General features: G+C 39.1%; 5 protein-coding genes, 1 long non-coding RNA gene, 2 other non-coding genes and 2 pseudogenes across 15 annotated transcripts; 4 read left to right on the top strand and 6 right to left on the bottom strand.

Annotated features, from left to right (window-relative positions):
• Positions 1-1088: 1088 nt before the first annotated feature.
• On the bottom strand, positions 1089-49068 carry DZIP1 (DAZ interacting zinc finger protein 1). Of its 7 annotated transcripts, none has more exons than XM_064493019.1 (24): positions 48790-49068; positions 48004-48101; positions 47443-47656; positions 46469-46711; positions 45813-46370; positions 40998-41082; positions 38095-38222; positions 35680-35841; positions 32430-32567; positions 30665-30727; positions 24341-24481; positions 23841-23889; positions 22272-22328; positions 20147-20203; positions 15001-15060; positions 10868-11004; positions 9484-9646; positions 9057-9186; positions 8456-8509; positions 8245-8292; positions 6802-6995; positions 5491-5621; positions 3722-3896; positions 1089-2169 (listed from the first exon to the last, which is right to left on the bottom strand). In XM_064493019.1, exons 4-24 carry the CDS (start codon positions 46502-46504, stop codon positions 2093-2095), a joined length of 2643 nt encoding a protein of 880 aa, XP_064349089.1. In that variant the 5' UTR covers positions 46505-46711; positions 47443-47656; positions 48004-48101; positions 48790-49068; the 3' UTR covers positions 1089-2092. The 7 variants fall into 7 exon arrangements, with proteins under 7 accessions (XP_064349089.1, XP_064349095.1, XP_064349090.1 ...); XM_064493025.1 differs by having other exon boundaries at positions 45813-46232; XM_064493020.1 differs by lacking the exon at positions 8245-8292.
• On the top strand, positions 6989-30102 carry LOC135322763 (uncharacterized). The gene is made up of 2 exons (XR_010383584.1): positions 6989-8008; positions 29903-30102. It is a non-coding gene; the product is annotated as an uncharacterized LOC135322763 (long non-coding RNA).
• A 17326-nt stretch (positions 49069-66394) lies between the features above and the next one.
• Positions 66395-122481, top strand: DNAJC3 (DnaJ heat shock protein family (Hsp40) member C3). Its single transcript, XM_031466221.2, has 12 exons — positions 66395-66597; positions 85407-85517; positions 91703-91827; positions 93719-93793; positions 99041-99193; positions 100711-100892; positions 101351-101470; positions 104125-104230; positions 104315-104435; positions 115814-115946; positions 116816-116964; positions 118675-122481. The coding sequence occupies exons 1-12, from the start codon at positions 66516-66518 to the stop codon at positions 118830-118832; spliced, it is 1515 nt and encodes a 504-aa protein (XP_031322081.1). The 5' UTR covers positions 66395-66515; the 3' UTR covers positions 118833-122481.
• Positions 74601-75279, bottom strand: LOC105089232 (ferritin heavy chain-like; annotated as a pseudogene).
• A 2521-nt stretch (positions 122482-125002) lies between the features above and the next one.
• Positions 125003-262776, bottom strand: UGGT2 (UDP-glucose glycoprotein glucosyltransferase 2). Its single transcript, XM_031466220.2, has 39 exons — positions 262480-262776; positions 251923-252005; positions 249584-249714; positions 248990-249102; positions 243708-243882; positions 238500-238596; positions 235823-235895; positions 233795-233895; positions 228597-228696; positions 226096-226156; positions 214634-214725; positions 208518-208668; positions 203058-203177; positions 201872-201957; positions 201184-201319; positions 196814-196945; positions 190238-190396; positions 189765-189888; positions 189570-189668; positions 188194-188285; positions 178334-178540; positions 175129-175260; positions 170556-170683; positions 168639-168734; positions 165702-165804; positions 162796-162875; positions 159022-159205; positions 156414-156572; positions 155977-156062; positions 148471-148555; positions 143112-143200; positions 140580-140678; positions 139468-139552; positions 136154-136336; positions 133814-133974; positions 133098-133212; positions 130671-130787; positions 127512-127638; positions 125003-125156 (listed from the first exon to the last, which is right to left on the bottom strand). The coding sequence occupies exons 1-39, from the start codon at positions 262629-262631 to the stop codon at positions 125134-125136; spliced, it is 4536 nt and encodes a 1511-aa protein (XP_031322080.2). The 5' UTR covers positions 262632-262776; the 3' UTR covers positions 125003-125133.
• LOC116157325 (small Cajal body-specific RNA 21) lies at positions 202645-202785 on the top strand. Its single transcript, XR_004141353.1, has one exon. It is a non-coding gene; the product is annotated as a small Cajal body-specific RNA 21 (non-coding RNA).
• Positions 220648-221178, bottom strand: LOC105089218 (small ribosomal subunit protein uS15-like; annotated as a pseudogene).
• Positions 262777-301095: 38319 nt separating the features above from the next.
• HS6ST3 (heparan sulfate 6-O-sulfotransferase 3) lies at positions 301096-889428 on the top strand. The gene is made up of 2 exons (XM_031466223.2): positions 301096-301950; positions 882271-889428. The coding sequence occupies exons 1-2, from the start codon at positions 301220-301222 to the stop codon at positions 882977-882979; spliced, it is 1440 nt and encodes a 479-aa protein (XP_031322083.2). The 5' UTR covers positions 301096-301219; the 3' UTR covers positions 882980-889428.
• Positions 581008-581080, bottom strand: TRNAG-ACC (transfer RNA glycine (anticodon ACC)). The gene has a single exon. It is a non-coding gene; the product is annotated as a tRNA-Gly (tRNA).
• Positions 889429-978410: 88982 nt separating the features above from the next.
• On the bottom strand, positions 978411-984759 carry OXGR1 (oxoglutarate receptor 1). 2 transcript variants are annotated; one of them, XM_010980255.3, is made up of 2 exons: positions 984713-984759; positions 978411-980509 (listed from the first exon to the last, which is right to left on the bottom strand). In XM_010980255.3, the coding sequence occupies exon 2, from the start codon at positions 980491-980493 to the stop codon at positions 979480-979482; it is 1014 nt and encodes a 337-aa protein (XP_010978557.1). In that variant the 5' UTR covers positions 980494-980509; positions 984713-984759; the 3' UTR covers positions 978411-979479. The 2 variants fall into 2 exon arrangements, with proteins under 2 accessions (XP_010978557.1, XP_064348962.1); XM_064492892.1 differs by lacking the exon at positions 984713-984759 and adding an exon at positions 981490-981576.
• Between the last annotated feature and the right edge of the window lie 87655 nt (positions 984760-1072414).

Raw genomic sequence — 1072414 nt, 5'->3', positions numbered from 1 at the left:
GAGGAAAATCACATTGTTTAGAGGTGCTCAATGGAAAGAAAAGGAAACGAACAGGTTTGTTACATATGTATATGTATTTTATATATATATACACTAGACTATAATACTTGAATACCGTTCCCAGGGATACAAATGAATTGGAAGCCATGGAGGGAGGTTAGGTGTTACAGGCCAGTGTAGGGGCAGGCCTTTGTGAGTGTGTGTTTAAGACCATTTTTTATACTTCAGAGCTGTACTGGTGAAGGTGATGTTTCGACTGTACTGAACTATTCCAGGTCCTGCAGAATTTAGGGAGAGGAAGGGTGAAAGCACAGAAAAGCTCTTTCAGGAGCCAGAAACACATTAGCTATGCATCAGTAACAGGGAGTTGAAGGTGATGGCCCAGAGGAAAATGGACAAACGAATTCTGGTCCAATCTAAAAATGGACTAGACGTGGCCTTTATGACACAGATGCGCTGACTTCATTTAAATGCTGGATTTACTTAGCGGAAGTTCATCACTTTTTCCCAACCCTTTCTGTTCAGGAATGAAGACGTGGCAGACCCAGAACTTGGATCTGAGACCCAGTTTAAAGCCTGCTCATGCTACTTTCTAGTTGTATGGCCTTTGGCAAGTTATTGTGTAACCCTCAGTTTATCACATCTTTAAGATGAAGATTATAATTACTACACTTCAAATTTGTTCTAATTAAATGAACTAATAATGCATGTTAAAAAAATAAGCTCAGGAAACTCAGCAGATCTCTTTGGAATAAGTGACGGAGTGAACACAGGCGCCTATGTGCCCTCTTAGGTGTTTTGTAGGTTGCTTATCTCTGTCCTACTACAGTGAAAATTTGATTCAGCACATTTGTTAGAGCTTTTAGAAACTTATACAGAAAGCGAGCACATTTACATAAGCTGGTCTTTGTTGGAAGTTTTTAAAAGAGTGACAGTGGCCCACAAGTGAAAAGCTGGGGCAGAAACATAAAAAATTGTTCTAACTTTAAGTCAGCAAACATGGCATAGCTACCGAGACAAGCTACAAGCCCCTAATGAGATAAGTCTAACTCAGAAATCAGCTCGAATAACTCAGCCACAGTCACAAGGATGTAATGGAGGGCTTTACTTGAAAGGTTGACAAAATGAAGAGAGATCCAAAACCCAACAAACCATTTAGTTAAAATGTTACTTTTTTTGGAAACAGAGTACACATAGTACCACAAAGTATAAAAAATGCAAAAAACAGTTTATATGAACTTTCTGACTGTTGAAAATGTCACTGTTAAGAATAGAACTAAATTAGTTTTGAGGTATTTTATAATATGGTTGGGCATTTTAAAAAAAGTGAAAAAAACTACAGACACATACAAATTTAGTATTGACTTGATCTGTTCTACTCAAATTCCAATAAATTAATTGACATTTAAAATTGCTACATTTTATTCATAAAATATCCAAGGTCAAGGTTATGCTGCAGAAATAGTACAGATCTGAAGTAATTGTTTAATAGTAACAAACAACATGCTTGCAATGGCTCAAAGTGGCACAGGGTAAAGGTGCTTCTGGAAAGTGTAGTTAACATGGGCCTAGCTACATTTTTGTAACTCTAAACTTACTTCTATGTGAACAATAAGCAGTCTACACTTGGAATTTCACTGATTCTACTAATTCAATTCTACGGATACTAACAGAATTTTATAATAAAACACTTCCAATGTGATAATGTACATGGGAAAGATATTTTAAAAAGTTTTAATTCAAACCAAAACCTGCTGTAAGTTTTTTTTTTTTAAATTCACTTAAATATTAGTTGAAAAAAATACACTTAAATACTAGAGTACCGTTCTAAAGAAAAAACTTTTATGACTTCAATGACACGTCATTTTTAAAAGCAGCAGCAGTCTTAAACACCTTTATATGCTTCAAAATACTGTTGACAGTTTGTTTTTCAATACTGCATTAGGTGCCATTAAAGAGACTCTTGTTCCTTCAGAACCAGCTTCCTTGTTATTGTGGGAAATACTGTCAGGCAGGAGCATTGGAGTCCTGTAGGCTGAGGACTGAAATACTGCTGGCGTCTGCTAGGACCTCCTGACGTGTGGGATGACAGTTACACGTCTGAAGAGTCACTCCAATCAGTCACGGTGACTAAGCTGCTTTTCAGTGTGCTTGATTCATCCTGAAGTCCTGTGGAGAAAGAGAGGAGGGAGGGAGGGGAGGCCCCAGTGATTAAACAAGCACCTTGTCCAGCCCATAAAAATCCATAACTTCACACTGCAATTTGTCACTGAGTGTCTGAGTCTGCTCGCCACCCCACCTCCAGCTCCCACAGGAGACAGTGCCGGAGGCAGGAAACAACCTGGCCACAGGATGGCCACGTCTCTAGGGCAGCCTCGCAGGGCCCTTGTAAGGAAGCTTCTTCCCGGCCTCTCTTTCCCGGCATTCAGTACAGGGCCTGGAGGCTGACAGCGGTAAAGGGAGGAGGATGAAATTAACAATCCAAGGAGGGACTAGGTGGTAAAGACAGATTTTCTAGGATAGATGAGGTTAAATATGAAGTTAGTTCAAAAGTGCCTTGAGCCACCACTGAAATAGTACAGTGCAGAGAATTCCACTTGAGTGTGTCTCTAGAAGTACTTCCTTTGAGGGGCCTGGGGTCACGGAATTGCAGGAGGAAGGAAATGTACTCAAGGTGTCCTCTTGGTCCTGTGCCCTTACAGAGTCGCTGTAACATAAAAATGTCTTTTGGTTTTTCAACGATTAGGATTGATCTTCAGACGCTGCACAGAAAACTTACAATGGTGACAGAAGGTCAGTGTTATGAATGACATGTTGGTGGAGAGAAGAGGCCAAGTAAAGGGTAGAGGCAGCAACGGCTTATCTTACAAAGGGGGGAGTGCAGCAGGAGATCCTGCTGCAAACCAAAAGAGCAAATGTAGAGATGTGCATGCATTCATTTAAAATTACAGAAAGGGGAACAAAAGTACTGAAGAAGGGGCATGAGTGGTGCAGGGAATGGGGAAAAGAGCCAAATCCTCATCTGTCTTAGCAGGACATTGACAGGTCACGTCTAAAGCTGATGAGTCTAGAAATAGGGGTCTGAGCCCAGTTACTCAGAGGCACGGCTCATGAGATGCACTGATGCAGAACTGCTGAGAGGAGGCACTGCGGGGGTTGGGCGTGGCATGGAGAAGAGTCACTTTGAGTAAAAGAACACAAATGACATTTCCTGGTTTTTAAAATTAAATGGATTGAGAGTTACTGGACTTATTATCCAGACTCTAGACTGCGTGGATAGGTACAAATGCAGTGAATGGTTTCATGTCATTTATCCCACTGGCTCCAATGCTAAAAACGAAACGAAACCTTCCTTAGAAGAAAATCAAGAAAAAATTTACTATGTAAACAGATGAATACAGGAAGTTGGTCAGGGAAAATGGCCTCATTTAGGTATAGATCAGAAATTTAAATTTCTATGAGGCATCTGTATAAAGTGAGTATTTGTATGGGCATTTTCAAAAAATGTATTTTAAAAATTTAAAAACTAAAAATTAGACCTAAAGTTAAATTTTTTTAATTAGTAAATATATAGAAAGAAGTAAATTGCTTGCATTCAGTCCATATTAGAATAATATAACATTCTTTGTTATGCCCACAGAGTGTTTTTTGTCTGATGATATGTTAGCATAGTTTAATTAGATACTTAAAAAGGCTTCTACTAGACACCAAAGGAGCGAACCTTCTCCCTTTGGCCCTTTCAGGTTAGTTGCACCCCAGGCACTTGGCACTTGAATAGAATTTGATTCCTTCTTCACAGGTGGGGGTTCCCTCTGTTCTCTCTCGATTCTTCTCCCCAAAGATTTTTCTTCCTCTAAGGATGATATGTCCCAGTCGTCGTCATCCACATCTGCACACTGAAAAAAAAAAAAAACACGTGGAGGATAATGAATGTTTCTTAAAGAAACTGCATGTTCGAGCCCCTCAATCACTTTGTTGGCCAGACTGAGCCACCGACACACATGATAAGAAGTCGGGAGCCTCAGAAGATCCCCTATCTGGTCATCTCTGGAGGGCAGTGACATGGAAATCTGTGCTGTGAAAGTGGAGAGAACCATGTTTATTGTCTGTTTCATTGCATGGAAATGTTACGTTTCCTACTCATCAATCACGAATTTAGAACATTCTGTAAACACTACGCTGCAGAACTCAAGTCAGGGTGCCCCCCAAGGAGGAGCTAGGCCGGCTCTGGGGCTCCTACCTTTGTGATAACAGGACATTTAACTGCAGGACACATCACATAGGCCCTGCAGAACCGGCCCCGGACCAAAGGCACGCTTGTTTCTCCGGCGCCCTTTCTGAGTAGGACGCGTCGGCGCGCTCTCCATGACGTCACTTCCTCTCATTTCTAGGTTGTGTAACACAGGTGGTGCTAACTTACAAAAGTAATGTGAGGAAAGCTCTGGATTCCTTAGGTGAACAGGGGAAGAATTACGTCTGCTCTAAGTGAAAAAGAGCAACTACACTGGAAGACCCGGTAAACACAGACGAGCCGCGCGGGGACTGAACCCACGGAAACCCTTCCGGCGTCCAGGTGCCGGAGCCGCCGGAATGTGCGGCCTCGCCTCCATCAGGCTCAGAGGAGCGCGGCCCTGCCCTCCGCTCGCTCAGTCTCCCTGAAGCATTTCTCCTGTGACTCTGGCTCCCAAAGTGGGGGTAAACCCCGGAAAGCCCCTACTTCCAGGTCACCTACAGTAGCAGAAAGGTCCCCGGACTCAGACCCGAAGGCCCCAGGTTCTGGTCAGCCACAAGTGACCGTGAATAAACTACCTAATGTCTGCAAAAGTCAAATGATGCATGGGACAGGATTCTGAAAACCTGTAAAACTTGGTAAGTGTATGATGTGTTATTACCAGTTATCCTTCCAATACCTCTGATTCTCTGTGGAATGGGAAGAAACAATACTGAAAACAAGGTAAAAATCCCAACGTCTACTATTCTAAAATAATTATGAGAAGGAAAAGACAGGCTGGACTAACAAACTAACTCGTAAATTAAATGTAGTAAGTGTCGGTTTACTGATCTAAGTGTTGCTGGGCTAACTCGTAAATCTGAAGTTTAGTCAGATAACAAGCTAACTCTTAAATCCAAGCTCAACAAGTGTCAGTAACATGATCTGTTCCTACTAGATAAGTTCCAGTGTACTGATTCCTTGCTTTTGCTGTTCGTGCCTTATTGGCTAATAACCCCAAGCTTGTAATTAGCTCTATAAAACCTCATACACACGTCTTGGAGGTGCTCAGGGATTTGGAGCAGAAGCCCCTCTGAGCCTGCCGGTGTAATACATCTGAGTACTCCAACCCTCCGAGTGGTGCTTGTTTCTTGGCTAGCCTGTCGTTTCTGTAACAATTATACTTGTTTTACATTTCACTATAAAAAATACAACTATTAAAGTGTATTCATTAAAAGATGATTTGTCTGTGTATGTTTAGCAAGTAAAAGTGATTTCACCTTTAGATCTTCTTTTAGTTCTTTTTTGAGGAATGCCTCAGCAACATTAATCCCACCAACTGGCTTATTCACATTTTTGTGATTTGAAACCGTCTTTTCAACTTTTCCAGTTAATGTTTTAATGGAGGTTCCTGTAGGACCAATAGAAAATAGGTGAAGTTAAAAAAATTAATATCTATCTTCAGTTCCAAAATAACCTTACAAACAATTTGAGAGTCTAGGCTTTGCAAGTAATTATACGTTGTTAAATTTAAGTCAACTGATGTATTTTGGGGATTAAAAAGGTTACATTAAACACTTAGAATCCCTTTTAAAAAAATCATAGTCCGCTAGACTAGAAGAATACAATTTTTATTTTAAATCAAGGAAGGATGGTCTCATTCAGGTACATGGTCAGAAACTTTATAATTCTAGTGAAGGAGCCTACAGAATAGTATATTCATACAGTATTTAAAAATCAATTATTTTTAAATGAGTAGTTATATTTTACATAATTATATAAATACATGGTATATACAAATTATACACAGTAAATTACATCTGATATGCTTAAATATATAATTTTTAAACTGCATTAAACAGAATTTCTTTTTTTTTTTTTAATGACCCTTTAGCTTCAGTTCTCTTCAGCAAATTATCAGCAGTTATAAACTTGGACCTTTTGTTTCTTTAGGATTGCCCCATCTCCAAAATGCAGCACTGTGTAGTAGAACAGCTGTTCTCACAGTGACCCAGTGTTAGGGGTTGAATTGTGTCCCAAATGCCTATGTTTAAGTCCTTCCCCAAGTACTTCAGAATGTGACCTGATTTGGAGAAAGGACCTTTAAAGAGGTAATCAAGTTACGATGAGGTCACCAGGTCCTTACAAACACGGGAAATTTGGACACAGATGCACACACAGAGGGAAGTTGATGTGATGAGGTGGAGGGAGAAGACAGCCATCTACAAGCCAAGGACAGAAGCACAGAGCAGACCCTTTCCTCACAGCCCTCAAAGGAACCAACCTTGCCACCTTGATTTTGGCCTTCCAGCTCCTGTGAGACAAGCCACTCAGTGCGTGGTTCTCTGTTATAGCAGCCCTTGTATTTGTTACTAATACATCCAGGCCTCCCCAACTCCTTCCTCTCCTCCCACCTGAACATCAATGACTTGCCAAGTCCTGTCTGTTTTCCTCAGGCAGCAGGAGCTTTTTGGATTAACCTCCTCCTTTCCTGAGCACTTTCTCAGCTCCCAGTCCCAGTGCTTGGTGTCCCCAGTTGAGAATCACTGTTCTAAACAAAATTTGAGAGATTTTCAATGATAAAAGCTTACCTGTGGGCTTGGGAGAAATGTCAGAGTCCTCTATTTCACTTCCCTCGGTCCAGTCAGTGTCACTTTTGGTGGTGCTCTTTCCCAGGCTACTCTTGTTGCTTTTAGACGACTGCACAGGAAGTAAGTCCGGGGACGCATATGCCCGGATGAGGTCGTCATCATCCAGCTCTTCCTCTGAACTAAAGGGAGGGGTCCTACACAAATCAAAACCGAAACAAGGGGCACTGTTTCCATGTTTCAGGAGTCACAGACAATATGCCCCTTAAAGTGGTGGGAACTTTCTCAGGGAGCATCACAAACGACTGTGTGGCCATGGAACAAGACAGCGGCCAGGTCCAGGACTTAGGCAAAAGGCTAAAAAGTCACTTCAAATCCAGACCTGCCAATCACGTGGTGTATTTACCAAAATGGACTGAAGTGATGACATTACTCCTCTAAACCCAAATTTGTATATTCTTTAAAAAAATTTTTATTTACTTATTTATTTGTTTATTTATTTTGAAGTACAGTCAGTTACAATGTGTCAATTTCTGGTGTACAGCACAGTGTCCCAGTCATGCATATCAAATTTGTACATTCTTAATATTGGTTTTCACACACTTAAGAAAAACATTTTGCAGGGGAAGAAAAATTTCTGCAATAAAATACACCGTCTTTTAAAATAGTGTCATTACTTACAGCTTACCTTTACACTGCACCCTACCAAGTACTTTTACATAAGTACACAATCTCATTTGTACTATCACATGAATTATCACCCTATTTTAAAGTGAAACAAATTCAGATTTGTATTCATTCATTTAAAAAATATTCATTGAGCACCTAAATTCCAGACAGTGTTCAGTTACACTACATCCCGTGAAATAGGCTCTTCCTATGAGATTATGTACATGAAAAGTGGTTTTGAAGGGTGAATTATTATTTATAGTCTCTACTATATTATATACTGCCTTTACTACATATACATAATGCCTTAATGAAGATATAAAGCATCATTTCCAGAATAAGCCAATGATGAAATTCAATTATTATAAAATTAGTTTTACTCATAACAACAGTAATATACCTACAGTTTATTGAGTAGCCACAAGTGCCAAGCACTGAGGCCAAGCCCTTTTCATATGTTCTCATTTCATCTATAGAATTATCCTGTGAAAAAGGCAGCAGCATCCTGTATTGCAGATAAGAAAACTGAGGCTTAAAACAGGTAAGCAACTGAACTGGTGGCATAGTTAACAAATGATTGAGCTGGGAATCTTAGTATCCTTAGAGAGCCTAAGAGAGTAAAGTCTGGGGCCATTATCAACTTCCACACTAAAATAGCATCTGACTGCACTATCATGGGTCCAGCAACATCATGCATTTAATTTATCATGCTTATTGAAAATTATTGGACATGGGGACAGGGAGGGGGGTGGGTAACAGAAATGACTCAGGCCTTACTTGTTTATGGAGGCCACATGGGATAAATGCTGTTGACTTAGGTAATATCTGATAAAGAAACAAAGATGTCACACAGGAATCACAAATTAAATATTACGTGTAGTAACTATGGATCCAGTGAACCACAGTGAGCATACTCATTTAGAATGAAAGGAATGTTCAATGAAAAGAATTTTTTAAAATCACCACCAGCTGCTCTCTCAGTACTCACGCAATGGTTGAGGACTTTCTGGGAAAATGATCTTCCATGATATTTTTCTTAACTCTAAAAACAATAGAAAAATATTTCCAGCATGAGTAAATAACAGAATTTAAAATAAATATCTATGAATTTGCTTTATTAGAGAGTGAGCAGCAGCTAATGGAGACAGGGAGGCATTCCAAGTGTGATTCTCTGTTGGATCAAACATTGCTGTGGGCTGAATGCTTGTCCCCCTAAAATTCGTATGTTGAAGCCCTAATCCCTAGTGTAATGGTATCTGGAGATGGGGTGATTAGGTTTAGATGAGGTCATGGGGGTGAGGCCCACATGAAGGAATTAGGGTCCTAGTAGGAAGAGGAAGAGAGACCAAGGCGTGCGCTGTCTCTGCATTGTGAGGGCACAGCAGGAAGGGGGTTTGTCTGCCCCAAAAGAGAAGTTTCACCAGAACCTGACTGTGCTGGCACCCTGACCTTGGACTTCCAGCCTCCAGAGGTGTTAGAAAACAAATTTCTATTGTTAAAGCCACCCAGTCTATGGTATTTTGTTACGGAAGCCCAAGCTGACTGAGACAAACTTCAATAAAAAAAGATTCAAGGTTGAAAATACTCACTTTGGAACAGATGTCTTATCAGTAAAAACAGGTCTTTGTCTAATCAACTGTCTGCTTTTGGGAGGAAGGTGTACTGCTTTGGGTATTTCTCCAGTTGAAAGGGTATCCACTTGAGAAGCATTGTACCTATCTGGAATAGCAGTGTCACTCATGAGTCTCCAGGGCATGAAAAGCAAAAGAAAACACTACAACACTGTCTACAGTGGCACTGAAATGAACAAGCCCAGCCAATCTCTGGGGACTAGAGTCCTCACTACAGGAGCTTTTTAATGTAAAAACAAAATTTGAGACCCAGCATTTAATTGTTCAAATAGTAATAGAGTTGATAATTAAGTGTCGAAGTTTGTGAACCATTTAAAATTATGAAACAGTTGTTCTGTTTCACTCCCGTCTGCAGAAATGACATGGCAGTTGGTAACAGACTTACCTGCAGTTAGTAGTGTTCTTTCCTCAATTTTACAGCTGACCTGATGTTCAAGGAATTTGCGAATCTGCTGAATGTTGGGTATTTGTTTTTCTCGCTCATGTCTTGCTGATTCCACGGTTCTTAGCACTCTATTCAAGCGATCACTTGGAATACCGCGTATATCCTAAAGGAATAAAATGTTGAGTTAATCAGTGATTCTGGGTTGTTTTTCATTTCATGGATGTTTGTCAGCATTAACTGTGCCAATAGAATATGATACCACAAACTATTGCTAAAGAAACAATAAGTATCAGTCTTACAGACAAAATCACAAAGAGAAGTGACACAAAATACTACATAGTGTATGATTCCACTCAAATGAGGTTCAAGAACAAACGAAACTAAGTCAAAATATCCATTAGCTCTGGTTGGGGAGTAATAGGTGATACTAACTAAGGAAAGCAAAAGAGAGTCTTCTAGGGTATTGGAAATGATGGGTCTCTTAATCTGGGTGGTGGTTACAGATCATACACACACACAAATATCTATCTATACACATATGTATACACACATACAAACAGATACACACAAATGCAGGTACACATGTATATACATGTATACACATGTATACACGCAGATCAGTGTATATACACACACCTGAATACACAGATCCACACACACGCATATACACACAGACCGGCATACACAAACATGCTATACACATGCACACACACAAACACACATGCATTGCATTACATAATGCACACATGCATATGTGTATACCATGCATGCACATGTGTCCATACTTTTGCAAACACAGACACATGCACATGTGATATGCGTACACATAAACACACATATAAGTATATAAATTCAGGCTGTCCAATTAAGTTTGTGTATTTTATGTGTGCAATGAAAACTAAAAAGCAGAGAGTATATGTAACATGATCATGATGGACTGGAACTACTAAATCTGGCAGCAGGATGAAATACAGTTCATTCACCCATTCATCTAATCAGTGTTGCTTAAGTGCTGATTTTGTAATAGGCAATAATGTGGAGTTAACATCAAGATGTAAGCAACCCTGCAACTACCTAGATGCAAACCCTGGCTCCTTCATCACTAATGTGTGACTTAAAGCAAATTACTTCACCTTGCTGTAAAATGCAGATAATGCTGTCACTTACCTCAGAGACTGGTTTTTATGTTTGAATAATATTTGGAAAGCTTTCTGAAAGGTGTAAGGCACATGTGAATTCCAGCTAAGTGTTTAATGAATCAAATCACCTTAGCCTCTGGTCTCCAAATGTGACAGAACTGACATGCCTTCTTCTCTTCTCTGATCCTTTCTTATTTAGAAAACAAGACAAAACCGGCAAATGTTCCCAAAGTGAGTGAACTTACTGCATTAATCCCCAGCGTTTCCAGTTTCTCCACCAAACTCTGCTCCAAGACTGTTCTTACTTCCTTGGTGAGGGAGGGATTATTTCTCAAAGCTTTCCTTAAATGTGTGTTGTTTAATTTTTGTTCATTGTCCCTTCCTGAAATAAGGTTTAAGAAATGTGTTAAAAAGGAATTATACAAATGCATTAAACCTCTAAGCAGAAAATGGCAAAAAACAACTTCTAAACAGCAAGCAGGCATTTATAGTGTTTTAAAGTTTTTGGATATTTTAGTCATTCAATGCAATACAGGATCTTAAGTATTGTAATTTTTAAAACTATCTTAAATCTGCTTCAAAACTTCAGTATCCTTAAAGACTTCTTTTTTTGATAACTTAACCAAATTATAACTAGATAAATAATGTACAAAATATGCCTCTAGAAAGCAAAATGGAAAAAAACTTATTTAAAAGCTTGTTTTGTCCTAAAATTATTTTGCTACTTCCTGAAAGATTCATCTCTCCTAAATTCAGTTAGAATTTAGGTATCATTTAATGAAGAAAAAGACCTATTAATTTAAATAACTAAGTTTTCATATAATAAATTTAGTGGAGGTTAAGTTCACATAAAATTTCAAAAGGTGAAAATTATCATCCTCAAAATATTTACCAAAATGAAAAAGAAATTAACAAAGGTCTTAGGAAAAGTATCTTTTATTTAAAACAACCTATAATTAAAAATAAAGAAAAAATAACAGGCCAGATTCACTTAACTTGTCCTTCCTTGTTCCTGTTATTCCTCACCAAAAAATGTCTAGTTCAAGAGGGTTTGGAGAAAGGGGCATGATCACATGACCTTGAAGAACTGAGTCCTTATGTCAAAGGAAACCGAAGGCTCAAGGAAAGAGACCCTGTGCTGGGCAGTTCAGATCCTCTGTGAAGATGTTTTCTAAACACTGGTTCCAGTCCAGTAGTGAAGAGTATTTCTGTTCATTAATTAAGAGTTTTGTTGAAAGCAAAATCAGTCAAATTACTATTTGTGCATTAAATAGGAGGGAAAATTCTACATGATGATGCTTTTCTATACTTTGGTACTGTGGCTTGCTAAATTGAAATTATAAAATTTTATATGATTCTACACGAACAAAAACTTTATATTCTTAAACTTTATATTCGCAGCATTCGGGTTGCCATTTTCCCAATATTCTGAAACCATCAAAAAAAAAAAAAAAAAAAAAAAAGCACTTCTGACCCAGGAACTGAATCCATCAGTATCTAGAGGGCCTAGCTGCATCCATGACTGTGTTGCTGGCTTTGACTGCTAGTTGGCCATCAACTCTGCAACTCTAAGGCTAAAGGTAAAAAGAAATACCAAGAGAGCCTGGAAGTCATCGAGCTACCATTGAAATACATGCACCTCTCGCCCCAATTATGCTAAGATAATTCTTTGGCCAGCAACTCAGATATAAAAGGAACAACACAGAAGCAAAGCCTGAAGAGGGGCTGCATATCCTGTCTGCTCCAGGACATGGGGCCACATGCAGTGGTCAGGTGATGCTCGGAATGGCTTGGCCATGGTTTAGAAGAGTTGTAAGGCCTTTGACAGCAGTAACTGAATTCATTTGCTGATTGGTCCAGGTTCACCCTCAACTCTGATGACAGGTTCATTTTGATGTCCGAGTTCCTCCAAATGACTGCAGATTAAACATTTGTCTCAGTCTTCAAATTCACTTTATACATTGATGCTTGCTTTGGAAAGCCATTTGTGAATAATTAGAAAACCCCTGACAGGAAGGACTCTTACAAGGCTGAGGCTGGCCGGCGGAACTGAGAAAAAGAAGATAGAGTGGATAGGAAAAAACATAAAGTTTTTATGTAAAGGTGAAATCAACCACTTGAAAGCTAATCAGAGCTGAAGAATTTAGTTAAAGCATGTACTGCTCACCAAGATCAACAAGAAAAAATATTCTTGAGATCAGCATTTCCTCTAATTAAAAATTTTAAAGCATGCCCAAGCCGACAGCCAGGCTAACACACAATAGCCCACACGTGTGATCAGTTATATCAGACTTACAACACACCATTTATGGTAAGCAAATAATCGCAGTGGAAAGCAAGTAGTTAAAAAAAAACCCACACAAACAAAACACAACAGAATTTCTAAGTTGGAAGGAACTTGTTCATCTAGTAATCAATCTCTTCATCTTTCAAATGAGGATTCTAAAATGAGAGAGGTAAAGAGACTTCCCCCAAAACCACCCATATAGTCCTGCAGAGGCGGGACCAGCTTGACTTTCTCCCCCATTTTGTTCTTTGCATTAAACTACGGAAGGCACAAGACCTGGACTTCAGTTCAGCACTGGCTCTAATTAAACTCAGTGACCTAAAGCAAGCTCCTAATCCCCCCGTGTTTCAAGTTTCTGAAAATAAAATAGTCCCTAGGATTCCTCCTGGCCCTCACATTCTAACATCCTATAGAACAACAAGATCAAGTCTGCCTTACTTTACTGTCAAAAAGTAAGGATGCAGAAATAGTCACGTATGAGTTACTTCTTGGTAAAAGCTGTAGTGTTTTTGCAAACTATTGTCAAAATTTAGCTGCGCAGGCATTTTGTCTGCAAAATGTTAGCATGAGCTGAGGAATTTATTGACAGCAATTAACCTGTTGCCAGCATGCTGGCTCCATGGAGGCACCAGAAGAATGTGGTGACTGGTTTTGGTAACAGTGTGCTGGGACCTGGGTGTTCTCAGCCGTCCTCAGTGCTCTCCCATCTTCCACCAGAGCTGTGTCTGAACACGAGGAGGGTGATGAAGACTATTTTCTTTCCCAGCCCAGCCCCCCAAATGTAGCAACAACCAACAATGGTGTTTGCTGTCAATGTCCAATGTCAATGTCCCTAACATGCCTTATAACGTCTTGGTAGAAGAATCCTAAAAGAAGAACAGGCAGAATATGCAGTGGCTGGAACCTGGAACCAAAGTGGTGATGATGGACAAATCAGGATTCCTCTTGGAACCTGGCTGGCTCATTTTTTAAATGAGTGTGAACTCTATGACCTAAGATTCCAGTTTCAGGATTTTGGACCCTATCTATGACCCTCCTGACACATTTCATAGATTCTTCCAAGAATAAGGGATTTTGTGTTCCAGACGTTGATAAATGATACTTATGTAGGAGAGAGAAAGCATGTTACATGCAAGTAAAATGAAAATACACATCACGTAGATATTATAGATATGCCTGATTTAGTCTCTTCTCAATTTTTAGCCTTGTGAAAACAAACAAAAAAATTTTTTGAAACAAGTCTACAGAATACAGAAGTTATAACAAATATTAAGAATTTATTTATTAGAATATATTTTTTTACCTCTCTTCCTAACAAAAATGACAAAACCAGAGCCCACATAAACATTTTGGTTTTTCCTAAAGAAGTGACATATGGTAAAGCATTATTATTACCAAGGAGAAAATTATGATAAACTGATTTGAATATAATTGTTTTAGGGTAAGTACAGCATTAGAAATTGCTCTTAATAATGTAAATAAATATTCACAAACTTCAAAAAATTAGTTGATAGAGAATAATTTTTAGAACTGCCAGATAAAATGAGGAGGAGTAATAATTTTATTTATCTCCCCAAACCTGTAACAGCTCCCAAATTCTGCCATAAAGATACTCTGGACATAAATACTACACACTCAGAGCTTAGACATTAGGTCTCCCTTGCTATTAAAAACAACTTTTGAAACGGGCTCTTCACCTATTCACTTCATAGATTCAGGGTATGAGAAACAACTACTGTGATAGGAATATTTTTGTGTCATTTGGCACATGGCACGTGTGTGTCGACTTGTTATCTGATCAGAAAATCTCTGTGTTGGCTTTAAGGCTTAAATTTTTTTTTCAAGTTCCTTGACACAGGAAGTTTCTTATTCATATGCTAAGAATACAGTAAAACGGGAAAATATAACAGCATATTAGGGGCGTAAGATGACAGAATACTACATATAGATTGAAAATGTAATCCAAACCTAAACATCTTCCCTAATTTCGATACACTACAGTAAAAACCACTGGATCATACTTCCAAGGCTTGGGTTTAGCATCTAAATGTAATCGATGCAGATATAAACCCTGATCAAGCTTTTTGTTACCTTTTTCTTCCTCTGAAACTTCTTCTATTGGTTCCAGTATGTGCGATGAGAATGCCTGTTCTATTAATGAGGAAAAATAAGAACAGTACAAACAGGACAACAGCAGAGTAAAGTCAGTTTCTTTCAAACACTTTTGAAAGATATAGTTCCATAGTATTTTAATTATGCCTAAAATAGCAAGAATTTACTGGGGAAAATACATTAAGGCAGTCAGTTAAAGCTGGTCGCTTTTCCAAAGTATCTTCCCTTTCTATGTATTTTCTGTTAACTCCACTCTGCGGAGATTGTATTTTTAAATAATTAAGTTAAACTTTCTCACTTATCAACTTAGCGCCTGATATGATTCTTTTTTCTTTTAATGTACAAGGACGTGACTGCAGAATATCTTCTTCACTTATCCCTAAAAATATTTTCCTTGTAAAATATCTTGATCAGGTGGCTAAATAGAAAATTACTGAAAATATTCCAATCTGCAAAGATAAAAGCATTAAAAAAAATCACACGGCCATGGGATTCCCACTTCTTGCTAGCCCCAGGGTCTTCAACTGGTAGGACCAGAATGGTAAAAGGGCAGGGACAGGTATCCTGGGCTCAGCAGGAGGACTAAGACCCATTATTATACACCTCCGTGACCCAAAGCCACGTTTTAAGACCTCGTTCTGCTCCCAGAAAGCCACCAGCACGAAGCTGCGGACAAATAACAGATGAAGATGGGCTTTTCCCAATCCCACCCCGATCACTGGCCGAGGGAGATGAGGCCTCTGCGTGACTTCCCAGGGACATGTCACTGTGCACACACAAGGAAAACTGCGGGCAGCACGGATAAAGCCAAACCCCATCCTATCAACAGAGGGAAAGTTCCTTCATGTGGGAGGTCAGGTTTTGGCTACAGGTCCAACCACAGCAGTCAGGCATTAGACACGGAATGAAAGGCAACCAGAAGTCTGGTTCAGGAGGCACCTGGTTCATTCATCTTCAACTTGGAGCCTGACGCGGGGCACCTCCCCAGAGAGCCCTCCACACGCACCTACAGAATGGAGGTCATCTCATCCTGCCACCAGACCCCAGGGCGGATGACTGGGGAGGGAAATAATGGCCAACAATTACTGAGTGTCCACCGGGCTGCCGGGCACAGATCCAAGTGCTTTGCACCTATTATCTTGAATTTAATACCCCTACTTTAACAGTCTGGTTCTTAATATATTAAAGGGTATTTCTGGTACTCTATTTTAGGCATATACAAATACACACACACACACACACACACACAGAGAGAGAAAGGTGTATATGAATAAATATATATATACTATATTTAGGTATAAATAAATAGGCTCTTATAGACTGTTCAGCAACCTAGTCCATATCTAACATTGTATGGGAGAAATGCATTTTACTCTCAAATGAAATTTCAGAACACAGCTGACTTGTAAATAGGAGTCCACTTTAATTTTGAAACATAAACATGGCCCTGCAAAGGAGTATTTTATTCCATCCATATGACGCAACTGCTGAATGCGAAAAATGTGCTTTCAAACTTGTTATTCAGCATCAAGATTTTTAAATTATTCAAATAAAGAAAAAAATGTGTAACCATGTGTGGCGATGGATGTTAACTAGACTTACTGCAGTCATCATTCTGCAATATATATCAAATCAAATACAAATACCGAATCATTACATTGTATACCTGAAACTAATATAATGTTATGTCAATTATACCTTAATAAAATTTTTAAAAATTAAAAAAATAAAGTTATACAAAGTAGACTATTCTACTAGTTTGAACTGCTGAAAATAGAGATTTTAGGAGGACAGCTAATTTCATTTTTTAAATCACGTGGTTTATATTTTATTGTACTTTATGAACATGACAAGAATAAGGAGGAAAAGTTCTGTAAAATCTTACAAAATCATCATTTGTATACTTATTATCATTATATTACAGGGATAATTCTATGACTGATTCTCTTGAGTCAGGATTAATTGCTGAAATTCTGACATTTCCTGCAGTGGTGCAGAGAGGGTGAGGGGCAGATTCCTGAACCCGGGCTCCTACAATAATAAAGGCTGAGGAGGTGAGGCTGACCAGATCCCAGCTCCCAAAATAAGCAGGCTGATATCCCAAGTGGGGAGGGAAGACCCACCATTCTTATGGCTCTATAAGCCACAGGTCCAGCCTCCAACATCCCAGTTCCTGTCCAGAGCTGAGATCTCTAGGACGAGAACTGAAACTGTCAGAGGCTTGAATCTCCCCTCTGAACTGGTCCAGGGCTTCCAGAAAAATCCTAAATGTCAGTCTCCCACCATTACCTCCAGGAGAAAAACTTCCAGATCTCCACTCAGCCCCTTGTCCACTGGCTGACTTTGTTGGACTTCATCACTCTGACCCTGGGAACTAACGTTTAGCTAGTGCGTGCTCAGTGGCTTCTGCTCCAAAGAACCTGCTTCACTTGGTCCTTACCACAGCCCACCGTAGCAGCCACACTCTGTTCCCCATTCGGCAGGCAAGGGAACCTAAGCCTATGATTTCACGAGTCAACCGTGAATCCAGACTGCTTCTAAAGCCCAGGCTCTTGGCCACAGAGCCCCAGTGCCTCCCTACTGGCACTCACTGGGTTTGTCTTCCAGAATTCTCTGAATGGCACTGCCATCGACTTAGTACCTGAGCTCATGGTCTGACCCTTCCCTCACTTTTGCCCCTCAATCACTAGCATAGCCCTTTCACCAATCCCACTGAACAGCTGTTATGTCTACTCCCTCTTGTTTCATTACCACAACCCTGATTCCTAGGTAAGGAATCACATAGGATAACATCGTCAACCATCTCCCAGCTCTGATTCTTTGAACACACTGGTCAGACTAAGTTTCCCACAGCCCGCCTCTCCAATCCTGCCACGCCCACCTCAGTACATTCAGCAGCTACAAGAATGACCCAAACAGCTTCAGTCTGGCACTCAGTGGTTCCCATGAAAAACCTCAACCAGCCTTACATCCTTCAGATCTCTTCTGCATACTCAATGCTCAGCCAAATAATTCGTCTGTACCAATAATTCACCTGGTGTTTTCCTGCTACCTTTTGCTCCTACTTTTTGCTTTGTTTCAGCTGAAGGGAATAGCCTGCACCCCTCCCTGGCACAACCCATATCTGGTAATTGATAACCTCAATCCAGGAAAATTCCAAAGTGCCCATTCCAGCTCTGAGGCTCCCAGAACAGTCTGCTGAGGCCTCCACTGCCGCTGCATCTGAGTTCAGCATCCCCCAATGCCCAGCTCTACTTCTTTTACAGGAGGATTGCCTAAAGGGCGCTGCCTAAACCTCACCTGCAAACCTCCACCCCAGAGACTGCTTCCCAGGGAACCCAACCTCAGAAGTGAGTAATTAAGAGATTTTTTGTGGTAAAGAATCTCATCAAGGTTCTTTGAGAGAACAAAATAAAAGACAGAGAGGTAGTTGGGCTAATTAACATTACACAATATGTGACTAACCTTCCCTGTGCACCCCCCGCCCCATGACCTGGGGAAGCTGCCATGGCTGGGGGTAGGGGGCAGGGCAGTGGGCCCCAGCCATGCATCCTCCTTGCTCCTGCCCATTGAGATGCTCACAAATCAGCTTTGATCCCAATCCAAGGGCTGCAGGCCCTGTGCCAGGTCTGGTTGGCATTTAAATCCCAGCAGATACCAGCAAGGAGGCATGGCTGATTCATGCAGCCCTGGCCCAGTCAGGGCAGGGTCCACAGGGAAGACGGTGCTCCGGAACTGACAGATTTGTCAGGACACTTGAATTAGCTCTAGAGCATAACATGCCTGCTGTTTGTGTCCTTAATTGGGCACCAAAAACATAAAGCCAAAAAAAAGCAGACTTTGTATAATATCAGACAGAATGTTAACAAAAAAAGAAAAAAAAAAAAAGAAAGAAAAAAAAAAGAAAAACACATTTTGAGCTACAAAAGAGAAGTGGCCATCAACACGTTATAAAATCAACCCTAAAAAAGGAGGCGAGAGAGATTTTAGACGTGACATAAATAATACGAATAGAGAGTAACTGCCAGAGATAATTTCCTCATATTCAATATTAAAGTAAGTTTATATAGGTCCAAGAAACACATTATCTCTGTTCCTGGTCCAAAGGAAAAAAACCTGCATGTTCTAAACATCTGTAAATAATGACATCCAATATGTGGAGAATTTATGCATTACATGTTGTGAACACATGCCCAGGAGAACCAATCCAACTAAAATGATCTTAGGAAAAAAATAAAAGGCAATAAACATTTCATGAGTCAGTGAGTAAAAAGGATAAGTACAAAAGGCCATTGTATATGGACCATAATATTTATGAAGACAAAAATTCCAACTCGACTGACCATGACTTTAAGTCCTAACTAAAAGGCTACGAAGGAAAAGTGGAATGAAGTAATCATTAGATTCCAGAAGTATTTATAGCTAAATAAGATAGTCCCCTTATTTGATGGTCCCCTTCACATCTTAATTCATTTAATATACAGCAGACCATAGGAAAGCAACATATTAAAACACAAAACAAAAGCTGTTAGTACTTTAATTGTATAAAAATAAAATATGGCTACAAATATTCGCCCTATCGACCAGATCATATTAACAACTATCACCCTGTGGCCTGGTCTAAGAACTGGATCTCAGCAGCAATTTCGTCCATTGGTTTCTATTTTTTCCTTTCGTTTCCATCACATGAGTTCTAGATTTTCCCAACCAATCGCTGAAACTGTTTGTTTAAAAAAGGTGACTTGCTGCCACATTCAAAGTTATAAAAACAGTCACATATGCCCTGTGGCATGTGCTGGTTGGCTGGTCTAGTAGAAAGTCACCCTCTCACCCAGTACCTACTACTTTTTACCAAAAAAAATTACAAAGGATCAAAGTACTACTTAGAGTTAAAACCTCTACTTGTGAGCCCAGCAGTAGATACATTTTATACTTTATGACTTCGGTAGGTATGTTCAGTTTACAGTAACGTTACATCCAAAGACTGCAGTTTTATTAACTGTTTCGCATTCACTAAAATGTTTTATTTTGCATAATCACCCCCACAGAAGCACTTTCAGTTAATAAGTTATCTAACTCAGGGCAGAAACTGTACATAAAAGGCTGAGACTTTGCTGAAACTTACCATGTGCCACTGTTAGACTTGACTTAGCATCCAGAGTCTGTGGGGCTGGGGCACTCACTGAAACAGCATAAAAAGAAAGAGCTCACAGGTTCTGTAATTAAAGTGCAAGCATCTGAACATGGTGATAACTAAATATTCACTAAATTAGTCAAGATCTGTACAGACTGTAAGGGGCAGATGTTTCAAATGACGAAGATATTACCAACGAACCTAAACCACTTTTTTTTAACAGCTTTATTAAAATGTAATTCATTCTTTTAAAATATACAATTCAGTGATTTGAGTATAGTCACAGAGTTGTGCAGCCATAACCACTACCTAATTTTTGAACATTTTCATCACATTGGAGAACTCTCAAAACAGCTGTACCCATTAGCCCTATTCCTTCTTCCTCCCAGCCTCTGGCAGCCACTGATCTACTGTCTGTCTCTATGGATCTGCCTATTCTGGACCTTTCATGTAAATAGAATCATGCAGTTAAATATGTGGTCCTCTGTAATTGGCTTCTTTCACTCAGCATCATGTTATCAAGGCTCATCCATGGGGTAGCATGCTTCAGCATCAGCTGATGGACATTCGGGTTGTTTCCACTTTTTGTCTACTGTGAATAGTGGTACTATGAATATTCATTTATAATAAGCCAGTTAAAAAAACTACCCCAGTCACTGGGCCGGAGGACACTGTGAGAAGGTATGAATTCAGCCACAGCCTTTAGAGAGGAGTGTATCCAATTCATGTAAGACTAACACTCTACTTCAAAGTACCTCGGAAAATTATATTCCACAGCCTCTCTCCCAATGTTTGACAATTCCTGTCTGAGGTTCTTCTCTCAGCTATTTGTCTGCCTATTTACTAACTCTTCCCCTAGTTTATTAGGATAGAGCTTCAATTCTAATCCTACTCTAAAACACCATGGCTACAAACCTCAGCTACTTTCAGAGTCATAAAATTTTGCCTCTACAATGCCTGGTGGTCAAAGTGTTCAACTCCTATCTATGGGTAAATTGCTAACAGTTCTGGAAATATGACCTTTAAACCCATTTGCAACTTGCTAATCTAGATCAAGGTTTGGCAAACTACAGTCTGTGGGACATACTAGCCCTCATCTGTTTTTGTAAATAAAGTTTTATTGGAACACATTATTGTTCCAATATTGTGCCAAATATAGTTAAAATATAAACGATAAAAATTGAGTGTCTTTTCATTTTTCCATCCTTCTCTGAAATGCATTTTTTAGAAATTTCATAAAAGTTCAGGCTTCTATTCTCCCCTCAACCCTACTCCTGACACTCAAACTACCCTCTCCTCCTCAGCACCTCTCAATCTTGTCAGCTTCCAGAAACAACATCAAGAGGCCTCAAGAAGCAGTTGAACAGTTAAAACCATTAGCATTTTCCAGTCAATTGTGCCAAATTCCCAAACATGCTCATCAAAGTCCTTTCATCACCACACAGTCCCGGGCCCATATGAATCGTCGCTCAGGGCCCAGCCTCAGTGCATGAGTATTCAGACCCTGTTCACACCTCTGTCTTCTCTGGCCCACCATCACTTGTTCCCTTACTTCCTCGCCCTTACATTTTCTTGACTAGAAAAAAGTTTTTCAACCATTAATTATTAAGAAAACAATCTGTCCGTTTCTAAACTGTACAGATTATGTCTTTTTGGACTCTAGCCAAATCCTGACAGCTCCGGGAGACAGCTGTGCTGAGCTGACCTCAACTGAGTGACTATGGGGGCATCAGGTCAAAACAAACCCTGCAATGCTGTGTCTCAGTGATGCCAAATGTGGCGGCCACCACACCCTGTCACATTGCCACAGTGTGTTACCATGGGAAACCCAAGAGTACAAACTGGAGCGATTCCAGAGACTTTAGTCATCCCTTTATAAGGCAAACTGTAAGATAACAGGTATGGCTAACCAAAACCACCCCCAAAATCGCATGGATATTTACAATGTGGGTTTTTAGATGTAGGTCAAAGCCAGGAATCAAAATAGGTCATTATATAAGCTCCAAACACACTGGTGTTCAAAAAGTCTCTAAAAATAAGAAGTAGAAGTTATGTATGGCTTTATGTAGCACTTTAAAAATATCTTTAGAACCCTGAGCCTATTATAGAAACTTACTAGGCACAGCTGGGGCAGTTGGCTTAGACTCAAAAGTTTGCCAGGTTAAAGGACTGCCTGAAATAACAAAAAAACTAATTAATAACAAAAATCACAAGCTATGGGTTATATTTTGCCAGCACGTATCCTAATATTTTCCCGTAGAAAACAATAAATGAAATTTACCAACATACACCAACTCACCCAAAAAAGATGTTTAACAAAAATCCCTTTAAAGCTAACTTTTTCTTAAAATTATTTTTCAGTCAAATATTTATGCCGCGTAAGTAATTGTACAGGTATTCCTCTCTACCTGGACTCTCACTATTCCAAGAGGAGTTACAGGGAAGCACCACCCCTCCCAGACCTTTATCTCAGACGGAGAGGGAAACAAGTGTGCAGGTCATTGTGGAGGCAGACCTCACTTATTGTGGTTCCCTTTTATTGCACTTTGCAGCTACTGCATTTTTTACAAATTGAAGGTTTGTGGCAACTCTGTATTATCAGGTGATGGTTAGCACTTTTTAGCAATAAAGTATTTTTTAATTAAAGTATGTGCATTTTTTTGGACATAATGCTACTGCACACTTAATAGACTACAGTATAATGTGAACGTAACTTTTATTTGCACTGGGAAACCAAAAAAATTCATATGACTTGCTTTATTGTAATTACTGGCTTTCTTGCAATAGTCTGGAACTGAACCCAGCCTATGTCTGAGATATGACCTTATCTCCTGTGACCCCCAGAAACAGGGAGGAAACCTAGCTCACACACCCATTACCAATCCCCAGTTGGCAGCCATCAAGCAGACAGAGATTCTTTAATAACCTGAGACTTGCAGGAATCAAGACTGGGATTTACTCAGAAGGAGACCATGCAGAAGGCAAGCTTTCTGGTGTACTGGGAGACCCTGCACTTCTGCCTCCCAGTCTCCCTTCTAGACTAGCTCTTGAATGGTATGGAGATGGGTGGCTGTCATTGCTACAGTCAGTAGGCTGGATATCCCCCCACTGTGCTTAGAACAAACCCTTAACACAGGACTCCCACAATGGAGACGCATGCAGCAAGACTCTACGGCACTTTAGGACAACTAGGAGTTAATGCCAGTAACGACGGCTAACACTAACAAGTGTTTAACAGGTGCTCTTTGTACATGTTCTCCCATTTAATTGTCTAAACAGCCTGAGATGCAATTACTATTAATCTTCAAAATTTAGAGCTAAAGAAACGGGGGCAGAGACTCAGCTACAAAGTGCTGAAGATGAGATTCGAACCCAGTCTGCCTCGACCCTGTACTTTAAATCATAATTCGCCTCACTGCACATCCATCCAGAGGTATGGTGACCGAGCATGTATTATTTGCATAACAATATTCTAATCAAAATGTTAGGAGACCATTCAGTTACAGTTTCAGTATTTAAAATTCTTCAACTCTCTGGGTTGTGGTAACAGATCTCCCAAATTAAAATAACCAGAGGAATGCCACCTTAGCACAGTGGACCAACAGGGCCCCACATTCTTCTGTTGTCCAACGCACAGTTAGGGAGGCCTGCCGTGCCTCCAGCACTGGGATCCTGGTACACTTACCTTTGGGTTCACTGACACTGTTTAATGGTTTACTGGTAAACTCTTTAATCTGCAAAGAAACACAGTCATTCAGCGATATGCATTTGAAACTAGACAGGGACATACTGGAAAATGGACAGAGACTGTACTCAGTAAACGAACCTTTTCACTAAACCCCCCAAAGACACAGGACATGCGGGCTTTAAAGACATGGAGGCAAATACTTTATAAAAGCGCATTCAGACTGAGCTGCTTCTCAAAGTAATTACCAAAAGAAATTCTTATCAACCTTCAAATTTATTCTGAATTCTAAATGAATAAATCTGCTCACTCTACAATATTTTAAAATACCTTTAAAAAATTATTTTATTGGATTTACTTTTACAAACAACCACAGGGGGAAAATTGTTCCATTTTCTTTACCTTATCCAAATTAACAAATACTCTAAAATGAAAACACATGTTCTTAGATAAATTGCACCACTTAAAGAAAAATGGTGCCAATATATACCCCCAAATACCTGTTGTCTCTGAGTGATGATCAGCTCATTCTGCTCCTGGAGTCTCTGCCCTAGCTCCTCTATCCTTTTCTTATAGAAGACATTACTTGCATTTAGATCATCTATCATTGAGGTTCGAAGTTTCTCTATATGTGACAGGAGCTGGGAAAAAACAATAAAGGCATCCATCTGCAAACTGCAGGTAAATGTCTACCTTTCGTATGTACACGCCCAGCCTTCTTTGCCGGCCTGTGTTATCTGCACATTGAATACATCTCTGATCGCTGTGTACCAAGGCCCTGGCTGTACGAGGGGCTTCATCTCTGTTCCCAGGGAGCTCGTGGCCCAAGACTGACAACACTGATAATGTGAACAGCTAAGGGGACATGATCCATGACGTGAAATCATACAGGGAGAAGCAAGGATAAAGGATCAAGGCTTCTCCTACGGAGCAGTTCCGACCCCAGGCGGTCTGGTCCTCACACGACCATATGCACCATCCAGTTGGAATGTGCGCGCCCCAGGCCACCTTAATTATTTTACACACCCAGCAGCTAGCACAGTCTTTGGCCCTTAGCAGGTTCTCAAATATTTATTGATATTTATTGAGAAATGGGAGGTAGAGGGGTTGGGAGTAGAGAAAAAGAAGAAGGGAGGAGGAAAGAAGGAAGCAATAGATGTAGGGAAAGAGGGAGAAACACAGAAGACAGACAGATCCAGAGATTCAGACATTCATCTTTAGAGACAGGGAAGATCATAGAGTAGATAAGAATTCAAGAATTTGTTTTCAATTAGTTATGGAAAGATTCTTAAAGCGATTTCTGAAGTTGCTTAAATAGAGGAGGGAAAAAAAACCCTTGGTAATTAACACTAAGGACATTCCAAGCCTACGGCCTGGAAGTGCAGACAGGGATGTGCAGATCAAATAAAAGGGAGGAGGGAATGTGTGAGAGGACCACAAAGAAAGCCTGGAGCAGCATTTCCGCACTGGCTAGTTGTTTTTAAAAACACTCAACACATGCTAGAGGCTGTGTTAAGCACTTCATCTTGTTGAATCCACACCACGACCTCACAGATACATGTTTCCACCCTGTTGTTCAGATGGGGAAACTCAGGTCTAGAGAATGAGTAGCTGACTCAAATGCAGACAGCTGGAGGGGGAAGAGCACAGACTGAACTTTCTTGTCTTCAAAGTCAATGCTCTCAAACTTATGTCATGAAATGCATTATTAATAAATAGACTTGCAAATAATCAAGCAGCGTCAGGGCTTTAAGAAATAAATCAGCAAATCAAAAAGTAACAGCAGTGCACCTATCAGAGTGGCCAAAATCCAGGACATGACAACCCCAAATGCTGGCAAGGATATGAAGCAGCAGAAACTCTCATCCGTTGCTGGTGGAAATGCAAAGTGGCACAGCCACTTTGGAAGACAGTCTGGAGGTTTCTTACAAAACTAAACATACTGTTACCAAACAGTCCAGCAACTGCATTCCTTGGCATTTACCCAAAGGAGCTGAAAGCTTCTGTCTACACAAAACTGCACACAGATGTTCATAGCAGCTTTATTCATAACTGCCAAAGCTTGGAAGTAACCAAATTGCCCTCCAGCAGGTGAAGGGATAAATAAACTGTGGTCCATCCAGACAATGGAATATTATTCAACACGGAAAAGAAATGAGGTATCAAACCATGAAAAGACACGGAGGAACCTTAAATGCATATTTCTGAATGATAGATGCCACTCTGGAAAGGCTATAAACCTATACGGTTCCAATTATATAACATTCTGGAAAAGGCAATGGAGATATTGAAAAAAAAATTAGGGGTTGTAGGGAGGGATGGAAGGATGAATAGGCAGAGCACTGAGGATTTTTACAGCAGTGAAACTATTCGGTATGACACCATAAGGATGGTCACATTTCGTTACACCTTTGTCAAAACCCATAGAATGCACAACACCAAGAGTGAAGCATAATGTAAACTGGGGGCTTCGGGTGATGAGGGCATGTCAGTGTAGGTTCCGTAACTGAAACAGATGCACGGCTGTGGTGCAGGATGTTAATAATGAGAGAAGCTAAGTACACGGGGGGTGGGCAGGGGGTATCTGGGAACTCTCTGTACTTTCTGCTCAATGTTGCTGTGAACTTAAAACTACTCTAAAAATAATCTATTTACATTTAACAGACAAATAAACAATAAAAACAAGTTAATGCTCTTAATCACTACATTGCAAAGTCTTCCCTCTGAAATGTTCTGTGCTCATATGAGGCTGGACAAACACTAGGTTGAACCAAGCTAAAAGTTTAAAAAGACTAAAAAGAACCTTTCATATCCTAGTGGATGCTAAGAATCTCTCCCCAGGAGAACACTGTCAAGAAACTTCCTCACATTTTTACAGACCACTGGGAGAATACTCCTCAAAAGCAGTTTGGGAAACGCTGAGCTGGAAAATACAAGGAAAAGCCAGTAAAAATGTCCAGGGGTCTGGGTGGAGATTTAGGGTCGATAATATGGGGGCTCATTCCAGGACCCAAGTGAAAGGGGACATAAGAAAAACTAAGGGAGAGCATCATTTTGATACCGGAATTGAGGACTGACCAGAAAGGTACAGAAAAGAGTTTGCTGAGCGAGGAATGAGAGTCTAAGCAAGGCATCACCAGAAATTATTTCAAAAAGCTTGTGGCCCTTGAGCTCATTTCTTGTGACTTTCTACCATTTCAAGTGTTATGGTTTTTTTCTCTATCAGTCCATATTACCCCATCCTCCTTTCATTACGTGACCATTCTACAATGTCCTGAGCTTAAAGAGCCTTCTGTTGGGTCAAAAAGGGCATGCCACCATTTATTTGTGGTTCCCTTTGAACTCCTACCAATGTTATTTAAAAACAAAACCAAAAAAAGACTGCCAAGAATCTAGGTAAAGCAATAAAAAGTTGGCAAACACAACTTCCCTTAAACAGAGAAATACAATATGCGCATTGTAGGAACAGTAGGCACCAATCATGTGGAATAATTAATAGGTCTCGGGCACAGATTACTCAACCTGACTGAATTTGCCCCTCTGTTAGGGTTTAAGAGAAATGGAGGAAGAAGTAAGCAGCTCCTGAACAAGCAAAACCAACAGGCAAGGGAGCAGCGTAGCCTGGCGGCTGCACAGACACTCCACACACGAGCACATGGGGTGAGGTGCCTCCCTCAGCACCAGGTGAGACCCCTCCTCCTTCCTCCGAACCACCAGCAGCCAGTCTTCCTCTCTATCACCACCTGCAGTGGCCAAGTAAACGCCTACGCCTTACATTGTATTCCAGCCAGAAGGCCACTGAAACTCCCACAGCTGCCTGGAACACAGGAGGCTTAAAGGAGCAAGGACGAAGAATCACCCCCTATTAATAAGGGAGCCTGAATCCTGTCCCTAAATACCAATGTTCTAAAGATGCCCTGAAGAATAAGAGTAAAACTTCGAGTTGTAAGAGCAGTGTTTCAAAGCATGTATCCAAAACACAGTTTTCTGGGGTCTGGGGGCATTAATTCCAAACTACGCATGTCCCAGACCTACCTACTGAACCAACGCTCAGTGGGTGGAGTCCAGCATGAGCATTTTAGAAAAGAGCCTCGGGTCATTCCGAAGGGCGCCTCTGGTTAGGAACTACTACCTTAGAGCATCTCAGAGGAAAGATTCAACGTTCCTACAAAAAGCAACCACTCTGAGTTGTCACTGACTGTTCCCCTCCCCTGCTGCTAAGCGCCCAAAGCATGACAGGTGAGCAAGGCGGCGAGGCAGGCAAGCAGGACCCTGAGGTTAAGAAGGCCTGGGTTCAAATATTGTGTTCATACCAACAGACGGCTCCTTCCACCCTGCTCTTCTGAACCCTACAATCAACGTTCTCCCCATCCACAAAAAAAGGAAAATAAAAGTCTGAGTGATCCCTTTGTTGACTATCTATTGACCTCCTACATTTATCCCACAAATATTTAATGAGCGCAAACCACACTTGAGGCACATTACTGGATGCAAAAAAAAAAAAAAAAAAACGAGGAGTAAATAGACAAAGCCTTTCCCTCACAGGGCTCATGATCTGGTTGGAAAGATAGACAATAAATAAGTAAACAAATCAACTATTTAAAATAGTGATCAGAGCTACACTTGTGATGAGAATAATAAAGGGAGGGGACCACCTACTTGGATGTTCTCTGGTGACTTCAAGTCTCTTAAAGGAGGAAAATGAAAGCAGGAGAGATGCTCTCCTACTGGCCTTAAAGAAGTCACAGCCTGGGTGTGAACTGCAGACCTGAGGGTCTCACTTCCACCGTTAACCATAGGGAACTGCACATCATGATCATCTAAACAGGCTTGGGAGAGGATCCGCCGGAGCGCCAGGTGAGAACACAGCTTGGCTAACACCTTGAACGCAGCTCATGAGACCCTACCTAGACTGCTATCCCTTGGAAACTGTGAGATAATACATTCGTGGCAATTTGCTACACAGCAGAGAAAGTTAAATCAGAGGTGAAGGAGCCAGCCAGGTAAAGGGCAAGCGGAAGGACTCCCTAGCAGTGAAAACCACATGTAAAAAGAGAAAAAGGCTGCATGTTCTATAAATTACCAGAAGGCCATCGAAGCTAGAAAGAGTTAGGTTCAGAGAGAGGATGAGGATGAGGCTACAGTGGTGGCCAGTGGCCAGACCATTCCATCTGTTCTACAGAGAGCAGATTACGAAAGGGGAAGGTTGGAATTGGGAGACCAGTTGTAGGGCTAGAAATGGTGGGAGCTCAGTGGAGGTAGAAGCGAGAGAAATGTCCAGAAGGACATGGATATGAGATATGCAGCACGACCTGCTGATAGCCTGGAACTGGGGATTGAGGGAGAGACAGGAATCGAGGCGTGCATCTGAGTGGACCAGGATGCCGCCAACCAAAAGGAAATCACCTCTGGGAACAAACCATTTTAGAGGTGCTATATTTAAGAACCGTGGAGATGTCAAGTATAAAGCTGGCTATCTTATCTGGAGCTCAGATGGGTAGCTTAGGCTGAAGAAATAAACATCAGGGTTATTTCCACCCAGAGCCACTATTCCACTTTAACAAACCCTTTCAGTTCAGTCCCTGGAGCACCAGAACTACGAGAAATAAATTTCTGTTTATAAGCCACCTAGTCTATGTTGTTTTGCTACAGCAGCCTGAAAGGGGATACAAAGGGCTATAAAACCCATACACAGGGGGAAAAGGGAGTGGGAAGGGATAAACTGGGAGCTCGAGATTCGCAGATACTAACTACTTATATATAAAATAAACAACAAGTTTCTTCTGTATAGCACAGGGAACTATATTCAGTATCTTGTAGTAACTTATGGTTAAAAGAATATGAAAGCAAAAAAAAAACCCATACAATTTAAATTTAAAAAATAAACAGAAGTTTTCCTATCTTAAAACCTCAAATAAACCTACTTTAGATTTTCTGCACTATTGTAAGAGGCATTCTGACACCTGAATTTCTGATGTACTCAGATGAAGGAGAATCAGTGTTATAATTAATTTTTGTTTCCATTAAAATGACTTTAATGTGAACAATCCTTGTTTTTACAGGCATACCTCGGAGATATTGTGGGTTCGGTTCCAGACCATGGCAGTGAAGCCTATATCACAATAAAGTGAGTTACATGAATTTTTTGGTTTCCCAGTGCATATTAAAGTTATATTTACACTATCCTGTGGTCTATTAAGTGTGCAGTAGCACTGTCTTAAAAAAGTATATTATGAATAAAAAATACTTTATTGCTAAAAAATGCATCATCATCTGACAACGTAGGATTGCCACAAACCTTCGATTTGTAAACAGTGCAGTTATCTGCAAAGTGCAGTAAAACGAGGTATGCCTGTATTTAAAACTTTAGATTGCCACTCCGTGATGCGAAAAAAATTAGAAATGTATTCAACAAGGAAGAAATGATTAAATAACCGCCGATACATCCAGATCATCATGTAGCCACTAAAAAATCATGATTTTGAAGACTTTTAAAACATAGGAAATGATTATGCTTTATTAAATTAAAAAATGTGTAAAGTTATAGGCATAAAGCATCATTCAACATTTGTGGGACTATATGCTTGGGTTTCTGTTCTTACAGAAACACAAAATTTACAGCATAGAAAAAAGACTAAGAAATTATAACAAAGTAGTGACACTGGTTATCTTTGGTATTGGAATTATAAGTAATTTTAATTTTTGTTACATATTTCTCCACAATTTTTTTAAAGTGGACAAATAATACCTTTATTATAAAGAATTAGGAAATACTCTTTTCAGAAACACCCACTTTTTACAGGCCATTGGCTTCTTAATCTTACCCGGCTCTTCTCTTTTTTGTGTTCCTGATGTAGAGCCTGCACTCGGGCTGTCCACTTGCTTTCCTAGGAAACAGGAAAACAAGAGAAATTTACGTGCAACTGTAACAATGATATCTACTCAAAATGAAAGCTTCCTTTTTAGTGAGCACCTATGAAACCCAACTATTTATTGGGTAAAATTTTAGCAGGCATTTTAAAAAAATATAAATACAGTCAGAAATGTTTAAACACATTTGCACTTGGTTTTAATCTTATACTCTGAGGCAGCAGTCAGCAAACATTTTCAGAAATGTTAAGGGACCAACAGTAAACCCATTAGGCCCTGGGGTGAGATGATTCAGCCACTCCTACTAGCAGGAGAACAGCCATAGACAATACATTCTAGTGTGGCTGTGCTCCAGTAAAACCTAAATTAAACAAAATGAGTGTTGGCTTGCCAACCTAAGAAGCTAGAAGGTTTCTGAGCCCATGGGGTCTGAAACTCACAGAGCTCATAGCACAGAGACAGAAGAAATTTAGGTGAGATCTGAAGATTTTATAATTGAGTCCTTCACCTCGCGAGAGAGCAGCCTTCTGGGAGCAACTGCCAACAGCTCAGCTCAGGACACAGTTCCTGGTCCCCTCCTGAGTACCAGGCTCCTCGCTGGGCAGCCCCTGGCAGGCTGGGAGAGAACTCAGACGGGCCTTGCCCTGTCCAGGAGGAAAGTTGGCACAACAATGGGGGGTTCCCACATGATGTGTAAGTGGCCAGGTCCTGCTTGGAGGACTACAGTAATGCAGTAACCCAGAGGTCCAGGAGAACCCTCTAGAAGAGGTGCCGTCCCAGCTGAATGAGCAAGTGACAGGTCCTGAAAACTGGGAGGTGGTGACAAAGATGGCCACATCCCAGGAACCGTGACTGGTTTGGTGCTGCCAGAGTGTCGCAGTAAAGCCAAGGATGGTGGAGGGGGTGGGGGGGTGGGGTGGCAGGGCCTGGATCCTCAGGGACTCTGAATGCTGGTTAAGGGTTCAAGACTTTGTTCTGTGAAAAAGAGGGAGCCGTTGAAGGATATTAGACAGAACGGTGATGTGGGCAGCCTGGCTGCAACACGAAAGGTAGAAGTGGAGGAGAGAGGCAAGACCAGAAGCAATGGGAGTAGTCCGTATGCAAAAACACTTACTTTTAAAAATAATGTAATATTGCTTTTTAAAAAAAGTCCTGAATTCATAAGCTTATGAAACTCTATTTGGTTCCTGGCTTTAAAAAAAAATCCCCTAAAACAGTGTGACTAAAATAGCCAGGATGAAGGCTGTACTGTTTACTGAGGTTCGCTTCCAGATAATTGCAATTACATTTGACAAATGTAAAAGATCATCAGTTCACCAATGCAGCTGTATATTTAAGCTCTCAAAAAAGGTCAGTGCTTCAGTGTGCCTTTCTATGCCTTTTGAAAGTGAGCAACATCTGAAATATGAAAAATAAATACTAAGGTAATGGGAACCAATTCGAATAGATATTTAAGGCAAAATTAAACAACTTTGCCAAACTGTTCTGTATCCACATCAGTCAGCAACTATCTAATGAACACCTATTATGAATTACACACTGGAAACTAATACAACGTTATAAATCAACTAGACTTCAATTTAAGGAGACAAGGAAAAAAAAGAGTTAGTTACCTACGCCGTCACTGAAAGAGACACTTTTCCCATAGATGATGCTTCCTGTAGATTTTCACTAAGAGAGATTAGGCCTCTACTGCAGTGATCACGCACTTTTACCTACCTGACTGTCAAGAAGTTGCATCACATTTTGGAAATCCTGGGGACACTGAGGACGTTCTTCTTTAAACTCATGTGCATCTTTTAATGTGCCTATGTTAGACTTAATCTGCATATTGGACTTCTGGATTTCTGACAATTGCTGTAAAATAAAATTCAAAATCACTGGCATGAGTGTTCATAGTTTCATAAAACTGAAAAAGAACACAAAATTGGAGCACATCTGACTTTCCTCCCAGACTGTCATCCTGTTACTCCTTCCCAGCTGTTTCCCTGTTTCGTTTCTTCCAACAGAAGAATGCACACAGGGTGAAAAAGGGAAAGGAAAACCCAACTTTCTAATCTTGGACAATGGGGCTTTACAAATGTGGTGGGGATGTCCCGGTCACCAGAAACAGAGGAACTGGGTATAGCTCATTCTCAAGATAATTTAGTGACAAGGTCAGCATCATCCAGAGACCACTAGGGACAAAACATTTTAACTTTCTTTGCTTGTATGTTATTCCCAAAGACACAGTCAGTAAATACCCTCAGAAAAGCACAGAAGGTAATTTGTTAACTTCAAAAACAAAAGGATGAGGGAGCACAGTAAGTCTCCACCACTTAAGTCCAGGCTGCACATGGAGACTTCCTTTCAAAGAGCACAGTATGGAAAGGGGCGGGGAGGATGGGGGAGTAGCGTAGTAGTTTTTTCAGTGGAGAAAACTGACAACCGCCACCTCAGCCAGGTGGTCAAGGGCAACGTCAGCAGTCATACATCACATACATGGTGTGTGCCCTTGACACGATGTGAGGAAAACTATTTTAACTCTGAGGACATCTTCCCCCAAACTCATAAACCCAGCCTAACCAGAAGAATATCAGATAAATTCCAATAGAGGGGCATCCTACAATACACCTGACAGGTCCACCTGGAAATTGTCAAGGTCATCAGAAACAAGTCTGAGAAACCATTCCAGACAAGACGAGCCTAAGGAGACACGGCAGCTAAATGTACTTGGGTATCCTGGATAGAATCATGGAGCAGAAAAAAAAAGCTATATAAAAGCTAAAGAAATCGGAATGAAGCATGGACTTAGTTAATACCACTGTGTCAGCCTTGATTCATTAGTTGTAACAAGTGTACCATACTTACTTAAGACATCGGTCATATGGAAAACTGTGCACAAGGTAGAAGAGGGGGATTTACATGAAACTTTCTGTACTGTTGGCTCAATTTTTCTGTAAACCTGATACTATTCTAAAAAATAAAGTCTATCATTAATAACAATTTTTAAAACCGTCTTTGCTGAAAAGAGGAAACAGCCCATATGTTCATCAACTGATGAATGGATAAATAAAATATGGTATAACCATACAATGGAAAATCATTCCGCAATTTAAAAAAATGAAATACTGATACATACTACAATGTAGATTAATCCTGAAAACATTATGATAAGTGAAAGAAGCCATCCATAAAAGGTCACATATTGTATGGTTCAATTTATATGAGATGTCCAGAACAGGCAGACCCGTAGAGCCAGAAGGCAGAGCTGTGGTTGCCAGGGTTGGGGAGACAGTGCCAATGCGTACAAGGTACCTTCTTTGGGTGATGAAATGTCCTAAAATGACTGATGATGGCTGCATAACTCTGTGAATGTAGTAAAAAAAAAAACCCCACTGAATTGTACACTTTAAGTGGGTGAATTGTATGGAATGTAAACTATATCACAATAAAGCTGTTTTTTTTTTTCTTTAAAGATACAGAGAGTGAAAAAAAGTCCTATGTGGGGAAAAGTCCAATTCCACAATGATTCTGAGGGCAGGGATAACCATGGAGGGAATCTCAGGCAAAAGAACCGTAATTGGCAGTTTTATCACAAGGGAAAAAAATGATTGTGGGCTGGATGGAAAAGACATAAGCCAGCCTTAAATTGGTTAGTATCAAAATCCATTACTGTGGGTAATGTGACATCCCACTTTGAGAAGGGGCCACAGGTGTGAGTTCAGGAGAAGCCCCTGGAACAGGGGTGGTGAAATAACTACTGCCTAAGGGTTCTGATGCTTAGAACCAAGAGAAGTGATATGGGGATAATGGAACCAACAAGGAGTTGCCTGAAGGACGCCCTACAGAAAAGACACAATGAGCCATCTCAAGTTAACTTCCCCTCAACTTTTTATTTGCAAATTATAATTTATGGAAAAGTTGAAAGACTATTACACCCATTTCACCTTCATCAATTGTTAATCTTGTAACATATTTGCTTTATAAAGATACGACAGGGGATAGCAACTTTTTCTGTAAAGATCCAGACAGTATTTTGACTTTGGGAGACACATAAGGTCTTGGTCACAATCACTCAACTCTACGGCTCCAGCAAAAAGTTCCGTATAAAGATAAAGCGTAGAGAAAAGAGCGTGGTTGTGTTCCAAGAAAACTTCACTTGTGGACACTGAAAGGTGAACTTCAGACAATTTTCATGTGTCGTGAAATATTTTTTCTCTTGACTTTTTTCAACCACTTAAAAGTATAAAAACCTTTCATAGCTCGAGTACCATACAAAAGCAGGTGGTTTGCCAGATTTGGGTCACAGGTCATACTTTGCGGATCCCTGTGAGAGAGTTCAGGACGTTTTAGAGAAGGATCTTTGCAATATTCCAAAACCATCCCTCTATCTTACTTTGTGAAACATGTTGGCCCCTAGAGGGAGCTCAAGGATCTTCTCTCACCTCCCTTGCTTCTCTGTGTGACCCAGGATGCTCCCACAGGAAAGGGATCACATTTAGCCACATCCAGCTCACTCAAACCCCCTTCCTCCTCACCAGCCAGGCCTGGGGGGAGGAAGGGGCCTGGCAAAGGTTCTCTGTCCTTCTGAGTTGGCTTCCTTCTCCTTCAACATTGGTGATTTATGTCAGCCTTTCTGGAAAGTTCCTTTGGAACTTTGAAATGTTCTAACACAAGGGGAGGTTTATGGTTTTGGTCTGTCTAAACCTAACCAGCTAAGAAAGAGGGACCATCCTCTCTGATCCAACCAAATGTACCAAGTGTTCAGCACTGGGTTTGGGGCCAAAGCTCCCGCTCTCCAGGGAACGACTTTCTGACTTACTGTTTTCCGTATGCCTCAAGCTCCCAAGACTCTCAAGGAGGAGGGGTATCTGGGCCAAGGCACAAAAGGAACTTCTGGATTCACAGTCCACACTGCGATTCTAACGCCGCCTCCCAAGGCCACAACTCTATCAAAGCTCTGAGGACTCCTAGGTTGGATACTTACATATTCCAATGCTGAATTCTTGGAAGTCAGTTCTTTAAACTCCTTCATAAACATTTCCTTGACTTTTTCCATTTCATCAACTAGTTTCTCCTTTTCTTCTTCTTTCCATCTATCGAATAACTTCAGAAATTCTTCCTCTTTTGTTTTCTGCATTTCATACTCCTGAAATTGATTTTAATACATGACTTTAAAAGCTCTGATAGGAATCAAGTGTGCAGAAGTTTAAATAAATGGACATAGCTTCACTTCAAATGAGTCAGCTAGTCTTGCATATTTCAATTAGGCTTTTTGTTTGTTTGTTTTTTTGCAAAACACTTCATATAATGGCAAGTCTGTGCACAATAATTTTTCCAAACCAAAGGCAGCACACAACATCCTTTTGTCCTTACATCCCTTAAAATACAAAGAGGCCCAAAGTCTCAAAAAGTTCTATAATCTGTGAACTTGTAGAGTAGACATACAATCATATGTAAAATGTAAACATACTTTAAAAATCTATTGAGAAGAACCTTCCTTGATACCATACCAATTTGGGTGGAGTAGCCCTACCTCAGCCCCATTAAACACAAATGCATTTTATATAAGCTAAATTCAAGGTCTAGTCAATCAGCCTTTGATTTCTTCACAACCTTCAGTGTTTGTTTGTTTTTTAACCTAACTGGAGACCTCAACAAACTCCATCTAATAAACACACAGAACACTGCACCCAGCAACAGCAAAATATATATTCTTGTTAAATGTACATGGAAGGTTCACCAAGACAGACTATATGTTAGGCCATAAAATGATTCTCACTAAATTTTAAAAGATTGAAATCATGCAAAGTATCTTCTCCAACAACAGAATAAGGCCAGAAATCATTAACACAAAGAAAACTGGAAAATTCACAAATACATGAAAATTAAACAATATACTCTTAAACAACCAATGGGTCAAAGAAAAACTCACTAGGGAAATACAGAAATATTTTGGGATGAATAAAAATTAAAACAAACATACCAAAAAAGGGAAGCAGACAAATCAGTGCTAAAAGGGAAATTTATAACTGTAAGAGCCTACATTAAAAAAGAAAGTTCTCAGGGGTGGGTATAGCTCAGTAGTAGAGCGCATGCTTAGCATGCAGAAGGTCCTGAGTTCAATCCCCAATTTTTAAAAATCCTCTAATTTTTTAAAAAAAGTAACCAAAAACATTTTAAAAAAGAAAGTTCTCAAGAGACAAAAAGGTCATTATATAATGACAAAGGGGTCAACTCATCAAGAAGTTCTAACAATTGTAAATATATATGCATCAAATATTGGAGAAACTAAATATATAGGAGAAATAAACAGCAATACAATAATAGCAGGGGATTTTAACACCTTACTCTCAACAATGGATCATCCAGACAAAAAATCAATAAGGAAACACAGGACACTTGAACAACATTATAGACCAAATGGACTTAACAGGCATACACAGAACATCCTATCCAGTAACGGCAGATTACAAATCCTTCTAAAGCATGTACAGAACATTCTTTAGGAGAGATCATATGTCAGGTCATAAAACAAGTCTCAACAAATTCAAGAAGGCTGAAATTATATCAAGTATCTTTTCTGATCACAATGTTACGAAACTAGAAATCAGAAACAGAAGGAAAAATTTGAAAATTCACAAATATATGCAGATTAAACAACACACTCCTGAACAACCAATGGATCAAAGAAAAAAATCAAAAGGGGAACCAAAAATATCTTGAGACAAATGAAAATGGAAACACAACATGCCAAAACTTATGGGATGCAGCAAAAGCAGTTCTAAGAGGAAAGTTTACAGCTATAAATGCCTAAATTAAGAAAAAAGAAAGATCTCAAATAAGCAATGTAATATTATACCTCAGTGAGCTACAAAGAAAAGGAGAATAAACTAAGCACTAAGTTAGCAGAAGGAAGGAAATAATAAAGATTAGAGCCAAAATAAATGAACTACAGGACAAGAAAACAATAGAAAAGATAAAAAATAACTAAGAGTTGGTTTTTTGAAAAGATAAAATTGACAAACCTTTAGCTAGACTAACCAAGAAAAGAAAGAGGACTCAAAGTTACAAATGAAAGAGGGGACATTACAACTGATACCACAGAATTCCAAAGGATCATGATAGCCTACTATGATCAATTACATGCCAACAAACTGGACAATCTAGAAGAAATGGATAAATTCCTAGAGACATACAACCTACCAAGACTGAATCATGAAGAAAAAGAAAATCTGAACAGACCAAGAATGAGTAAGGGGGTTGAATCAGTAATCAAAAAACTCCCAACAAAGAAAAGCTCAAGATTGCATGGCTTTGCTGGTGAGTTCTACCGAACATTTAAAAGGAATGAAAGCCAATCCTTCCCAACAGACCATCGGTTCGGAATTTGGTACCGTACCTTAGAGAACCGGACTGCATGGGCGTGCTGCGCAGCCTCCAGCTGAGACTTGGTGAGCTGCAGCTGCTCCTTCAACATGTCGATCTCATTCTGGAGCTTATCAGTCTGCGCCCTTTTCTTATACTCCGCTGCAACAGAAATATCTCGTTAACATACCATCTCTTAGGAAACCTATCTGAAAACTTAAGGGGTGCAGTTCTATTGATCAGACAAAGACAAAGGAAACTGCTCTAACTTGGGATATTATTGCTTTTTTTCATGCCCTATGAGTCAACTTTTACTCTTTACTGTTTACTTTCAGCCCGTCATATTATTGGGTGCTGAATTATTTTTAGCAGATTTTTTCAGCCACTGTGCTGAGACTGGATTCTCCTACAGAGACAAGGTGAGAGCCCATTCACAGAGCAAAATGGTGACGAGAATCATCCTAGGCTCTTCTTTGAGATGCCTGTCTCAATCAGAGAAGGGAGGCAACAGCTTCCACTGCAGGTACCACGATATTGAAATCTCTATGGTCATTATCCTTCTGGCTCCCACTGAACTCTCCTGAGAACCCCATCAGTGCTAAGACAAGCAGAGGCTAGAATTCAAAATACAAACTTGGGCCATAACCTGTCCCTGGGGCAAAAACGAGCTACTGAAAAGTTGTAAAAGGAAGCAACAAGTGAAGGGAAGAATACTTATGTACATGTACTTACATGCAGATGTACACATGACTGAATGGATATACATGTGTCTGTGAGTGTAGACATGAAAGGTATGGAAACCAAAGTAGAAAGTCAGAACCTCAAAGATGACCTGAAGAAATAATACTCATTTCAGAGTCTGAAATACTCTCTGAAACGAGTATGAGATAGAATAAGATACTGAAACAAAAGAGAAAGAAGGTCAGTTTCACACTGAAGAATGATAGATTAATTAAAATATTTAATCTTCCCAATTTCTCCAATATACTACTAAACCAGAGGTCCATGGTTTATAAATGGAATTTTATGCTGTTCATACTGTTTATACAAAGCATAGCTGTTTCCTAAATAAATCTATTTATCTGAATAGGAAGGAATGGAAACAGACTGGTCCAAAAGGGAGAGGAAAGCAGGTACTGAGTAACAGGCTAGAAATACACACACGTAGATACTGAAAATATTTAAAATCATGATGAGAATTTCTGTGGATCACTGTGGCAATCTGCAGAATGCTTTGATCTGCTCATGGAGAAACAGATCGTTGCTTTTTGAAAACATTTAAGTAGTAGGAAACCTGGTTCCTTGGTAAGCCATAGAGCCCCTCCCCTCTCCTGCTTCTTAAGTTCTCTCCTCTATACACTGGTTAATTCACATCCGTACCCAAGCTCATCTTAGTATCTGCCACATCAAATGAGACAAAAGTTTTCCCTTGGTCCCACATTTCCCTCCAGGTAATGCCCCCTATCTCTGCTTTCCCTCCCAGCAAACGTTACTGAAATAAATGTCTGTAATCACATGACCACTTCCTCACCCGATTCTCAGCTCAGGTCACTCCAGTCTAGCTTTCGTCCCCACCAATCTCCTGAAGCTGCTGTGTCAAGGTCACCAACAGCCATCATGACAACAATGGTCAATTCTAGGTCTTCATCTTACTCTGTGCCTCAAGATCATTTGATATAACTGACCACTGCCTTCTTCCTGAAACACATGCCCTTTGGTTTCCATGACAACACACTTGCCAGCTTCCCTCCTACCTCCCATCACTGCGATTTCTCCCTCTCCTTAGCTGCTCCTCCTGAGCTCCTAGTGTGGGGCTGGCCCTGAGCCACCCTCCCTTCCCTTTGCAGGTGATCTCATCCGGCCTAGCTCTGCCAATCACTCCCAGCTTTTACTTCCAGACCTCCAGCATCTCTACCTCCATAGCGACTCTATGTGTGGCTTCAGTGCACCCACAGCCAACACAAACTCTTCAATCTCCCTCCTCCCTCAGTCTTCTCCCCTTCTGCTCCCCATCTCAGTAAACACCACCATCATTCACCCAACTCTACAGGACAAAAGCCCAGGATCGTCTTTGCTTCATCTCTTGCTCTCATGTTGAGTCACATCTCTGTGGGCTCTGTGTCCAGAATAAATCCTCTCCATCTCTACTTCTCCCACCTCCCCGGCTACCACCCTGGTCAAGCTGCCACCTGCTCTCACCTGGGCTACTCATGCAGCCTCCTCACTCCCCCACCTGCTTCCACCACTGCTCCTACAGTCTGTTCTCTGCCCGCAGCTGGAGGGGTCATTTTGGGTACAAATTAGCTCATGCCCTCCCTCCTTAAAATCCTCCAGTGGCTTCCCATTATGCTTATAAAAAAACCCCCACATTTCTACCCAGGTCATTTAAGGCCCCACATGACCATGCCTTTCCTAACCCACCACTGCCTTGCTCTCTCTGCTCTGCAGCATCCTGTCTGTTCTCCCTCCTCCTCACACCCCCCACAGTGCGAGCTCCCCTTGCCTGGGATATTCATTTCCCAGATTTTCCCCAGGCTGGGACCTCCTCATCATTCTGGTCTGTGATCAAACATCTCCTTAACGAGTTCTTGGCTGACCACCAGGATTCACTCTCCATCCCCTTCTACTGCTTTATTTTCTTCACTGCATCTGCTACCATTTGAAAAGAATCATTCATTCATTTGTGTCAATGTGAATCCTTCACCCTTCCCACTAGTATATAAGAGAGCTGGACATGGTCTGTTTTGTTCCCAGCTCTCTCCCCAACCCCTGATGCAGTGCATGGCACATAGTAGGGGCTCAATATTTACTTAGTGAATGAACAAAGACTAGGATGCTTTCTTTTAAAAGGATTGAGAGAGGCACTGGACCATGTCTCACTGAAAAAAAAAGATACCAGACAGTAAATAGCTCTTGGAAGTGGAGCTCAAGACTTACCAAGGTGAGACTCCTCAGGGTGGCGGCGCTGAATATGACTTTGTAGAAAAGCTTGATTCGTAAAGGCCTTGTCACATAAATGGCACTGAAAGGGAGAGAGCAACACATCCAAGTGTCTGTAACAAGTGCCCTTCCACCTAATTTGAATTAAAATTTGGGTACCTGAAGCACTACCCTCTTGGGAAATTTCCCCCCAGAGATACCATTCCAGCAAGTACTACTGAAAGCATGACTAAAAAGACATATAAAGCCAGGGTGTTCTTCCCAAACTGAACACAGGGCAGTGAAAACCACCTCTTGATGGATCAAGTAGCCCATCATGGTGGTTTCGGGAACCCCTGATTGCTGCCCCCCTAGACTGCTGGTTCCCTGCCTGTCACCACCAACTTGCTCATGACACTCCAGCCATGCTGGCTTTCTTCCTGTGCCTCAAGCAGGCCAGCTTTAGACTCTTTACATTAGCTGGTCCCCTGCCCGAATCCTCCCCAGACCCTCGCATGACTGGCTCCTTCCTGATGTTCAAGACGTCATTTATGGAGCATCTTCTACGCTGGGGCGGAGCAGCACGTCCTCAACAAATCTTCCTAGATGATCCTCCCACCAGTCACTGTCCCATCACACTGTCTCATTTTCATCATTGTACATCTCATCAGTTAATATTTTCAGGCTTATTTACTCTACTTGCTTCTTGTCTCCTGCCCAATCCCTCTAGGTTCGAAAATGTCAGCTTCCTGAGAGCACAGACTTGTCTCTCTTATTCATAGCTTTATCCCCACAGCCCAGCATTAATAAATCACTGAGCACATGCTTAGAAATAGTTGGCCTCCTAAAATGAATTTACTGAAAGAAAGAAAAATCAGTCCTATCAACATCTCTATTCTCCACTTTAACACATTCAGCTTTTAAGCAAAGAATTCAACTTGTTTCATCTATATCCTCCCCTCTGGATTACTCTGAAGTATATCTTGGATATTATATATTTCATTTGTCAATATTTCAGAACCTAGCTCCAAAGGGACTTTCTTTTAATATAATCATAGTATTATTATTCCACCTTTTAAAATGAGGAAATTCCTTAATTATCAACAAATATACAACCATTTACTTTTTTCTAATACTCCATACATTGTCTTAGAAAACATTTTTTTGCAGTTTGTTTTGAATCAGAATCCAAATAAGGTCATTGTTGTGTCTCTTAACTCTCTTTAGTCTACAGCTGCCCCTCCAGCCCTCTTTTCTTTATAATTCTTTTGCTGAAAAACTGAACATTTGTCCTGCAGAGTTTCTCTCAGACTGGATTTTGCCGTTTCATCTGTATTTACATGTTCTTCTTTTCATGGTTTGCCTTACTCTTAATCAGTATAATTGCATCAAAACTTCAGGTTCTAGTTTCCCAGAAAACTAACATTATGGCATATTTCTCAGCATTACATTTCAGAGGATCTTTAAAGCATCTTTTATACCTTCTCTGCCCATGATGACTGCTTTGGTTTCCTCTCAACACTTCAGGGGCTGCCCACACTGACTCAGGTGTGAGTATGGCTCAAGAGCCATGCACAGCACTGGAGAAAGGAAAGGATGAGGAAACCCAGAAAGTGTAACTTTTTATCTCTTAAAATAGAAAACATGTATTTTTAACTACTGGAATAATACAGAAGAGCCATGAGCTCAAAGTAAGAAGGTGTTCCTACTCCAAAAAGAAAAGACCGACATTTTGACTACATCGAAATAAAAAACTTCCATGACAAAAAATACCAAAACAAAGCTGAGAGACTTCTGGGTTCTGGATCTACACATAAGGAGCTTGAAAATCACCACTCCATCCTAACAATAAGTAAAAAGCTGAAAAGACTGAAATCAACAACCCTCCTTGGATCTGTAAGAGAGGGGAGGACACAGGGTAAACCAGTGGCCACAAGCCTGGACAGAGTACAGGGAGTCATATCTTAATGAGAGCAGAGACTCACCAGCAAAAACCCCTGTAGGAACCAGTGCAGGGTAAGACCTGAACTGTAATTGACAAATTCTGGAGGCTCAAAGTGGATAAGTCTGAGAGTTAAAGACACCAGTGGAGTGAGGAATTTTCTCAACTTGGTAAAGAGGATCTGCAAAAAACTACAGCTAACATCACACTTAATGGTGAGAAACTCAGTTTCCCCACTAAGATCAGGTACAAGGCAAGGATGTCCCCTCTCACCATTGCTTTTCAACATTGTGCTGGAAGTCCTTGCTAATGCAATAAGGATAGAAAAAAAATTAAAAGATATACAGACTGGGAAAGTAGACACAGAATTGCCTTTATTTGCAAATGACATGATAGTCTATGTAAAAATTCCAAAAGAATTGACAAAAAAATTTCTGGAACTAATAACCAGGTATAGCAATGGGATTTCAAAATCTGTCTGTGTTGCTGGAGTATAGAGAAGAATCTGAGACTTCCAGCCATGAAGACAAAAGACCTTCTTAGAAAGAGTCAAAGTCCTGTTACAATACACTGACATTTTTAAATTTTTTAATTTTTAAAAATAATTTGATAGCCAGATCATTGGTACACACTGGCCTTTACACATGGCCATGAGACTTCCCCAGCTTTGGAGGTCTCTATTTAAATAACAATTCATGACTGCAGGCTAAAGTCAAATAACTTTTTAAAATCAATTGACTTCCCATAAATTTTATTATAGGCCAAATACTCCTAGCTTATGAACCTGGAAGTACAAAGATTATGACATTGTGGAGCCTCAGCTAGCTTACATGCCAGCTATGCTTAGCAGCTATCTTTGATTTCCCCTCCCTGAAACACTGATTCTTACAGCATCAGCACTGTGACCTCTGGCCTTTTCTATACCTCTACTATTCAGTGAGTTCCTAGAAAAGGTCTGAGGATGCAGAGAGATCACAGGTAGCCACAGATCACTACGCGGAAGTCACTGCAGAAATCAATATCCACGTGTCTGAAGCTGTTTACTGAGCCTTCCCCATGCTACACACGCATTAACTCACAGGATTCTCAGAGCAACCCTCAAAGGAAGCTACTACTAACATTCTCATTTTCCAGAGGAGGAAACCGAGGTTTAGAAGTTAAATGACTTGTACAACGGAATAGCTGGGATTCAAACCCAGGTAATCTAACTCTGGAGTTGTCACCCTAAAGGATTCACATTGTTGAAGAACTCTATAAAGAGACAATGGCAAGCCCCTTAATAAAAGGCAAAGTATACCTGTACTACACTAAGTAGGAAAAGGTGGTCTGATCATTCCTACCTCTTCTCCGTCACATCTGGCCACATCATACAGCAATCACTGTCATTCACATTCAGAGTCTGCTGAGTGGCCAGGAGTTGGCAGGTGTCACTAATTTAATAAAAGTGAGCCATCACCTTTTTATTCTTATATATCATTCACACTTGAAAATCTTTATTAACTAACAGCTATTTCTATGATAACCAAAAGAATGAAAAAAAGTTTATAAACATAAAATTTTTATGTTACAGGTTTTAACATTTCACTAATTAATACCAAAGCCAGATAAACTTTTTTTAATGTATAAACAGAACCCATTCTATCCATTTTACAATGAATACATTTATAAAGAGCCATCTCAGTACTATTTATATTTAGTTTTTAAATAGCATTTATGAAACAAATAGGCACTTATCGACATAAAGTATCATTTGATGATCACCCGCAAAGGTTGTCTACCCAAGGTGAAACTTTAAGACTTTCTAGCTGTTCACGTCTTTTAAGTACACTTGTCTCAAAGCTCCTGCTGGGTCAGTCCTAAGCACTATTAACCCCACTGTTTTCTGCACCCTGTAACTCACTTCACATTCACTCCCACTTTGGCTCCACTATTGCCTAAGTCCACTGAGGCCTTTTAAGCCATGTTTAGCCAAAACGACTGGAGGGTAAGGGCATGAAATCAATCTTGTTAGTCTATTGTTTACTTCAATATCTTTATCAAACTTTCTGTGCTACCTTCACCTCATTGATAAAGATATATATGCTGATTTCTGTTACACTAAAAAATTATAATATTTATCTTAGGTTCAATGTCTACCACATAATAGTTGGAGATTAAGAACAAAAAGGCAAAACTTTTTATTTTAAAATACCATTGTTTTTGACATAACGTAAAATGACTATAACTCAATAAAAAAAAGTTTAAAAAAATCTAAAATAAATCAATAAAATACCATTGTTATATTAGCAAGTACTCTTGTTCTTAGGAAGTATACACATTGAAATATTTAGGAGTCTCCTACTCTGTCAAATGGTTCAAAAATAATAGTTATGTATATAAAGACAGAGGAAATAAAGCAAAAGTGGCAAATGTTAATAACCGGTGAGTCTGGTTGAGGGTACATATATGGTCTCTGTACTCCTACAATTTTTCTGTAAATCTGAAAATATTTTGAAATTTAAAAATGAGGAAAAAAATCACAAATTTAAGCATTCCAGACCATTTGGGGGCCGACCCCAGCAGCAAATTTTACCTGATTTATTTTTCATTACATTGATTAGAAGGAAACAGCTTTTAAACAACCAGCATTTAGACGACTTCAGTAAAGCACTGCGGACAGTGTTACTGTTTAATTATTAATCCTATGGTAGTCTACAGAAGGTAATGAACCGTGTCACCTGTTGGTTAAAATTACTGTTTTGCTTAAATACGCTGTTTTTTCTGATTTACAGTACAAATCTTAAACAGAAACAAAAACAAAAAACAAAACCGTGATATAGGGAAAGAACTCTCAATATCCCAGACAGTAGGAACTGAGGATTTTATTGGATAATCACAAGGCAGTTTCCCACCTGGTAATAGCTGGCTTTGGCCTCCATCATCAGCTGCTGGGTCGAGATCATCTTTTTCCTGCGTTTACACTCTTCCTTGAGTAACTTGATCTGTCCCGCCTGCTTGGAGAGGAGCTGCTTACTCTGCTCGCAGTCGGCCAGGCTCAGGAGCAGCCGCTCCTCCAGATTGTGCAGCTGCGAGGTGAGGAACTCCTGCGAATGCAGCAGGTACTCGATGGTGAGCTGCGCCAGGCGGATGAGCTTCAGCAGCACCGGGTCCACCCCCGACTGGCAGTGCGGGCACTTCTCGTCCTCCAGCTTGCAGAAGGTGATGTTCACGATGTTCTCCTGCAGCGTGAGCACGTCCACGGCGCCCGCCACCTTATCCACGTCGATGGCGCTCAGCCGCCGCCAGTCCACGCTCTCCAGACGCGGTCGGAACTGGAAGAAAGGCAGGGGGCCCGAAGCCGCGCTGGGCGGGGCACAGGCCATGGCGGCCCCGCCTGCGGGGGCGGCTGCAGAGGCATAGGGACCCTCCAGGCCGCTGGCGAGCGGGTAGTACACGTGCTTCTGAAAGGGCTGTTGGATGGAGACCAACCAGAGTGAAAGGGGGAGCTAAGAATCCCGTGGAGCCCCTGCCACTCCCAGCCCAGAATCCCCGGCCTCCGGCCTCTTACCATGCTTGGAAGCAAATCCGCCGCCTCTGCTGGCATCGGAGGAGGGGACGGTCCCGTCTACCCGGCCCGGGCCGCCTCCCGGGCCGCCGCCGCCCCACTCCTCTGGAAGCGGGAGAAGACCGGGTCCCGGGAGGCGGCGGCCTAAAGTCTGGGCGTCCAGGCCGTTGCTATGGCAGCGCCCGGGGCAGGAACCCGGAGCAAAGGGCGCGCCCGCCAGCGCCCAGTCAGCGTGCGCCCAGGGCCCTGCGGGACCAGAAAAGACCTCGTGGGAGAGCCCGAGTGGACACACCGTCCACCTGTCCTGAGAGCCGGCTTCCCGGGGCACCACCAGCACCCCCACCCCGGCCTTTGGGCCGGATACTCCATGTCCCTAAGGCGTGGGGAGCCACATCCTAGCTGCTCACCTCTGATCCTCGCCTTAGGTTTTGAGATTAGAAATATCTATTCTTTCTCATCTTTCACACACAACTCAGAATACGTTAAGCAACAAATCTATGCAAAATTAAATGGGATGAAGGGGGAACTGGCTGCAAAAGGGCAGGAAGACACTTCCGGGGTATAATTTTAAAAAAATGTTCTCCATTTTGATTGTGCTGTTGATTCCCCGGGCATATACATTTGTGAAAATTCACTGAATGGTACACTGAAAATTAACGGTCATGTTGTATATTATACCTCAATATATTAAGTTGTTTTAAAAATTAAATTTATAGTGTAGTTAATTGTATTTGATGGCAGGTTTCCTAAATTTCTTACATCCAAGATACTTTTTTAAATGGAGTCTTTTGTTTTCTATGGGTTGGCCGCCTAAATATAATATTCTGATAGAAGTACAAACCAAAGAACTTCCCCAAATATAAAAAAACTTTACGTGTCTTTCCAAAAGGATACATTCTCAAAATGAGAAGATAAAAACAATCAAGTTCCCCCTACATCAGCTTTACCATCAGGTTTTACAGTGGCCCCGTATTTACCTTATAAACTTGTGTGGCAGCTGCATTCTGTTTTCTGGAGAGGCTAAAATATTTCTAGCAGCAACTTGTAGACCTCAGGCCTCTCATTCTTGAGGTCTTCTGGGGGCTGCTTGTAGCTACCACAGAGATGGATGAACAGAGGAAAAGCCAGACATTCCTCAGTCCACCGGGGAGTCCTTGCTTGGACCAATCATCAGGAAAAATTTTGTCTTTCCTAACAGCCAAAGATCAGAAGAAAGGAAAATACAATTCAGAGTAACTGGAAGCAAAGTTGTAATATCAATTATTTCTAGCCTTTAGAGAACTAGAAATAAGCCTATATGAAAGCATCCGAAAATTAAACATATGCTTCGTAAGACTTCACGAAACCACACATACAAATAATTTGGAATGGGATTTTGGAAAAGAGCTATTACAATTCACTGAAGCCGGCATGAAAGACTTACAGCTTCTAGATTCAAAGTCTGATTCGTCCATTTACTTTTTGCCTGACCTAGAACAACTCACGTCAGCTTTAGGCCTCAGTTTCCCTGTTTGTTTAAAGGGCATCAGGATACCGACCTGGCAGGTCTATGTACTGTGGACTCCATCCACTGGGCTGCAGGATCAGCGGGAACAAGAGCCGTGGTTTCTCTTGCTCACGGTTATATCCCCGGCATCTAGCATGGGTCAGGCAGAGAGAGGCGTTAGGAATTAATCTGAAGAACACGTGGATAAAGAATCATCGAATGAATTAGGCGCTTAGTTAAGTAAATGTCGGCTCCCAGCCCTTGTTCCTTATATTTTCTGTGCCTCTGGCCTGTTAGCGGAGTTCACCCAGGCTATGGGTCCAATCCTTTGGACCTGAAGCGGGGCGGCTATCCGCGCGCCCCCACTGCATTCGGGGGAGGAGGCGTGCGGGGCCCAGGACGCCCATCTCCTTTCGCCGCCACCACTCCGGTCGCCAGCGCTGCGCTGCTGGCCACCCTAGCCCGTCGGCTGACTCTCAGTCGCAAGATGGCCGGAACAGGAAAGAAGGGGTCACACTTCCCCGTTCTCTCCACACACCCCTACCCCCCGCCATCCCCCCGAAGTGCAGCCAGCCCGGCGCAGCGCCTCCGGCCCCGAGCGCACAGCAGGGCCAACCCGCCAAACCGCAAAGACAAAGGCCGGGAAACGCGGGCTCCAGTAGGGCCTCTGCGCCGCCCCTTAGAAGGCAAGGCTCCATTGGGGGCTGCGGCAACCAAGCCAGCGGGGTCTGCAGCGCCACGGCTCGCAGCGAGGGAAGAAGAAAGAGCTCGGCTTCGGGGGAACCGAGATGCCTCGCGCTCCCCCGGGGCGCCTGGCGCATCCCAGGCCTCGTCTCACCCCAGCTGCGCGCTCCTGGGCGGGCGCCGGGCGCTGCAGGCGGACGGGGGCGAGGCTGGGGACGCAGATCCCAGGGGCGCTGCTGGCGCAGGAGGGCCCGTGGAGGCCGAGGAACAGTCGAGCGGGAAGCGGCGGGCCAGCTCCTTCTTCCAGGGCACAGGATGAGGCCTGTCCGTTTTGGGCAAGTTGTGACGAGGAGAGCCGCCTGGCGCCGCTCCGGGCGGTCCCAGATTCCAGGCCGCGGGCGCCTCGGGATTCCCCCACCCCCCTCCCGCCCCCCTCCCCTCCGCGATCCGCCTCCTGCCTCTTCTCTCGGCGTCCCAGCTCCTCTGGCAGCTGGGCGGGACCGTACGCGTCTAGACTGCAGCGCTAAAACGCATTCAGCCAATCCCGCTGTTGGTGCAGACACGTGGTGCCGGGGCGCGCTTTGTTGCTGGCGTGGGATGCTCGCCCCTGGAAGGCTTTTCAATGGGAAGACAGATTCTCTCCAACCCTACGATTGGCCTAACCCTCAGCTAGCTGCCCCATAAGGGCAGGGACTTTATGTGAATCCTAAGAAGAGATGCGTTTTAATTGCAGAAGTCTACAGATGCAAGAGACCTTGAAGAGGCTATCTAATGTAGCCCTGCACTTGAGTGACATGGAAAGCAGAATTAAAGATGATGTGTTGAAGCACACAAAGATATAAACACACCTAGGTTTCCTGTGTCTTTTGGTTACGCCCATTTTAGGACGAAAGGCACGAATCTCTGATGGTAAAATGTTTGGTGGTGAGGGAGAGGAGTCTGGGTCAGGAGTAAGGTGAATATTTTTTAACCTAGAATTGGAACACGTGGTCTAACAATGGGGCAAAATTCCATATTTTTAAATGAGTAATCCAGGAAGTATGCACATGCCATTTCTACAACCATGAGGTTGACCCAGATTGAGGAATTTAAGTGCATCGTTTGCAAAATCTTGGTGTCTACTGTAGCAAAATTGTTCTTCAATTACAAAGGAATAACTACAGAATTTTTGTTGGATGATAATATGTTACTGTAAAACGCCTTTCCTTGTATTTCTCCTTAACTGAGTTAACTTTATTTAGCACAAGTCTTCAAATGTAGTAATAGCTCATTAAGTCTTTATCTTGAATTCCTTGCTTTTGGTGGGGTTTTAAAAATTTATCTAATTCTAATTTAATGCTTAAATTTGAAAAAGAATCTAAGGTCCCATAAAAATCCTCTGAAGTTACATAGTAACAATTTCTAGGTAGAAATTTGAGGCAATGTAAGGTAGGTAAGTCCATTGCTTTGCAAGATCTATACTCTATAGACCTCTATGGGGTGTGTGTGTGTGTGTGTGTGTGTGTGCGCGCGCGCAGGATGATTGCTTAATTAACATTACTTTTTTTACATTTTTTATTGAGTTACAGTCATTTTACAATGTTGTGTCAATTTCCAGTGTAGAGCACTATTTTTCAGTTATATATGAACATACGTATATTCATTGTCGCTTTGTTTTTTGCTGTGAGCTACCACAAGATCTTATATATATTTCCCTGTGCTATACAGTGTAATCTTGTTTATGTATTCTACGTACGCCTGTCAGTATCTACAAATTTCGAACTCCCAGTCTGTCCCTTCCCACCCCTCTCCCCCTTGGCAGCCACAAGTTTGTATTCTATGTCTATGAGTCTGTTTCTGTTTTGTATTTCTGTTCTTTTTTTTTTTTTTTTAAATTAACATTGCTTGATAATACACCATTTAAGTTATGGTAGTCCCCATCCTCCACTGTCAGTGTACTACTCCACATATGCAGAATTGGAAGAAATAAGATGAACCCGTTGACTTTGGCACGGCATAGCAGCAATTACACATTTTTGATCCTTTCAAACCTCATACCAGTTTTCACAGCTGAGTGGGGGACAGGGTGTGATAATTAAATGATTAAAATTTAAAAATGATTTAGGTATCTCTCTCCTCCATCAGGCTATGAGAACCTCATGTGTTCTAGTACATTGAGCACATAGTAAATGCTCAAATAAATATGTGTTTTTGCAAGACAGAAATGATCCTAAAAAAGAAAAATAGAAATATTGGTGAATATTGAACATTTTGTATAGTTAGTAAATAAAAATGTAGTTGAATTTATTTCAACTTTTTGTTTAGTTTCTCCTGTTCAAAAACACCAAGTGTGAGAAAGTGAAAATTACATTAAGGCAAGTAGTTAGAGGTGGTGGTTAGCATGGTGTATGTGTTTATTATTAACTATTACCAGGCCTTATAGGAATCAACAAAGATTAGATCTCCTGAGTGGGACTTTGAAGCAAAATAATTAAAAGGTACTGAATCAGACAATACATGTCATTTCTACCCTTCGTTCTTGATCACCTGGCTAATATCTTAATTATAATTATAATATCATATGTAGTATGTAGAAGAGGGTGCAAAATATATACATATACAATTTAAAGAATAATAGAATGAACACTTGTATACTCACCACCCAAGTTAAGAAATAAAACATTTCTAGCATTTTGGAAACTCCTCTCTGTGCACCTCTCTAATCACATCCCTCTCCATCCTCCTATTTAAGAGTTGTCCTAAATTTTGGATTAAATCATTCCTTTTTCCTTATAGTTTATACATTATATTATTTACATATTATATATATTATATAGGCATTTTATTATTTACTTCTGAAAAATTGAGTAGCAAACAAAGATTGTGTAAAGATGAGTCAGATAAGTATTTGGCTCCATACCTCCTTTTAAGTCAAGAGGGCTTCCACCCTGGCCTGACCCTTTAGAAAAATCCAAGACACAAATGAACCAGGTCCTCCCATAGCCTGTGCTCTCCTGTTCTAGACCATACTAAATAGAATCCAGAACTCCCTGCACATACAGTCCATGCCAACTTCCAGAGCCTGGATGGGCTACTTCCCTTAGTCTGTCTTCTCAAAGATGGACTGTATTGCTTATGGCTAGGCACACGGGGTGGCCACAGGCAGCAGGCTATACAGAAGTGCTAAATAGTGCAGATATATGGGTTGGGAGCCCACAGACACACAAGGCCTCTATCTAATCAGGATGATGCCAGGGTAGGAGAAGAGTCGCTGCCTGGGAGCTTGGCAGAGTCCAAGGATTCTAAATTCAAACCTGACTTTGCAGCCTCAGCTGCCTTTGAGTGACTTAAAATGTGATGCTGCTGGCAGGCTGTTGTGAATGTGTATTGCAGCTCTAGGGAAACCATTAAACAATGTTAAAAGACTATCATTAATATGCTAAGAGAAGAAATAAATGGACTGGCATAAACGGCTGAATTAAAATCAGAAAAGGCAGGAAAATGGGGGGAAAAGAAAGAAAGAACAAGTGCAATGAGTTGAAAACAGTTACAAACATGGAAGATATTAACCCAATTAAATCAACAATTATTTTAAATGTGAATGATCTAAATAAACCAATTAGAAGACAGAGACTGTCAGAGTGGATTTTAAAAAACAAGACCCAACAATGTGTTATCTATAAGAAACACACTTCAAATACAGAGACTTAGTTTAAAAGTAAAGGGATGAGAAAAGATATATCATGCTAACACCAATCAAAAGAAATCTGGAGTGGCTATGTTAATTGCAGACAAAGTGGACTTCAGAATAAGGAAAATGATCAGGGATTAAGAGGAATACTGTATAATGATGAAGGGGTTAACATTCCCAGAAGACATAATCCTTAATATGTTTGTATGAACCTAAGAACAGTGTATGAAAATACACGAGGCAAAACAGATAGAACTGCAAAGAGAAATAGACAAACCCACAATTATACTTTGAGACGTCAACATCCCTATTTTAATAGTAGACTAGTAACACAGATTTGACCTGAATAACACTATCAATCAATCTGATCTAATTGGCATTTATAGAATACTCTATCCAACAACAGGTAAGTATACATTCTTCTCAAACTTGCATGGAACGTTCAGGAAGATAGACCCCATTCTGGGCCATCAAACACACCTTAACAAATGTAAAATAATAGAAATCATACAAAAATATGTTCTCAGACCACAACAGAATTAGACTAGAAATCAGTAGCAGAAAGATAGCTGGAAAATCCCCCAATATTTGGATATTAAACAACACCTTTCTACATAATACATAAGTCAGATAAGAAATCTCAAGAGAAATTTTAAAATATTTGGAACTAAAACACAACTTATTAACATTAAGACCTGCTGAAAGTAGGTCTTAGAAATTTGCTTATTAGAAGTGAGTCTCTTAAGTTTGACCCACATCCAAAAGGAGGGAAATTAGATTTGTCTTTTGAGGCAAGGAAGCATCAAAGATTTTGAGGGCATATTTTGCAACCACCACAGCAACCAGGACCATAACCTCCCTTCCTTTGATTGTTCCATGGTGGCTTAAGCGGGGAAAATGGCTTGGTGGCAGTCTCAACCTACAATTCAATTGAGCCATTTATGTATTGCCTTGAACTGACTAGGGTCTGGAAGATTAAAAAACAAAAACAAAACCCCAAACCTATCACTCATGGAAGGTGGCTCAGTCCTGGCATTTGTGGTGGGATGGGAGGGGTTCTGCATATCAGAAAAGAACTTGTGGTTTTATGAAATGCCACAATTTGGAGCCCCTGATTAATTTATCTCAACCAGATATTCATGAGGGAGAGACAGACTATTTTTATCAGAATTTGATTGCCATGACCACGGTAGGACTATGCTGGATTTACTACTGGTGGTTAAGAGCGTCTACAAGGGCACAGGCGTCCTGGGCTCCTCCCATCCCTGTGAGATCTGGGAGTCCATTTCAACGGCAGCTCTTGCACCTAGAATTCCAGGTCTAGAGAGGCTTTTTCCCTCCCCTCCCCTCCCCTCCCCTTCCCTCCCCTTCCCTTCTCCCTTCCCTTCCCTTCCCTTCCCTTCCCTTCCCTTCCCTTCCCTTCCTTCTCTCTTTCCTTCTTTCTTTCTTCATTTCTTCCTTCCTTCCTTTCTTGAAGTATAGTCAGTTTACAATATTGTGTCGATTTCTGGTGTAGAGCATGTTTCAGTCATACATACACACACATATATTCCCTTTCATATTCTTTTTCATTACAGGTTACTACAAGATATTGAATATAGTTCCCTGTGCTATACAGTGGAAATGTGTTGTTTATTTTATATATAGTAGTTTGTAGCTGCAAATTAGAGAGGCTTTTTGTAAATAAAGAGCAGTCACTTCCCTTAGGAGATAGATACAGAATTAGTTCACTATACTTTCAGGTCCCCTTCCTTTAACATGTCTTCCTGCTAGAAAGCTAGAAAACATTCTTTCCAGACTCCTTTCCAGCTCATATTCTGGAAACAAATTGGTTTCTGCCCATTGGACACATTCTTGAACTATTTGAAAGACAAAAGGGAGACAGAAGTGATTTTCCTATTGTAATTTTTATTGACAGACAAGGTCACACGGATCAGAATGTCAGCGGGCAGAATGGGGGTGTCTAGTCCCAACTTTCACCACGTCAGTGGCTACTGAGTCAGCAGGGACTGCAGTGGCTCTTTTAGCAGAAGATCAAGCTCCTGAACTTAACAGTTCCAGAGCTGCCGCTCCCCGCCCGACACTGCTCTAGCTCTTTCAGCGATTTTGTAAATATCTAATTGGGTGCAGTTACCTTGCTGCTTTAACTACCTGGAGTGGCTTTGACTTCCTGCACTAAAGTCATACCAGTACGTCTTACCAATCTGTATTTTTTATTACTAAAATGAAAGTATATCAAAGATGTGGTGAGGAGGTGCCTGGAATAGATAAGTATAAACGATCTAATCCTTTATTCCCTTTTTTTAAAAAGTCTTTGAATTCCTTTCTTGTTTGTGATTTCTTACTTTGAGGATGTAATTGATTGTGGGACAAAGTTCAGCGCACATTTACATTGAAGTCTTTCCCCCCAGCTTGTCACATGCTGAATATACAATCTCTGGGAAGAGCCAGTATCTATCTATACTTTCGGCCTGATCCAAAATAGGGACCATGCTCCTGTATCTAGCAACCTTAAAATCTGTTCCTACAAACATTCTCCCAATTTGGGGTAGATGTAAATTAGCAAATTCCTACAACATCTAGATTTCTAACTCTTCCATACCAATGTTTGGGATTGTCTCACTTGTCCTCCCCACCCCCCACCCCCAGGACATGCTAAATTTGTATTCTGGTTACCATAGCAGCAGTGCTTGGCTCAGATTTGGCTCCTGAGAGGGAAATTACTAGTTCTCACTTGCAAAGGTGGCACAGCTTCCTCAGCCGAAGAAAGCAGAGTGAGGAGTTATTTCAGGATGGTGTGGGGACTTCAGATCCTCTGTCTCAGTTGCTCTCATTCTCCTGGAAGGCTTGTTAGAACACAGACAGCTGTGCCCACCCCTAGCGTTTCTGATTCAGTAGGTCTGGGCTGGAGCTGGAAATTTTGCACTTCTAACAAGTTCCCAGTTGATGCCACTGGTCTGGGGACCCCACTTTGAGAACCACTGCTTCAGTCTTACAAATCTTCTTAAATGTTGCCCTTTCCGCTTGTCAGGAGCCACTGTTTCCTGATCGGTCCTCCAACTTCATATGAAAAGACTTAAAACGACTGTGAACCCAACTCACAAAATCAGTTTCTGGGTTTGGTTTTGTATGTCCTGTCTTAAAGCTTTAGATAAAAATTGATTTTTTTTCATCAAAATCACAGAAAGAACTGGAATATTGACAAAGTGAGATTTTGAGATTTGATCTTGTTCTCTTATTTTAAGTTATACACAAGGTAAAAAAAAAAAAAAAAAAAAAAGATCATTATGCCTAGTTGTCCAGCATTCTTCATCCCTCCAAATTGGTCAGTGGCAAAAACTACTTAGCCCCAAGCTTAGTGAACAAATTGTTCCAATGAATCTTAATGGGAGTCTCAGATTCTTTTGCCTCATATTAGCCAAATAAGTAATGATCTGGCCTTTGAGAAAGGTATCCTGATACTTTCTTCAAAATGTTCTCTCTCCTTAAAGATTCAAGGTATGAAGATGCGTACAAGGCAGAACAAAAGATAGCACCTTTATATCCCTTTGAATAATCTGGATTTCCCTCTCTCGGGGAGGTAATTTCCTCCTCAACCTATAAGGTCTCTTTAACTGGATTCTGAGATTTAACTTCCTTCATTCAGCTTCTAGGATTCTAACCAGTTCTATCAGACAGAACAGTCATTGCTGCTTAGAAATGGATAGAAAACCAAACACTTTCATAGGAATTGCCCCACCCTTAAAGAGATACATGCCATTGCTCAGTTCTTCCTTTTTTTTTTCTCCTGCCTTCCAGTTTTATCTTCACTTGGAACAGTAAGGGGAGGATTCAAGAACTGGTTCTGATCCTTGGCTCTGATCCCTTTAAAAGACTCTCTCTTTCTTAAGCAAACACATCAAGTCCAAATGGGCAAGATGGGTCTCAGTCTAGTAATGCCAGAGTGGTTGGCAAGCAGAAACGTCATCGTTGCCTTTCACCAGATTCCACTGAAGTAAGAAATAATCCCCAAATATCATATTTATGATAGAAAGCTATATTGTTTATGTTTTATATGAGCTGTATGTTTGCTGTGGCTTTGCTCCATGGGGTCTCCTTACGAGACCCAGCGCACTGTCTGGGACATGCTTTTCTTTTGGCAGAATAGCTGAGCCATACGTTGGCTCTTGAAATCTCTGCTGAGAAGTATATCACTTCTACTTACGTTCAAGTAGCCAAAGCAAATCATGTTATAAAACCCAGTGTGAATAGGTCAGGGAGGTATACTTTTCTCAAAGAAAGTCACTGAAAATCACAGGGCTGCAGACAGGAATGTAAATCCTTTTACAGGGGGGCAAATAACGGGAACAATAATCCAATTTACTGTAGAACTATAAGGTTAATCAGGGGTAGGAAGAACTACTCGGGATCTACAAAGAAGAAGAAAATTTTAAATTTTTCATAGCGCCAACCTGAAACTACATCAGGCAAAAAAATTCAGCCGCTTGATAGGCAACTCACCCATTATAGCACTAAGGCAGAGAGAAAGGACTACAGTTGTTTGATGGATAACTTCTATCATCCAGACCACTATGGCTAGACTGATTATGCAAGAATAAGGAGATTGCTCAAAATATTTCAGCATGTCTAGGTTGATGTATTTTCAGTCTTTGGTGGGGAAGTGTTTGCTTTTCTTCCTAGCTTTCCAGGAGAGAGACTTTAAAACAAATTCAGTATTTCTTTAGCTGAACTAATTGGATGAAAATTTTGTCCACACATGAGCCAAGGTGTATAGTCACATCAGGCTCCCCTTTGAGCTCAATTATTGAGATGACAATAATAGATCTAATAAAGCATCAAGGGAGGAGCTGATAAAAACAAAACGAAACACCCTGAAGAATGGCATGGATAACTTGGGGTGAGATAAAATCATCAGAATTGCTGGTAGGACACGAAACAACCAGTCCCCTGAAAGAAGGCATTCAGTGTTGTTGAATTGAAAGGATCTAGTAGTTAAATGTATCCTGATGCGTTAAAATATCCTTTTAAGTTCATTAAGAAAATGAAAATGTTCCTCTTTTATGGAAAATCAAGTACAAAATAATTGCGGTAAGTAATTTGCAAACCCAAATTGAGGGGCATTCTGCAAAATAACTGGCCTGTATGCATCAAAAGTGTCAAGGTCCAAAAAGACCAAGACAGACTGACGTATTGTTCCAAATTAAGGGAACTTAAGAGATATAATAACTGAATACAATTTATGATCTAGGATTTTCCTTTTCTATTTAGGACATTACTAGGGCAAATGACAAAATTTTAGTAAAATCTGATATCAAAAGTACTGAGTATTGTTATCAATATTATTTTCCCAGTTTCGATAGCTGTATTGTGTTCTATAAGAGAATATTTTTAGGAAATACACACTGAAGCTTTTAGGAATATAGGGCGTAATGCCTGAAACTTCCAAAGAGATCAGAAGAGAGAGAGACAGATAGAGACACACAGACAGAAATGGGAGAAGGATGAAGCAAGTTATAGCAAATTGGGAAGTCTGGATGAAGCATCTATGAGGATATTTTGTGCTAGCTTTGTAACTTAAAAAAAATAGGGTATAAATTTGTATCATTTAAAGAAAATCCAGAAAGAGGCAGTGTGGGTCTGTGTAGTGGCTCCACAAAGTTACCAGTCACCCAAGCTTCTTCCAGCTCAACCCTGGATGTGTCCTACCTCCTTGTGGTGGAAGATGGGTGCTGCAGTTCCCACAATCACAACTCATTAAATGAACTTAAAATAATTCTAGAAGCTGTGGAGGAGGAGGGGAATAGCCTTATAACATTTACGTCTAAAATTATGTTAAAATAAAACCTTAGAAAAACCAATTACGTGTAAAAACATTTCTTTTTAAATGAAATCGATCTATGTATCAGCTAGCTATCATAACTGGGGCCTTGACAGTGGTGAATCCACCCAGATCTGGCGGAGGACTAGAAATTAAGGATTGTGACAAAAGAGGGTGGGAAAGATCTGATCATAAGTGTAGCCCTCATGAGACTATTTTTTCTTGGAGGCAAATATAATGATAGCTGAATCTAGAAAAAGCTTCTTTAAGAATGACTCATAGGAATGATTTTTCTAGTGTTCTTGCATATCCAAAACTGCTGATCTCTGGCCTTTATTCTTAAATAAGTTTTGCACAATTGTCTTATGGCATTGAATATTTAGAAATGACTGATCTATTCTAAGTGTTTATTAAAATAAGGATTGGCAGAAAAAGAATTGATGTGAAAGACAGACAAACAATATGAGTTTGAGAATTCCCGAGGGAGAAAATGGAAATAAGGGAAAAGAACAAATGTATCAACATACAGGAAGAATTCCCAAGAATAAAGGAGGACCTGAATCTGTACATTAAAAGAATAGTCTTTGTACCAGGAAAATCACACATAGTGTACAATGTGTTTGCATTTTTAAAATCATTATATTAATGAATTTATCAGTTTTTTAAAAATTCATTTTTCTGTTGATGGAGAAGGAAGTATTTTCAATTTGTGGCTATTATACAGCTGCTGTGAACATTATACAAGGTTTTTGTGGACACTTATTTTTGTTTCTCTAAGATCAACACCTAGGAGTAGAGGTGCTAGGTCATCAAGTAGATATAGGTTTTTCCAAAGTGGTTGCATCATTTCATACTCCCACCAGCAAACCATGAGCATTCCAAATGCTTTACAACACTTGGTACTGTGAATTGCTTTTCATTGTTAAGCCCTCTGGTGGGTATGTAATGGAATCTCATTATGGTTATAATTTGCATTTCTCTGATGACAAATGATGTTGAGCACCTTTTCATGTGAACACAGGCTATTCCATTCTGTCCTTTTTTTTTAATTATAATTGGCTTTTGGACAATGTGGGGAGTTAATCTGAGTACAATTTACAGTTGGCCTTCCATGTATGAGGCTCCTCCGCTTCCATAGATTCAACCAACCACAGGTAGCACTGTATTTATTACTGAAAAAATCCACGTATAAAAGGACCAAGGCAGTTCAGACTTGAGTTGTTCAAGGGTTAATTGTACTTACTTTTGATAAAGATGATTTTTTCCCTAAAACTGCTCTTGTAGGAAGTTTGTACAGAGGAAGAGATTGGAATGTGTGCCACACTAGCCATAATTTTTCTAATGATCCAAGTTTTTGCATGAATTAATCTAGCTATTGTTTCTCCTCTGCAAAGGGAGACAAATACTGCCATAAACCTGTTCATCATGTCAAGTTTTTCTTCTGCCACGGGGATAAATTGCTTCCTGGAGATAAATACTTAATACATAAATAAATCATCTTTCAGGCCTATACCTTTTGCTACATGGAACCAAATGGTGTCCTAAGTAGATTCTGTCCCCAACCAGTGCATCTCATTCTTCTTGTTGCAAACAAGATCTTTGGAGTTTTCACTACAGGATATGACTCTAACCTGCTGAGACAGGCCAGGCCCTGGGACCTGGACTTTTTCCTGGAGTGCTTGCACCTGGGAAAACATCTCCTCAAGCAACACAATACAAAGAAGCTCTAAGGGACTGAAAATGACCATATGCATGAGCAGTTGGGCAAAGTATGAACAATAAAATATAAAAAGGCCACAAGCCAACTGCCGTTTCAGAGGTGCTGGGAGCAAAAACAGGGTACCGCTCATGATCCCTGCACACAGCACCACCAAGGGGGTGGGCCGACCACATTAGCCCAACCCACCCATCTAACCTCACATTCAACCCATTAAAGGAACGAGCCTGCCACCCCTCAGGGTGTGAGAAGTGAACCTATTACTTGTTTTTGATCCCTCATGCTGCAAAGCCTTGCCTGAATCTCTCAGTCTGGCCTCTTATCAATTTCTATTGATTAAGGAATCCAAGAACCCAGGTGGGTGACACTTGAAAAAGTATCTTGCTGTCTTTTTCTGAGATGAGCATTAGCAGGCATTCTCTTTCTGATTTCTCTCCTGTTTTGCATCCCTCCTGCTTGCTTTGGGAATTGGAATTTCAGCAGTCTCCTACATTTTGTTGAGATTGTGATTTGCTTTTCTTTTTCTTATTTGCTGTTGTGGCTTTGGGTGATTTCCTAGATGGAAAGAAGGAGGTACTGATTTGACACTACTGTCCTAAAATAGAAGTTTTGATAAATACCAATTACCAAGTTAAAGCAGTTTGCTTCCCCCCTTCCTTTTTTTTTTTTTTTTGCTGAATTTTTTTTTCTTTTAAACATGAATGAATGCTGTATTTTATCTAAGGATTGACTCTGTTAAAGTGATTTTTATCTACCTGTTAATTTAATGTATTTCATTAAAAGATGTTTAGAAGTTGATTTGTCCTTGTATCTCTGGATAATTTCTTCTTGATTTTATATATATATATATTGGTTTTATATATATATATATATTAACTGCTGAATTGGATTTGGAAATATTCCATTTAAGATTGCTTTATCTATCCTCAAAATTCACTTCATGGTTTTCTTTTCTTTCCAGTTTTAGCATCGAGTCTTTTAAATTGAGTTGGAGAGATTTTTCCCTTTTTAAAAATACTCTGAAATTTCTTCACCATTCCCAACACAGTAATTTCTGCTCATTTTTTCATTCATTCTTTCTGTTTCTTTATTTTTGTTCTGTGGTGTTTCTCGCATCCAGAGATGAGTGTACCATTCATTTTCCTCTTTTTTCTTTTTTTTTGGTTTTTAACTGAAAGCATTTAAGGTTCTGAATTTCTCTCCAAATACTTGCTTTAGCAGCATTTCACAAATTGGGATAATGTAGCATTTTCATTATAATCTAGTTTTTCCTAATTTGAAATTTTTGTGATGACTTTTTTTTTGCCATGGCTAACTTAAAGATACATTTTTTGTTTCTAGGACTTGGTAAAAAATCTGTTTATTGTTGACTTTCAATTTAATTGCATTATGGTCAGAGGAGATAAAATCTATGATAATAATTCTTAGGAATGTATAAAACTTCCTCTGTGAACATGTATTTGGTAGGTTTTTAAAAATTTTTCATGAGTCCTTGAAAAAAATTCTTTTTTACTAGGCAGGTCATCATCTTTCTACATATAGAACTGTTAGGTACAGAGTAGGATAAAGCTTGTTAAGTTTGTGCTCAAATTTTCTAATATTTTCTAAGGGTTTCCAATTCTTACTAAAATTTGTGTGTATGCTTGGTCTTAAGAGTTTCTGATAGTGATATCTTTTTAAATGTCTTCTAATATTCTCTTACTTTGTGTTCTAGAGCCTATTCCATCAATTAGGTTCCGTGTGTGTATTATGTTCTTCTTCTTTTTTTTTAATTTCAGGGACTACTTTTAATTTCAAAGATTATCAGTTATCATGGTGGGTTAAATAATGCTCCTTACTCCAAAATTCATTTCCACGTGAGTCTCCGAATGTGACCTTATCTGGAAAGAGGGTCTTTGCAGATGTAATTAGTCAAGAAGAAAAGGAGAGGAATATACAGAACATCATGCAAAAATGGAGGCAGACTAGAATGATGCAGCCACAAGCTGAGGAATGCCAGGGATTGCTGGGAGCCACCAGAAATGAGGAAAAAGCAAAGAAGGAGTCTTTTCTAGAGCCGTTGGAGAGAGTGTGGCCCTGTCAACATCTTGATTTTGGACTTCTAGTTTCCAGAACCATGAGAGAATAAATTTCTGTTCTTTTAAACTGAAACCACAGGCTAAATCCATTACACCTGTAACCTGCCTTCCCTGATCAAGGTCATTTTAATTGTTGCATGTCCTCCAAGGGACACGTAGTCTAAACAAGGTGTTTGCCCAAGTTGTTTTCCAGGAACTTGGAGTCAGTTGTGTCTAGTTTGAGCTTGAGCTGGTTAAGATTGGTGAGGACCACCAGCCCTCCACCTGGGCATGCGCAACTGTCTTGCTCTCTGACCTTCTGGCATCAGTGGGCCCAAAACTCCACCCTCAGAACATTCCAGCGCCAAGACCATTTCTGAACATGCCTCGGGCAAAGAACCTGTAGCTTAGTTACACCTGCGGGAAACGGTGATTACCTCACCTTTTTCTTTTATTTCCAATCACCTTTCCCCACGCTCCCCATGCCTCGGACCACTCTGCTGCTTTACCTCGTAGATACCCCAGCCCCTTGCCTTTCGGGAAGTAGGTGAGAGACTTGTTTTCTTCTCGGTTGGCTGCCTTGCTAATAAACTCTCCACTGCAGATTTCATCTTGGCGTTTCAGCTTGTGCGAGTGGGCAAACCAACCTGGTTTGGTAGCAAAACCACCTAGTTTGTGATAATTTACTACGGCAGCCCTGGGCAACTAATACAGTTGTTTATTACATCCACCTGTCTTTGTTTCACTTAGGCCTGCTTTGTTTCATTCTTTCTTGTAATTATGGATGTGATTTCTTTATGTCTGTAAGCACCTTTAGTCTCTATCATTAATTTCCTCTTAAGTGAGTTCAGGTTCAGTTGCTGATTTGTTGCCTGTCCTGAGCAGTAGAGTTCTTGCATTTGGAAATATTATTTTGCAGTTCCATGAGTGGGAAGGTCATTTTTTATTGCTTCTTTGTGTTTCCACTTTTCTTTCTGTGCTTACTCTCTCCTGTCCTGTAGTGGCAGTTCCAAGCTGATGCTGCAGAGCCAGCCGGGAGAAGCTTGATTCCCCATTCCTAGGTTTCTACAATTCCATGTAAACAAGAAGCCATAACAGAGACCCTGCTGATGGTGCCAAGCACCCAGGAGAACAAGGAGACTGTCTCTGGATTACCTTTGGTCCCTAAAACAGAGGCTAGCATTCCCCTGGTTTCTGCTTGCATATAATTTTGTGGGTTTTTCCCCCCGTTTCTAGTCCACGGAAATACTTATCTTGGCTTAGACTCCAGCACGGTCCCTTTGTTTGTTTGTTTTCTCATTTTAGTTTCTGTATCATTGTTATGAATTCATAATAATGGTTCAGCAAGGAAACCTTTGTGTCCATGTGCCAGGTGGTCTCTTCAGAGCCTACATAGCTATCAGAAATATTTTGGCTCTACTTTGGTATTGCAATTAAGTAGTAATTTCTGGATCTGGTTTAAGACAGCACATTTCAGTCATCATGTCTCTTTAGTTTCCTCTGGTCTGTTAATAGTTTCTTAGCCTTTCCTTGTTTTTCATGATCTTGACAGTTTTGAGGAGTATTCATCAGGTATTTGAGAAAATGGTCCTCAGTTTTGGTTTATGTGAATTTTTTCATATTTACACTGGGTTATAGAATGGAAAGAATATCACAGAGGTTAAGTGCCCTTCTCATGACATCAAATCAGGGATACATGGGGTCAATATAACAGCATTGGCAATGTTAACTTTTGTTCATAATATTCTAACTGGTGAACTTGTTACACTTTTGCTCACTGTAACAGATATATTAGGGCTCATTAATTATCTGGGTGTCCCAACAAACTTCCCCATTCCTTTGAAGTTATGGGAAGTTATGTCACTAGCTATAGCTAATGGAAATGTAAATGTCACTTCTGGATTCAAGCTCTATTTTTATTTCCATTCCTGGGCAACCACAAGACTTGCTATGTTATAGCAGAGCGACAACAGCTTGGAGACTTTATTCCCTACTTGTTGGAAGCTGTATAGGGGCTGCATTGGACTTTGTGTGAAAGCACAAATTCATAAAGATAAATGCAGAAGGACGTACACTGCAGCATTCATTATGTGAATTATAATGCTGCCTATTTTGTTTTTGATTTGGTGCAGAAAGATGTTATATCATGCTTGCTTTTGAATATTAATTTCTCCCCATAGCTAATCCATCACCAAATTTTGTCTCCTTTGCCTCCAAAATGTGTTCTAGATGTGTCCACTACTCTCTACCAACATTATTTTTCCTGGTCAATAAACATAGATCAATATACTTATATAAAGTAGAAATTATATTTCTAGTTTTGGATATACCACCATTTAAACATCCTACCATTATTTTAAGTCTTTTACTATTATAATGAATAAGTGCTATCGATTATAGTGGTGTTTATGCTTACGTTTAAAAAAGGACTGCATAAATAAATGCTGATAAGCACAAACAATATTTATAACTTTCCCGACTATCACTGAATTACTTTGGTTTTATTGGCAGAAGAGCTCAGGTGACAACTATGCTGAGATGAACACTGGAGAAAACATCCTAAGCGTTTTTATACATATAAAGATAATTTTAGCACTATACATTTACTGTCTAAAATAATGTTTCCTTCTTTGTTGGAAAATTACCTCTTTCAAGGGATACTTTGTAAATCTTCGTTTTAAGACTTCAGGATTCATGGTTATACAATTTGATCAATGAGTTTCTAAAATCACTTCAACATTGAAGACCCGTGTTTATTTTTATTATAGCACAAGGTCTATCACCTCATTAATAATTTTTAATTTCCATTCATAACTTCTTTAGCACTGCTTCTTCCTTAAGACTAGAATCACAAGCAGCATTCTAGTGATAGTTCATCATTTAGCATTATTTGTTTACAAAAATCTTTCCCCATTATCTTCAGCATTTTGTTGGCTGCCTTGGCCATGGTATCTTATCTGGGTAATGTCTTCACTAACTACTTGTGGACACTGAAATCATCTGCTATTTTTTCACTAACACCACCTTGTGATGGTCAAAAAGGAAAATGATAAACCAAAAAAAAAAAAAAAATCCTAAAGAAATCCCAAAGAGGAGTCTCATGATTCTACTCTTGTTAGAAGGATGAGTAATATTTGTATAACACTATAATTTACAAGAATTTTTACCCACTTTATGAAACCTCAAAACAAACTTTGACTAGTATCATACCCACTTTACAGATAAAGGTAAGTTACATAATAGCCATGGTGTGGAATTAACATTTCTTGGATGTGCGTCCTCCGCTATTCACATACAGTACTGCTTTTCACCACAACTACGAAGGGACTGACGTTTTTTTTCCCTTTCTCCAAACCATTTTCTTTACATTAGTTCCCTTTGGGGTAGAAGCTTAGAAAGCTTTCTACCATCCTTAGTGCATGTTAGGGTAGTGAATTCGTGATTTCCTATTTATCATTCATGAGTTCTAAAGTGTGCAGTAGCACCAAGGTAACAAATGCATGTTCACTGGTAATGTCTGCACTTGACAATGCTTCACACAAAGGCATTACTGTTTTATCCCATGTAAAACATCACTGGTGTATAGTGTGCCAAACTTAGTAATGTGAACTTTATCTTGTTCAAGTTCATATCTCTCTTGAATTTCCTCTGGGCGCAAGATACAAGATCCGTCCTAACAGGTCTTTTTTCCATTATCGTTGATGTTGGCTGCACACTCTAGAGCCCTTTGCTCTCTTAGCTGCTGTGCTTCTTTGGTTTCTTCTGCATAGAATCTTCCAGAATTGCTCTTTTCTGGACACGCTGGTCCACTGGGCAGTTGGGGGATGGGTCCCAAGCTTCCGTGCCATTCTCACTTACCTGCCTTAGGTCCCTAATGTACCTGACTGTCCCTGAAATGCTCTCGCCTCCATCAGCTCACCCCACTTTACTGAGCCCCAGCTTCTCCTGCCCGTTTCTCGAGCACTCTTCAGTTCGGTCTGTACTGGTCCCCGAGACGCTCCAGCGGGAGGCAGCAGGCTCTGGGACTCATCATGTTCCCCAGTCCATCCCCTCGGATTCCCAGGATCAAGTTGGGCTTCTCATTCTGGACGTGGCGACTTCATCTTCCTCCCCAAACAGCACACCAGAAAACCTCGAATTGCTGACATCCTTCTCCTCACTAATCTAGCGCGAGGGGACCGACCCAAAAAGGCTTCTGCGGCCTGCGCATGCGGACTCGGGGCTGCCACACAGCCTCCCCGGCTGCCTCCCTCCGGCCGGCCGCGGCGGTTTGGAGCTCCTGACAGCTCCACCATCGGCGGACGCAGCCTCGTCTCGTGCTTCCACGTTATCCTATCAGAGACGGGGCGGGGCGGCGCCCTCCGTAGCCTATCAGCGCCAACCACGACCCCGGCGCGCCCAGTAGGAGAGCGTCCAGGAAGAAGGCGATTGGGCAGCAGCGTCTCTCGGGGCGTAGCGTCGCCTGGGTCCCGCCCACCGCTGCCTTCCTCCGCTGGGCGCCAGCCGCCTTGGGCCTGAGCGAGAGCCGACGGCGGGCGGGCGCAGCTGCAGCCTAGACGCCGGCGGGGGCTGCTGGGCCCCGCACCTTTGCTCCTCCTCACCGCCCGCACCCTCGGACATGGTGGCCCCCGGCTCTGTGACCAGCCGGCTGGGCTCGGTGTTCCCCTTCCTGCTGGTCCTGGTGGACCTGCAGTACGAAGGTGAGTCGTGTCCTGCCCTGGCGGGAGGAGCGGGCTTCCCGGCCAGGCCTCCCGGCGCTCCCCAGTCTGCGTCTGGGCGAGTCTCGGGGCGGCCCGGGCGCTGGGGCGCGAGCCCGGGACTGGGCGGCCCGGCCTGGGCCTGAGCTCGCTCCTGGGAGGGGTCCGGCGCCCGGTTCCGGGTTTGTCTGGGGAAGAGGAGCGGGGAGCGGCGGGCCGCGGGGCCGGGACGGCGTGTTTGGAGTGACGAGCGGAGCCGAAGAGCTGGGGCGAAGCGGGGCACCGGGCAGCGACTTCTGGAGCGTCCTGGGACGCGTCCTGCGCAGCTGTCGGGTTCCGGCCTCGCTCGGGACCCTCGCTTGGCGCCTGGGGACTCTGTCGGTCAGCGGTGCTGGGAGGAGGCGGTAAAGGTGGCCAGAGGGGAGGCTTCCTTCACTTTCGCGTTCCGGAGGGTGAAGGGGAGAGTGTCCGGCTGAGTGAAGTTAGAGGGGCAGTGTTGACTGTTAAGTGAGTAACTATCACACCACCATACTCTGCGCTGTGTGAGGAAGTTGTTAGGTCGGTGCGTTAAGGAGCGGGTGCCGGAATTCAAGCTCCCGGCGGGCAAGGCATTAAGTTTGTGGTTTTACAATAACCAGCCTGGTATCATTCAACCTTCCTTTTCCGAGTTCTCTGAAAAAAGTTCCCCTTAAAAAGATACCAACGCTTAAGTTTCACGTCAGTCCTACAGTTTGGAATGTTGGCTCCTCTACAGCAAGAATAGAGGGCTGTCCCGTCTTAGTTGTCAGCGGGAGGAGTAAGAATTAAAGGTGCGAGTGCACGTTGAACTGATGCTCCTAGCTTGGTTACCGTGCGAAATAATTCGAGTTTAATGACATATCACCTGCACTGATCTATTTTCATCCCGCCGAACAGAGCTATTAGTCAGGCGGGTTAAATTAAACTTTTTAATACTGGACCTACTATTAGAGGGAGTGAGGGGCTGAAGTCAGGAATTTTTTTCTGATAAAATACCCTCAAAATTATCAACTTAGGAAAAAGTAATACTCTCCAGTTTTTAGGTCTCATTCATGGCAGTTTTTTTGGATGGGGACCATATATATTTTTTGAACCAAAAATCAGAATATGTAGCATGACAACATCGGGACGAAGAATTTGCGGCTGCCCCAGAAAATCTTTGGAATTGGAATTTGAATGCCTGGACCACTGTAATATGGGTCATGTATACCAGTTCTCCTGCATTTTCCAGTGTTAAGACTTCCTACTCCGTGAAGTGTAGCATTAATATCTAGGTACCTTAAATTTGGCCACTTAAGAGAAAGTTGCCTATATTGTGTTTAACGTCAATTATTTTTTAAGTTACAAAAGTACACACTTTTGTATGATTTGTTTGTGGACTGCCTTTCTAGAATTGCTGTTCTGTGTATGATTCTGTAGGACTCTCACACTTAGTTTCTCTCCCTGTGGTATTTTCCAAAAACTACCCAGCTTCCCAGAGAGCTTTTCTGTATAGGAGGCATTGGTGACACTTCTCAGAGGAGTACCAGAGAGCTGTCTTCTTTAGGGTGTTGTCTGTGTAAAGTAGCAGGGACTTGGATACAGGGGGTAGGGAAGAAAAGAAAAAGATCTTAAATTTATTGAAGGTCTGCTGTGTACTGGGTGCTCTGTTAGGGGCCTGTTTGTAGGCTGTCTCTTATTCATGGAGGTATGTGCTGTTATTTCTACTTTATAGACGAAGGAACTAAGGCTCCAAGAGTTTCATTAACTTGGATAAGGTCATAGCTGTTGACTTTCAGAGCCATAAGTTATTTGACTCTAAAGTTCATCTTGTGTGCAGGCTGGAGACAGAAGTTAAGTAGTTGACAGCATCAGGTGGGCCCAAACATTTGTAAGTGGTGGCAGCTGAGAAAAATCAGCATATTTTGTTTGTCACTAGCAGTAATGAATAGGAAGGTAATTTCCTGACGTGTTTAATACAGTGGTTCTCAAGCTTGAGTGTGCGTCAGAACCTCACGTGGAGGGCTTTTTAAACAGCGTGCTGTGCCTCACTCCCAAACTTTTTGTTTCAGTAGGTCTAGGTGGGACTTGAAATTTTGCATTTCTAAAAAAAATCACTGGTGAGAATCACTGGTGTAATAAATCGTACAGAGGAGTTAAATTAGGTATCTGTTAATGTACTCCACTGTGTTTGGTGATAGGGATATAAAGGTGAGGCAGAACCTCTGACTTTCCTTAGCATCAGCTACTGTTTTCCCAAATAAATTCTGTGTCTGGGTTCTCTAACCTCAGAGTCCTCTGGGAGGCATTCAGGACTGCACTACTAGGCCTGAGGCTTGGAGAGAGAAGAAATAAAGGAGAATGGGTGTGAGAAGAGTGGATGTGAAGCAAAGAGCTGCATACAAAGGAGAGAGTCACCAATAATTAGCTTAGCTGGCCTAGTTTTTTCTGATTTAAAAATATTCATCTTTTTTTTTTTTTTCCTCTAGGCTTTTCTATTAATTGTAATTCAGGGAAGGAAACTATGTAATAGGTTCATGAATTGAAAGGTTAAATCTTATAGCCTTCCTTTTCAAAAAGGCCTTTGAAAGAGGGAAGTCCAAAGCACTGCTTTAGGAATAGAAGTTTTGGAGCAGAAAGAAAACTTTAGTAGTGTCTACTTTAGTATTCTCATGTTACAGATAAGGAAGCTATTTTAATTCTCTGCTAATGGTTTGTTCTATTTGGTGACTTAAGTAGGAACACAACCTGGGAACCAAACCTTTTATCTCTTTTTTTCCTTTAACATTCTTTCTGGACCCAATTTTTCTTTATTTCACTGAACTGATCTGATTAAACCATATATTTTGGACATTGGGAAAAGAATAGTTGGAAATCTCCCGAGTGCAAAAGATGGTGATACTTTTTATGTGAACCTAACTTACTAAAAATATGTTTCGTGTTCTGTATGACTTTCTTGATGTTATTTAAATATGGAAAGAGTAAATAAAGTCGTGAAAACAAATGACTAATTTATGTAGAGTAGTTCCCCCCTTATCTGTGGTTTCACTTTTCTCGACTTCAGTTACCTGTGATCAACCGTGGTCCAAAAATATTAAGTAGGAAATTCCAGAAATAAACAATTTATAAGTTTCAAATTGCGAACCTTTCTGCATAGCATGATAAAGTCTTGCGCTGTCTCACTCTGGTCATGAATCATCCTTTTGTCCCATGTATCCCGCCCATTTAGTCACTTAGTAGCCATCTGGATTATCAGCGGTATCGCAGGGCTTGTGTTCAAGTAATCCTTATTTTACTTAATAACGGCCCCAAAGTGCAAGCCTAGTGATGCTGACAATTTGGAAATTTGGATATACCAAAGAGAAGCCATAAAGTGCTTCTTTTAAGTGAAAAAGTGAGTTGTTGACTTAATAAGGAGAGAAAAAAATTGTATGTTGTGGTTGCTAAGACCTATGATAAGAATGAATCTTCAATCTGTGAAATTGTGAAAAAGGAAAAAGAAATTTGTGCTGGTTTGTCTGTCACACCCCAGACTGCAAAAGTTGTGGCCACAGTGTGTGAAAAGTGCTTAGGTTAAGATGGAAAAAGCATCACATTTGTACAGTAAGATATTTTGAGAAGAGAGACTACGTTGACATCTTTTATTACAGTACCTTGTTGTAATTGTTCTATTTTATTATTGTTGTTGTCAGTCTCTCACTCTGTCTAATTTATAAATCAAACTTTACCGTAGATGTGTATGTATAGGAAAAAACAGTGTATATAAGGGTTCAGAACTATCCATAGTTTAGGTATCCACCTGGGACCTTGGAATGTGTTCCTGGAGGATAAGGGGGACTCTTGTAAACTAAGTATTCTAGTGGATGGTCAGATAGCTTCTAGAATTATTTTAAATTCATTTAATGATATAGGCTATAGTTAGCAGTAGTGTCCAAGTCTCAGTTCCTTGACTAGTTAGCTGAGTGAGTGCCCGGAAATGCAGTAGTTTTGATTCTGTGGGACAGGGGGAGTTGTTCTGAGATGGGATGCCCTGTAGTAATTAGGCTTTACTTTCCCATCTGAAGCTAATTTAATTGTGGTTAAGCTTAATTTCTATTGCCATAGTGTTTCTTTGATTATTGTCCAGCTATTAATCTTTGTTTATCTGGAAATATCATGGGAACCCAATCACCTGCTCTTAAGAACAAAAATATCATTTAAACCATAAGTTGATTTTTCTTTCAAGATCTTTAGAACACTGCTTAAAAAAAAAATAAATGTGAAAAATCTGATGAGTTTGTGCTATTTGGAGTTCCAGAATGTGTAGAAGACTCATGTAATTGGTCAGTAGAGGCTTCACTGTACTGCTCTTTGGTAAGGGTATGTAGTGTGGGACTCATGGTTTTTTGTCTTTGAGTTTATAGACCACGTGGGGATAGAAAACATGCTTTGTGATGTATACATGTCCTCTTTCCTCCTTTCTCAGATTTAGTGATCCGTCTTGTAGTCACTTCACTGAAAACACCCTTTAATTTTCTCACCCCTGTATTCTTTTGTTATACTTAGCAAAATTTGAACTGATTAAAGCCAACTTGTTTGTCCAACCTCAGAGCTGAATATGGAGAAGAGTGAAAATAACCTTGCTGACTGGTCTCATTTTAAGCATATAATCTCGATTTCAAATGCACATGCGATACATTCTTACATTCTTACAATTTCCTGGTATGTCTATTCTTGAATCAGTATCTCAAACCTTTTCCTCTTTCCTTAACTCTCCAGTTTAAAACCTCCTTTCCTCTATTCCTTTGCCTCATTGTTTTTGACCTTGTCATTTTTGAGAAAATGAAAGCCATCACAGGGAAGTTTCCTCTTCTTTCTACCACTAAATTTACTGGCCTGCCTGCATCTGTACCTTCTCTGCTACTTTTCTTATGTTAATGGATAAAGCATCTCTATTCCTGGCAAAATCCAATTCCTGTATTTACGCCCTGGATTCTATTTCCTCGCACCTGAAAATACTGCTTTTACATTTATGTTTTCTCCCGCGTCTTCACTTGCTCCTCTGCTGGGTCATTGACATCAGGACTCTAACATGCTGTGGTGTTTCCATCTTAAACTGTTCTTTGATGTTATGTGTCCCTTCAGCTACTGAACAGTATCATTGTTTCTCTTGACAGCAGAACTTTAAAGAGTTGTTGGTAGTCTGTATATCCTCATCTTCTGTTCTCTTTTCAACACAGTCCTCCGCTAATACTGCAAAGCCTTACTTATTTGACTCCTATTTACTTTCATCTCTTTTCATCTTTATCTTCTCCTCCATCACTAGGTTCTTACCGCTTTACTTCCAAGTGCTAAACTCATTTCTGACTAAGCGTCTTTATTCTTGTTGTTCCTACACTCTGGAAAGCTATTCTCTGTGATCTTCAAATGTGCAGTCATATTGCAGCCATGACACACTATGTAAAAAAGCACTCTCTAGATCAGTTAATACTCTCCTTTTACTTTTTTGTATTTTCTTCATAAAACGTAACACTGTCTTGAATTACCTCCTTTGTATTTCTTGTCTGTCTGTTCCTCTAGAATATAAACTTTATGGAAAGAGCTCTTGTCTCTGTACCTGAAACATGTTGACATGAAGTAGGTGTGCAATAAATATTTTCAAAATGGATGAGTGAGGTTGGCTGTTTTAACTGGTGGATTTGTTTGTTTGTTTGCTTTTGTCTGGTATGGACCCTTCTAAACTTATTTTCCAAGTTGAAATTCCTTGAGCAAGGACTCTTATCACAACATTTATACCTTTATAGTTAATTGAAGCAAAGACTAATGTCCATTCAAATTGAGCAAACCTGGTTACAGTAGATTTTATTTTCCTGTTTTACCCAGGAAGATTTTGGAGCAGTCACTGTTCACATGTACTTGCTACATAACTACTCAGCCTTTTTTTCCTTTCAGTTTGGCTGTATATAGTAAAAAACACTTTTTAGGTTAGGGTGATTGGAAAGAGATGCTTATAATGTCTAGGGTTTCCTGTTGAGGGTATTTTTATTTAAACTGTTCTGTCATTGGTCCTCACTTGACTGTGGAATTGCTGAGATAATGAACTTCTTGCTCTGTCTTTCTGTGGCTAGATTCTGCTGTTTTCTGTGTTTTTGCCGTGAGACTTCTTTCAGACTCTGCCCCATCTTGCTTTGATCTTGGATTTAAGTAGGACCTTTTACAGACAGTACTTTTTTATTTTTCGGCCTTGTGTTCCTTTTTGGAATGACCTTAACGTTTTCCTCCTCCCTCATATTCCAAGTGTTGCAGCCTGAACAGCCACCCCCGGGCTTGCTTCTGCTCTGCCACTGGCCTTAGCATCTCTGACCACCAAGTCTTGCCTTTTTCAGTCTGGTTCTTTCCCTCTTGATTGTGACTCTCAGCACATCGTATTTCTAACCCCTCAACTTCATGTTTCTTAAAATTGTTTATTTTTTTCTCTCTAGAATATTGACAGATTCTAATAGTACTTCAGTGAAAGACTTAGCTATTCCACTTTTTCTCCGGCCCTTCCTGTATATTTTGCTAACCTTTGGCTGATACTTATCTATGGAGAAAGAAATCTGTTGTTTAACTTTGCTCAGGAGATGGCATGATGTTTGGTTGCCTGATCTCTCAGAAAATAGGAGGAAGCTCTCCTTGTCACTGTCTCCCAGGATGTGGCAAAGGAAAAAATTATCCATGGCTCTAAGTACACAATTGAGATACTGCAAAAACAGCCATATTTATAATTTTTTAAAAAAATTAGTGTCTTTATGAGTCTTTGGTAGTATCAATTTGATTTTATAATTGTTATTACATATCTTGGATTCTGTTATTCTGATGAATTATAATACATTTAAGAAGGAATTTGGTTATATTCCTTCAGTAAATATCGAGTGCCCACTTCGTGCCTGTTACTGAACTAGGTGACATAAAGAAGAAAAGACGGTTCATTCTCTCAAACTTGCTTTTAATCAGGTTTGGGACTTTGGGGGTTGTGAGAGGCAGGCAAATAGTGAAGGTCAACTTACTGAGACTGTGGTATAGTTAAGTGAGGTCATGTACTTGTGAGTCAGGGGATGCTCAGTGTAGGAGGAGCAGAGAAGGAGCGTTGTCTACTTTCTCACTGAAGCAGTTAGGGAGGATTTCACAAAGGAACCAGCATTTGAGGGCAGAATCCTGATGAAGGAGTAGAAGTGTTCCAGGTGGGCAAGTGGGGAAGGCCTTTTCATGGAATAGCAAGTCCCCAGGGATGCCGCGTGAGAACTAGTGTGTTTAAGGAAGTACAACCAGCTCGTTGTGTTACAGGAGTGTACAGTAAGGGGGAGGAGTGAGGGTGATGAGGCTGGACCACTTCAAGGGACCTGGTCATGAACGGTCTTATTTCCCTTTAGATCTGAAAGAACTTGATTGAATCTAGCCAGCGATGTGAAAATACTGCAGAATTTTTATTAGGAGTGCATTTTGGAAGGGTTGCTCTGGCAGCAACGTTGGGGCTAGATTTGGAGGAAGGTGAGAGAAGATCCCAGTTAGGAGACACACCACTGTTATGAGGAGAAAGGGACCTATACAACCATCACTTATACTGTGGCAAGTTCTCTTATGGAGAAGTCACCGAGGTGCACTGGAGGAATATTAATGAATTCTCCCCGGATTATTTGGGTGTGCCACAGAAATTTTTGTCGAGGAAGTGGTATTTACTTATTAAATGGAAATTCTGTTGGATAAAATTGTAACATAATAAAGATCTGAATTTTATTTAAAAGGGACATAGAAATGCTGGATGCCTCTTTTAATCCTAGAAGGCAAGAGAAACATAGTTTGAAATGGAATTCAACCTTTGGAGTGACAGTATACATAACTTTTTGGAGGGATGCCAAAATTTTAGTTTAAGGAATATACAAATGAAAGAATGTAGGTGGATGTTTTGGTACAGCTTATAGAAAAGGTGAAGGTAACTCCAACATGCATGCACTGCCTTGGTGACAGGAAAGTGACCCTGTGGCTGTCACTTAGCTCTCATTGTCACTGTCTCCCAGGGTGTGCTTGTAAAAGACATACTCTGCCATGCCGGATTTGTGGGCCCCCGTCTTGTGCAAGTTGGTGTTGTGGTCACCCAATTCTTTGATGGATTTTATCTGCTCATTCAGGTAATGTCTCTGTGAAGTCACACAAGCAGGTATCATTTTTGTCAGTGGCCAGTTTGTGCAGTTCCAGTAGGGACTGATTCATTCTTTTCTTCCAAGTGTAATGCATATTCTGTTGCATTCAGTCGGCTTGCTGTCTGGGTTGTCATGGTTTAGTTTCTTGATATCCTGAAGAATTTGGGATTCAGCCACCTTGTTGGTTCTGTAGCTTCACCAGTTTCTCATCATATTCCCTCTCCTCATGAGACTGCTGAAGGAAATATTTGACGATGTTCTTCAAAGCCACACCATCAGAGTCAAAGCAGGAAGACGTGGGCAGGGAGATGTAGGTGGTGTAGAGCTCCAGGTGGATCTGGCAGTTGATGGTGGCCTCTGAGTCCTGGTGGTTGTTCTGGCACACCTGCAAGGGGGACCCGATCATCGTGGCAGGCGGCTGAGGAGGGGCCATCCAGGGTGCTGTGAGCACGTGTTGGAGTGCTGGTTCGCCACTGTCCAAGCAGGAAACTGCCATGACTTTGGGTGAAGAATGTCTGGCCTGAGGCATCTGGACAAACCGTTCAAAGAATTTTGCAAATGCATTTTTGGCTTCCACTAGAGTCAGGTTCAGCCTGTGAGGTGGGAAGTGATTGGGGCTAAAATGTTACATTAAATGATGGGTTGGGTGAGTGAAGTGTGCAAGGCTTGGGGACTGTGGAAAGCTTAGCCTGTTTTATATGGGGAAAAGGTTCATGAGCTGTGCTGCAAAGAAAGATGGGCTTTAGAATTGGGTCTCATTCTGACAGTTACTGTGAGTCTTTAGGCAGATTGGGTAACTTCTTTGAGCCTCAGTTTCCTCAGTTATAAAAGTATAAAAGATGTTAACTTTCTAGGTTTGTTTCATGAAAATTAAGTGAAACAAATATACTAAAAGTATCTGGCATATTGTAGGTTCTTAATTGTCTTCTGTTACAACTGTCCTGTTAAACATTTTTATGACTGGATAAGGGAAGTACGGTGACTTATGGTTTATCTCATACCCAAATTTCTTACCTCCTCAAGCAGTCTGGAATCCTTAATTCAGTACATTGATCTGATCTTCCCTTTGAGAAAAAAAAAAGGGAGATGTCTGAAATCTTCATGTTGTTTTAAAGACTACCTCTCTGCCCCCGATCCCTCATATGTTGAGAATAGGAAACACATAGATACCCATTGACTTGCCTTGTGATTCACTGTACCAGCTGTAGAGGCTGATGGTTCAACAGCCAGCACACAGCATTTTCACCATTCTTATTTGATCCCTAGTTTATTCTCTAGCATCATTTTAACGTGGTTTCTGTACCTGCTTCTGCATGAGTGATGCAGTCTTTTATATTTTACACTAAGAACTGTAAATGTTTATGGGGGTAGAGTTTATATTAGAACTTATCTCTAATAAAATCAAAATGAATTATCGTTGTTTTAATTTCCTCACCCCTGTCCCTTAAAGATTTAAAATAAAACCTCATCATATTCGTTTTCATATTCTTTTTCATTATAGGTTACCGTAAGATACTGAACATAGTTCCCCGGGCTATATAGTATAAACTTGTTTATCAGTTTTATAGATAGTAGTTGGTATTTGCAAATCTTGAGCTCCCAATTTATCCCTTCCCACCCCCTCTACCCCTGGTAACCATACGTTTGTTCTCTATGTCTGTGAGTCTGTTTCTGTTTGTAAATAAGTTCATTTGTGTCTTTTTTTCAGATTCCATGTATAAGTGACATATGAAAGTGAATATATGTATATATATGTATATGTATGACTGAAACATGCTGTACACCACAAACTGACACAACATTGTAAACTGACTATACTTCAATAAAAAAGATGCAAATAAAAATAAAGAAAAAAATCTTACAGAAAATTTCACACATTTACAAAGGCGAGGACTGGTGTAATGAACCCCCCACGTACCCATCTCCCATCTTTAACAGTTGCCAACCCATGAGCAATCTTATTTCATCTATACCTGTGGATTATTTTGAAACACTTTACATGCCATCATTTCATTCATAAATATTTTAGTGTTTATAAAAGATAAGGACTGTTTTAAATTTTAGAGTCTATATCATGTATACTTCCTGTTGTATCTGATTATATTGATATAGCTTTGAACTATAGTTTAACAAAAATATTAGAGACAGGGTTATTTTGCTTTTCTTTCCTCACTTAACTGGCTGCTGAATTATAAAATATGATGTGTCTGTAGTGTTTACAAATATTCTTGAAGAGTTTTCAGCTGCAAGTGATTACTCAGTAACATCTTTAACAAAACACATTCCTCAGTTTACTTTTAAGTTTTTATTGTATTAGCACATGAATTCGTCCTTACTAGAAAAAACTAAACAATACAGAAATACATACTATGTCTTCTTTTTGAAGCATAAATGAAACCTGAATATATTTACTGTAATGTGCCTTGCTGTCCTTGGTTCACACCACCACGGTTCTTTCACTTTTTTTTTTTTTTTTGCAAAATATGTTTTTTAAAATTCCATATGGCTGTGAGATACAGTTCTTTCCCTTCTTGCCTGCCTCTAATCTGTTTTCCAAACCACAGCCAAAGTGATCTTTTTGAAATGTAAATCAGATAGTTCCTTTCTAAAAAGCTATCTAATGATTTCACTTTGCTTTTAAAATGAAACCTAAACTTCTTACCATAGCCTGCAAGGCCCACTGTGATGTATCTTGTCTGCATCCTCTATCATTCCTAACATGCTGGGAGCCTCCTTTTGATCCCTTGAAGTTGAAGTCCTGTCCAAGTCCTTTGCACTTGTTTTGGTCTCTTTGCCTGGTCATATTTGGCATGCTGGAGGCTTCTTGTCATTCAGTACTGCTCCCTGCCACCCCCTCCCATTCATATTTTAACTCAAACAGTATCTCCGCAGGGAGGGCTGATTTGACTGTATTTAGTGCTATACGAGGTGTGTTCTTCCTGTCCTCTGGCAGTTTACCCTGGCATTCAGAAGTGGTTTTGTCCTTTTCTCCACTGCATCCCCACTGCTGAGCAGTCAGTGCATAGACGCTTGGTCTGCTTTTTAGTGTAAGTTGCATCCTTGTGGATCTGTGAGAGTGCCAATTATATTCATTTTTAGAATTTTAAAAAATTGGCTCCATTAATTTTGTTTCCTTAATTCTTCTGTATGGTATTACTTTCTTATAAATTGATTTTATGATCATCTTTGTTTTTCAAAATTGCTCATTGCCAGTCTTTGAATTCTGATTGTGGGAAAAGGCTGATGGCCTGGCCTGTCTGAAGGCTGGGAAATCTCCAGGGCCCCTTCCTTTCCCTTGTGTCAGAGTTTGGATCACTCAGAGAACTGCAGTCACCTCCATGGCACACTTCCCCTGGGGGAGTGCTTGGATGTGATTTTGCCCACCCATCAAATCCTGTCCTTTTTAAGTTTTGAGAATTTTTCTAAAATTTCTATTTTTCAGATAGTCCTCTTTAAAAATTTTGTTTCCAGCAAGGTTATGCATTTATCTCTTTAAATAAATTCTGTCATTTCTAGAATTTGAGCATGTTGGGAGATAGGCTCATGTGCTTAGCTGACTGTCTTACTCTTGTCCCCATGGACTACTTTCTTCAAAACTTTTTTTTTTAATGTAAGAGGTAATTTTTATCAGTCAGTTTTCTCTTCATTGAGAGGATTTAAGTTAAACAAATTTTGTTTTTGGAAAATCTTAAAAATATACCAAAGTAGAATAGTATCATGTACCACTGTTACTGTCACCCACCTTCAAAAATTACCAACACCTGTTCGATCTTACTTATCTGTACTTTCACCCTCCCCTCCAAGATTATTTTGAAGTCAGTCCCATTCTTCAGATTATATATTCTGTGAATACTTCAGTATGTGACAGAGACTCCAACCTAACGCTGGAAAATAGCCCCTCTCTCTCCAGAGTCGATGATTGCCCTGCAGGTGAGGGAGTTCTCGTAAGGCTAAAGCCTGTAGGTTTCTCCTCCTTGCCTCTTTGGGAGAGATGACCTTATTCCTGTTTCTGTTATGGCCAGTTTTTTACATAGTATATATTCAGTAACATTTCTTAAATGAAATACATTAATTCCATAATCTTCATTGTGAAAAGCAGGTTATATTTTTGGATATTGTGTAGCATTAGGTGGAACCACAGGTGAGCCTCACATTCTGAATATAATCAGTTTCTAACTCTATATTGCATAGTGAATTTTCACTGAGCAGGAGCCTGTAATTTCCTTTTAAATGGGAAAAGTAATAGTGCTTTCCCAGCCCATTAACACCCCCCCCCCCCCAGCTAATTCCTCCAAATGTTACCCACACACTCTTAGATACTTCAGACATCTTCACGTTGTTGTCCAAAACAAATAGGGCTCTGCAGGACCCTGAGGTTCTGAGACCACCACGTTAAAGTTTCCTCCTTCCCTGTGCCCCTTTTCCCTTCCTTCCTTGTACAGAGGGCTCCAGCAGGCAGCCATGGCAATGAAACACTGCACAGAAACTGCGGAACAGGGATATGAAAAGCTAAAGAAGCTGCTTTGTTTAGTAGGGCAAATAGTGAGGTAAAGTGAATCTCATTTGGCTTTTTGCTCTGTTAGATGGAATTGGGAATTCACTTGCTTTTGATGACCAAAGTGGCTGGAAGTTGCTCAGACAGTTGCCCTGGGTATCTTCCTGAGCTTCTGCTTGTTCTTCACTTGACCTCCACGTCCAGTCAGTGTGTAAATCACATGTAGGCTTCTTTCTCTCTTATTTTCTGAACGGTCTATTTTTCTGTATTTCCACTGCTGCTACTCCATGTCAAGTCACCATCATGTCACCGGGATTGTTGTAACAGATACTTTATTGGTTTCCCTCTTCCCTTCTGGCTGTTTACTAGAATCATCTGTCAGTGAAAGTGACCCCTTCCAGAGCAATGAAATGATGATGAGAGGAGAGCAGCTGAAACACTGGAATTGGATTTCTCTGAAAGCCTCATTAGTCTTGAGTTCTGGGCATTTAAATATGCTGGTCTTTGTGTTTGGAATGTTTGTTTCCCTCTTCAGCCTTTTCACACCGGTCTGTTTTTCCTTCAGGTTTCAGGTGAGACCCCAGGGAACACCGCACTCCGCTGCCCCTACCCCCGTCCCAGTGCAGTCCAATAGAACTTTCTGTGATGATGCTATCCAGCATTTATGCTGTAACTACTAAGACTGAGAAATTGAATTTTAGATTTTATTCAATTTTAACTATAGTTGTGAGGTGTCTTGTGTCCTCCCAGCACCGTGTGTGTAGTCCTCCATCCTAATGTTTACTGAATTGTATATTTCCCCAACATTTTATTATTAAACATTTTGTGAAGTTGAAACAATTTTGTAGTGTATAATCCAACATGCATCACCTAAATTCTGTCATTAATGAAGTACTATACTTGTTTTTAACAATATTCAACTGGGCATTTTTTTACCCATTCTTTTTAAAAAATGTATTCCAAAGTAACATCACTACACATGTCTCTAAATACTTCAACATGCGTATCATCAACAGTTTTTTTGGGTTTAAAATTTATACCATAAAATGTTTATTTTAAAGTATGTATTTGCTGAGTTTCGATAACTGCATATACCTGTGTAACCCACGCTCCTGTCAGGATTAGAACACTGTCGGCACCCCAGAAAGTTACCTCCTGTTCCTTCCCAGTCTTTCTCCGACTCTCTCAAGTGATAACTGCTCTAATTTTTTTTCCTGCAGTGTCCCTTTAGCACACCGAAAAGCTGAATGTCATGTTCACTGTAACATGTTTCCATATGCACCTTCTATACACATTTGAACTTCAGAACAACAAAATGACTCTATTTTCTACCTAACAAGTTACAACTATTCTTCATCTAAGCGGAGAAATTCTCACCGGTACCCCAATTAAGAAGACACAGTTCTAACAGTTACTTTGTCCATTACTGGCTGTATTAGTTACTGCTCTTATTCCATCACTGTCCCACTCAGTATTCAGTTGTATGAAAACTAAGTTGTAAAGTTAATTCCAACAGCTTGTATATAAAATGAAAACTGGAAATTAGGCAAAGTACAGTTGATTCTCCTTATTCATGGTAGAGATATTCCATATGTCATTATGAATATTGAATTAGCAAATACTGAATCATTGTACCTAAGGAGGAAATACAGGGTTAGAATCCTGCAAGGCCTCAGGTCACTATGTTTTTGTCAACAGGTCAGAACAACTTTGTGTATGTTTGTGTTTAAAGTAATCTGATTTATATTACTGATTAATTAACTTTGAACTACTCATGGCCAAAAGCATTATCATTCATACCTGAATAAAGCTTATCTAACAAATATTTTCTTTGAAAGGCACATTACATTGTTTTGTGCTTAGAAACACGAGATAGCACTATGTTTGGGGGCCATTGTGAACAGTGAAATCACCAAAAAAAATAAATATGACACTAAATACACTGTAGAAAGGACACTTGTTTATAATGAGGGCTGATGCAAGAAGGAAGAGGATCATCTTGTTTGACTTCAACTGGGAACGTGCACTTCGAGTGACTCTGAAGTGTGTCACTGTTCTGCACGTACACATATCCTCAAATGACTGCCAAGGCGCCTGAGTATTGATTGGGGGATCACAAATGAATTCTAGTGAGTGGGCAAATTCTCAGATGCAGAATCTGTGAGTTGTGAGAATTGACTGTATACAAATAAACACATGTATAAATGAGCAAAGAGAAAATGTGTAAAACCACTGCAGTCCTGTGTCTAATTGGTCACGAAGTCACAGCTGATCTGTATGGCTCCCTTCTTCACCTTCCTATTCCACGCTTCTCCTGCCCTCAGCTAGAACCTAAGCTCCTCTGGCTTCTTTACCTGATGGTGTAACCCAGACCTTCATTTCTGAAGGGTCTGAGTGCTTAACTGTTCTGTTTTTTGGTTGCTGTATTTTTTTTTTTCTTTAAACATTCTAAGTTTAAAGTTTTTACTTTTATTTTTTCATATGTATTTTTTTTTATTGAAGTATAGTCAGTTTACAATGTGTCAGTTTCTGGTGTGTAGCATGATGTTCAGTCATACATAAACATACATATATTCGTTTTCATATTCTTTTTCACCATAAATTACTGCAAGATATTGAATATAATTCCTGTGTTATACAGTATAAACTTGTTTATTTATTTACATAGTAGTTAGTACCTGCAAATCTCGAACTTCCAATTTATACCTTCCTACCCCCTTCCCCCTGTTAACCATAAGTTTGTTTTCTAGGTCTGTGAGTCTGTTTCTGTTTTGTAAATAAGTTCATTTGTCTTTTTTTTTTTTTAGATTCCACATATGAGATATCATATGGTATTTTTCTTTCTCTTTCTGGCTGCTGTAGTTTTTAATTAATGTTTAGAATCAGGCATGGAAGTACTAAGCCCCTAGGAGACTCCTTGGGGTTCCAGATGTAGCCTTCTTTGCCATCATTGTATAGCAGCAAACCACATTTCCCCTTGGTAGGAAACTCCTTGCGGCTGGCCAGCTAGCTGATGCTTTCATGTGCAGTATGTTTGTATCTTGGAACCAAAACACTCAGTGGCTATCATAGTGGATTCTAATTCATATCCCTTTTTTGGGACAATAAAACAAATATTATTTACTGTTTAAATATTTAACAATATTTAGAGGACTCCAGGTGAAAAAGAGTAATAAAATAAATGCATAACATTTGAATGCATATAACTTTGTTTTTATTTATTTATGTTTTGGGGGGAGGTAATTAGGCTTATTTATTTTAATTTACTTTTGAACACAGGTACTGGGGATTGAACCCAGGACCTCATGCATGCTAGGCATGTGCTCTACCACTGAGCTCTACCCTACCCATTGAATGCATATATGTATATATACTGTAAGAGAGTTTTCCATATAACTGAGACTTAAAACTATAAGTACCAAGAATAATTCAAGATAATTTTGACAGAAAGCTTTTCTCAATATACTACAGTTGTCTCTGGGTTTGATGAGCCATATGGTTTTTGTTGAAACTACTCAACTTTTCCGTTGTAGCATGAAAGCAGCCTTGGGCAATGTGTAATGAAGGGACATGGCTGTGTTTCAGTAAAATTTTATTTACAAAAACAGTTTGCTGACCTCTGCTCCAGTCAGTGGGCACATATCAATTAATGAGATCAGCTCTCTTGTTATATTCCACTCTCCTTGATCTAAGACCTTTAGAATCCACTTGCACGTGTGCCTGTGGGTTTCTGCTAGTTTATCAGTAAAGTCTTAACAATTCTTTTGGTGTGTAAACTATTTTCTTTAGGTCAGTATATACTTGCCTAGTGACATCTAGAATGTTTAGGTTGGGTCTCAGTGAGCATTTCCTTTCATAGCATCTGCCCTAGGTAAGGTTATCTTAGGAATTTCAAGCAGTGGAAAGTGAGGTTCCACTGATAGTGGAAGGCAGGCTACTCCTATAGGTAAGGGAGGCTCAGAAGGACTTGGAGGTTTGAGTTGGTCAGTTTTATCTAGGTACAACCAGATGTCTCCATTCTAAGTTTGAGGATCCTATTCTTTACTAACGCAGGTCCTAAGTTTCATAGGAGAAGCTTGCAGGGGAGACTGAATTCAACTATTGTTTTAATTCAGCAGCCCTCAGAATTAAATTTTGTGTTTGATTTTCAGCTAAATTGGCTCTGTGGCTATAAAAGGTAAGAGATTGTTTTAGGGCTGCCTTGGAATTTCTCAGACTGACTTGAGCTGGGAGTTTGACCTGAGCTTGTTATTTCCTCCAAGTGCTCTAGTGCACTCAGAGGATCCACCCCACGTCACAGTTCTTATTTCCATCATTACGACCATCGCAGTCAAGTGCAGCAGCCACTTGGGCTTCCAAGGCATGTGCCTTAGTTAGCACTTCATTACTGTCAATCACAAATATCATGATTAACTGTGATTCTGATACCTGCTGTGGATTACTAACATCTTATTTCTCATTGACAAGGAAATCAGCACTGCACTCCAGCTCAAGGGCATGACCAAACTAATCCTTAAATCCCGTTTTTGTGGTTCTGTCTCTATCAGTTGTGTATGAGTCTGGGTCTATTTAGGAGACAGAAACCACAGGGTAATTTTAAAAGGGAAAGTTCAATATAAAGAATTGTTACAATAGGAGGGTGAACTTAATGATGTAAAGAGAACTACAGGATGGTCTGGGGCTGACAGACGGTCCCCAAGGAAGGGCCAGTTTGGAAGGGGATTCCCTCCTCAAGGTTGGGGTTCAGACTTCATTGGAGACAGTTTAGTTGAAGCCTAAGTTTGTTGTTAGGAAAATTTGCTGAGTTGCCAGGTCTAGAGCTGGCCTACAGTAGCTGGGGAAGCAAGAATCAACCTCAGGGGTAGGTGAGACCCAGCTGGTCGGCCTGTGTGTGTGGAGAGTTGGGGTGCTGCTGTAGGTATGAAGCCTGGAATGTGAGGTGTCCTCCTTGGGAGGTGGTGTGTGACCAAGGCTGCCAGGTGGCTGAGGGACTGGACCCCTGGGCATATGGCTAGGGCAGGGCACCACTGGATGTGCTGCCCCTGAACACCAGGTAGCAGGGGCCAGAAAGAAGTAATGGTGTCAACAGGAACCAGGAGGTGTCCTTCCTGCAGTGCCCTTTCAGTGCCCTTTACTGACAAAGCATAACATTGTGCTCAGTGTACAGAAGAATGCTTAAACACTCCAGTCTCTTAATAGAGTCCAGTACTGAAGGATGAATTCAGAGCTGAGACGCAGCACGTTGATAATTGGCCCAGACAATCAGATCATGTTATTCTATGCACAATTCCTCGCTAGCTCCCTATTTTGCCAAGAGTGAAACCAAAGCTGTACATAGTCGGGCCTTCTACTCCTCTGATCTCATCTTGTTCTGTTGTCTCCCTTGTTGGCTGTGTGGTAGCCATGCTGGCCTCCCTGCTGTTTCTGGAACATACCTGGCATCCTCCTGACTTAGGGCCCTCACACTTGTTGGTCCTTCTTGGCAAGCTCTTTTCTTAGCTAGATACCTACCTGGTGAGTCCTTACTTTCTTCAAGTTAAGTCTTTGCTCAAATGCCAGCTTCCCAGTGAGGCCTGTCCTTGACCATCTTATGTAATACTGAAAGTCCCACCGCTCCCGCCCTGCCTCACACAGCTCCACTGTTCACTGACTGTACTCTGTAAGTTACTTATTTCTTATGTCTGTCTCCTGCTGCTGTAATGTCAGGTGCCACGAGGGGCCGAGGTTTTTGTTTGTTTTGTTCACTTGTCCTAAATGTCCTGAAAAGTGCCTGGTGTACTATAGATGCTCAATAAGTTTTTGAATATTATAGTGGACTCTAATATCCATTAAAGTGAGACTCTAGTTTAACAAAGCTATTCTAATGTTGAACAATAAATTATAACTGATTTTACTAGTTACTGTGTTTAGTTCTTGTATTTTGTAGACTGGGTACATTCTTCTGACTAGGTTGATGGGGGTATATTTTGGGGTGGCTTATACTCTAAAATGAAGCAGTGTTTGTACTTCATGGTTACTTTGCTTAGGTCACTTTTCAGCTTCTGTGACTTTTCATCTGAATAGGTGGCTGAAGCAGATAACTATATTTTTAACATTTTGTTCTTTGGAATTAAATCTTGGTTCGTGGAAAGTTGATTTATTATTTTTTAATTTGTTTTTAGGTGCTGAATGTGGAGTAAATGCAGATGTTGAAAAACATCTTGAATTGGGCAAGAAACTCCTTGCAGCTGGACAGCTGGCTGATGCTTTATCTCAGTTTCATGCTGCAGTAGGTTTGTATCTTGGAACCAAAACACTCAATGGCTATCTTAGTGAATTCTAATTTATATCCCTTTTATGGGATAATATTTAAAATAAATGTTATTTACTGTTTAAGTAAAATATTTAAGAATATTTACAGGATTCTGGGTGAAGTAGAGCAGTAAAATAAATGCATAACATTTGAATGCATATGTATCTAACATATAATTTTCCATGTAACTGAGACTTAAAAATGTAAGTACCAAGAATAATTCAGGATAATTTTGACAGAAGGCTTTTCTGAATGTATTATGGTTGTCCCCAGGTATCCACAGGGGATTGGTTCTAGGACACCCCCCCCCCATTGGTTGCCAAAATCCACAGATACCCAAGTCCCTTATATAAAATGGTGTAGTAATTGCATTTAATCTATGCACTCCTTCCATGTACTTTAAATCATCTCTAGATCACTTATCATACATAACACAGGGCAAAGACCATGTAAATAGTTGTAAGTATCATGCAAATACTATGTAAGCAGTTGTGCAGCAGATTTCTCCCCAAATACTCTCTATCCATGGTTTCGGGACCTGCAGATACGGAGAGCCTATGGTGTATATTTTTCTGCCTTAAACATTTCTCTGAATACTGCTGAGTTTCTTGATGATTTGAGATCATCAGTGTAACAGCAGCTTTGAGGCCCTGGGGGATCCTGCAGTTCATTGCCTCTTCATTGTTGGTCAGACTCCCTCTGCCCCTTAAACTCTTGCTTTTTATTGCTCACTTATATCTTTCTGTAGCATAAACTGTCTTTGCAGCATTTAATCTACTGGGATTGAAAAACAAGATGACCAGAGTAAATAGGTTGTAAGTGAGGATTTTCTTATGAGTCAGTACATAAACTTCCGTGTGAAAACTTTTTGACACTGACATTCCTGACTTCTTTTTTATTTACTTATATATTCTCACCTTTATTTGAGATAGTTAAGAGTGACAAGTCAACCTGCAGGGTAATGAAGTGGTATATTTTTAATAAGATAACCGTTCCGCTCACCAGAAGAATTGTCCTATTGTAATTTATTGTACAAACAAAAAATAGGTTTTGGCTCAGTGATATTTTCCCTTGTGCTTTTTCTTAAGCTCGGATTTTTATTACTGATGTTATTAGCTCTCTGGAATAGTAAGAAACCTAGATTTTAATCTTGGCTTTACCACTTGATAATCCTGTGGCATTGAGCCAGTTATGTAAGAAAATGTAGGCTTAAAGAAGTGAGCTGCGTATTCCAAGCAGTTTTCACTGTGCCGCCTGAAAAAGGACTGTTGATGAAAATTAAGTGAGAAAGGGATAATCATACATATAAAGCATATAAAAATATTGTGTCTTTGAAAATTAAGATTTTTCTAAAAACATATTTAATATGTTAATAGGGTTTTCTGAACTATGTGGAGTTTCTAAGAGAAAGGTTTCTTCATTTCAGTGATTATCTCACCTTGGAAAGTCGTTAATTGGCATGACAATTTGCACTAGTTCCTTTTCACTAGAGACCATGTGCTGTGTGACCATGTCATTCCTATCATGTCATTCCTGAGTCCACACTTTCTCTGGTGATTTGCATTGTCTTCAGTGCTGCAGCATGGTAAATGAACATTTTTAAAGTTACTGTCTTAGATAAAGCATGTCTTTAAAAAATATTGATTGTTCCTTGCTACCACAAGAATATTTGCAGGAACATAACCTTCTACTTATTTTACATTATTTGCTTTCTTTAATCTCACAAATCATTAGGAACATTAAGGGCTATGGCATATTGTTAAACATAGTTTAAAATGACTGCCTGTTTTTCTTTAGCTTCATTGCCATACAAGAATTTTAGAGATGGCTCTTCCCCAAAGTACCCAATAAAATATTATTGTCTATACTGAAAAGACATATTTTAGTAAAGCTAAAATGTGATGATTTATTTGTGAAACTCAGTAAAGGGAGAGAGTAGAACACTGCTAGTGTATTCAGATTTGAATAGCAATATCATTTTGTTCATTGTATTTTGGCAATTAGCAGTTATCCTGGTAATAATTTGAGGAAGACCTGTGTAGTTTGAGACATTCATCATTTTAGTTTACGTAAAACACTGCTTGTTCATAACTAACTATAGAAAATAGAGTTTAAGTTGTAGTTGACGGAAATATATAGTAGATAGTGATGGGGTGATGTGGTATCATGGCCTGTTGAATCTTTTATGAGATGTGTGTCTACTAGAAAAGACCTGTATATCCTCTGTCTCAGTCGTCTGATTTACCAGACCTCATGTTGAGTATGGCCAGGTTTACTGCTTCAGGTAACCCAGTGAGTTAGTGCAGGTGTCCTGGCTTCTAGACGAACAAGTTACGCAGTTGTTGTAGTTACAGCTGTAGACGGAAGAGCTGTGCTGCTGTGAAATGTACGGTGATCTTTTGTGGTAAAATACCACCCATATTTTAGTACATTGCTTTAAACTTACTGTATAAAAAATTCATTAAATGTTTATACTTCCCAACTTATGAATTTTATGATGTACTTTATTTCTTCAACTTTTCCTGTGATTAGAAATTGATGTTAGAGTTTGTAATAAAATTTGGTGAGTGGCAGTAGGACTGTCAATGGATCATTTATTATTATAATGTTCCTGCAGCTGACCTTATTTATGATTGTGACACCCTTTTTCCATTTTCATTTTTGGAAACTTACTTGGTTATGTTTTGAAAATTACTTAGGCATGGTATGTTTTATGGTTACATTTTTACACAGTAAAGAGTTTATTAAAACTCAATAGCAACACAAATGTTTCTACTATGTGGTACAGATCTATTGGTGTTTTGGTTTGCAATTTTTTTGAATCTGGCATTTTTGGTAGGAGTTTTAAGATTTGCAACAGTTAGGGAAATATTCTTGATCTGTTAGAAACTGATTTAAGGAAGAGTGTTGGTATCACTTTCCAAATAGTCTTCTGAGGCAGTTGCATCTATTTCACTACTATGAAGTAGTCAGACACAAGCTTTGTTTAGAGATTTATCATTAGAGAAAACCACAGTGTGGGTGTGAGGATGCCCTGCCTCTTTCCTGCAGCATGGTCTTATGGGGACAGTGAATTGGAGGGTCTGAAAACATTTCTTTGGTAGCCCTTACAGAATGTCTTAGGTATATCTGGCGTGAATGAATGTCTAAAGTGGTGGATTAGATGGTGGGCAGGAATGAAATAATAGGTTTCTCCAATTGCTTGTTAAGAAAACCAGTTTCACACTTACATAATTTTGCTAAATCAAAAAACAAAATCCATGGCTACGTTCATTTGATACTTAAACATATTGTGGTGCTTTCTCATTGCGTTTGAACCTCACTTGTGAAATGGGGATGGCTATTACTATTCACGTTTACACAAAAGGAAACAAAGAGTGGTCTAGTGACTTTCCAAAGGTCACATTCTAGTTCAGAAGATTGTGAACTTCTTAAGGATAGGTACTATCATATTATTTTTATTACTATTATTATTTTATTCTCTGGTGGTGCTCAGTTAAAGTTTGAATGAATGAAGGGGTAGAGTTAGGTTAGCTGGGGGCAAGAATGGAAAGTTTTCTGTACCTCAGTGAGGGTGGTGTTCTGTCTGCCTCCCGCTGCTGCCATTTACAGCATTGTTTGTAATTTTTGGCTTTTTTTGGTGTTTTTCTCCAGATGGTAGTTGTATTTTTTTAGGGCTAATTTCCTCATATTTGAATTGTTTGATAGTTTTAGGATTAGACCTTAAATCTCTCTCTCATGTTAAGATTTTGAATAAACTGGTGTAACAGTTTGAATGACATGTTTTCAAATGAAGTCTAGTATTTCCAGATGTAGGCTTGCATGTAATTTAAATAGTGAACTATATTGTATTCCAATGGATAATACAAAAAGTGATTACTTTCAAGGTTATTAAATCTTGTGAGAAACTAAGTATGAGTGTCTTAAACCAATTCTTGTTCAGTTGCTACTTCATGCATAATGATATAGGAATGGATACTAGTTCTAGGAACTGATGGCATTTTAAGATGAAGAGCTAGGGAAGGTTATTTTTAAAAAATCTTTAATTTTTTTTAGAATTGAAGCATAGTCAGTTTACAATGTTGTGTCAATTTCTGGTGTACAGCACAATGCTTCAGTTATACAGGAATATACGTATATTCATTTTCATATTCTTTTTCACCATAAGCTACTACAAGATATTGAGTATAGTTCCCTGTGCTATACAGTATAAACTTGTTTATCTATTTTATATATACCAGTCAGTATCTGCAAATCTCGAACTCCCAATTTATTCCTTCCCGTCCCCTTCCCCCTGGTAACCATAAGTTTGTATTCTATGTCTGTGAGTCTGTTTCTGTTTTATATATAAGTTCATTTGTCTTTTTTTTTTTTTTTTTTTTTTTAGATTCCACATATAAGTGATATCATATGGTATTTTTCTTTCTCCTTCTGGCTCGGTTCACTTTGAATGACATTCTCCAGGGCCATCCATGTTGCTGCAAATGGCATTATTTTATTATTTTTATGGCTGAGTAGTATTCCATTGTATAAATATACCACAACTTCTTTATCCAGTCATCTGTCGATGGACATTTAGGTTGCTTCCATGTCTTGGCTATTGTAAATAGTGCTGCTATGAACATTGGGGTGCAGGTGTCTTTTTGAATTAAGGTTCATGGAAGGTTTTTGATTTGCCATTCAAGTGACTGTACCACTAAGCACATTGATTCTTGATTCATATGTTGAACCATTGACATATGATTCCTTATTTTTATAGGTTCAGTGTTATAAATTGGGGTTCCAATCCCATTTCATATCTCAAAAATACCTAAAAGCTGAATAGTAAGATCAGTGAAAGTGAATGCCCCAGAAGTATTTTACATAGACATTTTTATATGTATATAATCAAATACTTAATAAAAAGCATTGTCATACACCATACTCGTTGGAGGGTTTTTGGAGTGGATGGAAATGGTCAGGTTTTTTCCAAATAGAAGTCCATTGCAATTTTTGCTGAAGATGCCTTCTTGATAAAATTCCCAGAGTTAGTAATAAGCATTTTTCATTTCTTGACAGAGTTTCATACTGAATTCAAAATAAGCAACATCTATTTTTTTTTAAATCTCATTGTTAATTTCATGTGGGAGAATGGAATGATCTGAGTGTCTTGGGGCAGTATGTTTCTTTGAGAGCCATGTCTGTGCTCACTTCTTTGGGTCCCTGGCTTGTCCCATGCAGGTCTCAGTATTGTGGGGACGTGGGAGTGTCCCTTGTTGCAGTTATCAGGAATTGGTTTCCATTTCCTTTTATCTGATTACCAGGTGCTTTAGACACACAAAAACGAATTCACTCAAGGAATTTATTTTTTTATAGAGTGAGGTAAGTATACAAATAATTAACATCAGGAGGTACTGATAGATGCTGTAAGAGATATATATTATAGAGTGTTATGTAAATTGAAGGAATGAAAGGTTTATTTTCATGTATGTAACCTAGTAAGTCATTTGAGCTGTGCCTCAGATTGAGTAGGATTTGGACATATGAAGATGATGGTGTGTGGTGTAAACTCTAGGTCTTAAATTCTGTTATTTCTAATAATTCTTTGCTTAGTGTAAGTAAGTCATGGAGAACTTAAATTTAAAAAGAAATTAATGAATATAAAGGTAATCCATGTTCATTGTGAAACATTTTGAAACAGTTTGTTATGTATATGAAAAATATAAAAAGAAAATCCAGTCTATCTGCCCCGATAACTACTGTTGACGTGAAGTGAATTTCCTTCTGTTTTCAGAGGCAGTCACTTTTTTTAAAGTTAAGAGTTGAATACAGTTAATATTCTAGACCAGAGGTCGGCAAACTTTTTCCGTAAATGGCCAGATAATAAATATTTTTGGCTTTGAAGCTGCATAGTCTCTGCTGCATATTTTTCTAATTCTTAACTCTTTAAAAATGTAAAAAATATTCTTAACTTGAAGTCTGTGGATTGTTTTTGGCTCAGAGTCTACAGTTTGCTGAACCCCTGCTTTGGATTTATTTGCAGTGATCTTGCTAAGCAAAATGACCCAGTATTGATGGAGAAATTCTTTTCTTAATAGAATTGCAAAACTCTTAATACTGTCCATGTGTTTTTGTTTTTTTTTGAATAACATACTGAGTGTTAATATGTATTATTTTCATTTTCAGATGGTGACCCTGATAACTACATTGCTTACTATCGGAGAGCTACTGTCTTTTTAGCTATGGGCAAATCAAAAGCAGCACTTCCTGATTTGACTAAAGTGATTGAATTGAAGATGGACTTCACGGCAGTAAGTGCATCTCAACTTTCTTTAAAGGAGAATTTTAAGGGAACTTGGAAGAGGTAACTTGTTTGCTTAGGTGAGGACTGGTGTGCTAGGCACAGCTGGAGGATGTAGTAAGCTGCTGTGGGGTGGTGGACTGTGCAACCAGAGAAATTCAGTCCCTGGAATCACAGGTGGTCTGTGTGAAGAAGGAACAGTGGAGTGGGTCCATCGGGTGATTTTTAGAAACTGGGCAGTGATGTTAGCTTCGTGGTTGGGAAAGATACCTGTGTGGAGGATGGAGTGTAGAGCAAAGACATGAGGCTGAGAAATAAGCTGATGAAGAGGCTGTTGAATTAGAGGCTGTCAGGTGACTGATGATAGTTGCAGTTAAGGCTGTAGTGGGAAGAATAAAGAAGAGGGATAGCTCAGTGAAGCAGTGGTTTGTGATGGGGATACAGTGCTGAATTAGACAGAGTCCTCCCCTGAACGAACACTCAAGCTTCAGAAGTGGAGGAATTTACAGTCTAATGGGATATCCTGACAATTGACAGCTTCACTGTAATGGCTTAAAATAATAGAACCAACTATACTGTTTCAAAATTAATTTGGTAATTCATTTATTGTTTATGTCCTGCCATAATCCAGAAAGGCTATGAGATGACTGATTAGATATGGATAAATATTTGGCTTGAAATATTACTATTTTAAGGTGGAATTCACAAGTGTCAAATTTTTCTTTAATCTGTTATTTTACCTAGCTAACCATAACCTTCCACAAAGGTTAAGTAGCTCATTTTCCTAGTATTAAAGTAGCTCTCAGATAGTTAAAGTGGCTTTAATCTTGTTTTTTATTTGTGTTTATGCATTTAACAGGATTAGGGAAATTTTTATGTACTTTAAAGGTAATGTAGAAGTTTTCGTAGAATATTGATGTGATTTTGGTAGACATTGATCATCAGAGAGTTGGAATTCTTAGAAGAGATGATGGGATTATGCACATTAGAAAGGGAATATCAGAGATGAAGGGGGAGGAATTGATGCATGTTAAAAGGAAGAGGCATTTTTATTCTTGGAGTAAATATGCACATTAAGAGTTAATAAGAAACCAAAACTATTTCCAGAGCTTTGATTGGTAAAGCCCCAGATTACACAACTCTTATTATAGTGGCAAAAATTTATTATGATGGCGTAAGTTAACATTTTAAGTGAGATACAATCCACATATCATCAAATTCACTTTTTAAAAGTATATTTACAAAGTTCTGCAAGCATCACCATTATCTGGTTCCAGAACCCCCGCAAAAAACTCTGTATCAATTAGTAATCACTTCCCATTTCTGTCCTAGCCCCTGGCAACCACTTATGTTTCTGTCTATGGATTTGTCTGTTTTGGATATTTCATATTAAATATGTGTCTTTTGTGTCTGACTTCTTTCACTTAGCATAATGTTTTCAAGGTTCATCCGTATTGTAGCATGTGTCAGTATTTCACATTCCTTTTTACGGCTGAAAATTATTCCATTATATGGATGCATCACATTTGCTTATTGATTTATTGATGGGAATTTGGGTTGTTTCTGCTTTTTGGCTATTGCTATGAACATTCATGTACAAGATTTTGTAAGAACACATGTTTTTATTTTTATCTTTTGGATATAGTAAAAAGTATGCTATGAACATTCATGTACAAGATTTTGTAAGAACACATGTTTTTATTTTTATCTTTTGGATATAGTAAAAAGCATATTTTAACAAAATTTATGCACATTCATTGGTTCTATGAATTATTCTCAGAGTGCCAAGTCAAATAGGCATAGGAAAAATGAATATTTCATTAGCTTATTTACTTTTATTCTTTGTATTTAAAGAAAATTTAGGAATTCGTAGTACTCAGGACACCCTTTTTTTTTTCTAGGCAAGATTACAGAGAGGTCACTTATTACTCAAACAAGGAAAACTTGATGAAGCAGAAGATGATTTTAAAAAAGTGGTAAGTTCAGTTTGTATGTGGCTCTGTGAATGTTATTTTGAGTGAACATATTGGACTTTTTTTATATTAAGACATTTAATAATAATTTCATACCTGAAAGGGAAAATCGTTTAATTTGTGTATGTAAGAATCATAGTTCCTGAATTAACATTTAGTGGCAGACATCAAAGCATCACTTTAACAGATAGAAGGGGAAGTGTTTGGAATAGATAGTAATCCCGACTCAGTTCATATAGCTCACGTTCTCCATGAGAATCTAGAGATGTCAGCTGAGCTATTCTAAAAGTTGTGTGAGTGACTTGGGAAACCCTTTATCTGATTTGAAAGGAATAATGAAACAGATTCTTAAAAGGGAATTTTGCAATCCACCCACATGGCTACTTTACACAGTATAAAGGTTTTGGATTTGTTCAGGAGGATGTTACAGATTACATGTAGCTGAAGAAATTTTATCCTGAAAAATGATTTGAGGGAAGCAACTTGCTGATGTCTTTATCCCCTCATTGGGTTTGTTTTAAGACCTGCTTTTTTGTTCCACATGAATTTGATTCTGGAGTGGTCTAGGAAGGGTAGTTATGTGTGTGTATGTATGTGTGTGTGTGTACATACATATATATATATATATATATATATATATATATATCTCCCTTTGTTCATTATTTGCATTTCTGTAGTTTATCAAAATGCTTAGTTACTATGACAATAACCACGATGAAAATAAAACTAAACTTTCTAATGTTTCATAACCTTTGTCATAATACTCAGTCATATGCAGACAAATCCAAAACACATTAGATGTTAATTGTATTGAATCAAAGCTATCTCATGGTCTTAATAAAATTCAGTGTCATTTTATGTTTATCTGATCTTCTCTGCTACCTGGGAACCTGCTTGAGAGCAGGCTGACGGACGGGAGATGGGGAGGCAATGGTGCTGGAGTAACCTTTCCCTAGGCCAGTCCTGTGTACATAGCAAGTGCTGTGTAAAAATTCATTGAATGGATGAATGATAAAACGTAATAATGTGTTTCCTTATTTTTAACAATGCTTTACATTTGTTACTTGGAAATTTTTTTTCCAGTTACAACATTAGAGTAGAAATAGCACATTTTAGAATAAAGCTTTAGCACAAATTAATTCTTATGGAACATTGGCTGTATCCTTTTGGAAAAGTGTGACTATTTCTGGAGTTGTCATTTCTGTCATCAGTATTAAAACCTCTTAGAAAATAGAAGGGAACTTTCATGAGACTTTACACTTTTAGATTGTTCTCTGACCGTCATGCTTCTGATAGTGTGTTCTTCAAATTGCCTTTGCTCTTATTGTCATAGGATTCTTCCATGACTATGTGCATCTGTATTGAGTGATATTTTCTTTTAAATTGAAGTCTTTAAGATAATTGTAGATTCCCATGCAGTTGTAATTAATAATACAGAGAGATCCTGTGTGCCCTTTACCTGATACCCAGTTTCTCCCAATGATATCATCTTGTAAAATTGTAGTATGCTATTACAGTCAGGATATTGATGTTGAATATAATCGACCAGTCTATTCATATTCCTCAGTTTTATTAGTATTCATTTCTTTCCGTGTCTTAAATTCTGTACACTTTTTCCTGTGTCCATCCCCAGTCAAGATACTGAACAAGATACTGAACAGTCCACAGGGATCCCTTCTGTTGCCTGTTTATAACCACATCACCTCCCTGCCATCCTGCTCCAGCCCCTCATTCATATCTCCTGACAAGCACTAATTTGTTAGTCATTTCTTAAATTTTGACATTTCAAAAATGTTGCAAACATGATATCAAGAGTTATGTAACCTTTTGGAATTGACTTTTTTACTCAGCATAATTCCCTGGAGATTCATCCAGGTTGTTGCATGTATCACTTAGCTGTTCCTTTTAATTGCTGAGTGTTGCATGGTATGTATATGATGCATTTTATTCATCTGTTCCTCAGTTGATGGACATTTTGGGTGGTTTCTACTTTTTTGCTATTATGAATAAACTGCTGTGAACACTCTTGTACAGGCTTTAGTGTGAATGTAAGTTTTCATTTGCCTGGAATAAATGCCCAGGAGTGTAATTCTAGGTTCTATGGTAATTGTTTAGTTTTATAAGAAACTGTCCAGTTGCTTTCCAGAGTAACTGTGCCATTTTACATTCCTCTGCCTCCTTGTCAGCATTTGGAATTGTCACTATTTCTTATTTTAACCATTGTGATAGGTGTGTAGCAATAACTCATTGTTATTTTAATTTACATTTCCCTAATGGCTAATGATCTTTTCATGTGCTTATTTATCATGTACGTGATTGTAAATATTTTCTCTAAGTCTGTAGCTGGTCTTTTCATCCTCTTCACAGGGTCTTTCACAGAGCAGAAGTTTTAAATTTTGATGAAGTCTAATTTATCAATTTTCTTTTGTATCTTCTATGGATCATACTTTAGATGTCATCTCTAAGAACTAATCACCAACTAAAGAATTCTTATATTTTAATTTTTGTGATTTGTGAATACACATGATATCTGTTTTTTCTGTATATGCCCTTAAATAAGCTTTTTATAGCTTTTAAGAGCATTTTCCTGTAATTTACCTATAAATTATACCAAAGATTTTCGTCTTACTGATAAAAGTCCTGTAAACAGCGAGGTAGATACATTCACTTACAAATTTTACACACTGAAACAGAGGTTTGAATATGCTTAATCCCTTCCTGGCCTACATGAGGGTCTCGTACTTTAAGTATACAGGTTACTCTGCTTCCAGTAGGTCTCCTGTAAACAAGTGTCACCCCAGGTCCATGCTGGTTGGCCTAGTCCTACACAGGATCTAGTGGTTTAGTTTGTCTTCAAGCTATCAATGACTCCTGCTGTAACCAGTGCCTACGGTCATTTGTCAGTTTAGCGAGCATTTCAGTGCATATTATTTGCGAGGCAGAGTGGTGGGTGTTAGAGGATTGCTGACAAAGAAAACTAGGCTCTGCCTTTGGACTGATTATACCAGGGACAGAACTAATCAGGCAAGTATGATGCCATATGATCAGTGCTATGATTGAGCCCTGTGGGAACATACAGAAGGGTCACCTGACTTAGGTGGGATTTGGGGATCTGGAGTCAAGAAGGGCTTTCCTAAAGGAGGGAAAGTGCTTGAGTTCTGAATATTGAAAGAATGAATCTGTGTTAGCAAGGTAAGTGGGAGGACCATCCAGGTAGAAGGTGAACAGCCTGTGCAAAAGCGGGAGGAAGGAAAGAGCCTCTCATTTAGGAAGATGATGTCTCCGGTAAAATTGAGCAGGGGTATGAGAATGTTGGACAGGGAAGTGGGGTCTCTTTGCAGGGAGGACGCATGTGGTGCCAGGGGCTGGTTCTTCATAGCCGTGGGAGGTTTATATTGAGTGTCATGACCAGGTTTTCACTTCAGTAAAATCCAGGCTGCTCTGGAGAATGGGCTGGAGGAAGACAAGGGTGGAAGCAGTGGTCTGGTAATAGAGCTGTTGCAGTAAGTAATCTAAGAGTGACCTTATGGAGGCCAAAGATGAGGCTAGAGTAGGTAGGGATTAAGAGAAATAGGTGGACATTTAGGAGGTTAAAGAAAGATGCAGTGATTGTGGTAAGGGAGGAGGAAGAATTAAGTATGATGCCCAGGTTTCTGGATTGTTCAAATTGATCATCTCCATTCTATTCCCTGAGAAGGAGCCAGAGAGAAATTATTTAGGGGAGAAGGAAGGGTAGAGAAAAATATGGCTCTCCTATACTTATAAAAACTCACTGATTCTTAGCAACTCATTTAATAATTTGTAATCTTTGAGTTCTTCCTTTTTAATTCCAAAATCCAACATACAGTAAATATACAGTTTAAACTTATCTTTTGTTGATATTCAGCATTTTATTTGTCTTTGTTTATCTTTATTTTATTTTTGCTATCCATGCTTTGGGTTTAAGTGAAAAAATATTTAGACTTAGGCAGTGTTCCATAAAATCCAAATATAATGAAGGTAATGATCAATTTAAATGTTTATATTTCTATGTGTTTTATTTTGACAGAGCTAGCAATGTGTGTTTTGATTGTGGTGAGGAACCATATATTAGGTAAATATCAGTGCCAGTTGCAATTGGATTTTTAAATCAAAGGTACAAACCTTTGGTAAGATTTAATAAATAAACTCTCCATTGGTAGCTTGTAGACTGTGTTAATTAAAAACAAATCAAACTAACATAAATCCACTCACTATACATCGACCTAACTTTAGGCATTATTTTTTTTCTAACTTTAATTGTATAATGCAGAAAGGATGATTATATTGCCTCAAGATAATTGAATCAGAAATTATGAAAATTAAAAAAAATTTTGGTTATAATTTAATGTGCTATGCCTCAGTAATTGTTCTGGTTTTCTTTGAATCAGGTATAATACTGGATCATATACCATAATTCACAAAATATAAGGAGCCATCGATTGTAAGAAACATCGATGTGCTCTTAAAAGAAATAATGCTGCCAATTAAATAATGCCTTCCTATAACTTAATATTCTTACGTTATAGAATGAGCTACTTGAGACTTAGACGTATATTTTTGTTATATCGCATTGCTTCTCCTCTAGAGTGTGGAATGGAGCTGGTAACTCCTTGTTGAAAAAAGAGACAATATATAAACCTCCTAAAACCACCACATAAGCCTGTTAATAAGCTGTTATTCTCTTACTTTTCCCTTTAAGGTCTTCCTTTCTTATTAGACCTTAACCTCTCTGGTATCAAATCTTTTTTTATTCAGATTCCTTACACTTTTCATTATTTTGGTAAAATTATTTTATACTTAAAAATACTTAAGAAATAATAACTAGAAAGCAAAACACAGAAAACTCAAGCTGTTCTGCAGAGATATATGTGAGGAAGGTGCTTTCCTTACTTAATTCTTCTCTACCTTTTTATATTCCTGAATATATTTGCTTCCTGGAAAGTTTTGGCAACCCAGGTCTTTTGACTCTAGCTCAATTGCTCGTTCTTGTGGACCATGCCGGTGGGAATAAAGACTGTCCTTCAAAAGAAAAAAAAAGATGCCTCTGCTGCTGCTTCCCCTGGTGATCAGAACCAGGGGGCAAGTCATTGGAGAAGCCAGTTGTGCAGTGTCTCTCTGCCCTTTTCCCCCAATGAACGAAAGTACTTGCAAGGGTCAGATCGTTGGATATATTATGGTTGTTAGACTCAAGAGATGAAAAACCTTGTGTAATTTCTTTTATTGTTACAGCTCAAATCAAATCCAAGTGAAAATGAAGAAAAGGAAGCCCAGTCCCAGCTTCTGAAATCGGATGAGATGCAGCGTTTGCGTTCACAAGCACTGGATGCTTTTGCAAGCTCAGATTATCCTGCTGCTATAATCTTCCTTGATAAGATTTTAGAGGTAAGTGTCTTAGATACTGCAGCTGACAAGCCTAAGCTTAACTGCTTTTTACTGTAAGGCAGGTTCATACTCTTTGACATGTTACATACCACAAAAAACCTAGATGGCATGAAATCAGACTGACCCTTGGGCTTTCCGCTCTTAACTGAAAGGTGGTGTTTATATGGAACAAAATTTGGGACCGAAAATTTCAGTAAATGTACTGAAGGTGCTGTCGAGTAGTAGTTATGTATTTTTATACATTGCCTACTTTGCTGTTTGTTTGATTTTTGCATCTTTCGAGGGGAAGAAAACTCTAGAAGTTAGATAATGGGGTAAAAGATGAAAAAGTTCATTGAAGAAACAATAATGTTTGGGAGGAAAGAGGAATACTTACAGTGAGAAGTTTCTAGGGAAGAAGGCAGATGAAGAGTTGATAGGACCCAGAGGGTTCTAGAGAGGGAAATCTAAGTCTGCCTCTGCAAGGACTTAATGACAAAGGTCATAATGGTTTCAGAAGGAAGTCTAATAAAGTATTCAAGTGAGGGCAGTCATAATTCATATTTATCATTTTTCACAGCGCTTTTGTAGTTTCATTTAATGCTGGCAATAAACTTGTGATGTATGTAGAATGGCCACTTTTTGATAGTTTTATAGAAGAAATTGAGTGATTTGGTCGAGGAATTCATGGTTCAATTATTTCATTAATGCTTTATTAAGGAAATATAAAGTTATGATTTTTACCTTCCAATAGACTGTCCATCTTGACCTAGCTTGTTGTCCATGGTATTTAATTTATGTACAGTGTTGATTTTGATTTCTTACTGTATGTGAAAAGTTCACATGACTTTAGAACAGCTCTAAGAAATATGTAAAGATAATTATACAGGTCTTGTTAGTGAGCTTTTGGGTTTATATTTTGAAGAATACTAGTCGTTTACTAAACGTTGTCAACTTTTTGATAAAATACAAACGGCGAAGCCTCAGCCTTCTCACGTTGTTTTTCTCTTTATCTCTGTGATATAAAGATTTAAATTCAAGGAGGTGACATTTTACAAAAGCATTTCATTCAGTTATTAGTAGAATAAAAATATTTTGTGAATTTAGAGCCTGGATTTTATTTTTTGAAACTAGAAATTGGAATTGTTGATTAAATACAAAAATCTGGTTAGAGAATATTCTCTTCAAAATCAAATATGCTTCACTGGGAAACACCTTCTGATAGTAAATGCCATGTTTTCTTATTTTCAAAGTTTTAGAATTACATAATTGAAGAGGATAGGAAAAGGGCCTTGTTAGTATATTCATCCCTTACCCCATGGGAAATTGTTTCAGATTTCCTTGGAGAAATTATTTTGTCACATCTAAATTGTATTAGATTTTTTTTTGTATCAGACTTTAAAAAATGAATTACAGTGTAGAATTCATATATTAACTGAGGATGTTTTATGTTGATACATATGTAGATAAAATGTGGGATGATGTACAAATGTGCATAATTTACTATTTCTTTAAGTCTAGTTCTTTTGTTTCTCAAGGTTTGTGTTTGGGATGCAGAACTACGGGAACTTCGAGCTGAATGTTTTATTAAAGAAGGGGAACCTAGGAAAGCAATAAGTGACTTAAAGGCTGCATCGAAATTGAAGAATGATAATACTGAGGCATTTTATAAAATCAGCACACTGTATTATCAACTAGGAGACCATGAACTGTCCCTCAGGTCAGTTCTGGTGACATGCACATGTCATCATGTTTTTATTGTTGGCAGTAGAATACTACTTCCATTTTCTTTTTAATTTTAATTTTAAATTAATAAAATTATGGTTAAGGCTTCTTTTATATATCTATAATTTTGTGTTACCTCTAAGTTATTCTGCTTCCACATAGTTTATTTTCGTGAAGTATGCTTATTAAAATAAGTAACAGGGCTATTATAGTTGCAGAAGTAAAATACAGTGTTTAATATATATCTATACTTAAGTCATTTGAATTTGAATTAATAAATGTGTGTGTATAATACAATGCCATATATTAAAGTATATGGTAAATTATTAAGTCAGTATGTGTTGTGTAATTATTACAGGCAAAATACCTTTAGTTGTGATTTCTGTATTTAGTATGAATAACTACTTATTATTTTGACTTGGAGTATTTTCCTTTTTTTAAATATGTGAACAGTGAAGTTCGTGAATGTCTTAAACTTGACCAGGATCATAAAAGATGTTTTGCACACTATAAACAAGTAAAGAAACTCAATAAGCTGATTGAGTCAGCTGAAGAGCTCATCAGAGATGGCAGGTAAGAACATGCTTGTCCAGACGACCTCACCTTCCCTTATGTGTCTGCTTGTGGGCACGACAGCACAACTGAGCTGCTTGCTCTTTTGCTCCTCGCCATCGAGGGTGGAGGACCTTAGAGGGCACTGGGCCTCAGCAAAACTGCCACAATTGTACACTTACTGAATAAGGCGGAATATAAATACTGATAACTGCATAGTATTCTTACCAACAGATTTATTTATATTTCACCAAATACTCATTGAATTTCTCCTGTATCAGGCACTGACTGTGTACTGGGGGTGCAGAAATGAGTATGACTGTAGTTTTTAGACTTAAGAAGCTTATAGTTTAGTGTGGGAGACAGGCGTATAGATTGATTATTGAAAGGTAATGTGATGTCTAGAGTAATAGCGATAAATACAGCGAATGCAGAAGTTTTCTCTTGGTATGGGATTCTGGGTTAAGAGTTTTTTTGTTACAGCACCTGAAAAATATTGTGCCACCTCTCTCTGGCTTCCATGGTTCCTGATGACAAATCTGTTTTCATTCTAATTGTTTTTGCCCTCAAGATAAGGTGTCATTTTCCTCTGCTTCTAAGATTGCTACTTTGCCCTTTGTTTTCAGAAGTTTAATTATATCTCAGCATGGATTTCTTTGTGTTACCCTATTTGGAGTATTCTTAGCTTCTAGAATATGTACATTTATGTCTCTTGTCAAATTTGGGAAGTTTCCAGCCACTATTTCTTGGAGTACTTTTTTAGCCCTGCCCTCTCGCTATTTTCCTCTTTAGACCCTGATTAACATAAATACTAGATTTTTTGTTATAGCCCCACAGTCCCTGAGGTTCAGGGTCCCCCCCACCCCCCAATTTGTTCTCTCTCTGTTGTTTGGGCTTGATAATTTCTATTGTTCCAATTCACTGACTGTTTTCTCTGTCCCCTACAGTCTGCTGTTGAACACATTCAGTGAGCTATTTATTTCAGTTTTTATATTTTTCAGTTTTTATATTTTTCAGTTCTGAAAATTTTATTTGGAATTTTTAAATCTTCTATTTGTTTGCTGAGACTTTCCATTTCTTTGCTGAGGCATTCTGTTCTTTCATTTGCTTTAAGCATGTTTGTTATTGCTGGTTTTTTCATGGCTGCTTTAAAATCTTTGTCAGATAATTCTACCATCTCTGTCCTCTTGCTGTTGGTTTGAGATCTTCCTGTTTCTTCTTGTGATGAGTGTTTCCTCCCTGCCCCTCCCCGCCATGAGTGGTTTTTAATTGAAACCTAGACATTTTCATTTTATCAGATTCTGCTTTTGTTTAAATCTTCTGTTTTGAGTGGCTTTTTCTGACATTGTTTCAGCAAAATGAGGGAGAGGGGCTGGAGAGTGGGCACCGCTGTGTTACTGGTAGATGGAGGTAGAAGTTTCCCTCTTGGTCTCCATTGCTGCTCAAAGTGTGTGGGATTCTCGCTACTGCTTGGTGTAGGTGAGAGTTTTGGGGACTTAATTCTGGCCATGGATGAAAGTTTTGGCTCCCAACTTAGCCTTCTCGGACACCACTTCGGTAGGGGTATGAACACACCTCATTACAGGCTCCCCAGGGAAGAAATCTAGGCTTTCCATTTGACCTGCTGATATGATGTTGGTGGGGATGGGACCATAATTTTCTTATCTCCACCTTTCTGAGTTTTTTCATATTAAAAAATTACATATAATGTCTAGGGTATTTACACAATTGTCTAGCTAGAGGAATTGGGGAAAGTACATTTATCCTACCTTCCCAGAAGCTAACTTTTTTTTTTTAAAGTGAAGCACAGTATTTTCTAATTGAACTTTTAATTTCTAACTAATTGTAGTTTCACATGTAGTTTTAAGAAATAAAGCGTGGTCTCACATACTCTGCAGTTTCTTACAATTTTATCATCTTGGAAAACTACAGAGCAATATCCCAGCTAGGAGTTTGACATTGATGGCTAGCTTTTGTTTTAAGTGTTGTATTTAAATCTGTATTTTAATACATCAGCATTTAAACGTGAAGATTACAGCACTTTGGGACTAATATGCTACAAGGGCATGTAAATATGTCTTTTAGTTTGCTGTTACTGAAATGGCAGCGACAGTGCAAAACACGACTAGTACTTTTCACCAGTTTACAAAAATGCTGAAGTAGTTTTGTTATTCTTAGAAAGCTGATAAAGTTGGGAATTTAAGCAGGTTTCTTCTGCAAGGAATTCCATTGTACTTAGTTGTGAATATTGATTATTTGTCATATAAAATATCAATTAGTGGACTGTTACTTTATGAAGGTGTGGAGTAAATGAAGCCTGCTCTGTTTTGCTGAAAGTGCTTTGTGTAGTCAGACTTTAACAAGGTGTTTTCCTCAGTTTCAAAATCATGCGCATTTTTCTGTAAAGAAATTCATCATTTGATTTGATTGTACTCACAGATATGTTTTGATTTATCTGTATGCATTTTCTGTGGTCATGTATTGTATCTCCTAACTCTTAAGTGCAGAGAGAACCTTTCTTGCTACTCTAGGTTAAAAAGGTAGAAGCAGTCTTTGAAGGCATGTGCTCATTCAGGTCAATTGATTAAGCAACATATAGTGAAGAGTAGAGGGCCCTTTCTCTCGCTCTGGAAATAGAATTTCATTTTACTCATCATGATTTGCTCATTTCACAGGTATACAGATGCGACCAGCAAATATGAATCTGTCATGAATATGGAGCCAAGTGTTTCTGAATATACAGTTCGTTCAAAAGAAAGGATTTGCCACTGCTTTTCTAAGGTAACAGTTGGCTCATTCCCAGAACTGTAAGAACTTGACTTACGGAATAACAACCATAAATCCTTTTCTCACATTTACTTTTAGGACGAGAAGCCTGTTGAAGCCATTCGAGTGTGTTCGGAAGTTTTACAGATGGAGCCTGACAATGTGAATGCTCTGAAAGATCGAGCAGAGGCCTATTTAATAGAAGAAATGTATGATGAAGGTAAATCTTTATGGAATTTGATTTATGATGTCTAAAAGTTATGTGTGCAGTTAGCATATGTTTAACATCCTTTTGTTTAGAACAAGTTTACCAGAATATCTGGAAATGTTGGCAATTTTAGGAAAATGGCAGAGAACCTGAAACTCATTCTTTGTTAGTGAAACATGAAAAGTATACCATATGAGGACAGAGTTCTGCTGTTGAAGCCAGTACAGTGGAATATAAAAAATAAAAGTTTTAGCTTCCTTTGTAGACAAGTTAGAGAAGATGAGTAACAAAACAGAAGACTTACTGTAGATCTCATATCATCCAGGGGTAATCACTGCTCATTTTGGATTTTTATCTTTCAGACTTTTACCCATGCGTATGTATATATGACTGTGTATTTTAGACACACACACATATATATACATATTCTATCCATGTAGCAGTGTACATATTATATATACGGCAGATAAATACATGACATATATGTCTAAATATAAAATGAGCCTCTGTGACGCCTAAGCGGCTTAGTAAATGTTAGGATGGCTGCTTTATCCTACTTGGTTCAAGTTGAGGTAGCAGAGTTTCCTGCTAGATGTTGTAAGGACCTTGGGTAAAGGCAGTGCCTTATATTTGAAAGGTAACTAATGCAAATACAGTGATTGTATAGAATCATTACATATATATTGTTTTGTGGCTTTTTTCATGTGAGAATATGCTGTGAATATTTAAATGAGAGCCTTATGGCCCTTATTGAAAAGCTTTTGTTTCAAATCAGGTGAAGCATTTTAAACTGAAAACAATGATTTTTTTTTTTTTTTGGTGAAACTTGGTTTGTGGTACTGTTTTTTTCCCCTAATCAATTGCCGCATATTTATTTAATGAAGGGTGCAGCTGTTATTTTAAACGTAGTAAGAATGCATCACAGCAATGATACAACCTATACTAAGAGATAACTACACTTACAAATAAAAAAAGGTTTATAGTACTCATTTTCAAGGCAAACTGATCGTTTACTTTTTTCCTGCTTTCTTCAATTTGAGAAGAACCTTGCTTCTAAGTAGTTTCCTGGGAGTGATGACTTTAGTTACACTATTTGTGGGACATTTTTATAGTATAGTCTTTGAAATCTGGTTGAGGCTTGAAATGTATGTGATCAAAATGATAAGTTTTAAGATTCATAAGAATGTGTCAACAAGGCAGGTGGTCTACACAGAAGATCCCTTTAGCACACGTGTTCCTTCATTTTTGAGCTACCATGTGGCTATACTCTAGGATTTTGTGTTCCAGTTCGTTATTGGAACACTTCACATACTTTTTTCATCTGTACGAAAACCCTCAGCTCTAACTGAAATTAGCGATGCTGCAGAAGAAAATAAAAAGCTTAGCTGTTTAAAAAAAAAGATTAAATCTTGTGGGCTGCTAAATATATGAAGGCTTTCTATATTCTGTTTGCTGATTTTTACCTTTTTTTCAATCAGCGATTTAAAATGATGGTAGATATGTAATGAATAAAGAGAAATAGGTTTAGGTTAGTGAATAGAGGAACATGGAGATTTATTAATTTTGGGCTTATGATAGGATTAGCAGAAAGATATTAGGGGATTCCACTCACTAGAACCTGACTGTACAAGTGCCTCTTCAAACCCCCCCTTCCAATTCTTCTAGATGTATACCCAGAAGTGAATTGCTGGATCATAAAATAATTCTATTTTTAATCTTTTGAGGAACTACCATATTGCTTTCCATAGTGGTTGCACTGTTTCACACTCCCACCAGCAGTGTTGTAAGGGTTCCAATTCCTCCATGTCATCAGCGCTTATTATTTTCCATTTTTTTTTGATAATACGCATCCTAATGGATGTGAAGTGATATCTAGTGGTTCTGGTTTGCATTTTTCTAATGATTAGCGATGAGCATCTTTCCATGTGCTTGTTGGCCATTTCTATACCTTTGAAGTTTGCTGTTTATCTTTGCTGTGTGGTTTCAGTCAAGTAGCTTGGCCTGTTATGTTTTACTTTTCTTACCTGTAAGACAGGAATGGGAATAGTGTGTATCTCATGGAATTGTGTGACAGTTAAGGAAGGTGATGCTCAGTACAGTGCTCCTAGTAAATGGTTTCCATTATATTCATTTTCAGGATAGTTGTTTGGAACTAGCATTGACTTTTCTGTATGAACAATACTTAATGCGATAGCTGGCTTCTAGGTCTGACCTGTGGCTGCTGTATTAACTCCGTTTGATGCAGCTATTATTTTAGTACTGCTAATAGTATCCAGAATTCTGAAAACAGGAGACACCAGAGCTCTTATTGGATGAAGGGCCAGCCTGGGCAAAATTTTGAAATTGGTGTATTTTGTCTTTGATATCCCATGAAGTCCAGAGTCTTGTGCCTTTTTGCTTATCCTAGGACTCTACCAGTGACACTAAGTCTGCCCTCTCCCACAAAATTGTTCTGTGCGCAAAGTTCATACCACCTCCTTGTTTCAGCACTCTTATGCTCCCCCAAACAGCTGTATTTTAGGAAAAATGGCCAAAATTAAGATATTTGTATAAAACACTGGTAGATTTCTATTTCTTTTTTTTTTTAACTTTTTTTTATTGAGTTATGGTCATTTTACCATGTTGTGTCAAATCTATTCCTTTTTTAAAAGAATATTTTTATTGAAGTATAGTGAGTTTACAATCTGTCAGTTTCTGGTGTGCAGCATAATACTTCAGTCATACAGGAACATACATGTATTCGTTTTCATACTCTCTTTCACCATAAGTTACTACAAGATACTGAATATAGTTCCTTGTGCTATACAGTGTAAATTTGTTGTTTATCTATTTTATGTATATTAGTTAGTATCTGCAAATCAAGAACTCCCAATTCTATTCCTTTTGATAAAAGCATTTTTAACCTCAAAGAATATCAGATTAACGGAATTTCAGGCAAGTGCCTATGACACCACACACACTGGGCAGCATTAGCAGGGCAGGTTTGGGGCTACAGGGCTCATCCCTAGGCAGGAAGGAGGTCGTTCTTTCTGAGTGAGTTAGATTTCTCATGTCTGCTGCTTTTTCAAGTTTGTGGCTAGGGGTCCTTGGCTCCTAATATAGGGAGGAGAAGGGGAAAAGGTTGGTCTTTATTGGAAAATGCTGGCTCTAGTTAGGATTATACCTAAAGTTAGTTTCCTCATCATTTGCTGAGATGGATGAGTTGTTAAGAACTTTAATTACTTGTTGTGGAAATTGCAGACTTTCCTACCTTTCCCTTTAATACTGCCCATTTTTTTTCCTGTGTACATTCTGAAGCTCTGCTTTTAGCAGCCTACACATTTATGACAGTAAATTCTCCTGATGACTTCCTCTCCCCGTCTTTCCCTCAGTTCCAGAAGGGAGCATTGAAATATTCTCAAAAAATTATGAGGAAAAATGATTTTTAACCCGAACTTTTATTTATAACAAACTGTTAGGGTTGTTTTTTGCTTGGAGGTTTTCCTTTTTTAGTGTTATAGAGTCTCCATGGAAAGTGTGCTGCTTTTTATTGGGATGTGGATTTTTGACAACTTTCTGAAAATTGTTCTGCTTGGATTTTCTGTCTCTTTTGGACTTGGTTTGAGTTACTCTCTTGAGTCGTCAAATTTATTTGTACAGAATTTAGCAAAGTGGTCTTGTTATTTTAATTTCTTCTGTCTTTATGATTTTTCTCACTTATTTCTTATTTTTTTGTATTTGAGCTAGCTTCCTTTTCTTGACTAGGTTAGAGATGTGTATTGATTTTTGTCAAGAGATAAGCTTGACTTAACAAGTTCTGCTCTTTTTCGGTTTCGTTAGTTTCTGTTTTTGTCCTACAATTCACCTTCAGTTTTTTCCCTAGCTTTGAATCTCATGATTAGTTTATTTTCTTCTTTAACTTTTATTGAACCACTAAAGCTATGAATTGCCCTCTTAGCACCACTTGAGCTAAGGTCCGTAGATTCTGAAAGGTAGTGTTTTTATTAGCAATTTTGGTTTTCATATTCTTTATCTTAAGAGTTGTTGGAGAGTTTAAAAATGATGCACAGAGTGTAGGTGGGAAAATCCTTTTATTTTCTGATTCATTATTAATTTCTAGTGTTAAAACATTTGTGATCAAAGTATGTTTTTACTAATTCCATTTTTTGAAATTTATTACTGTTTTCTTTTTGACCTCAAATGGCTGACTTTTCTTGAGTCACAGGAACTTGAAAGAGGATGTACTCTCGTTTCTGGAATAGAGTTCGGCATATCAGTCAGATCAACCTTACTGTGGTCTCCTTTTCTTCCTTTGTTTTGGGTCCACGTGATCTGATGTGAACAGAGAGGTGAAAGTCTTCTTCCTTCACCAGCACCTTTACGTCTCTCCTCGTATCTCTTTTAATTTCTCTTTGTAAATGGTGCTGTTGTTTCATTTAATGCACAGATATTCATTATGTGTCTTCATTATGATTTCTACCTTTTTTTTTTTTTGCTCTGTTTAATGTTTTAAGCCTAAATTCTCATTATCTGATGTTAAGATAATGAACCAAGAACCTTTATTTACACTTGCTGGGCGAATCTTTGACCATACTTTTAGTTTAAACATTTTGGAATCATCTTGTTTTAGGTGTGTCTGTTGCACAGAGTTGCATTTTGCTTTATGATCTAGTGTGAAGTTCTTTTAAGTAGGTGAGTTAAAGCACATTCATCTTTGTTGAGATGACAAATATATTTGGTCTGAGTACTGTCATTCTATTTTGCCAAAAATCTTTGTTATTTAGCCTTTATTATTTTGTGTACTATTTTGAGATTTAGGAAGGTTTGTATTTTTCTTCTTGGTTGTTTTATAGATTTATTAACTTAGCCCTCTCTCTTTGGGCAATATCTCTGAGTTTCCTACAGCGAGGAACAGTAGTTGCGTGTTTCCTCCTCCTCTTCCACATTCCCCTTCCATTTAATATTTGTCAGCGAAGTTCTCTCTAATGTTTGCCTGTGACGCATCAGTGGGTGATGTTTTCTGATTGCTTCAGTTGTAATTGGTGGGAATTAATGAACTTACTTTCTCATCTTTTCTCTGCTTTCTTCCATTTTTTGTGAGCTCTATCCCTTCTGCATTGCCAGGGCATACACTCTACTCTGTCACTGTAATTCCCCTGATTTGTTTTAGTCTCAGTTCTACATTAAAATATTCAATGTATACCATCCCTTCTTTGACCGTGGTTTCTCTAGCCTTCTCTTGGTGAATTCATCCTACAGCAGTTTCCTTGAGGAACTCCTGGGAAAATTATTTTCTGGCTTCTTCTGTTTTCAAAGCTGTTTGTACCTTTCATACTTGAAAGATGGCTTGCTTATGAAAAAGTCCTTTGTTCATACTTTTTCTGAATACCTTGTAGTTATTTTCCCATTCTCTTCTGCACTGAATATTGCTATAGGGAATCTGGTGCTGTGTGTTTTGTTTTTGGTCTGGCCATCCAAGGAGCCCTTGTCTGTCAGGGGTGTTAATTACACTGGGATGTGTCTGAGTGTTGGCCATTCTCAGCTGTTTTGCCCTGGCCTATTTTCAATACATGGATTCACCTTTCATTTTAGGAAAGTTTTCTCAAATTTGATCTGAATTGTTCTGTTCTGTGGGTTTGGTTTTCTGCTCCAAAGGTTCAGTGATGTATTAGTTGTATTCTCTTTGCTCATCATCTATAGCTGTAATTTTTTTTCCTCTAGTTTTTTAAACTCTATTTTCATTTCATTTTGTTAAGTCCTTATTTTTTCTCTATATGCTTCTTCTCCCTTCTGCTCCTTCTCATTTCATCTTCACTTCCATGGTAGTTTTAATTTGTTCTTATGAGTAGTCAGAACTCAAGAAAAATATTTTTATCTCCTCCTTGTCTCATTATCTCTTTGCTGAGTTCTTACTCTGCTTTGTGATTACCTTTAATAGAGGTGATTGGATTAGGTTTTAAAAGTTTATGCCATAATGTTTGCTCATAATTTTCATATATTCTTTGACTATGTTGTTTTGATGCATGTTCCTCAGGTAAGTTTTGGTGTTTTTTTCCTGTTTTTAATTTAAAATTTAAATATCTTTGAACTGAGGCTATGTCATAAAAAGAGCTATTGCTCATCCTAAAATGACTTGAATTACCTTACCCTGGCTATATGTGTGACACTCCTTTGGGGCATGTGTGTGTAAAGCGGGGCCAGGGACAGGCAGTTTCTGTGCTTAGCAGTTGCAATACTATCTGCTTCACTGTTTCCACAGACATTCTGCTTCCTGCTAAAATGGCCTTTCTGTATAGCCCTGCCCTCTCTGCTTCTCTGAACCAAACCGTGTCCAGGAGGCCTTCTGCTGCCACCCCTGCTGCCCCTCTGCCCGCTTCCATTGCTACACCAAAGGGGTGTATCTTTTGCACTTTGGGGTGAGCCCGTCACCTGCAGAGAGCACACAGTCACTGCTCCCAGGCTCTTTGCTCTTCTCGCGCTTGTGTTTTCCTTGTCTCCTTCCCAGCAGGGCCTCTGCGTTATCTCCACTGTGTCTGCTCCAGATTTCATGCTGCTTGTACTAGGTAAAGGATGCAGGCTGTCCCTCGCTGCAGGGTGAGCCCATACTCAGAGAAAGTATATTTTGCTGGCATTTTCTGTGATCTTTCCCCTTTGAGCTTTCTCAGTATTTGCTTCCTCCTCTCATCTTGGATTCATGGCTGATACTCGCTAATTTTAGCAGTCCTTGTACAATTTCCTTGAATTGTTGTGCTGGAAAGGAAGTGTGCCCCCCACCCGCCGCCATTTACCTTGTTTGTATGATATCCAGGGGGAGACAGTTGGTGCTCCATGGGGCATATTATACTGGTGATCTGATGAACTCTTAAAAAAAGAGCCTCTAAGGTCCTTGTTTTGAGAATAGACTTTTAGGGAAATATGGTGGAAGCTGGGATCATCTGTTATGAAGCTGTTATAGCTATTCAGGTGTACTCAAGATGGCCTGCATCACGGTGTGAGTGTGGAAATGATGAGGAGTGGTTAAATTCTGGATATATTTTGAAGGGAAGCTGACTGGGGGTTTGCTAATGGATTGGTGGGGTGGGAGGGAAAGGGGAGCCATTTGCAGCAAGTGCCTATCTGTCTTTCAGGTATTTTCCTGCGTTGGGGAGCTCATGCTGGCTTTCAGAGGGTAGGGCCTGCTCACAGGGAGACTTTCCTTATGGTGCTTGTCCAGTTGCCAGAATGAGCAGGAGTTTACACATAAGTTACATATTAACTTTTCAGGTGGAGTCCTTTGGTATATTTAAATTCTGGGTGGAACTGCCTTTCCTGTGTCTGTTTCAGGTCTGTTGTAGAGGTTTTGAGTATCCATGGATTTGGTTCTACTTCTCTTCATGGTCCCAGCAACACATCAGGGCCTTCCACAGGCACATCTTCTGTTCTGCTTAGAGACTGGTTCTTGGGCGCTGCTTGGGGTTAGTGCTGCAGCCATCTGCTCCACGTGGCAGGGGGGAGTCTGCCCAGCTATTCCTTGGTCACCTCAGGAAGTAACCTGATGTTTGCCTTAAAGCTCCTCCTGCTTGCTAAACTAAGAATCCGTGGCCAAAAAGAACAGCTTCCAAATCTGCTAGGGCCTCTTTCAGTGTGTATTTGGATTGTGGTTCTCTCTACTTAGGTTTATTCATTATTAGTATGAGCTCATTTGCCTTTTCTCTTCCAGAAATTTTCAGGGTAGTTTTCAGGGCTGCCATGGTTATGTCATTTTTTTTATTTTTGTCACTTTAGTCGGATGGAGGGCAAGCACAGTCCTGTGCTGTCTGCCATCTTGATCTGGTTGTGTGTATTGCTCCTTAAGACCTGGGTGAGGGGAATATGAAAGAATAATAATTTGGGCAAGGTGAAATGTTTTTAGGTTCAGAGGTTAGAAAATGAATTGGCTAGTATGTTATATACTATATATTCAGGGCCTTAATATTTCTGGCTTATATGTTTACAGCTGCTCAGTTATATGGGATAAACATAATTGAATGTCATCTACTTTTTTTGAAGATTTCCCCCTTAGAAAGTGGAATCTGAGAAAACATCATTAAAAATGAACTATCTAATTTATGTCAGTGAGAAATCTTACGTCATCCACATTGAATTCCTAATTAGTTACCTATCCGTAATCATGTGAATTTTCAAAGTCAGTAATTTTATATTTTTCCTATAATGTGAAAAATTTCTTTCTTAAGCTTTTTAAAATATATTTTTATTGAAGTATAGTTTACAATGTTGTGTCAATTTCTGATGTACAGCATAATGCTTCAGTTATACATGAATATACGTTTTCATATTCATATATATTCGTTTTCATATTCTTTTTCACCATAAGTTACTGCAAGATATTGAATATAGTTCCCTGTGTGATACAGTATGAACTTGTTGTTTAACTATTTTATATATGTAAGTTAGATACTGCAAATCTCGAACTCCCAATTTATTCCTTCCCACCCTCTCCCCCACTAGTAACCATAAATTTGTTCTCTAGGTCTGTGAGTCTGTTTCTGTTTTGTAAATAAGTTCGTTTGTCTTTTTTTTTTTTTTAAGATTCCACATAAAAGTGATATCATATGGTATTTTTCTTTCTCTTTCTGGCTTATTTCACTTAGAATGACATTTTCCAGGTCCATCCATGTTACTGTGAATGGCATTATTTTTTTTATGGCTGAGTAGTACTCCATTGTATAAATAAACTACAGCTTCTTTATCCAGTTACCTGTTGATGGACATTTAATCCTCCTCCTGGGCATATATCCAGAGAGAATCTTAATTCAGAAAGACGCCTGCACCCGTGTTCAAAGAGCACTATTTACAATAGCCAAGACATGGAAACAACCTAAATGTCCATTAACAGGTGACTGGATAAAGAAGCTGTGGTATATTTATACAATGGAATACTACTCAGCCACAAAAATGATAAAATAATGCCATTTGCAGCAACATGGATGGCCCTGGAGAATGTCATTCTAAGTGAAGTAAGCCAGAAAGAGAAAGACAAGTATCACTTATATGTGGAATCTTAAAAAAAAAAAAAAAGACAAATGAACATATTTACAAACCAGAAACAGACTCACAGACATAGAAAACAAACTTATGGTTACCAGAGGGGAAGTGGGTGAGAAGGGATAAATTAGGAGTTTGAGACTTGTAGATACTAATATATATAAAATAGAGAAACAGGTTTATACTGTATAGCACAGGGAACTATATTCAATATCTTGTAGTAGCTTATGGTGAAAAGAATATGAAAATATGTATATTCATGTATGACCAAAGCATTGTGCTGTACACCAGAAATTGGCACATTGTAAATTGACTGTACCTCAATTAAAAATTTTTAATTTTAAATTTTTATTTAATTTTTTGGTGGAGGGAGGTAATCTGGTTTATTTAATTGATTAAAAAAATTTTTTGGGGGGGCAGAGGTAGTTAAGTTTACTGACTTATTTTTGCAGGAGGTACTGCAGATGAATCCAGGACCTTGTGTATGCTAAGCATGTGCCCTACTGCTTGAACTATACCCTCCCCCTGATTGATTTTTTAATGGCAATACTGGGGATTGAACCCTGGACCTCGTGCATCCTAGGCGCGCACTCCACCACCGAGCTATACCCTCCATTCTTAAGTGTTAAAAGATAAGAGACGGAAGACTACTTTGGGGGAGATATTCTGAACAATTAAGACTGAAAACATATTTTAAATGTAGAGTTTGCATAAGTAGTAAAATTGAGTATATTGAAGCATTTTCCCCTTGTATTAAACTCCTTCAAAGTACATTGCCTTACTAGGTTGTGATATCAAGTGCTATGAGTATTGCAAGTCAAACCTCACTACTATTTATAATGGCTTTGTGTTTGTGTACTAAATTGGAAAGGTATTTTATGTCACTTGGGTGACAGTAATTTTTAATGTTTCATATTAATATTTAATATTAATGCATTGAGGCAGAAATTGGGATAAAAGCTTGAAGTGCCCCCCCCTTTCCCTCATGAACCAAGGGTAGTGTTGGTTCATTTTTCTAGGCAGTGCAGGATAACTAAATTTGTCCATCTTATTCTAGTATTTCTCATTTTAATCTGCCCAAGGTGCCTTCCTAAACCCCTTCCAGGATTAGCTGTTGCCAAGGCAAATGCTTAGACATTATCCAGAGAGATGTCTTTTCCATAGTGAAATCCATTTCCATAAAAAACTAGAATTTGAAGCCAACAATTCATTATTTGAGTCATCTGTCCAGGGAGAACATTGAGAAAAATTTGTGTTGGTGCTTCCCAAACCCGCCCCAAGATTTGGTGATTTGAAGGGAGGACACATTGGCCTCAGCATGTAGTTGTACTTAGGGCTCAGTTTGTTCTCGTGAAAGGATACAAAACAAGATGAGCAAAGGGGGAAGGTGCCTGGGGTGAAATTCAGAGGAAACCGGGTGCAAGGCTCCAGGTGTCTCTGTGAAATCATGCAGGACCAGCGTAATTCCTCAGCACGGGTGAAGTGTTATCTGCCAGGGAAGTCGGCAGAGACCCGGTACCAGGGCTTTTAGTAGGGCTGGCCGGATAGACACCTTCTGCCTAGCCCATGCGAAAATTCCAGGTTCCCAGGAGGCGAGATGTGTGGCAGAGACCACGTTGTTTGTACAAATGGTTTATGTACAGCGAGCCATTCTTATCAGGGGATGGTGAGAATGCTGCTGAAATCCAACTTCCCAGTCATCGGGCAAGGGCCGGCCTTGCCAGCAGCCCCTCCGCAGGGTAAGTCTCAGGCCTGCTGTGTAGACTTCCTGCTGACATTAGATATCCAGATGCCTTCTATTTTGTAAATGTTTAATCTGAAATAAAAGGTGTGGATTGTCATCAGACTTCCCATACCAGGACTTCTGTGGTTTTCTGTTTTGATTGACACTTTAAAAAAAAAATGAGGTTTGTGCTAGTTTGTGTTGACACTGGTGGGTGAAGAGTCATTTGGATTGCCGACGGTTCCTCCTGCTCCCTTCCTAAGCCTCTGGTTCTTCTGGCCTGTGGCCCCAGAGCTAACTGCGATTTTCTTTGCTGTCTTATTTTCCTGTGTAACAGTCACCTCAGTCTTAGTGATATGGTAAGATGCTTTGTGTATAGGGCTGATATTAAAACACCTCCTGGTTGAGGGGAGATCATGTTGGGAGGGTGGCAAGGAAGCAGGCAGCAGTGGGTTTTACTGAGTGGGAGCAATATGCTACCTAACCTCAGCCTTAATTATGCCTTTTGTAGTTTTGAACAAAATTAAGGTGGTATCACTTCTTAGGCTCATAGTAAAGGCCAAAGAAGGTGCTGGGGATGGTGACTTTATGGTATTTGCAGGGTACGTAAAGGTCACAAATTGTACTTCCTCTTAACAGCATTATCTTAAATATATTTTGACAGCTATTCAGGATTATGAAACTGCTCAGGAACACAATGAGAATGATCAGCAGATTCGAGAAGGTCTAGAGAAAGCACAGAGGCTATTGAAACAGTCGCAGAAACGAGATTATTATAAAATCTTGGGAGTAAAAAGGTGAATTATTAATATAAAATTTGCATTGGTACTTTTAACTAAACTAATTGTTGCTTTTTTCCCCTCTCTGATTCATTTCCTTATGTGATTTCCATCATAGATTAAACCCTAACAATCTGTAACATCATAAAGCTATTTTGACTATATCACAGATATGTTTCTTTGATAGAGACTAGTCATGCAATGATGGAGAATTAGTAGTTGGTAACAAAGACAGGACACTGTAGCATGAATAGGTCCTAGGCCTAGATTTTTTTAAGAAGGTAGGAGTGAACTTTCTTTTGGTGGGGACAGGAGGGAGAGAGCGTTTGGGGAAAAGAAAACTTCTCTAGGCCTAAAAATAACGTGGCACTTTTAGAATGAACTTGCAGGCACAGGGAAAAGGTAACTTACTCAAAATGTGATTTTATATGACCCATCTTCCCTGAAGAAGGGAAGCATCAGTCTTTCAGTCAGAAGTCTGAAACTTTATTCTTTCTAATTAAGCTAATCTGGAAGCAAAATGGAAACTAGGCTTCAAAGAGTCAGGTGTCTTTTAATGTCAAGAACTGAATCATGCTAGTTTGGAAATTTGTAAAGTTTAAAAATGCATCAATGCAATTTTTTATAGGAACATTATAAAGAGCAGGAGTACTTTAATTTATTCCCGGTGAAATTCTAATGTGAGCCAGTATTCCAGGAAGCCCAGCCAGTTTAACGATCGTCCAGAGCTCTCTGTGTCCGACGTTCAGCCTGATACTGCTGGCTCCGTTCAGAAAACCAGGTTGCTCGTTTGCCAGTGGGATCTTATCTGTCTCTTTTAGCTTTCTGTGGTAGCGTGTTGGACATTTCTTAACTACTGATCGTTAATTAATTTTACCTCCCTTCAGAAATGCCAAAAAGCAAGAAATCATTAAAGCATACAGAAAATTAGCACTGCAGTGGCACCCGGATAACTTTCAGAATGAAGAAGAAAAGAAAAAAGCTGAGAAAAAGTTCATTGACATAGCAGCTGCTAAAGAAGTCCTTTCTGATCCAGGTACTGTCTACCTTTAATGTTTCTGTTCTCTTGAAATGGCTGAATCGGAGACTGGTGCCTTCACCCGTCTTAGAGGCCGTGTTGGAAGTGGATGGTGGAGAGCGTGGTCAGTGGGCCTGGGGGGCTGACCCCCGGAGACGGTGACTGTCCCCGGCCTTGCATTTTCATAAGTCCGTCCTTGTGGCTGTCCCCGTCCGACTCTGGGGCCCCTCCCATGCTCGGTGCAGGGGAAAGACCGCCAGGTGTGGACTCAGAAGACCTAAGGGCGACTCTTACCTCTTCTTGAACAAATTCCTAGGACTTCTTTGGGCCTCAGTGGTTTTCACCTGTGGTGTGAAAGTGCAAGAATCAGAGGGCTCCTCTTGGGTTCCTTCCAGCTTTGCAGCGTGAATCCTCATACCAGCTTACAGGTTAGGAAGCTGGCCGCTGCTGCCCAGCCGGGGCGCACCGTGGTGGGCGAGGGGCTGCCCCGCCTTCTGAGAGTGGCTCCCGGGAATCTTGCCTGAAATCAAGCCATCATTAGATTTACTGGTTGCTATAAATGTTATTTCATCATAAGCTAAAATGACCTGGCAAATAAGAGGGAGACAGCTAAGAATTTAGGTACTGTTGAACAATGCTTTGACATTTCCAGAAGGAACTTCATGGTAAGCTAGTATCTCCTGCTTTTCTGTGGCTGTCCATGTCAGTAGGACAAACTATGACTTGAGCTAGACAAGTTCAACAAAATAGAAGGAAATTAAATTTTATGCCCATTTGACAACTTTTTGAACAACGTATCACTTATGCTATGAAACTAATTAAATGATGTTTGTTCTCAAGTACTTTATAATCCAGGGAGGGAGGCTGGGATTACTGAAGCACAGGAGGGTGCATGCTGGTGGTTCCTTCAGTCAGCAGCGCCTCTGATGGGCTCTGTCCTCTCAGCTTGTGTGGCACGGGGGCGGCTGCATCGGACAGGAGGGGGCTCTGGAGCTGAGCTGCGGCGAGCAGGGCTGAGGAGCAGGGCAGCACGCATCGAGAAAAGAGCCACACTCTTAACTCCTAAGGGTTCTTTTCTGTGCTCCGTTCCTTTTTATTGGCCCCTGTCCTTGTTTTAAAGATGAAATAGCTTTTTCTAATCTCTGACGATATGAGCTTGCTCATCTGATGCCTCTCCCCGACTTGCCTGCATTGGCCTGTCTCATCAGGGACTTACCTTGGGACTGACAGGCACAGGAGTGGCCTCTTGGTTCGTACAATAGGGAACCTTCATCCTCTTCAGACTTGATGGTGAGGCACCAGGAAGCTGATCAGACACCTCACAGGTCGATGAGGTTGCGCCTGGCCGCCTTCAACGTCTGGGGTTAGGATGGTGTCGTGGCTGTTGGCTCAGAAGCGCCCGTGTAACTTTGGCAGGTCTTTCTCTGCGGTTACTCATGTTTCTCAGATAAGAGTTTCCTTGGGTAGCTTCTTGTGAGGGGAGATTTAGGGGGTCAGAATTTTAATCAGTGCCCATTTTCAACCCTGATCCTCACCCCCTTCTCTGTGGCTGGTTTCTCTAGTCTGTTTCTCCTGAGACGAAACCTCTGAGCTGGGTGGGGCAGGGAGAGCCAGGATCTGAGCATGAGGCACCAACTGTTCTGACAACTGGGAGGTGTAGTCCCCAGAACCCGCCCTTTCCTGACCTCAGTCAGCGCCTGGGTCTGAATGTGCTGGTCTCTGTTGTAGAAATGAGGAAGAAGTTTGACGACGGAGAAGACCCCCTGGATGCAGAGAGCCAACAAGGAGGTGGCGGCAGCCCCTTCCACAGAAGCTGGAACTCATGGCAAGGGTTCAATCCCTTCAGCTCAGGCGGACCTTTTAGATTTAAATTCCACTTCAATTAAAGCCGCTGTTTTTCTGCTCTTCCTCCTTAATTTTTTTAAAGATTAAAAACAAAAAAGCCTTGTTCGGGATCCTAATGAAAAAAAATCTTCCAACCTTTCAGTCTGTCCATGACCAAAGAATTGTTTTAACAGGAAATAGCCGTTCTTACCCATTTTAGACTTGATGGGTTTGTGAGGCAGGGAGGCGGGACTGGTTCTGGTTCTGGCAGAGCAGCCTGACCCTGTGGTGAATGTCTGGAAGAAACGGTCTGAGGCAGGCTCGCAGATTTTGTTATTTTTCTACACTGGAGCGCGTGGAAATTCTTCTCTCCATATCCTTGTGTAGTGTGTCAGTGCCTGCGTGTGTAAGGAGGATTCTCAGAATATGAAATTCTGAGCTGTATGTTCTTAGGGACAACTTTGCTTAGATTTTGGTCAGTCCAGTCACTTGTAAATATGTTAAATTACAGGGCCTCCTTAATCCGTGTGTGTTTCCATCTCTACGAGCATGAGTGTGGCTGTCACTGAAGGTAGGCTGAGCCCTCTCTTAGAAAACCTCCTACCGAATGATAGTCACTGGAGCCAGGGTTAGAGCTGGGCTGATGTTAAGCATGTATTTTTGTTGTTTCAGTACTTGCAGAATACTGAAAACCACTGAAACAGAATTAATTGTAAAAACCTACAGGCCCTTTTGTTTAATATGAAACACAACAAACTAAAAGGTAATATGCAAAATAGGTTCAGATAATAAAACAGTGGTATTTAAAATAATATTGCTAAAGTGTAGAATGAAATACTTTAACAACTGAAGTTGTGAGTTAAACAGCATTTCCTGTAACAGGATTGACTTAGAAACGTAAAGTTGCTCGCTCAACATAAACAAAAAGAACGCCCTTTCCCACTTTAAAAAACTCAGCCGGCAGCTTCTCTCACGTCCTGGCCCCCGGCCGACCAACCGTGGACTGTGTGTGGGGAGCCACACGGGACTGTCTGAGGTGGGCGTCAGCTGGCAGGCCGCCCCCTGCCAGACGTTGATGCCTCTCGGTGTCCTCCTGCCTAGAAGAACCCACAGGTGTGCAGATCTCATCAGCTCTGGCGGGTTCCCACCATCAAGATGGCATCTCTTCTTGGGATGCCTCCTTCTTACCTTTTAAGAAATGAATTATTCAGTCTTTATATATTGGGTAATTTTTTCCCTAAAAAATGAGTTATTTTAATGAAGAGCATTAAATATTTATGGAACTATTGATGCTGCATTTAAAATTTAAGAGTTACTTTAGATAAGAATTATTACCTTTATTCTGGAAAGGTTTTTGTTTTTGCCTCAGAGCATTTTGAAGCATTTTAAGCACTATGAGCCTAATATATTGTTTGTAGGAAATCAAGCATTTTCTTTGAGTTGTAGGGGCCATCCTGACCGCTGATAGCCACAACAGCCAGCCAAGCACAAATCGTTTTCTTCTGCAGTCATCCTGAAACATATGTGGCAAAAAATTTTTTAAAAACTGAGACAAAATCACATAGTTGAGCAAAATACGTAAGTGCTTTTCGCATCTATTTAGTTTCTTTCTTACCAATAAACAACGTTGCATTTTGAAAAGTAGTGAACAGCTTTGCAGCTTTCATTTTGTTTTATTGTCTTAAAATTCAAACCCGTGTGAAAATAATTTCTAAGGGAAATTCACATTTGCTTATTCTTCAATCTGGTTACTTCATTGGTTATTATCGGCAATGTTTTTTTCAATCTGGTTCTTTTGTATACGATGTCACTGTGACCTCTTTGAAATTGAGCGATGGCTTCTTCCTACTTTTGACAAGTAAGAATTTTCACACAGAATCAGAACAAAGGAAGTATCAAATCATGTGCCTCTCCATTGGGAGGAGAGGGTGAAAAGTTGCCAACGAGGAGCTAGAGGGAGCCGAGATGGTTGGGGGCTGGGCCACGTGGGCCGTGTGTCCCCAGCACCTGTCATCTTGCTGACTGCCACCCCCTGCTGCCTAGAGGGTTGCTGGCTTCATTTCTCTCTCCACCTGTAATAACTGTAAGTCCCGTTCCTAAAGTCTCACCATGGATTTATTTTGGTCACCGTAACAAACGTGCAGGGTTACTTTTCATGATGAGAGAGAAGCAGCTATGGTGCCAAGTGCCAACGCCACTGAGAAACTCTCTGGACTCTGGTTTTGCTGATTGATGAAGTAAATAAGGACCTTTAAGTTCCAGCCTGGAGGGTCACCAGCAGTCTTCCGGTGTCTGCCTGCGTGGGAAGATGGCCACCCCATGGTCCCCCTCACAGTGACAGAAGTGCTGGGAGTGTGGAGGCACGAGCATTGGTCCGGGCAGCCTGGTGGAGGAAAACGTTACCAGAGGAGCAGGAAGAGCCCCTGACCTGATCTACTCCCAGGACCGCTCCCTAGACTGCAGGTGCCTGGTAACCTGGCTCTTTCTGGAAGAGGAGAATGAGGCAGCTAGCCTTGGTTGTATGGCGTTCCTGTCTCAAACTCTTCCCTCCCTCCTCGGTGAGCTCCAGGAGTGGTTCGTACACTGTGCGTATTTTCCACAGCAGCAAGTATTAAACATATCAGCCTCTAAACAAGAAAAGTTCTAAAAGAGAGCATAAGTTAATTTAATGCCCCCTTCTGAAAGTTTGTGCTTTCTCATCATGGATAAATGAAAATTGGAAAACGACTTCAATAGTTTACGAATGTGAATTGGATGTACTAATTTTAAAACTTCTTTCTCTTTAGCCAGTATTAAAAGTTCATTTTAAATATCAGTATAAAAAAAGAACTTCTGGGACTCTGATAATGGAATGTAAAAACTACCCCCAGTTTTTTTAAGAGAAAAATACTACTGATAACCAAGTAGGGGAAAAAAAAGCAACTAGAATCACACTTTGAAATTGGCATGATTTGCTATGCATGGTGGAGTATGAATGAGTTCACCTTTAAAGCATGAAATTGGTCAGAAGTTGTGTGTGACGTTTACCATGAAAAGAGGGCACAAGATGCCTAAGTTAAAGGTGGCTCCTCAGCCAGGGTTGTGCCTCCTTCAAGGGATGGGGCACTGGTGACAGGCCTTGTGCTGAGTCTTCACTGACTGCATATCAGTGGGTAACCTAGAGAAAGTCATGCACCTTTGCTGAATGTAGTTGACTTTCCCACATTTATTAAGGAAGGAGGAAGCCAAGTGCTGATTTGTCAACAACAGCCTTACTCTAAATCAGATCATTCCTTTTTTGTTTGTTAGTAGCAGAGTTTATTCTGTAATTGCACATACTGTTAATAGGTGGAGATAATTTGTTGTGTTTAATGGATGATCTCATTTGCTGAATGATTTAAGAGTAAAATTAGCCACTGCGTGGCTCTGTGTATAGTAAACAGGTTTTGTTTCCCTCCTCTGTGGTTGAACCTCTTACCTGTAGTGGAGAGCAGAGCGAAGAGCAGGTAAAAATTGGAGATGTTCGGTAAGTTAAAATCCTCCTCCTACTGCAAGGCTGTAGTTGGTTTGAATGAACAAGACTAAGTAACTTACTCCATCTCAACTTAGTGTTTTAATAAAAAAGACACTGAAAATTAATTGAAGTGGGTTTCAGACATGTCTACCAAATATGGGTACTATTTTTATGCCCGTGTATTTTCACATTTAATAAAAATATTTATGGTCAAATCAGTACTTTCTTGCTTTCAACTCCTTTTTAGTCTTTTGGAGTCTATGTTCCACCTCTGCTTTATGTGTGATCTGCGACTGAGATGCCAAGGGCTCTCCCTGATCCCAAGAGCTCTTAACTCCTGTAGTCCAGGACAGTGTGGCCTTAATGAGAGGCCAGCGCTTCACTCTCAGTACTATTGAAATCTAATACTTAATTTGGTTTTGAGGACGTTCTCTTTTATACCATAACATGCACATTTTTGTGAAAGTTCTGACAGTTCAGCATCTCAGGCACTGGAGTTGGGACCTGGCACGCAGGAACACCCATTTCTCTGGGCAGGTTCCCACTCGTGGCGAACTGCACTTTTAATATTAAGGAAAAGCCTGATTTTACCTGTAACTGCAGGCTGACAGCCTGTGCTTCCTGGAAGTCCTCTCTCCCTCTGGGGGGAGGTCCTAGGCTCTGAACTTGAGGACCACTGGAGTCTGACCTCCTGTACTGGAGCATCTGAGAGGCGTGAAGACTTTGGATTGTCTTTAGTCTCAGATTCTGGGTTTACTTTATACCTAAAACTTACTACTAAAACTTAAATGTCTTTACCCGGTTAAAGCTCCGAATCTAACTCTCAGATGAACTCTGTTCCGACTTTCCTCTGAGGAGGAGGAGGGCGTGGACTGTAACTTCTCACAGATAGAAAATAACCAATTTTCCTCTCTCCCAGGATTTGATTTTTGTTAAAATTTGATACAAGGTCTGAAAACCAGAATCCAGGAGGGGGAACATCTGTTGGCGCCCTCGGGCTCCTGCCACATGCTCGCCACAGGCCTGCGGTTCAGCTCCCTGAAGTGTCCCCGAGGACGGGAGATTCCCATGTGTCACAGCAGGTATATGCACTTGACACAAAACTGTTAAAGTGAGCCACCTTAAAGGAGAGCCGCCTGTAAAGACATTTATAAAGCTGGATTTTCAGATACAAGGTATCATTCATCTGGAAGTAAGACATGTAAAGTTAACCATTCAAATGACAAGATACAAACTGGGAGGAGAGCCATTGAGGCTGTTTACATTATTCTGCAGTTTGAGCTCACAGTCTGTGAAACAGGCTCATGCACAGTGGAGGTGGAAGTCAGGAGTGACTGTGGCAATCAGGTGCCATTGCCCAGCGCGTGCCCTCTAACCGTCGGCTGGGCTGCCCAGAACGTCACAGGAGAGCTCAGTTAGCCGGGTTGGTGCATTTGGCCTCAGCGAGAAGCGTACTTACAGAGTCTCTTACCTCTCACCAAGCCTGACGTTACACCGACTCTGAAGAGGAATGAGCCAGAGACCCCATGGAACTGGCTGCCCAGGGCAGGTTACCACTCCAGCCCTTGGGACCCTGGAAAGCCACAGGAATAGTCGCGTTCCATCAGGCAGGCCACACCCAGAGCACTCCGTGCCATGACAGACAGACACTAACAAGTTACAGAGGGAGGGTTCCTGAGACGGCGCGAGTGGCCTTGTGATCTCTTATTAGGAATGAATGATGCTGCTGGGAGCAGAGTAGTTATTCTCAAATACGCTAAGGAGCTGTGCCGTCAAATAGAAGAAGAGCTCGAAGGAGCAAGAGTAGAGGCTGCCAGTAGACAACGTCTGGCTCACTGGGAGCTTGGTGTGGAGCTGTCCAGAGATGGACTCGCCAGTCTCTAGGGGCAGACAGTTCCATATGAGTCTGGAGTTTCCAAGATGGCCTGAGGCTTTACCCGGCAGGGCCGTGTAAGGGGGGCTGACACACAGGCTAAAGTCTGTTAGATGTTCCTCAAGCCTCACTTATTAACAGTCATCTGGAGAGCTGCTTAAACAAGTTATGATTCCCACGCTCACCTCAGCTCTACCGAGTCAGCTTCTTCAGGGGACGGGGTCCAAATGACATTGAGGTCTCCTCCGGTCCCAAGAGCCCATGATTCTAGAATAGTTGGATAGTTTTACTCTTCCTACTCATCTAATATACAGCAGGAAAAAGAAACTATTTACATTCTTAACTTAGTTTCTATAAAGCTAGCCGTTCACCTCATAAGCCTGGAAACATCATTTTATGAAATAAAAATTAGAAACATTAAAAAATATAAATGTAGCATAGGGTTAAAACATCATATAGCTTAAGATAAGTAAGTGATTACAGTGCGACACTACTTCATTTAAAAATAATAGTTAGGATATAAATGAGCTTAAATTTTTTAGATTGATATTCAGAGATAACCATGAGTTCTTTTATTTTCTCAGAAGAAGAAAACACAAAATAGGTTTCTCTAATTTTAAATGCATCTTGTGAATAAAGAAATACAGATGCACTTAGGGCTGGAATATCCAAAGACGTAGATGGTGTGATGAATCCCCATGAGGACCAGCTAGTCAGATATGTTCTTCTACTTGGTTATCTGGCAAAATAGCACTAACTGGTGAAAACCCAGTGTCTTAAGCAATCAGGAAAGAGGAACAATCTAGTTTTAGGTACTCAATGGTTATTGCTTATATAACTTAAACTCAGTCAAGACATTAAATACATGTATTTTAAATAATTAATATATTTTAAATTGAAGAATATTCCTTAATGAAACTTCCAGAAGTCTTAGCAGTAGTTCCACACTTCCCCAGCAGGTGGCAGATTTCTTGTCATCTTCTTACAGAAGCCAGTGCTAGAGTTCATCATGTGTCAAAACTGTAGGGGAGGAAACTTTACTTAGCTCTTGAAATATTAAATATCAAATTAGTTTAAATCTCACTGATTTATGAAATAATATAAAAATCACAGGTGCTGGCTGAGGATCCTCTTGCTTGTTAGTTAATACCTACTTGCTTCATTACGTGACATGAGAACAGCTCTTTGTACATTACAGCATCTGTTATATGGAGGCCTTGAAAAATACTAATAGATTACTCACCATGTGCCAAACATCCTGTCATTAATGTAATGTATGGTCCTCATCTAAGATGGGAGGACAGAGCATTCAAACACAGACGTAACTGCTACACAAATGTGAGAATCTTAGAGATCAAAACAGTTTCTTATCCTGCATCACTGAGCTGTCACATACTAGCTGATTTAAGAATACCGAGAATTTAAGATGATATTTTCAGGCAGAAATTAATTAAAATACAACTTAAATAGATCCTGTTCCACAATTCAAGATGGCAGACTATGTTTCTGTCTTCACTAAATTCCACTGGAAAGATAAGAAACAGAAAAGGGAGAGCCATAATGACAGTGGAGGAAGTGGTTATGACACAACACTGGAGGAAAGGCATTAATACATTTCTGAAAGTAGAAAACAGAACACACAGCGGAGATGATGAGTCGACTTACTTGACAGAGAAAAGCTGCCTCTTTGGATTTAAGTAAAAGAGGACTTCCAATTTCACTCTATATAATTCCACATTGTTTTAATGTTTATCGTGAACATGTCTTAAATTTGTTATTAAAAATTAAAAAACCCCAAAATCTCTTTTGTAAAACTCATTTATACACATAACCATACACAAACACATACACACAGATACGCATTTTTCTTTAAGATGTGGGTCAATCATAAATATTCTGTAACCTATTTTTTAACTTAAAAATGCGCTGTCTGCACAGACCTATCTTAATTCTCTTGAGAGGCTATGCTGTATTTCATTGTATGTATCAATGTTTATTCAATCAATCCTGTATTGATGGATAGACTCTATTCATTATTAAAAACAATGCTGTAACAAACAGTGTGTACATATGTCATTTTATTGTTTAAATATAAATTTCTTATGAATTGCTGGGCCAAAGGGCATATGTATTTTAACTTTTTATGCATATTACAAAATTTCCCTAATTGCTACTGTATGTCTGTGCATGGGACAGCGCTTACTGGTCAACATCCTTGCTAATGCTGCGTATTGTTAATCCTTTAACTCTCCAATTTGATGAGAAACGTTTCATCTCAATGTTTTATGCATTTAAAATTTTTTCTGAGGTAATTATCTGAATTTTCTTTTTGCTTTCTTTCCTTCTCTCCCTCTTCCCTCTGTCTGATCTTTCTCTCCCTTTGAAAACAGTTATACCACTTACAGAATAATCCTTCTGAATTGAAATGGTATCTTTATACTAGATTATTAAAAATACATGGGTGTATTTTAAATATTGAAATTCTCTGACAACACCCATTGGTTTTGTAACAGAGTCAAGATGAAACACAATTTCATGCTTATATGGGAAAGTTTTAATATATAATCATTTCAGCCTCCCTAAAAAATAAGACTGAGGAAAATAAGAATTATATTCTGAACTGGAAAAAAGTACTGTGAGGATTAACTAATATAACCTGTGAAAGTCTCTAACATGCAGACTGGAACACAAAAAAGCTTAGTACTATTTTTAAGAAAGAGCAAAGGACAATAGAAGGACATGCACTGACCAGGAAAAGGAATTATGAGGGAATCAGGAAGTTATACCAGCTTTAAAAGAATATCCAACACATAATACTTATTGGTGTTGAAGGTTCATGTAGGGTGATGAAATGCTAAGGTCACCACGGTTTTTTAAATCTAGGAAATGGAAACAAATTAACCCAAATCACCCTCCAGTCTATGACTAAGGCTTTAGAAGCAGGAACCAGCTTTCCATGGGGAAACCTACATCATGTACGAGATTAATTGAGGAAACAGAAGGTAATACTTGGTTAGCTATGTAAGGCTTTTATTAAACTTTAGGGCTTGGATTTTCACATTTAGGAAATTCAGTGTGTCTCAAAGATAAGTTTTCCTTTTTTTTTTTTTTTTTAACCTCTAAAGACAGTGCTATTACCACCCTTCTACGTGGTGATAGGACTTGAAGCTATATCCATGGGGGAACAGAGTCTCTATCCATGTTTTAAGTTTGTGAGCTTAGTCCACAAAAAAATGAAATCTGTAGTCATGTCACAAACTTTCGTAAAGAAATTCTGACTTAATCATTTGATCACTAAGAAGTGAGTTTGTAATTTATTCTAATTTCACTTAATGCAACACATGGTTCACACACCACTGCAGAGTGATAACTTACTCGCAGTTGTCTTCTTGTTGTCAAGGTGATCTAGCAGTTGCCGTATCTCAGCATCATACTCCACCCATTCTGGGACAATCCTGGCAGCAGCTTTTAGTTTAGGTTCTTTCGTTTTGGGGTTATTGCACTGAAAGTTTAAGTAAAGCTCTGTTAATGAAAAACCACATTCCAGGAAACATAAAGGAAACACTTGCGGACACTTCTACGTCACTAGAGCAAACAAAATTTTATAAAAAGCAGAGCCCTAAGTGCTAAATACTTGAAATGTTAAAATTAGTTTAACAGAGAAAGGGTGAAATGAAATGGCAAATCACAGTTTATGTAAGCAGTAGGTGTTTAATGCAAACAACCTCAATCAGAAATTTAAACAAAAATCATTTAAAGACATTCTGATGGTTCATAAGAAGTTTGTCAAACAATTCTGTAAAATGTTTTCACGGAAGATTACTGACCATCCTGTAAAAGAACACATAATGAATTATTTTCTTGCCTTTTCTCTGGGCTAAAACCTCGTTTACATACTTTATATTTTCCATAGACAAAAACTATTTGTTATCCTTTAGAAATGTCTTGAGTTTCTTTGGCAGAAATACTCATCCTCCTTCATATGCCTCTGTTCTAACTAGCAGCTATGATATTAAAAATCAGTTAATTGGAGCTTATTTGTCAAAATACTGATAGTTGTCAAATTCAGAGTAGTCCATAAATCTCCACACCTTAAACATACTCAGTCTGTTTTACAGGCACAGTGGAAAAACTCAGTCTTCATGGTTCCAAGTCTTAGTAAGACTCAGACAGTCCACACTTACTAGTAGTAAGACCTATAAACGCCACAACTTTGTGTGAGTGTATGTGTGCATGCCCACACGCAGAATCTTAGTTTCTTATATGCAAAAGAGGAAATTAAAACAAGATCATCTGCAAGGTTTCTCTAATATTTGATTCAACTGTTTAATTAGCAATTGGTCCTACTATAGTGTTTCTTGGGAAATTAAAGGTTAAAAGGCAAAAAGTATAGGAGGAGTTTAAGAAGGATCTGACTTTGGATGTATTTAAAGGTACAGCAGACAAGACCTGCTAATGGGTTGGATGTGAACTGTGAGAAAAGAGAGGCATCAAAATGACCCTGATGTCTTTGGCTTGAGCAATGTAACGAATGGAGATGCCCCTGAGACAGGAAAGACTGTGGGGGGAGCAGCTACTTCACAAAGTTACCCAGGCATCCCACCTGCCCTCTGCGAGGCGTTAACAGAGAGCGTGTCTTGAAGCCACTTCTACGTGCTGTTTTCTAATGGTTGCCCCAACTTCCCTTCCCCTTCATCCCTCAGTTACGAGCCCTGAGGCTGCTGCCTTAATCCCTTCCTCATCCTCATTAAGTATTTTCAGTTCCTTCCACTGTGGATTTTTTCTCCAGTGATGCATCTCTGGAGGAAGTGGGAAACAGGATCTTCTTTGTAGAAATGAACTTCACAGGTAATGTGCTCTATAAAGTAAAGATAATGGAACTACTTTCTAGTTGTCTCAGAGACGATTAAAACAAAAATACTATGTTTTCCTTAGTTTACGCTAGTTTCCTCCCCTGCAGTCTCTGTCAGTGGTGCTGAAACGAGGTGACCATGCCCCCCAGGGGGTCTTCAGCAAAGTCTGAGGCATTCTGATAGTCCCGACGAGGGGTGGGGGGCGCTGCTGCCATCTACAGGGGAGCCGCGCACCAGCAGGACCCTCGCTTAGGTCCGTGCCTGGGTGTGTGTGAGCCCACTGAGATTTGGGCACTTGTTAGGGTAGCTCATGTTAACCTCAGCACTAAAGACCCCAAGGGGAACTCATGTCGCTAATGTATGAGTCACAACCCTATGAGTTGTGCTCAGTAATGCTCTTGACCTCTCTATAGAGATTTCCCTTGCTTTTTCCTTACGAATGCCATCTCGTCTCTGCTGAATTCTGTCACCCATGACTGCACCCTACCATTCTGGCATGCTCCTTTTTCCCTGTACCTTTCTACACGTATCTGGAAAAAGGTCTCTATATTTTATTGTCCTGCTTATTTTGTTCAAAACCATGAGTTCTAATATTTTGACAATTTGTTCTTCAGTGATGATCTTGTAAACAATTACACTTAAATTTGCACATAAAAACAACATGGTCAGAAAAAGAATGACAATACCTTGTAGCTATTAAAAATAATACATAGTATGGGAATGTAGCTTCTAGACAGTTGGACAATAAATTAGTTTGAAATATTTCATGTCTAGGAGATTTAAACTGTAGCATATGCTGCTTAAAATGAAAAACTAAAGAAAAAATTTCTCAAAAATAATGAAGAAACAGAGACATGTATAGGATAATTTAAGTAGACAGAATTATTTTGGTTGTCTTTATGTGAGAAAATTATTGGCAGGAGAACAAAACTGATGATATGTTAAGATGAGAGCTAATCCATAAACGTTTCAGCCAGCTCATGGCCTTTCTTTCAAAAGGCCCTGTGCCCAAAAGAATGAACACAGCTGGCCTGAGACTGCTATTCTTAGAAAGGTCTGCTGGCAAGGCTGGCCCTTGGCTGGCATCTGGGAACCTGGGTGTCAGGAGTGTTCCCACCATTCCCTGACAAGAATGGCTCACTTTCCCTAAATAGCACAAATAATGGTTCATGCCGAGTGCTGGCTTTCCTGCTGGGTGCTGGGAATTTTGGTGCGTGCCAGGTAGAGGGGTGCTTACACAACCAGCCCCCAGTAAGGCTCCTGGGCACTGGGTCTCTGGTCAGTGTCCCTGACGGACCACAGTCCACACGTGCTGCTGTACTTCTCGCAGCCGAAGAAGGTAAGCTCACAGGGAGAGGGCTTTTGGAAGCTTGAACATCGTTTTCTCTGAACTTGACTCCAAGTGCCTTTCTCCTTTGCTGATTCTGCTTTGCATTTTCTTGCTGTGATAAATCACAGCCATGACTCTGAGTCCTGAGTCCTCTTAGTGAGTCATCAAACCTGGGGGTGGCCTGGGGGCCCCTGACACAGCCCTATACTTGTCAACCTATGTGAATATGGCAGCAAATAACACGCTGGGTGGCAGGGTGCCCTGCGTGTGCCACCCCATCTGTAAGGCAGAAAAGATTTCTGTTGGAACATTTTCATGTCTGCTTATACCAGTGAAAATGCAAACACTCACCAGATCGATCGTTTTGGCTCTCTGTTTGGATTCATCGTCACACCAGGTTTCACACCACAGCCAGTCTTGAGGAAGAGACTTTATGGCAACTTGGTAAATCATGTAATTGGGAAGATCCTACAGAAAAAAAAAGTGATTTAAACATAGAGGTGCCGAAATTACAGTCAGAGTGAAAGGCGGTGATGGTGTCATTTAGATTATAAACAGACCCTTAAAAAATATTCAAATCTGAGATACGCCTATATTTTTAAGCTTTAAATCATTATTTTGACCCAATCACTCTGTGTCATGAATGAACCTGTGCACTGAAACTAAGCCCACACCTGCCCGGGACCTCCCCTCCCACCCCTCCGCATCCCCTCTCTGTCTGCCTCGAAACACCAGGACTAGGCACTCCCATCACGCCTCCGGTTACTGTTCATGCGGTCACCACCACACTCCCCAGATTCTGAGGTGACTTTTCACTTCCCCATTGGGGAACTATGTTCACTGAATACTTCCTTATTTCTGCATACTCAGGGCTTGCTTTCTTTTTTGGGGGGAGGGGTAATTAGGCTTATTTATCTATTTATTTATAATGGAGGTACTGGCATTGAGAGGAGAAAGAGCCAGAGATAAAGATTTGGGAATTACTGGCAGACAGCTGGAAATTAAAACCCTGAATGTAAGTAAGAATGACAATAGAGTGGGTACAGAATGGGAAGGGGGCCACGGGCAGAAACAGAGGATAGCAAGGTTTAAATGAGAGACAGAAAAGGAGCAGTTCTCAAATTACTGTGGGAAAGTCGCGGACATCAGCGAGGGACCAGGAAGAACTGGTGTTATCAAAGCCAAGGGAGTTTCAAGAAAGGAGAGGACAAAACCACTCCTGTTGAAAAAACGCAAATGAAAAGCAGTGGGACGCGTTCACTGGGTAAGACGCCGCCACGCTGACGGCGGTGGGAAGTGTTCAGTGGACTGGCGGGTACGGGCGCTGCAGAAGGACCCCCCCCCCCCACAAGCGCGGCGACGCAGATCCGGGGCGGGGGGGGTGGGCCCGCGGACGGCGCTGGTCTGCTTGACACGCGAGTCCTTCCCCTGGTCACCCGCGGGCAGCCCGGCGCCTCACAGGCTTCACTTGTGTGTGAGACTGAGGGCTCCTTAAGAAGAACCCACCGGGAGCTGCACTAAGAATGACAGAAACGCAGCATTCACAGTCTACGTCTGGAAGGCTACTGGGGCTTACTGAGGACTCTAAGTCTGTTTTCCACTAACTGGCAATCCTGAAAGGACGCTGCGTGCGCGCACACGCATACTTGGAGTTCTCCCAATTTTCAAGAATGACTTCTAAAATAAATCAGCCCTTCACCAGTGTGGACTTGAATCAATCATTAGTATCTTGACCTATGATTTTCCATTTGCTTGATTTTCAAAGGGCCTCAACTACATTGTCTAGACCCTCTGTGACCTCTCTTCCCTCCTTCCCCCTCATGCTGTTCGCGCCCCCTCTTCCATTCCTCAGACGGACAGCCGCCTCCCCCCATCCCCGAGCGGGGACTGCTGCGGCGGGTCTTCTGTCTGCGTGAGGTTCCCACAAATACCTGCGTGGTCGGCTCCTGAGCCTCCGTCTGAACGTCGCCTTCACAGGGACAGACGGCCACTCCAATTTGTAGCAGCAAACCCTAGCCCCTCTTCCCCATTCTGAATTCTGTCATGTTTTCCTGTTTTATTTTTTCTCCAATGCACTCATTACCTTTAAATATTGTTCACTTATTTATTTAGTTATTTTCCGACTAGAATGAAAGCACCATGCACTAAGGGTCTCGGTTGTGTTTTCTGATGGCCCAGGGTTTGGGAGAACATCCTGACACACAGCAAGTAATTCAGCGGACGCCTGCTGAGTGAGTGGACAAGCAAGCATGGTTCTAGTAAGAACCTACATTCTTTATTCCTGGAAAGAGGGAACAGTGAGAATTGGGGGCTGCAGGTCTTCTGCATCTGCTTAAACTGTGAAAATGAGGACATTAGTGGGATATAATAATGAGGAAATTAGGGGGAAATGAGAAATAAAGTATCTGTGAGTAAAAACAAGATGTAAGGCCGTAGCCAGGTAGGGCACAGAATGGAGGGAGTTTGTTTTGAAGATCAGAGAGAAAGAGGAAGAAAGAGGAAGAGGGAGGGAGGGAGACACGTTAAATGACCGTGGAAAGTGAGACAGGGTGTACGGCGGAAAGAAGAGATTTAAGGATGGAAAAGTGAAGGTCAAACACAATTGGTTCTGAGAATGTTGGGCTTGAAGTGAAAAAGCATGTAAGTTAAAATATCCACTATGAAATTGTATGAAGGGAAGGAAGAAGCTGAAAATGTAAGATTTCAAAGTTTATAAGCAGGCAGTTGGAGCAGTCTATGTCTATGTACTAAAAATTATTCTATGAATGTTTTACTTACCTGATCGAGGTTTGAAAGACTATGTGGATCTTTACTGAGAGTTTGGTACTGGCCCCGGAGTCTGTCACCTGCTGCAATTCTCCTGAATTTCTTGAGATCTACTACGTATAAGGCACTGCAAAAAAAAGGAACACTCCTTGACAGCCTATGCTGTTTGTGTTTCTACTTTCCTCCAGTTACTGCCTACAGCCACAGTATTAACTTTAGATCACTTTAGATAAGTCTAATCATAATGAATCCTTTCATAACCTCCTCCCAGTGTCTAATACTGTTTCCAGGGTGTCACCTCAAGTTCTTCTAAGATCTCCTGAAACTCACGGCACTGCAAAACAGTAACAGCTGTAAAGACAGTATCTTCATCTTGCTCTGCGACAAACCAAGTTTAAATCTTCTTTAGTACTTAGGAACATAGAGTCGAGCCATATTACTTATGTTTAACTTCTAGCTCAGCTGTGTACTAACAGCAGAAGCCTGGGCCAGGTACATAAATGCTGTGTGCCTTGGTTTCCACATCTGTAAGATAGTGATGGTAATGATCTCAAAAGGTTGTCACAGAGATTTTATGAGTTAATGTATGTAAAGTCTTATAAGAGTGACTGGCATGCAATAAGCACTATATAATTGGTTGCCACTATGGTATAATTTCCAAGAAAACTGAATATTGTGATTCAGTAAGTTATTTATTTACTAAAAGGTAAGAATATGAATTTTCTTACCTGATATGGTATTTCCTTCTTAAAAGATGTGATGCCCAGTATCCTCTTTTCCAGAAACGATACCCATCCATTTCCTTGCGGCTGTCACAGAAGGGCGTGTACCCATAAGGAGCTCCACCCAGATCAAAGTCTCGAAGTTCTCTTAGGTCATGTCTCACAATCTGAATAATCAGAATAGTTTCTTTGATGAAGATCATAAATATGAGCCCTTTTTAAGTGACTCTCAAGTAATCATTACCTTGTTGTAGAAAGACAGAGAACTGAGTTTCCCCACAGTTCTTTCATGTTGCACAAGTTTACCAAGTTTCTAGTTTTTTCCTCTTGTCCTTACAGATTAAAAGAAACCTGTAATTTACATACCTAGTCTGTATGACAGTGGACTTACTCACTAATAAGAACAGCTTGTTGTATCATTTTTAATCAAGGTTTTTAAATATTGTTTTCAAAATGGAAGTAGAGTTGATGTACAGTATTATGTAAGTACAATATAGTGACTCAATTTTAAAGGTCATACTCCATTTATAGTTATTATAAAACATTGACTATATTCCTCATATTGTACAATATATTCCTGTAGCTTAGCTTATACCTAATAGTTTGTACAGCTTACGCCTCTCCCTTGTAACACCCCTCCCCCCTCCTCTTCCCCACTGCTAACCCTGAGCTTGTTCTCTATGTCTGTGAGCCTGCTTTTTTGTTATATTCACTAGTTTGTTGTATTTTTTAGTTTCCACATATAAGTGATACTATACAGTATTCGCTTTTCTCTGACTTATTTCACTTAGCATGATGCCTTCCAAGTCCATCTATGTTACTACAGATGGCAAAATTTTGTTCTTTTTTATGACTGAGTAGCATTCCATTGTATGTATATATATACTACCACATCTTCCCTATTCATTCATCTGTTGATGGACACTTCGGTTGCTTCCATATCTTGGCAACTGTAAATAATGCTGCTATGAATATTGGGGTGCATGTATTTTTGAATTAGTTTTTTTTTTCCCCAGATACATACCAGGAGGGAATTGCTGGGTCATATGGTAGTTCTATTTTTAGTTTTTTGAGAAACCTTTATACTATTTTCCACAGTGGCTGCATCAACTTACATTCCCACCAAGAGAATAGGAAGGTTCCCTTTTATCCACATCCTCACCAACATGTTATTTGTATTCTTTTTGACGATAGCCATTCTGACAGGTATGAGGTGATATCTCACTGTGGTTTTGATTTGTAATCAAGGTATTATAACAAAATATATTTTGGGAAGGAATTAAATATATAAGTACGTAGCTCTTAACTTCTGAAGGTATAGATTAATAATTTAAAATCTTCTTTATGATATAGCTCCATTATTGTGTATTGGCAAATATTAGTTTGAATCATAAAGAAAAATCTCCTGATTATTCTCCATGGCTTCAATGAAGTAACATTAGTATGCTTCATTGCTTAATAGACTCTAGCCTGCTGCAAAATATTACTATGTATATTGAGAGAAATAAGTTTTATGTTAGATGGTATGTTTGGCAATATTTACTTCATTACACATAGGTCTACAACCTTAGTTTTTAATTATAATGATTCATATGTATCAATTTGGAAAATACACAATTTAAAATACAAATTATAAAATAGGATTTGAAAATATATTTTTGGTCCTAAATATAAACACTAACTTGTACATTTAATTTATATGACATTTATATTCACATATTACTATTCTTAGAAATTCTGTATATTAAAATTTTTTTTTTTTTACCATTAATGATTACAAAGGCATGCAAGGAGGGAAGGGGAGAGTCATAAACATTTTTGGATATATAAATTTTAACTATAAATTTTTTGGCCAAATTTAGGGCTTTTTCTTTAGGTGGCAGAATGATGGCTAAGTGCCAGAGACCCAGAGCAGCTGAAGGCGGAGGAAAGAGAGGATGTGTGTGATTACTAACTTTCCAGCAAGAAGAAACAGTTCATTTTAAACAAGTTTCAGCTCATTCAAATCATATAACTCTTTTTATTATGACTAACACAAGTATTTGTTTAATTACCAAAATACAAAAAAAAAAAAAAAAAGAAAAAAACCCCACCACCCTACTACTTCAGAGGAAAAACTGCCGTGTCCTAAGGAATAAATGGCACTTCTGGCAACACCTTTGATTTTTCCCTGGAACGCTGATGCTTTTCTTTTAAAAGACACTTTGCTTATATGTCACAATCATGTCATGCTTACGTAGCATGGCAGCAAAGACAGTAATAAACAGCAGCAATATAAACTGAGTCCCTCTACTCAGAAATGTACACAAGTTCACGCATTCCTGAAAACAACCGTTATCTCATTACCTGGTCAGCATCAACAAAAATGATTTTGTCCACTGCAAGAGGGAAGAGGACGTCAAGGAAGAGAATCTTATAACCCCAGATAATCCTCTGCTTTTCTGTCTGCTGATGAAGCCATCGGGGCCACCTGTACTGGACTAGTTCATACTGGAATCCATACTCCTTGGCCATGTGAGGGATCACCTCCTAAAATGCACACAGAAATCAAAGAACACGTTCACGGAACAGAGAGTAGTTTTTGTTTTAGAGAAAAAAATTAACATTTCAAAAGTTAGAGTTTACTATAAATTGTTACAAATGAACTGGTAAAATGTCTAAGTAGTACTTCTACAACTTACACCTCTTAATCAGAAATAGGAAAACGCTGACAAATATAAAAACACAACTGCACGTAAAACTATATAAAGACATCAAAAACAGGTACAGTATGTTAATTAGCAAACTATTAACCAAGATAATTGTTCCCCTACTTTTACTACTAGTGTTTGACCTGAGAAAACTTGATGATAGAAAGAAAAGCCTCTGCATCTGGATCATCTGTGTATCAGACACTGTGACCATGGCAACATGTCATTTGGTCAGAGATACGAAGATGAAAAGGGTGTACAGAGAACACAAAATGAGTTGTAAACTGATAAATCAGATTCTCTGTATCAGTTCCATGTTTGAGATTTATGACTACTTAATTCAAGGATTAAAAATGCAAAGTAGTTACAGTAGTATGAATATTTGACATTTGATTCAGTGTCTTACAGGCTTAGAGTATCTTACTCTGTTTAAACCAGAGCAGTTGGTTCAAGAGCCCAACGACTGAGAGGGATGATGGAAAAGGAGGGGTAAAGACAGCACCTGCACTTGTCTCCTCAGTTCTCACCTGCAGCTAGGTGCTGGTTTTATGTCTCCCTGCTTTTGTAAGAACAGTGTAGATTTAAATTATGTTCCTTACTGTAAGCACCGGTTTTATCTGTGAGTTGCAAAATGGTGAAATTATGGCTAGGACAGTTGCTGAGAATCATTGCTTCTGTTTCAAATTTTTTTAAAAAAAATTAGGAGAAATGAGAAAAACCTTCTTATTCAACAAATATGTATTAAAAAATATTCGCTGAGCAAGCACTTTGTGCCGGGCACTATTCTGAGCTCTAAAGATAAAGCAGTGAAACAAAACATAAAATCATGGCCCTCATGAGGCTTACATTTTAGAGAAAATAAACAAAATTAGTTATCTATAGAAGATGGTGCTATGGAGAAAAATAAAAATGGGAGGGAAACAGAGTGAAAGATCAGAAGGGACTGTCAGTTCATACAGAGCAGCAGGAAAGGATTGTTCCCAGAGCAGGTAATGCTCAGCGACGATCTGACGGGAGACAGGAGGTATGCTTTTTTTTAAAACTGAAGGGAAAGGATCTAGGGTGCTAGTAATTTCTGTTTCTATAACTGGCTGCTGGTTATAAGGTGTTTTAAGTTTGTAAAAATTCAAAGTTGCACATTTACAATTTGTGTACACTGTATTTCACTGAAAAAATTTTTTAAAGATAAAAATTTTGAGGGAGAAGAACCAATTACAAAAAGGGAAATATTATTTCAGACATAGTGTTACTTTTGGCCACGTAGTAGAACCAGACTTCCATCCACACATAGCACTATGTTTCTAGCGAATGATGTAATTTCCTGTTAAGAGAACCTTCAGACTGTGTCACCTCAATTTACGCAGAGTAAAATCCCTCTATGCAGTGTTGGATAACATGTTAGAATTTTAGTAACAAACTAGTAAGACTCCTTGTCTGTATCTGTGGTTTCTTTTTTCAGTTTTCAAATGCGTACAGGAGGCAGCGCTCTTGGTGGTGGTGGGGGCAGAGGGGCTGCTACTTAAGGGTTAAGCACCCGGGCTTTGAGGTCAGGATGCTTGGGTTCATATCTCAGCTACTGATTAGCTGTTTGATCCAGGCCTGTCCCATAAGGGACAAATCTTACTCAAAGAATGGTTGTGCCCTTTGCCCGTGGCTCCTGGGAAGTAACTGCTACCCCCGGAATGTCCTGCTTGATAAGAACGTCTTTATTTACTGGGGGACCTAGGCCACACCAGATAATCTGTGCAAACAATGGGATTTATGATGGAGACCTTGGGCCACAAGACACCAGCTCCAGCTCTGAAGGGGCTAGTGGCTAAGGGCAGCCACGGCGGCCGTCAGGTGGGTCTCTGTGGCCAGCCTCCAAAACAAACTCTGGACACCAAAGTTTGAGTGAGCTCCCTCACTGGCAACACGCCACGTGTACTGTCACAGTCTTGCTGGGAGAGCTCAGCTCTGGCCACACGGCTCCACTGGGAGAGGACAACTGGAAGCCCCGGGTCTGGTCACTCCGGGACCCTGCCCTATGAGTCTCTTTGCTGATTTTAACCTGCATCCTTTTGCTGTCATAAACTATAACTGTGAGTACAACTGCTTTTCTGAGTTCTGTGAGCTCTTCTGGTGAGTTACTGAGCTTCAGGGTGGTCTTGGATACCTCCCAACTGTGCAGGCCAGTTACGTAACTTCTGAGTCTTGGTTTTCTGGGAACAGGACTTTATGAAGAGCAACTGAGTAACGTAGGTAAAGTACTTAGCACGCTGCCTGGCAATACTAGGGAACAGAGCATGGCTGGCTGTTTTTATTTCTGCCTTCACCACTGGTTTTGGTCTAGAGAGAGAACACCTTTGAACTGCTGTTGAGTGAGACCCTAACTTGCCTGGAATTTGATTAATAGGAAGAAACAGGGCACATTCTGTGGCAGGAGTAAAGGGTAACAGATGTTGGCCATTGGAAAACTTCTAAATATAAAATGCCGCAGACACTTACCGTACTGCCCACATTACCACAGCAACTGAGGAGCTGCACGTGACACAAGAACCTCACTCTTCTGGGTACTATCCACTGATTTTCTATGGTGCAGTTTTCGTATTTTTAGAGACTACTGTTCCTTTCTTTGTAAAAATGTGACAGAATCTAATTCTTTTAATTGACAATCTGCACATATTTTTCATTGCCAAATTTTATTTAATTATTCATTATCATGAAAACCTACTGAGTTTACTTCAAAACAAAGCATCTCCTACTGTCCTTTTAATTACCTCTTTAAATAGAAGTTGCACAGAATTTTTCTTAAGCTAGATAAAAAAATAACGAATACCAAAGTTTTAAATTGATTAAATACAGTACTTTGAGTAAATATACATTTCAAAAGACTCACTCTCAAAAGAGAAATGTTACATAAACTTACAATTATATAAAGAATTTACTATTCAAATATTAGCCACTCTATAAAAAAATTAATGTACTTACTTTAAACGTCGGTGAGAGATAATTTTTAAGAAACCAGAACTTCACTGGTGTTTTGGTGTTACGTAAAACAGAAAGCATCATAATTCTGGATAAGAGAACAATAAATTCAATAAATTAACATTAATAGGAGTTCATCCTACTTCTCTTAAGGCTTTTAAATGTTTAAAGATATTAATTAGGAGTTTCTCACTATGAATTATGGAGAAACAGAGTGAAGTATCTTCAGATATCATGGCTGCACATCAGTTATGTGATGCGTAAGAATAATGTGTATATATGTATACCTGATACATATTAACTGATTGCTTTTTGTTTGTTCCACCTAACAAGAGAAGGAAGGTAGTCTGAAACAGTCTTGTTTAACTAAACTAGAATCTAATTTTGGTTCTATTACTGTGTCATTAATAGCAGGTGTGTGCACTTCGAAGGGCTGAGCAACTGTCTATATTGATACATTCGCTGGGCAGGTCACTTGTTTTGCTATCCCGCATCCCTGAATCAGAGAAGACAGGGATATATCTAAAGTACCATTTTAAAATGTCAACACATTTAAAATTCAAACATTTTTGAGGCATTTTCTGTAATCCTTCTATATAAACAGTTAAAGAAAATAGCCCTTTGTGTTTGTTAATACTGCCTTCCTCCTCTCAGCCCTCTCCTTTTTACAGAACAAAGGAGGATTTCTTCACTAGAAAAGGAAAATTTACTATATAATTTTTTCTCACTTATCATCCTACTACAAAATTTGTCCATTTTCTAACCTTAAAGGACACCAACATTTCAAATCAAACTCATGAAATTTTATTGTATTTAGAAAATATACTTCCCTCATAATTTTAGGTAAAAAAAAAAGCAAGTGCAAAGCAGTATGTACTTTGTTACTATTTAGGTAAAAGGGAGTTAAAAATATATATCTGCTTGTCTATACATATCTTTGGCAGGATATGAAAATAATAAAATTGGTTTCTTGTGGGGAAGTAACTGGGTATCAAGGAAACAGGTGGGAGATTTTTTTCCACTGTAATTTCTTTTATTCTTTTGAACTTTAAAAATTTCTTTGGGCTACATAAATGTGTTACTTTTCAAACCATTAGATTAAAAAATATACCTACCTTAAAAAGCGTTCATATAAATGGCCAGAAGCAACTGAAAAGATGTTTAGAACGTCTGTTTCTTGAGTGTCTCTTTTTGTATGCAACCTCCTTGTGAAACTTGGAATAAAAAAGAATGATCAACAGTTTAATATACATCTGCAGACTTTACATACCTACATAAAATAAATTTGATAAGAAATAAAAATAGGGATGCTTTTCATAATGAATTACATTGTAAACAAATACTTATCCTAAAAATTATAAATTTTTTATATTTAAACACGTGACAATTTGAAGTTTTATGATTTTTAAAAATGTACAGCACAGAATGCAATTATATTAATTACATTGTTTCTAGGTTAGTGAGGCAGTATCTCTGAATCTCTGTGAATTACAAGAGTTGCTTTAAGAACACAGAATGAGTGGTAACACACCATGGCTATGTCTCATGTAAATAGGCCAACAGTGAGGGAAGAAACAGAACATGAAGTATTAACTGTGGCGATTTCTCATATGTGGTGACAGCGTAGATCCTTGAGTGCTGTGACATGGAGTCCCCAGGATAAAATGTTATAAAAGGCACCAGCAGTTTAGAGCTCCTCTGGTGAGGAAGTCTCCATTCCACGCAGGCTACAGAGATTTCTGTACCGTGGGTGCCCCTCCACGAGGAATAAGACAACACCAGGGAGCCATGTCCGCACATTGGTTTCTATCACAAAAGCTTCATCTGGGCCCAGCTGTCACTGTCACCAATTTCTGGACCCAGACCAGACTTTGATATGCCCCATCTCATACACAAAAGTGACTGAATCTTTTATCTGGGATATTTATAATGTATCATTTCTTCTTTTTCCTATTTAAAATTTTTATTTAAATAAAAATCTCATTTTTATATACACAGATATTTAGAATGACTAAAATTTGGAAAGCTAAATAATTCACAATCAACATGGAATATATTCTGCCAAATAGGAATTGTTATACAGAGATATTTTTCACAACTATTTTCACTGTAATCCCCTAAATAAGAAAAATACACAGTCGACTCAGGGAGGAAAAGAATCACTCTAAGTTAGGATTAAAAACAAGACAAAAGAAGTGAGAACACTGTAATGTACAAAATATTCATGTATCTGGAGGAGCTACCATTCCCTAAACTTACCTGCTCTCTCTTCCTAATGAAGCATTATTTGGTTTTGGTTTCTCATCTGTAGAGTAAGTGGCAATGCCGTAGTTTAACAGTTACCTTTATTCCTTTCAGTCTGTACCGTCTGGTTCTGATGGAAGGTCATGGGCAGACAGACACTCTTTAACATGCCCAGGCTCTGTTTCATCATCCCCTGTCAAACATACCTACTCTCCAAATCATCTCAAAGTGAGTGAATCTGAGCCTTTCTCAGTCAGTAACCAGTTCAACCCTGGCACATCTTGGAACAGTAACATGATTCTCACTAAGTAAGGGGTCAGCTATAGAGAGAGACCTAAACTGGGCAAAATCCAAAATGATGAGAATCCAGAGTGTGGTTGGCGTAACAAAATCTGCCTAAAGTTTCTATTTCTTATCCTTGATAAAAATGATCAATAGTTCTCCATCATAGTTCAAATTAACTTCAGATCTCTAAAATGGACTTTCAGAGCCTCTATAATCCAGATCTACAGCAGACCTTTTTTTATTTTGCCCACTTAACACCCTTTACACTTCTAGTCACAATAACCTGGTACTGTGGGCGAGTGGGCGGATAACCATCCCTCCTCTAATTTCATTCTCCAAAGTTCCGGTGGGGCGGGCCTTCTCCCTAGCGCCAGAGGCAGGCACGTGACCCAAGCTTAGGCGATTAGAGTCACAGGGGTCAGTCCAGTCTGGCATATGGGGCTATAGCTGGACCAACGAGTCAGCCTTGGAACTTGGCTGGTACTATTTGGAAAGAGGCAATTTCCTCCCACTGGAGATGGCAAGTTTTTTCCTTGTAAAAGTTTGTCTGAAAATGAAGGAGGCAGAAATAATAGAACTAGGAGGTGGAGAAAGAATTTCTGGACCACATCACCGGAATGCCCAAAGTCAGCTCTACCCTGGACTCTTTAGGTATGTGAGCCAATATACGCACGTGCGTGCGTGCGTGCATGTACTCCTTCTAAATTGAATATAGGTCCCAGTCTAACTTAGAGATTCCCCATTATAGTCAATATCCCAGCCAACCTGGGCTGCTTCCTGCTCCTTGAGGAATATACCCAATCTTTCTGACTTCACATAACCTGGTACGCTCATTCTGTTTCCTGTCCACCCTTTAGAACACGCTTCTCCAAAGAGTCTTTTCTGAGGTTCCCCCTAACTGGATATAGCCTTTCTCTCCTTTGGTTTGAACAGCACTTTATGTTCAGCTGTCTTACAGCTCCAGTTTGCTATCTTGTATTATGAACGTTTATGTATTTGCGTTATCCCTTCTAGAGAAGATCTGTGCTTGGCTTCAAAGTTTACCATCTGCAGGGCATCCATGTACCAGACTCCTGGTGAATTTATAGTTACATGTTCAAATATTCATTAGTAATTACCTTTTAATGGAATCCCACATTCCTTTTTTTTTTTCTTCATTTTTACTGGAAAGGATATCTTCCTTAATTTTGTCTGGCTTTTTTTGCACCTAGATAGCATGGTTAAAGAAAAACTTTAGAATTTTGTAGCTTTAAATATTATGCTGCGTAGTTAGAAATATATTAGGTAAGGTTATGGTCACAAATCTAAGATAGTTATAGTAAATAAAGCCAAGAAAGATCTTAGTATATTATAGACACAATCTAGTTTCAACTATCAGTTCAACCTCTTGTTTTTAGTTCTTCTGGTGGTTACCTCCATACTCCTGAATAATGTTCTTAAACTTGTAATTGCTAAATTTTCAGCTTGGAATGTTACTGACTATTTATCTGGACATTATTCATTCGTGGTAATGAAAGGCGAGTAGCTTATTTATGCCATCCCTCCCACCCCCTTTGTCAGGGAAGGTTTCAGTAATACTATTTTTATCATTAGTTCTCCTGAGTATTTTCGTAACTTGAAATAATATTTAAATCTATTTTTTTATTCCAACAAATTCAACAGTTTCTCTTGCATACCCGATTACAAAGATACTAACATCTACCTTCTCCCTCTGCCTCCCAGCTTGTTAGCTAAACCTTTACTGTAGCATTGTAAATGTAGGCCATATTTAGTTTGGTAAACATAATTACACCTTTGCACTGTGCTATTTTTATTCTGCAACTTGAAAATCAGCAAAAAGTGCTCATTGTGACAACGTAAACACCACTCCCTGAAGAGTCTGAAAGGCTACCACCGCTGCCTTCCCCCCGCAGGTTACGACGACGTGCCCACCGTGCTGCTCCTGGGAGGCTCTCCCCGTTACACACGCATTCTGCTTTCTCACATTTCACCAAGAGAGAAGTATTTTTTTTCTTGGAATTTTACTGATTTTTTTCTTGTGGTGAGATATGTTTCTTCTTTGCCACGTACCTAATATTTTCCAGCTTATTATTCAAGTTACTTAGCTGTCTGGAACTCTTGTCTTCTTGAAGGCATTCTTCTTGGAGCTTAGCAATTCACTGCCTGTCCCTCTCAAGCTTTCTTCGTATTAGAGTTCTGATTAATTTCACCACTTCCTGCAATACCTGTTTTCCTCTCTCCTGCTATTCATCTTCATTGTGCTGACAAACACCTTCAAGAAGGGGTATGAAAAATAATTTTTCTAATTTGCACGCTTCAGAGAATAACTTCATTTTGCCTTCATATTTGATTAAGAATTTGCCTAAAGAATCCTAGGTTCAAAATAATCTTCTTCAAAACATTAAAATCTTTGTTTTGCTGTCTTGAAAATAAAGTGTCTGATGCTAGTGTTAGTGTCATTCTATTGCAGTGACCTGCCTTTTCTCCCTGATTTTTTTTTTGACAGGTTGAGGACCCCTTTAATTCCAAAAATTCATTCACCTAAGAAAGTACATCAGAAAATCTCTGCAAAAAGTTTTCTCCCTGGATCTTATGGGCCATTTTTATTAGATTGATTCTAATTTGTGGACCCTCTGACGTAAACGTTTTTATCCTTATTTGTGGGAAACTTTCCTTCCTCTATTTTCTGTTTTTCCTTTCTGGAATTCCTAATCGTGGGCCACTGGGGTTCATGGGCTGATCTTTTAGGTTGTCTATCTCTTCTCCTTTTTCCCTGTCCTTTGGCGTAATTCTGAGAGGAGGATGGTGAGGAGATAAAACTGTGTCATTAGAAGACAACTGAAGGACCCAGGTATGATTAGGCTGTAGAATGTTTGCTTCAGGTAGGGCGTGACTGTTACCCTCAAAGACTTGATGGCTTTGGTGAAAGAGTTAGATGTGCTCTATACCAGGGATGAACAGGTCAAATTAGAGCCAATACAGAGAGTGAAAAAATTCAGTTCAAGAAAAAGAAACAATTTTTCAGTGGTCAAAATTCCTCAAGTATAAAATACCCCATTCTCCCAGTGGAAACAGTACTTTTCTGTCCTGTTTGCAGGGCTGGGATAAAGCTAGCTGGAATGCTGGTCTTAAAGGGCTTGAGTCTACTTAGTAACTTAAGTGGCTGGTCTGGGTTTGTGGGGTTTTTCATCTGGAATGGCCAGAAGCAAAAGCGCCAAGGACAGAGTATAAGTTATTACTGAGAAAGGAAGCCAAGGTCAAACAGGAAAAAGTATCAAAGATGAGTGTGAGCGACACGTATAACTGATCACAGGATAAACAGCAGGGCTGACAAGGAACAGCTTATGATGTGGGATGCAGGGTAGAATTTGATGACTTGGTCATTCAGGGTCTCTGCAGTACATAACGAGAGGGCTTTGACAGCCTGCTGGTACTAGACCACAGAGATTCTGACTTACATGGGTGTTTCCTAGTTATCTTTGGATACTGGTTTCTCCTTTCCTGCACTGCAGACAGAGACATACTCTATATGATTTCCTTTTTCTGAAATCTGTTGAAACTTTCAATTAAATGTAGACTAATTTTTATTAATGTTTTCTGTGTGTTTGAAAGACTGTTCACTGTGTTACTGGGTATTGTGTTCTACATACATCCATTAGGTCAAGATTTATAACCACACTGCTCAAATCCTTATTGAGCTTTTGGTCTGCTTGCTGTATCAAGTACTGAGGGACGAATGTTAAAAATATCCTGGAATATTAGAGAATTGTCAGTTTCTCTTGGTAATTCTATTTCTATTATACATATAAAGCAACCTTCTTTATCTTTAGTAACGCTGTCTTGACGTCTGATCTCTCTGATGTCAGCACAGACACCCAGGCTTCCGTTAGGTCAGTATCAGCCTTGTATACTTCTGCCTCACTTGTATTTTATTTTCATCCTCATCCTGAAGCAGTTTTCTTACGTATTAGTGTCCTTTCTTGCAAGCACACAGTTGTAATTTTTAAAAAATCCAGTCTGATAATCTTTTGTCTTTGAATTGGAACATGTATTTTACGTTTAATATAATTGGATTAAATTCTAGCCTACGATTTTGCACTTCCTCTATGGCCCATATGTTCTGCTTTCTTTCTTTCTTAGTCCATTTATATTAATTTGTTTCACTCCATTTTCCTCTTTACTAATTATGACATTATGCCTTGTTTTATTGTTTTAGTGGTCATCTCAGAAATTTAAAACATTCAGATTTGCCCTAAAGTCTAAAAGTAGCCATAATTCTTGCCCTGGTCAATATAAGAACTTTCTGTGTTATTGCCAACACCCCTATTTATCTTATGGTTTAAATGCTACTGTCGTTTTTAAATTCTACATATTTTAAAAATCCTTGTAAGACAGTATTACTATTGTTTCACCTATTCACTGTTCATAGATTTGTCCACGTAGTTGCAGTTTTCTTTTCTCTTCATTCTTTTTTTTAAACTCAGATCTTCCATTTGAGATGTTTTTTCTGCCTAAAATACATCTTTTAGAATTTCCTACAGCGTGAGTGTGCTAGTGGCAAATTCAGTTTTTTGATTTGTCTGAAAATACTTTGTTTTATGTTTCTTCTTGAAAGATACCTTCCAGGGTAAATTATTTGAGGTTGACATTCCTTTTTTCTTTCAGAGCTTTTAAATATCATTCTAGTATCTTATGGCTTTCCATACTGCTGAGAAATCCATTGTTCAGGCTAACTGTAGCTCTTTGAAGGTCATTTTTCTTTTTTCCTCTGGTTACTTTCAAGATTTCTCTTTGTCTTTTGCTTTCTGCAGTTTTATTAACAAGAACCTAGGTGTGAATTTCCTCTTAATTATCTTGCTTAGGAATCACTGGACTTCCTGAATATGCAAATTGGTACCTTTCATCAACCATGAGAATTCTCAGCCATTACTGCCTCAAATATTACCTGTACCTCATTCTGTCTTTCATCGCCTTCTGGAACTCTATTTAAAACAATTTTATTTACTAAATACTCATAAAGTACTTTATACAGCTAAATTATCCTTATAGCAGACACTTAAGGAGGGTTCCATTATTAACTCAATTTTACAGACGAGGAAAATGAGGTGGAAGGAGGTTACGCAATCTGCTCAAGGGCACACAGCTAGTGAACGGCAGAGCCAGGTTTAAATGCAATCCTGGTATCTTAGATTTCTCACTGTGCTCTCTATGCCTTTCATACTTCTCTACTGTCCTTTCTTCTTTATTAATGTCCCTGTTGCATTCGGGATACTCCTGTTCTATCTTCCAAGTCACTAACACTCTCTTCAGGCCTGTTAAAGTCATCCACTGAATTCTTCGGTCATTGTATTGCTCAGTTTTAGAAGCTGTACTTAAAATAAAAAAATCAGATATGCACTTTTTATAGTTCTTTATAACCTGCAATTGTTTTCAAGTTTATCTTTTATTTCTTTAAACAATGCAAGTAGTTAATAAGTCTGTGTTAGTAATTCTAACATATGGAGTGTTTGCGTGTCTGCTTTCTGTTATTTACTATTTCTGCTGGTTTTCTTTGCATATAGTAATACAAAGTATTTGGATATAGTAATCTTATTCCATAGATATATGGATGTTTCCGCCAGAGGCCTGTACAATCTTATCAATCTGGGACTATTTTAGTGCAAAATTCAGGGTTCCCTCGATTACTGAGGTGAGACAAATTTGGGCTAATGACCGTGTGGTACATACACTTTGCTATGGTTCATCCTTACCCTGAAGCTATGGCCAGAAAGGGTCTTCTACTGGATTACCTATTTTATGTGGGTCCAGGGTTTTAGTATCTGTCCCCAGCACCCTGCAAATTAAATAAAAATGATAGTTCAAGTGTACCAGGATGGACAGATGTTCTCAGGAAAACAGCAGCTTTCTTGGGACAAGAGAAGCTTCTGTGCTTGCTTCTTCACTAGGCTCTCATTTTCCTTTTAATTTTGTTCTTGTGTTTCCTTACTATCATTATTGTTAGCTCATTTTTGCTTTTAAGATTTTTTAAAAAACATTTAACCCAATATTTTTGATTGATTTTAAGTATGTGGGTTGGTTCAAAAGAACTAAACTTTCCATCTTAAATGCTCCTTTTCTGTTTTTTTTGCTTTTGTTTTTGTAAAGGAAAGAAACATCACTTTTTTTCCTTTTGAAAGGGCTAATTTTCACCCATGTTCCTGATCTCATCTCTAAAGCCTAATTTAGAACATTATTTGGCTACAAATACAGTAGATACATCATAACTTAAACAAATCATTTCTATTCTTCTATCTTCAGGCTCTCTGCTTTCCCTTTATGAACTTAATCCTTCTCTTCCTTTCACTACCCGAGTTCCAATACGACATTGTAGGTAGACTTGTGAAGTTAGTTGTAAAATAAAAATTAATTAATTAGGGGTAAAAAAGATAATTCTTAATATTAAGAACAAAGCCTATAAAGAGCTTTGGCCTCACACACTTGTACATCCAGTATTTTGCTTTTAAAGCTGTTTAACACAACAATGACATCTCCTAGGTCTGGTTCAGAGTCAGTTCCTTTGTGCCTAAAAACAGAAAAACATGCAAATGTCTATAATAAATACAAGAATAGACATACAATTATGATAGTATAAATACCTAAATAAATTCATTCTGCAGTAAACGTAAGTATAACAACACTCACGTATATGTTGTATTTGCTGTTTCTATAGTCAATTAAGGTATGTTGCAATACACTGTTTTTGAAATTATCCAATTTTAACTTAATACAAATTATGACTACAAAAGGAACTCACTATATTTGATATCACTTAGTCATTCAGAACGTTCAGATTATTGCTTATCTTTGTTGTTGTATACTAAGATTATCACAAGTCAAATCTTATCTGTTTTATATTGTAGTAATTAAAATATGAAAAATTTTCTAGACTTTAAAACAAGTTGTTCACATAGCACAATCAAAAGAATTCTACACCATACAACTACTTTTCAACATCCATCGGCCATTTTCAGATACCAAAATTTGAAGTGTATTGTTAAACTTGTAAGACTGAAAATGTGTCTGTGATGTCCATCTGCATTACTTGGATCTATTTTATATTACACAGTATGTATTTCATTGTCTAATTTTCAAAACTGCATAAATAAATAAAAATGTTTTGATACTATTTTCGCTATGAACTGAAAAATGCCACTGTAAAAAATATTTACCATAAAACTGTATTTTGTCAAAAAGGGAAAGCAATCATATGTCACATTAGTAGATACTTTGCATTCAGTCAGATTTCCAACATACACTTGAACCTTTTTCTAAAATGAAAATCCGGGGATTCTAGGACCATGTTAACACACGCCTTTGACTCCCACTCTCAGTTCCCTAGATGAGGTGGCTAAGCCACAGGAGGAGGCACAGCCTTGCCCAACATTTACCACTAGAAAATAGAAAGTGTTCCCACTTTCACAGTATGAATGTCGAGTTTCTTAAAAATTTTCAAGAACCTCCGGTCCCAAATACTGCTCAAGGGCATCGCAACCGTAGCCATCGGAACCACTGTCCACTGAGACCAGGATGGAGCCAGCACAACACCGCAGCTCGACCCACACAAGATCTAAAGCAGCGTTCCTGCATCCCAGGCCATGGAGGCAGCAGTGATGAAGACTCTGTCTGTTTCAGGCACTATTTTAAGCACTTTTAGATATTATTTATATCTCATTTCAGCCAAACTATCCTTTGAAGAAGGTACAGTAATAACCCTAGATCCAAACTAAGCCCAGGTAGTCTGCCTCTTCACAGCTACACTGCTAGACCATTGAAAGTAACGCTAAGCCACTAACAGTAACTGGATACATGAGGACAGTCAGCAGCTGAAATGAAAGGAACAAGCCAAGAAGTGAGAGGACATGGACTTCACTATGGTAAGAAATTAATACAGGAAAAAGGGGAGCATTCAAATAATTTATATTCCCAATGATATCTGAGAGAGTATTTCTCAGGAAAAGTCATTCACTTCAAAATGAAAGGATTCATTGCATGTCAGGAAGCATTACTTTAAAATAAAAAAGGACATACATATGTTTTATAGAATTCTAAATATAAATATTATTTGATTTTTTGTAGAGGAAGAAAAAAAATCACTGCCTCTCCTTTTGAAATCCAAAACATTGGATGGTAGGAGATGATGATGAAGTCTTGCTTCAAGTATTTTCTGAGGCAAATTATAATGCTATTATCAATATTGATGAAAAGCAAGCAAAAGAAAGGCTAAAAAATTTTCAGGTCTTTAAAATCAAGAATAAACCACTAAGGTTTCTACAAAGAATATTTGTAGAAATGTGGTACATATTATGATATGGCAGGCAACATCTATTCTACCTTTTACTGTATCTGCAGAAGTCAGAAAGTTAAAAGCTCTTTTTTGTCTGTTTTTATTCCTAGGTGCTTTTACAGCTAAGGTTCTGGTTAATAATTAGATTCTGCTAAACAGATACATTTGCATGTGCTCTGGAATTTACAAGTGAGGGAGGGTCAGTGTAGTGATGTCTGCTGAGTTTCTTTGTGCAGGGAAAGTCATGGAGACATAGAGGTTGTCTACACCAGGGTTCCAGTGTATAAACTCAGCTTTCTGGGGACAGAGAGTGAGGTGACGTATCGGTAGGAGCAGCTCCACGCTTTCTCACTCCCCTGTTCCCGGAGGAGGCAGCAGCTCCCTCTGGCTGGTCAGTTCCTTGGCTGGTCCTGGGAGCAGCCCTCCCGGGGCGCTTGCTCCTCTGACCCTTCCTAGTGTGGTCCAAAATCCATTTCCCTGTGTTAACTCCTTCTCTGATACCAGAGTCAGCCACCCAAACAAAAAACGAATGTGAAAGACAAAAGACATAACAAAAACTATGATCAATAGTGTATTCGGTCAGACTTATATTTAACTAATGGTGGTGCGATGGTAAAGAACTAAAGGTTTGGGGAGGGAGACTAAACAGATGGTAAATGGTTCAACGGAGGCACCAGTAAGACAGCTTTCAGGGAAAGGACCACGTGAGACAAAGGCTGAACAGTGTCTTTGGAGAAAGCTGTTGCCAGGCCTTGAGTCTGCACCGCTACACACCCCTGGGCAAGCGTGGGTAACATTACCTTTTAATACTAAACTCAGTAAAGTAGATGCTTTGAAGGGGAAAGCACTTTGCAATACATTTTTTTTCTGAAATTGGGAGACGTAGAGAACTGCATTTAGCTTGTGTCTGGGGAAGTTAAAGTGGACTGTGGACCGATACTTGAGGACTGACCTACTGTCACTTTAATCCAAGACTGAGTGCTCCTTACTGCCTTGGAGACTGGCTTGAATTCCTAGAGTATGTTGGCCAAGTGATGTGTCAGTATTTCTCATGGATCATACGTAGCCAAGCAGGAGAGATCTAGTTTTGTTGTTACGGAGTGGTCATGCATCCTGCCAATATAGCAATAGGGAGATACGAGGAGACCTCAGCAAAAATAGGACGTGGGTATCATAACACAGGATGCCCAGAGAACGAGGAAGATGTTAGAGAAGCCAACCGGGACAGAGATGCACCAAATGGGACCAGGGAATCAGGAGAGTGAGCTGCAGCACAGAGACCCCCCAAGAGTGCAGAGAAGGGCCCCCAAGAGAGTGAGTGATACTCACTGCCAGGGCCAGAGCGCATAACTTTGGCTCCTATATAAAGCACAGGAGAAGCAGACCAGTCTCAGAGGTACCAAACTAAAATTATGTACAACTACTAATTAGGTAACCTGTTTTTCTGAGGATTTCAAGTGAAAAGATGAACAAAATAATTTAGCATATTGAAGGCATATATAAAAATATATATGTGTATGTACAGCATTTGAAAGCCTCTGCAATTTAATTAGGAAAATCTGAAAAGCATTTTCTAATTTTGGTAGAACTACAAAAACTTTCTAGAAGAGAATAACTTTATTGAGTTTTTTTTGAATTCAAGGTAAATAGCAGTCAACACCAAATATGGATGTATGACTGCAGCTAAAGATTACATAAAGATGGACAGATCCAAACAGTACACAAGTGAGGACCATGCCTAACAAGACGGCAAATTTAAAAATACCAAATTATTCAGTCATGGTTTTAAAACTGGACTTAGAAGCTCATGTCAGTATCATGTTAGCTTAGCTTTTCAGCATATTTCAAGAATACTTTCCCTAAATATAAATATAATAACAATTAGAACTAAATCAAAAATTGGGATAAACAGAATTTCCATTTTTGTCATATTTCATATTAACATGTTTTTCATTACTGATACTTTAATTTCAAAAAAATCAAAGAGTAGCATCATTTATGCTTTTTCTAATCTGGCTATCTAGTGGCATATTAATCACATTTGGAGTTAAGTAAATTATGACTGAAAGAAATTTATGATTATATTGTTAATAAGAAATACAAACAATTTTGAAATTACTTCTATCACCAAGAATTATCTTACTGTGAATGAGAAAAATTAGTTTTGTACTAAAATGTTAGTGGTACTTAAATACAACATCGAGGGCTATTTTTCCCTAAACCATCCATTTATAGACTGTATATGATAACAAACAATGATAAAGAAGATAAAACAGAACATCACATAGTGTATTGTTTTGCATGTGACATATATTATACATATATTACACAATATACATATATAATATCTCAATATATATAACTGTAACTTGTAAAGGAGGAAGAAATAAGTGGGGAGGAAATGGACATTTACTTAAGACCTGAGACACCGCGTTTTATGAGGATTATCTCATGTAATCCTTACAAAGAATCCACAAGGCAGGTAGGATTATCCCCTCTTGTTATGAGGAAATAAAGACTCCAAGTGGTAAAGAAACTTACGCAAAGTCATACAGACAGCTGGGGGCAGAGAAGAAATTTGAATCACAGTTTACCTAATCTCAAAGGTGAAAAACAACAGTGAATCAATGGTGGCAGATTTAGAAACACTACGCTCCTGGCAGTATAGTTTGCAAAGACCAGAGAAGATGAAGCAACATTATACCTTGAAACCATGATTTTTATAAGAGTCAATACAAATGTCACAGTGTATTATTTTGCTTATCTTCTGTACCACATGTTAGATGTGCTAATAGGTGTGTGACAGTATCTCACTGTGGTTTTAAATCACTGTGGTTTTGATGTGCATTCTCCTAATAACTAACGATGTTGAGCATCTTTTTATTTGCTTATTTGATATCCATGTATCTTCTTTGGTGATGTGTCTGTTCAAGACTTGCATACTTTCTATCAAGTTGTTTTACTGTTGAGTTTTGATAGTTCTTTGTATATTTTAGATATAAATTCTTTGTTGAATATATGCTTTGCAAAGATTGTTTCTCAGTCTGTGCCTTGTCTTTTTGTTTTCTTTTATAATCATTAAATATTCCTGTAGTCTGAATCTCACATATTTTGCAACAGAAATGATATTTAATAAAGTGCTTTCTTAGATCCTGCTTAATACATCATAATATATGATATGTGAACTATATTAACTTTCTAAAATTTGAAAAATTCTATATTCTAAAACACATATAGCCCTAAGAGCTTTAGATGAGAGATTTGTACCTCAGCCCTCTACCTGGAATGTTTTGCCTGTGATATAATTAGTAGTAAGTTCCTATATTTCTTCAAAACTCTCTCTCGAGGTACTATCTCATTTCTAATGTCAATACTGCCTTACCCCTCTCTATCACAGAATTAATTATTCCCCACACTCCCTGGCTTCAGACTATATCACAAAGCTATGGTAATAAAAACAATATGGTACTAGCACAGAAACAGACACAAGGTCAATGGAACAAAAGATTCCAGAAATAAACTCACACACTTATGGTCAATTAATTTATGACAAAGGAGGTAAGAATACACAGTGGAGAGAAGATAGTCTCTTCAAAAAGTGGTGCTGGGAAAACCTGACAGCTACTTGTAAAAGAATGAAATTAGAACATTCTCTAATACCACGTACAAAAACAAACTCAGAATGGATTATAAAGATCTAAATGTAAGACCAGATACTATAAAACACCCAGAGGACAACACAGGCAGGACACTCTTTGACATAAACTGCAGCAGTACTTTTTTGGCTCCACCTCCTACAGCAAAGGGAACAAATGCAAAAATAAACAAATGAGATCTAATTAAACTTAAAAGCTTTTGCACAGAAAAGGAAACCACTGCAAAATGAAAAGAGAACCTACTGAATGGGACAAGATATTTGTAAGTGGCATGACCAATAAGGGGTTAATGTCCAACATATATAAACCAGCTCATACAACCAACATCAGAAAGCAAACAACCAGATTAAAAAATGGGCAGAAGAACTGAACAGTTTTCCAAAGAGGAAATGCTGACGGCCAACAGGCACATGACAAGATGCTCAACATCACTAATCATCAGGGAAATGCAAATCAAAATCACAAGGAAACATCACCTCATTTCTGTTAGAATGGCTATTATCAAAAAGAACACAGATGTGGAGAAAAGGGACTCCACCTACACTACTGGTAGAAATGTAAATGAGTGCAGCCATTGTGGAAATCTGCATGGAGGTTTCTTAAAAAAACTAAAAATAGAACTACCATATAACCCAGCAATTCCACTCCTGGGTATATATCTGAAAGAAACAAAAACACTAATTCAAAAAGATACGTGCACCCCAGTGTTCACAGCAGCATTATTTACAATTGCCAAAGTATGGAAACAATCTAAGTGTCCATCAACAGAAAAATGGATAAAGAAGACGTGGTATATACACACAACGGAACACTACTCAGCCATAAAAAAGAATGAAAATTTTGCCATTTCCAGCAACATGGATGGACTTGGAGGGCATTATGCTAAGTGAAATAAGTCAGACAGCGAAAGACAAGTACTGTATGATATCACTTACATGTGGAATCTAAAAACTAAAACTAGTGAATAAAGCAAAAAAGAAGCAGACTCACAGATCTACAGAACAAACTGGGGGTTACCAGCGGGGAGAGGGAAGAGGGGAGAGCAGCACAGGGTAAGGTGGGGAAAGGGTTATTACGGGATTATATGAAATCATGTATGTAAAACTTTTGAAAATTGTAAGGTACTACAGAATTTAAAAAATCTTTCATTCAATAAAGAAAAAAAAGATAAAAAAAGAATCATTCCCAACTTTGTGCACATAAATTATTAAGCATATTTGTTGAGTGACACTATGTTCTAGGCACTATAAGGAAAAAGAGAAAAAGCATTGAAAAAAAGGCACAAAAACTCCTACCCCTATATTATCTTTGTAGAGCACACTGCCTGTTATAGTAATAGGTGCTTAGTAAGTATTTATTGAAATAAATGGAAACTAGAGATATATTCAGGGGTATAAAAAAGAGTTTATTAGGTATTGGCAAACTATGGTTGGTGAGTAAAGTCAAGCTGGTGGGCTATTTTTGTATGGCCCCTGTGCTAAAAATGATTTTTTTATTAAAAAAATGGTTGTTGAAATAATAATATTAACAAAAATCGTATGTGCCCTCAAACATTAAATATTTACTATGGCTCCTTATAGAAAGAGTTTTATGATCCCTGCTTTATGCTAGGCTCATTGATGGGTAGGAAAATTACTCTGAAAGTAACTAACTCTTATTTATAAAAATAAAAAACTGAACATAACTCACAGATAATGGCATTGCTATATAAGATACAATACATACTACACAGTCATTAAATGATAAATATGTTCATTATGCTAACACGTGGAAGTCTATAGAAAATATCAAGTAAAGGAGATGGAGCAAAGAACAAGATATGTACTTTGGGCATAACATACTTTTGAAATAAAACAGGATAGGAACAAATGTCACAGTTTTATAAGTAGATTTATTTTACAGTAATGGTATTTGTGAATATTTTAGTTGTTTTGATGGTCTTGGTTATATCACACTGAAAACTTACTTACATGTAAAAATTTTTAAATGGTTTATGTAACTCACCCAATTATTTGATAAATATCTTCAGATTTCCCTTGGCGTAATTTCAGTATCCAAGCACCTGGGTTTGCTTTTAACTGAAAATATCCCTTTTAAGATGAGAAAAACATGACCACAGTTATATTACTGAAAATGATATCCAATTGTTCAAGAAAGATTATTCATGAATATTAAAAGGAAGTGTTAACTAACTGTGGAATGAATAATTTCTATAAATGAATTCCAAGGAAGACGATTTTGCAATAACTTGTAAAAACAGATTCTGAAAGCATGACTCCCTTCATTTTTGTTTTTTTAATTACCTTATTCAACGATTTTTTTTTTCTGGCAGCTGTTCAGCAACAGTAGGATAAAAATAATTTCATCTTATTGTTAGGAAAACTTAGATGATTTCACCAAAACATTTAATTAAATATCCACTGAGTATGTATAATACTTACAAGGTTGGCCATCACGATGGTGTCAACCATAACAGGCCTATTCTTTGTGCCCAGTGTGAACTGCAGACCCCGAGGAGCTTGTTCTGTAGTTACGTCGAAGCAGTGTCCTTCGAGTAGCAGATATTCTAGTTCATATTCTGCTGTGACAGCTCCCTCAACCTATGGAGGAAATGTGTCATTGTTTTTGGTGTTAGTAATTCTCATAATGTAAATTTTATAATAAATATATGTGATTATTTTAACATTAGCCAATATATTTGACGGGGGAACATCAAGTCTTTCTTTTAGACGAGTGAACTTAACAGTTGAATCAACTTCTGAACACTAAAGCCCATGATGAATTTTTTTCCTTTCCCGTGACATCCTCTCTACTCCAACCTCGTGATATAAGCACCAACACCACAAGGAGGAGAGGTGAGCATGGCGGGGGTTGGGGGGTGGCCTGGGAAGCTGTAGCACGCAGAGATCTCTGCAAGACAGACTGAGACAGGAAACTCCTCAAAGAATCCGCATCGTGTGCTGTGCCCTAGAGCTCAGCTCCCACTTCAGACCTAGCAAGAAAGCCAATTTATCATCATCACCTTTCTTGCAGTTAAAAAAATTCATGGTTAATTGCTTTGCACTCAAAATTAAATATAACTGTAATTAAATGTAACTGGAGAGCCTTTGATGTGGGTCTAGTAACAAGCTCTGAGAAGCACATCTGAACTCCAGGTAAAAGTCACTGTCTCACTTTAAGCTTTCGTGGAACCACTTCTGTCACCTTCAGTAACGGCATTAATGCTGGTTGTGCAATAAGCCATTTGAACGAAGTCCTGGTAAGGAAGAATCTTTCTAAATCGAGCTTTCATCAGGTGTTTGTATAATGTCCGGGAATTAGATGTAGCAAGGAGAGCTCGCACAAGCTAGCGTGTAGTGACATCTCTCATTATTAGTTTTAGTTCTTCCCTTTCCCTACAACTCCTTCTTTGTGCTCTAGCAAACGTATTTATTTGTTATTTCATATTCTTCTAGGATATTTTCAGGTAATATTCTAAGTACGCATGTAGAGCACACAAAGGGAGAGAAGACCTTAGCAGCAGGTGGCCTCACTGTTAGAGCTGCTAGAATTTATAGTTTCCTTCTGTTTATTCATATCATCTATGAAGACAGAAGAAATTATTTCTGTTTATTTCAGCCTTCTAAAATACTGTTCATTTAAATAGCTTCTAAAAAGACATTGCTGTATTTGTTACTCACAACGTTTAGTCTCAATTAACTGTTTAATAATAGTGGCTGAACTTTTTTTTACCAGCAGACTCAATTTAAAATCTTCTCCATGGTGCATTAATTCTTCCACCACAACTTTTTACCCCCTTTTTTTTTTAGAACCTTTAAAGTTATTTTATTGATATATATTGTTGGACTCTCTTAATGAAGAGTCCAAGAGACTCCTTTTCAGAGATCCAACTAATCATGGAGGAAACAGGATTTTTTTTTTTATTCATGCCAAATTCACTTCTGAATTTTCCCTCATAGATTTAACTATTTTTCTGTCTTCCTATTTTTCCCGTAGACTGACTTGAGATGATTGCTGTGACTAAGTTTTAGGTTCTTCTCTGGGTAGGTGAAGCTGGGGGTACGGGTGAGTATGTTCCAGGGAGGTGACGTAGGATCCCACAGAATCTACACGAGTGAGTCAGAAGAAACCTGCCTAGAAGGAAAATCTTTAGACAAAAAGTAACACATGAAAAGCGTGAGAAACAAATGATGAACAACCTTAACCAAACTATGAGAAGTAAAATGTGTATCCCCAGGTCAGGGTAATGGCTGCATTCTGAAGGAGCTATCAAACGCAGAGCGGGAAATAGGTCAGAGGTCATGCAGAGCCAGGCAAAGGGGAGGGCAACGAGAAGGAAGTATTTTCCCTCCGGGTTCTGGATACTTGTTCTCCAGGTAAACTCTCCTAAAATACTTCTGCTTTTTGCGGTTTCTGAATCCCTTTCCCATTTTGAATAGAATGTTCAGAAAGACTCCATGTATTATAAAAGTTTCCTCCCGTATCTTTTGTGCTATGGGTTGGACGACAACAGATGGGCAAGAGAAGTCTGGTCATTTACTGGACAAGGGTCAGGCTGGAGGTGGCGGGAAGCAGTGTGCTAGCCTGCAGTATACGTGCAAACTCTTTCCTGCTGTCTACCCTAATCTCATTAGGACTGTTTTCTCTGGCTGTGAGCTATGGGGCAAAAAAGTTTCAGGTGAACCGTTCCTTTCTGAGTTAAAAAAAAAAAAGAGAGACCTGAAGGGCAAAGGTACTTAATGGCTTTGTTCTAAGTTGCCACTCATCCATCTCTCTGGTTTCTACATTGTTCATCTTAGGGCAGCATTTGTGAACCAGGAGTCTGGGAAGCAATAAAAAAGGTGAGGGCATCTAAGAACCCAGAGAACTAGAGATGCTGCATTTGGAAGTCAGGGAAACTCAAAAGTCGAAGGAGAGACTGGGTTTGGAACTAGAATCTTAAAGGAGAAAATTCTGGTGAGCCGTGGCTATGGCCACTTGGTATGATTATAGTCGCCCATGAGAATTGATCCTATTCCTCTTTCTTTATATAACTTTATGATAACTTACATCCTTTAAATGAATATTATCAAGGTCACAGTTGCTGCGTACTATTTCAACCAACCAGCCTTCAGGAGTAATCATGTTGAGGGTTAGAAGGGGTGCCTCAGGGATACCCAAGAATTTTGCTGCTGGTCCAACAATGCCATTAGCCGTTAACATCAGTTCCGGTTCCAGAACAAAACGGTAAAAGCTGTTGACAGAACAGAAATAAAATACACACTGTGACCAAAATTGAGATTTCTCCTGTCTAAAATATTTTAAAACTGAAAAAGTTTTAAAAACATGACCACAAAGTCTAAATTAAAAAGAATAAAAACACTATACTAAAGTTAATGCTTACGTAAATGGTAGACAATCATTATTTTGTTTATACTATTATCTATTGTAAGACTGTGTGTATTATACACCCTTGTTAATTATTTCTCAATGAACCTGATTAGAATCTCTTTAACATATACTGATTTATGCAGGTTCCAGGAGTTTACAATCTGTATTAACTCACTGATCCTTCTTCAAATTTGACCATGGTCTATTTTTAGCCATTTCATTAGCTCTCAGCACCTCTAATAACATGAAGAAAAATGATAATCAGGAAGCAAGTAAACTTTAAGCTAAAATTCTGATACCAATTTAAAAAGTACAATGAAAAACAAATAGGACTGGTTGAGGCAGCTGCTTGTTCACAGAGCTTTTAGAAGTACTTGCAATTTTAATGTATCTTAGCCTTATCCCCCAATATCTTATGCAATAAGAAATAGTTGTAATATTAAGAATGGTGACTCTCACTATTTTGAAACTACAGTCAAGGTGTCAGCGGTGTTGTGGTTGTCTCAAGGCTTGAGGGGGAAGGATCCACCCCTCCGTTCCTCAAGGGCCGCTGGAGTGAGAGCGGGAGCCCCTCACTAGTGGTTGGCCGGAGACCGCCCCAAGTCCTCGCCACAGGGCACCTCCAGCAAGCTGAGAGAGGCGCACGAGGGCAGGAGAGAGAGAATGCCGGCAATACAAGAGTAACGGTCTCTCACAGCCTGATCGCAGAAGAGACACTGCATCGCTTTCGCCACATTCCCTTCATGAGAAGCAAATCACTAGGCGCAGCCCGTGCCCGGGGATGGTCTAGAGTGTGAATCCCGGGGGCGGTGATCACTGGCAGCCGCGTCTGACGTGCCCACGTCAAGTAGGCAGGCAGGCAGGCCCAGTCAAAGAAGAGGAGTGAGAGGAAAACCGGGAGAGCACAGTCCAAACCAGGCCCCTGGTCCTTTCAAATGCAGCAGAAACACCGTCCAGGAGAATCCCATGGACGTGGCCAAGAGCAATTTCTTTGTGATTCAGTACAAACAATTCAGTGGCAAAGAGAAAGTTAAAGCCCTACTTCCCTGGGAGGCACAGGGAGTGAGAGCTGAAGAGGGGCGACCACACTTCTGAGAAGCTGAGATGACAGAGTGGAGACGAGGAGAAAAGACAGGGTTCCAGAGGAGAGGAAGTGACAGGAGCAGTTTACTTCTTTTTCAAAATTGAACAGTAACTCTTAGGATGGAAAGAAAAGGACTAGTAGAGAGGCGACATATGGAACAAAGGGACAATGTGATACAGCAAGGATCCACAACAAATGGGAAAGTGCGGGATCCCCTCAACCAAGAGGAAAGAAGGACGGCAATTCTTCCCCCACCACTCGGGACGGCTGGAGAGGTACAGGAGACAGGCGTGAACTGGGGGAATTCCTGCCCAGAACCTCTGTCATCTCTGAGAAGAATGAGACAGTATTGTAAAAGTTAAGGGCTGTGAATTGTAAAAAAAAAAAAAAACAACAAAAAACCAATAAACAGAAACCTCAGTTAAGTAGTGTCAGGAGACCAGACTGGGGAGCACTCACACCTTGTGATGGGTACAGAGCCCAAAAGAAAGAGGACGCCTCTTCCTCCCTGGCAAGGACTCAGCCGTGAGAAGCCACGGGCTCTCTACTTACTACAGCCCTCCCAGCTTCCTTTCCCCTCTGGAAAATAGCTCTCTTTCCTTTGCCTCACGGGGACTTCTATATGGTTCATCTTGGTTGCCGACCCTGAACTGCAATTCTCTGCTGATACTAAATAATCCACCTTAGCTGGAGAAATATCTAGCAGTCTATTTGTCTCAGGTCAACAGAATTAATATGTCAACTAGTTTGCTTGATATATGCTACTGAGTAAGATTCTGTTGAACTCATGGTTTAAAACTAGCTTGTTAGTTTTTGTCCTGTGCACCATTATTAACCCCTCAAAGCATCTCTGGTACATTAGCTGTTATTTCACCTTAGAGAAGTCAAGTTCCTTTCTTCTTAACAGACTGTGCTGGCTTATGTTCAACATTCTTATTCTTTATCATGTACCCCAAAGCTCTATCGAGATACTGTGGAGAGGGTTCCTACTTGTATGAGTAAAAATTCTGTACTCAAGGAGCTAACAGAACTCTCAGTTAGTAGCTAACATAAGATGAACTGTTCAGAGTTAGCAACATATGTGATAAAATTTGAAATACAAAAGGTAAATAAGAAGTATGAAAAATGAAATATGAGGATGAACATCTCAGTAGGGAATGAATGTACCCTAAACCTTCATTTAAAATTTCCTCATCTCCTACTGTATTGCTTTCCAAATATTAAAAATACCATATTTAAAATATCTCCTCAAGGCATTAATCTACAGTATGTTTATCAATTATAACAAGTACAATTCAATAAGTAAACAAGGAATTACAGAGGAGGGGGAAGGGTACAGCTCAAGTGGTAGAGCACATGCTAGTACCACTCCCCAGTACCTCCTCCAAGAAATTAATAAGTAAACCTAATCACCCCCCAAAATAAATAACAAATAAAAATTAAAAAATAAATAAATTAAAAATAAAGAATTACATAGAGGAAAGCACCTTAACAAGCCTTTCTGCCCTGTTACACCTGAGGGATAGTATATATTACAACTAGTAAGAATGGCTCAAAATGATAGCAGATCTGATCCACAAAGAACAGGCAGGGTTTGTTTTGTACTTACTTGAGATATAGTTATTCCAACAGATCAGTATTAATGAGGCATTTTCACATATAACTAAAAATCTTCTATATCATTGAAGGATTAGTCTAAACTAATTACATCTCAATACTCCCAAATAATAAATATGATGGCATAATAAAGGTCATTTTAATAATTCAGCTCTGAATTACTGAAAGTATAGCTAAATCAAAAATGGTTTCATTCAACCTTATTTCCCATTTGTATATATATATATATTTTTTTAAATTTTTTTTATTGAGTTAGAGTCATTTTACAATGTTGTGTCAAATTCCAGTGTAGAGCACAATTTTTCAGTTATACATGAACATACATATATTCATTGTCACATTTTTTTTTGCTGTGAGCTGCCACAAGATCTTGTATATATTTCCCTGTGCTATACAGTATTACCTTGTTTATCTATTCTGCATATGCCTGTCAGTATCTACAAATTTTAAACTCCCAGTCTATCCCTTCCCACCCCCTTGTATATTTTTAAATAGGTATTCTTAGATCACATTTTCAAAAATACCCACAGATGAACATAAATCCGTATAAATTTTGCAATTAGACTGGGTCAATTTTACTGATTAGGTTACTTTAATTTTATATCATAAGGTTAATAAACAATCTCTGATCTTCTGATCTACTCAGTTAAGCATTCTGTGAAGGAAAAAAATGGGTGCAGTAATTATGTTCCTTTTTTTCCTCTTAGCACTTGCAAGTTTTTCAAAATGAAATTATGTTCACGTAGACCCACCTCTTTAAAGGGGCTTCTGAAAGCTTACCCCTACAGTTCATGAACAACTTTATCTTCATGTTGATAATCTTGCCAAGTACCTATTAGAAAAAAATTCCCACATTTGACATTAATATTGGTAGCTGACATTTACTGAGCATATACAGTGTACCAGGCACTACATTTCCACCTGATATTTGTTATCTTATCTGGTCCTCCCAACATCCTTCTGAGGCACCTACTTTTACAGGCGAGGCACAGAGAGATGCAGTGATTTGCCCAAGTCATGGCAGAGGTTAAGACTTCAACCCAGCTGATTTCACTGCCCAAGTGCTATGCTGCCTACATTTGCTTAAAGTGACTTTCTTTCATGGTATCTGAATTTACTTACTATTGCAGAACAAGAATAATTACTATAATCTTGACTTGCAAATATAAAGTGGTCACCTCACAACAATAGTGTCAAGGGCGCCCTGATCCTTTTGGAATTTCACCTGCACTGTGAGAGATGTAGGAAGTTCTCGGCTACATACAGATAAAATACTCTCTTTTCTTTTTATTTCCCTAGAGCACTGAAGTAGAATTATTAATTCAGTTAGTTCCCACCTCTGTACAGGCAACAAGTCAGTGAAGATCTGAAAGATATTAAGACAAGAAATGACACAGGTAAGAGGAGAAGAAGAAAACAGATACATGGAATGGAAAGGATACAGGTTTGAAGAGAAATTAGAATATACAGACGAAGGGTTTAAGAGCTTTGAGTTTTAATTCTCATTCTGTCACTCCTCACATTAGCTACAGTGGAGGTTGCTGAGCTATTGTTTCTCCCAAGTGTTAAATGAGACACTATCCCTCTCTTCCAGTAAGTTAATTTATGCCTTTAGCATAAATTTCTAGCATACGTTTTCTCTATAGGAAGAAATAGTAAGTTATGTGAAGTTCTGGTTGCTCAGAAATAAAGTATGCTCTTATTACTAATGATGTAAACTGGAATGCAATATAATATTATATATTTCTGTATAATCCATATTTCAAATTCCTAAATTCTATGTTTACATAATAACTGCAGAGGTAAGCAATGTTTTTTTTTCTGAATAATGAATCTCCATAGGCACATGGAATCTGTACACTAAAAAGCATCATACTACTTCCATTCCTTACGGGTATGATTACTGATTTCTGTTTTCTAAATAATATGAATACTGTGTCTGAAGAAGTTAAGATTTGCAGATATACAAATGCTGAAACATAGAATGAGGCAAGTAAGTCAACTATGGAATTAAGTTTTCCCCAGTCATACACTGAACAGGTGGAATGCGCAAGGGGTTTCTGAAATTACTTGTGCACATTAATAAATACATTTATAACATACCTATAAATCCATTTTTCCAATACGATTTGGCAGGGCAAAGTAATTTCTGAGCGAAACTGCACTTGACATTCTGACAGAAGATACACATTTGTGCCCCAGTTTGACCCTTTACAGCTTCACTGTACTTAGTATCTAATTATGTTTGCCTGTTTCCAAAAGTAAACTGTCAAAGGACAAATTGTTTCCACTTCTGAGAATATTTTCTGATGTGTCTTTACAAAGAAAAAGGCATTGAGTAACTTCAAACAGGATTACCCCCAGATTTTGAACATCGCTAGAAAAAAATACTGCCTTCAGATATGACTAGCTTATTCAAATTGAACTACTGAAAGCTGCACCACAGTGTGAAGCTTTAATATTTTCAGCACCATGATAAACCACATAATGCTCGTTCAGAGTCCACTGTCTTCTAATATTCACTCTCCTCTATTTTCTTAGTGAAGGATCTTCAGGTTTATGCATAGTGTCCACCCTCCCTTGTGACTAGGTGCAGCCAGCTGGCTGGCGACATTCTGGTCATGGAATGTGACTGGATGGAACATGTCCAGGGCTGTGCCCCTGTCTCCCCCCTTCCTGCTGCAAAAACACAGAGAGGATGTGAGGAGCTTCATCTTAGACCACCAGAAAAAAGCTGCTTCGTAAGGATGCTGAACGACACAAGGTGCCTGAGCCCCTCACACTGCGGAGCTGCCTTAGCAACCCCAGGCGGCTCACACATGGATGGTGAGAGGACAGAGAGAAACTGCAGACTTGAAGGTGCTGCTACTTTGGCTTTGTTACTGTGGCCAAACCTACTGAATACAACCTTCACGTTCCTTCTACCAGCTTCACCTGTTTGGCTAACACTACTTATTGGACTCTGAGCTGTTTCTACTAGTTAAGCTTAGACATCAGCATCTCCAGAAGCCATCCTCCACAGCTGGGGAAAGAAAGATGAAGACGGGAAGACACTTGAATTAGTCAGCTCAGGCAGCCATAACAAAACACCGCAGACCAAGGGTCCTGAACAACAGAAGTGTATTCATTTCAGGTCAAGGTGCTGGCAGAGTCAGTTTCTGGAGAGGGCCCTCTTCCTGGCTTGCAGGTGGCTGCCACACTGCAGTGTCCTCACATGACCTCTTCTTCGCATGTGGAGAGGAAAAAGATCTCTCTCCTCCTCCTCTTCTTCTAAGGCTTTTGATCCTACTGGATTACAGCCCCACTCATCAGACTTCATTTAACCTTAATTTAACCTCAGGGCCCTACTTCCAGTTCCAGACACTGGGGGTTAGGGCTTGAACATATGAATTTTGGGGTGACTAGGACAATGACTATATCCATGTTAGCACCTAACCCTGGCACTGCCACAATACCTCAGGCACAGCTCTATACTTCACTTTCTACAATGAAATATCACATTCTATTTAAAATATTCTAAGAAATAAAGAACCAAGGGCAAACATTTGATGATACTTCAAAACAGACCTGAAAAGATTAATTATAAATTTCATAATGAAAGTAGTAATCATCTAATAAATATGTGTATAATATTTAGTAAGACGTAGTCTTGTCTTACGATTAGTAACTGTGCCATCTTCTGTGCTTCTCTTGTCAACGGATCAACAATAGCAATGACATCAAAGACCATATCATCCTCCAGAGAATTTATCTTTATAACGCTAGAAAAATAAAAAATAAGATGAAAGATGATCAGTTAAGTTTATTCAATTACTTAATTAATCTTAATCTTAGCAATGTGTATTCTTATAAACTGCTTTCTCACTCTCTCTCATTAAAAAATCATGATTATTTCACAAAGAAAACACAAATTTAAAAGTTTAATGTTTGTGTTCAACAAATTAGAAAACTGAAAAGAGAAAATAAAAGTGAGATTTATGAATGAGAGATTTTAAAAAGTCTCTTCAAAGAACAATGCTATTATAGTGAAAAAAGCTCCGATAAAAGCCTCCTAAATTATAATGGACCACACAATATAAAAAATAAAACAAAGATGCTTTTGTGTTAGTTGAATATATTTTCTCAGATTTGAGAATGATAAAATTATTCAGTTCTTTTATTAAATTTAGTATTATAAAAACCCATTATAACAGGAAAATTAGGGGAAAAACACCCCAAATTATCATATTATTTTGGCCCTAGTCATCCTCTCCATTTTGTCTTTCACTGATCTAAGTTCTAAGCTGGAAGATGGACTAATCTTTAAAGGAAAATGTTGGGAAAATCATTAAAAGCACATAGAAGGCCAGTAGGAGATAACCAATTCTATATTTAACACAATGAAAAGTTTAAAGCATGTATTTAATTAAAAGTACAGAAGAGTCCAACTGAATTACTGTTTTTAACACTGTAATAACATAAGTCAGTTTTTTTGAGATGTATGAATTAAATATTTTACATATTACAAAGGGAAAAGATTATCAAATCAAAATGTACCCCTGTAGAATCACAGGGGTACTAGTCTTCTTTGGGACGGAAAGACTACAAATACCTGGACTTCATGCCGTTGAAAGGATTAATTTCTCAAAAATCACATAAAAGCTAATGTAAAATTCACTTCAAATATGGGTCTTCTGACACTGAGAGATTAAAGACATTTTATATTCTATGTAGTTGATATGATTTAATTACGTTAAAATAGGAGTGGTGGGATCAGACAGCAGATCCTGGTGGGTAATTCCTAGCTAAAAATAAGAGCTACAAATCAGATGTTTTAAATTGAAGAGACTATCTACAGTGGTTAATTCCTTTAGTTATTTTGGTAAAAATTTTACAAATTACTGTCATAGCACTAGTCGGAACTGCTTTATGAGACATTACTATGGCTAAAAGAGGGAAATGTTTACTGTTACTTTAGGTTTTTTACCCCAACTATTGCCAATTTTGTGAGGTTCTATGAATCAGAATTCCGTAGTTCCCAACATCTACTCAGTATGCGTTCTGGCTAGGCTGAATGGCATTTTCCAGAATTTCTGTTCCTTCACATTTCTGGTGGGTGGGCCGCGAGAGAGACGCTCAGGATACCTGGAGGGCAGGAGGGCTAGCAGCCTCTCTGGAGCTCCCACACTGTCACTGATCTGCTTACTCTTGTCGTTGGCATGAGGTCCCCACTGGCTCTACCTTCCCCAAGATCCTCCCTCTGCTCTCTGACTCCCAGGTCATGTGTGTGTTTAGCTTCGTGACAGAGGGCTCCCGTCCTCTGCAGGACACCCGCTATGTCCTAAGGCCAGGAGCAACAAGGACCGACACAGGATTCAGTCCATGCTTGTGGGGCTCCAGCTTGCTCCCGATCTCCTCTCTCTATAGCTACCACTCTCCCTTACTGCCTGCCCTGTGAACTTCAAGCTCCAGTATCAGAAGTCAGCAGCCTTACAGGGACTGCTTAACCAGCTCCCACAACCGTGTAAGGTCGAATCCTGTGAGAATTCATTCATTCATACATGCTCAGATATAAACCTAAATTCTTATCTATACATTCCCACACGTAAACACATAGATGCACACACACATAACAGCGATCTACTGCTCTGACTGACCCTGCTGTACAGCCCAGCATGGCTAATGTGCTCTTCTCTACTTTTCTTAGGCTTCCAACACACACAAACGCCAACAAAGTCATTGTTCTTTCAATAAATTAAGGCCTTCAATCAGATTATCGTTAAGTCTTGCTGACCTGGATCCTACATTTAAGGTAGATATTCACATTTCTCCCATGATTAATGTGAGTTGGTTTTATGGTTTCAAGTTCGATCTCTCATTTCCAAGTTGTGAGAAACCCCTCATCATTCGTGTAACTACAATATGTTAAATACCTACTGTGCTCGAGACGTTAGGCCTGAATCTCATAAATCCCCTGAAGGGTAGGGATCATCATCTATATTTTACAGACTAAGATATTATTAAAGTGAACTTTTATTTTAACTACGCCACATCTTATAATTGTCAATATGTTGATGCACATTGAAAATCTCACTCCTCTACCCCAAAGGATGCAGTATTCTCTGAACTTACTTGACTAGAGAACAGTTTCTTTCCCAGAATATCTGTCACCATCTCAGAGTAATGTTCCATAGAACACATTTTGGGACATGCTGTTGTACATGCCTACACTTTATTCATCAGAATTCTTCAGCAACTGAGTCTTTTACACATTGAGAATGTAAAGATATCATTATTTATAATGATTATAGTATAAAAATTCCAAATGATCTTGAGCGTGAAAAAAAGATGAGAATAAGACAACTCATACTCAGTCTGACTTACTTGGAACTTCATATCTAAGTTCATATCACACACACACACACACACACACATATAGTCTTTTATTTACATGAATATAATTAACTAAAATTTCTTTTCCTAATCTTGTCAAATACATTTATTCTCTGACAACTTTTAATCCTACTTTAACTTCTACTCTATTATGAATATAAATGGTAACCATAATTGCGTGTAGAGTGCAGTGACAAAACACACAGCATTAATACATTTTTACCTGTGATTCTCTTTAAGAAATGTGATATCATACCGAGAGGCAGATTGAGGCAAAGAGGAAACGAGGGCATCGAATTTCATAACAAAGTCACTCATGCTGGAGAAACAAAATAAACATCGCATGGGTTTTTGGGGAAAAGAAAGGTCCGTATTTCATGTCACAATTAACGCCTCAAGAAAAGGAAATTCAATTTAAAATGTCTCCAATAGACAAATTGTATATAAGTGACCTTTCTCCCAAACTTGTAGAATTTGTCAAAGTAAGATTACTGCTGCTTTTAAGGTCATCCTATTTTTTTCTTATCATTGATAAGATATTTAAACACATAAATAGTGTTCTTAATAGTGTCTACAAAAATATGGAGAATTAGTCAATTCAAGTCAATATCTGCTTTGTGCTGGTTATGTGTCCAAGAGTGGGGACCCATGGAGGAAGGAAAGAAGAGCAGGAAGAACAAAGTAAATGATAAAATATCAACTTTCAAAGATTTTTAAAATAGTTAAGAAGCTCATATTTCTGTGGTTTCAAATTAGTTTGAAAACTAATTAAGATCACATGAAATAAATACCTAGATTAATATAACCAAATTAAAAAATCCATGACAGAGAACATGTATATGTTCAATGATATGTTGGGACAGAAAATGCTGGTTGAACTTTAAGGAATGTTTCCTTGAAAAAAAAAACTGTAAAACTTTAAAAAGAAAATAAAGTAGAAAATCTTTATGCACTCAGATCAAGGAAAATTCTTATACATCCTAAACACACACACACACACACACACTCTCTCACTTACACACACAGATCACAAACTATGAAGGAAAACCCCTGATAATATTTGGATACTAAAATAAAAAACTTCTATGTATGTGGTAAAAGTTACAATTAAAAAGTAAGCAGCCAAGCCACTAGTTGGAATATTATATTTTAGCATATATAACTGATAAAGTAAACAGAATCATAGAGAGTATGTTTACAAATCACTAAAAGAAAACCCAAACAAAAAGTATGAACAGATTATTTTACAGAAGAACAAACATGAATGAAAACAATCATATGAGAAGATACTCAACTTTCCCTGAAGTCAAGGAAGTGCAATTTAAAACAAGATGTAATTCCACATCCATCAGACAGGAAAAATTAACAGGTTGGGTAACACCAAGAACTGGTGAAGACTCGGGGAAACAAGAACTCTTACACAATTCTGGTGGGAGTGCTAATTGTTGCAACTCCTTTGAAGGACAGAATTTATCAATCTCTGGTAAAGCTGAAGGAATGCCTACCCTACAACCCAGTAACAACACTCCTCTGTGCACACACTGCACAAGGAGCCACATACGCCAGGCCCACTATAGCATTTATGTAACAGTAAAAAAAACTAAAGCCAAGTTAACTGCACTTCAGTCATGGAGTATACAAGTGAACTGCAGTATATTCATAAAATGAAATACTAAAAAGAAATTGAAATGAATAAGCTCACTCTATATACATGAACATGGATAAAGCTCCTATGGAGGTAGACTGCAAAAGGAGCCTATGTGTAATAGCATCTCTCTAAAAAAGTCAAGGCTTTAACACAACAAACACTAATAATGGACACTTACACGTGATAAAAGTATAAACACAAATATGGGAATTATGCACACAACATTTGGGAAAATGATTACCTCCTGGGGAGGGAGGAGAACAGGACTGGTGGGTAAGAAACAGTCATATCCAAGGCAAATAAAACAAAACGTTAACATCAACAGTTTGATGGTGGTGAGCAAATGGATATCTTTTATTATTATTTTTGTACATTCTGTACATGTCTTTCATTATAGCTTGTGTATGTATTTAAAACACCTTCTAAACTTAAAAAGACAAAAATCAGATGCAAAATACCAAACTCCGAAATGAATTGCTCTTACATACTTACACCTTTAAGTCGATAGTTTTTGTACTTTGAGCAAAGTCTTCAATTTCCTCTCCTAAACTAGTGAGTGTTATCTTTTCCAACAAGTAAAAATCTTCTGCATAGAAATTTTCATCTAAAGGTCCTAAGAACTTAAGATAAAAGCAGTTATATTATTTTATATCTTCTATAAAATACCAATTTGGGATAAATATTTTTTATCATATAGATATTTCTTTAAGTAAAACAGATAGTGGCTATTAATCCCACCATTTACTAAATCCACTGGGGGAAAAAAAGGGAAAAGTATTTCCTCACTTTGATATTACAAACAACATTTGCATTAACACCAAAATCAGAGTGGCAAAATTAAAAAGCAGCAAGTTATTTTCATTTGAAAGTTTTACTTTGAAACACAATGTTTCCAAAAACCTAAGGCTTTTCATTCTAAAGTAAATTATGAAATCAGCTGTCTATATTTCACAAATCTTTTCGATTTTTTCCTATTCATCTGTAAAGTGTAGTCTACAGTATATAGATATGAATTAATACATAAATAAGGCATAAAAGAGCAAAAAAACCCAAGAGACAAATCCCATAATTACTTAATAATACCAACCAACCTTCATCTAACTGATGCTGACTGAACTGGAGCACAGCAAGATCGTGTAGGTTAGCTTTAAACCAGTAACTACAGAGGGGGACTTTGTAAAATTGCCATATGCCTAATTTCTCAGAATAGCTATCCCATCACAACCATCGCCAACTCTACTACCATTATCATCTTCCAAGGAAGCTAATACATGCATCATCATAGTACTACGAACATAAGCTCTGATGTAGAAGGTGAGCCTGACAGAGTCTTACGCACCAACAATTATACTTAATAAAAAACAATTAGAAAACATGTCAACCAGAATACTTTTTTCCTTGAAAAAAGACCAGAATGAAATAGCTGCAGTGGATTCTTTTACTTCCCCTTCATATGCTTCTGCAGTTAATATTTTCTAAAAATTAATGAAGTGTAGTTCTTTTCTCATTTGTTCATATCAAAGGCGCTATTAGCTGGGATACTGGCATCCACCTAAACAAATATCATGTTCACTTTAAACATAAAACCTGGGTTCCTAAAAGTACAAAAAAAGGGCACTATAAAACTGTAAGTACACATATAAGCGTTTCATTTCCTTAAGGCTTGCTATCACTTTTACAGTAACTTTTAAAGCACTGTCAATGTTATATTTTTTAAGACTATGAATAGGAGAGGCCTGGAAAATAGCTGAATTTTATCTACACCACTTCTAGTGACTCAAGCAGTTTTGTTAATAACTCAGAATAAGGAAATGAAATCTCAAATTATCTTTCTAAAGGATTAACAAGATTGGGTATATTTACTGATTAAATTCACTAGAGAACCTATGTAAGTTCAGTGTCAAACAGCTAGGAGAAACTTGGTTCTTGTGTCTTAGTTCTACTTATATTTGAATACAATGTTTGTGGAATAAAGTAACTTCAAATAGTATAAAATCATATAATGGCCAAGTTGGGAAATGGAACGTTAAATCTGAAAATCATGTAATTACAATAAAACCCATTTGGAGCTTAAATCTTTACAACATTTTGGAAATGTGATTTTTCAGTTACACAGAATAACAGAAATGTACTACCTCCTCTGACAGATCATTAAAATTTTAGAAAACTCTGTTAGAGTGCTCATCCATATACTGAGATAAAAATTTCTCTCTACTCATGGAAGTTTGATCAGTTGGCCTTTATACTGAATCTATACTGACTCTCAGTGAATGTAACACAAATGAAGTCTAGAAATGTACCCAATATCCCCCAAGATAGCCTTCTAATATTTAAAGAGAAAACAGAAGGTAATGTTTACTGAAAATTTACTCTGGGCTGTTTCGTGTGTTTTATATGTAAAAGTAAATTTAACTGACAACTTTGTAAAACAGACCTTTTCCATTGTCCAAATGAAGAAGTCTCACAAAGGTCATATAATTAATGGTGCAACTAGAATTCGAATCCAGATCTATCTGGCTAAAAAGAAAAGTCCTTGCCTGTTTTTTACTCTCTGCTATACCATGTCTTTCAGCAATTTGTAAATATGTAGTATAATAAAAATAAATATAATTATAGCAATAGCATTATTTAGGGTTTTGTTTGATATTAAAAATACAGATTTTTAATCTTTTGGTATGTCAGTAACAAAGTATGAGATCATCATTGCACCTCAGTTTTGATCATTTTTAAACAATTTTAGCTTTGAATACATCTCAATTCTAACAAACATTTGGACAGGTTCAGAATGGAGCCTGAGTCTAAAATGTCAGGATTATTTCAGGCGTTAAACTATCTGGCTCAGAATTACAACGATCTGCTACAGCTTCTCTGTCTTCCCCTTTCCAGCCCTCCTGAACAACCCCACCCCGCCACAGTCTTCCTTTCTTTAAAGCAATGGCAACTCCATTCTGCCAGTTACGTAGCTCTCTCACACCCCACAGCAAGTGGGCCGGCGATTCCTGTTTACCCTTCCTCCAAAATATATCCCACCACTACTTCTCCTTCCTCCCACTAGAGCCATCCTGGTCCAAGCCACCATCACCTTGCACTTGGACTGTTACCCCCTCTCCTAACTGGTGTCCTGACCCCTACAGTCTGTTCTCAATGTAACAGCCACTAATGAGCCAAATAAAACACAAGCCAGATCATGTCAGTCCCCTGCCCAGAACAATGAGCTTTGCAACTCATTCAGAGGAACCCCCTGCACGACCTGCCCCGAGCTACTTCTCTCCTGGCTGTTCTCTTCAGACCCACTGTGTCTAGAGCACTCAGCTGTGGTCTCATCTCCGGTGTTGTACTCACTGCTCACTCTACCTGGAATGTGCCTCTTCTAGATATTCAACAGGGTTTGCTCTCTCACCTCTTTTTGTTCTCTGTCCAAGTAACACCTGATCAGTAAGGCCGTTATCTGCTTTGAGCCTCTGCCCACCAAAATGTAAACTCAATGAAAACATGATTGTTCACTACTCTACTCTGAAAATCTAGAAGAATGTTTGGTTCATGGCAGATGCAAAATTATATCAAAATGTTTTGTTAATTTCAAAGAAAATAAGAAGAAAATGTAGCTCTAAGAGAAATAAGTTGAACATAACTATAATATTTCTTATTGCTAATATTGATAATAATATCTGAATTATATTAAACAACGACAAAGAAAACATAAAGTCGCTTTTCCCTAATGTATAACACCAAAGGGCAAGTACTAGCCTGACAGAGGCAAAGTAGTCATGTACTTTAAACCTGTTTTAGAAAGCCATAATTCTTCACAACTGTTATAGAGAAAAAGCAATGGCATTTTGGGGCTTTCGCATAGCTCACTATCAAAATTCAGTGGTACTTTATGTTATTGTAATAATACATGGTAACTCTTCTCATCGATTTTAAAATAGCACTGTACACCGAGGAACCTTAGTTTACCTACGGTTAGGAGCTAACACAATTAGCTCAAGAACTGTTATACTGAAGCAGAAATATTTGATTTATGGATGCTTGGGGATGTAAATCTCTCACTATTCCCCAATTCCTTTTATTTATGCATTCAGGCAAGAAATAAATAGGCATAATTTTAAGGGAATGATGATATGGGAATGAAAGATGCAGGTGAACAGAACTCATAAAAATGTAGAAGACAAAGACAATATTAGAGCTTTGAAGATTATTTAGGGATATATAATTTGATGGTTCAAGCAGAGATATGTCATACACACTGCATTAGTTGATTTCTTGATATACCTAAGCACCAGATTCAATTTTTGAAAACTTAAATCATTCCTGAAAAAGAAAACCAGACTATCATACTAAAAATATTGGTAAGTAGCTATCATCTATTAATTTTGTATGTATCTATTAAACCCCTCAATTAATTAGAAAAATGTTTGTAATATATTAAGAAAAAAGTGACATAAAATTATACATATATAAAAGAGCATTATAATTACATATTTTAAAAAAAGAAATGGTTATGTAAGGTAGAAAAGAGAGTTAGAAGGTAAAACAATAAACTATTAATAAATTTTATTAGGATGGTGGGAGTAAGAGTAATTTTTCCTGTAGATTTAAAAAGATTGTATTAATAAATACTACTTTATACTTCAAAACTTACAAAAGTATTGTTAGTGAACATAATCAATAGCAATCGCAGAAAAAAGTTACAAGAAGAAAAAGATACCAAAATGTACTTTCTACACCTACTACAACAGTGGTTCTCAATTACAATGTTGTAGTGCGTATGGAAGTCTTTATTCTAATACTTGTAGTAAGACAAAATAAAAGCCATCCCCATAGGAACATCCTTGGCCGCACTCGATGCTATCGTCAATTGGGGAAGGGGTAAAGAGACAGGCCATGCGCCACGAGCTGGACATCTCAGGGGCCTTCTTACTTACGCCGAGACCTGTCTGGTGTGTCTAGCGTATAAGCATGTCCTTTGTGTGTGTTTCATCAGCTGTCTTGTGACAGAAAAATATTCGAGACCCCTGTACCACAGTGTCACTGAGAAGAGTGAGTAATTGCTTTTTCTACTTACTCTCCCATTGTTGACAACACCTATTTCTCCAGGAAGCAATTTAAGTACATCTTGACAGAACAACTGGTGAGTTTGAAAAATATTCAGTCCAATGGTATTATATTTTTTCTCAAAAGCATTCTTATCCATCCCCTAAAGCATAAGTTAAGAATGAGAAAATGAATAAGAGAATAGTAAATACATTAAATATTTTCTGAACATAGCCTACTTTAATATATTACAATAAAATTTAAAATTATATTAACTTATGATGTTAAAAAGTACCTTTTTTTTCCTGAAACTACATTTAAAAAAAGAATCTTTCTTTGCCAAGGCAATTACAATATTTGTAAACCTTGCTATAAGTAGATTTTTTTTTTCCTATCCATTCATTTTAAGAACTTTGCTATCCATTCTTTGAGAAGTTTAGGTGCATTACTGATGACTAAAACACTAGGGAATAATAATTCAAATAAAGTTTAACATTAAAGAAATGAAATATGTTTATTAAATTATGAACTCAGTACCTCTATTTTGGTGTGTTCAATTAAAAAAATAGTGTTTAAAATAGAAATACCCTGTCTCATTCCATTACACCGATCCCACAAAGCCAATTTAGTAACAGTGCATTCAAATTCTGAAATACAAAGTAATCTTTGGTCAGAGTGAAACAGTATGGATATTCACAGAAAATAAATCATGAATATGTTCTTAATTCCTTCATATTAAAACTATCTCCATCTCAGTATGTATCAAGTTTCAAATATGCATTCAAATCACCTGGGTGCCTTCTTAAAATACAGATTCCACTTCAGTAGATCCAGGGTGGGCCTTAAATCCTGAATTTCTAAGAAGTTCCTGGGTACTCCTACAATGTCAGAAATGTTCCCCTGCACTGTCCAATACTGTGGCCACAGCCACAGATAAGTACTGAGCACTTGAAATGTGGCTAGTATGACTGAGAAACTGAATTTAAAATTTAATTAAATTTTACCTTAAGTTTAAAATAGCCACATGAAGACAGTGGCTACAGCATCAGACAGCACAGCCCTAGATCTTTCTTTCCAAAAATCTCAGTCAACCCCTCTCTGACCACAAGCTGCTGACCTTCCAGCTCATTCATTCCAGTGTTACCAGGCCAACCATTACTCAACCCTTCAGTCCACTGATCCTACCACTTATTTATTGTCCATCATACTTTCCATATCATCACTTTCCTCCTAGCCATGTTATTCTCCAGAGCCCTTTACTGTAACAAAAACATTCCATGTTCAGTTCCCTTGAACACTTCCCTTCAGTCACATTCACCCGGCAAAACCTCAATTCTGGTTAAACACAACTCTGTTTACTCTGCAAACGGATCCAAACAGTGTTAAGACAGTTGGAGAAAAACGTGCAGCCAATGCTGATCTCAATGTTTTTAAGTAAAATAAATGTATTGTACAAAGAAGTTAATGGCTACCGCCAAGGAAATCTCAAAGCCAATAAGAACTTGCAGCTGCTTTATCATTCTAACATGTCCCCTGTCAGAATTAAGTCTTCATTTCTCAGCTCTAGTTTACATTATTCCATGCTGATCTTTCTAACAGCGAGGAGAGTAGAGTCAGATATTTACTGCGATGCCCACTGCACAGATGAGGATTCTGAGATACAGGTAATAGTTCCCATCTTCTCACTGAATAGATATGGGACTCTAGCCCAGAGAGAGGGTAAGTTTGCCTTGGTCACATAGCAGGTTAGGAGTCACTGCAGGACTAGAACTTCTGTCTTCCCATTCTTAAAACTGTCTTGGCTGCTGTTTAGGGCAGCTGTAGGCAAACCTTAAATTTGGTCAATTTGGGAAAGCAAAGGAGAATAATTCTCTTCTTGCCCCCAATCCCTTTCTCGCCTTTGAGTTAAGCAATAAAGCTGAAAAGATCTTTCAACAAACGAATCCCTCCTCATTATAGAATCCACAGGCACACCAGCTCTTAGGGAACCTCGAAGACAAGCTCCTTAGGAGGAAGGGCCGTTCAAACATGCCTGTCCTGATCACCTACGTGTCCAAATCTTCTCTTCATTTAGACTTCCCCACCTCAAGAAAAGACACTAGAGTTCTAGCTGTTCAAGCCAAAATCCTACAGTATTACTTCCACAGGTCATGTACAATTGATCAGCTAATCCTGTTGACCACAGTTGTAACAAATACCATGTATCAATCATCTCACCATGTCTATCACTACTACCTAGTCCAAGACACCATTATTTCTTGCCGAGATCGTTGCAATAGCACTGTAATTGTTCATCCTATTTCCACTCTTGTCTACCTACCATCAAAGCTTCGCACAGCATCCAGAGTCATCTTTTTAAGGATTATTTACCTCCCAAGATTCCTCCATGGCTTTCCATTATACTCAGAAAAATTTAAATTCCTTACCATGGCCTATAAGTGCTGGAAGTATCCGGGGCTGTGTTTCTGACCTCACTTCCTACCACTCTCCACATCACTCTGTTTTGGTCATAAGGACCTTCTGCCTGTACCTCCAACCGGGCAAGACTGTCTCCACATCAGGCCTTTAGACCTGCTGTGCTCCTGAGCCTGGCACAGTCTTCTCAGAGACTTTCCACAACTTGATTTCTCATTTCATTCAGAGCTCTGTGCAAGCATCAGCTCTTTAGAGATGCCTTCCCTTGACCACTCCACATCCCTCAAACTGTATATACCTTCTTACATTTCTTTGTATTTTTCCAGTATCACTTTGTGTTTCCCATTACAATGTAAGTGCCAAAAGAACAGGGACTCTATCCGCCTTGTCCATAAGTATTATCTCCACTGGCTGGCAGACAATCAATAAATATTTTTTGAATGGATTAATGAATCTTTCTTCCAGAGGATCAGCTTCTATCTTTAGAATTTCCCCTGCACTGGACCCCTTCAGTGAATTTCCTGAGGATTATTTACATAATCCTTTAGCTCCAATTCCTTACTTAAGTACATAGCCTAACTAGAATGCCATCAACTTGAAGGACCATAAAAAGTAAACATACGAAATTTCACTTGTTAAATGCATCTAAGCAAAGTCATATCATTTAGCATTTATCTTTTCCCACTGTAAAGGAAAGTTCATTATCCCCATTTGATTATATGTATTAATTGTTTTTTTTTTTTGTAACATGGTATCTCCAAGCACACTGATTTCTGAAATATGTAACAGATACTTAGTATTTCAAATAAATAGCTACTTACCTCAGCAAGGAATGTTTTAATTTTAACTCCAGAGTAAATAGCTGTAGCAGTTTCTTCCTTTGTCAGTTTCCTGAGAAATTTTCTCAAAAAGCGCTTTTCCTGCGTAAGAAAAGCTGCAAGAATTCCTCTAGAAATAGCTGTGTTCTCTTCATCTATTTTTGATGTAGGATTATAAATAACTCCCAACCGACTATGAACACTTGTTTTCTGCAAAATACATTTATAGGTGAAAAAGATCAGTATATTACATGACCTTTTACAACTGCATTTTCTTCTTTCCAATTAAGTTTGGTCACTTTACCATACAGCATCTTTCACTGTCAAAATCTTTCTGTTGACCGTACTAAATGGGGTATACTACGCAAAAAGCTTAAAAACAATCATTTTAGTAACTCTTAATTCTTCCCCTCTTTGCATAATAATGATTTTAAGCCTCTTTGTGTGTATGTGAAATAACACACACAAAACATGTACAAAATAAAAATGTAGGGCTCAGCTAATTAATCCATGAAACTATCACCCATGTCAAGAAATAGAGCACTGCGAGCAACTCAGACATCTTTCATACCCCTTCCCATTTACTACGTCTTCCCACTTTGCTAAAGACAACCACTATCCTATTCTGTATAGTACTAACATTCTTGCTTTTCTTTATAGTTTATCACCTATGCTTGATATTGCTAAACATTTAATCTATTTTGAACTTCATATAAATGTAATCGTATAGCGTATACTTTTGTGCTCTTCTTCCATTAGACATAATGATTGTTAAGACTCATTAACACTGTTTCGAGTAGCTATAGTTACTTTTTTTGTTGCTGTATAATATGAATATCATATAATATGAATATACTATTTTATAAATTCTGCTGATGCTGGACATCTGCATTTTTTTAGTTTGGTGCACTACAAACAGAATATACGTATTTTTAACTTTAGAAGATGCTAAAGAGCTTTTCAAAATAGTTGGACTAATTTTCACTCCCACTAGCAACATATGAAAGTTCCATTACCCCATAGCCTCATAACCATTTTATATTGTCAGATTTTTTAATTTAAATCATTCTGGTGAATAAGTAAAGCTATCTCATCAGGTCTAATTTGCTTTTTCTCATCACTAATGATAATAAACATCCTTTAACATGTTCATTGGCCTCTCTTCCGATTTGCTTGTTCAATTTTTTCTACTATTTCACTGGAGATTATTACCTTTTACTTACTGACTTATAAGGGTTTGATTTCTAAGACTTGAGTGCTTTTTGGGTTATATGTATGCAGATAACTTCTGCTGTTCTGTGGCTTACCCTTTTATTCTCTTGATGCTGTGTTCTGACAAAAAAAATTGTCCTTAATTTCAATGTAGCTAAATTTACTAGTGTTTTTCTTCATGGCTACTGAGTTTTGTCTTAGAAATCTTCCCCTTCTTCGAAGTCATAAAGATAACCCTTGTTATCTTAGAGAAGCTTTATTATTTTACTTTTTATGTTTAGATACATATTCATCTGGAACTGATTTCTGAGTATGATGTGAAAAGGAGAAAGTTTAAAAGATGACCCTTTTGCCCTTTAAGGCCAACTCTATTATAAATCACGTGTAGTGTATGCATGGGTCTGCTTCCGGATTCCCTATTCTTTTCCCATTGCTCTACTTTTCTATCCTTGTGCTAATACTAAGTTGCTTTCTTTTTTTTTTTTTTTAACATTATTTTTAACATTTTTTTATTGATTTATAATCATTTTACAATGTGTCAAATTCCAGTGTTCAGCACAATTTTTCAGTCATTCATGGACATATACACACTCATTGTCATTTTTCTCTGTGAGTTATCATAACATTTTGTGTATATTTCCCTGTGCTATACAGTGTAATCTTGTTTATCTATTCTACAATTTTGAAATCCCAGTCTATCCCTTCCCACCCTCCACCCCCCTGGTAACCACAAGTCTGTATTCTCTGTCTATGAGTCTATTTCTGTCCTGTATTTACGCTTTGTTTTTGTTTGTTTGTTTGTTTTTGTTTTTGTTTTTTAGATTCCACATATCATATGGTATTTTTCTTTCTCTTTCTGGCTTACTTCACTTAGAATGACATTCTCCAAGAGCATCCGTGTTGCTGCAAACGGCATTATGTTGTTGGCTTTTATGGCTGAGTAGTATTCCATTGTATAAATATACCACTTCTTCTTTATCCAGTCACCTGTTGATGGACATTTAGGCTCTTTCCATGTTTTGGCTATTGTAAATAGTGCTGCTATGAACATTGGGGTGCAGGTGTCATCCTGAAGTAGGGTTCCTTCTGGATACAAGCCCAGGAGTGGGATTCCTGGGTCATATGGTAAGTCTATTCCTAGTCTTTTGAGGAATCTCCACACTGTTTTCCATAGTGGCTGCACCAAACTGCATTCCCACCAGCAGTGTAGGAGGGTTCCCCTTTCTCCACAGCCTCTCCAGCATTTGTCATTTGTGGATTTTTGAATGACGGCCATTCTCACTGGTGTGAGGTGATACCTCATTGTAGTTTTGATTTGCATTTCTCTGATAATTAGTGATATTGAGCATTTTTTCATGTGCCTTTTGATCATTTGTATGTCTTCCTTGGAGAATTGCTTGTTTAGGTCTTCTGCCCATTTTTGGATTGGGTTGTTTATTTTTTTCTTATTGAGTCGTATAAGCTGCTTATATATTCTGGAGATCAAGCCTTTGTCGGTTTCATTTGCAAAAATTTTCTCCCATTCCGTAGGTTTTCTTCTTGTTTTACTTCTGGTTTCCTTTGCTGTGCAGAAGCTTGTAAGTTTCATCAGGTCCCATTTGTTTATTCTTGCTTTTATTTCTTCTAGGAGAAAATTTTTGAAATGTATGTCAGATAATGTTTTGCCTATGTTTTCCTCTAGGAGGTTTATTGTATCTTGTCTTACGTTTAAGTCTTTGATCCATTTTGAGTTGATTTTTGTATATGGTGTAAGGGAGTGTTCTAGCTTCATTGTTTTACATGCTGCTGTCCAGTTTTCCCAACACCATTTGCTGAAGAGACTGTCTTTATTCCATTGTATATGCTTGCCTCCTTTGTCAAAGATGAGTTGACCAAAAGTTTGTGGGTTCATTTCTGGGCTCTCTATTCTGTTCCATTGGTCTATATGCCTGTTTTGGTACCAATACTAAGTTGCTTTCTGTTACGTAGCTTCATGAAAGATCTTGATATTCAGCAGAGCAATTACCCTACCCTCCTCTTCTTTACGAGTAATTCAGTTATTCTTGGTCCTTTGAATCTCTATATAAACTGGAGAAATCAGCTCAACAATTTCCAAAAAAAATGCTCAGATTCATATTGGAATTGCACTGAAGATTTACATCAATTTGGGGAGAACTTTATAATACTGAGTCTTTCAATTCAAGATTACGGTCTATCTCTCTATTCATATAGGACTTCTGAATTTTCTCTCAATATTTTATTGTATAAAAGTCTTAAACATATTAAGTTACATTTTTTCCTAGTAGTTGATATTTTTGATACTGTAAATGATATTTTTATTTAAAATGCATTTTTTGTTTGTTGCAATTCTTAGAATTAATTCTGGTATATTTACCTGTTATTCAGCAACCTGGTTAAACTAAAAAACTAATTCAAATAATTTTTATGTGGACTTACATGTATTTTTCTGTATAAAAATTTTGGAAAAATGACAATTTAAAATTTCTCCTTTTCGATTTTTATGTTGTTTATTCCTTTATTCACTTGTTTGGGATTTTTGCATCTGTTTGTGAGTAAGATTGACCTAGAGTTTTCAATTCTTACATAACACTGTTTTAGGCATTTGGTTCTGAAGTAATGCTGATCCTGTAAAATGAGTTAGGCTGTACTGCTTATTTTTCTAGTCTCCAGAAAAAAATTTGTGTTAGATTGATGTTTGGTACAATTTACTTGTATATCATATGGGTCTGGAGTTTTCTCTTTTGAATGTTTTAAATTTAAATTTAAATTCCTTTAAAAAAATATATATATATTATTGAAGTATATAGTCAGTTTACAATGTATCAATTTCTGGTGTAGATTTAATTCCTTTAATAACTAAAAACATCTTCTTTCTACCTCTTTCATGGCCACAGGATCTTGAGTAACACCCCCCCTTTCCATCAGAGCCGTGATTGGGTCTCCTTCTCCATTTTTCTTGACCAGTTTTACCAGGTGTTTTACCAATTCTATTAGCCTTTTCAAAGAGCCAACTTTTGGCTTTGTGGACCTTAACAACTGTATGCTTGTCTTCTACTTCATTACTTTTTGTTCTAATCTTTATCTTTTCCTTTACTTTCTTTGATAGAAGTTGATATTGTTTTTAAATTTTGACTTGTGCTTGGATGATTGATTTTTCAGCCCCCTTTTCAGATTATATATGTAACACACATTTTAGTTGTATCTGTCAAGTTTTAATGCCATTCAAATTTTCATTTCAAAAATATTTTCAAATGTGCATTTTTGTACCAACAGGTTACACAGAAACATTTCTTAATTTCCAAATATACAGAGATGTTCTAGTTTTCTTTTGTTCACTGATCTCTAACTTAATTATACTGTGGTCAGAGAATATACAGTTGACCTTCCAGGTTCGGACAGCATGGGTCCACTTACACACAATTTTTTTCAATAGTAGATATTACAGTATTAGACAATCCGTGGTTGGTTGAATCTGCATGCAGAACCTTGAATATGGAAGAATAGTGTATACAGAGGGCCAACTTTAAGTTATATATGGATTTTTGACTGCTTGGAGGGTGGCCCTAACCTCTGCATTGTTCAAGGGTCCACTGTACATCGTATGATTCCAATCCTTGAAAATTTTACAAAATTTGCTTTATAGCCCAGCATCTATAAATGTTTTTTAAATATGTTGTTTGCAAGAACATACACTATGCAATGTGTACTTTTCTATCAATATCCACATGTTAAGTTTCACAATTTTATTATTCCAATTTCTATACATCTTCTGTGTACTTGCTTTTCTGGTTACTGAGATAGGAATGTTAAAATTTTATATTATGATTCATGGTTTTGTTTGTTTCTCATTGAAGTTTTGTCAAGTTCTGTTTCATATACTTTCAAGCCTATCCTCCAAGGTGAATTACACTGAAATGCTCTTCTACAAGAAAAAAAATTGTACAAAACACAGATTACTCTGCGGCTACTAAAATGGCCTGGAAGCAATGATACCCTTATAATGATGAACACTCTTAGTACCCAGATCTGGCTTTTCAAGTACCACTTTCCACTAAAAGAAGTTAGAACTCTTTAGACAAATGGAAGAGTACAGATCTAGACAAGGAGAATATAAGGTGAGACAAGGGCATCTTGTCTGTCAGAAATCAAGAAAGTGCTCAGAGAAGGGGCACAGGAGTCAGTCTGAAGGTGTTCACTAGCCAAAGTGGGACAATGCAAATAAGCATCTGGAAGAATAGCATATGTAAATGACAGAAGACACTGAAAAAAATCCACGAGCCAAATGATATTTGAAAATAAATTTTAAAAAAGTATAGTGTGCCATCAACAGAGATGACTACAACACCATCTTCTTTCTCTGAAAATTATTAACTAAATGTAAAGAACAAAGAATTTCCTCTGGATTTTTAGCAAGAATTTTATTTCATGTCATCCTAAGTTGATAAGGGGAAAAGAATCTCTTATTTCATAAGAATGCCAGCTAATTAATGAAGAATAATCTCTCTTTTGCAACTGAAAATAAAATAACTGATTCAGGCAAGCATCAACAATAGATCCTAGGTAAGCACTAGGTAAAAGGTTGTGGGTGACAGGATATTCACACAGCATCAAAATATTCCTTGGCAGATTAAATTTTAATTAATAATTAGATTAAATTTTAATTTAAAAATTAGATTAAATAGTTCCTATTTGAAAAAGGAACAAACACATTTACAAAGTAGAGATTTGGCTATCACCACATTATTCTTTAAATGTATAGTGAGACAACCTGACAGTTATGTGCTTCAACAACAAGGTCACAAGAAGAGGCTCAATACATGCATATGAATACAGCATCACCCATGAAACCTTCTTGCCAGAACATATGCAAGTTGAAACGAATTAAGTTATAGATGTAACTTCTAGTATAGAGGATATATAAGGGCCAGAAGAACAAGTTAAAAGGAAATAATCAGTGAAATTCAGAATGTGGGATTTTTCTACAAATTTAGTAGCTTTTATCTTTTTAAAAAGTCAATGAAAAAAATGTGGATGGGACTATTCTACCACAAAAACAGCTACTGAAATGTAAAATAAAATGCACTGTGGGAAACTTGTTTGGTCCTTGGTCTGAAAAAAGAAAAGATATCCTTGTGGGAACAACTGCGAAAAATTTATTACAACTTAGTACTAACAATGTGATAATGGTATTAAAGTTGTGCAGAAGGATATCTTTACCTTGGGAAACGTAAGCTGAAGTATTAAGGGAGGATATATGTTGATTTCTACAAGTTACTTTTAAATAATATAAACCATTCCTGCCTCTACCCTCTAATAGATAATTATATAAAACAAATATGGCAAGATGCGAACAATTATGGAGTCTAGGTATTAGGTATGTAAGTACTCTTTATATTAGTCTTTTGAATTTTGTGTAGCAATGAATAGTAAACATGGCCTCCAAAAAACAGACCCAGGGAGCCACAGGGGGAGGCTCAAGTAAGACACAGGCAGAAATTAAAAACAAGCTGGCTAAAATGAAATAAAAATCACAGAGATTCAAAATATGATAATGGAAAGAATAAAAACAAGAACTGATGTAACAGAAATTTCAATTAATGAACTGGATCAGGAGTCAGCAAGTTCACAGACTGGGGGTGCAATCCCACCTGGGGCCTGTTTCCACACAGTCCTCCAGGGAGCAAATGTTACATAAAATGGCAGAGAAGCCAGAAGTTTAACAGAGAGAATTAGAGAAAGAGACAAGAAGAGCTGTTCTGGGATCACACGTATCCCTGAGTGCGACTGCAATATGCTACACTGGCCCCACGCAGGACAATCAGAATGAGGCATGGGGCAGACTTGAAAGCATTCCCTGAATAAACTCTGCTGAATAAAAAGCTACTGTGACACAGAGGTGACTCCTGGGAAGTCAGGCTTAAAAAAAAAAATTAAACTCAACCCAGGCAGTGTGGAAGACTGTGCACATACCAAAGGTTGAACCTCCTCAGGAGAAATTAAAAAGAGAAATCCCAAGATACTATTCCATGGGTGAATGTGGGGAAAATCAGAAAACCACTGAACTATGACAGTCATCTCTGAGTCAAATGCACCTGCAACATTGAAGGGTGGAAATCTGTCTAATGGACTTAAGCACAACCTTTGACCAATGAGTGGCTTTTGCTGACCCAGAGGCAGTTCCTAGGAAACCAAGATAAAAAATAAAAACAGGGGGAAGAATCTGAGCAGGAACATCAGAGATATACAATGAGAGGGAAACAGACTTTATAGAATTAGTCACATCACTAAACAAATAAATGATCAAACAAACAACAAGAAGTAGCCCTGGGGGTTAGGGGAGGGGAGTTGTCAGTATCCAAATGTGCTACAGTGTATTATCTAGAATGCTTGGTTTTCAATAAAAAAGAATTATGAGACATGAAACAGAGCAGGAGAGTGTGATTCATACAAGGGGAAAAAAGGGAGGGATTAGAAACTGTCTTTGAAGGGCCTTAGATGCTGGACTTAATACATATAAAGATGTTCAAAGAACTAAAGGAAACTGTGCCTAAAGGAAGGCATGATAATAATATTATATATGCAATAGTAACAGAAATAGAAATTATAAAAAAAGAACCAAATGGAAATTCTGGAGTTGAAAAGTATAACACCTGAAACGAAAAATTCACCAGAAGGGTTCAACAGATTTGAGTTGGCAGAAAAAGAATCAGCAAATTTAAAGATAAATAGAGAGGTTATACAATCTGAAAAACAGAATGTAAAAAGAATGAACAAAAATGAACAGGTGCTCAGAGAAGTGTGGGACACCATTAAACATACCAACATATGCATAAAAGGAGAGCCAATAAACATTGTAACTACTGGGGAAATGCAGCTTGTGAGCCTCTCAAAGAACATGCTCCCAGAAAGTCTTGAGAAGAAAGAGAAGGCAGAAGTGACTGCGGCTCCATGGATCCCAAATACCCTTTTTGAAATGAGTTGGTCTGCAGAGCACTGAGAAAAGCGAGAATATGTTCTGAGATTGTCTAATATATATGAAAATTTTCCTGGAAGACGTTATCATGTTTCATTTAAAATGTATTATTTTTAATGTGGTAGTGAGCCCTCAAGATAGCCCCCAGTGATTCCCACTGCTTGGTACTCAAGCCTTTTTGTATAGTTCCTCTTCATACTGAATAGAAGTCATCTGTGGACAACAGAATATTGTAAAAGTAGTGTGTGACTTCTGAGGCTAGACCATAAAAGACATTGTGGCTTCTGTCTCTATCTCTTTATCACTCATTCTGGGGAAAGCCAGATGCATGCTGTGAGGACACTTCAGCAACATTAGAGAGAGGTCTATGTGGCAATGGAATGAAGCATTCTGTTAACGTTCAGGGAAAAACTGAGGCCTCCTGCCAACAGCTATGCAAGTGAGCCCTCCTGGAAGCTGATCCTCCAGCTCCAGTCAAGCCTCCAGATGACTGCAGCCAAAGTCCTGACTGCATCCTCGTGAGACATTCCAAGCCACAACCACTCAGCAAAGTCACTGCTGAATCCTAAAATCCCAGAAACTGTGAGAAAATAAAGGTTCACTGTTTTAAGTCACTACATTAGGGAGTAATTTGTTCTTTAGCAATAAATTTACACTTTACATTTTGTAAGAAATTCTTGTCTATGTTTCTTAGGTGTTTTTATCTAGGTAGACTTATATGTTCCCTTAGAAATATTACAAGGTTATAAAAGAGTACTTTTAAATAAATATATAAAAGTATCCAACTAAAGTATATTTGTAATTATCTAATAACAAGAAAATCAAAGTTGATTTAAGGCTTAAAATACTCTTCAGTAAGAAATAATTATTTAATTTTTCTTAAATGATCAGAGAAAGTGCTGCCTAATGTGATGAAAAATTGCTAGTACGAACTGTTGTTAGCAAAAAGTAGATTTGGGGTCATTGAGATTAGTGGTAGGATTCAGAACAATTCTCTTTGTTTTAATGGCCTGTTTATAACCACTAATCTTAGTCAGTTCAGGCTGTCATTACAAAATACCATAGACTGAGTAGCTCATAAACAACAGAAACTTATTTCTCCCAGGTCTGGGGGCTGGTAGTCCAAGGTCAGGGTGCCTGCATGGTCAGGGTCTGGTGAGGACCCTCTTCTGGGCTGCAGACTTGATTTCTCCTTGTACCCTCATCCGACAGAAAGAGAGTGGCTCTCTGATCTCTTCTTGTAAGAGCACTAGTCCCATTTAGGAGGACTCTACCCTTATATCTAATTACCTCCTAACAGCCTCACCTCCAAATACCCCACATTGAGGATTAGATTTGAACATATAATGTTTTTGGAGGGGGGGACACAAGCATTCAGCACACACACACTTTTAGACAGGTATGTGTGTGTCCAGCAGCAAGGGCTAGCGGACCACATGCAGGCCACGAGTCACAGAGGACGCGTAGGTCTTTCTTTTCCTGGGCAAAGCTACCTGTTTTACCTGGAGAATGAATCTGAATTCCTGTTTTAGTCTCCTTAGTACCATGTTCTAACCAAGTTAAGGTGCTTAAAATGTTAACATGGAGGGAAATTAAAATTTACTGCATGTTCTTCATATTCCTTTTTCAAAATTACAACAAATTAAAATTTTTGTAGTAAGAATATTGAAATACTCACCATGTGCTTTAATGCCTTAAAAAGGAGTTTTCTACCAGATGGTTTGTCAAAATCAGCAATAATCCAGAAAGTAACCGGAGAAAGTCTATCATCTGAAAGTTTCAAATAGTTTAGTCAAACAAATTCTTTTTAACATCAAACTAAAGGCAAGGATATTTCCAGTTAACATGATACATAAAAATAATTATAATTGTTAAAATTAATCTTTCTGAAAATAAGCAAATATTGGTAAAAATCACACACACACATTTTATACATATAAAGATGTTAGACAGGTAATTCATTATAAAAGCCTTACATAAACTCAGATACCAAAGAGAGAGAACAGTCCCCGAGGAACACATCCGTGGGGTATGTCAGCCAGTACAGAAGACTGTATTATGCTTACCAAGGTTCCAGTGTTGGCAAGCAAAACTGCCTTCCAGTTACATTTGTAAAGAAAAAAGATATTTATACCTTACATACATGTAAAATTAGACATAATAAATTAGTAGATATTGAAAACAATATTTCATTAGCTTACAATTCATTTACTTCAAAAATTCTATTATTAACTTGCTCTAGTTCACATCATCTTGTGCCATCAGCGTCAATGTAATCCTTTTTTCAGAAACATCTGACTATTTGGAAGCCACAATTTTAAAGAAGAAACAATTTTAAATTCTGAAGTCACAGTTGAATGGGTTTACTTTCATCCAGCCTCAGCATACAACACCTAAAATAATACTTGTCTGGCCATCATTATAACCTATAGAAGAATTAGTCCTTTAGATCACATGACCTACTTAAAACAATTGTAAAAATTTGCTATACCAAAGACTTACACTTGAATAGATGTGAAGTTATAGTACCATATCCAATAATATCTAACTATGCAAAAACTGGCTTTGGTTAATGTAAAAAATTGTAAGAAGGATAACGTTGATTCTACTTGCAAACCTTCATAAGCTATTTAAGAGTAAGGCAGTGGCACATTCTTTTCAAAGAAAAGGTAAAAAATTCTGATGCCTTCTTACTATCAGCACTTTTACCATTACAATTAGTAAATTGAGAAGTATTTCAAAAGTGTTAGGTAAATTTCTCACAACTCTATTATTTCTTTACACATTTACATAAATCCAAATAAAGAAATTAGGTGTTTCTCAGTTAACAAAGTATCCTTTTAAACTGCAAGTGATTTAACCAAAGGGCATTAATTAGGAGGCATCATTTTCTAAGCACAATAGTTATATCCTGACAATGTACAAACCCTTAAATCGAAAACCAGGTCTCTAGTCAAATATCAACATTTACAAATGTGTTATGCAAGCATTTAATAAAATTACGAGTTTTTGCTACTTTAGGATAAATTCAGGAAAATAAAATATGCCTATTACCTTCTGGGGTTAAATAATGCATGTTCTCAGCAATTACAGCACTCTTATCTTGTGAATCCAAGAAGAAGAAAGTAGAAAAATCTTCAATGTCAGCAGTTACTGAAAATTTTAATATTAAATGTTAAATAATGAATTAATGAAACATTCACAATTCAGTAGTCATTTGTAGAAAAGTATATGGAAGGATTATTTTACCTGATGTAGATATTAAATTAAGGTACTGCCATTCAGTGTGCAAAATCAAAGGATTTATGCGGGGTACAGCATTATTCATAACCATAAGGAAGTCAACTGTATCTGTTTGATCATTTAATATGCCCTACAATAACAAATATTATTTAGGTAATACAGACAATTTATATGCATATGTTTTAAAATGATGCAGAGAATACATTTAAAGACTATTTAATCTACCGTAAGTCAATAAATAATATGCTATTAGAATTCTTATAATAAACTTTCCTATAAAACTGAATTTTCTTTCCTATTAGGCAATTTTAGATGTAATTATACACAGATAAAATTAACTATTACTCTAAAAGTCACTATTAAATTATCAGAATGGAAATTTTTACACAACTAACTTTTGCTATTAAAAGATATTTTTAACATAAACATCATTTATAAGGCATTATTCATCATGTATTTTCTCATACATGCTTACCTACCGTAAGAACGTACTTCTGTAACTCTACAGTTGTATCCACCATTCTTTGAAGAATAGCCACTTCTAGTTTCACAAAATCTTCATCTTGCAAGGGTTCACCATTGTAAAGAGATTGAGGCAAAGGACCCAGGCCCGTCATCTTATAAAAGTTTGCTCCTGCCTATTCAATTAAAAAATAATTTTAAAATACCAGAGTGTTAGACAGAATATGCCTATCTGAAAAAGAAATACACAAAAAAGGGACACTGCCACATTTGTGTATGCCACAGAAAAAATGTTAATTTTGCTAAGTTTATCTGTCCTTTCCAAACATTATTTAAAGGAAAATAATTTACCTACATAGAACAAGTCAGGAAACTTTTTCTGTAAAGGGGCAGACCCATAGTTTAGGCTTTGTGAGCCATCTGGTCTCTTACACAACTACTCAATCACGAAGACACACAACACATGAACAAATGAATGTGGCTATGCCTCCAAAAACCTGTATTGATAAAAATAGGCAGTGGAAGGGCTGGATTTGGCTCGTGGGCTGTAGCTTGCTTGCTCGCTCATGATAGAGAGTATGACATTACTTAAAAAAATGCATTTACCTGCATAAGAGATTCATTTATCCCCTGTATTCATTTTTTAGTAAACATTTATTGAATTCATGCATTTGGCTAGACCCTGTGAACACAGAGCTGAAAAATCTGCCCTCAAGGGTCTCACATACTTACAAGCAAAACAGAGGCATATACCAGGTTTTATGGGAGTCCAGAAAAGAAGTGACTAAGCTTGAGTGTGGAGAGGAGGGGATCACAGAAGGCCTCTGTTAGGGAGAGGCACTCAAAGTCTTAAAGGGTGAGCAAAAATTTGCTAGGGAGATAAAAGCACAGAAAGAAACCCTAAGTGCAAAGAGAGCACTGAGAAGAATAGAGGGGAAGAGAGAACATGGTATCTTTAGGTGCTGGCAAGTAGTTTTCTGGGTTCACAGTGGGGAGGGGATATGGGGTCAGAGGGGTGAGTAGACAGCTCAAAGCATGAGGGTCCTCAACAACTGGATTCTATCTTGTGAGAGATAAAACATCACTAAACAATTCATCCAGTAGTCAACACTACATATTATTAGAACCATTATTACAGCCAGTATATTCACAATAACCCTGTGAAGCTAAGTACTACTTTACAGATGACGAAACATACAGAGATGAAGTCACTTCCAATGCCACGTAACTACTGTATTTCGGAAACAGAATTTATACTTATATTTGTCTGGCCAAGAGTCTTAACCACTGGACTATATTATCTCTGCACTTACTGGGCACTGTGTACTAGGCTTATGAATGCATATGAATGATATGCAAACACTGTCCTAAGGAAACTTACAGTTTAATAGGGGGAAAGATGGATACATTAAAAATAAGTGTGAATAGATATCCAGGAATATCATGGAGGGCGTGGTCAACTCTATCTAGGAAGAGGGTTCATGACAAATAATACGATCCAATTTGCTTTCTAAAAAAAAAGAACACAGTGGCAACAACGAGAAGGAAGAGGGTAGAAGAGTGTGTACTGGGACAGTGGGTCAGGGGCTAATGCAAAAGCGCAGGAAAGAAAAAACAGGAGCCAAACAAAAATCAGTCATAATAAGCAAGAAGAGAATGGGGCAGTTTCTGAAACACTTAGCTGGCTGAACTGGCAGCGCTCGATGGTCTATTATCTGGAAGTGTATGAGGGGAAAGAAGTCATAGCCAGAGTGCCCTGGGAGAATGATGGTGCCACCCTCTAGGATAGGGCATAAAGAAGAAAAAAGGTTTGGGGTAAAAGGGAAGATGACAGGCATGCTTTTAAATTCATTTTAAGATGCTTATGGGCCACCCACCAAGCATCTGAATACACAGATTTGGACCTCAGGGTTAGGGTTAGAAGGATAGAGCTGCTATAAATACCAGCTATCTTCTGATTTATCTTGTCATTTCTCAATCAGGCAACCTTTCGATTACCACAAATAAGCCAATAACACTGAATTTTATACTTTCAGCCCACACCTCTCTTCTGAGCTATGGACACACATATCCAATCACTTATTTCACATCTCTTCTGGAAATCTTACAGGCACCTCAAATTCAGTATGTGAAAACTGAACTTCTGATCTTATTTCCCACCCGGTTTCTCTTCTACTCCTTTCTGTCCTGGCGATGGCATCACAACTTTCTCAGTTAGTCGGCTGAACCTGGGGAGCCATCCTCGACAAGCTCCCTCCTCCCCTCTCCCCTCTCCAATCCGGCAGCAGGTCCTAGATCGTACCTTCCAAATAGCACGACTGTGTCCATTCTTCTCTGCCTCTACTTCTTCCAAAAGCCTACTAGCCCATCTCTCACCTACACGCTTCCTGTCCATCTCGCCACATACACTTTACTCTACGACAATCTAGTCTCAACAATGGAGAACACTCTTTGAAAAAAAATGCATGTCACTGTCACTTCACTGCTTAATATCTTTTCAGGTTTTTCACTGTTGCCAAGGTCTTCTACTGTTCTGAGTTCAAATTAAACATTGTTAACAAGATCCTATGTAATCAGGCCCCGTGCATACACCTCCAGCCTCATCTTATGAACTTTCTTCTACAACACAAACCCAACACATATTTGCTATATCTAATCAGCAGCAACACCAATTCTCTTGGTTCCTTCACAATTCAGGATCTCCTAACATCTCTCTGGAAGGTTGATCTCCCACTGTCCCACAGCTTTGTTTTCTTTCATCCGATTCTTCCTTCTATTTCTGGACTCAGCTTTCATGTCACTGCTTCAGGACGTATTCCTTATTCCCCATCCTCCAACCCCCAAGAAAGCTCTTCTTTCATTCTATGTGTTGTGTATTTGGTGAGTCCCTTTCAATAAATACTCATGTCCATCAATTTGGGGAATTTCTTTTATTATTTCTCTAATGCTTTTCTTTTCTTTGTTTTATGTTTTATATGAATCTTCTGGATTGAATCTCCAATTGTTTGACTTTTACCCTTATTTTTCATGTCTTTTTTGTTTGTTCTATTAGATTTTTATTTTATTTCTAATTTTCAAAAGATCTTTGTACTCTATTCTTTTATCTCTTATCTCTAGAACATTGTAAGTACTCTAAATATTTGTTGAAAGTACAAGCAAACTTTGGATGACTTTCAGGAATATAAGTTTAGGGAATAAAGGCCTAAACATTTTATTTTCTTTGTGACGTAGGAGTCAGAACGATTTTCAAGGAGTGAAAAGGAAGATGGAAAGGAGGCTCATAGGACTGATGAATGTTTAGAATAACTTTTGGGAGGAACAGGGAAGGAAGAAAATCAAGCTCAATTAAAACACAGAGCCCGGTTTAAACTGGAGATTAAGCAGACTTGGGAAAAATGGAGAAGTTAAGTAACTGAAGACATCATAATTACAAGACAGTCTTAGGGGGAGAGAGGAGTGAAAAAGGAGCAAACAGAAGACTGCATTGACACACTAAAAAAAATGGAATTTAATATTTCTGAGGAGTGCATCAAATTCTTAATCTTCACAAAAATTCTTAATGTTCTCCATGATTTCAGGAGAAAATGACTGAAGTTATCTTAAAATGGTAACACCTTAGAATTTATTTTGCAGCTTAACTTGACAGAGAGTAAAGGTGGATTTCTGATTAAACATGGTAGACTTAACACACATGCTCATCACTTCCCCACAAATTTCACCAAAATGAGAGTATAATAGTAAAAGTCATGACAACAGTGATGATGATAACAATAATAAGATACGAGCCCACAAAGAAAAATGGGAGAAAAAGATAAAGAGCAAATGACCGAAGTAGAAACGGACATCACTGTCGAGAAGACAGAAAGGAAGGACTTCAGAATTCCTGAGGGATGCCCTGAGAGCATCTCAGAAGGAGAGGATAAGGAGTAGAGTAGAAAACGTGGAAACTTGTTGAAAGTCTGTATACAGAGCAGGTGCGTATCAAGGCCCCTCTCTCAACCCTGAAAAGCCAACTATTCTGCTTTCTTTTACTCTCTGTTGAGACTGAATCACACAGGCTCTAGATTTGGGGATTCCTGGTATAGTGGAAAACTGAAAAAGAGGATGAAAACCAGACAGGAGATTGGAGGTAAGTCCACATTCTTTCAGCTCAGTCTGTTACCATGTCCTATCTCTAGACATATCCTGTCCCCTCACTTCCCACATCTATACCCTTCCGTATGCCACGTATGTTCCCTCTAAGAGGAAAACGAAGCATTCCCATTTGAAGAATGAGAAGGGTGGCCATAGAACGGCATTCTTGGGGTTGTGTCTGCGTGGGGGAAAAGTGCTGGCTTATTAATGGCTATCTTTCTTTGTGTAAGGAAAATTCTAGGTAGGTAATATGACCAATCTCCTGCCTGTCTAGATATATTTGCAATAGGTGGAAAACAATGTGAATAAGTAAAAAAATGGAGTAACCCTTAAAGCTAAAAAATAAGTTCTTAAAAACAGAATCATAGTACTTGACTTACTAACAAAAAACACTTAGAAAGTCACACACTCACTCACTATTCATTTAACCACAATGTATTAAATACAGACCTGACAATCAGCTGGTCTGCAATCGTACAGGCCTTACCAATTCTTAACGTATTGAAATACTTTTGCACCAGTTGGTAAATAACTGCTGTCTTGGGATGGCGATTTCCCACATGAGAACCACCCTGACCTCTTTCCCAGACATTACGTCAACGTGATTCAGCTATAAGGGGGTTAATATCTGCCTCAGCATGAGGGCTTCCAAGACTCTACTTCAGTTTGAGAATCTGCTCTGATTGATTCCTTCTGATTGTTTGCTCTTGAAGCCACAACAGTTTTAAAATATTTTGAGTAATATCATTAAGTAATACTACTGGGACTGGAGGAAACCAAGTGAAGCTCAGGTGGTGGAAGAGACCTGAATCCTCAATTAGTACAACAGAATCTAAACAAATAACAAACACCTAAAAGTTAAGACATGTGCAAAGTCGAGGTATACAAAAGAATAAGTAGTCAAGATTCCTTTCCTCGAAGTACTTACAGTCCAGTTACAAGTGACATTTACATCTAAATATAGTATGTATAAATAAGGCAGTTAATAGGAAACGGTAATACTGGGTTGTGAATACCAGTACTTGAGGATAACATAGTGTTATTCAGAAGGTATTTTTATGGCAACTGATAGTAAGTAGTACATTCTGGTTATGTAAAACTTTCTCAACTTAAATTCATTTGTATCATCATATGTTGCTGCTGCATTTACCTAGAATAGATACGAATAAATGAATCCATTTATTTCCACATACAAGTTAGATTATGAACAATATTTTAAATTTTAAATAAATATATTAAAGTTAAATTCTTTGAAAAATTCCTATCCAACTGTTCTTAGGAATGTACTTTATGTTTATTTACTTGTTAATTTATTTTGCCAGCTTCACTGAGATACAACTGACACAAAGCACTGTGTAAGTTTAAGGTGTTCAGCATCAGGATTTGACTGACATACATCATGAAATGATTATCACAATAAGTTAATATCATCCTCTCATACAGATATAAAATTAAAGAAATAGAAAAAAGTATTCCTTGTGATGGGAACTCTTAGAATTTACCCTCTTAACAACTTTCATATATAACATACAGCAGTGTTAATTATATTTATCATGTTGTACGTTACACTCTAGTACTTATTTTTCTTTCAACTGGAAGTCTGTGCCTTTTGACTGCCTTCACACAACTATCCCTACCCCCAACCTCCACCTCTGGTATCCATAAATCTGATCTCTTTTTCTATGAGTTTGTTTCTTTCTTTTTGAAGTATAATTTACCCATGTAAGTTTCTGTTTCACAACATAGTGTCCTGATAGTTCTATACATTTCAAAATGATCACCACGATAAGTCTTGTTACAATCTGTCATCATACTAAGATATTATCTCCCACATATCCTGGCTTTCTTTTCATTTCCGTTTGCATGGAATATCTATTTCATTCCCTCACTTTCATTTTGCATGTGTCTTTAGATCTGAAGTCTCTTGTGGGCAGCATATATGTGGGTCATTTAGCCACTTTATGTCTTTTGATTGGAGCATTTAGTTTTGTTTTTAATTGAGGTATACTCAGTTTACAATGTTGTGTCAATTTCTGGTGTACAGCACAATGCTTCAGTCATACATGAATATACGTATATTCATTTTCATATTCTTTTTCACCATAAGCTACTACAACATATTGAATACATTTCCCTGTGCAGTCCATTTATAGTTAAAGGAATTACTCATAGGTATGTACTTTTTGCCACTTTGTTAATTGTTTTAAGATTGTTCTTGTAGTTTTCTATCCTGTACATCCTGAGAAGTATCTTTTTTTGTACTTTCGAAGTCAATAATGGCAACTTAAATTCTGCATACAATTTGCGTTATTCAAAGGTATAGATTTCTGAGAGTCTAAGGGCTTTTTTCTGAGGGTCTAAAAGCTAAATCATGAGTTAATTATATTGAGATCATTTATTCATATTATTATAATAAAAGTTTCTTGATCACATTTTTAAACATTTTCATTCCTACTTACCTCTCTTTTACCATCATATTTAGAATAAGTTCCCAAAATATCCCAAATATTAGCATGAGGAAATGTACTTTGGAGAACACTCTTCACATTGTCCACAGTGAGTATATTTCGATTCTCTACTTTTTTGTACATCTGAGGAGATAAAGATACTATAATTAATTTTCATCTCATAGCAATTAGTTTTACTTCTCTTCCTTAGCATGCATATTTATAAAATAAAGAACATATTTTATACTTTGTAAATCTAATAAGCACATGAACACATACATATATGCAATTCCCCACAATATACAGATAAACCATTTTTACAATAGAATCTATTATCTTCTGTTAAAAATGGTTTTGTGAATATTCTACAGCTTTCGAAATAATGTAACAAATTTGTATGTTATATTCTAATTTGATCAAACAGGACACTATGATTCTTAATAAAATAATGGTTACCTTTAAAAAGGTATTTGTATAAAATATTTAAATGACTTAATTCTGAAATGCTTTATTTTCATTTCTGATTGCTCTTCAGTAAATAGCTAGATTACTTCTGTACCTCCATTCTTTCCCCAATCTCAAACGTTCGAAACATGCTTGTAATGTAAGCTGTTACTCTTGTACTGTTTATTCTTGTTTCTCCTTCACTACAAATCCTCTACTATGACCTAGGCACTGTTTCAAATGGCGAAAACAGACTGCTCTGCCTCAAGAGAGAAGGCATCTCTGAGCAGATGACTTACCAAAACAGAAATAAGAATTCAGAGCTAACATAAAGACATTCTGGGGGAAGAACATACCAAACAGAGGGAACAACTAGTGAGTACAAACACCACTAGGCAGCATTTTGATATATCAATTAAGAATGTTACTTTTAGTCCCAATTCACTATATTATTATTGCCAGAGACAATCCTCATATTATTCTTCACAATAAGGAATCAGCACTCTTCTTTGATTTCCTTCTATCACTATAAACTTTGTAACCTATTCCATTAAAAGGTGCACAGTAATTCACTGTACGCGTAACTCGGAGTTTACATATATATGTAGTTTCCAGTTTGTTCCTATTGTGGATGATTCCACTATTAACAGTCTCCTACAGCAAAGGTTTCTCTCAAAGTGTTGTCTGTATGTGTGTGTATAGGACATATGCAAATTTAACTCTAAATTTTGAATTACTACAATTGTTTTGCAAAGTGGTTGTGCCAATTCATATTCTTACAGGCAGTGTAACAGCATAAATGAGTTCACATTGTTCTCCATCCTGTTGATGTTGCCAGTTTTCTTAATTACTGCCAAATTGTAGGGTATAAGATCTAGCCCAGAGTAAGCTTTATTTGCATTTTTCTACTTTCTAAGAAAATTATCTTGTTTACCATTAATTGTAATAAATATTTATCTACTTCAATACTTTCAATAAATTTAAATTTACCAGTAATGTATCCTCTTGTGTTTTAAAAATCTCTTATGTATTTCTTCTACTGTGTTGTTTGCATTTTTCTTTTTGATTTGTAGGAAATCTTTATATCATGGAATATATATACTACTGATATTATACAGTACTTATCTTTCTCTGATATATTTCATTCAGCATAATGCACCCCAGGTTCATCTATGGTGTAGCAAATAGCAGTATTTCCTTCTTTTATAAGGCTGAGTAATACTCACTGCATTTCCTTTATCCATTCATTCTTAGGTCGTTTGAAAACCCTGGGCATTGGGAATAATGCTACAATGTATGTGTACAGGTTATCTCTTTGAGATATTGATTTTGTTTCTTTTGGATATACTCCCAGGAGTGGGATTGCTGGTTCATATTTCTAATTTCTTGAGGAACCTCTCACCTGTCTTCCATGGTGGCTATATCAGTTTACATTCCCACCAACAGGGTACAGAGTTCCTGTTTCTCCACATTCTTGCCAGCATTTGCTATCTCTTGTCTTTTTGATAACAGCACCACTCACTGTGGTTGATTTGCATTTCCCTGATGATTAAATACACTGAGCAATTAACTGCATACCTGTTGGACATATGTATATCTTCTTCAGAAAAATGTCTATTCAGGTCCTTTGCTCATTTTTAAATTGGGTTATTTGTTGTTTTTTTTTTTCCTACCAATGAATTACTTTTTTTAAATTGAAGTACAGTTGATTTACAATGTTGTGTTAGTTTCTTGTGTACAGCACACTGATTCTGTTGTACATATGTATTTTTTTCATATTCTTTTTCACTATAGGTTATCACAAGATATTGAATGTATTTTCCTGTGCTATATAGTAGGACATTGTTGCTTATCTATTTAATTAATTAATTATCTATTTTATATACAGCAGTTTGTATCTACTAATCTCAAATTCTTAATTTATCCCTCCCCTACCTTTCCTCTTTGGTAACCATAAATTTATTTTTTTATGTCTGTGAGTCTGTTTCTGTTTTGTAAAAGTTCATTTGTATCTTTTTTTAGATTCTACAAATAAGTGATAGCATATGATATTTCATTATTTTTTATGGCATAATATTATTTCATTTTGTGTGTGTGTGTGTGTGTATGCCACATCTTGATTCAATCACCTGTTGATGGACATTTAGATTGCTTTCATTCTTAGCTATTGTAAATAGTGCTGCTATGAATATTGGAGTGCATGTATATTTTCAAATTAGATTTTCCTATGGATATATGTCCAGGACTCAGACTGCTGGATTATACGGCAACTCCATTTTCAGTTTTTTAAGGAATCTTCATACTGTTTTCCATACTGGCTGCATTAAATTATATTTCCATCAACAGTGTAGGAAGTTTCCCTTTTTTCCACAGACTCTCCAGCATTTATTGTTTGTGGACTTTTAATGATGGTCATTATGACTGATATGAGGTGATGCCTCATTGTAGTTTTGATTTGCATTTCTCTGATAATTAGTGATATTGAATATCTTTTCATGTGCCTATCAGCCACCTGTAAGTTCTCTTTGGAAAAATGTCTATTTAGGTCTTCCGCCCATTTTTTGATTGGGCTTTTTTTGTTGTTGTAATTATTGTGTTGTATGACCTGTTTGTATATTTTAAAAATTAAGCCCTTGTTAGTTGCATCATTTGCAAGTGTTTCTCCCACTTCATAGGTTGTCTTTTCGTTTTGTTTATGGTTTCCTTTGCTTTGCAAATGCTGAGAAATTTAATTGATTAGGTCCCATTTGTTTATTTTTGCTTTTATTTCTATTGCCTTGGGAGAATGACCAAGGAATACACTGTTAACGATTTATGTCACATGTTTTGCTTATGTTCTTTTCTAGGAGGTTTATGGCGTCATGTCTAAAGTCTTTAAGCCATTTTGACTTTGTTTCTGCATATAGTGTAGGGGAGTGTTCTAACTTCATTGATGTATATGTGGCTGTCCAGCTTTCCCAACATCACTTGCTGAGGAGACTGTCTTTTCTCCATTGTATGTTCTCGCCTCTTTTGCTGAAGATTAATTGACTGCAGGTGTGTGGGTTTATTTCTGAACTCTGTTTCCATTGATCCATACATCTATTTTTGTGCCAATATCACACTGTTTTAATTACTGTAGCTTTATAGTATTGTCTGAAGTCTGGGAGGGTTATGCCCTTAGCTTCATTCTTTTTCCTCAGTATTGCTGTGGCAATACTGTAATTCCATGTAAATTTTATGACTATCTGCTTGAAGAAGAACCATTCTCTGTTATAATAATAGTTGACAAGCCAAAGAACAATAAATATAAAAATGAATAGAAGTTTTTTTAAGCTATAACCTGACTTTCTTAATAACAACAATATAGTTCTTTAATACATATACATTTCCATCATAGGCCATAAATAGTTTCAAAACCTCAATTATGAAATAATCATCCTACCTCTTGTTCTTACTTAATTAGATTACTAATTTCTGACATTTCTTATAGTCTCTTTTTCAGACTCAGTATCAATCTTAACATTTCAATACCAATTTGCTGTCATGAAGTTTTCCTCCTCCTCTGAAATTCTCTAGGAAGTCTTGATATACCCTGTTATTTAGAATATTTAAATTTGAAATAATCTTTTCTATTTATGACCCAGTTCAAGAATTCTTCCCTAATTATTTTCTATTAATATGTTTCCTCTAAACTTATATAAACAATTTAAGTTTCTTTATTGGCTGGGTTAACCTAAATAAATTCATTTATTTTGGCAGACCCTCGGTTGCCTTACTTATAAAATGTGGATAATATTATGTACTTCAGTTGGGAGTTGCAAGAATCAAATTCATCATGTGTACTAATCCCCATGATAGTTTTTATAAACTTTGAAATGTTAAAATAACAAATAATAGTAAGTACTGCAAAAACCACTATACACTCTAAAGAAATTATACATAGTGCATCAACTCACGTTTACTATGGAAATAAATGCTTGTGTTGTATCATACTCTTCTGCAATATACTGGAAAGCTCGCCAAAGAGCAACTCCAGCATCAGCTGTTCCATCAACTTCATCATCTATATTAACAATGAACACAAAACCAATTCTGGGAAAGAAGATGAGTAAGAAATGTTACAACTAACTCTTGAACCATAATAAACTACGATTTTTAAACATTAAGCTAGAACATCCAGATGAAGGGAATATGTTAGTAGATGGGGGGAAGGGGAGTATCATTATTTGAAAGGGTTTGATTTGTAGTGCCTGTTCACCAAAATCCTTATTTCTGTTGGATTCCTTGAAAATGTAAAACTTTCTCTGGTGGTGACATTATCAAATGACTTTTCTTCCCCCAGAAAATAAGTAGAGCGAAGTGTACTCTCAACTCAACCATGGGGAATGAAATGGATCCATCTTTAAGTACCCAAAGTGATACGATCATTCTCTCAGGAAGGTAACAGGGTAAACAAAATTATCAAGCAGCTCTGATAAACAGAATCTATCATAAGGGTGTAGGATACTTCACAACACACAGGTATGTTGCATCAAGCACTAGAGATAACCATTGCTCTGAATTCCACATTAACACTCTGTGTAACACAACCTGAACATCATTAGATTTCCTTAAGCTGACAATTTGTTATAAACTGACAATTACCTAAGAGGGACTTTATAAAAATAGAAATGTTCAGCAAGTTTTATAAACTCCAAGGTATATTCTTGAGCAGGATCAATAAACAGAACCTGAAAGAAAGTAGACAGTCTATAATCACTACTTTGTTTTAATGCTTAAGAATTTTCATGAAATTGAAATTTAATTTCTGTAGCTAATAGTATGAAATTCAAGGGACAATTATTTTCTAAAGAACATTCTAGCAATTCTAAAGAATTCTGAGGAATGTATATAAGAAAGAATTTCACAGTTTCAGAAGAGTTTCTAAAAGCTACACATCCAAATATAATAATAAATGAAATTTACTCAGATTACTCATCCTCTTTTTGAAGCATAGCACAAAGTAAATAATTTTTTACAAGAAATGAAATACATTATTCTAAATGTTCATAGATTTTTCTGTCATAAATTTTTTTTAATAGGAAACAGAAATTGAATTTTGACAAAAAAACCCAACATTAACATCTGCTCATTCTAGGTTGCTGTAGGAAATAAGATACTTACTTCCTGTGTGAAAAATATATAAAGCCCTAGGTGTTTTCTCCATATTTCAAAGTTCTATAATGTTATTTAACATTGTAATAACGAACATTTCTATGCATAAATGATAAAATTTACTTACATATTTATTTAGGTTTTTCCCCTGAAATATACTGATCTTTATTAGCCCTTTATAATATGGAAGGAAGAAAAGTTTGATCATACATTCCTTTTAACCCTTCAACTTAATATTGATATTAAAAAAAGCACGCGAGGGCTGGCTCAGTTTCCTGGTGGGGTGGGCTCAGCCTGCCTCACCTCCCTTCACAGGAGCCTAGAGCAGAGAGGCTGGGAGCCCTCCCGCACAGGGGAGGCGATTAAGACAGAAGCCTCGCCTGCATTGTCCTTGCCTCACATTTGGCCACAGTAACCTGGCAGGGGAGCTGATGGAAAGAAAAAAAAAACAAAAAACAAACAAAAAAACACATGAGGGTTAAATAATAAGAGGAAGGTTCCATGACACTGCTAGCTTCTGATACCTAGTCAGCCATGTCACTGCAAGCTTGTTGCATCAGGCAAGTATTTCCTTCCTTATTCCTCAGATGCCTATTTACCGAGAGCAGAGTAGTACAAAAGGAATGCTGATATCTTTATAAAAGATGTATGCAAAATGTCAAAACATAAAACTCACCAAATTATGAAAATTACGCCTTATGGAAGGTATACTTCCAGGGAATACCGGCTTCAAAACTTCCCGGCAATTTGCAGGCCACGAAACGTACAAATCATCACTTTCTAAGTCATTAATCCACTACAAAAGAATCCAGAAATCTGTGAAAGCTATATTAAAATAATATTTGAATCATTTTCAAAGCCAGATTTTACTCTATCAAATGGCAAGTGAGATATACACAGGATTTTCTATATTTCTGATTAAGCACAAAAAGCTTGTTGAATATTCTTTAAGGACCACATCATGTGCAACAATTTTATTTTCCCACAGCCTTTTACATTAAGCCTTCCCTCCAAAACAATTGACTTCGCTTACTCACATGTTTGTTCCTCATATTAAAAAATAAAAATGTACTAAAAGTACTCTCGATAGACCATTTAAGAGAGAGAAGCAATTATCATAATTATCAGCAGTACAGGAAGCAATGAGGTCATCCACGTTCCCTCTAAAATTTAAAGACTTGGACAAAAGGAACATAAAACGACTTATGAAAGTTAAATTATAAAACCTACACTTTGGACATCCAGTTCTAATCAAGATGTAATAGCTTATATAAGACTAACCCTCCCTCTTGAAACAATGATAAAAGGTAGAGAAAACATATAAACCATTGTTTAGAGGCATGGAGTTAGGGTCAATCAACAATTGAGAATTGAGAAGTTACAATCCTTGAAAGCAGGAGGCATAAGAGGCAAGCTCCACATTCACAACTTTGTCCCTGTGGGCATTTTCCAAATTGCAGCCTGGAGGGACAGAATTCAAACAAGAGGGTGATGTCATACTGGGCTGTCCCATTATGGGAAAGACATATATATTGGGAAAGACAGAAGTCAGTTAAGGCTACCAAACTGGTGGGATTTGAGGTGGGCGGAAATTCAGAAAAGAGGTAACTGCAGAGAAGAAACCAAAAAATCTCCACAGAAATTCCTCTCATTTGCTGACTACTAATCTGCAATACTCCCCCTGACTCAAAAAAAAAAAAAAGCCAGGAAAAACAGAAGCTGGGAGGGTGAAGCTGCAGACTAACGTGGTACTGATGAGACAGAGGCTGGAGTTCAAGGTGGAGGCACTTTGCTAACCACTGCACTTTCATTTGAGACCCAGTAGGGCCAGACCCTAGGAGTAAGACACAAAATAGAAGAGCTCCCACGAAGCCTAAAATCAAGCCTCACCAGAATCAAGTAGGCATCTGGTATCTGGACTGCCAGAACAGACCTTACAACTCTTTGTTTCTATAACTTTTCATCAGTAATTTCTGGCTTTTACCAAAAACTGTCCTTTAAAAAAAAAAAAAAGGACCAAATATCAAAATGCAGTAGAAAAAAAACCAGACAACAGAAAGGGACTTAGGCAAGGACTTTAAAATAACTACTATCAATATATTTTTTAAAAAGAACAAAAATAGATGGAAAGATGGAAAATTTTAAGAGAACTAAAACCTATTTAAAAAAAGAGTTAAAGAGATATTCTAGAATTCTAAAAGCGTGTCTGTAATTAAGAAGTGGAAGAACTTATCAGGTGGATTTAATTGCAGACTGGACACAAAAGAAGAGACAGGGATTGGGAAACTGTATGACAGATCAACAGAACATATATTAACTAAAGCAGAGAAAAAATAATGCAAAATCAAAACAATGTGTAAGAGGGAAAAGCGGCAAAGGCAAAAGGTCCCACATACACGCAGCTGAAAGTCGGAGAGGAGAGGAGAGGATGAATAGGACGGTGCAGCACCTGAGGAAATGAGGATTTCGCAGTAATCTAGATGAGAAGCTTTACAGGCTTAACTAAGCCAGAGCCAGGGGTTTTAGAGAGAAGACAGAACTGAGAGACACACAAAGAGGGATGAGTAGGAAGGAGAAATCCAGGGTAATTCATGGCTTTCAGAGAGGGACACTGTATGAGCACAGAGACAGCAGGCTCTAAGAAGGAGGCTTTCCCAGGGGAGAGGCCAGGAAAGCCGAGAGGAGGTAACTCAGTTTCAGACATACTCATGTGTAAGACACCTGAGGAGGGATAACAGTTGCAACCATGTCTCTTTTCATGGTTAACTCGCATGATGGGGTCTAGAACTAGCTTTGTCCCGGTATCACTGAGAAAGCGGAGAACTTTAGGCTCCCTGCAAAAATCAGTAGTACCGCTTCTTGCTTACATTTCTGAGCTAACTTTTGCCAATGTGTGACGGTCACGGGAACTGTTCTAAAGATCCTCACAACAGGCCAGGAGTCCCTGTGAGCTGGACATCTCTATAGACCAAGTTGGCAGTGTCTATATTAGTTAACTCTTTTTCTATGGGGATCCTAGGTCAGGGAAGAAGGCGCCGCAGAAAGGATATGAGTATCTGATCTCCCTGGTGGTTAGTTACGCTTCTCATTTCAAGTGGGAAACTGGCGTTATGCTTTATGTATTAGTCCCACTGAACTTGAATTAATGACTGAAAGTAGAGTCAATTTTAATGTGGATCAAAAAAGCTGATGAAGCTGTTTATTTAAAATGCAGATTCTTTGGCACCATCTACTAAATCGGAACCTCAAAACAGGCCCTGGCAATCCTCATTTAAAACAATTGCCCTAATTTCCTAAACCCAGACACCCAGGGGTGTTTGTGGTTGCAAAGTAGACAAGTTGTCCATGAGTAAAGATGATGTTCCTGACCTTCACTTGCTGGTCATGGCCCCAGATGTCTTCCCAAGGGGGAACATTAACACTGTAACAATAAGTACTACTACACAGTCCTTCACTGAGAAAAGAAAAGAATCACAAATACTAAAGTTAGAAAGCTCGAGAAATGGCCTAAGTTACAGCATGGGTGCTGGGGGAGGGAACTGCGGTGATACCCTGATTCATTTTGGAGAACTCCTGAGACAACACTGGTAATCACCCAGGCCAGGCCCAGAAACACTCAACAGCCCTTTCTTCAATCTTAGGTGAATACCCAGAAGCAGAAGTGGCACCGACATTCCAGTGACCCACCTCCGTCAGTTCTGCTGGTCATAACTTGGGCCTTTCTATCTACTGGGGCACCAAGATACTGAAAAAAATCACTGCCAGTTATAGATTAGGACCTGTAAGACAATCTCCTCAATGTCCAAGGAGCTATATGGGTCAACAAATAATTAGAAGATGGGTCACACTGTTAGAGACTCAATCTCTTTATAAGAGAAGCAAAGAACTTAAAAGACTTAGAGTTCACATCTTTTGGGTTCTTTTTAGGGAATGAAATCAGCTAAAACAGTTGAGTAAGGAATTCCTAAACTATGTCCTTACGTAAAAACAAAACAAGAAACTCTTTGGGAATCAACATTCTAAGAACCATGAAAACTAACCAAAAGTTGTAACAATCCTGAGCATTTATTCAAGAAAAATGGCTGAACCTCAGTAAGAACAGTGAGACCTATGGTGTTGTAACTTACCCTAGTCCCATCTCCTGTTCCCAAGCTTATCCATAACCTTGAAAATAACAGCTCACATTCCAGTACCAATACTGAAGGGAGCAGAAGAGACCTTATTCTGAAGGAATTGAAATTTTTTGTTTGAACTGTCTGCTGATTCCCTAGAAAATCCACTGAAAAGGCTTGTGTTTATCCTTCCTAACTTATAACTTGCCTAGTTAAAGCTGCTACCCTAATTTGTGGAAAACATTTACAGGCAAATGTTTTTTAGTCGCTCCTGCCGGAGACAACAGAAAACAGTTGGGGCAAACAATAGAGTAACCATAGACCTAGTGAGGAAAGGCTGGGGGATGAGCTGTTTTAGGAAACAGGGCTTTGGGAAGTTCTGACATACTTCTAGGATCTAAAAGGCCACGCGCATGCCCAGAAACATGCACATGCTCAGCAAAGACCTGAGAAGGCCCGGCATTCGCACCTCAGGTCAACTTCGAAGCTCTATTTAAGCAAGAACTGAAGGCCAAGGCAGCGATGCAGACTACCTGGCTGAGTGTTTAGCGCGTGCTGCTCCCCCTCTCCATGTGCCACACACACACACAGAGCCCCTCTGCAAAGACTGGGAGATTTTTTTGGTTCGAAGCATTTAAGAAAATCTCTGTCCAAAATTTAGCAGGTGATTGGATAACATAACAGAGACTTCTGTCGCCATATAGTAAAAATAAAGGAGAGAGGGAGACAGCGGGAGAGAGGGGGTGAGGGGGAGAGGGTTAACTTAGCAAGCCTGGGTTGTCCACCCCTTGCACATTCCCAAGAAAGGCCTGTTCTCCTGATAAAGTTTCTCTAGGTTGGCTCCTGGGAATTGAATTCTTGGAATGTTCTGACTGATAAGAGTGTTTTGCATGCTAAGGGCCTTGCTGTATGCTCCAGCAGTCTGTATACAGAGTTTATACAAACAACATGATTTATGATGAACACCTGATTTTCCTCTCAGGGTCTGGAGCTTCTGTGACTGAGATCAGTCACGCGGCCGTTACATGCTTAAATGCTAAACCCCTTTAAAAAATCCTGAACTCCCAGGCTCAAGCCAGCTTCCCTAATAGGTAGCACTTTGGACAGATTGTCACACATCAAATTAAGCATGTCCTGTGTGGCTCCACTTGGAGTGGACTCTTAGAAGCTTGTACGTGGTTTCCTCTGGACTTTACCCCATGCCCTTTCCACTTCTGGTATTGCTTGGTATTCGTCTGCTCTAACAAATTGTAACCTTAAGTGTAACAACTTCTATGCCTTGTCAGTCCTTTTAGCGAACCCCTCAACCTGAGGGTGATCTTGGGGATTCCTTGACACAATGGGTACATAAAATAATTATCCAATCTGGATGGTTAAGGAAAGCTTCTCTCAGGAAGTACTGTGTGGAGCTGAAGCCTGAAAAAGGAGTAGGCATTAACTGGAAAGAGAGAGGAAGAATTGCTTTCTGAGCATGGGATAAAGGACAGTGGTAAAAAGAGTATGCCATAGTTTGAGAAACGAAAGGGAAGGGCAGGCCGTTTACACCTCATAGGCCACACTATGGACTCTTTGGGCTTTAAGCAAGGAAAAGTGACATAATTAGATTTAAAAAAAATTCACTCAGGCTGTAAAACCTGGACCAGAATGTTAGGAGGCCACTGCAAATTGTTAGGCAACATTTTCACTACATTAAGGTGATATTCTTACTTTCCTCAGATTTTAACCATTTGGTGTTGCTGCTGTTTGGTTATTCTGCTGTTCTTGTTTTGTTTTCTTCTTTAAAGGTAGAAAGGATACTGAATGAGATTCAGAACGTACTCTTGTGAGGAAGCAGAGAATATGAGGAAGGGGGAAGAAGATATAAGCGTGAGAGGGGGTGAATCTACTTTTACTTTTTCTTCTGAGTTCTCCTACAAACTCTTTCAAAACGCTTAAATTTATTCTAAAGCCTGCCAACATTTGGTTTTATGGTAAGTCTTAAGTCTACTAAAGGTTTTAAAAAGGTGAATTTCATGGGCACTTACCATTATTGAAGAATGCCTAATATCTAATGCATAGATATCGTCCCAATTATGTGAGCTTAATTTTAAAAGTTCACTCACATCTTCTTTGTCAACCCCGAGATTGTGAAGGCCATGCATCAGTTTTCCTTCCAGTCTCAGCATATCTAAAAGACTTTATGTTTAAAGAAAAGAAATAAGTTTTATTTTGATTTCCCAAAAGCTTTTATTAAATCCTTTAAAGTTTATAGATTTCTCAAAGCATTAGAAACAAGTTTCACTGGTATTTTTATTAATAGCACAAAATATGACATAAATACATAAAATTTTAATGCAGAGGAAATCCTATTAAAGCATGAAAGTTCACATCTGTTTAGAATACATATTAAAATTTCTAATTATATATATAATAATTTGATAGCTCTTAAACATGACAGAAGTATTACTGCTAAAAATAACAACAACATCAATAAATAACTCTACCGACAAAAAGTTGGGGCAGTTTTATTCCTTAAACTACTGTTTATGAAGTTCACTCTGGGTCCAGATAACTGCCAAGTACTTTTCAAACAGAGCTCCTCCAGGGGCATGATCAGCCCACCTGCCTCGCCCGAGCACAGCATATGATTGCGGCATTGGGAGGGGAGTGACTCGCCCGCCCACCGGGTAAGAGCTCAGCACCTGACCCAGTGTTGGGAGAAGGCGCGATCTGCTAGCCGACAGCCACTGGCAGCAGTACAGACGAGGGCACCAGCAGAGGGCCTCTGGAAACAGCAAGCTGAGTTCGCAAAACAGGGCAAAGATACAAAGACCTCTCAATAAAATCATTAAGAGCACACAGTCTCCAGGAGAACTAGATAACTGATACTCCTTAAGCCACAGTGCCAGAGAGATATGAGCAATATGAAGAAGCAGAGGAACCACTCCCAATTAAAAGATCAAGAGAAATTCCCTGAAAGCACGATCAAGGAAATACACATTGATGGCCTACTAGATCAAGATTTCAAAAAAGGAGTGATCAAAGTACTGAAGGAACTAAAAGAAATAGTGTTTAGAGATATCAAGTATGTCAAAAATGAAATAGAAGCTATAAAGAAGAACCAAGTAGAATTAGTAAACTCATTTGCTGAGATGAGAGCTGACCTAAAGGCTGTACAAAGCAGGCTAGATAATGCAGAGGAACGAATAAGTGACCTAGAAGACAGGACAACAGAAAGCACCCAATCAGAACAGCTGAGAGAAAAACAAATAAAAAACAATGAAAACAATATAAGGGACCTATGGGATAATATAAAGCATGCCAATCTACACATAATAAGGGTTCCAGAAGGGGAAGAATGAACAAAGGGGATTGAAAAGGTCTTTGAAGAAATCATGACTGAAAACTTCCCAAACCTAAAGGAATCAGATATCCAAGTACAGGAGGCTCAGATGTTCCCAAACAGAAAGAACCCAAACAGACCCACACCAAGACATATCATAATCAAGATGGCCAGAGTCAAGGATAAGAAATGATCCTAAAGGCAGCAAGAGAAAAACAAAGAGTGAGTTACAAGGGAACCCCCATAAGGCTCTCAGCTGATTTCTCTACACAAACACTACAGGCCAGAAGGGAGTGGCAAGATATATTCAAAGTCCTGAATGAAAAAAAGATGCAGCCTAGGATACTCTACCCAGCAAGGCTATCCTTTAGAATAGAAGGAGAGATAAAGAACTTCACAGATAAGCAAAAACTAAAAGAGTTTAGCAACACTAAACCCATGCTAAAAGAAATATTGACAGGTCTACTCTAAATAGAAAAGAAGCAGGACACTACAGAAATGAGAAACTCATAACTGGAAAGGAGATAACTGCCATGAATTACAAAAAGAATAAACACAAAATTGTAAAAGAAGACTTCTAAATCATTGAGAGTGGGAGAGGGAAGTAAGGAAAGCCACTGTGAAAAACAGTATGGAGATTCCTCAAAAGACTAGGAATAGACTTACCATAGGAGAATGTCATTCTAAGTGAAGTAAGCCAGAAAGAGAAAGAAAAATACCATATGAGATCGCTCATATGAGGAATCTAAAAAAAATCAAAACAAAACAGAAATACAAAACAGAAACAGACTCATAGACATAGAATACAAACTTGTGGTTGCCAAGGGGGTGGGGGGTGGGAAGGGACAGACTGGGATTTTAAAATGTAGAATAGATAAACAAGATTATACTGTACAGCACAGGGAAAATATACAAGATCTTGTGGTAGCTCATAGCGAAAAAAAATGTGACAATGAATATATACATGTTCATGTGTAACTGAAAAATTGTGCTCTACACTAGAATTTGACACAACATTGTAAAATGACTATTACTCAATAAAAAATGTAAAATGAAAAAAACAAAACAAAACAAAAACAGAGCTCCTCCAAGTCCCATAACCACCTCAGGATGTCTCAAGCCACGCAGCTGAGGCTCGGAAAGGTGAAGCCCCGTCCAGCCACCCAGCCAGTGGCGTGGTGGAGATGGGACACGAAGGCTACAGGAATGAACTGCTTCCCTAAATCCATAAAGAGAACGCTTTACAGACCATGGTAAAGTGTGTTCGTGTTTGAGAAGGTAAAAATCTACCAGGCAAGGAGGAATTTTGACTATTACTTTTTAAAACCAAGTGTTAAAATTCATATTTATTATACTTAACTGAGCTTCATTCAAAAATCCATTCATGAAAATCATTTTGCCTTTCAGAAATAAGCAGAATCAGAATAAAGCAATATATGGGTTTTAAAATACAGTTCTCACGGAGGACTGTAGAGATCCACGTTTAAAAAGTAGAGATTTAATACCTAAACTCTGAAGAAGGCTGTTTTAGAAGTGTTTCAAGCTGGCCTGTATTACATCAGCTCAGGACGTCTGAATCCTAGACAGTTCTGATCACCGCTTTAAAGTAGACTTTTTACACCCTGCCCCAACCTATTAGAAGATAACTGGGATAAATCATAAATCACCAACCTAATAATAAGATTCAGCTGGGGTTCTGACACTACTTCATGTGTGGGTTCTTCAAGTTCTTAATCCCTTTAGTCTAAATTTTCTCATTTGTAAAATAAGAATGTTGGATGGCATTGCAAATGTTCTTTCCATTTAAAAAATTTTATGATGCTTATAGATCAGATACTTTTTTGTGTGACAGAATTGTAATATTCCTCATAGCTTTTAAACTATCATCTTTGTTATCTCGACCTGCTTTCCAAAGAAAACCACCAATAGAAAAACTAGAGTTACATGGTGTGGTACATTGAAAGGGCATGAGATTTCAAATCCTGCTACTAGCTGCATCCCATCTTTATGTGAAATCTGAGTCTTTATTTCCTCATATATAAAAAGAGAATATTAATAATAACTTTATAGGGTATTACGATGAAGTAAATTTACTACTGAGCACACAGTTGTCCTCAACAAGCACTAGTTTCTTCCTTGCTCTTTCCAAATCTTGAATTTTGATTGGAAAAAAACCTGGTTCTTGAAATATGCTAGGTTTATTCATCAGGAAAAACTCCTTATATCTCTGGATTGTTAAATAATTAATTTCTCATGCCTCTCCTCTAAATAGTTACTACCTTTAAATTTGCTTAGATCCCTTCACTGGCTTCTCCTGTCCTTGAGGCCAAAATCTGAAACATGGTTCCACAATCTGATCTTTGCCTACCTGCGCAACCTGAGCTTCTTCCAGCTCCTCCCCACTGCACAGTCTGGCCACACTAGGCCATTCATTTTCTCAAATATGTCACGCTTGCAGAACCTCAACTCTTCACTTCCCCTGATTCATCCTTAAGTATCACTTCCTTGAAGAAATGTGATATCCATTGTCCCCCCTGTTCTACAAGTTTAAATCTCTGGGAATTAAAAATTCCCATTTACCTTTTATAAACCTTATCACAATACAATTATTTAATATTAGCTATCCTACTAGACTGTACATCTTACTTAAGCAAGGCATTTCTGTCTTGTTCATCACTATGCTCCCAATATCTAGCAGTCTACAGTGTAGTAAGCATTCAGATATTTATCAAATCAAATTTTAATATTGATTTTATAACACTGAATTTTAATGTTGCTTGCATTACAAATACGTATTTATCAAGAGCTCAAAAGAACTGAATCAACTTCATTAAAATACAGAAAAACTACACAAGTGGGATATCAAGACATCTCTGTTACCTCTTTCCGGTAGTTATATTGCAGTTACACTACTCAAGCAGGAAATGACTGGCCATCAAAGTGCATAACATCCACTTTGTACCTGAGTCATTTCTTGAGCAGCTGTACTTGACCAGAGTCTGGTCCATTCTATGGCTGAGGTGACTATTAAGTAGTTCTAAGCTAGATGTATCTAAGGTAGATATGTAAGACACATTTACGGAACTCCCTAAATTTACTTGGTCCTACCTGCCTTTTCCCCTGGTCACTGCCACTGCCTCCTACCATCCTAGTCTCCTTGGGGATGAGAGCTAGGTTTGGGCACAGCCTGGACTGAACGAATGCTGACCTGATCCTGAGGCATGGAGGCTTTGGATCCTCTGGGATCAGAGGAAGAAAGGTTAGGCCGTAGGCAGAGCATCAGTTCTCCACAACCCAAAAATGCAGCAAGGGACAGGATAGGAAGGAAGAGAAAAACAGTTCTTCTTTCGTGTTCTTTCCCTAAATGGACAATTCTAAAGAACTAGTTGCATAGGACCTCTCTCTAGATCCAAGATATAATTTCAGTAATATGACATTTTCCTTCCTCTCCTCTTTCCTGAATCATATTTTTCATTCATCAGTCTCTTCACACTGCGTTTATTCTACATGTTCAGATCTCTCCTGAGAAACTTTCTTTGTTTATTTTGTGCTAAAAATGTCAGAAGATATAAATATCCTCACATATTTTCTTTTTTCTCCTTTAAGGGAATTAATAGCAGCTACAACTAGTGATCCCACTAATGAGGAACAAAAATGTATCATGCATCCTGCAAACACTAAGTACTAGGTGGAAGAGTCAAGGTGGTTCTATTTCATGAATAACCTACAACCTTTCTAAATTACACTAAATCAGACTGTTCTTGCTATGGAAATTTCCCCATACAATGCCACAGAAAACTTTTCAAAATCTACCTACCATTTCTGCCCTCTTTTAAGCCTATTATCACTGCTTCTGAGCACAGATGCAATTTTTGTCCTCTGAATTTTACAGCCAGGAGCTAACAACCGCTCTTCTCTATGTGTAGTACTTATCCTCTATATCTTAGATGAACATTTTCCCAACATTAGGTCCAAAGATTCAACTAAAGAAAGAAAAAAGCCCCAACTGAACTACTCAATACTTCTCAATCTTTCCTGTGTTTTCCTATATATTTCCAAACTACTAAGAAAATGAAACAAATAAAGTTAATTTAAGTTCAATAAAGGCAAATTCAATTCAACTAAAACTGAATATTTGAACTAAAGTATTGTGTTTATTACTAAATTCATCTTATAGTCTAAATATGAATTTTTAAAGTAGTTTTATGATTCTCTTTAAAAATAAAATAAATTTAGTTTGATTTCTCTTCTGTTTGGCTCATGACTTAAATTTACAGGTCAATGACCACAATGAATACAAGACTTTCTAATTCTGCACTAGAGCATTTTTGAGGAACGTTTTTGACCTTAGGAGATAGTATCCAGCAATCTATAATTTCAAATTTCCTGTCTGACAGATACAAGCACTTTAACTTCTTCCTGTTAGTTTCTTTCTTCTGGGAAAACATCTCATATTCGTTTCAGTTCTTTTCTGGAGGGTACAGCTTCCTGGCTACTGAGTCTCATCCTAAGAAATATTACAGCAAAATGATGTGTCAATTAAAGACAGTTTCAAATAATAGGGGAAGAATAGGTCTAGGATTCAGAAACTTCAATTTTCTCATCTGAACAAACATCTCCAAGGTCTCTTCCAGTTCTGATGTTCAGAAACACTTACGAGAATATTCTACCAAAATAATAGAGCTGTTCTGCACAATCAAAAAGGTGTATTTGCTTTATGTTTAAAGTGATTATTTGCATTTTGATGAATACCAAATTCAGGACAATGTTTACCTTCATATGTAAAACCATAGTTTATATAAATAATTCAATACTTGCCTAAAAGGATCATAAGCATTGATATCAATATGAAGCCCATTTATATACAGAGAAGCATCGCCTGGCCGAATTTCATATCTATCTCGAAGATGCTGGAAACAGAAAAGAATAATAGTTCACCAACCGATACAACAACAGTGGATCTACGTCAGGAGTCGGCAGACTATTTCTACTAAGTCAGAAAGTAAATATTTTAGGCTTTGCCAGCCATATCATCTCTGCTGAACCACTCAACCCTGCCCTGGCAGCACAAAAGCAGCCACAGCAGCAAGCAAATGCGCATGACTATGTTCCAATAAAACTTTTGTTTATAAAGGCAGGAGGGAGGCCAGATTCGGCCTGTATGTGGGTAGTACTGCCCATTTAATCTAAGTGATGGGGATCTAATGATTAGGTTAGAGACATAATACCTGAGTATTCTGATTTTGCATTATGTGATAATAAGTTTTTAATGCTATGACAATTACTTACCTATTACATTTTGTACTGTGCGTATGTGTACACACACACTTAGAATTTGATAGCTGGCACACTCCTATTCTTTGATATCCCAGAATTCAAAACTTTGGCGTATGTGTAAATATTTGGCAATCACTCTAAATTCATAAAAGTTTCCATTAAATCAGTGTTTCAATGTTCACTAACTTTTCATTAAGTAAGTATCTCCCGAGTGCCTACTCGGTGCTAGAAAGGAGTCCAAGCACTAGAAAAAAAGGCAGTGTTCTAGCCACACAGAATAGTCAGTAAGACCATGGTAAGGGAGTCAGATTTGGTTTAAATCCTAGTCTTGCTACTTACTAGTGGTGAGATTTAGGCAAATTTACTTATTAGCTTCCATAAGTCTGTTTCCTCAAATGTAAAACGAAATACTCACAAGTTTGTTATAAAGTTTAAATGTAATGTATATCTGTATCTAGTCACATATAAAGCACTCACAAATGAAGCTTTTATTATGTCTAGTACCAGAGTAGGCAAATCGGTTTAGCAGGAAAAACAATTTCAAAACAGTGCATTTCAGTGACGTCACACAATAAGTGACCTAAAAAAGATTTGCAGAAATTATTCTGGAAAGGCAGATGAAGTAACTAACTTAAAGAGTTTCAGAGGAGGCTTTACAGTGGTGAATTTTTCTGTATCACTCACCATGACAGATGAGCTACATACAGAGAGGGGAGAGGAGGAACTAAATTTGTAACAGGAAAGAAAATATTTCCATTTGCTTTATGCAGAATACCGGCAAGGGATTAAACTCTAATATGAGAGGTTCAAAGGTAAAGTTTTGATTTGTCTTTAGCTAATGCTGTACTTTTCTATCAAATAGGTACTTTTTCTAAGAAACTTGCATTCCAACCTCAAAATCTAGATGCCTAGTGAATTCACTACCTGTTTTCATGTGCATTATCTTAAACTCTCTCCAGCACCTCCTTCATTTTAGACATCTCGACTATAAGTAGAAAGCATAACAAACACAGATCTATACTAAACTGCTAATTCCCACAGACTATTTATGCCAAGCACAGTGTCTTGAACAAACACGATGCTCAAAATAAGGGTAATAAATTGAACTCAGTGAACCTGACGCTGAAACACTGTTGGAGATCGGTGCTGACAAATTCTTTCTCTTTCCCCCTCAAAGACGGTAGCCTTAAATCCTGGAAAATTACCCCAAATGTATGATTTAAGGCAGCCTTTCTCAAATCAAGGGGTAAGAATTTGGTTTCTAGCAATATAATGAACCAGAGATCCTGAAATTTTTCTACTAAGAAAAATATCAAATATGTTAGATTAAAAATATTACTATTGCTCTCTAAAGGAATAGTTCAGCCTTTTAAAGATTTCATCTAAAAGCAGAGAAGAAGCGGGAACGTGAGTCCAAGGATGTAATAAACGCTGAAAGCTCTGCCCCAAGGAAATCGCGAGCGTCCCAGGTGGCCTAAAGCTTGGGTTTTAAAGGCCGTCTCAGAAGGACGGGAGGCAGAGCCGTGGGCCCACCGAGGGCAGGCAGCAGGCTCAGAGATACCCTGGTGCACATAGAGAAGTGCTACATTCACAATGAAGTGAAAAGATGATCCAGAAAACAAAATGCCCTGCAGAAACCGCAAGAATCTTGTTGAATTCACCGCGGTTCTTGATGGAGGAAGAACAAGTCTTCCCTAAGATCTCATGGCCTCTGGCCTATCTTCATGTAAGATTGAGGCCCAATTTCACACTATTTTGAAGGTCCAAAAATATAAAAAGATTTTAATTTAAAGTGGAATTTAGCTGGGAGTGCACATAGGCTTTGAGCAGAAACAAAGATAAATCCCCACGGAGAAATATGACCTCATTCAAAAAAGAGGGAACAATTTATTGAAATGTACCCCTTTAACAACCAATGGAGCAGGGCCATTAGCTGAAGATGAAAAAATTCCAGCTGACTGGATTTTAGAAGACCGGTTAAGCACTACAGAAGCAAGCTGGTTTATAAGCTTATCTGGAGGCCCCCATGCTGGAACTACATGCATCTTGAACTTAAAATTTGAAGTCCAACCAGATGTAAACCTTAATACAGGAAGGGTTTTACTTTTTTCAGTATGAGTGATGAGAGAAAATCAGATTCCAAAAAATATTTTACAGAGGAACTTTTGGAGAGGATATTCTAATCTAAGAATTTTCTCTAGAACTCGGTAAAATTTTCATACATTCTAAGTAATTAGAAAAGTGAAAGCTTTTATTGGAATTAGGTGTAATCTTTTATTTGGATTTTGTATTTAAATACCTGCATTTGGTTTATCATGTAATTACATAATTGAAACAATCTGTTTCACACTACTGAAGCAAAAAGAAAGTTACCTGACCCTCCCATCCCTATTCCCCACAACCAAAACAAAAAGTGTCTTGAAATAGAATTTAACAGGTCTTATGGTAAGCAATAAGAAACACATATTAGATTGACACTGAATTTTAAATCATGTGGTAGTGGGCAACGTGAACTACTAGTCCAAACACATTTGCCTGTGATTAATGACATGAAAGCCATTATTTTCTTGTCTTTCTCTCAGTGTGCTCTGAAGGAGGCAGTAAACAAGACAACCACAATAATGTCATGATTGGTTTACTGATTAAATTCAAGATTTCTCGTTCAGAAATCAAGGCTTCTTTCAAAACTGTTTCACTGCTAATTCTGAGTAGATGAGAAGTGGAAAAGGTGGTAGCAGTCGGTGGCGTCAGCATCCCTGAACAGCCTGGAGCAGCGGGCGGCCAGCAGACACAGTCTGTGCTGGTGTCCACACGGGGCCAAGGTCACTATCGCTTTTTAAATTTTTTCAGAGTAATGCTGGCTATTATTCCTTGCCCACTTTTTCCACATGAAATTTTTTGACTCATCCTGTCAAGTTTCAGGGGGAAAAAAAAACACTCTATGTTCTGATTATATTTACAAATTAACTTAGAATTGACTTCATTCTAATATAACCTTCCAATACAAGATATTTATGCCTTTCAACATGCTCTTAAGTAGAGTGTTGAATTTTTCTTTATATAGGCTTTACGTACTTGTTAAGTTTATTCCTAGATACTTTTTGTGTTGCTTAATTGGAGTCTTCCCTTACATTTTAATTTTTAACTAGTTGTTTGCAATATATGGAGCCTACTGCATGACATATTTTAATTGTGCATTCCATTATCCTTTGCTATGGACTGAACTGCGTCCTCTCATCCCAAATCTGTATGTTGAAGCCCTAAACCACCCCCCGCCCTAACACACTGTCTTTGGAGATGGTAATTACCACTGAGAAGGTAATTTAGGTCATAAGGCTGGCACACTGTGTGCACACTGAGGAAAGGCTGTGTGAAGACACAGCAAGAGGCAGGAAGAGTCCTCACCGGCTACAGAATGTGCTGAACCCTTGACATGGGACTTCCAGCCTCCAGAACTGTGAGAAAATACATGTTTGTGGAGTAATCTACTCAGTCTGTGGTACCGTGTTATGGCGGCCCTAGCAAACTAATACACTTTTCCACCTCTAATTATTTATTTATTATTTTTTTTTTATTGAGTTATATTCAGTTTCCACCTCTAATTTTTGTTTTTAGTTGAGTCTCATATATTGCTCACTTTTCCCCCATTTTTATAGTTCCAATATATTTCTCTTGACTAATGATGTTGGCTAATAACTAATGCAGTAATAATAATCACAGTGATGATAATGAGTTTCACTGTCCTGTTCCTGATTTTAGTAAATATGCCTCTAGTAATTTTCTATTAGTAAGATGCTAATGCTTCAGAGCAGACACAAAGCTGAGATAAACACAAATACATGTGCACATGCCCACTTTTAATCATGTTAAGGAAGTATAATCAATTTCCTTATAGTGTTTTGGTTTTTTTTGCAATCAGGAATAGATCTTGAATTTTATAAAATGCTTTTTCAGCATCTATAATCATACAATTTTACCACTTAGATGTAATGATACTATATGAATAGATTTCCTAATCTATGTACCATCCTTACATCTCTCAAATAAATTCCATTTAATTATGATATATTATCATTTTATTAGTTTTACTATTTTTAACTTTCAATTTTTACCTGTATTAATTTTTCCTGCTTTGTTTTGGTTTTCTTTGTTCTTAATTTTTTCAGTTTGTTTCATGAATGTTGCTGCAGTGTTTTGATGTAAAGATATTGAAGACGGCTATCTTTTCATTGTGAATTACAGCCTTTGGTATTATAAAGGGATATTTTTAGCTCACTAATGTTTTTAGGCCTGAATTTGGCTTTATGGTATTTTAAGATCACTACTCTTAAAACATAGTGTTTGGTTGTATACCTTCGCACATCCTTTAATTTTTGACATTTCTGAATTTACTTAAAGAGTTTTTACTTCATATACACTGGATATGCCTAATGATCCAAACTGAAACTTTTTGCTAATGTTAGTTAAGCTTATTTACATTTACTGGTATCACAGACATGGTTAACCTCAACTGTCATTCTTTCCTGCTGTATTTACTTTTCCTAGATTTTTTTTAAATGTCTGTTTCTTTCTTTTCTTGTGCATTCAGTTCTTTGCATACTTCATTAGATTTGGACTTTTGTTCCACTAGTCACTATTAAGCATGTATGTTCATGTAATGACCCTCAGTCATCTCTTTCTTTAATCAATAGTTAATGATTTTCTGTTACAAAAAATAATAAGATTAACTTTTAACTCCTTTCTGCTGCCTCTCCTCTTGCACAGCTCAATTTTATTCAACAGTTTTATATTCATTAGTGGTAAACTATGGACTTATTTAATAAGTTTAGGCTTCCACTGCTTGATTTTTTAGCTTTAATCACCTCCTTGACTCCCGAGTACTACAGGTAAGGCAATCAGAAGGTTTACTCTATTTTCTACCTCCCCTCCTATATTTATTAGTTGCAGTATTTTATCTTTGTTAGAGTAAGTACTGTTTACACACCACACTATCACCCTGCCCCTCGCTTTTCAGTTTCAGTTTGACACATATTCAATGCCCAACAGGCAGCTGTTCTGCCCAAGAATCTTCAATCAGTTATTGGTCAGAAGAAATTCCTCAGAAAGTGCTCTTGGGAGCAGTATTACCTGAGTCCTTGAATGTTCAGCACTTCTGTAGCCTGTATATACGTATCTACCTGAAGGACAGCTCTTCTTTCCTTGAGTATCTTGTAGGTGGAGCTTGTTTCCTGGTGTTGAATTTGTTCTTGAAAAGTCTGCCAGTCTAATTTTCTTTCCTTATGATCTTTTTCACTAAATACATAAATAATTCCCTTTGTTTTCTATAAAGTTCAACAGCCAATGTCTTCATTTTGCCCGTTTTTGGTTACTTTTAATTTGCGGATCTGGACCGTTTATTTCAGAAAGTTTCCTAATTATAGATTTAAACATTTGTTCTATTTGTTTGACTTTTCTATTTCAGGGACTCTAGTCCAGGTATATTAGATTTCCTTTACTTGCCTTTACTTTATCATCTTCCCTTGAATCCTCTCTATTGCTTTTTTACTTTTTGCATTTATTGTTTCTATCCTCTGTCTTCTACTGTGGTTTTCTTTTTTTCTAGTTAAACAATGATTTTATTGCTTGAGTACACACAAATTTATGCCACCAGGGCAGAAGCTGTGGATGAGCCATATTTCCAACTGGGGGGGAGGACTCGTTTGGTCTCATAATAGCGAGCCAACCGATGATATAGCTCTCAATCAGAATCAGATGGAATTTAGCATCTTTAACCTTCCTGTTCCTCTTAAGATGCTTCGAACAGCAACAGCCTTCTTAATTAAATGATGAAGATCCTCAGGAAGATCAGAAGCAAGTTCCCTGGACTTAAGAATCCTCAAGATTTTATTGCCTGTCACAAAACATACTTGTGCAACACCATGTGAATCTCTCAGGCTTACACTGATGTGTGAAGGAGTCAGGCCTTTCTTGGCCAGTTTGTAGATCTGCTCCTTCACGTCATTAGACGTCAGCTTCAGCCAGGTCGGGACACTGCGGCAGTAGGGCAGAGCCAACTGGGACAGGCCCTTCCCGGGAGCGTGCATGTGATTCACGGTGGCGGCGGTCCAGCAGCGAAAAGGAGAACTTCTACTGTGTTTTCTATAAGGTCAGTTCCCCTCTGTGCCACTTGTAATTTCAGTATTTATTTCAGAAATGGTTTTACCTTTACTTTCTACACCTTTGCAAAGTCCTTCCAGTTTTGGTTTCACATTCTCTGGTTGTCTAGGCATTACCTCCTATTCTCTGTCCATCTTCACTCTGAGTTACTCTATTTCTGCATGTGTGCTGCCTTCTCAGCTTCACCAACTTTTTAAGCACATGTCCAAATGTTATACTTCAGTTTTCTTCTGCTTAGTAAGGTTTCTTCATCTACAGTGTAGTTTCACTGCTTTTCCCCCTCATACAGTGAGATCTTTACCAGATGCAGCAATTTTGCCTTTTCGATTATTTATATTTGAATCAGATTTTCTTAGACCAGATATTGTTTGGGGGTACAAGGGGCAAAATCAGCTTTCCAGGTTTCTTGGCTCTAAGTTTCCTTACAGAGATGAACAGTTTAAGATGGGTCACCTAATGCAGTCAGTCTTCCTCAGACTCTCAAACATTACCCTTGTTTAGAGGCTGATCATCAGTCACTTTTTCTCTTGCCATCAAGGGATATTGCCCTGTCTTCTGGGTGAGCTGTTGTCCCCTCTTTTACTAGTCAGGTTTTCTTAAATGTGTCACTTTCATGCACATAGTATGATTCCTCTTCTCAATCCCCCCCAGAGCATGTGCTGCCCTGGTGTCAGTACTGCCCGCCGTGCTCCCACCTGGAGTGGAGCCCTCTCCTTTGAGGATGAGCCTCTGCTGATGATTCCTGGGGCTCTCAACACCAGGATCCCTGCAACTCATTCTTCCCTTCAGCACAACTGTAGCTTTAACACTTCAGTTCTACTGGTTTTGAGCATGTTTCACCATGCCATAAAATTTAAGAGCGTGTGGGGTTTTGCTTTCCGCTAATTTTGCTGAAAAGGTTGTTTCATTCTTCTAGCTATGTGGGAATTTTACTCACTCTCTTTGCTGCTGTTTCTGACTTTTAGGAGAATGAACAGGACCACTTTGAACTGGACTACACTCATACTCCTATTAGGATCAATCGTATTCCTAACTGAATAATAAAGCATCAGTTTGCTTAGGCCAGCTTTGATTAAAATTATGATATGGCTAAATAAAATTAACTATAACTAGCCTCCCCTAGCCAAGTTGAGATTAAAATGCTAAACTATACAAATAATAAAGATACTAAAATTTACAAGATTCAAATAATTCCTGAAAAAATGAGGGACTAGAGCAAATACCAGGATTGAGAGAATTCTGAATAATGTAACTGAAAAAAAATTTTTAAATGTAATATTAGAATAATCTTTTTTGTAATAACTTCAATCTAAACTTGTCATTTTGACTATGTTTCCACTATTTCTGCCATCTTACACTTGTGTATATTTACAAAGTAAGTCCAAAGATTATTCTAAGTTAAACTATATAATTAGTTACATTTTACAGGAGACATTTGTAGAAGGTAACTTTCTCAAAGTTAGTAAATGTACCAGAAATACTGAACCAAGAACTTCTGCCTGTCATTTCTTCTATAGCTATTTTATTCTTCTGGTTCTTCTAATATTCCTAAAATCACTGTTTACTTTCAATTTGTTTCCAAGGAATTTCAAAATGGTTACATAGAGCAACAGAAATTATTATGAATTTCTTTCAATCATAAAAGCATGTTTATAGTTCAAGAGCCTAAGATAAAATTTTAATAAATGAAAAAGTAACATATAAAATTTGACATATCTGATGATTATTACTGTAATCAAGTTCCTACTATAAAGAATCTGAAAATCTTATGTGGCCAAATCTCAGTGGCTTGCTACAGGAAACATTTATTTCTTGCTCGTATCACATATTCCCATGATCAGGTCATCTTTGGCTCTTTTTCATTTCAGGAGAGCAGAGACATGCCTCTGTGATAGAGGGCAGAAACAAGACTGCAACCAAACCATTCAGCTGCACTCAAAGCTTCTGCATGGATATGACATTACTTGCTCATTTTATATGAGCTAAAGCAAGTCACATGGCATCAACCAACACCCCAGGGGCAGAAAAGTGAACTCCTCTGACACAGGGAAGAGAGTGGTTATTTCTGAACAATAGCATAATCCATCTCAGAAATTCATGTCTTCCATCTGCAAACGTATGAACCGAGGAACTTAAATTTTTAAAATAATCCTTCCCTATGACTTGTTACCACCTACTAATAACATCACACCTTGGTCATGAAGCACTATAGGGAAAGGAACACTGCTTCTCCCTGCTTTCTACCCAGCTACTGTCCACTTCTTTAATCATCTCCTACCTTCCCCGTGAGAAATGAGACCACCTCTGTCAACATACTCAACTACTAGGGCTGAGAACTGAGATCACCTGGGCCAACATGACTTAAGTATTACGGGGAATTCTTGTCCAGGACGATAAAAATGTAACTGAATACATAAACATTTGCTTCAAAAAATTCTTGGAAACCATTTTTTTCCCAGGTAAATCTGGAACAGTCTGGTTTGCAAATGTAGAGAGTTATCTCACTTTGGCAAAGAGCTTGCTTATTGGACAACAGTTTGCTCACCAAACCTATCACATTTATGATCACCCGCCCTAAACTACTGTGTTACAAACTCTACCCAATCCCAAACCATTCCCCACCTCAAAAGACCAATTTAAACCACATGAACAGAGATCCCATGAACCCTGTAAATACTCTATCCCAATGTCCTCCTTTGGAGACACTAACGAGAGTCTACCAAGGTCTTGTTCTCCCTCACTGCAGCTAGTTTACTAATTCAGGTTTGCATGATCAACAGGTTTCTGTGGTGGGTTTCTGTTGGGGAATGGATAGTCTGCACCAGACTTCCCCTACCCAACTATTTTATTTAAATACATCTCTCTAGCACTTCGTATGTTGTTCTTCTGGAAATAGGAGTCATTGAAGAATTTTTAAGAAGAAGATGACTACATCAGATTTCTTAATTTCCTCAGATATCTTTCCAATCACCTGGTGAAGTGATTGGCAATTGAAGAATTCAAAATTCTTATTAAATTGTTCAGAAATGAGCTGTAAACCAGTGCACATATTCTGGTTCTGTCTTGAACCAATTCTGTGACTCAGAAGAAATCACTGGATCTCAGTTTATACATTGGGATATTAATAACTGCTACAACATATAAAACATCTTACAAACTATACATTGCTAAATATAGAGTGTTTTTACAGGTAGCATTTAAACATTCAGAAGTTTTCCCTTCAACAAATATTTCTGACAGGAAGCTCTGTGCCAGGTACTGTGATTATTCAAGCCCCTAGGTTCGGAGTTTCCCAATTTACTCATTTCCACTAACTTTCATTTCTACTCTCCTTCAGCAGCTAGCTTTGACTGTGATTCCATGGTTATGTCATCACAGTGGTCTACCTTTGGAATTATCCCATTTGGTCTCCCCAATTATCTCTTTTATTCCCACAATATCTCCTCTTTAACTTCATGAAATTCTTCAGCCTCTGGAACCAACATCACCACACAGAGCAAAGCTTTGATGACCAGGAACATGCACTTTGGATTGTTAACTGAGCAAAAAATAAACCGGATTATGTGAAGCCAACAATACTCAGGCTTTCTTTTCTTTCCCTCCTTTTTCTTTCCCAAACTCTCTTCTTTTTTTTTTATTGCAAGTGGCATTATTCAAACAAACAAATATAAAAACTCTTTTACAAAAAAAAATCCATTCTGATTGAAGAATGGTAAGAGCAATTAAGAGAATTACAGAAAGGAGTAATACCACAACTCAGTTTTGAAGGATAAGCAAGAATTTGTTAGGTGGTCATTGCGGCAAAGACCATCCCAAGGAGGGATGCTCTGTTGTGGTTTCTATCACTCAGGCTCCAATGAACTGTGCATCTACGTCATTGTCATCATTGTAGTTGTCTGTCATCATCAAAACAGCTGACGTTTACTGAGAGCTTACTGTGTCTCAGTATGACAGGTGCTGTTGACTGGCTAACCCTGCACTGTCCCTAAGCCATTTCTCCTCTGCTTGCCTCAATTACTAGAATAGTAAACACTAACTTTTCTAGTCTCCCTTGTAGCTAGGAATAAAAATTTTGGCTAATGAGATGGAAGTGGAAATCAGTTAAAGTGTTCCAGAAAAGCTTTAGCCCGGAGGGATGTGATTGATACCATTTTCCTACCTCTTTCTGCCTTGAATACAGATAAGAGGTCTGGAGCCGTGGCAGCCATTTTGCAACCATAAAAGAAAAAACCATGTTTGTGGCAATCTACTCTGAGACTTCTTTTTATGTGAGAAAAATGAACTCCTACTGTTTAGGGCCCTGTGTGTCTGATATTATATTACTTAAAGCCAAACCAGTCGCATATAATAAACCCAGGCAGTGTTCTCAAGCACTTCCTAAGTATTAACACAATTAAGATCATTTGGGGTCTTAAGGTAATTTAAGAGAACATTTAACAGAATCTTACCAAACTAGTGATAGTGTACTACATGCTATAGGAGTCTAATAATGTTTCAGTGGTGTAAACTTGACTCAGTCTTCACAAACTTTTAAGCAAAACTAATAATAAGAAACTGAAGAATTATCTCATAGCCTTTATTCTATCTTGTGAAGAAAACCATACAAAGTGGGCAGAAAATTTGGAGTATACAGGGTTAATGAGTACGATCCATATCAGGGAAGATTGACTAAAATCACAAACTGTATACTATATAAAGTAGACAATATAAAAAAGGAAAAACCTGAACTGTTTTAGCAATCAAAAAGTGCAAGTTAACATTTTCTTTTTGTAGGAAAATTGAAGATCCAAAGTCTAATATTGTTTTATCAGTATAGTAATTTTTTTAAAAAAGGAATTCAAACAAACCTTTTGATTTTCCTCTATTTCCTCCCTCATGCGTTCATTTACAGCAATTCTGGTCAGAGATCTGGGAAAATTAAACAGATATAATTCATTCTTCCTTAAATGTTTAGGACTGATCTATAATTGAACATAACGTAATACTTTGTATGAGAAATTAAAAACTCTAAAGGCTTCACAACTGAGAAGTGTACATTTCCACTAGCCTATCTGACAGGTAACACTACGGTTTTCACTTGACAAGGGTATTTGATTCAGGTGGAACAGAGACTGTCAGAAGTTCATGCGCACTAACTGTATACTCTAAGTATTGTCAAAGCTCCTTTACTGCTAGATGTTTATTTTTCAAGAATACTTGATTGAAAATGCTATTTTGTGTTGTTTTGCCCACAGGGAGAAATTCTGTATGAAATCATCAAGGTCATCATATGTGTGGCAGCAAATAGGCAATTTTTGAAATATTTGTACATAAAGAATTCTGATTAACTTGGGATCTTTACCAGAGTATGTAAGCTCTAAAATACTGGTAATAGTGACTTCACATATTCATTCTTGAAGAACTTATAATTCCCTTATAATTTAAAAACAGAGCACAAGTGTTACTTAAATAAGTCTATTAACTATATTTATTTGACCTTATAACTACTAAGAATGTTTATTTATCTGTCAGTTTTATGTACAGAAGAAAATGATCTAAAAAACTAAAGCTTGATAATGGGAAGTTTGGCTTTAAGTAAAACTCAAGCAGAAAGGGGTACCTTAAAATAATCCACAATAAGTGTGTATTATCTCCTAAAATTTGGCAGAATTTGAGAGAAATTACAACTGAAAATTTGATAATGCAAATTTTTCATTCATCAAATATTTAATTTCAATGAACATTTACTGGTTGTCTACAGAGTGACTTATTTATTTAATAAAAATTAAAACCAAACACCGTTTATTAAGTCTGAACATCTTATGGAAGCAAAACTTTTAGGCATGGGCATTAATTATGGTTGCATCACTGATGGGGCTAGAGGAAAGCAGTATGCTCAAGCCTACCATTTAGCCCTTAAGCAGTGTTACATAGCTGGTAAATTTCTTTTTAATGACCAACCACAAATTAAGGGCAGAGCTTAGTAACAAAACCCTTGAACAGTTATAATGACTTACTGTCAGAAGAGCTAATCAATTGTCTTCTGAAAACTAAAATAATTTTGCTTTATTGGTATTTGATCTAGTAATTTCAAAAGCTACTGATAATTAACAGCAGTGTGGCTAAACATATATATTTATACACACATGTATTTCATGTTTTAATATATAAACACTGACTTATCAAATTCTTGACTGTTTAAACTAAAATTGACTGAAAGTCGTATCAATATATTAATTCTTAATCTGTAAATAAGGTGACAAACCTCTCTATTTTCAGGGTTTTGTGAAAAGGTTCCTGTTATCTTGTGGCCAACCATACACTATTTATTTATCTTACAAAGGCAAAGACTGTCTAGGATTAAGATTCAGTAATTTGTTCTGTGGATAAATGTACCAAAGTATCTGAGACAGAGGCCTAATGATCATCCACCGCTTAAGAAGGGATGCTGAGAGCACAAGGATGCTCCCCGACTCCTCTCAGTAAAACACTATTGCTGCACTAGTCCCATGTTGTGTATCTTCAATATAAGCTAATTTAGTTTATATTTCATTCGTTGCTTATAATTTTTTATTGTGATTCCTGACCAGAATACAAATGCACTGAATTCTTGTTGTTTTGAAAATCCTTATAATATATGATAACCTCAGTTGTATCTATTAGTTACTTTTGGATATGCAAATATATTATCTATTGAACTGGAAGATGTGTTTAATGTAACATTAATATTTCTGAAAGCAATTCAATTAGATTTCTTATTGGCAAAAAAGTATTCCACAAAATATTCCATACAATTAACACATTACTAATTGTTTGGAATATGAAAGGGCAAGAACATGATTTGGCCACACTTTGGGCATAGATCTACTTAGTTTTGGGGTTTTTTTTTTGTTTTTTTTTTAAGTGTAGTCAATTATAATGTGTCAATTGCTGGTATACAGTACAATGCCCAGTCATGCATACATATACAGATATTTGTTTTATTTAGATTAATACTTTTCATCATCCTCTCTAGGAGAAAGAGAAAAATATCTCCTTATATATTAAGTTACTGAAACCAGTTTTTTCTTGGATTACCATGTCTATTGTTTAAACAATTTTTAAAATAAATTATTTTCCCCTTTCCATTTGCCTCTAACTCAAGAGCTCTATTTCACAGCATGTACACATGCATGCATAAACCAATATTCTGCTCTAGTAAAAAAATAAACCAACATATATAATGAAGTGAGATCCTGATTTCATAAACTCCATATATACTAGAATTAATTGACATCATTATATTAAATGAAATCAGCCTTTTTCATAAAATTTATTTAATGGAAAGAATTCTGGCTATATATAATTAAACCAATAAACTTTAATATACCTGGCTTTTATGGGGAAGTTCTGTGAAATGTCTTTCATTAGTTTCAGGGCATCATAAACTGGAGTGGACATTATTTGAGAAGCTGCTTGAAAACTAAGATCTGGAAGGAAACAAGTATCATTAAGGAATTTAGCATAATGTTAGACCTCAACAGACATTTCCACATAATTTAAATAACACTTCTTACCATCTATTCACATAGAGACACATTAACAAACACTCATATTTAGCATTATTCAGAAGTATCACTTACATCCAGTTAAGGTAAGCCTTACATTTTTATGAATGAGAACTTACCATTTAATACCTATTATTTGTTTTCCACAAATTACATATAACTTCAAAAAGAGATACGAAAAGAAATGCTGACACAAAGCTATCTTTTCTATACTGAGGTTAAATGAAACAGACAACAAAAAGTTCTGATAAAAAGAAACAATAGGAAGGAAAAAAGAGCTTTGAAAAGCCAATTCTGGAAAGAACTTTAGACCCACTGTGTTTAACTCAGTAATATAAACATTCACTTTCTTTTCCAACATTGTTCTACCTTTATACAATAATAAAATGTTCTACATTTATACAACAGTAAAAATAAAATCCTAAACTTAGCATGACTTCCCTGAAATGGCAATTCTATGAAAAGAAAAATGGGTGTGGTTTACTGGAGTCAGTCTCAAGGATGCTAGAAGCAACAATTTTTGTCTCATTACTTTGTCAAGGGTCAGAAAAGACTTTAAAATTGAATTCTTTCATTACTTAATAGGGAAGCATTTTGTTTCTCTTTAACATCTCACCACAAGTGGAATCCTACCTTGTCAAATACGAGTAAAAGGACCAGTTTATCATAGTGAGACTAGTTTTGTTTCTACCTTTCAGTGTGAAGGGGCGAATCGGGCTGGAATCAAAGCCTAGAAAAGATGTTCCCAGGGCAGCCTCTTATGGGCCGGTAAAGTCTAACAGATCAAGGTTCAAACTCCAGCTCTAAATCACTTTCTAGCTGAATAACTCTAAGTAACTTCCTCAACCTACCTTAGCATGTTTCCAATCCCAGCACTAGTGGAGCTAACAGTGTTCCCTAGTATCTCCTAACTGCAAACACAACGGATGCTCATCAGTCCTCACCCTACTAGGATCCTTTTGCCATAGGATCACCTCATGCAAAGAAAAAGTATGACTTTCTATTCAATAAATGGTGCAGGGAAAACTAGATATCCACATGCAAAAGAATAAAATGGACCCTTACCTTACACTATACATAAAAATCAACTCAAAATTAATTAAAGACTTGAACTTGTGACCTGAAATCACAAAACTGCTAGAAGAAAACACAGGGGTAAGTTCCCTGACATTGGTCTTGGCCATGATTTTTTGGATTTGACACCAAAACCTAAGGCAACAAAAGGAAAAATAAACAAGTAGGACTATCACACTAAAAAATTTCTGCACAGCAAGGAAGTCATCAGCAAAATGAAAAAGCAGCTTATGGAATGGGAGAAAATATTAGTAAACCATTATATCTGATAAGGGGTTAACATCCAAAATATACAAGAAACTCACAAACTGGCACAGCCACTGCTGAAAACATGGAGATTCCTCAAGAAGTTAAAAATAGAACCATCATATGATCCAGCAATCCCATTTCTGAGTGTATGTCCAAAGGAAATGAAATCCATAGCTTGAAGAGAAATCTACAAACTATGAAAATCTACAAACTAGAAAACTATGGTGTATAAAAACACAATGGAATACTATTCAGCCTTAAAAAAGGAGATCCTGCCATTTGCAACAACATGGATGGACCTAGAGGGTATTATGCTAAGTGAAATAAGCCAGAGGAAAAAAAAAATCACACTGTATAATAACACTTACATGCGGAATCTGAAAAAAAAAAATGGTCAAACTCATAGAAACAGAAAGCAGAAAAGTGATTGCCAGGGGCTGCAGGAGGGAGAGACAAGGAGAGGTTGGTAAAAGGGTACAAACTTTTAGCTATGAAGCTAATCAAGTCTGAGGATTTAATGTATAACATGGTGACTACAGTTGATAACACTGTACTGCATAATTGAAATTTGCTAAGAGGGCAGAATTTAAATGTTCTAACCCCCTCAAAGTACTTGATACATAAGTAGGTGCTCAATATCAATGAATGAATGAGTGAATGAACAGCAAAATTACAAATAAGATCCTTTATGTTTTTTATTGTACTATTGCTATTAAAGGCAATTATAAGCAACATGATTTTTAACTGGTGTGTATATATTTAGGAATATATGCTTTTTTTAGGTGAGAAAACTTAAAGTCATTACTTATATGATTGATATGGTATAACAAGTTATAAACAAGTATTTCTTTTGAGGAAATTATATGATGACTAAGACCTTGACTGAGAGTATTTGGGTACATAAAGTTATACTTAAAAACAGTACAACATAGAGGAAAAGAGAGGATTTAGGTTCTAAAATGAGAGAGACCTGCTCATTTTAGGTATCCTTGATTTGTGCTTTATGAGATTTGTGACCTCAGACTAATTATTTTATGTGTGTGTTCCTCAGTTTCCTCAACTGGAAAAGTAGGATATCTACCTTGTGAGTTTTTAACACTTAATTAGGATGATACAGATAAAGAGTCTAATACTATGCCAGACAAACAGTATTGGTTAATGTTTCTATCATCACCAATCACCATCATGATCATGGACTACTATCTTTTACTCAGGTTTGTAACACAACTAGCCTTTTAAATTTTTTGGTAACATGAAAGTAATTCTCCTTCACATAAGTTGTTTGAACTCCCCTGAAAATTAGCTGATGAAATCAGAGAGTGTAAATAACAAGTAAATGAATATAGTATTATCAGATTCTATTAACTTTTTTTCACTTTTTTCTAAACTGTTTCATACCTAGATGACTCATAAGTTGTTATTTAAGTCCTTCACTTTGCCTTTGATATCCAGATCCCCATATTTGTCTTCTTGGTTTTACCACTTGGATACTTCAAAAGCAGCATGTCCAATAACAAATCTATAATATTCCTGCCCATCTTTGCCCAAATCTGGTCCTCTCTAGTCTTCTTTTTTCACCACTGTCCATTCAGATGGGTAAACCATGAATCTAGCAGTTGTTCCTGCTATCTCCTCTCCCTCACACGCCACATCCAACCCCTCACAAAGATCTTTAACAGTCTCTCTAAATAACCCTTCCTCAAATCTCAATTCAAGCACCACTTCTTGAGGAAGGCTCCCCTTTCTGTTACCCCTTCCCTGCCCCCATCCCACCAGTCAGATCTTTCTGGCATATATACTTTTCTTAATCTTATGTCTCCTTCCATTGCAGTAATTACAATGGTAATTTTTACACTGGTTTTTAGATTACTTATATTTTTCTAAGACCCTTTGAAGAAACATGGTGTCTATTTTAGCTCTTCATTTTATCTTCAGAATATAGTGTTTTTAAACATGTCAGTTGTAACTCATTAGTTAGCAGTGAAATCAGATTAATGGGTAATGTGAAGTTTTCTCGAATGAAGTAGGGCAGAATAAAAGAAAGTTTTATCAGAATGTATAAAATGTAGTAAACATACATATCTATGCTGAAGCTTTTTTTAGTTTTCAGCATATCTATGTACTCATACACCTGCTTACGGGTCTTGATGTAAAATATATATCCTACCATAAGTTTCAGCCCAAAATTTAAAACCATAGTTGTAGGGACATGACTGACACCAAGTAGATTTTCAATAAATACTTGTTAAATCAATCAAAAAAGAAAAAGAAAAAGTACTGATCACGTCCTCTTTCCTGAATCTATTTCCTTTGGCTTCTGTACGGTGCTCCTCCATTTCCCGTCATTCCACCACGTCTACTCTCCATGAGCGCATGAGCACCACAGCACCCTCCCTTGTGCACTGATTTGGTCACTAATGTTTCAGCTTCTCCATTTTAAAACCTTTATGCTAAGATTTTCAACATTTAAATGCTCTCCTTTTAATCATTATACATCCATCTTTTTAAGGCCAGTCTCTTTATTTCTGGGCCTCATATTCAACCCCCAAACTTACTTGCATATTTTATATTCTAACTCAAGTTCAAAGCTGCAAATTTTGAAGTCATCTTTGATTCTGTATTGTCTAAATATTCGCTAAATTCAGCCTTCCTTTCTATGCCTTCTACCACAGACATAGTTCAATCTTACATTATACTAATTCAATGATGTCTTAATTAGATTTCCTGTTTCTAATCCATTCAAATATATCTTATATAGACATTAGGGAGATTAATTCAAACTAAGCTAACTATGCATGTTCTGTTTACAAGCCATCCAAAATACCCTTCCACGTAAAATTTTCTAAATTATGGGTCCCTTAGAGAATATTTTGAAGAAGAAAGTAGACTGTTGCTTGTCTACAGCTGGAGAAGTTGGGGAGTACCTGTCTTTGGGTATGTTAATTTCTTTTTGGGGTGATGAAAATACTCTAAAACTGACTGATGACAGTTAAAGAGCTCTAAAAAATATACTAAAACCCACTGAATGGTACACTTTGAATGGGTGAATTTTATAGTATGTCAAGTAAATTTCAATGTGCTGTTATATTAAAAAAAAGTTGATGAGAGATGTGATAAAAGTTATAGATTCCACAGAATAATGACATATTTCCATGACTTACTAAAATTTTTAAAAATAATAAAAAAGAAAATTACAAGCGGAAAAGGAATTATAGTTCAAACTAAATTTTGGTCTCAAAGTATCTGCTTATAGGATGTCAGTACAGAAGCTATTTTAAGCTCACAGTGAAACAGGCAATGGTCTGTTAAGATCAAAATTTTAAAGGGAAAAAAATTAAGACTTTGTTCAAATTTCTCCTGATTAGGATTTTTAACCAGAGTTACAGATTCTCTGAAATGTGATTTAATACTTGAGCTAAACCTGTAACTCATGTACGCTTTAAACACACATGAGTTATCAGTTAAGCGCACTTGATATAATGTTAAATTTTACAAACATAAAAATATGATTTGTTTGAGTAACCTTTTAATTAAATTTGTATTTCTACAAAAAGTAATGGAATAATTTACATTAGTCACATCATTAGTAATTATTATTATCTATGAAATAATTAATATCACATTATTTAAAAGCCTATTTAACAAAACAGAGCTCAGTTACCAATATGCCATGTTAAAGTAGACCAAAATACTGTACCTTGCAGTTCCCAGACTTTCAAAGGCATCATTTCTTTATTACTCTCAATCAGGTATTTTTGGAATGTTGTCAGATTATCTCTAAGATCTGAATATCTTTCTCTGTATTAGAATATTAAGTAATGTTAATTATCATCACCTGCTACAAATTACTACAATACAAGCAGTATATTTTTGTAATTAACTCCTCCAAATACTTAGACACAAACTAATTGTTTATCAAGTTAATAATAAAGAGTGATGCAGTTATATCCACAGAACCTGAAGATAATGAGGGAGATATGCATGTCTACCTTTTTCAATGTATAAAACAAAACCAAACCTGGGGGGATGTGCTTTCATTTGTTAACATTACCTATAAGGGACCCAAGGGTGAGGGCAGAATTATTAGTTTTTACGTTATATACTTTTTATTTTAACACTTTATAAATTACAAGTATTGCATTTGTAGTTAAAAACAAAAACTATTTTATAAGGAAAGACACCAACGCTTTCTATACAATTTTAGAGTTCACTCTATTTCTTTGAAACTTATAAAAAGCTTAAGATAATTTTGCCTAATTAAACATATCTAGGTATTTTTCAGAGAGTGCTAAATAACAATATAGTAGATGACATTTACTATACTTACAACAAAAACTATAATCTTCTTTCTTCCCTTATGAAATCAAGACATAGTGCCATTTAATATTATTAGACAGAATCCTTTTTCGAAAAACTTTATCTAGCTATCAGCACACTTTCTAAGTAAAAGTTTCAACAGTAAAGAGAAATGAATATTTTAAAAAGTGAAATGAAAAATATACAGAACATATACACAGAAATAGGTTAATTTTATAGTTAAAATAAATAAATGTACTACAGTTTCAATATTTTGCAATTTTATTACAATGTGGGACATTTTGAAAATGAATCAAGACTGCTTTTATAGTGAAAAAGCAACAGAACTTATTTGAAAATAAGTTCACTATGAATTAGATTAACCCTTCCTTTCTCAGTATTTTAAGTTACAGAGTAATATTAAGTTTATAAGAGCTGTTACATTGTTCTTTATAAGCTTAATGATAGTCTTCACTGCTAAAATTATTTATGTAATTCAGGCAAAAATACATTATCACACAATATCTCAAAGCGAAAGGTTTCTGCCTAAGTCAATTAATTGTGTAAATAACTAACTTTGAGTATTTCCTCTTTAAAAAAACTAATATTCCAGGGTTCCAACAGCTTTTTGGAGGACATGCAATTCATTTTCCTAAATAGTCAGTTATGTTTAAAAAAAGAATAGAATTATAGACTCCAAGATATGATCTACTCCCAGAGAAGTGACCTCAGTGTCCTGTATAGGTACTGCTAGTACTAAATAAGAGCCAAAGATATTAACAGAAACAGTTCTTTATTTTCAATTAATTTAACCTTTACAAGGGAATCATAAACTTTCCCTTCTTGTAACCAAGAGAAACTACACACAAAACTGCGACAGTCCCCAACCATCAACATTCAGAGAGCACTCACCATCCCATTCCTTGTCTTCAGTCAGTGATGCGGGAAAGAAAAGGGGCAGAACTTTAATTTTTGAAGTTACTTGTACATGTATGTGAAATTAAGACCAGATGTTAAAAGATTTTTAACGTGGCACTCAGCGGCACTGAAATTTAGGAAACTAAGTATTTTCTCTTCTTTTAAGGCATTAAATTTTTTTATTTTTTCATGCTAAAAAATCTAATATTAACCATGATCTTTGTAACCCATGAGGATCTGTAAAAGATTCTACGAAATTCTGTTTCAGTTTTTAGCAGAGACAACTTTGATCATTTTCAATTCCCATTTCTCTAATCATACTCATTATCCTGTCGAAATAGTGATTATTTTTCAATTTTCTGCTTTTTTTTTGCATTAACCATGTGTTAGTTTTGTAACAATATGTCTATTTTCAAAATGTGGAACACAGACCAACACAGCATACTGAATCAATTCCTTTAAAAACAAAATTAAGAGTGTAGTAATACAACATCATTGTGATTCAACTTACTTTAGTTTCCCAAAGAGAAATCCTTGGACTTCATTTGTTTCAGTCTTATCTTCTACAACAGCATTAGTCACAGCTACATTTTGGAAACAAAAACAAAATAAAACAAAAACATTTCAGATTGGAAAAGGAATATGTAATTATAAATTAGAAGAACTCAAAATCAAATTCCATTTGTTTTACCTTGTTTTTCTTTCATGGATCCGGGTAATGATACATCAGTGTGCTCTCTCTTTTTAAACAAGATTATTAAATACTTAACAACCATAATAAATGCTCTGTAGATAATCTCATAGTCAAGTTCTGTTTTATAACCAGAATGATAAACAAAAGGACCTGCAACAAACCCTGGGCTTAGCTCTTAAGTCAGAAAGAGATCTAAATCCTAACAGATACAGGAGTTCTTGCATGTTTCTGACACCTTTAGACATAATGAAGAAATCTTTAGATAGACAGCAAAACTCATGGCCTCAAAGGATAAAGGTATATTTTATGTTCCTTTCCCTTCCCCTTCCCCTCTCCTTTAGTTACCAAATAATTACAGTATATAGTGTGGTAAGTGGTATGTGTGAGGGTACGTTGGGATTCTGAGAATCTGTGACCTCTTACAGCACGGGGCTGTGCTCAATCAGTATGGACTACAGCTCATCAAATATACTTCTCTCCTCCACTCATCTGAGGATCTGGACCGCTAGGACCACAACTAAAAACCCTGAGTGCTCTGATCCAGTCTTCCTACTCCTCCATTTCATTCATTCATCGGGCAAACATTTACTGACTCTCTTTATGATGCCTACTGGATAGACACCTGGAAGTGAGATGCAAAAGATACTTCACTTGGTGGAAAAGCAGACAGACAATTTTCACAGACTGTTTAAAACTTTTCTGAAAGAAAGCACAGAATATGTGGAATACAGAAAAGGGAAAACCCTCCTCTGACAGAGCAGGAAGACAGGGAGCCATCTCAGAGGTACTGACTGATACATGAGTCTTACCAGATGAGTTGGCTTTAGATGAATAAAAGAGGTGGGAGAAAGGAGGAAGGGTTCAGGCAGAAGGAACAGCGTATGCTAAGGAATGAAAGTATTCTATAGAGGTCATAAAGGCTAGGCATGGAGCCAAACAAGGAGGCATCCAGGGAACAGAAAATTATTCTGTACAGTAGTTTAGTGTTACAGGAGCACAGGGCACAAATGAGAGGGCTGAGGGACAGTGATGAGGCAGAAAGAGGCCAGAGGGTGAAAAGCTTTCTCTGCTCTGCTAAGTGCTTGAATTTAGGAGGGAAGCTGCAGGGAATCAGTACAGGATTTTCATCAGTGGAGTCACAATGTCAGATTTTCATCATAAGAGGTTCAATCAGACAGCACTGTGGACAACAAATTGATCGTTCTATTTTGGGGACGAGGGGACTAGGGGCACTGAAGACCAAAGATCAGAGGGAAGGTCAGTTAGAAGCCTGATACACACATACGGAGGGGAAAAAAAAGAACTGAACTAAAGGAGTGGCAACCAGAATGGAGAGAAGATATATTCCAAATGTAAGACAAAATTTAGTGTGCAATTTGTAACATAGGTAACACATATGATCACGTGACTTTTAAAGAAAATTCTACAAGCCCAAGGATAGCTAGAAAATGCCTTAAGTTACTACCATGACTATTAAATGAAAGACTAAATTATAAATCACGTAGAGCTATATACAAGCTATGTGGAAATATTTAAATCTGGACATTATTATTTGTGCTGTACTTTTTCAGTAACTCTTTAACCAGCAGGATTTAAATCACAATAATACAGATGTTTATTTGTAGCACATTCTGTAGGAGTGAGGAGTGGCTAGAGCTAGGTCATAATCAGGGCAGGGCCTCCAGCACTAGATCCTGGATATAAAAACAAAGTTGAAGTAGAGCCACATCCAAGAGCGTATAAAAGAATGAAAAAGAAACTCTTTACCCAGAATCAGGTTAGATAAATCTCCAATGAGCCAAGTAATAAAAGATTTCCATAAGAATCTGAAAAGTCCTTGATGTTTTTAGGTCTTCAGCAGTCCTTCATCTAGAGCATGCATTTAGTACACAGAACACAGACAGGTGTTGATTTCTAGATCACAAATCTAATCATGTACTTCATTCTAACAATCCACTGTCCTCTCCCATTCCACTTCAAAAGGAAACAAAAACACAACACCATCATTCTAACTTCACTGTAAATAAATACTTCAGACTAAGCGTTGTAAGGCAGTGTTACCAACAGGTTTTAGGTTTACTGAGACACTGGTCCCCTTAGCCTTCCTGCCCTTGCCTCCAGGGGGTGACTGGGCACATCACCGGCCCTTCTGAGCTCCTGGGTCAGTCACTTCTAGCCATAAGCAGCCTCACACCTATTGCCTCCGTGTAACCTACACATATCAATTTTTATATGTTGCAAAAAGTGTTTGGGAAGCCATTTGGGTATAAGCAAAATAATATGTTACTTTCAATTTTTGAAGACATTTTTGAAAGGGCAATAATATTAAATATATTTATTTTTACTTAAAATTAAATTCCAACTAGGGAGGAACATGTCTAATTCCATCTCCAGCCTTGAATTAAGGCATATAGGATTACAGTCATTGTTTTTTTACATGAAGTATGTAAGCCTCCAAATTTTTATTCTACTCAAATACAGAGAATAAACTTACTTTTGACTTGGGTATCATCCAACGCTTTGTATTCTGTACTCTTAATTGCTAGCTCCACACCATAGCCAGATAAGTACATTTTCTGTGAGGATGGTTTCTGTTCAAACACAGTATTAAAAAAAAAAAGAAAATATTTAGTCAAACATCTGCTTTTGAATTCAGTGTCACATGTATAAGGACATTAGGGTAAATTACTAATGCTGAAGTTCCATAATCACTGTGAAATATAATTATTTGGGGGATATTTATACTCTCTCTAGACAGTCAAGGAGCTAGAATTTGGTTGATGACCACTTCTTTACTTTCTAAACACTCTGTCATGACTCTACTGTTTTAATTACTCTTTTACAATGAAAAAAAATCTGATCTTTTTCTGTTATACCATGGCAACTTTCCCATACTTCCCATGAGTTAATAGAGAAGCCAATGCAATCAAGTTTCAGCAAAACTGTACTCTTTCTGGGGAACTACACAAGATTTGGTAAACCAGTAAATGCTATTCATTTCCTAGCTGTCTGGCTGTAGGACAACTAGAATGTTGTCAATTACTGGAAAATAGAGGTAAAGGAGACAAAAAGAAAAAAACAAAACTCAGTGCCTTAAAGAACCTCATTAATTCTTTCTTTGTGTTTCTCAATGATTAAACTATACCAAAGGCCACAAATTAATACCCATTCTTGCAATGAGAGGTAACAATTTGCCTTGTCTGAAGTATGTGTGATCAGAATTTGGTACCTTATCTTCCCTTTTCTATAAAGGACAAATACAGTATGTACGTCTAGAGTTATCCTGTCAAGGAAGAGAAGTCACATTTTTTCAAAAAGTAAACAACATGGATGAGTATATGTAATGTTTCAGAAGATGTCTAAGGTTACTTCTAGCTTCTAAACTGAAATTCTTATGAGTTGTGCTACAATCATTATCATTTGGCATATTCTTTCACGGGTCAGGAAACCAGTTTTACTAGTACTCAGCAAACACCTGTGACGATGCTATGTATCTTTGCTTAAAGAAGGTTTACATGAGAGCAGCTTTGCAATCCTGAACAAGAGAGAGGAAGAGGCAGAGATCAAACGCAAGGAGAACCCTAATAGTGTATTACCTTTTATTCTCTCCTTCCCTCCCTCAACTTCTCCCTCAGCCTTAAAAATAAGTATACAACCAGAGTGACTATTCCTGGATGGTTCTATTTCCAAGGAAGATGATGTAAGAATTAGTTTCAGACATGCAGACAAGTGTTTAACGTTGCTGCCTACGCTAAAATTTAATTTGCTAATTTCCCAGGCACATGCTATAATGAAAGATAGCATGAGGAAATTGGGTTGTTTATAATTTTAGTAACCTGACAAAGTTGAAAATCTTTTAAAGAGTTTTCAATTTCATACAGCTCAATTTAAAAATACATTTTTAACTCTACACTGAAAAGACAATCAGTTGGTGGTGAAGCAAATCAAAGCTCTAAGCCCACATATTTTGTTACAGTTCATAAAAGAAATGCAATTTCACATAACCAATTTCCATTATCAGTTCCGGAATGTTATTAGCTCCTCAGTAATAAAGATATGTTTATTAAATTCATATTTACTTTCTCCATTTGAAAATGTATTAATATAAAATTTGAATTGTAGTTTAATAGCTTTGGATTTGTAAACCAAAAATGCTCATAGGCTAAATCAACTGGTGAAAAGAATCTTTCTTCATTATCCTATTTCTTCTTTCCACCCAAAAAGTCATCTGTTCAAAAGGTAGCACAAATAAGTCTATTTTTTACTGGAATTACATGTTGACTAGATTACAGTGTAACTATTTTGAATGTACAACATGTCATTAATTAAACAGAAGGCTATAATTTGATGCTACAGAGTACCCAGATAGTTGGTGAGTATGCTTTCACAGAAGTATATTTAATGGTCACATTCTCCAAAGAATAGCTTGGGACACTGATTCTCAGTAGATGAGCATACCATACTGGGGGGTGGGGGCATGTTAAAATCACCTGGGAATATTTTTTAAAATGATATATACTTTGATCTCCCATTCCTTTTCTGATATAATTGATACATAACACTGTATTAGTTTGAGGTGTACAACATAACGATTAGATATATGTATACAGAGTTGACCCTTGAACAACACAGGTTTTTGAACTGTGTAAACTGTGATGGTCCACTTACACATGGATTTTTTTCACTAGTAAACACTACACTATTACACAATCTGTGGTTGGCTGAATCTGCAGATGCAGAACCACAGATATGGAAGAAGCTTGTATATATGCAGGACCAACTATAAACTAAAGGAGGATTTACAAAGCGTGGAGTGTTGGTGCTCCAACTTCCAAGTTTTTCAAGGGTCAACTATATTATGAAATGATTACCACAGTAAATTTAGTTAACATCCATACCTCGCATAGCTATGGGTCTTTTTCCCCTTGTAATGACAACTTTAAGATCTACTCTCTTAGCAACTTCCAAATATACACTATTGTTAACTATAGTTGTCATGATGTACATTTCATCCCCAGAACTTGTTTATATCTGGAAGCTTGTACCTTTTGAGCACCTTCACCCATTAACCTCCCCGCAATCCCAACTTCGGCAGCCACCAATCACTTCCTTGTTTCTATGGGTTTGGCTTTTTGTTTTGTTTTTTTTACATTCCATATATAACTGAGAAATACGGTATTTGTCTTTTTCTGTCTGACTCATATCACTTAGTGTAATTCCCTCAGAGTCCATCCATGTTGTCACAAATGGTAGGACTTCCTTTTTAAAGGTTGAATAATATATACATATATATACACACACACACACATACACACACACACACGTATACATCACATTTCTTTATCTAGTCTTCCATGGACGGACACTTAGGTTGCCCCTATATAAGAAATGCTGTAATGAACATGGGGGTGCAGATACCTTTTTGTTATTCCATTTCCTTGAGCTATCTGCCCAGAAGTGGACTGCTGGATCATATGGTAATTCTATTTTCAACTTTCCACGGAACCTCCATACTATTTTCCGTAGTGGATGTAGGTTGTACCATTTTACGTTCCCACCAACGGTGCACAAGGATTCCTTTTTCTTCACATCCAGGCCAACACTTGTTATCTCTTGTCTTTCTGATATATAGCTATTCTGACAGGTAAGAGGTGATATCTCACTGTGGTTTTGACTTGAATTTCCCTGATGATTAGTGAGGATGGGCACCTTTTCATGTACCTGTTTGCAATTTGTATGTTTCCTCTGGGAAAATGTCAATTCAGCTTCTTTGCCCATTTTTTAATCAAATTGCTTTTTTTCTGCTATTGAGTTGTATGAGTTCCTTATATATTTTGGATATTAACCCTTTATCAGATAATGATTCGCAAATATTTTCTCCTACTCAGTAGATTGCCTTTGTTGATGGTTTCGCTTGCTGTGTAGAGGCTTTTTAGTTTGATGGAGACCCAGTGGTTTATTTTTGCTTCTATTACCTTTGCTTTTGGTGTTGAATCCAAAAAATCATCACCAAGACCAATGTCAAGGAGTATTTCCTTTATGTTTTCTTCTAGGAGTTCTATGCTTTTAGATTTTATGTTTAAGTCTTAATCCATTTTGAGTTAATTTTTGTGAGTGATATAAAATAGGGGTCCAGTTTTATTCCTTTCCAGTGGCTGTCAGTTTTCCTAGCACCATTTAGTGAAGACACTATTCTACACCAAGTATTCTTGGTAGCTTTGTTAAATATTAGTTGACCATATATGCGTCGGTTTGTTTCTTGGCTCTCTATTCTGTTCCACTGCTCTTTGTATCTGTTTTTACGTCAATACCATACCGTCTTAATCACTACAGCTCTGTAATATATTTTGAAATCAGGAAGTGTGATGCCTTCAGCTTTGTTCCTCTTTTTCAAGATTGCTTTAGATTTAAAGGCTACTGCAATTAAAATATTATATTTGTGTAGAATAGATATATTATTGGAACAGAATGGAGTCTAAAAACATAACTTGGTATATGATGGCTTAAAATAGTTAACTGTCTAATAAATTATGTGGAGACCAATAGCTTTCCATATGGAATTAGAATTATATCTCTACCTCACAGCATATTCAAATACATTCCAGATGGAGTAAAGACCAAAACACAAAAAACAGCATTTTAATTCTCACAAGAAAATATAAGAAAATGTTTTGATGGCATTGTGAAGGAGATCATTAAGAAAAAGTTGGACAAATTTGACTACATTGCAATTAATACTTGCACTAAAATGAAATGTGAGATAATTTGTTTTTATTATCAGGAGATCATAAATACACAAGAAGATGTTTGCAGAGTACGGACGAAAAGATTAGTATTCAGAATATGTTTTTAAAAATATGTAAATGGGGGGGGGAAATCCCAAAGAATCCAATATAAAAACAAGCAAAGGATATAGATAGGCAATCAAGTATATTTCTAATGCTTTTACTACTTTAAACTTTAATATGTATCATTAATATTTTGGAAAATGCAAATTAAAACATTCTTTCCATGTTGGGAATGTAACAGTAAAGAAGCAAGGCCCTTCCTCTAATGGCCATTACATTCTAGTGTGTGCATGTGAGAGTTTGGTTGTGTCTGTGTCTATGTGTGTGCTGGTGGCAGAGTGGAGGTATTAAAGAAATAAAATTTGAGATAGTACTGTAATAAGTGCTATGAAGTCATTAAAACAGAACAGTGTGGTAACAATGAGAGCTTGGGAGAATGAGAGATAACACAACACATCTGATCTGAAACTTGAATAAGAAAGTAGTCAGCTGTTCACACAAATAGGCTTAAGAGCATTCCTATACCATGCTTAGCACTTTGAACTAATATATACATACTATCAACATACCAAGTAAATTAGATTTCCTCACTGTAATCCATTTTCATTAAAAATAACTCTATTTATGAGTCCTAGCAAAATATTATGCATGCTATTGCAGTATGCTTTTGTTTTTTTTATCCAAATTTTTAATCTGTTTCAGAGAAATAAGGAAAAAAAATATAAACATGATACTCCCAGAAAAGACATAGGATCACAATACATTTTTCCACATAAAACTCACATTTGACAGTTGTTAATTTTAAAATATCTTTAACTATTCTAGTGGAAATTATTATGTAAAATTTAGAAGGAAAATTTTCATAAAATGTATTTTTAATAGCCAAAATAATCTTCGATAAAACAAACATGTACCTGAATATAATGCCGGAGAACATAAAGAATTTCCCCATTTTGCGCTTTTTCCAACAATACTGTGTGAAATTTACGAAATGCTCTGGTACCCATTTCTGCATACAGGATAATCACTGGTAAGTTCTCTTTGTTTGTAGGAAATGTATGATCTCCTTTAAACAGGTAAGGTCTGGGCCTAAAATGAAAACAAAACACAAGCAAGCACTGAAAGTAAAGGCTGTATGAAAAATATATCATAACTGTTTATAGTTTCTGCTTATCAAACTTATAGGAATGTGTATATATATTTATGCATATATATATATATACACAAACACACACATAGAAAAATCACAGAAAAGACTAAAGTTCCTGTAGTGACTCTGTGCACTTAACTTCTAAATGACAGAAATGAAAAAAGTAAATGTGGTTAACCCAAAATTGAGTGTTAAAAGTATTTTATCTTCCTTCAGTATTCACTATCTTCAAAATAACATAAATGGCAACATATTTTTCAATGAAATAAAATTTATATTTTAAAGTGCTGTAGAGGGAAGGAAAGATACACTACGCCCAGCAACAATCACGATGGAATCCTGAACAGACCTATACAACCTCCTACCCCTTCCATCCTAATCATTTCACAGGAGGTGGATGAGGGACAGAACCTTTCTGAGGATGGTCACTCTGAGAGGTCAAACCACCTTACTAAAGTCTATGGGTCAGAGGGTGAGGGAGGTTGAATTTATTTTTGAGGAGACCATTCCAGTGTGCTCAGAACCCAGATGCCTGTGGATGGCAGACAATGTGGAATGTTCAGTGAATACTTTGACTACTGAACTAGGGTTGGTGGCCTCTGTGAAATAAGGTGCAGAATTATCAGACTACAGATGATCTGCAAAGCCAGAAAAATAACAGTTTAGTTCCAAGGGCTACAGTGGGGTGTGGCCAGAGTTAGCCAATTGGACTTAAATAGCAGAACCATGACGTGAAGAAGTATCAACAGGGATGAGGCACCAGTGGTAGCACAGAGAGCAAGGTCAAAGGTCTGACACAGACAGTTTGCCAGGAGCAGGTGAGGGCCCTGTGCAATGTGGCCTCCTTTACCACAAGACAAATAAACCACGTCTGGGCAGAAGTCACAAGTCAGGTATGCTGTGATAGATTTTACATCAGAAGAATGTGGTCCTTTACTGTGCTCCCTGTCTGCAATGGCACACTTCCTATGCAGTGGTGGATCGGGGAAGCAACGGTAGCAATCCGGATACTGCGGTATGGATATGCAGCTCGGCTCCACTTGGACTCATTAGACACTGTGGACTGTGTGCATCTCCACAAACAACCCAGACTGTCAGATGGGCAGGTGCAGCTATTCTCACAGCGTACAGCCCCAAGGAGTGGTGCCTCTGATCTGCCAGGTGCTGTCTCCCAAGTGGCAGACCAGCCAGGCAGGCCCCTGGCAACAGCCCCAGGGTCAGTATAAATGTAGCAAGTGTCATTAAGCGGTCAGGGATTCATCAGAGGTATGAGGACTGCCTTGCATTCTGCCCGTGAATGGAGTGACCACATGTGCTTTTGGGTTTATGCAGCTGCAGCCTGGATGAACAGCAACAGCAGCCCCAGGACACCACCAGCTTTTAACTCAGCCCAATGTATAACCTGACCCAGGCACCAAGGGAAACAACTGTGAAATGGGGGCCCCACTGAGCCAGAAGTTCTACTTCAGGTAGTGGAATGAGGCATCTGGTTTCTCCCAAAAGGGGACTGCTGCCACTTGAACATGTCTCCCCAAGATCACGCGAGGTCGAAGTAACTGCTCTTGAATATAGCATTTCCACTTGACCAGAGAGACGAGCTGGGTCCCTTCCACCGTGCTAGTGCTCACGTCCCAGCTGACCTATGCCAAAATGTAAACACCAGACATTAGAGTCACAAGGCTTCCTGAGTCAGGTGTTCAGTTAAAATTAAGCTTGGTAGCAATTTAACTTTCTTTTTAAAAAGGGGTGTACTTGACAGCTGAGTCAGGCAGGTGGCGCTGTTGAACCTGGAAACTGCCTCTCTGGGTATTCAAGCAGCCATTCAGTCTGTAACTAAAGCTGTGATTTTTCCCTTTTCCTCCCATTCTATGTTGTTTCTACTAGACCACCTGGGAGTAGACAGTTCGTGTGGTGGTCTCCCAAATGAGAGTATCTCCTTTCAGATTTCATGAGCATTCAAAGTACATACACGAACAGTATCAATGCCAGTTATACATACAGATGTGGGAGTCAAAACAATGAAAGTACACTGAATTGATCTGGAGATCATTTAAATTCCCTTCTCCATTATGAGTGCCTTCCAAACCCCATCTTGAGTTTGGGTGCCTTTTCCTGTAAGAATAAAGATCAAAAATTGTGTGTGGAGACTGTTATCACCCAGCCAGGAGCACAGCAGAGTGGCAGGGGATAGAGAGGGGGGCAGTCGGAGAGAAATTCAAGCGCTGAGCCTTTGTCTCCCCAACCCAGGGGGACCCTGTCCTTCCTCTTCCAGAAAGTCATGTGTCTGTCAACACCCCACTCTTGTTTCTAAAACTGTCAAGAACTGTAAAAAGCCTAAGGCTTGGTTTTAGCCTACTTACAAAATAATTAATTCAGCTTTTATCATTTCATGGATTCTGGCAGAAGACATGAGACTCTGGGGTCAACGACAAAGGACTTCACTGCTCATGGCATAGCAAGTAGTGTAAGCATTATACTTGTCCCCCAAGTTCCACAAAGCATGGTGCGACAAAATATGGACGTAAATGGATACTACGCAAACAGTGGGTATACGCTGAAGCTGAGGAACACTGTACTTGGGGAACCACCACTTTATAACAAGTAGAAAACAAGCCCACTCTTCTTTCCAAAAGGAAACATGATCACTGTGAATACAACCCTGAAAAATGGTTCAGGTAAAGAGTGGTACAGGTCTCGCATTTTTTACTGGTGAGACCAAGAAAGAACATGCAAGGACTCAGAGGGTTTATGGTAGGTTGCTTCTCTCAGCAACGTGATGCTAATATTTTTATAATCTTAATTTAATTTTAGATTTAATTTTTGAATATTTAATTTCAATTTAATATTAGTTTCTATGAGAAATTATAAAGTCAGACATCAGAAGTCAGAAATCAGTAATAATAATAAATTTTAAAAGTTACCAGAATTGCCTTTAAAATTTTCTTTTCTAGGAAAAGAAAAAAACACACTAGGGCTGACAATTTCACAGTCTATTAATGCTTTAAAGGAACAGGTAATTCCTATGCTATATTAACTCTTACAGAATAACACAGTTGCCTAATTCACTATATGAAGGTAGAATGACATTAAAAATGGCATAAATAGTTTAAATAAAGGCTAGTCTCATTAAAATAGAAACATGAGTCTTAATAAAAACATAAGAAATCTAATTCAAAAAATTAAGATAATCCTAAACCATTAACAGTTTTCTCTAGAAATGCAAATAAGGTATAATAGTTTAAAATATATTACCATAATATACAGTATGTTCAAAGACAAAAACTTTGAATTCACCTCAATAAATGAAAAACAATTGATAAAATGAAACAATTATTTCCTATTTTAAAAACACAGAAAATTATAAAACTTTAAATTTTTAAAAGGAATGAAAGACATACTATGAAATGCATTGAGAGAGGCAATATAATAAATATTTAACTTCTTTTAAAATTAACTAGTAAGTTTAACACAATTCTAATTAAAACCCTACCAAGGCTTTTTAGGGAGGCAATCTGGCAGGAGAAAAAGGACTCTACTGTTAGTTTGAAAGCATCAACAAGAGCAAAGAGCTAAGATATTCTGGAGGAAAAAAAGCAGCAATGAAGAGGAAACTGTCCTGTGAGACACTGGAATAAATTATAAAGTAATAAATACTAACAGCATGATACTGCTACAAAAAACGTAACAGTATACAACAAATCATTATGAAAAGGACCATAATATAAATATAATGAATATGATAATTGACTAGCCACCTGAGGGGAAAAGATCTGGTTGAATTCTTGCCTTCTGATGAAAATTCATAAATAGATCAAAAGGTTAAGGTAAAATAAAAAATTTAAGAAAGCTACTGGAAAACATTAGTAAAATCTCTCACTCTGGTTAGGGAAAAACTGTGTCAGTATAAAAACACACACATGTCAAGGAAAAATTTGGCTACATAAAAATAAAAGCCTTATGTATATTAAAATATGAAATATAAGAAGATATTAGAAAAGGTTTCCAACAAATAAGAGAAGTACTAACATAAAATTACTCAATATATATTACTGTTTAAGATATAAAGGAAAACTTAAACACTTTTTAAAGTATAAACAATCAGGCAGTAAAGCATACACTGGTAGGTGTCACTCTGTAAAAACCACTACTGCATTTTCTTGCTACTTCTCATACTCATTTATATTAAATACTTGGAAGAAGGAAAAAGTTTTGAACAATGCATTATAAAAAAGCAACTCTATATTACTTTTATTATTAATTTTTTATTCCCAAGGTACACATTCAGTTTATAAAGAGATATAGTTCAGATAAATCTAGTTTTGTGTGCTTATAGGCAAACCTCATTCTATTGTGTTTTGCTTTATTGCACTTTGTAGAGATTACGTTCTTAACAAATTGAAGGTTTCTGGCAAGCCTGTGTTGAGCAGGTCTATTGGCACCATTTTTCCAACAGCATTTGCTTACTCCCTGTTTCTGTGTCATATTTTTGAAATTCTCTCAATAGTTCAACCCTCCACCAGCAAAAAGATTAAGACTTGATGAAGGCTCAGAGGATAGTTAGCACTTTATAGCAAAAAAGTATTTTTTAATTAATGTATGTACTTTTTAAAAGATATAATGCTACTGCATACTCAACAGACTACAGTATAGTGTAGACATAACTTTTAGATGCATTAGAAAACCAAAAACTTCATGTGACTAGCTTTATTTTAGTATTCATATTATTGCAGTGGTCTGGAACTGAACCCACAATATCTTTGAGGAATGCCTGTATTTGAAAAAACAATTTATGTTTACATAAAATATACATCTCATATTTTATGGTATTTTGGGATTCTAAGATCAAAAGCTTATTGAGGCAAAAATATTGAAAGTACTTAATATATTTTAGAAAAGGACTTAAGACTCATATTCAGAGCACATTCTTTAATATACAATGTCTTCAAGCATTAAAATGTTTTATTGTAAGAAATTTCTATTTCAACTCTCATCTCTTTATAAACCACTTCTTTAGTGAAAGTGTAGTGTAGGCTATCATTAATTTACCTTGAAGTTGCCTTCTTCAGCAGCTTTTTAATGTTACTAACTTTACAGGTGCGTTTCTTATGGATAACCACAAATGCATCACAACCATCTGGTGGGGGCTCATCAGCTGCAATCTAAGATTTCAAAGACTGTATTTAGCTACAGTAGTTGATAATTACAATATCATTTAAAAAACTCACACATTATTTTGATTAAAACAACTTAGCAACTATTAAATTATTGCTCTAATTAAAGTAAAAGTATCTATATGCAGGCAGAATCAAACATTTTAACAAAATCCTTTACAGTAGAAAATACATGCTTTGAACTTGTTTTTAAAGTTCCATTTAAATTAAAATGTTCGTTATAGTTCATTTCCATTTCCATGGTGATTTGTCCTCATAATTTCCTTATCCCTAATATCTATAAAATTACATAACATTCAGTTTTATTATAATCAATGGTAACAATGAAAACATAATCAATGATAGGCTATGGAACCAGGTATTACAAGTTTATAGATCGTTTTGAACTAAGGGTATTCACATTTAGACAGATTTATGTACACAGCTAGCATGCTTCTTTGTTAAATACTGTTTTGGCATTTTTACATACCTGTTGAAACATCTGAATAGTTGGAGAGTATGCCCTTATAGAGAAAGCAAACTTTAAGAGATTTATATGTAAATTGTCTAAAAATTGTCCAGCTTTCTTCAGGATTAAGTTGTAGTAAGAATAGTCTGACTCTATAAAAATAAATCAAAAGAAAAGGATGTTAGTATTTCATATTCAATACATTGGCACATCTCTCACTGTATAGCTAACTTAGTTAATGTCATATAATCATATTTCAAGTTTGGTTATGGAGAGTGTTGGAGCAAAAGTGAAAATTAAGATCTCTGTTTTATTATTTACTTCATTTGGATCTTCCAGTAAAGTCCAAACAACCATTACAAGTCTATATGAAAATAATCTCCTTAAAATCTATTCGAAAGACTCCACCGTATCAGACCAATTCACTCTAAGGTTGTGAAATTATAATACCTGGATAAGATACAGCCCCTACTTACAATTAAAGAGGAGACTAAGAATAGCACAGCACTCTATACTATCTCCAGATCAATTCTCAAAACTGTTAATAAAAATTATTTGTCTAATTATTTGCTTAATGCTGCCCTTCCCATTAGGCTTTAAATTGTGAAGGCAGGAATCTTTTCTTGCCTTTCAATTGTAACTTTCTACTCTTGGCACACAAAATAGGTATTTTAACATATTTCTGGAATTAACATCTAAGAAGTGAGTAGATCTCTTTACTCTGGGCAATAATACTTTCCTAATCCAGTAATTTTAAATAGTCATCATATGTGAGTAGGTCTGCTCATTCACTTCTACTTCTTTAACCAACTATAGGTGATTTCTCAGGAAGTTATGGTGAGGTTCCCCGCAAGAATCAAAAAAAAAAAATGCAAGACACAGCTTCAATAGCAAAAGTAACACAAAAGAGATAAAAGATACAATAGTTATTGGGCCAACAAGAATATAGCTGAAATTAATGTAGTAACATGTCAAAAATAAGACTACGTCAGTCAAAATGGGATTTGGTCATCAATGAAAACAGAGAAGGGAGTCAACAGAAACAAATGTGAGTGGTGCCTGACCAAAGACATCAAACTCCGTAAGGTTGTCTCTAATATAGTAAAGGATGTAGGATTCAGGGGTTTACAGAAAGTAAACATATGTCTTAGGCTTAACCTGCAAGATAATTAATCATGGATGTGCTGGACTATTTTAGCTAACGTTTAAAAATAACTAAATCCATGCTCACCAACTAACCTGTTGATAATTATTTTGCCCTTTCAACATCTTTCATCTTCAGCTTCACCTTTCACTCAATTTTTGCCTGTTGACATTTAATATACACGAATCACTTTCATCTTTAAAAAAAAAAAGCGGCAGCAGTCTCCACAGATACTGACTGATTCATCTTATTCGCTTCATAGTTAGTCTTGAAAGACTTATTAATTCTCTCTACTTCCTCAACCTGCTGTACTTTTTATTACTATACCTGTGAAATTGCTCTTAAAGTCACCACTAATTTTTCTGTTGTTAAAAACTTAGTATTTATATTACTTGATCTGTCTTTAGTATTTGATAACATCTATCACTTACTACTTACACTTCCCCTGGCTTTCGAGACATCACACTTTCTAGGTTTTCTACCTCTACTGATACTCCTTAGTCTCCGTCACATGCTCTTCTCTGGTAATCTCTTAAACACTGGTGTTTTTTAGGATTCTACGTTTGGGACCGTATTTCTACTCATTCTGTATCTTCTCCCTATAACTTCAACTACCTCCTTGATGTTGATAACTCCCAAATCCTACCCTAGGGTTATCTTCAAGCAATTATCTTCCTACTCTAGACCCAGTTCTCAGTGATAAGTAACTGTGTTAGAATACGTATATATATATAGATAGATACTCTCATACATATTAACAAAGTAAGAATAACTAACCCCATTTTCTAAATGGTGAAATGAAAGTACACAGGTTACCCGGCTTGTTAAGGGTAAGTATTAAAAATCTCTTTTAAAAGTTCAGGAGTAAAAATATTCTGGCAAAAAATTTCAATATTACTACATGTAAGATGAATACTAATTCAAAGAAATTTAGGTAAAAAAAACCTCATTATTCCATAATTTCTATTTCTTCTTGACTATAATGGAATATGCAAACACTGCTAATTACATATTTTCTTACAATGAAAGTATTAAAGCCTTATTTTTTGAAAATGGATGCTTGGAATAGTTTCCATTAAAACATCTTCTCAAATTTAATATTCAGATTTACTAACCCAATTAAGCATTTACACTTAAACTTTACCATTAAAAAATAAACATCTAATATAGGCATATGAACACAGACCTTAAAAGTTGAAATATGCACATCACCTACCTGTTTGCTTATAAACTGCTAATTCTTGTACAGTTTCCAAAAACTGCCAAAATTTTTCATTACTTTCTTCTGCCATAAATTCACTGTTAAAAAAAAATAAAAGTAATCAGTTGACAGATGGAAATGAAAAATGGCTTGATACTATAAACTATATTTTAGAACCAAATTACAACTTAGGGTAAAAATACAAAGTCAAAGTTAGCGATTTCCATTTACTGTAATACGAAAAGAGAACAAATCGATGATTCTTACCTGAAGTATCATTCTTAACTACAATCGTATAATCATGACTGGAAAAGACTGCATGGGAAATTACTTTTGGCCTTTCCTCTTTATTAGTTACCACTGAAAAAATGGATAATTTATTTTTTTCCACGTGAAATACCACTGAGAAGTGTAACTTAATGGCAATAAGAGTGTTATATAAAGGTAAAACCTTTAGAAAAGTAGAGAGCAACACATCAGCTAACTGACTTGACCACACAACTACTGACATGTCCATACATTGCACAACCATACGTAAGACTTCTTCCATATGCCAGAATTTATGCATCCAAGTATGATCCTTCAAAGTGATCACCTTAAGAAAGTATCCACTTAACACTTATTCTCTCAATACAGTACTGCTCTAAATACTTTTGGAACTCTTTTTGAATTACTTTCAGGGGCAATTTGCCAGTAACTCATCATTACTCTTAGAGAAGACAGTACCTCTGAGAGACCATCTAAATCAGAATCTCACCTTCCAAAAGATATTACTCTGGTCAAAGTTTAAAAAAGGAAAAAAACCCTAAATTCTGGCATTTCCAATTTGTTCATTTGTCTTATACAAGATTGAGCTCCAAATAACGTTTTCCCCCTGAAATCCTAAAACAGAGGAAAAAATTATTTCTATAGAGGATGTTTTTACATATACTAAAGAACATGACAGCAATTTTAAGTGTTATTCCAAAAAATATTTTCAGCAAGAATACCACCAGTGGAATAAATACAGTTTAGATATGTAAGTTACATTATATGTGTTGCAAAAATTTAGCCTCATCAGCCTATAATCATCCCTAGCAAACAGTACTAAATTATAAATGTTTTTATGTAGGGGACATAACTTACTCATCTTTGTTCCCCATATAGTGCCCATCGTAGGGCCATGCCCAAAACAGGCACTCAAATTTTTAGGCTGACTATAAGATATACTTTTAAAATATACTCATACATAGATTGATAGGGACAGTAAGAGAAATTCCCAAGAATAATGCTTTAAATTAAAAATAAATTGAGCCTAGCCTCCCAAAAAGAAAGCTCTTATTTAATTTTCTATCTCCCAAGCTCCTTTCTATCTACTTAATGCTCTTCAATTCTTCCTCTTCCAGTTACTCCCCTCAACCTCTTTGATTTTCTAAAACTCTGATTTAAGAAAAACATTAAAAACCTGAAGATGAGCAGAATAATGAAGTCTAGAAAACCAAATAAAGAAACTACAGATTTATAGTCTGCTACACTGTCACAAAGAAAGAGATTTGGTTCAGAAGGATAAATCAGGACCAGTAGATAAAAGATTTTAGTTTATATAATAAAGGACCTACTAACAATTTATATTTATTCACAATAGGACAAGCAGGTGCATGAGAGAACACTGAGCATCCTATCTGGATTAACCAAGCAAAGACCAGTTTTCACAGGTCAGTTATATTGTACACGTAACTCTGATGGTGCTTTGAAGTATACACTACTTTATATCAGGTTGCTACCATCAAATCAGCATTACTGAGTACTTACTTCTGTGCACTGTCCCTTGGCAAAATAAATATGAATAAGAAATACTCTGGTCTCCTGAACATCATATTTAAGCAACAGAGATTAGCATACATAATAACATGAAGTAAGAATTATTAGGGAAGAACTGACCAACTGGTGTGAGAACATAATAGAAAAACATTAGTTTTATCAGAGGAAATGATCGGGCAAAGAGAGTAATATGGTATGTCCACAAATAAGGTATCAATGAGGAAAGAATTCTAGTAGAGTGACATATTACTTTCCAAGGGCTATCATAATAAATTACCACAAACTTAGTGGCTTATAACAAGAGAAATTTATTCTCTCACAGTTCTAGAGTTCAAAAGTCTGGATTCCAGGTGTTGTCAGGGTTAACACAACAGGATCCAGAGGTTAGGACATGGATTTATCTTTTGGGATGAGCACCATTTAAGCCACTACAGTCCACCTTCTGGTTCCCCCAAATCCACATTTGTACCACATACATTCACCCTATCACAGCATCCTCCAATGTAATCTCAACCCAATTTAACATCAACTCTTAAGTCCAAAAGCTCATGTAAATATCATCAGAAGTCTCAAATCGCATCATGTGAATCATCTAAACCAGGTATGAGTGAGGCCCTATATGATCCATACAGAGGCAAAATTCTTCTCCATACGTGGACCTGTAAAACTAAAAAACAAATTATATGCTTCCAAAATGCAGTGGTGAGATAGGTATTCCAAATTCCAAATACAGTCTTACATTACAATTCCAAAAGGGAGGAAGTAGAATGAAAACGAGCCATCAGTCCCCCTCAAGCTCAAACTTCAGCAGAAGATTCTATCAGTTTTCAAGCTCTGGGCATAACTCCGTGTCTTACTGCTCCATCCTCTGTGCTGGCCGCCATGGCTTTGTCCTTAGTGTCATTCTTCCTTTTTCTTGAAGAGTAGCACATTTGCAGGCAAGTAGTTCTATCAGCCAACTTCCTGCCTATAGAATTTTGGAAGGCTTCCCTCATTTTATTGTGTCTCTATCCCTTTTGAACCAAATTGGCAGTATTTCTATTGGTGCAACAATCAAAATCCTTGTGGTTCTCCTGTGTATCTCACCAGGGTCATGCCATTACACAAGGATCCTCCACAGATCCTTCTCCTGAATAAGCCCCTCTTTACTCCTGGCTTCTGCTGAGATAACTGAATGGATCCACGAGTAATACACCTTACCTATACAACAAAAGGTATCCAGCCACACACTTGGCCTGCTTTACAGAGCATGCATTCTCAACACTGAGTTTCCCAATTTTAGCACCCTTTGCAATCTGGATAGGCTGAGACTCTCCCAAATTACCAAAGACTGCTTCCTTTTTCCTTACCAGTTTCTTCTTCAATTTCTGTTTCCTCTTGCATTTTACTACAAGCAACAAGGAGACAACAGGTGATTTACTGCTAATGCTTTGCTTGGAAATCCTCTTAACTAACCAGGTACATTACTTACATGTTGTTTTTCACACAATTATAGAATTCAATTCAGCCAGCTTCCTGCCACTATATAACAAGGGTCATCTCCATTTCCAATAACATGTCCCTCATTTCCTTCTAAGCCCTTGCCAGAAGTGCCTTTAATGTTCATATTTCTACTAACATTTCACTCATGATAATATAAGTATTCTCCAAGCTGATAGAAGCTTTTCCTATCATGATCCTCGCTTTCTTCTAAGTCCTCACAAGAATCATCTTCAATGTCCATGTTTCTGCCAACAGTCTCCTCAAGGTAATCTAGGCATTTTCTACCGTATTTCTCAAAACTCTTCCAGCTTCTACTAGATTCAATAGGTATTTCTACGTCTTTAGGTATTTGTTACAGCAGCATCCAACTTGAATGTACAAAATCAAATTAGTTTCCCATGACTACTATAATAAATTACCCAAAATTTGGTGACTTAAAACAACAGAAACTTATTTTTTGTTGTTTCACAGTTCTGGAGAAGTCCAAAATCAAGACATTGGTAGGACTATACTCCCTCCAAAAGCTGCAGAAGAGAAAATTTCCTTGCCTCTTCCAGCTTCTGGAGGCTTCAGGTGTTCCTTGGCTTGTGACTACATCAATCCAATCTCTGTCTCTATTCATGTCCTTCTCCTTGTTTGTGTCATCTCATCTTCTGTACCTTATAAGGATAGTGACTTTAGCACCTATCCAGATCTATAATAATCTTGTCTCAAAACTCTTAACTACATTGGCAAAGATTTTTTTTTCCAAATAAGGTAACATTCACAGGTTCCATGGGTTAGGATGTGGACATATCTTCATGGGAGCTGCCATTCAACCCACTGCAAGTGATGCAACTGGTACAACAGAGTGGGTCTAGATTGTGAAGCACCTTAAGGAGCATCCCACAGGAGTTCCAGCTCTAAGACTGTTGAGGTAAGTAGAAACTACCAGTCCAAGACTGGAAGAAATTAGACAAATTTGGAACTTAGTATGGGATAAGATCCATGCAAGCTCTGGGAGAAACTGGAGAAAAGATAAGAGGAAGGGGGCATATTTTAAACTACAATACTTTATTCAATGAAAATCTGATACCACACAAATATAAGGCATCATACAAGACTACTATGAACAATGATATAGCAACAAGTTGGACAACCCAGAAGAAATGGATAAACTCCTAAAAACATACAACCTATCAAGATTGACCTATGAAATGGAAAAATCCAAACAGACTGATTACTAGTAAGGATATTGAATCAGTAATCAAAAGCTTCCCAACTAACAAAAGTCCAGGACCAGACAGCTTCATTGGTGAATTCTACCAAGCATTTAAAGAAGAATTAACACCAATCCCCAAACTCTTTCCAAAAAAAAAAAAAAAAAGGAAGGGATGCTCCCAAACTCATTTTCAAGGCCAGCATTATACTGATAACAAAACCAGAAAAGAACAAGAAAAGGAAATACAGGTCAATATTTCTGATGAACATTATTGCAGAAATCTTCAATAAAATATTAGCAAACTTAATACAACAATACATTAAAAGGATCATATACCATAATCAGTTTATTCCATGGATACAAGGATGGTTCAATATTCACAAATCACTAAATGTTAAACACTGCATTAACAACTAAAGGATTAAAAATCTTATGATCGTATCAATAGATGCAAAAAAAAAAGCATCTGAAAAATTCAACATACATTAAGATTCAAAACTCAACAGAGTATAGAGGGACTGTAACTCTACATAATAAATCCCATATACAACAAGCTCACAGCTAAAATGATACCCAATGGAGAAAAGCTAAAAAGCTTTTCAGGAACAAGATCAGGAACAAAGATGTCCACTCTCCACTTTTATTGAACATAGTACTTGAAGTCCCAGCCAAAGCAATTAGGCAAGAAAAAGAAATAAAAGGCATCCAAATCAGAAAGAAAGAAATTAAACTGTCACAATTTGCAGATAACATGACATTATATATAGAAAATCCTAAAGACTCCACTAAAAGACTGTTAGAACTAGTACATGAATTCAGTAAAGATGCAGGATATAAAATCAATACACAAAAACCTGCTGGTTTTCTATACACTAATAAGTTATCAGAAAGAGAAATTTAAAAAACAATTCTCCTTACAACTGCTTCAAAACAAAAACAAAAACAAAAACAAAAACAAAAACAACAACAACCTAGGAATACATTTAACCAAGGCAGTGAATGACCTATATCCTGAAAACTGCAGGACACTCGTCAAAGAAATTGAAGATGACACAAATAAATGGAAAGATGTTCTGTGTTCATGGACTGGAAGAATATTGTTAAAATGTCCGCACAATGTAAAGCAATCTACAGATTCAACACAATCCCTATTAAAACTTCAATGTCATTTTTCACAGATATAGAACAAACAATCCTGAAATTTGTATGGAACCACAAAAGACTCCCAAAATTCAAAGAAATCTTTAGAAAGAATAAAGCTAGAAGCATCATGTGCCTCAATTTCAAACCATATTAGAAAGCTATATAATGAAAACAGTATGTATTGGCACACATAAATCAATAAGAAAGAATAGAGAGCCCACAATCTAATCCACCTATATATGGTCAGGTAATTTATGACAAAGGAGCCAAGAATATACAACAGGGAAAGGATAGTCTCTTCAATAAATGGTGTTGGGAAAACCAGATGATCACATGCCAGAGAATCAAACTGGACCACTATCTTACATGACACACAAAAACTGTCTCAAATTAGATTAAACACTTGAACATAAGATCTGAAACCATAAAACCTCTAGAAGAAAACATAGGCAGTATGTTCCCTGAAATTGGTCTTGGTGATTATTTTTTTGTGTTTGACACAAAAACAAAGGCAACAGATGCAAAAATAAACAACTACAGAATAGGAGAAAATATATGTAAATCATCTATCTGATAAGGGGTTAATACCCAAAATATATAAAGAACTCAACAGCAAAAAATCCCAAACAATCCGATTAAAAACTGGATAGAGAATCTGAACAGATATTTTTCTAAAGACGACATACAAGTGGCCAATAGGTACATGAAAAGGTGCTCAACATCACTAATCACTAGGAAAATGCCAATCAAAACTACAGTGAGATACCACTTCACACCTGTTACAACAGCTACCATCAAAGACAAGTGGTAACAAGTGCTGGCCTGGATGTGAAAAAAAAGGGACCCTTGTAAACTGTTGGTGGGAATGTAAACTGGTGCAGCCACTGTGGAAAACAGTATGGAGGTTCCTCAAAAATGTTTAAAAAGAACTACCATATGATCCAGTAATTCCACTTCTGGGTACTTATCCGAAAGAAATAAAACCACTATAACTGGAAAAAATGTATGCACCCCTATGTTCAGTGCAGCATTATTTACAATGGACAAGGTACAGAAATGACCTCAGTATCCACTGAATGATGAATGGATAAAGCCACCATCACCCTGATACCAAAACCAGGCAAAGACACTACAAAAAAAGAGAATTATAGGCCAATATCACTGATGAACATAGACGCCAAAATCCTCACCAAAATTTTAGCAAATAGAATCCAACAACACATAAAAAAGATATACATCATGACCAAGTGGGGTTCATCCCAGGGACACAAGGCTGGTTCAACATACGCAAATCAATCAGTGTAATAAATCACATCAACAAGAGAAAGGACAAAAACCACATGATCATCTCAATCGATGCAGAAAAAGCATTTGATAAAATTCAACACCCATTTATGATAAAAATTCTCGCCAAAGTGGGTATAGAGGGAACATATCTCAACATAATAAAAGCTATATATGACAAACCTACAGCCAGCATAGTACTCAATGGTGAAAAACTCAAACGCTTCCCACTAAAATCTGGGACAAGACAAGGATGCCCACTATCACCACTCCTATTCAACATAGTCCTGGAAGTCCTAGCCACAGCAGTCAGGCAAGAGAAAGAAATATAAGGGATCCAAATTGGAGAAGAGGTAAAAGTGTCATTATATGCTGATGACATGTTACTATATATAGAAAACCCTAAAAGGTCCACACAAAAGCTACTAGAGCTGATTGAAGAATTCAGCAAGGTAGCAGGTTACAAAATTAACCTTCAAAAATCAGTTGCATTTCTTTACACTAACGATAAATCAACAGAAAAAGAAAGTAAAGAAACAATCCCCTTTAAAATAGCACCCAAAGTAATAAAATATCTGGGAATAAATCTAACCAAGGAGGTGAAAGAATTATACACAGAAAACTATAAACCATTGATGAAGGAAATTAAAGAAGACTTTAAAAAATGGAAAGATATTCCATGCTCTTGGATTGGAAGAATCAATATTGTTAAAATGGTCACACTGCCCAAGGCAATCTACAGATTTAATGCAATCCCTATCCAATTACCCAGGACATATTTCACAGAACTAGAACAAATCATAATAAAATTTATATGGAACCATCAAAGACCTAGAATTGCCAAAGCATTACTGAAGAGAAAGAAAGAGGCTGGAGGAATAACTCTCCCAGACTTCAGACAATACTATAGAGCGACAGTCATCAAGACAGCATGGTATTGGTACCAAAACAGACATATAGACCAATGGAACAGAATAGAGAGCCCAGAAATGAACCCACAAACTTTTGGTCAACTCATCTTCGACAAAGGAGGCAAGCATATACAATGGAATAAAGACAGTCTCTTCAGCAAATGGTGTTGGGAAAACTGGACAGCAGCATGTAAAACAATGAAGCTAGAACACTCCCTTACACCATATACAAAAATCAACTCAAAATGGATCAAAGACTTAAACGTAAGACAAGATACAATAAACCTCCTAGAGGAAAACATAGGCAAAACATTATCTGACATACATTTCAAAAATTTTCTCCTAGAAGAAATAAAAGCAAGAATAAACAAATGGGACCTGATGAAACTTACAAGCTTCTGCACAGCAAAGGAAACCAGAAGTAAAACAAGAAGAAAACCTACGGAATGGGAGAAAATTTTTGCAAATGAAACCGACAAAGGCTTGATCTCCAGAATATATAAGCAGCTCATACGACTCAATAAGAAAAAAATAAACAACCCAATCCAAAAATGGGCAGAAGACCTAAACAAGCAATTCTCCAAGGAAGACATACAAATGATCAAAAAGTACATGAAAAAATGCTCAATATCACTAATTATCAGAGAAATGCAAATCAAAACTACAATGAGGTATCACCTCACACCAGTGAGAATGGCCGTCATTCAAAAATCCACAAATGACAAATGCTGGAGAGGCTGTGGAGAAAGGGGAACCCTCCTACACTGCTGGTGGGAATGCAGTTTGGTGCAGCCACTATGGAAAACAGTGTGGAGATTCCTCAAAAGACTAGGAATAGACTTACCATATGACCCAGGAATCCCACTCCTGGGCTTGTATCCAGAAGGAACCCTACTTCAGGATGACACCTGCACCCCAATGTTCATAGGAGCACTATTTACAATAGCCAAAACATGGAAACAGCCTAAATGTCCATCAACAGGTGACTGGATAAAGAAGAAGTGGTATATTTATACAATGGAATACTACTCAGCCATAAAAACCAACAACATAATGCCATTTGCAGCAACATGGATGCTCCTGGAGAATGTCATTCTAAGTGAAGTAAGCCAGAAAGAGAAAGAAAAATACCATATGAGATCGCTCATATGTGGAATCTAAAAAACAAAAACAAAAACAAAAACAAACAAACAAACAAAAACAAAGTGTAAATACAGGACAGAAATAGACTCACAGACAGAGAATACAGACTTGTGGTTGCCAGGGGGGTGGAGGGTGGGAAGGGATAGACTGGGATTTCAAAATTGTAGAATAGATAAACAAGATTACACTGTATAGCACAGGGAAATATACACAAAATGTTATGATAACTCAGAGAGAAAAAAATGTGACAATGAGTGTGTATATGTCCATGAATGACTGAAAAATTGTGCTGAACACTGGAATTTGACACATTGTAAAATGATTATAAATCAATAAAAAATGTTAAAAAAAAGAGTAAATGAGAAACCTGGCATACAGTATGTACTCACTAAATTGTAAAAAAAAAAAAAGAAAAGAAAATGTGGTCTGCATGCATGCACACACACAGATGCATAGACACACAGGAATACTATTTAGCCATGAAAAGGAAATGCTATTTGTAACAATATTGATGGACCTTGAGAGCATTATGCTCAGTGAAATAAGCCACAGAGAGAGACAAGTACCTTAAGAAATCTTAAACACAACAATAAAGAAATGAGCTCATATACAGAGAACAGACTGGGTGCCAGAGGCAAAAGGCAGGTCAAAAGGTACAAACATCTTGCTACAAAACAGGTAAGTCATGGGGATGTAATGTACAGCATGGCCCATAGTTAATACTGTATTACATATTGGAAAGCTGTTAAGAGAGCAGATCTTAAAAGTTCTCATCACAAGAAACAACACTTGTGTAAGTATGTACGGTGACAGATGTTAACTAGACTTATTGTGTGATAATTTCACAACATATAAATATATTAAATTGTACACCTGAAACTGTTACATCAATTCTATCTCAGTTAAAAAATAAATCTGTCTTAGTATCTAATATCTGCAATGGCATTTGGGTAACAAAGTCTCTTTCCGGAACCATAGCAGTTGCTTTGGTGAACTACAAAAGCAAATGGCATTAAATTTACAAGCTAGCTAAAGGAAAGAACTTTCAAATATTGTTTAACTATTGGAATACTAAGAGCAAAATTCAATACCTCCAAGTTCTGTTTCTTCTCAGTAGAAGATACCTTATGCACTCACTCCAGAGGAGGATATTCAGAAAGAAGTAGTAACTTTTTGTAAGCTGTCTTCTCCAGAGAAGCCCAGGAGCTGACCGAATAATGTTATCACTAAGAAAGTAGGTGCTTCAAGTACCGGTTTCTAAGAAGACCTGCCTACATCAACTGAAACGCTTGCGTTAAACCCCACAGTCTACCTCCCATTCTTTTTCTCTTCCGCAAATGCTGATAAAATCCAAACGAATTAAAGTTTTAAAAACTATGGGTGAGGCAAAGTACGAACGGCGAGGCAAGGAGTTGCAAGTGAGGCGCACCCGGGAGCAAGGGAGGAGGTGATGCTCTGAGGACCAACCAAGCACGACGGATGCAAGGAACGGCCGGCCGGGTCGGCTAGGCGGCGGCGTCCGAGGAGCGGCGGGGGTCCCAGGGCGACCAAAACCACGCCGGACCCTCCCTCCCCGCGGGCTCGGCAGAGGGTCCGGCCCGCACCCACCTGGCCTCCAGCAGCAGCGGCGTGTCGGGCCACTTCGCGGCCAAGTGGGCCGTCACCGCCTTGGACGCGGAGGTCGTTCGGGCGCCGAGGAGCGAGAGCCACAGCGCGGTGGAGCCCAGGAGCAGCCGCACCACGTCGGCGGCCTTTGCCATGGCGCGGAGAGAGCAGTCCGAGCCGCTCGGACCCCGCGCCCGCAGCCCGCAGCCCGCAGCCGCTACGCTACCACCGACTCCTCCCGCCGCGTGGCCGCCCACTTCCGGTGGGGGGAGCTCGAGTCCGTTACTCCGGCCGGGGCCTGGCTTGCGCCGGGCGCATGCGCGTCGCGCTCTCCCGGGAGCCCCCGCTGGCGGACCTCCGAGCCACGTAGGTGCGGGCGGCGCCCGGGTGCGGAGTTTCACTGATGCTCCGGTGGCTCCGTAGCGGCTCACGCAGAGGATGTGGGGAACGCTACTGAACTGGGATTTTGGCCGAATAGACTGGCTGGAGATGGCAAAATCTGAAAGCGAAGGCAGGAACCAGCGTGGATATTATCCACATTTACACACGCGGAAAATAAGTCCTATCAATGTACTTATCTTGTGGGATTCTCAAGTTTTATTGCATATTTGAGTCACCTGGTAAAGCTTTTCGACAGCCCGTAGCCCAAACCACAGCACGCAACAATTAAAAGGAAATTTCTCGGGGTGAGATTCGGGCATGGAAAGTATTTAACCCAACTTTGCCCCCAGGTGTTTCGAGCGTTTAACCATGTTCAGAAACCAGTGACATCACCTGGAGGGCTTGTTAAACCACACAAGATGCCGGGCCTCATCCTAGTTTTCCTGACTCAGTAGATCTGACGTCCGAAAATTTGCATTTCACAGCCATCAAGTTCCCAGGTGATGCTGATACTGCTGGCTGGTATACATGCTTTTAGCCGTTGTCCTCAAACGTGGTCCACGGACTAGAAGCGTCAGAATCACATGTAATAAGCTCATTAGAAATGCACAACCTCAGGCCCTACCCCAGCCCTGTTGAATCCAAACCCCCAGTGTAACAGGGACCCCAGGTGATAATCTGTGCTCTTTAAGTTTTAAGAAGAGCTGTTTTAGAAGATTACAGGTGAAAATGCATAGAAAAGTGATAGTTGCTTTTTGTCATTATCAGCCAAGATTACACAGCTATAATTGAGTCTTGATTTTAGCCAAGGACTGACCTCAAAGCTCATGCATTAACATCAGGCTGAAAGACAAAACCTTGGAACAGAGTTGACTGCTTTTCCAGTAACAATGATTCATCAATCAAAATAATCAATTTTATTTAACTGGGCAGAGGAGGAGCTTCAGGATTCTGGCTCCTAGTCAGGGATGATTCTTTTTCTATTCAGAAGAGAGTAGATTAATTATAAGAATTAAAATATATGATAAAGAGAAGCAGTAACTGGGAAAACTAGTTTAGGGGATGCCCTGATCTATTTCTTTTTTCCTGTTACTCCTTCTCCCGATAGGGAACCTGGGTCTCTCCAAGTTTCAGAAACGTAATCGCTCCACTTTTCCATTTCCCCTCATTTCCTTAGTATTATCTTTCCTTAGAAGATCTTGGTCTGGAAATTCTACACAGGTCTCACTTCCTAAGTTTAGCCTTCATTTCCTGATTTCTCCCACTTGGTATGATCTATCCCTCCTTTAAATCCCCATAAGCTGTTTATTTTAACTGTCATATCCCCTTTATAATTCTCACTTTAGAATTTGAATACAGTGCTTATCTATTTCTCCTACTGGAGATGATATTTTCCCTGAGGGCTCATGCTTTATTCATTTTTAGCATCCCTTGCAGTACCTAGCACAGTACATGTTATTGGGACACAATAAATATTGAATAGTCCTTCTTTTATCGGTTGGTAGGCAGAAATCTCAGGCAGACGAGTAAGGAGCTTCATTTCTATCCATAGAACATATGAAAAAATACATTATGAATCTTTCACAGGTATTTGCTTTAATTAACTCCTCATTTCCACTTATTTTTAGACTGAATTTTTGACTTAGATTGTGCATAAAAGGAAATAAACAATCAGCAGTGAATGTCATAATATCAGCAGCATATCTGATGTGTTGAAAATCTTTAAGAAATGATTTTCCGTATAAAAAATCACATGAAATACACTATTAAAGAATACTGCTGAAACGTATACATTCCAGTACATTTGAATTCAGAATAGTAAGAAATACTACATTCCTTTTTTAAAGAGATTGAAATGAATCTAATGCAGGGCTATTTATTTACATAATTATTATACATTCTAGTTTATATAGTATTTTCCTAGAAATTGAAATGAGTTTGAAATATTCCTCAGACTGGTCATCGATATCGAGAGGACATGACCACCAGCTGACCGTCGAGTGGGACCTGGGGAATCCTTACCCCCTCCTCTGTCCTTGAAATGTACATTTCACCCACTGCTCCCGCATCATAAGCGACTTCAAAGAAGCAGCCTTGAGAAAATAATGTTATTAAGACCATCTGGACTGTATATATGCCTGAACCCTATTAAGGCCTCTTTACAAACGTTTAAGAGTCTTGCTGGTGGGTGCAGAGATCTACTCCTCTTGCGGGCACCCAAAATAAGCCTCATGTGTAAGTTCCTTTGCTTTTTAAAACTGTCCACCTACCAATTTGGAGTGGTTTTCCTGATTCTTCGGTCTCTCCTTGTTCTTTGGGTATGGAGGCCATGTTCTAATTTCACCTGGGGAACTCCTGAGGCTGTGAACCAACATTAAGGTCTCTTCCATAGGTCATTTCTATGGACAGATGGAAAAACTAAAATGCAAAAATTAAGTAACTCAGCAAAAGTCACTCAAGTTAGTGGAGCAGCAAAGCATTCTAACATCCATTATAAATAACCCTTTAGCACAGATTGGCTGTGAACTGAATATAGTTCAGGGACACGATTATACTTTGATATTTCTTAGCAAAATGTTATTCAAAGTTATTCACATCAGGGTAATATGAATGAAAACTGATGATAGCAGTTTTCACTGTATGCAGAAGAAGTGATTAATGAGTGCTTTATAGTAAGAATATTGTGTTTAATAGAATAAATCATCTTGAATTTTTTTTAGGTACAGCATTGACTATATTTATTTAATGAAAATAGTGGTGCTATGTAAGGATAAAGTTACTGCCAAATTATCATGTAATAGAATAAAACTTTAATTTTCTCCACCTGTATCATGTCTCACAGATGAAATGGCTTTTTAAAAATATCACCTGGTAGGTCTTCCAGATTTCCCTTATTAAGAAAGGCTTTATTCTCATCTTTAAATTTGAATATATTTAATACAATGGTCTCCCCTTATCCTGAGGGGATATGGTCCAAGACCTCCAGTGAATCCCTAAAACCATGGATAGTACTCTGTAATACTATGTTTTCTTCCTATACATACATACAATAAATTAGACTCAGAGATTGACAACAACAATAAAAATAAAATAGAGCAATAATAACAACATATTGTAATAAAAGTAATGTGAATACGGTCTCTCTCTCCTTTTCAAAATATCTTACTGTGTAAATTTAATGCCTTTTCCTTCTTAACTAAGTACTTATTAAGCACTATGGCCATAACTGTTGCTGTTCAAGGTGCGACAGTAAAACTAGCATAAATTTCTTTTCCTTCTTCACAATTTCACGGAGAGAAGATTCCTTCTTACTGTAGATCTTAGCAACATCAGCACGTGAATTTTTTTATTTCATTAAGTCAAGAACGTTCACCTTTGCACTTAAAGGAAGCACTCTCTGGCTTCTCTTTGGCATACACAAATTGCCAGCATCACTACTCTCGTGCTTTGGGGCCATTAGTAAGTGAAGTAAGGATTACTTGAACACAGAACACTAAGATACCCTAGAGTTTGATCTGATAACCCACATAGTTACTAAGTGACTAACAGGCTGACTGAACTGGACAAAGGGATGATTCACCTCCTGGGCGGGGTGGCTCAAGATTTCATCCCTCTGTTGGGAGTGAAGCACAATTTAAAACTTATTAATTGCTTATTTCTTGAATTATCCATTTAACATTTTGGACCACAGTTGAGCAAGGGTAACTGAAACCTCAAAGTGAAACTGCAGACAAGAGGGGGTTACTGTACATGAAAATCTTGCTCTTTGTTGCGATAGAAGACTTTGACTTATTTGTTATACTTTCCTCCCTAGGCAAATAAACCAAAATCATAATTAAATGAGTAATGGTTTAGTTTCCTTCAGTTAATAAAATGTCCTTTAATTGACAAAATTACAATTTAATCAGTAAGTTTGATTTTTATAGGTTTGCATATTTTCCTTAAAATAGATTTCGAACACCTCATTAATGTCTGACTCCATGTATGTTTGATGAAATTTTCAAATAGCCAAGTAATTATGTGAAATATGTTATTTTTAAATCAGTCCTTTGGGATGATATTAGAACTTGAAATCTGCTACTTAACAACTTCCTATACTTATATACATGGTCAGTATTTTATAATTATACATTCAAAATTTGCTAAGTCACTATCTGTTGCTTAAATTATTTATTTTATTTCTTCAATGAAACACATGGGAGTGAATTGTGTTGGTGGAAGACAAAGAGACATATATTCTGCTTTTACATCTCCTAGTAGAAGTTTGTATAGTTAAGTGCACAAACTCATTATTTTCTTAAAATATGTTGTATATCATCGTGGGAAGGTGACTGTATCAAAATTGGGAAAAATATTGAGATAAACAAAATGCTCAATATCTTCAGAGGGTTTACAGTGTAGTAAGAATATATGTCAATTAATTATTATAGAGAAAAGTTACTAAAATTCTATGAAAGTTCAGAAGAAGACACATTTTTAAGACATCTTGTTGAACCAATAAACAAATGAACTAACAGTTTTAGCAAATTTTCTCACTATTCCCTGAATTGAAATATAGCACTTCGAGAAACTGCACAAATTCTTTCAATCCCTGGGGAAGCATCTAAAAAATACTGTCATGATTATCAAGGACACAAATAAGCATTGTAGAATAGCCTTACATTTATGTCATGAAACATGGTCTCAAACCCTCAGTGACACTGTCATTTGGTTGGGAAGGTAGTACAGTACATAAAAAATAAAAGTAATAAGTTTTATGTGACAAGGTCTGAAGGTTTGGCACATTACAATAACTGTGGCAGAAATGAAAGAAGGAGGCTGGCTCAGGAAAAGCCTCACGGAATAGGTGGTGTGACTACACTTTGAGGAGGGCATAGATGACTCAGAGGTCAGCTCTGCCATTGTAGCCTGAATGCAGCCATAGACAATATGTAAACAAATGGATGTGGATATGCTCCCAAGAACTTTACTTACGAACACCAGATTTCCTATTTTCACATATCATGAAATACTCTTCTTTTGCCTTTTTTAAAGTTAAAAAATGTAAAAATCATTCCTAACTCACAGGCCATATATATTTGGCCCATGGGCCATAGTATGCCAGCCTTTGCTTTAAAGAAAACATTTCAGAAAACCTGTGCAAGAAAGCTCATAGAATTGTTGTTTGTAACAACAACAAAAAACTGGACACAGCTCAAAAGCCCATTGAAGTAGACTGACAAAATAAACTGTGGTTTATTCATTCAATGGAATACTAACAGCAGTGACAAGAAAGAGTCACAGCTATATAGATAAACAAAATCTCAAAAACAGGTCAGTGAAAAAGCAAGTCGTGAAAAAATACATATACCAAGAATCTATTACACAGGGTTCAAAAAGAGACAGTACCAAACAATATAAACTTAAGAGATACATGCATTCTGTAATGAAAGTAAGTGAATAATTAACACAAAACTCAGTATATTTATGATCTCTGGGTGAGAAAAAAAAAAGGTGATCAAAGATGGACCCACAGAAAGCTCTAAAGATATTGGGGGAAAAAACATACTGGTAATAGTCTAAGTCTTAAGAAAAGTGGTAGGTACATGGATTTGCTCATTGGTGATATGGTTCATAATTTTTACAAAGAGAAATAAAAGTCACAAAACCAATTATGTCAACAACTTGCATAAAAACCCCTGACACTCCTCCATCGCCTACAGGATTAAGGTGAAATTCCTTATATATATATATACTGCTTGAAACATTTTAGATTTTAAATGTTTCATTGAATACTGGTTATGGTTCCTTAATTTCCTGGAAGACCCTCTGCTGGTGTTCTAAATTCTGCAATGCAGTTTACAAATCCCCTCTCCTGGAGTGCTTACCATGCAAGAGGTCCTGGGTTCAATCCCCAGTACCCCTGTTTAAATAAATAAATAAATAAATAAATAAATAAATAAATAAATAAACCTAATTATCTCCCCCACAAAAAATAAAAAATAAAATAAAATTTAAAAGTGAAATAAAATAAAGAAATCCCCCCTCCTGGAATATCTAAAATTTTAGCGAATCTTTCCATAGATACATTATTTTCCTTGTGTTTAAAAAAGACAAACATTAAAAAAAATTTGGTACTCTGAACCCATCATACCCATACATCTTTGTCCTCAATCTCATGACCATGTTACTTATTCTTAAAATTAGTTCCCCTTTCCTTAACTTACCAGGCCCTTTTGTGTATGCCGTGGATGTGGGTGTTATGTCTTTTAGCTAGAATTCACTTTCATTCTTTTCCATCTGGTCTGGCAGCAAGGCCCTTACCTTTTCTATTATACCAAGATATAGAGATAATGTTTTAGCCACCACCTATCTTCAGTTCCTGGCATGGGGTTTAGCTCATAGTAAGTGCTCAACTAACATATCCTGAATATTAGGTGAGGGATGGAATAGAATGGTAACTTCTCTAGAATATTTCAGTTTTCTTTTTGTCAATTATTTTTCAGTGCTTTCAATGAAATGAACATACAAAATAACTCTAAACAATGAAGTTAATTTTTTAAACACACATTCTAGAGTTTACCTATTGAAACAAATATCCTAGAAAGTCCCACTCCAGTGGTTATGTACTTTATCAAATGCTACAGCTGGTAAGAGTACTTTTTAAATTGTGGTAAAATACACATACATACAATTTAGCACCTCAACCATTTTTAAGTGTACAGTTCAGTAGTAAGACTATTCATTCACATTGTTGGGCAGCCCATCTCCAGAACTTTTTCATCGTGCAGAACTGAAGCTCTGTACCTATTAAACCACAGTTCATCATTTCTCCCCCATCCCAGGCCCTGGCAAGTACCATTCTACTTTCTGTCTGTATGAATTTGGCTACTCTAGACACCACACATAAGAATCGTGCATAATTGTCTTTTTATGGCTGGCTTACTTCATTTAGCATAATGTTCTCAAGATTCATCCATGTTGTAGTATGTGTCAAAGTTTCCTACCTTTTTAAGGCTGAATAATATGACATTGGATTTATATACATTTGTTTATCCTTTCATCTGTTGAATGCTTGAGTGGCTTTCCTCTTCTGGCTATTGTGACTAGTGCTGCTATGAATATGAATGTCTATTGGACACTCTGCTTTCAATATTGTATGTATATATATATGTGTGTATATATATCCAGAAGTGGAATTATTGGATCATACGGACATTCTATTTAAAATTTTTTTAGGAACTGACATAGTGTTTTCCATAGTGGCTGCACCATTTTACATTCCCACCAACAGTGCGTAGGGTTTCTGGTTTTTCTGTTTGTTTGTTTGTTTGTTTAATATATATGGTGGGCATCCTAATGGGGATGAGGTGATATCTCATTGAGGTTTGGACTGGCATTTCATAAATTGGTCAAAATATTTTTGAAACAAGTTTTGATGTTAACTTTAGAGCTACTCAAGTAAGTAAATTCCATAATTGTGTGTGCACAAAACGCTCTCCTTTGTTTTTGTCCCTTTGTCAATGCTCTACTCAGATTATCTCTCAGTGTATCACCTAAGAGATTGAATTAGGCTGACAGTTATCAACACCCCCAAAAGAGTAGCTTGAGCTAGTAAGAGGTAGTATTTTTTTTTCTCATGAAACTGGAAATATGCAATCTGGAGCTATCTGACAATTCAAAAGTGCCCAATCTTTTGTGACTTTTTGTTCTGCCCTCTTTATTTGTGTGGATTTTAACCTCATCATCGATGACTCCTATGCTCCTGGCATCATTTATATTTTCTTGGCAGGAGGAAGAGGAAAGAGAAAGGACAAAAGGCAAAATCTGGATGCCAACTGAACTGGCTAAATTTAATAAACTTTTGCAGAAGGCCTAGCAAATGACTTCCTCTGACCTCTCATTAATTAGTTCTCTGCCACCTGGCTGCCCCTTGGTCTGGGAATGCTCGGCACATTTTCCCTATTTCATCCAACAAAATTGGGATTCTGTTACTAAAAATCAGAAAGTCATGTGTATTGTGTAGACAACTGGCTCTGTTTGCTGTATCATGTATCCCTTCTATTTTCAGTGTTTCATTCTGAGGAACGGAATTAGCCTGGAAAACAGGGAGAGTTAGATTCTAGAAGCCAAAGGACAGCTTGTAAGGCAGCAGTAGGAAAAGGACCAATGCACTGTCTACCATAAGTAAATATCTTCCAGCCTAACGTAACTACCGTAATGTGGGTTTAATTGGTTGCAGAATCACTCGAAAGTCAAATGGCAGTAAGTCAGGATACGCCTTTATTTTAAAAATACCATAATTCAAAAGTAACAAAAATATCAAAATTTAGTGTTGATTATTATCTTGAATCTGTTATATTTGCAGCTGCAAGTGCTAAAAAGTCACTTTGTCTAAAATTAGTTCTATCAAGCATCATGAGCCAAGAAAACTTACGTCATTTGTGTTATTTTGGCTTAAAAAACCTCCTGACCCAGCAACTGATCTTAATATAATCAAACAACAATTTGTTTCATTTCAAAAGCCAAAATTTGATTATTCTTGCCCAGCTAATGGAAGATCAGAGACATTCACTCTCCCCATCTGATCTGAATGCATAATTCAGCTCTAGAATTAGAAAGGAGGATTCTGGAATATAAAGAAACATAGAGGCATTTCAAGTAGCACATCAAATAGAGAATTTATTTTTTGTGTATATTGTGTCAGATGGAGATACTGAGAGGGCAGAGAGACGGAGAGAAAGTGAGAGGAGGTTTTACAATGTAAAACCTGATAAACCTTTTTATTTTTTTCATTTTGCCTCCATTCTACTTTGGGTTCCAGTGCCTTTTTTTCCTATCTCTTCTTTTCATTTTCCTTCCACTGTTAATCTGATATCATTCATTTTTAATTTAGTGTGAATGCATTTCCAAACGTAAGCTAGAGTTGCCAGAGTGCTATCTGGGAAAGCTGTCTGGTCTGTTCAAAGGTCATTCACTGCTCCTACTGACAGCTACACTGGAAGAAAAGGGACCTGGACATGACCTGAGAGGATACAGGTTACTCTGCTTTACAAGGTCCCTGCTTTAGCCATCCTTGGCTTCTACACTCTTTCGCCTGTAGTCCAGGGATGATGTGAGAGCGTCACATCAACACCTTCAGCTCAGCATCCTGCTTTCTCTTCCCCGACTGTGTGAGCTCTCAGTAGAATAGCACTTTGGTCTTTTGCCCCAGAGTTTTTTGTTTGTTTGTTTGTTTGTTTGTTTTTGAATAATTTGACATCCAGAATACATGGGGCTGGAACTTCTAAAGATAGGTGGAATGCATACGAATGTAATTCTCAGAAATAGCTCAGAGGGGACTAGACAATAGGTAAATATGGATCAGAGGGTACATCATGACTGGGTGGGGAGAAGCAGGCAAAACTTCTTGACAGTTGCCTACTAGGGGGCTGGATTCAAGACTTAGGTATTTTAGTGCATTCTGTTAATATATTAACATATGTGACTATATGTTATATATATATTTAGATATATATATATATATAATGACTGCCACTATGAGCACTTTATGGATACTCAAAAAAACAACAAAGAGAGGATAAAAACTCAAGAGCAATGGCACTGATTTAGGAGAACTCACTGTTTTTTACTTCCTTGGAATGCATCACAAGAAGTAGGTATAAAAGTATGTTAAATAAAATAATACCTATAAAATGTCTCATGCATGCCTAGTACATGGAAGGCACTAAAAATGCAAATGTATAATTATATTAGCCTTTTATACATTTATTGTGTCATAATTACACCATATTATAATGCGTTATATCACTTTATCATTAACAGGTGCTTTATGAGATTATCTTTAAGTTTCTTATTGTTATGACTTGTGTTCCTCTAGAACAGTTTTCTATTCATACATTTCCCTAACCGGTGGGTACATTAGTGTGGATTTTTATTAAATCCTGCTGAGAATAATAAGTCATATCTATACCTAAAATTAATGTTCCAAGTTCCTATAATTCAAAATGTCAGAATAATTTCTGTCATTGAGTCAGGGGGTGTCTCTTGGCCTCCCAGTTTCTCTGCTATTTTGTCTGGATTTATATTTAAGCATTTGGCTTTCATTTTTATCTCAAGTTCAGCCAGGCTGGAAGAGTAGAATAGTAATACCAGCTGGCATAGAGCTGAGCCTGTATCAGCATATCGATGTTCCTGCGTCAGCATATTGATGCTAGCGACACCAAAATGTCTCTCTGTCTCACAAAAACTGCCGCACATTGGCATTAAACAGCATGGGGACACAAGGGAGCGGGTAGAAATTACCGCGTAGAGTGGATGCACGGCTGCCCATTCGAAGAGAGGATGTTTCACAGCGAGGTGGTGCGTTATCACAAGGACGTGAAACAAATCAACGGATCCCAGCCGTTTGTAATAAATGAGTATGTGACTGGTCATTGATGCTAAACTATTGAGAGCAGAACACTTTTGATTTTGAGTGTGATTAAAACCAAAACTCACTGTGATGAAGGTGTTTATGAAAAAAATCCTGAAACTATTGCTCAATCCTAATAGGAAGGTAACTAGCTAATTCATTACTTTTTGTACTTAGTTGACTTTTTAAAATTAACTTTTTAATTGAAGGAAAACATATACAGAAAGGTGCTCCATCATACCCATCCAGCTCAATGAATTTTCATACATCTATCTCACTCCTGTAACTTCCACCAGGATCAAAATATAGTACATACTGGCAGTATTCCTCCTGCCTCCTGACAGTCGTTACCCATAGTTTTCTCTCCAAAGATAATCACTAACCTGAATTCTTACACAGTACGTTAGTTGTATTTGGGGTTTTTTTTTTTTTTTACATTTTTTTATTGAGTTATAGTCATTTTACAATGTTGTGTCAAATTCCAGTGTAGAGCACAATTTTTCACTTATACCTGAACGTACATATATTCATTGTCACATTTTTTTTCACTGTGAGCTACCACAAGATCTTGTATATGTTTCCCTGTGCTGTACAGTATAATCTTGTTTATCTATTCTACATTTTGAAATCCCAGTCTGTCCCTTCCCACCTCCCACCCCCTTGGCAACCACAAGTTTGTGTTCTATGTCTATGAGTCTGTTTCTGTTTTATATATAAGTTCATTTGTCTTTTTTTTTTTTAAGTTTCTGCCTATGAGTGATCTCATATGGTATTTTTCTTTCTCTTTCTGGCTTATTTCACTTAAAATGACATTCTCCAGGAACATCCATGTTGCTGCAAATGGCGTTATGTTGTCAGTTTTTATGACTGAATGGTATTCCATTGTATAAATATACCATGACTTCTTCATCCAGTCATCTGTTGATGGACATTTAGGTTGTTTCCATGCCTTGGCTATTGTAAATAGTGCTGCTATGAACATTGGGGTGCAGGTGTCATCCTGAAGTAGGGTTCCTTCTGGATATATGCCCAGGAGCGGGATTCCTGGGTCATATGGTAAGTCTATTCCTAGTCTTTTGAGGAATCTTCATACTGTTTTCCATAGTGGCTGCACCAAACTGCATTCCCACCAGCAGTGTAGGAGGGTTCCCTTTTCTCCACAGCCTCTCCAGCATTTGTCATTTGTGGAAGTTGTATTTGTGTTTGAACATAATTTTAGGCCAGTTTTGAGAGTGGGTTATCAAATGTATGTTTTAGAAAGGTTATCCTGCAGCAGCAGGAAGAACAACTTGAGCCCCAAAGACCGGGAGAAAGATGATTGAAATAGTTCAGGCAGAGCAGGATAAAGAGTTAACAGGCAGCAGAGTAGACCTGGAAAAGAAGAAGCACAAGTGTGTCTGGTTTGTATGGAGTAGGAAGGGTCCAGACTGACAAACAGTTTTCTAGCTTTGATAACTGGGGATGGAGGTGGTTCCATTCACCAAGAAGACGGAGCCTGTTTTAGGGGGAAAATAAATGAGTTCGCTACTGGACAAACTGAGAATATGGAGATACTGACATACTGTGAGATGCAATGTGGCGAGGAGATAGGTAGTATTCAAGATATTAGGAAGTTAGAATGCAATGTCTTTATTGATTCCATGTGTGGGGGAAGGACACATTAAAGAAATAACCAGGTGAGTGATGATCCTCAGGACTCTGGCTTGGGCAAGTTGACAATCACTGAGCCAGGAGAGCTCATGAGTTTTGGACACATTGAGCCTGAGGAACTTGTGAGGAATCTGAACAGAGATAGGCTATGAGTAATTGGATATATGATGGGTCTGGGCTCAAAATATGGATATTTTGAAGAAGAAGAAGACTAAAATAAGATATTTTAGACCACCCTGGAAAGTATAGAGTGTTCCACAGACTGCTATTAGCTATTATTTTTTGTTGACTCAGTTTGAAAAGCCCTGATAGTGATAGCCAACTAGCCCATGATTAATTGCTGGAAGAGAAACATCATTTGTGGTTTTGTGGAGGTAAAAGAAGAGACCAGCATTGTGTCACTGATAACAACGTCATCGTGCCAGTCTTAGAAGCCATTTCAGCTGGTGTTCATCAGAAATTATGCACCTAAATTGTAACTGTGAGGCAATTCAATTCTGTAAGAAAGGGATGTTAATTTATTCTTTAAAACTGGTTACTATCAATTGTTGCACAAAAAAAATTGCCTTTAGTTGGGTCAGTAATTGGTTGGAACTGAGGATTCTTCTATACTCCAGAGTGAAAAGCCCTGTTATCAGGATTTTTTTTTTTTTTTTGCTATGTCACTGAAAACTAGGAAGAGGACATTGACATCACCTTCATTTTCTGATCCTGGTGATTCACCTGGGAACCAGGGAGGCATTAATAAGAAAGTAGTGTAGTGCTTGAGTTTGAAGTGCTTGGACTAAGTAGAAAAATCTGAAAAAGCTCTGTAAGAACATCACTGGATGTTTTAGACAAGTCCCATATGTATATGTAAGGTTTTATATATATATAAATAAATAAAACTCAGTCATGAGAAAGAAGGAAATCCTGCCATTTGTAACAACATAGAAACATGGGTGGACCTTGAGAGCATTAGGCTAAGTGAAATAAGCCAGAGAGAGAAAAACAAATACTGCATAGCATCACTTATATGTGGATTCTTAAGAAATAAAAGAAAAAAGAAAAAGAAAGTCAAACTCATAGAAACAGAGAGTAGAAAAGTAGTTGCCAGGGGATATGGGGGTGGGGAAAACAGGGAGAAGTTGGTAAAAAGGTACCAACTTTCAGCTATAAGATGAATAAGGTCTGAGGATCTACTGTATGACATGATGACTATAGCTTAACACTGTACTGTATAATTGCAATTTGCTAAGAGAGTAGAGCTTAAATGTTCTCACCAAAAAATAAAAACAAAAGAGAGATAAATAACGTGCGGTGATCAATGTGTTAATTAAGCAGATGGGAGGAATTCCTTGACAATGTGTACGTATAACAATCATAATGTACAGTTAAATACCTTATAGTTTTATATGCCAATTATACCTCAGTAAAACTGAAGTAAAGAAAATGAAAAGGAAAGAAAAGAAAAAAAAAGAACAAACTTGAAGAGGAATAATAAACTGGACAAGAGAAACCACTGATTCATTCCACCAGTCAGAATACATACTCACCAAGACTATGCCGAGTACTGGGGTCACCAAGTATAAATATGCCTCTTCTCTCAGGGTCTTTATACATTAGTGGAGAGAAAAACCTGTAAATAATTATCATGAAAAATATTAATTACGATAAAGGAGATATAAGCAACACACAATAAGAGAATAGAGGAAGAAGGCACTTAATATTCCCAGTAGAGAATCTGTCACAGATAAAATAGTATGAAATTAGAGTACAGGGTGAGTTGGATTTCAAACAGGCAAGAAAGCTTGGAGAGGCTCCCATTAGCCAAATTTATGATAATCTGAGATAAAAGATGACAGTAATTAATTATAGTAGATAGAGTGAAAAACATCCTCAGATCCATAGTGATACCCGAGAAAGAGAGAGGGAGAGAAGAAATAGGAGTGGAGGTGGTTGGGAGAAGGAAAGCTATTTCATGTAGAGGGAATGATAACATCAAAAAAAAAAATTACCTCCAATAATCCTTGATTCAGACACGACTCATGAACAGAAGCTAAAACCATTGGGTCAAATGATTCTGGAGAATGTGATATTTGAACAGTGCCAAAGTACCACCCCGGAGTTTACTTACTAGTTACAAAGGGAAAAGTGTGTCTTTACAACGGACTGGTCTGGGGACACAGCCTGAACCGAGCAATCAAGTTTAGCATCTCCTAGAGTGAGTCATGCCTTCTGAGGAGGTGCAATCGGATGTATACACCATCACTCTGGAGGTGTTTTTGGCCAAAACATTAAACCTGAATCTATTTAAATTTCCAAACCCAATTTCCACTTTACAGGAACTACGGGGAAGAGAGGAACAAGTTAAACAACATTATAAGAAACAATCAAGTTCAGGATGCAGGGCATTCTGCAATAAAACTGGCCTGGACTTTTGAAGGTTAATAGTGCTTTATGGGAAAAAAATGGTGGGGCTGTCCTACATTAAAAGAGTCAAGAGAGGTAAGGACAAAACACAATGTGTGAGCCTTGACTGAGCCCCTGTTAAAAAACCAGATCGTTATTAAGGATGTTTTGGGGGAAAACTGGGAGGAAATTTGAATATAAACTGGATATTTAGTTATATTGTACAATTGTTAATCTTCTTAGCTGTGACAAGGAAACTGTGGGTATTTAGGAGAATAGATGTATTCTTTGGGGGTACTTGAAGTTTAAAATGTCAGTGGCACATTTTCAAATGATTCAACAAAAAGGTGTATATATTTGGCAAAATTGTTGAAACTAAATTGAGGGTTTATAGGCGTTCCATGCACTATTCTTTCAAGTTTTTTGTGTGATTGAAAATTTTCAAAATAAAGATGTAAAAATATTATAAGCTAGGAGAGAGCTTAAAATGATATTTGAGCCTAACAAATCATCTTGTGCCATTTTTGTCTCATAATATTTATAAATGAACCATAATCTCTATCCATTTCAGTTATTTCTTGAATTCTATTTGCATAATTTAATTTTCCAGCACAGGCATACTTAATTTTTCTTATATGGTATTATGAGTACACCATAGCTTAATGACGACGTATACGGGCTCTGGAGTAAGTACTCTGTTTCTGTTTCTAAATTCCATGAACAAGGACTTTGTTCTTTTCACTACTGTGTCTTCAGGGTTTAGACACCTGGACAACAGAGAGTGCTCAAATAATACTTTAAAAAAAAACTTCTAATTTTGGAAAAATTTCAGACTTACAAAAAAGTTGCAAAGATAATAGAGTTCTATTTACCCTTCACCCAGCATCCTGAAATATTAACCTCTTATATAACCATAACACGAGGATCAAAACCAGGTGAATAATGTTGAAAAATGCATAATCTACACCAAATAATACTTTTCAAATGAATGAGTCTGTAGAATAGGCAAAATAACATTGCTGCCTCAAGAACATAACCCTCAGCAAGTGTCCATGCTCATTTATAATAAAGGGCATCATTTTGATGATTTCTGCCCCTCTGGAGTTTCTACATAGAAAGGGCAGAGGCAGAAATTGACACATTGCAACTGATGGTGCTTCAGTAAAAAAAAAAAAAGAAGGGGGAGAGGGACAGGAATCTGGTTGGAAGCAGAACTAGGGGACTTGAAGATGTATTTGCATCCCAAGCATTGTTTGTGTTTGGCTTTTAGTTTATCTGGCACTGCTGTCTTCCTGCCGTCAGTCAAGTCTAGGTCCTGGATCACTCTGGATTTAGGCATGATACAGGGCCATCTCCATACCCGTGCTGCAAGGATTCATTCATTCAACACTTACTGAACCCTGACTATAAGCCCTGAGCAAACCCATGGGGATTCAATGACCAACCAACCAACCAAGCAAATATATAAACAAACAAGCTAACAACCAAACCAAACAAAAAACAAACACAAACCCCTTCCCTTCAAGGAATTCAGTCTAGTTGGGGTAAAAGATTAACAGCCAATGATAAAAATAACTGATGAAGTAAATGTAGTCACAGAGCCACTTCTCCAAGACTCCACTGAAAGCACCAGGGAACCAGGAGAGAGCTGCTGACCCCAGGCAACAGAAGAGAGACACTACCAGAATTCTGAGAAAGTTGTACTCACATTTCCACCCAAAGTGGCACTACCACAGAATGTTAGGCTTTCCTATCTTGGGAGGGAGACTGCCTCAAAGATAAGCTGGAGTCTTAAACAATCCTTTTCATGCAACCTCAGGGCTTCCTGTGTCAAATCTCTGATTTGCTCCCTGAGTTTACGCCCCTCCACACCCCGACTCTTGGTGCCTGCCTGCTCCCTCTGGCCTGACATCAGATATTTCTGGATTTAGACGAGTAAGAATGTTGGCCTGTATTACTATGGTGGTTTTAAGTCCCTCCAAAAGTCACCTAATATCATCTGAGCCTCTTTCAGGCTCTAATTCTGTGTCCACTGTGTGACAGCAGGATGTTTAACATGTCACCACAAAGTAATGTCTCTTAACAGACATCCTCAGCCTTTCTGGTCTTATTGTAGGAGACAGTTCTTTTCTTAACTTTCTGTAGATGGCTCTCTCATGCCATGTATAAATGCAGACTACACCAGACTCAAGCAAAAACAAGCAATAACATTTTTATCCATTTGCTGCTATTCAATGCAACACTGCAATTTCTGGGTGCTGAATTTCCAGTGAGTACAGAAAAGATGTATTGCCCAAGTTCTAGTATTATATTCGGCTTTAACCAAATGAGGATTGAAACTCATACCCCTATTAAAATCAAATCCTCATATATTTCAAATGCAGTAAAACAAAACCAAAAAACATACTGATAACTAAGACCAAAACATTATCAGGCAATCAGGATATTTGATTCATGCTTTGAGAAACACAGTAAGTCACACTCTGATTACAGCATTTCAAATTGGTAGACTAAAGAGTCCCTTATGAATTAAATACTTTCATCTCAAAAACATTGAGTCTATATAAAAACTTATCATTTTCACGATTTTAAACATAGCATTTAAGTTACAGCCATTTAATCATTGAGTCCATGCAATTGCTTATACTGAGCATAACTATGGTGAACATGTAAAAATTACTTCTCAATAATGCAGATGAACATCTTATATCTTTTCCCATTAATGTGAATATGGAAAATGAACATCTTATATCTTTCTCCATTAATGTGAATATGTAAAATTTTCAACTGAGTTGATTTACATGGGGTCATAATTATAAAACATCCAAGAAACAACTTTAAAATCAATGCCAAATATAAAAGGTACACATGAATGAGTAAGTATAAAAAAACTGCAGCCACAAGCTATTAAACATGTAATTAAAATGGATTTATTGCTTTTGGCTTTGATTTTTTTTCCTCTCTGTTACTGAATCATTATGGGGATCCCTTGAGTTCAATTGTAATTATACACATACACATTATAATGTTTCACCTATACATATAATGCATATATAGTCTTTAAAGCTGAAATAATATAACAATATATATGCAAATTTAAATGTGTAAAATTCAGGTAATTAAAAATTATGATTCCCTAGGCAGCATTAACATACAGATAGTTATGAATCACTGCATTGTATGTTAAATTTATATCACAATCCATCTCTATGGCAAGGTGGATTTATGGTATATGTGGTGAATTCTTTAAATTTCATAACTTACATTCTTTAAGTATTAGGCATAGATTTCTATGTTTAATAATTCTATTCTATATTTAAAGGCTTTCTTTCTGTCCTAGACAGGCAATCATCCCCTGCACAGGGTTCCCTGCCAAGCAAAGTAGCCCAAGATGATTGCAGAAGTGTAAGTGGCTATGATGACATCTCACGATCCTGTTCCTTCAAGCACAGCTGAGGTAAAGGGTAGGTAGACACCCTACCCAGCTTTCCGCAACAGATGGACTTGTCAAGGGCCTGAAAGGTGATCAGAATTGAGGGTTTTGCACAAGAGAGAGCAGGTAAATCATAGAATAATCATATTCTCTCATTGATTTGGAATGTGAGATTCAGAGAGAGCTGAGCAGTTGGTAGATAGGATAAAATAATTAAAAAGATGAGGAGAAAGAAGCTGAAACATGTCAATAGGGGACTATGTAACAAGGATTCATAAAGCCTTGTTCCCTGAGGTGGCAGTGAGGTAAGCCAGTTGCTAGAGCTGGTCCTATGCAACCTTCTAGGTCAGACTCTGTTACAGGTTGAATCGTGTCCCCCTCAAAACAAATGTTGAAGTCCTAACACCTGGTACCTCTGATTGTGACCTTATTTGGAAAAAAGGTCTTTGCAGATGTAATCAAGTTAAGATGGGATGGTTAGAGCGGGCCCTAAGCTAATATGACCAGTGTCCTCTTAGGAAGGGAAGAACGGCCTGTGATGATGGAGGCAGAGCTCAAAGTGCTGCAGCTGTAAGCCAGCGGACGCCAGGAATGGCCAGCGAACGGCCGGGAGCTGGGAAGAGGCAGGGAAGGATTCTCCCTTGCAGGTTTCAGACACCTTGATTTCTGACTTCCAGCCTCCAGAACCAGGAGATGATACATTTCCGTTGCTTTAAACCACTCACTTTGTGGTACTTTGTTCTGGAAGCCCTTGGTCACTGATCTGTCTCTGAGTCACCTCGACCACGTGTCCGTCCTATCCTCTCATGAAGACTGGTTGTCTGGCTTCTGGATTCCATCAAATATAAAGTGAATGGACTCTGTGTTCCTTGCAACCAAAATATGAGTATCAGTTGGAACCAGGAGCAGGGAGTACACAACAGAGGACACGTGGAATTGATTGTGGTGATGGGGCAGGGGAATGGGCAGCGAGAATTCCCTCTGTACCATGGGTGAAGTGATGCTGGCCTGTGCTTTGTAATGATGGAAGAATAATTAAGCCATAACCTGTTGTCTCCAGATACTTAGATAAAATCTCCACCAAAGGCAAGTCTTTGAGGGCTTTTGTAACTTACAGACTAGGTCCATAAGGCCTGCAAGGTCAGCTGAATTCCTGCTTAGCCCATCTCTCCATGTAATAATTGAGGGCATAAGTGGCCGAGTTTGGAATCCAAATGAGAAAATCTGAGAAATGGGAGAGGTTAAGTGACTCGCTCAAGGTCACATCAATTTTATGTTATGTGCATTTTACTGCAATATAAAAAAAGTAAATAAAAGCACTTAGGTTATTGTGAGTAAGGCAACAAAAAAATAAAGAAAAATTAATTATTTGAAATGCAAAAGGGTGTACTGAGGATTTGATGTGTGAACATTTTAAGGCTGAAGTTGGAACAAGATCTATGTCAACGGCCTCGTACCCTCCACTGAATGTGATCTGTTGGACCAATGAAACCAGTGAAGGACTTGTCCCTAGAGAGGTTTTATTAATTTAGCATGAATGTTTTGCTGAAATGTCCTACTAGGGAACGGGACAAAAATTTAGGATAATCTAATTTTTATGATATTTACAGAATGGCTCAAAAAATGGAGAGGGTCTTACTGCATTTAATACTTTGGAAATATTGGGGGAAATTAAATTATAAAAGACATAAGGAGATAGTGATCAAGTACTTACTTTTTAATACTTTGCCTGAAAGAACTCACAGAATTCAGTTCCATAATGTTTACCTGAAATATGCAGTCAGTTTACCTGAAATGTGAAAGGAGAATTTAACTTTTCTAGCCGATACGTATTTCTTATATATCCCTGGTGCCAGTCCGCTCCTTAAATAGAGGGTTCAAAACAAAGGTGGAAACCCTCTGTGTTGTCCCCCACTGTCTTTGTCCTATTCTCTGGGTGATTAAATATAATTGAATATTAGACCTAAGATTGATTCCTGATGAGGAGAAGGGAAGATAAAGTATCTTCTGGTTTTCTTTTGGCAGAATAAAAACCACACCAACCTGTAACCTCTCTCCTTTGCCCCCATAATCAAACAAACCAACAAACAAGCTGGAAAATACATTCTTGCACTAACAGCTCCTGTGTTTCTCTGAGCATCTTCTAACGACACAGAGATTACTCCCACTCTGGAGACAAGTTTTCCGCTCTTCACCAAGAAAATGCACATGTTTGGAACATGGTAACCGGTCAAGGATAGGCAAGAGAGGGAAAGAGGGGAACAGACACTATTCAAAGGTCGACTCTTCTAATCCTTCCAATCCTGCTGTGGTGCAGGGAGAGCTATCTCCATGTTTCAGGAAGCAAAAGTGTTTATTCACTCAGTCAAGATCACTTAGTCAGTGATAGAGCTTGGTTCTGTCTGACTCCAAGCCAGGTGCTTTTTCTAGTACCTCACAGAGCGTCTCATATTAAGAGAATATTTATTCAGGGATAAAGTGATTTTTGTTTAACAATTTCCATAAATATTGTTTCCTTCAGATCCTGCAACAGCTAAGACTCCTTTTCTTAGGATAGTACAGGGATACGTGTGTGTACAAACACCACCCTCCAAGTCATAAAAGTGATAACAATCTGCTAATTGGTGTTTCCCAGGTTTCCTAGGTGTCTTTGATATTCTTAAATAAGTCAACTTACGCCAGTGAATGCCTTTTTCAGCACAGCAGCTGGATAATACGTATTTTGAAACGATGATAACCAATAATGATCAGGCTCCCGTTGAAGCTGTCAAAAATTTGGTATTACATAAAGCACTCTCTGAATTTGGAAAATCTCTAGTAAGCTGATCTTAGAAAAAGGAACAGACCATGATCTACGTAATTTAATCCACAAATACAACGTAAACTTTGCTATTTTAACTTCACTGTGTCTGCTTTCTCTTTTGCTCATTAATCAAAACTATTCTGTTTCTTGGCTTGGAGGAGATGATGCTAACAAAATATACTGTAATTGTTTAGAAGTGATTTTCTCCAGAGATCCAGGAAGCTTAAGTAGTTGAGTTTCCTATTACTTTCTGCCCCCCTGGGTTTTACATTAGTTCTGCAACTGACTTTCTTGTCTGGTGTATTTGTAAGAGTAAACGATTAGGTAGGAGAGGCTCCAGGGGACTGTTCTTGGCAGTAGCAGGTTGTGCTTAACTACTTTCGACTTGCGTGCACCTGATGCTGTCGGTTATTAACAGAGTTTGTAGGAATCAATGAGCACAATATCTCTTTGCTTAATAGGTGTACGCAACGGAAAAAAAGATGTAATAACATTTATCTGCAGGTGCATACTATGGTCTTAATCCAAGAAACAGAATTTTGTGGAGTTCTTGACAGCTGTTTTACTTGCTCTATGTTTTCATTGCACAGGTTGAGCCATGAATATTCAAAACATGGTCTGCCTGACTACACCACCCATGGGAAAAATCAACAAGAAGCAATGTATGTGATAGAAAGTCATGGGCAGCAAAGCCTGCTGCAAATGCAGTGGTAGGAATAAAGGATAAACAAACCAGAATGATGGCAGAGAGAATTAGCGGAGGATTTTACAAAATGAAAACTTGATACCAGTGCCGAAGTTATAATATCAGTGAATGCCCTTGGATACCTGGAGGACCCTGATGACCTATGATTCATCTAAATTGTCTCAGTGCTGGAAATTAAACCAAGCTTTGTGACTGTTCAGAGAAAATTCAAAGTGTTAAAGTTTTCATATCCTTGCTCAACCATCTTTCTAGGGAAGAAATTACTTACCTTTCTTTCCTCTCTTTCCTTCCTTCCTTTTCTTTTCCTTCTCCACCTCCACCTACTTTTTCTCTCCTTACATCCCTCCTCTTCTTTTTTTCTGAAGCTACTAGGCCTTCTTTGCTGCTGGATGGGAAGAAAAGCTGGAAAAATGAAAGCCAGATGACTGTTCATGACGAACAGGGAAGGAGCCCTTCAGAGGGAAAAATCTTCCACTCCTAGCTAAGTGGTTGAAGACTGCAGTTGTGACGGCCAGCAGGAGGGAGGGAGAGGACAGAGAAAGGTAGGTTCAGGTGGAGAGGTCTATAGAAGTGTGGAGCTTAATGGCAGATGGGACTTCTAGGGGAAAGGAAACGTATCATAAATATTTATTGCTATGGGTGCATGATGTAATCTCTGTGTCTACATTTCCAGCCAAACTAATGAATTTTGCCTCTCTCTCTCTCTCTCTCTCTCTGTGTTTGTAGATCTCTTATGTCTGGGTGTTAGGTAAAAGCAGAGCCGACCCGCTATGGCCCATGGAAGAAATAGTACGGAAAAATTATTTAAAACCAAGAATCCCTTCCTTTACTGTCCTCTAAATTATCTACTAGAGTCAAATGAGACTACTCAGTGCTTCCTGAATGTTGTGCCCCTTCTTAACCTCTGCACTTTTGTGCCTGGCCTCTCAGCCTTAAGAGCCTCCGTCACTTCCGTTCCACTCGGCCGTCAAAATCCTACTAAACTTACAAAGTTTAAATACCATCTTTCCCTTGAAGCTTTCTCTGACTCCCTGGCTGGAAATTATCTTTACTTCTTATTCTTTGTCTGCAGCTCTTTCAAGCCCCTCATCACCCACCGCCTCGTATTACGGCCACATGGGTGTGTCTGTCTACTGAGCATGTGAGTTGCTCCTATGAAGGAATTCTGTTCTGTGCGTCCCTGTGTCCCACCTAAATCCTGGATCAGTGTCCTTAATAGGTGCTTGGTAAACATCGATGGAACAATACTGCGCTTGGTTCACCAACTATAGTTTTTTGCCTGCATCTTCTTTTGTCATTTATGGGTTATTATTTCTTTTTAAAAGCTTTTTTGTGGATAAAATTTCCTTCCCATGGTACAACATTGAAAGGTAGCATTGACAATAACAAATTGCAACAGTCAATATAGCTCTAAAACAGACAAGATGAAAAGACAATCAAGAAATCCTGTAGAGGGTACTATTTGTATTCCAATAACTGAGTTATGATAGGTGCTCATCCATTTGGGAAATGTATTTACAAACTAAAATTGTGTGGAAGTGAAAGACAGCAAAACTGTCATTCTGAAGATTTTTTTTTATGAGAATGGAAGGGGGTGCATGCTGTTATCTATCTTTGTCTTAAATTAAAAGAAGAATTGCAAAATGCAGACCATTCCAGAGTCAGAAAACGTAAGTAACTCGAGGTGATAATTAGAGGTGGTTTTCATATTTCCCTCGTGGAAAGAATGGAAACGTATGGCTGTGCCCATTTCTCAGTTTTATATTGTCCCTGTGCCCTCTGGCAAGTAAGAAGAGGAGTTCTGACTTGAGACACTGCTTGGAAGAAATAATGAGATCCCACAGAAAATGAAAGCACACAGCTATATATATCAACACAGATGAGTTTCAAAAACACATTGATTAGTGGAAAAGCAAATCAGAGAAGAAAATGGGCAGGGTGAGCCCCCTTCCATAAAGATAAAAAGCAGAGAAAACAAAACAATATGTTGTGGAGAGATACGTGTATAGTGTTAAAACATAAGGAAAATAGGGAATGTTAATGCAAAGTTGAAGAACTGATCTTTATACTTTGAAGAGGCAGAAGGGAAGGTAAATTTAGGAGGGAATAAAAGGAGTCTTCAAAGATACAAATGATGTTTTATTTCTTAAGTTGGGGAGTGGATTTTTTAAATTGTACCTGTCTGTTATATACACTTCTGTGTATAGGATAGAATTAATGTTTAAAAGTAAATATATACTGTGACTTCACAGCCCTGTTGCAAAACTGGTGTGTATATAACAGCTTGTGTCAAAGGTTATACAAGACTACAAGATAGACATAGCATTTTTAGTCAAAGTGCTATGGGCAAAACATTTGAAAATGAAAGCATACTGGATTATTTTATGGAATAAAACAAAGCATTTGGATGAGGTTTCTAAGATAAAATACAAATCTTGCCAAGAAAGTTATTGTTTGCAGGAGCCTTTTAAACTTGACCCCACACCACACGAGATGCTCATTCATTGTCCTCTGCAGCAATGGATGGCGCAGAGAAAGAATCTGGCAAGTCCCAAGGAGGCAGAGAGGTGTGTAGCCTGAACCAACAGGGAGAGTAGACTCACGCCTTATCTCCAAACACAGCAAAGGGGTATTTATAATATAACCTGTAGCGTATGGTACTATATAAGCGTGCTTCCTTTTTGCTATTTTAGAGAACACTGAGCAAACTCCTAGAGGGCTATGCTGAAATAGCTATTATTTTTGGTGCCCCCTAGAGGTTCTTGGGGACACAGTAATAAATTAGTCTGATTCTCAAGTGACATTTGTACCACAGAAGACATAGAAGAAGGCGTGAGGAATTCTGGGGAGTTTACAGGGCAGGTAACACACCTACAACACAAGAGCTATCAACAAAGACTAGGAGACTTTAGAGCACAACAAACAGGCATCCTTAATGCAGAGACTTTCTTAATGTCCTTCATCCAAAAATGAATTGAGCAGTCTCTTGTCAAAAAAGGAATGTCAGCCTTCCTACTATGTATACATCAAGACAGGAAAAGCTGTCTCTCTAGACGAGCAGGGTAAGGATATTCAGAAAGTCTAGATTCATTTATTCTGCAAATATTTATTCAGTATCCACTCTGTGCCAGGCACTGTGCTGGCCAACAGAGTAACGATGATGAGTAAAAGCATCACCACTGCTCTTTGGGACATATGTCTAGTAAAAAAGAGGGAAATTAATCAAGTGACACAGAAATAAATGTACAATTAAAAACAACTAAAATGCTATGGAATGAAGGTACACAGTGCAAGAAGAGGAGGTGCTACATAAAAGAAGGATTAGATACGGTGGTGGAATGGATCAAGAACTTCTCTGAAGAATTGACATTTGAACTGAGATCTGAAGGATAATAGAAATTAACTTACTGAATTGTGGGGGGTGGGTGTTGTGGTTGAGGAGAGAAATAGTATATGCAAAGGTCCTGAGGCAAGATGCAATATCCATTTTCTACATTCTAGAAAATAAAAAAAGACTGGCGTGACTATAGTGGAGAGAATGAGGGGGTGAGATGGGCATGAGATGGGCCTTGAGAGCCATGTTAAGGATTTAGGCTCTTATCTTAAAAGCAGTGAGAAGCCATTGAAGCATTGTACACAGGGGAATGATACAGTCAGATATATGAAGAGAATATTATGATTTCAGGGTGAAGAATAGATTGAAAGATGCAGAAACAGAGCAGTTAGGATAAATTGTGGGCCAAAGAAAGCAGTGAATAACTATGCCTTAGCTTATTATGCTAATGGAAAGAAAAATGTTCTGAGAAGTATTTAGAAGGTAAAATCTATAGGACTTGATAATGGATCAAATATGAAGGGTGAGGAAGAAGAATTGGCAGAGATGACTCGCAGGTTTCTGGCTTAAGATGGTTATGCCACTGACTTAGGGCATATATAAGGGAAAGATCATGAATTTGTTTATAGACATTTGAGTTGGAGAGATTAGTAAAACAACCAAATAGAAATGTTGAGAAAAAATTCTGATGCCCAGATCCTGACTTAGTTGGTCCAGATGCAGCCTGAATATTAAGATTTTTTTTAAGAACTCCCAGTATGATTCTATACTGTTCCTCCAAGGTTGAGAAACTCTGGTTTAGAGCAATCAAAACTCAAAATTTACTATCCCCCATCCCTACCAGCTTTTTCCTTACATGCTTACTTGGAACAGAGCTTTAATTGTCCATCAGATCTGAGTAGGTAGTAGGTCACCTAGCTACTGTTCTGCTCATCACATTATTGTCTATTTGACTCTGTCAGAAGTCTTCCTTCTTAGCAAAGCCCATAGTTACAATCTAAGCTTCTCCTTAACTAAAAATAACAGCAGCTGCATTTCTGTCCTTTACGTACTCTGAAGTTTACTCAGGGAATTCCTGCCACTCTTAGCATCTGGGAATGGGTATCAAAGCAGAGTCAAGGATGATTGTGTTCTGGAGCTTTAGTGGGTAGAGAGTTTTGGGGGCTCAGGAATGCAGAAGGCTCAGAATTTGGGCAGATTACCTGCAATTCTAATTTGATGTTGAGGCACCATTATGATATTCATCTCCTGCCACTGGTTACTGTCAAACAGGGGAAACGAAACCCCTGACAGCTTGTATCTACAGATAAGTCTCAATTGCCCTCAGCTTTAGTGATGGGGATTCTTGACTATTTGATGCAAACTTTTTGGTTCGGCTGTTCTGGCTTTGACATGCCCCAACAAGAAATCATTAAATGTTCATTGACTTGCACCTAAGAAGTTCTAACAGAGATATCCTCATCTCTACGGAGGCCCGCCAGCTAGAGACCGCCAGGAACACCCCTGGAATAAAACAGAGATAAGTTTATTGCTTGGGGTAGCTAAGGAGACCGCACATCATGGGGAAGTTGGAATTATCCTGAGAAGGGGGAGTCAGGAGGAGTTTATTATGAGACTTGGGCATGTGTTAAGTGATTTGGGGGAGACTTCAAAAAAGCAGAGGTCTGGGTTGGAGTATTTCAGAAAGCAGAACGATTAGGTGAATGAATAACTCAATAGTTGTTACTCAGAGGGCAGGAGGACTGGGGCAGAGAAAGCACTGTCATTGGAAAAGACACTGTTATTCATATCTTCTGGGAGAAGGAGAGGTTTGATCATGTTGTGGTTGCATGGTGTCTTTGTTTTGATCTCTGTTCAGGCTTGTTTACAGAGTGTTCTCGTTTTTGTTTTGTTCATAATCATGGAGTCCTCACCTGATGCTGATATTACGGAAAGCTGTTTATATAAAACAGGTAAACACTGTGGCCTGGCTGGTAGCAACAAAGCCAGCTACTAGCGGACAGTTGTCAGGGCTGTGTTTTCCTTTCTCACCAGACAAGTTGTGGTCAGGTCAGGGGAGGGATGACAAAATGGTCAGGGATAGATTAGGGATGAGGAATGGGATGGAACTCAGGAAACATGTGTAGAAAAAAAAACTAACCTAAACAGACATAATATGTCTGCCACACTTGTTCAGCTCAGAAAGGCCCATCAATCACTGTAACAAATTCTTTATTCATTCTCTGAAAATTCATTTGTCCTTGAATGGACCACAATACAAACCCTTTTTCTAATTAGTATATTTCTTTATCCCTCCTACCTTCCTTTTTTCCTTCTTTTCCTTCCTTCCTTCCTTCCTTCCTTCCTTCCTTCCTTCCTTCCTTCCTTCCTTCCTTCCTTCCTTCCTTCTTTCCTTCCTTCCTTCCTTCCTTCCTTCCTTCCTTCCATAACCTCATTCATTAATTCAAACCATCCACTCAATAACTAACCAGCCAATATTTCATTATGAACCAGGCACTGGGCAAGTGTATAATTTCTCTATTGCAATGTGACAAATCATCACAAACATAGTGGCCTAAAACAAGACAGTTTGTAGGTCATAGCTCTGTAAATAATAAGTCCAGGCTGGGCTCCCCACTTGGAGTCTCACCATGCTAAAGTCAAGGTGTCCGCTGGGCTGACTTCCTGCCTGGGGTTGTCGAGGAAGAACCTGCTTTCTAGCTCATTCAGGTTTTGACAGAATTCAGGTTCTGGAGGCTGTGTGATTGAGGTCCCTGTTTTCTTGCTGGCTATTGGTCAGGGATTGCTCTCAGCTCCTAGAGGCTGCCTGCAACTCCTTGCCATGCGGTCCCTCCTGACCTGTTCACAACATGATTACTGCTGCTTCTTCCAGGTCAGTGGGAATGAATCTCTCAGACTTCTTCCCCTGCAACTGGCTAGAGAAAACCTTCTGCTTTTAAAGGCCTGAGATCTAACCCGCATTATCTCCCTTTGCCATATAACATAACAGAATCACAGCTTCTGCCCACACACAACAGGATGGATGGGACAATACAAGGGCAAGGGTCACTGGGAGTCACGTTGGAATTCTGCCTACCTCAGCTAGATGGATGGAGAAATCAGTAATCAATAGTGCCTGCCTACAAGGAGTTCACCGTCTCACTTTAAGAATCAGTCATGTAAACATCATTTAAGCACAGAATGGTAATAGAGCTACATAATTGTAGTGAGGTGGAACAGAGGAAGGAGTAACAACTTCACCTGCATCAGAAGGGCTTACGGAGTATCCCAATCGCTTTACAGAAGAGATGTCTCAGCTGAGTGGATCACGAGGTCATGAGTGACAAGACGGATCATGAGGTGGAAGAGTATTCCTGATCGACGGTTGCCGAGGATTGTGTGTGTGCGTGCGTGCGTGCGTGCGTGTGTGTAGGTAGGTGGTGGGAGATACGGGTCTTTGCCACTGGAGTGTGGTGGAGTGAGACGAGGGAGCTGATAGAGTCTAGACAGACTCAACTCTACAGGTAAGTGATGGAACAGAAGCTGATAAAGGAGACTCAGGGAAGAGCAGTAGTCAAGGTCTAGTGTTTGTTTTAATTCTCCACAAGCAAACAAACCTCTCCAACCCACTCCTCCCCAAGCATGGGTGACGCACTTGGTTAAGATAAGTAGTCATCATGTGAAGCACATGATCATTTTATCTTGCTCTGTCAATTTGTGCTTTTAGCAAAGAGTTTTTATAACAAAAGCCCAGAAAGACAGATGTTTCAATTTTTTTTTTTCAGGGGGATGGGATGTTTCTGCATTTGCTACATTAGGACACAGGACAGCATGTTAGCGTTAGTCACTTAAATGATGTCTCATTGCCTTATAAAATCACAAGGACAACATTTCAATAACAATAGTTGGGAAGAATAGAGCAATTCACTGGGAAGAATCATCAGTAGACAGCTACACTCCATGGAAAGAGGAAAATGAAAGAGCATCTGTTTAAAAAAATTTTTTTTTAATTGAAGTAGAGTCAGTTCACAATGTTGTGTCAATTTCTGGTGTACAGCACAGTGCTTCAGTCATACGTGAGAATACATATATTCATTTTCATATTCTTTTTCACTGTAAGTTACTATAAGATATAGAATATAGTTCCCTGTGCTATACAGTATAAGCTTGTTTATCTATTTTATATATACTGTATATACCTGCACTGTATATACTGTATATATCAGTCTGAATCTGCAAATCTCGAACTCCCAATTTATCCCTTCCCCCTTGGTAACCATAAGCTGTTTTCTACGTCTATGAGCCTGTTTCTGTTTTGTAAATAAGTTCATTTGCCTTTTTTTTTTTAGATTCCATATATGAGTGATATCATATGGTATTTTTCTTTCTCTTTCTGGCTTACTTCATTTAGAATGATGTTCTCCAGGGCCATCCATGTTGCTGCAAATGGCATTATTTTATTCTTTTTTATGGCTGAGTGGTATTCCACTGTATAAATACACCACAACTTCTTTATCCAACCATCTGTCAATGGACATTTAGGTTGTTTCCATGTCTTGGCTATTGTAAATAGTGCTGCTATGAACACTGAGGTGCAGGTATCTTTTTGGATTAAGGTTCCCTCTGGATATATGCCCAGGAATGGGATTGCTGGATCATATGCTAAGTCTATTTTTAATCTTTTGAGGAATAAAGAACAACTGTTTTGAAATGACTTTCGCTGCAAAATAAAGTATAATGAATTTGGGTGTCTGGAGCACAATTAAGAATTAATTGGATAAAACCCCATGCATTTCAAAGCATGATTTTTAAAACAAATACTTATCTTTTTAATTGAATAAAAATAGATATGCACTTCTGAGGTTGTGTGTAGGACCGTGGCTAGGGTTTGGGTAGGCAGGTTTATAGCTATTTTAAACTGGGTTTTTTCTTTTCTTTTTTACAGTTAGAATATGCTTTCTTGACAAAATAGAAAACTAGAACAATAATGAGCGGAACTGAAAGATTTAAGAAAATCCTCTGAGGACAGTAAGTGTTTACTAACTGCTCAGGGGAAAAAAGGAGATAATTACTAAAGTTCTGTAGATAATAAGATTCTATATAACAACTATCAGAAGGTGGTAAAAATAATTTTGCCCAATAACTAATATGCTGTGTGGTTAAGGTGACCAGTCTTTGATAAATGAATACATACATATATATGTATGTATATATACATATGTAATAGAACTTGGCTCTTGTATGGTAAAATTCATCAGACCATCAATCAAAATGGTGGCAAAAGGTCATACTAAAAAGACTGTTATCAGTACATTTGGCCCTCCGTATCTGTGGTTTCACATTTGGGGATTCAACCAACTGAAATTTTGTTCAGTCCTGGATAGGAAACCTGCAGACACCAAGGGCCAACCGTAGAAGGAACAAAGGTGAATGATTTGTCAAAAGGATAGATGCTTATTTCACCCCACCTAAGACTTGAACAAGACCTGTCAGGGACTTGAGCCTAGGCACATGTTAGCAAACCGGTTTGTGGAAACTCATCTGGCAATTTAAAAGGGGAGCATATTTATTTTGTAACTTATTTAAAGAAGATTTAAGTATAAATTGTGAGTGTGTTAATTGTAAAATATTCAGTGTATTATTACTTATTAAGTGTAAAATACTGTGCAATGTGCTTTAAAAAGAGTGTTACTTAAAGTCTGCGCTCAGGGGGATTTCCGGTCATCCACCTTTCTGTGTTGTTGGAAAAATGCCATCCTAACAGAGCAAAGAACAACTACCTACAGTATCTTTTAGAGCTGCTTCAGATATTTGATTTCTTATGAGAGAGGTGCTTTTAAGATCTCTTAGAGAGAGAGAGAGAGAAAGAGAGAGAGAGAAAGCCAGAGAGAGAAGATAAAATTCATTGCCAATGTGGAAAAAAGGAGCATTGCATTCTGATGTATCATATGAAATATTAGGAAAGAGGAAACAGTCTTTACAAAATATACTTCTACCTAGACTTTTCTTTCCAAAGCTAATAATTAAACTAAGTTTCTCTGTCTCACTGCTGAAAAATGAAAGTATATTTTCAAAGCTTTCGTCCTTAAAATGAAATGGAAATATTTTGAAGCTTAAACCTTTTTGAAAAATGCAAACATTTCAATTTGCTGAATGAATGATTATACTGATTTCACTCCCAACCTTATTCTGTTTCTCCTCCCATATTCATGGTATTACCATGTAACTTTCAATCTGGGACACCTTGAGTCATCCTCAATTTCCCCTTCTCTCACACCTTCATGCTTAGTCACTAGGTCCTGTTGGTTCTACCTGTGGAATATTTCTCAAATTTCTGCTCTTTAGTTCCCCTGCCATTCCTTTTGTTTGTGTCTCATTTCTCTCTTGGATTATAGTAACTGCTTACTGAGTCTTTCACTGACTCCTTTAACAAATATTTATAGAGCACTCATTGCTATATGCTACCTATGTTATTAAAACCACCACAGTTTTATTTCCTCTCCAGTCATAGCTAAGCTCAAAATTCTAGATACAACCATATATTTAATATCTCCATTTCACAGTCTCATTGGTATTTTACACTTAACTTATCCAAAGCTGAACTCAGAATTCACCCTTCCTGAATCCTCAGCCTCCCAGCTGGTTTCTCCTTCACGTCCCCCTTGTCAGTAATTAGAACTGTCAGCCTTCCAGCAGCTCCAATGACAAACCTCAGAATTATCCCTGATTCATCTCTTGTCCACTCCCCCTCATCCAATCTTTCAGCAAGTCCTGTTGATTTAGCTTCCAACATCTGTCTGGAATCCAGTCACTTTCTCCATCTGTGAAAGCTAACCACCTGGTTTAAATCCAAGTAGCATTACTTACTAACTATGTGACCTTTGGTGATTAGTATCTGCAAGTTTTGGTTTCAAATGCAAAACCAGACTTTTTGAAGAAAAAATAGGTATCATGTAAAAAAAAATTCTAGAAGTGTGTCTTTACCCATTAAGAATCAAAGTCTGACTGAATGAGGAAAAAAATGTGTGCTGTTTCAGTCTCTTTATCTCCTCATACTGACTTACATTGACAAGGGAAAGACAGGGGAGTGGGAGTGGTATCAATGCCTAGGGGGGTGTTTGGGCTTCTCAGAATGATGGGGAGACCCTACTGTGTTTATTTGGTGGTTGCAATGATAGAATTGTCTGGCTCCATGTGACTTTCAAATATTCCACTACTTTCAGAAATCAGATTGGCTTGATGTGTAGTAGTATTTCAAGACAGAAAGTCTGTTATCTTGAGATATTTTATATTACAGAGAAGCATTTTGACCCAACATTTAAAAAGAAAACCTAGCTTATTTATGAGAATCATATTTTCCTGTTTTCTTCACTCTAAAAATCTAGTTTATCTTGGTGCATGATCTTTGCTTCTTTTTCTTATCATATGTTTATTTGTAAGTCAAGACTGTTCTTACTTATCCTAACATTATTTTTAATTCTAGTATCCACTAACACCTCTGCTCTTTCAAGTTTGAAAGGGATGGCTTCTGATCTTAATTCTCTTATATCCACACAAGCTATTTAAGAGACACAGGCATCTGATTACATTTTTATGTTGTCTACTGTAGTCAGGTCTGAGCATTTACATGTTGAAATATATAGTGCTCCAATATTAATAACTTTCTTTTTGTATTTCCTTAAGATTACAATTAAAACATTTTTTGTTAGTCTGGCAAATTATGTGGGTATGTAGAGTCATATTATTTATGATATTTAAGTTGGGATTATTTAAAAATATTTGTTCAACAAAAATGAGTGCTGGGTCTGTTGACGGTTGAAAAACCACTGACTTAGATGCAAAGATGCCCCTGAGAGAAGGTCGTAGAAGAACCAAAGGGGCTGGCAGACAGAAAGGGCCTCAGTTCAGCTGATGGGAGCTCCGTCCTTCCAATTACAAGGGCCCCAAACCTTGGCTTCATCCTTGGCTCCCTCTTCCTCTTATACTTCGCATTCAACCTACCAACACTGACAGCTCTGTCTTGAAAACGCAGGCAATCTGACCACTTCCCTCCACCCCCTCTGCTACCACCATGTCTTGGGCTGAGCCCTGTCACCTCTCTCGGTTGCCGAATACCACTTACCTGCTTTTCCTGCTTCTACGCTGGCCCTCCTACAGTCTCTTCTCAACAAAACTGTCCTTTAAAAACTGTTTAAATCCTCCAGTGGCTCCCCATTTCTTTCAGGGTAAATGTCTTACAGTGGCCAGCAAGGCCCAACTATTTTACCCTGCTTGCATTTAAACCTTTGAGGGCAAAAATTATTTCTTTAAATATCCCAAGTACCTCAAAGTACCTGGTAACATAGCAGGGTCCTAATAAATATCTTTGGATTAAATGAATGAATTTTGTTTACTTATTCATCATTCGTTTTTCCATGGTTAGAACATAAGCTACAAGAAGGCAGGGTCCCTATTGGTCTTGTTGGTTTAATGCAGTATCCAAAGCACTCAGAAGGGCACCTGGTGCATAGCAAGAGCTTAACAAATTCTTGTTAAAGAAATAAATGAACATCTCCTCTGAAAAGACTATTGCATCTGCTTACACAATACGAAGTTAATGAATACATTGTGCATACAGGTAGCGTAGTTCCATTCATCACTCGCTGGCAGCTGGCAACGGTGGATGAAGAGTATTACACAATAAAGCGAAGAATGAACTGTTCACACAAATAGAACTTTATGGGAAGCAGTATAGAGGGTTATAGTTGCCCCAAAGTTACAATCATGTAGTGAACTGGAATACATTCAGTATACATCACTATTCTTTCTGCAGTTTGCCCTGTCTGTTCAATGTCTATTCAAACTCTTCTGCTTAACTTCCTCCGGAAAAATAAAGCTACTGCTTTGCGGCTTATTTGCAAAACTGCTCACCCTGGGGGGCTTTTTTTTTTGGTTTGTTTACAAAAGTGAAAAAAAAAAGAAGACATTTCAGTGTATATGAGCACTTTGAATTCTTGAAGGAGAGATTTACGCTGTCAATGACTTACACAGTCTAGTTTGTTTTTCATCTGTATTGAAGGGCATTCATATCCATATACTCCTGTGTGCAAATGTAGGGGATCTGAAAGTATTCTCTGTGATTGTTTGGACTGTTAATCTCTCCAGGGTTTCCTCAACAATCTCAAAGGCAGTTTCTGGCACCAAAGGGAAAATGGAGAAGTTGAGATGCAATTTTATCTCCCAATTGAACTTGATTAAATGGGGACTGTTCTAATCAAAAGTTTAAATCCTAGGGGAGTGCAATGTTGTTCACGGGTAGGGGAATATTTGAGAAGAACAGGGAGGAAGTGTACTAAAGTTAGGGCAGAGAAGGAATCAGGCAAGAAAATAATTGTAGTAAAGCTTATTAAGGCATAAAATTAGGTGAACAAATTGCTTCACAGATAGTGTCAAGCTCATTGCTAGACTGGCAAAGGAAGTGGAAGAAAGCTCTTTGAAAACATTATTTTTATTATTTTAATAATTTGTGTAGGAATCATAGTAGCTGCAATCTGTTAGCCAGAAACAATTGCCAGCTGGTGTCATGGTGGAGTAACTATAGTAGGCTGAATGCAAACATGTTTTTCCTTTTTACCTGGAGAGCATTCAATTTTAGAAATTTTCTATTCATTTTCGCCTGAATGTGAAGTCTGCCCTTGTAGATAAGGAAGCCTGTTTATTGCATGTTATTTAAGAGCTTTGATTAGTTCACACCAAGTTCCACAACTAGAATAGGAAGACCACACCTGAGACAGACTGTTTACACAGCCAAAGTTACCTATCATCGAAAATGAACACTTGGGTCTACGTCTGGATTATCTATGTAATTGCTTGATTCTATGAATTGCTTTCCTTGTGTTTACCTCAAGAAAATGATGGCACTCCATGAGTTGTGATTTTACTGAAAGCAAAAAACAGATCTTCTGGGATAATATTCTTTGAAAAAGGTGAAAGGTGCACTTATTTATGGAAACATACATTTTGTTAGCAACAGAAGCTGTTACATTTGTTTGCTATAACATCTTCTTCTGAAATTCCCCTAAATAATTTAACAATGATACAATCATGGGAAGATTGTCTTGTCTTTCCCTTGTTTGTCTGGAAAGTAACAGGCTAGGCTCCAAAATAACACAGGGTGTAGAGATCGCTCAGCTTTGCCTGTAAAGCTGGAGGGACAGGAAAAATGATTTAATTGTTCTGTTGCGATTCTTTCCGCCTCAGCTCCAAGGACCTCAAGAGAGGAGAGAGGAAACTATGGGCTCTGTTGTTGATGTTCATGGGATTTTTTCAATGGCGATTTGAATACATTCAGTGGTGTAAGTGGTTTCTAATCCTGCCTCTGCTTTCATCTAGTTTTCCTTGGTTAAGTTTCCTCATCTCTCAAATGGGATATTATACATTTGGCTCTCTATATTGCAGTTTTGCATTCTCAGATTCCACCAACAGAGGATTGAAAATATTTTTTAAAAAATTCCAGAAAGTTCCAAAAAGCAAAACTTGAATTTTTTGTGTGCCGGCAGCTATTACATAGTATTTACATTATACGAGGTACTATAAGTAATTTAGAGTGATTTAAAGTATATGGGACTACTCAGCCATAAAAAAGAATGAAATAGTGCCATTTGCAGCAACATGGATGGACCTGGAGATGATCATACTAAGTGAAGTTAAGTCAGATAGAGAAAGACAACTGTATCACATGATATCACTTACATGTGGAATCTAAAAAAATGAGACAAATGAACTTATTTACAAAAGAGAAACAGACTTACAGACATAGAAAACAAACTTATTGTTACCAAAGGGAGAAGGGAGAGAGGGATAAATTAGGAATTTGGGATTAGCAGATACAAACTATCATATATATAATAGACACACAACAAGGGTCTCTGGTATAGCACAGGGAACTATATTCAACACCTTATAATAATCTATAATAGAAAAGAATATGTATATATATGTATGACTGAATCACTGTTGTACAGCAGACACTAACACAACATTATAAATCAACTATACTTCAGTTAAAAAAACCCAAAATATATGGGAAGACGTGCATAGGTTAAATGCAACTACTACACCATTTTAAATAAGGGACTTGAGTAACCCAGGATTTTGGAGAGGGGTCTTAAAACCAATCCCCTCCCCCCAATCATAGAGTGAGAGGACTGTAATTCTCTCATCTCCTTAGAGTGTTGTTCTGAGAAGCAAATGAGATAATGGCTAGGAAAGTGCTTTCCAATATACGAATTGCCACCAGCACTCAGGTTATACATTTGGGTAGCTAATGAGGTTATATTTATCTATGTGATATCAAGTGATTTTATAGAAAATGACAAACTTCTCAAGTAAAGTAATATGAAAAGGTACAATAGATTTTAACTTTGCTAAAGCAAAAGCATATTTAAAAAAATAAATAACACCATTAACTAGATGAACTCAGGAAATAATCGTTGGGTTTTACTGGGTTTTTGTTCTATCACAATTTCTTGCTTTGGAGAGTAGTGTGATGCCACTAATAGGATTTTAAACTTTCAGTGAGAGAAAAAGAAATAGAATCAAGTCAGCTTTAAAGAAACTGAATCATCTCACCTTCCTTACTAACATAGTCTCATACAGTACCAGGAAGGACACTGTGGTTGTTTATAGAGTTGAAAAGAGGAAAGGAAGCAGGGGAGGGAAGTTTTGTTGAGAAGAATCCAATCTGCCTAGAACAATAAAAATAATTTCTTACGAGCCAGCGTTAGCATCCTGAAAGAAATCTGGATCTTAACTGATGGCTGTGAAGGGGACAGTCTGACAAATGAAAGAAATCAGCACAGTATCTCAGGAAGAGACAATTACCTCATAGATCCATAAACAGGTCAAGAAGGAAGCCTGGATGTTATGAAGGTATGGATGTCAGGTGTAGGAGACCAGGACTGGCAGAGCAGCCAGGAGGGAATCAAACTGCATGGTGTCTGCCTTCAGTACACTGCCACTCTCCGTTTGAGTCAAGCAAGTCCAGGGATTGTAGAGGGGCAGTTACTCCAATTTGATGATTTCATTACCTGAAAAACAGAAACTGTTATTAAACAAAGATTTGGTTCTCAGATAAATGCAAAATTCAGATGTTTGGAAAATAAAGTTAAAAAGATCCACACCAAAACAACAGTTTTCTAGCTTGTGAAATACAGCTCAGTGTACGTCTTATCCTCCACACTGGGGGGAAGGGGTGAATCTTGCACATCTAGGGGCTCACTGTGTATTAGTAGGATGAATTTTAGGAGGTGACCTCTAAACTCCTCTTATGTTCTAAGTGCTGCATGGTTGTGGGCTGAACTGTCTGGTGCTGGAAGAAATGAAGTGTGCGTTGAACACAGTGCCTCATACACTGTAGGCGCCTAATGGGTAATTGATGAATGGAGCTGGTTGAATGAAGTCGAAGAGTTGAACACCCCAAGTTTGTAGTTAAGGAAGGACCAAAAAACTTAAGCGCCAGTCAGAATGTCTTGGGTAGAAATTAAAAGCAGTCTAGAGCCAATTACCCGCTGCCACCAAGAGGCTAGCCAACTCCTGTAAAGTCCAGTCTAGGTGAGGTGTTAGTCCAGCGATAGGCAGGTGTTATCCCTGCGAATAGACTGGCCAGATTTCTGTCCGCTCTCAGATTGAGAAAGCTGCCGATTTGGAGGTCTCGGGCCAGCGCCAGCGAAGATCTCCTGGCGTCCTCTCCTCGCTCCGCCTTTGCCTTTTCCCCAAATCTCTCCTGGCTCTAGGCTGAAGGGATTCTCACCCCCGGCTGCCTCCTCCGAGCCCCGCGGAGCAGCGGACTCCTCCCCTGGAAACTCCTCCGGGGCTGTGGAAAGCTTTGGCGCATGCTCCGTACCTAGGGCAGGTTTCTGCTGCGGGTAGCAGGGCTCCTGTCACACCGGCTGGCGGGTTGTGGCGGTGCCAGCCAGTGTGTGCTAGTGTGTCTGCGTGCTCGCGCCTGGGCGGACCGACCCGGAGCAGCAGTGCGCCTCGCCCGGGGAGGCGGCTCCGCACCGGCGCCTCGCCCGCAGCCGCTGCGGGGGCTCCTCTGCAAACTTGCGGCGAGCGCCGTCCGCCCTCGCGGCTCCCGCGCCTCGTGACCTGAGGGCAAAGGCACGGGGCGCGCGTGCGGGGCGTGGGGCCCGCGTGCAGCCCGGGCGGCGGGGCCGGGCCGCGCCTTCGCCCTTGGCCGGCGTCCTGTAGAGCCTCATGCAGCCCCCTCGCTCGCGGCCGCAGCTGCCCGGCTGCCCGGCTGCCCGAGGCAGGTCCAGGACCCGAGTCGCGCTCCCCAGCGCCTGAGCGCCGGCGGCGGGATGCCCCGCGCCGCCTGAGGGCCTGGCCGCGCCGGGGCCGGAGCAGGGAGCCGGCCGAGCCGGGCGCCCCCGGGAGCGCAGGGCGCCCCACGCCGCAGCCGCCGCCGCCGCTCGCGCCGGCGCCTGCCTCCCCTCTCGATTCGCAGGCCCGGCTCTGCCAGCCCCGGAGCGCCGGAGTGCCGCGGGGCCACCAGCCAGCCGCACGCCTCGGCGTCAGGGGCATGGAGGAGCGGCGGGCTCGGAGCCGCGCCCCGGAGTCCGCGAAACTTCCGAGCGGGCGCCAGTCCGCGTCGCTGCCGCCGCCGCTTTGCCTGCCGGCCTGAGAGCGGGACCATGGATGAAAGGTTCAACAGGTGGCTGCTGACGCCGGTGCTCACTCTCCTCTTCGTGGTCATCATGTATCAGTACGTGTCCCCCTCCTGCACCAGCTCCTGCGCCAACTTCGGGGAGCAGCCCCGCGCCGGGGAGGCCGGCCAGCCTGCCGCCCCGAGTCCCGCCCGCCGGGCACAGGCGCCGCTCGAGGAGTGGGAGCGACGGCCCCAGCTGCCCCCGCCACCTCGGGGGCCGCCCGAGGGGTCTCGGGGGGCCGCGGCGCCGGAGGACGAGGACGAGGAGCCGGGGGACCCTGAGGAGGAGGAGGAGGAGGAGGAGGAGGAGGAGGAGGCTGAGGAGGAGGAAGAGGAGCCGGACCCGGAGGCCCCCGAGAACGGTTCCCTGCCCCGGTTCGTGCCGCGCTTTAACTTCACCCTGAAGGACCTGACCCGCTTCGTGGATTTCAACATCAAAGGGCGCGACGTGATCGTGTTCCTGCACATCCAGAAGACCGGGGGCACCACGTTCGGTCGGCACCTGGTGAAGAACATCCGGCTGGAGCAGCCGTGTAGCTGCAAAGCCGGCCAGAAGAAGTGCACCTGCCACCGGCCGGGCAAGAAGGAGACGTGGCTTTTCTCTCGCTTCTCCACCGGCTGGAGCTGCGGACTGCATGCCGACTGGACGGAGCTCACCAACTGCGTGCCGGCCATTATGGAGAAGAAAGACTGTCCCCGCAACCACAGCCACACCAGGTACTGTCCCTTGCCCCGTCTCGCTTCTTGCCACCTCCCCGCCCTCTCCCCCTAGTCCCGATCCCGCTCTCCCTCGGCGTGCAGGTGGCTCCCCAGCATCTTCCAGCGGTTTGGGCCGAGGCTTTGGGAGAGAGACAGGAAACCTTTGGATAGTGCCCCGGTCTTGAACTCGCTCCTCCCCTCGCCCCCATCGCTTCCCGCGCCGTCCCCCCGCCCGCAAAGGTTTCGGGAGCAGTCGTCCTGTGTGTGTCCTTCCATGTGCCTAGCACGGTGTGGCCTCCCTCTTAGCAGACGCGCGGAACACCGTGGAACGGCGAGGCTTGGGTTAGATCAGAGAGGTCGAATCCTGTACCTAAGTTCTGTGAGGGGAAACTCAAACCAGGTAAAAGGCAGGGGGAGCTGCACGGAGGCAGGGCAGGAGTTTTCCGGTCATGGAGAAGCCAGAGATGAGTCTACTCCGTCTTTAAGTGGCTCTAGTAGGGTGGCTGCTCTCCTGCTCAGGAAGCACTTTTCTTGATGCCGCTTTGAAGATACACGTTCAAATTCCTGCTCACCTCGATAACCCTAATTCTGCAAGTGGGCTTTGTTGCTGAGCAATGCCAGGATTTGGACTCATGCTGTTCTCAGCAAGATTTCCACCCCCCTCCCCAGCCCAATCCATCATCTCATTCTGAAAGTATTTGTTAAATGCCTACTGTGTGCCTGTCAGTGTGCTAAATGCTAAGTGAATACGAAGATAATAAGTGAAACTTCTTTCAGGACAGAATGGCTTCCTTTCCCACCCCACCCCCACTTTTAAATAGTAATGTTGCTGAGAATCAGGAAAAGTTTGAAATTTTAATAGCCAGTGAAACTGCTTACCTTATTAACATCCTTCGAGAGAGGCATAGGCTTAAGAATTTGGTTGAATGTTCTTTCTGACCATTGTAATTTGAAGATTAATCTGACATGCTTGCTCAAGGGACTAAAATATTAAAAGCTTGGAACAGTAGTTTATTGAGGTTTTTATCTCAAAGGTTTCAAACAATTTGGTGTAAGGAAATAGGAATTTAAAAACTCAAGCTCAATATGTTGATATCAGATAGCTTTTGCATTTGACATTATGGAAAAGCTTCATTTACTGGAAGCTGCCCAGATTCTGGAATTCACCACCACTGAAGCATCTAATTCTACCTCATTTCTTCAAGAATGAGCAAAATTTCATTATGGGATTTTTTACTCTGGCAGTTTTTCGAATACTTTCTCTCCTCCCTGCTCCTTTCCCTGTTTAATGGAAATTAGTTAGAATAAGAAACTGGTTGGACTTGGATTGAAAGCAGTAAGCTCCTTAGTATATTTTAAGGACATTTTACTTTTAAAGATTTCTAATTGTGTAGTATTTTAGATCCTGCCCCTCTATTTTTGTTTAAAGCAGTTTTTCAATGAATAATTAACTCTCAAGCTTCCTACCAAACAAGACTATTATTTCAATGAGAGACAGTCTCTGTTATATTTCACTCCAAATGGTACTTTTTGCATTTACACCTTTATGTATTAATTCCTGAATGACCCCAGAGAGTTTGCTAATCTGGTTCCCAGCTTCTATCTCACTAAAAGTAAAGACTAATTATTACGTAGAAATATCTAGTGATTCTTCAGTAGGGATTGGCATTATTTTCTGCCAATGTATATGAAAGTCTTCTGGAGTAGATGAAGATTTTGGAGGAATTAGAGATTATGGAATCGAAAACTGGATTTTAGCTTAGTGATGAAATGCTGTTGCTACAACAGACCCTGCATAGATTACAGCAGTGAGGTCTTCCTTCTATAGGAAATACTCAGCATCTCTCTACTCTCTGATTTAGGATAATGCCACCTCTTGGCTATCTGAACATACGGTTTCTGTTGCACAGTCAAATGCCTTTCTTTGTTTGGTGATGGACCATGAACATTCATTTCTCTCAGAATTGCAAGTTGTCAGATAATAACCTGCACTGGTTTCCCTTTTTTAAACATTGTTTTAAACTTTTTGTCATTTTTTTTTTTGGGGTACCATTTTTGGTAATCCTTCTTCCTCTTCATCCTCACCTTCTCTTCTTTTCCTGGTATTCTCAATTACTTTTCTCCTCTAAACGCCTTAGGAAGAAATAGTTGTGGCTTATGTGAAGTGCCCTGCATCAAAAGCAATAGGGAAAAAGTTGAAGAGATGTTCAGTAGCATCTTCCCTGCAGAGAAGATTGAATTAGTTGTCTGTCTTTAGAATGTCTGTGTACAGCATTCTACAGTCAACTAGATTAGCCTGGATAATAGAGGGTACATTTCCACAATGCAAAATGGCAGGTAATCTATGGCTACATAATGGAAACAAGGTTCTACTTCAAATAGGGCTGACTCTGAGCCAAACCGAGAAGTAGATCATGTTGATTTTGGTTCCCTAGTCTCTTTGCTTTTGGTTCTCCCAAGGTCCCCCCTCCCCATTTATCACAGGGATCAGTGTCCTTGTTGGCCATGCAAGGCGTAAGAGTGAGGATTCTGGAGTCAGATGGATATGTCTCTTGTGCTTATTAGCTGTGTAAGTTAGTAAGTGACTCTTTCTGAACCTCAGAGTCTCCATCTTTAAATGTGGATAATAATTGGTATTTCCCTCTTAGGGGTGTTTTGAGAACGAAATGAGCAAATGCATGCGAACTGCTTGGCATAGTGTCTGTGCATAGCGTAGTATGCTGGTACATAGTGCTCAATACTTGATATGCAGGTGTGTAGTAATACTAAATATTAGTTGTCAATTGCAATAACAATGTTTTCCCTAATTGACGCCTTCTTTCACAAAAGGAATGTGGTCAGTTCCTTAGAGCAGCTCAGTATAAATGGGTCACCTTAATTAATACAGATGCCATTTTATGATTGTTTGTATGGAGACAGAATCCTAAGTTCCAAACTTTTGGCAATAAATTGAAAGCTGTGGACATTTGGGCTTCAGTCATTGCAGGGGACAGGATGAGAAACAGGGATGGGAGGCACACAGTATAATGGAGTGTACATTCTGTTGGTGACAAGAGAAACAGTCTGGACTGGTGACAGAGGAGTTTGGAACCCCTAACATCACAGGCAGAAGCAGGGAGCTGGCTCTCAAAAGGAGACTGGTGGAGTGGAAGGAGCCATCCTTTGGGTTATCCAGGCCCAGGGAAGGGCAAGGCTCTGGGCTGGCAGTTTGGATCCAGTGCAGAGGGCATTTCTGACCACAGAATTTGGTTAGAATGAGACAGGAAGCTAACAGGAAGATGGTTTATCTGCATGACATATTTATCATATTAGTAATGACTTCTTCCCATTCTTTTTCTTTTCCTGTCTTTTCTCTATTATTTCTTTGGTAGGTTATTCTTTCTCATTGTCTTTATGCTTCCTTCATTGTTACAGTGTGTTTCCCCTTTTTGATCTGTATGCCCAGGTCTTTAGAAGACTCTTCTTTACCATAATTGAGTATGGATAGCATTTTATGGGTAAAAAAGACTGAAGAGATAATCTAGTCCCAAAATTTACATGGCAAGTGGGTAATGTAATACTAAGGAGGTGCAATGATATGTCTAAGTTTTCCCCAGGGAACTCATGTCATCGTTTTGGTGGTTTATCGTTGATGTTTTGCCTTTTGTGTCTTCTGTTTTACTATGACAGGTATAATGGAGTGTGTCTTAAGCACCTACCATGGGCCAGGCACTGTGACAGTTCTAGAAATACAGTTTTAAATAAATAAACAAAGAGCTTAGGCTATTAGGGAAGATAGACCTTGATCTTCTCCAGCAAGTATCGTTCTCGTTCTTAAATCGTGATGGAAAGAGATTCCAGCCATACCTCTTGCAGAGTGGGATGGCAATTATTTTCTTTTATGACCCCCATTCTGTTGATCCTGTTAAAGTGTTTGGAGCCTTATGAATGTTGTATTAGTTAGGACCCTCTGTGTTGCAGATGATACAAACCTGACTCAAACTCAATTCAGGCAGAGGGGAATAACTGGCTTAATAGCCAGACCACAGGAAAGACGGGGGTTGAGTTGGTTTCAAGAATGGTTGGAACTGGAGATTTGGGAACTTTTCTCCCCATGCCCCTTTGCGTATTGAACTGATTATATCAAATTGGTTTATTCCATAAAATGAGTAAATGGCTGTCAGATCTAATAGCTCTACAAGCTGAGAGGGAAAGCAAGACTTCTCTGAGTTTGTTTAAAACCTTGGGGGGATGCCTGATTTGTCAGGCTTGAAATCTGGGACCATCCTTTCTGCCAATCAGTGTGGCCAGGGAAATGAGGTTCTCTGACCCACTCTGTATCACAGACCCATCCCATGCGTGGTGTGTGTGTGTGTGTGTGTGTGTGTGTGTGTTATCACATGAAGGGGAGCTAGCACTGATACAGCTCCTGGGAGGACTACTGGGATCTGGACAGTCCTTCTACTTACGTCAATTACAGTTGTAAATAAATGAGAAATAAGCCTTCAGATCTTTTTTTTTTTTTTTAATTTTGGGAAAAATTTTGTGTCAGGCTACGACTCCCATTTACTCACAACATCTGGAAATCATGTCACATGACGAATAATTGAAGGAACTGGTAGTATTTAATACGGAGATAGAAAATACAGGAAATACATACAAATTGCCCTCAAATATTCAAGGCAGGGAGATTGGGAAGGTGCAGGAGACTTGTTCTGTATTTCTCCTAAGGATAGAACTAGGATAAGTAGGATAGAAGTGATGGGATAAGGATTTCAGCTCAAAATAAGAAAGAACTTCATACAATTTATCACTGCCTACCATGAGAATGAACCCTTGTGAAGTGGCGCTCCCCCCCCAACCCCCGCAATGAACATTTTAGACGTAGCTAATTAATCACTGATTCTGTGAAAGGAATTTCTTCCTGAGGAAGGGCTTAGGCTGGACAGCCTTTCATTTTAAGGTTCTGTGTCCTAGTCTAAGCTGAGCTCAGAGTATCTTTCTTCTGCGCTTTCTTGCCCCATACAGAGAAAACAAAACAACCTCCACCGCACACACACACACACACACACACACACACACACACACACACTCACACACACACACACTCACACACACACACACACAAGGATTATAAGTGAACTAGTCAATTCTCAAAGATTTGCAAACATTTCTACCAAGGAAACTTTTGGTAAAGCATTTTACACATCGGAGTCCAAAGCAATAAACAGTTCCTGTATATTAGAATGCCTGGTTCTTAATAATAAGTATAGAAAGGTAAGATGAGAAAATATAACACAACTTGCCACAAAAAGCCATAACCACTTTGAAACATCATCTGACTATTGCTCTTCCTTTAGACAGCAGGCTACAATGTATAAGGAGGCAGCAGAGCTCTGTTTCGAAGGCCGGAATATTATGGCCCTACTGCTTTCTGAGGGATAATCTTTTTGATGTCTCTTCTAATTAGAAATGTTGAACCACACAGAAGGTTAATTTTCACCACCAGGTTTGTGCTCAGTATAAAACCAAGAAGATCAGAGATTGTTCTGTCTGTATGCCATATCCACTTGTATGTTCATTACAGGGCCTCTTAAAGTATTGCTTCTGGTTCAAACCACCAGTATTTGTTATAAATCAGAGAGAGATTGAATTAAACCCATTCGGGTTTTTTTTTTTTTTTATTTTTCTTTTTGAGTTGTGAAGATAAAACTGGAAGTGGTAAATGATACGAGATGATTTATTTTTCTACCTTTTTTCTTGCTGGCTACCTTGGGATTTTTGAAAGAGCTGGTTTCAGAGAAATATACATGTTCATGGAAAATGGTAAATTTAGGCAGTAGCAGTGTGGATTTGCTTAATCTTAGACTTTTATATTATTATTCCCCAAAGCTAATTATTATCATCTCGTCTTGACTAAGGACAATCAGAAGCGTATGCCATTTGAAAGTTATTTATGCTTGATAATGAATTAAACAGGTTTAATTGAGACTGGCAAATCCTAATGTGATTTTAAGAGTCATGAAATAAATTATTGGGCCAAGAAATAGGTTTAGTATGAAAACAAGTAAAGGGGGAGCCCAAATTAATATTTTGCAGTAATTAATTATCTTATTTTTGAGTTTGTTAAATTACGGATATCATGTATAAATTCTCTGTTGATTTTAACTGGCTAATATAACTTTGTTTTAATTATAGCTAAGTATTTAACTATGTTTTGGGAAGTATCCTAAACGCTTGTTAACCTCGACGGCGTTACTTGTTATATCTTCCTCTCTCAGATACAGTTGCTCAGCAAAACATATGTAAAGTTCCCAGCACAGAGACTGACCTATAGAAGATGTTCAATCAATGTCAGCTGAAAGTAATACTCTATGCTCTAGATTACCTTGTAAAAATATCCGTATAACTTGACAAGCCTTTGGTTCTTTAAAAGATGGAATTATCAAACATTTTGTGTCCTCCCTCTCTTATTTTGTGTCATGTACATTCTAATTGTTAGTAGTTGCCTTCCATAATTAGCAATATGTCAATTCCCCTTATTCTCTGGAAGAGGAGTAAACATAAATGTAGAGTCAAGGGCTTATTGGAACATTCTAGAAGTTTTCTCCTATTAGAGTATGCCACATATCAGAAATTTATCTGGGTGCAAACAGATGTTCTTGCCTCTTGGAAAGGTTAATCTCATTGTTCATTCTCACTTATGGAAAAAATACCAGCCTACATGGAGAGCACTGGAACTCTGATGTAGGATGGGAGGATGAGCAAAGGAAACATAATGTAGATTCTGGATTACTGCTGGTTAAAGCCAGATGGTTAAGGTGATTCTGGTTAGAGGTTGTGATGTTGCAGAGCAGTGGGAGGAGACCCTGAGTCAGGAAAAAAGTGCTCAAGAGAAGTGGAAGGAAGTCAATGACAAATGTATTAGCCACTGAAAATTGTACTGATGCCAACGTGTGGATGTAATTAGGGTGGTGTTTAGAGCATGGGCTGCAAAGCCAAACCAGCTGGATTTTAATCTGGCTCAGCCACTTGCTGTCACTTAACCCTGACTAAGTCAGTTACTGCTCTGTGCTTCAATTTCCTTGTCTGGAAAATGGGAGGAATAATAGTGCTATCTCATGATGAGTGCTAACAATGCATGTGGCATTCTTTGAACAGAGCCTGACACAGAAAAAGTCACCATTTTTATTTTCTCATGGGACTCATCTCATACATCTGTGCTGTTTTGTGTGAAAAAATAAAATGATACTTAAACCTGTACTACCCCTTTTGAATCTGGAACTTTTCATCGTTCATGATGCAAAAATGAACTTGCAAGCTGTGGTGCAGAAGAAAAGCCATGAATGATAAAAGTAAATGTTAATTCTTAGGATACCATGGACACTCAGTGGGCATTTAATGAATGCTGTTGAATGGAAACTCACTTTCTTTCTTTTCTTCAGCGTATCATTTTATTTTTTTATGGGATATTAATGAAACAGCAACAAAAAATGTTTAAACACATACAATTAAATTCATAAATGAAGGAATCCTGCAGTGAAATTGAATTAGTTGCCTGTGGGCACATAAATATTTGTAGTTCATTGCTATTATGAATAGTGTACCATGCTTTTATTGGTAAGTACTGGGTCATTTATTGTCAGAACCTTGCATTTAACACCATATGTTCACAGTTGCCCCTGAATTCTAGTTTCTTTATAAACATAAGAGGGTAGGAAAGCTAGCCATGTTGCTGTGCACCATGTTTATTTATTAGATTTTACAGAATATTTCTTCCAAAGAACTCAGGGTTATGGATATATGACTGTCAACCTGGATGATGGCTTCTAGATTCTATGGGCTCTAATTAGAAACTTGTAGAATTTTATAGATTTAGTTCAAAGATGAAAACATAGACCCAGAAGGAAGAGTAAAAGTGACTTTCCTTTAACCATAGGTGTAGGGTAACAGCCTGTGTATGGAAATCTGCAGGTGGGACCCGTGTAACACGGTAAAGAACCAGGTGGCATGTAAAGAAGGGAGAACAGACAGTGATGGCGTGGAGTGTGAATTAGAAGGATGCTACAGAGGAGGAGAGAAGGAGAGGAAAAGTCGTCAAAGTGAGGAATGAAGCCCTTAAAGAACTGAATCAGGAAGAAGGTGATAGTGAGCATGGAGGTCAGAAATGCGCCTCGTATGCCGTGGTTTGTCTCACTGGTGCGTTTATGGGACATAATCCTCTGTCTAGGAGGCGATCCGACTCGCAGTGCTGGTGTAGTCGAATGCTGCTGGTGTTCTTTTATTCACTTGTGCATTCTTTTTCTGTATCCAGTTGCTGCTTTAAAACGCTGGTAGCTGTATTGTAGGTCCTGGCAGCAAACAGGGGCACCCTCTGGGATTGCCATGGGGCTAGTTACAGAGGGATGGACTGGGTCAGGGCACCCACATTGGACGTGAGGTTCTTTGCAACTGGTAACAAGGGGAAACAGTTAACCACCCCGGGCTGAAGGGGCAGAGGCAGGCAGGCAGCATCAGCATCCATTGTCTGCAGGAGCCTGACAGGAGCTACGGTCTCAGTGGTAGGAAGGGCTCCCCCGTCCCTGGAGCTGTTCCTAGAAAGCAGCCTGGCTGGAATTTTGGAGCTGAGACCAAGAGGAGGGGTGGGGAAGAAACAGCTTGACTCCTTTCTCCTCCCAATTGTTTGCCTCCTTCCATTGTCTTCCTGTGGCTGAATTTACCTGAAGCTACTCATTCCCTGTACTTCACCAAGGCAGAGAGAGGTGGAGAATGGATATGGGGTGGGGGTGGGGGGCAGAGTGGATGAAAATGGAGAATAACTTGCACAGGGACTTAAAACAGTTTGGAATTTCTTCTAATTCATTTTATGAATCCTGCATTCAGTTCTACAAATGAGATTGAGAACAAATCCCCTCCTCCTTTTCAAACATTTTAGTACCTGTACATATATTTTCTGTATGGAATTACTGTTTTCTGTATGGAATCAGTCTCCACCCAAAGAATGGTGGATGCAATAAAGGACCCTCAGCAATGGAACCATGACCGTAAACAAGTGACTTTTCACTGAGTAATAAAAATGATCCTAAATTCAGGTGTTTGGTCACCCTAGTGCCCCAGGGTCTGTTGGTGATTGTGACATATTGGGAGTTAGATCTGTATTATGATGCGGAGTGGACAATACATTTTATATTTTATCTGTGTGGTATTTCGTTGATTTGAAGTTACGTAACAGTATTAGTTAAGACATGACAAAATAGTTTGCAAAACTGGCTATAGTTTGCAAAAGCACATATATGAGATGAGATATTTTCTGTTGCTTAGATGTACTTTCCAGAACATTAAGAATAATATTAATGTGGCTCTAAGTCTCTGAATGTAACAGGTGAGGGAAGAAAAATATTTATATCACACTTGAAACTATTCAAATGTTTTTAGTTTTAATTTTATAGGACTTTTGAAACCCTACTTCCATATTTATTTGTTGGGGGAAGATAGGATGTGCCTGAAAGTATACATTCGTGCAACTCTGTATGATACATTAGGAACCTGGAGCCCAGTATTAGATGCTGAAAAATTGTTAAATGAAGTTGGTATCTGAGAAAACTCAGAGAAGATTAAAAAAAGAACCATTAATTCGCCTCTTTAACTTCCAGAGTCAAAATGCCATGAGCAGAATGCTCTTCAACGTATGTATTTGTAGATGACAAAGCCATTTTCAGTGCAGTGTCTGTACCTAGCACATCGATTGGGACTGATGCGCGTGTGTCATTTCTCCCATCTGTGTGAGGGGATCTGGAGCTGCTGGGAGCACCACCATCCACGAAGAACACGTCTACCTCCACCCTCTTTTCACAGCCCCCTTTATGCACAACACTTTTTTACTGTTCTCTGGGACACCGTTTTGCGATGTGGCTGGAGTCAGCAATGGTCTGTAACCACGAGGATCATCTTCAGGCCCTTCCATCTGTAGGAAAGCTACTTGCCGTGATAAAATGGCCTTAGGGGATTGTTTTCTACCAGCCATGCAAGTTATTAGCAATAAGGAACCTCTACTCTGTTCTACTGGATTTAAGTCCAGTTAACTGAAAGACTCTGGGAGAGGTTTCAGAGAATGTGATGTTTCCCACATAGCTTCATCGAGTTTGTCATTGTGCCTTCCCCATAAGTGATGGAGGGGGTGGATTAATGGATCGTTCTATTTATAAACATTTCTATCAGTACTTCTCTTGATAAATAAATAACAAAAGTATTATGTATTAAAAATGTCGGGCAACATGAAGGAACTTAGCTACACTGGAAGTGTCAAATTTATTACCTGATGCATTTTTAATCTTAAAAATATTCGTCAACGATCACGGTCCATTCTTTGTCTTTTAAGTTCAGCCCTAAGCCTACAGTACCACCACAGATAAATTTCTTTGCTTTGAAAGTTTTATTCTCCAAGTTCCTTATGTGTGCTATAAAGAAATAATTAATGTAATGAAAAAATCAATGTTGTGTATAAATTATTTAAGCTTTACTATCGTTGTAATTTTCTCTTCAACACCTATTGATCGGCAGCAATTCATTTGTTAATTTCTTCCTAATAAGATATTCATTGTGTTAGGTCTGTAGTAGTGCTGTCCCTGCACTTTCACAAATAAGTCATGGATTACTAATGACGCATGGAACAAGTTAAACAGCTAGTGAGCGCTGTGAGACGGAAAACAGGAGAGGGCAGTCATTTGAGATGCTGTCCTATAGAAACCCTGTGTAGCCAGACAACTGCTGGTAACTAAATGGGTAGACTCTTGCAGGATATTAATTTGTACTTCAAAATTTAATGTGAAATGTATTTTTCCAGGTTAAAAGAAAAAAAGGTCTTAGCATTGGCTGATTCTGTCTCAACAGCGTTTTCTGGATCCAGTAGAGCAAAGAGGCAAAGAACAGAAGTTCTGAAGCCCAGCTGTGGGTTGAAGTCCTGACTCTACCACTGATTACTATGTGACCATGCGCAGATTGCACAAATTCTCCAGACCTCAGTTTCTCCATCTGTCAAACAGTGATGAGAACATTCCTGCCTGGTGTTAGTGTGGGTTCACAACCTAGGGGACTTCTCGGGTGAAATCTGAAGCTGGTGCTATGCACAGAGGGCAGGGAAAGCCTGAAGAAAGAGGCAGATCACTCTGGATGGGTAGGTGGCCGGTGTAATAAGCAAGGCAACTTACATAAGAGGTTTGTCTTCGGTGGCCACAAGATAAGTAGATCTCTGCACCCACCTGCCAGAATCTTAAGAATTTATGCAGAGACCTTAGTGGGGTTCAGGCATGTAGGCCGTCCAGATGGTCCCAACAATACCTGCTCTCTCAAGGCTACATCCTTGAAATAGCTTCTAGGGAATGGTGGGAGTGGTGGATGGAACATCGTTTCCAAGGACGGGGGAGTCAGGGAGGGGCCTCCGATTGCCTGGGTCCAGCTTTTGTGTCAGTTAGTGATGAAGATCATATAAGTTAATGCACATAAACCCTTACCTGTGCATATGTGTCTTCCTTAAGTCAATATTTAAGTCCACAGTTCTCTTGTTTTGGGGGAATGTAATAGTGCTCTGAATGTGCTGGTTATTAAATATCGTTTTGACGGTTGTCCATTGGATTACTTCAGGGAAATGAAAAAATAGGAGACTTTGTGGAAACCCAAAAGAGATTCGAGTCCAAGAAATCAAACTGCCAAAATTTGTGGTAAAGAAAACGTTTGCATTAGCGAATTTGGACCAGATGGTTGGCGCGGTGTCCTGAAAAAGCTCTAAAGTTGAATCTAGGCTTCCTCATTGATTTGTGTACTTATTTACTGTGTGGTCTTCCTGCCAAAATTTAAGTTTCCTGAAGATGGTCACTTATTCCCTTGTGCATCCTCAGTGCCTAAAACAGTGCCTGGTACATAATGGCTATCAAATAAATAATGACTGAATAAATGAAAAAATGAAAGAAAACAAGCATAAATAAATTTACAAATTTATTGGACAATCTGGATAAGAATATATGTCCTATCTCCTTTTTTAGAATGGTTGTGGATTAAGGAAATGACTAGGAATGCACTTTGTAAAGTATAAAGTACTATAGACATTTAAATTTACACTGACAGTAAGAAGCCTTTTGATATAGAATGGAAAGCAAGGAAAGTTGGATTTTGGAAGTGCAATGCATATATCATTTAGCTTTTATAGAGAGCTTTAAAAATCAGAAATGACAAAGATGCGGTTGAAAAATATGCAAAATACACATTCAGCTCAACAACTTGTTAAAGTAATGAGCACTTTCTTTTAAAACAGGATGTAATATATCTTAAAAGTCTTGTCAGAAAGGCATTAGTCTTTTCCTTAGACCATCAAGAAACCTTCTCTTCCAGGGATTTGGCACAGATCAAGGTACAAAATTTTTTTTCTTTCCCATTGTTTTACCCTTTTGAGGAAGTTAGCCTAAAGTTGATATTTTAAATTTTGTATTCATAACTTTTCCATTATTTTCACATGACAGCTATAAATTAGAGCTGTCGGTTAATATGTCCTGAAAGTGAGCTGAGAATGTAACTGTCCTTCATTTGAGCTGATTTAGGATGTGAGAATCCACTGAGCTCTTCACTGCACAACTGGGTTTTGCAGCTAATTACGAAGAAAGCAAGAATAGAAAATAAAATCTTCCAGAGTCAAGTTTGCATTATAATAAGTATCTATTAGAAGAATAATTTTGCTTAGTAATGAGTTGGTTTTTATACATGAGGCAATGCCTGGTCGCTCCCAGGAGGTTATACACATTTGCATGGGCAGAGACTGGAGGCACACATCACTCCTGGGCTGGGTGGAGTCTTAGAAGAAGTTCAGGAAGCTGATGGAAAACCCTGAGAGGTGTGATGACTGACAGTAGGAGGTGATCCAGAAGAACTGGGGGGAGCATTATCATTAATTGAACTTTTAATCTCAGCAGTAACCCCAGGAGGCATGGAGAATTATCCGTGTTTTAAAGATGAAGAATCCGAGTATATGTATTAGGGTGCCATCAGCTGCATTTAGCGAAAACGCTAGTTCATGTTGGCTTAGTAAGACATTTTAAATCTCATCACAAGCCCAGAGGGAATTGGTTGATTCTGTCTCAATAGTGTTTTCCAGATCCAGTAAAGCAAGGAGGCAAAGAATGTAAGTTCTGAAACCCAACTGTAGGTTAAAATCCTGAGTCTACCTCGTGTTACTCTGAGACTTTGCACAAATTGCATAAATTCTTCAGGCTTTAGTTTCCCAACCTGTAAAACAGTGATAAAAACATCACCACCAGGTATTAGTGATGAGGATCGTATGAGTTAACGCGCACAAACATTTAGAAGAATACCTAAAGCAGAGTAAGCGCCTATTAAATGTTAGCTATTGTTATTGTGCAGAGGACCCAGGTGCTTTTCCACGTGTTTACTCTGCTGCCTGAGCTTGCTAACTTGGGCCATAGGCTGCCTCCCTCATGGTTGCAAGAAGGCTGCAGCTGTACAGGGAGACTTTCCCGGCCAAATGAACAATGACTAGAGCAGAAGGGGTCATGTTCCCATTTGTAAGCCAGTCGCTGGCAATGGTAATGGGCCCTCCAGGATTTGTCCCTGAAGATAGAGGTAGGGTTGCCCTCCCCTGAGTCACATTTGGACAGCAGAACAAAATGGGGGCTCGCCCAGCAAGGGGAAGGAGGGATGGACGTGGAGAGGGTACCAATAACATCTCCGTCCTGTTTTAGAGAGTGACGTGGGGTTAAATTGTAAAGCTAGGCTTCAAACCCAGGCCTCACTTCCAAGGTCCAGCCTGTCAGATATTCTCACCTATGTCTGAAAATTGTTGCATTTCTATGATTAGTCAAAGAACTGGAACTATTCACTGACTTTTTTTTTTATTCTCTCTTTTGTTGGTTCAGTCATTTTCAACATATATTTATTAATGTCTGCTGTGTATCAATCACATACAGCACAGTTTCAGGGAAATGAGCAGGAGAAGGAATAGTAATTATGGCTGACACATTTTGACTGCTTACTCTGCCCTAGGCAGAGAGCTTTACGGATGTTAGTACCTGCAGTAAGTAGGCACGGTTATCATCTCCATTGTACAGATGAGAAAATGACGTTCGGGGATATTAAGGTTCTTGTCCATGGTTGCAGAAGGAGTCATTGGTGGAGCAGTTAGGTATTTTAACCCAGGTGTATGTGGTTTCAGAACCAGCTCTCTCCTCCCTAGGTTGTGCTGATGTTGTGTAAATTTGACAGCTATCTGAGTAAGTCGAACCAGCAGGGGGAAAGCAGGACCAAGGCAGACTGACGTGGGTTACTGTAATAGTCCTGTTTTCTAGTTTTTATATTTCATGCTTTGACATCTGGGGCCGTGCTGACCCTGGAGGGCTCGCTTCTCCCAGGGTTAGCTAGTTTTTTGAGGTAGTAAATGAGCATGGCTGTGAGCGTGTCTTCACACGCAAACCAACCAATCCAGAGCCCTGATCCCCCCACTACTTACTTTTTCAAGCTCGTCTACTCCAGGTCACTACCTCCCCTGCCCTAAATCACCCCAGGGCCGGTACCGGACAACCTGGGACAGACCTTATTCCCCAAAGCCCACTGGAATTACTCACACTAGCCAGTCCTGAACCCACTTACCCTGCCTCACTTGTTCTTTCCTTTGGAAACCTCTTACCCATGATTCCCCATTGCTTCCTCTGGCTCCTGGAGGACCCTGGTGCTTCCGTGTATGGCCCTTTGTGGCTTGCTCTTTTTCCTATTTCTAGGTATCTGTGAATATATAAAACTCCTTCCTTCATGGCTGTCATTTCTGTGTCTACTTGTCTTACCGTACTTGATTAAAACAAATCCCACGTATCCTTAAAGTGGTCACCAAGTATGGAACGCAAACGTAGGACAAAGAATCTAGTTAATCAGAAGCACGAAGGTGATAAAAAGTGGATGCTAAAATAGTGTAGAAGCCAACTGTCAGAGTACAGGTGCAAGGTCAGATTGAGTCTGAGTCCAGGATTAGACTAATCAGTGCCCTCACATCCAAGGTCAGGATTGTGGATTGGTTCCAGACATGAGAGTGGGACCAAGTCTTCATGCCAGTTGCTTCTAAGCTGTAGGAGGACATGGATGTAGTGGAGGCAGAGAGAAAAGGCAGGGCTGAGCTGCAACACCAAGCGAAACCTGAGACAGCCAATTCCTTATAATGTAAACAATCTTGTAAAAACATTGATTAACGAGAGAGATATAAAATACCCAGTTTTATTTTGAGGTCCCTTTCTTTCTATAGCTAGCTAGCTAGATGGATTGAGTCATTCGTGATTGTACGTCGCCCAATACCAGGCACTGTGGAAGACACAGATTGAGAAGACATGGTCCTGACTCTCAAGGAATAAAATCACAGTATGTAAGTCATAGACAAAATGAATCAGACGTATTTACATCACAGCATTTAAGTCAATTCATAGTATTGTAATCAGAACTAGATATAAAAGTTCTGAAGAAGGTGTGCTAAAAGAAAGAAGGAGTGTGAATGTTTGCAGGAGTGAAGAAAGCATGTGATAAAGGGTTTGAACTGGCTGAAGAGATTGAGTGATACTGGGGTGGGTGCTGGGATGGATGTTTAGAGAGAGCCCTGAGTGCATGCTGGACTGAGGAGATGACTTTGATTCAGTATCAAATTTAGAATAACTTAGAATAACTTTAAATTCTTACACAGTGTGGTTTTACAAATATGTCCATAAATTCTCTGATACTCTTCTCAAGAGGTGAAGCTTAATTCCTCTCTCCACCGTCAGTATTGACTTCAGGAACTTGACTCTAATGAATCAGATACAATCAAAGGGATGAGGTGAGATTATAGAAGGACTGTGGCTTCTGGTGGGTGTTTCTCTCTCTCTCTTTCGGATCCCTTGTCCTGGGTGAAGCTGTGTTCTCAGCAGCCTTATGGAGAGGCCCACGTGGGAAGGAACTGAAGCCTCCTGTGAGTGAGCTTGGCAGCTGTCCTTCCGCCCTGTCTAGTCTTCAGAGACTGCAGCCTTGGGGGAGACCCTGAGCCAGGTTTGATGTTCACAGGAATGATAAAGCAAAGAGGGGTGATGGTAGGAGAGATGTTTTTAAGAAGATGAGAGATGATCTGATCCCGGAACGCAGGATCTCATCTGTCTTCTTCCCTTTTTAACGGGAGGAAAGGGAGAGCATTTGAGTACAGATACGGGAAGGTTGCTGAATTGACAGTTGAAGGATGTGGTGGTTCTAGTGTGATTGAATCTTTTAACTATGAAGCATGAAGCAGGGTCCTTAGCTGAGAGCGGGGAGGAGAGGAAGGAATGTTGGAAATTTGAGGAGAGCAGAGAAGGTGTGAATAATTATCTCAGAAGCTGGAAAAACAAATTTCCTAGGGAATTAAGCTGTGTGGCAGTATTGAATTCTGTTTTGAGACCTGTGATTATAAATTTGAAACCAGTCCATTTGGCATGATTCTGTGGTTTTCTTCAGCAACATTAAGCTGCTCTGGTGGAGGCTTGGAGTTAATACACAGCTGAGTTTAACCAGGGCTGGGGTTTACAAGGGAGGAGCAGGAGAGTTATGGCTGTTTGCCTAGAAGCATTTATAGCAACAGATCATGTAATGTAGGTTGGTCAGCAGAGAAGTGAGGATACAAGGGTTGGTGATGGATGAGAGGAAAGTGGTAGGGCCAGTAGTGTGTGTCAGGGTTGCTGGTCAAGGTCTATGTGGGGAGTTGGGTAGGAGAACTACAGTGCTGGTGTAAGTGTGCTGGACAGATGGCAGATGGTGGGCAGAGAACAGGGTGTTTGAAGTTGAGATGCTGGAGTGAGGGCTGTAACTTGTGTGATCCACATGAGTGGGAGCCTGAAGTAGGGCAGGAAGTGGTCTTTGGAGCTAAGAAGTTCAAAGAATGGTGGAGACAAGACATTGGATGGATTATTCATGTGAATGTTGAAATCAAGAATGGTGATAAAAACCAAGTTGAAGAGGAAAGTAGGGAGCTTGGCAGGGAGGTCTAGAGGTTCACGGTGACAGCATTGTGGGAAAAGGTGACAAAGAATGACATGTGGGTATGTAATCCTCAAGTCAGACTTCTAAGTTGTTGAGTTTCTCAGGACTGTGATGAACCAAGAAGGAAAGGGACAAAGAGGAGAGAAGGGAGCAGAAAATAGAAAGAAGAGAGATAAGAAGTAGCAATAACAGATGATTAGATAAAGAAGTTGTGATATATTTATACAATGGAATACTACTCAACCATAAAAAAGAATAAAATAATGCCATTTGCAGCAACATGGATGGACCTTTAGATTGTTATTCTAAGTGAAATAAGAGATAGAAAAATACCCTATGATCTCACTTATATATGCAATCTAAAAAATAACACAAGTGAACTTATTTATAAAATAGAAATAGCCTCACAGACATAGAAAACAAACTTATGGTTACTGAAGGGAAAGGAGGTGGGAAGGGCTAAATTAGGAGTGCGAGATGTGCAGATACTAACTGCTATATGTAAAATAGATAAACATCAAGTTTCTGCTGTATATCCCAGGGAACTATATTCAATATCTTGTAGTAACTTATAATGAAAAAGAATACAAAAAGGAGTCTATGTACATATATGTATGACTGAAACATGATGCTGTACACCAGAAATTGACACAACATTGTAAACTGACTATACTTAAGTGCAGAAAAAAGAGAGAAAAGTAGTGATAACAAATTAAATAAGAAGTAGAAGAACCCGAATATTACTCTGCAGAGAAGGGTAGAAGCTCCTCCTCCTTCCATGTCCATTAGGGACTAAGAAACTCCAGGATAGTAAGATCAGAGAGCAGCATTTCATGAGAGGTGAAGTCTTATAATTTCCACTACCTTTATAAATATCACTTAATCACAGTTATCAAAAAACAGTTACGTTTTGTTTGGCATTCTCTCTTTATGAGCAGAAATGTGAATAATACCTGTGAAGTTTTCTATCTCAAAGCAGTTTTTATTTTTAGCCTCGGTGCCAAAGGGACTGAGATTCTGTTATGTGAAAGCTTCCCTTGTGAAGGACAGTTCTGTCCCTGTATTGCTGGATGCGTGAGATTTTCCAGTGGACAGATGACCTCGCAGGAAATAAAATCTGACCATGGATGTGAGCTGGACCCTAGAATCCGGAAAGAAACTATGACTCAGCAGATCATATGTCAGTAACTGAGTAGTAGATAGGTTTTCTGAGAAATAAAGGTGTCTCGAGGAGACAACTCACATTCATAAAGGAGGGTTAGACTATTTCAAACCACTTGTGGTTTTGATAGAGGCACCGGGAGAAGGATGCATTAGGGGATAATTACTTGGGTTTCCAAAAGGTTATGCACTGCTTCTGTGTGGAAGGGGCTTCGTCCGTAGATGGATTGGGCTGTGTTTTATCTAAAGCTCAATTCTTTCCACATTTGGAGAGCTTACTTACATTTATTCAGAACCTGATATCCCCTTGTTCTGCAGAAGGGATGGAGGCAGTGCAATAAGTTACACTGGTGTTAGTGACTTTGAGGTATTGGAAATGTTGAGAGGGACCAGGGAGGGGCCTAGGAATAAGATCCAAAAATGGCCCAAGCAAGCTGGAATAGGAAGGTACAGAAGGCGGAGGTGCACAACAGTCAGTTAATCGCTGAGCCCTTACCCTTGATGTTTGGGCGTGCAGAGGTGGCTGAGGCCCTGTTGGTTAGAAAAGCTCTTTTTCTTGATGGGGTGATGGGGGAGGGGGTAACAATATGAGCTGGGATACAGCGCAAGGATGTTCCAAGTGCTAGGTACTGTGCTGGGCACTGCAGAGAAAAGGTGACTGAGACATTGTCCCTGTTCTCAAGGACCTTACAGTGGACAGACTAAAAAGGGGATAGCTGTCACGTAGCAAGTGACGTGCTGCAACATAGGTTCAGTGCAAGCACAGAAGAGGGATAAGGCAGAGCCTGCAGTGGCAGGAAAGGCTTCCCTGGAGGGAATGGAGTAATTATAAAGAGTCGTCAGAACTTAGAATACAGCGTGAGTGATTCTGCCTGAAGGGTGTGGTGAGGACTCACAGCCGCGCGTGACTGACTTAACCTCATCAAGGAGCTTCTCCAAAATCATTTTCTCACCATTCCTCACCCATTTATGTCTGGATGACATGCTGCTTGCTGCACTTTGACCAATTACTAAGTTGTACCGTAAGTGATTTATTACCAAAAATAATTGGAAGTGCATGAATCTTTTAGGTTCATGTTTATGAAAAATGATTGTATTTTTCTTTTAAGTTAAAGAGGACCCAGGGTGACTCGAGGGATTAACTCTTATGTTCTGTAATACTTTCTTGAGTGGGATATAAAGGGGTAGATTTATAATGTGTCCTGAAAGGAAAAGGTTGATTACTCCGTTTTTAGCATATATAATTAGGAACAGATGAACAATACTATTCAATTATCATATAGCTTAATTACTTGTGAATGTGCATATTCAGGTACATAACCTTCCTAGGCTAACTGCCTCTCTCCAAAGACAATTTAAGGTGGATTACAGAATTAAAATAGGACAATTAAAAGTATGAGTAAAACCGAAACCATTTAAAAGGAACAGAAAAATGTGTGTGCCAGACATGTAAGTTTAGTTTACTTGTGCAGTTAAATGTGAACTTAAGCTTTTAATATCTTGGCTGCTAAGATAAAAAACAAAGCACTTAAAGAGCTCTTGTCATTGGGTTAAGTTTGTCTCAGAGGAAAAATACCTTTCTGACCTCCGGAAGGAATTTATTGCTTAAAGGAGGGCTTGGGATGACATCAAGAAGAATGTTTTCACAGTAGTTTTGCGAGCGATACAGAACGTTCTTCAAAAGGCTGTTACTTACATCAACTCTGTAGAAACAAAGATTTTGGTATATCAGCAATAAATGACTGAAGACTATAATGAAAAAATCTCATTTGCCTGAGTAACAGAGATATAAAATACTTAGAATTAGATTTATTAGAGATCACTGTGAACTATGTAAAAAAAAAAACTATGGCACTTCATTGTAAATATACTTGAAGCATGAATGAATAGAGAAATGTTTCCTGAATGGAAGAACGAATATTATAAAGATTGTAAATTTTTATCAGGTTAATTTATAAATTTAAGAATAAAAAAACCTACTAGGGCTTTTCTTGATAAAAGCATTCTAAAACATTTTGGCAAAAAAAAAAAAATCACAGGATAACAGAAATATTATAAAAGAAGAAGAGTGATGAGGTGGAGTTAGTCCCAGATATAAATCATGTTAGGAACAGTAATTAAAACTGCCTCTCCTGATGCATAGCTAGAAATATACATAAATAGGATGGAAAGCCCCAGAAATTGATATGATTATATTTATGAATTTAGTGTGTAATGTAGTAGTTATCACAGAACCATAGGGAAAGGAATACTCATTTGATAACCAGCTTCCTGGCAACATTTAGAAACACAGCAAGCTCTATTAGATTCATGTTACGTATTACATAACATGTTTTCCAGGTGAACGCAATAGTTAAACGTAAGAAAGTAATATATTATAAGCTTTGGGATAATATGAAATTGAACATGTTTGAGTGCCTTGGAAAGAGTGATCCCTCCCAAAAGATGAAGGGAGGAAGGAAAGCACCAAAAGAAAGTCTGAAAGATTTATCTATATTAAAAATGTGAAATGTGTATAGTGAAAACAACAGAATTGAAATAAAATGGAAAAGAAAGCTGGGTTTCCTGAGGAAATACCAGATGGGGTTGGTAGAAATACCACAGATACACATACGCACTGGAAGATTAGATTTTTATTTAGCCAAGGATACAGGGTATTTTTTTGGGATGAGGAGGGCACACAGAGCAGGGGCAGGTGCAGTAGATTCCAACAGCTCTCCTCTGTCTTCAGAGCTTCTGGAGAGGTCCAGGTGTTGGGCTGTTGCTGGTGGCGCTGATGGCCCCATGGGGTCTCCCCAGATCTGAGAAGCTCCAGTCCTGCTTCCCCTCAGTTCTTTTAAAATCGGGGATTAAATCTCCATCCAGGGATAAATTGCACTAAAATTGATTCTCTAAAATTTAAGGAGGGATTTCTACATATCAATCCTTCCTGGTTCTTGAGCCAAACTCAACCTCCTCAACATCATAGCCTTGTCTGTGAGGAAAAAGCCAACTTAGAGCCCCGTGGTCAGCAGTGTCTTAGTGCCTGGCTTTCCAGGACCTTAGAAAACTCACTCTTCATAAACAGACCGAGGAAAAACATCTAAAGTATGACAGGAAAGGATTAATGACTTTCTTAAAGACATTCAAATGGTTAGAAAAACTACTATATTCTCAATAGATAATTGGGTAAAACTTATGTACAATTTTCTCATTAAGAGCCTGTTAGTAAGTAAACAACTAGGAAAATACTAGCCTCATTAGTAAGCAATGCAACTAAAAAATAAATTAAAAAAATAACACACCTTACACCCACATTATGGGTTCATTTGCAAGTTTGCAACCTTCCATTGCTGATTTTTAGAAAGTAGTCTGTTTATCAGGAATCAAAAAACTGCCCGTGGATATTTATACCAGGGATATCACGTCTGGGAATTTATCCTAAGACTATAATTTAAGAGAAGAAAAAACATATGTGCATTAAGATATTCATGCCACCATTATTTATAGTGGCAGAGAAATGGAAAACCAGGGAGCACCTAGGACTTTGGATGGTATGGGGATGGTTAAACTATGGACAACCAGCTGATGGACTGTGATGCCCATTAAAACGATAATTATGAAGATCGGCATATTAGGAAAATTTGAGGCATTGTTAGATTAAGGAGAACACAAAATAGTTATCTATTCAGTGATCAGCTTTGTAGCTCTATTGTCAAGTTCTATAAGGGAACATTATAAAATAAAAATAATGTTTAAGGGCAGGGAATTTTAATTTCATTTCTTTTTTTCTTTATTATTATTAAACACAGTGTAGAATGTTGGTTTAAAATGTGCATTCTCTGATTTCTATGTACATAACTCTGTTCTACTCACTTTGCATTAGTTGGAGCTTACCTACTTCCAAGTGACAGAAATCAGTCAAACTAGCTCATATGAAAAGCAGTGTCTAAGATGCTGGCAGACCACAGCAACATCTCTGGAAAGTGGTCAGTAAAACAACAGGTGTCAGGAAGAGTCTTAAGAGTGTGGTCAAGTTCAGGAACTGGGCAGCAGGAATGCATGAACCCTAGTTCTCCTTCACTGATGTGACTACATTTTCTCTTCATTTGTTGGCTTCTTTTATATTGCTGCTACCTGACTTGCTTGTCATAGGCCTAATTATAAATTTGCAGCTGAGAAAGCTGGCCCACTTCACCTGACCCAGCTGGGGTGTGAGAGTGGTGAGAAGGAGTATGGTGGTGCACATGGCTGTTTCCTAATCAGCAGAGAAGTAGCTGGGGCAGGTTCTTTGAGAAGGGAACAATAGCACGACAAACTTCTCCAAACATGTTTAATGGATAGCAGTCTCCTCTTCCCACTCAGTTCCCAAGCCACAAGTTTTTCAATGGCAAATGGGTGTCTCATCCATCCACATATTCTAAGCTACAGGTGTGGCATCTGGCTGGCAGAAAGTGTTCAGTGTATATTTATTGAACTGAACTTTCAAATATCTCCTAGTTCATTCATCATAGCAAGTGCTAAATTGCACTAAATTTTCCAATGAACACCTGCACACCACTATTTTAAACTGTTGATTAAAGGGGAAGGCTAGAGAGGTGCAGGTGGCAGAATCACTGTCCTGTTGTGATTTTGGCACAACTGACTTGTGTTCTGATCATCCTACTTATGCAGACAGGCTTAGGAGAACTGGAAGGTAGGTAAAAATGTACTTAGGGATCAAAGGGAGTTTATATGAAGTTATGGGAAAAGCATGGGTTTTGGAGCACACAAGTTAATTTTGCCCCTGAGCTTTATCATTTATACATATGTGAGCTTGAGAGAGTCCCTAAGTTCTCTGAGCCTCAATTTACTCATCTGCAAAATGAGACAGATAATTTAATCCTATTTTTAGGATTGAGTATTACATGAGATTGTTAAATGAGTTTTCTAGGATGTACTAGGTATTAGTAATCTAATTGCCTTCCCTTTCTCTTTCCTTGCTTCTTACCTCCTTAAGTGCTTTGAGAGTTCTTCTGAGTGGAGTCCTAAGAGTCTTGATTTCTGTAGCATGAAAGAGACTGTTTTGGCCTGAATATTTCATAAGACAAGGAATTCCAGGAAAATGCGTAAAGGATTAACACGGCAAGATGCCTCCTGTGGTGTAAACATATCAAAATAATAGCAAAAGAATTACAAAAATCATAATAAGTACCAAAAGGGGAAAATAACCTTTGAAAACAATAAATGAAAATTTAAAATAAAATAAAAAAACCAGATCTCACTGCGAAAGTAGTGTAACACCAAAGAAAAACGCATTTGCAGGACCAGGTATTTGCCCTGGTAAGGGGGAAAAGAAATACTAAGAATCACAAAGAGGTGAGATTGAATGATGATATTCAATTGAGAAGACAGGGAAAAAAAGGCATAATATCTATAAAAACATGCAGTGATGGTGAATGACTGTAGCACATGGAAATGCTGCAGAAATACCAAAAAGCAAGACAGGAAGCAAAGGATAGGCTTAGAGCACTGGGTTGAAGATTACATAAATTCTAAACTGTAACACTAAATGATTAGATTAAAATATATAATAGACTGCATGCATCTAGAAAATAGATTGAGATAAATCTGTAACGAGTAGGGACATTGATATGCGCTGCATTGTGTCACCCCAAAATTCATATGTTGAAGTCCAAATCCTGGTAACCTCAAAATGTGATTGTATTTGGAGATAGGGCCTTTAAAGATGTGGTTAATGTTAAATGAGGTCTCTAGGGGGACCCTAACTCAGTATGACTGGTGTCCTTGTGGTTAGAACATAGATACATGCAGAGGGAAGACCATGTAAAAATAAAAGGAGAAGACAGCCATCTACAAGCTAAAGAGAAAGGCTTTAGAATGAAATCAACCTTGCCAACACCTTGATCTTGGACTTCTAGCCTCCGAGTCTGCAAAGAAATAAATTTCTGTTATTTAGTTCAGAGTCTGTGGTACTTTGTTATGGCAGCCGTGGCAAACCAATCCAGACACCAAAAGAAAAAGTGATGATGAAAACCATAGGGAGGAAGTAGAAACTTCCTCTAGCCTGGAAAAGGAGAAATTATGAAAGGAGAACTAGGAAAAATGTTAAAATGCCTTCTACCAATACTCTTTATTAACAGTATTAGAAATGCTTGCCACAGGACTATGAGTGGAAAAAAATATGAAGGACCTGATGAATAACGTATGTTACTAAATACAGACATCATAAAAATCAACTGAAAAATCAACTAAAAACGATTATAGTAATAAGAATTCAGCACAATTATAATATAAAATAAATCCGTAGTCTCTAGTGCTTCATACACCTATGAAATGTGGTAAGAATCAGCTTCTTTATAAATAGAAAAATTGTATGAAATAACTGTCAGTTTAATGCAGGATATGAAAACTAAGGAAATTTAAAATAATGGGAAACATTAAAAACACTGGGAAAAGAGAGTAATATTTTATTCCAGAATGATCTTACTAAATATGCTAATGATTACAGTGTCTCTTTATTAAATAGAATTAAATATAATAGTAGATATTGATGTACTTTATAACTTACAAACAATTTAGATGCTAGATATTCTCTTATCATTAGAGTTTAGGATAGCAAAGTTAGAGACTTAAGATAACTTTTAGGGGAAAGTAGATTTTAAGATAGTCTAAAATACTCACTTAAGGATTGAGATCAACAAAGAATGCCTGTTTGCTCAGTGATCAATTATTTTGACTCCTCAATTAAATGAAATTTGCATTGGATCTGTGTTCCATTCCCTATTGTATAGTATGGTTAATCTCGAAGTCTGTGGAAACAGAGGGCCTGGCAGCTCTTTCATGTATTATCTGAATGCCCTTGGGCAGTTATTTAATATTTCTGTTCCGTTTCACTCTATGAAATGGGGATGAGGTTGTTGCGAGGCCTGAAGAGTCTTGAAATATTATATCATGATTAAAATTACTTTCACAGACTATTTGCTGCATTAAATATAATAGCCAAAAAAAAAAAAAAAAAAGGAAAGTATGCTTTACCAAAGGGGACTTTAAAAATAAAAGTTTGAATTGTGTCCTCTCTCATGGAACATGTATTGAAGTACTAACCCCTAGTGCCTCAAAATGTGACCTTATTTGGAAATATGGTGGTTGCAGATGCAATTAGTTAAGATGAGGTTGTGCTGGAGCGGGGTGGGACCCTAATCCAATGTAACTGATGTCCCTATGAGAGGGTGGCTGTGTGAAGACAGAGAGACACACATGTCACAGCAAAGGGAAAGACGAGTTATGCTGCTACAGGCCAAGGGATGGTGAAGATTTCCAGCAACACCAGAAGCTAGGAATAGCGTGAGGAAGGGTTCCGCTGCAGATATCAGAGAGAACCTGGCCTTGCTGACACCTTGATTTCAGATTTCCAGTGTCCAGAACTGAGAGAAGACATTATTGTTGTTTTAAGCCACCTTGGTTTGTGATACTTTGTTCCAGCAGCCCTGGGAAACTAATTCAAGGACTATGCAGTTTTTGACGTCATTTAAAGCATATTCTTGAATATCTTAAGGATATGGAAAAATGCAACATATTAATCACTGAAAAGGCAATTTATAAACTATTCTGTATGCTCTGACTCCTATTATCTAAAAAATACATAAATGGACCTATGTAGATTCCTCCAATTTATCTTCCCTACACCATATTGTTAAAACTTGTCTTCTCTGATAAGGGGCATTTTGGACAATTTATATTTTTTTCATTATATTTTTCTGAATTTTTCAAATTTTATAAGGAGATAAAAATTGATACACATGAATTCTTTGAAGAAAAATATACTATACTTGGCATTATCTTCCTGTGACTTAGGCAATTATGCTCTCTTATGAAAAATACATAATTATAAGCAGTTTTTAAAATTTAAATTTCTGTGCATGGAGCTTGGCAGAACCATTACCAGCTCTGGCATGCAAAAGGCCTAACACTAACAAATCATTTAGAATGTATAAAGTATCTGAAGGACATGTACTACAAAAAAAAGTTGGAAAGTTGTATGTTAAAACATAGCAGGTCAGTCTCATCTGGAAGCTGGATAAGCTTTGGGATGAATGTGGGGGTTTCTGAAACTAATGGAGATTCATTGGCCTATAATGAAATGACCTGGCCTGGGTTGGATAGGAAAAGCGCCTAATAAAACTTGGGCACCAAGAATTTCATTTTCCAAATCCCAGACCCTCTAAAATAGATACTGTTAAAATTGGTCACAGGGGATTTAAATTCGTTTGCACACCTATCTTGAAGAATGTTTTTGGTTATTTGTAAGTGTGTTCCCGACCACCCTAAGGTTTTAAAAATGCCTTCATTTCCCTTTGGGGTTTTAACAGTATGCCATTTCAGTGTTACTGATTTACTAATATTTTGAATTTGGACCAATTTAATTTAGCTGAATTGAGATATATCCAAGTGAGTGGTTTTATGGGCTTCTTGGCACAGTTTATAAGAGGTTTATTAAGGAGTCAAGCAAATGCACAGTGAGGCTAGGATATTTGAGGTGAGTGTCAGCCTGAGAGGTGCAGAATGGAGCTGTCTGTAGAAAAGGTACACTCTTATTGCTATTATTCAGTTACAATATATATAGACATCTGTGGCCATTCTCCTTCCCTCTGGGTAGCTAAAGCCTCTCTGATGCCACCAAGGAGTGAAGAAAGCAAATGAGGCAGCAGGTGGCCACAATTGCTAATGGCCCAGGCCTGTTCATAACAGCCACCTAAAGAGTGAGCTCAGTTCTCCTCCAGTTCATTAAAATTACTTCCCAAATTTTCTAGATGCTGGACTCCCTGAATCACCTTTCATTTACCAACCAAGCTCTTCCCCAAATGTGCTTACTCTTTGTCTAGTACTCAAACTTTCTCCAAATTCATCCCAACCCTGAAGAGAAACTCTCAAAAGACTACATAATACTGTATATTGATGACTTACTATTTCTTTATATGCTGTGATTTGTACTCATTAATGATGGCATTAGCATGAGAAGAGAGTCTTGTCAATGAGAAGTAATGTGTGTGGAACCCATTTTCACCCAAGATTTTGTTCCTTTCGGTCATGCTGTTTCACCCTTTCATTTTCAATAGCTAAAGAATGTAAAGCATTTCCTCCGATCTGGCCATTGTAAGAGAGTTACATGCTATTAATTCCTTTAATCATCAAAATAACCCTTTCAGGTAGCGTTACTGTTATTTATTTTATTACTATTATTATCCCATTTTGCAGATGAGGAAATTGAGGCACAGAGAGGAAATTTTCCTAAAGTCACAAAGATAGGAAGTGGTGAAGCCAGGATTTGATCTCAGGAGCCTATGCATTTGCCCACATGTATTTTCACTTGATCTTAATAGCCCAGAAACTTAGCTATATGCATTTGTTTCTTTCCAGTTATGTCTTTGACCATCATCTTCAGGTGTTACAAGATACAAAGACATGTTCTTCTAAATCTGTTATTATAGTATATTATATTTCTAATAACATGATCTCATGATTATACTTTTACAAACCCTGTAACCAAATATATGTATTTTCTGCTTAACCTAATATAATTCCATACTCACATTGTTGTATGGGAAATTACACCGATGCAATGGTAGCCTCCCAATACACTACCAGAGACCACTGAACAGAAAGGCTTATGGGTAGAATTAAGATGATGCAATCACGTGGTTTATTAAATCAATTTAAAACATGTAGTAAGAATCAAGAGGGAAAAGATGGGGTGAGTTAATGCACTTAGGATCGTATTCAATTGGGGTGAGAGGAAACCCACAACCTGAATTCTGGGTTATATAATGTTCATGTATCTTGTCTCTTTCTTTGCTGAGTCAGTCTCCAGACTGGTGGTGGTGTTATAAGGCTCAGAGTGTGCTTTGAGGAAGGGGCCCCAATAGACAGATGGGAGGAAGGTGTCTTGGGGCACACACTTGCTCTATCAAAGAGACGCAAGGGCAAATGTACCTGCCAATAGCTTTCGCTTGCCAGTTAGCCTGCTGAACAGCTCTGGGTTTTTTCTGTGTTCTTCTGGAGAGAACACTTGTGGGGCCAGAAATGAACGAATTATTGACGGCTGATTTAAGGATAGTGTCGTTGTCAGCCCAGAATGGTGTGATTTTACCTTAAGACTTAGTTTTTCTGAATCTTCCAATCCAAAAGTAACACTCTTACTTTTTCCATCACCCATTCCACTTATTCTGTCTTGAACGCATCTTACAGGTTATTAACTTACTGTTGAAATCATCATATGCCTATGTCTTACAAGCTACTCATTATCTGTATTTAATGCATCTTCTGAATTTTGCCTCTTCACTTAATGCTATTAGCTTACTTAATTTCTACGCATAACATTTTTGAGTTCCATATATTCTGTTTGTTTTGCCTGTATTTTTTTTAGAAGAATTGAGTAGTATTAACTAATAGGGGACATACATATTATTCAAGAGCAGTAGATTTTCTCGCCTATCATCAGCTGGTGAGCAAAAAGTATTTAGATTGAACAGAGTGAGCATTAGACAAACGGTCTTGTGAATGAATGACATTTTTTGGTGAAAGTTTTGGAAAAGGAGAATTGAACCAATGCTCGGGCTCTCCATGCTGTTAGTTTGTTTTGAACCGCTTCATGTCAACTCGGGAAGACCTGTCCTCCTTATCAAAAGCTGTACAACTGGTAAAGAAATTTCTCAACTGCTTTTATTTCAACTTTTATTTTTGATTGAACTGTAGTTGATTTACGATGTTGTGTTAGTTTCTGGTGTACAGCATAGTGATTGAGATATATATATATATACACACACACACATATACATATACGTAGTTCCCTGTGCTATACAGTAGGACCTTGTTGTTAATCTATTTTATTCAACTAGTTTTTTTTTGTTTTTTTTTTTTTTTTTGCGGAGGAAAAACATTCCTGGAAAGCTGGCATTAAATATAACTAGAGTACATAGAAATTCTCTTCCCTTGAAGGGGTCTGGAATTATCCACTAATGTTTATGACCAAAGGAATTTTGGCATGATAGCTTTTGTGAAAAGGGCAAAGCCAAGGCTTTGATTGCCTTTATACACAGCTATCTCTTAATTTTCATGAATGAAGAATGCAGATAAAAGATTTATATGATGGAAAGTCCTTTTGAAGCTTATTCGGGAAAAGCTGGTTTGCTGAGAATTCAAAATTGTGTGGATAAGGATCCTTTATTGTGCTTCCCTCTTGGAAACATTATAGAAAAGGACTGCCTGGTTGTTTTAGAAAATTAAAAATGCAGAGCTTATCAAAATGTTAGTTGTTGCGTGCCTGGGATAACTAGGAGGTTTGGCCAAAAGCGTTAAGGTTAAGCTTGTTGAAGATCCTGGATTTAAGCTCTCATATTTGTCACAGAGGGACTGAATCATACCAGATATTAAAACGAAAAGAAAGTAAAACGTCCAGGAGCTTTCCTTAATAGTTTTTAGAAGTGGAGCTTATTGCTCTCTTGATGGCAATTTCTAGCCCGTTGTTCCACTGAATTGCCAGGAACAGCGATTTTAGTTGTGAAGTTATTAACCATCTCAAGAGGGCTATCCTTTAGGACGAGGAGACCGCTAGGGACTTGAATTGGAGAGCTGATTCCAGGCATTAAGGGTCCCAGTGGACAATATCATTTAGCCAAGCTTCTTTTGGCAGACGGGTCCCACCAGTCAGCTTCCTAACTTTGGCATTTCCCATTTCTTGTTTAATTGAATATATGTGAAACCCATCTAGATCCTCCATAGTATAAAGGTGCAGTGTAAACAAAATGAAGATAAGCCACATGATGGTAGGCTTTTTGCTTGCAGTTTTTGTAACAAATGCAGGATCACTTAGTGGGGTCATTTGTTATGGACTTATTAAAATTACTAAAATAAAATAAATAAGTAAAATTAGACAGAGAAGAAAAGTAGATATTGTTTTATTCCCTTTCAATAATGGAATGTGTAAGCAACCTTGACCTAAAAGTCCGATAAGCATCTAATGGCAGTGGCGATGGATAATCCTTTGGTATGGTATTTGGGGTTACTTTGAATTTCTACTCTTGAGCCAGAGGCCCATGGATTGCATGCCGGAGGCATCACCAGGAAAAGATGTATTTTGCTGATCTAATGAATCATCCATATTAAGAGATGGCATAAATAAGCAGTTTCCTTTCCTAACCACACCTGTCTTACTACCAGCTATTACAGATTCTTGCTTTTGATGACAGGATACAGATAAATAGTGGCAGGTAGTCTAGAGTGCTGGTAAGCAAGTACAACTTACGGTAGGTCTAAGTACAGTGTGTTATCAATGGTCCCCCACTTCTGAAAATAAACTGATAAATGTAGTGATATGCCAGACTCATGGAGGATGTTTCACCGTGTCACATTCTGCCACTATGTAGAAAAGTAAGAAAATAGATTTTATGATGGGAGATGTTGAGAGATGTTTTTTAGGGTTTGAGGTTAATTATGGAGCTGGCAGTTTTAAATAACGGTCCAGTGGCTAGACAAAGGTGAGGATCACAATTAGCAAAGAGATTTCTGAATATATACTTTTAATTATGTTGCACATACGCCAGTGGTGTTTGAGGTAGCATGCAATTAAAAATTCCACAAAAATCTATTAAATCAAAGATAAACAAAGATATAAATAATGAAGGAAGGTACTGGTCCAAATAGAAAGATCTGGATTAAGGATAGTTACTACAATTGGAAAAAGGATTTACTTCAAAGTTTCCTAGTATCAAGATCTAAAAGGAAATGTAATGAATTAATAGTTCTTGTTTAAAAGTAGGAAATATACAGTGTGTTAGGAGAAAACTTTCATCTGGCACCAAATTCTAAGAAGAGTTTATTGCATTGATCTTAAAGAGCATTAAGCTTCATAAACCAATCTCAATTCCAGTTCCATCTTGCTTGCTTAGCTTTATTAACCCATTGCTCCACCTCTGTTGCCTACTTTAAATATATCCTATTATGCCATTTTTTTATAACTTTGTAAGCCATCCAAAGGCACCAGAGTCCCCACTTCCGTTTGTTAGTTTCCTGGCAATTTGGACATTCACGTGGGAATTCCATCTTGCGCCCTGCAGCGTCTCTGTGTCTCCAGATTCTCCCCTTTCCTTGCTTCTCTCCTTTCTCTGTCTTCCCCTCATTCTTATCTCCTCTGTCTGCTAAGAGCTACACACATTCCCCTCCTCGTTTGATGCAGAGAGCTTAATTATGGTGAGTTTAAAATCTGAGTGTGCTTGAGACTTTCCCTTCATCCTAAAAGATTTTTCAAAGGTTTTTTTTTTTTTTTTTTTTTTTTTTACTGTCGTCTTCCTAAGAGCAATTTGGGAAATACCATTTTCTCTGTTTCACTTTCTAAGATGTCTCCTTCAAAGCTGTTTCTTAAACATGACAACTTTGGTGGTGGTACAGCCAAGACTGTGAGTGGTTTCTTCTGGCCATGATTGTTCCATTTCTGCTAGAAGTTCATTTCTTACTTCTCAGGGAGTATGCTATGGCAGGCAAGCCTGCATACAGATAATCTAATGACTAAATTACAGAGGGTGGAAGCTGCAGCTTAAAGTTTTTCTTTACATAATTTGGAGTTTGATTTGTTGACATACAGTGTATTCTGATTCTTGTGGTTATATTACAATGAAGTCATTTAAAGTCCCTGAGATTTGTATCTGTGTTAGTTTGTATGAAGCCAAAAATGACTGGGAACCAAGCGTCAGAGTTAATTTGGAGCATTTATTTCTATCTTTAAAAATGTATCTGAATTAATATCTTAACTAGTAGTAGTAGTTACATGTACAGTAATATGTGTTGAGTTGTGTCTCCCCAAAATTCAGATATTGCAATTCTAACCCCCAGTTAGGACTCAGAAAGTGACCTTATTTGGAGATAGCATCTTTTCCAAATTAAAGTGAGGTTATTTTATGGTGTGCCTTAATCCAGTAAGATTGGTGTCCTTAAAACTAGGGGAAATTTGGAGATAGACGTGGATACAGGAAGAACACCATGTGAACATGAAGACAGCCATGTACAAGCCAAACCTGAACAGATCCTTCCCTCGCAGTCCTCAGAAGGAACCACCTCTGTCAATACCCTGATCTCAGACTTGGAGCCTCTGGAGCTGCGAGACAATAGATTTCTGTTGTTTAAGCCACCTGGTTTGTGGTACCTTGTTATGAAAGCCCTACCAAACTAACGCAGTACGTCTTAAATTACAGTTCCTTACGCAGAATGTTACACTGCCTAATCTAGCTCTGTAGTTTGAGAGGGAAAATAAAAACAAAGAGTTTTAAAGCTATTTCCACCAAAAATGAAGGGTATGTAATTTGTGGGAGAAGGATGGAAAACTTGATAAATTCAGTAACTTATCCTAGGATTTTCTAAAGTTTATTTGGCAGGGAATTTTTTTTAAGAGTTTGAAAGGAGATAATAGCAGAAATGTTTTTCTTTGGTTGAAAGGGCATGTGTGATATGAGGAGGGGACTGGTTGGTTGTGGTCCCTCCTTGGAGTCCTCTGTTCCCTTTAGGTGGCCTGGAACTCTGGGCGTTTGGGATAAACTGGGAGTTCGTGATTTGCAGATACTAACTAATACACACACACACACACACACACACACACACACACACACACACACATAAAATAGATAAACAACAAGTTTATACTGTATAGCACAGGGAACTATCTTCAATATCTTATAGTAACTTCTGGTGAAAAATAATATGAAAATGAACATACGTATGTTCATGTATGACTGAAGCATTGTGCTGTACACCAGAAATTGACACAGCATTATAAACTGACTACTTTAATTAAAAAATATACATACAAAAAAAAAAAAAAACAAACAGAGACAATGGGCTACTACTATGAATTGACCCAGAAAGAACCATGCCTGGTGCGTTAATTAGATTCTGCATGAGTTAGGAGTTGCTACCCTTGTAATAAGTTACGTGGTCCTATAGGCAAAAAACTACTTGTAGGAAAGTGATTAATTCTATATGCTATAATGGGGGAGGGGTTATCAGGTCCTAGTTGGGGAAGGTTTTAGGGTCCATGAAACATGGGGTGAATATCTTGGGGAGAGATAACTAACCAATTATTGTGTCATTCCCTGATTCCTTTTTCTTGAAGTCATGCCAGGAGCAACTCTGTCCCCAAATTTGCATTCATCATTGGCCCTGCTGGTTAAGCCTTGGGCTTTTCAGTGAGCTCTGTAGTATTGCATTAAAAACTGCTTATAAAAGGATTTACATTTAATGAATTTCTCTGCAGCTTTCTCTGAGCTCTTTATCCTATCCTATCTAGTCTGGAACTTCCTTCAATTATCACTGCTCTCAGATTTGCAACCTTCTCCTCTCTGGTGCCTTATTCCCTATAGTTACTCGAAATGTTCTGGCTTTACCCAGTTTACCAAACCCCAGCACACCTTCTAATGGCCCTGCAGTCCATCTCAGTTTCCTGAATTTTTAAAGTCATTCCCTCATTTCCCTCTTCTTACCCCCAAGCTGGGTATTTGAGGGACAGTTGATATCAGGGTTGGATGAGCATCTGCTCTGAGAAGTGTCCTGATTCTGGTCTTTCTAGGCAGCTCACTGCCTGCATTTCCATTAAAACCATCTTGAAATCCTTTGCCAGGGACTATAAGTCTTGGAAGGTTAAATCTGTAGGCAATCTACTGCCTTTGCATTGAACTCAAAACAAGTTCTTAACTGCACTGAAGAGAAGTATGAATCTTAGGGGGAGGGTATAGGTCAGTGGTAGAGCACATGCTTAGCATGCATGAGGTCCTGGGTTCAAGCCCCAGTACCTCCATTAAAAAAAAATTAAAAGAAGCATGTATCTTACTTTACTGATTAAAGAATCTCTTCTATTCATTTAAACTATTTCCATTTATTCTCCTTAGGGTTGTTTGTTTTTGTTTATTAATCCACTTAATGCTTAGGATATTTTCTCTTTAAAAATAAAAAAAAAAGCTTTCTAGTTTAAGTTAAAAAAAACTTTCCATTTATTTTTGTTATTCTTTTATTTCTTTATTATATTAATTTTTTGTTATTTTATTTTGTTATGGAAAGAACACTTATGGGATACACCCTCTTAACAGATTTTATGTATACAATATATTATTGTTGACTTACAGGTACAGTGTTGTACAGCAGATCTCTGGAGCTTATTCATCTTGTTTGACTGAAACTATGCCTGTTGATTAGTAACTCCCTGTTTTCCCTCGATTCTATAAATTTGACTATTTTGGATACTTCATGTAAGTGGATCATGCAGTATTTGTCTTTCTGTGATAGGTTTATTTTCACTTAGCATGCTGTCCTCAAGGTTCATCCATATCCTCACATACAGCAGACTTTCCTCCTTTTTAAAGGCTGAATAGTATTCCATTACATGTATTATATATGTACATCATATCATATTTTTTATATATATATAAACTTTTTACAATTTTACTTCTTTTTCAATTTAAATGCCTCTTATTGTTTTTTTTTTTCTTGCCTAATAGCTCTGGCAAGGACTTCCAGTACTATGTTGAATAGACATAGTGAGAGTGAGCATCCTTGCCTTAATCCTGATAAGAGGAAAACTTTCCTATGTTTTACCATTGAGTATAATGTTAGCTGTGGGCTGTCACCTATGGCCTTTATTATGCTGAGGTGCATTCTTTCTATACTTAGTTTTTTGAGAGTTTTATTATATTAATTTTTAAAAGTCAAATTCTTAATAAACATATCTCTTATACAGAAGTATCTTACTACATTTACACTCAAATGTCTCAGCTTATGGTTTTATGTATTTTTAATACATAATTTTGTATTCTTTTAATACCCCTCTTTTTTTTTTTTTGATGCTCTGGCTTTTCCTTCATTTATCTTCCTTTAATTTTGTATCTTTGCTATTTTTCTTTTTCTTTTTCTTTTTTTCCTGATTATTAATTTACCCATTCATATTTTTATCAGTGTAGTATTTTTTCTCTTTTTGTTTTGAAGTTTTTTTTTGAACAAAAGCTATACAATTCTTTATAATTTTTTTGTAATTTTTAAACATTTTTTTATTGAGTTATAGTCATTTTACAGTGTTGTGTCAAATTCCAGTGTAGAGCACAATTTTTCAGTTATATATGAACATACATACATTCATTGTCACATTCTCTTTCGCTGTGAGCCACCACAAGATCCTGTATATATTTCCCTGTGCTACACAGTACAATCTTGTTTATCTATTCTACATTTTGAGATCCCAGTCTGTCCCTTCCCACGCCCCATCCCCCTGGCAACCACAAGTTTGTATTCTATGTCTATGAGTCTATTTCTGTTTTGTGTTTATTTATTTTAGATTCTGCATATGAGCAATCTCATATGGTATTTTTCTTTTTCTGGCTTACTTCACTCAGAATGACATTCTCCAGGAGCATCCGTGTTGCTGCAAATGGTGTTATGTTGTTGGTTTTTATGGCTGAATAGTATTCCATTGTATAAATATACCACCTCTTGTTTGTCCAATCATCTGTTGATGGACATTTAGGCTGTTTCCATGTCTTGGCTATTGTAAATAGTGCTGCTATGAACATTGGGGTGCAGGTGTCATCCTGAAGTAGGGTTCCTTCTGGATATATGCCCAGGAGAGGGATTCCTGGGTCATATGGTAAGTCTATTCCTAGTCTTTTGAGGAATCTCCATACTGTTTTCCACAGTGGCTGCACCAAACTGCATTCCCACCAGCAGTGTAGGAGGGTTCCCTTTTCTCCACAGCCTCTCCAGCATTTGTCATTTGTGAACTTCTGAATGATGGCCATTCTGACTGGTGTGAGGTGTACCTCATAGTAGTTTTGATTTGCATTTCTCTGACAATTAGTGGTATTGAGCATTTTTTCATGTGCCTATTGATCATTTGTATGTCTTCCTTGGAGAATTGCTTGTTTAGGTCTTCTGCCCATTTTTGGATTGGGTTGTTTGTTTTTTTCTTATTAAGTCGTGTGAGCTGCTTATATATTCTGGAGATCAAGCCTTTGTTGGTCTTGTTTGCAAAAATTTTCTCCCATTCCATAGGTTGTCATTTTGTTTTACTTATGATTTCCTTTGCTGTGCAGAAGCTTCTAAGTTTAATTAGGTCCCATTTGTTTATTCTTGCTTTTATTTCAATTGCTTGGGTAGACTGCCCTAGGAGAGCAGTTTTGAGATGTATGTCAGATAATGTTTTGCCTATACTTTCTTCTAGGAAGTTTGTTGTATCTTGTCTTATGTTTAAGTCTTTGGTCCATTTTGAGTTTATTTTTGTGTATGATGTAAGGGAGTGTTCTCGCTGCATTGATTTACATGCTGCTGTCCCCAAGGCAATCTACAGATTTAATGCAATCCCTATCACATTACCCTGGACATATTTCACAGAACTAGAACAAATCATAATAAAATTTATATGGAACCACAAAAGACCTAGAATTGCCAAAGCATTACTGAAGAGAAAGAAAGAGGCTGGAGGAATAACTCTCCCAGACTTCAGACAATACTATAGAGCTACAGTCATCAAGACAGCATGGTATTGGTACCAAAACAGACATATGGACCAATGGAACAGAATAGAGAGCCCAGAAATGAACCCACAAACTTTTGGTCAACTAATCTTTGACAAAGGAGGCAGGAATATACAATGGAATAAAGACAGTCTCTTCAGCAAGTGGTGCTGGGAAAACTGGACAGCAGCATGTTTTGAGGTTTTGATTTTACCTATTTTACAGGTTTTAATTTTACTAATTCTTTGCATTATAATCTTTCAAATCTTTTCATCTTGTCTATTTCTTATTTTCTGTTATAGTCCTTTAATTCATTATTATTATTTAAAAAAATTACAGACAGATAAGCATTTTGTTAGGGATGAGGACTCTAATAAGAAATTCTTCTCAGTAATCTGAGCTTGGATGTTTTTCTCTTGACTGTCTCTGGCAGTTGCTCCTCTGGGCTTGTAGGATATCTCTCTATTTCCCTTCAGGGTTGATTTTCCAGGAAAGATAGTATCATCATTGATACCTGCAGAGTTACATGTGTTAAATTTATCATCCAATGGTACTAATGATCCTCTTCATGGAAGGGGCACATTTTACATTAAAATTAGTAAGTTTTTCTTTCCTTGAATCTCACATTGGCCAGTGTTCTACTAAGGACCTGGATATTCTCACAACCATTCTCTCTGACACAAGCATTCAGACTGGCAGTTGCTAAACTGTGTGCTCATTACTCAAAACAGAAGACAGCGGGGCAAGGGCACCTCTGAGGCCTGGCTTAGCTGCGAAACCTTTCAAAAGACCACTCTGGAAGGAGGCTTTATAGTGAGACCACTGTCGCGCTCCTGGAATCTGGTCTACCTCAGTCTGCTTTGTTTGTTGAGTTTGACCGACCACCCCTCTTGAGAGCAGGTTTGTGGGAGACTCCTGGGTGTGTCTGTTTCCTCCGTTTTCACATTTTGAGGAACACATGGGCTGTGATTCTCACTAAGAGGTTTCTTTTTCTTTTCCTTTTTAAAAACATCGAATAGAAGTATGGGTGAATAAAAGCAGAATTCAGCTGCTCATTGTTCTGATTAGACCACATAGGGAATCATGAGCCTGGTCTAGAACATATATTTTAAAAATAGAGTGGTGAGGTGGCTTAAAAATCATTCTACGTGAGGAACATTTGAGGGAATTGTTTTGTTTAATTGTAACAGGAACTTAAAGGAAATTTGCTTGCTATTGGCAGATATCCCTCGGGCTGCCATGGAAGAGGGGGTTGCTAACTAGGGCAGAACTAGACGCGGTGGGTGACATTTACAGGGAGCCAGCTTTGGCTGTGTTTGTGGAAGAAAAACAATTCAAATATGAAGACTGTTCAACCACATACCATACTGCTTCAGAATGGACCACGGCGGGCTAATGTGAGAGGGGAGTTAGAAGCTTCTGTGGCTCTTTAACCTGATGTTCCTTTTTACCTCTGGCCTTAAATCAGACTTTAAATGCCCTGATTAGCTTATTTCAAAGAGGGCACCTGAGTTTGAAATAGGCTTTCTCATCTAATTTTGATGATTTTGTTAGTGAGAAGGAAATCCTTTCTCCTAGCATCATCAGTGGTTACGTGTCCTCCATGTGGTGGCCATTGTCCTGGTATCCAGTAGGATCCACTGAATGTAAGTTTGGGCCATGCTAGACAAAAGATACGAGTGCTGGATTGGAATCATTTTAGAGCTAATCCCTAGCTATCTGGAGATTGGTTTTACCTCAGTTTTCTTTTAGAAGGGTAAATCATGGATAATAAAATGCACAATGTTATACGTTTAGTGGGATGAGTTTTGACAGTTTTGTATGCCTGTGTAGTCACTTCCTGGTGGTTCCTCACGCCCCTTTTAAAGTGATTTCTTCCACATCCTCACCCCCATAGATCAACCACTGTCTGATTTTAGTGGCTATGGTTTTGCCTCTTCTAGGGCTTCGTGTAAGTGAAATCATGCACCCTTCACCCATTTGAGTCTGGCTTTCTTCACTCACTGTAATGTTCTGTGGGTTCATCACTTGTGTCATTGCAGAATCAGTAATTGGTTCCTTTTTATTGTGCTTCATTGTCCATTCAGCCCTCTGGAGATTTTGTTTTTTGAAACCTAGGGGAATAATGTTGAGCATTTCCGAAGAGCTTTGTGCTCTGTAGGTAAGCTTTCTCCTGACCTTATTACTTAGTAGTTATGTTTTCACTCCATTTTCCCTATTTTTATTGAAAGAAAGAAGTAAGAAGATAATTGTTGTACAATATAAAATGCAAATACAGTGTCTAGTTCATGGAAGGTCTTCAAAGAACATGAGCTCTAGTGACAGCAATCAGCAGTTTACCTAATTTTGCCCCAAATACTTTTTAGTTCTAAACTTATTGGTATAGTAAATATGTTAGTAAAATGAGTTTCAGAAAAACCTGTTGCGAGTTGCACAGTACATTGAAATCTCTTTATCAAATCTATGAAAAATATTTAAATGTACAAAGTTATATTCTCTTTGAAATAAAGTGGTGAATTATATTTGTTGCTACTTTATAGTCACTAAACATTGGAACCAACCTACTGTGTGATAAGAAAATTTTTAAAAATTATTTTTATTGGCTTTACTGAAGCATGGTTAACATACAATAACTGTGAATATTTAGTTTATAAAATGTGATACATTTCGACATATGTTTGCACCATGAAGCCATCACCGCAACAAAAATAATGAGCATATCCGTAATCTCCATAAGTTTCTTTGTGCCCCTTTAAAATTTTTCTCTTCTGCCCTTTCTCCTACCCTCAGTAACCACTGGTTAGCTTTGTCACTAAGTACTAATTTGCCTTTGATAGAGTTTTAGTAAGAGGTTGTTAAAATAAATTATGGTACATTTATATTCTGTCAAAATAATGCTTTTGAAGAATATTTAATTACAGGGGAAATAGTCATAAGCTAGGTAGAAAATGATACAAAATTATAAATGCAGAATAATCTTAAATTTACACATGCAAAATACCTTTAACATGACTAGAAAAAAGATGAAAGAAACATTAAAATGATACGGTTATTTCTGGGTAAGTGGGATTACAGGTGATTTTATTTAATCGTTACTGTTTTCTACTTTCTAAATTTAGTATAATCGGAATACATTATTTTACAATGAGAAAAAAATCAAAATAAGGAAATCTGTGAACTAGGGGATCTGTGTCTACAATGAACTCTTTATAATGCATTTCTGCTCGGCTAAGGAAGCTATCACTTGGGGATTTTAATGGTAAACAGTTAAGTATGTGTGCTCTGTGCTAAAGGAAAAATTCTGATAAAGAGCATTTTCCTTTTCCTGGAAGTATGGAGTGTCTTGCATATTAATATAATTTCTCCGAGTAATCACGTTAATAACTATGGTATGTAGAATAATTCCTACAGTATCTAACTGCTTATCCTCCTGGAACTGAACTGAAAGCATTAAGTGAGCTCTCCTGGGTAATGAAGGTCACAAATCAAAAGAAAGAATATATGAAAAAGGATTAGAACAAAAAGAGCTAAAGCCATAACTCTACATCCCTGTTATAATGAATCCTATAATTTGACAAATGTAAGTGCGTAAAAAATGGCACTTAATGAATTAAGGATGAGCTGCTGTTTCCTATTGTCGGTTGAGAATAAAAACTTTTTTTTCCTGAAATCCTTCAAGATTCAGCAAAAATCACATATAAATTAAGTTGTTAGACCTAAGCAAATTATCATTTTCTTATAAATAATATTCATAGTAAAGAGTAATTTTTCTCCTTGAGTTTTGCATGGGACTTACAGCATGTGTAACATAAAGGAGAATTATAAAGTTTATATATTTATTTTTACTTCTTTACTTAACAAAATAGTAATCACCTATCATGTGTCCGTAGGCTTCTGCTCAGTGCTATAAAAATGACAAAAATGAACAACTGGTATCTCTGGTCACAAGGCACATAAAAGTTTAGTGCATTCTTTTGGTGGTACTTAGACTTTAAACCAAGTATCAGGCTTAACTATTTAAGCCTGAAGAAATGAGTATTTGCAAGTCTTATTTGCATCCATTAGTATACCAGAAGGAAATGAAAGTGACAGCATAGATCAATATAGTTGTCAATTTCCATTAAAATTTAGTGTTTAGGTCATTTTAAAAAAGATTGTATTCTATAAAAAAAAACATGAAAATCACAAAAAACTTTTTCTCTCACTTATTTTTAGTACTGTTGTTATTTCCTACTTTTGGTTAAGCCATTCTCCACAAAATATTTTTTTTCCAAAGAAGTAATGATTTATTGTTTTGCGTCCAAATTCCAGATTAGTGTAGGTAAAATGAGACTGACTCTGGGATCAGGTCAACAACTCCTAAGGCAGTTATTTCAGTCCTCAACCAAAGTGTAAACCAGTATTGCATACAATATAATATGCACAAGGAAATGACTGACAGTTTGCACAGTTGGAAGGGTATATATTGTACTTCCCCTTACCTGTGGCAAAAAGGTGTATGAATCGTGACCACGGGCATTTCTGATGCACATGACCACGTCTTACCATAGTCCTGTTCTGGAAGGTTATTAATGTGGTAAATATATATGTCAGAAACAGACGCAGGTCACGAAAATACAGCTAATGCAATTAAACATTTATCCTCCCTTTGTGCCTCTAGTCCGGTTTTCTTCACTAATCCTCCCACTGACTAAAGCGAACTCATTTTCAGGGATGCATTAGCAGATCAAGAAACAGTAATACGATATTTCAGTAATGTCTTTAAAAAAAGGTATTTCAAAGTTAAAGTGCTGATGCTCTCTGAGAGCTTAATTGTATTTAAAAATAAATGAAAGTCTGATGACTTACATCTTTCACCTCCCCTCAAACCTTTCTCTAATGTAAATGCTATTTCATATAAAACTCCTTAAGCAGAACTTGACATCTTTTAAAATCATTCACTATCATAACATAATGTGGCCTGCAAGTGTTTTTCACTTCATTTGGAATGTCTGTGTGGTTGAACACAGATGCTATTGATAGCAGTGATTGAATGCCTCATTCTCATTGCATAAGGGAGCTAATCTCACCATGAAATAAGATAATGAGCTCTCAAAATGCACAGAGCTCCCCCAAACTTTTCACAGGTCAAAACAAAAACTTGGAGTAAAAACAGTGATACATAAATGAATTCCTTAACCGCTTTATCTTTAAGCAAATAATTCTTTATGTATATATTAACAGGGTAGTTTCAAGAATAACCTTTAATACTGGGACGTGGTTTATGGCAAGTGACTAGAACTGATTCCCTAAATTATATAAGTTGAAGAGATATGTTAAAAAAAGTAGGATTTAAGAACTTGAGATCATTTTTCACTTTTTATAATGAATACACTTTACTGAAAAAATAATGAAGACTGCTTTGTAACTGAAATGGATTGCTCTCCCTTTCTAGACACACTCTAAACAAACCATTTAATGCAGTTTACTCCTGATTGCTTGTGAGTTGCCTGCCCCGTTTGTAGATTATTCAGACCCTCTATTTCTCGTCGTCTTCTAGCTGCTGTCTTCCTTCTGTTCGTATTACTGCTTACACCACCCGAACGGGGTTGGGTGATAGAGGCGAAAGGCATAAAGAAACAGAAGTTAGATGAGTCAGTGTTTTTCTTATTAACGTTAGCAAAACGTTTTGCCCAAAAGCTGTTAGTTAAAATCAGGTTTTCAATGTACTGTTGACTTTAGTTTATGGTGTGTGTGTCTTGCAGTAACTTAGGGAATCCTAAACTTAATTGAAAAATAACGGCAGCATGATTTAGTGAAAAGCTTTAGAATCAGACACAGTGGGGTTCAAATCCCAGCTCTGCCATTACTAACCATATGACTTTGGCAAAATAGTTTAATTTATTAGCCTTTATTTCTTCATCAGTTCATGGAGAATATCAGTTATACAGAGTTATTTTGATAATTAAAATAATGTGTGCTAAAACTTGGTATAGGGCATAGTCACAATTTTTACCTGATTTGTTTCTCAGTTTATTAGAACATATTCAATACCAGAGACCCATTACTTGGTTGTATTAAAGCTGTTAAGTATGTTGTGAAAAGCAGTTATCAGAAATATCAGTGGCCAAAGTTTTAATGTTTTAATACATAAATGTAATGAACCATTATTCAGATAATCCTATGAAGATGGCAATTCTCAATCACAGAAAAGCACGCATCAGTTGTATTTAATGTATAGCAGATTTCCACGAATTAGGGGACAAACACAGAAGAGAAAGCTCAAAGGGAGAACTCTGGAGACCTCAGGTTTCCTTCAGGGTGTGTTCACTGTCAAGTAGTTATGTAGAAAAAGATCTCAATTTATGTTCCTTATGGACTAGATGTGATCCTGGAACTGGTTATATATAAAATTCTTTTTAAAAAGTAGAAATATAAATATATTAGAAAACCTTGATGTTCAAAGAAATCAGACAGACCCTTCTGATAGATGTATCCTAGTATATTTTTGGATTTCTTCAAGATACAGTTATAAATCATGTCACAGAGAGTATGTCTCATTCTTCTTATTCCTGCCTGGCTCTGCTTCCCAGGGCTCTCATGCTAGCCTGGGATGGAAGCAATTTCATAAACTAATTTATATCCAGGTATAGACACTTCCTTGAAAAAATTGTTTTTCAAATATATTATAGTTTATTGAAAGTTATTTTAAAAAATTCAAAGAACACAAGGCTTAGTTCCTTTAATAGGAGACAATTGCATTCGCTTGTGTTGAATTGTTAAATGGAGTTGAGCCATGAATCAGGCAGGAGGTGGTGTTGACTGGGAGAATCGTGCTGCAGAAGAGGGTTGCTGTACCATCGATCATCAACAGTACAAGGAAAGGTCCTTGTATTTTCCAGATAAGGAATTGAGATGCCGAGAGACACAGAAAAGCCCACGGAGTGATTCAGTGTGGTTGAGGGACCTTTTAAAAGTCCAACTTTTGTTTTCCCAAATTTCTGTACATGCATCCCTTTTTGTAATTGAAAAAAGGGCACAACAGTGTATTGTCATTCTTGGTAGTGATCGATGGAGCATGTAATGAAGGATTAGCTAAATTATTAATCACTGTAGGGAGTGTCACTCATAAAAAAATCCACTTTCACTAATTGATGAAAGCTATGTGTTTTTCCCATTTTACTCTGTCAGCTTATTAAAAAAAATTCCCTTGTTGATCCATTGGCTAGTTTATTAACTATCTTTTACAAATGTGGCCAAGTTTCAGCTGCATGGATAAGTCATAATGAGACTGAAGGCTCACTAACCATCATCCTGAGTGCTTATTGGACATAACTATTTATTTAACAAGAGAGTTATAGCATGGTTAATGGGTTAATGATGGAAGGGTATGTCTGGAACATGGTCGGGTAGAAACACTGCTGGGAAGGCTCTGGGGAGTGAGAAGAGAAAGAAAGTTGAGATAGTGCTGTATTTGGCTTCTCTTGACTTTTGCCCTGCATACTAAAGCTATTTCTTTAATGAACATCTCAGTTAATTAAGAAACTCAATTTAAAGGTTGGTTTTAGTCTTTGTGTAAACTTCAAAGAAGTGAAAACAGCAATGTAAAGAAAATGAATTTCAGGAAAGTCAACTTCAGTAAGCCTAAATAAATTACGAGAAAAGGAACTGTAAGTGAAAGAATCCAGGCAAACTAGGTTGTTTCTTAAAGCAACACGGGTCAGGGTAGCAAGGGAACGATAGAAAAGGATGAAACCGGGTAGCTATGCAGAGCTGTAGATTTAAAAGGCCTCAAAGAGTAAGGATTAGAAAGGACTATTAGACCAGAAAGAACACATATGAGTGATGGCACGTAAGAATAAAACCAGGAAACGTATGGTGAATAGAATGTGAAATGCACCCAAAATGACCAAAAAAAAAAAAAAAAAATCATTAAGTACGTATGAGATGCAAGGAAAGCTGACAAAACATCTCCTCTATTAGAGGCAAAGAAAAAGAGATTTGGTGCCAAAACAGAAAGCAGAAGTCAGTTGTTCTTTAAGAAAATTTAGCCTTTGTGATAAAACATAGTGTGTAATTTGGAAAATGGAACAGGAAATAATGTGGTTGAAGGGCAGGGAAACAAACTAGACTTGGCAGGGAATTGATCAAAGATCATTTAAACAAACAGATCCTGATGACATTCAAATTAGAATGCCAATTATTGATGACTCTGGCTCAGAGGTGCTAAAAATAACACCTTTTTGCTACAGTAGAAAACTGTTCTTAGTGATTTTTAGATCACTGTGAACTGTTAGTGCCTGCCTCATTATGCTTTATGTCAAAGGACATAAAATGAAGTTTTTTTTATTTTTTATTATGAAAGTAGCTCATGATCTTTTCTTTTTTTTAAGTGTCTTCATTTTTATAGCTTTTTTCTTTGTAACCTAGTGTGACTCCCCATTTTCCTGTATCAGGATACTATGGGAAAAATCTCATCTCATTTTAAAGTGATTTGCATTCACAATAAGAATTATAGAGCTGTCTCAAGTGAGAAAAGCCAATCTGTGTCCCAAAGCTGCCAGGGCATCAGGGAACAGTGAAACAAAAGATAAACTCATGATAGCACCCCAGTCTTTAAAAATATTTTTATTTAAGTATAATTGATTTATAATATTATATTAGTTTCTGATGGATAGCATAGTAATTCAGTATTTTTGCTTATTATACTCTGTTATAAATTATTACAAGATAATGGCTTGCACTCCCATCTTATTTTTAAAAAGCCAACATCTTATTTGGATTGATTAAAGAAAATATATAATGTATGCTATTTTAAAAATTATATAATCCTCCCCTGTAAAGACAGCTTTTTATTATGCCCATGACAAAATACAATGTACAACTTTATATTTTACAGTTACAGGGATTTGAAGAACCTGGCAAACTTCCATGAAGAGCTGCAAAGATTACTCATCAGTAATACACATAATTTAATATGCATTTTCTCTTAAAATGTCTGAGCATGAATCAATCCCATGGAGGCTAAGACATGCTATCTGAAGGCAACTAGTTGTCTAAAGGCAACTAGTTATCTGAAGGCAGCTATTTTCATTGGCAGTTTGATTGCATATGTTCAGTTTTTTTTAAATTAGTAAAACAGAAATAAATTTCTGGTAAAGTTCTACACTTCATCTGGAAGCTCTAGAGAGAGCTCCACACGGTTTTTGAAAGTAGCTCCTGTGCTGTGAAGTCTGCACAATGAGTAGTAACCGCACTGGACCCGAGCTTGCGTTCCCGTCCGGGTGGTTCTCCCTGTGACTTTGCGCAGGACACTCCCATTTTCTGTCTTTGGGTTGCCCTAGACTAGGTGCCCATGAGGGACCCTCTCAGACACTCTGATTCTTTTTTGAATTCTCTTTTTGAAAGTTTGTGATAAAAAATCTACATAAAAGATCTGAATGTACCAAACCTTGTGTGTGTGTGTGTGTGTGTGTGTGTGTGTGTGTGTCTGTGTCTGTGTCTGTATGTATATATATCTCTCTCCATCTTTTTAAGGGGAAATGGAATGAGGAAATGTGGAAAACAACTCTATTACCATTTCTTTTTGGCATGTAGGTTAATGGCTTGAACATATTTCTAAGTAGATGCCTCATAGATACTAAAGATGTCCATCTATAGGAAATTGATTAAGTTATAGGACATCCGTGTGATAGCCAGTCTGCTAAATAAGAATAGCTGGATATAAAATAATATGAGCAACGTACTTGCCACTTTTAAAATCACACACACATGGTCTGGATAGATTTACACACATGGTCTGGATAGGTTTACACCCAGTGTCAATAGTGGCTATCCTTTGATGGAGGGATTACAAGTGACTATTTTGCACTTAGGAAAAAAAACCCCAGTAAATATTAAAAAAAAAATTCCCCTATTAGTTTCTTAGGCTACTATAACAAAGAACTACAAAGTGGGTGGTTTAAAACACCAGAACTGTATTATCTCACAGTTCTTGAGGTCAAAAGTCTGAAATCAGAGTGTCCAAGTGCTGTGCTCTTCTCTGGAACCTGTACTGGAGAACCCTGCTTTGCTGTTTCTGGCTTCCGGGGTTGGCCAGCTATCCTGGGGGACCCTTGGTTTACAGCTGCATCTCTCCAGTCTCTGCTGTGCACGGCCCTCTTCCTCTGTGGGTCTCTGTCTCCACATGGCTTTCCCTTCCCAGAGCGTTTCTCTTCTCGACTTACAAGGACAGCAGTCATACTGGATTAAGGGTTCATCCTACTCCAGTGTGGCCTCATCTTAACTAATTGCATCTGCGATGACCTTATTTCCAAATAAAGTCACAATCTGAGGAAGTGGGGGTTCTGACTTCAACATATCTTTTTTTTTGGTAGGGGAGGCACAGTTCAACCCATAGCAATCACCATATTCACATTTTATCTAGCCATCTGTTTATCTCTAAAACAATCTACTCTTTTTTAAATTGAAGTATAGTCAGATAACAATGTGTCAATTCTGGTGTAGAGCATACTGTTTCAGTCATATGTATACATACATATATTCCTTTCCTATTCTTTTTCATTCTAGGTTACTATAAGATATTGAATATAGTTCCCTTGCTGTACAGTAGAAACTTGTTGTTTACCTATTTTATATGCAGTAGTTAATATTTGCAAATCTCGAACTCCCAATTTATCCCTTCCCATCCCCTTTCTGCCGGGTAACTGTAAGTTTGTTTACCGTGTCTGTGAGTCTGTTTTTTGTTTTGTAGATAAGTTCATCACTGTCTTCTTTTTTCTTTTTGTTTTAGATTCCACATATGAGTGATATAGAAGTTTTCTTTCTCTTTCTGGCTTACTTCACTTAGAATGACAATCTCCAGGTCCATCCATATTGCTGCAAATGGCATTATTTAATTCTCGTTTGTGGCTGAGTAGTATTCCATTGTATAAATATACCACAACTTCTTTATCTAGTCATCTGTCGATGGACATTGATGTTGTTTCCATGTCTTGGCTATTGTATATAGTGCTGCTGTAAACATTGGGGTGCAGGTGTCTTTTCGAATTAGAGTACCCTCTGAATATATGCCCAGGAGAGGGATTTCTGGATCGTAGGGTAAGTCTATTTTTAGTTTTTTGAGGAATCTCCATACTGTTTTCTATAATAGCTGCATGAAACTGCATTCCCACCAACAGTCTAGGTAGGTTCCCTCTTCTCCACACCCTCTCCAGCAATTATCACAAAACAATCTGCTCTTGAATACTCTCTTTCCATCTCTCGATCATCATCAGGTTTCTTTGACTCTTCCTTTTCCCCTTATATCCAGGTAGCCTCACATCACCAAGACTTGATGGGATAAAATGTTTCTTAAATCTCCTTTTTGTTATTACTGCCCCGTTCAGTTCAGACTCTTGCTCTTCCTAGCTGAGATATTACAGTACATTTCTAATTGGACCTTCCCTCTTTTTCTACATTCCCTAGCTCTAGCCTATTCGATGTGATTCCCAGGGTGATCTATTCCATTTCTAAGGTGCATCTCTGTCCTTAACGCTCCCTTGTTGAAACACCTCTAGTGGCTTCTCCAATGGCTCCTCTCAGTTGACTCTCCAGAGCTCGCCTCTGCAGTCAAGATTATGCATGACCTGTCTCTTCCCTCCCTTTCCAGCCTCGGCCTCTCACAATTCTCACATATATATGCTGTGCTCTAGCATGGCACGACTGCTTACAATTCTTAAAGCACACTCTGCACTTTTCTGCATCCTCAGTTTAAATCGTACTGGCTGCTTTCATTGAAATGGCCTCCCTCTCTCTCTTCGCTGCCCGTTACACTATCGACCACTCTTCCCTGGTACGTGAACTACCGTCACCTCTCGAAGCTTCTCCCACTTCCACCAGTTATGCTCTCCCACCTTCATCTGAGAGCGCAGGTGCACTGGGGTACTTGACGTGAGACATTTATCTTGTGACAAGTCTCACTCTGTTCACATCCCTGCCCAAGGTGAGCTCGTGGACACACATGGTCCCACCAATCCCTAAATTGCAAAGCCCTTGAAGGCAGGACGTCCCGGCTGTCTTCCGCAGTGGCTGGGGATGCTGTCTTGGTCCTGTTAGCCTTCATCACAGGTGTTGAGTTGTTACTGATGAGAGCACACAGGAGGATAAGGTAGAGTTCAGAAGTACTAGTTCAATCACAGAAATCGAAGTGTAAATTACCAAACGTGGTGAATAACCTGTTAAATCCATTGGCTGCCAGGGTTATTCTGCTGAGGAGGCCTTGAGAACCCCTGCAGGGGACTGCACCTTGGTTTTCATTTGGGACATCTCCCCACCAGCTGGGCAGGGCTTCTTGTGCCCGTCCTTTCCCCCTACTGTGTGGGGGGTGGGTTGTGCTTCCTCTAAAAATGGTTAGAAGATGTGGCATTTGGGTCAATTTCCAGGACATATCGTTTACCTGCATCAACCTAATGTGCTGTATGCAAAATATGTCAAAAGCAAGCAAAGTATTTAATTTGAGAATTTTATAATATTTACATAAGTGCTATATTCTGCTATTAAAACCACCAGTATTAAAAAATTCTGTTTTAAATTTTAGTAAGTTACACGGACTAAACTTCACAAATGTAATCAGTGGTGCTGACTCTTATTAATGGAGTATCATTTGAGGAATTTCCAAGTAGAATATATATATCTATACTAAATGCACTTGATAAAATATCTGTTTTCTAAGTTTCTTTCCGTTTGTATTAGGGAGTGCAGAATACTGCCACGGCAAGGGCTTTATGAATATAAGGCCAGATGCCTAGTGGTGAGGGGCACATTCCCGGGGTTGCATTCCACTCCAGTGGACCTGCTTGGCCAGGTGGTTAGCCATTCTGAACCTACGTTTCTCAGTTGTAAAGTGGAGCGGCTAATACCCACCTCAAAAGTTTGTTGTAAGGATAAAATGAGACAATTTATCTAAAACATTTTGTGTACTATCTGGTGCTTAGTAATTTTTCAGTGAATGGAGGTGATTAATAATAATGCTAGTATTAAATAATGTCAGGTAATTTGAGATTTAGTGTAAGCATCAGTTTTGCAGTGGCATAATCATCCATTTTATTTGCATTCATTGAATTGTTTCAACAATGCATTAAAAGGTCAGGGGAAAGATAGAGAATAAGAAAATTTATCTTTAATTGGCTGGTATGCCATGTTTGGGAACAAACCCTTTATTTTAATTTCAAAACATAAGTGTAATTATAACAGGTGAGTGTCAGTGAAAGTGAAGACTTTTAAAACCTCCAAATTGTCCCTCAAATAATATTGGAACTTGATGGCAAATGGCGCCTAAAATACTTCCATTCTCATAGATTAGTGACTGTGATTTCACTATTCAGCTTAGTGTAACATCAGCAAAATGTCAAGGCTCCTTCTGGTATTCTTACTTTCAGTATTAAATAATTTTATGAGTAAAGGAGATAGCCTCACACAAATCAATGAAAAAAATGAAGGTGCTAATAGATGAACAAACAGATAAAGATAACGAATAAATGGCTCACAAAGGAAAAGCAAAACTGCAAAATAACCACGAGAAGAAAAATGTTCTCTAATGAGGGAAGTAGAAATGAATACAGCAAAGTGACTATTTTATTTCTCATCTGTTGTGATAGGAAAAGTTTTTGCTACAGAGAATTGGGGTCTAGTGACACTGATTACTCACCTAGACTTTGGTTGGCAGTAAAATTCGTGCAGCCGTTTCCTCCCTTATCAAGAGCCTTATACATATTTAAACTTGTAGACCCTAGTTTTACCTTTGGAAATTAAACCTAGAAAACAACAGAAGGATAGAAAAAAGTATATGCAGGAAATATTCATCCTCATGTTATTTAAAATTATGAAGACTAGAGCAATGGGAGTGGCTGCTACCACGGAAATGGTTAAGTTAATTTTTCAGTTGTATACTGTGTAGTCAACCCATGTGTCACTTACATACGTATATCTATATATTCCAGTAGTAGCGTTAATTGAGAAAAACAGAATATATTATTCTGAAAAGTTATAAGTACACCATAGTTAAAGTTTTATAAAAATATGCATGGAAAAAAAACAACTTGAAGGGAAAGCCCAAATAATGGTTGTGATGACCTAGTGGTTGTGGTGTCATGAATTTTTCCCCTTTGTACATTCCCCAAAATTTCATCGCTGTACTACTTACATTTTATACAAAATGTTTTATGAAATAAAAAAAAAGATTCTCTTCTTGTTGAGATTGACTTGACCAAATATATTCTTGCCCTTGTGGACAGGTTTATCTTGACCTCCAGGGCAAAAGTCAAATGCTTAAATAGGTATTAATTAGCCCTAGATTCAGCACTAGGGGAGGATGATGTCAGAGGTTAATACAGATTTTGATTAGGGTGATTTATACAATGAAAATTCATGTCCATGCTATTCTGGCAGCTTTTCCTCTAAAAAAGTTTGAGGGTTTTTTTTTTTTTTAAAGCTAAGAATGTCAGTAATTTTTAATAATAAATAACTGACAGCAGAAAAAAGGTTTCTGCGTATGCCAAGTGCTTCTGTCTTCCATAGCCAACAGCAAAGTGAAGTTAGTTTATCTTGGTCTGCAATTTAATACTACTTTTCTGTCAAAACATAGGAGATTTAGGATTGTGTTTAATCTTCCAAAAATGTTTCCCTGAAGAAGAAGAATTAGAAGAAAGAAGAATTGTAAACATGCTACATTGTTGGGTGGATAAGTCACAGAGTCATGAAAACTTGTATTTTTTTTTTAAACTCACCAAAAACCTCCTCTATGCCAAATCCAAAGGTCACTTTTTCAGTTACTGTTATGCACTGAATGTTTGTGTTCTCCCAAAATTCATAAATTGAAGCTCTAATTCTTGGTGTGACTGTATTGGGAGATGGAGGTGCTGAGGAAGTACTTAAGGGTAGGGCCCTGATCTGATAGGACTAGTGGTATAAGGGGAGAGTTGGAACTGTCTCTCCCTGCACTCACGCGCCCAGGAAAGGCCATGGGAGCACTTAGAGAAGGTGGCCATCTTCATGCCAAGGGGGGTGCTCTCACCAGACACCAACTCTGCTGGCACCTTGATCTTGGACTTTCCAGCCTCCAGAACTTTGAGAAAATAAACTTCTGTTATCTAAGCCACCTAGTCTGGGGTGTTTTGTTATGGCAGCCCAAGCAGACCTTTGAAAGGAACAGGCACATAATTTCTCTCTCTTTTAGAGATGCCATCCCTTCAGCTTCCATGAAGCTACATTCTCATGATTTTCCTTCTGTTTCTCTCTTCTCACAATATTTGGAGTCATCTAACAATCTGTAAAATATCCAGTGGACATTTAATGAACTTTACGATGTAGAAGGCATTATTGTAAGCACTCAGTAGGTATTAACTCGCTAATTAATCACAGAAGCCCTTTGAGGTATGTAGGGTCATTGTCCCCATTTTACAGATGAGTACATTGAGACACAGAGAGGCTAAGTGACTCACCCAAAGTCACACAGTAAATGGGAGATCTGGAATGGGAACCTGGCAGCCTGGTTTCAGAGGCTGGTGCTTTACCATTGCACCCTCCTGTTTCTTACAGTGCCCCTCAGTGCAAACAGTGGCTGAAAACTCGGAGGTGGCTCAGCGAGGGCAGGCGTTGCTATGAGAAGCCCAGAGAGCTCTCTGAGTAGGGGGCGTGATAAGCGGATATGTTTTAGAACACCCGGAAGACCAATAAGATCAAGTATGACTTGTTACAGCAAGATTTCAGAGTTTAGCTCTGAATTCCAGGTGAAATTCTCAAGCGGGGTCCTGCTGATTTAGGGCAGCACTGGCCATATTGACGGTCAACGGAGGCAGGAAAGTTGGTTTTGAGAACACAGTTAGGCAGCCTCACTAACTGGGAGATGCTGGGTTTTTTTCTGAACTTCAGGTCCTGAGCCTCTTGCTTCTCTGTAAGGTGATACATCACACTGCCCCATTCATAATTCATTCAGTACTTAAGTGAGAAAGCTTGTGAAGGCTCTTAGCACAGTGTACGGTGTAAATGCAGGCCAAGTATAGGATTGATGTTCTCTTAAGGGAATAATGGTGACTGACCAGGAACTGCATATCGGTGAGCAGAGTCAGTGACCTTCAGGCAGGTCAGTTTTTCCCAAGAAAATTCCCGCAGGTCACTCTGACATATGGCAAAAGACTACCCTTTATTCTGGGTAACCTTGGACAATTATTGAACCCCTCTGAACCTCAGTGTATTGATCTGTTAAACAAGGATAATGACATTTACTTTGAGGAAGATTAAAGCCAGATAATAATGTCTTTAATTGCTAACTTACTTTCTTTTTTCTTTAGTACTTGACGCCATTTAGTAAAGGTTACCAATGGAAAATTCTTTGGCTAGGATTTTCCCAGTTTTCATTGTATGGCTTACCTGGAACTCGGTTTCTTTTTTCTCCCGTTCAGTGGGATTATGAAATTATAGAGTTTTTAATTTCCCAAAGTTTAGAAATTAGGGGAAGTTTATCAAAGAAATTATATATCTGTATGTTCATGTATGACTGAAGCATTATGCTGTACACCAGAAACTGACACAACATTGTAAACTGACTATACTTCAATAAAAAATATATATACAAAAAATAAACATAAAAAAGAAATGATATCCTGAAAAATAAGAGAGGAGAAAAAAGGATTATAAAACAAAATGTAAGCTGGCAGGAAGAAATATTTTTATTGGTTTAAAATGAGGCAAAACTGAGTAGGAATAGGAATCAGCACTGACATTTCAGAAAAAGCAATGAAGTATTTGCCCAGGGACCTGTGAGATAGTTTGTCATTTTGGACTTTTAAAGTGGGAGTTAAGAAAGCACAAGTGAGCAGTTGGCTGACATGGAAAACTGATTGGTGCTGTCAAGAGAATCTGTTTGCCTTGTTCAGTGCAGGTAACCTTCTCTGAACAAGAACCTTAAAGGATCATGTTTTGTGACAACGTATTTATTTCAGGAGGAAAAAAAACGTTCATTACATCTTGAATTTTCTTTTGGTGTCTTACATAATGAATTATTAGCATTCAGAGGGACTCAAAAAAAAAATCACTTAATAAAAGCCCTTACCTCTGAACAGGATTATAGATGAACCTGACCAGAGGGATGGATCAATCAAATTAAGGAAACAGACATCTTTGAAGACCTACTAGGAGCCAGGCATTTAATCAGCATATTACATGAGGTACGGAGGGGAAAACAACACAGAATTTTCCTTCAAGGAACAGTGAAGACAGAAACAAGAGTGAAGGGGGCAGGACTATACAAAATTACCGTGATACCAGAGTGGTAAATGCTATAAATTACTGGTGTATACAAAGTGCTTTGGCATCACTGAGGAGGAACTGAATATTCTTAGGAAAGTTAGAGAAAGTTTCCCAAAGTATGTGACATTTGAGCAGAAGTCTGAAGGTTAAGGGCTTTGTCAAGTGAAGGAAACAATATGTATGAGGGTATAAAACTATCAGAGAATAAAAAACTGAGACTCACATAGCAAGAGTAGCAAAAATTTGGTGCATCTTTTTTTTTTTTTTTCCTCAGGCAGGTGATGATATCAAAAGACCAGAACAATGTCTGCTCTATTTACTGTCCTCTTTGTAAAGAAGTCCAGAACCAATCTTTTAGTTCCCCCAACTGTCACTGCCCTAATCGTCAACGAGTGGAAAGTGAAGAGTTGGCTAAAGCTTGAATTCATTTTCTTTACATTGGTTCTTGACAAGTGTGGGCGCTGTTTTTCTTACAAACCTTTATAAAGAATCATCATGTAACTCTTAGTTCTTTCTCCATCTTCTCTGTGTTTAATCAAGTCTGGATGTTCCTGGAGCTGTAGGAGATTGTACAAGGGCTTTGGCCGTCTTCTCTGAATTCTCTTTAATTTCCCTGATTTTGTAGAATATTGCAGTCTATGAAAATAATAATAATTTCCTTTAAAAAAAAAAAGCTATTGGCCATCCAGCATGAGGACTAGGACTCTGGTGCCCCTCCATGATTGCTGCAGAAGAAGGCTGGGAAAGGATTTCGCAATGACTGGGTGCTTTCTGCCTGGGAAATGGAATGGATCTAGGGTGGGGTCAAGGAAGAAGGAGTGGGTTTGAGGAGAGAAAAGCTAACATAGCTTTGAGTAGTTTGAAGCGTATATTGGAGAGACTAGAACAAGAAGACAAATTCTTGGAAAGAAAGGCTAAGGAAGAAACAAAGGAATAAGACCGAGAAAGTAGGAAGGGCTGGAGAGGAACAGTCATAGAGGTAGGAAGAAAACCAGGAAAGTTTATCATTAATGAATCCCAGAGACAGCGTTTGAGGAGGGAGGGGACAGCATTAACACAAACTAGGGAGAGGTCAAGTGGAATGAGAACTGAGAGTCCAGTAGGTAGGGCGTCACTGGTGACATTGTTGAAATGATTTCAGAGAAGTGAGAGCAAAACCCAAGCTACTTTGGAATGATGAGTGGGTGGGAGGTGAGGGAGTGTAGGTGGAACACATCACTTCCTTAATCCTTGGCAGGGAGGAGGAGAGAAAGAAGGGGAAGGGTGTTCTGAGGGACGGTGTTGAGTGTATGTAGATATAGAAGACTTGAGCACGTTTGTATTTGTTCTGAGAGCTGCAGCCAGGAGGGAGGGAGCAATTGAGGATACAGAGAGGGGAAGATCTACAGAGGAAATTTCCAGAGGAAGTCGCAGAGGTTGGGATAAAGAGCATGGATGGGAGGACTAGTTCTTGAAGAAGCAGGACACTTTTTTCTCTAAGACCAGAAGGAAAGACACAGAGATGGATGGAGGTGAAAAAGAGGAGAGTTGATTGTGCAAATGTCCTAGTTTCTAAACTCTCTTACCAAAGGGAGCATTTACTCCCAAATGCTAGCATTTATTTTATTTTATTCTCTCTTCTTGGAATTGTTAATTAAAAAAATTTACATTTTAAAGGAAATAGAGATCTCATACTAGTAAGTCATTGCGGGTTTGCAGAAACCAGTCATTGTCCATAGCTCTAGAATGTGCTGATCTGGAAATGGTTTTCTTAGGGGGAGAATTCCTGGCTTCTTCTTTCCAGTGTGTTTCTCATATAATCAACCTGTGATCAGAATTGGGGAAGTACTTAAGGGACTGACTGGTGTTTATATCTTATTGGCTATACTGTAATTTGTAATAATAATAATTGTTGGAGTTGTGAAATATATGTACTATACAAAATAAAAAGAAAACAATACATTTTCAAGAAAGCAAAAGCTACAGATACTAATATTAGAATAGAATATTAACATTCTATTAGGTTGAACCTACAAATATACCAATTTCGTGCAATTCAGTGTGATGATAATGTCAAACTTATGAGAATATCTGACCAAACACATCCTTCCAGTGGACACTAATGTGGGTCAGTGTCTGTCATGGGAGGAGCCAGGACTGTGGCACCAGAAAGGACTAGGAACTATTCCCCTCTCCACCCCTTACTAGCTGCATGACCTGGGGTGCATTGCTTCCTATCTTTGAGCCCTTGTTCTCATTTTAAAAATCTGGTAATGATACTACTTAATTTGTAATATTTTTATGAGGAGTAAATGAGATCATTTATGTAGCTCTTAGCAACATGCCTGGCATGTAGTAACCACTCAATAAATAGCTAATAAAATGAATAGTAAGAGCAATAATAACTTAAAATCTCTGTAGTTCTATGAGGTTTTAGTGGAAGCATCTTGTTTGTAGTAGAGGGGGTTGTGTGTAATGAAAATGCTGTATTGGTAGAAATTAACATATGCTCAATCTGGCGATGTTCATGGCTGTTTAAAGTCCTTCTGAACAGGATAAATTAATACGGTCACCCTGGGCATGTAGAAATGGTGATGCTGGGCTGATCAGTGTGTGGATGATGATTTTGTTTGTAATATTAATTATGTGCTAGAAGCTCTTAGAACAGAGCTCTGCTTTTTTTTTTTTAAAGGTTGGTTTTGTCCACTATGTTATTGTAAGGACTATTTCCTTTATTTGAAGAGCTCCAAATTGTCCCATTCTTGTATTCCTGACCATGGATGCTTCCTGGTATGTAGGAGTATTTAGAAATGCGGTGATGAATTTCAAGAAGACCTAAATTCTACTACCAGGTTCCTTTCCCCGTGACCATTTAACATTTATTTATTCTAGTTAGTTGTTGGAAAATGAGAATAACAGCTTTCCTTATTGCTTGAGACTATTCTGTGGACAAATAAGGGAAAGTGTGATATTTAAACATTTACTTAGTCAACACCTTTTTTATTTATTCTGATAAACACTGTATCTGGTTTCTGCTCTCAGCAGGAATAATCTAGTAGGGTAGATGGAGACATGGACAGTTGCATTTCGGGTGGTTAATGCAATCAAAGAGGCAGGCAGGCAGTAGAACCCAGAGGACTGGGCTATCACTGGGGGCTTTTTAGAAAGGAAAAATGGTACTTGAGACTGGTGTAGGTTCGGAGTTTCAGGAAGCCGAAGTTTCTTTTTCCTACCATCTAAAGCTATGATACTGAATCCTGCTTTGAATGACTTCACTTCCTTTAATTCCTTAATTCCTTGAACTTAATTTTATGAATATATATTTGCCAAATAGCACAGCTAGTCACTGGAACAGGGGTCATGTCATCTTTCATTTCCAAAATGTTGTTGAGAATATCCTAGTATAGGCTGAACATTATGCTAGGTGCTGCCTGAAGTATGAAAAGAAATAATAAATAACCTTTGTCCTCAGGAATTTATGACCTAGTTAGGGATTCTAACACATTAGGGCAGAATGATCTAGTACACCAACAGGGATATGGGTAATATCTATATGAGGCCCAGATAGTGAAATGTCCATAGCGTAGGCGAGGGTTCCTAGACCAGAGAGTAGAATTTTATCTGGATGTTTGTGAGTGGAAGGGACATGGAAGTGAAGTGAGCTTCAGCACAGGCAGGGGAGCATGAAATTGCATAGATTCTCTGAGTGGTTGGAATGGCTAGAGGGTAGTGATTTTTAAAAGATGAAGTGGGGAATTAGATTGGAATAGGGGATGGAACTCAAAATTAGGGGTTTTTCCCTTTGTAATCTCTGCTAAGATCTCTACTATAGAGTTCTTTTTCCTCTTGAGAGTGAAGGATCTAAAAAATGTGTTTTACCACACTTTAGAGAAAAGAATAACACCAAACTCAACGATCAGGTCTTCTGAGGATGGTACTGGTTGCAGTGTGATGTAAGAGGCTAGGGAGGAGAGATGAGTTAGGAGGCTGGTGCCCAAATCCCCTGGACTGGTGATCAGAGACCTTGAGTTCAAAAGTGATGAAGAAAGCATATATGAAAATCTTCCCTTCCCACAGAAAACTCAGAGAAATACATAAAAGATAAGGTGATTAAAAAACCAATGATTACATATCTTCTAAAAAAAATTAAAGTAGATGAGGTTAAGCAAAAGAACACAAGGGAAAATTATCTCACATAAAAGAGAAAGTCAGTAGGGAATTACGGAGACCTGAGAAAGGATGCCATCCTGAAAGAGGTCACAATTCCTTAACACACACAAGGATTCGCTCCCAAGGAAATAGAGGTAATCAAGTAGTCTGAAAAAGACTGTAAAATGAAAATATTTAATATCTTCAGGGTGATAAATGTCTTGACATTAATAAAACCAAAACAAGGGTTTGCAGAATAAGGATAGACATTTAGAGGCCTTGGAAATAGACAATAAATTATTAAAATAAAAACATAACTGATAGAGTACACAGTAGCCTGGAAACAGCTTAGTAGTGAGCCAGTGATTTAGAAGATCAGCCTAAGCAAGTTTCCCAGCATGTGCAGGGACAAAGATATGGGAAAAGTGATGGAAAATTTACAATTTAAGAGATGTGGAAGATGGATTCATAAATTCCAACATCCGTCTAATGATATGAAAGTACAGAAGGTAAAAATGACAAGAAGGGAGGAAAAGTGGAGTAATGGGAATACAAAAGAATGAACTGAATTGTAGCATTTAGTGGTTGAACATATGAGAAACTTGGAGCACCCGTCAAGTGTTTGGATACAGAGTGTGAAGATGGAAGATTGGAAGAGGATCCTAAGGGAGTAAATAGGTGATGATGCTACTGGATTTAGGAAGAAAAAGAAAGTTGTGGGCAAAGCGTTTCAATTTGGTTTTGGATTTTTTTTTTTGGGAGGGGTTTGACAATGCAGGAGAAATAACCATGTGGACATTCTTATCCAGTACTAGACACTGATTCTGGAAGCTCGGAGGAGAGGTAGGGAAGAGATCACAGAGGCAGTACTTGAAGGAATTCAAGTGCATAATATGATGGAAAATGCGATAAAATGTGGTGTGAAGAATTCTATTTGATATACAATTGTTATATTGTGTGGTTTAACTTTATTAAATCAAAGTTGATTGTGATACAGAGAGGTCTGCTTCTAAAAATGTGTCACAGTGAAGATGAAAGGCAATGTATTTTGTTATCTGGCGGTTCTTTTTCATGTTTTGTGTTTGGATTATGTTGTTTAGTTTATGCTTGATATGTTAATTAACCATTATGTTAGATTATTTTTAATGTTTTTCCATATACACCGTAATACGGATTTATTTTTTGTCTCCCCACTGCCTTCCAAAAAGAAATATGTTAAAATGATCATGGCTACTACATTGCTCAAATAAGAGTTCCCTGCCAAAGTCTGATGTTAACATATATACAACCTTATTGTAGGATCCAAACCCACACTTCTAACAAGGCTAGAGTCATCATAGTCATCAATTTTTAAGAGAGGAGGAAAGAGATTGATTTTATAAAATTGCTATTTTGTGTTTGGAGTAACATGCTGCTTTCATGGGACAGTGGGTGTAAAAGTGTAATATTTTGTTCTGTGCCACTTCAATGCATTTGGTGTGTAAGTCTTTCTGAGACAGTTTTTTTTTTAATAAGACCAGCACACAGTATTTTTTTTTTTTTTGGTGCCTGCCCAGGTGGCTTGTTGAACTATAATGCTGTGTTCAGAAAATGCCATTGAAATAATAGTAGAGGATTACTTTATAATGATATTTAATGTATCCATAGCTTAATAAAAACCCTCCCTTCCCCCAGCCTGGGAATATATCGTTATGAAACCACCACTGCATGGCATGATGTACTTAGATTGCTCTGCTGTGGTAAATTCTTCTCAGCAGAAGTTCTGAATCTGCCAGTGTTGACAGTTCTTTATTCAAAAGTGTTGTTGCTAGCAGGGGTCTTTTTAGAAGAAGAGTTTAGATATATTACCCACGAGTTCTTAAATATGTATAAAACTGGAAAACATTTTATGGTCTTGTTGGCATTCTAAGATACACGATTTGAGTGCTGGGAACACAATTCTCGGTCTTCAGTGGGGCCCCAGGAGCGATTCCCGGTGCTTTACTGGAGCTGCTGCCGGTGCCATCACAGTGAGGCCTTGTCCCCTGGTCTTGGGGGGCGAGTAACTGCAACTGAGTTTAGGCTTTCTGCTCAGACTTGTTTTTTGAATCCAGAAAGCACCCAGGAGGTTAGCCTGCTCCTTGGCTTCTTCATCACATACACACCAACCGTGTTTTATATGTGTGTAAAACATATTCTTGCAATAGAGGTGTGCACCCTTTCCAGGGGTATGAATGCACAGATAGTTTTAAGGGCTTACAATAACATGCTGCTTTCAAGATTCTCAACTTCCATACTTACTCTTTTCTAAAACTGCCCGAGAAAAAGTGTCTGCTTTGCACACTTCTTCCCTCAGTGAAGGCCTTTCTTCACCCATCTGATGTGTTAGCACATTTGCTCCGGAGTTAGAAATCTCCTATGCATCAAAAAAAAAGAAAGGATGATTAGAAATACTTGTTTTGGAGGAGGGCTCCTTTAATGATTCATCAAAGAAATTTAAACCTGATGGTTTCTTGCCTTTCTGCATCTTAAGTATAATTCTGATAAGGATAAACTGGGCATTGCAATGTGGGTTAGCGGGGCTGGTTCTGTTAAAATTAGCAATGTTTTCCAGGACTACCAAAGTTTTAGAGATATATTGGATAAAACCACAAATACATATTTCATGTGTTTCCTTTTGGATTCAGGGCAGTTTTCAATATGATAGTTAAAACCTATTTTATCAAAGCATGTCATGAAATACTGATTTCAAAGTCAATCCTCATCTTATTTTGTCTTATAAAATATTTAATATTTCATATCTCCTACTAACAAAAAATAACTTTAAAACTTATGATGAAAATTTCAGGGTGGCAACTTAAATATATGTAAAGGGGCTGCGTTTTTTTCAGAATTTGTGTTGGGGAAGGTGAGTAGAGTATTTTGAATAACACTGAGAAAAGGCCTCCTTGAATATTACCAGGAATTGTCCAGAGGCCTTGGTTGGCCCCTTATTCATACAGATTTACCTCTTTGGTGGAGTGTACTTGCTGCTTTTAAAGCCCGACTGTTTACCCTGTGTTTCCTCTGGGGTAGCTCATCCAGAGGGACTTCTGAAGCTCACTGCTAGCTGATGAAAGGCAATGTCAGAGGGCAGGCTTCTTGGAGACAGTTGGTTCATTCCAGGTGAATGTCAGAAAGGAGCTGTGACTAGTCGAGACTGCTGGTTGTGCTGTGGTAATAAATGATACCCTCTTAGCGGCTTATACAACGGCCAAGATGCATTTCTTGCTCATTCTGCATGTGCACATATGGGTCAGCACCGATTGTGTTCCTGTTGTCTTCATTCGAATTCAAGTGGACGGATCAGCCTCTGTCTGGGAAAGAGGAGATGGGGCCAACTACAGGTTAGGTCCCAGAGCTTTTGCCTGGGGTGGCACATCCCTTCAGCTCTTCATTGATCAGACCAAGTTCATGGGCCAAACCTAGTGTCAAGGGAAGTGAATGGTCAAGTGAGGCTCTCAAAACCTCTCGTATCTATAACTAGGGATATAAAAATCTCTCTTAAGAGTACAGATTTGCTAACAGTTCTTTTACAGGAGAGGTCTTTGAAGTTGTGAAAACTAGGGCTCAGGTCCCTGCCCCTTGTCTACCTGAGCTCCAGGTTCCCATCAGATAAATGGAGTTTCCATACATACTTTGCAGAGAGTTTTGGAGACTGTGTCAGATAATGTCTGTTGTAGGGACGAGTAAATGGGAACAATTCTTCGGAAAGGAACATCTTTTACTCCTTGTCTTTCCCCTCTGCCAGAGTGATTTCTCCACGGCAATCACATTTCCAATATTTGTTTAGGAGGAAGGACACTGGTCTATTTTTAAATTGGCTTCTGGGGGCTGCAGAGGGCCACATGCTCTTGCTCTGTCTTTCCTCATAGCCCGAGGGTCTTCCATGCCACTCGCCTGGCCTGAATCACACAGGGCCAGAAGAGGTCGGATCTTGGGCAGAACAGCTTGGAGCATTTCCGCCAGGCCACTGTGTCATTTACTGAACTGCAGTGCTTTGCACGTATGAAGCATCTTGAGGAAGAGTTTATTAGACAATCTTTACTGCGTCCTCACACTCCTGCTCATTAATCATCTGAACTGTGCAAATACCCAAGTGTTTCATGAATAGGGAATTAATTAAAACGTTATATGCAAGTGTCATGCAGTATGTGAAGATTTTCTGGAAATTATGAACATTTCAATGAAAATTTCTCTTTGGGCCTATTTATAAATGTATACTTAAAGATACGGTATCTCCGATAGATAAATATACTGGGTGTGGGGGTGTGTGTGTGTGTGTGTGTGTGAAGTGCTTGATGATGATTAAGATTTTATTGGTGTAGGCTTAGTTAGATTATAAAGCTGGAAGTTAATACGGAAAATTTTTCCAAGTGTCATTAAAACTTAACACCATTTTTTTGTTGTTGTTTTAAAGAATAACTGTCTTACAAAATCGAATGCATTGGAAAGTTTTATTGGCAGTAATATTCTGTTTCTTAAACTTTGGTTGCCGTGGTTACTCTGGGAATATTAAAATAATCTGGGCGTTTAGACAGTGAGGACTAGTCTCCTACTTATTTTGGGCCCATGATGGTACTAATTAGCTACTCTCCAGGGCATGGGAGGAGGAAATGTACGTGCTGTCTGGAAGAAAGGATGGCTATGCCAGCCAGCAGTGTGGTTAATTTCCGAGGCCAAAAGCCAATACCATCACTGATAAGGAGGATCATTATCTTTAAGTCATACCCAAGTCCTTTTCTGAACGTTTCTGGCGCACAAAGGCACATCTTTGACCAGTTATTTGAAGTTACTGTTTTAGAATAGGGAGCACCTAATCATCCTCACCCATGTCTGTTAATATTTTTCTTTCATTTTATTCTCCACCCTCACCCCTTTCTCAGAGGTAACCGGTGCTGAAAGTGGTAGTGGTCCCAGATCACTTCCGAAAAGGGAGCAGTTCGCACGTGTTTATTCACGGCCTGCCGCTGTACCTACCGCCACCATGGGCCGCAGCCTTATCCCAGAATCATAATTTCAAAGCTGAAATGAAACATAAGAGTGTGCTGAGCTCAGCCCACATTTTTCAGATCAGGTGACCGATGATCAGAGAAGGGAGGTTTCAATTCTGAGATTCTGATTTCCAACTGTAGTGTTTTTCTCATCATTCTGGTTTGGACTGGAGACAATCCTGCCTCTTCCATGTAAATCAAAGTCCCTTATTTAAATAACACCCCTGTAGGAAAATTGTTTGGTAGTGTTGGAATTTTAAAAGTTGTCTTGTTAGAGTTATGGAATCACAGAGTGGAAAGGAACCTTGAGCAAGTATGTAATCCATCATGCTGGCCCCAGGCTCCAGCAGGAGTGCTTTTAATAACACACATGCTCTCTGCTATCTCCTGCCGACAATGAGCTCTTACAGTGTGCGAGGAGAGCAGAGCTCGGAAGCAAAGGTATCTGTGTAAAGAAGCCCCTTTTGCTTACTTATCCTATTTTTGTTAACCTGCCTACTTAGAATGATTGCCTACAGTATTGTTGAAGGAGGAAGAATTAGAACTTGCTTATGATAAAAAATAAAACGACCTGATTTGTCTTAGTCGTTCCACTTTCATTGTTTCACATAATCCATCACAAAATCCATATCCTGATAACTTAAGTGTTGAATTGATGAGCAGTTCGTTAACAATAGTAACGGTAAACAACCTAAGAAGGAAAAAGGGGAAAATGCTACTGTGTCCTGTGTTTAACCTGTCGGTCATTTATATTCAGTCTTTACCATCAGGGGAAAAGGTTATTATTGTCACCATCTTACAGATGAGGACACAGGGAATCAAGAAGTTTCGTGTCCTTCTTAAGGTGACAGGGTTAATAAATGGTGATGGCCGGATTTCAGCCTGGCCTGCTGCCTCCAAGGGAAGAGAAGACATCAAACGTGAAACAGAGAAGAGCAACTGGGTACCAGGGCAGTTCAGCCTACTTAAATTTTCTTCCTCTTGCCTAAAGGTAAGTCACTTCATGTGAGCCCGTTAGTGAGCTATTCCTGCCCGAGCAAAGAAGCAGCCCAGGAATTTTCTTAAAGTTTCGGATCTCTTACAGTTTAAAAATGGTGGGAGAATGGCTTTTATAAAAAAGCTAACAGCTGGAGAAAAGCCGATGAGTAAGGAGAAACTGAAGGCACAGACTGATAAAGGCCTCACTGGCACTGTCCCGGGGAACGCAATGCTCTGGAGGAAAAGGGGCAGGAGAATCCAGTGAACCCACTGAACTGCGTGTCTGATAAGTTTGGGAAGTGGCAAGAAGGGTTCTGTATTCTGGAAGCTTAAAAAACCCAAAACGACTTGTCCGGCAATTGTCAGAAAGTAAGGCCTTGGTGTAGCACAGAAACTAGGTGAGGGAACTCTGTTGAATGTCTGAAAATAGGAATGATGGAAAAGTTTGTATTATTTAAAAGTCACGTGTGTGCACACGTACACATACCACACAGAGGCAATGAGATTGTACTGAAATTATTAAAAAACAGATGGTGAGAGATTTAATCTGAGGCCAGGCTGTAATAAGAGGGACTTAAGTATAGATTAGATGAATACTTTTTAATGAAGAAATGTAGAACTTCGATTTTTTGGTTAAGACCACTAAATCACATTGTTCTAGGATCGAAAATGACAGGAAATGCCCAGATGTCAAATTGAAGGCCCAATATTATTTCATTCATGTGAAACCTTACTGAAGGTGGCAGAGGGCAAAGTAGCAATGAATAGGAAATCCTGAATTTCCACAAATTTATTGCCAGCCTCCTCCATCCCTTTACCTCGTCTTGTCTCTCACCTCCTGCGTCTGTCCTGCATGGGTGGTTTCACCGTTCAGAGCTGGCATTTGTGTTCAGATGTTTTTCCTTTCTTTCTGTGGTCACAGGGAGGCCAGATCCGAGCTGCATGGGCTGTTCTTATGGAACCTGATACTCTCATTTGCACACCCTTTGATTCAGCATCCAGGACGCTTACTCAGGCTCTCTGGTTGCTTGAATGTCTTTTCTTTGACAGCTTTCTTCTCTCAGTGGGTTTCTAGCCAACCTCACAACGTATCAGAACTTCGTGGCATATTACATGTTTTGCTTTCTATGTGCCATAATGTGGTTTGCTCATTAACTCATATAGCCAAGGTTCCCAAAGTTCACTGGTTCCTGGAGCCCTTAGGCAAACACCAACCCAACCAACACACACGCACACACACTTTAATGGTTCTGCTTATTAAATAGTTAGGTTCTGACAGTTTAATGAGTATTTATGTTCTGTCAAGTGTGGTTGTTTATAAGGTGAATATTACCTTTCCTGAGGTGCTTACTTTTTGCCAAGGCACCAACCATACATCTCTCATATGTTATTTCAGTTGAATCACTCAGCAATACACTTCATTCAAGAACATTTATTGAGCAGCTGCCATGCGCTAAGCGTTGTTTTAAGGACTGTGGATATTAATAGAAGCAGGTGGAGCCCTGGCCTCAAGAAACATACTCTTGTGTGGCAGACAGGTATGAACAAAGGAAAGAACAGAGTATAGAGTAATAGCAAATGGAGAGAAGGGCAATGATTAAGAAAAATAAATCAGATAAAGGGGAAAGAGCATGATGGAGATGCTATTTTAGGCAGGGTGCTCAGGGATGTAACTGTGAAATAGGTGGTGGTATCCTCATTTTACGGAGAAAGTGGCTGACTCGCACAGAGGTTAAGGGTCTTGACTATGGTAGCACAGTTATAAAGACTTCAGCTGAGAGTCAGGTAACTCTAATCAAGGAATTGAAGCAATGCAACGAAGAGTCTTGGCTGAATTCAAAGATAAAATTATTAACATGCTTGTGGAGATGTATGCATTGATATATCATTGCGAGTACCTGAGACTTTCTGACATTAACTCACATCTATAAAGAATTGAGAACTGCAGAAAGATCAGTCTCATTTACATACTTATTAAGGAGGGACAACCTATTATCATGAGGGTGGGATCACTGAATACATAAGCAAACGTTATCTGGTGGGGTAGTTGCATGATGATTTCTCTGAGGACAAACAAGACCTGGCTTCTTTGAAGAGGCAAACTCTCAGGTTGGGAAAAAAATGGGATCTGGAGGAAAATGATATTTATTTAATTCAAGAAAGAGAGAGTGTTTTCATTCACATTAATACGAATCGTTAATTGGGAATTACATTCCAAATTAAACAACTTAATTTCACTTTCTGTGGAAGAAAAGTAGAATATTCCATTCACCTGAATTTTTAAGCACAGAAAAAGGGTCATATATGAAAGCCAACAGATAGATAGTTATAGACTTTATTTATCATTATTAGGACCAGTAAAATGGAAAAGAGAGCAAGAGAGTGATGGATAGGAGGAGTCTGAAGAAGCTCCACGGGAAAATGTGTTAGCTATAAGTAAATCACACTTGTCACACTGTGTTTTGGGCATCAGAGTAAATTATCACCTATTAATAGTACTCTTGGAAGATTTTCAGCAGATAAGAATAGTCTCAGTTCCTCAGTGCTCCAGGAAACATGTTGCAAATGAAAGCATATAAATGTCAGTTCACATTTATTTATTCATTCTTGTATTTTATGTTTAATTAAAATGTTATTATGAAAAAATTCTAAGCACACAGAGTGGTATTAAACAAAATGTACACAGTGATTCCTAATTCCAGTACCATTCCCCAGAGGCAATGCCTTCCAGATCTTTCTGTTTATACGTTAATATTGTATGTATATTATGGGTTACATGTTTCTCCCCTTATTTATCAACTTGAGACAGTGTCTGTTGAATCCCGATCATGAAAGAGGAATTGATCTTACAGATCTTTCAGGTAGTATTTTACTCTTTTCTCTCATTCTCACATTTTTGAAGCGGTTTATTCTTTTCTGACTGCAATATCCACTTGATTTTCTCTGAGGATATTAATTAATTTAAATTATTTTCACTTCGTCTGGAGCCAGTTTTTCTCCCTGTCTCTCAGTCTTCTTGTGTTTTGCTTTTTATTTTCAATTTTTTGATGACATTTATTTCTCTGTTTACCTTTTAAAGCAGAGGGCTACCCACTTGTCGGAAATGACAGAAGTATGGAAATATATACTATCAAGGCTGTCATTCACAGTACTTTTTGTAGTAGGAAAACATTGGAAATAATCCAAATGTCTTTCTATAAATAGGGGACTGGTTGAATAAGCTATGAAACATCTTCAGAATGGATACTATCTGATACCAAAAAAAAAGATATTAGAAAGATCTATATATATTTATGGAGTGAGCTTTAGGATACACTGTTATGTTAAAAAAAAAAAGGCACAGTGAAGAAAAATATGTATAGCCTGATACTATTTACTGTGAAAGAGGTGATGTAAATATAAATGTACACACATGCTTATATTTTAAGAAATGGAAGGATAAACTGTGAAATATATTAAAAAACTTAGCTTTTGGGCAGAGAGGGAATAAGGTTATGCTATTTTGTAAATTTGACTTTGGAACCATGTATGTGTTTTGCATGATTATATAATTAAAAATTAAATGTTACAAGGTAATCCCCCCGAATCAGTAATAAAACGAGATAAGCGAATCTGATTGTGTTTTCAGTTGGCAATATAATCACATGAGGACAAACTGTCCCAAATCACCCATGAGCCTTATCAGCCAATAGGAAAGAAATCAAGAGACTTATCACCAGTCACGTTTACTCTGTGTTTTGGTACTGATTCAAATAAACAGATTGCATTTTTAAAAAGATCATTTATAGAAAAATCAAGTATTTGAACACTGAATGATGACATCAAGGAATTGTTTTTTGGAGGTTGTAATTTAGATATTATGGTTATGATTTGAAAGGGGAATCTTTGTCTTTTAGAGATACATACCTAAACATTCAATGATGGAGTAGCATAATGTCTGGGAATTTCTAAACAATTGTGTGGACTGGGGAAATAGGTTGGGGTATACAGAGAACAAGATTGTTCTTGAATTCATGAATTAATACTTTTGATGCTGGGTGTTGGGTACATGGGGGTGTATTATACTATACTTTTGTATGTTTGGAAATTTTTGTAATTACAAGTATAAAGGAATAAAGAATGAAAAACCTGTTTTGGTTAAAAATAAGTAACCAGCATGGATTTCTTTGGTGATTCAGTGGGACTTTTTCACCATCAGACCTCTTCTCTGTGAAGCTTTGAGCTCCATATAGGTAGATAGGAGTTTTAACTGGCAGACTTTACTCGAGGGTGTTTAGCATGTGCAAAGGCCAAAAGAAGAAGGGCTTTGCTTTGGGTGCCCCCATTCCAGCCCTGGAATTATAATCCCCCTTGCTAAATTTTTTGCAGCAAGGATCTTAGATTTCATTTTGGGGCAAATGTCTTGGCTATAGGTCTCTGTATGAGGGTGAGAGTGTTCTGAAAGTAAGTCATCTTAAGTTAGCCTGATTACCATTAGTTAGCCCACTGGGGATGCATTCTACTTGAGATCTGTTAGTTTGGAATAAATCTTTCTGTTTCCAAGCATCATTTCCGTCAGACACACAGGAAATGGCTTTGCCATTGCCCTTCTGCAGACCAGGAATTCTTCTCTACAGGCGGGAATAGAGAACAGGGAAGGTTAGAATTCTCCTCTGGGAAAAGACACTATTGCCTCATGAAGTCCATGTCTGATGAATTTAAAACTAAAGCAGGATCTTTTATTTATATTTCTAGGAGTTATTGACTAGGTTTTATATAGAGGAATATTTTAAAAGTTGAATTATATTGGCTTTGGGCCAAATACTAAGAAATGGTGATATTGGGTAACACTAAGGTGATAAATGAGTCTTTCCATGGATGAAGTCAGCAGATTAATAAAATATGAGTGCAGAGATTCTCAGGTTTTCGCAAAGGTAATCAAGAAACAGGTTTGAACAGTGAAATTTTCAGACTGGGAAATGACAGACTCCACTAAGTAGTAAAAAGATAAGATGGTCAGGCTAAATGGAGAAAGTCTTTATGAGAGTGAATAGAAAAGTACGAGTTGAGGGTGACTGTGCCCTAGGAAAAGTATCCTTAAAAAGATAAATCTAGATTATATTTTTAATTGTCTGAATCCCATTTACCTTGGATTTTGTCACCACACTAATGATACGGTATTGTTAAAGATCCCATTAACTCTGCATTCTGCAAAAACATCAGCAAATTTACTGCATCAAGAACTAAACTCTGTCCTTTCCATTCTCCCTGCTGCAAACTAGTATCATGTTTGTGTTTTTCCACTGACGTTCCTGTTAATGCTGTCTTTTCACTTCTTGGGCTCATAATCTTAAAATAATTTATATATCCAGTCATTTGTTCAACACATTTATCACTGTCTACATCTACCAGGCTCTATGCTAGGTGCTGGGACACTGTGATAAATGAGATAAACCAGGTGTCTGCACCCATGGAGTCTTGCAGAGATCACCCATGGCCTTTTCTCTCTTGAGCCAATATGCAGGGGACTCTCACTAAGTCATTCTCTCCCCATGTTATCACCTTTTACCTGGCATCTCTAAAATAGTCCTTACCAAAGTCTGTCTTAGATTATAGTTAGGTGTCTATCTCTTCCTTTAGGTTAGGAACAGAATTCATTTATTATGCACTCTTTGTCACCTTCCAAACCCTTATTTATATGTTTTATGTGTCCTGGTTTTAGGATGCAATTGTAAGACTTAACTACACACTCACCCACACATAACCCAAGCCAGCCAACCAACAGAGCCCCCTTCATGTGCAGTAGTGAGGGGCTCCAAAGCTGGTGACCAGGTGCCTTATGCTACTTTGTGGGTCTCTCAGCCGGCGACTCGATGCCTTCCTCCATATTTGTCAGCTTCCTGCCAGAGGAGAGTGAAAATTATGTCTGCTTCCCTGTCCCTTCTCTGATATTGAATGTTATTGTTAGAACACTCCCACCTCAAATACAGTGATTAATTTTTTTCTTTTGCTTTTGAATGCTTCTATTCATAAAACGTTAGGGGTTCCTTCTGGAAAGACAGAAACAAGAAAGGGTTAATAAATATTTATTTAAAAAACCTTTTTAACTGTTCTAAATGATATCAGTAGAATCTTGAAAGCCGTGAGATTAATTGCTTTGTAGCAAGCATTTGACATATGAACAGTAAGAGTGATTGAATATGTGTATGTACCTGGCCCTGAGCCAAGGCTTTTATAAGGAGTACCTTACTTAGTCCTCACAGCAATTCTGTGAGGCAGGTACCTTTCTTACCTCTATTTTACTGCAGATTAAGACTCTGCGGCTTAAAGACATTAAGTAATACGGTCATAGCGATTAAGTGGTAGTCCAACGTTTAAACTAACCGTAACGGTTGTATCAAAGTGTCACATATAATCCTTCCTCCCTCTCTCCCTTCCTTCCTTCGTTCCTTCCTTCCTTCGTTCCTTCCTTCCTTCCTTCCTTCCTTCTTTCCTCCCTCCTCCCTTCCTTCCTTCTGGTGCTGTGAAGAGAGTATATTTACCATGATACACTTAATTTAAAAAAATTCAGCTTAAGGTAATAATATTAATGTCCTGTTATCACGTGCATTTATTATTCAGTGAACAGTAGTGGCTGACTGGATATCAGTTGCTAAATTTTATTCTGCATGTAGTAGAGAAATATGTCATTATCCTATTACATAAGTTACTCGAATGTAGAGATTTTATTTTCTATAATATTTTTTATAAAATTCAAAAAAATTCCTACTCAAAATTCATGATGTATTATAGAACTTTTTTTTTTTTAGAAACTTGCAACTGTGAGAAACTTTGGAGGCACATTTCCTCAGAGGAGGAGCAGTTCGTCTTTGAATATATGCCCATTTATATTTCTCACTGCAAGTCATTTGCATTTCCATGTTTTAGCTATTGAGTCGTGCTCCTAAAATGTCAAGTGCAATTATCATAGTTAGCAGTGACTGGAAAAACTTCCCTCCAAATATTTTCCTCACGAAAGAAGAGACTTTTTTTCTGCCTTATTTGAGCTCAGGAGTCAGAAGCTTCCAGGTTATCCAGCTGTCCTCCAGACTCCTCACAGACCTTCCCTTGCAGACAGTCTGCTTTTCAGAACCTCTTGCTGGCCATCCCTGCCCCAGGAGGTGTGGTGTATCCTGGAAGGCTGATCCTAGAGGGAGATGTTCACTTCCATTTCAGAGCTCCTGTGCCCACCCGACACTCTCCTGGAACAGAATCCATGCCTCTAAGCTGACCTTGGGTTCCTTCAGACAGAATGGCTGGGGGTTGGTTAGAACTCACTCCTTGAAAGCTGTTTCTCTAGACTAAAAACAACCTCTGGATTTATACCCACACCTCTGTCCTGGTTTGTTTCAGTTTATCTATTTATTCTTACTGCAGGCTAGCATATGGTTTTTACTTGATGATTTTTACCAAGTGGTTATTTTTAACTTAATAATACCTTGTAGGTTTAGTAATTTCTGGTTTTAAAAGCACTTCCGCCTACCCTCTTTTGTTTTTTCTGCTCCATGAGCCTGTGAATTAGGAGAAGAAACTCTATTAGACCAGAAACTAACCCGGAAGAAGTTTGGGGACTCATGTAACGACACAGCCGGTTGGCAAAGGAATTAGGACATCAGACTTAGAATTGTAACCATTGGTCTTGAGACTAGCCCATGCTGTGGATATAAACCATTTTCAAAATAACAACTTTTTGTGAATTGATGCCTTCAATTAATTTGAGTTTCTGAGGCTTTGGTGTATTGTCAGCCCCTTGACTTTTGCTAAAATGATGTCGAACCCTGCAATTCATTATGACTTCCAGGGCACAGTGATTCCAGCAGTTTCTAAAAGTATGCTTGGCCATAAAGACAATGTCTTAATGACTTAAGACAAGAATCCTTTATTCCTAAAATAATTCTGCTCACTAATGTGATCAGGGAGCTCAATTTCAGTTTGACAGAGGTTTCAAAATAGAACTTCGTGAGGGAAAACTGCAATTAGATATTCATGGGTAATATTCTAAAGTTTGTGAAGTAGAATGTTAATGAGGAGGAGTATTGATTTTATTTTACTTTAATTTTACTACGCTTGCTGTTATATCTGCTTCAGGTTGCAAAGCACTTGATATTTTGCTTTGCCTTTTCCTCTTGTTCAGTAGCTGTTGTGAATAAAGGCATAGAATTCTTTGCACTATGCAGCAGACGTAACATCAAATACCTGTTGTGCGTATGCAAAATAAAGTCCTTAACAAAATTCCTCGTACCAGTACTTAGTTGCAAAATAATGTCGTAGTCTTCCCTTCTTTATCTCTGAAGGCTCTCGTCAGAACCACAGACCTCTGCAAGATTAGAAATCAAATAAAATAGAATAGCAGAAAAATAGCCAGCCCAGTCATTCAAACCTAAATTATTAGCTTTCTCTCAAAGTATTTTGCAATTTCTTTCTTTATCCAGTATTTGGAGATTAAGGATTTCCATTTTGTTGCAGGAGAGCTGTTGTCAGGAGGCTCCTCCTGGGTGAGTTAAAGAAGTGATAGAAATTGCCTGAGCGCTGATTCTAGATGGCAACCGAGACCGATATGGGACATGGCCCTGTTATGGAATGTTGTGGATAATAACGATCATTTTGATAACCTCCACTTTCTTGGAAAATGATAGAATTGGAAATATAAGCTTGGAAATTACAGAGTGCTATGTTAAAGCCTTTGGGGGCGGGGGGAGAAAAACTTGCTGAGAGGTTGATTTCTCTTCACTTTTGGTACTGTCTGGGTCCAGCTTCTTGTTTGGTGGGAGAGACTTCAGGTGAAGCATGTTGATTTCCACAGGGTCCCACCCCAGTGCCGGTGACCTAGAGAGACTTAGGTGCTTCAGGTGGGAAAAATCTTTGCATGATCTTCACCTGACTTAGTGTGTCTTAGAAGCAATCACTGTGGATACCTGGAGATGTTTTTCACTTCTTCTCCCCTGTCCTAAGGGTTATGTGTTAGCCCCTGTCCTCCTTCCATTAAATTCCCAGTTTGAGGCCCTGATAGACTGCGATTCAGGCTCCATTACTTTTTCCATGGCCATGTTGTAAAAATCTCTTCTAAAGGAGATTCTGACATACACTATCACATGGATGAACCTTGAGGACATTATTCTCAGTGAAATAAGCCCATCACACAAGGACAAATACTGTATGACTCCACTTACATGAGGTCCTAGAGTAGTCAAATGGGTAGAGACAGAAGGTAAAATGGTGGTTCAGGGGCTGCGGAAGGGAGATGGGAAGTTACTGTTTAATGGATAGAGTTCATTTTTTGCAAGATGAGAAGAGTTTTGGAGATGGAGGGTGGTGATGGTTGCACAACAGTGTGAATGTACTTAATGCCATTGACCCGTACACTTAAAAATGGTTAAGATGTAAATTTTATGTTATGTGTATTTTGCCACAGTTAAAAATAATTTAAAAAAATTCTTCTATTATGCCATCTATTGTATCTAGAATTTCCCCACTCAGCTAGATAAACTCACCTTGTCTAATTGTTACCTACAAAACATTCCCCCAGGTACTCAAATGCAGAGTTTGTACCCTCCCTTTCTCTCCTGCCACGCACCCAGTTTATCCCCAAGTCCAGGTGATTTTACTCCTGAAATATATCTAGCTCTGTTCCGTCAACTGCTGTGCCATAAGGGTCCTGTACTAGGTGGCCATCCTCTCTCCCCTGGGCTCCAGCAACAACTTCCTGGCTGGTCTCCAACTAAGTCTTTCCAACCTTTTTGTGGGAGCTCCTCTTGCATGAAACGTTCTTTCTCCATTACTTCACTAGGCTGGCCTTTCAGGTCTCCCTGCAAAGGTCACATCTCCCAGATGTTCTATCTCACATCTCCCAGGTGGCCTCTCCGTTCTAATACGTCTTCCTCCCTGCCCTGCTACCCTAGCTTCAGGTGCGTTGTTCTCTCAACCCCTATGTGTTTTCTTCTGCACACTTATCACGTGATGTCCTTTTCTTGTTTGTTTGGTTGATTATTGACTATCTTTTCCAGGAGAGTACAAGCTCCACGAGGGCAGGGATCTCATCTTCTCTGCTAAACCCCCAGAGCCCCAGGATGGGGTACAGAACAGGGTAGATATTCAGTGAATTTACTGAATGAGGGAACAAAAAAAATACATTTGTACAGCTTTTCTCACCTTCACAGTTTAAAAATAATTTCCTTAAATGTTTGAGATATATAGTTCCTCATGAATTATAAAAACATAGATTTGAAGAAATCATGTGTTTGTAGTTTGCTTCAAAGGTATTTTAAAACATATGCTCTTAATAGCTAATAATCAAAATGAAGCCTTATGCTTTCAGAGAAGCAATTTGGATGTTGCAGAGCATTGAGTTTGTCACCTGACCGACCAGACTGAGTTTCTTCACTGTGAAATTTGGCTGATGGCACCTGTCCCCTCCACTTAGGGTAGTTATAAAGATTATGTTTTTCTGTTTATTTGTAGAGTTTTAACATTTACAAAGTGTTATCTTATTTATGCCTCATAGCAGCCTGGTGAGGTGGGTATGATTATGTCTTTTACAGAAGAGGAACTTCATTTCTGAAATTCCAGAGCTAGAGAGGGGCAAGGGTGGACTAAAACCAAGGCTCCTTGGCTGCGTGTCTGTTATTCTGTCTTTGGCTTGACAGCTACTTACTTCCTGTACCCCAGCTGAGGGACAGAGGCCATTCGAAAGGGCTATAAAAACACATATTTGTATCATTAGGATTCTAATTGTGGTAAGTTTTACCTGTATACATTTGCTGCAATTATGAGGAAAATGACTAAAAAAAAAATTAAGAACATTGACTAAAGTTTTACTTAATTTTCTAGAAATTTTACTTTGATTTTGAAGTAAAAACGTTATGTATAAATTATTATGAAGACTGATTAAGCACCTGTGAAATACTCAAAACACACACATATATGCTCCACCTCATTTTTTTTTTAACAGCAGTTATTCAACTGCAAAAGTGTATATTGGGCTTGAATTTAGAGATGGAGAAAATACAGACATTTGAAGTCATTTAACTTCCTGCATTTGACTCTGTGCCTCTTTCTGTTTGTTTTTGCTGAACATGCTTTTGGCCGTATGAGGGTATTTACCAAGTGATGTTTGCGATTGGAAACATCTATTCACACATATGGAGTCCATCTGCTCTTCCCCAAATGGGCAGAGATGCTAAAAAAGAGTGGAGTAGGTCTAAATGAAGTCATATCCTGGATGTGTATGTGGGTGTATATGTATGTATATGTGTGTCTATGTGTATGAGTGGGTGTATATGCATGTATGTATGTAATTATGTGCATATATTGTATAAATGTTTATAATGTGTATACAGAAATACATATTTGCATATGTGTGCATATATGTTTGTGTGTATATATGTATATCATGTCTGTATGTATATACACAGAGCATACAGGTGCGTATATGTATGTGTGTACACACATGCACATATATATGTGCATATATAATTTTTTTCTTCCTGACACTGAACAAAGTAGTCTTGCTATTTTTCTTGAGGCATCACCTTTCATATGTGCAGTGAAAACAGACAAGGTCATCCAAAGTGTGTTCCTTTTGTGAGAAAAGAAAGAAAAGTAATATGGCTTAGAGCACAAAGCATCCAAGCTCCATCATCGCAGGTGCACGGTCTGAGAAGGGTGGAGCTCTGGGGATTTCATCAGAACCTGCCCTCCCACGTCTCCCAGATCAGCAGGAAGCCTGAGAGAGAAGGCCCATGGGACTGTAGACGATGACTGAATGTTTCTCTGACTCGTCCCTAGTGACCTTCCTCCTGGGGAGCCTCGTGGCCCACGTCCGCAAGTTTAAAGTTTGACTTTACATTATCACGCACCTGGTGGTTCTTATGTGGGTGGGTCTTGAAAGTTTGATGTAATTCAAGATAATGCCTGGATGCCTCTCACTCCAGAGGCCTTTGTGTATGGGTATAAAATGCCCTAGGACTTAAAGCTTATCTAAAGATATTGGAAAAATCCAAGTAAATTGTGCACATTACAGTCACTATTTTCTATTATTTTTGACTCTGTAGGCCAATGTGTAAAACACTTTTCTGAGAAAAGCTACATTCCCCCCCTTGAGTGTTCCTTCAAATATCTGTTTCTAATCAGCCTGTCTGATAGATAAGTCCCTTTTCCTGTTTTGTAGGTCTGAGGGTGAATACTCATATCGCTCTGCGTGTGTTCTTCACCTTTACTCACAATGGACCGATGGAACATTTTTTACTTCATTGTCCTTCAGGTTCAAAGATGCTGCTGTCGGTGATGATGCTTGCAGTGTGCATGGATGTGATTGAAGAGGCCACTGTGATTAACAGTTTCTGCGATGTAATTTGCTATGAAAACTGTTTCTCAGTTTGTGGCACAGGACTCTCTGGGCTATGATCAGATCTGACGTACTGGGAGCCCTGCTTTCATTCTCACCGTCTACCCAGCACCCCTGCTACGAGGGAGGCATCCTAACATGCTCTCTGGCTTGGTGGCAGCGGCTGTAGCTGCTTATCAGCAGTTTGCAGGGAAAAGCATACTCTTTGAGGTTGTGCTTCAGCGTGCTTTTAAAACACTTTTCTGCTGTCTTTGTATGTGCCTGAATTCTGTTCACCCTGCAGCAACTTTTGTCATACCACATTTCTAGCCCATATCTGGTTAAGAGGAAGGATACTGCTGAGAACACCACTTTCCAGCTGATCAAATGATTAATGACATGAGTAACTGTCATCCACTGAGTACCTTCTAAAAGCCAGGCCTCTTACCTATGCTGTCTCAGTTATTTTTTGCCAAAAAGGCAAGGCATTGTCCCCATTTTATAGATGAGGAAACTGAGGCTCAGAATGTCAGCTTGCTCGATATTTTCCAGTTAGTACATTTGCACCTACAGAGCCAGTTCAGGACCCAGGCCTATCAGACTCCAAGGCCTATCAGACTCCATGATGCGACGGCAGAGCCCCATGGCTCATGGGTTACGCGATAGGTTCTGGCACTTGGTTGTTGGCGATAGGACTCTCTGTAGTTGAGCATGACTCAGTCATCCCTACGAGCAGTCTGCAAGGCTCTAAGTGTGTTATTTATGGAGGATCTCCACCACCTTGACACACTGTGGATTTGACACCAGGAAGTGCCCTTTGATTGGTAGATCAATGGCATGTTGGTGTCCTGTTCTGTCTACCAGGCTGCTGAAGGACATGTTGACTTTTCTGATTTGGCTGGCGACTTCTTTATCTGTCAAGCTGCTGTCAAAGTGCTTGTTCCCCAGGTAGCAGAATTCAGGGACGATGTCTTTCTTTCCGTTGATAATGAGCACCTGTAAATGAGTTTACATTCTTCTAAGCAGAGGTTGGTGTCTGTGTTGATTCTCCTCTGGCAACTGCCGGCTTTCAGCAATTCAAGTTCTAATCATTTCATTTGTAGAGTGCTGCTGGTTAGACAGTGAATTACTTACCGTATATATGGTAGAAAATAAGCATATGCCTGTTTTCTGGTGTGCCCCCTTTCCCTCTGCAGCACTGGGTCATGGGAGTTGCATCTGGCCCACATCCCTGGGATGATCCTCTGTCACAAGTGTTGCTCACCACAGATTCTGTTTCACTGAACAAACTTCAGAGAACATCACCTGGTATGTTATATAGGGCTATAGTCTAGTAAGTACAATGTTCATAGTAGTTTTCAGATAAAAGTGAGTATCAGTCTTCATTATAATTTATATATAATGTTTTTGTTTCAAAATCAAAAGAAAATTTCTGGAAAATTAAGTAAAACTTTAGTCAAATTTCTTCATCTTGTTTTGAGTCATTTTCCCGATAATTGAAACAGAAATAACATACATGATTCTTATTTAGATGTAGTTAATGAAAGGGAATATGTATGCATCTGAGAAAGCGAAGAAGTATGGACCTCAAAGACAAGGACTTCCTAGACAAATTTTGTATCAAACAGCTCTTGAGAGCTCGCCCTCCATCCTCCCTCACTGCCAGAGTTGTCTTTCTAAAACAGAACTTTGATCAAGTCAATCCCAGCACAAAGGCCTCTGGTGCTTCCACTTGTCTTACGTTCCACCCCCACCTCGCACAGACGCACAGGAGCTGTATCTTCCAGCCCTACTGGGTTACCTACTCCTTCTCTAAAGGTATCACTGCCTCTCCTACCTCCACGATTAGGTAGGGGTAGTCCCTGTGTGTTCCGTTCCCTCTGTTTTCCCACACCTGAGTGACTTCGATTCACCCTCCAACTCCTAGTATGTTTCCCTGACAACTTAATCTGGGTTTATTATCTCTTGTATACGTCCTTATTGCCTTTTGTATTGTTCCTTTCCATTTTAGCATCGTTCACATTTTTATTTATTTATTTATTTTGTTGGAAACATTTAAGTTCCACCCTCTTAGCGAATTTGAGCTCCACAGTATAGTGCTCTCAACGACGGTCACCATGGTCACATGAGATCCTCAGACCTTGTTAATCTTATAGCTGAAACTTTGAACCCTTTACCATCTTCCCAATTTCCCCACCCTAGCCCCTGGCAACCACTTTTCTACTCTCTGTTTCTATGAATTTGACTTTTTTTTCTTTTTTTTAGATTTTACATATAAATGATGCCATGTAGTGTTTGCCTTTCTCTGTCTGGCTTATTTCACCTAGCATTGCTGTGAGGAGTAAATGAAGTAATGAAAGTACTTAGAGAAGTGTCTGACCAATATTATTGCCATTATCATTAGTGAAAATATAGATTTGAATATCTTCATCAAGGGTTAAAATGTCGACCAAATATAATGATTTTTAAAAGGCAATATTGATAGTAAGTTAGTGTAGAAATATTCAATTAGAATGAGTATAAGGTTTGGGAGAAGTGAAAAATGGGACATGGGACAACATGTGGCAAGGCTGAAGGAAAGTTTTTCTCAGCTCTGCCAGAAGTAGTATGGCCCTCACGAGTCTGCTGAGAGGTCTGGGAGCATCCTTCTGCCTTCTTCATTGCTGCTTCTCTCTCCAGCAGATTGCAGAAATGCCAAGTCCATTACTTCCTCCACTCCAGCCCTGTGTCTAGTACTTCCCCTGGTTCTTCTGATGCCTTTGGCTCCAGGTTTCTGTTTTGAGCCAAATAAGAGCAATCAAGGTTGTTATGGCCCAGGTTTTAGGTGAACCCCATGGATTTTCCAACCTCTATCTGTCCCTAACCAAGCTGCTCATATTTTTATTGCTGGAGTAGAAATCTGCTCAAAGCTTAAAGAAATCAGAAGGAACATTGCTTGACAGTTCAATTCCATTCCAGCATTTTCAAGTTCCCATTGGGTACTCGATTCTGTATGTCTTGAGGATATCAATGAAGTAGTGTAAATAACTAAAGCACTGGAGGGAATACATGGTTGTGTAGAAGCAGAGGATATAGAGAGTGAAGAGAGCTTTGGTGTAAGTTTTCTAAGAGAGCCATGAAACAGGTGATGGGGAAACCAAGGATAAACAAAGTGCTCAACTCTCCGAATGGCAATCGATTTAAAGAGGCCAGAGACTGTGTTGCAGATGTGTCCTGAATGTATGTAGGCTGGTATGATTATGGGCATACTCTGAAATTGGAGAAGATGTTATGACTTTAAAAAGAGGAGGGGAGAGGAGAGAAGAGAGGAAAGCTGAAAACAGTAATGCAGTAATGACCAACCCCATGTCTTCAAGTTGGCGGTTGCCTTGGTACTACCTGGGCATGCATTGTGTTGAGTGCACAGGGCATTTAGAAAGAGGAGTAGTGGAATTTCTTATGGGATTTCAACAAGCCCCTTCCTAGCCATCTTATTATTTTGGAAATTGAATAAACTCTTTCAGGACACTGGAGCTAATTAATACACTTGGTAATCTGCTACTTCATTAAGTGGAAATCCTTGAGGAGCCCCTGAAGCTTCAAAATGTGTATTCCAGGAATAATTTCATTGCTTTTCAGTAATAATAACAATAGACATGAGCTATGGACGTTTACAATGTGCTAGGCACTGTGCTCAGAGCTCCATACAATTCCTCATTAATCCGCACGACAATCCTATTTGGAGGATTTTCCCCAGCCCGTTGCCAAAGTCTGGTTCCCCTTATTTGCTGCCATTTTGCTGCAAACATATTGAAACGGTTTCCCTGGCGTCCTCATCTCATTATGTATATGAAATTGTAAAACGAAGAGGACCCAGAAATCTGCTCGCAGGAAATATATTGTGTCTGCCTAAACCTGATGGCCATGAAACCAAACCAAAAAATGAGACGTAAAAAAGACAGAATACATTTGAAGATATTTAGTCCTGTTCTCTAAATTTTTTCATATAATCCCTCTGATGTATTTTGTCAATTATAAACCCAGGGAAGCATGGAGATCTTTATTTTCTATACTTACCTTTTTGCCCAGAAAGTTAATCTTATTATGTTCCTCTTATTTCTTTTAATTCCCCTTAGCCTTTCTTATAACAGTTATCTGTCATTCCCATTAGGTAAATTGATCCCATTTCCAAACTTTAATTAACATTTTGTTATTGATTAAACTTAGAGGTCATGTGCTACTCGTGGAATTAATGTGAATATTATGTGTAATGGTTCTTTTAAAATGCAATTTTATTGATTTCAGATATAAAAGCATTACTTCGTTCAAGAGAGCAGTAGCTGGGTGAAAAATGATGCCTTCACTGTTACTAGTTCAAGATTTGTCTGCTGGTTTCAAGGATTTTCTTTTTGAAATGTCAAAACTAAAAAGGGAAACAAAAACAACATTAACAGACCCACGTAGGAAATTATATTATTTGAGGATGTCAAATTGGAAGATGGAACATGTTTTTTTGCAGACATCCCTGCTTCCTGAAAATAGCAATGAATAACAGAGAAAATCTTTAATGCCATCTTTGAGCTTTCGCTTGATAAAAAGAACTACTCTATAGCTTCGAATGTTTAAAAAAAACCACTCTTTGCAGAAATAGTTTATCCTTTCCAGAGCATCTTCTCGTCTCTGTGCATAAGTGCACTCCCAGTGGCATGCTTAATCCATCTTCACAGCCCTACATTTCTTCAAGTGTGTGCATAAATTCTGTCGGGAAAGGACTTCGACCTCGTTGTGAATAACTGCAGGCAGCGCTGTGTGGGGGGCTCTGACTGCTTAATGTAAAACCTGGCCCCGGACAATCACTTTGCACTTAGTTTTTTAGGGTTATAAGGTTGGATGTGAACTCCTCGCCACGCTGGTCAACATCACCGAACATTTGCTGTAGAGCTGGTGCCTGCAAAGCATCGCTTGGTCCATTTCCATAAATTCTCATCCACCCCACAATGACTCCAAGTGTGCATAGATGACTTAAAATAATTTAACCTCTCTGGGTCTCGTTTCCTCATTTGCCAAACAAGGATATTATTGTATCTCTCACATAAAGTTATTATGAGATTAAATGAAGTAAAGCACCCAGAACGTCTTGAGCATGAGACATAATAAAATATGCTCTCAAATGTTGGTTGAAAGCATTTTTTTTTTTTTTTTGCTCTGAAGAATGGGTTTGAGTTCATCAATCTCAGAAACCAAATGATTTCTTTCTATTTTAGATCTGCTTTTACTTGGATGCTTTTTCCTGAAGAACAAGGCGTAATTTAGGAGACTTCCCGTACATTTCCGAGAGCATAGATGTGAGTGAAAGTGAAGAGCCATTTAGTATGAATGTCACGCTGGGTCAGCCCATTAACTGCTTCCTCTCTGCAGCCCCTGTAAAAGGCTGTGAAAGCCACTACTAGCGGCCCACAGAATTGCCAGGGCCACCTCTCACCCTTCTGCTCAAGTCTGCTCTCTTTTCTGCTCTCTGCTGTCCTCGTGGCTCTGGTTTCTTAGCTGCTCTGTCCCTCTTTGCCTCACCTGTTTGGATTATGACCCACGTACACATGTACTGTCTGTTGGGTTTTTGGTTGGCCTCTCCCTAAATGCCTCCTCTTAGAACGTCCCCTTGACTGTCTCCTGTCTGGAAGGTAAATCAGACAGGAAGGGGAAAGGTATTGCCTTGACAGAATTGATTATCCTCTTGTGCAGCTGGTGGTAAATGGCACAGAGAGGATAAATACCTTCCCGGGGGGCCGTAGGGCCGATGAATGACACGTGCTGGGTCTTGAGAATGGTGCTGACGGTGGTTGGTGAGTCAGAGCAGGGCCTTAGGAGGACAGTGGTGTGAATGCTCCTTCCCAGACATGGTGGTGCCGCCTGCAGGAGAGCTGTCCTAGGCGGACACCAGAGATCTTGCAGGACCCTGTCTCAAGAGGATCACAAGTGAAGCAGAGCTCCACAGATGCGCCAGACACAGCTGCTTTCTACCCAGTGGTCATTTCCCCTTCTTTCTCTGTTACAGGCAGGACCCCAGCTGTCAGCACCCCACACTGCCAGCTGAGATGGATGGCTTTTCTCAGCCTCCCTTGCAGCTGGACGTGGCCATGTCATGATTCTGGTTGGCCAGTTGTGAGTGAAGTGCTGTGTGAGGCTCTTGGGAACGTTGCCTAAAGGGACCTGACTCAGTAGGATGCCCTTCTCCATCCTGACTTCCCTCCTCCTGACCTGCAACTCAGACATGATGATCTTGCCACGCACTGGGAAATGGGACCCCAGGGACAGCAAAGCTGTCATACCCCTGGACTACTTTTATGTCTTAGGAAGCTTCTGTCTTTCTTGTCACTAAATACACATAACGAAGCATGGTTAAGTCTACATTAAGTCTACAGTTACTCAAAATGACAAATAGACAAAAACTATAAAAATGTAAGATAGGAGAGAAAAGGCACAAGGGACAGTGCCAACAGCAGAAAGCCCCCTCCCCCCCCAAAAAAAACCCACCAGAAAATCTGCCCAAGGACCACAGGTCCTGAGGAAAGGACAGAGGAACTGTGGGCACTCGGGAATTCAAGATAGAAAGGGGAATAGGCGTGACTTCTGGTACCGGCCACCGCTGGGTTCACGATGTAGGAATCAGCGCTAGGCTAGCGGAGGCTGAGCCAATCGCTGTCTCACCCCTGAGGCCGCTGAGAGTGACAGCAGTGGGCCCAGCTTTGGGCTGTGCCCGCCGGATTTGCCAACAACCTGCCATATGGGTGAAGGCCCACGTGGCCTGTATTTGTTCACTGCTGCCAGCCACCACTGCTGCGGTGGGTACTGCGGACGCCAAAGCCTGGCCTTGTGCTGCAGCCGCTGGCTAGGACCCAGCGGGCCCGTGGTGTGGCCCCCTCAAGCTTGATTGTTCAGCACTCCGGGGTACCACGGGGCTAAGCTTACACATGCTCCACAGTCCTGTTTTCCTTTGATCAGTGGTACAAGCACTAGGCCTTCTGGTCACTCACCACGACCAGGCTATTGTCTTCATGAACCAACCCTCTGCTCTTCTTTCTCCTTATTCCTTTTCCTTCTCCAGATAGTTTCCTCATCTCCTTGACTTGAACTGAAGCCTGGCTGGGCCCCAACGATGTGGCTTCTCTGCAGCCCTCTTAATGGGCAGCTGCCAATCACCTCACCGCCTTTATTTCTGAGGGTAGGAAGTGCCTTCCTTGTTCCGAAATGCAACTTTCTGACCAGCGATTGTGCACCATCCTAAGGCTCATGTCACTGGCTCTGTTACTGTTTCTCTAGGTGACCTCCAAATGGATCTATATGATTCACGCAGGACTGATTCGTTGACAACACTATGACAGGTGATTTACATATATTTGATAAGAAGATGATAGAAATTGTCTTTGGCTTCTAGGGCTAAAGTATATCTAAGCATGAACAATATATAAATTAATTTGCTTCACTGAGTTAAAATAGAGCTTTGGCAACACAAAAATGTATTCATGTATATTGCTGAACAATTACAGTGAAGGTGAGATTTTTGTATATAGGGTAGAGATTGCTTTAGTTAAAAAAGGAACAGCCACAAAGGATCTCTTGAGAGTTACATATTTTCCCTGGGATCTCAATTATATAATTTTAAAAATTAATTGTAAGCTCACTGGATGGGAATTAGTATGCTATTATGTAGCCAAGTGCCTAGTCAGCATTAATTCATTTTAATAACTGAATATTAGCTATAAAGAAATGAGAATCATTAAACATCTATTGATTTTTTTTTTCAGTTCTGATTTCTGCATTGCTTCTGTGTATATCACTTTATGTTTAATTTTAAAAGCTGGACTTGTTCTAAGACAAGGCTGAAGCTCTTGCAAGCTATAAAATACATTCTTTTAAAGTTAGCCCTGAAATGGAGAAGCTAGGCCTACCAGGAGACAACCCATTGACAACCGTATTCATTTTTGGTAGGGAAAGCGTATGGGTCTCCGTTAGTCTGTGTTGGAATCAAAGGACATGCAGATTCTGGTTTCATGTGATTATTGGAATAGCTTGCTAGCAGGTCAAATGAGAATAGGATTACAGTTAAACTTCCTCAGAGTAGCAGACGTCTATGTCACACCTAGGACAAACATACGCAAACACATTTCTGACACTGATAATGACTTACATCCATGTGTTTCAAGTCTCCAAATAAAACATCTTCAAGAACTGCAGACCATGCTTAGTTCCATAACCTCACTTAAAAATCACTTCCCTTAAGATAAAGGATGAGACCAGAAATTTGCAAAGATGTTTCATCTCTGTGCCCCAGTGTCCCCAAAATGTCTCCCATATTGAGGGTGGAGCCAACAAGTGAACTTAACTATTGAAACATGGTATAGAGTCAACTTGTAAAGGCTGCCCATTGCCCTCCCAGTAAAATCCAACACCCCTCCAATGGTTCTGAAGGCCCACATGATCTGACTCCTGTTTGCTTGGGCCCTCATCTTCTACCTCTCTCCCCAACTACTGTCTAGACTACACCACCCAGGCCTCCTTGTTTCTTTCAACAGGCCTGCCATGCTCCTGTCTTAGGACTTTGCACCAGTAGCTCCCTCCACCTGGAAAGCTTTCCCCCTTGATAGTCACAAGGCTAATTCCCCTAAGTCCTCCTTAAGTCTGTGCTCAGATATCACATTCTCACAGTAAGGTCTGTCCTGCCCTTGACTCTCCTACTTCAAGTTACAGCTTTCCGTCTTCCTCTCCACCCCAGCCTACCACACCCAAATCTCATTCTGCTTTATTACTTCATTTTGCCGTACTACTTACCATGTTATAAGTAGATTGTTTTCCTGTTTATCGTATCTTCTTTTGTATGTCTTCTCCAAGCTCCGTGAGGGCACAGTTCTTTGTTTTGCTCCCTAATGTATCTCAGGTACCCAGAATGGCGCCTGGTTGTACTTATCGAGTGGGTGACTGCAGAGCGTTCTTTACGTGCCATCCGGGATGCCTCTCATTTTGAATTCCTCACAAGTTACCTTTTCTTCGCTATGTGATCTGACTTTGCCTTGGGCTGTGACTTTCATTCGTTCCTAGCTTGATCCCATGATCCCCTTTTTGTGTGTTTTCAGAGGCTACCTGTGAGTCTGCAAGGACACAGCTCAGGCCAGGAAACTTAAGGCTGTGAGTTCATGGCAGGTGGCCATGGTATTCTGCCTGGTTGTCTCTGAGATGAGAGACACAGTTGATGAATGACAGCCTGCCAAGCATCTATTACCACATCCCGGCTGTGCATGGGACTGGGTGTGCATCCTCAGACAGCTCTGTGCAGATGCACCTGTTTCACTCCGAGCTCTGGCGTGTCTCAGAATTTCTGATGATGGCGGCTAAATAGATGGAGCGATGTGGGACCTGATGGAAAGGGCAGAATTCCTTGTCTAAAAGGAAGCTTGGCCTGTAAAATGGCATCATCAGAATTTCAGATGAGAGCTGATCTGCTTTCCAATTAGTTTCCATTTCAAATTTCTAAATCCCTCGCATGGAGGAAGCCACCCCAGATTAGGCTGGGAATAATGATATCTCCCACCCCAGGTTTCTGTGACTAATATTGGTCTTTACTTGTGAAATCCACAAGAAATTTAACAAAATAGAAAAATTTAGAAGTTGATAGAGAAAGTGACCATCCTTCATTTTTATGGAGATATTTTGGTGCCATTGCATGAATAATGCTATGTTAACTTTTGATCCCTGTCCCACAGGATCCCTCCCTCCAGTGCTCAGGGTTCATGGCTCTGTGAACCATATGTAGGTGTTCGCCCTCTTCTTAGGGTGTAAGCTTCATATATCAATGGAAAGATACTGAATAATGAGCTGAGGACTCTCTGTATCACTTGCTTTTATAGCACTTGGCAAGCATCATGTGGAAACTATATGAATGCTTTTTCATGAAATTGATGAGGGTGGGTATTTAATATTTATTTGGGAATAAGAGTGGCACAGTTTCATCTCAGGTTTCAATGCAGAATAGATTTCCATCTATAAATTCATTGAACTGTAAGTGCACAAAAATACTTGTTTGTATAAATATGTATGTATACATATTCCATATCTATCTATCCATCCATCCATCCATCTATCTGTCAACTATCTATCTATAAAATAGATTATTTTTGCTAAATACTGGATGCTTGTGTCTGGATGCTTGTGACACTGGATGTGTCAAAAGAATTGTGACCTTCAAATCGAAGAATTTGTATATCGTGAAATAAAGTGAAGCATTTAGTTAAAATTAAAATTGCGATGAGTTTAAACATCCAAACCATCTCAATAAAGATCTGTTTTGAGGAACACCTGCATATTGCTGAGTACCATGACACATTGCAGGGGCTATAAAAGATTATTTCATCCCTAAATCCTCTTTTTAATGTCTTTTTAAATATGAATTGATCTGACACTAATGAAACTTGTTACAATGAATCACACCAGAGAACAGCATTTTAATGCCTTGATGCCCCATGAAACTATTAGAGGGGGTGAAGGGGAAGTGTATATTCCTTATTAAAGTAGTTCTTAAGTCCATTTGAAGTTTTTAATCAAAATTCTTTTTTTGTTTATCAAATTAATTTTTTATTATGGATATTGTTATAGCAGAATATAAAAACTAAATGATAAAATTTTCTTCTAAGGGTACAATTTAACTTCATCTTAAAAAAGTTCATCTATTTTTTTTTAAACTATACATATTCAGGTAAAAAAAGACTGACTTAAACTTATGACTTCAGAATTAAACTCTAGAAATAAATGCTATGGCCATCTAAACGTTTATACTGACAAATTGCAAACATTTTAAATTATAATGCAATATTTGTACACAGAATAACTATATATGCACTTCATTCACATTGCTGATATATAATAGTTACCCGAACTGTCTTGAGAAATGAGGCTTAATATGGATTCAAACTAAGTAGAAGTTCAGTCTCAATTACAACATTTCTTTCACAACTAATAAGAGATAATCCAAACATTTGCTGAATATAGAAAAAGTCCCATGCTTCATGGTGTGTTCTGGGAATCCCAGTATATTTTCGATGAGAGATGTTGACCACGAAGGAGTTCACTGCTGCGCTCAACTGGTCAAGTCGGAGGAACTCTGGTCCAGAGGAGGGGACTGCCCTCCATGCACTGGCCTCAGTGCAGCTCAGGCGGAGATCTGACTCAGTGAGTGAATGCAGCCTGGCAGTTTGGGAGACCTGAGTGGAGGGGAGGGAACAGCACAATTTTAATACGAGGGCCCACTCCTGGGAAAGGGACCATTAGGACTTGGTGCATGGTCCCCTGGCTGGTTTGTAAAAGCCCCTTGTTACGTGCTCATTCTCGTGACCTCCTCCAGGAACTTGAGCACTGTTAGCCTCTCTCCCATCTCTTCTCGTATAGACTGCAGGGATCTCTCTCTCTTCAGTTCTCGGACAAGAAAATCGAATTCCTTCCTCGAGCTCAGGTTGACCGTCATCAACTCCCTGTAAGTGTCAGCAAGGCTGGGTGCACTTACTGGCTCCTTCTCTAGCCTGGCGTTCTTTAGAGTTGTCTCCATCCTGGCACACTCCTGTTTAGCCACATAAAGCTTGTCGATGAGGTGGCACTTCTGTTCGATCTGTGCAGCCAGTATTTTTGCCAGTTGCTTTTCATGTCTTCTATTAAGTTGACTTCTAACAGACTGAGTAAGTCTGAAAGTAAATAACACAGCCACGAATAAGGTGAGGACAGGCAGACTCAACGCTGTCTCCCAGTGGAGGCTCTGGAACATGAACTGAGAACACAGGCCATTGGGCAGCAGAGAAACCAGGACTGCACTCAGCTTCCTCAGGATCAGCCCAAAGCCAAGTGCCACAGAAGACAGCAGCCCCTCCATGGCACTGATCCACTGCAGGGCTCTGCCCAGTTACCGTGGATCCAGCAGCCACAACAAACCCCAGGGAACACCCCAACATTCCACCTGGAACCCAACCAGCAACTGACATCCTGGATTGGTCAGTTATCCAGTCAGTGTCGGTGGGGGAGGGAGGGTTGTCAGAGGGGAGGGTTGTAACTAAAATGTCATTTTCTCCATTCTTGTCTAATGGTAATTTTTTTTGCCTTTTTCTTTTTGTGTTTATATCTGTATACAATAAAAATGTAGTGAAAGGTGTCAATGTAAAGTTTATGATTTCACAAATCTGAAATTTTTGATCAAAGTTTTTAATGCTTTCTACCTGCTATCACCTCTGTAATTCACTGCATGAATTTCCTCAAATGCTTCACTCCTTTTTCCCTACCCTAATCACCTACAACCGTCAACACCGGTGTCCCATCTCTAAATGACATTGCATGTCATCCTTTCCATCCCGTGGTGCTGTGGCGCCTTGCTCACTGCCTTATCATTTGTACTTCAGCATCCCTGATACAACCCTGTGTACTGAGTTGGAACAGCCAGTCTCACCACCTACAGCTGCTCCTTCCAGGATTCCTCTAAGAGGCAGACAACTCTGATCTGTGTTACTTTCTTTTCATCATCTTTACCATTCCCAAGATCTCTCAAGAAATCTTCACCTTTCACAACTTTAGGAACCAACCTCAAAGGTTAGATAGTCCAATCCTGCTTGAATTGCTGGGATTTAGAACCGACTTGCTTGTTGTGGGGATTACACAGTTCACTGGAACAGAAAGCCTGGAACAGTTTCTGGAAAATTCTTAGTTCTGTTCTTTATTGTTGTGCCTCTGACTTTTCTGAGATCTTTTTTGGTGTGTGATAAGCTCCAAGATGAATTTGGAGGCAAATTCATTGTAGGTTATGGAGAAAATTCAAGAGACTGATCAGTGATAAAGGTCTCCTCCCATTCATCCGATTCATTCATCCAATTCATTCAATTCTTCTATCCAATTCATTCATCTCATTCATTCATTCATTTATTTATTCATTCATTTTACTGTCTCTTACTTTATGGTGCCAGCCACATTTCTCCTGATCCAGGATTTTGGGTTTGATCCTTTCTTTTAATGTAAACTCCAATCCTATTGAACGATCTTAGAGTAGATTTAGTCTGTTTTAAAATTAATTTATTTCTACCATCTGCTTTCTGTATTTCCAAATTAGAGCCTCATCCCACCTTCTTACTGGGACTCCTTTCTTGAGAGAGAACTTACTGATCTGAGAAGGGCTTCTAGTAAGAAGCCATATACTGTACATCAAATACCTCGGATGAAGCTTAGAGGAACACAGGGGCAGTGGGTTTACTTTTGTATACCTTCCTAGTGACAATGAGTTCAAAGTAGGGTTCAAATTTAAAGTACCTGAAAAATACATAAAAGTAGGAAATACTACTCAGAATTCCACTTCTTTTTTGGTATTATATAAAGAAATGAAATAAGCCAGAGTCTCTATACATCCCTCTAATCTCACATCTCAGAGATTACTGTCTGTATAATATTTATATTCATACCCATATCTTAAAAGAATACATATGCTTGTAAGGTATAAAAAAGGAAGCAAGCTAGATATTCATATCTATCAAAAGGAGACCAGTTGAGCAAGTTTGAGAACATTCATACTATAAACTGTTACGTGACTATGGAGAGGGTGGTATTCGACAAACTACTATACATTAATAAATAAGGGACATAATTTCTATACATAAATAGATAAGCAATAAGGATTTACTGTATAATGCAGGGAATAATATTCAATATAGTAATAACCTATATTGGAAAGTAATCTGAAAAAAAATAACTGAATCACTTTGCTGTACACCTGAACTAACACAATATTGTAAATCAATTATACTTCAATAAAAATGGCAAAAAAGAGGGTGGTATTGAGGCTTAAAAGCAAGTTTCAGATTAGTATGACTCATAAGGTTTAATTTTGGTTAAAATGTATATGTAATGGAAAATCATTTAAAAACGAAAAAGAATAGATGATACATACCAAACCACTGCTATAGTTTTATCTGTTGCTTTATTTTTTGAATATTTCAAAAGCATGCATTAATTTTATAATTCTAAAATAATAACATATTGAAGCACCATCTTTTACATATTCTTCATTTCCCTCCAACATTCAGTCATGCTAGATATACTGGTCTTCAAGTTGCATTTTTCATTTAATATATCATAGACATTTTCATGTAAAAAAACATTCTTTTCATGGCTATGAAGAAGCCATTATATGTATATGCCACACCTTACTGAATCATTTTACTGTTGGTGGACTTTCAGGCTGTATTTAGATTTTTGCTGTCACTTTCAATGCTGCACTGTGCATCACTGTAGCTATGTACATATCTAAACAACTGTTTCTGTGAGATGAATGATCAGAAATGAGCTTGCTATAGACGTACATTTAACTTTTTAATATCCCGCCTAATTTTCTAAGGTTCAGCTGACTCTTTAGGGACTAAATAGTGTCAAGTATTTTAGGAAATGTTTTCTTTCCTTTTGATGATTAGGTTGATTATTGTTGAGGCCTAAGAATTAGTAATGAACGTTTTAAAATTTAATGTGGTTGCGTTTGGGAGGAACCACCTTATAAGGATAGTATGCAATTTTCATTGAATATTTTACTCGAAACACACTAGCCAGTGTTGAATGGTCTTAATGGAATGCTGCTTTGGTTGGGGTAGCTCTCTTCTTCCACGTGTACTGTTTCGCTACGCAGGTCACACATGACCTGCCCAAATGCTTGCTAATACTCACGACGAGTTTTCAGAGAAAGGCAGAAAGTCATTTATATTAAGAATTAAGGAAATGACAAATGTAAGCCGGACTGTTTCTATTATGAAGTATTTTCATGTTGATAAAATTTCGGAAGTTGACTGTCCTTCACCCAGCTTGTGGTCACCAGGGAGAGAAGGAATTTTTTCCTTAGAGCTTTCCCAGGGAGGGCACCTCCCTGCTAGCCACTGTGGAGTCACAGTCAACTTTGCCATCTTTGGCATGTCCTGAAGGGTGCTCTTGGGTCTCTGGACTGTTCACCAATCCCCTTGCTCACATATCCATAGCCTTAGTAGAAGTCAGAGTAAACAAATACTGTCTTCTACTATGACACCAACTTAATTGTCTGTCTATATCATCATTATCATTATTGTTGTTATTATGTCTACTTTTATTATTATGGTTATTATCTGGTTGGTGAGATAACCTTCTGGTCCTTAGGCTTCTGGAAACCTTCCCACTCTTAATCCTCAGCCAGTCCTGTCTTCCCTGCTTACCCCGCGTCAAACATGATCTGTGGTACATCTGAAGTGGGTCACCAGTGTCCACTCCTAGTGATTATACCATGGCTACAATTCTCAGTTTGTTTTTTTATGTTTACATAAATAGATACCCAACAGGCTTGTTGAATCCCAGTTCCATACTTTGCAGGACTGAATTAGCTACTCCAGTTTCCAGAGACGAGAGTTATGCATGGTCTAAATGTCTATTATATTGTGAGAATGTTGATACCCTTTAAATATATTGTTTTCTGTTATTTTATTAGATACTTTCTTACTCCAAAAATCTTTATTTTCTTCTCCTGTAGGAGAAAAAAAAAGATAATGTAAAGAATGCTGTTTACTTGTGGAAGTATGGCATTGCGGGTGACAGTCTTTATATTATGTTTCTGGGAAACAAAATCTTACATCCACGTTGCATGGAACTCACCTAAATGTTTACACATTGCAGCGATACACTGCTGTTTTTCTTTCACTTACCCTTTTTTGGTCAAGGAAACACAAAACCTTTCTTAGATATTAATTCTCAACAACCCCAGAGGATGGGATAAATGGTAACTGGGCAGAAAGTTACAAACAGATAGACAATGCTCTTGACAGCAGAGTACATCAGAAGCAAGCGAGTTCTGTTAATTTCACCATTTCTCAAAACAGAGCATTTCCTGATGAGTATTTCTACCAATCGGGAGATGTCCTACTAACTTAAAAACCCACATCAAAAGGAGCTTTTATCTGACTGGTCAGTTGCTGCCAGGCACATTAATAGGAAAATATCTCCAGGGTGCAAATTAAAAGAAAGCTTTTTGCAGAATTTTTGAACTATTATGAAAGAGGAATTGAATGCGTCAGTTTTGATGCCTGGGTATCGTAGCAGTATATGCAAAAAAACCCAGGAAGTCATTGTATCTCCTAGGCATGTAGTAGGTACTCAGTTTGTGTTCCATTGTTTTGAAAATCCCTTTGAAAGTCTACTTCCATTGTGCAGTATCTGCCTCTCATTTAAAAGTTAAAGTCATATTTAGCTTCTTTCCTTCAAAAGGTATCTACTACTAGGGTCTGATGAATCTCAGTGTGTGTGTGTCTCTTTCGATAACAATGTCTCCTACAAAATTTGAGAACCTTAGAAAAATTCTCTGAATCTGTTTGCAGATCTAGTCCATGTGCGTTCAAGTTACATAAATGTAGCCAATTTTACATTTTCAGAGAAAACCTGAAATATATTCAGGTTTGAAAATGGGTCCCAAATGCGAAGTTACTTTCTAGAGTTTGGATTATTTTATTCTCTTGATTGGTTGAGACGCATTGTGAGGGCAAGGAAGTCAAGAAGCTGGGAGGCAGGAGGACCCAGGTGGAGTTCACTGCATTGTAGCTGTAACACAGGTGAAGAATTTCAGTGGCGAAGAATTCTATTACTAAACATGGCAAACTCACATGTTCGAATAATAGTATTTCATTTTTCATTGCTCTATATAGTAAGTGACTAGATTAACTATTGAAAATATATTTTCTCTCTCCAGAATCCAAAGAGAGAAGAAAATTTCACCAGCTAAATTTATTAACTTGTACCGCTAAAGCAGATGGTATGATAGGAAAATATTGATTTTTCTATACTGACAGAGCAGCTGATAACTTATTTTCAGTTTGACTTACTGTATAAACTGTGAGTTAGGTCAAGGGATTTTTATGCTATTTTGCCCTGGCTTATCTTGGACTTTACAAGTCCAAGTACTGACGTTTCAAAGGTAAAAAAAAATCTAATTTAATGCATTGGGGTTTTCACAACACAGCCACACTTTCCTTAAAATTTTGGCCACCTTGTATACATGTACTTGTCATTTATTTCCCATCATGTAGCCGTAAGAGGGGGACAGTTCAGTGTTGGAATCCACCACCACCTTGTATACATGTACTTGTCATTTATTTCCCATCATGTAGCCGTAAGAGGGGGACAGTTCAGTGTTGGAATCCACCACCACCTTGTATACATGTACTTGTCATTTATTTCCCATCATGTAGCCGTAAGAGGGGGACAGTTCAGTATGGGAATCCACCACTGCTCTGTCCCCCTACATTACTCTTTCTGTGGTCCTTGTATTCCTTTGCTCTTTTCTGAGTTTGCTGGGGATGAATTCTTATCCATTTTTTTCTGTCCAGACCTAAAGATTTTGTGCATTGTGCCTCTGTGGGGTCTCCTTTTTCCTACTTGAGACAGTTGAAGTGGAGACCATGGTAAGTGAATGAGTGTCCCCTGCTCTGTGGTCTGTAACTGACTTCTGGCTAAGTGCAGGACATCTTGATGCAAGTGAATAGTGAATCTCAGCGTATGTCTGTCTCGCTCCAAAACATTGCTGTTCTAAAAAAGAAGAGAAACTTGAGAAAATTCCTGGAATAGCTTTTGTATGGGGATCTAGTGCGTATGTGTTCAAGTGACGTACATTTAGTTATTTTCCTAAATAAGCAAAATGTACTCACTTTTGCAAATGGGTCTCAAAAACTAAGTTTGGATATTTTGACACTGAAATATGATTACAGGGTTTGTGTGTCATAGACTTCTGTGTCCTTGTTTCACCCATTATACCTACCCTGATTGGTGGGGCTCTTTTGCTCTCTGATTTTTGTTGTGAAATATTTTATACTTATAAAAAAGTAAAGAGGGTAATATAACATTCTTAAATCCTCAGTTTAAGAAATTAAACCTCACAACTACAGTTGTAGATCCCATTTGGGTCCTCCCAGTTCTCATGATCTTTTCCCCCAGATGCAGTCGCTAACTTCAGTGTGGTGTGATCATTTTCTGCATTTTAAAATATTTTTACTGTGTAAGTGTGCACATCTAAACAAAAATGATAACGATTGTTTTACATATTTTAAAAACTTTATAGAAAAGGTGTTATGATGCCTGTTATACTTTCACAATCTGCCTTCTAGCTTAACATTGTGTTTTAGAGATCGATCACATTACTACGTATAGGTATAGTTTATTTGTGTTTATTACACCGTACACTTGCATCGTGCGAATTTACCAGATTTTATTTATCCTTTCTCTTGTTGATGAGCATTTAGATTTTCCCAGTACAGGCAGTTGGTGTACATTTCCACGTGCACGAGTCTGAGATTTTCTCTAGGGCATCCATCTAGGAGTGGAATTGTCACGTCGTAGGGCATACACATCTCTGACTTTACTAGATATTCCTCTCCCATTTACGCTTGCGTCAGCAGTGTGTCAGAATTCAGTCACCCCATATCCTCACCAGCAATGGTATTGTTAGACTTCTAAATTTTAATTTCAATTGTCAGTTTGGTGCACATAAAATAGTATTTCATTTTATTTTTTTATTCGCTCTTCCCTAGTAATTAATAAGACCATGCATGTTTCCATGTGATTATTGGCCATTTAAAGTCTTTTCTTCAATGAGTTTTTTTTAAAATAGCCTTTGCCTTTTTTGGTGACTGTCTTGGTTCAGCTTTCTGTGACAAATATACCGTAGTCTCGGTGGCTTAGAAACAATGGCAATTTATTTCTCACAGTTCTGGAGGCTGGATGTCTTGAGGTCAGGGTGCCAGCATGGTGAGGTTCTGGTAAGGACCCTCTTCTGGGTTGCAGACTGGTGGTTTCTCATTTCATCCTCACATGATGGTGAGAGAGCTAGGGAACCTTATAAAGGACCCTAATCCCATTCAGGAAGCCTCCACCTTCTTAACCAAATTACCTCCTAAAGTCTCCACCGCCCACCACTATCACTTTGGGGGTTAGGATTTCAACATACGAAATTTTTTTTGGGGGGGTGTACACATATTCAGTCCAGTCAGGTGATTTTTCTCTTACCAGTTGGTAAGAATTCTTTGTACATTTTGGTTTCTAATCCTTGGTTACATGTATGGCAAAGATCTTGTGCCTAATCTGTAGCTTCTTTCTTCACTTTAAAAAAATGAAGTGTGTTAAAAAAAAAAAAAAAAAAGAACTATGTTAGAGGTCTTGCGGCCAAAACGATCTCAACGTGTTCCCAAACTTTGGATGGATGAGAAGCTTGGCTCGCTAGCGTGGAGTCAGGCCATTGCAATTTTATCCAGTCAAGCGAATAAATTAGAAAAAAGGAACTGAAATTTTTACATTTTGTTAATCTATTTCATCAGTCTTTTTAGTTCCTTGTTTAAGATATCATTCCCTAATTCAAAGTCATTAAGGAAATTTCCTAGACATTTACTCTCCGCTCTTTCATTTCCTTACTTCATATTTTTGTGATGGTGTTCCACTTCTATAATCTTGTAAACTGTGTCATAAGTGTGTAAGTCTGTACCAGTCAGGTCGGGCTCCAGAATTCTAACTGTTGGACTTTTCTGCAGGAAATCTACTCATAGTCAGTGTGTTTGTGAGTAATAACTTTTGCGAGATTTCATTTTGGAGATGGAGTGGGTGGGGGCTCTGGTAGGGAGGAATTACATGGAGGTATAGCTGCTCACGGACCCCACTAAGGCCCCAGGAAGTATAAGCTCACCTCATCTCTGACTATGTCTCTCTTGAGAAGTAGCCCCGCCACAGTGGTCTGTTTCCTCCCATCCCCTGAAGTTCTGGTAAATAAAATTGACCGTATTATTACAATTTAAAAAAAGCTTTATTGCTTATGGAGTCTATGTTAACTGGATTGCCTCTAAGGATGGACTACCTAGCCCCCAAAAGCATCACTTTAAAGGAGTTTATTAAATACTGCGGATGTACATTACTGAGGGCACGGAACTGGTCTAACTCTGACTAGAGCCTGGAGCTGTGAGTGGATAACCTTGTTGTGACCTGAATCTCTCTCCAGCTAGCATTGTTAGGAGACCTACACATAGCAGCAGTATCCATCTCTAAAATCTTAAACAGGAAATCAGGCAAAGAGGTTTATTATATGAGAGTAATGAAGAAGAGCATTACAACTTTAGGGATAAAGTTAAGGATCTGAGGTTTAGACTATTGAAATACAACTGAATTCTGAGAAAGAAAGACATGCTGCTTAGAATATGAGCAGGACAGAGGCAGCCGTCTGGTGCCAGACAGGATGTAGTTTGTTGGACAAATTATATCTAATCGCCATCTCTTCGCTTCCCTCCACTCCACCTCAAGGCTCATTTTACTGACGTGGGAGGGAGGGGGTGTTCAGAGGTGGAGCAAGGTTTCAGGATGGGGTGAGGATGGTGGGGATGGCAGTTTCCCTTTCAGACCCTGCATTACTTTCTGATTGCATCACAACAGCAGCTTCTAAATAGCCGGGACCTGTTTCATCCAGTTTGTGATGCTGCATAAAAGCAGTGTTCTCCAAAGACGCAGGGCTCTGTTTTGTGATGTGTCCTGTGCCTACATTTGGCTTTCCACTCACCCCGTAATTAACAACCAAGTAATTCTTGGTTGTTAGTGGGTAATGAGACACAACTTGGATAGCTTGGAGAGAAAATCATCGGTCATTCCATTAAATTGAATTCTAGATGTGAACTGACGATGGCAGTGCCTTTAGCCAACCGATCATATAAAGAAATGTTGCCTTTCCCAAGTGTTACCAGTCAAAATGATGTCTTGGTGATATAAAATTGTATGTACTCTTTGAGAGTAATGTGAGAAATGAATATTAAAAAGACTTAAAGGGGAGCTATAAAATAGGCATTTAAATTTCATTTTTTATCTAAAATGTTTTATTACTTTGTAGTTTAAATTGTTTTTGTTGTTAAAATTAGCTTTTCTCTTGGACTTCATTTGCTCTTTTTTCTTCCTTTATCTTTTTTTCTTATCAAAGTAAGCTATACTTATAGAAGATTTAGCAAATAGTGCTAAGAAGAATGAACATATAGTGTCACCATTAGGATGTGAGCTATGGAGAGAAATTTGATTTCTTAGTTCTAGCTTTGTGTTTTGGGTAAAGTCCTCTCTAATGCTGAATTCTCCATTTTTTTAATGAGTTTAATAATGTCTACACACAGGATTGTTGTGAGGATTAGCTGAGATGATTGCTGCCTTTAATAATTGGAAGCCATTTTTATTATCAGTCTATTTCTGGGAGGTGGTATATGCAGTGTAGCAGTTAAGAGCATGTTTCCAGAGCTAGCTGCCTGGGCTCAACTCCCATTTCTGCCGCTTGCTACCTGTATAACCTTTGTCAGGTTCTTTAACTTTGCAATTTCCTCACTCGTAAAATGGAGATAATAGTAGTATTTAATCATAAAGTTGTTCTGAGAATTATATAAGTTAAACATACGTAAACAAAGTGAAATAAAATCTACTATATATGTACTAAGTAAATGTTAGCTATTATCATTATTGTGCAATTTCTGGGCAATCAGTGCTGACATTTAACACATTTTATCTGTTTGTATTGCATATAAATTTTCTTGCTCTGCTTTTCCACATAATCCACACTGTAAGCTTAATCCTTTCAATGACTGCATAATATTCCACCAAATGGGCACACCTGGATTCACTAAGACTCAGTGTTGATCCCTAAAGATTTCTTTCCTTTCCTTTTTCCTTACTGACAAGTAATAGAGACATATTATTATGCTTACCCTTTGTTGACAATTCTGATTCTTTTCCTACGGTACATTTCATCTTAATTTTTACAGTATTTCGTATATACAAATGAGTATAGAAAATAATATTAGACACTCATGACTCAGCAAGCATGAGTGCAAGTTAATGTGTTACCATCTTTACTGTAGATTTTTCCTTTGCTTGGGAGGGATGTGTCATTATGGCGTGGAGAGGGAGATGGGAGTGGGGGAGGGACACAATCTGGCAACAGCTTATCTTAGAAGGAGTTGAAGGCTGCCTCCATCCCAGCCTCCTCCCGCCTCCCTCTCTCACTGTTTGTTATCCTGGTCTGGGCATGGATGGTCTGCCATTTCCTGTTTTTTCTCAGCACACTAAAACAGCTTATCATTTTCAAAGGGAATTTTCTAAAATTAAAGGGAAAACAAAACGGGAAGGAAAAGAAAACACAAGAAGCATAAACATCCTAATTTTCTGTCAATGCTTGCCTTGTGTTTCCTGACCTCCAGGCTCCTGCCCCTGGGCCCTGACTCCCCTGGGTCCTTCTGCCTACAGAGTCACTTGTGTCTCTGCTCTGTCTTCTCTCTAATTCTGGGCTCCCCTGCAACTCCAGGATGTTTCTGGAGCCCTACTCCTCTGGTGCAGTTGTGAGATGTCAGGGAACGAGACTGCAGGCAGCAATTTTCAGGGGTCAGTTTTGGAGAAGCTGGTTTTGAACATCATATCCAGTCTAAGATGCAAGACATCTGATTAAGAAGTAAGGACATAGAAGAGCATTTATTGAGTGATGTATTGTTTACTAGGTGGTTTATTTATATAGTTTAATTGAATTTGTACCCAAACTGCAAGATGGGGTTTATTTTCCTCACTAGATGGATGAGAAAACTGAATCTTGGAGAATTAGAGCACTGAGTTCATGGTCACCATTACCCGTTTATAGCATAGCCAAGACTACTTCTACTCATTTACCCTTCTCCGTCAGAATGGAAGCTCCAGGAGACAATAAAAATGTTGGCTTTCATCCCCGGCTTATTGAATGCTTATCACTAAGGACTTGTGTTATCTTACTCAATCTTCTCAGCAGTCTAAGGAGATAGGTCCTATTATCTATCTGTCTGTCTGTCCACCCATCCATCTATCTATCTTTTATTTTACACACGAATAAACTGAGGCACAGAGAGGTTAAGCAGATTCTCACAGACTCTTACAGTTAGTCAAGACTAGGGCAGAGGTGTGAAACCAGGTAATTTAACTTTAGGGTCTGTACTGCTAATAGCAGTGTTATATTGTGGTGAAGCAGTGTCTACGCACGCCTGTGTGTGACTGTGTATGTGTGTAACTATGTTTGTGTATGTGTGTGTATATGAATATGTATATACATGTCTATGTATATAAATATCTTTGTCCATCTAATTTACTGCTGAATTTCCAACACATACAATAATGCCTGCCACACAGTAGGCATTTAGTAAGTACTTACTGAATGAATACATGTATATAAGTCAGAGTCCCAGTAGGAAGGCTATGAAGGGGATGGTGCTCTCAAATTAAAATAACTCAAGGTGAATTCATTTGTGAAATGACTCACTATAAAGATGCAGGAGGGAAGATCCACAGATGACTTGGAGGTTCAGGACTGGCAGCAGCCGTCCTCTTCACCATCTCTGTGTCTGCAGAGCTAAGAGGCCAGGATGGGACGGTGAGGGGTGGGAGGAAAGGGTTTACTGAAACCGGAGGAGAGGGAGCTGCACAGGGCAGGCCAGCTTGAGAGGACCAGGACTGTCCAGTGAGGGACCCCCAGCTAGAGGGGACCCCGCAGGGAAGGAGTCAGGAGAACACACCCCCGGGCCTGCTCTTCTCCCTTTCTCTAGTGTCCCGCCAGGGCTCCCCATCCTCAAAACCCAAGTGGAAGCTGAGGAGAGGGGGCCCCTTGCTGTAGTCCACACAGGTGAGCCTCCGGGACAGACAGCAGTGCAGAGAGCTGGGGAAAGAGCTGGACGGGCCCAGGGATCGGATCTGGCAGAGAGTGACTGTGGACCGTGTCCTTCTCCCGCTACTAATCTGGCTGTTTCTACGACCTCGTGTTTCCTCCGGGAACAGGCCCATTACCGAATGTCAGCTGCTCAAGTCTCTTGCTGCCCTTTGGGGAGAAGACAAGCATTAGGGGGATGTTTAAAAGCCTAAGTCAGGAACTGGCCAGAGATGGAGACTGCGAGGAAGAAATGCCGCATGGTCTCTCCAAATTAGGAAGCCATCTGTTCGAGAAAGGGCTGTGGCTTAAGGAGCTTCTGAGTGTTTTTGTCTTGTGTTCTCTGATGTTATTTGCTGCTGTCCGTCACTTGACAGATGGGCTTTCCTGGTGCTGAATCAAGTCTGAATATGCACCATTCCTCCTCCATCACGGCTCCGGCTGCTCTTGGCAGGGACGGTCTTCATCATCAATTTTGTTTTTCCCTCTGGTCCCCGGCTCACACTACTTCTCAGGGGACATTTTTAGACAAGAGCCCAGAGTTCCTGCTCATGGTTGAGTCTGGTCTGCCATTTTCTTGTTCCCACAGAGACACCAATGACTCCCCAAACCTTCCCCTTACAGGGCTGCATTTTTTCCATGAAGATGCCCTGGGGACCAGCTCTGACCTGTGGAAGCTTCCTGTACATCCTCCTCCTGAATAGTCTGCCCAAATTAAGACCCTTACATACAAGTATATGTTTTCAGATCTCAGATGGGTTACTCTCTTTCACCTCTGCTTAAAGGTCCTACCTTAGATAATGGCTCTGTCAGATTCTTGGCATTTTTATTTCCTTCTCTCTCATCCGTTTTAACTGCCAGTATAGTCTTACCATCCTTGTGAACATATTTTAAAAGAACATCATCTAAATAACATGAACGACTTGCTCTGTATGATAGAGGTTCCTGAGAACACTATTTTGTGGTGATTATTTGGGTCTGTGACTGTATCTTGAACCTGATTCTTTCAACATGGCATGTGGATAAAAGCATGGACAGTGAAGGTAGATAGACCTGAGCTCACATTAGTATAGATAGGATTCTTAAGCTCCGGTAGCATCATTCATTCATTCCAAGGACATTTACTGAATGCCTCTTAAGTGCCATGCACTTTTTTAGGCTCTGGCAAATTGGCGATGCACAAAGCAGACTGCAGATACCTTTATGAGATCATGAAAATAATGTCTGTCTTGGAGGGTGATTTTTAGGATGAGATGAGATGATATATGTGAAGCAAATAACAGAATTTGGCACATAGTAGTTGCTTAATAAATCTTGTCATCCTTTCCCTTGCAGATAGTAAACATAGTATTAGATACATTTATAAGATTCTTGCAAAACATCATCTGGATGGAAAATATTTTTGAAACACCTTTGTAAATTGACAGTTTTAAAGCGTCTTCTAAAGCTTTAAATTTTCTGATTTGTTTTCTTGGCTTGTAAGTTACAAAGCCAGGCACATTTTTAAGAGTGTAAAATAGAGGAGTTATCTCACAGACATCTAAAGTCATCTCTTTTTCCTCCCTGTTATTTAAAGAGCTTTAATTAGAAATGGTGGTGACTTTTTTTTTCTTCTTAACTATCAGTTTATCCAAGCTAGCTAGTTTGTTTGTGATGATCTGCTCCATACAGAGACTTTATCTTAAAAAGAAAAACTTTAATGAAACTTTAACTTCTTTCCCTTCTCATAATTTTATACCCCTAATAAATCTGTGACATTTTATCTGGCCCAGGGATTCTATAAATTCACGGATTAGATAACTAAGCCATATGATGTAAAAATTTAAGGCTGTTCCATGGGCTTTGTGAATTTCATTCTGTAGTTGTTGATTAATGTGGTCTGACAATGTCATAATTTTCCTATTTTTTATGCCTCAGGGTTGAAGCCGTCTGTTCAGGATAAATGCATGGTGACTGGAACCCTGACGATCTACTATAAAACAATAATCTCATTAAGAAATTAAATATGAAAAAGTATTCTTAAAACTCTAATAATACTAGAGCACAAATGAACATTTGTTTTTCCAACTTCTTTAAAAAATTTTTCTTGACTATTAGTGATATTTGCAATCTGGCAAAAAAAAATTTTTTTTGAGGAGGTCCTCTATCCTTAGGTGGCTGAAAGAAACTCAGTCCATAACATATTAGCAATAACATGTTATCTGACTGGGTTAATAGTCTAGTCCACCAGCCCATTCTTTGAACAATACTATTGATAACTTTTAATTTAGAAAACCCATCTGAGCATGCTGAGTATTGTCTGCTTGCCTCTCGAGGTCCACTTTCTGCCCTTCTCCACCTGCTTTGTCTCCTGGTGTATTAGTCATCTGGGGCTACATAACAAAATAACATAGACTGGATGGTGCAAACAGTGGAGATTTATTTTCTCACAGTTCTGGAGTCTGGAAAGTCCCAGATCAGGGTCCACCAGGGTTTGGCATCTGGTAAGGGCTCTGTTCTTAGCTTGCAGACGGCAGCCTTCTTGACACCAACATTTAGTCCATAACACTTGGGCAGCTGACCTGTAGAGATCATACGGAGGCATTCTTTGCCTCTGGCTTACTGTTGAGTTTGGCCAATGGGGAGCATTAGTAGAAGATGGAGAGAAGGAGACAAATGAAGTCAAGCGTTGGTTGTCACGGGCTGGCTATGCCCCTTGACCCAAAGTCACGTGGCCTGTCAGTCAGCCCTCTCCCCAGATCCTTTCACCCCAGGTTCCCATAACCACTGCATCTCTTTCCCTTCAGGCCTAGGGGTGGGGACAGCCCTGTTGTTGCTGGTCTCAGGTACTGCAATCCCTGTGCCTTCTCTGTTTGCCCTGCACCCCAACTCGTCTTTGGAAGAGACCCCTTTCCCCAGCTTCCCTCGCATCACTTGCCCTGAGTGTTTCTTTGATTCCCTGCTACAATTCTGACTGATACACTTAATTTAAAATATGTTAATATTTGAACATCCTAAATATTAGTGTACATTAGGTTGAAATGAACAGACAGAAATAGCTAGTAAAGAAGAAAATCTACCTTCTCTGTGTCTCAGATAATTCTCCTGCCTTCCCTTCACCATAAAACCAAACCAAGCCAAAACTATTTTTTTTTTTAATGGGGGAGTATAGGTGCCACTTTGTTGATGAGAAACCAGTTTGTGACACCCTTCCCTTATGATTGATTGGAAAGCAGTTAGGGTCAGGGAACGTCTTCTGGGGAAATAATACTCAAATTACTATCTCTCTGTGTGGGGCATGTATGACTATTACTCAAATCACTGGTGAGGGAAAAGCAGTATCAATCCTGGAACATTGCTAGGTGATCACGACTCCCTGAAATTGTCACTTATTTATTAATTTCACTGCTTAACTTATTCCCATCTGGAGAGTTCAAGCTAGGGATTGTGATTGTCTTAAACAGTGTAGTGTTCCAGGCCCAGAGAGCAGTGCTCATGATAGCTTCTAATAAGTATTTATCAAGTGAACTTGTTATCCAGGTTCTTCTGAACTTCAGGATTATGAGGGGAGGTGGGATTAAGGGGAACAGACTCAGGTGAATGCCCTAAATCAAGTTCATTCAGCAGGCAGCAAACAGAAGAGGAGAGAGATGGTGCAGGCAGCAAGGTGTGGCATGGGCAAACTGTGGCCTCCAGAGCCTAGCAAGGTAAGAGGTGGTTCCCAAAATCTCATGGGTCAGAGAGAAAGAGGTCATAGACACTTGGTCCCCTGGAACTCTAGGCAGTTGGAATGTCTATCAACAGGTTGTAGGATGTAAGCAACCTGGGAGATTACATGTCCTGGGGCGACGGGATTCATCGGTGATAAGACATAGCCCCTTACATTCAGTTATTTGTCTCTTGAGCATAAATGACTGAAAAAAATGGTTAAAGTTGACCCTTGACCAATGAGGGGTTAGGGATGCTGACTCTCCAGGCAGTCAGAAATCTAAGTGTAACGTATATTTGGGTTTCCGTAACTGCGGTTCCTCCATATCTGTAGTTCCTCATCCACAGATTCAAGCAACCATGGGACTGTGCAGTATTGAAAAACCATGGTATTGAAAAAAATCCATGTCTCTCTGTACCCACGCAGTTCAACCCTGTTTCTCTCCCTCCAAATGGGGGAAAAAAAAATCGACTTTAGTTATAATATTAAATTCCTTTTAGGAGAGTGAATTTTTATTTTTAATTTTATAATTGATTCTGGATGGTTGCATGATAAACTGTAGCATGTTGACTTTAAAATTGCTCAAACTCTAAAATACAGATGGTGAAATTGACAGTATGATGGGATAAAATCAAGGTTACTTTTCCGTGGGCAACCATAAAACACCACTCTCAGTTCCTTATTTAAAACTTTCTAAGACAATCTAGAGATGCTGAAATAAATATGAGTTTCCTCTTAGCCACTTTATGACATAACAGGGAATAAATTGATTTCCTTTCTAATAAGGCACGAATCACCTAAGACAAAGGAATAACGGCCTTAAAAATGGATTTTAATAATTTCCAAGCCTTAGAAGGTGCTGCAGATGTCTGCGTGGAAAGGTGATGAGCAACATTTCTTAGGGTACCTCAGCTTCGTTTTCCCTGGGCTGAAGATTAATCACACAGGAAATCAAAGAATGTAGTAAAGCTCAGAGAAAACCAAAGGCAAAATAGCTGGAGTGAGGTCAATATCTAAGCTAGGAGTTAACAAGATCAGTGAGAGCTAACACCAGCGCCCAAGTTTTGTTCTTTTTTTTAGTGAAGGTTGCCCACCGAACTACCAGGCAAATGGGCTTACTCATTTTACCCCATTCCCGGAGGATTTCCCTCTTGGAGCATATATATACTCCTATTTCTCCCTTCTCTTTCCACCCCTGAGTTAGACACAAATGAAAGCATAACCTAAAGAATAGGAGTATATATATTATTCAGACTTACCAATTCGTAATTGCTCCCATAGCAGAACCAGTAATAGAAAAATCAAAATCAGTGTATTCATAGAGAATTATTGTGTTTGTTACTGAATTTTATGTGAATAATTAGGCAGCTTAAAACTTGGGACCTCAATGCCATTAATTTCTTGGATTTCCCTCCCTTCCTTTCAGAAATTTCTTTTTTACCCAAAAGCATGTTTTCGCTCATACAATTTAATGTTAGGACTCTTTTTTTTTTTTTTTTGGTGGAGGGACAACTCTTGCTGTAGTTCTTCCTGTATATCTACTTCACGGGGTTTATGGATACAAACTTGGTGAAAGGTGTCAAACCCGGAGCTTCTGTGGCACTGTTACATCTTGAAACGGCAAAACTGAAGGTGTGATGTGGTTTTGTTTAGAAATGGAGTGTAACCATGTAACATGCCCTAGTGCTTGTTTATGATGTGTAGGATGCTTTTGTGTGTTAAGTATACCCCTTATTGTTGTAAACCATGCTTGTTTTGAAATATTTAATTTCAGCAAAGAAAAAAATTTTTTTTTTCCTGCTTCAATGTTTAGTGTTAGTATGTTACTTGTGAAATCCAATCAGGACATGAATGGGATTAAATCATGAGTGAAGTTGGAGGAAGGAAGTAGAAATGGAGAGGAGTCACCCGTCTTTTGCCATCAGAAATGTGACAGTGGCTGTTTAGCCAATGCCTGTTGCCCAGGTGACGACATGCAGGCATTCTTGTGGCACTGGGCAGCGCAGCCCCCAGCTTGAGAACAAAACAACCTGCTCCAGTGCCCTTCCCAATATGGCTGCCCCACAGTGACTCCAACCTGCCACTGACACCATTCAGCCAATTCCACCGTGGTGTGGACAGGGTTGAGGTACACAGAACCCCAGTTCGGCCTGAACCCAAGAACTGTCTCTAGAATTGACATTCACGAATGGGACCAGATCAATTGCTTTCAAAACAAAACACCTATACTTTGCGGTGACACAAAATAACCCCTTGAATGTTCTTTCTGGAATGAATTCAGGGGAAACAAAACCTTTCTGTTTTTCGTTTCTTTAGGTTATTCTTTCATTTGTGTCTAACTCGGGGGTGGAAAGAGAAGGGAGAAGATGGCTCACGTTGCAATAACATATACACTACAATTTTTGATAATAGCTATGTAACAGACCCTAATAGTCGCTACCATAGAAGGTAAAAAATGTTATCCTTGGATATCTGGTCCAGAGACTCCACTCTCTCTTTCTAAGCCATGGCAGCTTCTTTCTGATGAAACTAGTTCTCCATATAATGTCAGGCAGAATCTTCCAGTCACTTTCATTCTTTCTTCTCCCCTCTCCTCACCTCTCTTCCCCTTTCTTCTTCTCCTTTTGTGCAGAATATAAATTAACTGAGTATGTAAGAGCATGACTCGGCCCAGGAGCAGCAAGCTGCTCATCTTAGTAACATACATAACTCTTCTTACATGTTACCGGTGGGCTTTCAAGATGTTCTGATTTCTATGTCAGGTTATTAGCTTCTCTGGTGCTTTCAGTTATCCTCTGGTTCATAAGGCTAATGATTGCAAATGAGACTCCAGGGCCCCATCGCTGTGAGCACTGCTGGTTTGGACAAGGAAGAGTAAAACCTTGAAGCTTGTACCAAATTCTAACATGAGAAATTTGAGATTAGCTGTTTGGCATCTATTAGAAATTAACAAAACAATCTTGTGTTTTTGTATATGTTCACAGTCTCATGTTCTAGGCAGAATATAAATTATCTTTGTTTTAGGATGAAAGAACACATACACACTACTATATATAAAATAGATAAAACAACAAGGACCTACTGTATAGCATCGAACTATATTCGATATCTTGCAGTTACCGATAATAGAAAAGAATCTGAAAGAGAATATACATGTATATATGTGTACAACCAAATCACTTTGCTGTACACCTGAAACTAACACAACATTGTAAATCAACTATACTTTGATTAAAAAAAGAATAGAGGGTTAGAGATAGCCAGGATAGGGCTAGCTTGGCTCAAGGTTATAGGGCCAGCTAATGATTTCCTGATTCCCTAGTGATCCTTCTACAGGGTTCTTCTGGTAAGAATCTTACACACTCTAAAAATAAACATCTTCTCCATCAGCCATTACTTAGATTTCCTTTAGGCCATTCTTAAATAATTTGGGCAGATTTTTATGTTTGTTTAAATAGAGCATGTTTGCATTATTACTGGGAGTGCATTTAATTTTTCCAAAGGGTAATTGAATTATTCTGAAGTTGAATGCATAGTTTATATACAGCAATATATTAGCTTGTAAGTTGGCAGTAGAGGGAGTCACTAAGAATAAAACATTTCCACCAAGCATCGTAAGTGTTTTGGGAGTTTAAATGTGAATTTTGATCACAAACATCCTATGTAGATAGGAGATTTAATTGCTCGTACCTGACAGGTACACCCATATGCAAGGCCATTTAACAAGTAAATGTGTATAAAATCGAGTTTGGCCTAGTTAAATTATCCGGGGGACGTGTGGAGATGCTGATGCTGTTATTACAAATTATCTCTGCTAGGAGGTGCAAACATGAGTTATTCCGGGACTAGTCCTCTTGGAAACCTCTTCATGAATTATCAGATAATTTCCCAAATCCACAAATTAAGAAACAGCCGACTTCAATATTCTAAAAGTTATGTTTCTTCCAAAAGTGGAACATAATTTAACTGGAAATGAAGATCAACACTTTTTAATATCTTTCCTCATTGCATAGATAGGATTATTTTAGGTAATTATGGTGGATGTGTTCCTTTTTCCCATTTTTTAACGGAAGAGGCAATACTGGAACAGATAAAGCAGTGCATCTTAAAGTTCTTATTAATAATATCAGGATATCACTGATACAGCGTTTCATTTAAATAACTCTTATTTTAATAAGTGATCAGTTTACAAATTGATTAGTACTTTTCTTTCATGTTAGCTCTTTTTACCCAGATTTTTTGGTTTTCATATCTATATTTTGTCTTGGTGAACAACCAAAATTATTAAGTGTCTTTTTTACTTACATATTATTTTTACTTATATAGTTACGTTTTTATTATTCTACTTAATTATTTATGTATATTTCACTTACATATGATCATGCTAATACTACTATTGAATATTAAATGAGTATTAACTCTCTTAGGATTTGAGAAAGAAGAGAAAATGTACTTGAGCTGGGGGGAGAATGAAAAGAGCAAAGAGACTTTGTAGAAAAGTACCTTATAAGCATGTAATCATTAATTGTGGCGAATCCTGGGATAACATGTTAGACAGTTTGGTTTGTTGTCTTGTCACTACCTGACTGATCTTGGTAAGTGCTTTTTGTTGAGTCTCTGAACTTCTGTTGTCCCCTCACTGGTCATGGAAATAATGTTTAAGTGAAGACGCAACCAGAAGTATCACGTTGGCATAGGAGGACCAGTTTTGGAGAGGGAATGGCACTCTTAAGGATGGATTTGTGGACTAACTTAAAGAATTTAGAGCCTTTAAAAACAACGCACAGCTGGATTTGTATCTATTTCAAATCAGAAGTACCTTGAACAACTTCAGGAATTACATGAAGAAATTAAGCCATTACGTTATCTTTTATTTTGTTGCTATTTATATTTTTGTCAAAAAACGTGAACTCTCTTCTAAACACATACCGTTTAAATGGAACAACACATTCTACAGTTTCAATATCTGCCATACATAGTACAGTGTTTTTCTCTTTAAAGAAATATAACGGCACAATTATATCCTTGGAGGCCTTAACCTATGTTAGACACCTTGGCGTGAATGCACATTTGTGGCACATACGTAGAGTAAAATGAAACATTAAACCAAGATCTGAAAGGATATTTTTGCCAAGTACATCACAGGCAAAGCGATTTAACAATGGATGTTATTGGTAGGAGCCAACTCATCTTGACGTCATTTGTATTAATTGACTAACCTTTAGGCAGTCAGTAACTTCTCTGTGCTCCATGGTGACTTCATCTGGCTAGTGTTCTGCATAAATATTTTTATTGTATTTAAAGCTGTATCTAGTTAAGTCCCTAGCTGTTGAGATCAGTCCCTTTACCTTGATACAAGCCAGCAATGTTTTTAGCCAATCTCTTTGAAAGAAAAGCCCGAAAACATTGATTTTGCAGAATCTCATATTTTGCAGGTTCCCTGCAAAAGTGAAAATAGGATTTTTACTTTTTAAGTGTGAATGTTCTTCACGTATCAGATATATTTCTTCTTGTCAACATACTGTATTTATTGCTGTCTTTGGGATGAATATTTGCCCACCCTCTGCTCTGAAAATAGGTACTTAACAGCATTTGTGGAGATCCAGCAGAACAGCGGTAATCAATTTGATCTGGCCTCTAAAGCAGGTGTCATTTTGATAAATGGTCCTAATTAAGCTGAGACTTCAGGTAGGAAGCCGATTGAGTTAATGCATTGGCACCTATCTGGCCATGGCCGGACGAGTACAGATGTTACAACGGGGTAAAGGCAGCACTTTATTAACTTAGTCAGGTCTCCAAGTTTTGCATTTCCCATCGTTTGATCAAAGTATCTCTGTGCTGCGACACCGCTGGCTTTAACTTTCATTTGTTCCTGGTGTCTCAGGAGGCAAAGGCAGCTATGGAAGTTTCAGCTCTTTCGGGTCATTTTTTTCCCCACTGATCCCTATCCTGCCGTGAGAGACCAGTGCATAAAAATGATTAATTAGACAAGAAACCTCATTGTTTCCAATCCATGATTCATATTCCTTCTGCACAACATGGGTTTAAACAGCTGGAAACAAAGCTCTTTTATGTCCTCTTACGTGAATTTCAGTATAGACAGTCTAGGTAACGAACATGCAGGATGCCCTCACTGCTCACTGCTTCCCATTTAGAAGGACTTTTGGTGCAAAATGATACAGGGACATGACCTTCTCCCCTGAAGTCATGTTGCTTTGTGATCTCACGGTATCAGATTATGCTGTGGACAGTTTTGCAACTGGGGACTCCAAGAGGAGACTTGTGATTCTTTTTTCCCCTTTACTTACTCATTTTTTGAAGGTTTTTTTGGAGGGGGAGGTGTTTTGGGGGAATATTTCAATAATCCAGTGAACTTCATTCAGTTGCTTCAACTTTCTAATGCAGAGATCAGCAAACCTTTTCTGTACAGGATCAAATAGTAAATATTTCAGGATCTGTGGGCCATATGGTCCTTGTCTCAACTACATACTTACTGCTGTTGTGATGTGAAAGCAATCACAGATAGTATGTACATGAATAAGCATGGCTGGGTTCCAATATGATTTTATTTATGGATATTGAAGTTTGAATTTCATATAATTTCCATAAGCCATGAATATTCTACTCCTCCTCCTCCTCCTCCTCCTTTTTCTTCTACCAGTTAGAAATGTAAAAAATATTCTCAGCTTGGGGTCCTACAAAAACAAGCAGTGGGCCAGTTTTGGCCTGTGAGTCCCATATTGTCCACCCAGTTCTAATGCATTTCATGAAACTCTGTGCTATGTCATTAGTACTGGAGTGGACACAGAAAATATTCAGTGTTGTCCTTGCCTTCAAGGAACTTCTCATTCAGATGGAGGAAAAGTCAACTGCTCAAATCCATATCAATATTATAAAACAGAATTTAATTAAAAACTAAACCCCAAACCACATTAGTTCTCTAGCCAGCCCAGGAAGGAGGAGGAGGAACCAGGGAAGAGGATTAGGATTTTGAAAGATCTTTCCTGTCATATTTAGGAGTTTGAACTTAATCCTGTAGGTAAGGGAAACAAGTTAAAGAATCCATTGTTTAAATCCATGTGAAAAGTGATGTGAAGTGAAATAGGCAGTGAGAATAGGAATGATGCTGTAATGAACATCCATAGGCATAAATCTTTGAAGACATCTCATTCCCATTATTTATAGTGTCCCCCAAACCTGGAAGCAACCTAGACAGACAACAACAGCATGTTACTTTAAGTCTCTGCTGATTTATCCAATGTAATACAATGCATTTATTAATATTATGTTGTAGAAGAATATTTGATGTTGTTGGAAAATCTTTATGATACATTGTTAAGTGGAAAAAGTAGTTTCTCAAACCATTTGTACAATATGGCAAAAAATATACATCTGAATGTATGGATAGACACTGAGTATTTTGTCATTATGGTTACCAATAGAAAAAGGTATATTAGAGGACTCTCTGGAAATCTGACTTTTCAGAAGTCCTGTGGTTGAGCTACAAGATAACAAGGATTAGTACTATGTAGGATAGACAGTCAAATTCACTTTGGAAGGTGGACTTCTCCATAGCAGAAACTGAGAAGGTGCTTTTTCACTCATAACCCAAGTACCTCAAAGGCAGGACAGGCTGCTTTGGGACCAAACACAGAATCAGGAAAGAGGAAACCATGTGCTGGTTCCAGCAGGGCGATGGTGAGATCACCCTTTGTGGCAAACAAATTCCTGTATCTATGCAAAGGCCCCCAGATTTTTTTCAATAATATGTGAAAAAACAAAAAAGAGTATGAGGAGGCATGGGTTATGTTTTCCCCTGTTCTTTCATCAGGTCTTTTTTTGGGGTGGTAATTAGGTTTTGTATTTATTTATTAGTGGAGGTAGTGGGGATTGAACCCAGGACCTCGTATATGCTAAGCACGCACTCTACCACTGAGCTGTATTCCCTGCTCCCATCCCATTCTCTCCAACTGTTTTTAGATGGATCTTTTCCTTTCCATGCATTGGAACTGCTCTTGTCAAGGTCATGGATGACCTTTACCTGGCCTAATTCAGTGGCCACATCTTTGCTCTTCTTATTAGACTTCACTCAGCACTAGATTCCATTGACCACTTCCTTCTTGAAATACTATCTCCTGCTGGTTTCTTTAACCTCAGGGTTTTTTTTTGTTTGTTTGTTTTTTGTTTTTTCTGGTTTACTCTTATCTCACTTGATGATTTTTCACTCTTCCACCTCAAAGTTTTGGTGTTTCTGTAGCTAAATCTGGGCCTCTACCCTCTCCTTTCTCTCTCTACTTTCCCCTTTGCAGGTCTCACTCTCTGCCCATGAATTTAATATTGTCTCCAACTGCCACCTTGAAGTCTCCAGTTGATTGTCTTACAGTCTTGGCAAGCTTATCATGTCTGAAATGGAATCCTGGATTCCATCCTCCTCCAAATCTGTCCCTCTTGTGTCTTTCTTACCTCCATAAAGACTACCAGCATCTACCCAGCTGTTTGAGAAAAGCACTAGGAGTCAGCCTTAATTTGTCCCTTTTACCTTTCACATCCAATTTATCACCAAAATCTATAGCTTTCTCCTTCTATATATCTCAAAACCTTCTACCGCTGTCCATTTCTATCATCAGCTTCTTAAGCCACATTACATAGTCCCTTACTTGGATCACCACCGGTCTCCTCTCTGCCTGTTCCCAGCTTTGCCACCTTTCACCCGTTCTTCAGCCAAAATGCTTTCTTTTTTTAAGTTAAATCTGACTTTGCTTCTTAGATAAACTATGGGTTTCTTACCATGTGCTACAAGGCTCTTTGGTCTGTCATTCCCGCCTCATTTTGCACCTCTGTGATATCTCTTTGCTACTGAGTCCTTATTTTTTACGTCTCAGATTAAATGTAATTAATTCCCAGAGGCTTTCTTCAACTTCCTGGTAAAAGTAGATCTTCTTGCCATGATTATTCTCTAGCACAGAGCTATTTTAGTTTTCTTAATAACACTGATGATCTCCAACTATATACATATATATATATATATATTTACATGTTTGTTGTGTGTCTCCTCTGCTAGGCTGGAAAACCCCCTGAGGTCCAAGCTGAAGTCTCCTCTGGTCCCTGTTTTACCCCACTACCTAGCGCAGTGCTTGTGCATGGTAGATAGTATGCTTTCAATAGGTATTTGTGAACTGAATGAATAGATGAATGTTTGCCAAGCGTTGATTCTATCTGGTGCTGATGCGAAGAGAAAGGATAAAAGTGATCCAGATTGTAAGATGATTACCATGGTGCCTGAGTGACACAGGATAAGTGGTAAGGATTGGCGGCACCATATGGGGAAATGAAAAACACAACAGCAAGGTTTAAAACTTGAAAAATGACAAGATGATTATATCTTTGCGGGGATGAGGAAATAGGGCAGTGGAAAGGTCTGAGGAAAAAAATGCTGGGAGCTCAGTATTCTCTACCTTTTGTGGGAGACCTTATACTTAAAGAAATCTCTCCTGGCAACCTGACTCAAAAGTAGAATTCATAAAACCACTCAGGATAGGATACAGAACAGAAATCACGAAGACATTAAAGTTGAGAAAGGTTGTGCAGGTATTAGGTCCTCAGTATCTACGTGTGTGCCAGTCAGTACATGAACGCATATGAAGGAAATGGTTAAGAGGAAGGTTATTTTCATGACTGATGCTTATTGATTATCAGAGAATTCCCTTGGTGATTGTCTTATGCCTTAGAGTGTTGGTATGAAAGACATACCCTTCATCTGGCTACATAAATGAAATCAATCATTCAGTGGCTGTTGGCTTATCATATTGCACTACTCTATATGAAAGATGCTATCCATAAAGGCACTTGTAATGAGTGGTTTAATAAGGCAAACACTATTAAAAGAATACAATTTAACTGTGTTCTTAGCAAATACAATACTTTTTGCCATGCACTCATTTATTTTATTAAAGCCAATTATACATTTATTTTTGCTAATTTTTATTGTACGAAAGGAACTTGAAATGCTTAATAGTCAATTAACTGTGAGCATGCAGATAAAAATAATGAATGTTATCACACAAAGAGTTTATATATAAGAGACAAGGCGGACATGAATATAGCATATGGAAATTTGTCAGAAATTAATAACTTCTATTTTAAGTCTCCTCAGAGTTTCAGGAAAGGAAAACCTTTAAATCATGGAATTCCTACCTGCGTCCTTGCAGATGGCTGATGTGATTCTATCTAAATGGAATAGTGGTGAAAGTTACAATCAGTGTCCTCTCAAGAGAACTGGCTTTTTTCTTAACAGCATCTTTAACACAATAGACAAGCAAACTCTTGGTGCTTAGAGCTCTATATTTAGCCACTTGGGAATATTTGGTGCTTTCACGAGTCATCAGAAAGGAACTCTGAACTTGCCCTCAAGTGATAATTGAGAATGACATATTTCAAACAAATTTTGGGTCAGGGAATGATGACTATACCTAGAATAAAATTATAGTATGAATTAATAAGAAGATGTTTTTTATTTACTAACCATTTATGGAGCGGTTACAATATTTCAGTTTCAGTACTAGGTGTTTAAGATAGATATGGTCCTTGCAGTATAAAGTTAATACTCTCAAGGTGAAACAAATCATTAGACAGGTTGCTCCAGCGACATGTAATATATGCTGTGATAGAGGAATTAAGAAGACCACAGGAGCATTCATCTGTGAAGTTGTAACCTCACAGTGATCAGGGAAGGCTTCTTGGAGGAAGTAACAGTTAAACTAAGCCCTTCATTTAAGTAGAAGTTAGGCAGAGAGGTCAGAGGGAAGGTCACGTATGTACGTTTAGGTCTGGGAGCCTTTGAAATATGGAAAGAAGTCTAGGCTGGCTGGAGTGTTAGAGTGTTAAGAAAAGTGGCAGAGATACACCCAGGAGATGGATTGAGAACAGATTTGGACTGCCTTGTGAGTCATAATGAAGGAGTTTTTACCTTAACCTAAATTTTGAGGTGCCAGTAAAGATTTTAAGGAGAGTCAGAATGTGGTCCAATTTTATTTTATCCTTTTAACCATTCTAGCTATAGTGTGGAGAATGGTCCGGAAGGAAATAAGACTGGATGCAGGGAGATGAGTGAGGGAGGATGTTAATATGACATTCCAGACAAGAAAGCCTGGAGACTTTCTTGGACAAGGGTGGGAGGTGGTAAGAGACAAGTGGATCAATTCAGGAAATGTTGATGAATTAGAATGGTCAGTAGCTTGTTAGATAGGTGGTTCTAAATCTCAGGAGAGTGGACTGACTTGTATGTTTGAGTTTTCAGCATTTAGACATATTCTAATGGGAGTCATGGGAATCAATGAAAGTCCTACATCCGTGGTCTGCAAACTGAGGTCCATGCACTTGTGAGGGTTCACAAAGACTCCAAGGTTTATGTGGGCACGGAAATAATATAATTTTAAGGGACTCCCCTTGCTAGGTCCGCAAGTTCCACATGTTGTCTTCCTAAGATCGACTTCCTGAGAATCCTTCTGTGGTCACGTAGGTTATTCTTCCTTCCACAGAGTTCTTTTCCTAAAGGGTAGACTTGAATTTTATTCTTACTTGCTATGATACCTCCCTGGACCCCACACAAAAGCAATAGCATTTATATGGAGACAGTGAATGACCCAAATGAGTAATAAAGGTTATAAATCCTTTTGCAACTCAGGTACTTTTTTTTTTTTATGAAATGAAAGGAATGCCTAATAGAACTGTCAGCTGATAGATCATTAAAAATAATTTTGCATGCTAGATAACTATTGGATTTTTGTCATGTAACTCAGGAGTTTAAGGAATTGAATGACATTGCGATAATAAAACTTGTTTTCTGTCTACCTATTTATGTAAAAAATGTTCTAGGCACTTACATAAAAAGTGAAAAACAGAAATAAACGTGATGCAGAATCTTGCCTCATTCTGGAAATAATTTGTATTATCCATGGACCCATAATTGAGAAAAAATAAAAAATGATTTTAATTAATTAATAGTTCCATTTAAACTGTTTGATATAATGAATAAATATCTGTCAAAATGTAAAGTATGTTACATTATGTTTATCAATTGTATATAATGGTAATTTAATGAGAACTCTATCTGGAAGGAAAATGTTATCACTTAGAAGCTTATGGTCACAGGAGATTAAAAAAATTAAATTTCTCAATGTATTTTTTTTGCCAAGATGCATGATAAGGTGATCAATAAAAGACTTTCAAGCATACAATATATCACATTAGGTTGAAATTTTGTTGGAGTAATAGAACAGAATAATGAGTTTCAAGAGTAAAAGGAATGATCTAACATTTTTCTAACATTAAAGAAAAGCTTATTCATGCAATTTTTAACTGGAGGAAGGTGGGAATAAAATCACTGTAGTGATTTCACACGTTGTAAACATTGGACTTGTTTAAAAGAATGAAGTAACAGTTATTTTTTAAAAAATCATTACAAAATTTACAAATGGAGGCAAGCAGATCCTTTGCCAGTAATATCCTATACCGAATTAGATGGTAATTTTTGGATGTCAACTTAAAAATAAGATAGAGTTTTTTCAGAATCATTTTAGTGGGTATATGAGAATAAAAGTTTGAGGATCACAGATCTAGGAAGGGTGTAGGGTGAAAAAGGGAAAAGAGGTTAAGTCTCCAGAAGCATCATTATTCAAAGATCCTTCTACCTTCACCAATGTAACAAGGAAAGGAAGCAAGAAAAGGCTTGCTGGATGTCTGTTTGTAGGTTGACTCTATAGGACTGGAGATTAAACCTTCTATGAGAGTGCAGCAGGGTGGGGAAATTTGTCCCACTAACAGGAAGGAAACTAATCCAAAGAGTTGAATGTTTGAACTCGCTGTTGTGGAGAATGGGAGCTTCCACTGATGGCTGAGAACCTAGTCTCGAGTTTGGCTGACCATGATCCTCGAGTAATATCAATCTCTTTGGTATGTGATGTTCTTTATGTGCTTATTGGCAGGAATTCTTAAAGTCAATAGATAACATAGACACTAAAAAATACTAGAAATTACATTATATTAAAGGACCATAAGGATTACCTTTGGGAATGGCAAATAGAATCTCAGCTTCTTGCTTTCCCACTGAAGATTTTATAAACTTAACTTTGTATTTCCTTTTGGTATCTCTTACACTGAGATTGCTTATAAAGCACACCAGACGTGAGATGAGAGGTTAGGAAAAATGTGTGTGTGTGTGCCCCTCTGCCTGACCTCAGAACTTGATCTCAATCCAAGTGTCCAAATCCCCCCAACCCTGTATGCACTTCCAGGCAAATCTCTCCTCTGCCCCTAGAATTTAATATTCCAGCTTCTGCCTGGCACATGCCTCCCTCCTGACTCCACCTATCAAAGTCCTCTGCATCCTTTAAAGACCAGTCCCTCTGTTAATTTTTTTTTTTGAATTTTATTTTTTTTAACATTTTTTATTGATTTATAATCATTTTACAATGTTGTGTCAAATTCCAGTGTTCAGCACAATTTTTCAGTCATTAATCGACATATACACACTCATTGTCACATTTTTTTCTCTGTGAGTTATCATAACATTTTGTGTATATTTCCCTGTGCTATACAGTGTAGTCTATTCTACAATTTTGAAATCCCAGTCTATCCCTTCCCACCCTCCACCCCCCTGGTAACCACAAGTCTGTATTCTCTGTCTGTGAGTCTATTTCTGTCCTGTATTTACGCTTTGTTTTTTGTTTGTTTGTTTTTGTTTTTGTTTTTGTTTTTTAGATTCCACATATAAGCAATCTCATATGGTATTTTTCTTTCTCTTTCTGGCTTACTTCACTTAGAATGACATTCTCCAGGAGCATCCATGTTGCTGCAAATGGCATTATGTTGTCGGTTTTTATGGCTGAGTAGTATTCCATTGTATAAATATACCACATCTTCTTTATCCAGTCACCTGTTGATGGACATTTAGGCTGTTTCCATGTTTTGGCTATTGTAAATAGTGCTCCTATGAACATTGGGGTGCAGGTGTCATCCTGAAGTAGATTTCCTTCTGGATACAAGCCCAGGAGTGGGATTCCTGGGTCATATGGTAAGTCTATTCCTAGTCTTTTGAGGAATCTTCATACTGTTTTCCATAGTGGCTGCACCAAACTGCATTCCCACCAGCAGTATAGGAGGGTTCCCCTTTCTCCACAGCCTCTCCAGCATTTGTCATTTGTAGATTTTTGAATGATAGCCATTCTGACTGGTGTGAGGTGATACCTCATTGTAGTTTTGATTTGCATTTCTCTGATAATTAGTGATATTGAGCATTTTTTCATGTGCTTTTTGATCATTTGTATGTCTTCCTTGGAGAATTGCTTGTTGAAAAATGTATAAAATTTTTCTATACCAGCACTGTCTAGGAGAAAGAGAATACAAATGACAAATGACAAATGCAAGTCGCAAGTGCAATTTTCATTTTTTTAGTAGCTGTGTTTACAAAAGTAAAAATAAACAGTTGGAATTAATTTTAATATGCTTTATTTAACCCAATATATCTGAAGTATTGTCGCTTTAATATGTGGTCAGTACAAAAATTACTAATGAGGTCTTTTATAATCTTTTTTTTTTTTTTTTTTGGTACTGTCTTGAAAACCCAGCGTGTGTTTTACATTTATAGCACATCTCACTTTGAACCAGGCACATTTCAAGTGCTAAGCTAGTGGCTTCTGTATTGGACAGTGAAAGTCTATATGATAAATGTTAGTGCTAAAAATTTCATGTTTATTTGCTGATTGTTTCTTGAGTGTTCTTGGTTTCCTTAGCAGGACTGTAAGATGCTTAAGGGCAGGGATCCTATTTTAAATTTCTTGGATATTCTTAAGGTGCTCAGCTGTTAATGCTCAGCCATGGTAAGCTATCTCTGTGCACTACATTTGTTGAATTATTTTGACTAATGAAACTTTTTGTTAAACCACTTTGACGATAGCAGTCTGTTGACTGGCCTTTTGGGAATAGGATAGCTCTTTTTGGAACAACAAAGCTGTCAGTTTTAAATAATTGACAAGGCTGCTAATAGCTGTTGCTTGTGTAATTAGACAATCATTTAATTTTGTGAGCATCCTGGGGGCGGGACTGTGGTGTCTTTTCAGCTACATCCAGTCATAACAGCTTTTATTTTAAGTATGAACATCTTCACATACAAATTGATAGTTCTTTGGAAGTTACTAGATGCGCTTTAAAAAAATCATGGGTGTAAATTTTCCCTGGGGTACTTGTCAAGTTGGTTAGTATTATCATGCTTACATTTGACTAATCTGAGAACCTAGGTTAAAAATAAATTGGTTTAGCTGTACCAACTAGTCCCTTAGAAAGTTTTCTTTCTTTTTTTTAGGGGAGGTGGAGGGGAAGGGTTCACCTAGATTCTGGAAATGTAACATTATCTCCTTTCGATAAGTCTTTATATTGAGAGCTATGGCCTTCAGGATAAACAAACTGAAAAGGGACCCCTTGAGAATCTTAATTTGTTCAAACTGAAATGAATGTAGGAGGATAATAAAGCTGTTTTAAAAAGCTGGTCTGAATGTTCGCACAGTATTTTAACCAATCCTTTGGGGAAATTACATCACCCTTACATGCAAGGTCAGTTAAAAAAACAGTAATTATTCCAAGTGGTAGGACTTTTTTTTTTTTTAGCCTCCACCATTGTGATTGCAGTGATATGGATTCAATTATGTAAATTCTTGAATTGCAGCTCTATGACATTAGAAAACCTTTGAGGCATATTGAGTAGAAAGGAGGGTTGATAAAGTGATCACTTTGTCCTAATAACTTTATGCCAAAATAAACTTATGATATCCAAATCAGTTTTGTAATAGAAATCCTCGTAGTAACTGCAGAGTGAACATCTTCTTCGTGAAAGGGAAATTTCTTTTTTTTTTGTGATGATGACCACGATGTTAAAGCAATCAAGAAGATGTGCTAATTTGCTCCTAACTGATGCAGTTGATTTCCTAAAAGGTTTACAGGGGAATAGGAGATGTCATTGTGATGAATCAGAAATGTTTAACCCTATCACAATACAAAGCAAATAGAGTAGTTATGCATTCTATCTATTTTGATATTAATCAAACGGGAAAAAACCAACTGTGTTCTTCATCTAGTTCTAGGTAATTCACAGATGGGAAGAGAATTATGCAAGCTAGTTTTAAACTTTTACCAGAAGAAACAGAATTGAAATTTGGAGCCTCTGGTGCTAATTATTGAGGTGCATTCTGCTAGGGGTTGAAGTCTATGGGTGGCCTGTAACAGAAGTCTGAAAATATGATATATTCCATACATAGATAATGAACTGTTGTCAGTTTCCCTCAAGGGAAATCTGGATATAGTGCATTTTCTCTCTAAGGTAGGTATAACTGTTTGAAAATAAAATTGTTGTTGCTGCTAATACCTATTAACTTTAAATGTTATTCACTTGTCTATGCTAGGAAGTCACAGCATGTACTGAACATTAATTTTAATCTCTTCCAGAAGCAGTAAAATTTTACTCCGTAAGCCACTTAGATGAATGAGATTGGCTACTGTGGCGCTAATTCTGTGTGCTATTGCTAAATTATCTCAGATGATTGAAATCAGGCTTTCAGTGCTGATTTGGAATCAACACATGACATTGCAAACAATGAAGCGATTCTTGGACTTGACTTAGAGCCGGCCCCTTGGTCATCGTGTCTAGTTTGGAGCTTCCTGCCTGTACAAGATTCAGATAATTGAATCAATCAGAGAAAAGTGCAGGAGGTATGGATGGCATTAAGACCACAACCTTAGGGTCTCTTAATTTTTTTTTCCGTTTGAAGTCTTTTGACAATTCAAGGTAATAGCTGTCAATTCGAAGTTTCCTAAGTCAGTCTGTGGCTTCCATTTTCTCATATGTTCCAGATAATTTCTAGGAGCCTTGAAGGTGCCAAGGCATAAGGACCCATTCTGATCTTCCCTGTGGACCCTGTGTGTTTGTACAGTTGGCTGCAAGCCTTCTTTGTTCTGATTATAAGGTCTGCAGGGTCTAGTTCTCCCACTTCGCACCCATCCGGTACTCCTTGAGCGTATCGAGGGATCCCAGACGCCCCATGCAGGCTGCGATAGTAAGTCTCTAGTCCGCGCTAGTTCCTTGGCTTTTCAGATGCAAAAGTTGAGAATTTGCTTCTTTGATTCTTCTCTGAAATAGAAACTCCCAAATGCCTAGCTGTCTCCTAGACTGCAGTAACGTGGGAGGTGGGGAGTGTCCTGGGCTAGTAGGAAATACCGTTAAACCTTGAAGATGAAGGAGGGGTATTTAGAGGTGCTGACCCTCCACCCAGTCGAAAACCCACATATAACTTACCGTCGGTCTCCTTATCCATGGTTCCTGTGTATCTACATCCTTGATTCCCAACCAGTGGGGGACTGTGTAGTGCTGTAGTATTTACTCTTGAAAGAAATCCGCCTGTAGGTGGTCCCATGCAGTTCAAACCCACGTGGTTGAATAGAGGGAAGAACTGCATCGTTGATATGTCAAAACTATGTTTTCTGCAAGAACAAACAAACTGAATAGTTTTGGAAACGTTAAAGAAGATGAAGGTTGGTCAGTCTGAGTAGAAGAAAGCTATCTAAAATACCAATTGTATCTGTCATAATACATATATGAATGACTGTTGTTGGACTTGTGCTAAGCAGTTAGTTGCTCTCTCTTAGAGCAGAACCATACCTATAAATACCGCCTAGTCCAGTAATTTCTTTTCACAGTTAGGAAACAGAGACCCATACAAGTGTGAAGCCACACGGCATATACAGGATGTGAAGCCAGGTTCTCTGACTCAAAATCTTTGCTCATTTCTTTCCCTCTTGCTTGAGAATATTATTTTGCAATTGAAGGAAATTGGGTTAGCTATCAGGATGAACTTTTTGATATTAATATGCTGAAACAGTGAAGTTTATTATCAAGGACATTTGCAGTGGTGATTTAAAACAAAATGGTTAGGCAGCTACCTTTTTTGCTCTGGCCTGGGGGCAGTACTCTGGGATCAGGGATGCTATGGTTTACTGATGTCAGTTTCTTTACCCTGGTTTTTAGATTACATGATTTTAAGGCAGATGCTTCAGAAAAAGGTTTACAAATATAGACTTGATTGAAATATTTACAGAAGCTTCCCCTGTAGCTTCTCTAAACTCAACTGTTTATTTCCTCGGTGTGTGTGTGTGTGTGTGTGTGTGTGTGTTTAGGGAACATCAATCTGCCCTTTGAAGCAAGAGTAAGGATTTTTCAAGATGTTTAAAAACAGGCGAGTGAGATTGTCTTCGGATCCCTGGAGAAGATTGGGGTGTATAGAACTTTAGCTCCTTTTTCCTGATGGGGTAGATTTCTATTGGGAGAGGATTTATAACTTCATGGGCCAGATAGTGTGAAAGATGTGACAGGCTTCAGGAATAATTTTTCAGTGGGACTATTTCTTGGCAATGGTCATTGATTTCGCTTAGTGTCTGCTAAAAACAAACCTGGAGGACCGTGTTGTATAAAAGAGTAAAGTATTCATGTTTTTGTGAGGATCTCTACACATTTTAGACAGATTTTGGAGAGATTATTTTGTCTTTCATTACTCCCGGGCGGTGAGAGCTACATTTTGGAAAGCCTAGCAGGCATTTCCTTTTCCTATGGTAATATGTAAAATCTTAGCTTTCAGGTAAAATTGTCCAGAAGGACTTATCCTTCCCGTACTGCACACCAGGGACACCTCCTCATCCTTGGGTCCTTTCTTTTTGGGGGCACTGTGTCTTTAACAGGATATTTTGGGGGTTGGGGGAAACACCTGCTTGAATGAGTCCCTCCCTCCCTCTCTCTTTCCCTCACTCCTTCCCCTCCTATTTTGAAGTGAATGACTTTGAACTGCCAACATCAAATAACAAGATAACATAACGCAGCCTATTCCCCTCCCCAGCTTTATCGAGATATAAATGACACGTAACATTGTGTAAGTTTAAGGCGTACACTGTGATGATTCGATGCCCATATTTACTGCAAAATAAGGTGACTTAACCCATACATCACACATCAACTCACATCATTACCGTTTTTCATGGTGAGAACATTTAAGGTCTGCTCTCTTAGCAGCTTTCAAGTATACAATAGAGTATTGTTAACTACAATTACCAGGTTGTGTATCACATCCCAGAACTTACTCATCTCATAACTGGAAGCTGCTACCCATTGACCAACATCACCTCCATTTCCCCCACCCTCCTAGCCCATGGCAACCCCCATTCTACTCTCTATTTCTATGAGTTTGCCTTTTTTTAGATCCTGCATATAAGTGATGAGATCATACAGTATTTGACTCTCTCTGTCTGACTTATTTCACTTAGCGTAATGCCCTCAAGGTCCTTCCATGGTTATTCCAAATGCCAAGATTTCCTTCTTTTTTATGGTTGAATAACACTCCAGTTTCTCTCTGTGTGTATCACATTTTCTTTATTCATCTGTAATAGACTATTTTTAATATGGTTGAATCTGGGAATCTAAAGTACATAGTTTTATTGAATTTGGGAATCGAAAATATATACTACAGCTTCATATTTCAGTATATTCAACTAATTTGAGGGAACTTGTTAATTTTATGTGATCTCTTAAGGTTATAATAATGTTAATTGTGTTTCCAATATACATTCCAGCTATGTTCTCACTCTATATCAACTCCATAATACTAATCTCTTAGAGACAGAACCTCAAATTGGGATTTAATCCAGAATAGATATAATGTGAGAATAGTTAAGATTAGCCCCCTAATTCCCTAGAGGTTTGTTTCCCCTTTAAGGTATACACGTGTATGTAAACTCTCATTATTCAAATATTTGTCATAAGGATTTGTAGACATTTTTACCCTAAACTCACTGTCAGAATCAACATCTCACCATAATCGATATGCACGTGTGTACAACAAAAACCATTTGTTGCTGAGATCAGGCAAGAGGATGTCGAATGAGTGGGCTGCAGTCTTAAGTCCTTTGCTCAGGAGGTTTCAAAGTGTTTGCCTTGTCTCTAATGATCGTCCTCATTTTTTCCCCCTGAGTATTGGCTCCTTCCTGACTCTTAGTTCCTTTCTGCAAGGATCTAGAAGCAACTTCCAACCAAGGTCTAATTTAGACAGGATCTTTAGTACCTAACATGCTACGTCAGTATTTACTGAAGCTATGATATATATTCTTTGCACTTGTAAAAGGAAAATATAATTCATATTGGGTACTGTATACAAACATACCCTCCAAACGCTTCATTATGTGTTAAAGAATTGGGTAATTGGTGTTTCAAATGATTTAATTTATATCATTCAGGATATAAATTATCTGGATCTGGATCGCTAGATAGATGCTTGCAACCATTTTATTGATATTTGGGGAAACCGGATGAGTGTTTGGATGGGTTGGGAATGTATTAACTTTCCCCATTAAAATAATAGGGTGGTAGGCTCACACCCTTCTGAAAACTGCTCTGTAACGTATTTTCAGAAAAGAACTGAATTCAGATGAGGGATGCCTATGTTTCTGTTCTGAACACACACACATTTCTTTAGGTGCTTATTGCAGTCATCTTGAAACTGCGTGACTAACCCTCGCTTTTGTCATCTCGTGTAACTGATGCGGCAACTGATTCTATCAAACTGTACATTTATAACCTTTTGCGGACTTCCTGAAAATTTTCTTGATTTCTGGCTGCATTCCCTTCACCTGTCTTCCCCAGGGTCAGTGCCCTGAGGTTTTCTCTTTCCTCTCTGCCCTGAAGTCAACTTTTGATCTCATTCCTCTGATGAAATCTTCATCTTGAACCCTGTTCTCTTTCTTATCCTCCTGTCTCCCATTTTCATCTAACGGCTTTTCTACATTTGTGCCCCAGTGCCATTTCAAATATAACATAGCAGGGAGGAAATATATGATCTTAACAGTGGGCCCCAGAAATCCCATTTGGGAGGCAGTGGACTTTGTCTAGAAAAATGCCCTGGAAGCCAATTGATGCTGCAAATTGAGACCCTGAAAGAAAAGGTTGACTGATGACAAGGTGAGAAAAGGTAACTGAATCACCCTGAATACATAGTAAATGGGGATTTGAAGTTAGACACGAAGGAGAGAAAAGGAGTAGAAAGAGAGAGGAAAGAGAGGGAAGGAAGAAAGTGGCTGGAAAAGTTACAGAGAAGTAGAAAAAACTTTGCAAGGACAGGTTAGTTCAATAGACAAATTTAGTTTATTTATATTCTTTGTGGTATAAATGTCTTCCTCTCTTCCACACAATCTGCTGCATACACAATGGCCTTCTATGCGTGAATTTTTCCACGTCAAAATCTAGAGATAATTAGATTAGAGCAGCATTATTCACAGTAGCCAAAAGGTGGAAACAACCCAGATTGTCCATCAGCAGATGAATGAATAAACAAAATGTGCTATAGTCGTACAGTGGAACATTTCTCAGCTTGTAAAGGAATGAAATTCTTGTACATGTTACAGCATGGTGGATCTTGAAGACATTATACTAAGAAAGGAGCCAGACACAAAAGGACAAATATTGTATGATTCTACTTATATGAAATACCTAAAGTAGTCAGATTCATAGAGACAGAAAATAGATTATAGGTTACCAGGAGGTGAAAGGAGGGTGAAATGGGGAGTTATTGTTTCAGAGGTATGGATATTTAAAGAGTTCAGTTTGGGAGGATGGAAACATTCTGGAGATGGATGGTGGTGATGGTTGCAGACCAATGTGTGTACTTAATGCCACTGAACTGTAACTTGAAAATGGTTAAAGTGGTAAATTTTATGCTATGAATATTTTACCACAGTAAGAACATTTTAAAATGTGGAGATAAGGGCTGTATGCTATGCCTTGGGCTCTAGATGAAAGATGATCTAGAAACGGAATTACTTCAGCAGAGGTTGAGTTGTAGAACCCCTGGAGTGGGTTGAATGGTACCCCCTGAAAGATAGGTACCTCCATGTCCTAATCTCTGGAGCCTGCAGATGTGACCTTATTTGGAAAAAGGGTCTTTGCAGATGTAATTCAGGATCTCGAGATGAGATCACAGGATTACCTGAGTGGGCCCTAAATCCAACGACAAGTGTCCTTTTAAGACACAGAAGAGAAGATTGGGAGGAGAAGGCCATGTAAAGACGTAGGCTGACACTGGAGTGATGCCAAGCAGTGCCTGGAGCCACCGGAACCTGGAAGAGGCAGGAGTTCTCTAGAGCCTTCAGAGGAATGTGGCCCCGCCAACACCTTGATTTTGAACTTCCAGCCTCCAGAACTGTAAGGGAATAAATTTCTGTTGTTTTAAGCCACCAAGTGTATAGCACTTTGTTACAGCAGCTCCAGGAAACTGGTACAACCTCCAACCCCTCCGTGCTCGGGAAGGTCTGAGCAGTCATCAGGCAGTTGCAAGAGCTCCCATGGCAGAGAGGACTGGCTTTCAGCTGAATCCATCAGCATCTGGGAGGCATCTCCACTGACTTCTGGGTTAATAAAAAAAAAAAAAACCACATTTATTAGTCCTGATTCACGTGTCACAGAAACCCAGAGATGGTAGGCATCAACATATGTGGTTTCAGACGGGGAAACTGAGGCTCCCTGTCAGTGTCTTATCGGAGTGTGATCCGGGGACCATCTGTACCAGAAGTTTGTTGAAATGCAGTCTCCTGGGTCCTGTCCAAGACCTAATGAATCAGAAACTTTAGGGATATTTTCCAGGAATCTGCATTTTTTATAATCATTTTCCTGTAATACTCATACATATTAGATTTCCGGAATGACTGCTCTAAGAGAGTTAGGTGATCAGGGTGATGTCTAATGGTGGGTGAAACATGCAGCGAGGATTTGAAAGCTTGTCTATAAAGCATGTATTCTTTCTACCAAAACCCAGCTGACTTTGTTTTCACTCTAAATTGTTTTATAGGATTCAGTGACATCAGTGAACAAATTATTTCCTTTCTAGGTATTAAATAGCTAATATTTATTTGCTTTTTTGGTTCCAGAGCAAAATGATGATTGTGTTGCTAACTGTGTGTGTGTCCATTTCTCTGAGATCATGAACTCCCCCCAGGGGGCTCACATTTAATTTATCCCTCTATCTCTGGTCTCTAGGGCAGGACCTTCATAAGGAAGACATCGCATGCTGAAAAAGCCTAACCATTCTTTTTTATTGTTTTAATTACAAAAGAGGTATGTGTTGATTATTAAAATTTCAAACATTGCATAAGTATAGAAAGTGAAAAGGACAAGTGTTGACCTTAATTCCAATGTTTGGAATGTATACTTGCATTTTTCTGGATGTGTGTAGATTATTATAAATAGATTTTTTCCACAAAAATGCATATTGCTCTGCAGTGTACTTTTTCCTTTCAAATACATCATGGATAGCCCTCCTGATTAGTCCTAGCGATCAGCCTTACGATTTCCAAAAAGCCTGGCGCTTTACAAAGACAATTTGTAGTTAATCTTCACAGTGTCTACCGGAAAAAGCTCAGTTGGAATCTGCCTAAGAAAGTGATGTCATTTTCGGCCTCTAAGGTATAAAGATGTGGATAAGCTCAAAGGGATGGACAGACTCCAGAGAGAAGCTCAGAAACTGTCTAGCTCAGAGGAACCAAAGAAAGGAGAATTTTTTGCCTCAAAGGAAAAGAAAATTTGCCTTAGAAGAAGGGACTTCAAGTTGTTCTAGAAAAGCAAAGGCTGCATGTTCTGAAGACCTAAAGAAAAAAGCTGACTAGGTTGATTCCTGACCTGGTAGCTTTCTCCACACAGTGAATAGAAAGCCAACTTTCAGCCAGAATTATAGGTGGATTTCAGCTGTTTAAAAACCCAGTTGCAAAAGGAGTGAGTTAAAGTAAGTGGTGAAAGTTAGGTTGGAAAAGACATTCTATTTTTCTTACTTTTGTAAAGATTCTTAACTTTCCCGACTCTCTTAAAAATTCATTCAACAAGCAATTAATACCTGCCACCGAGCTGGTACAAGACGAGGCACTGCAGACCGAGAGATAAAAGAATCTTCCCCCACAGGGGGTTATGGTCCATATGAGGGCAATGGGACCTCCTCTACCGCAGGATTACTGTGAAAGCAAGTCATTTTCATTTTATCCTAGTTTATTGCAGAATATCTTCCTGAAAACAAGGATGGAAATCACGTGGAAAAGCTCAGTGACACAGACTGGCGGTTACAAGTAAGCAGATGTGGAGAACAATCCCATGGAAGCGAAAATGCTATAAAATCCCTAATCATGCCTCAAGTGTGGAATATGGGCCCTAGGTTTTTCTTTTTAAATTTTACAATGTATATGTGTTTATCTAGTACCCTAAAAATTGTATTCATATTGAATACATGTAATGTGAACTTATTTAAAAAATAATTTCCCATCTAAGGTTTTGGGTCTCTCAACTTACTTGGCATGATTTTTAGAAGATTGAAGAAATGTGTTTTAACAGTGGGGCGGGCTTTTGGGTTATATTTTGTTAGGGGATTCAGCAGGTAATTATGATGCTGCCTTTACTGGGGACTTACCGACTTTCAGACAAAATTTGCTCAGAGAAAGTTGAAACCAGCCTTTGTCTTCTCTTGGTAAGGAATCTCTAGAAAATTTTATCCACACCACCAGCTCTAGTGATTTCTGCACTTCTCTTTGCGTCTGAATCACTTAAATGCTTTTCTAATATCGATTCTTAATCCACAAATTTACATATCTCTCCATTTTCTCTACCCCCGTACCTCAAATTGTAGACACAGTGTTTGACCTGACTTCCATCATTTCATGTATGTCATTGAGTAATTGCTATTTCCTTCATAAATAAACTCATAATTGACCAGCTCATGTCCCTTGAGCTTCTGATGTCTTGCTTCTGGCTTGCTTAATGATAACACGCATTTCCTAAATTGTATTAGTGCCAGGATCAGCATTGTCATTTTTCTGCCTTCTACTCTGCTGGATAAAAACAGAAAAGAATAAAGCGACTAAATATTCAAGTACACGAATGCTGCTGGACAGACAGTGGTGGTGCCGTCAGGCCATACCTTAGCCTGGTGTTTTATCAGGTGATCTATGTCCATGGAGTTGGTACTAGAGAGGGATGGAGTTTCACTGTATAATAGATGAATGTAAAGATGAACGTTGTATGAATCTTAAAGACTCTCGTCATCTGTATATTAAAACATTCTATCATGTCAAAAGTCGGTAGGGATGGGAGCTAAAAATTCCATATTATTTCGGCTGTGTCTGAATTATTAATTTACCTTATCAGTTCCACAGTGACCTCTGAGCCTCAGTTTTTCTTTTTTTTCTACAAAGAGAGCACTGATTCCTGTCTCACAGGATTGCTGTGAGGATTAAGCTCTATGCTTACAGGGTTTAGCACAGTGCTGGCTACATGGGGGGAACCAGTAGTGGGACTTCAGGGTCTTCTCAACCAGTGGGTGGTGCATACCTGGTGAGCAGGTACCATGTGTATCATTCCTCTGTGGGGTTTTGTACACGTGTTACATAGTTAAGAAGTATTTTTAATGATTATTTTCCCTGGTCAGGATGTTTAAGATGATTTAGCAATTGAATTGGATTTTAGATAAAGAGTTGTGGAAAAGTTATGGTAATTTTAGAGATTTTTAGGTAAGTTGTGCTTACCTGCAGACATAATGCTTGCCTGATGTATTGAATTACATCCAACCCTTGGTTATCCTTGGTGAGGGTTGCAACACAATTTGTCACCCGAACTAGCGTGCTTTGGAAAGTGGAGGAGTGTTCTCTGGAAGTTTCTTCCTGGAACACAGTTGAAATCTGGAATTGTCCCAGGCCAACAGAGCTGGATGGTCATCCTGTTTGTGGCTGATGCTCTTCCTTTGGGATCTGGTTTAATTTAAGGTGGAGGAGTTCTCAAAAGGGCTTCCTGTTTCTGTTGGATTCTAAGTATGAATGGACTCCTTCCTGAGGACAGGATCCTTCTGGAGGCAGGTGTTCAGCACTGCCTGCCTGTCCTTCATTGAGCAATGGTACCAGGACCTTGAGATTAATGGGTTTATCAGGAGATCAGAAGATTCCTCTCTCCTAATCCTATTACCTCTGCCCCGAGAAGCGCCTTCTCCATCTACTGACTGTGTATCCACGGAAGGTGATTAATCCCTCTTACAGTAGCACCTGGAATATAAGACTCTGATTCAAAGCCAAAGATTTTTCAAATATTATTTAGAGTTTTCCAATTATCCCCATTAGTATACCTTTCCAGGATTACTAGATGGATAATCATATTTCTCTGAGAGACAGCCTAGTCTGTTGGTTAGAGCCAAGACTAGCTGCCAGATGGCCTGGGTTTGAACCCTTGCTCTGCCCACATCAATTTTCTGACTCTTGGCAAGTTACTTACTTTCTTCCCCTTCAGTTTCCTCATTATTAATACGGGGATAATAATAGTACCTACTTCATAGCAATGTTGTAAGGATTACACAAATACTTGTAAAATGCTTATAACAATGTGTGATCCTTAGCAAGAACTATGTAAGTGTTTGTAAGCAAAAATGTAAGTAAAGCTTCTACATATAATCTGGTGCTGGTGATATTAAGCCTGAAATGCTCACAGGCATAAATGTAACGGTAAAAGAAAGAACAAAAGAAAAGTGAGGGCCTTAGACAGCACTGGGGCAATCAAGAGAAGGAAGAAATACATTCCTCAGAAGATTTAAGCATGGAAATCTCTCTCCTGGAAGATCCAGTATTTTATCGGGTCTGATGAACCCAAGAGACAAATGGAATTTTTCCTTTGCTTTATGCTTTGAGTGTCATTGAGTTTTGCAAGGATGTCGCTGTGATCTTTTTTGTTATTGTTAGTATTATCATCTCTATCATCAATACTTTAATCATTATTGTAAAATATTAAACTTTATTTGATTTTGGCAACTCATTATATCATTTAAATACAGTGGTCCAGCCTTAGGACTTAGAGGTGTTGAAAGGATAGTTGTTTATTGAAATCTGGGATGAGTCCATAGTGAATTTAGTATGTCTCTTGTTGAGTTCTCTGAATGAAACAGGAAAGTAGAAACATTCATAGAATTTTTTAAGTTAATTTTTTAAAATTTAAGTACAGTCAGTTAATGGGTCAATTTCTAGTGTACAGCACAATGTCCCAGTCATACATATATATACATATATTTGCTTTCATATTCTTTTTCATTAAAGGTTATTAGAAGATATTGAATATAGTTCCCCGTATACAGAAGAAACTTTTTAAAAATATATTTTTATATATAGTGGCTAACATTTGCAAATCTCAAACTCCCAAATTTATCCCTTCACACCACCTTTACCCAGTAACCATAAGGTTGTTTACTATGTCTGTGGGTCTGTTTCTATTTCGTAGATGAGTTCATAGTATCCTTTCTTTCTTTCTTTTTTTTTTAGGTTCCACATGTGAGTGATATCATATGATATATTTCTTTCTCTTTCTGGTTTACTTCATTTAGAATGATGATCTCCAGGCCCATCCATGTTGCTGCAAATGGCATTATTTTATTCTTTTTTATGGCAGAGTAGTACTCCATTATATAAATATACCACAGCTTCTTTATCCAGTCATCTGTCGATGGACATTTAGGTTGCTTCCATACCTTGGCTATTGTAAATAGTGCTGCTATGAACATTGGGGTGCATGTATCTTTTTGAATTAGAGTTCTCTCTGGATATATACCCAGAAGTGGGATTGCTGGATCATAGTGTAAGTCTGTTTTTAGTTTTTTGAACATTCATAGAATTGACAGCACAGCACAGAATCTGGCAGCTGACTGCTTCTAAATCCTGGATAGAGTGGTATGAGAATTATTGCTTCACAGTGGTCTGAACAAGGTCATCTTGTTGTCAAATTCCCTTATGTTTTGAAGATTGTTTTCTTGAACAAATCTATCACTATCAAAATGTCTTTTGAGTTGTATCCTAAAAGTTTTATATTTAGTTTCTTTCACAGAAATTCATTAGTAAATACCAATGAGTTTTAATAAAATGTAACAGGAATTGATTTCTTGTTTAGTAGTTTGGAAAGCTAGTAGATACACTTTAAAATAGTACATTTTTAATGTATATATTTATAAATAATGGTAGGCTTCAAACTAATGGGCTAAAATAAGATATAGGAACATACTAGTTGAAAAAGGGGGCTAGGACCTGTGAGTGAAGAGGGAAAATTGGTTATACACTGCTGTTTTAAAATGTTAGTAAATATCCTTGATGATAGTGTTTTTCTGTGTTAAACATGCATGTGTACAAGACAATACAGCAGCTCCAAGTTGAGGGCGAGGAGATGGCATGCTGACGTCGGAAAAGCACAGAAACGTGTTTTCTTCAGCTCTGGCAGCTGAGTGGTTTTGCATGAGTCACCCAAGCTGTCCAGGGCTACCTTTCTTGTTTCTGAAGTCAGGAGAATGAAACTGTTGAATTTTAGGGTCCTTCAGAATGTTATTCTTCAAAGCTTGATAACATAGAAATACATAGAGGCTGTGGACCTGTAGGGAAAATGGTTCCTGGTTTTTTTTTTTCTTTGACATTGAAATATGAAAAAAAGATATCTTATGGTACTACACTAATCCCCTTCAGCTAGGTCTGGTGAATGTGTTAGGATTTTACAGCAAGTACATGGGTCACCTGAACCACGTTTCTTGTAGAAACTGAGAGAAAGATCAACAGCACTTTCAAAAGCTTTATTGAACTTCCTAGAATCATCTTAGAAAGTAAGTGTACATTACCATGGCAGGGAAAGATTTATTATCCCTTGTGGTGTATGTTTGGGGTGAGTGGAGGTCATCAGAATGATGAAACACAGCTGTCATTCAAGCAAGTTTCAGAAGTAAGATGTCAACAACATCACAACTAGGTACCTTTATTCCCAGGATATTAAGGGCCATTTAAAATATTTGGCTCTACTGAAATGAAGGTGGGGAAAAAAGGATAGTTATTAGCAGATGAAAAATATAAAGAAAAATAGGATAAATAGAAGGCAAATGTTTTCTGTTTCTTTTTTTTTTTTTAAAAAAAAACTGTTAGGGCAGAGGGACTTTTTGTTCTAGTCTGGACTTTTGGCTGGACAGTCACAGAGGCTTTTAAGTGTCTGAGTAAATCTGAAACCCACGAGGAGCCTAGGTGCATATTTCTGCCCTTTGTGACTAATATGTCTGAGGATAGCAGGTGCTTTCTTGGGGAAGAAATCAAGGAAATTATGACCAAACCTTGATTCCAATTGTTCCTTTACACAATAAATGATTTGGTTCTTAACCAGCTTTAATGAAATGAAAAATCAGGCAGCAGAAAATACAAGAGGAAGATCCTCTGCAAAGTCTTTATGAACAAGATGGTCAGTTACGTATTCATTCACCCATTTTGGGTTTATCACAGGATAAATTAAGAAGTTTATCCTTATCCAGTCCACCTAACTATTGTACCATGTATCTACCAGAGAGCAGGGAGGGTCCCTTTCTCTTCAACTTTCAACAGAGGATAGCTCTTAAAAGAACGAGAAATAATGAGACTTGCAACTTGTAGTTAACTCAGAATAGGTCCCATGATATCAAATATTGTTTATTTAAGCATTTGAACATACAGAAACTTCTTTGTGTGTGATCTCCCTGCATTTATTTATATTAATATAGTATAATATTATTTATATTTTTAAATATGAGTACTAAACAGTGATTCTTAACTTCTTCTGTCCCTTGGGCCTCTGTGTTGGTCTGCAGAAGCCTATGGTGACTTCTCAGAATAATGTTTTCAGTGCATAAAATAAAATACACAGACTAACAAAAGAAATCACTTACATTAAAATACTGTTTTCAAAGTTATACAAAATAGGCAACTATAGTTAATAAATATTATAGTGCATATTTGAAAGTTACTAAGAGAGTAGGTCTCAAAAGTTCTCATCCCAAGAAGAAAAGTTTATAACTAGGTGTGGTGATGGAGGTTAACTAGACTTGCTGTGGTGAGCATTTCACAATATAAACAACTATGAAATCATTATATACCTGAAACTAATGCAATGTTATATGACAATTATACCTTAATAAAAATACAGATTTCAAAAATTATTTTTATACATTAATGAAAAATTATAAACTAAAAAATTATTGTACATTACAAATACATTGTACAAAATAAAAATGTGATGGGGGTAGATCTCTTTTAGGTACCATGGTTTTGAAGTACTGATGAATATAATTGGTATAGTGAGACAGCTGTGGCAACTGAACATGTTATGAAAATATATGTAAATTCTGTTGGTGACACAATCACAGGAATGACTAATACTGTGATGGTGTGTTGCCTACATTCATAACTGAAGGAAATGTTAAATTTCTACCTGAGGTAGAGAAAATAAAGATACACTTTTTTTTCTTACCCAAATCAGTGGACTTCCTGGTTTAAATAGCGGGACCCCTTGATTGTTCAAGGACCTCAAATTAAGAACTATTCACCTGGAATTTTTCCTGATCTGTACTCTACAGCTGGCTTAACTTTCACAGAGGAAGGGAAAATGGAAATAAATGCCCTCATTAATGCAATACATGGAAAATAAATCAATCCTGTAATAGTTACTATAATCAGAACACTAGATCATGATAGAAAATGTTGGTGTGTATACCTCTCTAGCCCTAGCTTTCTCCTTAAGCTATAAGACCATTAATATAGCGTGGGTTATTAAAAAACTGTGAACAAACTTTCAGAAAATTAGAATTTTTCATCCACTTGATGGATAGTTCTTAAGTATTTAATGACTCACAAAAGATTTGGTATAGATTATGGATGGCAGGAGCCAAGATTCAGACGTTTATTACATGAGTAGACTATTGGCTTACAAACAACAGATCTGGACAAGAATAGAGCAGCCACTGACCCAGGTCCAGGTCTGGATATTTCATGCTGATTTACAACCTTGCTTGATTCCCAAGGGGAAAAACAGCTTCTTTGACAAAGAGCTCCTAGTCGGTAGGGGGTTCAAGGAATTCCCTGGGGTGACAGCCCCATGTCTGGTCTCAAGATAAAGCCCGGTCTCTTGAGGAGTGAGAGCCACTTTGTGGTCCCCCTCAAGGTTCTGGGAGCTGGCCAGAGAGGAAGATGCACCTTCATTCTCCCTACTTCTAGCTGTATGAGAATGTTAGGGAGTTAGTGGCTACATCTAGGTGTTCAGATGGGGTGCAGTTGGGTAGACATCATACCTGGAACACAAACCTATGCCTGTGATATTTTTTTAAATGTCAAATAATGCAGTTTCTTGCAGTAAAGAATGTTAAGAATTCATCTTCCACATCCATACATATATCACTATGGCTTCTTGAACTGACTGTGGAAATACTGGAAGAGGTATGGAGGTGAGGAGATGGGTGAGATCTCCAGAACAAAGATCACGGGAAGGAAATATGCCTTTTGTTCCTGCACAGCCATTTTTTTTAAGTCTCTTGCACTGAAAGGCGCTCCACTGTATATTAAAGTGCCAACTTCTCCCTTACTACAGAAAACCCTCGGATTTCTAGGGAAGTGTTTTGATTGGTCCTGGTGTGTCCACACCTGAAGGGCAATTCACACAGCACATGGAGCATAGCCAATTAGATTACTTCTGTTTCTGGTCCCCCCAAATAATGAACAACCCAGTCTCTCTTTAAAGATGCCCTGACCGTGAAGTGGAGCTTGACCCTCACGGATGGCTGAAAACAGAAAGTAAACTGATTGACTCTGAGCTCAAACCTATGGAACTCCAGTTCAAGCCCTTTTTCTCAGCTTTATTTTACAGTACAGGGAAGTGAGCTCAGGGGAGATGAGAGGCTTTCCAGTTCTCCAAAGCCACCCAGTGTCACAGCGGGTTATTTCTAAAAGGCGAAGGTGTAAGGCTTTGTTTGCACAGCTTCAAAAAAATTATTTGCAAGTGTTACAGGCTGACATTTCGAAATGCTGAAATTTGAAAATAACTTTTAAAAAGTTCTAATTAAGCAATAATAAGTGGGAATTGACATTTTCTACCATTCACTGAGAAGTTACCCAGCTGATAACCCCCTCTTTTCAAATTCCCAACCCAAAGCCACTATATAACTATAGAATGACATTGTGGTGCTATGTAGGAAACTGGGGTCTGAGCATCCAACTCTTCCCACCCCTCTCTCAGTCTGCCCGCTAAGCACTATTGATATCACCCAAAATAGAAGAAGGATTTGCTGTTCCTTGGAAATTTTGAATAGAATTCGACTTTTAGCGATTCTAGTTTAATTACTACACCACAACACTATTGACTCTAATTCACTTAGAGTCCATTGACACACTCTAGCTACTTTTATGGTACACAATATGAAAATTTCTACTTGGGAATCTTAAGAACCACAGACATGTGGGCTGATCCAGAAGCAGTAAAGCGATGGAGCAATGTGGGATTACGGTGAACTTGCTGACATGCTCTGTGGGAGGGAGGGATCCAGGGATAGGACCAGGTGCATCTCCCTCCAGTTTTGCCCAGTACAGAGCCAGCTTATGCTTACTGTCATAGCTCTTTCAAAAACTGTCCTCATGTGGGTGATGAAATAGATGGTCAGCCCATTTAATTGTGCAGTGAATTCCATGGCTTCTCAAGATGCAGTAGAAGGGCAGGTGAAGTGGAATCAAACCATTTGACATCCTATCTCTGCTAGCTGAGGAACATGAAGCCATTTGCTTCTCTGTGGCTTTTTCTTTATCTCTAAAATGGAGATAACAATCCCTACCTCACAGAATAGTCCAGATATTTGCACCACAAGCAGGTATGCAGGAGCACCACAGTGATGCTTGGCTAGTGCTGGACCCAAAGTGTTCTCATTTGGTTGGTCAGAATCTACTGCCAATTATTGGGACTCAGGGCACTCATGTGTTGATTCATCTGATGTTCTAGGAAAAATGTAAGTTCTTAATTCTTCTTTGGACAGAGTTCCGTGGTTGTTTAATTGACAGAACTTAGGAGATCCAAGTTTCATTCTGCCTCTATTTCCCTGTTTGACTGTGGGCATTTCACTTGGGATTTCTAAGAGCTCTCTTACTTTGAATAGTCACAAGGACTGGCTGAAATGGATACAGTCTAACTAACATATTTGACTTCAGATTTTTGATGATGTCTTTATTCATTCAACAAATATTTATTGTATCTCTGTTCGATCAATGTCCGTCTGCCACATACATTCCAGTTATTGATGAATCAAAAGTGAACACAATAAATATGGAGCCTGCCTCAATGGAATTGTCAATCTGGCTGTCCTGAGTTATATTTACTAAGCATTCCTGATAGACGAGCATCTCTCTTCTTATCCATCAACAAGATATTTTAGATTTGTTCACCTAATCCTATACAACAATTTATAAATCTTTAAATCTAACTCAACCTCCTCTGGTTTCCACTTAAGCATTTTCCCTTCTGCTTTTTTTCTCAGTGGGGAAGGAGAAAATCTGCCCTTCTGACTACATGAATATCTTTTATGTTAGTAAAAAATCTGTCAGGCTTTGTGAAGACACTGCAAAGTGTAATACCGTGTGATTACCTTAAGTACCATTATGAACTCAACTGTTAGGTTACATCTTTTAATTTTCTTCACGCTAATATAAACTGTTCTGTAAAATTTAGAGTATGAGATTGATTTTCTGAGTGCTATATTGTAACATTTGCAAGATGGTTCCACTTAGGGTGAGAAATTGTGTAGGCGGAAACATCAGAAATTGTGTGTGTGTGTGTCAGGGTGGGGATGGGAGGGAGGCACATTATCCCTGCTGGGGGATTGGTTACTTTTACAGTGATCATGTGAGGACCTTACTGATAGGAAGGAATTGATATGAAGTAGATTCTGGGCATTTTAGGTCATGAAAGAGCCCAAGGGAATGGGCTTATCAAAGGACAAGTTGGGAGCAGAGAAGAATGAGGCTCTAAGACAGATAATCAGATATAGCTGGGCTCCCACCCCTGACCCAGGAACAGAGTCTGGTTGCCCTTGGCTGCATTTTCATAAATCTTGCTGGGAGGAAGGGATTGTGTGCAGGGAGCCAGAGACCAACAAGGCTTATCAAATGATTCTCTGAGTGGCTGAGGTAGTTGATTAGAGCAGAGGAGGCTGTCTCAACAGAAGATAAAATCTAACAGCTAGGTTTTGAACTGCCAAGAATTACCTACGTTTATCAGGCTGCAAAGGACATCAGATCATCTTGCTTATCCTCTTGCTTCTTGGCAAAATTGCACATGAATGACTCTGGAGAGAGGTGTGTCTCACATATTCAATGACTTTAGAAGGAAGGCTCAGCTAGAGTTGAAGACAACTTTCCTTTGGGTCTAATTATTTCCTCTATTATTTTTTCAATTCTATCCTGGTGCTACTTCAAGGAAATAGACAGTTTTTCTATTATAGATTATTTAAATAATCACAGAGATATACATTTCTTAACAGGCAGGAACAAATGTTTCATGGAATGAGGCACAGTGGCCACCCCCACCCTGTCTCTGGGTTGACAAGATGTCCATGCTTCTCAGTTGTATGCATGAGGCAGTCACATTTTATGTGAGGAATAGGTTTATAAAGACCTTGCATTTTTCAAAACTCACATAATTCAACACTAATTTTCCTATTGTAATAAATTGTAATGCAGGGGGATGCGTTCCCAGACTTCATAAATCTACCACGTTGGGAGTATAATTTTACTTTTAAATATACTTTTTATGTATATCAAATAACATAAAAATAACACACGAATAAATAAACCATAAGAACTTGACCCTTTTCATAGCTTTTTATCACATCTAATTTCACACCATGGGTTTTGATTTGAGAGGTGCATTTAACAGCGTCACCATTCCAGGCATTATGGGCTACTGTTATGGTATATAAAAACAATTATAAATTAGAATAGCACTGAACATTAAAAGAATAGTACAATAGTCACAAAATAAATCCAGGAATGTTCTCAGGCTATAAATTCAAGTGTGGTACATGAGATACTTTTATTTCTGATATTTCTGCTTATCAGACAAACTGCTGCTGCCTTGTGGGAATGAAAAAGATGCTCTTTGTGGTCAGCCTACTCAACTGCCAGCTTTGAAGAGATGTGATTCATGGATGGTTTTTAAAGTGTGTGTGTGTGCATGCGTGTGTAGGGTTGTGTTACTTCGAATTTTTCATGTTAAATTACATGTAATTTACCAGATGTAGTATATACAATCTAAAAACTAAATTATACCATTTTGAGTTGGTATATTTCAGTTTTGTGTAATAGAGAATGTCATATCTATATCCAGTAATGGATCTCATGATTATTGATGTAATTTTAGAATGCATTTATTTTCTATTCTCAAACCAAATATCTGATATATTTATTCTTATATGATATGTTCTGTTATGTTCTTTATAGCATGTCTTACCACCCTGCAATATTCGCACGTTGACATCCTAACTCCCCCATGTGTTTGTTTTGTAATTAATGCCTTTAAGAAGATGATTGAGATTAAATGAGATCATGAAGTGAAGCCATGATCCAACAGACAGGGCTGGTGTCTTTATAAAAGAGAGTAAGATACCAGAGCTCTCTCTCTCTCTACTTGTGCACAAAGAAGAAGTCATGTGAGCACATGGTGAGAAGGCAGCTGCCTATAAGGCAAGAGAAGAGGCTTCAAAATGAAACCTACCTTCCAGCACCTTGACCGTGGACTTCCCAGCCTCCAGAATTGTGAGAATTTCTGTTGTTTAAGCCCCTCTGGTCTGTGGTATTTTGTTATGGCAGCACAAGAAGATTCATGCATATATCATCCTTTAATATTGAATATGTTTCAGTTATGATTTCAGTTTTTATTTTTCCAATCTATAGTTAGTAGTTATACACATTCAATGATCTCTTTTTACTTAAAATACATTACTTTTGTTAATTTAAAAAGTTGAATAATGAATTTTATCTTCATTTCTGGGGATTTAAATATTCATGTTTATGGAGTTTAAGTGTTACGAGGATTCATTCAGTCACTCATTTAGAAATATGCTCAGAGGATGTAAGAAGCTGAGGTAGGCATCTGGCAAAGGGAAGATGAAGAACACATGGTCTCTGTCTTCAGCAAAATTATCTCCTGGGTGAAAAGGAAAGGAAATGCACAAATAACAACACTGGAAGGCAGACCATGGTGCCGATCAAGAGAGGAAGTTTGGACAGAATGGAGCTAAATGACAGACCCTCTGCCTTTGCATTCTCTCCCCATCAGCTTTTCAGTTGTTTGCCAGGACTAAGATCTTTCCTTCCTCACAGAGCTCACATATGATTTCATTTCCCTGGAAAGCTCTTCCCCTACCCCTTCACCCGACCGCCTGGCAGAGTTCAACTCAAGTATCACTTCCTTGTGGAAGTTTCCTTGACACCCCTGATTATGGTGGAGTCTTCCTATTCTATGTGTGTATGTACTTATATTTCTGGTATTTATCACCATTACTAGTGGTATTTTGGTAAATGTTTAACAGCCAGTTCTACTGGATAGGAGGTGCTTTGGTTTGTGGTGTTTGCTGATTTCAGTGGTCTAACTAGTCCCAGCACAGTGATAATCAAGCTACCACTGTGATGAAATTGAAAGCATAGTTGAGAAGATGCACAGTAGCAAACCATTTCTATAGAATTTCCACTAGAAAGGTGCAAATATGTATTTAAGTAACTTCAAGAACATAGAAAGCAGTAAATTAGTTAGGAAATGGTGAGCCTAAGGTATTCCTTTTGTCTTTCATATAATTAATTGAAAGTTTATATAATTTAATTTTTGATATTGACTGTGTTTAATGACTGGCTTGCAAAATTCTGAAAATTTAGCAAACAGCTTTGACAACTGGTAGAAACTGGCTCCTGCACACCACTGATATGTAATTATGTGTGTACTTGGTTGTTTAACATCTGCCTTCTCCATGAGAATGTGAGCATGGAAAGGCAGGGACTGTGTTTGCCTTGCTTTATCAGTCATTTTGAGTGGGGACAACAAAAGCTACCTAGATAATCCAAATAGGAAAGGGCTTTATACAAGGAACTGGAAGCTTATACCACCTTGAAAGGTCATGGAAGCAGATGGTTGGGTGCAGTTGACTCTTAGGAACCGACATAGAAGCTATCTCAGCTTCTCCCAGTCTTCATGGGAACTGATACTACTGGTCTTAGGGATTCTCAAGAACTAGGCTTTTGCCCATGAGTCCTCCTGCAACTTCCACCAGAGATGTCCAAATTCCATGTGGGCACCTCTCACTGGATGATGCTCACCTGGCACCATGTTGGAAGACTACTCTGAAGATCTGGTTTTAATGTTTTCCTTTGCAATACAGGGAATCTGCACAAGGGAGCAGGGATGATACCAAGTTGCTCTCTCTCTCTTTCTTGCCCACTGCGCATAGGATGGGCTCAGTATATGTTGGTTAAATGATTGACTCCCAGGTGTTGAGAATATCTAACACAGCCATGATAAAGAGTATTCAACTTGAAAGCAGAGGATTTATCTGGACATCTCATTCAATTATCCTCCCCTAGTACCTGTAGCATTCAGATAAACCAGCTTATGAAATAGTATTCTCAAAGTTAATTTATAACTTAGTTGCTTGGAATTTAAAACATATTTCTGCCTGTAAATGGTGGTGAGGTCCCTAGATGGGTCCATAAAAGCCCCTTTCATTCATAATGTTGCTGAAATATAGCACTAATAATATAATAGCTCACCACCTTACAGAATATTCTGTTAGAAAATATACTTCAAGTTCCAGTTGTGGTGCCCAAACCCACATTTTTTGCTTTTGCATCTCTGGCAACAAGTGTATGAATTCCTCCTCTCCAATGCCTGTTTAGACTTTAAGCAATAGGAATAGAATATCTTGATGCAGATTCAGCTTTAGTCATGACAAAGGATGTTAAGTTCTGAGTTCCCTAGTAGTAGAAGATAGTAAATTCTGTGTAGGGGAAGGAGTTCTAGTGGCTATAATGGAAAAGTAAATTCTACATAAGGGATGTTACATAGAATCTATGACATTACACAGAATATAGCAAGTGCTTTCTATTAACATTTTCTGTATTATACTTATTTAATTAAGATCAGAGTTTTCATTGCAAAAATATATAAGTTATACAGTTAAAATTAAATTAGGAGAATAAGCTATGTCAAATTTGCATAGAGATCTTCTGTAGTAGGTCTTACCAGGTGAGTGAACCATACCATGGGGATATTAACTCTGACAGTTCTTAAAGGAATCACTTAGTAAATTACTGGTACAATGAACTAAAAGATACTCCAAAGAATACTAAAAAGGGCTTTAAGTTTCAGGGGGCAGGGATCATGTCTTATTCATTGTGTTATCTTTCAAGAGTTAGCACTGTGTTTAACAAACAGGCATCCAATGACTGTCAAATGAAATAATGCAGTTGTCAAAGAGAGAAATTTAGAAAAGGAAGCTCAAACTAAAATAATCTAACCTAAGCACCCACATGATATTACATTAGAGAAAATAAGAATTGTAGATTTACAAATAGGAAAACTGCTATGTAAGAAGACAGAGTTAGAGTTTGGAAGTCATTAATACTCTTCACCAAATAATTTGAATTCTTGGCCCTGGGCCATGAAGTGGGGCTGCGACCAGCTCTGGCCAGTGAGTTGTTATGAGACATGATGTTTCTAGATGTGCTTCTGATCTGGGGCATTTAATTGCTAGTGTAAGACACTAGAAATTTCTTTTCCCTCTACTGTTTTCACTGGCAATGTTCCAGATAATGACCATTCTCTCAGCCTGGCCCTCGTGTGCTGGATAGGTAAGATAAGTGAGAAATAAATGTTGTGACTGTATGATTTTTCATTCCAACTAGATCACTTTTGAGACTTAGAGGAGGCTCTATTAATAATTTGGCTGAGGCAAGACACACACACCAGAACTTTCCTAAGCAAACTGGGACGTATCATCACTTAGAATTTTTTGTTATTTTAAGCTCCTGAAATTGGGGCTGTTTGATACTGCAGCATAACCTCCTATCCAGACTGATATATGGAGTCAATGCCAGAACTGAAAATGACATTCTCATTTTTGATTTATTGCCTTTAAATGAGTATATTTGTATTATTTGGATTGCAGGTGACAGACCCTCAACTCAAGCTCATTGAGCAAAAACAAAGGAATTTTGCAGCACTTGGAATCCAAGAAAGGCTAAAAAATGAAACAGTATTAGTGCACAGATGGAGCTGAGCCTCAGGCACACACAGAGTGGGAGATGGGAGCGAATGCTGTCAGACCTTTCTCTTCCACCCTCTGTCTCTGCTTCCCTCTATGTGGATCCTACCTGCTTCTCATTAAAGCCAAATTTCCTCCACAGCGGGGCAAACCATGGCCGCCAACAGCTCCTAAATTCTAAATCTGACTGCTCCCATTATCAAGAACGACTGACTTATGGATGTTCTCTGAATCCAATTTTAAAAATCCCAGGAAAGGATTTCTGCTTGGCTTAGATTTGGAAAGATGTCAACCTCTTAGCCAGGCTGAGACCAGGAAGTTGAAGTCATTTAGGACCAGGGCAGTGTCCCTGGGAACTGTATTGAGAAAAGGAGAGGAACGGCTTCTAGAAGAAAAGTGGGTGCTAGGAAGACAAAACACAGTGGATGTTAACCTCATGTGCACTCATGGATGTGGGCAGACACCATTCATAAGGCACTTGCTTCGAGCTTTTCTTAAGCTATTGCTGGCATTTGTAAAAAATTCCACCCCCCACTTTCTTTTATGATTCCTTTTAGATAAAAGCCTCATATTTGAAAATAGCTGGGTGGAAAAATGATGAGTTATGGAGCCAAGGAACCGAGTAAAGCTAACTGACCCACCTGGGCATTGAACCAGAAATTCTGCTCTCCGTAGAATTATATTCTAATCAACTGAGCTGAGCTGTGGGAACATAAATGACATTATGACATTCAAAGTGACTTTTTAAAGCTGATCATAAACTTCCATTATCTGCAATTAGTTAACTTAGTCCTTTAAAAAAAAAAAAAAGAAACAACGAAAGAGTTAGATTACATCATCTTAAATCTGCCTTCAAAGGTTAGATTATGGGGCTTATGATTAGGTTGCAGGCTCCAGCCCTGGGTTCATGCCCTACTATTCTTCTCTCCTCCCTCACCTGAGCAGTGACATTCACATTTTCAGTGTAAATTTGGGAGGTACAGGAGAAGGCCTCCTCCCAACAAAGTTACCAGCCAAACTCTCCTACAGCTCTAAAGGTACCTATGATTAAGGTCTGTGTCATGATGAAAATAATTGCTTTAATTAGCCATTAAACAGACTTCAGGGTCAGCATGACAATGGGTTTCTTTCTGTGTTTGATTTAGTGGAAGCAGTTAATGATTTTGTTTTTATTATCTTTACCCCCTGCTTCAGAATTATTTACTTAAGCTCATGGAAGGCAACAGATATTTGTTATTATAAAATCAATTTCATGCCTGACTAGACCATCTCTTCCACCTTTGTCATTACTCTTTGAGCTTTGGATGTTATCTTGGGCTCATTTATGTTTATACAACTAGATGGCAATGGACCCTACCGATAATTATTTGGGGAATTTGAGTCATACAACAATAGGCAATGCATTTCCATTCTCATTTCCAGAGTATTTTTGTGTATTCATTTCCCCCTATTCCTATTAAAATTTCTAACCAATAAAATAATGTTTCTCAAGTTAAAGTATGACATCATACTTTCTCTAGTTATCTACATGATGTTAAGAATGGATATGTATCAAGAGTAAAATTTCAATATGTAAAGGGACCGAAACACACATCCATAAGCTATCATTTTGGTTAAAAGCATTCTTCTTTGAAATCTTTGTTTACTGAAGTTGTGTTCCTTTGTTTTTCCTAGCTTTTATGTAAGGCTCAAGGTGACAATCATGGCTTTTCTGAAATGTCAGTAGCTGTGAAGTTAAATAATCTAAATGCCAGTAACATTCTTCTTCTCCTTCTTCTCCTTCTCCTTCTTCTCCTTCTCCTCCTCCTCCTCCTTCTTCTTCTTCCTTTTTTGGTGGTAGTTCTGAATTAGTTCCCCACATAAAATTAGATCTGCAAGGTCTCTTTGTCCCTGTTAAACACAGCCTAGCTATAGCCTTGCGGATGTAGGGTAAGAGTGAGTGGGCTTGGTTTTGTTAGAATCAGTCCACTGTTCCCATCATGCCTTGGTGCCCTCAGTTGCTGGCAGGACCCAGACCTCACTGGTACCCTACTCCCAATAAGCCAGTTATCAGGAACCATAATGCCATTCTCTGATCCAACCACCTAATTTTCCCCACTGAGTAGCTTTGACCGTCAGCTCCCAGCAAACATTTATTCAGCATGAACCCAAACCTGGCTGGGAGCTCTAGCTCAGCACTTTAACTCACTGAGTGATGCTCAGCAAGTTGAACCTTAGTTTCCACATTTAGAAAATGGGACTAGTACAAACACTCACCTTATCTACCTCACAACACTTGTACAGACTCAAAACAGTAAATCATGTGAAAGCATCTTGTGTAAGTTGCTGTGTAGAGGTTAGCTATTTCATTTCATTGGAGGTATACATCTAGATTTCTGTTGAAAAATAGTCTCTATAATCTTCTTCAGCTAATTTCTCTTAGGAAATTCTATGCCGGTCTTACAGTTTAACGTTTGACATAACATTAGGTCATGTAGAAAGTTCCTATGCTTTTTAGCTTAATATCAGAATCATCTGGGGTGCTTTATAGAGGTAGATGCCAGTGGCTGGGAGAAAATGCAGATATGAAAAGAGTTATATTTTGGTGATAGATTAATGGGTAAATTACTTAATTTTAACATGAAGATATTCTTTTCATAATAATTGAAAAACATACAGTGATAGTTTGGACTGTGGTCAGCCATGGAAAAAAAGGTACTAAGTTTCCAGAAACGGAAAATAAAATGAATTATATAGAGATTTCAAGAGCCTTCAGTGCATGAACTAATTCTGATAGCTCTGTGCTTTAGTTTTTATGTTAAACAATAATGAACACTCACTTAATATATGAGATACTTTAAAGACACAGCTACCATGTCTTAGAAGATCAGTCTTGGAATCCTGCCACTTATATAGTAAGCTCCAATTCAATTTCCCCCCAAAAGTAGAACTGCCAGCAGGATATCTGAAATTCAAGACCAGTGACAATCTTAATACCTTCACCTTCTTTTGTTCAAGATCTGCATCTTTTGGGGGCTTTTGTATTTTGATTATGTGACTAGAAACAGTTTCCGATGTTTGAATCATCATGTTTTTTCCCCACATAACAATGTCCTGTGAGGTTTTCATCAGGGAAGAAAAGGCAGCACACTGGAGTAAGATTTTGCTATGATTATCTCATCATCTGCTTTTATGTGCGGTGCCACCGGCAAAACTCTTTTTTTAACAGAAGATTCAGGAAGATGATTGGCACACAGTAAGTGGTTAATATTGAATAGGAAAAGCCAAGAGCTAATTTGAAGTCTTTATATAATGTTCTTTGTTTAAAAAAATGAAGAGGAAAAATCCAAAATTAGAACACTAAGAACTAGAGCTGTCTTGCACCATACTGTTTTAATTGGCTGTTGCTCATGAGAAGAATCAATAATTTCTTTTGAAGTTTCACATCAACTGCTTATTTTTGATCAAGTCTTGTAATTAATCAGCAGTGAATAAAATGAATCAACTGTAATTTTAACCTTAGTTTTTTTTAATAGCTAAAATTATATAAGTAATGGGTTATCTAAACTTATTCAAAGCCTTGTCAATGATTTTAGCTGTATTTTGGAGGGACTACAACTTATCAATTTACTCAGGAGTTTCAGCAATCACATTTTCAATACCTTTGCAGAACACATTGATTGAAATGTTAATGTAATTTTATGTTCTTCAGATATTTTACTTGTTTTATTTTAACCATCGAATAATAATATAGTAATACCCAGTATATTCCCAGGCACCATAAAGGCAGAGAAGTGATTCAAAAGCAGCATAGGGCACAGATCCTATTCTCAAAGACCTTACAGTATAAATGGAGGAAGAGACAGACTGGGCATATACAAAACAATCAGAGGATAACTGACTTTCAAACTGTGATGTTAACTGACTGTAGATAAAGTAATTTCAGAAAAGTAAGAAAGCTGGAGTAGACTTTGAGCTCCTTAGAGGACACAGAACTTGCATGGATACTTGAGGGATCGTGTGGCTGAGACTGCTAGTTTTTCCCAATATCTGTTTTCCCCTTTTACATAGGAATAGAATCTAGCTGTCCAGCTACAGGCTATACCTCTCAAGCTTTCTGCATCTACTTGTGGCCATAGGTCCAAGTTCTGTACAATGGATTGTAACTTCCAGATCAAACCATTAAGGCAAGAAGTATATTCACCCCTTACTACTTTTTGTCCTTTTTCCTGGGAGGGACACAGATAACATAGCTAGGAGCTGGAGCAGCCCTCTTGGGTCATAATGGTAGAGTCAGGTGAATATGTCAGAGAACAAGATAGAAGGAGCCTGAGCCCTTGTCACCCTTATCCAACAGAGTTGTCATGACAGCTGAGGAATTTATATGTAAGAGAAATAAATGAATATCTTGCTTAAGCCATTATTATTTTGAGTCTTCCTGTTAGAGTAACCAACTCTATGTCCCAATACAGGTAGATGGAATTTAGATCAGCAGAGGAGTAGAGGGACCCCTCTTATGTAAGGGAACAGCAGGAACAGAGGCCCTGAATGTGGATTAGTTTCTACCTCAGAGTGTCTCCACTTATATTAAAGAGTGAATAAAATTATAGGAATTACTTATTTATCTTCATTGTGGTCAGAGAATACACTTTGTATGTTTTGAATCCTTTAAAACTTGAGATTTGCTTTGCGTTCTAACGTATGGTCTATCCTGGTGTACTGGGGAAGAATGTGTAGTCTACTGTCACTGTGTGGAGTGTTCTATAGATGTCTGTTTGTTTACAGTATTTTTCAAAAATTTCTGTTTCTTTATCTTTTGTCTAGTTGTTCTATCCATTATTGAAAGTGGGATACTGAAGTCTCCAACTATTATTGCTGAATTGTCTGTTTCTCCAATCGCTTCTGTTGAGTTTTGCTTCATGTATTTTGAGGCTCTATTAAGTTAGTGTATAATTATAATTCCTCATATTTTCATATATTATAATATCTTATATTTCATATATTTTGTTGATGGATTGACCCTTTTGAAATTATAAAATGTCATTCATTGTTTCTAGTAATAATTTTTGTCCTAAACCTATTTTATCTAATATTAATATAGTCATTCTAGCTTTTTTGATTTAAATCCTACCATGAGTAATTACATTAAATGTAAGTGGACTGAATACTCCAAATAAAGGCAAAGATTGTTTCTAGTTTTTAGTTTTCTATATGTCTTATCATTTTGTTCCTCTCTTCCTCCATTACTGCCTTCTTTTATGCTAAATAAATATTCTAGTGTACCATTTTAATTCCCTTGTCATATTTTTTACTATATATCTTTGAGTTATTTTCTAGTGGTTGGCCTTGGGATTACAATGATAAAATCATAGTTTATTACAATCTAGTTTGGATTAATGCAACTTAACTTCAATATTGTAAAACAACTTTACTCCTATTATTCCTATATGGCTCCATTTCCCACTCCTTTTTTTTGTGCAGTTCTCTCTCTCTCTCTCTCTCTCTCTCTATATATATATATATATACAAACATACATTTTGTACCCATTAATGCAGGTTCATAATCATTGCTTTATGCTTTGTTGTCTTTTAAATCAGATAAGAAAAAAATGAAATGTCACTAACAAAAATACATTTATGTTTTTATATTTACTTATGCAGTTTCCTTCACCAGTTTTCTTTATTTATATAGATGTGAGTTATACTTTCTTTCATTTCAGACTAAAATGTTTATTATTTCCTGTAAGGCAAATCTGCTAGTGATGAATCCTCTCATTTTTTGTTTATCTGTGAATGTCTTAATTTCATATTCAGTATTGAAGTATAGTTTTGTTGAATATAAATTGTTTAATAGTTTTTTTTTCTTTTCATCTTGTAGTACAGTGAATATGTCATTCCACTCTCTTTTAGACTTCATGGTTTCTGATGAGGAATTTGCTGTTAATCTTAGTGAGGCTCTTTTGTATGTGATGAATTGCTTTTCTCTCAATACTATCACTATCAAGATTCTGTCTTTGTCTTTCAAATGTCTTGTTATAATATATCTAGGTGTGAGTCCTTTTGCATTTATCCTACTTGGAATTTGTTCAGTTTCTTGCATGTGTAGATTAATGTTTTTCATGGAATTTGGGAAGTTTGAATAACTGTTTTTTCAAATATTCTTTCTGCATCTTTCTCCCTCCCCTTTCCTTTTGGATCATGCCATATGCATATGTTGGTATGCTTGATGGTGTCCCACAGGTCTCTGAGGCTCTAGTTCATTTTTTTCCATTCTTTTTCTATCTGTTACTCAGACTGGATAATTTCAAGTGACCTATCTTCACATTTGCTGATTTGTTCTTCTTCTGTTGAAATGTAATGCTGAGCCCTTCTAGTGATTTTTGTTTTTCATTTCAATTGTTGTAGTTTTCAACCACCAGAATGTCTGTGTATTCATTTTTATAATCTCTATCTCACCCTACCTGGTGAGACATCATTCTTAATACTTTTAAAAATTCTTTAGACATGGTTTCCTTTGATTCTTTGAACATCTTTATAATAGCTGATTTAAAATCTTTGTAGTAAGTCCAAAATCTGGTCTGCCTCAGAGACAGTTTCTATTGATTGATTTTTTCCTGTGTATGCAACTTACTTTCTTATTTCTTTGCATGTCTCACATTTTTTTTTTCTGAAAATTGAACAACTTAAGTAATATCATGTGGCAAATCAAGAAATCAGATTCCTTCCCCCTCCCAGAGTTTGTTTTTCTTACTGTTTGTTGTGGTGGTTGTTTGTTTATTTAGTGATTTTTTTTTGAAGAAATTATATAAATTCTGTATTTTTTTTTGTCATGTAAAGTCTGCCTAGTTAGCTTAGCCATCAGCAAATGATTGGTTAGAGAGTTCCTTAAATCCCTGGAACCAGTGCATCTCCCAGTTTTTGCCTAGGTGGTCTGTGTGTGCGTTGGGGCCTGCCTTCACCAATCAGCTAAGCAGTTTACAACTCTGCCTTAGTCTTCAGTTCCTGCTTGCTTAGAGCCTCCAGATCAGCCAGAAGTGAGAGCTTCATGTGTGTTTCCTGAGCTCACATTCAGCCCAGGACATATGCACAGCCCTACACATGTACATGCCCATTTAGTTTCCCAGGGATATGTTGGAGCTTTTCAAAGCCCCTATGGACATCTTATTCCCCAGGTTATCCTCTTAAACCTTTTAACTAGCCTATTTTTTGCCCCAATTATTGTCCACCACCTCAGGCAACCACAAAGTTGAACAATTTTCTGTAATTGCTGTTGAAAAACACCCTCAAAAGTAAAGGATGGGGGAGAAGTTTTTTGCTCTGTGTGAGCATTAAGTCAGGTCAAGCACTGAAGACAGACTTTCAAGTGGGTTTTCCAGGAAAGTATCACACCAGGCAATTAATAACAATCTTTGGGAATGTGGTGTTGAAAGAGCTCCAGCTTTCCTTTGGTGGCTGCCAGGTTACTGATTTTCAACCCCCAAATGACCTGGAGGGCAGAGGATGGCAAGTAATGCCACAAAGTTCTTAACTGTTCTCCTCGAAGAAACATTTTCTACGTTCTTAGAAGCATTTGGGTAATTTGCAGAGTTCTGAAAAAGTTGTTTTTGGCATTTTTGCCAATTTTCTCGTTACTTTCATGGAAGAAAATTTTCAGAGGTCTTTATTTTGCCATTTTTGCTGCAGTCACCCTCTCATCCACTTTTACAGCTTTTTCTAGGTATTACTTATTATTGTTTGGTCACTTTTAGGTAATTTTTAACAAGGTATTTGAAATCTCAGTGGAAAATCTTACTTTTACTCTTTACAATTATATTGGGCAGAACATAGTAGTCTGCTATGCTTGGGAATACCAAATTTGGATTAAAAGTTAACATATTTAAAAATTCACTTCTTATTGTTTACAAACAAATAGGTCTTATTAACATTCAAATATAATTATTTAACTAATATAATACATATGATGATCCATATGGCTATTTACTGTTCTAACCACTTGACACATATTGATGTCTTTAATTCCCATACCCTGTAAGGAAAATACTGTTATTAACCTCAATTCACACTAAGGAAATAAAGTCACAGGTAGGTTAAGAAACTTGCCAAAGTTCATGTAGATAGTGAATGGCAGAAACAGAATTCAAATCCAGGCAGTCAGGCTTCTGAGTTTTTGCTTTTAATCATCATGCTATGCTACCTCTCTAAATAGTTACATTAATGATTATATTTAGTTCATTTATTCTAATATTTATTGAGCATATATACTAGATGCTAGGTACTATGGATTTGTAGATAGATATGGTCTCTACCATTATGGCTTTTATAATTGATGGGTTGACAATATAAACATTAAGGAAATAATTATACAAATTACAAGTGATACAAAGAGTAAGTTTCAGGTTATATGAGAGCACCATGAAAGTGTTATGAGGAACATTTAATCTCACCTAGAGAGACCAGAAAGGGTTTGTTTCAGAAAGTAAATTGCCAAATTGAGAACTAAAAGCCAAGTAGGATTTGTCTAGACCCCGTATATGGCAAATCCTGCCAGTGAATTCTGCTGCTTCTGTTAGCTGCCAGTCTTCTTCCTTCACTACTTTATTCCCCTTTCTTTTCTTGTCCTCTTTATCTCATAGCTTCTCAACTGTCTTTTGAGTGTCATATAAAATGATAGTCATTTGTCTTTCTCTGTCTGATTTATTTTGCTTAGTCTAATACCCTCTATATCCAACCATGTTGTCACAAATGGCAACATTTCATTATTTTTTATGGCTGAGTAATATTCCATCATATATGTATACCACATCTTCTTTATCCATTCATCCATTGATGGACACTTAGGTTACTCCCATATCTTGGCCATTGTAAATATGCTTCAATGAGTGAAACAAACAGAAACAGATTCATGGATACAGAGAACAAACTGATGGCCTCCAGAGGGAAGGGAGCGTGGAGGGTTGGGCAAAACAGGTGAATGGGATTAAGTGGTATAAACTTGCAGTTATAAAATAAGTCATGGGGATATAATATACAGCATAAGAAATATAATCAATAATACTGTAATAATGTATGGTGGCAGATGGTTTATTAGACTCGTGGTGATCATTTAGTAATGTATTTAAATGTTGAATCACTATGTTGTACACCTGAAATGAACATAATATTGTATGTCAACTATACTTCAGTTTTAGAAAAGGATAGTCATAGCATTCAATCAGTATGTTTCTCTCATTCTGTGTTGGGCATAATTTGTCAGTGGCTGGAAATTGTGTCTCCAGTTGTGTCTCAACTGTGTCTCCAGAAGTTTGGTGCTTAGGGGTTTCTTCTCAGTGTCACCTCATAAAACAATATTCTTGTGCTACTTTAATTTTAATTTTTAAAGATTTTTCATATTTCAGTTTTATAAGAGATCTAATAGGTTTTGGAAAATGGTGAAATTATATTTAAAAAAAAAAAGACAGGGAATTACAACTCCCTAAAATGTGAATTTTCACTCTTGTAACTGCAGTTGTATGTAGACATAGCTTCCGGGTTTGTCAGTTCTTTGCCTTTGTGTGTTCAATAACTCGGCAGCATGTTACACCGGCAGGTTCTTATTGTCTGTCAACACACAGCTCGTTTAGTGCACCGTATTAGCTTGTGGATGGTTCTGCAAAATGATGTGCCACTGGAATTTTCTTTTTTGATATGTTTCTTACCTGTTGGTTAATGGCTGTGATGAAATATTTTTTTCTTCAAGAAATGAACCATTTCTTCTTTGACATATATTCTAGTCTTTGATGATATATTTGCCAAAATACTGCCAATGAAGCCTTCTATTTTTTTCTGTTCATTTAAAAAATATCTACCATTTCTCCATTCTAGGTTTATTATTTCTATCAGCGAAGTGATGTGTAGCTGCAAACAATCAGGCATTATATTGTAAACCGACTGACCGATTACCTTCAACATGAGGGACTCACTGTAGAGAAAGAAGAGATGACAAATTCAGGATGTGTTCCATTCAACACCAAATGAAATAGAAAGTGGATTTCTACTAAATTGTTTGAACAATCAGAGAGTTGTGGAAGAGTATGTATTTTGCAATCAATATAAAATGAATTATGTTTTTGTCTGTCTTGTATCATATACTGCAAAGCCTGCTGGATGTATTTTTAGCTGAAATGTAATCTAGAGGATAGGTCTAGTACAGTCTACCTTAAAAGAAGCTTTGTGTCCTAAGCAAAATGTACGCTGGTGCCCTTCAATACGATAGTCATTTTCTGAAGCAACGGCTAAATATTGCGATAGAATAAGAGGTCCATGTGACTGACATTCCAGAGGGACAAAACACATATTCGGACACCATATCTTTATAAAACAAGTGGTGGTTTCAGTATTAGATTCAAATCAAAGAAAGAAGGACTAGTGTTCCTGAACTGTAGATACTGGTTTCTGATAGTGGGCTGCTTCTCTTGAGGGCAGCTCTGGTTAGCATACTCCTGGGAAGCAACAGAGATTTATATCGTTACAGATGGTTAATGCCTTGAGCTCTGGCCAGTTTCTTATAAATCTGAGTATTACACTGGTGAGGAGTAAAAACAAAGATGTGTGCCTTTTTTTTAGTGTTAACAGAAGAAAATAAGTAAAGTGACAATAAGAGTGATTTAGAGCACTGTGAGGGGAAAGGCCAGCAGTCCTATCGCTCTAGCACTACAGCAGTTCTGAGGGCCGCCATGGAAGTTTGGCCCTGATGGCATTAAAAGTAGCACGGTGTCACCAGTGGTTAAATGACCTGCATTCAGAAGTCCTTATTAGACATCATATTTACTGGAATCATTGTTGGACTGAGACCTAGATTCTAGTTCTGGTTCTGGTAGTGGTTACATGATCATAGGTATATTTCCCAAACTGGAAAACAAGGGAGTTATATTGGATTCTCTCCAAGGTTTGTTAGATCCATAAGTTCTTTTGGACTTCCCTCATGAAGCCTCACATAACTATGGTCATTGTATTTAGCATAACTGTCTGTTGTCCTCATGCAATTAAGATTATATCTAATCAATGCTCCAGGAAAAGCTTAAGAAAATTTGCAGTAAGAACCTTCCACCTAGTGGCATAGCTGGACTTAGGACCTCTGGTCATGAAAATACTTATGTGAAGTTCTAAAATTCTGTCATAGTTGGGAAAACCATCCATTTAAATAAATTTTATGAATACCATAGATAGGTTAACTTCTGCTGTATTTTAATCTCCTAATTCTTCTGTTTTTCAAAATGCCTTCACACCTAGTGTCTACTTCGGTCTACAAAAATGAGCCTGGAAATAGAGGATGCAATGAATTCTCATCTGGAGCCAATCACACCCAAGCATGGGGGTTCTGAATAGGGGTGAAGGGGGAAGTGACTCTTCTGGAGTCAGTATCCCATGGAGAGAAAGAAGATCAGTGGACAGGATGTCCAGCCAAGGTCAGATGACCAGGAGGAGTCCGGCTGCATGTGCTTCAGCAGAAGCACAAACAACAGGTGAAGGTCAATATCCAAGAGATCAAGAAGTAGTGAAGAAGGTCAAGATTAGAGAAGATGTTTCAGGAGATACATCTGTGCCTATTGAATGTGGGGTCCACATGTTCAGGAAAAGGTTGCTTTACTCAGATAATCAGTGAGGAACACATGAGGGTTAGTAGGGTCAACCAGCTTACCCAAGGTTGTTCCCCACACAATGGGATGCCAAGAATTAAACCTACATCTTTTGAGTACAATGTCTATTTTCATTTCTTCTCTACCTCTCAGTGTCAGGATCAGGGTACTCTATGTATGTTAAAGGATATGTAAATTCTCATGTAAAGTTTTTGAGGAACAAGGGATCCATGGTTGGAAGATTCACTTTCTCACGAAGCACCAAACCTGAAAGCAAGTTTGTGGAGAGATTTGCAGGTTAGGATGTGTAGCATGGAAACCTGAGGCTGCATGCTTGCTTACTCGGGCTGCTTTCCTTGTAAGCAGAGTGTTAGAATTCAGGGTGTGCACGAAGGGCTGTTATGAGCATGAATTTTTAAAAATGTGTTATTGTTTAATGCAAAATTGCAAATAAGGAACACATGCCTGGTTACCTGAGGGCATCACTGTTGGCTGGAAAATCCATTCACTCCACAGCTGTCCCTAGTTCCAAAGCGCCTGATGGATAACCTGGCTCAGCGTCTCCTGAATGTCTCTTCCTCTCTGGTTCCAAGCATCTGCTGTCCCAGATGCACCATTTGCTTCTCATGTCTCAGAGAGATGTTAGTGATGCAGGGTGGGCTTCTTTTAAAAAAAGTTGAAGATAAATACAAACAAATTTTCGATCTATCAGTTTATTTACATATTTGTTATTTATTACCTTTCCATTATTAAGTAATAAAGCATTTTTATTACCTATCTTCTTGCTTAGTAATGCCCTGCAAGGTTGCTAAGTAAGTCCTTTTCAGTTCTCCATATACGTGGCCTGTGCAAAAGCTGTTATTTTATGACTACAAATAATATTTGAATATACAGACTATATGTAGCATAATAATAAAAAACACCTGTAGATCCACCCTGGCGACTACGAACTAGAAAGATACTGTTTTGTCTTAATTTGTCTTCCCTTCCTACTCTATCTCTGTACCTCCTCTACCTCCAGAGGTAGCCAGTGTCCTAAATTGCTTTATAATTTATTTATTTTTCTTGCATAAGTCTGAATCTTTAAACAATATACCATTTAGTTTCATTTGTTTTGTAATACCAAAATGGATATCGATGCATATGATTTTCTGTGATTTTCTTATTTTTTTAGACAAAATGATGTTTCTGAGAAACATCCGTGATTTGCTCCTTATGGAGCAGTGCTTTTAAAACTTTAACGTGCGCACAGATCACCTTGGGAGCTTGTTAAAATCTGAATTCTGATTCAGTACGTTCAGGTGGGACCTGAGGCCCTGCATTTCTAAAAGGCCCCAAGGTCTTTTTGGTGCTGCTGGTTTGTATCACACTTTGACCAACAAAGTTATAGAGGGTATGGAATATTCACAATTAATAGATGGTGCCTTGCTCCCAAATAAAGAAGTGCAGGCGTACCTTCCTGAAAACATACATTTTCATTACATTTATTTCTCCCCCAAACCTTACTGGAAAGATGGAGATTGTGGAAAGAATCCTGGGGCTGGCTTCTTTTGATCTGAGAACAATGATGAGTCATGTCTTTGTTTATAGAACACTTGGGTAATATTAAACCAAGCTTCCCCCTGTGGGTGCTTAGTCGGGTGCTTTTCTAGCACAGTTCCTGGAGTGAGAATACTGGTCATCTTCTGGAAGACTGGGGCTCTCAGGCAATGATAATGTCTGTTGACTCTGGATGGCTTGATATATGAGGGCTGTAGGACTGAAGGTGTGTTTCCACTTGTTATTCACGTACTTCCTCACTTCATGAATCTTCGGCTTCAGTCAGGTCTTAATAGTGAAAGATAATCAACCTGGAAGGGAGGAACAGGAAGCTGGGTGCCTGAACATTCAGCCCCTCTTCAGTGTGATTCAGCCGAAAGATCCTAGCACCGATAGGTGGGTGATTTATCATCCTTGTGTTCCCCAGTGCGTAAATTTTGAGGAGCAGCTGACATGTCTGATCTTAAAGATACACTATTTAGCAATAATTTTACTGTCACAGAGATTAAAAGATACTTGTTACTCTGTGCTATTTATTCTACTTCTGAATTCGTAATGTTAGGCTGTGAAATTCCACAATCAGATTCCACTTTCAGAAGAGCCGTTCAGCCTTTAAGAAATGGAAAATACAGCCACATATTACATGTTATTTAATGAAGTGGTTTCGAATAAGGAATTGGGCTCTTTGGCTCTGATGGGTGTCTGCCTTAGTGAGAGAAATGTGTTCTGAAGAAAAAGGCAGAACTATCACACAGTAGTTACCATTATTGTAAATAATGATTAATTTGATAGGTGTGTTATGGATTTGAGGGTCATTCTGGTTTGTTTGGAGATAGAAGAGTTGAAGTTTAATTAAAGGACAAGTGACAGAAATGCATCTCAAATCAAAAGCTAAAAGAGGAATGTCTTTGCTCATATGACTGACATATTCTCCTGGTTTTCCAGCTTCAGGCATGGCTAGATCCAGGGCTTACTCAAGTTATTAACTCTCTCTTTGCAGCTTAGTTCTTCTTTCCTTGGTTTTGGCTTCACTCCTCCCAGAGAGTGGCTAAGTTGGCCATCTACAGCTTCGGGCTGACACTGTCTACTGAGTGCCCGTCTCAGGAGAGTGAACTGCTTTCTGAGCAGCTTACAAGCTAGTGCTTTATTTCTTATCTTTTATTTTAACCTCTTCTCTTCTTGTCCTTTAACTATTTAGCTTTTAATTCTTTAACTCTTAAATCACTCTCATTTAGAATGTCTTCCTATTTCTTTCCTTAATTACTCCGTCTCTTTCTCTGTGTACTTAATATGATTAAAAGCTCTGGATGTGTGTGCATAGGGAAGAGGTAGTGTTTGTTGATGTAGCCATTTAAAACACTATTAAATAGTTAACATCATGTAAAAATAGTCACAATTTACTAAGTATAAAAGCTGATCCTAAGGGAAAGGGTGCAGCTCAAGCAGTAGAGTGCATGCTTTGCATGCGCAAGGTCCTAGGTTCAATCTTCAGTACCTCCTCTAAAAAATAAATAAACCTAATTACCTCCCTCAGCAACCCCCGCAAAAAAAAAGCTGATTCTAAAATAGTTATAGACTGTGATATCTTTTAAAACACAAGTAAAATATCTAGATTTATAGGCATAATGATATATAGGTAACAGAAAAGAGAGCCAGTAGGTAACTCTAGAGAACTCTCAAGAATTAATATTGATTACAGTCAAGTAAATGTTAATTCCAAACATTTGGCTTAGTTTCCTTAGGTCTTTTCTCTGGAACAGTTCACACTCCCCAGAAGAGACCCCTTCACTCTCTTTTAGGGAGATATGCTTGTATATGCTTGGCTCCATGACCCTAGTTGCTGAGTGGAGAGGAAGACTGGGAGTTTTAATACTGGGTATGTAAACGTTCACTTAATGCTCCTCGTTTCAGGATGGTACAGATTCCTGCCTTTAACTATGCCTCAGGAGAGATGGGGTGTATGCATGTGTGCAGATGGGGTGTATGCACGTGCACTTGTGTGTGGAGTGTGTGTGTGTGTGTGTGTGTGTGTGTGTTGTGGGGAGAAAGTGCCAGGCTGAGCTGTGCAAAGCAGGGGAAGAGATCTGGTAGAGAAATTGAATCCCCAGCCCCTGTGACAACACCCCCAGGGCAGAGCCTCTACTCTGGAGGACCTCAGAACACAAAGAGGTCTTTGTGGCCAAGGCACAACATAGTAGAAATTGACCCCAACAGTCATATTCCCTAGTCCCCAATGTTTTTCTCATAAAAGTAAATCAAATGAGCTTCTGTATAACACCCTACAAGTCCCTTTCCAATTCCTAATTAAGAATCTGAATGAATCATTTTTATTAAGGTGTATTTCCAAATGTTTAATGTCTGTGAAATAAATCTGAGTTACCTCGTTTCAAGTCCTTCCAACCAGAAAAATATACAGGAAAATTTTATATAATACCTTGAAATTTTGAATATTTGGCTATTTTAAGATTCTTAAGGAGCATTATCTCTTTAGAGATATTTTAAGATCATTAAAGAGCATTATCCACGTATAGCTCAATATGTCATTACTTAATATTGAGCTATGTGTGGAAAGTAATTTAGTGAATATTTCAAAATGGAATAATACGTAACATCAAATTTAAAGTAACATTGATGATTTATTTTTTCTTATCAGAGAATTTAAGAGTCAGTGGCTGAAAATCATTGCAATATTTTCTTACCCTCACTTCATACATGAGTGTTCCTACTCTTCTTCTTAATTTAATTCTTTGCCGTTAATTTCATATGTTAGATGGCAACATAAAATGGCAATATTTAACAGATATTGAGTGTTGTGTTTGTCTTCCTTCTTCTTAGCTCTTATTTCTTCCTTCTCTCTATTCTTTCATTCTTTCTTAGTGAAAAATAACAACAACTGACATTTATTTTAATGTTTACTATGTGCTAGGCTTCATTTAAATCCTTTACATACACTAGAGTATTTAATTCTCACAGTAATCCTATGACGAGCAATGATTGTCAGATGTTGAGGTGGAAGCTTCAAAGTCGAAAGCCCCGTGTGCTCTGCTGCAGAGGTTCTCCAAGAGCACTCTCTGGACCGGCAGCATCAGCACCACTCAGGGACCTGTTAGAGACGTAGATTCTTAGGCATCATCCCAGATTTACAGAATGAGGAACTTTGGGGGAGGTGGGGCCTGCCAATCTGTGTTTTAATAAGTCCTTCGAGTGATTTTGATCCACGCGTAAGTTTGCGAACCGCTGACATCATTCTTCTCTCAACTCCATCTGAAAATTTTGTTCTTGACTTTTCTCTGTTATAAGTATACACATGTGAATTTGTTCTTGTAGGTTGTTTTACACTTTTTTACCTCTTAATAAATTATTGAACACCCTTAGGTTTAAATAGGTTTCTTATTTATTCCTGTGATTTTTGAAGAATATATTGTATTTTTAGATAAATTACTCAAAAATATTACCGGCTAGAATCCGGCAATGCAGTAGTGTATTTTAAAGAATATGTACTGTGACCAGCTATGGTTAATCTGAGGACTATAAGGATGAGTCAGTATCTAGAAAAATATTAATTCACTGCATTAACAAATGAAAGGAGAAAAACTCATACATGCAGTGAAAAAGTTTTTGACAAATTTAGCAGCCATCCCTCATAAAAAATTAAGCAAAATGGGAATAAAAGGAAGACATTACAGTATGATGAAGACTGTTTGCTGAGACCAATAGCAAGCATCATCCTAAATAGTAAAACACTAAATCCGCATCCCCTGAAATCAGGTTAGAGAAAGGATGTCTTCTACGGCTGTTATTATTAGCATTGTTTTATTGCAGAAAGTCAGGAAAAGAAAATAATAGCTATAAATCTAAAAGAAAAAGTAATGTGTTTTTTGCTGAAGATTTTTTTTTTTTTTTAATACCTGGAAATCCCAAGATATGCTAGTAAAAGGTGATCAGAATTGATAAGGCAACTTTATAAAGAGTCTGGTTATAAGAAAAATAATCAATTTTTTATACCCTTAATAACCACTTAAAATAAAAATAGTAAAAGTGTCTCAGTCACAGGAATGACAAAAAAATGTAAAACACTTAGGTATAATTTTTAACAAGAAAATCACATAATTCGGATGAGTGAAAGTACAAAGTAGTATTGAAGGATGTTAGACAAAATATGAACAAATAGAAGGACTAATATTCTATTCATAATATATAAACTTGGTGCAATTTCATTCAAAATCTCAAGTTATTTTTGGAATTTAGTTTAAAAATTCTAGGTTACGAATAATGACTATCAGAGAAAAAATTAGAATATGAAAAAGAATAATTAAGAGCTTTTTTCCTTATCAGATACCAAAACATACTATAGAACAGCCATAATAACAAAAAATATGGGGTAGGAATATATGGGTAGTCTAGAATAATCGGAAATAGATCTCAGCATATGTGGAAACTTGATACATGATAAAGCTGACATTTTATTTCACTATGAAACCGGTGATTTATTTAATAAATCGTGCTCCCACAACTGGGAATCACATGAAATGGCTAGCACTGCTTCATATACATATAAATTAATTTCAGTTGAATGAAAGACTTAAAATTTAAAAATAAAATTCTAGAAAAAATTAGTAGTTCATGTAGTAACAAAGACTTTTTTTACTAGGACAAGAAATCTAGAAGCTATTGAAGAACTTTTGGCTAAATAAAGATGAAAAATTTGAGTATTGTAGATGCTATGAAGACAATAGACTGACACTAGCTAGTTATTTCCAATGTTACGAAATGTAACCAATAATCATAATAATAATCAAAGAAGTCTGACAAGGCGATGGTGGTGAGGGTTGGTGGTTGGTGAGAAGCTGGAAAGGGGCACTCCTCCTGACTCCTCAGCATCCCTGATGTGGCCATGTTTTGTAATATGATAGGAACTATTATCTTCTTGGCTATATGTGAGGGAATAAGGAAAATCTGTGTGTTGGGAGAAGGTGGGGAAAGTCTTGATGGGAAAATAAAGTCTCTGATTGGGATTTAGCTTGATAATAACCTTCTGTTTTCAGTAAAATATTGATGGTCCTGACAAGTGAATAAGATAACTGTGTTTATTACAAAAATTATATTCTCAGAAGAGAAAAACTTTCTTGATCTGATCATATAAAGAGTTATTGAAATATCGTTTTGTGCTGTGATGGAGCCTTCTGTTAATGGCTTAAAACTGGGAAGAGAAGTGCTCCTAGCAAAACCAAAACAAAAACATGACTGATTTTGAAAAGCTTATCTAGGCAGAATTCCATTCAAATGAAATCAATATAAAGTAATGATCTGATTCAGTATCCAGGAAGATGCCAGTGTTTTTTGTTTTGTTTTGGGCAGAAAGCACATTCTTGTTCCTACCATTGAGGATTGAGTACATACCCTTTGCCTCATTTGTCAAACTGGTGTTCCGTGGAAAGTGATATTGCAGGATTGCTAAGAGTTATGCTGCAAAAAAAAATTTTGTGACTATGTATGTTTAGAAAACCTTGACTTAGGAGATTGAATATCCAGGAGGAGTTTTGAAATGTTACAGCTCCCATATCATGATACACTTTTATTATACAGCACTTGATAACTTATTTGAGAATGGTGTTCTATGAAAGTTAATTTAGGACAATTCTACCTAAAAGACAGGGGTAGTCTGTTTATTTTATTTTAGCAAGCTAAGTTTTGGTAAAGTAATTTTAATTTTCATCCTCCACCAAGTGACAGAATGATTCATCATGGATTTGGGGTTGGGTCGGGGGTATATCTGTCCAAATGTTTGTTATTAAAAGTATTTTATTAAAGCCAAACCACTTTTGATTATTCAGGACTTTTTTTTAATTTATAGAAAGAAATGGATATATTTAAAATTCTTAATTTTAGTTAAATTTATGTTAAAAATACAAAGTATATCTGCAGTACTTCTGCTAAATAGTCAACAGATTGGCAAATATTTAGTGAGCTTACCACTGTGCCAGGGGTCTTACTGGCACTGGGGACCAGGAGAGAGAACATCTCTGTATCCAAGGTGAATTCATTCTAGTGCAGAATCATCCTGGTGAATAAATAGCAAGATTATTAGAATAACTTTAATTTTCCTCCTAATTATTAACTATAATGGAAAAAAGTTTTCTGTTTTGTTCCATTTCAAATGATTTCAAATTTTAAAATGAAAATTCTAAATTACTTAAAATATTTCTTAGACAAGGTAATTTATGCCAAACACAGATTACTGCTTTTATGTGCTGTATTATCATGTTCTAATTTTCAAGTCACAGATTTATTTTACAACTAATGGATGATGACCTTCAGTGATAATAAATCCTGCAGTTTCTCTCTAAAACTGAGATAATGTAGAGCTATTAAGAAGGTATGAAAACTGTTCCCTCCAGTCAACATTTATGTTATTAATTAAGGGCAATACAGATATTTATGAAGCAACAGTGCCTTGAAATGGAGCAAGAACAAAAAAAAAAATTAAACAATTAAGTTCGGTTAGGAGCTAAACCGTTCAATATATTTACGGGATTTTATCCAACAACTTTTTGATATTTTTTTTAGAAAAAAATAGCAACTCTGTTATTAGATGGTTTCTAAAGGTCAGGGCTACTGATGGTCTTCTACTCCAGCACTGGTGCTTTTAGAGCTTGTCTATAATATTATGCCTTATTTTTTGAACCTCAAAGTAAGGGTCATTGTAGATTTCAGCACTTAACAGTTGGGTCTATCGAACTTACCTTACCTTTTCAGGGACTCCTTCAGGTAGAGACAGAGTGCATCATGTTTTCCTACAGAGATTTTAGGTAAACTGATCTCTAGGTGACTATCATAAGAGCTCTCCACATGCATGCACAGTACATATACATATATAATGCTCATAAGCTCACATCAGCTAATAACACACAACACACACACATATCTATATCTATCTATCTATCTATCTATCTATCTATCTATCTATCTATCTATCTATCTGTCTATCTATCTATACACTCCCCACTCACGTGTTTGCCTATGTAGAAGCATTTATCCAGGGTCACTATTTCATCATTCATGTTATATTTAATAAACATTTAATGTTTTTCCCTTAACAAGATTATGGAAACTTGATTCTCAGATATTTATGTCACAACCAAATCTTTAGCAGTTTAGGGTTAATTCTGGGATCATCTCTGGAGAATACTGGTAATACAATAAACTGGAAATGGTCCAGAAACCACTGTCTCCATGATGCAGAAAGGGGGAGGCTGAGATGTAAGTGGTTCACAGGAAAATGATGCTCACATCATCTCCATTAGAAATTCCCCAGATTAAGGAAATGGGATGACAGAGGATATTAGTTGTCTATACACTTTTCTTGGCATTTTCAGGAGTCTTGCTGGGGCAGTACCTTTAAATTATAGTTCAAGATAGAAGATCTGCTGTGGCTTATGGAGCCAATTATGGGACAATTAATGTCAGAGGAGTGACATAACCTTTCTTGGGTTTCCAAACTTAGATGGATTTGGTAATGCTGTTTTGGCATTTTATCCTTCTTGTCTGTAGGCAAGATTCTGTACAGTGAGAATTCTATGCAGGGAATTGCTTACATACTTGCATTGTTTTAATGTGCATGGTTATTTAGGGAACTGATATTACGATCATTATTTGTTACTAATCCAACATTTTGGTTAGTTTCAGGACAGTTCGGTGTATCTTGAGCCCCTTCTGTTAATATTTCAGGCAATTCATCTGTGCTTTTACATTCCTAATTTATGGCATAAAGTAATAATTCAACATGGCTTTAGTTACTACACTATTATTTCTTGGTTCATAAGCAATACCTTAAGTTAAAAGGAAAAAAAATGATGATTCCTTGTCCCAGTGGAGTTAACCTAAATAGAATAATACAGATTGGGTGAAAAAAATTGGTGGAAGTAGCATTCAAATTACAGTTTGTGAAAAAATGCTGCAATTATAAGCTTAGATTCTTATATAAAATAGCCTAAATAAGGCTGTTTTATTCTGTGACCATTTGTAGGGTTACTCTACAGATTCTTTGAATGTATATTGTATGTTTTAGGTTGTAAAAATATGGATGTTGGTAAGGAAAATGGGCTTTTATTCTGAATGAGGAGTGTAAATTTATATAAATACCACATAGAATGAAAGCACGTGATAGAAGTCCTACTTGGTTCTTAATAGCATTTCTGTAATGCTCCCTCATTTAAAATTTCCTGTGTTAGTTGTGTGAATAGAATGAAAGTTATTTTAAAGGAGTCATAGCAAGAAACAAAACAATTAGATTTTTATAATCAGTGGCTTTTTGTTTTTTAGTAACTGGTATGTGGTTAAAACCAGACCTGTGATAACTATCACAAGAGGGTGATTAATGGACAGGTTTTACTCTCCAGCTGTCTCACCAGATGGCCATAGCCAGGTATTTTGTACCTTTTAAACAGGTTACACATAACAGAATGAAAATACTTCCGTTTAAATCTTATTAACGTGATGATCTCAGATACTTTCCTTTTTTAGTTTTGAACAGTGATAATATATCTTTAGTATTTAGTGGGTTATGCCCACTGAAGTTATTATTCTTACAAAGATAAATGTTCAATGTAAGAACGTAGAGATGTTTTCTTTTTTCCCCCCAGGTGTCACTATGATTTAGAAGTAATTGCTGAAGAGAAGCCATGTTTTCGCAACAACAGTTGATGGAGTTGCAAATCTTTCTGCTTTAAGGCTCAGGGTTGTCCCCAAGGAGTGATCCTGGCCTGCTGCAGATGTTGGGTTCTCTTTAAAAAAAAAAACAGTGCTGAGCCTGATACAGATGTTCCCACATTGCCCGGCACTTTGACTAACCTTTTATGAAGTATCCGCCTACAGAAATCTGGATTAGTATGTTCCCATGTGTCTTATTAAAAGCTTGCCAGGCTTTATTGAACCTTGTGTTTATACTTTGCGTTTCTATGGACAGTTTTGGTGTCTAGTACATATAAAGTGGGAAGCATTAGCGCGCACTAACAAGGATGTCTGATGTTCGCTGCTGACTTGAGTTTGAAATGGGAACCATTGTGGTTTGATTAGCTGATTGTCATTAAAGAACGGCTGTAGTTACACAAATAAGAAGGGCTCTGATTTCCCATAAACAAGTTGCTAATGAAGGACCTACTTTGCTTCCTTTGGAGGCATGTTCATAGAATTTTCTGCTATTATCAAGTTGTTGGGATTGGGTTTCCAACTGGGTGTCCCTACTCTGGTATACATCTGAGTCATCAGTAGGGGACCCACTAGCCAAAAGTAGTTATTTAAATTTAAATAAAAATTAAATAAAATTCAAATTCCAGTTTCTTAGTCACACTGATCACATTTTAAGTACCTAGTAGCTCCATATGGTAAGTGACTGCTGTATTGGATGACGCCAACGTGGAACACTCCCATCATTGCAGAAAATTCTCCTGGACAGTATTGCTCTGATCTTTAAATTCCTGACTAACCCGTATGCTGCAGAATTTCCATTTGTACTCTATATCCTTAAAAAAATTTCTTCAGTGGGTTTGCAATTCCTTTAAATTTATAGTATTAAAATCAGAAGTATCAGCTTTTCCCTAGAGGAATGATCCGCTCCCGTTTCTTTTAGTTTAATGTTTGAGTCCTTGGGTGACAGTTTATACTAAGAGATTTAAGAACGACTTTTTGGAGTAGATAGTTGGATAACCCTCAGCAAGAGACCTCTGAGGAGGTGATGGTGGTCTGCATATCTGTGTGAACTGCAGAACTATGGGGAGAAAAGCTGGCACGAAGTTCCTGGTATTTAGAAAATACCAGCATGTTCCAGGCTATTATTTCTGGTATGCTATTTAATTAATAAAATAATTTCCTATTTACATACTGTTAAAATGACTCTAAATGGATGAGATTGTGATTAATTTACCCTGAAATCCCTTTCTTTGCCTACTTTGAGTGAATGGGCTCAAGTATTTTCCAGTTTTCTACTTTGCATCTCCCTTATAACGTGAAATACCTTTTCAGGTTGCATAGTTGCATTCAAATGTTTGACAAGGAACACTTTTGCTCCATTCGCTGGATCTACCCTTCTCCAACTTCTGGACTGATTATGCTTTGGTTTATTGATGCAATTAATTAACTATCCTCACTTCTCACTTCCTTTATTGCATTAGCCTACCAAGTGCTTTGTTGTTTCCTGTTTATCTCCTGTGCTAAGTATCCCCAGTGCTGCCACTAGGATTATCTTCCTAAAATGCATCTTCCGTCATGTTCTGCTATATCCCCATGGCTTACTGAGTTAGAGTCAGAGTTGTTAGCATTTGTCCAATGGTGGAGCACAGCCTGGCCCTCATCTACCGATTACATTTCCAACAAACCCTTTTTGCTACCTTCCCTCTTATTCTAACATAATTTTATTACATCCAAAGGTCTTTATAATCAGCTTTTTCCATTCTGCATAGGTTCCTGACCTCTTCTGTATCTACTTGCTCTCTGCAATGAACTTTTAATTTTACTGTAAAAATTGAGGTGATTTTCTTGACTTCCTGATTTTCTAGCTTTAAATTTCTCTATATTTTGCCTGCTTTCTCCCCTCCTCCCACTCTTCTCAGAGGAAGAAATATCTCTTCTTCTATCAAATTAAGTGAACTAAAATCAAACTCTGCATTCTTACTTCAGTAGTTTCCCCATAGAGAATAGATCAAAGTAAATAAAGCTCTTTGCTTAGCATTCAAGGTGCCCCATGATTTGGCCCAAACTGACTTTACCAGGGTTAGTCCTCACAGTGTTCCTTCCTTCAGTGTCCACACAGATGGAATTAATTCTCTGTGCCTGGCTTTGCTTACTCTCTTGCTTTGTCTGATGGTCTTTTTTCTAAATGTCATGTTCTTCTCCCTCATCTATAATGATTTTTGAGCATCCAGAAAAGAGCTGTGTTGCAGATGAAGGCATTTCTGATTCCCCTGGTGTGCAAGGATCATACCTGTCTGCACTCCTAGAACACTTGATCATCACTTCCACTGGTGTTCATCATCTTGCATCCTGGAAGGGGAACTCTTGGTAACAATTTACTGCTAATTCAGCTTTTCCTCTTCCCCATAATGCTCACCACATAATCTTGTATTCAGTACATGCTCAAAAATGTCTTTTGGATGAATAAATGAATGAAATCACTTATTTCCAAGTGTAGACATTTTAAGTGTTGTTTACAAAACTACACCTATTTTAAATGAAAAATTTTAGAGAAACCTACTATTTTGGCTGCTCCATTACCAATCTCTGGATTAGGATAGGGAGCGATTAATTTCTTATTTTAACTAGTTAGATATGGTGTGTTTAGACAATTGCAGAAATGCTCACGTTTGTCAGTTTTAAATATAGGGTGATATCTTGTTTACCAGTGGTTATTTCATGGATTCTTTGGTGTGCTTAAGTGCTAAGATGTCAGGATTTATAATGAAGTAAACAGAGTGTGCTGGCACTTACATGACCATGGTTTTGCATGTGCACATCCAAAACACATAGTGCATGATGGGAGGAAGGAAATGGAGAAATGGAAAATGGGAAAGACAATAAAAAACTATAGTTACAGGTTGTTAGAAGGCTTGGTGCTAAGATGAGTATTAAAACGAGGTAAGTTATCTCCTTAGGCTCACTGGCAAAGAACACTAGCTCTGAGATCAAACACACCGGTTTGTATTTGTTCATTTTCCAGAGGGTCCTGTAAGGCTGGGCGCTTTGCCCTCTTCTTCAGCACTTACTTTGAATCCAGAGACGTCTCTAATAGTCTGCTACCTAAATCAAGATAAAGCAGCACCCAAATTGTGCTACAGTGATTGCAAAAATTTTTTTATTACTGAACTCCATTTCAACTTTATAGATATTAGTTGACCTGTCACAAGGAACGACGTGATGGTGATTGACCTTTGTGTCTTCTGCCTATTTTAAGGGCAGGAGCTAACAGCTCAGCAGAAGTGAAGCTGAACACCTATTCTTTGTCATGGCAGCTTTCACTTCTATCAAACACCTGAAATTAAGTCGAAGAAATCTCATATCGCAGGGGAAAAATGGAGATTAGGAATACCTATTGGAGATGAGGGAAAAACAATATACCTTTACAACCTGTAAATCCAATAGTGGTAGAGAAAGATATATTTTGAAACATTTAATGTTTTAAGTAAGCTAAAAGTTTAAATAAACTTAATTCATCGAACTCTCCTTTTTAAATAACTGTTTCTGAATCTGTTACCCTAGAAAAACTAAAAATCCAGGTGTTATGTTTCTTTGGGCTATTTCTCATGGTAGGTTAAACTCCTACTAAATCCAGACCTTGGAAAATTTAAAGACAAACAAGACAATCTCCACTTGCATGGAATTTGCAATCTATTTGCTAAGGTAAGCAAGTAGAGCAGCAATGAGAATACGATGACATAATTTAAGTTTTGGATGTAAAACTCCATGAAGGCAGAACTGTATCTCATTCACTGCTACATTACTTGGCGTCTAGCACAATGACTTGTACGTGGCAGAAGCTGAATAAATGTGTTAGATATTTTTGGGTGATTTTGCAGAGATAGAAATTGGAGAAATGGTGCTTGACCCGGTTCATAGAAGGCTTCCCTCAGGTGGTGCCACCTGAATGAAGTCTGGAAAGATATGTGGTATATGTGCTGCCGAAGCGAGCACTGGAAAGATATGTAAATGTCACCATGCTTAGAAAAAATGGCCACCAGATGGGACTGATTTTTTAGGGCACTCCAGGATGACAGAACAGAATAGGAAAACAATAGCATGAGAAGGCATGCAATGGTTGTATTGGATGGAGTGTCCAAGGGTCAGACTGTAGAGGCAGCAAGTCCAAATTATGGAAGAACTTGGGGGATAAGCTAGAAATTGCACTCTAGTATGAAGGCTACCAGGGTCCATGGAGTACTTAGCAGAGTGGCATACTCAGGTATGCGCTGAAGAAAAAAGTCACTGGGACATTGATATTTTGAAGGAATATCAATGGGATAATGTAGACCAGACAAGTAAAATACTGCCAATTGTGAGAGAAGCCTCACCTACAGAGATAAAATTTCCAGAACTCCTTAATCAGTGGATCAGATTAGTCTTTCTTTCATGAAAGAAAATCTTAGGGAAAAGAAATACTTACTGACTATTTATCTAGGGTCTTTTTAACAAGTTCCTTTAGGGTTTTATATATAAAAAATATATATACACACATACACCTCAGTATGTTCACAAAATTGTCATATTTTCTTTATTAGTTTGTAAAACTAAAAATTAATGGTAACACTGCATCATTTAATTTACTTTGAAAGATTTTTAATAATAGTAAGACTGTAATGACTTCATGAGAAATAACTTTTAGAATGTTTATTGGACTACAGTTTGCATAGATGTGGAAAAATTCCAGAAGCATCAGTAGAAAGAAGTCTTTAAAGTCTAGTGTTCTAGAAGAAAGAGATACTAGCTGTTTCTATGCAATGATTGCCAAGTACACCTTTGATTAGCATTCTTTTCCAAATGAGAAACCTTTTGAGAATGAAACAGGGTCCTATTAATTATTATGCTGGATAAGAGGTGTTAACTGAGGAGGTTCCTGGCTAAACCAAGAAGTATGCTCATCTCTAAGAACAACCCAGATAGCATTGGAAATATACATTTAATTGATATATTTGTTATTCACAGTATTAGTTTTAATCCTTCTCCAATATACATATTAAACAAAACAAAATATTAAACAACACACTATAAAATTTGCCTTTACAGTAGTCCTTGATCTGAAACACTTGGGCGAAAGGAAAGAACAAAGGAAAAAGAAAGCTTATTGGTTTTCTTGCACTTAAGCCCTCTAAGTAGTGAAATGAACTAGAAGCAATTTTTTGAGTCCTATTAGACTGATCCAAATGTGCAAGTTATAGATGGGTAATGTGGGAATAGCACAATCAGTGGAAAGCACTCTCTCTAACTTTGTGACCATGAGACAATACATAACCTCTCTAAACCTCAGTATCCTCCTTTCAAATGAGTGCTAAAATTTCTCAAAGTAAGAAAATAGTTTTCCAAAATTAGGAAAAATGCCCAGCCTTTTCAGTAATGAGAGAAATGCATGTTTAACTATTGATATTACTTTAAGCTCACCAAGGTGGCACGTGGAAGAAAAAGAGAGGCTATCACAAGATTGCGTGGTAAGGGTTATTGCTGTTTACTGATGATGGAGGTATAAATGGATAAATCCACCCAGGAGGGCATTCTGACAATATGTATCAAAAGTCACTAAATAAAAAGAAAAATTTTCATGCTTTTTGATTCAGAATTCGCTTTCTAGGAATGTGCCATGGGGAAGTAAACAGACTGTCATACAGAGATTTATGCACAATAAGATCCATTGTCTAGTTATTTATAATAGCATAGCAACTGGAAAGAAATGTCTAGTATTAAGGGAATGATTAAATGACTTATGGCATATGCAGCTGATGATAAAATTATGTAGCCTTTTCAAATTATACTCTTGAAGATTATTTAAGGACGTGAGTAAAAGCTAATGTAAAGTTATTGAATAGATAAATGGTTCACAAAATTGCATGTGTAGTATGGTAATTACTTTGCAAGAAAGTACATATATAATATGAAAAAATGTGAAACTTATACATATGAGATTTCTACATAATGACTAGAAGAATCTGTACCAAAATGTTAACAGTAACTATCTCAGTGTCATGAGAGTAGACGTGACTTGCTTTCTTCTTTAATCCTTTCATTTAGAAATTTTCTTCAGTGAACTGTTGTTTATGTATTTTACAAAGGACAATAATGTTATATAATAATTTTGATTACAAGAAGTTTCTAAACTAGATAATTAGCAGTGCTAGCTCTTGTTCTAAGGTTCTGCGATCCTATAAATTTGTTTTAGAAGAGGTGTTGGGACACTCTGCCCTCAGACTTGCTACCTGATTTTGTAAATGAAATTTTTTTGGACATGACCATGCCCACTCACTTGCGTATTACTTTTGGCTATTTTCCTGCTACAATGGTAGAGCTGAATAGTTGTGTTAGAGACTATATGACTGACAAAGCCTAAAATATTCACTATCTGGCTCTTTACAGAGTAAAGTTTTCTGACCCCTTTTCTACGATGTTGAATCTGAAATTTCCATCATTAAAAAAACCAAACTCAGTTAAAATATAGTTTAATATTATTATTTCAGATAAATTTTGATACCTAAAATTTTTTAGAGATCTACATATTATTTAAATAATTTTGTGAATATCAAATTCACTAGGTCATGAAAGATCAAGATTCAACTGACTCTTATATTGAAGAGGAGAGGAGGCCTTCTTTGCTTTAGGAGACAGATTGAAAAAAACATTGCTGCAATTTATGTCAAAGAGTATTCTGCCTATGTTCTCTCCTAGGAGTTTATGGTTTCAGGTCTTACATTTAGACTTTTAATCAATTTTGAGTTTATTTTTGTATATGGTGTAAGATAATGTTCTAATTTCACTGTTTTAAGTGGAGTGGACCAGTTTTCCTAGCACCTCTTGTTGAAGAGACTGTCTTTTTTCCATTGTATATTCTTGCCTCCTTTTTCGTAGATTAATTGACCACAGGTGTGTGGGTTTACTTCTGGGATCTGTATCCTTTTCCATTGATCTATGTGTCTGGTCCAGTGCCAGTACCATGCTGTCTTGATTACTGTATCTTTGTAGTATAGTCTGAAGTCTGGGAGGGTTATACCTCCAATTTTGTTTTTTTGGCTTTGTTTTTTTCCTCAAGATTGCTTTGGCAATTTAGTGTCTTTTAATGGCTCCATATAAATTTTAGGATGTTCTAGTTTCGTGAAAAATGTCATGGATATTTTGATAGGGATTGCATTAAATCTGTAGATTGCTTTGGATACTATGGCCATTTTAACAATATGAACTCTTCTTATCTCCATTTAGATGTTTATTTGATTTAAAATGTGATTAGACCTAAGGAGCATTGAATTATTTGTTACACATTAGTGCCAACATCTTACCAAGTGACCATCTAATGGAGTTCTGCCTTAGTTGTTGGGAACGCTGATGGTGGGAGGGTGGAAGGTTGATCATTTTGGAGCTGGAGATGTCTTTGGAGGGCACTGTGAACTTACTGATGGCCTGAGCAAGAGGAGAGAGAATAACATATATACAGTATATATTTTTGAAGGCTTCAAAGCTCAACCACATGAGAGTCACTACTGGATATTTTTCTAATGATTTTCCTGCTCTGAGTATTCCATATTTCCATCCTTCTACATTTACTTACTCATCAAGAGAACAGAGATTTCTGATAATTCCTTTGAAATTCATAACCATCTCTACATTGCAGGCATGTGTACCTGGATCTTATTATGGCTGGAAAACTTAATGGCTTTTTTATTTGGAAAAAATAAATTTATGAGAACACTATTGACAATGATAAACTTGATTGTCAAATATTATCATCCATATTTGCTTGAGATATTCATAAATATTTCCATATTTATTGCCTAAGTAAATATTTAGTTTTAAAGTACTTCATGAATGTTTTAATTTTTATATTCTTTGATGGATAGTATACTTTGATAGCAAGTTTTTCTTGAACTACAAAGAACATATAAAATGCATCATTTATGGAGTTTTCTAACTTGCATTATTCTTTATTCTTCTCGTCAAATTTTAGACAGCTCAGTATTTACACAAATGATACAATTTATGCTTTAAGATCTATTCAGATCCTGTGTAAATATACATATTGCATACAGAATTTCCAATATACATGAAAAATTTTAAAGTAAGTTCCTTTATATTATTATATTTATGTAAAATGATATATAACTAATTTTAGCCTCTAATATGAAGAACCATGTAAATTATAAATAGTTAACTATCCTTAGCAATTTTTATACATAAAATAATTATCAGTGATTTGTACTGCGATCTACATGTATCTCACAAGAATATATATAATATACCTTGGACATACACAACTGGTTCAAGATTGCTTTGTTTCTTGTCTTCATATGAATTGTTGTTGGGTTCATGGTTTACTGATACCCCTTAGTTAAAACGAGCCCACAGTATTTTTGCTTTGGATGATCTGTATGAAGGTAAATTAAATACTGTCCCTCTTAGAATGAAAGTAGTTTTTCTTTTCCAGGAGGACCAGAGGAGTCCCATTGACGGAGTCAGTTTCTCTGTTCAGTTCAGGAAACCTGCCTGTGTGGTTGCTCTGCACAAAAATGCCCTTCTTGCTTCAGTGTGCAAGTCTGTAGCTCCTTTTCATGTTCCAGAATTTCCATCAAGAAGTGTTTATAGTAAATAAATAAGCTTTTAACTTTTAAGAGAAAATGTATTTACTTCCCTTTAAAACTGGATTCTAGATGATAAGAATTCTTGATTTTAGCAAATAATTTTTGTCATCATCATTTATACCAGGCAGCCTTTGAAAGTGCCTTATCTGGAGTTGGTCCTGGGTTGGGTGCAAAGTCGATGGGCAACATTGATTGAAATAAATACAAGGAAGATGCAGACAGCTCAGTCAATGTTAAAATAAAAAATGTGTGCATCAAATAGATGATTTAATAGCATTATAACTCCCAGGGGAATGATTATATAGGAAAAGGTGGTGGTAAGCCATGAAATTTCTTTTAGTTTCCAACATTCAATTAGTCTAGGGAAACTTTAAGAAAGAGGAGAGCTTTTAAGATATATTTCGTAAATAAGCAAACCTAATTACCCCCTCCAAAATAATAAATAAAAATAAATAAATTTGGGGGAGTATATAACTCTAGTGGCAGAATGCATGCTTAGCATGCACAAGGTCCTGGGTTCAATACCCAGTACCTCCTCTAAAAATAAATAAATAAACAACCCCTCCCCCCCCAAAAAAGAAAAAAAAGATACGTTTTGGTGAAAGAACATGCTCTTGCTAATATATCTTCAACAGCAAATTACTATTTCAGTGTTTTGCTTGCATTCATAGGCGTGGGCAATTATTTAGACACATAGACATGAATCTTCAAAACCAGGGGACTAATATCTATAGATTTTTGCAAATAATAGCAGTAATTATTAAATGTTGTTTCCTGTAAAAATTGAAAAAAAAAACCCTTATCTCACTGGAAGTTGGTAATATTCTAATTGTGGACATTTTGGAACATTATAGACAGCTTTTAAAATATACTACTTTTAAATTTTCTACATGTGTGTGATGAGTCTGTTTAAAAAAAAAAAAAACTGCCAAGGTATACTTATTAGCATAATTCGATAGATGTGTTTGAGATTATTCTTGAGGATAAAGTGTCCATTAATTTTGTTCTTTTGACTGATTTATTGTGACATAGGAGATATTTTAATTTATTATGTATTGAATTATTCAAAATTCCTACTAATAAGATAGCTTCTTCAATGGGCAGTATATATCAGATGAATATGGATTCATGATACAGAGTGGGATTTAATAAAATAAAATTTATCACCAAGAACAAACTCCTACTTCATATACATATATTCTTAATATACTTTATGTGTGCTACTGCAAGAATGCTGTAATTTGCTTTTTGAAATTACAGCTCTCCACGATGAGAGGGAAGCTTGATTTGATTAATTATGCTTACAAGCTGTTAGAGAGGGGGAAAAAAAAGAAAATGGTTTTGACTTTAGTTTTTGCATAATTGCTGTTTTTGGGATTTACATTACTTCCATCAGTTGTTGAGAAATGAAGAACTCACTTATTTTAGAGAGAGAGAAGATGAAAAATCGGGGTTATCAATATAGCAAGAAGTAATGACATCTAACTGCTACTTTAATATGGTGATCAGCAAGATGAAAGAAAGCATATATTAAAATGTTAGTGTCGCACTTTGTAGATACTTTTCAATCTTTAAGAAAATAGTTATTCTTATATTTAGAGGACTGGTTTCTTAGATGATTTCATTTTATGTAACTGACAATGTTAGACGTTACATTAAAAGGAACACGATTCCTTTTACTGCTTCCTTGAAAGCATTTGTGATGATCTTTGAATATGGTATTCATTATCCTACTTCGAAGAGTAAGTAGAGTGAGGCATTAGAAAAACAGAAAGTATAGGCAATACAACATCCAAAACAAGCCACCTGAATTGTAGACAGTTTAAAAATTAGATAGAAAAGTCATTAGAAGAATCAACATGGTTTTCACTTCTCTATAATTAATTAGTAGGTTTGCATCAGGCTTATGCAAAAAGAGAGCAAGACATTTAAATCTGTGTTATTACTCGGGGAAGTCAGGGGTAGAGGTAATTTCTGAGGTGCCATTTTCATTCTTGTTTCCATTTCCATTCCATTCTTAATCCTTTCTTCCTGTGCGCTCTTATGTCTGGGAGCCAGCAAGAGCCCCTCTCAACAGCCATGTTTGGTTAAGATTAGCTTGTTCTTTTCAAGTTCACAGCTTCATAAATATGCGTGCTATTCTGGAAAGCAAAGATTCTGTCCATGACAATTTGCTGTTTTGTGGCACACATGATATAGCCTGTTACAGTGGGCAATTGCATGCACATGTTGACTGAAGAGAGTTTTACTGCTGGGAAATTAAGGAATCTCCTGAGAAGATTATGAAAATTAACCTTTGCCTAGAGGGAAAGAAAAAAAAAACTCTATTTGGCATGTTTCTCCTGTATTTGTACAAAATATTTGCTCAGTCTTCCACTGTGAAAAAAACTAATTTAAAATATTTTCTAAGTGAGTTTTCTGATCAAATATATATATACTTGGCATAGTTTGCAAATATTTATTTTCCTCATTTTTTATTCTAATATTGTTCTAAGTGAAGCATTGAGATGCCATAGTACTGTGATCTACTCTTAGCATTTATAACCTCCTGATTTTATTGTTTTTCTCACTTAGTCATACATTTTGGAGGGAGGGGGGCATTTATTTTAGCATCTGCTTGGTTCCATGCGGAGCATGGCACATAGCTGGTGCTCAAAAAATGTTGTTAAATTGAAGGTTGATAGCATTAATGATAATCAAAATGATGGGCGGCTTCAGTTTTACTGTGATAAGAATGTAAATATAACATTTTAAAGGGTTGGTGCTAACTTGTTTATTAGAAATATGTTATTGAATTCCTGTTCTGAGTAACGTTAGTTTGTTTAGCAGCAAATATTTCACATGTTTCAGGGTAACTTAAACCAAGTTCTAAAGTCCACTGGGGCACCCCAGGTGGGTTGTATTATTAACATAAACGCTTTGAGTTGATTTGCAAATATTGCATTCGTGTGCATTTTTCTGCAGAGAGGATCAAAGCTTTTTTTAGATTCTTAAAGAAGTCTGTGACTTAAGCAAGATTAAAAATGACTGAGTCAGAGAGTAGTTGTTTTGGTGAACAGTCCAGATTTTGTCAGTTATCACATGTTCTCTCTGTGCTTTATCATTTGAATTAAATTTTGATAAAAAATTAAATAAGAACGTATGTTCCTGTTCAACACCATTCAATGTTTCAAAGTTTAAAAACACATTCATAGCCCTACTTTTAACTATACTGAGACTTTAAATGAGAGGAACACTGGTAGAGAAAATCAGTATCTAAAAACAATATATTAAGTGGAAAAGTAGGTTATAAAACTTATGTACAGTAGGTATATAGTATGTAATTAAATATATTTCACATTAATAAAATATGTTTCTAAATGCATTAAGACAAGGAAGATATCCGCAAACGATCTGCAGTGACTGTTCCTGGGTGGTGGATCTTCCTGGATTTTAATTTTTTCTTTTGGCTATTAAAATCTGTATTTTAAAATCTGTTCTTCAAATCTTATTAAAAAATACATACTCATTCTACCATGTGAGGACACAGAAAGAAGTCAGCAGCCTAAAGGCTCGAAAGAAGGCCTTTACCAGACCTAACTATGCTGGCACTTTGATCTTGAACTTCGAGCCTCCAGAACTGTAAGATAAAAACTTCGGTTGTTTCTAAGTCCCTCCCCCAAAATAGATAAATAGGGACTACTACTTAGGAAGTTTTTCTCTTAGAAGTTGTTCTTTGCATTTTGTCAAGCTAATTATCTTTCTTTAAACTTTTGAATGTAAACACAAACACATACGTATGCACACACTTGTACACATATACATATATGTACATACAACCAAACGGAGGGCAGTCTTCTTCAACGACATTAGAATAATTTAAACATCATTGAAACAAAATTTTATCCCTGTGTTTTGAGGACCCTATGCTTCCAGTGTCAATGAATTTATCCTTTGTTTAAAAGTACTAGGTTTGCAGTGGGATGAAGGGATGTCTCAGCCTTCTGGGCACAGGTTGGAAGTTGCAAGGATTCAGAAAATAGATAGGATGGAAAAAATACATTAACTTCACCAGCCAATGATGAAATTGGAGATTCCCTTTTTTTTTTTTTTTTAACATTTTTTATTGATTTATAATCATTTTACAATGTTGTGTCAAATTCCAGTGTTCAGCACAATTTTTCAGTTATTCATGGACATATACACACTCATTGTCACATTTTTTTCTCTGTGAGTTATCATAACATTTTGTGTATATTTCCCTGTGCTATACAGTGTAGTCTATTCTACAATTTTGAAATCCCAGTCTATCCCTTCCCACCCTCCACCCCCCTGGTAACCACAAGTCTGTATTCTCTGTCTGTGAGTCTATTTCTGTCCTTTATTTATGCTTTGTTTTTGTTTGTTTGTTTGTTTTTGTTTTTGTTTTTTAGATTCCACATATGAGCGATCTCATATGGTATTTTTCTTTCTCTTTCTGGCTTACTTCACTTAGAATGACATTTTCCAGGAGCATCCATGTTGCTGCAAATGGCATTATGTTGTCGGTTTTTATGGCTGAGTAGTATTCCATTGTATAAATATACCACTTCTTCTTTATCCAGTCACCTGTTGATGGACATTTAGGCTGTTTCCATGTTTTGGCTATTGTAAATAGTGCTCCTATGAACATTGGGGTGCAGGTGTCATCCTGAAGTAGGGTTCCTTCTGGATACAAGCCCAGGAGTGGGATTCCTGGGTCTTATGGTAAGTCTATTCCTAGTCTTTTGAGGAATCTCCACACTGTTTTCCATAGTGGCTGCACCAAACTGCATTCCCACCAGCAGTGTAGGAGGGTTCCCCTTTCTCCACAGCCTCTCCAGCATTTGTCATTTGTGGATTTTTGAATGACGGCCATTCTGACTGGTGTGAGGTGATACCTCATTGTAGTTTTGATTTGCATTTCTCTGATAATTAGTGATATTGAGCATTTTTTCATGTGCTTTTTGATCATTTGTATGTCTTCCTTGGAGAATTGCTTGTTTAGGTCTTCTGCCCATTTTTGGATTGGGTTGTTTATTTTTTTCTTATTGAGTCGTATGAGCTGCTTATATATTCTGGAGATCAAGCCTTTGTCGGTTTCACTTGCAAAAATTTTCTCCCATTCCGTAGGTTTTCTTCTTGTTTTACTTCTGGTTTCCTTTGCTGTGCAGAAGCTTGTAAGTTTCATTAGGTCCCATTTGTTTATTCTTGCTTTTATTTCTTCTAGGAGAAAATTTTTGAAATGTATGTCAGATAATGTTTTGCCTATGTTTTCCTCTAGGAGGTTTATTGTATCTTGTCTTATGTTTAAGTCTTTGATCCATTTTGAGTTGATTTTTGTATATGGTGTAAGGGAGTGTTCTAGCTTCATTGTTTTACATGCTGCTGTCCAGTTTTCCCAACACCATTTGCTGAAGAGACTGTCTTTATTCCATTGTATATGCTTGCCTCCTTTGTCGAAGATGAGTTGATCAAAAGTTTGTGGGTTCATTTCTGGGCTCTCTATTCTGTTCCATTGGTCTATATGTCTGTTTTGGTACCAATACCATGCTGTCTTGATGACTGTAGCTCTATAGTATTGTCTGAAGTCTGGGAGAGTTATTCCTCCAGCCTCTTTCTTTCTCTTCAGTAATGCTTTGGCAATTCTAGGTCTTTGATGGTTCCATATGAATTTTATTATGATTTTTCCTAGTTCTGTGAAATATGTCCTGGGTAATTGGATAGGGATTGCATTAAATCTGTAGATTGCCTTGGGCAGTGTGACCATTTTAACAATATTGATTCTTCCAATCCAAGAGCATGGAATATCTTTCCATTTTTTAAAGTCTTCTTTAATTTCCTTCATCAATGGTTTATAGTTTTCTGTGTATAATTCTTTCACCTCCTTGGTTAGATTTATTCCCAGATATTTTATTACTTTGGGTGCTATTTTAAAGGGGATTGTTTCTTTACTTTCTTCTTCTGTTGATTTATCGTTAGTGTAAAGAAATGCAACTGATTTTTGAAGGTTAATTTTGTAACCTGCTACCTTGCTGAATTCTTCAATCAGCTCTAGTAGCTTTTGTGTGGACCTTTTAGGGTTTTCTATATATAGTAACATGTCATCAGCATATAATGACACTTTTACCTCTTCTTTTCCAATTTGGATCCCTTTTATTTCTTTCTCTTGCCTGACTGCTGTGGCTAGGACTTCCAGGACTATGTTGAATAGGAGTGGTGATAGTGGGCATCCTTGTCTTGTCCCAGATTTTAGTGGGAAGCTTTTGAGTTTTTCACCGTTGAGTACTATGCTGGCTGTAGGTTTGTCATATATAGCTTTTATTATGTTGAGATATGTTCCCTCTATACCCACTTTGGCGAGAGTTTTTATCATAAATGGGTGTTGAATTTTATCAAATGCTTTTTCTGCATCGATTGAGATGATCATGTGGTTTTTGTCCTTTCTCTTGTTGATGCGATGTATTACACTGATTGATTTGCATATGTTGAACCAGCCTTGTGTCCCTGGGATGAACCCCACTTGGTCATGATGTATAATCTTTTTTATGTGTTGTTGGATTCTATTTGCTAAAATTTTGGTGAGGATTTTGGCGTCTATGTTCATCAGTGATATTGGCCTATAATTCTCTTTTTTTTGTAGTGTCTTTGCCTGGTTTTGGTATCAGGGTGATGGTGGCTTCATAGAATGAGTTTGGGAGTATTCCCTCCTTTTCAATCGTCTGGAAGAGTTTGAGAAGGACTGGTATGAGTTCTTCTTTGTATGTTTGGTAGAATTCCCCGGTGAAGCCGTCCGGTCCTGGACTTTTATTTGTAGGGAGGTTTTTAATTGCTATTTCTATTTCCTTTCTAGTGATCGGATTGTTCAAGTGTTCAGATTCTTCTTGATTCAGTTTTGGTGGACAGTATGTTTCCAGAAACTTGTCCATCTCCTCTAGGTTATCCAGTTTGGTTCCATATAGTTTTTCATAATATTCTCGTATGATATTCTGTATTTCTATTTTGTTTGTTGTAATTTCTCCATTTTCCTTTCTTATTTTGCTAATTTGTGCTCTCTCTTTTTTCTTCTTTGTGAGTTTGGCCAGAGGTTTGTCGATTTTATTTACTTTTTCAAAAAACCAGCTTTTGGTTTGGTTGATTTTTTCTATGGTCTTGTTAATCTCTATTGTATTTAATTCCTCTCTGATCTTTATTATTTCCTTCCTTCTGCTGCTTTTTGGGGCTTTTTGTTCTTCTTTTTCTAATTCATTCAGGTGGTGGGTTAACTTGTTTATTTGAGATTGTTCTTCTTTTTTGAGGAAGGCCTGTATCGCTATAAACTTCCCTCTTAGCACTGCCTTTGCTGTGTCCCATAGGTTTTGAGTGGTTGTGCGGAGATTCCCTTATTATCCGTACAATTAGCAAGGACATTCTCCATAGCCTTCAATATTGCATGAACATTTTTTAAAGTTCTTTCTGTCTTTTTCCCTTACAGGGTTACCCTTGATATTCATTTCATTGTATTTTACTTATAAAGATACAGTTTTGTTTTTGTGGAAGCTAGACAGTTCCTAGCAAATATGTTGCTTTGTACTGTACCGACCCTTCCCAGTATAAATTGAATGACCACTGCCCACCAAAAAAAAAAAAAAAAGAAAAAACCCTCTGAAGATCATGGAATCAGATTTATAAATGGAAATTCAAAAATATTATTACCCCAGGTCCAGATAACTCTAATGAAGCCAAGGGGACAGATGAATAAAAATCATCCTAATGAATGAATTTGATAACTAGTTTTCATATTTGGCATGAAACTGTAAAATCCCACCACATTAGATACCATATTTATGAAAGGAATCCAAGTGTCTACGTGGCCATGTAAGCCCTCAGTGGAACTGCACCCATAGTCAGGGTATTGTCAGGGAAGACAGGGCTGTGAGGTTTAAAGAAGCACCTCGGTAACGTTGATAGCCCATGTGTTTTTATTCCTGTCCTCTCATTTCACCGCCCGCAGCCTCTGTGGCTGTGCAGCGGCAGTCTAGATATACATAGATATCTCTGAAGTCATCAAAACACATAAAATGTGAACTTTGGCAGTTGGCAGGAGGGACACTTTGCAGAAGTCTTGAACGAAGAGGGCAAGGTCAGAGATAGAGTTAGAACGAGGAGGCCACCGCTCCACCCCTTCTTTGTGCCACCAGAGTTGTCCCGGAAAACGTGGGCTGAGAGCAGGTCGAAATGGCTGTTCATGTTTTGGCTGGAAGGTATCCCTCCCCCGTCTGGTAACAGTAAACTGAATTTCCTTTGAGAAACCATACTCTTCTGTACATATATCATATATTTGAGGTGGATGTGATTTAGGCCTGCACAAATAGAACATTTTGCAATGTCCTGTGTGGAGAAATTGATTCAGAGATGGCACATGAAATGCAATGAGATTTTTCTGGGGCTGGGTAAATCTCAAGGAGATGTGGGCCTGTGGTTCCTGGCAACTGTCTAGCCACTAAGTAGAACTTAGAGTAAAATCCATGTGGAGAAAGGTAGGCTTCAAGATAGAGAGTGGGTTCTGGGGACATTGTTTGAACTCCTAAGTAATCTCTGTTTAGCTTTTTCTTCTTCATCAGCCACTAGTGGATCCATCAGTGGATTTTTCTTTAATCCACTTTGAGTTGTTTTTTGTCATCTCAGGCTCTAACTAATCCTTCAAGTAACCTATCAAGGTATTTTCCTAAACCCAAATCTCTGGGGCAGCTGTTAAGAGGAGAACATTTTCATTCACTTCTGGCCTCACCCAGACACATCTTCTTCAAGCAGCCTGCCGCTAGCTCCATGCTTTCCTGCAAGCCCTCCCGTAGCAGTGTGGTCACTAGGAGGTGAGAACCCAGGTGGCCAGGCGCAGCTGTTGCTCGCTATTTCTGGCGGTGTGATTGAGCGGGAGAAAACAACTATATGGCAAAAATGTTTTCAGCATTTTCTCAGTTGGCGCTACCTGTTTTCTGAATCCTGGCGCTGTTCCTTTCTTTGTTCTAAGCTTTCCAAAGTAAGAAAAACTGGAATAGATCTGCAAAGAATGGCTTTTTTATTGGAGCAGAGATGTGAGGGTGGGGTGCAGAGAAAGAGAAAGACAGACATGGAGAATTATATACTTCATGTCTTTGAAATCATGTAACTCAACAGACTGGGCCCATTCATCTAATGCTTATTCTATTCCAAAGATGCAAATCAGTTTATACGTCTTTGCAAGGGGTATATATTTTATGTGAGAAATAAACCAACATCATGAACAATAGCTGCATTCATCACCATGGATGAATTTCAAAAACATACTGTGAAGGAGACAAATCTCAGAAGAGAATGTAGTTAGTAGTATTCAGTTGAAGTATAAAAACAGGTAAAACCAAACTATGAATTATTTAAGGTTACCTACAAAAGTAGTAAAAAGTAATTTGGGGATGTACAGGAATGTTCTACTTATTGGCCTGAGAGTCAGATGCAAGTATTTTATTTTATTACTGTTCCTTAAACTCTACAATTACTTTTATACATTGCATATACTCTTTCGTACGAAGGCTGTACTTCAGAGTGTAATAAAAAAAAATTAGGCAACAAAAGCAAAACACAAATGAAATAACACTAACACACCAATATCAACAAAGCAGACTGTTGGAAACTCTTAAATTTCCAAAGTCTGGCATTAGATCTGTCTGTGGATGAAGAAATCTTACCTAAATGTATTTGACCTTGGGAAAAAAATAAAGTACAATTGCTGCTAAACAAAAAGTCTTTCTTCTTGCTGAATATATCAGCTGTAGAGGAGAAACTCAGTGACTCATATCCTACTACACCCAGTGTCTGCACAAAGGATTTAGATTAATTATTCTTGGGAGGTTCAGACATATTTCTCTAAGATCTTAACAACTGATAGTGGTTGGTTGTGACCCAGCCCATTACAAAGAAATGGAAAGAAACAGACCATCATCATTTATGTGGCAATTGGAAAGTTAAACTATAGCCAATTATTATTAATGCAGAATAAATAAGAATAAACATGACACATGATTTAACCTAAGAGCTAGGGATCTATTCCTTGAAGTGCAAGAATATGCTTTTAAACATGTTCTTTACACTCAGTCCAACAACTGCCACCATTTACATTTGGGTTTTTGTTAGATTACGCTTTCAGAGATCAAAAATGAGAAAAACCCAACACGTCTTCTTATACAGAATGTGTCAAAGCTCACGATGAAATTGCAGCTTTCTATAATGTAGAATGTAATTTCCCCATTTGTATGCATTAATTTCTTTTCTTTCTACTTGATTCTCCTTGTCAGCCAGTATAACAAACGAAAATGCCATTTTGTTTACGAAGGACTGGTTGTGTTAATCATATGTATTTTCACAGACTTGGTACCTTTCAGCTGAGGATATTTCTGCTCCTCTGCATTTTCAGTAGCAAGCTTGCTAGTCCTTTGAATAGGTAAAATAGATACCCAGGAGAGATGTGACTTTCTCCAAGTTGTGGCTGAAGTCAGTGGGTTTTCTTTAGAATAAGACCATGGTCCCTCTTTTCCTTTTGTGAGAAAAACAGGAGTTGACATCATTGTGGAGCAAGCCAGACACACTTCAGCATTTGGCTTCTTTCCAGAACCCTGGGGCGCTTGCTTCTGGTTGTATATATTTTTTAAAGTTACCATTATTGTGTTAATATTTACAGTTTGTATCGAACACATATTTGGTGCATATATTTATAGTAAGTGCTCTTTTGTTTTCTTAAATCAGTATGTGTGAACCATGATAGGTATAAGGTCACACACACACACACACAAAACATACACCCATGTGGGGGTGTGAGTATGATTCCAAGTAGGTGAAAGTCTCTCTTTAAGAGAGAACAGTCAAATAAAGAAAAAAAATATCCCATAATTTCCCTAAGTTCCAGGCAATCCCAAGATGCTCATCTCCATTGCCTCCTTGGGTTGTCTCCAAATACAACTTATTTATCCTGGATTTGGAGGATCTGGGAAGAAGGATACTTCCATCAATGGCCTTTGTTCATCCGGAATCACAGGGTCCCCCTGCAGGGGAGAAGCCCAGTCTTCTGAAACTCCCATTTGGCCTCTCCTCTCCTAAATGATGAGAAAATTGCAAGTCACATCTAGTTTGTTAGTTTTATTTCAATTATGATAATTTTAGCTGAATGCTAAATTAGAGCTTAATTTTAGTCACAGCCAGCAGGAGCAGATGCTACTTTTCTGGCTTCTGGACATTTCTTCTCCTCATAGGAACAAACACGCCTATCCCCCTTCTCATTTTTCAAAATTTTCTATCTTATCTATAAAGCAACATGGAGAAAATGGACAGGCATTCTTAAATCACAATCGTTCTTTAGATGTTGGTCACCTATTAAGTCCAAATTCTAAAGATGACATTCAAAGAAAAATAATACTTGGCATATAGATATTCATGAAGGTAAATGTTAATTCTGGCTTAGTATTTGTCCTTAGCTTTTTTAAAATAACATTTTAATGAGATATAATTCATCCATCATACATTTCATCCACTTAAGGTTTATAGTTCAATGATTTTTAGTATATTCAGAGTTTTATAATGATCACCACAAAGAGAACATTTTCATCAGCCCCAAAAGAAACCTCTATTTCCCTCCAACCTCCCCCAGCACCTGGCAGAAAATATAACGCCAGTTTCTCTTACTTTGTGTCTCTATGGATTTGCCAATCTACTTACTTTGTGTCTCTACAGATTTGCCAATTCTGGACATTTCATATGCATGGAATAAAAAATGTAATTTTTTGTAACTAGCTTCTTTATCAGTGTCTTCAAGGTTCATCGTGTTGTAGCATATATTGATGCTTTATTTTGTTGCTAAATAAGATTCCTCTGTATGGATGTACCACAGTTTATTTATCCATTATCAAATGATGGACATTTAGAGTATTTCCATGTTCTGGCTATTATGAATAATGCTGCCATGAGCATTTATGTACAAGGTCTTGTATGTTTTCACAACCCTTGGGTCTCTACCTAGGAGTGGGATTACTAAGTCACATGGTAACTCGATGTGTAACCTTTAGAGGAACTGCCAAACTGTTTCCCCAAGTTGTTGCAGCATTTTCCATTCCCACCAGCAGCACATGTAGGTTCCAGTGGCTCCTTGTCCTTAGCTTTAATTGGGTTTTTGTCATTGAGCCACATTGGAGTAAAAGTCTGTACTTAGCCTCGATATTACAATGTCAGCACCAGAACCAATGTTCATCAAACTTGTTACTACTTTTGCTGGTGCATTTTAAGATTTGGAAGTATCGCACTTGAGAATGGTCTTTCTAGAGCTCTTTGCTAGGAGTCAGAAAATTTACCAGTACTAGAGCTCTTTGAACACTGGAAAACAAGATTGCTGCCCCACAGATTGCATTCCTTTGTTCTATGAAGACATCAGATATGAGTCTGTGGTAATGGCTTCTGATGAGGTTTGCCATGAGTGCTTCAGGGACAGTGGGGTTCTCTGGTCATTCCTCAAATGACTCCTTTCAAAAACAAAACAAAACAACAGTCTATCAGAGAACTCCCTGACATAGTGTCTTGAGGCTGTGCATTGGAGAATGAATATGCAACTCCTTTTGTCTTGAAAAGTCATTCTCATGCCTAAGTGAACACTTCGATCTTTTACTCACTGTTTTCTTAGCAAGATGCTTTGGATTCTGAAATTGTTGTTTACTTCTCATTCACAGCTCCAAGTAGGTTTGAATGTGTTTCTTGACCCAAAATTGAACTGTTGGAGGAAGAGATCTCAAACCTTCACAGCGCCTGGCGTTATAGTGTCTCCCACCCTGAGGTTCTCATTGAGATGTGAGAACATTCAGTTCTAATAAGTTTTACTCACTTTTCACAATTGTGCATAGCAGTGTCGTTATGGAAATAGACTGTGTTGAGGCATCAATGTGTGCAGAAAGCTGACAAAGAAACACAGAAGGTTTGAAAATGAGCCGCGTTGTCTTTGAGGTTGGGGTGAGATACGCCACAATGCTGATTCCCATTTCAAGTTTTTTCTGTCTTATTTATTTCTGTTCAGGACAGCATTTTAGCTGACTTCAACACCGTCAGCAGCCACCAGCCCCAGCCTGGCCCAGCAGTTGGCTGAAGGGCTGCAGGGTGGCCTTCAGCATCCCTGCATTAGGGAACAGAAGCTGGGACCCCATTTCTCATAGGGGGTGGGATCTTGGGTCAATCTTTGGTCTATAGCCTTTGATGCCTTGGTGGGCCTGCTTCTTTGCAGAGACTGCTGCCTCTGTGCCAGGTCCATGATGGCAGCTCAGTTGGGTACTGATGCTGGTCCAGATCAGACTGACATTTGCCTCATGTCTTTGAATTTTATAATGTGCATTTCTGACCCCTGCCTAGGGCTGGGCTATTCCTAAGGCTGATTTCCCTAGTCCAGATCCTATTTTTCCTGTAGTTACTCTTTTCCATCCCTTCCTGGCTATGATGAATAATCAGCATGCTTTCTTTTTGACTCTGTCTAATAAATTCAGCTTAAAAAAAAAGAAACATAGGTTTATCTTCTTTGGGCTTTCTTATTTAACACATAGACTACTAAGGAAAAAATATTCTTTAGTCCCTCTACTTTGAATCTCATGCTTTTAAACCAAATCATTCATGATCTTTCCATGTTGAAGTTGTCTCCCTATCCTCAGATCATTTCTTCTCAGTCCTCGAAGATTGAGCCTCTACCTCACTGTCTCTCTTTACAGAACTATTCCTGTCATATTTTTTGGTGATTTCTGTATCCATGAGGATGATTCTTTCTATATTCTTGCCTCTCATTTCCTTGATCACTACTCTTCCTCCTCTGATGATGATTTTCTCCTCTTGTCTTCCTCAGCTGGTCCAGCCTAGTTCTCATTATTACTGTTAATTTCATCTCCTTCACATCTTTAATTTCAAGAATCCCATTTTCTGATCACCATGTCTTATGCTTCCAACTTATTTTTTCTGTAACATGGCTCCAGAGAACTTCTCTGGAACTAAAATCCATTGACCACAACCTTTTCACTGTCTCTCACCCACCTCATGCCCTTCCTTCCCTCCAGTATGCTGGGTAAATTTCATGACCAATCACTGTATTTTTTCTCTTACCCTTTGCCCCAGTGTCTGGCTCCTTTATTACTTCATTGGACTTGCTTGGTAAAGCCACAATCCTGGGTATACTCAATTCTCTGCACTTGTACCTATGCAGGTGCATGTGAAAAATAGGTAGATCAGTTTCACTTGAAGTCATGACCGTGAACCTCAGATGTGCCTGTACCATGCTTCTAGTCCATTCAATTTCTACTTTTCTACTCACTTTCATACTTTTCCCCCAAAACCCCTAATACCTTTTCTCCCATCCTCATTATCAGCTGATGATTTTATTTCTACTTAACTGAAAGAAGACAAAGCAATCAGAAAAGAACTTCCAGAGTCCCACATACTCCTCTATCTACTATCTACATAGTCTGCTTTTATAAGAACTACTATAAACAAACATTTTAGCACCTAAACCAAGCCAATCTCTCAACCCAGTTATTGTCTATTCAAGAAGTCCAGGAATTTCTGACTTACATAAGTAGTTTTCCCTCTCTATTTGGTTATCTCCATCAACATATAAAAATGCTGTTTATTTTCCCTGTTTTGAAAAGGAAACCAACCCTTGATTCAATATCTCTTTCGAGCTTCTGCTCTTCTTCTCTTTTCCGCTTTATAGCAAAACTCCTAAAAAGAATTGTCTGAATTTACTGTCTCCCTTCCACTCCTTCTGTTCTTTCATGAAGCCACTTCAGTCAGGCTTCCTTTCTACCACTCCATTAAAATTGCTTGGTTAAGGCCACTGATGACTTCTATATATAGCTAGACCCAGCAGTCGATTGCCAGTTCTCATCTGGCCATATCAGCGCATTTGACACAGCCAATCACTTCCTCCATTTGGAAACACTGTCTTCACTTGGCTTCTGGGTACCACACTCTCCTGACTTTCCTCCTACCAGTTAATTCTTCTCAGACTCGCCTGCTGGTCCCCCTTCACCTCTTCAGCCTCCTTTTATTGGTGCATCACAAGACTCGGTGCTAGGACCCCTCCCCTGTTTCTCCCATTGATGGTGGTCTCATCCAGGATCATGACTTTAAATACCATCTGTGCTTTATGCTTCCAAATCAGCATCTTCAGCCTGTGTATCTTTCCATCATTCCTCATATATCTAATTGCATATATCATATCTTCACTTTGTTAACTGAGGGATGATCTCATGTCCAAATCGAACATCTGAGCTGCCCTCCAGATCGACCCTTCCCACAGTCTTTCCTGTCTTAGTAAATGGAAACTTTATCTTCCAGTTGGTCAGGTTAAAATTCTTGAGTCAGCTTCAACCCTTTCTTCCTCTGATACCTCAGATTCCACTTTTAAGCAAACCTGTGACTCGGGCATCCAAATGTATCTAGTTACAACTACTTCTCACCACCTGGACCACTACCGCTGAGTCTAAGCCAATAGCGCCCTAAGTGGTCTCACCACTTCCACATTCACTTCCCTATAATTTACTCACCGCAGGGCAGCACGGTCCCACACACCGTGGCGCTCTTCTGCCCAGGGTTTTGAGTGTCCCCTTGCCTGTGCTCCAGCCACACAGGCCTCCTTGCTGTTCCGGGGACACAAACCATCTTCAAGAACGTCTCTCTTCCTGTTCCTTCTGCCTGGAGTGTTCGCTCCCATACCTCCTTACATGGCATCGTCTTCTCTGAAGAACCTATTTAAAGTTGCAATCTGCTTCCTTCTGGCACTTTCTATTTTCCTTTCTTCTTTTATTTTGTACAACATTTATAACCTCTAACAAGCTAGGTGGTTTACATTTTGTTGACTTTCTACCTGCTCCCACAGCAGAAAATAAGCTTCTTATGGACAGGGATTTTTGTCCATTTCATTAATGCCGGGAAAAGTGCTGGGCACAGAAAGGACTCAGGAAGTATTTTCTGTATGAATACCAGGTAAATTTAAATTGGACTTTCTTTCTTATTATAACCTACTTCTTTTCACAAACAAGATGAAGTGACAAGTCTCCTTTAAACGAACCACACTGAGAAACTGAAGGCTGCCTTATCCATCCCCTGTGCCTCCATGCCGACCACGAAGATTTGCAGCAATAGAAGGCAGAAAGCTGGACCCCAGGAGGAAATGGACGGAGCACAGATGGACTGACAGAAGTTGCAGAAACTCCTTCTCTCGACGTCTTCGAAGGCTGTATAGTGTGGCTGACGGCTTCACCAGTAGGATCGATGGCCTCATAAAAAATTTCAGGATAGGGGCATAAAGTACTCTTCTTCTTAATTTAATTTTAATAAATTAAAATTTTAATTTTAGTAAAGTAAAAGACTCTAAGGTAAATGCTTGCCAATGCTGAGGGACTTCACGATAGTACCTCTTAGGGGTCGAATTGTGTTCCCTCCCAAAGGTTGTATCGGAGTCCTAACCCCTGGTTCCTGTGAGTGTGGCAGGAAATACTGGTATTTGGAAATACTGGTGTTTTTTGCAAGTGATCAGGTTAAGATGAAGCTTTAGGCTGGGCCCTAATCTAACAAGGACTGTGTCTTTCTGGAAAGGGGACATTTGAGCTTAGACACGGGCAGAGGGCGGATGAAGTGAAGACACGGGCAGAGCATCACCTACAAGCGGAGGAATGGCCGAGGCCGCCTGGAAGGCGGGAGACGGGGCTGCAGCGCATCCCGTCAGCCCGCGGTAGGAACTTACCCTGCCAACACCTTGCCTTCAGATTTCTGCACTCAATGGGACAGTGAATTTCTGTTGTTTAAGCCACCCAGTTTGTGGTTCTTTGTTCTGGCAGCCCTAGGAAACTAGTACATCACTTTATTTTAGTTTTATTACTGCCTATAGCTTGGACATATTATTTTAGGGCTGATGGTTTATTTAAATCCCAAAGCTCTAGATTTTAATTATCTAGAGAAAATTTCTATCTATCACTTGTTCACTAATAAAATCATAGGGTGTATGGTAACATTCTTAAACATGTAATGAAAAGGAATATAATTTTACTGCTTTTTAAATGCATTCCTTAGAGGGCTGACTTTACAAATAAAAGGGCAAATTCTGTTTAACTATTTAATGCTAGACATTAAGAAATATTTTTAGTAAATACTGCTTTGTAAGTGCAATCCATAAAAATGATACCCCTTCAGGGTTTTCTGAGGTAAGGTAATGTTGTACATAATTTTAAACATCTAACACTAACTATTGGGACTCTGAATAGAGTCTGGAAGTAAGTGTTACTCTTCAAGGGGCTAAATTTGGTCATTTAAATTGGTGGAGAGAGTTTTCAAGACATTGTGAAATTCGTTTAAATTGACAGACTTTAATGTTGGTAGGAATGGTTTTTTATGTTACAATTTTTTCCCTCCTGTATTCATTATGCATCTTAAGATATGGTAAAATATACACAGACTATATTTTTTAAATACTTAATTTAGTTTGAAATTATTGTAAGAAAGAAAAGATCTAAGAAGAGAACGGTGGCTGAGAATTCCATAGTGATAATGAACTTGGAGGGAACCTTGCATACTAAGTGAATTGTCGACTAGAGACAATGGGAAAATTGTACCCAAGTGATAACATCAAACATCATCCAGTTGGCTCTGTTTGTGAAGATCCATCATTTTAAACATACCTGATGTATTCGATTACTTTCTTTCACGTTCCAGGTTACTCTTCTCCAATTTTTATATCATAGTTTTAAATTTTGTTTCACTTAAAGACACATGGCAGTTTTGTGTAATACATTACAGCACCGAGGGTCTGAGTATATGTGACTCTTGTAAGCAGTTTGGATCCCAGTTCTAGCTTTAGTTTTACTACCAACTAACTGGTGACCTTGAGAGAGTCTTTTCACCTTTTGGATTTCATTTTCATCACGTCTAAAACTCTAAGTCTGTTTCATTGGCCTCTCCGTGTCTTTGTGCAGCCTGACAAAGTTTAGATATGTGGTTCTGTCTCCCGAGGAATTAAGAGTTTGCGAGGCACCGTTTGAATGTTCTCTCGGTTCAGGTGGACATTCTGTCCTGCTCTGCTACTGGCTTTAGTGTCCCTTCATCATCACAGGCTCTCTTAGGAGATTTCATTTGAAAAAGTACTGCTTGATCCTTGAGAATTTGGAGAATGCTGCCATGACTTAAGGATGGCAATGAAACAGACTTGAAGGCCCTTCACATTTGCACAGGGGGTTGCTTTGTGTTGAAACTATGCATTGACTTGCAAAGTGCCTGTTTAAATGTTCCATCAGTAACACAGAGGTAAGCATGCATTTGCCAACATCTGCTTGGAAAGGAAATGGAAGTGCAGGCACATTGCTGGTACTTATTTTGGGTCATTGGTCAATATTTAGGACCGTCACTGTGTGTATGACAGTTGAGCTCAGAAACAAAGCGGAGAAGGCTCTCTGCAAATATTCCATGTTTATATTTCAGGGTCCAGGGTGCAGGGTGGCTTCCACAGAATGCTTGTGTCCTTTCTTGGCAGATCATTAACCTAGGCAACTGTTTAGAATTGTTTCCTATTAGGACTTGTAAACATCAGGTACCAGCAAAGGAAAGGTGATGGGGACGTGGTACAGGGTGCAGTCTGGGCATCAAGTCCCTCTTCTCTGTTTGCAGGTTTGCAGTGCTGGATGGTACTGAGGGCTTTGGGGGAACTTGTATCTTCTCCCAGCTGCTAATAAGGTTTTGGAGTAACAGTGGTTCTGAGATTTGCAGGAGAAATTGGATGGTTGGAAGCCCTAGTTGTGTCCAGGGTAGAAGGATGCAGTATGTTATTATAAGCAAATTCTTCAAGATGTGGATTTGGGAGTAGGTGCTTTATAAGATTTATAGTTTCTTTTGGTGGTGGGACATAGGACATTGACCCTCAGGTAGATGAAAGCAGAACTCTTTGTTGCTTACAGCTCCCAACAAGCGCAGGCTTAGGCTGCCAGGTGGGGCTTCAAGAGAGGTTGTTTGCAGGGACAGGACAAGAGCAAGTTGAGCTGCAGGAGGCAGCCTACTAGGAAGAGCCAGGTGGAATTAGCTAGGTATTATGGGTTCTCTGTGGATTTGATAATTTGAATCATTTTGTAGGCTCCAGGGCATAGGGTCTGTCTTTAGTTGTCTGGTACCTGGCCCTGGGGCAATTGTAGCTCAGGATGTGAGAGCCCAATAAAGGAAATGGTTGGGGTGTGGGCTTAATTAGCTGGGCAAGAAGAGGAGCTGACTGGCCTCTAGCTAGGGCCTTAAAAGTGGATCAAGACAGCAGTAGAAAACAAAACAAAATGAAACAAACAAAACAAAACAAAACAAACCAAAAAAACCAACCAACCAACCAAACAAAAATTATATTATATTAGATACATTAGTTTTTTATAATTGTTTGAATACCTAGTTGATACTTTTTGGCTCTGCCGTGATTGGAGGGTGGTGAGGAGGACAGATATTTAGGGAACTCAACAACTATAGAGAGCACCACACACCACTCAATACTTGCGTGTAGATTGGGTGTTGGGCATCTTGCCATCCCATGGAGCCTGAGGATCTTGTTGACATGGGAGGGTATTGGTTGTTGCTAATTGGGAGTGGCTGGTGCAGGAGGTGTCTTGTGCTTATTGAGGGCCATCCCCATGAGCAGGAGAGCCTTGGGACCATGCCAGTGGATCATATAGAAATGTATTCAGGGTAAGCGGTTGTTGGAAAACTTGTAGGTTGAAAGGGGCTGAAAAGTCCCTGGCTTCACCCAAGCCTGTTTGGACCAAGGGCATGTCCCAAGTGATGGCATCTTCAGCATCAGTGCTATACCTGTCATTCAGTGGTTTGAACAGACCTCAGTGATCAGCCTGGGTGGTAGTGTGGCCCCAGTGACATGCTTGGTTTTCTGGTACCACTGTAAATAGGACTCTACTTACTACCCACACCAGCTCTCCTTTAGCTGGGGTGGAGGTTTTCATAGTGATTCTGACTTCTGAACTAAGGCATCTTTGAGGGGAAGTTTGAACTGGTCCACGTGGCCCCAGTTGACCAAGTTGCTCCTATGGAGCATAGGTTTATAAATCAGATGGGGATTGGTATAATGGTATAATTGGTATAATGCTCTTTTCTAGATTTATTTCCTCCAGCCTCTTGGATAGAGTCCTCTTTAATACAGTATTAATGGCTTGCATAATTCACTCTTTTTTTTTTTCAAAAGGTGTATAGAAAACAAAGAAAGATACTCCTTGTGTAGGTGTCAGTGGTAAAATAATCTCTTCTTTGATCGCGCTCATGATGTCTTATAAGCGCAGCCTTTCTTTAAATTATTGGTGCCTGGGAAGTAATAAACCTAAGTGTTTGACATTTTAAAACACTGTGAGTTCTGGTTAGTTTCTCGCCATTTTCCTTAGTTGTTTAGGCTTTAAATGTCATAAATTTTTGCACCCTCAAGCATCTGGTAATAAACCGAAAGTTTTGACTAATTGGTAATGATATTCTTTGGTATTCTTACAATTATTTTTATATTGAAATATTCTGAGTCATTTATTTTTATTGTATTTAAATAGTGCTTTAAAAAAAAAGACAACTAGTTCTATAAGACTTATAAAAGTTCCCTACCAGTCCCCGTTCCAACCCACTCTGCAGAGACAATTTGAATTCTTTGAGCTTCTTCTAATTAACTTTCATGTTTCTCATAACATGATTTTTCAGTTCTAGATTATTATCTACTGACCTGTAGGATTATGGGATGAATTATGTCCTTCCAGAATTCACATACTGAAGTCATAACCCCTTGTACCTCAGAATGTGACTTTATTTAGAGATAGGTTCTTTAAAGAGGTAATTAAGTTAAAACGAGGCCATTAGGATGGGCTATAACTCAATCTGACTGGTGTCCTTATAAGAAGAGATTCGGGCGTGAACATGCACAGGGGGAAGATCTTGTGAATTCACTGGAAGAAGACGGCCATCTCCAAGGTGAGGAGAGAGGCTTCAGAATGAAACCGTCCCCGCCAGCGTCTTGGTCTTGGGCTCCCAGCCTGCAGAACTGTGAGGGAATATGTCTCTGTTGTTTAAGCCCCCCGAGTCTGTGGAATTGGTAAAAGCAGGCTGGGTAGGAAGGACATACTCCTCTGTGCTAGAAATCAGGTTTGAACCCCTCCTTGGATTCAGTTATTTGTTAGAACAGTTCCCAGAACTCAGGGAAACACTTACTTACATTTATCAGTATATTATAATAAAGGATATGATCAAGGATACAGGTGAACAGCCAAAGGAAGAGATACATGGAGTGAGGTCTGGAAGGGTCCAGAAAGCAGGAGCTCCTGTCCCAGTGGTTGGGGGTGTGTCATCCTCCTAGCAGGTGGATGTGTTCACTAACCTGGAAGCTCTCTGAACCCCATACTTTTGGGATTTCTGTACAGACTTTATGGCACAGGCATGATTGATTGTCAACTCAATCTCCACTCCCTCTCTGTTTCCTGGAGGATGAAGGGTGGGATGGAAAGTTCTAAGTTTCTAACCATAGCTTGGTCTTTCTGGTGACCAGCCTCCATTCTGAAGCTCATGAGAACAAAAGACTCAGCCATCACCCAGGGAATTCCAAGGGATTTAGGAGCTCTGCGTCAGGAACCAGAGTCAGAGACCAAAGGATGCTCCTCGTGCTCTTAACACTTAGGAAATTACAAGGGTTTTAGGAGTTCTGGCAGGACCAGGGGCAGAGACTGTATATATATATATATATATATATTTTTTTTCTTCTTATTTCACATAGCCCTAGGAAATCAATATACTGATATGGAAGCAAGATAAGATTTAAGCATTATATCCCCATTCTGAATGTAGATAAACAAACCAAAGTATTATATTATTATAATATTATTAAGTCAGTCTTTGGGATTATAAAAACTACTACTTACAGGTCAACCAAGAAGTATATTATAATTATGTAACATTTTGTTCTTCCTGAAATTAATAAGTGCCTCATTTCTTATTTGAGTAGTTTTCTATGACCAGGCACTACTTCATTCTCTGACACATATATGAATTTTCTCTCCATACATCCAGATACGTGAAGTAATTGAACAGTTTTGTGATCAATTACTGGATTTTGCTGTCAGCTTCGTTCTAGAGTCCTTGTTCTCTATTCTACCAGCACTTCCCATGACGTACTGCTTATCTTTAATCCCCTGTTTTCTGGGCTCACTTTGTCTAAGACTTACTTCTTCATTTTAGTGGAACAAATCCTCCAGTATCAAACTGAGAAAGGGTTCACAGTATGGAAAATTTTCTTCTACTCTTACAGTTGATTCTGGCTTGGAAAGCAGGTTCCTATGGTGGCTACTGAGGTATGTGGGGAGATTCTCATTTCTGATTCTATGTGTGCTCTTGCCTGTATCTTCTCACTTGAATTGTAGACTTCAGTGTTCTACTATTTCACAATCATGTGCAGTAGACCATGTGTGTTGAGGTAGGTATTTTTCCATCATTTTAGCTGGGCATGTGATGAGTTCTCCCACTTTGGAAATTCATCTTCTAAAATCTGGAACAATTTAGAAAATTTTGTTGTTGTTATTGTTATTTCTCCCTCTCCATTTTCTCTCTTCTTTTTTCTTTATTCTTTTTTTTTCTGGAGCAACTATCATTTGGCAGTAGAATTCCTGCATTGATAACCTAATTTCTTTATCATTTCTCCCCTATTTTCCAACTTTTTGACTAGAACTCCTTGTTTCTCAACTTTATCCTCCAAATCCTTTAAGTAATTTTTCCATTTGTGCTCTCACATTTTAATTTGAAGAATACTTTTCTGTTGTGGACATCAGGACCCCGGGAGCACTTGTTTCCCAAATATTTTTAAAACCTCTTTTTTTCTATTTTTTAGATGTGATACCTTTTCTTATCTCTCTGACGGTATTTACAATAGAATTTAAAAGATTTATTCTCCATTGTCTCTGCCACCTGTAGGTTCCTATTTTATTCTGATTTCTTTGGGCCTCAGTTTTTCTAGAGGCATTCCTCAGATGTTTGATGGTCTCTGAAATTGCTATCTAAGGGCGAGGCGTGAAAAGCTAATTGAAAATTTTAGAAGTGATTGATGAGCCCTGTTGGGGGGGACTTTGACTTTCAGGATGTGTAGGTCTTTTTCTCTCGGTTGTCAGTTCACAGGGGAGGCCTACGCCTGGCTGCAGTGTTCTGGGAGCCAGTGAGGAAAGAGGACTCTGGGGCTGCTCAGAGAGCTCTGTAGCGTTTCACACATTGCTGGTTTCAGGGGACAATACTTACCTGAGCTCAGAGTCCTTCTCGTTCCGTACCCCAGAGTAATCTTCCAGTTTTCTGCTAGAGCATGAGAGAGAGAGTCACTTGGCTGGGAAGAGTTGAAGAGATGATCTGGAGACCTGAGTGTTTCTTTCAACCAATATTACCAATGGCTGTCAGCTGTCCACACGGTCCTCTGCTTTCAGGGACTCTGGTCCCTCTAATTCCAGATGATAGGACAGCTCCAGCTTCGGGGCTGCCTCCTGCCATCTTAGGTGTCAACCTCCTCAAGTGTCAGTTACACCAGAATGTTTCTCCTCCATGCTCTGTGGCTGCAAGGCTCCACCACTGGTATCCCTTTCTTGTCATTTGTGGGATTCAGGAGAGACTGGTGGTACCCACTGCAGTTCCATTTGTCACATTTCCAGATCAACTACAATACACTGAAATTCTCTTTCAAAATTAAGTTCCTTGCTTTCGGGATAGTCAAGGGTAAGGAATAGCCCTCTAATTCTGGGTTCAGAAATTAGTGGTCTTGGTTATGTTTGCACCAGTCAGTCAAACTACTGCCTGCTCCACCTGGGGATATAGATGCTGTGTCTATCAAAAGTAAAGTGTTAGAGGAACAGTAGGGAAAATTCACACTGTGGAGTGTGCTGGCTCCTCTGTGAAGCCGTTAGTGTGATATCCTGCAAGAAAGACAAAAGACTGAGATGTAAATGGTCTATTTAGGAACAACAAAAAAGATGCTCAAGAATAATTCGTTTTTCTAAAAGATACTGTCCTTGGCTAGGGCCTGAAATCTGTGTCAGTTGATTAAAAAGCCAAATTTTCTCCCTAAAGCAAGCAGAGGCAGGGACGTGGATGCTTAACAGAAGATGAAATGGGCCAAAAAATGAACGTGAGCTGTCAGGATCTACCAGATTCCTCTTAAGTATCTGGCCCTGCAAAGTGATCAGGCCTGAGAAGAAAGGATGCATTATGGGGGGTGCTTCCTTGCCTGAGGCTCTGGTTTCTAATGGCCTCAAGGCAGAGGCTTTTACATGGAAAGCCAAGGGAGGGGCTGAGGTCTGGGGGCAGGGAGACTGCAGTTTCTGGAAGCAAAGGCTATCCAGGAATCAGAGACCACAAGTTTATTAAGTAATTGAAGAAGTAGATTGATTGCTAAAGAAACTCAAATTAGTAGACTACAAATAGCCTATGACTGCTCATCTCCTGAAACAATCCTTAACCCTCTCCTCACAAGCCCTCAAAACTGAACTGTCAGTGGGTTATACCATGAATCAAACCTTGAGAAGGGGTTTCTTGATCGTTGTCTGTGTTTGGGTGTAAGGGGCAGTAGAAAATGATGATGTTCCTGTGGTATAACCATGGATTCTGAAAGCCAGGGGTCCAAGAACATCTTTCCAGAGAGCAGACAAGTTGGCTGATAAAGAAGGAACGTCCACATCCAGGACAGAAAGCCCTGGCTCTTTTTTTTTTCTTTCTGTCCAGCTGTGTATGATTTATAATATGAACCAGGAAACCCAGTGCAGTGTTTCCCAGTCTCCCCTCTTCTGAATTATTTTTTTTAAATTGCTATTATTGGGCCCTTACTGACTATTGTATATGAGGTGTGTTGGAAATAGATCATTTATCCTTTAGCCATGTGTTGCTGAATTGTAGAAAACTCTATCATGATCTAAGAAGTGGGCAACGGGTCACCCAGAGGTCCTGGACTTGGAGTTGGTTACAGAAATGAATTCAGTGTAGGAAAACAAAGAACACCACAATCCAAAAGATACCCTGCATATCAGGGGCAGTTGGTGGTTGATTCAGGGCGGATAATTTGGAGGTAGACGGACCCGGGTGCAAATCTAAGCTCTGTTGTTTACACTGTGCACGCTTAACCCGTCTAAGTTGCGTTTTCCTCAAATATAAGGGGGATGATAGTAATCCCTATCTCACAGGGTTGATGTGAAGAGTCCACGAAGCAGTGTATGTGAAGCACTTAGCAGAGCGCCTGGCTTAGAGGGAGCATGCAGTCCCTGTTAGCTATGTCCATCCGACTGTGACCGCGATCGCACTGCAGAGGCAGGTACGGAGATACGCAGAACTAGGGGCGCGCTCGGGGGTCCTCAGAATCAGGCTAGAGTGTCCGAAGCAGGCCAGCACTTCTCCCACGTTGTCCTCTCCTCTCCAGGTCTGTTTCTCCTGTCAAACCCTCTGCCTGCGCATCCCATGCATTTTATAGCTCTAGTCTCAGAGCCTAAGACAGTGCTGTATAACAGATGCTCAGTAAATGGTTTTTGAATGAATATCTACTTATCACTAATTCCATTCTTGAATCAATATTTGCAAAAAAAAAAAAAAAGTTTTGGATTTAGCTTCCAGCTTACTTTTTAAGAGAAGTGTTGGATGTTTTATTTTGAAGTACTGGCTAAACTAAGAAAGAAAAAAGATCTTTGAAATTATCTTTTCTGGTTACATGATTTTCTTGAAAAAATCAGCCATTTATTCCCAAGTAAGCTTCTACAGTATTGGGGGAAAATGGCATTCACTGTCTGTGGAATAAAAATAATCTATAAAACATTCTTTTTAATTTAGATCTGTGTGCAGAATTTGGCCTGTTTTCAAATGGGGAAGAGAAAATCTGATGCTCTGCTTTGAAAAGGATTTACTAGGTTTAAAAAATGGTTTAAAATATTAATGGTGCTAATTTTAAAATCACATTTTCAACATACAGATTCTAACAATGAAAAAAGTTTTTAAATGTAATTCAATTTAAAAAATCACTTTATTTTAAACTTGAGGCATACTTTCTTGAGCATACTCTAATTTAAATTTGCAGGGCTAGTTTTTCTCCAGTGTGGGCAACCTTGCACTATATGAATCTTGAAGGACTTTATAAATATACCTGTATATATATACGTGGATATTTTTTAGTATATCAGATGCAGCCCATGTATAAATTTATTGTATTTTATAAATTATATTATGTACAGATTCCTTTCCATGAAAAGATAACTCTAGCAAATTCTATGTGGTGCTTTTCAAACTGAGACACTCGTACCCTGGGAATATACAGTAATGTACCCTGGGCTATTTTGAGGCTTTTGGGTGAATATGACCCTTCGGCTATCTACCAGGGGTGTCAACTTTACCAGAATTTTTTGTTTTTTGAGAGAGATATGGGGTCTGAAAAATGGAGATTGAAGGGCTATATTAACTATTTCTTAAACGGTAAGTAATTAACATATTTTTATAGCAAAAAACTAGATATGTTATGTAATTAGATAAAAATTCTATGGACTTTAAAAATTGAAAATGGAGACTTAGAAAATAGGTCTTGCTTAAGAGTAGGGTTCTCAACCTCTGTGAGATGTATTTTCATTCTCCTCTACCATTACTGTAACATTTTAAATAAACTTTGCTAAAATAAGTATTTAATATGCCTATTTTAATTACTCTATGTAGAAGTGATTTGTAGGTTAGCAGATATTTGGTCCTGCCCAAAATGTCCATGAGACATTTGGTTCATGCCAAAGGGCCTTTGATATTTGATCTTATCCAAAACATCCATGAGCATATTCGGTTCATGCCAGATGGTTTTGGACAGGACCAAATATCAAAGACGTTTCAGTGTTGACCAAATGTTTCCATGGATGTTTGGGACGGGACCAAGTATCAAGGACCTTTTGGAGTGGACCAAATGTTCTATGGATGTTTTGGACAGGACCAAACGGTCCTGAGAATATCAAGGACCTTTTAGTGTGGACCTAATGTCTTATGGACATTTTGGGCAGGACCAAATGTCCTACAGGGGATTTTTAATTTACAGATCTCGGTTGATACAGATTGTTCTAAATCAGGAATTCAGATGAACATCCTGAATTAAGAACTTACTGATTAAAAATTTTAAACTTTGTCATTCACAGAATGGGGACTCCATAACAAGCAAGTGGTCACTTTTTACATTTTGACTTATTGAGAGCTCCTTCCTCTAGACTATGAATTCCATGAAGGGTAAGGATTGTGTCTTATTTGCGTTAAAGTCTAAGCGTCTATTACCATGCCTGGCTCAACAGTAGGTGTTGAGTTGAACTGAATAACAAACACATTCCTATAGTTACCCTGAAGCATTGCCCTTGTAACCAATAGAACATTCTGTTGCACATTAATTTGAACTTAAATGATTCAATTATCATGTTTACTTGCTAATGCCATCCTATCAATTATGTTTTAGAGTTGGATGTTTTGAAGAATAGCTTCTCCTTAACAAGACAGAATCCAGACAAAGCAATAATCTGTCTTTATTCAACCCAGACCTAATATGTTAATTCTGATTTAATTTAATTTTCTTCTGCTCATGGCACTGAAATTTTCAAATGGCTCATTTGGTGCTTAATTATCAGCTAAAATTTTTACCCTATCTAGAGAGAAGCCATGCTGTGTCAAGTACAGATCATTTATCTGGGCACATTTCTGTTCTTCTCACTATTGTTGGGCTTTGTGTTATTCAGGAAGGAATGCTTCCATCTGTGACTCTAATTTAGAGATAACTGATATATTTCAGAAAGGGTTTCTAAGTATTTCCTTGCTAAATGCCATGTCTACAAACTCCACATCTGTATTCTAAGCAGTATTGTACTGCTTCCCTCTTCTCTTAAAGAGTCACATCATAACAGCCAAACTAACCAGAGAGCCATGGAAACTTCCCTTTCATCTGAAAGGAACTGTATCCTAATAGCAGGAGTTTCCTGCTCATCAGCATCAATAACAACCAGACTCGTTAGTCTGTTCCTTTTCTGCCCGAGAGATATGCTGTCTTGCTATTCCTCACCCTTCCTGTATTAGTTTCCTATTGCTGCTGTACAGAATTACTGCCGACTTAATGGCTTGAAACAAAACAGATGTATTATTTGTAGATCAAAAGGCCAACACTTGTTTCATGGGCTAAATCAAGGTTTCGGCAAGTCTGCATTCTTTTCTTGGAGCTCAGGGAGATAAATCATTTTCTTGTTTTTTCCAGCTTCTAGAAATTGCCCACACTCCTCGACTTGTGGCTCCCTTCCATCTTCAAAGCCAGCAATGGAAGGTCCAGTCCTTCTCACGCTGCATGACTCTGACCTCCTCTAATGCCTCTGCCTTCCAGTTTTTAAGGGCCCTTGAGATTACATTGGACCCATCTAGATAGTCCAGGAAAATCTCTGTTTTAAGGTCAGCTGATTAGCAACCTTGATTCTCCCTCACTATATCACATAACATATTCATAGGTTCTGGAGCTAGGACAGTGACAACTTTGCTGGGGAGGGGGACAAGGTTATTTGCATCATGACCATGCCTCCCATTCCCTTTTTCTTCTAACTCTTAAACTTTTAATTATCCTTCCACTTCCCTTCTTCCCTGCCACTCCTTATTCATAGAGGCCTTTATTGATCCATCTATTATGTTTTATTTATTTTTGCTTTATTTAACCTGCACCTATATAGTATATGTTATATAAGTGCTGGATATGTAGGTGCCAGATGAAGCTTTTAAAAAAATATTAACATTTCAATCTTCGTGAAAACTCTACAAAGTTGTCCTAAGATGGGCACTACTTTCATCCTTATTTTACAGATGAGGAAACTGGGGCTCAAGGGAAATATCTATTTGTCAAAATAATTCTTCAATAATCAATATAATCCTTTCTTACTCATACATTTTACTTATGATGAAAAGAAACTGGGAAAAAATCATAGAAATAATCAGGAAGAAAGGATGCTTATTTCAGTATTCTGAGAGGTAAGTATAGTTGTCATTTCCTAGAATGAGTCTCAAAATTAAGAAGACTTGCCCAAGGTCAGGCTGCTGGTTGTTGATAATACTTGGGATGCCAAACTTATCTTTGTATCAGATGAGACTGTGCTGCCTGGTGAATATTTATAGATTTGGTTATGCATTGCTCTTTCTCTTTGTTGTTGATTGGCTACTTTTTAAACATGGTGAGGAGGCATACTGCATTTTGGTATGTTTACTGAATTTGTACCCTGTCCTGTGGTGGTTAGTAACTTACACTGACCTTGAACTGTGCTCTGTTATAAAGAAGTGCCCAGTATTATTTATTGGAACAGTCTGAGGAGGTTATGTGGCCAATGGATTTCAAAAAGTGTTTCACGCCCTCCTTTTGATGTTACTTTCACACTGGATGTTTCTGCTTAATGAAGGTCATTGCTTGTGGACAATGACCTTGGTCTTCTAGAACACCAACCTAAGAAACAGCGTGCTGAGCCTGCTGATTGAGGTCTTATTCAAATGCCTGTCTGTCTGTAGATGGATGAGGAATCTTATGACATGATCTCTTGGCTTTCTCTCTTATTATTTGCTTGTCCACATGTAATAAGGACAGAACAGGAAATTCTTTTTCAATTGTGTGAGCATCAGATTTGAACAAAAGTAATAGAACCCAGTCAGGTTTTCTCATAAAATTATCTTTAGGTTTCATGTTGAAGAAACATTTGGGTTAGTAATAATCTCACCCCACAGCATGAATTAAGGCAGAATTTGAGAAACATACTAGAAGGAGGGGTGCTGAGAGACATTTTGCTGTTTGTTCTGGTTTAGAGATATATTTGCATGGAATTAGGCAGCCTTCGGGAGAAATATTCCTTAAAGTGAGCTCACAGTGCCGTGTTTTTCATAAGGCTATCATCAATCCTTGAGAAATGCAATTACTTAGAAAACAAAATATAGCCTCTAGCAATTTACCTGAAATATTCCTATTCATATTGTTGTTTCAGAGCTTTGTTGTTATCAGGCTAGACAGCTTTTTTCTCAAGAATGTTTGTCTTGGTAACTAGATTAATTTTTAAGTGTTGGTGCATATATCTAGTGCCCAGTATTATTTATTGGAACAGTCTGAGGAGGTTATGTGGCCAATGGATTTCAAAAACCACTAGGTGTGCAGGATTTTATTTGGCCAGTAGAATCCATTTGGGCTACACCCATATTTACCATTTGCATTTCCTATTATTTCCTTTATGTCTACTAGAGGACAGTGTTTATCATGTTATTCATTTGTATCCTATATGGAAAGAGTAAGCTATTTTTGATTTCTTATCTATAATAAAATTTCCTGTTGGAACCAGCTGCACTTGTGACCATACTAAATATTACTTTAAAAAATAAAGCCAAGAAAAACAGATGCTTGTTGGTATATTATTGCTAGAAAATTGGAAATGTGCTAAAACTTGAGTACTTGGGGACACATTAAGCATGGACCATCAGTCAGCAGCCTGTAAGGCAGATAGTCTTTTAGATGGTCCCCAGTGACCCTAGCCTCCAGGTATTAGTGGCCTTCAATAATCTTCTCCTTTGGGTAACTTACTTCTAACATATAGAATATGGTAACAGTGAAGCAATGTCACTTGCAAGAGATCATGACTTCTACCTTATAATGTACTCTGTTGGCTTCTCTGCTTGTGTGCTTTGATGAAACAACTGGTCATGTTGGAGAGGCCTCTATGGCAAGGAACTGAAGGTGGCTTCCAGTCAACAACCAGCAAGGAACTCGGTCCTGCAAACAACTACATAAGCTTGAATTGGGTTCTTCTTAAGTCAAGGCTACAGAAGAGACCCAACTTTGATGCCTTCATTACAGCCTGTGAGGGACCCTTAACCCTAGGACCCAGAGAAGCTGTGCCTGAATTTCTGACCTCAGAAGCTATGAGATAATAAGTGTGCATTATTTTAAGCTGCTAAGTTTTGTGATTTTTTTGTGTGTCTAGAAATAGGTAACTAATATACTCTGCTACTCTGGATTTATCTGCCCATACTTCCATTCTGTTGTGAAACATCTGATGGTCATGCCAACACGAGCATGTAATGGTTGACCATACATCCCAACCATATTCATGCCTCATTGCATTCTTTTGCTGCCTCTTTTCCACTTAACAACACCAGCTTGAGGAAATTATCTTTGTTTCATCAGTCATTGTTCAGAAAATTTAATTTCATAAATGAAACCAGTAGCCTGATCAAAGTATCCCTAAGTATATAGTCCAACTTTGCAATCTAGGGGGATTTTAAAACTCTGTACTGCAGTTCCTAGTATTTGGAATCTATACTACATTTCTTCCTTCTGACTAGGCCACAGGTAACATTAGTAGAAATTAATAACACAATCAGAATAGATGCTAGGCAGTGATACCACATTGTTTTTGGCCTTAGGATTCAGAGGAACATATTAAACATGTTCTGTGATAAGGAAAAAATTCCACTCCTATCTTGTGCCTTCTTTTGCTATCTCTTTTTTTCCAATCATCCTTTAGATCCCAATTAAATGGCACTCTTTCCAGATACTTTCCCTGACTCCATTCTTCACTGCCCTTCCCCATGACTGGGCCGGGTGCCCCCACGATGTGCTTTCTACTCTAGAGTGCTTATACTGAAGAGATATTGTTTAATTATTGGTATTTCCCTACAGTCTTCTCGTCCCTGAAGTCAAGGAGCCGACATCTCTTATCCATCCCACATCTCTAGCGCCTAGCATACTCTCTGACGTAGAGTAAGCACTCAGTAAGTATTTGTTGAAGAAATAAACTTAAATGTCTGTAATACACAATCAAAGAATTATTAACTAGTGGGATTAGCAAAAACGTGGGAGGAGGTGCTTGCCCCGGAAAATCTCCAGATCATGGAGCACCACTAACACTTGCTTTTCTGTAGTATTACTGCAGCACTCTACTGGAAAATTCGAGAATGCTGGATATAGACTCTGCAAAGAGAAAGCCACCTAGGGAAGTGTAACATTCAAGATCCATTAGAGTCAGATTGAGGGCCTATCATTGTAGTTCCAATTACTTCAGCATCAGGAGGTGTTGGCTATTCACATATCACTGAAAGCCGTGGGTTGTATCCTATTTAGAGGATCTGAGGAATGTGCCTCAAAGTACTTCAGCTTTTGAAATAGTACTAATCAATGACTCACAGTGTAAGATGAAACGTGACTCTGATTGTGACATAATTGGCAAATACGCCTTCCATGGCATTTTTCCCAAAGAACTATTTGTCAAGGTTACTGAAACCAGCATGTGTACTTGTGTTGTGAAAGGCTTTCTCACAGAGGGACTTCAGCTTGTCTTCACAAGGACCGCAGACATCTATTTTGCCACCCAGAGAACAGGCATCCAGGGTGGTTAGAATAGCCCAGCTTTAGAAAGGGCTTAGCTGATTTCCCAAGGCACTCTTCAAAGTGGTGGGTACTTCCGGGACCAGCCAATCTCTTTATGTCCAGATCCGTTTTGGCCCCACATGCTCTGGAAAACTGCAGTTTTTGCTCAGAGAGGAATAAACGTGAAGAAAACCCTGATAAGTAACCAAAGTGTCCTTTGTCACGTGTGGCAGTTGGTTTTTACTGATTATGTCACAGATAAAAGTCAGGGATATTTTGAATACAGACAACCAACAGGGGAAGAAATGCAACAGCTTTAGGGTTTACAAATTAAAATTTCAGAACAATTTATATCCTGGAACACACTGTCCTTGACTGATTACTGATACCCTAAATGTTATGCTTCCCGGAAATAGAAATTTGTCAACTTAAATGAAGGATCTGATTTCACATTCAATCCAATGCTTGATTTTAATTTTCCTCTAAATTTGCAATAATCTTAAAGTACTAGTACAATATTCAGTTGTTTTCTGTTATTGCTGGGGATTGATCTGCTAAGTTAAAAAAGGGAAACAATTCATCCTCAGGTTTTTGGCTTTTCTCCATATTTGAAATAAATAAATCAAGAGTCAGGTATGTTTGGGTATTCTATATTAGATTTTTAAGGATGTTATTGTGATGGCTTTCTGTCTGTTTGTTTTCAAGTCATATTTTTCTGTGAATAAGTTTATTTCTCTCCCTTTCCAAATAGCTCTCTCTAAAAGTGCTGTATCGTATTTTCAAAAATTTAAATGGAATGTCACACCTCCTGAAAAAAGAAATATCCAGGGGTATTATATTTCAACCCCATGAAGATTGAGATTCACTCCACTTCTGAGCGTATATTGATGGCATAGCTTAGTGCAAGTTTTAGCTTGCCAGTCATCTTCTTCAAAGCAAGTTTAGTTTTCGAATATGTGTTGTTGGATTTTATTGCAACATAAGACAAAAGTTTAAACCACCTTGTTCATTTCAGTTCAGCAGAAGCAGAAGAGGAAGAGAAAATTTTACAAGGAAAACGTGGTTGAATTGTACCAAGACCTTGATACGTTTGTTCAGCAAAGGCTGAGGGTAGTCTATTAATATGAAAATCAAATAATGTTGGTGTAAATGTTGACTGGAGTTGTGGTGGGGGCTAGAGAAAATCAACAAAGTATTTATTTCAAGGGAAATCATATAACCCCAGTTCAGATGGTACAGGAAGTAAAGATGAAACCCTTTCTCCTTAGTTGTTGACTAAGATGCTGCAACAGAGCTTACACTGGGCTTCTGAAGGGAATAGTTCAGTATTTGAAAAGACTGTTCTGCAGTGTCCTCAGTGTGGACTTCAAATCTGCAGAGTCCTAAGAACCCCAGATTTCCTTGCCCGGATTAAATAGTCTTCCTTGTTCTTGCCATTATTCATGTCAATCCTGTAGCTACATTGAGTCAGGCTATTGAAATCAGTATTGAAATAAATCCAATTTCCCAAGTCTATTGTTTTTCATCATGCTCACAACAGATGTTAAGACTTGAAAAGGTTTGAGCCGAACACGTCTGCTGTTCCAAGTTAAGCACAGAAAAAGCCAGCTTACATGTTGCCGTCACGGTCTGTACTCTTGTAAATCCTGTAATGTTTGGTGTGAGATGATTCTGCTAGTGTTGATCAAACCTGCTTATCAATCTGGCATTGTGATAAGTCACTTTGAAAGTCTTGGCATAACATTCATCTGAAAAGCACAGAAAAGGGTCTTCTGGAGCAGAATTATCATTTACATGCGAGATAATGTTCCTAGAATTAGAATCTATAAAATGAAAGCTCTCCAACTCTAAACTTACATGTTAATTTTGCCTACTGAATAAAGTGCTAGATTTTCTTCTGTTAGACATAGATAAGGGAAAAAAGATAGATGCTGAACAACTCTAGGTAATAATGAACTTTTACTTACCTCGGTGTTATTTAGGCTTTCCTTTATGTGGGTATAATAATAAAACTGAAAATCCTTGGAGGGCGTTTAAGCACCTGCTAGTGCATTCTCTTAGTGCAGCACAGTGAAGAGAGAGGGTTTGCAAGCTTCTAATATTATTAAAAATCAATTTATCAGTTACCTTGTAGTGCTCTCATTTTCCTGGGTCTCAGAAATGCTCCTCATTGCTTCCTCCCTATCCTCTTTCATCCTGAAGTTGTTTACCAACCTTAAATATTTTGAAACCTGCATTACTTTTGAAAGTTATTAAAAGGCAAATTTATTTGGGGAGACTTTATTTTCCTAAGCAATGTCAAGTTGTTGTTTCCTTTCCATTTTAACCTTTTTCATTTGGAAGCATGTTTTTACTTATTTCTGTAGTTCTGATTTCTACTTTCCTTGGGTTAGAGAGATAAATCTTTTGATTAAAGGTCAAGTAGGATTAAGGATAGTAAATGAAAGAGTGAACTGTGAAAACGGTGACTGTCAATTTTAGTCATCTTTTTGCATTTTTGTCATATTACTAAAAACTTGAAAACAAGATTTGATTTGGTATAATTTAAAAAACTTAACTGTTTATATTTCTATTAAAAATGAGATGTTGCAAAATAAAAATTTTAACCATTTCAGCCAAATTGGGGAAGCTGGCAGTCTTTAACTACAAGAATATTCAGAATAATGAAAGAAGTCAAACTGATAAATACTGATTGTTTACAACGTCTTCAGCCATCATACATTTTTGGAGCTAAAATTTATTACTGCAGCCAATGCAATTGCAAAATAATAGCTGTAAAATAACAATAGCTATTAAGAAATCATACCTATAAAAAGGAAAATATGAGGCAAAATGATCATTATTTGTAGATGATATGATTATATCCCTGAAAAATCCAAAACAATCAGTTGTCTGGCTACTAGAGAAATGATAAAATTCAGCAGGTTGGCTGGTTACAAAATTAATTAAAAAGTAATAGCATTAAAATTGATAGTATCACACAATTTAGAGAATAAAATAGAAGGATGGCAACAAAAATAATATGAGAAATGTGCCAGGCATAGATGATCAAGACTTAAAATATTGAAATATCTACATTTTTAAAAAATAACTCAACTTAATGGAAAAAAAGTTCTACTTGGATAGAAATGTTCAGTATTCAGTTCTTTTCTCTATAAATGAGTCTATGAATTCAATGCCTTCTCAATAAAATTGCCAGATGGACGATGTATTAGTTATACATTGCCACATAACCAATTAGCTGAAACTTGGTGTCTTAAAAAACAATAAATGTTTATTAATTCACTGAGTTTCGGTGTGTCAGGAATTTGGGAGCAGATAGTTGGATGATTCTGTATTGGAGTCTCTCATGAGGTTGCAGTTAAGGGAATAGTCATTTGAAGGCTTGACAAGGGCTAGAACTTTGCTTCTAAGATGGTTCATTCTTCATGGCCCCGGTTGCTGGTAGAAAGCCTCAGTTCCTCCAATTTGAGTCTCTCCAGAGGCTCCTTAAATGTCTTCACAACATGCTAGCTGGCTTCTTCCAGAGTGAATGATCCAAGAGAGAGGTTAGGATGGAGGTATCAAAGTCTTTTGTAACCTAGCTCTGAATGCCACAGTGTCACTTCTGCAATACTTGTTGGTTACACAGGTCAGTCCTACTTACTGTGAGAAGGGACTACCTAAGGGCATGAATTCTAGGAGTCATGGATCATTGGGGACCATCTTGGAGGCTGGCTACCACAGAAGGTTTGAAAATTGGCATATCAATCCTCATGGTCATGTAGAGAAGTAAAAATCTGAGAGTATCCAGAAAATTTTCTGGAATAAAAAAGTTAATAGTTACTTAAAAATCATTCTTTACCAGAACAATTATAAGCATTCTGTATGAACTGTAGTAATTATGCCTCCTAACATCCTTATGGGGTAGTTTTTATTATTATCTTCGTTACAGATGAGGACATGGAAGCACAGAGAGATTTAAATAACTTGCTCAAGGTCTCACAGTAAGTGGCAGAAGCAGGATTTGAACCCAAGCAAGTATGGCTCTAGAGCCCAACTCTAAGTGGAAAGGGTGGGAGTACCTCCTAGACTCAGTACAGATTTAAATCTACTATAATAAAAATAGTTCTGGTATGGCAACAGAAAGGGAAATTAGTGGAACCCAACAGAGTCCAGACACAGGTCCAAATACATGTGAGAATTTAGTGTGCAATGTGGGTGACATTTCAGATTAGCAGGGAAAATTCAGTAAATGATATCGTGATAGCCTGGCCAGCCATTTGGGGAAAAAATAAAACTAACTTTAATCATTCTTCATGTAAAACTTTCAAGCATAAAGTATTATAATCTAAGAATATTAAAACATGAAAGTACTGGAAGAAAACATTGCTAAACTGTTTTCAGTAAGAAGTAGGAAAAACTCTCCTAACCAATAAGTCACATAACAAGATAGTGATCAATTTGACTACACAGGCAAAATTTACCATAAGCAATCAAAAGATAAATAACATACTAGGGAGAGAGATATATCTTCACTTATGCAACTTGCATAGCTCTAGTTTCCTTATTTATAACGAGTTCTTGCAAAATAAAAAAGGAAAGACATAATTCAATGAAGAATCACAGAAACTGTGATGGGCAAGAAATATTGAGGGTTTATAAACAAGAAAAATGCTCATTTCTATTTGTAAAAAAGAAATGCAAATCAAGACTACAATAAGGTATCACCTCACACTGGTCAGAATGGCCATCATTAAGAAGTCCACAAATGATAAATGCTGGAGAGTGTGTGGAGAAAAGGGAACCCTGGAACACTGTTGGTAGGAATGCAGTTTGGTGCAACCATTATGGAAAATAGTATGGAGATTCCTTAAAAAAAACTGAAAACAGACTTACCCTATGATCCAGCAATCCCACTCCTGGGCATATATCTGGAGGAGACTAATTTGAAAAGATACATGTACCCCAGTGTTCATAGCAGCACTGTTTACAACAGCCAAGACACAGAAACAACTTAAATGTCCATTGATAGATGACTGGATAAAGAAGTTATTGTGTGTGTATATATTAAAACACTACTCAGCTATAAAAAAAATAATAAAATAATTTACAGCAATGGGGATGGACCTGGAGATCATCCTACTAAGTGAAGTAAGCCAGAAAGAGAAAGAAAAATGCCATATGATATCACATATGTGGAATCTAAAAAAAAAAAAGGGACATAAATGAACTTATCTACAAAACAGAGACAGACTCAACAGACATAGAAAACAAAATTACAGTTACCAGTGGGGAAATAAATTGGGAGTTCGAGATTTGCAGGTACTAACTACTATATACAAAATAGATAAACAGCAAAGTTCTACTGTATAGCACAGGGAACTATATCCATTATCTTGTAATGACCTGTATTGAAAAAGGATATGAAAAGGAGTATGTATATATGTATACATACACACACACACACACGAATTATTATGCTATATACCAGAAATTAACACAATATTGTAAATTAACTATACTTCAGTATAAAAAACTCCAAAAAAAAGATATCTGCAAAAAACATTTTGGGACTTTGAGAGCAACTGGGACAGTTTGAATGTAGGCTATATAATGGATCATAATTAAATTAATGTTAGTTTTCTTAGGTATAATAATGGTTTTGTAGTTATGAAAATATTTTTATTCTTAGAAGTTGCAATAGAAAGAAAAAAAAACCCCATAGAGTTGACCTTTGAACAATGCAGAGGTTAATTCAAATATAATTTATAGTTGGCCCTCGGTATCTGTGGTTCCTCCCCATCTGCAGATTCAACCAACCACAGACCATGTAGTATTGTAGTATTTACTATTGAAAAATATCTGTGTGTAAGTGGATCTGCTCAGCTCAAACTCCAGTTGTTCACGGGTCAGCTGTGTATGGGGGTGGGGAGAGGTAAGCAAATGTGGCAAAATGGTAATTGAGGAATCTAAGGGAAGGTACTTTAAGGTGTTTACTATAACATTCTCTAGGTTATAAATTTTGCAAAATGAAAGGAAAAATATTAAGTATGGGTTAATTACTTGCACATTTCTGATGGATGTGTTAGTAGGTCCTTGATGCTGACTTCATCTTTGCCTTCAGGGTGAAATTACAATGTTTGGGGAGGATACTCAGGAAGGACCTAACTATGAGAGCTGAATGGGGCTCTTATTTTCACTAGAAACAAATTACAATTGTTAATGTGAATGAATGTGCTTCTGCAGCAGCCCTACCCATGGTCACTTTTTCCTCCTAAAACTGTTATATACATTTGATGGGTTATCTGGGCTCCATAGCTGACTGGTAGTCAGAGTACTGAACAGCTTATCATAAACACATTTGCTTTTAAAAGCTTGCATTGGATTTCTGTATAGGAATGTGGAAAATGATCTAGTTACACGGGCAAATTAATCAGTGCTCTTCTAGAAAAGCTTGGTTCCTCATCAGAGTTTTTCTTCCAACTATGAACTGGTTCTAAAAATGTGCTTCTCAAACCAGCAGCTTCAGTATCACCTGGGAAATTTGTTAGAAAGGCAAATGCGTCGGAAATTGGGAGTGGGGTCCTGCAATCTGGCTTTAAAAGGCCTTCGATGAATGAAATTGACAGGTTCCCCTCATTGACACACAGGATGTCAGGAATGACCAGCAGTGCTCCTGCTGCTGTGGAGAGGGAGGGGGGACATCACACAGATTGTGGAATTCTTTATACCATTGGTCTGAACATGCTGAAAATACTGAAAACTTCTGGGAGACAGCATAATATCGAGGACAGCAGAATGTGGATTAATACCTCTAAAGATAATAGATTGCCAAACAATTCTACCCATTATATTAGCCCCAGCAGAGTTTGGTAAAGCCCCTCCAACGTGGGCCAGGGAAGACTTGGCAGAGGAGTAGCTAGCAGAAAAGTAGGAGTGGGCATGGGATGGAGGAACAGGACCACACCACAGCCATCTCATGCCACCACTGGGTAGGGCTGAAGGTCCAAGGGCAAGTCTGGAGAGGGACCTAGTCTGGGTGGTCGATCAAAGATGAGGACACACTTCAGGAAGGCAAGGCAGATATGAAGCGAACAGTGTGCCTGGTCAGCTCAGAGATGCTCCTAAGCAGTCTGGGAGAGGAGGAGCTGGACCCATTGTCGAAAGTTGGGTGCTGGCAAAATTCAAAGAAAGAAGCATCTAGGGACCTTCCTGGGGAGGTTAAAAGAGACTACACTTTGAAGTTAAAAGAAGTTTGATGTTTCAGGTTAAAAGAGACTCCACTTTGTAGGCAGGGAACAAAAAGACCCAGGGTACCTTGTCATAGGGACCAAAAGATGGGTATTTTTTAGGACAAACTGATGAAAGTAGGGGAGGGGGGAAACGTCTCACTGAGTGCTCTTCGGTTGGGATGCAGGACAAATGGGATTAGTGTTGAATCTCTCTAGGGCTTTGGGAAAGGTCAGACCTTCAAGCTGATTGTGGGAAAGAAGCAGAGAAGCGAGGCAAATCTCTAATACTAATACAAGCAGGAGGAGCCAGCGAAGGCACTGAGAAAATGCCAATCACCCTCTGTCAGAAAGGGAGCTGCTAACATCCTGTCAGGCTCAGCTTCTATTGATATTAAGGTAGGCTTCAGACTGGGGCAGCCATCATTATGGACAGCTGTAGAGAGGTTAAAAGAGGTAGAGAATGTCCTGTTATTTGGAAATTCTCAGGACACAGAGACAGCCTTGATTTATGATGTTTTTGCATGATTAAAAAAATGCAAGAGGATCCAAGAGGGCATTTATATACCAGACATTTATGATTGCTTAGCCAAGAAACTATACAGTATTATTGGAAACACTATGTAACAATGGTATATTAGTTAAAGAAAAGTAGATAACATGAATAATTAGGCTATTCATTGCTGATGAATTGTTTATCCCAGTTTAGAGAGTGCTTTGCTGTACATTTTTGGATGTGGTGCACATTACTGTGAGTAGTAAGGGGTACACTTTTGTCTCTATGTTGCAAATGAAGAGGTGCGGGCTAACAATAACGAAATGTCATGACTCATCAGTAGAAGACTATGATTCTAGCCTAATCTCCTGACGCCTTACTTTATCACAAGGTTCTGCTGATCCTACTATAAAAAATGTTTTTGGCTCTTTTGAAATGACTTTATTTCCTCTTATTCTTTGAATAATGTGGAATAGAAAATAAACATGAGTAAGAAATTTTTAAATATTCCTTTAAAAAAGCTGTTAGGGAAAGCTAACATGGCTTCATCCTCCCATGTCTGACTTTGGACCCTAAGCTGTACCATTTTAAAGTAACATCTAACTACCCTTTTCCCATCTAACTTCAGCTGCAGTTGAACCTTGAACAACAGGAGTTAGAGCTTTGAGGGTACATTTATGCAGGGATTTTTTTTTTTCAAAAGTAGATACCAAGCCATAAAAAAAAGAATGAAATAGTGCCATTTGCAGCAACATGGATGGATCTAGAGATTATCATAATAAGTGAAATCAGGCCAAGAAAGACAAATATCATGATGACACATACATATGGAATCTAAAAAATGAACTTATTTAGAAAATATAAACAGACTCACAGACATAGAAAACAAACTTGTGGTTATGGGGGTGGGAGGGGGGAAGAGATAAATTGGGAATTCAATATTTTTGCATATACTAACTACTGTAAGTAAAATAGATAAACAACAAGGGCCTACTGTATAGCACAGGGATCTATATTCAATATATTATAATAACTTTTGATAAAAAAGAATCTGAAAAAGAATCTGTATATATGTGTATAACTGAATCACTTTGCTGTACACCTGAAACTAACATAACATTGTAAATCAACTATACTTCAATTTAAAAAAAAAAGAAAAAAAAGTAGATTATTGTGCTATATGATCTGAGGTTGAATCCTCAGATGAGGAATCATTTAATACAGGGATTACCTACACAATCCATATTACTGCTGTGCTAGTGCAGTAGCAATTTTATTCTATAAATAAATAAAATATAAAGTAAATAAATACATACATAAAAGCTTTATAATGATTTCTAGCAAAACAGTTAACATTTTTAAAAAGTTCTCATTCAATGTAATTTATTTACAGAAAATATATTTAATTCTTGGGTTAGAATGCATTATATTTGTTGGGATTCATTTAGTTTATTAGTTGTTTAGATGAGAAGCTACTGTAACGGAGACCCAAACACAACAGAAGTTGGCTCATTGCACAATTCACTGTGGGTATTCCTGAGCAATGTGAGACTCTGCTCCACTTGGTGATTTGGAAACCAGGCTCCTTTCATTTTGTGATTCTCTCTTTCTGTCATCCTCAGTGCCCTGTTGTCATTTGTGAGGCACTGGTAGAAGAGAAGGAGAGAGTGGAGGGGGCACACTCACTTATCAAAATGCTTAGCTCATGGCCATCGATCCCAGAGAAATGAAAACACACGTGCATGTCAAAACCTGCAGGTGAATGTTCATCGCATTTTTATTATTCACAATAGCCAGCACTTGGAGAAGACCCTCATGTTCTCCAATGGGTTAATAGTTAAACTGATATCTTCACACTACGGGCTACTACTCAGCCAGAAAAACTACTAAGCTGTTGATCTGTATGCAACAGATCTGATGAATCTCAAAGGCATAAAGCTGTGTGAAAAAAGCTGGTCCTAAAAGATCACATGCTGTGTGATTCTATTTATAAGGCATTCTTGAAATGGCAAAATGATAGATGTGGAGAATGGATTAGTAGTTGGGAGGGGTTAAGGATCAGCGAGGGAGGGTGTGCCTATAAAGGTATAGCTTGGGTGACTGAACAGTTCCATGACTTGATTGGGGTGGTACCCCTTCCATTACAGGAAGCTACGAGGCTGATACAATTGCATAGAACTCCTCCCTCTACAAAGGTCTGCTCACAAATATGAAGAGCAAGTGTAAATTTCCAGCTTTTAATATTACACTAGAGTTATGCAGAATGTTACCGGTAGGAAAAGCTGAGTGAAGGAGGCATGGAATCTTCCTGTACATTTTTTTTTTTTTTTTTGCAACTTCTTGTGAATCTATAGTTCTTTCAAAATTAAAAGTTTAAGGAAAAGAAACTTAACCCAGAAGCAGCACACATCATTCCCTCAGACTTAATTCACAAGGACTAATTGTATGGCTCTACATAGCGACAAGGGCAGCTGTGAAATATGGAAGAGGGAAAGGATTTTGGCAGGCAGCGAGCCTTCTCTGCAACAACAAAAAATACTAATTTCCCAGGGAAAACAGATTGCTAGATCCAAAGGCATTCTCCCCAGTCTATATGACATTCCCTTTATTATGTATTCCTCCTAAAGCCTTATCTTCTAAGCATTTGTGTGGTTACATGTATCCAACATCAGCTATCAACCTTTTGAGAACATCACCATGACATATCCTTTCATCATAAAGTTCAGAAGGAATGCAAAAGTCAAAAGATTAAGGTATTTTTTTATCATGATACTTTGTCAAGTTATAGATGACATATATATTTATTTGCATGTGGTCCATTCAGCAAATTTTAGAGCTTAATAAATATTACATAATCAACTTTTATATATTTTTGGAAATGGAAAAAGATACCATTTGAAATTCTCCTCCTCCATTAGCATTATTGTTAAAAACTGTAACATAAAAGAAAAATATATGAAAAAATATCCACCCTCATAAAATATATTTTGAAATTTTTATTTTGGTGAATATTGGAAAAGTTAAGTGAGCCAAGAATTTATTTTACTCAATATGCTTGAAATGAGAAAATAGTTTATAAAAATATAAGATGGCTATTATTTAAAAAAGAAAAATAAATGTTGGCAAGGATGTGGAGAAATTGGAATGCGAGTGCATCACTGGTGGAAATGTAATATCCTGTAGCCTCCGTGGAAAACAGTTTGGTGACTCCTCAAAAAAAATTGAACACAGAACTGCCATATGAGCCAGTAGTTCCACTTCTAGGCATATGACCAAAACAACTGAATTTAGGAACTCATAAAGATACTTGTATACCTAATGTTCCTAATAACATTATTCATAGTAGCCAAAAGGTGGAAAAAACTCAAATGTCTATCTATAAATGAATGAATAAACAAAATGTGGTATATATACACAATGGAATATGATTCAGCCTTAAAAAGGAAGGAAATTCTGAAAAATGCTACACCATGGGTGAACCTTGAAAACAGTATGCTAAGTAAAAGAAGTCAGATACAAAAGGACAACTATTGTATGATTCTGCTTATACGAGGTCTCTGGAATAAGCAAATTCATAGAGATAGGAAGTAGAATAGAAGTTACGAGGTGTTGAGGGAGAGTGGGCTGAGAGTTAATGCTTAGTAGAGACAGTTTCTACTTGAGAAGATAAACAGGTTCTGGAAATGAATAAGGTGATGGTTGTACAACATTATGAATATACTTAATGCCATGGAATTGTACTCTCAAAAAATGGTTACAATGGTAAATTTTATGTTATGTATATTTTACCACAATTAAAAAGAAGTATGTATGAAAAATACCAGAAGAAAAGTATTTTAAGACTTTAATTCAATGGCTGTTTGTGCTCATCCAAGATACAACACAGAATTTTGTCAGACCAAGAGGAAAGAATAGATTAAAAGTCATTTATAATCTTCATTCTAAGTAGTAAACACTGCAGAATGCAGAATTGCCAAGGGCTGAAAAGTTATTTTAAAGAAAAATTTATAAGTACCTGTTTAAAGGGACATGCTTCAAGTTCTTTGAAACAGATTCTTCCTTTCCTTCCAAAGTGATTTAGGATTAGGCACTCTCTTTGGCTAGGTGAAGTTTAGGTCAAATTTTGGATCCAAATGTACATGTGTCAAATGACAGAAGTCTGGGCAGAGATATTTTAGATGTAGTTTGCTGGGGCTGGAACCCAGAACTCCTCCTTACTAACCCTCAAATTTTCCACCTTAACATACTCATTTTCAAAATATGCCACCCCTGTGCTGCATGAGACAGTGAACATGGAGATCAGGGTGTGGTTTAATCTAAAAGGATGTAATTTGTGGCCATGAATGTTCTCATGGTGTTCTATTCAAATATTCCATAACAGTCTATCACGTTGGCAGGGGAAGGGTGTGAGGTAGGGGTACCAGGATTAGGCCTGACCTCATTTAACAAGTATTGATTGGATTGTCTCTCTTCTTCTGCTCTGTGCTAGGCCTTGAAGAGTCATAGGTGAAAACAACAGGTATATAATAAGAATTCAAAATCATACTTGTCGCACTATTCCATCTCTATCCTAAGAGTCTTCTTTGTGAAAACACTTTTCAACTGTGACATGCAGCATATATTATGCTAATGTTATTATTTCTAAAACTATTATTTATTATCTAGATAGGAAGATTAAGGAGAGGCCATGGGTGTGAAGTGTGAGTATTTTCAAGTTTCATATCTTTATGAGTCCAGAAAGTATGATTTCTTCTAAAAAATATGGTCATCATATCTCTAGAGGAAAGAGCAGATATTTCAGAAAAAAATTGGAATTTTTGTGTTTCAGTTTCACAGCTTCCTAGATAATTCACTGTGGCTGAGTCAAAAGACTTAAGCCCAAATTTGTTATTATTTAAAAGTGAGAATCATAATTCTCCAAGGTTGTTGTCATATTAAATGAGATAAATTATAAAGAAATCTTTTGGAATCACTAATGTACACTAAAGGGGCATTAACTTTGCTATGCGTATTTTAAAATGATCTTGTCTACTACTGAATTAGTTTTGCTCCTTCTCTAAGGAGAGGACTAAAGGAATGGAGGATACTGAATTTTGTTATACGCATGAATATCTTTGAATTCTTTTCAGGTACATGTAAATCAAAAACATTTTTTCATATTCTTATAATTTTTTGTGTTTAAGAATCACCTAGGGACCTCGTAATAAAGCTGTGGATTCTAGGGCCCAGACAGTCTTATTTAGTGAGTTTAGGGTAGTAGTTTTCAGTCTTGAATATTCAACAAAATCACCTAGGGCATTTTAAAACTTCCCTGCACCCAGGCTGTACACCAGACCCATTATGCCAGAATTCTGGGGCTGGGACCCAGGCATCAGTACCCTAGATGATTCTGGTGTGGGTGGCCCAAGAACTATCACTTAAGAAACATGGACTTAATAAGTTGTTAAATTGAGCTTCAAATAATTGCAATTTGTATTTTCCTGTTGTGCAAAGGAAGATACTTGTTATCTAAAAAACAAAAACAAAAGCAAACCAAAAAACAAAAACAAAAACCAAAGCGTAAATACAGGACAGAAATAGACTCATAGACATAGAATACGGACTTGTGGTTGCCGGGGGGCGGAGGGTGGGAAGGGATAGACTGGGATTTCAAAATTGTAGAATAGATAAACAAGATTATACTGTATAGCACAGGGAAATATACACAGTCTTATGGTAGCTCACAGAGAAAAAAATGTGACAATGAGTGTGTATATGTCCATGTATGATTGAAAAATTGTGCTGAACACTGGAATTTGACACAACATTGTAAAATGATTATAAATCAATAAAAAATGTTTAAAAAAAAGGAAGATACTTGTTATAACACAGATTTAATAGCAACATTTAAAAATATTTTTTAAAGAAAAGCTGAAATAAAATAAATATTCTAATTCTGTAAGGTAAAACTTTATAAAACTCTAAGATTATATTCTTAGACAATGATATTATAAAAGCAATATTTATTGAGAAATGAATGATAAAAAGATTTGAATTTTAAAATCTTTTGGTTACAGGATTATAGGGTTCAAATGTACTTTTTCAAATCTGATGGCTGCATATTTTGTTCCCTGTGCTTAATGTATTTAATTAAATATTGATCCACACTTTACTTAAGTCATAGCTGTTGACTGTGATGCTGGTACAACTTTACTATGCTTGTTTTCTGAGATAAACTCCTAATTTCCTGCTTCTCAGCTCTTACTGGCTCTTTTTCCTGTTCTTTAAGACCAGTCCACTTCTTAGATGTTAACAATGATGAAAATGAAAGGGATGTAAATGAGGTAACATTAAAGCTCTTTGCAAAGTATAAGAACAAAACCACATCACTCATTATTGTTGTTGATGCAAACAACTTGGAATGTTCTAGAACTCAGTTACACTGAGGTTACAGACCGAAGAAGCTGGTAATATCTCTTGTCTGGAGATCTTGTTTTGTAACCTGATCCCTTTACCAGGGGCCCACTTTCTTCTTCTTCTTCTTTTTTTTTTTTTTAATGCTCCCCCTCAATAACTGTTCTGGCTCTACATCCATTACTGAGCAACTTTCTGTTGACAATTCATTAAAAACTCATGTCATGATTTTTAGTTGTTTCCCCCTGTAAATGTATGAGGTCAAAGAGAGTTCACAGAGCACAATATTTCACTCCAAACACCTACATTTCTCATGTGGTTTTGTTCAACACCCCCTCCGTGCCCACCCCAGCCCACCTTCCCCGACACTGCTTGCTAATTCTTTTCTGTTTTCCTGTGACACACTCAGGTTTCTCTCTGTTATTAATGCATAATAGTTCGTTAAATCCAAGTTCTCCTTCTACACCTGCAGGTGGAAACCTGCTACTCACTCCAAAATACAGGGCTCTCCGGTTATAGGGCCACCCTTTTCGCATCAAAGGTGGGGTTATAATTAACAAAATTTTCAGAACCCAGTAATAAAGGAATGGCTGCTTTGTATCAAAGAATGTTGTATATGAAGGCCTATTATGTTAAGCTTTACTGTATCTGAAGAAGCTAGGCTTTCTGTCCAGCTGGTAGGCATGTTCCATGAAAAAAGGGCTTCTCCCACCATAAGCATTAATCTAGACTCTAGCCAGAAAGCTTGATGATGTTTAGAGCTTTTAAAAAACCATCATTTTCTCTTTTGTTTTCAATTACATGGTATAATTCAGGATCCACAGTATAATTCTTCATTTTAACAGAAACATAATAAAATGGAGTAAAAATTCAATTTTTGCCACTCATATTTATACATTTTCTCTTCTTAGTCAACTGTCAATTATTTAGAATTTGTCTGTGTTGGGCATTATTTTATCCATTTACATCTTTCTGTTTTATTTTTGAGTTTAGACAAAACATTCTGGATTCTCCAGAGAAATGAAAAGAGACTAAATAATGAGTCAGTTATGATATTGGAAGGGTTGTATCAAAGCTCAATTGTAGGATGCTTTGAAACTGTTGGCAAATGCCAATGTTTATCATTACTAACGATCCAAGTCTTCATAAACTTCCTAATTCCTATTTCGTGGTGTAAATGTGTAAAGGACATGTTTCACTCCCAGGAAACATTTATCGTGATATCACTGAGACCTAGAAGAGGCATCTAGTTTCATCAGAGTCTACTGTGCTTAGACTTAGGAGAATTAAGTCTGTAAAAGAAAAATGGTGCCTCCTTGAAGTTGTGCAGTTGGAGCCGGCAGGTGGGAGTGTGTGTACTCATAATCATGGAATGATAAGGACCCAGTGCATTTCACCAAGGTTATCCCTTCTCCTAGAGCAAAAACCAAACCCTCCGTTATTGGGGGCTTACCGTTTTGCAGCATATTAGAGAAAGGGACCGAAAGTTCTCTGAGCAAAACTACCAAGTAGGGACTGGCTGATTCCTGGTCAGAACCAACTGCAGGAGAGCGAGCAGAAAGATATTTGGTTATTGAATCAAAAGATCACCCCCTCCTTGCCCAGTTTTCTGCACAGCGAAGCAGAAAGCAGACGCCTTAACATACCCAATTGCCTTAGGGATTGTTAACAGATGTCTGATGACTCCGCATGAGTATAATCTGGGATCCTGCGATATGGCCATCGTTTGAGCTGCCACGGAAGCCTTTCTGGGCAAAGCCTGGGGAAAGAAGATGCTGAAAGTTATATTTTTAATCTGTGATCCTTCCAGCCAGCCTTGCACATCTGTCAGCATCTCACTGGCCTCTGTCATCAGGGCAGCGGATGCACAAAAAGACTGATGAGCTCAGAGAGGAGGCTGTTAGACCCTCTCCAAGGTGATTTCTAGGGCTTCGCTGCACTTCAATAAGTAGAGTGGAGCAAAGGATATAAAGCAGGGTGGGTTCCCCCTGCCCACTCACAAAAGGGAGGAAAAAAAGATGAAGCTTTATATAATTTTTGTGTAGAGAAAATGTGTGGGGAGAGCAAGAATGCCAGAGCACTGGGGATTATTTTCAGAAAAGGATTTTTTTTTTTTAAATGTTGTCCTCTTTCCACCTCTTAAAAAAAATAGGAGAATTTGATGAAATTTCCTGATAGTATAATTATGTTGATGAGTTAATGAATGGTTGAAAACTTGGGGTTTCCACTAATACTAATTTAGCAATCCACTTCTCTCTGGCCTCAGTTTCTCAATAGGAAAGAGGGGGCTATGTCTAGATCAGTGCAGTGCAGTGATGATCTATCATCCTGCCTGCACCTTAGAAATCATCTGGCAAACGGTGAAGGCAAACGCCAAAGAAAACCAACAGACAAATTGATGACTGGCTTCCAGCCATGTAAATTTTGATTTATTTGATTCATGTCAGGTCCAGGCATTGCTCTTTTTAAAACTTTCCACCACCCCCAAGAGATGCTAATATACAGCTGGGGTTGGAAACCAGAGATGTAGAGTTAAAGATATTCTCAGCTGCAATATTTTGTAACTGTTTATTTGCAACTTTTTTCTTCCTTCCCTTTAGAATAATGAAATTTTGTCAATTCTTTTGCTTATTCCTACTTTTTCTTTAAAATGCTTTCTTTGTAATTTTTGCAAATATATGAAAATTTTATGTAACATATATGTAAGTGATGAAATATAATACTATGAAAACCCATGAACAAATCATCCAACTTAAGAACTAGAGTCCCACCATTAGTTTGGAAGTTGCTTATCTGTCCCTCTAAATTCTTATATCTCCTGATTCCCTCAAGGGTAATCAGCATTATGGATTCTGTCTTTATCATTTCTGTTTTTAAAATATTTATCATTATTACTCTATGCATGTATTTCTAAACAGTATCTGTATTGTTGGCTGTTGCTGGATTTTGAGCATTATAAAAATAATATACTCTGTTATGCAATTTTTTTCACTTGAAATTGTTTTTGAGTCATTCTTGCTGTGCATAGCTGTATTTCATTCATTTTCATTGCTGTGTAATACTTCATTTGTGTGACCATAGCACAGTTTGATAAGTCATCCACCTGGCAATGAAAATTGGGTAACCTGTTACCCTATTCCACTCCATGTCACTTTTAGAATTTTTGCCAGTCTAATATGTATAAATTGGTACTTCATGGTGGTCTTAATTGGCATTTCTCTGATTACTAAATGTCTTTTACCATGTTTTTTTGCTATTTGAGTTTTTACTTCCATGAAAGGCCAGTTCAAGTTTTTTGCCCATTTTTCTAATGGTTGTTTTTATTTCCTTATCAGCATGTAGTACATCTTTATCCATTTCTAATATTAACTCCTAGCAAGCCATATATTTTGAAACATCAATTTTATATGTTGCAAATATCATTCTGTGGTGTGTTGATGAGAAATGATTCATTTTAACATGGTCAGCATCATCAATCTTTTCTAACTATGCTTTCTGTACTTCAAGAAGTTGTTCTGTACCCTCACATCCTGTATCCAGCCATCTTGCTAGATTCATTAATTCTAATAATTTATCTGAATATATTTTGGGGTTTTTCTGTATAGATAGTCATATCATTTGCAAATTATGATAGTCTTTTTTTCCCCCTGTATTTTCTTTTCCTTGTCTTTTAGTGCTTTTGGGACTGCAGGTACCATGTTAAGTGGAAGTGGTGACATATGGCGTCCTTTCCTTGTCACCAATTTTAAAGGAAAAGCTCCTAACATTTCACCAATGAAACATGGTATTTGCTGTAGAGTTTTGAGATATGCCTTCTATTAAATTAAGGAAGTTCCTTTCCATTTCTAGTTTGTTAAGAGTTCTGTTCCTTCTTTGTTAATCAGGTTTATTACTTTATAATGTTTATAAAACATGTTGACCATGTTTTATCAGTTTACCTTTTGGCTGTGATGTAAACCAAAAGTCCATGTACTTTCTTCATGTTTACCTCAGCATTCCTAAAACCTGGAACAGTGCCTGATACTTAGAAATTGCTCAAGAAATATTTTTTGAATGGTTGACTGATGGTTTTTCTATGCATGATTCAAGCCATATCTATATTTTTTATATAAAAAATATCTACGACTGTGTCTGACTATAATAGAAGGTCATTTATTAGTACTGTAAGAATTAGTTCAGATCTTTAAAACTTGCAAAATGTTTAAGTAATATGTGGTGTATTGATGGTGTATCAATTCAGTGAAAATTATACATAAATTATAATACATTTGAAGGCCATTAAAGACACAATGAAAATCCTATGACATAATGTTTAGTGAATAAATGACAATAAAATATCATGTGCTGCTCAGTTTGGGTACAACAATGCACATACCTGGACAGAGTCCACAGGACTGTACCAAAATTAAAATACCTGTTCATTAGATTATTGTTCATATAGATGATTGTGTTGATTTTCTGGTCAAACCTTTCTTAATGCTGCAATAGTGCTTATATAGGCATTAAAAAAAAAAAAGAGCAGAAAGATGCTGTATTATTTTTCTAGGGCTACTGTAATAAATTACCACAAATTTGGTGGCTCACAATAAGAGAACTTATTCTCTCACAGTTCTGGAGGCTGGAAGTCCAAAATCAAGGTGTCAGTAGAGCTAAGTTCCCTCTGAAGGCTTGGGGTGGTGGTGGGCAGTCCCTTACTGCTCCTTCCAACTTCTGATGGCTCCAGGCATTCCTTGGCTTGTGGCTGCATCACTCCAGTCTCTGCCTCCATCTTCACATGGCCTTCTCATCCCCCCATATTTTACCTCTGTGTGTATGTGTGTGTGTGTGTTTATAAGGACACTTGTTACTGGATTTAGGATAGTCCAAGATGATCTCATCCTGAGATCCTTAATTATGTCCGCAAAGATCATTTTTTTCCAAATAAGATCACATTTGCAGATCCCTGGGAGGTTACAATGTGCCCGTATCATTTTGCCCGTCACCACTCAAACCACTAAAGGCACATATTTTCCTGAAACTAAAGTACAGTATCTTCAAATATTCCAGTATTTGCAGACCATGGGTAGTGTACACATAAATTGAACAGCACCATATATACATTTAAAACAACGTATTTAAGTGGGTTTTGGCTATGTATTGTTTTGTTAAAAGGATAAGAATGGGTATAAATGGTGATTGTGGCTTAAATAATTTATAAATCCAACTTTGATATGAAGCATTTTGAAGGCTAAGTTTTCTGTTTTCTGTGTCTCACACTTGCCTTCCTCACCAATTTGGAAATGGGGCCATTTAGATTTTCGTTCATGTTGTTAACAAATATGTGATTTAAGGAGATGGAAGAGGACTCTTTTATGTGAAGCTGTGAATGTTAAATAGAATCTTCCTCAAGCATTCTCTGCTTATTTCAATCATGTCTCTTCTCATCAGTTTGATTGGAATAAGTGGCAAGGTTTTTCCCAATGTAATCCCTGGGGTATACAAATCACTGTTTGCCCGACACACTGTTACCGACTTTAAAGACACCCGCTTTGTCTATCACAACTTCTAAGTTGTAGTTATCTTATTTTGTCATGATGTTAGTTTAAGTCTGCTCTCCTTCTCTCTTACAGAATTAAAACAGTGTCTAAATTTATTGAGGTAACGCTGGTTTGTAACCTTATTTAAATTTAATGTGCACAAGGTTATATTTCTACCTCTATACGCTACGACGTGCTCACCACCAAAAGCTTAGTTTCCATCCATCTCCATACAGTTGACCCCCTTTACCAATTTCACCCTCCCCACACCACTTCCCCTCTGGTAACCATTATTCTGTTCTCTGTATCTAAGTGTTTGTTTTTCTTTGATTTGGTTTGTTTATTTATTTTGTTTTTGAGTTTGTTTTTTATATTCTACATATAAGTGAAATCATATAGTGTTTGCTTTCTCCATGACTTATTTCACTTAGCATAATACCCTCAAGGTCCATCCATGTTGTCACAAGTGACAAGATTTCATCTATTTTTATGGCTGAATAGTTTTGCATTGTATGTGTGTTGTGTTTGTGTGTGTGTGTGTGTATACCGTATTCTCTTTATTCACTCATCCATTGATGGGCATTTGAGTTGTTTCCATTTCTTAGCTACTGTTAATAATGCTGTAATGAACATAGTGGTGCAAATATCTTTTCAAATTAGTGTTTTCATAATCAGATAAATGCCCAGAAGTAGAATAGCTGGATCGTATGGTAGTTCTATTCTTAATTTTTTGAGGAGTACTCATACCATTCTCCATAGTGACTACATCAATTTACATTCCCGCCAACAGTGTATGGAGGGTTCCCTTTTCTCCAAGTCTTACAGAATTTTGACCCTGTTAGTCATGCTCTGCATTCAGGGAGAACATAATGATTCAGTTTTGTTAGGGGAGAATTAATTACAAAATTACTTAGTCTAGCTTTCTGTCCCTAAGCAGGCAAACACCTTGACCATCCAAGTTCTGTCTCTCCAGAAGACAGGGTTATGAGTCTATTCTTCAAGCGAGCATCCTACCATGTGTCCTTATATTAATATATTATGCTTTTACTCTCTATAGTATTTTTGTTTATTATATTGAATAGTCAAAAAGAGAACTGAAAAGAATTTTAAAATGCATTGGAAAGAGAATCTGACCCAGTTGACAATCCATAATTAGAGATTTTTTTAATATTGAGTTTTCAAGGTTGTTTTTAATGTGTTTTTTTATGTTTATTTTATTTCTTTTGCAAACTTCGTGTCGTTTTCAACTTTGGCTTTAGTATCTACTACTTAAGGCTGTTTCACCTTGTGGGATTTCTCATTCTCTGTAATTTCATAAAATTTCCCCTTCTTATGGAACTTGCTGAATCTTTGTCTCTTTCTATAGATCTTATTCAAAGCTGTAGTTTGTCAAAGAAAGAGCAAATCACAAGGGCCTTCAAGACATCCCTCCTGTAGGCATGCGGAACTGCTCTCTTGTTCTGTTTAATTTCCATCTTCAGAGAAGAATTCAAGTAGCTTTCTACTTCACTAGATGTTTGCTGTGGGACAAGGACTAGGACAAAGCCATTAGAGTCTCAAACAGTAAAAACCATCAACCTGTGGGCATCATGAAAATGTCACTAGAGGTCAGACAACCTGGAGTTCTGACCCCTGTCCTCACTGACCCCTCTTGGTCTTATGGTCAATATCTATGAAACAAGGAATGGAACAGGTAATCTATAAATTCCCCTCCAATTCTAAAATATTATTATCATTTTCTTCTAATTCACTAGGTTGGCCCAGATAGACTGCATTAAATTTATATATGAACCAAGTTACATGGACTGTTTACTTATCTTTATTATTTCCAAGTCTTTCATATCACACCAGGAAGCTCTGCCACTGCCCACCTCTTCAGCTTCATCACAGGCCAAACTCCTCCTTGGTTGTCACACTCTAACCCCACTGATACCCTTTCCTTTCTTTTAACATAGAGAGCTTTTTCTTGCTTCAGTCTTTGTACTTGCTGTTCCCTCTGCTCAACACACCATTCTTTGGCTGTTATCTCGCCTCTTTTCTTCTCCTTTTAGGAGACTTGGCAAATATACCACCTTCTCAGTAGGCATTGCTTGACCACTCTGTAAAGACCTGCCTCTTCATCCACTTACCTCCAACTTCTAGTTACTTCCTACCACTTTGCTAATTTTCTTTATACCCTTTATCATGGTCTGTAATAATCTTGCTTCGTTGTTTCCTTTTAATGGTCTAACTCCACTGTGCATCACAGCATATAAATACTTTAATGGTAGAAATCTCCTCCAGGTTATTTCTGCTGTATTCCAATGCCTAGAAGAGTATATAGATAGATAGCCCCCCAAAATATTCATTGACTGCAGTAATTTTCCTGAATAATCAAATTGCTCTTGAGTAAAACACATTTAATAAATTATCATGATCTCTCTAAGAATCTCTATCTTCAAGCCTGTGACCTGGGTCAGTGTGTATAGCAGGGTGCTTATTTTGATTCTCAATTATTTGTCTTTATTGCTTATTAATATCTCTCAACATAAGATAAAAGCCAATTAACATGTGCCACCAAAACACAAGAAAATTGTAATATACTAACTACACTTGACCTTGAATGAAAATTGAATGCTGGTATTTACTTGATGTGGAAAATATATCCCGTGGACTTAAACAACTTAGATGTTACTGGTGAAGATTTTTTTAATGACTATTACTGTTTGTTGTCCTAGCAGCTAATTAGTCATGACAGAGGTCCTGGGAAGATAAAAGCTTCTCTCTTTGTGTATGTTTTAAGGCTACATTTCTATCCTAATTCCAGCCAACATTTCTCTCTGGACTTACTTACGTATTTTGTCTTCTGCATTTTGAGTTCCTGACATTTCATTTCCTTAATAATCTGTTTTCTGAGCTTTACAAGTCAGGCAATATGGTAACCATGCCCTCAGAAGCATATGGAACCCTGAATGATCAACATAATCTAGGCTTCCACCAAGTAGGTGATGTGACTTGAGTCATAAGAGCAGATGGAGTTAAAAAGGGTGGATAATAATATCCTAGAGACTAATTAAGTAAAAAAAAAAAAAAAACCCAGAAAAAACTTGCCTCCGTGGCCTAACTAAGATAAAAGTGTGTTTTATCTTTTATAGAACATATGTGCAAATATGCTACAAGTATCATTTGTGCTTTTTATGGATTGATATCTAAAACTGCTTTTGAGTTATTAGTCTACCCATGCTAGTATATTACTGTTATGTCCTGTAAGAGATGCTTGATAGACAAATGTTTGAGAACCATTGTGTTTTCCTTCATGTCAAGGATCAGATAACAGAGTGATTCAATCCTGGGGTAAATTTGTTCTTTAGTGTTACATTCAAGTGACACTGGTATGTTGCATTTTCAAAATGGACTGTAATATTTTGTTAGGCAAAATTGCATTGCTTCGAAAATGTCCAAGCCTGGAAGCACAGCAAGAGCCTGGTGTATCAGGGACTGAATTCTTTGTCTGTGTTTTTCCAGCATCTTCGACATTTATTGTTTGTGATATTATCTATGATCTTCAGCAAATTTCTTAGCCTTTATGCAGTTCCTCATTTATAAAATGGGGAGAACATCACAGAATTATTGTGAGGATGTTTTGAGAAGTATTATAAATTCCTGGAATATAGTACATAAATGCTTATTTTTTCCCTATTTTCTTGTTTCCCTTTCCCTAGAAACCTTGACTTTTGAAAGCTAAGGGTTTGTTCTTCTTAAGAAAATGGAGCTTAATTTTAAAAGCTAAAAAAAATGTGTGCACACATAATATATAATTATTGGTGATAGTTCTCAAGTATTTTTGCTATACTTAATGAGATCTCCTAAGTACGGAGTTATGAACACTAACAAATAGTAGGAGTCCTATAAAAGAAATGAAAACAATAGTTCTTGAGATATTTTCTTCCAGTAAAGAAGTGACAATTCCTACCATGGATATACAGTCTGTAAAATGATGAACCAAATGATAGATCAGGGCACAGACTTAGCATACAGGTGCTGACATCTGTGCTGTTTCGGTCTGATGCACATCTTCAGTCAAAACAATTTAAGTATTGTTATAAAAAGAACAAGGAAATTAAATGACTGTGACAAAAAAGTGACACCATTAAAGAGCAAGAGGAGATCCAGAGCAGGTATACAAAGCAACATGTCTCAGGACCAGAGGTAGTCAAAATTGGACAAACGATTTATTACAGAGTAACATGCAACTTGGGTTAACAGGAAGAGACACACAATAAGATGCCTACAGAATTTTTCTTCCCTTACAATTGGGAAGTCTCTAAAAGAAGCCTATTTTACTTTATTTGCTGGGTTTTGATGGGCTTGATAGACTGAATTATCACTTATAAAGTTAGTCTTGTTCATGCCATTTTACAGTGTTGGGAAAGATTAGAACAAGAAGGGAGAGCCTCAAATCATGTTTCCACAAATGAGGGGAAGAATATTATTGAGGAATGGATTTTAGGCATCATAATTACCATGTGCTAGGTGCTGTCCAAGGTTCTGGGCATACGGCAGTGAGTGAGACACCATCCCTGCCCTCTTCCGTCTTGCTGTCTAATGGAAGTTACCTGTGCTACTCTTGTGAATCCCACGGCAAAGACCCTTCCTCCCAAATGGGTCCTTGCTTCAGTAATATCTGACCTAGTATCAGGCGAGGTAATGAGGGCTTCTGTGAGACTTTAAGGGACCTTTTAGGGACAATCCTAGAAGAATTCATCATGCATGTAGGCAACCATCCATCAATTAATCTCATGATTCCTAGGAACTGTTCCATCCAGTGACTTTACCATCCACTCCCGAGGCTGCATCCCGAGTCTTGTTAGTACCTCACTGGGCGCATTCTGATCTGGGCCCTTAGTTGAGGGGTAAGTGGAGGCTTAAATCCAGCTGTTGTTTTGGTTTCCCAGCTGTGGGTCCTGGCACAGGGCTGTGTCTGCTCAGATAGGAGCATTTTCTAATTTGCTCAAAGGAGTTTTCCTCTTACCAAGCTTCACCCAGAGGTGTACTTCTACATAAAAGGTAATGACATTTTCTAGTTTTTACAAAGATACTGTATGAATAGGCAGTGTCCCTGCCAGCTTGCACAGGTCCCAAACTTGACTGATAACCTGATACTAAGAAACCGTCTCAGTGGCACCTCCAGCTCTTCCATCTCCAGAGTTGAAATTCTGGAAGTTAATTTGTCTTTCATTACTCCTGGCCTCTCACTCCATCTCTCTCCACCCTACTTTGTCTAGCTATTGAATCACCCAGTCTTGCTGATTTAATTTGTGAATATTGAACCTCTTAAATATTTTTCTTACCATCCTATCCATTCTGTGTTCTTTTTCAACCCCACATAAACTTTCATCTGGATTTTTGTAACAGATTCTCTTGACTGCAGCCTCTTTCCCCTGAAATCATTCTCTACATCACCACATAGTCTTGCAAGAATCTGAAATTTCACTTTGCTTTTCAAACTGACTTCACATTTTCTAAAGCAATAGTTTTTCCAAGTGTAGTCCTTACATCTTCCTCAATAAGGCAATTCTGGATAAAAATGTAGAGTTCTTAGCCACGTTCCAGATCTACTGAATTACAGTCTCTGGTATGAGGTATGTGGGGGCTGTAGTGGTATTTAGGATCTGCGCTTTAATAACTTCCCTAGGGGATTCTTACAAACTTAGGTTAATTGTTGCCTAAAATGAGTCTGTGCTTTATTAAAAAGTTTCCTACAAGCGAAGTTTCTAGAATTAGGGTGCAGCCTTGTACATAAAGGAACAATTTTTTGGCTGAACAGAGAGTCAAGGGGAAAGTAGGAAAATATTCTAAAATCAGTTTATATTAGAATAATGAGATGTTTGTGGTTTCTTTAAAACCATAGTCTTGTAATTAAAACTGCTTGGAGAGAGGCTTTGATTCAACCTTTACTTGGGCAGAAATTTTCTTTTCCGCATCCTTGATGAGTGATCGTCAAGTCCTTGATTTTCAGTGAGGAGCGCACTGCTTCCTAGAAGATTTCTGCCTTAATGTTGGTCATCAGCAGTTTGGGTTGGTTGATCTTACATGTGCATGTGTGTGTGTTTGTTATGATAAGTGGCATATGAATGGTGTATCAAATATTAGTTCCAAATTGTCATACTTTTTTTTTTAAGATGACACGTTTTCAAAAAATTATTTTTAGGGAACTACTTTATCACTTTGAATGAAAACTAAATTTTCTTCAAAAGATTTGTCAAAGTGTTCAGGAAAAAAAAATCTAACCTTTAAATGAAGAACTAGTTTTCAACAACATAAAGTAGCTACTAACTATCTTGACACTGTTAAAAATAAATGGTCCCTTGCTTGTCTATGTTTACTTTTACATTTAATTATCTGTTTGTTTTCAAAAAAACATTGAGGGACTGAGCTAGATTTTGGCAATGTAAAAAAGAAGTGAGTTAAACCTGGTTACTTCCTACAAGCTGATCATAGTCTAGTTTAGGGAGAAAGGCATGGACATAATGAAGTATGCTAAATTATCCTGAGATGTTCAGCAGATGGATGTAAGCACAGAAACTGGATTCAAGAAATCTGAGCAGGGGTAGCTTGAGCTAGAGATGTATTGTGTGTAATTATATCTGTGTTTGAAAATGAGTATAGTTTAGGAAAAAGAAAGGACCTCAAATACACTAAGCTATTTTCAAATATTTAATAAAAATTATGACTGTAGAGGATAATAATGTCTGGATTATGTGCTGCTCTTCCTTAACCATGCTTGAGGCAAGCCGGTCCTTCAGTTTGTGCATACAATAGACACCACTGTTTACTTAGTGGTAGTTAGCAGAACTGAAATCAGAGGGACCTTTTTAAACCCAGCTTTGCGTTCATCTCTTTCCATTTGGTGACAGAGTGTTTCTGTAAAATCTGTTTACCAGAGGATTCATTCATTCTGAGGCCAGTAGTTCCTTTGGGCAGTGGGGTTCGGCAGGGGCAGGCTAGGGGACCTCAGCTCCCTCACGCACTAGCTGGTTCCCCACCTTCTTTATGCTTCAATCTCATCATCTGTAAAATGGGAAGAACAATGGTGCCTTCCTCCCAGAGTAGCTGTGAGGCTTAGATGAGATAATTCTTGTAAAGAGCTCAGCGAGAGTGTGGCACATAGAAATTTCTCCCTAAGTGCTGACTGTCATCACGGTGAGGATAGCTCTGAGGGGGTGGAGGGGCAGTGGTTGTGGAGTCAGAAAGCCTGGCTTGGAGCATCCTCTCTGCCATGTGCCCAGCTCTGTGTTTTGAACACCTTCTCTTCACCCTTGATGAGTGGAGGATCCCTCGCCCAGGGTTATTGGGGTGGCAAACACCAAACACATGAGGTGGAGAGCAGTTTCTTAGTTACATATACTCACAGCCCAAGGAGGAGGAGGGAGAGCACCATGCAGGGTTACATGGAGCTGCACTCAGGAACAGAATGAACAGCCAGGAGCTCCGGGAGGGAGGCAGGCTTTGTAGTATCAAGTGAGTGGGGTGCCTCCTGGCTCCCGTGAGAGGAAGTGATTGGCTTGTTTGAATAATTTTGTGGATGGCAGGGGACTGAAACCCGCTACTCGGGGAGAAGCAAGAACTGTGCCTGGTCCCTTTGATAAGGAGGGCTGTTTGGCTAGAAGAAGTTTTCTGTGCTTGCTGAGAAGGGAGGGGAACTTGCTGTGAGGCCATTCAGGGCCCTCCTGATTTTACCGGGTGTCAAGGCAGCACGTAATATTGCACCTTAATTTTAGGTCTTACACCACACTCTCATTCTGAGAAATTCACTTTGATTTCACTGTGCATGTGTTTCTTCCTCTGTAAAAGAGATACGACTTAAACTGAATGTGTCTGATTAACTACCTACTCCACAAATACGCAGTGTCATTAAATAAGCTATTACAGAATATGTTTACAAAGTATTACTGCATTCTGATTATAATGTTCTGAAAAAAATATTTTGTTAAACTCCACGGCGTAAGTCAAGGTTTTTCTCACATTCTTACTGAAACTTTTTTACTTTCTTTTAGAGTCAAGGATTATGTTTCAATATAGAAAATTAATGAGTTTTAGTAAGATTTGTGATAATACAATGAACACAACTGTCAAATTTAGTCATATCACTTTAGTAATTGCAGCCCCAGGGCCATGAACTTCTAGAAAAGGGTGAAGCTAACAAAATTTACCTTGTAGATAGCAGACATCACTTAATGTTTCTGGCTGATCATGTGGGTTTACTTCTCAGATCAGTATTTGTATCTGACAAATAATGTCAAAATTATGAAGAGCATGTAATTAAGGACATTTCTCCTCTCTACTTACCTATTGCCCTCAAACTAGGATTAATTTATAATTTGATTTTTTTTCTTTTTTTTTTGGTACATTCTATTAATGGAAATGAACAAGCAGACAAAAGTGAAAGAATACATACGTGTATTTAAAATTTTTTTCTGCTCTGTGTTTTTGTGCATCCAAGTATGCTTATGAATAGCAAATCCTTGCTGAATCTGCAGACTAGGTCTGAAAGGCCAACATTCCACCCCCACATCGTGATGTAAATTAGTACCGACTGACTTGTATGGGACTATGGGGCCCACACAGAGGCAAGTCAGAGAGGTGATGAATGGGAGTGCAGATGGGAGAAAGGGACTCAAGGGAAACCAACTCGAGAATCCATTCTGGGAGAAGAATTTTCTGGTATGGTGAGTCGTATTTGGCAGCTGAATTTGAAGCTCAGAGGGGAGCTGAGTTTCTGGGTCAGGTGTGGGGTTGTTTTATTGATCCTGCTCTTTGCCAGGCATTTGATAGTTTGTGTACAACCTGAGGGGTGAATACCTATTGATCAAAATCCTAAAATGGCCAAATCCTGGGAGCCAAACATCTCTGCAGTGAGATGTTTGTCAAAGAGAGGAGAACAGGGAGGAAGGGGAGCAGTTGCCAGCTGGCCAAGAACACAAAGTAAAGCACATTGGCTGCAGGGTGAATGTTAGTGGACAGATAGTCCACTAGTCTGAGGGAGATCTGAGGTCAGGATGAAGTTCAAGAGCCTCATAAGGAAGGTCAGTGCAGGCTGAGAGGGCATCAGCGATCTGGGGAGAGGTTCCCATGCCCCAGAGCATCCTGGGAAGAAACACGGGAGAAAGAAAGACAGTCCAGGGCAACAGGTGGCACTGAGCTCCTGGGGGACTCAGACCACATAGGGGACACCTCTTGAGAACTTCTTAAGCTACCAGAGGCAGAAGAGAACCATGAAAAGTGGAGGCTATTTGAGACCCAGAAGTTATATTTGTGGAAAGGGTTCTCTGACTGAGCCATCATTAGGTTTAATAATATAATCTCATATTATTGGTGAGGTACCCTGAGTCTCTCAGCCTGACACTACAAGTAAAGATATATATTTATTTTAATATTCAAATGATAACTCTGAGCTCCTACCTTACTTGCAGTAAGTCTGATTTTGCTCCTGCTCGGGATCTTCTATGTTACATCCAAGACTGTCAAGGGCAGTTACTGAAAACCAAAGGCTAGTCCTAATCAGTCTTGTCTTATACTAAGTCTGGGAAGTTGGGAGTCTTACTTCCTTTGCCAATGAGAATTTTTGCCCTTGCTAAGTAGCCCTGTCCATTACTGGGGCCATGGCTGTGGGTGAGAGTGTTCCTTCCCTTCCCTGGTATTGGGTCTAGCCAGAGTGCTCCTCTGTCTTATGGTGAATTTGATCTCAGGGACTTCTCCAACTTAGTCAGGGCTAATTCTACAGAGTTCAACCACATTTAGCATCAGAGAGAAGGCTCAGCACCTTCCATCCCAGAAGACCTCTAAGACGCAAGTGCGTACAACTCCTTTCCAACAACCTCTGACCTTCATATCCCAAAAGCCATGAGTGAGGGACAAAGCGATTCCATCCACTTACTAACTCAAGCCCAGATTCTGGTTAACTCCTGTTGTCGACCCCAAAGATAAAGCATTGAGAACTTGCTTTGGATTTGTATAATTAAAAAGGGCTCTTAAAGTGGTTTTTCAAGATTAAAATGTTTTCCTTAAGGAGAAGTTCTAGCTCCAGAAAACAGTCTGTGTCAGTATTTGTCAAAAGACATTTCACTGCCCTTAAAAAATAAAGTCATCTTCTGCTCCAGCACCTATTTCATGTCTGTGAGACCTCAGTGAACATCCCCCTTTGCTACCTTGTTCTCCCTGCAGCACAGCATTGGGTGTTACAATCACTGTGGACATTGGTAGTAATTCTAGCTCTTTCCCAGCCAGATAGCATCGTGAGAAAGTGGATGAAGCGCTCCTTGGCTTGGAAGCCAGATGACCCTGGGTAGGCTGAGTCCTACCACTTATAAGATGTGTGACTACAGAGGAGTTACTTAATCTCTATGGACATTCATGGAATTAGAGGGTTTGAACAATGGTCCTCAAAATTTATTCTTTGAAGTTCTTTGTCCATCTCTTAATTTGTAAGTGTATGGTAATGCTATCATTGTTCACAAGATTATTGTCTTACGAGGTGAAGTAGAATTAATACTAATGACAACTATAATAGTAATAATAATTTTTTCAATGTTTCCTATTTTTCAGGTACTGTAATTTGCATGAATTATCTTGTTTAATTAAGGTGTTATGAGATATGTGTTAATATATCATTTTATAGAAGTTAAGTCACTTGATCTTCATAGGAGGCTAAGTAAATTAAGTCATTTATCTAGTAGGGAGCCCACTTACATCTGGGCTCTTTTTACCTACATATAGTACATGCAGAAAAGTATACAAACCAAACTTCTAGCACGACTTAGCTGTAAAGAAACTGAAATCTAAGCAAAACTGAATTAGGTAATAAGAAAAGAGAAGAACAGGAATAAATTACATAGAAAATAAAAGAAAAAAGATTTATAGGAGGAAAAAAAAAAAAAAACCAACCCTGGAAAGTTGCTTTATTGTGACACAGATTGACCAAATGCCTTCAGGGACAAAGCAACAAAATTGATTTGCATGAATAAATATTGATTTGACAGAAGTCAGACAAACTAATTATGTGAGTAAGTATATCTACTGTATTTTAAGCAAAGCAGCACCAGAAACAATCTGGAAAGAAAACTATTACTGCAGGTAGTTTCTGATTTAACTTGGGTCTTCTCCATCCACAGAGACACTCTCACCTCTGAAATAACATGGAGAATGACACCTTCTCCCCAGGCACGCTCTCCTTCCAAGGGTCTCCATTTCTCCCAGCTTTCATGTTGGAAATCTCACAGGCATTTCTGACTTCCTTCCTGCTTTTGATTCCTGTTGGTCACTTTCCTTTTTATTCTGGTGTAGATTCTGGGCATCAGTGTTGAACCAGGTAGACACAGACCTTGTCTCCTTAGCTTGCTGTTTACTGGGGGCTCATTTTAGCTGAGGCTTTGAATCCTGCAAAGATGATCTTAGCCAGAGTAGGGTCTTGCTATTGTCAGATTCTAGTGGAATCAGGAGAGATGATGAGGTCTACCTGGAGGTTTTGGGGGAGGATGGTGAGGGAATCAATCCTAGATGAATTCATCATCTATGTAAGCGATCCGTCCACAACCACTGTTTCCTACTGGTTCTTGAATCTGCCCTTACCTTTTGATTCATCTGCTTGCATGGAATCCAAGCTGTCATTATTTCTTTTGGTTATTGTAAGAGGCTCTCCTAAGTGGCCTTTAAATCATTCCTTTTTCTAGTGCTTTCTGTCAAATGCTGCTGTATTTATTTTCTTGACATGTAAAAGTCATTGTTTTACTTCTAAGTCAAAGCTGATTTTATATTCTGTGTCCCTGTTGTTTTTCAAGTCAAAGCCAAGTTCCTCATTTAATAATTCAAAGATCTCTATCAGTTGTTTACTCTTTCCCTATTCACAGATCTCAGCCCCGGTCCCATCACTTCTTAGTGTCATCCATCTGCCTAATCTAGTCCCATCTGACTCATTATTTCTCTCCTCACAACTATTTATTTCACTGAGATTCGCCAAAGCCAGATTTGCTTTCTCTCTCTTTTTGTGGGTGTGTGTTTATTTATAGATCTGTTTCTTTTTTTAACTGAACCGTTTGAGACTAAGTTGCAGACACAATATATCACCCCTAAATACTTCAGCTGCATCTCTTAAGAAAGCGGTGGTTCTCCTGCAAAACCATTATCACATCCAAGAATTCAGCACTGATCCATAATATCATCAAAAATGCAGTCTATATTCATATTTCCCCAATTTTAGGGAAAAAAAAAAGCTCTATATAGCTCTTTTTCTCCCTCTCCAGGACCTAATCAAGGAATTGCATTGCCTTAGGTTGTTATGTCTTTTTAGAATCCTTTAATCTAGGACACTCCTGGATGATGCTTTGTGACTTTGGCATTTTTGAAAAGTATACATGGAATGCTTTGTAGAATGACCCGCTATTTTGATTAGTCTGATGGTTTCCTTATGATTATGTTCTGGTTAAACATTTTGGTGAAAATACTATATAGGTGATACTGACATTACTTTTTTTCATTTCTTCTTTCCTTACGTTGCTCTCTTGGCTCAAGTTCTCTCTCTTCCATTTCGTTATGGCAAACCCCATACTCTAGTTAAATTCAGAAAATGGTTATGTGGTCCTTGTATTGTGCTAGGTGATCTGGGGGTATGGAGGAAGCAGAAGAATCTTTTTCCAGGGAAGCCTTATGATCCACAGCCTCCAGGGAATCTTTGATTCATCCCATTTGCAGTGATCTTACCTTTCCTGAATTTCTATAGCACTATAGTCTATGAACTGTAAATTTACTTTGATTACTAATGTTCAGCCTTGTAATATGCTATAATTTTAAAATTGTATGTTAATGTATTGAACAAGCCTTACTGTCCAATAAGACTATGAAGTTCTTTTAAGGCCGATATATGCCTTTTCACGTTTTTCTTTGTCAGTTACAGAACTCAGCACTGTTCAGAAATGTTTCTGAGTTGTTTCTGTTTTTGTAATGCCTTCCTCATTTGAAAGCTTTTTGCCTCTTTTTCAAATGAAGGTAATTCTTGAAAGTCCTCTGCATTGGAAAGAAGCCGTGGCATAGATAATACATTAATATATAGCTTTGGAATGCATTACATGACTCTTGAAAAGTCATCCTTTTGTATCACCCTTATTATGTTTGCCTAAGACCATGATCAGTTAGTGTTCCTCGAGTATAAACTTGAACACTGTGGAAAGATAATCAGGAGTCTGTTGAGTGATTCAGATTTTTAAATTAACTGTGGGTGATCATCAAAGCAAATAATCCACACGTACAAAATTAATCATTTAAACCCTTCGTCTACATGTAAGATTAGATGGTTGAACCGTTACGCTGTTCTGTACAGGAATCATTCTTCTTGTGGAGCTATTTATCATCCGTCTGTGCGCGTTGGTTAACACATTTTCTTTTGGAAATCAAAAAGATGGCTCAGAATGCACAGAATTATAATACGGCCAAAACCCATGATGAACAGAATCCAGTGGGGAGGCTGGTATTTTATAAAGGATTCTTAAATTTTGCATTGTACTTTATTATTCTACATTGGGGGGAAAAGCATGTTTATAGTCATGGACCAATTGGATCACTCCAGTTACCCTAGGGCCCCAATATTGTCTGCCCCACGCAGAATCAATCAGTTACTAAAAGTGAAACTTGCTTGCTCTGCTCTGTGTGTTTGCTTGCTTGTTTATTCATCCGTTTATTTGTTTATTTTGGATCCACCCACCCACAGAAGCTCTGCGTGATGCTCTGAACAGGGACTTCCAAGCGGCCTATCTTTTCTCCCACTTTATGCATTAGAGGCCATTTGCAGGTGACTGTGCCAGGTCTCTTGATGGCTGCCCATCTGGTACAGCCTTGGCCTCTAAGTCTTAGAGGCATAGAGACCCCAGCCATGGATTTACCACCCATTCTGATATAAAACAACCATTTGGCCAACTTTGATGGTCTTTAAACTGAAAACTGTCCTCTGGTCCTCCTTGACTGCCACAGATTTTATCTGTGGTTTGTTTGCTAGAAAAACAACTTTAAGGTATTTAATCATATACTTTTGGTTACATCCAAACAATGTGTGTTACGTTTGCATTTGTGGAGCTTAATCATGGAGCAAGTGTGAAAAAATTCTATGTGGATATCCAGAACGAATCCAAATAGCCATGCTGAGTTATTTGAGTAGTAAGTTGGACTGGGTTCTAAGAGCAGTGAGTCCACGGATTGTAATCGGAAGAGTTTAATATTCACAAGGGAGGTGTGTCATGGAGTTTCTGAAAGATTGCCATCACATTGATACCTAATAAATATATTCCTTATGAATATGCTAAAGCAATGTTAATTTACTGAACAATATGGTGGTTAAAAGGAATAATTAACTAAAATGACTTCAAATGCCTCTGAAAACAAAGCAAGTTGTGTAAACAAACTTTTGAATTAGAATGGGCCCACTAGAGCTGATGAAAAATGTGCTCATGGCTATAATTTCTGACCACAGAAAAAGACAAAAATGTCATTTACCCTATACGTTTTAAATGTTTCTAAAACGTCTTACCATTGACTACAATCCTTTTTCCCCAATTTTATTGAGATAAAGTTGACATACATCCACTGAGTTTCAAGTGTACAGCCTAAAGGTTTGACCTAATACATTGTGAAATGATAACCCCAGTGAATTTGGTTAACATTATCTCTAAAAATATAATAAAAAGAAATTTTTTAAAAAAGGAAAAAAATTCTCCTTGTAATGAGAACTGTTTGGATTTACTCTCTTAACAACTTTCATCAACAGCAGTGGTAACTATGGTTATCATGTAGTACATTAGGTCTCTTGTACTTATTTATCACATAATTGAAAATTTGTACCTCTTGACCACCTTCCTCTAATTTTCCCTCCCTCCTACCTCCCCACCTCTGATAACCACAGATTTGAACTCTTTTTCCAACTGGCTACATCCTTAACCTAATGTACCTGGGAAAGATTTGTAGAAATCTTATAGATTTGTTGAATATCCAATAAACTTGTAGGTTAAAAATAAACATGTATACCAAATTGATATAAATAATTGTTATTTTAAAAACCTGTCCCAGTGGATATATATAAAAGATTGTTTTCCTCTATGTGGAACACGCTGATATGGAGGTCTAGCATTAAATATATATATGTATATATTTATATTTAATATATATATGTTTTTTTTTCAAGCATTTATCTAGTAAGGTAATTAGGGAATTTTATTCCCCTAAACTCATCTTTTCTCTACAAAAAGCACTATATATGAGATTGGGTGTATATTTAATCTCTGAAGTAGCACAATGGATGGAAAATTGTTAAAAATAGAAGGGATCTTAAGAACCATCTGGCTGAAACCCTTCATTTTATAGGTGAGGAAACTCAGGATTATGTGGCTGAAGGGACTTGCCCAAGATTTTAACAGTGACAGAGTCCAGATTTGAACTCTGGTTTTCTGTCTCTGAAGCCATTATTCTTTCCACATTCCAGGAGAGAAACAGAACATTTTAAATAATTGTATGCTTTCTGAGGATCAACTTAGCCAGGAGACAGGTCACCAAAATCAAGCTGTCACTTTTGAACTTGGCTTATAATATCTTTTCTTGCTTTTCACCCATTATGATTGTATTGATGACAGTATTTCTTCAGGGCTGAAATAATTTATTTTCCTTTGTCATTTTAATTACAAACTACTTAAATGTTTATTTAAAGTTATCTGTAACTTTCACATTACTCAAAATACTGCATAGGATATTTAATTCAGTCCAATAAGGATGAATTTGAATGATCTTCCTCCAAGAGAAGTTCACAATCTACACACAAGGGCTCATAGATGTAAAAAATTTTTGTCGATTGTTAAAGTTACCATGTGGTATGTTTACATCATTCTTCCCTTTCTCTCATCGACCATGCTTAGCCTGTCACCTAACTCTGTCGGTCTTTACCTCTTAAGTATATGGCAATATATGCCCCCTTCCTTACCCTTTTCCCCAAACTGCTCTAATTCAGGCTGTATCACTCCTGGGATGACTTTTGCAACAGCCTGTAACTGGCCACCAATCTCTGTCCTCTTCTCTTAATCCCGTGCAGTTCAGCTTTCTTTACGTAACCAAGTTATTTTTTATATCTTTCACTCACTGCATGGCTTAAAATCTGTCATTTGTTCCCATCATTGAGAGGCTGAAGTCCTAGCTCCATTGCATCCACTCACCACAGTCTTTGCTTCTTTAACTCCACGTTCTACCTCTTCCCCCAACCTGATCCTTGATACCTAGCACTCCAGCCACACCCCGTATCTCTGTTCCTGTGATCTTTTGGACTTTCTCTCCAATTCCCCTCCTCCTTACTTCCACCAAGGAGGCCAGCAAGCACCTTCATCTTTAAGATGCACATTTTCCTCTATGGTCACTTGATAGAATTGCATTCTTAATGATGTTATACTCTCTGTATATATAAATTGAGGAACTTACTTTTTTGGCTAACTATCATCATCATCTTGTATTTTGAGGAGCTCAGATGCAGTTGAGCTTCATTATATGTGTATTCCACATTTGAGAATTTGCCTACTCGCTAGAATTTATTGGAAACTGCAAGACAAATACTCATGGTGCTTTCACGGTCATTCACAGACATGCACAGAGTGGCAAAAACTTGAGTTGCCTGAAGTGCACATCCCCAGCTGGGTTTGAACAAGGTGACATTCTGCCTTTTTTTTTCCCCAGCTTGCATACTGTAAACAAATGTCCTTTTAACTGTCTCTTTAGTGCCACCTTTTCACATTTTGTCCATTTTGTTGGAGATTTTGCTTTTTAAAATGGCCCCCAAACATGATGCTGAAGTGCCGTCTAGTGTTTCTAAGCACAAGAAGGCTGTGATGTGTCTTATGGAGAAAATATGTGTGTAAAATAAGGCAGGATCTATAATACTGTTGGTTGTGAATTCATATGTTAACAAATCAAGGTATATTAAAATGAGGAGGTCAGAAACACACATAAAACAAAGATTTGTGTTGATTAGTTGATGAAAATACTGTGCCCGGGGGCTCAGAGGAGCTTAAACTTGTCTTTTTTTCCTAGGAGCAATGATTCAGTATTCACTATTTCAGTGTTTGCAATGAGTGTATAAGAGAACTACCATGCATAATGAGAATTTACTGTAAATATTTGGTGGAGGGCCAAATGAATAAATGTGTCACATCCATAGCTCTCCTCCTTCCATGTTTAATGGTTCATGAGAGGACGAGTTTCATTCAAACAATCTCATTGAGGAAACCTGCTAACACTCCTTTTTGCAAATATGGATAGTCATTTTACATGCTTCTCAGATGAAATAACGCAACACACTTATGAGTTAGCATAGTGCACGGGAAGAGAAGGGAACCAGGCTTGGAAGAAGATCTGGCTCAAGCCCTGCATTTCCTTCCTTGGTGAAATTGTTCTTTAAGATTATTTGATCATTCATAAAATGGATGCGAATAATACCGACCCTGCCTTGCTCACCCAATTGTTCAGGAGAAAGAGTGAAGAGTGAAATAACCGATGTGTAACTTGGACCATGTTGCACAAACGTGGAAATACATTATTCCTGCATATTTACAGCTGGACTGGACTGAGTAAGCCCCAGTCTGTGCTGCAACAACTCTTTGTCCAACTTTGCCCATTCTTCTCCCTTCATCATTCTCTTTCTGACATCTTTATTCACACTCTCTACTGAAGAAGAAAGACTACCCTCACAGAAACAATACTTCCTTAAGCATTTGGTATGTGGTATAAACAGTTTACTTCAGTTCATACTTACAGGCTGACTGCCTTACAGATTTGCAGAGGGGCTCCACTGTTACCTTATCCTTTGACCTGGGTCCAACCGCATAAGCAATGACTGGTTGGTTCGCTAATCTATTCAAGAAATAGTTACTGTGCCAGGCATGATAGTCAGTGATGGAGATGCAGTGATAAGCAGGGAGAGAATGAAGCCCTCATCCTAATCCACAGTAGGGGTGGACTCTCAGTAATTAGCCATGCTAATGAAACAAATAGGAAGTAAAGGAGAGGAAAGATAACTTATCTAGAGGGTGGATTTGAAGGAAGTGATGGTGTCCTGAAGAGGTGACTTGTGATCTGAGATCTGAAGGATTGGTGGGGACTAACTTGGTGAATGAGGTTGGAATGAGGGGAGGAGAGAGTTTTGGGTATACCAAATGGGTGCACAGCCCTTGCAAAGCCCTGATGGCGGGATGGAACATGGGGCATTTAAGGAACAGAAAATAACTGGTATGGCCAAGAGCAGTCAGTAAGTGGGAGACTGATAGATGTAGAGGCTAAAGATGTAGGAGGAAGCAGACTCTCAGTTTCTTGAAGTCAATGTTGATAGTTTTGGTCAATACCATACAAGCAGTAGGAACACATTCAGGGTTATAAGGATGGGAGTTACAGAAGTGTATTTGGGTTCTGAAAGGATCACCCAGCCTCCAGTATTTAGAATGGATCTTCGAGGGGTGGGAGTAACCTAGAGGTGACCTAGGGAGGCCCCAGATAGGAGGCTATTGTAATCATCCAGGAAACTACTAAATGTGTGAAGATTTGCTATAAAATTTGCAACTATTTAGGAAGTGAATGTTTTAAATAAAGTTAAATGTCTTCCCTTTAATTTGAAAGGCTGAGTTTATAACTATTACCTTCAGAGCTTATGCTATCTGAAATAACGCTCATAGACAAGTATGAGTGTTTGGTAATACCTGAAGAGTATAAAAAGGTTGCTTGCTTACCAGTTAAATTCTTGATAATTCCAATTTTTGAAGAAGGAAAAGTTAATCATTTAAGAGTTTAAATTTTGGGGTTCCTTTTAGTTGTGGGAGTGAATAATCTAAGTTACTCTTTTAGAAAAAGAACTCAGCCTGCAGAAGCTGTGACAAGGAAGAGTGACGGGCTTGTTTAGAGACAGCAAGAAAACAATTTCTTGTCATCCTTATAAAATATTAGTAGTGATCTTACAAGTCAAAACTACAATTTTAGGGTTGGAGTGAGGAAAATGAGCCAGCCAGAGTTTAAACAAGCCAAAAGTTCCGCTTCGTGCAGGAGGCTGGCTGGTCAGCATCCCAGATGCTGGTAACTGTTCCTAGCTTGTGATGCCAGGGAATTGTTGAATAATGGAAGTAATTGTGGGGAAGGAATGGTCTTAGTCCTATGTCCTGTGAACACCTTTCAAAGGTAATCATTTTAAATGATTAGACAAATGTAGAGAAACTGAAATATGCTTTTTCCCCAGTATGCTCAACCTCTCTTGGCAGATTGTAATCTCTGCTCTCTTAGTTTCCTCTCCCTACTGTCTGTGCAGCAGAAGCGGGGTAGACCAGATGTCTGGTTGTACTTGCAGTTCCTTTATGGCTTGAAACTTCCCCACAGCTGTTCTTGTGGCCCTTAAGGCCTACTGAGAGGAGTGCTTTAGTTGGAGGCAGGCTCAGCCAGTTTTCCTGATTTGTTCTAAAATGGAATGGCCACAGCTGGTAATGAGAAGTTCGGTGGTATTTAGGGCTCTAATGCATCTTGGGATAAGGGGATATAGCCCTTCTTTCAGGCTCTGCCAAGGGATTACGCTTCTCCTCCAGTCTGTCCTGATTTCATTTTAACTCTCTTGACAAGGTAGGGGCTCTTCTATCTTTTCTAGTTTCAGTTTTACATCAGCATGGTATCATTTTTGTAAAGCTATGCCCGAAGTTTGCTAAATTAACTTTAGAGGTGACACCGTGCACATCTGGTAGAAATATGTTTTGTATAAAATTGCTTAATCCTCATTGTGCTGAACACAAAGTAATGTATGAATACAGCTTTTTGCCATTAATCTTTGTAATAAAGAGCTTAGAATATGATCCTATTATTTGAATTTTCCCTGCCTTATGGTAGATTGTTTAGTACTATGCTAAGAATTGTACAAGAATACTGCAAATTCAAACTAATTTTTGTACCAAGTGAGGCTTAGATATTTTAAAGAAAAAAATGTACACAAATGTGAGAGGATTGTAATAGCAAATACTTAGAATCATTCAGCTTTATAAGCTGTGTGAAAACTAATGGACATATTTTATTATTTTGTTTTATTAACTCTAGAGAAAAAATTAAGTGGTGAGGGTGACTAAAACATTAAAATACTACTGTGTCTTCCTACTTATACCAAGAAAATCTTTCTATTAAATCTTTATTTGTTCATTTACTGCTTTGTGGTCTTCTCAAAAGGAAAGCCTTTGGCTAATGCATTTATACTATTTGGAAGATTTCTGTTTGCTTTAGAGGATGTTGGAGAGATTCTATTCCTTTTTCTAGCATCTGAATTGAAAGATAAATTATGTTTTTGTTATAATAATACTATTGCAAAATTTTGATAGTACTTTTGGAGAGCATCAAAGAGGGATGTTTACTAGTGTTACAGCATTCCCATGAAGTTTCTAGCAACTGTAACCGTTCCTATTTTGTAAAAAACAACAAAAACAAAAATACTAGTTAAGTCAAATTTATCTCTAATAGCAGACTAGGTATTATTTTCAGTTCTAAGTAGGTAGTCTGTTGTTGAGTCTGCTCTTACAATATGAATGTTTTCTCTGTCTCTTTTGGGTCCCAAGAGGCTCTTTCCTCCCAGTGTGTCAAACTGTCCTTAGCATCCCATTGACAGAAAGCATTCAAAGAGCAGACTTTGGAAGCTGACTTAGGTAGTGACCCCACTTCCTGTGCTTTACCCCAGTGTACTGACCTCATTAAAACTGTATTTTTTGGCTGTCTTGACCCCTGCTCTCTCCCAGTCTCAATAGTGTTGACTCCTTGAAGACAGGATTTTTAAAATATTTACTTACTCACTTTACATACTCAGTTCTGACTCCCAGAAACTGCCAGATTAAAAAAAAGTGTGTGTTTTTTTAAGCCACATTTATTACATTTGTGGTACTTTGTTAAGCAGCAGTCAATAAAAAATACATGCATCTATTCAAGTTTCTGAATACATACATGTCTAACTGATTCATTTTCACCACATTAATTTTAGACATTAACGTACATCTTACATTTCATTTGTACATCTTAAGTTTCATTTACAAGCTAGTTTTTTTAGTTTTTAAAGGGCCAGTGATAATTTTTAGTTACTGAAAAATTTTAAATGTGAGCTCACACAGCTAAAACAGACCCTTTTAAGCTCAAAGAGATGTTGGAGTTAGCTTAATCCTTTTATTTTATAGATACGAAAATTGAATCACCTTTATCTACATTCCATGGCCTCTGTGCATGATGAAATTTTCACTGAGATTGTTGTAAGACTGCATGAAAGAGGTCTTTAATTTATATAAATACCCTTTATATGATTTATTTATAGAAGTGAGGAAATGCCCAAATTTGCATTGTACAAATACTAAGAAAGTATTTAATGTTAGCCAGAGCCCTATCCATTATAGAACATCACTGATAATTACCAGAGTGGAGACATGCATGGAAGTCCCCAAGAATCATCTATATTCACTGGCTGGTGCCATCAGTCATGTCACCTTTCTTCTCATGGGCTATCAATAGATTGGCTCTTGATTTAGGATTGGGAGACTCAAGTTTAATAAGTTTATTTGTGCGTGTACTGTAGAGGATGCAATATTTAGTTGAATCATTGACTCACGATGCCTGTAGAGTAATAACTCTACAGCTTGCTGTTTAAGGTCTTTTCTCAGTGATCTGGCCTAATTTACTGCTTCAGCTCCCTGACGCTCTGCTGCAGGACTCCAACTTTCTTTCCAAGGAAGATTGGCCTTATCATTTCCACCTCTGGGTTTTGTGCACACAACTCACTACAACTTTATTCTGCCTTCAGACAGGGAAGCTCAAGTCTTTCATCTCTGCCTCTGCTGTTTTCAACACACTGAGATGCTCCATTTGATGTGGTAGTGCTGAAATCAAACATACACACACACACACACACACACACACACACACACACACACACAGTCTTACTCTTGGCTTCCTAAATAGACTGCAAATTCCTTTAGTTTAGGAAAGAGTGTCATATATCAATTTTCATTCCCTGCAGTATCCAGTAATATGCCTTGATAGGTTTTAATTTGATGTTTGTTAACTGATTAATTAATTAATTGGTTAGTGTGGATAGGGAAGTGGGTAATGGGTATAATTAGAGGGCTGATAACAGGAACATATCACAGTTGATGGGAAGTGGGAAGTTGGTAATATTTGTAATTAGAAACCTACTAAGACGAGCATATTAGGTGAGGCTGGGGAAGAACTGACAAGAGAAGAGGCATTGAGGCTGAGGGCTGAAGAAAAATCCCACCGTTGGTGCAGGGCTTTGTGGTTTTGGAATTGGGAGAGTAGCCTAATTCTCTGATAATCTTGGAAGCAGAAAAATATGTTGTGGTTTGTATATGATTTGTTTCTTCCCTCTCTTTTATCTATATGTATGTGTATGTATCTATCTGTCACTGTAATATCCTTGAGATATACTCCATCAAGATTATAGAGCATTTTCTTTTTCTCCTCCTAAGAGTAACCTTACCCCCATTTTCCAGACTCAGAGTATTAATTTGAAGATAATGAAGGTAGAAATGGATACTGTAAAGGGCTAAAATCCAGGAAAAAATTCTTTTAAAGCATACCTTCTGAAATAAAATTATTCAAATGTGAAACCAAGTATCTCTAATTTAAAATATGTTGATTATCAAATGTTTATTTTAAGCAAGTATAGGGAAGACATCAAAGTAATTAAAATGGTGTGGACACTGGGAGAATACGCAAGAGGCTACACCCTCCTATGTCTGAAAATCTTTTAACAGAAGACTTTCTTTTTCTTTTGAACTTTTTTCTTTCTTTCCCTAATTGAAAAGACCTATCCTTGTTGCTGTTGAACATCATTCTATTTTTAACTCCAGCTTCTAGGAGTTGTTTAAAACTGCATTTGACACTCTAAGCCCTCAAGTTGGATGCCAGTACACACTTAATAAGCATTCTTTGTTTTCTCATCATCCAAGTCATCGTTCAGAATGCCAGCTATATCAGACCCCAGAATCCCCTTGCTGAGGTCCCTTAGTATATTGATAACCTCCCCAGAGCTACACCCATTTGTCCTGTCCATACAGGTTGAAAGTGCCTGAATGTACTCAGTGAATCTTGGGAAAAACTTACCCTTTCTCAGTTTCCTATATCTTTATTTATTAAGTGTTACAGTTGTCGTAAGCACACACATTCATGAATCAGAAATACTCTATAATGACCTTTTTATTTACCATGTAACCTTATATAATGATAATTCAGTAGTTTTTAAATTAAAGAGCTCATCAACCCAAACTCTGAACCCTACTCAGGACTCTTTAAAGTTGATGCAAGGTATGTTCAGATATATTAACTGTCTATATAAGATATGGATTTATCACCAGGTAACTTAAAATGGTCAATATAAATGCAGTGATCATTATTAGATCTGTTTCTTGAGGCATAATTTACATAGAATAAAAAGAGTAATTTTATATGTGTAGTTTTATGACTTTCAACAACCATGGACACTCATGTAATTCTCATTTCAATTAAGATATGTAATTTATATCACCCCAGAAAGTTCCTTGTGTAGTTCCTTTGTAGTCAATTCCATCTCCCAGAACACAAAATCATTCTGATTTCTATCATCAAAGGTTTATTTTGTCTATTATAGAACTTTAGGTGAATGGAATCACAGAATGTGTACTCTTTGTGTCTGTTTTTGTGCATTAAATGTTTGACATCCACTCATATTGTTTGTTACATGTGTTGAGTGCCATTTCATTTTATGAGTATGTAATTCTCTTATCCATTCTTCTATTGGTGGATGTATGGGTTGTTTTCAGTTTGGGGGCTCTTGTGAATGAAACTGCAGTGTATGTTCTTATAGTCCACTCTTTGTGGATATATACTTCCGTTTCTTTTGGGTAACACCTCAGAGTGGAATCTCTGGATCATAGGATAGGTGCATGTCAGCTTTTAAAGACACTATCTAACTTTTTCTAAAACGGTTTCACCATTTTCCTCCTCTTACCAACAGTGTGTGAGATTCCCAGTCGCTCCATGTCTTCACTGACCTCTGTCTGTCATTTCTTGCGGGTGTGGGGAAGATCTCATTATAGTTTTCAATTCTGTTTCCCTGTTGACATGTGATGAGGAATTTCTTTTCATGTGCTTATTAGCCATTCATACATCTGCCTTTGTGAAGCATCTATTCCAGTCTTTTGCCAATTTTTAATTCGTTTTTATTATTTTTATGTAATTTGAATACTTATATAAAAATCAAATTCTTTGTGTGCATACAGCACATATATTATGTATTTATTCCTTTTGTCAGTGGAAGGAGATCGCTGCCAGAGTGGGTTACTTATCCTCAAATAGACTCAGTCAAGTATCAATACCTTTGTTGCAGAGTTTCACACCAAAACCAGAGCCAAAGCAGGTGTTGCTACCATCTGAGAGTGATAATCATTTGCAGATGCTACATATGGTATCTCTAGTAACTCAGATTCTACATAATGTAGCACTCTACATTTTTACACTTTTGTGACTTAATCATTCTCTTCCTATACTTGTTTTAATTTGTCTGTTCAAGGGGGAAAAAAATCCCTGTGAGAATAGGAGAACAATTAGTTTCCATGAATTGGGTATTTGAAACTTACCTTTTTTTTTAGGTGGGGGGAGCAACTGTTGCCTTTTTTTTTTTTTGTGGAGAGCATTACCTTCTATGTATAATAATGTAGCTGTGAAATTTGAATGCTTTCATTAGCTTGTATCAGCGTCATTACAGTAGTGACAGCTAAGAAATGTTAATACATACTTAGAAAATGTATTTGTTAATGGTTCTCAGGCAAAGACTGTGACAGAGCTGCCCCTAATTCCATAAACATAAGGCGTATTAATCCCTTTAGTTGACAGGTGCTTAAATGGGCAGATTGGATGAGTAATTGGGATGTTCTCCTAATCCTTAGCTTTGAATATAAATGAGAAATATCCTGATATTTTTATTTGTCTTCAGTAATGTCTTCTAATTAATTTATTTTAAAATAAACTGTTCCTGTAGAATAGTGATTTTTTTTTCAGCATCTGTTGTTCATATGAGAAGGGTTGCAATTATGAATATTATAAAAAACGTTTTTAAAAAGTCTATAACTTTTAACACTCAACTCTCTTTCCAAATCCCATAGGAAGGACTTGAGAAGTCATCCTCCAATGATTTCATTTTAAATAACATTAATTTTTTAAGGGAAAAAAAAAACTATTCCCTAGAAAGATGAATTACTTTGGAGGCTGCTCTGTGTCTTATATGCCCCCAGGATACAATTTAGTGTTATACTGTGACCCAGAAATTTTAAGGTAGTTTCCAGAAGAGCCTAATATGCTCTCAGGAGGCAGCACCTGTCCTGGAAAGACCCAGCTCAATATTTCTCTTTACTTGACGGCAGTGAGAGACATTACTTAACATTTTAAAGAGTGGGCTGATGTATTTCTGAATCTTTTATTGCTGTCTCTCATCTGTCAGTGTGATGAAGGATTAGGAAAAAAAATTTAGAGCAAGTGAGAATTGTGGCATGAGAGTCATGGGAGACATTTGATACAGCTGTATAGGAAGGAAAGTTTGGGAAAAGGTTGGGGAGTTCTTCAGTGCCAAATGGGGCCAACATCAAGCCAAGAAGCTTGCAAAAGGTCAGCATCCTAAAAACAGTGACAGTGCAGCCATTCCCTCACACTAACGCCACAGTAAAGGAGTGAAGGATAGTGGGAATGGCTGGGGAAAGGAGGTCAGGTCATAAAATGCGGTACCATGTCCAGAGGGACCCAAGGGCAGGGAACATCTGAGTATCCTAATTATATCTATGTATTTCCCCCCAAGTTTAGACCTGTCAACTGAAAAAAAAAATGCACAGTCTAAAAGCTGAAAATTCCATTTTATTCGGTGGACTTCCTGAGGACTTAAGCTCAGAAAACAGCCTCTCAGATAGCCGCTGAGGGACTGTTCTGAAGAGGTAGGGGAAGAGCCAGTATAAATAGGAGTTTTTGCAACAAAACAAAGCAAAGCACCAGGTAGTCGAACATCAAAAGATTACTGCTAATTAAAGAAAAAACAGACATCTCAAGTTAATGAATTCAGCGCTTTTCCATGTATGGGAAGATGCAAGAGTCTGGGCTCATTGAAATCATTCCTTTGATATGCACCTTAACTACCTAGGGTCAGTACCCTGTTTTCCTCCATTCTGAGTCCCCTCAGGACACACCGTTGGGCATGGCTGCAGAGGCTGATGGCTTGATGGTCTTGATGGCCAAAACATCCTTTGTTTACAGATGTGGCAGTTACCATTCTTTGTCCACAGGCTCTTTCTCTATATTTTATGTCCATATATATACACCCTCACTTACCCAAACATTTGAAAACTTAGTTCAGACAAACAGCAGTGTAAGTTTTTAATTGATTAGCACTTGTATGTTAACAAGTGTTCATGTTCTATTTTGAGTGGATTTTATCTATTTTATGTAGAAAAATGATGTGACCGTGTTAGATCATGGTTGATAAGAGCTCCTCGGAGGAAGGATCCATATCTCTTTGCTGGCGGATGGAGGGACCCCTAAATTAGGAGGCCCACCAAAGTGTGGGTTCTTGCCACCCACTGTGAAAGAATTCGCACAGCAGAGGCAGAAGGACAAAGAGAACAGCTGCTTTATTGCTCAGAAGGGGAAAGGAAGGAAAGCGCTCAAGCAGGTAGAAGGGAAGAGAAGCACTTGAGTGAGGAAGAGGTGCTCGCCCGGGGAGCCGTCACCCAAGGTGGGCAGTAGGGACAGCTCCCCCCTGGGTTGGAATTTACAAGTTGCTTCCACCATCATGTCCCCATTCCAGGTGTGATGGAGCCAATCAGTCCTTGTTTGAGTTTTTCAGTCCTTGAGTGGACTTTACCAGTTGTCATGGCAATCGTCAACTGTCGTGGCGCTGGTAGGTGTTCCATTTAGCATGCTGATATATTACAGTGAGCATATCATGGGGCTCAGGGTCCACTGGAAGTCAGATCCTCCACCGTTGTGGACTGGGCAGTTCTAACCAGTTCTAGTTTCCTCTCTGCAGCTGCCTCCTGAGACTTAGATAAGAGTAATTGGTTTCTGTTTGAGGGAGGGGCAGGGGTATGATCCTGGGGGCAACAGCCTTGGTAACAGAAAGGAAAGTAGCCTTTAATCAGAATGCCTGCAATCTAGTGGACCCAGCATCTCCCCTAAAAAACCATCTCCAAAGATTCTGTTCAGCCAGGGAAGTTTTATAGGGAAATGAAGGAATAATCTCAGTTAATCGTTGAGATGGGTGGTCAGAATCACTGCCATCCCCCAGTGCCTGCAGGTTTGTCCTAATCAACTGCTTAAGCCTGCTCTTCTGTGACGCAGGGAGGCCTGGGAGATGGCAGCTTTTCTATAAACAAGAGGCAGGGTTTGGGGGACTGGGGGCCCACAGGGTTCTGCTTCCTTTCATCTTCATTTTTGTACCTTCTGGGTCTGACACCATCCTTGCTTCTAGATACATGAAGAACATCAGTTGATAAAATAAAATCAGAAACAGGAGCTTTCTACCTAACTTGGGTACTTCTTCATAATGATCTTTCTTTCATTTTTTTTACTGCTGGTTTTCTTGAGATGTAACTGACATACACCACTGTATAGGTTCAAGGTGCACAGTGTAATGATTTGATCTACATACATCATGAAATGATTGTCCCAGTAAGTTTAATGAACATCCATCATCTCATATAGATACAAAATAAAAGAAAAAGAAAAAATATTTTTTCATTGTGATGAGAACTCTTAGGATATACTCTTTTAACAATTTTTGTATATAACATACAGCAGCGTTAATTATTTTAATCATGTTGTACATTATATCTTTAGTATTTATAATAGTCATTATTATATTTGATTATAATGATTATATTTATATTATAATTATAAAAATTTTATAATAATAATTATGACATAATTATAATTATTGTTAAGAATGATCTTTCTTGATAGAGTGCAATAAACCCTTTTTCTGAAATAATAAGTCCACAGGGTTGCTACATTTTCTACCTCCTCTGCTGCTGTAAATTGCCTTTCTAATGCAAAAAGATTACCCGGGGCAAAGGAAGGCAAGAATCTTTGCAATGCCTGTTTCCACTCACAGGTGTTAAAAGGCCTGGCAGTACGGAAAGGGGCAAGTTAGGAAGAACAATAGGATTTCAGAGTCCGTTTACGTTTTCCTGCAAGTGCCTTTGGTGTGGTCTTTAGTTACTTTTCGAAGAGTCATTCACATTCATAAACTCGCAGGGGTGAATTTTGAACCGATTTACTTTTCCAGCAAGACAATGAACTTTCCAACTTGGGAAACTTAAAGCAATAGAAAATAAAATTCTCAAGCCTGCTGAATAAGACTCTGGGAAATATTTTTTTCCGCTTCGCTTTTCAGCTATGTGGTTAATTTAGTTTCTTGAAACGTGTAATCCGTTTAAGCTAGGTTCCACGACTGTTTAAAGAGCTGGAATACTAATGGCATTAAACTGTTGTGTTTATTTTGGATTAGTTCAGTTTAATTATAATCTCAGCCTTTTCTAATCGTTTTATATTTTTATTCAGACAATAATCTGGTATCACACAGAGATAATTATGACAGCTTCTTAATATGAAAAAAAAAGAGAGAGAGAGAGAGAAAACATCCAACTAGTACTTTGAAGAGTTTAAGACTCCTCTGTACCATAATTCTGACTCATTGATAGTGATTTCCTTATTCTCAAGTATTAGAGAGTACGACCATTACTTATTTCTGTACATTTTACTTAGGTTCATGAAATGATAGCTCTTTGTTTTCGTATCTGTTAAAATATCAATGCTTTTCCTTAGCTATAAACTGAAGCACGAAAGTGCGATGTGGCTCCGTCTGGCTTTGGAACTTTGGAATTAGCCAGTTTTAGCTATGATTCGCACTTCACAGCCAGCGAGATGTTCAGCCTACAGGGATCTAACAAGAAGGTAGAAACTGACTCTATATTTAGTCTCAATTTTCTTTGGAATGGCTTGAGTTTTGCCATGTGTTCTTTTCAGGTAAAAGAACTGTAAAATGTAAGAGAGCAACACTGCAACTTATTTAAGCCTAGGGCGTCTTCCTGCCTCGGGGGATGGGCACAGTTCAGATCTTTTAAGTCAGATAACGGTGCATCTCAGGTATTTAGAATCTTTGTTGTCAGAATTTGACTCTAAATAGGCGTTTGATTTGGCACAGTCCATCCTGTTTTCTTGGGATGTTGTGGAGGAGAGGCAAAAATGGACAGAAAGTCCCCTGTGTTCTCATATTGACTCATTAGGTCAACATTTATTAAGCCTTTTATGTAGATGAGATCCATATGCAAATAACGGAAGTTGCATTCTAGTAATTATTCTCCACTTCAGCCTCTAGATTTTTGTATTAACATTCTACAGTGTATTGAATATTAAAATTGACATTACTTTAAAGTATTTGACTTAAATCTAGGGAATGTCTTTGAAATGGATATGTTGGTTAATATTGAAACTTACTGCAATAATTTATTTTTATTTTTGTTTTTTGGCAGGGAGGTAATTAAGTTTACTTACCCTCCCCCCTGCAATAATTTGTTAATATTGAAACTTAAAATATTCTTCGAGAAATTTTAAGCTTAAAAGGGGAGAGCTATTTATAAAGTTTCTATCAGTTTCATGTGATGAAAGATAAACCATAATTATCTCTTCAGGGATAAATTCTTATATACTTCTGCAGGCAGTGTAGGGTAGTGGTTAAGACATTAATCTCGGTTCTTGGATAGATTGGGATCATATCTTTGCTCAGCACATCACTACCTGTTTAAATTTAGGCAGCTTTATTAAACCTTTCTTTTTTTCTTATACTGGTAGAAAGGGAATCTTAATACTATGCACATATTAGGAGCTCAATAGACATTCATCTTTTATGTCCCAGACCTAGCACATGCTCACAATTACTTATTGAATAAATAAGTCAGTCCTTTGGGGTTCTGAGAAGGAAATTGATTCTGAAACACCTAGCTAGATAGGTTTTCCACTTTGGTCATATGTTAAATGTATTCCCGAGTGAAGTGCTAATTACTGAAATCGGTAACTAGGAGGTTTGATGACCTAGCAGGATCGAGACACTGTGGGCCACGTGAAGCAGGTAAGAAATCATTCTTGTCTTGAAGGAACTTTTATTACTATATTGGTGGGGGTGGATAAGACCTGAACATTTGAAAAGTTCAAGAATTATATTGAATTTAGATAACAGGCAAATGATTAAAGAAAACGATTAAAAAAGTAGATTCTAGTAAGTGATGGAGATAAAATAATCTTAGGAGCTAAGTGAAATTTCAAGCCTCAGAATTCAGGGAAGATTTAGTTACAACTCAAACTTCAATCTTGATAATATTTGGGATTTTATGAATTTTTAATACTGATCATGGTAATTATGTTCTATTCTCCTTCCCTTCTCCAATTTTCATATTTCAAAGTAGATAGTTTATAAATAAAGTATATATGTTTCACTAAATGAGGACCAACATGGCATATTGGACACACAAAAGTGAATTAAAAATATTCCCTAACCTGGAGAACATTGTAAAAATAAATATATAACTTAAGTATGAGATGCAATATGATAAGTTCATTCAACTAACATATACTAAATGATGAAAGAAACTCAGCATCATTTGTACATGCTCATTATTGAATGGGCAGTGTACTTGCTAGGGCTACCAAGGTGAAAAGATACAGTTCTGACTTTGAGGAGGACAGAGTCCAAAGGAGGGTAAGTGCCAGATAGGCATACAGATAGACACAGTATCGATGAAGAATTCTCAAAGAGAACTTTGTACAAATGCTCTGGGAGACCAGAAGAATTCAGTGATACATGGGTTTCTATAAAAAGAGGAAACAGAAATAGCAAGAGGATTCTGAGTCAACAATGATGACCTCTAATGGGGAAATCAGGGAAGACTTCATGAAGGAGAAGGTATTTGAGTAGAATATTGTTGGAAAATTATCTCAATGAATTCCCCAAATGGGGGATATTTGTTCAGTACTGCATCAGATCATAACAGGGGCGGATAAATATTTGGTTGAATAAATACATTGTGCATAACAGAAGCACACTGGGGCTGGAAAAATGCTGAAGGGCATTCCTATTTCTCATTTATTTCTGTATCCCCTCCAGTGCCTAATACAGTGTCTTGCACATTGTAAGTGCCCAAATATTTGTTAAATTTATGACTCCTGGGTAGAGGATGTTGATAATTAGGCTGATATGGTAAATAAACATGTCAGAGTTTTCCCATGGCTGATGTGTTAGAGCATATGGTAAATTTCAAAATGTGTTTGTCATTCTGTGACTGGCACAAAATAAGACATAGATCAATTAAAAAATAATAATAAGTTGGCATTATTTATGGAGCTCTAACTTTCCATATGCTGTGATAAGCATTTCATACAAATCATCTCTAATCTTTAAAATGATTTGCAAGTAGATCTCTCTCTGTTTTTCGGATAATGGAATTAGACATCAAGAAGTGAACTGACTTATTCAAGGACACAAAATCAGTAAGACCTGAAAATAAGCCCAGAAACAGAAAACTCCTGAAAGGATTCATTACACAAAATAAAATAGCCTATGATAATATTGACAATATATGTGTAAGAACATGTACAATCTCACTGATACTCCAAGAAACAAAAATTAAAGCCATAAGGAGATGCCTCATATTATCCACCAAATTGATAAAGATTTTAAAAAACACCTAAAACCTTGTTTTGGGGAGACATTGTGAAAAAAAAAAAAAGCCACTCTAATAAGTGTTTGGATATTTGTTGGAATGTTACCTCCAAGAGTGAAAAAGAAGAAAAGTTAAATGTCTGTAATAGGAAAGTGTTAAATTATAGTTTCTTAATCATAATTATTGCTTATCATTTCAACTATATCCAATGGAATATTAGTTAGCCACATTTAGATATAATATTTAATGATGCAGAAAATGCCATGTAATATTAAACAAATAGCACATACATAGGAATAATATCACCTTATTAAAATAGGAATATAGATAAATAAAAAGACTGAAAGCAAATATATGGAAATGCTAACCATGGTAGTCTAACTTTAGTTACAATATGAAGGGCATATTTTTCAAATTCACTACAATTAAGAAATAACAGGAGAATAAAACAGTAAGTCTTAAAAAATAAGTACTGAGAAATGCTTCGCTGCACAATTTGAAATTTTATGTGAACCTTGGAGCTCAAAGCTAGGAACAAAGATATTGAATTTCTAGATTAAATTTCTTCAACATCACTGCCAGAGAACACAAACCATTGTTGGTGAGATGTAGGCACAAAACAACCAAGTGAAGTCAACTAGAGTTCAAGACTAAAACTGAGAGGCATGATAGGTTATTCCCAGACAATCAAATAAAACTTATTTTTAAAAATGACAGTCTACATCTTGAAGATCTTAGCCAGTTTCAAAATCTAATGAAAGGCAAATGATTTCATTTGGGGAAGAATAGAATACAAATTCCCCCAACATTCATGGAAGATTATCATGTAGTTTTCTGGAGCAGTGAGGAAGCTGCTGCTCCAGTACCTCCACTGCCACATAGGGAGCAGGTGGTTGCAGAGAAAAGTGCTTTTAAACCAGACACAGGAATCAGAAAAGTTTTCATGGAAAATATTTTAGGATTTAAAAAGGCTGAACTGGGAAGAAAAACATCCTAAGCAAAGGAAAGATATTTGCAAAGTCTCAGATGGGTGAGGTGATAGGGCAAATTCTAGGAATGCAAGAATTTTGGTGGGGCTGCAGCCAAGAAGTTGAAGTTGGGGGGGATGGTAGGCAATGAGTCAAAGAAGTGAACCAGATCTGATTCCTGTGTGGAGCCTAGACTTCATCTTGCAAAGTACAAGAGCCAATTTAGGTTTCATAGGACAGGAGGGGCACACTCAGATTTATGTTTTAGAAAGGCTGCTTCACTACCAACCTGGAAGAGGGATGGGTGGGACATTGATTGGAGGCTGGACTATCGGTTAGATATTTCATAAATTCCAATGAGAAATAATGACATAAACAAATGAGGTGGCAATGCGGATGGACAGAAGATGGATTTGAAATACAAAAAGTGGTAGAAACAACAGGGCTAGATGGTGGATGAAGAAGGGAGGGGTGGGTGGGAGGAGGGAAGAAGATGACTTGAGTTTCAGGGTTAGGTTACAGGAGAGGGGTTGGGAGTGAGGTAGAGCTCTTCCTACAGACAGGAAATGTGGAAGAAGAAACAGACTAGGGAACAGAGAATGATAGTGGACTTGGTGTGGGCATGAGGAATTCTAAGAGAGGTTTAGCAGTGGACTGAAAATACCTTTAGGACCCAGGAAGAAAATCTAGATTGGAGATAAAGATTCCAAGTCAACGGTAAGAATGAGAGCACATCCTAGGGAGAGTTTCTGTAGAAAAGAGGGTGGCTGATGTAATTATCAGAAACAGTTGACATTTAGAGCATAAGATGGATTAAGAAGGTTGTTGGATAAAAATGGTTAGGCTTAACGGCCAGAGGGCTAAGAGGGGCATTTAAGAGAATCTATTATAGAAGTGGTAAGAAAGAGAATTTTTACGAGAGTATGAAAAGCCACAGAGAAGATGAGTGAGAAAAATATTGTTTTGAATGGATCTCTTGCTTCCAGTAATTTACAGGCATTCAGTAGAAACATGTCCAGCTCAATTTGAAATGGAGTTTTTATAGGAAATAAATTCTATTAAATTCTATAAATTTCCATTTCAGAATGTTTTCATATGGAAATGATGTATACATATATATATATATATATATATATATATATATATATGTAAACATAAGCCTTAGAGATAGTATGGGTTTTTTCATGTTTTAAAAAATTTAATTATAGTCAGTTACAATGTGTTGATTTCTGGTGTACAGCATAATGTTTTAGTCATACATATATACATATATATATATATATATACACACACACATATATTTGTTTTCATATTCTTTTTTATTATAGGTTACTACAAAATATTAGATATAGTTCCCTGTGCTATACAGAAGAAATTTCTTTTTTAATCTATTTTATATATAGTAGTTAATATTTGGAAATTTGGATTTATCCCTTCCCACCCTCTTGCCCCCTGGTAGCCGTAAGTTTGTTTACTATGTCTGTGAGTCTGTTTCTGTTTTGTAAACAGATTCATTTCTGTCTTTCTTTCTTTCTTTTTTTTTTAGATTCCAGATGTGAGTGATATCATATGGTATTTTTCTTTTTCTTTCTGGCTTACTTCACTTAGAATGATGATCTCTGGGTCCATCCATGTTGCTGCAAATGGCATTATTTTATTCTTATTTTATGGCTGAGTAGTATTCCATTGTATAAATACACCACAACTCCTTTATCCAGTCATTTGTCAGCGGACATTTAGGTTGCTTCCATGTCTTGGCTATTTTAAATACTGCTGTTATGAACACTGGGGTGCAGGTATGTTTTCTAATTAGAATTCCTTCCAGATACATGCCAGGAGTGGGATTGCTGGATTACATGGTAAGTCTATTTTTAGGTTTTTGAGGAATCTCCAAACTGTTTTCCACAATGGCTGCACCAAACTACATTCCCACCAACAGTGTAGGAGCGTTCCCTATAGTGTTTAATGAAGATTTACTGAATGAACAATTGAAGAAGGTAGAAAGAATGAAATATATAGACTCCTCATGCAGTATCCCCTCTTCCCACCTTTTCCCAAATCCCTCTCTCCCTGTTACTTTCCGTCTACTCCTGGGAGTGAAAGTGGACTGCCTTTGTTTCTGGCCTGGAGAACATGTCCATCAACTGTGGTCACATGGACACATGGGCACGTTATATGAGCCAACTCTTATTTGAAGGGATGTTCTCTGTGTTTCACTCTCATTATCAGCTGACATTGTTTTTAATTGGAATTTGAGATTCCATCCTCGGACTCAATATTGCTTCATCTCTGCATGAATATTTTTCATCGATTGGACAAAGTGTTTCTTAAGTTTATGATTACTAAGACCTTGAGCACTTCTGAAGGGAAAGTCATCTGGAAGTGAAGAGAATGGGTATACACAGTATAAACTTTAATAGTTTAATAGGTGAAAGAACTTTAATAATAATAGATGAAAGCACGCAATTTTAGCTTTAGAATGAGCAGAAAAAACGTAGTACTCTGTGTCATGAAGGATGAGGTCAGAAAAATTGGGGGTGAAAGAGATAGAAAAACCAGTGCATTATCTTATGCAATATCATGTAAGACTTTTCAAATCAGCCATTAATTCTTACGGAATTTTAAGTTTGAGAATTTATAGAGGATATTGCAACAAAACTTAATTTTCAGAAGGAATCTTTACTGTTTAATTTCAACAGCACTCAGGTATTCACGACATGTTTGGCTTTATTTCACTTCTCAAATTCTTCTTGAATTGGCTTATGAAGTTTACAGTTGTGCAAATGATAAAGTATTTGGTGTGTGTTGAAGGTCTGAATATATATCATGGGATAATTGTTATGATTTGTGTTTTGGGTCTAAATCCATCTCTTAAGATTCATCAACATTCTAGAACCTTACCAGCTAATGATGCCTCACATAGTTGTCCCTTGAATAATTTTGGATACTGCTGCTGGCTAGCATTTGACTTCGCAAAATCCATGGTGAAATTCCTTTTTTCTAATAGCTAGCTTTTGATGAGATGAAAAATAGACTGTTAGAGTTTAGGTTTCAATTATGAATGCATATTATGTTTGCAATTATGTTAAACACAGCAACAACGTGTTATGTAAATTAAACTGGACAATAGCCAAATTTCCTTCAGAAGATGGAGGATGGTGAAGTCAAAAAATAAGAGACTTTTCAATGTCTGTTTAAACCCACATGGTGAGTTTTGCTTATTTGGTTACATTTCTTCTAGAATTCTCCACTAATGGCCTTCTTTAATTCTTATCCACCTTTAAGAAATAAGATATTTTAATAATATGTACTAAGGAGATAAATTAAAAAAAATGAATTTTCACATAGACCATTTTTTTCAGAGAGAAAATTTATTTCATTGTGGTTTACTTAGTGTTAAAACAAATTAAAATGTGATTTTAGTTCATTAGAATAGCAGAATTTTAGAGTTTGAAGGGATCTTAACATCATTTAGTCTGGCCTTTTAATTTACATATACAAGATATGGGGCGCCAAAATGTATATTTACCCAAAGCCAAATTTTAGCTAGTTTTGTGATTTCAGCTTCAACTTAGATCCCTTGATTTATGTTACAGTGCTCTTTCTTAATCCAGTGCTGCTTTTTGCCAAGTAAATATGGGCTTGTTTTCATTTTGCACCAAATTGACTCTTAGTTGTTCCAAAAAAAAAGTATATTTTATAAAAAGTGACGGAGCCGTTCTTAGAACCCCATGATATTGGAGCATGAAATTACAAACTCCCCCTTCCTTAGAAAAATGAAAAGTATGCACACAACCCAAAACATTTGTTGAGGATTCAACAAATTTTATTTTTCTGAGCTGAGCCTTCATAGTTATAATAATTAACTACTCAAAAAGGCAAGTTTATCAATAGAATATTTTATACATAACTGAGAAAATTCAGGCTGGGATATTTCTGCATTGCAATTATGGTTCTTTAGGGAATGGGGTGACCTGCTCAACCATTCTGAGTCTTGTCACATGAAACATTAATCAGAAAATTACAGTTCCCAAGGGGAGTTGTCTGGGAACATGATGTTCGGTGCAGATGGGGTGGGAGCAGATGAGGAGAGGCGAGGAGGTAGAGTCATCTGACTCCTTCACCTGGGAAATCTCAGAAATCTGTGAGGAGCCCCCAAGTCGCGTTGATGAAAAGGACACAGTTTAATACAACTCTTAAGCCTCTCCTAGCCCAGTTACGCTCTTCCATTACCCTCTTGCTAAGCTACAGCAATTTTCATTGCCTTTTAAAGGAAAGAAAAAAACAAGCGCTCTGCTTTTATTTGGAATGAAGGGCACACCATTTCCGAACTCTGTCTTTGCTGGTTCTGCCTAATGAAGCAGCTTAGGAATAGCCAGAGTTGGGGCAAATGAGACCGACTTGCGACCCTGTCAAGATGTGCATATGGGCACAGATGACCTTTGATTGGCTTTAGAAAATACTGGTTGATGTTCTCTGTGGATCTTGCAAGAGAATCTTACTGAAAAAAAGACATGTTTCATTTATGCCACTTCCTTCTGTTACTGGCAGCCCTGCAAATGATCTGGAACAGGTGGGCATACCAGTAAGCAAAGATTGTGCTTTATAGTCGGTCATACTCCGCTTATCTTACTTTGATGAAGACATATAAAGGGAAGATCGCATTTGTACTTGATCTCATGTTAGGAATCTGTAAAGCCCTAACAAAATAAAAGGTACAATTTCTCTTTGCTAAGTCAGTTGACTATTAAAATGGAGAATAATTTTCTTGTAATTTCACAGGGCAGTTTTTCATTGAGGGCAGCCGTCACTTGGGGCAGGAAGGGGAGAAGCAGTCTATCAAAAACAGATAAAGAAAAGCCACACCACAGCCTGCTGTTTCTGCTATTTTGGATGATCGAGCTTGTGCGCAAATGAAATCATGACAGATTCATTTATATGAAATGGCCATTGCTGATCTCCTTGCCAGAAACTAGATTGCTTTTTTATTTAGGAGATTTGCAGAGCCGTCCTTAGCTTTTTTAGTTAGTGGCGAAGTGGCACCTGGCCAAATTGCCTCTTCTCATCCAGTTGGTGTTGCCAGTGTCTTGGGATGCAAGCACTGAAATACACTTGCCATCAACTGAAAAAAAAAAATTTTTTTTGTGTTTAAATTTTTTAATCATTTGCAGAGTTGGATTGGACGATACTCATTTAGCCTAATACTAAGACTTATAGTAGGAAGGGTATAAGTTTTGCAATCAGTAAGCATAGGGTTATGAATAAAAAAACCCAGACAACTTCTGGATAATTTTTTCATTAATGGCATTTACTATTATTGATCATCTCTGAAGTACTTAAAATATTTTCATTGCTGGTTATACAGGCCAAGTTTATTGAGCAACTGAGCTCAATAAATTGATTGGAGAACATAAAGGTATTAGGTAGTCACAAAGAAGAATCCTCCTTGAGAACCAGTAAATTCGCCAAGCGTGTTTCTGTATAGCTCATTTATTAATTTTCACCATCCCTTAGAGGGCCGACTGCTTGCTTTAGCAGAGGCATGAGGGGAACTTTTCTGCTGCCAGTTTACATTCATATATTCTTAGCAACGAGACAGGAATTAGTAGAACTAGTATCAGATGAGTGAATAGGTTTTTTAGTTTTTATTTTGCAGTTTGCATCTGCTCCTCCTCCTTACAGGGACCAATTGTTGGTGTGTGCAGTGGACCCATAATTTATTCATTTACGGAGTGACCACTGTGGACAAGATGCCTGTGTTAGGAGCTGGGGGTTCAGAGCAACATGAACAAAGAGCCCTGCCACACTGAGCTTACATCCTGATGCACACTTGAACTCACCTACCTCACAGCCAGTTGTGAGAGAGCGAGAGAGAGGCATCTAACAGTGAAGACAAACACATCAACTTTTACTCCTGATGAAGCTGATGAGCGAATGTCTTTCAATTTGGCAGCCCAAAGGGCCTTGCTAATTAATATGTTACTCCCTTATTAGACTTAATGGTCCATGAGAGGTAGAGCCCTATCTATCTCTTTTGTTGACCACTATCTATATAGGGCCCAGCATGGTGGAAAAAAATCATATAACATAACATAGCATAGCATATATATATAATATAATATAAAACAATATAAATATGATCATGTATAAGTATATTTATATGTGTATATAGAGTCAATTTCACATATATACATATGTGTGAATATATATATATACATAGAGAGACAGAGTCTCTTCTCATCATTTGTGGGAGTTATGTTCTATAAAGTTGCTGTGGACACTGAATTGGTGAATGCTAATTGCAAGTTTAGATTCCTGCCAGCCTCTGGTCACAGCATTTTCATCAACTGATCAATACACAACCTTGTTTTATGTATGTTTCTGTTCAAAGACAACTTATTTTATAACTATTGTCGATTCATTAACATGGAACTCGTAGCCAATGGCACTATAACTCACACCTGAAAGGAAGTTTATCTAACACACACATTTTCTCCATAAAGCACATCGCAGCCTTCTTGGGCTTAGGAACACCACACGGCATTTCGGCTTTCCACTTGGGGGCCATTTTAAGCAGCAAAATTACCGACAAAAAACACAAAAATGTAAAAAACATGACGATAAATAGAGCACAAAAAAGACGCTTGTCTGCAGTAGGAGAGCTGAAACAAAAAGGCAGAATGTCGCCCGGTTCAACCTCAGCTGGGCATGTGCCCATCGGGTGACTCAGAATTTTTGCCACTCTGAGCAGCCGGTCTGAATGATCACAAAGGCACCAGGAGTATTGATTTTGGCATTACAGATACATTTTAGTGAGTGGGTGATTTTGCAAATATGGAATCTGCGGATAATGAGGATTGATTGTATATAGAGATATACATTAAATTGCATCTTCTGTCTGACTCAGTGAGTTCTGAGCAGTGGATTTGGCTCTGGATGAATTGTAATCCAAAACTGGGAATACTGTTTCAAGCTCAGAGCAAGGAGGCAAGATAAGCCCCTCTCTCCAAGCACGGGGCTCAGCAATCCAGACCTCCCCTCTCTGCCTGTATCCCTGGAGGCGCCACAAGAGATGCAAATGGTTCAGTGACTCCATCAGCCCCCCGTGAAGGTCCAACCACCTCCCAGGAGCCCTGAATACTAAACTGGAGAAGAAATGTCTGGAAGAGAGGATGCAAGCAGTGACCGTTTATGGAAACTCAAGAAGATATACTGTCTGAACTTTCAGGTGGCAGCAGGGCCTTGCTCTAGGTTTTGGGCCAGATTCCTGTCTCTCAGCTGCAACTCCAGGATTCACTGAGTCACTGCCCACTTCAGAAGCTGCTGGCCCAGCCTCCTGGAGACCAAGCCCTTCCCAGCTGACCTGCAGTCCTTTCCAGGCAGGAGTGACCTGACCCACACCTGCATCTCTGGAAGCCTGAAGCACAGCACCAGAGCATGGAGAGCCTCCGTAAATGCCTTCTTGATGGATTAACTGTCTTGAGGCTTTTTGCAGACTTTAAATCAGACTTTTTTTTCAAGTGTCAGTTGAATAGGCAGATGCTGAAATTCCTTTATTGAGGAGAAAAGCCTTTCATTCTGTAATTATGGAGGCAAGGAAAAGATCATAAAAATATTCATTTATAACAACTTAGTGTGAATGCTTTTCAGTTAAAATGTAATTAATCAACAAAAGTAAATTACTAATTTTGAATTCTTTTTCTAGTTTGATGTGAAACCATCCTTCAAGTGTTTATAGCAAGAGGAGACCTTAATACTAAAATGGCATCAAAGCATAGGGAGAAAATGGAACAACCAATTAAAAAAAAAAAAGTATATTTGACCAGTTTGGATTGGATTGGCCCTGGACAGAGAATGGCTGGGTGCTGTGGTGTCGTGGTTACAAAAAGCACCGGCTCTACTTGGCATATTATTTTGATGATGGAGATGGATGAATACATAGAGAGATAGAAGGTCAGGAGACAGATGAGTTTGTACAGGAGGATGTTTTAATTTTCTAAGGCTGCCCTAACAAAGCACTGCAAACTGGGTGACAGAAAACAACAGAAGTTTGTTGTCTCACAGGCCTGGAGGACAGATGTCCAAAGTCAAGGTGTCAGCAGGGCCAGGCTTCCTCTGAAACCTGTAAGGAGAATCCTTCCTTGCCTCTGGTGTCTGCCAACAATCCTTGGCATCCTTGGCCTGTAAAGGCATCACCCCAATCTCTGCCTCCATTGTCACACGGCTGTCTCCACCTCCTGTGCCTCTGTGCCCACGTGGCACTTCCCTCTTCTTAGGACACCAGTCGTATTGAGTTAAGGCCCCCTCTAACGATCTTATCTTCACTTGATTACATCTGCAAAGACTCTATTTCCAAATGAGGCCACATTCACAGGTACTGGGGGGAGGATGTTGACATATCTTTGGGGGGACACAGTTCACCCTGTAACAGGGGGCGATTGGTGTATCCTTCGTGAGAATCTTGTGTGTAACTTACGTTGTGGTCACAGCTTCTCCATCCTCCTCCTGCTGAGGTTTTTCCTCAAGTTCTCCACCAACAACAGCAATCCACACGCAGCTGCCACTTGCCTGCCCTGGAACTTAATACTCTCACCAACTTCATTCTGTCTGGGCGGGGGGAAGGGTGCCGGGAATTATCTGATGAGTACTTGCATTTATATAAAGGGATGTATGATACCTCGTTCAGTGGGAAAAAAAAAAGTCACATTTTTGTGTTTGAAAAAAAAAAAGTCAAATTTTTGTGTTTGAAAGATTCCCTGTGTTATGTCTACTTTCCTGGGGGTCTTTCCTTACCCCCTATCCTTTAAGCCATCCTATCTCTTTATCAGATTGTTGATACATTTGCTGAATGAACTGTAATATAACACTTAGAAGGACTCTACTGGGTAAGGAATTTTATTTGAAAATTTTATTTTGTTTCTTTGCCAGTAGGTGAGTATCGGAGGAAGAGCTATCTTAAACCAACAAATATACATCCTAAATACTTAAAAATAGCTCCTACTTGATGATCAAGTAGGCACTAGCAGTGAGTTTATGACTGTTGCAACACAAGAGAGTCCATGTTTGGCCCTTCTCTTCTGGCACATGTTGTACACATGGATGTGATAAGCAGGTCTTCACAATCTATACTAGAAGGGCCACGGAGATGGATATTTGGTGCTTTTCTACTCAGCATGCTTTTCATTTGGTTTGGGAAGCAGTTCCACGCAGTCAGAGAGCAGTGTCGTGACTCTCACTTTGGCTGGATGGAATGAAATCCCATCAGTGTGAACCCCAGGCTAAGTAAGTGAATGAGGATGTGCCCTGAACCTCGGTGATCTTAGTTTCGGTTTGGCCTTCTTTTCTACACCACTATCACCTTTCATGCAATTTAACCCTGTTTTTCTGCCATTTTAAAGAAAATTTAGTCACATGTAACTTACTCTTTGTGACGGTTTATTGATAGTTCCTGACCAACACTAGACTGTGTTACATTGACTGCTGGAGGTTATTTATGGGTAGAAATTAGAGTTGCATCAGAAAGCTAATAACAGGTGTTAATATTAACTACCACTGAATTATTCAAACCTCATTTTTTGGGATTGTTGCACTAAAACATCCTTTGTATAGTTTAGCTGTAAAATTAGTATTGCTTTGTTACCACAGATAGAAGAGAAGAAAAGAGAGATTTGTAAAACTAGAAAGTCATTCATTCACAACTTCCTCTTTCCTTGGGGGAAAACTTCAGGGTATTGTCAGTGTCTCAAATTCTCAGTGAAAGGAAAAGGACAGACTGCTGGGTTGAAAATCTGATCATAATACCCCTTTATGTGAAATATTTTAATAACTCTCCATTTTACTCAAGATAAAGAGCAAGCTCTTCCTTAGCATAGCATACAAGGCCTTTTATGATCTGACATCTGCTGCATTCAGTGATGTGCACTCACCTGAATGTGCCATTTTCCTTCTCACCTTGGTACATGCTGTTTCTTCTGCCTGAGAAGCCCCCTGTGTCTGATTTGCCCAATTGCGTGCACTCATCTCCTTAGGTTCTGGCTTAGTAATCTTTTGTAAAGGTGTTCTTGACTTACCAAAGGGAATTCGATGTCTTCCACCTCCATGTTCCTGTGGTATTTAGCAAACAGCTCAGGTAACACAATTAACATATTGTTTGTTTGCAAATCTGTCTTAATGTGCTAGATTGCAAGCTCTTTGAGGTCAAGCACCATGTCTTCTAATTTTTCTGTCTAGTTTATAAATTCAGGTATTGGTTGAGTGCCCCCTTCTGGCATGTAGATAAGTAAATGTTTGTTGAATGAATGCATGTTTTCATGCCTTGGCTCATTTTCTCCACAATTCAGTTTTTCAGATCTTTACATAATTTGTTTCATCATCTGTGAAATAATTATCACCTTCTTCTGACTATATTGCACGTTTCATGCTTCCCTGCACAACACTGATTTATTTTAGCATCATTTATCTTAGAATTATTTTTGTAATTAAAACAAAACTGCAGCACACTGTTAACATGTGCTCTTTGCCGTGTGCTCTCAGCCACTGACAGCTCCGGGGACCGTACCTTGCGCTCCTGGCCAGGCTGCGTTAGCACATCGTTCTACAGACGCTCCCAGCCAGTGAGCCCATGTGCAGTTCTGAGCTGAGTGGGTTCTGCAACACACGAACCTTGGTCTGCAGTGCTCTCTTTCTTTGTCACGTGTTTTGTACTCTGGTGAGCTCTTCTGCAGAGCAAGAGTTACCTTTTGAATGTTGAAATGTGGGCTTTATAAAGTGTTGTAAGGGTCTTCCAAATGATGTTCTGGAAAATGGAAGATAATATTTACCTGGTGGAAGTCCTTTGACATTATGAAGGGTACAGATACATCACTGTAGACTGGGCACGATGTTCAGCAGTTAAGAATGGCATCTGGAAGAAACCAGAGAGGAAAGTGTGTCGTGATTGCAGGAGGATTTTGAGGAGGGTGAAGGAGCAACTGCCACTGTGTGGTCTCCGTGGGGACTTCATGTCATGTGACTTGCATTAGTGCCAGTTCTCTCAGTGCCCATTTCTAGGAGCGCACCTACCATCCCCCATTCCCACTTCTAAATCAGGTGTGTGTATGCTCTTCACATCCCATGCAAGCTAGTAAAGCATGTGATAGGACAGACCCCAAATAACAAACTAGCAAGAAGTAATAACAGAAAGTAGCATTTCAATTTATCTTTTATTTTGAAAGCATGTTTTCTCCTTTTTGCTTGGTTTCTTAAGCATCCAGCCCTACCGCTTAGCTTATATGACACTGTCATAACATCATAGGTAATTTACTTCTCATGTGGGTATTAAGAAACACATATGTATTTACACTAAATAATAGCACTTAAATGAAATGAATGTACAATTGAAACAAAAATCACCAATGGGTAATAGACAAAATACAAAAAATCTCCCGTGCTTACATTCTAGGAACACATATTTTTTTCCCCTAAGGCAAAAGGTTTTTGGAAAGTGATCATCCACGAAGAATCTATGAACTTACAAACTCTGCTTTCTTTGAAGGCTGAGGGGCCCATCTTTGTTTTAATTCTGATATTTCCCTTTAAATCAAAATGAGTGATTCATTCGTAGGCTTTCACTGAATTTTTCAGATTAATTTGTTTATTCAAAAACTGTTAGGGAATGCCTGTTACATACTGTTCTGGGTCCAGAAAAAAAATTCCTTGCTCTAAGTGAGTGTATTTTCTAGTGGGAAGATAGGAAACAAACAAATGGCATATGCCCGTAGGTAGTGAAAAGTGAGGAATAAAATAGGTTAACTGTCTGGAAAATATGCTAGGCTGGGGTGCAGGTGACTCTGAGATGAGGTGGATGGACACCACCACCTCTGAGGATGGGGCATTTGAGCACCCAGATGAAGCGGGAGTCCAGCTGTTTGGAATTCTTTGGAAAAAGCATTCCAGGCAGAAGGAACAGCTCTGTGACTGGAGCCCGCATGGCCAGTGTAAGGACCAACGACAAAAAGGCCAGTGTGGCCGGAGCAGAAAGGAGGCTGGACTTTGTTGGCCGTGGTGAGGATTTTGTACTTTATTCTTCCTGTGATGGTACACTTCAGGAGAGTCACTTGCCTTTTACTGGCTGTTGTGTTGAAAGTAGACCGCAGCGGGCGAACAACGTGGAATTAGGGAGACCCGTTATGAGGCCGCTGCAGCCCTCCAGGTGACCAACTGCGTGATGACAGAAGCCGTGGCCCTCCAGACTGACCTCATTCCCCAAACACGTAGTCATATCTTGGCTGCCAGAATCCAGGTTCTTCACGTGCGTTGAATACTCTGAGCCTGTTATCCCGACTTCACGCTTCAGGCAGACTGGATTCAAAGCTACCTCAGGGACTAGTCCTCTTCATATTACAAAAGCATGTTTCCCATAAAGTGTCATCATTCTCCAGCTAGTTCAGTATCATGAAATCCGATTACACTGACCACATTTATTACAGATAAATTTTTTTCCCCACTGTTGACATTACCCAACAAGTGAATTTCAGAACAATGGAATATTTCCAATTAAGACGAAGACATCTCAATTTGTATTCACTCTTATTTTGATAAAATATGAGTCCAACCAATTCTTATGTAATGATTATACCTGTAAATGATTTTCAATTAGTCAGTTTCCAAAAACAAAACAATAAAATCACTTATAATTAAAAGAATTACAAACTCTAAAGTCGTTTGCTAGCTCTTCATTTAGAAACACAGTACAAATGCAGTGGGCACCTGCTCGGGTTTTTTTGGGCACGCATTCTTTCACACCATGAACTTGCATTAAGCCCTGGAGTGAGAAACATAATCAAAGAAACTTACGATGGATGCCTCTTTGGAAAATTAATGCCTCTCTTTTTTTTTTCAATGAGTAGTACTTTATATAGGTGCTAATAACTTACTATACACATTAAAATAACGCACAACTGGGTTATGTGATTCTGGCATTTCATTGTGGATAAATTGTTGCAGGTTAGCTGGCAAGAGCTACCCAAGTGAGTCAGGGGAGTGGTGAGTTGAGCACTTGTCCCACAGAGAGGCCACCCTGGGACCGAGCCCAGGCTGTGTCTTTGAAGAAGCATGTGGTTTGGAACAAACAACCCATTGACGCCTCTTGCTTCTCCAGTAAATGGAATAAACATAGTACTAGCCTCTTAAAATCATTGTGAGGATTAAATAGGTAATATGTTTAAAGCACTAGAACAGCAAAAATGGCAAGCACGAAATAAATGTGAGCTTTTATTATAATATCCTGCAGTTTGCTGCCTGAAGCCTTGAAGAACTTTGCAGTGCTTCGATTGACTTCCTAGAGAAATCTCTCTTTGGAATTAGTGAGAAAAATCTGCGAAATCCATATTTGACTTTTTGAAGACAAAATGCGTGTGTGACATAGGAGTTCATACCCAGGTTTACACTACTTAAAAAATATAAATGACTAAGAGTTAGTTTGTGCCTTTTTGTGGATTGCTCTTTTTTTTATAGACTTTTTTTCTTATAGCTAAAAAAAAAAAGAGAAGTCAAATATTAGTCTTTGTAAGTCACAGACGTGTAAAATAGTTCATTACAAGCCTTCCTGTGGGTGTGCGTGTGCCTGCAAGTAAGGGAGAGACAGAGAGAGAGAGAGAGAGAGAAAGAGAGAGAAACTGTAACCTACCAGCTTTCCAAAACTCTGTACAAAAAACAAAAAAATCAGGAGGGCCAGTAAATAACTGTTCTTTATCAAACCCAGACAGTCAGCTGATTTGCCAGTGCAATTTGGTATTACTAGATTTGGGCCAAGTACCAGGATGAAATTTCATTTGGTATGCATATCACAAATAGTGGTTCCTAAGGCTTTTCAGTCGATGAGGTGGTAGAAAAGACAGCTTCTCTCTACAGGTAGGTGAGCTTCTTTCATTTATTGCATATGCCTTCCCCAAGCAAGCATGCCCTAGTAGTCACAGCTCTGTGGCTGATTGGTGCTGGGGATGTTTCAAAGGCTCTAGAAAAATGTCTGTGCCCCTGAGAAAGCCAAGAGAGAGGAAGGAGATCTTCATACCATCACTCAAAATATGGAATCGCCATTTTCGTAGGTCAGATATGGGCATTTCCATCTGATTCAACCTCAACTGTAGTTTTTAAAAAGACAAAAATTCTGCTAAAATAAAAAGGAGGTACCTTTGCTCTAAAACCCAGTAGTGAAGGGGAGCCCTAGACTTCAGGCTGGGGTCTCTGCAGCCGGTCACAGCTGTGTAATTATGTACAGCTAATACACTTCATAACCTTATTTCAGGGTTACTATTCGCATTGCCTCTATTTGTGTTTTTAGAATCCAGCTTGTAAACCCTATAATTAGGAAGAAGTATCAAAGTGCCTACTTACACACTTTTTATTTGTTTTCTGGGGTTGTAATTGTCTGTAAGCGCTTGCATGGCTGACAATTCAGCAAACGGAACAGTTTCCAAATACCCTCATTGCAGCCTTCTTGATGGTGTTTTCTGTTTCATTCCTCACCTTGAAGCTATTCAGTTTTTCCCCAGCTTTGATTCCACTCAAAAGTAGGAAAATGTTTGTTTTCAATTAGAGTCTTACATAGCTTGATAGTTAAAATCGAAGACATAAGTCATTTGACTTCCACCGGTTAAGAGATTGCTGCTGTCTTCTCTGTTTTGGAGGAGTGCCGGGATTTCTTTCTTAAGTCAGCTGCCTCTAAATTCCTGGTACTATGTGCAGTTAGCTGATGGCAGCCTTCTACATACAGCTGGTCCCTATTCCCCATGTATCTTTTAAAGAATTTCTTCTTCTCTTGTTCCCATAAGGAATACGTGTCACGGGTTGAATTGAATTATTTTGATGATATGTGCTTACTCCCGGACAAAGGATAAATATGACTGCCCTGTCTTTGGGAAGGTTTTAGTTCTGTTCTGTATGACCTTAAGACTGATAAACTGGTAGAGTTACTATTCTCTACTCATTGAATCACCTAGGGAGATTTTAAAATCCTGAGATCAGGTTGAATCCCCAAACAATTACATCAGAATCTCCTGGGGTGGCATCAGCGCCCCAGCAGTTTTCACAGCTCCCTAAAGCCCTCTAGGGGATTCCAACGTGTTACCGAGAAGGGGAACCACGGAGTTTGAACAGATAAAATAAAAAAATGTTTAGTGGGTGGGGACATGTATAAATTATCACTTAACCCATAAAGCAAGCATGGTGTATTGGATTTAGAAGGACTTGGGTCTGAAATTCAGGTCTCTCACATGGTATGTGACCTTGGATGAGTTACTTAAATATTTCTGAGCTTCTGTTTCATCAGTTGTTAACAGTGTTGTTGTGAGGATTAAATGCCTGGGTATATCATCCAGTAGACCTCAGTAATATTAGCTCCTTCTTTCTCTCCTACCTTCTTTAATATAGAGTTTATTTCAGAGGATACTTCAGTGATTAAATATGTGATTTTTCTTCCCTGGTGGTTATTTAGAGGTTCATATGTTTATTTATTTATTTATTTATTTATATTACTACCTATAACATATATTATTTTATAATATATATTTATGATATATAATTTTTATAAAATATTATTTATATGATCTATGATTTGCATTCTTTATATGATGTTCTGTTACTGTTATGTATTTATTATTATTTTACTTTTTATTTTGAAACAATTTTAGGAAAAAAATTACAAAGATAGAACTGAAAGTTTCCATATACCCTTTGCCCAGCTTTCCCTAATGTTAACATTTTGCAAAACAATAATACCTTTATCAAGAGTAAGAAATCAATATTGGTACAATGCTGTTAACTAAAGAATAGACTTCAGTGTGATTTCACTAGTTTTCCACTAACGTCCTATTTCTGTTCCAGGATCCAACCCAGGCTCCCACATTGTATTCAGTTGTCATATTTCCTTAGTTTTTCCCGTTCTGTGATAGTCTGTGGTAGTTCTTGATCTTTCCTTGCTTTCATGACTTTGACATTTTGAAGAGCACTGGTCAGTTATTTTCGAGACTGTCTCATAATTTAGCATTGTCTTATGCCTACTTATGAGTAGAGTTGATGCCTTTTTGGCATGAATGCCACCGAAGTGATGCACCCTTTTCAGTATTAGGGGTGCATGATATTGGTAGTGTGGGGCTTTTTACATAGTTAATGGTAGAGTTAGTGAAATGAGACATTAAAGAGAGCTATATTAGTTTCCTAGAGCTAGTCATAGTAAGTACCATAGACAGGGGGGCTTACACAGCAGAAATTTATTTTCTCATAACTCTGGACCCTAGAAGTCTGAGATCAAGGTGTTGGTAGCATTGGTTTCTTTTGAGGCCCCTCTCCTTGACTTGTAGGTGGCTTTCTTTATTGTCTTCACGCGATCTTAACTCTGTGCATGTCTGGGTCTTAACCTCTTCTTATGAGAACACCAGTCATACTGGCTTAGAGCCCATCCCAGCGACTTCATTTAACCTTAATTACCTTTAAATGTTCAAATCCAAACACAGTCACATTCTGAGGGACTGAGGGGTTAGGACTTCAACATATGATTTTTTTCAGAGGGAGAGAATGACACAATTTAGCCCATAACAGGTTCCTCTCAAGCAGGGACATACACTGACATAGAAGAGGCAAAGGATTTTGCCAGGATGGTAAATGGTCTGCAGTACTTCTTAGAAATAGAAGCAGCTTCTTAGCAAATTGGAGAAAATGATCACAGCAGACGTAGTGAAACTCAGTGTGGACAAAATGCACAAAGGGAGAACCAAGCTGCTTAAGCATTAGATGGAAGACAGTTGATTCAAGAACATGATGCGGAGGGAAGGAAGAGCTGGTACTTGGAGTTATAAATGACTCTTAAAAAAAAAAAATCTCGTGCCAGTGTTCTGGCCAAAAAAGTCAACATGATATGGGGATGCTGCAAGATATTTAAAGGGCCAGAAATCTTTTTAAGGAAACATTGGGAAGGGCTTATTCAGCCAAAAAAAGAAATTGCTGATGAGGGATTTAATAATCTCTGAGTACTGTATGTGAGGGAGTTCTTAAACCAAGGACAGTGACCAGCTGTTTCAAAACTTTACAAGAACAGATTTCAAGTAAACAGGCTCAAATGGCAATGGATGAGATTTAGATTTGAATCGAAGAAAAATTTTCTGACAGAAATGGCGATTAAATACCAGGAAGGTTACAGATGGAAGAAGCATGGTATTGTTAAGAAGAACATTAGTGCTGGAGTTAGATACCTCGGTTTTAAATAGTAGCTCTACCATTCAGTTGTATGATTTTGGACAAAGAACTTAATCCTTTAATGATAACACTATTGGATTATTGTTTTTAAGAATGGAATGAGCTTCTATAAGTAATTTTAGCAGATTTACTAATGTAAATTTAGCAGATGGAGAAGAGAGCTTGCCACCAAATAATTGTTAGTTTGATTGATTGCTACTACCCTGTATGATTTCTTTTCTTAGATGAGTCTAAAGAATACAGTCAGTTTTCTCTGCTCAGTCTGAACTAGTATATACGGTATTATTTGAAGTCCAGTGCTTTGAGCTCTAAGACTGTACATTTTCTATCACACAGTGATTTGAGGCTTAAAAGCCTAACCCCCTAAGAATCCAGGTAAAGCAGATATGCTATCGGCTCAATGCAAAATTATAGGGACTAGGTAAACTCTTTGCTATCAGAATAATGCAGGGGCTTGTGTTTGGGGAAAAGCATGAATTATTTGACAAATCGTAGTTTATAAAATTCAGCTATGGTTAACCGCTGTGTATGATTGGATTTCACAGAAATATTTTTCTATTGTAGATTTAAACCCCTTAACAGATAAGAAACCCTGACCGAAAGGCACGGGAAAATCTAGGGGCTCATTCATAGAATCCAAATTGATGTTGAGCACTACGCCTTCACAATGTGATGCAGCTGGCCTGCTGTGTGTTCACTCTCTGGGACAGCATTGCACTGGCGTCTCAGCAGAGCTTTGGGCTCTAATTTGGGTCTTACACTTCTGAGTTTGAGAACATCTCACAGTCTTTCAATTTCCCGTGTATGAAATTAGAATAACCCTAATTTCTGGCTTCATAGGGCTTATTAATTTTAAGTGTATGCGGGTGTCTCCCAGGTCTCACCGGCATGAGGAATACAAATGATGTCACATTTAAGTTAAATTCTAACTGCTCCCTTTGCCTGGGAAACTGTCGGAGGTGAAATCTCTCCCTTCTGGATCCTTCAGAATTACCTCCTTTGTCTAGCATTTTTCCCGGATGGTGCCTCCGTGAGCCTGTGATGCCAGGCTGGGCACTGTCTGGCCCTTTGCTCCACAGCAGAGTTGACTTCAGGCTCTCCCAAGGCTGGGGTCCTCACTGGTGCCATGATTAGAGCCTCCATCCAAAGTATCTGCTTGTGTTGGCACCTGGGCTCCTGCTGCTGGACTGCTGTCCTCTATGCTGGTCTCAGAGGGCTCTGCTCTTCTCTCTGCCACCTTGGACTTACAGCAGCAGCTCAGAGATGGCTCAGGGGACGTGCGCCATCCGGACTGCATTCTCACTGGCCACTCGCTGTGGCTCCTCTCATAGGTTACAGGTCCCTTCAGCCATTCCATCTGGTGCTACTTCCCTGCTCAGCCACATAATATTGTCCTGCTTGATCACAGCGTGCTCTTTTTCCAGCCCCCCCCAACCTGTCTCCATCTTTCAAAGGCATATTACCTCCACTATTTATGTCTACCCTTGAGGTAGATTCCCTGGGGTCCAAGCCTAAGAAAACAATACCAAGAGAGAGGATGGAGTTCCCCTTTTCCCCCCAGTTTAGTCCCACCCTCCAAGTCTCACTGGCTGTATCTCCAAGGTGATTGACAGTGGGAATGCCCAGTTCCTTCAGATGCCACCCTCTACTCACAGGGGTGTAGTTTTAAAGACAGTCACACTCCTGAAAGCTGTAGTCCTATGACACTGAACTTCTTCCTTACATCTTCTCCTTCTTGATTATAAGAGCGAACAGAGGTCCTTTAATTTAGAAATTTCTCAGTGTCTGTGGATTTCACTTTTACATAATGCCACATGTTGCACTTCTAGCTTGAGTTTTATCCAGCCTAGTTGAGTTCCTTTTCAAAGATCTTCCACCATCTGAGTGTTCTCAGGCTCTGCTTACCCGTGAGCAGACAGCTGGGCTAAAACATGTACTTGCCACAAGGACGAGGAATGGTTGGCAAGCGCTGATTCTCCAAATAGAAGACCCTGTGTGGAGATGCAACTCTTGCCTATTGCATAACCATCTCTTATGGAACAACTTAGTTCCTCAAAGCCCCAGCGTCTCAAATTTTCCACTGTACAATATGTTCTTTGTTTTACATTTGCATAACTGAATGGTCTACAGCTGCATCTTTCTTAGAACAAAAGCGTGGTCAACACTAAAGTACCTTCTTCTCATCCCATTTCATGCCCTCATGGTACAAGCTTTGAAATGAATGAGTTTTTCCACCTCTTAAGATTCCAGGTTCTAATCCCTCTACCCAGAAGGGAGCATTGGTCTCTTCTGTCTCCAGTACTTGGCCTGGAAATAGAACTTTCCACTTATTTTTGCCTTTTTCCCTTTCTACTTGGGACTAAAATATTTGCCCAAATGATACCTTATCCCTACTCTGGGCCCATTAGTGTGCTCTCTTACGGAAGAATTAATAGAGTCACAAAGTCCTTCAAAATTATGGCTAATGAAGCCTGTAGAAATATGCAAATTGCCTTAGTGGGCATAGATTACATTTATTACATATTTTAAATTGCTGACCTAATCCTGAGAAACTTTATTATATTGTATTTAATGATGTACGTTATCACATCTTTAACAAATAATGAGAAATTTTATTTTTCCTCTTAGCCCTTTGATCTTTTCTTTTAAATAATATCTTCTGTAGTATATTGTTAATAAAGAAGAAAACCATTGTGCTGAATAATGGTTCATTGGTTAAAAGGCTCCATATTATTCGAATTATTTACTGTTTTGTATCATTTGCATTCTTCTCCGAGTTTAGAAGTTTATTTGTGTTGCAGTAATATTATGATCAGACTTACTCTGAAAAAGCTAATGGAACTAGAAAAGAAGTTTCACCGGCCTCCGTCAGGTTGAAATCATCAGGTTCTTCACACTAAATGTTCTTTAGCAAAAGGTCAGCAAACTCATCTTCATTGTTATAAAATGTGGGCAGAAATGAGAAGAAAGTGAGAGGACAAAAATGAGAGAATCAAAATTACTTATAATTATATCTCTATGCAGTAATAATAACTTTATTACTGTGTTGCATATGTGGCTTGACATTCTAAATGAGCTGTATGAAATTAATACCAATAAAACTATGGAGACAATTACTGGCAATTGTATGAAATAAAAGGTCTTTAAGCTCTTTTTAAAATATTGAAAATCATCAGTGAAGAGTGTGTGGCAATTTTCCTTCCTTTTTTTTGACTTTAAATCCTAAGGAGGCTTATTTGGCTAATAAATGGTAAGAAAAATGAATCTGGGAACTAGCCAAAGCCACAGACTATTTAAATTTTTTAAAAAGTATTTTCCATCAATTCTGTGTTCTGTTTTTATTCAGGGTAAAATAACTGGATGATAGTAAAATTCTCAGTTCTGATAAGAATGTTGTACTTAGTGTTCTAGTCCTTAACTGAGCAAGGGTGACATCTTTATATAGTGGAGAATGTCATCTGAATATTGCTGTATTTTCCAATGCTAGGCAAGTATGCCTATGACTAAATTTAGACCAGGAGATTGAGTACCTGGTGCTTTTTTTTGGGGGGGGGTGGTAGGTAACTAGGTTGTTTATTTATTTGTTTATTTAGTTAAATGGAGGTACTGGGGATTGAACCCAGGACCTCGTGCATGGTAAGCATGCACTCTACCCCTGAGCTATACCCTCCCCCTACTGGTGCATTTTTAAGAGTCTTATAATTAACACTTGTTGTGGGCTAAGTTGTGTTCCTCCCATATCCATTTGTTGAAGTCCTAATTCCAAACACCTCAGAATGTGATTGAAGATCGAGTCTTTGAATAGATAATTAAATTAAAATGAGGTCATTAGGGTGGGTCCTAATCCAATGTGACTGGTATACTTATAAAAAAGAAAGAATTTGAACACACAGACATACACAGAGGGAAGACGATGTGAAGGTACAGGGAGAAAATGGTTATCTATAGTCCGGGGAGTGATGTCTCAGAAGAAACCATCCCTACCAACACTTTGATCCCTGCCTTCTAGACTTCAGAATTGTGAGAATGTGAATTTCTGTTGTTTAGGATACCCAATCTATGGGATTTATTATGGAAACTCTAGCACAATAATACAACACCCAGGATTTTCTTTCTTCTTATGTGCTACATACCAACCCTAATCATCATGATTGCCTCAGTTCCTTGCCTTCGTTGACCAATGGTTGCCTCAGCCTTGGGCTTAGTTGTCTGAACGGCTCCCTAGAGCACCCTTGAGGTCTAGTCAGATGACTTACTGGCCTCCAAATTCAGGTCAAGTTTGCCCAGACTTGGAGACTAGTTCTGAAGGATATCAGGAAGGTGACAGATGGCTCCATATCACAGTCCCTTCTGTTGCTGGTGGCTCTGCCTCTAATCTTACAAGATCTTGACCTTACCACCTCTACCAAGATGGATGATTCTCTCCCCAGGCTTCCTACACTTCCTCTTGAGCTTTTTTGGGTGACCTAGTCTCTAGACAGAACTAACTTTACATTGGTTGCTTTTATGAGGACTGAACATTCCTTATCTTTTAGATACTTACCATGTTCTAATTTGTACACTAATTTTTTTTCTTGTGTTTTACCTCCCCTGAAGATGATTAGTCCCTTAACTAATTTTCTTCATAAATTATAAAAAAAAGGTTAATTGAAAGTATGCTAGATTTGACGCCTCCCTTCTTGATTGAATAATGCCTTTTTACACCTACAACTGAGCTGTTTGTCTTGGTGGACAGAACCAGTGTTGTCTGCCTGCTTTGAATTTTCTGCCTTTCTCTCTAGGTAAATTCTCAAACCTACCCTCAAGCTCAATCCATTTATTTTCTCTATTTCTGAGGGTGTCAATATTTGATCCTAAACAATGCCTTGAAGCACTCTGGTAGTTTAAAAAATGAAAATTCAAAATGAAGTGGTTAAACTTGACCAATAGCTAATGTTATTTAAGAAGACAACTGAGAAAATAGAGGACCTTAGACATAAATTCTGCTAATTTTCCCTCCATTCATTCTTAAAACCTGACCATATAGCTTTACATGTTCCCTTTTTTTCTTACCTTCCAAGAGAAAACTGTCTCCATTCCTTTCCAAGATGAACCCCTCCAGGGAGTCTGTCTGTATTTTCCATGACTCTAATTTTGCATAGACTTTTCTGTATGAAATGCCCCCTCTCTTGTGTTAGCCTGACACACTGCCCGTCCTGAAAGCATCAGCTCCAACATCTTTGAGAGGCCTCTCAGACTCCTCAATGACACTTAGATGCTCCTTTCCCTGTGTGGTCTCTTCAGTTGCACACATAGCCATTAAAACACATAACTCAGGGTAACTGTCTGTATCCCAACTAATCCATAAACCTCTGGGTGGATGGGAAGGCAGGGAGTGATAAACACAGTGCTGGGATTTCTCATGCATGGGTTAGATGAATATACAGAGAATCCTTCACTTCTTTGACCCTCAAACCCAACTTCTAGGCAGAGTCCTTTCTTAAACTTGTAAACAAACTCTAGTTTCATCTTTAAAAAAATAAAGAGGGAAAAGAAGAAAAGAAAAAAGGAAGGATAGAAGGAAGAAGAAAAGGAAAAACTCATTTTATCTATTCTTCCTCTAAACCACCACCATATTTCTCCTGTGGTGTCAGACTAAAAAAAAAAGGCTGGATGTAAAAAAAAAAAAAAATCACAAATTTTCTACATTTTCTTTCCTATTCACTTCTCAGCCAATGAAATCTGCCTTTAACCATTTCGACTTTACCAGCATTGCTCTTACAAGGGTCATGAGTGAACTCCAAAGTGCAATGTCAATAAGAGTTTTCTCAGGCTTTGTTTATCTGATATGTTCACAGTAGTGGACTCCTGATCTCTTAGAATTTCTATTTTCTTTGCTTCTGAAATGTAGTTCTTTCGTAATTTCTCTCTTTTCTCTTTCTCATCCTCTTTGGATGCCTCTTCTGTTTTGAACTAGAATCCAGAATGCCCAAATCCTAATCTGTGGCTCTTTCTACTACATTACTTGCTCCTGCCCTATCTTTTTCTAGGGCACCATCATTTGTTTTATCAAAAATTCTTACCACCAAAGGTATCTATTGAGATATTCATCAGTCCAAAGGAAAGGTAATCAAAGATCAGCATTATCATTTCCTGGTCTACTTTGGAACTCCCATGCCTTGCAAGATTTGGGAATTTCATTGTTCAAATTATAATGTATTCATCTGTACTTTTGTATAAATTTGTGTTTTAAAATTACATTTCACATTTTCAACTCTGTCCGTTTTATCATACTGTGTTTATAGTGCTGTATATAGTTATCAGCGTTGTTTATCTTATGATTAAAAAGCTTAGAAGGATATTTATAAGTTCTACACATTACTGGCTGAGTTGTTTTTCCCAAAATTCATATAATTTAGAATGTGGCTGTATTTGGAGATAAAGTCTTCAAAGAGCTTATTAGTCAGAATGAGTCCTTTAGGGCAGTCCCCAATTCAATCAGACTGGAGTCCTTATAAGAAGAGGAAATTGGGACACACAAAGAGATCCTAGGGATGTGGGTGTGGGGAGGAAAGGCCATGTGAGGACCCAGTGAGAAGGTGGCCATATGCAAGCCAAGGAGAAAGCCCTCAGGAGAAACTAACCTGCTGACACTTTGATCTTGGACTTCCCACCTCCAGAGCTGTGGGGAGATAAGTTTCTGCCGTTTAAGCCCCCGAGTCTGTGGCACTGTGTTATGGAAGCTCCAGCAAACTAATAACAATCCAGCAGCAAAAGTAAACACTCAAATATATTTATTGATAAAGTTCCAAGTAGAGGATATTAAAGGAGGGGAAGGGCCTCATCTTCCTCTTTTTCTCTTTTAGTTCTTCTTGTTATCCTCACAAATTCTTCATAGGAACAGTCTTCAGGGCAATGGTCAGTGGTCTAGAAGGCCATGGTAGGTACCAAATATGCCATGAATGTTCCTCAAACAACTTAACCCATCTTGAGATCCATTCCCTCTTTGTCCCTTGACTAACCTAACCTTAATTCTGCTTTTGGAGTGCCGAGTTTACCAACTCAAGTTGCCTCCCCATGGGTTCTTCACACCCATGCAAACCAGGCTCGTTCTCCTGCAGGGCACTAATTTACCCTCTTTCCTGGAGATCACACTGACTACCCAGTCTGCACCGATCTCTTTCTTCTCATCCTCAGTCCCTTGTTGTTCATGTGGCTGAATATCATTTTCAGTTTCATTTTGTTATTCGTCTTCAATGTTATGTCTTCTTTGCTTTGAAGATTTTATATTTTCTGGAGGCAAGGAGAGTGTGATCACCTCTTTCTCATTTCTCCCCTTCCCCGCCATCTCTGCCCATGTCTCCATCCCAGAGGAGCTGGTGCACCACTGAGCACACCTGGATGCTTACTTACTGAATCAAATTCAGAGGATTTGACAACTCTGATTCCTGATGACTGTTTGGGGGTGGAAACAAGTGATCAGAAACAGGGCTGGTATAACCACCAACATCTAAGAAATGAATGGAATGTTTGAATGTAAAGATAGATTTATTGTGCTAGACTAAAACTTTGTCTTTTCTTACTGTAGTCAGTTCATGATCTGCCAGGGAAAAGAGAACTGATATTGATGGTTCAATACATCTGGTGAAAAGGTGCTTAAATTATTTAAGGGGAACTTTTGTTTTCCCAGTAATTCTACTGGGGATACTTCTCATGTTAAAAAGTATGAGAATTGGTCTCTTTTCTAATTTTTCTTTCTTGCTTGTGTAAATGCACAATAAATTCCTTTGACAGTCAGAGACACAGACAAATGTTATTGGAACTCTCCATCCTGTCTTAGGGAGGAGTAACACTTTTAACAGTGAACTCGCTGGGGGACTCTCTGTTATGATGTCATGACTTTTTACTCTTTACAAATGCCAGCAACATTCATCTTTTAAGAGTTTCACTGCTCTAAACGTCTATTTCCTGTCACTTGTTCATTTGTTCAATATATACTCCATTGTGTCAAGGGACTGATGTCTGTTTTCAATTCAAGCTGGTTCTTGTGTCTCAGGACACTCTATTTATTGTGTAATAATTTGATTTCCTTCCTCCTCCATTTTGATATGTAAAACACTGGCATTTTGTATGCATAAATTTTAACCATGTTCTGTCAAAAATCTTGGACTGTGACTTAGTCTTTCATCATGCTGCTTTTTCTTGTGTGAAGTTCTTATTTTACACATAAGGTCCAGAAAGGTGAAGTGACTTATTTAAGGTCTTATAGCTAGTTAGGGAAGGAACCAGAATCCACATCCAAATCTCATAACTTCCAGCCTTGTGTTTTCTTCTCCTTCTCTCTTTCTCTTATTCTTATTTGGCTCTTGTTTGACCCACTTTAGCTCATCATAGAGTAGCAACTTGGGCATTCCCATGTTATTCCCATTTCTTAATCAGAGGAGTTGGCTTACCATGGTCACCACTTCAATAAAAATATATTGACTCCATTCAAAGACCTCACCATTATTCCAGACTGGTAATTCTAATGAAACTCCTCAAGAATCTTGAGAAATCATCTGTGTGGTCTGGTGGTTAAAATTCTGATGCCTTTCCTAATATAAAATATTATGATTATATGTGGCCTCTAGAGTAGTGGAGGTGGCAGTGATTTGACCTAAAGAGCCCCTTCAAGACTGTAGCCTTAAAGACTATAAGAGGAGAGGGTGAGGCGAAGGTTCTAAGACTTGGGGTGGTTTTCAGATGAGGAGCCACAAGCAACTCATTGACTCACACAGTCCTTGTGAGATTGTTAAGATTACTTCCATCAGTATTGAGCCAGGAGTCGGGGTTGAAGCCACCATTGCAGATGCTTAAATAAATTGATAATCCAGTTGTTAAAAAAAAAAAAAACAAGGACAAAGGAAGGAAAAACATAGAAGAAAGCTTTGTGCAAATATGAAGCAAACTAGAATGCTGGCTAATTTTGAGCCATGATGGACTGTAAAAAAAAAAAGGAAAAATTCTTTGAATGTCTTCCTTCAAAAGTCACATGGCACAACAGGGGACCCATAACATTAATTTCTATTTAACATCATGTTATTTATTTGGTTCCTAATTTTTTGTTCTTCCTTGCTAGAATGCAAGCACCGGGTTGGTCTAGTTCCCCACTCCCTTCCTGGCACGTAGAAGAGTGTCTGGCCCAAAGCAGGCAGTGAGTAAATAAAAGTATCTTGAATGGAGAAATGAACAATTTCCCCACAGTTATAATAAAGTACGAGCTCTTTACTAGTGTTCAGCTTCTGGAGTTGACCTGTAGGCAAAACTTAATTCCAGTTATAGGACAGAGTATAACCACCGTAGATCTTGATACTGTCAGTCCGGATGCTGTAAAAGTCATCCTCATCACAGACGTATTTACACAGTGTATACTACGATCCTGACACTGCTCTAAATATTTACATATAGAAACTCATTTACCCCTCACTATGAACTAGTCGCACTGTATAATTATTCCCACATTACAGATTTCTGTCACAGCTGGAAGAAACTGATGAGGAGAGGTGGAGAAAAGTAGAGTGTGGGGCTTTTAGTTATTGAGCTTTTGGGGCTACTTGCTTTTTAAATCAGGGGCATGTGCACTTTGATCCAAATTAAAAAAAAATTGCCTAATGCAGTGGGTGCACAGGGTTGGGGTGCTCTATACAGTTTAATGCAATTGGACCACATGGCTTCCTGGGCATGACCAGAGGGATAACCTGTATCACAAGACGTGAAGATTTCAGAACACTAGCCAGATATTCTGAAATAAACCCTGATATGGAAATAAGCCAAAAAGGAAGTTTTATTATAATGAGGACTTTCCACTAATGGACATTACGTGTTTAATTAAAATTGACTTAAACAGTGAGGTCTCACTCCTGTTTCTGTGAGCTGCACAGAATTTAAGTATCAAGAACAGCCTAATGATGAAGTAATCAATAGTAATTTCTTAATGCTGAAATCTTGAAATTTAAATTTTCATATAGAATACAGATGGATTTGTATGTAAGTGACATTTCATACTGTATTTTGTGGGTTCAGTATAATACCTGAATGATACGGCTCCTTCTATTGGGATATATTTAGTAGACTTCACCTTTTTATGGGCAATATAAGAATTTGAACATGATCAAGTATAGAGTTTTACAGTATATAAAACAGATATTGTTACTCTACTGTTTATATACGTGACATCTCTCAGAATAGTGATGTGAGACCAGGGGTTTTATCTGGTAATTTCTTATAAATAGACTGAATGGACAGTGTCTGCAGAAACAGCATTTTTAAAGATTTTTCCCCCTCACTTCAAACTGTACTTGAAGCTTGTAAACATGTTCTTTGAAGATCAGAAGATTTAGAGTATACTGTACTCCATCTAAATAAAAGCATAGTCTAAATATAGAGAGACGTTGTAAAGAAAATGGGTATCAAGTGTAACGAATGACCTCAACATAGTTAGGGGTCGATTGTGGAGTCAGAAATGAATCACCCTGCATGAGAGACGCTGGATGCTACAATAGGTTGTGGAAATTGGAAAAAAAAATAGGTTAAAAATAATAGGTCAAGCCTATTACATTGGCCTTTCTTCGGCGTAATTTTGTGCTGAAAAGCATTGAACCAGGTATCACCCAGTGTTTACCGAAGAAGAAAATGCTGAAGCTATTATGGTTTTTATGAAATAAAACAATCAGTTGGGCAAAAAGTGTGTCAGAGGGATGCTTGACATCAATGTTAGTAACCAGAGCATATGACAACCAAGTGAGTTTTGTTTGCTTATATTTAACATTTATTTCTTTTAAAAAAATAATTTGAAGTCTTGTAGATCCTATTCGGGTTAACCTAAAATGCCTTTTTTAAAGAGCTACTAAAATCCAGTATTACTAAAATATTACTTATTAAAGACTTAAAATAAGCCCTTAGAGAGTACTTTGTATTATGTATTTTCCCTCATATCACTTTGGTAGAAATAACAGTTTAAAATTACGATGTTAGATTTTTCAAATACAAATATTTTGTTTACAGAATTCATGTGAGATGGCTGTCAATCTTAATATCCATACCTTTTATAAAAATTGAGTTCCAGAGGAAGTTAATTATTATTTTTTTAACGTATAGGATTTCTTTTTAGACCAGTGAACTGAGGCTAAATTAAATCAGCAGCATCTCTCTCTGTGTGTTGACCTACCCAACAGTAACACCTTCAAAGATCTATGCTGTCCTTAAATAGATGCTGTTTCATAACGAAAGAATTCTCTATGTAAGAAAAGTCCGATTCAGGGTTATAAGTGGAAGTATTTTTCTCCTTTCATAATGATAAGGGAACATGATTGACAAGGTCTGTGGTGTGACCTCCCTCTGAAAAAAGAATACTTGGCACTCCCAACTGCCTTAAAGTGGGCTTCACTCTCCGAGAGATAGGTAGTGCCAGTAAATGTGTTGGCTTGAACAAAATCGTATTTTGGGGGGTGTGCGATTGGCTTTTTATCAATTTTATGAGCCTTTTTGATAGAGTGTTACTTTCTTGTTTCCCCACTGGTATTTGCCGTAGGAACTTTTATGATTTATTCTGAGACATTAAAAAACTTGTCTATCCATCTCAGAACATTGATGTTTGTGGGCTGTCTCTCCATAGCTACCTGTTTACAGAATTACTGTGAGATCTGTTTATTTTTAGATAAAGATGTCTTTTAAACATGTTGTGTTGACTAGAGACCCCTGCTTGCCTACCACTAAGCTTTTTTCTTTTCTTTTTTCTGGCTGGATTGGAATGACTATTGAGTATTTTTGTCCATACCCTGGAGGCTGGCTATCTATCTTTCATTCTTCAGTACAAATATTTACCAGTCATACAAGAAGTTGAGATGATTGTCTCGAGCATATGCATTTCCCGAGAAGTTTCTGGCTAACTTGTCCTTAGAAACAGTGCCTATATTAATAAGAAATTTTACTCTAGCAATATTTTCTCCTGAGGGAAAAGCAGTGATTGTTCTTGCTCATTGTGAAATAGATGTGGCTGGAAATGCAGTCGTAGCCTGTCAGAGCATTTGGCGTTTCTGCTAAAGAGGTAGAATTATGTTATTGGCAAAACAGTCTGGGTGGGTATCCAGTATGCTGGCACTAGACATACTCTCGGCTGTGGCTTGTAAAGTCATAATGGGGACTCTTCACAGCCCCATGTGAAGGTCCCAGCTGGAACCAATAGCCAGTTTTTGCCATGTCAAAAGACCCCCCAACATTATGGAAATAAATTTAGTTTCTTATGGCTGCAACTATACTTATGCCATTTGATTTCTGGCTCTTTTTCATGTTTCCTAGAACCTTATTTCCTTCAACAGATTAAAAATCCCCTGATGTTAGAGGGGAAAGAAAGGAGGTAGATGGTAGTGACATTACCCATTTCTCTACAATTAAAAAGAAAAAACCTCAATGATGTTGACATAGATAACATAATTTTATCCTTAATTAAAAAAAAAATACCCTTTTAGTTTGAATTTCCAAATTAAGCAATGATAGTTTTATATCTCTTTGTGTTTTAGTTTTGTTCTAGTCTAAGGAGTAACACACATGGTCCTATTATCCAGCCCCATGTATCTGTATCAAAGCTAGAAAATGTGAAAATAACCTCGTCTTCGCTTTCCAAGTAATGGTATTAGTTTAATTCAGATGCTAATAGTTTAATTTCAGACTTTGAAATTTTAGCTAAATATTGAAGTTTGAATTCTCTGCTCAAGCTTCATTAGTAGTGATTAGCTAGCACAAATGCAGCTCTGACTTATGCATGTCTAAAAATGATTCTGAAAAGCCACCCTGTGCAGGGTGTATTGTTTTTGTGTACGATCTTGTCTTTCTAGGCCATCTTCTTCAAACGCTCTGGTCAAGGAGGCTACCTTTGGGACCTAACACTGGCAGACTGCTTGTACTCTGCAAATTAACATTATAGATGCAGTTCTAGAGACTGAAAGACAGATATTTTTGTGATAATGAGAGGTTGGAACTAAATTTACAGAAAAGCAAATTTATACCGGGAGGTTTTATTTTATTTTTTTCTTTTTAAGATAAATTTCTAAATGAATTTCTGACATTTTGAAATGTTTTGACAGTATTTCATTTGTATAAAGCTTTATGTGTAGCAGCCTCATTGACTTGTTTTTGTTTAGTCTGGTTTTTATGTGATCGTTTTTACCTCTGTTGAATTGGCGAAAAATAATTTCACATTTTTTTCGAGGCTCGAGCTGGCACAAGAAGACTCTGAATCCAGCCAGGGATTTTTTCTATGGCCTAATTTGTGCATTGCAATGAGCATAAAATTTGCATCTAGTTTTATTTTTTCAGTCTCTTTACTGGTATTTATGTAATGCAAAATTAAATGTTGCAGAGCGTTAATTAACCAAGAAGAACCATAATCGTCAGCAGAATCTATATAGTAAACCTGTGAAATTCATAGAGGCTCCGGACTTGAGGATAAAATAGCCATCTGTTGAAACAGTTATCATTGAATTTGTGCTCCAACCAAAGGACACAGCTGAGCAGCAGAAACCCCAATGTTGAAGGAGCCTTTTTTTTATCCTCCAGGGAATTATAAAGGTCCCTCCCTTTCACTTCAAGAGATTGACAGAAAACAAAGACAGGAAGATGATTGAACGTAGTGTAAATATTTTGTGGGCAGGCTGCAAATTAATATAGAGCAATAAAAAAATCTGATCTTTGTAGCCTTCTTTTCAAAAATGACTTTTAAGAAGATTACCTTAGTTTTCTGCATGAGTCTGAATTTGACTTGAACTATCTCCTATTCTAATTCTATCAGGAATCAAAAAAGGAGTCTTGCATCTTAAAATAATATCAATTTTTCTAATGCACAATAAAGGGAATTATTCAGTTATTTGGGACAAGCAATATGTGTGACAGGTCTTGGAGAAGTTCTTTTTTTTTTTTTTTTTCTTTAACTTGGCTATTTATTCTTCCTTCAGCACCAGAACGACCTATGCTGAGATAAGACGTACTCCTATATTTTTTTCCCAGGGGGTTTGGAGAATCCATAGCAATTTCCTACCCTGGTACCTCAGAGGATAATCTTATCTTCCCAGGGATAAGACTTTATTCCTCGAGGGAGGAAATTTTACTCTTTTTGCAAGCTGAAAAGTGAGCCTGCCACTATTTCATGGATGCTGGCAAAAGATATGAGACCCTTGGTTCAGAGACAAAGGGCTTTATTACTCACAGCGTAACAAGGGGCGTGAGCTTCATGGCTGCTTTGGTTTCCCTTCTTGCCTGCTTCCCTTTCCTCCCACCCACTTCTTCTGCCCCAAGTCCCATGGGGGTGATGAGGAGTGGCCCAGGTAGATGCTGTGTACACAGTGGGTTTTTGGCACCACCGAGCATCCCTTGAGTATAGGAAATCCAGTATTTTATGATGGACTGTGTGTAAACCTGACCAGCCTTTGCCCTGGAGGGAAACACTATTTTTTATCTTCTTGGGCTGTTTGCCATACAAACACCCTTGAAAAGTGAAGGCCAAACAAAAGCTGGGACAAGATGTGCAGAAACACCTTGGAGAATTGTCTCTCAACACTGCCTAGTGAAAAATGCCTGGGTCCTACCCGTGCCCGCTTCCCCACAAACAGTGTATCAACAGAGCTCTTTTAGTGGCAAATAGAGGTAGAAGAAAACTGGTTCTAGTATAATATTTTCATTGCAGCTGCAAGTCATCTCATTGGCCACTGGTTACTTTGCTCGTTTGAAAGGCTGCCAAAGTCATCACGCACCTGGAACTCAACAACAGGAAACTAGGATTGTATCACAGCACCTCCTAGCACAGAAAACTCCTCCTTTCCTCTCCTCCGAGTAGTCTTAAATATTTCTCGGCCAACTTTTGCTGGCTATTGTTGAGTCAGGCTGGGTTGAAGCATTGATACAGAAATGTGTCTTAAGGATAACTACACTTCCCTTTCTGGGTCTCCTCCCCTTACTTTTGGGTATTATTGGAAGGAATTGTATAAGATCTTTGAAAGAAGGTGACAGAAAAGGGGAAGAGTCTCTCCCTTACTCGCACCCCTACTCTCCGACCTCCAGCAAGCTTTCCTGTGGTCTTCTGGGCCCAGGTTTCTGCCTTGATTCCTCATGGCTCCTGGATAGACACCATATTTTTGGGTCTTGAGCCAGTAGGTACTGTCAAGAGTTAACTGTGTTATATTAGGTACTTTAAAGGTGGATCAAGGGTCTGGAGACTAGGGCATGTGTTAGGGAAGAAATGTGCCTCAGCTTTGGGTCATAAAGGGCCTCATAGTGGGGTCTGTGGAGATACAGGGTAAGTGTCCACCATAGATGAGGAAGTAGGATTTGAGACCCCTGCCCTTTCAGTGTGAGTATGAGAGTTACTGTATATGATAGCAGACATTGATTTTGGGGGTAATTTAATGAAAAGTGTAGTACTAGGAAAATTTCATTTTGCTGTGTAAACCTAACATTAATTTTAATCATTTATATGAACAACTTAGCATTTATTCCTAATTACCAGGCAGCACAATGATTATTCATAATACTAAGTATGTGTCAGATCGATGTTTTTAAGTTGCATTGATTTTAACACTAAAATCCACTCTGTGTGATGCTCCGTCATCATTTGGATGGGTGTCTGCTAAAGTACGACTTAAAATATTTGGGGTTTTTTAATGGATGGAGAGGCTCATTTGCATTGGAAAAAATGTCTGTAGGCAGTTTGACTGTGGATCGCCCTGGAGAGTAAAATCCTCATACCTTGAGGACCATGGTTAGGAATAGCAGGAGCCCTGGCATTTTAAAACTTTGAGTCTCGTAGCTAATTATCTAGTCCTGCTCTTGTTTTATTTCTGCCACTTCTGTTATTACTGAGGAATGATATTATTGAACCCTTAAAAATATGATGTCTACCTTCATGCCGGCCGAGCAGAGGAGTACATGATATTCTTGATACGCTGAAATAAACTGAAGTTCAAGGAATTAATTATGTGTGCGAGGATGAGTGATAGAAATTCCTCCTTTTCCTGCTTTCTAAGGCAGGACTGACCTTTTTCCTTTACATTTCTGTCTGTCGGTCTGACTACTAATTTTCCCTGTGTATATTAACTAAGATCACTTTGCTTTGAAAAGATCACTTTATTAATTTGGCATAATGTTAGAATGAAGTAAAACGAAGCAAGGCATCTTAATAGGGTAGGAGGATCCACGATGAGTATTGGCTTCAAAGACTAGTATTTTCACCCTTGCAAGGGGAATGACTGAACATCAGCCTCTGAAACACTTACTGAGTGTCGACTGTACGGGGGATACATTGAAGTCCCTAGCACTTGACAGATGAAACGAGGTTGAAAGAAGTTGCATGCTTGTAGAGCTTGAACTCAAATAACTGGCTATTTTCAGTCCTTTCAGTGTAGTTTTGAAATAAAATTTTAGTGGTTAGATCATTTTGAACTTTATCTTTATTATAAACCAACATGAACTATTTATCCACGGTCAAGTTATCTCTTGAATTTTAGGTCAGTTTAAAACTCTTTAATGCTGGTTGTATAGTGGAAACAGAAAGGCCAGTGCAATTGCTGTAGAAAAGTGTGGCAAAATGTCTTTTAAAAAGCTGGTGGCTAGAACTTGGCCTCATGAGTTAAGTATAATCTCAGAGTTGTTCCTGGCAGGGTACCGAGGCTGTGTTATCTTTTGTGGAAGAGTCAACTTCTCTGAATGCTTTTTATTATGTGTTTGTTTAGTTGGATTCTGAGACTTGGATGGAGTTATAAAACCTCGACTGTTCTAGGTAAATTTCTGAAAGAACAAATTTATTTTCTGTCCTACTATCTGGACTTGGTGGAATGAATACAGTAAGTATAACATATGGAGTGACGTATAGTCAGTGTTTTGATCCTTTTGTTATGATTACTGCTGTAAAACTGAAGACGATAGATGGATGCTGCTATATAATCAGCATTTTCACCCTTTGTTATAATCACTTCTTCTGTGTAAAAAAAAAGACAAGCAGATTAATTAGGACATGCATTATCCATTTGTGATCAGTTTATGGATGAGGCAAGTGGCCCACTGTATCCAGATTCAAATGTTCAGTAGCCCTCCACTCCAATTACACCAATTACTGATGTGTAAATGCATTTTTCTAAATGATAAGCAAGTGTGTTTTTCTTAGTGATGAATTATTCAATATTTAATCTTGTTTATACATTCTGTACCTATTTATTATGTATATCTATTACACATGTCCTTAATTTTGTCAGCTCTGGTGGTCTCAGATTTTAAGTTCCTAGAGGACAGTTTCACTTCTAATTTATTTTAAAGTCATCTGAAAAAATGACAATTAGGGATTTTGCAAAAGCTTTTCTTCCCTCTAGCGATGGTAGTGTTTAAACTGAGTTTTTCTTGGACAAATCTGCTTTTCCCTATAACTTCATTTATATGAAATTATAAAACTTCACTTACATTTACAACTAATTTTTTGGTGTAAGTCATGGATCTTACCATGCAGTCCTTATTTTTGATATTTTTTTCAGTCTCAGGTTAAGTATTTGGTTGCTGTGTAGAGTTTTTCTTTGGAAAATGTAGCCACTGTATATTGTTATAATGATTGCATATTTATGAAATAAATTAATCTTTTTGAATTATTACCATAGCTCTCCCTAGTACATGCAAATAATTTTTAATTGCTGGAGTTTGTAATTGCAATATTTTAATAAAGTAGAAAAATAATAGGCAAAAAATGTTGATGGGTATAACTTTAAATTCTAACATTCACGTGGAGGCTGATTATAGTTCATTGAATGGCCCTGGTTAGAATCTGTCTTCTTGCTTTGTCCTTGTTCTGAAGTATATTTCAGGGGTCAAACACTTATTTATCCTTTATGTAGAAAATTTCTGTCAATGTGGACAGTTTGATATTTATCTTTAAAACACTTAGTGGAAACACTTAGCATAAGTTGCAAAAATTCTTAACATCACAAGCTTTAGAATCCCAGGATGGGGCTCTTTCAAAGAGTCTCAAACTTCAAACAATGTAAAATGATTCCCTTAACTTGCAACTTCTGGTAGCGTAGGTGACAGAAGGAGAAAACAGTTATTTGCTTGGTGACAGTGTGGCAGTTATATAAACGTGATGTACAACGTGAACACGTAAATAGTATTTCAGAAACAGAATCATCGAAGTCCCTGTTGAGTGTAGTGGAGGTGCTAGACATTTTAATGGAATTGCTTCTTAATTACCGAACTCTTTTTGATAGCCATGAAAAAAGACTGAATTGGACAGTATTGATTCCAAGCACTTCTGTTCCTCTTTAGGGATATTCTGAGCTGGCAAAACACATACAGATGGGCAGACAAGACTGCTTAGTTTGCCCTCTGCTGAATTTGATCAATAGGAGCCTATTTCTGTATCAAGGAGAAGTGGCTCTGTTAATTTAGGCCTGGAAATCTCATCGTTAGATACTCTGAAGTAAGAAGATTTAAAATGTTTTAGTTAAGATATAAATTGCATGTTGGCATTTTTAACGGTAAAGTTTTTTATCTTTTTTTTTTTTTAACATGTCAGGTGTTTCTTCTTGTTTTTTTGTTTTTTTCTTAATAGGAATGCTAACAGGGTAGCATTAGCTAGTGGAGAGCACCCCGATTCCATCGTGCTCTGCTAGGGTGGAAGCATTTTTTTTTCCTCTGTGGTATTTTTCTCTGTAGTATTCTCATATAGTTTTAGGAACTGGAAGAAAATAGAATTTAAAAAAAGAACTGTTTTAGCTAATAGCATGATAATTTTTTTCTTTTATTGTTATCCGGGTCAACACACTCCTGTTTTGTATTCTGTATTGTTCTTCCATCTTACCTTTATTCATTCAAAACCCATTTACTGAGCCTTACTAACTCAAGGGTAACTGGTTGATAACTTGAAATCAAGAATATATTACATATTAGGCATGCCAAATTATATTTTTCTATTGTAAGCATTTATTCATATAATCGTACTTGCAGTAACAAAATTATGTAAGGTGTATGTATTGGTTATGTGACGTCTGATTTATGATACTTCCATCTTATAGCAAAATACCCAAGGAAGTTTTTCTAGATGTCTTCTGCTCAGTTCTTCTAATGCATCAATGTCTGTGAGTGTTGAGATTGAGTTCAGACTCACTCAAAGAAGCAGGAGAGTAATCAAAGAGGGGCAAAACTTTGGCAAGCAGCTGCATCTCAGACTCAAGGTGCTCTGGCTCTGATTTGACTTTTTTAAAAAAACGTTTAGAGTAGATTCTAAGAGACAGTCCTTCCCCATTTGTTGCATTTGTGAGATTCTCAAGACAAAAAAAAAAAAAAAACAACTTTGAATTTCAGTTTGAGGTTTAAAATCCTCAGATCATATTTCTATTTCCTGTTATACATATTCTGAGGGAGCTGGGATAGTATTAAAATAATCAGGGAAGTAGAGACTGCAGTAGACACTGATAAAAATGAAGAAGTTTGTAAGAAAGAGTTTCTGTGAAAAGGGGAGAGCACTCACAGTTTGTAATTGATCTTGACAGGAGAGACACTGGAACCTGGTGGTCAGTGCTCTTCTGAGGCTATAATTCAGACTCATTCGATTTTTATCAATTTTATCATAACTAAGGAAGAAAAAACAAATTTCTCTAGTAGTCATCAAGCAAAGGAAGAAAAATATGTACGTTTTATCTTGTTCCCAACCTGATAGACGTGAATGACTTCAAAAAAGAGATGTCAAGATTATCATGAGTTGGTTGTAATGAAGATCATCTTGGTCATTGCATTGGAAAAGCCCAACAAACTGTGAAAGTCATACTGCTTTCAGGGTAGAGTATAAAGCAATAAGGAGAAACACTGAGAATATCTCAAAATACAGGTACAATTCTAAGTAGGTCAGTTTACATCCCTGACATCAGGACTAGGCATGTAGTTTGGAATAAAGGTGGCCCCTGATGTTTCCATCGTTGTAGTACTGCAATGTGTTCATTCCTGCATATTAACTGGGATAAAAGGGTGATTTTGATTTTCTTCTTATTTTCAACAATTCTTGGTAAGATTGCATAGTACGCTCTTTTCCTAGCTTTAAGCGCACAAACAAGATGACTATAACTTCTTCCCAAGAATGATGCCCTCCAAGCTGTAAAGGGATTGACCAGGTTCACATTTGCTTTTGTAACTTAAAAATGACAAATTGGTAATGGCATAATTAAGACTTGCTTTAATTAACTGATTACAATATGTGCACATATTTGTCAACCGCCTTTTGTAATTCAGTGTTTGAAAATTGCAGGAGTGATTTGAAGTTTGACCTGAGAAACATTTTGAAAAGTTATTTGCTTGATTCTGTTTGTAGCTGTAATGATGATTAATGAGCAAATTGGTTTAGTTTAAATACTTTTGAGTAGCTAAATTCACTACCTTGCAGTTATTAAAGGCAAGAGTTTCATTAGATTCTTTTCCTTTGAGCTCAAAGTAGAGCCAAGATATTGTTCATGACACAACAGCCAAAAAACAATTTCTGTGAAAGGGTGTTGTTTTCCCCAGGACTGAACCATTGTTCTGTGTGTTTTTAACCCAGTCACTGTGTTTCTGGGGCGCAGAAAGCAAATCCAACAATGGACAGAGTAGTCTGGCTTCAAGCTATCAGACATTTACCAGGAGTTTAAACAAATGAAAGGAGTTTGTAAAACTTTTTGTTTGGAATTCTTCCACTTGTTATTTCTGTTGTTGATGGTTTTATATATAGGAAAGAAGTTTCTTTTAATTAATTAAAAAAAATTTTAACAAAGCCTCATTCTGGAACATTTTCCTTCTTAGGGCTCATCAATTTTCTGTAGGACTCCATAATGTTTTGTAAATGTATATTTAGTTCGTTTATATTCTCTGAGCTCTCAGTTTTAGAAAACAGGTTGCTATTTTCCAACTCTGAAGACAGCAGGGTCAACCAGCCGTTGGCCTGGGCTCTACACGATAAGACTAGATAAGATAGATAGATGGGTAAGTAAGATGAAGACAGATAAGATAATAAGACTAGGTGCTGTAAGTTATTGCAGATGCACTTGCCTTTCTTCAGGAAACCACATGTGCACTGGTGTTGATTTTTCATGTCTTTATACTGAGCAGTAAATGGGAGGAAGCCGCTACATCACATAGCAGAGGCGTTAAGAATTAGATAGCTCACGTGACTCTGAATTCTCTCTGCAGGTAGTTTTCGGTTAAGGAAATAGGTCTGGCAGTGTGCTTGTCCAGCCCCATCTACTTCTATCCCCTCTCTTTCAGAGCATCTTGTCCAGAAGCATAGCTTATGTTCAAATAATGCATGTGGGCTGGACATCTACTGCCAAAAACAAGCTGCCTGGGGGCAAAAACAAAAAAAAAGCATCATGAGTGCTATTGAACAACTCACTGGAGGCTTTTAATTATCTTAGATTTGCATAAGCAAAGCTACAAAATGGGAGATACACCCAATTAAATGACAGTAAATTTACTTTGCTGCAGAATTCAATAATTTACCTCTTGGTTTTTCTGTACTGCATTAATTACCTATTTGGTAGCAGATTAAAAAGCATCTGGGTAAAATTTAACCTACATATATTCAAATTAACTACAATAACTGATTTATCCGTGTATTTATTCACTCGTCTATTCAGTAAATTTATGTGCTAGACATTGTGGATAAGAAGACATATAAACAGATATAAACAGCTTCATATTCTTCAAAAGCTTGGCAGTTCTGCCTGAGTGATAAACATGTAAGTAAAAATTATAATGTATTGGGATAAGGACAGTGACAAAATATGTTAAACATAGTTGTAATATTCATTGGCTCATTTAATAAATGTTACCTGAGCCTCTGCTATACACCTGGGTAGGCATGGATTGTGGTAGGTGGGCTTGAGTAGACCTGGTCTCAGAAGTAAGGACAGTCCCATGTTATTAGCAGAGCATACCCACTGGCATGTCCATTTCTGATGTTATGGAAGACCGCCTGATTAAAATAATCCCAAGCTGGTGAAAAATAATTTAAAAATAAAAAAAAATGCATTGCTGAGCTAACACAATAGGAAAAAATCTGAAGAGACCAAAACTCAAGCAAAAGCTGAAATTCTTCAAGTTGGGTGATCTCCAAAACTGGCTTCCACCCCAGCGGTTTCTGCTAAATCTGTGAGACCTTAAACTTTCTCACGTCAGGGCGAAGTGTCTCTACCAGATACTGAGAACAGGTAATGCCAGTGTTACATAAATTCTTTCTGAGAAGAAGAAAGAGAGGGCGATCCCAAACTCATTAGATGAAGCAAGTATAACCTTGATACAGAAACCTGGTGAAGGGACAAGTAGATTAGAAAAAAAAATTATAGGCTACTCTCTTCATGAAAATAGATGCAACTATCTAAAGTAGCAGTGCACGAAATCCAGACACATCTAAAAAAGGTAGTGTATAATATTATCTCAGGAAAGCAAAGTGTATTTAATATTAGCAAGTTGATTCATGCCATATAGCACACAAAACCCAGTAAAGAATCTTTTTAAACTCCCAGTGGATTCTGGGAAAGAAAGAATTTTGTAAACTTTAGCAACTATTTATGACTTTGAAAGAATAATTCTTGGCAAACTAAGAGAATAATGAAGCTTCATTAGTCTGGTAAAAGGAATCTATACAAAACCTACAGCAAATATCCACCTAATGGTGACACACTGAAAGCTCCCTTTTGAATATCAAGAACAAGGTAAGAATGCCCACTGTCACCAATTCTGTTTAATATTGTTCTGGAGATTTTAGCTGATGTAATAAGACAAAGGAGAAATAAGAATTGGAAAGAAGAAGCAAAACTGTCATTGTTCAAAGCTTATCTATGTAGGAACTTCAAAAAGATATATAAATAAATTACCAGAATTAATAAGACAGTTTTAGCCAGTTGCTGGATATAAAATCAATGTATAAAAGTGAGTTGCATTCCTACATGCTGACGCTGAGAAGTTAGTATAACAACATATATTAAATCAACTACACTTCAATAAAAAATAAGAATAAAAAAATAGATAAAAAACAACATATATAGAGTAATAAGAAATACATCTAATAGAAGTTTTGTAATACTATATTCCTATTTAAACAATGTGTGAGGTTAGCAGATAGAACTGGGGGAACAAATATGAAAGATTATAAATTTTATTGCAAAAAATTTAAGAAAATCTCAATAAATAGAGAGCCATATATCAGAGTCCAACGTCAGAAGATGTTAATTTTCCCTAGTTGATTTAGAGATTCAACATTGGTTTAATAAAAACATCAACAGAATTGTGTGTATTTGTATAGCTAGATAAACTTAAAAATTATCTGAAAAAAGAAAATTTAAGGAATATCCAAAACACCCATGAAGAAGAAGAAGGTGAAGCATCTTCTTCCAAATAATCAGGCTTATCTACGTCTATATCCCATTGACCGTATTTAGACAGCGTACAGGGTGGGATACGTAGAACTACGTTGTAAAATGCAGAGTGCCCAGCAGACTCAGGCATATATGAAGACTTCATTTATAGAGACAGCATTGCAGAATGGGGGTAAATATAAATGGTAGTAGGGCAAAGAATTAGTTAATCATACAGTAAGGCTGAAATTGGTTGCCCATCTCCTTACAAAAAAATAAGGTGACTAAAATTCTAGACATGAAAGAGGAAACTATAAAATGTCTAGAAGAGAATCTACAAGTGCTTTTATGATCATGAGGCAGAAAAATATTTCTTGAATAAAGACACAAAGAATGCAAGGAACAAAAATGCAGACCGTTAAGGAAGGATTTAATTTGACCATATTAAAATTAAGATACTCTTTATCAAAAGATGCTGGTAAACAAAGTGAAAAACCAAGCCACAAACTGGCAACACATACAACTGGCAAAGGAGTAATATCTGGATAATGTAAGAGAAATTTTTTCAAATTAGTAAGAAAAAGATAATCCAACACAAAATAGAAAAAGAGAGATTAAAAAAGAAGAGAAAATAAGATGACTCACAACGTATGCCAGGACTTGAAATAACGTCATTATTCAGGGAAATGAAAATTAAAAACACGATAAAATGAAATAGCATTACCCACTCACTAAAGCTTTCAAACTGAAAAGAAGTGTGAGGCTGTGATGGCAGTGAAGAACCGTTATTCACTTTTGGGATTTCTTAGTAATTTTAAACATTCATACACTCTCATAATTCTAAATATCACTGTTTAATATATATCCTAGAGAAATGCTTACACACTGTTGTACAAAAATGTTCATAGCATCGTAGACTGTAACAGCTACTTGAGAGACAAGAGTAGAACTTATAACTAAGTACTTACATATTTATATCATGGAAGGAAAGGAACTGTAGGTTTTCTAGAACTGCCTATGGAATTAAGAAACAGTCTCAGAAGAATTTGATCACCTACTAGAAGGTGACAGAGAACGTACTTTCTAGAAAGTAGAGTAATTGGGAGGAGCGATTTCTAGTTCTAATTTGAGCAGTTATGTCAATAGTGGTGCCATTGACCATGCAACTTTTTCTAATCGTTTCTATATTTATTTAAAATTTTAAAGACGTAAGTGTCCTTTCAAGTGCTTCCTATCTCTCTTGATTAATTTGGAAACAGTGTATAGTTATCCATACTATCCATAATGAATACACTATGATATTGGCAAGATGCTTCACTCATGCACACATACATACACACACATCCAGAGAAACTCAAGTGGCAAAGCTGATAGAGAAAGATGCTCCAGTTCTGTAGTTTTAAGTATTTAAATGACGCACATCCCCCAGCTTGGCAAAAATTAAGAGGCTGGATAACATTAAGTGTCAGGTTGGAGATGGGAACTTTCATCCACTTTATTTGGGAGTCGAAATTGGTAGAACTACTCTGGATAACATTTTGATATTAGTAAAGCTGAACTTGCACGTAACCCATGAACCCAGCAAATTCATAATTAAGTGGAAACCCTCAAGCACACTTGCATATTTTCACCAGGAAACATGCATAAGATATTCTTAGCAGCAAAACATCACAACAATCCAAAAGGCCATCAGTAGTAGAATCGGAATCTACACGGGGGCTCACTCATTCAGTGTGACAGTACAGAGCAATGAAAATAAGTGAAGCATAGCTTGTGCCTTTAGGTGGATGACTCTTGTACAGAAATAATGATGAAAGAAAAGAAGCCTCTGATAATACATAGCGCTATTTCTGTCAAGTTAGCAAACAGAAATTTTATTTTATTTTTATTTGTTTATTGAGATATGGTTGATTTACAATGTTATATTAGCTTCAGGTGTACAGTATAGTGATTCAGTGTATTTACAGATTATACTCTGGTAAATCTTACTACAAGATAATGGCTATAATTCTCTGTGCCATACAATTTATCCTTAACAAACAAAACTTTTAATACATTGTTTAGGGATGCAAACCACGGGTGGCAAAACAAATGTTAGGCTCAGGGAGAGAGAATGATGGGTGATGGGGAAGAGAGATGTAACTGGGGTTGGCACGACAAGGAACTTCTAAAGAATGGTACAATTTTATACTTTTGAATCTTCTTACACAGGTGTTTACTTTGTTATAATTTTTAAAAATCATCATATGTTCTCTCTGTATTGTGATCTGTACAGTGTGGTCAGTTTTACAATAATAAAAATTAAAAAAATGAAACAACCAAAATATTAACACTCTCTTGGAGCCATAGAATTACAGATAATTTTGATTTTTTTTTCTTTGATTTTTTCTGGTATGTTTTTCAAGTGAAAATGATAATTGAAAAGAAATGATACCCAGCATGTTATTTTTTAAACTGGAAAAAAATTCTTTAATGAGAAGGGGCACATATATCACATATAAAAACTTCCAGGTCATAGGGAAAAAAGGGTTGTGTCCACCGGCTCCCCCTTAGTAGAATTTGATTTTTCCATCCTTCATAGCAAGACATGTTATGGAAAAAAGTTCGAAAAAATATGCAGTGTCGCTGGAGGCTAGTTTCTTTTGTTTCAGTGATTTCACCTTTACATGTGTATTTTCGTTTCTTTTTCCTTAATCTCATTTGCAAGTTGAACAGAAGACAAGTTTATGGGACTTGGAATGAGATTGTTTTCTGGAATTCTGGTTTTTTCTCCCCCTCAGATTGCCACCATGCCCTGCTTCATTGTGGCTGGAGAAAGGGGCACAGTATGGGTTGACATTAGGTGATCTGTTTAGGGGATTGTTTTGTACATTAGTGATTGTACTTACCAACTTTTCCAACTCTGCTGGTTGGAATTTGCCTCACCTTTGTTGTTGATAGGATGTGTCAAATGTGATTGTACTTTCCAAGTCTCCTTGTGTTCTGTTTGCCTTTAAATGGAAAGGTCTTTCTCAAGCATTGTCATTTGATACGACGTGAAGGAAAAGGACTGCAGAACTACTCGCAGGGATGCCGTATTAGCAGTTGGCACCATCCTCTGTTAAATCTGTCTTTAGTCCCGTTTCTCTTTAATTAGTCTCATGGGAAAAGAGAAGCCAGATCGTGCTGCAAAATGGGATATTTTTGGAATTCTCATTATTCTTTTATAATTGTGCCCGTGGTCTTTTTTTATCTTTACCTCTAGCAAAAACCAGAGACTAGACAGGTCACGGAGCACCTACCATATACAAGGGATTGTTCAGACTACACCAGTATGTGGGGCCTACTCCTTTTCCTCAAGGAACCTATGATGAGAAGGGACAGCCAGCCATGTTAATAATAATAATTAATGTGAATAATGCTGCAGTGAACTTGGGAGCACAGATATCTCTTTGAGGTGTTGGTTTCATTTTCTTTGAGTATATACCCAGAAGTGGGATTGCTGGATCACTTGGTAATCCTAATTTTAATTTTTTGAGGAACCTCCATACTATTTTGAACAATGGCTGTACCAGTTTATATTCCCACCAGCAGTGTGCGACGGTTCCCTTTTCTTCACCACTTTGCCAGAGCCAGCATTAGTCATCTGTTATCTTTTTGATAATAGCCATTTTAAGAGATGTGAGGTGGTATCTCATTGTGGTTTTGATTTGCATTTCCTTGATGATTAGTGACGTTGAGCACCTTTGCATGTACTTGTTGGCCATTTGTATGTCTTCATTGGAAAAATGTTTATTTAGAACCTTTGTCCATTTTTTAATTGAGGGTTTTTTTTTTTGGCTATTGACTTATAGAAGTTCCTTCTTTATTTTGGATATATATATATGTATATACACATACATATTTATATTTGAATTAACCTTTAATCAGATATTAGGTTTGCAAATATTTCCCCCCAATTCATACACTGGTTTTTCACTTTGTTGATTATTTCCTTTGCTGTGCAGAAGCTTTTCAGTGTAACAGAGTCCTACTTGTTTACTTTTGCTTTTGTTGTCTGAGCTTTTGGTGCCATTGCAACATTATTCACAATAGCCAAGATAAGGGACAGCTAAGTGTTGACAGATGAATGGATAAATTAATCATGATACACACACACACACACACACATATACACACATACACACAGTAAAATACTACTCAGCCTTAAAAAAGGAGATCATGCCATTTGTGACAACCCAGATGAAACTGGAAGGCATTATGTTAAGTTAAATGTCAGACTCATGAAGAAAAACACTGCATGATCTCACTAATGTGTGGAATCCAAAAATGTTGAACGTGTAGAAGCAGAGAGTGGGATGGTGGTTATCAGAGGTGGGGGAAATAGGGAGATGTTGGTCAAAGGGTACAAAGTTGCAGTTACGTAGGATAAATAAGTCTAGCGATCTAACGTATACCATGATGGCAATAGTTAATTATACTGCATTGTACACTGGTAGCTAAGAGAGTAGATTTCAGGTTCCCTTACTACACAAAGACAAAAAAGATAACTCTGTGAGGAGATGGATATGTTAATTAGTTTGACTATACTGATCATTTCACTAAATATATGTATCAAACCATCATGTTGTGTATCTTAAATATATATAATATTCATTTAAAATAATAATAATTACTATTATAATGAATGATAATAAGGACAACCACAGAATTTATTTAGCATTTCCCTTATATGGCATCTTCATATATTTAGTCATCTAATCTTCAAACAACTACATCACATGGTTGCCATTTGGTACCATTTTGCAGATAAGGAAATTGAGACAGGGCCGTCAAAACATGTGCCCAAAGTTATACAACTACTCAAGGATACAGTCTGAATTTTAAAACTGGGTAACCTGACTGTAGACCCACTCACTGTTTGTACCCATCAGACAGACGGTGTTCAAGTTCACTGAGAAATAAAGCAAAGAAAAAGGTTGGTGCAAGAGCTGGATAAGGACTGAGAACAGCTGTAGTCAATGCCAAGTTTCCAGCGGAAACCCAGGAATTTGGAACTGACTTCATTAGAGACCCATTCCTGAAGTGCTGTAGTGGGTGTTATTCCGTCCTGTGGTTCTTTATGCTGACATCCAAGGCCTATGTCTTCCTAATGATTTAAAACATCTATTTTCTTGAAACATACCTTAATGTTGACTTTTTCCCCAGCAACTATTTGCACTTCAAAATGTCAGAAATTGCGGCACACATGCCTAAATGAAAACTCCATGCCTTAAGTTTAAGAAAATGACAAATCAGGCTTAGAAACAAATGGACAAACAATGTATGGTGTGACTTGCTAGGCATCTTGAGCGGGCATTTCTCATAAATTCTGAGAAGGAACAGAAAGCAAGAAATTGGATGTCTTTAACTTGAAATAAGTGTGAAGAAGAACACAGACATTGAACTGATGGAACATTTATTTAGTGACGTGATCATTTAACTGAGTGATTTTGTGTGACCATTTGAATTTTAACAGGCTATATGCACACACACACACACACACACACACACACACACACACACACACACACACACACACACACAGATACATCATTATGCAGTCAACCACATCTCCTTTTTCTGCAAGTCAAATAGGAAAACTGAAAGTAAAAGACATGCTAATACAAAGCTGTGTTTGAGTGATAGTTCCCACTGAAAGTTTAAGTTCACCCAATACCTACCTGCTGGGTCAAGGTGTTATCATCTTAAACAACAAGAAAAGTCTACTGTGCATTTGCTATGAAGCCTTGTTTATAAAGGCTGTGGAAGCCATAATTTTGAATTTTAGGTATTTTTAAGAAGTAAAATATTTATCTTGTTTCTTTGGGCATAAAATGGAAAATACAACAGTTCACAGGAAGATATGCCTTCACTGTGCTCCTCTCTTTGGCCAGACCTAAGAAAGACCATTTTCAAATACTTTTTCCATATTGATCTCCTTCAAGGAAGCTAGTAAATAATTTTAGCACCCTTGTTTTCTTCTTGTTTATTCACATCTTTTACTAGACAAAAGAAATATTTGCTAATGGAAGAGACAAAACACAATATTTACACCATGCTGTGCCTTTCTTTTGATAAGGGCAGATGTGGTAAGGAAGCTTTTGCTCCCTCATAAAACTGTTTACATGAAACAGTGGGAAACAGCCAGAGAGTATGAGTTTTTCTTTAGCAGCTGGAGGTTGTCTGAATGGAGTCTTCAATTCCCATGCATGTTTTGTGATGCAGATTTCTTTGAAAATGGTCCTGCCAGTGCACCTTAAATACATTTTAGAATTATTTTACCATGAAATTAGTTTTCTCCATCATTGGCTTAGTTGAATCCCTTTTTTATTTTGATCAATGCTTGGACATTAAAAATAAAGCCCTGGCTGCACATGCTGTTTTTGTAAGTTCCTATCAAAAATCCATCTTGCAGCAGGTCAGCGTATGTCAAGAGCCAGGTCATTCTTGCTGCCAGGTTACTTGGTATCTTGCTCCTCTGCCTCTCACCCTGAGGCTTACTTCTCCACTTCTGCCCTTGCCACTGGCCTGCATTTGTCTATTTATTATATCTATTACACAAATAGAGAAGGAAAGGAGTTGCAGCAGAAAAAGTGGCACAGAACTTTGTGCAGGTGAATGAGCCATATCTAACGTTACTGATTCAAAGAGCAATTCATAGTTCAGAAATCATATCAGGAAGCTAGCTGATGGTGATGATGTTGGTAGAGGTGATGGTGGTGAGGGTGATGGAGACAGTGGTAGGAATGCTGGTTGAGATGGCTAGTGGTAGTGGTGGTGATGGTGGAGGTGACGATGGCAGTGGTGGTGGTGGTGATGTTAGTGATGGTGGTGATAGTGGTGTGGTAACGGTGATATTGATGGGGATGGTAGTGATGGTGGTGATGGTAATGGTGATGATGGTGATGGTGGTGTTGACAGCAATGGTAGTGATGGTGGTGGTGGCAAGGGTATGGCCGTGGCTTAAAAGCATTCCAATTAAGGTTCTAAGAAATGTGGTTGGTGCAACAGTTTATTTCTATGCTCTGCTCACTTTCACAATGAGTGGATCACTTTCTATGCTAATATTTTTCTGTATTTAAAAATACAATTAATTTTAACAAGAGAAGTCTTTATCAAATATGCTACATACATATAGAAGATTCTTCAAAGTCAACAAAATAAATTTTCAATTTATTGTGTTTGGAACACATTTAGCACCTTTGGGGAGTAAGAGTTGTAAAAAGGAAACCGACTGTAAATTTAGTAGTGTTAAAAATTTCCCTATATTCACTTTTCCAGTTGCTATTATACCTGAGAGTATTATCTTTGTCATTGCTAGTTGGCACATTTTTTTTTCATTCCACACTTTGAAATATGAATCTATTATATAAAGATCATGTTGGTGAGGCATTGGGGATGAGTAAGTTGGGAACCGTAATTAGTTTCCAGGCATTCCATTTGAGGAGGCCAATGCATTTCCCTCCCCCAAATAATTTCCTCCTAAACAGTTGGTTTATAATAAGAACAGTTTAGTTTGACTAAACTTGCTCATTCAGAGCGGACTGCCTTTATCGTCTTGACATGTCATTTTCCAATTTTATTCTATTGGTCCTTCTGCTCATCATTTCCCACGGAAGATTTCCTCTTCTAGATCTGTCTGTTTCGCCTGCTCCTCATGTCTGGAATGGGAAGCCTTTCCCGCCTAGACTAAAACAACATGCCGCTTCTCAATCCATCCCGTGTTCCCTTCCACCTCACACCCTGCCTCTTCCATTGTCACGGTTCTGCAAAGTGTTGTAGGAGTCGTCTTCCCTTTCTACTTCCTCACTCTTCTCTTCCACCCACAGCAGTCTGGCTTCTGTCCTGACCATGCTGCAGAAGTTCTCTCCAGATTGGCCAATGACCTTATTAGCTCAACCGAGAGCCCATTTCTCAGACTCTTACTGGCTACTTAGATGGCATTTGACCTTGCTGATTACACCCTCTCTGGTAAACTGTTCAACTCATATTCAGCTTAAATATCAGTTCCTCCAGTTTTACTTTCTGGACCCTTCCGAGTCTGGGAAAACACTTCCCTAGCATCTGCATTTCCATTATAAGGTAGGAACTGTTTGAAAAAGTCTATTCATTTATCTGCCCTACCTCCTCTGTACCCCTCGTGCCTAACACATGTATGAACTATAGTAGACACCTATTTTCCTCAAGTTTCTTATGGTTTCTAGGAGCACATCTTGAGCTCAAGCAAACAGAGGATTTATTGCTGTGATTCAGTGTTACACCTTAGGTCAAAAAGCAGGAAGTGCCACCAGACCTTGTGGAGACTGAGAACAGGAAGAGACAACAGTAGGAACCAAGACAATTTATCTTGGACATACTCTGCCCTCCAGGGCCAAATAACTATGAGTGTCTGCTTCCTTCTCTGTTTTGGCCCCATTTTATTTTCCCTCTGCAGACCAGCTTTCCCAGCTTATTAGCTTCCTTTGCCCTTCTCTGAGTTGATGCATCCTCCATCCCTGTTTTCTGTGCCAGGGGACCCGACACTAGTGGTAGACCACCCCCCTCCCCCAACCAGGGTCTGAGGTTGTGCCCATGAGCAGGGCAGGCACTCCAATATCTGTCCATTTCAGCACTCACTTAAAAATCCTGTGAATGATTGAAAATCTCTCTCCTGGTATTCTCTCATTTCCTTAAGCGATCTAAACTCTCCAAACACTAATATTTCTCACTGACAAGGAAGTGATTTTATCCAGCAGAGCTTCAACCTTCCTCTACACTCCTTTTATTCCCACAATGGGATATATTGTCCTTATCAAAAGAGATATTTTTATCTAAAATGAGTTCCTTATGGAGTCTGAGTTGACTGTCACCTTATTATTTTGGTTTAAAAAGTGGAGATAATGGACTCAACACTTATATGAGTCAGTCATTGCTACAAAAATGCAGTGTGATGAACAATGCCCCAAATCTCAGGAGCCTCCAATACCATGCATTTCTTTTTCTTGCTCATTGATCTGTGGGAGCTGAGGTCTACCTGAGGGTGGTTGAACTTGGTGCAACCAGGTTTGGGTCCAATCATTCCAGGAACAGAATCCTGAGTAGAAGTAGGGGATGCTTCTGCGAATCTGGGCTCAGACATGGCAACTTGTTTAAAGCCAGAGACAGCACAAAGTCAACTATTGTAGTCCTAAACTGCCAAAACGATTTCAATGGATTTTCAGTTTTTAAGGTAGAGTTCGAATTCCTTTGCTTGCTGTGCTGGATGGCTGTTTGTAACTGCCCCTGGCTGATGTCACCAGCCTCATTCATCTCTCGTGGGTTCTCATAGATGCACAGTGTGACTCAAGCTGATCTAGATGAACCTGGCTTGTTTCCTACCTTTTCACATGCTGTTCTTTTGGACTTTCCTCCCCTTCTTTAACCAGTTAACTCCTACTTAACCTTTAAAATGAAGGCCAAGGAAAGACTTCCTCCGAGAAGCCTACCATGATTCCCTTAAGCTGACCTTGGTGGTCCTGCTCTGTGTTTCAGAGCATCCAGTGTTTCCCTCTTTCATTGCACTTACCCTCCTGGGCCATGTTGTTGCTTTAGCGCTCTGTTCCTCCAGACAGAACTGAAAGTTCCTCCAAGACTATGGCAGCACCTTGATCAGTGTGTGTCCCTGGGAACTAACGCAGTGCCTGGCACCTAAAGGCAATCAATCAGTGTTTGGGAAGGAAAGAGTAAGAATGAAAAGGCCAGAAGGTGGGAGAGGCGGGGCTGGGGAAGGGAGAGTAAAGACAAAAGGAAGGGAAGGTGATGGCTGGTCAGCTGGGGCACAGCTCACCCACTGAGTTCATTCAGTAAGCTTATGTTAGAAGCATCTGATGTTTATATTTGAGAGATGCTGGACTTTAACCAATGTGGTATTGTTAGCTCAATTTTGTGGGCATTATTCTTTCATTGAGCATATTTCGATATTTAGTACTATAAGCACATACTTAAACTGCAAGTCTCTTCCCAAAGCCAAGTTTGTGCCCTCCCCACTTCCCTATAAGTATTTTATGGCTGCTACCTTGCTCTCAATGTCTGCCCGAACATGAGTGAGTTTAGGTACATGGGAGCACTCTTGCCCTGTTATTGACTGATAAGTAGTTCAATGCAGAGTCTTGGGTACCCCTGGTGGGATGCTAATAAGGAAATGGGCACTTAGTTGTTCTTAGATCATCTTGCTGTTGGAAAAAGAAAGCATGATGAATGTAGCCAGGAATGAGTTCCTCCATATTCTAGGCAGGTATCCAAAGGAGTTTATCTTTATCTGAGCTTCTTTAGAGTCTTAAGTGACTGCATGGCACATCAGGGTAAATAACTCCTTAAAAAAGTAGGCGCTGACTTGTCCTAGGATGCATGTGCTGTTTAAAAATAGGTAGGGAGTTTGACACACACCTGAGTGCCTCCAAGATGGGATTTGAAGTGTCTGGCCTCGCAGCCTCTTCCGGGAAGCTTTCTCCTCACCTCACCTCTTGTCTCCAGCTGCTGGCGGCAGTGAAGCTACGGAGGCAGCGTCCAATTACTCAGAATATCTGCCCCTGCTCTTGGCAGGGACTTAAACTTGCTGGCTTTCACAGATGATGGATGGCACTTTTTGTAAATGCGATTTCTCTAGAATCCTAGGAGGTTGAGTCCAGAAGAGGGTAGGTCTTTGTTCTCGCAGGAATAGCATAACTGAGAACATGGCCAGACAAAGTCAAGAGGCCACTGAGCAAAGGCCCTGGTGTGATTTCATCAGAATCTAGTGAGGACAACATTGCTCACGCGCGTGCTGGCTGCAGGTTACTCTTAAATGAGGAACTGCGATTGCACCTCAGTGTGAGTTTCTTTCCAGTGTGTTGTTATAAACCAGTGGAGCAGGAAGGGCCTGGCCAAGTGTCGTGAGCATTCCCGTGTCATTGCGTTGCCTCCCCAGGAACTAGAAGACGAGTGGAAAGTTGCAGCGATGCCTGTCAACCTACAACGAGCGGTGACAATCAATGCAAGGAAAATGGTTCATTTCTGCTTCATTGATTTTTGCTAGTCAGTGAATCCTCTTCATTTTATATACCCCCCCCACCCTTCAATTTTTTTTTTTTTCCCTTGTTGTACACATCTTAATGTTACTGCCCTGCGTCAGACTTGGTCCTGAGAGTGACAGTTCCTTGACTCACAGGAGGTCGTCAGTGACGGCAGTGTGCTGGGTTTGGCGAGGAGCACAGTGAGATGAGACTGAGGCTTGGGAAAGATGGTGCTTGCTCCTCTTATTAGAGACTGTTTGATACGGAAATGGGTGGGGGGGCCTTGGTATTAGGATTGAGTAGGTTTGCTTAGAGACTGGAGTGATTATGTTCAAATGTATAGGAACCACTTTAAAAAAAGAAAAAAGGTCGGGGGACAGATTCTGTAGGTAAAGAGTAAGTATAGGGTTCAGAGAAGTGAGCAGCGTCAAATCTGGGTGGGACTAATTATAGGGCTTACAAGGTGTGTTTGGCTTAACACAAAATTATTGCATTGATGTTTTTGTGAGAATTGTAAAAAAAATAGCATTTAATCCATAGTAATATATGTTTAATATAATAAGTTAATCATTTGGATTTCTTGGCATGTTTTTGGTCACTGGACCATTTGCCCAAGGGAGGCTTGTTCAAATTAATGCAAAAAGGATGAAAAGAAAATTTTAGTAAGTGCAACAATTATTGTCTCTAGCTAGAACTTATTTCAGTTATTTCTTTTAAATAATCATTGGATTGCTCTTCATATTTTAAACTCTCAGATGAGAAACTAAGCACAGGATATATTTTAAAATTGCATAATATCAAATAGAAGCTACATACAAAGCTTGGATGCGAACTCAGAATCCTAAATGTTTTGTCTATTGATTTACTATTGAATCACATTACCTTCTAGGGAAGCAGTCGACAGATACTGGAATTTTTCCAAGTAGGGAAAGGCAAAGTTCAAGGCTAAAATGCAATTCTATCTTCTTACCAGTAAGGCTATTTGTTTTGTTCCTAAATAGATCTTTTAATTTGTAGTTTGCATTTGGAAACTCTTGGTCTGGTATTCAATACCAAAGTGTCTTGAATACTCTCGGGTTTAGAACGTATTTAATTCTCTGAGCCATTGTTACTTTTCAGTTTTCTACTTTTTTGCTTTTAGACCAAGAAGGTGGGCAGTGACTTAAAAGCCTGCTCCCTGGTCTAAGCAATGCCTTTTAGCAGGACAGCCTGTGCTAATGTAGCTCTGGGCACATGGAACAGGGGTGACAGGAGGTGGACGGCAGTTATTAAAACGGGTTCCATGAAGGCACGTTTTCCTTAAGGCCCTGGGCACTAATACAAACCTCATATTTTAGTTGCTTGATAATAAATGTGTAATATGTTTTTCAAGCTAGTTTTCACAAGTTTTCTTTTATTTCCCTGGAAACCTCTGCCGACTCCTTGACCATCAGCAGTCTGTTAAGGCACATGTCAGCAGAAACGATTTGGCTAGAATCTCGCCCTGAGAAAATACTGGCATTACCCATCAACCAGTGTAAAAAAGGAAAAAAAAAAAAAACTCCTGAACTGTTCTGAATGTTTTTTTTGCTGATGATAGATACTGGTTAATTAGGGACTTTACTCATCCTACAACAGTCACAGGAAAAAAAAATTAGATGAAATCATTATAACTTTGTCCCTTGGTAAACCTGGTAAGACATAAGGACATCTGTGGTCATATTCCAAAATGAGGAATCCGGAAGTTGAAATGGAACTTAGTGATAATTAGCTTACCCTCATCTAAAAAATCCTCATCCAAAAATGGCCAAAAGGCATAAAGGCAGGAAGAACCATGAAATGAAACAAAAACAAAGAGACCCCACTCTGGTTCTTCATCCCTTGTATTCAAACTGCTTTGAAGAACACAACCTCACCTGCTGAGATGCACAGTGACCTTGGCCACTGGCAGATTTTTACTCAAAGAAAACAACCACCATCTGAAAATAACAGATGACTATTCTTTTGTTGAAAGGGATGAATGGTGCTTCTTCATAGCCAGTGAAAACTCCTAAATTTAGGAATAAATCTGACATGGACATGATACGAAGAGACTATCTTCATCCTTGCGGGAGTCTTAACACTCCAAGAACCAAGATAATCAGGTTAATTTCCTTCCAAGGATACTTAGGATCCTTAGATAAATCTGATGGATGAATTGCCCAAGGAGACAGAGAACTGACTTGAATCTTTCCTTGAGATCATTTACTATCTGTGGTGACATTAGATCTTGTGAATGTTGCCAAACGTGGCTCACTGGAATGGGCTGTATTTGTGGTGTATTATCTTGAGTCATAGAAAGAGAAATATATTCACATAATTAATGTTGGGAAACCATTTTCTCAGGAAGAGTTCATATCAAAGGATGGTGGATGGCAGCTGAAAATGACAACACCTGGCTTTGGTAACATCCTCTAAATAATTTGGAACGTTTCCCACATAATGAGGATTGGAGTAAGTTGTAAGGAGGAATTTCCTGAAAGTCAGGGCTGTTTCATATTGGACATGAGTCACTGAGAAAGGTTGGTAACTCCTCAGCTTCCTGTGTGTGTTGTTGTTGTTTAAAATCAACCTCTTTTAGTAAGGTTGGTTGTATAGCATTTTAGTAAACCATTGGTCTTGTAGGATTTCTTTTCATTTTTCTCATGAGGACCCTGAGACTAACGGAGTCCAATTTCCCCCCACATATCACGCTCTAACTGGCAGTACGGGAAGGTAAGCCTTTGGAATTCCTGACTCGCATACCCTCCACGAAGCTACTGCCTCATCTAGTTTGTACAGAAGGCAGTGTAGGGGGATGGGATGGGGGAAGAAGAGAGCGTCATAAACTGGCTTTTTATTTTGGTCATCACACCTCTTTAGCAGTGATGACCTCAAGTTACACAAAACAAAAAGTTTAAAAATCACCATGTCCTTTAATATGTGACAGTGCTCTATGCTTTACTGACACTTATGAGATTTTTAGGTTAAAGAGATACATGCATTTATGTATTGAGAAGTTCAAGTTCTTAGAGTAGCAGCACTGATATCCGTGCATGCATGTCCTAACATCTTTGGTTCAATCAAAGGAGTGCCTAAAATTCATGACTAACTACCAATTCTCATATATGCTGAAAACGGAATACTGGATGGACTACCAGTTTGCTACATGCTTTATTAACAAAACAAAAACAATAATGACAAAATAAACCCCCACTCTCTGCCTGCGTACCAAGGAGGCCCCAGTGTGGAAGGGGACTGGCTTTTCTCCAAGAAATTTTATTCTAATTAGATATGGCCATTAGTTTGTAACTAATTAATGTTTGTTTAGAGGAAAAAAAAATAGCACCTAGCTCAGTGCCCCAGGCCTCCCTTAGTGCATATGCCCTCCACGGGTGTTGACTGAATGACTGATGTGGATTTTTGAAGACCTAGAATTAAGACTTAGTATTTTAAGTGAGGGTGGATTACTCAGTCTTACTTGTGCTTACTAACAGCCTGCTTCTTCTTGGCCAGGCATATAAGAAGGGAAATTTGCAGAGAGTTTTAAGGATGACAGAGAAAGAGAACTTGGAGAATGCAAGGAGTCATGGCAGAAGTCTAAGAGACAAAAAAGAAAGGGCCACTGGGAGTAGCTTAAAAATTTATGTATTTAGGAAAATATAAAGGATGAGGAGGACAGAGGAGGCTGGCAGGGTGGTTGAGTAGAAGTCCATTATCCCCTATACAGTTCCTGGGACTCATTTCCAGTCTAATTGTTTAACCCTTTGTTCCTGCTTGAAATGAAAGCTGATCTCACTTCCAAGTAAGTGCATTTCCATTGCTGCCATCGGACTAGTTTTTGTGTGATCAATAATAATAATAACAAGAATAGTATTATACCTACCATTTATATTTAGCATTTGCTCTGTGCTTCTCACGCTGTGGCTGTCTTAAGTTCCTAACTCTGATTTTTACAACTCCCTGATGGAGATGTGATTACTCCCCTTTCTCAAATGGAGATTTGAGGCTAAGAAAGATTAAGTTATTTGTCGGAGGTCACATGGTTTCCAGGTGGTAGAGGAAGAACTTGAAGCCAGATAGATCAGATTTGAAATCTTTTTTCTCTTCTTTTGTTCTATGCATGAGATACCTGGGAAGGGAAGGTGGGTGAGAGGCATCTTGGCTTTAGGCCTTCATTCATTTATTTTTCATTTGACAAGTACTTGTTAAAGGTCTACTGTGTGCTAAGCCCTGAGAATGGAATGATGACTAGAAGACAGTTCCTGTGTCAAGGAGCTCTTACTCTAGCAGAAGAGTGTCAAGGGGACAGACAATTACATATCCTGAAGAAGTGACCACTAACAAGGGTGAGCAGAGGTTGACCCTGGAACATTCCATTTAGCCTTAAGATATCAGGAAAGGAGGTTTTACCTGAACAGGTTTCTAAGGAATTATCTAGAAAAAATTGAGCAGGGTGAACAACAGGGTTCTCTGAAGAAGCAGCAATGAGTCTATACCTTGGCACTTCCAGGGAGATAAGATGGTTATGGGACCGAAGCAGATGAGTGAAATGTTAAGAGATGAGAATGGAGAAGTAAATGGGGGTCTGATGATGAAGGGCTTTGGAGGAGTTCTTATTTCATCCTGGGATCAGTGGGAAACCAGTGAATGGTTTTAGACAAAGGAACAAAAGCTCCAGCTCTTTAGAATGATGACCCTGGCTGTACAGGAAATGGATTAAAATGGATCAAGACCAGAGGCAGGGAGACCTGTCCCATTAATACAGCCAAGAGGGAATGTTAACCTGATTTAAGATAGTGACAATGGTTAGAATTAGATGGATCTGAGAAATATTGATGAGATGGAATTAAGAGAACTTGGTGATTAATTTTATGGACAAGTGGACTGAATTAGTCAGGTTAAACTAAGTTACACTGCTATGAAAAGCAGTACACAACTCTCCTTAGCCTAACAAAAGCTGATTTCTCTCTCACACAGAGCTTCTTGTAGGTCTATGCAACACAGGTAATTGTCCTACGTGCTCAGCGATGTAGTTGTTTCCATCTTGTGTTAGCTCCATCTCAACACAAGAGCTCCTCTGCAGCCACCAGACAGGGGAGAGGAGGACTGGGTGCAGTACATGAGCCCGCCACTGCCTTAGCCCAGAAGTGACCCAGTTTCTTCTGCTTCCATCTCATTGGCTAGAACTTGTCACATGGGTCCACTCAATGCAAGAAGGCACTAGCATCATCTACCAAAAGGACTAGCAAAGTCTGCACTTTAAAAATAAGAACATGGAAAGAAAGTAGAGTTTATGTGGCAGCAGTGGATTAAGTTTCTAAGTATGGGGCTGATTCACAAGACAGGGGAGGGCATGCAGATCTTGACGGCTTCCCCAAATTTGGCTGCTTTGTTTTCAAGACAATCGATGGTTATTAGAGGGCCCACTGCTGGGGTCTTTAGGCTTCTGGGACTCGTGCTCTCCATCTTGCTACACCGAACTCCACTCCTGCTCACCTTCTGCCATCTTGGTGTAAGTCTCCCTTTAAAAATGGTTTATGGGGAAGTTTAGTGCAGTACTGAGCAGTGACTCAACAGCAATCCTCAGTCCTTGTGTGAACTGCCCCACACTGTGGATTCATCTGAGTGAGGTCCCTCTGTACCCTGGAGTCCACAGTGCCCAGTGCTTGTCAAATGTTTTCATGCCCTTGAAAGAGGAACCAACTGATTTGGATGCCTTTTGTTTGGATTCATTCCAAATCGTACATAAGATTGATGAATCACAAAAACATCTTCTCCACCTTAAAAACTCTTTCTTTCTTTCTATTTTGTAACACGGGATTTAGCGTTTTAGTAGGAATTAGAATTTCTTTATTTCCTTTGAATAATGAACTTCAGGATCTGAGTCAACCAAGTATATCATAGACATCTCTGCCCTGTGCTTAGACATCAGTTCAGTCAAAGTCAGATAAACTTTCTGAAATCCAAGAGCGCATGGTCTAGAATTCTTGTTGAGGCTGTTGACAAAAGCTTATGATGTAAAATGAGAATTTAAATGTGTTTGTTGATAACAAAAAGCAATCACAACAAAGAACTGTGCTTCTTGCTTTTCCTCTTGCGGGAACAGAGAAGGAAGTGGGGTGTGCCTTCCGAGGAGGATTCAGGGTCAACTTTTCTCTAGAGTAGGTGTGGAGTAACCATTCTGTAGAATGAGTTAAGAGTAGAAAAGCAAGACATAAAGGATTTCTCCTTTTCCGGAAGTATCTCTGCTTAACCCCCCTGACTTACAGTCATTAATGAGTTAATCACACTAATGAAAATATGAAAGTATAGTACCAGTAGTTTACAAACTCATGCTCTACCAATCGCAAAATGTGGAGTTTCTTTGTCTCCCCCCCCCCCCCCAGATGCCTTCTGCTGTCAGAAACACCAAGCAGATCCATCCCGCTCCTCTGCTCCCTAGTTCTGAGACTTTGGGTAGCTTGCACCCTCTCAGAGCCTCAGGTAATCAGCTAAAAGAGAAGGAGGGTGATGCTCCCTGCCCTGTCTGTCTCACAGGCTTGAGGTGAGGAGGGATAAAGTCGTGTGCGGAGAGTGCTTTGGAAACTGGAAAGTACTCTGTGACAAGCTCTAAAGGGAAACTAATTATTTTTCAAAATTCTCTGGCCATGCTCTCGCCTTGCTCACCTTTGTTTCTTTCTTCCTTTCTTTGTTCTCTGTGCCCTACTCACCTCTGTCCTCTGCCCTGCAGGCTCACCGCCTCGCCCTTAGATCTTCCCCCTCTGCGCTTCATCAACTCCCCTAGTGAAAGGAGACAAATGGGGAAAAATCTGTTACCACTGTGGAGCGTTTCAGCGGAATGCTCTTTTCTCTGTTTCCCTTCTTGTCTTCAAGTGTATTATTTGCAATGCTTCTCATACACTGTGGACGCTTTATAAATATTCCTATTTATAATAACCCAGAGAGTTATCCATTTCTACGCCAGCAGTGATATTTACTGGTTACCCATGACTCAGATCTTCAGGGTCCTTTCTCCTGGGGCAAACGCAGGCTCACGACCATGTTCTGTTAACCTGCTTTCTTCGACTTACCTCTCAGGGGAGAGTGATTGGGAGGCTGGTTATGATATTGAGATCATTAGCTTTCAAATCTGGCTCCTGGAAACCAAACAGAATGTATTTCCGTTCATATGACAATATTTTTCAGTATCTCAGGATTCACATTACTGCTTTTTTTTTTTTTTTTTTTACCCCCATAAAGCTCAGCTCTGGATATAGCATTGTCTGTCCTGTGGGGGACTAGCTTTCTATTTGGTCTCCTTGCCAACGCTGTTAGAAGCCCATAACAATCAAATGACTTGATTAAGGTCATTTCCTGCGCTGGGGCAGCTTAATCTGTCTAGATCCTGAGCAGCTTTCAAAATGACTTTCCTTCAGTCCTGAATAGCAATTGTCTTGCCCCGCTTCAAGTTCAATCAAACATTCCATCCAAGGAAGTGGGTAAAATAGAAATCTGTAGGAAAGGATAAAACTAAACAGAGAGATTCGTCTGCATGGATATATTCCTTTTGGTTGTTGATTTCATTCTATTCAAAGGAGACCCTAATCAAAATTGTTAAATAGAAAAAAATTTACAGTTATGACCATGCCTTAAACACTGCTAACTTTTTTCTGGCTTCTATGATGTATACCCCCAAATGTTTATTTTTTCCCTAGAATTACTTCAAGTATGTCGTAGACTAAAAGAGTTTCTTAATTTATCAACAGAACTGATATTAAGCAATGTCTTTTGAACACTTACATCATGCCAGGTACAAAGCACTGAATATAGCATTACTAAGCAAAAGCAGATTAGTCACCATTTCACAGAACTTAGTCATTAATGAGTTAATCACACTAATGAAAATATGAAAGCAAACTGAGATCTGGGTTCTGAAGGAAAGGAATATGATTTTATGAATGCATTTAACCATGGAAGTTACCAGATTTTGAGGATATGACAGTCAAGTACATAATTCCAGAGATCTGAAGGGTGAATAGGACTTACCCAGATGAAAAATGGAGCTAGTGAGGAGAGTGTTCCACTAAGAGGGAACAGCAGGTGCCAAGGCCCAGTGGTGGAAAGAGTCTGGCATCTTTGAGGAACTGAAAGCTGGACAGCGTGTTTAGAGATCAGAGAACACGGGGGCAGTGGGAGTTGAGGTGGGAGAGGTGGGTGTGCCAGGGCACCTGAGGACTGATAGACCATACAACCAGGATGACTGGTATTTTTCAGTAGCAAAGATGCCACTGGATCAGACTCCACAAGTGGACAGAATCTCCAATTTAGGGAATGCAAACTCTGGCAAAAGTTGGATAAAGGGACAGGGTGGACTGGGAACTTTCTTTGGAAAGGATCCATATAAGGTGAACAGGGATAAGGTGGAAAGGTTGGACCCTGTTAATTAAGGTCAGTTTGTTGTGAAGTATCTCAAACCCACCAGAGCTGATTTCTGTTTATTCTTAAAGGGAGATCTGACTTCTTTCATGTGAATTTTCCTATTCTCTCCCCAAATAACATAAGATAATTAAGAACATGAAAAAAAATAGAAAATTCTAATAGAGCTATGTTATTTAGAAATGTAAAATTGCTTGGGGATGCTTGAGGTTTCCTAGAGCAACGTTGATATTATGTTGGCTTGGGGTTGTGAGTGGTGCTTCATTGCCTAAGAGGTTTGATAGGTAACTTCTAAGTAATCTTAGAATATACTGTGTGCTTAAATTCTTTTCTAAATGTGATATCCTTGCAAATTAAAAAATGAATTTTACCATGGACTAATGCTTATTGGCAGGGCTGGTATCAGGGGACCTTTTTGGTGATGTCAAATCCAGAACTCCTTGATGGTCTCCAATTACTCCTGCTTATATGATATGAGTGTCATGTTCATGTAGAGTGTTAACTGTTAAGGGACAAAGGGTTATGTTTGGAGTCTATATATCATGGTTCCTAGCCTTGGCTTCCAGAATATTTTAGAGGTACAATCAGTATTTTTAAAAAGTGGAGCAAATAATTAAATCCTGACAACAATAATTAAATCAGACAACAGGTGTACTGTGTTTTATTGCACTTCGCTTTATCTTTGCAGATAATTGTGTGTGTTTGTTTATTAAAAATGAAAGGCAACTGGTGTTGAGCAAGTCTGTTGGCACTGTCTGTCTTTCCAACAGCATTTGCTTACTTTGTGTCTCTGTGTCACATTTTGGTAATTCTTGCAATATTTCCAACTTTTTCCATATTATTCTGTTTGTTATGATGTTTTGTGATCAGTGATCTTTGATATTATTATCACAAAAAGATTGTGGCTCACTGAAGCTCAAATAACTGAGCATTTTTTATCAATGAAGATTTTTTTTAATTAAAGTAGGTACATTTTTTTTAGATATAATGCTACTGCACACTTAATAGACTACAAGGTAGTGTAAAAATAGCTTTTGTATGCACTGGGAAACTAAAAATCTTGTAACTTGATTTGCTGCAATATTCATTCTATTGCTGTGGTCTGAAACCTAACATGCAACGCCTCTGACATATGACTGTATTCACACTTGACTCATAATCCCTTTTCAATGTGCTTTGGAACATGACTGCAGAGTTTCTGCAGCTGAATGTGTGCACATTGATATCATAAGGCACGTTTCGTGTTTTTGCTAGGGTTTTCTATGTTGTCGAATTATGTTCCAAGTGTGAGACTGGTTTTGGGCATCTCTCGTTGTAAGCAGACACAGCTGTATACTATTTGAGAGTGTCCCGTGTAAAAGATCAGCCACATTACAGGCAAATTAATTCAAGTTTACTTGGCTGGAAAAAAATATGATTTAACTGAACAAATCTATGCAATCAGATGCTCTTTGTATAGGAGGAGAATGATTTTCTGTGCAAAATGTTTCATTTTTATTGTTACCTTTTAGTTTTTACCCCCAAATGATCCTTCTTAATCTTTTTTTCTCCCCCTTCGGCTTCCTCTCTTTGGATGTGTATGGACCCTGTGAACTTGGCTGCATCTCTCCTGTAACAGGTAAGAAAGGACAATTTTGCTGTTTATAGTTTCTTCTATGCTTCATTTTTATTTAGCGAGAAACATTACTTATCCTTTCCATTGCTGTGCTTTAATATGCTGAGACTATCTTCCTGAAGTTGAAAACTGAGACCTCTTAGGATGCTGCTAAGATGAAGTCTTTAAATTATTGATGATATACACTATCCAGAGTTATTTAGATCATGTGTGGTATTTGTATATCAAGGCATTTTAGTAAGAGGGCTGGGTTCCTGAAAATTAGACTGGGAGTTGATTCATCATTCCCTATTGACTTCTGTTGTAACATCTGCCTGAATGTACACTGGCAATGTTTCCTTATGGTTTCCAAGTTGAGCTTTCTTTGTTTTCTGGCTTCCGTCTTTATCAAGTAGTGGCTATTTATAAAGGTCAGGAAAATGTGCTGGGTAAGTAAGAACGTGATCATGAAACCTTTTGTCGATCAAATTGTCTTTTATATAGTGAATAATCCCTACCATCTGTATGGTAGTTTTTGTTTTTCAAGTAGAGGACACATGTAATTAAAATATTCTTGATCACTTTGAATGTTTCTATATCAGTCTTACTTTTGGTAGATATGAGTATGTTTCACAACTCCCCTCCAAATTTTGGAATCCTTATAAAGCATCTCTTTTTTTTTTTTTCTTTACTTCTTGGAGAAAATAGATACCAAAAATTTTCAAGAAAATATGCATAATGGTACTATACGTCTAATACAGTATGTGTCGTCTTTGGTTTATTTACTGAGGAGACAGTTAGCAAAGTATGTTATACTCAGAAATACTCATGAAAAATAGTAAATTATATTACACGAGGCATGTTAACCAAGCCATTTTTTACATTCTTTAAGATATATCTTTGTATTATCAAAGTAAGAGGAAATAGCATTTCTAGCTTCTATTAGCTTATTGTCCCCAAAGAACTGCCTTTGAAGTTATGGTTTAATGTTATGTCTTCAGCTTTTATCCAGGCTTTTTATAGCAAAATGACTACTTATGGAACAAACTACAGTTAGTAAATAACTTTTCATATTACTCAATGGCTCTTAATTCATCAAGACACATAATAAACTCACAAGATTTTGTGGCAGGAATTTTTTTTCTGTATGAATAAACATATTTTTTTCTCAGCTTAGTAAAAAATATAAACAAAAACAATGTGTTTCTGCTCTTGACTACCAACTAAGAAACTTAGAGTTAAATTTTATTCTTAATTAAAGTAACTAGCTCATTGTAATTTCTTGTGAAATTCTTCTTTTCTTCTCCCAATGATTTTCCATGTTTTCTAAATACCCATCCATTTATATAATAGCACTGCTTATATATGTTGTAATATTTAAGTCTCTATATTTAGGCAATATGGTAAATGGTAAATAATACTAATATGACTTATAATAAGAGTTAACATTCTTTAAGAGTTTCCCAAGTGCCGGGCACTGATGTTAATTTCTTTAAATCACTCATGCATGCACACACATGTATTCCTGTACTTATCTGTTTAGAGCAGGTTTTGTTGACATTCTGGGGGAAAGAGTACATTTATATCATAGTGTATCAAATAATACTCTTCTTAAAATATCCTCCTCCATGTAGCTCAGCCAGTCTCTTTTCTCTCTTCTTCTCACTTCTGCTGCTTCCTTCACATGAACAGAAACGTTTCGTTCCATTTTCTCATGTAGAGCAAATCAGTTCCATCCAGCCCTTCCACTCATACTCAGCTCTGAGCCTTCCTTTGTATAGTAAAAAAACCCAGCAATGCATTCAATAGCTTCTTACAGGGTCAAATGTATTAAATTTCTGAGGAGTAGTTCTTTCAGTTACATAAGCAGTAATTAGAATCCTACGTACAATTTCATGGAGTTCGATTCTTTAACACATACTTAGTTCAGCCACAGCTGAGCTTAATTCAACAGGAAAACACCCATAATTAGCTTAATTCTAGACCTATTACACGTGTATGATGTACAACAGAATAAGGGCGTCTGACCCTTGTTTTTATGGTAGGATCCTAAAGCACAAAGTAGAACACGTGCACGGGAATCTCAGCCTCAGAGGATGAACCGAAGTCTGAATTGTCCCAAGTAGTTCAACTATAAAGAAATATGTTCAATGTCTTTTTAAGAGCCATAAATAAAATAAATGGGCAGGGCGGAATTTTAAGGGTATTAAAATGATTAAAATGAAAACAGTAGTATAATGCTGAAAGATTTATGAGATGACTATTTTGCATTGACCAGACTACAAATGCATTTGAAATATTAATACGTGCATTTCAGTGCTGGAAATGCTGACGGTATTTAAATGACTTGGTTACAGACTCTGTCTTTCCAAATACCAAACAATTGCACTTCATGGTTATGATGTCACTTGAGAGACATATTTTATTGGCTCGCCTGTATCATCCGGTCTATAAATAGAACTCCCCGGAATATCTACAGAGTGGTAACCTATTAAATATAGGTCTTTTCACAGCATTCTCAGGGTAGTAGGCAAACTTGGTGATAACCGCAGGCTCTGTTTCTGTTATTGTACTAACACAGCCAGGCGGTGCTGCTGCAAATCTTGGAGCATATTGTGCCATTTATTGTCCTCACAATCAATATTGAATCGCATCTGGACAGCCTGGGTGAGCCATCTATGGTGAACCACACAAGGGCCCTTACTGTGTGTTTAAGACATGAGTGTGTAACTTGTGACTGCTTGCAGGCCATTCTGAATACTTGCCATGATGACTTCCTTGATAATCAGGCTGGGGGACCACAGGGTATAAGTTAGTTCTTAACATAATTTACTTCCTTGGACCAGTTTCGAAGAAGAGCCATGTTAATCTGAGTATTATACTTCAGCTAATTAAGTTCAAGGGAGATTTCATTTACTTGATGGAATTATCCTATTATTTTTTTGCTAACTAAACACAGTTTGAAAAGCTGCCGAAACCCAAAAACCCAAAGTGACCGATGCTAAAAGTTGTTCCCAAAGTCACGCGCATACCATCTGGCATTTCTTCCCGTGGTTATTGTTTTAGTACTCTGTGGTGAGTTGCAGGGACTCAGGGACACATTTCTGGATACAATTAATAAAAGAGCAGAAAAAGCATAGGAATACTGTGTTTTCAAAGGGAGGAAGGGAATTGTCCTAGCACAGAGTTATCAGTAACTTTATAATTATAGTTGAATGTGTGTGAAACACCCAGAACAATGCAGATACATGGTTATGAGACTTTGGAAAGAAGCATGGTGAAACTAGGGGTTCCCTGTTGACTGTCCCTGAATATGACATCTTTTGTAAATGGATTATCTGCCACATCTACTTGCAGACTCATATGCATGTGAGCCCCTTGGGGGGAGCATGGGGTATTCTGGCAATAAGTTATACCTTAGCTGTTCGCTCTGCTTCCTATTAGCCAACCCATGTTATACACATGGTCTCTTCCAGACTCAGTCATATGCTAAACCCTTTGGTGAGACTGTGGTCACGATGCTTGTGCTCGTTTGGCTCTCACTTCCAGACCTTTCAGTTTCATCCACTCCTGTCCATCGGTGTGTCTCAAGATATCCCGGACAACTTTGTTATCATTTGTTAGTTGTCTCCCACCCAGATAATTAATTTATGGTACCATATGAGTCATAATTAATGTTTACTAGTAAATCCTTCCACACTACTCCCTCAACTGTTCTCCTTACCTAGGTCATCAAGATAAACAAATATACATCTTCCATTTCCCTAGAGTCATGCCTCATTCTAACTTCTATCCAGTAATCGGCTATCGCGTTCAACATTCACCCGAGTGATATTCTCACCTTATCTTCCTTGTCTGTGCCTCCTTTGGAAGTGCTTGGTCCATGGTTAGTTGTGCCTGGCACATGGAAATTAAACTCCAAGGGAGTTCAACTGATTTGAAAATCTTATACATTTCCTTCTTCAGCAGCAGAAATCTCACTCCTCTCGATAATTGTAACTGGATATTCTTGTACTGTTCTTTCACTTCCCTTGTTGTTAATGTGTATATAAGCTTGATGGTTCATTTTGAGTAAAGATCTCATATTTAGTAAGTGTTTCATTGGATCATCCTGGCTTCCTAATATTGTGAAGGCCTGGCTTGAGAATGAAGGCTACTGTCTTTGGGGCCATTTATGTTACTTTTCTCAGTAACTCAGTAGGCATCATCCTCACCAGCGATTTATTTCTCCCAGGCAAGACAGATTTATTATTGAACTCTGATTTCCAACGACTGTACCAGACTTAGGAAAACCTAAAAGCTGGTGTAAGAATGAGTAGGCAGACCTAGTCTCAACCCACGTTTTGTTACTGGTACTCTCATTCTGCTTCCCTTAAGAGAGAGGTTTCTGGGGTTTCTACATTTCTCCTTCTCAAGGGTCTATTTATATTCTAGAGGATAAAATCTCCTGATTTCCCTCTTCCCCAGTTTCCTGTAGATCCTACATAAGTCAGGTTGCTTTTGATGGTGGTGTTCTGCCCAGTACTGCCACTACTTCACAGATGCTGCCATTTTGTTTAGTCCACATTCTCTAGGAGCTTGGCTCACTCTCACTGCTTTTCCTGCTAAATCCACATGTTCCCAGGCAGTGACACTCTTTCTGCAGTTTCTGGACAGGATCTCAATTCTTTCAGCCAACCTTAGAGAGATTAGCTTCTCATTTTACTTCAAAACTTGTTCTATTAAGGAATGGATACCAGCTGTCCAAAGGCAGGGCTTAAGGCTGATGTGTGATACCACTCTGTGTCAGAGGTTCCTCTTCCTCCTTGATCTTGACCTAGCCCTATGTTAGGGTGCATGTCCTTCAATTCCTCCTAGTAAGTTGAGTACTTTGTCTTTCTAGGCATTCTATATCTCTCTTCTTCCTCAGAGAGTTTTACTCCTGGTGTCTACAGATAGATTATCAGTCCTAAGTTATCCTCACCATTTCCAACAGGATTTTTTTTTAAAAAGAATGCCTTTACTGAGACCCAAATACATATATGTAGGCATACAACTGAGTTTGAACTCCTCCATGACTTTTCCCTGCAAATTACAATTGATCTGAGTCTTCTTATATATTGACAGGAAGTACAGTAGCTACTCTTTTGGGGATCCTCCCTCTCTTAACATTTCCATGAAACCTGAGGGCTTATCCAGTCCAAATGGAGCCTGAAAGTTCAGTTCAATTTCCATTATAAGAGAGGAGAGATTGAATCCTCTTCAGTTTGCTAATGCTGTTGCTTGCGGCTGCCAAGTTGGGTGGCCGTTGACAAAATCATGCTCCCTGCTCTGACAGATGCTGCTAATTCACATCTCTACACTGGCCAAGGGCACTCTGCCAGTGTTGACTTTTGAGCGAGGACAACTTTAATTTCTCAGAGCCATGCTCAGACAAAGTTGCCCTTTACTTGGCTTCCCAAGGTCATGGTTCTTGCTCTTCAGTTAATTTCATCCCTTGTCAGAACTAGAACCACTGTTTTCTCACTGCCTCTGGAGATCTGTACCTAGAGGTTGAGCAGCTTTTCTCTTTCTGTTTGGGTTTCAGAATGTTTTACAGAGTTTAACATTATTAAATTAGGACTCATTATTTTATCCTTCACAACCATTCTCAAGATCAGTGCTATCATATTTCTTTGTGACAGTATATGGCACAGTGTGGGGTGATTTTTCTTGCTGTCACAATAGTTTAAATACATTAATGTTTTACCCTCTTTTCTCTTCTATATGATGGGGGAAAAGTTAACATCCCAACATATGAACTGAACAACATGTTTCCTCATATGAATGAAAAATACTGCAAACCATATCTAAACAAAGGATGCTGTGGCCATCAAGTTATCAGCTGCTACAGCCACCCCCCAACAGTGAGGGGAGGGAACTCAGGATGCAGACAAGCTGGCAGCCTGGCCTCTGCAGCCACCCCTAACAGTGTACCCCGAGGGGATTCAGGATGTGAAGAAACAGGATACTGGCCCTAGATAACTAGGTGCATATCAAAGGAATGATTTCAATGAGCCCAGACCTTTGCATCTTCCCACACAAAGAAAAGTAGTAAATTCTTTAACTTGAGATGTCTGATTTTCTTTAAACTTTTGACATTTTGACTACCTGGTTTTTGTTGTAAAAACTCCTATATATCCTGTTGTCTCCCCTACCTCTTCGGAGCAGTCCCTCAGATGGATCTGAAAGGCCATCATCCCAGGCTTGAGTCCTTGGAAATGTCCACCAAATAAAACATAACTCTCATTTTTTGGTTGTGCATTTTATTTCAGTCAACAGTCAGTGCAAAATATGAAATGTGTTCTGGTTTTGCTTTGCCAAAAAGCTCTGAAAAAGGGCAAGTTTTTCTCTTTGTTGTTTTTTTTTTTTTCTTATGGTCATGTCTTTTAAACTTCAAATGACATGTGCTGGAAATGACAGAGTAGTAGACAGATAAAAAGAGACAGTTTTACGAAGTTATGAGATAAATATTATGATTTATTAAAATATGAATGTCAATGTCTCATATTTTTAAACAAATATAAGGACTAATTATTATTATAATTTTTGCATAATAATGAATTACCTAAGATCTCATGGTCATTACTTAAAAGCTGTTAGTTTAGAGTCAGGACTCAAACATAATATCCTTAATCTTTGTTCAAGTCTTTCTACTGTGCCAAAGATTTTTAGTCTTCGTGGTGTATCAGAATAACCTCTGGAATTTATTATTGTTAGAGATGCCTAAAATTGTCACATATTTACTAAATCACAACCTCTGAAGGTAAGGTCCAGGAATTAGTATTTTCATCAAATGCCATTGGAGATTTTGCAACATCAAGTTTCGGAATCACCAAAACATACACACCCACAAGGAAAGGGGTAAGAAAAAGAGAAAGTATGCTTTTGAGCACATGTCTTAGCACATATCCTGGATGCATCCCATTAGCATGGGGTATTAACAAGGAGGTAATGGCATAAAACTGACTGCTGTGTTGCTACTGGTCCCACGAATCATCTGTGCATCAATATGGCTAGTATTGTTGGGAAACCTTTCTTTGAGACCTCTCTTAGATACGTGCTAAGGAATACAGCAATAAGAAGAATTAGAAACATTTTTGCCATGAGGACAAATGGAGTTTGATTGCATATGGTGGTGGGGCTGGTTACTTTCCTCCAACTCTTCCATTTCTCATAGCTTCATTCTACTTCCCTTCTCCCAGCTGGCCTCCTGCTTTTCTTTCTTATTCTGTGTTGATATCTCCTTCTCTCCTCCTTCCTGATGTTATACTGTTTCATTTTCTACAGTCACCCTGAGGGAGATTTTTATGTTTTTCCACCTCCCTTTTATAACACCCAGTTCTTGTTAAATGGATTTAGGAATTTATTGGTGCAGAATTTGTTAATGGAATGAGAAATTCCCTCTTTCAGTACTAGCATCCAGGATGCTCTATCATGAGAATTTTTGTCTTGAGAGTGGTTGCCACTTGTAAGAAATCTCCCTCCTTTCTTGTTTTTATTTGTATTTTTTGGCTGGTTAGCAGTTCCCCTATTGCCAATATTTTATAATAGGCTTCATTAAGAGAAAATGCCTTTACTTTACCATTACATCCTTAGAATTTTAACAGTGCCTTAAACATTGAGAGCTTGTGGTTTTCCATCTTAGGTGGAAAGAGTTGATGAGGAAAATAGCCACAGAGTAAGTGGAGAGATTGTATTTGTTTTGTTGATGGCTTCTTTTAGTGATTCCTTTAGTCCTGCTCAAGCTAAGATTATTAAGAGCTTAATGAAGAGAGCATATTGCCTCTTTACTTAGAGAGTCATTTAATGAAGATGCTAATATCATTCTAGCCCTGGGGCAGGGAGAGTACAATTGATATGACTTCATAGGGCCACAAATTGTTAGTTGTGTACGTGTGGCCAGACCTGAATCTTCATAATTTTGAATACATCACTTTGTATCCTACTGATACTAGATTTGTGAAAAATATACATATACAACAGAACATGCTTTCTTTTTAATTCATTAAAGTTTGGACTTCTCATATACCTGCTACCCTCAGGAAGAGACAGTGGTTCCTCTCACCCTTTCAGCAGGAGACCTGGACACAGGATGTGCATGAATGATCTGATCCAAGTCCGAGACATCCTTGGCTGAGCCCCCCTGGTTAAGTGGGTTGTCCGAGGGCAATGGGTAGGGGCAGAAGGACTCCTAAATGGGAAGTGGCCATAGCAGGATGAGGGTGTGAAGAAAGGGCAGTGAACCAAAGACGACTCCACAGTGAGTTCCAAGGAAACTTTCCAAAGAAAGTTCCAATGATGGTGCTGGGCTCTAACTGAATTTCACCTAAAAGCCATCTCATCCCACTCCTGAATGTTCCACCGCTGATTCCACTAGCCATGTTTTATTCCTGGCATTCATTTCATCTTTGATTTTGGGCAGATTGCATTCTCCCTGGGGATAGATTTGGGGACTGTGGGGAGAGGTTGTCTGAAATTCCTAGAAATTACTCTGTGAAGATTTGGGAGCTTGTTTCCAAAGATGTCACCATCATTCCTTCCATCCTTGTACACTCACGCTGCCTTACCCAGCAAGAGGGGGAGTCTGTATTCCCTCTCCTTGAGTAGGCTAGCCTTCTGACTGGCTTTGACCAGTAGAATGTGACATTCTGGATTTTCTTCCCTCTTGAAAGCTATTAGCTGTCAAGTAAAAGATCTGACCACTTGAGACTATGATGCCCAAATGAGCCTCATGGAGAGGTCAAGCAGAAAGAGATATGCCTGCTCCAACCCCTTCTCCAACTTTTTCAACCATCCCAGCTGAGATACCAGACATGTGAATGAAAATCTAGGATGGGCTAAACTGGGTTGTACATTTTCTGCTCATGTGGGGTCTTCTGGGATTGAATGTCTCAGTAGGTTTGCCTACTCTGGATGTTCAATAGAAATGGAATCATATAATATGTAGTCTCATGTGACTGGATTCTTTCACTTAGCATCCATGTTGTAAGTTTTCAAGGTCCATTCATGTTGCAGCATATGTCAGTACTTCATTTCTTTTATTGTCAGATAATATTTCATCATAAGGATATACCATAGTTTGTTTGGCCATTCATCAGTTGGTGGACATTTGAGTTATTTCAGTCTTTTGATTATTATGAATAATGGTGTGAACACTCATGTGCAAGTTTTTCTATGGATGTATGCTTTCAGTTTTCTTGGGTATATACCTGTGAGCCGAGTGACTTCTCTTTTAACAGTATCAGTCTGTCTACTGTGTTGAGAATGGACTGAAGGGAGTCAAAGGCAGAGGCTATTGCAGTAATCTAGATGAAGGGATGGTGACTGCAAGATAAAGTGTTGTTGACCAGCCACAAGCCCAAGGATATGACTGAACCATGGGCCCCTGGTGACAGCCACTGCCTGGGATGAATGCCATCCTGAAAGTGGTTTGAAAAGCCCCATGTTTAATGGGTTAGCACTATAGTTTTCTAAAGAGATTTTCTATTCACAAATCCAATGATATGGTACGGGAGCAACATGAAATGTATTAAAATACTGTTGTTCAATATTATTAGAGCCATAAAATATAACTGTAGTTGACTTGCAAAGAGTAAATGTGTGGCCATTCTTTACATGCTTTCGACAGTTGTAGGCTTCTTCAGCTAGGAAATGCATTGCAACTTATGACACGTCTTGGCAATCTCTCTTTTTCTTTGGCAATGTGAAAGTTTGAGTGGAAGGAATTATGGGAGGAGATGGAGAGAGATAGGAAAAAATAGAGGCAACACATCTTCTGATATAAAATGTCTTCTGGAGGTGATGAGAGAGAGAGAGAGGTGTCCCAACCCACATCTGTTGAGTTCTGATGGCCAAGGTTGGTGGCTCTTTAATATATTCTGCCTATACTGCTGTTTAGAACCTAATAGTCTGCTTAACAGAAGGGTGTCTCTTCCTTGAGCACCCAACAGCATATAGAAATGGCTTCTAAATAAGGGAAAGTGGAGTAAAATGTATTGAGTGCCTACTACTTTATAAACTTTTTCTTCACGTTAACTTTCATTCCATCCTCTGAGCAGATTCTGTGGTTAAGAGAAACGATTCTGGGACCAAACTCCCTAGATTCAAATTCCATTTAATAGGCACTGTCCTTGGGCACGTTATATTAGTGTGCTGTGCTCTGTTTTCTTACCTGTAATGGGGATAATACTAGTAACCTGCCACACGGGGCAGTCGTGAGGATTAATACGTTCAAAGCACTTGGAGCGGGACCTGGACCATAGTGAGTGCTCCATGGACCGGTATATGAACAAAGTTCTGCCGAGAGCCCGCGTTCTTTCTAGCCGCCTTGCATGCTGCTTCTCTCCAGCACATCTAAGAACAACACATTCCATGTGATTTACTGCTTTCCTAATTTATCTATTACACTCCTGATATGCTGAGAAATCCTGATGAATGTAGGAACCTATAGTCTATAAAGCATCAAATGAGTCCATTTGGATTTGTTCGCGGATTAGCCAGTTTGTGGACTTGACTTTTGACATATACCACAAAACTTTTGTAATCCAGCATAAAATTGTAATGGTGAAGGAAGCAAGATTTCAGGGAAAATGAGACTTAATTCCTGCTTCTCCTTATACTCTTACTTACATTTGTTCTACCCCTTTCTTCTCTCCTTGGAGCTATAACCAAATATATGGACCATAAATCATGACTGTTTGCTAAGGCTCTGTATGACAGATATCTAACTTCTTCCCCCCAAGGAAAGCTGGACTAATAAATAAGTGTTGGAGCAGCCCTCAGGTACCCTAAGCTCACTGTGTGAACTGCAGCATTCGGTTAGCTTACTATTCCTGACCAGATGGGAGATTTATTTCAGGTGATATCACAAATGCCAGTCTCTGATATCTTATAGTTTCACAGTCCTGGGCACCTCGCAGGCACCCAGTCAATATTAATTGATTGATTGACTTGGTTTCCACAGCTTTCTGGTTAGGAAAGTGCCAGCACATCCTATATTGTCCATATGTTTGCACATTTAGATCATATTCTTTTCTTTCATTTGGCTGTTTTGGACACTCTACATGGGAATGGATCCAAAATTTCAACATGTGGTTCAAAGTACTGGTTTCTTCTTGACATTTTCTCTCAAATGAGCTTTTAAAATGTTATTAATTAAAGAATCTATTTATTAGCAAGAAGGGATGAAGCAGACATCCAGCCTTCTCTGCAAGTTTGGTGAAGGCTCAACTCTCCAGTTTTTGAAGGGCAGCAACCATGACCTTGCCAAAAATAGTTACGGGTATCAGATACCCAATATTCCAGAGTAAGGATTCTCTAGACGTTTCTGTAGGTGGCTTTAAGCAGCTGGAGTTCTTCCAACTCCAGGTCTGGAAACAGGAACAGGCACTGATCCTCATAGTGCAGACTAGAGGCCTCATGGCTTTTTATCCTTTGTTCAGTTAAGGATGGGGATACAGTTGACCCTTGAACTGCCTGGGTTCACTTACATGTGGATATTTTTCAACAGTAATTATTCCAGTACTACACAGTCCACATTTTTGAATTTGAGGATGTAAGGAACTGCAATATGGAGGGCTAACTGTAAATTATATGAAGATTAACCCCTGTTGTTCAAAGGTCAACTGTATTTCTAAAATATCTTAGCCAAACCCGTATCTTAAACATCAATGAGAAGTCAGTTCTAACATTCTCAGCGTGGATGACCTAACCATGAATTTTACCAGCGCAAACCCATTTCTGACCCATTTTGACTACTTAGCAAAGCTTCTTTGATTCAGGCAGGGATAACAGTCTCCTCTGTGGGGTGATCAGACTGGTGGGAGCTACTATCCCTGGGGCTAGAATCCCCCAATTGACTACAACTGAGTATAACTTTAAATCATACCTTCTATCTACCTGCTGTATCTACGCTGTTCATAAAACAGTTTTTTTTTTCTTCATGGTAAATGTGCTTTCAGTGAGCTTCACTTTGTGCGTATTTTGTGTGATGATGAAAACCCCTCCTGCATTTGTAGCTTGTTTTCTAAATGCTAAGACAGAACGAAATGAAAAGAAAGAGAAAATTTGGAAAGCTTTGTTTCTTATTGTTAAATGAACAGCAACTCCCCCCTAGGATGTTCCCAAAGGAGCAAACTGACGCCTGTTTGGAACTGTGCACTGGTCAGCATGTGCTGCATGAGCCCTAGGTCAGGATGTGCCCGTGCCGGCGGTTAGCTATGAAGATAGCGAGAATACGTGGAAAATAATAAGATAAACACACAGGAGAGTGTCTAATTAACAATTAAAGGATATGAGAGTGTGAATGATACAGGAGAAGGAGGGGGAGGTGAATGATTGGACATATCCCAAGAACAGCTCATGGCGGAGGTGAGCTCACAAGAAGGGCAGGGTTTACAACCTAGAGGAAGACTGTTGGAAGGCATTCCAGTCTGGTGGGGTAAGTGTTCACTCTTGGGGAGGGTGTGTGTGTAAACATGGTGTGTTCTAGAAGAGCAGAGAAACCAACCTGAATGGAATAGTAGAGTAGAGAGGGATTAGAGTAGAGAGGGATTGAACTAATAATAATAGCTGACATTTATTGAGCACTTACTGTATGTCAAGCCATGTGCTGAATACTAGATCTCTGAATACACTTAATGATTCCAAAACTTTATGAAGTAGTTGCTATAGTTATTCCCACTTTACAGGAGATGAACGAAGTTAAGTAACTTGCCCAACGGTCACAGAGCTGATAAGTGACAGAGGTGGGATTTGAACCCAAGCAGCCATGGCTCCAAGCACTCACACCTGTAACTGCTACCCCATTTTGCCCCTCTGGTGGTCAGTGGCTGGGGTTAGCTGGTGCTGTTGCGAGGAGTCTTGGCAATAGCAGATATTTGAAGCAGGTTCTGAACATGTGTTGGCAAATGCTTAGTGATGCATGTTGCCAGCAGAGTTCAGCAAGGCATAGGATGTAGACAGAGAAGGCGACACCCAGGGACAGAGTCAGAAATAAGGAGGCACACAAAGAAAATAGGTTAACAGGGAGGGAAAGAGGGGGAAGGGTGGTTACACTACTGGCTGATGGGGTGACACAGATCTTCACCTCAGTCACATTCAGTGGCATCCTTGTTCTCCGTTACTTTGATCTAGTCCCAAAGTACCTAACATAACTAAATATGACCTTTCCTCCTTAGAAAGTGGGGCTCAATTTGCAACAATAGAGATGGACATGGAGAGTATTATGCTTAGTGAAATAAGTCAGAGAAAGACAAATACTGCATGACATCATTTATATGTGGAATCTAAAAATACAACAAACTAGTGAATATAACAAAAAAGAAACAGACTCACAGATATAGAGAATAAACGAATGGTTGCCAGTGGGGGTGGGGGCGGGCAACGTAGGGATGGGGGAATAAGAGGTTCAAACTGTTATGTAGAAAATAAGCTACGAGGATATATTGTACAACATGGGGAATATAGCCCATATTTTGTAATAACTATAAACGGAATATAACCTTTAAAATTGTGAATCACTATATTGTTCATCTGTAACTTAAATAATATTGTACATCAACTATATTTCAATGAAAAACAGAAAATGGGGCTCATTTTTTGTTTTGCTTTCAATATGTTTCTTATGAGCATGTTGGAACGGCAGACCACAACTACAAAGAAATTCAGTTATGATAGATTGGTGTAGAAAAATGTACGGTGTGTATAGAATTCTGTTCTATAATTCTTATGCAACAGTAATAAAATAATACTAGAACTTCAAGGTGAAACTGCAAAATGTACAAATAAAATTCAAAATAATAAATGACTGAAAGTCCAACTACTCTGCCTGCCGCTTTGGGGAAATATTTCCCCAAATGAGAAAACTCTGACCCAAAGTATTATATTCTACACTCAAATACTAAATTCCAGTGATGTTCTCCCAGTGAGGGTGTAAGTAATGCGTGTGCAACATGATGGAAACGTTTCTCAATTTTTCTAAATTATCTCCCCAAGCCACTGAAAATATCTTTAATGTGGGACAAATTTATTCCTTTGTAATTGCTACTTTACATCTCGTATAATCATGTGGGAGAACTCCCCGAAGATTGGCAGGCTACAGTTTCTATCCATCAAAATATGCAAGAAAATATGAACAGGCAGACTTCCATTAAAATGAGAAAGCACAGTAAAAACAGCCAATGGATCATGAAAGGGGGCCCCTTTGTAGGACTGCTCATCTCACACGCCTCCCAGGAATAAGCCCTTTTAGAGGGAGTTCTGCCTTTGGAAGGCATTTCTAAGACTTCTTGCAGAAGAACACAGGCTGTAAGTTGGAATGTCCCATGGGATAGGACTGAGTGTCGTCTAGTTCGTGTCTTGGGGCTGCCCAGCTTCAACACGCCTTTTGGCCGTGAATCTGCCTATACTCTCCATCACCCAGAGAATACTGCCATATGCAAAGCATTCTGGAAACACTTGGATTGAAATGAATTGCGGGAAAGACATTTGCAGGGAGATACTTACTTGCGTTCATCTAAATACACATTTCAAATCAAGACAACTTTACGTGGTTAGACCTCGAGTTATTCAAGAAGAAATTTTGGGAGTTCTTTAAAAAAAGATCCTTTCATAAGCACACAGAAAAACTACATGCAGAGAAGTGCATCTCTCTTGTTTACTCTCAATGAGATGTATGTCACATCAAGATATATAACTAAGGAAATGGCCGGGGAAAAAGTGGTTTTAACGTACTCTTTTTGCAAAGTCTTCTCTAAGAGTTTTGCTGGATTAGTGCTTTTAATTGGATTTTTTTTTTTAATTTAAAAGCTGCTGGTTCAGGCTCTTTCTGATATTAATGGTTCTAAGTTTCACCTTGCCGCTGTGTCTCTGTGGGATGTTGTGCACAGAATCAATATTTCTTTCTTTACCTGCTCTGCCACCATGTGACCTTGAGAAAGTTTCTTATTCTTTTCAGGTCTCAGTTTACCCACCTCTAATCAGGAGCTAAATAATGCAGGATTTTTTTTAATAAGATTTGAATAATAGATGCCTGAAAAAGCTTTTAGATTTAGGATTTGAAACCACTCTGTAGTCGGTGGTGATAATAATAGTAATAGCTTGGATTAACAGAGAACTTTTCTTCCAAAAGCTCCAAACCACTTTGATATTATTATTCTATTTGTCCTCGAAATACCCGTAAGAGGCAAGAATGAGAAAGTATCAGCTTTCTCATTTTGCAGGTGAAAAAATGGATCAGAGAGGTGTTGGCATGAGTACTGATTTTCAGAAACAGCATTTCTGATTCCAGGAGCTTTTCCGGACCTTACAAGGGCAAACCGCATGCTCTAGGGGAGTGAGGAAACTTCTCATGATGTCTGTCCCTGCAAGTTGTGTCCACCATTAATTCATCTCTGCAATAGGATAAGAAATCTTTCTCTGCAGTCATCACTTATTTTCCTATTGAATGCTACCCTTCCCTTTAGATGGTGTTCATTTTTTTCCAGTGCTTAGTGCAATCAGTGAATGGCGTGATCTGGGTTATTTCTGCCCCCTGGGCAACAACTGATTACATTGTTATAGTCCTGGCTAAGCCCTTGTAAAGTACGTACAAATATCATTATGCTGCTGCACAGGTTATCCATATGCGGGCATTACGGTTTTCAGATGACTTCCACCTGTGGCAGTGTGTAACTGAAAACCAATCACTCCTCTCCCGAGAACATCACAATTTCTGCTGCTGAAATAGAAATTGACAGGAGGAGTTAGATACCGCTGTACCTGATCGTCCAGGGATAAATTATTTTGTGTAATTGTTAGAGCCTTGCTAAGACCTAATGGAATGAACATGTTGTTTCCCACACCCGTGGGTATAGATCGTCCTGGAAAATGTTGTGTGCTTGGATTTAAAGATGTGAGAGACTGTCAGCCTGTTGACAATAAGAAAAATTAATTTGAACTGCTGATAAGGAAGGGAAACATACACAATGAATTAAATTTAATAGACTGAAAAAATATGTTCCTCCTTACTATTTCCATGTGGGAAAATGTCAGACTTCATTTAACTCAAATAACTATGAATATTAAAGGACGACTGCACTGCAGCCTCTGTTGGAGAATTCTATGTAGCAAGTTGGTCCATCAGTCCTGGGCACTGTTTTGGTTAACCTTTTAATGTACAAGTGTAATGATGTGTATCCTGAGCAGAATAGAGAGTGGTTGGTTGTCAGTGACAAATCTGACACCGTTTCTGTTCATTCTCCCTTGTGGTTTTGCCATTCCAGTATGAACACTAAAAGTAAAGCCAGACCCGGGTTGGGCTGTGCCTTTCTGAGATCCTAAGAAGATGGATCTGATCTTGGAAGGGGAGTAGAGTTTTACGACTAAGATCTCACTCAAAATAAAACATTTGCTTTCAGTTTTCTGCAATTAATATATGATGCCAGAAAATCTTGGCACATAGAGCCTGCTTCTCGCTCCCTCTGTATCTACTGGCTTCCATAACCTAGTAGCTAGTAAGAAAGGTTCTAGTCAGTGTCACCAATTCCTCATTACTATCTTCCTCTATTTTATTAAGAATACCTTTATTGTTTCTATAAAAATGTTAATAATTTTTTGTTATCTTAAAATCTAAAAAGATCTTAAAAATATAAGCAATTAAAAAAACATAGGGAAATGAACATAAACGCTCAGATCTACATCATTCCAGATGTTGCCCTAAACAGATAGATTGCTAAAAAAACAAAAAATTAAAATAACTTTAGAATGTATTATACCGTATGAACTATTTTACTATTAACCCTTCAGTTGAATTTTATGTCAGGTTAATGAAAGAAGCTGAATGAACCTAAAGGAATTGAAATTCAGGCACATCCTTCACAAGGAACGTTGGAAACGGAAGGAATCCAAAGTTAAGAATCAGAGTTAATGAAGATCTTTAAAAGTTGAAATTGCAATGCTTGTTAGACTGACATGTTTGAAATTTGGACTTTATCTGTATACTCCCTGCTATGAAAGATGAGGAAATTAGTGTATGTTTGCCCTTTCACCCTCACCACCCACTGTTTTTATGTTACATGATTAGGTTTTACATTATTGAGGTTTATAACGTTTACCTTTTGCTGGGTAATAGTAATCCCCATAGTTTCATAATTGTAATGGGAGGTTGAAATTAATAGAATGCTCAACTCAAGCCTTTCTACTCCTGGTTTCCATTTTTAATGTTTTGCTTTGATTCATTCTATAATTGGCTGGATTTGTTAAGCAGTAACATCCCCTGACTGCTATCATCTTGGACTTCATTGTAGAGGATGAGTTAATCCTGTTCCTTAGTTTGTGTGACACAATCCCTCTTTTTAAAAATTGTTATCATTTACTCTGTCATTATTATTTATTCTCTCTCATTTCCTAATTTCATTCTGCTCACTCTACCCCAGAGATCATCATTCTAATGTGTTTGATGAATATCTCATGTATTTGATGCCTATGAGTTTGCTTCCTTGTCAAACGTGTCTTGTTGCATTTTATGTAAGTGATATTGTGCTAACTTCATTGAATTTCTTGCTCCTTCACTCAATATGAAATTTTTAGGTTTTATCCATGTTTCTGTATGTGTATAATCTGGCTAGTTGCTTTTAACCCTGCATAGTATCATGTGTAATTTATTGTTCAAAATGGGATACTTTTGAGGCTAAAAAGGGCCCCTATTAATAATTATACCAAGATAGTAGACATACAGTGGGGTTGATCCAGGCACCAGGATGTGTGGTCACTTTATCCTTAGTGTACCTTCTCCACATTTTGTATTTTCAGAGCTGCATTCATGGAAACTTAGATTGTGTCCAGCTGTCTGCCACCACAAACCATGCTGAGATGGATATGCTTGTATATGTCCCTCGTGCAACCATGTAGGAGTTTCTCAGGAATTTATACCTAGGGGTTGCTGGGTCAGAGGTATCCCTGTTATTGATGTGCTCAGCTTAAGCTTGTCCTCCAGGATGGCTGCAGCTGTGTAAACTTCATTGGCGGTGCCGGAGGATTCTCAGAGTCCCGCATCCCTCCAACAGCTGACATTTGCAGCTTTCCAGTTTTCGTCAATCTGATAGTGGCTCAGTGTTATTTTATTTTGAATTTATCTGAGCACAAATGAAGTTGAGCTTGATAACCTTTGAGTTTCTTCCTCTATTGAATTGCCTATACATCTGCATAGTCCGTTTCTTATTATGTTTTTTGATATATTTTGCTTGATTTTGATTTTGATTTGCTGGGCAGTCTTGACATGATTCCCTTACTGATGTTCAATTTGCAGACATCTCCCAGTCTGTCATTTTGTGGTTGTTGCCTTTGTACATGGTGTCCTTAGTTGAACAGAAAGTCTCCTTTTTTTATTTAATCAAATCCGTCAGTGTTGCTTTATGTCAGTGCTTTGAGGCATATATTTGAGAAGTCCTTCTGCAGCCCTAGGTTATGACAGTTTCCTTCTACTTCATTGACTGTTAGCTTTATTGCTTTAATTCCACATTTTGGCTTGAAATCTACTTTTGCACACAGTTAGATGGGAATACAATTTTCTTTTTTTCTCCAGATAGTTTTCTCAACATTGCTACTATTCATCAATTGATTTAAGGTACCAACTTTACCACATACAAAGATATATGGTTAAACACTTTGTCTCTTTTTCTTGCCCCAGTATCATATTGTACTTACTACAGTGACTTTGATGTGGTTTAAAAATATCTCTTAGGGCCCTCATCCCTGCTTTTCTTTTGCTATTTTGAACTGCCTATTCTTGGAACTTTGATTGAAATTTAAAAAAAAAAAAAAAGCTTTAGATTGAGTTTATCAAAATCTTCCAAAATTTCAGCTGGAACTTTATTTTCATTGCACTACATTTCAGATTGATTGGGGAAAGTCTGACTTCTTGTTAATATTGTGTTCTCACTTGGGGGTATAAACTGTCCATTTTTTGTCTTCTTTAAGTCCTTCAATAGGTTTAACATTTTTCTATATAAAGGATTTATGAATTCTTTCAAAATTCCTAGACACTTCATAAGCTTATTGTTATCGTGAATATCTTGATGCTTAACTGTATTGTCTAGTAGTTCATTGTTGTTGTAGAAAAATGCTACTGGGTTTGTAAAGTTGGCCTTAGATCTGTCAACTTCACAGAATCCTCTTAATTAATTCCAGCAGTTTGTTGATTCTGTTGGTTTGATCTGTGGCCTATTACATCGTCTGTAAATGATGTGTCCTTTTCTCTTTCTCTCATTTTTTCTGATCTTTAACCTCTCATTTCTTTTCTGGTTTCTTAGAGGGTGGGTCAGTCTTCCACTAGAAGCAGTGATGGTACTGCTCAGTGGTTTTAAGAAAAGCTTCATGGAAGTTGTCTCCGCTTTGTTCTTGTATGCTTTAAACTATCTTTCTGCTACTCCAATTGGATGATTCTAACATTATTGTAAAACCTTTTTTTCCCCTTGAAATGCTGTTGTCTTCCTCATTATTATATAGTAGTGTGTGTTGCTTTGAATAAATCTAAGATCAAGCTGTATTTTCTCCCTTTTAAATGTACGTCTCCCACCCCTTATTGGATATCTATATAGTATCTCTCCTTATTCTTGAAGTTCAGTGACTTTGCACAATGTATTTTGACCTTGATCTTTCTCTGTGTTTTTTCCCCTAAGATCTAAGGATTCAAGTCTTTATTTTAGGAATTTTTTTTTTCTGTTGCATCACTGAACACTTGTTTTTTCTTTTTTCTTTTCTTTTTCTTTTTTCTTTTCTTCTTTTCTTTTGCCTTGTTCTTTCTGAATACCAATAATATTCATTTGGAATGTTATTTGTTTTCATGTCTATGCTCATTGCTATAAACATTTAAATAGCTTTGCTTATTTTATTTTTTTTGTGTGTGTGTGTATGATTTTCACCATGATCCTGACTTTTTCAATGTATATGAGTCCTAATTTTTGTGTTAGAATTTTTATGTTTCTTTCCCTCCGCTTCTTGTCTGAGCTCTGCCAGCTCACTTTTTATTCTCTTACATTGTCTTAACTATTCTTTGAACTCTGTATCTCTTTCTTGAGCTCTTTTCTTTAGAGCCATTGTACTGCCAATAATTGCTTTGAGGCAACAGAGAGCTAGCTGAACTTTGCCTCTGTTTCCTTGGGTGTTGCCTCTTGTAATGTGTGCTGGTGTTACTTTATTCCTTTCTTCTCTCAGATTTTGTGCGTAATTGTGTTACTGGATCCTTTTAAGTGATTGCTGATGTAGTAGGGACTGCTGTTTACTGGAGGAAAACACATGCAGACGATGAAAGCAGGGGCTTTAGGGAGCTGAAACAATCTGAAGACTCTTGTCACCCAGTCTCACGAGGGCTGTTTTTCTCAGGTTGGGCCTTCAAGAGGCTGCCATGGGTCGGAACAGCGTTCTTTAGGTAATGATAGCTTACTACTGTCACGTGACTCTCACGTTCCTCTCTCTTGTTCCCTCTGCTTTGTGTGCCACAGCCTTCATGAGGAAAAGCTAGGTGGTAAGCAATAGAAACAGTTTTGTGTCGTGGTTTCTCCTTCAGCAATCTTTCCCTGATTTTCCAGACTATCTTTAATTGTGATTTGCAGAATCTTCCCCCACCTTTCAAGTATGTGGCCATAACTCTCAATCTCATTACTCTAATCCAAGGATTCTTGAATATTTCTTTCAGGACTATACACGTAAACTGGAGAACATCTGTGTCCTGTGTGAGGTCTGAGGAGGCACGCATCTGCATCTCGGTCAGGGTTTCGCAGTGTAGATGTATTTGTAAAGTATCCTGCATACGTGCATTGTCTACACAGACTACATGTGTGCAAATAAGGACACACTTATATGCAACTATCAAGGATAGTTATCCATGCATATTTTTTTTGCTGAGAGTTTTCTCGTTACCAGTTAGCACAGTGGTTCTCAAACGTTTTATCTGTGGTCCATGCTCTCAGGTTCTATTTTCTGATGGAAAAATAACAAAAATACAGCGAAAAGGTATGAACAAATTTGGAGTATTAGGTTAGCGTCTTTAGTTTAGTTCTGAGGAATTGGATGGTTTACATTTGAATCATAGTGCACAGATACCTTAAAGTCTAGTTACTAAAAGATTATAGGTTAAAATAATGCTGATGCAGTATGTATCACTATACATTGTAAGGCTAATTAAGAAACCTAATCTACCAAATCCATTCATTTGTCCTATACGTATATACATTACTTAAAAAGACAGTACTAGATACTCTTCTGGGTAAAGTGAATATAGTGGGAAAAAGGAGGAATCAGAGGAAGAGGTGGAAGAAAGGAGGAAGGAGAAACTTCATGCCTTATAAAACTTTCGTTCTCGTGGGGACAGATTAAATAATACACAAATACACACATACATGTAAATATCTTGGAGTGTGAAAAGTACTTTGGGAAAAAACGAAGGTATGCAAGTATTTTAAACAGGGTGAAGAGGGACGTGATCTCGTAGGAGGAAATCTTTGAGTAGAGACCTGAACTGAGTGAGATAAAATGAGAAACGAAGCCACGTGACTCTCTGGGGGGAAGATTCCCAAGCAGAAGGACCAGTAAGTGCACCGGCTGCGAGACAGGAATGTTCTTGAAGTGTGTAGGGACAGGAAGGAGGGCAGTGTGGTTGTGCTTAGCTGAGCGAGTGGACAGCGGGAGGAGATGCAGTTGGAACGGTGGTCAGGAGTCTGCCTACGAGCCTGTGGGATGTGGTGAGGATTTGGATTCCATTCTCAGCAGGATGGAAAGACAATGTGGATCTGAGTAGGGGAGTAATAGGACATAATTTGTTTTTCAAAGGATCACTCTGGCTCCTGTGTAGAGAGTAGATTTGGGGAGACTAGTGGGGGGATTTGATGGGGGGGGATACACATAGGAAGCAATTGTAATAATTCTGACACTCGGTAACACCTAGTTCACTAGCTTGATGAGACTGGAGCAGGGAGGAACTTACTGGATTTAGGCTTTATATTGAAGGTAGAGCCAGCAGGATTTGGTGATAAATTCAGTGTGAGATATAAAAAGTTTGAAAGGAGTCCAATTTCAAGGTTATTCTTGCCCCCATCATTGGAGTGAATCATGATGCAGTTTACCATAGGCAGTTGCTATGGATGGAATTGTGTCTCCCCAATTTCACATATTGAAACCCTAACCCCCAAAGGGACTGTATTTGGAGATGGAGGCTTTAAGAGGTAATCAAAGTCAAATGAGGTCTAAGAGTGGGGCCTTTATATGACAAGATTGGAAGAGGAAGAGATCTCTTTCTCTCTACTGAGTATAAGCATGGGGTCATGTGAGCACAGAAGCACACGGTGGCCGCTGACAAGCCAAGAGAAGAGTCCTCAGAATGAAACCAACCTTGCTGGCACCTTGATTTTTGGCTCCCAGCCTCCAGAACTGAGAGACGTAAATTTCTCGTTTTTAAGCCACCCAATCTGTGGTATTTTTGTTATGGCAGCCCGAGCAGACTAATAAGGTAATGCTGAATAAAGTCCCTTTCATTAATTTATGTAGGTATTTTGAGGTGGTGTGATTAATCAAAGGGTTCGATTTTTGACGAGGTAAATTTGAGATTCTATTAGACACGCAAGCGATGTTGTCTAGTGGCAAGCAGTGCAAGGAAAAAGTCTTCATAATGATGAAGGTAAACTAACAGTAATTTATAATAATAATAAAAAAAAACCTAGAATAGCAATTGAAAGTCAGAGCTACCTCAAGGCAACACTGATTGTACACTAAAAACAAAGTGTCATTTCTGAAATTGGCGAGAATTCCATCTATCTTTCTGCGCACCTTCGCCTTGGAGCAAGGAGCTTTGCAGTCGGTGTGGCAGCTGATCTCCTTGCTCTGCTCCTTCATTTGAGTTCCCATTAACTGCAGGAATAATAGAGTGTTTGTTTATGAATACCAAATATTGGTAAACTTGAATAAATCACTAACTTGCAGCTCTGATAAAAATAAGATCCGTTGAATTTCTTGTTCTTATAAGAGCTGAAGAAGGCAATTATACTGACTGATCAGTATGCAGCCCGGTAAGAGGATTCCCTTAGTCCCAATTGTGGGGATCAGACCATCATTTGAGGCACTGAGCTAGTGCCATTGGCCATTGGCCAAAGCAGATCATATGGCCAACCCAACAATAGTGGGGCAGAGAAGTGTATGCCTCCCACAGTGGTTAGGGCTGGGGTCGGGGGCCAGAACAGAGGGACAAATATCCAATCTATCACCTTGGGCTTTTGTATTTTCCTTGACATAGAAGCTTAGATAATTGTTGTGACCCCTGCACCTTTATTAAAGCCTCTCCTGCCTCTGGTCCATTTCGGTTTCCTTGAAATGCTTCCTTTTCCATGATGAGACATCATTTCTCCTAAACAGATTTTTATTAAAGGAAAAACAATGAGACCTAGAGCATTATGAATTTCTTTCTGATTAAGGCCATTCAAATATTAATTAAATATGTCTTAGATGAGGTAGTGGGCATGACTGCAAATGAATGCTGATTTCCCTTTTTATGGGAAGAAGTTAGGGAACTAGTTAATTCAGTTGCTTAGAGCATGATGTTCAGAAAAGCAGTACTATTTGTTTAGTCTATGTAGTATATTAGGTATGTTTTATAGCAACTTTGAAACTATTAAAAAATACCAGAAAAGAATATTATCCTGTGTACATCACCAAACCTCTCCTCCCTCTCAGGTGGTAAAATAAATTCTGCAAACCTTCTTTAGTATTACTGGCTTGGTGTAAGTAGCTGTTTATCTTAAATGAGTAGTTAACTAGATATTTAAGCTGCAGAAATTAGAATGTCTGCATTCAGGCAGCGATAATACAGTTACTCATCTATATTGTGTTCCTATGAAAAGAAACCGTCTTGTGAAAAGGGAATGTCTAATAACATTTTTGAACTTCTTATTTTTTAGGCTGTGCTTTATACTGCCTATCCTTCATTCAAAGTCATCTTACAGTTTTCAGGTTGTTTTATGAAGCAACATTTATGCTCAAATCATTTCACTGGTTTCTAAAAAGGACAAGTATTCTGTGTTCTGGAACATTATCCCTATCCTTCCTATGTACAAGCCTTTAGAAAACATTTATTTTCACATTTTGGCTGAAAATGACTTTAAAATAGATGGAGAGTTTATGATCCAAATATGTGCATTCTGTTTTATTTTTTATTGGTAAGTTGTCTGAAATGATAAAACACTTGTTTAAAAGCTATTTACTTAGCACAAGGTAATGGAGTTCATTCTGCCTGGCTTTCCAAAGATGTGTTTTTAGTGGGCAGGGCAGGGGGAATCTTCTGGGTCCTAAGCATGGTGAATGCTGCATTTGAATCATGTTGTTAATGACTGGTGGTCTCAGTTCTCACTGAGCTGTTGGTGATAATGACTGTTCCCAGTTGGCTGGTAGGAAATCAGTACTGTTTGATAGTCTGTCTGCCAGATAAGAACTATGGCTTCACTCAGTGGACCTACATACTCCACATAAATCATAGGACGGAGGCTGGCTATTTTGAGGTAGCTCTTGTCCCTACACCTTGAATGACTGCGTCTAAACTGAACTCTTACTGGTGCTAACCTACCACTGGGGACAGAGAGGCAAATGAATCAATGTTTGTGGGCAGGGTCCCACCAGCGGACGTTCATCGAGTTCTGATGATGTGATCAGTAGTGAGCTGGCCACGGAGGGGTGTATAAAGGTGAGTAACAAATAATTCTACCCTTGGGCAGTTTAAACTTGCTTGGCGAGACAACAGTGATTTGTCGATTTATAGCTTAGGAGGCAGTATGGTATAATGGATACAGGCACCAGCTTTGGAGTCAGGCCAAATGAGTTTAGGTGAGTTATTGGCTGTGAAACTTTAAGCATCTCCTTGAATCTACTTTATATCTTAAGACATTCTCCCAAGGCCTACCTACCTGCAGCCTCTGTGTGGACAGGGTTCTCTCCAGGCCTGCAGCCCGGAGTCTTGCAGGGGACAGCTTTCACTGATACGCGGGGTAATGTCTCCTGTTTCCAGGAATCCCTGCTCTTATTTTTCTCTACATTTTTGATGGTTCTGTGTCGTTTCTACATTTATTCAAGTATTTTTTGATCACTTCCTCCATGCCAGGCTCTCTTCCAGGTACTTTTGATACCCTTGTGTACTAAACAGACAAGATCCCTACCTTTGTGAAACTTTCACTGAAGCTAGAAAAACAGAAAATAAACAGTAAAAAATAAAAGTAAATTATACAGATATCCTAGGAAGTGATGAGTAGTACAGGAAAAAAAAAAAAACAGACAGTGAGGCTCAGGGTAAAGGAGACCAGCTGGGCTGGTGAGGAGCAGGGCTACAATTTATTGTTTTAATTAACAGACTGTATTTTTAGAACAGTTTTAGGTTTATAGAAAAACTGAGTAGAAAGTGCAGAGAATTCCCATAGACCATCACCCACTGCAATTTTCCTTATTACTATTATCTTGCATTAATTAGTGTTGATGAATGAATATCTGCATATTATTAACTAAAGTCCTTAGTTTACGTTAAGGTTCATTCTTTTTTTAAAAATTTTTTTGAGCTGAAGTATAGCTGATTTACAACGTTGTGTGAGTTCCTGGTGTACAGCATAGTGATTCAGTTATACATACAAATATATTCCTTTTCATCTTCTTTTTCATTATAGATTATTACAAGGTATTGAAAGGGTTCATTCTTCCTGGTGAACATTCTATGGATTTTGATAAACATATATTGTCCTATATTCATCATTACAACATCACACACTTTCACTCCTCAAAAAATCCCCTGTGCTCCACCTTTTCATCCTTCCTCACTTGTCTGGAACCCACGGAGACTACTGATCTTTCTACTGTCTCTGCAGCTTTGCCTTTTCCAGAATTTCATGTAGTTGGAATCATACAGTATGTAGCCTTTTCAGACTGGCTTCTCTCAGGTAGAAATATGCATTTAAGGTTCCTCCATGTCTCTTTGGAGCTTGATAGTTCATTTATTTTTATTGAGGATGGCGATTTTAATCAGGCAAGAACTGTAGGTCACTTGGTTGGAGCATGTATGCTAACAATTTCTTAGGAAAAGATGCTGGGGAGGGAGATTTTCTGGGCCCTTGAGTGCCTGAGCATGTTAGTGTTTTATTTACACCCTTGACCGATGACTTGGGTTGGCACAGCTCTCCAGGATAATGGAATGTCCCTTCAGTGTTTTGGATGCCCTGTTCCATTGCCTTTTAGCATCTAATGTGGATAGTGAAAAGTCTAACACTCATTACTTTGTAGATAATTTTTGTGTTTTCTTTCCCTCTGGACGCTCAGGATTTTCTGCTAATCTTGATTGTTCTGAAACTTCACAAGAATGTGCCAAGATTCAGAATCTTTTAATTTTAATTCTGGACTTTACAATTTTTTTCCCTGTTATTTGATTGTATCCTTCCCTCCATTTTGTGTGTTCTAACTTTTTGGCTCTCTTGTTGGTTCAATATTGACTCTCCTAGATTGAATTTCCTTCTCTCTTAAATTTTATCTCATTGTTTTCTGCTTTTTTTTCTTTGTTCTGGAAAATTTCCTACACAATAATTTGTAATGCTTTATTTGGATTTTTATTTTGATAATTACATATTATAATTATAAAATATATTCTTTTGCTTTTCACATACGATTCTTTCTCTTAGCATCCTATTTTTATTTTATAGTGGCAATATCTTCTTAAGTATCTACAAGAATAATGTTCATTTTTTTGAAAGTTGTCTTTTGTTGTCAGAGTTGTTTCTTCCAGCATCAATTAAATTGAGTGTTTAGGTGTGAAATAGGCTAGCAAATTTACCATCAATCTCTCTCTAAACTCATACTAGTTTTCCACAGGCAAATTATTTAATTTCTGAAAAAAAAAAGAGGTCTTTAGTTTGTTTTGCTTTGAGGTGATTTCTGAGCTGCTCACTGTCAGCACCTCTAGGGTAGAGATGGGAGATTAGGGACTAATGTATTTTTTTAATTACCTGTATCATTTTCTGTTTCACTCCCACCCCTCGTGGTTACCAGCGGACTCTGAAATTTGTGGTCCCTCTGGGGCTTCACCAGGAAGATTGGCTCTTGCCTCTACAGCCAACAGGGCACAGCAGCTACTGAAAATACACTGATGCAAAAGCTTTAAACAGATTACTAATGTTTCAGTACTAAACACACACACATACAGACACGCACACACACACACACACACACACCCCCCAAACTCAGTTTTGGGTCCTTCATGATCTGTTTTTCCATCAGTGACTTCATACGTAATCTGTGACTTTGAAAGAACTTTATCGGAATTATTATTCTGCCTCGTTAGAATGTTTTTGTTTCATTATCAATTTTCTTTTGTAAGGTACCTATTATAAATGTGAAAAGAACCAGCAAATGACAAATCTAAACATATAAATTCCCTTGTTCTACAACTGTGTATTGTGTAAGCCATGAACTGAGCGTTACATTAGGCTCAAAGCAGTGAAAGACATCATTCCTGATCTCAAGGATTTTGTACTTCAGTCAGCAAGATGTACAAGCGGAGCCAACAATTACAGTGCTGTGTGTGCACTAACGCAGAGGTTTCCTCAGATGCTGTGTCGACACAGGGACCCATGGTTAGATAATCCAGGGGGATGAGGAAGGGCTTACAGTAAGTTGCTGAGTTGGATTTGGAGGAGTTTGGGAGCTAGCCAGGAAAAGGGAAGGTAGAATACACAGTGGGCAAATGGAGTAGCTCCGCCAGTGACCTTGGTTCCTGATTTGAAGAACTGCATCTTGTTTGGTGTTGTGAAAGTGTGTGATGCAGATGGGAAGGTTAAGATGAAGAACCTGGGAGGACACGGGAGCTTGACCACAACGAGCCTGTGAGATGTGCTGACCCACTGGGAATTTCTCCTGGGAGTGAGGTGCACAAGTGAAGGATTTGAAATGGGTGAGTGTCATGGTCAAGATTTGTGCTTTAGAAAGGGCGCTCTGGATGCTGTGTGGAGACTTAGCATTCTCCCCTTGAATCGGTGTGGTTGTCCTGGAGGATTTGTTTTATTTCTCCTGAGATCCAGCCGTGATAGTTAGGGGCTGGCCTGCCTGCTCACGTCCTCCTTCTAATACTCTCCGAATTGGGAGGCATTAGTGAAAATTCTCAACAAATTGGTAACTTCTCTTCTTTCCCAGTACCATTTCTTAGAGTTGAGGTGGGGGATGGTTATAAATGTGGAGCAATGACAAAATTTTCGCCTCATTCATGGCCACCAGTTTTGTGAAACTCACGGTATGAAGTTGGATTCTTCCTTTATTTGATTGCTTCTGGTAATTATTATTTACTACAGTTTATAATATTTTTTTTCATTCCATTAGGTTTGGGAGAAAGAAAATTCTTTGATTTCATTTCTGCCCATCTTTCCTTAGGTTGTGTTCCTCAATACAGTAGCCTCTGGTCACAAGTGGTTATTAAGCACTTGAAATGCTGCTAATCTGAGTGGAAATGTTCTGTAAATGAAAAATATACACCAGGTTTCAAAGATTTAGTGGGAAAAATAAGAAAGTATAACATATTAATAATTTTTGTATTGATTACATGTTTAAATCATAATATTTTAATATAATAGGTTAAATAAAATAGATTACTAAATTACTTTCATATTTTTTTTTAAATTTTTCTAATGTGGCTTCCAGAAAATATAAAATTGTATCTGTGGCTCACATTATATATTTTTTTTGAACAGCACTGACTCAGAAGAGTGTTCACTGAAAAATAACACAGGAAGAGCATTTAAAGAACTTCTTAAAATGTAAATTAATTTATTCATAAAGCAAGTATTTGTTGAGTATGATTAGTCAAACACTTTTCCAGGCATTAGTGTTGTAGTGGTGAATAAAACAAAGTCCTAGCTCTCATGAGCTTATAATTTAGAGGGGGAGGCAGACAATCAAAAGATAAGCAAGTGAATGCATCTTGGAATTGTAGTTGGTGATGAGTGCTATGGAGAACTAGCAGGTAAGGGGCTGCAAGAATTTCCTGAGGCTCTTTGGGAAGATGGCACCTGTGTGGATAGGGGGGTCCAGAAAAGCATTTTGGAGGAGATATCACTTCACCAGAAACCAGAAGTGATGAGGAGATGCCAGCTGGGTAAACTTCACAGCTAGGAGCACCAGCAGCAGAAGAAATAGCAAATGTAGAAGCCCTGAGGCAGGAATGAGCTCAGTGTGTTCAAGAAACAGCAAGAAAGCCTGTGTGACTGGGGCCAAGTGAGGTGGGAGAGTGGTTAAGAGATACCTTGGAGAAGCAGGCTGGGTTGTTCTCAAAGTGCGATTCATAGACCCCTAGGGATCCCAAGACCTTTCAGAGGCCTCTGCAAGGTCAAAACCATTTTACTGTGTTAATATTTGCACTCCCGATGGAAAGGCAATGGAGGTACCCTAGTGTCTACCAAGGCGGGAGCACTAAACTGTGCTAGTCACTGTATTCTTCATTGCCATTCAAGACCAGTACACGTAATATCAAGTTCACTTAAGAACGACCTTGCTAAAGTAGTGCAATTATTAATTGCATTAAATCTTGAGCTGTGAGTATACATCTTTTTAATGTTCTTTGTAATGAAATGGGAAGTACACTTTAAATAACTCTGCCACGGATCCAGATATGATGGTTGTCCCAAGTGCAATTGATTTTGAGCTAAACTGGCAATGTTTTTCATGGAACGTCCTTTTTTTACTTGAAATGATGTCTTACAAATTATGGTTATTCTGACTTGGGTAGCTGGTAGACAATTTCTCAAAAATTAATCTATTACTTTCAAAGTGAGTATATCATTTCAAAACAAACAAACGCTATTATATGTTGCTAATGATAAAATTTGAGATCTCAAGAGAAAATCAGAGTTTTTGGAAAACCTGTATCAATCTCCAAGGCAGGTGTTCAATATTTGTAGGCTTTCAAGACTTTACTGATGAGATTGGTAGTAATATTAACAAATGTGATTTTTTAAATATTATGTAGTGAAATATGTTGACATTTTGAGGTTCTAAATAACTCAATGAACTGATAGTTTCCAATAACCAATGTACAATGTCAAAAATCATGCCTGAGTAGAAGATTCATTCAAAGTGCAAGACAAACCCATGCATTTGGCCATGATATTTTACAAACTTCATTAATTAAGCTTCAGATTCCACACTGTAACTAGCCATGAAGACACTATCCCTCATCTGCATGTTGCATGTAGTACCAAAGACAAATGTCCAGAATTACCTGAAAATGACATTAAAATATTCCTCCCTTTTCCAACTGCATATTTGTGGGAAGCCAAATTTTCTCATATCCTTCAACCAAAATAACATATCAAAACAGATCGAATGCAGAAGAAATTATGATAATCTAGCTGTCTTCTTTTAAGTCAGACATTAAAGAGATCTGCAAAATATAAAACAGTGCCGTTCTTCTCACTGATTTTTTAGGGGAAAAAGTATAGTTTTTTTTTCCCAAATATGTTATTTATGTTAACATGTAATGGATTTATTATTGCTATTTAGTAAATTAATATTTTTAATATTTCTCAGTTTTTATGTGAAATACAGTAGATAGCAGTAGATATAGCCAACATAAGCAGAAGCTCTTTGGGGTCCTCAATAACTTTTAGGAATTTAATTGCTGCTAATGATAGATTTTGAGCTGAGACTAATGTGAGAACTGCTGATCCAGAGTTAGAAATTTGGATTGTATTCAAAGTATAATAGGACATCATAGGTAGAATTTAGGCCCAGGATATGACAAGATCTAATTTATATGCAAAATATTACTATAGGTACTGGAGATCAGAACAGATTACAAGAGAGGGTATGGAAGCCAGTTGGGAGAGATGGAGTCTAAGATCTGAATAGTGGTGGTAGGTGTGGTAAGGATACACTGGATTCAGAATATACTTTGAAGGTAGAGACTGTGACATTTACTGGTGATTCAGAGATCTATAATACTCTACCTCATTCTTTCTTATCCATATGCCTTTCTACCTGCTAATCATATGCACACGTGAGTTTATGTAATTGGAACCACAGTGATCTTACATTTTATATTCTTCAATGTTTAGTTATCTTTTTATCATAAACTTTCTTCCATGTGGAGGCCTGATATTCATAACTTCTGATTTTTGCTTTAAGAGACTTAAGTGATTTTATTTTTTTAATATTATAGATAAATCACATTCTATACATTTGCATTTATAATTGCTTTCTTCTACCAAATTATTTCTTTAGTTTAAATTCAGATAGGGCCACCCTATTACCATTACTTTTTAGTTATCAAGTTAATAGGAGCAAATTGCCTTATGTTAAACAATGCTCACTTCTCCGCTCCATTATTATGGAAATTGCCAATAGTAAGGCCATATGTGTCCAAGTTTTGTCTGTCGCCATACCTCAAGAAGTAACATGAATCCAAGAATACAATCCAGACATTAGGTTGGGACTGATCTTCAAATGATATGGTTCAAAAATTTGTAAGATAATTAAGAAAAATATGATAATCTATCCCCCTCCTTTTTTTGGTCTCCCATGACTTGAAGAACAGAATAGATACTATCAATTACTATTTTGAAATCCATAAAGCCACAATCAGTGAGCACTTCTCAAATTTTAATGTGCGTTAGAATCACCTAGGGTCTTGTGAAAATGCAGATTCTGATCTAGTAGATCTGATGATTCTGCATTTCTAATAACTTTCACATGAATCTTATGCTGCTTGTTTATTGACCTCACTGAGTAGCTAGGGCTTTAGATCACTCCACGTGGCTTACAAATGCCTCATCTTCATAGTTACATTTAGTGCTGATCAGAAACTCTCCAATCTCTGTTGCTAACCATATCTCTTCTCACTGTCCCCCTCCTCTCTGACCTCATTATTATTCTAGTTATTCTTCTAATAAACAATGAGTTTATTTACAACAAAGTAAAAGTTTGCAAACTCCCCTTCTTCCAACCTTGTCCGCACAGCCAGGCTCTGAGAGATTCAAATTCTCCTGGCTTGGTGACAAGTTGATATTTGGAAAAATAAGATTTTACTTGGATTAAATTGTGTTTTACAGATGTCCCTTCATTGCCTCTCAGACAAACTGTGGGATTTGATTTTTTTTCCAATTAGTTGCTGTGACAAGCCCAAACTTTAGAAGAGGAGAATTATGGGAACACCTCAGTGTTGGCTGGGTGTTAATTAGCATAAATTTCAATTCATGATAATTACATCAAGTTTTGAACTGTTATAATTATTGCTGTCCCAGTGCAGGTCAGCAGGGCAGAGGGTGGACTGTGATCTGCTAGTGCTGTTGCAGCTAAAACCAACCTTCTGGCCAGGACAAGGTCATCAGCTAATCCCTGGCCATCTTTACTGCAGGCAGTATGGAAATGCCAGTTTCCTAGAGGGTGCAAGTATTTTGGCAACAAAATGCTTTTGAGTGTGGAAGGTTGCACAGTGACCTGAGGTCATGGAAGCTGTAAGAAAGCTTATTCTGGAAGATCCGAGGGACTCTCAGAACCCAGAGGACTGCTGCCAGGACCCTGCCCCTCTTGGACATACAGAAAATAAGAAAGCTGTGTGCTTCTGAACAGTGCCCTGGAGCATGCGTTATGAAGCTTGGTTTTTCTTGTCCCAGATTCTACTACTTTTGTGAACTTGAGCAAATCACCAAATATCTATGAAACTCAGTTTCCTCACATGTGAAATGGAGGTTTTATTACCCCAACCTGCCTTCCCCAGGGTGTTCTGAAGGCTAAATGAGACAAGAAGCATCACCAGCATTCTGTGTAGTGCAGAATTACTTGTTTATTACTAAAGCCACTAGAAATGAAGCAGCCGCTATACGCCAGTCATCATTGTCGGGGCAATATGTGTAAAACATAATTAGTGCTGCCTCTGTCCTGAGTCCTTTCTCCTTTGAGAAATAAACACAACTGGTGGATGTCAGCTTTATGACAGGCCAAGCTGAGTGGAAAAACACAACTTGGACTTGAGTCCAGTATTTCATCCTTTCTCCTTCTCCCCTGAATTAAGCATGCCTATCTTCGAAAGCCAGTGAGCCAGACAGGTGACTGCCAGCCATTCCAGACACCCCAGCCCTATGAGGTAGGACCCGCCCCAGCCAGATCCAAAGAACAGCCAGGCCTCACTGTGCAGTCACCCCTTCTCAGTGGAAAGGCAACAAGAAGACTGAGAGCTGGTCTCCCAGGACTTGTGAGAGAAGGAAATTCCTATTGGATGGGTCACAAGGGGTAACCAACAAGTGGAAAAAGGATTTCTTCGACACATACCTAATTCCCTGTCACTGCACTTTGGTATACATACTATCTTTCCAGTGAGAAATAAACAGCTTAGAGAGCTTGAGAAACTTGCTCAAGTCCTTTCAGCTAGTGAGGATTTGCAAGTGTGCTGCAGACTCTCAGCCCCTGAGTGACATGAAAGGTATGAGGTCTGTGGGTTCCAGCAGCAAATATATTTCAGGATGATGGGTGTGGTTGGCCAGGAGTCAGTGTAAAAGGGGAGTGTTGATGGAGGCCCAGCTGTCCTTAGAAGAACTCACAGAAGAGAGAGAAAATGCTTGGCCTGAATTTCAGTATGTAAAAAAGTACTGAAAGTACAGAGGTCTGACTGGGAACAGGGGTGGAGGGGGAAACTTGTGCTAGAATAACAAAGAGGCCTTTCCTAATATGACAGGGAACCAGATTTCCTACTTACCCCACTGATCAGAGAAGGGAAGAAGCGTTGACAGTCACTCTCTCTGCTACTCGTGTTTGCCTGATGAGACAGCTCTCGTGCTTCCCCCAGAGTAGAAGCTTCTTCCAGGAGGTGGTCTGCATACAGCACTGCTAGGCAGGAGGTTAAAAGCTCTAACATAAGGTGCATACTTAATGTGATTTTCTGCTTCATTCTCCTTTAAAGATAAACTGGGGAGCTAAAGTGTCAATGTTTGTGGCTTCGTTCTCTGTTGTAATTGGATGATGTTGTTTGCATTTGAAATGGGAGCCAAGTGAAGTGAAACTGAAAACTTCTTAAATGGTGCTTTGGTTCTTCAGGGGAGAGGGGACCTGGAGACTGATGAGTTATTTGGCCCTGCCCAGGAAAATCCCCGGACGTCATCAAGCCCACCATGTTTATTTACTTAAAAACAAGCTTCCCATTCCTCAGAGTTTCAAAAATGATCCTGCGTGTTATTGACAAATAATAATTTAATGGACAGCCTGATTAGATGGGTCCAATGAATTAGCTATCGGCCTGACAGCCATGTAAGCATTATGTTCTGTATCTGTTTACTCAGCACTAGGTGAAATGCAGAAGTCTATTGAAAATCAGATTTCCATGCTGCTTTGTGAAAGCAAATTTAATCACAGGCAGAACACGTGGCATCCATCATTTCCACTTCAGAAGGCATCAGCAGGGACAGATCAGCAGCAAGGAGCCTGGCTGCCATGGCTGTCCTCTACTCACAGGAAAATTAAATTTAACTATGGATCCTTGATAAATGAGGCCGCCGAAGCCATCAAACATGATGACTAAGTGCTCAGTAGTAAAGTCATCCCCAGAGGCCCCCAAGCTAGAAAGAAGCACAGTCTCATTTGATCTGGCCTTGAGGTCTTTGCCCACATTCACACCCCTGCTGTGAACAGATAAATATGGGCTTAGCACGCTGCCCCAGGGGTCCAGAGATTATTTTTTTTTAGAAATCTTTACTTGGTCTTTGCTTTTCCAGAAGTTTCTATGACAGCTCTCCCAATCACTTACCCAGTCCGTCTTTTCCTTATTTACCTCTTTGCTTTCTCACTGTTCTTTCCCCATCAGGCATTGATTCATCTAGGCCCTAAAATGACTGTTGGACCTTGATTGCTTTTAAAATGCTCCTTCTCTGGCATGTCACCATATTCTCCCCTAAGCTCCAACTCATGAGAAATGAGACTGTCGGTGTCGTTTTGTGGAATGCCAAAACTGTGAGCTGTCTGAGGGCAGGAACTGTATTTTATTGATTTTTTTTAACCCCCAGAACTTAGAAATTAGTATATGGCACAGGAAAGTGACTTGATTAATGTCTGTTGAGTGAATGAGTGGGTCAGTGAATGCTTATGAAAGTCAGTTGCATATTCTGATCGTAGGATTAAGAGGCAATAATTTCTGAACTCGATCCAGGTGTATACACTGACTATATTATCAAATGTCTCAAGAAAAATTATGTACACTTGCCTCTTGCAAACTCAGTTTGATTGACTGACTAGCTAATCAAAGTGACCTTTATATGCCTCCATTTTCTCGTGTTTTAAATGATGTACTTAACCGTATCTATCCCACATGGTTATACGATTTAAATGCAGTAATTTATTAACATTGGGTAGCGATACCATGACACACCGGAGAAGGAGCATTTTAAAAGCAATCAAGGTCTGGTAGTCATTTTAGAGCATAGATGATCAAAGCCTGACGGGAAAATGAATAATGAGAAAGGAAAGAGGTGTATGAGGAAAAGACAGATTGGGTAAGTGACTGGGAGAGCTGTCATAGAAAGTTCTGGAAAAGCAAAGATCAAGTAAAGATTTCTAGGGCCTGCCACAAAAACAGAGAATCAGTATAAATTAGTTACCATCAGACTCAAAGTCATCACCATCACAACTGTCATCATTTGCATGCTCTTTGCTCAGCACCAGTCTGAGCATCGTAGAGGAGGTAAGACACATATGAAATTTGCTCTTTACCTAGAAGGAATTTCTAAGTGCCTGGGAAGACTAAATAAATAAATAAATAAATAAATAAACAAACAACACACATACAGGAACAACAGACCTGTTGTTGGAAATGGAATGCAGAACTGACCATAAGTTACCCAGAATTTCAAAGTGGGGCCTACCCAGGTGTGTATGGAGAAATCTGAGTTAGCAGGGAAGTATGCAGGTCTTAAAGCCCTAAATGACGTGGGGAATGGACGTGTCCTTGGAGTGGGTGAGCCCCGGGAGATATGAAGGAGACCAGCCTAATCTGAGTGGAAGGTTTGATTAGGAGTTAGTAGAAAATTAAATTGTATAGATATGGGGGTAGCTAAATGTTGGAGAACCCTGACAGCGTGGTAGGGTTTAAACATGTGGCTTGATACGTGTGCACAGAGGTCCATTTCAGGTTTTTTTTTTTTAACCAGGAGGTCACATAGGACAATGAGGTTCTTGAAAGAGAAATGAATGTGGATTAGGGGTGAGAGGCTGCAAGGGAGAGTGAGTGAAGCAGGGGTTGCAGCAGCAGCCGGGTCTGAGACAAGGGAAGGTGAGGCAGGGACAGACAGGAGCATCTTCCTCCATTGCTCAGAGGAAGAATCAGCAGGTTTGGGTGACTTTTCAGTTCCCATTGCCTGGCAAGAAGAAGCCCCTCACTGTAAAGAACAAACTCCCTTTCATAATGCCTATAAGAGGGAAGGGCAGGATGAGTTCCCCTCACTCCAAGCTGACTGACTTGCTGGAATAATTTTAAGTGTTAGTAATTGAGAATAACTCTACAGCGTGAGAGCACTCAGTGCATGGAGGTATATTTATAACTCTTTTTAACCTCATCAAATGCCAGTTTAAAACCTTATAGTCAATAATCAAGAACGTCTTAACTCCCCTGAAAAGATTATGATGCACTTAAGTATACCCTTGCACTTAAATTTTCAACACGTTAAAAAAGTGTTTGGACTAAGTAAATATACTGTCTACCTTCTTAGATTTACATAGAAAATTTTTGAAGTTGTTATGAAATTGTTAAAGCATTTTTTTTGGTATCTCTTAGAAACACTTAGAAGCTTTGGCAGAAATTGTCGTCTTTGGTCTAATCACATATTTCCAAAGGCAGTTTACAAACATGTTATTTTGCTATTTACTAATTATATTTATTTGATACACCAATCACTTAATAGCCTCTGGCTGCATTTACAAATAGTATTGAAAAAGCTCCTGCTGTTACACTTATAATTTATTATAGACAACATAAAAACAAGATGCTCTCTCTCCACATGCATAACACACACAGGGAAGCTTAGAGAAAAACTCTGTACAGAAGATCTTGAATGATCAAATATAAAGGGCATTCTTAGCTGAGGGCATTAGTTTCTTTCTAGACAGCTGGAAATTGTGGCTCTTCTCCACCTGTGCTTGGGGAAGGGAGAGGCAAAGTGATGTTTGCAGTGCTGACTTGGGTTGGCCGAGCAATGTGGAAAACTGTGGTCCCCAAGGGACAAGTTGATACTTGCCGTCTTCTTTTTAGGGTAATTGGAAACAACCAGGTAGAATGTGGTCCTAGGAACTCTCAAAAAGTCTGTGATGAGCAATGCTTTCTCCATGAATGAGAAGAAAAAAGTCCATCCCATGTGGATGCTACCTAAGTTGTGTGGTTTCAGGATGCCAATGCCCTGCTTTCTGGGGGGAGACTCTTCTACTTACCTATACCTGATGCTCCTCCATTTTAGCTTCTTCTCATTACAAAAAATTATTCTTTAAACATTTGTAGGCCATTTGTTCTGGGTGAGATGTGAGAAGCTACTGAGAAACTTAGTCTAAAAGTTAGACTAATGCACTTCTGTCTTGTCTCTAAGACCCAAGGAAGACTCTGTATTACAAACTATGATGAAAAGAGGTCTCCATTCCCTGTTCCACATTCATCCTATATTGAGCATTTATTTCTCTGTGCTACTCCTTCATTCAGACCATTCATTCCATTACTGACATACATGCATTTCTTTCCCTATAGATCTTAAGATCATAAGCTTTTCTTAGGACAGAGAGCATGTTTTATACACTCTTGTATCACTGACTTATCTAATGACCGGTAGGGAGCTAATCACATAGTTAAATGTTAATTATAATACAACGGAAAAAACTCATCTTAGTCTGGATCAGTTAATTTCACTAATGTGTCTCAAGCCAGAGCTTGAGACACATAAATAAAGCAATGCTAGGACTGATCCGTTTTTGATGGTAGGTTAGATGTCAGATATCTGTTTTATAAATGAGCAAGAGAGAAAGAGGGTCTGCCTCTGTTTCAGAGGCTTATGATGAGACACAGGTATGGCAGGGTGCGAAGTGTGGGTGGGGAGTGATGCTTTCAAATGGGAAAGAGGGTACCAGAAAAAGTGGAGGGAGTGAGATAAAGAGACTCTTCCCTTCAACCTCCCAATTCTGCCAAAGGCTTGCCATACCTTAAAGGTTATGCTTTGCATATAATAGATGCAGATGAAACATATGCTAATGAGGATGTGATGCCCACAGTGTATACTTCAAAATAGGAAGAACCAAACGCTAATCGTAGCTTGAGGTGCCTTGTCTTACCTTGTGTTATCAAAACAACATTTCAAGAGAATTTTACTACGCACTCCAAATAAGTGGTATGATTTATGTAGAAAGAGATGCTGTTTTATTATTCTAGCAGAACATGTGAATAATTTATGAAGTAATTCTAATCACAACTTTGGAGGGAAAAAAAAAGATAATGGCCATGTCTCTCTCCTCTCTGCATGCCTCATGCCTTATATATTAATTATAGAGATCATTTGCATTATAAATTTATTAACAATTTGAGAGGAAAATAGTTTTGTTTTAAAATATTATGAGATGTCCCAGTGAAATATTTGAGTACGTGGAAATTGATTTCAGCAATATTTAGACCACATAGAAAGCTAAAAACTTATAAATTATCAAAAATCTTATCTTTAAATTTTTACTGGTTCCACATTTTCAGTCAATTTTTTTTTTTTTTTTTTTTTTTTTACCAGTTTACTGTTTCTCGGTTTGGGTAGGTTACAGAGGACTTGGGACAGAGGAGATCCAGCTGCATCTCCAGCTGGTCTGTAAGTTCTATTTGGGCAGGTCTGTTGTTCTGTGTTTTTCACATGATCTCAACATTTTGCCTGCTCCAGCTCCTCTGTAGGTGTGATGCCATCAAGGCATGAGAGTGGCTTATTCCTCCAAGGTTTCTCAGCAGGGTGTTTCTCAACAGAGAATAACGCCCAGGCCATCCAGAAAAAAAGACTGATTGACACACCGTAGGTGCTTTATACTTTGGGCAGACTGGTTGGGAAATAGGGAAATTACACACTGAAAAATGTCCCTATCAGTTTATGTCCTTTTCTAGCATTCACTGTGTTACTAGTATTCTCTGCAAACTTTAATGTGAGGCCAGATTTGTACCTATCACATGACTACAAAGACTGTAAAATCCAACCCAATGTAGGCGTTTGCACAACTAAAGTTTTGGGTGCTCCCATTTCGAAGTCCATTTATCTTCAGGTGGTTCTTCCTGGTTTCCCTTCCGTTTTAATATCTTCCTGGAATTGAAAAGGGAAACCCTCTAATGGATAATTGGCTGATGAATAAGAGATACTGAGTTTCTTCCTGTGAGGATTCCTAGGTTCACAGTGGCTCCAGGTGGAATCTTGACACATCCACCTGCTCCACTGGTCCCCTGGGCGGCATCCTGACCTACTGCTGGGAGTTCATTTCCCACCTCTTACTCCACCAAGCCCTCTGCCCTGTGTCCTACCCCATAAATGTGCTCGGTATTTCCCCTTCGCCCAGGGACTGGACTTTCTCTCTATGGGAATCTACCTTATCACTTCAACTCAGGGGCTCTCTGATGGATAACAGGAGTTAAAAGTTGAGTATAGATCACTGACAGGCCAGACAAGGGGGCAGTGGCTGCTGCCTGAAACCCAGGGGCTGTGGACTATTCCTTTATGGTGACATAACATGGAAAACTAACTTCAAGATGACCAGGCAGAGTTCTGAAATCTTCCAGTAGGTTGAGTCTTGCCGTGCGGTGAGCATTGCCCTAGACCTTAATACCCAGTGCCTTAGGCAAGTTCTACCCGATAGCATTTCTTTCAAGATACTTTTCGCTGTATAATTTTGTGTGTATTCTTCTAAGCTACTTTCCAAAACAAATTTTAACTTTCTCTGAATGCTTAGTCTAAGGTTGTCAGAGCACTGGGTATAAAACTTATTCAAGATTTCCTAACTATTTATCATGTGCTGTCAGTTTGTACTTTTCTCTCTCTCTCTCTCTTTTTTTTGTTTTTTTTTTTGTTAACTTGTCCCTTCTCTTAAATGTTGGACTCATTTTATCTGCTAAATTATAAGCATGTGAAGGGCAAGAAGTATTTAGGGACATTTTCTGACCCCCACTATCTAATCCAGTGTCCCCGATTCCTCCATAGCCAAAGGGACCTAGTCAGTGTTGTTTGAATTCGGTTAATGGATTCTTCTCTGAGGATAATCTCCTAAATTGACATTTTAAGCCCCACCATTAGTTACTAACATGCTCCTGTAACTTAATGCCATTACCTTCACTGTACTCTGCAAACCATTTTTGTTCTAAAATAAATCTCAGGAAGGAATCACTTCTCTTTGCTTAGTTTGGGACATCTAAATTAGCCCTAGGCATTCCTGTTTATTTCTGGTTCTGAGGACCTTAAGGAATTGGAGCTGACGTGGAGTCCTCCACGGGGAGCTGGCAGCTGGCAAGCACCAGGATGGATGGCGCACTTAAAAGAGTGGGGAGTAAGAGTGACCTCAGGACCAGATTAATTAATCCATATCTATGCACAGACATACATCAGACACATCTTCCTGAGAGCGCTGATATACAAAACTAGAAAATCTTAGAGCTGACGAGGACATCAGAAGCCATTTAGTCCAACCCTGATATTTTACCAATGAGAAGACTGAGGTCTAGAAATAAGAAATGACTTCCCTGAGCCACAGACACAGTTAGTGGAAAACCGGGTGTTAGAACCCAGGTCTCCTGGCTCCTGAGAGTGTTCTCTGGTTTGAGTGCTTAAGAGTTTCCCTTCTTCCTACCAATTTTAGGGCTTCACACGTAAGGAGGCCTGAGAGTTAATTGGCAAAACTGAAATGACTGTAATAAATTAACAACGGATAATGCCTGGGAGCTATGATTACAGGGTCTGTGAAAATGCACAATGTAAGGAGAATGATAACTTTACGGAGAAAACTCTGAAAATGGGATGATGTGATGTCTGCCCAGGGCCAGCTGGCAGGTGCCGCTTCACATCAACCGATGCTGTGTGACCTCATGGAACCTATAGGAGTGTTTGCCCGTTAGTCATGACGTGCAACTCTGATGCCCAAAATAGTCACCCAAGGGTCCAACACGTAAGGTATCATCAGGGCTGAGTTATTCATGAAGCGATTTTCTTGGTAGACTAGAACTCATTGTATTACCTGATTTAGAGGCAGCTCCGCAATTTACCAAGTGCTATTCTTATGTCAATTGCAGTGCAGTATAACACCATAGGAATGAGGTTTGACACGGTGTACATTTCCTGAGGATTTTTTTCTTTTTACTTTTTCCTTAGTCTTATTGGATCAAAATATTTTTACCTCCTGCAGATTAGTTATGCATATTTGTAGATCTAAAACCTTTTTGATTCGAGGATCCCCAGGGGCACACAACTTCTGGAACAAATACGTAACAAATTATGTTTGAACAATTCCATAGGAAAAAGATGGTTTCTGCCTCATTAAGAACAAGACAGACAAAGTTACTTCCTCACATTTGTAGACAGGATTACTGGACTGGCAGCTCAAGGGAGAACTCATAAACCATAGATACAGTGTATCTTTATTTTATTAAGATATCCAACTGCTTTTCTACTGGTGTGGATGCACTAGTGGTGAATAGGGAGAAATTGGATTGCATGATAATAGAGTCAGATGGACTCTGATTGAATACCTATATGTAAAGTATTCGATTCATGTCACCTGTAAGGTCATCTGTAGTCCCATTTGGTATCTTTATTCGTGATAGTGTAAATTCATGATTAAACAAAGTAACAGCATCCCACTATTTCAAGAGTCAACCTCTTCTGGCATATTTGGAAAAGGAGAGCTTGGTCTCATATTCCTAATGCAATCATCAGGGACATTCACCTCATTCCTGGTCCCTTTCCGATGCCTTCTGACCATAGTTCCCTATATTTGCTGTATCTTCCTTCTCATGAACTTAGCAGAGTGGTAATGAGGAGGTGCCTGCACTCCCCTCTACCACTCTATCCCTTTACTGCTCACGTGACATCACTCCAGGCTGTTCAGGTGTGCACTAAAGGGAAAAGGACTAATAAGGTTCAATATTTAACAGGGATTTTCCTTCAGGGACATATCTAGGTCATTGCTCTCCTAATTTAAAGTCCCACCCTGTCTCAGTCTGTCTTTCAACAGGTCATTATAGTCTCACATAGTAATTGGGAGCCCCTCTAGGCACTGTTCTGGATGCCAGGACACAAGAGAAAAAAAAAATATGATGGGTAACTCTGCTCAAAAATATCAAATAAACAAGATGCTTTCGGTTAGAAGCTAGTGCTATGAAAAAGAAGACACTATGTGTTTTGATTCTTCACATGTCTGTATCCGTATCTTCACACATCCATTGCGTGGCTCCCTATGGGGAAGGCAACCCCTGCGCACAGACGGGATTCTCTCTTCCCATCTCTCCTCCAGACAATCTGGAACACAGCATAATCAGCAGTGCAGTACTCAATACCTGATTTATTCAGTCTAGAATAACAAAACCCCCATCTCCCACCCCAACCCAGGACACTTTAGCTACCCTCCTGCCCCAGGTCTGGTGGTTCTGTCTCCTTGTCAGCATGCAGTACAATAGGTCTCCTCATCTTGGTACTCATCCATTGTGTAGTTACAGAATCAAAATTGGCACTCAACCTCAAGAGCAATTCTAAGACAAAGCAAAACACATCTTGTGAAAGAGAAACAACCTTCACCATTGCCTTTGCCCGTGAGAGAACATTATTGATTTGTACATGTTTGTTCTTTATACTGCAACCTGTAATGGTATTTAAAAATGACCCATCTGTTACATATGGACCAACCCTTAGCTACATAAACACTAAGCAGAAACTTTGTAATTAACATATTTTCCCTTAATGCTAGAGCCAAGCCAATTTCTTGACCAGGATATTCTCCTCAAATTTTCACATTAAAAAAATCAGTTTCAGGATCTATTCTTTTTCTGTCCAAGCAACATTTCAGGGAAGTGTGGGTAAATTGTGCTTCAGTCACATGTAGAAAACACAGTTCTGAGTTTTGTGTAAGACACAAACTATGAAGGATGGCAAATATATTTTAAAACATCTCTTCATATGAGTTATTTGGGAAAAAAAAGCTGAACAGGCCAAGACCAAGAATTGATGACAGAATCAAAAATGTTTTCTTAACAGGATGGAATGATGTGTTTCAAATGGATATGAAATATGACAAGAATAAATATAAAGTACTAAGTTCTAAACCTTACCTGCATTAGTTCAGAGTTGAGGAGACTTGACATGACTTGACAATGATTAGTGTTAAAATAGACCCTGAGGGCTTCAGCAGACCGTGAACTTACCCTATGTCCACAATGTAGCCAAGCAACAAAATGTCAAATGCCTAGCACAGAGGAGGATATATTCCCACAGGTGTCTGCCCTGGTAAACTCAAATCTGGGCTATTGTGTCTAATTTGGAGGCAAAGTCACTGACAGAGATAATTACAAATCACAGAGCATTCAAAATAGGTTGAATCCAGTGGAAGGACATCTGAAAACTGTAATACAGTGAACTGTTTCTGGAGCTGAGGCATTGAACTCAGAAAGAGACGCTTATAGTAAACATAGTAAGTTCCTTGAAATATTTATATGGCTAGCATATGGAAGAACAGGTAGATAGAAGCTGTGTAGAGCACGGACGGTGGAGAGATGGGAATTCCTCACTGGCGTGCTCTAACTGTGGAACAAGCTTCCTGATGAAATGCTGAGCGCTCTGTCACCGACAGTGATCAAGCAGGAGCTGGAGCAGATGGAAATCACTGTTAGTTATCTTTTTTTTTGTTTTAATTATGATCTTCGAGACAACTCTTTGTTTGTCTTCCTTCTTGACCCACAAGATGGAAAAAACCAAAATGGGAATGTTTTCCAGCTTTGAATCCCTCATCTTTCTACCTTCTTGTGCACATATAATGTCCCCGCGGTGCTGTCTTTGCTGGTGGATGGCTGATGGGATGTGGTAAGTGGGCCCCTACTGGCCTGGAAGGCTCAGGGAGTGACTTGGGCTCATTATACTACTTAAAAATGAACCTTGTTAGAAATTCACACGTGTATTGCTTTGAAATGAAGCTTGTACTAGAAGGAATGTTTGGAAATGATAACAGTGAAGAAACTTCTTTCAAAATTGGTATTCTAGAGAGAATCAAATGAGTCTTTGATAATTAAAAAATGGAAAACGCACTCCTTGCCTGGTGAATATGTAATAGAAATGTTTGAGAACATCTCTGGATACGGCTATCGAAGTCTCGCTGGAATTATTTATGCAGCCTGGGGTAGCCAGGAGAAAGCTGTGGTAGGCTCTACACAGGACTAAACTTTTTCTTTTGAATCAATTCCTGCTCAAATTTCTGCTACGTATTTCGATTGTGAGTTTGATAACTTCGCTCAGTGTGCCCACGTAAGAATGAAGCAGTTATTTCAATGTACCTCATCAAACCATTGGGAGCAGACTTTTCAGCCACAGTCCAGAGAAATTAAATGATGTTCTACAAATGATGCTGGCATAATTACTGTTCCATGCTTTCTTTACAGCCCAAACTACCCTTGAAAATCTTAGGAAATATTTTAGAGCTTGTTTAAAATTATACTCAAACCCATACCCATAATCATGGCAAGGAGAAGAGTGATGTAACTAGTACTTCTGATGGAGATCGGACTATTATTATCCTAAGAGTGGTAAGGACGGTTTGTGCCGAACTTTTACTTCTCTCAAAAGCGTCACACCAGAGGATCAAATCTTCATAAAGAGATCATGTTTCCTATTTATCTTTCGGGTGATTCTTTGAAATGTTAATTAGTTTCAAAATCACTTTATTACCTGTGTTCTTATTGCTGTTATGAAGATATATGAGTTCATTGGTTTTCACCTGTATTCGTAAGCAATTTAAAAACAGAAGTTCCAAATAGAAAAATCCAATACCTGCTTCAAGGACCACCTGATACAGTTTACATATTAAGAACATATAGAATATTAGCTGGAATACAGAGAGTAGGGAACGCTGCCCACAAATATCTACTGAACTCTACACCCTGTGAAGACAGGGCACGTCTGTCTTGTTTACTCTTCAGGACCTTCTGCAATGCCTGACACATAGTAGGTGCTCAAGAAATATTTGCTGAAGTTGCTATAATAAATTGCAGGCTGAATCAGATATGGAACAGCCTCATGGCATGGCCTCTGAATTCACTCTTCAAGTTATTTCAAAGGGGCATTTAAATTCCATGTTGTAGCTTTGCCTAATAATCTTAAAATATTTTAACATAGTAAATCTCAACCTGGACTATACATTAGCTTCACTGGGGATCTTCTAAAAAGCTCAAGGCCCCAAACTGCTCACCAAATCAATTAAAGCAGACCCTCTGGGGGTGGGAGCAGGATATCAGTATTTTTCAGGGCCTTCCAGAAAATTCTAGCCAAGTTTGAAAATCATTGTAGGAGTATGGTGTGTGTGTGTGTGTGCAGGTGGGTTAGTGAGTTTCAGCTCCACAGTGTGAGTTTTGCCTGATACCATTTCTCTCCTGTGGCAGGGGCAGGGATTGGGGTCTGGAGGCGAGGAACTTGCACCAAACTACAGAAAATGCATAAATATGTATGGAGAAGGAGTTGGTGCTATGAATCATTTCACTATTAATTACACCGTGGCCTGTTTTTATGTTCACTCTTCTTTATAAATGAGATGGAATAGCTTTACAATGTGCCTAACAGCGTTTTAAAATACCACATAAATTCACTCCTGTTTTTATGGGGTTGAAAAATTTTAACACAAAAATAATTTGCCTAGCTTGAAGAATTTGCATAAAACCATCGTAGGGGTGTGTTAAAAATTACTCTTCTTCCCTTTAATGTAAGAGCACAGGACAGGATGGAAGATAGATTGCATTCTTACGGTGCCCCAGGTGAATCTCACATTTGCATATTAAGGATTCGACTTAAAGTAAACTCCCAAGTCACAATGGGCATTTACCCTCAAACACATATTTCAGCATCACCCTGGGACCATGTAAGGAAAATTCCTAGAGGGCCGGCAGTGTTCACAGTTGTTCTAGCTGTGTGGCCCTTTACAAGTAATCGTGGGAGGAGAATATGATCTGGGTAGCACACTGCTGATGCCAGAGAGAAAATGATACATTACAGAAGTGAAAAGATATAGTGATCTGGGTTCTTAAAGCCTTTGGCAATGCTGTCCCTGGCAACAGTTGGGCTGTTTTATGGGAGTAAGGTAGGTGAATGCTTGCCGTTACTAACAAGCACTGCAGGGCAGAGTAGAAGTGAGGAGGTTCTGGGGAGAGCTTCTCTCAGTAGGGGTTCAAGAAATATCCTCTAGAAGAAATTAAACCTGGAGAGAAGAGCTGGGGGATTCAGGGCATGGGTAAAGGTTAAGGCAAGCTCAGGTGTGGCTCAGGCAGCTATTAACATCAGGATGTCAACTTGGTGCCAAAATCAGCTCATAGCAAATCCACCAGCCGTTCTAGCATCTCTTTCCTCCTTTTTGGGTTTGCCCAGCCTCTCTGTCTAGTGCTTTTTATTCCTTAAAAGCCACTGGACACAGAGCTCTACCATCAGTAGAAATCTTTCATTAGAGACAAACTGGGGGTACTCTATTAATGAAATACTTTTTACTTTCTTAGTATTGCTTTAGAAACAAATAGAATAGAATAGTTTTCCTTAAGATTAACCTTAGAGGTTCTCTTGCTGTCAAAAAAAAGTGAAAGGCAGAGAGAGAGGAGGAGGAGGAGAGAAAGAGAATTCAATTTCGTCAGTTCTGCCCTTTGTGCAGTCTTAATGCGTTATCTGCCATCTTGATTGTTTCCGCTTCATCTTCATTTGTAGTCTAAGTTGTTTGGGATTTGGCCAGTGTTTCCTATGAGTAGTGTGTTTACCTGCTGTAATGAGGGAGGTTCCAGTTTTAGGTCTTAGTGTTGCTTGGTCAGTAGTTCGCTTTTGGTTTAAAAGACTTACAGTACCACAGGTTGTTTAAAGCCTGCAGATCCTTTTTTTTTTATCCTAGGGATTTGTTTGAAAGATGAAGCTGTCACAGAGGCACCCAAGGAAGTCATGACAATTCTCTTCCACTGTGAAGCTTTATTTAGGAGAAAGGCAGAGAAACATTGCAAAATTATAATGTTTAGAGAAGGACAAATCCAGTCTTCTTAGATTTTGTTCAGTGATTTTGTTTTAATTGAAATGTTGCTCCCCTTCTCCACTCTGTCCAACCCAATTTTTAACTGAAAATATTTTTCTTTCTTTGGTTCAGAATTGGGTTCCTATAGAGGAGCTCACTCTTCCTCAGCATGTGACTGGACCCAGTGCCTCCAGACTCTCCCTCCTCCAGAAGGCTATATACTGCATCCAAACACAGCTTCCTAAAACATTGTACTAATTATATCCCCACCCTGCTCAAAAGACATCCAATGATATGGACATATACAGGAATCAACTCTGTAGCTCCAATTTAACTGTTCCATCTTCTCCACAATGCCCCTAGAAGAAAGAACTCTTCTCATGTAAACCGGCCTATCCACTATCATCCCAAAATATCTTATACTTCCTCAACTTTTAATGTTGTCTCATGTCCCCTCTTCATTATTACTTTCTGTATTAGTCAGAGTTCTCCAGAGAAAGTGAACCAGTAGGAGATACAGCTATCTCTCTGTAACTATCTATCTATCCATCCATCCATCCATCCATCCATCTACCTATCTATCCAGATTTATTCTAAGGAATTGGCTTACATGATTATGGAGGCTGGCATGTCTAAAATCTGCAGAGCTGATGTCCCAGCCCAAGTCCAAAAGTTGGAAGCTGCTGTAGAACCAGGGGGAGCATATTTTCAGTCTGAAGACTGTCAGGCAGGAGAAGCCCTCTCTTAACTGGGGAAAAGTCAGCGTTCTTTTCTGTTCAGACCTTCAACTTATTGAATAAGGCCCACCCATGGAGAGAGGGCAATCTGCTTTACTCAGTCTCAGATTTAAATCTTAATCTATCCAAAATACCGTTACAGAAACACCCAGAATGATGTTTGAGCAAATAAATGTCTCAGCTCCCCATGGCCCACTGAACCTAACACATAAAATCAACCATCACACTTTCCCTACAACATTTGAAGACACATGAGCACTCTGGCGACCCTCCTGTGAATTGCACTGCGCCATGTCCCAACCATCCCTTGTGCCCACCATCCCTCATTTCCACAGTCCCACCCCTAAGGACCAGGGCTGTTTTTTCTCTTCCATTTTTTCCAAAGGTGATCAGCCTCACTTGCGTTTTCAGTTTTATTCTCCCAAGGCACTCGGGAGAAGTTATTCCCAGGTGTGCACACAAAATAAAGAAATTCTTCCACCTCTTAAGAATCACCATTTATTTGGTGGTGGGATGCGCGTATTAATTTATTGGTGTTTTTCAACACACAGGTGAGATAGTTTATCAAACTGGGGGAAATGGTGGCTTGGGGTTTGGAGCTTTTCATGTTGGCTTTTTCAGAGTATTGGAGATTAGACTATTAAATCCTCATCGTGTCAGGAACAGCTGCAGTTCTGATTTGGTTCCAGGCTTATATAAAAATCATTAAACTGTTTTTCTGAGAGTAATCAAAAAATACTAATATTTGAAAAGAAAACTCTTCAACTTTGCAAGTGATAAAGTGAATGTTTCTTTATCCTTTGATTAAATAATTATAAGAAGTCAACTTTAGTCCAATAATAATTTTTCACTTTGATTACCTGCAAAAGCATTGTTTTTGCTTAGGTAACAGTTTATAAGGAACCCCGAGAAAAATCCTGATTATGGCCACAGCACTCTTCACATTTCCTTGCTGGCTATAACAAAACATTGGTGGGTTTAGAGTTTGTCATGTACTTTCATGCTTCCATGCCTTGGCACATGTGGTTCTGTCTGCCCGGACCACCCTTTCGTGTCCACCATGATAATGCGTCATCCCAGCGGTGTCTGTTTCTCGGGCTTCTGCAGGCCAGTGAGGCATTCTGCCTAGGGAATAAAGCTCCTTGTGCATTCTCTCATTATGTGACACATTGTATGTTGTTCTCTGTTTTCACATCTGTCTTTCTACTGCACCCACACCTTGGAAAGTGCCACACAGAAATACATCCTTATTGACACTCCTGACATTAGAGATTCAGTGGTGAGCAGCACAGACTAGCTCCTACCCTCATGGAGCTTTAAGTCTAATGTGAATCCAAGTCATGTTGCCTTTGTAAATACAAATACTTCTTAAGTCAACAAACAAAAACCAATTCCCCCATTAGACTCCATAAGGATAGGGACAGTATCTTACGGGTTTGTGTTTGGTTTTGTTTTTGTCTTGCATTCCCCAGAGCTTAGCAGAGTGAACAACACACACCAGGCACTCAATAATTATGTGTTGAGTGAATGAAGGAATGATTAATTTAAGTAATTTCATTGTTGACTTTCAATTTGATGTGAGCAAGGAGCTTTTCAGAAAAACCTCATTTAAAGGTTTATGTTAATTTCTTTTCATAAATGCTGTTTTGAAGCTGATAATTTTAGGGGTAATGAAAATTCAAAAGTCAGGTCATCTCCCAGGAGAATGAGTCAGAATCATACGACACTGGTTACGAACACAAGATATTTAGACAATTCTAATCATGATTTCAGTAATTATAAAATTATTAATATCAACTGTCAGTTACATTTAGACTTCCAAGGTGAAATTTAACCTTTAACTCTGTCCAAATCTGTCATGTAAACAAGCTAAATTAACTATCCTTTGAGATCAAAAACTAATATCTTATAAGGATTTGCTCAGAGTGTGCTAATTCTTTGAAGCTTCCTAGAATCCAAATTCAAATTCAAGACAATTAAATGTTAATAAATTCCTAGTGATCAGAGAGATAAATACAAGGAAGATTAATATTCTTTCTCATGCTTTAGAGACAGGCTCTCAAAGTGATAAAACAAAATGTTACCTTTGAAAGTGACACCTTAAATTACAGTGCTTCGATGGTCCTTATATATTTAGTGAACAAGCGAATTTTTTTCCTTTTTTTGGGGGGGGGGAATCAGATAGGTGGTAAGGTTGGTGAGCTCTTTTGAGGGGGTCATAGTAAGAATAAAAATGTATTCATCCAGCAGCCATGTGTCAGGCAGTATTCTCGACACTCAGAAATCCTGTCCTGTGGAACTTACCGCTGGTGGATGAAGAAATGCAAACACTTAGGAAAATAAACACAAAATAACTACAAAATAAAGACATGATAATTTGCAAATACTCAAGAGAGCATCATATTTCACAATTCACATTTTGACACATCTTTGGAAAAGCATTTAGCCAGAGCCTCGAGTTGGGGGGTTACCTGTAAATGTTTACTGTTTACTCAGGATGAAGAGGACGAATAGGATGCCAGGAGCATCCACCCCAGGCCTGTTATCTGCCTTCCACCCCCTAGATCACACTTCCTCACTTTAGGGGAAGGGAGCTAATGTAGGAGTCGTCTAACTGCCGCTCTCTGCCAGCTCTGAATTGACCTTGTATGTTCAGCTCTGTAGTTTTAAGACTTCATAAATATAAAAAATACTTACTTTTTTATCTTCAGTTTGGCTTTAATTTCTCTTCTCTGTGAGAGCTGTAAAGCTGCCAACTTTAAAGTTAGTTGATCTATTTATTCTGAGCCATAGGAATACAGAACAAGTCAGTTGTTTTTTTTTTTTTTTAAACTTAGAGCAGTCTTAACTGATATCCTAGGGAAAAAGTTTATTGCCTGCATTAAAAATGAAATTTGGTCTATTTCAGTGGTTTTGGAGCAATTCAAAGTGCTTGTATTTATTGCTTAGATGCATGTTATACACCTATTATGGAAGTACAGCAGCTTCCGGTGATATTTGCAATGTCTTTCCTCTTAAAAATGGCCCATTTTTCTAAAGTAGGTTCCTTTGTGTTTTTCTGACCACAGCCTTACAGGGTCACCTGAGGGCAGGAGCAGCCAGAGGCATCGGCTGATCCTGCTGCTCTGACGGTGACGCGATGTCTGTGCTGTGTGTTTCTGGATTTTCTACAGCTGGCCTCCTGTCAGTATGTCACATCTGTGGGGTCCAGGGGCCTAATACGGAGCTCCTCACCTGGGTGCTATGGGCCCCATGGATGTAAATCCAGCTGCCTGCTCTTGAAGCAAATCCAGTGCAGCTGCCAGAGGAAACATCCAGGCCGGCAAGAGCCAGGACAAAAGGGACTTCACATAAGGACCATAGGGGTAGCTGGACACGTGGCTGGTTGGAGCTTGGCCTTGACTTTAAAGGAGGCAGGTTTTGGTATCAAAAGCTACTTCAGCAGGTAGATGGCACCTGGTTGAGGTTCAAGTGTAGGAGTCCATGTCGAAGGAGGTGTGAGGATGGTACTGAGAGACACAAACTAGAATCCAAAACTCAGGGGACTGGGGACAGGGAAGATGAGTAAGATGTAGCCGTGGCATAAAGCAAAACAAGCCAGCTGCCAAACTGGAGCATTAGGAGAGATAAGGCCAGGGTTAATGGCTAGAATAAAGATTCAGAGTAGAGCTTGCAGCAGAGACCCTCGGAGTCTGGTAGGGGTTTGAGTTGCCCAGCTGCAGGGACTGGAGTGAGGTGGAGGCTGGGAAAGGACAGCCTGATGATAGGGATCAGTGAGTCCTCTCTGACGTGTGGTCACTGAGGTCCCTGCAGATGCTAGAGTTCATGAAACTCAAAGTGCATTTGAAGGGGTTCATGTAACTCCCACATGCACAGTTTTATTTTCCTGATACCCTGCTCAGTTCTACGTTGTGCTCCCTGTATTTCTTGGTGTAGAACACCTCTTCCCTCTTCCTGGGAACTCAAATGCCCATTGTTCAAAATTCAACGCACCTACTGTGTACAAAGCCAAGTGTAGGCTGCTCTGGGAGCTGCAGTGGTCAATAAGGCTGGTGTCAAGTTGCTTACACTATGGTGAGTTCGGACAGGGGTCCCGATGAGGACAAGTCAGGATGCTGTGTCATGAAGGGTCTGAAGGGTCTACAGGACCACAGCAGCTTAGGGACAGAAAAGAGGTTCCCAGGAGTAGATACAGAGTTTTCTCAAAGGAAATCTTGTTTGAGCTGAACCTTAGAGGAGGGTAAAATCTCAGTACCTGTAGATGAAGGAGATAAGGCTGAGGAGAGAGCATGTGTACAGATAGGAAGGCATTCTCTAGACTTGTTGGTGTTTAGGAGAACAGGACCCAACAGTCCAGAATGGAAAGGTAGCCTGGCACAGACTTGCCTCATGCGTACCTATGCTAAAGTCTTGAGTGTCAGACCTTGAGATATTGTGGGTTTGCTTCCAGACCACCACAATGAAGTGAATGTGGCAATAAAGAGAAATCTTGGGGCTTCCCAGGACATATAAAAGTTGTGTTGACACTATACTGTAGTCTTTTAGGCCTGTAGTAGCATTATGTCTAAAAAAATATCCATGGCTTAATTAAAAAATGTTGCTGAAAAGTGCTAACCATCATCTGAGCCTTCAGTGAGTTGTGATCTTTTGGCTGGTGATCTTTTGGCTTGGTCTTGGCTTTATCTTGATGGCTGATGACTGATTGGGGCCGTGGTTGCTAAAGGTTATTTATTAAAGTAAGACAACTGCATTTCTGTGTTGATTGACCCTTCCTCTCATTTGAACACATACAGGCCATTGCCAGGTTAGTAATTGGCTTAATTTCAATATTGTTGTGTCTCAGGGAGTAGGGAGGCCCTAGGAGAGAGAGAGAGATGGGGGAGCGGCCTGTTGGTGGAACAGTCAGAAAGCATGCAACATTTCTCCATTAAGTTTGCCGCCTTGTATGGGCACGGTCCGTGGTGCCCCCAAACAATTACAGAAGTAACTTCGGAGATCCCTGCTCACAGATTGTCACAACAAATATAATCATGAAAAAGTTTGAAATATTGCCAGAATTACCAAAGTGTGACAGAGAGACACAAAGTGATCAAATGCTGTTGGAAAAATGATGCTGATAGACTTGCTCAGCACAGGGTGGCCATGAAACTTTGATTTGTTAAAAAAAAAAAAAACAAACAACTCAGTATCTGCGAAGCGCATTAAGGGAAAGTGCAATAAAATGAGGTCTGCATGTAATTTCACTAAATTACATTGAAACTTCATGGGGTAGCTCCAGAGTGTTTTGTGCAGAAGATTAATACAATCAAAAAGATGCTTGGTCTTATCTGGAGTAAGTTAAATGATCTCTCAAAGAAGAAAGCCATGTCAGAAAGCTTGTGCAACTCTGACCCCCGTCATGAAGTGCCCGTGATGGTAACAATTTCGTGATGGAGAGAAAAGAATCAAGGATGGCTGCAGGTTTGAATCTGATTGATTCAGAGAATATTGGTACAACAAGGAGCATTGGGGAAATGAGAAGGAGTTGGTCCCGCATGTGAGCATGCGTGTGCGTGCACTTTACTCGGCTGGGGAATGCATGCCCGGGACTGAAATGAAAATAGCTTGATTAGGCAGTTAGCTGGAAATAGATGTGAACACATTCAGGTAATTAGAATGTAGTGTCACAGCTCAGGGGATGTGTTAGGGATTAAGACAGAAGAGAGGTCAGAACCTTGGAGTTCATACTCATTTAAGGGACAGAAGAAAAATGAGGGAGATGAGAAACAGAGAAAGGACCATTCAGAATAGATGAAAACAGGAAAGTGTAAGTGTCACCAAGCCAAGGGATAAGAGTTTCATGGAGAAGGTATCATATCTTGCTCTCTGTTAAAAGAAAAATTAAAAAAAAAGTGTAACAGACATGTTTGGGTAAATTAACTACAATGGGATGTAGATAGGACAGTAAAAGTCAACAATTAAGATGAATTAAGAGCATCATAGCCAAACAAGTATGTGACATCCATTAATATCCATTTTCATAGTGTAAATACCTAAAAAAAAAATAGCCTGTCTGCTACAGCAAAACCAGTGTTCACTGCATAAATTACTTCTTATTTGTGTTCTTTGGTGAAGAGTCAGGGCACAGTCTCCTTGTATGTGGGTCTTGGATCAAGGAAGGAACCCTGTAGGGTGGCAGCAAAGCTCATTTCATCAGCTGCTAGGCATGGGAGCCCCAACATCTATTATCAGCAGCCCAGGCCCTCCTCCAGACACGTAACCCAGCGGTACAGTCCCAGCCTCCCTTAGGGACTTCCGGTCATGAGCTAGGAAAAGGCACTGTGGGATTTAATGGAGGTGGTGGTTGGAAAGTTTTACAGTCTGCAGACTAAAGTGAAATGCTGTGTGGTTATTTGTAAACAAACAATATTAGACCTAATTCTCTTTCTGCTCTTTTGGCGAATGATCCCGTGGTTCACAGTGAAAGAATAGTGGGCTGAGTGCAAACTTCCCAGAAAATATATGCCTTAAGCTTCAAGTCAAATATGATATTTTTAAAGAAAACAATGAGATAAGATAGAGATGTATAATGAGAATCAAATTGTAGCCTTCCTGCAGAGGTTACAAGACCTGACAGAAACTGTCCAGCTGCATCATATTCCATGGTATCAGGGTTTGTCTACTGGTGATCTTGGTGTTAGCAAACATGGCTTCTGTTGTACATGAGTTACGTGGGTGCATAAGTAAATACCACGTCTATATTTAGAGTCTCGTGTTAGGTTCTGCCTAGAGCTCTATGAAGGATTTGTTATTAGAAAATTTATGATCTGTAATTTGTAGACATGTCAAAAAATACACCAAAAGGAATTAATAAAGTCATTTTAAACAGATGGTTCTTTAAAAAAAAACCTGAATGGAATACAGTGCACTGAACTGAAGTGGGATGTGGAAGACAATGCATTCTTGTGTGAAAATCTTCACAGATGTCAGTGACAATAAACGCCAGACAGAAACAATAAATTCTCGATTTTTTAGCGGGAAAATTCCTTCAAACAATTTATTTGCCCAGAAGCTCAGCCACCTTAAGTTAGTACCACAGATTATTATATACTGATCTCCCGTACATATGAATTAAGGGGAAGTGGAAAATTTCAGGAAGGGGCTGAAGGTCGAGGTGGCTGAATGCTTTCATCCCTTTTATGTAGACCATTCTTAGTACAATGGAAATGGATTTTTGATCATCCCCTACTGACCCTGTGCTCTCCCTAGGCTATTCTTAATTTTAGAGAGAGATACATCTGGGATTTCCCTGGTGTTAGAATAGGAGGGGCCTGGTTACTCATAAAGTAATAGGAAGGCCTTAGGTTTCCATGCCCCTGTATTTATGATGCTTAAAAAAAAAATAAATAACACTGGACTTGGAGGAAAGAGACTTTGGTTTTAAAGCTAGTTTTGGTACTAGCTATATGTGTAACTAGATCATTTGAGTTATGGACTCCACTTCCTTAGCTTTCAAATAAAGTTCCTTTCCAGCACAGGCAATATTTTATTTAGGTTTTTACCATTTTTCTTATGTGTCCCTTCCTAGAAACTGATATCGAAATGGGCATCTTTGAATGTCCATAATCACTCTTAGATTTGGCCAGAACTCATTATCCCTACATTTGTCAACGGGAATTACCATATTTAAAAAACAAACTTCTGCTGGGGTATACTTTGGGGCTAATTGAGAGTATTCTTTGCTTTGAAAGTGTGAATGTATTTTAATCCTGGTCATTGAAAACTGGACTATGCAACTCAAGTGAGGCAGTTTCTATCCTGATTTTGATACCAACGCTTTTGTGTGTTCCCAACCAGCCACTTCTATGAGAAGAGCGAACAGTAGTAACTGCGTCCCAGGCACGGGTGAGTCATTACTCATAGAAATGACAGAAAAGCAGTTTTCCAATGCTAAAAGTGACATTAATGATATATAATAATGGCTCAGGATATTTTGGCTGCACTCATTTTTGTTGGCAGCAGCAGCTCCAGCAAAGCACCATTGTTGTGTGTGCTGGGAAGACGTGGCCCTGGATCTGATGTCACATCCAATTGCTTCAACTACTTAATCCTAGTGATTTATAGGACATCTTTAAAGTTGAGATGGATTCACCAACAGTGAGGGTCTAGAAACAGTCAGTCCAGGGGTTCAGAAGTAATATTTGCTACTGACATCTACAGTCAGTAAATATTTATAGAACACCAGATTATTTTCCCAGGTATAATCTCGTTGTACCTCTGCAGCTACCTGGGGAGTTAGATCATGTTGTACCAACTTTTATAGATGGAGATAGACTCAAGGAGGTTAAATGTCAAGCAGGTTAAAGGTCACGCAACTCGCAGTGGTACAGCCTGGTCTGAACTGGTTCCAGTGGCAGAGCTGGTACTGAAGGGCTTCAGCCGATGGGGTCTGTGTGGCACAGGCAAGTAGTGAGATGCTTACGCAGCGAGGGATGGATGAGCTGAAGTGGCCATGCTTATGAGTAAGGAGGGCAGGGGATAGCCTAATAGAAGCCCCAAAGGATGCCACACCAAGGTAGAAGCCTGGCAAACCATTCAACCAGCTCTCCCAGACCTGTTCAGTGAAAGGACAGTCCTCACAAGCCAGCGTCTGGAATGGACTGCTGGGAAAAATTTAGCTACTTTCAGCCACAAGTGCTTAGCTTAAATGATCCCTCAACAATCTTGGCAAGTGCATGAAGGACAGGGTCTGCATTTTGTCTCATCTTCCAAGATCCTAGTGACCTGCTGCACCGGGCTGGGTCTGTCCAAACATAGCACACTCAGGTGCATTTTTGCCTTCAAGACAGATGTCCTCTAGTTGAATAGTTGAGTATTTTCAATATCCACTCTACCGCCCTGCTGCTTTTGACTCTTAGCTCAGACCAGGAGCAGAATAGCACAGAATAAGAGCACAGACTTTGGAGTCAGAGAGCCAGGGTTTGAATCCCAGCTCTCTCACCTACTTACTGTCTGACTTTGGGCAAGTTACCTAACCTTTACTCTTCTGTAAAATGGGGACAATAATAATTATTATCATCTCGTATATCATCTTATTAGTGGGAGGATATAATATGTATATAAATGCTCTCTCTGCTTTGGGTCATTCTGTTATCCATAGGCTGATACGTCTGTATGTGTAGATACCATTTTTCTTTAAATTCTTTTTTTATTTCCCTCAGCCTTTACTTTTTTGCTCTTTTCCTATTTCTATCTCCTCCAATATTCTTTTATTTCCTATTTTGCAAATGAGCAAGCCATCAAATCCACTCTCCACTTATTTTACCTACAACAATCCCGTCTTTGAAAAAAAAAACCTACATTCACAGTTTTAATTATCATGTAGGTTCTGATAATGCTTAAGCTGAGATGCATACTAAATAGGTTGTTTTGCAAACTCATACTCCGTGCCAAGTTCTGAGAGAGTTCCTCTGACATGCTATTTCATTAATTTCTCTCAAAGGAAAGTATGTTATTATTTTGATATTAAGAAGAGAAAGTTAAGTTTCAGAGAGATTTACTAACTTGCCTTAAGTCTCACAGCAGGCAGATAACAGTTATCAGTTATCACTGCCTGCTGCCTGCTGAGCATAAGAGGTTCATTTTTCACAAACCATTTACAGATTCATTTACAAAGCATGTAATAATGTTCTGGAGAATTTGGGAAGTATAGGAAGTGCCAGGTAAGGGAAAATTTTTAACTTAAAAAGGATAGAAAGAGCCCTGGGCCAGTTTGTAGTTCTGGCTTGGGATCCTCGTTAAGCCACTGAAGATCAGTGTCATCTCAGGCAAGTTGTGTAATCTTTTGGAGCCTCATTTTCCTCATCTGAAAAATAGAAGTCACTATTGTTCACGTGAGAATTTGAAAATGGAAACAGGAAAATTGTGTGTAGATTTCATGTCACCATAGAAATGCAAGTTTTACTAAGCTTATTGTCATTTACTAGATCAGTGGATTTCCACCTGTAATTGAAGATGCGGATTGGGGAATGTTATTTTACTCTTGGGCAAGATGCATTCAGAATGCCTGATATAATTTTGGCCAAGAAAAGATGAAGAATGGTAGGTTTGTGCTTTTTGAAAATCCTGTTCTGACTTTAAAAGGAAGCTCTATTAGCATCCAGCTGAATTGAGGGGCCATTTTGACCAATTTCTAAGTGAGAATATAGATAGTCAATTAAATTTTATTGGTCAATAAAGCTTTGTGTCATCCCATTCTTCTTTTCCCAACCTAGTTTATTGCACTGATACCTAACTGATTTTTGAAGATTTTCATCTTAATGAAACTAGACCATAGAAGGATGTGTGTAGATGTATCTTTGGTTCATTTAATGGGCCAGGAAAGGCAAGTGTAGCTCTCTCTTTAATCAGCAGACCTCAGGCTATTTCAATGAGAATAACCCAGGTGCTGATCACCTTAATGACAACACTATTTTAAAAAGCATTTTAAACACATTATACTGTAGATTATTCTATTTTTTTCCCCCTAATGGAGCTGTCCTTGAAGGACCATTATGCTATTCCTTTCAGATGTTTAATAAAGCACGAGATTATAATGATCATGCTTGAGAATAGGTTTTGTGCAGCTGGGAATTGCAATATAGCAATCTTCTATTAAATCATTGAGATGCTAAAATGTATCTTTAGTGGAGTGGTGATGCGGGTTTTATTAAATTGGCCTAATCAGTATTCCCTACGATCATTCATATAATTTTATTTTTAATTATTATCATCCTAATCAAGAAGCATATATTCAAGATTCATTTGTGCATATTCCTGAGTTGAGATCTATAAGGGTTTCAGCGCAGGCCCTCCACAGGCTTACAGTTGGAAACAACCCTGAAGCTTATCTAACCTAGTAAATGAAGGACAGATAAATTGTTCACTGTAGAAGGTGCTGGCCTGTGGGTTTGAATGAGGGTGCTGGAGTGTGCTGGCTTAGGTTCAAAAGCGAGCAGTGCACTTAATAGTGACTATATGTTGGGAATGTTTCTTAATCATCTCTGAGAATAATGTGACCTTATGAGAATTAAATGACATGATTGGTATTAAGTAAACCCTTAGCACCGAACCCTTAGCAAGTGCTCAATAAATGGTAGCTCTTTAAAAATTCGATGCTGAACATCAGAGACAATATTTCACCAGTGAATTTAGACTTATTTCCCACATAATTTCTAAATAGTCTTTATTACATCATTCTTGACACTCAAAACTTTTTAAAGTCAGAGTCAAAGATCTGACCAAACAAACGGAATCCCTTTCAGAATTATAACGATAACAACAACAAAAACTTTCCTAGCAATTGAATTTCAGTAAAATAATCCGTTATGTGTCCTTGTGTACATGTAACAGGTAGGAGAACAGTGTGACTGGGATTTAATTTTTCCAATAAATCAAACTTTCTAATCAAATCTTACGTAGAGATTTTAATAAAAAGGATCCCATGACATCGGTCTGGCAATGGCTTTCTTTCTTCCATGTTGTTTTAGGCCGATCCCTGATTAAATGGTGAACCTGCCACACTTCTGTGTATTACAAAGAACTGAAGAAAACCTGAAAAGGAAATCAAACCCCAGGTGTCTTAGATGGTAACACAGCAACAGCATTTGTTTTGCTTTGAAAGTTATTATTATTTTTGATTCTGCTCCTGTAGAATGAACACCCATTAGTCTTAAAAATTTTTTTTAAAAGCTGCTCCATTTTCAGATATTTACTTTTATGCTTGAAGAAGCCTTAGAGCAGTGGGAAGAAAACACTTCAAGTTACATTTGGGAGGAAGAAACTGAAGCATATGAGAAAGGGAGGTGGGGGGCAGGTCACAATCCACAGACCTGACCGGCAGGTGCTCTATGGGGTCTACAGGTATCGGGGGCCTGCGATAGCCCCACAGAATCGTGTCACTTTATGGAGCTGCTCAAAGGTTTTGAAAATGTGCCCTGCTCTTTGGTGTGGCATCCCGACATGGTGATGGCACCAGTTTAATGACTGCAACCCATTAGGGAATGTGAAAGGAGGGATCCGAAGGAACTTAGTTGTACACCTATTAAGTGCAGCACATTGTGCTGCCTGTGTGACACGGGTTGTATCTCTTAGTCCTCATGGAGTCCCTCTGAAGTATGCATTCTCATGCTCTTTTGTTCTTATACGGTTAAGTGACTTGCTAATGCCATGTTCTGGAGAGCCATGCCTGATGCCAAAATTCATCACCTTCCTTGATGATGCAGCTTCCTTCTGGGATGATGGGCTTCTGTAAGAGGAGTGAGTCCTTCCATGCACACCTCCCTCCTCCCCTTCCCACTGCTTTGGTCCCAAGCCTGAGGTCTGCCGCACATCCCTACAGCCAGCCTGTGTGCCAGTACCATCTTGACTTTTCTCCTGCCTCTACTTGTTGCCCTGCAGATAACATAAAACATAATATAATTGGCTGTAGCCTCTTCAGATAAAAATGATAATGATACGTATCTAGTTTATGACCTTACTGATTTTTCACCGCCCAGAAATAGGAAAAAGAAACTAGTTTGTTGTTTCTTGCAATTGGAAATGCACTAACAAGTTCAGCAAGTGGGGTGAATTGCATTTTGAAAGTTTCTTTAGAGCATGAGTAATTGGGCAATTTAGCTCAGGACTCTGGCTGGTGCATTTTGTAGAACTTTTCTTCTACCTATTCAGGAACTCTTTGTTTGGGAAAAACTCAGACTGCATGCAGTTTATGTGTTTTTTAAGTGAAGAAAGTACATACTTGCTATTCTTTTGTCTTAAAAAATTACTTGTGACTATCTTTTTTCCCCCTTTGTGGTGAACTGCTATAATCTGTCTTGGAAAGTACTTTTAAAATACCAAAGATGAAGTTCTGTTTCCTTCACAGATCATTGGGTGCTTTGCCTTAGCACCTTGCATAATGAATGTCTCATTGGCACACTGCTTAAGCATCATTTAGTCACAAAAGCAGAAGAAATTCTCTGTTTGACTTGGAGTGACTCTTTAAAACCATAGCAATATTCACATGAAAATAAAAAGAAAAGAAAGCACAAGGTCATGAGAATTAGCATGGGGATGCTTTTTCCATGGAAAGATCTGGGCAAATCTAATATAAAGAGCCCGTAATTAAATTTACAGAAGTGACAGACTTATCTCATTACACTGAATCTTCCCTCACCCCCATCTCTAGTTTTAAAGCAAGCAAGCTATTCCTCATGACCCTAAGTAATTACTCAATTAACTTCTGGGATATTGCTTAAACATATCAAGAATAGAACAAACACAGAACCCTAATTACTTAACAAACTCATAGTAACTGAACTTCCTGCTAAATCCATGGGAAAATAACCATTTCTCACGTGTACTTGTGGAGTAAAAACATTCTCTCCACGTGTCTCTTTGATGAGAGAAGAAATTAGAAGTGCTCCGGTGGGTGCTGTATGAGAAGGACAAGGTCGAAGGCCATGGTGACATTCCAGCTGCAGCTACAGTCCCTTAACTGGCATGTATAATGCAGTGAAGAGAGTAAGTTTCCAGAGCTCAGGACTTCTGGTCAACATAGTGGGTTGGCCACATACATTGACCTCCTCTCCCCTTCCAAAACCCTTGTCAAATGAGAATAAGGGAAATCAGGAAGCATGATGTCTCCAGCTTTGTTCTTCTTTCTGAAGGTTGCTTTGACTATTCGGGGTCTTTGGTGGTTCCATATGAATTTTAGGATTATTTTTTCTGTTTCTGTGAAAAATGCCATTGGAATTTTGACAGAGAGTGTATTGAATCCATGGACTACTTTTAGTAGAATGGACATTTTAACTATTTTAATTCTTCCAGTCCATGAACGTGAGATTTCATTCCACTGTTTGTGTCTCCTTCAGTTGCTTTTATCAATGTCCTATAGTTTTCAGTGTATATATCTTTCATCTCTTTGATTAAATTTATTCCTAGGTGTATTTTCTTGTTGTTGCTATTGTAAATGGGATTGCTTTCTTAATTTATTTTTCAGGTAGTTCATTGTTAGTTTATGGAAACATAACTAATTTTTGTATATTGATTTTGTATCTTGCAACCTTACTGAATTCATTTATTAGTTCTAATAGTTTTTTGGTGGAGTATTTAGAGTTTTCTATATATAAGATTGAGCGCTTATATTGAGCATGAGTTAACTTCTTCCTTTTTTATTTGGATGCCTTTTTTATTATAAAACTAGCTATCAGAACAGTAGAGTACTGGTATAGAAACAGACACCTAAACCAATGGAGCAGAATAGAGGGCCCAGAAATAAATCCATACATATATGGACAACTAATCTTGGTCAATGGTGCCAAGACACACAATGGAGAAAGAATAGTCTCTTCAAAATGGAATTGGGACAACTTTTTGATCACATGCAAAAGAATGAAATTAGATCACTATTTTACGCCATACACACAAATGGATTAAAGATTAAAATTGAGACCTGGACATGTAAAACTTCTAGAAGAAAACATAGAGGAAAAGCTCCTTGATGGTGGTGATGATTTCTTTTGGCTATGATTATAAAAGCATAGGCAACAAAAGCAAAAATAAGTAAGTGAGACTGCATCAAACTAAAGAGTTTCTGCACAGCAAAGGAAACAATCAACAGAGTGGAAGTGCAGCCTGCAGAATGGGAGAAAATATTTACAATCCATGTATCGTACAAAAGGTTCATATCCAAAACATATAAGGAACCCCTAAAAATCAATAGCAAAACCCCAAATAACCTGAGTAAAAAATGAGCAAGGACCTGAACAGACGTTTTTCCAAAAGAGATATTCAGATGGTCAACAGGTATATGAAAAGGTGCTCAAAATCACTAGTCCTCAGTGAGATGCAAAGCAAAACCGCAATGAAATATCAACTCACACCTGTTAGATGCTTATCATCAAAAAGACAAGAGATAACAAGTATTGGTCAGGGTGTGGAGAAAAGGGAGCCCTTGTATATCATTGGTGGAAATGTAAATGGGTACACCATCATGAAAAACAGTATGGAGGCTCCTCACCAAATTAATAAAAAAGAAAAAAAGTCAAGCTACATATGATTCAGCAATCCCACCTCTGGGTCTATATCTAAAAGGAATGAAATCAGTATCTCAAAGGAATTTCTGTTCTCCTATGTGACACAATGGACGTGTGAGTTGTGGTAGTCATTTCACAATATATACATATATTAAATCATCATGTTGTATTTCTTTAACAGGTAGTAGATCCTAAATACATATGCAATTTTTATTTGTCAATCATTCCTCAAGAAAGCTGGGAAAAATAAAATGAGAGTAAAGGAATAAAAGAAGCATTAACCCACAGGAGCCAACATGTATGTGAAAAAAACGTACAAAGTCAGTATGGAATAGAAAACACCCCAATAGAAAAATGAGCAAGCAGAACAAATAGGCATTTTTCAGAAGAAGAAAGGCTTATTGTGGCTAATGAACATGGAAGAAAGTATTTAAGTTTAATCTCACTGGGACTCTGAGACATGCAAATGAAGAGAAAAATGAGATGCCACTTCTCACCCAGCAGATTGGTAAAAATTAAAATGTCTTATCACATCGTGTGTTTATGAGAATGTAGTGAAACAAAAACTCTCATATGCAGCTGGTGGGAATTAGTACAACCATTTAGAAAGTAATTTGGCAACATTCATGAAAATGAAAAATGTGCATACTCTATGACCCGGGAGGAGTTCCACTACCAGGTCTCCAACACGGAGAAACTGTCACTCATATGCTCCAGAAGGCATGTATGTGAGTGTTACTACAGTGTTTTTGGAAGTATAAGATGGAGACATGCTTAGGTATTCTCTAATATATTCATACTACAGTGCTTTTAACAAATACTGCCATTTGACTCTGTGAATCTTTACATTCAGTTGCCTGGGTATTATGATTATTATTTTATCACATAGTCCAATTTTAGACCATAATATAATATTTACCAATACAAAAACAGGTTATAACTGAGAAGAGTGGGTTTGGGAATGGACTGTACATACCATATACCATATATTTGAATCTATAGCAGCTATGATTATAGTTTAGTGTCACATAATGCTTATCTTGCTGAAAATCTTATTCTAGATATCTCAAAAAACCCTTGGTTGAAGTCCACTGCAGTCTGAAATGCATTCTGCTCTACTGAGCTGTAGTCATTTCAAAAATAAGGTCAGTGTAGTCTATGATAATATATTCCTTTGGAAAATTATACTAAAGTATTGAATTTATAAGTACGGAATTTGTTCTCTTCTAGAAGTAAGAAAGAGGTCATGCTGTCTAACCATTCCTGGAGATTCAGCTAGGGCTGGGTTAACCTCATGGAAAGAGTTTTTCTGTCCTGCTTTAAGGTTCTGAAACATATTTACAGTTGATTCTCTATATCTACAGGTTCCATGTCCATGAATTCAACCAACCTTGGATGGAAAATATGCAAAAAAAAAAAAAACTTTCAGAAGTTTCCCAAAAGCAAAATTTGGATTTGTCATGTGATGGCAACTATTTACATAGCAATTATATTTATTAGATATTACAAGTAATCTAGAGATGATTTAAAGTATAGGGAGGGTGTGTATATGTTATATGCAAATACTGTGTCATTTTATGTGAGGGACTTGTGCATTCTCGGATTTTGGTATCCAAGCCAGGGCCCTGGAACCAATGCCCCGTAGATACTGAGGGACAACTGTACTTCATTTTTTGAATTAGTCATGATTCCACAATGAAAGACTGAATGGGTTTTTCTTTATACTTCGTTTTACTGCATCACTAACAATTCCTAGCATCATACTGGTGTTCAGTAGCTACTTCCCAAACTACTTTAATAATATGAGAAAGAGGAGAAGATGATTTGCTGAGCTCTTGGCTGTTAGCTTGGAGGAGAATGATGACATCGTCCCAGGAGACTTGATGTTATGAGTCTAGTCTTCATATTCCCCACTGGACCCGTGGACCTAAGACAACTATCTTGCTACAAGTGTGAAGGGGAGACAGACACCCAGGATGTCAGAGCAGAGAGATGAGGAGAACCTGGGTCCTTGATGATATCTTTCACCCAGCCCTGAGCCCGTCCACACTCTGGATTTCCTGTTTATGAGATAATACTTCTCCGTGAAGTAAGACTTTCTGTTACTTGAGGCCGGAAGCATCACAATGGATAACATTTTAAAATAAACTGACTATGCAGCTATCAAATATGCTAAAAATTGCGTATGTTTTTATTGGACCACCAACATTTTCCTCTGAATGAGGCGTAAGAGCAGGGATAACAAATCAGATAAACCTTAGAAATATGAATGATTGAATATTCATATTGAAAGGACATAAAGATACAGTATTCTAGCCTTTTTTTTTTTTTTTAATTGGGAAGTTTAGGCCCAAAGAAATTCAAACCTTGCCCAGAGTCACTCATCAAGTTTGTGGCATGTCAGGATTAGATCTCAGGGTGGGATTGGCCACTTTGTACTATCTCTGTATGGTGTTAGTGTCAGAGGGAACGAGTGTTTAGTAAGAGTGGAGACTGAGCTGGTCATCACACAATAAGGTCCATTTCTGGGTGGTCATCCATGCTGACCCACCTAAAACTCCACAGGATTCCTTTCCAGCTTATCAGTAACGTGAAGGGATGGTATAAGGTTGAGGCATTATTATTTTATGTTTCATTTTATAGGAATATACAGTGTCAACACTTCAAGTGTTGTTTATACATAATTAATAATTACAGGTGCTTCAGGGAGTTGAGGATTTTTTTTTAAGCAATAAATGTGCCTCTGGTTTGGTTTATATCCTTTCTGATTAATGCCAGATCTGTGACACTTGTTCATTTCACCCTGTTTTAATTGTGAAATGTTTGAGCCTTCATTTGGTCCTGACTTTTCACGCAGCACAGTTTCTGCACTCATACCTCTTTGCCTCGTTAATGTTTAATGTCATTTGTATTCTTACACCTCTGGACATTAAGCTACTGAAAGGTTTTTCGGTGATATAAATTATAGCTTCCATCAAAAGTGCTGGTGGAATTAATATCCCAGATTAATGTAAGGCTGAAATCTAAGTGGATAGCACATTAAAAGGATGAACAAAGATTCATGCACTCTGATTTGCAGCCTAAATGAAAGGTTGGGGAGTTGAGACTTTGGGTCAACACATTACGTTTAGGAGGGTTTTCATCACACACAGATCTAACTACCCATTTGATCCTGACTACCATTGGCTGCTCCCACTCTAGTTCAGTCAATAAACATTTATAGAACTTTCTCTATGCCCACCAGTGTGCAAGACATTGGGGAACATATCAGCAGGGGTAAAAATTTGAGGGGCAGGTGACCAAGGAGTAGCTGAAATATAATAAGAAATGACACGATGACCCAGGCCACAAGGAATGTGCAGTCTAATGGATGAAGTAGCTAATCAAGTAATTATGGCACATGTGGTCTGTAATATAGTAATGTCTTGACCAAAGCACTTAAAATTTTTTTTTAATTTTATTTTTTATTGAAGTGTAGTAGATTCACAGTGTTAGTTTCAGGTGTACAGCAAAGCGTCGACCGTAGTGCTTTTGAATACAAATGCGTGTAGAGTTGGCCCTCTGTATATGCCAGTACCATATCTGTGGATTCAACCAACTGCAGATTGAAAAAAAATTCAGAAAGTTTGAAAAAGCAAAACTTGAATTTGCCAGCACGCTGGCAGCTGTTTACACAGCATTTGTATTGTATTAGGCATTATAAATAATCTAGAGATGATTTAAAGTATACAGGAAGATGTGCATAGGTTATATGAAAACACTGTGCCATTTTATATGAGGAATGTGAGCATCTGTGGGTTTGGGTATCGTCGGAGTTCCTTGAACCAGTCCCCTTGCGGATATCAAGGGACAACTATACATTTACTTACTCTGAGAAAGTAACCTACAAGCTGGGTATTTACAGAGGAGAAGAATTCTGTAGGTGGAGAAGAGAAGGGAGGAAGGGATGACTTCAGGCAGGAAAACATGATTGGCAGTGGAATTCTGGTAGGAAAACTGTTCAAGCAACCATGAGTAAACAGCTCGGGAGGCCTGGGGGTGCAGATATGCATGGTGAAAAATCAAACTGAAAACTCGAGATGTTAAAGGACTGGTGGAGCGATGTCAGGAATGCTCACTTAATCCATGCACAGTGTTATTAAAAGCTCAAGGCTTCTTTCCTCCTCCCTGTGTACGCAGCTCAACTCTACACATTGATCAGTTGTAAGTCAATCTGGTCATCCTAGTCTGCTGTCACGGGGCAGTTACACATGTGCACACACATCAGTCAAAACAGATCTCCCTTCTAGCATATACAAAGGCTGAGAGGTGACATTTTACTATTAAGAAACACCAAACTGAGCCATGTGTAAGCTCATGTTTATAGCCATGTAAGGTCGATAATAAATGTGATACCGGCATACACGTAGGATAAGGTGAAGGAGACGCTGCGGTTGGACATAAGTGCCTGTTTATTTCTGCTTCCTCTTTATTAATAAGTTAATAGGATAAAGACTTTTTTTTATCATGCACATGATTCCGTTTAAGAAATTAATCTCCAAGATTCTTTCTTTTGGTGTCTCTGCTATCCCTGCCAAAGTGAGGCTCACAGTGATCGCTGCCTGAGGAGAGATTATCTGTGAGTTGAGGTCTTGGTAATGTTAATGGTAAATAAGGAGCTATCATTTTTCCTTGCCATTAGAATGACTAAGGGATGTTTGATTCAGTTTCATTTGTAAATTAAACCTAGTGTTTAGGAAAAAGAGTCAGAGGAACCAAAGACAGTTTGGATATTTATGTCCATCTCATGTCAGCAAGGATTGAACACAGGTACTGATCCATGAAACCACTGGAAACAACCCACTGAAGGGACATCCAGAGTCCCTGGAATCGAGTGAGTTTAAGCCCCAACTGCCCATAGGTGTAATGTGACCTGAGATCATAGTGCATATAAAACTATAAAAATATAGACCCTGGAGCGAAAGAAAAATGACGTTAGGCTAGACATTCATCTAGCTTACCCAAGAACGTGGAGAGCATGTGGGAAAGTGAAAGGTACTTAGCAGGGGTCAGAGGCCCCCTGGGTTCTGATCCAGGATGTAGAATTTAGTTGCTTCTAAATCTCAAACAAGTTGGAGGGAGGTTATAGCTCAGTGGTAGAGCACATGCTTAGCATGCATGAGGTCCTGGGTTCAATCCCTGGTCCCTCCTTTAAGATAAATAGATAACTAAGCCTAATTACCTCCCCCTACCGAAAAAAAAACACAAGTTGGTGCACAGAGCTCTGACAGGGCACAAATTAAAAAATACATACGGACTCCCTATGAGAAGTGGAAATGAATGATCATTACTATCATTATTGCTTCATATAGTAGTAAGAGCATTATGACTATGAGAGTTAACCATTTAACTAGAACTAGACTGAAATTTACCTCTCTACTCTCCATAGGAAAACGTTTTTCATGCCCAATTTGGAATAAATAAGATTCGATGGTGCATTTTTGATATGCGAAATTATTTTCAAATGATTTCTAATTCCGTTTGCATATAAGCAATTTATCTGCTAATTACAGATGAGTTATTCATTTATTAAAATAAGCCCTACAGGACTTATGTTTGGCAGTATTTAAATGGTTACTTTAACTTACTTCAAAATAATTGGTATGTATTTCTTCAGAAATATTTCATTTCTTTTTTTTTTTTAACCAATTTGCTTGCCCCTACCTTGTACTCGATTTCCCCCAAATGATCTGAATCAATGAAGCTTTAGTGCACTAGTTCAGCCAGTGCTTGACAGAACTCTTAATTCTGTGAGTTAGTGCTGCCTGGGTCTGTTTGCCCATGAGGAATATTACAGACATGTGAGCAATGGCTGTTTATCCATTCTAATTACAAGGAGCAGTAATAGACACGTTGTACACCACCAAATAATCAAAAAATCATCTGTGTCAGATTTTGGAGTATGATGTTTGCATTTACATTTAATATGATTATCTTATTTAAAGAATTCCTTTTCAATGACACAGTGAAGCCTCACCCCGAAGACACAACTCAAGGACAAGGTACAGAGGAAAGAACCCGAGATTATGAGGGTATACTGAGTTTGGTCCCCTTCCTGCCGCCAGCTAGCTGTGTAACATGGAGCGTCACCTCTTGAGACCTCACTTTGCTCGTAGATGTTTAGGTAAGGATGAAAGTGAGAATCTCTTGGAGTCACTTTCCGGTCTTTTCTCTGCTCAGTATCTCCCAGTCTACTTTTGACGAGAACAGTGTTTTTATACCCCTGACCAAAGAGCCGTTTACGCCTCTCTCCAATGATCTTACAACTGGTGGAATATGCAATCTCTCATTTAAGTAAACAAACAAGGAAACCAGCAATCTAACAACAAGCAAGATGTCAGCAGGGCAAATAATTAACTCAGCTAATTTGAAAAATATCAGTATTTTTCCCTAAAGCAGGAAGCCCGAGTTTTAGCCTTTCCTCTGTCACTGACAGATTGAGTGACCTTGAGCAAGTCACTCTATGGGGTTTCCCTGGTGGTATTTCTAGGGTGGCAGGTCTTAGATACTCATTAAGATTCCTTCCAAGTGCTAATCTGATATGATATGATTCAGTGCAAATTCTCTGGTATCAGTAAGTTATGGGCTGAGTTATGAACCATATAATCTCCTTTGTATAATTGAGGACTGCTATCTTATATTTGAGTTGATAATTAATTTTCTCTGTCTAGTGATTCTTCACATTTTCTCTGGTTTTTATTCACTATATGTTATCTTAGGATTTAATTGAATCAGAAACTAATCTCTTTATATATATATATGTGTGTGTGTGTGTGTGTATATATATATATATATATATATATATGTATGTATGTTTTTCCTTCCAAATTCTTCTAGACAGCCTCCAAAGATTCAATTTGACTGAGCAATTTTTTTCTTATTTGTTAATGAATAACATATACATATGGCTTGGAAGATGCATATTCATATATATGTATACATATATATGCATTTATGAACAATGCAAACATATTTCACAAAGCATATTAACATAAGAGACTTTCCTGAAAGCTTTGTCTATAATGTTATTTTCATCTTGGCTAACTGACTATAATAGAAACAGCTAATCTATGTTTGCTGCTTTATTCACCACTTTGAATTGTGTGTGTGTGTGTGTGTGTGTGGAGGTGAAATGGTTGTACCTTATGGATTAGTTCTCGGCAGTAAGCCCATTTAAAATTTGTCATGCCTTGTGATCCTGACAACACATCAAGAGGGGCTGATTTAGGAAAACACAGATTGTTTGCTAATTCCTACTGTGACTGGATTTCTTACTAATTATTTTTTTACTCTGAACCTTCCTAAAATCTTCTTTAAAGGTAATTATTGTGTGGAAATAATTTTTTAATTGAGGAAATACTGTGATTTTTTTGGACCTCTCTCTTTAAATCTTATTCCTTTAAACTTTTAAAGAAAAGGTATATGGCTAAAATAAATTATTTAAAACTCACTGTTTTTTAACAAAGAAGTTTAAATAGATACTGGTATCTGCTAATATAGTTAGAAATTTTTTTCTTGGAATTCAGGCTCCTTATCTATTCCTGATGTTTTAATAGATACATACAAACCCAGAGAATGTTTTATTTCCTCATCTTAAGCCTTTAAGATTTAAATAATCAGCCTTCTTAAAATGAAGGAAAATTCGGTCTTTGAGTTTTAATAACCTCATAAGAACTAAGAACAAAATGAGTGAAATTTTTAGTTTTTAGTGGTCATAGAATCAAGTATATCTATAGAATAAAATAAGATACTGTGGTTTAATAGAAGAGCTTTATTAAATTAAGTAGAACTTTCGAAGAGCTTATTTAGTTTCCATTTCTTACATGCTATTTTTTTAAATAATAGATTTTGGGAAAAATAACTAGTTTCAAGCTATACAAGTATACCATTCAAAAAAGGAGTAAGTTCAGGCTCACTTTCCTCTGTGTATATTCTTTTATTCTCTTTTTTTCACAAGAAATAATTTTTTTATTGAGTTATAGTCATTTTACAACATTGTGTCAAATTCCAGTGTAGAGCACAATTTTTCAGTTATACATGAACATACATATATTCATTGTCACATTTTTTTTTCTGCTGTGAGCTACCACAAGATCTTGTATATGTTTCCCTATGCTGTACAGTATAATCTTGTTTATCTATTCTATATATGCCTTTCAGTATCTACAAATTTTGAAATCCCAGTCTGTCCCTTCCCATCCCCCGCCCCCTTGGCAACCGTGAGTTTGTATTCTATGTCTATGAGTCCATTTCTGTTTTGTATTTATGTTCTTCTTTTTTCTTTTAAATTCCACATATGAGCAATCTCATATGGTATTTTTCTTTCTTTTTCTGGCTTACTTCACTTAGAATGACATTCTCCAGGAACATCCATATTTCTGCAAATGGCATTATGTTGTCAGTTTTTATGGCTGAATAGTATTCCATTGTATAAATATACCACTTCTTCTTTATCCAGTCATCCGCTGATGGACATTTAGGCTGTCTCCATGTCTTGGCTATTGTAAATATTGCTGCTATGAACACTGGGGTGCAGGTGTCATTTTGGAGTGGGGTTCCTTCTGGATATATACCCTGGAGCGGGATTCCTGGGTCATCTGGTAAGTCTATTCCTAGTCTTTTGAGGAATCTTCATACTGTTTTCCACAGTGGCTGCACCAAACTGCATTCCCACCAGCAGTGTAGGAAGGTTCCCTTTTCTCCACAGCCTCTCCAACATTTGTCATTTGTGGACTTTTGAATGCTGGCCATTCTGGCTGGTGTGAGGTGATACCTCATCATAGTTTTGATTTGCATTTCTCTGATAATTAGTGATATTGAGCATTTTTTCATGTGCCTATTGATCATTTGTATTTCTTCCTTGGAGAATTGCTTGTTTAGGTCTCCTGCCCATTTTTGGATTGGGTTTTTTTTTTTTTTCTTATTAAGTCGTATGAGCTGGTTATGTATTCTGGAGATTGAGCCTTTGTCGATTTCATTGTTTGCAAAAATTTTCTCCTATTCTGTAGGTTTTCATTTTGTTTTTCTTACAGTTTCCTTTCTATAGTCATTTCACGCAGCCTCTACTTTTGAGTGCTTTTGGGACTCCCCAGACTGCTAAAGGAGGTAGCAGGGAAGGCTCTTCCTCAGGGAGCTGACACAGCAGTCTTCATGCAATGAGACAAGCACCTAAGAAACACCTCAAAAATATTGGGTGTTCACTTTCTGGAAGAAATTCATCAAGGTAATGAACAATAATGGTGAGATAGATATACAGAAACAATTTTAAATTGGAAGTCAAATTAAAGGAAAAACACTCGAGATTGAAGAAGAGAAAATGTAGATTCAGGCTCTTGTGGCTGTTGGAGGTGAAGGAGCAAGAGACAAAAATGAGACTTTGGGGGCTATTGGCCTAAATGGGAGCTTGGACTGAAGTGGGGAACAGGGAAGGGGCTTAGGTCTCCGATGCCTGCTTTAGAAGTGTTTGAATGTAATCCAGTTCCAGTCACAGTGTCCAATGCCAGCTGGATCATCTAAGCAGGTGAGGACTTACATGTTCTGTCTGAAGAAGAGAGTTTCTATTCAACTCTACCCATTAGAACCAAGAGTAACTGCAGATCTGGTGTGGCCAGATCTCCAGATCCTTCCAATGCAGCCAGACATCCAGATTTTAAAGAAAATGCTCTTCACCCTAAATATTGACTGTTTTTTTCTACTAGGTGGGCCACATTAAAGACATCTTAGCCCTGAGACAGCTTAAGAATTACCAACTTACAATTTTTTACAATGATAGGAACACTGGAAGGTTTAAATCTGAGAGGGTCATGATGGTAGTAGTGAATAAGAGAGAAGATCCTGGTAACAATGCAAGAAATGAGCAGGAATCAGATCTAGACAAAACTGGATCTGTGGACTCTGGAAAAGAGGATCAAATTTAAGAGAATTTACAAAAGAATTGAAGGAACTTGGATATTTTATTAGTTCACATATGAAAATAAGAGTCATGCAAGAAGCCCAGCCCAAGGTTTTGAACATGGGGTTCTAGGTTGATGGGGACAGAAAACAATTTAGGGAGTGACGAGAACCAATTTAATATACGTGATCCCGCTTCCACTAAGATACTGGAGGGATAACCTGAAGCTGGCTGGAGATTTTAAACTAATGAGAGGGAGTTATAAATGTCAACATTGATTAGGTACTTAGTTGTTCTCCTGTATAAACAATATATATTTGAACACATCCCTTTTTCAGATACAGAATCTATTTATGCAGAACATTTTATTTTTGCATTTGAGAAACATAGCAGGTTGACTCATTTTCCAAATATATATTATTCTGTGTTTACCTATGCAAATACTTGTCCATTCATGCATGCATAGAATTGCCAGATTTTACAAATAAAAGTAAAGGATGCCCAGTTAAATTTGGATTTCAGAAAAATGACAAATAATTTTTGTCTAAGTATGTCCCAAATATTTCAAGGGCATTCAGAAATATTTCAGGTGCACAGAAAAGTGATTCAGAATATATATATTTTTTTCTTCAGATCATTTTCCATTATAGGTTATTACAAGATACTGTGTATAGTTCCCTGTGCTATATAGTAAATCCTTGTTGTTAATCTATTTTATAGATAGTAGTCTCTATTTGTTAATACCATACTTCTAATTTATCCCTACCCCCACTTTCCCTTTTGGTAACCATACATTTGCTTCCTATGTCTGTGCATCTGTTTCTGTTTTGTAAATAAATTAATTTATATTATTTTTTAGATTCCACATGTAAGTGATATCATATGATATTTTTCTTTCTCTGTCTGACTTACTTCATTTAGTATGAAAATCTCTAGGTCCATCCATGTTGCAATATTTCATTCCATTCTTTTTTACACCTGAGTAATGTTCCATTGTGTGTATGTATGTATGTGTGTGTGTGTGTGTGTATATATATATATATATATATATATATATATATATATATACACCACATCTTTATTCATTCACTGTTGATGGATGCTTACGTTGTTCTCATACTTTGGCTACTGTAAATAGTGCTACTATGAACATTGAGGTATATGTATCCTTTTGAATTAGAATTTTTGTCTTTTCTGGATATATGCCCAGGAATGGGATAGATAATGTGGTAACTCTATTTTTAGTTTTTTAAGGAAACTCCATGCTCCATTCCTCCATAGTGGCTGCATCAATTTACATTCTCACTAACAGTGTAGGAGGATTCCCTTTTCTCCACACCCTATCCAGGATTTATTATTTGTAGATTTTTTGATGATGTTCATTCTGAACAGTGTGAGGTGATATCTTATTGTAGTTTTGATTTGTATTTCTCTTATAACTAGTGATATTGAGCATCTTTTCATGTGCCTATTGGCCACCTATATGTCTTCTTTGGAAAAATATCTATATAGGTCTTCTACCAATTTTTTGATTAAGTTGTTTGTTTTTTTTGATATTGAGTTGTATGAGGTGTTTGTATTTTTGGAAATTAATCTCTTGTCAGTAGCATCAGTAGCAAATCTTTCACAAAGATTGTCTTTTTGTTTGGTTTTGTTTCTTTTGCTATGCAAAAGCTTATAAGTTTGATTTGTTCCCATTTGTTTATTTTTGCTTTTATTTCTTTTGCCTTGGATGATTGATCTAAGAAAGTATTGCTATGATTTATGTCAGAGAATGTTTTGCTTATATTCTCTTCTAGGAGTTTTATGGTGTTATGCCTTATATGTAAGTGTTTAAGCCACTTTAAATTTGTTTTCCTGTATGGTGTGAGAGAGTGTTCTAAGCTCATTGATTTATATGTGGCTGTCCAGCTTTCCCAACACTACTTGCTGAAGGTACTGTATTTTCTCCAGTACATTCTTGCCTCCTTCATCAAAAATTAATTGACCGTAGGTGTGTGGGTTTATTTCTGGGCTCTCTGTTCTCTTCCACTGATCTATATCTGCCTAGTGTTATCTTGAATGTACCATTACCTGCCCAAACTTGACTTGAAGGTACTAGCCTTCCCCCCAGCTAAGTTGAGCCCCTTTACTCTTCTTTATTTTCTTCAAACCATCCAGACTGATTTGCACCTTGGCACTTTTACACTCACTGTTCCCTTGGCATGGAATGCTCTTTCTCCAGAACTTTGCTCACCTGACTTTTTCTGTCATCATTCAAGTTCTTGGCTCCAAAGGGACCTCCTCAGAGAGGCCTCCCCCCATCTCTATGTAGAGTAGAGTTTCTCAATCTCTGCATGATTGACATTTGGGGCTGGACAGTTCTTTGTGGAGAGGGGTTGTCTTGTGCATTGTAAGATGTGTAAGATGCTCAGCAACATCCTTGGCTCCTGCCCACTAGAGCCCCTCAGTTGTGTCTTATCCAATGTCCCCAGGGGCAAAATCACCCCTGGTTGAGAACCAGTGAAGTAACCAGCCCCCTTCTTCTTGATTTCTATCACATTATCCTTTTCCCCTCACTTCCTTGCATTTAACACTATCTGCAGTTTTTCTGTTTGTATTTATCTGTTACTTGTTTATCGTCTCTTTCTCTCTCACTAGAAGACAAACAGTGTGTGCAAGATTTGGTCTGTTTTATTCATTGCCATACCCCTATTGTCAAGAACCATGCCTGGCACATAAAGGTACTCAATAAACTTTTATTGAATACATGCCAAATAACTTCAGATGACCTTTATTGAAAAGGTAACGTGCCCGGGTACTGTTAGGCTTAGGTGGAATAACAATGAACAGGACATTATGCCTCGTCTCATGTCTCTGATGTCTTAGAGAGAAGCCCAGTCATGAACTCCACACTAAATGTAATAACAATTACAGACCTTACAGCTAATAGGCATCTTTGGGTTCAGGTTCAGGGAAGCTAACCATGGAACAGTGCCTGGGTCAATTCCATACACAAAGAATTGTCCTGTCCCAATGAGAACATTGTGCCCAAGAGAAACTCGAGGTTGAGCCATCCATGGCTCACTTGCAGAGCTGGGGAGAGCATCCCTGGGCACGGACCACATGGAGGAGGATTGGGGAAAGGAGTTTCACAAGTGAAAGGATACTCAACGGAAGGAGGAAGGTCTGGGGCTTGGGAGACAGCACAACGCACGTCTTCTGTAACAGGGGAAAGGTATCAACGGATGATTACTGAGGACTTTGTTTGAATAGGGAGGTAGGAGAACTTTATGAAAAGAATATTTAGGTAACATGTGTTATATCACTTGGGTTAACTCTGATGAAATATAATTCTTGTATTAATGATGGTATAATTTCTTTCTACACCTGGCACTGATAAAGACACTTTTTTCTTTATTCATTGTGTTTCTCTTCCAAAGTAAACTTTAAAAAAATTAAAGTTTGTCATACCTACTAAGAGATTTACCAGCCGTAAGTGCGCAGCTCAATACATTTTCACTACCCATGTAACAACCACCCAGCTCAGGAAAAAGAGCACAGCCAGCAGCCCAGCCCACCCCCTGCCTGACGCAGTCACCGTTCCCCACTTTCCCCCAAAGCAACCACTATGCTGCTTTCTATTATCCCGGAGTGATTTTGCCAACCTTTGACATTTACATAAATGGAATTACATAGTATATGCTCTTGTGTTTGCCTTCTTTTGCTCAACTTTGTGACACTCCCGTATGTTGTCTGTGTGGTAGAAGTCTGCTGATTTTCATTGCTTATATTATACCATTCTGTGAATATGTCACAATTGATTGATTGATTTTATCCGGGTTTTTTTCTGGTTTGAGCTTTTACAGATAGTGCTTCTATGAATATTCATATCAATGTCTTTTGTGGGTATGTATATGCATTCCTATGGGGTACATACCTAGGACTGGAATTGCTGGGCCATAGAGTGTGTGTATGTTCAGCTGTAATAGATAGAGTCAAGCAATTTTCCAGAGAGGTTGATTCCATTTACTTATGCCAGAGTCCCATTTGTTCTACATGAAGATAGAATTTTTTTTTTAAAGGCAATAACTTATACAATTAGGATATGATGGGGAAAAAAAAAAGTATTGCCTTAAGAGAAACACTGCCTACTGTGAAATAATTTTATGCATACTTGGCATACTTCAGCGTTTATAACAAAGCTGATCACTTCCTTTTGTGAAATGTTACCCATGTGCCTACTTGAACCTACTTCAGGCCAGATAATGATGGCAAGGATCTACTGAGTCTAGGAAATTCAAATCATCCCCAGAATATTAGGGATATGGGAATAACTTACTTTGTAAGTGTACAGTGTTCCTTTAACTAAATCATAAAAATCATTGCTGTGTTATATGAAAAGTTTATGAGGTCACATGAATGCTTGCTTACTGTGCATATGGTGAGAGCTGTGCATTTCAAGTTAAATATAGGAGCAGTTCTGGCTGTAAAGAAGTAGTTTAAGAAATCATGAGAACTATAAATGGCCATCTGCTCTCTTCTCCATTTTTATTTGCTGAATTAACCCAGTGAAATATTTTAATGAATAATGGGTTGGAATTCCATCTGTTCATTAATTTTTTTCAAACTATACAATAATCCATCATTTTTACTGAATGGAAACAATTTGCTACTTTGTAAAAATATTTTTAAAAATAGAGGCAGTGGGTGTAATTCAACTTTCCATTAATTCCAAGTGCATTTTAGAGAAGGAGATACCGAGAGCATCTTTTGGGTCAAGGTGCTGGGAAAAGAATTCCAGTACTTTGGGATGACAATGCATATAGAAGATGTGTATCTTTGTTTTGTAAGATATGTATGTTTGGGCTTATTTGAAAAAAAAACAAGAAGAGGACCTTTCTCTGGCTGACCAAAGTTTGCAGAGATGTAAATGGCATTGATGATAATATAACGCTTTGGCAAAGAGAGTGTAAGGGTTAGTCCTTTAAAAATAACGCAAAACATATGCCGCTATCAGAATGGAGCTTATGGTATTCCAATTCTGTACTCAGTTCTATGAATCTTAAGCAAGTTGAACACACTAATGTGTGCATATGTGTGTGTGCATGCACACAAGTGCACACATTTAAATTAAAATTTCATTTAAGTATATTTTAAATTTGTTTCTTTCTTTTTCTTTTCTTTTTTTTTTTTTTTTTTTGCTTTTTTCTTTTTATTTCTCATAAGTTAGCATGGCACATTATATGCTTTCAGGCCATTTAAGGTTCACGTGTCCAGGAGCAGGTGTCAGTTTAATGGCATCTTTAATGCCTGCTGTGACACAGCCACAAGTTAGATGCCCTGAAACAGGATGTGGCCAGAGGGTTCAAGCTGACATTTGGAGAACTGATGGATGAGGTGAGAAGTGGAGAAGAACAGGGAGGAGGCTTTAACATATTCCAGTATTGCTGATTTTTAAGATTTCTACATCATTTAGCAAATATTTTCTCTTCTGGTGGTTTTCTAGCCCAGTCAGTTTTAAATAATTTATCAACAGATTTTTAAAAGCCTCCACTCCAGTTCTTACAGGTTTTTGGACCTGAGGGTATTCTTACCTATCACTAGAGATACATTATTCCCTTTAAAGATAAGGGGTATGTTGTGCAGAGGGAATGGAAAATAATTAGTAACAATGTTCCTATGGATTCTAGGAGCCTCTTCCACATAAATATTATTTTGAAATTATGACTAAATTCTGAAAAATATGACAATGCACTAATCGTCAGATCTAAAGCAGATGAGCCATCTTAGAAGCACACATTTTCATCCCATCATATTTCATGTATCTTCTTTCTGTTGGATGGAATGAACTAAAGCCACAGATTTTTATTTACTCCTTAGGTTTGTCTATGAAATAGTACATCCTCATATTTTCCTAAGTCTCTTGGGCTTCACATATTGCTGATAGTTTCTCCCACAACCAATTTTCCCCATATTACTAACCAGAATATCTAGTAAAATTGGCATTATTCCATCCTAATGCATAAATTAAATGTTATATTATGAATTTTTTCAAGAGAAGTTTTCATTGAAATTTAAAGGCCAGGCCAAAAAGAAACAAAGATGAAACAAGCCAATACTTTAAATGGTCCAATATGAGAAGTCAAGGATTTCTGTTTGGATGAAATATGAATATAAAAATGTCTAGATGGATAGTACCAAACTAAACAGAGGATTTCTCTGTGGGTTTTACCTTAGAGGATTTTTATTTTTCATTTTTTACATACTGGTAAAATTTAGTTTCAAAATAGATTACATGGATATTTTTGAGAGGCTGTGGTCAGAGAGATGACTCTGCAAAATATGTCCATGAGCTACAAAGCTTAAATAATAGATGGGTGTTTATTGACAACAACCCATTTTAATGCAAATGCATATAATGCACATCTTAGAGTAGAGAACGGAGTCCATCGTTGTGATGCCAGGACCAGAACTCAGCTGACACTGCCTCCCAATGTGTGCCAGTGGAGCGTCATCAGTAGGTTCTCTGAGATCCAGGTACGTATTTTCAAGATCATAGGGACATTCTCTTCAATTACAAAGCAGGAATATAACAGGGGGAGAATCTGCGAAAATTTCTCTGTGAATTTAATGGAAATAATTCCATTAAAACATACTTTAATTTGAAATATATAATACTTAACTGTTTCTAATAAAATATGATGAAGGAAAATGTTCTAGGAAGGGCAATACAGCCTTCTCCTTAAATCTTCAAGAAAGCATGCACAATAGAAGCCATTTCCCTCTCCCTCTTACAGAGCGATCAGGTGAGCTGCATGAGGCCAGTGTTTGTTCTCTTCTTCACCAGCGTGTCCCTAGTGACAACACAGCGCAGGGCTCACAGACACAGGCGGATCTCAGGAAATGCAGTAACATAAGGAAGTGAGTCTGGGCATGGATTCTGGCCTCAGAGCTTGGGTTCAAATCCCAGCTCCTTCAGTTAATGGCTTCTGTAGCCTGGAGGAAAATGCTTAATGCCTCCAAGTTTCAGTTTACGCATTTGGGTATAAAATTGGCTACCCTGAGGGTTATTGTGCAAATTAAGATTTTATATACAAAGTGTTCAATTCCATGCCTGGCACTGTGCTCAAAAAAAAAAAAAAAAAAAGAGGTAACTATTTCAAACACTAAAGTTTGTGCTCTTCCTGCCTCAGGTAGGGTTACTAATTTTTAACCAAAGATCTTGGATGGAGAATGAGGCTTACGCATGACTATCAAAAATGCTAGAAAATTTCTCAGGCCGTTTAGTGGTTTCCAGTGTCCCCCATATGATTTAGTCTAATTAGCACTCAGAAATGTCAGGGCTTGGTGTTATTCCCTTATGCAATCAATCACTAGTAACTGATTGATAAGTTAATGTTGGGTTCCTCCTTTGTTCCTTTGCCTTAATTGTGTACCACGGTGTCCAAAAAAGACAACTAACACCAGAAGCTTGAAATCCCACAGAGAGTAAAGTATGTTTATCAAAATCCAAAAAAATGTTCGATTACATAATCTGTTCCAATGAAAAGGCCTGTGTTGATGATCATGTTAATTAGAATACCTTCTACTTTACTGAAATGTTCTGTACAATCAATGTTTTACTTCCTCATGTCTCAAAGCACATAATTTGTAGTTTTCTGAAATGAAAGAGACAGATAGTACCAAATCTTTGTGTTATAGCCAGTTCCCCAGAGAAGTTTGCAGCTGTGCTAAAAAAAAAAAAAAAAAAAGGATGAAAAGAAAAAGAAAAAAGAAAAACTTGAGGCACTTTGCCTGAGCCGTATACTGGGATACCGTAGAAACATTTTTTAACCTTATCATGTTAAGCTCAAGGGTATTACCTTCATGATCAGCCAAAGAAATGTACCAGGCTTAAAAACAAAGGCAAAAAAAAACAGAGACACACCAATTCTCCCTTTCATTATAACTTTCTTCTCTTTTCTGCTCCAATTTACCTATCAACATTTTGTAAATGAAGAAAAGATTTAAATAGACATTTATTTCATGGAATAAAAAATAACGTTATAAAGTTAACATATTTTAAAGAGAGTGTTTGGTTGTTTTCGTATCAGAAGATATTTGAAGAGATACGCATGTTAGTTTTATTTCGATACAAATGTGTTTATTTAATGGGAGTACTGCGTCAGGAACTGTAGATCTACTGACCTAGATAAGTTATGAACTCTACCTTCAAAGAGCTTTCAGTCTATTTGATAAAACAAACAACTGTGTAGAATAACTTAAGCTGAAATGAAATATGTGTGACAAAAGTACAAAACCCAAAACCTTCTGCCAAGAAATATCAGAGACTTCATTAGAGAACTAGAAATCAGAGGTAATCACTGAAGGATTAAGCGACCTTTTCTTAGGCACACAAGGGGAGGAAGTGCTTCCAGGAAAGAGAATATCATGAAAAAGTCATCAAATTGTGAAAGTGTGGGGACCGGCAATGGATTGGGCTTGGCTGGAGCAGAAAGAACACGGACAAGGATGATGGAGACAAGACTGTGGTGTCGACAGGACCTTGAGTGGAAGGCCCAGGGGACTGGGCTTACTTCACAGCTTAAGCAGGGGGCCACTGAAGGTTTCTGAGAAGGAAAATGATCTGACCTGTGTCGGATAAAACTTTCTCTCAGTTGATGGCAGCTTCATCATTGCAGAGGCTTGGACCCCAAACCTTGGAGTCATCCTGGACTCCTCTCTCTCACCTAGCATCTCTCAGTCAGGACATCCTGGGGACTGACCTAGGAAATAACCCAAACCTGGCCACTTCTTACGTTCTCCTCCAGCTTCACTGAAGACATATCATCTCTCACCTAGTCTGTTGCTTCCTCACTGATCTTCCTGTTTTTACCCTGACCCCTCCCCTTAGGGTCTCGTCTCTACCTGCAGCTGCAGACATCCCTTTACCACAAAAATCTGGTGCCGTTGCCCTTCCATTCTAAACCCTCCAGCAGTTTCCCATCTCGCAGAGGTGGTGGTGTGTGGGCCTTCCTATGGGCTGCGGGGCCCTCTGGGTTTACTCCCTCTGTTCCTGCTCTGGCCAGTCTCCTCCCTGGCTTTGCTTCAGCCCCTCTCCTCAGTCCCCTGAGGTTCCCTCAGTGCCCCAAACAGTCTTCCTCCTCAGAGGCCATTCATTTCCTGGTTCTTCTGCCCAAAATGCTGATCCAGAATTTTCAGAGCTCCTTCTTCACTTATTCATATTTCTGCTCAAAAGTTACTTTATCAGAGAGACATTCTGGGAGAGCAATGACCTCCATCCTCTATTCTCTGCCCTCCTTAACTTCTTCACAGCAGTTATCACTGTTGCCAGAGAATAGGTTCTTGCCTCACTCAGGAAAGAATTCAAGAATGAGGCATAGTAAAGTGAAAGCAAGTTTATTTAGACAGATACACATTCCCTAGACAGAGTGGGGGCCGTCTCGGAAGGCGAAAGAGAGAGCGACCAGGAGGTGTGGGGTTGTTAGTTTGTATAGGCTTGGTAATATCATATGCTAATGAGTAGGAGGTTTATTCCAACTGTTTGGGGGAAGGGGCAGGGATTTACAGGAATTGGGCCCTCCGCCTGCCTTTTGACCTTTTATAGTCAGCCTAGGAACTGACATGGCACCCGTGGGTGCACCATGAGGCTCAAGGTCTACTGGAAGTCGAATCTTCTGCCATCTTGGTTCTAACCAGTTTGTCCTGTCCTCAATGGCTGTGTCATTCCTTCAACAGTTGTGCCCTGCCCCCTTTTCTCCTGTCTCATTACCACGTGACCAATTACATATGTATGTGTTTTGTGTCTCTCTTTTTGATAGAATCTTACACCTTGAAATGTTGCCAAGCACTTATACTTTCCAGGCACTCTTTAAAGAGCTTTACAAATATAAACACATTGAATACTCAGAACAACCCATGACATAGATAATATTATTTCCATTTTATAATCTAAGAACTTGCAGCCCAGATAGGTTAAGTGAATTACATAAGCTGTCACAGCGCGTATGTGCTGGAGCTTGGACTCAAACCCAGACTGTCTGGTTTCCTCCCCACTGTGAAGTCGTGCTGTCTTTTGAAGGCGGGGACCTCATTTTGTTTGCTGTTGTGCTGCTTCCCTGGCACCTCGGATGTGGCCGGACTCAGTATTAGTGAATAAATCACCTTTGGCTGTATTACTTGCAGATAGTAGTACAGAAACCAGTGGAAATAGAGAAAGATAAAAATCAGAACGTTTGTTTTTGTTCAGTCACCAACCGTATACTATTTCTTTTGAGAATATCACTTTTTTTTTTCAGTACTCTCTGTATTTTTTTATCTGCCTGCATGATTCCATTTTCTATTAAAACACTGTTATTGTAAACTCAGCAGTAAATACTAAATCCTAAATACTTGACTGCTTTTTTATGGTCATGTGCTGAGTGGAGCAAATTAATCAAAAGAAAGCTTGTCTCTAAAACTTCCTCCTTTTAATTGCACTCTGGGAAATAGTTAATAAAAAGATATATGCTGAGGAATGTTAGCTTTATCAAACGGAGCAAGCTTATATTGACCATCACAAGTGCCAAGAACTGTGCGGTGCTGTGGGCAGAAAGACCTGTAAGGTACTCCTATGTCTACAGAGTTCAAAGTCCAGGACTGTGATAGACTTGTAAATAAGTAAAAAATGTATTACCAGGGTACAGCAGGAACAGAGAGCTGTGTGTTCAGAGAACTGGGTAAAGAGGGAGAGGTGACAGGAAAGGCTCAGTGGAGGAGAGGATGTCAGGTGTTTTAAGAGGCAGTATTTGCAAGGCTAACTCAAGGGCTGGGGGTCGACGTAAAGGCAGGGGTATTGGTGGTAATGGTGGGGTGAAGTCTTTCCAGACAGAAAAAAAGCATGAACAACAAAAACTTTCCATGTTGTGAATCTTTGTTCAAATTGGCCTTTCATGGAGGAGAAAAGTCTATTAATTTGTGAGAATCCAATTTTTTATGAGCTCTGTAAATAGCTGTAAGACTATTGAAGGCTCAGAACCGCATATGTATAAAATTGCTGACAGGAAATAATGTTATCATTTAAAGGCGGCTTAGAATGTATTTCCTTTTAATTATGAAAATGTGAAATTACGGTTTTATTTAACTTCTTTCTCTTAGAATTGACTTTGGTACAGTTTTACAAAGCAACCGAATTGTTTCCATCTCTAAGATTATTCTTAACATTTATTTATGTCTCTAAAATGTATCCAATCATTTTATTTGTGGGTAAAATTTGGCATTGTGGTATTCCATACATCTTTGGCAAGACGTCTAGGTTTTTTTTCTTTTTTCTTTCTTTCTTTTCTTTTCTTTTTTTTTTTTTTACAAAACTTTCATATAACGACATCTTAGGTGTTATGTTCTTGAAAATTCCTTGTATCTGTATGACGTTTTACAGTGCACAAGGCCTGGTGCTTTATCACTTTATCTGCATTGTATTAGTTGATCCTAACACCAGTTCTGCAGGTTAGACAGAGGGTAGCTAGTTCAGAATTTCACGTGCAAATTCCTGTTTCTCTTTTTACCGGCTCTTCAAATGACCTGATGCAAGGCACTAAGAGAGCTGTTGAGAGCGTGTAATTCCAGAGAAGTGTCAGGACACAGGGAAGATCATTGATCAGGTGGCACAGTGAGAGCAGCATTGATGGATAGTGAGTCATGTGACCAGGGTTTCAATTAATCTTGGCCCTTTCATCACTTGGATGTAGACCCTGGATGTATCACAAGACGTTTCTAGGGGTCTCAGTTAATCATACCTGAAAATGATTTGGAAGGGAAGAGACTAAATCATCTCCAAGGCCTCTTCTAGTTAAAAGTACTGAGACTTGATGTGAACTTGAAAGTAGATGAAACAGAATAGAGGCAACCATGAGAGGAATCCATTAGAAGGTTTTGGTGAAGCATGAAGGTCTTAAGATCTTGTGACACCTGGGAAGCGTATTTGGGGATCCTAGGCACTCTGTAGGTGGCCAACATCTCTTACTAAAAGCTAGGGTCCTATCGGCACTGGTGCCTTTCTTTTTCGTGGGGGGAGATAATTAGGTTTGTTTGTTTGTTTAAAGGAGGTACTAGGGATTGAACCCAGGACCCTGTGCATGCTAAACACACACTCTACCACTGAGCTATACCCGCCCCTACATTGACACCTTTTGATATATGTGACCTGAAGTTTACTTAGAAAAGACAGTTGCATCATTTAAATGATCTGCTTCTGTTAGGAATTTTGAAATTTCCCTTAATTATACTGAATAAAACTTTTCTGCTAACAACTTTAAGAGAGAATCAAATTAATTATTTCCAGATATTGTGGATTAATCAAAATACAGTTGACCTGGTGAGAAAAAGTAGCTCTTTTGTTTTGGAGTTTATTTCATTTTATTTTGTTTTGCTAAAGAGTATTTTTTAAGCCATCTGCCTATGAAATGCAGAGTGAAAAATAAATTTACAGAAGGCATTTTTAGAAAGCAAGAATGGTATCGAGTGTTGATATTGTAGAGCATATATTTATTTTCTTATGGAATCTCTTGTATGTGAAGGTATCAGTATCCTATGATAATTGTTGGCAATTCATTGTTTTCTTTGCACTGATCCATAAACTAGATAATTGACAGAAGTTGGAGCTAAGATTTATTGCCACTGACGGTACATTTTCTAGGAAAATGCAGAACTTTCTTTTATGTCATCTTAGGTCAAAGGCTAGATTTTATTATCAGTTTCTCAGAAAAATCACTGATTCCTCTTCTGAAAATCTGTGTTCTAATTTGGAAAAACTCTTAATTTCTTCTCATTATCAGCATTGCCACCAATTCCCATTCTCTAAACAATTCCTATGTAAACGCCAGTGCGCACAAGCCCTGCGTAAGAACTGGAAGCAAAAATCTATTATAACGAGGGGCCCACATTCACATTATTTCTTAGAAATTAGTCTTTTTTCCAATATAAAGATCACTATGTAAGAAAACTATGGATCTCTGACCATCTGTTCCTATAGATCACATGCCTGTCAGAAGAAAAATTCCATGAACCCAAATCTCAAATTATTTTTCTATCTTTGAGATGACTTGTTGGATAGTTGTAGTAATTCTATTTCCTTTCATCAAGTAAAGTAAAAAGAGAATAATGTAGTTGGCTAATTCTTTGAATCAGTATCTTATTAATTTGTGTATCCTAGGCACCTAGTCAGTGTCAGTAATTCTTTGTTGAATGAACAAAGAGCCTCATAGACTTCAACCAAAGAACAAGTACCCAGGATGCTTACTATGGAATAATTCACAAGATACTAATAGCAAAAGGGTCATCTCTTCTTCCCGTAAACATGTTCAAGAGACATAGAGTTCAGAGTGAACTGAAGTCTTTTGAACCTTAATATACTTAGAGCTGACATCTTAATCTAATTTATGGATGTGACTTTTGTAGTATGTCATAGAGATAATTTGTCTACAATCATTTCATAAGCATCACTGAATAGCTTTCCTGCAATAAAAGTCCATCATTATTATATTGAATTTCACTTAAATACAGAATGTAAGTTGTACTCTATTGTAGAATGCATTTAAATACCTTGATTAAACCCTACTAACTCAATTTCAAATGACATTTCATGCCCTTAGTCTCTTAGTTTTCCTTTTTTTTCTCCCCTACCTGGAGAGTCTCTTTCCTTGGCTTCTCACCATATTCATTGATTCTATTTTTCTATTAGTTTACAGAAAAAATAGAGTCTTTATATGAGTTTACATTAACTACAGCTACTTAAGAATTTTAAATTGTGCTACATTGAGGCTAACTTAAATATATTGAGTTTATCTTTGTTGAATTGCATTTTAATAATCAATCTGTTCTTCCAACATAATTCTTCTCTAATGTTTTTCCTTCTCAGCATCTGTTAGATTCCAGCTACTGTTTCTCCAGCCCACGTCTTTCATGAAGGGATGGGGTTTAGCTCCATTTTAGCTGAGTTGGTTCAAGTACTCTTGAACTACAGTCACTGTGGTTTCACTGGAGGAAGGCAATGGATGAATTGAATGCTGGAGTTAACTCAGTTTCACTACGTCAGTGGCTTAAAGTATGGTGCTGGACCAGCAGCGTCAACATCACCTGGGGAATTCTCAGACCCTACCCAGACCTACTGAATGAGAAACCCTGGAGTGGGGCTACAATCTGTGGTTCATAAGCCCTCCAGGTGACTCTAATTTATGCTGACTCCCTCCCTTGCTCTGGAGAATTCTCTGGGGGCTAAAACAACAAAGAACACTACCCCATCTCAGGGAACTCCAGGTGACACAGCCTAAGCCTCAATTAACTTAAACTGAAATGCAACAGTGTGAATAGTGTGCATGGGTTTCAAGGTAGACAAACTTGAGCCTGCATGCCAATGAACGGATTCCTAACTCAGTCATCTGGAGTGAGCCATCCAACCCTCAGGCTCCTCATCTAAAGAATGATGCTGACCTTGCCAAGCTTTTGTGAGGATCAGAAATGATATGGGGAAATCAAGATCCAGAAATACTTATACCGTGTTGCCAATGAGGCTTACGTATCTGGCCTTCACTGTGCAAGTCCCTTCTAAATAATATTAAGTTTTGAAGTCTGTATTCTTTTTTTAAAGGAGGACCTCAAATTTTATTAGCTTCAAGCCCATCTGTATCCCAGTGCACTCCTGACTTTGGGCAACGTTTGGCATGTGCCAGAGGCTTAATAGGTGTATGTCATTTGGTATTACGCTGTTTGGTATTCACTGTTTCTGCCATTTTTTGTTATCTGCATTTGAATCCTGAATTGCGTTCTAGAATGACTTACCAGCATAGCATATAAGCCAGGGGATAGATGCATGGTACATATTTCTGGATGACAATGAGGTTGAAATATATTTAGGAAACAACACTTAAGTGCTGAGAGATGTAGTCTATCACAGAACAAGAGTTTGCTTGCTTGTCAGGTCAGGCAAATATTCCAGCCTCTCGATTTACATTTATCTAATGCATGGCAAGCAAAGTGTAAGGAGAGTTGATTTTTTTTTTAAAGATAAAAACCTTTTTAAACCAATGGGAAGTTGCTTAAGGTTCAAATGACAGTTCTCTGGAAGTCAGATTATATTCTTTGCCCTCTCTTTGACAATGATTATAGTAATTGAACAGAATATAGTCTTCTCCATTGAAGTGTATGAATGAAGTGTATGAAAGACACTTAAGGTTATATTTCCAAAGTAGCGTGTATAGACTTAGCCATGTGTCTCTTCTTAATACCGATAGTGTCGTGCAAAAAAGTACTTTTGCTCATTGGCTTGAAAATGCACCCCACGACGGAAACGCAAGTATCCTTCAGCACCGCCAATTATCCCATTTTATCAGAGCAATGATTTTTTTTTTTTTTTTTGGTTTAATGATATGAGTGCTGGCAGTTTCAGTATTTATCAAGTGCTGACTGGATCTTTTTGGTTGAAGAGTTGGTTAGGAAAATTACTGTCAAGCTCACTCACCACCATAGTAACCGAATTTTAATACCTTCTGGGGATACAGACATTTATATAATCTAACTCTATGGCACTGAGGTACAGTGTATGTAGTGTATTTATGATTGAACAGAAAGTTTCAAACAGCAGCCTGTGAAATTGGATTTTAGATGTAATGTACCATAAATAAGTGCTATAAAGATTGCCTTTAATGCTATAAATCAGATTTTATTGGTTTCAGCTATCTCATTCTGGTTATTGTATTACCCACAAAATCAGAGGAAATCAAAGAGCTGGAATATTTTTTATTTTAATATCCCACATTCTACCGCAATGGCCATGCACCCTTACAGCTTCCTTTTTGGGTAGGTTGGACAAAGTTGACAGGTGGCAGGCCCCAGCAACATATCAGTGGCAGGATTGGTATAAACAACCAAACTTCGGGACTTGCAGCCTTTTCAAATTTCCTGTCTGTGAAATATACAAGGTAGGTGAATTGGCAGCTCTCTTTCCTTTCTGAGATGCTGGTTGTCATGTTTTTGTGCAAGGCTGACACCTGTAGAGATTGGCAGGTGAGGGGCGCTTGCATCTTCTGCAAAGTTGATGGAGTTTGGTGATAGAGGGTATCCATGCATGACCTACCTGAGTTATTTAAGCACCAAAAACTGTTGCTATCAAAGAAAGTTGTGTCCCGAAACAATCTCTCAATGTTTGCTTTAGAATCGTTCCTCTCCCTTTCAACACACAGATACACACACACTTTAATGCTTTTTATTCAGTATGATTTTAGTCAAGAAAATCGACATATTTGGCACTAAAATTTGTTTAGGAAAGCATACACATGGACTGGGAGAGCCCAGGACGCTATGATGACCTAAAGCTGAACTAGTTAGGGTTAGAACAGTTTTCAAGCTATTAAAAAATGCAGTTGTGCTTCGTTTATGTGTAGTTTTCCTCCGTGTTCGTTTATACAAATAAATTCTCTGAGTTCTGGAGACTCTGAGCATCCTACCTAGGCATTTTGGGTCTGACCTTTATTATTCAAGGTTGAAGCCATAGGACCTGATGAAGGCAAGAGAGGTAGCAGGGGGTTTTGAAACAGAGGCTACCAGAGAGCTCTGTCTTCATGATGTTTCACTTTTTCATTTATTTTTCCTGTGGCATTATTACCAGATATGTTCTTGTTAGTTCCCCCACCTGATAAATAACCATACTTAGCAGTCAGAGAAGGCACGGAAATATTGTGTTTTGTCTTGATTACAAAGAAATCTAATTCCCACAAATGCTTAAGTAATCTTGAACCTGCTGGAGATAAAAGCCATATAGAATGTTAACACTACTAATTATTATGCCACTCCAAGTTCAGCAATTTATTTATTTTTTCCAAAATCAGAAATCTTCCTGATACCACCTTTAGTCGCCATGAACTAAACTGGAAGAGCTAAAGGGATTATGCTGATCAGGGCTTGACATTTATGACTGCCAGTTCACTGCTGAAAATACAGCCCAGAAGCTCAGCCCCAGACCTGGGAGGCAGCTGGATCCCAGAGTGTGCTTTGGCACTTGTTTTAGCCTGCACTCAATTTTCTGGGAGCCTCGTGGGCCGCCTGCATTGAACAAGGAACTGTCCCTGTCTGAAAGTGTACGTGTGGCTGCAAACGGAAGCAAAGGGTTTTTTTTTGTTTTTGTTTTTTTTTTTAACTTTAAGCACTTCTGCTGCTAGTTCCCTGTTCTTAATGGGGCATAAAGGAACTTTCTTCAAGACGAGCCTTCTCTGAGAAGCTATCATCAATGAAAATCTTCTCTGGTTTCAGTCCAATCGAATGGTTCTAGCTAGCATTTACCTTTTTTATCTTCCTCTCTCTATGACTCTCTTTAGGCAAATTCTAAAAAATATAATGTTATATTTTGGTTTATTTGATTTGTTTTACCCTGTCTCTATCTTAGCTTCATTAGCCTAAGATCACCAGAAATGAGCTTTGATTCAGCAAAGTCAGGTTTATGATGCCGTTGCAATGGGGGAGACTGTATGGGGAACCGTGGGGCAGCTCACCAAACAAGAGAAGAGATAGAGGTTATTATAGGATCTTGAGGGATAATAGAGTTTAGCTTGAATTCAAATAAAGTAGTGTTTGGATAGGCTCAGAGGAAAGCCGGGCTGTGTGCAAAGGTTTTAACATCAAGCCTGGAATGTGAAGTGGATCTAAGGTCCTGTTTCCTTGGAAACTACAGTTAGGATAGATGTGGGATGTGTTGTCCAGAAACCCCTCTTTCAAAGCTCTGCATCTGGGCTGGAGATCGAGGCTGCCTCTGTGTCAAAGTGGGGCAAGAGTGGGTGGGATATTTCATTTTTACTGATATAATTTAAGTTTTTAATAGTTAATGATTTTAGAAAACAGAGCACCTTAGTGAGTAAAAAGGCAGTCATCTCCCAAAGAAGGAGATTTTTATGATATTTTACAGCTGGAGTATGTACTTAGAAGTACTGTTTCCTGGTAATTTTCAGCTGGCTTTATCTGCATTTTTAATCCAGCTGCTTATTGATCAGCTACTTTTTAAAAAAAATTTCTTTGTCTAATTTTTATTTTGTTACTTCCAGTATCAGTTAGGAAAACTTAGCTTGCAAAGGGCAAAATGCTCAATATAAATGGGGTTAAATAGTTAAGAAAATATATAGGTTAACAACATAAAATCTGAGGAATTGAAAGGGCTTCAGGCAAGGTTTGATCAAACAACTTTTAAAACTCACTAAATATTTATTTCTCACTTCCTATGGGTCTCTATAATGTTTACCTTGACCACATCTTAAATATATGTAGCTCTTTTGGAACTTGTAATGAGTAAGTGTTGGCCTTCATATTCCATCCTTCATGACTCTTCCATATTTCATACTTTTTCCAGTCCTGCTTTCTTAATAATTTTATTACCTCTATATTTTAGTTCACTAATTCTGTCTTCATCAAGGTCCTATTTAGCTGTTAATCTGTCTCTTGGGATTTGTATTTCAACTATTTTATTCCCAGAAATCCCAGGTGGTTATTTTTCAAGTCTCTCTGGCTCTGTAATTGTGCTCATGATTTTTAGATATTTTTAGTTTCTCTTTTTATGTCCTCAATCATTTAAAATATACTTAATTTTTATTCTGTGTCTTGTAGTTCTGTTATCTGAAATCTCTTTTCAGGTACCTGTTCTTACTTATCTGTTGACTTTTACATGATGGATTTCTTTTTTGGTTTTGTTTGGTGATTTTGGATTGTTAACTTATTTTTCTTGGGGCTTTATTCATGGGAATCTCATGCAGACAGGGTGAACATGAGGGTTGGGGTAGGAGGCGGGGACCTCAGGAGTATTACTGGGAAGAACATTGTATGCTAAATTACCAGGTTACAGGTTCCTGTATCATGCTGTAGTAAAGATTCATACTCCATATCTATGTGAGAGCATATATGTGAGTATATATTCCCGGGGAAACTTTTATAAACCCTGCATAAGCTTTTATGCATCAGTATATCACCTGTGCTGCTGGGATGTGTGTGTATTTGTGTATGTGTATATATATTATATGTTTATATAATATACATAGCATACTTACATGAGGTGAGGACACGTATATATTTAATCCACCAATCCACCATTTTTCAGAGGGTTAAGCGTTAAACTTCACTTACGGTCCCAAGTGTAGCTCTCTGACTTTTTTGCAGATTTAAGACATCATCTCCTGTACCCACATGTGCTATAAAATGCAAGCTTCTTGGTTATAGAGACTGGCAACCATCTCTGCCCTTTGCCTAGCCTACCCTTCCTGCTCTGGTCTTCAGTTCCTTCTTTATTTTATTTTTCATTTGGATGCTCATCCCTCACCTATGCAACCTACATACTTCTGGGGAAGGTGACTCCACTCTCATCAACTGGCTTGGCTGAGAGATTTCCCTTACTTTTTTTGGGCTCAGCCACACACTTAAAAGGATGTTTGGTATGTTTTATTTGACATTTCTAAGTGGTCTGTAGCAAGTGGGTTTCTAGGTTACCTAGTCAATCATATTACCAGAAGGGCTGGCCCTGACCTACCTGGGGCTCAATTTAAAGTTAGCCCCTCAGGTGTCACAAAGGTGGCTCCAGCAGCTTCTAGGGCAGGTGTCAGTTGCCGGTCTTGTTCATAGGTTTAATAAACATGGCGAATACCTCTCTGAGTATCTTTCAGAAGACCTAAGAGGATTCCTCACTTCCTCCACCACACACACACACACACACACACCCCCCAAACCTGCTGTAAATATTTCCTTGTATCTCATTTCATGTATCTCATTGGCTCATGTTTCATTAACTTATTTGAATCAAATGCTGTTGCTAAGAATTGGAAGGCTGAACCCAGTCAGAGTCCACTCAGTTGCTAAGAGTGGGGTCACCTTCCCCAGTAGCATATAGATTGTGTGGGTGAGGGATAAATATACAATGAAAATTGGAATCCTGTTAAGAATGCAGGGCTGAGATGGACAATCAAAACAAACTTACGGTTACCAGGGGGGGAAAGTGGGTGGGAAGGGATAAATTGGGAGTTCAAGATTTGCAGATACTAACTAATATATATATAAAATAGATAAACAACAAGTTCATACTGTATAGCAAAGGGAACTATATTCAATATCTTGTAGTAACCTATGGTGAAAAAGAATATGAAAACATATATATGTATATTCATGTATGACTAAAGCATTATGCTATACTTCAGAAATTGACACATTGTAAACAGACTATACATCAATTAAAATATATATAAATTAAAAAATAGCTAATGTCACACATTTGCCCTTTGTAGCATACAAATTTTAATTAAGTTCAACTCAACAAACATTTATTTAGTGCTGTTTGTTCCATGATAGGGAACAGTCACAGGCTTGTGGAGATTCCATAATTATCTTTTTTCTTTTTAACTCAGGAAGACCTTAACTCCACTATAAATTACAAGTGTACAATAGAGTGATTCAAAATTTATAGTTATTATAAAATATTGGCTATATTCCCTCTGTTGTACAATATATCCTAGTAGCTTGTTTTATACATAATAGTTTGTCCCTCTTAAACCCTTACCCCAGTATTGTACCCCCCCACTTCCTTTGCCTCACTGGTAACCACTAGTTTGTTCTCTATATCTTGTGAGTCTTTTTTTGTTGTTGTTATATTTACTAGTGTGTTTTACTTTTTTGTTTCCATATACAAGTGATATCTTAAAGCATGTGTCTTTTTTGGTCTGACTTATTTCACTTAGCATAATACCCTCCAAGTCCATTCATGTTGCAGATAGCAAAATTTTATTCTTTTTTATGGTTGAGTAATATTCCATTGTATACATATACCACATCTTCTTTATCCATTCATCTGTCAATGGACACTTAGGTTGCTTCCATATCTTGGCAAGTGTAAATAATACTGCTATAAACATTGGAGTGTATGTATCTTTTTGAATTAGTGTTTTTTGGGTTTTTGTTTTTTGGTTTTTGGCTTTTTTTTTTTGATATATACTCAAGAGTAGAATTGCTGGGACATGTGGTAGTTCTATTTTTGGTTTTTTGAGAAGCCTCCATGCTGTTTTCCACAGTGGCTACACCAGTTTACATTCCCACCAACAGTGTATGAGGGTTCCCTTTTCTTCACATCTTAACCAACATGTATTTGTCTTCTTTTTGATAATAGCCATTCTGACAGGTGTGAAGTGATATCTCATTGGAAAAATGTCTATTCAGATCTTCTGCCCATTTTTAATCAGAATGTTTGTTTTTATGCTGTTGAGTTGTGGGAGCTGTTTACATATTTGGGATATTAACCCCTTATCAGTAACGTAATTAAAAATATCATCTCCCATTCAGTAAACTCTTTTTGTTTTGCCAATGGTTTCCTTTACTGTGGAAATGCTTTTAAGTTGAATTAGATCCCACGTGTTTATTTTTGCTTTAATTTTGTTTCCTTTAGGAGACAGATCCAAAATTCTTTGAGTGTTTAATAAACAATTCTGTAAAGTGATTTGGGCCTGGCATTTTCTTTGTGAAAAGATTTTAAACTATGAGTTTAATTGAATTAATGGTTATATAACTTTGGGTTTTCTAAATTCTCTTGAGCCAGTTTTGATAAGTTATCCTCTAAAGGCTTATCAGTTTTGTCTGTGATTTCAAATGTTTTGGCATAAATTTGTTTATAATATCCTTTCACTATCATTTAAATCTCTTCCACACCTGAAGCTGTGTCTTCTTTCTTGACTTCTTTTTCCTCAACCTCCTCCTCCTTCTTCTTTTTCTGCCTCTTCCTCTTCTTCTTCATTTTTGAAGGGAGAATGTCTTTTATTAAACTTGGAAATCATTGGTGAAATCAAAAGGAAAGATTAGCAGGTTTGACTACAGAAAAATATACATTTTCTGGATTTAAAAAAAAAGACTGAAAGGGGGCAAGAGGAGAGAAATATTGACAGCAAATAAGGGAGATAAAATGTTATTGTTCTTTTTTATTTATTTATACTCGGCCTCCTTCCCAAAAAGTTTTCCGAAGGGAATATTTCATAAGGAGCTTATACAAACTGATAGTTTAAAAACAAACAAAAAACCTTATATACAAAAAGGCAAGGGGCATGAAAAAGCAATTTACATAAAACAAATTATGTATTTTTTTATTCCAACTACTTTTTATTTGTACTATTTCTCTTTTTCTAAATTAATATTACCAGCAGTTATTTTTTTAATTTCCTTGGTATTTTCAGAGAAATTACTTTTGACATTTGATCCCCTCTGTTGTATGTTTGTTTTCTAGTTTTTAATTATTGCTCTTTATTCATTCCTATGTCATGCTTTACTTGAATTTATTCAGTTGTTCTTTCTCTGATTTTTTATGTTTGGTACTTATCTGGTTAATTTAAATATTTTATTTCTTTTCATGTATTCATATAATGCTCTAAATTTCCATCAGTACTTATTAGCTGAATTTCATAAGTTTTAATATGCAGTACTTTAATTATTATTCAGCAATTCATTTAGAACTTTCCATCATGATTTCTTCTTTGATCCATGTGTTTTTTTAGAAGCATGTTTTTTAAGAAAAAATTTTCCAAATATACAGTTCTTGTTCTAGATATCTTTTTGTTTTTGATTTTCAATTTAATTATTTTATATTATAGACTATTACCTAAATGATACTAACTTTTGAGATATATTGGGATGTATTTTATGGTTTCTTATGTGGACAATTTTCAAAAATATTTTCCGTATTCTTAAAGTAAAGGTATGTTCTGAAGTTGTTTGATGCAGTGTTCTATAATATATTTGTCCATTTAAATCAAGTTTATGCTGTCCAAAAATCTTCATCTCCTTACTGGCATTTTGTTTGTTTGTTTGTTTGTTTACTGGATCTATCACTATATAAGTGGTTATATTAAAGGTTTTCAATATCGTGGGTAAATTTTTCAATTTCTCCTTGTGTATCTGTAAATTTTCAGTGTCTGTAATTCAAAGCTACATTAGATTGTTTCATATAAGTCTAAAATTGTTATGCCTAACTAGTAAGTTAAACTTTTCATCGTTAGGAAGAGACTTTATTTAACTCTGCTTACACATATTTTTCACCTTTAAGTCTATTCCCTTTGTGATATTTTGGGTTAGTGATAGTATTTGTTTGACAGAAGTGATCTTTTTGCATCCTCACCTGTAAGAGTGTGTGTGTGTGTGTATAGATAGATAGATAGATAGATAGATAGATAGATAGATAGATAGATAGATTGATAGATAGAGGAGGCATACACATAATATCCTCCTCTAATAAACTTAAAAAATACGGGATAGGTTATTTTATTTTATTTTTTTGAATTTTTTAGTGGTTACTGTAGATATTTTAGTATACATAATTAGCATAGTTTAATCATAACTTTACTCTCATCTCAAATGGTAAAAAAACTTTAGAATGCTTTAGATTTAGTCACTACACTTTCAACCTATATACTATTCTTTTCCACTTATTATGTTCTATATTGTTTAAACTTCACAAATTAAACTGTTCTATACATTATTGTTTTTATTTATTATACATTTACTAATATCTTTGCTCAGAGTCCTGTCTTGCATTTAGACCTTCCAACTGGAAAATTTTTCTTTAGAGTTAAGGATTGTATGTATCTGATGAACACTCACAGGTTTTATTTTTCTAAAATGTCCTCATCTTGTCTTTGTTCTTAAAGTTTCATTATATAGGGCATGAAATTCTAGGGTGCTGGTTGCTTTGTCTCAGTGTATTGTGGTCTATCTTCTGGTATCTATTGCTGTGCTGAGAAGTCAGCCATCAGTATAATTGTTCCTTTTTAAATGATACTCCTTTTTCCCTCTGCTTTCTTTAAATATCTCATCTTTATTTTTATTGTTATATACTTTTACTTTCACAATGTCTAGGTGTGGATTTCTTTTGATTTAGCCTACTTAGAAATCATTGAGCTTTTTGGATGTGAGTTTAGTATCTTTTAAAAATTGTTGAAAGTATTACTTCTTATTTTTTCAATTGTTCCTTTTCCCAGTTTTATCCATTAGCTCCCTCTGAAACTCCATTTAGAAGTACTCCAAACTTTCTCAGCCTGTCCTCTCTCTCTATATTCAACGCTTCTCTACTTTTGATATTTTACTCTCTGTATTGATTACTTCAGATTTATCATTAAGTTTATTAATTCTCTCTTAAGCCGTGTTGAATGTACTAATTTATCTTACTGAGTTTTAAATTTCATTAAAAATTAATAAATCCAATGTAATTCTTTAAAAATTATTTTTAAAGTATCTTATTTTGTCATGCTTCTGAGACTTATTTCTTGGATCATTTTAAACATAATTATTTTATAGTAAGACTATTACGTATTCAGTATCTAAGATCTTTGTAGATAATTCTGCCATCTCTCATTCTTGATGTGCTTTTTGTTGTGTGTGGTGATCTTTTTTAAGATTATGATTGACTTTTCTTGGGATTATCTGTGAAAACTATTAGAGCTCCAGCTTGATGCTGAGGTCCTCTAGAGAAGATGCCCAAGCTTACTACCAATCTGGATGCATATTTATATTGTCTATGCTCATGGTTTTTTCAATACATACAAAAAGCATTAATGTGGGTCACAAACTCCATAGTGTCTATAATGATTGACTTGTGATTACTTATTCTCAGGGAGATTTATTTTTTTCCCATACCTAATGTCTAGTTTATTATAGTCATTGTCATGTAACTTCCCTTACTCTCCTTTCCTGGGATAAGGATTATTTATTATTTACCCTTCCACTTTAGAATCTCAGCTTTATTTAAAACTCCATTAAGTCTCTGACTCTGAGCAGACCCTGACTCTTATCTCTTACCTGCTATGCCCTGACAATTCAGGGCCAATGATTTGGCCAATGCCCTCAGGGCAGTCGAGGTTTTGATGCTAGCTTACCTCTCAGGGGTCTGGCTTTTACTTCATTGTAGGGATTTAGTTCATCTGGAATTCTTTTTTCCCTCATGAGTTCTAAGATGACTTTAAAAAGCTATGCTTTAAAAATGATTTTATTCATTCGTTTTGGGAGCTTTCAAAGGGAAACAGAAAATTCAGCCTGCCATACTTTTAGAAATGGAAAGTTCTCTCTAAATGGGCTTTTAAAAATTTTTTTATAGTGCCCATTGGAATAAAGGATATGAATGAAATTCATGTTATTGACTTTTACATTTTTTAGAAATGCAGTTCACCATTATAATTAGAAATCAATGGTTCTCAGCACTGTTAAATGTAGATTCAAGGCAGAAGCATTCTCAGTGTGAGAGCACAAATGCATATGAGATAAAGATTTTTGCTAATTTCCTAAGAGGAAATAAAGGTCTACAGAATTGGGTTGTAATCAAATGAGCTGTGGAGGTGGGGGTATTATTTTAGGCAGGCCCCTTTAGTTCCAAGGGCAAGGTCAAGCATATATAAAGCAGCTCATCTTTCCCTAAGCATTTCTTCAGAGTGGTTTTATTCTAGCATGGATTACGAACCTGTCCTCTCCTTTGTGCCTGGGAATCATCTATCAATTTTTCTCTGTTTCTAAAAATAAAAATTTAGCAGCTCCTGGCCCTGTTTAGATCAAAGGGCATAGCAATAATGAATGTTTTTATCATGAAATAATAGCTATGAATGCCATAAATTTCATCCTCAAAAGACCAATAACATAAGACAGTGACTTTGTCCAACAATCTGAAAACTTAATGAGGTAAACAAGGAAGTTCTAAGAGTAAATAATGTTGTTTCTTTGGAAAGAGAAATAGCTACATATTCCATTTTTCTTTTTCTCTGCACCAACCCTTACTACCAGTAATTCTATTGGGAGATTTGGTTATCATTAAGGACTGTTCCTCAGCCCCAGTCTGTACCATCTTGCAGTTATCTCCTGATATCCCAGACATATTGCAAAATTCCTAAAATGCAATTAACTTCTGTGTTCTTGGGTTGTTTGTCATATTTCTCAAACATCAACTGATGTTTTTATTTTAGATATATCCAGATAATACTGCACGTTTCTCAAAAAGCCAATTAATTTCAATTCAGTTTGGCAGAGATGTCATATATTTCTTAACTATTTCTAGCAGTAATAGGATGTCACAAGCGGTGTCTGGTACTCATGAAAATCTCCTTTAAAGAAAGCCAAGGGACTTTGCTTGCAAAAGCAGAGTGGGCGGCACTGCCATTTGGCAAATCCAATGGAGATGTATCTGAAAATCCATACCAGTTGTAGCTCAGGTTCACTGAGATAGGAGTGAGTGGGCTGTTCCACTGATTGAACCTATTAGAGAGCTCTTTTAATTCAAGGATATCAGCTGGTGGGCAGTTGTTGCCCTGGAGCTCCAGAATTTCAGTTAATAAAACTTGATTTCTGAACATGAAAACATTGCTTGTTTTCTGCAATTTCGTCTTTTAAAAGAGCTTTTGTAAAGCAGTTCCAAAACACTAACCCTTGGAAACACAGGGGACTTAGGTGATCAGTAAGGGCTTAAATGTAGCATATCAGTGAAAGAAGATGGGCTCGCTGGTTTTGCCATTCTGTCACTGCCTGGTGAGCTCTGAAAACAGTATATAACATAAACACAATTCCTTCCCTTAGCAGATTCGTACTGAAAGCGAATTGCTGCTTTTCAGCGGCAATACCATTTCTTTTTATTGTTCGTGTTGGTGGTGGAACTTTGATAGTTCAGGCTGTACACTACACTAAGGATTAAGGAAAACATTGCCTCTGTCCATATGGCGCATCGTCTGACTACACCAGGCAAGACATTAGTAGATGTAAAAATCTGGGAATACGTGAATGAGATGTGCCTGTTGACAGTGAAATCAGGCAGGTCATTTGTTTGTGTTTCTCCTCTCACTGTGCTGCAAGCCACACTTGTAATCAGAACCTCTTCTAATTCTTTTCTTATTCTTTCATCTTGCTTTCCTGTCACTCTTCTAACACTGGAGACTGCAAAATTGGCAGCATGCCTCTTCCCTGCAGTGAGTCAAAATATGGAGGAGCGGATTTTGGTACCATTCCATGGTTCAGTCAGCATGGGTGTACGCGTTGGCAGGGACCAGTGTTTCTCAGGCTTCCAGAGAGAAAGGCAGGCATATGTACCAACACAACAGGGAAAGCAGACGTGAAGAGCAACTGCAGAAAGCAAAAATCCATCCCAGCTTGGTTCAGGGACAAATAGCAAAACAGTTCTGTTTGCTCAAGAATAAAACTTTTGGTCTTAAAGGACTGAAACTGAAATCTTTGTTGAGCACTTGCTGAGTGAACATAGGATGTTGCAAATGCATTACAGAGTGAAGACGTTAGAAAAAGTTTAAAGTGGAAGAAAAGTTAGAAGTCCATTAGTCTATTGCTTCAATTCACATCCCTGGGCTGCTCCGTGAAAGAGCTGGTGCTAAAACTCTGACCCTAGAGGCATCCGATTCTCCATGTTTCCAAACACGTCTGCTGACCTGTGACCCTGGAGGTACTTGTAAATGTGGAAGTGGGTCCTATTTGGACAAGTGATGAAGGAAGCATATCCCTGGATTCTGCATTTCCACCTTAGGACTTGCCTCATCTGTCATTATTAATATGCGTGGCAAGGGGTATGGAGAAGGAAAAGTCAATAAGAAAAGGCTTGAGATAGAATGACTTGTGTTGTGCCACCAATAATAATACGGGTTGATAAGGTTAGAGATTTGGGGTCCTTTGAAACTCAACCTTCACCCAACAAACTAAGCCTCACTTTTTATATCCTAATGTTAGAGAGTCTCTGAAGACTTGGTCTCATTCATTCATTCATATATTTATTAAACAATATGGATGTGTGTCTCTGCTACAGAGAAAGGTCTTCGAAGGCTTCCTTCTTGTCAAAGCTATTGGACAGTAATTTATATTGACTTTACCACAGTGAGGCATTGACACTGTTTTCTGTCTTCCCTATGAAAATCTTTACACCTTTTGCAAGTTCCTGAGACTCCAGGACCTCACACTCTGTCTCACGTGGTCTTTGAAATGTCTCCTCATCGCCTTCAGAGGCACCTGCTCCCCAAATCACCCCCTACATGATATTTTTCCCCAAAGCTTCTCAGCTACTGCTTTCCTCTTTTAACAAATTCTTCATGGGAAATCTTGTCTACTCTTGAGGATAATTTCGATTCCTGTAAATTTAGGAGTCACGTAGTTTAATCTTAGTCTCTCACACTCCTCTGAGATTAAAGTTTACATAGCCTAAGGCCTAATGAGCACCTCCAGCCACTCACTTCCTGCCTCTGACTCAGGGCAATGTCCTTCCCACTCTGCCTGGTCAATATTTCTTGCATAGCCTCACTCTCAGCCCTAATGACACCCCTAATACAGGCTCCCATGGTCTTCCCCCAAGACGATTAAAATCACTTCCCAGTTGGGCTCCTTGTTGTCTGTCTTACACTAATAAAAGCCACCGCCTTAATGAAGTTCACAATTGGAACCATTTAAAACACGGATATGAGCCTGTTTGCCTTAGTGTTGCAATCTTCCAATGTCTGTCTTTCTCAAAAATGATAATGTTAAAAAAAAAATATCTTGGTTACCTGGACAGTGCCCACCTCTCCAGTCTCAATGGCCTGCTCTTCCCAGCCTGGCCCTTGCAGGACAAACTGCACATTGTTCCAGGCCCTCTTGCCCTTGTTCATGCTGCTGCCCGTGCCTGGAACTCCCTCCCGTCCCTGTTCATTCCTGACTTACGCCCTGTTCATTTTCAGAACTCGGCTCTGGCATAGTCGTCTCCCAGCGGCCTTCTTGACGGTGCCACCAGGACTACGAACTCATCTGCCGTGTTCCGTTTGGCATCTTGATCATACTCTCTGTGACCTCTAGTCCCTTGTGCATGAATGTTGTGCTTATGCATCACGTCTTGACTAGACGCTAAGTTCCTCAAGGGGAGGATGTATGCAACTCCATCCTACCCCTGGGAGGAGGCGCGGCACCCACACCAGAGTAGACAGCAAATGTTTCTGGACCTGACTGCCAGACTGCTTGCCCTCTGCCAGAAATATGGAGATAAACATCACATTGGCTCTGCCTCAGAGAGCAACCCCTGGACAGTACCTGGCAAATCCCACCTCCCCACGATGAGACAGGAGATACACATGGGAGGCAGAAATGGCCAGCTTAGCCTGAGGGAGAAGAGTGGAGGGGAGGTTCCCAAAATAGTCCTCAAAAGTGGCAAACTCTTCACTCTTTTCCTCACTGACCCTCCTCGGCACTTTGACTTCTTCAATTAAGGAAACACAGTCCCTTAACAGCCTGACTGAGAGGCAGAGGACTCCTTCGTCCACGAGATGATGGAATCCGAAGCTTTCCCTGGGAGCTGTGTCTTTCATCTGGCTCCTGCCAGTGCTGAAGCCAAGAAGAAAGTACACTTGTGTTTGCCAGGGACTTGCAAAATGTGCTCCTGACGGGAACAACACAAAGAGCTTTAAAAAGTGAGGAAATTGGACAGCCAGCGCTGCCTGCCATCTGAGAGTGGCAAACAGGCTCACGTTTGTGCAGAAGCTGGTAAAAAGGCACTTACTGCATAGAAGGATGTGGCCACGTGGCCGATAGAGAACTAAATGGCACTCTTACCAAATGTCACTTTTAGATACGCACTGTACACCTACTGACTTTGGATGGAGGTGCCCACACAGAGTTGAGGGGGGAATTTGGCTCCCGGCGTGCAATTTGGCTGTAGCTGCAGCTCTGAAGATTGAGAACACAGCAGCATGAGATTTGAGGTAGGGTCTTGGGCGCATCCACTGGATTTCTCGTCCTGTCTCTTGGGCCCCCTCATTCCTGGAACACAGTGTGAGCCATTTTACTTACTTTGGTTGCTTTGTGGTGCCAGAGCCATGGCAGCCCAGCCCTGAAGGGAAGCTCAGCATACTTTTCTAACAGTCCCTTATTTCTAGAAACTCAGAATGGAGTTGACACAAATCTAATGAAATGAAAGAGCTCTCTTACCCTCTCCTGAATCCCAGAAAGCAGTGGCATTTGGAAAATTGTGTTCTAAACAAGTTGACAAGGGCAGGAGTTCGGGAGAAGCTAGCCATGACTTTATATGCATTTGAAGATGTCCGCCCTCCTCCTCCCTCCCTGCTGTTTGAAAATAAATTGTATTCAGCTTTAGGGAGCTTAGTTTAAATATCATGCATGTACACCTGAGGATTCTCTTTTAAAAAAAGAAGAAAGGAGAGGTTTTAGAGCCATATTGATTATGAGCGATAAAATAAGAAAGAAAATAGTGAGTGAAAGTGGGTTTTTTGGTTGCCTCCTAGAAATTAGAAAAAAACTTTCGGCAAGATGTGATTGTGGACTAAAATCTGCCAGTGCTTAATGGGTTCTGAGGTTATTATTACAACTACTGTAGCCTTACATAACTTTGTGTTAATTTGAACTTTATCAGTTGGAGAGGGGCCCAGCTGGGACTGTCTTAATGTCAAAGGAGAAGAACACTTAGCTTGCCAGATTGGTTGATGAACAATGTTGGAGGTATGGAGAAGCGATCTCTACAAGGAGCATTTGTCAAACATCTGATATCTTGTGCCACAAGAATGATAGAGGCAAGAATTTATAGCGTACATTTGTGGAACAAATACAGAATTAACTTTGAGGTCTTGGACAAGTTCTTCCATCTCTCTTATCCTCAATTTCTTCATCTGGAAAATGGGGATAATTACCTCAAAAGCTTGTTCTGTCAATTAATTAGGATAACATCATGCCTAGGATATTGTGAATAACTCATATTATTGCTATGAAGGCAGGAGAATTAAAGTGTTAAATCGAGGCAGGTAATAGATAGTGATTAAGAGCAAGGCCTTAGACATTACATGGTCATTGGTTCAAATATTTATTCAGTACCCGCCAGATGCTAGGCATTTGCTAGATGCTGAATGTTCAATGGTGAACAAAAACGTCCTGCTCTTATGGAGTAAATAGCTTCTGGGAAGAAACAGAATAGACAAGGAAATGAATAATAATGCATTCTCCCTTCCTTCTAAAATGGTGGTGCCTTCTTGGAGAGTCTTTTTTTTTTTCCCCCCAAAGCCTGGATTTAAATCCCATCTTTGGTTTCTTCTTGGTGTTTTCATGGTGACTGAGAAGGTGCCAGATGCACAGCCCTACACTGCGCGTGGGCTTCTGGATTACCGGGGTATGTTGGGGATTTTCAGATCCTCCTATGGACATCTCATTCTCCGTCTTTTCTTTTTCAACTTTTGTTTAACCTGTTGTCTCAGCTGTTACCTGCTGCTTCAGGTAGTTGCAGTGTTAAATAATTGTCTCTGATTTTTTTCAAACACCCCCCGGGAAAAAGGCTTTTTACATTGGATGAGCTCCAAGTCATGTCATTTAAAGACAGCCTTGCAAGTGGCATCTTTCAGGGGACCGTAAGACAGGTCAAACAATGGCCAATTCTCTAGGAATAGTTCACTGTTGCCCGTGGGCCTGGAGATCTGCCAGGGCTGATGTGGGATGATTTAAGGCACTGCCTCAGAGGGTGGTGTGCAGAGAGTAGAAGTAGCCTGGAAAACTGATTGACATTCTTGGTGGGATGTGGTGAAGACTGGCTTTATAACATGTGGCTAGCAAACTCCGAATAGGGTGTGAAAATCAATAGCAGAAACCAATGGCTATACCTTAGGATCAGTAATGTCATAGGAACATCTTACTCAAGAAAACAAAATTGTCAGACTGTCTTGTTTGCTTGCTGGTATAGCAAATCGACAAGCCATGCGTCAGAAAATTAATCTCAAGAATTGGTTTTCCTCTATGGTTCTTTCTGCAGAGATGGCATACTTCCACAATTGGCAGTTATTTGAAGGATGATCTCAAAGAAGAGTCTGTTTTAGGTAGAGGAAATAGTCTGCCTTATAACCTGGATCAGTCCTGTACCAGAAACACTAACTGTTCAATTCTAATATCTGTGCTTCAGTGAGTAGAGATAAACCACAAAGAGATTCAGAAACTCGACTCTTTTTTTTGAGGAATGTATTGTTTAATGGGATTCAAGCATCATCAGAACATCTGAGTGTGGGTTAATAACCCCGTAGTGCTTCTCGCTGCTGCTAAATACTCTCACAGTGCTTGGGGTAGGGGGGTGGTAATACTGCAAAGATGGGAAATTCAGCACCGTCTCAGGTAGAAACTAAAGCCAGTTGTGTTCCCGTTGCCTTTTCTGTTTTTGTTTTTGTCTTTGTTTTTTTACTCTGCTTTGATTTATTTTAGGAGAAGTGGGGATGGGCAAAAGCCTGCTGTTAATTTGGTATTTATTATAGACCTATCAGATCATATGACTTCAGAAATAGTTTTGTAAATGAGGAAACCAGGCCCAGGGAGTTTGGGTGACTGTCTAAAGGAATTCATGAGTCAGAGAGCTGGACCTTAACCTTATACTGGTGATTCCTTTTGGTCCACTGTTTGTTCCATGTTACTGCCCTACCCCACATGTTCCACTTAAGTCAAATATAATATCAAAGTGAGAGTATGTGAACAGGTGTGGAAATTTCCACAAGTGTGTTTGACTTTATTACATGCACTTATGGTTATAGGATTCATACTAAGTTAAAAAAAAAAAAAAACCCCAAGCGCATGTAATGGAGAACATCACTTAGCGTAGACACTCTGTTACACCGCTCCAACCTGTGTTGAACTACACTCCCTTGGTTCATAAACAAATATATTTAGGAATGATGATTCATCTTGATTGATTGTTGGTTTTGAAATTAACTCCAGGTCAGGCAAGAGAATTTGGACCCCATTTACCTTCTTGAAAGGGATGAAATGCCCTGCAAACTGCTGAGAGAAGTTCTGGAGTTTGTTGTACCTGCAAATAGTTTAGAAACAATTTGATAGTTTATTTTCCTTCTAGTTCTGTTTGTACAGTGGTCTACTTGGAACTAAGTGACCTTTCAGATTTCTTCAAAATCTGCCAAAAGGACTCGTTACTAATAGCCAAGATGAAATTCAACAGACTTGGAAAGATGATCTCATAGCAGACACAACTTAGGATTTTCAATTATACAAAGGGTGACACAGAGGACCAGTAATAAAATGCCCAGTTTAGAGGGTCAAAAAATAAGTAATGTAGCCATGTTATGCATTGTGATTATAAACTGCTGAATTGGCGTTTACTGTGACAAGAGCCTCCAGTTTATTGGATGCATGTCATTGGAATTTGCCCTTTCTTTTTATGTGTCTTTCCATGATGAATACCAGTGATGGGAAATGAAGAGCTCTTACCCTTTTCATACTTTGCTGAATGCAGGCGAACTTGCCAATTGATGCTTCTATAATTTTTGCCTCAAGGTCACAGGAGGGGCAGAGTCATCCAAACAAGGTCACCGACTCCGTTGAACATTAATAGTTGTTTCTTGAAAAGAAAGTTCACGGAGAAATTAGGACATCACGGATATAATCACTATAAGGTGGAAAATGGATTTAAGGGAATATTTTCTTTAAATAATGTAATTCATTTAAAATAAAATGTGATAAATAGTGCTTGGACAACTAAGGTCATTTGGTCTGCTCTCAGTAATTCAATTAGGAGAGATCTGAGAGCAGTAAGTGTGTGGTAGGTGGGAGCTGTAAAAGCACTGGACTGTTAAAAATTTGAGACTTTCTCATCCCTTTATGCGGATGAAAGTGGATAAATTATGTGAACACGCGGGTCTCCGTATTGTCCTCATTTCATGTATGGGCCCCGAGGGACATTGGCAAGGACCCCAAACTGTGGGGCAGCGCCCTTCCCTTTTGAAAGAGGGTTACTGTCTTCCACTTGGTTTGTCAATCCAAGGAAATGCAATGATGGGCTTTGTTTTTTCTTTTCAAGTCATAATTCCAATGTCCTAAGAACAGAACTCTTTTGAACCAGAGCTAGTGTTAAGAACTAAGGCGAACATTCTACTGCAATTTGAGAAGACGTTTAGCCTTAAAGCCATCTGGGACTAGCTGAGCTTTCCTAACAGTGCAGACCCAAAGCACATGTGGGTTAGGCTTCTGCTGTGCTTCCCACTACATAGTGGAATTCTTAGACTCAGGTCGTCTTCTGGCCATCATCCGGCAGACACAAATTTAATTACGCCCAAAGCAAATCTGCTAACAGTGTTCATGTTTTTCAAATGAAACAAATAAGAATATATGGTTTGACAATGACAAATACATTTAGGAGGACAGTGAGACAGTCCTGAGAAATTTTAGAAACAGGATTAGTACACATCTGCTGTACCTCAAAGCTAAACTGGGCCTTTAAAAAGTCATATCATGGGTCTGATTTTTCTAACGTACATCTAGTTATCCATAGCATGATTTGTATCTAAATAATTAAGAATTAACCATACTCTTTTGATTCTATTCTTCAGTAATGAGGTTAATTGCACACCAAAAAAGGAAATTATCTAGATACAAATTTCTTCTAGTGGCTTTTCTTAGTATTAATCCATGTAACAGGCTGAGATATGATGAAATTACCAGAGTATGTGTACATGTAGCAGAGAAAAGTAGAGGACCAAAGATCAGGTCCAGAGGCACTAGACATTAAGAAATTAAACAAAATAAGAGAAAATCTGAGTGTGGTAAGAGATGGCTGGTTCCATAAATGAGTTTTATTTTACGTATTTATTTTATTTTACGCATGCCGTGTTTAAGGTGAACTTCAAAATTGAGGTGACGGTTAATAGTGTGCTGATAAATATTTAACAACTGACTCCGGGGGAGGGATGTAGCTTGTAGCATCTGCCAATTTCTCCAGAGTAAATATTCCCATCATGGACAATTTTGAGCTACCAACTTGAAGTCACAGCATTTCATGGCAGCCAGAGACACAGGATGAAGTCTCAAACATTTATTAAATTTTTGAGAAGTCATCTCTAGGGAGAAGATAATTAGAATCATAGGAAAGGATGAAATCTTTAGAGGATACGTTGTGATAAACAGGAGAAAACAAAAGGCAAGATGTGGATGAATGTCCATGTTAAAGGGCTCAGGGAAGATTTCCAAGTGAAGAAAGCAAACTAAGAAGAAAAATTCCAGAATAATTTTTCTAGCTAGAATTGCCTTGCTACTGTCACAAAGTAGCTCTTTCTTTTTTTTCTACTTTTTTCCTGGTGGGTAAAAGTATATCAGATTCAGATAAGAATTTTTCTTTTTAGCATCTCAGAGAATAGACACAAGTTCTTTACCATATCTATATAAGGATTTCAGTTTGAACTTGTTTAAGAAAAAATTTACCACTTTCAGCTTTCCCTAAAATAAAATGTCACCAGCATATCTAAATACTCCAACACATACACCATTTGGATTTTCCAACTGGTCAATACGGTTTCCTAGACATACTCAAAAATATTTTTAAGGTCATTTGACATATGCTACAAGGCATCACACTGGAATGACTTTACATACAGGTTATGTGCTGAGCACTTCCCAGTTTATATCTCCATCTCAGACCTCTCTGTGGACCCCTACATCCAACTGCATTTTCAACATCCACTTGGATATATAGTGGACATCTTGAACTCAACATGTCCTCAGGTGCCCTCCTAATCATCTGACAGCCTCATTTAGTGTTGCATCCTGCCCCACTTCTTCTTCCCTCGGTGCTGATTCTACCATACCCTGCTCAACCTTTTTCCATAGCACTTAACATCTTCAAATAGGCTCCATCATTTATATATTCGTCACATCTCTTGTTAATTGTTTCTCTCCTCCACCCAGAAGTCGAGCTACACAAGAAAAGGAATGTTGGCTCTTTTGCTCCCTGATTTGTATCAAGCAGGAAGAGCTCTGACTGGCATATGATGGAATCTCTAAATATCTCTGAATGAATGATCTGCCTTGGAAAGTAGTTTATCTTTGACTTTTATTCCTTCCCACATCCAATCTAGACTGAAATCCTCTTCTACTAAATTTTTCCTTGTTGGAGCTACCTCCAAGGGGCCCAAGACATAGGGTAGGTTCTGAGCAAGTGGGTCACCTTTGGGGTTTTGGTCCAAAGGCTGAGGCTGGGATGAAGGAAATGTTTACCTGAAACTACCAGAAACAGAAAGAGTACAGGAATGAAAGCTGAATCACAAATCAGGGAAGCAGAACTTACTTTAAGGCTAAGGGGAGTGTGGAAACTTGTGGGGAAATAGGCTTGAGCTAATGGGGCAGGACAGTGAAATATACAAATGATGCAAGAGGCGAATCAAGGTGAAAAGGCCCACACCATGGCGAAAACAAGCCTGGAGGTCTCGTGGGATATCGCTACTGGCCCGCGAAGCCGTGCTGTGGCAGGCGGGTAAGTCTGGGAAAGCTACGTAATAGCAGCAGATAGTGCGGCCTCTCTGATGTTTCTCTCACTCATTCTGTTCATTCAGTTCCTCCTATTGCCTAAATCCCTGTTAACTTGAGTCTGTGATACAGGGCGAGGCTCTTCTTTCCGCTACTCCTTCTCTAATCCATCCTTTATCTCAATACCGGATTCACAGTGTTGAGCCTGTCACTCTTTCCTTTTAAAATCCTTAGCATCTCCCCTTTGGCTACTGGATTAAGCCCTGACTTTTTAGTTTAGAAATCAAGGTTTGACTCCAACCCGGTTTTTGAAACCTCTTTCTCCCTTTCTTCCCGATGATCAATCATTTCTTAACTCATTCGACAAATATTTATTGAGCTCCTAGCATGTGCCAGGAATGAGCAAAAGTTTCTTGTCCTAGTTGTAGACCCACCATTCCCTAAATCCACACTGTAGAGACAATGTTCTTGTCTCCGCCCCTTTCCTAATGCACCCTCTTTGTCTGGAATATCGTTTTTCTTCCCACTTCTACCTATAGCCATCGTATTAATCATTCGGTACTTAGTTAAAATGCCTTGTGTTCCACGTTGTCATCCCTGACTCTGTTCATAATTGCCCCGTCTTCTGACTTAGCCCACGTGATAGACAGCCCTGGCTCTTTTGCGCTCCCTGTCTTGGCTTCCTCCCTGCTGCACCTTCCTCTCCAGGTGAGTGACCCTCATGGTTCCTCAGCCTGTTCGACTCTCTTGTGGCAGGCTCGGCTCACCTTTCTCTATTGCCTGCAGAACTCTTACTCCTCCTCCAGCTGTTAAGATCAACTCAAAAGCAACTCTTTCAAGAAACATTTCCTTGTCTCCATCCACCCCTAGACCATCCGATAATAATCCCTCCTTCCTTCAGTGCTTCTCAGCATCTGGTTTCATCTCGATCTGGGCACTTGCTTCATACTGTCTGATATTCAGTGATTTATTGACACACCTTCCCCCTGTGCAGCTTGAAACTCATTTGGACTACAGAAGCCTTATTCTCCTTGGCTCTCTTATCCCCATAGTATATGGTCTGATTCTTTGTTCATAATGTCTTTAGTAAACTTTTGTGCAATGAATGAATCCATCTATATTTGGCTCTGTATATTACTGTCATGACATATATCAGATATGTAGAAACTTAACACCTAGGTTATAGTCTCAGGCATATATATATACATACATAATTAAATCCTTCTATAATGTATAATGCACTCATATGTTACAGTCTCTCTCTATAAACACATCTCTGTGTATGTAACTGGTATACATATATATGCATATATGCATGTAAGTGTATATATATGTGTGTGTGTGTGTATATATATACTTATAAAAATACATAAAATTTCATATGCTGTCACTGGTACATAATAGAAGCTTAATACCATCACCTTCCCTTGGGCTAAATGTATCGAGAACATTCTCTCATTAACTAATAGGAAGTACAGACAAGACGGTGTTGTGGCCATCGAGTGCAGGACATGGGCCATGTGTACGAAAGCAGTGACATGTGAGTGGTGTCGGCCCAGGCCCCTTGGATGCCTCTTGGCACAGGGCACGTGCTGTGAGCTGTGAGAGCATCCCAAAGGCCTCCCCATGGGGACCAGAAACGTGGCATTTTTCCAGTTGTTGCCCTCATTGCTGTGTCACACACATTCTGACAATGTGCTCATAGGACCAGCCCTCTTGTTAATTCTTGACTCTCTTTTCATCCTGGGGAGCAACTGTCTGCACAGGAAGGGATCAGGCCCTCTGGAGCACTGGGGAAGGGAGTTCTGGGGCATGCTAGATGGCTCTTCTGTGTGAGAAACCGACTTCCTGAGCGTAAATCGAATCCCTCTGATTCAACCGTGGATAATACACTCCCTGGCAGTCATCAGGTGGTCTGAGGCTTAGGAAGAGATGCTCAAACACACATTTTGCTTCCTCTCCTTTCCCTTCCTTTCCCTTTCCATTCCATCTCTTCTCTTATGTACCCTGTCTTCTCTCTCCCTCCCTTCCCTCCTGCCCTCCTCTCTCTTCCTTCCCCTTACCGCTTGTCTATCTCTTGCTTTCTCACTCTTGATTTTTAAGATATGACTGCTTTGATTTGCTTGGCACATACAGTAAGAGGAGCTGATAGTTAAAATAACCATCATCAACCTGTACTGAGTTGTTGATATACAGCCTTATGGTTTGAAAGCATCTCACCTATTTGTTCTTGATTGCACAGTGCATTAGAACAAACTGCTTTGTGTGTTTCTTTGCAGGGAAGACTGAGTACAGTCAAACAGGTGCTTCATCGCCTTTGGCGTGAAATATGCTTCCAGTCTTTGAGGGAGTTTGTTGGGGGTACGGTTTCTGAAAATATTGACGCAGTCAGCAGTAGGACTCGTAATTACTCTAGAACTGTAAATTTAAAAAGGCATTGCTGGGCCATCTTTGCCTTCATATTTGGTTGCTTTTTAGAAGCATCATTGAAAAAAAGCAGCACTGATAGAGGAAACTGGGAGGACCTTCCTACGGTGTCACAGAATTCCAATCACATCATGGCAGTCATCAGTGATTTGATGACCAAACTCCTATAGTCGACTGTTTGCTCTGCCAGAAAATAGAAATGCTTTAAACAATTTTCTTTTAATGTCTGTACTGTTTGGGTCTTGCGTTTGCTTTTCTGAGGTGAATGTAAAGGCAGGAGAGCTTCACTTTTTTAATCATACTGATCTTAAACCAAGAGGATTAGAAAACCCCATTGTCTGTTCACTGTGGATGTGAGTTTTACCTTCTACCCACCCCCCCAAAAAAAACAGAGGCTGGATAGTAGGCAATGTATAAAACCTTTTGCAAATTTTGTTTTTAAAATGACCACCTACACAGAATAAATATCCTGGTTGAAACAAATGAAATCTGTAGTGAACCAGCCCCTCTGTGGTTTATTTTTAATTATTGATGTGAGAACATACGCCTCATCTTCATCTCTTTTACACACAGCAGATGTGCCTATTTCTAAGGCCATCTTTATTAGGAAAAAACCTAGAGTTAACCTGTCTGAAGTGATTATTTAATTTGACAAGGGCAGTATCACTTTTTTCCCTGTCAAGAGTTGAAGGAATTTTTTGGCTGTCTTGGCTGGCTTACCAGCAATTTTTGTTATTTTTAAGGTGTCTATCAGTGTTGGGGGAAGGATTACCTGAGCCCTCAGGACATTATTAAGTTTATATTTTCTCTCTGCCAGTATCTGTCAGGGGAAAGCAAAATGAGCATCTTAGTTCCTTATTTCCTGCTTTTCAGCTCAACAGAATTTCTCCGTCTAACACAGTCAAGATGGCAGGGACTCCAGAAACTGTGACCCCATCCCTGACAGTGGGTGGGTGGCCAGCTTGCGCTAAGGAGGCTAAATCTCATTCAACAGAGAATATGGAAGTGTTTGGAATGCACACAATTATGATTTATCTCCAGGAGGGTGGATAGAATAGAAAACGTCATCATCATTTGAATTCTTACTCAAAACCGGTGAATGAGCTGTCCTCCGACTGCTGATTTCTGCTGAGGTTTTTTCCGTTCATCTCTATCCCCTAATAGTCTTCTTGGAAGCCTGTGTAAAAGAACTACTCCTTTCATTTACAAGATTGTTATAGCTGATGTATCTGTGATGAGCCACCTCCAAGAAGAAAATTCTGATTGTGTGCTGACGAAGAGTACTACAGCTAGTGCTATGGAAAGCCAGACATGGGTGATAAAGAGCAAAATGAAACTTGACCAAACACCCACAGGTCTTGTCCCTTCCAGACACCCCGATGCACATTTTGCCCCTGGAAATTGGGTGGGGCTGGCTGGAAAAAGAGACAAGACAGGCCACAGTGTAGTAGACAGTGGGTGGAGATGTGTCTCCCAAACTTGTTTACTTGTCTCACCTTCAATCAGGCTGCTCAAGGCTCTCTACATCTTCTTTCTTTATTTATTTTTATTGAAGTATAGTCAGTTATAATGTGTCCATTTCTGGTGTACAGCATAGTATCCCAGTCATGCATATATATACATATATTCATTTTCAAATTCCTTTTCATTAAAGATTATTACAAAGTATTAAATATAGTTCCCTGTGCTATACAGAAGAAATTTGTTTTTGATCTGTTTTTATATACAGTGGTTAACATTTGCAAACCTCAAACTCCCGAATTTATCCCTTCCCACCCCCTTTCCTCAGTAACCATAAAATTATTACTATGTCTGTGAGTCTGTTTCTGTTTTGTAGATTTTGTAGATGAGTTCATTAGTGTCCTCTTTTTCCTTTTTTTCTTTCTTTTTTTTTTTGATTTCACATATGAGTGATATCATACGGTATTTTTCTGTCTCTTTCTGGCTTATTTCACTTAGAATGACAATCTCCAGGTCCATCCATATTGCTGCCAATGGCGTTATTTTATTCTTTTTTATCGTTGAGTAGTATTCCACTGTGTAAATATACCACAGCTTCTTTATCCAGTCAGCTGTTGATGGACATGTAGGTTGTTTCCATATCTTGGCTATTGTAAATAGTGCTGCTATGAACACTGGGGTGCATGTATCTTTTCAAATTAGAGTTCCCTTCAGATATATGCCCAGGAGTGGGATTGCTGGGTCATATGGTAAGTCTATTTTTAGTTTTTTGAGGAATCTCCATACTGTTTTCTGTAATGGCTGCACCAAACTACATTCTCACCAACAGCATGGGAGGGTTCCTTTTTCTCCACACCCTCTCCAGCATTTATCATTTGTGGACTTTTTACTGATGGCCATTCTGACTGGTGTGAGGTGATGCCTCATTCTCTACATCTTCTGAAAGGAGATCCTGAATCTCAAGAAGCTGAGCATAGTTTATGGTAGTAAAAGATGTCACTCATTTTCATTGTTATGATGATGACCACAATCATAATTCAGGATCTTTAGTTGCCAAGAGACAATTAGATAATGTATAAAACATAGCAATAGATATAATCCCCTCAAGAACTTCCATATTAGACTAATATTTTCTGTGTCTTTGTTCATAAACTAAGATAATTACAAAGATCATCTTTGAACCTTTAAAAAAATGTTAAAAATAATTCGTGTGATTTTTTTTAATGCAAGAAAAATAAATTATGGTCATGGACCTAGATGCCAGGTATAGTTTAAAGCTACATGCTAAGCTGAGCAGAGCAGAACCCTGATGCATTTAGTAATTTATTCTCCAGTAATATTTTCCACCCATGATTTCTCAGGCTGTTTTACAGTATCCCAATTATGTCACATACCTTTTTTTTTATTAGGGGAAACCTCATTTTATTCCTACCACAAATCAAAAGTCCAGGTCCAGAAGTTATTAGATAGTAAACTCATCTTCAAAGAGATAGACTAGAAATACATTGTTGGAACTAGTTCTGACCATATTTCAAACTTCTACTCACTTTGCAACTAAGGAGTAGGAAACTGGAGAGGCATTGAAACCAGAAGATGTTCTATGGAAGAGGTATATTTGGGGCCAAGGTTTTGAGCTTAAGGACAGGGCTGCAATACAGCTTTTTTATTTGGTTGAGCTGGTGCTCCACTCCGAGCCCCTCTGTAGTGGAATGGGGGAAGGGGAAGGGGGGAGAGAAAGGATGGCAGAGGGATCCTGGTTGGATTCTCCAACAAGCTGGCTGTACTGAGAAACTAGGGCTGATGTTCCTGAGCTCCAAGCTTTAGGTGGGTTCTAAACCTTAAATTTCATAGCAGACTGGCTGGTTTTATGTGTATTATGCATAGAACAGTCTCACGGTTGCTTTAAAGCCACATTTGGGATGCCTCTTCACTGGGTGCAGGTGGTCAAAACCTTGATGTGTCATGGCCAAGTGGATTATTCTGACCTCTTTTAAGTGTGTGTGTATGAGTGTGTGTGTGTGTGTGTGTGTGTGTGTGTGTGTGTGTGTGTGAAAGAAAGAGAGAAAGAGAGAGAAACACGTGTGTCTGTGTGGTTTTCTTTTTCTTCTAAGACATGCCTCCAATGGCCAAGCAAGAAAAGAAGAAAAGTAAACCCCAACCAGCCCTAATACTTAATCAGCACAAACAAAAAGAGACATATTCTTTCCTTGTCTTTATTTATTGCAAAGCAAAGTTATAAACATGATAAGGATAAAGTGCTTTGATGTGAGTGCTGGTTTAAAGATGCTGTTTTGCAGACTTTTGCAGAAAGAGCTCTCATGAAAGAAGCTGCCTGGCAATGGTCATGCCAGAAAGTATTCAGTGCAGTCTTTCAGAATCTCACCTGGCCATAGATGTGGGAACAGAGGTGAAGGGAGGAAGATGAGAGAGTATCTGTTCTAAAACTTTGTTTCAATCAGTGGAAATTCAGTATTCGAAGTTACCATCCAGAAAACTGTCAACGAAAAGCAGCACACCATAGTTAGTAGCTGAAGTCAGACTTTAACAGAATAAAAATTAAGAGGCACTGGCCCTGAGGAAGCACATGGAAACTGAAACAACACCTGACTTTGCAGTTACGCATAACTGTCACCCACATCAATATCAGGACTATAAAAATTATGCCTCTTCTTGGCATTCATGTAGATGGAATCATAGCATGTGAACTTTTTTTTGGCTTCTCAACATAATGTCTATGAGATTTATTCTCATTATTTCATCTGTCATTAACTTGTTACATTTTAATCCTGTCTACTGTTCTGTTCTACACCACAATTTATCTATTCTTCTATTGATAAATATTTGGGTTGTTTCCAGTCTCTGGCTATTATGAGTAAGACTTCTGTGAATATTCTTGCATATGTCCTTTGGTGGATATATGCACTTGTTTCTCTTGGGTGTATGCTTAGGCGTGTGATTGCTGGATCACAGGGTAAAGGTATACGTGTAGCTTTAATAGATAATGCAAACAGTTTTCCAAAGTAGTTGCACCAATTTCTTCTTCCTCCAGCAAGATATGAATATTCCAGTTTCTCCACATTCTTGACAGCAAGTGGTATCATCAGTCTTTTGGATTTAGCTATTCTAAAGGGAATATATTGTTATTGCATAGTTATTTTAATTTGCATTTTACTGATAATTATATTGTTTTTTTCTAACGTGTCATTTGGATATTCTCTTTTGTATAGTGCCTGTTTAAATTTTTGGTCCAATTTTTAAAAATTGGTTTGTTAGTTCTTTCCTTAATAATTTGTAGGAATTGCTGAGATATACTATATATAAGCATTTTGTTGGCTATACCTGTTAGAGTTGGCCCTCTGTATCCATGCAATATGGAGTGTTGACTGTACTCTGGCAATTTAATTTAAGGGACTTGAGCATTTGTGGACTTTGGTGTCTATGGAGGGTCCTCTGTAGATACCGAGGAACAACTGTATAAATATCTTCTCTCATTCTTGGATTTTTTTTTCATTCTTTTTGTGTCTTTTTAGAAATTTATCCTTAAATTTAAAGAAATACAATTTATCATTTTTTCTTTGATGTATATTAATTTTTGTTGTGATTAAGAAATAATTTTCTACCCTAAGGTATGAAGATACTCTGTTTTCTTCTAGAAATTTTATGGGTTTTTTCTTTCATGCTAAATTTCATGGTTCATTTTATGTTAATTTTTAAATGTGTTGTGAAATAATGGGGCAAAGTTCATTTTTTTCTCGTGTAGATATCCATTTGTTCCAGAATCATTTTTTGAAAATAATCCTTTCCTACTGAATTTTTGGCATCTTTGTCATAAAGCAATTTACTCTCTATGTGTGCATCTATTTCTGGACTGTCTATTCTGTTCACACACAGTCTTGTAAATTTTTTTCTGCTTGTATACTATGGTTACAGTCTCATGATAATAGATATTAAATAGAATACCTTTTAATAGACAGGATTTAATTTATAGATGCACTAAAATTTACTTAATCCCTTATGGCTTTTGAACTCAATTATTAAATTTATTTTTTCTCTCACATATACTGAAACATTATGTATGTTTGTTCCATACAAATGTTGTAAGAATAGTAAGACAATCAAATTTTTAATGAAGAGAACCTCTGTTGTATAGTGTGAAGTATATTAATACAGCTTTAGAAGAACTGAATTCCAATCAAGATTCTGCCACTTGTTAATTGTACAGAATAGGACTCAGCTGTAATTTCGGTTTAATAACACTTACCTCCCAGAATTATTGTAAAAATAAAGCATATTAATGAACATGGGGGTGCTTTCAAAAATGTAAATTGTTATAAATCATTTTTGTTATTGATAAATAATGTTTGACAAACATAAAATCATTTTAGCTTATGTGATAGACCTAAAATCATTTTAGATCTAGACAAACATAAAATCTTTTAAATCTTATCTAGGATAAGCCTCTAATTCAGAAGAGACCTCCAGTCTTCAGTAACTTTAAATTGTAGTAACCTTTTGAGTATTAAGTAGTTGCCCTAGCTCCAAATTTGGAGCCTTCCTAAATTGTAATTGTTGGGTTAATCAAATAAATGATTTTGAAGCTTTAAGAGGAACTTCCCTGGTGCTCCTTGTCATCACCTGATTAGGCATGGCAGGTAGACTTGCTTGCCTAGATTGCAAAAAGCAATGAAGATGTCTCAGACATAAATTCAAAGACTGGGAAAATGATGAGAATAAAACAGTTCATAAATTTACCATAGTTGGAGTCTGATAATTATGCACTGCCTGGACACTAGCAATTTCAACAATGACATTGCAGAAGGATGGTCCTCTTAGACATTCTAGAAAGGTCTGCAGGACACATGATGACATTGACATCTTCAGCTTGCCCAAGGTGGAGATCAACAAAGATGTGTATACCTTTGCTCATTCCAAGATGTTGATCCTCAGACTTTGCTCACTGATTAGTTCTCAGTCCTACCGTTTTGGTCAACACAGTGTCCTGTTAGTATATGTCAGCCAGTGGATAGAATAACAAAGTAAGTGACATGGGACCAGTGTATTTTTCTAATACTTTAATGATTGGAGTTGTATGCCATTGGATTCACAGACAATGCAGTATATTATTACATGTGTTTTGAAAGCATAAACTTTGGGAGAAGAATATATGTTATTGGGAGCAAGAAGAAGACAAAATGTCTACATGTTGTGGCTGAAAAGAAGCAATGAGTCATAACTCACAGGTGCAGTGCCCAACAGAGTCATGAAATTGTTAAGGGTGACGTCAAACACCTGCTCTATTGGCATTAGTCACTTACTTGGTTGATAATATAGTAAGCAATACGAAAAAAAAAAGTGCATTCTCCTTCAGTTTCAGTGAAGGAGTATTAAGCTAGAAATATTGAAATGTTTTTAAGTTTTCCTTGCATTTTTAGAAATAATAGGGTATCTGAAGCCATCAAAACCACAGTGAAAGAAGACAAAAAGTGACTGAGAAACTCAAAATCATCCATCTCTGGTCCCCTAGAACTGTTTAAACATTTAATTCCAAATTGTAGAGCAACCCAAAAGAAAAAGTATGCAAATTTTCCTAACAATACACTGTTAAAGCTTCTGTGTCTCATTGCCTACTCTTACAATTGCTTGGTTAGGGTAGATGGTGTCTTTATTAGCTTTGTAATTTAAACCCCAAGGTGCTAATTAAGGAGGAAAAATCAGTTTTCTTTGGTGTTTTGTGATGTCTATGCTGTCTGGAAGAGATGTGACTTAGATGCAAAGACACAAATAGCTTGAAAGTATAGGTTGGAAAAGATACACCATGAGACAGTAACAATAATGGATCTGAATAATATCAAACAAAATAAAACTTAATATTATTAGAAACAAAGACATTTCATAATATTAAAAGTGTCAATCCATTAGAAAGACATAACAATTATAAATGTATATGCAACTAATAACAGAAACCCAAATGCTTGAAGCAAAAATTAACAGTATTGAAAGGAGAAATAGACAAAGAAATAATGGGGATTTCAATTCTCCATTTCAATAACTGATATAATAAGTAACTCAATAAAAAATCAGCAAGCATATAAAAGGCTGAACAACATTATCAACCAATGGTACTTAATTGATATTATTGCCCATTTCACTCAAGGACTGCAGAATAGACATCTTTAGAATGAAATATTCTTCACAATGGATTACATGCTGGGCCATGCAATAATTCTCAATACATTTTTAAAAAACTGAAATCATGCAACATATGTTTTCTAAACACAACAAAATTAAATTGGAGATCCACAACAGAAAGAAATCTGCACCAAATACTTGGGTACTAATGCACTTCTAAATAATCCATGAGTCAAAGAAGAAATCAAAGGAGAATCAAAAGTTGTTTCGAGTTGAATAAAAACTAAAATAAAACAGATGAAAATTATAGAATACAAATAAAATAATGTGTACAGGGAAATTTATGACTTTAAATATTTATGACACCAAAAAAGAAAGTTTCCAATCCCAACAACCTAAATTTTCACCTTTAAAATCTGGGGGATAAAAGAGCAAACTAAATCCAAAGTAAGCAGAAGGAAGGAAATAATTTTGTTTACAAATTACCAAAATGGATTCAAGAAGAAATAGAAAATTAGAAAAGACCAGAACAAGTAAAGAAATTTAATTAGTAATTTAAAAATCTTCCTACAAACAAAAGCCCAGCCTCTCATGTCTTAATTAAGGCATGCCATCAAATATTTAAAGATGAAATATCAGTTTTTACAACTGAGAAAATGGACAGAAAAGGAACACTTCCCAGCTCATTTTTTTCAGCCCAGAATTACTCTGATACCAAAGCCAGATAAAACATCACAAGAAGAGAAAACTATAGACCCCCCAAGAAAAGGAGAAGGAACAATTCTGATGCTGTGGTAGAAATCTGATGGTAAGATTATTGTAGATGCAGAAATATTTTCAAAGGAGATCCCTTCATAGACGTTCTAGTCTCTGTAAAGTGGGAGGTGGTAGTCACATGTGAGAATGAGTGACTGGACGGAGATGGGGTTTTGAAGAGCTTAGTGAGGAGAATGGGAGAAGGTTACTGAGAGACACAACTGCCAGGAAGCATCAAACATTCAGCCAGAGTTAGAGACCATGCATTTTTAATGTCACCAATCTACGCTGGCTTGGGTAGTATTTCCTGCCGCACGGTTCTGCAACAAGGATCTTGAAGACAGATGGTTAGACTCAGTATAAAGATGGCGGTGATGATGATGATGATGACGACACTGATTCACTGTTACTCTGCCAAGCACTGTGAAAAGTGGTTTTCATGAATTGCTTCATTTCTTACAGACGCATAAAATGTTGTGCATACCCATTTTTCACAGATGAGAATACTGAGGCTTCTTTTGTACACAGCTTTATTAATGTACATTTTACATAGCATAAAATTCACCCATTGCATGTGTAGAATTAAATAATTTTTAATAAACGTATGGAGTTGGCAACCATCACCACAAGGCAGTTTTAGAACATTTCCATTACTCCACAACATTCCCTTGAGTCTGTTTGCACTCAATCCTGCTTTAACCCCCAACCCAGGCAACCACTGATGCACTATCTGTCTCAGTAAATTTGCCTTTTCTGGACATCTCATATAATTGGAATCAAAGAATATAGAGGTTTGTTTTTTTGTGTGTGTGGCTTCTTTCACTTAGGATAATGATTTTGTGGTCCATTCATGCTGTAGTATGTATCGGTATTTCATTCCTTTTTTATTGCTGAGTAGCATTTAATTATATGGCTACACCACATTTTGAAATTCATGGCATTTTAATTGTTTCCAGTTTTGGACTATTATGAATAATGCTGCTGTGAACATTCACGTACAATTCTTTGTGTGGACATTTTTAGTTTTCTTGAGTAGATTCCTAGAAGTAGAATTTGGAATTGCAAAACTGTGTGGTAAGTTTACGTAGGTTTTTAGAAAACTGCCAAAATGTTTTCTTAAGTAGATGTACTAGTATATATCCCCACCAGAAATGTATATGTCAAATGTGTTTTCTGTGTCTATCAAGATAGTCATATGATTTCTGTTCCTTATTCTATTTATGTGGTTATTACATTGGCTGATTTTCAGATATAAAACCAGTTTTGCAATTCCTAAGATAAATCCCACATGCTCATGGTACGTAATCCCTTTTACATGCTACTGAATTTGTTTTGTTAATATTTGTCAAGGAGTTTGCATCTATGTTCTAAAACTGCCTTGTGGTAATGGTTGCCAACTCCATACATTTATTAAAAATTATTTAATTCTACACATGCAATGGGTGAATTTTATGCTATGTAAAATGTACATTAATAAAACCTGTGTACAAAAGAAGCCTCAGTATTCTCATCTGTGAAAAATGGGTATGCACAACATTTTATGGAATGTTGAAAGAAATGAAGCAATTCATGAAAACCACTTTTCATAGTGCTTGGCAGAGTAACAGTGAATCAGTGTCGTCATCATCATCATCATCACCGTCATCTTCTTTATACTGAGTCTAACCATCTGTCTTCAAGATCCTTGTTGCAGAACCGTGCGGCAGGAAATACTACCCAAGCCAGCGTAGATTGGTGACATTAAAAATTCATGGTCTCTAACTCTGGCTGAATGTTTGATGCTTCCTGGCAGTTGTGTCTCTCAGTAACCTTCTCCCATTCTCTTCACTAAGCTCTTCAAAACCCCATCTCTGTCCAGTCACTCATTCTCACATGTGACTACCACCTCCCACTTTACAGAGACTAGAACGTCTATGAAGGGATCTCCTTTTTTTGAAAATATTTCTGCATCTACAATAATCTTACCGTCAGATTTCTACCACAGCATCAAAATTGTTCCTTCTCCTTTTCTTGGGCAACTCTTGCTTCTGTTCTCTGGATCAAATTCTTTGAAATCCTCAGGGATCTCATTACATTCTATCATTAATAAACAAAACTGAACAAAAATATTCGCCAATCCAAAACTCCTTTTCAATCTTCAGTTATCCATTCTTGCATTAATTGATGTATCCAACAAGTTTTTATTGAAAGCCTACAATGTGCCATGTACTCTCCTAGGGGTTGTAGACATGAAGGTCAACAAGAAAGAAATGACCCCGCTTGAGTGTACAGTCTGGTAGAGAAACAGTAGTTAAAAATAATTGGAAGATGAATTAATAACTTTAATAAGTAAACAAAGGAAAAAATAAGAGACTACTAAGAGAACATATAATAGAAGCTCCAGGCATAGTTCACCAAAAAAGTTGCAGTTAAAATGAATTGTGAAGGATGAATAGGAGTCAACAAGCAGTTGAAGATTTAGGATAAGGGAGTGAGGAAAGAATTCCCAGAAGAGAAATGTACAACTATCTTGAGGCCAAATGTATGAGAGTTGCTTGGGTTTTGGACCAGACAGGTCTGATTTGAATCCCAGTTCTGCCACTGACTTCATGCTATGGTGTGGTTGTCAACAGTAAGTGATAGGACCATTCTGAAGATCTGAGAGTACAGTATGGTCTTACTAAACCACATGGATAATTTAATACTTTACATAACACTCTCTTAAGACAGATTCTAGACTAAGTCTTTTTGAATAAGTGATGTTACTGTGATGTTGGTATATAGCAAGTGATCAATGTTATTTCTTTTCTTCTTACACCTTTCTTTGGCTCTTTTCTTTGATCTGACAGGGCTATCATCATTTCATTGAACTACATCACATTCATGCTGATTTTTTTTTCTGGTGTGCGCTTCTTCCAGTATTTTTGTTAAATTAAGATTTTAATACTATTAAAATAGTTACAGTTAATTTTTCAAAGGGCTGAAGATATTTTCATTTTTTTCTTTACCATTGCTATTATTTAATGCCACCGTTAGAATGTTACAGCAACACTTTTAGCTTCTTTATTTCTAAAATAAGAGATTTGAACTAAATAACTATGATCATTTCCATTTCTAACAGGCTGTGGATGCATATTTCTGGACTTCCTGTGTGATTTAATTTTCAAAATTTTACTTTTTTTTCAAATTGTAGTTATATTTTATACCTTCATGAAAAGAAGTGAAAGTCATTGGCATAAATATTTCATCATGTTTCAAGATATCTAATTTGTAGGTAGGACAGTACATGTAGTTTGGTTGCTTTTTTATGCAGAATAAATTTATGAGTCAAAACATTCAAAATTCACACTATAAGATGTTTAAATTGTCTTTTAATTTTTATATTAATACATTTTAATTATATAACATCATCTGTGATGAATTATACCAGTGTGTTTACCAATTTTTTTGTTATGTAGGATGTCACTTAATCATGGAATCAAAAACGTCTTTCTCATGCTAAGATAGTCTTTTAAACCATGATAAACACTAAATTCTCACTTTTATTTGTTTTATTTATGACACTCATAAAATAGTATGACTATGGATTGTGCATAAAGCAATTTATATTTTGCTAAAGCCAAAATCTGTTAACGGTATTGAATATGAAGTCAAAGTACATTTGTAAGGCACTATTTAAACAGAGAAACAGATAGCAGAAAGTAGTGGGCAACTTCAGGTAGATTTTTCTATTCTCTTAATGTCTAACTTAAATTTGTAACAAAATCTTCTGAAAGGGTCAGTATCCAACTAAAACTCTTGAACTAAATGTTGAATACAGAAGCAGTTGCTTCTTTGCAGAAAGTATGCCTTCTGGAAACTTCTATAATGCATGTCAACTTTCTGAGGATAAAAAAGCACATTTGTTATCCTAGTTCAGAGATAATTGCTTGCCATTATGTTGGTTGGAACGTAAATTTTACTCATTTCTGTCAGTTAGTGTGTCAACGTCCTAAACTCCATCTCCATCTGCCCCTCCAATGACAGGCTGAACATCATTTTGCCTTCCACCAAAATGATAATGACTTATAAATGTAAATTTCATTGAACTCACACGTGTGGAAACATTTATTAACTTCTCTTTTTAAGAATAGAGAAATCAGATGGGTTATCGTGGTTAAGCAACATTATAAAACATCCCATCCAAACTCATTTGCTCTTCTTCTGACAATGGTGTAAACATATTATTTACTTCTAACATTTTTTTCTGTTTTTTTTTTTTCTTCTCTCTCTTTCTCTTTCAAGAATTATATATGCATTTAGCTGTCAGGGTTTTCGACATAATAGTGTCACAGAAGAGGTACTTACTGTGCCTTCCTCTAGGATGGACCGGGGGTGGTGAGACCAGCCACCTGGATGTGCCCATGTGCCAGGATTCTTGTCTCTCAGCCCAGAAGCCACATTTTTGCACCACAGACTGTGACTTTAGGGAAAAGCCTTTAATAAAAAAAAAAAATAGCAGTTGTTTCCAAAGTACCTACTGTTTTTAATTTTTTCCTAATGTTCACCAAGTCTTTACTATTTGCTAAGCTCTGTTTTAAGCTCTTTATAGGTATTAATTCACTTAAATTTTCACAAGAACCCTTAGATGCCCATTTTGCAGTTACTGTCATGATGCCCATTTTGCAGGTGAGAAACCTGAGATACAGAGAGGTCTCACACACTCCCCCAGCAGGGGAAAGGGGAAGTCAGGATTTGAACCCAGGAAGCTTGGACCAGGGGAGACTACCCTCTTAATCATGACAACTATTCAGTCCAGAGAAAAACCTGATCAGGCAGAATGAGAAAACAGACGCTCAGAGAGGTTAGACAGTGTCCTCAAGTGCACACAACTAATAAATTGCAAAGCGATGCCTGTTTGATGATAAGGCGCATGCTCAGAATGCTCTGTGATATCATAAGACCCTCCGCCTACCCCCTCAGTCGCCTACAAGTCATGGACCTACTGAAGGGGGCAGGGTGGGAAAACCTCACTGTGCTGCTGGTGCTACACTTCATCCATTCCTGGAGAAATCCTGTCGGGGGCTGCAGGACTGGCCAGTGCACAGTCACTGCTCAGCCACACCAGTTCCGGGGGGTAAAAAAGACGATGAAGGGAGCTAAGCACACGGTACAAACTTTTTTTTTCTTGGATTAGTTTCATTTGGTATAATGCAGATGCAACCTGTTCATCTAGATTTTTCCAAAAAAAAACTTTAAAAGCAACGTAGTTTTCTTACAGAGATATGAGATACTGGCACATTAGTCTTACACTTACCCTTCAGGAACCCTTCAGGATAAGAATTCTTGCTGATAAGAAATGAGCTATAAAATATGGATACCATGTCTGAAGTATTTAAAGATAAAGCGATAAACATGCAGATGGGGCCATTAATGAACATTAATTGCTTTAAATTAGGTTTTATTGTGCAGCGGGTAAATTGGAAAGTACACATTTGCATTGGTAATAGAAAATTAATTTAAATGCTTCAGGAAGCAAAATATCACCTGATGTGCTAAAACCTGTTATTTGTGGTAGACTTAAAAGGAAACTTGAAGGGCACTATATATTAAAATAATAAAATAAAATAAAATAAAATAAAATAAAATAAAATAAAATACTATGCTGGGGGCACACATGTATGTGAATAACTCTTTGGGTATAAACCCTGTATGGCTACTGGGTTTGCCTAGGCCAAGAAAGCTCCAGATGGTGACTGATTTAATGTTATATGTTTACTGCACTGTGTCGCCAAAGCATGGTGGTAATGTAATGGTGCACGTGAATCTAGGTGTTATTTGGGCCCTCAGGTGATCATTAGATCTTCTGTCTCTCTGCCGAGAGGACATGTTGTCTTGAAATCTTCCACAACAGATTGTTGACCACCAAGGTCTTGTAAGTGCTTGGAGGGACAATGTGACTCTCCTTCCTAGTGGCCAATTTCTAGTTAAGACCCATCTGGACTCACATCCAGAAAACTCTCTCATGCCTCTCTTAGTCTCTCCAGCAATGGTTTGAGTCTATATCTTCTTATTTAGTTTCTGGAGATTTGGTAACTGGAGGACACGCCTGATTTGATGGTTCTTCGACTCCTATACTTGGGTAGAAATAACCTTTTTTCTTCTCTTTAAAGCTTAAAGAATTATATTCATATCACTATTTTTGCTCTGGATCCTGCTCTGAAAGGGATATTATCTTAAAATATTGAAAATTCTCTAATATAAGAAGTACATAGCAAAGACTTTGTTTTAAGGCAAAAGTAGTAGAAGATTGTCATTGTAGCTGTTACACTGACTTAGCCAACGGTGCTGCAGTTCCCGAAGACAGAGGAGAGCAGTGGGGTTGGGAGGAGGAGCAAAAAATTGAGCCTTAAGTAGCACAGAATACACCGATGTAGGATTGGGAAAGCAAACTGAGGCTAGAGATTTAAATTTGAGAGCCATCACTTTTTAGGTTATTCTCAAAGCTATGGGACTGTATGAGATCAACTGAGGAAGTAAATGTAGAAAATGAAGTTAATATAGAAAAAAACTGAGCCCTTGAGGTATTTTGGCTTTTTGAGGTCTGAAAAGAGGGGGATGAGCCAGCAGAGAGGACTCAGAAGAAGTGAGGCCAGAGATGAAACAGAAAAATTGGAAGAATGAAGTGTCCCAGAAACCATATAAGGAAAATGCTTTCAGAAGATGGGAGCAGCCTGCTATGTTTAATGCTGCCCAGGGGGTTGAGTAAGAGGAGGTCCTTGTTGGCCTTGGCAAAGCCATTTTTAGAGGAGTAATAGGGGCAAAGTCTATTTGAGGTAAATCTAAGACAGAGCAGTGGATGAAAAGCAAAGCTACTGAATACAGACATCCTTTTCAGGGTATTTAATATAAAGAGGAACAGAGAACAGGATGATAGCAGAAGGGAATGGGAGATCAAGAATAAATTTTTTTTAAAGAATACAATCTACAACAAGAATGTATACTAGTGGAAATAATTCCGTAGCAGAGAGAAATGGTGACACTAGAGAACAAGGCACTGCCAGGGAGGGGATTGTATCCAATATGAGTGTTGATCCTAGATCCATCCAGGGAGAGTTCATCTATGGTTATTGGATAGAAGTCACATATTATGGGTACAGAGGGAGGAAGCTGAGAGATTTGGTTCATTAAATAAAATACTGAACTGTTCTATTTCTATATTTGTACGATGTCCTGGGTTCAATCCCCAGTATCTCCATTTAAAAAATTGGTAAATAAACAAGCCTAATCACTGCCCCCTGCCAAATGTTATGTTCCAGGAGAAGACAGAGATAAAAGCATGGATTCAACTTGCCATGCTTAACCTTAGTCTGAAATAACAGTAAATGTAGCATCTGAATAATCCATTCCAGCTTTGGCTGCACCATGTCTAGCCTTTCTTCTGGGGTAAGATGAAGAAAAGTCCAGGGCTGCACGCCTTTATTGCAGTTCAGTCTCCACTCCTGGTACCTGGGAAGCCAATGCTTGGACAAGAATGCAAACAAAAGATCAACATACACACAGATACACACTAGTAGAAATTGAAATTTTAGGTTTAAATGTAATTATATAATCTTAGATCTTCCTAAATCTAAAGCTAAATCCAGATTTGAGAAAATCAAGAACTATATTTTCCAAATTTTAGGGGGAATAATTCATCACTATATTATAAATATATATGCTATAATAAATAAATAAATATATTTTTATACTCAATTTCCAATACTAAAAGGTATATTTTTTATTTCATTCTGAAAAAAAGTGGGGACATTTGGGTTATTTCACTGAGTATGGGGCTTCCTCAAGAATAAAACGGTAAAATGGGCAGGAACTGTTTCATATTTGCAGAAGGAAAGGTCCCACTTTTCTGAAGAGAAAAAAGATTTCTTTTCAAGTAAAGAATTGTCTCTCCCCAAAGTAAATTTCATTTCCAATTTGTAAGTTTGTCCTTCTATCATTTGAATAACAGTTTTTTCCCCATTTCAAAACAATGTAAGATCAAGTGTCTCAGGACATCTAGTTACACAAAAGTGTTTTAAGAAAAGGTGCTCGACATCACTAATCATCAGGGAGATGCAAATTAAAACCACACTGAAATATCACCTTACAGCTGTCAGGGTTGGCACTATCAAACAGACAAGAGATAACAAATGCTGGCAAGGATGTGGGAAAATGGGAACCCTTGTGCACTACTGGTGGGAATGTAAACTGGTGCAGCCACTGTGTAAAACATTACAGAGGTTCCGCCAAATATGAAACAGAATGACCATATGAGCCAGCAATCCCACGTTTAGGTATATATCCAAAGGAAATGAAATCACTATCTTGAAAGGATATCTGCACTCTCATGTTCATTGCAGCAGTATTATTCACAGTAGCCCAGACCCGGAAACCACCTCAGTGCACACTGTCAGATAAACGGACAAGGAGAATGTGGTATATTTATACACACTGGAGTATTATTCAGCCATACTGAAGAAGGAGATCCTGCCATTGGTGACAGCATGGATGGCATTATGCTAAGTGAAATGAGTCAGATAGTGAAAGAAAAATACCATATAATCTTATTTATATGTAAAATTTTGAAAAACATCAGACTCATGGAAATAGAGTAGAATGATGGTAGCCAAGTTCTGGGAGGAGGGAGAGGTGGGAAAAGGGTGCAAATTTTCACCTATAAGATGCATAAGGTCTGAGGATCTAAGGTATAACATGGGGGCTATAGTTGATCACACTGTATTGTATAATTAAATTTTGCTAAGAGAGTAGAACTTAAATATTCTCACCATAAATAAATAAATTATGGAAAGTGAAAAAAGGGGGAAAGCAAAGAAAAAGTGAGGCAGGAGAGGTCATTGTATGACTAAATGAGGGTTGGAATCGGATTTGGGAATCAGTCTGAAGGCCCTGGAAGGAGTGACTTCTTTCTGGTTTTCACTGATAGCTCACGTGGTCTCTCCCAGGGCTGTCACTGTTGTCTGTGTGCACCTTCACCCTGTTTAGATTTTGACTGTCAGTCCTCTGTATCCACCAGGTGAATGCTGTTGCAAGCCAGCCTGGTTGGGTAGCTCGCTATCATTGCCTAGCTGGGCAGAGAGCTGTGCTCTTGGCCACCTCACGGGCTCAGGTTAGCTTAACCGCGAGAGACCCTTCTGTCACTTGCTGTAATTCCCGGTCCAATAAGAGCCACCTGTGCACCAAGGGCCTTGTGTGAGTTTGCTAGGGCTGCTGTAACAAAACTACCACAGACTGGGTGGCTTAAATGACAGAAATTCATTTTCTTACAGTTGTAGAGGCTGGAAGTCCAAGATCAAGGTGTTGGTAGGGTTAGTTCCTTCAGAGAACTGTAAGGGAAGGATCCATTGCAGGCCTCTCTCCTTGGCTGGTCGATGGCCATCTTCTCCCTGCGTTTCACATTTTCATCCACTTGTATGTGCCTGTGTTTGAATTTCCTAGAAGGACACCAGTCATATTGGTTGAGAGCCCACCTCATTTTACTTTAATTACCTCTTTAAAGACTCTTGTCTCCAAAATGCAGTCACATTCTTAGCTACTGGGGGTTAGGAATTCAACTTCTAAACTTTGGAGAGGGACAGAATTCAACTCTCAGAGGCTCTGTAGGGGCAGAGCTGTTTGAGCCAGAAACCAGCTCTTAGGGTGCAGACACCCTAGTGACATGTCCAGTGCAATATTCAACCTCATGACAGTTCCACCAAACAAACGTGTGCTTCCTGAATTAAAGTCAAATTATGCAAAACATGAATTCCTCCTATCAATGGTAGGTAGTGCCAGGCTCAGTAGGTTTCCCTGATAAACTGCTTTATGACTCTCATTCCTCCCCTAAGAGACTCAGAGAACTATGTTTTTTTTCAAGTCCCCCTTCCCAGGTTGTGGTTGTCTACCTGAACGTTTTTGAGGTCTAAGTCATAATTTTCTAAATTATTTATGATTGTGTTCTTCAGAAAAGACCAAGAAAAGTTGACAAGTCTTGTGAAGCCAAGATAAATGACACCCTCTCTTCCCTTTCATCTGTCAGATCCCTTACGCTGTCAGAGGAGTAATTTAGATGACGGTGATTTGTTCCTCAAAAAGTTATTTTGGTTCTTCCAGCACCCTCTCCTTAGGTGTGGCATTCAGCAGGTTTTCTTCCTTAGAAAATCTCTCCAAGTGAACTACAAATGGAAGGAGGGTCCAGGTCACAGGCGGTAGAGACGAGGTGGCTTTATATTTGCCTTATGTCAAATCCTGCATCCTGACGCATGCAGGAGATCTGCGAGCTAGGGCACGGGTCACCTATATGGATGGTTGGGGAAATTTTCAGATTAAAGGACAAAGTTGCTCATCGCATCAGTTGGGTCTTAGATGACATTATATGGAAGTAAAGTACAAGAACATCTATGTTGTCTTTTGAGGGTCAGAGTTCTCTGTATTAAAGCAGGTTGTTTGAGTTGGTTTGCATTGTGATAGTATAGCTGTTCTCTATCAATAAAGATAAAATAAAATGTAAGATGAGAAATAGCATTGAAAGGGGAGATGAATGAGTCAGATTTCTGTTGATTACATTTTAATTGGCTTTGTGTCTCCCCTACTTTTTGTCAGCAGATGTGGCATTGGGCTGGATCGAAAGCCTCTCTGTTAAATAAGATGTAAATGGCTGGTTTTCCTACCGTGGTTATTATGAGTCTTCCCTGGCATTTCAAATTTCATTGAGGCATGTATGTGTATATACGTGTGGGTGTATGTGTGTGTGCATCTATAGCACACTGTTTTGTTGTTGTTCAAGAAAAATTAAAGTGAGAGAGGTTATATGTCATTTTCATTCTCTGTGCTGCGTATCTTTTCAAAAGAGATTTATTTTCAGGATATTATTAGCAAGTCGGTGCCCATATCACTTTGCACTCCGTTCTCTTGTATGTCGTATGACTTTGTGTTGTAAATATTTGATCACATCTCTTTTCTCTCCTTGAGAAGTTGAGTCATACTAGACTCACATAAATCTCATTTCAAATTTAAGTGAATATTGTACTTGGTCAAAATATTTATTGTTTCACACTGAGTTCTCTAATGTAGAGAAGTTTTTTTTAGGACTTGGGCCTACAGTATTTGGTAGTACTCCTATTTATAATACAATATTGTTACTTTCTGGCTATACTGGAGATAAAAGCAAGTCTGGCCTTCTGAGCTCAAAACCAATGTGAAGAATTGACAATTCAGAATCGAGTTGCTTTGATTCAGATTCTGATTTACCTCATTAACTGTGCACCTACTAATAACCACACTGTGCACTTCATCATTTATTTATTTTTCTTATCAATTCAGCTACTCATGCAGCCTTCACAGCATTAGGAAGAGGGAATGAAGAAAACAATTTCAGATGTATGCTTTTGTTATTTATAAAACAATTTATTAAAATGTCAACCCCAAACTCACCCTGAGTGTGGAAAATTACATCTATCTTCTCCACTGGTCACAGGACAAAGAAGTTACTCCTGGAGGGACCAAGGGAGTCAGTGCCACACCCTCACCCATCTAGCAAGTTCTTCTGTGCTTGTGATTTCACTTCCATGTGAATATAATCTTCAGTTATCAACCTGTTCCAGTATCAGGCTGTTGGAGAGGACCAGCACTTAGGTCTGGGTTCTCAGCATCTTAATAGTATGTACAGGATGCTCACATCCCAGCATCTTAATACAATAGTCAAAAGTTGACCAATGGCTGAGCTAGTTAACTAACTAATTAATTAATTAATGATGAGAAACATGAGCATCTCCTTAAAAAGCTCTAAGGAGGCTTGTTTAAAGCCCACTGCAGCATCACCACCTGCCTCACCCCAAGAGACAGGACCAGGGAACCTTTGCTTACCACTCCCATCCTTCCTCCCAGCCACACCCACTGGAACCTTCAAACCCCAGCCTTCCTCAGCAATCACTGCAAGGCAGAGCCAGAGACAGTTTATCCTTTAGCTTATGGGGCTCACTAGTCTCTGGAGTGTGCTTTCTTTTTGTTTTCCTGTAAGGAACTCACTTGAAATGTTGTTTTTCCCTAGTTTTCTGCCCCCACAGACACCTTCTTTCACAGAGGTCACCCACTGGTTACTGTGGCAACCGTGCTGTATGCAGCAGATTGTTCTCTGCCATTTCTTTCTTTGAGGTAGACATCAGACATTCATTTACCAAACATTTAAGGATCTGGAATTTGCTGGGTTCCAATAATGGGATCAAAATGTCCAAGAGACTAGGTCCTGGCCTTGAGAGCATTCAAATTCATTGGAAGACTTTGGGCATAATAAGAAATGGGGTTCCTGAGACCCCAAAGGCCCTATTCTTAGCTTAAAAGCAGAGGTGGTAGAAGCATGGGGAAGGAGTACAAGAAAGGGAAATGTGCTACAGTTCTGGGTTGTGAAGAGAGGCACCCTGAGCCCATCCCAGCCCAGCCCTCCATGATGGGTATGATGCCTGGGAGATACCAGTGTCTATGGATGGGAGAAATGGCTGTGAAAGGCCCTGGGCCCATCTTAGCATCACTTTCTGGGGGACAGTGGACCCCAGCAGGCCGCCGTGCAGTCCGAGGCCTCCTCATGATTTCTGCACTTCTTGATCTCTGAATCTTATCATCTCATCATCACACTGGGTCAGCAACCTCTCCCTGAACCCAGGAGGTACTGTACCACATTAGAACCCCTTCAACCTGGACAAATGTAACCTGGCAATTCTCCTGCTCGTCTGTGTGGTCTGTGAGAGGGTAGGGAGAGTGCATTTAGACTGGATGTTATTAGAAGCCAGGTGGTGGGGCTTTTAGGGGCCTTTACACTGTTATGTAATAAGACCCTTTAGTACACCCCCATCTGGGGACACAGAGAAGAGGACACTTCCATTGCACAAGTGCAGTATAATATCTTTCCACAGAGGGACAGACAGTATGCTAGCAGAGCTAAGGAAGGTTCCAGCACCACCATACTCCTAAGAAGTTAGACAGCAGCTCTTGGTCATATCTGTGTGGGCAGCCATGGTCAGCATGTGAAGAAGACTGTTGCACCAGGGGCTGACCCGTCATCTTGGTTCAGCTGTCCCCTTCTCCAGCCCTGGGCATATTTTTCTTCCCACTCTAGGGATATTTAAATTTCTAGAAGACCCTGTACTTCATAAAAGTCATTGCTGGAATCCCAGGCACCATAAAAAATACTAGGGCAGAGTTGGGAGCATGTAGGGTGGGAAAAGGTAGAGACAGAGTATGTGACGAATTTGGAGTCACATAACCATGATTTGGAAAGCTGGCTTCACCACTAACTCACTACATGACTTTGGGTAAGATATTTAAGTATTCTGGGCTTCGGTTTAAAAATCTGTAAAATTGGCAAAAACTACTTGCCATCATTAGTTTATTTTTTCCCTAAAATCATCAAAATGTGCCATATAGGCAGTTCCCTCCTTTGCCTATTTGGGATAGTGGGCTCTGCTTTACAGGGGTCTCCACAATTTTTGCTCCTACAGGATTAAAAACAATTGACCATATAAATTTTGTCTGGGCCGATCAGATGCGTGAATATTAGAAATAAAACTAGGCACAAAAAGTATGTTTTATGCTGTTCAAGAGAAGAATATTTTGTGAAATAAGAAATTCTGACATCTGTTTTCAACCAGTCACCTTTGTCAAATCTGGGAAATTGGTGTAGACTGTTCTTTCCTCCTCATGTTCAGATGCTGGAAAATGCTTTTTGTCCATCCCAATTTCCTTTGCAGGAGATTCTCATGATCTCATAGCCTCTGTCATTCTACCCTCGGTTAAGAACTATTCTTCACCCTGCTGCTATGACTTTTACCTTCCAAAAAATCAAAACTGATCATATCACTAACCTGATTACACCATTCGTTGGCCTCATTGTCCCAGATCAAAGTCCAAACCCCTTGGATGGGCATGAAAGGCCCTTAATTAACTTAGGTTCTTTTTATTCGTTACCCCCAGTACACCCCACTGGGGACCGTGTACTTCTAATGAAATAATTTTCAAATATATTTTCTTCACAGCCTAAAAGGAAATCCAGTTTAAACCCTGATGTGAAAGATGAATGAAATGGAGCTGTTCCAGTTAAGCTGTGGGCTGGGGGTCAGGCGCCCCCCACACTCGTTCTTCTGTTTCCTCCCCTCTCCCTTTCTTCCTGCACCAAGAAGCTCCATGTCGCCCACGTTTTAAACCACTGTCTAGTCTAGATTTGCTGACTGTGGCCGTTTACTGAATAATTCTTGCTCTCATGCCCCATCTAGAAATCTGTTTTTCTCTTTTCTCTTCCACACTAACCATGGGAAAACACTTCTCATCAGAAGTACAGGAATTTAGTACAGCAGTCCCCCCGTGCACAGCCTGTGCTGACTCCCTGTGCAAAATCAAAGTGTGATTGTTTGCATATAGTCTTATCTCCTCCATACACTGAGCTGCCGGAGATGAGTGATGTATATTCCTTATCTTTGTGTCTGGACCGTAGTGGGTGCTTCATAAATATTTAGGGAACTGAAAAACCTAAATAACCAAAATTCATAAACTTTATTATTGTTTTCCTCTCCAAAAATGTTCATTAATACACAGGGCTTAGCCTAGATGTTAAGGATACCTGTCCATATGCAGATATAAATATCTTTTTACGTGAATATAGGACCTCTTCGTATTCACAAATAAGTATCAAGCTCACTGAACAAGTGCTTGTGCATAAATATTTAGGTGACATAATAACAGCTTTTTAGAGCGTGCAATCTTCATATCGTTTCTGTTCTCTTTATATTCACCATGCGCAGTAGAGCCTTACCTCCTGAAGCTGAATATTTTATTCCTCTTCAATGTTTAGTCCATCCTTTGTTCTTATGTAGTTATGCTAAAGAAATGTACAAACACAGCATGTATCCTTTGATACACGCTGAATTATCAGAGGAACTCTAGCCAGAAATTGGGCAAATGGAGGAGAATGACTTTGACCCCAGAGGCCACCAGTGATTCTTAAGGGAACTGAAGGCAGTGGATCATGCATGGATCCTGGAGCTGCGGTACCTGGATGCTAGACCCGATACCAAGGAGACTTCATAATAGCACATTTCATTCATTAAGCTAAAGTGCTAAAGGTGAATTCATGGTGGAAACCTCAGTTAAGGCCAATAAACAAAGAAGCTCTTGAACTGATATTTTAAAATAAATGATGGGAATCACTGAGAGTGGGAGAGGGAGGCAGGGAAATATAGAATATTTTTTTCTTTCTTTTTTAAATTTTTTTAACAGTAGGATGGGTTTGAGATCATGTTACTATCAGTTTAATAAAAACAGTTATAGTAATGGGTTGATAGATTTACAAAAAAGGGTAACCACAAGCCAAAAATTTACAAAGGAGTCACAAAAATTAAATAAAATCCATGATAATACAAAGGAAAATTACCAAACCACAAAAGGAAGAAGAAAGGAACAAAGAGGATATACCAATTCAACCGCAAAGATAAGTTCAAAATGGCAATAAACACACATCTATCATTAATTACTGTAAATGTTAATGGACTAAATGCTCCAGTCAAAAGACACAGAGTGGCAGACTGGATAATAAAGCAAGAACCTTCAATATGCTGCATACAAGAGGCCCACTTTAGGGAGAAGGACACATATAGATTGAGAGTGAAAGGATGGAAAAAGATATTCTATGCAAATGGAAAAGCCAAAAAAGCAGGTGTTGCAGTACTGATTTCAGACAAAATAGACTTTAAAACAAAGGCCATAAAGGAAGATAAAGAAGGACATTTTATAATGATTAAAGGAGTGATACAAGATGAGGATATTACACTCGTTACTATATATGCACCCAATATAGGAGCACCTAAGTACATACAAGAATTACTAACAGAGATAAAGGGGGATATTGATGGGAATACAATCATAGTTGGAGATTTTAACACTGCATTAACATCACTAGACAGATCTTCCAGACAGAAAATAAACAAGGCAACAGAGAAATTAAATACTACAATAGAAAAACTAGATTTGGTGGATATTTTCAGAGCATTACACCCCCAAAAAATAGGATATACATTCTTTTCAAGTGCACATGGAACATTTTCCAGGATCGATCATGTACTCGGGCACAAAAGAAACCTCAACAATTTTAAGAAGATAGAAATTATCTCAAGCATCTTTACTGACCACAATGCCATGAAACTGGAAATCAACAACAGAGAAACAAAGGAGAAAAAAAGGAAAGCATGGAGATTAAACAATATGTTATTGAAAAAACAATGGATCAATGAGGAAATCAAAGCTGAAATTAAAAAATACCTTGAGACAAATGATAATGAAAGCACAACCACTCAAAACCTATGGGACACAGCAAAGGCAGTGCTAAGAGGGAAGTTTATAGCGATACAGGCCTTCCTCAAAAAAGAAGAACAATCTCAAATAAACAAGTTAACCCACCACCTGAATGAATTAGAAAAAGAAGAACAAAAAGCCCCAAAAAGCAGCAGAAGGAAGGAAATAATAAAGATCAGAGAGGAATTAAATACAATAGAGATTAACAAGACCATAGAAAAAATCAACCAAACCAAAAGCTGGTTTTTTGAAAAAGTAAATAAAATCGACAAACCTCTGGCCAAACTCACAAAGAAGAAAAAAGAGAGAGCACAAATTAGCAAAATAAGAAAGGAAAATGGAGAAATTACAACACACAAAATAGAAATACAGAATATCATACGAGAATATTATGAAAAACTATATGGAACCAAACTGGATAACCTAGAGGAGATGGACAAGTTTCTGGAAACATACTGTCCACCAAAACTGAATCAAGAAGAATCTGAACACTTGAACAATCCGATCACTAGAAAGGAAATAGAAATAGCAATTAAAAACCTCCCTACAAATAAAAGTCCAGGACCGGACGGCTTCACCGGGGAATTCTACCAAACATACAAAGAAGAACTCATACCAGTCCTTCTCAAACTCTTCCAGACGATTGAAAAGGAGGGAATACTCCCAAACTCATTCTATGAAGCCACCATCACCCTGATACCAAAACCAGGCAAAGACACTACAAAAAAAGAGAATTATAGGCCAATATCACTGATGAACATAGACGCCAAAATCCTCACCAAAATTTTAGCAAATAGAATCCAACAACACATAAAAAAGATTATACATCATGACCAAGTGGGGTTCATCCCAGGGACACAAGGCTGGTTCAACATACGCAAATCAATCAGTGTAATACATCGCATCAACAAGAGAAAGGACAAAAACCACATGATCATCTCAATCGATGCAGAAAAAGCATTTGATAAAATTCAACACCCATTTATGATAAAAACTCTCGCCGAAGTGGGTATAGAGGGAACATATCTCAACATAATAAAAGCTATATATGACAAACCTACAGCCAGCATAGTACTCAACGGTGAAAAACTCAAAAGCTTCCCACTAAAATCTGGGACAAGACAAGGATGCCCACTATCACCACTCCTATTCAACATAGTCCTGGAAGTCCTAGCCACAGCAGTCAGGCAAGAGAAAGAAATAAAAGGGATCCAAATTGGAAAAGAAGAGGTAGAAGTGTCATTATATGCTGATGACATGTTACTATATATAGAAAACCCTAAAAGGTCCACACAAAAGCTACTAGAGCTGATTGAAGAATTCAGCAAGGTAGCAGGTTACAAAATTAACGTTCAAAAATCAGTTGCATTTCTTTACACTAACAATAAATCAACAGAAGAAGACAGTAAAGAAACAATCCCCTTTAAAATAGCACCCAAAGTAATAAAATATCTGGGAATAAATCTAACCAAGGAGGTGAAAGAATTATACACAGAAAACTATAAACCATTGATGAAGGAAATTAAAGAAGACTTTAAAAAATGGAAAGATATTCCATGCTCTTGGATTGGAAGAATCAATATTGTTAAAATGGTCACACTGCCCAAGGCAATCTACAGATTTAATGCAATCCCTATCCAATTACCCAGGACATATCTCACAGAACTAGGAAAAATCATAATAAAATTCATATGCAACCATCAAAGACCTAGAATTGCCAAAGCATTACTGAAGAGAAAGAAAGAGGCTGGAGGAATAACTCTCCCAGACTTCAGACAATACTATAGAGCTACAGTCATCAAGACAGCATGGTATTGGTACCAAAACAGACATATAGACCAATGGAACAGAATAGAGAGCCCAGAAATGAACCCACAAACTTTTGGTCAACTCATCTTTGACAAAGGAGGCAAGAATATACATTGGAATAAAGACAGTCTCTTCAGCAAATGGTGTTGGGAAAACTGGACAGCAGCATGTAAAACAATGAAGCTAGAACACTCCCTTACACCATATACAAAAATCAACTCAAAATGGATTAAAGACTTAAACATAAGACAAGATACAATAAACCTCCTAGAGGAAAACATAGGCAAAACATTATCTGACATACATTTCAAAAATTTTCTCCTAGAAGAAATAAAAGCAAGAATAAACAAATGGGACCTGATGAAACTTACAAGCTTCTGCACAGCAAAGGAAACCAGAAATAAAACAAGAAGAAAACCTACGGAATGGGAGAAAATTTTTGCAAGTGAAACCGACAAAGGCTTGATCTCCAGAATATATAAGCAGCTCATACGACTCAATAAGAAAAAAATAAACAACCCAATCCAAAAATGGGCAGAAGACCTAAACAAGCAATTCTCCAAGGAAGACATACAAATGATCAAAAAGCCCATGAAAAAATGCTCAATATCACTAATTATCAGAGAAATGCAAATCAAAACTACAATGAGGTATCACCTCACACCAGTGAGAATGGCCGTCATTCAAAAATCCACAAATGACAAATGCTGGAGAGGCTGTGGAGAAAGGGGAACCCTCCTACACTGCTGGTGGGAATGCAGTTTGGTGCAGCCACTATGGAAAACAGTGTGGAGATTCCTCAAAAGACTAGGAATAGACTTACCATATGACCCAGGAATCCCACTCCTGGGCTTGTATCCAGAAGGAAATCTACTTCAGGATGACACCTGCACCCCAATGTTCATAGGAGCACTATTTACAATAGCCAAAACATGGAAACAGCCTAAATGTCCATCAACAGGTGACTGGATAAAGAAGAAGTGGTATATTTATACAATGGAATACTACTCAGCCATAAAAACCAACAACATAATGCCATTTGCAGCAACATGGATGCTCCTGGAGAATGTCATTCTAAGTGAAGTAAGCCAGAAAGAGAAAGAAAAATACCATATGAGATCGCTCATATTTGGAATCTAAAAAACAAAAACAAAAACAAAAACAAACAAACAAACAAAAACAAAGCATAAATAAAGGACAGAAATAGACTCACAGACAGAGAATACAGACTTGTGGTTACCAGGGGGGTGGAGGGTGGGAAGGGATAGACTGGGATTTCAAAATTGTAGAATAGACTACACTGTATAGCACAGGGAAATATACACAAAATGTTATGATAACTCACAGAGAAAAAAATGTGACAATGAGTGTGTATATGTCCATGAATAACTGAAAAATTGTGCTGAACACTGGAATTTGACACAACATTGTAAAATGATTATAAATCAATAAAAAATGTTAAAAAAATAAAATAAAATAAATGATGGGTTTCTTTCTTTTGTCTTGATCGTGATGCAACCTTTCATTAGTAGATGGATTTTCCCCATGTCTTTTGTTAGTACTAAAGGAAAATAATTCCAGAAAAGCATCTTATTGGCATTATTTCTTTTAAAAAATCCTTGACATGCTCTCAGAAAAAAATTTATATCCTCCCATTCCTTTTTATAAACCCAAAATTAAATTACCTTTAGGGGTGCTATGTGAGACTTTCTCCTGTTTTATAGAGGACTCTACATGCATTGAATGAAATTGATTTCCTGAAAGTTCGTCTGATGCAGTGGTGTTGTCCTAAGGTTTATCGCATCACTTGTGCTATTCTCTGTGCCTTGTGTATTTAACATATCTCCTTATCCTTCTTAATATTGACAGTGCCTTAGTGAGGGGAGCCTATCATATATCGTTTACGATATTTAAATGTCAAATGCTTGTTCATCCAGCTAGAGTCCAGCTATATATAACCACTGCCATTAAATCTGTCTTATCTGTGCCTCAGTTGGAAATGTCAATTAAAGAAGGAATCCAATCTCATTAGAAAAACTCAGTGACAATGCCATGATAGTCACATTTATCTGTCAAATTGTTTCTCCTCCACATTTTGATGTTTTAATTAAACCTTGGTGTGCTTTGGCAGAATTTTTACTGATGGAGACAGCTCTCTAAAGTAGTCTCCTTTTTATTGTCTGTTCATTAAGACATTGTAAGAGCATGAATCCTAGAAGGTATTATTTCATCGTGAGTTTAATGCATTCATAATTCCTTTATTGTTGACACTTGGTTCTAAGCAAGTGCCAGCCAAAGCACTGTGGAAACGAGATTGGTAGCCATTCTTACTAACGGATTTTGGTTTATTTGGCTACGTCATTGCATTGCTGTTAAACAAGCTTCAGTTTGGGGGAAATACCCTCTGATCATATGTTTAATTTCTGTTGGTGTTACTGGACTATTACTTGCTTGCACAACAAAGAGTCTTACATTTTTCTGTTGGGGAAAAAAAAACCTTCAGTAATAATAACAACAACAAAACCTAAACAATTCCCAAGTCGTTTAGCATAAAGACAATTACTGCTACCTTCAGTTTATGACAACTTTGTAGTGTGGGAATTATTAACCACACAGAATCTGAAAACCACCGAAATGTGGGTGGGTGAATTTGAAGTCTAGTGTTTGTTTTTTCATAGAAGCAGGCACAGTACTCCGCATGCCTCTCTAACTGAAATGATCTTTGTGTACTGGGAAACCTGAAAGCTTAAGTGGGGAGCGAAGTCCCTTTCTACAAGTCCATTAATACTTACTTACCTAGAAATAGTTAAGCAGCTGAACTTTTGGAGACAGCAGGTCTGGGTGGCACAGATTAAACGCTGAATTCACACAAACACCTGTTGTCCCAATAAACTGTTCCGCTCAGAGTAAAAATTTCTGTATTTTCTGATGTAAAATTTCTAAGAACCTGTGTACAATAATCATCTTTTCATCTATCTCTCATATTTTTTTTCCCTTAATGCAACTTTTCATTGGTTTCTACGTGGATGCTCCAAAAGGTGCTCTGCCTTAAACTGCATTTCTGTGTATTGAGACACCATATGCAGGGCCAACAGATGTCTAATTCTTGAGCTGTTTTAAGCAGCTGAATTAAATATTACCATTAATATTTGATACCAGCCAATACTTTTGAAATGAAGTCTTCACTTGCAGTGTGAAATATAAGTGGAAGTAGGACTGGGGGACTTGTGTGTGTAATTTTAGAGGCTTTTCCAAAACTCAAGCCTGAAAACGAAATTCTCAGTGTGCACATATTAGCAAAGGGTGTGAGGAGGGCCAGTTAATCCAGAAATAGATTCTCTTGCAAAGGTAGCCTGTTGCTTGATCGAGGCTCAAACTTTGAGCGACTCCTGGATTTGAAGTATTTCCATTGGGTTGTCATCTCTGCACTTCATGTCCTTTCATACACTTGACATTTGAACTGACAGCCCTAACCTGTTATCACTCAATGGTGCAGCTCCCTGCCATGAAATGTACAGCTAATTACAACGCACTCCAAGTGACGTATGACAGCAAGGATGCCAGCAGAAGACCCATCCAAGCGAGGAGTTACTGGCTGCATTTAAGAGCTGCTTACCAGGACAGTCACAGTAGAAAAATGCTGTGTGTGTATGTATATATGTGCGTGTGTACATGTATGTGCTATATATGTATTCTGCACACACACAACACAGACATATTTATACAGCATTTTTATTTGCTTCTTTAGCTTGCAGCAAAAACATATGGGTGAAAAAGAAATGATCAGTACATAAAACGAGCATTCGGCATACAGCACACAGAAGCGATCTGTTTGGCAGGGGCTAGTCCTCTTAATCCAACAGTCTTCTATTTTTAATAGCTAAATACCATTTAGCTATTCTTCTCTATGCCATGATTCCAAAACAAACCAATGAGAAGTGATAATGTAGATCAAACCAGTCATTCTGACACCAAGCTCACCAGAAACTGACTATTTTACTTAGGTCAATAGGATTTATATGCTGATCATTTGCTTCTCATAACCTCATTCTTTCTTTCTTTTTTTTTTTTTTTTGGTCATGAAAAGATGGAAATAGGACAACTGGTTGTGGTTGTGGAAGAAGTGCTAATTCTTAGATATCTGGCTTGGGACTATGCCGGAACAAGGGCCATGTTGTGTTTTATGCCTTTACTCAAGTTTACACCAGAAGCACAAATTTATGTTTCTAATCATTTTTGTAGTGAGTTCCACACACACCACCAGCACATACTGTGTGTGCTTGATACTGCATAGGGAACAAACATGACATTCGTTCACTAATTCAATCAACCTCTGCTGAGCATCAACAGTATTTGAGGCATCATGCAGTTGAAATCGTCCATTCTGTAGGTGTGTGACATGTAGGGGTTATGTCCCCCCCCATCTTACAGGGCACCTATTTCATGACAGGGTTAAGAGGGAAATGAAGTAGAATTATACCTCATGGAGATAAAATATCACCTCTTAAACACAGATATACCATGGGAAAGGTGGTAACCACTGCAGTTCGTTCCTGTTTTCCCTCATTTGCCCAGAATAATTCCCAGAACTTCTAAGGAGCCGAGAAACGGGACCCATGTCCAGGTCGAGCTGCCTAAACTCCCTGCCAATTCATAAGGGCCAGAGTAATTCAGAGAATGAGATGTTCATTTTAGGCACTTGGTTAATGACAGTGGCAGATAGACAGGTAGATGGCATTGGGCGTATATTTTAAAACTGGAAAGAGTTTCATTTTGGGAGTGTGCAAGTGTACGCACCTAAGTTATTCCTTTCTCATTGGAAAAGTAACCCATCACTAAATTTTCATACAAAGAAGAAGGTGTTTGCTTGCAGTTACACACAACTCATCATCACACCTTCTCATTACCATACACCATACATATTACCAATTTGGGGTCTCATTTTCCTTACAAACACAGCTTGAAAGGTCTCCTCTTCGCCTATTTATTCAAGCAAATGATGACCTTTCGAGCCAAGAAAATAATGGTCACAAGTGAAAAGGTATTTTTATTGATGCGCAGACCAGATTGTGGTTTAGCCCACAGCACTGCGTTTATTCCCTTTTAATAATTATAGTTTATTACCTGTGTAAATAGTGCTGAAATGGTGCTTAGTACATACGGCTCAGAGGCCAAAGCCATCTAAAAAACATCCTGAGTTATTGTAGTTTTCAACTGAATGCAAGGTAACTGAACCTATTCGGGTTTAATGTTCTGTCTTATGTTGGCTAGGCACGTCTGAGAAGGATTGATAGTCATTTTTTTTATTGCTGTTGTTGTTGTTTTAATTTAGTACATCTAATAACTTCCATTCCTGAGACACTGAATGCACAAGACGGCCCCTTCCATCAAGAAGCTCATGATCTGTGCAACTAAATAGTAAAATAGAAAAGGCTCCTTGATAAAGCAAGCACGCTTACAGTCAAGAAAAGTTAAAATGCCATATGTTTGTTCCAGTCCTCTAATCGTTGTCCCGAAGTAAAATTATAGCTTGGCGCTTAATGCTTCCATTGTGGAAACAGACTTAGAAGATAACTCTGTATATAGCATTGGTGTTGTGGAATGGGATTCACAGCCATATGTTACAGATACACTTTATTTGGCATCTATTGTCTGTAGTTACTTTTTACGCCATCCCCCCTGGTGGCGTCCAGTGCATGTGATAATCAGGTATATTAAAATGTGGGTTTGGGTATTTAATAGTCACGAGAGATAGAAGTGCAATTTAATTTATGCGAGCTTGCCGCTCCCTTTCCTCCAGTCTCTTTTCTCCTTTGTGTTAAAGAAAGCACTGAGCAAATACCACATACATTCTGAAACAGCCAGAAGAGGCTTGCTTGCTTTATTTATTTATTTATTTATTTATTTATTTATTTATTTATTTATTTATTTATTTACTTTGCACATATGATGGGAAAATGTTCCTTTTTGGTGAACATTTTCCGTAGAGCAAATAGACAAAATAATTGTTACAAAATCATCTGTGCAGTGAGACAAATTTACACCCTCCACCCCCAGTGAAAACGTTATTTTTATCCACGGCAGAAAATGTGGGTGATTTCAAGGCAGCCTATTAGAAGTTTCCTCTGGGATGGAAAGTTCTGAGTATGGGGTGGGTGTCGGTGCTGTAACACACGGCGTGTTCTTTTTTTGTGTGATTTGGTCACAGTTGGCTGAAAGTCAATTACTTTGAATTTGGGCAACTTATGTTTGTAACACAGCTAGACAGGGTGAATTTAAAGAATGACTACAATATGCAGAATGTCTCTAACCATGCTCACAGTTGAGCTCACTTTGGTATTTTAGATTTGTAGGAAGTGAAGGGCAGAAATGATCATATATTTCCAACTCACATATAGCCAGTCTCTGAGAAATCTGAAGCACTTTCCATCTCTAAAATGATCCGGTAGGGTGCATGTCAATCTAAGAAGCAGTTCCCACAAGGGGCTGGATTTATCTAAATATTATCCTGGGGGAGGGCAGGCGTGTTGATTGGTGGCACTGGGAATGGAGTAGAGAAAGGTTAGGAAAGATGGCAAAGATTGAGACCCTGGGTCTTTTTAGGGGCACTGGCAATGGATGAAGAAGAAAAAGCTGGTGAGACACAATGACTGACACAGTGCAATTTCTCACTAAAAACTGGCTAAAGTATTGAATGAGACAGTCAAACACCAGTTTAGTCCTCATTTGCATCATTTGGATAATGGATCCCTGAAAGATATCTACTCTCTCTAGGTCCAATTTTGTCAACCAAAACCTTTCAAACCTCTCCCCGGTGGTACTAAGCTAAGCTGTGGAGCTCAGCTGGATGTTATGCTTTTATGTGCAAATAAAATTTGTTTTATTTTTTAATGGATTTTGTTTTTTGTGATTGATGTGACTTCCTCCAGCTAGTGGCATGAAGATGTAGGATTAGTTTGGTGTGGATCCAAAGGATAGTAGATCAAAGGTGCCACCTTCCTTCTGCTTTTAATTGCTGTCCCCATCTTTTTCAGGTCTTGAAGGATATTGCTGAAGGAATAGTATAGAGGAGATGGTCACTTGATAGAGAGGTTTATTCTAACTCTATCAGCTGTCAAGCTCACAGCCTTGGAGTTTAAGTGTGTTTTTCTTAATGAGTTTTTCTTGACCCTATGAATCTGTCAGTTGTATATGAACTCTCTTTCCTCTATGATGACCTATTTAGTGTGATGAAATATATTTATAATCATCATTAAATAAGCTGCCCATCCCCATGCAAAGGGCCCCAGTAATCTCTGGAATATATCCTTCACTCAGCCACTGTGGTCATCTTAGGACATATCAAGGATGCTTTGCCAATCCTTATCTAACCAAGACTCCCCCCCCCCCCATTTTAAGCATCCTCCTATTGCTGCCTGTTTATTTAAATCCTACTAATGCTTCAAAGTCCAACTGAAATCCTGTCCTTCTTGAAGCATTTCCTATGACCCTGGTCAGAGGGCCACCATTTAGAGAGTAGCTGTTATCTTCACCTGTTCCAGGTCCTTGTATTTTGTTCAAGAAAGCTGGTGATGAGACAGTGTAGAGCCATGGATATTGATTCATGCTTTAGACTTTGACTGTGTTCTGCTACTTAACAATCCCATCTGGGCAAGTTATTTAATTTTTCTGACTCTTAGCTTCATCTTATGTAAAACGGAGATCATCAAAGTGCAACCTACAACCTTTCTGAGTTGTTCTGAGGGTTAACTAAAATGGCATCTATCAGGGTCAGCCCAGTGGACATAGTCAGCACCAAGCAGATGATCATCACTCCCAGTCCTCACAGGAGTCCTGGAAGGTAGGAATCACTGGTCTCTTTGGCAGCCAGTATGTAGAGGAACTGGAATTTAGACTCAAATTATTGGGACAATAAAATCCAGGCTCTTTGTTGTTTCCTGTATCTTTCCCTCCTCTAAGTTCCTAAAATACTGATCTGTAGCAAATTTGTCTTTCTTATTAGCTATATTCTGGTGTAATTTATGTATATGCCCTAGGTCTCCAACTCTATTGCCAGTGATGTGAGAATAGGCACAATTTCATAGCTTATACATAGTAAAAGGATCTCCAAAAATGGATTAATTTGTTGCTTTGTCATTGGGATCATCGATTGTGTTTTTGGATTTTATTTTTATTTATTTATTTTGGGGGAAATTGATTGTGTGTCTGATTGACATGTGGAAATAAGTATACCTACTTTATAAGCAGGAAGAAAATGCAATACAAATTTTGTTTCATATTCCTCCTAGAAAGAAGAAGGCTGCTTCCTTGATTATTCTTTATTCAGCATCCAGAAGTTGGTTGGTCAACAGATATTTATCAAAAAATGTAATATTAACTTCAGATCGTGCTGGCCGCAGTTATCTTCTCTTTTTTTATTATGTGTCTTCCAGTTTTGATTTTGTTTCAGTGTCAAAATTTAGCTACACCATAGACTGGCTACTGGGTTAAAGATTCCCAGGAGAGGGGGTGTAAGCAGGGAAATTGATCCATTTTGAGAAAGGCCCTGGGTATCCTTTAATTGTTTATGTTTTGAATTACAGTGAAGAAAACCTTTGATGAATACTGTGCACAGAAATCACCTCTGCTACATTGTAGACTTGAAATATTTGACTCAGTCCTTACAGTGGGGGTTCATACCATCTCATTTTAAGATATTAGATTTGAAAGCATGAATGAACCTTTGAATTAAATGAAATAGAGACTTAAAGGAGAGAATTATCCTTAAAAAACCCTGGAAACAAAGAATAGACAAATTCCAAACGTTAGACAAAACTCTAAGAATGATAGAGCATTTGGTTTCATTACTTAGGCTGTAATTCGTATGCAGAAAGTATGCTATGTATGGTTTACTATTCAAAATGCAATCAAGTCATCTTTGTTTGATAGATTGGTATTTTGAGTTTTCATAACAAAAGCTTTTCTAGACACTATTGCATGGCTCCCTTCCGACTTGGTATTTGAAAGCAGATAGCAGGATAGCTTATAAATACAACACAGACATCTCCAGTGTGCTCCCTAGGACCTTCATGGATCATCTGAAATGAGAATCATCTCCCAGGCCAGAAGGGAATACTGAAGAAGTGCTCTTGGCTTTGGCATCTTGTAATGTTTACCTCCATTTACCTGGATAGAGAGTACCCTTCAAGCACTGTCAAGGACTTCTGAAATTGTGGAAATGCATTTTTGGATCACATTTCAAAGCGCCTCTGTGCAGAGATCATTACTCTGCATGGAAACTATCTGGGGATAGAGAAACCAGAAAATCCATTCAGAATACAGGAAAAGGTCTTACTCCTTGTGAAATGAACACCCCCAAGAGATATAAGAAAAACATCTGAATAAGGCGTTTTCATTCTTTTTGTCACTGCTCAGCTATGATAGGTTTCAAATCTTTCAACTCCTAAATTGGGAATAAATGCCCACCTAGTAGATTATTACAGGGAAGTCTAACTGCAGTCCTTGGCACACAACTGGCCTTCTGTAATTCACAGTTCCCCTCCCAGCCCATGGAAGATCCATCGTGTTGGTCAGCTGTTACTGTGTCTGCCCAACAGCAGATACTACATCAGAAAGTAATAAATCAAAACGCATGACTGGTAGCCTTTAGCGGATCTGCTTCACTTCACATCTCAGCAAAATGTTTATTTCAAATTAATGTGTCCTGACGTAAGGAGGGGGTGTTTTCAGCCAAAATATTTAATTTGCAGCTGTCTCATGATTGATAAGTTGTCAGAGGGCCATGTGTAAATGATTGCTCTGGTGACAGGCTACTGAAGATAAGGGACTTAGAGTGGGCTGTTAAATGTAAGACTGGTAGCCAGCTTGCCTGTGCCACTCATTTGATCATCACAGTCTCTCAAATTGTTGGCCAATAAAAAAAGCCCGTCATCTCTTTTCTTACTACTGGTGGTCATATATAGAGAACTGGCCAAAGGAACAATTGGTTGGAATTTAAATAAACATATTATAATTTAAGTTTTTAGCTTTGTGAGATGGCAAATTTGGTCTTTTGAGAGTTTGTTAGCCAGCTCAGGCAACTCTGCTTAGTTTTTTTTTTTCCTTTTCTTTTCTTTCCTTTATTTTCTTTTTATCTTTCTTTCTTTTCCTTTTATGCTTTTTAGTTCTTTCATTTTCTTTTCTTTTTTGTCCTTTTTTTTTTTTGGCATCCTATGTTACTGGAACAATGTGAACATTAACTCAGCAGAGAGATGAGTTTAAAAAAAAAATAGCAAATTTGGTGGGTATGTGCCCTAAAGAAATTAACCCTTGCATGAATATCTACTCTTAACTAATTCTTTTTTTAAAATTATTTTTTACTTTCTTTATGGAAGTATAGTTGGTTTACAATGTTGTGTTATTTTCTGGTATATAGCATAGTGATTCAGTTATTCTTTTTCATATTCTTTTTATTATAGGTTATTACAAGATATTGGATATAGTTCCCTGTGCTATACAGTAGGACCTTATTATTTATTAACTAATTCTTAATCAAGGCACTATTTCAACTCATTTATCTCTCACCCCAATTAATCACCATTAGGTATATATTAATATTCCAACTCTACAGAAGAAAGAAAACAAAGGCAGAAGTTAAACAGTGTACATTCAAGGTCACACCACTTGCAAGTGAGAGAAACAGCATTCCAACTTGAGCCCAAGCCTAAATACAGTGTACGTTTACTACAACTGTCCTAACTGAGCTAAATCATATGGGGTATGAGCAAAGGACTAATACTTAGAATGTTGAAGACTGATCATTCAGCAATCAGCTCAGACTGACATTTTCAGATTCAGTCAAATAACAAATATTGCTGGGAAAGAAATAATATCTTCATTTCTGCAGAACTCCGTAGCCTTGGGGGCCTCACCAATTTCACAGTCTATTCAAGGACTCTTGCCACTATCAGGGCAGCTACAGATTCCTAAATCTGTTGGGAACTCTGTTCATAGATTACTTTCAGGAAGCTTGTACAAATCCTGAAGATGAAAATAATTAAACTACATTAAGATTCCATACTGAATGATTCAGCAGCATCTATTTCTATGTGAATATTAATAATGTTTCATGGAATAGCAGGTGTTCATTTTTCACATCTTTTCTTTTTCTGGCGTAGCTATTATTGGTCAAATTAGTAAACAAAATGTATATTTTCCCATTCACTTGTTTACTAATTTTGGTCCCCCTATTAATTCTTTTGTGTTTTATCTGATGTCTTGTATTCAGAATTATACAAATCCAACTACTAGTCTCAAAAATCACTGTGTCAAAGAAAATATGTTGTTTTTGGTGCGTTTTTTAATGTGCTATTTAAGGAACATTGTATGGTCTATATTTTACCAAGCTCATCTTAGGATTTTTGCTCAAAAAGGAGGTTTGTGGCCAAATGATAATCCCCATTAAAAAAAATAAAGTTTCACACCCAGCTGCAATGGCTCCCAAGAGTTGATGTCCACCTACGATCCTAATTTACAATTTTGTTTTAGTTTTCTAAGATGGAATTCATCCTTCATCTGTTATCTACTTTTATGTAGGTAAGGCTGCTTTCTCTACAGGTGACAGACAAGAAAGCTTATTGTCCGCTTTCACCTGTTTTTAATAAAAAATATGAAAATAGATCCCAACCTCATGCTTGAATATACAGCCCCTTTCTCTAATGTCAGATATATGTGACTTCGTTATGCCATTAAAAAAAATTAGCTAGATTCTTTAGAGTTGCATTGGAGTTACTGCATAATCCAAATTGTTTCAGCTGTTTATTCTCATGGTAAAATGATGATTGGCTATAAGCACAACTTGGGGGAGATTAAGCAGAGCTAGACTGAGACCATCCCTCACAAAGGTTAAAACCAGAAGGGACTGCTTTCATGTTCACATTCTCAATCTCTGACCCTCTTTCATTTTGGAAATTGGCTCTACCCTGTCACAGAGACTCCTCTTTAGATTAAAGTAACACAGGCCCAGATTTGACCCTTAAATTCATGCTGCTCTCAACAGCCATTTACAACCTACAGACCTAAAAGTCTAAAAGCAACTGATCTTAAGCAGTAGTAATACCCCTCTCACCTCTGCAGGCGGTCATAGATTCTCTCCCTGTCTATAGTATTGAATCTTCTGGGAATAAAACCAACTTAATGTATCAAAATAAGACACACACACACACACACACAAAGTCTGCCCAGAAACACAGACCTCTAGAAACTCCGAGTTGGAGGTATCCTTAAAAACATTGTGGTCCAAAGTCCCAGCTATGTGATGATTGATAACATACAGCTAAGTTCTTGAACAGGACAGGTGATGAGAAAACCCATTTCATCTAAGGGTATTATTATAGTTTTCAAAAAATTATTTTTAATTATTATTTTTTTTTTGAGTTTACTATTCGTTCTTCTGTTGGCCAGAGAAAAAATCTCTTTTTAGATTCTGTTCAATGGTCCTAGTTTACTCCTCTGAAGCAAAATATTGAAGACTATTCTCATGTACCACAAGAATCTGTCTTCTCTAGGTCAACCAGCCCTAGGTCTTCTGACTGTGGGACAACTTCTGACTCTTTCCTTTGTAATGGACAATCTCATCTGAAGGTATTCCATTTCCATGGCCCCTTGGAAAGTTTGATAGTCACTCTCACACTCTGCAGGCGGGGTTGGGAAATAGGCATAATATTCCTGGAGGACAATTAGACAATATATAACAAAGGATTTTAACATGTGCTTACTCTTTGATTCAGCAGTTCCTCTTATAGGAACTTAGTGTAGAAAAATATTGAGGTCCATGCACTTGGCTGCAACACAACATTAATAATAATGATGAAAACATGGAAAAACTGAATTATCCAAAACTAATGAGTGAATTAAATAATCAGGGGCTTCTGGAACCAAGTGATAGACTGAAAATATATGTTCATATCTTCTTTCATCATAACTTTTTAAAATATAGTGGTATAAATCCATAGCAATAAACAGAAATACACCTGGGGAGGTATCTCCGCATGGTTGAGAGAGCTCAACAAATTTCTAAGTATATCTGTCAGGGTCCAACCAGAGAAATAATAGGAGATATATATATTAAGAGATGTCATACAAGGAATTGGCTTACGTGACAGTCCTGGCTTGCTAGGCAGCTCCAAAGTCCATAGGCCAGGCTGTCAGGAAAGGCAGATGGAATTCTCAGGCAGGCAGCTGTCAGCAGGTAGAATACCTTCTTTCTCAGAGAAGCCCCAGCTCTGCCCTAAGGCCCTTCAACTAATTGAATCAGGGCCATCCAGATTATCTAGGATAATCTCCCTTATTTAAAGTCAATTGTTTGGGGACTTGAAATCTCATCTACAAATACCTTCACAGCAACTGCTAGATTAATGCTTGATGAATAACTGGGAAGTGTAGCCAAGCCAAATTGACCCATAACACTGCCTATCATCCTAGAAGATGGAAAATGCATGGAAGAACGTGTTCTGATGAGTCAGAGAGGAGGAAGTCCCAACGTATATACTTTAATGATGGGGCCACAGCAGAGGACGGAGCCTGGCGGAACTCTAGGGACAGCTTTTAGGAAGGACAGGGAAGTGGGGCAGGAAAGTAGATATTTACTGAAGATCTATTGATTTCCTCACATCTTTCTCCTTGTGCCCTTGTACAATATCATACAACTAACCTTTTAACTGGAGTGAGAAAACTAGAGAGATTTTCTCTAAGGAAGCAGAACCAACATCTGGGAAGAATTAGGATGACCAACAGGAGTGTTGACAGATGTGAATAAAGCCTGCATCACTTGGCATTTAGAAGAGGCCCCTAGCTTGACATTGAGCTCCAGGTCTGGTCACATCAAAGCAAAACATACTGATTAAGTGCAGTCCACTGACATGGACACACCTCTCAGGCAGCCCCTCTACTTCCGCGTCCAAATATAAATGACCAATCAGAATCTTTAAGCACTTAAGGACAAATGCAGCATTAAAGAGAGAGAGAGAGAGAGAAAGAAGAAAGAAAGAAAAAGAAAAAAATAAAAGGACAAACCACCTCAGGAAAAAAAGAAAGATATTCAAGGCACAAAAGGTAACGTACAATGACTGTAACTACTATATTTAGGGAGATTTGAGAAGATAGTACATTCATAAAATAAGAACAGGATGCCATGAACAAGATAGAGAAGCCCCCAAGAAAGTCCCTCAGAAATTAATACGTACATGGGTGTAAAAAAGAGGAAAATGTATTGCAACAATAGTAAAAGTAATATTAATAGGGAAATATGAGATAAAATGTTAGAGACATTAAAATCAACCCATGCATTCCAACACTTGACAATGAAAAGTTCCACAGAAAGAGAAGAGAAAATATAGCCATGGAAACTAGAAAAGAGACACTGCAAGAACATTTTTCGAGCAGAAGGAAGACAAAATTCTTCCATTTAAAAGTTTCCACTGAGTATTGAACAGGACGAATGAGATAACACCAGAGTTAGACATATCAATGTGAAATTTTAGACCACAAAAATAAAGAAAATATCCTGAAAGTTTCCAGAGAGAGAAAATTTAAACAAAATAAAGCCACCTCTGAAGGAGGTCTCATCAGCAGTAATGCATGCTTGAAGACAATGGTACAAGGCCTTGAACCTAAAACTGTAACAGGATATGATTTTGATCACAGAATTCTACTAGCTGGTGGTTATTTTTGGATCATGGAGTGATGGGTTATTTTATTTGTTTTTGGAGTAGTTTTAGATTTTTGCTCTAATATTCTCTAGAGGCTGGTATAATATGTTTTTATATTTTTTCAATATGATACACAGAGGCAAATAAAAAATGCCATATAAAGCCTAATCAATGATTAATAGGGCAGGCTTATTGCATAACTCCTTTTAAATACTTTATTTCTACTGAGCAGTAGACTAAGATTGCATTAGCCTTTTTGCTGAATCCTATTGAACTGACTGACAATTTAGGCCCTCAAACTATTTTTCATCTGACTGTCCCTAAGGCATGTCTCTCTTGCTCAGTACCTCAGCATTTATTTCCTGTTTGTTTGTAGTTAGGGCCAAAGCTTTGCATTATCCCTTTTCAATTATTTTTATTTGAATAGCCGATCATGTATGTTGTCAACGTTTTTGTGGATGCTGATTTTTATCTTAATACATGAAACCTAAACTAATCAACCTGTTTTTCTTAAAGCCAAAGAAACAACTTGAACCTTTTGTTTGTCTTCCTACTATATCTGGGTCTGTGTAGGAGAGAGGAAAAGTTATCCACCTTAAGGAAGAAGAGGTCTTAATTCCTCCTGGCTCCAAAGGGATGGCTTGTCACACTGGAAAAGGTCATTTGCAGAATCGTTTCCTTTTGGACTGAAATAGATGACACATTTCCCCTAGAGCAAATGATTCACTTTTATTTCATTGGGTTTCATCATTAGGCAAGATAACGACTTAACTGAGTGTACACTCCTTACCTGTGTGTGGTCAGGGCGCTGGGGCATCTGGGTCTCACTTAGTTCTTCCAAAGAAACAATCCCACTAGTGTAAACTCACCTTCTGGGATGACATGGTCACGTTTTAAAGGTGGACAGTTTGTTCACAGAGTTGTTTTGATTATCATCATAAGCAGAACAATTGTATTTTAGCTGATTTGGGGAGAAGAAACACGTTGGGTAATAATCAGCTATTTTAAATAGTTGGGTTGGTCTATCAATCAAAATTAGCATCTAACAAAAGAAGTGCTATACTTCTTTTGTCAATTAAATTCTGTGAGCCTCAGTTACCAAAGTCACAACATTTCTGTATGACAACTGGCATGGCGTATTATTAAAACCAGTCTTTCACTTTGTTTTCATTTCATCGAAGACACTGTGCGCAATTTGAGACAGGTGAAGTGTTAATTACTGGTCTGAAGATGTAGAGAATGACTAATTGAATAATGTGGAAGCTCATTGAGATTCTACATTATGTATAGATAGATCCTAATTATGGTATTTAAGAATAAAATTAGACAAGGCTGGATTTTAAATAACTTGGAAGTGGTTAAATCAATTTTTTTTTTCTGGGCACAAAAATAAAATCCAACAATACAGAACTCACAGAAGAAAAGTCAGTCAAAATTTGATACTCAGAGCACGTTTCTATATTCTGGGCACTTGGAGGACTTAAAAAGGTGTCTCCATGATCAAATTGCTTATACTTTAATGAGGAAGACAAAAAAAGATGTAAGAATTACCTATAAGCAAAGGGAGGGGGAAACAGCAATATGTAGCCTGGACAATGGATGTAAGGGTGGAGGCTGGATCAAGGTGATCACTGGAATTCACAGGGGATGGAGAATGTGAAGAGGGTGTATGAGGTGCCATTAGTATGTCTGTGCAGCGTCTATGGAATTCAACATCTAGGTGAAGTCAATTAGAAGCAATATTGGTTGTTCACTTCATGTTAGTTCGTGGGGAAGAATCACAGATGCAGTTGAAACCCTTAAAGAACACGTAACCCATTCTTCTCAACTCAAAAGCTGTCTGCAGTTGTGCCAGTAAGATGATGCAAAAGGCATTTGATAGGAGTCTTTCTGCCTTTTTTCATAGTCTATAGGGTCTTTCAGACAAACCGTTCTGGTGGTTCCATGTTCAGAGTGGCCCTTTGAGGACAGTATTTCCATGTAGTTCAGTTGGAACTTTTTAAAGGAAATACTTTCCATGAGTGTACAAATGAGCCAAATCAATAATATTAACCAGTAAGACATATTCCTACCTTACTTTTAAAGTCTAATGTTGAAGCCACCAATGAGGATTGCCCACTTCTTTCTTGCGAAATATCAGCTGGGGCATCGGCATAACTGTATCAAGCCTTCTGTCCCTTTCTCTACTGAAAACCTTCAAAACAAATCTCTTGCTTGTATATATAGGAAAAAAAAAAAACTTTGGAGTGTTCAGTCTTTTAATTTCAGAAAGTGTCCAAGAGAAAATAAACTAAGTTCACTGGATTTATATCTCTTTAAGGGTTTTTTTTTTTTTGATATCTCCGATGAAATACCATGAATATTTGAGTTCACATGACCTATTAGCTGGACATAAAGCAAAGGGAGTGAGAGATGAAGGGAGTAAGTGATCTGGGAAAGTCAATTAAATTCTCTGAGCCTCAGTCTTCACAGCAGGAAAGGTATACTGGAAAGTGTTTTTAAAGTATAAAATTTAATAAAGCATTAGGTGCTATATTGTCCTTTCCTGCCCCGTAACTTTCAGCTACCTCATTCAACTGGTCTGAAGCTTCTTTCTAATAAAACGGTTGAACTAGAGGATTTCTAAGGCCCAGTCTCTTCCAGGTTTAAAACATTCATGTCTATTGGATATATTTGCTCTCTGAATTGCTTCCATTAATGTTAAAATCAAATTCTAATGCTGGGCATAAGCTCTGTTATAGGAAGAGCTTCTGCTTCCAAACAGCAAGCCATGCATATCTATGAGATAGCTTCCACTAAAGACTAACTCTCCTAAATGATGTGTTGATGGTTGATGTTGGCATTGCCCATCATGGATGCTTTCACTGGGCTAGCTTAAGAACTGTATTTAACAAATGGCATTGAGAACTTTTAGCTTTAACCCGCAAAGCAGCTCCACTCATCTGCATTTGTTAAGGTTGTGAGAAGAGTAACCAACCTGTAATTTTCTGGTGCATCCTAATTAAAAATGGAGAATGAAAATAATGCTCTGCTCTCATCACAGGCACTTAGCCTGATTGAGCGCTTGCTTTTTGTTCAGCATAAAATTGCTGCAAATATTTCCACATGTCTAACGTGGTGATAACAAAGAAAATGCAGCGAATTCATAGGCATCAATGTTACCACTACTTACTGATAATCGCTCCATTATATTCTGTTTGCTGAATGTGTTGGGATTACTTACTTCACTACTGGGGCACTTAACAAAGGATGCTAGATGTCTTCTGTTATTTAAAAAAAAAACACAACTTGACTTAAATATGTTGGTATCAGTCCTTGCTCTCAAAGTAGTTCTAATAAGGCACTTCTAATCAGCCTCAAATATCTCAGGCAGCTCCACAATCTGCCCTGAAGCAAATAGAGGTCAGTGGGTTATAATATTAGCAGACAGGAAGCTCAGCCTTCCACAGATCAGATGGGATTCTGCACTAGATATTTTCCAGACTGAATCCTGAGTCTTTTGGTTCTCTGTACATGATCTGGATCTCGTCTGCATGGTTTACAGGACTCATTCCCAAGCTACCCTGCCCTAACCATCTTGCTGAGGACGAATATCAGTAGTTATCTTGGCCAAATGGATGTGGAAGCCTCAAGTGGACAGGTGATCATTTGATCAAGAGCGAAGTTCGAAAATTAAAATTATTACATCCGTCTAGAAGCAGTATGTCTAAAATTGGAATTAAGGCGTTGCTCTTGAGCTGAGTCCTCTAGGGCCTGGGCCAAAGAGCAGGCTGAGTAGGAAATTGGGTTGAAGCCATCTGAAAAGTCAGCCTCACAGTAATTTGTTAAAGGACTCTGTTAGGGCATAAAAAAATGGACATTATTTTAAAACACTTTTTTAAATTGAAGTATAGTTGGTTTACAATTTTGTGTTAGGTTCTGGTGAACAGCAAAGTGATTCAATTATACATATACATATGTGTGTGTGTGTGTGTGTATATTTTTCATATTCTTTTCCATTATAAGTTATTACAATTTATAAAGTATTTTTCCCTGTGTCTGTTTCTGTTTTGTAAATAAATTCATTTATATCATTTTTTAGATTCCACATATAAGTGATATCATATATTTGTCTTTTTCTGTCTGACTTACTTCACTTAGTATGATAATCTCTAGGTCTATCCATTTTGTTTCAATTAACATTGTTTTATTTTTATGGCTGAGTAATATTCCATTGTGGTAAAATTCTATATTTACCACAACTTCTTTATCCATTCATCTGTTGTTGGGCACTTAGGTTGCTTCCATATCTTGGCTATTGTAAATAGTGCTGCTATGAACATTGGGGTGCATGAATTTTGTCTAATTAGCATTTTCTCTGGATACAAGCCCAGGAGTGGGATTGATAGATCATATGGTTACTCTATAAGGAACCCCCATACTGTTCTCCACAGTGGCTGGACCAATTTACATCCCCACCAACAGTGTAGGAGGGTTCCCCTTTCCCTACACCCTCTCTAGTATTTATTATTCATAGACTTTTTGATTATGGTCCTTGCATTTCTCTAATAACTAGTGATGTTGAGCATCTTTTCATGTACCTGTTGGCCATCTGTATGTCTCCTTTGGGAGAAATGACTGTTTAGATCTTCTGCCCATTTTATGATTGCATTGTTTTGTTTCCTTTTTTTTTTTTTAATATTGAGCTGTATGAGCTATTTGTATATTTTGGAAATTAAGCCCTTGTCAGTCACATCTTTTGCAAATATCTTCTCCCATTCTGTAGGTCGTCTTTTTGTTTTGTTTATGGTTTCCTTTGCTGTGCAAAAGCTTGTAAGTTTGACTAGGTCCCATTTGTTTATTTTTGCTTTTATTATTTTGCCTTAAGAGCCTGACCTAAGAAAACGGTATGATTTATGTCAGAGGATGTTTTACCTATGCTATCTTCTAAGAGTTTTATGGTGTCATGCCTTAAATTTAAGTCTTTAAGCCATTTTGAATTTATTTTTGTGTATAATGTGGAGTGTTCTAAATTCATTGATTTACATGCAGCTGTCCAGCTTTTCTCAGCACTACTTGCTGAAGAGACTGTCTTTTCTCCGTTATATATTCTTACCTCCTTTGTCGAAGATTAATTCCTAGCTACATGGATTTATTTCTGGGCTCTCTATTTTGTTCCATTGATCCATTTGTCTGGTTTTGTGCCAATACCATGCTGTTTTGATTTCTGTGGTTTTATAGTATTGTCTGAAGTCTGGGAGGATTATCCCTCCGGCTTCATTCTTTATCCTCAGGATTGCTATGGTGATTCTGGGTCTTTTGTGGTTCCCTATATATTTTATGACTATTTGTTTTAGTTCTGTGAAAAATATGAGTAATTTGATAGAGATTGAATTAAATCTGTAGATTGCTTTGGGTAGTATGCCCATTTTAACAATATTGATTCTTCCAATCCAGGAGCATGGGATATCTTTCCATTTGTTTGAATTTCCTTTATCGGTGTTTTGTAGTTATCAACATATGTTTTAAAGTAATTTCAGGGTCACAGAAAAATGGAGTGGAAAGTACAGAGATTTGCCATATACCATTTGCACCCTGCCCCCAGTGCATGCATAGCCTCCTCTATTATCAGCATCTCCTACCATGGAGGTACATTTATTACAATTGATGAACATACACTGCCATGTCATTATCCCCCAAAGTCCATAGTTTAATTAGGGTTCATTCTTGGTGTTATACAATCTATAAGTTTAGACAAATGCATAATTTCATGTATCCACCATTTCAGTATCATACAGAATAGTTTCACTGCCTGAAAAATCCTTTGTTCTTCACCTGTTTATCCCTCCTTCACCCCCTAGCTTCTTGGGATTTTTTAAATTGCATTTGGACCAATGTAAGTATAACTTTTAGAAGGGCAAATGTAGCCAAAATAATCATTCATGTTAACGCTTCTGTCAGTGTGATTTTTACTCAAATTCTCCAGGTGATGTCATTCACAGAATACTGTGCATTTTAGCAGATTTTCCTTGTCTGGAATCAGGAATTACATAAGGGTGCTACAAAAAGACACTAGAACCCACTCGGCCATCCCATCCTCTCAAAGTTCCTCCCGCGCACCCAGATGTTGATGGCCCTTCCATGGGTGTATGAAACTCGAAGGTGGGTGGCTTCCGGCTAAACCTCATAATCCTCTCCATGACTCACATCCTCAGGGAGCTGCTTTGTGCATTTTTTTCCCCAAAGCAAGCCTTTGCCTGCAGCGCATGAGAATCCTAACAGGCAGGTGGAACTGCTCAGGCCCCAGTGATTCACTCCAGCCTGTCTCTCCTTCCACTAGCACTCTGCACACCTACGCAGGTGACCGTGGGCTCATCAGATCTCCAGCTGTACATCCCATCATTAAACTCTTTCTTACTTCACCCAAAGGAAGTTGACAGCAACAGACACTTTGCACTGGCTCTCACTCTCTTGTCCTCCTTTATTCCTACGATCCAGCTAGTTCTCTGCTTAGTATGAGATTTTGCCAAATCCAATCTCATCCAGGAATCTTTTCTTTCAGAGTAAATCCACTGGTTCCTTTCCTCTTGACACTTTCCACAAAATATAATGTTGAGTTGTCTTTTTTACTCTTTGCAAAGTAAGGAAAGTGACTTCTTTTCAGTACATATGTTTGCAAAGAGCAGAAAGGAAATGACCACATTTCTCTTTGCTCAGGATCATCCCCAATGGAAAATGAGCAGGCGGACCCTGGAAGCTGTGTTTGCCGTGGTGTGTTACACCCACAGATGGACTGAGGGGCAGGCAGAGCTGGGTCTTCAAACAAAAAAAAAAGCATGAAAAAAATCTGGAAGCTAGAACATCAGTGCAAATGTAACAGCAAGGAAAAAGTCTTATATATACCAGGCAGAGTACTGGATAGGATAAAAAGTGTAGGTGCTGGGATAAATGGGGTGATATTGAGGCTCTTGGGAGACAGGCTTTGGTAACAACAAGTGGTCCAGTAAATTTCTTCTCAGGACAGTGGGTCCATTTGTTTGGAAGGCTTTGTTTTCTAAGGGCAGGAGGCGGTAGGCGCTGAGAGTTTGGGACCAGAGTTGAAGCTTCAGGACAAGGATGGTTAGGCTGACTGCTGTCCCCAAGAATCCATCATCTCCTGCCATCCCCTGTGCAACATTCCGCCTCTCCACAAACAAATATTTTTTAAAAACTGTTTCAAGGCTGTCAGTTTAGGGAGGCTACTAGTTTAGAGGAGTGACAAATTATTAACCTGCTCAGAGGGCCCACGTGGCTGAATAGTTCTAGCTGCACCAACAGATAATCTTCCTTCTCTTTCCCACCCCTGCCGCTGTTAGGCAGCAGAGAGAGGTTGAAAACTTCTTGAACAGCAATTCTCAAGCTTGACCTTGCATTAAAATCACCAGAGGGGGCTAAAAAAAAAATTGATTCCTGAGCTCCGCTTCAGTTCTACTGAACTGTAATAGTTCTACTGTTAAAGTATCTCTAGAGATGGGACCCTGGAATCTGCATGTTTCAAGCCTCCCCATGACATGGTGATGCCTCCAACCAGGCCCGAGCCAAAGAGCTGACACTGGAGAAGTGCGGTGGCCAGTTTTGGTGGTGGTTCACGTTGGCTGTGTCTCCTCTGGCTTCCACGCGCAGGCACCTGGAGCTGGGCACACTGGATGCTTCCTCCTTCCTCCAGAGATCCACTCTGTGCACTCAGCTCCCGTAGAGGTGCCCTGACAACCCCAGGGCTCGTGTCCCCGTGGGAAGCGTGTAGGGGAGGATCCAGGATTTGTTTATTTCACGCTCATCTCCATAGAGAGCCAAGCTAAGCCGTCAGTGAAGCACAAAGGAGAGTCCTCTGAATGAAAAGTCCTCTGAATGCAAAGCAGTTAATAGTGAACCGTCTCAGGCCCTCTATTGACCATTAATGATCTAAATGAAGGAGTGGAGTTAGTGAGGTTTGCTGATGGCATAATCAGCGTCAGTCAATAAGAGTTGCAGAGGAATAAGGGCATTCCGGGTGGGCTTTAAAGTTAGGAAATCTAATGAAATAACTCCTGGGGATATTGGATTTGTGAACCCTTCAGCCAGCCTGCAGAAAAACACTAAGTGCTGGTGTCATGAGTTCAAGAAAACAGCGGCCAGAAATCATTCCGGGATTCTTGTTTACCCGTCTGCTTTCACAGTATGTTTGTGGAAAATAAATAAACATTGCCCGTTGAAGTCACTTTACTTTTTTTCCATAATTATCTGAGAGTACCTAGTGACTGGATTAAGTTTCTGAAAAAAAAAAAGGCCATATGAAAGTCTGGACCTCGTATTTGCATCAGGTAATGTGAAATTTTCACTAATAGTATTCTGACTTCCCAAGGCGTGGTCGGTCCAATTTGAGAAGACACCAGTCTCTTTCTTGAGCCTCTGTTAGGCTAATTGTCTCACTGAGGAAGATCGGAAGATACTGATACATGATATCAATAATACTCAGTTTGCTAATACATCCCTCACTTATTGTCTTATCACCAATGATTGTATCTTCTCTCTTTTAGTTCTTCAGTTGGCCCCTGCCCTCTCCGTACACGTAGGCCAGGCTTTTGTTTAACTAAGCAGCTGTCATACGCAGCCCAGAGACTGAGTCTCTCCAGAGGGATGTGGGTTTCCAAGGGAAGAGCCCAGTGGTGAAGGATGCAAGGATCCTGGTCAGACCACACGGGCTGAGCTGGAGTCGACTTGAATGTGTGTACTCTTTCAGCTCATCTGTGAAACAGTTCTCCAGTGTGACAAATCACGGGAGAAGAGAGGAGGGGGGAAAAATAAATAACTCGTGGGAGAAGATGCAAAATGATAAGCTTATCAATGAAGGACAAGAGAATGAAAGGCAATGTTACAAGGTAGATGCTGTTCAGTTGCTGACAGGATGAAAGAAATGATAGGAGATAAAACAGTGGCTCCCCATCCTCCCCCCCCCCATTCCTAACCACCCCCCTCTCCTCTGCATGTCTCCCTTTCACTTTTTCTTGCTCAAACTCTCACATATGAGCACATATGCACATGGCTACAATTTCTTTCAGTGCAGAAATTGTGTCTTACTCATCTTTGTATCCTTGGAGCTTTTGCCAAAGACAAGTGCTACAGACTAATGTTTCTGATTCCCCCCAGATATATCTGTTGAAGCTTTAAGCCCCAGTGGTATTTAGAGGTCGGGCCTCTGGGAATTAATTAGGTCTTAAAGGTGGAGCCCTCTAGAATGGGATTCATGCCCTTATAAGAAGAGAAAGGGGAGAGATGAATTTCATGTAAGGATACAGCAGAAAGGTGGCTATTTGTAAACTAGGAAGAGAACCTGACCATATTGGCACCCTGATCTCAGACTTCCTGCCTCCAGATCTGTAAGAAATAAATGTTGTCAAAGCCTCGCAGTCTATGTTACATTGTTATAGCAGCCTGAGCTAAGACAGTAAGCAATCAATAAATGTCAAACAGATTACTCAAGGTGAAACATTTTAAGATGCTGTTTAATTTTAGTATCTATGTGAAGTGGTAAATTGACATTGAAAGCTCCATCTTCTTTATTATAATTACCATTTTGTAACTTGGAGAAGATGTAAAGAAAATAATTTATAATTCAAACAAAGGACTTTAGGTGGCACAGTTATATTTGAACCTGAGCCTGCAGTCCCTGTCCTTAAATGCAACTCTGCACCCCTTCTCAATCACTGGGAAAGCTAAGGTAGGTATGGTAGCTGAAACAATTCTGGGGCAGAGTAATATCACTTTGTGCTATTAATGTCTATTGCAATGACTATTATTCTAATGTTCCTGCTACATATAATTAGCCTTTTAAATGAACAACTTAAGATTTTGAAAAAGGGTAAAAAAACAGCCAAACGAAATAGGATGAAGTATTAAGTAGCATCATTTAACAGTAAATTTAGAAATTAAACCATAGTGCAGATCCCAACCTGCACTGGCCATGCTCACTGGGGAGCCTGACTCAGCCAGGCAGCTGGCTCTGGGTTACCGCTAACCCCACACCCGCCAGCAAGGCTTCCGGAGCACAGCCCACCCAGAGCTGGCTGCTTTAGGTCCCAGAGACTAAAGTGATAAAACTGGGCCAAATGGGGCCTTTGCCTTTTGTAGGTGAGTGCAAATAACAGGGGAGATTCTGTAGTAACTGCCCAGATTAGGCAGATAACTCATTCTTTCATCTGTTTACTCAACAAATGTTTATTAAATCCCTACTAAGCCAGTCAGAGTCCCAACCCCAGCCTCCACTTGCCATGAAGAGAAGCAGGCAAACCCCACTGCAGTGGTACCCACAGCATCCTTCCACTTCCTGACACGTGCTGCCTCCCAGGCAACCGCCCCTCCCAAATCCAAACTGAAAGACCCCTGATGAGGCGTAAGAAGTTCTCTGTGTGCAGAGAACTGCTTCCCTCAGTGATGAGGAGGACCTCATGGAGAATTCTGGGTGGAAGCTGAGTCTCCCTGTGTCCTGGGAAACCAGCCCTAAGGAACTGTCCCTGCCCTTGAAGATGAAGTGGGAGCTATTTCGGAGTGAATATAGCCAGGCGGCCCTGGATGAACCACGCTGGTGTCAGAACAGCACGTCTCTCTCAGGCTTCTCACTGATTCCATATTGTGGGCTCACCAACAAAAATTTACCTTTTATCTTAAGTCTGCCCTCCATCTAGACCTGCCTTGTGTGTAACCTGCTCAGTCCAAAGGGAGGGGAGCAATTGTGCTCCATACTCAGCTTGGGCATCTTTCTTAGACCTTTACCTGCACTGGCCAATAACCTCAGGCTGACCTGTCTGCCCCCTGGTTGGCCACACCTCAGCCTATATCCCCTCAGAACGCATACTGAATGACTCACTCTCTCAGTTTCTCAGAGCCTGGCCAGCCAGAACACCCATCAGTCATATAATTACTGGTGAAGATAAAGTAACTTGGCATGGTAATGATGCATAACGCATCAATTCCCAAATAGACGTATAATTTATGAATAAAGTAATAAGTGGTAATAACATAAGAAGAAGAAATAAATATTTTAACATCGAGGTGAATCATTTTTATGTGGGAAATATACAAATTTATTAAGCAATTTTATGTATGAATTCTATATGGAAATAGAACAGGAGCAATTATGAGAAGATGGTTCTCATCTTTGCCTGTCTTCACTCTCTCTGGCTTTTGTTACTTCACGTCCTTCTATGAACCTCTTAGTTTCTACTTTGCATACATATTTTTTTTCCTCCTAACTTCTAAGGATGTCTCTTTATTAAGCCACCACTTAAAGCATCAATTAAGCACCTGCATATCCATAAGACTTTTTCAGGGGCTGCCTTCCCACATATTTTCTATTTATGTGTCATTGCGTGTCTCGTTCCAGATTCTCCATGTGTTTCCCAATATATTTTGTACCACACTCTCTCTGTGGGTTTTCTTTATGACTTCATACTTATTTATATGCCTTGTAATTTTATAATCTAGATTGTGATCATTTTGAATTTGTTTTATAATCTCTGGAGTGTCCTATATAAAGAATGTCATCGAATATAATTGCAATAGATTGAGTAGATCAGTTAGTGTTCTATCTGTGAAGTTAGGATTTCTTATTATGATTCTCTGCCCCAGTAGAATATAAAATAAATAAATTGTGTAGAACTCCAGTTTTCTGGGGTAGCAGATGCTTCACTCTAATATGGCACATTTGTCCAAAGGTATAAGCCAGGAATGGGCTGATTTCATTTCTTGTCTATTGGGTGGATTGGTCCAGAGTTTTCTTCAGTGACCTAGAGACTAGGGATTGTGTAAGGCCTGCTTAATTCATGAAAAAATGGCTAAATTGAACTGAATTGAACTAAGGTGAATGATAGAATTAAACAAGAGTTTGAGGGCATGAACACTAAGAGAAACAGATTCATCTTTCTTGACAACAGTAGCTCTGCAGATAGTTCCCAATGTGAGAGCTTTGTAAGATCTTAGAACACCAGTAAAGGAGGGAGCAGGTGGATTGGGCATCACTTGATGATTTGGAGCTATGGAAATTTGAGTTTCATGGTGACAGACCCTGTTAGATTGGAATTCCATATGTTGAACTCACTGAGATATCAGGCCTACCTAAGCAAAAGCATACAGTTTCTGTTATTCCAGTATGGGGGATGAGGGTGGTGGTGTGTGGCTGGACAGGGAAAGAATGAGCTAGATACAAGGACGGCCCCTTAAAGCTTTGGGAATGTCAAATAGCCATTATTCCAGAGTAAGAAGTGTTGGCTTACCGTTCAAATCAATCACGGTTGGTATGTTGATAAGCATTTCATAGGTTGATAAGCAACTGTTGGAAAGTTTCCCAAATGTCCACTATATTTTCCTGACATTATTTAGCCAATAAAGGCTTTCCAAGAATCTGATGCAAATTCTGGTTCTGGGACATCCTCTGCCTCCTCACACACCCAGTGCATTGAAAGGATACAGTAGGTGTGATTCGATTCTTTCATTCAAACAATACAAGGGAAATATAAGCGATTCTAAAGGGAGAAAAGAATGGGTACAGAAAACCAGGGCCTGTGCAAGCTGAATCAAATGAGATTTTTTAAAACAGTAAAGCTTCAAAGCTTATTTTCAGAAGAAATCGTCTTCAAAATGACTCCTACCGAGTAACATGAAATGAAAATCCAATTGAGGATATAAAAAGGATGAGCCAGCTTTTCTTGTTTGGTACCACAACTTCACTGTTGTGAAATGTCATCTTTTTCTGTGCTAAATTTTCTTGGCCTTTTTTTTTGGTGTGATGTTAATGGGATATTTTCAAAATGCCACATCTTCCCCAAGCTACAAAGAAGCATTTATAACCATAAGCTTGTAGGCCTGCTTGTTACAGAAGTTTTAAATATGGACTCTAAATATTCTGCATCTTTCAAAACCATTGATCGCCATTGATCAAATAGAACTAAACTGCTTTTGAGTCTCTTTGGACCCTTTGCATAAATACATATTGAGGGGCTGTTTCAAATGTCCATTAGATCTTAAGGTTTCTCTTTGGAGCCATTACCATTTATCATATGACTGTAAATATAGATTCAAGGATGTTTAAAATGCACATTATTTACCTGGCAGGGCTTAATGGCTCCAAAAAGATGCATTAGAGCCCACTTACAACTCCTCTCCAAGAATAGATCTTGCACACCTCCCGTATATGAATTTTATTTTATACCAAAGGAGGAGACTATGCTATTGAGTAATTTACCCAATATTTTGAACAAAATATATTTTCCAAAGCATGCACATTCAACAATTTTTTGACTATTTGTAAAAGTAATTTGCTTTGGAAGCTGCTTTGGTAGAAGCAGCCAGCCATGGTTTTACTGAAATCACTTTAAAAAAAAAAAATAGAGGCTCAAAAGAAAAGGGAAAAAAAATTTTAATTTTACTGTAAAAATCTTTTTCTATTTTATTAATATTTGTTAATTTGAAGTTAATATACGTATATGGTTAAAATACATATTTTAGAAGAACTAATGTTAAAATATAAATGATTCTTGGAACAGAACAAAGCTCCTAGTCAGCTCCTTCACATGTGCGGAAACTTGGTGTAACAGGGGTAGCATATAAACCAGTGGAGAAAGAATGGGCAAGTCAGTAAGTGATACTGGGACAACTGGTCATCCACAAGGTCAAAATTGTACCCTTACCTTACACTGGGCCCCAAATAGCTTCCATGTGGACTAAAGAATTAAATGTGAAGAAGGAAAAACTTTAAGATTTTAGAAGAAAATCTAGGAGATATTTTATGACCTCTGAGTAGATTTCTTAAGGTACAAACCCACACAAACTTTAAGAGAAAATATAGATAAATTAGGCTATATTAAAATATATAACATCTATATGAGATGAATTATATACCAAGTGGAAAAACAATAAAGAAAAGGACGTCTGTCATGTAAATTATAACAGAGGGTTAGTATTCTGAGTTAATAGATCACTTCCACATATTACTAAGGAAAAAACAAACAATGGAATTGAAAAGTGGGCAAAGGGTAAAGCAGGATCATCACAAAGGGAGAAACCCAAAAGTCCAACAAATGTGTCAAAAGATGCTCTCTCTCACTGATGACCAAGTAAAGGCAGAATGAAGCAAGCATGCAAAATTAAACTGTTTTTACCACATTTTACCACATCAAGCATGCAAAATTAAACTGTTTGATAATGCCAACAATTGGAAAGGTGGTGAAGCAACAGGAACAGTCACATGTTGCTGGTAGGAATTTTAATTGGCACCGCTACTTTAGATGCATTAATTTGGCAACATGTGGTAACACCTTAGGTGTGCATCCCGTCTCTCTAGGGACTCACTGCCAACTACATAGCCTGGAACAGCTCTTGTAGTTGTGCATCAACATCAACACACAAGTTGATAAAGACGTTCATGATTGTTTATAATGGTGAGGATTTGGAAACAGCCCAACTCTCCACTGATGGAAAGATTAATAAAGAAATGGTAGAATAGTCATAAGATGCAATAACATTTTGCTAAATATACTAAATGGCACAAACAAACATCCTGAATGGACTAGAGTGTGGATAAAACATGGATAAATCTTCCAGAAGTAATGTTGAAGAAAAAAACTGGCAAACTGGAAATTTAAAGTTTAAAAACATACAAAAGAAGACTGTGCATGCTATGGATTTATACATACGAAGGGAAAAACAAAACATTCAAGGGAATAAGGCATTGACCTTCAACTAGTTTTTAACTCTGGGGATGGAGGGTAGATGATGGATTAGAGAGGTACAGTGGGTTCTTTGATTGTGTGTTATTTTTGTTTTTAATTAAAACATTTTAAAACACTTTTTAAATTAGAAAATAATCTGGAGCAAATGTGGGAAAATACTAAATTTGATAAAGCTGGGTGTACTTTGATGTTTATTCTGTTGTTACCTGTTCTTTTTTGAATATTGAAATGTTTCTAATTTAAAAATCCATGCATACACACACACACATGCACACACACACACAATGGTTCTCTTCTAGATTCCCTTCCATTCCTTGTACCATTTCCCAGAGGCAACCATCACTAAACATGTTTAGATATTTCTTCTAGCAGTTACTGTTCTATCTCTAGTTAAGGTGAAAATCCTACCAGTTGAAACATTACCTACTACCCATAATGAAAGTCAATGATTGTACTAACTTATACCGCTTCCTACCTTCCCTCCACAGTTTTTAAACATAATTATATCAAGATATTAAGTTCTTTTATTGGTTCATACTGAGTTTTCAGAAACATGTTATACTTAAGTCTTCATTTCTTGTCTTATCAATTATAGATCGTGTTTCTTGCTCCTCTACTTTCTAAGCTGGGTTCTTCTTACTGTTTTCCTCCTCTTCCACCTTTGAGACCTTCTCTTTTGTGCTTTTACATTTTTCAGATTGATAGCATCTGCATTCTGTTTCATGATCATAATTAAGTCTCTGTGCTTTGTCTCTGAGCTAATTCTAAAATATCAAAACCAGTAAGGAATATTTATATCATTGTGATAATTTTATGTGGTTTAAAATAGATGCAAACAGTGAATCACGGTTTTCTTTCTTTTCTCATATTACTTTTTGCTTTTCCTGGAAATTTTAATTGCTTTTATTTTATGAATTAGCTACCTTTATTATTTCTGCAAATTATTCAGATATCCCATAATACCAATCATCCCATTTGAGGGGCTGATATGATTAGGAAAGATTCTTTTTTAAGTAAAAGTGAATCTTGGACAGGTAACTAAAATAGCCTACCAGAAGTCTGACTCCTTGAAAGCAAAACCCATCATTATTAAATGACATGTTAAATGGACTTTTGAATCTTTGGCTTTCTATTAAACTGGGGTTAAAATCTTTCTGGAAGAAATAGCAACAAAGAGCACAGTGTAAATTCTGGTAATAAACCAAGGATATACTTCAATTAAAAAAAAAAAAAGACATCATGTAGTCAAAGTAAAGCAAAAGGAGAAGAAGAACATGGGTAAAGAGAGAAAATGCTCTTGACCCCTCCACTAGTGCAGGCGAGTGGGCCACGTAGAAGAGCAAACAGTAGCCACCAAGGGAGTGAGCTAACGCCAGACTGTGATAGAATACTGGTGTCACTTTCCTCCACCTGGGTGAGCCTGACGTTGGAGTCCAGCAGCAAATCACGAAGTCTGAAGCGTGGAGCTCTGATGGGAAATTGCATGGATGCCAGGGAGCACGCAAACCTCTAGTCCTTGTGTCTGGGAGGTCAGTAAACTTCCAGGAGTAATTTGTGAACAGTGTACATCACTCAGTTTTTTTAACCCATAAATCTGAAAAAAGATACAGTCAAGAAAAGGAAAGAAAGTAGAGTTTAATAGACTAGGGACATGCTGGTGGTAGATCGTAGGATTCTGCCGTCCACTTGCATGAAGCAATTCTCCAACAATGTGTCCCAGAGAGCAGTGATTAGGTAGGTGATGGGGAGCATAGTGGCCCTTCTATACCTGATAAGTTTTGTGCTGAGAAGGAGCAGGTTCTGGGAAGAATAACAGTGTCTGGTCCCAAGTAAGGGTGAAGTACCACATTTCTCATGCTTTTTCCAATTTTTTTCCCCTCCTAATACTTCTTGAGAGTATACCATATACTGCATGCTTCCACATGGAACACAGCGCTTAATCCTCACATTAATCCTGGCAGGTGTGTGTCCTCGTTCCTGTTTTGCAGAGGGATAAAGGAGAAAGAGAGAAAGAAATGGAAATGAACATATATTATGGGGCTCTTATTATTATTAAGGACTATGCGAGGGAGGGGCCTTTTGTATTTAATTTTATTTATTCCTCACAAGTCCCTGAGGCAGGCCTATGGCTTTCATTTCCCAAGTGAGGAATTCAGCACTCAGAAATGAGACAGAATTTGCTGGGCGTCAAGCTAGAGGAGATGAATTGGGACTTAATCCTGACATGCGTCCCCAGAACTTCTCTAACAGGAGGGAGCCATGAGGACCCCAGGGGGGTGCTCTAGAGGTTCCACATGTATGGGGGCAGAGTTCATTTTTAAATGTGCTATCTAACCATAGATTAAAAATATAATAAAATACACTTGGAGGGGTGAGATCCAAATGTTAACACATTGGCGATCACCACATATGACTCCCCTCGCCCTGCAAAATAAAACAAGGGTCACAAACCCGCTCCACCCCAGAGTTCCCTGACTCAGATTTCACTCAACAGTCCTTGGGACCTCCCTCTTTGCAGCCTTCCACTTCCAACCAGTCACCCAATCCCTAGATTTCCTGACTCCCAGTCTGAGTCAGCATCCCGGCTGCACACTCAAATAGCACTCGGTCTCATTTATTATCATGATTATTAAATAATGATTCATCCAATTAATTTAGTTTAATATCTATCTCCCCTGCCAGATTTAAATTTCACAAAGAGAGTTTCTTACCACCATCTCTCGAGCAGTGACTTACTGTGTCTATAAATAAACACCAGGTTAAATCATTTTTGTGCAGACCTTAGATCAAAGCCCTTTTTTTTTGTCTCTATTTAATTGAAGACTATCCTGAGATTACAGGACATGCTATCATGCTGTTAGGGAACTGTTACCAACTGTGACTCCTTTTCAGCATGAATCAAGATTTTTAATAGAACCAACAACAACAAAAAGGGAAGGGCGAAAAATAAATTGGATGCTGACAGCTCTAACTACCAATGTTAAATTTGGGAGTCCATCAAAATAGCCATATTGTTTGGTGACGGACCATAGAAAAGAGAGATTATAAACTTGAGTTCTTGACATACAATCTAGCTTCATGGCATACCTGCAATCTGTTTTATAGAATGAGATGTAATATGAGACTTAATTTGAAAAAGAATTGAGTCACTACTGAGATAACTTCCAAAAAATAATGTTGGTAACAGAAGACGCCCTAATTAAAATCTGTTAAGTGAGAGAATGTATGAATGAATGAATTAATGCTATATTTGGTGTTATGGACTGAATATTTGTATACCCTCTAAAATTCAAATGTTGCAACTCATCTCCTAGGGTGATGGCATTGGGAGGTGGGCCCTTTGGGAGGTAATTAGAGTTTGATGAGGTCATGAGGATGGAGCCCTAATGAATTTGATTAGTGCCCTTTAAGAGTCAGGAGAGAACTTATTTCCTCTCTGCTCTCCACCATGTGAGGACACAAGGAGAGGTCAGCAGGCTGCAACTCAGAAGAAGACTCACCAGACTTGACCCTGATCTCGAACTTCCAGCCTCCAGTTCTATGAGAAAGAAATATCTATTGCTTATAAGCCACCCAGTCTATGGTATCTAATCAGAGCCCGAACAGACTAAGCATTTGGTAAAATGCCTTCATTAGCCACTGTGGCCACTGTTTTCCATTTCATTCATCAGTCATCCCTGTCCATCCTCTCTTTCACTTTTTACCTCCTCTCTACTCACACCTATAACATCTTCCTTTAAGTAATAAAGCTTTTTAGTGTAAAGCTTTAGTAAAGGTGCACCTTTGTAAGGAAGCTTATTCCTTTAGAAATAACCCAGACATATACTATCCACATTTCTCTATGAAATCTTTCCTTTGAAATGGCAGCTCAGAAGCTCCTACTTGAAGAAGCCAGATGACGTGAGACAAGTGTTAATTCTTGATTTAAAGACAACAGAAAAAGCAACAGAGAGGCTGTTTTATTTTATGGGTTTTTTTTTTTTTTGGTAATGTTTGTGTTTTAACTTTTAAAATTATTAGGATTTTCATAAATATTTGAACCCTGCAGAAATAATCTCATAAGCATTCTATTTCTAGGTCTATAAAGCAATTACAAGCTTCAAAGTGCTATTTTATTGTAATAAAAAGGAGAGTATTGGTGATATGTGGTTTGTGGTTTATTAAAGCCAGCTTGCTTAGACTTTAAAATGAGTAATTGCCAGCATAATTACTGTTTTACATTATGTGATCTGCACTTGGCTTTTTCGGTGAATCAGTCTTTCTGCAGGTTTACAGTGCTCTTGCCTGCAGGACTAAAGAAAATGTAGTTAAATAATTTAGCACCTATGCCGTTACCTATAGCTGTGAATCTGCCTTCCACCAAGTTGTCCTAGAGATTCTTTGAGTTAAGCCCAGAACAAGAATACCCACACAGCTCCCACTGCCTGGAGATCCCAGTCTCCCTACCACCCTCTCCCCTGTCTGCTGCAGACCTCATACCTTCACAGGCAGCCCCATTTCTCCCTGGATGCAGGGGGACCCTCTTACCCTCAATGACAAGGTGCTGAGAAATTGGAGGTGTGCGTCTTTGGGCTCCCAGATGCCAAAGCATCCATTCTGGATCCCCTGTTTCTCCCCAACCCTCCTCCTTCCCTCTTTAGGTCTTTGGGACACTGGAGACAGTGGTAAAAGAAGTCACTTGGCCTCTGGAGAAGTCCTAAACAATCTCTCTCTCCTCTAAATGCCTAGAATGTATAGTGGTTCTAAGACCCAGTCATCGCTCGTCGCTCATGGGTACTGCTTTCAATAGAATTTGTTTTATTCCTGTACTTTTATCTCAGAAAAATACATTATAAGCTCCACGAGGTCACAGTGATCTTCCTCCCTTTTATATTACTCATTGTGTACAGTAGGTGGTAACAAAATACAGAGAGAGCTCTAACCCTGCAGGATGCTTGGAGAGGCACCTGTCCATCCTCTTACCATCCGAGAATTTGACACTAGCTTTCTTTTGCCTCTTGGAGTTTGGTGGCAGTAGGGGTGGGGATCAGGAAAAGAATGAACCAAGAGAGCTTTTCAGTCACAGGCTAGCGGTCTTCTGTGGTCTCACTGACTTTTAGGTGAGCTAACGTAGCTGGTCCGCTATGGTTGTTGAACCTGATTAAGCCACTGCTATCTTGTTTTGTTACTGTTTCACTGTTCTTTGCTTATATCCGCCTCCTGAAATGATTAAAAAAAAAAAAAGAAAAAAAATTCCTTTGCTGTAAAAGGAATCTCTTCTATTGATGAAAAGCCACATGGACATAAAGATTTTCTCCTTTTGTGTATAATCCCTGCATCTTGATGGGCCTCTGGCTCCCAAGATGATGGCATAGATGTGCCTTGTAGTAATTGGAAGCTCGCTGCTCACTTAGGAAGTAGTGTTTTATGTCGTTCGTATCGCACGTTCAGGGGTGTCATTAAAAGAACAATCCACATAAACAAATCTTCCTGCTCTCTCCTCACTGCATCTCTTTATAAATGCTCAATGAAAGACAACATAATGATAACCACTGCAGGAAATGAAGAAAACCCATACCATTTGTAAAAAGACACATGATGAGCAGATCGTGGAGACCTAGAAACTGAATTAATAAGCAGACTGCAGCAAAGCTTTAAATTCTTTAAAACCCCCTCATGCCAATTGCCTATATTCTGAGGCTCATAGTAATTCCTCTTGTTGAAGAACAAGGTGTTTGTGCCTTTTTATGGTGCCTTTCACCTGAGTGCGAGGTGCTCAGACGTAGTATTTTAGAACAAGACACAGCATTTTTATATCGACGTAATGACCTCATATTTGCCTCTGTGGCTGATTTGTGTTCTAGTTGGGAGCCTTCAGGGATTAACCACACATGAAGTGTTGTCTCTGAGGAGGGTTTTTCTACAACCAAATTGAACGGGGCTAATTAGAATGTTAGCATAAATCACAATATTTATCTAATAATAATAATGTCTACGAAATTTATATTCAGGGTAAATTTGCAGACACATTCTTTTTTATGGAAGAAAATATACCTCAGGTATTGACTTGCTGAGCCAAAGGCGAATGAGCCAATCTGGCCGTGAACTAGTAAGAATGTATTACACGTTTGTGAATTTTTCAAGTCATTCCCATGCACTTTCACAGATATTGCCCTATCTGATTTTCAATAGTGAGAAAGGCTCTTACAGAGTCTGCACTACCTTCTCTAAACCCTGGGGGCCGGGTATATTTCTGAAACAAAAAGTTTCAGACTTTTAGAGGTAGTACGGTACATATACCATTACTGCATGGCATCCAGGGGTGTACAGCAGTCCCCATAGTCACGCTCACTGATACTGCTGCAATGAATGATTTAGGGAAGAAAAATTGGTTCCCAGACATTGGGGATTTGTCATATAAATATGAGATTGTGACTCTATACAAAATATATATTAAAAGCCCAGATTTTCGCGAGCAAAAGCCAAAAGTGTTCCATAGACATCACTTATCAATTTCTTAATTAAAAAACAACCTCATAAGATGATCAGTATAATGTCTATTTTTAATAAAATGTAATCATTCTGCTTGGTTCTCCTGCCTCATTTTTAAAAATTATTATTTTTTAATAAATTATAATTTTTAAAATAAATTAAAAATAATTCTTTGTTTTTGAAGTGTAGTCAATGTACAGTGTTAGTTTCATGTGTATAGCAAAGCAATTCAGTTATACATACACATACACATAAATTTTTTAAAGATTCTTTTCCATTACAGCTGATTTCAACAAACTGAATATAGTTCCCTGTGCTATACAGTAATCCTTGTTTTTTAAATCTATTTTATATATAGTAATGTGTATCTATTAATCCCAAGTTCCTAATCTAGCCCTTCCCCCCCGACCCCCAGTAACCCCCGTTTGTTTTCTATGTCCGTGAGTCTATTTCTGGTTTGTAAATAAAGTTTGTATTTTTTTAGATTCCACGTGTAAGCAACATCATATGATATTTGTCTTTCTCTGTCTGACTTACTTCACTTAATATGATAATCTCTAGGTCCATCCATGTTGTTACACCTCGTTTTTGCACTTACATTTATGCTCTTCTCAAGAATCTTTCCCTCAGGGTCATAACTCTTAAATTTCCCATTTTTAACAGTGAAAAGAATATATGTTTTGCAGCTAGAAGGGTCTAGATTTTAATCCTCTTATGACTTTCTGTAATTTACTTGAACTCTTGATACCTCATTGTATTCACCTCTAAAGTGGGAGTGATAATATGTATCTTGTAAGGTTTACTTGAGAGTTAAAGAATGTATGTGTATAAAAGTGCTTAATTACCTAAAGCAGTTTGTGATAAAGACTGCTAATTGTGTACCCAATGTCCCCGTTCTCTTCTTGCTTAATGGCAAGACCTTAACTTTTCACTGGTTCATCGTCACTGTAAATAAGGACTCCATCCCTCAGCCTTCCTTGGAGCTGAGAATGACCGTGACACAAAACCGCAGCCAATGAAACGAAAGCAGAAGGGCTGGGTGGAACGATCCAGGAAAATTGAGGAAACAGTGGATGTTTACCCTGCTTCCTCTACCCTGGAATCCCCACAAGGTGCCTCCAGCAGGCATCCCTGGACCGTGATGGAGGACTCCATCCTAGAGATGGTGGTGTAATGAGCAGAAGACACCTGGACAGCTCTTTGTAACTATATGGAGCCACCTTCCAGCCTTGTACTGCCTACTTTTGGTTTTTTTTATGCAAGAGAAAAGCCAAGGTCCATCTTGTTAAGTCACTGTTATTTTGGACTTTCTGACGCTTGCAGCTGAATCTAATTCTAACTGATAAGGCTTTCAATAGATGATGGTTCTCTTGAGCTGTACTCACAATCCGTTTCTTATTGGACTTCATAGACTCTCTTTGCAGGTCTTTGGAACCCTCCAGTTAGGGCTTACTGGTTAATTCCTACGGTGTGCTGTGGGTACCTTTTCCCCATATCCTGGCCTGGCAGATGCCTTCTTTCTCTCAGCCCTTCAACATGATCTTGGTTTAACCCGCAGTTTGTTACATAAGGCATTTTCCATTACATTTCTGCTTTATCCTACTTTCATTTCCTGCAGCCTCTTAGAGATCTTTTTGAAGGTCTCATCTTAAATTCCTTCAATTCCTATTTTATAATTCTAGAACTCTTTTTGATGCTACATTGTGAAATATTTTTTTAGACTTTCTCTTTGCCTCCTCTTCTGACTTTTTCATCACGTCTTTTCTTTGTTTCCTTTTTTTTTTAAGTCTCATTTTTCCATTTCAGAAAAAATGTTCTCTTCATTGCTTTATCCCTCTCTTGGGATTATACTGGCTTCTTCCTAGGAGGCAGTGTGAAGGTAGTCCTCAGAAGTGAAGCTTATATATCCTTCAACACACTCTGGAGAGATTAAAGTCAATAAAAAGTAATGTGCACGTTACTTAACGTTTATGTACACTGAAAACACCCAGCAGTAGTATATATTGTATGGGTACACAACAGTGTAGAAAAAGTAAGGAAAAATGCACTGAGTACATTATCGACTTTAATGGTGACTATGTAATGAAAGTAGGGAGGGAAGTGGGGTAGAAGAGGAGTCTTTGGTTCTGTCTGTAGCTTTTCAAGCTGCTTTATTGAGATATAGTTGACATAAAATAAATTATACATATTTAAAGTATATGATTTGATAAATTTTGGTGTATGCATGCACCATGAAACCATCACCACAATCAAGACAGTGAACATATCTGTCACCCTCGAAGAGTCTCTTTGTCACCTTTTGTAGTTTCTTCCATTGGCTCCACTTCCACCCCTCCCTGCCTCTCTCATCCAGGCCAACACTGATCTGCTATCTGTAACTGTGGGTTAATCATTCCTATCATTCCAATTTTTTTTTTTTTTTTTGGTTTGGCTTCTATCACTGAGCATAATTATTTTGAGATTCATTCATATTTGTGTGCATTAATAGTTGATTCATTTTTTAAACATTTTTTATTGAGTTAAAGTCACTTTACAATGTTGTGTCAAATTCCAGTGTAGAGCACAATTTTTCAGTTATACATGAACATACATATATTCATTGTCACATTTTTTTATCCGCTGTGAGCTACCACAAGATCTTGAATATATTTCCCTGTGCTATTCAGTATAATCTTGTTTATCTATTCTACATTTTGAAATCCCAGTCTGTCTCTTCCCACCCCCCACCCCCTTGGCAACCACAATTTTGTATTCTATGTCTATGAGTCTGTTTCTATTTTGTATTTGTGGGTTTTTTTCTTTTTTTTAGAGTTCACATATGAGCGATCTCATATGATATTTTTCTTTCTCTTTCTGGCTTACTTCACTCAGAATGACATTCTCCAGGAACATCCATATTTCTGCAAATGGCGTTATGTTGTCGGTTTTTATGGCTGAATAGCATTCCATTGTATAAATATACCACTACTTCTTTATCCAGTCATCTGTTGACAGACGTTTAGGCTGTTGGCTGTTTCCATGTCTTGGCTATTGTAAATAGTGCTGCTATGAACATTGGGGTGCAGGTGTCTTTTTGAAGTAGGGTTCCTTCTGGATATATGCCCAGGAGCTGGATTCCTGGGTCATATGTTAAGTCTATGCCTAGTCTTTTGAGGAATCTCCATCCTGTTTTCCACAGTGGCTGCACCAAACTGCATTCCCACCAGCAGTGTAGGAGGGTTCCCTTTTCTCCACAGCCTCTCCAGCACTTGTCATTTGTGGACTTTTGAATGATGGCCATTCTGACTGGTGTGAGGTGATACCTCATTGTAGTTTTGATTTGCATTTCTCTGATAATTAGTGATATTGAGCATTTTTTCATGTGCCTATTGATCACTTGTATTTCTTCCTTGGAGAATTGCTTATTTAGGTCTTCTGCCCATTTTTGGATTGGGTTGTTTGTTTTTTTCTTATTAAGTCATATGAGCTTCTTATATATTCTGGAGATCAAGCCTGTATTAGTTTCATTTAATAGTTGATTCATTTTTATTTGAGTGGTAGTTCATTGTATTGAAGTGTCATAATTTATTTATCCATTCAACTATTGGTAGACTGGTTGTTTCCAGTCTTGGAATTATTGTAAATAAAGCTGCTAGGAATATTTTATGCAAGTCCTAAATGAACATTTATTTTTATTTATTTTGAATAAATACATTAGCCTGGCATGACTAGATCATATAGTGGGCATATGCTTGAATTTTTTAAAAAACTGCCAAACTGTCTTCCGAAACAGGTGTACCACTTTATGTTCCAATCAGTAGCCTGTGAGAGTTATACTAATGCCACACTGGCCCTAATGTTTGCTATTAGAGATGTATAGTATCTAATAGATGATTATGGTTTTATTTTGCATTTCCCTAATGACTAATGAGTATCTTTTCATATGCTTATTTGCTATTCATAAATCTCCCTTAATAAAGTACCTCTTCAAATCTTTTGCCTATTTTTATTGAATTATTTGTTTTGTTATTATTGAGTTTTACATGTTCTTTAAATGTTCTGGATACAAATCCTTTGTCAGATATGTGATTTGCTAAGACTTCAAGTATTTGGTTGTCTTTTATTTCCGTTAGCAGTATCTGAAGATCAGAATTTAAAAACTTTAAGTGAGCAAAAGTTATCATTTTTTTCTTTTACAGATTGTGATTTTAGTGTCATATTTATGAAATCATTACTTAACCTATGGCTACAAAGAATTTCTCCTATGCTTTTTTCTTTTAATTTTGAGTTAGATTTTACATTTAGGACTATGAACCATTTCAAGTTAATTTTTGTACAGGTGCAAGATGTAGATAAAAGTTAATTTAAAGTTTTTTTATTTTCTTTGCAGAGGGATATTCAATTTTTCTTGCATCGTTTGTTAATAAGACAGTCCTTTCTCTGCTGAATTTCTGTGTGTGCGTGTGTGTTATGAGAGAGAGAGAAATTTCTGGACTTTCTCTTATTCTATTGATGTATTTTTTATCTTTAAGCCAATACCTCACTGTCTTGATTATTGTAGCTTTATAATAAATCTTTAGTTCAAATAATGTTAAGTCTTTCAACTTTTTTTTAACCCAAAGTTGCTTTGGCCATTCTAGGTCTAATGCATTTCCATATAAATTTTAGAACAACTTTAAAATTTCTACAAAAATGCCCACTGAGATTTTAATTGGAATAATTTGAAGTCTATAGATCAACTGGGGAAGAATTGAAATCATAATAATATTGATTATTCCTATTCATGAACATGGCATAAGTCTCTGTTTAATTTCTCTCACAAATATTTGGCATTTATCAGGGTACTCGTCTTGCACATCTTTGGTCAGATTTATGCCCAAGTATTTTATATTTTTGATATTATTATAAATGATACTGTTTTTAAATTTCAAATCCTCAGTGCTTATTGCTAATATATGGAGAGTAATGAATTTTTGAATATTAGATCTTTTATCATGTGACCTTGCTAAACTCAATTATTCTAGTGGTTTTTCTTGTAGATTCCATTGGATCCATTAGAAAATCCATTATGTTTTCTGCATAGACAGTAATGTCTGGCAACTTTACTTCTTCAGTTCTAATTCTTAATTCATATTGCTTTCTAGTATCATTATCCTTATGCCTGGAAGATACCTTTTAAAACATTTCTTGGAATGAGGGGCTGCTAGTGATGAATTACTTCACCTTTAGTATAACTGAAAACAAGTTTTCACTTTTATTTTTGAAAGGTATATTTTCACTGTAGCTAGTTTTTTTTTTCTTTCAATTCTTTAAAGTTGTTGCTTCATTGCATTCTCATCTGTATAATTTACAAAGAATCGTTGTTTTCCCTCTGTATGTTTTGTGTGTTTTTTTCCTTTTAAGATATCTTCTTTATCACTTGTTTTGAGCAATTTGATTATGACATGCTTTGGTGTAGTTTTCTTCATTTTGTTTTTGTTTGGTTTGATTGGTTTGGTATTCCTTAAGCTTCTTGGATCTGTGTGTTTAAATTTTCTACCCATATTTCTTCAAATATATTTTCTGTTTCCCCTTCTCCACCTTATCCTGGAGGCACTATAGTTACATACATGTGAAGCCTCTTAAAGAGGTCTCATAGCTCAATGGTACTCTTTTCACTTAAAAAAAAAAAAATCTTAACATACTATGGTTACCAAAGGGGAAAGGGCAGGGAGGGATAAATTAGGGGTTGAAGATTAACAGACACACATTACTATGTATAAAATAGATAAACCACAGGGACCTACTGTATAGCACAGGGAACTATGTTCAATTTCTTGTGGTAACATATAATGAATAGGAATCTGAAAAGAAAAAATATATACATATATGTGTATGTATAACTGAGTCACTTTGCTGTACACCTAAAACTAAAATTCTAAATCAAACAATAAAAGTTGACTTCAATAAAATTTTTTTTAAATAAAAGATAAATTAAGTTACCTAAAGTGGAAAAAAAAAAAAAAAAAAGAACTGGAGAGAGATGGGGACAAGCTAAAGGCATATCTTCCAGGGGAAATTCATCAGGAAACAGTTTTGTTCTGGAAATATAGGCTGTATCTCCAAATGCTAAACAAACTGAGATTAGTCATGATTTTTTTAAAAAAAAGGATTTCTCTCTTTATTTGGAGAGTTCCTATTACTATATCTTCCCATTTGTTAACCCTTCTCCCCCCAACCCCCGAAGTCTCTAATCTGTGGTTAATCCCTTCCGGTATATTTTTTCGTCTGTGATTCATCTCATCCAGTAAATTGTTTTCATGTCTAAAGATCATTTGGGGTCATTCTTATATTTTCAATGTCTCTGCTTAAGTGTTTGAACATCCTGAATACAGTTACAGTGTTCTGAGTAGAGTTTTAGTATACTTGTCTGCTGACTCTAGTATCTGGGTCAGTATTGGTTCCATTTTGATTGATTTTTCTTATTATAGGTGGCATTTAGTTACTTCTTTGCAAATCTGATAATTTTTGAGTGGCTTCCAGGCATTGTCATTTCTGCTTTGATGGGCCGGATATTTTTGTATTCCTATAAATATTCTTAAAGTTTCTACCTGGTTTCAGTTAAGTTACTTGGAAATAGATTCTTTACATTCTTACATCTAATTTTTTATAGGTGGGGACCGGAAAATAGGACTTTATTCAGTAGCCTGTGAATGTTGAGTTTATCCAGTTTGACTAAGGGGAACAGGTACAATTCCCATCCCTGAGAGAGAAGCAAAGTGATGTTTTCTCTAATGTTTTAGAGTGGTTTTTTCTTTACATGTATTGTCCTCTCCATAACTCCAGTTTTACTGGTTGTAATTGTCTATTTTCTTGTATGTCTCCTCCACTGATCATGATGAAACTTCTTGAAGGCCAAAACAGTCCCACACAGCACACAGCCTAACAAAATGCACCCACTCAATAAATATTTGTTGAATAAATAAATAAAATAAAGTAAAAAGGACAGAATATAAATACTGAAAATACAGGAAAAAATGAAGGAGATGTACTTTCAATATATAAGTTCAGGAATGAGAGAGGTGAGTTCCAATTGGTGCTCAATAAATACTTACTGAATGAGTAAAGAAGCCCAAGTATTATATTCATTTACCAAATTTGTGTCAGACTCATGTCTAAAATTCAGGATTCAGGTTTCCATGGCATCATTCTGTATTCCTAAAATATAAAACAGAGAGATACCCTAGAATTGAGATTAAACATAACTCAGGGAATGCCTTAATATTTATAAAGACTGTGTTCTTTTTTCTAATATTTAACATTGTCTTCTGGAAAGAGGAGGCCACCACTGCTTGAATATTTTTCTAGCTGTTAAACTATACTAAATATGAATATAATAGTGAGTCCTTTTCAGTGTTAGAGGGTCAGTGACTTCACCTTATTTTTTGTCACCATTCTCATAGTATGACAGGCTCATATGTTGAAAAGCTTTATCTGGAAATGCAATGAATGTGGCACCTCCCCACAATCATCATTTAAATCAACTATTCCTGTTCCAATACATGAAAAACAATCATGTTCAAAGAAGAGCCACATTTTTTTTTTCTGGATCTTGTTTTAAAAAGTGATTTCAAAAAATGGAATTGGTGATCTTTATATCATAGGATTGTTATAGGGCATAAAGGAGCTAATATGTGCCAGACGCCTGGCATATAGTTGTTGCCAAATGAAAGCTAGTTCTGCTTTCAGAAAAATAAAGGTATTTTGGACCATTCAACCTACAACCGAACTATAAAAGAGAGTAGCAGCATAATGGAAATTACCTCCTCCATTTGTGTAAGTGGGAAAGAGAGTGAGTAAAAGAGCCAGTCATTTGCTTAATATCAAATTTCAAGTTATCATCTGTAGGTGAGTAATACATGCCTTACCAAGCACCATGAATCATCTCAGAACACACAGAAGGTGCTTGGGGAGCAAAGCCCGAAGTCTCCTTTCTCTGTCTACTCCAAGGACAGCCTTAGATAACATTAGCATATCTGAGAAAGAGAAAGAGGGGGAAAAAAAGAGATTTCTGATTTTACTGGCTAATGACAGTGCCCGTAGTTGGGGCGGGGTGTGGGGAGGGCACCTCTCCTCTAGGGAGAAGAGCAGAATGCCCACTCTGGGCTGGAATCTCAACCTCCAGCGGGGTGTTGAACGCAGAACCTTCACTGACTTTAAACAGTAGTGCTGTCCTTCCATCATCTCAGCTGATAGGGGTGAAAAAAGGGGCTCTGCCCTCCAAGTCGCAGAGAGAAGGCATGGGTCGTTCTGCAACCTGAACTGGGAGAAAGGAGACGGAGACCGAGCCTGCGCCGTGGAAGATGCTTAATTAGTAAACTCTCGATCTTGCCTTTGGTTTCCCTGCTTGTTTGAGGCTTTGAAAATGGTTTGTACATTCTGTATGCAAAACATCACAAAATATTTTTAGTCTGTTTGGTTAGCAATTGGTTTTCCAACGTCCTCTTCATTTTCTGTGTATGTAACACCTTGGTCTCTTTGGGTTTTATTGTTTTACTTGTTTCTCTCACCTCTGGTACATTCTTAATACAATTAGCGTTTATTTATTTTTTGAGTCTTTGTTCTTTATGTAAAATACAGTGGTTTTTAATGTAGACTGTCATGTGGTTAAACATCTTTTCTGAACACCTAAACTTTATTCCTTGCTATTATTAGCCTTTGCACATAACAGTCTCTCTCTGTTTTCACTGGTGTGCTTGACAATTCCCTATTTAGTATCATCTGGAAATTTCATTAATGTGCATCTCCTTCCAGATCATTAATAAAGTTGTAGCTCAAACTGCAGCTGACATTCATTCCCCAGTGCCCTCTGGTCATTTAGTTCATCACGTTGTCCTTTATCATAGCTTTTTTTTTTTTTTTTTTTGGTTTGGTGTTCTTTTTGAGGATTTGCCAGCCACTCTCCAATCCTCCAGATACTGCCCACACTCAGTCATTTTAAATTAATTTTGTGACTGTGTTTCAGAATCTAGTAGAGGCCCTGGCATATAATAAGCACAAGATAAACATTAGTAGAACTAAATTGGGTCACTAGGCCAGCTATTTGCTTTATTCAGTGTGTTGGGTTTCCCAACCCTTACCAAAAAATAAATAAATAAATAAATCTTCTTTTGAAAGACTTAAAAACAGCTTTTAGCATTTTATTTCTAATCCTTTTAAATAATTAAGGATGCTCTATTTATTTTTATAGTTTAGATACTATCTTAATCCAGGCACTGAAATAGATAGTAAATGAGGAAGGTATCTAAATACCATATATACCATATATATATATTCTATAGTAACTTTAATGTTAATATCAGTTTTAAAGATTATCCTTGTAGCCCCTACCAATTTCCTAATAGCATTTGAGATCTCTTATAACAAATCTGTATTTACAGTAAGAAAACAAATAAGCATAGGACAAAAGAGAACACAATTAAAAGAGAAAGAAAGGGAAAAAACATATTTTTAAAGTTCTAAATTATATCAAGAGTGGCAGGAAGGAAAAGAGAATAGTCTGTGTTTAGAAGCTAGAGTAAGGTTGAATTCTGACTATTACTCATGAGATAAAGGGCTTCAAGTAAGTTATGTAACTAACCCCTTTCAGCCTCAGTTTCTTCATCAACAATATGATCATATGATGACGATGATCACATTTAACCATATGAGGATTTGTAAATATCATAGTGTAAGTACGCACCAGGAAAACTCTTGGCATATGGCAGACTCTGGACCTAGCCCTGTCCCCTTTCCCTGATTGCTAGAAATGGTTCCCTTCACCCCATTGCGCAAGCGTAAAATTTAGAACAGATCTGTGATTGGCTTCATCTTTCACCTCCACGTGCAAACAATAACAAGTCCCACTGCCACCTTCTTCCATTTACCCACTGCTACCTCGGTATCATGCCCCTGGTCTCTTGTTGCTGCAATGGACTTGAAGTCTCCCTGCTTCAACCCAGACTTCCTTCAGCTCACTGCCTACAGAACAGCCCGATAACCTTTTATAAGCGCAAATCAGATCCTGACACTCCATTGCTTAAACCTCGCAGGGACTTTTCACTGACTTGAAATAAAACCCAACCCCCTTATTTACTTGTGATCTGGCTTCTTCCCTCAGACCACAAGCTCTGAGAGGACAGGGACCAATCCATCAGTGCAACACACATCTGGCATATCTGGCACATCTGGCACATCGCCTAATACCCAGGGGGCGCTCACAAATATTTGCCGGATGAAGGGGATCCTCTGCATTGTTGCTGCAACGGAAAAAGACTTTTCTCTCAACTTGATCGTATGCTCCCCTTCTAAGTCAGCGTTCTAAAATGGACTGCCCAAAGACACCCAGCAGGGAGAAATAGTGGGCCTATGACTGCTCCTACATTGGTTCCTTACCTTCATTTTCCAGACGCTGACATTTAATAATCATTGAGTGTTCAAGAATGCAGTTCTAGTAGATGAAAGTAACTATTTGTTAAAGAGGAGGGAAGTGGAATGAAAATGAAGAATCCTTTGATGAACGTTACATTCAAATCATTAGAATTTCATATAGACGTAATTGCTCCCTCAGAAATAGATTAAATATGTACAGCATTTTAAATGACATTTTTACATTGTTAAAGCACAGTTGATTATAAATTATGAGTGTTTTAAACCAGGCATGCTTCCTCTCCATCAATCAGCGTTATCATGACCATCTTTTTAATAAGATTATTTGCTAATGGAAAACTGAAATGTGCAGTGCCTGAAGCAGCATTAACGCAAGGGATGATCACGTGACAGCTCACCCACCATCTGATTCTCTCTCCAGGACCCGGTGTCTGGAGAAATTTCTTTTTCTTGATTCACACATACCAGTGTAGCTTCTGCTAATGGGTATTTTTTTTTTCCTGCTGAGGAGTCATGAGTGCCTCCCCGCTTTGAGGTGCTAATCATTAGCAGTTAAGATGCATCTTAGAGAACAAACTCTGGCATTCTCCCTAAAACCTGAAGGTTGAGATGCTGCAGGGCTATTTTGGGTGCAGGATTTTGACATTTATACTCCCTCAAATTAGAAACATAATATATTAGAAAGTAAAGTCATCAACCTTTCAATTGTGCATCTCAGTAGACTGCACAGCTGCGTGCATTTGATTATCCAAAAAGTTCTAATGTGCTATCTACTTGCACATTCATATATATAATATATATATATATATATATTTTTTTTAAGAGCCCGGGTGATGCATGATGAAAATCATCATCTACAGGAAAACAAAACAAAACACAAACAAAACAAAGCAAACAAACAAAAAAACCACAGAGGAACACAAAGACTCTCTAAAGGAAAAATTATATTTATTTTAAAAATCTGAGAAGCACTGATGTGTTCTGTGTATTGGGTGTGGGTCAGGGTTGTCGGAAGGAAATCATGCAGGTATAGAAATGCTGAGAATCATTGGAAAGTTATCAGGAAGCACGTCAATGACTCACCATAGGTGTTACCTCTTCTTATTGCCAATGAAATAATTCTGATTTATTATAACCATTCAGTGTAAAAGAAGCAGTGGCATATATGAAGTATATTAAACACAAAATGTGAAACTTGTTCAACACATAGAAAGGATAGTGCGTTGAACACTATGTTTTATCCTGAGGAACAAACAGTAGAGGGCGCCAGGACCTTCATTTCTGGCGCTTGAGTGGCCCAGTCTCCCTTTCTCCAGACCTCGTAAGTTCTCTGTGCCAAATAAATGGAGCCTGTGCTCTCTCCTACCACATACTGAGTAATTTTTTTTTTAATGTAGAAGTGCTACAAGATGAAACAATTATATCTATCATTTAATTAGGTTTCAACTGATTAAACTCAACTAAGAGAAAGACTCCTCGAACATGCAACACCAAACCTACCTATATTCTGTACGAAAGGCAGACCCCTGTACCCGAGTGGCCAAGGGGAGGGAAGTCACAGGATCAGCAAGGACAGCCCAGGCGGAGTCGAACACGAAGCACTGACTGTGATGCTGATACCAGATGAATTTGAATCCAGGGTAAATCTGGCAAAGAATGGCACTTTATAAGGATATAGAGGACAGCTCACCATGAAGCACAAGCAATGGGACTACCCAGTCGCCAAATAATATAACATCAAGATCATTATAAAAATCACCAGAACTATAAGGCAAAATTGGAGACTTTAAGCTACTTACTACAGTCATCAATAGACTAAATGGACAAAAAATAATTAATGGTATAGAAAGCCTAAATAACAATTAATAAGATGGAATATATATATATGTATATGTTTTTCTCTTAATTCTTGTGACAATAAGGAAATCAAACCCCAAATTGTAATATCTTTAGAATGACTGATGAAAGCATGCTATGCCAGAACCTATAACATGCACCTAAAGTCACCCTCAAAAAAGTCCTAGCACTAAATAATTTACTAATAAACAAGAAAAATAAATTTCTAACTTAGAAAAGCAAAGGAATAGTTAAGAATGATAAAAACAGATTGTAATGAATGGGAAAACTGAAAAATTATAGAACTAAGAAGTAAATCTAAAGTTGGATAACAGAAAAAAAAAGGATAAATTATTAGCTGACTTAATCAGAGAAAAGGGAGTAAGTAAAATACAAAAAACCAAAAACCTGACAGTGAGTGCAAACACAGTACAAACTAAAAGAATCCTAAGATTCTATGTTGCTCAACTCTATATAAGCATAATAAAGAATATGGATGCAGAGGATGAATTTGTAAATAAACATAGGATATATAGAAAATGTATACAGACCAACTTCAGCAACAGAGATGATTTCAAAGCACAATTCTACTGAAATGTTAAATAATAGATAACTCCAATGTTGTTCTAACTGTTTCAGAGTAGATAAAAATGGAGGAAAGTTTCTATGTGATTTTAATGAAGCTCTCATCTCTAGAGGAGAACCTGTTTCCTTGCCTTTCCAGTTTCCAGAGGAATTCATTTTTGTCTAGTGGTCCCTTCTGTCTTCAAAGACACCAATCGCATCATTCGCCTCTGCTTTCCTGACATCTCTTCTCTTCCATCCCTCTCTCTGACTCTCCTGCCTCCTTCCTTCACTTATAAGAACCCCTATGTTTAGAAGGGGCCCATCTGAATAATCCAGGATAATCTCCCCATTTTAAGATCTTCAAATTGATCATGAAGACTCCCTTTGCCCAGTAAGGTAATGCAGTCATAGGTTCTGTGGATTAGGGTGTGGGAGACTTTGAGAGGCCACTATTCTGCCTCCCATGCCATATTACCGAAGATTAATATTAATCTGACAGCACCATATGTTGGCTGACGGCGGGTCAAAAGGCAGGCTCAGACATTGCTGTGGACCAGGGAAGCCTCGGTGCACAGCCATTTGGATTATCCGTAAAATGACAATTGCACTTTCAGGAATTTCTAGTATAGATTCACCTAAACAGGGTAAAAATGATTGTGTACATAATGGGGTATTCGCTGCAGCCTTTTTGTTACATCAACAAATTGAAAATAAGTAAATTATCCTCCCCTCCCCCAAAAAAGGAACTGGTTAAATAAGTTAGGGCAGACCAATAAAATGGAATATGCTGCAGGCTTCCATGAAAGATGCTTTTCTCTTTGTACTGAGATGGAAAAAAATCATCAAGATGTCATTGTTTAGGAGAGGTGCTTTTTTGTTTTTGCTTTTTTTTTTTTTTTTTTTTTTTACATTTTAACATTTCTGAAATCAGGATGTGTCTTTCAGATAATGGCCTGCCAAATTTAAATGGCAGAATATTTTTTTCTTTCAGAGCAGTAAAATAATGGTGTGTCTTCTGGTCAGTGAGAACTTGAACTTGATGGAATACTGTCCTTAAGTGGAAAAAAAAGTTCAGATTAATGTGTAACCAAATATCACATGGATAACAAAATGAGTATGTGTAAGCAAACACATTTCCCCTCATTATTAGATCATTACCATCAGCATTCAAACAAGCTTTATATTTCTCCTATTAAAAAAAAAAATCTACTTTTGAGCCTGTTATCTCCCTCTAGTTATTACCTCTCTTCTTGTCTTCCTTCTACAGCAAATCTCAAGAGACTTAATCTATATACATTTTCTCCAGTTTTGCTTCTACTTCTAACTCCTAAATCCATTCTAATTCGTTTTTGTCCCACTAAAATGCCTCTCATCAATATAACCATTGACCTTGGTCTTGGTAAATCATTTAGCAGCATTAGATACAATTGTCATGGCTCCTCCTTGAAATATGTTCCTTCCCTTGGCTTCCAGGACATCTCACACTGTGTTCCTCGTTGCTGCTCCTTCTCAGTCTGTTTGCTTTTTACTCATGATTGCTTTCACTGCTAACTGTGCGGGGATCCCAGGGCTCCGTCCTGTCCCACTTCCTTCCTCTTCTCCACATTTGTTCACTTCAGGGCCTCCTCCAAACACACAGCTTCAAATACCATTGATTTGCCTTTCACTCAAATTTTATCTCGAGCTCAGGTCTGTTCTGTGATTTCATACCCATATATCCAACTGTTTGCTTAGCATTGGCAATTTGATGTCTAATAAGCATTGCAGGCTTAGGGTAGCTAAGATGGAACTTCTCATTTTTCCCTCAAAGCCTTCTCCCTTCTGGCTTCTTGTCTCAGGTAACGACAGTTCTGTTCTTTCAGTTGTTCTGGCTAAAATCCCAAGAGTCACTTGATTCCTTACTTCCTTTCTCAGCCCACTTCCAAATCATAGTCTATTCTTGTTGACTCTGCCTTCAAAGTGTATCTGACCATTTCTAACCACCTCCATTGCTGCCTTCTAGTCCAAGCTATCAGCCTTCATCTTTTGACTATATTCTTGCAGTGTTCTCAGTCCTTTCCTCCTCTCCCAAGTCATGCTCCTCTTCAGCCATTTCTCAACAGAGCACCCAGGGTATCCTGCTGAAATGTAACTCAGATCATGTCACTCTTTGCGTGGAATCGCTCAAATGCTCTCTGTGTCCTTTGGATTCAAAGCCAAGTTTATTATAGTTTATTATTATATTATAAAGCTGAGTTTGATGTACTTTATTATATTTGTTTCACTATGTACCTTGACCTCATTTCCTATTCTTTGCTCCCAAACTCACTCCTCCTGGATGCTCTTCCCTGATATCCACAGAATTCACTATCTGTCCTCCTTCAAGTCTGCTCAAGTATCACTTTGGAAAGCTCTTTTCTGACCACTCTTAAATGTTGCCATCATTTCTACATCTTCCCAAGACTTTTTTCTCCCATCCCCTGTTTGAATATCTCCATAGCAATGATCATCTAATAGACTACAAAATTAGCACATTTATCTTATCTATTGTCTGTCTCCCATACTAGAATGTAGACTCCTTGAAGGCAAGGAATATTTACTCTTTTGTTCATTGATATATGTTCCATGTTCAATGCCTGACACATATTGAGTGCTCTATAAATGCTAAAAGGTGATTAATTCCTTATATGGTCATAGCATAGTTCTGGGAGGATCGCCAAGAAGATTATGACAAAGCTTTCTCTGTGGAGGGGAACCAGATTTCTGGAAGACAAATGGGCAATCTATTTTCAAACTTTGATTTTTATGCTGCATTACCTATTTAAAATAATCAAATCAGCTCATTTACAAACAATTTGGAAATGTTAGATAAAGGCTGTACTCTTAACTGCAAGTTGGGATGGAGTAACAGATTTTGAACTAAGAGTGTGAAATATTTCCTGCCCATTTGGGGTCACCCATCACTCTCTTTGCTCTGGACAGGTCTCTGCTAGTCATATGGTAATTTAATATGTCAGTAAGGAGTAGAGTTGGAGATACTCTCCATCACTCATTCCTTCTTTCTCATTCCATTTCCCCACTTCTTAAGAGAATTTGCAGAGGAGTAGTGTCCAGGTGGCCAGGGCTCTTGAGATCAAAGTCAAATTATCTCTGGAGCCACAGCAAAATGACTTCTTCTTCTCTTCTAAGGGGGAGACAAAGGCCAACCTTAGGTGAGCACAAGGGGAACTGCTCACAAAACAGACTCACCCAGCGTCTTGGCAACAAGACTGGGGCAGAAACAACACTTGATTAATCAAGTGCCGGATACCAGCTAGCATGTAATTGTGAAAAGTTAGAAGTAGCAGCTGTGAGGTTGCTAAGCAAAGGCACCTTGTTAACATTAGGTATTTTCTCCTTCAACTGAAATATAGACTTACAAGGTGGACGGCCCATTCTGTGTTACTTTTCAAGGTAGCTTTCTGTGTAGAAAACAACTTACTGCCACTAGAAATATGTCTTCTTCTCAAAAAGTGTATAATTGGCTGCCATTTGATATTACATAGCATTATTAAAGTCTTGAAATTCTCTTAACGTGCATTTTTTCTTTCCTTGATATTGAGCAAGATTTTCACAATCCCAAAGATCCCTTTGCCATCTTACCTGGCCTGATCTGTTTTGAGAGCTTCTCAGCCAGAGATGATTTTGAAAGAGTCACGTTCTTGGTCCAACATTATAGGATTAAATGGGTCAGAATAATATAAAGATAAAATGTAACCATGGTTATTATTACTTTTGATCAACTTTTATTCTGCACACCACACTATCAAGGAAGGCCTTGTCAATTGATAAATAAGCTATCAGTTTACAGAAATGTGGACCCCAAACTCCCCCCATTCTTCTGCAGCGATCTACCTCACTGTGATGAATATTTGTGGAGCACCCTCAAGTGCAGAATTGTCTTGACAGACTATGTGCCTGTGATGGTGTTGCGTCTTCATTTGAGAGAGTGCTTGTTAAAAACGCAGGTCCCCCAGGCCTCTCCCATGATTGTCAAACTTCCCCCATAGTTCGGATGCTCAGTGAAGTTTGAGAACTACTGAATGAGAAGATGGAAAATAAACAGGAGACAATTCCTTTGTTCCCTTGAAATGCACAATATAGTCAGGGAAGACAAACTCCTTATATATAAAGCAATTTGGTTTTATTAACAAGCAATGGACCAACAGCACAAAGGTGGTCAACAGAGATCTATCCTTTGACCCTATGGCTGGATGAATGAATTCAGCACAGAATTAGTATGACGCAAGGGGGACATACTTCCTTCTCTCCTACGCTGCTTTGCCTTCAGGTGATTCTGTGGTTTCACAAGGCCGACAAAATATCCCATGTCTCTGAAAGAAGATTGGGCCTTGCCACCTTTGAAGCTACACCAGCATCCCACTGAAAGAGGATGTATGGAGCCAGTAGCTATGATGATGTTAAAAAATACGGAGGGCTTCACTTACTCTGAACAAATCCTAGTTAATATAGATGGCTACTTAAGAATAGAAATAGAGTGTGTCATATCTTAACCCAGTGGCAGGAAGCAGAAGGGTGGAATTTAAAAATCTGAACCTAAAATATGGCAGAGGGGAGGGAAATAGCTCAGTGGTAGAGTGTATGCTTAGTATACATGAGGTCCTGGGTTCTGTCCCCAGTACCTCCATTAAAAAAAAAAAAAAAAAAAAAACCAGCTAAAATATGGCAGAAAAAGAGAAAAAAGGTAAACCTAGATAAAATCAGAACAAATGGGAACAATAAAATAAGATGATTAAAAATAATTCTAAATATGTCAATAATCTCAATGGGTATAAGAGGAGCAAACCCTCCAGTTTGAAATACAGAGATATTAATTTGAATAAAAGGAAACCAAAATTCACCTAAGTTCTGTTTATAAGTGACACACATAAAATGACACAGAAAATCATAAGGATGGAGACAGACTGAAAGTGAAAGGAGGAAATAAGGTATACCAGATGATGTTAACAATACATGTACTGGAGTCCACTGTAGTTGTATTGTTCTGTTACTCGAAGCTGCAGGATTTCCAGCTCCCACACATTTTAAAGGAAAAAGAAAGAACACATAATTAAATACCAGAATTTTAGGTGCATGATATTTCAGCTGAGTAGTCAGGCTTGTTTTAAATTCTGAGGTTATTTTTTTTCCTAGAAAATGCCAACTTTGAAGTTTACTTTCATAAAATAGAGTTATATTCCTATGACTAGAGATATTAACTTCATTTTCTTATTAAAATGCTATAGATGAAGAAACACATTCTATATGAAACATATTTCAGTAGGAAATTGCTTCCTGTTTCGCTAATAGAGGGAAAACTGAGGACTGGCAACTTCCTTGATAAAACCCAATTCAGGTTGCCAGTGTTGGAGAGGAGGGAGAATCTTCTCAGGAAATAGGGAGTGTCCCTCCTGGCCTTTCTCTTACCCTCCAGGTCTTACAGTGAAACCTGGCTGGTTTTCTATGTGGTAATACATTTCCTCGTATGGCTGCAGTAGCCAGTATGAGATCTCTGAAGAGACTTCAGTCTTTCCATACTTCTCACTGCCAGCCTTGGCCAATCAGCTTTGATTGTATTAATCCTGGAGGAGGTGGCTTGTTTCCTTATGGTCAAACCCGTGGTTAAGCTATGCTGCCTCAAGCCATTTCTTTGTTCTGAGTTATTCATCAGGCATGTCTCTAAAGTCATTTAAGGTGAAAAAAATGAGTTTGAATTAAAAATGGAGAGGTTCAAAATTTGTGCCTTAAAGATGTGGAACAGACTGAACAGTCATTCAGGTGTTCCCGATACTGACTGGCCTTTCTGGCAGTCTTTGGACTGAGCATTTGTACTGGGAGGGAAAGCTACTGCGATGACCCAGCTTTCCCTGGAGAACACGGCCATTAAACATCCTCTATTCTTCCCTTTAGGAGTGCTACACACTGTGAGTAAAATCCCATAATGACAGTGGAAATCCTGCTTAGTGAATAACTGATCTTTCTATTCTTTTTGAAGTGGGGAAATGGGGGCATGTTTCTTTATAGTTTTTCTAGAACTCTTAGTCCTTGTGTTGTATGAAATAAAACCAAAACACAGCTTGCGGTCTTTTCTTTGTTAGTTTGACAATGAGGGTGTTGTGAATCGGGAAATTTCAAGACAGCTCTCTGTTGTAATATACGTTTGGGGGTAGGGACTAATTTTTGAAGATTTATCAATCTGGTGCTTGAAGAAGCATATCACAGGAAATGTTTTGTACCTTACAACTCTTTTTCCTGGCTATGATTTATTGGACTGTGGTACTATAAATCATGCTTTCTGATCCCCTCTTCTCTTTCTGAAATAAGTGGCTCATTCTGGTCAGGCCAAACTTGCCCCTTTTTCTTTTATTCCTTTTTAAAATTTTTCACTGAAAGCCATGTTTTCATCTGTCCCAATCATGTACTTGTCATTTTTCCTCTTAATTCTCTCACTATCTGGGAATGCTCGTTTAAGGACTATTTCTGTAAAAGTCAAGTGTCATCTAAGAAATACAAGAATTAAAAAAATGAAAACCCTTGAGGCCTTAAGAAAATGCAGAGATTCCATATCATTGCTGAGAAACATGGTATAAATGAAATGTTCTTTTATTTTGATTTTTTTTTCTCTTTCTGCAGAGTGTCATTTTCATGGGGCTTGGAAAATATGAACTCAAATTACAAGTCAGGTTATAAGCCATATTTATTTTTTTAATGCCAAACTTCTCAAAAGCCATAAAGAACATACTCCTTTTTTTTTTTTTTTTACAACACTGTAGGTAAACAACAAACATATTTAGAAACTCGGAGAGTTTTAAAGTGAATGACGGGGTAAATCAATAACTCCCATATAAAGAAAAGAATGATTTTCTATTCAGGATATCAAACAAAACGAACGTGATATTAATGGCTGAGTGAACAGCCTTCCCATTTGCACTTGCAGGAGGGGGAGGTTGAGGATTGGCAGTTGCTCATATAAATCAAGTCTGGTAAGAACTGTATGAATAAATGTTTGACATTTTCAGTTGGAAAGGAGCAGCTTGTCTTCAGTTCTAAAAAGCCTCCCCCTTATGACAATCATCATTTTCCTTCTTCTGATGAACCAGATTTTTAATATCAACTTCACATAAGCAAATGCACTGTAATCCAGCAGGCAGAACTTTCCCAGGCAGCAAGGTAGCCAAGAAGAAAGGGGAGAACATGACTGTATTTGCCCATCAAAACCAAATCTGGTACACCAGAAATTGACACATTGTAACTGACTGTACTTAATCTTTAAAAGAAAGGAAGGGAGGAAGGAAGGAAGGAAGGAAGGAAGGAAGGAAGGAAGGAAAGAAAGAAAGAAAGAAAGAAAGAAAGAAAGAAAGAAAGAAAGAAAGAAAGAAAGAAAGAAAGAAAGAAAGAAAGAAAGAAAGAAAGAAAGAAAGAAAGAAAAAGAAAGAGAGAAAGGGAGAAAGAAAGGGAGAAAGAAAGAAAGAGAGAAAGAAAACCCAAATCTGTTGCCCATGCATTTGCCACGCATTTTCCTTAAGCTCTTTCCACTCGCTCGTGCTGTGTTTTACAATTCTCAGTTCTAAAGAAACAGGAAGAAAATGATGACACATAAATCAGATTGTTTTCTACTTTATGTCAGCTTCAGGGAGGAATCCCAATTCTTGCTGATCAAATGTCTTACATGACAATTGCTTGCTGAACAATTTATAGTTGAAGGCCTACTAAGTGCCTGGCCAATCACGTGATTCAACCCAAGGGAAGATACGTCGTTTCACCGGGACAAAAGATCACTCAAAACATCTGAGTTCTATTCCTGCCATTTGACCACTGCTAGTCACCTGACCTCTCAGCCTTTGTAAAAATGAGGAGATTTAAATAAATGTTTTCTAATGCACCTTCCAGCTCAAACGTATGGCCTAAATTAACTTACTTGAACCTGCATGCCTGCCTCTAGAGGAAGCAGGAGATCAGACAAATAAAGGGCAAAACAATGGTGGTGCCAAAATGTGCTAGGATTTAAGGCAGTACCCATCCAAGTTGTGAAAGTGATGACTTCGCCTCACTGGACATCCTTGAGGCCATGTGCATTTAAAAGAGCTGAGTCCAGGCTCGCTGGGAGCTGTGTCAGAGCAGAGCTGGAGACATTTAAGAGCTGGTCATGCACCAAAGGTTGTGAAAGTAACCTCAGTTCCCTCAGTGAACTGGCTTCAGCCTGGAGGCAGAGGACAAGGCCACCTCTTTGTGGAGAGCAAAAAGTTCCCAGTGTGGGCTAGTTATAGTTAGTGCATATTTCATATCTCAGAACTGATGTCAGTGCATTAAATTAGGTCTCTGGCTTGACCCACTCTGGAGGTAACTGGGACCCACCACCTGGAACGTTCTGCTTTGACTCCAGGATTGCTCTTGCAGTCGTCTGGCTGCTGGCCTGATGCAGAAGCAATCTTCCCCCGAAACTCTGCGTCTGCGCCTTTGGCCTTGTCTCTGGTGCCTCACTGTCAGCGCCAGGCTTTTCCATTGCTTCAGAAAGACAAAGCCCAGGCGATGTGTTGGAGCAGCAATTTCTGGTTGAACCAGCTTTCCTCGCAGGCATAAATTGTCAGCTCTAGGAAAAAAAGTAGGGAGTCAATCCCCCAGGATCAGGACTAGACTCAAGCAATGCATAGATTCATTGAAGAGGCAAAAGTCTCCCCTTGAAAATGATCCAGCCCCACTTCCACTTTAAAGAGAGAGTGTACATTCTTGCCAAGACTGGGGGAAAGTAAGGGGACTAAGCCAGGCACTTTTATGTAATTATGTGTCTAATCTTCTTAATACTGTTTAGCATTATTTGATATAATTCTAATTTCGCATTGAGGAATGGAAGGTTTAAAAGGTTAAGTAAACTGTCTAAGGTCAAAGGCTTAATATGTGGTAGAATTGGATTAAAACCCTTACCCTCAAAATTCTATTTTTTTTTCACGAGACTATCTCTTTTTGCAAGTATATAGAATAACAATTACTTTGGTTCCTCTCAAATTCTAAAGATCAAAAAAAGAGTGTAGTAACTACCCAGAGGTAACTAGTTTAAACTAGTCACTTCCAATGCTTTGGGTAGAATAAAGAAAACTATGATGCTTCCTATATAAGACTGGACTTTTCTCTTTTCTTTCTTCCTTCCTTTATTTCTTCCTTCCTTTCTTCATTTCTTTCTTTCTTTCTTGCACAAGAATAACATGATTTTCATTTCTATATTAATCTCAAAGGAAATCATGAGGCATCAACATTAATGTTTGGTTCATGAATGTGATCATTTATTTTTTCATTAAAGAGATAACGTTTAAATACTTGCTCTGTAATTAAGTGTCACTTTGAAAATTCCATTTTCAGGTCAAGATTTCCCCTGAAACTCCAATCTAATTACTGGCATTATATCATTTGATTTTTAAAGTGATTTGAGGAACCCACCTATAAGAGAGTCATACCAACAATCTTGCAAGGTCTAACCTCTGAGAAAAAGTATAGAGCTAGTGAGCATCACTGAAGACTGGAAGGTTCTTATGCCATTGATTCTTGCCATGATGCTAATAGATGTTTTTGGTTTGATGTCAATTGTTTGTCAAGGAATTATAATAATATTTTTGAAAAAGCTTTGCTTTGACTCCCATTATACTAAGAGACTATTTTTCCCCCAACCTCCCTACCATCTGTCTTGATTCTACGTTGGAAAGTCTCCCTGATATTCCATCCAGAAGGGCTAAGTGAATCAATATGGCAACAGCAGATTGCTGACACATTCCAGCTTTTAAGTGGGATGTTGTTATGATTAACAGTGGCCCAGCTCTTTACCTCTCTATTGTCCCAATACTATCTCAGAACACTTCAGTCATTCATCACATTCAGTTAATTCTATATGCTTCCTAAAAATGCAATGTAAGCTTAAAAGAAATGTGAAGAAAAAAAGATCAATTATATTTAGCTTTCAGCAGGACTGGAATGATACTACAGTTTTCCCTTTTTGTCTATTTTAGTTAAAGACTAATCAATATATAAGAATACCGTGTGTTTTAAAATAAGGGCAATGAAACTCATTAACAAGAGCTATTCTTTTTTGTGCCATATGCTTAGCTAGAAATTATATAGAACACTTGAGCTTTTTTCAATATTACTGCCCCAAATAAGAAAGAATCTTTTAAAAACTTTATAATACCTAATTACATTAAGCTATCTGTCACTGTTGATTTTTCATAACCCAGCTCCTAATGAATACGTGTATCTCTGTAATTATTCAAGAATAGCACTTTATAGTGTGGTGCTGAGTAGTGACAAGGGTCCAGTGGTGTTTGAAGTAGATTGAGATTCAGGACCATGGAGACAGTACAATCGAAAAATGGTGATGCTAGGGTGTTACATGAATCAGTCACATATGGAAATCTCTCAGGAGCACGGTAGATACCAGGAAGATATATTCAGGAGGCATTTGATTGCAAGTGTCAGAAATTTTAACTAATGTAAAAAGCAAATTCGTTAGCTCATATAAGGGGAGGGCTGGAAGTGAATCCCACTTCATATAGGATGTAGGTCATTTTTCTTGATCCCTCTTTAGCTTGTCTCTTTCACTCTTGTGTTTATTTCATCCACTTCTGTTGCAAACAAGTGCTCTCCATATGGCATGAAAGATGGCCAAGGGTATCCCCAGATTTCCAGCTTCCTTGTTTAGCAAAGAAATATAAAGAGAACTTACGTCTTACAAAGCCAGAGTAACATACATCTCTCAGGACAAGATTCTCTGTAGCCCTGCTCAGATCCTGTGTCCTCTCTTGGACCAATCATTATAGATGGAGAAACAGAGATCCAATGCTTCTTGACAAACTTGGGTCAGGGCTGTGCAACCCCTGCAATGTGGGGGTTCTTGGTCCTATGAAAAGGGGAATTATTGGGGCAAAACCTTCTAATATGGTTGGAAAGGAAGACCACAACTTAAAAGGGAAATCCTCAATTAATATGGAAGAAAAGCTTTTGGTCCTGCCGAATTAATTAATCACAGCTAGTCCTGTGCAGAATCGATGAGTCTAACTCATGCTGTTATATTTAGCTACTCAAAACTAAGCTAGTTTGCAGGGGTCTCCCATGCAACACTTACATACCTCCTTGAGTGCCTTCTTTTCAAAAATGTTTGGCTTGGTCTCATCCATTACGATGTACATTTTCAAGCTTCATTAAGTGACTGTGTCTTGCCTATTGCACTGCCTAGCGTATAGTAGAACCTCAAAAATGTCTGCGAAGAGTGAATAATAATAATAATGCTTTTACTCCCCAGTGTGGAGTAGCTGGTAGAGTCTGTCTGGCGCTAGGTGCTCTGTGACAGTGTAAGTCCTTGCCGTTTTAATTGTCTTTGTTTCAGTTGGCACATGGTATCCTCCCTCAAATTCCTGGTCTCTCCTACCCCTTGTCTCTCTTATCGCTCTTTAGTTTAGGAAACAAATAGCCCAGACATTGAAATACTTTTATTTCACCAGATCTTTAGAATTACCTCTCACCTTGTCTTTCTGCCCTGTTAGTCTCTCACTACAATAGGAAATTAACCGTTGATTCTGCAGTTGCTTGGGGAGTTACTGAAATTAGCATAAAATGAATAACTGTCAAGTGTTTTTTTTTTCCCCTGATATCACTGCAAATATGCTCTGTGATTAACAGGAGTAAACTATGTCTTTACTTTGCCCTAAAGTGGTAATTTCGATGGGATACTACACAATTAATAAAATACCATTGTGGAAGATGATAAGTCAAGATTTTTTTTTCACATTTTAAGTGAAAAAAAGCACAATATATATAGCCTAATAAGTCTTGTTACTTATATACATAATTATATATATAGTTACACATATATGTAAATAAATGTATAAATGCATGTGTATATTAATTTTATAATACACTAATAGATATAATTTGTTAATATTTTAAGATTCGTGCGTTTAATTCACAAATGAGGTTACTTTTAGGTGTGTGTTTGTGGGGGGCTGTGCATGAGTACTCCCCTTGTCCAGTTTTGAGGTCAATATTATATGAACATTGTAGAATGAGTACGAAACGTCCCCTCTTTTTCTAAGCTCTGGAATAGTTTAAGCAACGTAGGTATTCTTCATTGCCCTCTTTTCTTTATTTTTGATATTCCCTTGTAAAATTATCTGGGTTGGTACTTTAAATTAGGAATAGAGATTTAACTAAATTTTAATTGCACCTATGGCCATTTGTCCATTGAAGCATTTTAAATCTTTTTGAATCAATTTTGGTAATTTATATTTTCCTTAAAAATTACCCCTTTCATGTATATTTTCAAATGTAGTTGCATAAGTTTGTACTTAGTTCCCTCCCATAACTTTTAAAATCATCTTTGTGTCTGAAGAAATGCCACTTTTATCATTTTATTTGTATTTCCCTTTTTATCAGATTGTTTAAAACTTTGTATATTTCACACTTTTATTTACTCAGCTCTATTGTCGTTTAGTTTTCTAGTTAATCAATTTCTACTTTTATCTTTCATAAGTTTACCTCTATTCTCTCTTTAGCTTTATTTTGCTGCATTTAATTTATCATTTAATTCAAAATATTTCTATGTATCATAATCCCGAGTTAATAAGTAAACTGATTTATCAATTACCCTACTCCTTGGGCATAAGAACATATCAAACTTAAAATTCCTGGTTCTCAGTCTCCTATAATTAAATTTAAGAGGATATTATTTTGTGTAAAGAGTTTTTAGTAACACAGGGATATCCCACAAGCATTTTGCCCGTAATAAATAGAAGACATAATAATCAGCCATTCCAAATTCCTTATTTACATATTTAAATCACCCCTGTACCATTGAAGAGACCTCGTACCAGTTACCACGCATTGCAAGGCAGGCAGCTGGTAATAATAATAATAATAATAACAACAACAACAACAACAAAGTAATAGTTACATGGTCCAACTGAAACTACCATCTTTTGACATCGCTTCTGTACATGCAGCCTGGTTCTGCACAAGCCCTGGGGGAAACCAAGGATTATAAGCGAAGCAGTGTCCCACAGCTGCAGCCTACACAGGACCGGTGCCATGCCCTTGGGTCCAGTCCTGGGCCTCCCCTTCCTCACTGGAAGCCACATCTCATCTTCAATGCATCTGTCTGTCTTTGACAGTGAAGTGAAAATAAAGAGACATGCCACGTGCCTCCTCCTCCTAACTCTTTCACTATATCAACAGGAGTGTTATTGTTAATGAGATAATGCTTTCAAAATGCTTTGTATGTCTCTGACCAAAAAAAATAAAAAAATAAAAAAATAAAGGAAGAAGAAGAAGCTATTTTTAAAAGAAGAATTGCTCCACTGGCCTTGAACTCAGATCTGAGTCTGACCCCTCTGCCTTCTGTTGAGAGGAAGCGATTAGCCATAAAGACATTCAAGAGAGACTGGAAACTTTGCCCAACAGGTGGGAGACCAGCCATGACATCGCATACTGTGAAATATCATTAGCTTCCTTTAAAATTCTCTCAACCTAGGTTGAAATGTAGGTGAAGATTTTAAAATATACAAAAGAAACATGTCAATAGCATTTTAGTTCCAAAGTGAAAAGAGCTTACTTTTTTTCATTTATAACAAATGGTAGGCTCATTGAAGCACCTTTTCAAACAATATAGAAAAATGTAAAATTAAAATGATCTATTTTTCTCCCACCCAGAGAGAATCATAACCTGGCCCATACCCTTCTCAGACATCTATCTATGTATATTTGTATTAAGGAAATCATACAACTGTTTGTTTTTTTCCCTCTCATTATATGTTGTGAATATTATCCCAGATTTAAAAATAATATTTAAAATAAAATATGTGTAGATATACCTACTGTCATGGGTTGAAGGATGCCTCTCCCTATAAGATATGTCCATTGGAACCTATGACTATGACTTTATTTGGAAATAAGGTCTTTGCAGATGTAAATAAGCTAAAGAGGTCGAGATCATCCTAGACTATCTGGGGAGTGGGGGGCATAGATCCAATTTTGTCATTATACTAGAAAGGCTGAGGGAAATGAAAAAGGCAGAGAGGAGAGGGCTGGGTGAGAGAGAGGCAAAGATTGGAGTGATGTAGGCCAGAAAAGCTGACAGCCCCTAGAAGCTGAGGAGGAAAGGGACAGAACCTGGCCTGGAGTCTCTGGAGAGAGCACAGACGCAACACTGTCTTGATTTGGGGCTCTGGCCTCCAGAACTGTGAGGGAATAAATTTCTGCTGTTTTAAGCCACCAAGTTTGTAGTAATTTATTATATCAGCCCTAGAAGACTAAACACCTGTATACATATGGAAATTGACACATGTGGATCTATGTGTAAGTGGAGCCTGGATTTCCCATATGTTCGAAAAAAGGTAAGTCTATAACTAATCATAGCTAATGCAATGCTTTTTTTCTTGAATATTGAGTTTAAAGAACAAAAGCTGATTTCCAAGACAGAGATATATATATTGTACATTGTATACAGAGTATACTGTAACTCCCCTCTTTAAAAAAAGTATGTGTGATATACAAGATTATATAATAATACATATAATATAAACATATATTATATATACACACATAATCTTAGATATAGAATTATATAAAATTATTTAGATTATAGAAATATAAAATTATTTGCATAATTTGGAAATTGAAAAAAATGTAAGCAAATAATTTAAAAGCAGAGACTCACAAACTGACTACCAAATTTAAGAGCAGGTTTACTGCTAATGCTGATGAACCTACTGATGTGGTCGTCTTGTTCCCGCGTGCCCTTGAATAACCTTCAGATGTAACTACTCTGACTTTCAAAAAATAATTCCTTGTTCTTTAAGACTTTTAAAACTAGGTTTCCCTAAATACTATATTGCTTTGCTTTTGAGTTTATGTAACGGTATTGTAGTCAATGTCTTCATTTCAGAGATGCTTTTATCATTCAGTGAACGTTTTAAAGATTGATCCATGTGCTACATTCACGGCTTATGTATCTGTTTTTCTGTTAATGAATATTGGAGCTATTTGCAGCATTTGCTAATATTTGATGTTGACTAACATGCTTATGCATGTACCATTATGTATTGGACTTGCACATTCTCAGGGTATGCACAAGTCTAGGTATAGAAAGTGATGCCAAATTGTTTTTCCAATGTGTTGACACCAATTAACACTCCCGTCAGCAGTGTAGGAACATTTTCTGTTGCTCCTCGTACTCTCCAAAACTTGGTAGTGTAAGACTCCTTTATTTTGCCAATCTCATAAGTGCAAAGTGGAATCTTGTTAAGATCTTATTTTGCATTCTTCTTATTGATAACTGAGTTGAGCATTTTCAAATAAGTTTTTAGATCATTTGCTTCCCACTGTTTGAGATATTTATTCATGTCTTTTGCTCATTTTTCTACTGAATCATTCGTCTTTTCATATTGATATTTAAGATTTCTACATATTCTAGATATCTTGTCAGTTACATATGTTGTAAATATCTGCTCCTCGTTTGTCTTTCACCATCTTTATAATATCTCTTGATGATAAAAGTTTCAATTTAATATAATTAAATTTATCAATTTTAAAATTTTCATTTGTGTCTTTTTAAAACTGTTTCCAACCTCCAGGAGTATAAGGATATTTTCCTATATTTTCTTCTAAATGCTGGAAAAGTTTGCCTTTTATAGTTAAAACATGCAAAATTGATTTTTGTGAATGGTGTAAGAGGTAGTGTTCAAATTTAATTTCTTTCTCATGTCACTCACCAGTTGTCCCAAGGCACATTCTTGAAGAGGCATTTGTTTTCCTAGAGATTTGCATTACCTCTCTGTCATAAATCTGTCCCGTCTGTTCCGTTTTATTGATTTTTTTCAATCTACCCCTGTAATTATCTTACGGTGTTTTAATTGTTGGAGACTGAAATTGATCTTGTAGGGAAAGTCTTCACAACCTATTCATCTTTATCAGTATCCTCTGCCATTTTGCTTTTTAACATACGTGTTAGAATCACCTGGGTAAGTTTCTTAAAAGAACAAAAAAGGCAACTCTGATGGGATTTGGATCTTTAGATAAACTTGGAGAGAAATATACCTCTTATGATTGTAAGCCTTCCTCCCCGAACATGCTATATCTCTTTATTTAGTTACGACTTTAATGTCTTTCAATAAAGTCATAAAATTGCATCCATCATGGTCTTCTGCAACTCTTGTTAGATTTTTAGATACTTCGTATTTCTGTTCCTATTTTAAATGCTATTTTTAAAAAAGACCTACTTTTTTTTCAATTGTTATTGATGGTGTATCAATTATATATTAATCTTAGTTCTAGCTGGATTGCTAAACTCTCATTAAACTTAATAATTAATTTGGATTTTCTGTGTAGATGATTATATCATCTGTGAAAAATGACATTTTTGTTTTTCCCACTCTAGTTCTTATATTTTTTAATTTAGTTTTCATGTGTTACTACACAAGCAGGAACCTGTATGTAATACAACTTGCATAGAAGCAGATAGTGGCCATACTCCTTTTGAGTTTAAAGTGATTCTTCAAATGTTTTACTGTGAAGAATATTTTTGATTTAGGGTTTTGGAGCCACAGTTTATTGGATTCAGGACATTTCCTTTTCTTTCTGGCTTACTAATGATATTTATCAGGAGCTAATCAATTTTATCACGAATTTTTCTTCATCTATTGAGAGGATATATGATTTTTTTCTTTTACGTATTAATGTGGTGAATTGTATGTATAGACTTCTGCAAACCACCTTTGTAATACTGGGAAATTTTTAAAGATAAATGATATTAAATACTGTAATTTTTGTCCATCTATTGAGATAATATTTTTTTCTCCTTTATTTAATGAATAAAGTGAATTATACTGATTCATTTTCAAATGTAAACAAATCTTCCATTCCCTGACAAACTGTCTTTGTCCAGGATGTGTTATCTTTTTTTCTATCTTGTGGAGTCACTGTCATTTATTCATGGAATCTAAAACAAAAACAAAACAAAAAGCAACAACAGCAACGGAAAACCAAACTCATAGAAAAAGAAATCGAATTTGCGGTTACCAGAGGTGGAAGATGGGGGAAGGAGAATTGGGGAATTGGAGGAAGGTGGTCAAAAGATACAAACTTCCAGTTATAAGAGAAATAAGTACTAGGGGTGTAATGTAAAACATAATGATTATAGTTAACACTGCTGTGTGTTGTACAGGAATTTGTTAAGATAATAAATCCTAAGAATGCTCATCACAAGGAAAAAAATGTTTGTTTCTTTTTCTTGTGGTTTTTTTTTGTATCTATATGAGATGATAGATGCTAACTAAATTTATTGTGGCAATCATTTCACAATGTACGTAAGTTAACCATTATGCCATACACCTTAAACTTATACAGTGATGCATATCAGTTAGAGCTCAATAAAACTGGACAATAATAAGGTATGTATATAAATACCTAAGATTAAAGGCACATTGCTTGCAGTTGAACTATGTAGATATTTAGATGTATACCATCAAATCAGAATGGAGGAGTTATTTAAAAATATTCTAAATATTGTTAGAACACAAACTCGAAAGCTCTCACATTGCATTTGCTCGCCAATAGCAGGCGATGTTTGCAGTTGTCCTGAGCCCTCTTGTAGGCTGGTTCTGTGTAGACTCCGCGTGGAACCTTATTCTCTCTCTTCAGGCTGCCCTTGCCGCTCTGCGAATAAAATTAACCAAGAATTATTCATTGGCTCAATGACTTTATTCAAGACTGCTTCTTTTGGGGAGAATAAGGCATATTTATTTAAAGCCCAACCTGTTCTTTAACCACTCAAGTCACTGATTCTAAATAATTAGCACTTACTAAATTTATCTTGTGAGAGCCGAACATTTTACAAGGCTTGCAAAGCTGAGGGGTGTTGCATCTTTCCTATGTCCCCTTATTCCTCCCACTCTTCTTTCTCCTCTTTTATTTATCCCCTCCACCTCTGTCTTTTTTATTAGTCTGCCTTCTCTCCATTTTGGTCCTTTAAATTTTAGAAACAATACAATAACATTTAAAAAACAAAACAGAGATAGGAATCCAATTTCTCTCCTAATATGGCCCTTATGCAAGTGGTGATTTATCTCTTTTTGAGAAAAATGACTTGCAAATGTCAGATGATGTAGTACATTACCCATTTCGATTCTTTGGAAATAAAATGTAAATAGGGAAAGAGGTTGTGGGGAAGCAGCGTTGGAGGAAAAAAAGAAAAGTGGCCTACTGAAAAGTTCCAAATCAGTTCATCTTACTAAGATTATTTTAAAATTTGACCTGAGTGTTTATCTAAAATGAGGTAGCATGGCTTAAGATTAAGAGACCCAGACTGGTTGGATTCAAAACTGGCTTCACCTTTAGGAGCTGCAGGGCTTGGACAAGACTCTTAACCTCTCTTTGCATCATTTTTCTCCTCTAGAAATGGGAGGTAATAGTGGTCCCTACCTTCAAACATTGCTGATTAAATGAAGTGGTATTTGTAAAGTACTTAGAGTAATGCTGGACACATATCAAGCACTACATAGTTTCCTAAATAGAGAAAATAAAGAATAAATAAATGGGAAAATTGGTCAAGAAAGTAAGTTACAGGTCATATTGCAACAAAAAGCTTTCAAAGACAATTATTCTTGGATAAACTTGAAATTAGAACATAAGCTGATTTTCAAAGAAAAACGTGTGCAGAGAAATAGTAGAAATGAACAACATTACAATGACTTGCGATTATACCTACAGAATCACATCCATTTTTACTTTAAGAATAGTTCATAGTGTTCTTAAATCAGTGTTTACCCACATTCACTTTCTTAGGTTCTAGGGACTTCCTCACAGTCTTGCTCCTTCCTTAAATATTTTCCAGGAACAACACTAATTTTAGGTCCAATTGTTACATTTTGAAAGAAGCTGAAAAAAAGCGTGAAGCCTGACTGTTTTCAAAGAATGCTTCTATACCAAGAAACTAGACCGTGGTTTGAAAGTGATTGGTCTTATTAACTGGAGAGAGAAGTATGGCCTGATGGAAAAGGAAAAAAGGAAGAAGCAATCGTTACATCTTACACTTTCATCTTAGGCTTCCCAAAGCACCTGAAACTAAGTCTCATTATCATTTCTTTAAATAGATGAAGCAAGCGAGGTAGCCAGTTAAGTGTGCTTCCCAAGGTCATCTCCAACTTGCTAACATAGCCATAAAAATCCAATATCCTTGATTAGTGTCTGCTGCCTACTCCAACTCTCGGCATCGATTGTGTGCACGATGAGGAGAGGAGATGGGCAGGATGATCTTCTCCGTCTCTCCCACCCCGCCCATCTTGCTCACTGGCTCCCCTTTTGTTAGTCATCGTTGCATCGCCACGAGCCTTCCTTCACGTCATTTCTGTTCAGGCAGGATTCTTGCTGGTTGAGAGGTCAGGATGACAAGCCTGTTCCCTGCTTGTTCTTTTGTGCCACTTTCACTCTTCCTCATCCTTTCGGCTCCCAAGGAAGAATTTAAACCCAAGCGAGTGTTCTGGGTTTTTTAGGTCTTTGTTTTATGGACCACTTTCCCCTGCAATGCCTATGCGTGTGGTTGATTTCAGAAAGCTTTGGGGATTTCATGCATTGTGAGTGACCTTTTCTAATTCTTTTGAGTTTTAAACCATTGGCCATGTCTTTAAACCTAGTCATAGAGGATATAGGAATAGCCATGATGGGGTTGTCCAGTAGGGTAGCCACTAGCCGTGTGAACCTGTTGAGATCGAAGCTGGAACTCAGAGTAACCAAAATTAAAAATTCAGTCCCTGAGTTGCACTAGCTTTATTTCAAACTCTCAAGAACCACATGTTATCTCTTTCAGCTTCAGCCTCAGCCTACCCATCTGTAGGGTGGAGAGACTGGATTAAGTGACTATGAGATATCTCTGGCACCAGCATTCTGTGATTTTTCCAGGGACTGTTCTTGGGTTTGGCAGTTACCTTGGATTCTGTGAGCAGGGGCTCTCTCTCCCAAGCTTGTTCTCTCTTTCTTTTCATCCAGCAAAAATGTACCTCTCTTATATTCACCTTGTATGTTGGAACCAAGGGCTTGACAAAGAATATGATAATGTATTCAACAAAAGCTTTGTGTACTAAATATAGCCTCAGAGTTTTAAAGAGCATTTTTTTTTCTTTTATGAGTGTTGGCAGCTGTTTTACTACGAAACAGGTCTCAGAAAGAGATGAGGACACATTCTATTTTGAGATAAAAGCTTCATCTGAGATGTAGAAATGACACTGTAATAAATGCTATTACAGTTAATGAAATCAGAATAGCAGCCGAGTTTTATTTGATTGTATGAGGCCAATTCTTCCAAATTTCCATGTATACATTCTGAGCATAAACTGGCAGGAGAGCCTGTTGTCAATCAATCAGAACTCCAAATTGGTCTCCGCTCCATTCTTCTTTGTCACCCTGAGGTAGTAAGAAAAAAGAGCAAGAAAAATAAAGGTTCAAACAGTGGAGACTAGAATATCCCTTTCTTTTCCCACTACGTACAGGACAGGACAATAATTCATTAGCCAGTGAGAAATATTTATGAACCTCAGTTTACAAACTAAAACAAATGATTAAAAAAAACTCATAATGCAAAATTTTTATTTGCATCCCTTTGAAAAGCAAATGTGACAATATGGTGTTAATCATCTTAAAAGGGGGAATTTTAAAACCTTGAACACAGCAAATTTCCAACGTGCTGATTATATGTGCTAATTGTCTTTTGCCTCTTATGTCAGCCCCTTAACTGGGGAGATTCATAGCAGATGTCTGTTTTCCCCCTACTTTCTTCAGGCAGAGATTCCCTCGGGTGGGGTGGGGGGGAATTTGCCTGAGAAAATCATTAAGCAGACGTTTTATGAGCCTAGGAGGGATGACATTTGGAGATGACTGATTCCATGATGGCAGCTAATGGTTTGCAGGACCTGGAAAGTCTCTGGCAGCTTTAAGGGGAATCCTTCTACTTGCAATCCAGCAAGAGGACTGCACTTTTCTCCAAGGATAAGCTTCCTTTGGGGTGTCACAGAGAAATATTTCTGAGGTAACCTTGCACAAACTGCAGTCTTTTTTATTTTCTGATGAAAATAATCCCCTCTTTGTCGCCAAAATGCAATTTATAGCTACAAGGCCATCCCCAGCTAGGATATTTGCCCTTCAGCAAGATTATTTGAGACCTCTTCTGGTTCATGCAAGAAATTATGTACTAATTTGGTCCCGTTAGAACCCCACTGATCTGAAAGGTTCTGAAAGGATTAACTACTTCACTCCGGGGGTAGTTTGCTCTTTAAAAAAATTATTGTTACGAATACCATACATTTACTTATGTATTTATTTTTATTTATTGTGGTAAGACACATAAGATCTACTGTCTTAGCAAATTAATTGTACAATGCAATATTGTTTATTTTAGGCACAGTGTTGTGCAGTGGATCTCTGCCTTTTGGATGGAGCCAGTGTATGAGTAGAGTACCTCAAGCATTTGTAAGTTTAGTGTATTTTTATCCAGAGTATAATTATTACCCTATTTTTTGGACAATCTATTCATCAAAGGCTTTGAGCTCCTTTACTACGTTATAGTTAATAAGTAACTGTTAATTATAAGACTGCGGTGATGCCATCAGGCCTGGAGCCTTCAGACTCCCATCAAAATCCTCTCCATGGCCTTCTTGTTTCACATCTACTACAGGACAATGCTAGTTATATGGCAAGTATTCAACAAATATTTTCAATAATTCATTCAACAAACATTTACCAAATACCTATATGTGACGCTCTATGACTAACACACATGCACAGTAACACACGTGCTCCCCATCCTTAAAGTTTAGGGAAATGAAGGTAAGGTCGTCTTTGTCTCAATCTATGTGTGATATTGAGCAGTTAGGAAACTATGGCTTCCTTGGGGAAAGGGGGTGTGAATGCAAAAATAGGAAAAATGTTGCCAAGTGTATAACCTGGTACATATCCTGTACACTGCTTCCAAGTGTGTCTGAGAAACCCTTGAATTTTGCAACCCTGGGATAAAGATGGCTGTATGCACATGTGGCAAATAGGATTTTGACTAAATTTCTGCTCATGGGAGGTCTGGGTGGTAGTGGGTGATAAATGGTGCCTGAAGCCATGTGAAATGGATCAGGATGCAGAAATTAGTCTGGGAATTGAGGACTGCAGGCTGAGGCAGGAAGCCAGCCACATTCACATATTGCCCAAATCTCAATCAGCCTAGAAATTAATTATTAAGTGGTCAAAAAAATTGTACATGCCCTGAATTAAAAGTGGGGGGAAAAAAGCATGCACCCAACTTCTTCGAATGAGATGCCCATCACCTTGGCCTGGTTGAGGATCAGGAAAGTTTTGAGTCCTTGGATGGAGCTAAGATTAACATCAGGTAACTTCCTCATTCTTCTGCCCCTGCCCCCCATCAGAAGCCATAATAGTTTTGCTTTCCTGTTTTAGCCAAGAAGAAAGAGGGAGGGGACTGGAGAGGAAAACATCCTGGAGGGCCTCCTATCCCTTGTTTTCTTTTCTGTCTTCTCATTCAGGCAGACACAGTAGAGTCTTAAAGACTCCCAGGCTTTTCCAAGGGCCAGGGAAGAAGAATGCTTTCATTATTCTTCCAGTCACTAGCTGCAGCTGCCTCCTCTCTTTGTTTATCTTGCTGATGCTTAGAAGGGAGGTCACACTTGCTCTGCATGCAGACACCACTCTTAAACGCCTTTGAGGCAACCGCTTAAGGGAAAGGGGGGTGAACCCTGTCTATGCAAGCATCACTCCCTCAGCTAGTTGAGCGTGTAGAGAAGTAATTGCCAACAGTGATTTGGGGCCCGCGTTCTGCAGACAGGACATTTAAGGACATACATAAACCTTTCTTAGCAAATGATCACAAACTCCAACTATGTCCGTTTTGTATTCTTATCTGGCTTTTCCTTCGTGTCTTCTCAGACAGAGTTGTTCGAGGGGATAGAATTTTATCATGGATGCTCAAACTGCATTTCTTGTACTCTCACTGAAATATGATTAAACTCAGAGTAAAATGAATCCTTTCCTGCCCCGTAAGCCGCAATGCAGGTGCAGGGAAGAAAGATTCTTAATACCACTTTTTTGGATCCCATGAACTTGCCCTTCATAAAAAGCAATATTCAAACTCTTCAGTTAGTGTCTGAGCAATGCCACTGATCCTATGAGCCATTTACATATAAAATCTAAAATGCCAGCAATCACATTATTTAATCTCTAATATCTGCTTGCTTATATCCATTTTATTCACAGCACAGGAAAATTCTAGACCAATCTTTAGAAACTCTAGGGAGCAAACACATCACCTGTGGAACTTGTAAACACAGATTCCCAGGCTCTGCTCCAGAAATGGAGTGGGTTGGCAGTGGGAGGGACCTTAGAATTTTCAGCTCAAATAAATTCTGAGGCGTTGATGCTGTTGGCCTGTGAGCCACTTGGAGGAGCACTGCTTCTGACTGAAGGGCCCACACTGAGAGCCCCTTACTGTGTGGTCCCTAAGACAACACACACACACACACACACACACACACACACACACACACTCTGCTTTTATTTAAGGCGGGGGATTTGGTGGATTCATTTCAGGATATAGTGGTAACACATCTTCTTTACAAGACATTGCAACTACCTTCAAGAAAATAGCAGAGAGAGTTAGAGGGCCATTAGGATAGACCACTAAGAACATCCCTGACTTTAAAACCCCAAACAGAGGAGAAACCATCAATGCAGACATCCATTCCGTGCTTACCAGGAACACAGCATCGCTGACACATCGCTTGAGAAGGACCACTTAAAACCTCTAGTCAATTGGTAATTATTAATATTTATTACTACTCTGATGAAACCCCCAGCATATATTTACTTTGTAAAGATTGGTAATAAAAGCTCTTAGACTGATAAACAATAAGTCATTTAGGGGACTTTCCCCCTATTTAATTTGTCTCACTCCTATCCTTAGATAGATAGATAGATGATAGATAGATAGATAGATAGATAGATAGATAGATAGATAGATAGAGATATACTAATAGATATTTAATTTTGAATACATATATTAGACTAGAATACATATAGAATGTATTTATTTTATATATAGTTTTGAATATATATGTGCATATAAATATTCCAGTTTTGCTAAGTTATGAAGAAATAAATTACCATCCCTACTCTACCCCTTTCTTATTTGGAGCCACACAATTATATCCCAAAGTTAATTACAGCAGTGATGAAAAAGGATCTAGTTATTTGGGGACAGTTATGCAGAATGAATGGCTCCTTAATGCTTGTACACATGGATTGGTTTGATGGGAGAATAGGCAAGTCTGTAGGTCAGTGCAATATTTCTTGTTGCATTTTGCTGTCAGAGGCTCTCACTCCTGCCCTTGAAAGGCTCAGGAGTCCTGGATAAACCGCATTGTACCAGTCCTTATCTTTCTTATGGGTATTAGGGACAGATATTCTCATTAACTCTCAGCTTGTGAATTATGGGCCAGCCATTTACTGTACAGAATAATAAATTGTTCAGAATTGTATGTGCACACAGCTATTGGCTCTAAATATTGGCTTCCCTGCCCAATGCAGTTCAGTTATTTGTAGAAGCCAGACTGGAGCTCCAGTGGATGAACTTAATTGAAAATGGATCCTGATGGTGTTTTTTGCCATTTAGCAATTCTCAAATAATTTCTCTTGAGTGTAATTTTAATGTTGACATGTTCTCATTTTTCAAATGACCAGAAATTTAGGCAAATGTAAGTGAGATTTAACACTTTCATATTATACTTACATGCCTGCTTACAGAACCAAGGGATTCTTAATTGAATATATATATACACACACACACACACACATATATGAATAGGAGTTTTGTAAGGCAAAAACATGCTTGCTGTAATATATGGAAAACTATGGTGCAAAAGAAAGAGTACTTGATTTTCTTGGTGGAAGTGAAATAGAGGAGATGTTGGGGGGAAAAACCTAGTTGACTTTATGGCACAATGAGTTCTCAATAGATTGGTGTTACATTACAGATTGATTCATTATTGGAGAGTAATTGTCAGAAGTCGATAGAAGAATTTGAAACAGTACTCACTTTTACCAAGTCTCAGTAGGGATCTAAGAACTGTGTCCATCCTTTAGGGGACTTTTTGGGTGTTCAGGCCACCCTATCAAAACTAGTCTCAATGAGGTTAATCAGTTATTGTCTCTGAAAGGAGGGTAGTGCTGTGTAGTAGGTAGCTAATCCATTGGCAGACTGGCTCTTGTTGGATCAGCAAATTCAATGAGATATCAAAAGCAAGAGTCATCTTTTGAAAGAATTCGGGAAACACAGATAAGCTTTCAAATGATGTAATTGCTCAACTGTTCATAGAAGGATAACATGAGCAGATCAAGGTTAGGGGGGGAGAAACCACATCATTAGAGCATATGTAAATTTTAGGAAAGTTGCAGTAAACAAACGTTCATTGTCTCCTCCACTCAGGTGCCAAGCCTTCCAATGTTTTGGCAGCTTTTCCCTGTTACACAGCAGGCATTCCCTTCTCTCCCAGGCAGTTAGAGAAGATCTTGGATTGACTGCTTTTGATACTCATAATCACAACCTGACGGAAAACAATCCTCCAACAATCAGTACCAGGAAGTAGTAAATATATACAGTGTTTTTCAAGGGGGCCATCTTCCCCTAGCTTCTAGTTCTAACAAGGATGTGCAACGTATTGCTGCTGAAATGCTAGCTAGGAAATATTACAAATCTATGTGGAACAATCATGACCGAGTTTATGCTTCTTGTTCTTTCTTTCTTTTATTTTTATCTTCCTTTTATATTTGTTGAAGTCTTTTTAAAAAAAATCCATGCGATTCAGGTTTGCTAAGGGATAATGAGGGAAGATATTCGGGTTCATGCATAGGCCAGAATTTTAATTTGGACAATAGCGCACATCAGGCAGTCCATACTAATCAAAGTGGGAGAGACCCATGGCGGCGGGGGGGGGGGGGGGGGTAAAACTCAGCAAGGCTGTCAGAATTGGTGCTGCTTAGACCAGCAGTCACTGGCTCCCTGTCAATACCCAGTATGAAGATTCACTTTCCAGAGGCCTTATTTTCATGTGGTGTGTGATATGCTTAATTTCAGTGCATATGAGAACATGGTTGGTAGATCCCAGCACTATTTTATACTCTAAGCGAATAACTCTAAGAGTTATGTTGGACAGAGGAAAAAACAGACCCCAGAACAAAAAAGTCACATGGTTGTGGGGCCATAGTCACCAAATACTCAGAATATTATGATATAAATATATTTATAATACATGTAAATAGGGAGAAATATCATGGCTAAATATTCCTTGTCCTAAGGGCACACGTATGAGGAAATAAAATGATATTTATTAAGCATCACCTATGAGCCAGAGATGGTATCAGGGGCACCAAGTTTTCAGGTACATCAGATGAGTAGGTACATCAATGTTTATGAATGGGTGTAGAATGAACATTCAATAAGAAGAGCATCACTTTCAAGTTGTTGTGGCTAAACATGGTCCTTCCCCCTCAAGGAGGAATGATTATAAGTCTTGAATGCCATCTTGAAAAGTTTGGGATTTGTTCTATAGGAAAGGAAGACATTTGGAATTTGTTCTATAGGAAAGGAAGAAGTTTGGAATTTGTTCTTTGAGAGCTTCTCATGTATTAATTCTATGGGAATGGGATGTTATTGCAACTTTTTGAGGTAGCCAAAAACTACATCAGAGCAGCATATTGGAAAGATCACTATGACTATACTCTGAAAAATGCTTCTGAGTTTGGAGGTCATTTGGGGGGAAAACAGCAGATTGAGGATTTGGACATTTTGATACGGAGGAGCTAGCAGAACATCCATAGTGGTGTGATTGTTGTTGAAAATATAGGCTATAAAAAGGAAATATAAAGGTGTGGAGTGGGCTACACACTGTGCAAGAGTAAACATGTGATCCAATCAATGAGCACAGGTAAGAGAACTAATGACTGTATGACTTTCAGCCTTGCCCCAAGATCAAGCAGGTGTATTTGCTTAATTAAAACTTCTGATCTTACACTGGTTTTTTTTGCAAAAGCATTTGAATCCTTTCTGTCTAGCTCACCAAGATTATGATTCAAGTTGAGGGACTGGAAAGAAGCCAAGATGAGTCATAAACTGCAGACCTCAGTGACCTGTTGTCCAATCCCAGAGTGCAGTTATTGGAATGTGTTGCTGAATAACATGATTAATTTTAAAAGTCTATGCTTGGTCCTATCAGGGTGAGCAGAGCAGAAGACGAGGGCAAGGGACTCGAGCCAAGAGATCAGAAAGCAAGGCAGGCGGAAGGCAACCATGAAGGAGACTGGCCCCAGCAGCAGGCATGGAACTCAATTCCTAAAGCAGGGCTCCGATCTGGAACCATGAAAATAAGAACTAGGGAGAACGGATACACCAAAAGGAAAACATAAATAGGCATCGAGAAGTAAGGAGCTGGGAAGAGAAGTGGATAGTAGGGATTAAAGGTCCACACACGGAGACTGGCAGCACCATAGAAAGCAACTGGAAAGACTCAATACTGTGCAAAGTGTTTGCTTCAGCCCAAGTTAGGGGCAAAGAGCTGGCAAAGGGAGTTCTTGACACATTCATTCCAGATAAGAACTCTGTTTCCTGGAGTAAGGGAGACATAATCATCCTTAATTCCTTCCCTCTCTCGTTCCTTAGTTTAGAGCCGCAGTTCTTAACCTTTGGGCGAAAGACAGTTTCGGAATTGAGCGAATGCTAGAGACTCACTCATCAGAGGTTTGCAAAGACTCACGGACCCTCAAATGTTTCCTATAATAATAGGGATGTGCAGACTCCTCTCGGCTCTCCGTGGAGAACACTAGTCCAGGATGAGAATAAGTCAGTTCTCCTGCAACACATCCGAGCTTCCTGGGAAAAGAAAAAGGCTCTGCCTCCCCCTTATATGTGCAGAGCAGGCAGAAGACCGTGGAGCTGACCCGGTGTCCTCACCCCTTGATTATCCCTGGCTGCTCGTGTGAGTGGCTGAGCTGATCTTGGCAGAGTGACAATCTTCCTGGGGGGGGGGGGGGGATGGCAGGGGTAGTAATCATAGTGCAATAAAGCAGTAGTAGAAGCAACAGCTACCTCCAAGCACTGCAGGCCTATTAAGTACGAGCCACTACACGGTACACTCTACCTTGCTGCATCTACATTATTACACCTACTTGACTGATGAGGAAACCGAGTCTGGAAAGAGTTACTTTTGACTTATCCAGAGGCAGATAACTGTATCTTTCTGACTGAGGAATTCTCCCTTCCATGTCTCCAGCTTCTATTCTTGCTTGTACCCTTCTCCAAGAAAATATTAATCTTAACATTTTGGAGTTTTCCTATTTGATGTCAGCTGCCCAGCTAAATAAGCACTAGCACATAAATGCCTGTGTGACAATTAGTAAAAGGCCCTCCTTCTTCCAGGTGGATGCAGCCCAATGTCAGTGGACACAGCTGAGCAAGCAGAGCATGGGATGGATTTCAGTCCCCTGACTCCTTGGCTAGATGCTCTTGTGCAGTGAACAACCTGCCCAACCCTACATAGCTGCCTTGAGCCAAATTTTTCAAAACGCTATCAGAGGTGAAGAGCCAAGGACTAAGCTTTGTTCTCAGGAAAAGCTGTAGTGTATTCATGACAGTTTCTTCATGATCTTGATATTCAGAAGCTGTATCTTAAACAAATTGCTCTGGAAGTTCACTTTTTTGAAAAAGCATGTACTATAAAAATGGAAAGATAAAAATCTCAACAGGAAACCAGGGCAGATCATAACTCTGTTCAGCAAATGAAAATATATCAATAACGAGATGAAGCCCAATTCAAAACAACTTATGTTGTCTTTGGGCCTCAAAAATAATCTCTTTCCCATTATTAGGGAAACTGTGAACTCCTTTTTCATTTCTCGCAAATCTAAATCTTGTTCTTAAGAGATGATCATGTTTAGCTAAAATTGCTTCCACTAAGCTATTATAGTGGAATGACAAATATGTTATTGTTGGTGTTTATTGGCATTATTATTAGTTGTCAAACCTTGAAGGGAAAATCACAGACTAAAACCCTGAAAAAGTAATCTTATTTTCATAAATATGTTCCCAAATAATTATCTCATGTCTAATATCTACTTAGCCTTAATATAAACTTCTCTTGTGAAACAGGAATGGTTGTAGATAACTTAGAAATTTGTTAGGAAAATGAATAGGACTGATAAGGCATGTTTTGTGATATATTAGCATCCATATTGATTATGAAATTTCAAGCTTGTCTCAGATCCAACGTTCTCCCCCCAGAGCCCGACACTTTTCTTCAGAGAACACAATCGATTCAGTCTAGCCCTCATGCTGCCCCCAATTCCCACTGATTATATACGTTAATGTTTAAGCAAAGAAAGCCATTGAATTATTTAGGAAACTGAAGGCAGTAAAATTATCCCAGAGTTAAGAAATGCTAGTTTTCTCCACATTCTTCAAAAAGGTTTCTGTGAACACATCACATCATTGCCAGTTGGGATGAATTTTCTTTGTTCCAACTGAGTTTCCATGTCTTTCCTTGCACGTGGATGTGTGGCAGTGAACTGCTGAGTGGCCACAAGCCAGCTCTACGATGGTGAACATACAAAGGGGGAAGTAGAATTTGGAAGGCTTTTTTAACAGTCTCATCCAATGTTTGCTTAAAATCAGTCATTCTAAGGAGAGAGGGGAGAAGCCCTCCAAAGAACTCAAGCTGGAATTTCTGGATCTCTATTAAGAAGGGAGAGAAGAAATGGGTTGATACTGTCTATGGCTGGAAAGCAAACTAAGCAGCCAGGAATTCTCGCCAGTAACAACAGGCAGAGGTACCAGACCAGATCAGAGTCTATGTGGTCGAACCATGTGAAATGGCTATTTTGGTAGCTCATAGCTGAGTAAGTTATGTCAAGCCATGTGATCAAATGAAGGCAAAGCAGCATATTATTTATTGAAGGAACAAAGAGTCTTAGGAATTTAGCATCGTAGATGGACACATGGCTATGACCCCAAAAATAAAGAAACTGAATGTATGGCACTGGTGAGCTCTCACCTCGGTGCACGGAGGCTGTGTTGGGAACCATTCCTTAGGAATCAACAGTGTTCGCCAGCCTTTGTACTCCTGACTTGGGCAGATTTGTCCCCATATTGGGTCAGGACTCTGCTTTCTTTACTTCTCATCCCATTAGGGCATAGACACCCTACCAGCTAAATGTCAAGAAGGCTGGCTGAATTTTTCTTTTTTTTTTAATCCAGTGTTTTAGTGTTCTACAGGCTGTAGCAAGCTCTGACATTTTCCACTTTGTCTTCCTTTCTGTCTCTGAGTTGGAAATTCAAACTGGTCTATATTTTTCTATTAAGAAATTATGAATCCCACCACACCACCCAGAACTATGGGGTATTAGAAAAATAAAGGTATTTATTCTGTCTTGTGAAAGGAAGGAAAGAGTCCTCCAGAGACTTAGAGATTGATACCTCAGTTTATGGACAGGATGGAACCAATGAGGCTTTGTCAGGCAATCTGAGACAACATAAACCAATTCCTTTTACTGAGGAATGAGCAATGCAGTTTTCAGCAGTGGGAACTCTTGACCGGGAAGATGAGACGTGATTAGAAGGAGCCTGGCAGCAATGTAAGAAATTTGCATCACCAGATCACATCAAAGCTGTTATTGATTGCACTGAGAAGAAGGTGCCTTAAAACCATCATACTTGGTGCCTCATTGATCTTCAGAAACTCCCACCATGCTGCTCCCCAGCACTTACCAATGAGCTTAATGACAACACCCTGAAGAAAGAAAGACTCCGTAGAAAGAGCCGAGGACAGCCAGACCCTGAAGGCCTCTCTTCATCTTAATATTTTCAAGCTCTTGCAGCCGTAAACTTTTGATTCATCACTATAGGGAGATTGAGGGCTGAGGCTGAAATTCACTTCCTGCTGAGAAGAAAGGAGCTTCGATATGAATAAGTAAGTTGCTTGTTTATCGGTATCAGTACCTGCTTTATCTCCTCATGAGGATCTGGGGGAAAATGAATGGTGGGAATGAAAACCCTTCCGGAAATGAATATGACCTGGGTAACTGACCAGTCTGGTGAAAGCTGGTGCTTCAGAGAGTGAAGTTAGCTGATGCAGCAAAGAAAGGGACAAAGGGAAGGAGTTGCAACCTGCTCTCCAGGAAATGAGCTTGTAGGATTTGTAAGTTTTAAATTTTTATCTGTGTATTTTGGTCAAGGGGTAGGCAAAGAGCTGAATAAAACAGCATATGCTAAAATATAATATGATATATACCTCCACAATGGTGTAGGGCAGTGTTCAGGTAAAGGGTGATAATGTTATTCTTGCTTGTGGACAGATAACATGCCTTGGCTTTGCTTAAAAAGCGGTGGAGAATGGATTTCTACTTCAAACAAAAATTAGCTTCAAAAGCATCGTACGAAATGCATTTTACAGATGTTACATATTATCCTCAAGGAATTACAAATTGGGCGCCTCACATCGAACATGCAAACTAGAACTTCATCAACTGACTGTATCAGTTAGACTTGATTTTCTAATTTCATTGTACCTTCTATCAGGACCGTCCTCAAGGATAGAAAGAGAGTTTCATGCAATGAAACCATAAAGTTTGCCTAATAAAAAGATAGCAAGGATTGAACGCTACTAATATAAAATGCGATGTTTGGAAAAGCTCTTTTGTATATTAATGTTGGGACTCTGTAAAGAGAACCCAGCAATCTGTTGGTCACTGAGGCAGTGAGCCAGAGAGACGGATGCTCACTTACACTAGTGAGAAAAGGTGTGTCTTTCATGAACGTGAGCTTGACTAGGCTTGCAGAATTTAGAACCATAAGGGGGTTCAAAAATCATTTAATCTCTAGCAGATGAAGAAACAACTCAGAACAGTGGTGGTCACGTTTTGGTGTGCTACGAAGCTGAATCAAGGGAAATTGGTTCAACCTCATTTAATCAGTTGAGGTCTACCAGAATAGCCATTTCATATGGTTCAACCAAGTAGAATCTGAGTTGCTTGTCTCCCAGCCCACTGTGGTGGGCAGTGACTGCAGAAACCAGAGGCTTTGGCTGTGCTTGTGCTGGAGATCAGACAGAACAAGCAAAGGATGGAATGGCAGAAAAAACAGACAGAGCTGAGGGACTCACACAAATAGAAAAGGAATAAAAGGACACACACACACATACACACACACACACACACACACACACACAATGGAAGAAGGGAAGCCCGAATTTTGTTGAGCAGCTGCTATAACCTGCACAATTACATATATTATATATAATTAATATTAATATATACAATTATATCTGAATCTCCAAAAATTTTGCTCAATGCATTATTATCCCCACTTGGCATATGTGGAGACTGAGAATCAAAGTTAAAAGAATTTTCTAAAAGTCACCTTGATAATATAAACAAAATAATGGCCATCCCCTTGCTTAGAAACAAACAAAAGATGAAAAACAACAAAAATCAGTGGCTCCCTATTGCTCTTAAAATCAACCAGACTTTATGCCATGGCTGATGGGGCTCTGACGTGGCTACTTCATCTCTTTCCTCCTGCCCCTCACGTCACTCCAGCCCCATCAGCGTCTCTATTGTTCCCAGCATGCACCAGCCCCTTTCTTACCTCTGCTCCCTCACGTTTGCTCTTCCCTGCAGCAGGAATGCCTCTTCCGAGCTCTCTGCATGAATGGTTCATTGTCGTCCTTCAGATCTCAAATGTCCCCTCAGCCCTCCTTCATTCTGCTGTAGCGCATCGCCCTGTTTATTTTCTGGCTCGTGCTCACCATAGTCTGCAGTCATCTTTAGTTACCTGTTCTAGTCTTTATCCATTTACTGTTTATTTCACTCACCAGATTATAAGATCCTGGTTGTCTGTATATCTGTTGTATTTATCCTTGAGTTCCAAGAACCTAGCACATACCTGGCATATCATAGGTGCCCAGTATATATGGATGAAGTTTGGGGGCAAGAATTTAAATTCAGATTTGCCCCCAAAGCATGTGTTTCTTCCATTAGACTGTAAGGATCTCCTATTGGTGGGTATGTAGATAAATAAAGTTACATACAGAGGCAAAACACACACAATAAAACACACACATTTGCATGAAAACATTGCAAACAGGACATTTGACATATGATTAGAAAAGACTTTTAATTTTTTTAATTAAAAAAACTTATATACAATGAAATTGACTTTTTTTAGGTGTGCAATTCTTTGGGTTTTAGCACATGTGTAATTCTTGTAACACTCTCTACGCTAAGACAGAGCAGTTCCATAACCACAAAAAAAAAATCTTCCTCATGCTGCTCTTTTTCAGTCAAATTCTCCCCTACTCCAACCACTGGTGACCACTCATTTGTTCTCCATCACTGCAGTTTTGTCTTTTCAGAATGTCACACATGGAATCACACCATATAACCCTTTGACATGGGCTTTTATACACTTAACCTTGCTCCATGGAGAGCCATCCAATTTACTGTGTGCGCCCATTGTTTGTTGTGTTATTAATGAGTAATATTCCATTGTATGACTGTAGCACAGTTTGTCTCTTCACTTGTTGATGGCATTTGGGTTGTTTCCAATTTTTGACAATTATAGGTTAATCAGCTATAAACCTTGGGTATGGGTTTCTGGGCGTGAACTTAAGGTTTCATTTCTCTGGCATAGGAGTAGATTGGCTGGGTCAGGTCATTCTTACCATAGGAATGGAAAATGCATGTTTAGCTTAAGAAACTGTGAAAGCGTTTCCCAGAGTGGCTGTACCACCAGCAACATATGAGAATTACAGTTGTTCCTCATTCTTACCAGCTCTTAGTTTTATCATTTACGCATGGATGGATGGATATCCACACTTACTTATTTAGCCATTATAATAGGTGTGTAGTGGTATCTCATTTAATTTTAATCTGCATTTCCTCAGTGAGTAATAATGTTGAGAAACTTTTCACATGCTTATTTTCATCTGTATATCGTCTTTACTAAAATATCTGTTTGAGTATTTTTTGACCATTTAAAAATGGAATTATTTGTCTTGTTATTGCATTGTAAGAGTTCTTTATATATTTTATAATTGAGGTCATTGAGTCACATGTAATTTGCAAATATTTTCTCCCAGGTTTTATTATGAATAATAAACATTTAATAAGCGCCTCTTAGGTACAGAGTGAATCATGACAAGTATATGTTGTGTAATCACCATCCGCCAGTCTTACAGCCAGAGCAGTCATTATTTGTAGATCATGCTTGGTCTTCTTGAGCCCAGATACAGCCTCAGAATCCTTCTCAACACAGGGGGTCCAGGCAGCCATATGAAGCCATCAGACTTGATACAAGCAATGAAATTTAGTTGATGTAACTATGCAAGGCCGTAAAAGGCAATAATGTGTATAACCTGGGAAAATAACCAGATAATTCTGAAATTAATGATGACTTCCTGTAAGTTTTTGTTAAGGGTTTGCCTGTCTACTTTTCATCAACATAATAGTTTTATGGAACAAAATAATGTGGTTATTATTTCACTATGTCTATATATATTTTTATATATAAATAGTATACACATGCACATGGTAACATATATATTGCATTATGTATATGTACATGCATATGTATGCATATATCTTATATACGCATATGCATTTGTATATAATATATCAATATTATTATATATTACATAACATAATATATATTGTATACACATACACTACCCTAAGTCTAAAGCGAAAAATGAATTGCCATTCTCCAACAAGTTCAAGGAAATGGAAAAGTTAAAAATTATCTTTTGTGGACAAGGAGATTAGATATTCTATTTTCTGAGCACTCAACCATCTTTGTGAAAAGAGCTTGCTCAGTTTCACAGCAAGACTCAAACTAATGTTCAGTGATAGATGCACAGACATGAGCTGTAGAATGGAAATACACTTTGATCCTGAATTGAAACATAAACCATGGCTCAGATGGTTTCCTGGGAGCTCACAGCCCTGGCCCATTTTGACATTCTGGGAGAAAGTAAATTTTGAATTGACCATGTGTGTTCCCCTCTGGTGTACCATGGAACACTTCCTACGTCTGTCACCATCATCTTCAAATTTTGTGTAGTTGCCCTGTCAAGTTGTTGATCTCTCCAGCCCCCTGGCTACCAATCTCTGATGAGAATCTCTAAAACAGTCCCTTACTTGGCTTCAGGCATTAACTTGGAGGCCAGGATGTTGCTGTGGTCTATCTGAGCACTGACTGCCAGTTGAGAGGAAATTTTATAACCTGTGTTTTGGCCTGGACAGAGAGACCTCTGGCCCATGTTCACTTTTCCAGAAAGAAAGGGGACTGTTTACCCTGGGCATAAACTATTCAGGTGCAGAAAGGGCAGTTTTTCCTATCCCAGCTGGCACGGCTTTGTTTATCTGGAGAGATTTTGCTCTGTGGCTGCCTAGCAATTGGACTCGAAAACTTTGATTCTCCATTATCATGCATCTTGTGAAACTTGATGTGACATATGTTTATTAATCTTAGTTAAAAGACACCTGCCTAGATGGTTGATAGCTGGAAAACACTTGCAGTCATCAATCCTTCTCTAATCAGCAGATTTTCCTTCCCTCCTGGCACCACATTCATTTGTCGAGATGACCAAGAATTGCTTCTCTTTCGTTACATGTGGTCCATGCCTGGTACAGAAGAGGGACGGAGGGGAAGGAAACACATTGCTTAGTCCCGAGAAGTAAGTGAGTTTGTGTCTCGCCGACACCCTCAAGTAGCCCTGACCTTTAACTGAAAGGACTCATTTCACAATATCTGTCACCTTACAGTCTGAAAGCCATGGTAATGAGGTGGCTCTCCGTACCCTCACTCCAGCAAGCAGTATGGAGAGGTACAGCTGCACACAGCAGGGTCCTAATCACCACTTCCCGATGGATGGTGAACACTGACACACATGGAAGTAGGGGCTGGTTTTTGATTGGGGAGCCTCTCTTCATCATTCCAGCATCCGTTATCATTGCTTCCCTGGAAACTCCTGGATGTTTGTGCCTTGCCATGGCAGCTAGGCTTCTATAAACAGAAACATTATTCTGGGGTGAATTTAGTCAAAGTATTAAATCACTCTATGTGATGGTGAGCAGAGCAGAGCGGGTAGTTGGGAGACAGAGAATAAGCAGCAATCATCTGTGAAACACAAAACAGCCCAGGCATTAGGGAAGGAGAGGTGGTGAGTTGTGAGCCTGCCAGTGGTAACATGGTATTTCCCCGCATCCCATCATGTCAAAAGGGAATTTACTGGATTTTTACCCCATGCTTCCTTCCAGCATGTGGGCTGGAGAATTGTGGTGTGTGCCTTGATAATTTCAACAACCATCATTAGGCAATGTGCATTTGATGTCTAATTAAATCTCTCATACCGCAGAATCTCAACCACACTCCATCATCCAGGGATGTCTGCAGTCTGCTCCGTACCATAGCGAGCAAAGATACATAAATCTGCCATCAATTCTCGGAAGAACAGAGTGCTGGGAATTTATTTCCACTACAATGCTCTGGGACGTCCATGCTAGTTTTAAGTAATCCCTTGAGAGGGAATAAGAATATTATTATGGTTCTAAGAAGTACTTCTCTCATAAAATATTGTTTAAAGATAGTATTGCATTTCATTTTAGTTTTTCATCATCACCCAAACATTTTCTTATTGATTGGATACCATGACATACTAAGAAAGAGTGGAATTCTCGAGGAGGATTTAGATATGAATTTATCTGACTACTTTTATTTCTACTGATTTTGCAATTATGACACTTTCCACTCAGACAAGTGGCAATGGCCACTGATTATCTTTTCTCTGAGACCAGACACTTCAGTGTCATCCTTTATGTGTCAATTTGTTTATTTCAATCTCTGATGACAGATTAAACAGTAAAACTTTTGACATCCCCTTCGATGTAAAACTGTATAGCCCTGAACTTATAATTTGGTAAATGAGTTCTTCGTACTTTGTGAAAAACTGTCAGATAAATAATCTGCACAGATTACAATTCCAGGAAATTCTGTAATAAAACATCAGATACGATACCAGAAACTTAGAATCTATTAAAAAAAAACAGACATATTTAAACAATGAAGATCTTTCCAACATTTAGATTTCCCAAATATTTATGGCCAACTTTCCCTGAAAAATGTATTTTAAGGTATCTCTACGTAACTTCAGTGTTCTGAAAACAAAAATGAATCTTCTATTTGACAAATTGCTTTCCCTGCAAAGAAGATATTTGACCAAGTGTGTCTTGTTTTTCCTCCCGTATTTTTGGGAGCTGATAAGTGGACATCTATTTTTGAATTCTGGTGCTGATTTCTGATAAGAACTTGAAAGGTGAAAGGAAACAGGCTACCTTGTGGCAGATTTTGGTCACTGTACCATCCTCTGAAAGAAAGAAGCCAGGATGAAGAGTGTTGCTTCAGCCCCCAAGTCTTGATTTGACGTATAAGGTCATCAGATGAAACATGAGGCAGAGACGGGCTTTCTAACCAGCTGTGTATTTTGGTTCCAGCTGACTGACAGTACAAAGAAAATGTGTCAGTCATGAATATTAAGTTTCTTTCGGGCATTTTTCTTCCAGATGGAAGCAACATGCACATTGTAGCAATGCTTCTTCCAGCTGATGAGTTTTCTTATTTATATTTTTGGTGAAGCATATTGATTTTCATCTGTGATTTCCACCTTAGTTCCCTACTGTGTGGTTTTTTTAAAAAATGTTCAGCTTAGTTTCTTTTAAAATGCCCTACCCTCCAAAAAGCCTATTTTTAGTAAAGTCATTCCAGCACAAGTCGTTTTATTATATCTCAAATCCTTCACTCTTTTTCATTCTCTTTGTTTGCTTTGGAAGCGTGTATTATAAACCTACACTGTTAACTGACTGATGACACTATTATTACCCAGTCTTGTCATCACAATACTATGATGATACTAATAATCAATTTTAATATTAAAATCTCCCATTTTTAATATTGTCTTTGTGCTCGGTACCTGATATGCTTTATGACTCTTAATTTTTCCAAAGGTTCTATAGGTAGAACATTATTTCCATCACATGGTTGAAGATACTAAAGTCAAAAAGAGTTAACGAAATTCTCCAAAGCCACATAGGTAATGAGTGGCAGAAGCAGGACTTGAAGCTAGTCTCTCTGGATTCCAATCTCATTCTCTTTACTGTTAAGCTATCAAAATTGTATAAACTTGATGAATCTGTTACTCATTCATTAATATCTGCCTTATATTTTTCAAATAAAAATGCAATAGAAGTGTAACAATAAGAAATATTTTTAAATGTTATGCTCTTACTCATTCAAGTTTCTGACTTTTTTTGCAAATTATTTTCAACTTGGCCCCTAGGGAACCCAAAGAGAATCATATCTAAAGGGAAGGGTTTTTTGATGGGAGACCACTTTTCATTAGACGACTCTTTTCCTGACTCTTATCCCCATGGCAACAAGCGTCTGACTGAATTCTCCTTTGCAATCTCCATCAAATGGCAAGGAGCTGTATATCCTAGTGGGGCTGTTGCTCACTGGAGATGAAGCATAGTGGTCCAGCCCAATCGTGCTCATTGTATGTATCTTTGCTCCTGACATATCGGTTGATAGCTCTGAGATGGTGGGAAGGGAAAAGCAACACAAACCCAAATCACCACCATCAGGAATCCTTGATGTTACCATTAGTATTGACAGACCTGTTTCTAATCTCTCTGTTACCTTTCAGAAGCATCAAAATCCATGTGTTTTAAGCAGAAATCACCACATCTAATTTATCTGGCGTTTATTCAGCCTTTAGTTCATCTAAGTCAATCACTGAAAATGAAATCTTGCCTTTTGACTTGTTGCCAGCCCTTATTTTAATGGGAAAAGGGAAACTTCACATCTGAACATTTCAAGCCTCATCATATTTTCCTTTTCCACGTGACAGCGATAAACAGATCTTGGCAAAACCTCAGATGCAAAAGAAGTCTTCAAAATGAACCATACTGTCATTTCTTTTGAATGATATGGCAATAAACCAATAATTCAAAGGATTGCTGAACATCTAGCCTTCTAAAAAGCAGGAGAGCAGCTCTGACTGTTGGTATAAGAAAGCACCATTCAACCTAATGAACTTTCAAAGAGTAACTTTTTAAAGAAAGCTCTTATTTTGAAGGACTGTTCGTGATGATTGGCTGAGAGAAAATTTAATAGAATGAAAAGACATGAGCTTTGGAGGGACAATGTCAGGCACTTTATAATTATGAGACCTTGGATACCTTACTTAAATTCATCAAGCTTTGGTCTCCTTAATGGTGACAGACCTAACAATTGGCAGCTTGCCGGGTTATGGGAAGAAATAGGAATAAAGTGTGTAAGAATACAAAGAAATGCTCTGTGATATATTAGTTGCTCAAGAAACCAGCTGACACTGTTTTTTCTCCCATTGTTATTTCCTGATGGGTCATGGAATTATTACCTGTCTATCTATAGGAAGATCTGTGTGGAAAACCATTTCTTCAGTAGGGGAACCACTGAACAGGCAGTAATGCAGTAAACATTATCTGTTAACTCTCTGCATGTAAGGGTGTGCCCTTATGAGTCTGAGGACACTGAATGCAACTTGCCAGACATTAAGCTATGCAAATCAATAGGCTGAGGACATCTGCAACCTTTCCCAGCCCTCATGTTTAAAAAAATCTGTTTATAAGAGCGAGAGAGTTGGCCCTCCAAAGGGAGATACTCAGAGCATGAGATCCAGTTGGATGAGCCTTTTAATTAGATTTATTGGCCCTTTTACTGGAAGTCACCCAGTGCCAAGGCGTGGATACACAAGGGAGATTTGAAGCTCCATTTTTAATGGGAGTAAAGCGCTGCAGGGGAAAGCAGAGAGCGCAGATGTTTGCAAAGCTGTGAAGTCCCAGGCTGCACTGACGTAGACACCATCTGATTGCAATGCTGTCCCAGAAAATGGGGTCCCACTCAGCGCTCTGATCTAAGCACCTCATTGCAGAATTGGCAAGCTGCAACCCCCTGGAGTGACCCCAGCTGAGCTGGGAACAAAGGCTGAGGGAATAAACAATCTGGTTAATTGAGCTGGAATAAGAGAATAGCAACAAGGGGCCAGCAAAAGTTGCGTTAATAAGAAGGATGTTTAAAAAATTCTAATAAACTTTGAAGATACAGTGGTGTTGGACCTCTGAGAATAACAACAGGGAACAAAGCTATGGAATTATGGCATGTAAGCTAGGAATCTAGAGTGCGGTTAAGGGGAAACAGACAAATTAAAGGATCTTTTACAAATTTCTGTTTCTATGACTTCAGTTTTCTACAATTATCTTTAAGAGGGATCCTGTAGTCAATATACACTTTGTAAGAATTTACCTGTCTTATGTGACCTTGAGGAAGTTACCGAATGTCTGTAAGTCTTAGTGTCTTCATCCATACATGAGGATAACAATGCCTGTCTTGCAGAGTTAAGGTAAGGATAAGAGATTATATATAATATGTAGACTATGTATTAGTTTCCTAGAGATGCTATAACAAAATACCACAGACTGGGTGGCTTAACAACAGAAGTTTATTTTTTCACAGTTGTGGAGGCTGGAAGTTCAAGATCAGTGTGCTGGCAGGACTGCTTTCCTCTGAGGCCTCCCTCCTTGGCTTACAGACGGCCACCCTCTCACTGTGCCTCACATGGCTTTCCTCCTGTGTGTGTCCACCCCGGTGTATCTCTGTGTCTCCAAATTTTCTCTTCTTATAAGAACACCAGTCAGATTGGACAGACTGGATTAGTGCCCATCCTAACATCCTCATTTTAACTTAATCACCTCCATAAAGGCCCTATGTCCAAATACAGTCACGTTGTCCAAGATAGAAGCCAACAGATAGAAATCCATTCATCTTCCCAAATTCACCAGAGTATCTGTGTGAGACATTGGGCATTAGATCCTCAGCAAATGAATCTGAGGGGCCACAATTCAGCCCATAACAGTATACAGAGAGAGCAGAGTTTAGACCTACTGCACCATAGCAGGCACTCAATAAGGAATAGTCCTTATAACTATTAGGGACATTCTTATTCTCATAGAATTTGATTCTCATATCAAATATGTTAGATGCAAATTATTATCAGAATTATTTTCTACATAGTTCAGGAAACTGAAATGCAGAGAAGGTAAAATATTCACCCAATATCATGTGGTGTGTGTCAGATTTAAAGCTGGGAGTGCACCTCATTTCTTCTGACCCTAACTTGTTCTGTTTCATTGTGCTGCCACCAAGTAGCTGGCCGATCATCGGAGAAATCATTTTCTTGTTAAATTCATGACCACCCTGTGCCAAAGCATTTACACTGCATCTACTCCAAAGAGATATTCATCCTAGCAGCTCAGTGAGCCAGTAGACTGGTCTCTAGTTAGAAGCAAATTCTGCTCGTCTTTCTCAGAATTCTGAACTTTTAACCCAAGGTCAAAACTTTGAAATCTAGAACAAAGTAAATGTGTAAGACTTTTCCATTTCTGGGAAATTCTTTCTCTTTTGACTTTTATGTCATGTTGTTCATTGTCCAAGATAGAAGCCAACAGATAGAAATCCATTCATCTTCCCAAATTCACCAAAGTATCTGCGTCCATCTGCACACACAGTACCTCCCATCTTATTATAATGAATAAGGTTACCCAGCTTCTGCCCAAAGCTAGCTTTATCATCATTATCTCTCCTTGAGAACTTGACTCTTGTGATCAGCTCCCTTCCCTCTGCTCTGTCAGTTTCTCCCTCTTTAGTGCATCATTCATATCAGCATACAGAAGTGTTCTAGCATCGCTCATCTTAAAAGATAAAAGGGAAAAGACACCTTGGGTGGCCTGCTAGTTACTGCCCTGTTTCTTTTCATCCTGCCCTAGTAAAATATAGAGTTATGTATAGTCATTGTCTCCAATATCTCAACTCTCATTGACTCCTCAACCCACTCCAGTCATCTTTTTGTCACCTTCCTCCACTGAAATCTCTGTTCCCTTCTCTGCTCTTACAGTACTTGGTCTCTTAGCATCATTGGACACTGTTGTCTGCTCCATCCTTCAGGAACACTTTCTTCTCTTGGCTTCCACATCAGCATGTTCAATTTTTTCCTGCCCTACTTATATCACTGGCTACTCCATCTCAGTCTCATTGTGTGATCCTTCTCTGACAATCCCACAGCCCTGAACATCAAATACTTCTCAGATCCCAGTTTCCTAAGGGATCCTCCCCTCAGATTCTAGGTTCCTAAGAGATCAGAAAAAAACAAATATTTTGTACTTCATCCTGGATGAGGTGTAAAACAAATATAGGCTTTAAGTCCTATCCTCAGATGCTGTCCGATATACCATATGCCTTTCTCATTTTATTTATCCTGCTGCTTCAATGGTGTTTATTTTCTCACTTGGTTTGTTTCCTTTTTGAAAACAGCTGTCAAAGAGTTGCCTTTGGCATGTATGTGTGTTTGTATTTTGGTTATTATTTATTGAGTGCACTTTATATGCCTTCTCTTACATAATCTTTACAAATGCTCTATGAAAGTGTGGTTATTATCCCTTTCTTGACAGAAACTTGACACTTAGAGAGTTTAAGTGACTTATCCAAGTTCATACAGTCATTGGCAGAGTCAGCATCCACCCCTGTGTCTGGCTGTATTACTGGTGTTCTTAATACAGGTACACTGTTATATTTAGCATTTCTAGAGCAAACAGGAATTTAGGGTCAGGATATGGCCCCATTTCTTTTGGATTTGTAGAGTGCCTTTGGCTGCAAGAGAACACAGGTCAACTGGAACAAATTTATCATCTCAATGAAAGGGACTCCAGAGTTATGATACAGTAAGATCAGAAGCTCAAGAAGGTCATCACACATCCAGGCTCCTTCCAGCTCTCTGTTTTGCTGCTTTCTGTATTGGCTTCATCTAACGACTCTTTTTCCTTATCATTGCAAGATGGTTGAAGCAGTTACAGAAGCACATCAACATAGAACATCATCCAGCAATAGAAAAGGAGATACTTCTTACCTATGAAACTCATTAGGAAGGAGAACTTTCAGAAGTTCTCCAGTATCCATCCTCTCACATCTCATTGACAAAACTGGCTACACGTCCATCTATAAACTACCCACCTTGGCAGCAATGGAACCATCACTAATGTCTAAGAATTACCAAAATTTGCCTGATTCATGGGTAAGGAGAGAGGATTGCAAACCAGAAGATCAGGGCTTGGGCATCATGAAAGAAGGGAAGATGGCTCTTGAACAGACCACCAAAACATCTACTCCATCTCTCAAGGGCTGTATCAAGCACAATATCTGTGACTGCACATTTGTGTTTGTGTCTGTTCCATTTTGAAGCCTTTTTCCCTTTGAATAAAACTTCACTTTGTTAAGAAGAAACTTTTCAGCCGTTCTTTGTACCTACTTCTGTTCCAAAAGTCTAATGAGCTACTTTGTTGGCAAGAGTCTTAAATAAAACGTGCTTCCCGTGGTACCAGGAATGCTTAATTATCCATCATTTGGTGTGTGACTATTCTGTGTAGGATTTCCAATTTTTCAGAATGTACTGGTATGCAAAGGGATTGAACACATTCCCAAATCATCCAGAGGCTTATGCAATTTTCAGGTTTTCTCCTTAGAAACAAGTTGTCCAAGCTAGATAAGCTCTGATGGCAATTAACAATTTGAACATCTTCCAGTGACTTCCCTTTGTTCACAGTATCTGTGACCCGGATGCCCTGTACCGGTCTTGTCTCATTCTTGTTTATAGAATATTCATATTTTCAAGTATTTTCCCCATGCTTTTTTTTTTTTTTTTTTTGTCTCTAAAGTGCACCATATTTTCACGTGGCATTGTGAAGCCTCGCGATGAAGTGCCTGGCCATTCTGCATATCCAGTTGTGCTGCAGGGCAGGCCTTGCCTCAGCTGACACATGACTACGTCATCTCTCCCGGGAGCTGACAATTATTCTACCACCCTGACACTTCGTTTTACTTTAGGACAGGCACTCTCACATCAAAACGATTTTTGTATGGTGGGATTCCGATCTCTTTCCAACCACTCTGGTGGTCAGAGTTACCCATGGGATTTAATTCATGGCATCATTGCATCACTCCCCCAGCAGAGGCTGGACAATAGTTTGTTGTGTGTCCCCATTATCCAGCCTCTTTCAAATCCTCTTAGCATCTACTCCCTACAGTTGTTAATCCTCGAAAATTTAATAAAGTGCAAAATAACAATACTTCTCATCTTTGCAGAGTTGACAATTAACTAATTAGCCCATTAACTCATTGAGCCAGATTTGTCCCAGTAAGTTAAGGGCTTTGGGAGGTATATTAATCCTTTAAGGCCACTAGAGCAACATTTGCAGTTAATGGGCCCATATTCCTAACTTACTACCAGAGAGGGACTGGGGTATCGTTAGGAAATAGAAGTCATTTATCCTCACTGTACCCAGAGGGGCAGGTGAGAATGACTTTGCACAAATTGATGAGAAAATGTGTTTTGTTTTGTTTTGTTTTGTTTCTCTTGTAAGGCCAAAAAAGGACTCTGAGTTAAAGCCAAGACTGGAACTCTTATTTCCTGGCATACTGCCTATATTCAAATTTGAATGCTTGCCAGAATTTGTTTATCTGTTTACAGTTTTAGAACCAATATGGAGAGTAGGTAGAAAAGAAGTTTTGTGCTGGGGTTGGAAGGGGTGGTAATTCTAGTATCCCGAGTCTTTGACAGCAAGAGAGGAAAATTATGATTTTGTTTCTCTTCTATAATCTGCTTAATACTTATTAAGTCACGTGGAATATAACTCTAGATGGCTTTGGGTAGGGGAGAATGAACCCCAAAAAGACACTTTTAACAAGATTTCTGCTCCACAGAACCTCAGATTGTGAGAGTGAAGTGGGTCCCACCTTCAAAAGGCTGCGGCCGATCTGAAGGAAACATATCTAGGACCCATCTCTCCCTCTGACTCTGAAGGAGGCTGGACATGCCTATTGGCAAATCCTGAGAACCTGGAATTGTAAACGTGAAGGCTGAGCAGCGAAGCAGTTGCTTGTGTCAGCATTGCACGTGGGGTTTCCGGTTCTCTGCGCCAAGGCGAACACTTTGTGGAGTCAAGTTCCCAGATCCAAATGGAGAAAACATGAGCAGAAAGCAGAGATGGGAGGCGTAATGGTGAAGAGGGGAGAGACATGCAGCTGAAGTGGTCAGAACAGAGAAAGGTCAGTCTCTGTAGAGGCATGCAGGGCACGTGGCACCTCCAATGTCCTTTCTGTGACTTTCAAGGTCACATGGTATAAAGACGGAAGCGGGCAATGCCTTGAGTGTTAAGGGTCGAGCTTGGGGCTTATAAATATATTGATAAATGTATGCTTATTACATGCACAGAGCCGTAAATCCTTAGGGCTCTGTGTCTGCCTGGATTAGCATTAGTAATATGAAAATACCCGTTTATACCGGCTCACCGTGTGATATTTGGGTTTCGTAGGCAGTACACAGCACTCCAGGAGTCCCTTTTTTTCTTTCCAGCTACTGTGATCTGTTCTCTCACGGTCTTTCCCTCTTCCCTCAATGCAGTTTCTGTGCCAGATAAGAAGGAAAGCTTTCATTTCAACCATAAGGAGCATGGAATGTGGCAAAAATCACATCAAACTCTTTGAAGGGGCTGCGTAGAAATTCAGCCAAAAGGAGGCTTCTGTGGCCTTCTGGACAAAAAGGCTGAAAGCTAAGATTTAGAACACAGGAATTCTTCCTGCTTTGCTGCTTTGAATCAAGTCACGTCACCTCTATGTGGTCCATCTTTGCCCTCTGAAAACCAACGTGTGTACGTCTGCATATACTAATGACTCATGTTGTCCCACAAAGATTGTAAGCCAGCATCTAAAAGTATGAACAAAAATGTACTTAGACATATGTCAATAAGAAAATTAGTTCAAGGGAAAAGTGAGAGTAGGAAAAATTGAAAAAGTTGCTTTGTCCATAAAGTAATTTCACTTGGTAGAGGTGGTTGGGAACACGCCTTGGTGCTTTCCAATCATAAATGCCAAGAGAGTGGTATGATGGTGATGGTGACAATACTTATTAATTGCTTACCGTACACCGAGCACAGGACTAAGTAAGCATTTTGTTGGTGTTATCCCATTTTATCTCATCCAAAACTCTCCGAGGTCGATACTGTTACCTTTCAGATAAGGAAACTAATACCGGATGATATGACAGAAATAAACAGATTTCCCAAAGAAATTAGAATATGGAACTTGATATTGCTCTGTGGGTCACTGACAAGAGGTCACAATGCAATAGAGTGATCAGTTCCCTCAAATCTATTCTCCTGGTGACTCTAACTGAGTTAGACAGCATTAGAAAAACCATAAAGTCACTACAAGGTTACATTTATCCAAGTGAAATTTGTTAGAGAATTTCTATAAGAAGCTATACAATTTTCTTGCAGGTATGCAGGGCTCTAATGCTTTAGTCCAAGGATATATTTTAGGATATCTAGAGGCATGAGCAATTCTATCATCAAATTCTAATTCAGAGCTTTTTTTTTTTTTTTTTTTTTTTTTAGTATGCTCCCTGACAAATACCTGGAATTGTAGATGTCTCTGTCACTTGTTAAATACAGCTCAGAGATAGAGGTGGGATAGGTTCCATCTTGTAAATGTGGTGGAGATTGACAAGGGCACATAAGCAAACAGGTCACTGTAAATTCACCCAGAGAACTTCCGTGGTGGAACCAAAACAGACATCATAAAAACTGAGATGATCCGAAATGTTTCCAAGTCCCAGAATAATGAATAATCAAAGTTCAATTAATTTATATATTCATGCACTCACAGAAATTGTATTGAGATGTGCCAGGTATTAGAGACATAATGGAAACAAAATAGATCCAGCCCCTCTCATCAGTGAGGGTACAATCTACTAATAGATACTGACAACTAAATAAGCAGCTAAAATAAAGCACAGGAGAACCATGATCAGATAGATTTGTGGTACATAAATGGGGAGCATCCTTAACAGGTGTCTGCTTTATTATGGGAGCAGGTGAGAGAAGACTTTCCTGAGGAAATGGCATTTAAGCTGAAAATAGAATATTAAGATTTAGTCAGTTTATGGGCACATAATCTCAGTTCAGGAAAAAAACATATTAAAGTAAATATTACAAAATCTTTAGCTGGGTCACTAAAAAAAATAATCAGTGCCAGTAAAGCATGCACTGCGCCTTCAGTCTTCCTGGTTATCAGATTGTAAAGTGTAGCCTTAGCTAACCAAGTCAGAATAACTATGAAATGAAAATAACTATGAATCAGTTTAATGTTGACTGTTCAATTGCAGGTGAGATTCACATAGTCTTAGATTTGAACAGGTTCTAGAACGTCCAAGCTTTTTCTAAGCTGACATTTGCCAAATCTGTATCTTCACCTGATACAGCTACCTATTAGATCCCCTCTACTGTGGGCTTCCCCACAGAAGGAATGTCATTAAGGTTAAGAGCAAGGGTTCTGGATCAGAAATATCTGGATTCAAAGTCTACCTCTGCTCCTGATAAGCTGTGTGATTTTGTTCAAGTGACTTAAACTCTCTATGGCTTCATTTCTAAGCCTCTAGGAAGTGGAAATGTTCATTTTAATCGTCTGTTAAGAATCCCTTGTGAAGAATCAGTGAAGCAATGAGCACAGTTCTTGGTACATAGAAAGCTCTCAAAAAGATGATGGCTAGTATTACAATGACAATGAACTTGCTGTCTTCCCCCATCTGTTTTCCTAAATTCCTCACTGAATCACGATCCTCATGTTACAGGTTGAATTGTGTCCCCTAAAGATTCATCTATTGAAATCCTAACCCCAAACCTCAGAAGGTAACTTACTTGGAAATAGATTCTTTGCTAATGTAATTAGATAAAAGGAAGCCAACCTGGAGTAGAGGAGGCTCCTGATTCAACGTAAGGGGTGTCCTTACAAAAAGGAGAAATTTGGACACAAACACGCACACAAGGAGGATGCCACGTGAACTGAAGGCAGATATGGAGGTGATGCGTCCAGCAGGTAGGAGAGAGGCCTGGAACAGACCCTTCCCCAGCACCTTCAGAGGGGATACGACTGGCTGATACCTTGATCTCACACTCTGGCCTGCAGACTGGGAGATGACAATTTCTGTTGCTTAAGGCTCGCAGGGTGGGATACCTTGTTATAGCATTCCTGGGAAACCAATACATGCCCTCCCAAGACAGAAAGCTAGGAGTCGGCTTCCCTCTTCTCTCCCTCTTTGCTCAACCAGCACATCCGGTGGCCACGCCCAGCCATCCCCCGATCTCTTATCTTCTACCTTTGCTGATATCTCCCCTCCTTCCAAGTGCATTTGGCTAAGGCCTAGCTCAGCTCAGGCATACGGATCAATCAAGATTCAATCAGGGAAGCAGAACCACTATGCATACTAAGGAACATATTGCAGGAATAAGAGCTTTCACAATTATGGGAGGAACTAGAAAGTATAGATCTGAAAAGGAGAAACTTTAAATCAAAGAAACATCACTGCTCAGCCCTGGTATGGATGCATGACTCAAAGTTTGCAAAGGAGGTCTTGAAGGCAGGCACAAGCCACAGACACAGTGGGGCGTGAGGTGTTTGGTGTGGAAGCCTATGGAAGGTTCTTGACTGCTCGTGGCTTGTCGGCTATGTGGGTTCCTGGCACAGGGTGAGGGGGGTCAGCAGGCACTGTCGGTCAGGGGGCCAGCTGTCGGGACTGAGAAGTAGTGGGTGCAGAGTGGGTAAGAGGGAGCCCAGGGCAGAACCAGGTCTCTGACGTGTCTCAGCTTGTCACCAGATGACCTTCAGAGTGTAAGGGATGCTGCCCCGCTCCCACCCCCCAAATCCCACATAACTTCACTTTTAGGAATGCTAACCTGGGGCCATACAGAAAAACAGATTCTGAGCAATGCAGTTGCCAAATTGACCATAAAACACTAGAGCTGTAACAAATTATCACGCTTGGTAGCTTAAAACAACGGAAGTGTGTTTTCTGGCAGATTTGGAGGCCAGAAGTACGAAATTAGTATCCCTGGGCCAAAACCAAGGCTGGCAGGGCCGTGCTCCGTCTGGAGCCTCTAGGGGAGGATCTGTTCCTTGGCGCTTCCAGCTTCTGGTGGCTGTCAGCATTCCTTGACCTGTGGTTGCACCACACTGCATAGTAGTTTTCTGCTTACTTTTTGTGTTTCCTGTGAAAATCTGAGCTCTTCATTTGCGTGGACCTGACTTCTCTGCCCTGACCACTCAGTTTGGCCCATAGCAGATATGAAATCAGTGTTTGGGGGACTGTCCCTGGTCATGGGCTATGTCACTTAATATACACTGTCACTCAATATACCAGATACATTGGTTGGAAAATGTACTGGTTTTCATGTAGCTGTTTTATAAATCGGAGCTTCCCACACTGTATGATCTCAAATATTGGTGCCTTCAGCTTTCTGGGGCGACTGATAGGGTCTGTCTGGATGTAACTGAAGCCGCCTTATCCATTTATCCCATAGAGCTGTATAATAATGATCATTTTCTATGTGTGCCATTACATGAAAGAATTTGGGAAGCACTGCTCTCACTAAAGAAAACTTGGTTCTAACGTTTCATCTTCCCTGAATTCCAACATAGGTTGACATGTAGTCTTAGGTGGTAAAATGAACAGTGTCTGGAGAAAGGAAGACGTTAAGTTTAGGCTCTGCCTCCACCAACGTACTCTGTGTTACTGTTCTGGTCAGGTAACCTAACCAAGACTCGGTTTTCCCATGGTGAAATAAGAATAACAGTTCTCCCTACCCCTAAGGGATCATTTATGTGTGAACGCTTTCTACACACTCATGTCTGATACACGAGTTGACTGGGGTGTTGTGTGTGTGTGTGTGTGTGTGTGTGTGTGTTTAAATTGCAGTGTAGTAGATTTACAATATTATGTTAGTTTCAGGTGCATTGCAAAGTGATTCAGTATAAATATATATATATTTTTCAGATTATTTTCCATTATAGATTATTGAATATAATTTCCTGTGCTATACAGTAGGCCTTTGCTGTTTATCTATTTTATATACAGTAGTGTGATGATCATGGTTTTTTTGATTTGAGATCAGGAATGCCAGTTCAGCTCATGCGATCTAATTAACCCCACATAACTGCATTGGAAATTTGCCGTTTGGTTTATTTACTGCTCTTCCAATTTGGGGAATTCTCAAAATGGGAGAGAGGCAGGGCCTGTCTCACTTAATTGAGCATCTATGACACAAACATGTACAAAATCTCAACCAGGCTTGTACCAGCCCTTCAGTTCTTGAGGAGGCGGCTTGCAGGTCCAAGGTGAGTTGAAGATGGTCAGAGTGTGACAGCAGAGTGTCAAGTCCAGCAGCAGTGGTGCCAGGGGCCAGTGGGAGGGGCACCAGGGCTGGTGTCCTCAACAGACTTCCTGCCGTGGGACTGCAGCTGGGCCTCGCCACTCTTAAATCCTGCTTTTCCCTTCTGAACCTATTCTTCAGCCAGTTCATCAACTCTACAAGCTCTCTTTTACCTCTTCTCCCCACCTCATCCCCCCAAAAAATTCATATTCTGCCTAAGTTAGCTAAATTGGCTTCTCTTGATTGCTATCAAGGACCCAGCTCAAATTATAGTTTAAAGGTTTCAAAAAGATTAACTCTACCCTAAATGGAAACAATATCTTTTTATTCATCTTGATAAAAGGACCTTTACTTTGTATAAGAATACTATCCCGCATTGTCTGTCAGACTTCCCTAAGCCTCAATCAATTTCTTTATCTGTAAAATGAAATTAGTTTCTTATACGGTCACTTTCAACACAGAGTGAATTATTCAATATTCACTCAATAAATATCTGAATAATTGTATTTATTGGGTGATTATTATTTCTCACCCAGTATCCTGTATATTTGGGATACAATGTAAAACACTAAAAAATACTTAATAAATGTTTGATAAACTATAAGTGCTTGAAAAATCCAACCACTAGGGAAATAGTATTTGAAATGATTATCATAAAAATTAAACTGGTTAAACAAGGGGTTAAAAGCTCTAATGCACGGTGGTATGAAATCAAAGTGCAGTGTGATAGATGCCATATTTTAAATGTAATTTGGAAAGGCAATCAATGCCTAGCTGTGCTATTAGACATCTCTTATGTGCTCTTAACTGGTAGAGCAGGTGAATGATTTCCAAAGTGACTCAGTTTCTGGTCTCAGAGGAGATAAGACATATGTGCTTGAAATAATAAGTTAAAATATGTTTAAATATGACTGTGCTAAATAAACGGAACAAAAAATAAAGGTTTTAAGAGTGAAGGGGGAAAGACACCACTGCCATCCAGCTGGGCTCTGTGGGAAAAGCAAGAGAGGAGGGATTTGAGCTTGGCCTTCAGTACTGTTAGGATTGGAACTGGTATGTTCACGAACGCTGTTTACCACTATTTTTTCCCATTTGAGCCACTGGTGGGATTGTACATCCTGATTCTATTGTAGTTGGGTGGGAACATATGGCTAGTTCTGATGAACATCAGAAGTGACATGTGTCACTTCCAGGTCCAAGCGTTTAATTGCCAGTGAGTCTCTCTGAGCTGTCTTCATTCTCTGACATGGCAACCAGTGATGTTCAAAACAGCGACCCCATCTGCTGAGTCCATAGTGCGTAAGACGAGGCCGGCCCCGTGCTGACTTACAACACACATGTGACGTAAGCAAAAAACATAAGCCTTTGCTGTGTGAAGCCACTGAGAGTCAGAGGTTGTTTTGTTACCGCAGATAACCCAGCCTGTTCTTACTGATTCAGCACTTGTAGGAGAAAAGGCAAAAGAGAAAGCAAAGATATGGGAATAGAGAATCTTAAGTAGGTCAACTCTTTGAAAAAACTTAATTTTGAAAAGCAGTAGATTCTGGAAAAAAAAAAAAAAAAGAGGAGGGAGCCCAGATTGCAGAGAATTTTGCATGTCAGAGTAAGAAGTGGGACCTCTTTCAGCAGTCTATTACTGATTTTGAATAGAGCCTAGATGTGAGAAGTTAATTTGATGATTCATAGGAAGGCAATGGTCTGTGGGAATTAAAGAAGGGGGCCCAGTAGGACTACTGCAGGATGCAGAAGAGATGGGAGATGTTAAAAGTTTTCCTAAATTGGTGGCATTACTCTCCTTTAAACCACAAAAAAGAACAAAACAAAGTACCTGCTAATCTGGGGAGAATTTATAGATTCACTTCTAATCATTTGAGCTATTGGCCTAATATTTAGACACAAGAAAAAAACTCTTGGACCTCTGATTTCACGTTCATCATGTTTGAGTAATGGTTCTTGTTAGCCCTGTAATAATGTCCTCTTTTTTTTAAAGTGAAGCCTAGTAATAAAATTTTTATTGTAATCCAATGCTAACATGATTCTTCCTAAGAATTATGTTTGGTGGATTTAAGCAACCCCAGAAAATATGCAGGCTAAGATTTTAGACAGATACGTTTGGCGAAAAGAACACCCTTAGGGATTAATGTTTTAGGAGAATTTCCTAAGAATATGTTATTTCTTATTCTGTCTTGTCTTTTACTTTTAAACTTGAAACTAGTAGTTTTCAACTTTTAATTACTTTAGGATCACCTGGGGACACATTAAAAAATGCAGAATCCTCAGGCCCACCTCAGAAGGATACTGATTCAGCATGAGTAAGGGAGGAGGGGTGTTAATGGACTAAATGTCTGAGTGCCCCTCCCCAAATTCATTTGTTGAAATCCTAACCCTGCATGGGATGGTATTGAAAGGTGGAGACTTTGGAAGGTGATTAGGTCATGAGGGTGGAGCATACGTGAATGGGATTAGTGCCCTTATAAGAGAGACCTCAAAGAGTTGTCTCACCCCTTCCACCACGGGAGGACTCAGCCATCTATGAGCGGAGAAGTGGGGTCCTCACCAGACACCAAATCTGCCAGTGCCTTGACCCTGGACTCCCAGCCTCCAGAACTGTGAGAAATAAATGTTTGTTGTTTAAGCCATCCAGTCTGTGGTATTTTTGTTGCAGCAGCTCTAACGGTCTAAGACAAGGAGGTTAAGAGCCTCCACGTTAAGAAGTAGCTCGGGCCTTGCATGCAGTGTGTCTGCAGACCCCACTTGGAGAGACACAGTGTTGACCCTGCACTTCAAGACTCTACCATGAGCTCTGTCAAGGCAGGGCTGGGTATTAATTACTTGGTATCCCTGAACTTATTGTAATTCCTAGCATTTTCGGGGCAGAGCTATGTAAGACTTACGGACACTGGCTTTGCAGTCGGACAGACCTGGATTTACATGCTGGCTGCAAGATTTATTGGCTCTGGGATAAGGACTGTAACCTTTCTAGGCCTGGCTTTGTCCTCTGAAAGTTGAATATAATGACACCTTCCTCCCTGAGGAATATGGAGCTTAAATATGGAGGTTAGGTTTCCATAGAGCTTGGCACAGCACCGAGGGTTAGGGATCTGGAGTGAGCTCTTGGTACTGTAATGATGGTATTCCGAATTGCTAGATTCCTGACCAAGGAAGAACTGCCAAATACAATCAAAATTCTTCTCGATTAAGAGCTGAGATGGCAGTACATTGCAAGGCTGAAGTCAGGTAAAAGCTAATTTGGAGAACGTGGTGTAGACCTGGAGGACCCAGGGAGGCATCCTGGCTGCCTAAGAAGAAAGTACAGGGTGGTCTCACCATGGTGGCTTACTCTGAAGGCGTGGTAGCCCTTCCTATCAGAAAACTGTGGCTCCATCGTGTTCTGGACTCTGGTCAGTATTATCAGAAATCCCTTCTTCATCCTTCAGTGAGGGAGGGAGACAAGGAGGTGGAAGAAAGGAGAAAGCAGCCCTACTTCCTGCCCTCACCAGGCATCACAGAAGGGCCCCACGAAAGGCATTTGTTTGGGTTGTTACCATTTATTAGTAGTATTGTCATAAAGCTTTGTGACTGATGTGAGTAGCTGATCTTCATTCATTGGCAACAATGTGGTCGACTCTGTGCTGAGATTTCTTCATGTTGTGTCTCACCCAGTCCTCTCAGGAAGCCCTGTGAGGTTGGTACTATTTTTATCACCATTTAGACACAAGGAAAGGAAAGCCTTAGAAAGGTTAAATAATTTGTTCAGGTAAGTGGCGTCAAGGCTTAAGATTCTGTCTAATGAGCAAATTTAGGACAACGTTAAAAATGGATTAACTTGAAATAGAGAGAAAACATGATTTGCCCAGAGTTTGGGGAACTTGCTCCCAACTTAAAGCTTGGGTGTATATTGTGGGGTGAGAGAATCCCCTTTGCCTTCATCTAACAAAAAACTGCCCATGAAATGCAAAACAAAACGACCGCCAAAAATGCTGCTGAATAGCTTATTTTTCTATGACTTGTGTCAAAAATAAGAAATTATAATTCACGTTTTCCTGCAGCTTAGTTATAGGCCTCCGTGCTGTGAACGATATGCTAAGTATTAATAACAGGGACCATCCAAAAACAAATTCTCTAAGGACCTCCCAACTCAGTCGGGTCTGTTTAGGACGAGTGATAAGAAAACAATGTTCTATAGGAAGGAGCAGCGGGCTCCTAGACAGAGTGAATCTTTTTCTTGTTAATGAAGTAAAGTGAACATTTTTACTGGTATAAAACCAACAGCAGGAATGAAAAGCCATTCTTGTTACTTACCTCGGGGCTGCAAAGGAAATACCCATTCAGTGTGTCAGCGAGGAAGTGATGAGGTCCCATCAGGAGACGTGCCCTGCACTGCTTTGGCAGAGAGACCATGAAGAAATAGTCCTATTTTTAAAGGGCTTTTCTACTTCTGATACGATTTGGACCTTTTCCTAAATCATCTTTGAATCAGAATAGCAATTCTTTTTCTCCCACTTGGCTGGAGTGTTAAAGAATCTTTGGAAAATGTTCAGTAAATGTCTTGAGCTCTATGTAAATAGGAAAAATGCAGTTATTTGTAAAAATGATATCAAAGAAAAGCTTAATATTATTCACCTTTTGCAACCCTGGGAAGCAAAGACGTTTATTACAATGTACAAAAAGGTGGAATAACTTCTTAGAATAGAACATACAGGGGCCATAGCATAGTAGGTTTGTAAGTGTCTATTGAATGAATTAATAAATTTAAAAAAAATGAGTAGGAGACCTCATTAAAAACTAATTAGAAATCCGAACACAGATAATAAATAACCCTTTGTACCTACCTTTGTAATTTAGTCTTTTACCACCAAAAGAAAGCCTTTAAAATACAAAGAATGTTGAGGCTTGAAATTAAAGATGGAGATATGAAAGAACTGAGAATTATCTGGGTCTCAAGCCCAAGTCACAGCTAAGCTAGCAAATTCAATGGTTATTAGATCAGAAAAAATATGCTCAGAACAGACTTAGGTAATGGAGGAGGCTTGGCCAGAGAGTGCATGTGCTTGGGCAGTGAAGCTGGGGGTTAGATGGGATGGGGTCTTAGAGCTGGAGTCAAGGCCTGGGGGACAGGCAGGGGTAGACATATCCTTCTCCAGATTTTCTATGCCCTGTGAGGTACTTCATTCCTTTTCAAGGTCTCCTTTGGCTGACAGCCTGAATTCAGTGACATCCCACCTCTGGCCCAGATCAGAGAAATTCAGCCTCTTTTCCTTGATGGCCCCAATCTACCAGGCACACAAGGTGTTCGTATAGCAGACTTTACTGATCATTTGGGGTGGCCAAGAGGACTTACAAGACAGAATCACACAGAAATAAATTTAAAAGTTAATATTAGTCATCTCTAGTTTTCGAATCTTTCAACCACCCTGCCACCAGAAGCTTCCTGCAGCCGAAATTTCCCCACATGCCTCCACAGTGATGGTTGCTGCATCCCTGTCTTTCTCATTCTTGAAACTTACCATTCCTTCCTCCTTCCCCTCACTCCAAGTTCAAGTTAGCTTCTTCTAGAAAGTGTCCGAGTCCTCACTTTCTCTGGCCCCCGTCCCTCCATGCTGAACACAGAGCTTCTGCTACATAAAAACACACACGGATGCAGGTAAGTTACTCAGCAAATTCAAGTCTTCTCCGGAAAATAATTCTAAAATCAATGCGTAACTTAGCCTTTTGGCATTTTTTTTTCCTTCCTAACTAGCACACGAGGACAAGGAAGATCTACACAGAAGGGCAGTTTTCCCACTAAAATTGTTAGCTTGCTAACCATTACATTTTATTCTTCAGGCTTTGAGGTTTTGGTTACTCCAACAATTAGGTGAAGTGCTGATCATTATAAAGTTGTCATTATAAAGTTGTCAACCAATAATTGTGTCTTTCCTCCTTCTGAATATGAGGAATTATCTTTGTATTTAAAAATGAACACACACACACACACACACACACACCCATTAGGCACTGGTGTTGGACACTGGAGACATATCTTTGATACCTGACTTAGGGTGTGCTGGAAGGTTCCATGTTGTCAGTGACTCCTGCAGATCTGAGCCTGAAGGAATCTGATATAGGGTTATCAGCTTCTTACGATTCAGGGGATGGCAGGGCCTGCTTCCTTCTGTTCCTCTTCTCTGATCTCAGTACCTGTGAGATCAGCTCTGCCTCCTCTCTTATCTTATTTCTGGTCTGGCAGAGTTGCTATATATAAATCCTTTGCTTCTGAGGCTAGTTAGGTATCAAGATAAATTTTGCAATTTACTTCCAGGAAGATAGGAATGTAAGTGCAGGTTTGCCTGCCCCACAGCTATTCTAGGATCTGGAGGGGAAAAAAAAGGAATGAAAGCAAAAATAGGAAAGAAAGTGTTAAAAATAGAGAAAAAAAGGGTTTGGTATATACTCTACATCCAACTTTAGGAGACACTGTCCCGTGTAATGTAATTGGGGCTGAATGTAAAGGTAGTAAAAGGCATCGACCTGCAACTTTCCATCTTGAGAAGGCTCTACTCCATCTAGACTCTGTCACCGATACTGTCAATGCCCAGTAAGGAATGAGACCCCTGGACCACTGTCTGTTTACTAGTGTGCTTCTACGCCTGCCTCGGCTTTGTATGGCTCAACAAGTATTTGGACTCAACAAGTAAAATCTTTACTTCTTTCTCTTATCATCCAGCGATGTCTTGACTCTCCAGTATGGAAAAAGGAAATTCATGTGCACTTTGTTCCCTCTGTGCTCCCTCAATTCACTCCACCCTTAGCATCTGTTGGCCTCATCTTCATTCTGTAAGGCTTTGAACATTTGCACTCTGGCCTTTGATGACATAGGCTTCCGGACTTGTCCTGTTGGATGATTCTAAAAACAAAAAATTAAAAAGCCCATAAACAAATGCATCATGTGACCATGTAAATATTCGCAAGTGGTGTGATTCACAAAAAGGGAAATGGACACTGGTTCCTCCAAATTCCACCAAAGTCAGCTGGATTCACCACTCATGCATTTCATTTGGTCCTTGAAACATTGCTGTGTTTTAGCTTGTTTCACATCTGGTTGTGACTTTCAGCTTTTTGTTTTTCTTGGACTTGCTGTCTTCCTTTTATCTTGTGGAGCGAAGAATTCTAAACCTCTTTCATCATTATTATCCCAAACATTCGATTTATGAATTCTGGTATTTGCTGAAGGGGGACGAACCCCTTTTCTCTCACATGTGCCCCTCTTGGAGGTCTCCTGACTTGCTATCCTTGTGAATCTTTCCCTTGCAAACATTAATACCAGTGTCTTAGATCCCACTTCTGTTTCATGGATCCCTTTTCACTTATGTTGGGATGTTTTCTTGAACACAATTCTCTTTTTCTAGAAAATGATGAGGAGGCAAATTTTCTAAGCATATCAGTATTTTTTGTTTTACATTAATTGATAGCTTGACTAAGTAGAACATTCAGTGTTTAAAATCATTTTCCCTCAGAAGTTTGAAGTCACTGGTCCAATGTTTCCAGCTGTCAGAGTTCTTACAGGAAAATTGTTGGCAATTTGATTTTTACTCCATCTTAACTCTTCGTAGGTTCCCTCCTCTCTGGAAGCTTTTTGGACCTCCTTTTTATCTTTGCGGTTCTAAAGTTTCACTCACACCCCTTGAATTCCACAGAACTTTTCAGTTTTTCATGTTCTGGGGGGCTTAGAAAATATTCTGTTTTTACTTTTATTATTTTTCCCCTGTGGTCTCTTATTTTTCTACTCTCTAGTGGGAACTTTTTCTAGATGGGCATTAGACCTATCGAATCCATCTCCTTGTCTCTTAATTGAATTTCTCATATCTTCCCCCTCCCCCCTCTCATCTGGCAAGTTTCCTAGATTGTATCATTCATCACATCTACAGATTTTTTTCAAGCTAAACATGTATAGGGATATAAATTAATTTCTAAGAATTCCTTCTTGTTTTGTTTCCTACTATCCATTCTTATTTAATAGATGCAGTAACTTCTCAGGATAGTCATAATAATATTTTTTTTTCTAAATTGCCTACATCTTCCAGGCAGTTACTCTGTTTATTCATTTTTTCTCAAATGTTTAATAATCCTTAATGATCCATTCATATTTATGGACAGAAACTAGTCTTATTAATGCAGGGAGCTAATGAGAATTCCTCTGCCACTATGTTCATCTTTTTCTCCAATAAATACCTCCCTTTGCGTTAGTCTCCCAGGGCTGCAGTAGCTAAAGTGAAACAGGCTGGGGGGCTTCAACAACAGAAATTTGTTCCCTCATAGTTCTGGAGTCTAGAAGTCCGAAACAAGATGCGGGCAAGGTTGGCTCCTCTGAGGGCTGTGAGGGAGAATCTGTCCCTGACTTTTCCCTGGCTATTGGTAGCCGCAGACATTCCTTGGCTTGAGGACAGGCATCTTCTCCTTGTGTCTTCACACTGTCTGTCTCTGTGTCCAAATTTCCCCTCCAGTCATAAGGGATTAGAGCCCACTCTAATGACCTCTTCTTAACCTGATTCTCTACAAAGATCCAATTTCTAAATGAAGTCACATTCACAGGTCCTGAGAGTTGAGACTTCAGCATCTCTGGGGAAAACATAATCTTCAGGGAGAACATTAATGGGTTTTGTGTTGGTTAGTAAAGGCCAGCATTCGGGCTGGTGAATTCTAAATTGAGAAAGACTAGTCCTCCAACCTCACCCATCACAGTGGATTGTTTAGTCATTTAATTTCTTTAGCTAGCACGTGTTAGCATGGTCACATACTATTGTAACCAGATGCTCGGTGAGAAGGGAAGGATGGTGGAGAAAGGGTTCCCCTATGTTCTCAAAAACACTCACTTTGCTGTCACAATCAATTCAGGTGTCATAGCAAGATGCCACATACTGGGTAACTAAACAATAAGAATTTGTTTGTCATAGTTCTGGAGTCTGAGAAGCTTAAGATCAGGGGGCTAGTAGATTCCGTGTCTGGGGAGGACCTTCTTCCGGGATGCAGACGGCTGTCTTCTGTCTTCACATGCCAGAGAGAGTAAGCTCTGGTCTCTTTTTTTTTCTTATGAAAACCCGGGCTTCACTCTCAAGACCTCATCTAAACCTAATTGCCTCCTAATATCGCCCATTAGAGATTAGAGTTCAACATACAAATTTTGGGGGGACAAAAACATGCAAACTATAACTCTTGTCTTCCTCTTAGAGGTGGGAAATTCCTTCTCTTTACGACCTTGACGTATTTTAAGCACACAGATCAAAATATATTTCAAAGACACATACTTAAACTTGACTCGATGTGCTCTGTCCAAAACCAAAATGCCCTGTGATCTGTTAAGGATCTGGATGTTTCTACCTGCTTGATGCTGGAGTCCCCCCTCCTCCCCAGGGTCTGCCTCAGTCCTTGCTGCCCTACTGGAGGGGCAGGACTCTGAGCCAGGACCGAGCTGACAGCTCTTGTCTGTACACAGAATCCTTAGACTAAACATGAATCCCAGGTCATGGCTGGAATGATTTAATGAGGGTAGTCCTCCTAGAAGGGCAATATTCTGAGGGTGCATGAGTGAGAGAAAGGACGTGGGACAGAGCGGATGAATGTGGGAGAGCACAGAAGTAGCCTGCAAAGTGTTGAAGAGGAAGGATGGAAATGGAAATCTGGATCAGAACCAACCAAAAACCAAAAACAAAAACATGATGTTTTCTAGAAGGCACCATTTGAAATTCTAAAAAAGAATAATGAAGGCAAATTAAGAGGGATGACTGCTATTCAAACTTGGGGTACCACTAGCTCTAAAAAGTGTTAGCTGAAGAGCCACACAGTCTACAGCAAGGTGTAGTGCCATCTCTACCGGGGCCACATGCCACGCCATGTAAGAGTTCATGAAAGAGAACTTTGTTTTCCCAGAATGCCTCTCTTGGGTGCCTGAGTCAGAGGCAGAGCACTAGCCTTCCCAAACCAGGAATTTACTCTGCTCATTCTTAACTTCAGGAATGAGTGAACGTGAGAGCATGAGGTGTGGGGACTCGGTTCAGGAGGGACAACTGAGCTGCCGGAGGGGGTGTCCCTCACCTCCCTCAGCCCTGCTCGTGGTGCCGGTTCTAGGAGAGCAAGCTGTCCAGAGCCACGTCCCCCGAATGCCAGGGAACTACTCCTGCCCGGTGGCAACAGAACTGTTACCAGCCCGTACCTTTCTCCAGGGTTATTTTGCCAGTGGAGAACAGGCAGTCATCAGAGTCATTCCATGTCAAAGCTCAGAGGGGCTTTCTGAGTTTGGACAACGGCGATTTTGATATTTTAACTAGCCGGACAGAATGTTCTGGGAGCACTTCTGGTCTGGTCCCATAGTCACCTGTGGTGGGGGTGACAGGTAGATCCTCTCGTGTGCCGGAGCTTGGGAGAAAGCTGTGTTTTAGGTCTGTCCTTATTTGCTGATGCCTCCCATTCCGCCACGTGCAGCACCAGATTCCGCCCCTGACCCCTAGCTGGAGCAGAAAATTACAGCACACTCTTTCTTCCAAGCGGCTTTTGTGGTGCAGGCTGTAAACACCATCAGCACCATCAAGCTCTCAGCAGGAGTAGGAAACCTCCAGAACCAATGGTTCCAGCAGCTTCCCACTGCCCCAGGAAAGGGTCAGCGCGCTTTAACTTCTGTGGGTCAGCGTCCGTGGCTGTTTTGGGGGCGCGTGGTGGGGCAGATGGAGGTGGACAGCCTTTGAAACACACTGGAGGTCAATGTATCCCATTATATACACCGCGCTTCCCATTCAGTTTTCACCTTTGATGAAATTTGCAGTGTTGGGAATTTTTATGCTAGAGCAGACACAGAAAATCACAGGGGCAACTCGTTTTGGCTTTGACTTACAATCACAGCGGGCCCCTAGAATTTCTATAGGAAATTCTCTCTTTAACTTGAGTGCGAAGTGTCAAAAGTTGGTAGCTTGTCTCTGTGATGCACATTAATAGGTAATATTGATTTGTGGAAATTAATTACTAGGAAAACAGCTCTCAGCACTTACCTTGCATTTGGAAAGATTTGAGAGCCCCCTTGTGGCTCTAATAAACCTAACCTGAAAACTGATGAAAAGCTTCCAGCTGGTTTTATTTGTTGCTGTTTTTTGTTGATTTTTTTCTTCCCCTCTCTCTTTTCAGTTACATTTGTTTGCTTGTTTTAGGGTTTTGAATTGTTTTTCATTTTAGATTAATGTAAGCATAGTCCACATCATTTCAACAGCGGACTCAGAGGTGGTGGCCACGTGTCAATTGTAAAAGGACAGGCGACTTCGTTTTGTATGATTATTAAACCCAGATTTTTATCACCAAGAGGAATAATAAATACGGAGGGGGCGTGTTTGGGAAAGTTCACAGAACCACAGAATGGCAGATGCATTATTCTGTTTCTTAAGGGATGATGCCTCGCATTTGAATCCAGGTATTGTTTGCACACAGGTAAAAGCCCCGTCTAGCACAGCCCCAAGCTACATTATTTTGAGCATCTTAAAGGTTATTATCCCTGATTTACACATAGCAGAGGAAAGTGGGAAGATAAGTATCCTGATTTGGGTATTTTCAAAATCTCTAAGAAATGGGTATTGAAAGCTGTTACCTCTCTCATGCTCCAACCATGCCTGAAGAAAAATATTTGCAACTTAAGGTCGCTGTGCTCCACACTTGAATTGATGAAGGGAGCACCCAAGGCAAAGTGTAGACAGAACGAATTGATTTTTTTCCTGGGAGATTTAAATTATCATGCATGTATTTTTCTAAATTTCTTTTATTGCGTTATTAATTAGGCAGAATTAGAGCCATGCTTTGGAACCAACTGCAGTTGAAAGATTCCACTGAGTGTCCATGTGGTAAGCTAGGATTCTGGAAGGAACTCGGGGTTTTAGCATGAATAAGTGGATTTTGGAGAGAACTTGATTAGGGCTCTGCGTTACTTCCAGCATAATTTGGTTTCCCCTAGATTAGTTTGTGGAGTGACATTGGCATCTGGTCACAAATGAATCACTAGCCCTGCCTTTTGTTCCTAGCACAAAGGAAAATATCATGCATGTGAGCTCAAGAAGAAAAAGAAAAGGAAAATGAAAGAGAAAACCCCTGATGCTTGGGCCTCAATGGAACATATGAAACTTAAAGATGGTGCCTGGTCTATTTCCCCTTCGATGCACAGGTGGAATTAGCACACACTGCAGCTATACGGCTTGGCAGGGAGTGAGAGAGAAGACTGTGGTGTGCAGGTCATGCTGGCCAGGGCAAGATTCTGAGCAGAAATCACTTTGTTCTGAAGGACCTATACAACATTTCAAGCTCTAACACCATCTTTCTTGATCTTTGGTGCATCATCCTTGAAGAATATGCATAAATGTCTACAAGAGCTGCATCACAAGAACTCAGGTTCCATCTTGAATAAACTCCTACTGGCCAAAGATTAGATAATTTGAACATCAGTAAGGATAACGACTGCAAGGTATTGAAACTCCTTCAATATGTTTAGATTCATGAGCTCATAATGATGTAAAAACAAACAAACAAACAGCATCAACAAAAAAAAACCCCTGCAGATTTTCGGGAAGCAAACTGTTACTTTGAAAACCAGTTAACAGAATGAGTCACACATTCATCTACCTTGGGGTATCAAACAGTTGATGGGAGAAGTTTGTCCCTATAGAAGCACATGGCTAATAACTGAAGACGAAAGGATGGAATTAGACTATCACCACTTTGCAGTCCTCTAAGGTCATCAGTGGTGTGACACCACGAAAAGAGAAACCACCAGGTATTAGGTGCTCCAGACTGAAGTCCACAACACTGCCTATAGAGAAACAAGTCCATTATGTCAGAATGATTTTCTTCCACAACTTTAAGTATTACCTGAAGATGTATTCGTATCTTGGCATTTCTGGCTGGTTCTTCTGGGTTCCCCTTTTCGGTGGCTTTCAAAGAGAAAATGAGCTAATGCACAAATCAGCAGAACCTCCAAACTTAGAATAATGAGCTGGTGCCATGTTTTCTTTCTAACTCTGAACTACATTAGAGCCAAATAAGATGACTGCACGGTCAGCTCTTGAGGTCAGGCTGCATCGTGTGTACCATGATATCCCAAGAATCTAACACGGTGTTCGGCATCAAATACATAATCAACAAACATTTTAAAATAAACAAGTGAGTATAGTAGCCCCACAGTTGTTTGATCTTGGGAACATCCTTTCACGTGTATAAGCAGCAGTTTCCTCATCAGTAAAATTCTGCCTCTGATGATAATTTTGCACTGAGGCTCAAGTGGAATAATGGATGAGCAAAGTGTCTGGAAACTGTAAATAAGTTATACAAATAGAAAAGCGATAGTTTTTTAAAATTATTAACATAGCTTATTTATTATTTAACTGTGTGTGATATTTAACTATTTCACTGTGTTGGGTAGTTTCTGAGGCTCTGATCTTCATGGAGGAAGGGAAGCTTTTGAAGTAGAGGGTGTGCCCTTATGTTGAGGGTCTGCTAGGCGTCAGCTACTGCTGGACCCTTTATGGTCATTATTTCAGTCATTAATTCCCACAACCTTAGGAAGTAAGCATTTACACCCTGGCTAAGGGTCCCAGAGGTCACAAGCTAACCAGCTCACACCGAACAGGAGCTAGACCTGACGTTGAAACCCGCAACTTTCTAACTTCAGATTTACTTTCTTTCCACAGCACCTCAGGTGATGTTCCCAACATGTTTGAAATTATGTGCCCATGTTCCATCCAGACGAGCAGAGCCTGGCTTGTATTTTTCTTGACTCTTCTCTTCCTGAATGAAGGGCATCAGAAACAGCCAACTTCAGGATCCAATAACCTCCTCTGAACTCATTTCTGAGTCCTTGTAGCATTGTGTTAGAAAAAAGGGATCTATTTTAAAACCGGAAAATGAATTATGGCATTGCGTGAGCTTTGGCTTTATCTGAATTCTCCTGCCTAGCTATTTCTAACCATCCTTCACTGTCCTGAGATTACCACAGCTTTTCGATTCCAGGTTGCTTGAGAGTGTTCAGAACTAATGGAACTGCAGTAATTCCCCCTTGTCCCTGCTGCTGCTTCCTCAAGTGTAAATTTGTTATGCAGTTGTCGGGGTGTGCTGAGCTCAGGAAAACTGCTTCTAGGGCATCTTCTAGGATGTCAGTATCGAAGGGGCCCTCTGGACCCATACACTCCTGAGGCCAAGAGGAGCCGAAGGTCCCCGGTGCCCCCGGCCCTGCAGTGCGCTGCCTCACTCCCATCGCCTGCTGCCTCCCACAGGCAAGCACGGATCCCTTGTCCTGAGAGGCTCATTTTGCTCCTGGAGCTTTGACTTCCACAAAGCCTGGGCCACCGCAGCACTGAGTCACAAACTGTGCCTCTAAGACGTCTAGCCTGACATTTGCAAGATGATAGAGGAGACCGTCAGAACTCGCACTACTTTGCAAAATTACAGACATCACCTAAAAACCTACATAACTCAAAGGGTGTTTTGATGACTAAATTGGCTAGTGGAGGTACTGAGAACTGTACTTGGACATAGTGTGCTCTCAATAAATGTCAGCCATTATTATTATTGCTATTAATATCAATTTTCATTTCACGTGGAACATTCCGTATTTTAAGTTAGCTTGCTCCTTAATCATTGCCTGGGAGGTGGTCTTCAAGGTAGTTTTTCTTTGAAAACTGACAAGGGAGGGAGTCAAGTGGACTCTCTCAAGTATTCAGTTAAATATGCTAAAATGATTGCCCAGTCCTGATAGCAGAATCTAGGAAAACTCTAACCCAAAAGAATCTTTTATGAAAGAACATGGCAAAATCTGGACACAGATGGTTTATTTCCCTCAGTTCTTGTGATGTTTCAGGAAAATCTGCAGCAAAGCTGTCAGATACAAACCTGAATATCAGAACACGTGCCTCGCTCTTGAATTCCCTGATTTACTTCTTTTCCTTTCCAAACTGGCTACCACGAAACAATCGCAATGGAGACACCATCTCACTGGAACCCTGCAAATTTTCACATTCCCTAAAAGCAGTGCCTGAGAAATTAGCTAACGAGCGAGCACGACTGAACGCGCATGGCCTAATAACACAATCTGAGTGTACGATCTGGTGTTCGGCTTTGCTCGGCTGGGATTAGAGCTGCGAGTGAGATTGAATTGGGCCTTATCTCACTCTGGGGTGGCTCCAGGCTCCAGGTGGATGCCCGCATGCATAAACTACAGCTTTGCAGAGCAGAGCGCCTCAAGACGTCCGCGTGCCCAAATCCCAGCGCGGCCGCGCAAAGCAGGGCGCCTCTGAACCAAATCATCACAGACGTCCCTGAATAATGCATGAGAGCAGGACCCTCTCTGGCACATTTGAAACTGTACTGGGAGGAACTGTTCTCAGCAAGATAGCAGAAACAAGTCCCTGGAACACGCGATCCCTGAAATGTATTCTTGCTGCAGCCACTTGGGGGAAACGGAAAGCAAATATGACAACCACCTGAAAATCATGGCATTTTAGTGAGTCTGAGGCTCTGGGGTTTCGTGTCAGTATAAAGAAGCAATGTGACAGGATTTAAAATGTTTATCTTATTGATAAATACCACCTCTTCCTTGGGGGAACTGGGGGGTAGACTGATCCTTACTGAGAAATGACCAGTACCGTCTGGAAACCTCATGTCATGCTTTTGTTTGGTTGGTTTAGTACCATGTGTGGTTTCCTATAATTAAAGTTAGCTGATACCCAGACTTGCAGAAAAACTCCATCTCGAGAGGCTGTCTCTGTGAGGACTGCACTGAGTATAATCAGGTGAGAATCTACCCTCTTTCGCATCTAGATGTCGGCTTTAATATTGCTACAGCGTTGATGAGTAGGATTGGATTCCACAAACGTTTAGTCTCTAATTTGATATTCCAGCTGCTCATTAAGTGCAAAATAAACAAATGTTTTTGGAAGAACATTTCCTCAGCCCCATGTCACAAACCCCACCTGGCTGTCCTGGAACATCCATCTTAGTCTCACGATCTGAACAGGGCATCTTCCTGGTCCAGCCAGGAGGGAGCAGAGCCGGGAACCTGTTTCATGGCCTTCCCTTAACCTCCAGGTGGACTTGTCCCCTGACACCAGATGATGTCAGTCCTCATGGAAGGGCTCTGTCCTCGCCGATACTGACCATAATCCACTCTATTTCAGGATTTTAACAATGAAATGAGGGCAAGTCTCTTGACTCAGAAATTCAACTCTAGTAATTTATTCTCTGCACTAATATTTATGGCTTGGGATGTCCACCAGATTATTGTTTTTACTAGCCCCTCGCAAATAGAATCAGCTTAATTGTCTGAATCTGAGAGACTGGTCATATAAATTATGGTACATCTATAATTGGAATATTATGCTCTTATGGAAGGATATTACATAAAATGGGAAAAAATGTGTACCTTGTATTTTTAAGTTTAAAAGACACGTTAAAACTATAATATACATTATGATCTCAAATCTGTAAAGAAAGAAATATATATTTACCTGTAGTTATAGCCGAGTGAAGTGATTCTACGTAATTTTTATTTTCTTCTTCTTTACGGTCCTACTTTGCTCCTATTTTCCATAATGGCATTTCTAACGGGGGCTGGTGGTGTCGACGTAGTCCCCACAAGCAGTCACTGATCAGTGTAGTCAACGACTAAAACACAAACAAGAAAGACCAGCTACCTCCAAAGTGTTCTCCGCTTAACGTTAACAGGTACACAGGTAAGAAAAGGGATGCAGGTACCCTCTCCTGAGCAAAGCACTGTGGGCTTTCCTCTCCCCATTATCTTGCCAACTGAAAAGAGTCAAGATCTCTGGGTAATAAGTAAGATTAAAAATGCCTTAGTCAAAAAGGGTCTCGCTGCTTTGTAATGACTCACCGTCAGGGAGGCAGGTTGGTGGGGGATGCATGGTAAGATAACGTGTGAGGTAAGATAACGACATGCGAATGTTTCCATTTTCTCATCACAATACTGGACGTCCTTGCAACCAATCGCTCTGACGCACACCATTGTCAGCCCCTAAAGTTCTTTATTACAATACTTAACAATCATCGTTCCCAATTTCCCATTTGCTTAGAACATCATTCTTAAATTCCTTAATTTGTTTTCAAGGCTCGAGTAAAAGGCCTTTTCATCACTGTGTCAGAGGGCAGTCTGATTGCCAAGCTCTAAGTGCTGCGGTTCCCCTATCAGATACAGTATAGTGCAGATAATACTCTACTGAGATAATGAAGAATGGGCAGCCTGTAATGAGTGCGCTAAAGAGAGTCAAGAAATTAATTCCATCCTGAGCATTTGGAAAATGACTCCTGCACACAGTACAGCAGGGTGGAGGGAGTGCTAAGTTTTGCTTTTTAAAAATGCACACATCCGCTTGTGTTTATGGTGGACCGGTCATCTGTGCCTACTCCCTGGTGAGGACCAAAGAGCTCCTCCACATGCCTCCAAGCCCACCTTACAGTCACTCATGGTGCTCTTTGTAAGATGCTGAGCTTTGGCAAAACTTGATTATATGTAGGGCAAACTCATTTCAAAATCTGTAGGGCAAGAGGAAGCAGGAGAAACTGATTACTTTCCATACATGTCACAAGCTCTAGACTAAGGGACATCATTAGCCTCGGCTACTTCTCTTGGCTAAGGCACCAGCAAGTTCAGTTTCCACGGACAATCACCATAAGAATCCCTGAAACAATGGCTGATAAAATGTGTATATTTACTAATGCCACGAACATGGAAGAATTGAACATCCATGATGTGTAAGGTCACGTACCATGTGCTCTGGAGGATGAAGGGTGAGTAAGGCATAAAGCCAGTTCCAAGGATAAGATGTTCACTGGTCCCTGGAATGAAGATAAAAGAAGGAGCAGCACCTGTTTTGGGGTGGGGTGCTGAGGACATCACAGAAGGCTGATGGGAGAAGTTCCTAGTTGAGCTGGTTTTTATGAATGTTAGAACTGCAGAGTGTGGAGATATTAATTGTGTGCCTTGATTTTACAAGGGTTAAGCTGCTGATGGAAGGAATATACTTATTAAGCCTCCCTGTGAACTTAGCATTTTGTAGGTTTTTCACATGTGTTCTCATTGGGTAGGCCCGTCATAGCCTCATGCAATGAGTATTTTTTAATCACCGCAGGCAGAGTGATTCCAGGGACTTACACTCTTCTTGTCATCATTTCGATGTGCAGACCAGTGCTACCTCTTTTGCATCACGGGCTTGAAAGAGAAGGGTTAGATGGAAGGGAAGAAGTGAATACCGAGGAGGAAAGGGTGGTTCAGAGGAAGCTGACAGTGAGGAAGGGGAGGAAGCAATGTCAGCTGGGGGTAGGATATTTCCAGAATCCATCCCTGATTCTTTCTCATCAGCACCCACAGTTTTCTGGGTTCTTCGCTGCTGGTCTGTCACCACAATTGTCTCCCCTGGTCCCTGCCTACTTTTATCCATCCTAAACTCTGTGGCTACATGAATTTTCCCAAATCAACATTTTTCCTAAGTTTGCAATTTACAGGTGCCTTCAGAGCCCACGACCATTTGGCCTCAGCATCCTGTTCTACTTACGTCTTTCATTCATTTATCAAGCAAACATGTAGTGAGATGCACAACATGAACTTCCTGGTCCATTAGGCCATTCTGTTCTCTGTACCTTCTTAAATCTTCTCTGTCTACTCCTTACCTCCATAACTTGCTAATCAATGCCTCTTTTTCTAATCCACCACCCTTCCACCTACACTACTTGAGGACATTTTATTCTTTTCTTGTTGTTGTTTTTGTTCTTCACATTTCCTGGAGCTGCTCCTTACACATAATAAACCCTCAATAAGCATGTGTTAATTAAATGACTAGCTAATGAAAGAAATGAGCAATTATACAATAAACTGCTTAGTGAAATACAGGTTCTTGAAACAGTGGGGAAGAAAACTACTAAGTGCAACATTAAAAAGAAAGCCTCATTACTATTAGTTATCTGTTGTCTGAAATATTCTGCTTTTTACCCAAAGTCTACATTGACTATCTCTTTCTGCATATCAACCATCACAGTCAAATGATGGATGTATTAGAAGATTATATGTCTTATTGACTCTTTTCACACATTTTGGACAGTCAAAAAAAATCAGATTGGTTTTTAAGGGAGAAAAGAAAGGCCTATTTATCAAAGGCAATATTCAACTTAGTTATTAAAATACACTTATTGCATATGAAGGTCATTTCTTTCCCATAGCATCATTTATTGAATACCTGCAGTGAGCAGGACTTTGTGTGAGGTACTGTGAGCCATGAAGCCCAAGGTCCAGTTATCAAAAAGGAACTTAGAGGGTAGATGTGACCAAGACTTCCATGTGCAGTTAGAAGTGCAGTAAGTGATGCAGTAAACCCAGGGAAGACGGAGATGAAGCTTGAGCTGGACCAGGGAAGATGAGTAGGATGCAAATGAGCGAAGGCAAAGGCAAAGGCTGAGGGAAGGCAGTCATGTCCTTGTGCTGGGTTTAGAATTTTGTAATAAGATCACCTTACAGCCAAGCAAGATACTGAAAAGTGTGTGTTCTGTATCTTTGCACTTTAGTAAGCCATGGTGGTCCCTATGATAATCATCAGTTAAAATGATCACTGAACTAACCAAGGCACCCCATCCTCTACTGTTCCTGAGAACACAAGTCTTTGCTATCATTACCCTGGGGCCACAAGAATCACAATTCTAATGAGCTGCAATTGTTTTACAGATATTCTTAAAGGAATAAGTCCAAACTCTCAATGAAACAGGTCACAAATGGAGGACCTGCTGGCAGCATGCTGTCATTGACATAAAGTTATCTTGGGGATTGTTCTGGTCCAGGGAGACTGACAGAACAGTCCCTTAACTTGGTGGTTAGCATTTCTTCCACTTTACCAAAATCAGTGGGTGCCTGAGATCTCCTTGAGGACAATGCCTTAGTGATCTCAGAGTCCCCACTGCCTAGCCTCAGTATCTGGCAAATACGGGGAGCTCGATTAATATTGGAGAATTAACAGATGAATGAATGGATGTATGAAAAGGGGAAATAATAGTTTGCTTATTTATATTTCCAAAGTCTGGAGAGAGTTTCAGTTAACTGCAAGGACAGGTATTTGACCAGATGCGATTCTGTCTCAGCTTAGGAGACTGAGTTAAAAGGGACAGGTGTTGATGAAGGTCTCTGCATGTGGCCACAGTGGCCTTTGCTTGTCCTTCTTCTCTAGTCTCTGTGTTGGCCCTCCATTGTGCTGTTGAACTAATAGAGCTTGAGAAGGAAAGCTGCAGATTTCAGTAGCACTGAGCCGTTTTAAGAATTTTCCTTAGAAACTGAGTTGAGAGTTACAGGATCAGAAGAAGATGGTTTCTGTTGTCTGGGAGCTGGGAAGAGATTCCTGAACCTGGAGTGAACTTGTACACTGGGTGTGTGGCCTGGTGGTAGGCATCATTTCATCAATAATTTTGGCAGTCTTCCGTCTGATAGGAGAGAAGCAAATGAAAGTATAGGGCAAAAATACAGGTGAGAAAAAAATGACTTAATGAATCAAATTATAAGTGTTGTTCTTCAATAGTTAGGTGTTCTTCAACCCTATTGTTTTATTTTTACTATTATTCTAACTTTCTGTTTTGACTGCTTTGCAGGATTCAGACAAACAAATGAAACATATATGAGAATATTGCTGACGAAAGAAAGACCTCAATGCTATTAGGCACTTGGTTCCAGAACTATAAGATGGGACAACTTTGTACGTCCTCAGAGAGAATATTGTACCAGGACGTTTTTGTGTCTTGATGTCAGAGTTAGCTTTAGTTACAAATGGACCTTTGACCTATTTAGCTAGTAGAAATTGCAGACATTTGGGACTTACCTCACTCATGTAAACATCACCCTAAAATTTGGCTAGTCTTTGTTAAATGGAGCATTACATTGAATAAAGTTAAATTTGAAACCAAGACCATTTTCAGTGTAAGCCAGTTTCAGTCAGCTTTGAGACCATGTGGATTCCAGTGGAAGGAAGGCACTGGGAACTCTATGGCCAATTAATTTTCCCAAGTGAGACAAAAGCCTCTCAGATGCCAGCAGCAGGTTCCAGGAAAACTTCATACTACAAACCATTGTAATTCCCAGCCCTAAAATCCTCTAGCTCTTTTGATTATTTTAAGAATCTGGATTGTGTCTACATTTGAGACACATAAATGGGGTTGAGCCTTATCAATTGATTGTCATCATCTTTTTTGTTTAAATCCTTTTTTGTGTTTTCACTTTTGCCCAATTAACAGGGAAATGATTAATTTCCCCTTTGTGGTCTTATTTGACCAATCAAAGATCTCTCTGATTTAGAGTACCCTGTCCTGGTGTGTTTGTTATCCTAAACCCGCCTAAGTTACCACCATCATCATTGTGTTTATATATTTTATTATGCCATTGTTTTGTCCAACAAAAATCAGTCTCTGCTTGAAGAATTGAAATGAGCTTCAACATAGGACCAAAGCAGGATTAATAATGACATATCATATAATATTCAACCATAGTAATATCCACTCCGAGAAAAACTTTACTGTCAGCATTTCCATGTGGAGCCCAGAAACTCTGTCATTTTCTGTTTCTCCTACTGACCTTTTGGGAAATTTTCTTCTACTGATGGAGTTGTCATCCTGTCACAGGGAAAGACAACAGAGCAATGTGAAATGGTGATTGGAAAAGCAACAGCTCAGGCTGCCTTGTCTGGGGTGGTTTCTGTACTTTCTTCCTCCTGATTTAAAGGGAAGCGAGTGTTACATAAGATTTTGAAATTTCTCAAGCACGTTTCAAACTGTCCGGCTAGACATTCAAAAATAACTGAATACGGTAAATATGCAGTTTTAAATATTTGAGTTCATCCATTTCTTTTTAAAAGCAGCATGAAAAACAGTGCACCTTTCAATTCCTTATTTTTGTGATTGCTTTTACTAGCTATGCATCTTTCAGTCCAGTTTAGGTTGTCAAGGAAAGCCTGGTGTTCTTTTCAGAACTTTCCAGGACCATTTTTGTCTGCCCATGGGGAGCTCTGTCACTTCTGGTGACAGAGGTGGGGTGGACAGCTGCTCAAAGGATGAGAGGGACTGTCCTTACTTCGAATCAATATTTGCTTTCCTCTAATGGCTAGTGCCATGTCTTTATCTGTTGACTTTTCCGGATCTCTTCTGGCCTCTTCACACCTCCCTTTTAAGCTAGAGGTACCCTGTTCTTTACGTGATCATTCTGAAGCTAACCATTTATAAAATATATCTCTTCCAACTTTACATTAGAGGTCATTAGATGAGGTGAGACCTGTGACTATAATAACCACAGCACCTGACAATGAATAGGCATTCACTAAATAGTAGTTACATTTTTGTTTTTAAAATATCAATACAGTGCCCAAGGAAGCACAGAGGCTTTGAAATCAAATAGGTCTAAATTCGACTGCAGTTCAACCGGCAACTTGCTCTAGGATCTTGGGCTGAATTTTTCACCTTTCTTAGCTTTTCTGTTCTCAGTTTTTTGTTTTTTTTTAAGTCATGATAAAACGTATTTTACAAAGTTATGTTGAGAGTTATCTGTGCCAGAATCCATAAAGTGCCTAGCAGAGTTTCCAGTGCTCACTAAATATTAGTCTCCACACACAACACACCCTTCCCCAACCCCGCCCACCTCGCAACCCAGAATATCAGAGTAAACAGAAAGATTAAGGCGCCTTGGCTTCCAGCTGTGCTCTTTGTAGTCCCGTGACTTTGGATAACTCATTTTAACCTCCTTGCCTATTTCCCTATCAAGTAGTCCCGTGTCTACCACAGAAGTTCATTTTAAGGATCAGATAAACTATTGAATGGGTAATAACTTTCAATAATCATGGTGTGTGCTCTTAATGGAAGGTATTGTTAATGCTGGTAGTAATTTATCAATGAATAATTGCTGAATGAAAGGAGGATCTATCCCCTCCACCCCAACCCTCCCCACACTGCAGCAGAAAGGAAAAGCCCAACAAATGGTCCTGAAAACCAGTTCATGAGAATTTATGGAAACATGCATACAGGGGAATGACAGGTGCAAACCCAGGCAAACATTGTCATGTGACCATTTGGCAGAAGATCCCATTGGTTCAGTGCTGGTATCAACCTACAGAGGTTTATAAACCAGAATTATCGTTGTTGAGGACTGACGCTCTTCCTCTAATTTCTTGCAGGAATTTCTATTACATCACCATGTTGCGGGATCCAGTGTCTCGGTACCTGAGCGAGTGGAAACACGTCCAGAGAGGGGCCACGTGGAAAACTTCCCTCCACATGTGTGATGGGAGAAGCCCCACCCCCGATGAGCTGCCGACCTGCTACCCTGGGGACGACTGGTCCGGGGTCAGCCTGCGGGAGTTCATGGACTGCACCTACAACCTGGCCAACAACCGCCAGGTGCGCATGCTGGCGGACCTCAGCCTGGTGGGCTGCTACAACTTGACTTTCATGAACGAGAGCGAGAGGAGCGCCATCCTGCTGCAGAGCGCCAAAAGCAACCTGAAGAACATGGCTTTCTTCGGGCTCACGGAATTCCAGAGGAAGACACAGTTTCTCTTTGAGAGGACATTCAACCTCAAGTTCATCTCCCCCTTCACGCAGTTCAACATCACGCGGGCTTCCAACGTGGAAATCAACGAGGGCGCCCGCCAGCGCATCGAGGAGCTGAACTTCCTGGACATGCAGCTGTACGAGTACGCGAAGGACCTCTTCCAGCAGCGCTACCACCGCACCAAGCAGCTAGAACACCAGAGGGACCGGCAGAAGAGACGGGAGGCGCGGAGGCTGCAGCGGGAGCACCGCGGCCACCGGTGGCCCAAACGGGAGGGGAACCCAGAGGGGGCGGTCACGGAGGACTACAACAGCCAGGTGGTGAGATGGTGACCCCCTGCCCTCTCCTCCCCCGGGAAGGGGAGGACGAGCAGGCGCACTGACCTACCTTGGAGAATGTTGGCCCAAGCTGAGGACATCTGGCTGTAGGTGGCTTGATTTGGACACCTGCTTCCTCTTTGTCGTCACCTTTATCCAGCTGGAGATGATCCGTCTTGTTCTTTTTTCCCTGACGCTTTTCAATCCGCGATGTTAAGTAGAGTCAGATGCGTTCAATAATAGACCACTTTAGAAGGTCAAGGGGAGAAGCAGCACAAAGAAAAGAGTCCTTGGAATCTCTTTTGCAGCAGCATAGGTTAGAGTTTGGGTAACTGGAACCCACCAGGGCACATATGAAAAGCCTAATTATGGCCTGGATGTTCTGCTGAAACTGGTCTGTTGGTACTGTGTCTGTAATGGAGATACTGCTCTGTAAAGAGAGGAAAAGAAGGCTTTTTCAGCCCTTAGATGAGGTTTAACGCCAGCTCTTGCTTGGCTGTTGGCTCTCATCTTTGAACTCTATTTCATGTGGTTTTAATCATAAGTAGTGTAATGTGTTTTGTTGTTAAGGTTGTTTTTCAACAAGATGACCCTACTACTGGCCATCACTGGAGACTCACATCCCCTGCATCTTAACTCTAAGTCATGCCTTCTCCCCCATCTTTTAGGGAACAGCTATTGGATTGAGGACAGGGGTGCCTGTGGCCCCAGGGAAATTAACATTGGTAGGGACATTCAGGAGAAACCGTCCTTATCAATGAATGCCTAGAGAGATCAGCCTTTACCATTTTATTTTCAGTGTAAGGAATGAATGATAAATTAAGAGGAAAAAAAGCAGGAGGATTACTATATGCCTAACCTTTCCAATCTGGCTACAGAACCTTAGTTTCTGAGGACTATTTCAGAGCTTTACCTCTTTGGAACAGTCATCTTCTTTGATACGGTTACGCCAAGTTTGAAACTCTGCTGTCACAGAGGAAAAGACGTTTAAAAATAATTTGGTCTGAAGAATAGGAGCTTGGCCAGCATGTATACAAACCATAGTAAAGATCACTAAATAAAAAAACAGCTCTGGGGAAGGGGATAGCTCAGTGGTAGAGCGCATGCCTAGCATGCATGAGGCCCTGGGTTCCAGCCTCAGTATATCTATTAAATAAATAAATAAATAAATAAATAAATAAATAAATAAATAAATAAATACACAAACCTGATTACACCCCCCAAAAAATAGGTCTGATTGGGGCCATGAGACATGGAACACAGTGGGGTGGTTATCCCAGGTGTTTAGAAAGACCCTACCTCCCAACATGTTAAATATCTCTCGCCTGATAACTTTTTTTGATCTCTCCCGTTGTCAGGCTGTGGCCACTGCCACTACATCAGGCTAGAGAGCGTATAAAACAGAACCGGAAAATGTGCTGCGTTGCCAAGTGCTTCTTCTTCTCACCATTTCCCAGTCACAAATACAGTAACACAAAAGTTTTTGAATAATGAAGGAAGAAGTATGGTAGAGAGGAATAAAGAGCCCTTGCCAAGCATTTAGTAGGAGATCAGAGTGGGTAGAAAGTTTCACAGCAGATTGATCTGATCAATCCCTTCGAGAAGCTGAAGGCAAAATGAGTAAAACCCGTAAATCAGATTGAAAAGCCTATTTCATTGATATCCAACATGTTTGATGTTTAAGCCAGCTTTACATAAGCCACGTCTCAGCCTCCAGAATACTCTCTCTGGGGTTGAGAGTTAATCAACCCACTAGCATTCATGGAGTGCTTGTCTGTACAGAGGGGAGCCTGGTGTCTCCATCAAAGAGAGATCTGGAGAAGAGGCTCAGATAACTCTTACACTACCCTTGGCTTCAGCTGTCACGGGAGGAAAGGCATTACTGAGACGTTCTTTGTGGCAGGAACTTGGGGAGACCCTTTTCATACCTCAAATCTATTCACAAAAAGGTAGATATTGTTAGCCCCAATTTCACAGATAAGGAAAGTGAAACCTGCAGACACTAAGTAGCTTCCTCATGGGCGTGAGTTAGGTCTGGCTGACTGCAAAGTGCAAGCTCTTTTTCCTCCATCATGTTTTCCATATGGGATAAAAGCTTCCTGCCAATCAGGCAAGAAGCCACCTGTTATTGCCCAGAAGGATTTGTCTCTAACCACGTGGGTGACACAACTGTGACAACACCGAGCGAGCAGGGACCCAGAGCCATGTTACCCTGGCTCAGCCCAGCCTCCTCCAGATCACTGACCCAGCAAGGAGCTGAGAGATTGATGACTTCATAGGCAGTTGTAATTTTTGAGCCATATACGGAGTGAGTTAAAGGGGCCAGGTAAATATTGCTTGTTAGTTGGTAGAGATTAGGTTCACAAAACATCAGTGTTCCCCTTCCTGACGATTTGTTCCTGAGGTAGAGAAGGAAGGAGGATTGCAGCTGGAATTAATGAGCGGAATTCTCTCTGTCTTCTCATTTTGATGGTAGGATCTAACACTGCCTAGAATGGCAGGGCTGCAAATTATCTTTCTGCCTGCCACTGTGAAACACGCATGCACGCTCACACACACATACACACACGCACGCACAATAGCAATCCAGTGTCTTGTCATGTGGAAAATCAAAACAAGTTCGAAAGCGTTCAGATTGTTTCTTTTAAACTCACTTTACATTTTTGGCAGGGAATTCATGCATAGCTGAGACTTGGAGGCAGCCTCTGCTAACTTCACACTGTTCCTTGGGCACCTCGGGATTTATATCAAAAGGCTTTCTGCAGCCTTGCTGCTGAAGGCGTGATGTATGGGGCTCCACTTGAGACCCGACATCAGGATGTTCAGAGGAGAAACCATCTCTTGGTATTGGCCCGAGGCCAGTGCTGAGCAAATTAAAAAGACCTACATGGGCTTCCGCCCTGGTATCATTTCATTCTAAAGCAGCTCGTTCATCCTATCCCCTGGGGTCCTGTGTTGACAGAAATGAAGAGGTGGGGGTACAGTTTGTTCTCTGAAAATTGACTGCACAGTGCCATGCCAAGCGATGTTTGGGGAAGGGATGTCAGCAGAAGGCATCTGGACCTCAGGATCGGGCAGCCAGCAGCCTTAATACCCAAAGCCAAATCAGTTGCAGTTACATTAGTGTGAAAGCCAAGAAGAGCCCCCCCCCTCCAAAATTTTAAATCCCTAAGGATTCTACATCCTGTTTACTCCTACAACTCCCAGGTAGACCTTCCTTTCCTTTTCTTGGCAGTCGCAGCTCCAGCAACCAGACTGAGATGAGGTATCTGTCTGTGTGTTCAAATTATTATTAAGGACTATGATACATACTATATATTATGTTTTCTTTTAAGTTTTTGGCAGTCTGCTCTTGGAAAATAGAGAAAACCTGCCCTGAGCAGTATTTGAATACTCTTTCTAATCATTGATAACATTAGCAATCAGTGTTAGGCAACAGTTAAGGATATCATATATGTTATTTAAAAATTATAAAAATCTGTTCCTTATCGTCTAAAGGAGGTCACTTTGTCAGAAATACTTTGATCAAAGGTTTGAAATATGAGTACAAAAGTCTGACTAGAGATAATATGAATATGGGGAAGATGATCTACTCCACAGACTTAGCAAGGAGGTTAACAAAGATCATTCAAAAATGAAGTCCATTAGGTAGGATTCCCATTAGGCTGTTTCAACAGAGCAACTCAAAACAATAGTGACTTCAAAAGACTGAAGCAATTGCTTTCCTACTTAAAAGACACACTGGTCTGGTATGTGACATTACCAGAATCCCAGGACCTCTCTCCTTGCTCTTTAATCCTAATATGCAGCTACCATCTCATGCTCCAAGATGACTGCTGCAGTTCCTGCCATCTCATTTTCATCTAAGACACCGGAGAGGAAGTGGAGGGAGGTTGCACATATCCCTTCCAGTCACATCTCATGGGCTAGAACCTAGCCACTAGACACATCTAGCTGCAGAGAAGGCCAGGAAATGTCATCATCATTGGTTGCCATGTGCCTTGATAAATGTAAGGGTTCTATTACTAAAGAAACAATGTGAAAATTAGTACAGATCTAAACTATCAGTCTTTGATGCAAAAGGGAGTTGAAAAATATTTCAAGTGCTTTTCAAAGTCATCTATTTCATCATCTATTTTGCAAAGGCTAAAATGAAAATTCGTAACTTTGTATAGGATTTAATGCTTTTCAAAACATTTTTACATCTAGTGTCTCACCTGATCTTCGCTACATTCTTGTATGTTAAATAGGACCTCTATTCATTAATTCCATTCAATAGTTTGATGCGGAGATTCAGATGTTGAAAGATTTCCCAAAGAGTCTAGTTTATTAACAAGACAGTTGCTCAGAGCCCCAGTCTTTTGACTTCATACTTTTTACTACTTTTTATTGCCCATCATTAGTACTGGGACTGGGAATTGCAAGAACATGAAATCTAATTCTTTGTTGGTGTGTATCTCCCCTTACCTTCCCATGGAACTGCAGTGACTTAGAAAATGCCAAGGAGACAGCTAGAGTTAATCCTGGACTCCCTGCCTCCAGGAAGGGAGCCTCTTATTAGGAGTGAAGTGTCCAGGAAACACAAGCACTCAAACACCTCTGCTTGGAGGTCCACCCCACCCAATCCAAACACTGTTCCACAATTCCTTAGGGAAGCTCAGTGGTGGAAATATTTAGAATCAGTAGCAGCCTAAATAGAGGAGCTTAAAAGGGGGATTAATAGAACCCCTGCTAAAAAAAAAAAAAAAAAAAAAAAAAAAAAAAAATTCCTTCCTTCTCCACTTCTTCCCCAGGTCCCTGGAATTTTATTGCCAACTTACTGCTTTGGTTCTTAAAAGTTTGATTTGGTGTTAAATGAATCCCTTTCTACATTTGCCAGGGAGAGGAATTGCTCTAAGTTGTCATAAGCTAGCATCTCCACACAGAGGGTTTATCTGATTCCTCTGCAACCCTGACCGCCAGGGGAGAAGCAGTGCCCGCGTAACGGGGCCCTGCAGAGGTGGGGCGGGGAGAGGAAGGGGAGCGATGGAGGAAAGTAGGACTTCTAAAATGGAAGCGGGTCTTTCAAAGGTGGAAAGATGAGGAATTAAATATGTGCCAGGGAATACTGAAAATAGAAGAGTGAGTCATACAGTTTCTGTCCTCAAGAACAAGGGCCGTCTGGAGACAGCAGACTGTGATTCTTTTGGCCGTTGAAAAGAGCAGGAAAAGGCAGGAAGCTCATGAGACAGGACCAGAGCGCTGGGATGGGTTTAGGGACTGAATTAGGGTTGGGTCAAAGAGAAAGCTGGGTCAGACTTAGGCAAAGAATACTCTGATCTGACCACAGCTGTGTCTCTAAGGCTTTTCTTTTCCATAGTCCTTGTGCCTCTGCTGGTCACAAGAGCTCCAGCTGAAAGTCTGCAGGTGGTATCAGGCTGGCTGAGTCTGATGACTCTGCCCATTTGGGCCACCTCCGGGGAGACTGCAAAGGTCCTTTCTCCAAGGCACTTCCAACTTTCCTTCTAACCCCCTTCCTTCCATCCCTACTGGACATAGCCTGCTGTTCTCTTAACCACATTCACCTGGACACAGCCAAACGAATGCCCTGGAACTTTGAATTAGCCCCTCTGGGCCAGTGGGCAGGCTCTGAGACCTGTGCGTTTTGTAGCCTAATGGATGGAATGCAGATGGACCCATCGTCACAACACGCTGATAGGACCAACCTACCTTGCAGAGGTGCTGAGATTTCCAGAGCACTGGCCTCACCGTGCACACCAGCAACATCTGCAAAACAAAAGCCCCTGAACTTCCAAACAAGGACTCGAGGCAACCTAACAGAACGACGGATCTGAGAACAGGGAAGCACAGATGTTTCCTGAGCTTGTGTTCTAAGCCGTTTATGGGAAAGACTGCAACTGTCATCCTTTGGCACACTGAGTGGAACCTCTGTGAGTTACACGTGCTGTTGCTCTGTGGGAACTCGTCGAAGGGCCAGATGTCAGAGCTGAAAAACCTCAGTTCTTGCCGGGGAAAGCAGCGTCTGACAGAGCAGAGTGTGTGTGATGTAGTCATTGCCACATTTGTCTTCCACAAACTTGTCATTTTTTTTTTTAACCATGGCCATCTTTTCCTTCCTTCTTCCCCCACCCCCAGAAGCACCTGCTGGGTTTTGCTTGCATTATTTTTCATTGAACATATCAAAGATGAAAAATGTTGGAAAGAAAACTGGACTTTTATCAGGTGTCCCATTTTAAATGTAAAGATAGTTACCCAATAGATAGTAAATTATTTCTCCTGAGAGATATTTCCTTTTGTTTCTGTGCAATAATATGTATGAACTCGGGTACTAGGAGATTGTATTGTGAGATTATCAACCTTTATTGCTGTTTAAAAATGATAGTTTGTAGAACTGAGGATTTCCATTGATGTGAAGCACAATTTAATGAATAAGTTAACATATTAAACTGTTGTGATGTCAAGAACCACTGTTTTCCCCTGTGATTTTGTTAGACATGTTTACAAGATGAGAAAAGTTGGTTAAAGACTTTAAGGGATTTATGGAAATTGAATCCACGATTCAGCTTTGTCAAATTCTAAAAAGCCATGCCTTAGAAATGTGGTTGTTGGATGTGAAACTTTAAAAGCATTAAAGACAAAGAAAAGATAGATTTGAAACAATTTAAAATCTCTGAGGCCAGGGAAGATGTCACAGGCTCTCAAATACACGACCTTCTAAAACCATGGTTCTCAGTGAGACTCCCTGCTCGCTGCCCACCCAGCACGTGGAAATTCACTGTGAAACGCAGAAAACAACCTGGAGATGATGGACGAGGAAGGGGTTTGAGAAAGAGTGATGGGAGATAGCAAGAATTAGAAGAAGGGAGTTTGGAATTCAGCCTGAAAGAAAGAAAGGAGAAAGGGAGGAAGGGAGGAAAGGGAAGAGAGACAGAGAACGGAAGAGAAGAAACACAAACAATAATGGAATCTAACCTGGGGCTCTCTGTAGTTTCAGTAGGTGTGGTTCCCCAGATTTTTTTAAATGACTGGTTCCTAAAATATGAGCAAAGAAACAAAATTAACTTCTAAGAGATAAAATGTTCCTTCATTCAAAAATCCCCTGAATGACACAATTTATCATTTTCTTTTTGTTCTGTACAAGGGGAAATTGTGGACTCCTGCCTTGCTTGAGGGTTAGTGAAATTTGAGTCTTAGAAAAATGTCATTTGGCCCCGACCCTCTGGCTTGTGAGAATCATATGCAAAGAGAACTTAACTTGAGGGTAACTGAAGCATCCATGAGAAAGGCTCAAAAAGATAGAAGTTAAACACACACACACACGCACACACGCACACAGAGACATTCTGGGGACTTTCACCTTCCCGGAAAAACTTCAAGCAAATTAAGAGAAGGACTAATTCACACTCAAGAAGTAAGTCACACTTACTTCTTTCCCTCCTTCACCTTGAAAATAAGATTGAAAAAAATGTTGACAATATATTGAAAATCTGCTCTCAATATACTCTTTCACTCTCACAGATGAGTTTTCATATCAAACATATATTTGAAAATTAATGGAGTCTCAGCGTATTTCTTTATTTTATAAACATTTTTTTTCTATGATTACAAAGTAATACATGATCTTAGATAATTTGGAAAATACAAGGCATTAAAAGGTCTATAAATTATAGAACCAAACTCTGACATTATTTTGATCTATCTCCTTTCATATTTTTTATGCATTGGCAATTAGAATAACATTTTAAATAACAAATGTTTTAGGAAATTAGAGTCACACAATCTATGCAATGCAAATACATTCATTAAGATCTTAACACCCATTCCTTTAAAACATAATTTTAATAACTGAATGTAATTTTATTATTCCCATATTTTAAGGGCATTCTGGTCATTTTCAATTTTTCCACGAATATAAATGATGCTGAAATGAATATATTCATACATAAGTAGCATCTATTTAAGTGTCTTTGTATACCCACTGAAGAGAGGACAGTGGACCATTTCACTGTATCTTCCCAACAAGTTGGAAAGAAAAAATATTCAAGATTGTTAAAATTACATAGATGGAGCTAAATGAACTGTTAAAAAATTGAAATAAAAGTTATCCATGTAATCAAAGAAAATTACATGTGTGTCTCCAGAACCACCACCTGGGCCCAGGATGGAAGCTCTCATTCCCCAAGATGCCGGGGATGTTGGCTACAGGCTGACAGCTCCCAGCTGAGTCTCTCAAGGACCTGTCCTCTCCTAGGGTCATGCCACCTTTTGGGGACAGGTCATGTAGAATGACTCTGCTGTGGAGGTTAAAGTCAGGTCTTTGGACTGGTGATTTCTCAACTGTAAAGCACCCTGTAGACTCAGCTGAGGACTTCACCACTAAGCATCTCAGTTCACGTTCTGCTCCCACCCCGTCCTGCGGCCCTCCCCCCACAGCAGGTGTGTCCCCAGTCAGCTTTCCACATGTGCCTCTCCACCACAGAACCTGCTCTCCAGGGACCTAGACTTGCCATGGAACCCCGAGTTCCAGCCTCCACAACCTTCTGCTGTGTTTCTTCTTTGTTCTAGCACCTGCAGGCTTTTTTTCCTGTCTTTTGAGCTCGGCTATGTTTTGAGAAGTTATTTTGGCATATTTTGTCCAACATTTCTACTTGTTTGTGGCTGAAAGAGGAATCTGTGTTAGCTCAGTCTGTTAGGTTCCTAGAAACAAGTCTGCTCTTAAATTTTTTAGTCTCCTTTGATTCTGTGATTCTATTGCTTTTTCATTATTCTGCCCTTTGTCACATTCCCTTCTATTTTGAGACTGCAGATTTTCACAATTAAGTTTCATTCCTTTTCCTCTTTGGGGGATTTTTTCCTCTGTTTGCTTAGCTCTTCCAAAACCTGTTTATTTGTATTCATTCCCTGCAATAATATTTTTATTTTCCCACTTAACACTTACATTTTGTTATGTTTTACTTTACCCTTCCACTTTTTAAATTCTGTTTTCAATTCTGAATCTTACATTTATGTTTGGATTTTTTATTTTAATTTTCTTCATCTTTTTAAAAAGTTTACTGCTTTCAAACCTTTATGTCATTGGTCTAATTTTTTTATCTTTATTTTCAATCTCACCAATTTTATCTCTTTCTTAATGCTTAATCTGTCATTTTTATTGACAGTTTATACTCAAGTTTTCTATCAAAGTTGATTTCAATTTCTCACTGTTGGTTATAACGATCCATTTTCTTTATTTTAAAACTTATTTTATTCCTGTTATTTTTAATCAACATGTGGTCAGGGAATACTGCCTGCATAACTTCTATTTTCTGAACTATACTGAGGTTCTTTGGGGACTTCATATGTGCTCAATTTTTGTAAAAATTTCATGGACACCAAAAGAATATATATTGCATTATTAAATTATATACCTATCGAGATACCTCTATATATGACATAAATATATATAAAGTATAGTGTAATTATATGTTGCATATATATCCCTGTATATAATCATTTAAATTATAATGTATGTATATATACACACATAAGTTCATATATATATTTAATGTATCCAAGACAGCATGCATGCTAAAATCTCCCACAATAACTGTGCTTCTATCATTTCATAACAGTTTTTAGTTCATATATTTTGGTGACCTGTTATTTAGTGTATCTGACTTCCATATTTTTTATTAATTAAGCTACCATTTTCCACATGAAATGACCCCTTTGTATCATTTAATACTTCTTGCTTTCAATTCTCCTTTCACTTTAATATCATTTTCAACTATTTTTAACTTGCAATTTCATTTTTCTTTACATGGTCTGAGTCTTTGTCTTTTAGTGTGAGAATTGTTATGACTTAAACGTTGCTATCTTCTATTGTTTTCTTGTTTTCTTATTTCCTCTACGTATGCTTCTTTTTTGTTTTCTGTTCTGTTGTCCTGATAAGCTATGATTTCTTTGGAACCAGTGTTAAAACTGCAACCATATTTATTTGACTTTCCTTTGTGCAATTTGAACATGTTTTTCGTTTAAATGCTCCCCTCACCCTACTTCCAATTGTGTGAGAACTCGGGATGAGAAGAAATCTGGGACTTGAGATTTATATTGTTATTGCTGCTGGTCTACTGTTATTATTGTTAGCACTATAACTATATCAAAAAGAGATAAGAGTGAAAATTAGGCACACTGCTATTCTTACCCTATTCTGGAAATACTGAGCTATTTCAAACTCAAAGTCCTCACACTTCTGGGTGATGCTTGCATATCTGATCATTTAAATTATTCAAACAAGTTGTTGCACATGAAATAAGAAGATATGAAGATAAGGAGGAAATTGGGACCTCACATATTGGTGTTGGGAAGCCATGGGACAGCTAGCTTTCAAAATGTCATCAGTTCCTGTGAATAATATGTTTGTGCAACGAGAAAAAAAATTAAAGGAGTGAAAATTTGATCAGAACTCCAGAAATACAATTGTTTTCAAGTTTAATTTATGACTAACTAAACCCATCATAATATATGCAAAGGAGGGGAGAGGGAAAGAAACAATCTGTAGTAAATAGCAGACTTTTTTAAATTTAAGGATATAATTTTGAATATTTTTTAGTAAGAACACTTAGTTAATATCAAAGTAACAGCTATTAAATACATACAACATAAGGAATTTTTTTTCTGGAAAGAAAAGATAGTGCGTTCACAAATCCATGGTGCTCACTCTACCTGGGACACGGGCATGTGCTAGTACTCTCCTCTCTTGTCTCTATACCTACAGGTGCTAGACGACAAGAAGTCATTAAGTCCTTGCAAACCAGAGCATCACTCCCACAAGCTCTGCCAGGAAGCCTAAAAGTTAAGTTGTAAGCAGAAGCATGTACATTACTGTCCTTCTAAGGAGCCACTGCCGAAGGTTAGTGTTCACATGTGTGGCTGCAGGTCACAGCCAGTGATCCCTCAGTCACCCCCACAGGACTCCCCATGAGATGGCAGAAGCCACCAAGGACAATGTGTTAGCTCAGTCTCAGATGAAAAGTTGTGATCTTCTGCTGATGTCACTTTCTTTGCTCTCTAGGAGAGAAATCCACCCCTAGGTGAGACTCTGAAATTTAGAAAAGGTACACAGTTAACTCATAGTACTATGTCGTGGCCCATCCTGGAGTTATTAACGACCAATTTTACTCAAAGTCATTGGAGCATGCTTTCATTAATTTTCAACAGTCCCAAAACTCAGATTACCAAGCTTTCTATCCCCCATAATAATTGCTATGACTCAGTATCATGTCAGTAGAGATTCTACAAGATCTTTATTACCTTCTAAGTCTACAGCCCAGAATGATAATTTAGCACTTTTCAAGTTTCCTTCCTTTCTTCCATTTTATTATTCCTTTTTCTTTCCATTCTACAAAACATTAACTGAACATGTTCTACCTGGCATGATGCTAGTACTGAAGGTAAAACAATACGATCCTTCTGATCCAAAATACTAATGTTTTCAGCAAGCTCTTTAGCACCCACAGGCCAAGTGACGGGTTTTCCAGAAAAGATTCTTGCCTGTGCCCCCTAGAAATACCTCAGGGCATCTCCCCACCTTCACCCATCTGAACCTGCACATTCCACCTTTCCGGTCCTGCGTTGTTTATTCCAGAATGGCATTTTGCTCTGTTCTCACTCTCAGCCTAGATGGTCTTCCCTCCTCCTTGTGCCATGACCCACAACCACAGACCAGCAATATCCCACTCCACATCCCGCTCAGCATCCTGGCATTCCATCCACACACAGGCTTGGGGTCCTGGCCACCCAGGTTTGAAGGGCAGGGGCATCTGTGGCTGTCTTCAATCATCTACCCCAGGATGGGATAAGCTCTGAGTGCCAGGGACCACTTCTGCCTGTTCACCATTGTTTAATAGCACTGAGTGTGGCACATAGTAGATACTCAGTGTATATCTGATGAATGAACTGGCAGATGAAAGAATCAGTGAGAGAATGAATCCAGCAATCCCACAGTGCCCACAAAGACCCACATGCTGATGAGTCTGAAACAGGCAGTGCTCTCTAGATAGCCCTATTTTTAGTGAACTAATCACCACCTGCACCTAAATGTCTTCCACTCATTCCCTCAATTTATCCAAAATGGAACTCATTATCTGCCCTTTTTCCATGTGAATAAAATCTGTTCTTCTTCTCTACTTCCTTAACCCGCGCTCGACCATGAGCTGAACGAGCCATGGGGTCACTCAAGGTCAAACATCTGGTTACCCTCCATTCCTCTTGCCCATCCTGGTGACACTGTCTCCAACACCCATCCCCTCCTCTCTATGCCTGTCACACCTGCCCTAGCTTACACCTGCTTCATGTCACATTCCCATTTGCCAGTAAAAGCTTCTTATAACTATTTAATCTTCACAACAATACTTCAAGGCACTATGACTTTGTCTAATTTGGACACTGGGGATCCGAGAAAGTGAATAAGAAGTACCTAATGGATACAAAATTGATAAGTATTGGAACTAGGATTTGAAGTCAGCTTTGCTTCAACCCAAAGCCCAAGTTCTACATGCAAGAATTGTTCTCCCCACCTCCAAAACCTTTCCTCTCAGCCTGACTCTGCCTTTTCAAAGACCTGGTCATGTCACTTCCCTGCTCAACCTTGTTAATGGTGATCTGTTGACCTTCAGATCAAGTAAATGCTCTGGAGTGTGGCATTTAGGACCCATCGTCCCCACCACACACACTCTCTGATGTTATCTTCTCTCTACTAAATCCATCCTATATTCTACCAGTCACACAGAATTCCTGGAGAATTCTCCCAGATGGACTGGGGGAAAAAATGCCTAAGGGGATCATCAGGTGCGTAAGGATGGAGGTAATTGAGAAGATAAGGGAAGACGTTAAAGGACAACAGGGACCTGGACAATCTTTAGGTGGCGGACCTCAAATAGCATGATGACCATGTTGGCTGAGTGGGCAACTGTTATACTGCCCCCAGTGTGGAAGGGAGACAGGAGAAGACTGAACTTCTCTAATGAAAGGGAATTCTTTGGTGGGCTCCACATTCTAGAATGACAATGGTTGAGAAGAGTCCAAGCTGATATTGAGGCACTACCACAACAATGAAGCCACAAATTACATGCAGGAGGCCATGACTGGAGGGCCATTTCTGACTCTCCCTCATGAAAACTTCTTGTTGGCCTGTCCCTGGTCATAACAAGGAGGGGGCCACTGGGACCCTCTTGGCCTGTTTCTTCTTAGCCAATCTCTAGAAGAGAGACCCTGAGTACACATTGGCAACTTTAAAAAGAACAGAAATCTGGGGGTGGGGTGAGGAATGGGGAAGGCAATCTTTCAAAATTTACTGAGTTGGTGACAAAAAAAGAAGGGATATATTTAGTATCGTTTAAATATTTCCCATTTAACTCTGTGAGGATAGATAATCCTAGCTTAAGGTTCAGTTGTATTTCCCATGATACCACTACCCTTGGATGCTTTAGCCTGAACAAGTGGGAGTTTATCACGGAGCAGCATCTTTTAGTTTGAGTTTGGCTTTTTAGTTTGCTTTCCTACTTTAGGACTATCTTGTTAGCGTGTGGTTCCTGGACTGTGTACAGATTTCTTTGATGAAAGCCTCCAGGTAAATTGGTTTGCTTTACCTCCTGAGATAGTAATTTAGATAGACAAGAAGAATCAGACTCTTGAACACTTTCATTGGCCTTTCATGATCAAATCTTCCCGTAAACAAGCAGAAGTAGGTAACAGGGGTGGATTAACCCCTTGCTGGCAGAAAGAAACCTGTTCTAGGTTTGGGATCTGCCCGTCTCTAACCTTCTCTACTATCACCTACCAGATGACCAGTGTGGGTCTTCTCCACATTTGCAGGACCAGGACAAACATTCCAATAGAGACCCTGACCTGCTGACCATCCCACTCCACCTCCCAGCTTTTGTTCTGTCCCATACTGTGAGGGGGAAGGTCTCAAGCCTGTGGAAACCTCAAGTCAAAAGTCCAAGCTGTGATCACCTCTCCCCACAACTCCCCTCCTTGGATGAACTCCCACCAGGCCAGGTGGGGCCTTGGGGAGGGGTTTGTGCAGGTCCCAGAGGCTGCTGTGGATTGTTTGGGCAGGGAATTCTGGAGTGCTGGGTACCCAGAACATGGAGTAGAAGGAGGGAGGGTCAGCTGGCACAGTCCTCCAGGCCCTGCAGAATCCTTTCCCCTAGGGAGGGGCATGACTGGAGGAAGACAGGAGTGGGCCCTTTAAGTGGGCCCTGCTTGCCTGGGTCCAAAGGTATTCATGCTCAGACCCTCTGACCTCTTTCTCTCTGTATTCCCTGGCTCTGATATGCAGTCAATAAATAAATGTTAGATAAACGTAATTGAAAAAAAGATTCCTGCATCAGGTCATGTCTTAATGTCTTCTCAGCTAACATCTGAACATAAAGATGGGTTAGCTCCTTTTCTTCCTGAGACAGACAGCTAGGAGGAAAGGAGGGGCCAGAACGGAGAGAGGGCTGTGTACACTGTTGGTGGCTAGGCTGGTGCTACAGATTTCATGGCCCCACTATCCTAGTGATAAATCAGCTTTTCCTAAGCCCCTAGACAGTGGACAGGTAATCCCAGCAAAGCAGAAGAGGACAGCCCTCTAAGTGACACTTCACCTGCATAGTCACCTGGGCTGCAGCTGCATGACACTCCCAAGGAGGCCGCCAACATGGTCCTTTTATGTCTCAGCACCCAGATCCATGGAGGCAAATCAGTGCACAGCAGGTCGCTAGCTGCTTTGGGATGTGGAAACGTCCAATCACTCTGTTCCCGCCACACAGTCCCTGCTCTGGTGTCAGCTGCAGCTGTCCTATTTCACATGAAGTTTAAAGCAGACCCTGCCGCAAATACTCCCAGAAGTAGGTGAAGTACAAGGTCTAAGTCAGTAAGTAAATATATTTGATGTTTTTCCTTCTGGAACAGGCTGCAGGAACAGGAAGGAGACCCTGTGGTTTCTTATTTTTTATGTTTTTGCAAACAAGCCAGTGTTATAGGATGAAGATGAACCACACACTGCAAATACAAATGGAGAGGTCACGTGACCTGCGCGAGGCGTGCTCCAGTCCTGGGAGAACCCAGTCACTGGGTCCTTTGCGTGAGTCCCCTGGCCATCTTCTGTGGGTCAACACTGAACACCCCAGAAAGGCTAATTCTGTTTTTCTTAGGGGGGATATGTGGTTTTTCTGCCACCAGCAAGTTACTTAGGTCTCTTTTTTTCAGCAAACAAATAAACAAAAATGTGGGACATCTTATATTCCTCCTACTAAAGACCTTTAAAACATTTGCATGTGGCTTTGAACCACTCTCACACCTGGAACAGTGGTTTACTCTCTGTGGCAACAGGCTCGAGGTGGGAACACAGTCCAGGTAGCTTTTGTAGTTGCTACGATGTTAACTTGTGGTCCAGAATTTAAACATGTTATCGATGGCCAAGGTCAAACATCGCCTTCTAAATTATCTCCTCCAAGGTAAACACTACTGTGAATATCTTTCCTGGGGCTCTGCTTCCAAAACCAGGCACAAAGAGGGGTCCACATCCCTCTATCTAGATGTACAGTCACTACCCAGGGTGCTAGCATGACCAGCCTCCACTCATTTCAACAGCACCCAGGAACTGAGACAAGAGCAATGAGGTGGATGGTAGGCTGTGTTACTGTCACCAGTGCCCCGGCCCCTCACTCTGCTAGGACCACACGTCCCTGCCCTGCTGAACTCAGGCCTGGTCACTGAGATGTGCATGCAGTGAAGGAGGTCACTTCCAGGTTGATGCTTTAGAGGCAAGCATGTACCTAAGCACACCTGACTCTCCCTCTGCCCCCACAGTCAGCAATGCACCAAGGGGTGCCTGCCCCATCAGCCTGGGCCTCAGAGAGCAGACAGTTACAGGGGGTGACTTAGCCAGGAGAGCCTCAACTGACCTGTGATAGACATGGAGCTGGAGGGAGAAATCCACCTGGGTTGTTTGGAGCCACTGAGATTTTCATAACCTTTCCTGAGTGATACAGAGTCTAATGGTGGTTAATTCCAGAATTGAAAGTTCTTTTCCTTGGACTACCTGACTTTTAGTTCTGCCTCTTCCTAAAAGGTTAGATTTTTGTTAAGTCAATTCAGCTTTGGGAATTGTCCAACTACCTGTCCATCTCATGGGGTTACTGGAAAGAACAAAACTGAGATAGCAAGGTGATCCTGCTTTATAAAGGTAGGTGTTAGCACTGATGAGGGTTCCCCCCAACCTTAAAGAGCAAGAATTTGGGTTCTTTAGCTCCCTGAGTCCCTCCCAGGACCCTCCCTTGATCGGAGCAGTGGGGGAGGGGTGATGTCCAACTCACATGTGACCCCTGGGGGTCGGCTGAGCATTGATGGCAGGAAGAGGAGAGACAGAGAAGGAACGGGGCCTGTCCTTAGAAGGAATAACACATCCTGCCCAAGAAAGGCCTTTGGGATCATCTTCCAGGTAACACTGAATGGGGCAAAGTGTGGACCACTATAAAGACGTCCCATCAGCTGTGAGGGGCAGGTGGAGAAAGAGACGGCCGAGAGGGCTAAAGTCCATCTGCGCAGGTGTTCTGGGCCATGGGAAGGTGGGAAGGGAGGCTGTCGATTTTTGTCTGTGTGATCCCTGTGCTCTCACCCCGTCCCCCCTCCCTCCTGTACACACACGCATCATCTCATACAGCATCCCTGGATGGGGGTCACTGTCGTTATCTTTATGTTTTTCAAGGAGAAAACAGGCTTTGAGTGGTGGAGTGACATCACTAGAGCCAGGACCCCAGTGCAGGCCTGTGTGATTTCAAAACCGCTGTCTCTCCCTCACGCCACACTTCTGCCTTTTCAAAAACAGCTTCAAGTGGCTGCCCCATCAGCGGTGGGCCAGCAGCAGATTCCATTAAAGTCTGTGCCCTCTCTCCTTCCCTCCCAAATTAGGTGGTAAAATGTTCTCTTCACAGAGCCTCTGGCAGCGGGGCCTAATTGAGCGGGAGTCTCCCAGGGGCTCCGCTCCGCTATTTCTTGATGAGCGAGGGGAGAAGGGACCAGAGACTGCGACCATTCTCATTAATGACGGGCCCGTTTGTCATGCCTCTTATCGGCATCATCACTGTTTTAATTAACCATCTTTGCCATTGGGGCTGCAGATAATGGTTCTCTGCATTGTTCAAATCACTCAGATGGATACCTTTAAAGGTGCGGGTTTCCCCCTCCATAAGCCCTTGCTAATTAGAACAGGAGAAGCTTGAACTTCTGCAGAAGGCCTGCAAGTCAGGTAGGATGCGACCCTCATTAGCCCAGGGAAGATTACAAGCCCTGGTGTTATTAACCAGGCCCCGGTCCCCCTTCTGCAAGTCACCGCTTGCTAAGAGGGAGTGTTGATCTGATGTAGAGTTTTGCCCGACAGAGCAAACTACAAGATAATTTTTTTATTCTACCAACAGGAGAAGATAGCATTTACCTTTCCTACTTGGAGGGTAATTCTCCAGTTAAGCAGCAGGTAAAAAGGCAAAGCAAAAAGCAAAAAAAAAAAAAAAAAGCCTCTCCAAAGTCTGACTGTGAAAAAAGGTTGTATTAAACGGAGACCAGTAAAGAACGTTCCACTGCAGCTCAGGATCATGGAGGTAAAGGCTCTCTGGGGACTGGTTTGAAAATAAAAACCTGGAGTGCGAAGAGTCCACTTGAATACTGGGGCTCCATGGAGAGAAGCGTGCCAGAGCAAAGCCAACTGTGTGAAAGGCTATAAGGCGCACTGTAGAAACGGCCTCGCAGACCTGCTTTCAGGTCCAGGTGATGGAAGGAAAAACAGGTGTGGCCAACACTTGGTCACAAGGAATTCGAATTGGACCAGTGATTTGTCGTGGGTCCGGATTCCTGAACATGTTATGGACAAATCTTTCTCTGTGGTACTCATCGTGGGTTTATCTACAAGTCTGTGAAAAAGCAGCAGGTTGCCCCGATCCTTTTCCCTTCTGTGACTAGGGCTGTCTTAAGTCCATTTGTGGAATCCCCTTAATTTCGTCCAAGCACCCCATTTCTTCATAACCTTCTGAGAGACTGAATATACAAGTGGCCAGTGGCCAGCCCATAACTAAAAATAGAACACTGACCCACCATTGGCAGCAACCAGCCCATCATCTAGGCTAAACTGCCCCCGAGGCCAGCCAGCTCCAAGTCAGATTTGTAGAAAGGCAGACTGCTATCTCGAGCAACTATCCAGGAAGACAAATAATAGTCCCCGTAGCAACTGGCCCCAAATGGCTAGGACTTGGTCAGTAGCTGACAGCTTGCCGAATTTTTGTCCTCACTTCCAATTTGGGGCCAATCAGAGAAAGCCAAACACACACCCCAACCAATCACGTAGGAGCCTGCTCCTAGTTGGCCCGCCTCCAGCTTTCCCAGGCCAACAGCACACCTGGAACCACCCCCTTTGCCCTCCCCAAAGCGCTCCCACTCCCCTGCCTGCCCTCAATCTCTGCAGGTGACAGTGGCTGCCTCTCTGCTACAACACAGCGTCTGAACGAGTAGCCTCTGCTTTTCTCATTTGGTGGATCTCTGTTTATTTCTGCATTTCCCTCTCTTTCTACTCTCTGCCCTGGTTCTTCTTGGAACCTATTTTTTCCCTTTGCTTCCATGTCAGCGTCACATGTTTAACAATTTTGCAGATTCATTATGTTAAGACCCTTCGTTTCTTTTCCTCCAGAACCATTCCAGGTTATCCTGGGTTAATTGGTGAATTACTTACCTAGTCTGTAAAAAAATTATTCTAAATTTTAGCAGCTCAATGAATTACTCACTTACTATCTTACTATTTCTGTGGGTCAGAAATCGGGCATGGCTGATCTGGGTGCCTCTGCCCCAAGTCTCTCACAAGGCTGCCGTCAAGGTCTCTCCTGGAGCTGTAATTATCTCGAGGCTTAGCTGGGGCAGGCTATGCCTCTAAGCCCACTCAGTAATTGTAGGCAGGCTTCAGTTTCTTACGAGCCCCACCTGGGCCACTGGCCAGAGGCCACCCCTGGTTCTTGCTGCATGAACCTCTCCATCAGGCAGCTCACAAAATGGCAGATGACTTCATCAAAGTGAGCAGGCAGGCTGATGAAGTCACAGTCTTTTATAGCCTAATCTCAGAAGTGACAGTTCATCACTTTGGCCATCTTTCATCATTAGAAGCAAGTCACCATCCAGTCAACAGTCAAGGTGAGGAGATTACACAAGGGGGTGAAGACCAGAAGGCTCCCAACTAGAAGCCATTTTTAGATGGCCCCCTTCACAATTAGCCAAGCCCCCTCTTTCTTTGATTCTGTGTTTCCCTCTGGGTACAAAACTTCCCCAATTCTTCAGCTAATTCCACCCTTACCTTCCAAATACTATCAGCAAAATTTTCTTCTTTCTCCCTTCAAGGAAACATCAAAGGACTCTGTTCCTTTTCGAATGATTTTGGATCTACGTTCTCACTTTCCTTGTCTCTAATCCTGTGAGTGAGGCAGGGTGACCCTTATTGCTTACAGGCTCTGTGGAGATGATTTTGCTTGAGGCCACTGGTGACAGAGCCAGGACTAAAGCCCACATTCCATTCCCTTCTTCAGGAGCCTCAGACCACCAGAACACAGTCATACCAACTGTCCTGCATTAGGCTCTTGGGGGATCACATGGGTCAGTGACATGAAAGCTTCCAAACAGGTGGTAATGATGGTTTTTAGGGCTACCAAAATTGAAGCTCTCTCCCCTTTCTGGGCTAGAGTGGCTTTGGTTCTTTTAATTGCACTGTGATTGAAATTTTAATATTTAGATATGATGGACCGTTTTTCAGCTCTCTAACAAAGGGGAAATTCATGGATATTTTGAACTGATCTGAGCTCCAGAGCTGGTATAGCTAAATGATGGAGTGGACACAAAGGGATTTTACCTCCAATCAACAATCACCCCACTGTGAGTGCCAATGGGGAATTCTTCTCACAAACTGAGGGGATGTCCTGATCTTTTTTAATAACCTTTCCTGGGGCAAAGATTGCTGCCCACAATGAAATGTATTAATAACCTCCCCCATGGCTTAATCCTGTAAGGCTCATAGCAAATTTCCATTAGATGTTTCTTCTAGTTCATCTGGGAACAAGGGACAAATCTCTGTATGCAAATTAAGGAGACAAACTTCCCAAACAAAGGAACTTCAAAGAAAGAATAGGAATATATTATTCATTTATCTCCAGTGTAAACTCACAGGCATCTTATAGGAAAAGGGGCACTGACTTCTAGCCTACCTTGATCAAAAAAACATGTATAACCGTTTTTTTAATGTCTGTGAATTTAAAAAAAGAAAACATTTATAATATTAATAACCTTCAATTCCATAAGCACAATGGGAAAAAAATAATGCCATATGGACCATGTTAGGACCTCAAGGCCCATTTGGAGATTTCTCTGAGGATCCCCACTTTAAGCTTTAAAAATGCAAAGACAGTTTATGATCGTATGTTTATTACACATAAGGAAAGACAAACTAGGGTTATGAAGCCTGCTTGTAGTGTAGGGCCATTTTGAGGAGGCTGGGGAATTTCTCACACCATTCCCAACATACATGCTCATTCCTGCTGGACTATTCCATCTCCAAGCGTTTCCTAAGCTCCCCTGGTGCATAAAGTTAGAAATCTGAGCAACATATATTGCAGAAATCACTATTTTGGGCCAGATCTAAAAATTTTCATTTTAAAATTAGCATGCGATATCCAAAATGACTAGTTGTCTTCACAACTCCCTAGCCACATCCTCCTTCCCAAGTGTCAGAGCTAAATTGCTCACAGTCTTCCAAAGATCAATGACATCTCAAGATCAACGCAACCAAACAAGGCCAAACTCATCCTATCTCCTACCATGAATGTGAATTTCACTCTCTCAGTCCATCATGCACCAATCACACCCAACACCAAATTTATCACCAAATTCTGCAGCTTTTTCCTCTAAAACTTCTCTCACCATGATTCTTTCTTCAGGATTCATAGACTCAGTCTTAGTCAACTTCTCTTATCTCTTGCCTGGCTTGTTATAATAGCTTCCTGCCTGCCATCGAAAGTAACACCAGAAAGATTTCACAAAGCTGTAGATCAGATAATGTCATTGCAATAGTTTCTAGAAAGAGGCTCAAGAGCTTCAACTTCCTTCTTTCCTTCATGCCCCATTTCCACCCTTTTAACAAACTCAAAAGACATCAAGAAATCTACCATTTTGTACCATCCCCACCGCATGCACCCCGGCCCATTGTCTTGTGCTGAGATCATTGCAGTGATCTCCTCTCTGGGTCCATCTCATCTGCTCGTGGCACCCACATGCTGTTCTCATCACAGCACTCAGAGTGACAGCTTTTAAAACAAAAATTAGATCATGTCACTCCTACTTAGAACCTTCTCACTCAGATAAAAGCCCAAACTCTATAAGATGGCCTAGCGAGCCCTTCACAGTAAGGACCCCCGCCTCTCTGCCGGCCATCGCCTCATTAACCTTGGCTCCTGCCACTCTCCCCCATCCACCGCCCTCCAGCATAACAGCCTCCTCTCTGAATCTCAGAGGCACCAGGCAAACCCCACCCCTGAGGCCCTTCCATTTGCTTTTCACTCTGGAACCTTCTTCCCCCACTTGGCTCCCTCCCTCACCTCCTTCAGATCAAGGATCAAATATCACCTATCTTGTCAACAGAGTCTTGCCCAGATGCCCCCATTCCTCTCCCTCTAGCTGACGTTCCTCCTCCACATTTATTATCATCTGACATCCCATATTATTTATTTGTCTGTTGAGTTTCTCCCCCGACTAGAATGTAAACTCACAAGGAAAGGTGTTTTGAAAAATTAGTTTACAACTAATCAATCACCAGAACCTAAAACTTCACCTGACACCCAACAGGTACTCAATACCTATTTGTTAAATGGATGAACAGGACATACAAGGACATTAAAAACCCCTTAGCAGATCAACTCTTGCCACACCTTCTTATAGACTCACCCTCTCATCATGCTGTATCACCTGCCCCTCCTCCAAAAAGTTGTGATCAAAATACACGTGTATACATAAACCTGTATACATATATTCCTTTGCTTATGCTATTGTGTTTGTCCTGTAATGTGCTCCCAATGGAAAAACTCCTGTTCATCCTTCAAAACCCAGTTCATCGATCTTCTACTTGCTTGCATTTTCCCCAGTCTTCCTTTCAGCCAGATTTACCTGCTCCCTTGTCTCCCTTATTAGAATGCTTTGTACAAACCTCTAGTTTATTATTACCACCTGTTATTACAGTTATTGTTTAGGTGTCTGTCTCTTCCAGCTTTATCTTTGTGACTGCCGTAGCACACCACCCAAGAGCTAAGGCTTTCGGCAGAAGAGCTGTGCAATGAACATTTGTTGCATTCTCCATTACATTGAGTAAGGGGAAGGAAGGAGCTTTTGAGGTCATTTCTTATACTCTGAATATATGTGGCAGTACCTAAGACAGTCCTAGGCACACAAATTATAGTCTTCAAAAGGACTTACAGAATGATTAGTCCAATGTTTCCCACACTCCCCTCATTATAAAAAGTTACCTGGAAACATGTCAAAAATATAGACTCCTAGGAGCCACCCAGACATATCAAATCAGAATCTTTAGAGGAGAAGCCAGAAAACCTAGATCATTAACAAATACCACGAGGGAATCCTATGACGAGGAAGTCTGCAGAAGCCTGGATAAATCCACAGCAACTTACACAATGGCTTAAAGCATATGCGAACTGACTTTTAGTCTATTGCCTCACTGAGTTGCTTTAGATATTTTGATGGATAAGTACAGGTGAAAAGTTTTCCTAAGGACATTTAATCTTGATTCCTTCCTTAAAAATTCTAGACCACTGCTCTGGGCTGGTTGGAACTGAAGCACAGAGGAGCAGAGAGCCACGGGGCTTCCTTAATGTTTGCTTACAAATTTCTTCAGTTAACTTTCAGAGACTTGTCCTCTGTTGGCCTCAGTTCACCCATCTGTAAAATGAATATGATGCCGCCTCCTCACAAGGGCATTGGAAGGTTTAATTATATTTTGAAATTCTCTGCATCTGTCAAAGAGGAAAGACACGCAAGGTCTAATTACGAGCAACGCGTTAGGATTCCTAGATTATCATGTCGTTAATGTCATGTCTGCATTTAAATTCGCAGAATAAAGAACCCTTGGTTTTCATTTTAAATAACTCCTTTCTCCTCTTGTTTCCTGTTGTGCACAGAGCCCCACCATGGAATCTTTCTCGGGTCCAAGGTGCCTTAGCGGCAGCATTTCTCTGTCTTTTCTGGAATCTCTCGTGGGTCAGCTTGAACATCAGCCCTCAGCCAAGCTGGGCTCCTGTCTGCCCTCTGACGTTTGCAAAAGCTCTTTCAGCGTCACTTGTCTCACTTGCTAAATGGAGTAATATTTAATCCAAAGAGCTACGAGTGAGGGTAAGAGAACAGGAGCTAAATCAATGATAATTACTGTTAAAGAGAAAAAGAATTAAGAGAGCAAAGATGGTGTGCGGAGTGGAAAAGTTTCACCGCCGAGCCAAGAACCCACTGCAGGATAGCGGCTAGGTTTCCGGGGATGAGATTTGGAGGAGGAGAAATTGGATGAGTTGAAAGATTCTGAGCTGTCTTTTCCCAGAGCACGACGGCAGAGTCCCTGAGTGTTCCTGACAAGATGGGCTTGTCGGGCTCCTGGCTTAGGTGAGCGGAAGGGGCTGGAAATGGTCAGGAATCCAGGGCTTCGCTGCGGCATTCTGGCCCCAGCTCACCACTGCTACAAATGCTACAAAAAGTGTGTGAGTTGAGACTTTTCTCCCAGCGACAGGATGGCCAGGTTGGGGTTTATCAGTACTGTTACCCTGATTATGCATAATATTACTAAACATAACAAACTGTGTTCCTTGGACCTCGTCACCTTCCTTCTCCACATCGCTTCCAGCTCCTGTCCCCTCAGTTTAGACTGCCCCCATCTGCCCCAGACCCTCAGGGCTTGTCACTATCAGAATATAACTCCATTTTTGGGAGTCAGTAGCATGTCCCTCTTTTCAGGGTCTGAGGCCCAGCTAACTAATCTAAGCAGTTTGCCAAGATAATGGCCTAATGGGTAAGAATACTTCTACAGCCTTTTCTATAGGTAATGTTGTCCCTCTTGGTGACTTTCCAAGACGAATTTGCAGGCTAACTGCCAAGGCTGGGGGGTAAAGAGAGGAGAGGGATGTTGGGGGTGGGCCATCTTTTGGCAGTCACACAGTCATAGCTCCAGGGTGTAAGCAGATTTTTGCAGGAAAGAGCTCTTTGTAGGAAAAGAGCTCTCTACAGGAGGCCCCTTTGGTCTCATTACTTTAGCCAAGCTGTATTTTAACTAACCTCAGGCCTGAGCACATCTTTCACATCTTATGATCACACAAAGCTTTGCCTAACCTGTTGGTTCTTTCCTTAAATCAAAGTAATAGAAATGAAGAAGAAATAATTAACAGGTAACCGGATCTTTCCCCCAGCTTTCCCTTCAGTAATCTCGCGAACCAACTATGTGAACAAGATGGCATCTAAAAAAAAATCACAAAGACTTGGCAAGCCTGCACGCAATGGGAGATGGTGACGAGTGTGACCGCCTGTCTCCATGATTAACTGAGCTCACTTGCTCCTTTTCCCTTAAAACCTTTCATGGCCAAGCAGAATCCATGAAGCTGGGTTTGGGACACAAATCCTCCTTCTCCCCAGATTGTTAGCCTTCTGGTTAAAGCAACTTATTCCGTTCCTACCAAGACTTATCTCTTGTATTGACTTCAGAGCAGCGAGCAGCCAGACCTGAGTTCAGTGACATGGGGACCATCGTGCCCCACCCTTTGCTCTAAGAGTGAGAGGCTTGTAATAGTCAGGATTCTCCAGAAAAACAGAACCAATACGAGATGACCTATAAGTAAGTGTTGATGTTACAATCTTGAGGCTGAAATCTGCAGGGGAGCAGGCTGGAAACTCAGGCAGGGTTTCTATGCTGCCGTCTTAGAGAGAAATCCTTTCTCTTCAGGAAGACTGTCTTTGCTCTTAAGACCTCCAACTGAATGGTTGAGGCCCATCTGCATTATGGAGGATGATCTGTTTTATTCAAAGTCAACTGTGATTTCTAATAAGAAATATACATTTGGTCTTCAACCCCTTCCTGGCACAGAGATCCTAAAACCCTTGGGACTTCCTTAAGTGATGAGAGCAATAAGATGTCCTTGTTATGTGGATGAGGTGACTTTTTCAATGCCAGTAAAGGATGGGGTCTTGTCTCCAGAGGAACCAATCCTGTGATTAGGGGCTTGGAACTTTCAATCCCATCCTCTGACCTCTTCGGGAGGCAAGAGGGGTTGGAGATTGATGTGTTCAAGCACCAGTGGCCAATGATTTAATCAGTCCTGCCTGCATAAAAAAGCCTCCATAAAAACCAGAAAGGATGTGGTACTGACAGCTGCTAAGTGCGTGAGCTCATGGAGATTTGGGGAGAGTGGTGCACAACTAGGGGACATGGAAGCACCTCACTCTCTTCCATACCTTGTCCTATGCATCTCTCCCATCTGTCCATTCCTGAATTATATCCTTTTATAATATACTGGTAATCTAGTAAGTAAAATGTTTCTCTGAGTTCTGTGAGCTGCTCTAGCAAATGTATTAAAGAGTGGGTCGTGGGAATTTTCAATCTATAACCAGTCAGTCAGAAGCACAGGTAACGACCTGGACTAGCAATGGGCATGCGTCAGGGAGGAGCAGTCTTGTGGGACTGAGCCCTTAACGTGTAGCATCTGATGCTGGCTCCAGGTAAATAATACAAGAATTGAGTTAAATTGTAGGACACCCAGCTGGGGTCAAAGAATTGCTTAGTGTTGTTGGTAGACCCATACATTGGAAATTAGTGTCAGAATTACATCTGATTTAAATGTTAATCCCATCTAAAAAAAATCTTCACAGCAACATCTGGATTGGTCTTGGACCAAACAAATGGACTCCATACCCTAGTCAAGTTAACACAAAATTACCCATCACAATGCTCAATTACATTCTCATGCCACCGTCCAGCAGAGGTGAAAACCAATTGCTTCCTCTTCTTCCTCTTAGGTTTCCAGCCTCTGCTTCTGTTCAGGCAGAGTCTGACTGCAAGAACAAGCACACATACAGAAACCCAGGAGGGGACGCAGGGCATTATGGCATTTACGCAAAGCTACTGTTATTTCTAAAGTGATTCCAAGTTACTTTTTAAAATACAAGCACTTTTTTCATTCTCAAATTAGGCTAACTCAATGTCTGTTCCCATCCCCACCTCCAATCCTTTACATTTAGAACAAATTGTCTGAGAAGAGCTGGAGAAATTGTGGTTTCTTCCTCCAGGGAAGATCTAAAATAATTTTTAAAGTGCGGCAAAGGATAAAAATTGGAATCCAGATGAAACATGGGTAGAGTTTGGCACACAGTTAAATACTGCTCCCTACGCATCTTGCCCAACTCCTTGTTAGGTAATGGCACCGCCCAGGCTGGAGAAGAACAGTTCTCTTATCTTCTCAGGCCAGCTGGCTCAGGATGTTCTCCAGGCAATAGATCAGAGAGAATTATTTCCAGCTCTCAGCTTCCAATCAGCAACCCAGGGGCCTTCCTACCTCCCTGCTGCCTGCCTTGCTAATTCTGCTTACTCCACGGCCAGTTTCCAAGATGAGTGGTGCTAAAATGATTGCTGATGTGAGTGGCTGTGGGTGTTCATTCTCATTTTGCAGTTGAAAATATGAAGCACGTGTATCTTTTCAAATTAGAATTTTCTCCAGATATACGTCCAGGAGTGGGATTGCTGCATCGTATAGTAACTATTTACAATAGTCAAGATATGGAAGCAACCTAAATGCCCATCGACAGATGATTAGATAAAGAAATTATTATATATATATATATATATATATATCTCATATACACACATACATACATACACACACACACACAATGGAATACTATGCAGCCACAAAAAGGATAAAATAATGCCATTTTCAGCAACATGGATGACCTGGAGTTTGTCATTCTAAGTGAAGTAAGCCAGAAGGAGAAAGAAAAATACCATATGATATCACTTATATGTAAAATCTAAAAAAAATGATACAAATGAACCTATTTACAAAACAGAAACAGACTCACAGACATAGAAAACAAACTTATGGTTACCAGGAGGGAAAGAGGGGTGTGGAGGGATAAAGTGGGAGTTTGAGATTTGTAGATGCTATCAACTATATATGAAATAAACAGCAGTGTCCTACTGTATAGCACAGGGAACTACATTCAATGTCTTGTAATAGCCTATAAGGAAAAAGAATATGAGAAGGAATATACATATATATATGTGTATAACTGAATCACTGTGCTATATACACCAGAAGTTAACACAACATTGTAAACCAACTATACTTCAATAAAAAAATTCTTAAAAAGAAAATATGAAGCACAGTGAAGAATTCTTCAAGGACAGAAACAGAAACAGCATTTGTAATAGCAGATCCTTCAACTGATTAATGCCTCAGGCCAGGCGCTACACTAACTCAGCTAGAATTAAGCTAAAGTCAAGCTCTCTGCCGTCCAGACTGCAACCAGCAGGAACTGTTGATTCATTGGGTTCACAGCACTTGGCTACTTTCTGGCTGTTTGGATGTAAATGGTGATGATGATGGTGGTAACATTTACTGAGCTTCTAATCTGTGGTGCACATACACTAACTCATTAAAACATCAAGCTAGGAACTTTAATCTCTGCTATACAAATGAAGCTCATGGTCATTCCCTAACCAAGAGTAGCAGACATGGATTCAGACTCCAGCCGGACTGACCCACTTTCCTAAGAGGCTAGGACCACTGCGGACTGGGCGTGGGAGGGTCCCTTAGGCACTCTGACTTAGTTGCTTTAGAATCTATGTGTGAAAATTGTACAAATTCATCTGTCATCCATTAGGAAAATTAAGGTTGACTTACCCAATATTTGAATTTACCACGCTCAAATTTTTTTTCACGCAACCTTTAACTTCAAACTTGAGGGATTTTCAAGCAAGAATGTGACATCGTAACTGATACAGGGGAAACATGCTATTATACCCCAGCCTCCTTATATGTAGGCAATACCCAAGCCCAAAGAGGAGAGAGAGAAGCCAGAATTTCACAGAAACGTGTTCCCTGATTGGATACAGAGAATGTTCAGGCTGAGAAATCTATGCAAACAAATAATAAACAAGGTGGAAACTACAGCAGCCAGCAGGCATGCTCTGGTTGTCCTAGGTACTGTAATGCCTAGCATTCTTGGAGTTGACCGCCACCTTGTACCCTTTCCCACAGAAAGACTTGTGTTAACTCTCATTTATTGTAGGAGTTTTTCCTGTGAAAACACCCATTCAACTTCTTTTGAAAGTTCCGATAGGAAAATAGATTTCCTTTCACCAAAGAAATTGCTTTAGAGTTGTCTTTCCTGGAATGTATGTATTCTGTTAAGTGATAGATACTGAGATATCTTGGTGGGCTCAGAAATTAATTTCTTTTATGTTTCATGGCCTTGCACACTGGTTCCCACGGTTGATTGTTACCCATATATCACTCTCTCCAATTATGAACCCTGCTTGAGAAAAACTGGCTGGAGGAAACATAAAAGTAGATCAATCATAATATTTATACCTCCCGGGAAGAAACCCATTCTATTTTCCTTGCCCACAAATCCAGTATAAAATTAACTTTCCTTTAATTTATCAAATGCAAGGTATTTTTTTCATTCATGCATCCAACAAATATTTACTGAGGGCCCACTATGTACAGGACACTATTGAAGCAGCCAGAGACAGAAACAGCAGATCAGACAGTCAAAACTTCCTGGCTTCATGGAACTTACATTCTAGCAACACAAACACACACACTTACATGTGCTCAGTTCAATTCAGATGTCATAAGATTATAACCAAACGTTAAGACCTAAGGAGTTAAATTTGTTATTTAACACCTTTATTTGTTCAACTTCCATAGCCTTAATCATTTCAAGTAAAAATTTCTTCAATGAAATATAATATACTTTTAAAGAAATACACAAATTATCAATGGATAGTTCAACGAATTTTCTCAAGAACACATCACTGACACCATCACTGAAATCACTACAACTAGCCTCCCAGCCCCGCCCTAGTCTTTGCTCCTCTGATAACTAACCTCTTTCCCTACGGGTATCCACCATCCTGACTTCTAACACCATACAGCAGTTTGTCTTTTTTGGGCTTTATAGCTATTGAACCATACGATAAGCGCTACCTTTTGATGTGTCTGGCTTTTTTCATTCCAATGTGATTTTCTTGGAGATTTCTCCCTACTGCTGTGGATAACAATAGTGTGTTCAATTTTGTTGTTGTGTAGCATTTCATTGTAGGACTATATCATAATTTACTAATTCATTCTGTTGTTGGAATTTGAGTTGTTTCCAGTTTGAGGCTATTAATAATAATACTGATATAAACATTCTTATATGTACTTTTGGAGGCATATTTGTGTTCAATAAAAAAATCTAGAAGTGAAATTTCTGTGTCTTAGGGTACACAAAGGGTCATGTTTAGTAGACACTGCTGAACAGTTTCCCAAAATGGTTGTTCCCAGTTACCCTCCTACCAGTAGCCTGTCAGAGTTCCAGTTGTCCTATATCCTCACCAGTACTTAGTGTTTTGCATCCTTTTTATTTTTAGCTATTCTAGGTGGGTATATAAAGGATTTTAATGTAGTTAACATTTAAATTTGGTGACTAGTGAAGGTGAATATGTTTTTATTTGGGACATTTTGATGTTATTTTTTTGTGAGGTGTCTCTTCAAGTCTTTTGTCCAATTTTCTGTTGCGTTGTTTCTGGTATTTTGTTGTTGAATTGTGGGAATTCTTTATATATTCTGGATATGACTCCTTTCTCTTTTCACACTGCAACTTTCAGTTTCCTCTTTCAATGTGTTTTTTGAGCAACAGAAATTCTTCATTTTAAAATAGTCTAATTTTTGATGTTTTTTTTTAAGTTAGCACTTTTTATGGCCTGTTTAAAATTATTTTTGCCTTACAACAATCCTGAAGATATTTATTTTCACTTTCCTCTAGAAGATTTATGTGAAAACTTTAGTATTTATATCTACAATTTACCTGGAATTAATTATTGTATTTAGTATTAGTATGGGTCAGAATTCACTTTTTTCCCATATGCCACATTTTGTGTTGATGATTTTTGAGGAAAATTAAATAGAAAACTAAGAGAGGCAGCAGCAAATATTAATATTTAATAACAAAAATAGAAAACATTTTATAGAGCACATATGATGTGCTCATATTGCCCTAAACCTTTTATGGATGTCAGTCATTTTATATACTGTAACTTAGATCTATTATTACAATTCCCATTTTACAGATTAACAAACGTAGGCTCAGAGAGGTCAAGCAATTAGTCTGAAGTCACACAGCTAGTTAAGTGGCAAAGCCAACACTTGAACTCGGGCATTCTTTAGAACCAGCTTCCCTAACCACAAGGCAATGTCACCTCTTAGTAAATCTTACATTGTTTGTAATCAGTTTTGTAAATGGGGTTATAATGGCTAAATTCAAATATCCTATTTACACAGTGCAAATTATATGACTTTAGAGAAGTCAAATAATAAAGAGCAATGTGGAGTTGCAGGATTCAAGCTGTGCTCTTCTTCTCACCACCATCCAGTTTCCCCCTATTTTACTGCCTCTTGCTTACGTTTCAGGCAGACAGAACTACTCTGGGAGCAATTTTTCTTTAATTTCAAAGAGCGTGTCACTGCCTTAGTCTTCAGGACACTGATCATGCTGAAAATGAAGCTTTTTTGTCCACGTTCTCATTGCAGCCCTCTCCCTCAGCAGTGGCTCTGATTTAACCAAGAGCTTGGAGCACAGTTTCACCTCAAGTCTCTTTGTTTCTGTGGCTTGAAGCCAGCCCTTTAAAATCAGTTTCACTTGCCCTTGACTCCTGTGGTTGAATTTCTATTTGATTTCTTTTACTTATTCTTTCTTTTATTTAAATCCTGGCCTCTACCCAAAATGGGAGGAGAGATGGGCCTTAACCTTGAAGACTGTTACCTCTGGCAGGCTGTAAGGTTCTTAGAGCCTGGGGCAGTGACTGGGGACCTTCCCACGGCACACGAGCCCACCCAGAGTGGCGGCTGGCTGCTGGCTGGCGTGCAGCAGCTGTTGTAACCTACCTGGACTGCAACACGCACCTCGACCACTAAGCAAAGGGAAATGGCCACGGAGTGGTGTGTGGTTTGGAGATTTTGGAGGAAATGCATTCTGAGATGGATTCAACAGACAAATCTGGGGAGGCAAGTGCAGTTGGTCCTTCACAAGCAATTAATTAGCCTGCACCATAGGAAGTGACGCCAATGTTTGGGGCTACCATACCATGATACACAGCTCTAGTCAGGCTCCCAATCCAGTGGCCCGCATGACTAGATGATTTATAAATAGAGCCTCAGATGTAGAAAACAGAAGCACAGAGCATAAGTAAGGACTGAGTTCGATGTAATTAAAAGTCATTTGAGGTGGTGTTGGGCAGGAGTTGGGGGTGGATGTGAGGCGGGGGGTGTGGGTTGCTTCAGTTCAGGCACCTGGGGCGACATGTGTTAGTCCTAACTTCAAAGCAGAAATTGTATTCAAAATGCAATTGTGCTGCTGGAAAAATACCCCTACACTAAGTGGTGGGGGATGGGAGAAGCCATTGCAAAGTCCCAGGAAATATCTGCATATGAAGGGGAAAAGCAAAACCCAGAACACATTTTCCTTTAAAAATACCAAGAATTTTAAACTTTTTTGGAAGGTGTTTCAAGGCCCTGCCGTTTCTGTGGTTCCACCTTCTCTAAACCTCTCAGGAAAGGAAGGTCATTTGAAAATGTCATGGATCCTGCTTTGATTCAGCCTCTCAGCATTCGGGTGACCTTGAGAAAGTCATTAAATGCTCTTTCTCTGACTTAGAAGCTTCTCAAGGGCAGGAGTGTGACTTGGTAAACATGCTCTCTCGCTTCAGACACTTAGATTTTGTTAATGAAAGAGGCTAAGGAAGGAAGAATGAAGAGAGCATCTAAGTTGCCTTTTGGTCTATGTTTCTACATTCAAAAATACTTTACAGTGAGCAATTCCGGAACTTGCTAAACACGGTCATATACTGAAGCGAATGGTTTGATTTGCCCTGGCAAGGAGAAGGATGTTAACACTGACATGGCTCAGAATTGCAGCTACATGGTGATAAGAAAATGACTGACTTTATGTTGATTTTCCTATATAGTTTTAAAATTGTGCAGTGACAATGTACCCTCTTTCTGGTAGCTCGCACCCCTCCCACACTCTAGACTCCAGCTTCTTCTTATCTTTTCATATCAATACCACAAACTTGGTTCAAGTTTTTGCATAATGGCTTTCCTCTGAAGTGTTGACGAGATGAGGGAAGAGGAAGCCATACAACAAAATGACTTCCAGTAGTCTGAGCTGGTGAGGCCCATTGCAAGGATTCAGTGAGTTCTCCGAGCTACGTGGGCTCGACAATGCATACCCAGACATCCAACCCCCAAAGCAGCAGCCAATGATGTATATCCGTGGAGAATGTCACACAGAAAACGAAATAAAATCCAGGGATTCAATCCGATGCAGAGAATGTGAATACAGAATAATGTACAAGAAAAGGACTAAATATTGGTAGGTTTTGATGCTCTATGAAACGTGGAATTCAGAGGAATATCTTCATTTATATTTGGATTTGCTGTCAATGTTGTTGTATAGTTTGGATTAGTTTACTTTATGAATACAATTATATACACATGGTTGCATTTAAAAACATATTGTGTTTTAGGATCTATTAACAGTTTATATAAAGATATTTTTGTTCAATTAGAAAAAATAAATATCCAGTGAAAACAATGCCAAAACCTATTAGCAAAACACACACACAAGGTACCTCATCCTCTGAGGGTTAGCGCAAGAGATGAACTACAATGATTCTGGAAGGTCTTAGAACTAAAGCCTTCTGTGGGCAGCAGCCGCAACAGTAATGATAGGTGAAATGGGAAAACACCACATTTCAAATTTTAGATGAAATAAACTGTCCCTCACTCTGCTCTGTGGAGCCCCATGTCCGGGTGCTCTAAGAACCCAGACCATTCCCCAGACTTCACCCTCCCACCACCAGCAGCTACATTCCACACAAGGTTCTGAATTCACCGTCATTCACCCTCAGAACAATCAGACATTTTTCAAAGAGCTTGTATATACAATGAAAAAAACCAGAAGTAATTGGTTTGACTGTGAATTGGGGGGCGGTGTTTTTGCTTTAGTGACTGCATTTCCTGTCTTGCATTTCCCCGCTCTTTGTCTCCTGGACTCCTCTCAGAAGGCTGCTGCCAGAGGCTGATGGCGCCCCAGGCCCTCCAAAGCCCGTCTGGGGTGACGGACTCACAGCCGGGTGCCGAGCAGTCGGTAGCTCCCCCCGCCTCCTGGGGGCCTCAGCCCTCCAGAAACCGGTAACCAGCTGCTCCTCAAACACCTTTCTCCAGCCCCTCCCCACCTCCATCTCAGAGAGCCAGCCTCAGTTCCCCTTTTGCTTTGAAGGCAGAATGAAGTTAAATGTATTGGTTTCTGAATGATAAATTTACTCTTCGAAGGACAGAAATTCTGTGGCAGCAAGACTGAGCCACCCACAGGCATTGACAGGAGGTCACCTGGTGAGATGGTCTGACCCATGTTCACGAACAGGCTTCCACAAGCAAATGTATTCTGTCCAACACACACACACACACACACACACACACAGATGAATATAGTATTAAGGAACAAGTACGTCGGTACTGAGTTTGAGACACGCTGTTCCCTGGCAGGGGCGCTCCCGGCTAAGTGCATTGTGTTGACGTGCCTTATACAGCAGGCACTCTGCGAGGCACTGGGCTTTGACAGATGGCCTACAGCAGTGAGACGAGCAGCTCAAACAAGCTCAACTAGCACAGAGAAGAAGAAATTCTGCCCAAGGACACGGGGGCAGCTTCCCAGAGAGGTAACAGAGCCTGGAAGGAGGGGTCAGAATTACCTCCTTGAAGACGCGCTCGGCCGCCGTGGGAATGAGTTTCCTGATGTACCTGATGGGCCTCTTACACTCCGCTGTCACTCTGCGGAGGTCCAAGTGAAAGCACACAAGACACGTGAGAACCGTGGAGGGGATGAAATGGAGGGAAAGGCCTGCCTCTGTCCAACCGCAGCCTCTGCGGGATGGAACGGGGACCAGCCAGTCTCCACAGTCACTTCACGCATTTCCTTGGGCCAAGCTTTATGGAAACATGTTTCTCTACATGACAAGGCTTGAACGCTTCCTGAAAGAGAAAGTCCGAGTCGTTCTGTGGAGAATTCATGACTTCCATTTAATAAACCATGCCTCTCTATTTTAAAAAATACTTTTTTTGAGGTGAAGTTCACATAAAATAAAATTAACCATCTTAAAGGGAGCAATTCAGTGGCATTTAATACATTCACGGTGTGGTCCACCAACTCTGTCTGGTTCCAAAATCTTTTCATCACCCAAAAGGAAACCTTGCGCCCAGTAAACAGTCTCCAATCTCCCCTCCCCCAAGCCCCAGGCAACTATTCAATGATTTTCTGCCTCTGTGGATTCACCTGTTCTGAATATTTCACATAAATGGAATCATACAATATGTAACATTTCATGCCTGACTTCTTTCGCTTACCATAGTGTTTTCAAGGTTCATTCATGTTGTACCCTGTGTTCATATCTCATTCCTTTTAATGGCTGAAAAACATTCCATTATATGCATATATCACAATTTGTTTATCCACTCATCCATTGATGGACATCTGGGTTGTTTCCCAAACTTGGGGCTACTTTTGGCTACCATGAATAGCACTGCTATGAAAGTGTACATACATGTATTTGTTTGAGTACCCGTTTTTAATTCTTTTGGGTACATACCTCGGTGAAATTGCTGGGTCTCATGATAATTCTATGCTCAACTTTTTGAGGAACCACCCAACTGCCTTCCACAGCAGCTGTGCCATTTTACATTCCCATCAGCAATGCACAAAGGTCCCAACGTCTCCACATCTTCATTAACAATTGTTGTTTCCTTGATTTTGATGATAGCCATCGTCGGGAATGAAAAGTGGCATCTCAGTGCGGTTTGGATTTGGATTTACCTTGTGACCAGTGATGGTGAGCGGTCTTTCATGTGCTGATCAGCCAATTGATCCCTTCTTTTGAGAAATGTCTCTTTAAGGCCTTTGGCCATTTAAAAAATGGGGTTGTTTATCTTCTTACTGTTGAGTTGCAAAGTTGCTTTATCTATTCTGCATAACCTTTATCACATACACGATTTGCAAATATTTTCTCCCACGTGTAGGCTGTCTTTTTGCTTTCTTGATAATGCCTTTTAATGTGAAAAGTTTTCAATTCTGATGAAGTTCAGTTTTTCTATTTTTTCTTTTGTTTCCTGTGCTTTTGGTGTCATATTTAAGAATCCATTGCCAAATCCAAGGTCACAAAAATTTACCCCTGTGTTTTTTAAGGAGTTTGAGTTTTATCTGTTCTACTTGGGTCACTGGTCCATTTAAAGCTAACTCTTGTACACAAAGCGAGGGACATATTCAGCTTCATTTTTTCCCGTGTGGATACTGTTGTCTCCGCACCATTTGTTGAAGAGACTACTTTTTCTTTATTGGATGGTCTTGGCACCTTTGTTGAAATCAACTGGCTATGGACGCGTGGTTATGTTTTGCACTCTCTACTCTCACACCCTTCTGTACTTACGGCACTTTCATGATGAGTATTTCAGCTGCAAACAGTTCCATTTTGTCTTTCTCTTGGATACTAGACTTTTGAGGGATCTTCAAGCCACATAATCATAACTTTATTATTCCTCTCTCATTCACTAGAGCATGTCTTGGCCTCTTTTCTACTGGTGCTACCCAACAGTCCAACAAGACTGACAAATAACCTTTGCATAATTTTTAAATAATAAATTTGGCCATTGTGATGATGTGGCCCTTACAGTGCGAAGTCCAGGATGAAGGGAGACCCTCACACATTCTTCCATTTGTTCTCCTGAGTTGCCTTGAAAATGGCCATTTATTGGGACTTAGATTATTCTACTTCAAAGCTCCTCTTCTATCAAGGTTTTATTCTTATGAAATGTCACTTCTGTAGCTTTCCTTTTAAATTTACTCTACCTGTGACATCCTGTGTCTTGCTCCACATTTACTGTTTACTTGGCCCAAGCTCTCTGACTGATTATTTACCTGTTGAAATATTTAGATTGACTCTTTGAGGCCACAGCTGCTCCTGGCAGAATTACAGGCCATTTCTCTGAACTTTCCCAGTTGAAAAGGTCAGGAAGTTATGGGTACTGACAATTTTTAATTTTGTAACCTCTGTGAAAGCTGAAGGGGGCAGACTTGAACAAATAAATTTATGTGAGCTGGCCACAAAACCCACTGAAAACTGCCACAAGAGGAAAGAAGAGGCGATTTGACTCCAATAAACAAAGAGGGGACTGGGTGTCCCCATGACAGCATCAAGCTGTGTCATCGTGTGGACTGGAGGAGATTTGAGTTATTAATCCCTTAAATCTCCTGCAGACCTTGTCCAGGTAAGAGCTTTCAGCTGAGGTTCACTCAGTTTATTCTGATCCAAAGATGATTATTTACTGATTTATGATGCCTCAGAAATACTGATGCTGAAATGTTGAAGGGACCTTTTTTCTGTAGGATGTTCAAGAGCCTTATAGTCAAAAAGCCCCTTGACGTCTTGACCACAATGAAGCCTTCATTGGGATGCTGTCTTTAATCTGAGGCCACTTCCTTGTACTGCTGTGGGAGAGGGAAACACATCCATGCCACATCCGGAGATGCTGGGACAGCATGTAGTCAACCGCAGTTCTCAAATCCTTCCAAGGGACAATGCGGGAAAGATCCAGGCTCAGCTCTGGGCGGAGTGAGAAGAAGACCTCGCTCAAACATTTCCTGTTGGCCTTGGGACGACGCTTGCTTCTTTTCCACTCCCTACATCTAATCTCTCGGGATTCATAGGGCAAATTACAGAAGAGGAACTTTGTCAATTAAGTGTCACAGAGGAAGTCCCAGAATACCTAAACTCCTTTTTCTAATATCTCTAGACTCAAGTTAAGAAATACAGAGTGGAGAATGCCTTGTAGTACTTCTTTTTCTTTGTTTTATTTTACTCCTTTCATAAAATCAGGCATCCCCACTGCCCCTTTCTCCTATAACGAAGCTGCATCTCAGGGCTTCTATCCTGGCTCCACCTTCTCTTGAGCCACCTTGAGCTTCCTCTCACACTTACCTCTACTCACCCGTTCCTGAAACACTTGCCTCCTTTGACTTCCAAAGCACCCATCTTCTGTTACTTCTTTGATTACTCTTTCTCAGTCTCTCATTAATTTTTTGTCTTTAGACACTGAAGGTATTTTTCCTCCAAAGAGCTGAGCTTCATTTTCTCTTCTCCTCACTCTAGATATTCCTTCTGGATAATTCCGTCTCTACCCATGGCTTTCATTATCACCTATATTCTGGTGTCTCTCAACTCTGTAGTTCTCGCCTGTCTCCCACACTCCTGGCGCCTTTCCAACTGCCTTCTGGACACCACCAAGGGACACCTTATAAAATACTCAGACTTGGAATGTCTACAACATACATTTGTGGAAAACTTTCTTATTCTCTGAATCTTACTTAGGTTAAATCTGTCAGGTATATTACCACCTTCTCTCATACCCCAAGTTTGGACATCCTGTTAATTGCACTTCCAAAATACTATTTTCTCTTTCCTATGTATTCCTCCTGTCACCACTCCACTGAGGACCACAGCAACCTCACAGCAGTCTAACCTCTAGACCTTCAACTCCATGAGGACAGAAATTTTTGTCCATTTTATTCTCTGTCTCTTTCAGTGCTCAAGTACTGTACTGGCACATTGTAGGTAATTCTTAAATATTGAATTAGTGAAAACATTATTTTCCTAGATTCTCTCCCCTTTAATTCATTCTACACAACCATCAGAATTAAGCCAACAAAGACACAATCAATTGTCCAGAAACTTTTCATGGTCACCTCCCATATGCTACAGAGTGAAAACAATCATGTCTAATTGAAACACTCAAAATCTTTCGCAGAGTGTTCCTAACTCTAAGAACTCATTTCTTGCCACTGTCTGCCAGGACCCTGCTCACCGCAGAGACTAGACTATCTCCAAGCCTTTAATGTATCATGTACATCCTCAGCTCTTTGTCTTTGTTCTGTCTGTTCTTTCTGCCCAAAAAACCCTTCTCTCCTTTGTGTCTGAGCTGGGGTGTTCTTTTATCTGTGGTTCTTTGAGGGGTCAAGTTTGAAAACAGGTCAAGAATTAACAGGCACATAAATTTAATATAGCTTGGGGTACAATTAAAGGTTAGGAAAAGACCAAAATGCTGCCATTTGGAATCCCTGTCTTTAAAAATGACCCTCTTATCTTCCTGCATTCCTAGGACCCAACATTCCCTTTCAACCACTTCCATGGAACCAACAGCAGAAACAAAGGGAAAGGGGGCAGAGTGACTCACACCTCACTGTAAGGTTTGTGAGACCAAGGAGAAACAGTGAGCACAGGCCAGCCAGAGAAGGCTGGAGCTCAAGGCTCCAAGGGATGGGGGGTTTAAAGAAAGAAAGCAAGCAGCTTTTAGGGATGGAGCCATGAGGGAGAGAGAAAGAGAGAGAGAGGGACAGTCTGATGGTGACTCCTCAGAGCCTGGAAGTGAGAGGAAGTCCACACGCTGGTCTGCTGGTGGAGGCAGCAGGGCAGTCGGGGCAGGGAGGCCCCGGATTAAGACTTGCGCCGACCCGGGCGTGCATGAGGACCTCGCCGCCAGCCTCCTACTCTCCTCCTGCTCTGTGCAGCGCCGTTCTACTACCGAGAATGGAACGCAAAGCACCTCACCTTTGCAGGAGTCCACGTGCATGCATGTGTGCACCACACCGTGTACTGTGCAAAGGACGGAGAATGGATCACCTCCTCTCCCATCCCCTATAAATCACTTAGGGCACATGAGATCATTCAGTGCAGACAATGAGAACTAAACAGAGCAAAGCCGGTGGGCGGGGGGTGGGGGGTGTCACCCAAACAGCTCACCAGAAAAACTGATTTCACTGACTGCCTCTGGAAGCCCGAGCCCGAGCCCTAAAGAAACAAAGGCTGGGGACTCAGTTACACACCTATGGATTTCCGTCTCACACTTCATCAAGCGTGGCCTCCCCGGGAGAACTGATGGCTCTGTCCTCTGGCTCCCGCCAGCTTTCAGGGTCTGTCTCTCTGTTCTGCTCAGCTAGATCCCGTCTCTCAGCTAGATCCCGAGTTCACCGGGAGCAGAGCTGCTGACGCTGCCTCCGCGGCCTTCAGAGCCTCGCTCGAGGTCTTGAGCCTTGTGGCCACTCAGTAAATATTATCAACGTGGCTTTCACAGACGCTGTTGCTGCGGCCCCGAGCAGCTAAACGGCTTCACCAGTGCTCCATGACTTGTCAGGGGTTCAGTCAGAGCTGGATGGCAGTTTTTTCTTTCCGAGGGAAAGCTCATTATTTTCAGTCTGAAATGTACAGTTATTTGCATATATTTGCTTAAAATGAAACTCTGGGATGTGCACAGTGATTATTTCTTTCAACCGTGTTATGGTCCAAAGTAGTTTTCAAAGGAGAAACAGTGTCATGCAGGGACTCTAGGCACAGGCTTCTGAATCAGAGGGACCTTCTGATTAGGGCTGAGTGCAAGTCCCTCCACCTCTAGGGCTCACTTTCCTCATCTGTGAAGAGAGGAGACTGGCACCCAAGGCCCAAGGATGCTACAGGGTTAAACAAGATGGAGGGACGTCAAACAGTTAGCTTTTCTTCAAGAGAACCATTTGGGTAACTACTATCTCAGCTACTCATTGGCTCTACCTAGTTGTTTTTTTTTTTTTTAACAATATGAAAATGTATTCAAAATGAGAAAAGAAATCACAGCAAACTACCAAATAAAAAAGTTAAATTTACCTCAACCATCCCAAAAAACAGGGGGAAAAAAAAGCATTCTTGACATTAACTCTCTGACACAAATTTGTAACACCCTTTTCTAGATATTTTGTCTACATACTTAAAATATTTTTATTGTGGTAAAATATATAATACAGAAAGTTACCCATTTTAACCATTTTAAGTGTATCATTTAGTGGCATTGGTTATATTCAAAATGCCCAATCATCACCACTGTCTGTTTCTATGACTTGATGTGGGCCACAGGTGCTCATGGATCTTTTGGCCTGGACCCAACATCAAGGACTTTTTGGCATGAGCCAAACAACATGTGGACATTTTGGACCGGACCAGATGTCCTGCAAGGACTGTCTCACCAGACATTCACGACTATTTCCCAAATCATCAAACTGAGACCTGAAAAGCTCACGCTCAGCTTGTTTTAAGTTACTCACTGGTGACGCTCGGATCCATTTAACGTGAGTCGGAGGTGTGCATTTATTCTTTTGTAAATTATCCATCTGCGCCCTTTGCCCAGTTTGTCTAAATTATCTGTGTTCTATTGTTGATTCACAGGAGTTTATAGAAATAGTGTATATGTCACGTTGCTTCTCTTACCTGTGGCATATCGGTGATAGCTCTAATTTTTGAAAAGACGGAAGTCGTTTGGGGCTTGTCTTCGGGGAGTGCGGAGGAGCATCAGATGGTGAGAATGGAGAACTGCAAGAATAAGAAAAGTAGCTGTCAGCAGGGGAGGAGCTTCGGGGACTGTGCACTGTAAAAGCCATGTCCCCCCGGGAAGGACTGACCATCGCCCCTCAACAGGGAGGTCCGGAGATTTCCCTCTGTTCTGCATCTCATTTCTCCATCTTACCTCTGCTTGTGTCTGACTCTCATCATCTCCAGGACTTAAGAAACTCACTGACTACAGAAGGGTCTCAAAGAGAAAGCTAGAATAATGAGGATTTGATCCATTTGCCCCTTAGGACAAAGGCTGTAGGCAAAGCAGTGTTTTCTTAATATCTGTCTTTTTAAAATTTTACTTTATTGGTTTTTAATTGAAGAAGAGTCAGTTTACTACATTGTGTCAATTTCTGGTGTACAGTATAATGTTTCAATCATACTTGTACATACATATATTCCTTTTCATATTTTTTTTATTAGGGATTACTAGAAGATATTGACTGTAGTTCCCTGTGCTATACATTAGAAATTTACTGTTTCTCTATTTTACAGATAGTAGTCAATATCTGCAAATTTTAGACTCCCAATTTATGCCTTCCTACCTCCTTTTCCCCGCTGGTGACCATAAGTTTGTTTTTCACGTCTGTGAATCTACTTCTGTTTTGTAAATATGTTCATTTGTGTCACTTTTTTTAACGTGGGTTATAGATCATTTCATTTTACATAGTTTCCAAATCAGATCTGTTCCACCATAAAACTATTGGTGATTCTTGAGTCATTAATAACCCAGCATCTTGTTCTGTGCAGGGTCAGATCTTGCTGAAAGCCAGTGCGTTAACCTCCAGAGAACTATTGAAAATTTGTACCAGTGCTCTTGTTTGCACTTAAGACAGGACACATGTAAGGCTAATCGTAGAACCGTGTAACCACCATGCTGCATGGAGCACAAAATCCTACCCATTTCTACTTCACTTCAAGGAAATCTTACTCTTTCTCCCAAGAGAAGAGGCTAGTCATTTGGCCAATACTTGTGTACAATGGCTGCAGAATATACACTTCATCAAAGGAGTGCCTGACACTTAATTTCTCATCAAATCCTCAGCTGGGCAAGTGTCTACCCAGTTGCAAGCACTTCTTTCTTGGACACAAAGTATAGAATCTATATACAAGAATCTCTAGAAACTTTTAAAAAGCAAGTGATCCCCATTGAGCAATAATTAGTCATCTTCACAACTTGTGTGCATTTTCTTATATGTACCAGAGGGAGGATGCTCACATGCCCTAAACAGCTAGACAAGACAATCGCCTGTCTCACTTCTATGAGCCTCATTCACACTGATCGTGTTCCTCTTAAGCCAGGGCTTCAAGTTCTTGACGCCATGACTGTCCTCACGGATGGGGGAGAGGGGGCATTTCTTTAAAAAACGTTTTTTAAATTATAGAGGTATACAAGAGGCATACAATAAAATGCACAGATTTGAATTATAGTTTGAAGAATTTTGACAAATGCTTCTATTTGTGTAACCGTTGTTGGCGAAGGAAAAAATTTTCCTCTACCCTTTCTAGGTTCTTCTGGTGGGTCGAAGAATTAAATTGACATGATGAGACGGATTAACAGAAAATCAAACTGAATTATGTACGTATGGGGACCCCATAAGAAAAATAAGACCCAAGGACAAGTTAGACAATTGAGGCTTATTTGTCATTGAGAGAAGGAGAAGGGGGTAGGGGTTTGGGACTTCAGAGGTGAAGAAGACAATTCACATGGAGATGAAAAAAAAAAGGTAAACAAATATTTGCTATGCCATCCATGCAGAGACAATGGGACCCAGAGATGATTTCAGTCTCAGGCCCTGCCGAGTCCCCCCACCCCGCCCCTGACCTTGCCCAAATTCTTTGTCAGTATCTATGGAGATAGGGCTCCTCCCTAAATCAGACCCTTTATCCAAATTCCTTAAGCAGTTAAAGGGGGTAAAAAGAAGTCTTTCCTGAGTCTTCTGTTTCTTAAAAATCATCAGTTTAAAATAATCCTCATGCCAAAGAGACACATTTTGGGGTGACCAATTTTGCTCCCCTAAACCACCACTCCAATCAAGATAGAGAACCTTTCTGTCACCCCAGAATTTTCCTTTATGCCCTTTCGAGTCAGTTCCTCTCAATCCTCGCCACCCTTCTGATGTCTAGGAGCATGGTTTGGATTGTTCTAGAACTTCATATAAATAGAATCATATGAATTCTTTTGTGCTTGGTTTCTTTTTCTCGATATAATGCTTTTGAGAATTAATCTGTGTTGTCTCGTGCATCAGTATTTCACTAATTGCTTAGTAGTAGGCATGGGAAATTCCACAACTTGTTTATCTTGTAAACTGTTGATAGGAATTTGGGTTGTTTCTGGTTTTTGCCTATTGTATCATTCTGTGGAGATATGCTTTCCATCATGACATAAAAAACACTAAATAGAAAAGACTGGTAGATAGGGCTACTTTCAAATTAAGAATTCCTGTTGCTCCAAAGGCATATTAAAGAAAATGCATGCTGCAGTGTTTCAATACTACAAAGGACTCATATCAAGAATATACAAAGAATTCCTACAACTCATTTCTTTTCAGTAAATATCTAGGCATGGAATTTCTACACCCTTGCTTAGTTTACATTGGGTTTATATGATGATGTTAGCTGTACAATTTTTTTAAATCTCCTTTAATATATTGAGGAAATTTCCTCTCTTCTTAGGTTTCTGATAATTTTTAAAAAATTTATAAATGGGTGTTGAATTTTGCCAGATGCTTTTCTGTTCCAGTTGAGCTGATTATGTGATTTTACTCCTTTGTTCTCTTAATGAGGTTAAATACTTTGATTTTCAAATGTTAAACCAAACTTGCGTTCCTAGGATAAAATCAACTAGGTCGTTATGTCTTATACGTTTATATGTTGTTGATTGTCATGTGCAAAAATTTTATTAATTAATTTTTCATCCACATTCAAGAGAAATCTTGGTCTCTAGTTTGCTTATATTGGCTTTGATAGGTTTTATAGGATAATACTGGTCTCCTGGAATAAGTCTGGAAGTGTTTTCTCTCTCTTCAAATTTCTGGGAAGTTTATGTAGAACTGATATTATTCTCTCAGTGAAACGCTCTGTAGGATTTACCAGTGAAACCATGTGGCCCCATAGTTTTCTTTGTAGAAAGGTTTTAAACTATGAATTCAAACTCTATAATATAGGTACTCAGCTGCTTAGGCTACTTTTTTAAATAAAGTTTGTGGCTTTCAAGAACTGTGTTTATTTCATTTAACTTGCCAAATTTATTGCCATAAAATGATTCGTATTATTTCCATATTATCAGTCTAATGAATGTACGATCAATAGTGAAGTCTCCACTCTAATTCCTGATAATCATAATGGACACTTTTTCTATTTTTTTCTGAGCAATCTGGCTAGAGGTTTATCAATTTTTTTATCTTCCCCAAGCAGCCAACTTCTGGTTTCACTGATTTTTTAAAATTGGTTTCTATTTTATTAGTTTATTTTCTTATATTCGTTATTTCAATTTTTTCTGCTTGCTTAGCTTTAATTTGCCGACTTTTTCATCTAACCCTTCCTGCTATATTTCCGTGGCCTCATATAGTTCCTTCACATGCGTGCGCTGACCAGTACTCAGCTGAAGGTTCAAAGGGCATCCTCTGTAAATTTCCAGAGTTCTCTCTCCTCTCTATTGCTCTGCCCTATAAGTTCTAACTGCCTTGGACGCCCCAAATTCTGTCTCCTCAAGATACCGCTGGACCCTCCCCGCATCACACACTGTGAATTCTCTCAAGGCAGTAAACGGGGGCAATTTCAAAGGTCACTTTGTTTCTTATCCTTCTCTTAGAGTTAACTGTCCTGTGTTGCCCATTATTCAATGTCTGAAAACATTATTCCATATGCTTTGCCCACCTTAATTTATTTTAAGTGGGAAGATTAATCTGGTCGTTCTTATTCCATTATGGCCAAAGTAGCAGTCTTCAAATTGAATTCTCTATTTTCATCCAATGTATATTTATTGAGTAACTACCATGTAACAGGTACTGTTTTAAATCTGGGGGATGCATCAGTGAACAAGAACAGATAAAACTCCTAAAGAGCTTATAACGTGGCAAATCAAGCAATAAACAAATAAGCAGATGGAATGGCCCATGGAACTGTGTGCTACAGAGCAAATTAGGCAGGAGAGGTAAAGTGGGAGGGCTGATGGTGAGAGGGGAATGTAATTTTAAAATAGAGTGGACAGACGAGAAACCACTGAAAGGAAATGATTACAGCAAAGACCTCGGGAGGCAAATGAGCAAGTCAGGGAGATGTTTGGAGAAAGTGCTCCAGACCAGGGACCAAGCAGTGCAGAAGCCCTGGGGCAGGAGCGTGTTTGGAGTGTTTGAAGAACAACAAAGAGGTTAGCGTGGCTGGAGTGCGGAGAGTGGAGGAGGCGCAGGAGGAGAGGAGGTCAGAGGGGCTGTAGCTGGAGGTGAGAGAGGTTGATCTTGCAGATATAGAAGCCCATTATGTGCAATTTAGGTTTTATTCTGAGTCATACGGAGGAGTGACATGTTCCCATTTCTGTTTTAGCAGGATCTTTTTATATTAAGAATACACGTTAATGGTTCAGGGGAAGATGTCAGGAAGCCTTTATAAAACAATCCAGGCAACACATGATGGTGATTAGACCCAAAGGAGTAGCAGAAGAGGTAGTGGGAAACGGCTAGATTGGGGGTATAGTCTGCTGGTAGAGCTGACAGAATTGGTTATTATGCAGTTACAGATTTAAGCAATCCCCCCAATTACAATCTTACCCTGTATGTTATAAATAGAAGAATTATAAGGTCATACTTGTCACGCTATTTAATTATGCTAGGCTAAAACCTTCTGGGAGAGTCTAGACACTTGCTTCAGAGACAGCGACAGAAGCAGCTTTTAATGTGCTTCTTGCAGTGTAAATCTGCCGTTGGCTTCACTTTCATGACACACGGATCCCAACAAGCCTGTGTGGTGGTGCTTTTGACTACCTAGAACAGTAGGAGGACTTTAACCAACGTGCAGAGGAAGAGGAGTTCATAGTTTCTTTCAAATTAAACCTTGGGTATTCATCACAAATATCTAAAACTGTCAACAAAACAGGTTCTTAAAAGTTATTAACACACTTTAGCTTTGGGAGGTCTTTCTAATCCTTTTTTTAATTCACCTGCACTTGAGAATATTTGATTTGGGATTAACTGATATGATTAGGGTACTGTCTCTGGTTTTGCTATCTAAGTCAAATACAGCTTGTTTCAGGAATATCTCTGAAGGCTTGAGCCATTCTTTTCACTTAAATAAACATAGGACAAAAAACAACGACATGCCAGACCCTGTGTTATGTGCTCAGAGACTGGCTGTTTCTTATCCATAAATTGCAAAGTCCTAGTCCTCAAGAAATATATTAACATGTATGCAATACATAATATAGAACGTGAGAAAAATTAGGAAGGCTGGTAGGAACCTGCTGGTATAAGAAGATTGAGGAGAACTTTTTTTGCCAGCTTTGGGCGTGTATTTCCCAGTTATAGAGCTGGTAGTGCAGGGGGAAAGGAGAGAGCAGTAGATGTTTCAGGCAGTAGCAGCAATACACATAAAGGCTGTAAGAGGAATGAAATCACAGCACATTGGGGATCTGCAAACACTTCCGAATGGCGGGAGCTCCCCATTAGAACACAGGGAACTGATACTGAGGCGTCAGGCACAGGACAGATGGTGAAACTTCACACTAAGGAGTTTACATTCTAACTGGAGAGCAATTGAAAATCTTTTAGCAGGTGGGGGAATTACACTGTGAAAGGCCACTAGGGCACTGGTATGGAGACTGGAACAGAATACCACAGGATCAGAGGGGAGAACCCAGTTGGTAGGCTGCTGCCAGGGAGGCTGAGGTTAACAGAAATAAGCTCCAAAGCAGAAGTGGGGAATTCCAAAAGATGACAAGAGAGCATCTAAAGAATGGGTGTGGTTGGATGTGGTACGTGGGAAAGAAAAGAATGAAGAAAAATTCCAGCTTCCAATTTAAACACTGTGGGAAATTGCAGGACCACTGATCGAGAGATTGGGCGTAGATAGAGAAATGGATTTGAATAATCTGTGATGAACTCAGTTTGGAGCTGAGTTTAAGCTGGCTGTGGATATCCACCTGAAGATGCCCCTAAATAATGAGCTATGTGAGTCTGGAGCTCAGAAAATCCAGGTTGAAATATATTGGAAAGTCACCACATTCAGATTGTCATTGGAGTTTTGGGGAGCTTTGGAGTCTAGAGTATTCAAGATGGGGCTCTGAGAAATATTAGCATTTTTAAGGGATTAACAAAGGAAGAGAAACCAGCCAAGGAGATGGTGGTGTAGCGGCTAGTGTGATAGGAAGAAAACCAAGACAACACGGTGTCAGAAGGATGGGGAGCTGTGGCAGCTGAAACAGCTGAACACATCCAGGAGTCAGGGTAGGTCACCGATGTTAAGCCATGATGAAGAGTCAAGTGAGATGACGCTTGCTGAGGCCACTGCCTCCAGTGAAAACGGAAGGAAGTCATCCACCATCCTCAGCAAGAATAGTTTCAGTGAAGTGATGAAAAAGGAGGCAGATTTGCAGTGAGTTGAGTGACTAGCAGATAGCAGTGGAGAGGGCAGATGTAGGCTGGAGGCGGCAGGGGAAGACAGTACAGGGCCAAAGCTGACATGGGGTGTGGGACCGTTGGGAGCACCATGGGGATGCACCTGTTTCTTGAAATGGGAGAGAAGTGAACTTGTTTAAATGTCGATGAGAAAGAGTTGGTATAGAAGGAGCAGTTGTAGCTACTGAAAACAGAAATGGTGCCTGATTGGGTAGTGTTTCTGAAGAGACAGGGATGGTTGGACACCAACACAGCTGTGGAGGGAGTGGACACACCGAAGAGGAAAAGATCTTCTGAAATGATGAAGCATGAGTACCTGTTACGGGTTAAATTGTATCTCCTGAAAAACCACATGTTGAAATCCTAACCCATCGATACCTCAGAATGTGACATAATTTGGAGATAGGTTATTACAGATGTAATTAGTTAAGCTGAGGTCATACTGGAGTACAGCAGGCCCCTAACCCAATATTTCTGGTGTCCTTAACAAAAGGGGACATCTGGACCCAGACACACACGTACAGGAAAGACACTATTTGAAGATGAAGGCAGAGATCAGAGAGATGCTGCAGAAGCTGTCAAAGGTGGCCAGTAAACCACCAGGAGTTAGGAGCGAAGCCTGGAACAGATCCTGTGCCAGCAGCTTCACAAGGAACCAACCCTTGACCTTGGACTTCCGGCCTCCAGCACTGCGAGACAGTACATTTCTGTTGTTGAAGCCACTCGGTCTACGGTGCTTTGTTACAGGAGCCCTGGCTGGCTATTAGGGTACCAGTGACAGAAAACCTGCACTTGGCAGGCAAGAAGCTGAGGGAGTTCTGACATGATGGCTGTTACTTTTACTGTGAACTTGGACGCAGCGTCATCTTTCGGGCATCTGTTGGGGAGGTGGCATGGGGTGCTTGGACATAAACGGAGAAGCCTTAACATAACCAGTCTGAACAATGGCAGACAGCAGTCTAAAAGGACACAGAAGGCCGCTGGGCAGTCCTGAGACCCCAGTTGAGTTTTGATCTCAGTAATTTACAATTTAAAAAAAATAGTCCTCCCAGTGGCATGCCACAGCCTGGTGCGATTATTTTGGAAATATATTTCCACCACCGAAGTCACAGTTAACTAGTTCTCTCTGCCCTTTCTGCCTTTTCTTAGGCCTTAGTCCTTCGCAAAGGTCCAAAGTAATAAAACTATTTTATTCATGGGAAAGGTCATTAAAATTACTCATCAGGCTGTTTGCCCACGGGCCTCTCCCAGTCTTCCATCACCAAGAACCAATCCCCAAGGCTTAGCTTATAAAATCCATGACTAAAAAATGTTTTTGTCTTTCATCATCAGCCTTCTCATAGATTTGGTGCCTCTGAGCTGCACTCTGGAGCCAAAATGTCCCCTCAAAGCATTTTTCCTTCACTCTTAAGTTCAAGGATGTCTTAAGAGGCTTGTTTTCTCTTTCCATGAATATGAATCAGGCCTCAGCAGGGTCTGCAACTAACCAGTCCTGAGGAAGTGCAGGAACACGGTCGATGCAGGAAAAGCTTCCACTGAAAACCTTGTGCGTGTACATTTTTTTATTCCCACACGAGGCATCCATTTCTTAGGGTAACTCATGTCAACTCATGTCAATCACATGAAACTCATGTGAAATACAACAAAGAAAATGGGACTTCGCTTTTTATGAAATTTGTATTATTCCCACTGCTAAGTGAGCCAGTTTTTATTTCAGATCCCATCCTCTGAGTAAGCAGCAAAGTTCAAAGCCTGCCAGAAAGGGCGATGAATTTCTCAGAGCTATTGCAGGAGAACTGCAACGTCTGGGCAATATTCATTAGGGAAATGGAGGAGAAGGTTGGAGCCGGGGACACCTCCAGGAAGAGAAGGAACAGGAGTAATGGTCAGAGCAGGACGGCGTGCAGTGGGCTGACAGTTTGTGCTGGCCTCAGAAGGTCCCATTGGATGCCGGTGACGACATCTCCATGAGGACCTTCCCCCAGTGAAGAAGCCAACATCTCAGGTCCTGACAGTCTGGTCTGGCTGCCCAATCGCCAATGGCTCATAAGGGAGGAAGCCATCCAATTAGACGGTATTTAGTGATAGAATCGGAGTCTAACACCGGGGAAAGTAGGTCCAAGCCTGGGTCCAGATTTACTTCTTACTGCCATATGTAAAATACATTCTTTTCCAGGCAGACAGTGAGATGGTATTCCAGGTTCTTTCTTTATCGGTGACCCAGTGTGTGCATACATATGACTCAAACTCTGAGCACCTCATCTTATTCACGCCACTCTCTCTAAACTCTAGTTTGACCATAAGGATGAGACTGCAGAGGCACACACGGAATCACAGAATAAAACAGGAGCAGCATTATTTAGAGATAATCTGGACAAGGGCCTCCCACCCCACTCCCTCCCGCCATACATACTATCACTGACTCTACTGCCATCACTCTTTTATAGAGAAGAACAGCGGAAGTCCAGGGTTTAAGTAACATGATCGCATGGTTTCGTACTGGCAAAACAAGTACTAAACCTGAACATTTTGCCTCTGTATGCACAGGTCTTTCTATCCCATCACTCAAAAGGGTCCAGAATCTAGAGACCAGCCAATCAGAAAGAAGAATTCACGGGAACAGGCTCCATAAACACTGATGTCATGAACACAGCTCTGATCTGCATGTTAAGAGGACGAGAGCCATGATTCATAATGGTCTCTTCTGATCCAGTCAGTTTCCATTAACAAGTATTTAAGAAGGTGGACCTCATTTCACCTATACTTCCTAACTTATTTCAAACCCTCTCCTACACTCTATTTCATTTAATTCTTACAACAAACCTGTAAGAAAGAGGAAGAAAAGTTTAGTAGTGTTTGGTATTATTAGCTCCACTTCAGAGATGAGGAAAACGAAGGTCAGAGAAAAGTGACAGACCCACGTTCACAAGGCTAATAATTATTAGAAGTGAGATTGGATCCCCTGATTCTACTGACTTCTAGCCCAATATTTTCTCACTATTCAACAGACCATTATTAAACTCCCAGTATATATCAGGACCTATGTCAGAGCCTGGGGCATTCGAGGTCTAACTAGAAGATGTCTGATTCCAAGGACATGGGAGCCTGGGAGGAAATGAGATAAATAAACCAGTGAATTATGTTCAGTGAGGAGAAAATGATTAACTTGTGTCCACCAGAGAAGTCATTTAACTACTCTGAGCCTCCATTTCCTCACCTGCAATAACGTCTTTGCAGGGTTATGTGGAATATATGTAACGCTCTTTTAAATTTCATTCTAGTGCATACAATATTATAAAGAAGCTCAGAGAGCAGGCACAAGATGCTAACATTTGCAAGTGGGGAGTGCGACTTCCGGGCAAAACTGCTCTGACAAAACAGAAATTTGTTGCACTGAAGTTAGAAAAACCAACTTCCCACTGAGCCACACAATGCCATCTAAGCCCCTGTGATCTTCAGGGGCAGGGACCCAAGCCTGCAGGATGACTCCTCATAGTATAATAGGTCTTGGAGGGGTCTATTCTAATTTGAAATTTGTTCACATGCTGAATGAATAGGAATAAATTGCCTACTTTCTCTGATTCTGGGCCCCTGAGGGTTAGAAAAGCGTAATTATCCCAATAAATAACATGGCATTATAAGTCAATAATGAGATGGCATCTTCCTGGCAGCAAGACTGTAATCGCGTGAATTCAGTCCCTGAGTTTGCCAAGGTGCCTGTTACTGCAGGGTTACTGTGGGCTTATTATATTCTTTTGGTCTTGAAAATGGCTGTCTCTGCAGCTGAGTTCATTAGGTAAACAGCTGGGGTAATTGATAGTGTGAATACCATTTCATTTCCTGCTGCTCGAAAAGAATTTGCGTTGAGGTGGAAGAAAATGACCGGTTCTGCCACCGCGAGCTCTGGCCAGTTTTCCTTGAGGAGCAGGCTGCAGGCTGTGTCTGCAAATCCTCTTCTTTCCTTTAAGAGCAAAGACCATGGGAGGGGCCTATTCATTCTCGCTCTTTCTCACAGCAGGGCTGGAGTTCCAAGTTCGGATCTCATTTGGCTGCGAAGACTTTTACAGAGAGCTGGAAAGCCTTGGCAATGCCAGAAAAATCACTGGGTCGGCCAGGAAGAAGAAAGATGAGCTGCTTGACTGCTGTCAGCCCCAGGCCTGAGATTTCCAAATGTCGGAGGAAGGAGTGTCCTGATTTTGAGGGGCTGAGAGCACATTCAACTGGGGGGAGTGGGTGATGCTCTTGGAGGAAAAAAAAGGCTATGAAATTCTATTCAATGGAAAGAAATATTTTTCCCCAAGTTAATTCATCAATTTAAAGCAATTCCAATAAAAATCTCAGAAGGACTTGTGTAGCTTGACAAAATTATCCTACAGTGTATCCAAAAAAAAAAAAAAAATGATAAAGCAGGAGTCAAATTTCACATAATCAAAATAATAAGATGTGACTTACACTTGCAGAAAATAAAATACACTACCAAGGAGCGGTTATCAAACACTGTGTTTCTGAGCCTAGAACAGACACACATATCACTGGAAATGAATGATCCAAATGAAAAGAAACCCAGATTCATAAGGGAAATGCAATGCAAAATAACATTATTTTACATCAGAAATGACTGTCAACAACTTAAGCCTTTGTGACTATGGAGATTGGGAGGAACAGCAGCGTAACTGGTGTAATTCACCAGTGGGTAACTAAATATCTATTTAACAGCACAGAATGCCTTGAAGAGACTTCGGAATTTCCATTTTCTTTCCCTTCTGTTTTTGCCCTTTATCGGAGTGAAGGAGACATTTTTAAGAATGGTATTAAAGGCAAGTTGTATAACTGGAAAGATTGTTTGGTCTACAAAAAATAGAAAAACATGAATTTCCATTAAAAATAACTAAAAAGTACATCTTAAACTGGGAAAAGTATTTCTAACATATAAAGATTTACTGTCCCTAGAACAATCAGGAAAATACAAATACTCTAATTTTTAGAATAGGTAAGAAACCGGAAGAGGCTGTTCACACACAAAAATATAAAAGCACCAATATTCATATTAAAAAGTGTGTTAACTTCATGAAGCAACTCCATGGAAACGGTGACATTATTTTTGCTTATCTAATTGGCAAGCTTAAAATATACTTTTAATAATCACCATGGGGAAACGGCAAAATGAACATCTGATAGGAACATAAATTTGGAAAATGTCCATGTCTTTTAACCTAGCAAGTTCTCTGCTTGGCATTTATCCCATGGGAATAATTATAGATGTTCACAAAGATTTATGCGTATTTGAAACAGTGTTCATAATTTAGAAACAATAAAAAAGGTCTATCAGTATGAGACTGGATGAGTAACGCAAACATACAATGGAAAACTATGCAACTATTAAAGAGCACAGTGTAGAAGTACATTTAATGACACGGAAAATACTCTAGTAAATTACCTGGAAAAAAGTTTACACAACTGCATGATTACGATGGTTTTCTCTCTGTCGTGAGATTACCATAATTTTTTTCTCTTTTTTTATGGTTTCCTGCACGTTCTGAAATTTCAACAATGAACGTTTAGTGAGTTTAAAATTTGGAAACCATGATGTCCTGTTATGTTTGCTTTCTAGAAACCTAAGACAGGAAAATCCAACGTGCTTTACAGTATGAACCTGAAGTCGCTGTCTATCGGTTTGGTTACGGGAGTGGTGGTTGTTCGTGCCTGCCTACAGCTATTCCCTGTTCTTCCTGTAAAGAACCGCCTTCTGTTGTACTGGTGCTCAGTCCCCACGCCTGCAGGTGAGACATCCCAATTGCAGCTGCTAGGGTGGACCGAGGCCTATGACCTAGGCCTGGACCGTCAGAGCATCCCTTCTCCTGGACAAGTGGGTCATGTGTAAACAGGGAACACAAGCCATTTCTTCAGGTCCTATCAGGCTGATCCTAGAATTTTTGCCTGGGTGACCAGAAAGAAAGTGTTCTCTTTTTGTACCATTGGACTTAGAGCTGTGGACTGTCTCCAGCAGCCACAGAAAGAAATCCTGTCAAAAATGAGGCTGACACAGGAGGATACAGAGCAGAGAGATGAAAAGAAACTCAGTCCTCATGACATCACTAAGTCCCTGGATTAAGTTACACCTGAAATTCAATTGATCTCTCCCCAAACAAAACAAAACAAAACAATTCATTTAAGTGAGAAAAAAACAGTGCTTTTAACCATTTTAGGCTGGTTTGGAGCTGGTTTCTATCCCTTGCAAATAAAAGAGAACGAGTCAACATAGAACTCAAAAGAGCTCCCAGCTGACCGCTCAGAAATGTGCCAGGAAAATGCATAAGGATCAAATAAGGAGGTGTCCAAAGTGAGACCTGCTCACTTCTGCCTTCCATCTCGTCTGAGCTGAAACATCCAACCGACCTGAAGGGACGTCAGAAGGTTTCCCAGGCTGCACTGCCCCCACTTAACTAACTCTAATCATGTAAGTAAAGGGCGCTCACTGAAAATTACCAGAGACCCCAAAGCTCCCTACACCCCTGCTTGAAAAGCACAGACTTCATTCAGATAAACCTAATAAGGGATGGAACTAGTGCCCTTGCTGAAAATGGATAACTTGCAGTGTTTCTTGTTAATCGTGCAGGCAACCTGGACCAGTGCAGTTAGTGAGGGTTCCATCAGGGAAGCAGAACCACTGTGAATAACATGGAGCAAGGGGTTTATTCTGGGAACTGGACCTATTATAATTGCAGGAGGAGCTGGGAAGTAAGGTCCAGTAAATGGAACTGAAGAATCAGAGAAAAGTCACTAAGGAAACTTCCTAAAGCTTTGGCCTGGTTTCTCTGTGTTGGGCTAATGACTTGGAGTTCCTTTGATTGGCAGGGATGACAGTCAGAAAGGAGACCTGGGTGTGCAGTGGGAAAAAGTGAGGAAACACTGGACCCAGCGACGGGCATTTGTGGATCTCACTGCAGCGACAAGGATCCTCGGAGAACAACGGATGCTGCTCCACTTCCACCTGGTCAATCTCATGCAAATTTCTCTTGGGGCCACCTCTACTTTGGGGCCCTCCAGGAGAAATGGAGAAATGCCATTCTAGCTCATCCAAATGGACACTTATAAAACCAGCACAGATGTGCATACAACCCACCTGGAGAAGCTGTTAAAGTGTAGATTCTGATGCAGTAGCTCTGAGTGGGGCCAGAGAGTCTGCATTTCGAACACGCTCTGTGCGATGCGATTGCCGTGAGTCAGCAGACTGCGCTTCTGGTAGCAGGCCTTGGTTCTTCTAATGAAAGTGAGGGGGAAAAAAAAGCACAGTAATGAGGGTCAGAACTGGGGGAGCTGCTCTTGCCAGCTTCATTTTATTTTCTTTTTAAAGTAATAAATACCACCTGAGCAGCCCTCACGAGAAAGTAGAAAATTGGCTCACTTGTGATGAACAAAGGGTAATTTAAAAATGTTTCTTAATCTTTTTTTAGCACCACATTAAAGGAGCCTATGGAGACCACTGGTCTCCACTTGAGATTGGATATTTGGGCTTATCTTTGATCCAAATGGCTCTGTACCACTTGGCATCATATCCATCCTCTGCAGGGGGCTGATCGCCAACTTTCTTCCTCTGATCAAGACCAACAGGGCCAAACGCAGAAACCTCCCGTTATTGGTGAAAGTTTTTTTGTGCATTTCATCTACTTGCTTCTTTGTGAGAGGCTGCCCCAGATTTTGATTTGTGGAGCCCATGACCAAATGACAAATGAAAGCACAGAGATCGTATTATATGAGATGAGTTATGGGAGTAATAAGCACGTGTAAATAGCATTTACATATTTAATGATCATTTTATTCTGTGGTAATTTTGCATTAAATATTCAGAAATTATGTTCTCTTTACTCATGTAAGAGCCTTTCATCAAGGGCATTATTATTATTCTGGGAGAAGAAACTATTCTGCCACTACGAGACACATGATGGTGTTTAACCTCTCATGTCTACGTCAGTCACCTGAGAGTCCTCGCTTTAGCCAGCCTTGGGGGGCACCTTTCACTGTAATGGTGAAACGAGATGGCCAGACCTCCAGCCTCACAGGAGGAAGGAACATCGTCCCCAGTTCCTCCATCCCTCAACTGCCATGGGCCAAGGAGTTTCAAGGGCTTTTGTTTCTTCTCTCTTTTTTCTGTTTCATTCTCAATTTTCCCTGGCTCTCCCATTCAGTGACTGTTCATTTCACTTCCCTTTCACTCCCCTGTCAGCCCAAACACAGAATACTAATCCTTTCTGGAGTTTGTTGTGCTTTCCCTTCAAAGCACAATTTGCAAAAGCCACTTGTGTTTGGAGAGATTTTTACTGATGCAGTTGGCGGTGGAAGAGTGAGGGTGAGGCTGGAGGTGACAACAAAGCGCAGTGCAGCAGATAACTGTAAATGGGGCATTGGAGTCTGATTCTAGAGTGAGTTTCTGCCTGGCAGATTTCTGTCCCCAAGCCCCACAGGCACTCATCCTGTTTTCAACCTTCCCTATCACATCTCCTTTCATTTTCATTCTCCAGCAAGTGCATCTCATCCATCATGGTGAATTCCTGAGACTCACAGCACCTCCCACTTAAGAAGGCAGAGCAAAGTAGGTCCCTCTGGTTTGCCCTGACTGTTGAGGCCATGAACAGCTTGTCAAGGTATCCTGATACAAACAAACAAACAAAACTTTCCTCATCCCAACAGGATGTCTGCCACTCGGCAACGCACCAACAATATTGTTTAGTTGTTAGTTTTTTTTTTTTTTTCATAAACATACTCCTCTCAGCAATAAATTTGCAGCCCCTGCAAGGGCATCTAACCCTCAAATTTTCAACATGAAATGATGCCTGGGAACGGAGGAGAGAAAGAAACATTTATTTGGGAAGCCTGAGTAAATTGTTCACATTGATACCTAAGAGAAAATGTGTGTGTTTCACCCCAATTTTGCAGATGGTGAGCAGTGCATTTAAGCATAACTATGAAGTGAATTTCTCACACTCCCCAAACACTAGCTCTTCTGTCCCAATTCTTATTCTCTTTCTTTCTGAGGAGTTCCTGTTTCATACTGAATGTGAGTTTCCAGCAGGTTTTCTACAAAGGAAGGTGGGACACTGGTCCTCCACGTGGAGGTGGGGCTCGCAGCCAGGAGCACTCCTCACATGGAGCGTGGCTGGCTCCTTCTTTACCGGAAGTTCTCCTTGCCTCCCACTGAGAGCAATTTTCTTGGTTCTCTGGATGCTCTGTCCGGCCAGCGTCCCTCATTCAGAGCTCCGCATGCTCTTGCCACACCCAGAGCCTTACCCAGCCAGCTCCGGGACTTCACTGAGTCCCCAGGCTTTGAGTAGCCCTGTCCACAAGCTGCTCTACATTTTTCTACTCCAAGCAGACTTAGGTTCCTAAATAGGAGAGGAGGATGGCCCGGTGAGTTATGGTCCTATGTCTTGGCCTCACAGCTCTAGCAGAGAGTGGGCAGCGCCGTGACTGGAGAACAGGATTGTCACAGCACCTCATCCCCCAGTGACAGGAACACAGTCTCCCATCGCTGAATGTTGCTTACAATGACTCCCACTCCCAACAGCTGCTTTGGACTTTTAGTGCTGACTCTGCTGTTTTGGGTTTTTCCTAAAAGCAGCCAAGGCTGTTTCTCAAACTCCCTTATCCTGGTTTAACTTCCCTGGCAAGAATACTTCAGGAATTCCTGTAAATCTCTTGTGCCACCCCAGGTCGTTTTAGTCTGAAAGGTTTCACATAAACTAGTCTCAAAAGTCTTTAGTTCCACTTCTGTATCTGACAGCCCTGTTGTATTTCCCTTTGCAATGATCTCTCTGATATGAGTAAACAGCAGTGGAGTTTTTCTTCTTGCTTCTGGTCATGCAGTCAAAATTTGCACATTACAAGTCCTGGTTATATTTCACACTCACAAACATTCATGGGCCAGGAGGCAAATGACTCCTCGCACTGAAGCATCGAAAGTTCTAAGATGTTGCTTCCCAGCAAAGGGGCTCCTCGCTTTTCTGTCTCAGAGATGTGCCAATGTGTCAGTGTTGTAGCAGACCCTTGCTGTGCTCCTGCCATGTTTCAATATCCTCTTTTCCAATTTCTGCCACTCCCAAGGCGATGCCCAGGTTGGGGATGGATGTGGTCCGTATGAAGTGGGCTAGTCCAGTGGGGAGCCTATTTCAGATTCATCTGGAGCCTTCTACTCTCAGAAAATAATCTTTTTACTTCTGTTAGAAATTCTGCAGTTATCAATGCTTGTTTATACCACAACATAGGAGGAATTTGCTATTTAGCTTCTTTCCTTGAAATTTAATCGGGCATCTTATGTTCTGAAACACAGCATGCTCTGCCAAGTTGGAAGATCAATTTCAGAGAACTTCCCAAGTGTCTATCTCAGGGTGGGGACTGAGGTGAAGAGTGAGGTACTTGCTTCAGGCACAAAGTTAAAGTGGACACCAAACATTTCAGTGATCAACATAAATAACGGTTTTGGTAAATGCTATTTAAGGCAGCATATTAAACAATCAAAATTAATGCAAAAATTCATGATGAACCTAATACTAAAGTTTTAAATAAAAGAAAGATCAGCATTACTGATTTTTCCTCTTGCCTCAGGTTCTGGTATGATTAAAAAATGTTGATTTTTTTTTTTTTTTTGATCCTACAGCTTTTTGGCTTTCATTTTTTTTTAATGCATTAAAATAGTATTAATCTTGATTACTGAGTTTTTGGCACCCAAGGGAAGTATCACACTCACATTGCCCTAATCCAAGCTCTGGTCTATCTTCCTTTTGGGTAGTAACTCAAGGGCCAACCCATCGCAAGCCCAGACCAGCTAAACTGCAGGCTGGAGCACTCACCCCTTAAGGTTTGACAGTAACCGTGAGGTATGGCATTGAAGCAAAACAGAAAACTTAATATTGAATATCAAACATCTTGGTTCTCACGAGAGAATGTCTTGCTCTCCCTGGTCTCATGGATGCTTTGGCAGCCATGTTTCCATAACCAAAATGGCGGGTGAAGGAATCTCACTCACTAGGAGGAATTAGGCCATCAGTGCTTAAGCAGGCATCTCTTTTTTCTCTCTGTGGCCCGTTAGTTTAGCAAAAGTCTGTGGCTTCCCACTAGTGACAGGCACTAGTAATGCATAAGTAAGTAAAACTCGCTCCTGGCCTTGAGGAGCTGATGCTCTCTCTGGTCCCAAACAGACCTCACGGAGGTCTCGCCCCAGACCCAGTGAAACTGAAATTCTGCACACAGTGCCTGGGCATCTATGTTATGTTCCCAGTTGATTCTGAAGCACAATGAGGACTGAAAATCATTCTTCTAGCTGAAGAACGGATGCAAGTAATTGTCAGAGAGGGCAATGCGCTCTAACAAAAGGCAGCATGGGATGTGAGCAAAGCAGAAGTAGAATTAGCTCTGCCTGGAGGGTTGAGTAGGTTTTCACAGAAGATGTGACACCTGAGAGACCTTGAACGACGAAAAGAAATTGCTCAACTATCACAGTACACTATGAACACTCAATGGAGAAGTGTCTGCTTAGTTCCGCCAGAGCAAAGTGACAATGCAAGTCAGAACCAGAAATTATCTGCAGTTTGCTCAACAGGACCCCAGTCATACAGGAAACATCCTGTGCGCGCTGTGGGGTTGCCGGGAGGGATGTCATCTGTGACCTGAGGTGTCTTGAAAAAAGCCATATATTTATTTCCCTTCTGGGAGAGACATGGTTTTTATTAGCATATTGAAGGCTCTAAGGAGCCCACACAATTTTGAGAACAAATGGATTTAACATGCATTTGGTCAAAAATCTTTTTCATTTTGTTTTGTGTTGTTTTCATGGAATGTCTAAAGATCCTAGACCTAACTAGGGTACCACGAAACACACCTTAGAAGGACTGTCAGAGACCATGGATTCTCAATTGCTTCTCTGAAGGGCAACCATTCCAGAATTAGACTACACGGTAACCACATAGGACAAACAAAAAACAAAGGAAGGTCAACAAACATCCAACAGCAACTTCAAATAAATATTTTTGTTTTGGCTTTTCTCCCTCATCTTGATCCATATTAGTACATTTTAAAATTTGCAATCATAACAGGTGGTATTTTGTGTTCTTGTTTTCTCGCCAAAATTTAACTGTAAATCCTTTTTCTTACTGTTACTTAGTTTTAATAACTATTGTCAATGATCCATCAAAGCATCATCATCTACCTACCATGCCCCTTGTGTGATGCTAAGGGTGAGCCCAATGGTCCTGCAATTATAAATAATTTGCCTCAATAGATAAAATTGTGTTTTCTTGTCTAGAATTATTTCCTTAGAATAAATTCCCAGAAGTGTGATAACACAGTTATGGGATCTGAAGATTATCATCCTGATGGAGCTATTTGGTCTTGATGGAATTAATAAGTTTGTATCTTTGGGGTAAAGTTAAGGGATAGATGAGAGTTGTAAAGACACCTCCTACTTGATTTACCTGCTGAAGTCAGATTTCCCAGTGGACAGACTCACAACAAGAGGAGTCCTCCTACTCAGAGAAAATAGGGCTTTTTCAACACTTCTTCTTTTACCATGGCATCTGTGGGGACAGAGAAGTGCATATTTAAATCTCCATAAATCCAGCCAAACTGCTAACCTCTGTCCTTGATTTCTCCTGGTCTCCTTGACCCAAGGAACCCTTTGTCTTTGTCAGGGAGGCACTTACATTCTGCTACTCACCCCTCAACTCTGCAACTGGATATAAATGCAAACTAGGGATATATCTTTTAAATAGGGGCCAGCCTGTGCCGAAAAAGCATTAGCATTGCCAGCTCTATGGCTTTGGAATTTCAGATCTTAATACCCAAAAGGAACACAAAAAACAGAAAAAAAAATTCCCTTGTGACAATCTCAACAGAGTACAGGTACATAGATATGTGAACAATTAGACTGTAAGCTTGCGTTGCCAGAAAGTCTTCTGTAGCAATGATACTTCCAAATGGTCTTTCTGACCCCCTGTAGTTGGTGAAAGTTAAGAATCCTGGCTTATAATTCTGGAATTGAGCAGAAGGGTCATAACAGTACACATTCCCATCCCTGGAATGCTGATTATCTATATTCTGAATCTACGCTTTGAAGGTGGGACTATCAGGCTTTGCTCACTGATTTGGTTACAAGGATTGTGTACTCCTTCCATTTAAGGATTCAGTGACAACTTGGTTCTTTCCTGAAACTTCTGGTTGAATCAGAATTGTAGAGGTAGGCAAAAATCTTGAATATGGACCATTAGAGCCACAAGAATACCCCAACCCACGTGGCCACAAAGGGGAGATTGAAGCAGAAGAGTGTCGTGTTGACTTCAAGAGTTTCAAGACACTTTTGTAGTCTTATGGGTTTTGTCTGCTTGGTTAGTTTGTTTATCCTACTGAAGAATCTTTTGACTGAAAAGATGCTACTGAAAAGAAACATACAGAGGCTGAGGTGAAAAGTGAGGGGTAAACTCTAAAATGAGACATTTCGAGGAGCATGAAAACATGATAAAAATTATTGCAAACATACTCTTGATAAAACACCAAACAGCAAAAATTTGGAACAAAAAGATGGAAGAAAAAACATAAGCCGATTAGATAATCAATGTAGGATATAATGACACCCAACTGCAAACGCCTTTTAGAAAGGGAGGTTAGAGAAAATGGAAACGTTATCAATGAAACATGATAAATTTCCAAGAAATGAAGAAAATGAGTATCCAGCATAATTGAAACAAGGAAACCATCATATATCTTTGTCAAATTTCAAAACACCACCATGTAATTCAATATCCCAAAATGCTCCAATGACAAAAAGCAAAGGGCGAGGGGTCAGAATGGCTTTAGACTCTCAACACTACTGTTAATGAGCCAGTAGATAGTGGAGCATCCCCTTGAAATTTCTAACAGAAAACGGTTTTCAATCCAGAATTCTGTACGAACCAGGTGATCAATAAAGAGTGAGTGGGTGGGAGGGAGGTCTGGCTTAGTGGAGGAGCTTGTGCTTGGCATGCGTTAGGTCCTGGGTTCAATCCCCAGTGCCTCCGTTAAGTGGGAAAAAAAGGCAACAAGAATGAGTCACAAGCAATGTTTCTAATTTCCCTCTCATGCTCCCTCTTTTGGAAAGCTGCAAAAGAGATGGGCAACCGGCTGGATGATCACTAAGAAAACGAGATAGCTGCTGACCTCCCCACACTGTTAGATTTGTCTGCTGACTTGGGCTTCCAAGGCTCTCAGCAAGATTTGTGAAGTGTGTTTGGAATGTTGCATGTTACCACAAGCCCTGGAAGGTCATGGTAGCTTCTCCTGGGGGTGCCCAAGCGAGAAGACAAGGCTCCCTGGGAACTGCAGACAAGGGAAGCTGATCACAACCAAAAATGGCTCTGCACGCACACACCCACTTACTGGCTGAGGTCCAACCTGTGCCTTCCCTTTGAGTCAGCTCATAAAGCAAAGGGTAGAGAGGGAAGCAGATGCAGCTTCTGGAGGGGTGGAGAAGCCAGAGGAGCTGTCCCTCCTGGGGGTCTGTTCTCTGCTGTCAAATCTAAGAACTCAACGTCCAAGGTTCATCAGTGGTATATGTAATGGCCCTTACCCTATGGAAGGAGAGGTGACCCTGAGCAACTACATGGGATTTCGTCATCTCTCAAGGTCAGAGCATGGGCTTCCCTTAGCATACAGCCTAGGAAAGGCATCTCCAAGCTCTGAGATATTTTACCCATTTGGGAGTGTGCTCCTAAAAACTAAGCATAGGTTCTTAGGAGGTGGGATGTTAGAATTTCTGACTTTCTATCAAGCTGCTAATTAAGTTCTTTTCATCGTGATCCATGTTGGCAGCTCTTTGCTCCTAATATAGAATCATAAACCAGCAACGGAGCTAAAGCAGAATTTAGTGGCCACAGTGGGGCACATGGTCTAAAAGGAATTGTCTATATTGTTAGATCCAAGTGGGCCCTAACCTATTATCACACGCATAGTAAATTGTAACTCAATACGCTTGGATTTGACCAGCCACACTGAAACAAGTACCTCCACCACAGGCTAAATGATGCCGAATTATACAACCAAGAATGTAGTCCTTCAGCCTAAACTCTTGCCATGACCTGAAATGCAAATATCGCTAAATGATGGCATTTGAAACCAGGCAATTGACCAACGGAGACAGAATTTGTGGAGGATGGGGAGTGGGACCGAGGCTATTCTCTGCACCCCTCAAATCAAACTCTGTATTTGCCTATTTGCTCTGCTGGCTTGTAAGATTTGCACTGATAAGGAAACAGAACCAAATCCTCTTACTCTGACACATCCAAATAACCTTGTGATAAGAGATCGAAAGGAGTTCAGGCGGATTTGTACTCCACAGGTCTAATATTTGCCTTGTCTGACTTGTCATCGTGCACAAACACTGGCTATTACTTTTATGGTCGGTGGAAGGGCAGAAGCCGAAGCTCTGGCAGAGAGTAAACAGCATGCTCCTCAGTGACGGAAGAAGACATTAAAGCTCATAAGCAAGGAGTCAGTGTGTGTGGAGCCCCTCCTTGTGATGTACAGCGCTCATGCTTGCTGCGCAAGCCCCTCCCTGGAATTGGAAGCTGGCCCTTCTTAAAATAGGAACATTGTGCTAGTTTTGCAGGCTTTATTGGGGTCTATTGTTTGTGTGTCAAAGCACACATTTGAAAGAAAGACGTGTGGAAAAATCACCCTTCCAGTACACCACATTCAAGAGTATGTTTATCTGCATTTGGCCCTAGACTCCCGTTCTTATATATGTATAAGAGCAGAACACTGAGTTCCCATATCCCCTGAGGGTTGGGATGGCTCAGTCTTTAGCAACACAGTTACAGGGTCTCTGCTTCCTGCAGGGGAGGGAAGAATTGTTTCAAACTTATGTTTTGCCCAAGGGGGTGTCACCACCACCATCCTACCACCATTTTGCTAAGAAGGGCAAATGAGTCTTAAGCGATTCATTGGAAAAACCGAAGGAAAGTGATTGTATTTGTTTTCCACGCTGGTATAGTGACTGATTATCCTATGGATTTTTCGAGTATCTCTATCTAGATTTATCATTTGTACCCACATTTTTAAAAGCATTTGCCCAAGTCATTTGTAGATATAAACCCAACACGGCAATATAGTAGTAAGTATCATGATAAAAGCGAACTCAGACAACCAAGGACCACAGAGGAAGGGAATCTCTGTTGACATGGAGAGGGTAAGGAAGACTTCCCAAATAAGGTGATGCTTTTGCAAAGTTGAGTTGCTGTTAGGCAGGCATGAGAACTGCAACGTATTCCAGGTAGAGGAAGCCACATTTGTAAAGCAAAAGAGCTCAAGGTCCTTGGGAGAAATCTCCATAGATCAGTTTGGCTCCCTTGAGAAACCGTCCCAAAGCCCTCAGGCTGAGTTAGTCTGTTCTCACTTTTACGAAGCACGTGATACATTTATACACCAGTATATTTATATACAATGTACTGGCATTGTGTTCTGTGTATTTCTCTCTTGCACTGGAGGGAATGTTCTGGAACATTCCTGATAGCAGTGCAGGGTGTGAGACTGAGAACAGGGCTTTAGTGTCAGATAGAACGAGAGCTGCCACTTATTTATTATGCAAGTTAGGCATGTATCCAGCAGTACAAAGCAGGTGCTCAGGAAGATTTTTGAATAAATATATAAAGTCATTTCACCCTCTTTGAGTTTTAGTTTCCTAGTGCATAAAATACAGGTAATACCTCCATGGAAGAAGGAAGACCACTGAGGGGACTGATGGAATAACCCTGAGGAGTCATGACGGTGGCTTGCATTCAGAGAAGCAGATTGATTCAGGATGTCTTCTGGAGGGAGAGTCCCAGACCTTCTAATGGATGAGATGTGAGGGATAAGGGAAAGAAAGAAAACAAAAAGGACTCACCCTGCTTTTGACTTTCAGTTCCAAGTGTCACTTACTGATGTGGAAAAGACTAGAAGGTATGTCTCTAAGTAAAAGTACCTAGTTATCAGGTATAAGGGTCCGGCATTTGAAAGAGCTGAATATTCACAAATGTGAGACTTTTCATCCTATAAATGACATTTAAATGGGACATAAAGAACTACCTAGGGAGAGTATAGACTGGGAGGAGAAGGGGTCCCAGGATATATCCCTGGCAATATTCCAAAACTTAAGGGACAAGCAGACGAGCAAGAATTAACAAAAGAGACTAAGAATGAATGAGCGTGAGTGAGTGGCCACAATGAAGTAAAGGGAAAATCAGGAGACAGTGATATCACAGAGGCCAAGGAGAAAAAGTGTTTGAAGAAGAGGAAAAGAATGTCCATCTGTACCAAATACTACCTAGAAATTGGATGAGGCAAAAATAGGAAAGGAATGTGGCAAAGGGAGGGTCTCTGATGAGCAGTGTTACCAGGTGCCACCTGCACTGAGGACAGGAACTCGGGACAACTCTCCAGTTATGTGTGCTTGGGGAGGGTAAGGAAGAGTCACGGATTGGTAGCTGCTGGGAGATTGTCAAGAGAGGTCTTTGCGGTTCTGTTTTGTATTGGTTTAAAGATTGGAGGATTTTTGTTTACAGTTGGAATGATCTGATACAGAGCAGGAACCAATGATGCAGGAGAGAGAAGGGACACTTACGTGAGTGAGGTCCTTGAGAAGGAAGGAGAAGATGGTTGATTCGTGACTGATAGAAGCAGGGATGGCTTATTCACTCCAGGTGAAGGGAAGGGAAAGAGTTAAGGTTCGGGTTCTGTAGGTTGGGAATTTAGTGCAGGGGAGGGGCAGGATTTCCTATCTCATTGTATCTAATTTCTCTTAGAACTTTAGGGCAAGGTCTTTTATTGAGAGTGAGCGGGGTATAGAGGAAGCAAGATGTTTGCGTGGCAAGGGCAATGTGTTAAAAAGTCACTTTAGGGAGTGGGAAAGAGAATGCTAGGGATCTGTAATGAGATTAGCAGGCAGCATTGCATGCCCATTGGAAATGTATGAACATGCATTAAAGGGAGACAAACATGTGAAATTGTGTGTTTGCTAAGCCAATGTTTGGCTACTTAGCTGCAGGAGTGACATAAATGGATATTTGGTTTCTCCAGGATTGGTATTGACCAGGCTGATACAGAGGGGGAAGGGAATTGAAGGTGTTTGCAAAGAAAGTGCGAACATGAGAGGGGTGATGGCCGAAGCTAAAGAAATGTCTGGCAAATGAGTGACAGCGACAATTTCAAAAGTGGAAACATGCTCCATTCTTGAGTTACTCATCGACTCGGCGGAAATTTGACTTTTCTCCTGCTATTGCTGTTGAATGTGGGTGGTTTTCACCCTGTTTGCCTGAAGCTTGGAGTTCTCAACGGCCCCCTCTCTGCACTACTTGGGAAGGATGCGCACGTCATCTGGATGGGTTGAAGTAACCAAGGAGACCAAAACGATTCTTGCAAAGACCTCGAATGACATTTTCAGGGATGCAACCCTAGCTTCTTCCTAAAATGGCTTTATAAATTATAGGTCTGCGGGGGTCAAGGAAGCCCATCACTAAAAAGTCTCAGAGCCAGAGTGTGAGAGTGGGGAATGAGGGAGGCGAAGGAACAAAATACAGAGAAAGAATCACAAAGGACCACCCCGCAGTACCCTGTTTCTTCCTGCTGTCTGAACCTCCAAGGAGAAGTCTGTCTGCTGCTCTTCCCAATCTCTCTGGCTCCCTTCCTCAGCCCCAGGGCCCAGGAACCGTGGTTTCACCACAGCTCTCCTTTTGATAACTCCTCCTTGTGTGAAACGAGTGACACTCCGGATTCCTGTCGATTCTCAGAATTATCAGGAAGTTATCATTACCCTCAACTGATAATTTTGTTTTCCTTCCTCAACAGATGTTTGTTGGTTTTAAAACACCCTTCTGCAGACAGGACCCTCCGAAATAAAAACAGCAAACACACAGGCATCTGTGTCTCTATGTAGAAGCAACATGGGTGAAAGGAGGGTGCTCACTGCCCGGGGCCCCCTTTCATTCCACTTAGCCTGACTGCTGGACTGGCGAGCTCAGGTAACAGCTTTCTTTTTCCCCGAGCCTCTGAACGCCGTGACAGTGTAATGACAGCTGTGGTTCGAGGGCCCAAACAGCCACATAAATACGTCTGCTGTTCCTGAGGAAATGGTATGTGAATTGGGTTTTTCCAATCCAAGAAAGGGAAGGCTAAAGGTGCTTTAATTTGCAGTCTTCAAGTATATGAAAGTGTTTTTTTGTTTGTTTGTTCCCTCCTAAGGAGAACGAGAGCTTTGAATGCCTCCAACAAAGCACGATGTAGTTAACTCAGAGCAGGAAATCTTTCCACTGGGCATGAGAAAGCGTCTCCCAACCATTTTCCCTTGCAGAAACACTCAAATGTGCTCCTGAACAGACTGGCAATGCTCTGTCTCTGGATCTACAGGACACAGGTGTTCCGTGAAGCTTGTCCTCACCTTTCTGAGTACAGGGCGCACGGTCACCTGCTCTCTCCAACCTCTTCTCTTTCCCAGGGCACTTAATATCTGGGGCAGCATCAACGGACGCGTGCTGGTCTGACCTCTTGGAATGCGCATCCCCCTCTGTCTGTCCAGCGTGACCTACCTGTCCTCTCCGAGGAGGTGGAGAGGGCTGGGACCCACATGGATTAAACACCCATCATACACGAGGCTCTACAGATAAGAAAACTGAGCTTCAGAGACACGAAGCAATCTGCTCGGGGCCTCTAGCCCGTTTGGCACCAAACACTCTGCAGCACATTTCTGAAGCCTTTAAAATTCACAGCCCCTTGCTTCTCAGACTCTCTCTGCCTGGCCTGTTTGTCCCAGCTTGATGGCAGCCTTATTCAGGTGGTAACAGAAGAACCCTGCTATTTTGTGCGGGGATAATCCAAGCCCTGTGTGGGTCTTATTCTTTTAGGTTGAGTAGTTTATCGCTCTGATAATAAGAGGTAGATTATTGTTCTGAAAATCCAAAGTCTTCCTTTCATTCTTGCATTAAAGACTCTGCATACTCACCTTTTGGTGGAGGCCTTAGAGGGAATTCCAAGCTGTGATGAGCAGGCCCATCTTCCAAGCAGAGGCCAGACCCTCAGGGATGGTTGTTCCTTCACCATTGGTTGAGTCTGAGGAAGTCACCTGCAATTGTCGAGACTGGTTCCTTTTCCTTTTATTTGAACTTTTAAAGGGCTTTCAGGGTGATTGACCGTCCCATTTTTTTTTTCCTGGATCCATCCTGGTATTAACACTGAAAGTCCTGCATTCCAGGAAAAAAAAAAAATCAATTCTGAGCAAAGTGAAAGATTAGTAACCCTAATTAAAGTCTCAGCTGGAAGAAATGATAGAAAGACAAAAAGGGCTGGTAAACAGTATCTCAAGCAGAAGTTTGTTAAAAATTGATTCATTGTCCCTAAGCATTTGAAGCCACTTATTTTTTGGTTGCAGAATGGGATCTTTCGAAGGCCCAGAGCAACCTAAAAGTCTATTCAATGGGGACTGGTTAAATAAAATTTGGAAACTCACTCGCTGGAATATAAGACAGACTTTAAAACTGAGGGCAGATGTATATATGACCATGTTGACTACTTTCCAAGATTGGAGGAAAATAAAGTCTAAGTCTTTTGCATATGGACACCATTTATGGAAGGGTACTATTAATTTTCTGTTGCTGTGTAACAATGTTATCACATACTTGGTAATAAGAACAATGCACATTTATCATCTAACAGTTTCCGTGGGTCAGAAATCAGGCTTTGCTAGGCTTTGCTAGGCTTTGCCAGGCTCTGCCAGGCTCTGTACAAAGCTAGGACCAAGGTGGCAGGCAGGACTGTGTTCTCATCTGAAGGTCTGACTGGAGAAGGATCTGCTTTCAAATTCACATGGTTGTTGGCAGAATTTACTTTCTTGTGGTTGTAAGACTGAGGGTTTTCCCTTCTCACCAACTATAGGGGGCTTGGGGGAGCCACTCGCAACTCCTAGAGGCTGCCTGCATTTTTTTTGTCACGTGGGGTTCCCTAGCATGGCTGTTTGCTTCCTCAAAGCCAAGCAAGAGGGCAAGAAACTCAAGCAGACGATTGCTACAATCTCATATATACAACGAGGAGGAGATTGACTTTTCATTATTTTTCAGTTTAATTTTTTTTTGCCAAGTGCACAAATTACTTTTTTATTACTATCACACATACACACAAAACAACAACAAGAACAACAACAAAATGTCACTGAACAGTGAAGAGAATAAAATATAAGACAGGGGACAAAGCATTTTGTTCACTTGATGATTGTCATCATAACCTCTTACTGCAGCACTGCATGTGCTCAGTGACAGCCCAGTGGCAGTGCCTGGCCAAGGCTTCCATATAATGTACCTATACATGAAAATCAAGGTGCGTCTTATGGAAACTTTAAGACTGTAGAGAAACTCATTGTATCTCTGAAAAACATTGTTATGGTAAATTTAGTTGATTGGGGAGGGTATATTATGATAAGTAGTCCATTCAGTATTAAAAAGTAAAGGAGGCCAATTCCATTGATGGTGTGTATGAGGAGACTACTAGCTTACGGATGGATGGGTGGGCACTCTGATGTACTAAGGAGCTGTCTGGGAAAGCAAACAGCTATAAGATCCTATAAATCCCCTAGGTGGTCCACAGATCAGCCACGTTGGCATCGCCTTGGGACTTGCTAGAAATGCGGAATTCCTATCCCTACTCCGGACCTACTGAATCAAAATCCGCATTTTAAGAGAGATTCAAGTGCACATTAAAGGTTGAGAAGGTTTGAGCTAGCCTATGCCACACTAGAGTCTAGTACATACTCAGAAAACTCACCCACATTTTCATAGGAACTATCTACATGGGAGAACTTATTGCAGTATTATTTATAATAGATTAAAAAACTGGAAAAAATGAAACTACTTGATCATCTGTAGGGAACTGAAAAATAAGTTACAGTGTATTTATCAAAGGAACACCGTAAGAAGTTAAAAATGAACAAACTACAGTCATATATATCATGAATATGCAGATAAATCTTAAGAAGATAATGGTGAGCCCAAACAAAACAGAATAAAACGACCAAGTTCTAGGTAGGAATGTATAATATAAAATCACTTATATAAAGTTCAAAGACTTGGTGTGTAGACACATGCATAAATAGTAACATAATCCTTAGAATGGCAAACACCAAATTCAGCCGGGAGGAGGAGAAGAAGAATAGGAAGGAGAAACACTCAGGACTTTTTCAGTGTGGATTTTTCATGCTGGGTGGTAGATACATAGATGTTCATTATAGTTTCCTGCTTTTTTACATACTCGAAATATGTTGTAATAAGAAAGAAAAAATATTCACCTCTTTTAGACGATGCCAAGTTCTTCAAAGTACACATGCCGGTTTCTAATCTGACAAGCGGTGAGTGGGGCTCCCACCACGTCCTCACCCGGTCTCTGTTGTCAGACCTCTAATTTTTTGCCAGTCTGTTAGGCAAGTGTGAGACGGCATCACATGACTGTTTAGTCCTTCTTTCTCCCTTCATAAGTGAGATCTGCTTATTTACCGTTGGCTTTCCTGTTCTGCAAACTGCCGCTTCATAGTCCTTGCACATATTTCCTATTTATTTGTTTTTCCTTATTGATTTGTAAGACACACTAATTAAGAGCACTGAGAATGCAAGTTGATGTTCTTTTTCTGTTTAGTTTGCAAGCAGCTAACTCTCTTAAACCAGAGAGAGCAAAGGCTAATGGGAGATGTGAGCTTCTGGATACAAATAGGGTCACTTCTGAGGTTTCCCACTTCTTGTGGTATCCCGAAGTTAATGTCATTCTTCTTGCATTTAAAAATATAATGAAAGCAATCAATTAACCAATTAAATGCATAGGATTAGCAACTCTGTATATGTTTCCCCATGGTAACCTTATTTTATCTTGCAGAGCTTCACAATTTTATTAATTTTTGCTGCCATTTTTAGAGGGGAAAAAAGGAACAATGGTGACATAAATTAGCGAAATTCAAGATTTTCCCAGTCAGCTAAAATCGGTATTAGTCTTTTTTTTTTTTTTTTTTTTTTTTTTGGCCTGTAAGAAAATGACCATTTCTGAAAACTACATAATGGAAGAAATGCCTTTTTATGTTTGATGTATAATTCTGTAGCTGTCACTGTTTGTATCTTGAAAGACACACTTTTTAAATTTAAACTTGGAGAAATCAGTTTCTCTAGAACAATGGAAAGTCCAATGCACTTAAAGGATTGGGAAATCTCATTTACATAATGGAATTTTCTTAGAAAATTTTTGGTACACAAAGAGAGCTACAGTTCCATTTAAAATGGGAAAGGTGGTAGCATGTTGATGAATGAGACCTATTGCTTTAAGCAATAAAGAGCTTTCTCTCAAGCCCATAGTGTAAATGGGATTTATAAGCACTGCAAGACAGAAACCACATAAACATGTGTTACACTGCTTAAATCTGAGGTCTGACCCTGTGTCCAGGGACTGGCTGTATTGCTCTAAGAAAGACAGTCTCTTCAGCAAATGGTGTTGGGATAACTGGACAGCTGCATGTAAGTCAATGAAGTTAGAACACTCCCTCACACCATACACAAAAATAAACTCAAAATGGCTTAAAGACTTAAACATAAGATAATACACTATAGACCTCTTAGAAGAAAACATAGGCAAAACATTATCTGACATAAATCTTAGCAACGTTCTCCTAGGGCAGTCTACCCAGGCAATAGAAATAAAAGCAAAAATAAACAAATGGGACCTAATTAAATGTATAAGCTTTTGCAAAACAAAGGAAACCATAAGCAAAACAAAAACATAACCTACAGAATAAAAGAAAACATTTGCAAAAGATGAGACTGACAAGGTCTTAATTTCCAGAATAAACAGCTTATACAACTTTAAAAAAAAAAAAAACCCATCCAAAAATGGGCAGAAGACCTAAACAAGCAATTCTCCAGTGAAGACATACAAATGGCCAATAGGCACATGAAAAAATGTGCAATATCGCTAGTTATCAGAGAAATGCAAATCAAAACTATAATGAGGTATCACCTCATACCAGTCAGAATAGTCATCATTCAAAAGTCTACAAACGGTAAATGCTGGAGAGGCTGTGGAGAAAAGGAAACCCTCCTATACTGCTGGTGGGAATGTAGTTTTACGCATCTGTTATGGAAAACAGTATGGACATTCCTCAAAAGACTGAAAATAGACTTACCATATGATCCAGCAATCCCACTCCTGGGCATATAACCAGAGGGAACCTTAATTCAAAACGACACCTACACTCCAATATTCATAGCAGCACTATTTACAATAGTCAAGACATGGAAACAACTTAAATGTTCATCAATAGATGACTGGATAAAGAAGATGCGGTATATTTATACAATGGAATACTACTCAGCCACAAAAAAAGAGTTAAATAATGCGATTTGCAGCAACACTGATGGACCTGGAGAATGTTATTCTAAGTGAAGTAAGCCAGAAAGAGAAAGTAAAATACCACATGATATCGCTTATGTGTGGAATCTAAAAAAAAAAAAAAGACAAACAAACTTATTTACGAAACAGAAACAGACTCACAGACATAGAAAACAAACTTATGGTTATCGGTGGGGGAAGGGGGTGGGAAGGGATAAATTGGGAGTTTGAGATTTGCAGATACTAACTAATATACATAAAATAGATAAACAACAAGTTCATACTGTATAGCACAGGGAACTATATTCAGTATCTTGTAGTAACTTATGGTGAAAAAGAATATGAAAACAAACATAGGTATGCTTATGTATGACTGAAGCACTATGCTGTACACAAGAAATTGATACAACAATGTAAACTGACTATATTTCAAATAAAAAATAAATATATACAGAAAAAAGAGTTAAGATATGGTTAAAGCCTTCAAGAACCTTTGGCCACTAGGCATCCGTTCTTATCTTCCAATACTCACCAATGATGATTTTGTTTTGTCTGTTTGTGTATCAGGTTTTTTTTGGTATCATTATGAATATTTACTGTGTGTTATGGACTGAATGTGTTTTCCTAAAAGAATCTTTCAGGGCTCTCCACACATGTAACAACCAATACACTGTTACATACATCTACTAATGTGTCTGCCTCCCCCACTGAAAAGTGAGCTCTGATAGGAGAGAGACTTTGTCTTTTGGGGGTCACCATTTTACCCTCAGAGCCAAAAACCTTTCTTGACTCTAGTTTCTTTGCAGGTAGCCAGGTGCTTTTGTGCAGTTTACACTCTGCACAAACATCCAGAGCATCCCTGCCCAGCACAAAGTACTTGCTTATTAAATATCTGTTGAATTCATTTTAATGATTCCTAGTTTTGACATTTACTTACTAATAGCTTTATTGCTAATCCTCTTTTTCCTTTACATTTTCTTTTCAGTATTTTAGAGCATCCTTTAAGAATTAAATTCCCTGAAGTTGATGGCACTGCCCTCTTCCAATCAACGAATTCAAACTTGCTGTGTAACTTCATCAGGGAAGGCACACAGTCCATCCACCTCACCAAGATGTCCCCTGATCTGTCAAAAGAGGACATGTGCTTTTTATTTGAATTTGACACCTTCTATGCTCAGCTCTTTGGAGGAATAGGTAGGTTGTATAGGAGAGGACACATCTGGAACCGTTACTGTTTGTTCTACAGATGGCAAGTGCTGAACTTCATCTACTCCAAAGCGTGGAGGAATTTGGAAGCATAAAGTTTACAGTTTGATCTCCTGTGCATTGTTCCTCTCATTAAACCACGACCTTGTGGCTAATCTGCCTTTGGGGACACAGAACTGCCTCCTTCCCCCGAGTGCCCAAGTGCTCTGCCTCACATGGGGAGAGACTCTCTCCACATGCAGTGAACCTTTAGAATAATCAAGGAAATAAGTCTTTTGAGCACAAAGCCTTCTTTTTCTCCCACATTGTTGAAAGAATTGTCAAAATACCACTTTTGTCATAATTAAGGTTCTTCAAAATCCCAAGAGGATCATTTTGAATGCCTCCTCCCACGCTCCATCACAACACAGCCCTGCACAACAATGGAAGTGAGATGTCCTTTCACGTGCCGCATTCTACACAAAGGGCAGCTGCTCTGTCAGCCCCCGGGAGGGCCCATTTTAGGCCCCCTCTAGAAGACACTTCAAATCTGGAGAGATTGCACCAATGAAGTACTTTGGGAACTGTGTTTAAAGGACAGGAAGAAAGAATTTAAGGGGAAAATCTGGACTTAAATCTACCTCCTCTTCGAGAATTCTTTCCGAGGCTCCTTGTATTGCTTCCTAAAATATTTATATGAGCAAATATCTTGACTTATCACAAAGAAAGTCTGGGATGACATAGTCAAACAAACTCATTTCTAAAAGAAGATAAAAATTCCCAGTGGATGCTGAGGTGGCCAGCTGCCACTCAACATTTAGATCTGTTAGCAGCAGTAAGTAAATATTAGTGAAAGCAGTCTTTTCATTGACTTCAAGAACTGGGCAAATACATGATCATGGGAATAACTCCCTGAAGAACAGATTTAAAGATTTGTGTTGAGAAAGGGACTAAAAGCGGCTATTTCACGTGGTACCAAAAGCAGCAGCAGAGCTCTGAGGTTCTCCAGGAAATTCACTTTCCCTTTTCTGAATTTAACAGGTTCTATTTAAAACATTTTTAATTGTATAATTGATATACAATAAACCATACATATTTAATGTGTACAACTTGATGAGTTTGGATACACATATATACCTATGAAAACATCACCACGATCAAGGTAATAGACATATCCAACACCCCCAAAGTTTCCTCATGTCCCTTTGGGGATTTTTTTTTTTTTTTGGTGAGAACACTTATATAAAATCTATCTACTTGACAAACTGTTAAGTGTATGATACAGTGTTGTTGACTATAAGCGCTATGCTGTGTAGCAGATCTCTAGAACTATTCATCTTGCATAATTGAAACTTTACCCCTACTGAACAACTACTCCCCATTTCCCTTTCCCTCTGGCCCCTGGTAACCACCCTTCTACTCTCTGCTTCTTTGAATTAGACTATCTAGATACTTCACAGAAGTGGAATCACACAGCGTGCATCCTTCTGTGACTGCCTTGCTTCACTCCAGGTTTATCCATGTTGTCACAACTGGCAGGATTTGCTCCTTTCTAAGGCTGAAAAATATTCCATTGTGTGTGTATATACCGCATTTTTGTATCCACTCGTATGTCAGGGGAAATGTCAGTTATTTCCATAACTTGGCTCTTGTAGACAGAACAGCAATGACACGAGAATGCAGGTACTGCTTAGAGGTCCTGACTTCAATTATTTAGGGGTATATACCCTAAATGGGATACTGGCTCATACGGTAGTTCTATTTTTTAACTTTTTGAAGATAAAGATGTCCCAGAGGAAGGGATGCTGGCAAAAGCCCTTCACATTAAAGGAATACTGGAGATACTTCATGACATCAGAGGCACAAGGAGCACAAGGTTGAAAGCTGATCCAAGCTTAGCCGTGAGTCTGACAGTTCAACCAGGCAAGGACAAGGTGCTTCCTCCGTGTGTGTTGTAAGTTCCACAATGAGAAGAAAGGAAGCTCTGTTCAAACTACTCTGGAAACATTTTTTTTCACAAAGAAATGAAACCTTTTCATTTTCAATGTTTCTAATGTTTTAAATTACAGTTTATTAAATCATATTATTTTACTATTTTCATCATTTCCCTTTATGTTTACAACCAACACAGAGAGTTTTTAATGGTTTAACAAAAATTTTAAAGATCAAGAAGCCATCATCATTTCTCTCATGGATTCTTAAAATCATTTTTCACGGATTCAGTTTGCATTTGCAAAATGAGGGCTACCTGTATTCAAAGGAATTCCAAGTATGAACGAGTGAGCAGTAAGTGTGCTTCAACTATGAGAGCCAAACTTCGGTGATTCAAAGTGATGGACGTCTTTTCCTCACGGTATGTCCAAGTAAAGGCTTTCAGGCTCTTTAGCCAGCTTACATGTCCCACAGGGGAAAACTCACGGCATGAGAACCAGAAGACGCAAGGAGGCAGCTCGCTTTGGAGGACCAAGAGGCTGAGCTAAATGCTGGCTCTTTAGCTTATTAATTCTAGAGTCTCGAGCACTCATCCCACAGCTGAGGTTATTGAACTTGAAGATGCAAAAATATTGTGCCTGGCAGAGACTAGGGACCCAACAAACTGTTGCTGTATTTTATACAACCACAGTGAGAGTCAAAATGTAACTTGTAAATTTAAAAATCCTTTTAAAATGGAGGTAGTAGAGTTCTTTCCCCACCCAGTCAAGGGCAGGGAGCTACCACATACTAGGGGCTGAGTAATCGTCAGGGACTCTGACAGACACAGTCAGTACCACAGCCTAGAAGGCGGGGCGTGAAAGGCTGCCTACCGGCATCAGTGACAGTGGACCTCTTTGCCGGGATACTGTCATCTCTGGGCGATACAGGTTAAGACAACGGTTAGGTCAATGTACGGAGTATCTTGGATATTCTAATAAAAGTTTTAGGCCTCCTAGAAAGAATTTTCAAACTCAAGGGGTTTTTTTTTTCACCTAATGATTTCCCTGATTCCACATTCATAGAAAGTGTACCTTAGCTTCTCTGCTTCTCATTTCGTTTGAGTACACTACAAAGAGAATCAAATTTTAATAACTACTATTATTATGTGTTTACATATAATGAGGCTATTTCCATGTTCGCACAGATGGCCGGGAATAACTAAACGTTATTATAACCAGATCTTGTAAATGTGGAGCAGTCTCTACTAATTTCTTTGATCTCTATCAATACAATATTGTTACTTTGATATTCATTTTTGTAATAAACTTTATGCTACACTGGAAATTTGCTTGACTCTTAATTCATTCATGTTGTTTTCAGAGGGGCATGGGAGAAAGATCTTGGTGGAATGCTCCCTTCCAGGGGTTGAATAAATAGATCTGGGTAGATCGTTAATTAGCTGGGATCTAAAAGAGAGTTGAGTGGGTGCAGGATTGACCTTGGAAATAATCTTGGTGCCTCTTTATCTCCTCAGCATATCTCCTATCGCTCCTCCACACATTTTCACTCTGTCCTGAGTTTACAATCCATTTTCCTAATGTATCGGCTTCTTACTTGTCTATGTACCTCAGAACAGTGCAAAACAATCCAAGAAAAAGATCCAGCAGCCTGGACTAAGATGGTACCAGAGTGGGCAGGGAGTAAGTATGATTAGGAAAGGGGTGAGAGAACCAGGGGAACCGATCCTGGTACCTTGTGCTCCCCATCTAAATACTGTACGAGGTTCTACAAGACCCTTTGCTATCTGCTCCTACATCACCTTCTCCCACTGCCATGGGAACTGTGAACGTCAGGCACCCTCCGCGCCCCGCGGCTTGCGGCTGGCTCTATGCCTATTCACCTCCAGGTCGCTCTATTTGTCGGATACACTTTCCTCCCCAGTCTTGCCTCCTGGATTTTCCAGGGCCTTTGCTGCCTCCCTCACCCAATCTTCCTTCGTAGAATTAGGCACTTTCGCCTAGTTGTTCAAAAGGCCCTTTACATATATTTCAGTGACGAAATAATTGGATTAAAAAAAAAGATTACTGCTTTGTTGTTGGCACCAGGGTTTCTGTTAGGGAAAGAACTGTTTTTGTTTAGGAGAATACACTGAAAAGCTGAAGCTAACAGAAAGTAAGGCCCCCAGAGGACGGGTTAGCAAGAACAACACAACACACAGGCATATGGAGGTGGGAGAGCACAGAGGGGAGGGAGGCTGGAGGATGGGCTACACAGACAAAAGGGAGCACGGTGGAAGGTGGAAATGCACGCAGCCAGGATCGGCAGAGACTTATGAAAAAGAGGAACCTTGTCTTCAGTTTAAATCCATCTACCATGCAGTCGGGAGATGCACCCCGGCCATGCCGTCCCCGACTCCTCCCCAGTCAAAATCTCCTCCCTGTGGCGGCAGCATCACGTGACTGGAGCTTTTCGAGTATGAAGGAGACAGATCTAGGAACCGTGTTTCAGTTGACACCAGGACTGGGAGAAAGGGGCGGAGATCAAAGAAAACAGAACAAAGGAGGAAGAATCCCGAAGAAACTGGGTTATCAGAACTGGCAAAGAAGTTTAGAATAAGAAATAGGAACAGAAATACCATCCTTCCCGGACTCCAGATTGCTGCCTCCCTGCCCCACGGTGAACTCTACACCTGGAACTTCTCCACCTGTAAAATTACAGGATGAACTAGATGATCCCTCGGGGCCCCCCACCGCCTTCCTATTCTATGAATCAAAGCTTTTCCCTGGGCTTAGGGAAACTAATGAAAGTTACATCCTAGTGCAGAAAAATATTTCGTCCCGTGAATGAACTTGATTAGGCTCTGGAGATGACACAAATAATGACAGCCGTTTAACACCTGGGGAAAAAAAGCAAATTCAGAGACACGTGTGCTCACGGCACCAAGCCATGGCTTGTTCAGATTCATCTGGCACTTGTGTTGCCTCTGTTCTAAAAATTATGGTGTTTTTTGAAATGGCTATTTGGGTGTATATACAATGTGTGTCTGACATTTACATAACTATGTTATTAAAAAAAAAAAAAAGGTTCCAGTATCAGTGGATACAAACACGCTGATATAAGCAAAAATATCAATGACCCATTCTCTACACCCGGCAATTTAAAGATGGACAACACAGGCTGTCAAGTAGCCGCTGACAATCAGGGCTCAGGGCAAGCAATTGATTAAAATGCAATTATTTGGAAGGAAAATATTAAATTGCTTCTGTTTATCTGCCGGAAGCAATTAACCGATTGTGTTTAAGAAACTCCAGCTGGGAAGAGCTTTCATTGGAAAAAACAGGAGTGGGTCTGTTGGTTCGAGCCTGTTTAAACAATGGCAGGTCTGTCTGTTTTGCAGTGAGGAGACTGACGCAAGGGGAGAGAAGGCTCTGTTGTCATTTCTAAAATGAGAAAATATTGATGTGATTAGGTCAATTTGCCATCAGTCATGTATTAACTGGGTGCACACAGAACCAGTGGAGTCCTGGACAGAGTTCCTTAGGAACCATCATAGAATCTTCGGTACCATGAGAAGTTAAACCCACAAAATCTAGGTTCAAGTCCTCAGTCCAACTTTTATTGGTTGTGCGATCTGAGCTGCTCTCTGAGTTTCAGCTTATTAATGTGAAAAATTGTATATATATGATATATATTTTGTATATAATATAATGGCTCCTAACTCTTGGATTTGTTGTGGGGAGTAAATAAATTAACAGATGACATCTGTAGATCCATAGACATAGCAAGCACTACATATATATAAGCTATAATTTTTGCTAGAAGATTTTGTCAGGAGGAGAGATTTAGAAAGACTCTTTTTTTTTTAAATAGTCTTTATTATTTTAGAGCAGTTTCAGATTCACAACAGAATTGAGCAGAAAATACAGAGTTTGCACATAGCCCTCCCACCCACACATATATACTCCCCTACCCTCAACATCCATCATCAGTGTGACATTAGAAAGACTCTTAGTTGGGAAAGAGATAAGCAAGAGTTCTTTGTTACACTACTGGGAGAAAAATAAAAGATTTGAAGACAATATGATGTAACAGTAGAATGGACACAGGGCACCTGGGTAAACAGAGACATATTTCTATGACATATTTCTTGCCCACTGTATTCCAGACACTGAGCTGGGCACGTTACCTGTGGCAACTCATACAAGCTTTCTGACATTCTGAGAAGTAATTATTGTTATTATTAAAGTATAGTTGATTTATAATGTGATAATTTCTGGTGTACAGTATAGCAATTCATTTATATACATGTGTATATTCTTTTTCATTACAGGTTATTACAAGATATTGAATGTAGTTCCCTGGGCTATATAGTAGGACCTTGTGGTGTATCTATTCTAACATTCTGGGAAGCAGTTAAAATTTAAAGTAAAAGCTCGAATAAAAAGTTATTAATGAGAGGAAAACTTACCTTCAGAGAAAGACTCAACATATCATGGTATCAGTCCTGTTACAGCTTCTGAACTTCCTGACAAGAGCAAGCTTATACAATCGTAAGGATGATGAAAGGCCTAGAAAAGGAAAAGAAAGAAGTGAGGACGAGAGAAGGGAGGAGGTGAGATGTTAGGTTGGTGACATCAGTGGATAAACTTGCCATCTTTCTATTGTTCCAAACACCTCCTGCCCAGTGACTGGGAATCTGAAAAATTATGGAGAAGTTCCTTATAACAGGAAAGACACTACTGAGATCTGTTTCCCTAAAAGTAACTATGTGAGCTACTACTTGTATATTTTAAGGTACACACATGAACGGATAACAAGAACTAACATGCATATAGCACTCACCCTGATATGAGGCATTTTCTTAACCAGTGCAGGGGCCCAAGTAGCCAGTATGGGACACCCGAACCACAGGGGTTTACAGATGACTACGTTTCCACATTTCATTCACACAGTCATAGGTGCTAATGGATAATAATGGGATATAATAATGTAATTAAACATAATAATATCATAAAGTAAAATAGTGGACAATAAAAATGCGAGCAGAGTACATTTATCCCTTAGAGAGCAGTTTGACCAGTGGTTAAAATTGTAGATTCTGAGATAAATTATTTGAGTTGAACTCCATTTCCACTGTTAACTCTTCCTGGAAACTTGAGTGAGTCCCCGATCTCTCTGTGCTTCAGTTCCACCTATAAAATGGGACAGTGATAATGATTACTCATTCCTGGAGTTCCTGTAAGAATTAAATGATTAATATACGTAAGGTGATTACAACCAAGCACTATAAAGAATCTGCTCTCATCACCACCGTCATCTTAGCCACTGCCATCCTCATTATTACATGGTTTAATGTTCCTCCGAATTGTGATTTGAAATGCCTCCCCTGTAGCACAGGCCAAGCCAAGGATTCAGGAAATAATTAAGCACAGAGGCTGCCTTTTTTAGGTGAGAACTTAGCCCTCATGATTTCTGCTCACTTGGCATTACCTCTGACACCCAAGGGAATTTTAAATGAGATTCCACTGAATTCTTTGGTCTGGAGACTGTACGTTGCTGGGAATGAGGGTCTCACCCAATATTTCCATCTGCCCTTTGTCCACGTTTCTCTTCCCAAAGACAAAAAAGAAATGGTATCAACATATGCTCTGTTACCAGGAGTTGTCTCATTTGGTTCACTTCTCACTCTTCTTTTTCCTTCTAACCTGCCATGAGCTCCATTTAGCCAAATAACACACAAGATGATTTTTCACTCTTCTTGACAATTTCTCCCTTGACTCCTATTCCTCCTGCAGGTTTCAAACTAATGATTGTTGGAATAAACAAAACTTCCCTCCACGTCTCCTTCCAGCCCATAGACTCTGCTCCATCCTTTCCCAGGCAGGTGCAGGCCTAGGGTAGGTTCCCATCTTCTTTCTGCATCGATGCTTATTAAGAGTTAGCTTGCAGCGCACAGTGGTTTAGGTAACATGGAGGTATCTGGTACCTCAGCAGATACAGGAAGCATGTGGTTGGCAAGTGAAGTCGTAGTGTCACCTAACCATTCATTTTTATCACAAAGCAGGATTCCAAAACTGATATGCATTTCTTACCCTCTGGAGAGACACGCACAGACGAGGTGAACATCACCGACAACTACCACCACCTGCATCAGTGCAAACCAGGGCCAGAAACCAGCCAGCTGAAGGATTCGCCCACCACACGCGATCATTACCTTACAGCCCAGTGAGCCGGGCATCATCAAATTTCTGAAAACGAGAACCAGACTATTTCCCAGACAAATCTCCACACTCTAGACCCTGTCTCTTCTAATTCAGGCCCCCCTTGGAATCTTTTCTAAGCAGAGTAAGTTAGGAAAGTGTTGGTTTTGTAAGCCAATAATGCTGGAATCTTTAATAGCCAGTATGTTACTTTTTATAAAGGACCTTTCTGGGTGAAAATTAAAAAAAATAAAATAAAAAACACTGATATCTGAGGGCTAATTTAAATTGTAAAGTAGGTTGGAAATTGCTTCACATCAATGGGAAAATAGGTGTATTTACTAATTTTGCCTATTTAATTCATATTCCAAAAGAAGAATCAGATTTCCTAGAAAGAGATCCCATTTTTCAAAAGCATCCTCACTTTGCCTTTCCCAGCTGTATCTGCCTAAGAGAGAATTTCAAGCGTCTGATTTCTTCAGGTACAGACAGTTTTCTCCAAGACACCTTGATTTCTAACAAGGGTTTCTATGCCCTCTAGTGGTTGTTTTGCTTCTGGCATTGGAAGCAAGGCCATGTACAATTAGGGAGCAAACTTTCACCCAAGGGGACCGGCTGTGCACTCACTGTAGTATTTGAAGTCGTTTCTGGAGTCTTCTCTGAGGGGGCGATTCTAGGATCGCTTCACCTCCCATTCCACAAAGACGGCTGCAGACTTGGCTTTATTTTTCCATCCTCTTGTCCTGTGCTCCCCAACACAGGGCTGTTTGAAATCCCATCTCATTTAGACTACATTTAATAGTTTATGGTAAGAACTGATCATTTCCATTTAAAAGTTAACAGAGAAGAATCTGTTTCTGTCCTTAAATTCTGGCTCCTGGAGAAGCAGCTTCCAAATTCTCTCCTCTGAGAAGTAGATAAGAGTCGTGTCAGTTTTTAAGGCCAATAAGTCGAGCCCTATGGCATTTTGTAGGGCCCTTCTTCCTGTTTTCAAGTCCAGTGAACTCGGTAAAAATCAAGCTATTCTCATGCTCAGGCTTTCAAAGAGTCAAGGTGATTTGAAAAATATGTTCTGAGATGTAACAGCTGCGGCTGCGTGGTTAGAGGCAGATTTATTTTGGTACAGCTGCCAGGCCCTCGTTGTGCCTTCTGTAAATTTTGATCCCTAGTAATTATTGGAAATGAAACCAACTCTTCTTAATTAACCCCTCTGACACAAACAGAAGGTGTGCTTCGTTTGTGAGTTTCCTCCAGAGGACGGTGTGCAGGGCTGGAAAAGATTTCATTGCTCTGCCCTCTCACCCTTTTATTCACCAACCCTCGAAAGATTAAAATGATGAGGTGGATTTGTTCAGATTGGCATTTCACGGTAATCTGAGAAGGGATACTATCCATTGCTCATACAGTGATGGAACAGAGGACCAGTTCTAAATAGGTGGGCAGGATGAAGAAGCAGTATAAAACGCTACAAAATGTGTCCAATGCAGTTACAGTGGGACCACCAAGACCATCCTTTCCGTGATTCTTGCATCATATTTTCAAAAGATTATTGTCTTAAATGTTTAATTGTGAAATAGATTGTTCCCGCATGGCAGGCCAATACATTGAGAGATGAGTTGTTGAGGCAGGCAATACTGACTTTATCGGGAAAGCCAGCAGACCGAGAAGATGGTGTCCCAGAGAAGCACCTTGCCTGCGTTGGAATTCAGGCTTCTTTTATACTAAAAGTGAAAGGAGTAAAGCAAGCATTTCCTGGCTCCTGTCAGCCTCTAGAGAGGATGTGTTCATTTCTTCCTTCCCGCATTCATTCACAGGTGGGCCTGGGCAGAATGTTTCTTGTGAACTAAACAAAGGTATTTTAGCTTAATGCTCATTACCTGGGAGGGAGGGTTCCCAGAGATGGGCCAGTGTGTATAATTTAAGCGGATAGGCAACATCCCTTTAGTGATTAACTTGTAGCAAACGCAGTAGAATACAAAGGTTAAAAAGAAACAGATCCCATATGGAGTCAGATTTGTTCTTCCTTATTACAAGATCTCACACACACACACACACACACACACAGCTTACTATTGAATAATGAAAAAACAAACACCCTTACATCTACTACCTTTGAGAGGTAATGCCAAGCTGTTTTACAAATCAGTGTGTGAATGTCCTTTCCTAACGGTGCTGTAAGAGAATTCAGCTCGCTGCATCTCCTTACTGCTGCTTGGATGCTTTGTGCCATCCAGCTTTTAAACACCAATCTGATAGACATGAAGTGGCTGCTCCCTGCCGTTCAATGTCACACTTCCCTGAATTCTAACGACTTAAACTTTTCCATATATCTGTTGGCCATTCATGCTACTTCTTCTGGAACTATCAATCTTTGTATTTTTACTTATTGCTTCTACTGAATTATCTTCTTTATTTACTTTTAAGAGTTTTTAATATACTCTGGATACGTAGGGTCAGCTGTTTACAGAGCAAAGTTCTTTACAAAAAAGCCAAAGCCTTCAAAGACAGTTGGAGACTTGGCTTGTTGCTCTCTTTATTTTGATGAATAGAAGCTCTTAATTTTTATGGAATTGAATTTATCGATATTTTATTTATGGTTTGTATTGTTGGTAGCTTATTGAAAAGTCCTTTCCTTCCCCAAATTTTAAAGATAGGCTCCTATACCTTCTAAAGTGTTACTGTATTGTCTTTCATGTTGGTGGCAAAGAAAGCTGTCAGTCAAGTTCTCACGCCCCTGTCCCTTTTCAGAGGACAGTTATTGTTGGGAAGCAGCCGCTTGGTCAGCAATCAGTTAATCCATCTCTGCATCTAGTTGAAGCCATATGACTAGTTCTTGCCGATGGAGTATGTGTAGAAGTGATGTGAGACTTATACAGGAAATATATGCCTTCTATTTTTCCTCATTCACAAAGATTCAAGAACTCTGGATTTGGACACACAGAACAAACTTATGGTTCCCGGGGGGGAAAAGGGTGGGAAGGGATAAATTGGGAGTTTGGGATTTGCAGATACACACTACTATATATAAAATAGATTAACAACAAGGTTCTACTATATAGCATAGGGAACTATATTCAATATCTTGTAGTAACCTATAACGAAAAAGAATATGAAAAGGAATATATGTCTGTATATGCATGACTGAAACATTATGCTGTACAGCAGAAATTGACACAATGTTGTAAACAGACTATACTTCAACTAAAAAAAGAAGGGATACAAAGGGTATTCAACTGGATCTGTAATGTTTTGTTTCTAAAAATTAAAGATATAAAGCAAAAAAAAAAAAAAAGAATTCTGGATTTGGTGAAACCATAGATGGAAGGAACAGAGATGTTTGGATCACAGCATGGAGGTAAACAGGCTGCCCACCAGGACCTCCTATGCTGGGCCATCACTTGAGCAAGAAAATGACCTCTATTGTGTTAGTCACTATATTTGGGGTTTTTAAAAATTTCATCAGCTATTACAACCTTGACCAAAATGGAAATAGGTATCTTGAAGTGAGAAGCTGCCATAACAAATTCTAAAGTACGCAGCACTGGCATGGTGGATGGGTGGCAGGCAGCAAGGAACAATAAAGCAAGACAGAAGTCCAGAGAGCTTTGTTATAGGGCAGCATGAGAGCTTGCCTGCTGTCTTTCTCAAAGCAGATCAAGTGCCTAGCAGATGTGTGGCTCTGCAAGAAGTGGTTGGAAGGAGCTAGAACTGTTCCTGTGTTGTTTTCTATTCACTGCACTGAGCAAGGTGTAAAAAGAAAAAGGCGAGTCCCATCAAGAAGTGGCTGGATTGAGAGCAGAGATGGAAAGGAATGGGAAGAGTCCAGAAATTCAGAGTTTCAAGGATTGGCACAGCTGATTGTTTCTGCATTCTAAATCAGGATTTAAAAATTAGAGTGAAAAGGACTTTGGGCAACAAAAGTCCATTAAGAATTCTCAGTTACATGAAGGGATTAGACCCAGTGCCAAAGATCAGATTAAGGTTACTTTTTTCCAACTCAAGGTTATTTTACGAGATGGCCTCAAGGTACCTGCCGTTGAATCAAGAGAGGCAACTGTGGGAGGTGGGGCGCAGACACTGACTGCAAAATAGAATGTTTATTTTCTTTAAAATATTGAGTCTTGAGATATGACTCAGGGTAAGAATTATGTCTGGGGAAGCACTAATGTGGGTATCCAGTCATGGGATTTACTTATTGAAAAATCCTTTCCCTCCCCAAGCAAGCAGATGAGAAACCTGCTAAGTATCTGTGAGAATTGTCTTGCTAAACAGCAGTCTGGCTTAGAAAGCCTGTCACTATAAAATAGCCCTCATGCCTCCAAACTTGGCCCAGCAGAAAGTTGGCAATAAAAATGGACACACACCACCCCCTCTGCCTTCCTGCAAAGAGGACATATCCCTCCAGCCCATTTCAAATAGACCCTCAGGGCAATGGTTCTCCCAGAGTGTGGTCCCCAAACCAGCAGCCTCACCATCACCCAGGGAGTTGTTAGAAATGCAAACTATCTAGAAATTCTATCAGAAATTTTAGAGATGGTGTCCATCAATCTGGGTTGTAACAAGCCCTCCAGGGGGTTCTGATCCTTACTAATGTTTGAAACCACTGCCTTAGAGGAGAAAGAATCTCCTAGACAGTGGGGAACAGTAGAAAGGAAGATAATGAGGACCTACAACCAGACCATTTGGAAAGAACTGTGATCAGTTACTGCCAATGGAATGTGAGAAAGCTGGTTAAGAAGAGAGGGATTAAGAAGACGGCTCCATGGCCCTAAGCAGTGCAGAAGTTACGACTTGAAAGGCATTTGGGTCCCTAAATCACAGTGTGGACAACGGCCACTTTCTGACCAAGAACATCTACACTGATTTTTTTAAATGAGTAATAAACTTCTATTGTGTTGAGACAATATCTATTGCTTTCATTGTTACAAGTGTGTTTCATTTTTTGTTTTTTCATAAATTAAGAGTTATTTTACTTCTTAGAAGTGTCTCTTTAAAAGAACATAGATTATACTACTTTCATGTGTAGTCTGAAAATCTTCTCAAAATTGGAATATATAGTTTTTTCACGTTTATTGTGATTACCAACATATTTGTGTCTGTTCTTCCATCTTATTTTATGGTCTTGTTTGTCCCCCTTTTCTATTTCGTTTACCGTCTTCTTTCTTGACTTCATTTGGATTAATTGATATTTGTCTGTCTGTCTGTCTATCTATCTGTCATAACTTCCAGGTTAACCAAACTGAATTAATCATATCCTTGCTTTAGGACAGATCTTCATCATTGTTCTATTCAAAGCCTTCCTTTCTATAATCCATTTGTTTGCTTGTTAATTAATACAATTAGCACTTATAATCTAATTACCTAAATGTTTTTGGTTTTTCCCCCTTCTTTTTTTAAATCTGCTTCTGAAAATCGGCTCAGATACACATTGGGCCTTCTCATTTTCTACTACTCAGGCCTAACCCTTTCAAATTTTTTTTGTTTGTTTGTTTCTTTGGGTTGTATTTTAGATAATTTTTTATTATTTCATTTCCAATTTATTCATCCTCTTTTTCTGTGTCAAATATTCTGTCTTACCTGTTCATTAAAATGTTGATTTCAATTTATTACATTTGTTATTTTTAGAAGTCAGGGTTTTTTGGTTTTTGTTTTTGTTTTTGTTTCTGTTTTTTTGCTTAACAATTTTATGATCTCTCATCACTCTTCTTCTCAAGACTCAATTTTTAAAAAAAATAAACATTCTATTTTGCAATCAGTGTCTGATATTTCTCTCATATGAAATCTTTGACAGTCTGATTCTTCTCTCTGATTCTGATCTATCTTGCCCATTGTGCCTTTTTGATGGCACTTCTTGTGATTTAGCTTTAAACATGTTTCTCATTTTCCTTAGAAATTTTCCCAACAGGAATTCTTGGAGATCGAGGTTCAAGTTGCATTGCCTCAGAGAGGTTTGGCATCTGTTTCTGCCTGTTGCCTGGTAGTACTGCCCATCTGGAAATCACTTTAAATTCAATTCTCCACCTGAACTTCAATTTTAACGTGCAGGTAACAACAAATTTGCATGAGAGTTTGATGCTGACACTCATTTCTCAGGGGCAAATTCATTTTCCTTCTATCCAGTGTCAGAGTAAATGTGGGCTATTTTACATGCTGTTTCCTTCTGCTTCTTATTCTTCTGTAGCCTTATTTAACATTCCCCCTAACACTGACATGCAGAATTTTGCAAAGATCTCCCATTAGAACCCCTTCCTTTTTGAGTTTCGCACATTATGTCTTATCTCTTGAACTTAGCATACATCATTCCATACGCTCTTAAGGATAAAAGTGGTTGCAATTAATAATTACACCAAGGCAACAGACGTTAACTAGTACTGTCATGGGTAAACCAGGAAGTGTGATCACCCTCCTCATCCCAACGCAGATACCTTAGGCTCAAAAACGTAGCCTCAAGAGCACCAGGATTTTGCTGATACTATTTGGAAAATTGCTGCTTTTTCTGCCTGCTGACTTCGAGCTTCCCATCTTTATATTTAATTTTTCCCTTTGTGGATTCTTTAGTTTCTCACCTGCTCAGTGAGCATTTTTATAGGTTTATGCAAATGTTTTATTTAGACATTTTCATTGTTTCCAACTGGAAGGCTGTGCAGTAGATTTAATCTAGCATGTTACCAGAAACAGAAGTCTTTTCCCTCATCTTCAAAGGCAGGCCAAAGACTCAATTTAAGCATGAATTTTCCATATCTAGAAATTGGTCGAGTAAGAATTGGGGTTAAAAAGCAGGTATTTCTCATTCTAAAGGAGGTTCATTTTTGTTTGTTGTTTTATATATTATACTTCTAGCATATTGTTAAGTGCTGGAAACACAATGGGACCATGGGCTGGAAGAGTTAATAATCTCACCGGGGAGAAAAGAACACATGGATACGGAAGAGAGAGAATCCAAGTCCTATAAGATAAGGTGCCCAGTGTGCTTCATGAATAAGAAGAAAGATCTGGGGCTGGGTGGTTAAAGACAAATTCACAAAAGCTGAACTTTAAGTGCTTTCATGAATGGCTAAAGTTTGGATACGACCTTTAACAATGGCCGTGTTTTAATTCTTGAATATGAATAATATCCGGATTTGCCCCCTGAGTTTTGAGAAAAAAGAAAACAGCACTGTTATTAAACTTTTCCATGGGCCATGTGACCAGAAAATGTTTTGCCAGAGGGAGATAGTTCGTTATTTGATACAAAGAGCATCATTTGTGGTACACATGTAGATTTTTCTTCTTGGCTTTCATGATGTAAGATTCAGATATTTATAATGTTGCCTCTGATAATGGGATAAAATGAAGTAATTAATACAAAAATACTGTGGTGGTGTTCATCTCCTAGGTGGATTTAAGTAGATAAATGGGGCATTTAATAATGTACAATTAGCACCCTAGGAAATTTCTGTGGATTTACCACTTGGAATACAGTTTAGGGTTATTGGTGAAAGGGATTTAGATAATTATATATGTTCTGGAACTGCTCCCTGTGGATTGAGCTCTTTAGATACAACTAGAATAATGATGAACTATAAATGGCGAAAAGAACTTGATAAACATTTCATTGAGATTTGATTGCAGCACAACATAAATACTCAACCTAAGAGACACATATAAATAACACAAGATTGTATTAACACGATTGTAGTATCTTTGAAAGCAGAATTGTTTATTACTAATAACAATCCTTTTATATCTCCAGGGCATAGCACAGTACTTTGCACATAGTAGGGGTTTAGAAGATGCTGGTGTGAGTTAACCTGAATAGAAATTAAAACTGACATTGTAATCATAAGCATGTAGGCCGTGCATTTCTCTGTTCCCTAAATCCCTGTGTTCAACAAGCAAAGATATAAACTGAAGAAAGAATATTTTATGCATCTATATTTTATTCTTCAAATGTTTGTGGAAGGTATCATGATTAATCCAAAAAGCACCATTTAGAAGCGCTAATGTAGTGTTAGTGAGCATTTCCAAAAAGAAAAACAATGTGTTCAGGCTATGGGCATATTTCTACGTCATGAGAAACAAATGATACGCTATTGTGTTACCATATAACTATATATACTCCTATATCATATAATACGTAATCATGGAGACAAAACAAGAATAAGGAGATAGAGCAACCCCAAGAAAGGCAGTGACTTAGGTGCACTTTCAAAAATCCCACTTCTGTAAAACCTCAAATGCACACAAAATAACAAAAATCAGAGAATGCTTCCTCACCTGCACTAAAATCAGGAAGCAACTCTGGCCTCATACTACCAGGTACTCTAAGACTTTCTTCTAGATACCAAACAGGTAAAACAAATTGAAAGAAGATGCCAGGAGTACTCCCAACTCCCCAGTGCAAAGCACGTGTCAAGTTGGAGGCAGTTAGTGGAGGGCCTTTGGAGGAATCCCACTGACCTCCCCCCGCTTAGCATCTAACAGCTCTTTTTTGTTCTTTGAGCTATCATTCCTTTAGACTCTCCTGGTCTGTTTCAAGGATGTTTCTCAGAGTATTAATTATAGTTTGGAGGGGTAGGATTTTCTTATACTCTCTATAATATTTCCCATGTTCCCAAGTGCTTTTCCCCCAGTTTGTTCATTTTGGAGTCTCTGATTCCTACTCTAGGCTTTCATCAGTTGCCTCCTTTTTCGTGGCTATCTGCTCATTTTGAAGAGTGTGGCACTAAGGATCTGAGTTGACACGGCAAGTCAACTAGTGGGCACCACTGTGAGTGAGCAGGCTGAGCCGCTCCCCAGCTATGAGGATTCAGAATCTTCTTTCCTTTTGTGTAAGTCAGCATAGTGTAGTGGTTCTGCACGTGGGTTCTGAAGTCAGACTGGCTGGGTTCATGAAGAAATCGTCGACATAGAGCCTAGCACATGGCTAGTGGTGTGTAAATGGTATCTGTTATTGCTATATTTTCCATTTCCCTAGAGAATTCACCAATATTCTGCTAGGAAATGTGAGCATGAGCTGCCTGTGTCGTCGGAGCCAAACGTCTCTATCCACTATTTAGGACATCACTTTTGCACTGCCTTTAATTGTATCTACTGCCCTCATGTCAAGAATCTTTCTGAGTTAACCTCACCCAAATGAAAGCTTAGCATTCTCTTGGTGTGGAAAAGGCAGGAAGCACTCTACATAGGTCCTGCCCCTGCACCTGCCGTAGATTATAGTAGAACATAAGGAAGAGTCTCTCCTACTGTTAACAACAGTAAAACTGGACAAAATTTTGAATCCAGTGTTTTCAGGCATGAGACAGCAGATCAAACAATACTGTGAGCCCCACAATCAACCCAGCTCACAGTCTAGGTGTAATGTCCTAACTGTAGTGCAGAGATCTGGAGTCTAACCAGAGCACAGAAGTCCCATTGAGCCAAGGAGTCAGAGGTCAGAGTTCGAAATATTTCAAATATTCATGCAGAGCACCAATGATGAAGGAATAGCATGGGAAGAGTAAAGACAGAAACATATGGAGATTCCCTGTGACTCCTGGGCCCAGGGCCATGTTAGCAGAAAGAGACTACTTGCAATTAACCAAAAGAGGCTGTTGTGGCATCAGAGATACTACGAGTGGTCAACATTGGTGTTCACGTCCAACAAGAGAGGAAAAATCTCTTTAACACACCATTAATTTGCAAGGACAACAGAAAACTGTACCATGGCAGTAAAGGCCACGTCCTAGAGTAAGTCTATTTTAGATAGGCTTTGAAAGAAAGCCTAAAAGCAAGTCGAGACAAAACCATAGGAGAAAAAGAATTTGGTACTTGAGTTCTGCTTGTTAGAAGAGCTTGGAAAACATCTTGGGCTTTTAATAAATATTTTCTTAAAAATTTGTAAAACCTAGTCAACACGATTTCAAGGTGCTTAGCATGTAATTGATGTGTCTGCTAGAGAAAAAGTCAACAGTCTTCAAAGGACAATAATAGAATCTAGAGTCTCTACAATGATTTATTCACAGAACCCAGTTTTCAATAAAATAAACATCATTAGACACACAAAACAGAAAAATGTGTCCCACGGTCAAAGGAAAAAAGGCAATTAGAAACTGACCTCTAAGTCACTTTATATTGTTATTATTGTTACTTTAGCTGGTTGTCCTTTAAGAAACCACCGTGAAAGGCTGCATGATAGCCTTCCAAAACTGACCCTCATCCTGATCCCCAGAACCTGTGAATGTGTTACATTACAGAGTAAAATGGACTTCGCAGATGTGATAAAGTTAGATTTTGAGAAAAGGATATTATCCTGAATTATCTGGGTGAGCCCAAGGTAATTGCAAGAGTTACAATACAAGGAAGGCAGGAGAATCAGCGACAGAAAGAAGTGATACACAGTTAGAAGCACAGGTCAGAGAGATTTGAAGATGTTATGCTGTTGACTTTGAAAAGGAAAGAGCGGCCATGAGCCAAGGGTTGCAGGTGGATTATAGAAGCTGGAAAATGCAAGGAAAAGGCTTCTTCTCTAAAGTCCCCAGTAGGCAGGACTGCCAACTCCTTGACGTTGGCCCAGTGAAACTGGTTTCAGACTTCTGACCTCTGAAAGACAGTAAATTTGTGCTGTAAGCCACTGAGTTTGTGGTAACTCTTACAGCGTCCAGAGGAAAGTAATACAAGCCAGATGCTGGATTTAATAGATACAGTTGTTAATGAAGCTATTGAAATATGTCTAAAGAGTTTAAAAATGATTTATTTGGTGACTAAGAGAGCAGTGAGACTACAGAGAGAAGTGGAGATAAATAGAAATCTTACAACTGAAAACTAAAATAACTGGGGGAAAAAAAACTGTCAGGAAAGCCTCTTTGATTCTACCACATGCAGTTTCTGTCCTTCAATCAACAATTAACAGATAAGCAAGGGGACAGGACCATGTGACCAATAAACATGAGGACAATGGTGGTCAACGGAAGCAGACTCAAAGGTAATCCAGACACTGAAGTGGGGAGATAAGGACTTTAAAATAGCTATGACTATTCAGGGCTAGAAAACATGGGAAACAGTGGACAAAATAAATTAAAAGACAATGAAATTCACTGAGATGGTAGAATTAATAAAGAGAACCAAACGTATTTCTACAAATGAAAAAATGTAATATCTGACATTAGGAATCTGATGGGTTGCTTTCATAGCAAATTGCATACAGTCAAGGCAGGAACCATAGAAAATATTCAGATAGAAACACAGAAAAGAAAAGAAAATTGAAAAAAGAAAAAAAGATCAGTGCATATTATGATTTAATTTCTTCCTGGAAACTCCATAACAGAAGGGACTCTCACCCTTCAGGCATTTTTATGCTGCTGTCCCTGTATCATTTGGTATCATTTGGGCTAATTGTATAATATCACATAGATTATGTTGAATGGTGTTGCTGGGCTGAATTTAAGAATAAGGTTAGAACAGGGAATGGTGTTTGGCCTCAAGTGTTACATGGCCTTCTAGTTATCAATGTCGTGTTCTACCCCTTCTCCGAACTTCTGGGGGAAAAACAAAATGGCCTGCACTGGTCTGAGAGGACACACAAAGGCACTGAGGTGGGTTTGGAGGAGCAGCATGGCGGCAGGAAGGCGGGGCCCTCTGACGGAGGACCGCCTTCCCCAACGGGGCAGGTCTTACCCTGTGGAATTAAAGAACAAAAATTTGGTTCATGTTGAAAGGAAATTCTGTTAAAATTTGTCAATACTTACACTCTCACGGAGGAAATACTGGAGAGGCAGCTTCCATATCTCTTTTTCCCATGTCTTCTATTTTCCCATTTCTTCCAAATCGCTTTTTTCTGTATCTCCTTGTTTTGGGGGAAGACACAAGAAATGTAAAGAAACAAAAAAATATGAATTACATTACATTTCCAAAGTCTCTTGTAATTACCTAAATAAAATTTGATTTATCTGTCTCATTCCACAACTAGTCTTTCAAATATGTCTTTAACACATTGTATCCTTTAATTCTTCATTAAAATGGATGTAAGTAGATGTTTCAAAGTAATCATAAAAAAAAGGTGGAGGAGTAGCTAAATCTGATCAGTGGAATCTCTGTACAGAGTGGAAGGGGTAAAGATCTTTGACTTGTCAACTGTCTCTTAGAGAAGCCATGACTAATGAAAGCAGAAGACTGTTAGAATTTTTTAAGTGGTGACTGTGAAAGGCTAGTGGGTCATGACAACAATGAGCAATGCCTGGTAAGCTCCGAAGATAAAGGAGGCTGGAAAGTTTTATAACAGAAGGATCAGGATGATATGTCCTGAAACTCTGCTCAGTCACTCAACAGAAGGTAGTCAGATACTGTGCACCTCCTTGGGTGGATTAGTGCATCTGAAAAAAGAAAGGGAAGAAGGAAGGAGAGAAGGAGGGAGGAAGGGAGGGAGGACTCTGTACCTAATCTCACCTCTGGCTCTACCTTCCACTTTACAGCAAATACGAAACATGAAGGACCATGATAAACAATGAAATGGAATTCTAACAGCCAAACACACACTGTGGAAAATTTCAGAGGACAAACAACTTGATTTCTTCAGTAAATAAATGGCAATAAATAGAGGGGAGGCGCTAACAGATTTAAAAGAAATTTAACAGAGATATCAGCCAAAGGTAATACATAGACCTTGTTTGGCTCCTGATTTGAAAACAAACAACAAAACAAACAAAAAACAACTGCAAAAAGACACTTTGGAGGCAACCAGGGGAAAGGAAATATGGGTTAGATAGAAGACAATATGAAAGAACTACTTTTTAAAATTTTGTTTTGGTTTCATGTTTTGAAAGAGATCAATGTGGAAGTATTTATACATGAAACTACTATGCTTTTTAGGATTTGCTTTTGAATATTCTAGCAAAAAAACTGTGGGAAGGGATAGATGAAACAAGAATGGTAGGATGTTGATTATTGGTGAAATTAAGGCGTGGATATGTGAGATCACTTGCTAATTTCTTTAATTTGGTGAGTATTTGAAAATTTCCATAATATAAAGTTAAAAATGAACTGGAGGGGTTAGTGTCTCCAAAGTTCCAGGCAGGGTTGTCAGGACTCCCTGCCCGCAGGTGTGTCCAGCCTGATTCACATCCAGTCCTGAGACTGCGAACAGACCAGGGCTGGCAGGCAGTCCCAGCTCTACTCTTCTGTTCTGATACTTCCTCTGCCTACAACTAGGCGAACGGGGCAAAGGGCATTCGGGTCCCATTCTAGTCACAGAAGTATCATCAATCTCTTTTTTGGCCTCAGTTCCAAACTGCATCCTCCAACACAATTAGCCCAGAACTCTTGACTCTGGTAAAGAAAGCCAACCCTTTGAATCCAATTTAGCTTGGATCTTTTTGATTATATTCTATCAGAACCCTGGAGGGCAGTCATCTGCACCTGACCCAAAACTGCAGGGAACAGGTCAGATAAGAACATGAGCCAACTGCTGACTCAAAGGAAGGTATTCCGAGGATAAAGGAAAATTATGCAGTTCCCAAGCTAAGGTCAACCATCCACAGTGATAGAAATGCTAAAAATTTGAGAAAGTGGAATTGAGTGTTGGAGCGAGTCCCTAAGAGAGCAGAACAAGGGGGAAGAATTAGCATCAGAAAGAGAGATGATTGGTTGGTTCTGTACATTCGTGAGAAGAAGGAAGAGGAAAAAGAAGCTACAGAGACAAGTTGAGATTGAGATGAAGGAGATTGAGCTGGCTTTTCTCTGGTGGGTGAAATCTTTGGAATAAGAAATAGAGAGAGAGAGAGAAAGGAAAGGGATTTTTGTGCCCAGGGCTAGAATAACAACAAGGGTACAAAGGCTAACCTGGCCGCACTTGGGCGATGGCCCAGGAGGTGGGCTGGGCATTAGGGAGGGGAGAGAGGACAACCACCCAGCTTTCAGGTTGCAAGTGGACCACTGAATGCAATTCCACATGACGCAGCTGCACCGATGGGCAAGTCCGGTCCTCTAGTGAAATAGCTCATTCCATACGCCACAGAGAGACCCGAGAGAAGACGGCTCAGAAGGCAGTGGGTGGAGAAAGCACAGTCACCCAGAAAAGTTCACGTGCAGGGCCACTGCCTTTCCCCTTTCTCCCCCACGTGCCTGGACTTCCCCGAGGAGCAGCCTCCCTTAGGTCTGAGTCACACGGAAAGGCCTAGAAGAGCCTGAAAACCGCGAAGCGTTCCTTTGGTGCCCCTTTCTTTGTTTAAATCACCTATTCCAGCCTTATTCCATAACTGATTCTTAAAATTATTTTTGCTCTGTAAACATGAAGAATGTAAGCTGCATATAAACATATGCAGTGGCAAAGCTACATTTTCGTGGAGAACGATTACCAGCCCCTTCAGTGACTTTAAATTAGTTTATTAACTGTATCAACACATTTACCAGGGTTTTGAATATCCAGACTAGGAATTTTCTCAAATATTTACATTTACTGATAATTAAATACACACAGTTCAAAAACAGCTTTAGCTGTTATAATAGAGAACGTATTTTCAAGAGAGGCACAAAAGAGAAGGTATCGAAAGAGAATCAGTGCTTCCTGGAATATTTTCTCACAGAAATCAAAACAATGTTAGATTTTACTTAATATCCAATCTACACATTATATTTAAAAGTGCTTCTGTTCCCCCAAAAAGTGCTCTCTCCTTCCTTAGGACATGTTGATAATTACTAGTACAACTTGACAATTTTTATAAATCCAATAACAATTTTTAAAACAATTTACAACAATAAAGACATAATACTCCAAATATCTTGCGGGTATTAATTTTGGCTATTTGTGTGGACATGTTTGAATTGTCTCAAGTGTATCATACTGGCTTGCTTTAATCAACAAAACCGACTAAAGCCTAGTGAAAAACACAGTTTAATAATCTCAAAGCAAAGTCGGAAAAAATTTTGAAGATATAAAAATTTTTAAAATTCAAATATTGAAAAATATACAAATAATGCCTTGAGTACTTTAGGGGCTCAATACCTGGAACAGACCTGAGAATAAAGAAGCAAGAAACTATGAGTAAAAAGATTGGCTGTCTCTTATCTTGGCATTAACTTACTGAGAGATCTAGACAAGCTGGTGAACTTCAACCTACATATCTACATATATATAATTTTATAAATTATACATATAATATATACATATAAGTTGGTGAGACGAAGTGCTCTCCCAGGTGGCCCTGAGTTCCAGTAGTTCCAATTCTACATCTGATTACTTCACTGAAAAGCATGTATCCATTCTTATATTCACCCAAGGGAGGATCTCAGTAAACAGACTGGAAATAGCCCCCAGCAGCCCTGCCCTGGCTTTGGCATAATATTTAGCAAGAGTTCCACTGAGGGAGATAGTCTGGACTTCTTAGAAGTTATAGGAAAGGTACCAGCATTTCTTTCTGGCTGAGAACATGAAGTGTTTCAAGGCTTGTTTGAGTGGCTGACTTTCTTTCCTTGCTCTAGGTCCACACTTGCTTTGCACCTCACCATGGAGATGACGGCCTGCTGAAAATTGTTGCTGACCACCACGTACAGTAACAGGTTACCAAAGGTGTTCAGGGCAGCTAATGGTTTAGAAACGATGTACGCCCCATGGATCTGATTCTCAACGGAGCAGCTGATTGAAAGCAGGCGAGATTCAATCCGAATGAGCCTCAAGATATGGAAAGGTAGAAAGCATATATAAAACACAAGGAGCAGCAGAATGGTGAGCCTTCGAGCTTTCTGCTTCAGGCAGCTGTGAGTCCGAGGTCCTTGGGTCAGAGTGTAGATAATCATTGTATAGCAAAGTGTCACGATCACCAAGGGGAGGCAGAAAGTGGTCGCGGTCAAAATTAGATTGTACCATTTGATAGTCGTGAGGTCATCCGAACTGGTGAGGTCAAGGCAGGAGGATCTGTTGGTCCTGGTGGTTGACGTGATCAGGAAGGATATGGGAATGACGGCCACCAGAGAAATGATCCACACGACCGCACAGGCCACCACCGCCCATCGAGTTTTGTGAATGGAGAAGCAGCTCATCGGGTGAATGACGACAAAGTAGCGGAAGATGCTGAAACAGGTGAGGAAGAGGATGCTGCCGTACAGGTTGAAGTGGAAGCCGAAGCGGATAAACTTGCACATGAAATCACCAAAGATCCAGTTTTCGCCGCTAGCGTAGTAGTGAATGAGGAAAGGGAGGCTGGTGAGGTACAGAAGGTCTGTGCAGGCCAGGTTCAGCATGATGATGGTGCTGCTTCTCCAGGGCCGCATTTTGAAGATGTACGTGGAAATAGCTACTGCATTGCCGGGAAAGCCCACCAGGAAGACGATGCTATAAATAACAGGGAGGTAGTGCCTCTTGAGTGCGATTTTTTCATCAGTGCAATTTCCAAGAGCATCTGCATAATCGGGGAACTCAGAAGCATTTGCAAAATCGTCTAGTGGCTCATTCATGGCTGTCTTCTTTCATCTTGCAAGAAAACAAGAGAGTTCAGTTTGGCAATATCGATCGAGAGAAAGTAACTCGCCGATAAAAGAAAATAGAAAACATTAATGATGGGGTAATGAAAACAATGATCTCCTTCGAAAAGAAAATTGCTCTAACATCCTAAATTTGCCACTTCTTTCTCTTTAATCTCCAAAGAGACCCTGTAAAGGAGAAGTTGAATTTCTAAGAAAATGACTGTAAGGCAAGTTATGAAAGACATGTAACAATAATATAAAAGTGAAATTACCATGAGAATTAAAATGAAGGACTGGGGTGGGGGGAAGACCCCCATGTGTAGCTGTGTGTCACGATTTGGCACGGTTGCTGTTTGGGCACGTCACCACTGTGGTACCTCTAAACCCGACAAAACGCTGAGAGGTATTTCTTATTATCTCTATTTTACAGAAGAGACTAAAGCTCTGACTTGTCCCTGGTAACACACCTAGTGGCACAGCCAGGATTTGAACCTGTGTTTTTCTGACTTAGAATCCATTCTCTTTTTAAACCTGCCTCACTCGGCTGCCTCTCAGTCTGGATGAGTCTAAATGATGGATGGAATAGGAAGTGGGAAGGCACAGAAAGATTTAATACCAGACATTTTTAAAATATAGAGTTCATGAATTCCAACATTATAGGTCTGGTAGGTTTCATTTTTAAATTTCAGCTCTTGCAACCCATTTTAACCGCTAACGTAATTTGTTCATGCTGCAGGGGGTTGTGTTTGCAGGGGGAGGAGGAGCAGCGAGTTCCCTGCAGTGTTGAGAGCTAGGGTGCAATCGCCAGACAGCCTGACCTTGATTCTGTTTAGCCAATGAGTAGCTGTATGTCCCTAAGCAAGTTGCTTGCACTCTTCTAGAGCTGGGAGGAGTGGGGTTTTAACTTTCTTCTTCTTGCTTATCAGTGTTGTCTAAAATTTTGACTGTGAATTTCTGCATGAAGATCATAAAAGCAGAATTACTTACAATTAGCTTATTATTCAGATGTAAATAGCTGTTGGTAAAATGCATCCACTTGCATATTTATGGAGTGCCCACTGTGTGTTCATTAGGCACTCTGCCAGGTCCTAGAGATACAAAATGAATAACATGCACAGATGTACAAGCCACTATCACAGTCTACTCGGGGAGACAGACATAGAAATTATTTTAACAAATACAAGCCTACTTCATGGAACTGTCAATATATCCAAACAAAGAAACAAACAAACAAAAAAGACAAGAAAAACACTTGGAACACTACTGGCACATAGTACATGCTCAATAAATGTTAGGTAGTTAATCACTAAGTCCTTTGATGGATACATAGTACAAGGCTCCTGATATTCCAAAGAAGGGTGGGAACAGCTACTTGGAGAACAGGAGAGAGCACTAAAGGAACATCATCTAGGAAGGAACATTTAAGCTGAAACTAATAAGAGGAGCGGAAAGGCATTCCAGGCAAAGGGAACAGAATGCACAAAAGCACTGAGATCTGAAGGAGTTCAAGAGGGCAACTATTAGGATCCTCACATGAGAGGCCAGTGCACCCTGGGACCATGTATTACTGATCAAAAGCAAATGTTTCTCTCCTCGTCCAGGTAATTTACTCTCACTGGCAATGCTATTCATAGAACTACCACTGACACAGCATGAGAGATGAGAGGATTCAGGCACTACTGACTAGCCAGGGTGCTGTGAGGCCAGGAAACCACAGTGGACAGCTTTTCCCATGGTCAAAACCATAGTGGGCTCATGCCTGGATAGAAGGCAGTCACTTAAACCTAAAAGAAAAAGATCAAGGTCAGGGAATCTCTGAAGAAGCACTTCCTGAAGTCTGTTCTTAGCAAGTCAACATTCAAGACCACATCTCCTATCTGTCAGCTCCTTGAAAGCAGAAACATGAAGTCACCTTGGACCCCAGGGGCTGACACACAGAGGGTCTCAATAAATACTTGTTGAGTAAGAGAATCATGAGTAACATCAGCAAAATTGATTAAGAGCCAGTGAAGCAGCAACCGTTATTAAAAAAAAAAAAAAAGTTTGGTTCTTTAATGACTTTAATGACTTTTACAGCAAGGAGCAAAATTAATTTCTGTCATTGCAAATAAACCCCTGCCATGTTATGAGGCCATTTTAAACGCCAGTCATATCAGGAAAAGGCAGGCTGTAGGTAGAAACAACCACCTTATTGTTTTGAAAAACAACAGGGTAACTTGGGATTTACTGAAGAGTGACGGACCAGCTGTAAGGCAGGAGGGGTTAACTACGAAACAGACCCCTCTCCCCAAACCTCACTGAAAGAAAGGTTTGAGTTTACAAAACACGTGTGAAGCTAAGAATGGGAGACAAAAACTGGTCAGCACTGTGAGCCACGCAGAATGCAGCAGTCTGTTTCCTCGACAGTCCCAGAGCCCCGTGCAACCAATTCCCGCTCCACTTTGTGGAGCCCAGATGTCCACAAAGGGACCATTTCCACAAAGGACATTGTGGACTAATGGGGTGTATTCCCCACTCTTTGCTACAACAGTGGATCTCAATCGTAGGGAGGTTAGAGACCCCCTAGGACTACCGGACTCTTTATGAACTAGGAATGATGATCTGTCAAGCTTCAACATAGAGATAGATATGTTTGAACTAAGCTAGATGCCACATGAATAAGAGCAAGCACCAAAGATTGGGGAATATTTTTATAGGGAAAAAACTTACAATTTTAGCCTCTACTTTTCCCCTCTGAAATTGGGAAGAGGTTGTGATTGTAGCTGCAGGATATCAGGGTTTTGGGAACGCAAAGCTCAGGACTGCTACTTTGAGGCCATTCTGCTTAGGAACCTCGTGGACTGGGGTTCCAAGCGCCTGTGGATAAAGAAAGCAGGACCAGGCACCATATCTACTCGAGCGGCAGCATCTACTACTTTGCATCCTCAGTGGATTCTTGCCCACTTGGTGGGAACAAGTCAAGTGGGATGAATGATGCGAAGTTAATTTTCTAGAAAAATCTGATAATTTTGCAGTAAACGCCTAATCCAACAATTCCCCCCCACCCCCACCCCCACCGCAGCTCCTCCCACACGCACCCTGGGTTTTTCTGGTGCTGCTCCAAGGCCAAGTTAACATTCACCCTCTCATCCTTTTCCCAAGTTGCCATTGGACCAGGGAGGTATAAACTAGGAAAACTGTTCCTCTCACCACCCCTCAGAGTCCTTAGAAACTCTGCAGCTGGGGTTCCGTGCGGTTACCAAAAAGAGACTCCGATAGACCTTTCATTCACAAAGATCATCTTGGGTTCCTCATCCACATACTTGTACACTAAGTTGATTTTGTACTAGTGGAAAGCAGACCAATTCTTAACCCAGACAGGTTTGTGATGAGGGTGAGTGTTCCCCTCCCTGAACCCTGAAGGAATCCCTCTCCCCAACTCTTCCCTTAAACCCAAATTTCAAATAAGAATCTGCAACTCAGGTGCCCTGACGACTGTTAGGACACGACATGTTGATGGGGTCCAAAGCTATGATTTTAGCTATTGGCTCTTCGATGTTCTCCAACTGAATAAAATCTATGGAAATGCACATATGGACACTCAAGAATTTTACATACAACTTGGAGGCTTAGAGACAACCCTGAACTAGTTGACTTCGTCTATAGCAAGGAAACAAAACAAAACAAGACAAAATAAAGGCACTTCAGGGGGAAAGGTTTTGTCGGTTTGCTTGCTGAGGGGGTTGTGGGGCAGTGTCTTTGGACTTTGCTAACACTACAAAGCTCAGAATCACACAGTGTGAGCAAAAAGCGCATCCCGAGGGTGGAATCAATCCGTGTCAGAGATAAATCAATCCGTGTAAGTCTTTGGGACTGTCCCCAAAGTCCCCCAAAAAACCTCAGGCTTGATCGTGAAAAAGTTGTGAAATGAAGTCAACAGTCTGGAACTTCTCCAGGCTCACTGAGACAAATCTACGGTCATTCTGGGCTTTTAGTTTCCCCAAATGCGCCCTCGCCCCCTACCAGAATGCAGGGTGTTGCTGCTCCCCACGAGAGAAGAAGTGGGGGGCCCCTGGCTCTGGCCTCCGCGGGGTCCTGCTGCAAAGACATGCCGGAGGCTCAGTTCCCCCAGGCTCGGGGCGCCCCGCGTCCGCACTCCCTGATCAGCGCAGGCCCCCCGCACCTGGCTCCCTCCCGCCGGCGGGGCCGGGTCCCCCAGCTGGTGGCTCACCTGGTACCCCAGGCGCGGCCGCCGTGCGCCCTGAGCGGCCGTCGGAGCGCGGCTGCGCCCTGGCGGCAGGACGGTCCCAGACGAGGCCCCGCGCGCCGCCCCTGCCCCTCCCACCGCTTGGAGCCCACGGAGCTGGTGAGGGCCCGGGTCCCGCCCCTGGAGGGCGGCATCCTCCCTCGCCCACTTTCACAGTCAACTCAGGGGCAGCAGCTGCCTCTCCTGGGTTCCCTGGATACCCTCCGTGCCTGTTTTGCGCGTAACTGCCCAAAAGGTGTACTTGCGCTTGCCTGAATCTGCAGATCTAGGACGCAGCCCTCTTGCCATAATTTGGGAACAGCCTCTTCCCTTCTCTGAAACTCAGCGATATCATCTAAGACAACTGGGCTCTGAATCATCGGACTCTGAGTTCCCCGACAGCATGAAAGCCGAGTTTTCTGTTTTGCCAAATGGGGACGCGTGGAGAAAGCCCTTTCTCCATCCCACCGTGGCTGGGCATTAAATGCCCCTTCTGCACTACCATGTTTGATGGCCATAAAAACCACCAGTCCACCCTCTGGACATGTCAGCCTGCATGTTAAGAATGTTAAGCCAGGCATCCCAGAGCCCAGGTGAGAAGATCCTCCTTCCTGCCAGCGGGCACAGCACTCTCAGGTACTTCTATGCCTGCTTACTGCTGAGTCCCAGCCTCTCCCCGGAAATATTCTGCAGTCAGAGAAAAATTACTCTCCAATTTTACAATTTTTGCTCACTTCCTCAATTCCTCATTTGGAATTATTGGATCCTATTTTGTTCTAATCCAGCCACATATTCATTCAACAGACATTTACTACTCAATTTTTCTGTATCAGGCACTGAGGAGAAAGAATGAGACTTGATCTCTGCCTTCCTGGAACTCATATCCCTGAGAAAGATAAACAATTCATTTAAAAAGTCATTAGAGTTTGACCCTGGTAAATAAGGGTGCTGTGAGGGAACGTAACTCAATTGTAAGAGAAAGAGAGGTCAGAAAAAGCTTCCTGGAGGAAAAGACAGTTGAGTATTTTTCCCTTGGTGATCAAGATGTCCAGATAAAGAGGAAACAGCTTAAAGGGCTTATGTAAAAACAAGTATTGGGTCCTAGAATTCTAGATGTGGAAGAGGCATTTACAAATATCCAGTCCTGGGAATATAAAATGGTGCGGCTGCTATGGAAAATGGTATGATGTTTCCTCAAAAAAATCAGAATTTCCATATGATCCAGCAATTCCACTCTGGGTATATACCCAAAAGAATCAAAGACCAGGATTCAAAGAGATATTTGTACACCCAAGTTCATAACAACATGATTCACAATAGCTAAAATGTGGAAGCAACCCAAGTGTCCACAGGTGGATGAATAGATAAATAAAATGAAGTATGTACATACAATGAACCATTATTTAGCCTTAGAGTGGACTGAAATTCTGACACATGCAACAATGTGGATACACCTTGAGGACATAATGCTCTGGGAAATAAGCCAGTCACAAAAGGACAACTACTGTGTGATTCTGCTTATATGAGATATTGAAAGAAGTCAAATTCACAGAGACAGAAAATAGAATGGTAATTGCCAGGGGCTGGAAGGAGTGGGAAGTGTTTGTTTAACAGGTACAGAGTTAAGTTTTGCAAGATGAAAACACTTCTGTGGGTGGACGATGATGATGGTAGCACAACAGTATGAATGGACTTAATGTCATTCAACTGTACACTTAAAAATGGTTAAGACGGTAAACTTTATGTCATGTGTATCTTACCACAATTTTAAAAATTCTATTAAAAAAAAAAAAAACATTGCTATGGCCTCAAATTTACAAAAGAGGTCACTGAGAGTTACAGCAGTCCAAGTGACAAACCTGAGCACAAGGCCAGGGAGGCCTGTGTAAGACCAAGGCATCCGCCCCCTGTTCTGACTACACCAGGCCAAGGGGAGCTGGGCCACTTGATTGAAGACATTGCTCTATGAAAAACCCATGTGCTATAATCCAACACTCTGAATTGGCTCCATCAACAAGATGATTTTTATGCGCTATTGTCTTTTTTATTTTTTAATGTTTATCTGTAAATATCGCTTCTTACTACAACTTGAAATCCTCACCAATAGGGTAGTCATTTGCAGGGGAAAAAAAAAAACAAACTAACCTACCAATCTTAAACATCTCTGATTAAAGAGAATAATATAATTTATACATCTTGAAAACAACTTGCCTTAGAAAATGATGTCACTAATTTACACTATGTTTTAACCTTCAAATTTAGAAACTCGAAGTAGTCTTTTACCAAACCTAAGTCAAAGACTTATAAAAGGGTAAATTTTAACTTCCATTTAAAATTGGTCTCTTGCCCAGATTCAGAAATGCATTTTCTTTTTTAAAATGAGCAACCAAATAGAACAGGATTCCAGCATTTAAATTCACAGGTGCCACCTGCAATGTGCTGCAATTGCTCCTCTGAAGCAGGGAGTGGGATTTAGCTCCCTGATAATCTGGATACTCAGAATTTCTTTAATTAGGAAGCACTGACATCTTAAAGCATCCAGCTCCAAAAAGCCCTGTAAGACTCTGCAGAGAAGGCAGATTCAAGCAGCATCCTCCAAAGGCAGGAGGAAGGAGTAACATAGTAAAACTAGTCTTAGTTGTTACTCAGGGTTGAGTGAGAAAGGAACAAATCATTGTGACAATGTGGCCATACTATTTCTGCCTCCCCCCGCCACCCCAGTTATCATTCCCCATCATCCCTGATGAGATGGTATTAACCATCTCTATTCTTTTCTGTATTCAGATGCTTTGATATCTGGCATCTTGCTGACCCAGGAAAGACTGCTTCTTTCCGAGTAAGACAATTCCTAGAGATAGTAAACTCACTGGAGAGCGTACTTTCAAATGCAAACCAACCAATCCAGAGCCCATATCCCCAGCCATCTTCTTTATTGGGATCTCACACTCCGGCCCACCATCCACCTGCCCTAATCATCCCAGGACCAGGTACCAGACAGATAGGATCAGCCCTTAATGTCCCAGGGCCTGCTGAAATGATCAAACTAGCCAGTCCTAAGCCTGATTCCCTGCTTTGGCTGGTCCTTCCCACAGAAACCACAATAAAGGATCTTACCACAGTTTCCCCTCTCCTTCTGCCTCCTGACCAACACTGATGCTTCCCCGTGTGACCTCCTGAGGTGTGGTGTGCCCCCTCCTCTTGGGATCTGTGAGTATAACAAACTACCTTTTCAATGGCTGTCGTCTCCTGATGTGCTGGCCTCACCATACCTGAACGACAATAAAATCTCTATTTTGAAATACCATTTATGGCTTTGTCAGGCTTTTTGGTAACTTTGGCCACCATACGATATATCTTGTTATGACAGCAGTACTCTCATGAAATGAATTGTCTTGATTTAAAGAAAAAATAAAGTTAACTTTTTTCTAATGCCTTAAAACAGATTGCTTAGTGAAGATGAACTGCTTAATTAAAGCAAGTTTTTGATCTATACTCTACTAGGCAACAAATTCAGCTATTGCAATGCCTCCAGATTCCTACCACACTTCTTCAATGAGGAGACAGACATTATGGGATAGCAGACAGAGTCTTAGAAGTTTGAGGCCTGAATTTTAGTGTTTGGAAAGCGACTCAATTAGCTGGGGAAGGAAATTCCGTTTCTAGGCCTCTGTCTAGGAAAAGCAGAGGTTGGACAAGACACTCTCTAAGGTCAATTCCAGATTAAAGGGATCTTGTTGTGAAAACTTAAGATAAACTCAAAGCTTTGTTTCTTAGAAGAGTGTGTATGGTGTTGCTGTACCAATGTGAGTCGCCGGCTATGCTTCTACGTGAACATCGTTCGATGATATTTAAATGTTTTCATAATGATGTGGTGTTGTGACCACTTCTTAAAGGGGCTTTTCTAGGGAATTTAGAGAACTGTTAGGATAGGATTGACTAGACTGCCCATTCTGAGATCCAATCCCAGCATAATCTGGGAGGTGCCACAGGTATTCTAGGTGGGCAAAGAGCCATGCAGTTAGTAGGGCTAGAGTGGGTGGGCACAGCTAAGGATGGGGTTTTCAGTCTGTGTGGGAGCAGTTTTAATGTGAAGTATGGTGACCAATGGAAGCAGGGAGAAGTGGAGATCGGAGACTAGAGGAGATGTGACATGGAAAAGCCAGAGAATAAACAAAACCATCATCAAGAAAATGAGCGCTTTGCCTTTACTGGTGCAGGGTCTCCTGCTTGGACCATCCTTCTCATCCCACCTTTCTGGCTTGAATCTTACAGTTTCTTCAAGGCTTAACAAAATACTGACTTGTGATTGTGATGATTGTGATGATTATCTTTGCCCAGAAATATTTTTATCTCCTCTGAATACTTGCGGTCTACACCATACAGTCCATCATTTATTCATTTTGAAACTATTGGATAGTGTTATAAACAACAGTGGTTTTAAAACTTGAGTTGTGTCTAATCAACGAAATTGTCTATAGCCCAAGAGAAAGGAGTTTATATTCGCCTCCTTGGATCTTGCACAGCACCATCGATAGGTACATAGTAGGCTATCACAATTGCCTGCTGTTGTTAGGCAATTATTACTATAACCATGGATCTGATTCCTCATTTGACCTTGATTAATACTAAGTTCTTTTAGGTTTAATTACTAGTTGAGACCAAGCCGTCCCCCACTAGCCTCCATCTAATCAGTTGAGCATCGGAAAAAGACATAGGGAAAGAGTGGTCAAGAGTTGAATGAAAACTAAGCTGAAAGATTGAATGGGGCAGTTGGGAAACCATTGCTGCTGACCTGAGAACACTTCAGTCACGTGGCAGGGGCTGCAGACAGTTTGTGCAACGAGTGCAAGAGTGAAGTGGGAAGTTACAAGTGGTTAGGAGTGACGGGAAGAAAGAAAGAAGGGTGTAGCCTGAAGGCTGGTGTGTTTAAAGGAAAGTTTTATTTATTCTTTTTTTCCCTTAGAATAGAGAAAGCATTATTGTAGACTGAGGGGGAAAAAATAGCCAAGAGAGAAGAAAAGATTGAAGAGGTATAATTCATGGGCAAAGGATAGGACAATACTAGTTGGGAAGTATGACTCAGCAAATAAGGGAAACTTTACTATACCAGCATGTCATACAAACATTACCTTTGTCTTAACCTCTTAAGACCATGAGGGAATGCACCGCCCCCTCCCCACCCCGTCCCAACCATGCACACACATGGACATTCATCATGTAAGACCAGCTCCACACTCTCTCCTTTGCTGAGGTACCCATAATGAAACTTACGACTTTTGTGAACCCCAATGGCATTACTAACGACAGCACAGGATGATTAAGTCTGAAGCAAAAAGAAGAAAATTGTTCCAGTATTGCTGTCAGCTTCTGTACCCTAACTGGTTCTATTCACCATGTGAATAGAACATTAAGCACTCCTACACCCTGATGGAGGTTCAGAGATTCAGATTCTTTGGTGGTGAAGTAATGATTGTTTACATTTTCCATAGCAGCCAATGCTGATTGTATTCACTTCACCTAACACATAAAAAAATAATCTGTTACCAGAGATCCTTTTCCCTTCCTCCCTCTGTTAGGGTTCTTTCTCTTTCATTAGATTCATTAGAGAACATTAGACCATTATGAACTATTGAAATTGTTTCCCTACCCTGCTAGTGTCTTTTGTCACTTTTCCCTTTCAGCAACCACATTGAGTAATACTCTCTTATTTTACTTGTCATGCTTCCGTGTTTGAATTAAAATGCCTCAGAAAAAACCATAACAGGCTGTGGAATTTCTTTCTTACAGCATTTTTCAGTTCCTTCCTTTTGACCTTTTGGTATTACTTTCATGATTAATTTTTTCCCAGAGCCCTGTTGATACAACAGACCACTGTACTAACCTATTAACCTTTGAAAAATCAAAGTTGAAATCTGATTTGAGTAAGGAAACCAAAATAGTTTTCAACTAGCCTGGGCTCTATGAACAATAAGTCAGACAAGTCCATCTCCATGATGGACAGGCTCTGCATGCAGAGGAGTTGATGCGAATAAGAGGAGGGTGAAATGGAATGCAAAGCAACTCAGATGTAAAGATAGCACCCTGTTTAATCTTAGAGTGGCTCGACTTCATGCTCACTTAAAAAAAAAGAAAGTAATTTAATTATAGCAATTTTTCTTCCATTCTCCATAGACAAGAGTCTGCCCTTTCTGCTTTGTGCCTAACCCACAATTTTAGTTAAAATTGTTAAGCTGTTTATTGTTCTTCCCTTCCTAGTTATACCAAATTGATATTTCATTAAATTGAACATTTTCAAGGTCCTCTTTAATTGTAAATCCTGCTTTAATCCCAATTGTGAGTTTAACTGTACCCAGACTTTTGTGAAACTCTTACAATTGTCCAGTAATAACTGAAGGGACAATGGAAGCTCCCTTTGGGTAATCTACACTTTGAGAAAAAGGACTCACTCACCTCTACCTCGTCTTCAAAGGTGGTTTATTCCCGGCCTTTGCAAACCTCCCTTAACTCCCCCAGCCCCCCACCCCACGTCAAATCGCTGGTTAGGTCATTTTAGACGTCCTTTGAGTCCTTATATCTGAGTTTTCTGTTTTAGTTTATTTTTAACTAGGGGCAAGTAGGTTGCCAAAAATCTCAAAGTGATATTCTTTGAAGAAATACCGCCATATTTGGTTATTTTATTACATATTTATTTGAAAAATATTGCCACTTCATTCCCTCACAACTGCTTTCCAACCTGATTTTCTTTGGCCTCTGTGGTCACATCACAGTGCTGGCCGAGTGCGCGGAGAGCAGCGGGGGTGGGCGTGTGAGAGGATGGAAGTGAATGCTGATAGACTTTCCTCCTCAAAGCAACCTTGCAGACCAAGCACGACTGAAGAACAGCCCCCGGGAAGCCTAGATTTTACCGTACATGTTCCCAGGGGTTGTAGCCACTTGCCCTTTAAGCTGAGCTCTTGAACAGTGTCCCTTCCTTACATCATTACCTGGAGTGGACACTTAATGCAGTCTCTTTTTGCACCAGGGACCTCCGCACCACTAGGCCTTGAGCAGGGCCAGCTGTATAATTTGTAGGGCCATTACAAAGTGAAAATGTGGGGCTCCTTGCTGGAAATAGCAGAAGAGTGCCTTTAAAGCCATTCAAATACAAAGCTTTTTCCTTTCTTCCACAGTCTTTCTTAATGTCATGGTGTTTTTTGTTGCTGTTGTTTGTTTTGTTTTGCTATTTAAGGTCATTCTAAGTAGAGAAAAAATTAATGTTTTAAATTATTAGCATGAAATTTACCATTCCTCTTTTTATGATGCAATATTAGTTTTAAATGCAAATATAAAAGCATTCAACCTACGTGAAGCATACTCAAAATTACACAAGCCACATTCCAAAGCTCATGCATGTGTGTATATTTTGGTTTTACCATGACAGTGGAAGCACGACAAAACTAACCCAGCTGGTTTATTTTACTCTTTCACACACACATTCTATGAACTCTGTCTTCAGCTCACTGATAAGTCAGGGAAGACTGAAAGGAATATAATCATGAATTGCCCCATCTTTTCCTTTCTTTCGATGCTATTGTTTTCAGTATAAGCCATTGGCTTATTCAGGGAAGTAGCAAGTAAAAATTGGTATGTTAGTGTTATTTAGACTAACATATCATTTTTATGCTCATTAATGTTTATTTGAGCATCAGAGCCTTCTCTCTGGGTCCAAAGCAAGTTCTGGCTCAAACAGAAAGCATGGCCTCTGGGGGCTGTCAATGCCCCCTCTTACCTAGTCACAGACCTCACACTGACCTTGCACTTGCCTTGAATCACTGACCTCCCATGCCCCGTGGGTCCACCAGTGTTCTTTGCTTGTTGAGCATCTTGGATGCTGTTTCATGGGCTGCAGGGAATGGCAATGGGCATGTGTCACACATAACTCCTCTGCTTATACACCTGCTCCATGGTCCATTATGTTTCACTTACAAGGCACAAGTTCAAAGATAACATTATTAAGATTTTCAAGATGGCAAGAGCAGAACATGCAGTCAAACGAGTGACCCTTTGAAGCATGGGCTCTGGGCTACTGCAGAAGTCACGTGCCCATAAATTCAGCCCTGGTCTTGAATTAGGAAATCACTTGCTTGACTGACTCAGATTTAACCTTGGAAAAGTTATCAGAAGTTTTCAGAAGAGTCAGCTGAGAAGAAACATTTAAGCTATTATTTCTTGTGTTTGTAAGTCACGGGAGACTTCGAATTTGGTTTCTTTGATTGAGCTAATCGGGATGAGCTCTTCCCTGTTCTGTGATGCAAAACAAATTTATAAACTATGAATGAGCTGAATTATCTCTAGCTTCTGGTAGAGTTTTATCTCTGAATGACTGTGCACACCTAAGCTTCTCAGCTCACTGAGTCTCAGGTTGCAGAACCACCACCTTTGATTTATCCTGGGCCATTTTAGCTCAGAGTGATGCTGTCTTTTGGACATGGCATTTGTATGTGTGTGATTTATTAGAGGCTTTCAGTGGATGGCCTTCCAACCACAAAGGTGAGAATACGTAGATAATAATGCCTCGAGAGACAAAAGGGGAACCGTGGAGAAAGACCTTTGCAGATCTGCCCAAAAGGAGCCACATCATCATTCTGCAGCATTGAGTACACACACACACACACACACAGGAGGAGGAAGCAGTAACATGGTTTCTTTCCTCAGGGACTGAGATAGCAAGTTGTCTGTTCATCAGTGACATTTTTTAAGCTAGCTCTATGCACAATTTAAGCTTTTGTCTTATAAACGACCAGAGATGAGGACTTGGCAAATAATCTGGACCCCTCAGACATAACAGGGAAGTTGCCAACCACTTCTTACTTCTTTAACTTTATTTTGGAGAATGAACTGATATATCAAGAGAAATAACCCTGGGGCCAAATGGACACGTTTCTCTAGTGAGCAGCATTCTGGCCACAGTTTTCTCTCTGTGTACTGTGGAGGGCTTCAGAAGCAAATCCTCACTGCCCTCCACTGCCATTTTTCCAGCAGCAAGGAATGAGAGCGAGGCTGTTGCATTCAGGAGATTGGTGTGCTGGGTTCCGAGGTCTGAACAGTAGTGGCCATCCCTCCCCTCCTCGTCCTTGGCGCTGACCTCAGCACACCCGTGTGCTAGTGCAAACAAAGGCCAGTCTGGATCTGCCTCCACTCTTGCTGTCAGTCCCTCTGGGCTGCCTACCCTCCCTTGGGCTGCAGCAGGTGCCAGGGACATGGTGCCGGAAGCTGAGTCCGGTGGGCAAGGCTGAGTGGAGAACACCAGAGTAAGTCAGGTACTGAACCCTCAGTGTCTCGCAAATCCTCTTTGCGGGACCTCCCCAGGCACCCATGACTCGTGTCTCCATCAGTCAACCAAACAAGGCCACAGATATTAACGGGGCACCTCCTAAAGAACATCCTGGTGATGCAGACGGGGCAGCCCCTGAGTCTGAAATAACAACCACTATGGTTCAGTGTTTGGCTCTGGATATTTCTAACCAGATGAGCTTAGACAAGTTACTTAATTCTGAAGACTTCTATCTTTTCACTGGTAAATTAAAGATGCATATACCTTCTTGATACCCCATGGTTGGTGGGAAGATTGAGCAAGTTTTAAGACTGTACATATAATAATATGCCGTAAAGGAAACTGTGAAGGGATATGGAAAAGGCAGGCATTGCAAGGTGCCTAATCCCATGCCAGGCAACATGGAATCACAATATCTAAGATTTCATGCCTATCCGAAATAAGTTCGCAGTCTTGTTTGGAGAAGAGGCTCTACATGTGGCACAACTATGCTTTGAGATCCCACATCATATATTGTTAATAACTAGTAACACTTCGCCCTATAAATCTTCCCAATTTACGTATAAGGTAATGAGATGCAGTGATCGTGAGTAATTTTACAGGTCGCATAGCTGTAGGAAAATGGCAGGTCCAAAATAGGAAATTTATGACATCTAACAAGAGCCCAAACTTCACCTTGACACGTGTCATCTCCTTTTATTGGTACCAAATGTGTAGTGCAGACAATAATTAGTTGGAATTAGTTATGGAAGAGATCAATATAGTAATCCTCTCAAAGACCTTATGTGGGTATCTTTCCATCAGAGCCCTATTTTCAGCTTTACAATAAGCCACAGTGATAGCCTAAATATAACTAAGCCTTCTTACTGAGCTGCCCCTCCGAAGTTCTCCAAATCTGTCAGCCTGTTTAGAATGTAGAGCTCTCTATGGAACCCTCAGGACTGGAGACCTGGACGCCTGGTGGGGCAGATGTCTTTCAGATCTCAAAGCATGTCTTTCGGATGCCGGTATTTCTGCCCACCCCTGGGGCTGATTCTGCCAAGGACGCCATATTTACTAGCATATTTTATTATGTCTCTCTTATCATGCCTCCTTGCTCTAACGGACTGATCTATCGCATCATTTCATTGAAACGATGCTGGCCCCATGCATAATGAAATAGAATTTAATAGCGTTTCCAGTTCTTGGGGAGAAAGGTCAAAAGTATATGTCAGATGATAAAGAGCAATTTGAACACACCCAGGAGCAGCACAACTGAGAAAAAAGGAGAGCTCTTAGTGAGAAGGCTGTTCTGGAGAAGAAAATGACAAACATTCCTTCTGCAAATGTCTGACAGAACTCACTGGTTCCTGAATTTTCACTCATGTCCTTTGATGCCTCCTTCCAAAAATAGAATCTTGACCTGCCTGCCCCTGCCTCTGACTCTGCTAATGACTATCTTGTACCCATTTTGCCTTGTCTCGCCACACTGCCTCCTGCAACATGGCGGCTATATTCTAAGAGCTTGAGATGGTAATGCTGACACCCTACACATCCCCTCTTGATATCAGAAAATGGGGTACTTTTCTCTGAATGGCTGTTTTTGTGAGTTTGCTCATGAGTTTCCTTTTAATGTTTAAGTGTTGAAGAGTGAGTGGTGTGTTCAGTCATGCTCCCAGCACTTTTTATCCTGTGCGGCTGAACTTGGTGTTTGTGTGGCCATGGGTTGGTGGACATTCACCATTAGACTTCTAAGAGATCTCTAAGAGATGTTTGCCTCTGGCAAAGCGCTCCTTCAGAACCCCAGGAATCACAGCGGAGTGATTCAAAAGCAGGTGTTTGCAGAGTACTTTCTTAGGTGAATTTATAATAGATTTGGAGCAACTGGACCTTTGACGTCTGACCAGTGATTTAGCCAAAGAGCCCTTTGAGGTCAGGAGAAGTCAGACAGTCTGCAGCGTGCATCTAAGCTGTGCACGCTGGGCCTTGAGTGTTCGTGCTCCTCAGGAAGAAGTCTGGGCGAAGGCGATCCCTTTAAAGATCTAACAAGGAACCACAGGCTAGTCCCAGGACGACCTGAACACAAGTGCTTTCCTGAAGTCCCAAAGAATCATCACACATGCAATTATTAGTCAGGGTCTGTCTTCCCGACGAGGCTGTAAGTTTGTGTTCACCACTGTTTTCCCTATGCCTAGTCAGGGTCTGGTGCACGGCAGCCCCTGAACAAGCAAGAGTCGTTATTTTGGGGGCTGAGGTCTTAGGGACCAAGCTATGGGACCTGACCTAGTGGGGCGTCATCAGGACCCAGCAATGGCCCTGTAATGTACACAGTATGTTATCAGACACTGAATTTTCATGCTGCCCTTCTCTTTGGGGTCCACCTTTGTGAATTCTGAGAATGAACATGCTAAAGGAAAACACAGAGGAATCTATTTCTGCACCCTCCTTGAAGTTATCTTCTTGAGCAAATTTGCTCCAGATGTTTCCTGGAATGTGTCCAAATGTGTTTTCACCTTTTTTTTTTCCATTTTAAAACTTATGTTGTTAACATAAATGGAAGAGAATGAACTAGATTCAGCAATGGCCCTCAGCTCTGTGGGAAATGTGCTATGTGACCAGGGAGCAATAAAAATTTCCAACCCAGACAAGTTAGAGGCAGCAGAAGGCACTTTCTTGAAGAACTAAAGCAGCCTAGTGTTTTGGGTGTTGGTTTTGTTGCTGTTTGTTATGTAACCTTTTTTTTCAATTGACTGCTCTGTTTTCTTCCTCAGGTTCAGCTGTTAGCAGGAAAGGATTGAGGATTTATGTTGATTTAAATATTTGGGAAGTTACTTGAAAGGTAGCATTCTTTGCCTGGATGAATTTTTAGGGGCTACAAATGTCTGCAGGAGTTTTAAGCTGTCATGAAAGTTGAAATTTTACCATGCTGTTATCTCCCCAAAGGAGGGTGGCCATGCCATTAATTCCCTTAGGAAATCAAGCAATTTCTCCTTCAGTTTCAACCCATACTGAAAATATTAAGCACATAAAAAAGCATCTTATCATGTGTTTTCTTTTTGCAGGTACTAACCTGAGTCAGCTATGCATTTATTTTTACGACACCCCTGTGAAGCCTCATGGTATCTTTCTCCCCAGCTTAGGCGTGGGGAAACTGAGCATCATAGAAGTTTCTCAAATTGTCCAAGGTCTCAGAGGCTGTAGCAGTTATTATTTTAGTGTCTTTTAGCGCCACACTCACACTTTTTTATCCTGCTCTGTGAGCTGGGGTCTCCACAAACCTCATTTCCCCTTTGCCTGCCAACAGGTAGCCCTGGCGGGAGGCAGAAAGGCTAGAAGAAGAAGGGACTTGTATTTGTTACATAGGACTGTCTTAACCAAGTCCCACAAACTGGGTGGCTTAACACAACAGAATAGTAGTCTCTTGCAGTTCCAAAGCCTGGAAGTCTGAAATGAAGGTGTCAGCAGGGCCGCGCTCTCACCAAAGGCTCTAGAAGACCATCTGTCCCATGCCTTTCTCTTAGCTTCTGGTGTCGCCAGCAGTCCTTGGCATTTCTTGGCTTGCAGCTGCATCACCTGTTTCTGTCTCCATCACTGCATGTCACCCCATCTTCCCTCTGCATGTCTGTGTCTTCACATGGCCTTCTTGTCTGCCTCTGACTCTGTGTCTCTTCTCTTCTCTAACGTCACCCATCTTATTGGATTAAGGACCCAGCCCCACCCAGTAGGACCTCAACTAATCTTACGTCTTAATTAACCTGCAGAAACTCTATCTCCCAATAATGTCATATTCACAGGTGCCAGGGGTGAGGACTTCGATACGTCTTTTTTTAGAGGGGAGGGGGAGGTACAATTCTGCCCACAAGAGTAGGCTTCTCTTCTTTCGTCTTCCCTGTGGGATTCGCTCCCAAGGCGGGTGGCGGGCCCCACAGAACAGCAGAGTTCACTGCAGGGGCCGTGGCTCTCAGCGTTCTCCAGCACGTCATCTCCAGGGACTTAATTTTGTCTCTTAGGAGCAGGCAGCATGTCCCTCCACCCACCATTCCTTTAGCCCAGAAGCCTGAATTTCAGCCCTGCTGAGACCTCCTCAGTGCTTCCAAATCCTTCCTCAGTCACTGTTTCTCAGCTTTCGTGTTCCTAACCGCCATCCATGGTTGCTACCTTTGTTAAACCTTCAAGTCCTCTTTCACTCCTTCTGGTAGTTAACTGCCTTATACCCAGGCAACAAGTCTTTCCATTAAATTCTCTCTGTTCAAATACTAGACTCCTGACTGGACCCTGACACATGGGTGACAGACTGGAAACTCATACTTAAGCCAGGGTGGTGTTGCATCTCCTATGTCTTAGGAGGGAGCACTGGAACTTTTCACCAATCCTCAATTTTCTACTGTCATTGTGAAAGGTCATGGATGAAAGCCACTGATCCTAGTCAGTTCTGAAGCCAGGGGAAGGGCAAAGAAATCTTAGAACCTTCTTTAAACTCTTCTCTCATCTCTAAATGTCTATGGTGGTGAACACCACCACTGCTCCCCTCCTATGACCAGCTACCCGCTGCATACCATAAGGGCTGCTCACAGGTACCCCATTTGCATCCCACTTCTGGGAACATGATGATATTGCCCTTGCTTACCTCTTTTGATGTTAGCTGTGGCCATGACTTCCTTTGGCCAATGACATGTGAAGGAAAGTCGCCTATGTCATTTCCAAGTTGAGCTTTAGGAGCCAATGTGTGAGCACCATGTTCCTCTCTCCTGCCCTATCAATCACAGAACCATTTCCAGCTCTGTGGAAAACAGAACTTCCACCAGCCCGTGCCCCTGAGTGACTACCATGAACAAAGCACCCAGCTGCACACATAGCATGAGCGGGCACAGATGCCTGTTGGACCATTGTTCCTGCAGCCTATCAGAGCCTGTCCTGTTTAGCCCACACAGACTCCCGTGTCTAGAGGCAACCTCTCAAGCTCATACATTTTTAGTAGTTTATTCATTTGCCTCCTGGGACTTTGTTCTTTCCTGGTATTCCTTCACCCCAATTGGTGTCTCCTTTTTTGCAGATTTACTGGACCCTTTTGCCATTCTGTTCTGGAAATGCAGAACAGAATCATGGCTAAATTTTCAGTCCTCTTTTCTTCTATTTCCACTCTCTCCCTAGAAAATCTCTTTCCATCCCATAAAATAAATTTATATCTGCCCCCAAATAGGCCCTAATTCCCAAACACACAAAATGAACTACCTAGTAATCACCTCCATCTTGACATCTCATGGACCATTTTAAATCTCAGATACCTAGCAGAAAGTTTGATTCTGCTCCACACCTGCAGAAAATTTTCTCCATATCATATAAGAACACCAGCATTCAGGGGGCAGGGAGGGTATAGCTCAAGTGGTAGAGCACATGCTCAGCATACACAAGGTCCTGGGTTCAATCCCCAGCACCTCCTCTAAGAATAAGTAAGTAAACCTAATTACCTCACCCCCCACCAAAAAAAAGAACACCAGCATATTCAGCCAGTGCTCAAATCCCAAATCTGGAAGTCATTCATGATTCTGTTCTTTCTACCACCTCTCCCAGGTCCCCATTCAGTCCATCACTAGGTCCTATTGGCTCCAGTTCCAAAACATTTACCAAATCTGACCACTTATCACCACTTCTCTCCCACAGTCAGTCACCAGTCTGAGACCTGGTGAACTGCCATCACCTCTTGACTGATCTTTCTGCTTTCTCTCTTAGACCCCAACATCCCTTTCCCAGACAGCAGCTATGGTGTTCTTTTTACGTAAGAATTACATCATGTTGCTCTCCTACTCTGGCGCCCTCCAGTGGCTTTCTGCTACACTTAGCATAAAGTCAAACTTCTGTAGAAAGAGTAAATTATAAACCACATAGTTGTTCATTTACAAAATGTAATGGAAGTTAGAAGCCACAGGCCTCCCCTTTCAGATTTTAATAAGAAATCCTGAAAGAATGGAAAGCTGTTGACTTGGGCTCTTGAGAAGACAAACTGCTCAACTAGCATTTCTCGTTGTCAGACAAGTACAAGGAAAATGTAGCTACTATATATACATACGAGTTACCCACACATTTAACTAAAATTTCTGCTTATTCTTCTGTCTTCCTGGGTGAATTTGCATTTGTCTATTTGCTGGGAAGGTTAAAAGTTCCAAGACTGTTGGCATGTATCCTTGAGATTAAAAAAGCCTACTACAGGATATCACATTTATAACATTGTTTTGTTGTTTAAAAAAAAAAGTTCACCTAAAGTTAGCTAATTTTGTCATGGGTGATTGACTTTTGCCCACCAACCTTGGGATCATTACTTCACTCTGACCTCCCTCAACTATCTGTAATTAAATCAACCCCTATCAAAGGACTACTGCAGGTTCTTTTATACCTAGGAAGAAATCTAAGAACCATATCTTCCTTGCAATAATTTGTAAATAAAGATAAATTGTTTAAAAATAAATTTGCATTAAAACACATGACTTAGTGTCTCAATATTTTATAGTACTCTTACCGTGGCTCACAAGGCCCTATGTGATTGGACCACCAACTACTTCCTGTACTCTTTTCCTGTTTCCTCATTCACTCTCCTGGCCCTCCAGCCTTGTGGATGTTTCTAGAACACAGTAAGCTCATCCAAATTTAGGTCCTTTAGGCTTGTTGATCGTTCTGCCTGAAATGGGTTTGGCCTGATCTTCCCATAACTCTCAAGTACCACACATTGTTTTGATTCAAATGCCACCTTCTCCAAGAAGTCTTCCTATATCACTCTACCTAATCTTCCTCCTGGGCCCAATAAATCTCATTACACTGTTTCTTTTTTACATTTTATTTGTTATATAAAACTATGTTATTTGTACTTTTTGATCTTCTTCCAGTATAATACACATTCCAGAAAAGCAAGGACCTTTTCTGTCTCGTTCATCAGTTTCTCCCTGGCATCTTGAACTCCATCTAGTCTACAGCTGGCCAAATAAAAGATTGTGGAGTGAATGAGTAAATGTTTTTAACTTCAAAAGCATGTTAATGGATAGTGATAGCACAGTACTATCTTACATATCTAGATGAATTAGGGCCAAGGACACTTCTGCAATAAGAAAATTGCCTGGTTCAGACAGTATTTTAGCACACAGCTTTCGTGGGCCACAGCTGTAAGTAGTTTAGCTGATGTGTTTTATATCAAAGACCACTTGAAAGCTATCTGAACTGATCCACCTATGAATTAGTTAAGAACTCAGCCCACAGTTCCAAGGTTTCACTAGTGTATTTTGAAAATTAGGCTGAACTGGTAGAGTACATAAGTGCAGTTTATTGAAATAATTAGGATGCCATAAAATCCTCCCACTAAGAAACTTCTCTGCGTGTCTGCCTGCAGATCAACAACTGTGGCTGAATAAAACCTGATAGATGCAGAAGGCTGGGGTCACATCTACAGGCTTTAGTGGGGTCAGCTGCTCAACTCGGGGCGTGGCCAAGCACACATTCCTTCAAATGGACCAGGTCTGAGTAAAGGAGACATATGCCCAGGCTGATGGTAGGTCCTCGGACAGAGTAAATCAGTCAGACACTAAAAGCCTAGTTATAGAGAAAATTCGTATAATCTTTCAATATAAATTATAATTTATATCGTTTATTTCTAGTAGAGATTCAAAGATGGCTGCATGGCACAGTGAAAAGAACATTTGACTTCTGCTTGTACAAGATGGTGACAATCTGCCTCTTAGAAGTTGGTGGGGTGCACCTGCACCACCTTTTTGGCCTGGTGCTTTTTGTTATCACAGCATCAACAGTTAACATGGTTTTCGGTCCATTTGTATTTTCTATTTCTATTTCTTCTTACGCCAATTTTAGAGAATCATTTTTGCTAGAAATTTATCTTTTTCATCTTGATTTTCAAGGTTATAGCAATTTTGTTGTGATGTGTGTGTATGTGTGTGTGTGGCAGGGCAGGGGGAGAAAGTTTCTGTTATATTCCAGGTTATTTCTCTCTTTGATTCTGCATTTCATGTGGCTCTATCTTCAATCTCCCATCTCTCTTCTGACATCTTCAGGGCTGGTCTGAATGTGCAGGGAAACTCACAGCCTGTGCTCATTTGAGCATCTCATCCAGAGATATTTTTGCTTGCTTTCAAAAAGTTTTACAAGTTGTTCTATTTCTACCAGCCATTGGACATACCAAAAAAACCAAGAGACACATTTTCTGATGGATGAAGCAGTGATTGGTAGAGTGTTTTGATGCAGGGTTTGCTGCCATAGATGGACCCTATCTGCAAATATCTCTTTCCTTTTTCTCATTTGAAAATGAGCTTAATCAGAAATAGGCAACAAACTCACATATTTTGATGTTTTACCATAAAATCCCTTACAAATGGATCAAAATTGTTTCATATTTAAAACAAAAACCAGGAAAGCACTCAGTACTTCACTCCCATACTTTCATCCAAATATTGTAAAAATTGGATTTGAGGTCATGTTTATCAATCAGATGTTCAAGTATGTCCTTGAAGCACATTAAAATTTGCAGTTCAAGTTTTTTAATGGGACAAGTTTTTTTTGTTTGTCTGTCTTTTTGATAGATTGCTTCTTTTGACCTGAACCAGATTCAAAGGCACTTTAGTATAAGCTTTCATCAGTTTCGCAAAGTAATTCTGAAACTGACCTGAATTACTCCATTAGAAAACATAGAGTTGTGGAATTCTGCTAATTTTACATGTGCATAAGTTTCATAAAAAGTTAAGAATACAAAGAAAAAAATTTCCCATGTTGTTGATTTAAAAAGAAGTGTTGACGGATGTCACTTTGTTTTCCTGTGAGTCTCTAGTTCAGCATAGTTCTGACCCTGAAAGGTGTGCAAACCTCAGTAAAACAGTAAAGAGGTGTGGGTTGAATCTGTACTGACCACAGGGCAACTCTTTCTGTTAGTGTTGTGGTTATTGTGGTCATTGGGTTGGGTTTTTTGTTTGTTTTGTGTCTTAATGTAAGGGATAAAATATTCTTAATCAAAAAACATTCTTGTAGTGATTGTATTAGGTAAAATTTCACTTAATGCTACTCCAATAATGCCATGTAATAAGCTAGTCTTGGGGATCTGCTTATATTTAAATTAGGATGTAATATCCGTGAATACTTAAAATATAAAACTCTTTAAATTATAAAATAAAAACTTTCATTTGGAATTCTGAAAGAAAAAAAATTCTATCTTAATGCAAAAAGTGATTTTCTATTTTTTCTTTTTGCCCCAGTATATTCAATGGCTAGTGAAAATAAAACAATTTGTAAAACTTTTAAAACAGCAAAAAATTTCAAGTTTTAAATTTGCAAGAAGGTTTGTAAGCTTTAGGATTACCTGACAAGATTCCTTTTGCTTTTATGGTGATTATGATGAATATCTGACATGTCCGAATTTCTTTGTTTTATTTATTTCACTCTCAATTCTTCTCCAGATAATCATTCAGGATTCATATGAAGCATTTAATAACGTGACTTAAATAGTATGCTAATCCTGAAACTCATAGAGTGCTTACTATAATATTCTAGGGACCCTATTGACTCATATTTGCACATACTAGCTCATCACAATCCTATAAGGTAGGTATTATAATCTTTATTCCCACTTTGTAGTTAAGAAAACTGAGCCACAGAGAAATTCCGTTACTTGCCCAAGCTTATAGCTGTTGGTGGCAGAGATGAGATTCGAACTCTGCTCTGTAGCTCTAAAGGTCACATGTCTAATCACAATTCTATATTACAGTGGTTGAATATGATACAAGTTTGTTGGCCCTTTGTTTACTTTGTGTCTTTGTAGAACTGGAGGTGGAAAGTTCCTCTACAGAGTACCAAAGCAGCTCATAAATTAGTATTTTTCAACATTAAAAAATCCTAGAAATGTGAGGTCTTCCAGACTGTTCCCTGACTTGCTCACTCATTTAGGTTAGAATCTCCTATAATTACTCAAATATCATATACTTGGCAGTGAAAATATACAACACAACATTTTAAAAATAAAATAATCCTGGCGAAACAGGGATTAGATCTGTTCTTATTGGTCAGTGTTATCTTAACCTGACTACGAAGTTTTAAAAACTGAAAAAGAAAATAATACTAATAATAGTTAGATGTGATTGAAAATGTTTCCCTTCGCCAGCAGATGTCGCTACTGCCTCTTAGCACAGAACATTTATCAGCTACTGGAAACAAAGACGATGGAGAGATGAGAGCTATGTTACTAAAATCTCTGTTAAGTCTTTGGGTACAAGCCATATTGCTTTGGCATGAAGACAAAGAATTATGCAAAAGATGGAGAGAATCTGTCTCCCTACTTGTACAGAGAACACAGTGGATTTCAGGCAGCAGCACCTGTGGGGAGACTGGGGAAAATTTCCTGTGCAATTTGCCCAGAGCCATTCTCATTCCATGTGGCTTGCAGGACTCAGGCGGAGCACAAGTGCTGGAAAACAGAAAGCCAGTGCTACAGGACAGAAGTGAACAAAACTTGCTGGTGAGCACATGCACAGCATGCTCTAGCAATGGCTGGAAACAACTGGGAGAGAATTTGCAGAGGCTGAAGATCCTGGATTGGCAGGTGGGACCAAAATCAATGGAAATGAAGCTCAAACAAAGGCATTCTGAGCAGCTCTGCTGGGTCTGGGAATGCAGAAGGAACCAAACACTGCTCTGGACCCAGCCTTCACCCTAAGGCAGCAGGAAGGCACAAACAACCCTAGAAAACCAGGAAATATGGCTGTGACCTTTGTACGTTTTTTTCCCTAAGATATCCTACTGCTCTAAAAAACTGCCACGATCATTGCTTTCAGTAGCCTTAGGATAAAATCATTAACGATTTGAATGATTTGATAATCAAAGAATAGGATACTTGTTACATTATAATTGTCTACAGATGAATCAGTTATTTGCGACTTTAAAAATATCTGCTCCTCCAAAAGGTTTACTTACACAGTCAATTCTGAACTTGAAGTATTCTTTGTAAGAAAGTTTTTGATAGTAAATTCAATTTCCTTAATAAAGACTTTTTTTCTTTTGTATTAGGTTTGGGAGATACTATTTTTCATCTGAGTTTTTCAAATGTATTGACATAAAGTTATTCATACTATTTCCTTTCCATCTTTTTAATTATTGTAGGATCTGTAGTGATACACTCTTTCATTCTTGATGTTTGTAAGTTTTTGTTTTCTTTCTTTCTTTTCTCTGGGTATTACTATTTCTCAACTTCATTAAGCTTTTCAGAAAACCAACTTCTGGCTTTAATTTTCTCTATTGTTGCCCTTTTTTTCTTCAATGATTTCTTATCTTTACTATTTCATTTCTAATACTTCAGCTTTAAGATGCTATTGTTTCTAGTCCTGGAAGTAGCATTTAAATCATTGATTTTAAACTTGTCTCCTTTCCTAATATAAGCATTTCCCACTTAGTGCTACTTTAGTTGCCTCCTTCAATTCTTTTATATACTGTATTTTTATTATTATTCAGTTTGAAATATGTTCCAATTTCTTCTTTGACCAATGGAGTCCAAATATTTGGGACTTTTTAATGTATATTATTGTCATTGATTTTTAATTTAGTTGCATTGTGATCAGAGAACATACTCTGTAATCTTCTGAAATTTATTAAAATTTATTTAATAGACCACCATGTGCTCTATTTTGGTGAACATTTTATGCTGTCGTGTAAAGGCTGAATAGTCTGCCATTGTGAGTGTAAGGCAAGGTTAGTAATATTGTTAAAATCTTCAACATCCTTCACCAATTTTTCTCATCTGGTTCTATCAATTTCTGAGAGGTGGTGTTATGTCTCGAAATTTGGTTGTATGGTCTCTATTCTCTTAATTATATCAGTTTTTGTTTCATGTATTTTGAAGCTCTGTTATTGGGGCATATACATTTATGATTTTATGTTCTCCTGATGAAATGACTCTTTTACCATCATGACATTTCCCTGCATACCTCTGGCAAGACTCCTTGGCTCAAAGTCTACTTTATGTGGCATTAACTTAGTCACACCAGCTTTCTTATTCTTAGCATTTTCATGGTATGACTTTCCCCATCTTTCTTCTTTCAACCTACCTGTGTCCACTCCCATTGTACATTTGGGACTGAGGAAACTGCCACTGTGTGATCCATGGACCCACCGAGAGCTGACCCTTGACCAGGACTTTATTTAAGTTGCCCTATGTGTTCTCACTCCAACAGGGTCTGCGATAATGCCTCCTACCCGTATCGATAGTGCCCTGTCCCTTCCCAAAGGAGCCTACTGCCATTTACAAAGGTACTCCTCAGCAGGAAGGGGGGCTACCTGGACATCCAGGGACTGTTACTCACATTGGATTACAAGATCTTGCAAGACATGACCTGGCCTACCTCTCCAACCTCGTGTGGCCGCTCACCCCCGAGACGCTGCCCGCCAGCCACACTGGCTTCAGACAGAAGGCTGCGGCGCAGTGCCCTGCTGCCCGGCTCTTTCACCTCGCTCACGCTGCAAGGTCAGCCCTCCTTACCCATCCTCGGAGTCAACCAACCACGGATCAAAAATATTCGAGAAAAAAATTCCAGATAATTCCAAAGAGCACAACTTGAATTTGCTGCTGCACACTAGCAACTGTCTACACGACATTTACACTGTATTTACATAGAATTTTCATAGTATTAGGTATTATAAGTAATCTGGAGATGATTAAAAATATGAAGGAGGATGTGTATAAGTTATATGCAAATACTACCACATTTTACATAAGGGACTTGAGCATCCTCAAATTTGGTATCCACGGAGGTCCAGGAACCAACCCCCTGCAATACCTAGGGACAACTGTCCTGGGATCTCCACCCTTAGGCACTATTTCACTAGTGTGGTTTTCTCTAATGTGTGCACATAAAAATGCATAGCTGTCAGTGTTTTTAATTGAACTGAGCAAAAATACAAAGTCGAGCTTTCCTTTATTTTTTATTTTAATAAAATGACAAGGCTTTTTGGTTTGTGTTTTAATGTTTTTTTGCTTCCTCATCAGATCTCCAAATAATTATTTGAAACCTCAATCCCATTTCCAGAAGACTCAGTCACGAAAGTAAGCCTGTCTGCCCCCTAGTGGCAGGCCCTGTCAATATTTATACACAGGCTTTCTGATGGAGCTGCCACAAAATGGTCCAGAGTGTGAAACTCCTGGGGGTTTTCATCACCAGGCCATGCGCCTCATTCCATGTCTAATCTTCACCCAACAGAAAGAGGAAATCCACCTTCCTCTTTATCAAATGTTTGGATTTATTTGTTTATACTAAGTATTTATTACCTTCATTGTGAATAAAATAAAATGGATAGTATTTTTTAAAATAACTTTTATAACAGCTTTGGTCTTAAGGAGGTCTGTCCCACAAAACCACTGCCACAGAGCAGTTTTAAGACTTAAAATAACAATATGTCGTAACACAGAGGAAACCATAATAAACACTAAGTGATTTCTTGTGCAGTTTGGAAATACGAATAAGGGATCATTTTTATTGTCCAATTATTCCCTTTGGACCTGGCACCAACCAGCTTTCTAATATCTATCCAATCTAATGAAGGTTTTAAACAGGGAACCTAAAGTAAGCAGAAAGTTTCCCATGCTTAGGCAAGTATTTCATGATATTTTTAATTTCTGGCCCATTTTGATAAACAGGAAAATCTCAGCATCTTTGCTCCCTTCTAGAGATTCACAGCTGCACCCAGAAAGAGTTCATTTCAAGCTTTATGGTCTCTACTTTGACAAATCAATAATTTCCTTTTTCATATAGAATTGTACTGCTTGTCACCTTTCCCACCCCGACTCTCTTCACTTCCACACAACCCAAGGCATGTCAGTCATATTGATTTAAAATTATGTTTCATTAGCTACAGATATGTTTGCTCTTGCTGATCTCAGAAGGTACTACGAATGATTCTATGCAAAATAATGTGCACATTCTTGGGTACCGTGATTGATACGCATCTCAAAATCAATCTCTGATGTCTCTCTCAAAAAACACAGTTTATGCTATGTTTATTTTTATTTAGTATTTTGGTCAGTGGGCTTGGGAGACACATGACTGCAGCCTTGATGACTTGTCTGCCAGATGGTGCCTGACTACCCTGCTGTTTCCATCCTCACCCTGGTGATGGTGTGAAGCTCTGGCATGACAAAGATTGAGTGAAGTTTTCCTGATTTTCACAGTTCATCAGTGCTAAAGAGTTGAAGATTTACATTTATTTTTCCTGTGCAAGGCTACCTACACGGAAACGTCAAATAAGTTGGAGATTCAGCTTTTGAGAAATTGAAAGTTTCAAATACTCCAAAACCCAACCGGTTAAATCTTAAGCTTTCAAAGAAGGGAGACATTTTAGGGGTAGGGTATATAGCTCAGTGGTAGAGTGTATGCTTAGCATGTATGAGGTCCTGGGTTCAATCCCCAATACCCCCACTAAAATGAATGAATAAATATCTATTTTTTTAAAGGGGAGATTTTTTGATGGGGGTGGGGGATATGGAAAAAAAACTTGGGGAGAAAAGGAGTTACTTAAGGTAAACTTTTGAATTTTATATTCCATTGCAATCTGCTTGAAGCAGGTTGCCCACTGAAAATTGGAAAAGCTATAAATAGGTGAGGTCAACAAAATTAAGGCTTTTAGTTTTTAATGTGTGTGTGGTGTAGTGCATGCCAGGTGAGGGGTCTGGTGAAGGGGGATCATTTGGATAACAAATTTTAGATTAAGTCAATTAAATTATATATATATATATATATATATTTCCAATGTGGATTTAGCTCTTTATATGTAATGGTACACATTATAGCCACAAGGTGGGGATACAACATAATCTTCCATTCTCAAGCTGCTGACAAGCAGAAAACTTGAAAAAGAGCAGGTTTTAAAGCAAAGTGACTCTGTTTCTAGGCTCATAAGAGGTTTCCTTCCTGTTTTCCCTTAGAATTTAATGTTAACTTTGACTCTATATCCAGCCAGAAAACGTGCTTATTAAAGAAAGCATGTATTTTTAAAAATCACTCACTAAAAATAATTGGCACAATATGGCAACTAAAATCTACTTCTCAGTCTCACCCAGGTCAAGACTAGAAACCTGGACTCACTGTGTTCTGGGGGAAGCCCTGGAGTAAACCTTTAGAAGCTTTAGCCCCTGGTTAGCATTCTCATGTTATCCAACCTAGTCACCGTATCAAATAAAGTCCTCCTCCATCCTTTCCTTCCCTCTTTTTTGCATCAATTTCTCATCTTTAATATTTACATTTAATCTAAGAGTTCTGCAGAATACTGAATTTAAGCATTTAATAATATTATGTAACAATTTTTTTACCGCTGTGGTTTCTCAGAATTAACCATCTAGAATATATTGGCAAATATTACAGTCTTTTAGAGTAACAATATGTGTGGGTTATATCTGAAATATTGACACACAGATAAAGCTACGGATACAGTTATTTCTGTTTCATATGCATGAATTCAATATTTAAACATGCACTCAATTCTCATATAAGGTTATATAAATAATACTGATAAATGGATCTATATATAGGAATGTAAGATAAACTGCATCTTCACATATTTTCATGCATGTAGCTATGGATAAGAATGTGGATGTACTGTGTGTGTATGTATGTGGCAATTTTTATCCATCTGTTTATAGAAACTTCTACAGCAAATATTGCATTTATCTATCTGTCCAAACCATCTCCAACTGGATATCCTATAAGCATCATGTTTACAACTGAACTCCATATCACATCCTCACCCCAGCCTCTTCCTTCACTGCCCTATTTCAGTCAGTGGTCCTACAAGCCATCCAGTTGCCCAGGGATCTTAACTTCCTAACCTTCACCCTGAATTACTAACTCTTGTGGACTGTCTTCTAAACATTTCTCAATCCCACTCCCTTCTCTTGTCCTTACAGAATCTTCCATAGAGTGAGTCTTCCCCTTTGCCCTGGTCTCCTCTAAACCTATCCGTGACATGGCCCCATTCTTTTGAAGGGTAGTGCTTCATATGAGTTCCTTTGGGTTCACTGCTCTGCAAATACACTGAAACTAGAAATCACTGAAGATTCATTAAGAACATAGTTTACAAAAGAAGGAGGCCTCAGTTTTCCAAACTGTGGGCTTAGACACGCAGAAAGGCTTGACCCTTTCTCAGAGGACTGACAATCAAACAAACAGAACAAAACAAAACAAAGAAACCTCCAAATGATGTTTTATTTCAAATAAAATGCCTAAGTTTTGTTAAATATTCTTTTCTGAAAGAACCCACTTCATCCAAACTTTCTGATTAACTGGCTGTCCTTGATAACATCTGATAAAAAGAGCTTCTATCATAATCACTTTCTCTTCTGTAGTACTTTTGCTCATTAATAAAAAGGCATTCATTCAGTATATTCAATGTTTTAGGCATTAGGCTAAGTTCTGAGAATACAGCTGTGAAAAAGAAAAACATGGTCCTCAAGGTGCTTAAAAGTGTTCACACTTATCTTTTAGCATCTCATTGAACTATATATGTTTACATTCCTGTTTTCCTTACTATTTGACAACTAGTATAAGGTAGGGACTGTAATTTCCATTTTTGTATTTTCAGTGCTTTGCAAAATATCTGGGTCTTGGTGAAGACTAAATAAAGTTGGTTGAACTGAACTAATAAATAAAGCCCAAAACTTTATTTTATCTAAAATTTCTACAATCTACAAGCTCATAGAGATCAATAATGTGACAAAGTTCGTAGATTTGTCTGACTTAAGCCAGTGGATGGAACTGGACCATAAGTATATCTGACTTTTTAAATGGAAAAAAAATGACTGCATGAGTGCTTGATTACTTGTTAATTGGGGCATTATTTACCAAAGGAAGTATTTACCCAGCAAGCACCTACTTTCAGAAATTTGCACCATAGTCAGTACTCAGCACATCTCCAGCTCAAAAGTTCAGCAAGGAAATAACCTCACAGTCATGCAAGTGCCTTTTAATGCATTTGTCTGCACAAAGATGAGTCAGAGAAACAATTCAGTTCTAGTGGAGAGGGGGGTGGGGGGCTCAAGCTGTGAATCTTCAAATGGTGTGGGGTTCCTCCCCACACTTAACACTTTAATCCTGTAATAACAGACTGGAATAGACATAAGGACTCCTTGGAACAGCTTGCACTTTTAACAAGTTTAATTCCACTAAAAAAGCTTTTCAGTCCCACTCAGCAGAAGAAAACAATGAAAAGTCACAAACCAAACCTTAATCAATATCATTGATAATTTCGTCTTGCAGATCTAGATGCTCCTCCCTAGCTCTGTGATGGAATCTGATTTTTGTTTCCAGGATTTGTTGCCCAAATGGTTTCAGTTATTCAACTGTCCTCAGCTGTATCTGCTCTGTCATCTGGTTTAAACGTCAGTCTTTGATGTCTTCATGCTTTTCAAGGATGTCAAGCTTTCTTTAACAGATGGTGGAGTTTCACACTTCCAGTCTCTCAATATAACTGGAGCAGATATCTGGGTAGCATGCAGTCATAATTTACTAAAAGTACAGCCACCTTATTGTGTTGTTTTTCTTGAGAAATTTAAAAATACAGAAAAGTACAAATAACACATATCAAGTATCCATGAACCTACCCCCCAGCACTGAAAGTTGTTAACATTTTTGACACATTTGATTCAAATTTTTAAGTAAATATAATAAGACATTAAGGATAAAATTGAAGTCACTTTGCTCTCTATTCCCAGTCTGAATTCTCTCCTTTCCTCTCCAAAGGTAGCCTTTGTCATGAATTTAGTATATATCTCTTAGTCTATCAAAAAAAATACTTTTAAGCATAAATAAGCACTGATTTGTGTGGGATTTTTTAATTAATAAAAATGACAAGGGAGTCACAAAAATTAAATAAAATCCATGATAATACAAAGGAAAATTACCAAACCACAAAAGGAAGAAGAAAAGAACAAAGCAGAAATACCAAATCAACTGCAAAGAGAAGTTCAAAATGGCAATAAACACACATCTATCATTAATTACTGTGGAATACTACTCAGCCATAAAAACCAACAACATAACGCCATTTGCAGCAACATGGATGCTCCTGGAGAATGTCATTCTAAGTGAAGTAAGCCAGAAAGAAAGAAAAATACCATATGAGATCGCTCATATGTGGAATCTAAAAAACAAAAACAAAAACAAACAAACAAACAAAACAAAGCATAAATACAGGACAGAAATAGACTCATAGACATAGAATACAGACTTGTGGTTGCCGGGGGGCGGAGGGTGGGAAGGGATAGACTGGGATTTCAAAATTTTAGAATAGATAAACAAGATTATACTGTATAGCACAGGGAAATAAACACAAAGTCTTATGGTAGCTCACAGAGAAAAAAATGTGACAATGAGTATGTATATGTCCACATATGATTGAAAAATTGTGCTGAACACTGGAATTTGACACAACATTGTAAAATGATTATAAATCAATAAAAAATGTTTAAAAAAATAAAAAGAAAAGAAATAAATGATACTATATTCTTTTTTATGTGCAAAATTACACACTTTGAGACCTGTTTGTATATAATATATATAAAGTTCCTCTCAGTGACTATTTGGTATTCTATTGAATCAATATTCCACAATTTATTTACTCATTCACTATTATTAGATGGTTTCTAGTTTGTCACCATTGTAACTGCTGAAATTATTTATCATTTCCTTTCTGCATATGGGCAAGTTTCTCTAGACTGGTGCCACTTAAAAGTGTGTCCACCAACTGGCCATTCATCTACAAATTATTATAGTCCTTGGTGAGATGGGGAGTCTGTGACAGAAAAAGTCAACTGTGTCACAAAGCACACTTTTTAGTTCACTTGACATTTCACAGCAGGGCTTTTTTCGAGGAAGTGATGCACTGATTTACATTCTGGTGCAAGCTCTTTATCGAATCACGGGTTGAATTGTACTTCCCCAGATCACACATGTAAAAGTGGAACTGCTGAGTCACAGAGTATGTAATTTTTCATTTTACTATGTACTGCTAAACTGCTTTCTATCGTGATTGTCCCAATTTACTCATGCATAGTACCTGAAACTTCGAATTTTTTCCACATTCTGACCCACTCTTTGGATATCTGCTTATTACAGCTTTATTAAGATATAATTCACATATCCTACAATTCACCCACTTAAACTATACAAGTCAATAGCTTTTACTATATTCCCAGAGTTATGCATATATCACCACCCCCCAAAAACCCATACACTTTAGCTATTACCTCCCACTCTAACCCTCCCATCCCCCAACTCCTAGGCAACCCCTAATCTACTTTCTGTCTTTACAGATTTGCCTTTTCTGGATATTTCACATACACAGAATCATAGAATAGGTTGTGTTTTGCCACTGCCTTCTTTCATTTAGTGCGGCAACATCTTCAAGAGTCATTTATGTTGCAATATGTGTCATTACCTCACTCCTTTTTATGGTCAAATAATATTCTACTGGGAGCTGAGCTTCCCCTGTCCACCCACCCAGGATGTGGGCCTGGCCTGTCGGCCTTCCCGCTGCACCTGCTGCTCTGGGTGAACGGGCACTGTGAGCTGGAGGTGGCCCTGCACAGCCACGAGCACGACACTGAACTTGAGGACCTCCGGGGACCTACCTCCCTGGAGCTTGTCGTGTCCTGGGGATCCTGGGGTCCGGGAGAGTCCTCCTTCTGTTACCGAGCTAGGTTGCCCTGCCCGACTTGCCGCAAGCCAAACGCTGAGACTCCTGAAGCTGAGAAAAGCTTCAATCGGGAGGTAGCCAAGGGAGGAGGCTGGAGAGCAGGAGGGTGGAATTTGGCGCCCTCTGACGTCAGAAGGGTCCCGGCCACTCGCGCATGCCCAGTTAGAGAGTTGGTGGTGCTGATCCGTCTTGTCCGGCTCGAGCTCAAACTAGATGCAGAAGACTCCAAGTTCCTGGAAAACAGCTTGTGCATCATCTTACTGTTCAGGCTGCATGAGCTTGGAGGACTTGCAAAACTTCTGTAGCAGCAATTAAAGCGAGCTTGATCAGTGAAGGCAGGTTAAGTATAACTGTTTCCGACCCCCCTGAGTCGGGTGCCGGTAAGCGTCCTCCTGCCCAGTGTCACTCACTCCGATAGAAATAGCCCAAGTTCAGTTCAGAAGCAAAGGAAAGTTTTATTTTTGGGCTAAAGAACGGAGAGGTGTGAGAGGTGCGAACTCTCGCTCCAGAGTCCACGTTCTCCGAAAGGGCGGAACTGGGGCTGCCCCACGGGAGTCGCCTCCGCGGGGAGGGGGCGGGGCAGTCCCGTTGCTGCAGACCGAGCGCCGCACCTCTGCACACGCCGGCTGCCTCCGCCGGCGCCATTTTGAATTGAGGCGCCCCGCCGGCGCTCCTGGACATGGCTCCATGAGCTGAGGTGACCTGCCCCGCGGTGCTGGGAACTCTAACCTGAGGCCTCAGGTGCCTCTGTACACGGCCCGCTATAGGCAAATGAAACTAGACTAAGCCCCGAAAAAGGAGTTAGACCTTATCGCTTAGGGTCCATTTTATTTTTCCCAGGGACCCCAGTGGGTCGACAGCACCACCAACTTTTCTGGCGACATGGTGGATTTCACTGAGGATTACCGGTGTGATCTGCCCTGGGCCAGTGTGACTGGGCAGTCCTGCAAGAGGTGGTCAGCCCTGGGGACCCTGAGATGCTGCCTCTGGTGCTCCAGTAATGGTGCTCAGAGGATCGCACAGAGGCGGGCTGGAATTCCAGACTTACTCACCATCCTCCGCCAGGCCGCTGATTTCTAAATGGAGATGAAGTGCAAGTTCACCAGCTGGGTGCCCCTGCTGTCCAAAACGTGCCCAGTAACAGGGACCACGTGTGGATGTGGGGTGAGAGCCTGTGGAGGGGACACCAGTCTCCTGGGCTTGGAGCACATGACCGAGAGGCTTCCTCGTCAAGGGCCAGGAGGCCGGACTCTGGGGGATGGACTTGGACCACGACGCGGAGGTGGTTCCCACCCAGCGGCGGGGGCGCCCCTTTAGGAGCTGAAAGTGGAAGTGCTTGCTGCCCGCCCTGAGGCCCGGAGAGGAGCACGTGCCAGTGGCCTCACCTCTCCCACCGTCTCCACCCACCTGGACCTCGCTGTGTGGCGCCCGGAGGTCAGTTGGGGCCCAGCCACATCATGGGAGATGCCCCTGAGGCTCCTGGTTCTGGCCTCTGGGAGGCTGTCCAGCGGGAAGGGGGTCACCACAGGCCCAGGGTCTCCCCCAGACCTCTGGCATGGGGCCGAGCTCCTCCGGCACCTGCAGCCCCCAGTGCCTGCCTGTCCTGGCAGCTGCCTCCTGGGGAGGAGGCTAGGTCAGGGTGTCCCCAGTTTCTTGACTTCTGACCTCACGTGTTTTCTCATAAAAACAAGGATTTAGGCTGCGGTTTAGGGCAGCTCTTGGCCCGGAAATTGGCTTCTCAGGAGCACAGGTGTTTCTGGCCCAAAGAGTTCTTTGCAGGTCGCCTAGGAACCTTATTGGCCCTAGTTTCAATAAGAGCCTTCAGAGAACAGACTTTTAAAAAAACTTATTCAGATATAATTTCATATACTATACAGTTCATCTATTTACAGTGTACAATTCAGTGATTTTTAGTATATTCCAGATTCACAACCAGGACCACAGTCAATTTTATAACATTTTCATCACCTGGAAAAGAAACCCCATACTGTTTTTAACTATCACCCCCGCAACCCACCATCCCCTCATCCCTCCCTCAGCCCTAAGTAACTACTAATCTGCCTTCTCTTAGGTTTCCATATTCTGGACTTTTTTTTCTATGAACAAAATCATAATGTGTAGTTTTCTGTGGCTAGCATGTTTTCAGGGTTCATCCAAGTAGTAGCATATAACTACTTCATTTCTTTTTATGGCCAAATCCATTGTATGAACATACCACATTTTATTTATTCATGCGTCCACTGATGGATGTTTGGATTGTTTCCATCTTTTGACTGTTATGAATAACACTGCTATAAACATTAGTGTACACACAAAATATTCTGTTGTGTGAGTATACCACATTTTGTTTACTTACTCATTAGTTGATGGATGTTTGGGTGCTTCTACCTTCTTGGATATTACGAATAAGGCTATGAACATTTGTGTACAAGATTTTGTGTGAACATATGCTTTCATTTCTTTTGAGTATATCTCTAGGAATGGAATCCCTAGGTCAAGTGCTTGGCTGTGTTTACCCTTTTGGGGAACTGCCAGACTGTATTTCAAAGTGTCTACACCATTCCACATTCCTGCAAGCAATGTATGAGGTATAAGTGTGTAAGTTTTGTTCTGATGTCTCTGCATCCTCACCAACATTTGTTATTATTTAACTTTTTAATTATATCCATACCAGAGAGTGTGAAGTGGTATCCCAATATGGTTTTGCTTTGCTTTTTCCTAATGATTGATAATGCTGGACATTTTTCATATGTTTATTGGTTATTTGTATTTTTTTCTTTGGAGAAATGGCTGTTCACATCCTTTTCCCATTCTTTAGTTGGGTTGTCTTTTTATTTATTGAGTCATGAGTTCTTTATATAATCTAGATAGAAATCCCTTAACAGATAAAGAATTTGTAATTTTTTGCAATTAATTTAAAATAATTGTAAGTGAGACATAATATACACCAGTATAGCTCAATTAATATATAAAAATTAATATATAAAAATGGTGAGTTATATATGTATGCATGTATATATACATATATGTATATGTGTGTATATGTATAATATATATGCATATATATTCTGCTAATATAATTTACTGCTGGATTTGATTTTCTACTATTAAGGCTTTTGTGAGCATTTTCATGAGTAATATCAGTCTGCAGTTTTCTTATAAGCTTTTCAGTTTCATGCCAGTATGCCTCATAAAATGGGTCTTTTTCTGAAGAGTCTGTGAAGTGTTGGTATCATTTTTTTCCTTAAATGATTATTAGAATTCGACAGTAAAGCCATTTTTCTATGGGAAAAATTTAATTATAAAGTACTTTTGTATTGGATGTTGGGCATAGTGGATTTTATATTGCTGCATTCTGTGTTTTGTTATCTTCCTATAAAGGATTTTGGACTTTGTTTAAGTTACTTGTGAACCCAGCTGATGATTTTGAGGCTTACTTTTGTGTTTTCTTAGGGTGATTTAAAACACTCTTCACTCTAGATCTAGCTAAGTCCCACCACTAAAGCTTGACTCCTCTGATGTCTATCAAATACTGGGTATGCAGCTTTCCACTCTAGCTGGTTGGAACTGGAAGTTCTCTCACTCTGTGAGCTCTGAGGTTTGTTCACATTAAAGTTCCCTGGTAGTTCTTTGGTTAATCCATAGCATTTCCTGCACATCTAAAACTTCATATACATCCTCAGACTCTGGGGTAAGCCTGTGTGTAGGATTTTATTCTGTGTACCACTCTCCACTCCATACTTTGCCCCACAAACTCCAGATGTTTCATCCTTCCCAAACTCCCATCTCTGTTGCCTCACCTCAGGGAGACCCCTGTGCTCTTGTTTAGACATCTCCTATCCCCCCATCCCTGCTCCCCACTTTGTTATCCAGAAAGTCTTTCTAAGAAGAAAGATGAGACTCACCTCATTTGTTTCCCTAATCGCAGGAATCACAGTCCCGCACTGCCTGTTGTCCAATCTTTCAACATAATTGCCTCGCTCACTTTGTCTGATTTTCTATTTGGTTGTGGTGGGAAGGTAAATTCACCTCCAGTTACCCTATTATGGCTGAGACAGAAGTCATTACAGAAAATCCAAATTAGTAAGAATACCAGACTCTATCCAACTAATGTAGAGAAAGCCGTTCTTTCTTCCCTAGGGGATCCTTATAATAGTTTGGGGCTCTTAGTCCAGAGGGATCAGTGCTGATTTCTGTCACATGAGATAGGAAGATAGTGCTCAATGCCTTGAAGACTTTTCTTCTTCTCTCTGTTCCTCTGTTGCTGCTATAATTGCTCCATCATGTCACCATTGTAACAGGGGTTTCAGGATTAGGGAAGTGTTTCACACCTGAGATGGATGCTTTTTACCACCCCATCTCTGTACTACAAAATGATCTTTAGTAATAACTATGAAGAAAAATATGTGTATTTCATATGTGAATTAAAATGTTCACTTACCAAAGATAATACACCTTTCATTGAGCTGTCTGTTTTGCACGGTTTTAAATCCAAAAAAAAGATCCAAGAGATCACATGATTGATAGGATTGAAATAATGTACTTTGTTTCTTTCTCATTATAATCATTGTGTTATCATTATTTATTTATAATTTACTGTTTAAACATAGGGCTATGTAGCACCACTTAGGTTGCTGATACAAATTGTTCCTGAAGCAAGCTCAGAATTTCCAAACCATGACAAACTTACTCTTGAAAAAATCTAGGTAGCTAATTCCTCATGTTAATGGCTGACTATATAACTTGGAGCTGTGTGAGTTAAATTCCATGTAAAATGCCATGTTTATTAAATGAAGGCTAATTAAAATGTACATATGTATAAAATTAATTCCAAAAGGAACTGATTTTTTCACAAAGGAGCATTTTATCACTGACATTGCATAGAACTGAAAACACATGGTGATAATAAAAAGCAGACTAACCTGTAGCTGTAGCTGTTTTTGTTATAGTTTTTAAAACTGTCTACAGGCAATGCACTCTCTTATTTGCCTGCACTCTGCGGGGACCACTTGCTATGCCATCTTTGGGAACCCAGGGTGGTATCCCCTCTCTGAAGGAGCATTGTGATCATTAAGACCCCACAATTTGAATCTTACCAGTCCAATCTAGGCTCCACCCATCTCTGAAGCTTCTTTGTTGCTTGTGGCTCTCCATATCCCTTGGTCCAACACAGGTTCTTCAAGGTGTCAGGGGTTGGGGCAGGGAACACCTTCAGCATTTCCAGGCAAAAGGAGGCTTAGGGTCTCAATGTCCAACTTCTCAGTGACATAGCTATCAGTTATACACACGCACACACAGATAAGAAGGGATCCAGCCTGCTGGAAATATTTTATTTAGCATAGTTGTATTCACTTACATTCAAAGCAATTAATATTTATATTCAAAATGATTGGTATATAGTTTTTTGTAGTAAATTGTCTTGTCTTGGTGTCAGTGATGTAGATGAATTGGAAATTTCTAACTCTCTGTGCTTTAAAACAACCTAAATATAGAAACTCTGCTTCTTGAAGTTTTAGACTTCACCAATAAAATCCTCTGGCTTTGAGCCTTTTGTTGGGAGAATACTTGACTGAATTTTTTAAATAAAATAAAAATAAATGTAGCCTTTGTTTACACATGCCACTTACAAAGACTTCAGAGATGAAAGTAAAATACTCATATCCCATCATCTCTGAATAATCATTAACATTTGGACTTTCATAAAAAAGAGTCATATATTTTTCAATAAACAGTATTAAACATAATTTATCTGAATTTAATAGAAGAAAAATAAACTGAGTAAAACCAGTGAGATCCCTTAACAATCACATAAATATTTCTTCTTCCCATGAGATACTTCCCAACAAAAGATCCCTCTAAAATTAAGGAAACATACTAAATAAAACCTTGAGAGTGTGGAGTCATTATGTCTCATTAAATACATAATTCAATTTTAGGCAGTATCAGCTGATTACCTGCAGGGCTAGATAAGTGCATTAGCAATTTCCTTCTTCCTCTAATTGTCAAGTATTTATATTCTGTAACCATAATTCCCGAAGTTGTTTAGTATTTGTTTTACATAGAGATAAATTCAGTGCTAACCACCAGTGCAGTCTCTTCATTTCTAAATTCTTTGTTTTACTTCATCTCCGGATTTTTGTCATCAAATAATTTGCTGAAGAAGGTTCTCACTGTACTTTGTATGTATGCCTGAGTGTTTCCTCTAGCCGGCCTCATCCATGTATAGCTTGTGCCCCTGGAACGGTCCTGCACTGAGAAGGACCCGTGCTTAGCTTAGTGCTCTGCTGTCACGGTCTTGAAATTCTTAATATTCTTTTGAATGAGGAGCCTCACATTTTTGTTTTGCCTTGCCCCCCTCCCCAAATTATGTAGCTGGTTGCTTGAAAGACAAGGTGTTGGGGATGCTAGCTCTTAGTCACTCTTTTCTTGAGAACACAGCACCAATGCCTTCTGGCGTTCAACATCACTGTAGAGAGTTGGAGGCCAGCCTGACAGCTTCCTCTGTTTGGATGATGTGATACTGTTGTCTGGATGTCTGAAGAAATCCTTCATCTTTGAAGTTCAGCCACTTCACCAGGATATGCCTCTGTGTTAAGCTTTCTGCATTAGTTTTTTGCAACACAGTATGCTCCTGCTTCAATCTGCAGATTTGTTTCATAGAATGATCCTTATAGAAAATATTTAGGTTTGTTTTTTTTTTTAAAGAAATTAAGGAAGCAGACCTGGACCACCATATGCTCTTTTTTAAGTTGTTCTCCCCTTGGACCTCAACCTCCAGCAGCAGTGAAGAGGAGTCTCAGAACCTCTTCCTCCAGGAGCAAGGGGAGAGATCCCTTAAAAAAGCAAAAGCAAACCAAACCCTGACACCAAATCCCTCTTCAAATAATTATGGTAAAACTGCTTTAAAAAGCTGTCTATTATTGCTGATCCCAGCTTTGGCATGGTAGTGGCTTCCTGCAGTTGCTAATCTCTTGGCTCAACAACACCCTTCTGTCATTGCAGCTCTTCCATCACACGTGTTACCAATTTCTTGCACTAAATCTCACCCCTGTTTTAAAGACAACGTGGTTTCGCTTTTCTCGGTTGGCTCCTGACTAACAGATATGTGGGTGAGTATTTTAGTAATATCAAAATATCCATTGGATTGCACTTGCTAGTTGTGTTGTTTAAATCCTGCATATCTTTTCTGATTTTTTTGTATGTGGTCTATCAATTATTCAAGAGTTGAAAAGTTTCCCATTGTTTCAACAGGGTTATCAACTTCTCCTTACAGTTCTTTCATTTTTATTATTATTTATTATTAGTCCTGTAAATTTTATTAGTATATATTATTCAATGCATACAAGATTAAAATTGTTGGATTTTTCAGGTTGAAACTCAAAGTCAGCTTTTGCTCTATGAATTGCATGAGCCCTTCCAACTTTAAGTGACCCAAGGGCTTCAACAGGGGAAAGTGTGGTTTTAGTCTGTACATGTCTTTTCCGTGTGTGATATTTTTCTTTCTCTGGTTTCTATGCCCTTCCAATCCAGTCTGCTTTTTCTTCCACACATTTTTCGAAGTTTCTGGTTCTCTAGTTTCACACTTCTTTCCCAGCAAGGTGATGCATTCTTTTTTATGGTATGTGTGTGTTTGTGTGTGTGTGTTTGACATATACATATATATATATATTTCTATTTCAGTGGAATGAATAAAGTAGTTTTGTAGATTTTTTCCTTCTCTCGACTGTTTTTATGGCATTGAAATAATCTATCTAAAAGCACTGGCTGCTAAAATCATCAGGCCTTAGTCTCTTTGGAGAAGTAATTCTTTGATAACTTTTACATTTTGTAAGTTATTATTTTTCCAGGTTTTCTATTTTTTTCTCAAGTCATTTTGATTATTTATATTTCTATAAAACTGAACTTTTACCAAGATTTGCAAATCTATTAGCATTATATTAGTTTAATTCTAATTTAATTTAAATAATTTAAAACCCCTCCTTCCTTAGTAGTCATGGATATAATGCTTCCTCAGTTTAATTTATGGTTTCTTCTGCCTAATTAAAGAGAGCCAGTAATTTATTAATTTTATTGGCACCTTTATTCTTTATAAATAAGTAAGTTGAAATTAAATTTTATAAAACACAATTTATTTTAAACACATTAATAAAACATGTTTATTTTATGTTTCATGTAAAAAAATACAAGATGCAGAAAGAAAAAGTTAATACTCTTCTCCTCATGCCCCTCTTTACTGCCGTAGGGTAATGCTAACAGCCTGGTATTTCTATATTTCAACTATGTTCTGCATGCTTATGCAAACACAAACACATGCATACACATTTTTTGTTTGCTTTTTGTTTTTACAAGAAAAAGATACACTAAACACATTATTCTTTATTTTCTAGTTTTCAATATTTAGATATATTGGACACCCTTTCAAGTTAGTAAGCTTTATTCAGGCATGAGTGATAGTTCTATTGGCTAAATTCAATGTTAATGTATCAGTAATATATATTAAAATAATGTGTCTTTAAACAGAAACACACATAAAACATTTATGTATTAATCACTTAATAAAAATGTGGCCAGAGGCTCAAAGGAACTCAACCCTGTTTTTCTCCTAGGAGCAATGATTCAGTATTCACTAATTCAGGATTCACAGTGACTTTGTAAAGCATAACTACCATAAAACAAGAATCAACTGTATTTCGAACAGGTGCAAATTTTGAGGACAAATGTTTGACGGTCAACCCATTTTTAGCTATATTCATACAAAATAGATAAAATAAGGTCTGAGTAGTTACTGTCTTCAAAATCTCTCTCTCTCTCACACACACACACACACACACACACACACACACACACACTCCCCAACTAGTAACCAAATTGTTGCTTTAATATTAGCTTAGAACCCTCTGCCTCTTTTCTACTGGACCAATTCTGGAAGGAGAGTATAGGGGTATTGGAGGCATATTTCCAAATGAAACTGTGAAGACAGTTGTCTTAGAATTTGGAAGTTGTTAAAGATATCTTTTTAAATGTCTTTGCTTTCTGCAGATAGCCAGCCAAAGTGGATCTATTTCATGAATTATTTGTTCTATGATACTGAATTTGAATGTAAAGCACAAATAATGAAAAGGGATCTTTTGAGATCTATTTCCTATTGAGCAGGCAATATAGTTTTTTAAAAGGCAAATAATCCAGCAAGTTAACACAGAATAAAGTGCTTACTTTTGAAGTAGGAAGAGGATTGTTACCTGGGGATCATGAACGTTGCAGTAATAATCATAATTAAGAACCTGAACACAGCTATCCAAAGTCCTTTCCTTTCTTTTGAAAGTATATGCCTCCCATTACTTTAGAAGGCATTTAATGAAAATGATAGTGTTTCATTATTTCTTAGTAATGTAAGTACAACAATCACTGCATATTAACTGTGAAGTTTCCCCAGGGCAGTTCAAAATGTGGGTGCTCCCATCACAATAATTCTAACTTAAAGGCTGCAATAGATAACTTTTGAAATGATAAACACAAGCTTGGTTTGGGGTTTGTTTTTATTCTTAGACTTTTCCCCTCTGCTAGTATATGAATGAAATTCTCAGTTTAGATATATCACACATATAGTCTACATTTACTATTAGTTCTAGAAGATGATCATTTAACGAAGACAACATTGATGGTCCTCTGCAGTCTGGGCCCAGCCTTGACTCTCTTTACATCCTTCTAATATCTTCCAGTTGCTCCCACCTCTCACACCCCTCTCTGTCTCTACCTCCCACCTCCGCCCATTGTCCAGGTGTCCTCCGGGCTTCACTTAACTGCCTTACCTGGAATGCCTTCCTCCCATATTGCCCTTCTTAACCCCATCTACTGCTTAAAGCATTCCAGGAGCCAATTGAAAATGCTTCCTCCCTTTCTTGACTACCAAATTGTACCTGAAATTTGTCCTATACATTTTATTTTAAAAAATTACATTTCACTTTATATGTGCATGTGTGTTTCATATACCTATAGTTCTTTTACCCTGTAAGTTCTGCCTGCCCAGTAAGATTTTTTGAGAATAGGCTTCTTGTCATGTTTTCTTCATCTGTTTTCCTGAGCATTAAAATACATAAATTTGCAACTATTTCCTATGAGTCAAACTGTATTTCTTACTGGATAAAACTACAAATCAAGTATGGGAGAATTAGACTAAAGGTCCAAGGAGATTTTCCTGGAAATTTTTGAGAAAGACAAGGGATTAAAGACAATGAAGAAGTTTACTTAAATTATTTTTTAAAAATTGTGATTCCTTTTATAATCATCTCTCCCAGTTTTCCTACTTACCCCCTGCACTGCAGCCAAACTGCACATTGCCCCAAACACTGTTTTCTCCTTCTGTGCCTTTTGAGGGTCTTGGAACTTTACATAGTCACTCTGAGCTGGATTCAATTCCTACTGCACTGTCTAAGAGCTGCACAATCTCTGACATGTTGCTTAATCTCTCCAAGTCCCAGTTTCCCCATCAGGAATAATAATGGTACCTATGGCATAGGATTTCTGAAAGTATCAATTGATATTAATCATGCAGAGTACCCCGACCCCTGCCATCCATTAAGGCAGTGTTTATCAAATTTTATACAATAATTGGGTAGTGAAATAAGCTTCATAGTTCCAATCATGGGTTTTGGCTAAATGAAAATAAATGAGAACAGTAGAATAGAGGAGAATAGGACATAACAGCGTATACTGACCCACAATAAAAGAAAACATTTCTTTGTGAAGTTTTTAGTTCACATATATGCTACACTGTGACATGAAATGTATTTCTCATTGAAGGTTCAGGATGAAATAGTTTGAAAAACACTTTTAACATCAGTTTAAATTGCATGACATTTATGAAACCTTCCCAGATTATGTCATCCAGAAATTAAGTTTGCCCCTTTGATCTTCTTGGATTCCTGTCTTGAAGCCACATTCTGTGTAGTGTCAGAGCTGCTTTCTAAATATCTCATTTTTACAGCACGTTCAGACTTTCTCTGAGCATCTAGAACATGTCTTGTTTATCTCTGCCTACTTGGCAGGGCTCTTAGCATATTTGTTTGTACATTATGAATGCTAAATACACATTTTGTTAATAGATGACTAAGTTTTACCCATATTTAATTATGGAAGTGACAAATTGAAAAAGGAATCCTGGAAGAGAAACAAGACAAATATTGAGGAATTTAACATCAGTTGGAGATAAAAACTCATATTTGCTTATTTGTTTTAATGAGGAATATTCACCCCCCCTTTAATTAAATATTTTCAAACTTTCTGAAAGTGGGAATTTTGTTCTTAGGTAAAGCACTTCCCTCATAATCTACATAGTGCAGAATTTTCTAAACTGGGCTTAATGGGTCATTTATAAGCACAAAAAATTCTTTGGAATTGCATGTAAAATCTGATGTGTATATGTACACCTGGAGTGTAAGAGTCCAAAACTTTATATTTTGCAAGGAGGTGTTCCGTGATTCAGGGATCCACAAATATAAATCAGTGATACATCCCAACCAGTTAAAAAAAGGTCCCACTATCTGCAGTACCCCATAGCTTCAGTCCTCTTTCTTCTTATCTTAAAAATCATCCAGCTAGGGTTAATGATCCAGATTCTCTCCGTGGTCCAAAGGGCATCCTTTGCTGTTACATTAGGTACAGACGGAGGCACTGTGACTCTCTCAGGCCATTAGGAAATCATTTAGTCACTGATCTCCCAGGTCCTGGTCCCGTTAGTCATCTCTTGGCTTTCCACAGCAATAAATCATCTATTCATTAATCATCTGGACAGTTCTCAGAACATATGATCATCATGCCATCTCACCCTGCTCCGGTGTTATAGAAACCCGATGGGTGGTGCATAGTGTCACTAATGTCTAGTTTGCTTTTGGCCTCTCAGCCTGATAAGGGGTGAGCACAAGGAAAGCCACCACAAATCAGTGGTTCTTTGGGAGCTTCCACATAATGAGCTCCCCAGGCAGGGGAGCAGGAGTAGCTGGGCCCAGAACAATTTGGAGACTAATGCACCCAGAAATTTAATGTCTGCACTGGTGTGCAGTGGTGTCTTCTGATTCCCCCCCCCCCCCCCACTGATGGGACTTCTTCCAGCCCACTCCCCAGAATAAGCAGGAATGCCTGGATAGCCATCAGGGGAAGGTAAACACTGAATGTTTAAACTTCCCGTCACCTTGAAGCTCATCCTCTCTCCTTCATTCTAATTTCCACCATTAAAACTGACCTTGCTTTCCAAAGATGAGATGCCAGAACCCTAGGGAACCTGACCTAAGGTCTAAAAACCAAGTAAACATTTCCAGCCCGCCAAGGAGTATTAATGACAAACTACTCTCTTATTTTTTCTGGGGCAAAGTGTGCCACCTCTGTCAGGCAACACTGTGAATCCATTTCAGTCCTTCTCCAAAGCTGCCCTTTGATGCCTATCCGTGTCAGCTTTAAGGAAAGTGGTCCAGGTTAGATGCTAATTCAGGAAGGCTGGACTCTCCCAGCAGCAATTACTTGGAGGAAGGGAAGCATAATTCTGTCAGGTTAAAGAAACAGTTGATTCCTAGTTTTTCTCTCTTCTGCATGGGATCTAAAAGCCTGAAACATTAATCTCTTCAGATGCAGCTCCCTCTCTGCCTTAATTGAGCACTTATCTCATGGGCAAACAATTTAGTGGTGAAATCAAATCACTTAAAAGGTGATTCTTTTTGGAAAAGAGCATCTTAGGACAGTAGTGGTCTCCATTATCCATTATCCACTTAAAGTGCTGTTTTCTATTCTTGGCTGAGTTTCCATTTTCCTCCACTTCCCATTATATTTCAAAGTGTTTTACTTTCTGTAGTAGCAGCCATAGGCACATCTGAACTTGGTGTCCTCTCTTCTTCGCCATCCGTAAAAGCTGCCTTGCTTCTGGATAAGCAGGATATTAATTTTAATTAATTGTAGATCCACATGGTTTCTAATGAGTTGAAAAAACAACAGGTGGATCCATTTACCAGTGGGCTCCCCTTGACAAGTGGTCAGTGTCCAAAGTCCTATTCAGCAGCACCCTGATTTTTCATACAAACAGGACAGAAGGTTTTAAATTCCCATCCCTATTCTCAGCCCCCTGCAGAAAGGAGTCTTGTCTTCTTCTATTGCCCGATGGCCATTCTAATCAGAGACCACACAGGCTTGTTGTGCTGTGAGCTGACTAAACTTCCACCTGAACTAGAAATGTTAGTGACAGTGGTACAGTGATGCAGGAAGGTTTGGGACAGATACGGTCTTCCTGTTTCCCAGCTTTTAGCACTTACTTCAAAAATTTCGTTGGCCTTTTTTTCTTCTCTGTAGAGGCAGTGATGATCGGTAATCGATTCCTCTAACTCGACTGCTGCATCAGCCTCCATGCCTGCCTTGGGCAGAGTGAAGAGGAGCCCAGAGACTCGCCTGCTCCCTCCTCCCCTAACTCTTAGCACATAGCCCTTCTTCCTATTTTACTGAAAACTAGAAGCAGGCGGGAGAGAACTTTGACCTGGCCTCAATCAACCCGCTCATAGCTGGGTCTTAAAACTCTGCCTGCCCTGCTGTTCCTATTCCGGGACTCACTCTATCATGGTTCTCTTGCTATACCTCTCTGGTCCCTTTTCTGTTTCCTTTGCCTTGTTTCTCCTCATGGTCCAGATGCCTAATCTTTGAAGTGCCTCAAGTTTTACTCCAAAGTCCTTTTCTCTGTCCATATACACCTGCGTGGTGATCTCATCCAGTCCTTTAAACCCACCTATATCTATATGTTCAGGCTGGACCACTTCCTAAATTTGAGGCTCATAGTTGATCAGCTTCACCACAATGGATATCTAATAAGCATTTTCAACCTAACAAGTCCAAATGGGAGCTTCTAGTTTTCTCAACTGGTAAGCCTGATCTTCCCACGTTTTTCTACCATCTTGGTAGATTGTAATAGCTAGATTGTAATAGCATCCTTCTAATTTCTTAGGAGAAAACCCCAGGATCACCCCCGATCCATGTCTCTGCTCCTACCCATCCATTTTCAATCCATTAGAAAATCATCCTCTACCATCAAACTATATCCAAAATGTATCCAATCACTTCTTACACATTGACTCCTACCACCCAGCTTTTGAACTGTGCCTGCCACACTGAAAAGTCTCTGTGACTGTTGTACTAAATGACTTAAGACCACATAGAAGGGGTAACTTACAATTTTATAAATTTAAAAAAATTTAAGTGACATGACATCATCAGACATTTCATGAAGGTTACTGCAGATGCAGAGAGGTGAGGGAGCTGTGTGGTTTTTACTGTATCAGTGGCTTGTTTCTGCAGCAATCTCACGGCCCACTCAGTTTGTTTATTTCTTAGCAAAGCAAGAAGCCCATGTTCTTCCCTGCCCTCTTATCAAGTACCATTTCTTGTTTTAATGGTTTATCATTCATTCAGATATACCAGCCAGTGGCCCAGTAGGTATTGTAGACAATTTGGAATGTGAAGCCATGTTTACAAAATTTCAACTTTGTTTTTGATTATCTATAGTAGTTCCAAGTATTGACGTATTTATTTATTCAGTGTTCACTTCCTTTCATACAGTCCTTCAAGATGATCAGTCAAATTCCTTATAGCATTGATACCAACAAATGATAGCTCAGGGTGCTTTCAGTGTCATTCTGGAGCATATTTCAGTCTGATAGAGCTGATAATCACGAAAGTTAATTTTGTTGTCCCTGTTGGACAGTGATTTTGTCTCTAACTCAAAATTATTTCAGTATGTCATTTCTGGTGGATTTTATAACCCTGTTCCTCTAATTCTTGTTTGAGCCAGCTTTAGCTTTTAACCAGTTCCCTCATTAATGAGTTATAAATCTAAGTTACATGTTGGTTCTGTATTTGTATGAGATTCATGCTTTTTAAGTGGTTTGTATTGTAACCAATCATAGAACGTACCTGAGTAAATTGCTTGTATGTGTTTGTAAATATTTCTTATTGATCTATAACACAGAATTGAACTTTATATAAATGGGACGATACTGTATTTTTGTGTGCATTTGGTTTATTTCCTCAACATTTTTGTGAGATTTATCCAGATGTTGTGTATAGCCATCATTTATTCATTCATTGCCTTGTAGTATTCCATTATATGAATACACCACTATTTATCTGTCCGTTTTGCTACTCCTGGACATTTATGTTATTTCCTATTTGGGGTTATTATGAATATTGTTGTTATAGGGGTTTTTGTAAGTGTCTCTTTTTTTGTATATATGTCAGCATATATAGGAGTGGAATTTCTGGCTTATAGGGTATGCCTATGTTCTGCTTTACTAGGGACTGCTAAAAAGCTCTGGATCTTTTATACCCTCATCATGCACAGCATACTTGAATTCCTGTTGTTCCACATTCTTACCAACACTTGGTAATGTCAGGTCAGCCAATTATTATAGCCAGTCTGCTAGGTATACAGTGCTACCTTGTTTTAGTTTTAACTTGTATTTTCCTGATAATTAAAGATATTGAATAACTTTTCCTGTTTATTGGCCTTTAGATATCCTTTTTTTGTATGGTGCCTATTCAAATCTTTTTGCCATATTTTGTTGAAGTCATCTATTCGTTTCTTATTAATAGGTAGAAGTGGTTTAAATGTTTTGGATATGAGCTCTCTGTCACTAAAAATAATTATCTTCTTGTGGTTTGCCTGTTTACTCTAAATGATGTCTTTAGATGAGACATTTACCATTTACTGATCCTTACCTTTCTGATTGGTGCCTTTTTCGGTACTGTCAAGAAATCTTCACCTGTCTAGAGTCGTGAAAATATTCCTCCATCTTATCTTTTAAAGTTTTATTCTTTTATCTCTTACAATGAAGTCAGTCTTCATGCTATCTGAAATTGACTGATTTCTGAGCGTGGTGTATATGTGAGTTAAAACTGAACTGACTTGGGAAATACTTTGGAGTGTAGGACATCTGAAGGTGAAAGTCCTAAACGTACCTGTAGAAAGACTATGCCAGTAGATACCAAAATATCTGTTCAATTTAGGGTAAAAAAAAATCTATTAATATGATGGTTTGATATCATGTTGACCAACTAAATAAATGATATTTTGGCATTTTGACTGAAATGGTTCAGTTTCCAATTTGACATTGCAAAAATGTAGCAAAGGGACTGAACATGAAACTCTACTTAGAAGAAGAGAGTGATCTTGAAATTGGTTTCTGGCCCAGACATAATTACTCCCAAGATACACCTGTTAATAAAATTGGACTTGATTTCCATAGTCACCTCTCATTATGATTATAAATTCATCATTTTCCTGGCAGGGACTTAAATTGAGACTGTTAAGTTTCCTCTGGCTCTAATATCCAATGATTCCCTGCTTCTCTGCAATTCCCAGCAAACCAGCTGATTAATATAAAAATTAAAGTATAAATAGGTTTAAAATGACCACAGGCCACAACTGATAATTCGAGATTTTGTGAAGGAAGTAAGATTTTCTTAAGGCCCTTCTAGCTCTGAGAGTTGATATGTATATGTGTATGTGTTTATAAACATATGTATCTATATATATATATATATATATATACACACACTTGCAGACATATACATACACATACACTTGTAACACTTTTTTGTGTATACGCCTATACTTATATATAATCTTAAGAATTCATCTGTTAACTGTTATAAAGAAAGAAACAGATTGCTTTCTTATTTAATCAACCTTACCATTACTAAAGTAACCTAACATTTCATAAAATCTAGGGTAACCATCTGTAATTCTATCACTCAGATATTACCAGTTTTATTATATTAGGGGTATTTCTTTTCAGTCTTTTCAAAATGTTTAATGGAGAAACATGTTAAATGGAAAAAAATCTATAAATACAATTTTCTACTTGTTACCAAATTTTATAAAAATTAAGAGATAGCAATGGGATGATTTAACTTAAAATATAGGTTGTGAATATATTCAAAATTCACTTTGTTAGAGTTTGGGGGTAGGGTGGGGCATCTTTGAGAGGTTTTCAGTTGTTCTCCAGAGCAATTGATATGAGGCCAAAAGCAAGTGCTGTGACTACCAGTCGGGCAAGTCAGAGTCATCAGAGAGGCCATGGACCAACCAAACGAATGCATCTTCAGACACAGGCCCTAAAGCAGAGTCGTGGGTGGAGGTGACAGCACTTGGAACTGAGCAGCTTCATGTGGGCAACTCGTGTAACAGCTCAGAAGCAGTGGGGATTTATTTAGTCAAGGGCTGTCAAGGCTTCTCCTGAGAGTCTCTGGGGCACCTGGGGCCTGCTTTGTGCAGAATCACTGGATTAATTAAAATATTACCAACAGTCCATATTGTAATACTTACTAGTTCCCTCTCGTGACTGAATTATCCTGATAGCTCTCTTAATACCAATTATTTATCAAATGAAGAGTCCTAAATGTTAGAGAACAGACCTAGTATCACTCTCTTCATCCCTTGACCCCAGCCCTTTCTTCTCACTCCCAAAGTAGCCAACTTTGACAACAGGGGCATTTGTTTCTAGGGTGGAAGTCACATGGACCCTCCCTGAATTCTCTTCCTCGAGCTACGTCTAAGCCCCATTTTGTCCGTTGTTAGACTTGACATTTATGTGGGGCATCTTTGCAACCATCTTGGGCTGGTCACATTATGGAAATAAACAAGATATGCATAGTTTATTAGGGTTCTCCAGAAACAGAACCAATAGGAAATGTATATGTTGTGTATTTATATGTGCATAAGGAGAATTGTTATAAAGTATCGACTCATGAAATCATAGAAGCTGAGAAGTCCCACAGTCTGCCATCTGGAGACCCAGGAAAACCACTAGTATGATTCAAAGGAAGGCTTAAGAGCCAGAGAGTTAAGGGTGCAGATTCCAGCCCAAGTCTGAAGATCTGAGAACCAGGAGTTGCCAAGAGCAGGAGATGATGTCTCAGAAAAATCAGTCAGGTGGAGAGAAGGTGGATTCAATTGCCTTCCATCTTTTTGTTCTATTCAGGTCCCCACTGAATTGGATGATGCTGATCCACTTCTGGGAGGCCCATCTGCATTACTCAGTCCACCAGTTCAAATGCTAATCTCTTCAAGAAACACCCAGAAATGATGATGTTTAATCAGATATCTGGGCGTTCCCTTTGCCAAATCAGGCTGATATATATATTAGCTATCGCACTTAGGAAAGCTGCAGAAACCATTTCTTCTCATCAGGACTTGGTGACCTGGCAGCTCTGTGCACCATGCCCCACACCTTTAGCCTCCCTGCCCTCTCTAATATCACTTTGGTCAATCAGAAACAGACCTGCTTCATGCTAGACTGTTCTCCCCAAGGATAGTGTATCCACAGGAAGGATTTACCTCTTAAGACATATTTTCTCTTGAGATTCCTTTAGAGAAGTGCATTGTAAGTAGGGTCTAATGTAGCAAGGGAGAAAGGACGTGAGGACTGACACAAACCACCAGGTCTGTAGTCCTCACTGCAGCTTTTACAGGCTGAGATCTTGGGCAAGTGACTGCACCTTTCTGTCCTTCAATCTCCTCTGGAAACTGGAGATAACAATAGTATATGTCTTATAGATGATTTTGAGCATTAAATGGGTTAACAGATGTGCCTGACTCATAGTAAATGTTGGATAAATATTAGCTATCCTTGATTTTGACTCAACTACTCTTTCTTACTTAGAGATACAGTTATTGGCTGACAGTAATAGTCTCTCTTGCTCATCAATGTGAAGTTACCTCTGATCCACTCAGATTTTTGATGCAAACATACATATTACTTGAACTTAAAGTACTTAATATGACCTTTGCATCTATTTGGTTATAAAAATATACCACTGAACACCTGTATTATTTTTTAATCCCAAATCTACAAGGAAAGATCACTCAAAGAGCTTTAAAAAAAAACAATAGTTAAGAAAAAGAAAAATGAAAATTCACATATAATTTTTCACTCAAAAATAATCATAATTAATATTTTAGCACATTGGAGTACAGGTTCTTTCTATATATATGGGTATTAGCTGTGATGATTAATGTTTGCTGCTACAACAGACAAACCCTTAAATCTTAGAGGCTTAAAATGGTAATGGCTCATAGCTTAATCCCTTAAAGTTCAATGTGGTTTAGGCAACCCTTACCATTTCATGCCACCTTCTGGAACACTGACCTCTAGTGTAAAGCAAGAGAGGAGGGATGGAGGAGCTTATACTGAAGGGTGAATTTGAAACTGATTTTCTCAGGTATCCAGTTATCTGGAGCTGTGTATTACACTGCATGTGAAAAATTGTTTATGAGACTTATTTTAAGTGTTGACAAAGTTATCTTTTGAGCAAGATAACTGTTTCAATAATATTTACCTTTTAACAACTCTAACTGTGCCTCAGGAGAAAATAAATCAATGGGAAATATGCCCCTACTCTGATCCAGCAGCCATAGAGAAGAGAAAATGTTCAGGATGAAGTGCTGTGTTAGAAACATTTCGTGTTGTCTTGTGAGAGCTGATTAATAAATGTTCAGGAATTTTCTGAGTGAGTTGTTAAATGCAGTGTTATTAAAAATTAAATTACATAATCTTACAATTAAATTACATTAGAAACAAAGGTGATAAATACTCAGTGTCACTTCCTAATTATTTTATTACACCTTTGTATTATCAGTGGTCTTACAGTTATTTCTGCTGCATCTCTGTGGAAATTCTATATAATGCTCTGCTACTGCACCTCTTTACAACTCTGCATTCAATGATGTCACAGCAGTAGTCTGAAATTGACCAAGGTGGGAGTGCTTACTCCAAACAAATTGGCAAGCCCTACATATCAAGCCTTGATTTATTGTTTTGTTGATTACCTGGACAGGGTTTGGCAAACAGTGGGCCAAATTCAACCTGTGGTCTGTCTTTAGTAAAGTTTTATTGGAAAACAGCCATGCCCATTTGTTTGTGTTATCTACAGCCTGCTTTTGTACACCAGCAGAGTTGAGTAGTGGTGAGTGACATCTGGCCCACAAATCCTAAAATTTTTTTACTATCTGGCCCTTCACAGAAAATTTTTGTCAACCCGTGATCTAGATTTAAGAAACAAATGGAGACAGTGTTACTAATACAGGTCAAACATATAGCCATTGCATTGTGACTAGCATAAAAACTTGTAAAACTATCCAGTTAGGTGTCAAAAAGTATCATCAAATCCAGCACACACACAAAGGTTGCTCACGTAATTGGCAAATGAGCAAAGTTCCCATAAAAGTAGTGCTGAAATTAAAAGAAGTTTTATTTTAGTAAATATAATTTGTTTGAAGCTGAGAAATAGATTGTGTGTCAGATTTAATAACAGTAAATGTATTGGGGAAAGAATTAGCAGACCAGGATGCAACTTTGTCAAATCATGGTTGTATTGCAGTAGTAGGTTGCCATGGATACAAGAGTTTGGCAAAAATCAATGAAAGCATTTCATGAGAATCAATTGGCTACATAAAATGTACAATAAAAAGTATTGTACATTTTTATTATTTGTCAATTATACACTAAAAATTTTTACTGTCAGTAAAACTAATAATAGACTAACGTATTTATGTATATGCCTGTGATTCTTCCCAGAGAACCGATTGTTAAACATTTAGCAGCACACCACCAATGGGGCTCCAGCAAGTGTGTAACCACTGTTTGCCCCAGTGATGTTAGGAGACCTGACTTGTCGCTAGTGATTTCCCCTGTAGACCACCAAACCAAGCAAATGAAAATTGGATAGTAGACGGTAGTAAACGGAACAGTAGTAAAATTGGACAGAACAGTAGACAAGCCCTGGTCCCCAGAGAGTCAAAAGCATCATATCCTTCATAGCTACATCCAAGAAAAGGAGCACCTGGTATGATTTACCTATCCTGAGACCAAAGGTGAGGAAAGTTGGGAGTCACACGTTTGGTACCTGTGTTGATTAGGAAATGAAAAATTCTGTTACAGACATCTCCAGAAGCTCAGTGACTCACAGAATTTTATTTCTTGCTCATCTCACAGTCCAGTGTGGTTTGAGGATTGGAGGTAGAGGCTCTGCTCAAGCATACACCCCTGCTCCTTCCACTGAATGGCTCCACCATCTCCAGGGGCCTCTGGGTCCTCATGGGATGTCTTGTGTCTGGTTGGCCCACAAGGAGAGTTCACGGTGGTTTTGGTGGGTGGTTTTCTGGGCTGGGTCTGGAAAGGGCATGCAACACTTCCAGTCCACATCTCCTAGGCAGAATTCAGTTGGCAGGGGAGACTGGAAAAAGGGGGCCTTCCCACATGCCCAGGAGGAAAATGAAATGGGAATTCAAAACATAGTGTTACCTCTGCCACTACTTCCCTCTTTTTCTTGTTTGCCTGCCAAGTCCCAGTGACCACAGGTCATTTCCCTCTTTTAAAATTCATGTCAATCAGGATACTTGATTTTGTTGAACTACATGGTAAACCTGAAATGACTTGGATAAACCAGTTGATAGCCACCCATTGTAGACAAGCAGGCTTTCAGATGGCCCCCAGGTTTTCCAGTATAAGCATGTTGCTGGAAGACTGTGGGAGGCATGAGGTATGAGGTTAGAAGGGTTTTCTGGTTCTAATAGAATTGCTTTCCTACTCTAATTTTGCAATGTAATTGCTCAAAGAACTTGGCCAATTAATGCATATGTATTTTGGTCAGTGCCTTCCTTTATGTTATTGCAACCTCCTGAGTTTTTTTCCCCCCGAACTTTATGTTTATATGAGGGAGGCTGGGAGATAAAAAGAAGTATCAGGAGAAGTATATCAAATGTGGAGAACACTAAGGAGATGTCCAAGAATAGAATCCCTATAAACCGTAAGTGCGTTGTTACAACTGCAAATTGCAGACAAATGTTCAACCGTGAACTAAGGGTAATGTGCTTGCATGTGTGTATTGTGTGTCTGTGTGTGTTTGTGGGTGTGTGAGTGACTTGCAGAACTCCATTTCTGGAGCATGATCCTAAGGACAGTGCAGGAGGCGAGTGCTCCTGGAATGACATCAAGCCAACAGGCAACTGTCCCCTTCCCAACCTGGGTGCCAATGGTGACATGTATGTGAGGGAGGTGCTTCCACATGCCTCTTCCCATCTGCTTCCTGGGCTTTGTGAACAGAACGGAATGCTGAGAGGCATGGTGGAGCCAGAGTCACTGCTGTCAGTTGGCCGAGGTTACCTGCCCTCATGGTGTTTGGCACGACCCAGGGCATCTACACTTTGATGAGAGCAGCGGTCCAGGCGTGTCCACTAATGAGCTGCACGTGCACTAACGGGCAATTTTTTCATGAGTTTCTCTCGTTAGTAAAGCAGAGAGGCCATGAGAAGATGGGGACAGTGGAGAATCCATAAACTGGAGTGCAAGGAATATCCAGCAGGCAATAGGGGTCTCCTCCTAGCTGCGGAAAGCCTCCCACCTGTGGAGGGCTTGCCTGCGTTCCTCTTCCAGGTCTCTCCTAGTGTAATCGGCCATCTGTCACGGAGAGTGTTCCGGGAGAAGCCTTCCTATTCCTGTAACCTGCGGAGGAATGACAGATGAATGTGGGGGTAGGGAGCACACATGGTCCCCAGGCTGAGTGGGCTCCTGAGGCTCCAAGTAAAGCAGGGCTCATTGCCCTCTGAGCTTTGGAAAAGAACAGGCTTTCAGCATCACGGGTTGTGGGGTTCTGTCCGCTCTTCTGTGCTTCTGTTTCCCCTCTATCTTTTTTCCATATATATGCATATATGTGTGTGTGTGTGTGTAAAGGGGAGAATCTTACTGCCCCAAAAAAGGAAAGAAAAAAGATTGGAGGTACAGGTGGGGGAGAATCTGACTACAAAAGAACAGCACAGGGAATCTGGGGGTGAGAGAGCCGTCCTGCACTGTGACTGTGGTGATGGTTACATGCCCCCACGTTTATCAAAACTCACAGAACTCTATGCCAAAAAAAGTGACATCTGTTGTTGATAAAGTATAAAGTAAACTTACAAAAATTTTCAGTCACGTCACTGGCCCTTGTAACCTTTTCTATGAAAAGGATAATAATGTAAATTAAAGGGATAAGAAAATGTTTAAGTTGACTGAATTGTCCCTGTCCATCCACTATGATAGCCCCTAGTCACTCGTGGCTTTAGAGCACTTGAAATAGGTAACCAAATTATATGCTGTATGAGTAAAATATACACCACATCCCAAAGATTTCATACAAAAAAAGGATGTAAAATAGCTCATTAATCACTTTTACATATTGATTACCTGTTGAGGTGGTTATGTTTTACATATATATAAATAATGAAATTATTCTTAAAATCACTTTCATTCATTTATTTTTACTTTTTAAAATAGGACTGCTACGAAATTTAAACTTACATTTGTGGCTCACATATTTCTATTGGACAGTGCTGGCTGACACTGAGTACGAGGTGCAGGTAGATGTGTCATGGAATTAGCAGTTCGTTTGGAAACTCCATAACTAGCTTCACCCCGCCCCCCAACTCTAATTTCACACTCATTACACAAAGCTCTGTACTTGGCCACCAGCTATTTCTTCTCTATGTTTCATTTCTTACAGGAACTGAGACTTGAAACATAATCTTTAATCAAATGACTCTTAAACTGATATCCCCAATCCAGCATCTATCTCCACCAGTGGTTCTCCAACCAGGGCCAGTGTCACCCACCAGGGGACACACTTGTCAGTGTCTGGGTACATTTTTAGTTGTCACAACCTGGGGAGTGAGGACACTACTGGCATCTAGTGGATGGGAGCCAGAGATGGTGCAAAATATCCTACAAGACACAGGTCCACCCCCACGACAAAGAACTCCCCAGCCCAGAATGTGAGCACAGTGAGAAACCCTGATAAACATTTGTCAATCTGCTCACTGATGTAACAAATGTTTATTGATAACTTACTACGTATAATTCACTATGCTAAGTATTTGACGAAGATAAAATAGATGTGGATCCCGCATTCACCATTTTTAGAGATAAAACATTTATTTAAAACAGAATAGGTAGGGGGAAGGGTATAGCTCGAATGGTAGAGTGCATGCTTAGCATGCACGAGGTCCTGGGTTCAATTCCCAGTATCCCCATTAAAAATAACAATAACAAATAAATAGACCTAATGACCTTCCCCACCAAAAAAACCAGAATAGGTAATTAATAATGTCACAACAGGATGATGTCATAAGAAGAGACAGTAATAAGTGATAAGTAGAAGTATGAATAATTTCTCACCTACATTCTTTGTTTCCAAAAGCTAATGTGAAATTTCTACTTGGATATCAACAAAGCTAAAACTTAACTCACCACCTTTTCCTACAACAAACCATTTTCTAAGCATATCATTATTATTTTAATCTCCTAGGGTAGAAAATTTGGAGAGAAACTTTAACCATCTCCCCTAACTTCTCTCTTACTAAGATTTTCAAAAATTTCTCTAATTTAGTCAACATAAATAATTATTGCTTTTCTTCCTTTCCAACTGTGGGTAAACAATTTTAAGGGCATATCAGTACAGTAAAAAGTATAAGCATTTAATACGGTCCCAACATGTAATCTAGCAGAAGTATGTGATCTCTTGAAATGCCAAAAAAGATGACCATCACACAGGTAGTACGTAAGAGGCACATAAATGGTAGAGATAAATGTTATAGAAATTCTGAGGAAAATAGGATAAATATAAAAATAAGGAGCCTGTGAGCAATTTGCTTGTTATTCTATTCTAGGCTTCTCATACCTATATTGCTAAAAATAGATTCCTCTATTTCATGCTCTAAACCCAGTATGTCATTTTTGTTTAATTTTCTGAAAACATTTCTCTTATCCTGATAGTTCTCCAGTGCCCATAATGACTTTTTCTTCCCTAAGGTATTAAATGCTCAGTTCCTCTTCCCACCTTTCAAAGCATTTTACAATTTGACCCAATCCTACCTTTATTTCTCACCATCCCCCAGCATGCAAACACCACACCTGCAGGTGGGCCGATTCATGAGCCCCAACCCCGTGTGTTTGTGGGGCTGTCCTCCTCCATCCCTTTGCTGATATCAACTCAAGCCGTCTTTCCAGGTCCATCTTGATCTCCTTGAAGCCTTCCATACTCCTCCAGGGCACATTCTTTCCCTTCTTTGAACTCCCCTGCACTCTTAACAGACACCGTCCAACACTGAACATTTTTATTCTCTGGGAAGAAGCCATGTTGAAGTGCCCTTTCATCACCTGAACCCACCTAAAACAGTCCCTAGAAGATACTCCATGTCTTTGTGCTGCTTAAAGAATCATTGACGTTATGTCTTTGGAGAAATATAACTAAGATTCTAATATGAAAAAAAAGGTATGTAACTAACACCTTTAAGCAAGCAGATCAAAATCCCTTCCACATAAATGTTACATTTCAAAGCAATTAACTTGAAGAGTCCACGCATACCCTGATTTTAAAACTTTTCTAATACTCCTTTTAAAGAATTTCTTTGCGAGCCTGTGGCACATTCTTTTAATATATTCAAAGCTTACAAATCTTAATTCTGTGAAGGTGAACTTGGCTTCTTAAACTGGCATTTGGAGCCATGTCAGAGGATTAAGATGGGTGAAGCTGGGTAGTATCATAAATGGTTTTTAAAAGAGGTATAAGTAGAATCAAGAGACTCACTTTTCCTATTGATTTTAAACGATTTCTGAAGGTGGTTTTAAATAAATGCTAGTGTTCTGATTCCCGGTGGAAAGCGCCCCCATCCTACACAGGCGGAGCTCACAGACAAATATTAATTGGCTAAGGCAAGATTTCTATAGAAATCTTCTGCTTTGTGCTACTCTTCTATTCAACTACCCTTCTCCAGTAAAGCACACTCTCGGGCAAAAAAAAATGTGTACTTTGCAACACCTACGAAGCCTTGCTAATTCCAGGGCAGCCATGATAATTGAGAGACTGGGTGGGAGTTGACTGCTGGTGCAGCCCTGTTCAGGTTTTTATTGACAAGTTTTAGGATGCAGTGACCTCTCAATGAAGCTAAAAGATGGGGAAAGATGATAATCAAGACTTCAGAGATAGAAGGAACACTACTGCAAGACTCCCCCCCCCCACCGTGTGTGTATGTGTGCACACGCTCATCTGCGTGTGCTCTTGTATGTGTTGAAGGGTAGAGTAGGAGGACCAGATAGATTGAATATAACTTCAAGTACCAATATTTAGACCTTCAGCACTGCATATATTCAGTACCCATCTGTCAAACTCCCATCACAGTTGGCTGCTATGGTATATAAAAATAAATTGGATTTGAGGTACTACGTGGCTTTTCCTGGTCCTTTTGGATGTGGTACGTAGGTCTCAAGCAGAGGGGAACAGGTGTTGTATTGTGCAGATGTTTCTTAACACACATTATTTCTTTTAATTCACAGCAACTGTCTCAGGTGAAAACAAGTGTCCTCATTGCCACAGAGGGGGAAGTAATCTTGGGACTTTAAGGATCTTGTCAAGGTCAGACATGTAGTAAATTTTTGAGTGGAACTGAAGATAGTAAGCAGCCAGGCCAGGCTCCCAAGTCTCCTAGAAGATTCTAAATCCAAGTGTGTGAGTCTTCCTGAAAAAATCTGCTAAAGTACTCTTTCCTTTTGAGTATTCTTCAGAATGATGACCTTCCACTTTGACGGACTGCCAGGATTCAAAACTTCTTTGAATTGGGGGTTCCTTTCATCCTTCTGAACATCAGCAGTCTGTCTCTAGTGACCCTTCCTTGTTTTCGAACGTTTAAATGAGAGAGGACAATGCAGAGTCACATTCTGATATTCTGTAGCTTGTCTCTGCTTAGTCATGTCACTAAGAACCTTGTCCTGTGAGAGGCAACATATAAGCTATTTGCTGAGTGCATGAAAATAGGCTTATTTTCCCATTTACAATTTATAAAGCATTTTCACGTGTAACATCTAATTTTATTTTGCCTTGGCAAGAAAAGGTGGTGCCAAGGCCAAACGTTTCCACAGCAGTGGTTAATCAAGGTTACTTCTTTTAAATCATTATTACTTACCTCTGCACTAAAGGACGGTGAAAGCCACAGAAAAGAAATGCCTTTAATAAGTTACTGACAGGGCAAGCGAGGAAGTCTAAGCGTGCTGTCCTACCCCATGGCTTCTCAATCTGCTCTGGGTCACCTCGGGGGGCTTGTTACAAATTCTGGGCTCCCATCCTAGACCTACTAATCTGAGCCTCTGAAAGCGAAGCCTGGAAATCTGCATTGTTTTAAAAAGCTGTCCCATGAATCTTTTGTGTAATATTTTTTATTAGGATTGCCCAGCCAGAGGTCTTAACGTGGAGGCTGCTGTACAAAACAATGTTTTAAAGTCCTTCTGGTGGCATTTTCCATGATCCGCAGTATTCAACTCACTGAGACCCAGGTGAACAATCTACCAGCCCCTCTAAAAGAGTTAATTAAAATAAAAGAATCAATTTTTAGGCTACGTAGAGTGTAACTGTTTTTACAAAGCTGCTGTGGTCTCTGATTAGTTTACTTATAGCCTGAGAACTAGCCCAGACATGGATTTGGGGTTATTTTTAATTAGAATAATTTTCATCCATTATCCAAAATTAACACAACTATGATTGCTTCAGAAAATAGAAACGTTTAGATTTTGAAGGGAAAAAGTGAAATCCTTAATCAAAGGGACGTGGATATACACTCCATCTCTGTAACAGATTTTATCACTGATATAAAATGAAACATTTAGCTCAGTGACTCCTGGAGAGTTAATGCAGCTAAATTTGGTTACCCAGCTAAGCTAACAGTTGAAGCAATGTAGGATGAACCTAAAAGTTCTCAAATAGAGCATTCTACTAGGTAAAGAGACGCTTGACTGTTGAGAAACATAGCCTAGACCCAGTTGAGTAACTACAGCCACAACACAATGCCTGTTATGTGGGAGGAAGCCAGAAAACTGGCGTGCACGGTCTGAACCTCAGACTAATGTTCAAAACGAATAAAAGGCATGCCCACCCATCAGCTCTACCAACCCCAGGGTTTCTCAGCTTCTGCCCTCCTGGCATTTGGGGTCTGAAGAGTCTTCTCATGCGGAGCTGTTCTGTGCGTTGAAGGATGTTTAGCAGAGTCCCCAGCCCCCACTCACTAGATGCCAGTAGCGTCCCTTTCCCAGTGGGGCCGCCAGAATTGTTCCCAAAGCCTGCCAGTATTCCCTGGGGTGTGCGTTCTCTCCCGATTGAGAACTGCTGATCTACACAATTGAATTTCTTTAATTCTTTAACTTCTGCAATACTTAAAAAAAAGTTTTTAAAAATTAAAGGAATTCCTTAAGATGTGCTTCAAGTAACTAAAAATAAATTTATTTAAATATTTGAAAAACACTGCAAAACGACATCAAGATCAAAGATGTAGAAAGGGGAAGTGTTCCAAATTTTACATAATGCAGCAACTTCCATTATGAGGTGATGTGGATTTATCTCAGTGCTAAGTGAAGACTCAAACTGTTAGGATTCAAGGCAGGATTAGTTTAAGCCTCCTGCAGTCCCTGCCTCTGAAGCAACCAGACAAGTTTTTTATGTGCAAAACAGACCCTGAGAGCAGCCGAAGAGCGGGAAGTGCGGTCGGAAGAGCAAGTGGTCTCCCCGTTTTGAACGTGTTCGTGTAATTCCGGGACATGGGTCTCTGAAAGCACTGGGGTCACGCTGCACTTAACCTCGGAGTGTATCCATGTTTCTGCGCCAGAAATGATCTCCCCGTCCATTCCTGCCCCATTCCCAGAGTCAGTGGGACCAGGGTCTTCCCTTCACATGGCTTTTTGCACTCCCTCCCAGGGAAGCCCTGTGTAAACCGGGACTTCCCAAGATCCTAACGCCTCAGGTCGGGCCAGAAGAAAGACATTTCAGGGAGAGTAGAGGTCTTAGTATGGACTCCTGGGAGAAGGGCAGAAAAGGGGCCCTGAGATACGGGGCCAGGGCCCCACCTGGACGGCTGGGTTGGGAGGAACGTGGCCAACATGAATCCAGCTACCAGTATACTTGTGTTTATTCACACAAAGTCTCCTACTCCCAGCAACTGGGCGTGGATCTGCAGGACAGCCCCAAATTAAGTTAGGAGACAGTAAAGAGGCGGGCCTGATCTGTCCAGCCGACAATGGTGAGGGTGAGGAGGGGCACTGCTCTGGGGTGGCCCTGCTCTGGGCCAGGATGACACTGGCAGTGTTATTCTAGTTCCTGCTCTTGCCAGAATCCCCATTCTGATGCTGCCTTCCTCATCTTCCACTGTCAGCCTCTCTCTGTGGTTTCGAGTCCCTGCCGGCTTTACCTGCAGCCTCCTCACCATCACCGCCATCTAACTTGCCTAATTCTGCCAGCTCTTAGCTTGGGCTTGGGTACCACACATCCTAACGAGGTCTTCTCTGGTCCCCCAAGTCAGGCCCAGACTCTGCTTTCGTGTGCCATGTAGCACTCTCTTTTTCTTCTGCTTCAAATTTGCTTCTTCATCCATGTCCTTGTCTGAACAGCAGGAGGAAACATGTCCTGGCTGTTCACTCATAGCCTCAGTGCTGAGTAGAGTGCACAGCACGTGGGGGGAACTCAATAAGTATTTGTTGAATGAATGAATGAACAAATGAACGAATGATGTTCTTTTCCAGTGAAGAGCAGACCCAGCCTCAAACCTCTTGGAAACACTAGCAGGTGGCATCTCAGAACCCAGAAGAGAAAACAGCAGACCTCTGTGTGATCGCTGCCACGTGCAGCCTTCTCGCAATAAAAGCTCCTTCACATCTGTGATTAATCAGTCCAAAGAGACGTCTTCTGTTTTCTTAACTGAAAAACTGTTAAAATTGTTTGCAGCCGTGAGGCAGCTAAATTAGATCTTGCTCTGGTGTGCCACAGATGGGGTATAGGTGTGGTGGCGGCCCTTTCCGTTCAGCATGAGAAGGCCCAGGGGTAGCTGGGCCCCTGCCCCAGGCTGCTGGCCTTGCACAGCCTCATCCCCCTACCCCAGTGTGTCACACAGACGTTAACATGGGACATCCACAGTGGGTGCGGACACGCTTGCAGACACTGATGGCCACCATGTTGGCAGAATGGCCTGTAGTACTTCTTATTTTTAGCCTTAATTAGTTCTTATGTAGATGTGTCTTCAGGTGGGAAGTCCAAGGAAGCATCATATTTTCAGTCTCTGCAGAACTTAGAGCAGTCCTAGCCCCCTGGAGTCCTGGGATTTCTCCAACTTTTTTTAAAAAAAAGAAGGAAATGGGATTGCGTGTTATTATGAGCAGCAGTAATAGCAGGGGTAGTAATCATACTAACAGTAAGAGTGGTAAGCAGTGTCTGCAGTACTAGTCATGGTAGCCGTGCTGTAATCATATTTCTAAGGCAAAAATTTTAGGTGGAATGAAATGTCTAATCTTACATTTTTCATATGTGGGCACCCAATGGCTCAGGGGTCAATAGCTAGAAGCCGTCAGCTACAAACAAGGAATTTCCTTAAAATCTTGTGCTCTATCTTTAAAATCCTTGCAAAATTTGCTAGCTACTCCATAATATGTCAGTGCCATCTCTTCCTCCTTCCCCCACAAAAATAAAAGCTGTGAGTTACACACATGTTCCAGGAACATGGGCCAAGTTCATCCTGGGGCTCCAAGAACCCTCTGCCCCACTTCCTCACTTCCAGTCACCCTGGGGGTGCTGTGCATTCTTGCATAGTTTTATTTCTCCAGATGGAATGAAATAAAAGACAAGCCACAGAAATTCCATGTTAATAGGGAAAATAGTGCATGGAACCGAAAAGCACCCAACAAACAAACAGAAAGCCAGAATGAATTTTTTTTAAGGGACTAGGAGTAGACGTTTTCTCTAAGCTGGGATGGCAGCATTTGGGGCATGCAGCTGGACCTCGCTGCATCTCACTGTAACTCCAGAGCGGCTGGGAACCTCGTCCTGACAGCATCACAGTCTGTCAGGGGCCAATCATTGTTTATCACACTCACGTTCAATTACACTTGGCATGTGCTTTCGCTCTGGAAACTCGGCCAGATACCATCTCTGACTGCAACTTGGCTCCCTCCGACTAAGCGGCTTTGATTAGGGTTTGATTGGTATTTTATCATCAGTTCAAGAGTGGACATTATTTGGGCCTTCTTAGGTAATGTGAGGTACAGTGTTTTCATGAAACTGGATTAGCCCTCCAGATGCCATGTTCAGAGAGAGAGAGTTCTGGAAAAGAGGCTAATTTATTTTTGGCACTAGACCTGACTTTCTGAGCTGGTGAATATAATAATCAGGCTGAATCCTAACTTTCCGATGGCTGCCCTGATTCTGTACTGACTCAGCTTTCCTGGTGCCTTCCTCCAACGTATGCAGGGGCCATCCGAAGTCCTGGAAAAGATTCTTGGTCTATCTCTTTTTATTGTTTCCAGAGAGCTCTCCTTATTTGGACAAATAGCTCAGACTGTCACCCATAAAATAAGGGAATGGGATCAAATAGTCTCTAAGGTGTCTTCCAGTTTGTTTGTTTATGGATTTTGAAATTTTCCATTAAACTGTCTGAGAGGCAGAGATGCTTCACACCCCCATGTGGACAAACAGATCTTTAAAATATTTTATGAGCTGAAGATCACAATGAACTAGAAGACTGTCCTAAGTCAATATCCAAACCAGACAGAACTGAAATGTCTACCCACTTCACACCAGGAAAGAACCAAACTAAAACTCCTCGAAGAATGATTCAGACTGAAAACAAGTATGCCTGAAGCACATGGTAAATGAGAAAAAAAGAAAAGAAACAAAACAAACAAAAAAACAGGGCAGGAGGAAATTTTTGGAGGTGATGGATAAGTTTATGGCATTGATTGTAATGTTGGCTTCATAGGTGTACACTTACTCCAAACATACCAAGTTGTATACATTAAATATCTACTGCTTGTTGTATGTTGAGCATACCTCAGTAAAGCAGTTTTAAAAAATATACATGGTCCCACCAGCTCATTAAGTGGGACCTTGGGGACCCACCCCAGAGAGTATAAAAATGGTCATGTCTCCTGGACCCTGGCAGGCTTGGGACGACCTGCTCAGTCGGTGGTATTCCTTTCTCAACAGCATAAACTGTGTACCTTGGTCAGATTTTTAAAACTTGAAGGTTCGTTTTTGAGAACACAGCTCTAAGATTTTGACATAACTTGGAGAAGGATGGAAGCCAGGTCGCCTCTGGAGAGTATGCCAGGGGACCCAGCATGCTGAGAGCTACAGGGTAGGGATGGGATCTGATCCTAGCAGCTTTGATGATGAGAAACACATGGTCCCCCTGGGCACCTCCCCCCATAATCTATTTCTCTGCAACAAAAGCCAATAGTAACAAAGGCTTGTACTCAGAATGGAGAGCACCGAGACTCAGCATCACTGAGTACTTGGTACAGCCCCACAGCTAAGGAATGAAAGAGGCAGGTGTAGAAACCGGGTGTCCCGAAGTCCTGGGAATCCTGAAGAAAGAACCTCATTCCAAACCTGGCTGCGTCTCTCCCTAGTCATGCTCTTCTCAGTAATGTCCCCAGTCTCCTCTGAGCCTCAGGTTGCTCATCTACAAAACAGAAGCGAGCCCCCTGCTTCCTGGGGTTCCTGTGCAGACTACCTACGTTCAAGTACATTGCTCAGTACCTTCTTTGTTGGGAAGGCACTTCCCTTGCCTTATGTTTTCGCTTTAATCGAAACGCCAAGAGGTCGGTGATTTCCTTTTCTCCAGCGTGCTCTGACTGCAGTCTGGTGTTGCATAACCTGCTGGCTGAGGATACAGGTCCCCTGGGAGCCGCGGCGATGCGACCAGACACGCCGGCGCGGGCGGGCGTTCCGTCCAGCAGAGGGCAGCAGAGCACGGCCCGAGCTCCTCCGCAGCCTGATTTGCGCACCGCGAGCCGCGAGGTTCCCCTTCGGGAGAGGCCTAACGAGCTTTCCTGCAGCGTGTTCTTTTCAGTGGAAGCGTTTTTCCCGTCTCATTTCAGTGAGGACACAATATTTTGGCAATTTTTTTAAGTTTCTGCTTTCTTTGGTTCGGTTTTGTTTGAGGGATCATCACTAGGTTTACCAGGCATCTTCCTCCCGTGCACCTGCGGGGGCACCTAATAGTCGTTACCAGTCATTCCCTACTTAGAGACGAAAACTGTGTAAGTTCCGTAACGTGTAAGAGGCAAAGAAAGGCTCTTTCTAAACCAAGGATGGGGCTGGGATGAAGGACGGGGAAGTATTTCATTTTTCTGTGTCTGCCTCCCTTCTGGCTAAGCATATTGGTCATCTATTAAGTGCCTGATATAAGTTAGGCGCTTTTATAAATGCAGGGAAACAGGAAACAAGAATACGGGGAGTCTTTTTCTTAACTTTATACGATTTTTGCTTCTCCTCTGAGCAACTGATTTGGGAGGAGGTAGGACTTGTCAGGAAGGGGAATCACAGGCCCCAGCCCAGAACTGCTGGATCAGAACCTGCAGCTTCATGGCTTCCCAGGTGACTTCTGTGCACTTTCAAGTGTGAGACACAATGCCCTGGAGGGCAGCCAGTAGCTGCCTTCAAATATTTGGAAGGCCAGTATTTGAAAAAGAGTGCATTTGTTTTGCTTTGCTCTAAAAGGCAGGTTTAGGTTTAATTAATGTAAGCCACAAGAGAAGGAGTTTTCCAAATCCTTAAAGAGCAGGGGATTTGGAGTTGGACCTTATCCCAAACTTTACTAGCTCCCTAGTAGTCACCCGCCTGAGCTGAAACTAGAGAAGCCCAGCTAACCCACTCTCTCTGATTCTCATTATCTATAAAATGGGGATGTCGCTGTCCAGACGACTAAAGCTGTTCTATAAATGAGATAATGAATTTGAAAATGAGTTGTATATTTGAAAATACTGTACAAATGTCAGTTCTAACTGTTACTATTTGCAGTGTCCAAGACGGAGTGACTGTTGCCCTGCGGGGAAAGCCCTCAGCGTGGGCTGATGGACAGTGTGAAGGGGTGCAAGGAAGGATGACTGAGGCCCTTTAGAAATTCAGTTTGGGGATGGGGGTGATGAAAAGCTGGACGGGAGAGCCAATGGCAAAATTGGAACTGGAACCTAGAAGCTGACTCATCCCACCCGTGTTGTGTCCTGAGGGAGATCAGCCCTGTGCCTCCAACCCCGTCCCCTTCAAACCCTTGGCTCTTTAGAACTAACGGATCCTAGGTAGCATCTGCTTGTTAGAAGCCTTACGAATCACCCAGGCCCTTTGACTTGATCACGAGTACAGGAGAAAGCAGTCTGTTTACTGCTTCTTGCTGCCTCTGCATCCATTCAATTAAGCGCAAGTGGAAACAGTGCCAAGAAGAGCCAGTGCGTCACTTGGTTGTGACCGCTGGAACCCAAAGTAGCACTTGTCTTGTCAGCACTGTGTTATTGAGCAGGAAGGACACTGTGGCCTCTTCTAGGAGGCCTGAGGCCCTCAGAGCTGTGGGTCCAGCCCTCTCAGGGCAGCCAAAGGTGCAAGGGTGAAGAGAACCGGCAGGGGGGCTGCGCTGGGGCCGGCACACGGCAGGCCTCCAGAAGTGCTCGTGGAGGAACGACTGACAAGCAGGAAACTCAGCCCGCATCTGGCTTCGCCCCCATCTGCATACCCCACAGAGCACCCAGGACAGGGCAAAACTGCCACCCACTGGTCCTGATTTAGCCCTTCGATCTTGGATGGCATCTCTAAAGCCTACAATATTAAGGAAAGAGCGAAATATATAGAAACTGCTTCTGTCAGGTTCTGCCTTGGAGAACATTTTCTTAACGTTGTCCTTGTCACCTGTTGTTGGATGCCGAGATCAGGCTTCCCACCACAGTCACTCCATGTTGGAGGCCTATTTGATTTTTAAGCCATCTGGTATTTTGTTTTCAAGAGTGGAGGCTGGAGTGGCCGAGAAGCTGTGACTTGTAATGCTGGGCAATGAGGAAGGGGTAGGAGCTTGCATCCCCTCTGGGCACGTGGTCCTGGTCCAAGCAACCTGCTCATCTATTTTCAGGCTTGTTTTTCCACTGGGACAGTTTCCTCCTAAGTCAGAGCAAGTCTTCCTGCCTCCCACCCTCCCTTCCCTTCCTCTCCCCCATCTCTGCGTTGAATCCTTGCAAGGTCCAGAAATTCCTCCAGATGCTCTGTTTTCCAGAAACAGGCAGCATCCAGTTCTTTCCAGGGATGCTGGAATTCAATACTGCCTGCTTGTCACTACTTTGTACCCTAAATTAGTAAGCAAATACATGGCACCCCTTAGTTTGAACTGAATTCTGTAAATATATTTAAGTGTATTTTTATCCTTTTTTTGAGTTTCCACCTGAGTAGCAGATGCCTGTCTCTTTCCACATTGTTGACAGTTTCCTGTAGTTGTATTTTTTCCTCTTCTCAGATTGTCTGATTCTTTTTTTTAAACCTTTTGCGATAAAGAGTATAGAATTTGGACTCAGGTTTGTCTGCACTTTAGTTCTAGCCCTGCCCCTGACTAGCTGGCTGACCCCAAGACGCCACTCATTCCGGTGAGCCTCAGTTCCCCCGTCAGCGAGCAGAGACCCTGTGGGGATGCACGTGAAAAGGTGTTGTGCAGATGTCTCTCTCTTCTTTTTTTTTTATTTTAATTCCTCTCCTGTGTCATTCCCATTCTCTAATGTTCTTCTCTCTTCTCTCCTCAAAACTGGCATTTTAAAAACTGTTGCTGTTAAAATGAGTACTTGCCTTTTAAAAATCTTCAAGTTGCTAAGCAGCATCTCCCTCCCCCCCTTCCCTTTTATGCAGCCTGGTTGCCATAGTATCATCTGAGCATGGGAGCAAGAAGCAAAGAGCAATCATTTTTCGCTAAATAGGCTTGGGCAGACAGACAAACAGGCTGAAATGTTTCCTTACAGCCCAGCTCAAAGGGGGGATCTGCTTCATAGTACACAACTGGGTTTCTGAAGTCAGCTCCTACCTGGACTTCCCTAGCGCTGTTCTGCACACCTGTGGCTCCCTGGGTGTCGCACCAGCCCTGGCACCACTCTTCCTCCAAGGCTTTTCAAGGGCTGCTGCTGCTGCTCCCTTATTTGTAGCTATTTAGGGCTGAATGCAGACTCAGATCCTCTCAGGTAGTTGCTAAATATAGAAGGAGGAGCATGAATCAGTATTGTGACTGAAGGTACCAGGGTCACAGCGGGTTTGGGGAAGACAATAAATAAATGTCATCAAAGTGACATCAAAGGGTATTCTTAAAAAAATGGAAAAGTGTCAGAGATATGAAAATAAAGAACCTACCTGAAATCCAACATGTATATGAGGAATACAAATTCCAGACTCCTCCTCTCTTCAACTCAGAGCTCACACGGCCAGGCACTTGATTATCAACCACACAAACTGAAACACAACCAGAAGTGACTTTTCCCCTCTGACCTGTGTAGTCCTGGTTGGTCAGAATTTCACAGCCAGATGTACAGGCACAGCTGGACTGGTTGCGAAGACATTGCGGTGTTTCTCTAGCGCCTGGTGTTCCCCCTCGCTCCCAGAGTGTCCTCCTGCTGCTGTCTCCAGGCTCCAGCTCCAGGACCCTCAGGCCTCCCCGCAGTCCTGCACCTAAGGGGTCACAGCTGGCAGGCAGGGCCTCCAGGAGCCCGGCACAGAGGTGAGCATCTATGCTGATTGGTCTGTGTCCAGAGCAGAACTATTTTGAATATCAGCTCTTTACGCTGCTCTCACATACGCCAATCCTTTTCATAAATAATTCAGTATTTTCTTGAGGCAGCAAAGTTTACTCTCCCAGATAAAGCCATCAGGGAGGTGTTCCTGTGCTCAGCCTTCTTGGGGAAGACACTGCCTTTGAACTTGGGTCATAAGATTGAGATGAGCGGGCACAGTGGCCTGCAGTCTTATGCTTGGCTGCCCAGTGACAATGGCACACAACTGCCAGGCAGCTGGTTAAGACGGGAAGCTCCCTCCGTGGCCCCACAGTGCTGTGTGTGTTGATTGCCTGGGATGACGGCTCAAAAGGCAGGCCTCTCTCAGACTTGTTCAGACAAACCAGCTTCTCCCTCAGAGTGAACAAACTTACCTCCACTGGTCCTCCGGGGTCTTTTTCCCTGTGTTTGACAGCGTCTGCTCTTCTTCCACCCTCTGGAAGCCACTTCAGGGTTCATGACACATCTTGCCAGGGGGGTCTTAGGACCTCGGAAGGGGGCAGAAGAGATTTGCCAGCCTTTGCTTCAGCCAGGCAGGAACCGCAGACGTCTCAGACAGAAGGGACCCACCCAGCGCCTCTTACTGCCACATCACTCGGTTCCACGGCTTGCTGATCCTCGCTCTAGGAACGTTCTCTGTGATGCCTAAGGAACATGTTGTTGGAGCCCACTTTTCTTTGGTTTGGGCTCTGGCAGAAGCAGAGGTTGACTGTCAGGATGCCCTCTGCATTTACCCGTCTGAGGCCCAGCTTCCTTGGTTTTCCCAGCTTCTCATTCATCTGGTGAGAAAGGTTCCCCACTCCACACCTGGGCCACACCTGGGAAGTGCCTGCCACACTGTCCTTTCCACAGCGACTCCCAGACTCCTTGTCTGTGGCCATGTCTATGACTACTTAACAAAGGTGTGTTTTCCAAGAACTCCCTCCCTCTTCCCGGATTCTACAGACTTCCGTGTAGTCCCTAACTCGACTAGACCCCGAGGGCCATTGGTCAGAGCTTCACAGCATTGTGGCTGTTTTGCTGGCCAAATTATCTTCGGATTAAGTTGCAGTGGCATGCTGATAAATACTGTATAACTGGTTCTCTGGAGAAAAAAAGGAAAGAAAAGGCCCTGATTTGGGGCATTTGCCAGTTTTGATGGTGTAAATACTTCCGCTGTGGCAATGTCAAGCTGCTGGATGTTGAGTTGGGAAGAGATGTGTGCACATGATTGTTTCTTGTAAGCTGCCCCACACGAGCCGTCTCACACTGGCAGCCCACACGAGTCGCCTCACACAAGCCACCTCACACAAGCTGCCTCACATGAGCTACCTCACACGAGCCGGCTCTGGAACATCCTGGACACAGTCCCTTTTTCGAGAAATATGACCACTGACCTTTTTCATGTCTGTTTCTGTATCTTGTTTCTACCTAACATCTAATTCTGTCAGACATACCAATCCTTTAAGCCAGTGGTTTCCAAACTGTTATTTGGTCAAAGGTCTTCCTGTTTATATAAATAAATGAGGTACATAAAAACAACCCCGGCCGGATGGAGGGACTGGGGAAGGCCCCATACCATCCTGTAACTATGGGGAACACTAGGAATCACTGCTTTCAGTTTCTTCCCGCTTTTTAAAGATTTGAAACAACCAGAATTCTATGGAAAATATGACATAGTTCTTGACATGTGATTGTTTTCTTGAACTCTTTGGAATAGATTGAAATGAGCAATGTTTCTGGTCCACCTGGAGCCATTTGTAAAATCCATTGCTTTTGGCTGGGAGGGGCTCTTGGGGTCTCTGTTAATCAACATACAAGAAATGACTGCTACGAGCTGCAGGAGAGGCCTTCGCAGCGGGAGCCCGTGCTCCACCAGGACACCTGACTTCAGTGCTTGTCTGCAGGGCTGGGCGTTCTCTACCCACAACTGGGAGCTGTGAGTCATACCACGTAATGGGCTTGTGGGTTTTCAGTTCTGCTGTTTTCTCAGTCAATACCTTTCTTTTATTTTCTCTCTCTCTCTGGGTTTTCTCACACTGTTATTTCATGTAATTTAGATAGCCCTAGAAGGTTCTTTTATCTATTTTTCTTCCAAGAGAGTGCCTCTATTTTTATTCATCTGTTTTACAATGTAAATCATGGTTTAATGGAGATGCACCATTCACCCTTAATGGACTCGTGATTCCATCTGATGAGTTCCTTTCATTTTGTCGGGAGAAATAGGCTTGGAATTTTCCTGCGATTTCGGCATTCCAGTTATTAATAAAGAAAGAAAAATTCTAAAGCAGGAAAGGAGCCTCTGAAGACAAAAGAAATCGCAGGGATGTTCTATCTCCAAAACCTACGTGTCTCTCTGAGTGTCACTGCATTGTGTAGGATTGAAAGGTTCCTTTATTTCTGGTCCTTCCTGGACATACTCTCAGATCTGAGAGCAGTAGTAACTGGGACATATAAACGCTCAGGACTGTCTTTGGGCTAAGTGGTGATGGAGGTGGCAATCCCAGGCTCCCACCCTGCTGGGGGCACACGTGTGCAGAAGCTCAAAGGGCTTTAAGCTGACGGTGTGAAGTGCTCATAGTTGGATTTCAGACATCAGACTGGGTTAGGGAGTAGGACTAGGGGAGATCCAAAGGCACACATGTAGGTTATTGCTACCTGCACCTGCACGTGAGACCTACCTTGTCAGTCCACTAGGACCACTTCCCCATCTTCAGGGCGTTACTGGGCCTCTCCATTTAGACATTCTAACATGCTTCACAGTGAGCAGACCCCAAACGGAACGACTCAAATCCAAGCGGTAGACTGTGCTCTGCATCTCAGCTCGAGGCGCCACTCACGAGGTTGCCCAGACCACAAAGCAGGGGGTCCTCTTTGGCCTCTTCCTCTCTACTCTGCACTGAGCTGTCATGTCCTATCAGCTTTCTTTTCAAGGTCTCACATTTCTGCCTCTTTCTTTCCAGTTCCAGCACCATTGCCCTAATTCAGGCCATTTTAATTTTGCCTCATCGGGAATAATGTTTTATTCATAGGACACTTCCAGGAACTGTCGGTTGAGTGGCTGGATTACTCTAGACTCTGCTCCTGATTTGGCTGCCCCCAGTCAGTTGTGCTTTCTGTCTCCCCTTTATGCTCCGTCCTCCAGGCAAAGTCCTCAAACAGAACCTGGAGCGTGTCACTCTGGGAGGTTGTCCTGTTGGACCTGCCGTGTTCCCCTGGCCTGGCTCGTCCCTTCCCTGGTGGCCCTGCACCCTCTTCAGGTCGCCCTCCCAACCCCTCCCACTGCATTCGGCTCCATCTGCAGAAGCTGCTGGACTGTGCCGCCCAGCGTCAGTCCCACCCAGACCCAGCCCTACCCAGTCCCTGGGTCAGTCTGACCCATTGCAGGGAACCCTTTCAGGATCACATCCCATTAGCAAGTGGGGTACCATTAGTGTTCCTCACGTAGGCCTTGTTCCAGGTCATCTCTCTCCCCCTCTCTGTGCTCCCTGAATCACACAGGCCATGAAATCCAGAAACTCTTGTTTCCCAGAAGCCTTTCCAGAGGTTTCCCACATAGGTTTTTCCAAAAAGAAAATCTCAAGCAAGATTAAAAGGTACGCGACAACTTGACCTCAACGCTGCCTGTAGCAGTGACGGGCAGGTTTAGAGGCATCACCAGAGGACCTCGGTGAGGTGTCCAGGACTGCTTCTGTGGGTCACCTGTTGTGCAGGTCCCCTAGTGCAGGCATCTGAGATCATTGATCAGCGTTTCCTGAAATTCCTGCACTTCCTCGTTGCCTAAATCCCAAAGGCAGTTTTCACTGCCTTTTGTTCCCTTAGCCTCCCAGAGGTTTTGTAAACCTTTGAACCCCTGCATGAAATTTTTTCTTCTGGAAATATCTGGAGTAGGTTCTGTTTTCCTGATCAAACCTTGACTAACGCAAATCAGGTAGCCAATGATCTGGAAATGTGTTTAAGTCTCAGCTTGGAGCTCACTGAGCTACAACCTTCTGTCCCATCTGTGGTTGCCACTTCTGCTGCAGTTCCGGGGCTGTATTCTGAATCTTCTGCAAGAATTAAGCCCTTGCTGTGGATCCCAGCCCATCTTGCCGGTATTTCCTAAATTTTGCTGGGTTTTGTATCTGAGAACTTAACTCTGTTCCCTTATCTACTCTACCTCTTGAACTTATGCTCCAAATTAGACAACATCTGGAATCAAAGGACTGCCATCACCCAGCTCTGATATTCATTACTGTCTGAAAACTTCTGTCATTCTTTACTTACTTCTTGACTCCGATCAATGTTGGTTAACCACTGAATGCTTGCCCCATCTCTCCAGGTGACACATTATACAGTCAGGTTTGCTTCCACGGCTTGGGCCCTACACCATCCCTGTTTCATCCTAGTTTATTTCCTTCTACTGCTAGTCTAACCTTGAAGTCCCATCGTGTCCTTCAATCAAGCCTGTCATGGGTATAGTATTAGTAATAACATACCAGTTACTTAAAAGTATAGCATTTTTCCATCCCTGTCATTCCACTTCAAGTCTCTGTTGTACCCAACTTCAAGTTCGAGTATAATTCACAATATGAAAGGAATTCACTAGGGTCATAATGAATGGATGTTATGTTATTTAACATAGTAGCACAGACCAGTTAGTCTGGTCAGAACCACCCATAACAGATCTTCATTATGCTGAAGTCACCTGCTCTATTTTTCCTATGTATGACATTATGACAACTGGTCTTACTTTTTCTTCATATATACTATTTGCTGTCCTGAAGAATCTCTTATTCCATTTTCAGGTATCAAAACAGACACATACACTCTGCTTCTGAATCAGCCTTCTGTAGCTGCTACGTGTTGCTGAAAGAGTTCTTTCTTTTCTCTGGCACACTCTCTGCTTTTCCTCTCTGGACAATTTTTGTAACCACATGTGTGCATTTAGTACTACAGACTCTTCTTTAAGAGGTAATTTATGGAAAACCAATCCATGTGCATTACAAGTGCCAATGTTATAAGTCCATGTAATCATGTAATTTTGGATTTTGTTTCAGCCAGAAAACAGGGAAATCAATCTTTGGAATGCCTGTGCAATCCTCATGTCCATATTCAAAAGGGAATACTTAGTCCAAGAAATCATAGCAGCAATTGTTTTACCTGCCTCTACTCTTAATATTTAAGTGGAGAAACAATTTTTGCTGAAAATTAGATATGGACACATCACGTATTCTTCTTGGAAATCTTTTAAAAGAGATTCCTCCCACCTATCGCATTGTTCTGCAGGATGAGTCATGAGCACTGTAATGCCACAAAGGAAAGATTCTAACACATTTACGCAGAGACCTCCTGGCCGGATGGACCGGCTGTTCAGCTCCGTCATGCTCCAGTCTCGGATCCGTGGTGTGTATTTTCATAGGCACAGCGGCAGCACGATGACCCCCTTCCTCTTCAATGTCTGACTTCATTCTGGGGCTTCAGACGTCCCCCTCTCTCTTGCCATCAAGCCTTGCTTCATCCAGTTTCCAAAATCCAACTGCCTGCTTTCCAACAGGGGTTTCCATGACAACTTCTGTTTGTGGTGAGGTTGACTCCAGCGCTCCATTTCATCTCTCCTTTGTGGCACTGAACTCTTCCTTCCTAAACATCCCTGGTTCCTCTCTGTTCTTATGTTGTGCTTAACTCTGACCTCAGCCTCTCTGAGTTCAGTTCACTTATTGATGAATTTAATTCTGATTCTCTCTGGTTTACCTAAGAACAAAATTCCTATCACAGAGAACTGAGTCAGATCAAAAGTCTCCTGCCTTGTAGAAGTGGTGGCCATTAATTTTCTACCCTGGAAAACGAGGATTAGATAAGAAAGAATCCGTGGAATTCCACCCTCCAAGAAAACATACACTTACAAGGTTACCTTTCAAAATAATTCTGCATGTTTAACCAATTAAAAACTCATTTAAGATCATGTGTCTTTTTTTTTCCAGATACATTCCCTAATAGGGAATGCCTATCAGTCATTCACCTTTTAGTATAAATGAAAAATTGGCAGTCCTGGATAAATATGGGAGATTGAGGAGAAGCCAGGTCATTTTTAAATGTGGACTACAGAGCGACAAGAAGAAAATGATTCTGTAGGGAGACATTCCAAAAACGTAAGGGTCCCAGAGCCTGAGCAGATGAGACAGCATTCTATATGAGCTGGTAGTGCTGCTGATGAAGGGAGGTTGGGGAGCAAAATCACATATCTTGCAGATTTCTTTAGCACATCAGTGGCAGCACCTGCAGCAGATCACTGTGAAGCCTCTGCTCTTTGCCCTTGGCATGTGCTGTAGGTTGTTGATGCCTGCGTGTGCGAGTTATTTCACCAGAGGCAGTTTAAATCCTCTTTCTATAATATTCTTAGAGGAAGAGCAGACAAACAAATGCAGATCCATCACTCTGTACTTAGAACATGGGCCAGGCTCCTCCTCATTCTCATCTCCTTTTTTCTCTCTGCTTTAATTTCTTCTTTAAAAAGGGCTCATTAGAAATCATTTCCATGTAGTTCTATTGGTTACCTTACCATCCAAATGTATATAGTAATGACAGATATAAAAAGGAGAAGTAGACACAGTCTACAGAGAGATGAATAAATCTCTTGAAATCTTTGCAATACCAAGCATCTTTATGTGCTGGAGAGAGTAAAGGTTCTGGACTTGCAGGGTCTGAGTGTGGGTCCTTATCCTGCCTTTTCTCTAGCCAGATGCCCTTGAGAAAGTTATTTAACCTCCTAGAGCCTGAGTGTGCCCAGAGAAGGGGGAATAAAACTGTCTCCCTCTTAGGATTATGAAGATTATAAGATGAAGTTTGTAGTGTGTCTGGTAGAAGGTTAAGCCAAATTAAATTTAAATAAAGGATATCATATACATACATATATATGGTAGAAATGAAAACATTCTTAGTTTTCTAGAGCTTTTTTTTCTAGAAAATTTTCTATCAATATTCATCCAAAAATTTATCCAACTAAATAATTAAGGAGTGACTAATCGGTGCCAAACCACTGTAAAATTTGATATAATTCCTTTTTATAGATTTCAGTTGAGGATGTGACTTAGACCTATTTTGAAATCAATCTTTGGAACAGAGTCACCTTCATTAGACCCATGATATCTGTGCTCTTGTTGACTGGTTTGGAATGCTATGCTTGCTTACTGCATTTGAAAAGCCAGTCATGACTCATCTTATCCAAATTCTCTTGAGAGCCCTCAACCCCGTTCATTTCAATGCAATCAGTATTTATGTGCTCCTTCCTGTGTGCAGAGGGCAGTGCTAGAAGCTGGGAGTAGTTAAGGGAGAATAAAACACTGTTCTGTTTCAAGGAACAGTAAATATGGCTGAGAGCCAAAGCATTGGGCAAATGACTAATAGAAAACAATGAAGTGAATGCAATGAGCAGTGGTGTAAGAAGTGTGGGGAGAGAGGTTCATTCTGGCTCAGGAACCAATTAGTACACGAGGTAGCATTTATACTCAGCCTTAAAGAGTGAGCAGCATCTGACCTAGGAAGATGGGAAGAAAGCGAGCCATGTAGGCAAAGAAGGTTGGGCATCTGGGTTGCCATATTCAGGGAGACGATGAACGTGGCTAAAGGTATAGCTTTGGAAGCATAGAATCACTACGTTTTATTGCTGGAAGGGACCCTAGAATCCAAGCCACTCATTTAAGCAGTGTGTGTTAAAGGGAACTATGGGAGGTATGTTTAGAAAGGCATGTTGGATTAATTCATGGAGAACCTGGAACGTCATTTGCAAAGCTTGTATTTTCTACCACAGGTCGTGGATATTTCAGGGGAGGGATGTGTTGAGTAGTAGAGTTGAGTGTATTTGTGGCTCTTATTCCTGTTTTGGATCTTTCTGTAGCAGTGGTTCTCAATAAATATTTGGAGAGCTTGTTAAAGCATTGATTGCTGACTCCTACCCCAGCGTTTCTGATTCAGTAGGTCTGGATGGGGCCCCAGAATGTGCATTTCTAACAGGTTCCCAGGTGATGCTGATGCTGCTGACCTGGACACCTCACTTTGAGAACCGTCACTCTAGTGTGTGAGTGGTGGTGCTCAATCCTGGATGCCCGCTCAAATCATCCAATGAGCTTGGACAAGTTGCCGAGTGCCCTACTGCAGACCAGCCGACCCGGCAGCACGGAGGATGAGGAAGAGCTGTTGGAGATTTTTAAAAGCTCCAAGTGATATCTCAGGTGAGCGCCTCTCACATTTTCTCGTGCATATGGATCACTGGGCAGGTTAAGGTGCAGATTCCTTTTTAGTACATCAGGCTGGGCTTGAGATTATGCATTTCTAATAAGCTCCCAGCAGGTATTAATGCCGCTGGTCTGAGGACCATGCTTTGAGTAGCAAAGCTCTAGAAATATTCAATATTCTTTCCTTTTTTTTCCTTCTCATTTCCATTCAGTGGTTGAGTCAGTCTCTCTTCCTCTGCTCCCAGTGTCACCTAATTCCCAAACCCCTATATGAGTTGTGCCTAAGGAAAAACCAGAGGGACTGGGTAAAGGACTTTGGGTTTGGGTTTGGTCAGCAGCTCAGTCGACCTGGAGATGGCACTTGGGCAAACTCCTGCTTGGCAGCATGAAGCCTGACGCAGAGCAGGAAAGTGTGCGTCTGCAGCGCAGACCTGGACACGTCCACCCGAAGCCTTCAGTCCCCACCAACTGCCGCGCCCAGCAGGAGCCCACAGGCCTGTGCGGCCGCCTCCCAGCCCTTCCTTCCTTGCTCCCGAGCTTCCCCTGCCCATCCTCCTCCAGCAACTTGCTTTTTTGCACAAATTACTCTTTGTTATAAGCATAATTCCCAAAGAGAGAATAAGAAGCTTTCTGGCGTATCTATTAATCATGAAGGAGGTTGAAAGCTGGGAATAAGGCAAGGGAGAAAGAAATGTATAAACTAAGTACAAAATGCCCACATGAAATGAAGATTGTCTGATAGGCTCCCTGGTAGCACGTGCTCTCCTAGCCATTACCTTAAATGCCTCCTCCCTCCCTTTTCTGTGTGTAGAGGGGTGGGGGGCCGGAAGACTTGGGGGAAAACGGAGGGACAGGGGGCCTTTTCCCCTTTTATTTTCTTCAGTAAATTCTGATGACAACTTGAAATGCTCTTGGCTATAAAACTATACTTGGAGGAGTAAAAATGAAAACATTCCAAGGTTGTAAGGCGCATCTCCTACCCATACAACCTTGGGTAGATAAACGCTAGGACATCCAAACCATTTCAATTAAAGGAAGGCTATCTGAGCACAAGCTGCACTGTGCCGTCACTGAGCAAAGAAAGAAAACAGCAGTTGTTTTGCTAAGCTGTGTTTATGTTAACAAAAGCCTCTGGAAGAGTCTAGCCCTTGAAATTCTTCTTCCTGGGACCTTGGGACATTACTACTTAGGAGCGGGAGCTGACAATTTATTTGCTGATTATGGGGGGTGAGGGAATTTTCACAAGGGTTCCAAGAGCGACTTCCAGATGGACATGATTCTAGGTCCCCGCAAAGGGTGCAGGAATTCAGGCCAAGAGTGAGATTCTGTGATACTCACAGATTTGGGTCACCCTCTCAATTAGCTTAGCTCCTCATCCGTGTGAGCGCACAAACAAAAGCTACTTGGAGCCCTCGCGGGTTGGCAGAGCATCTTAAAATACCCTGCTAAAGAGGCAGTGCTGTAAATTCAAAACAGACTTCCAAAATAAACTCAGCAGGGCAGCACTCCGGGCCCCGCAGCGCCAGGCGTCCCCAGTTCTAGATGCTGGAAACCTCAGTCCTGTTGACTTGTTACAGCCCTCCCTCTAGGAGCTGCCTGTCCTGGGAGGAGTCGATCATTCTGAAACACAGTCCAGATTTCTGCCATTTCCAGACGCACGTTTTCCCGAACCCTGCCCACTCCCCCTCCTCTGTTAGTCATTATCGATCTTTCCCTGGCGGTGGAGGGAATTTGGGGCACTTAGCGTGCTGGCTAAGGGGACTCGCGTGAACGCCCAGCATTTGACACAGGAGGTTGGATCAAGGCTTTAGTCTCGAGTGTTGCCTGGGAACATGGGGTGACGTACAATAACAAGCACAGTTCTCTTCCAACTAAATCCAAATCCCGTCCTGTTTGTCTCCGCCGTTTCTGCCACCAGAGCAAACTTTTCTGTTTTGGAGCATAAGTGCAGATCATCTGCTGTGCTTTAAAGTGGGTGTTTTTTTTTTAAAGGAGCTAATTTGGTTGTGCAATACCATCAAGAGGAGCCACTTGTAAAGTATATTTAGGTGTGTGTATGTTCTTCCACTTGTGGCGATGATGAATCATATCCATCTTCATTTTATTATGTAACTCCGCACTTACACGAGGGCTCCAAGACCCCACCATGCAGGAGAGGCCGTAGCCACCTGTGCTCCAGCCAACAGAAGGGTCTCTGCTCTTCCCTCCACCTGGCCTGGCCTTTCCACAGGGAAGAGAGTGGAGTGACCAACTCATCCAGGTTTGCCTGGGAGCTTCCTGGTTTTAACCAAAAGTCTTGTGTTCCAGGAACTACCCAGTCCCACTTAGTGCCAGGCAAACTGGGACAGCTGGTCACCCCAACAAGTCTGGCTGGCTCTTTGCCTATTTCTGGCCTCAGGTGATGAGTGTGTGGACATTAGCACTGGGTCCCGATGGCTCTGGATTCCACCCAGGCCTTCCTGCTCCAGCATGAAATCAAGAAGATTCCAAGCCCTGGAGTGAGGAGGCAGGTTTAGGGGCACACCAAGGTCTGGTACGGAGAGGGGGACAGCTTGCTCCCTCCACATGGGGCCATGGACAGGCATTAGGGAGTCCCCTGTGCCCAGGGAGGCAACGGCCCTGCAGGTAGAAGCCTCTAACTCATAGTAGTAAGACTAAAACCAGAAGTCCGTGTGTGGAGGGGAAGGGGGTGGTGAAGTGGGTGGGCAGGTGGCTCTGGAGCCCAAGTGGGTTCAAGTGTTACTCATGCCACTTACTCGTCCTACTTCTGGGCAAGGTACTGAGACCCTCTCAGCCACCACCTCCTTGCCATTAAAATAGAGATCATGACTCTTAACTCTCTAACTTGTAGACAGTATTTTCCTGATGGAAAGGCCATCAGATTCTACTTTACTTCCTCTAGACTTCAGAATGAGGCAGTACCCTTGGCTTCTTGACCAGGTCTATGCTGTCTCTAAAAGGATATCACACGCATTTAATGCGCATAAAATGTGTGCAGTGTAATTAGGATGTGGAGAAATGTACATTTATTTTTCTATAACTGAATTAAATTTCCTCATGAGCCTTCCTTTCCACTGCTGGAGGGGAAACTCTTGCCTCTTGAAGACTGTTCAGCTGAAGACTAGACTTCTCCAGATAAAACCCTTAGTTTAAATTCAGTCCATTGAAGACCAGGCTCTCGCCGTCTGTGTGTCCTTCTCCCCTGGGAGATCAGGGCAGACGTGTACCACCGGCCGCAGGAAGGGAGGTCAGGCCAAAGCCCTCCGTTCTAGTTCACCCTGGGGCGTCCTGCGCAGCTGGGGCTTTGTGTGGAGGCCACCGCAGCTACTGGGAGTGGCTGGCCCCTGGTGCCCTGCGCCTGTGTCTGCTGCTGAGTCCGCATTCCTGCTGCAACCTCCATCATGGGGCCCGTGTGTTCCTTCTTAGTCTGAGCCCAGACCTGTGTGGCCTGCTGATCCTCTCAGCATCTTGGCTGCCTTCCCTAACACTTAATGGAAAAGAATCTATGAGAAAATCTCAGGCTCTCTTTGCCTAAACATGCAAAGGCCACCATGTTGGCTCAGAGCATAATGCAAGGTGTTCCAAATCTTCCAGGGTTCCAATAGACGGTAGGCATAGGCCTTGAGAGTTATGGAATCTTTCTTAACCTATCTGGTGTTTCTAACCTCTCACCTGTCCCTCTCCTGAACGCAGTTTTGACAAATGGGGCTGGACCAAAGCGACGCAAAAACACTGACCCAATTCCAACACTCTTCCTTGCAACAATCCTCTTGGTTCAAACTCCAGCCCTTTCTGTGCAGAGGAAACTGCTTATACCATTGCTTATAGAATGTCCTAGGCACTTCCATGTTCTAGACCTGCTGCAAAAATTCTATGGTCTGAGTCCTAAAAAGCTTGAGCTTTCAATCTCTCAAACAAAACTCTTTTCAAAACAAAACCATCTTTTTTTTTCCTTCCCTCTCCCCTCTCTTTCCTTCTTCCTCCTTTCCTCAGCCTCTCTCTTACAAATCTAATGTGCTTTGGCATTCAAGTAATTATTACTCTCTGTGTACTCATTAAAGTAAAAACAACTGTCATAGCAAATCAACCCCTAAACTTCAATGGCTTAATGTAATAGAAGTTTGTTTCTTACTTTTAGAACAGTTTGATGTAAGAGAGGAAGGGGGTGTTCTGCTCCGCACTGACGCTTATCACCAGAGTTCATGTTCAGTTGGGGTAAACCAGTCACACGGGCTCCACCTCCATGCAGGAGAAGCTGGGAAATGTAGTCCTTGCCTGTGCGACCAGTTCCCAGCCACAGTTCTAACTAGGAGTTGTCCTTCCGCCTGCTGACCTTTGCAGACTTCTAGAATGTGTGGGGCACTGTGCTGGGCATTTGACAAAAAGATAATTGAGACACCTTAAATATTGGTAAGCAATTAACCTTCCTATACTGCTCTTCCTTGGCCTGAAGCAGTAAGAGTCAGCCTTTTGGCTTGTCTTTATGGATATAACGGATAATGAATATAGAATTCAGGGGCAACGAAAATCAGCTAATAACCAAATTTAAAGCTGAGAAGCATCTCGGAAGTCATTGTACAAAACTTTTCCCCAGGGATAAAAAATCATGAGACCCAGAGAATTGAAATGACTCGCCCCAATTCTCCTACAGCTAATTTGTGCCAGAACCAAGTTAAAGCCCTACTCTTTCCATCTTCCAGTCCTAAACACTTTCCAATATATCAGGATCTTTCTGATGACTGTGCAACATACAATAGTTTGTGAGCTTAACCCTTTTTAAGTACATACAGGCAAACAGGGCTAATGGTTAGTGGAATTTGCCAGTGTGGTGCCATCTGTAGATGATACAGTCAGCATTTGTCATTATACCTGTAGAACACACGGGCACCATTGCTTCACTGGGAGATTATGGTGTCCCTTTGGAGTATTATCTTTACATCCACCTTGGTTCTCCCTGCATTCAAACACACCTCAGCTCACAGGCCCCTGAACTGTCAATATCTGCTCAGATAATAACATCTACCAGGTTTAATTTGTCCAACTAGTGGTCAGATGCTTGATGCAGTCAGAAGTTTGAAAAGTGTTTTATTTCAACACACAGTGTTCTCTACCATGTACCCAAAGCTGCTGGCCATATCTGTAAATTAGTTTAGCTTGTATTTAATGGCATAGTCACTGTGACCTCTCCCAAAAGACCCAGGTACCTTAGCTTAAATGGCCACATCAGCATGATCTGTCATCTGTGGCTGGATTGGCCTTGTCAGCTTCTACACAGAGATATACGGGGTGTGGGGAATTTCTGAGAGTTAATCCTGATCTGAGAATCCCTGAGCACATGGCATACCTGGTACGTGGTATGAATTCTCCTTAAAGGAGGTCTCCTTTAACGGAGATGCTCCTGACCTGAAAACTCTTAACTCCAGAAACTCCCCGCCTGGTGTACACTTCTCAGACACACACTGACCTGTGAGGCTGGAATTCAGGCTGTTCCTGAAGAGCCAAAATCTCTATCCTAGAGATTTATCAGAATATGTCAGAATAAAGTGGGGAAAAACAGTTTACTATTATTCAAGGTAAGATCTTTGAGAATATAGGCCATGTCTTAATTGTCTTTTTATTCCTCATGCCCTATACTGGAGCTGTTCTGTGAATTTTATTTCTATTTCTGAATCTGGCAATTGAGACCTTGGAGAAGCTTAGTCTCTGGTTCTGAAACGAAAGAGAAGCTGTGTATACCATGCAATTATGAAGTTCTACCCAGACAGTAGGTCTGCTTTGAACCCGGAGCACATGGCAGCAGAATTTCTAGACCAGAACAATTCTGGGGTCTTGGAATGAACACACACACACATACACATCCCAAAGTGGCCCATAAATAACTGGGAAAAGCTAGAAACTCTATTATCAATTTCCCAATATGTTGTTGTCTATGCTGCTAGTTATGTGGCTGAGTTAAAATCCCTGGGGAGTCTCAGACGCCACTGCAGTCTAAAACCATGCACTCAGCTGTTCAGCTGGAAGAAAGAGAGTGGGATGGGAACCCTCATTTCTTAATGTGTAAATAAAATGAAGTTTTCCTACAGTCCTAGACTAGGATATTTTTGCTACAACTCAATATTTACCTACATGTTCCCAGAAAGCTACTAAGACACCAATTAACCTTCCACAGACATGTTTTAAATTCTGTTGAAATGGCCAAGTTTCTCCTAAGTTCAAAAAAAAATCCATTCCATGTGGCTGGAATCAGGTCCATTGAAACTTCTCACCAAGAGAAAAATTAGCTTGGGTTATATCAAAAACAGTTGGAAAGAACCAGCTATATTTTTCTGCACCAGTATCATCAGACTAATGGCATTGTAGTCAATCAGTTGGCGCTGTTCTTTTTGGTGTGCATAGCCAGAGGGGCCCAACTTAAGCTGGCCGAAGAAACCTGTCCAGTCTTCTGAATTCTAAATTTGAATGTGTAGTTTATGTTCTTGTCCTTTTACATGCTGACATTGGATGACTTTATCCAACTGTTCACTCAGTCATCCAGCAAAGATTTATTGAAAGCTTATAGTATGTGGGACACTGTATTGGGCATTAGGAATTCAAAGGTGAGTAAGACATGACCCGTACATTTTTAGAGCTTACCTTAATGTCTGGAGGAAGAGACAAATATGGCACCAGATGTGTTCACACTGGGAGAGTGGTCAAGTTTACTCAAGACAGCATGTAGTGCTGCTCTGCTGCACACTTCCAGGAGGATCACATACATTATTTTCTATGTGAATGGCAGCCCTTGGGTACAATGTGAGACGTACCACATGGCTGTTCTGGGAGGAGTCACAGAAAGGCTTCATAGAGGATGAGACACTTGAGTTGAGCCTTGAAGTGATGAGTAGGTACACAAACATAGAAGAACATTGTAGAGAATGACCCAGGCAAGGGGTAAACTATAGATATGGTAAGACTAGAGTTAAGTGGACAAGAGGAGGTGTGGTAGGAGATGAGGTTGAAGACGGAGGCAGAAGCCAGAAAGAAGTGTCTTGAGTGCCATTTCAAGGAGTGGAAATGCATCCAGTTAGTGCTGGAGAGTCTTTAAAAGACTTTAAATATGTCAGTGACTTGCATTTTTGAAAGTTCACCTTGAAAGTGATGTGGAAGATGGACTTGTATAGGGAAAGGGTCACCTGGAGAACACGGAGCTAAGTTAGGAGGCTATTGAAAGCACTCAGCAGAGAAGTGATGGAAATTTGAGTTGTGGTGATGAGGTGAACAATGATTCAAGATACACAGGAGGTGAAATCATCAGATCCAGGTGACTACTAAGAAGTCAAGGATAGGAGAAGGGAGTGGCTGGAGGTGAAAGCCATACGGGTGAATTATAAATCATTTAACCAGGGAAGGAGACCCGGAATGAAGGTGGCTTTGGGCACAAGGATGACTTTGGTTTTGAGGCAAGTTAAATTGGAAATTGAGACCACCAGGAGGGTTGCAGAGATAAGTCTGGAGTTGAAGAGAGATGTCTGAGCCATGGAAAGCAATTTAGAGGCATCCCCCCAAATTCCTAATTTCTCCCTTCTCTCCACTCTACAATGACCTCTGATGAACTTCCCTGATGATTTAACTTTTTTCAAGGCCATCACTTGGAATCTACTCAGTCTCAGCTGTCAGATTGAATAACCACTTACATGGCCCTCTACTTGATAATCACAACTCCAAGTCCCTTCCTAAGGTTTCTCGGCTCTTCTCTTTCCCTGATTGCTTCTAGTTAAATAGTTGAATAGACTTTCTCCTGGGCTCTGGTCCAGCATAAATGCAGTGAAAAAATCGTAAGTCTGATTCCCTGCTCTACCACATTCAAGCCATGTGGTCTGGTGCAAATCATTAAATTTCTCTGAGCCTCAGTTTACTTATCTTTGGAAGTAACTGTAGTAATAACCTGAGCATGAGTCTTTTTTGAAATTTCAGTGAGATGAACTGTAGTAATGTTTAGCATACCCTATCAGTAGATGCCTTGCAAACATTAAACTTGCTCATTCATCACTCTTGTAAATCAGAATCTAGTAAAGTTGGGAGAAGACTTCAAGACTCTCTCACCTGATTGTATCAGATTAAAGAGGAGAGATTTGGGGCCCAGAAAATGAAAATGACTTGATCAAGATTATGTAACCAGTTAATGGCAATCTTTGGATGCCACGTCCTCATGTTTAAGTCTCTACCATGCTCCTTCCTTCCAGCTTGTTTTGCAAGAGTCCCTGGCTCCTCATGTATCACCAGGGCTCTCGTGGGCTTCCTGTAGGGAGATAGGAAAATGAAGGCTGGATTAACTCTGTATAGCTGCATAACAAATTACAACGAATTTAATGGCAGAAAACAATGCCTATCTGCTAGTCCACAACTTCTGTGAGTCAGGAGTCCTGGCACAGCCTGGCTGAGTCCTCTGCTCAGGGTCTCAAAAGGCTACAGTCAAGGTGTCGGCACGGCTGAATTCTCACGTGGATGCTCAGAGAGGGGAGAGTTTGCCTGCAAGGTCACTTGAGTTGCTGGCAGACACTTTATCTCCTTATTGTTATAGGACTGAGGTGCCTGTTTTCTCGCTGGCTGCCAGCTGGGGACCGCTCACACTTGATACCATCTGGCCCTCTCACAGATCCCTTTACAACATAGCATCTCACTTTTGCAAAGCCAGCACGAGACACTTGTCTGATAGCAAGTCATGTATATACAGTCATGGGACATAATTACAGAAGTGATGTCCCATTACTTTGCCATATTCCATTGGTTAGAAGCATGTCCAGGTCCCATTCACACCTGAGGGGACGAGACTACACAGGGCATGATACCAGGGCTCAGAGATCACGGGGCCATTGCAGAATTCTGCTCTCTGCAGATCCCATGGCGGGTTGCACTGTGACAGTGTTGTAGAGCACAGTCTGGTTGGCCGTCAGCCTCCTCTACGCACACACCAACACACGACACTGATTTTAGGGGGCTGGCTCTGCGAGGGCTCCGGAGTGACTGAGGAAGCCAGACCCCAGGTGTCCTCAGGAGACTCTGTCAGGCCCATCGTGGCACCAAATGACAGTGTGGTGCTGTTGGGAGGAGGAAATTTGTGTGTGTGTGTGTGTGTGTGTGTGTGTGTGTGTGTGTGTGTGTGTGTGTGTGTGTGACAGAGGGGCCCTTCCCGAGAGCACATCAGGAGACACTGTCTGCCATCCCAGCATCATCTGAAGTGGCTTTCTCCTGAACCGTTGGTACACTTTGTGACATGAGTCACGCTGCCTCTTTATTAAAAATCCATCTTCTCCCGCTGAGGCAGAGCAAATATTTACCCATCTCTAACTCTGGTCTCAGCCATGGCAGATGCCTGGGCCTTCTCCGTGGAGTTACCCGAACCCCCAGGGTATGGCTAAAAGAAGGAACCCACTCTCTTCCCTCAACCCTCCCGGGGACTGAAACACTGGAGGGTGCTTTCTCAGTGTGCAGGCCCTGCCGGGAGTGGAGTCTGCCCCCCGCCACCGGACGGTCTTCCTGAAACACCGCTTTCACCACGCTGCTCGCTTGCTCTTGCTGCCTAAGGTGCCTCGTCTTTCCCTCTAAGATCTGCCAAGCTTGGTAACCCTCTGTGCTCCACCTTTCCCCTTACCTCCTTTAAGCTCCTACTGCTTCTCAACACCCAGGCCGTGTCACCCCCAGCAAGGCCAGCTGCCACCTACCTGATAGTGTGAGGCTACTGTCTCTTTCTCGTCCCACCAAAGTGCCCTCCTTTTCCTACCATGGCCATCTTCTGAGTCCCACCTGAAGCCTCACTGCCCCCCTCCCCTCCTCGGCATCCTCCAGGCATTGGTCTGCACCAATGCTAACTGAAGCTAAGGGCCTGTTGTAGGCAATGTATTGGGCCCTGTGTTGCATTCTTATTTAATTATTTCATAGAAATGAACCTTGTCCCTCTGGTGAGATTATAAATCTCTTAAAGGCAAGACTGACAATTTCCCACTTTTTCTTTTTTTCTTGTTCCCTCCTCCTCTCCTTTCCATGGTGTTTAACATTTGAGTTACGGGCCCGTATTTAAATCTCAGCTCCAACACTTTCTACCTGTGTGAAACTTCTGTGATAGTCTTCTCAGGTTTAAATGAGGATGATAACTATCCCATCTGGTTATTGAGAGACATCAGTGACATAACGTGTGAAGAAATTAATGTACATGTGTGTGCTGGCCTACAGGAGGTATCCAATGAATAAAAGGTCTTATAGAATCTTTAATTCCATGTCAGTGACCATTTCTGTTTAATCCAGCAAGAAATATTTGAGCCCCTTCTGTGAGCCCGGTACCATGCTTAGGTGATGGAGAGCTGACAGAAGGCCAAGTGAGCATGCTCCGATAACCTGTGGAGGCTCTGCAGCTTCCAGGAATCTCTAGAATGTGACCCAAAGCCCTAAAAGAAAAATAGACAGTAATTGTTTTTAAAAATTGCTGAGTCCCCCACGATGATTTCATTGACAGCAGCCCTTTCGGTGCACAGTGCTCACACTCAGGAGGAGAGTGGCACAGGGGTCCCAGCTGGGGGCTGTTCCCAATGCTCCCACTACCCCTGGTGGCACTGGTGTGCTGAGTGGTCAGTGAGGTGAAAGGCAGCGCCTTCCCCTTCTGCTGAGAGTGCAGAGGGGAAGCGGGGAGGGGTTCATCACCTGCAGCGCCATCTCTCCTCCGGGCTCATCCCTCTCCCCACCTCTTGTTCCTCATGCTTGTCCAAGAGACCGGGGAAGTGTCTCCTGATGCACTTGCCTCGCAAAGCTCCGGGGGACCCTCGTGTAGGCTGGTCACCAAGGTGGTAGTGTAGTGAAGCCCAGCAAACGTGGTCCGAGTGCCTCCTTCCTCTGGTCGCTGATGCCTCAACCCTCTAGCACCTGCCCCAGTTGAAAGGGATCAGCGTCCTGGTGAGAGTCCCCTGCACTCAGAGTTAAAACTGGAACTTGGGAAAATGATCTTGAGGCTGAAGTGTAAAGGCTTATCTGGGTTATTCTGCTGGCACATGAGCTTTTAGAGGAAGTCAGGCTTTCTCTGCTCCCTTTTGTGGGTGGCTCAATAAAACAGGAGACCTTCCACATTAATTCCTGTCAGGCTAAAACTGCAAGTGGTAGGATTCATTGCTGTTCCCTTTACGGAATGCAGAGCGTGTTGATTATTGAAATGAAACACTGCATTATGAACGTCCTGAAGGAACACGAGATTTCTGGTCTGAGAGGCGCCCAGGGAGCCAGCTGTTGCAGACGAGAAAGCACAGGCTTCAGAGGGCGGGGGAAGCCTGCAGTCGTGCGCCTCGTCCACTGAGCAAACCCTGGTGGATGTGCCAGCCCTTCTCCCTGGCATTTGGTGATGTTCTGTTTTGCCGCCCGGCTTGGCGAGTTTCCTAGGTCCACTGATGTCAGTTTGTGCCATAAACTACCCCTTAAATCCTATTGCCCGTACACCTGCTGAATTCAGGGCGTGTCCCCTAAAGAGCTTAGAGGTGGGGAAGGCAGTTCTGGCCCTTGAACCTCTTCACCTCTGTGGCCGTGTGATGGAGAAGAGCAGGGGGAAATTCCGCATCTGAGAAGCCTGCAGCTCTGTGGCATTGAGGGGCAAGACAGGGTCCACTTCAGCCCTTCTCCATCCCCATCCTTGGGTCCAGTTGGGCTTGGGGAATTTTCAACCAATGTTCCTGACCCCATACAACTACAGCTTCTGACGGTGTCCTTCCCCCTCCTCCTGTGAGAACCTAATGGAAAAATAAAGGACAAGCAAATGGTTCCTTGCCTCATCGCAGGATTTAGTAACAGAGTCAACCTCTGTACATTGATCTCCTCTTCCTGTGTGGCTGGTATTGTACTAAGCACTTTTTTACACTCTGATGTGCCCAGAAACTCTTAACACGGAAGTGCTCTTAGTTACTGATGAGGGAAGAACCCAGCAATGTTAAGTTAGGTACCCAAGAGCACAGAACCAGACAGTAAGAGAGCTGGAGCGTCAGTCCCAGTCTCCTGATTTAGAGTCTAAACTCAGGTGCCATGCTATACTGCTCTGTGAGTTTAAAGAAAAAAAATCTCCCCAAATTCCTATTTTTGTCTCTTCGTCTCTTCATTTCCCATAAAACTTCCACTCCTTTGTGTTCTCATTCCTGCTTCCTGCCCGTCACCCTCCCATCAAACCAAAGATTAGCTGATATTGTTAGTTTATTCTTAACTGTAACTGCCTTGGCAGACACAGTGCTGGACATCTATGAATACTTCATCTATCACTCATTCCTACCAATCACGTGGTGAGCACAGGAAACGGAGCACAGTCTTGGGGACTAGCCCAACAGGTCAGGCCCAAGAAAGGCAAGGACTTGCTGAGGGAGACTTCAGCCTGGGCTGAGGTCTGGTGCCAGCACAGAAAAGCCTGCTGGCGGGCAGGCAGTTCAGACAGCAGGTTTGGGAGTTAAGGAGTGGAGTTTGGCCAGAGCTCAGAATACCACACCTTAACCTACCGATTTGTCTTCACATCACAAAATGTGGGACAACCTGTGGATCCTGCTGCACTTTGCTACAAAGCATGCAGCCTCATCGATGAAGTCATTCTGCCAAGTCTCACTTCTAGCTCACAGGAAATATAGGGGTTAGAAACCAAGGTAAATGACTCAAGGAGCAAGTAATGAGACAAATCCAGATGGTGGGGCACTCTGAAAGAGCCCTGCCAGTCGCCTCTACCAGTCAATAGCATGGGAATAAAAATGTGGAGGTAGGAAGTGTGGTGGGGCTCTGCAAGATTCAAAGAGAATAAAGAAACGTAACAACCAAACACAAATTTGTGGACCTTGATTGAATCCTGCTGTGAAGAATGAGTCATTAAACACATTTTGGGAGACCATGGGGGAAATCTGAGTAAGGAACAAGGACTACATAGTATGTCAGTATTGTTAATTTTGGTAGATGCAGCAAGGCGATGGTGATCATAGAGGAAAATGTCTTTAGTTTTTAGAGATGCTGCTGAAGTCTTCAGGAGTAAAATGTTATGATGTCTGAAATTTGCTTTAAATACTACATCAAAAAATAATAAGTATATGTGGCAGAATGTTAACAATCGTTTATTCTTGGTGATGGGTGTACGGCTTCCCCTATACTATCGTGACTATGATAAATCTAATGAAACGGAAAATTACCACCTTGGTTTGGCAGTGTAAAGACAACATAGTGATTTATAAGACCTATTTATGGGATAATTGCCACATGTACAATGGCTATTAGGCATATTGTGAATATGTCAGATTCATTTTGGTGAGTCTTTTGATTCCCAAGCCACTGTGTTCAAGCACCCTCAGACGGCTGTTGTGGAGTGGAAAGAACCTTCTTGTGTGGTGCGGTCCAGCTTGTGAAGCACATAGAGGGGAACTTGCCTGAGGCTCTCAGGACACGCAAAGCCACAGGGCTGCTGGCCAGCCCATTGCATGATGCCGATAGTCAGCCCCTCCAGAGCAAGGGACAGTGGCCGCTTCAGCTTGGAGGGAGCGTGCTGTTTTCCATTCTGTCCCCCTTCACCTCCTCTGCTCCTCTTACCCCTCCTGTTTTCACACACAGCTGTTACATTCATCAGCTTCCTTACATAGAGGCTGGACCCCTTCTCTTGCTCCTAACAGTCACATGAGATCTATCGCTTAGCACTTTTCCCGCTTAATTTCCCCAAGTCAGCGTCACTTCCTGATGTCTTCCACAATTTCACCTGTCCTTTCCTGAAGCTTTTCTTGTTGAATTTTTACAACTCATCCTGTTTTTACTCTGCTTAAGGATTTTATCATGATTTATACTGCAGTTCTCTGTTTGACAACTTTTTTTTTTT

The sequence above is a fragment of the Camelus dromedarius genome, chromosome 13 (genome assembly GCF_036321535.1).
Source record: "Camelus dromedarius isolate mCamDro1 chromosome 13, mCamDro1.pat, whole genome shotgun sequence".
Taxonomy (NCBI): domain Eukaryota; kingdom Metazoa; phylum Chordata; class Mammalia; order Artiodactyla; family Camelidae; genus Camelus; species Camelus dromedarius.
Note: the sequence above shows the minus strand (reverse complement) of the source record. Positions and strands in the feature narration are given on the sequence as shown.

Excerpts from the sequence above, each read along its gene's own strand:
- HS6ST3 (XM_031466223.2), top strand. The coding sequence starts at position 301,220 with ATGGATGAAAGGTTCAACAGGTGGCTGCTGACGCCGGTGCTCACTCTC. Across the intron at positions 301,951-882,270 it reads CGCAACCACAGCCACACCAG|GAATTTCTATTACATCACCA; the intron begins GTACTGTCCCTT and ends AATTTCTTGCAG.
- UGGT2 (XM_031466220.2), bottom strand. The coding sequence starts at position 262,631 with ATGGCAAAGGCCGCCGACGTGGTGCGGCTGCTCCTGGGCTCCACCGCG. Across the intron at positions 196,946-201,183 it reads CATTTATTTCCATAGTAAAC|ATGTACAAAAAAGTAGAGAA; the intron begins GTGAGTTGATGC and ends TTATCTCCTCAG. Across the intron at positions 139,553-140,579 it reads TTATATGAACGCTTTTTAAG|AATTATGATGCTTTCTGTTT; the intron begins GTAGGTATATTT and ends TCTCTTATCCAG.
- DNAJC3 (XM_031466221.2), top strand. The coding sequence starts at position 66,516 with ATGGTGGCCCCCGGCTCTGTGACCAGCCGGCTGGGCTCGGTGTTCCCC. Across the intron at positions 100,893-101,350 it reads GACCATGAACTGTCCCTCAG|TGAAGTTCGTGAATGTCTTA; the intron begins GTCAGTTCTGGT and ends ATATGTGAACAG. Across the intron at positions 104,231-104,314 it reads TTTGCCACTGCTTTTCTAAG|GACGAGAAGCCTGTTGAAGC; the intron begins GTAACAGTTGGC and ends ATTTACTTTTAG.
- OXGR1 (XM_010980255.3), bottom strand. The coding sequence starts at position 980,493 with ATGAATGAGCCACTAGACGATTTTGCAAATGCTTCTGAGTTCCCCGAT.
- DZIP1 (XM_064493019.1), bottom strand. The coding sequence starts at position 46,504 with ATGCCAGCAGAGGCGGCGGATTTGCTTCCAAGCATG. Across the intron at positions 35,842-38,094 it reads ATGCAGTCCGGTTCTCTAAG|GAGTATGAAATGCAGAAAAC; the intron begins GTACGGTACCAA and ends AATCAATTTCAG. Across the intron at positions 23,890-24,340 it reads TCATCACTCAGAGACAACAG|ATTAAAGAGTTTACCAGTAA; the intron begins GTATTTGGGGGT and ends GTTTCTTTGCAG.